This window comes from Macaca fascicularis, chromosome 9 (genome assembly GCF_037993035.2).
Source record: "Macaca fascicularis isolate 582-1 chromosome 9, T2T-MFA8v1.1".
NCBI lineage: Eukaryota > Metazoa > Chordata > Mammalia > Primates > Cercopithecidae > Macaca > Macaca fascicularis.
Window position 1 is genome coordinate 111,056,374 of NC_088383.1, and position 973,627 is coordinate 112,030,000.

The window sequence follows — 973,627 nt, forward strand, 5'->3', positions numbered from 1 at the left end:
TGAACCCAGGAGGTGGAGGTTGCAATGAGCTGAGACGTGCCATTGCACTCCAACCTAGGCAACAGAGTGAGACTCCGTCTCAAAAAAAAAAAAAAAAAAAGAAGTGAAGAAGAGTTCCGTGGGCGGCAAGCCACCCAGGTGCTGCAGCAAGAGACCAAAGGCACAAGCTATTCCAGTATAATAAAGAAAATAATTAAAATAAGAATAGTTATATTAGAAATAGAACATAGATGTGATTATATATGTGTTTGTTGTTGTTGTTGTTGTTGTTGTTGTTTTTGAGACAGAGTCTCGCTCTGTCACCCAGGCTGGAGTGCAGCGGTGCGATCTTGGCTCACTGCAAGCTCCGCCTCCCGGACTCATACCATTCTCCTGCCTCAGACTCCCGAGTAACTGGGACTACAGGAGCCCGCCACCACGCCCGGCTAATTTTTTGTATTTTTAGTAGAGACGGGGTTTCACCGTGTTAGCCAGGATGGTCTTGATCTCCTGACCTCGTGATCTGCCCGCCTCAGCCTTCCAAAGTGCTGGGATTACAGGTGTGAGCCACAGTGCCTGTAATTTAATTATTATTCATTAATATATGAATATTATTAATCATTAGTTTGTAGCATTACTCTTGTATTAATAAGTTCTGTTTTACAATTATAACTTACGAAAACCAGGCCATACAGAGTTAGGAGCTGAAGGGACTCAGTGAGAAGTGACCAGAAGGCAAGAGTGTCACGCCCAGCCAGGGCCACTAGAGGGCTCCTTGGACTAGCAGTAGCGCCAGTGCCTGGGAAGGCACCTGTTACTTAGCAGACCAGGAAAGGAAGTCCCCCTTTCCCCCGGGGAGTTAGAGAACACTCTGCTCCACCACCTCTCAGTGGGAAGCCTGACATCAGCCGGGCCTACCCGCAGCCATCTGGAGGCTTAAACCTCTCCCTGTGATGCTGTGTTTCAGCGGTCACGCTCCTGCTTCACTTTCATGTTCCGCTGTGTACACCTGGCTCTGCCTTCTAGATAGCAGTAGCAGAACTAGTGAAAGTATTAAAGTCGTTGATCTTTTCGAGAAATGCATAGAAGAAATGATGATGTAAGCTGTCCCCTCTCTCTCTCCGCCTCGGCTACCAAATAGGGAAGGGCCCCCATCTGGTGGACACATGACTTGCGTGACCTTACCTATAGTTGGAGATGACTCACACTCCTTACCCGACCCCTTGCCTTGTATACAATAAATAGCAGCGCAGCCAGGCACTACCATACTCCGCGTCTTGGTGGTAGTGGTCCCCCAGGCCCAGCTGTCTTTTCTTCTCTTTGTCTTGTGTCTTTATTTCTACGATCTCTTATTTCTGCACATGAAGAGAAAACCACAGGCCCTGTAGGGCTGGACTCTACAGAGTTCAAACCCAGATCTCTCAAGAAAGTCCTCTCAATCCAGAAGTTCAGGTTTTACCTTGGTAGAGTTTTATTTTTCTTGTCTACTTACATAATAGTTTAAGACATGATTGGAGGTGAAAAAAATTACAGTTCTACTCTAATAGAATATAAAAGAGGCCGGGCGCGGTGGCTCAAGCCTGTAATCCCAGCACTTTGGGAGGCCGAGACGGGTGGATCACGAGGTCAGGAGATCGAGACCATCCTGGCTAACACGGTGAAACCCCGTCTCTACTAAAAAATACAAAAAACTAGCCGGGCGAGGTGGCGGGCACCTGTAGTCCCAGCTACTCGGGAGGCTGAGGCAGGAGAATGGCGTGAACCCGGGAGGCAGAGCTTGAAGTGAGCTGAGATCCGGCCACTGCACTCCAGCCCCGGCGACAGAGCCAGACTCCGTCTCAAAAAAAAAAAAAAAAAGAATATAAAAGAGTGGGCACAGGCAAGAGAAAGGTATCATTAAGTGAACCCCAGCAGTTCTTGAATACCAGTTAGAAGCCTGTGTTCAGCTGAAAGAACCCTATTCCATACCCGATTTTTTTTTTTTTTTTTTTTTTTGAGACAGAGTCTCAGTCTATTGCCCAAGCTGAAGTGCAATGGCGCCATCTTGGCTCACTGCAACCTCCGCCTCCTGGGTTCAAGCGATTCTCCTGCCTCAGCCTCCCAAGTAGCTGGTATTATAGGCATGCGCCACCACACCCAGTTAATTATTGTATTTTTAGTAGAGACGGAGTTACTCCATGTTGGTCAGGCTGGTCCCGAACTCCTGACCTCAGCTAATCTACCCATCTCGGCCTCCCAAAGTGCTGGGATTACAGACATGAGCCACCACGCCCGGGTGTGCCTGATTTTTTTTTTTTTCTTTTTCTTGAGAGGGAGTCTGGCTCTGTCGCCCAGGCTAGAGTGCAGTGTCCCAATCTCAGCTCACTGCAACCTCTGCCTCCTGGGTTCAAGCCATTCTCCTGCCTCAGCCTCCCGAGTAGCTGGGACTACAGGCGCCCACCACCACGCCCAGATAATTTTTTGTGTTTTTAGTAGAGACGGGGTTTCACTGTGTTAGCCAGGATGGTCTCAATCTCCTGACCTCAAGTGATCTGCCCGCCTCGGCCTCCCAAAGTGCTGGGATTACAGGCATGAGCCACTGCGCCCAGCCACCTGATTTCCTTTTAACAAAATTATTTTTCTGGCATGCTGCCATGGCTCATGCCTGTAATCTCAGCACTTCGGGAGGTCAAGGCAGGAGGACCGCTGGAGCTTAGAAGTTTGAGACCAGCTTGGGAAATATAATGAGATCTCATCTCTACTAAAAATTTAAAAAATTAGCTGAGTGCACCTGTAGTCCCAGCTACTTGGGAGGCTGAGGTTGGAGGATCGCTTGAGCCTGGGAGGTAGAGGCTACAGTGAACCACTGCACTCCAGCCTGGGCAACTGAGTGAGACCCTGTCTCAAATAAAATAAAATAAACAACATTTTTCCCCTTGGCACCTACTGAATATCCAATCCTGGGAGCAGTAAAAAGAAAAATAACGATCCTGAGAGTATATTGTAACAAAGTACAGGTACAGAGATAGAGATATATACAATTAAATGTTTTAAATCTCAATGAATACAGGCTGGAGTACAAAGGTTCAAGTTGTAAACACCTTGAAAATTCAGAGAAGGGAAAATGTCATGTCAATCTCCAGAGGCTTTCTGAGAAAGGTGAAGATTGAGTCAAGGGTTAGAGGAGAGGAGAAAAAGAAAGAAGGTATGAGAATGGAGCAACACAATACATTGCCCATATCTATGCCAGGGAAGTCAATTTCATACAGATGCAGACTAGAATAAACATAGAAGGCCATATACTGAGTAGGTAAGAGCACTACCTCTGGAAAACTATGAAAAGGGATCCCAGATCTGCTACCCACTAACTCTATGACTGAGCAATTACTTGAGCTCTCTGAGACTTAGTTTCCTCATCTGGAAAATGGGGATAATAAAAACTCTATGTCATATTGTTTAGGTTATTCAGCATCACTAGGTGCAGCTTTCAAGGGCTTTAGTTCTTTTTTTTTTTTTTTTTTTTTTTTTTTTTTTTTTTTTTTGAGACGGAGTCTTGCTCTGTTGGCCAGGCTGGAGTGCAGTGGCACAATTTCAGCTCACTGCAAGCTCCGCCCCCCAGGTTCATGCCATTCTCCTGCCTCAGCCTCCTGAGTAGCTGGGACTACAGGCACCCACCACCACGCCTGGCTAATTTTTTTGTACTTTTAGTAGAGACGGAGTTTCACTGTGTTAGCCAGGATGGTCTCGATCTCCTGACCTCATGATCCACCCACCTCAGCCTCCCAAAGTGCTGGGATTACAGACGTGAGCCACCGCACCCAGCACTTTAGTTCTTGATCAAGAGATGTGGGCCGGGTGCAGTGGCTCATACCTGTAATCCTAGCACTGTGGGAGGCTGGGGCGGGTGGATCACCAGGTCAGGAGATTGAGCCCATCCTGGCTATCATGGTGAAAAACCGTCTCTACTAAAAATACAAAAAATTAGCCAGGTGTGGTGGCATGCAACTGTAGTCCCAGATACTCAGGAGGCTGAGGCAGGAGAATGGCTTGAACCCGGGAGGCAGAGGTTGCAGTGAGCCCAAATCGCGCCACTGCACTCCAGCCTGGGTGACAATGAGACTCCCTGTCAAAAAAAAAAAAAGAGGGAGAGAGAGAGAGAGAGAGAGATGCTAACAGGCTGGGCACAGTGGCTCATACCTGTAATCCTAGCACTTCAGGAGGCCAAGACTGGTGGATTACTTGAGGTCAGGAGTTTGAGACCAGCCTGGCCAACATGGGGAAATCCTCTCTCTACTAAAAAAGTATACATATACAAAAATTAGCCGGGCATGGTGTCAGGTGCCTGTACTCGGGAGGCTGAGGCAGGAGAATCGCTTGAACCCAGGAGGTGGAGGTTGCAGTGAGTAGAGATAGTGGCACTGCACTCTAGCCTGGGCAACAAAGCAAGAGCCCACCTCAAAAAACAAAAGAGAGAAAGAGAGAGAGAGATGTAAAGTTAATAAGAAGTGGAGAAGCATTTGAACCCAGATCTATTAGGAAACACCTCTTAACACAGAAGTTCAGGTTCTTCCTTGGTAGAGTTTTATTTTTCTTGTCTACTTACACAATAGTATAAGACATGATTGGCCAGGCGCAGTGGCTCACACCTGTAATCCCAGCACTTTGGGAGGCCAAGGCGGGTGGATCACCTGAGGTCAGGAGTTCGAGACCAGCCTGGCCAAGATGGTGAAACCCCATCTCTACTAAAAGTACAAAAATTAGCCAGGCATGGTGGTGGGTGCCTGAAATCCCAGTTACTTGGGAGGCTGAGGCAGGAGAATCCCTTGAACCCGGAGGCGGAGGTTGCAGTGAGCTGACATCACGCCATTGCACTCTAGCCTGGGTGACAGAGCAAAACTCCATCTCAAAAAAAAAAAAAAAAAAAAAAGAAAGAAAAGAAAAAGAAAGAAAGACATGATGAGCAGTGTTTTTTGTTTGTTTGTTTTATTGAGACGCAGTTTCGCTCTTGTCCAGGCTGGAGTGCAATGGCGCGATTTCAGCTCACCACAACCTCCGGCTCCTGGGTTCAAGTGATTATCCTGCCTCAGTCTCCTGAGTAGCTAGGATTACAGGCATGCACCACCACGCCGGGCTAATTTTGTATTTTTAGTAGAGACAGGGTTTCTCCGTATTGGTCAGGCTGGTATCAAACTCCCGAACTCAGGTGATCCGCCTGCCTCGGCCTCCCAAAATGCTGGGACTACAGGCACGAGCCACCGCACCCGGCCAATTTGCAGTTTTTTTTAAAAAATCAAAGTTGTACCCTAAAAGAATATAAAAAAGTGGGCAGGGGCAAAAGAAAGGTATAATGAAGTGAACCCCCGTAGAAGGTATAATCAGAATTTATTAATAACAGGTGCTATCTTCCAGCGCAGTGATCAGCTTGTATAGCACCAGAGATCATGGTATCTTGAACAAATTGTTCCTGCTAAAAAACAATTGTGGCCAGGCACGGTGGCTCACACCTGTAATCCCAGCACTTTGGGAGGCCGAGGCGGGCGGATCACCAGAGGCCAGGAGTTTGACACCAGCCTGGCCAACGTGGCAAAACCCCGTCTCTACAAAAAATACAAAAATTAGCTGGGCGTGGTGGTGTGCACCTGTGATACCAGCTACTCAGGAGGCTGAGGTGGAAGAATTGCTTGATCTCAGGAGGCAGAGGTTTCAGTGAGCCAAGATTGTGACACTGCACTCCAGCCTGGGGAGACAGCAAGACTGTATCTCAAAAAACAAAACAAAACAAAACAAAAAAACAGTTGTGCTTCCTACTTCTTAGTCTTCAGTGAGTGTCTTGGTTCATGACCATTTGCCACACCTGTTCTTCCTTTCTCCTGAAGATTCTGTGAGTCTGCTATGTTCTTCTAAATAACTTCATTTTTGCTTAAGACAGCCATGTTCTCTTTCTGTAAGGTTTTTTGTTGTTGTTGTTATTGTTGTTTTTTTTTTAAGAGACAGGATGCTTGCCATGTTGCCCAGGCTGTAGTGCAGTGGCTATTCACAGGCACAGTCATTGCACACTGCAGACTCCAAGTCCTGGCCTCAAGCAATCCTCTCGCCTCAGCCTCCTGTGTAGCTGGAACTGCATGCTTGAGCCACCATGCCTGGCCTACTTCTGTAATTTTTTTTTTTTTTTTTTTTTGAGATGGAGTCTTGCTCTGTTGCCCAGGCTGGACTGCAGTGGCCGGATCTCAGCTCACTGCAAGCTCTGCCTCCCGGGTTTACGCCATTCTCCTGCCTCAGCCTCCCGAGCAGCTGGGACTACAGGCGCCCGCCACCTCGCCCGGCTAGATTTTTGTATTTTTTAGTAGAGACGGGGTTTCACCGTGTTAGCCAGGATGGTCTCGATCTCCTGACCTCGTGATCCACCCGTCTCGGCCTCCCAAAGTGCTGGGATTACAGGCTTGAGCCACCGCGCCCGGCCTACTTCTGTAATTTTTAAGGAAAAGTTTTCTAAGTGATATCATACACACAAACGTGTGCCCATGAAAATGTAATGATTCCTTCACCAAACATCTGTTGGAGACTTTCTTTGTGTCAAGTTCTACTCTAAATATGAGGATATGATACAAAAACAAAAGAAATCTATGTCAACTAAGAGCAATTGAAGCAGGAACAGTTTGGGGCAGGAAGATGATGTTTAGGACATGTTGAGATTGAAATGTCTGTGAGATGAGCCATTCAGGCAGAAATAAATATTTAGTAGACATTTGGATACTCTTTTTTTTGGAGCTTAGCAGAGACGTCTGGGCTGTAGGCAAAAGAAAAAAGAAAGGGGCTCAAGATGGAATCAGGATATAGGAGGAAGAGCACATTTAAAGGGTGATGGAAAGGCCAGGTGCAGTGGCTCACGCTTGTAATTCTAATATTTGGGGAGGCTAAGGCAGGCAGATCACTTGAGGCCTGGAGTTCGCAACCAGCCTGGTCAACCAACATAGCAAAATCCGATCTCTACTAAAAATACAAAAAGTAGCTGGGCGTGGTGGTGCACTTCTGAAATCCCAGCTACCAGGGAGGGAGACTTAGGCAGGAGAATCACTTGAACCTGGGAGATGGAGGCTGCAGTGAGCCAAGATTGTGCCACCGCACTTCAGCCTGGGCAATGGAGCAAGACTCTGTTTCAATAAATAAATAGGCCAGGCACAGTAGCTCATGCCTGTAATCCCAGCACTTTGGGAGGCCAAGGAGTGTGAATCACAAGGTCAAGATATCAAGACCATCCTATCCAACAAGGTGAAACCCTGTCTCTACTAAAAATACAAAAATTTCCAAGACCGTGCTGCTGCACTCCAACCTGGGTGACACAGCGAGACTCCATCTCAAAAAAAAAAAATTAGCTGGGCGTGGTGGCAGGTGCCTGTAATCCCAGCTACTCGGGAGGCTGGGCAGGAGAATCGCTTGAACCCAGGAGACAGAGGTTGCAGTGAGCCAAGATGGCACCACTGCACTCCAACCTGGGCGGCAGAGTGAGACTCTGTCTCAATCAATCAGTCAATCAATCAATCAATAAATAAAGGATGGAGGAAGATGAACCAAAGGCAAATAAAACTCTGAAGATAGTGCTATCTAAAAAAAAAAAAAAAAAAGGAAAACCAGCCAGGAAAGATGCAGTGGAAACCACAGGAGGGTCTTTCAACGAGAAGGTTGTCAAGTAAAAATGTCCTTGAAGACCTCAGCAAAAGCTACTTCAGGGAAATAGTGGGTTGATAGAAGGAAAGAAAGTGGAGGTGGCAAATGTAGCATCCTTGCATGAAACTTGACAGAGAAAGGAAAGGGGGAGGGAGTGATGGAGGTGGAAGTGGGGAGATGAGGATGAAAGAACGAATTCCAAGACAGGAGAGATGAGAGGGTATTTCTATGTTGATGGCAAGAGGACGGAATGAGGCCAGTGAAACAGAAATGGATGCAAGTTCTCAAGGAAGGTAGGGGCCGGGGAGGAGAGGCAGGGCTCATAAAGAGGGATTGGCCTTGGAGAGAGGAGGAAAACTGCTCACCTGAAGAGGCGGTCAAGATGTGGAAGGAGCCCTACATAGAAATCTGTAGGTTTTACTGCTTCTAAAGTATGTTTCTCTGTTTTGGTTTGGGTGATGAGTTGTTGATATGATAAAGTGATTTGGTGCACTGACTCTGGAGCCAGAGTGCCTGTGGTTGGAATCCCATCTCCACCACTTACTACCTGCTTGATCTTAGTCAAGTTACTTAATCTCTCTGTGCTTCATCCTCCTTATCTGTAGAAGGGATTAGGGGATAGAGAGGGCTGTCACATAGTGATATGGAAGTGGTTTTCTCTTCTTTCTTTCTGTTTTTCTCTCTTTCTTTCTTTTTTTAAATTTTCATAGAGACAAGGTCTCCCTATGTTGCTCAGGCTGGTCTCGAACGCCTGGCCTCAAGCAATCCTCCCACCTCAGCCTCCCAAAGTGCTAAGATTATAGGAGGGAGCCACCGCACCCCATGTTTATTACTATTTCCACTAGATTGCCATCTCCATGAGGTTGAGGTTTTCTATTTTGTTTAGGGCTGTCTACTCAGAGCCTGGCACAAAGCATGTGCTCAACAAAAATTTCCTGAAGGAGTAAACTGGGGTGAAATCCTTGGGAGAGGGGCTCAGGGGGCTGGAATCCCTATTCCTGCGTCGGACTCCGGGCCACTGGGCGGCGTCCTGGGGTCTGGGGAAGGGCCTCCCCCTACGCCGAGAGCGTCCCCGGGCGGGCGCGGTGCAGGCGCTGAGCCCCTAGGGCGCTCCGGTGGCTCCTCCCCCGGCGAGCGTGTAGTGTTGGCCCGGCGACTGCAGGAGCCATCCCGGAGCCGGCCTGGCGGGGCGGGGCGGGGCGGAGTCGACGCTTAGCCCGGCCTCTGCTCACCTCATCCACGGGAGACGGAAGTCTTGGCCCTGCTTGGCTCCCCCGAGAATCGGGCCTCGTCCTGCCGGGCGGCTGGACCTGGGCAAAGCCTGGGCGCGCTCACGCGCGGCGGCGCCATGAAGCGCTCGGGGACTCTGCGGCTGCTCTCGGACCTGAGTGCCTTCGGCGGCGCGGCGCGGCTCCGGGAGCTGCTGGCCGGGGACCCAGCGGTACGAGTCCGCGGCAGCCCGGACGGCCGCCACCTGCTGCTCCTGCGACCCCTGGGGACGGTAGCCCCGCAGCTGCTGGTCGCGGCGCGAGGGCCCGGCGCGGAGCTGGAGCGGGCCTGGCCGGCAGGCCAGCCCTCCCCGCTGGACGCCTTCTTCCTGCCGTGGCCAGCGCGGCCGGCGCTGGTGCTGGTGTGGGAGAGTGGCCTGACGGAGGTGTGGGGCGCGGGCGTGGGGCCTGGCTGGCGACTGCTGCAGAGCACCGAGCTGTGTCCGGGCGGGGGAGCCCGCGTGGTGGCAGTGGCGGCGCTCCGAGGCCGCCTGGTGTGGTGCGAGGAGCGCCAAGCCGGGTCCGAGGGCCCGTTAGGGCCGCCAGCAACTGCTTTCAGCCACTGTGTGTGCGTCCGGACCCTGGAGCCCAGCGGGGAAGCTAGCACCAGCCTGGGCCGCACGCACGTCCTGCTGCACCACTGCCCCGCTTTCGGGCTGCTGGCCTCCTGCAGACACCTCTTCCTGGTGCCCACTGCCACCACCTGGCCTGGCGTGGCCCACGTTCTACTCATCTGGAGCCCAGGCAAGGGCAAAGTGATGGTGGCTGCCCCACGGCTTGGCCTCTCCTACAGTAAGAGTCTGAATCCTGGACGAGGGGACACGTGGGACTTCCGGACCCTGCTCCGAGGCCTTCCTGGGTTGCTGTCCCTCAGAGAGCCACTGGCTGTACACACCTGGGCCCCAACTCCCCACGGCCTGCTGTTGCTTGACTTTGGGGGCACTGTGAGCCTAGTGCAGTCCCACGGTGGTACCCGGGCAGTGGGCATCCTGCAGGAGGCACCTGTAGGCTCGCGGGGGTCTGCAGCCCTAGGCACATTTCAGGGCACTCTGGCCTGTGTGCTGGGCTCCACATTGGAACTGCTGGACATGGGCAGTGGGCAGCTGCTGGAGAGGAAGGTCCTAAGTACAGACAGGGTACATCTGCTGGAACCGCCAGCCCCCGGCATGGAGGATGAGGAAGAGCTGGAGACCCGAGGGAGTCTTCGTCTGCTTTCAGCCTTGGGTCTGTTTTGTGTGGGCTGGGAAGCCCCACAGGGTGTTGAGCTGCCTTCAGCCAAGGATCTGGTGTTTGAGGAGGCTTGCGGGTACTACCAGCGGCGGAGCCTGCGGGGTGCCCAGCTCACTCCAGAAGAACTGAGACACAGCAGCACATTCCGGGCACCTCAGGCCCTGGCCTCCATCCTCCAGGGCCACCTGCCCCCATCTACACTGCTGACCATGTTGAGGACCGAACTTCGGGATTACCGAGGCTTAGAGCAGCTGAAGGCCCAGCTGGTGGCTGGCGATGATGAGGAGGCTGGTTGGACTGAGCTGGCGGAGCAGGAAGTGGCACGCCTGCTGAGGACCGAGTTGATAGGAGACCAGCTGGCCCAGCTCAACACTGTTTTCCAGGCCCTTCCTACAGCAGCCTGGGGTGCCACCCTCAGGGCCCTGCAGCTCCAGACAGATGGGAATGGCAAGCTGAGGTCCCAAGCACCCCCTGATGTGTGGAAGAAAGTGTTAGGGGGAATAACCGCTGTAAAGGAACCCCCCAATGGGATACTGCCCCCCTTTGAACTCCTCTGCCAATGTCTGTGCCGGCTGGAGCCTCGATGGCTGCCACCTTTTGTGGAGCTGGCTCAGCAGCAGGGTGGGCCGGGCTGGGGGGCAGGGGGCCCAGGACTGCCCCTGTATCGCCGAGCCCTGGCAGTGCTAGGTGAGGAGGGGACCAGGCCTGAGGCTCTGGAGCTAGAGCTGCTCTTGAGCAGTGGGCGGCCCAAAGCTGTGCTCCAAGCTGTCGGGCAGCTGGTGCAAAAGGAGCAATGGGATCGGGCTCTGGATGCAGGCCTGGCCCTCGGCCCCTCCAGTCCCTTGCTTCGAAGTGAAATCTTCAAACTGCTGCTGGCCGAGTTTGCCCAGCACCGCCGGCTTGATGCTCACCTCCCCCTCCTTTGCCGCCTGTGCCCACCAGAACTGGCTCCAGCTGAGCTCCTGCTTCTACTGAGGACATACCTCCCAGATGAGGTGGGGCCCCCTACCCCATTTCCTGAGCCTGGAGCAGAGCCCCCTCTCACTGTGGGCTTACTCAAAGCCCTGCTGGAGCAGACTGGGACTCAAGGATGGCCCTCAGGCCCAGTTCTAAGCCCATATGAGGACATCCTATGGGACCCTAGCACTCCACCCCCGACCCCACCTCGGGACCTATGACTACCCTTCAGGCATCAGAACACTCAGGACCTGGAGGCTTGCTTGGACAGGTCCTCTGTGTCACTGACACAGGAAATCATTTCTGGGACACAGTGATCAGGGAAGGGTGCGTGGGACTTGGAGGGGCCCATGGTGGACCTGTGTATGCAATATTCTTCTGTCATCTGGAGCTATTTTTAAGATATGTGTGTGAAATATATACATAGTTTAATATATACACAGTTGTGTGTTTTTAAACAGCTACGGGTCTCAGAGGATGCAGGTTATAGAGGGACTGGTTGGACCTGGATCTTTTGGCTAAAGTCCCCACTTCCAATCATGAAAATAGTTAACATTTATGAGCATTTAATAGATGCCAGGCATTCTACTCATCTTTATATAATCCCTCATTTAATGCTTCTCATAACCCCAGTGGGGAAAGTACTGATGTTATTCCCATTTTACAGGAAATAGAAGTTTAGAAAAATTAAATGACTTGACCAAGTTCATTTGGCTAGAAAGTAGCAGCTCAAAGATTGGAGCCACCTCACTGAAACAGCCCAGTAGCTCCCACCTGCTTGGGCTTGAATGTGCTGTCCATCCCTGGCTTCAAGCTGCCTTCTCTGGCCTGCTGAGAGGAGGAGGACTACAGAGCTCCACCCTTCCTTTCCCCAGGACTTCTCTGCTCTGGAGTAGGAACTTTGCTGGGCCCTGGGTCCTTGCTTGTCTCCACCAGGATTTCTGGAGCAGCCCTTAGTTTAGGGGAAGACTTGCCACAGACAGGAGAGCTGCCTGAGAGCTCTCTGGCTCAGTAACAAAATTCACTGGGAGCAGAGCTACCTGGAGAGCCCCATATTTCTGCTGACTCCCCCAAGTCAAGAAATAAGAGCATCTGCAACACAGATCTCTGCTTGTCTGGATTTATTCAACAGGCTCACCTCTGAAGAGGCCTCTGCCCTATGCTCACTTCTACCCAAGTAACCCCTCAGCCTAGCCTAGGATAGACCCCTGGTTCTAGCTTAGGGTAGGACCCTGGATGCAGCTACTCAGCATCATCCCCAGTCCCAGATACTCCTTGTCCAGGGTTGGGGCCAAGGTTAGGGCTGCCGCTTAGCTTTGTCCTCAGCTGGGACCTGCAGCTTAGATGCTGGTAGCCTTAACCTGGGTTTAAGGTGGACTCAGGCTAGGACTAATGAGACTAGGGACAGTTCCTGTCTCTCAGGGGAGAGAAGTAGCTACTTAGTCTTGTCCATGGCTGGTGTTAACTCTTCAGCCTCATAGAGGCCATGAGGTGGCTCATCTACATGGCCAAGTCCTGAGGTACCATCTTAGCCTCCTCCAGAGCTTGGATGGCCTTTGTCCTCGCCCTCAAGCCAGACTGCCTACCAATACTTGGAGTCAAGCTGCTGTTCTTCCCAGAGGCCCAGGGCTAGGGACAGTCCCAATCTAGGCCTCCACCTCAGCCCCTTCCTGGTCTGGAAGGAGTTCCTCTTCTTGGTCTTGAAACTAGGCTCATCATGGCTCCTCAGTGGGAAGCTGCTTCCTGTTTATGATCCTGCTTAATCATCGTTGCTTCTTCTCAAATCTCCCAAGGCTGAGATTTGGCTTGGTCCTCCTTCTGTGCCCGGAAGAGAAGGAATTGTACTCATTGGGCTCCTGGGGGCATGGGTAAGGGAAGGAAGCCAGGTTTTTCCTTAAGACTGTATGGCTCAAGGAAGTTCCCTGGGACCACCCACTAGTAGGGCCTCCAGATGAAGGCCACCCAGCCCAGCAGCTCTGAGCAGAGCAGGTGGACTCAGATGGTGACTTTTACCTGCTTTTACAGGCTTGGTGCTTGATCACATTAGCCTTATTCTTCCTTTCAATGTGGAAGGTGCAAGTGATCCCAAACTGCATCTCAGGACTTTGGGAACAGCTCAGGGATCATTGTGTGACTGAGTTTTTCTTTTCTTTGTTTGAGACGGAGTCTTGCTGGAGTGCAAGTAGCGCAACCTTGGCTCACTGCAAGCTCCGCCTCCCAGGTTCATGCCATTCTCCTGCCTCAGCCTCCCGAGTAGCTGGGACTACAGGTGCCCGCCACCGTGCCCAGCTAATTTTTTTGTATTTTATTAGTAGAGACGGGGTTTCACCATGTTAGCCAGGATGGTCTCCATCTCCTGACCTCGTGATCTGCCCACCTCGGCCTCCCAAAGTGCTGGCATTACAGGCGTGAGCCACCGCACCCGGCCATGCGTTTTAATGGAGTTCCTGAGCGGGCTATCAGACAGAGCTCTCTGAATAGGACGGTGGAGATCTTAAGCCAAAGTCCTTGGCCTTGGGTACCTGAGAAAGGGGTAAATTCTGGCATTGATGGGCTTCATTTTTACTTTTTTTTGAGATGAAGCTTCGTTCTTGTTTTCCAGGCTGGAGTGCAATGGTGCGATCTCGGCTCACTGCAACCTCCACCTCCCGGCTTCAAGCAATTCTCCTGCCTCAGCCTCCTGAGTAGCTGGGATAACAGACATGCACCACCATGCCCGGCTAATTTTGTATTTTTAGTAGAGATGGGGTTTCTCCATGTTGGTCAGGCTGGTCTCAAACTCCTGACCTCAGGTGATCCGTCCATCTCAGCCTCCCAAAGTGCTGGGATTACAGGTGTGAGCCACCGCGCCCAGCCTTTTGCTTCTGTTTTTAAGAGACAGGATCTTGCTATGTTGCCCATCCTGGACTGCAGTGGCTTATGGGCTCAAGCAATCATCCTGCCTCAGCCTCCCAAGTAGCTGGAAATACAGACACAGGCCATTATGCCTGGGTTGGTTGCCTTTTTCCTTTTCTTTTCTTTTTTTTTTTTTTTTTTTTTTTTTGAGACGGAGTCTTGCTGTGTGGCCCAGGCTGGAGTGCAGTGGTGCGATCTCGGCTCACTGCAAGCTCCGTCCGCCTCCCGGGTTCACGCTATTCTTCCGCCTCAGCCTCCGAGTAGCTGGGACTACAGGCGCCCGCCACCACGCCCGGCTAGTTTTTTATATTTTTAGTAGAGACGGGGTTTCACCATGTTAGCCAGGATGGTCTTGATCTCCTGACCTTGTGATCCACCCGCCTCGGCCTCCCAAAGTGCTGGGATTACAGGCTTGAGCCACCGCGCCCGGCCTTTTTTTTTTTTTCTTGAGAAAATTTCTTGCTATGTTGCCCAGGCTGGACTTGAACACCTGGACTCAATCAATCCTCCCACCTCAGTCCCTCAAGTAGCTGGGATTTTAGGAACATGCCACCTCACCCAGCTGCTGAAGGTTTTGGGTGGTGGACAAGGTCTCAGATCCAAGGTCCCAGATCCAAGGTCCCAGGACAGGACTGGAGTAGGGGTGTCTGAAGTCCCTGGGAAGGTGAGGGGAGGATCCTAAGCCAGAGGGCAGGAGCGTTTCCGTAGGTGTGCCTCACCTCAGGAGCTCTCTCAGGTTCACATGGCAATAAAGCTAGGCACAAGGAGTGCTACACAGTAGTCCCAGCAAGCATCCTGGGTGAAGGTGAGGAAGCAGCGTGCAAGGTTCCTTCAACTGCCTATGTGGCCTCAGGGACCCAAGCCTCCCTTTTCCTTTTCTTTTTTAAATTTTAGTATTATTATTATTATTATTTTGAGACAGAGTCTTGCTCTGTTGCCCAGGCTGGAGTGCAGTGGCACAATCTCAGCTCACTGCAAGCTCCACCTCCCAGGTTCACGCCATTCTCCTGCCTCAGCTTCCTAAGTAGCTGGGACCACAGGTGCCCACCACCACGCCTAATTTTTTTTTTTTTTTTTTGTATTTTTAGTAGAGACGGGGTTTCACATGCTAGCCAGGATGGTCTCGATCTCCTGACCTCATGATCCGCCCGCCCTGGCCTCCCAAAGTGCTGGGATTACAGGCGTGAGCCACTGCGGCGCCCGGCCTTTCTTTTCTTTTCTTTTCTTTTTTTTTTTTTGAGATGGAGTCTTGCTCTGTCACCCAGGTTGGAGTGCAGTGGCTCAATCTCAGCTTACTGCAACCTCCGCCTCCCAGGTTCAAGTGATCCTCCTTCCCCCTGAGTGGCTGGGACTATAGGTGTGCACCACCATGCTCGGTTAATTTTTGTATTTTTTAGTAGAGATGGATTTTCACTATGTTGCCCAGGCTGGTCTTGAACTCCTGACCTCATGATCCGCCCGCCTCGGCCTCCCAAAGTGCTGGGATTACAGGCATGAGCCACTGCACCTGGCCTATACTGGCTTTCTAATTGGTATCCCTGTCTCCTCAAATCTAACCTTGGTTGCCGAGAGTATTATATACTACAGCAAATCTGATCGAGTTCAGCACCTACTCCAATAATCAGGGTAAAGGCCAAACTCCTAAGAAAGCCATCCCTTCCTTTGTGTCTGGCCCTGCCTCTCCAGTCTCCTCTCTAGCCACTCTTTTTTAATACTGTGATTGCCTAGTTATTTGTTCATTTCCTTGATTAGCATACAAGTTCCTTGAAGGCACAGACCATGGTTATTTGTATTTTGGTATCCTCAGCATGTATCACAATGCCAGGCTCATAGTAAGTTTAATAATAATAATAATAATTATTATTATTATTATTATTGAGACAGAGTTTCACTCTTGTTACCCAGGCTGGAGTGCAATGGTGTGATCTTGGCTCATCACAACTTCTGCCTCCTGGGTTCAAGCGATTCTCCTGCTTCAGCCTCCCAAGTAGCTGGGATTACAGTCATGCACAACCATGCCTGGCTAATTTTGTATTTTTAGTAGAGACGGGGTTTCTCCATGTTGGTCAGGCTGGTCTTGAACTCCTGACCTCAGGTGATCTGCCTACCTCGGCCTCCCAAAGTGCTGGGATTACAGGTGTGAGCCACTGCAACCGGCCTAATTATTATTGTGAATGCAGGAACTGACAAGGCCCTATGACCTGGAGTGAAAAGAAGGGATTAAGCTCTGGCCTGTAGAGATTCTCTGCCTCTCTTCCTTTCTTTTCATAAGCCAGACTGACTCTTTGGTTGATCCAGCCCTGAAATTGATGGCAGTAAGTCAGGTGGATCTGAAGGCAGAACCCAGCCAAGGACAGTGGCAAGGGTGAAGAAGCCACTGAGTTGGGACCATCTTGGGAGTTGAGGTGGAGGTGAAAGGAATGGACATGACTGGTATTACCCAGTGCCCCCAATCCCCAAACCAGGAGAGTTTGAGAAGGGATAGGAAAGTCTGAGTAGCCAGGTGTGGTGGCTCATGCCTGTAATCCCAGCACTTTGAAGGGCCGAGGCGGGCAGATCACAAGGTCAGGAGATCGAGACCATCCTGGCTAACACGGTGAAACCCCGTCTCTACAAAAAATACAACAAAAAATAGCCAGGCGTGGTGGCAGGTGCCTGTAGTCCCAGCTGCTGGGGAGTCTGAGGCGGGAGAATGGCGTGAACCCGGGAGGCGGAGCTTGCAGTGAGCCAAGATCGCGCCACTGCACTCCAGCCTGGGCGACAGAGCAAGACTCCATCTCAAAAAAAAAAAAAAAGAAAGAAAGAAAGCCTGAGTCAATGAGGTTCCAGGGAAGAGACTGGTGACAGGGGCTAGTGGAAATTGTGGGTTGAGGTCAAAGGTCTGGAAGATTGATCCCTACGTTGAATATGGTCATCCAGGCTGGGCACTGTGGCTCACACCTATAATCCCAGCACTTTGGGAGGCTGAGGCAGGCAAATAGATTGAGCCCAGGAGTTCAAAACCAGCCTGGGCAACATGGCAAAACCTTGTCTCTACAAAAAACAAAAAATTAGCCAGATACGTTGGCACACACCTGTCATCCCAGCTTCTAGGGAGGTTGAGGTGGGAGGATTGCTTGAGCCCAGGAGGTCAAGGCTACAGTGAGCTGTGATCACGCTACTGCACTCCAGTCTGGGTAACAGAGTGAGACCCTGTCTAAGAAATAAAAATAAAAATAAATAAGGCCCTCCAGGGGCCATGTTCTTCCTAACCTGTCCTTAGGAAGTATTCACACTGTACAGATGTAGCAGTTTGGTTCACACTGACCCGGGTAATCGGGAAAGGAGAAGGAGAGCCAGAAAGTGGGGAGGAGGGAGCTCTAGATTCCCAAGTCTATAAGGAGCCACCCTGGGCTGGAATGCTTGGCAGCCTTACTGCCCCGGAATGAAGGGAGAAAAGTCCTGAGTGTCTCCGCCATACCACCTCAGTCTCTTCTTAGGCACAGGCTCCCCCTGGTGGTTACTCTTGTCACTGCCAACTCCACCCATTGCCCTCAAACATGCACACTTGCCCATTTCTCAACTAAGGACTGAGGAAGCCTCTGGATGCAGTAAATGGAGCGTCTCTTAGAGCAAGAGAGGAGAAGAGAGAAGGAGAGATTCAAGGAACAGAATCTTGGAGAAGAGAAAGGGCCCTGGACTTGTACTAGGATGGTATCACCCAGAAGAAAGGGGGCCTGGGCTGGCAGGATTCTTCATCTCCAGGATTGGAAGTCTGTTCCAGCTACCAACCTCATTTAGATAATTTGGTCTAACTGGGGAGGAAGTTGAGGGCACACAGCAGAGTTTCCTGGGAGGGCATAATAAGTTCACATTTTATATGAACTTGAAGTACAGGAAGATGCTGGTACTTTCAAAACAAAGTCTCACTTGATGCACGAAATATGAAATAGAGGTGAGCCCCCCCGCCAATAAAAATATTTCCCAGAATCACAATTTCAAGGCTCACAGACCATGAGAATTATAAACTTTGCTTACACTATTACTGCATGGGTCCCCGTTTCTACTGTAAATAAAAATTCAGGTGGGGAGAGTGGATGAATCAGGCTGTGAGGTCAGGACTGAGTGCCCAGAGTCACTCCCAGTGGTGGACAGAAGACTTAGAGTGCTTTCTCCTGTAATCCCCAAACAGAGGGCCTGGGCCTGCCTCTGAAGGTCTCTGCACAAGAGCAAGACAGGACGGGAGCAAGAACAAAGGCAAGGAGAGACAGAATCAGAGAGATGAGGAAGAAGATGGGGCTGGACTGGATGCAGACAATGAAAAGGAGAGACGACAGATGGGAATGGAGAGAGGGGCCTAGGAGGGAGAAGCAGGGAAATTTGCTCACTGTGGGGAAAAGAGGAAGCTCTCAGGTATGAATGCTGGGAGGATGAAGGAAGACACAGAGAGAAGGTCCTTTGGGGCCTGTCACCAGAATTATGGCCAATGCATAAAGCCAATGGGGCAGCTGAGCTAGATCTGATCTTCCAGAAGTTTCCATTATCTAGAGAATACAAGAAAAGAGAAGGAGCTGTGATGGGCTGAGGAAAGGGGAATGGTGACCTCCACCAAGAAAGAGAAAGACCCATCTCATCCTGGGCCTCCTGGAGGCCCTGGAGGAGCAAACTATTCAGGCTTTACATAGATTTCAGGTCCTCAGGCTTTGGCAATCATTTGGATTCCAAGGTAATATGCAGTCATCTCAAATTCTATTATTTTTGTTTTATTCTGGAGAAAAGTGGGGAAGGTGGGCATTGACCTCATCTCTAGCAGCCCCAGGTAAGCTCTAGGAACAGCCTGGAGCCTCAGAATTGAGGGGCAGGCCTTTCCTACAGAGCTCTGATGCTGGGGGTGGGAAGGCTATTGGGAGCCACAGTAGAGGAAGGGAAGGAAGGGTAGACTGAGGGGACGTATTGGGTCAGGGGGACACAGAGATCCTAGGTCAGCTCCTAGGACGAGGCAGGGGGGATGCTGATCTAGGTATCACTGAGATAGTTGTCCAGATGGGAAATCAACTGACTGCTTATGACTGACTAGATAAGCTCATTATTCTCACAGCTTCTTTGGGATAGTGAAGTGTCAGTGTGGGGTATGGGATTTACAGGGAGCCTAGGGAGTGGGGACGGACACATCAGCAACCACTTCCTCCCCCCACCATACTGGTCAGACCATAGTGAATTCCCTAGTGAGTAGGTCTCCCCTGCGAATGTTGGGAAAGGGAAGGACATAATATGGCTTTTACTGGGAATAAAGAAAGAGTTGCAGCTGGGTGCGGTGGCTCATGCCTGTAATCCCAGCACTTTGGGAGGCCGAGGCAGGTGGATCACGAGGTCAGGAGATCGAGACCATCCTGGCTAACACAGTGAAACCCTGTCTCTACTAAAAATAAAAAAATTAGCTGGGTGTGTTGGCGGGCACTTGTAGTCCCAGCTACTTGGGAGGCTGAGGCAGGAAAATGGCGTGAACCCAGGAGGCAGAGCCTGCAGTGAGCCAAGATCACACCACGGCACTCCAGCCTGGCGACAGAGCGAGACTCCGTCTCAAAAGAAAAAAAAAAAAAACGGTTGCTTGGGAGGAGATGGAAGTGGCTCCAAAGTGGAAGGTTGGAAGTGAATAGCCAGGAAGCATCAAACCAGAAAAGGGGAGTCAGAAAGAGAGCAAGGATCAGGCATGGTGACTCACGCCTGTAATCCTAGCACTTTGGGAGGCTGAGGCGGGCAGATCGCTTGAGGTCAGGAGTTCAAGACCAGCCCGGGCAACATAGTGAGACCCCGTCTCCACAAAAAATACAAAAATCAGCCAGGTGTGGGGGTATGCACCTGTAGTCCCAGCTACTTGGGAGGTTGAGGTAGGAGAATCACTTGGGCCTGGCAGGTTGAGGCTGCAATGAGCCAAGATCATGCCACTGCAGCCTGGGTGACAGAGCAGGACCCTGCCAGAAAGAAAGAAAGAGAGAGAGAGGAGGGAGGGAGGGAGGCAGGGAGGGAACACTGGATTTCCTAAACCTCTGTGGCTTCTCTAATAAAGGATACAGCTTCTCTTTGTAGAATGCAGCACCTGCCCATGTGGCCCCAGAAAACCTTGAAGGGGCGTGGTTTCGTTTTCATGGCAAGTCTAACTGGAGCTAGGAATGGGCTCTTGACCCCATGTTTCTCACTCTGTTAGCCTGTCCCTCTTCCCCTTAATATCAGCGGTCAGACCCACAAGGAGAAGAGGCCTCAGTGTTTGGCATGAGGGAACACCAGAAGAGAACTTGTGGTCCATCCATTTTTCTCTTGTGAATAGTTTTTTGGAAGCTAAGCTCGAAGGGGTCAAGGAGGCAGGGACAGCTGAGGAGTCATCAATAAAACAAAAGGTCTGGGAGCAGTGTAATCCTAGCTACCAAGAGGCTAAGGCGGGAGGATTGCTTGAGCCTAGGAGATTGAGGCTGCAGAGAGCTACGATCTTGCTACTCCAGCCTGAGTGATAGAGCAAGACCTCATCTATTAAAAAAAGAAAAGTCTGCCTGGGCGTGGTGGCTCACGCCTGTAATCCCAGCACTTTGAGAGGCTGAGGTGGGGAGATCACAAGGTCAGGAGATCAACACCATCGTGACTAAAACGGTGAAACCCCATCTCTACTAAAAATACAAAAATTACCTGGGCATGGTGGCGTGTGCCTGTAATCCCAGCTACTTGGGAGGCTGAGGCAGGAGAATCGCTTGAACCTGGAAGGAGAGGTTGCAGTGACCCGAGACTACACAGACTGCACTCCAGCATGGGCAACAGAGTCAGACTCCGACTCAAAAAATAAAATAAAAAGAAAATAAAAAGAAAAAAAATAAAAGAAAAGAGCAGCAGATCTCAGTCAGTTGCAAGTCAGCCCTGTGCCTCCCAACTCTGTCCCCCAGCTTCAATTGCCCACCATACCCTGTCAAGCCCTGGTCATCCCTTTTCTTTCCTCACATCTGTCCCAGGTCAGTGCTCAGATCCCTGTCTCTCAAAGGGATGGATTATGAACTTGTGCATATTAATAGTTGAATCCACAGAGTCTATCAGTACACCAAATTTCTTTTTTTTTTTTTTGAAATGGAATCTTGCCCTGTCACCCAGGCTAGAGTGCAGTGGTGCGATCTCAGCTCACTGCAACCTCCGCCTCCTGGGTTCAAGTGATTCTCCTGCCTCAGCCTCCTGGGTAGCTGGAATTACAGACACACAGCCACCACGCCTGGCTAATTTTTGTATTTTTAGTAGAGACAGGTTTTCTCTATGTTGGCCAGGCTGATCTCGAACACCTGATCTCAGGTGAGCCACCTGCCTCAGCCTCCCAAAATGCTGGAATTACAGGCGTGAACCACCACATCTGGCCCAAATTTTTTTTTTCTTTTTTTTTTCAGAGATGGAGTCTCGCTTTGTCACCAGGCTGGAGTGCAGCGGCATGATCTTGGGCTCACTGCAACTTCCACCTCCTGGGTTCAAGCAATTCCCCTGCCTCAGCCTCCCTAGTAGCTGGGACTACAGGCGCGTGCCAGCATACTCGGCTAACTTTCTTTGTATTTTAGTACAGATGGGGTTTCACCATGTTGGCCAAGATGGTCTCCATCTCATGACCTCGTGATCCATCTGCATTGGCTTCCCAAAGTGCTGGGATTACAGGAGTGAGCCACCACACCTGGCCAAATTTCTTAAAATTTGAATTCAGCAAATCTTGTGTTTCATCAACTCTGTTGACATCCCAATGTCTTCCAGCTGGGTATTCACATTGATGGGGGCAGATGGTAGAAATGGGATGGTAATGTAAAAGTGGGATCTGGAGCTCGGAAGATACCCCCATCCCATGCCTACCACAACATCTGTGCCTTTCTGCTCACTATTTTTGGGCTACCATAGACAGACTACAGGTCCCCTGATAATATTGCAATTTTCTCTAACCCCAACTCCATGGGACGGATTACAGGAAAAGGGAGATTGGAGGTCAGCCCTACTAAGACCTCCTTGGACTGAGATCCTTTAGTCTTTGCGGCTCTCCTAGAAATATTTCCTTAAGGAGTCTGTTCCTGCATGGGGCTGAGGAAATACAGAGGTGAGAATAACCAATTAAGACGGGGCACGGTGCTCACGCCTGTAATCCCAGCACTTTGGGAGGCCGAGGCGGGCAGATCACCTGAGGTCAGGAGTTTGAGACCAGCCTGACCGACACGATGAAACCCCGTCTCTACTAAAAATATGAAAATTAGCCAGGTGTGGTGGCGGGTGCCTGTAATCCCAACTACTCAGGAGGCTGAGCCAGGAAAATCACTTGAACCCGGGAGGCAGAGATTGCAGTGGGCCGAGATCGCGCTTCTGCACTCCAGCCTAGGCGACAGAGCAAGATTCGGTCTCAAGAAAAATAAATAAATAAATAAATAACCAACTGGAAGAAGCTCAAATGCAGTCATGCCTGAGGTAAGGGGAACATGAACAGTTGCCCTGCTTGATGTCTTCAAGCCAGGACTAAGAGGAGAGGAGAAAGCCACGCTACTGGCTGCCCTTTCATTCCAGAGACCAGGGCTGCCAGAAGTTTCCTGGATTTCTTAAATTTTCACACCTTCCCCCAGACTAGTGACTTGGTAACCTTGGGTCTCTTTCCCCACAATGATCAACTGTAAAATCCTTCAGAGGAAAAGGTACCATGTAGTTGTCTTTAGGGAGATGTGAACAGGGAGGCAAGTAAGTGTGGGGAGAGCTGAGGAGATGGCACCCGCCTTCAGCTTCCAATCTAGAGGAGTGAGGAGTCGCAGGGATTGAGTAAGTAGACAGTAAGCAGGCTGAGGCTCTTGCAGCTTGTAGGAAGGAAGAAAGAGGGTGCAGATTATCAATTTGGATATGATATTATATGGCTCCCAGTTCAGGAAGAAAATCCAGAGTCTGGCCGGGCGCGGTGGCTCAAGCCTGTAATCCCAGCACTTTGGGAGGCCGAGACGGGCGGATCACGAGGTCAGGAGATCGAGACCATCCTGGCTAACACGGTGAAACCCCGTCTCTACTAAAAAATACAAAAAACTAGACGGGCGCGGTGGCGGGCGCCTGTGGTCCCAGCTACTCGGGAGGCTGAGGCAAGAGAATAGCGTAAACCCAGGAGGCGGAGCTTGCAGTGAGCTGAGATCCAGCCACAGCACTCCAACCTGGGTGACAGAGCGAGACTCCGTCTCAAAAAAAAAAAAAAAAAAAAAAATCCAGAGTCGTTGGGCACGGTGGCTCACACTTGTAATCTCAGCACTTTGGGAGGTCGAGGCAGGAGGATCACTTATGCTCAGGAGTTCAAGACCAGCCTGGGCAACATAGTGAGACCTTGTCTCTACGAAAAGTGAAAACAAATTAGCCGGGCGTGGTGGTGCACACCTATAGTCCCAGCTACTCCGGAGGCTGAGGCGGATTGCTAGAGCCCAGGAGGTCAAGGCTACAGTGAGCTGTGATTGCACCACCGCACTCCAGCCTGGGTGACAGAGAGAGACCCTGCCTCAAAAAAAATTTTTTTAAATAAAAAAAAAAAAAGAAGAAAGAAAGAAAAGGGAAGGGGAGGGGAGGGGAATCTCCAGAGTGGAAAGAAAAGGAACCCAGCTGACTGGCCTTGTCCTTGTAAGATAGGAGAAAACAGTATTCAGGGAGCTAGCTTGAATTGACAAAAGGATCTTCCTGGGGGTTTAACCCTGATGACTTCCCCGCCCATATTGGGACACCGCCCATCCTAGAGAACAGTCCCATTTTATTGTCGATCACATGGAGGTTCATTTTCAAAAAGGTATTCAACAATGATATCTGTTCTTTTACATCTGGAAGCTGAGGAAAGTAAAAAAATTTAAAAACAATGACAACAACAACAAAAAGATGGGCAAGGCTGGGTGCAGTGGCTCACACCTGTAATCTCAGCACTTTGGGAGGCTGAGCCAGGGAGATCACAAGGTCAGGAGATCAAGACCATCCTGGCTAACACAGTGAAACCCTGTCTCTACTAAAAATACAAAAAATTAGCCGGGTGTGGTGGCAAGTACCTGTAGTCCCAGCTACTTGGGAGGCTGAGGCAGGAGAATCACTTGAACCAGGGAGGCAGAGGTTGCAATGAGCCGAGATCACTTCAATGCACTCCAGCCTGGGCGACATCCCCCATCAAAAAAAAAAAAAAAAAAAAAAATTATGGGCAAAGATTAGGACCAGATGTCTGGCTTGCTTTACTTGCATTGTCAAGGCAGACCCCCTCCAAATTCTGACATGAATGTCCTCACATTGTTCTATAGAGAATAGTGGTCTGGATGTTGCCAGTGCTGACCGTTCCTTATCATCAACATTTGTGGGCCTGTCTCTCTCTTTTTTTTTTTTTAATAGAGATAGTGTTTCACCATGTTGCCCAGGCAGGTCTCCAACTCCTGAGCTCAAGCAATCCTCCACTGAGATTACAGGCATGAGCCACTACACTCAGCCCTATCTCAATTTAAAGGCTCCTGAGGACCAGGCTGCAAATCAAGGTCTTCCCTGTCATACAAAGGCTTCTTTCTTTTTTTTTTTTTTTTTCTTTGAGACAGAGTCTCACTCTGTCGCCCAGGCTGGAGTGCAGTGGCCGGATCTCAGCTCACTGCAAGCTCCGCCTCCCGGGTTCACGCCATTCTCCTGCCTCAGCCTCCCGAGTAGCTGGGACTACAGGCGCCCGCTGCCTCGCCCGGCTAGTTTTTTGTATTTTTTAGTAGAGATGGGGTTTCACCGTGTTAGCCAGGATGGTCTCGATCTCCTGACCTCGTGATCCACCCGTCTCGGCCTCCCAAAGTGCTGGGATTACAGGCTTGAGCCACCGCGCCCGGCTACAAAGGCTTCTTAAAGTAGGGGCAGATTTCTCCTCTAAGACTAGGGGACTCTTCAAGAGTGGGGTTAGGTCTCTCCCATCAAACTGGAGGCTCCTTGTTACAAATCAAGTTGTGACTCCCAAAAGGTATCCACCTAGAACCTCAGAATGTGACCTTATTTGGAATAAGGGTACTTGGAGATGTAATTAAGGTGAGGATCTCAAGAAGAGATCATTCTAGATTAAGATGAGCCCTAAATCCAGTAATGAGTATTTCTTTTTTTTTTCTTTTTTAAAAAAATTTCTTCTTTTTGGAGACGGAGTCTTGCTCTGTCAGCTAGGATGGAGTGCAGTGGCACGATCTTGGCTCACTGCAACCTCTGCCTCCCAGGGTCAAGCAATTCTCCTGCCTCAGTCTCCCAAGTAGGTGGGATTACAGGCACCCGCCACCACATCCAGCTAATTTTTTTTTTTTAGACGGGGTCTCACTCTGTCACCGGGCTGGAGTGCAGTGGCGCGATCTCTGCTTACTGCAAACTTCGCCTTCTGAGTTCAAGCGATTTTCCTGCCTCAGCCTCCCGAGTAGCTGGAATGTGGGAATTACAGGCACACGCCACCACACCCAGCTAATTTTTATATTTTTAGTAGAGATGGGGTTTCACAATGTTGGCCAGGCTGGTCTCGATCTCCTGATCTGGTGATCCGCCCTCCTGGGACTCCCAAAGTGCTGGGATTACAGGTATGAGCCACCCCACCCGGCCTAATTTTTGTATTTTTAGTAGAAATGGGGTTTCACCTTGTTGGCCAGGCTGGTCTTGAACTCCTGACCTCAAGTGATCTGCCTACCTCAGCCTCCCAAACTGCTGGGATTACAGGTGTGAGCCACTGTACCCAGCTCCAATAATGAATATTTGTAATAAGACAGAAAAGAAGAAAACACAGAGACACAGAAGGAGAAAGTCATGTGAAGGCAGAGGCAGAGACTGGAGTGATGGGTCTACAAGCCAAAAACACCAAGGATTGCTGAAAGCCACCGGAAGCTGGGAAAGTGGCATGAGGCGAATTCTCTCCTGGAGCCTCCCGAACAAACCTGCACTACTGACACCTTGGTTTGGGACTTCTGGCCTCCAGAACTGTAAGAAAATTTCTGTCGCTATAAACCAAGTTTGTGGTAATTTGTTATAGCAGCCCAAGGAAATGCATCCACTGGGCAAGAGTGAGGTCTCCCTCATCACTGCAGTTCCCTAAGGAGGGATGGATATTATATCTTGAGGCTGTCTTTTGTGGGTCAGACTCAGGATGCCAGGGAAGGGCTGAGAGTCTCAGGAGGGCCTTCACCAGGCTCAGACTGAGGTTGAGCTTTAGGCTATGAATTTGCACTTCCTGGCCAAGCTCCCTTACTTGCCCAGGGTAACCTGGATGTTGCTGCCCTGTGTCTGAAGCTCTTGGTCCAGCTGGTCCCTCTCCATAGTGAGCTGAAGGGCAAGGTCCCTGATGCTCTGCAGAACCTTTTCAAAGCTTTGGTTGCCAGGAAAGGAGTCAAGAACAATAAACGGAATATAGATCCTGGCATTGACAGTGGAAAGATGACTTGGCTTTGACCCCAGCCTAAGGAGGCACTGCTCTGCCAGGCCAAGCTGGAGCCACAATCCTGGGGACTCTTTAGATAACTTCCATCCTCCCCCACAACACACTGAAGAGCACTTCACACCTCAAAGCACCTCCCTGTCAGTCACTTCATCTGATCCTCCTATCCCTGAAGCCCACAGGGCAGGGGTTATGATGCTCAGATGACAGATGAGAAAACTAAGCTACAAACAGCACACTGGCTCGTTGGCTAGCAGATAAGAGAGCTGGGACTAGAAAGAAGACGGGTCTGCAGGCTTCAGGCCAGAACCTTTCCCCATAGACTCCTCTCAGCTGCAGAATAGGACTCCAGCCATGGCTGGACTGCCATAGCTGCAGAAATTTTTTTTTTTTTTTTTTTTTGAGACAGAGTTTTGCTCTTGTTGCCCAGGCTGGAGTGCAATGGCACGATCTCAGCTCACCGCAACTTCCACCTCCTGGGTTCAAGCAAGACTCCTGCCTCAGCATCCTGAGTAGCTGGGATTATAGGCATGTGCCACCATGCCCAGCTAATTTTGTATTTTCAGTAGAGATGGGGTTTCTCCATGTTGGTCAGGCTGGTCTCAAACTCCTGACCTTAGGTAATACACCCACCTTGGCTTCCCAAAGTGCTGGGATTACAGGTATGAGCCACTGCGCCCGGCCTAGCTGCATAATTTTAACTTTGGACTTGTGGAAAGCAGATGTGTGACCAAAGGACCGAGAGCATTACAAGCAAGTTAGAAAGCAAAGGAAGTGTAAGTAAAATTATATCCTTCCATTTTTATGGCTGTCTTTGCTTCCTGAAGGAAACTCAACTGCCCCCTCAGGCCTGGGGCATTTCTGCATGCTGCTGACCTGTTTGGATTGCATTCTGAACTGTTAGTAGTGTACCTGAAGGCTCACTGGATAAAAATTCATGAGAATTTAATCCCTCCTTCACCACCTATTGGCTGTGTAACCTTAGGTAATTTTCTTAACCTCTCTGTATAACCACATCAGACCAATCTTGTTCAACTTTATTTATTTATTTATTTATTTATTTATTTATTTATTATTTATTTTTGAGACGGAGTCTTGCTCTGTCACCCAGGCTGGAGTATAGAGGCACAATCTTGGCTCGCTGCAAGTTCTGCCTCCCGGGTTCACACCATTCTCCTGCCTCAGCCTCCCAAGTAGCTGGGACTACAGGCGCCCGCCACCACGCTTGGCTAATTTTTTGTATGTTTTAGTAGAGAATGGGGTTTCACTATGTTAGCCAGGATGGTCTAGATCTCCTGACCTTGTGATCCGCCTGCCTCGGCCTCCCAAAGTTTTGGGATTACAGGCGTGAGCCACTGCGCCTGGTCAACTTTATTTTTTATGAGACAGGGGTCTCACTTGTCGCCCAGGCTGGAGTGCAGTGGTGCGATCACTGCTCACTGCAGCCTTGACTTTCACATCTCAAGCGATCCTCCTGCCTTAGCCCCCCAAGTAGCTGGGACTACAGGTGCACACCACCACACCTGGCCAGTTTTTGTAAAGACAGAGTTTCGCCACGTTGCCCAGGCTAGTCTGGAACTCCTGGGCTCAAGCAATCCATTTGCCTTGGCCTCCCAAAGTTCTGAGATTACAGGCGGGAGCCACCACTCCCACCACACCTAGCCTGGTCCAACTTTTATGTAACAAAGTTGTTAGTTGTTTTTCAGTTACCATGGACCCCCAGGTCAAAGATCATGTAACCTGAGCATGAGCAGATGATCCAAGCATGCAGCCAATGGCGGAACCTAAGTGCTCAGATCAAGGAGCAGGGACTGAATTAAGAGGTGAACCTCATGGTGGGATCCAAGATTCAGTAAGATGGAGCCCTGGCATCACCCCATGGCAGGATCCAGTCAGATCCTGCCTCCTGGTATCACCTCATTGAAAGATCCAATCAATTCTCACCTTCTTATCCTACGTTTATAAAACCTGACCCATCCCCCAGCTCAGGGAGACAGATTTGAGAGTTTCTTCCTGTCTCCTTGCCAGCTGACTTGCAATAAACTTTTCTCACTGCAAAAACTTGATGCTTTGGTGTTTGGCTTTCCATTGCACATGGGCAAATTAATCCATTTTGGTTCAGTGACATCTGAGCCTCAATTTCCTCAGCCACAAAAAATGAAAGATAATAATTGTACTTTATAGGACAGTCTTAAGGATTAAAAGAGAGAATAAGTGTGGAGAAAATTATTTGTAAGCTTATACATATAATTACATATCACTTGGAGGCACTAATAGGATTTTTAGGGGTCGCTAAAATCAGTTTCTTTATTGTTATTTTAGTTTGTTATTTTAGAGACAGGGTCTTGCTCTGTCACTCAGGCTATGGTGCAGTGGTGTGATCATAGCTCACTGCAACCTTGAACTCCTAGGCTCAAGCAATTCTCCTGCTTCAGTCTCCCAAGTAGCTGGGACTATAAGCACTTGCCACTATGCCAAGTTAATTTTCATTTTGTGTAGAAACAGGATCTTATCACGTTGCCCAGGATGCTCTCAAACATCTGGCCTCAAATGATCCTTCCACCTCAGCCTCCCAAAGTGCCGGGATTATAGGCATGGGTCACCACATGTGGCCTTTTTTTTTTTTTTTTGTGGGGGTGGGGTAAGTGTCTTTTTTAATTGAAAAGCTAACAAATTTTCCAAGTCCGTTTCTCCAAAGAAAAAAACCCACAAACTGTGTAGTAACTGAGTCTCTCTCAGCAATATATTTAAAGCTAAGAGGATTTTTTTTTAAGTCCTCAGATGCAATTAAGGAAGCCCTGCTACATACAGGTTAATGAATATCAGTAATACTCCTTGACTCTAGGAGGCTGGAAGATATCCCAGTAACCCCACTCAGATCAATTGTTTCAAGTACCCTTTTTCCAGTTTCTAACTCATGAGTAAAGATAATATTTTCTGACTAGGTGTGGTGGCTCACACCTGTCACCTTAGCACTTTGGGAGGTCGAAGCGGGCAGATCACTTGAGCCCAGGAGTTCAAGACCAGCCTGGGAAACATAGCAAAACCCTATCTGAACAAAAATTACAAAATTTAGCCAGTTATGGTAGTATGCATCCATAGTCCCAGCTACTCGGGAGGCCGAGGTGGGAGGATCACTTGAGCCCAGGAGGTCGAGGTTGCAGTGAGCCAAGATGGCACCATTACACTTCAGCCTGAGTGACAGAGTGAGTCCCTGTCTCAAAAAAAAAAAAAAGGCCAGGTGCAGTGGCTCATGACTGTAATCCCAGCACTTTGGGAGGCCGAGGCAGGCAGATCACAAGGTCAGGAGATCGAGACCATCCTGGCTAATGCGGTGAAGCCCCGTCTCTACTAAAAAAATACAAAAAATTAGCCAGGCGTAGTGGCGGGCGCCTGTAGTCCCAGCTACTTAGGAGGTTGAGGCAGGAGAATGGCGTGAACCCAGGAGGCGGAGCTTGCAGTGAGCCAAGATTGCGCCATGGCACTCCAGCTTGCGCGACAGAGCAAGACTCCATCTCAAAAAAAAAAAAGATAATATTTTGTTAATTCTATTTCAGAAAATGTTTTGCAAGTTGTTTTACTTACAATGCCAACTTTTTTTTTTTTTTTTTTTTGAGATGGAGTTTCGCTTTTGTTGCCCAAGCTGGAGTACAATGGAATGATCTTGGCTCACTGCAACCTCCACCTCCCAGGTTCAAGCAATTCTCCTGCCTTAGCCTCCCAAGTAGCTGGGCTTACAGGTGTATGCCACTGTGCCCGGCTACTTTTTTGTATTTTTAGTAGAAATGGGGTTTCATCATGTTAGCCAGGCTGGTCTCAAACTCCTGACCGTAGGTGATCCGCCCGCCTTGACCTCTCAAAGTGCTGGGATTACAGGCATGAGCCACCATGCCCAGCCTACAATGCCAACTTTTAAAAAGGTCACTAAAGTTAACTGGACAATAAACTAGGCAGTCATCACTTTACAAAAAAGGGGGAAAGCCCAAAATGCCACTTTCCTTAGAGAACCCACATTTCAGTTTTATGCATAGCAAAGAAAACAGGAACTTTCTATCATACTGGAAGAAACTCAGCCATAGGTTTGGAATCTGTACTCAAACTATACATGCAGTGAGGACAGTATTCTGCCGGTATAATTGATTTGTGGTTGCATTTGTCTACTGTTTGTTGAATATTCATGATTATAAACAGCAATGCAACTCGTATTTGAAACAATCCTTGCAGTGCTACAGAGTCAGGCGCAACATCTGGCTTCTCTTCACATCACTGGTTCTCTGTGTGCCTGGGCTTCCTGCTCTTCAGTAAAGCCATTTTTGATGTTGAAGTTCTCGCAAATCTCCTCAGGAGCTTTCCCCTTGATAGTATTGGCAATGGTCTTACATGTAATACCAAGCAAACCTTTGATGTCTCAGGAGTTTGCAGCCAGAATATGTTCAAAAAGTGTTCCTTGGTAAACTTTCAGGAATTCCTGGTCCCAAACAGAGACATCATCTGTTATTTTTTTCTTTGTTCTCATTATCCTCAGGAGGAGGAGGGCTGTCCTTGTGGTGTGCAAAGGGCCGGTGCAATGGCTCACGCCTGTAATCCCAGCACTTTTGTAGGTTGAGGAGGGAGGATCTCTTGAGCCTAGGAGTTTCAGACCAGCCTGGGCAACATGGCAAAACCCCGTCTCTACAAAAAAATACAAAAATTAGCCAGGTGTGGTGGCATATGCCTGTAGACCCAGCTACTTGGGAGGCTGAGGTAGGAAGATCACTTGAGCTCAGAAGGTCGAGGCTGCAATGAGCTATGAATATGCCACTGGACTCCAGCCTGGCAACAGAGTGAGACCCCGTTTCAAAAACAATAACAGGCCGGCCGCAGTGGCTCACACCTGTAATCCTAGCACTTTGGGAGGCCAAAGCGGGCGGATCACAAGGTCAGGAGATCGAGACCATCCTGGCTAACACAGTGAAACCCCGTCTCTACTAAAAATACAAAAAATTAGCCGGGCGCGGTGGCGGGTGCCTGTAGTCCCAGCTACTCAGGAGGCTGAGGCAGGAGAATGGTGTGAACCCCGGGGGCAGAGCTTGCAGTGAGCCGAGATCGTGCCACTGTACTCCAGCCTGGGCGACAGAGCGAGACTCCGTCTCAAAAAAAAAAAAAAAAACAATAACAAAAAAACCAAAGTGAGACTGGGTGTGGTGGCTCACACCTGTAATCCCAGCACTTTGGGAGGCCAAGACAGGAAAATCCTTTGAGGACAGTAGTGCAAGACCAGCTTGGGCAACATGATGAGACCCCACCCCTGCAAACAAAAACAAAACAAGAACAACAGGTGGAACATCTATATGAAGATAAAGAGAGCTCTGTTTACAGGTCTGGCTTCTAGAGACCACTGCTGTCACTTCCCCTCTTTTTTTTTTTTTTTGAGACAGAGTCTAGCTCTGTCGCCCAGGCTGTAGTGCAGTGGCCAGATCTCAGCTCACTGCAAGCTCCGCCTCCTGGGTTTACGCCATTCTCCTGCCTCAGCCTCCTGCGTAGCTGGGACTACAGGCGCCCGCCACCTTGCCCGGCTACGTTTTGTATTTTTTAGTACAGATGGGGTTTCACCGTGTTAGCCAGGATGGTCTCAATCTCCTGACCTCGTGATCCGCCCGTCTCGGCCTCCCAAAGTGCTGGGATTACAGGCTTGAGCCACCGCGCCCAGCCCCACTTCCCCTCTTCCCCTGCACACCCAAGAAGGACATATGAGCAATTACCCAGATGTCTAACTGAAGCCCAAGACAACATTCCCCACTGCACCGCTCCCAGGTCTTGAAAGATAAGGCTGACTACCTGATGTGCTGATGTGCCTGGTGTTTGCCTTCATCGTTCCTCTGGTGCTCTCTTTTTTATTTTTTAATTTAGTTTTATTTTTTTTGAGACGGAGTCTCATTCTGTCGCCCAGGCTGGAGTGCAGTGGCGCAATCTCGGCTTACTGCAAGCTCCACCTCTGGAGTTGACGCCATTCTCCTGCCTCAGCCTCCCGAGTAGCTGTGACTACAGGTGCCCGCCACCACGCCCAGCTAATTTTTTTTTTGTATTTTTAGTAGAGATGGGGTTTCACCATGTTGGCTAGGATGGTCTCAATCTCCTGACCTCGTGATCCGCCCGCTCCGGCCTCCCAAAGTGCTGGGATTACAGGAGTGAGCCATTGTGCCCGGCTGGTATTTTTTGTTTTTTTTTGTTTCGAGACAAGTATGATTCTGTTGCCCAGGTTGGAGTGCAGGGTGTGATCAAGGCTCACTGCAGCCTTGACCTCCTGGGCTCAAGCAATTCCCCCACCTCAGCCTCTAAAGTAGCCGGGACTACAGGCATGCACCACTGTGCCCTGTTTACTTATTTATTTATTTATTGAGATGGAGTCTTGCTCTGTCTCGCAGGGTGGAATGCAGTGGCATGATTTTGGCTCACTGCAGCCTCCGCCTCCTGGGTTCCAGTGATTCTCCTGCGTCAGCCTCCTGGGTAGATGGGATTACAGACACACGCCAACATGCCTGGCTAATTTTTGTATTTTTAGTAGAGATGGGGTTTCACCATGTTGGTCAGGCTAGTCTTGAACTCCTGGCCTCCGCTGATCCGCCTGCCTCGACCTCCCAAAGTGCTGGGATTACAGGCGTGAGCCACCGCGCCCGGCCCGTGCCCTGCTTATTAAAACATTTTTTTTTTTGTAAAGACGAGGTATCACTATGTTGCCTAGGCTGTCTTGAATTACTGGGCTTGAGAGATCCTCCTGCTTCACCTTTCAAAGTGCTGGGATTATAGACGTGAGGTACTGCGGCCGGCCTTTGCTCTGCTGCTCTTCCTGTCCAGCCTCAGCTGTCTGGCTGCCACCTGTGCAGGTTCTGCAGGGGCTGTGTGTTCCCTCAGCCCATTTCCTGCTTGCTTCCTGCTGGTCATGACTGGGCTCCTGCTATAGGTTAGCCTTCCCCTACCCAGGGCCCACCCCTCCTCTCTGAAAACTGATCCCTCAGGCCAGGAGCCACCTTTGGTCTCCTCAGGAAGATCCTAACCTGTAACCCCTCCACACCTTGTGAGACTTGTTCCCCCCTTGGGCTTTTTTTGCCCCATTCCTCTGAGAACCATTCCCTTTCATTACCCAGAGTTCCCCAAACCCAACCCTGCCCATACTCTGCCTCCTCTCTCATCTGCCCTGATCCCTCTTCCATTTTCCTCTCTCTCATCCTTGACTCCTTCACTTCCATCATCCTCTCCTAACTTCCCGCCCTCCACTTGTCCCTTACCCCATTCTCCTCTCCTGACTCTACTCTTCTCCCCATTCTGACCCAGCCTTGAGTTCCCTAAGCCCCTCCCTCCTGCTTTATCTCCCCACAGACTGGAACACCCACTGCTTTATAAGCAATCGGGGAGCTGTTTCCCCCATTCCCCCAAAATGGGGGCCATTTTCTACAGCGGCCTCTTCCTCAGGAACAACACATATGACCTTCACTCCTTCCTTAAGTTCATCCTCTAGGTGTAGAGGGGGACTTGACTCTTCCTCCACCCCTGGGAATTTCCCTCTGTGCCCCCAGCTCAGCTCTACTCATACCCCCATTCCAGAATCCCAGTCTCCCAGAGCGCCTGGGTTCACACCCGCAGAAGTGTCAGATTCTAGGCTTCACAGTCCCAGGCACCAGACCCCAGCCCACTCAATCTCATTTCTCTATCCCTTCTCCCTAGGGGGTTATTTCTGGGCAGGAAACCTCTCCTCTCAAACTTTCCCTTACTCCTAATATACAAACACTATCTTTGGATGGAAGCCCATCAGAAAAATCCAATCCAACCTGCTGGGTGAGGTAGAACTAGTCTTCAGTGGGACTAGTGGGACTAATGGTGGTGCTCTCCGATGGTTCATCTTTATCCTGTCTCCCCCAGACTTTAGCCCTCACCGAGGATCAACAGATAGGATTGTCCTCCATGGGCCTCAAAAGTTCATGGTAGGCTGGGCACGGTGGCTCATGCCTGTAATCCCAGCCCTTTGGGAGGCCAAGGTGGGCAGATCACTTGAGGTCAGGTGTTTGAGACCAGCCTGGTCAAACTGGTGAAATCCTGTCTCTACTAAAAATACAAAAAAATTAGCCGGGTGTGGTGGTGGGCGCCTGTAGTCCCAGCTACTCGGGAGGCTGAGGCAGGAGAATCACTTGAACCCAGGAGGCGGAGGTTGCAGTGAGCCTAGACTGAGCTATTGCACTCCAGCCTGGGCGACAGAGTGAGACTCCATGACAAAAAAAAAAAAAAATTCACACTGGGATGCTTGTTCAAGCTGAGTTGGAGTAAGTCGTCAAGAAGGGCCTCAGCAAGGACTGGCCCCATAAGGATGGTTTGAGGGAGTGGCTAGGGGTAGGGGTTGTGGGGAGCAACCCAAAGCAGGCTCAGTAAATAGCAGTTTGAAGCCCACACTGACACAGTCAGGACCCTCTAGCTAGAAAAACAAATGCTTGGGAGGGAGGCACAGCTTTTAGGTTTAAATCTCACTTTAACCACAATGGAGTCACATCACTGGCACATTTAACTTAGGGCCAGGATAGCTATGTGCATTCAGTAAAGGGCAATTTTGTTGTAAACAGCTGGCAGGGTAAGAAGGGAGACAGCATCTCAGAGACACTAAGTGTGAGTTTAGTGATTTGAGTATTTTTTACACAACATGGACACTTAATGCAAGCCAACTTCAAATCTGGTGCTCAACCACTGAAACCAGCAGTTTGTTCCAATGATGGACAAAAACCAGACAGAGTTGAACTTATTGAGAGGCCAGCTCTACTTTATTTTATAGATGATTTAAGAAATTTCCATGGTTTATTTTGAAAATATTCCATTTTTGACCTATGTATTGACTTTAGAACCTAATCTCTTTGTACATTATAATTCTGCTTTACTTATTTTGTGACCTTTCTCAGTCATTTAACCTCTGAGACTCCATTTCCTCCTGTGTAAAATAGAGTTAGAAAAACTGGTCTTCAAGTAGCCTTGTCCTCTGCCTTTCTCTTCTGCGCTGATGCCACCTCAAGCTGGCCAGTCTCCTTGGGACCAAACACTGTGCCTTCAATTAAGGTGCAGAGTTCTGACGGAGAGATATTTGAAGTTGAGGTGGAAATTGCCAAACAATCTGTGACTATCAAGACCATGTTGGAAGATGTGGGAATGAATGATAGAAGAGATGATGACCTAGTCATTTACCACATTTTATTATTGTTATCATTTTTTTTTTTTTTTTTTTTTTTGAGACAGAGTCTCGCTCTGTCACCCAGGCTGGAGTGCTGTGGCCGGATCTCAGCTCACTGCAAGCTCCGCCTCCCGGGTTCACGCCATTCTCCTGCCTCAGCCTCCTGAGTAGCTGGGACTACAGGCGCCCGCCACCTCACCCGGCTATTTTTTTGTATTTTTTTTTAGTAGAGACAGGGTTTCACCGTGTTAGCCAGGATGGTCTCGATCTCCTGACCTCGTGATCCGCCCGTCTCGGCCTCCCAAAGTGCTGGGATTACAGGCTTGAGCCACCGCGCCCGGCCTGTTATCAATTTTTTTAAGTGGAGATGAAGTCTCGCTATATTGCCTAGGCTGGTCTCAAACTCCTGGGCTCAAGTGATCCCCCCACCTCAGCCTCCCAAAGTGCTGGGATTATAGGCGTGAGCCACTGTACCCAGTCCTCTCCTTGTGGTTTATGCTCTCAGTAAGTCTAGGTCCAGGTGGAGGAGGAGGCAGAATGTACCCAATGAGCCAGCATCTATTAGGCAAAGAAGGACAGCCCTTCCTGCACCCCACCTTCATACCAGGTTGTATCTTGATATACTGACATGGAAAAGGAGGCCTTCAATGGAGTGATCCAGGGCCTCTCTGCTTTACCACTAGCCTGGCCTACCAAACTTGCAATTTCCTGATTCATAACTCCATCCCATTCCTGATTCTTCCTGCCTCCAGTCCTGCCACATGTCCCACTTCAGGCTTCCATCTATTCTGACTCCTGTGGGTTTTAGAGCATCCCCTGGGGCCACCTCCTGGCAGTGAACTGGCTTACCCAGGAAATGTAGAGGAACTATTTTTTTGTCTGATAGGTGGCTGGGGACAGAGAAGTCCTAGCCCCAGATCTCCCAGGGCTGCTGGGCGTATCACAATACCTGATTTTTATCAAAAGTTTATTCTGTGCCAGATACTTTCTAAATTCTCTATATCAGTTCATCCTCCTAACAACCCTCTAAAACAAATGCTATTATTATCTCCACTTTAGACAGGAGGAAGTAAGGTCAAAGAGGTTAAATAACTTGCTCAGGGTTAGCCATCTATAATCCCAGTTGGGCAAGGATTCAAAATAGGGGTGTCTATTGCAGGAGCCTGTCTTCTGAACCACTGTGCTGTGATTCCTCCAGGGATCCCCATTTGAGTTCATGGCACTGGCGTCCTTCCAGTTCCTTCAAACATCAGCATTGCCTTCCATCCTTCCCACCACTCACCACCCATGACTCAGTGAAGAATAGAATTGTATCCATTCCTCTCCTTCCTTCCCCAGGCCCAACACAAATGTCCTAATTCAGGTCTTTTTTACTTCCCATCAGGATTCTTTTTTTTTTAGATGGAGTTGGAGTCTCGCTCTGTCGTCAGGCAGGAATGCAGTGGCCCTATCTTGGCTCACTGCAACCTCTGCCTCCCAGGTTCAAGTATTCTCCTACCTCAGCCTCCCAAGTAGCTGGGATTACAGGTTCATGCCACCACGCCCAGCTAATTTATGTATTTTTAGTAGAGGCGAGGTTTCACCTTGTTGGCCAGGCTGGCCTCGAACTCCGGATCTCAAGTGATCCACCCACTTCAGCCTCTCAAAGTGCTGGATTACAGGCATGAACCACCACGGCCGGCCCTATCAGGATTCTTTCTCTTTTATGGTTATATTTGTTACTATAAAGATGGCATGGGCCAGGAGTGGTGGCTCATGCCTGTAATCCCAGCACTTTGGGAGGCCAAGGCAGGAGGATCGCTTGAGCCCAGGAGTTCAAGGCCAGCCTGGGCAACATAATGAGATCCCATCTCTATTTTACATATATTAGCCAAGTGTGGTGGCATACACCTGTAGTTCCAGCTACTACGGAGGCTGAGGCAAGAGGATTGATTGAGGCTGGGAGGTCAAGGCTGCAGTAAACTGTGGTTGTGCCACTGCACTCCAGCCTACATGACAGAAAAAGACTCTGATGAAGAAAAAAACAGTAAAATAAAAAATGATATTTACTGTATTTATTTATTTATTTATTTATTTGAGACAGATTCTCACTCTGTCGCCCAGGCTTGAGTGCAGTTGTGTAATCTCAGCTCACCTCAAACTTCACCTCCTGGGTTCAAGCCATTCTCTTGCCTCAGCCTCCTGAATAGCTGGGAGTACAGGTGCGTGCCACCACGCTGGGCTAATTTTTTGTATTTTTAGTAGAAACAGTGTTTCACCATGTTAGCCAGGATGGTCTCAATCTCTGCACCTCGTGATCCACCTGCCTTGGCCTCCCAAAGTGCTGGGATTACAGGCATGAGCCACCATGCGCGGTCCTGTATGATATTTTTCTTATTTTTTCGGTTAACATTTATCATAAGTGTTTTTTTCATATTTTTTAAGCCTCTTGGTAAACATCATTTTGATGACTGCCAAATTGATAACAGTCCATTGTTAGGATATCCCACAGTTTACCGAGCCATTCTCCTATCCATCTCTTTCTGGAGTTTCCAGATTTTCTATATTAAAAATAGTGCTGCAAGAGGAGTAACTGCATTAAAAAAAAAAGTGGGGGCAGTGGGGGAGTAATGCTGTGATTCCCAGAAATTGAATTAGTGGGTCAAAGGTTGCACATACATATTTATACAAGTTGCCTTTCTTTCTTCCTTTTTTCCTTCTTTCTTTCCTTCCTTCCCTCTTTCTTTCAAGATGGTGTCTCACTGTGTTGCCCAGGCTAGTCTTTAACTTCTGGGGTCAAGCAATCCTCCCTTCTCAGCCTCCTGAGCAGAGGGGATTACAGGCATGTGTCACCACACCCAGCATAAATTGCTTTTCTAAGAGATTGGCTACTCAAGATTTATGAGGTTCTAGTCTCTTCACATCCTTCCCAGCCTGGGGGGTAAAATTATTGAGAATCTTTGCCTCTTTAGTATTATTCCATTTCTGTAGTTCAAAAACAGGCAAAACCAATCGTGGTGTTAAAAATGAAGACAGGGCCAGGTGTGGTGACTCATGCCTGTAATCCCAGCACTTTGGGAGGCCGAGGTGGGCAGATCACTTGAGGTCAGGAGTTCGTGACCAGCCTGGCCAACATGGTGAAACCCCGTCTCTACCAAAAATACAAAAATTAGCTGGGCGTGGTGGCGGGTGCCTGTAATCCCAGCTACCGAAGGCTGAGGCAGGAATTGCTTGAACTTGGAGACGGAGGTTGCAGTGAGCTGAGATCACACCACTGCACTCCACTCCAGCCTGGGCAACAGAGTGAGACTGTCTCCAAAAAAAAAAAAAAAAAGAAAGAAAGAAAGAAAAAGAAGGCCGGGCGCGGTGGCTCAAGCCTGTAATCCCAGCACTTTGGGAGGCCGAAACGGGCGGATCACGAGGTCAGGAGATCGAGACCATCCTGGCTAACACGGTGAAACCCCGTCTCTACTAAAATACAAAAAACTAGCTGGGCGAGGTGGCGGGCGCCTGTAGTCCCAGCTACTCAGGAGGCTGAGGCAGGAGAATGGCGTAAACCCGGGAGGCAGAGCTTGCAGTGAGCTGAGATCCGGCCACTGCACTCCAGCCTGGGCGACAGAGCGAGACTCCGTCTCAAAAAAAAAAAAAAAAAAAAAAAAAAAAAAAAAAAAAAAAAAAAAAAAAGAAAGAAAAAGAAAAAGAAAAAAGGTGGACATGCTGTTCACACTTGTAATCCCAACACTTTGGGAGGCCAAAGTAGGTGGATCTCTTGAGCAGCTTGGGCAACTTGGCAAAACTCCATCTCTACAAAAGTTTAAAAATTAGCTAGGCATTGTAACACTTGCCTGTAGTCTCAGCTACTCAGGATGCCAAGGAGGGAGGATCACTTGAGCTTGGGGAAGTAAAGGCTGCAGTGAGCTGTGCCATTGCATCCAGGCTGGGTGAGACAGTGAGACCCTGTCTGTCTCAAAAAAATAATAATAATGAAATCAAGATAATGACTACCCTTGTAGGGAAAAAGTGATGGGGAAGAGACATGAGGAGGACTACTGGGGTATTGGTAATGTTCTGTTTCTTGACTTCAGCATTGGTTACACAATGTGTTTGATTTGAGAAAATTTGTCATGTTGTACATTTATGATATGTGCACTTTTCTGTAAGTTATACTTCAGTATGAAGTTGACTAAGTACACCAAAATCACAAGCAACAAAAGAAAAAATAGGTAATAATTTGGGCTTCATCAAAGTTAAAAACTTTAGTGCTTTAAAGGAAACAATCAAGAAAGTGAAAAGGACCCACAGAACAGAGAAAATATTTGCAAATCATATACCTGATAAAGGACTTGTATCTAGAATACATAAATAACTTTAAAAACTGAATAATAACAAGACAATTCAATTTAAAAACGGGCAAAAGATATGAACAGACATTTCTCCAAAGATAGATAAATGACTGATACAAGCACATAAAAAGATGCTCCACATCAGTAATTGTCAGGAAAATGCAAATCAAAGCCACAATGAGATACTACTTCCCATACTCTAAAATAGCTATAATCAAAAAGATAGACAATAACAAGCGTTGATGAGGATACACAGAAATTAGAACCTCCACACATTGCCGATGGTAATACGAATTGGCACAGTTGCTTTGGAAAACAGTCTGGTACTTTCTCAGGTGGTTAAACATAGAGTTACCATATGACCCAGCAATTCTACCCCAAAGACCCAAGACAAATGAAAACATATGTCGATACAAATATGTGTATATGAACATTCATAGCTGCATATTTCTTTTCTTTTTCCGTTGTTGTTGAGACAGGGTCTCAGTCTGTCACCCAGGCTAGAGTGCAGTGGTGCAATCTCAGCTCATTGCAACCTCCACCTCCCAGGCTCAAGTTATCCTCCCACCTCAGCCTCTTGAGTAGCTGGTAGGACTGGCACATACCACCACACCAGCTAATTTTTTGTATTGTTTGTAGAAAGTTTCACCATGTTGCCCAGGCTGGTCTCAAGTAATCTGCCTGTCTCAGCCTTCCAAAGTGCTGGGATTACAGGCACTAGCCACTGCACCTGACCTAGCAGCCTATTTCATAACAGCAAAAAAGTGGAAATAACCCAAATGTCCATCAATTGATGAAAGGATAACTAAAATGTAGTATATCCATATAATGTAATATTATTGAGCAATAAAAAAATTAAGCCAGGCACAGTGGCATGTGCCAGGAGTTTGAGTCCAGCCTAGGCAACATAGTGAGACCTTGCCCCTTAAAAAAAAAAGAAAAAAGAAAAGAAGTTCTGGTACATGCTACAACATGGATGAATCTTGAAAACTTCATGCTAACTGATAGAGGCCAGTCACAAAAGGTCATATATTGTATGATTCCATGTATATGAAATGTCTTACAGACATAGATTAGCAATTACCTAGGGCTGAGAGAGTGGGGAAAATGTGGAGTGACTGCCAACGGATACGGGTGTTCTTTCGGAAGTGATGAAAATGTTTTAAAGTCAATTGTGGCGATGGTTGCACAAATTATGAATATGCTAAAAGCTGTTGAACTGTATACTTTATTGATTGACAAGGTCTCACTCTGTTGCCCAGACTGGAGTGCATTTGCCTGACCTTGGCTCACTGCAACCTTGACCTCCTGGGCTCAAGGCATCCTCCCACCTCAGCCTCCAGAGCAGCTGATTACTACATGCTTGTACCCCCATACTTAGCTAATAGTTGTATTTTTTTTTTGTAGAGACAGTCTTACTATGTTGCCCAGGCTGGACCCCAGCTCCTGGCCTCAAGTGATCCTACTACCTCAGACTCCCCGAAGTACTAGGATTACAGGCGTGAGCTGCCCAGCCCTGCCGAATAGTCATTTTTATTTTTATTTTACTTTTTTGAGATGGAGTCTCACTCTGTTGCCGAGGCTGGAGTGCAGTGGCACCGTGTCAACTCACTACAACCTCTGTCTCCTAGGTTCAAGCAATTCTCCTGCCTTGGCCTCCCGAGTAGCTGGGATTTACAGGCACCCACCACCATGCCTGGCTAGTTTTTGTTTGGGTTTTTTGTTTGTTTGTTTTTCTTTTCAAGACAGAGTCTCACTCTGTCCAGGCTGGAATGCAGTGGCGCCATCTCGGCTCACTGCAAGCTCCGCCTCCCAGATTCATGCCATTATCCTGCCTCAGTCTCCCGAGTAGCTGGGATTACAGGCGCCTGCCACCACGCCCAGCTAATTTTTTGTATTTTTAGTAGAGATGGGGTTTCACTGCGTTAGCCAGGATGGTCTCGATGTCCTGACCTTGTGATCCACCTGTCTTGGCCTCCCAAAGTGTTGGGATTACAGGCGTGAGCCACCGCGCCCGGCCATGCCTAATTCTTTAATCTTGTATTTGTTTTATTTTATAAGTTAGGGGCCGGGCGCAGTGGCTCAAGCCTGCAATCCCAGCACTTTGGGAAGCCGAGACGGGCGGATCACAAGGTCAGGAGATCGAGACCATCCTGGCTAACACGGTGAAACCCCGTCTCTACTAAAACTATACAAAAAACTAGCCGGGCGAGGTGGCGGTCACCTGTAGTCCCAGCTACTCAGGAGGCTGAGGCAGGAGAATGACGTTAACCCGGGAGGCGGAGCTTGCAGTGAGCCGAGATCGCCCCACTGCACTCCAGCCTAGGCGACAGAGTGAGACTCCATCTAAATAAATAAAAAAATAAAATAAAATAAAATAAAATAATAAAAAAAACAATAATAAATAAACAAACAAAAATAAATAAAATGGGAGCTAATTGGTCCTCCATATTTTCAGGTTCTGCATTTGTGGATTCAACTGACCATGGATGGAAAATATTCCAAAAATATGATGTCAACATCATTTTTTTTTTTTTTTTTTTTGAGACGGAGTCTTGCTCAGCCGCCCAGGTTGGAGTACAGTGGCCGGATCTCAGCTCACTGCAAGCTCCGCCTCCCAGGTTTATGCCATTCTCCTGCCTCAGTCTCCCGAGTAGCTGGGACTACAGGCGCCCGCCACCTCGCCCGGCTAGTTTTTTGTATTTTTAGTAGAGACGGGGTTTCACCGTGTTAGCCAGGATGGTCTCGATCTCCTGACCTCGTGATCCGCCCGTCTCGGCCTCCCAAAGTGCTGGGATTACAGGCTTGAGCCACCGCGCCCGGCCTGATGTCAACATCATTATAGAAAAATATAAGAAAAAAAATCCCCCCAAAAGGATGGTTGCATCTGTACTGAATATGTACAGAGATTTTTCCTTGTCATTAATCCCTAAGCAATACAATATAACAATTATTTATATAGCATTTACACTGTATTAAGTATTATAAGTAATCTTGAGATGATTTTTTTTTTTTTTTTTTTTTTTTTTTTTTTTTTTTTTTGAGACGGAGTCTCGCTCTGTCGCCCAGGCTGGAGTGCAGTGGCGCGATCTCGGCTCACTGCAAGCTCCGCCTCCCGGGTTCACGCCATTCTCCTGCCTCAGCCTCCCGAGTAGCTGGGACTACAGGCGCCCACAACCGCGCCCGGCTAATTTTTTGTATTTTTAGTAGAGACGGGGTTTCACCGTGGTCTCGATCTCCTGACCTCGTGATCCGCCCGTCTCGGCCTCCCAAAGTGCTGGGATTACAGGCTTGAGCCACCGCGCCCGGCCTGATGTCAACATCATTATAGAAAAATATAAGAAAAAAAATCCCCCCAAAAGGATGGTTGCATCTGTACTGAATATGTACAGAGATTTTTCCTTGTCATTAATCCCTAAGCAATACAATATAACAATTATTTATATAGCATTTACACTGTATTAAGTATTATAAGTAATCTTGAGATGATTTAAAGTATGTGGGAGGATATGCATAGGTTATATGCAAAGACTACACCATTTCATATAAGGGACTTAAGCATCCATGGGTGTTGATATCCATTCTGGAACTAATCCCCCCAGTACCTACATCACACAGTATGGTCAGGTTTTTTTTGTTTGTTGTTGTTGTTGTTTTAAGACAGAATGCTGCTGTGTCTCCCAGGCTGGAGTGCTGTGGCACGATCTCTGCTCACTGCAACCTCCGACTCCCGGGTTCAAGCAATTCTCCTGCCTCAGCCTCCCGAGTAGCTGGGACTACAGGTGCCCGCCACCACGGCTGGCTAATTTTTTGTATTTTTAGTACAGACAGGGTTTCACCGTGTTAGCCAGGATGGTCTCGATCTCTTGACCTCATGATCCGCCCACCTCGGCCTCCCAAAGTGTTGGGATTACAGGCGTGAGCCGCCACACCCAGCCTTTTTTTTTTTGAGATGGAGTCTCACTCTTTCGCCAGGCAGTGGCATGATCTCACCTGACGGTTCAAGCGATTCTCCTGCCTCAGCCTCCCGAGTAGCTGAGACTACAGGTGCCCGCCACCACGCATGGCTAATTTTTATATTTTTTAGTAGAGATGGGGTTTTGCCATGTTGGCCAGGTTGGTCTTAAACTCCTGACCTCAGGTGATCTGCCCGCCTCGGCCTCCAAAAGTGCTGGGATTACAGGCGTGAGGCACCTTGCCCAGACTGTTTTTTTTTTTTTTTTTTTTGAGATGGAGTCCCGCTTAGTTGCCCAGGCTGGAGTGTAGTGGCATGATCCTGGCTCACTACAACCTCTGCCTCCCAGGTTCAAGCGATTCTTGTGCTTCAGCCTCACGAGTAGCTAGGACTACAGGCATGCACACCACACCTGGCTAATTTTTTTTTTTTTTTTTTGGTATTTTTAGTAGAGACAGGGTTTCACCATATTGACCAGGCTGGTCTTCAACTCCTGACCCCAAGTGATACACCTGCCTCAGTCTCCCAAAGTGCTGGGATTACAGGCATGAGCCACCGCACCTGGTCTTCTTCTCATCTAACCCAGCAAGCACTCCCCAGCATCAGAGTGTGTTTCCTGTACCTGAAATCCTATTCCCCATACTCTTTACTTGACTAAGTCTCCGCTGAAATATTCCCTCAGAGAGGTCTTTCTTAATACACCAGATTAAATAAGGTCTCCCTGTTATATGTTTATTCCATATTATTTGGTTATATCATAAATCGTCAGCTGGGTATAGTGGCTCTCCCCTGTAATCCCAGCACTTTGGGAAGCCAAGGCGGGAGGATAGCTTGAGCCCAGGAATTTGAGACCAACCTGGGGAACGTGGCGAAACCCCATCTCTACAAAAACATACAAAAATTAGCCAGGCGTGGTGGTGCATGCATGTGGTCCCAGCTACTCTGGAAGCTGAGATAGGAGAACTGATTGAGCCCTGGAGGTTAAGGCTGCTGTGAACCATGATTGCACTACTGCACTACAGCCTGGGCAACAGAGTGACAGCCTGTCTCAAAAAAAAAAAAAAAAAATTGTCATTGCATATGTGTATATGTATGTATGTAGCCATTTGCTTATTTTATTTTTTTATTTTTGAGATGGAGTCTTGCTCTGTTGCCTAGGCTGAAGTGCATTGGTGTGATCGCTGCTCACTGCAAATTCTGCCTCCAAGGTTCAAGTATTCTCATGCCTCAGCCTCCAGAGTAGCTGGGATTACAGGCGTGTGCCACCACACCTGGCTAATTTTTCTTTTTCATAAAGATAGTGTTCACCATATTAGCCAGGCTGGTCTCGAACTCCTGACCTCAAGTGATCCACCCACCTCGGCCTCCCAAAGTGCTGGGATAACAGATGTGAGCCACCATGCCCGGCCCCACTTGTTGTAATATCTATTTCTCCACCCAACTGTATAATATGCCATATTGTCTTATTCACTGTTCTGTCTCCAGCTCCAGGCATTTTGTAGATGCTCACTAAATTTAGCTTCATTTTGCTGAATGGATGAATGAGCTGAGTAGAGTTTATATAGCAGGGACTCAATAAATGTTAAAATTTTAATTTGAGTTAACCCTAGAACTGCCATAGTAAAAGCACTTAAACTTGGGCTTCAGAGGTGGAAACATGAGTTTGCAGAGAATACTACTAAACATATAACCAGGAAAAACTGCACATTTACAGTAGAAGACGGAAGTAAAATTATGGAAATATTCTTCACAATAGCCAAAACCTAGAAACAACCCAAATATCCAGTGACAAGGGAATGAATAACTGGGTAGAGTCACAAAATGGAATATTATAGAGTTCTCAAAATGAGTAAACTATAAGCAATACGTAACAATATAAATCTTGTTAATACAATATAAGTAAATAAGCCACCAAAAATTGCATACAGCAATACTCCCTTATAATAATGCAAAAAATAACCAAACTTTAAAAAATTTTTTTTTTTTTTTTTTTTGAGACGGAGTCTCGCTCTGTCGCCCAGGCTGGACTGCAGTGGCTGGATCTCAGCTCACTGCAAGCTCCGCCTCCCGGGTTTATGCCAGTCTCCTGCCTCAGCCTCCAGAGTAGCTGGGACTACAGGCGCCCACCACCACACCCGGCTAATTTTTGTATTTTTAGTAGAGACAGGGTTTCACCATGTTGGTCAAGCTGGTCTTGAACTCCTGACCTCAGATGATCCACCCGCCTCGACCTCCTAAAGTGCTGGGATTACAGGTGTGAGTCACTGCTCTGGCTAAAAATTCTTACGAATTTTCAGGAATACATACAGCTGGTAAGTATGTAAAAGGAGCCAGGTATAGTGGTGCCACCTACAGTCCCAGCTGCACATGTAGTCTCAGCTACTTGGGAGGCTGAAGCAGGAGGATTGCTTGAGTCTAGGAGCTTGAGGTTGCAGTGCACTATGATAGGGTCTGTGAATAGCTACAGCACTACATTCTGAGCAACACAGTGAAGCTCTGTCTTATAAAATATATATGTGTGTGTATATAAGGAAAACAAGAGAATGACGGATATCCTGAGAGATGATAGCTAGATTTAAGTTATTGCCAAGATCCTAGCTTTCATGTTGATTAGTTCTTTACAGTCTTTTTTTTTTTTTTTTTTTTTAAACGGAGTCTCACTCTGTCACCCAGGCTGTAGTGCAATGGTGCAGTCTCTGCTCACAGCAACCTCCACCTCCCGGGCTCAAGTGATTCTCCTGGCTCAGCCTCCCAAGTAGCTGGAATTACAGGCATGCACCACCATGCCCAGCTAATTTTTTTTATTTTTTATTTTTTGTAGAGACAGAGTTTCACCATGTTGGCCAGGCTGGTCTCAAACTCCTGACCTCAGGTGATTCACCCGCCTCGGCCTCCCAAAGTGTTGGGATTACAGGCGTGAGCCACCGTGCCTGGCCCCATATGATAGTCTTATAAGTAAATAAATGTGCACTGTGCATGGAGCAATGATAAGTGTGTGTCATGAACCAAGGTTATGATTAATTTAGTTCTGTGCATCTGAAGTCCATTAAAGGAAAGGGAGAAAAAGTAGCCTACCTCCTCCTCCAGGCAGCCTCAGTTGTTGGGGGTGATGGGGAGAAGAATCTTCTCCCCCAAGCTCCTTTGGGACTTTTCTCCAGGGACTGGCCCTAGGTCCTCCTCTTGTAGAGGTGAGCTGGTGGCATAGAGGTGGGGCAGCAAAGAGGGAAGTAATCCAGGGTTTAGCTTCCTCTGGAAATGGGTCCTGGAATCAGTGGGAAAATGAGTCTATCCTGAGGCTGAAGAAGGAATCTGGAAGTGAGTCAGCTTCCATTCCCATTCAGCTTCCCAGACTCCCCAGCTTAGAACTGTTGGGCATGTAGTCTCCCATCTATTTCATCTATGACCTTAGGGTGGGGGTTAGGAGGAGCCCCAGAGCTGGGCCCTGAGTGAATGGGGCTGTGGCCACATGAATGATAGTCATAGTCGTTATAAACATTCTGGGTACTCGGGAGCTGAGACTAAGGTCTTGTTATGTTGCCCAGGCTGAAGTGCAGTGGTGATTCCTTGGTGCTATCATAGCACACTGTGGCCTCAAGTTCCTGGCCTCAGACAATCCTCTTGCTTCAGCCTGCCACCCGCCAAGTAGCTGGGACTATAGGCATGGACCACTATGCCCAGCTTAAACCAGTACCTTTGAAGTCCATCATGAAACTAGGGAGCTGCTGACACTCTCTCTCTCTCTCTCTCTCTCTCTATATATATATATATATATATATATATATATTTTTTTTTTTTTTTTTTTTTTTTTGAGAGACAAAGTGTCACTTTGTCGCCCAGGCTGGAGTGCAGTGGCGGCAATCTCCGCTCACTGCAACCTCTGTCTCCCAGGTTCAAGCGATTCTCATGCCTTGGCCTTCCCAGTAGGTGGGACTTCAGGTGCATGCCATCACACCCAGCTAATTTTTGTATTTTTGGTAGAGACAGGGCTTCATCACGTTGGCCAGGCTGGTCTCGAACTCCTGACCTCAGGTGATCAACCTGCCTCGGCCTCCCAAAGTGTTGGGATTACAGGTGTTCAGAACCACTGCACCTGGTTTTTTGTTTGTTTGTTTGTTTTTTGAGACAGAAGGTCTTGCTGTGTCACCTGGGCTGGAGTGCAGTGGTGCAATCACAGCTCACCGTTGTCTCAACTTCCCAGGCTCGAGTGATTCTCCCACCTCAGCCTCCCAAGTAGCTGGGACTATAGATGCACCACCATATCCAGCTTATTTATTTATTTTAGAGATGAGGCCGGGCGCGGTGGCTCAAGCCTGTAATCCCAGCACTTTGGGAGGCCGAGACAGGCGGATCACGAGGTCAGGAGATCGAGACCATCCTGGCTAACACGGTGAAACCCCGTCTCTACTAAAAAATAAAAAAACTAGCTGGGCGAGGTGGCGGGCGCCTGTAGTCCCAGCTACTCGGGAGGCTGAGGCAGGAGAATGGCGTAAACCCGGGAAGCGGAGCTTGCAGTGAGCTGAGATCCGGCCACTGCACTCCAGCCTGGGAGACAGAGCAAGACTCCGTCTCAAAAAAAAAAAATTAAAATATTTTAGAGATGAGGTCTCGGTTGGGTGGAGGGGCTCACGTCTGTAATCTTAGCACTTTGCAGAGGCCAAGGCAGGCAGATCACTTGAGGTCAGGAGTTCAAGACTGGCCTGGCCAACAAGGTGAAAACCCATCTCAACTAAAATTACAAAAATTAGCTGGACGTGGTGGTGCGCACCTGTAGTCTCAGCTACTACGGAGACTGCGGCTGGAGAATCACTTGAACCCAGGAGGCGGAGGCTGCAGTGAGCCGAGATCTTGCCACTGCACTCCAGCCTGGGCGACAGAACGAGATTCCATCTCAAAAAAAAAAAAAGGTAGAGATGAGGTCTCACTACATTGCCAAGGCTAGTCTTGAACTCCTGACATGGTGAAACCACATCTCTACCAGAAATACAAAAAAAAAAAAAAAGAAAAATTAGCCGGGCATGGTGTCATGTGCCTATAGTCCCAGCTACTCAGGAGGCATGAGAATCATTTGAACCTAGGAGGCAGAGGTTGCAGTGAGACAACATCGTGCCACTGCACTCTAGCCTGGACAATACAGCAAGACTCTATCCTAAAAAAAGAAAAAAAAAAAAAAAAAAGAAGTCAGGCTGGACTGGGCTAAGGGTATAAAAGAGGAGTTGGAGGTTGCACTAGACTACAGTAGGGTCCTAGGAAAAGGGATGGAGCTCTCTGGCTGAATCAGATCAGACCAGGTCAGGAAAAATGAGGAAGGAGCTGTAAGTCCAGGAGGGACAGAGGTTTGGGGTTGGGTTCAGACCTCTGTGGATTCAGAGGCCCTGGTTGGGGTACATGGTCAGACTATCTGAATGAATTAATTCACCAACAGACATATACATAAACATATGCATATACATGCCTACATACAAACACATGTATATGCTCCCTTACCTGCACATATAAACAGATCCAGGCCCTCCCCAGCTCAGCAGCACAAAGCTCTTCAGCAATGTGCTAAGGCTTGGGACTGGGACCACACAGGTACCTGAAAACAGAGGGCATGAGGGCTTTGGAGGGTCTCTCTCTTCCCCTACCCCAGTAATTCCTCTTCACCAGGGGCTGCTGGGGGCAAATGGGGAGGAGCCAGATATGGGGCTCCAGAGGAAGTTGCTGGCCACTGTGTTTCCTGAGTTCTAACAGTGTGTTCTCCTGCTTCTCTGACCTACCCCTGCCCCCAAGCAGGATGGGGTCCAGGCCTGGCAATCTACCTTTTCCCTTGACTACCTCCCTCCATACACATACATACAAGACGTGAACCTACAAATGCCCGAGTCACACAACAACTGTCCCAGCAGCCCCATAACTCAACACAGTCGCACTGCTAAGCCACACATTCAACACATCCTCATTTATGGATTTATAGCCTTCACTCACTCAGCAGTCACATATTCTCTGCTTTGTTCAATATCATATCACCAGCACCTAGAATGGGCCTAGTACCTAAAGAGGGTTCAATGAATACTATTTGAATGAATTAATTCACCGACACATACATCAACATATGCATATACATGCCCACATACAAACACATGTACACACTCCCTTACCTGCACATATAAACAGATCCAGGCCCTCCCCAGCTCAGCAGCACATACATACACACAGACACACACTCAGGCTAACGGGCTAGATGTACACCCAGTGCCAGACACAGACCCACTGTAGATGTTACCTGGCACTCTCACGGTGAGTTGCTGGTGGCAGCTAGCCGGTAAATGTCCTTCAGGCTGGCCAAATCTACAAAGGAAGAGTTGGGGGTGGGGTGCAATAGCATTCCTTGGGGTCCTGAGGCACTGGGCTGTGAGAAGCTGGGCTGGCAGCAGGGCAGGGCCAAGTAACTATAGATTGGAGAGGGATTGGATGGGTCATACAGTCCCTTCCTCTGGTGTCTTCCTACCAGCTAGGGAGGTAAGGGTAGAGGTGCAGGTCTATCGGGCTTTATTTCAGGTCGAGAGATCTTAGGAGGGGAATAGTTTGAGGCCTCAGCTTCTCCTGCCTGGGATGACAAAGAGGGACACTGGATAGAGAGCTTTATGGGCACTAAGACCCCATCTCCAGTCCACAGTGGGGTCTCCTTATCTTCCCAGTCTTTAATGAAGAGGAGGGGACTTGGAGAGTTAACTACCTGGCAAAGAGTCTGAAAAGTACCCTATTTATCCTCCCATCCTCCCATAGAGCTTCAGGCTACCCACTAGCAACAGAACTGTCTTCCTCCCTCAACGTCCCCACCCAAAGTCAGCAAGGAGACAGACAATCCTGCTACTCTCTTAATCCTTCACCCAGGGACCTTAGCACCAGGGAGACTAATTTAGACCTCAGCTGGTGACCGGATGCAGCAGATCATGCCTATAATCCCAGTACTTTGGGAGGCTGAGGTGGGTGGATCACCTGAGGTCAAGAGTTCGAGACCAGCCTGGCCAACATGGTGAAACCCTATCTCTACTAAAAAAACATATACAAATTAGCCAGGCATAGTGGCGGGCACCTGTAATCCCAGCTACCTGGAAGGATGAGGTAGAATTACTTGAACCCAGGAGGTGGAGGTTGCAGTGAGCCGAGATCATGCCACTGCACTCCAGCCTGGGCAACAGAGCAAGACTCCATCTCAAAATAAACCAACCAACCAACCAACCGACGTTAGCTGGGCTAGTAGGCTGGGGGCTGGGTAGGGGTAGGAGTCTCCAAGGTACTCTAAGTACCTCAAGACCCTCTAACCCAAGCCCCCTCCTAGGCCAAGTCCCCTCTCTCACTCCTCCCTCAACAGCATAATCCAGGGCAGTCTATCCTAGGAATCTGCCCCAGGAGGGCCACCTGTCTGGCTGCCCCATGACAGCTAGGGGTGAGAAGCAACAGTCCTGGGGTGAGAGGTGGGGAGCAGACTGAGAAAGTCAATTCTCCCTCAACTTAGAGGGAGATGGGGCCAGGCTGGGACATATGGGAACAAACTTTAGGGTCTTGGGTGAAGGAGAGGTATAATTCAGGGAAACAACTTCAAAACAGTGAGGAGAAATGTGAGGTGAGAGTGAAGGGATCCAATTCATACAGTCTTAGGAACTGTAAGGATGGGGAAAAGACTGCCTTGGACTGAGTCATTATTAGGCATCAATGACCAACCAGGACACTCTCAAACCAAAAAGTCTCTTTATTGATCGGTACCATACATGACTCAAATGGCCCAAAAAAAAAAAAAAAAAAAAAAAAAAAAAAAAAAAAAGGCATTACAGTTAGGGTGGGATGTCCACCTTCCTCACCCCTTCCCTCAGCTCCTGACTCAATACCCTTCCAAAAGTGGCAGCTGGAGTGGAGGAAATAGGGTGTGGGGGACCCCAGAATCCAGAGGGAAGAGTGGGGAGAGAGGTGGTGCTAGCACTTCCTGGGACTGGCCACAGGAAAAGGCAGCAAAGCCACAGAGCTGGCCCAGCTGCGTGAAACCCTGCTCCTGGCTGCACCCTGGCAGAGCTGAGGATCCTGGCTGCCTCCTCCTCCTCCTCCTCCCTGCTATGAGGAAGGAGTGGCAGGGGACACTGGCAGGTGAAGACCCTCTACTTCACCCAGGGGGACAGAGGCCTGTTTCTCTCTGGTGGGCTTAGAGCTGGGACGTCGTCGGTGGCCCCTTCCCCTCTGTGAAGGACAGAGTAGGATTACGTATGCAGTTGGAGGGGTTGAGGGAGGAAGATTCTGGAGGAAAGTGGCTAAGCCCCTCTCCCATCCCATGCCTGCCCAACTGAAACAAAACCAAAAATACAGCAACAAGGCTGCTCCCTTCTCTTCAGGCTCCCTAAGGGAAGGAGCCTCCCCTCCCCACATCCTAGACAGCTGCTCTTGTGGAGGACTTGTAAGGAATATACACACCATAGGGGTGGGGCTGGAAGAGAGGGAGTCACGAGCACTAGGAGGGCAGGCCAGAGTCCAGATAATGGGGAGACAGAGACAACAGCAAGGGTCTGTCACCAAGATATGGCCACCAATGTCCCACTACCCCATGGCATGCCTTCCCCAACTGCAGTCACCCCACAGGAAAGTGGGAGATGGCAAAGGGTCTCCTTGGTCTGAAGCTCTCACACCATATAAAATGGTATGCATACCTCCCTCCCCCCCTCTCACCCCCACCTAGACCCTAGGCCCCCATCTGCTAAGAGTAGGGAGGTAGCTGGACTTTTAATAGGGGGAAGAGGGGGGGACATGAGTGATTTTTTTTTAACTTACATTTTTAATAATATTATTTTTTTAAAAACTTGGAGCTGGGATAAGTGGCAGCTGGAGGAGGAGCCCAGGGCTTTACCCCTCTATTACCAGCTGCCTAGGGGAAGGGGCATTCAACCAAGCCCCATAACTTTAAGTCCCTAAGGGCTATGGGTACAGAGAACCCCAGGCTTGAAAGGGGTAAAGTCAGGGGGATGGGAAACCCAGAATCTGGAGTGAGGATGGAGGCAAATGCCCTGGGGGGTGGTCAGGACATGTCTCAGAGGCCCAGGTTCCAAGTAGGCATCCACATGAGTACCCCCTTCCCCTAAAAGGCTCTGCAGAGGCCAGGCCCAGCCCAGGGCCACTGTGGGGCAAATCTTGGCACCTGCCCCAGCGAGTCCAGTTCCTCCTTGAAGCAGGTGGATGGAGGCTGCCCATTTTAGATGCTCAGTCTCTTCATTCTGTCTTCTGCTTCCTGGGGCTGCGAGAGGTGGGGCAGATAGGCAGAGCACTGGGTGGCCACGGCAGGGCCTTTTACTGGGAGGCCTGTGACGTGGGGTTCTCCGATTTGCTTTCTTGGCTGGACGGAGGCTTGCTGTTCCAGGGGCTGTTGGCGCCCAGTGCAGGGGAGTTGTTAAAGCTGTCCTCGTCGTCAATGCCGTTGGCTGCGTCAAACTGGGTGTTCTCCAGCCGGGTGATGAGCCTCTCGTCCTCGTCCCCGAACTCCCCGCCCATCAGGGTGGGCTCCCCCACCACCATCACATCCTGAGAGTGGCGGAGGTCCCCAAACATAATCGGGGCAAGGGCTCGCCCGGCCCAGGGCGGCAGATACCCCCAGAGCCCCAATACCCACCCTGGAAGCTCAATAGTCCCCACCCCCTCCTCATACCCGAATTTAAAACCCCAACTCCTGACACCCTCAGCTCCCGGAATCCTTCCCACTGAAGAACACCAGAGCATCAAAGCCTTTAGCCCATATCCATTCCCCTAGCTCCCTAGCCCGTCTCCCCAAAATTTTAGGGGACTCCTCAACTTCTGTCCACATGTAAGAGAAAGGGAGTAGGTCAAACACGAGGGAGGGCAGTGTGTGCATGTGCAAGGGCATGTATTCTGGATCTGCAAACACTCCAGTCTGCGGGTCTTTCTATCAGTGTGAGTATGTGCGCTGGATGGTCTGTAAGCCCCAAGCTGCCTGTCCTGAACGTCTGTATGTCCTCATGGCTGTCTCCGTTCCTTTATGCCCCAGCTTCCTACAGCTGAGTCTGTGTGATCACACCCATGCAAGTGCCTGACAAGGACTCTCTCACCAGTAAAAGCAGTTAGCCCATGCTGGCAGAGTACATGAAGAAAACTGTCTTTGCTTCTATGCCTGCTAGTGAGCTCAGGCTTGGACAGGGGTCAGGGGTGAGCAGTGGGGCAGCCCAGAAGAGAGAAGAAAGCCGAGATGCTTACAGGTACCTGGCTGGAGAGGGCGAAGGTGCTAGCTGGGCTCTTCTTCTTGCTGTTGCTGTTGTTGGTGTTACCGCCCCCCGAGCTCATGGTGCTGCCCCCTGACATTTTCCGTTTCCGCCGTTTGCTGGGCTGCTGACGTGTGGGCTCCGCTGTGCCGGGGAAAGGAGACTCAGATGGGAGAGGGCCCCAGGTCCCCTATTCTAAATTGTGGCTCCCAAGGAGCATGAGCCTGCCCTGATCCCAATTTTGTAGACCCAGGAACAAGGAAGGGGCAGGGAAAACTTCAAAAGGAAATAAAGATACAGCTTTGGGGAGCAGTGTGAGATCCTGGTAAGAGCAGGTGCAAGGCACTCACCGGGGGGTGCTACCATGCGCTGCCACTTCTGGAAAAGGCAGGTCTTGAGGCAGTCGCGGGGGCTGAGGCTGTAGGTCTTGTGGCGGGACATGAGCTCTTGCATGGGCTCAAGTATCACACAGAGCTAGGAGTCGACAAGGAGGTGGCTTGTCAGGGGACAGACATCGAGCCGAGACTAAATGGACTGGGGCAGAAACTGGATGGTCAGAGACTCACTCGGAGGTAGTTGAGAGTGGAATTGGACAGCCCACACCGGGTGATGTTTTTGGAGAGCTGATCCAACATCTGGGGGTCTTGGGCCTAGAGTGGGAGAAAAGACAAGCAAGAACACTGACACCTGGGTTGCCTCTGCTCACCTGCCCTATCATCTGAGCATTTTAACACTCCTGAGAGAGGATACTCTCTCATAAAACCTGCTGTTCAGATGAAGAAACCCTAACCCTCTGTCTAAGGCCAGTCAGGAAATGACCGACCTTGTTCCACCCTTCCCCCTGCTTGCCTTCACTCTTGTGTCCTGGGTCCTGCCCACGACTCACATGCATGGCAAGGATGCTGCGGGGGATGAGCTCTCGGTGCTGCCGGATGCTGAAGTGCCACGTCTTTATTCGCATCATGTCGTCAAACATGAACTCCAGGTACAACCGGCCCTCCACACACACCTGGGGACAGGCTTGTCAGACCCCTGCCCCCTCCCCACATACCATACCTGAAGGTATGTCTATTACAGTCTCCCATTTGGTTACAACTCTACCATTGCATATACTTTTGTTACCTGCATATTAAATCTGGGTGCACAAATGTCACAATACTCCCCACCCATATACCTGGCCTTTACACACACAGACACACAAGACACACACACACAGTAGAAAATCTTAACACATGTAGCTAGTGATACACCCATCTGCTCTATGCTATGTGAGGGCACACTCTTGTTCACTCGTATAGCCCTAGGGCCCAGAAAACTATCCCATACAAACATAATACATGCTTGCTGACGGTTGCAACACGCCTATCGGCCCTTCTTATTTTGCCACTTTGCAATATGGCTCCCTGGAGAACAGCTGTGAGTATACACTGGGAGAGAGGATGGGAATCAAACCCAGGTGCCATGGTGTTCCACATCCAGCTGGGTTGCTGACCTGGGTGAACATGGGCTTGCCATGCTGGGTCACCATGCTGCCCTGGTCACAGTCGAGGGACACAAAGTTGCTGTGGAATGCCTCCTTGGGGTGCTTAAGAACATAGTACAGCTCCGTAGCACCCCCCTCAAAGATGCTGCGGAAGTAGCGTGGGATCAGGGTCCGGCCAATGGCTGTAGAGATGGGACAAACTCTTCAGGACAAAGGGACCGCAAAAGGGGCCAGACAGATGCCTCCCCTACCAAGCTAGATATCCCCTGGCACTCCCAGACCCACTTCTAGACTTTAGAACTACACAGGAGGTATACACCCCCATAGCAAGACCCCAGAGGTCACTTACTATATCTCTTTGGTCCATCCTCCAGGCAGAAAGTGATGGTCAACATGGCATCGTCCTCAAAGAACTCAGTTGTGAATGCATCCCACCAGAGATTGTCACACTCCTAGGGAGCATGGTGAGGTGTGTTCATGTCATAAGATATCCCATAGGGTGCCCAGATGGCCCTCCTGCTCCCAGTTCCTTTTCCCTTGGCAATACCTCTGTCCAGTTCTGAAGCCGTTTGTTAAGCTCGAATATTCTATAGTCAGTTTGGTTGCCATATGGTGTGTGCCTCCTGGAGGAAGTGAAGAAGGCAGATCAGTAGGAGTGGAGCCTCCCCACCCCACCCCCTACCTCGGCCTTCACCCAGTGGAAAGCACCTTCTTCCCCACTGGACTCCACTTACCCAATCCCTGGCTCCAGGTACGTAGGCGGGTACATGGGAGTCGGGCTGTGTAAAGTAAGAGGCTATGAGAATGGGGGTGGAAGACAGGAATTATTGGGGGTGGGGGGCTACTCCCTCCCCTTTCCAGGCAGGATCCCACCTGGAGAAGGGTTAGGAAGTGGCCAAGAGACTCACTTACCCTACATCCCGATCTAGCATGGTGCCGGGATGGAAGGGGGGGAAGGCGTTGCCGTTCGGGGGCTCCTTCGGCGAGTACAGCTTGAATGACTTTGAGGAACAACCTAGAAGAAAAAGAAAGGAGTCATAGCTGGGCTCGGTGGCTCACATCTGTAATCTTAGCACTTTGGGAGGCCAAGGCAAGAAGACTGCTTGAGCACAGGAGGTCGAGGCTGCAGGGACCAGCCAGGGCAACATAGCAAGACCTCGTCTCTAAAACCAATTTTAAAAGTTGGCCGGGTATGGTGGGGCACGCCTGTAGTTCCAGCTACTTGGGAGGCTGAGGCGGGAGGATCACTTGAGCCCGGGAGGTTGACACTGAAGTAAGCAGAGATCATACCACTGCACTCCAGCCTGGACAACAGAGTGAGACCCTGTTCCTAAAAGAAAAAGGAGTCCCCTGACCCCCTCTTGGGAGCTCTCCGATAAGCCTGCTAGACTGTGTGGATAGGGATGGTCTTATGGAGCTCCCTGGCCTGCTTACAAGAGAGTGGTGGAGTAGGGGAGGGGGCTACTCTAGGGAGCACCTGTCTCTCCTTCTAATTCTGGCTCCAATCTTATTTCATTAAGAAACAGAGTATTCCACCCTAATCCCAGCGCATACCCAAGATCCCATTTCTTCATTTGGCTGAGTCCTAGATGACAGAAGAGGAATTGAAGCTGGGAAGAATTATCACAGAACAAATAAATATCCAATCATTAGAATCTAATTTTGATAAACTCCCTTCTAATCTACAGAGTTTCAATCATCACAACAACCTTATGAGGTAGCAGGGCTGACCATAACATTCCCAGTTTACAGACGAGGCAACTGAGGGCTCAAAGGAACTTGCCAAGATCATAAAGCTAGTAACTCTCAAAGCTAGGACTTGAGCTTGGATCTTCTGATTTCCACATCCTATACTTTCTACCATCGGACCCCTCTATTGCCCTCTAGAGACCAAAGTGGGGGAGGAAAAGGGGGGATTTTCGAACTCTGCCCCTCCTCCACCCTCAGGGTCTCAGGAGGGCAAGGGATAGAAAGATAAATGGGGGTGGGTGCCTGTTGGGTGCGGCCTACCAGATAACCAGTTGGGCCTTCTGCCTCCCCACTAACGGCCACTCCCTTATCAGCCCAGCCCCCACCCCTGCCCCCACCAAGGGTAGAGAGTATTGTCTCCAAACCAGAAACCCAAAGCCTCAACCCATTTTCTCTTCTGAGACTTGGGAGTGGGGGAGGTGGCAGATAAGCCTCCTTTGGATCCCACTCTACCTACAATTGAGAAGTAGGTGGTTTGTGAAGGAGCCTATGTTCCTCAGTCTAGGGGCACGTGGTCACTAGACAGGGGTCTTGCTAGTGTGTATCCGTGATGTGCACATGTCCTCTCTCTCACTCCACCTAACAGCAAACAGTTCCTGAGTACTGTTTTCTGACTGGAAGAAGTGTTAAATTCATAGTTGGGTATGAGCCAGGTACCCCTACAACTTTGTTTCCCCTTCTCACCAGATAGGAGGGGAAACTGAGGCACAGTCCCAAAAGTCATCTGACTCCAATCACATTTGCTTCCTTGGGTCCCTAAAACTTGACGGCATTTGGAAGGGTAGCTAGATTGGCTGTATCTATATCTCCTCCCCAACTTAGACGCAAAACCTATTTTGTTCCTTGGGGGGAAGAGACAAAAGCAGACCCTGTGCCAACATGTGTCATTTTATTCTCTCCCCAGGGCCCCATCCTCACAATGCAGGCAAAAGGAGGGTCCCAGACTGCACAGTCTCTGAGGGTGCCAAGAGTCAAAGCCTGTGTGTGCCTGCACACACGTGTGCCTCATCCTGCCTAGCAGGCTTCCACCCTCAGCTCGCCCTAACATGCCTATCAAGGGCTGGAACCCAGCAGCCCCAGGCAGATTCAGATGCCCGCAACAGGCCCTCACCCCATGCACGAGCTCCACATCCATATGCTCCAAGAACAGCACACACAGCCTTCACATGCCAGTCTGGACTGAGCCTGTGTCTCCAGAAAGACAGTCCCCACTCAGCCACTAAGTCTCCCCACTACACAGACAGGCAGACTAAGGCCACACAGGAAGCCCAAGCTCACACGGCCCACCAGAGACCAGGCCTGGGCAATAAACCCAAGAGTAGATTCTCAGACCTGGCCCTCATCCCCCAATTAGGCCATCCTTTCTCCCATAACTTAACCACCCCTGCCTCCTCAGTTTAGGGGCCACTTGAAATGTGTCAGCTCAAGAACCTGAAGAGAAAGGAGGCAGGATGCCTGGGTTTCTCTCCAATTTTGTAAAAAAAAACTCTCAGAGCCTCCATTTCTCGCTCTAGAAAATGAACAGGTGTTGTTTGGGCCTGGGTAAATAGCTCTGAGGAGCTAAAGCCCAAAGCTCTGGGCCTCTATTTACACCTCCAGCGAATGGACACAAACTCAGCATCTCTCCAGAGCCATTCAACTCCCAGTAGCTCCAGCACAAGGGCTTGGGAGTGAGTAGAGAAAGGGAGGGACATCACCCAGACCATCTGTCCCTGTTGCTGCCTGTCCCCAGCAGCAGGAGTAGAGGGAGCAAGGTGGGGGGATGGGGGTGGGTGGGTGGGGAGATGTGTCATCCAGCCCTGTAATCAGCCATGGCCCCCCTCCCACCTCTAGCAATCTGGAAGCCTTTAGGAAGGGGGAGAGAAGAGCCCAGAACTAGTAAAGTTTTCTCAGGGTGGAAGCTGCATCCCGGGGCTGAGGGGGGCACCTCCAGCTGGGCATTGCCATGGTAACCAGGCTGACCAGAGGGCAGGCCCCCTCCCTTTAGGGGCTGGCCACAGGTCAGCAGGCCTGAGCGCCCCTCCGGCTCTGAGCTGGGGCACCTCTCCCCTAGCCCGCAGACCAGGCCTGGGCCGGGCTGAGGGCCTTCCGCCCACCCCCCAACAGGCTTGCAGGGTGCTCAGACTTACCTGGGAGAACTGAGGGGGCCAGGAGAGGTGCGGGGAGCGACTGCAAGCCCAGAGGAGTCCTGGCAGGGGTGAGGGCTGAGGAGGGGACAACTTCAGCAGCTCATGTCCCGAGTGGGACAGGCAGGCCCGGCTGGGAGCTCCACTCCGCCGGCCGCACAAAGACTCACACGCACAGCCTCGGCCCGCCCCGCGGCGGCCGCAGCCCCGGGGGAAAGTTACAATGGCCACCGGGCCGGGCGCCGGGGGCCAGGGGGCCGGCCTGGGGGGCGGGGGACCGCGGGGAGTCCGGAGCCTTCTTTGTTTGCAAGGTTTCCCTCAACAATGGCTGCTCCGCTCTTTCCTCTCTCCTCCTCCTCCTCCTCAGCTCTCCCCGCCGCCGCCTCTCGCTGCCTCTGCCTCCGAGCAGCCCGCCCGCCCTCCCCAGGCCACCGGGCCCCTCTGCTGGGAGCACCAGGAGAGGCAGAGTCCGGCACTCACACTCACTCACACTCGCACACTCAGACACACACGCAGCGCCCGCCGGCTGCCTGCCTTTCTCCCTTTCTCTCCCTGCCTCCCTCCCTCCCCGCTCGCTCTCTCCGAGCCTCTCTCAGAATGAGGCCCCAGGGCGGGCGGAGGGTGGAGCTGCCCCCACCGGCCCCGCCCCCTCCCTGAGAGGAAAGAGGAAGAGCAAGGGAGGGAGGGAGGCTGGGACGGAGGGACTGCTGAGAAAAACAAAAGAGAGACAGAGACTAGGAGAGACAGGGGACGGATCAGATTGGGCCAGGAGAGACCTGGATGGAGGAGAAGCCTGTGGGGGCCAGGAACTAAACGCAGCCCGCCTTCCCCGAGCCCTAGGCGAGGTGATCAGGAGTGAGCAGGAGGGCCAAAGCCACTGGCAGAGATGGAGAAGGGCGGGCTCCTCTCTGCAGACTCCAAGATCTTCAAAGCACCTCCCAAACCTCCCCCAAATCCTTCTCGCCCCTGTGATCACTCAGGTTGAAGGCAGGCCTGGGATGCCACCCTGGGCTCCCCTGGTGAAATCCGGGAGAAGCTGGGGGGAGAGGCTCCAGGGGGTTATTTTTGACAGACACACATTCTGACATCAGCCTGTAAACACTGATTGGAGGGAGGCGGACACTCCAGGCTTCCCTGCCCCCAACCCAGCTAAGTTCCAAGCCTTGACTTAGATCCCCCTTAACAGGAAGCCCCCTTCCCCACCACCACTGAAGACAAGTGGGTGCCAGGGAAATAAGCATTGTCAGAGCTAGGGAAAGCCAACTTGGCCATCCAAGCGTCCCCAGAAGGAGCCTAGTGTGCTGCTGAATCCTCCCCACCACCCCAGGAAAAAAAAAAAAAAAAGGTGTGGTTAGTGGATAGGGCCTGTTCTCCCATCCAGCAGGGGCATCCCGAGGGAGCAGGTATTTCTATTTTTTTTCCTAAGGTAATTTTGTTGTAGCAGGAGGGGGTATTTCTAAAACTTGGGTAGTGGTCCAGACCTTACTCTTGGACCGATAGGAAAAGGAAAACACACAGTGTACACACACACACACACACACACACACACACACACGGGAAGGGAGAGCGCAAACCTTCTATTTCCTTCTTTGCAATTTGAGTGTCTGTTTCTCTACTCCCTTCCCCCTACCCTCAACTATATTCACACGTAACTCCAAGGACAGGATTTCTCATGACATATTCACTAGTTAACTGTGCAATAATATTGCACCTGGCTCTGTGAACATCTTCCACATAAATAACACATCTCACTTTCACATAAATCAGTATCTGATACACATTTCAACCTGTGATATATCTTTTTTCCAAGACGGAATCTCACTCTGTTGCTTAGGCTAGAGTGCAGTGGCGTGATCTTGGCTCAATGCAACCTCCACCTCCTGGGTTCAAGCGATTCTCCTGCCTCAGCCTCCTGAGTAGCTGAGCTTATAGGTGCATGCCACCACACCCAGCTAATTTTTGTATTTTTAGTAGAGACAGGGTTTCGCTATGTTGGCCAGGCTGGTCTCGAACGCCTGACCTCAGGTGATCCACCCACCTTGGCCTCCCGAAGCGCTAGTATTACAGACATGAGCCACCGCACCTGGCCATCAACGTATGATATATCTCAAATCCTAAATATACCCAAATCCTGGATATACATACACACACACACACACACACACACACACACACACACACACAGTCTAAGCCATACACACTGGGACCTACGACACGCATCCTGACCTCAATACACACACCAAAACTGTGTTATAACCCCTAAACCTGTGACAGCCTATTACATACACACCCTGATCATTTATTATGCAAGGACTTAACCTATATAAATCACCCTCTCTGAAACCTGCATACCATTCCTCATCACAGCCTGGCCATAGAAGAAACCCCAGCTTTTATAAACATACTGAAATCTGTAACATTCAGCCAGACCCTGCAACATACAGCCTATCACCAGGACTTAAGACATTCCCACTAACTCCCAAATTTATAGCGTACCTCTGGGGTAGTCCCAGTTCTCCCCCACTGCCTTTAAACTTTCCAAAGTGCATTCACAGGCAGTACCTCAAGAGATCCTCATAGCACATAGGGCCAAATATCCTAACAGTGAGATCCTAACAGAACCCACTGAGACAGGATGACCAGGGTGGGTTGGACCCTGCACTTCTAAATCCACCAGATATAAGCCAATGCCTACTGCAGCCATTCCTACTCCCTTCCCCCGCCAGGCCTCAAATCACTATCCACATGGGGAGGGGGAATGCGCTCTGGCTTTTGCCTCCAGCCCAGAGCTCAGAACCCCGACCCAGCCTGTCTCCTCAGACAGGAGGGACTACAAGGGCCCTCCAGTCTTGCTGTAGGGTGGAGGGGCCCTTAAATGCCAAGATGTATCAAGACTGGCAAACCATTCAAAACAGGCCTTCTAGTTCTTCTCCAGGAAGTCTGCTCCTTTCTCTGCTCTGACCCGATCCACCTAGTTGCACAGGGCCAGAACAGGTCCAGCTAAAAAGGGCAAGTCTGAGTTAGAAGGCCTTAGAATTGGTGGTGAGGTAGAGGGAGCAGCAAAGAATGACAAAGATGATGATGAGAAGTACTCCTCCTGGAGGTGGGGACTCAAAGGACAGTAGCCAGCACCAGCCCACAGGATGAGGTACCAGCACTGCCCCCTGCTCGGGCCCCTGGGGCTCCCTGACCCAGGCCTCCAGTGTGCCTGCCCCCCTTCCTTTGTCTGTGCCCGGCCTCCCGTTGGCCTGGCGCTCTGCCATCCTCCTCTCCTGGCTCCCAGCCGCCACCACTGCTGCCTCCTCCCCTCCCCCTACTCCTCCCTGCCTTAACCCTTCTGAGCCACATGCTGCCCCAGACAGGCCCTGGCCCCCTCAGCATATTGCTCAGGGTGATGCCCTTTAGCAGAGGCTCTCCCTGCTCCCAGCCATTCCAGCCCCAGAAGCTGGTCCTCACCCCAGAAGCACTATGGGAGCTGGGCGTGTGTATGTGTGTATCTTGTGGTGTTTCTGCATGTGCATGTGTGTGGGTCTGTGTGCGCTCTGGCTTCCCTCAGTCACATGTGTGGGGCATGTGCTGTCTCTGCCGGGCTGGGGGAGGAGGAGGAGCCCGGAGACAGCAGAGCACAAAGGAGAGACTCAGACAGGCAGGCAGGCAGGCAGGCGGCAGGCGGCCTGCCAGGGCGCCTCAGCCCTCACCCCAGGGCTGCTCAAGGTGGGGGAAGTCTTCAGGCCTGGACTGCTACATGCTGCCATGCTGCCCTCCTGTTCAAGCCTGTGCTCCCCCATCCAAGCAAGTCGCAAGTCAGGTCCCCTCTCTAACCCCAACTGCTACTATTCCCCACTTCCAGTCTACACTGAAGCCCTCCCCATGTGGTTCTCCTTAAAGTCTAACCTCCATCCATCCTCTGTGGCATCTATCTACAAGACTTCTTCACGATCTGGAAAAAGACTCCCCACTCTTCCCTGTCTTTTGCCCTCTCTCCCTCAGTCAGACCACCAGACACAAAAGGAACATACCTTCTGGGGCACTGACTGAAGTTGTCTTCCCACCCACCCACAAACCCCTGGGCTTGGGCCCTCTTCCTGTTCCCATTCTGCTCCCAGAGACTAAGAAAAAGAGATTTTCTCCTACCACTGGACCCAGGCATCCTGCCCCAACTTCAGGGCCAACCTCCCATCCACCTCCAGCCTGACAACCCCTCCATACATACATACTAGCTTATCCGTTATTTGTAGGAACTAAGAATCACAATTTAAGACTCATCCCTCTAGCTTGTTCAGATCCTTAGTTTAACTGCTCTGCTCATGTGCGGTGATGGAGGGTCAGGGCCCTGGGGTGGGCTAAGAACATGATGGATCTGAACGGGGTACCCAGCATGGGGCAATTATAAAGGAGAAAATCCACACATAAACATGTACACCAAGCTGGTAGAAGAAGAGACGATGGGGCCAGGCAGGATTCCAGCTTGGCAAGCTCTTCCCTCTCTTCTCCCCAACCCTCTGCAGCAGGAGCCAGTGGTTCCCATACTCGGATATTCTAGGATTCTCAGGTTCTCTTATTCCTCCTTCTGGGACCCATGCCCCTTAAATATCAGCCTCAGCAGGCACCTGAAGTGTTTGCCCAGCCCAGCTTGGCCTGGGTCACATGATTTTCAAGGAAGCTTCCGCGCTGGTAGCTTCCCGTGAGGATCTGTGGGGGAGTGAGGGGTGTCCAGTTGTGAAGTATGTAGCCAAAGGGGGCTACATTCAAGGACACTGACTTCCAGGAGAAAGCTGACTCCAGTCTGGGGCAGGAGGGCCAATTCCAGGACCCAGAGTCCCTGGGATGGAGACAGTGTGCCCGTGAGGCCCTCTGTAGACTACCTCTCCAGTCGCATGGCTTCTCTCTTTCCTCCTGGCAGTGAGGTAGATGGCCCCCGCCACGCCTCTACCAGCCCCTCAGGAAAAAAACTCAGACCTAGGCTATCCCTGGCAAGAGCTGATATGTTTTGGGGAGGCAGGGATCTGAGCCTGGGTCCTCTCTCAAGTTCTCGGTTTTGGGTCAAGTATTGCTCCCCCAGCTTACCTCTCCACAAATCACTCTATTTTCTAGCCTGCCCTCCCACTAGGGCGGAGATGCCATACCCAAGGGTCCAATTATCTGGCATCTCTTAGGAGTACCATCGGTGCCTCAGGAGGGTCAACCTTCCCTGGCAGCAGGCAGGAAAAGTTGAAGGGGGGGGCAAGATGGGCCCCATTCAATACCTCCCTGCAAACACGGTACTCAGAAACAGCATGGGGGGGATGTCACAGGATAGGTAACAGGCAATGGGCAGCAGGGAAGGGGGGGCAGCCCAAACCAGCCAATCACAACTCTATGGTGACCTAAGGGGGGGGTCAAAAGTCCAGAGTCACTTCTGATTGGCTAACAACCTGGAATTCTGAGAATTTCAGCCCCCCCCCAAACCTCTCTCCAATTAGCCTACCCCCCAAAAAAACATACACATAAGCCACCCCCAGCGTCTCCTCCCCGTGTTTCTGGACTGCTGCGCATTTAAACGGTTGGGGAAAACCCTCCCCGACGGCCTGAGGCCCCGCGTAGCCCTTCCAGCTCCTGGCCTCCCCCAAGCCATCGACAACCCCCCAGACAAGTTCTCGACAAACACGGGGTGAGGGGTCCGCGGGGACGGTTGGGCAGGAAGGGGCCGAGTGGCCGCGCGCCCCACTCACCAGGACAGGCACAGCCCACTGACATCTTCACATCGCCCGCCGCTGGGGGCCCAGCCGAGTCACGGTGCCCGCCCCTCGCGGGGACAGGCCGGGCATGAGCCGCCGCCGCCGCCCGCGGCCCCCGCTGCGCTCGCCGCTGGCCGGCCCGGCCTCGGCCCAGTACGGGCGGCCCCTGGCTGCGGCGAGGGGCCTGTCAGACGCGGAGCAGACAGGAAGGAAGCCAGGCAGGAAGGCGAGCGGCCTTTGCGTGTGTGCGCGCGGGTGTGAGTCCGCGGAGTGTGTGTCCGTGTGTGCGCGTGTGCGTGTGCGTGTCTGTGCGCTCCCGCCGCCGCCGCCGTCGCCGAGCGCCCCCCTCTCCGCCCTCGCGCTCGCGCTCCCTCGCGCCGGCGCCGGCTCCCCAGCCCAAGCCCGGCAGGGCTGGGCTTTATTAATATGCTAATTGTCCTGCTAGTGGGAGGGGAGAGCCGTGTCAAAGTGACCCGGGAGAGCGCGCAGCAAGCGACGACGTGCGTGCGCCGCGCGGCGGGCGGGCGGCGAGGGGCTGGGAGCGCCCGGGGAACGGCATGCATGTGACGCAGCTTTTAAAAAAGGAGACGGAGGCAGAGACCCCAGAGAGGGAGGGCGAAGGGGAGGGCTTGGAGGCGCAGCCGCGCGCTCGGTGTCCGTCCTCCGGGTGCCGCCGGGTGGGGATCCTGGCTGAGCCGGAGCGGGAGCCGCGGCTGGGGGAGGCGGAGCCGGGGTGGGCAGTGTGGTGTAGCTCTCTCCACCCCGGACTGCGCTCCGGGAGGGATAAGGGACTGCAGACCCCCTGCCCGTGCTCCCTGCTGAGATGCCAGCCTTCTTCTGGAGGCCCCTTGTTTCGCGTCCCTACCCTAAGCTGGGTGGGTAAAGAAGCATTCTCTTAATTCTTGTAGCAACCCCTCAACTCACCCCCTCCCTAAATTAACCACTCCTTTGACTGCGAAACCAGTTGGGACTAGAACTACAAGGGTTAATTAAGTGGGGTCCCCGCCCTCCTCCGCCTAAGGGCTTGGGATCTGCGTTTTGCTGGGGGGAGGGGGCTGCGGAATGACCACCAGATTGGATTACGGAGGGGCAATACAAGGCCATCCTTCCTCCTTGCAGACTGACGCATCAGTCAAGACACTCTCCTCCCTTCCCCCCTTTCTCCAGCCTTGGCGCCGTCACCTCCGTACCAACCCCCCAACCCCACCGCCTCCGATCCCCCTGCCTGGAAGCTGCTCTCCTTTGAGGGCTTCGGAGATGAGAACAGGAAACAGGCCCCTCCAGTGCCCCCTAACCCAGAGAGGCAGAGGCTGTGGGCTGTGGGGGGTTGGATGGGAGATGATATGGATGGTCAATGTAAGGAACACTCCTTCCCCTGGGAGGAGCCTCCCAACCTTCAGTCACACTTCAAGGACTCCCCAACCCAGCCCTAGGAGGGGAGGGGCTCCATCTCCATCCCTTCCCAAAAGCTCAGCTTTAGCTGCCTCATAAACAGGAAATACCTATTAGCCAGGAGGAGGGAAGGGAGGGGAGCCGCCTGGAGTAGAGAGTTGACCCCCTCCCTTCTGGGGTCCCCGGCTGCTAGCTCTTCTTTCTTAAGCTTCAGGATGGGCTCCAGGGATAGACGATGGAGACTTGGACTAGTGTCTTCTCCCTGGGGCATCTTGCCCAGACTGGGTAGGGGGTTCTCCTCTTTGTTACTTAGAGGGGTATTGGTTGAGAAGGCTGTTTGGTTCCCTCACTCTGGCTCAGAGTCTGCACAGCTGGCTTGACTGGCTGGAGGAGGGTTACAAATGCGGAGGCTTAAGTGTTTATGAGACCTCTTCTCTCCACCTTAGGTTTTTGCTGAGGGAGCATGAAATGATGGAAGGGTGCAGAGTTCGGGGATTGAAAAGAAGGCCTGCCTAGGAATGGAGACCCTCCCCACCATGTGTTTAGGATGGGGCATAGGGGAGCTCTACATTGTGGAGTCTCCCACCCCCAGGTTTCCCCATCTCCACCCCCACCAGGAGCAGAGAGGACCTGACTGAAGCCATCCACACTCACACAAGTATTTTCTTGGCAGCATCCCCTGCCTGAGTGCACCCCCTCCCTGCATTCTCCCAGACAAAGGTCAGCACTAGAGGGAGTAGAGAGAACCTAAGGCAACAGAACACTGGCCTGGAATTGTGGATACCTAGGTTTGAACGCAAGATTCGCTCCTCATTACCTGAGTGATTTGAGACAACTGACCACCCCACCTGGAACACTAGCTTTATCCTCTGTAATTGGTACCTATGACTTGATGAGAATCAAACTAGACAATGTACACCCAGTCATGTAGATATGTGTTCCTTTCTGTTTGTTTTTTGTTTTTTGTGTTTTTTTAGATTATCCAATTCTAAGAGTCAGGAGGGGGCTGGATTGGCGGGACAATTTGAGATGGTGTGGAGGAGGGGGAATACCTACCTTGACCTCCTTCTCTCTTTTCTGTCCATGAATTTGCCTTCCTCCAATCCTGTGACCACTTGCCCCTAAGGCCACTCATTCCAAACAACTAGCTTGGTCAGATTCCATGGTGACCAACACAATGGTGATCATCTGGGTGGACAGGGGGACTACAACTCACCCTATAAAGGTCTTTGCCTCCTGTGAATCTGAGATTTCCCTGTCCTAGATTACATATGTGGAAGGTAGAAGCTTAGGAAGGAAGAAAAAACTGCCTTACTTGAGCATGCACTAGTGCCAGAGACTGCCCTAGGCCTTTTACACCAGCCGACTCATTTACCTTTCATGAGGACCTTTGGAAGAAGGTGCTATCACCTCCATTGAACAAGTAGGAAAACAAGTTCAGAGATGATAATAAATTTGAACTTGCCTGTAAAACACTGTTCTCCCTCTTCACCTACTAGTTAATGCTTCCTTAACACCTTAGTTCTAGCTTCACCTTCTCTGGGAAGATTACCCTTCCCACTCCCATTGACATTATAGCCCAGTTACCCGTAAGGAAATACCATCTCAGTACTGTTGAATGGGTGGTTAAAATAAGTGATTGGGGCTCCTAGAGGAACTCCATTTAGGGAAGTTAGTTGACTTTGCCAAGGTAACAGAGCTAACAAGCACTTGACCCATTGCTCCAGTCCTTGCCTTACCTCTAGTGTGGATCAGACCTGGGGATGGAGAAGAGAACATCTTTGGAGCATCTCTGGGAATTGTGTATAGGCAAAAATGGGAAGAAAGGTCACAGACACCTAGCAGACAGATAGGATGTAGTAGGAAGGGGGTGGAGTCTATGTGGAGGGAGGGTCTTTAACTTAATGACAATGTCCTGGAGGGCTGGAGCCTTAGCTGATTTGTAGGAATGGGTATAAGCGCCCAGTATTCTCTCTCCCTCTGTGTATGTGTGTGATAAAATTCACATATCATAAAGTTAACCGGTTTTTTTTTTTAGAAGGAGTCTCATGCTGTCGCCCAAGCTGGAGTGCAGTGGCACGATCTCGACTCACTACAACCTCCACCTTCCCAGTTCAATCAGTTCTCCCTGCCTCAGCCTCCTGAGTAACTGGGCTTACAGGGACCTGCCACCACGCCCAGCTAATTTTTGTATTCTTTTTAGTAGAGACAGGGTTTCTCCATGTTGGTCAGGCTGGTCTCCCAACCTCAGGTGATCTGCCCACCTCGGCCTCCCAAAGTGCTGGGACACCCGGCCTTTTTTTTTTTTTTTTGAGATGGAGTTTCGCTCTTGTTGCCCAGGCTGGAGTGCAATGGCGCAATTTCATCTCACTGCAACCTCCGCCTCCCAGGTTCAAGTGATTCTCCTGCCTCAGCCTGTCGAGTAGCTGGGATTATGGATATGCACCACCATGCCTGGCTAAAAGTTAACTATTTTTAAATGATCAGTTCAGAGGTATTCTAGCTTTTTATTTTTTAATTTTATTTTTTTAAGACAGAGTCTCGTTCTTGTCACCCAGACTGGATTGCAGTGGCGCGATCTTGGCTCACTGCAACCTCTGCCTCCCAGGTTCAAGCAATTCTCCTGCCTCAGCCCCCTGACTAGCTGGGATTACAGGCACTGCCACTATGCTTGGCTAATTTTTGTATTTTTAGTAGAGACGGGGTTTTACCATGCTAGACAGGCTGGTCTCGAACTCTTGACCTTGTGATCTGCCCGCCTCAGCCTCCCAAAGTGCTGGGATTACAGGCATGAGCCACTGCCCCCAGCCTTATTTCTTTTCTTTTTTTTTTGAGACAGTCTTGTTCTGTCGCCCAAGCTGGAGTGCAGTGGTGCAATCTCAGCTCACTTTAACCTCCACCTCCCGGGTTCAAGCGATTCTTCTGCCTCAGCCTCCAGGGTAGCTGGAATTACAGGCATGCATCACCACACTTGGCTAATTTTGTATTTTTAGTAGAGATGGGGTTTCACCAAGTTGGCCTCTAAGTGATCCACCTGCCTCAGCCTCCCAAAGTATTGGGATTACAGGCATGAGCCACTGTGCCCGGCCCTTTTTTTTTTTCTTTTTGAGACTGAATCTTGCTCTGTCACCCAGGCTGGAGTGCAGTGGCATGATCATAGGTAACTGCAGCCTCAAACTTCTGGGCTTAAGCAGTTCTCCTGCCTCAGCCTCCCAAGTAGCTAGGACTGTAGGTACACGCTACTGTGTCCAACTAACTTTTTTATTTTTTGTAGAGACAGGTTTCTTGCTGTTAGCCAGGCTGGTCTTGAACTCCTGGCCTCAAGTGATCCCCTGCCTTGATCTCCCAATATGCTGGGATTACAGACATGAGCCACTGCCTGACCCTGGCCCTTGTTTTTGTTTTTTATTTTATAGTCTTGCTGTGTTGCCCAGGCTGGACTTGAACTCCTGGGCTCAAGCAATCATCTTGCCTCAGCCTTCTGAGTATCTGGGACTACAGGCCCGTACTACACCAAGCTTCTAGTATTTTATTTATTTATTTTTTTGAGACAGACTCTCGCTCTGTCACCAGGCTGAGTGCAGTGGCTGGATCTCAGCTCACTGCAACCTCTGCCTCCCTGGTTCAAGTGATCCTCCTGCCTCAGCCTCCCGAGTAGCTGGTACTACAGGTGCGTGCCACCACACCCAGCTAATTTTTTTTTTTTTTTTTTTTTTTGAGATGGAGTCTTGCTCTGTCACCAGGCTGGAGTGCAGTGGCGCTATCTCGACTCACTGCAACCTCCGCCTCCCGGGTTCAAGCAATTACCCTGCCTCAGCCTCCAGAGTAGCTGGGACTACAGGCACACGCCACCATGCCTGGCTAATTTTTTTGTATTATAGTAGAGATGGGGTTTAACCATGTTGGCCAGGATGGTCTCTATCTCCTGACCTCATGATCCACCCACCTTGGCTTCCCAAAGTGCTGGGGTTACAGGCATGAGCCACCGCACCTGGCCCAATTTTTTGTATTTTAGTAGACATGGCACCATGTTGGCCAGGATGATCTTGATCTCTTGACCTTGTGATCCGCCCACCTTGGCTTCCCAAAGTGCTGGGATTACAGGCGTGAGCCACTGTGCCCAGCTGCTTCTAGTATTTTTCAATAGTAGTCATTAGTGCAAGATGCACTCTGGACACCGGCAGGAGGTACTGAGAAGAGATTAAGATTAGGAAAGGAGCCGGGCGTGGTGGCTCAAGCCTGTAATCCCAGCACTTTGGGAGGCCGAGATGGGCGGATCACGAGGTCAGGAGATCGAGACCATCCTGGCGAACACGGTGAAACCCCGTCTCTACTAAAAAATACAAAAAATTAGCCGGGCGAGGCGGCGGGCGTCTGTAGTCCCAGCTACTCGGGAGGCTGAGGCAGGAGAATAGCGTAAACCCGGGGGACGGAGCTTGCAGTGAGCTGAGATCCAGCCACTGCACTCCAGCCGGGGCGACAGAGCCAGACTCCGTCTCAGAAAAAAAAAAAAAAAGATTAGGAAAGGGAAACAGAAGAGGAGCCTCACAAAAAGGCAGACAGCAGAAGCAACTGGCTAGACTCATTCCAATAGAAGTAAGCCCCCTGTTTGTCCCAACTCCTGTAACTGCTCCCATCCAATTCCTTCTGCTGACCTTGGCCTTCTATGTTTTCTTTTTTTTTTTTTTTTTGAGACGGAGTCTCGCTCTGTCGCCCAGGCTGGAGTGCAGTGGCGCGATCTCGGTTCACTGCAAGCTCCGCCTCCCGGGTTCACGCCATTCTCCTGCCTCAGCCTCCCGAGTAGCTGGGACTACAGGCGCCCACAACCGCGCCCGGCTAATTTTTTGTATTTTTAGTAGAGACGGGGTTTCACCGTGGTCTCGATCTCCTGACCTTGTGATCCGCCCGCCTCGGCCTCCCAAAGTGCTGGGATTACAGGCGTGAGCCACAGCGCCCGGCCCTATGTTTTCTCTTATATTTCTCTCACCCTTGAAATTCCTTCAACTAGTTATTGGCATCGCTCTTTCTTTTCTTTTATCTTTTCTTTTCTTTTCTTTTCTTTTCTTTTCTTTCCTTCCTTCCTTCCTTCCTTCCTTCCTTCCTTCTTTTCTCTCTCCTCTCTCTCTCCTCTCTCTCTCTCCTCTCTCTCCTCTCTTTCTCTCTCTCTTTCCCTCCCTCCCTCCCTCCCTCCCTCCCTCCCTCCTTCCCTCCTTCCCTCCTTCCCTCCTTCCCTCCTTCCTTCCTTTCTTCCTTCCTGACAGAGTTTCACTCTTGTTGCCCAGGCTGGAGTGCAATGGTGCAATCTCAGCTCACCACAACCTACGCCTCCCGGGTTCAAGCAATTCTCCTGCCTTTTTGTATTTAGTAGAGACGGAGTTTCACCACATTGGTCAGGCTCGTCTCAAATTCCTGACCTCAGGTGATCTACCTGCCTTGGCCTCCTGGAGTGCTGGGATTACAGGCATGAGCCACCGCACCCGGCCTGGCATCGCTCTGTCTTTCAAGGATGAATCTTGACCTGGATGCTATGGCTCACACATGTAATCCTAGAAACTCAGGAGGCTGAAGAGGGAGGATCACTTGAGCCCAAGAGTTTCAGACAGCAGTGAACTGAGATTGCACTACTGTACTTTAGCTTGGATGACAGAGTGAGACTCTGACTCAAAAGAAAAAAAAAAAAAAGAATCTTTTTCCAGACAGCAGATGATATTATGTCTTATTGACAGCCAAACCTCCAGCATCTAACAGAGTGCCTGGAACCTAGTTTGTGAACCATAACTTTTTTTTTTCTTTTTGAGATGGAGTCTCGCTCTGTTGCCCAGGCTGCAGTGTGGTGGTGCGATCTCAGCTCACTGCAACCTCTGCCTCCTGGGTTCAAGCGATTCTCCTGCCTCAGCCTCCCAAGTAGCTGGGATTATAAGCATCCACCACCATGCCCAGCTAATTTTTATATTTTTAGTAGAGACAGGGTTTCACCATGTTGGCTAGGCTGGTCTCGAACTCCTGACCTCAGGTGATCCACCTGCCTTGGCCTCCCAAAGTGCTAGGATTACAGGTGCAAGCCACCACGCCCAGCCGTGAACTGTAACTTTTGTTGAATGATTACAGCAATTTTTATAGGTCATCCCTTGCCCTGACACGTGACTCCTCCCCTCTTGTCCATTTGCTATCATCATCACCATCATTATTTACAACCATCAGTTGTTTTTCTGCCAAAGCAAGTTTCTCAAAGTATGTAAGAAATTCCCTGCCGGGCGTGGTGGCTCACACCTGTAATCCCAGCACTTTGGGAGGCCGAGGCAGGAGAATCACAAGGTCAGGAGTTCAAGAGCAGCCTGGCCAACATGGTGAAACCCCGTCTGTACTAAAAATACAAAAAAATTAGCTGGGCGTGGTGGTGGGCACCTGTAATCTCAGCTACTTGGGAGACTGAGGCAGGAGAATCACTTGAACCTGGGAGGTGGAGGTTGCAGTGAGCCAAGATTGCACCACTGCACTCCAGCCTGGGCGACAGTGTGAGACTCTGTCTCAAAAAAAAAAAAAGAAATTCCCAGGAAAGTTGTTAAACATGGAGAAGGCACCACCCTTGGATGAACTAAATCATATTTCTGGAGAACTAAGGAATATGTTTTAAAAATTATTTTATTTATATATATATATATATTTTTTTTAAAAAATTGAGACAGAGGCCAGGCATGGTGACTCAAGCCTGTAATCCCAGCACTTTGGGAGGCTGAGGTGGGTGGATCACCTGAGGTCAGGAGTTTGAGATCAGCCTGGCCAACATGGTGAAACCTCATCTCTACTAAAAATACAAAAATTAGCCAGGTGTTGGGGCACAAGCTTGTAATCCCAGCTACTCAAGAGGCTGAGGCAGAAGAATTGCATGAACCTGGGAGGCAGAGGTTCAGTAGGCCGAGATCACGCCACTGCACTCCAGCCTGGGCAGCAGAGTGAGACTCCATCTCAAAACATAAATAAAATAAAATAAATTGAGATAGAGTCTTGCTCTGTCTCAAGGTTGGAGTGCAGTGGTGCGATCTCGGCTCACTGCAACATCCACCTGCTGGGTTCAAGTGATCCTCTTGTCTTAACCTCCCAAGTAGCTGGGATTACAGCCACGTGCCACCATGCCTGGCTAATTTGTGTTTTTTTTTTTTTTTTTTTTTTTTTGAGACGGAGTCTCGCTCTGTCACCCAGGCTGGAGTGCGGTGGCCGGATCTCAGCTCACTGCAAGCTCCGCCTCCCGGGTTCACGCCATTCTCCTGCCTCAGCCTCCCGAGTAGCTGGGACTATAGGCGCCCGCCACCTCGCCCGGCTAGTTTTTTGTATTTTTTAGTAGAGACGGGGGTTTCACCGTGTTAGCCAGGATGGTTTCGATCTCCTGACCTCGTGATCCGCCCGTCTCGGCCTCCCAAAGTGCTGGGATTACAGGCGTGAGCCACCGCGCCCGGCCTAATTTGTGTTTTTTAATAGAGACAGCGTTTCACCATATTTGCCAGGGCGGCCTTGAACTCCTGACCTTAAGTGATCCACCAGCTTTTGCCTCCCAAAGTGCTGGTATTACAGGAGTGAGTCACCACGCCCAGCCAATTTTATCTATTTTTAGAGACAGGATCTTGCTGTGTCACTGAGGTTGGAGTGCAATTATAGCTCACTGCAGCCTTGAACTTCTGAATACAAGCAGTCCTCCTGCCTCAGCTCCCAAGTAGCTAGGACTATAGGCACACACCATCATGCCCAGCTTTTTTTAAAATTTTTTCTTTTTTTTTGAGACAGTTTCACTTTGTTGCTCAGGCTGGAGTGCAGTGGCATGATCTTGGCTCACTGCAACCTCTGCCGCCTGGGTTCAAGCAATTCTCATCCCTTAGCCTCCTGCATAGCTGGGATTACAGGTGCCTACCACCATGCTCAGCTGATTTTTTTTTTTTTTCTTTTGAGATAGAGTCTTGCTCTGTCGCCAGGCTGGAGTGCAGTAGCATGATATCGACTCACTGCAGGCTACGCCTCCCGGGTTCACCCCCATCCTCTTGCCTCAGCCTCCAGAGTAGCTGGGACCACAAGCACCCACCACCAAGCCCATCTAATTTTTTGTATTTTTAGTAGAGACAGGGTTTCACCGTATTAGCCAGGATGGTCTCAATCTCCTGACCTCGTGATCCGCCTGCCTCGGCCTCCCAAAGTGCTGAGATTACAGGCGTGAGCCACCGTGCCCGGCCAAATTTTTGTATTTTTAGTAGAGACAGAGTTTCACCATATTGGCCTGGCTGATTCTTTTACCACATAATGTTCTTTGAGTAGCTAGGTAGGTCTTCCTTGTGTTCAAGTCTTCAAATGTTTCCTCCTCAGAGGCTTCATAATATAAAATTATTCCCTCTTATCTTTTACACTTTCCATCCCATTATTTTCTGACAGCATATATGGCTCTCTGAAATTGTTTTAATTCTTTGTTTACATGAAGATTGTTTCCCGAGGAGAATGTAAGCTGCATTTTGTTAAGGGGAGTTTTTTGTTTTGTTTGTTTTTGGTCCATTTTGTCATTGCTGTAGTGCCTGGCATATGGAAGGCATTCAACAAATAAGCGATTATGCTGGTTTAATTCACATAGAAATATACGTCACATGAACTGGGGATTTTTGTCTCACTTGATCAATACACTTTCTTCCCATAGAAAATTATTATTATTATTTATTTATTTTGAGACAGAGTCTTGCTCTGTCGCCCAGGCTGGAGTGCAGTGGCGTGATCTCGGCTCATTGCAAGCTCTGCCTCCTGGGATCAAGTGATTCTTGTGCCTCAGCCTCCTGAGTAGCTGGGGTTACAGGCATGTGCCACCACGCCCGGCTAACTTTGTATTTTTAGTAGAGAGGGGGTGTCTCCATGTGGTCTGGCTGGTCTCAAACTCCTGACCTCAGGTGATCCACCCGCCTCCGCCTCCCAAAGTGCTGGGATTACAGGTGTAAGCCACTGTGCCCGGCCCTATTATTATTATTATTTTGAGACAGAGTCTTACCGTGTTACCCAGGCTGGCGTGTAGTTGCACAATCTTGGCTCACTGCAACCTGCGCCTTTGGGGTTCAAGTGATTCTCCTGCCTCAGCCTAGTGAGTAGCTGGGACTATAGGTATACGCCACCATGTCCAGCTAATTTTTGTATTTTTAGTTAAGAGGGGGTCTCACCATGTTGGTCAGGCTGGTCTTGAACCCCTGACCTCAAGCAATGCACATGCCTGGGGCTCCCAAAGTGCTGGGATTACAGGCGTGCACCACCATGCCTGACCTCCATAGAAAATTATAAGTCAGTTATTATAATCAGATGAGTATTTGGCGAGCATGGAGTCAGAAAAGGACAAACGATTGGAGGTTCCCAATTTTTGGTGGCCTGTGGCTCTAAGGTTTTCCTTCATGGTCGTTAGGAATGCATTTAAGGACTAGTATTCACAACACCCCTGTTCAGGTGGCACTGAAGACCCAGAGATAGATTTTATGGAGACACCAGACTTAGATGAATAGATTGTTTTTTCAGATGCTGAATAAAGCAAAAAAGTGGCAAATGTTCTGCTTTCTTTTATATTAGTCTTCCTCTCAAAGCCTTATCACCATAAACCAGTAGCATTTTATTTATTTTTTTATTATTTTTGTTTGTTTGTTTTTTGAGACGGAGTCTCGCTCTGTCGCCCAGGCTGGAGTGCAGTGGCGCGATCTCGGCTCACTGCAAGCTCCGCCTCCTGGGTTTACGCCATTCTCCTGCCTCAGCCTCCTGAATAGCTGGGACTACAGGCGCCCGCCACCGCGCCCGGCTAATTTTTTGTATTTTTAGTAGAGACGGGGTTTCACCGTGGTCTCGATCTCCTGACCTTGTGATCCGCCCGCCTCGGCCTCCCAAAGTGCTGGGATTACAGGCGTGAGCCACCGCGCCCGGCCACATTTTATTTATTTTTAAAAAATTTTTAGGGCTGGGCACAATGGCTCACGCCTGTAATCCCAGCACTTTGGGAGGCCAAGGTGGGCAGACCACGAGGTCAGGAGATGGAGACCATCCTGGCTAACATAGTGAAACCCTGTCTCTACTAAAAATACAAAAAATTAGCTGGTCGTGGTGGCAGACGCCTGTAGTCCCAGCTACTTGGGAGGCTGAGGCAGGAGAATGGTGTGAACCCGGGAGGCTGAGCTTGCAGTGAGCCAAGATCGCGCCACTGCACTCCAGCCTGCAGTCTGGGCGACGGAGCAAGACTCCGTCTCCAAAAATAAATAAATAAATATATATATATATTTTTGTTTTCTATTGAGACGGAGTCTCGCTCTGTCGCCCAGGCTGCAGGCTGGAGTGCAGTGGCGCGATCTCAGGTCACTGTAACCTCTGCCTCCCGGGTTCCAGTGATTCTCCCTGCCTCAGCCTTCCAAGTAGCTGGGATTACAGGTAGGTGCCACCACACCCGGCTAATTTTTGTATTTTTAGGAGAGACAGGGTTTTGCCATGTTGACTAGGCTGGTCTTGAACTCCTGACCTCAGTGATCCGCCTGCCTCGGCCTCCCAAAGTGTTGGAATTACAGGCATGAGCCACTGTGCCCCGCCTTAGAGCATCTTTTGGAGTATGTATCTTCCACACAGGAAAAACTGTGCCATCTGTATTAACCTTGCTGGCTGCTCATAGGCAACTTTATTTCAAACTTTAGTGTTGCTCCTCATATGACTATTTTATAGAGAAAAGTGTGAACAAGACTCAGTTTCCAAATGAGTGGCTTTTAAAGCCTTTTTGGGAAGACAAAATTAACTCACCTGAAACAACTAATTAAGAAACAACTAGGCCAGGCGCGGTGGCTCATGCCTGTAATCCCAGCACTTTGGGAGGCCGAGACAGGCGGATCACGAGGTCAGATCAAGACCATCCTGATTAACATGGTGAAACCCCGTCTCTACAAAATATACAAAAATTTAGCCAGGCCTCGTAGCGGGCACCTGTAGTTCCAGCTGCTGGGGAGGCTGAGGCAGGAGAATGGCATGAACTCAGGAGGCGGAACTTGCAGTGAGCTGAGCTCGCGCCACTGCACTCCAGCCTGGACGACAGAGCAAGACTCCGTCTCAAAAAAAAAAAAAAAAAGAAAGAAAAAAAAGAAAGAAACAACTAAACAGAGCTGGGCACGGTGGCTCACACCCGTAATTCCAGGACTTTGGGAGGCTGAGGCAGGCGGATCATCTGAGGTCAGGAGTTTGAGATCAGCCAGACCAATATGGAGAAACCCCCCTCTCTAATAAAAATACAAAATTAGCCGGGCGTGGTGGCACATGCCTGTAACCCCAGCTACTCAGGAGGCTGAGGCACAAGAATCACTTGATCCCGGAGGGCAGAGGTTGCGGTGAGCCAAGATTGCGCCATTGCACTCCAGCCTGGGCAACAAGAGCGAAACTCCATCTCACACACAAAACACAAAACAAAAGAAACAACTAAACAGCCAGGCACACTGGCTCACACCTGTAATCCCAACACATTGGGAGACCAAGGCAGGAGGATCTTCTGAGGCTAAGAGTTGGGGAACAGCCTGGGCAAGATGTGAGACCCCCCAGACCCCCCCAAAAATTAGCTGGGCATGGCTGGGCATGGTGGTTCACCCCTGTAATCCCAGCACTTTGGGAGGTTGAGGTGGGCAGATCACGAGGTCAAGAGATCGAGACCATCCTGGCCAACATGGTGAAACCCTGTCTCTACTAAAAATACAAAAAAAAATTTAGCTGGGTGTGGTGGTGGGTGCCTGTAGTCCCAGCTACTTGGGAGGCTGAGGCAGGAGGTGGAGGTTGCAGTGAGCCAAGATCGTGCCACTGCTCTCCAGCCTGGTGACAGAGCAACACCCCATCTCAAAAATAAATAAATAAATAAATAAATAAATAAATAAATAAATAGCTGGGCATGGCAGTAGTACCCAGCTACTCTGGAGGCTGAGGCAGGTGGATCCTTTCTTTTTTTTTTTTTTTTTTTTTTTTGAGGCGGAGTCTCGCTCTGTCGCCCAGGCTGGAGTGCAGTGGCGCGATCTCGGCTCACTGCAAGCTCCGCCTCCCGGGTTCCCGCCATTCTCCTGCCTCAGCCTCCCGAGTAGCTGGGACTACAGGCGCCGCCACCACGCCCGGCTAATTTTTTTGTATTTTTAGTGGAGACGGGGTTTCATTGTGTTAGCCAGGATGGTCTCGATCTCCTGACCTCGTGATCCGCCCGTCTCGGCCTCCCAAAGTGCTGGGATTACAGGCTTGAGCCACCGCGCCCGGCCAGGTGGATCCTTTCAGCCTGGGAGATCACAGTGAGCTGTGCTATCATCCGCCACGACACTCTTGCTCACTGCACTCCACACTCCAGCCCTTGGTACAGAGTAAAACCCTATTGTCTCTCTAACAACAACATCAAAAAGAAACAACATCTAAGAAAAGGTCCAGAAAAGGTCTTCTCTTTTCATGAACATTTGTGAGGATGTATAGTGATGCAATATTTCCAAAGGGCAATTTTCTACTGTATTTCAAATACATGCATTGTTTAACTCAGCAAGTGAATTACATGGAAACTATTCTATAGAAAAATTGCACAAAAGTGCAAAGATACATGTACATGACATATGCAAGGGTGTTCATCATAACAATATGTAATAGTGAGAAACTGTAAAGAAAAATATTATTTATTTATTTTTGAGAAGAAGTCTCACTCTGTCACCCAGGTTGGAGTGCTGTGGCATGATTTTGGCTCACTACAACCTCCACCTCCTGGGTTGAAGCGATCCACCTGCCTTGGCCTCCTGAGTAGCTGGGACCACAAATGTGTGCCACCACGTCCAGCTAATTATTTAATTTTTGGTAGAGATGGGGTTTTGCCATGTTATCCCGGCTGGTCTCCAACTCCTTAGTTCAAGTGATCCACCCACTTTGGCCTCCCAAAGTGCTGGGACTACAGGTGTGAGCCACGAGTCATGGCCAGAAACAACTTAAATATAATTTAAATAATGATACATTCAGCCGGGCACGGTGGCTCAATCCTGTAATCCCAGCACTTTGGGAGGCCGAGACGGGTGGATCACGAGGTCAGGAGATCGAGACCATCCTGGCTAACACGGTGAAACCCCGTCTCTACTGAAAAATACAAAAAACTAGTCGGGCGAGGTGGCAGGCGCCTGTACTTTCAGCTACTCAGCAGGCTGAGGCAGGAGAATGGCGTAAACCCGGGAGGCGGAGCTTGCAGTGAGCTGAGATCCGGCCACTGCACTCCAGCCTGGGCGACAGAGCGAGACTCCGTCTCAAAAAATAAAATAAAATAAATAAATAAATAAATAAATAATGATACATTCATAAAATAGAACTGGTGCTAAAGGCTCAGTAAATATTTAGCTAGTGAATGGATTAACATATTGTTACATGAAAAAAAGCAAATCGTAAAACCATATATACAGATTGATCCCATATTGAACAAAAGACCAGTTTGTGCCCCTATATATTTTTCCATTCATAGAAAAAAGTATCAATGAATACACACTAAAAGGAAGAAGGGGGTTAAATCTACATTTTTTCCTCTAAACAGTTTTGTACTTTTTGAAATTTTTTTGTGCTTTGTAATAAAGTTATTTAAAATAGAAAAATAATATGAAGTAGCTTTTAAGTGGCAAATGAATGAAGAGTAGAGACAGTGATGGACTGTAGAAATACAGAGCGGGATCCCTCTTGACTAGGATAACCAAAGCCTTTCCTAGATTAAATAAGACATGAAATCCTTTGAGGTTCAAGTATTCCAGGCCGACAAATAGGCAGGAGAACACCTGTTGTCTTTAGGGAACAGCAAGGAGACCTGGATCAGCAAGAAACAAATTTGATAGAGAAGGCAACCTAAGTTTCTGAGTAGCAGCAGAGAGGGCAGAGAATGCGATCTTTTCTGATTAAATTTGCAGTACTGCCGCAGTATGGGATTAGGTGAGGATTAGCGTTTGGAGCGCAAGTGCCCACTAGGGGGTGGTGTTTCAAAAACATATATAGGCCCACTTCGACCCATTTGGACTAAGGTGAAAGGAACGTACAGCAGGTAGAACGACGAAGAGGACGTTCCAACAGTTGGACAGGTTAACCACAATAAAATACGCAAATATTAACTTTCCCGCTTACTGCTAGCGCTCCCTAAATCGGTATCCCAGTGTACCACGAAACTAAACCCTACAGGATGTCTAGAGCTAGTGCCAAACGGTCCCCACGTAAAGCGACTACTACTCCCAGGAACCTTCGCGCGAGGCCAGGTCCTTCTTCCAGGGTGCAAGTGGGTCTCGCCGCACGGCCCTCTGGGATTCGTAGTCTTGCAGTGTCATTCGGGAGTTGTAGTTCCCTTCCCACAATCGGCTGGGCGAGGCGGCGCCGGCGATCAGAGCAGTGCTGGGTGTTCAGGGGCCAAGATGGCGGCGCGCCGGGGACGGAGAGACGGAGTCGCGCCGCCCCCGAGTGGGGGCCCCGGCCCGGACCCTGGCGGGGGAGCCCGCGGCAGCGGTTGGGGAAGTCGAAGCCAAGCGCCGTATGGGACTTTGGGCGCTGTGAGCGGCGGGGAGCAGGTGAGAGGCTGGCTGGCGGCCCGCGGTTGGCAGCAAAGCGGTGTGTGCCGGGCGGTGACACGTGGACGCCACAGGAAAGGGAGGAATCGCCTGGGAGTTGATGCCGGGTGGCCGCGGGAGCCGGGCCGGACCAAGAGGACCCTAGGCCGTTTGCTGGGGGTAGGCGGGCAGAGGCAGCGTCTCTACGGCCATTCCTGGGGGACGCCGGAGGGGCAGAGCCGGGTGTCGGAAACATAACCCGCGGGTGGGGGTCAGGGGTTCGGACTTGGGGTCGAAGGCTGAGACCTCCCTGTAAGGATGCCCAGTGGGGCTCCCTGAGCCCGGCGCCGCAGTTCCCTTTTCGGAGCCACGTGGGGTGGGGGGAGCAATTTTCCCGGGAGAACTTGTCTGCCTCCCCTCCCCCTCTAGGCGGCCCGGGCATCCACGTGGGTCGGGCTCCTGGTGGAGGGGGGCGCAGGCTGCGGGTCCACGTGGGGGCGGGGAAGGAACGTCCACGTGGCTCCCGTCCCAGGCTGTCGGGCATCTAGTATCGGCCTTGGAGCCTCGCTGACGCGAACTGGGTGTGTCTCCACCGGTCCCGCCATCTCCTGCCGGGGCGAGAGGCCCGGGCCGGGAAGGAAGGTAAGAGTCAACTTTGTTCAGAGCCTTGGAGATTTTTTTTCCCTGCTGCTTGGGTGCGCAACGTCTCTCCACTGCTGATGGTGAAGGACTCTCCAGATGTTCCGGGTGTTTGTTCCCTGCGGATGGCGGAGTGTGATGGGGAGGGTAGAGGGCTGAGGCTGAAGGGTTGTGGAGGAGTGAGTTTGTGGCGCTTCTGTCTGACCGGCTTGGGGTGGGTAGTGAGTCACGGGCATTGGCGTTTTGGTTGCTTTGCAGTCTTGCCTTATTAGTGATTGAAGGGGCATGAGGAGTGTCAACATATACCTGGGACAAGGTTAAGAAAGGGAAAGGGAATCCTCTTCTCTCCTCACTTTTTCCTCCAGCATCTCTTTTGGGAAGGCATACTCCTGTAATCTGACACACAGAAACTGGGGTGGTCCGTATGTAAGGCTCTTTGGATATTTTGATGGGGATGGGAAAAGTTGGAGGCGGTTTGAGAACTATTCAACATGTTGTTCAGCAGTTGAACATCTACTGGATGAGGGGGAATTCTGTTAGATTTTTTTTCTTGGCTTTCAAAAAGTGTTATTGTCCTACTCTACAGTGGAGGGCTTCTTAGAAGTTTCCACCTAGGGTGGAAGGGGCAGGAATTAGTTTGAACTGTTATCTCAAACAATTAAACTGAGTCCTTGACAGCGTTTTTTGTGTGTTACTAGGTGGGAGTTGGGCTGCAGGCTGCCTGGTAATGTCAGGTCCGGGAGACCAATCCAGGCCCTTGCCCAGGGAAGAATGGTTTCTGGGACAAGAATTTGGGAGCGCTAATCCCTTCTCCCCTACTTTCTCAGAGGTCACATCTTTCGGGGCTGGTGCTGCCTACCTACCAGAGCCCCAGGGACTAGGCTGGAATCTCAAGACAATGCCTAGCTCTCTATGAACCATTCATTTTCACCTCCATCAGGTGTCCAGTCAGAGAGACGCCCTCACACCTGACCTCACCCATCACTCAATTCCCAAATAGCACAGGGAGAGGCAGGAAGGATCCAAGGTCCAGCTCTAATAGGCATTAAGTGGTAATTTGGGATTGGAGAGGATCTCATGGAGAGATTGTCATTCCCTTCCCCCCAAAACCAAAGATGGGTATATGTGAGCTGGTCAGTCAACCAGTTATTTATTGAAATACCATTATGTTTAGGCACAGGGGATACACAGGTAAACCACACAAACATGGTCTTTATTCCTCAGGATCTATGTTTGAATTAGGATAGAACATGATAAATAATAGTGAATGAGACAAAAGTGCAGGATATTTGGGCTTATGTAATTGGCAGTAGTGATCTACTTTGCAGAGTCTGGGAAGGGACATTTAAAGCTGAGATGTTAAGACTGGAAAACCTTTAATCAGGGAATAGTGAAGGCCTCAAGGAGGAAGAGAGCATGGCTTATTGGAGAAACCGAGACCTGTACTGCAGAGTAGTGGGAGAGGACACGCTGGAGCAGAAGTCTGGTGGGGAAGACTTTGTAAGCTATATTAAAGAGTTTAAACCTAATCCTAAGAGCAGTAAAATGCCATTGAAGGGACTTAGGGAGGGTCTCAGGCAGTGATCAGATATGCATTTAAAAAGCTTCTGGCTGTTTTTGAACCCTGGAGGGAGAAGGTTTGGTGGGGGAAAGCTAGTTGGGAGGTTTTTGAAGTTAGAGGTGCTGATGGCTGGCTCACTTTTAGCCTGGGCTTAGCACTTGGATGATCTTGGTACTCTGGGAGCTGTGCTATTTGGGAATTGAGTGATGGGTGAGGTCAGGTGTAAGGGTGTGTCTGAATGGACACCTGATGGAGGTGAAGATGAGTGGTTCATAGAGAGCTGGGCATTGTCTTGAGATTCCAGCCTAGTCGCTGGGGCTCTGGTAGGTAGGTGGTGGCAGAGGAAGTGGAGTTGCAGCCTCTTGGCTCATCCTGGAGTGTTTGCTGAGCCAGGTGCTATTCAGGTGCAGGTTTGTAATTATAGGATTGTGAAGGCCTGGGAGGAGTTAGTGCCTAAAACCTACCACCTTTCACTTATTCTCTGGGCCTGGCCTCCTAACGCGTCCTTAACCAACCTTTCCTTTCCCTGGGCGTTGGTACCCAGCTCTGTTAGGAGGGTATATATTGTGGTGGTGGTGGTGGGGGACACCTGTTGCTTTTTTCTTTTGGAAGTGGTGCAGAATTTCACTTTGCAGAAGGGGAAAAGAAAAGTCTTGCCTGTCTGCATGTGATCCTGTTCTCAGGCCTTTTTACTTCATGTTTCCTATACAGTAGTTTCCCCTTATCCACAGTTTCTGTTAACCTGCCGTCAACTGGGGTCTAAAAATACGTGAGTACAGTACAGTGAGATATTCTGAGAGCCAGGGAGAGACTACATTCATGTAACTTTTATTACAGTATATTGTTTTAATTGTTCTATTTTATTATTAATTTCTTATTATGCCTAATTTATAACTTAAACTTCATCGTTGGTAGGTATTGTATGTATCAATACATACCAATGTATTGGTAGTATCTGTGGTTTTAGGCATCTACTGGGGGTCTTGGAACTTATCCCTCTAGGATAAGGGGGGACTACTGTAGCGGAGATCCCTGTGGCTCTGGCCTCACCACTACCATTCTAGTCCCTTCTGGCCCTGCCAACACCCACACTCTTGACAGGTCTGGGCGGGCTGCTCGATGCCTAATACAAGAGACCATAAATGCAGCTAGTTCTTAGAGGAGTGTCGGGCGGGGCCTTTCCATCTAGGGAATCAAGCTTTCTCTTCACTTGCTCTCACCTGGTAGGAGTGGGGAAGAGGCCCTTTGCTTGGAATTACCATTGAGAGGTTGAGTGTCTCACCGTTGAGCTTTCAAAATAAGTGTCAGCCGGGCGTGGTGGCTCGTGCTTGTAATCCCAGCACTTCCGGGGGCCGAGTCGGGTGGATCACTTGAGGTTAGGAGTTTGAGACCAGCCTGGCCAATATGGTGAAACCTTGTCTCTACTAAAAATACAAAAATTAGCTGGGCATGGTGGTGGGCGCCTATAATGCCAGCTGCTCCGGAGGCTGAGGCAGGAGAATCGCTTGAACCCAGGAGTCCAAACCCGGGAGTTTCACGGGGCTGGGGGTAGTGGGGTGGGGTGTGATTGCCAGAAAACTTAATGCTGCAGAAAAGTCTATGATTTTAGAGTTGTGAGGAGAGATCACCGTGGGCTGGAAGCTGGGGTGTCTTCTTGAAGAAGATAGGATTTGCACTAAGCAGAGAGCAGAGACCTAAATGGGGTTTGAGGTAGGTGAGGTTGTGCAGCTGCAGCTGTCTCTTTGCTGACCTCTTTTGCTTTGGTGAGCCCCTCAGACTGTTATCTTCACTGCTGCCAGTAGATGATTCTGAACAATCTTGATTTTTCTGATGTTTTTACTCCCGGGTTTTAATCTCCTGTGACTTTAGCTGTTTCTGGTTGGAGCCGAAATGTTTTTCTGCCCCAGAAGGTCCTTGAAAACTGCCATCCTGGCTGGGGCTTTTGCTCGTAGGTTGTGCTTCTCTGCCCTGCTAGCCCGGAAGTTTGGCAACAGTGGGGCAGCTGCTGAGTTTGGGCCCAGCAGTGGAGGGTACCTGATTTATGGAGCATACCAATCAGCTGCTGCCAGAGGGCTCATACCCTTCTCGCCTTCTTCTCTGCTCCAGGTGCTGCTGCACGAGGAAGGGGGTGATTCTGGCTTTGTTAGTCTGTCTCGGCTGGGCCCATCTCTGAGGGACAAGGACCTGGAAATGGAGGAGCTAATGCTGCAGGATGAGACGCTGCTGGGGACCATGCAGAGCTACATGGATGCCTCCCTCATCTCCCTCATCGAGGATTTTGGGAGCCTTGGAGAGGTGAGCTGGGGCTGGGCTTGGATATCTTCAAGCAGGAGCTTTACATGGGAGGCTCTAGCTAAAATTCTTGGCATGGCTCTGCTCTCCCAGGACTTTAGCTTCTTCCTGGGTGCCCAACCTGAACCCTTCAAGTGTATTTTTTGTCTCTAAGGGAAATAGGCTGCAGGCTGCCAGATTATGTCCCATGTAAGAATTCCTTGCCTAACTTGGACTGTAGTCCAAGGCCTTTCCCACTGTCTAGGCCCCTGAACTGCATGTCCAGAGGGTTCTGATCTCTGTTTTTGAGCTCATTTCTAGCCTAGCCGATGGTTGTCTGCTGAGCGTCCCACATCTTATTTGAGGGTAGGGGAATGTGTGAAGCCCAAGCTTGAGTCAAGTCTGACAGGTCCCTGTTGACACCAGAGAGCTGGTGGATGGTAACTGAGATCGGAATCTATGCCTTCTGGTATTCAGATCCCTCTTGCTGCCCCATTAGCTGAGTTGAACCTGGGAGACTGATTCTTTCGATATCCAGTCCTTAGTGGCATAGTAGGTCATTAGGGATGTTGGTAGGACCTTCTGGTTGTTTTTCTGGAGCAGAGCAGGTTATCTCTGGAGGACCAGAATGAAGTGTCGCTGCTCACGGCTCTGACGGAGATCTTGGACAATGCAGATTCTGAGAACCTTTCTCCATTTGACAGCATTCCTGATTCGGAGCTGCTTGTGTCACCCCGGGAGGGCTCCTCTGTGAGTGTGGGACCAGGGGAAGGGGATTGGTATAAAGTTTAGACCCATGCCTGTGGACCTACTCTTATAGCTCTGAAGCATAGACTGATCTCAGGTCTTTCTTTCCTCTTAGCTACACAAGCTGCTTACTCTCTCTCGGACACCTCCAGAACGTGACCTCATCACTCCAGTTGACCCATTGGGGCCCAGTACAGGCAGCAGTAGAGGGAGTGGGGTAAGCCTGACCTAGGGGGCTTCAGAAACTCCCAGGTGGGAGGAATGTGTGGGGACAGATCTGGAAAATACTTTCCCAAAGAAAACTCCTCCTGAGACTTCTCTTCTCTCCTGCAGGTTGAAATGTCTCTTCCAGATCCCCCTTGGGACTTCTCCCCTCCTTCTTTCTTAGAGACTTCTTCCCCCAAGCTTCCCAGCTGGAGGCCCCCAAGATCAAGACCACGCTGGGGCCAATCCCCACCTCCCCAGCAGCGCAGTGATGGAGAAGAAGAAGAGGAGGTGGCCAGCTTCAGTGGCCAGATTCTTGCTGGGGAGCTTGACAACTGTGTGAGCAGTACCCCGGACTTCCCCATGCATTTGGCCTGCCCTGAGGAGGAAGATAAAGCAACAGCAGCAGAGACGGCAGTGCCAGCAGCTGGTGATGAGAGCATCTCCTCCCTGAGTGAGCTGGTGCGGGCCATGCACCCATACTGCCTGCCCAACCTCACCCAACTGGCATCACTTGAGGCTGAGCTTCAGGAGCAGCCAGATGATCTGACGCTGCCTGAGGGCTGTGTAGTGCTGGAGATTGTGGGCCAGGCAGCCACAGCTGGCGATGACCTGGAGATACCAGTTGTGGTGCGACAGGTCTCTCCTGGACCCCAGCCTGTGCTCCTGGATGACTCGCTAGAGACTAGTTCTGCCTTGCAGCTGCTGATGCCTACACTGGAGTCAGAGACGGAGGCTGCTGTGCCCAAGATAACCCTCTGCTCTGAGAAGAAGGGGTTGTCATTGAACTCAGAGGAGAAGCTGGACTCAGCCTGCTTATTGAAGCCCAGGGAGGTCATGGAGCCAGTGGTGCCCAAGGAGCCTCAGAACCCACCTGCCAATGCAGCACCGGGTTCCCAGAGAGCTCGAAAGGGCAGGAAGAAGAAGAGCAAGGAGCAGCCAGCAGCCTGTGTGGAAGGCTATGCCAGGAGGCTGAGGTCATCTTCTCGTGGGCAGTCTGCCGTAGGTACGGAAGTGACCGCTCAGGTAGACAACTTGCAGAAACAGCCTCAGGAAGAACTTCAAAGAGAGTCTGGGCCTCTCCAGGGTAAGGGGAAGCCTCGGGCTTGGGCTCGGGCCTGGGCAGCTGCCTTGGAGAATTCTAGCCCTAAGAACTTGGAGAGAAGTGCTGGACAATGTAGTCCTGCTAAAGAAGGCCCTCTAGACCTCTACCCCAAGTTGACTGACACTATCCAAGCCAACCCTGTACCAACCCATCTCTCATTGGTCAACTCTGCCCAAGCCAGCCCCATGCCAGTTGACTCTGTTGAAGCTGATCCCACTGCAGTTGGCTCTGTTCTAGCTGGCCCTGTACCTGTTGACCCTGGGTTGGTTGACCTTGCTTCAACCAGTTCAGAACTGGTTGAGCCTCTCCCTGCTGGGCCAGTGCTGATCAACCCAGTCCTGGCTGACTCAGCAGCAGTTGACCCTGCAGTGGTTCCCATCTCAGATAACTTGCCACCAGTTGATGCTGTCCCGTCTGGCCCAGCACCAATTGATCTAGCACTAGTTGACCCTGTTCCTAATGACCTGACTGCAGTTGACCCAGTGCTAGTTAAGTCCAGACCAACTGATCCCAGACGTGCTGCAGTGTCATCAGCCCTGGGGGGTCCAGCCCCCCAGCTCCTCCTGGAGTCAGAGTCCTTGGACCCACCAAAGACCATCATCCCTGAAGTCAAAGAGGTTGTGGATTCTCTGAAAATTGAAAGTGGTACCAGTGCTACAACCCATGAAGCCAGACCTCGGCCTCTCAGCTTATCTGAATACCGGCGACGAAGGCAGCAACGCCAAGCAGAAACAGAAGAGAGAAGTCCCCAGCCCCCAACTGGGAAGTGGCCTAGCCTTCCAGAGACTCCCACAGGACTGGCAGACATCCCTTGTCTTGTCATCCCACCAGCCCCAGCCAAGAAGACAGCTCTACAGAGAAGCCCTGAAGCGCCCCCTGAGACTTGCCTTGTGCCTGTAGGTCCCAGCCCTGCTTCTCCTGGTCCTGAGCCACCTGTAAGCAAATCTGTGGCCTCAGCTCTCACTGAGCAGGTGCCATCCCAGGAGATGCCATTGTTGGCGAGACCTTCCTCTCCTGTGCAGTCTGTGTCCCCTGTTGTGCCCACACCTCCTGCAATGCCTACTGCCCTGTCTTTCCCTGCAGGTGGGCTGGGCATACCCCCCAGTCTGCCGCCACCTCCCTTGCAGCCTCCTAGTCTTCCAGTGTCTATGGGTCCAGTCCTACCTGATCCATTTACTCACTATGCCCCCATGCCACCCTGGCCTTGTTATCCTCCTGTGTCCCCTTCTGGCTATCCTTGCCTGCCCCCCCCACCGACAGTGCCCCTAGTGTCTGGTACTCCTGGCGCCTATGCCATGCCTCCCACTTGCAATGTGCCTTGGGCACCCCCACCTGCCCCAGTCTCACCTTACAGTTCCACCTGTACCTATGGGTCCTTGGGATGGGGCCCAGGGCCTCAACATGCTCCATTCTGGTCTACTGTACCCCCGCCTCCTTTGCCTCCAGCCTCCGTTGGGAGAGCTGTTCCCCAAGCTAAGATGGAGTCTAGGGGCACTCCAGCTGGCCCTCCTGAAAATGTACTTCCCGTGTCGATGACTCCTCCCCTCAGTGGGCTACCTGGCCACGGAGCTCCACAGATAGAGCCTACCAAGGTGGAGGTCAAGCCAGTGCTTGCATCTCCCCATCCGAAACATAAGGTGTCTGCCCTGGTGCAAAGTCCCCGGCTGAAGGCTCCAGCGGCTCCAGCATGTGTGTCTGCTGAAGGTGTGACTGTTGAGGAGCCTGCATCAGAGGGGCTAAAGCCTGAGACCCAGGAGACCAGGCCCAGGGAGAAGCCCCCCTTGCCTGCTACCAAGGCTGTTCCGACACCAAGGCAGAGCACTGTCTCCAAGCTGCCTGCTGTCCACCCAGCCCGTCTAAGGAAGCTGTCCTTTCTGCCTACCCCACATACTCAGGGTTCTGAAGATGTGGTACAGGCTTTCATCAGTGAGATTGGTGAGTGCCACACAGTTCCCCTACATAGTCCCCAAGTTGGCTGGGGGACTCTTCTCTGTAGAACAGGATAAGCCACCCTGATGAGGCTGGCCTTTGTTGGATTTCTTTGGGGGAGTTTTTTGTTTTCGTTGTTTTGTTTTGAGACGGAGTCTGGCTGTGTCGCCAGGCTGGAGTGCAGTGGCGCAATCTCGGCTCACTGCAACCTCCACCTCCCAGGTTCATGCCATTCTCCTGCCTCAGCCTCCCAAGTAGCTGGGACTACAGGTGCCCACCACCATGTCCAGCTAATTTTTGTATTTCTAGTAGAGACGAGGTTTCACCATGTTAGGCAGGTTGGTCTTGATCTCCTGATCTTGTGATTCACCCGCCTCAACCTTCCAAAGTGCTGGGATTACAGGCGTGAGCCGCCGCGCCAGACCTTTTTTTTTTTTTTTTTTTTTTTTTTTGAGATGGAGTCTCCCTCTGTCGCCCAGGCTGGAGTGCAGTGGCGCGATCTTGACTCACTGCAACCTCCGCCTCCTGGGTTCAAACGATTCTCCTGCCTCTGCCTCCCCAGTAGCTGGCATTACAGGTGCTTACATCCACACCCGGCTAATTTTTATATTTTTAGTGGAGGTGAGGTTTCACCATGTTGCCCAGGTTGGTCTCAATCTCTTGACCTCATGATCCCCCCGCCTCAGCCTTCCAAAGTACTGGGATTATAGGTGTGAGCCACCGTGCCTAGCCTGTTTCTGTTTTTAAGAGATGAGGTCTCCCTGTGTTGCCCAGGCTGGACTTGAACTCCTGGGCTCAAGTGGTCCTCCCACCTCAGCCTTCCAAGTAGCTTGGATTTATAGGCACAGATGTGTGCCACCATGCCTGGCTGTGGAGGGTTCTTCAGAGGCAGAGCTCTGGGTTGGTTTGAATCCTTCATGCTTTGTGCTGCTACCTTGGTTCACTTAGTACAGAGGGCAGGGGGAGTGGAAAGGGAGAAGTGAGATGATTTGGGGGCTTCCTGGGACCTGTGTACTCAGTTGATAGGGGCTCGTTTTCAATCCTGTGTTGTGTGCCTCCACAGGTATTGAGGCATCGGACCTGTCCAGTCTGCTGGAGCAGTTTGAGAAATCAGAAGGTGAGGGAACATGGGTAGTTTTGTTCCAACTCTTTTTTTGGTGATACTTCTTTTGGGCCTAGCCCTGTAGTTGCTTTAACTAGGGTGAGAGGGGACAGCCTTAGCCACTAGAGCAGCTCCCTAATTGGAAGATGGAGACAAGATTGAACTGTGATGGTAATCCAAGCTAGGGACGGCAGTGATACAGGAAGGAAGGTATTATAAAAGAGTAGACTGAGAATCCAGGCCGGGCGCGGTGGCTCATGACTGTAATCCCAGCACTTTGGGAAGCTGAGGCGGGCGGATCACGAAGTCAGGAATTTGAGACCAGCCTGGCCAACATGGTGAAACCCCATCTCTACTAAAAATACAAAACTTAGCTGGGCGAGGTGGCGGGTGCCTGTAATCCCAGCTTCTCGGGAGGCTGAGGCAGGAGGATTGTTTGCACCCAGCAGACAGAGATTGTAGTGAGCCGAGATTGTGCTGTTGCATTTTAGCCTGGGCGACAGGGTGAGACTCCGTCTCAAAAAAAAAAAAAAAAAAAAAAAAAAGGGAATCCAAGCAGGTTGGGGTTGTTTAGGGACGTTTTTCTAGAGGGAAGTAGCTTTCAGGCTGGACATTGAAAGACAGGTAGGAATTCACAGAGAGAATATGTGTGGCAACTAAAGGCAAAGGGTAGGTATAGGAAGAATGGCATATGGCACATTCGAAAGGCAATGAATAGCTGGCTTTCTCAGTATAAGGCATGGATGTAGGTGCTATGGAGGACACTGTATCCTGTTCTCAAGGAGCTTATGGTCTAACTGGGGAGAAGAATCTACAGAAATGATTCCTGAGTTGGTAACAAGGCAAAATAGAAAATGTGATTTGTAGAATGAGAGTAGGCTGTGAGGCCAGGAAGCTAGTTAGGCAGATCATAGATCACCTTGAACACTAGGCTTATACATTTGGACTTTATCTCAAATTCAGTGGAGGAATGTGGGTGTTTCTGAGCAGAAAAGAGACATGATTAAAAATAGTACTTGGTCATCCACTGGAGGAGATTGGATCTCTTCGGGGAGATCCCAACAGGGAATATATAGGCAAAGTGGATTTTCCTCCTTTGGGTCTCAAAGCAAGCCCTTCTGTGCCGCCTCAGTTAGAACATCTGGTTGGGCTTTTAACTAGTATGGTTTCTTTGCAGCCAAAAAGGAGTGTCCTCCTCCGGCTCCTGCTGACAGCTTGGCTGTAGGAAACTCAGGGTAAGTATGGAGATGTGAGCGAGTTACCCTACAGCTGTTGGTCAGCAGCCGGCTGACACTCCAGGACCATCAACTGGATGCGTCTGTTGCAGGGACGTTGTAGTCAGCTCTAGAGTCTTTCCCTGTTTCCCCACCCCTAACTCTGCCCATCACTACTGGGCAGTATCTTGGGTGGTGAGGTGAGGACGGGCATGTTCACTGCCCTCCAGCTGATTCCAATCAGGGGTTCCAAATGTCCTGGAGGTGCCTTTTATCTCCTGGCAAGTCATGCCTTTGGGGATTTCTTTCCTTCATTTAATAACACTTTAAGTTCACTCAGTGCTGGTAATGTTGTAACTTAAAGTGGAGGAAGATATTAATGGCTAGGACTCATTTTTCATGTTCATGGTCCTCCATCCTGTTCTGCCAAGCATGTTCCCCTCCACATTGATTTCAGGTTGGTTTGAGCTGGGCAGGTGAGACTCCTGATGTGAAGGAAGTGGTGGGTATTCAAGGTCATGGCCAGCCTGCCTCTTGGAATTGGGCAGGGCTGAGTTGAGACCCAATCTGTAGTTCAGTCAATAAGACCCTTTTGTGCAGGAAGAAGATGATGGGGGCAGTTTGTGCATCCCATTCTTCTCTGCACCTACCCCTTCCCGTTGATTTGTGAGAAAGGCAAATGTACAAGATGTTGAGGAGGCAATGAATCAGGCTTTCCCTTTTCCCCCCCGCCAGCGGCGTTGACATTCCCCAGGAGAAGAGGCCCCTAGACCGGTTACAAGCCCCAGAACTGGCCAACGTGGCAGGTGGGTTCAGGGTGGGGAATTCTGCCTGTGATTAGTCTTTGCGGCAACAGTTGCTGAGCCTACTCCAAATCAATTGTGTGTAGGCATTAAGGATATAGAGATCTGGCCGGGCGCGGTGGCTCAAGCCTGTAATCCCAGCACTTTGGGAGGCCGAGACGGGCGGATCACGAGGTCAGGAGATCGAGACCATCCTGGCTAACACGGTGAAACCCCGTCTCTACTAAAAAATACAAAAAACTAGCCGGGCGAGGTGGCGGGCGCCTGTAGTCCCAGCTACTCGGGAGGCTGAGGCAGGAGAATGGTCTAAACCCGGGAGGCGGAGCTTGCAGTGAGCTGAGATCCGGCCACTGCACCCCAGCCTGGGCGACAGAGCAAGACTGTGTCTCAAAAAAAAAAAAAAAAAAAAAGATATAGAGATCTGATCTCCAGCCTTGAGGTACTCACAGTCTAGAGGGCAGATGTGTAAACAAATGAGCATGTTGAGTATCAGGTGCTATGTTACAGCCTATGGGCCGGGCACAGTGGCTCGCGCCTGTAATCCCAGCACTTTGGGAGGCCGAGGCAGGTGGATCACTTGAGGTCAGGAGTTTGAGACCAGCCTGGCCCACACGGTGAAACCCTATCTTTATTTAAAAAATACAAAAATTAGTTGGGCGTGGTGGTACACGCCTGTAGTCCCAGCTACTTAGGAGGCTGAGGCAGGAGAATCACTTAAATCCAGGAGGCGGAGTTTGCAGTGAGCTAAGATTGTGCCGCTGCGCTCCAGCCTGGGCGACACAGCAAGACTCCATCTCAAAAAAAAAAAAAAAAAAAGGCTGGGCGCGGTGACTCACGCCTGTAATCCCAGCACTTTGGGAGGCTGAGGCGGGCGGATCACGTGGTCAGGAGATTGAGACCATCCTGGCTAACACAGTGAAACCCCATCTCTACTAAAAATACAAAAAAATTAGCTGGGCGTGATGGTGGGTGCCTGTAGTCCCAGCTACTTGGAAGGCTGAGGCAGGAGAATGGCGTGAACTCAGGAGGCGGAGCTTGCAGTGAGCCAAGTTCGCACCAGTGCCCTCCAGCCTGGGCGACAGAGCGAGACTGTCTCAGAAGAAAAAAAAAAAAGGCCGGGTGTGGTGGTTCACGCCTTTAATCCCAGCAGTTTGGGAGGCTGAGGCAGGTGGATCACGAGGTCAGGAGATTGAGACCATCCTGGCTAACACAGTGAAACCTGGTCTCCGCTAAAAATACAAAAAATTAGCTGGGCGTGGTGGTAGGTGCCTGTAGTCCCAGCTACTTGGGAGGCTGAGGCAGAAGAATGGCATGAACCCAGGAGGCGGAGCTTGCAGTGAGCTAAGATCGCGCCACTGCACTCCAGCCTGGGTGACAGAGTGAGACTCCGTCCCACCAAAAAAAAAAAAAAAAAAAACATATGGATTACAGTGAGATGTGAAGAGGGACAGTCAGGGTAGGGTTATATAGAAACTAATATCCTAAGCTGAGGCTTGAGAAACTATCAATCAGGTGGTAGATTTAGGGGAGAGGACATTCTAGGAAGACGGAGCAGCTTGAATGAACTGAAGAAACAAAACCAGCCAGGTATGTTTTGGGGAATTGTGAGTGGCTTGGTTTAGCTGGAGTGTAGTAGCTGATCAGGGCAGTGGGCAGAGGTAAAGCAAGAGATAAAATTGGAGTGGTAAATAGAAGGTCAGATTATAGGGACCTCAAATGCCATATTAAGCTCTTTGGACTTTATCCTATGCATTGAAGAAACTTTACCAGATTGGTTTTTGGGTGCTCCATCTAGCAGGAATATAGAAGACAGGTGGATGACTCTGAAACTGGAAGTGGGGAGACCATCAGAATATGACTACATGAGTAGGCAAGATGCAGCCTAGAAGTCAGGCAGTACTGGGTGGAGGGGGCGGATCTGAGAATGGAGAGCTAGACTGTAGGACCTGCCCGCCAGCTAGGTCTGGGTAGTGAGAGGATGAGGGCTTTAGGAAGATCCTAGCTGGCTGGATTTCTCTTGCTGGTTCCCAAGTTGGGGAACATGGGGAAGGAACAGTTGAAGCAGTGGGAGAAGTTGGGCTGCTTACCTTGCTTGGTGTACTTTGTGAGATGAGGTGGGGGTCTCTGGAGGCTATATACACAGTATTTGGAAGTGTAGAATCGGATCTCACCCTGCTATCTCCATCCTCCCTCCCCACCACAGGGCTCACCCCTCCAGCTACCCCTCCCCACCAGTTATGGAAGCCCCTGGCTGCTGTCTCACTGCTGGCCAAAGCCAAATCTCCTAAGTCCACCGCCCAGGAGGGAACCCTGAAGCCTGAAGGAGTTACGGAGGCCAAACATCCAGCTGCAGTTCGCCTCCAAGAAGGGGTCCATGGCCCTAGTCGAGTCCATGTGGGCTCTGGGGACCATGACTATTGTGTCCGGAGCAGGACTCCCCCAAAAAAGATGCCTGCCCTAGTCATTCCAGAGGTGGGCTCCCGATGGAATGTCAAGCGCCATCAGGACATCACCATCAAACCTGTTTTGTCCTTGGGCCCAGCTGCCCCTCCGCCCCCATGCATAGCTGCCTCCCGGGAGCCACTTGATCACAGGACTAGCAGTGAGCAGGCAGATCCCTCAGCGCCCTGCCTTGCCCCATCCAGCTTGCTGTCCCCTGAGGCCTCACCCTGCCGGAATGACATGAACACTAGGACTCCCCCTGAACCCTCAGCCAAGCAGCGGTCAATGCGCTGTTACCGAAAAGCCTGCAGGTCAGCCAGCCCCTCAAGCCAGGGCTGGCAGGGCCGCCGAGGCCGCAACAGTCGTTCTGTCAGCTCCGGGTCCATCCGGACCAGCGAAGCATCTTCCTCCTCATCCTCATCGTCGTCTTCCTCATCCCGATCTCGGTCCAGGTCCCTCTCCCCCCCACACAAGAGGTGGCGAAGGTGAGCTTTGATGGCCTTGTAGGTTCTCTCCATTTAGGAAGTTGACGTACTTCTGTGGTTTACTTTGAAAGCTTTTACACATTGACTTTGGTACTTCCAGGCGCTAAGGCTTCTATTTCTGTCTTTGTCTTTTGTGTTTTCCCTTTTCCGGGATTGTTGAAGGAGGCAAGCTGTGAGACGATTGCTTCTGTCCCCTGTTGGAGTTTGGGGTATCAGTGAGGTCTCCTGCTTCCTTGAGACCTGCCGTGGGGAGACTTTTAGGGTTTGAGTTTGACCATGTTGATTTTTTTCACATACTGTATCAGCCTTCATTTTTGGTATTCTGGGTGCTATGTGAGGTAGTGGGTTACCTGTTAATAGAAAATAGTTCTTCCGTTAATCATCTGCTGAGGAAGGTGTCTGGGGCAGTTCCTTTGGGTGTCGCTATGGCCTCATCTATTTCCTGGCAATATCTTTTTTTCTCAGTAACCAAGTTTTCCCACTTAAGGAATAATTCTTGAATTTTGGAGATGATATATATCTTCAGAACTGGCCCATACTACAAGTCTAGCAGTTACCTCTCTCTTTACCATGCTCACAGTATTTCCATGAGACCTGGTAGGGGAGCAATAGTAACCCAAAAGACCCAGGATTGGCCCCAGCACCACAGATAGCTGGGTGTGAGACCTAGGGCTCAGCCCTCTCCCTGAGTCTCCATTTATTGTTCTTCCTCTTTCTGATTTGTTAAGTATTTTTCAATTTTTAGTTGCACAATTGAAAATAAATGTGATCTCTTCCAAAACACTCCACAACATTCCAGGTACACCTAAAGTTCCACGAAGGGCTTCAGTTTGTTCATCTGTGAAGGAAAATTGTTCTTCTAGACCTCTTCTACTCTGCTTTGTCTTTGGTCCTGAGCTTCCTGAAAGAAAGATAGGACTGGGGCCTGGGTGAGATAAGCAGAGTATACTTGAACCACTCCCAGCATTCCTGCATGCCCTCTTTTTCTTCAGGTCCAGCTGTAGTTCCTCCGGACGTTCTCGAAGATGCTCTTCCTCTTCTTCGTCATCATCTTCCTCTTCGTCTTCCTCATCCTCATCATCCAGTTCCCGAAGCCGCTCACGCTCCCCATCCCCCCGCCGGAGAAGTGACAGGAGGCGGCGGTGAGCACGTGTTTAGGGAGCACCATGCACCTGGCATGCAGGTGTCTAAGAGTTCTGAGTCTTGAATTGTCTTATGTTTGGGGGGCTGACGACACCTTCTCTTGTCAGGTACAGCTCTTACCGTTCACATGACCATTACCAAAGGCAAAGAGTGCTGCAAAAGGAGCGTGCAATAGTGAGTAGAGGAACAGGTCATGGGAGGAGGGGGCTTACCCGCTGAACCTTGAGCTCAGAGAGCTGCCTGCAGCTGTAGCCCTGGCTCATGGTATGCTGATTTTTTTTCATTTCCAAACATAGGAAGAAAGAAGGGTGGTCTTCATTGGAAAGATACCTGGCCGCATGACTCGATCAGAGCTGAAACAGAGGTTCTCCGTTTTTGGAGAGATTGAGGAGTGCACCATCCACTTCCGTGTCCAGGGGTAAGCTTGAGCCCCAAGGTCAGGATGTTCTTTCTATCCCATTCATCTACCTTGATGTTTCTTTGTCTTGCCTCTTTGCTCTGGTGTGCTGAGCAATATGGGGCACCTTCATTTCTGTAGTCACAGGGTTGGCCACTGGGAATGAGAAGAACCACCTCTGTACCCTGGGGTGCTGTGTCTCCTCCATGGCATGGGCCCATATAGTCACTCCAGCCCCTGCCTTACCCTCTTCCTACCAGGGACAACTACGGCTTTGTCACTTATCGCTATGCTGAGGAGGCATTTGCAGCCATCGAGAGTGGCCACAAGCTGAGGCAGGCAGATGAGCAGCCCTTTGATCTCTGCTTTGGGGGCCGAAGGCAGTTCTGCAAGAGGAGTTATTCTGATCTTGGTGAGTGGAGGGAGGGCCTAAAGCTTTGGAATACTTCATCCCCTCCCCAGAAGGGTTCCTAACCCTTTGTGAGTGGGGCTAGGCAGACTTATCTTAGTTTGACATACAAAGAACCCAAGGGGGCTGGGTGCAGTGGCTCACGCCTGTAATCCCAGCACTTTGGGAGGCCGAGGTGGGCAGATCACGAGGTCAGGAGTTTAAGACCAGCCTGGCCAACATGATGAAACCCCGTCTCTACCAAAAATAGAAAAAATTAGCTGGAGGTGGTGGCACGTACCTGTAATCCCAGCTACTCGGGAGGCTGAGGCAGGAGAATTGCTTGAACCCGGGACGCGGAGATTGCAGTGAGCCAAGATCACAGCACTGTACTCCAGTCTGGGCAACAGAGCGAGACTGTCTGAAAAAAACAAAAAAAGACTCAAGGGGTGAAAAAACAAAAAAAGACCCAAATGGGGACTGGGGACTCTATCTCTTTGACTTAAAATTAGAGCAGTTTTCACTCCATCCGTTTTTGGGATGGGAGATAGCCATTTGCAGACCCTGTGGTTGGGAAGTGTGGTCAGAGACCTTGAAGTTTGTCTTTACCTTTATAGACTCCAACCGGGAGGACTTTGACCCTGCACCTGTAAAGAGCAAATTTGATTCTCTTGACTTTGACACATTGTTGAAACAGGCCCAGAAGAACCTCAGGAGGTAACCTTGGGCCCTTCCCTGCTACCCTTTTTCTCCTTTGGAGGTGCCCAACCTCCTCCACCCCTTCCCCTACTCTAGGGGAGAGAGCTGCTAGTGAGATGACTGTTTTATAAAGAAACGGAAAAAAGTGAAATAAAAAATGTGTTGAATCAGATTTTTTAAAAAGGGTATTTGTTTTTTTATAACAGGTATTGAAACAAGTTAACTTGCATTCCTATGTAAGATAGGTGGGGCTGAGGGGATCCCCAGTGTTTGGAACATAAGTCACTATGCAGACTAATAAACATCAACTAGAGAGAACTCCCAACTGCTGTTGTGCTTCTTTGTATGGTGCTAATGCCAAATGTATTCACTTTTCCTATCTGAACATGGTCCAGGGACATGCCTCTCCCTGGTCAGGTGCAAAAATCCCACTGGATTTGAAACTTGGTTCCTCAGATGTCTTGTCTAAAATGAGTCATTTAGGACAGTGCTTCTCAACTTTAAAGAGAATTCGAATCATCTAGCGATCTTTTTAGAATGTAGATTCTGACAATGGGATGATGACACCGTCCAGGAAGGGTTTTTGATAACAAGGACCTAGAGAAGCTCACATTTGTTTCAAAGAAAGGTTTTCTAAACTGGGACTGGTGTATACATTCATCATGTCAGTTATGTTCATTTTATAATAGTTTGAGCACACTGCATAGCGCAACAGGTGCTCAGATGTTTTAAATAATGCATGTCGGGCGCGGTGGCTCAGGCCTGTAATCCCAGCACTTTGGGAGGCAGAGGCGGGTGAATCACGAGGTCAGGAGATGGAGACCATCCTGGCCAACATGGTGAAACCGTGTCTCTACTGAAAGTACAAAAAATTGGGCCGGGCGCGGTAGCTCAAGCCTGTAATCCCAGCACTTTGGGAGGCCGAGGCGGGCGGATCACGAGGTCAGGAGATCGAGACCATCCTGGCTAACACGGTGAAACCCCATCTCTACTAAAAAAACACACACACACAAAAAACTAGTCGGGCGAGGTGGTGGGCGCCTGTAGTCCCAGCTACTCGGGAGGCTGAGGCGGGAGAATGGCGTAAACCCGGGAGGCGGAGCTTGCAGTGAGCTGAGATCTGGCCACTGCACTCCGGCCTGGGCGACAGAGTGAGACTCCGTATCAAAAAAAAAAAAAAGGCCGGGCGCGGTGGCTCAAGCCTGTAATCCCAGCACTTTGGGAGGCCGAGGCGGGCGGATCACAAGGTCAGGAGATCGAGACCACAGTGAAACCTCGTCTCTACTAAAAATACCAAAAAAAATTAGCCGGGCGCGGTGGCGGGCGCCTGTAGTCCCAGCTACTCAGGAGGCTGAGGCAGGAGAATGGCGGGAACTCGGGAGGCGGAGCTTGCAGTGAGCCGAGATCACGCCACTGCACTCCAGCCTGGGCAACAGCGTGAGACTCCGTCTCAAAAAAAAAAAAAAAAAAAAAAATGGCCAGGTGTGGTGGCGGTTGCCTGTAGTCCTAGCTACTTGGGAGGCTGAGGCAAGAGAATGGCATGAACCCAGGAGGCGGAGCTTGCAGTGAGCCCAGATTGTGCCACTGCACTCCAGCCTGGGTGACAGAGCGAGAGTCTGTCTCAAAAAAAAAGAAATAATAATAATGTATGCATGTGGGTAGAATAGGAAGCATGGGGAAGAGGGAACTGTGGAGGTTGTTTTTTTTTTTTTTTGCCTTTTTTTTTGTTTCTGAAATGGAGTCTTGTTCTGTCTCCCAGGCTGGAGTGCAGTGGCACAATTTTGGCTCACTGCAACCTCTACCTTGTGGGTTCAAATGATTCTCCTGCCTCAGCTTCCTGAGTAGCTGGGACTACAGGCACCTGTCACCATGCCTGGCTAATTTTTTTGTATTTTTAGTAGAGAAAGGGTTTCACCGTGTTGGCCAGAGCTGTTCTTGAACTCCTGACCTCAGGTGATCCACCCACCTTGGCCTCCCAAAGTGCTGAGATTACAGGCGTGAACCACCATGCCTGGCTTTGTTTTTGATTTTTGAGATAGGATCTCACTCTGTGGCCCAGGCTGGGTTGCAGTGGCAGGATCATAGCTCATTGCAGCTTTGACCTCCCTGGCTCAGTCGATCCTCCCGCCCCAGCCTCCCAAGTAGCTGGGACACAGGTGCGTGCCACTACACCTGGCTAATCTTTAAAATTTGTAGAGAGAGGGGGGTTTCACTATGTTGTCCAGGCTGACCTCTAACTCCTGGGCTTAAGGGATCCTCCCATCTTGGCCTTCCAAAGTGTTGAGATAACAGGTGTGAGCCACTGTGCCTGGCCAGTTTTATACAGGAGAGGGGAGTGTCTGGAGAAAGGCAAAGGAGAGGTGTGTTCCATGAGAATCCTTATCCTTCTTGAGCGGCATTAGTGGGAGGTAGCCAAGGGGTAGTGGGTAGGATCGAAGCGATTGCTAACTGCTAATATGATCTGAAATGTGGCAGAACTTGGAATTAACTTGGTAGATGTGAGCATTGATATTGGAGTTACTCATGACAAAGGGAGTAACTCTGACCCTGGAGAAAGAAGGGTTATTCAGGTTTAGTGCATGACATCTTTCCTCTTCATGGAGCTGACCTAAGGCGGAATATAAGGGGAATGGGAGGGGCGGCTTGGAAATCAACACCTGCCACCCTCACGACTGATAACTTGAAGGATCCTCTGGACGACTGATAACTTGAAGGATCCTCTGAACAACACCTCCCACCCTCACGACGGATAACTTGAAGGAGCCTCTGCAGCAGAGGCAGGAGTCTGGAGGCTGGGATAGTATCAGAAAGGGCCTCCCTGGGTGTTGGAGGCAATGAAGATGAAGGGCGAGAATCCATTGGCCGCGCCAGTGCGCCAGTGGGGGCGGTTGGGAGATCTTGTAGACCAAGTCTAGAACGGGGAAGGACTGTTCGAGCCCGCTTGTCCACTCATTACTCTGGAATCCGAATCCCAGCAGGGGCGCGGGAAACCGCTGCTCTGAGAAAAGGTACCTCCCCCAGAAAGACAGCGCGGGAAGTCCCGAGTTTCCCGCCACGCCGAGGGCGTGACCCTTGACGTCAGAGCTCCACCTCCACAAACTGGCGGCCAGTGGGCTCCGCCCTTAACCAAGATGGCGATACACGTGGGACCGGAAAGAGTTTATAGATTTCCCGTCTACCCTACCTCTGAGGTGGAGGTGGGACTGTCCTGTGGAGCCCCGCCCTTTCCGCTATGCGCCCGCGCGGCGCAATGACGTACACGGGCCCGCCCACTGCCCCTGTTGGGTTCCTGAGTCGTGCTGCGTCGACGACGGTAGTGACGCGTATTGCCCGGAGGATGGCGGACGCCGGCTTGCGCCGCGTGGTGCCTAGCGACCTGTATCCCCTCGTGCTCGGCTTCCTCCGCGATAACCAACTCTCGGAGGTGGCCAATAAGTTCGCCAAAGCGACAGGAGCTGTGAGTTCCGGGCTTGGCGTGGGGACCGGGCTGAGATGACCACAAAGCTTCAGGCCCTGACGTGCTTAGGTTTCCAGGTGGGGAAGTCTGTGGGGTCCGCCAGTTCAGTGTCTGCAAGGCCTTTACGCCGACCCCTGGGCAGTGGTCAGAGAAAGCCTGCGGCCTCGGTCGCTCCTCTTCCCCCAGTTCTGACTAGATATCGCTGAGTCTTGTTGTTTTTTTTCTTGTGGAGCCGTGCAGTGGCGGCAGCGTGGGAGCCTCGTGGCCCGAAGTCACATGGCTGGCAGAGTGCAGCGGGGAGCTAGAGCCTTGTCCCACTGAGGACGTTGGTTCTTCGGCATCTGTTTCTTCTGGGGTGCTTTTCGTTGGGTGAGGCAAACTGCGATTTGACCTTACCCTCAGTTACATTTACTGGGCTTCAAAAGCAAGTGAAATTGCTTTAGAATGAAGGCCGGGATTGTCGTTAGTAAAGAAGAAAATGAATGAAAGTAGAAGCAGAGTTTTGTTTTGAGTTACACTGATGAGAATTGAGCATCATAAACAGCCCTACCAAGCAGGCATAGTAGTGGGCTTGGAGCTTTGGCTAATGCAATCAAACAAACCTAGGTTTGGGACCAGGCTCTGTCACTTTTTAGATACGTGACCCGGGCAGTTTATTTAACCTCTCTGAGTCTTTCTACAGGGATGTCATCATCCACTTTATAGGATTTTTGTGAATTTCAGTAAGATGATGTGTAAGAGTAGCAATCTCAGTGCTGGTGCAGAGGAATCTTGTAGAAGTTAAAGCTGTACCATAATTACGGCAATTTAGGATGCTCCAAACACATGTGAGAGTAAGAGAACCAGGAATGGGAAAGGTTTGTAATCTTTCACATCAACAGACATCCCTGCATGGGAAGAGACCTTGAGGGAGGAGAGAGAGGAGGTCTTCTGCAGGGATGATAGCATGACTAGAAAGGATGGCTTGCACTTTTTTTTTTTTTTTTTTTTTTTTTGAGACGGAGTCTCGCTCGCTCTGCCGCCCAGGCTGGAGTGCAGTGGCCGGATCTCAGCTCACTGCAAGCTCCGCCTCCCGGGTTCACGCCATTCTCCTGCCTCAGCCTCCCGAGTAGCTGGGACTACAGGCGCCGCCACCTCGCCCGGCTAGTTTTTTGTATTTTTTAAAGTAGAGACGGGGTTTCACCGTGTCAGCCAGGATGGTCTCCATCTCCTGACCTCGTGATCCGCCCGTCTCGGCCTCCCAAAGTGCTGGGATTACAGGCTTGAGCCACCGCGCCCGGCCGGCTTGCACTTTTAGCAGAATCAGGCTGCAAAAGCAAAAGAATCAGATCAGCTTCAGAACTTCCTTAAGCTGGGACATGCTGCCATGTGATCTAACTGCTTTCTTAATGAAACTGTTTAGAGTTGACTGTTAAGGAGACTGCAGAGAGGACTTTCACAGTGGACTGAATGGAATTGGACATTTCAGAATTAGGATTCTTTTTTTTTGTTTTTTTTTTGAGACGGAGTCTCTTGCCCAGTCTGGAGTGCAGTTGCCCGGGCTGGAGTGCAATGGTGCGATCTCGGCTCATTGTAACCTCCGCCTCCTAAATTCAAGAGATTCTCCTGCCTCAGCCTCCCGAGTAGCTGGGATTACAGGCGCGCACTGCCACGCCCGGCTAATTTTTGTATTTTTAGTAGAGACAGGGTTTCACCATGTTGACCAGGCTGGTCTTGAACTCTTGACCTCAAGAAATCCGCCCGCCTCGGCCTCCCAAAGTGCTGGGATTACAGGCGTGAGACACCGTGCCTGGCCTCAGAATTAGGATTCTGAAATGGTTTTATGTGAGAAAAGCTAATCTTTGTGAAGAGTTTACTAAGGGTCAGGAGCTAAGCCCTTTACATGCATTTAATTTTTTTTTTTTTTTTTTTTTTTTTTTTTGAGGCGGAGTCTGGCTCTGTCGCCATGCTGGAGTGCAGTGGCATGATCTCAGCTCGCTGCAACCTCTGCTGAAGTGATTCTCCTGCCTCAGCTTCCCAAGTAGCTGGGCCTACAGGTGTGCCCCACCAAGCCCAGCTAATTTTTTTTTTTTTTTTTTTTGTATTTTTAATAGAAACGGGGTTTCACCAAGTTGGCCAGGCTGCTTTTGAACTCCTGACCTCAAGAAATCCACCACCTGGGCCTCCCAAAGTGCTGGGATTATAGGTGTGAGCCACTGCACACGGCCAACATGCATTATGTCTTATCCTCTCAATAACTTAATGAGATGTTTAGTATTATCTTCATTTTATAGAGAATAAAATAATTGCCGGGCGCGGTGGCTCACGCCTGTAATCCCAGCACTTTGGGAGGCCGAGGCGGGCGGATCACAAGGTCAGGAGATCGAGACCACGGTGAAACCCCGTCTCTACTAAAAATACAAAAAATTAGCCGGGCGCGGTTGTGGGCGCCTGTAGTCCCAGCTACTCGGGAGGCTGAGGCAGGAGAATGGCGTGAACCTGGGAGGCGGAGCTTGCAGTGAGCCGAGATTGCGCCACTGCACTCCAGCCTGGGCGACAGAGCGAGACTCCGTCTAAAAAAAAAAAAAAAAAAGAGAATAAAATAATCTCAGGGAGACTAAGTAATTTGTCCAAAGGTGAGTTCCCATGTGTCCTGACTCTGGTCCTTTACTCTTTTTTGTACCCCAGAGTCTCACTCTGTTGCCCAGGTGGCAGTGCAGTGGTGCAATCTCAGCTCACCCCAACCTTCGCCTCTCAGGTTCAAGTGATTCTTATGCCTCAGCCTCCTGAATAGCTGGGATTACAGGCGCCCACCACCACGCCCAGCTAATGTTTGTATCATTAGTAGAGATGGGGTTTCACCATACTGGCCAGGCTGGTCTCAAATTCCTGATCAGGTGATCTGCCCATCTTGGCCTCCCAAAGTGTTGGGATTACAGGCGTGAGCCACTGCGCCTGGCCTGATCCTATACTCTGATGTGTATTGTTTTGTGTGTGTGTGTTTCTTTTAGAGGGTCTCACTCTGTTGCCCAGGCTGGAGTACAGTGATGCAATGATAGCTCACTGTAGCCTTGAACCCCTGGGCTCAGGCAATCCTCCTGCCTCAGTCACTGGAGTAGCTAGGACTACAGACATGGGCCACCACAGCTGGCTAATTTTTTTTTTTTTTTTTTTTTTTTTTTTTTTGAGACAGAGTTTCGCTCTTGTTGCCCAGGCTGGAGTGCAATGGTGCAATCTCAACTCACCATAACCTCCACCTCCCAGGTTCAAGCGATTCTCCTGCATTGGCCTCCCAAGTAGCTGGGATTATTACAAGCATGTGCCACCATGCTTGGCTAATTTTGTATTTTTAGTAGAGACGGGGTTTCTCCATGTTGGTTAGGCTGGTCTCCAACTCCCGATCTCAGGTGATCCACCCGCCTCAGCCTCACAAAGTGTTGAGATTACAGGCGTTTAGCCACCACAGGCCGAGCCACGGCAGTGCCATTGCACTCCAGCTTGGGCGACCAAGAGCGAAACTCAGTCTCAAAAAAAAAAAAAAGAGAGAGAGATGGAGGTCTCACTGTTTTGCCCAGTGGTCTTGAACTCCTGTCTTTAAGTGATCTTCCTGCCTCGGCCTGCCAAAGTATTAGATTACAGGTGTGAACCACTGCGCCCAGCCTAAATGCAGTTCTTTTTTTTTTTTTTTTTTTTGAGACTTGCTGTGTCGCCCAGGCTGGAGTACAATGGTGTGATTTCAGCTCACTGCAACCTCAGCCTCATGGGTTAAAGCGATTCTCCTGCCTCAGCCTCCTGAGTAGCTGGGATTACAGGTGTGCGCCACCACGCCCAGCTAAGTTTTTTTGTTTTTGGTAGAGACAGGGTTTTACCATGTTGGTCAGGCTGGTCTTGAACTCCTGACCTCATGATCTGCCTACCTCAGCCTCCCAAAGTGCTGGGATTACAGGCCTGAGCCACCGTGCTTGGCCCCTAAATGCAGTTCTTTACACTCAATACAATACTCATCAGTCTTGTTTCTTTTTTTCTTTCTTTTTTTTTTTTTTTTTGAGACAGGGTCTTGGTCTGTCACCCAAGCTGGAGTGCAGTGGCGTGATCTCAGCTCACTACAGCCTCCGCCTCCGGGGTTCAAGCTATTCTCCTGCCTCAGCCTCCTGAGTACCAGGGATTACAGGCGTCTGTCACCACACCCGGCTAGGAGACGGGGTTTCTCCATAGATAGTACATTGCTAAAGTAAAGAGAGTGAGCTTTTTTTTTTGTGGCAGATGGAGGTCTTGCTGTGTTGCTCAGGCTGGTCATGAAATCCTGGCATCCAGTGATCCTCCTGTCTCAGCCTCCCAAAGTACTGAGATAACAGGCATGAGCCACTGTGCCCAGTCAAAAGCGATTTATTTATTTATTTATTTTTTTGAGATAGAGTCTTACTCTTTTTTTTTTTTTTTTTTGAGACGGAGTCTCGCTCTGTCGCCCAGGCTGGAGTGCAGTGGCGCGATCTTGGCTCACTGCAAGCTCCGCCTCCCAGGTTTACGCCATTCTCCTGCCTCAGCCTCCCGAGTAGCTGGGACTACAGGCGCCTGCCACCTCACCTGGCTAGTTTTTTGTATTTTTTAGTAGAGACGGGGTTTCACCGTGTTAGCCAGGATGGTCTCGATCTCCTGACCTTGTGATCTGCCCGTCTCAGCCTCCCAAAGTGCTGGGATTACAGGCTTGAGCCACCGCGCCCGGCCGAGTCTTACTCTTGTTGCCCAGGCTGGAGTGCAGTGGCGCGATCTCAGCTCACTGCAACCTCCACCTCCTTGGTTCAAGCGATTCTCCTGCTTCAGCCTCCCAAGTAGCTAAGATTACAGATGTGTGCCATCACACTGGGCTAATTTTTGTTTTAGTAGAGAGGGGGTTTCACTGATTTGGCCAGGCTGGTCTCAAACTCCTGACCTCTTGATCAGCCTGTCTCAGCCTCTCAAAGTGCTGGGATTACAGGCATGAGCCACTGTGACTGGCTGATTTTTTTTTTTTTTTTTTTTTTTTTTAGGACTTTGGTCAATATAGATTGGTGGGCAGGGGGTTAGATGGTGCCACAAACATGATAATAGCCCAAGTTTTTTAGATCAGAAATTGGGAAATCCACAAACAGAATGTTTTTCTCCTGATTTATGCACGTAGCAAAAGTTTTATGAAGATGTAACATTTATACCAAATTTAGTAATTATGTATATAACAGGCCACATTTAATGAAAGCATAACCAGGATAAAATAATTTCCTTACCCAGCTCTTTTTCTTCTACAGACACAGCAGGATGCCAATGCCTCTTCCCTCTTAGACATCTATAGCTTCTGGCTCAAGTAAGCCTTTCCTGTTCCATTTTGGCTATTTCTCCTCCAAGGTGGGCTGGGCTATGTTTCTTGGTTTGGGAAGATTCCAGTCTCCTAGAAATTGGTCTAATCTACCTTAGCAGGTCTGCCAAGGCCCCAGAGCGAAAGTTACAGGCAAATGGACCAGTGGCTAAGAAAGCTAAGAAGAAGGCCTCATCCAGTGACAGTAGTGAGGACAGCAGCGAGGAGGAGGAGGAAGTTCAAGGGCCTCCAGCAAAGAAGGCTGGTAAGGCAAAGTAGCGGGTGGGCTTGGTGGTACCAGGAAAATAATTTACAGCCTGCTTGTTTCACATGGGTGATTCTTACTGGGACCTGTGTTTTTGTTCAGCTGTACCTGCCAAGCGAGTCGGTCTGCCTCCTGGGAAGGCTACAGCCAAAGCATCAGAGAGCAGCAGCAGTGAAGAGTCCAGTGATGATGAGGAGGAGGAGGACCAAAAGAAACAGCCTGTCCAGGTTTGCAGCTCTGGGAAGAAAAGGGGGTTTAAGGATTGGAAAGGAAGAAACCAAAATCTTGGCCTCTAACTTGTAACCAAGGAGTGATGCCGGCAATACAATAGGTGATTATGAGGAAGAAAATCTGGGGATTTTCAGAGAGCTGATAAAAATATGAGATCTGGAAGGGATTTGTGAGGTTGAGGTCAGGCTTGGAATCTAGAGGAAATTAAACCCATTCTGCTTGAGGAGTTTGGGTTCTTCTGGGACACTATTCAGGGCTCCAAGAATAAGAGAGTGTGTTTCCTTGGGAGCTTTGGCAGGATATGGCAGGAGCAGGGCCAATGTATCAAGTGGCTGAACTTTGTTGTTTCTTAAGAGTTTTTTGCCCTTTCCATATCCTGTCCTTAGCTTTCTCTTGCTCTTACTGCTGCATTAAGCCCCTAAAAATAAAAGGAACATAGGATGCCCTTTGGGTACCTAGAAGCTTTTGTTGATTTCTCTCCTTGTGTCTTTTCTAACAGAAGGGAGTTAAGCCCCAAGCCAAGGCAGCCAAAGCTCCTCCTAAGAAGGCCAAGAGCTCTGATTCTGATTCTGACTCAAGCTCCGAGGATGAGCCACCAAAGAACCAGAAGCCAAAGATAACACCTGTGGCAGCTAAAGCTCAGGCTAAGGCCCCTCCCAAACCAGGTACTGTTTCTGTTCCCAAGAGGCTGGGCTGGGAACCAGATTGCTCTGGGGACTTGTGTTAAAACTGCTGATTTGGCACAGGGGTGAAATGGTACTGGTTGTTGAACTGGAGGTATTGATTACTGGTCTTTTAATTTTAAAGGTTTTACTAATAACAAGATTTCATAGGAGCTAGTAAATAGAGAAACAGTTATTGCAGCAAGGAAAAATGTATATTTTTTAAAATGATATCCATTTGGTATTTTTTTGTGACATTTCATAGACATTTTATGTTCTTACACATCCCATTCCACTGTAACCACTTAAATATCTATTTGTTGTGCTTTTCACTGCCTTTTTTATTCTTGTACGTCATTCTATGAGACAAATGAGAATTTTTCTTTTTTTCTGTAACTTGAGGGTTAGGTTATTTCTCTGAATGGAGGTTGAAGTGAAAGATTTTAGAGGGCATATTGAGATTATTTATGTCATCTTTTCTTAGTTTTATTCCTGCCATGGGATAGGAAAGGCATCCTTTGATGTGGTAAACCATGGCATTCTCCTTGATGGCTGCTCTAAAGTTGAAAGAATTGGTGGACTCCTGGCCAGGCACAGTGGCTCACGCCTATAATCCCAGCACTTTGGGAGGCTGAGGCAGGCGGATTGCTTGAGGTCAGGAGTTCAAGACCAGCCTGGCCAACATGGCAAAACCTTGTTTCTACCAAAAATAAAAAAACTAGCTGGGCATGGTGGTGGGCACCTGTAATCCCAGCTACTCCGGAGGCTGAGGCAGGAGAGTTGCTTGAACCACTGCACACTGCTCTGTGCGACAGAGTCAGAGCCAGACTCCGTCTCAAAAGAAAAAAAAAAGGGGGGGAATTGGTGGACTTCTAAGTTCTCTGCTCATAGGAAGGAGGTTTTTCATGGTCCTGACTTGCCCTATTACTCCTTACTCTTTCTTTTTCTTGGGTATTCCAGCTCGAGCAGCACCTAAAGTAGCCAATGGTAAAGCAGCCAGTAGCAGCAGCAGCAGCAGCAGCAGTAGCAGTGATGACTCAGAGGAGGAAAAGGCAGCAGCCACCCCCAAGAAGGTCTGGGCCATAACTTCGGTCAGGGAAGAGGTGACCAGGGTGGGGTGTGTGTGTGTCTCCATTCCCTGGCAGGATTGGTTGGATCAGCATTTTCCTGTGGTAATCAGTTTTCTTTCCAATGCAGACTGCACCTAAAAAGCAAGTTGTGGCCAAGGCCCCAGTGAAAGCAGTTGCCACCCCTACCCAGAAGAGTTCCAGCAGTGAGGATTCCTCCAGTGAGGAGGAAGAGGAGCAAAAAAAACCCCTGAAAAATAAACCAGGTGACTGGACATGGAGAGTCAAGCTGTATGACTGTGGTCAGGGCCCAGCTGCAGTAATCACATGGACCTCTCCATAGAGCTGCTTGAGCGTCCTCATGACATGACAGCTAGCTTCTCCCAGTACTAGTGATCTGGGAAAGCAAGGAGGAATCTCCAGTGCCTTGTATAACTTAGACTCAGAAGTGACACCGTGTTCTGTTAGAACTGAGTCATTGGCCGGGCGCGGTGGCTCACGCCTGTAATCCCAGCACTTTGGGAGGCCGAGACGGGCGGATCACAAGGTCAGGAGATCGAGACCATCCTGGCTAACAAGGTGAAACCCCATCTCTACTAAAAAATACAAAAAACTAGCCGGGCGAGGTGGCGGGCGCCTGTAGTCCCAGCTACTCGGGAGGCTGAGGCAGGAGAATGGCGTAAACCCGGGAGGCGGAGCTTGCAGTGAGCTGAGATCCGGCCACTGCACTCCAGCCTGGGTGACAGAGCGGGACTCCGTCTCAAAAAAAAAAAAAGAACTGAGTCATGATTCTGGCCTATACTCAAGGGGAATTAAGCTTCATTTCTAGAAGAAAGTAGTATCAAAAAATTTGTAGACATATCTTAAAACCATCATACTATCCTTTTTAAACAGGTCCCTACAGTTCAGTCCCCCCACCTTCTGCTCCCCTACCAAAGAAGTCTCTGGGAACCCAGCCTCCCAAGAAGGCTGTGGAGAAGCAGCAGCCTGTGGAAAGCAGTGAAGACAGCAGTGATGAGTCTGGTGAGTCAGAGGGATGCAGCCTCCCCTCAGTGTGGGTCTGGAGAAGGGGATGAAGAATAAGGGAGAGAGAAAGCCTTCCATCCCTCCATTGTTTTTTGCTTAAAGCAAGACAGAGCTATGGCTCTGTGTGTGTCTTTGCATTCTTTTTATTGCTGTCCTGGTTGGGTTGGGACTCTGGACCCAGCATAATGCTACAGGTTCTCCTCAGATTCAAGTTCTGAAGAAGAGAAGAAACCCCCAACTAAGGCAGTCGTCTCTAAAGCAACCACTAAACCACCTCCAGCAAAGAAAGCAGCAGAGAGTTCTTCAGACAGCTCAGGTAAGGCATATGGAGGCCCTCAGTTCAGTGAAATGCTCTCAGGCAGCTGCTAAGGGCTCCCCTGAATCTGAATTGGGGAGCTGTTGATCCCATCCCTCTGTGTCTAGACTCTGACAGCTCTGAGGATGTTGAAGCTCCTTCCAAGCCAGCTGGTACCACCAAGAATTCTTCAAATAAGCCAACTGTCACCATCAAGTCACCTGCAGCAAAGCCAGCTGCAACCCCCAAGCAATCTGTGGGCGGTGGCCAGAAGCCTCCGATGAGAAATGCTGACAGCAGCTCCAGTGAGGAAGAGAGCAGCTCCAGTGAGGAGGAGAAGAAAAAAAAGACGGTGGCCACCACTAAGCCCAAGGCGACTGCCAAAGCAGCTCCGCCTCTGCCTGCCAAGCAGGCTCCTCAGGGTAGTAGGGACAGCAGCTCTGATTCAGACAGCTCCAGCAGTGAGGAGGAGGAGGAGGAAGAGAAGACAGCTAAGTCTGCAGTTAAGAAGAAGCCACAGAAGGTAGCAGGAGGTGCAGCCCCTTCCAAGCCAGCCTCTGCAAAGAAAGGAAAGACTGAGAGCAGCAGCAGTTCTTCCTCTGATGACTCCAGTGAGGAGGAGGAAGAGAAGCCCAAGGGCAAGGGCTTTCCCAGACCACAAGCTCCCAAGGCCAATGGCACCTCTGCACTGACTGCCCAGAATGGAAAAGAAGCTAAGAACAGCAAGGAAGAGGAAGAAGAAAAGAAAAAGGCAGCAGTGGCAGTTTCCAAATCAGGTCTGTACCCAGTAAACATGCCCTCTGGGTTTTGTCCCCCCAAATCAGGATGGGATATACTCTTTGAGAGTAGGGTAGTGAGAGGAGGCCCACCACTGGGCTTCCAGTTGTGGAAACTGGGAGGAAGAACAGGAAACTGGTCTTTTTTTTTTTTTAATAGAATCTTACTCTGTCACCCAGGCTGGGGTGCAATGGCATGATCACGGCTTGTGCAGCTTTAACTTCATGGGCTCAGGTGATCTTTCCACCTTAGCCTCCTGAGTAGCTGGGACTACAAGCATGCACCACCATGTCTGGCTCATTTTTTAACTTTCTATAGAGACAGAATCTCACTATATTGCCCTGGCTGATCTCAATTTCCTGGGCTCAAGCAATCCTCCTACCCTGGCCTCCCAAAAGGCTGGGGTTACAGTTGTGAGCCACTGCACTTGGCCTGAGTCTGGCTTTTTGTTTTGTAGGTTCATTAAAGAAGCGGAAGCAGAATGAGGCTGCCAAGGAGGCAGAGACTCCTCAGGCCAAGAAGATAAAGCTTCAGACCCCTAACACATTTCCAAAAAGGAAGAAAGTAAGTTATCTCACTTTCCTCTCAGGAACCAGCTCTTTAAAAGTAGAAAAATCTAGGATCATCTTGACAGCTCTGCCTGGCATGACCTGGCACATGTGTCCATGTGTATCACTCAGAAGAGCTGTTACATGACCACTCTGTCTTTCATTTCCTACTTCATTCTTCTGTAGGGAGAAAAAAGGGCATCATCCCCATTCCGAAGGGTCAGGGAGGAGGAAATTGAGGTGGATTCACGAGTTGCAGACAATTCCTTTGATGCCAAGGTGAGAGAGAGATCTGTGCCATTCTTGAGAGGGAGGATAGGTAGTGTCAGAGGGGATAGCTCTTGGTTCAGGTTGGTGGGAATCTTCTCTGGGTTCAGGTTGCCTTGAGCAAGGAGTAGAAAGAATAAAGTGACAGGGCCCTGGCGTGGTCCTCCTCTGTGTTAATCCCCCTCTCTACTTACCAGCGAGGTGCAGCCGGAGACTGGGGAGAGCGAGCCAATCAGGTTTTGAAGTTCACCAAAGGCAAGTCCTTCCGGCATGAGAAAACCAAGAAGAAGCGGGGCAGCTACCGGGGAGGCTCAATCTCTGTCCAGGTCAATTCCATTAAGTTTGACAGCGAGTGACCTGAGGCCATCTTTGGTGAAGCAAGGGTTATGATCGGAGACTACTCACTTTCTCCAGTGGACCTGGGAACCCTAATCTCTCTAGGTGAGGATCTCAATGAGGACAGAAGTTTAGGGTAGGTCCTAAGACTTTACAATGTAACATCCTCTCTGGTCCTTTTCTCTGTTCCTAGTTTTGTACAGACTTGTTTTTGAGTGTTGAGTAGCAGGGACAAAATAAGGGAATGTTATTTTTAAAGAAAATTCATTTTCATTGTTGTCTCCTTACTTTTCTGTGAAAGTCCTCATACTGAGAAATTTGTATATTTTATATTAAATCATTTCCTATTGATTTTTGTTGTGATTTTCAAAGGTGGATTCCCACAGATAAAATCTTGGCTGTTGCCCAAAACATAGTAAAGGGTCAGGTGTGACTTTTTATAATTGGAAGAAAATTCTGCCTTTGTGAGTGCACATGTCCACATTTCATCCCTCCTTCCCTCAAAAGCCTAGAGAGGGGCATTAAAGAATTATTGATGTATATGCAATGTCTGTTAAGCATGCAGTATGTATTTCATCTTCATTTATTGGGTCTGGGACTGAAGTTTTTAGCCAGCATGGACCTGACCTACTTTTTGGGATAAAATTCACTGTTTTGTTACAGGCAGAATTCTGGTGTGGCATGTGCCATGGGGTCATACTGAATAAATTTTTTTTCTGTAATTTTATCATTACATGATGTTTGCAAAACATGCTTTGTTTTTTAATTTGAAAGCAAACTTTTCTACTGTTGAAAGACATTTTTTGACAACTTCACCCTTCCTAGTATTGAGTACTAAGTTGAGGACTGCATCTTCTCGTTTTTTTACAGTATAGAGAACAAAATGACATTAGTTTGAAAAATACATATCACTTGGTATCGCTGTCTTGGTTGCAGTGGTGATACAGAATTGGTTTCATTAATTCCTATATGGTTGGGAATCACTGATCAAGAAAGTGGGGGAAAAAAGAACGTTAAAACCTCAATCCTCAGTAGGAAGGTAGATTACATTAGGTGAAATTGTAGGTAATTATATATGTGCTAATGGGGTTGGAAAGAACCTTACAGAGCATATTACCTGATAAACTTGAGTGGAGTGGGTTTGGGAGAACAAACTAATAGGATTATTGTGTCTCGTAGTTGGTACCTGGGAGCAATTGACATGCCCCCTTCAGAACCTTAACTGTTAGTAACAGTGGCTGTAACAACACAAACCAGTGACCAGAGATAGAGCTCTTAGGTCAAGCTGGCCTGACGGTATGGCTGAAGGAAGTGACTGAGCAGTGGTGGTACTCAGCCAGACCAAGATGGAGAGGGAAGAGTCCACAGCTTTCTGGAGGCTAAGGCGTTCTGGTGGTAGAAAAGTGTGCCCCAAGCCTTCATGGATGAGTTACAGGTCTTAAAATTAGTCTCCTCTTGTTTGGATTCCATACTTGCTAAATAACCTGATAATAACCTGGTTTTCCATGTTAACTGCCTCTAGGAAGAAAATGTACTGTTCATGCTGACACAGATATTTCAGTCTGCATGGTAAAAGTTCTACATCTTACTACAAAATAATAAACTGGCTGGTTTATAATGTGTCTTGGGAGTTTTATTATTGTGAGTCTAAACCCCTACCACACCCTACTCAAACCAGAAAAACTTTGGTGCCAGTTATAGGGGTCTGGACCTGTGATTTCACTGCAGAGGCTTTTTGGCAGCAGCTTGCAGGGTTTTCTTGGCCACAGCTTGTCTCACGGTGCCTTTTCCAGGCTATATTCTAGCCTGTGCATAGTCCAAATTGGGGGTTGGCAAAATGGCCTATGGGTCAAATCCAGCCCATGGCTTGTTTTTATATTACCTAGGAACTAAGAATGGTTTTTACATTTGTAAAGGTCTTTTAAAAAGAGAGAATATGTGACAGAGATCTTATCAATGGCCCACAAAGCCTACGATATTTAGGATGTGGCCCTTTACAGAAGAAGTTTGCCAATTCCTGGTCTAAATCAGCAATTCCGAAGACATCAGCTGAAAATTAGAATCATCTGGGGAACTTAGAAATATGGATACTTGCAAATCAAAACCACAAAGAGATACCATCTCACACCAGTTAGAATGACCATCATTAAAAAGTCAGGAAACAAGTGCTGGAGAGGATGTGGAGAAATAGGAACACTTTTACACTGCTGGTGGGACTGTAAACTAGTTCAACCATTGTGGAACACAGTGTGGTGACTCCTCAAGGATCTAGAACTAGAAATACCATTTGACCCAGCCATCCCTTTACTTGATATATACCCAAAGGATTATAAATCATGCTGCTATATAAAGACACATGCACACATATGTTTATTGTGGCACTATTCACAATAGGAAAGACTTGGAAGCAACCCAAATGTCCATCGATGGATAGACTGGATTAAGAAAATGTGGCACATATACACCATGGAATACTATGCAGCCATAAAAAAGGAAGAGTTTGTGTCCTTTGTAGGGACATGGATGAAGCTCGAAACCATCATTAGCAAACTAGCGCAAGGACAGAAAACCAAACCCTGCATGTTCTCACTCACAGGTGGGAATTGAACAATGAGAACACTTGGACACACCAGGGCCTGTTGTGGGGTGGGGGGAGGGGGGAGGGAGAGCATTAGGAGATATACCTAATGTAAATGAGTTAATGGGTGCAGCACACCAACATGGCACATGTATACATATGTAACCTGCACATTGTGCACATGTACCCTAGAACTTAAAGTATAATAAAAAAATAAGAATCACGGATACTCGGGCCCATCCTGAGACCTATTGAGCCAGACCCTGATGCTCTCTGGTGAGGCCTGGGAACTAGGGTATTTTAAAGCTCCCAGGTGATTCTAGTGAACAGCCAGAGTTGAAAACCGCGTATCTAAAGAGTATTTGGAAAGAAGTGAATTGGTATTTCCCACCTTCATGCTTCCATTTTCAAATATACTTGTTAAAAATAATAGTATAGGCCGGCTGCGGTGGCTGACGCCTGTAATTGAAGCACTTTGGGAGGCCAAGGCATGCAGATCACAAGGTCAGGAGATTGAGACCATCCTGGCTAACACGGTGAAACCCCGTCTCTACTAAAAAATACAAAAGTTAGCCAGGCGTGGTGGCGGGCGCCTGCAATCCCAGCTATTCCAGAGGCTGAGGCAGGAGAATGGCGGGTGAACCCAGGAGGCGGAGGTTGCAGTGAGCTGAGATCGCACTCCAGCCTGGGTGACTAAAAATACAAAAAATACAAAAATTAGCTGGGCGTGGTGGCACGCGCCTGTAATCCCAGCTACTTGGGAGGCCAAGGCAGGAGAATTGCTTGAAGCCAGGAGGCAGAGGTTGCAGTGAGCTGAGATCATGCCACTACACTCCAGCCTGGCGACAGCAAGACTCTGTCTCAAAAATTAAGAAAAAAAAAAAATTAATCTCAGCCCTGTTTCCTGGAACCTGCTTCTGTGTCTCCTTCCAGACAGTTTCTAGGTATGTGCTACTATATGCGTCCTCCCCTCCTTTTTTTCCTGGTACAAACGGGGCAGTTCGTCACATGCAGTTTTGCAATTTCAGAGCGCATTTCATAGAACACAGCAGCTCATTTTTAATGGCTGCATGGTACTCCATTTTAAGTTATTTAAATTAGTACTTTAGGGCAGAAGTTTACGTTAAGTATTTTGCTTTTACAAATAGTGTTACACTGGATAGTCTTATACATGAGACTGAATATCTGTATGTTTTTATGTAGGAAATATTCCTAAAAATGATTGCTGGTATTTGCATTTATTAATAACATTTTGTTCATTATTGCCTTCCAAAATCGTTGTACTAATCGTATAGTTCCAGCAACATTTTATCAAAGTGCCTCTTTGCCCTCTTGCTAACACTAATTACCAAATTGATCTTTACTACTTGGATAAATGAAAATGCTCTCTCATTTTTGTTTTTGTTTTATAGTGGTAAAGCACAACATTAAATTTACCACTAACCCTTTTTAATTGTATGGTTTAGTAGTGCTAAGTATATGCACATTGTGTAACAGATACCTAGGACGTTTTCGTCTTATAAAATTGAAACTATATTCATTATACACTAATATCCCCTCCTCCCCAGCCCTTGGCCACCATCTTTCTACTTTGTTTTTATGATTTTGACTACTTTAGATACAACCTCATGAGTGGAATAGCAGTAATTATCTTTTTGTGGCTGGCTTATTTTACTTAGCCAAATGTCCTCAAGGTTCATCCATGTTATAGCAGGTGACAGGATTCCCTTCCTTTTTAAGACTGCATGATATTCCATGGTATGTCTATACCACTTTGGCCCAGACTGGAGTGCAGTGGCGCGATCTCAGCTTACTGCAACCTCCACCTCCCGGGTTCAAGCAGTTCTCTGCCTCAGCCTCCCAAGTATCTGGGATTACAGGCACCCGCCACCACGCCTGGCTAATTTTTGTATTTTTAGTAGAGATGACATTTCACCATCTTGGCCAGGCGGGTCTTGAACTCCTGACCTTGCGATCTGCCCGCCTCAGCCTCCCAAAGTGCTGGGATTACAAGTGTGAGCCACCACGCCTGGCCTTGGCATTTTTATTTGAGACAGGGTCTTGCTCTGTCACCCAGGCTGAAGTGCAGTGGTGCAAACTTGGCTCACTACAACCTCCACCTCCCAGGCTCAAGCAATCCTCCCACCTTAGCCTTCCGAGTAGCTGGGGCCACAGGTATGTGCCACCACATTTGGCTAACTTTTGTGTTTTTTGTAGAGACAGGGTTTCGTCATGTTGCCCAGACTGGTCTTGAACTGAGCTCAAGCTATCTGCCTGCCTTGGCCTCCCACAAGTGTTGGGATTACAGACGGGAGCCACCTTGCCCAGCCCATTTTCATTTTTAAGTTGAATATCACATACATCCATTAATTTATTCTCCTTAAAACAGATAAATAATTTGTCAGGTTGCTGTTTATTGTTTAAAGCTATGGCTTTTCTTTTGCATTTTACAACCCTTCCCAGCCCCGGGCGCGGTGGCTCACGCCTCTAATCCCAGCACTTTGGGAGGCCGAGGCGGGCAGATCACGGGGTCAGGAGATCGAGACCATCCTGGCTAACACCGTGAAACCCTGTCTCTACTAAAAATACAAAAAATTAGCCGGACGTGGTGGCAGGCGCCTGTAGTCCCAGCTACTGGGGAGGCTGAGGCAGGAGAATGGAAGGAACCTGGGAGGCGAAGCTTCCATTGAGCCGAGATCGCGCCACTGCACTCCAGCCTGGGTGACAGAGCAACGCTCCGGCTCAAAATAATAATAATACAATAAAAACCCTTCCGAGTCTTGTTTGCTTTTTTCTGACAGAACTCATTTCCTCTTAGGCCTTGCAAAGCTGAGCCTGCTACGTTTTGCAGCTAGTGTGCTACACAAATGAGGCGGTTTAGCAAATTGCCTAACAGTATTAGGAAGGTTAACCTAAGTCTACGTTTGTTTGTTTTGAGACAGGGTCTTGCTCTGTTGCGCAAGCTGGAGTGCAGTGGTGCGATTACGATCACGGCTCACTGCAGCCTCAGCCTCTGGGGCTCAAGCAGATACTTTGATCTTAGTCTCCCGAGTAACTGAGATCCTCCCACCTGAGCCTCCTGAGTAGCTGGGACTACAGTAGTCACTACGCTTGGCTAGTTGTTTTTTGTTTGTTTGTTTTGTTTTGTTTTGTTTTGAGACAGAGTCTCGCTCTGTCGCCCAGGCTGGAGTGCAGTGGCCGGATCTCAGCTCACTGCAAGCTCCGCCTCCTGGGTTTACACCATTCTCCTGCCTCAGCCTCCCGAGTAGCTGGGACTACAGGCGCCCGCCACCTTGCCTGGCTAGTTTTTTGTATTTTTTGTAGAGACGGGGTTTCACCATGTTAGCCAGGATGGTCTCGATCTCCTGACCTTGTGATCCGCCCGTCTCGGCCACGCAAAGTGCTGGGATTACAGGCTTCAGCCACCGTGCCCGGCCCTGTTTTTGTTTTTAATTTTGTTTTGTAGAGACAGGGTCTCCCTGTGTTGCCCAGGCTAGTCTCAAACAATCCTCCCACCTCAGCCTCCCAAAGTGCTGGTATTACAGGTGTGAATCACTGTGCCCAGCCCAGAGTGTACCTTCTCATGTAAAATGAAAATACTGGCCGGGCCTGTAATCCCAGCACTTTGGGAGTCCAAGGAGGGCAGAACATGAGGTCAGGAGATTGAGACCATCCTGGCTAACATGGTGAAAACCCATCTCTACTAAAAATACAAAAAAATTAGCCGGGCGTGGTGGCGGGCGCCTGTAGTCCCAGCTACTTGGGATGCTGAGGCAGGAGAATGGCGTGAACTGAGGAGGCAGAGCTTGCAGTGAGCTGAGATCGTGCCACTGCACTCCAGGCTGAGCGACAAAGCAAGGCTCTGTCTCAAAAAAAAAAAAAAAAAAGAGAGAATACTATCTCTTGACTCTCTCAGAGGCTTGTTGTAAGGACTGAGAATTTGAAGCACTTAGCACAGTCCCTGGCATATTATAAAGCACTCCATAACTGCCTCTTGCTCAATAAAAAAAAGCTTTGGAAATGATGTTCCTTGGTTACCTTGTGATGTGCAACATGCTGTTTCGGCAAAGGCATCAAGCATATGTTAATGATTATTTCCCTGCAATGGTTTTTTGTTGTTTCACGTTTATCATCTTCGTTCCTGATACAAAAATGGATATGCGGAATTGGTCCTATTAGAAACTTTTTAGTTTTGTGAAGGATCCGGAATTCCCACCTCTTGCTGACAGGCTCTGGCACTGAAATCCGCAAATTCAGTCAACCAGACACATTGCTCATGCCCGTCTGCATTATGCTTCATGGACACAGGCAGGAGACTTCCTAATGTCCTGTTGGGGACTTGCCCTTCTCCTGGTGTAGCCTCACTGCAACTCTGTTAGGTGGGTATCAATTAGATCATTCCATTTGGGGCCAGGTGAGTCTTTGCTTTTGAGGACTGCCCTGTGTGTTGTAGGATGTGTGGCAGTGTCCCTGGCCTCTAACACTGCATGCCAATAGTTTCCCCTCGTTGTGACAACCAAAAACGGCTCCAGGCATTGTCAAATATTTCCTGCGAAGGAAAACTGCCCCTAGTTGGAAACCACTGCAGAAACAGCCCAGAGTATCAAATGATTTACTTAGGGTTGATGAAACTGCAACTTAGTGGCACATTGAGACAAGAGCCCAGGTCTCTGTATGTCCAAACATGGAGCTACCTGTATCCAATAGTCTTTGTGAACCTGCTATGTACTCGTCATAGAACTCCCAGAGAGTTCAGTGTCTAATGGGGGAAGTCAGGCATGGGAATGGTTTCTGTGCACTGAGCTGAGTTCTGTCCCAAACTGAAGGTCAGAGTAGCACCCGTAAAGGTACAAGCAAGAAAAGACTTGGCTTGGCTCGGCGCGGTGGCTCACGCCTGTAATCCCAGCACTTTGGGAGGCCGAGGCAGGCAGATCACGAGGTCAGGAGTTTGAGACCATCCTGGCCAATATGGTGAAACCCCGTCTCTACTAAACATACAAAAAATCAGCCAGGCGTGGTGGCGGGCGCCTGTAATCCCAGCTACTCGGGAGACTGAGACGGGAGAATCGCTTGAAACCGGAAGGCAGAGGTTGCAGTGAGCCGAGATCGCGCCACTGCACTCCAGCCTGGGCGACAAGAGCGAAACTCCGTCTCAAAAAAGGAGGAGAAGGAGAAGAAGAGACTTGGCTGATGTTGGCCTAGGATTCTGAAGACAGCAGCAGTTTGCCAGGTGTGAGAAAGGTGCATACCGTGTAAGGAAGAGTGCCTTTTCCAGTGGGAGAAGAGGGCTGTTAGAATGGGTCAAGGAGAGGTGTGCGGGAGGTGGGGGCGAGATACTGCGAAATTTCACTGAGGGTTCAATGTCAATGGCCTTTTGTACCTAAGTTAGGAGTTAGTACTTTATTTTGTCCACCTGAGTATGTTAGGAGATTTGATAGTCTAATGCAATACTCCTGGCACTAATCTGGTCGTGGTGAAAGCAGTATTTCTGCCGGACCACCAAGTTCTCAAATCCCTAGTGCAGAGCCTGTCTGCAGTTACTGATGTGGCCAGTAGGTGGCGATCTTGTCACCCGTTTAGGGAGCTGGGCTAGATTTAAACAGAAGCTTAACTCGTTACTCCAGTTCTATTCAACAAACTTTGCTGGGTGCGATGGCTCACACCTGTAATCCCAGCGCTGTGGGATGCCGAGGCGGGCGAATCACGAGATCAGGAGATCGAGACCACGGTGAAACTGTCTCTACTACAAATACAGGGCGTGGTAGCAGGGCGTGGTGGCTGGTGCCTGTAGTCCCAGCTACTCGGGAGGCTGAGGCAGGAGAATGGCGTGAACCCGGGAGGGGGAGCTTGCAGTGAGCCGAGATTGCGCCACTGCACTCCAGCCTGGGCGACAGAGTGAGACCCCGTCTCAAAAAAACAAAAAAACTTGAAGAGCCTGCTGTGACAGCCTTTGGATACACGGATGAATAAGACACAGGCCCTCATTTGAGGCTCTTTAGTTTTGAAAATTAGAGAAAGGAGGCTTTTCCGATCTCTGGTCTGTACTGGTTATCTATGAGAGGTTACCTGATACCTGAAAGCCAGTGGCAGGCAACATGGCTTGTAGAAGATTCATGTTCCCCGTGGAACCCCAACCCTACCCCCAGGTCCTGGCAGGGCCTTGGGGCTCCTGCAACGGTGACTGGCTGCAGATGCCACTGCTGATGGAAACTACGGGCCTGTGTTGTTCCTAGGTCTGGGAGCTCAGAGGCTCTGGTGACTTCTCCTCTCTCCTCTGTCTTCCCTCCTCTCCCAGCATAATCTCAAGGAGCTCAGGATTGAGGAGAACAAATGCCAGGCTTCTGCCTTGGAAGTGGATACTTCCAAGTGGCAGAGGGAGTACAGAGTATTTCCAGAAATTAGCCTGCCAAACAGAAATTTATCCATTCAGCAAAAATTCTTCGATTCAGAAAATATGAGTGGCTGCCATGTGCCAGGTACATAACGTGTGATCCTGTGTGATAGCTGTTGAGGATACAATCCTGAACGAACAAAAAACACAGTCCCAGCAATCAAAGTTTACTCAGACTAGTGAGGGACAAAAATATTAATCCACACAAATAAATGTGTAAATACAAACTTCAGTGTGTGAAGGCAGGTTGTACAGAGCTATGAGAGGATGTAACAGGGGCAGCTGACCCATGTGGTGGTGGGACTTCCTCATGGATAGCATGACCATGTAACTTAAAAAAAATTTTTTTTTGAGACGGAGTCTCACTCCGTCGCCCAGGCTGGAGTGCAGTGGCGCGATCTCCACTCACTGCAAGCTCCGCCTCCCGGGTTCATGCCATTCTCCTGCCTCAGCCTCCCGTGTAGCTGGGACTACAGGCACCTGCCACTGTGCCCAGCTAATTTTTGTATTTTTAGTAGAGACTAAAAATTTTTGTATTTTTAGTATCCTCACTGTGTTAGCCAGGATAGTCTCCATCTCCTGACCTCGTGATCCGTCCGTCTTGGCCTCCCAAAGTGCTGGGATTGCAGGCGTGAGCCACTGCAGCCCGCTAACTGTTTTGTGTTTTTTTTTTTTGAGATGGAGTCTCGCTCTGTCACCCAGGCTGGAGTGCAGTGGCGCGATCTCCACTCACTGCAACCTCCGCCTCCTGGGTTCATGCCATTCTCCTGCCTCAGCCTCCCAAGTAGCTGTGACTACAGGCGCCCACCACCACGCCCGTTTAATTTTTTGTATTTTCAGTAGAGACGGGGTTTCACCATGTTAGCCAGGATGGTCTCAATCTCCTGACCTCGTGATCCACCTGCCTCAGCCTCCCAAAGTGTTGGGATTACAGGCGTGAGCCACCGCGCCCGGCATGACCATGTAACTTATTGTCTGAACTGAGATGCTTTTGAGAGGGAGAGGGAGGGAAATTAGGCTAAGATGAATAGGTGTAAAGTGAGGCTATGCTAGTCATGCCAGGACATATGGTCATTCTAGTAATAGAAATCTAAGAATAGGAAGTGATGTTTCAGCTGAAACCTGAAGGTAAGAGTTAATTAGGTGAAGGTAGGGGGTTGGGAGTGCAAGATCTGTGAGTTTTCCAGTTAGAGGGAATTGCACGTGCAAAGGCTTTTGGTGCCTTGGGAGGATGATGGAGACCCCCACACTGAAAGAAGGTCTATGCAGCTGGAATGCAGAGTGAGGAGAGAGAGCAGTGTGACATGAAGCTAGAGAGGTAGGCAGGGGCAGAGCAGGCAGAGGCTTTGTAAGGCATATTTAAAATGTTGGTCTTTAATAAGGTAATAGGGGCCAGGCTTGATGGCTCATGCCTGTAATCCCAGCACTTTGGGAGGCTGAGGCGGGTGGATCCCCTGAGGCTAGGAGTTTGAAACTAGTCTGGCCAACATGGCGAAACCCTGTGTCTTCTAAAAATACAAAAATTTAGCTGGGTGTGGTGGTGGGCGCCTGTAGTCCCAGCTACTCGGAAAGCTGAGGTAGGAGAATTGCTTGAACCCGGGAGGTGGAAGCTGCAGTGAGCTGAGATTACACCATTGCACTCCAGCCTGGTCGACAAGAGTGAAACTCTGTCTCAAAAAAAAAAAAAAAAAAAAGGGCAATAGGAAGCCATTAAAGGTGTGCATGTCTTAGCTTGGGCTGTGATAACTAAATACCAGACTGGGTGGCTTAAACAACAGAAATTGATTTCTTACATTCTAGACTCTGGGAAGTCCAGCATCAAGGGGCCAGCCAATTTACTTCCTGGTGAGGGCTGTCTTCCTGGCTTGCAGATGCCTATCTTGCTGTGGCCTCACATGCAGAGTGGGGTGAGCACATTCTTTGGTGTCTCTCTTTTTTCTTTTGTGTTTGTTTTAGACAGGGTCTTGCTATGTTGTCCAGGCCATAGTGCAGTGGCTATTCACAAGTGCAATCGCAGCGCACTACAGCCTCAAACTCCTGGGCTCAAGTGATTCTCCCACTTCAGCCTCCTGAGTAGCTGGGACTACAGACACGTGCCACTGCACCTGGATCTTTTGTCTCTCTCTCTTTTTTTTTTTTTTGAAATGGAGTCTTGCTCTGTCGCCCAAGCTGGAGTGCAGTGGCACGATCTCGGCTCACTGCAACCTCCACCCCCTGGGTTCAAGTGATTCTCCTGCCTCAGCCTCCCAAGTAGCCGGGATTACAGGCACATGCCACCACGCCCAGCTAATTTTTGTACTTTTAGTAGAGACGGGGTTTCCCCATGTTGGTCTCAAACTCCTGACCTCGTGATCCGCCCGCCTCAGCCTCCTGAAGTGTTGGGATTATAGGCGTGAGCCACCACGCCTGGCCCATGGTCTCTTCTTATGAAGTCACTGATCTCATCTGACTCTGCACCATCATGAGCTCATCTCAACCTAATTAGATGGTGATTAAAGGCCCCATCTTCCAACATACCACACTGGGGATTAGGGAATCAATATGTGAACTTGAAGACTTCACAAACATTCAGTCCATAACAGTTAACGTGTATGCTTGTGTGGGGTTTTCTTTGTTTTTGTTTTTGTTTTCAGACGGAGTCTCGCTCTGTCACCCAGGCTGGAGTGCACTGGTGCGATCTCAGCTCACTGCAAGCTCCACCTCTTGGGTTCACACCATTCTCCTGCCTCAGCCTCCTGAGTAGCTGGGACTACAGGTGCCCACCACCATGCCTGGTTAATTTTTTTGTATTTTTAGTAGAGACGGGGTTTCACTGTGTTAGCCAGGATGGTCTTGATCTCCTAACCTCATGATCCGCCTGCCTCAGTCTCCCAAAGTGCTGGTATTACAGGCGTGAGCCACCATGCCTGGCCGTTGTTTTTTTTTTTTCTTCTAGAAACAAAGTCTCACTGTGTTGCCCAGGCTGGTCTGAAACTCCTGGCCTCAAGTGATTCTCCTGTCTTGGCATCCCAAAGTGCTGGGGTTACAGGCATGAGCTACTGTGTCCAGTTGTGTATATATGTTTTTAAAAAGGATTTTATTAGGGAAATTTTCACATACATATCAAAGTAGGAAGAGCAGTATAATAAAGCCCCATCTTCCCATCCAGCTCTTAACAATACACAGTCCATCTTATTTTGTCTCTATTAGCCCAACTCATACCTTCCCCTTCCTACTTCCCACTGGATAATTTAGAAGCAAAAACAAGACTTTTTTTTTTTTTTTCTAAGCAGTCTCACTCTGTTCCCCACACCTGAGTGCAGTGGTGCAATCTCAGGTCACTGCAACCCTGCAACCTCCAGCCAGGCTCAAGTGATCCTCCCATCTCAGCCTCCCGAGTAGCTGAGACTACAGGTGTGCACCACCACGCCCAGCTAATTTTTCATCCCATCAGAATATGTAAACATGTGGGCGCCACAGCTCTTGTGGGTATTGTCTCCCTCATGGTGAACAAGCCTCCTGCTGTTTCATCCAAGAAAAGGAAGGGTGTCAGCGGAACCACAGTCCTTCTTCATTTATAAACTGCCTCTTCATGTTATCTGCTCAAGTTTCCACCTAGAATTGCTATCACTGTGGCTCTTTCTAAAAATCCTTCTATTTAACTGGCTCACTGAAATTAGCCATAGGAAACTTGTGATTTGGTGAAGAATCATTCCTTGTAATAACCAAATGATGGGATGGTTTGAATAGCAACAGTGTAACACTTATGGGGCCAACTCTAGAATCCAGGAAGTCTCTGGCTCTGAAGGATGGACAGTTCTTCCTGCTATGAATTAAGAGTGGACTCTTCCCTTCACCCCCAACTGAAACCACAAATACCCAGAATCTTCTGGGATTCTGACTTAAGAGTCCTTGTTATAGAAGACCTGGTTGCTATGGAATATGAAACTGTGTGAGTCAGATGGAGAGATCCCCTTGAGCCTTAAATAGCCCTGAAAGTACACCGGGATAGTTTGCAATGGAATTAAAATTAGAAGTGAATATTTTTAGGTGCCCTTGAAGCTTTCTGGGGACTCAAAATTATCAAGAGTCAGGGACAGTCCGGAGGAAGAACGTCTGCAAAACTGGGTTCCTGGAAGTACGAATGGATGTGGTTTTTTGTAGAACCTGGTGGGGAGCAGTGCCTTGTGAGAGCAGAATGGCCTGGCATAGGCAGTGCTTCCCGGCAACACACTGCTCTGCCAGCCTCCAGAATTCCCCCGTTCTGAGTTTGATGCCCTTAGCCTGTCTCCCACCTACTTCCTCCCCTCCCCTCCAGCCCTCTCACACGGGTGATTGCTACCTCTCTTTTCTTGGGCCTAGGCAAGTTTTAGAGGAGTTCGCAAGCATTGTCACATGCCAGTGTGCTCTCTGGGCTGGATGGCCTGAGCTTGTGTGTGGCGTGAGGGCTCTCCTGGGGCCTTCCCTTTTCTCAGTCACCGAATAAGCCACAGGAGCAGTGCACTCACTGGATGTCTGTTCTTAACATAGCTGAACCGCTTCTCTTTCTATGTTAAAAAAAATCATCATTGCATTTTGGAAGCAGTGCTCATCAAAAGCAAATTTTTTTTTTTTTGAGATGGAATCTGGCTCTGTCACCCAGGATGGAGTGCAGTGCCGCGCCCGGCCCAAAAGCAACTTTTAAAACCTATTTCATTGTTCCTTTAAATGTTCTCTCCCACTGAAACTGCCCTGGGGAGGCTAGCTACTGCTCTTCCATTTCCCCATATCAGGGTATTCTCCATGTCACTGAGTGGAGATGACTCCAGATATGTTTAAAGACTGGACAATTCAGGCCGGGCGCGGTGGCTCACGCCTGTAATCCCAGCACTTTGGGAGGCCGAGACGGGCGGATCACGAGGTCAGGAGATCGAAACCATCCTGGCTAACACGGTGAAACCCCGTCTCTACTAAAAAATAAAAAAAAAAACTAGCCGGGCGAGGTGGCGGGCGCCTATAGTCCCAGCTACTCGGGAGGCTGAGGCAGGAGAATGGCGTGAACCCGGGAGGCGGAGCTTGCAGTGAGCTGAGATCCGGCCACCGCACTCCAGCCTGGGTGACAGAGCGAGACTCCGTCTCAAAAAAAAAAAAAAAAAAAAAAAAAAAAAGACTGGACAATTCACCTATACTGTGTAGGAAATTACCTCCTTAATTACTTGGTAGAATTGTCAGCCGACATGTTCATCCGATGATAGTACTGCAGTTTTCTATTAATAATTTGCTGACTTTTATCTAACCTGCACTCATGTACAAATTATTAAAAGTTTTAAAATGTAACTGATCAGTATTGATCAATCATTGTCTTGATTTTTTTTTTACAGTGTATATTTCTTTTTTCTTTTTCTTTCTTTTTTGGGATGGAGTCTTGCTCTGTTGCCCAGGCTGGAGTGCATTGGTGCCATCTCGGCTCACTTCAAGCTCCGCCTCCCAGGTTCATGCCATTCTCCTGCCTCAGCCTCCCGTGTAGCTACGACTACAGGTGTCCGCCACCAGGCCCGGCTAATTTTTTGTATTTTTTTTAGTAGAGATGGAGTTTCCCCATGTTGGCCAGGATGGTCTCGATCTCCTGACCTCATGATCCGCCCACCTCAGCCTCCCAAAGTGCTGGTATTGCAGGCGTGAATCACCGGGCCCGGCCTACGGTGTATATTTCTAATCATGTTTTTTAAAGCCAAGAGAACTGGTTACATGAATGTTTGTTTTCCTGAATGTATTTTTAAAATAAAGCTTCCTAATGGCCTGTAAACTTTGTGTATATATAGTTTGATACATATTGTCACATTTGAAAATCTTGTGAGTTGTAACTTGTTTTATACAAAATATCGAATAGTGGAAATTGTATAATTACAATCATGTAATTTAAAAAACCCCCAAAAATATCAAAATTAGTCGGGCGTGGTGGCATGTGCCTATAATCCCAGCTACTCGGGAGGCTGAAGTAGGAGAACCGCCTGAACCTGGGAGGTAGAGGTTGCAGTTAGCCGAGATCTCACCATTGCAAGCCAGGGTGGGCAACAAGAGGGAGACCCCATCTCAAAAAAATTTAAAAAGTTAAAGCCTTCAAGGAAAAAGGCTTTACTTTTCACACTTAAAAGAATTATCAGGCCAGGCATGGTGGCGGTCACCTGTAGTCCCAGCTACTCGGCAGGAGAATGACTTGAGCCTGGGAGGCGGAGGTTGCAGTGAGCTGAGATTGCGCCACTGCACTCCTGCCTGGCGACAGAACGAGACTCCTCCTCAAAAAAAAAAAAAAAAAAAAAAAGATTTATCAGTATAGTAATTAGTTGGTATCATTAAACATCCAGTCAGTACCAACATCCAGTCAGTACCAACATCCAGTCAGTAGAGATGGGATTTCACCATGTTGCCCAAGCTGGTCTCAAACTCCTGGGCCCAAGAGATCTGCCCACCTCTGCCTCCCAAAGTGCTGGAATTATAGACATGAGCCACCACACTGGGACTTAAAAAAATTTTTTTTCTTGAATTGAGTAGTGCTTTAGAATTATCCATTAAGCTTCATGTTTATGCTTGCTGTATTTCACACACACACACACACACACACACACACACACACACACACACAGTGCTGTTGTTTTAAAGAAGAATGCTGTGTTTCCTTGGGACAGGTGAAGTGGGAGGAGAAATGTAGAAGGAGAAAAGCAGAGAGATGGAGCAAAGAGGGCTCTGAGGAATACAAGACCTGCAAGACAAAAGGGAAAAGAGTGGCTATGGGGGCCGTGGACCCTGAGAAGGTGTTTCCAGGGTTCACAGAGGGACCCCAGACCTTGCATCTGCAAGCCCACTCAAGAGCACCAGGCTTCTGGAGAGGTCTCCAGAGAGCGGAACTAGAAAGGCAGCCCCAGAAGCAATGATGGTGAGCCTGCCTGGGCCAGGGCAAATCCAGGACAAAAAGCAAAGGGGCCTGGGAAGTTGGAGAAAGTTTCTTTTCATTTTCTCTTTTTCATTTGAGAAAGGCAGCAGAGAGCAGTGGAAAGGACCAAAAGGCCCCATGTCTGAATTGTAGCGCTAGTAGTTGTGTGATACTGGGTTATGATATTCCGTTAATTTTTTTTATTTTCTTTTTTAATCTCTTCAAATTTATTTTACCAGACTCCATTAATTTTTATCTCACCTTCATTATACAGGTTGAGTATCCCTTATCCAGAAGGGCTTCAGATTTTGTGTTTTTGTTTGTTTGTTTGTTTGTGGACTTTGGAATATTTGCATGTACATAATGAAATATCTTGGGGATGGGACCAAAGTCTAAATAAGAACTTCATTTACGTTTCATATTCATTTTATGCACATAGTCTGAAGATAACTTTATTATATATTTATGTATATAAACATTATAAAATATGTGTATATGTGTATATTTTTGAGATGGAATCTCACTCTGTTGCCAGGCTGGAGTGCAGTGGCATAATCTTGGCTCACTGCAACCTTCGCCTCCCAGGTTCAAGCGATTCTCCTGCCTTAGCCTCCTGAGTAGCTGGGACTACGGGCGTGTGCCACCACACCCGGCTAAGTTTTGCATTTTTAAATAAAAACAGGGTTTCGCCATGTTGGCCAGGTTGATCTCGAACTCCTGACCTCAGGTGTTCCACTCACCTTGGCTTCCCAGAGTTCTGGCATTACAGGTATGAGCCACTGCACCCGGCCAATTTTACATTATATTTTAAAACAGTTTTGTGGCTGGGCAGGGTGGCTCACACATGTAATTCCAGCACTTTGGGAGGCTGAGGTGGACAGAGTGCTTGAGCCCAGGGGTTTGAGACCAGCCTGGCCAACATGTTGAAACCCCGTCTCTACTAAAAATACAAAAATTAGCTATCAGTGGTAGCCGGCGCCTGTAATCCCAGTTATTCGGGAGGCTGAGGGAGGAGAATCTCTTGAGCCTGGCAGGTGGAGTTTGCAGTGAGCCCAGATTGCTACACTACACTCCAGCTTGGGTGACAGAGTGAGACCCCATCTCCAAAAATTAAAAAAAAAAAAAAAGGCCGGGTGCGGTGGCTCAAGCCTGTAATCCTAGCACTTTGGGAGGCCGAGATGGGTGGATCACGAGGTCAGGAGATCAAGACCATCCTGGCTAACACGGTGAAACCCCATCACTACTAAAAAATACAAAAAATTAGCCAGGCGAGGTGGCGGGCGCCTGTAGTCCCAGCTACTCGGGAGGCTGAGGCAGGAGAATGGCGTGAACCCGGAAGGCGGAGCTTGCAGTGAGCCGAGATCTGGCCACTGCACTCCAGCCTGGGCGACAGAGCGAGACTCCGCCTCAAAAAAAAAAAAAAAAAAAAAAAAAAAAAAAACTGAGGTGGGCAGATGACTTGAGTCCAGGAGGTCGAGGCAGCGGTGAGCTGAGATCACACCACTGCACTCCAGCCTGGGTGACAGAGCAAAACCCTGTCTCAAAAAATAAAATAGTTTTGTGCATGAAACAAAATTTTGACTTCATTTGACTGAGACCTATCACATGAGGTCAGGTGTGGAATTTTTCACTTGTGGCGTCATGTTGGCACTTAAAAAGTATCAAATTTTGGAGTATTTTGGATTTCAGGTTTTGGATTAGAGATGCTCAGCTCAGCTTGCATGTAAATAATAACAACAGCCAAGCTTTATTATATGCTTATGATAAGGCAGGCCCTGTAAAGCTTGTAAATATGTCTCATTTGACCGGGCGTGGTGGCTCACGCCTGTAATCCCAGTGCTTTGGGAGACCGAGGCGGGCAGACCACAAGGTCAGGAGATCGAGAGCATCCTGGCTAACACGGTGAAACCCCGTCTCAACTAAAAAAAAAAAAAAAAAAAACCGGGCATGGTGGCAGGCGCCTATAGTCCCAGCTACCTGGGAGGCTGAGGCAGGAGAATTGCTTGAACCTGCAAGGCGGAGCTTGCAGTGAGCTGAGATCGTGCCACTGCACTCCAGCCTGGGTGACACAGACAGATTCAGTCTCAAAAAAAAAAAAAAAAAAAAAATCTTTTGAAGAAAGCGTTTTAGAAGAAAATGAGTCTCTGGTCTCAGGTTTCATCTGATCTCTTGTGGCTATTTTAGGACACTTTATTCCTAGATGGGTAGGTCCCGGAAGTTCATTTTTAGCAGGTTGTGAAGTCTCATGTCCTATGAAGAGAAAATGGAGGGAGGAAGAAAGAAAAAAAACAACAAACAAAAGAATAATCTTGGAAAAATTGATGTAGGCCACTTACTCTGAAGTCCATACATTAGTAGGCAAGTATGAAAGTGGCTTATGTATATAAATAGGTTGCTGCTATTTTCTTCTGACATTTAAATTGTCTAGCTTCAGTTCACAGGGTGTTAAGAAAGCACAGCTTAGTTTTTAGTGACTCCAAATTAGGAAAAATGGGGAAAAAAAGAAGGAAAAAAATTAAAACATTATTTTGAAGACTTGTAGCTAACAAAAATTAGAATTCGGTTCAAACTGTAGAAAACAATAAAAATTGAAAAAATATTAGGCAAGGCTAGAATCTAACAACAGGTGTACTATAGTTTTAAAACGTAATTTTTCTCTCTCCAGTTTCCCATTTTTACTAAAGACAAATAATGGTAGGACTGGTTTGCTTTATTACACTTGACATAATTATTTGTATACAGTACATAAAGAATAATCATTTTTTTAACATAGGCTTTTAAATTGTCTTTGATGGAACTTGTTCCATAGGACGAATCTCAGATAAGACCTTTTAAAGCCCAGCCCAGCCATGGATTACAGGTGTGAGTCACCGCGGTCGGCTGATTTCTGAGAAACTTTTACTATAATGGATTATAAAAATAACCACTTTAAGGACAGTATCAATAATTTTATTATTATTATTATTATTATTTTTCCCCCACCCCCTCTGCCTCTTAATTATTTATGTATGTATTTATTTATTTTTTGAGATGGAATCTTGCTTTGTCGCCAGGCTGGAGTTCAGTAGCGCAATCTCAGCTCACTGCAACCTCTTTCTCACAGGTTCAAACGATCCTCCTGCCTCAGCCTTCTGAGTAGCTGGGACTATAGGTGCGCACCACAATGCCCAGCTAATTTTTGTATTTTTAGTAGGGATGGGGTTTCACCATGTTGGCCAGGCTGGTCTCAAACTCCTGACATCAAATGGATCTGCCTTCCTTGGCCTCCCAAAGTGCTGGGATTACAGGCATGAGTCACTGAGCCTGGCCAATTTATTTTTTTTCTCCCCTTAATTTTAAATGCTACAGAATGAAAGAACATATTTGTTTGTTTATTTATTTATTTATTTATTGAGACGGAGTGTCGCTCTGTTGCCCAGGCTGTAGTGCAGTGGTGCGATCTTGGCTCACTGCAACCTCCGCCTCCTGGGTTCAAGCAATTCTCTGCCTCAGCCTCCCGAGTAGCTGGGATTACAGGCATCTGCCACCGTGCCCAGCTAGTTTTTGTATTTTTAGTAGAGATGGGGTTTCACCATCTTGGCCAGGCTGGTCTTGAACTCCTGACCTTGTGATCCACCCACCTTGGCCTTCCAAAGTGCTGAGATTGCAGACATGAGCCACCGCACCCAGCTCATATTTGTTTATTTTTATTATTTTTTATTTGTTTTTGAGATGGAGTCTTGCTCTGTCGCCCAGGCTGGAATGCAGTGGCGTGATCTGGGCTCACTGCAAGTTCCACCTCCCAGATTCATGCCATTCTCCTGCCTTAGCCTCCCAAGTAGCTGGGTCTACAGCTGCCCGCCACCATGCCCAGCATATTTTTCTATTTTTAGTAGAGACGGGGTCTCACTGTGTTAGCCAGGATGGTCTTGATCTCCTGACCTTGTGATCCACCCACCTCGGCCTCCCAAAGTGCTGGGAGTACAGGCGCGAGGCACTGCGCCCAGCCTTGTTTATTTTTTATTTTTATTATTTTAAATTGAGACAGAGCCAGGCTGGAGTGGTGAGATCTCGGCTCACTGCAACCTTCACTTATGGGGTTTAAGTGATTCTCCTGCCTCAGGTCTCAAGTAGCTGGGATTACAGGCACTAAGTCCCTAGGCTGCAAACAGCACAGGGACCCTTGGCCCAGCTCACAAAACCAATTTTTCCTCCTAGGCCTCTGGGCCTGTGATGGGAAGGGCTGCTGTGAAGTCCTCTGACATGCACTGGAGACATTTTCCCCATTGTCTTGGGGATTAACATTCAGATCCGGCCGGGCGCGGTGGCTCAAGCCTGTAATCCCAGCACTTTGGGAGGCCGAGGCGGGTGGATCACAAGGTCAGGAGATCGAGACTATCCTGGCTAACATGGTGAAACCCCGTCTCTACTAAAAATACAAAAAACTAGCTGGGCGTGGTGGCGGGCACCTGTAGTCTCAGCTACTTGGGAGGCTGAGGCGGGAGAATGGCGTGAACCCGGGAAGCGGAGCTTGCAGTGAGCTGAGATCACGCCACTGCACTCCAGCCTGGGAGACACAGCGAGACTCCGTCTCAAAATAACAAACAAACAAACAAAAAAACATTCAGATCCTCATTACTCATGCAAATTTCTGTAGCCAGCTTGAATTTCTCCTCAGAAAATGGAATTTTCTTTTCTATTGCATTGTCAAGCTGCACATTTTCCAAACTTTTATGCCCTGTTTCCCTTTTAAAACTGAATGCCTTTAACAGCACCCAAGTCACCTCTTGAATGCTTTGCTACTTAGAAATTTCTTCCACCAGATACCCTAAATCATCTCTCTCAAGTTCAAAGTTCCACAAATCTCTAGGGCAGGGGCAAAATGCTGCCAGTCTCTTTGCTAAAACATAACAAGAGTCACCTTTGCTTCAGTTCCCAACAAGTTCCTCATCTCCATCTGAGACCACGTCAGTCTGGACCTTATTGTTCATATCACTATCAACATTTTTTTTTTTTTTTTGAGATGGAGTTTCACTCGTTTTGCCCATGCTGGAGTGCAATGGCATGATCTTGGTTCACCACAACCTCCACCTCCTGGGTTTAAGTGATTCTCCTGCCTCAGCCTCCTGAGTAGCTGGGATTACAGGCATGTGCCACCATGCCAGGCTAATTCTGTATTTTCAGTAGAGATGGGATTTCTCCATGCTGGTCAGGCTGGTCTTGAACTCTGGACATCAGGTGATCTGCCTGCCTCAGCCTCCCAAAGTGTTGAGATTACAGGTGTGAACCACCACGCCCAGCCCATTATCAGCATTTTTGTCGAAGCCATTCAACAAGTCTCTAGGAAGTTCCCATCTTTCCCACATTTTTCTCTCTTCTTCTGAGCCCTCTAAATAGTTTCAGCCTCTCTCTTTTATCCAGTTCTGAAGTTGCTTCCACATTTTCAGGTATCTTTTCAGCAACACTCCCCTCCTGGTACTAATTTACTGTATTAGTCCATTTTAATGCTGCTGATAAAGACATACCTGAGACTGGGCAATTTACAAAAGAAAGAAGTTTAATTACATGACTGGGAGGCCACACAATCATGGTAGAAGAACAAGGAGGAGCAAGTTACAACTTACGTGGATGGCAGTAGGCAAAAAGAGAACTTGTGCTGAGAAACCCCTCTTTTTAAAACCATCAGATCTTTTGAGACCCATTCACTATCATAAGAACAGCACGGGAAAGATCCACCCCCATGATTCAACAATCATCTACTACTGGGTCCCTCCCGCATCTCATTGGAGCTACAAGATGAGATCTGGGTGGGGACACAGAGCCAAACCATATCACTGCATGTTCTCACTTATAAGTGGGAGGTAAATGATGAGAACACATTGGCACAAAGAGGGGAACAACAGACACTGGAGCCTACTGAAGGGTGGAAGGTGGGAGGAGGGAGAGGATCAGAAAAAATAACTAATGAATACTAGACTTTATACCTGCATGAAGAAATAATCTGTACAACAAACCCCTGTGACAAGTACGAATTTGCTTATGTAATAAACCTGCACATGTACCCCTGAACTTAAAAGGTAAAAAACAAATGAAATCAACCCAATAGTTCCAGAGACTATTATTTTGGATAAACATAAAAATTGACCTTTCCAGTCTTAAAGCTTGAAACTTATATTTGTTTTATTTGAGTTCCTTCCTCAGGAAATGACCTTCAGGCCTCTCCCCTCAAAAAGAAAAGTATCAGCCGGTCGCGGTGGCTCACGCCTGTAATCCTAGCACTCTGGGAGGCCGAGGCGGGCGGATCACAAGGTCGGGAGATCGAGACCACGGTGAAACCCCGTCTCTACTAAAAATACAAAAAATTAGCCGGGCGCAGTTGTGGGCATCTGTAGTCCCAGCTACTCGGGAGGCTGAGCCAGGAGAATGGCGGGAACCCAGGAGGCGAAGCTTGCAGTGAGCCGAGATCGCGCCACTGCACTCCAGCCTGGGCGACAGAGTGAGACTCCGTCTCAAAAAAAAAAAAAAAGAAAAAAAAAAAAAAAGAAAAGTATCAATGAACTGAAACTCACCAGATCACTACATCCAGTCAATGAGACTTTGGATCCCTCATTCATCATGATTACTTCCTTGGCCCTCCCTACTTCCTGTTTTCTTACAGGCTACATTTCTTCCCTGCTGTATAAAACCCTTGTTTCAGTTGGCCAGGGAGATGGATTTGAGGTTTTGAGCTCCCATTTCCTTAGCTGCAGCACCCGATTAAAGCCTTCTTCCTTGGCAATACTTGTCATCTCAGTCATTGGCTTTCTGTACCGCAAGTTGTAGGACCTAGACCGAACTCCTGATGTTTCAGTAATGTATTTTGGTTCCCTGACTGGGAACATGTTGCTTGTGGCTCGGCTGCCATGGGTAGAGTCTCAGAAGCCCTCCTACGCAGCTGCCTGACAAATTTTATTTTATTTTATTATTTTATTTCTTTTGAGATGGAGTCTCACACTGTCACCCAGGCTGTAGTGCACTGGTGCAATCTTGGCTTACTGCAACCTCTGCCTCCCAGTGGTGATATAGGAGTTAGAAGAAATCACTTAGGCAGATAGCAAGGGTATGGGAGTCCTCGGTAAGGCTTTTTTTTTTTTTTTTTTTTTTGAAAAGCAGCCCCCAGATCATTTTTTAACAAAGAACAGCCTGAAAGCTGGGAATTTGCAAGGGTGAATGCCAGCAGGAAATAAGGAGTAGACATGTTCAAGATAGCGACTTCATCTTCGCTTTTCTGCCAGTTATGTGTACTCTAAGGAGCAGACCACATGATGTGGATCACCTCGCCTCTACTAAAAATATATAAAAATTAGCTGCAAGTGGTGGTGGGCGCCTGTAGTCCCAGCTACTCAGGAGGCTGAGGCAGGAGAATCGCTTGAACCTGGAAGGCAGAGGTTGCAGTGAGCTGAGATCGTGTCATTGCACTGCAGCCTGGGTAACAAGAGCAAAACTCCGTCTTGAAGAAAAAAAAAAAAAACAGATGGTATCGATCAACTGGAAAGCCCATTTGCATAAGAAGATTAGGGTGGGGCAACCAGCCTTCCCTGAGCATTATGTAAACATCATACCCGGTCAAACCAACCTGTGAGCCCTATGTAAATCAGACACACTAGAACAAACTAGAACAGTCCACACTAAATCAGACACTGCCTCCTCAAACTGAACTATGAAACTTGGTGCCTTCACTACCAGCCGGTCCTTTCCATTCGGAGACCCCTTCTCTATAGAGGAAGCTGTTTCTCTTCTCTTCTACCTATTAAACCTCTGCTCCTAAACTCCTTGTGTGTGTCCGTGTCCTAAATTTTCTTGGCCCAAGACAATGACATATATATACCCGAGGGCATGTACCCCCGACAATGTAGCCACTTCACCAGGTTCAAGTGATTCTCCTGCCTCAGCCTCCTGAGTAGCTGGACTACAGGAATGTACCATGCCCAGCTATAGACCAATTTTAGCTGGAAGTGAGTTTCAGTTTCTCTCTGGCCCCACCATGGTCAGCCCCAACTGTGCTCCTGATTGCCTTGGAAGAATAGCCTTTGAAATTGGACATCTGCATCTAGATAGGTGAGTATTCTTTGTGGGTCCAGACAGCAGGATATGCTCCTCTCAATTTGGGAAAATTTTAAAAGAATTTTCATTTGCAGGTTGAACAAGCCCAACTGACTGAGGGAGGGAAACACCCTGACTGTTTTAGTGTGGACACTCTTGGGGGCTTGTTTACAATTGTGTGTTGTGTCTGGGCAAGTGAGTGTCTTGTGTGTGTACCAGACAGCGGGATCAGTTCCTCTCAATTTGGGAAATTCTTAAGGAATTTTTGTTTGCATTTGATCAAGCCCAACCAATGGAGAGAGGAAGCATCCTGACTGTTTCAGTTTGGACACTTCTTGGGGCTTGTTTTTTGCTGCAGCAGTTGGATTGTGTTTTGGTGATTGTGTGTGTTTTATATAGTCATGAGAAGTTAGAATTTGGTAAACTGATATTCATTTGCAATACTGTTTGGCCCCAGTGTTGTTTGGAATCTGGAGTTTGCTGTTTGGAATCTGGAGTTTGCTGCTGAATGGGAAAGTGGGATGGAGTCGTGTGTATCCAGGCTTTTGTGCTGCTGTTCTAAGCAGGGTTGGGCCCGGCAGGTACGTGATGTTCTCTTTTTTTGCTGTTTGACTGCAGTGTTCTTTGGAGTCTGAGGAGGTTTGGCCTTTAAAAATCAAACTGCCATGGAAACTTCTGTACCCAAAATTTTGGTTCACAGCATTCACTGGATTACCCATTTGGGGTAAAGTGTAACCATGTGAAACCAGTAAACCTGTAGTGCTATCTCATAGCTATAGTTCCAAGGTAAAAGCTATTGGATCTTTGTTTATGTGTGTATATACATGTTTAGATGTGTTTATTTGTATGTACACTTATTGGTATATGTTGTGTCTACCAAACTGGCTTATAAGTAAAAGAGCACTCATAAATTAAATAAGTCAAAGCAATTTTCAAGTTCATGTGAGTTAAGTACATTTTTACTAAACCAGCTGGCTTTAAAATTATTGGTAAAATGAAAATAGAAATGTCTTCAAAATTGTGAGCATACATTTTTGTCTGGATTTTATATTTGTCTCTGGTAGATATTTTGAGGTTTCAGGGTTTGGCATAGAAGGTTATAAAATTATAAACCCAGCCAAAACAAATGATATTCATGCACATTTTTTTGAAAAGTAGTATTATGGGATCACTGGATGTCAATTTTTCTGGCCAGAAACCTCTGTGGCCGGTAGCACTTTTGCCTGAGTTCTTGTCCTGCATTCAGGAAGAATGAAGAACACAGACAAGTGAATGGTGAGCAAGACAAAGAGAAGCTTTATTTAGTATTAGAGCAGCTCAGGGGAGACCCACAGTGGGTAGTTCCTCTCTGTTACTGGTTGTCCCAATGTCTGCTGCTCTCAGCAGAGAGGAGGCCCTGGAGAGGACAGCTCCTGTCTGCTACTAGTCATCCTGACGTATGCTGCCCTCAGCAGAGAGGAGGCCCTGGGGAGGGTGGCTCCTGTCTGCAGCTAGTCCACGCAATGTCTCTTCCGGTCTCCGAAGCTCTTAGCAGAGAGGGTAGCTTCTCTCTGCCAGCTGGTCATTCCATTGTCTCTAGCTATCAGCAGGGAGAATAGCTCCTCACTGCAGCTGGTCCTCTTGTTGTCTCTCTATCCTCTGCCCTGCTGTGGCTGAGCCCAGAGCTTTTACGGGGCTCAGGGGGAAGGGAGTGTGTGTCGATTGGTCCACAGGAAAAAGCACCATGAGTTCCTCCTCCAGTCAGCAGGAATGGCAGCCTGGCCCTCACACTTCAGGCCTGTCCTGGCATGAAAGTGGGGCTTCACTGGGGACTTGCCCCCTTCCACCCAGGAGCCTGTCTGCCTCCCACAGCCATCCATAGTGCCCAGGCTGCTGGCACCAAGGGTCACCTGCAGGTCAGCACCAATCACTCTCAGCACCTCTCAACTTCCCCTCCTGCACTCCTCAGTGCCCAGAGGGGGCAAGGCAGCAGGGGACTGGCATGTCAGCACTGCCCTGAGCTTGCACACACCTGGCAGCACTGTGACAGCCCCTGGACTTGGCCCCAAGCCTGCTCCAAGATCGGAGTGGGCACCAGGAGCAGGGAGAGGCCAAGAAGCAAGAGCAGGCACCTCTGAGCCTGAAAGGGCAAGGAGGGGGCCTTCTCAGCTCCCCCAAGAGTGCAGGGATGCCTGGGACTGCAGCCCCAGTTTGGGCAGCTACAGCACCCCACAGCGGGGTGGGGTTCCTGCCTGCTCTGTGGAACTGGAGGCCTGTATCTGCAGCTGTGGACCAAGTTGCTGCAGCTGCACCCAGGAAGGGAGGGATCCTGCCTGCTCCCAACCCCAACAATAGCACAGGGAGGCTCAGATCTGCAGCGAACACCTGTAGTCCCAGGTACTTGGGAGACTGATGCAGGAGAATTGCTTGAACCTAGGAGGCAGAGGTTGCAGTGAGCTGAGATTGTGCTACTGCACTCTAGCCTGGGTAACAGAGCAAGACTCTGTCTCAAAAAAAAAAAAAAAAAAAGACTTTTTTTGTCAGCCACAATCGATGTTTTGCTTTGATTCTTCTCAAAAAGTGACTTATAATCAGCTACAGTTGAGGGCTTTCTTCTTTGGAGGAGTTCATGAAAAGGACTCTTGATTGGCGGGTTTCTGATAACTTTGGAGTTTGTGCCACTGAATTAGAGAGAAAACTTCCAGGACTGTAATTAAAAAGCTGGTGTGTTCATAAAGATTGCTAACTCAATATGAAACAGAGCAAGAGTTGATTGCATGAATTGAAACTGAAAGAGTTGTTATGGCTTTGTGTTTGAAATATTGCTGATTCTTTTTTTTTTTTTTTGAGTCGGAGTTTCCCTCTTGTTGCCCAGGCTGGAGTGCAGTGGCGGATCTTGGCTCACCGCAACCTCCGCCTCCCAGGTTCAAGTGACTCTCCCGCCTCAGCCTCCCGAGTAGCTGGGATATCAGGCATGCATCACCACGCCCAGTTCGTTTTGTATTTTTAGTAGAGACGGGGTTTCTCTATTTGGTCAGGCTGGTCTCGAACTCCCGACCTCAAGTGGTCCACCCACCTGAGCCTCCTAAAGTGCTGGGATTACAGGTGTGAGCCACCACACCCAGCTATATTGCTGATGCTTTTTGTTTTTTCAGAGTCTGAATAATTTTTCCTTTTGAGCTATTTATAGCCTTTAAGCATACTTTAAATATATTAAGTGGAGTATACTTTTTTTTTGAGATGGAGTCTCGCTCTGTTGCTCAGGCTCGAGTGCAGTGGTGTGATCTTGGCTCACTGCAACCTCTACCTCCTGGGTTCAAGCAATTCTCCTGCCTCAGCCTCCTGAGTAGCTGGGATTACAGGTGTGCACCACGACACCCAGATAATTTTTGCATTTTTAGTAGAGATGGAGTTTTGCCATGTTGGCCAGGCTGGTCTTGAACTCCTGACCTCAGGTGATCTGCCTGCCTTAGCCTCCCAAAGTGCTAGCCACTGTACCCAGTGAAAGTGCAGTGTGCTTTTCAATTTTTTGAGATGGAGTCTCACTCTTGCCCAGGCTGGAGTGCAGTGGTATGATCTTGGCTCACTGCAGCCTCTGCCTCCTGGACCCAAGTGATTCTCCCACCCCAGCCTCCCAAGTAGCTGGGATTACAGGCATGCACCACCACGTCTGGCTAATTTTTGTATTTTTGGTGGAAATGGGGCTTCACCACATTGGCCAGGCTGGTCCTGAACTCCTGACCTCAAGTGATTCACCAGCCTCAGCCTCTCAAAGTGCTGGGATTACAGGTGTGAGCCATCGTGCCCGGCTGAGTACACTTTTGTAAACAGAATTTGAGTCACATATCTCTCTGCCTAATTTCTCCAGAATTTGTAAACTATTTGTGAATATTTTTAATTCATGGCAATGTGTATGTTTGCATATACTTAACAACATATTTTCTTTTGTAATGGCGCACAATTGAACTGGTTATTTTCTCAGGGCTTTGACTGAAATGGTCTTGTGAGACGTTCCAGCAAAGCTGATTTGGGAGAGTCTATATGGACAATGATTCTTGCTGCACTTTGTGTGGGTAATCAGGCCGAATATATGGGACTGCAGCTTATTTTGCAGGTAGATTGGTCCTGCTGTGATTTGTCTTTGGTGGAAAGAATGGACTGTAAGAGAAATATGTGTCAGAAGAAACTCTATATTAGATTAACCTTTGATCCCTCGATGACTACATGGTCACCCATGGTAATAGAGCTGCCTATGACACCCCTCCTCATTATGAAGCAGCCAGAAAGACAACCAGATTCCTCATGATTGAGGAACTGATCAATAGAAAGGGGACACTGAAACCAACCCAATAGTCCCATGGACTGTTCTTTTGGATAAACATAGAAATTGACCTTTCTGAACTTAAAGCTTGAACCTTGTATTTGTTCTACTTGAGTTCCTTCCTCAGGAAAGGACCCTTAGGCCTCTCAAAAAAAAAAAAAAAAAAAAAAAAAAAAATCAATAAACTGAAACTCATCCGATCATTACATTATAATGAGACTTTGGACCCCTCATTCATCAGGATTGCTTTCTTAGCCCTCTCTAGTTCCTGTTTGCTGAGGCATTGTTACATTTCTTCCCACTATATAAAACCTCTTGTTTTAGTCAGTCAGGGAGATGGATTTGAGGCTGAGCTCCCATCTCCTGGGCTGCAGTGCCTGATGGAAGCCTTTTTCCTTGGCAATACTTGTCATCTCAGTCATTGGCTTTCTGTGTGGCGAGCAGCAGGACCTGGACCAAACCCTTGGTGTTTTGGTAACACAAAAAGAAGATAGCTGACTGAAGGCATCTTGCGCTTGCCTCCTCCACAAAGAGGAACCAAAACAGCGAGTAGATAATCATACTTTGAATCAAGCATCTAAGGGAGACCACTGGAACTCAACAGGGAAGTGACAGGAAACACCTGAGGCACAGGAGGAGAGGGAAGCGAGACAGCCAGCTCTGCAGGCCAGGATTGGCTGGGAGGCCAGAGAGTTTCCCCAGTGTGGGAAACTCTGGTCCACTTCCCTGCTTATGTTTGAACTTCCCAATAATGAAACTTTCTCCCTTTTTTTTTTTTTTTTGAGACGGAGTCTCGCTCTACTGCCCAGGCTGGAGTGCAGTGGCCGGATCTCAGCTCACTGCAAGCTCCGCCTCCCGGGTTCACGCCATTCTCCTGCCTCAGCCTCCTGAGTAGTTGGGACTACAGGTGCCTGCCACCGCGCCCGGCTAGTTTTTTGTATTTTTTAGTAGAGACGGGATTTCACCGTGTTAGCCAGGATGGTCTCCATCTCCTGACCTCGTGATCCGCCCGTCTCGGCCTCCCAAAGTGCTGGGATTACAGGCTTGAGCCACTGCGCCCGGCCCTTTCTCCCTTTTTATGGGCTGACCCCTCCTGTATATCTTGTTCTCTTATGATGACTTTCTAGGTACATGAGCCATTCAGTTTGTCACATCTGCAGCGTAGCTGTTAGTACACAGATTTATCATGCCTTGAAAATGAACCATTTAAAATTTTCTCACAATGATGTATACCCTAAATGCCCTGACTTGATCATTACATATTCTATGCATAAAGCAAAATACCACCTGCACCCCATACAAATATACAAATATTACACATCAATAAAAATTAAAAAAAAAAAAGAAAAAACAAGAAAGATGTCAAATCTACAACCACACTTTACAATCTAAGGAAGTAGAAAAAGAAAAATCATTGCAGAAAGAAATAAAGACTAGAACAGAGATAAATGAAATAAGAAATAGAGAAAACAATAGAGAAAATCAATAAAACCAAAAGTTGTTTCTTTGAAAAGATCAACAAAAGGCCTGGCTGGATGGCTCACACCTGTAATCCCAGCACTTTGGGAGGCTGAGGCGGGCGGATCACAAGGTCAAGAGATTGAGATCACCCTGGCCAATATGGTGAAACCCTGTCTTTACCAAAAATACAAAAATTAGCTGGGCATGGTGATGTGTGCCTGTAGTCCCAGCTACTTGGGAAGCTGAGGCAGGAGAATCACTTGAACCCGGGAGGTGGAGGTTGCAGTGAGCCAAGATCATGCCACTGCACTCCAGCCTGGTGACAGAGCAAGATTCTGTCTCAAAAAAAAAAAAGAAAGAAAGAAAAAGAAAAGATCAATAAAATTAGCAAACCTTAGGCCAGATGCAGTGGCTAACACCTGTAATCCCAGCACTTTGGAAGGCTGAGGCAGGCAGACAACCTGAGCTCAGGAGTTCGATAACAGCCTGATCAACATGGTGAAACCCTGTCTCTACTGAAAATATAAAAATTAGCCAGGCATGGTGGTGCATGCTTGTAATCTCAGCTACTCAGGAGGCCGAGGCAGAAGAATCACTTGAACCTGGTAGGTGGAGGTTACAGTGAGCCAAGATTGCGCCATTGCACTCCACCCTGGGTAAGAAGAATGAAACTCTGTCTAAAAAAAAAAAAAAATGGCCGGGTGCGGTGGCTCAAGCCTGTAATCCCAGCACTTTGGGAGGCCGAGACGGGCAGATCACGAGGTCAGGAAATCAAGACCATCCCGGCTAACACGGTGAAACCCCGTCTCTACTAAAAAATACAAAAATACTAGCCAGGGGAGGTGGCAGGCGCCTGTAGTCCCAGCTACTCGGGAGGCTGAGGCAGGAGAATGGCATAAACCCGGGAGGCGGAGCTTGCAGTGAGCCGAGATCCGGCCACTGCACTCCAGCCTGGGTGACAGAGCGAGACTCTGTCTCAAAAAAAAAAAAAAAAAATTAGTGATGGTGCACACCTGTAGTCCCAAATACCCAGGAGGCTGGGGTGGGAGGATCGCTTGAGCCTGGCTGTTGAGGCTGCAGTGAGCTATGCCACCGCACTACAGCCTGGGTGACAGACTGAGACCTTGTCTCAAAAAAAAAGAAAAAAGGGCCAGGTGTGGTGGCTCGCGCCTGTAATCCCAGCACTTTGGGAGGCCAAGCCAGGTGTATCACCTGAGGTCAGGAGTTTGAGACCAGCCTGGCCAATATGGTGAAACCCCGTTTCTACCAAAAATACAAAAATTAGCCAGGTGTGGTGGCAGGCACCTATAATCCCAGCTACTTGGGAAGCCTGCGGCAGGAGAATTGCTTGAACCCAGAGGTGGAGGTTGCAGTGAGCCGAGGTCGGGCCATTGCACTCCAGCCTGGGCTACAAGAGTGAAACTCCGTCTCAAAAAAAAAAAAAAAAAAAAAAAAAAAAAAAAAAAAAAAGAGAGAAATGCCAAGAATAGGCAAATTGATACAGACAGAAAGTGGATGAGAGCTTACTAGGAGCCAGAGGGAAGGTGCAATGGTTAGTTGTTGCCTTACAAATACAATGTTTCTGTTTGGGGTGATGAAAAAGTTTTGGAACTAGTCAGTACTGATGGTTGTACATTATGAATATAATTAATGCCACTTAAGAATGGTTAAAATGGGCCGGCCCGGTGGCTCATGCCTGTAGTCCCAGCACTTTGGGAGGCCGAGGTAGGCGGATCACGAGGTTAGGAAATCAAGACCATCCTAGCTAACACGGTGAAACCCCGTCTCTACTAAAAATACAAAAAAACTTAGCCGGGCGTGGTGGTGGGTGCCTGTAGTCCCAGCTACTTGGGAGGCTGAAGCAGGAGAATGGCGTGAACCTGGGAGGCAGAGGTTGCAGTGAGCCGAGATCGCACCGCCGCACTCCAGCCTGGGCAACAGTGTGAGGCTCCATCTCGGAAAAAAAAAAAAAAAAAGAATGGTTAAAATGGCAAATTTTATGTTATACATATTTCATCACACAAAACAAAGACACTTTTTTTTTTTTTTTTTTGAGACGGAGTCTTGCTCTGTCGCCCAGGCTGGAGTGCAGTGGCCGGATCTCGGCTCACTGCAAGCTCCGCCTCCCGGGTTCACGCCATTCTCCTGCCTCAGCCTCCCAAGTAGCTGGGACTACAGGGGCCCGCCACCTCGCTCGGCTAGTTTTTTGTATTTTTTAGTAGAGACGGGGTTTCACCGTGTTAGCCAGGATGGTCTTGATCTCCTGACCTCGTGATCCGCCCGTCTCGGCCTCCCAAAGTGCTGGGATTACAGGCTTGAGCCACCGCGCCCGGCCCAACAAAGACACTTTGGTAGCTGTAAAGAAACAAGACTGGGCCGGGCACGGTGGCTCACGCCTGTAATCCCAGCACTTTGGGAGGCCGAGGCGGGCAGATCACGAGGTCAGGAGATCGAGACCATCCTGGCTAACATGGTGAAACCCCGTCTCTACTAAAAATACAAAAAAAAATTAGCCGGGTGTGGTGGCTGGCGCCGGTAGTCCCAGCTACTTGGAGGCTGAGGCAGGAGAATGGTGTGAACCCGGGAGGCAGAGCTTGCAGTGAGCCGAGATTTCACCACTGCACTCCAGCCTGGGCGACAAAGTGAGACTCCGTCTCAAAAAAAAAAAAAAGAAACAAGACTGTAGGTTAAGGTTACTGAAGTAATCCAGGCTAAAGATCATCTTCTGTTTGTCCTTCCAGGCGCACACTGCCCTCTTCCCTGCTTTGTGCTCCAGGATGCTGACCTGTGTTGACTGACTAGCAGATTCTTAGGCCCTCTGGCTTCTGGTTGAATTTGACCAATGTGGAGCACTGTCAAGTGATCTGAGAGTGAGAGGAAAGTGACAGTAGAGTAGTTCCCTGGCTCCCAATCTTCACATTGCTGTGGGCTGCTGTATCCCTTGACCAAAGCTCACAGCTCCTGTCAGGCAGCCTTCTCCACAAAGCTCTGTCTCTGTATTGTATTAATAGTAATGGCTCGGCCGGGCTCGGTGGCTCATGCCTGTAATCGCTGCACTTTGGGAAGCCGAGATGGGTGGATCACCTGAAGTCAGGAGTTTGAGACCAGCTGGCCAACATGATTCAACTCCGTCTCTACTAAAAATACAAAAAAATTAGCCAGGCCTGGTGGCCGGCACCTGTAATCCCAGCTACTCGGGAGGCTGAGGCAGAAGAGTCACTTGAACCCGGGAGGTGGAGGTTGCAGTGAGCCGAGATTGTGCCACTGCACTCCAACCTGGGCAACAAGAGTGAAAATCTGTCTCAGAAAAAAAAAATAACAATAATAAAACAGTAATGGCTCCCTCCTGCATTCCTCCTAGGGGAAAAATGGCCCTAACTAGTCTAAGTCAGGAAATGGACAGCATGGTCCGTTTGTGTGTTTTCCTTTGTGTGTTTTCCTACATGAGTTTATTAGTTTAATAATTCCTTTATTAAGCTTTCATCAAATTACCCAGTTTGACCATGCTGTCTATTTCTTGCCTTAGACTAGGATGGAGAGAGAGCATTAAATCTATGTGGAGATAGAGCCTTGAGGTTTTGATAGGTTGGATTGTTTGGCAAACTTGGCCCCTGGCTCTCAGAAAAGTTCTCATAAATTGGGGGAGACAAGACACATTGCTTAGAAAAAACACAAGATTCACACTCATAGCAAGTAATCATAGTGAAGTCCAGTATAGGCTCAATTTGCAAAGTGGTTGATAGAAGGTACTTAATGCACTAATTCATCTATTTTCCTATGTTGGGGACAGAATTGACTCTTCTTCAGGTAGGAGAGAGGTTGGAAGGGTTTGGCTAGCTTCCACAGAAGACAAAGCAAACTGAGGTTTCCCAAGAAGCAATAGAAATAGAGGTTCTTGGAAACGATCCCAGAAAACAGGTCTAATCATTTGGGTGAAGTGTCAGGATCCAGCCAATGACTTACAATGGCTCAGCCTCCAAACCAGTGATCCTGAGATAAATGGGAACAACACCTGAATTGTGGAGGTGCACCGGCCTCAGGGTTTTTGAAACAATACCCTGTTACATCCATCAGCTGTCCTTCTGAGCCTGTTCCCTCCCTGAAGCCACATATGGAGCAAAAAGGATATATTTCTCTGTTACAGGCCCTGCCTCACTTATCTCCCACATACTACTTCCCCACTTTCCTCCTTTTCCCCAAAGGCCTTTTTACCACTCTGGCTCTTCCAGTTGCACACATCAAACCTACATCTCTGCTAGGAGACAGGGTGTCTGTGGTAGAGGAGTGACCCACACATTTGAGATTTTCCTGGGTCACACTGGAAACCCTGGATTCCTGCCTGGTTTATTTTCCTTTGTAGGTTTTTTTTTTTTTTTTTTGAGACAGAGTCTTGCTCTGTCGCCCAGGCTGGAGTGCAGTGGCCGGATCTCAGCTCACTGCAAGCTCCGCCTCCCGGGTTCCCACCAGTCTCCTGCCTCAGCCTCCCGAGTAGCTGGGACTACAGGCGCCTGCCACCACGCCCGGATAGTTTTTTTGTGTTTTTTAGTAGAGACGGGGTTTCACCATGTTAGCCAGGATGGTCTCGATCTCCTGACCTCGTGATCTGCCCGTCTCGGCCTCCCAAAGTGCTGGGATTACAGGCTTGAGCCACTGCGCCCGGCCTATTTCCCTTTGATTCAATCCAGAAAACCCTGATTGGTGTGTAACTCCCATAACATGATCTTTAGCTCTCGGGCCCAGGACCCGTCATCTGGGGCCTGCCAGCTATTTCAGCCCAGGCTTTCATGCCAAGCTCTCGAATAGATGTGGCCAGTAGAATACAGTCTCCTTTTTTTTTTTTTTAATTGAAAGGCAAAACTCGGCCGGGCGCGGTGGCTCAAGCCTGTAATCCCAGCACTTTGGGAGGCCGAGGCGGGTGGATCACGAGGTCAGGAGATCGAGACTATCCTGGCTAACATGGTGAAACCCCGTCTCTACTAAAAATACAAAAAAAAAAACTAGCCGGGCGTGGTGGCGGGCGCCTGTAGTCTCAGCTACTCGGGAGGCTGAGGCGGGAGAATGGCGTGAACCCGGGAGGCGGAGCTTGCAGTGAGCCGAGATCACGCCACTGCACTCCAGCCTGGGAGACACAGCGAGACTCCGTCTCAAAAAAAAAAAAAAGAAAGGCAAAACTCAATAAATGTTAGCTATTATTATTATTGCTAGATTTTAAAAATACCAATATGCTCATATAATAAATATGAGCCAGGTATGGTGGCTCATGCCTGTAATCCCAGCACTTTGGGAGGCCGAGGCGGGCGGATCACCTGGTCGGGAGTTTAAGGCCAGCCTGACCAACGTGGAGAAACCCCATCTCTACTAAAAATAGAAAATTAGCCGGGCATGGTGGCACATGCATGTAGTCCCAGCTACTCGGGAGGCTCAGACAGGAGAATCGCTTGAACCTGGGAGGCCGAGGTTGCAGTGAGCCAAGATCGCACCATTGCACTCCAGCCTGGGCAAAAAGAGTAAAACTCTGTCTCAAAAATAAAATAAATAAATAAATAAATAAATAAATAAGACCCACTTCACCAAATTTGAGTCTAAAAGAATGGTCACATTTCTCCTCTCTCTTTTTTTTGCGACGGAGTCTCACTGTGTCACCCAGGCTGGAATACAGTGGTGCAATCTCGGCTCACTGTAACCTCTGCCTCTTGGGTTCAAGCGATTCTCTTGCCTCAGCCTCCTGAGTAGCTGGGATTACAGGCACGCACCACCACACCCAGCTAATTTTTTTGTATTTTTAGTAGAGATGGGTTTTCACCATGTTGGTAAAGCTGATCTTGAACTCCTGACCTGATGATCTGCCCACCTTGGCCTCCCAAAGTGCTGGGATTATGGGCGTGAGCTATTGCGCCTGACCTCCTGTCTCTTTTTTAAAAATTCAAAGTTCAGTTTATTTTTATACCTGTTTTACTTTGTTTTATTTATTTCTGACATAAGTAATATGTGCACCCAGAAAAATTCTAAGAAAGTCAAAGGCCTGCCACTTTTCCCAACTCCCAAGTTTCCCTCTCCACAGATGCCAGTCTTACCAATTTCTTCCATGGACTTCAAGAGAGTCTATGCAATTACAGACACTGATATGTTTTTCCTTGTACACAAGTTATATATTTTGGAGAGTGTCAATTCTTATCGAGTTGCCTAATTCTTCCCTTAAATTACTCCCAAACCTATTGAGGTATGTATGTACTTTCCTTTTATTCTTTTCCTTCTTTTTTTTCTTTTTTTGAGACAGAGTCTCACTGTGTCACCCAGGCTGGAGTGCAGTGGCATGATTTTGGCTCATTGCAGCCTTGACCTCCTGGACTCAAGCAGTCCACCTGCATTGGCCTCCCAACAGGCATTAGCCGCCACACCTGATAAGGTATAGTTTTCTTTCCTCTCCTCCTCTCCTCTCTTCTTTTCTTACAGAGTTTCACTCTTGTTGCCCGGGCAGGAGTGCAATGGTATGATCTTGGCTCACCACAACCTCCATCTCCCAGGTTCAAGCGATTCTTCTGCCTCAGCCTCCCTAGTAGCTGGGATTACAGGCACCTGCCACCATTCCCGGATAATTTTTGTATTTTTGGTAGAGACAGGGTTTCTCCATGTTGGTCAAGCTGGTCTTGAACTCCCGACCTCAGGTGACCCACCCGCCTTGGCCTTCCAAAGTGCTGGGATTACAGGCGTGAGCCACCGTGCCTGGCGAAGTATAGTTTCATTAAATAAAATTCATCCATTTTAACTGTACACAGTTTGATAGATTTTGGCAATTGTGTACTATCATGCAACCATCACCACAATTAAGATATAAAATGTTTCCATCACTCTAAAAAGTTAGCTCCTGCCCTATTACAATTCAATCTCCTCACATAACCGCTGTGGGCAACCAATGACCTGCTTTCTGACATTGTAGTTTAGCTTTTCCTAGGATTTTTTTTTTTTTTTTTTTTTTTTTTGAGACGGAGTCTTGCTCTGTCGCCCAGGCTGGAGTGCAGTGGCATAATCTTGGCTCACTGCAAGCTCCACCTCCTGGGTTCATGCCATTCTGCTCCCTCAGCCTCCCGAGTAGCTGGGACTACAGGTGCCTGCCACCATGCCCGGTAAATTTTTTGTATTTTTAGTAGAGACAGGGTTTCACTGTGTTATCCAGGATGGTCTTGATCTCCTGACTTCATGATCCACCTGCCTCGCCTTGTTAGCATTGGCAGATGCTAACAATTGGTGAATATAGATAGAGTATGTGGATGTTCGTTTTATTATTAATCCCATTTATTTTTTGAGACAAGTTCTCATTTTGTTGCCTAGGCTGGAGTTCAGTGGTGTGGTCATGGTCCCGGAAGCCTCAACTTCCCAGGCTCAGAGGATACTCCTCCCTCAGCCTCTGAAGTAGCTGGGACTATTGATGCATAACACCATGCCTGGCTAATTTTTTTGTACTTTTAGTAGAGATGGGGTTTCACCATGTTGGCCAGGCTGGTCTCGAACTCCTCATCTCAGGTGATCGGCCCGCCTTGGCCTCCCAAACTGCTGGGATTACAAGCGTGAACCACTGTACCTGGCCACATTATTCATTTAAAAATTATGGCAAAATATATATAAAACATAAAATTTATCATTTTAAGTGTACAATTCAGTGCATCAGTTACATTCACAATGTTGTACAATCATCAACACTATCTAGTTTCAAAACTTTTAATTACCTCAAACAGAAACTCTGTACTTATTAGGCAATAACTCTCCATTCATCCCTCATACTAACCACTTGCAAGCTGTGGTCTACTTTTGGTATCTGCAAATTTGCCTATTCTAGATATTTCATGTAACTGGAATCATACAATATTTGTCCTTTTGTGTTTGACTTCTTTCACTTGGCATAATGTTTTCAAGGTTTATCCATGTTGTAACATGTATCAGAACTTCATCCCTTTGTATGGCTGAGTAATATTCTGTTGTGAGTATACACCACATTTGGTTTATCCAGTCATCTGGTGATGGTGACTTGTGTTGTTTCCACTTTTTGGCTATTGTGAACAAAGATGCTATGAATATTCACATACAAGTATCTAACTGAATCTTTGTTTTTAAGTCTTTTCGGTATATACATAGGAGTAAAGTTGCTGGGTCATAAGGTTGAGCTCTTTGGGGAACCATCAGACTGTTTTTGATAGCAGTTGCACCATTTACATTTCCACCAACAATGCAGAAGGGCTCCAGTTTCTCCATATCCTTGCTAACATTTGTCGTTTTCCTTTAAGAAAAAAAATAGCTATCCTAGTAGGCATAAAATGACCTCTCACTGTATTTTTGATTTGCATTTCCCTATTCTAAGGATGTTAAGCACATTGTGCTTATTGGCCAGCTGTATATCTTCTTTGAAAAAATGTTTATTCAAGCATTTGCCCCCTTTTTTTTTTTTGAGACGGAGTCTCGCTCTGTCGCCCAGGCTGGAGTGCAATGGCACGATCTCCGCTCACTGCAAACTCTGCCTCCCGGGTTCACGCCATTCTCCTGCCTCAGCCTCCCAAGTAGCTGGGACTACAGGCATCCACCACCACGCCCGGCTAATTTTTTGTATTTTTAGTAGAGACGGGGTTTCACCGTGTTTGCCAGGATGGTCTGGATCTCCTGACCTCGTGATCCACCTGCCTCGGCCTCCCAAAGTGCTGGGATTACAGGCGTGAGCCACCACGCCCGGCCTGCCCTTTTTTTTTTTGAGACGGAGTCTTGTTCTGTCACCCAGGCTGGAGTGCAGTGGTGGGATCTCGGCTCACTGCAAGCTCCACCTCCCGGGTTCACGCCATTCTCCTGCCTCAGCCTCCCAAGTAGCTGGGACTAGAGGTGCCCACCACCATGCCCAGCTAATTTTTTGTATTTTTAGTAGAGATGGGGTTTTACTGTGTTAGCCAGGATAGTCTCGATCTCCTGACCTCGTGATCCACCTGCTTTGGCCTCCCAAAGTGCTGGGATTACAGGCGTGAGCCACTGCACCAGGCCTGTCATTTGCCCATTTTAAAATTGGGTTGTTTGACCCAATTATCCCTTTAATCTGTCTGGTTTTTTGTTTGTTTGCTTTTGTTTTTTTGAGACAGAATCTCACTCTGTCACCCAGGCTGGAGTGCAGTGGAACAATCTCCGCTTACTGCAACCTCTGCCTCCCGGGTTCGAGTGATTCTCGTGCGTCAGCCTCCGAATACCTGGAATTACAGGCACCTGCCACCATACCTGGTTAATTTTTTGTATTTTTAGTAGAGACGGAATTTCACTATGTTGCCCAGGCCGGTCTCAAACTCCTGAGCTGAGGCAATCCGCCTGCCTCGGCCTCCCAAAGTGCTGGGATTACACGTGTGAGCCACCATGCCTGGTCTACTCTGTTTTTTTTTTTTTTTGACATGGAGCCTTACTCTGTCACCCAGACTGCAGTGCAGTGGCGTGACCTCGGCTCACTACAACCTCCGCCTCATGGGCTCAAGCTATTCTCCTGCCTCAGCCTCCCCAGTAGCTGGCATTACAGGCACATGCCATCATGTGCCCAGCCCGGGTCTCGGGGTTTTTATAAGCACAGGATGGGGGCATGGCAGGCCAGGGGAGATCTTGGGAAATGCAACATTTGGGCAGGAAAAGAAAAAAGCCTGTCCATCCACACTTAGGTCCCTGGGTACAGGACCTAAGGGCGGAGCCCTAGCCAGGGACCACGCCCTTTCCTTCCCCCTCTTTCTTATCATTTAAAGGGACCATGCCCTTCCCTTCCCAGCACTTCCCTTTCTCCCTCCTGTATCACAGTGAGCCATGGTCATGCCACTGCACTCCAGGCTGGGGGACACAGTAAAACCCTGTCTCAAAAAATAAAAAGAGATCAGAGACCTTAATAGACACCTTAACAAAGAAGACAGAGAGCAAAGAAGCATATGAAAAGATGCACCCCATGATATGTCAGGGAAATGCAAATTAAAACAATAGGATACCACTACACACCTATTAGAATGGTTAAATCTGAAACACCAACACCACAAGATGCTGGTGAGGATTGGAGCCATAGAAACTAACATTCGTTATTGGTGGGAATACAAAATGGCACAGCTACTTTGGAAGACACTTTGGCAGTTTTTTACAGAGCTAGACATAGTCTTACCATAAGATCCAGCAATCACACTCCTCAGTATTTACCCAAATGAGTCGAAAACTATGTCCACACAAAAACCTGCACACAGATGTTTATAGCAGCTTTATTCATAATTGCCAAAAACTAGAAGTAACCAAGATGTCCTTCAATAGATGAATAAACTCTAGTACATCCATACAATGCAATATTGATCAACAGTAGAAAGACATGAGCTATTAAACAATGAGGAAATGAGAAATCTTTTTTTTTTTTTTTTTTGAGACGGAGTCTCGCTCTGCCGCCCAGGCTGGAGTGCAGTGGCCGGATCTCAGCTCACTGCAAGCTCCGCCTCCCGGGTTTACGCCATTCTCCTGCCTCAGCCTCCCGAATAGCTGGGACTACAGGCGCCGCCACCTCGCCCGGCTAGTTTTTTGTATTTTTTAAAGTAGAGACGGGGTTTCACCGTGTCAGCCAGGATGGTCTCGATCTCCTGACCTCGTGATCCGCCCGTCTCGGCCTCCCAAAGTGCTGGGATTACAGGCTTGAGCCACCGGAGAAATCTTAAATGCATATTATTAAGTGACAGAAACCAATCTAAAAACAGTTGTGTGATTCCAACTATATAACATTCTGGGGAAGGCAAAACCATGGAAACAGGAAAAAGATCAGTGGTTGTCAGAGGTTTGCAGAAAGGAAGAAATAAATAAGTGGAGCCCAGAGCACTTTTAGGGCAGTGAAAATATTCTGTATGATACTATAATGGTAGATACATGTCATTATACACTTGTCCAAATCCATAAAATGTACACCAAGAGTGAATCCTAAAGCCAAGGGTGGTGGTGCACATCTTTAGTCCCAGCCACTCAAGAGACAGGCAGGAAGATCGCTGGAGCTCAGGAGTTCGAGACTGCAGTGTGCTATGATCACACCTGTGAATAGCCATTGCACTCCAGCCTGGGCAACACAGTAAGACCTCATCTCTGGAAAAAAAAAAAAAAAAGAGTGAACCTTAACGTAAACTATGGACTTTGGCCAAGTGCAGTCACTCAAACCTGTAATCCTAGCACTTTGAGAGGCTGAGGTGAGAGGATTGCTTTGAGGCCAGGAATTAAAGACAAACCTGGCCAGCATAGCGAGAACCTCATCTCTGTTTTTATTTGTATGTATGTATGTATGTATGTATGTATGTATTTTTTGAGGCAGAGTCTTGCTCTGTTGGCCAGGCAGGAGTGCAGTACGATCTCTGCTCACTGCAACCTCCGCCTCCCAGGCTCAAGCAATTCTCCTGCCTCAGCCTCCCGAGTAGAAGGGATTATAGGCGTGTGCCACCAAGCCCGGCTAATTTTTGTATTTTCAGTAGAGACAGGGTTTCACCATGCTGGCCAAGCTGGTCTCAAACTCCTGACCGCAGGTAATCTGCCCACCTCAGCCTCCCAAAGTGCTGGGATTACAGGCGTGAGCCACCGTGCCCAGCCTGTATTTTTAAAAACTATAAAAAGAAATAAAAAAGCTGTGAACTCTGGGTGACCATGAGGTGTTAACAAATACACCACCAGCGGGAGATGTGGTGAATGGAGGGGGCTGTACACGTGTTGGGGCACGGGGCATATGGGACAACTCTGTACCTTTCTCCCAATTATGCTGTGACCCTAAAAACGCTCTAAAAACTAAAGTCTAAAAAATAAAAAAGAGAAGGCAGGGAAAAAAAGAACAACTGTGATGAATAGAAAACAGTTATAAATATGGCAGCTGTTAATCCAACTTTATCAATAATCATTTAAAATATGAATGGTCTAGGCCAGGCGCAGTGGCTCACGCTTGTAATCCCAGCACTTTGGGAGGTGAGGCAGGCAGATCACAAGGTCAGGAGATCGAGACCATCATGGCTAATACGGTGAAACCTCGTCTCTACTAAAAACACAAAAAAAATTAGCCGGGCGTGGTGGCGGGTGCCTGTAGTCCCAGCTACTCGGGAGGCTGAGGCACGAGAATGGTGTGAATCCAGGAAGTGGAGTTTGCAGTGAGCCGAGATTGTGCCACTGCACTCCAGCCTGGGCGACAGAGCAAGACTCCATCTCAAAACAAAAACAAAAATAAAAAACCCAAGACCCTATCAGGCAGACACACAAGCTGCTGGACGTGGAGAAGAGCAGATCCGTGGTAGAAGACACAAGCGGCTGGATGTTAAGAGGACGTCGAGGAGAGCGCGCCGGTGGAAGAGCACAGGATAGATGTCGGCACACCCGCAGGCCACCGACCAGAAGAACTAGGTGGAGTTTGGCCAGGGCAGTCGGAGGAGAGCCCAGGCCGCTGAGCGGCAGACCCCAGGGGAAAACTTTCCCACTACATCTCCCTCCTGGCGCCCCCATTTGCTGAGAGCTCCCTCTACTCAATAAAACCTTGCACTCATTCTCCAAGCACAGGTGTGATCCGATTCTTCCAGTGCACCAAGGCAAGAACCTGTGATACAGAAAGCCCTCTGTCCTTGCGACAAGGTAGAGGGTCTAACTGAATTGGTTAATACAAGCCGCCTATAGACCGCAAAACTGAAAGAGCACACAGTAGCACATGCCCACTGGGGCTTCAGGAGGTGTAAACATCCACCCCTAGACACTGCCACGGGTCAGAGCCCCACAGCCTGCCCCTTTGTTTCCCCTAGAGGCTTAAGCTTCAGGGCACTGAAGAAGTGAGCCACTGCCCCTGTCACACGCCCTGTGAGTAGCACAAGGGAACCTTTCCCGTTTCAACGGCAGCCTCAACCTCCTGAGCTCAAGCGATCCTCCTCACTCAGCCTCCAGAGTAGCTGGGACTACAGGCCCACACCACCATGCCCAGCTAATTTTTTGTAGAGATGAGGTCTTACCTCATTCCTCGGGCTGGTCTCGAACTCCTGGGCTCGAGTGTTCCTCATGCTCCGGCCTCCCAAAGTGCTGGGATTACAGGAATGAGTCACCAAACCTGGCCCCTCTATTTTTTTGAAAGAAAAAATTATTTAATGATTGATGAATACAAAACTATATACGAATTTGACTAAGTATTTCCCATAACATCTAAGATCTCATGACGTGTCAGTTTCCTAGGGCTGTTGTAACAAGGAACCACAAACCAGTGGCTTAGGACAACAGCAATTTGCTCTCTCTCTGTTCTGGAGGCCGGTAATCTGAACTCAAAGTGTCAGCTGGGCTATGCTGTCCTTGAAGCCTCTAGAAGAGGACGTTTCGTTGACTCTCTCCAGCTTCTGGTTCCAGGCATTGCTGGGTTTGTGGCAGCACAAGTCCAATCTCTGTCTCCATCTTCACATTGAATTATCCTAGTGTCTCGATGACTTCACGTATCTGACCCAATTTCTAATTGAGTTTGTGTTCTTACTGTTGAGTTTAAGAGTTCTTTTTTTTTTTTTTTTTTTTGGTGGGGAGGCGGGATGGAGTTTTGCCCTTGTTGCCCAGGCTGGAGTGCAGTGGCACTGTCTCGGCTCACTGCAACCTCCACCTCCAGGTTGAAGCGATTCTCCTGCCTCAGCCTCCTGAGTAGCTGGGATTACAGGCATGCACCACCACGCCCAGCTAATTTTGTATTTTTAGTAGAGACCCACCTCAGCCTCCAAAGTGCTGGGATTACAGGCATGAGCCACTGTGTCCAACCAAGAGTTCTTTATAGGCCGTGCTCACACCTGTGATCCAGTACTGTGGGAGGCCAAGATGGGCGGATTGCTTGAGCCCAGGAGTTGGAGACCAGCCTGGGCAACATGGTGAAACCCCGTCTCTACTAAAAATGCAAAAAATCAGCCCAGCACGGTGGCTCACGCCTGTAATCCCAGCACTTTGGGAGGCCGAGGTGGGTAGATCACGAGGTCAGGCGATGGCTAACACGGTGAAACCCCGTCTCTACTAAAAAAATACAAAAAAATTAGCCAGGCGTGGTGGCGGCCACCTGTAATCCCAGCTACTCGGGAGGCTGAGGCAGGAGAATGGAGTGAACCCAGGAGGCGGAGCTTGCAGTGAGCCAAGATCATGCCACTGCACTGCAGCCTGGGAGACAAGAGCGAGACTCCATCTCAAAATAAATATATACATTTTTTAAAAACTCATCACCAAACCCAAGGTCATCTAGATTTTCTCTTGTTATCTTCTAGTTTTATAGTTTTGCATTTCACATTTGTGCCTATGATCCATTTTGATTTTGAGTTAATTTTTGTGAAAGGTATGTTTGTCTACATTTTTTTTAAGGAAGCAGAAAACATATTTATTATTTTCCATTGATAACTCTTTGAATCCTTTCTGCTAAATTGTTCTTCCTTTCCCTTGGGTGAAATTTCAGGCAGACTCCATAGCTTTTCAGGTCATGTCATATTCAGTATTATTTCCAGGTAATAAAACAGTTTAATTCAGTTCAATATATAAGCCTTAATCTCAGTCCATTCATCCCATCTCAGTTCTGGCTAAAACTCTGTAATGGGAAGGAGTATGGTGGTTTCTTTGACTCTTTTACCTTCCTTCCTCATTATCTTTGGATTCTCTGAGAATGGGGATAAGAAGGATGAATGGGAAAAATACAGACACGGAAGAGGTCTTCCCTGGCTCTCTTGGCTCCCCACCCCGCCAAGGCAGACATTCCAATACTGGTTCATGCTGAGACTTTATGAGTGATTAAAAAAGCCCCACAGATGTGGCTTTTCCACCTGCAGGTCCCTGACACAGGTGACGCCTCCTGCAATTGGTCATTTACAATTTCCTTCTTGGCCTCTGACTTCTAATGGCTCATGTTTCTCAGATTCTGTGGGTGTTGCTTCGTCCTTCCAGGTGGGCTTCTTATTCCACATCCTTGAATTCTGAAGCTCCCACAAAGAGACTTATGACTGTGGATGGGTGTAGAATTCTTGTTGTTGTGGGACGATAGGAGTAGGTTATCTTTTCTTCCACCACTGTGGTCCTATTTTCTTTATTTCTTTTCTTTTCTTTTTTTTTTTTTTTAGATGGAGTTTCGCTCTTGTTGCCCAGGCTGGAGTGCAATGGCCCAATCTCGGCTCACTGCAACCTCCGCCTCCCGGGTTCAAGCGGTTCTCCTGTCTCAGCCTCCCAAGGAGCTGGGATTACAGGCATGCGCCACCACGCCCGGCTAATTTTTGTATTTTTAGTAAAGACGGGGTTTCTCCATGTTGGTCAGGCTGGTCTGGAACTCCCAACCTCAGATGATCTGTCCGCCTCGGCCTCCCAAAGTGCTGGGATTACAGGTGTGAGCCACCACGCCTGGCCAGGAGTTTATTTATTTATTTTTTTTAACCCTCTCTTAGTAAAGAAAGAAGAGTAGAGGGAGCTAGGGTTGTCCAACTGCCCTTCCCTTATCTCAGCTATGGCTCCAGTAAATTACACTAGTTTCCCTTGAGGGCAGGTCTTTGTTATGCAGAATAGAAGGCTCTGGGCCTATTTCACAAGGGTTATTTCTTCTCCGAGTGTATTTCAGAGTAGTTAACTTTCTCTCCTCCCTGCCAAAAGTATGGGAGATGTTTCTCAAACCTTCACCATGAGAACATAGTGGGTCTCCTGGAGGCAAAACACGAAAAGTGTTGGCCAGGCACAGTGGCTCACTCCTGTAATCCCAGCAGTTTGGTAGGCTGAGGCAGGAGGATCACTTGAGGCCAGGAGTTTAAGACTAGACTGGGCAACAAAGTGAGACCCTATCTCTATTTTAAAAATTTCTAGGCTGGGCGCGGTGGCTCACACCTGCAATCCCAGCACTTTGGGAGGCTGAGGCTGGCGGATCACAAGGTCAGGGGATCAAGACCATCCTGGCTAAGACAGTTAAACCCCATCTCTACTAAAAATACAGAAAAAAATTAGCTGGGCATGGTGGTGGGCACCTGTGGTCCCAGCTACTTGGGAGGCTGAGGCAGGAGAATGGCGTGAACTCGGGAGGCGGAGCTTGCAGTGAGCTGAGATTGCACCACTGCACTCCAGCCTGGGCGACAGAGCGAGACTCTGTCTCCAAAAAAAAAAAAAAAATTTCTAGGCTGGGCGCGGTGGCTCACGCCTGTAATCCCAGCACTTTGGGAGGCCAAGGCAGGCGGATCACGAGGTCAGGAGATCAAGACCATCCTGGCTAACATGGTGAAACCTCCTCTCTACTAAACAAAATACAAAAAATTAGCCAGGCGTGGTGGTGGGCGCCTGTAGTCCCAGCTACTCGGGAGGTTGAGGCAGGAGAATGGTGTGAACCTGGGAGGTGGAGCTTGCAGTGAGCCGAGATCACACCATTGTACTCCAGCCTGGGCGACAGAGCGAGACTCCATCTCAAACAAAACAAAACAAAAAACAAAGTATAAAATAATATGGAAACCCACACACCTACAGTGAATTCATTTTCGACAAAGGTGCCAAGAACATACACTGGGAAAAGACAGTCTCTTCAACAAACGGTGCTGAAAATACTGAATATCCACATGCAGAAGAAGGAAACTAGACCTGTGTCTCTCACCATATATAAAAATCAAATTAAAATGGATTAAAGACTTAAGTCTAAGACCTCAAACTATGAAACTACTACAAGAAAACATTGGGAAAAATTTCCAGGACATTGAACTGGGCAAAGATTTATTGAATAACAACCCCAGAAGCACAGGCAACGGCAACCAAAGCAAAAATGGACAAATGGGATAATGTCAAGTTAAAAGGTTTTTGCGCAGCAAAGGATACGATCAACAAAGTGAAGAGACAACTTACAGAATGGGATAAAATATTTTCGAACTACTCAGGTGACAAGGGAATAATAACCAGAATATATACGAAGCTCCAACAACTCTATAGGGAAAAAAATCTTGTCTTTGTTTTGGAACTTTCTCAGGTCTGCTGTGGCCTCCCAGGCAATGTTTGTTGAAAACGTTTAGAAGAAAATGTATTAGCCACAATGGCCTTGGAAAAGGATAAAAGACAAGGCAAGCAAGAGGCAGACCAAAAAGGCTGGCAAAGGAGATACACAGAAGAATAAGAGTTTTAGAAAGCTCCTCTGTATATTGCGGAATCTACAAGGCCTTACGCATGCCCAGACTTGGACACATGCTAGAAAAACCCACAGAAGACCCTGAGTTTTCACCTCTGGCTAACCTTTAGATTCCACCCAAGCAGGAAGTTAAAGGTAAAACAGAATTATAAATGGCCTGGTAAAGTGTTAGCACTTACATACAGCCGATCTGCAAAGAGCAGGAGAGTATTTTCTTTCTTTTTCTTTTTTTTTTGAGACAGAGTTGCACTCCTGTTGCCCAGGCTGGAGTGCAATGGCGCAATCTTGGCTCACTGCAACCTCCGCCTCCTGGGTTCAAGGCATTCTTCTGCCTCAGCCTCCCAAGTAGCTGGGATTACAGGTGTGTGTCACCATGCCCGGCTAATTTTTTATATGTTTAGCAGAGATGGGTTTCACCGTGTTGGCCAGGCTGGTCTCAGACTCCTGACCTCAGGTGATCCACCCATCTCGGCGTCCCAAAGTGCTGGGATTACAGACATGAGCCACCATGCCCGGCCTCAGGAGAGTAGTTTTCTTGTTCTCTTTTTGCTTTCTCCTTCCTCCAATTCCACCCATTTTTTGGCTCTAGATAATGAGACTAACAGCTGATTTCTCAATAGAAGCCATGGAGGCCATTAGGTTGTGAGATGACATATTTAAAGTGCAAAATGAAAAAAATAAAGCTGTCAACCAAGAATTCTATATTCAGCAAAACTATCCTTAAAAAATGAAGGAGGATAACAAAAACAAACAAACAGAAAAAGGCCGGGCTCAGTGTTTCACGCCTGTAATCCCAGCACTTTAGGAGGCCAAGGTGGGTGGATCACGAGGTCAGGAGATTGAGACCATCTTGGCTAACACAGTGAAACCCTGTCTCTAGTAAAAAATACAAAAAAAAAAGTAGCCAGGCATGGTGGTGGGCATCTGTAGTCCCAGCTACTTGGAAGGCTGAGGCAGGAGAATGGCGTGAATGTGGGAGGCAGAGCTTGCTGTGAGCCGAGATCGCGCCACTGTACTCCAGCCTGAGTGACAGAGCGAGACTCTATCTCAAAAAAAAAAGGAGGAATTAAGGTAACCCAGATAAACAAAAGCTAGAGGATTTCATTTCTAATAAATGGTAAAGGGAATCCTTCAGGTTGCAATGAAAGGACATTAGGTAGAAACTAGAAGCCATACCAAAAACAAAACAAAAAACAAAAACAAAGAACAGTAGTAAAGGTAATTACAAAGGTAAATATAAATCCAGTATTATTATATTTTTGTGTTGACACTCCTCTTTTTTTCCTATACTATTAAAAGACATATGCATAATACCATAATTATAAATCTATGTTAATGAGCACCCAATGCATAAAGATGTAATTTGTTACAAACAATAACAACATAGAACTGCATAGGAGTAGAGTTTGTATACTATGAAAACTAAGTTGGTATCAATTCAAACTAGGTTACTATAAATTTAAGGTATTATTCATAATGCCCAGGGTTACCACTAAGAAAATAACTCTAAAAAATACAGAAAAGAAGCTGGGAGCAGTGACTCACACCTGTCATCTCAGCACGTTGGGAGACTGAGGCAGGTGATCACCTGAGGTCAGGCGTTCAAGACCAGGCTGATCAAAATGGTGAAACCCCCATCTCTACTAAACATACAAAAAATGAGCCGGGCATGGTGGCAGGCGCCTGTAATCCCAGCTACTCAGGAGGCTGAGGCAGGAGAATCCCTTGAACCCAGGAGGCGGACCTTGCAGTGAGCCGAGGTTGCACCATTGCACTCCAGCCAGGGCAACAAGAGTGAAACTCCGTCTCAAAAAAAAAAAAATTACAGAAAAGGATATGAGAAGGCAATCGAAACAGAACATTAATTAAATCTGATGAGACATAAAAGACAGCAGTAATGGAGGAATTGAGGAACAAAAAATAGATGTATAAAAAACAATAACAAAATGACAGAAATAAGTCCTTTTTCATCAGTAATTACTTTATTTTTATTTTTATTTTTTTTGAGACGGAGTCTCGCTCTGTCGCCCAGGCTGGAGTGCAGTGGCCGGATCTCAGCTCATTGCAAACTCCGCCTCCTGGGTTCACACCATTCTCCTGCCTCAGCCTCCCGAGTAGCTGGGACTATAGGCGCCCGCCACCTCGCCCGGCTAGTTTTTGTATTTTTTAGTAGAGACGGGGTTTCACCGTGTTAGCCAGGATGGTCTCGATCTCCTGACCTCGTGATCTAGCCATCTCGGCCTCCCAAAGTGCTGGGATTACAGGCTTGAGCCACTGCGCCCGGCCTCATCAGTAATTACTTTATATGGATTCAACTTCTACAATTAAAAGGCAAGGATTGGCATAATGTAGTTCAAAAATGAACCAACTTCATACTATCTACAAGACATTCACTTTAGATTCAAAGACACAAAAAGGTCAAAAGTGAAAGGATACGAAAGACAGCCCATGCAAATAGTGAACCTGGGGATATTATGCTAATATACAAAACAGATTTTGAGTCAAAAAGTGTTACCACATGGCCAAGCGTGGTGGCTCATGCCTGTAATCCTAGCACTTTGGGAGACCGAGGCGGGCAGATAACTTGAGGTCAGGGGTTCAAGACCAGCCTGGCCAACACAGTGAAACCCCGTCTCTACTAAAAATATAAAAAGTAGCCCAGCATAGTGGTGCATGACTGTAATCCCAGCTACTCGGGAGGCTGAGGTGCGAGAATCACTTGAATCCTGGAGGAGGAGGTTGCAGTGAGCCGAGATCGCGCCACTATACTTCAGGCTGGGTGATAGAGCGAGACTCTGTCTCAAAAAAAAAAAAAAAAGTGTGTTACCACAGACAAAGAAGGACATTATGTATTGATATGGGTCTATCCATTGAGAAGATACAACAATTATAAACATACATTCCCCTAACAAGAGAACTCTAAAATATATGAAGCAAAAATGAACAAAATTAAAGAGCAAAAAAGACAGTTTTACAATTATAGTTGAAGACTTCAATACCTTACTTTCAAAAATGGATTGAACAACTAATCAGAAGATCAATAAGGAAATAGAAGCCTGGAAGACTTTCATAAACAAACTAGAGTAACAGACACCTACAGAACGCTCCACCCAACAACAACAACAGAATACATATTCTCAAGTGCACATGGAACGTTCTCCAAGACAGACCATATGTTGGGCCAGAAAGCAAGCCTTAATAAATTTTTAAAGATTTAAAGAGACAAATTGTCTTCTCTGGTCACAGTGGGATGAAAGTAGAAATCAGTAACAGAAGGAAAACTGGAAAATGCATAAATATGTAGAAATTAAACAACATACTTTTTTTTTTTTTCTTTTTTGAGCCTGATTCTCGCACTGTTGCCCAGGCTGGAGTGCAGTGGTGAAGATCTCGGCTCACTGCAACCTCCGTCTCCCAAGTTCAAGCAATTATCCTGCCTCAGTCTCCTGAGTAGGTAGGATTACAAGTGCATGCCACCACGCCTGGCTAAGTTTTGTGTTTTTAGTAGAAATGGGGTTTCACCATGTTGGTCAGGCTGGTCTTGAACTCCTGACCTCGTGATCCTCCCGCCTCGGCCTCTGAAAGTGCTGGGATTACAGGCATGAGCCACTGCACCTGGTCTAACAAAATACTCTTAATCAATGGATTAAAAAAGAAATCACAGGGTTCATGACCAGCTTGGCAAAACCCTGTCTCTACTAAAAATACAAAAATTGGCCAGGCGCGGTGGCTCACGCCTGTAATCCCAGAACTTTGGGAGGCTAAGGCGGGCGGATCACGAGGTCAGGAGATCAAGACCATCCTGGCTAACATGGTGAAACCCCGCCTCTACTGAAAATACAAAAAATTAGCCGGACGTGGTGGTGGGCGCTTGTAGTCCCAGCTACTTGGGAGGCTGAGGCAGAGAATGGTGAGAACCTGGGAGGCAGAGCTTGCGGTGAGCCGAGATCGCACCACTGCACTCCAGCCTGGGCAACAGAGCGAGACTCTGTTTCAAAAAATAAATAAATAAAATACAAAACTACAAAAATTAAGCTGGGCACGGTGGCACATGCCTATAATCCCAACACTTTGGGAGGCCAAAGCAGGTGGATCACTTGAAGTCAGGAGTTCAAGACCAGCCTAGCCAACATGGTGAAACCTTGTCTCTACTAAAAACACAAAAATTAGCTGGGCTTGGTGGCGGACGCCTGTAATCCCAGTTACTTCAGAGGCTGATGCAGGAGAATCACTTGAACCCAGGAGGCAGAGTTTGCAGTGAGCCGAGATCGCACCATTGCACTCCAGCCTGGGCAACAGAGCTAGACTTTGTCTCAAAAAAGAAAAAAAAAAAAGACGGCGTGGTGGCTCACACCTGTAATCCCAGCACTTTCGGAGGCTGAGGCGGGTGGATCACGAGGTCTGGAGATTGAGACCATCCTGGCTAACACAGTGAAATCCTGTCTCTACTAAAAATACAAAAAATTAGCCAGCATGGTGGCACGTGCCTGTATTCCCAGCTACTTGGGAGGCTGAGGCAGAGGCAGGAGAATCACATGAACCCAGGAGAGGTTGCCGTGAGCCGAGATTGTGCCACTGCACTCCAGCCTGGGTGACAGAGCGAGACTGTCTCAAAAAAAAAGAAAATTTAGGCCGGGCGCAGTGGCTCAAGCCTGTAATCCCAGCACTTTGGGAGGCCGAGATGGGCGGATCACGAGGTCAGGAGATCGAGACCATCCTGGCTAACACGGTGAAACCCCGTCTCTACTAAGAAATACAAAAAATAGCCGGGCGAGGTGGCGGGCGCCTGTAGTCCCAGCTACTCGGGAGGCTGAGGCCGGAGAATGGCGTGAACCCGGGAGGCGGAGCTTGCAGTGAGCTGAGATCCGGCCACTGCACTCCAGCCTGGGCTACAGAGCGAGACTCCGTCTCAAAAAAAAAAAAAAAAAGAAAATTTAGCCGAGTGCAGTGATGGGCACCTGTAGTACCAGCTACTCAGGAGGCTGAGGCAGGAGAATCACTTGAATCCAGAAGGCAGAGGTTGCAGTAAGCCAAGATCGCACCACTGTGCTCTAACCTGGGTGACAGAGCAAGATTCTGTCTCACACATACATACAAAGAAAGAAATCACAGGAAAATTAGAAAATACTTTGTGACTTTGAGACAAATGAAACTGAAAACATGACCTACTCAAACTTAGGGGATGCAGAGTAAGTTGTGAGATGAGAGGAGATAGGAGGCAGAGGAGGGGCCTAGGGAAAACAGACACTGCAGAGTCACTTTCGAACACTCAAGGCAGGTGGGGAAGACAAGAAGGAAGAGACGGGGCATGAGGAAGTTCTGTGGTTTTCGTCTAGCCTTGTCATTGTCCTCCAGCCAAAGACCACAAACTGTATTGAATAAGTTGAGTTTATTACTGATTGCAGTGAGAAGGAACAGAGAGTAGGGGAAACATGGGCTGTTTCCCCTGTTAGAAAGGTGTTAGAAAGAACCCATTGTAAGCTTTGTGCTTTATTTGGTGATTTGGGGGTGGCAAGGAAATGGAGGTTCACTGTAGATTGGAGACTGTCAGGAAACAAGGATAACTCTATGATTGGGTGGCTCAACAGATCTTACCTATAGCGATTGGTAAAGAAGCAGCTGTCACATAAGCTGGAAGAAGAGAATATTTGGTATTTTGTGGGTTGCATGGTGACCTTGTCTTTGTGCTTAGACAGAATTATGAAGTGACTTTGTTTTACCTTACTCTATCATGGCCTTAGAGTGACTCTGTCTGATGTGCATATTCTGTGAGATTATCTATGCCTAATAGAATAATGTGGTCTGGCTGTGAGCACCAGACTAGTTTCCAACAACACTGAGGCCTAGCTATAAGTGTCAGACCAGTCCCTGCATATCATGAGCTACTTTCTTTTTTTTGAGATGGAGTTTCGCTCTTGTTGCTGAGGCAGGAGTGCAATGGCGTGATCTCTGGCTCACCGCAACCTCTACCTCCTGGGTTCAAGCGATTCTCCTGCCTCAGCCTCCCAAGTAGCTGGGATTACAGGCATGTGCCACCACACCCAGTAATTTTGTATTTTTAGTAAAGATGGGGTTTCTCCATGTTGGTCAGGGTGGTTCGAACTCCCAACCTCAGGTGATCCGCCTGCCTCGGCCTCCCAAAGTGCTGGGATTACAGGCATCAAACACCACACCCGGTTGGGCTACTTTTTTGTTTCTCAGGCTCAACTCAGTTTCTTGGACTCCTAATGAAAAAGGGTGACCATATTGACAGTAACTGGATGGGAGATAGGCTGGGGACAGGCAGGCCTTTTTAAGAGGTGGGCAGGACAGAGACAACCCAAGCAGGACTGATTAGCAACTGCCAAAGGCAAAGACAGAGCAGCATCTCTCCAGGCACTTCCAATGTCCCTTTTAGTGCCTACATCGAACAGTGCTGCCCATCTGCCAGAGCCTTTTTGTGGCCCGGCTGGTGGCATGGGCAGAGGAGGTCGCTGTGTACTCGTGGCAGAGCAATGGCTTTCATGCATTCATTCATCCAGACACAGTTCTTACGTGTGAAGTACTGAGTGAACTTTGAAGATGACTCAGATGCAGGCTTGCTCTCAAAAGCTTTGAAATGTGGTAGTTTAGACTCTGAATAGCCTGATGGAGAGTTTACATTTTCTTTTTCCTGTCTCCGGACCACATGGTCTCTCTCTGACAACTCCTTAAAACACTGTTTTCAAATTACAAGGATAGGCCGGGTGCGGTGGCTCACGCCTGTAATCCCAGTACTTGGGAAGCTAAGGCGGGCTGATTACCTGAGGTCAGGAGTTCGAGATCAGCCTGGCCAATGTAGTGAAACCCCATCTCTAGTAAAAATACACAGAAATTAGTTGGTGTGGTGGCAGGAGCCTGTAATCCCAGGTACTCAGGAGACTGAGGCAGGAGAATCACTTGAAGCAGGAGAATCACTTAAAGCTGGGACCCACTTTGGAAAGTCCTGATGCTTGACAGTCTCTCCCTGGCCAATTTCACCTACAGTCAGCAATTCAACAATACCCTCTACCCTGAGTATTGGAGCCCAGACTGACAGCCTGGATTCTATCTAGATAACTGTATAATGGATACTTTTACCTGGATGTTCCACTGGCACTCAGTATTCACAGGGCCCAAACTGAACTCATTACACCCCCTCTCATCCCACTAGTCAAATGTATTCCTCTTCCATTATTTCTCATCTTTGTGAGTGGATGCATTGTCTACCGTGTTAACTAAAGATTAAAGGAGAGAGAGGGAGCCGGGTGAGGTGGCTCATGCCTGCAATCCCAGCACTTTGGGAGGCTGAGGTGGGTGGATCATTTGTGGTCATTTGTGGTCAGGAGTTCGAGACCAGCCTGGCCAACATGGCGAAAGCCCGTCTAAAAATAAATTAGCCAGGCATGGTGGCAGGTGCCTATAATCCCAGCTACTTGGGAGGCTGAGGTAGGAGAATCTCTTGTACCCAGGAGGCAGAGGTTGCAGTGAGCCGAGATTGTGCCACTGCACTCCAGCCTGGGCAACAGAGCCCAATTGTCTCAAAAGAAAAAGGAGAGAGAGGAGTCAAAGGTCAAAGATGAACCCCAGGGCCAGGCATGGTGGCTCACTCCTGTAATCCCAGCACTTTGGGAGGCCGAGACGGGCAGATCACGACGTCAGGAGATCGAGACCATCCTGGCTAACATGGTGAAACCCCGTCTCTACTAAAAATACAAAAAATTAGCCCAGCGTAGTGGCAGGCACCTGTAGGCCCAGCTACTCGGGAGGCTGAGGCAGGAGAATGGCGTGAACCCGGGAGGCAGAGCTTGCAGTGAGCCGAGATCGTGCCACTGCACTCCAGGCTGGGTGACAGAGTGAGACTCTGTCTCAAAAAAAAAAAAAAATGAACCCCAGTCATGGAAGTACAGTCTATGCAGTTACACAGGGCTCTGCAGTTAGCACCCTGCACTTGGTTTGACGCTCTGCTGTTGCTATCTTGAAATTATTATTAATTTTTAAAGAGACAGGGTCTTGCTCTGTTGCCTAGGCTAAAGTGCAGTGGTGAGATAATAAATAACTCACTGTAGCCTCTATCTCTAAGGCTCAAGTGATCTTCTCACCTCGGCCTCCTGAGTAGCTGGGAGTACAAGCACATGCTGCTGTGGCCCTGCTTATTTTTCATTTTTATTTTTTTGTAAAGATAACTGTCTCACTCTGTTGCCCAGGCTGGTCCCTAACTCCTCGTCTTAAATGATCCTTCCATCTGAGCCTCCCATAGTGCTGGGATTACAGGTAGGAGCCACTATACCCAGGCAAATTCTTCATAATTTTTGAGCAAGAGGCCTTACATTTTAATTTTGCACTAGGTATCACAAACTTTTAGCCAGTCCTGCCTAGGAATCTGATGGTGACTTTAATATAAACAAAGAATTCCACAAAGGAACAGGTCCGGGAAGAAGGTAAACTGGATTTCTCCACACTGAGCTGGCAGGTCACCCAGGTGGAAAAGCCCAATGGCCAACTGGAACATGACCAAGCAGATAGAGGAGAGGTCAAGATAGAAGATAGGCTGGGCACAGTGGCTCACACCTACAATCCCAGCCCTTGAGAGGCCAAGGCAGGAGGATTGCTTAAGCCCAGGAGTTTGAGACCAGCCTGGGCAACAAAATGAGACCCCATCTCTTCAAAGAATAAAAGATTACCTGGGCTTGGTGGCTCATGTTTTTTGTCTTAGTTACTCAGGAGGCTGAGGTTAGAGGATTGCTTGAGCCCAGGGGATTGAGGCTGCAGTGAGTCATGATCATACCACTGCCCTCCAGCTTGGGCAACCCAAAAAGACTCTGTCTCTAAAACAATTAATTACTTAATAAAAAAATTTTAAAACAAGATAAATCATTTGAAGTGATAGGTAAAGTCATGAAAATGGGTTAAATATGAAAGAGAGCACAGTGTGAGAACGAGGAAGGCTCAGGGACAGGACTTTAACACCAAGCATTGGCCGGGTGTGGTGGCTCAAGCCTGTAATCCCAGCACTTTGGGAGGCCGAGACGGGCGGATCACGAGGTCAGGAGATCGAGACTATCCTGGCTAACACCGTGAAACCCCGTCTCTACTAAGAAATACAAAAAACTAGCCGGGCGAGGTGGCGGCGCCTGTAGTCCCAGCTACTCCGGAGGCTGAGGCAGGAGAATGGCCTAAACCCGGGAGGCGGAGCTTGCAGTGAGCTGAGATCGGGCCACTGCACTCCAGCCTGGGCGACAGAGTGAGACTCCGCCTCAAAAAAAAAAAAAAAAAAAAACAAGCATTAGGCTGGGCGCAGTGGCTCACGCCTGTAATCCAAGCACTTTGGGAGGCCGAGGCGGGTGAATCACTTGAGGTCAGGAGTTCGAGACCAGCCTGGCCAACATAGTGAAACCCCACCTCTACTAAAAATACAAAAAATGAGCCAGGCATGGTGGTGGGCGCCTATAATCCCAGCTAATCGGGAGGCTGAGGCAGGGGAATCACTTGAACCCAGGAGGTGAAGGTTGCAGTGAGCCGAGATCGCGCCACTGCACTCCAGACTGGGCAGCAGAACTAGATTCTGTCTCAAAAAAAAAAAAAAAAAAAAAAAAGAGAAGAAGAAGAACCAGCATTAAAGAGGCGGAAAGAAGGGGAAGAAAATCTCACAAAGGCACAGCCAGAAATATCAAGAAAAAAACAAGACAGTAAAATACTGGGGAAACTATGAGTTTAGGAGGGAATGCAGGATACCAGGGTAGGGAACTGGAAGCAGAGAAGTAAATTAGTGACAGAGCACGTGTCAAAAAAAAAAAAAAAAGACAAATCCAATAAATTTTAATATATTTATTATTACTTTTGAACATTCAGTCATTATAAGAACAATTTTAAAATTCTGTCATTCAGAGACAAATTACATTAGCATCTTGGTATATTTCCTTCCAATCTTCTTTCTCTACATGGTTTTCTTGCATATTTTTTCTTACAAAAATTTTACAAACATTCTTCCCATCTGAATTGCCTCCACATTTTTAGTCAACAAATTTGAGACCATACTGTACATATGGTCTGATATCCTACATTTTGAAACTTAACATAATATTCTGCACATTTCTTATGCCATTAAAAAGCATTATTTCTTGGAAGCAAAGCATTCCAAAATGTGTATCAGTTTTAAAACAACATGAAAGAAAATTTAAAATACTTCTAAGTTTAGGCCCGTAATCTCACCCACACGATCAACTGATTTCACATTTTAGTGCTTCTTTTCAACTTCAGTCTTTAGGAACATTATTGCTTTTAGATAATTGAGGTAATAGGATAGGTACGGTTTTGAATATTTTTCTTTCACATTATTTTATAAACATAGTTTCATGTTTCTCCATATTCTGATAGATGCAAGCTGTTCTGTGATGTTAGTTCAATGTTTGTTGTGATGCTAAATTCAATAATTTAATCATTCATCGGTGAGTTGTTTCTAGCTGTCTTTTTTTTTTTTTTTTTTTTTTTGAGACAGAGCCTCACTCTGTCACCCAGGCTGGAGTGCAGTGGCTCGACCTCCACTCACTGCAACCTCTGCCTCCCGGGTTCAAGCGATTCTCCTACCTCAGCCTCCCGAGTAGCTAGGACTACAGGCACGCACCACCACGCCCGGCTAATTTTTGTATTTTTAGTAGAGACAGGGTCTCAACATGTTGGCCAAGCTGGTCTCAAACTCCTGACCTCAAGTGATCCACCTGCTTCGGCCTCCCAAAGTGCTGGGATTACAGGCATGAGCCACCGCACCTAGCCTTCCAGCTTTCTATTATTTTAAGTCCCACTGACTTAACATGTGACTTAAAATATGACTTTCATATATATATAGTTTGTTTTGTTTCTTTTTTTTCAGATGGAGTGTTACTCTGTTCCCCAGGCTGGAGTGTAATGGTGCTATCTTGGCTCACTACAACATCTGCCTCCCAGGTTCAAGCGATTCTCCTGCCTCAGCCTCCTTAGTAGCTGGGACCGCAGGAGCGGGCCACCACATTCAGCTGATTTTTGTATTCTTAGTAGAGATGAGGTTTCACCATGTTGGCCAGGCTGGTCTTGAACTCCTGGCCTCAAGTGATCCACCCACCTCGGCCTCCCAAAGTGTTGGGAATACAGGTGTGAGCCACCTCACCTGGCCTAAAATATACATTTTAGTAATGGTGAACTAATTTGGTAGTCAAAGAAACTGCTTTGAATGTTCCAGGCTATTGGGCCATTGATGGGGAATTAAAGTAGGTTGAAATTTAATCAGTTGGTATTACTTTGTAAAGCTAATTTTTTTTTTCCTTTTTGAAATGATTTCATTAATAGCTAACATATTTATTTTGCAACAAGCTACTTACAATAAAGGAATAATAGTCTATATATGTATTACTTATGACTGACCGTTCACTGCAAATCAAATCACAAATACCACTAAATGCAAGCATTTACAAAAGGTTTACAATCCAGTCTACAATCATCAGAAACCTGCTCTACAAATCATTACTTTTTTAAAAAAGTATTTAATCTTTTTTTAATTGACAAGTAAAATTGTAGATGTTCATGGGGGCAAATAGTGATGTTTTGATACATATAATGTATACTAATCAGATTGGGGCAATTAACATCCATCATCTGGAACATTTATCATTTTTTTGCATTGGGAACATTCAATTTTTTAAACAAGTTGGTTTTCAAGGGGAAGAAAACCACGCTTATTAATATTTTCTGTGGCTAGTCAAGTACTCTTTATATATGATTAACAGTCTCAGCTGGGTGAAGTGGCTCATGCCTATAACCCTAGCACTTTGGGAGGCCAAGGCGGGAGGCTTATTTGAGCCAGGAGTTCAAGACCAACCTTGCAACATAGCAAGAACCTGTCTCAAACAAAAAAAAAAAGCTGATGTGGTGGCATATGCCTGTCATCCTAATTATTCGAGTGGGTGGATTGCTTGAGCCCAGGAGGTCAAAGTTGTGGTGAGCCATGATTGCACCACTGCACTCCAGCCTAGGCAACAAAGCAAGACCTGTCTCTAAGACAAAAAAAAAAAAAAAAGTCTCATGTTATCTTTTTTTTGAGACAGAGTCTTGCTCTGTCGGGATCTCGGCTCACTGCAGCCTCCACCTCCTGGGTTCAAGTGATTCTCTTGCCACAGCCTCCAGAGTAGCTGGGATTACAGGCATGTGCCACCACACCCGGCTGATTTTTGTATTTTTAGTAGAGATGGGGTTTGACCACATTGCCCAAGTTGGTCTCGAACTCCTGACCTCAGGTGATCCACCTGCCTCAGCCTCCCAAAGTGCTAGGATTACAGGCATGAGCCACCTCACATGGCCTTTTTTTTTTTTTTCTTTTAATCTTCCCAGACACTGATAATAGGCATCTTTCAAGCTGATCCTCACTTGAGTTTATAGCTGGTTTGACAGCTGCCTCTCCTCAACATTGCATCTGTTATGATGGTTTAATTGTTGAGTCAGAGCCAGTGAACATTTATATTTCCTACCAACCACCTTGAAGTAAATATCTTGGGAGCTGCTGACCTGGAATGGTTGTAAGAAGGCTCCTGGCTTCTTCTTTGTCTCATTTAACATTTATTTTAAGGTCAAAGCAATATCTGCACACTACTTTCTCTTTGGTCCCCCAGATACAGTGAGCCCCTTGGTCCAGTCCTTTCCACGTCTTATATGTAGTTTCACCCTAGATCAGATTTTGTGTCTTGGTTCTCAGACCAAAACAGGAACACTGCATGATTGTTTTCTGGAGCCCATCTATTGTGGATGCCAGCCTTGTCTCCACATAGGAGTTGAAGCTCCTTTTGTATTGTATTTCCTGAATCACCAGTAAGAGAATACAGTCTTTTCTCATGTAGGCTGGGGATGTTGAAAATGCTCAGCCTTCTATAGAAATTCTTAAGTTCTCATTAACACATTTCACAAAAGTAAATGAATATTATTTGACATGATTCAGATGGTGTTTTAATGGTCAGCATTTGAATAAATAACTTGCATTATAATTTGTCCCTTTAAAAAAGTTGTAGCTAACTGTAACTTATTAAATGTTCAGTGGAATGTAAAAAATATATATATTTTAATACATACAGTTTTTTTTCTTTTGGATTATTTCACTGAGTTGAATTCCTACGTGAGACACTGGGTCAAAGCATGCCAGCGGCTCTTGCTAAGTGTTGCTTAAGTGTGTTTCTACAAGGATTATATCAATTTACTTGGCCACTAGCCAGGTGTGATTGCACCTGTTTCCCAAAGCTGTGGCTGGCATTAGGTATTTAATTTCTGCTTGGCTATTAATTGGAACCACACTATACACACAGTCTTTAATTTGCATTTCCTTAATTACTAAGAAAATTGAGTCTTTTAAAAAAAGTTTATTGTTTGTATTTCCTCTTAGGTACCTACCCAATTCAAAGCGACAGACATACTTTGAGTGTCCACCATGTGCTACCCTCAAGGATGAGTGACCTAGTGAAAATGACCATTTGGGATAGGTTGAGGGAACCAGAATAGTATAGAAAATATATGACTGACTGTACTTCACAGGTAGAAGCACAATACTGGCAGGCAGTTTGGGCAAAGGTTTTTGAATGAAAGACAAAGAAAGAAGGGCCTGACTCAAATATATTAGGCTTTTGCAGGGCAAGTGACTTTAGAGCTAGAGCTAGAGTTAAGATTTGTCCAGGTGAGAAAATGATGTATGGGAAGAGGGAAAGATGCGTAGAGAGGTAAAGGGGTAAGTATGTAGAGTTGTCCATTATGGCTACAATGTGGAATGCTGGGCTGAGGGATGGTGGGATTTTAGCTGGAAACGAATGGTCAGGGTTAAACTAAGGAATCGGATCTTTGTCCTGAGGATTATTTTTGTTCTTAATGAGGAATGACATGAGTTCATGTGTTTTAGAAAGGCTTTCCGGCAGCAAATGAGAGGCAGATTTGGACACACTGGAGTCTATGAAATGAGCTTGTTTGTATCCTTAGCCATTTACCAAGGGTTGAAGATAAGACTATGAATAAGCTTTTTATGTAGTATGCACATTAACCCTTTATCTGACCTACTTAAAACAACATTTCAGGCCAGGCGCGGTGGCTCATGCCTATAATCCCAGCACTTTGGGAGGCCAAGGCATGTGGATCACCTGAGGTCGGGAGTTCGAGACCAGCCTGGCCAACATGGCGAAACCCTGTCTCTACTAAAAATACAAAAATTAGCTAGGTGTGGTGTTGCACGCCTGTAATCCCAGCTACTCTGGAGGCTGAGGAAGGAGAATTGCTTGAAGCCGGGAGGTGGAGATTGCAGTGAGCTGAGATTGTGCCACTGCACTCCAGCCTGCACAACGGGAGCGAGATTCCATCTCAAAAAAAAAAAAAGAAGGTGAAATTTGTACAAAGTCACTTTTTTTTGTAAATAATTACTGATGCTTACTCAACATTTTACATTTTATAATGCTCTTTATTTATTTATTTATTTATTTATTTTAATTGAGACAGAGTCTCACTCTGTTGCCCAGACTGGTCTTGAACTCCTGGCCTCAAGTGATCCTCCTGCCTTGGCTTCCCAAAGTGCTAGGATTACAGGCATAAGCCACTATGTCGGCCGGGCGCGGTGGCTCAAGCCTGTAATCCCAGCACTTTGGGAGGCCGAGACGGGCGGATCACGAGGTCAGGAGATCGAAACCATCCTGGCTAACACGGTGAAACCCCGTCTCTATTAAGAAATACAAAAAACTAGCCGGGCGAGGTGGCGGGCGCCTGTAGTCCCAGCTACTCGGGAGGCTGAGGCCGGAAAATGGCGTGAACCCGGGAGGCGGAGCTTGCAGTGAGCTGAGATCCAGCCACTGCACTCCAGCCTGGGCGACAGAGCGAGACTCCGTCTCAAAAAAAAAAAAAAAAAAAAAAAAAGCCACTATGTCCCGCCAATGCTCTTTAACATATATTATTTCATTTGATCCTCATAAACATCCTTCTGAGGTAGTTACCTCCATTCTACAGATGAGAAAGCTGAGGCCATGAGATGTTTGATGATGTCTTCACCAAGGTTACCTAGGTAGTAATTGGCAGAGATAAAATCTGAATAGAGGCATTCTGATGACCATGCCACCTCCAGAAGAAATGACAGGACCTTGTGTCTTATAGAAGAATGTAATATGACCTCACAATTTCCAGCCTGAGAAATTATATAAATGGTCGCTGGTAAAAACAGTCTATTTTGGAGGTAGATAACAAATTCTGTTTGGGGTGTGCATTTCTAAGGATGCTAGCAGAACATGCTAGTAGAGCTGCCCAACAGGCAGTTGGAAATAGGGAGAGAAGCTGGGCTGAGAACTCATAGATACAGCAGGCAGCTACTTGGCACCAGGTAATACAAGTGATTGGTGTTCTATAAACTTCCAAAGCCTGCTCAGTTATTCATCTGCTCACACCACCCCATGCTTACCACATCTTCCTCTAGGCTGAGGCTTTCAGGAGGGCTACTGGCGGGGGTGGGGGGGGGCACAAAAACAAACAAACAAACAAAAAAACCAATGACAGCACAAAAGATAGACTTGAAGTATTTATCCTGGAGAAAAAAGAATGTCACTCAGGTTGATATGCCAAGGATTTCCTCCATTCAATCACTTGCACAACAAATATTACCTGGGTTATGCTCAGGGTTAGGAGAATGATGAAAAAAACAGACATATTTCAGCTGGATGCAGTGGTTCACGCCTGTAATCTCAGCACTTTGGGAGGCCGAGGTGGGCAGATCACTTGAGGTCAGGGGTTCAAGACTAGCCTGGCCAACATGGCGAAACCCTGTCTCTACTGAAAACACAAAAATTAGCAAGGTGTGGTGGCACACACCTGTAGTCCCAGCTACTCAGGAGACTGAGGTACGAGAATCGCTTGAACCCAGGAGGCAGAGGTTGTGGTAAGCCAAGATCAGGCCACTGCATTCCAGCCTGGGCAACAGAGCAAGACTTTGTCTCAAAATAAAAAATTTAAAAAAAATAGACATAGTCCCTGCATTCATGGAGCTCAAGGACTAGTAGGAAAAACAGGCATTGATCAAGAAATCACAAAACTAACTGATTATAAACTCTTATTGAAGAAAAGAAATACCATGCTCTGAGAACAGTTTGTATAAAATAAGGGTACCAGACCAAGTCCAAGGGTCAAGGAACATTTCCTCTAGAATATAATTTCTGAAGATTTTTCTTCTTCTTTTTTCTTTTTTTTTTTTTTTAAGACGGAGTCTCGTTCTGTTGCCCAGGCTGGAGTGAAGTGATGCAATCTCCATTCAGCGCAACCCACGCCTGCCAGATTCAAGCAATTCTCCTTGCCTCAGCCTCCCGAGTAACTGCAATTACAGGCATCCGCCACTACACCTGGCTAATTTTTGTATTTTTAGTAGAGATGGGGTTTCACCATGTGGGCCAGGCTGGTCTTGAACTCCTGACCTCAGGTGATCTGCCCGCTCAGCCTCCCAAAGTGCTGGGATTACAGGCGTGAGCCACTGCGCCTGGCCTTTTTTTTTTGAGACAGAGTCTCACTCTCACCCAGGCTGGAGTGCAGTGGTGTGATCACAGCTCAGTGGCATGAACACAGCTCACTGGAGCCTTGATCTCCCTGGCTCAGGTGATCCTCCCTCCTCAGCCCCTGAGTAGCTGGGACCACAGGTGGGCGCTACCGTGCCCAGCTAATTTTTGTACTTTTTGTAGAGATGAGTTTTCACCATGTTGCCCAGGCTGGTCTCAAACTCCCGGGCTCAAGCAATCCACCCACCTCAGCCTCCCACAGTACTGGGATTACAGGCGTGAGCCACCGTGCCCAGCCCGATTGTTCTTTCCCTTTTCCACATACACCTCCTCCAAGCCTCATCATTAAACCTCACAGGGAAAGACAATGTAAAATATCTTTATAGAGAAATCCAGGACTGAGTATATATTCTCCATATGCATTTGTAAACCTCCCGTAATGATTCATCTTGCCATTTCCAAGTGTCTAGTCCATAGTATCATTTCACCTACATTATCTGGCTTGCATACTAATCACAGCCTTGTGAGATAAGCAGGCAAGTATGACTATATGCATTTTTTTTCTGAAGTAGAATGTGAGTCTCACAGAGGTTAGGTAACTTGCCTAAAATCACATGGCTCATTAATGGGGGTGCTGGGACTTGAACTTGGGTCTTCTAACACCTAGATGGCATTATTCTTGTAATATTCATTTTTTAATTTACTCATTCATCCATCAGACATGTGTTGATCACCATCTGATTAGATGTCAGGCTATATATGGGGCCATCAGGAACAACGGAAGGTTTTCTCTCTCTTTTTTTTTTTTTTTTTTCTTTTTTTTGAGACAGAGTCTCGAGTACGGTGGCTATCTCAGCTCACTGCAAACTCCGCCTCCTGGGTTCACGCCATTCTCCTACCTCAGCCTCCCGAGTAGCTGGGATTACAGGCTCCCGCCACCACACCCAGCTAATTTTTTGTATTTTTTAGTAGAGACGGAGTTTCACCGTGTTAGCTAGGATGGTCTCGATCTCCTGACCTCGTGATCTGCCCGCCTCGGTCTCCCAAAGTGCTGGAATTACAGGTGTAAGCCACTGCGCCCGGCTGAACCACTGAAGGTTTTTAAGCAGGAAAGCAGAACTGTTTTTTGGATGAGCAAAGAGAAAATGGTGGTTTTCCAAGTACAGTCTGAGACAATGTATAGGACCAGAATCTCTGCAGCTGAGGCTCAAGGATCTGGTAATCAGCCAGGTACAGGAACTCTTTTCTGATTGCAATGCAGTGAAGAGCAGGAGCAGTATTCAGAGAAGGAGGCAGTGCAACCAGGTAACGTGATCAGGTGAGAGGTGATGAGGTACAGAGACAAAGGGATGCACTTTTGAGTCACTTAGATGGCACTGATAGGACTTTCATTACACCCTCCCATAGACAGTGGCTCAGGTTCAGGAAGTAGAGCTGGGGTTCCTACCTGGATCCTCTGGCTCTAGAGCTTTACTGCACGTAGCCATTTATACCCACATTTTGATTTCAATTACTTTGTATCTATGTTTCTTAGAACTTTTTGCAAATCTCCACCTTATCTGAAACTGTCCTCAAGCCTTGTATTTCTCCTTCGCTTTCACAAAACCTAGGAAAGAAATACGGGACAGTCAAGTAAAACTGTAAAAGTTTTAGAACATTTATTTCTTTGGGGCTGGTTACACAGGCGAAAAAGAAGTAGATTTGGTTAGGGAAAGAAAGCAGCAGGCCTTGGGGAGATACAGTGGCTCTCCCCCTCCCTAAACCCTAAGAGGCCTCCAGGAAACCTGAAGACAATAATTCCAGAAGCCCAGAGGGTGACCCCATTTCCTCTCTCCATGGTTATTACTGTCAGTCTGGAGCAGTTCAGGAATTCAGGAAACTATAAAGAAACCACAGCAGCCTCCACAACCCAAACATCAACATCAACAACCTCAACAATAAAATCTATTAAAATTCATCTCCTTCCACCCACTCACAACCGCAGACTCGAAGCTAGGAGGTGGAAGGGACTACAGGAGAAGCTCTGCGTTGCCCAGGTTAGTATTTCCTCATCACAGGCCTGGGTTTCCCAGGATCTCAGGGAGCCTCCATTTCTGGGTGAGAGCATCAAAGCCTAAGGACACCTTCCCTCTCTCCTCACTGCTAAGCAGGTTAAGATTAAAGCAAACCGAGGCAAAGGCCACGGTTGACAGTGCCAAGGTAAGACTGGCCTGTCCGGGTACACACACAAGGCCGCACAGGATTGGGGGGACGTGTTAAGGGAGAAAAGGCTGGGGAAGTGAGCGGGCGATGGCCTACGACGGGACTTGGGGCGGGGCGTGCGAAACGCCTGGCAGGCGGGCCCATGAGGATGACCAATCAGAATGCGGACTGTGCCCCAGGGGCGGAGCAGAGGCGTATCTTGGTCGAGATTGGATAGCGGCGCGGCGCAGGGAGGGGGCCGCGCGCCGTCCGGGCCGGCAGCTTTGCAAGTCCGGGTTATATATCGCGGTGGCTGCGCCCCGGAGAGCTGGCTGCGCCGCCGCGCACGTGCATAGGTCCGACGCCCTCCTCGCTTTGCCCAGGGGTTCCTTCTGTCCCGGCTCTGTTCCGTCTCGCCCCGAGGTTCACTCCATCCTTGGAGCCCCCAGCCTTTCGCCCAGCGCCTCCAAGCTTTGGACCTCGACGTCTGCAAAACTAGATGGTCACAGCCATGAATGTCTCACATCAAGTAAATCAGCTGTTCCAGCCCTGTAACTTCGAGCTGTTCAAGGACATGAGGCCCTTTTTCGAGGAGTATTGGTGAGACTTGGGAAGAGGGAAAGGCCATGCTAGGGCCCTGGGGCCAGGGTGCAAGGGGGTGGCATTGAATGCCCGCAATGATTTTCTTACAGAACAGAGTTACGGGACTCCCTCGTACTGATTTAACACTACCTTTGTCCGAGGTGCAGGTAGTATGTGGCACCTCAAAGACATTAGAGCTGAAAGCAAGCAAGCAGAAATAAGAGGATGAGGGAGAACGTGGAAACATACAGAAGCCAAAGACAGCGTGTAGTGAGAACTGGTCTTGGAGGCGTGAGGTTGATCTGAAGCCTTACTAGATGACTTCCACGTCCCCTATGGCTGTGTGTGTAAGCGTGTGTGCACAGTGCGGGGCCCGGGGACAGCCTACCCTTTACAATTATCCCATCGTTCCCCAGGTGCTCCACCGTTCCTGCTGCGGAGAAGGAGGCAAAGTCAGAGAGCTCTTCCAAGCTTTCCCCTGGAAGAGCTCTCTGGCTTTGCCCTAAAGCTCCCCAGAGGTTTTGGAGTCTGACTTTATGCTCCAACCAATTTGCCATGCCCCAACCAGGGAGAAGCTATTGCCACATTCTTATTACACCACAGCCCTGGGCTGCTTCTAGGCGCCCCAACCAGGGAGAAGCTATTGCCACACTCTTTTTACACCACAGCCCTGGACTGCTTCTCGGCGTGGGCCAGACAGCTGTCACCCACCTCTAACCCCACTGAGAGAGCAATAATCACAGAAACCTTGGACATAGCCCCTGCCCTGTGCTAGGTACTTTGTATACATTAGTACTCCCAGGAGAGATGTAGTATTCCCCCTTTACAAATTAGGAAGCCAAGGCTCAGAGAGTTAAGTTGTTTTTTCCAATGTCACACAGCTAGTAAGTGGCAGAACTGGGACTCCAACCCAGAGCACTCACCTGGAGAGATAAGTGGGCATTTCTCTAATCAGCACCCACCCATGAGCCCATCCCCTCTGCCTTCTGCTTGCCAGGGCAACCTCATTCCCCATAGCCCTGATCTACCTGCTTCTCATCCCTGTGGGGCAGAACTACATGAAGGAACGCAAGGGCTTCAACCTGCAGGGGCCCCTTATCCTCTGGTCCTTCTGCCTTGCAATCTTCAGGTAAGACCCCATCCCACTCCTTGCCTCTTCTCTAGACGTTAGACCTCCATTCTATGCCTTAAAGCTTTCCCGATTGCATCAACCTCCATCCTGTCCCCAAGTTGCCCTGTAACACTCTCCCCATCTCATTCTCAGCTTTAGTTCCCCTCCCAGCCTTCACCCTCTTCTATTATATTATCCTGTTTTCCTTCTTTTTTAGACCCCTACCTGGTGGTCTCTGCTTTTTCCCTCTTGCCTTCATAGTCTGTACTTGTAAAACATTTCTCCAGTCTCTAATGCTCTCACCTCCTAACACCCTCTCTCAGGACCCTCCAATAACTTCCCCATATTTTCTCCCCCAAACTCCTTCAGTCTTCCCCTATCCCTCCACACATCTCCTCCTAGGCTCCTAACCCCTCCCAAGAACCCCATTCTTTAACTCAACTTTCAGTCCCATCCCCTTGCATTCCCTGATCTTTCTCCAGCCCTCATCTCCTCTAGACTATTGGTTGGATCTACCAGATTGGCCTCAGGCTCTCAGGAGCTTTGACCCAGCCCCGTGGACAGGTGGGGAGGTGGTAGAGCTTGGAACACAGTAACCTGGCCAAGCCGAGGGAAGGGTGGATTGGTGCCTGGGGATGACACTTATACCATCTTCCTTTGTCCCATTTCAGTATCCTGGGGGCAGTGAGGATGTGGGGCTTTATGGGAACTGTGATACTTACCGGGGGCCTAAAGCAAACCATGTGCTTTGTCAACTTCGTTGGTAATTCTACAGTCAAATTCTGGTCCTGGGTCTTTCTTCTCAGCAAGGTCATAGAACTCGGTGAGTGGCAAGGCTTTGTCTCTCTGGTGCCTTGTGAACTGCATCCCTCCACAGGGCCCTCCTTTCACCCATACCCTTGAAAGTCCCTTTCCTACCCCTAGGTCCCAATAATACCTCTCACCCAAGCTCCTCTATAGATTCTCTGCCACAAAGACCCCTTCCCTCCCCTGAGAATTTCTCCTGTGTCCCTACACCCAGCGCAGAGGGTGGTCCCAGCACTGGGTGGTGTGCCAACTATGATTCTCCGTCTCCCAGGAGACACAGCCTTCATCATCCTGCGTAAGCGGCCACTCATCTTTATTCACTGGTACCACCACAGCACAGTGCTGGTGTACACAAGCTTTGGATACAAGAACCAAGTGCCTGCAGGAGGCTGGTTCGTCACCATGAACTTCAGTGTGCATGCCTTCATGTACACCTACTACACTCTGAAGGCTGCCAACGTGAAGCCCCCCAAGATGCTGCCCATGCTCATCACCAGCCTGCAGATCCTGCAGATGTTTGTAGGAGCCATCGTCAGCATCCTTGCGTACATCTGGAGGCAGGAACAGGGATGCCACACCACGATGGAACACTTATTCTGGTCCCTCATCTTGTATATGACCTATTTCATCCTCTTTGCCCACTTCTTCCGCCAGACCTACATCAAGCCCAAGGTCAAAGCCAAGACCAAGAGCCAGTGAAGGGTTGGAGAGAACAGTGAAGCTCCAGTCTCTCTCTTCTCCAGGGCACCAAGAGGCTGGGCTTAGTTTTGGGAGAATGATTAGGTTGCCTTACCTGCATGGTTTCCCCAGAGGACGCGTGCCCCACGGTGGCTGGAATTTTTGAGACAAGAAGGGTGACCCTGGGATGGGGGTGTGGTCTGTTACTTTGATGTTTCTGTTTTTAATGTGAAGGCCAAGAAGGCCCTGGGATGGGGGGTGGGACGGAGGAGGGTCCCAAGAGCTGAGTTGTTTAATTTCTATCCAGAAATCTTTCTTCTTCTTGCTCTATTTTTTTAATTAAATATTTCAACAAAATTTTGAGAGTTTGGGGATTTGGGGGGAAAGAGCGCTGCTACCAAGGGGATGATCGGCAGGTGGGACGCCTGAGGGTGTGTGGAAGGGTGAGAGGCACACACACAGACACTGAAAGAATCCTAGGCCTGGTAGGCACTTAATAAATGTTGTTACAGACCAGAATTTTATTGCTGTTAGAGGACCAAGCCCCTCATAGGAACAGTGAGAAACAGGCTCAGAAAGGCGGAGTAACTTTATCTAAAGTCATAGGCTCCCTGAATAGCAGAGCTGACACCTACAAGCATTGGAGACCAGATCTACCAGCTAGCCTCCCTGAGACCACGAGGTGGCGCCGCAGCACCGGCTGTGGCCGATGCCAGCCCGGTAGCTGGTTTCCCACGTCCCCCGCACTCACGCACCTCTTTGCTTCAAGAATCCCGGGCTGCCCCGACCTGGAGTGGGGGCAGGTGGTGAGTGGGACTGAATCCCTGGAAGCCTGGACCCTCACTTCGTTCCTGTACCTCCAGCTCGCCTGTAGACAGTGGGGGAGGATGAAGGGAAGAAGACTCAACCGCAACTCTGAATCATCACGCCTTCGACAGTCCGCGCACGTTTATTTCATTTATCTTTGAAAACGAGGGAGGGGAAGCCTGGAGAAGGCGGGATGGGCCAAGGGTGAGTTGGCCCCCGGGAAGCTGGTCCCTGTTCCTGGCTTTAGTCCCAGGGGCGCGGTCTGTGTATAGGGCCCAGTCCACCCCTCAGGGCTGGGAGGGGAAGGCCCTCTCCTAAGCCGGCGCCCCCCAGCTGACCAAACACCCCTTTTAGACCCTGGGGCGGGAGCAAGCCAGTCAAAACGACCCCAGTCCGAGGAGGCTGTGAATCGTCGCCCCCGCCCTCGGGGATGATCTACAGGCGGGGCCGCTCATACGGGCCTTTCCACGGCGTACTGGCAAGGACTGAGGTTGGCTGCCGGGGGCGGCCCGTGCACGGCGGGGTAGCTGAAGGAAGCGTGCTGTTTGGCTTTGAGCCGCAGGCTAGCCAGGCTCGAGTTACACGGGTCCCGATAGACGTAGGGGGAGGAGGCGGCAGCCGCGGCGGCGGCGGCGGCCGAGGCGTAAGGGCAGGACACGGCCCCGGAGGACACGGCGGCCGGAGCCAGCCCGGGGGGGGCCCCGCCCAGGCCCTGCAGGGCCCCAGGCCCTGGCACGGTGCCAGGGGCAGCCGCGGCGGAGGGCACCATGGAGGCGGCGATGGAGCTGGGTGGCGAGAAGACGGGCTGCGAAGCCAGAGGCCCCACGTTGACCGAGTTGAAGGCGAATGGGAAGGTCTTGGCGGCGAGCGGCGGGGCAAGCGCCTTGGGCGGCCAGTTGCCGTACGAGTAGCCGGGGTACACCTCCTCGTAGGGCGGCACAAGCCCCCCGAGCGGCGCCGCGAAGCTGCCCTTGCACAGCTCGGCCTGCTGGCTGCGCTCGCGCTTCCGCCATTTGGCGCGCCGGTTCTTGAACCACACCTGCGGGCACGGGAGAAAGGCGGTCAGGGCTCGGGGCCAAGTCCCAGCGGCTGGAGGGCGGGCCACCCCGACGAGGCTACCATCCGGGGCCCTGCGGTCAATAAACGAGATGAGGTGGCTGGAGACTGGGTAGGAGGGAAGGAGTGCACGGAGTCCGGGGTCGGAGAACAGAAGGCGCGGGCGGCAGGACCGAGTCATTGGCGCCAGAGTCTGGGGGGACAGTAGGATGAGGTCGAGTAGGGGTGGATAGGGGAAAGAGAGACGGTGTCAGGGCCGAAGAAGCGCGCGGTCCGGGTACTAGGGAGCAGTGGGAGCAAAGGCTGGAGGTTGGCGGGCAAGAGGCCGCATGGGGCTGCAGCCCGGAGTCAGGGTCCGGGGTCCAGGGGAGGGGAAGGTGGGGTGGAACCGCTGGCCGCCGGGTCGCAGGCTGAGTGCGGAGGGCCCGCGCGGGTGCGAGTCGCGGGTCTGGAGAGCATACCCGCACGCGGGCCTCGGTGAGGTTGGTCCACACGGCAATCTCCTCGCGCGTGCTCATGTCGGGGTAGCGGTTCCTCTGGAAGGTCGCCTCCAGCTCCTGCAGCTGCTGGCTGGTGAAATGCGTGCGCTGCCGCCGCTGCTTCTTCTTCAGCGAGCCGTCCTCGGGGGAGCCGCCGGGCAGCGAAGCCGAGGCCTTCTCTGAGTCTGGGGGGCCAGGGTGGGGGCAGGTCACAGGGCGCCCAAGCCTGCGCGGATTCTCGGGCTCCGGGACCTCCTAAGCCACCCGCTGGCTCCCACCTGAGCTGCGCAGCCGGGGTCCCACCCGCACTGGGGATGAAGCTGTTATCTCCTGCACTCCCGGAAGGGGGCGCGCTTACCGCTGTGCTCCTGGCCCTTGCAGCCGTGCTCTGGGAGCTGGGGGTGCGGAGTGCCCGCGTCTGACAGCGACAGGGCAGGGCTCCGGGCCTCTGCCTCGCTGAGCAGGCCGAACTCCATGGAGGGAGGTCTCTGGAGGCGAGAGAAGACAGAGACCAGGGTAACGGGGGTAAAATCTCCGGCTTAGCTGGGTCCCAGCAGCGTTTCCCCGTAAATTCCCTGCCACTTTTCTCAGCCCCAGCCATAAAGCTGGGGCTGCGTGGTGCTCCTTAGGATAGAATGGGGAAATAGCAGCCTAAGGGCACAGAGGTGCATGCTGACAGGTTCTCTGCATAGATATATAAACTAGACTTTGTTTTGTTTACTGCTGGGAACTAGAACTGTGCCAGGTATACAGCTGGGGTTCAATAAATATTGAATTAATAAAAATGTAGACTACAGGCCGGGCGCGGTGGCTCACACCTGTAATCCCAGCACTTTGGGAGGCCAAGGCGGGTGGATCACCTGAAGTCAGGAGTTCGAGACCAGCCTGGCCAGCATGGCGAAACCCCGTGCCTACTAAAAATACAAATTTGCTGGGCAGGGTGGCACGCACTTGTAATCTCAGCTACTCAGGAGGCTGAGGCAGGAGAATCGCTTGAACCTGGGAGGTGGAGGTTGCAGTGAACCGAGATGGCGCTACTGCACTTCAGCCTGGGTGACAGAACAAGACGCTGTCTCAAAAAACAACAACAAAGAAATCTACACTATAGCACACTACATACCCTATACTACATCTGCAAAAACTTAAAATCCTTCTCACCTGAATGCTCAGTATCCCCCTATACTCATACATGGTCCTCAGCTAATCATGCCTGAGACAGACCAGATGTCTGTTATCCATTCTCCTTGGGACAGATTGTATTTTGAACCAGACCTGATATTTCTCCCTTAAGAATAATGGCTGCTGGCCGGGCGTGGTGGCTCAAGCCTGTAATCCCAGCACTTTGGGAGGCCGAGGCGGGCGGATCACGAGGTCAGGAGATCGAGACCATCCTGGCTAACACGGTGAAACCCCGTCTCTACTAAAAATACAAAAAACTAGCCGGGCGAGGTGGCGGGCGCCTGTAGTCCCAGCTACTCGGGAAGCTGAGGCAGGAGAGTGGCGTGAACCCAGGAGGCGGAGCTTGCAGTGAGCTGAGATCGTGCCACAGCACTCCAGCCTGGGCGACAGAGTGAGACTCCGTCTCAAAAAAAAAAAAAAAAAAAAAAAAGAATAATGGCTGCTATCATTTATGTGTACTTACTGTGAGCCTTTACCTCATTCTGTCTCCCCTCACAAGAATACGTCAAGTATGATCATCCTTTTTCTGCTGAGGAAACTGAGACTTGAAGGAACTTGATGAGGCTCACAGAGCTTGTAAGCAGTGGGATTGAGATCTGAACTAGGTCTGTGAGACTCCTAATGCTTTTTCTTTGTTTGCTTTTTATTTTTCTTTTATTATTATTTTATTTTTCTGATTCAGTCAACTCAGAACGCTTGTTTTCTCACACTGTGCTCTTTGGGGCCTTCCCTCGAGGTTCCCTCAGGGACTCAGCTACAGTTCTAACCTGGCCTTGCTTGGGTCTGCTTCAGCTAGGGCAGCTCTGCTTTGGTCTGTTTCGTTTATGAATTCTTTCTTTTTTTTCTTTTTTTTTGAAATGGAGTCTCGCTTTGTCACCCAGGCTGGAGTGCAGTGGCATAATCTCGGCTCACTGCAACCTCCAGGCTTCAAGCTATTCTCCTGCCTCAGCCTCCCGAGTAGCTGGGACTACAGGCACATGCCACCACTCCTGGCTAATTTTTGTATTTTTAGTAGAGATGGGGTTTCACCATGTTGGCCAGACTGGTCTCGAACTCCTGATCTCAGGTGATCCACCTGCCTTGGCCTCCCAAAGTGCTGGAATTAGGCGTGAGCCACCTCGCCCAGCCTGTTTTGTTTATTATTTCTGAAGAGGTTTCATTTGAAAGAAGGTAACAAGATCAAACACAAGTGTGAAAACCACTCGTGCTTGGGTGCTTGGGTCGGGCCTGGTCTCCTGCCTGCACTGATATACACTGTATCCTACCAGTGATTGCTCCACCCATGGATGGCCTCTACCAAGCCTGCTCCAGGCTGTAGGCAGGAGCTTCATAAGACCACCTTCCTACTCATAACTTCCTATCCCAAAACCTAGCTTCACATTGCCCAGGAGCCTCCCTGGGTCCCTCTCCAAGTTTCCCCCGCAGAGTCCCCTTTTCTGCCTGCTCTCCCAGGACCCCTCTGCTGGGAGGAAGGGAAATGGGCAATACTGGGGCTCAAGACTCTGGGTGCCTTTTGGTTGGAGGAGAACAGAGGAGGCTAGGGACAGAGGGAAGGGGTAGAGAGCTGAGTGAGAGGGGCCTCTCTGCCTCTGTCACCCCTTCCCCATTAACAGGGGCTTAATGCAGGCTACACGGGGTGGCATTAATGTAGTGGATTAGTCTAGATTGAGATGTGTGTCACTTGGCTGCTCTGGATTTATTAGGAGCCTTTCTCAGGGAGGTGCAGATGGGCAGCAGCCTGTATTTGCACATGGTAACGCCCCCTTCAACCAGCTCAGAGTTCACAGCTGTGCCCCCACTCCCCACCCCACCTCTCAAGCCAGGTTGGAAGTGGAACCGAGGTCAAGGCAGGAGGTTGAGAAAGAGTCCCTGCTCTTTCTACAGGCAGAGGGGTCTAGATCTTGGACCTTTTACTGGATGTGAAGAGACAGGGCTGGAGGGAACCCAGGACAGGAGAAAAGTCAGGCCAGAACTGGAGGTGTGCTCAGCTTACTTCCCCTTCCAGGTCACGTCAGGGGGTTTGGAGCTGGAAAACTTTGGCCAACAATGCTCTGATGGAAGGGAGATGTCCCTGAGAAAGAACTATGGTAGCCTTGACTGGGAAGATGAGGGAGGAAGGGTTAGAACTGAGAGCTGGAAAAAGGGGTGCTCTGAAGTCTCCCCTTACTTCATACCCAAGATGCCCTTGAAATGCAAATCATCCCCCTGACTTTTCCAGAGGCCATGGAAGCAACACGAAGCTGGCAAAAAACCCAGAGAGGGGTTTACCTGTGGGAAAAGCAGTCCCACTCTTGCCACCTAGCCTTCCAGTCAGCTTTGGCTCCAGACTTGCAGTTTTCCAAATTACCCTGTTCCCGGCATTCCATACCTGCATCTTGCTTTCACTCTATTTCAGCAGAGGGAGGCAGGGTAAGAAGGGATATGGGCGAGGAAAAGACGAGGCCAGAAAGCCGAGTTCAGGCTGCGTGTTCCCAGAGGCAGATGGACACATGTGCAGACACACACAGGCCCCCACTCAGACATAATAAGCACTTGGACTTGGAGCTAGGGGCACACAAACACACACTCTCCCACACATGCGCTGCCACATCCAGGCAGACAGACACGTACCGTCACACAGTCTCCTTTCTGTGACAGGGACAGCTGCCGGGGCTGTTTTGGAGCTAGCCATCATTACCCTCCCCCCACCCCCCACTGCCTCCCTGGCCCCTCTGAACCTCAGCTCTCAGTCCCAGGAGCTAAGGACTCTGTGTGGGGGAGGAGCAGGCCAAGGGGCCAGGGGAGTGTTCTGCACTGGATGCTGCTGAGTGAGGAGAAGGCATGAGCACGCTGGAGCTAGAGGATGGGGTGGGGTGGAGGGGCAGAAAGTGCCCAGGCCCCTCTCGGGAAAGTCATCTGGTATAGCCCAAAGAAATTAGGTTTGGAGTCAACAGATCTAGGTTCACGGTCCTGGCTCTACAACTTACTAGCTGTGTGTCCTTGGCAAGTAACTTTACCTCTCTGGGCATATTTCTTCATCTCCGAAAGGAAGTTCATGATCCCTTCCTTACTTGCCTTCAGTATTGTTAGAAGGTTTAGATAAAAACATAAACATGTAAATATGAGTAGGGATAAAAACTCTACCTGAGTAGTTTTTTTTCCCCTCACTCATTAAACAAATGCTATTTAGCACATTCTATGAGCTGGGCATTGAGTCAGGCCCTGAGGGTGGGGTAGTGACTAAGATCTCATCCCTGTGTCTGCCCTTCCTCGAGTGGGTCATCTCCCCAGACTCTGTATCCTGCAGTGAACTGTTTCCCTAGTGAATGAAGGTGAGTACACTGCATTGCTGAGAGATAGGCAGCACATGCTGTGAACACTTGGTCCTGAGCATAGACGACCCAGTCAACAAGGCAACAGCAAAATGGGCAGAGTACTCTGGGAGCCACTTTGGGGATGAGGGACTGGTAAAGGAAAGAATGAAGCCTTTTTAGGCTCTTGCATGGGCTAGTAACAGCAGAGAGAGGAGCCATGGCTGAGAAGGGACCTGACTGTGAAACTGAAGAGAGAAGGAAAGAACAGTAAAGCCAGGCAGGCAATAAGAGAGATGGAAGGGTGGGGGCATAGACCTCTAGCCGACTCATGTCCGGGTGGGCTGGTCAGGCAAAGGCTGGGGGCGCCAAGCTGTTGTCTGAGCTGGAGACAGGCTGGCTGAAGATTAAGCTCCCCCAAACTGCTGGAGGTCAGGAAGCTAGGGAGTTGGGACTGAGGCCAGGGACTTCGCCTCACTCAGTGGATAGGGAAGAACAAGCAGTAGGTCTGGAAGCTGCAGGATTAGTTGATGCTAGTAAAAAATGCCCAGGCAGGGACAGAGAGAGTCAGGAGATAACAGTGATAGTGAGTCTAGCTCTGGGAGGGGGCTGCTGGCCCCACCCCTAGCCTTTTTGCCACACCCTGCTAGGGATGTGTGGCCCAGTCCCACTGGTGTCAGGCAGGCCCAGGGAGTACAGAGGGCCTACAGATATGCTCTGATTCTGCAGTACAGGCTGGAATTAGAGGAAGCCTAGTCATGGACTGCAACAAGAATGAAATATCCAGGATATATGAAAGTGGAGAGCAGATCTCAGGCCAAGGAGGCCACAGTGGGGAGGTCATGGTTTCCAAGAGACACAACCCCATGGCAATAAGTCAGCTGTCATGTGGACCCACTTAAGTCCTGAAGCCAGAGGGGTAGACCAGGGACATAGTGAGAGCCCACAATCAGTTGCACTAATAATGCTTGAGGCTGGAGGCATAACCTGGAACTCAAATAGGAGAAAACCTTTCTCTTTCAGGGGCTAAATGGAGAGGAGATGAGAGGAGCTGTAGTTATGATGTTTTCATCTTATAAATGTGAAACAGAAGTGAGGCCCTTAAGTGGACATGGCCGCATGTTCATTTGGGACGCTGAGCACCCAGACTATATGGTCTGCTGAACTGCAGTGTGCAAATGCGAGCAAATCGAGACACATTTGCAGCAAAGATTTGAAGCATTCAAGTTATCAAGGGACAAATCGGGGATCAGAGAAATGATTCTACAGTCTTCCTGCTCTTCCTTGCTTCCTTCCTGGGGATCCCAAGAACAGTAAGGCACATACCCTAACTTGTAGGAGTCTGCAGTGTAGGCAGGCAAACGGAGCACAGGATGGAAAGATGGAATGCATGGGTCTGACTGACTGGGAGATCAGAGAGAGGGAAACCCATGGAAGGTGGTACCGAGTGTTGGGGGCTCAGAGAATATAGGCACGCGACTGAATTGGGAGTTGAAGAATCAGAGAAGGGGTATGGCATTCTAAATAATGAACAGTGTTGGGAATAAACTGGTAGGCTGGGAGGGCAGTGGTGGGCCTAGGTTAGTCAGAGTCTCAGTGTAGGCCACGGGAGATCTGCAGAGAGAAACAAGTCAAACCGAGGGGGGCCTCCAATCGGGGACAAGGGTTAATGATTCAGATTTGACAAAGTCTAGGCTAGAGTATGTCCAGCTTTTTCATCAAAACCCCTAAGATTCACACTGAGCAACAGCCCTGAATAAAGAAAAAAACCCCTAAGACCAGTCAAAAACAAATCTACTAGAAAACTAGAGGCATGACCTGAAACAGCTGCCACTAGTGTGAAATTGTTTGGAGTTTGCCAGCTTTATGTTTAAAATGCAAGCAAATTTTTCATTCTATTCCATACGTTAGTCATGGAATAGAAAATATTTTAATATAAAAATAAATCTTATTTTAATATAAAAATAAACCTCCCAATCTTCAAGTGATATCACCCACCAGGAAGATGGGCCCTATTTAGACTGTGTGTCATGCCTCTCCCACTCCTTACTGCCCTCCTACCACCCCACCCCCCTATGAGAAGCAATGCACCAAAGAGTGGGGGTCACTGGAGGCTTGTAGCCAGGGGTGTGACAAAAAACAGCATCTTTGTGGCCTTTATTTGACCATGGTGAGCAGAATGGGTTGGGCAGGGAAGAAATAGGAAAGGAGAAACTATTAACTGAAAGATGCCAAAAAGGCCGTGGGGCAGGACAATGGGAAAGGAGAGATAGAGTTTTGAAAGTTACTCCTCTCTGTCTTCCCCCAACTCTTACCCAACTGATGATCTTTTCCTTTTCCTCCCTCTCATTCTTTTCATGAGTCCCTGGCAGTGGCCATGGACACCCTAGACACCCCAAAGCTCAGGACCTAATGGATCCTTCATGTTAGTCTAGGAGGCATCATTTAGTGTGAATGGAGAAGAAAAGTGTCCACTGGCCCCATCCTTCTGTCACCACAAGTCAGCTTTAGCCTGCTGCGTTTGCCCTCCCTTCCTGAACCCGAGTCTGGGCCAATGTTCCATCTCTGAGCAGAAGGCAGGCAGAGATATTTGGCCTGGTAGGCAGGCTAAGCATTTGGGGAGCTCCCCAGAGTTCTTGGACAGGGACGGGGTAGTGGCCAGCATCTGAAGCCTGCGATAGCGTGGCCCATCTATCATTAAGATCCCTCCTATGGCTGCATCAGGAAGGTGGTTAGGCTGCTCTAAGGCTCAGCCCCACTTTTCCAAACAAAGATTCTGCAGTTTGGGCATAATAATAGTGCTTCTTATTTCTATGGTGCTCCTTCATTTGCAGAGGGCTTTCACAGACATGATTTCATTTAACTTGCACAACTGCCCTGCATGGCAGGAGTGCCTATCCCCATTACACCTCTAAGAAGGCAGGATGCAAGGTTACACAGTTTGAAGAGATTCAAACCACCTAGTTCTGCTCTTTCCATGCCTCACTCTCTCTACCCTGCAGCCATTTGTGACTCTCACATGTGCTGATCTTTCCAAGCCCTGAAGGATTCCATTTCTACTTCCTGCCTCTACCATCTCTCTGGAAATGTGCTCTGGAAGTATGCTGCCCACTGTGTGCCAAAGAACATTTTTCTATTCATCCTGAGCTTGCATCACTGCAGTTCTAAAAGGCCCCCTCATCTCCAGTTTCAAGATTTGGGGAGCAAGCAATTCTTCTGCATATCTAGGCTTTTTATTATGCTGTAGATTTCCATATTGTCTCACCTTCCAGAGGACTAAACTTTGACATTTGCTCTCGCCAGCAACCCCTGGCTCCCCATTCTGCCAACCATTCTCTGACCCTACTCTAGGCCCATGACATTCTTCCTAAGAGCCAGTGACCAGGCATGCATTCAGCTACATGGCTTTATGCAAGGTGGGGAAAAGGTTCTGTTTTTTGTTTCCAGTCATCTTCATTATGATACCATCTCTTTGGCCTTTTTGACAAAAGCCAACTTTGAGCTAAAGTCTTCAGGGAGCCATCCGTAATGCTTTCCCTATTCCTTTCCTGACACAGAGCCCTTCATTTCACCTATAATTTCAGTGATTTTTATGGGAGCACAAGCCCCTGAAAAGTGTATCAGAATGTGATAGGGATAATTGTGGTGTGTCTTTATATTGCTCAAAATAGAGCAAATGAAAAAACAAAACAAAACAAAACAAAACAAAAAAAAACAAAAAACGTTGAGAATCCTAGCCAGTAATAAGCAAACTTTAGAACTGAGAAATGGACATGGGAGTGTGGGGAATACCTAGTGTATGTCACTCATAGGTGAAGGGTGAGAAAGCTTGAAACCGCTGTTTAGATTGCTCATTGCTAAATACAGTGGCCTTGCGCTTGTCCTTGTGAAAACTCAGTCCCCAGCTGGGCTATCTTGCTCACTTACATGGACTCATTCTCCCTGCTCTGTCCTCTTCAGCATAATTGAGCTCTGGTTAGAATTGGGGTCAGGGTGGGCCGGGCGCAGTGGCTCACGCCTGTAATCCCAGCACTTTGGGAGGCCGAGGCGGGTGGATCAGGAGGTCAGCAGATTGAGACCATCCTGGCTAACACGGTGAAACCCCGTCTCTACTAAAAATACAAAAAATTAGCCGGGCGTGGTGGCGGGCGCCTGTAGTCCCAGCTACTTGGCAGGCTGAGGCAGGAGAATGGCGTGAACCCGGGAGGCGGAGCTTGCAGTGAGCAGAGATCGCGCCACTGCACTCCAGCCTCGGCGACAAAGCGAGACTCCGTCTCAAAAAAAAAAAAAAAAAAAAAAAAAAAAAAAAAAAAAAAGAATTGGGGTCAGGGTGGATGGTCACTGTAGGGGCCCAGCGGAGTCAGGGCTGTATCTCAGCTGCAGGGAAAGTAAACCCGGCTGTTAGGTAGGGCCAAGACATCCTCCCCAACCAGACTCAGAGGGCGAGATAGTCCCCTGTTGGACTCCAGAGTCTGGATTCCATGAGCCTCCTTCCCACCTCTGCTCAGCCACTAGGGTGGTGCTGGGACTGGTAGGGCTGAGGAAGCAAAAGGGAAACAGGACCACAGGGTTTGCTTTGCTAATGGAGCTGTAGTTTTCTCTTCTGGCCTGGGCTCCTGCCCACTGTAGGGAAGGAGCCATTGGTCGGCTGATACTCCAGCAAGGAGTCTGGGGGGTGTTAATTGTATTGGAATTAGGAGGCAACTGAGGCTGCCAGGGGTTTGTGCCCAGCTCCTTCCTGTTTTCTCATTGCCTTTTGTCACCTATTCCTTCCTTTCCTGTGGGTTTTTTTGTTTTTTTTTTTTTTTTTTTTTTTGCTTGTTTTTGTTTTTGTTTTGAGATAGAGTCTAGCTCTGTCGCCCAGGCTGGAGTGCAGTGGCGCGATCTCGGTTCACTGCAAGCTCCGCCTCCCGGGTTCACACCATTCTCCTGCCTCAGCCTCCCGAGTAGCTGGGACTACAGGCGCCTGCCACCACACCCGGCTAATTTTTTGTATTTGAAGTAGAAACAGGGTTTCACCGTGTTAGCCTGGATGGTCCTTTCCTGGTCTTGATTCCCACTAGCAGGCTCCTCACTGGCCTTCTGTCCTCAAATTTGGATTCTGGAAGTACAGAGTGATGCTCTGATCTATTCTGAATTGAAGGGGGCATGTGTCCCAGCCCCTCACCCCAAGTCCAGGCTGCAGTCTTTACTCTCGCTCCCTGCTCGCAGCTTCGCAGCCCGAAGGAGCTGAAACAAGTTGGCAAAGTGTGAGCTGGGATTTGAGGTGACCCACTGCAGCCGACCCCATCGCACACGCAGCAGCTGGGCAGGTGCTGCTGGGTAGATGGACATGCCACCTAGCCAGGGACATTCTGTCCGCCACTGCCCGACACAACGCCCGCTCCAGAGAGACCCACTTCGCTACCCTGGACATTCTGTCCACTCCGAGCCCCATGCGCCGCGGACATTCTGTCCGATTCTGAGGCGGCCTCAAGTCAGGACCCAGCTGGGCTCAGACACCCCAAGCCAGATCCACCGTACCCGCCGCCTGGTCACTCTGATCTGCACAGCGGCCATCTGACTCAGTCGCGGCCGGGCTCTCACAACACGGCTCCTATTCCAACTGCGGAGCAGCTGGGAAGAAAAGCGTGTGTGACCAGGCGCACCCCGGCTCCCAGCCCCTGGAGTCTGAGCCTGGGCCGAAGGGCGTCGGGCGCCGCCAACTGCCCCTACACTGGGGGCCGCCGCCGGCTCCCCAGCTGGCCAGGGCCTCTGCAACCCCTTTCGCTCCCTGACCGCCTGCCCCGTGCCCTGGGATTCCAGGGCGCTTTTTGGTAATGGTTTCCAGACTCCCTACTCCCTGCCTCGCAAAGCCCCTATCCTGGCTTCAAGTCTCCGGCTTCGTTCCGGATCCTCTGAGTCTCCCCCTTCCCTATCCCCTGGTTCTTACCCTGAGTTTCCCTTTTCCCAAGTCCTGGCCCCAGGTCTGCAGTCCGCCCTCCCTGTTCTCGACCTGTTCCCCAGGCACCAGAGTTCAGCTGCCCCAGGTCCCGTTTTAGGGATTCCAAGGTCCAGCAATAGCTCCTCGGCCCCATGAGCCCCTGTCCTTAGAATGGTCAAACACTCACAGTGCGTCCCGCAACAGGCAGGCAGACTCCCAGCGGCGGCGGCGGCGGCGGCGGCGGCGGCGATCTAGAGGGCAGGCAGGGGCCAGGGGCCGGGCACCCGGCCGGAGTGGGGGCCGCCCCCCTGCTCCCGGGCCGCCTCTCCGCTCCGGCTCTCTCGGACTCGAGGAAGGAGTGAGCCTCACCGCGTACTGCCACCCCCAGTCGGCGCCCATTCACTTTATGGCAGACCAGGGCGCCCCCAGCCCGCCGCGGCGAGCCGCGCTCGTCAGGCCCCGCCCCTTTCCAGCTGCGCTGCCGGGGCTCCGCCCTTTCCAGCTGTGGATCTCCAAGCCCCGCCTATGAGGGAGGGGTCTGGCCGGCGAGACGCCAAGAACCCCGCCCTCTGGCCAATCAGAAGCGCTCCTCAGCAACTGGGCCGCGCCCCTCCCCACGTGGCAGAGAGCGCGCTCCGGCTAGGACGCTTAGGCAGAGCCAAGCGGGAGAGAGTAGAGTGGTCCCGGTAGTCCTGGGTAAAAGGGATCGACTGGCAGCGAAGTGGGGCTGGGCCGCTACCCGGAGCAAAGTGGATCGGCGCCAGCTGGGAAGGCGCACGGGGCCGCCGGGTCTCAGCGCTCAGACTTCTCTGCCGCTCAAGTTTCGCCGATTTTCTCCACTTGTCGCTGTCCGTCTCTCCTCTCCCTTTTGTCTCTGTTCCAATCCTCCCACGTCTCGCCTTTCTTTCCTCTTCTTTCTCCTCAGCCGCTTCGCTCCTGCTGTTTACCATTCTCCTTCCTCCTCTGCCACTTTAAAAGACTCATTTCCCTTTCTCTCTGCTCCTCTTTTTCCTCGTATCTTTCCTCCTCTTCATTTCCCCCTTCTTCTCCAAGGAAGGTGACTTCGTGGAGACAGCAGGGTTTGGAATGAGACAAACCAAAGTGGTATTCCAACGCCGCCACGAACTGCACCATCACTGAGTGAACTTGGACAAATAACTATCATTTCCCTCCCCACGCAAAACAATTAAGAGGAGGTTCCTGCTGGATCTCAGGGCTTGGGCTGGGCACTCCAAAGGCATGGACCGATTGCCTTTCAGTCTGTACCCTTGTCTTGCTTGGGCTGTGCTCTCCCTCCTTCAGCAGGGCTGGTTTCCCGCTGGTGGTACCAGGTTAAGTACTGTGGGCAAGGTGTGGCCTTGGTGCCTGCTGGTTAGGAATTTGCAAGGGACAGGGCAGATGACCAAGTAACAGATGACCAAGACTCCTAGCAGACTGTGACTTCGGCTCTCCCTGACTTAGGCCTCAATTTCCAGGAAACAGGCTCCTTCTCTTCTTGCAGTTAGGCTGTGTTGCTTGGATGCTCCTGAGAGCCTCAGCCCAGTCACACAATATGCCCCTAAGGCAAATCTGAACAGTCATGTCTTTACTGTTCAGTGACTCCTATTGCCCTTAGGATAAAGGTGAAGCTCCCTACGCTGGCATACAAGACCTTTTGGACCGTGTCTTCATCTCCAATTTCCTAGTAGTTTCCTGCACACCTTTGGCCCTTCCTGTGAAAGTAACTCATCTTTGCATTGTCAATTCCTACTCCTCCAATGTTCCACTCAGGCCTTATTTTCTCTGGGAAGCCTTTTCTGAACTCTCAGGTTAGCCTCTTGCTCCCGTGACCCTCTGTGTATACCCTCTATTACACCACCCACCATATTGAAGGGATCAGCTTATGTGTTGTCTGCTGTGAGAATAAAATTTAGGATGGTAAGGACCATGTCTATTATTCCCAGGTATAATGTAGAATCTCAATAAATATGTCACACTGAAATCTATGAGGAAGATGTTCTGCCTGGTAAGATGATGATTAGTGGTTAGGAGGGACTAGGGAATTGTCTTCTCTCTCCTCCCCATCTCTATTGCACAATCACATACTTTTAGAATGATGAATTTCTGGAGGTAGGTAGAAGTAGATATTGGAGAGCAGGAAGTTTTGGCCCACTTAGAGGATTTTCCAATTGGCTTTCCAGGACCTCTCAATCTGAGACAGGCCCAGGACACCAACTCTCAGTTTTCAAATGAAGAAGAAAATGGCTCTGAGGTAATGTGGAAAGAAGTGCTATGATGGTATATCCTCTTTCCCTGACTCTCTTTAGGTGATAGAGGCTAAATCCTCAGCTGGACCCACTGACCAGAAGCCCAATGTGCAGGTGTAGGGAGTTATTAAGGGGTTCTTCAGGTCTGATGTCTGATGGGTGTTTTACACTACAGCATCGTGGCCAGGCATGGTAGCTCATGCCTGTAATCTCAACACTTTGGGAGGCCAAGGCGGCCAGATCACCTGAGGTCAGGAGTTCGAGACCAGCCTGTCCAACGTGGTGAAACCCCGTCTCTACTAAAAATACAAAAATTAGCTGGGCGTGATGGCAGATGCCTGTACTCCCAGCTACTTGGGAGGCTGAGGCAGGAGAATTACTTGAACCCAGGAGGTGGAGGTTGCAGTGAGCCAAGATCATACCACTGCACTCCATCCTGGATGACAGAGCAAGACTCTGTCTCAAAACAAACAAACAAAAAACAAACAAACAAAAACTAGAGCATCGTAGCATATGGATGGTCTTGGATGTCTGGTTTTGAGACTACATTCCTATGTGGTTAGTTATGGAGCTTCCCTGGACTTGGGTCATCCATAATTGGGAGGAAGTATGGAGAGAAGTTTTTTTTTTTTTTTCACTGCTTCCCAGCAGCTTCTCCAGGTCTGCAGGGACACTGGGTCTCTAGTGTCCCAAATAGGCTGGAAATTTCATGATTCAGTCTGCTAGAGAAAACCCATCCTCCTGTTCTCTTCCCACATATTCTCACTTTCAGGTAATACGGGTAATTCTAAATAGCTTAGTGACCTCTATCATCTCTTGCAAGGGGAGGAGGCAGCTGGGAGCAAGACAGTGAAAACAGGTGGGCATCCAACCCTCAGGCCCCTTAGCGTTTCTAAGGCAAACAAGACTTCTGTTTCCTATCACTGATGAGGTGGGCTAAGCTGTGTATTTAGCCTGGTGGATAAGGCCTGTCCAAGGCTTGGTATGAAAGGCAGACCAGGAGTCAAAGCCCGATATACTAAGGCATAAGAGGTGACAAAAGGCGATGAAAAGAGTTGGCCTGGGGGTAAGGAGACCCAGGGGTTCGTCTCTCTGCCCTGCTATTTACTAGTTATGTGAACATGGGCCCAGCCTTCCACTCCGGGGCTGTTTCCTATAATGTAAAATGAAGAGACTTAAATTAGATATCCAGGGCTTCTGCTACGTCCCATTTCCTCTATTTCTGGATGTTGGGGATGGTGCAGAAGACGCTGAAACAGAGCTGGGACGTGACAGACACAACTGTGAGAAGCCACAACAGGGAAGGTGGACGAGAGGGCGAGGAGAGCAGGGTGTGGAATAAATCGCTGGACTTTAGAATGAAGGGCGCCCAGAGCTGCCTCGAAAAGTAGTGATTCCTCAAGGGGCATGGTCTTGGCCCAGATAACTTTGATAATACGTGGACAGGGGAGTAGGGATGCCCGCTCAAGTTCTCAAAACGGACCCCGCCCCTTTCCAGCCAATTGTAGCCTTCCTCCCCATAACGCCCAGCAGCCACTGCCAAACCGCGCACTGCAACCGAACTCTACCTAACTCCACCTCTCTAGCCGCCCAGCACAGTTCCTCATTTTTTATTGGTTTTCTAAACTGTCACTCAGAGAGTACTCGTATGTGTTGGTTGTCCCCTAACCTACCCTTTCTTTCCCTAGTAATCTCGCCTCTTGAGGCACTACCCGCCTCCTGAAGCCAATTTCCTTTATTCGATTGGATAGTCGGAATGCTACTTTTCATGGAGCAAAGCTATGATTGGCTGCATGCGGCAAGGCTCGCGCAGTTACCAGGCAGCGGGCTAGACTGAGGCTAGTTACCACGTCAGTGAGCTGACAGGGAAGGTAGCCGGCTCCGCTGCCCGTCCCGGCCGACTCATCCTGGCGGACTGTGCAGTCCCACCCTGACTTCGGCCATAATTTCCAGGAAACAGGCTCCTTCTCTTCTCCCATCTGCTACCAGAGCTGGGGGAGCTGCTCGGAGACGCCTCCAGGGTGCGGGCTGGACATGAGCAGCGGCTGCCGGTCCTGGGACTAGGCCCCGCCATTTTGGATCCGCTGACAGGTCAGCGAAGTCTCTTCCTAGAGTTCCGGTGTGGTGAAGGCCGCCCTGACTTCGCAATAGGGAATTAGGAGGAAGGGCCCTTAAATTGGGCGAGCCAGGGTGGGCTAAGGACGCAGCGAACAGGAATAAGACGAGGGAAGGGTTGTTGTGGGAGGGAACAGGAAGGTAGCAGGGGCAAAGGTCAGGCCCCTGCCGCAGGAGGGGCGATTTCTTCCCTCATTACTGATCCTTTGCAGGTGCCCAAATCTATTTTCCCAGGCTTGACCTAGTCTTTAGCTTCTCTTTTCCAGCGCTTTCTGCATCCTAAAGAGCCCAGTACTCAAAAGCTGAAAGGAAACCTAAGAAGCATTGTGTCTACTTTTATGGGTTTTCAGACTTTAGATATGAAAGTCTCTCTCTAGATTCTGTACAGCGTCTACTTCTTTGTGACTGCCTCACTAATACAAAGGAACTGCTTCATTTATACTGAATGATGAACTAGTGCACCCTAGAATCAGGTTGTCACCAGACGGACGTGTGGAAGGCTTGAGGTTACAGCAGCACAGGGAACTGGGCTATGAGAAGGCTTTCCTCTTACAGGACAGCTCAACTGCCAGTCTGGATCTGTATATAAACACTAGACCTATATTCTGGGTGTATTTGTTCCTTTATACAATCTTTCACAGACATTCTTTTCTGGTGTATGTTTTTGTTGACATTTCTCTCCCAGATCTTCTCTTCACCAAGGAGATGAGGCTTAATCATAAGGAAACCACTCTGTTATGACGTATTTGACTGAGAGCAGAGAGATGTTTGAGTAATGGCAAAGTTTGGTATTGTTGGCCTATTATTTTTAGTGGGCAAAAAGAGTCATGAGAGATTTTCAGCCAGTTGTAGGGTCAGAGCCCCAGAGTGAGTGATGGAACATAACCCTAGAGAGTGTAGTTTATGGCACTGTGATGACCTTTGATAAACTGCTGTGTTGTAAAGCTGTAAAAGTCCACCAAGGGTAAAGAATGCTTTTAGAAATAAGGAATAGTGTAGATGGTGTTTTTAAATGCACAATGTGGAAACTTGTATGCCTTTAATTCAGGTATACAAGGCACTCTAGGCCCTGTGGAGGATACAAATGGAAAGGTCTGCTTTGGGATTGCTCAGTTAATGCACTTCTTAAAAGTAGTAGCGTATATGTGCAGTGACCTAGCTAGAGCAAGTAGTAGGTTAAGAGCAGGATCAACCTAATGCCTTTTGGTATGTAGTGGGCACTCAATAAATGTTATCTCTATCTGGGATTAGTTTCTTTTTTTTTTTTTTTTTTTTTTTTTTTTTTTTTTTTTTTTTTTTTTTTTGAGACGGAGTCTCGCTCTGCCGCCCAGGCTGGAGTGCAGTGGCCGGATCTCAGCTCACTGCAAGCTCCGCCTCCCGGGTTCACGCCATTCTCCTGCCTCAGCCTCCCGAGTAGTTGGGACTACAGGCGCCCGCCACCGCGCCCGGCTAGTTTTTTGTATTTTTTAGTAGAGACGGGGTTTCACCGTGTTAGCCAGGATGGTCTCGATCTCCTGACCTCGTGATCCGCCCGTCTCGGCCTCCCAAAGTGCTGGGATTACAGGCTTGAGCCACCGCGCCCGGCCTCTGGGATTAGTTTCAATATGTGATCAGAACTTGTGGCCTGCTTTTGGTCCTGGCAGTCAGGAACACTTTGCACTTTTGCATGATGAGGTAGTAACAAGGAGGATCAAAACGTCATAGTGTTAGAAGAGAAAACTATTTAGGATCTTGGAATGACAGCTCAGTTTTTCCTACCTTTGTCCTTATTAAATTGAAATTTCATAATTTCCCTTTACCCTTCCTACCTTTGTCCTTATGAAATTGAAATTTTTGTATGTGTTGGGAGAAGGGGGATGGCATTATTTATGCTTCACGTGTGTTGATTTAGAATTAGTGGGATGGAAATGGTACAGGAAACTATTTGCATTTTAACTTGCTGATCTAAGTGTAGAATTCCTCCCCTCTCCCCGCCCCCAAAAAAAGTAGTTGAACGCAGCAAATGAAATGACATAGCTCAGGGAGTACCCAGGTTTGATGATCCTGCCTTGCTCACTTGGGCCATTGCCCTGTTGAGTTGATATGCTTTGCATAACAGGCAATCTAGTCTCTGGGTAGGCAGTGTGATCAATCCAGGATCCAGTCATCCCCAGTTGAGCCTGAGGGTGACTGTAGAGGCATCAAAACGTTTTCTCTTTCTCTCTCTCTCTCTTTTTATAATCCTAAATGTCATTTCTAGATAGGAATAATTTTCTAGATAGGAATAATTCCCACTCCTACCCACAAATCAGAAAATTCATCCTTCAAATACAAGTTCTAAACTTGTATTTGAGCTTCTTTTTAATGGTGTTTATAGATAGTGTGTTCCAGTCTTGACAGTGATGCTCATTGGCACAGTGGGAACTCAGGTTATAGACATATCTCCTCAGTAGCCGGGCACCAATCCCAGTTTCAGCTCAGAGTTCTCAAAGTTCCACTACTATTTTATTTCCCTCTGTTCCAGAAGTCAGGATGACTGCCACTTTTACATAATAACCTCATTGATAGGGTACTTAGACTGGCTACTGTGGGCAGCTAGAGAGGAAGAAGACACAGCTCTTGCTTTTGAGGAGACTCTATTTATAGAGTACTCACTGCAAGGATCACCCTAATCTTTGTATGACACTTCTCATTGGTTGATCACACTCTATATCCCTGTGGCTCTGTGTGATTGATTAGAATGATTCTGTTGTTGGGTTAATGGTGGGATTGAATTTAAGGGTGTATGTTTTTGTTGACATTTTATCCTCAGGCTGGAAGAGCTATGTAAATATAATGGGCTACTGTTTAGCTGTTATTCTTTTTTTTAATATTTCAATATGTTCAACTGCAGTTGTTTAACTAAATGAAAATATAATAAAGCAATGTGCTGATTTGGAACCCCAGTAATAATAGAAGTGATCATAGAAGTGATTATTTGTTCTAGTAGTAGTGGAAATTATCATAGATGCAATAGTCGTATGGAAGTATGATGGCAAAGTAATGGTTTGCCAGTCATACGAACCAGGGGCTACAAGCTCACATGCCTAAATGCCAGGCAGGTAATGTAAATGAGTGAATTGAGTCCCATGGGAATGTATTAGGATTAGTGGGGACTCTGGTGTACTGGAGAACCCATGCCTTTATTTTTTTTTATCTTTCATTTTGATTTCTTTTTATTGAGACAGGGTCTTGCTCTGTCACCCTGGCTGGAGTGCAGAGGAGCAATCACAGCTCACTGCAGCCTTGACCTCTGGGCTCAAATGATCTTGCCACCTCAGCCTCCCAAGTAGCTGGGACTACAGATGTGTGCCATCATGCCCAGCTAATTTTTAAATATTTTGTAGAGACAAGGTCTCACAATGTTGCTCAGGCTGGTTTCAAACTCCTAGACTCAAGCAATCCTACCACCTTGGCCTCCCAAAGTGCTGGGATTACAGGAATGAACCACCATGCTCAACCCATTCCCTTATTTAAAAGAGCCAACTGTTCCTTTTTCAACAGATTGTTACTGTTTTAGAATGCGGGCACAGAATGACCACCCTATTTTTCAGGAGAAACTGGAAATTTAAATCATTGTGTTTTCTTTTTTTTTTTTTTTTTTTTTTTTGAGACGGAGTCTCGCTGTGTCTCCCAGGCTGGAGTGCAGTGGCGTGATCTCGGCTCACTGCAAGCTCCGCCTCCCGGGTTTAGGCCATTCTCCCGCCTCAGCCTCCCAAGTAGCTGGGACTACAGGTGCCCGCCACCACGCCCAGCTAGTTTTTTGTATTTTTAGTAGAGACGGGGTTTCACCATGTTAGCCAGGATAGTCTCGATCTCCTGACCTCGTGATCCACCCGTCTTGGCCTCCCAAAGTGCTGGGATTACAGGCTTGAGCCACCGCGCCCGGCCTAAATCATTGTGTTTTCTAATTGCTGGAAACTAGTTTAAAATATTTTTGTTTGTTTGTTTGTTTGTTTTCTTGAGACAGAGTCCCGCTCTGTCACCCAGGCTGGAGTGCAATGGCCGGATCTCGGCTCACTGCAAGCTCCGCCTCCCGGGTTCATGCCATTCTCCTGCCTCAACCTCCCGAGTAGCTGGGACTACAGGCGTCCGCCACCTCGCCCGGCTAGTTTTTTTGTATTTTTGTAGTAGAGACGGGGTTTCACCATGTTAGCCAGGATAGTCTCGATCTCCTGACCTTGTGATCCGCCCATCTCGGCCTCCCAAAGTGCTGGGATTACAGGCTTGAGCCACCGCGCCCAGCCTTAAAAATATTTTTAAGCCTTTTTCAGGCCAAACAAAATATGTCTGTGGACTGGATTCTGCCCAATGGCTACTGGATGATGACCCTCAATAAACAAAATGGGCAGGCCTTATGAGACTTAATCACTGCAGTTCTCTATGCATAATCACATAGACTTTTTCTTTGTCCTGCTCTGCCAGCTGTCACCTTTATACCTTGGGTGCCCTGAGTGGCTAAAAGATGGAGTGAGATAGAGAAACTTTGTTTCATTTTTCATCTCTAAGCTGGCAGAAGGGACAGCTTTGGACATATTAGTAGCTTCCTTATAAATTATTCTTGAGATACTCTCAGAATCTCCACAGTGGGAGGAGATGGCATGCCAGAGCTGAGGTACACTGTTCACCTGATTATCAGGTCTGGGAGGATTTTCCAGTGATGCCTTGTCAGGGCACCAGCTTTTTTCCCAGTTTAACCTTCTTTTACTTCCACCCTTTGAGTAAATTTCTTGAGCTCAGTAAGTTGTTTCCTAGTTTAGTAACTTTGGTTATTCTCAGTAAAGCACATAACTATGGTGTGTTCCTAGGCCAGCTCTGGAAATGTTAAAAGATCTGCATCTTTAGTGTTTCTCTGGCTTTTTTTATTTTTTAGATGGAGTCTTGCTCTGTCGCCCAGGCTAGAGTGCAGTGGCGTGATCTCGGCTCACTGTAACCTCCGCCTCCCGGGTTCAAGCAATTCTCCTGCCGTAGCCTCCTGAGTAGTTGGGACTACAGGTGCGCGCCACCACACCCGGCTAATTTTTGTGTTTTTAGTAGAGATGGGGTTTCACCATATTGGCCAGGCTGTTCTTGAACTCTTGACCTCGTGATCCGCCCGCCTTGGCCTCCCAAAGTGCTGGGTTTACAGGCGTGAGCCACCGCGCCCTGCCTTCTCTGGCTTTTAAACGGATTGAGTGAACATAAACCTTAGAAGGGCCTATTGCTGGTCCTTCAGCTCCCTACTACCATCTACCTTTTCAGAAAGTCTATCGGTTTTCTTGATTTGCGCAGCTCTGTATTAGACACAAAGGCATCATGAAAAAGAGAAACAAACTTGCGCTTTTGCCTCTGGATAATTTATTTGCTAGTTGGATAAGGACAATTTTTTTTGAGACAGAGTCTCTCTCTGCCACCCAAGCTGGAATGCAGTGATGTGAGATCTCGGCTCACTGCAACCTTTGCCTCTCAGGCTGAAGTGATCCTCCCATCTCAGCCTCCTGAGTAGCTGGGACTATAGGCGCTTGCCACCAAGCCTGCCTGATTTTTGTATTTTTTGTAGAGACAGGGTTTTACCATGTTGCCCAGAGTGCAGTGGTGTCATCATAGCTCATTGCAGCCTTGATTTTTTGGGCTCAAGTGATCCTCCTGCTTTAGCCTCCCTAGTAGCTCGGACTACAGGCACGTACCACTATGTCCCACTACTTTTTATTTTTATTTTTTAAATTTATGTTGCCTAGGCTGGTCTCTGACTCCTAAGCTCAAGCATTCCTCCTGCTTTGGCCTCCTACAGTGCTGGGATTACCGATGAGAACTACTGCACGTGGCCAAGGAAAATGTTTAAAAGTGATTAAGAGGCCAGGCGCGGTAGCTCATGCCTGTAATCCCAGCACTTTGGGAAGTCAAGGCAGGCAGATCACCTGAGGTCAGGAATTCAAGGCCAGCTTGGCCAACATTGTGAAACCCTGTTTTTACTAAAAATATAAAAATTAGCTAGGTGTGGTGGTGGGCGCCTGTAATCCCAGCTACTCAGGAGGCTGAGGCAGGAGAATCACTTGAACCCTGGAGGTGGAGGTTGCAATGAGCCAAGATCGTGCCGCTGTACTCCAGCCTGGATGACAAGAGCAAAACTCCGTCTCAAAACAAAAAAACAAAAACCAAACAAAACAAAAAAACCATAAAAGCAGTTAAAAAAAAAAAAAAAACAACTTAAACACTAGTGTACTAAAAACAGCTATTTAGAGCCAAAGAAAATAAGACATATATGAATAATTGACAGTTATATTAAAAATTATATATTTCACAAAAATATGAATGTGCAAATAACACTTGAGGAGATGTCAGGAAGATAGATGTGAAGAAAGAAGCATTATGATTTAGCTGGTAGGTAAATGTGGGTTCTTTTTACCTGTATGGAAGGTTTGTGACTTCTGGTAGAGAAGCAAATACAGAACACCAAAAAAAGGTTTGCCAGTGTGGCTCAGAGTCATTGTTTTCTACGAAGTCATTTTTCTTGTGAGGTGGATGTGTGCTGTACCACTCTTGAAGAGTCAATCTTGATGTTACTTAATTCATTTGTTCATCCAGTATTTATTGATCATTTTTCTTACTATGTGTCAGGCTTTGGAGATAAAAAGGTAAATAAATCATGGTCTTTCCCCCTGAGATAGAGCCTGATAGTCCCATGGTGGAGATATACTAAATAAATAATTATAAATTGGTATGAGATGTGTTTATTTTTATTTTCATTTATTTATTTGAGGCAGAGTCTCACTCTGTCACCCAGGCTGGAGTGCAGTGGCACGGTCATAGCTCAGGGCAACCTGGAACTCGTCAGCTCAAGTGATCCTCCTGCCTTAGCCTCCCAAGTAGCTGGGACAACAGGTGTGCGCCACCACACCTGGCCAGTTTTTCTTTATGTTTTGTAGATGCAGAGTCTCGCCATGTTGCCTAGGCTGGTCTTGAACTTCTAGGCTCAACTGATGCTCCTGCCTTGGCCTCCCAAAGTGCTGGGATCACAGACATCAGCCACTGTGCCTGGCCAAGATATGTTTAAATAGAGATAGGTACAAAGTGCTGTGGGTGGCCGGGTGTGGTGGCTCATACCTGTAATCCCAGCACTTTGAGAGACTGAGGCAGGCAGATCACTTGAGGTCAGGAATTTGAGACCAGGAGTTTGAGACCAGCCTGGCCAACATGGCCCAACTCTACTGAAAATACTAAAAAAGTGAAAAAAAGGGCTGGGCTTAGTGGCTTACGCCTGTAATCCCAGCACTTTGGGAGGCCGAGGCAGGCAGATCACCTGAGGCTGGGAGTTTGAGACCAGCCTGACTAACATGGAGAAACCTCGTCTCTACTAAAAATATAAAATCGGCCAGGCATGGTGGTGCATGAATGTAATCCCAGCTACTCAGGAGGTTGAGGCAGGAGAATCGCTTGAACCTGGGAGGCGGAGGTTACAGTGAGCTGAGACTGTGCCATTGGACTCCAGCCTGGGCAACAAGGGGGAAACGCTGTCTCAAAAAAAAAAAAAGTAAAAAAAAAAAAAGTAAAAAAAAAAAAGTGGAAAATAAATAAATAAAGTGGTTGTAAGCTTGTTCTTAGAACCACTGTGATATTCTGACTCCCTCATTGACTTTTGGATGGAATGAGTAAGGGTTTATCAGGTGGACAAGAGTGAGAAAAAACATTCAGAATAGAAAGGGAACTTCATATGCAAAGGCAAAGAGGCAGCAAAGACCATGACTTTAAAAAGTAGGAATGACGGGGCACGGTGGCTCACACCTATAATCCCAGCATTTTGGGAGTCTGAGGCAGGCAGATTGCTTTGAGCTCTGGAGTTTGAGACCAGCCTGGGCAACATGGCAAAATGTTGTCTCTACAAAAAATACAAAAAAATTAGCCAGGCTTGGTAGCTTGTGCCTGTATTTCTAGCTACTTGGGAGGCTGAGGTAGGAGGATCACTTGAGCCTGGGAAGCAGATGTTGCAGTGAGCCAAGATTGTACCACTGCACTCCAGCCTAGGCCACAGAATGAGACCCTGTCTCAAAAAAAAAAAACCCAAAAATTAAAAAACAAAAGAACTTTTTAGGGTCTTTTATTTTATTTTATTTTATTATTTTTTGAGCAGGTGTCTTGCTCTGCTGCCCAGGCTGTAGTGGTGCAATCTTGGCTTACTCCACTTCCTGGATTCAAGCAATCCTCCCGCCTCAGCCTCCTGAATAGCTGGGATTACAGGCCCCTGCCATCATGCCCAGCTAATTTTTGTATTTTTAGTAGAGTGGGGATTTCACCATGCTGTCCAGGCTGGTCTCAAACTCCTGACCTCAGTTGATCTGCCCGCCTTAGCCTCCCAAAGTGCTGGGATTACAGGCATGAGCCACTGCCCCCAGCCGAGGGTCTGTTTTATACAAAGAATATGTGTAGCATATATGGGGCACCAGTGGCTGCCACCCAGCTTGAAAAACAACATTACCAAAACTGAGGCTGCATGTATGCCCTTCCCTGTTAGTTCCCCGACACTCCCTGCCCCTTGCCACTATTCTCAGTTTTTTTTGTGAGCTTCTCTGGGGTATAGTCCTAGAAGTGGAATTGCTGTAATACAGGATATGAAGTGCTTTAGCTTTGTAAGATAATGCCGAATTGTTATACAAATTCATATTAATTTAGATACATAACAGCCATTTGGTCTGCATTTTTTTACCAATTTAAAAAGAATTTTTTTTTTTTTTTTTTGAGACAGGGTCTTACTCTGTTGCCCAGGCTGGAGTACAGTAGTGTGATCATGGCTCACTGCAGCCTTGACCTCCTAGGCTCAAGTGATCACTTCAGCCTCGCATGTAGCTGGGACTACAGGCACGTGCCACCATGCCCTACTAATTTTTAAATTTTTTGTAGAGATGGAGTTTTGCCATGTTGCCCAGGCTGTTCTCAAATTCCTGGGCTCAAGTGATTCTCCTGCATCGGCCTCCTGAAATGCTGGATTACAGGCATGAGCACCTGGCCTTTTAAGTATTATCAGATTTAAAGTGTTTTGCTATTTCAGGAATATAAAGTGGTATATCATTATAATCTTATTTTGTAATTTTCCTGATTATTAATGAAGCTAATAATCTTTTCATGTATTTATTTGCTGTTTATGTTTCCTATTCTATGAAACGCCTATGCATGTCTGTTACCAATTTTGGGGAGGGGTTATATGTCTGGTTCTTGTAGTTTTGCAGCAGTTATTGTATGCTCTGTATATTATTCCTTTATTAGTTATATGTGCTACAAATATTTTCTTCTGGTTTGTGCCTTATCTTTTCCCTCTTTTTTATGGTATCTTTTGAACAGACATTTTAAATTTTAACATTGTTGAATTCACCGATTTTTTAAAGAGGTTTTACTTTTTGTTTCCTGTTTAGGTACTTCTCCCTTATGCTGAGTTTATTAAAATACTGTCCTGTAGCTAGGTGCTGTGGCGCACACCTGTTGTCTCAGCTATTCAGGAGGCTGACGTGGAAGGATTGCTTGAGCCTAGGAGTTTGAGTCCAGGTTCGGCAACATAGCAAGACCCTATCTCTAAAAAAAAAAATCAAAAAGAAAATATTCTCATATATTAGCTTCTAAGAGATTTCAAGTTTTGCTTTTCATATTTAAATAACCTGAGATATATTTTTGGTATTCCATTAAATAAGAATCCAATTTATTGTTTCTTTTTCTTCTGCTTTTGTTTGGATATAGACAGAGTTGCCAAGTGATACAGTGACTCCTCTTTGGATCCTGTTGAGGTAACTGGGATGCCACAGAGCACTAGGGGAATGTTCTAGACCCAGCTTTAAATGGACAGTGCTTTCAAGGGTACATGTTACTCAGAGTCTCTGGACCAGTGGCTTATCTGGCTAAGGGTATTAGTTGGTATTTATTTAGTTGTTCCCTCTCTTATTTATTTTTTTCTATTAATTTTTCATTTGTGTGGGTACATAATGGATGTATTTCTCTTGTTATCTCTGACGCAAGATAAATCTTAAGTTTGTTTCTACTATACTTTTATGAGGTTTCTGCAGGCCTTTATGACCTGGTGACAAGGGATTTCTCGGCCATTGGCTACCAGACAGCAAGTGGTTCATCAGTTTCCCATCTGAAGCTGAAGGGCACAACTGTTTGGAGATTCCCTGAGTGAGGAGACATACACTCAGAGACCTAGAAGGAGATTAGGCAGCTCAGCATAATACTTGAAAATAATTCCTCTTCATTCCCTAGATGTTTCTTTTTTTTATGAGACAGAGTCTCACTCTGTTGCCCAGGCTGGAATGCAGTGGTGTGATCTCGGCTCACTGCAACCTCTGCCTCCTGGGTTCAAGTGATTCTCCTGCCTCAGCCTCCCAAGCAGCTGGAATTACAGGTGCGTGTCACCATACCTGGCTAATTTTTGTATTTTTAGTTGAGGCAGGGTTTCACCCTGTTGGCCAGGCTGGTCTTGAACTCCCAACCTCAGGTGATCTGCCCACCTCAGCCTCCCAAAGTGCTGGGATTATAGGCGTGAGCCACTGCGCCCAGCCCTGGATGTTTCTTTTTTACAATGATTTTTTGCTTAGACCTTTGCTATCTTAGAAAGTGGTTAGTTCTTTCCTAAAGAGCTTATTCATTTTTAGTAAATCCGTTGATTAAAATTTAAAAGTAGTTAATAGGTAATATATGTTTGTGACACAAAATTCAAAAGGTAAAAAAGAATATACAGAGAAAAGTTAGTCTTCCTTTCACTCCTCCACCACTTAGTTCCCTAGTCATCTGGTTTCTTTCCCTGGAGGCAGCAACCTCTTAGCAGTTTCTTACAAGTCCTTCCAGAGACCTAGAGCATATTCATCTTGCCTACATGATTTAAGGAAGGGGAAATACGAGGAGAGATTTAATATTTTCTCTTCTGATTCTTTAAATCATTTTTGAATTTATCTTTCCTTTATTTCTAAGTTCTCCTCCTCCTCCTTCTCATAAGAGAGGATGGTTGTACATTCATATCATTGAACCTTCTCAGAAGAGAACATTGTTGTATTCCTAGAGCATGTGGAAAGCAGATAGTCTTCTGAGACTAACCTAGTTCTTTAAATTGTCATTAATATAAATCTTGTGTTGGATTCCCTTGTGGACTGGGGACGTGTTGTGGGCATGGACACATTATTATTATTATTATTTTATTTTATTTTATTTTATTTTTTGAGACGGAGTCTCACTCTGTCGCCCAGGCTGGAGTACAGTGGCGCAATCTCGGCTCACTGCAAACTCTGCCTCCCGGGTTCATGCCATTCTCCTGCCTCAGCCTCCTGAGTAGCTGGGACTACAGGCGCCCCCCACCATGCCCGGTTAATTTTTTTGTATTTTTAGTAGAGATGGGGTTTCACTGTGTTAGTCAGGATGGTCTCGATCTTCTGACCTTGTGATCTGCCCACCTCAGCTTCACAAAGTGTTGGGATTACAGGCGTGAGCCACCGCGTCTGGCCTATTATTATTTTTTTAAGACAGAGTCTCGCTCTGTTGCCCAGGCTGGAGTGCAGTGGCACAAACGCACTCTCGATCTACTATAGCCTCGATCTGCCGGCCTCAAGCAATCCTCCCACCTCAGCCTCCCTACCAGCTGGGACTACTGGTGTGCACTACCACACCTGGCTAATTTTTGTATTTTTTTTTTTTTTTTTTTGAGGCGGAGTCTTCACTCTGTTGCCCAGGCTGCAGTGCAGTGGCACCATCTCGGCTCACTGCAAGCTCCGCCTCCCGGGTTCGCGCCATTCTCCTGCCTCAGCCTCCGGAGTAGCTGGGACTACAGGCGCCCGCCACTGCGCCCGGCTAATTTTTTGTATTTTAGTAGAGACGGGGTTTCACCGTGTTAGCCAGGATGGTCTCGATCTACTGACCTCGTGATCCGCCCGCCTCGGCCTCCCAAAGTGCAGGGATTACAGGCGTGAGCCACCGCGCCCGGCCAATTTTTGTATTTTTTGTAGAGACAGGGTTCGCCATGTTGCCGAGGCTGGTCCCGAACTCCTGGGCTCAAACAATCTGCCCACCTCAGCCTTCCACAGTGTTGGGGTTTAAAGGTGTGAGCTACTGCACCTGGCCCCTGGACAAAATTTGTACCAGTTTCTTTTTTCTTTATCATGGTGGTTTTCATGCTTTTCACTTTCTGGGGGGCCTCATGTTATGCAAAATATGCAGATTGAGCTATTTGCTGAGTACATTTCTTTCTCTATATCTCTGGCTGTGTCTCAGTTTTCATATCTATTCCACTAAACTGTATAAATGCCTCAAGGGCAGAAATTGTATACCTCTTATCATTATTAATGTTTAATTATATTGATAGTACGGTAATACTTTCTTTTTGTAAAAAAAGAGAAAGTATTTTTTTTCTTTTTTTGAGATGGAGTCTGGCTCCATTGCCCAGGCTGGAGTACAGTGGTGTAATCTCAGCTCGCTTTAACCTCTGCCTCCCAGGTTCAAGCAATTCTTCTGCCTCAGCCACCCAAGTAAACTGGGATTACAGGCGCTCTCCACCACGCCTGGCCAGTTTTTGTGTTTTGAATGGAGATGGGTTTCACTATGTTGACCAGGCTGGTCTGGAGCTCAGGTGATTTACCCGCCTTGGCACTCCTGAAGTGCTGGGATTACAGGTGCGAGCCACAGTGCCTGACCTTTTCGTAAAAAATTGAAACATTACAGATCCATCCTGGGCAACAAAGTGAGACCCCATCTCTACAAAAAAATACAAAAATTAGTTGGGTGTGGTGGTGTGCGCCTGAAGTCCCTGCTACTCAGGAGGCTAAGGCAGGAGGATTGCTTGAACCCAAGAGTTCAGGTCTGCAGTGAGGCATGACAGTGCCACAGGACTCCAACCTGGGTGACAGAGTGAGACCCTGTCTCAAAAAAACCCCAAAAGACAAAAACATTACAGATAGGGCTCAAGTATCCTCTGATTGCACCCTGATTTCATAGCACCTTCTTTAGGGATAGTTATGGTTATAAGTTCGGGTATATTAGCACAGACCTTTTATTTTGTATTTACGTATCATATTAATGCTTTCTTGCTGTAAGTTAATATGACTTTTCAGAACTTTTCAAAGGTCTTGTGACTGTCACTGTCCAGTTTTCTGGAACTGACTGGGCCAGTTGGATGCAGTCACTTATTTATATTTTATATTTATATTTATATTTATATATTTTTAGAGATAGTGTCTTGCTCTATGACCCAGGCTGGAGTGCAGTTGTGGGATCATAGCTCTCTGCAGCCTCGAACTCCTGAGCTCAAGTGATCCTCCTGCCTCAGCCTCCTCAGAAACTAGGACTACAGGTGTGTGCCACCATGTCTAGCTAATTTTTTACTTTTGTTTTTTTGGTAGAGACTGGGTCTCACTGTTTGCCCAGGCTGGTCTCAACTCCTGGGCTCAACTGATTCTCCTGCCTTGGATTCCCAAAGTGCTGGGATTGCATGTGTGAGCCACTTCACCTGGCCTGGATGCAGCCTTTAGGCTGATATTGCAATTGTGGTTCTAAACCAACGCTATGCTTCCAACAACCTTTATTCTCTTCTTTAACTTGAATCTTCACTGTTACTTTATTGAGTAGATAAAAAAGAACAAAGGGAAGGCTATGTATTTAGGGGAGAGCGAGAGAGAGTGTCTTGTTATGTTGCCCAGGCTGGTCTCAAATTCCTGTACTCAAGCAATCCTCCCGCCTTGTCCTCCCGAAGTGCTAGGATTATAGGCATGAGCCACCACGTTTGGCCAGAAATACTGTTTTTAACAAGCTGACATTATAGTTGTATCTGTGTACTTAAAGGCATCATAGAACTTTGGGAACAATTGACTTTGAAGAATTTAACATGCTTCCTGAGGATTGTTGAGGTGCGTTTGAAAAGTTTTCTGGATTGACTTGCTTTGAGTTGTATCTTGAACTACCTTGAACTTCTAAAGACCCCCTAGGAGAGCCAGATAGTTGGATTCATAACATAAGATGGACTTCATCTCATTTTAGTATTACAGATTTTTTTTTTTTTGAAATGGAGTTTCACTCTTGTTGCCCAGGCTGGAGTGCAATGGTGTGATCTTGGCTCATCACAACCTCTGCCTCCCGGGTTCAAGCAATTCTCCTACCTCAGCCTCCCGAGTAGCTGAGATTACAGGCATGCATCACCATGCTTGGCTAATTTTTTGTGTTTTTAGTGGAGAGGGGGTTTCTCCATGTTGGTCAGGCTGACCTTGAACTCCCAACCTCAGGTGATCCACCTGCCTCGGCCTCCCAAAGTGCTGGGATTACAGGCCTGAGCCACCGCACCTGGCTAACAGATTTTATGAGTATAGAAAATGTTGGTACTGGCTAGGCGCCTGTACTGGCCCACGCCTGTAATCCAAGCACTTTGGGAGGCCCAGCCGGGCAAATTACCTGAGGTCTGGAGTTCGAGACCAGCCTGACTAACACGGAGAAACCCCGTCTCTACTGAAAAAAATACAAAATTAGCTGGATATGGTGGCGCATGCCTGTAATCCCAGCTACTCGGGAGGCTGAGGCAGGAGAATTGCTTGAACCTGGGAGGCAGAGGTTGTGGTAAGCTGAGATCGTGCCATTGCACTCCAGCCTGGGCAACAAGAGTGAAACTCCGCCTCAAAAAAAAACAAAAAAAAAGAAAGAAAATCTTAGTACTGAAAAGTTAAATCACAATTCTAACCTTATCAGGTACCGATTTTTAAGCTTGGGTATGCTTTGGGTAACCAAATATTAACCAGACTATTATCCTAACTGTTTTGGTAGGTTTGCCAAGATGGTGGATAAGAATATTTACATCATTCAAGGGGAGATTAACATTGTGGTTGGGGCCATCAAACGAAATGCCCGATGGAGCACCCATACACCACTGGTAAGTAGGAAATGGATAAATAGCCTGGTCACCAAGTTTTTGTAGGGGATCTGTTGGCGTGGTTAAAAGAGTAATCAAATTCCTAGTAATGAGAGTAGTAGGAATTCAGAGTTGTTCTTGATATCTTGTTTTTTGTATACCAACTAGCATCAGATATATAGGCTGTCTTTTTTTTCCTCTGGGACCCAAAAGATGACACCATTCTACTTCTAAATATTTTTGTAAACAGCTTAAGCTAGTCCTGTGCCTGGGACCTCTTTAGTATGCCTAAAAGTGTCAGAAAGATTCCTTATTTTCTAATTCTTTAGGACTATAATTAGCTATCAAATTTATTTAAATCCGGGTAGTTACTGATACATAGAACATGACTTAGTGATAGTACTCCTTCTTGGGGGTTCAGCAAACTTCCATGTATAGAGTAGGCCATATCTTACCAATCAGATGAGTAAGAAACTTACCTGTTATACAGTTGGCTTTCTTTGTTATATATGTTTGAGGATTTTTTTTGTAGAATTGTGTAAAACAATTTTTGGCACAGTTGTAAAAACAAGTTTAGAAATTGCCATCTTGGGAGTTTATATGAACATAACTGGTAAGTGCATTTGGAAATTTCTCAAGTTCTTTCATAAAAATATATTGATTTAGAGGTGAGAATGGCATCAGGAGTATCTTTGAAATGAATATGTATGATGACATAATGGTTGAAATGAATATGTATGATGACATAATGGGTATGAAAAAGGAGAGAAGACAGAATAATACACATAGAAAGGACCTGGCAATCTGTAGTAGCTTGAGTGCTATGGTGATGATATAGATTAGCACTTAAGGATTCACTATTTTGGATAAGCCCAGAGTATCTCTACGAAATAAGAGATTAGGGGGCCGGGCGCGGTGGCTCACGCCTGTAATCCCAGCACTTTGGGAGGCCGAGGCGGGCGGATCACAAGGTCAGGAGATCGAGACCACGGTGAAACCCCGTCTCTACTAAAAATACAAAAAATTAGCTGGGCGCGGTTGTGGGCGCCTGTAGTCCCAGCTACTCGGGAGGCTGAGGCAGGAGAATGGCGTGAACTCGGGAGGCGGAGCTTGCAGTGAGCCGAGATCGCGCCACTGCACTCCAGCCTGGGCGACAGAGCGAGACTCCGTCTCAAAAAAAAAAAAAAAAAAAGAGATTAGGGAACAGAAAAATATGAACTATGGCTAATTTTCTTTTCCTCAGAAGGAAGACTTACAGGATTTTCTGATTAGATTCAGAGAAAGAGCCCTTGATCTGTCCTTTATTTTCCTTTTCCTCTTTTGGCCCAATAATGACTTACTTTTAATCTATGTGTCCTACAGGATGAAGAACGGGATCCTCTGCTGCATAGTTTCGGTCATCTAAAGGAGGTTTTAAACAATATAACAGGTAAGTCTCCATATGTATGTGAATTACTAATTTTGGTAAAAAAATATGTGTTTGATTTATTGAAAGGATGGACAAACTTTTTTTATAAAGGACTTTGTAGTAAATAATTTAGCCTCTGTGGGCCATGCACAACTGCACAACTACTTAATTCTGCCTTTGTAACTCAAAAGCAGCCGTAGATAATACATAAATGAATGAGCAATATATTTTTTCTTTTTTGTTTATTTTATAGAGACAGGGTCTTGCTATGTTGCCCAGGCTGGTTTCAAATGCCTGAGCTCAAGCAATCCTCCTGTCTTGGCCTCTCAAAGTGTTGGGATTCCAGGCTTAAGCCACTGTGCCTGGCCTATATTTTCTTTTTTTTTTTTTTTTTTTTCTGAGGAAGAGCCTCACTCTATTGCCCAGGCTGGAGTGCAGTGTGGTTAACGCCTGGTTTAGAGCTCTTTGCTCTATATTGCTTCTGTACATGTGACTAGAGGATAATATACACATTAAATGCCTTATATTTGTGTGTGTGTGTTTATTTTGCATATATACATATACACACACACACACACACTGGCAGGGAAGGAGGAGAGTGTCAAAACCAAGGGGATGTAGATACAGGCTGAAAGGGAAAGCTTCAGAGCTATGTTCCTTTGTTGGCCATAAAGGGCTCCTGCAGTGTATAACCCTGGAGTGCTTTTTGCTAGTGACATATGTCAGACTGTAATTGGATGGTGTTTCGGCTTCTGCAAATTAAACAAACAATAAATAAGAAAATTTCTTCTTTTCATTAGAAATATGGGAGAATATCTGGAGAAAAATTTTTTTTACTTTCCTAAACATGGGCTAAAGTGGAGACGGAGTCTCGCTCTGTCGCCCAGGCTGGAGTGCAGTGGCACAGTCTCGGCTCACTGCAAGCTCTGCCTCCTGGGTTCACGCCATTCTCCTGCCTCAGCCTCCTGAGTAGCTGGGACTACAGGTGCCCGCCACCTCGCCTGGCTAATTTTATGTATTTTTAGTAGAGACGGGGTTTCACCATGTTAGCCAGGATGGTCTCGATCTCCTGACCTCGTGATCCACCCACCTCAGCCTCCTAAAGTGCTGGGATTACAGGCGTGAGCCACCGCACCTGGCCCTTTTTTTTTTTTTTTTTTTTTGAAACAGTGTGTCTCTCTGTTGTCCAGGCTGGAGTGCAGTGGTGTGATCTCGGCTCACTGCAACCTCCATCTCCTAGATTCAAGCGATTTTCGTGCCGCAGCCTCCCAAGTATCTGGGATTACAGACATGCACCACCACACCTGGCTGATTTTTGTGTTTTTACTAGAGACGGAGTTTCACCATGTTGGCCAGGCTGGTCTCAGACTCTTGACCTCAGATGATCCACTTGCCTTGGCGTCCTAAGTGCTGGGAGTACAGACGTGAGCCACCGCACCCAGCCCATATTTTCTTTTTGTGAAGTGGTGCCATCTCGGCTCACTGCAACTTCTGCCTCTTGGGTTCAAGCAAATCTTCTGCCTCAGCCTCCTAACTGGGATTATAGGCATGTGCCACCATGCCTGGCTAATTTTTGTATTTTTAGTAGAGATCATGTTTCACCGTGTTGGCCAGGCTGGTCTCAAACTTCTGACCTCAAGTGATCCTCCCACCTTGGCCTCCCAACCATATTTTCTTCAAAGGAGCAAATTACACTCAATTGAAACAGCTTTGGAAATGTTAGCCAAGAAGGCTCAAGTGTAGAGGAGGCAATTGTTAACTAGTTAGCAGGGCAAATGCTGCTACTAGGTGGCATGTTCTTATTTTATGGCCTGTACTGACTGGTACTTGACTGCTTTAGAATGTTGGCTACTTGCACAGAATTTTTTTAAAAATTTTACAGATAAAGCTTACATATCCCAATTAGAAAGGAAATATAATGAATGGAGATTTATAGTTCTTTTTGTTTGGTTTTGAATTCAGAGTACTATCTTCTTTTTTTTTTTTTTGAGACAGAGTCTCGCTCTGTCGCCCAGGCTGGAGTGCAGTGGCCAGATCTCAGCTCACTGCAAGCTCCGCCTCCCGGGTTTACGCCATTCTCCTGCCTCAGCCTCCCAAGTAGCTGGGACTACAGGCGCCCGCCACCTCGCCCGGCTAGTTTTTTGTATTTTTTAGTAGAGACGGGGTTTCACCATGTTAGCCAGGATGGTCTCCATCTCCTGACCTCGTGATCCGCCCATCTCGGCCTCCCAAAGTGCTGGGATTACAGGCTTGAGCCACTGCGCCCGGCCCAGAGTGCTATCTTCTTAAGAGATATTAAGAGGATCAAACAAGTTAATATAATTGGAAACACTTGATAAACATCTTATACACAGTGAAGGATTGTTGTTATAAGTGGCTGGCAATACCCTAAAATGACTGAGATCACCCTGGTAGCCTTGTAGGCCTTTTGGGCACTCTGCAAACCTTGAGAAGCTGAGGTGGTGCTGCTCTCCTCACAGAGCCACATTTCCTGCCTGCCATCAAATCCAGATCCCATGCTTCTTTTCTTTATGCTAACATGTCCCAAGATTTTACCTCAGAGACCATACCTGTGGTGAGTGATGCAGTCTAGGAATTGTAGACTATTTAAGAGCTATTGAAGTTGAGTCTGCCGCCTGATTTTCTTATGTCCTTGGGTTAGAAATCCAGCCAGATTATCTGCTCTTGGAACTAGTAAAACCAGAGTGTGTTCAAGAGCCAGTTCTCTCATTGGTAGCAGGAACATCTCTGGGTGTTGCTAAGCTTTTCCCTAGAGTGAGAAGGAAGGTAGTAGTGTTTTCCAAGGCCAACAGCTGTGGCATATATTGAAATGGTGCCTGCCAAAGTTGCTACATTGTTCTTGGTTTTTAGCATATTACCTGCCTGAGAAAATGACAGAGTAGACCTAAAATAGAGCATTTCATGGTCTTCCTATTGCTTCTGACCCCACACACAGTGCTGGCTCCCAGGAGCAGGTTTATGGGTCAGCTGTCCCTGTGGTCCTGGACTGTACAATCCATGACTAATTTCTTGTTTCTTTTACGGAAACAAACATTTTTCTGATTGGCAGTGTCAGGAGGACTGCTTTCCTGGAAGCTTATTAATGGTAGGAGGCTGGGAAAGGGTTTTGAACTTGGAGAGAAAACTGAAGGAAATGTGCTTGTGTTATATGACCAGTTAAGGTGTACCACTTAGATTGGAGGAGGGATGGCAGGAATTCTAGGACTTCTACCCAGTTTCTCATGAACCTGACTTGGATGTGGTTCTTTTTTGCAAAGGCTTTCTGTTTGCATTTTTCTAGGCTTTCTGCTGGCTTGATTGGTAAGACTATCACTGTTGGAAATGGGTGGTTCATTGGACATTGTCAGTAAACCAAAGTGATTTTTTTTCTTTGCTTGTAGAAAGAATCTTTAAAGTATAGGCCGGGCGCGGTGGCTCAAGCCTGTAATCCTAGCACTTTGGGAGGCTGAGATGGGTGGATCACGAGGTCAGGAGATCGAGACCATCCTGGCTAACGTGGTGAAATCCCGTCTCTACTAAAAAATACAAAAAACTAGCCAGGCAAGGTGGCAAGGTGCCTGTAGTCCCAGCTACTCAGGAGGCTGAGGCAGGAGAATGGCGTAAACCTGGGAGGTGGAGCTTGCAGTGAGCTGAGATCCGGCCACTGCACTCTAGCCTGGGCGACAGAGCGAGACTCCGTCTCAAAAAAAAAAAAAGTGTGTAAGCACTACCTACACTACTTTTCCAGGAATATCATCTGATTATTGTGAAGGAAATAAGTCCTTTTCTCCAGTAAGGTTGGCTAAGTCCATACTAGTTATTCTTACAGATGTATGTCATTGGACCACATTTACAGTCAGTAGTTGCCTAAACTGTATGATGACTACAAGGTCTATAGCATTTAGAGTAATAAGATATTCTAATAATACCAAATTTGGAAAGAGGATTGCTCTTGGAAGAAAAAGGGTGTCCAAGAGCAAAGTTTGCATACTGTTACTTTGGACAAAACCTTAGCTTACCACCAGTGAGAGAGACTTGATTGCTCGCCCTCATTTGGTCTTGAAGTCCTCTCAGGACTCCTTTTAGATTATTCTGAAGGAGTTAAAACAGATGTGTGGTTACCAGGGGCTGGGAGGGGTATGGAGAGTGACTGCTAATGGCTACAGGGTTTCTTTTTGGGGTGATGAAAATGTTCTAGATTTAGATAGTAGTGATGGTTGCACAACTTTGTGAATATACAAGAAATCACTGAGTTGTATACTTGAAAAGGGTAATTTTATAGTATGTGAATCATATCTCAGTTTATAAAGGAGGAAAATGTAGGCTGCAGAAGTTGTGAATTTGCCAGTTTTTTTCTCAGGTCTCAGAGCTGTGGAGGGAAGTCTCTGTAGTCACTGCTGTGCTTTGGACCCATTACCCAGCAAAGGCAGCATAAGGCTCTGTTCAGCTTCTGGCCCAGTTTGTCCTTTTATGTCTCTCTCATTAACTCAAGGAAGCACATGGCTTTTATATTTAAATTTATTCAAACTGTAATCTTTGACATTTGAGTTAGCTTTTAGTACAGTTTTGCATTTATAGTAATATATATTATGTATTTTCTCTATCCCCAAAGAATCCGTTTTAATCTTTTCCGGATGCAAATTTCAGGCTGTCTTGTCCCATCTCCCCTCTCTTGCTCTCTTTCCCCTCCCCCCACGGAGTGTGTTTGATCAGGTGTGGCAGGAATATCCACTGTCAAGCTGCGCCCTTTATATTAGTCAATATTATCCTTCTCCCCCCTCCCTGTCTGTCTGCCCCTTTGGGCTTTCCCAGTTGATTTATAATTTTGGAATTCTCATCGGAGTCTGTAATACAGTTTGTTCATTATTTAACCAAAACCTGTTTAATGAGCAGAGAGAGGCAATGTAAATGTTAGGCATGTTGCAGTGATGTACCTTTGTGCTTCTCAGAGCGGGTGGGTAGTTAACTCTGTGCTGCCTGCAGGACTGGGGTGTCCTGGCCTTAGGGGCAGAAGGGCCACTGCCTCTCTCTTACATCTGACCAAGCCCTGCCATGGGTTTAGATTCCAAAGACACATTTCCTTTTATCCTTCTAGGAATCTTTTTGGGCTCTTGCATGTGGGAGTTATCTCAGTCTCGCAGCTAGACCTTGTGGTAGGATCTTTGGCATGGGATGGGGCATGGAAGGGAAAGTGACATATCAGGATACTTGATATTGCTCTTAGTTTTAGATCTGACAAGATTAGACAGTTTATAGGAATGCTTGTAGCCCATATGGTCTGTGGTCTTTGATCTCTTTGTTCCCAGACTAGGTAAGTCCTTGCAAGCCTTAGTTCCCTTTATCCAGTATAGCTTTATGGAAAGGGCTATAGTCAGTTTTGAATTGTGGTGTTTGGTTGTGGTCATTACCTCCAGATATAGTCCGTCTTTGTCCTTGGTCTTTAAACTTAGATCATTACAAAGAGATTCTTTTCCGGGAAATTTTTGGTTTAAAGCAGGAGAGGAACAGTCTAAAAGTATCACAACCAGGCTAGGTGCAGTGACTCACATCTGTAATCTAGCACTTTGGGTGGCCAAGACAGCAGGATTGCTTGAGGCTGGGAGTTCAAGACCAGCCTGGGCAACATACCAAGACTCCCCCCATCTCTACAAAAATAAAAATAAAAAAAATTAGTTGGGCATGGTGGCGCACAACTGTAGTTCCAGCTACTTAGGCTGAGGTGGGAGGATCACTTGAGCCCAGGAGTTCAAGGTTACGGTGAGCCATGATTGCACCACTGTACTCCAGCCTGAGTAACAGAGTAAGACCCTATTTCAGTGAGTGAATGAATGAATGAATGAATGAAAGTAAGTACCACAACCAAAATCTTCTCTTATGGGATCATCTTTTAATGACTTACTTTAAAGCCTCCAGGGTCAGGGCTTGAGGAGGACTTCTTAGGGTGTGCATGTGTCTATGTGCGTATGGGGGTGTGTGGTGAGGAGTTTGCCTTTAGAGATAGTCCCAGGTCTTTTTAGCTCTGAGGACCTAATGTCCAGTTTTGGTTATCAGGACTGGGGGTTCTCAGTGTAAGACTAAGGTGGTCTTGAGGCCCAGTATAGGTACCTGTATTAACTGTAACATTGTTCTAGTTTCTCAGACCTTTTCTTCTGGGGATTCCCCAAGATTTGAATTCCTTCAGGGCCTAGCTTATAGAGTTGCTTCTAACCGATATTTATTGACTATGTGGTATTTTTCTTAGGTACTTAGGAAGTGGGTCTATAATGGTAAACAATCAGTCAGACTTCCTGCCCTCATAGCCACTGGTTTGACAGGACTAATGACTCTGGCTGATCATTCCAAAGCTGACGTTTTGTAGCCTCTACTTTATGCCGTATGGTCCCTGTCAGGCATGGAGTGGATGACCGTGAATGAGAGCAATCTGCTGCCATCTTTTCTTATTCCTGCTCTTTCCTTAAGAAACAAGCCAAAGAAATAAGCAAAAACAATAGCTTGTAGCTTATTATTTGCTTGTTTGGCTTTCGCATGTAAAGCTGTTATGGCCAGAGTTTAGCTATTCCCAAAGACATTGGTGGGTTGCATAGCATATTTCGGGGGGATAGGATATTTTTTTTACAGAGCTTACTGGGACAGCAAGTTACGGTGTGCTTGAGTTTTAAGAGGGAGAAGCAGGTGCCAGGAGAAAGTGGATGTGTCAGGAGTTTATTTAAATATAGTTTATCCTGGACAAACACACCTGTAGGGTACTGTCTGTCTCCAGCTTTGTGAATTCAGAGTCTGAGCTAGGACGTTTGAGTCCATCTAACCTCCAGAGGTTTGCAGAGAACATTTAAACAGAGTCTGGAAGCCAACCTGGGAGGAATTATGACTTAACACCTGTCTGGCCTGGGTCTCTTAGCAGTAGCCACTTAGGTAGAAAAGAAACTGTTTGAGAATGCCTGATACCTCAAGTTTAATCTGTTTCATTTGGAAAATGGGGAGGTGTAGAGAAAAGAGATTTTAGCAGTCATTGTCAGGAAAAAGACTGAATAAGAGTATATTATATGGGCCAGGCATGGTGGCTCACACCTGTAATCCCAGCACTTTGGGAGGCTGAGGCAAGTGGATGACTTGAGGTCAGGAGTTCAAGACGAGCCTGGCCAACATGGTGAAACCCTGTCTCTACTAAAAATACAAAAATTAGCCAGGTGCAGTGGTGCACGCCGGTAGTCCCAGCTACTCAGGAGGCTGAAGCAGGAGAATTGCTTGAACCCAGGAGGTGGAGATTGCTGTGAGCTGAGATCGTGCCATTGCACTCCAGCCTGGGTGGCAGATCAAGACTCCATCTCAACAACAACAACAACAACAACAACAAAAGCGAGTATATTATATGAAAAAAATTTGCTGGAGTCCTATTGATTAAATGCATACTTTTATTTTTTCCTACAGGGTCTATAGTTTAGGGAGTAAGTAATGTATCATTATTAATCAGCATGAGAAGAAAGTTGAATGAGTCATTAACTTTTGTCCCACTTGGAATTGAGCTTGTGAATTGTTCAAAGCCTACGTAGAAACTAAAAGAACCAAACGTGATAAAATTTGGCAGACAAATTTTGTGAAGGGCTGAGTGTTAGGAAAGGCAATGGGCACACTTAAAAGTATCCATTTCCTGTGCCCTGTTTTACTTTCTTGGTTTATAATAAAATATAAAACTGTAATTGAGTAATGCATTAGAATGTAACTTGAATTTTAGTCAGACTGACTTTGGCACCTTAGAATCTCAGTAACTTGAGTGGCCACAGACTTGTAGACATTTCGGCACAGTTAGAGTAAATAAAGGTACTGTGATTCTTTTTTTCCCCAGGGACTATTCATATTAATAGGGTGGCTCCAAGAGGCCTATATTTTGATGACTTGACTTTGCCATTTCTTTTTACTGGGGCCTTCCCCAAATGATTTATGAATGCTCTTCACTTGACACTTCTAAACCAAGAAGTTCTTCCAAACATTTGTTTGTACTCAAGGTTAGAAAATGAAGACTCTTGAGAAGAAACAGCTCGGCATAGTCTGGCTTCTCATGGGTTCAGCTCTCTCTTTTTCTCTTCCTCATACCCGGGCACACTTAGCCATCAGAACTAGTTTGCTGGCTGGTGGGAGGGCACATTTTCTACTGTATGTATCAGAAAAGGAGTTGCAAAAAAAAAGAGGAAAGAGCACTCTTAATAGTTTAGCTCTCAAAAACAGAGAAACCTAATTTCTTTGTAGCAAAGATTAGGGGGCAGTGTAACAGTGTGGTTTGTGGTGGGTATCAAAGTTGCTGGTGGTGGTATTGCCTTTGTCCTCTTTAGCACAGCTACCTCTTGAGGCCTGAAACTTCTGAGTATATACCCAACTTACCATGACAGCAGTCAGATGAGTAAAAAGAGAGAAAGCCAGCTGCTGTTTTTTTTTCAAACAAGGAGGCAGGCAGAGTCCCTTCCTGCTTTTCCACCTATTCAAACTCAGGACAAGTGCCAGAAGGGTTTCAGAAGAAGCCAAATGCTTGAAATTCAATGTGTTGTTTTGATCAGGAGAGATAGTGAAGAGTTTGTCTCAGCCTTGCCCCTCTCTGACTTCCTCTCTATGTTCATAGATACTTAGTTGATACCCCAGTTTCTGAAGTGATAGTAGATATGTTTATGGAAAGGGTGAGTACATTTGTCTTTTCTCTCCTGGCATCAGTTAGTTGGCTATAGAGCAAATTTTGGAGATAAGATCATTTCAGCTCAGATCACTTCATTAAGAAAGGGTGATAGATGGAGAGCAATGACTACTTTAGGCTCTCAGTTTTACTCTAGGAAACCAGGAGATAATTTTGCACCTCACCAGTTTAGGGGCCTTTATTCCTTTCCTTTATCCTTTGAAGATCCTAAAGAACTTAGATGGACAAGCACTTCTGGCTCTCTGTTGGCTGGGTTCTCATGACATGTCTCTTCTGTAACATCAGCATTCTGTTACCACTGTTACCACTGTAGGTTGAGTTGTGAAGGGCTGCCACATGTGCACAGATCACAACTGACCTTTCCTTGTTCCACGCTTATTGAGCAATTACTTGCCCATTTGTGGAACTCACATTATTGTCTTGCATTTCTGGCCCAGTGTGAAGTGGGGGCATCCAGGAAGTGGCCTAATGGACTGTACATCAGAGGGCAATAAGTTGGCATATGATTTGGTGGAAAGGCAGGGCCAGATGTAGTGTGGGAGCTAAGGTTTTTCTGCATTCAGCCATGCAGCTTGCTTCCAGGTGTCCTGGAAAGCAGCTTGGGAACTAGAGGGTAAGGGTAGTTGAGGACATTCATTGGGGAAGAAAAGGATCAAAAGCACTTCAGTTTTATCTGGGATTGGCCCTGAATTGAAAAAAAATCCTCTAAAAGTAGAGGGACAAATGAAATTTCCCTGACGCCGACAGGGACTTTTCCACTGATTATTTTTTGTTTTCAAGTAAAGTGAGTTATTGTAAGAAAAAAAATCTAAAACTTGAGAGACCCTTGACAAGAGGATGTAGAATGAGAAAGCCTCATTCCAAATGAGATTTTGCATTTAAGAAAACTGGTACCAAATTGATTAAATGAAGTGAGAGCTGATATGGTATTACAGCTGCCCTGGGCTAGAGTGGTGTTTTTCAGACTGTAGGTTGCTTTCCATTAGTGAATTATAGCACTGTAATGGGTTGCATGGCATTCTCTCCATTTTTTTTTGAGATGGCTGTCACCCCGGCTGGAGTGCAGTGGAGTGATCTCGGCTCACTGCCAGCTCTGCCTCCCTTCTGGGTTCATGCCATTCTCCTGCCTCAGCTTCCCGAGTAGCTGGGACTACAGGTGCCCACCACCACGCCTGGCTAATTTTTTGTATTTTTAGTAGAGAAGGGGTTTCACCATGTTAGCCAGGATGGTCTCAATCTCCTGACCTCATGATCCGCCCGACTTGGCCTCCCAAAGTGCTGGGATTACAGGAGTGAGCCACCGTGCCTGGCCCTTTTTTTTTTTTTTTTTTTTTGAGATAGAGTCTAGCTCTGTCACCCAGGCTGGAGTATAGTGGCGCCATCTTGGCTCACTGCAACCTCCGCCTCCCGGGTTCAAGCGATTCTCCTGTCTCAGCCTCCCAAGTAGCTGGGATTACAGGTGTATGCCATCATGCCCAGCCAATTTTTTGTATTCTTTGTAGAGATGGAGTCTTGCCGTGTTGCCCAGGCCTGTCTTGAACTCCTGGGCTCAAGTGATCCACCTACCTCAGCCTCCCAAAGTACAGGGATTACAGGTGTGGGCCATTGCGCCCGACCTTATTTCATACTATATCACCACAGGAAGCACATCCTGTCAGGTTGTCCTGCAATTATTAATTTTTTTTTTTAGTCGGAGTCTTGCTCTGTCACCCAAGCTGGAGTGCAATGGTGTGATCTCAACTCACTGCAACCTCCGTCTCCCAGGGTCAAGTGATTCTCCTGCCTCAGCCTCCCCGTTAGCTGGGATTACAGGCGCCCACCACTGCACATGGCTAATTTTTGTATTTTTAGTAGAGGCGGAGTTTCACCATGTTGGCCAGGCTGGTTTCGAACTCCTGACCTCAGGTGATCCGCCTGCCTTGGCCTCCCAAAGATTAGAGGCATGAGCCACTGCACCCAGCCGCAATTGTTGATTTTAACAGTTTTGTTACTCGCTTCTGATGGTGACTTCCATATCTCCTCATTTTGAAATATGTTAATTTTTCTTTTTGTACTTTTAAGTAATCTTTGAAGTAATATTTTTGCACCTTATAAATATCCTGTCCTCTAATAACCTTTTACTTAATGGTCATCCACTGATTACTATTTGACTGAATCTTTTATTTTACTGGTCACAGAATGATTTTTCTAATTCTGTCATTTTTTTCTACATTTATTAGCTAGCATTCTCTGTAAAGAGCTTCTTTCCCTCATCAACTGGAGGATGAACCAGTTTCTTCTAAAAAGGCAGGGTAAATGCTTAATTCATTCCCTTTAATTGTCAGTTTTCAGATTCAGAAGTGAGTATTGATAATGATCACTAGTGGTGGCAAATGTGGGTCTGCCTCCTCCTAGGGGCTTGTGAGTATTATTCAGTGTTTTACAATTAATTACAAATATGTTATTTTTCCATTGTTATTTTTGGTGCTCACATTGTTTCAAGTTTGGCCAGTGAGTGTCCCCTTCAAACTGGTTCCTTTGTCTTTTGACATGACATCTTTGAACACTTCTTTGCTTTCTGGTACAATTAACCAAAGGGGGATTAACTAAAGGGGAAAACAGAATAGAATAGAAATTGTCAGTGTATCTGGCCAGGCGTGGTGGCTCACGTCTGTAATCCTAGCACTTTGGGAGTCTGAGGTGAGCAGATCACGAGGTCAGGAGTTTAAGACCAGCCTGGCCAAGATGGTGAAACCCTGCTTCTACTAAAAATATGAAACTTAGCCAGGCATGGTGGCACGCACCAACTACTCAGGAGGCTGAAGCAGGAGAATTGCTTGAACCTGGGAGGCAGAGGTTGCAGTGAGCTGAGGTTGCACCACAGCACTGCCGCCTGGGCGACAGAGCAAGACTCCACCTCAAAAAAATTAAAAAATAAATAAATAAATAAATAAAATAAAAAAGGAAATGATCAGTGTATCATACTTAAGAAGGATAAATATTGTTTTTTGCAACTTGTTTCAGTTAGAAACCTGTATTTTCTGGGTTGCAGCATAAGCTGTATCTTTTTCTGTCCATCATGGTCAAAAAAGTTTGAAAGCCCTGGTAGAAAGTTTGTGATTTACTCCTGTTCTAGCACTGGTCTGAATTTGTCTGTCTGCAATGTTATTTCATGGGCAAGGAGTCAAGGAGGGTATTGAGTCCGGGTTCCCTTCTCACCATTTTCTTGACGTTCTGTGAAGGACTCTGTGAGGCACCTTAGCCCCCTTGACTTTTGGAAATGACTGGATTCTTCATCCCTATCAATTTTGATTTCAGTAAGACAGTTCTATTTAGATGGTTGTTTCTGAATAAATCAGCTTTTGCTAGGCAGAGATTAGTTTGAGCCTATTTGAGTCATTTTAATCCTGGAAAATATTAGAGCAAGTATTCTTCCCCCAAGGAAATAAGAATTGTGGAAGTAATTATGACTGATGAGTCACTTTGCACCTTATCCCTTTTATGTGATGCTATACAGATTGTTTAGACAAATCATGTTAGATGTGGCCACTCTTTTGAATCATTTCGGTGGGCTGAGGGAATCATTTGTCCTTGAAAGACGCCAAAAGAGCATCTTCTCTGGGAACTTTCCTGTTAGTGGAAGTTCAATAAATATTTCTTGATTACTTACTATGTGCCAGAAACGGAACTAGGTTCTAGGGACCTAGTTTTCAAGGAGACTGACACAGTTCCTGTTCTCATAGTTTATGGTCTAGTGGGCTGGTGATTTGAGAAGCTCTGGAATTTGAGCAGACAACTGGGCACTAGTTTGAAGTCTGCCAGTTTCCACATGTGACCTCAGGAAGTTGTTGTGTGCTTTGGTTTGCTGAAAGAGGTTCTAGGATGGTCAAAAGAATAGCATTGGTGTTGTCCACATTGTCTGTCCCACCCCCACCTTCTGCCCTAGCCCTGCCTGCCTGGCAGTGACCCTGGAAATTCTGTGCATGGCAGCTTCATTAGCTGCTTTTAGGGCCTTGAATGTCTTATAATTGATTAGTCTGTTAAAAAAAATTTATTTCACCTGTAATGTGTTCTATGATATGATTAGTCTCTTTATGTTGGCCTTTGATTAATCAGTCTGTGCAGCACAGAACTGAACTGACCACAGTTGTACCATAGGATACGTTATCAATGGCTGATTGTTTTTTCTTTTTTTTTCTTTTTTTTTTTTTTTGAGACGGAGTCTTGCTCTCTCGGCTAGGCTGGAGTGCAGTGGCGCAATCTCGGCTCACTGCAAGCTCCACCTCCCGGGTTCATGCCATTCTCCTGCCTCGGCTTCCCAAGTAACTGGGACTACAGATGCACGCTGCCACACACAGCTAATTTTTTGTAGTTTTAGTAGAGACGGGGTTTCACCATGTTAACCAGGATGGTCTTGATCTTCTGACCTTGTGATCCGCCCGCCTCGTCCTCCCAAAGTGCTGGGATTACAGACGTGAGCCACCACGCCCGGCCGCTGATTGTTTTTTCTAATAAAATTCAGCTTTGCATTTTAGTCCTCTTTGGCTTGGGCTTCTGACACAGTTTTTAGGATACTGAAGTCTAGAGGTGCAAAACAAATTTTTTTTTTTTTTTTTTTTGAGAGGGAGTCTCACTCTGTCGCCTAGGCTAAAGTGCGGTGGCACGATCTTTGCTCACTGCAACCTCCGCCTCCTGGTCTCAAGTAATTATCCTGCCTCAGCCTCCCGAGTAGCTGGGATTACAGGCGCCCACCACCACGCCCAGCTAATTTTTTAATTTTTAGTAGAGACGGGGTTTCACCGTGTTGGCCAGGCTGGTCTTGAACTCCCGACCTCAGGTGATCTGCTCACCTTGGCCTCCCAAAGTGCTGGGATTACAGGCATGATTCACCGTGCTGGGACTTTTTTTTTTTGGAGACAGAATCTTGCTCTGTTGCCCAGGCTGGAGTGCAGTGGTGAGACCTCCTGGCCTCAAGTGATCCACCGGCCTCAGCCTTCCAAAGTGCTGGGATTACAGGCATGAGCCACTGCGCCCAGCCAAAACCAGATTTTAGTAGCTGTTTACCTTAAGGTGCTAAGAGAATGAGGAAAGCTCTTTTCTCCAGCCAGGGTCTAATAGTCCTAGTTCACAAATAACAGAAGTGTTTTTTAGTAGCAGCCTACTACCTTTAGCCCAAGGGTCTCATGTGAGGAAAGTAGTACCAAAACCCTTGTAACTTTGGACAGGATTTAGCTTCATAATTGATAGAACATTTCATCATATATTTGTTTTTTGAATCTCAGAGAAAGCACCTAGAAGTAGCCCTTGGGAGCACTGGGACCTCGGAAAGACTGTCCCCTTGTTTAGGAATAGTATTCCTAGGATTTTTAAGGGTAGAAAGAGGTGGTGAGGCAGTGAAGCAGTTACAGTGGTTAAGAACTTTCTAAAAGAGAAAGTTGGAGTGGATGTTGGAGTACAAATGTAGTCCACAAAAAGACCTGTGACCCAGCATTTGCTTGAATGGCTTATCGTGTTCTGAATTTAAAGAGCAGTTCTTTCTCCTTTGCCTCTTTTTTTCTGGGATGAATCTATATCCAAGTTACATTATTTAATACCTACTATAGCTAAATGCTTTTTGTGACCAGAATCTGTTGACTCTGACAGGGTGCTGGTTCCCTCTGGCCTGGGAAAAGAAGTTCTTGGTTCAGCCTACCTGGACAGAAGCACTGTAGGAAAAATAGTCAAAGGAGAATGGACTTCAGTTCTCAGAATCCAAATAGGTGTCATTAATCCTTCCAAGTGAGCCAAGACTACATCTTAATCAGTTTCATTTCAGGGGTTTTAAAGAATGTTTCTGGGCTGGGCATGGTGGCTCACGCCTATAATCCCGGCACTTTGGGAGGCCGAGGCAGGTGGATCACTTGAGGTCAGGAGTTCTAGACCAGCCTGGCCAACATGGTGAAACCTCGTCTCTGCTAAAAATACAAAAATTAGCCGGGCATGGGTGCGAGCACCTGTAATCCCAGCTACCAGGGAGGCTGAGGCAGGAGAATTGCTTGAACCCAGGAGGCGGAGGTTGCGGTGAGCTGAGATCGCACCACGGTACTCCAGCCTCGGCAACAGAGGGAGATGTGCATGTAGTGAAGGTAGAGAATGGGAAGTATTTGGGTTGGTAGTAGTCTAACAAAAGCTCCAAAGGGAAGGAAAAAGTTGGCTACCAGAGGTTTTACTTTTATTTAGAATGTGAGTTCATCCCATTTCCCTTTTACCTAATTGGTATCAGGACTTTTAATCAAATGAACAGATGGTGAATTTTCTTGAATTTTTATTTTGAAATAATTTCAAACTTAAAAAAAGGTGCAGGAATAATACAGAGGTCTCCCATATGTCCTTTTGCTACTTACACACACACACGCGCGCGCACACACACACAAGTATAGACATAAAATTATTTTTTGACTGGGCACAGTGACTCACATATATAATTCCAGCACTTTGGAAGGCCAGGATGAGAGGATCACTTGAGCTCAAGAATTTGAGATTAGCCTGGGCAACCATAGGTAGACTCTATCTCTACAAAAAATTAAAAAAACAGGTGTAGTGGTGTGTGCCTGTGGTTCCAGCCACTTGGGAGGTTGAGGTAAGAGGTTCACTTAAATCTGGGAGGTCAAGGCTGCAGTGAGCTGTGATCATGCCACTGCATTCCACCGTGGGTGACAGAGTTAGACCCTGTCTCAAAAAAAGAAAAATACATAAATAAATAAATTTTTCTAAATCATTTGAGAGTAGGTTGTATACATCGTGACTTTTTTTTTTTTTTTTTTTGAGACAGTCTCGCTCTGTCACTCAAGCTGGAGTGCAATGGCATGATCTCGGCTCGCCTCGCCTCCTGGGTTCAACCCATTCTCCCTGCCTCAGCCTCCTGAGTAGTTGGGATTACAGGTACCTGCCACCACGCCTGGCTAATTTTTGTATTTTTAGTAGAGACAGGGTTTCGCCATGATGGCCAGGCTGGTCTCGAACTCATGACCGCAGGTGATCCACCCACCTCGGCCTCCCAAAGTGCTGGGATTACAGGCGTGAGCCACCATGTCCGGCCTATCATGATCTTTTATCTCTTAATACTTCAGTGCATATTTCCTAAGAACAAGGGTATTCTCTTACTAATTTAAGTACAATTATCAAATTCAAGAAATTTAACATTGATACAATAATTTACTGTTCATATTCCAATTTTGTCAATAAACTTTTATTTTTTGTTTTTTTTCCCCTTCAGCCAAGGATCACAAATTACATTTAGTCTCTTTAGTTTCTTAGTTTCTTTGGTCTCCTTTAATCTGGGACAGTTCTTTAGCTTCTCTTTATGCTTCATGACATTAGCATTAAAAAAAATTTTTTTTTAAATTTTTTCAGCCAGTGGTTTGTGCCTGTAATTCTAGCACTTTGGGAGGCCAAGCAGAAGGGTCGCTTGAGGCCAGGAGTTTGAGACCAGCTTTGGCAACATAGTGAGAACTCATTGCTTCAAAATATAAAAAAAAATTAGCTGGGTATGGTGGTGTGTGCCTGTAGTCAGGAGGCTGAGGTGGGAGGATTGCTTGAGCCCAGGAGTTCGAGGCTGCGGTGAGCTATGATCATGCCATTGCACTCCAGCCTGGGTGATTAAGAAAACAAACAAGCAAAAATTAAACAAAAACACTTTTTTTTTTAGAGTTATGGAGTTATCTGTAACTCCATAACTGTTCACAGAGTCTGGTGGTGGGATCGTAGCTTACTGCAGCCTGGAACTCCTGGCCTCAACTGGTCCTTCTGCCTTGGTCTTCCAAAGTGATGGAATTACAGGCATGAGCCACCACCGTCAGCTGACATTGACATTTTTTATAACTACAGACCAGTTCATGTCTGTGTTCTTTCTTTTTAAAAAATTGATCCATAATAATTATACTTATTTATTGGTTACATGTGGTATTTTGATACATGTGTACAATGTGTAATGATCACATCACAGTATTTAGGATATCCATCACCTCAAACATTTGTCATTTCTTTGTGTTGGGAACATTTCAAATCTTCTCATAGCTATTTGGAAATATACAGCAAATTATTGTTAACTATAATCACCCTAATTTATTTATTTATTTCAAGAATATTTCTCATTTTGGGTTTGTCTGATGTTTTCTCATGATTAGATTCAGGTGGTGTGTGTCTATCGTGAATCTGTAATACATACCACTACTGATACAGTGTCCTTCTCAGGGTATGACAACTGCAGTTGCTGTTCATTGGTGATACTAGTTTTGATCATCTGGTCAAATGTTAATCTGATTTATTTACTATATAGATGTTATTTCCCCTTGCAACTAATAAGCAGTCTGTAGGGAAACACTTGAAGATCATACTCTTCTTTAAACTTTCCCCCTAATACCTAACATACATTGATAATTCTTGCCTGAACCAATTCATGGTGAAATTTGAGTGGTTGCTTAAAATACTTGTTCTTAGGTGGACATAAACTGTCTTTCTAGCTTGCTTCTGTTTGTTTCTCTTCCTATAAGAAACACAATTGCATACCCTAAAGATCTATATTTTTAATGTCTAAATCTAATAACTAAAAAGAGTTGAAAATTGGAAAAAGCTTTGGCTCAATGAGGCTTGACTTGGAGCTTGGTAATTTCCTAGAATGTGGCCACATCACCCAGTGGATTTTGTTCTCCACTCAACCAACAGCATAAGTGCTTTTTCTCTAAGCTGGACTGACAACAGCCATGTGAAGTGGATTTTTTTCTTTAAATTTACTCCCTCTTTTAATAAGTGGGATTTGCTATGAATTCATCATTATATTTAGCTTTTGTTCTCAAATCTATTTTAATAGCGTGATTCACCTTATTAAGAACTTCTACTTAAGCTTTAACAAAATCTATAAAGTTTGAAAATGCCCATTGTCCAGGAGCTTTAAGAGAGAAAAGGTTAGGAGAAACGTTTTCCTATTCTCCTTTTCTATCATATTTTTCTTTCCTTCCCTCTTATTTTTCTGCGTTTTTCCTTGTGCCTTTCCTTTCATTCCTTTGAAGCATGATTAGGATGCATGACTGAGCCTCCAAAAGCAGAGAGAAAAAGAAGTATTGTGTCTTGAGAATCAGGTTTTTTACTGTTATTACTGCGGAGAATAGACTAATGATATGATAATTATGACCATTGCTAATGAATGCCTTATCAGCTATCAGTTGTGTTTCTTTGAGGGAACCTTGCCCTCAAAAAAAGTGGCTTATGCCTGTAATGACCAGCACTTTGGGAGGGTGAGGCGAGAGGATTGCTTGAGCTGAGGAGTTTGAAACCAGCCTGAGTAACTCTCATCTCTACTAATTTTTTTTTTTTTTTAATTAGCCAGACATGGTGGCACACACCAGTAGTCCCAGCTACTTGAGAGACTGAGGCAGGAGGATCTCTTGAACCCCAGAAATCAAGGCTGCAGTAAGTAATAATGGCACTACTGCATTCTAGCCTGGGTGACAGAGGAGTCCCTGTCTTAAAAAAAAAAAAAAAAAAAAAAAAGAAAGAAATAAGTAGAGACAAAAGGAAACAACTAGAGAGTCAGAAAGAGGAAAGGGGCAGAAGTAAAGAACTTGGGGATGGGGAAGCAAGGGTAGGAGAGAAGCACCTAGAATACAGAACTACTAAAATAGGAAAATGGGAGTTAGCTCTAACATTTACCTTTACCCAGTCCAGTGTGTGGGTTTTTGCCTTTCAGTAGAATACACTATGAGATAGGATGAGATGGGGTGAATGAAATTGTCCCATCCTTGACTCCTTGGATCTGTCTACCTAGAACTGAAGGTTTTACCCTGTAATGTGACTTGATAGCCTGATCCTAGTGGGTTGGGTTGGAAGAGGCTATTAAGTGATGTTTTTTGGATTGCTAGCATTAACAGAGTTATTTTTAACCTCCCGTTTCAATCTCTTCATTGTTCAGGTTCCACCGCTGGCTACCATGAGAGCAGTCAAAATTAGCAACTATATAAAATGAAGTACCTCTTGTCTCCCCAGTCACTTCCAAAATAAACAGGGAGTAATACTGTCCATATTTTGTCTCACTTTACTCTGAAGGCTAGCAATAGAGGAAGCATGGATTAGTGTGTAGTGATTTCTAGGCTCTGTCCTCTGGACAGATTCCCCTCTGAGTGCTCCAGTTGAGTGACAGGACCATGTGGCAGGAGTGCAGCTGGAAGTATATCATCGGCAGATTTGGGTTGGGTAAATATAGCAGGAGCAGGATGTCAGTGTGGGAGATGGATTGTTCTGGGAAAGGAAGTGTTGTCTTTCGTCTGAGAAACAATTTCCTGCACTTCTGGGACTTTTGCTTTCTTCTTTTTCTTTTTTTTCCAGGGCAGAGCAGGAGTTGGCAGGGGATGGGTACACTTGCTGAATTCTATCTCTGGATGTCTGCATGTTTCTACATTTGAAGTTGGGAATAGTACAGATCAGATATTTCAGCCAGTTAGGAAATTGACCTAATAAATTATCATACCCATGCCTTATATTTTGCTTTTTGAAGTTTTAAATTAAAGCAGCTGTCTGCTTAGAGCCTCTTTTTAAAAAGTTACTGTTGTTTTAGTGAAATAGACAGGTTGAGAGGCAAAAATAATTACATGAAGAGAATCAACTCTATTGCAAGTCAGACATGAGGCACCAGCTGGCAGGAAACAGCTGGGATATTTCTGGGGGCTAGACTCTTCCACACCAGGACTTAACTCTTCAAGTGATCTCTGTTATCTGAGCTACTTAAGATAGCTACCTACCTACCAACAATCTGCATAAAAAACTAAATCTACTAAATTATATGATATTTTACAATTGACTAAACTTTATAATTTATAAAGTGGTTTTTCATTCTAGCCTTTCAATTTTATAATCTATAAAGCACCTAAATTATAATCTATAAATTATATTTATATAAATTATCATATTATAACTTAGACTCTAAAATATGTAATCTATAATAGATTATCTCTATAAACATATTTATAGGAAAGTTGTAAAGGAGTTCCCATCTATCCAATGTCCAGTTTCCCCTATATTAACATCTTACATTAATATGACACATTTGTCACAATTAATGAACAAATATTGATTCATCATTATTAAAGTCCATACTTTATTCAGATTTCATTAGGTTTTTACTTAATGACCTTTTTCTGTTCAAAGATTCCATCTAGGATACCACATTACATTTAGTCATCACATCTCGTTACGTTCCAGTTGGCTGTAACAGTTTTCCTGTATTCTTTTCAAGTTTCACAAAAACTCACAAAATAGACTGTGCCTTTATTAATATCCCCTTTTACAGATAAAACTCAGGTTCCAGAAAAATTAAGTAATATTTTCAAGGTTACACAGTAAAAACTTCTTTTAAAGTGTGATTATGATTTGGAAAAAGGCGATGAGGTTATTTATTTGCTTTTCGTGTGAATAAGGGCAGACTTATAGCTAACCTTCAGGTGGGCCATTTACTGAAGAGGAACAAGAGATAGAGGTGAATCTAGCTTGTTCCTGGACTCTTTCTTCTGTCTTGCTGGAGACACATTAACATTATTATTTTAATCACAATTATTTGGGGAAAACCCCTTTCTCTTTGATTCTGCTCTGTCTACCAAAGGAACTGATGGCAGAAATCCTGAGTTAGCCTTGTTTCCTGGCAACAGACTTCAGGCTGCTTACTGGTCCCTGTTGTTGGATACCAGGTTCAGTAGGAAGGTCTGCTGAGAGTATAGCATGAACACTAACCCAACCAGCCTATTTCCAGCACATGTGGCGGTAACTATCTGGTATTGGGGACAAGAGTTTTTAAATTCCAGTGTCTAATTGGGTAGGCTGAAGTTCTGAGATTAGGAGGTTCTGAGATCTCCTTGAAGTTAGGAGATTAACAGAACTGTAGTGCTAAGAGATAGTAGAAAAATTTAAAAATTCAATAAGACATGGCACTTACTGACTCTGAATGCTCTGTCCAGAGGGATGAGTAAAGGGGAGAGGTGAGAGGAGGTAAAGTAGCATGTTACTAATGATCCTAAATACTATTAAAAGATTATCACAAGGTGGTGGAAACTATTGAGGTACAAACCATAAGATCTTAAGGGAAGGAGTCACTCATCTTGCCCAGAGAAGTAGTAGTGAAGATTGTACCTGGATCCTAAAAGGTAACTTTTAAAGTACTTCAACTTAAGCTGACAGAGAGTAAGCAGTTTATTGATACTCTTAACAACCACTTGTTAGTAGAGCCATTTTAATTAATGGGAAAGGGGATCATTCTCTGTTTATGCTTTTATTATGTGTAGCTATGAGCATAGAAGCTGGTTTGGGACCCTCTGGTGACTGTTGCCCTCTTTGGTAAACTCTTGAGGCCAGGAAGGGCCTGGCTTTATCTCCAAAAGGAAGCTGTGGAAATAGCAATGAGCAAAACAATGAGAAAGAGCTTTAGAAAATTTGCGAATATTGTGTATCTTAATGGCATGATGGAGTGGGATTAGGACAGGGGAGAAAGTATAAACCACCAGTTACAGGAGTCTTTAAGGGCTTGGGTGACTGAGGCCTTCTGCTAGGAGGCTGGGAGGTTGTTGATGACTGTAAATATGTAACAGTACTGAATACTAGAGGATAGACCTCGTACTTTGAAAATGCTTTTGCCTCAACAATTTGAAAGAGAAATGTGAAAGACAAAGTGACAATATGAAGAATGATTATTCAAAGTGCTTCTACCAGTAAATCTTGTCTGTTGGCAAGTTTTAACCTGTAGGTAGGGGAAAAACATGGGAGGATCTCTTATTCAGAATGCAAAACAGGAGACAGTGAAGTACCTGTGTTTCCAAAGAACTCTGAATTGAGCTGTGGTAGAAGAGGAGGAAATTGCTTACTGTGGTCTTGTATAATGTGAAATCTTTGTAAAGTCTCAATAGATTTAAGTCTCCAAGGAGAGGAGACTTTGTAGCAGCTAAAGCAGCTTAGGTTCAGTGAGCCTCCAATGGAAATACAGACAGAGATGCCCACTGACATTTCTGCAACCAGTTTTGGTGAGTGGAAAGCAACCAGGTATGTTTCACTTTTGCAAGAATCCCAAGTGACCCTTTGTACTATGGACTGAGGTGCCTGCTTGTCTCTACAAAAACTATAGAGGAGACATGACAGGCTTTTAACTGGTAATTGTTCATGGTTTCTTAGAAGGGAAGCTCATATCCTATTAAAGCACTTTTAAAAAATAAAGTCAAATTAGAGATACGAGGATCTTTTTTTTTTTTTTTTTTTTTTTTTTTTGAGATGGAGTCTTGCTCTGTCGCCCAGGCTGGGGTGCAGTGGCCGGATCTCAGCTCACTGCAAGCTCCGCCTCCTGGATTTATGCCATTCTCCTGCCTCAGCCTCCCGAGTAGCTGGGACTACAGGCGCCTGCCACCTCGCCCGGCTAGTTTTTTGTATTTTTTAGTAGAGACAGGGTTTCACCGTGTTAGCCAGGATGGTCTCGGAGATACGAGGATCTTTACTTGCATTTTCAAGAACTTTTTAAAAAAATTGAAGTGAAATGCATATAACATAAAATTAACCATTTTAAAGTGAACAATATAGTGGCATTTAGTACAATCACAGTGTATTCTATCTAATTCCAAAACATTTTCATCACCCTAGAAGGAAATCCTGTACCCATTAAGCAGTTGCTCCACACTTTCCCTTCCCCTCCAGCCCCTGGTAACCATCCATCTGCATTCTGTCTCTGTAAATTTACCTATTCTGGATGTTTCATATAAATGGAATCATATAATATGTGACCTTTTATGTCTGGCTTCTTTCTCTTAGCATAATGTTTTTGAGGGTCATCCATGCTGTAGCATGAATCAGCACTTCATTTCTTTTTTTTTCTTTTTTTTTTTTTTGAGACAGAGTCTCGCTCTGTCACCCAGGCTGGAGTGCAGTGGCTGGATCTCAGCTTATTGCAAGCTCCGCCTCCCAGGTTTACGCCATTCTCCTGCCTCAGCCTCCTGAGTAGCTGTGACTACAGGCACCTGCCACCTTGCTGGGCTAGTTTTTTGTTTTTTTTTTAAATAGAGACGGGGTTTCACCGTGTTCGCCAGGATGGTCTCGATCTCCTGACCTCGTGATCCGCCCGTCTCGGCCTCCCAAAGTGCTGGGATTACAGGCTTGAGCCACCGCGCCCCGCCAGCACTTCATTTCTTTTTAGGACTGAATAATATTCCATTGTGTGTGCATACCACAACTTGTTCATCCATTCATTCATTGATGGACCTTTGGACCATTTCTGCCTTTTGGAAATTATGAATAGTGCTGCTAGGGACATGTGTGTACATGTATTTGAGTACTTGATTTCAATTCCTTTGGATATATACCCTGGACTGGAATTGCTGGGTTATATGATAATTCTATGTTTAACTTTTTGAGTATCTGCCAAATATTTTTCTTTTTTTTTTTTTTTTTTGAGACGGAGTCTCGCTCTGTCGCCCAGGCTGGAGTGCAGTGGCCGGATCTCAGCTCATTGCAAGCTCCGCCTCCCGGGTTTACGCCATTCTCCTGCCTCAGCCTCCCGAGTAGCTGGGACTACAAGCGCCCGCCACCTCGCCCAGCTAGTTTTTTGTATTTTTTAGTAGTGACGGGGTTTCACTGGGTTAACCAGGATGGTCTCCATCTCCTGACCTCGTGATCTGCCCGTCTCGGCCTCCCAAAGTGCTGGGATTACAGGCTTGAGCTACTGGGCCCGGCCTCTTTTTTTTTTTTTTTTTGAGACGGAGTCTCGCTCTGTTGCCCAGGCTAGAGTGCAGTGGCGCGATCTCAGCTCACTGCAACCCCTGACTCCCGGGTTCACGCCATTCTCCTGCCTCAGCCTCCCAAGTAGCTGGGACTACAGGCGCCTGCCACCACGCCCGGCTAATTTTTTGTATTTTTAGTGGAGACGGGATTTCACCGTGTTAGCCAGGATGGCCTTGATCTCCTGACCTAGTGATCCGCCCACCTCGGCCTCCCAAAGTGCTGGGATTATAGGCATGAGCCACTGAGTCCGGCCATGCCAAACAGTTTTCTGTAGCAGCTGAACCATATGACATTCCCACCAAGAATGCATGAGGGTTCCAGTTTTTCCACATCCTTACCAACACTTGTTATTCGTTTGTTTGTTTTACTATAGCTTCAAAAGCTTTTGAAACTGGATAACTGGATGGCTCTTCTGGGCCAAATAAGGTTTTGAGGTTTTAGCTTTTATACTAAAGGATTACTTTCTTCCAAAATTTGCAATAAACAGCCATCACAGTTTTTACAGATTTTACAGGTTGCCTAGACAGGGTCGAATTCTGACTTGCCAAAAGAAGAGTGACAGTTACACTCTGGGTCTTGGAAGTAGATGGTGGTATTTCTGGTTTCATTGGCCATCAGAATCCTGGACCAGGCAATAGACTATACAGTCAGCTCAGTTTGCTTACAGATTACCAGCTCATCTTCCGGCTTACAGAATAACCTTCTGGGGAGGGAGTTAACTCTAATTCCTGATCAATGACTGGCTCTTTTTAAGGTGCTATATAAACTGAGTTTGGATGTTACTTCACCACTACTTATAATGAGATTATATACAGATATTAAAACTCTAATGTTCCCATCTCCTTACTGTGTGGCTGGGTGGTTTCTTATTTTGATGTCTTCTACATCAAACTATTGAGTTCCTAAGCATTCTCTTCTTACCCCTCTCTTTTTTAGTCTCTCAGTTTCTACTTCTTGCATCTATATAGTTTGTGATTTATCTAATAGTAGTCATTGTGATTAAGTTTTCATTTGTGAAAATTATTTTCTTCTTGTGAAAGGTGAAAATTATTTTCTTCTTGTGAAAGGTGAAAATTAGTTTCTTCTTGTGAAAGGTGAAAATTAGTTTCTTCTTGTGAAAGGAGAAAACTGGTTCAGAAATCTAGGACACTGGAACTTCCAGCTCTCTCAGTTTTTTCTAGAATTGTAGCTTTCCTTCCTTTTTTTCTTGACTGTTTTCTCCAGTTTATATGGTGACAGGTAGGTTTTTCTAACTTTTAGAAAAAAAAATTGTTTTGCTATTTAATGTATTTGCTGTATTTCCTTGAAATATTGTAAATCAGAATACATTTTAGTGTTTATTGCTGCCATTGGTTGCTTTAAAAAAAGGGGTTGAACCTGTTTTCAAAGTAAACAGAAAATTGTAGCTTCTGCTTACTTTCCACCTTTCCTCACCACAATACACAGTGGTGTTGGGTTTGCAAATTCATCCTAACCATTTGATCAAAGTCAGGCTTTGAACAAGGCTTTATAGTGAGGTGTGGTGAATGACAGGTATGTCTGGATTTGGCCTTGAGAGATTTGGGGATGTAAAAGCATGAGGGTTTTTTTTTTTCTTTCTTTCTGTCTCTTCTCCTAATGTACTGTGGTCTATAATAGGTTGAGTTGTAACATTCATTAAACCACTCCTCGCATTCCCTGTTTTCAAAGCTTATCAGGATAACTTTGATTTAGTTATTTGGAACCAAAAAGGCAGTTTGTGGAGCCTGGTCTGGAGCTGTGTAGCAGTAATATATCAGAGATCAGACTTAGGTCCCAGTGGGATTATTCCTCGGGATTTATTTGCCTGGAAGTACACACAGGAGCCAAATGGTATGTATGGAAAGCTTTGCTGGAATGCAAATTGGACACATTTTGTTGGGACCTGCAGGGGATTTTCACTGCTTCATAATTTTTCAAAGGTTTGTTATACATCAGACAGCCACTGCCTCTTCTTTAAATCTTTAAATCCCCCCTCTTTTTCCTGTTGTAAAGGTCAGATTTTTTTTGACAACTGTGTGCAGGAACAAGATTTGCTAAATCCCTTCATTTTTATTCATACAAATATCGGAATTCAGTGAGCATCAGTTATTCCAGCATTTAGAGGTGAGGAAAACTCAGGGAGAATCTTGTGAATCTCAGCTTTGTGCTAGGCATATATCTCTGGGGATAAATTTGCTGCCTCAACTTTAACCCCTTGGCTGCTGTGATGTGAGACAACACCCTTACAATGGCTGCCTTTTATGTGAAACCTACCCTTCACTAACCCCCATTTATGGCTGTAGGATATGTAATATAATTACTGGGAGGGGACTGTGTTGGACTCTTCTGATGGGGCCTTTTTGGCTGTGACAAGCCTTAGATTAGTGTCGGAAGAGAAGGACAATTCATTCCCTCCATTGGAGCCCCTTCTTTAGGCGTATTTAGCTTTTAATTGTATCATAAGCAATAACCACTTTTAATTTGCGGATGATTCTTTCTCAACCAATAGATGAAATCATGATATCAAATGGTACATTTCCCCATCAAACTTGCTTAGTTTGTTGTTATGTTATTATGTTATCTATTGCTGGGTAACAAATTACCCGAACAAATTACCTCTCCTACCCATCTATTGCTGGGTAGCAAATTGCTCCCCAAAATGTGGCAGCTTAAATTAAAAAAATAATAATAAAATATTTCACATAGTTTATTTTCTTTTCTTTTTTCTTTTTTTTTGAGATGAGGTCTCACTGTGTTGCCCAGGCTACTCTCAAACTCCGGGGTTCAAGTGATCCTCCCACCTTGGCCTCCCAAAGTGCTGGGATTACAGGCATGAGCCACTGCCCCTGGCCTATTTCACACAGTTTCTAAGGGTCAGGAATCTGGGAGCTGCTTAGCTAGTGGTTCTGGCTTAGGGTCTCTCGAGATGTCAGCCAGGGCAGCAGTCATTTGAAGGGCTGGGCTGGAAGATCCATTTCCAAGTTCATTCATGTGGTTGTTGGCCAGAGGCCTCAGTTCCTCACAATGTGGGCCTCTCAATAGGACTGCTCACAGCATGGAAACTAGCTTCTCCATAGGTGAATGATCCGAGAGAGAGAGAGAGCAGAAGCCACACTTCCTTTTCTGACCCAACCTCAGAAGTAAACCTCAGGAGTAACCATCACTCCTGCTATATTATATTAGTCACACAGACCAACCTAGATACATAAAGATGTAATCACTGGGGACATCACTGAGCGTCATCTTCGAGGCTGGCCTTGCAGGAAGTTAAATGGAAATTTTTAGATGTTCACTGGGACTGAAAGATTTATTTTTTTTAATCTGAAAAATTCTGTTTTCCCCAGTCAGCCCTGTTTCCCTGTCGTCTCCCAAACCTTTGTCTCTGAAATTGTCCAATATGTATATGGCAAATATTATGTGAATACTGCTTTAACATGTTACTCTCTTTCTCTTCCATTGTTATCTCAGCCATAAGCGCTAGTAAAAACTTTCCATTTTTCTAAAGCAAGCCAGTAAGCATGATCAGTCTACCTCCTCTACCCCTGTTCTGCTGGGACATCCATGGCAGCTGGTCAAAGGAGCCTTCTGCTTATGAGAGCACTTCAGCTGGATTCAGATAATCCTTTGTGGTTCCCCCACCTATTTACCACCGATCCTCTAAAATTTGGTGCAAATGAACTAGACTGACTAGAGTTACAGTGTTAACATGTTTTTGTTTGTTTGTTTGTTTGTTTTAATACTTCAAGTTCTAGGGTACGTGTGTACAACGTGCAGGTTTGTTACATGTGTATACATGTGCCATGTTAGTGTGCTGCACTCATTTACATTAGGTATATCTCCTAATGCTATCCCTCCCTCCTTCCGCCTCCCCACAATAGGCCCCAGTGTGTGATGTTCCCCTTCCTGTGTCCAAGTGATCTCATTGTTCAGTTCCCACCTATGAGTGAGAACATGCGGTGTTTGGTTTTCTGTTCTTGTGATAGTTTGCTGAGAATGATGGTTTCCAGCTGCATCCATGTCCCTACAAAGGACACAAACTCATCTTTTTTTATGGCTGCATAGTATTCCATGGTGTATATGTGCCACATTTTCTTAATCCAGTCTGTCACTGATGGACATTTGGGTTGATTCCAAGTCTTTGCTATTGTGAATAGTGCTGCAATAAACATATGTGTGCATGTGTCTTTATAGCAGCATGATTTATAATCCTTTGGGTATATGCCCGGTAATGGGATGGCTGGGTCAAATGGTATTTCTAGTTCTAGATCCTTGAGGAATCACCGCACTGTTTTCCACAATGGTTGAACTAGTTTACAGTCCCACCAACAGTGTAAAGGTGTTCCTATTTCTCCACATCCTCTCTAGCACCTGTTGTTTCCTGACTTTTTAATGATTGCCATTCTAACGGGTGTGAGATGGTATCTCATTGTGGTTTTGATTTGCATTTCTCTGATGGCGAGTGATGATGAGCATTTTTTCATGTCCATGTTTTTTTCAGACTGAGATACATAATGATATGAGCTCTTTTTGGATTCTATCCAGGATCTCCAAAATGAAATAAAGACCTAATGCTTGGGAGTGATTTAAAAACGAAATTACTTGTTTGTCACTAGATAGATTCATCTGGTCCTTTGTATACCAGTCAGATAAGAGTCTTAGGAGTTGGCTGCGTGTGGTGGCTCAAGCCTATAATTGCAGTATTTTGGGACGCTGAGGCGGGCGGGTTACTTGTGGCCAGGAGTTCTAGACCAGCCTGGATAACACAGTGAAACCCCAACTCAACAGAAAATAGAAAAAAATTATCTAGGTGTGGTGACGCATGCTTGTAATCCCAGCTACTTGGAAGGCTGAGGCATGAGAATCACTTGAACCCAGGAAACGGAAGTTATAGTGAGCCAAGATCATGCCACTGCACTCCAGTCTGGGTGACAGAGTGAGACTCTGTCTCAGAAAGAGTAAAAAAAAAAAAGCCTTAGGAGTTATGTACTATTCTTCACCTTTCTAGTACAAGCAAGTCGATAGCCACAGTGATGAAGAATGCATAGGTAGACCCTAAAGCTAACCAGGGACACTGTCCTGCCTCTGTGTTTGGTAATCATTTCAGCTATGCAGTTTCATTGATGTCTTTCCCTCCTTGGTACATACCTTACTCTATACCTGATAATAGAAATCCTTGTGAAAATATACTTACTGAGCTCTTGGTGACAGGAGCAGTTTCATTGATGTCTTTCCCTCCTTGGTACATACCTTACTCTATACCTGATAATAGAAATCCTTGTGAAAATATACTTACTGAGCTCTTGGTGACAGGAGGTGGGTAGAAGTGTGGGGCAGGGAACAGGGGTGAGGTTGTTAAAATGGAGAATCAGTTTACTTTTTCAAAAATTCTGGAAGCCAGACATGGTGGCATGTGCCTGTAATCCCAGCTACGTGGGAGGCTAAGGCAAGAGGATCATTTGAGCCCGGGTGTTTGAGACCCTGTCTCAAAACAAACAAAAATTCCAGAGCATCTTTGGCTTCCTAGGAAATATCCTAAGGCTGTAAATAAACCCTGGCCTCATATTCCAGGTATAGGCGGGAGGATTGCTTGAGCACAGGAGTTCAAGACCAGCCTGGGCAACATAATGGGACCCCGTCTGTACAAAAAAAAATTTAAATTAGCTGGGCATGGTGGCAAGTGCCTGTAGTCCCAGCTACTCAGGAGGCTGTGACAGGAGGATTGCTTGAGCCCAGGAGGTCAAGACTTCAAGTGAGCCATAATCATGCCACTTTCCAGCCTGGGCAACAGAGTGAGACACAAAATGACAAAAACACAAAAATTACTATTTACCTTCTCTAACCCTTACCATTATGTAAACATAATTTAATAGTTTAATCAGTATGCCATATTATTTTTTATTCCTTTTATTCATTTAGTACCTTTTTTTTTTGAGACAGAATCTTGCTCTGTTGCCCCTGCTGGAGTGCAGTGGTGTGATCTTGGCTCACTGCAAGCTCAGCCTCCCTGAGTAGCTGGGACTACAGGTGTGTGCCACCACTCCTGGCTAATTTTTATATATTAATATTTTGTAGAGATGGGTTTTTGCCATGTTGCCCAGGCTAGTCTCGAACTCCTGGGCTAACGCAGTCCACCCACCTGAGCTTCCCAAAGTGTTGGGATTACAGCCGTGAGCCACCACACCCAGCCTGCTTTTCTTTGAAATTATTTTCTTGAAGTAATAGTCCCATTAGTAGAGTGGATTTTGTAGCTATGCTGCATCCTATATGGAGTTTTTTAACTTCTCTTTAATTTTGCTAATTGACAAGATGATGCTTTTATAATTTGTTTCACATTTCTTTAATTACTAACATTTTCTCAAGTGTTTTACTGTTTGGGGTTTTTCCTATTAAATTATCTGTTCTTATCTCTTGGCCACTTATTGGACAGAAGTTGGATAGGAGGCCGGGCGCGGTGGCTCAAGCCTGTAATCCCAGCACTTTGGGAGGCCGAGATGGGCAGATCACGAGGTCAGGAAATCGAGACCTTCCTGGCTAACACGGTGAAACCCCGTCTCTACTAAAAAATACAAAAAACTAGCCGGGCGCGGTGGCGGCGCCTGTAGTCCCAGCTACTCGGGAGGCTGAGGCAGGAGAATGGCGTGAACCCGGGAGGCGGAGCTTGCAGTGAGCTGAGATCCGGCCACTGCACTCCAGCCCAGGCGACAGAGCGAGACTCTGTCTCAAAAAAAAAAAAAAAAAAAAAAAGAAGTTGGATAGGAACCTTTTGGATTTGTATTACATGTATCAAGTTCTTTCATATCTGTATAGTGTGTTTTTTATTGCCAAGTCTCTTTTTTTTTTTTTCCATTTCTATGAACTATTCACCACTTGTTTGTTTGTTTTAAATAATACCCAGACTGGTCTGAGACTATGGGCTATTTCAAACCTAGGTAGTAGTGGTATTTTTTATCCTTAACAGAGAAGTGCATATGTATCAACTAGTTTATTTGCATTTGAACTGTAGAAATGAGAGGTCCTGGCTGAACTTTTGGCATGGGAGTATACATGGGAGCAGTGTGTGTGGAGAGCAGGCTATCCATGATAGAAGGAGGGGAGTTGAGGACAAGGCTGACACCAGGCCTATAAATACCCTAAGGTTTAGCTTTGTACTTTGAAATAGGAATTAGGTCACTTTTATTGTCTTCTCCATACTTTTTACTGGTTGGCCATGGAGAAAAGGCATTAGGACTTTTAGAGGAAGTGTTACTGTTTCCAGCTCTCAGAAAAGTGGAAAGTGCTGATACTGGTCAGCTCTTCTTCTTGTTTTCTCATTTCTGTTAGACTGAGGTGACCAAATGGAAAGTGTGGGAGTAGAGACTTGATATTCGGCTTCCTAAGTAAAAAGTGGATTTCTGAATGATGAAAGGCCTTGCCTGTATCCCTTTGCCATGGCACCATGCCTTGGACAGATGGACGGGGAGCTAGTTACCCAGCATCTGTTATTGTCCTTACCATTGACAAAGGTTCTCTTTTACCTTTATCATAGGCTGCTGTGTCCAGTCATTCTAACTGGGCTCTCTGCGGAGGGACCCAGATCCCAGAAATTTTTTTTTTTTTTTTTTTGAGATGGAGTCTCGCTCTGTCACCCAGGCTGGAGTGCAGTGGCGCAATCTCACCTCACCACAAGCTCTACCTCCTGGGCTCATGCCATTCTCCTGCCTCAGCCTCCCGAGTAGCTGGGACTACAGGCGCCCGCCACCACGCCCGGCTAATTTTTTGTATTTTTACTAGAGACAGGGTTTCACTATGTTAGCCAGGATGGTCTCGATCTCCTGACCTCGTGATCCACCCACCTCGGCCTCCCAAAGTGCTGGAATTACAGGAATGAGCCCCCATGCCCAGCCCCTAGAACTTTTTCTAAGGTCCTTGTTTCTAGTATTCTTTTTGGCCTTTCCATTTTCTTCTCTAAAATAAGAAAATTCTGGAATCTCTGGGACAAACAGAAAAGAAAAAATAAATAATAAAAAAATAAGAAAATTGGACCAAACAATCTCTTAAATATGATGTATGTATGTACTTGTTAATTAAAGACAGGGCCTTGCTCTGACCCCCAGGCTGGAGTGAGTGGCACAATCATGCAATACTTCACCAGAGCCTTGAACTCCTGGGTTCAAGCAGTCCTCAGCCTCTCCAGTAGCTGGGGCTACAGATGTGTGCCACCATTCTCGGCTACTTTATTTTTTCATATTTTTAGAGATGGGGGTCTCGCTGTGTAGCCCAGTCTGGCCTTGAACTCCTGCCTCAAGTGTTTTCTCACCTTGGTCTCCCAAAGTGCTGGGATTGCAGGCATGAGCCACTATGCCTGCCTCAGATGATCTCTGAAGTCCCCAAAGTCCTAAGATTTTTTGGAGTTTGATGTCTTCCCACATAAGTTTGGAAATACTTTCAGAGGGATTCTATTCCATATGAATGTCATTGCAATTTTAATGAAAATTTTGATGTAGCAATATTATATATTTTAAAGAGGTAAATATAACACAGTCTTCTGTGCATTTTGAGGTAGTCTAACTGTATAATTTTCCTTTGTCTTTCTGTTGTCCAGTTGTCAGTTTTCAGATAAACTCTGCTTCAAACTTGCTATGTAAGCTTCTATTAGACATTTAGTTTCAAATTACTGTTTCCAAAATCTTTGTATTTCTTTAAATTTTCAGTCATTCTTAAAAATAGATTAATATTGCATGAATGTCAAGAGAACCTCTTGTATTTTCATTAAAAAATTTTAATCATTAAACTGTACTACAGTGTCTCTATATTAATTTATCTGAAGATGCATCAGTGTACAGTCGTATGCTGCAAAACAACATTTCAGTCAACAGTGGGATCCCATGCATGATAGTGGGCCCATCAGATTATAATGAAGGTAAAAAATTCCTATCACTTAGTGATGTTGTAGGCATCATAATGTCATAGAACAATGTATCACTCGTGTGTTTGTGGTGATGCTGTTGTTGTTGTTGTTTTTTTTTTTTTTTTTTTTTTTTGAGACGGAGTCTTGCTCTGTCGCCCGGGCTGGAGTGCAGCGGCCAGATCTCAGCTCACTGCAAGCTCCGCCTCCCGGGTTCACGCCATTCTCCTGCCTCAGCCTCCCGTGTAGCTGGGACTACAGGCGCCCGCCACCACGCCCAGCTAGTTTTTTGTATTTTTTAGTAGAGACGGGGTTTCACCGTGTTAGCCAGGATGGTCTCGATCTCCTGACCTCGTGATCCGCCCATCTCGGCCTCCCAAAGTGCTGGGATTACAGGCTTGAGCCACCGCGCCCAGCCTGATGCTGTTGTAAACAAACCTGTGCTGCCAGTCGTATAAAACCATAGCACATAAATTATGTACAGTATATAATACTTGATAATAAATGACCATTACTGGTTTATATATTTAATATGTATCATTGTTTTAGAATGTACTCTTTCTACTTGTCAAGAAAAAGAGTTAACTGTAAAATAGCTTTAGGCAGGTCTTTCAGGAGGTATTCCAGATAGCATTATTATCATAGGAGATGACAGCTTCATAGGTGTTATTGCCCTGAAGACCTTCCAGTGGGACAAGCTGTGGAGGTGGAAACCAGTGATATTGATGATCCTGACACTCTCTAGGCCTAGGCCAGTGTGAGTGTTTGTGGCTTAGTTTTTAACAAAAAAAGTTTAAAAAGTAAAAAATAAAAAATTTAAAAACAGAATAAACATCATATAATAAAGATACAAGAAAATACTTTGTACAGCTGTAGTATTTTTTTTTTTTTTTTTTTTTGAGACGGAGTCTCACTCTGTCGCTCAGGCTGGAGTGCAGTGGCGCGATCTCGGCTCACTGTAAGCTCCACCTCCTGGGTTCACGCCATTCTCTTGCCTCAGCCTCCCAAGTAGCTGGGACTACAGGCGCCTGCCACCACGCCAGGCTAATTTTTTGTATATTTAGTAGAGACAGGGTTTCACCGTGTTAGCCAGGATGGTCTCAATCTCCTGACCTCGTGATCCACCCAACTCGGCCTCCCAAAGTGCTGGGATTACTGTCATAAGCCACCGTGCTCGGCTGTAGTATGTGTGTTTTAAGATAAGTATTATTATAAAAGTCCAAAAGCTTAAAAACATTTAAAAGTTATAAAGTAAATTATGGTAAGCTAAGGTTAATTAATGAAGAAAGAAAAATCTTTTTTCAAAATAAATTTAGTGTAGCCTAAGCGTAGTGTTTATAAAGTTTGCAGCAGCATACAGCAATGTCCTAGGCCTTCACATTCACTCACTATTCACTCATTGACTTATCCAGAGCAACTTCCAGTCCTGCAGGCTCCATTCGTTGTAAGTACCCTGCACAGGTTTGCCATTTTCTATCTTTTTTTCGTTTTGTTTTTTGTTTTTTGAGACCGAGTCTTGCTCCGTTGTCCAGGCTGGACTGCAGTGGCGCAATCTTGGCTCACTGCAACCTCTGCCTCCCGCATTCAAGCGATTCTCCTGCCTCAGCCTCCCGAGTAGTTGGACTACAGGCGCCTGTCACCACGCCTGGCTAATTTTTTGTATTTTTAGTAGAAACGGGGTTAACCAGGATGATCTCAGTCTCCTGACCATCTGCCCACCTCAGCCTCCCAAAGTGCTGGGATTACAGGCGTGAGCCACTGTTCCTGGCCCATTTTGTATCTTTTATGAGTATTTTTGTGTGTGTGTTTTTTTTTTTTTTGAGACGGAGTTTCGCTCTGTCAACCAGGCTGGAGTGCAGTGGCCAGATCTCAGCTCACTGCAAGCTCCACCTCCCGGGTTCACACCATTCTCCTGCCTCAGCCTCCCAAGTAGCTGGGACTACAGGCGCCCGCCACCTTACCTGGCTAGTTTTTTGTACTTTTTAGTAGAGACGGGGTTTCACCATATTAACCAGGATGGTCTCGATCTCCTGACCTCGTGATCCGCCTGTCTCGGCCTCCCAAAGTGCTGGGATTACAGGTTTGAGCCACCGCGCCCGGCCTTTTATGCAGTATTTTTACTGTACTTTTTCTGTGTTTAGATATACAAATCCTTACCATTGTGTTAAAATTGCTTACAGTGTATAGTATTCAGTACTGTAACAGGCTGTACAGTTTTGTAGCCTAAAAGCAATAGGCTATACCATATAGCCTAGATATGTAATAGGCTATACCATGTAGGTTTGTGTAAGCATACTCTATGATTTTTGCACAACAATGAAATCACCTAAGAATGTATTTCTAGCCAGGCACGGTGGCTCACGCCTGTAATCCCAGCACTTTGGGAGGCCGAGGCAGGCGGATCACAAGGTCAGGAGATCGAGACCATGGTGAAACCCCGTCTCTACTAAAAATACAAAAACTTAGCCGGGCGTGGTGGCGGGCGCCTGTAGTCCCAGCAACTCAGGAGGCTGAGGCAGGAGAATGGCATGAACCCGGGAGGCGGAGCTTGCAGTGAGGGGAGGTTGCACCACTGGCGCCACTGCACTCCAGCCTGGGGGACAGAGCAAGACTCCATCTCAAAAAAAAAAAAGAATGCATTTCTTAGAATGTGTCTCTGTCCTTAAGCAATGAATGCATATTAGTTAAGCCTGTGAGGTAGGCCTGAGGATGTGGAATAGCAGACACCAATATATCCTAATCCTAAGAGGGAACTTCTTTCATCTCTTTTAGTAGATTCTTTTGGAATTTACTTCCATATTTCTAATTAACAAGTGTGTATTGCTGCTTCTTAGTTTTTTGGATTAAAGGATAGAGCTCTACTCATTTGTTTTGTTTCTCTGTCAATATTTACAGGAGTGAAGTTATCTTAGAACTGGAAGAGACTTCAGATCCTCCAGAGAACCAAACTCAAAAAATGTCAAGGGCTTGGCAGATAACTTAAATGAAAAGAGTAGGGAGTAGTATGGACTGTGGCAGACTAGAATTCTATGCCATCTAAGGACATTCAGTTTTAACTCTGCACATATCAAACAGTTGCAATATATGGACCTTGTTTGGATAGCAATTTATACAACAAACTATCTTTAAAAGTTTATGGCAGTTATAGAAGTTGAATAATTGCAAATTGAGCACTAACTAAAATTTTTATATTAAAGCAATATTACTCTTTTAGATGTGATGATAATATTAAGGTTAAAGATGTATGAAATGATATGATAGGCAAGATTTGCTTCAAAACAATATGGGAATAGAAGGGAATAATGAAAAAGCAAGATAAGCCCTTAGTTGCTAATTATTGAGGCTGAGTTTGGGGTATGTAGGAGTTTGTTAGTCTATTTACATAATTTACATTTAAATAATTTTGAAAATTTTCATAAGTGTTTTTTTAAAAGACTTATGTGAGTAAAACCTTGTCTCCTGTGAAGAGGAATATTAGAATGAGGAGAAAAGGAATCCAGATTAAGCAAGAATAGAGGTAGTTCTGTTAGCTATACTGATTAAGGGTTGTCACCAGAACTTTACTAGTATATTCCATTGAATACAATGTATTTGTTATTATACATATTTATTTGTTTGGCATATTCTGTTAAGTTTATTTGTATACTCAAATAAATACTTATGTCTTAAGTAGTGAACAATAACATTCATTCCAAAATGTGGTTTCACTTACTCTCAATAAACTCATTTATTGCTGTTAAAAAAAAATAAAACACAACGTAATACTAAGCAAAATACATCTATGGACCAGCCCAAATTTGTAAGCTGGCCTTCAGTTTGTGATTTCTGAGTCTATTCTCACCAGCTTGTTTTATAGAAGAAACTGAAACATAAACCAAGGTTACATATTTTATCAGGGGGAAAGCTAGAATTCAGGTCTTCTGATTCCCCATTCATTGCTGCTGCTTATGAAAAAAACTGCCCAACTGACTTAAATAAGAAAGGGTTATGGTTTTGCCTGGCAATTATCTCCTGTTTCCTAACCTTGACTATTTGTTTTTAGAATATAGGCTTAAGATTTGTCTTTTCTTTTTGTAAGATGATAGGGATAAGAGATTCAGCCTTAAAGTTCTGGTAGAAATCCAGGTCTAAGGATAGTTATATTTCTTTGAATAATAAAGAATTATAGGCCGGACGCGGTGGCTCACGCCTGTAATCCCAGCACTTTGGGAGACCGAGGCGGGTGGATCGTGAGGTCAGGAGCTCAAGACCAGCCTGGCCAAGATGGTGAAACTCCGTCTCTACTAAAAAGACAAAATTAGCCAGGCCTGGTGGTGGGAGCCTGTAATCCCAGCTACTCAGGAGGCTGAGGCAGAGAACTGCTTGAACCTAGGAGGTGGAGGTTGCAGTGAGCTGAGATCACGCCACTGCACTCCAGCCTGGGCAACAGAGCGAGACTCGTCTCAAAAAAAAAAAAAAAAGAATCGTAGGCCGTGCACAGTGGCTCACACCTGTAATTCCAGCACTTTGGGCAACCAAGGCGGGCAGATCACTTGAGGCTAGAAGTTCGAGATCAGCCTGGCCAACTTAGTGAAATCCCGTCTCTGCTAAAAATACAAAAATTAGCTGAACCTGGTGGCGCGTGCCTATAATCCCAGCCCCTTGGGAGGCTGAGGCACAAGAATTGTTTGAACCCGGGAGGCAGAGGTCACAGTGAGCCTACATTGCACTATTGTACTCCAGCCTGAGCAACAGAGCGAGACTATCTCAAAAAAAAAAAAAAAAAAGGTAATTGTAGCATTTAGGCAAGTTATAAGCATAAAACTTAAGATGAGGCAGGACTGGAAAAATGAACCTCTTGGTTCTGTTTGGTCCCCAAGTGACATTTCACTGTCACTAAAAATTGCTGCTTTTTGTGGGCTTTACATTTATTTTTTAAATTTAAATCTTTTCTCTAAGTCCAGAGCACTAAACAAGCAGCATAGATGTACAGACCCGCCAGCTACTGGGGATGTGTTGCTAAGTAGCTGTGATAGAGCCTTTGTAAGATGCTTTGCTATAGAGTTATTACTAGATTTTGCTCCCAGGTCAAATTGGGAAATAAGGATTCGAGCAGTCTTGTTTTATGTATGTTTGGTTAGCATGCTTAATTTAAAAGCCCAATAAACCTGAGCTGACTTTTGAAAAACCATTGCTGTACTAGCAAAGATTCACTTAGCAAACATCAGTTGAGGAGAGATTTCTAGAAAGCACCAGAAGAAATTAGAATGACTCTTGTAGATAGATTTTAATAGTCTTTCTACTATTCCAGCTTGTTCTCTTCTTTTTTACCTTCTTACACTACTCTTGTTTGTTTATATAGTTTTCCACTCAGACCAAACGGAAGCAGAAGGGAAAGAAATGATCTTACCGAATTCCTTTGGACATAGAATTTGAGTCCTTTTGGACCTTTTCATAACCCCTTTGAAGCATACTCTGTTTTCCTAAAGAACTTGAAAATTTTATAAACCAGTCACTCATCAAGTAGTGCAAAACTCAGGCCTTTTATATGATTTTTTTCCTTTCATAGGTAAAAAGTTGTTAGAACAAATACTTACCACTTTGAAATTGATGCAGGTACCTGGAATGAAAGAGTTGAAACTAGTAGTTTTGCTTTTTGGTTTTGGTTTTGGTTTTTTTGAGACAGTCTAGCTCTGTCGCCCAGGCTGGAGTGCATTGGTGTAATCTCAGCTCACTGCAACCTCCGCCTCCCGGGTTCAAGCGATTCTCCTGCCTCAGCCTCCCAAGTAGCTGGTATTACAGATGCCCACCATCACGCCCAGCTAATTTTTGTGTTTTTAGTAGAGACGGGGTTTCACTGTGTTAGCCAGGCTAGTCTTGAACTAGTGATCCCCCCGCCTCAGTCTCCCAAAGTGCTGGGGATTACAAGCATGAACCACCATGCCTGGCCGAAACTAATAGTTTTAAAAATGTATTCTAGATGTTGACTAGTAAAGGCTTTGCTGTTATCTATACCTAGGTAATGTTCTAGACTAGATGACAAGTCGAGTCCACACCTGCGTGTTGATTTTGACTTTAAAAAATTAAATAGAAAGTTAAAGCTATTGGCTAAAATTAATTGTGAGTTTATCTCTGTAGATCCAGTCACACGATTTAGCATCATGTCACAATATTGGTTCTACTTTTAGAAAAGTGTGTCTTTTAGCTAGAATATGTGTTCTTTGTAGTCAGGGACCATGCCTTCTAAATCTTTCAGAGATTAATAAATACTCACTTGTATATTTAGTCAGCATTTTGACCTCCCTTTATTATCTCTATTCAATATAGGTGGTAATAATAGTCTGTATCAGGAACTTTGTATGTATCATCTCATTTAGTTCCCCCAAGGATATTTCAAGGTAATATTATCCCCATTGTGTAGAAGAGGAAACAGAGGTTCCAAAAAGTGAAGAACTTGTGTAAGGTCACATACTTAGTAAGTCACAGAACTCGGACTGTAAACCTAGGCTTGTTTCACTGATTATACCTCCTACTCTTACCTCTACATCAAGATCCCTTGAGAGCTTTGGAATTGTCACTAGGAGTCTTGACTATTCTCATCCTCATTTTTGGTAAATATGAAACTCATTTGTTCTGTTGTTCCAGAAAAGCTCTTAATGTTTAAATCAGGATCATAGACTGCTATCTGCCTCTTCTAAGAGCTTAGATTAATAGGAGCAGTATAACATAGTGGTTAAGAGTGTATATAGGTTCTAAAAAGCCATGCAGACTGGCTTTGAATACTGCCCTCACCTTGATGACCTTGGGCAGGTTGCATAACCTTGCTGCACTTCAAGTGCCTTATCTGTAAAATGAGGACGGTATGGAATACTGCTCAGCAATAAGAAAGAACTAATGATACATTTAATAACCTGAGTGGATTTCAAAGTCATTCTGCTGAGTGAATGATTATTCCAGTTACATAGCATTCTGGAAAAGGCAAAACTGTGGCGACCAGGAACAAGCATGATTGTCAGGGGTTGGAGGTGGGGAGAGGGTGTGACTACCACGGGGTAGTATGAGGTGATTTTGGAGGAGATGAAACTGTTCTGTATCCTCATTGTGGTAGTGGTTACATAAGTCAGTACATGTGTTAAAACTCATAGATAATACACTTCCCCAAGGAATCCATTTACTATACATTAATTTTTAAAAAATAAATGTAAAAACGGCCGGGCGCAGTAGCTCATGCCTGTAATCCCGGCACTTTGGGATGCAGAGGCAGGTGGATCACCTGAGGTCGGGAGTTTGAGACCAGCCTGACCAACATGGAGAAACCCTGTCTCTACTAAAAATACAAAATTAACAGGGCATAGTGGCTCATGCCTGTAATCCCAGCTACTTGGGAGGCTGAGACAGGAGAATCGCTTGAACCCAGGAGGCAGAGGGGTTGCAGTGAGCCAAGATCGCACTGTTGCACTCCAGCCTGGGCAACAAAAGCGAAACTCTGTCCAAAAAAAATAAAAATTTAAAAAAATGTAAAAAATGGGGCGGTAACAAAACCCACACATACCTGTGTACTACCTACTATATAGTACATAATGACTAAATGATTTTTATTATTATTATTTTATCACTATTATTAAAAGTATGATATTAAATATGGTGACATTCATTTAAAGTAAGAGTAAACTTACACCGTCTGCACGGGGGTTATGGTCAGTAAACGTGAGAAAAATGAGTAACTGTGAGTCAGGTGGAGTATGTTTTCACGTGATTTGGCAAGGGATCTGAGGTTTTCTGGACGGTGGAGAAGAATTAGGCCTAGTATTGCTGGAGTATCTTGCAACTGGCTTCTTGTCTGGCTGCATATACAGTTCCCTTAATAGTATTCTTCAACAAAATAGCTTTGGTCTTGGAAGCAGCAGCTCCTTTCATTGGCTTCAGATTAGATCTGAAATTTGGACTGAGCAAACTGGTCAAAGAAGGAACTGGAAGTGGTTCTCATACTTGGAAGATGGTAGCTGTTCCATATAACAGCTGTGGCTTTCAGAGCCATTTCTTCCTGCCAGCCACAGTTTCTGGATTAGACAGTGGTAGCAGTAGGGCAAGCATTATTCAAGAGCTAAAAAAAAAAAAAAGTTAAGGTCGCAGTGGCATTGTAGTTACACTAGCAGTGAAAAAGAGGTTCTAAAGTGAAACCATGACCTTTCCATCAAGTGGGGTGCTGGTTTTGTATAGGAACTCACAACCTGAATCAAAACAAGTTAAATAAATGGTAAAAAGGATTCTGACCTTAGAATGCCTGCTGTGTTAGTTGGCACTTACTGGTCTGTATATTCATTTTTATCTAATGACACCAGAATTCAAGAAGCAGGGGGGAAAGGGGAATGTTTGTGGTTCCTGGTACAGGGCATTGGTTTGGCAGTGACTTAACTTTTTCTAATTTCTTTACAGCAGTGACACTAAATTTCAAGCAAAGCTCTGCCATTCAGTTTGCTTCTTTTATAGCTTGTTGTATTGTACATATGTGACTAAGTTATTGATTGCTGTGAGGAACATCACTCTTTTGTGGCTTTCAGGAGACAATGCCAAATTGACTAGCTTATTGTTTTATTTTGGTTTTGTGTTTTAGTTCTCATTAATTATGCTAAGAGTAATTTGTTAGGACAGTGGTTTAAAATATATAAGAGGGGCCAGGCGCGGTGGCTCAAGCCTGTAATCCCAGCACTTTGGGAGGCTGAGACGGGCGGATCACGAGGTCAGGAGATCGAGACCATCCTGGCTAACACGGTGAAACCCCGTCTCTACTAAAAAAATACAAAAAGCTAGCCAGGCGAGGTGGTGGGCACCTGTAGTCCCAGCTACTTGGAAGGCTGAGGCAGGAGAATGGCGTAAACCTGGGAGGCGGAGCTTGCAGTGAGCTGAGATCCAGCCACTGCACTCCAGCCTGTGCGACAGAGTGAGACTCCGTCTCAAAAATAAAAAATAAAAAATAAAATATATAAGAGGATCAGTATTTTCAAAAATCATCATACAGTACATGGTTACACAACTCTGAATATACTAAAACACATTGAATTGTATAGTTTAAAGGGGTGAATTGTATCTCAATGAAGGGGCGAGTTATATCTCAATAAAGCTGTTACCAACAAAACAAAAATGCCATACAAAAAAAAAAAAATCATCATACTGATCTGTGACCTTCCAATGGAAGGAATTAAACTAAACTTTTCAAAATGGGGCTATTGGCACTTAGGCAAGGTCCTGAGATTATCCCAAAATTATGGATTTAGAGTATTTAATGACTTTTCTGAAGAGTTCTTAGAATTCATCTACTAACCAAATAACCATTCATGTAGTTGTGATGTAGTCATTGTCAATTTTTACAAGGGAGGAGGATAAGGATCATCACTAAGACTTAAACAATGATTCTGAACTGGGTGATTTTGCCCCCCAGAGGGAATCTGGCAATATCTGGAGACATTTTTGATTGTCATAGCTCAGGCATGCTACTGGTATCTAGTGGATCAAAGCCAGGAGGGATGCTGCTAAACATCCTACAATGTGTAGGACAGACCCCGTGATGAAGAATTATGTGGCCCAAACTGTCATTAGTGCCAAGGTTGAGAAACTCTGGTACAAAATGTACATCTATGTTTCAAGAGTTTTCGCTTTCACAGTTAGATCTTTGATCCATTTTGAGCTTTTTTTTTTTTTTTTTTTTTTTGAGACAGAGTCTCACTCTGTTGCCCAGGCTGGAGTGCAGTGGTGCAATCTCAGCTCACTACAACCTCTGCCTCCTGGGTTCAAGTGATTCTCCTGCCTCCACCTCCCAAGTAGCTGGGATTACAGATGCATGCCACCATACTTGGCTAAATTTTGTATTTTAGGTAGAGATGGGGTTTCACCATGTTGGTTGGCCAGGCTGGTCTCGAACTCTTGACCTCAAGTGATCCACATGCCTTGGCCTCCCAAAGTGCTGGGATTACAGGCATGAGCCACCATGACCAGCCTTAATTTTTGTATATGATATGAGGTAGGGGTCCAGTTCATTGTTTTTACATGTGGATATCTAGTTGTCCCAGCAATGTTTGTTGAAAAGGCTATTCCCCATTGCATGGTCTTGGCACCCTTGTCAAAATCAATTGATCATAAATGGCCCTAGTATAAAATGGCTAATGTCTGTACAGATTTCTCCTAGAAAAAGCCTTACGCAGCCTCCCTGAGGTCTTACAAAATCTTGATGACTTTCTACTGCTATGGCTACCTAAAGAATAATTCAAGTTGTTTCCATATGAATACTGCTACACCTGAGTGAGAACAGGTTAAGGATTATGGTGTCTCTAAGCCTTCTCCTGTCATATATTCAGGCAGCTCACACCACACAGCTTCAGTTCTCCAGGCTAAGACATGGCATTAAAATTGTGAAGGACTCCAAAAATCTAATCCGATTTTCTACCAAGTACTCTAAATTATCTCAAATATTGTTGCTGTTTTATGATAAATCTCAATATGCAAAGCAGGTACCCTCTCGGTACTTACTTTTTCAAAAATTTCCTTAGCTATTCTTATCTGAATGTTTTATATACATTATTTTGTTTAATTGTCAAGCCGAGGAGGTAGGGTTGGGCTATTTTCTTTGTCATTTTACAGATGCAGAAACTGAGACTTAGAGAAGTTTATTTGCTGTGGTCATACCAGGACTGGAATTTGAATCTATTTTTTTTTTTTTTACTCCAAAGGCATTGCCTTTAGAGAGCACATCATAAATTATATGTGAAGTCTCCATCTTCACATATAATTAAGTTCTTCTAATAGGAATAAAATAACTGCAAAAATATATCCAAACAGGAAAATGGTACATAAGATTTAAGTTTAAGCCAATATATACTTAAGGTGAAAGTCTAAACTATATTTAAGATTCATTGGCCTTTTATAATCTGTATTTTGACTTAGAAAGGGGATGTGAACCATTCTTTGAATACTTATTTGCTTTATAGCTAAAGAGGTCCTCACTGTCATGGGCCACATCCTATAGAATTTTGAAAACAACATTACAACATGCAAAGATCTTGAATGCGGTATGTGGTTCTGCTTGCAGCATCTAAGAAAGATATATATTTTTTAAATCTGAGAAAATTTCAGAGTGGTAAAATAAAATACTTTCCAGTCTTGGAATATTAGGATTTAGGAACATAATCTTCAAGGTGAAATTAGGTAAAAGGGGCCAGGCACGGTGGCTCATGCCTGTAATCCTAGCACTTTGGGAGGCCAGGGTAGGTGGATCACTGAGGTCAGAAGTTAAAGATCAGCCTGGCCAACATGGTGAAACCCCATCTCTACTAAAAATACAAAAAAAATCAGCTGGGTGCGGTGGCACGTGCCAGTAATCCTAGCTACGTGGGAGGCTGAGGCAGGAGAATTGCTTGAACCTGGGAGGTGGAGGTTGCAGTGAGCCGAGATTGTGCCATTGCACTCCAGCCTGAGCGATAGAGTGAGACTTCATCTCAAAAAAAAAAAAAAAAAAGGAAAAAAGAAAAAGGAAAGAAATTAGGTAAAAGGAAAAGTTCTTCTTTATGTAGTACTTAGTAAATTTTTAAAATTTTGTGCACGCCTGTAGTGCCAGCTACTCGGAAGCCTGAGACAGGAGGATTACTTCAGCTCAGGAGTTCAAGACCAGTCTGGGCAACATAGCAAGACCCCCATCTCTTAAAAAAAAAAAAAAAAGAATAAAAAATTAGCTGGATGTGGTGGTTCATTCCAAAATAAAAATTTTATGTAAAACATTGGTTCAAGAAGGATTGAGATCAGGCATTCTGATCTTGGATCCAGGAATGGGCTTCAGGAGATTAATGAACCTCCTGAAATTATATGCAGATTTGTGTGTGTGTGTACGTGTGTGTGTGTGTGTGTGTACTTGGTCATCTCAGTGAAATAATATTAAGAGGTGAAATAATATTAAGAGGTACGACTGTACTTCTAAGTCTAGGCAAATCTTTCTCCTAGCTGTAGAAATAGGAGTCCTGGCTAGGCGCAGTGGCTCATCCCTGTGATCCCAGCACTTTGGGAGGCCCAGGCCGGCAGATCACCTGAGGTCAGGAGTTCGAGACTAACCTGGCCAACATAGTGAAACCTCATAGTGAAAAATACAAAGATTAGCTGGGCGTGGTGGCACGTGCCTGTAATCCCAGCTACTTGGGAGGCTGAGGCAGGAGAATCACTTAACCCAGGAGGCGGAGGTTGCAGTGAGCCAAGATCGTGCCACTGCCCTCCAGCCCAGGCGACAGAGCAAGACTCCATCTCCAAAAAAAAGAAAAAAAATTGGAGTCCTTTGGCTGGGTGTGGTGGCTCACACCTGTAATCCCAGCACTTTGGGAGGCCAAGGCAGGTGGATCACGAGGTCAGGAGATCAAGACCATCCTGGCTAACATGATGAAACCCCATCTCTACTAAAAATACAAAAAATTAGCCAGACGTGGTGGCAGGCACCTGTAGTCCCAGCTACTTGGGAGGCTGAGGCAGGAGAATGGCATGAACCCAGGAGGCGGAGCTTGCAGTGAGCCAAGATCACGCCACTGCACTCCAGTCTGGGCAACAGAGGGAGACTCAGTCTCAAAAAAAAAAGGAGTCCTTTCACTGTGTTTCTTTTGAGATGGAGTTCTGCTTTTGTGCCCAGGCTGGAGTGCAATGGTGCAAGACTCTGTCTCCAAAAAAAAAAAAAAAAAAAAAAAAGAAATTTGAGTCCTTTCATTGTGTTTCTCTCCTAAAGAGTCATTTCAATAAATTTGTATTGAATGTCTTTTGTATGCCAGATTTGTGGGTGCTTTGTGTAATACAAACATAATCACTTTAAATGAGTGGAGGTACTGTTCTGGACAGGTGAAGGGTAAAATGAGAGCATCCCTCTCAAAATGATGGAGATAGGATGATAGGTTTGGGGGAGAGCAAGGATCTCCAGTGGGAGAGAATGATGAATAGGTAGGTTGGATTCATGCTGTGGATGCCTTTAAATACCAACTGAACAGGGTTACTATATATATACAGTTAAAAGATACATAAGAAGAAGTCTGAAGACTTGAGATACAGACTTATAGACTGGGCTTTGTCATAATTAGGTGTGTTACCTTTAGGTAAGTGATTTTACCTCTCTTGACCTCAGCTGCATTGCATACACACACACATAAACACAAATGAGATGGGAAATGAGCTGGGTGTCTGTTTCCTTACAGCTCTAAATTCTGTTATTCCCCTTAATTCAGTTTTAATAGTAGTGGGAAATCATTCATTGAAGGTTTCTGAGCATGGGAGTTCTCGTCAACAGAATTACTGCTGTTTCACTGCTTGGTTGCTCTTTTTATTAATGCTCTTTCTTCCACCCTTATGTGATTGCTCTGGGAGGGACTGTCCTTTATTTGTTTTTTGTTTTTTTGAGATGGAGTTCTGCTCTTGTCGCCCAGACTTGAGTGCAATGGCGCAATCTTGGATCACTGCAACCTCTGCCTCCCAGGTTCAAGCGATTCTCCGGCCTCAGCCTCCCGAGTAGCTGGTATTACAAGCACCTGCCACCACACCCGGCTAATTTTTGTATTTTTAGTAGAGATGGGGTTTTGCCATGTTGGCCAGGTTGGTCTCGAACTCCTGACTGCAGGTGATCTGCCCACCTGGGCCTCCCAAAGTGCTGGGATTACAGGCATGACCCACCGCACCCAGCCGGGGCTGTCTCTTTAGATAGTTACTGATGTGGCCAAGGAATTGGCCATTATTATTAGTGTATATTATTGAGAACATGGGGATGGCCAGGTATCTATTCTTGAATTAGATCTGAAGCTGGTCTTGTTTCCTCATGTTATCAGTCACTGACCTGTGAACTGGACCATGTGTCCAGAGTGTGGGCAGCAGGTAAGTGCTGACATTTTGATGGCCATATCATATTTCAGGGATCTATGAGAAGGTCTGTAATGACCATGGAAAGCCAGCCAAGAATCTCCTTGCCATAGACAAATGGGAGAAGTTACTAAATTTAGCTGACATTAAGCTGTAAATTATTTGAAAGGTGGAAAAGGATTCTATTCAGAGACTATCTAGAATTTCCATTTACTAATCAGGCCTTGTGCTGTAGAGGCTTTCGTCCCAGAAAAAGTATTGCTTTCTCTCTTCCTCTTTCCCCACACTTTTGTTCCTGTTATAGTGGGAGGGTGATTTTCAGCTCTTATTGCAACATGGACTTCAGTGCATGCTGCTATTAGATGCCAAGAGCCTCAGGATGATAAAATCAGAGGATTCTGATTCTGGTATTTAAAAATTAGAATATGAGCTTAGTTTGAATTTTTTAACTAGAGAATGATAGAGCTATATATGAAATACAGTAAACTTTTGCTTTTTGAAAGGAATTGTTGTGGTGATATTCACAAATCACCAACCTTGGCAAAAAAAAAAAAAAAAAGGTTCTTGTGAGAACCAGTATAACTCAATAAGAAAAAAGCAGATTTCCCAGTAGGAAAATGGGAGAAAGACTTGAACAGACATTCACTGTAGAGGAAACCTAAATAATCAGTAAACATAAGAAAAGGTGTTCAACTTCATTAGTCATTAGGGAACTTCAAAACCACAATAGAATACTGCTACACATAGAGCAGAATGGTAAAAATGAAAAAGACACACAATATCAAGTGATAGCAAGGATGTGGAGTAACTCAGACTTTCATACCCTAAGGGCAAATAGGGTAAATTGGAAAGCTGGCTGCATCTACAAGAGCTGATTTGCCAGCAATTACATTTCTAGGGATATGCCCAGCAGGTGATCATATATATGTTCATCGAAAGATGTTTATGAGAATGTTTATAGCAGTTATGTTCATAGAAGCCAAAAAGGAAACTGCCCAAATCTCTATCAGAAATAAAATGGATGAGTAAAATGTGGTGTATTCTCATAGTGGAATACTATACATAAATGAGAATTAGTGAACTACAATATCTTACAACACAGATGAATTTCTCCAACATAATATTGAGTGAAGGAAGCCAAACCAAAGGAGCTTCTACTTCATGATGCCATTTATATAAAGTTCAGGCAGAGAAAATTGGTGGTTTAAGAAGTTAGAGTAATGATTATCTTTGGAGGGATTGCAACTGGAAGAAGTCATGATTGGGATTTCTGGGTCCTAATAGTGCTCTGTGTCTTGATCTGGGTGCCGACTACATGAGTGGTTAAGTTTGCAAAATTCATTGAGTTATGCACTTAATGGTGTTATGTACTTTTTTAAAAAGGAGGAGGGAGGGCTTAAATTTGCACAACTGAGTAATCAGCTAGGCCCAGTCACTAGGTGAACAACTTACTGCTACCAATCAGCCTTAGAGCAGGAATCAAATTCATGTCTCAGAAAAGTTATTAATTACAGCTTGTCTTGGGACTTCCTGCAGAGTCACTCTTGAATAGCTGAGATAGTAAATGTTAAATTTGTGGATGCAAGGGTGTAAATTATTTTAGTCATCAGCTCTAATAAGATGGCCTTTGGGGAAATGAGTGTAAAATCATGAAAATGAAATGGCAAGAAGGAGGTCTACTATTTCCCCTGTAATACTGATTTTTACCCTTTCAGGGTCAGTCCCCAGAGGTTGTAAATGTGAAGCTTGTTCTTTTTCTTTAGTAAGCTGAGTTTGTGGCTTTTTAAAGCTTTGCCTCACTGTTCTCATTTGTAAGTGAGGTATTGCATGTTCACCTCCCATAACTGATGAGGAGATTCTTGTGCACTATATTTGTTGAGATAAGGCTGGTTTGGGGTTTTGTTTTCATTTTTGTTTTTTAGAATATTTGGTCTTCCTAGTTATGATTTTTGTGTGGATTTACACAAAATCCACATTGTGTGGATTTGGGGTTTACACATAACTAGGGAGGTTGATCAGTTGGTGGCCTGTACACCAAGACTGTTCTTTATCACCCCCAAGCCACATTTGAGCAGGGAATGAGGAAGGGGTTGATTTTTCTATTTATTAGAGGTGACATGAGCAGTGGGGCAGCGGCAAAGAGGCCATGTTGCTCTTGTTTATGGATCTGGAATTTAATTCATTATTAGTTGTAGAATGAAAGGTAAAATTTTGTTTACTGTTCTCCTGAATTTTCTCCCCATTCTAGATCTGTTGGCATAAAATTTTAACCAGAAGCTAATTTAGTGATGCTGAGTTAGTCCTAGAAATTACTTTCAATTCTAGTGTTAATATAGTCTGTGTTTCTAAGTTATAGAAGAATCTCATTTTTTGGTTCTTGGTTTTCATGTGTATAATTTAGGGAAAATACAACCAACTGTATTTTAAACATATATAGGCCTCATCTTTTCTGTTGGGCTTGAAGAGTTGTGCTGGGTATTGTGGCGCTGGAAAGAAGCCATGTGGATAGTTATGGGATTTAGGTGGATTTGTAGTTGGTAGAATTGGTGAATTGGAAAAGTGATAGGGTACATGTGTTTCTCATTCAAAGCAAGTCTATTCTTACTGTTTGATGTTAGAGTAAAAAGTGTCAGTAGCTGAAAAACACAAAAGAATCTTGACAGAGTGGGAAAAGTTGTGCCTCATGTTGTGTTGATCAAAAGGAGGTTATATTTTCAAACTAGCTTCCTAAGATGAAATTGAAGCTGTATATATGCCCTGCTTATCCTTGTTTGTCCTGATTTTGGTTTTTCAGATTATTCCTATTAAACATGATATGCTGTATTAGCACTGAATATTTTAGGTCTGCTATGCCTGTATTGGTTGAGATTCCAGTTAATTTGTATTAGATCTCTGTTAGGCCATTTCTACTGCTGGCATTCCCTAGAATACAGGCCTGCACGCACATTTGTTTTCCAATGAGTATAAGCACTAGGGGTTTTTCTTGGCACTAAGAAAACCTTGCAGCAGCGTTAACCTAGGAGAGATTTGGGGTTTACACGTAACTATGGGAGGTTGATCAGTTTGTGGCCTGTACACCAAGACTGTTCTTTATCACCCCCAAGCCACATTTGAGCAGGGAATGAGGAAGGGGTTGATTTTTCTATTTATTAGAGGTGACATGAGCAGTGGGGCAGCGGCAAAGAGGCCATGTTGCTCTTGCTAAATATACATCCCTGACAGTTGGATAATAGGTTCCAGGAAGTTCAGTGGAAAATTAAAACAAAGCAACATTTATAGCTGATTGAACTTGAAAAGCCATTTTGGTGTTGAATGACAAATATGTGGACTTCAGCATTCCTGGAGCCTGATGCATCCCGCTGGATGGCCCTGTTCCTGTGTACATGATGGCCTGGGGACTCAGCAATGTTCAGGGTACTCTCCATTAGAGGGTGCTTTGAGGAAACGAAGTTTGCTGCCACTTACAGAAGTCCCCTTCCCATAGAGTGGTATAACACAAGTACCCCATGTCCAGGGAGCATCTTTCTTCTGATGGCTTGAGGGCTTATTTATTAAAAGGACAGGAGGAATGTCTGGCAAGAAACAGAGGAGCTCCTAAGTACTGTAAATACTCCTAGTCACTCTGCATTGGGGCTGCAAGTTTAAGCAGATTGCTGTGGTGTAAACACATGATAACACTTCTGCTTAATTTCCTTAGTTGTTCTGGGGCTACCACTGGTGTGAGCCTTAAGAAAGGCTAACACAGCTGTGAAGAAAGGGCTTTAGAGTCTATATGTGGAGTGGTTAATTTTCTTAGAACTAAGAGAGAAGCTGCAGGGGATAGGAAGGGAAAGTGAGGTAATGGTACAGGAAATATAAGTGAAGAGAGAATTGAGCCATTTGCAAGTATCAAGAAAAGTTGCTACACATTCCCATCTTTTTCTCCAGGATGATCTTACGCTGTTGCTTCTATGTGTTTGTCTTTTGAGAAGCAAGGCCAGGGTGTCTGATGAGAACTTACGAACCTTGGTTTGGTAAGGGTGATGAGAAAACCTCTGTCATTTGACCCTATCAGTCCCTTGGTGACTTCATCCAAACCAGCTTGGCTGTCAGGAAAACATGAATTGTGGCTATGGGCCTAATTTCTTCTGTTCCCACACAAGTGAACTGCCTTGCTAGCTGTAGAATCAACTATTCCTGTGCCCCATGAATTTCCCCAGAGTTGAGCTACTCCAGTGGAACTGAGGGTTTATTGGTTCCTTACCATCTCAGGGCATTTCCCCGGCAATTAAGAGTTTTTCATCCCTTGCGTCTTAACTGAAAAACAGAGACCTAGCCGTAACAATTCCCTCAACTCCTCCTTTAATGAAAAGCTTGAGTGGGCCCCACTTTTAAATATCTCTTCTATAAGTATGGTGCACTGTTCACAAACTTAGAAAATGTTAAATCTTGCCAGGCGTGGTGGCTCACGCCTGTAATCCCAGCACTTTGGGAGGCCGAGGCGGGAGGATCACCTGAGGTCAGGAGTTCGAGACCAGCCTGACCAATGTGGAGAAACCCTGTCTCTACTAAAAATACAAAATTAGTTGGGTGTGGCGGCGCATGCCTGTAATCCCAGCTACTCGGGAGGCCGAGGCAGGAGAATCGCTTGAACCCGGGAGGTGGAGGTTGCGGTGAGCTGAGATCTCACCATTGCACTCTAACCAGGGCAACAAGAGCAAAACTCTGTCTCAAAAAGAAAACGTTAAAAATCTCTCTCTGCCCTACTCTGCTGTGGGGTTGAGGGGTAATCCATGTAATGGGTCTCTTCTCTTTTGCTTAGCTGTAGCCAGGCAGCTCTATGTGTAGGTTGGTTGGCAAGCATTTATAAACTTTGGACAACCTGGCACCCAGCCCTTGGTTCACTTATTTTATTGCTACTAAAGTTTAGTTTCAATTCAATAATCTTTGTTGGTAGGACCTAACTATTCTAGTTAGCAGTTCCATCCATTGCAAGGGAATGCTGACAGCTGACCTGCTGTTGTCTATGCAGGTTAAAAGATCTTAGTTGGAGTAAACCTATACTTTTGGTGTTCCCAGACTATGAAACTGCTGCAGGTAGAAACAACTGTTTTGGTTTCTCCAGCAGATACAGCTTTGCGCATGAGACACTGCTCCTGGTGTTTGCCTCAGGTACCTGTAAAGTCACTGAGGAAGAAACAGGTCTCTCCAGTGAATTGAGTTTAATAGTGGCCTGTTGCTTTCTCTGTCTGTGTCTCATACTGGCAGCATGAGTTTCCTTTCTGAGCCAGTTAAATCTGAACTAGTTAAATTTCCTTGTCCTGTGGAAATCTGAGACTTGGCTAGGCTCATCTTGATGGTCTCCAAATGGTGAAATTGGGGCTAAGGTGTGTGGAAATGCTAGTTCCTGTGGTGTCTTATAAATACAGTACTTTCTAGTGAGTGCTCACTTGGGCAGGGCCAAGAAAGTAGTTCTGAATGGAAACTCCAGAGGCCTAATCCAGATATAGCATATTATAGGTGCTAATGAAGAGGAATTGTGCTGCTGAGCAAAGGAAAGCTTTTGTGACTTGAAAGCATGTTCTGTGTATCATGGAGGCTGGGTTATTTTCCCAGTTTTAGGCAAGTGGCACTAACTGCAAGTTTCATGTTCTTCTGAGTACACATGAGTCGATACTGCAGTCGGTATACTTCTTTTCCTGAAATAAGAAAGTGATTTACGAGGTGTGGGCCCTTACGTGAAAGAAAACAAAACCGGCCTGTAAAATTCCTGTGCCATCTCAGTGGTGTGGGTTACAGGAGGAGAAGATGGAGAGGGCTAGCTGGCCCTCCCTTGCTGGGGCTCAGCTGCCCCAAATACTTGTGATATTGCAGGTTATTTATGAGCTCGTCTGGACTGGGATTCACTGCCCCACACCCTGGTAGGTGAAGATTTGCAGGCAGAATGTAGAAGCCCTCATTAATCTTCCTGGTCTTGTTGAGGATTTCTTGCCGGCCTGAGCTCCTGTTGGAGAATGAACTGGCTTTTCCACTGAACTGCAATGGCTCAGATTAATATTAATCCCCTTAATGCTGCAGTTCATGATATAGTCATTAGGTGACTTGGAACTAATCCTGTCCACCTAACTAGTGTGATTTATTAAATACACATGGAGATCGAGTCTGAATACGGCTAGGCAGAATCAGCAGCAAATAAATACCTCTGTGTATCTGTATTAATGCTGGTTGATTGGGACACAATTGCAGGCTGGGCTGGGGAGAAACAAGGGCAAAAGGAGGCTGAGCTCTCTTAATCAACAGTATTTGCCCACCTCTACCCTTTAATTTAGATGGCAGAAACTATTAAACTCTTGGTAACAGTTTTAGGAGCAGTGATGAGAGCGTATGTCAGGAACAGGGATTATGAGTAATCCAGTTCTGTGCATGTAAAGTCAAAGAAGAGAAAAAAGGAAACCATATATGCATTTGAAAAAATTTAAAGACATAGGATCAAACTAAAGGAAGAAGAAATTCTTTAAACATATCTTTTTTTTTTTTTTTTTTGGATTCAAGGTTATGCTCTTTTGCCCAGGCTGGAGTCAGTGGTGTGAACGTGGCTTACTGCAGCCTCAACCTCCTGAGCTCAAGTGATCCTCCTGCCTCAGCCTCCCAACTAGTGGGACCATAGGTGCACACCACCACACCTGGCTAATTTTTAAATTTTTTTGTAGAGACAGGGGTCTTCCTGTGTTACCCAGGCTGGTCTTGAACTCCTGGGCTCAAGCAATCCTCCCGCCTAGGCCTCCTAAAGTGCTAGGATTATAGGTATGAGCCACTGCACCCAGCAACCTGTCAATTATTTGAATGACTTTTCCTCCTATACTTTCTTCCTTTAAGTTTTAAGAGTAACTGTTCAAATGGAACTTTCTCTATGACTTAACTTCCTTAGCTTCCTTTAAATTCTTAATCAGTAGACACCCTAGGCCAGGCACTGATCTCACTGTTCTATTACTTCTCCTGGCTTCAAGGCTTGAATTTTTCTTTTTGAAATGGGTAAGGAGATGGAGTAGCCATGCCGGCCATGTAACAGTTCTCTTCTCTGATATCCTTGCCCAAGTTAGCAGAAGCATAATTTCTTTAGTAAATAATTGAGGTTTATCGTTTCCCTTTCTCAAACCTCCTTTTCTTCCCCTTTGCTCTTTCAGCAGAGATGGCATTAATATGAAAAACATCTACCTAGCTGGCTTCATTTAATCAGGCAAGTCTGACATTTGTGAAACCTCTCATTAACATTTTCCCCAAAGAGCACAAAATGGCCTCCCCTCCAAATACAGCCACCTCGAAGTTTAGGCTGCTTTCCATCACCGTTGGCAGGCTGTTCTCAGAGATGTTACTTCTCTAAACTCACACTCATGGCCAGCAGCCACTGGTCACATATGGGGGGACCTTCCGTTCAGATGCTGCCCTATTCCTTGTAAACATTGCTTATTACCAGTTTTCCTGGAAATGACAAGAAATCTTTGATAGGAACATTGGAGTATAGGTTTCTTCAGTACTTGCGTAGGACCTTTCTCCACCAATTCAGAAACATCAGTTGAAGACTACTATGTTCATGGTCCTCTACTTCAGGGGTCCCCAACCCCCTGGCCACAGACCCATTAGGAACTGGGCCGTACAGCAGGAGGTAAGTGGTGGGTAAGCAAGCATTACCGCCTGAGCTCTGCCTTCTGTCAGTTAAGCTGCAGCATTAGATTATCATAGGAGCGTGAACCCTATTGTGAGCTGCACACGTGAGGGATCTAGGTTGCATGCTCCTTATAAGAATCTAACTAACACTGTAGAACATCGGTTCCCCAACCTTTTCAGCACCAGGAACTGGTTTCATGGAAGACAATTTTTCCACAGACAGTGGGGCTGGGGGGCGAGGGAAGTGTTTTGGGATGAAACTGTTCGACCTCAGATCATCAGGCATTAGGTTCCCTTAAGGAGCACCAACCTAGATCCCTCGCATCCCTCACATGCGCAGTTCACAATAGGGTTTGTGCTCCTATAAGAATCCAGTGCCGTCACTAATCTGACAGGAGGCAGAGTTTAGGTGGTAATGCTCGCTGGCCCGCTGCTCACCTACTTCTGTGTGGCCTGGTTCCTAATGGGCCACTGACTGGTAGTGGTCCATGACCTGGGGGTTGGGGACCCCTGCTGTAAGTAACAGAAAAGCAAAGAAGCCTTGTCCCTTTCTGCTTTCCAGGAGCTTGCAGACTACAATTTAGCAATTCCATAAACCAGAATGTGCTATACTAAAACAACAGAGCTCTATAGAAGTTCTAAGAAGGAAGAAATTAATTCTGATAGCAGACTATATAATACTAATACTAGTAATAGTACTAATATAGTACTATTAGTACTATATCCTCTTACCAATTCATATCAGGATGAGGACGGTAGTCTCTGTCATTTACCTTTCTGTTTTTCTTCCCTCCACTTTTTTTTTTTTTTTTGAGACGGAGTCTTACTCTGTCACCCAAGCTGGAGTGCAGTGGTATAATCTCAGCTCACTGCAACCTCTGCCTCCCGGGTTCAAGCGATTCTCCTGCCTCAGCCTCCCATGTAGCTGGGTTTACAAGTGTGTGCCACCACACCTGGCTAATTTTTGTATTTTTAGTAGAGATGGGATTTCACCGTCTTGGCCAAGCTGGTCTTGAACTTGTAACCTCAAATGATCCACCCGCCTCAGCCTCCCAAAGTGCTGGGATTTACAGGCATGAGCCACTGTGCCCGGCCTTCCCTCTACTTTTTGACCTCTCTAGTTTTTGACTGAGTACAGTTTAAGTAAGGACATGGATTGTTTATACTTCTTGGTAATTTCAGTAGTCCTCTTCCTCTTACCTGTTCTCCATCTCATCACAATATTAGTGGCTATTCAATAAGCATTAGGAACAGAACCACCATTTAGGTCTTGAGTGAGTCACAGATATAAAACTGTGCCACAGTTAATGAGTAGAATATTTGGCATGCCTGACAATCAGAAATCATAGTCATTGAATTTCTGAGCCATATAGCCATTTCCAGTCCTATCGTTTTAGATAGATAGATAGGTCAACTAATAAATTAAGACCTAGAAAATTTGAAGTTTGGCCATGGTCATAAAAGCTAGTGTAGTCTGTAGTCTGTAAGCAAGATTTTGGATTATTCTTCTTTGTATATCCAATGGCTAGCATAGTGCCAGGCCCACAGAAGGTACAAAATAATATTAATTGAAGGAGAGGACAAAGGATTTGAATCCAGGAAGGCCAGTATTGTTTCAGTAATCCTATAAATGCTATTTTTAATGATTATTTTAAATTCCCTAATAATGGGAGATTATGCTAAACAATCATTCTTAACTATTCATGAACAACAAAGCAGTGCTCATATTAAGTTTTGGGAAGTGAGGTGTTTTTTTTTGTTTTTTTTTGTTGTTTTTTTTTTGAGACAGAGTCTTGCTCTGTCACCCAGGCTGGAGTGCAGTGGCTGGATCTCAGCTCACTGCAAGCTCCGCCTCCCGGGTTTAGGCCATTCTCCTGCCTCAGCCTCCCGAGTAGCTGGGACTACAGGCGCCCGCCACCTCACCCGACTAGTTTTTTGTATTTTTTAGTAGAGACGGGGTTTCACCGTGTTAGCCAGGATGGTCTCGATCTCCTGACCTCGTGATCCGCCCGTCTCGGCCTCCCAAAGTACTGGGATTACAGGCTTGAGCCACCACGCCTGGCCGGGAAGTGAGTTTTACTAAAACTTAGTAATAATAGTCTTCAGACTCTGTGATTTAGGCTGCCCAGTGTCCCCTTTTTTTTTCTAACTAGCTTTTTAAAAATAACATTTAGTAGTAATATAAGCCAGGCACAGTGGCATGTGTCAGTAGTCCCAGCTGCTCGAGGCTGAGGTGGGAGAATCGCTTGAGCCCAGGAGTCCAAGTCTAGCCTGGGCGACATAGTGAGACCCTGTATCTAAAAAAAAATAATAACCCATGTCTACATAGACTATTATATAAATTTAGGAAGATACAAAAAAGTTTAAAGATGCTGAGCATGGTGGCTCACGCCTGTAATCCCAGCAGTTTGGGAGGCCAAGGCAGGTGGATCACCTGAGGTCAGGAGTTCGAGACCAACCTGGCCAACATGGAGAAACCCCATCTTTACTAAAAATACAAAATTAGCCAGGCGTGCCGGCGCATACCTGTAATCCTAGCTACTTGAGAGGCTAAGGCAGGAGAATCACTTGAACTCAGGAGGCAGAGGTTGCCATGGCCAAAATCATGCCATTGCACTCCAGCCTGGGCGACAAGAGCAAAACTCCATCTTTAAAAAAATAAAAAAGTTTAAAGAGATGGAAACAAAAACCTCCATAGTCCAATCACCTAGAGATAACTATTAATTTATCTTTTTTTTTTTTTTTTTTTTTGAGACAGAGTCTTGCTCTGTCACCCAGGCTGCAGTGCAATGGCACGATCTCCGCTCACTGCAAGCTCCGCCTCCTGGGTTCACGCCATTCTCCTGCCTTAGCCTCCCAAGTAGCTGGGACTACAGGCACCAGCCACAACGCCCGGCTAATTTTTTGTATTTCTAGTAGAGACGGGGTTTCACCGTGTTAGCCAGGATGGTCTCGATCTCCTGACCTCATGATCCGCCCACCTCGGCCTCCCAAAGTGCTGGGATTACAGGCATGAGCCACTGCGTCTGGCCTATTTTATCTTTTTTTAGTGCACGCAAACACAGTATCACCCTTAGCAAAATAGAAATCATATTCTATACATTCTTGCCTCTTTCTTCTTTTATCATGTTATGGGCATTGCCCACATCATTACATATTAGAAAATAAGATCTAATGATATTATTCATTGTATGAATGTTACAGAATTTAAGGAGCTTCCTGTTGTTGGTTATTTATTTTCAGATAGTGTCTCACTTTATTGCCTATGCTAGAAGGCAGTGGCGTGGCTCACTGCACCCTCAACCTTCTGAGCTCAAGTGATTCTCCTGCCTTAGCCCCCCAAGTAGATGGGACTACAGGTGTGCATCATCACACCCAGCTAATTTTTGTATTTTTTTGTAGAGATGGGGTTTTGCCATGTTGACGAGGCTGGCCTTGAACTCCTGGGCTCAAGCGATCCACCTACCTCAGCCTCCCAAAGTGCTGGGATTACAGGCATGAGCCACTGCACCCAGTGGTTATTTAGATTATTCCCATTTTTCAATATTATAAGCAATGTAGTATAAAAATCTTGGTATGTAATCTTTTGCTTATCACTCTTAAGGATTCTTATAATAAATTCCTTCTATTATTTTTATTTCTTTTTAGGTAATACATATACATAGTCTTAAAAAGTCAAATTGTGCTGCAAAGTCCAACATCCCCCCCTTTCAAGTTTCCTCTCCCTCAACTCTTTTAGCTGTTTATTCAGTTGTTTTCTTTTCTATTTCTTTTTTTTGAGGTGGAGTCTCGCTCTATCGCCCAGGCTGGAGTGCAGTGACATGATCTTGGCTCACTGCAACCTCCGCCTCCCAAGTTCAAGCAATTTTCCTGCCTCTGCCTCCTGAGTAGCTGGGATTACAGGTGCCTGCCACCACGCCCAGCTAATTTTTATATTTTTAGTAGAGACAGAGTTTCACCATGTTGGCCAAGCTGGTCTCGAACTCCTGACCTCAGGTGATCTGCCTGCTTCTGCCTCCCAAAGTGCTGGGATTACAGGCATGAACCACTGCGCCTGGCCAATTTCTTTCTTGATTTACTGTCTCATGTTGGTTTTTTATTTTTTTTTTTTAAGTCATCTAGTAGCTTCCAGGAAAGGACACCTGGGATGTATGGTTGTTTTAGACATTGTTTATCTGAAGCTATCTTTTTATTCTATACTGACACTAATTGAAGGTTTTACCAGGTATAGAATTCTAGTTTGGAAATAATTTTCCTTTAAAACTTGATGGCTCTGCTGCTTTTTCTTCGCATTTCCAGTGTTGATCTTGAGTAGTCTGATGCCATATTGAATCTCAGTCCTTTATATTTAAACTGGAGTTTTTATCATTTCTTTATCCCCATTATTCTGAAACACTTGGTGTGGGTCTCTTTTTGTTATTCTGCTAGATTCTTAGTAAGGGTCCTTTCGATCTGCAAAATTATATCATTTGATTTTAGAAGATGAGCTTATATTAGTTCCTCAATAATTTCTCCCTTCTCCATTTTTTCTGTTTTCTCAATTAGTCCCATTTTCTGTTCCATGTCTCACCTTCTACCTGGTGCCTCCTTCCAGAGCTTGTTTCTTATTGGTACTGCCTTCTAAAGGGACTTGCTATTCAGCCTTTTCTGCTCTGCTTATATTTCCTTTTCTTCTGCTAAGATTCTGTTAATGAATCTATGCTTGATCTTAGCCAAAAGGCTGAGAAGCAGTCTGTTAATGAATCTCAGTTTTCTTTTCACCTCAAGGTCATTTTATTCTACTTATCATATATTTTAATTTTTGTATTTAATTCTTTTTTTTTTTTTGAGATGGAGTCTGGGTCTGCTGCCCAGACTGGAGTGCAGTGGTAAAGTCTTGGCTTACTACAACCTCCACCTCCTGGGTTCAAGTGATTCTCAAGCATCAGCCTCCCAAGTAGTTGGGATTACAGGTGCGCACCACCACACCCGGCTAGTTTTTGTATTTTTAGTAGAGATGGGGTTTCACCATGTTGGCCAAGCTGGTCTCAAACTCTTGACCTCAAGTGATCCACCCACCTTGGCCTCCCACGGTGCTGGGATTACAGGCATGAGCCACTGTGTTGAGCCTATATTTAATTCTTTTTTTTTTTTTTTTTTTGAGACGGAGTCTCGCTGTGTCTCCCAGGCTGGAGTGCAGTGGCGTGATCTCGGCTCACTGCAAGCTCCGCCTCCCGGGTTCACGCCATTCTCCCGCCTCAGCCTCCCAAGTAGCTGAGACTACAGGCGCCCGCCACCACGCCCGGCTAGTTTTTTGTATTTTTAGTAGAGACGGGGTTTCACCATGTTAGCCAGGATAGTCTTGATCTCCTGACCTCGTGATCCACCCGCCTTGGCCTCCCAAAGTGCTGGGATTACAGGCTTGAGCCACCGCGCCCGGCCTATATTTAATTCTTAAACACTCTGAGCACCTTGTACTTCTCCTTCATAACACTTATAATTAGTGTTAAAATCATAACTTACAATTAGTCACAATTATAATTAGTTAATTGTGTGATCCCTTGCCTAATGTCTTTCCCACTACACAGGAAACTCCATGAGGACAAAGATTGTGTTGTGTTGTTCACCATCATATATCTATTATCTAGCCTGGTGACTGGCACAAAGTACTCATAAATATTTAATAAGTGTATTAGTTAGCATCTTTCTTTAATCAATATAATTTATTCTATCAAGTGGACTGAAATAGGAATTTAACTTTTCTCATCTAACATCCCATTTATTGAATACTCTTTATCATATATCATATCCTACATATTGTCCTACCTATTCTTTTGCCAATAGTATACTTATTTATTTGTTATAGGATTATAAGACATTTTAAAATGATACTGCAGACTTCCTGAAATTAGTTTCTTGTTTGTTTTTGTTTTGAGACAGAGTCTTGCTCTACTACCCAGGCTGGAGTGTAATGGCACGATCTCAGCTCACTGCAACCTCCGCCTCCTGGGCTCAACCAATACTCTTGTCTCAGCCTCCCAAGTAACTGAGGCCACAGGGGTGTGCCACCACACCTGGCTAATTTTTTGTAGAGACGGGGTTTCGCCCCATTGCCCAAGCTGGCCTTCAACTCCTGAACTCTAGTGATCTGCCCACCTTGGCCTCCTAAAGTGCCAGGATTACAGATGTGAGTGAGCCACTGCACCCAGCCTGTTTGTTTTTGAGACAGGGTCTTGCTCTGTCACCCAGGCTGGAGTACAGTGGTGCAGTCACAGCTCACTGCAGCCTCAACCTCCTGGGCTCAAGCAATCCTCCCAGCTCAGCTTCCAGAGTAGCTAGGACTACAGGCCTGCAACACCACGCCCAGGTAATTTTTTTGTATTTTTTGTAGAGACAGGGTTTCACCATGTTGGCCAAGCTGGTCTTGAACTCCTGGGCTTAAATAATCCACCCACCTTGGCTTCCCAAAGTGCTGGGATTATAGGCGCAAGCCACTGTGCCTGGCCTCATTAGTTGTTTGAAAAAATATTCTGGCTGTCCTTATCTGGTTCTTCTTTCACATGAAGTACAGAGTCACTTATTCAAGTTCTTTTTGAAAGTCCCATTGGGGTTTTGATTGAAAAACATAAATTAATGTGGAGAGAATTGACATCTTTATAATATATTTGACCTCCCTAACCAGGAACATGTTATGGCTTCTCCATTTAGTCAAGACTTCTCTGGTGACCTTGATAAAGTTTGTAGATTCTTCTTTCTCCAGTTTATGTCCATTTCTTGTTAGATTTATTCCTAAATATGTGTATGTTCAATTGCTAAAGGAAATGGGATTTCTCCCCACTATAAATTCCTTTTATCTCACCTAAAACTGGGTAAGTTTTCCTGTATTCCTACAATATAGTTTACATTACATGCCCATGACAAAATACTAGTGTTAGTGGTTCTCATTACATGTGGTGGCTCATGCCTGTAATTCTGGCACTTTGGGAGGCTGAGGCAGGAGGATCTCTTGAATCCAGGAGTTTGAGACCAACCTGGGCAACATAGTGGGACCTCATCTCTAAAAAAAAAAAAAAAGCTGGGCATGGTGGTGCATGCCTGTAGGCCCAGCTTCCCAAGTTAGCCTCACTTTTAATAAGAGCCAGCTATTTCAATGAGAATCGCTTGAACCCAGGAAGCAGAGGTTGCAGTGAGCCGAGATCACACCACTGTAGTCCAGCCTGGGTGACAGAGCAAGACTGTGTCTCAAAGTAATAATAAGAAGAAGAAGAAGAAGGGGGGAGGGGGAGGGGGAGAAGGAGAAGAAGAAGGAGGAGAAGAAGAAGAAGAGCCAGCCATTTCAATGATCTATTACTACGTAACAAACCACTTCCAAACTTTGTGACTTAAAACAACAACCATTTTATTATATCTCACAATTTTGTGGTTGTCCAGGGCCCAGCTGAACGCCTCTTCCCAGTCTCTCCTGTGGTTGCAGTCAGCTGCAGCTGTGGTTTGGATGTCTGGCACCATGTGGCTTCCTTTGACATGATACCTCAGTCTCCAGGGCTTTTCTTCATGACCTTGCTCTCCTGCAGGGTAGCTTAGACTGTGTACATGGCAGTTTAGATCTCCAAAATTGAAAAAAAAAAAAAGAATAAGCTTCAAAGCCTTTTCATTGCCTGGGCACGGAAGTCCCAGATTGTCATTTTCTCTGCATTCCATATGTCAAAGCAGTCACAGACGAGATTCAAGGGGAGCAGACACAAGCTCTACCTCTTGATTGAAGGAGGAACATGTGAGGGGTGGCATTGTAAGGGACTGCCTTTAGAGATTAACTGCCATAATGGCATTTGTTCATTGGTCCTTGTCTTCTTCCTTTTCTTCTTTTATTCCAGGTAGCTACCCTAGACGTTAGTGTAGACTAAGTTCTTATAAGCATGTTTGCACTTTTTTTTTTGGCCTTTTTTTTTTTTTTTTTTTTGTCCTTTTTGTGGAGAACAGGTCCTCGCTATATTGCCCAACTCCTGGGCTCAAGCTATCCTCCCATCTCTGCCTCCCTAAGAGCTGGGATTACAGGCGTGAGCCACCACGCCCAGCCATAGGCATGTTTAATCCAGTCAAATTTCAGTACCAAATAACTATCATCATCATAAACGGGAATCTGGTTGAAGGGGGTAGCAAGGGAAGCCTTTCTTTTAATGTTTCCATCTTCATGTTTGTTTTCCTGTATGAGGTTTAACTCTTATGGACAGAAATACAGAGTTCACTTGAGCATGAAATACCAGACAAGGAGACAGGTGTAAATTGGCCCTGTTCTCCTGAATCCTGCCTGCCTACTTTCCAGGAAGGCCAACCTCCCCCTGTTTTTTCCCAGCATAAGTCCAACTCCTTCCCTCATTATGGTTTGTCATAAGAACTCTGTCTTATACTGGTGCAAGTAGAAAAAAAGAGAGTATTATTCCTTTTCTTTTTTTCACATAATACTTCTTCCTACTCTGGGTTTGCTAACCTCTGGCTTGAATACGCACCACGCAAAGATGTATAGTCTTCCTCCCTTCCTATCCCTCCCCTTAATCTGAAGGAAAGCAGCAGGTGATAGAATGCATAAAAGATGGGGGCAGGGCTGGAGTCTTTTCTCACACACTATGGATGTTGCTCAACAGAATGGGTGTGAAATTTAGTCAGAGCCACAGCATGTGTTTCAATTTTCCAGGGAATTTCCTCTTCCTAACTGTAGGTTTAACCCTTTCTTCTGTGTAGTGAATGCCAGAGGCTACCCAAGAAATATGAAATGAGTTATTTGTAAGAAGGAGAAAATGCCAGGCTTTTACCAGGCTCCTTTGAGATCTAGGATCTCCAGCTTATTTCTTGCTAAATGATTGTGGAAAAAGACATAGACTTTGGAGTTGCATAGACCTGGCTTCATATCCCATCTCTCTCTACCATTGAGTGGTCTTGGCAGTTACTTGATCTTTTTTTTTTTTTGAGATGGAGTTTCACTCTGTCACCCAGGCTGGAGTGCAGTGGCACAATCTTGACTCACTGCAACCTCCACCTCCCAGGTTCAAGCGATTCTCCTGCCTCAGCCTCCTGAGTAGCTGGGATTACAGGTGCCCGCGAGCACGCCTGGCTAATTTTTGTATTTTTTTTTTTTTTTTGAGACGGAGTCTCGCTCTGTCGCCCAGGCTGGAGTGCAGTGGTGCGATCTCTGCTCACTGCAAGCTCCACCTCCCGGGTTCATGCCATTCTCCTGCCTCAGCCTCCCCAGTAGCTGGTACTACAGGCACCCACCACCACGCCAGGCTAATTTTTTTGTGTTTTTTAGTGGAGACGGGGTTTCAATGTGTTAGCCAGAATGGTCTCGATTTCCTGACCTCGTGATCCACCCACCTCGGCCTCCCAAAGTGTTGGGATTACAGGCGTGAGCCACCGCGCCCGGCCTAATTTTTGTATTTTTTTTAGTAAAGACAGGGTTTCTGGCCGGGCACGGTGGCTCACGCCTGTAATCCCAGCACTTTGAGAGGCCGAGGTGGGCGGATCACAAGGTCAGGAGATGGAGACCATCCTGGCTAACACGGTGAAACCCCGTCTCCACTAAAAATACAAAAAATTTGCCAGGCATGGTGGTGGGCACCTGTGGTCCCAGCTACTTGGGAGGCTGAGGCAGGAGAATGGCGTGATCCCGGGAGGCAGAGCTTGCAGTAAGCTGAGATCGCGCCACTGCACTCCAGCCTGGGTGACAGAGCAAGACTCCATCTTAAAAAAAAAAAAAAAAAAGACAGGGTTTCACCATGTTGGCCAGGCTGGTCTCAAACTCTTGACCTCAAGTGATCTGTCTGCCTCTGCCTCCCAAAGTGCTGGAATTACAGGCGTGAGCCACTGCACCTGGCTGATCTTTTTGAATCTCCATTTTTTCATCTGCAAAATAATATAAAAACTTGCCTTACAGTATTCTTGTGAGAATTACATGAGCTGATGGGTACAAGGTGCCTAGTACAATGCATACCCTCTCCACAGTATGCACTCAGCATATGATTATTTTCTTCTCCAGTCTTCACCTCTGGATTCTGAGGCTATCTACTCTTCTTTTGTGCCATGCCATGTTGGGTGTTTGCCATAGTATCAGCTTTTCACTAAAATTTGTTGCTTTTCTCTCTGAATCTAATTCCCTAAGTGCGTTAGGGGGAGGAGCTATTTCACATGATATGCAGAATCCCTCTTGGGGTCCTCATTAAGCTAAAGGACAAGTCTCTGTAAGAATGCTGAGAAGGGCTGGGCACGGTGGCTCACGCCTGTAATCCCAGCACTTTGGGAAGCCGAGGTGGGCGGATCACCTGAGGTCAGGAGTTCAAGACCAGCCTGGCCAACAGGAGTCAAGACCAGCCTGGCCAACAATGGTGAAACCCCGTCTCTACTAAAAATGCAAAAATTAGCTGGGCGTGGTGGTGGTCGCCTGTAATGCCAGCTCCTTGGGAGGCTGAGGCAGGAGAATTGCTTGAACCCAGGAGACAGAGGTTGCAGTGAGCTGAGATTGTACCACTGCACTCCAGCCTGGGTGACAGAACAAGACTCTGTCTCAAAAAAAAAAAAAATTGCTGAGAAGGACTTACAGAGCTTTCCTTTCCCATCTCATACTGGAAGCCATATGAATTTATAAGAGTTCCTTTTTTTTTTTTTTTTTAAAGACACAATCTCACTCTTTCACCCAGGCTGGAGTCCAGTGCCACAGTCTCGGCTCGCTGCACCCTCCACCTCCCAGGTTCAAGCGATTCTCGTGCCTCAACCTCCCGAGTAGGTGGGATTACAGGCACATGCCACCACACCTGGCTAATTTTTGTATTTTTAGTAGAGATGGGGTTTCGTCATGTTGGCAAGGCTGGTCTTGAACTCCTGACCTCAAGTGATCCACCTGTCTTGGCCTCCCAAAGTGCTGGGATTATAGGTGTGAGCCACCGTGCCTGACCTGCACTTTATAAGAGTTCTAAAATTGGCTGGGCACGGTGGCTCAAGCCTGTAATCCCAGCACTTTGGGAGGCCGAGACGGGCAGATCACGAGGTCAGGAGATCGAGACCATCCTGGCTAATATGGTGAAACCCCGTCTCTACTAAAAATACAAAAAACTAGCCGGGCGAGGTGGTGGGCGCCTGTAGTCCCAGCTACTAGGGAGGCTGAGGCAGGAGAATGGCGTAAACCCGGGAGGCGGAGCTTGCAGTGAGCTGAGATCCGGCCACTGCACGCCAGCCTGGGCGACAAAGCGAGACTCCGTCTCAAAAAAAAAAAAAAAAAAAAAAAAAAAAGAGTTCTAAAATCATACAGTGTTAGAGCTAAAATGAAGTGTAGAGGTCACGTAGTCTATTTTATAGGGAAAGAACTGTGGCTCAGAAAAGGTCATGTCATGCAGGGCCTCATAACGGAGTAGTGGGAGCTCTGGAACTAAAGGTCTCCCTTACTTGTCTATTACTATGGTTATAATTTAATTTTTTTTGAAGACTATCTGAGTTCCAAGTGGTCAGGGCCTATTATGCAAGTTTACGCTAAGTATATAAACTTGCTTCTAAATTGTAATGCTGATCATACTTTTAGCAATGGGGAAGTAAACACTGTTGAAGACATTTCAATACCATTCCCTTTGGGAGTAACAGGGCTTCATTGAGAATATTATAAGCTACCACCTGAAAACCTCATTTTTCTACAAAGGTTGCCAAAGGGGCACTGAGGTAGCAGTTCAGCTGGCTGTTGAGTCTTTTCTCCCAGACTGGTGAATTGGGAAGCAAACTTGTTTCTTCTTTCTTCATTCTCCCAAATAATACCAAGTAGGGGAAACTCACCCCAAGCCCCCGTCTGGCTTTCCTTTTTTTTAAAATTTATGGTATAATTAACATACAATAAAATATGCAGATGTTAGATGTTCGGTTGCTAAGTTTTGATAATTGTATAAACCATGTAACCAGCATGAATAAAGAATACACAGAACATTTCATCTCCCCAGAAATATCCCCTGTGCCTCTTTGAGTCCCCCAACCCCACACCTATGTACAAAACCATTTTCTATCACTATGGATTAGTTTTGTTTTTTGGATTTTATATAAATGGAATCACACGGGATATACTCTTTCATAGCTACCTTCTTTTAGCTTAGCATGTTTTTGGAATTTATCCATGTTGCATGTATCAGTAGTTTTTTCTGTTTTGCTTTTCCAAGTGGTAGTCAATTGTGTGGATATATAAGGAGAAAAGGTCGAGGTTGGTGAAGGGCTTTCATCTGGCACGTAGCCTGACTACCCTTTGCTCAAGAGCATTTGGGCCACCAGAGGCCCCCCTCCTTAAGATGAAGATGTTCACTTACCTGCTTTAAATGTACCAGGCCACAGCATATACACTATTATGTAGCTATGTCTTGTAAAAGTCTCTAATCGGCATCCATTAGATGAGTCGAATTCTGCTGGCCAAGCCTTAGCCTATCAGGGGGCTGGCACCAAATATGGAGGCTGGAGTAGGGTTTCAAACACCTGTTTCAGCTTTTTAAGTGTCCAATTCAGGCCACTGTGCTCTGGCAGCATCATGATGTAGCTTCTTCTCTCTTGCCAAATCCTCAACTTAAAGAACCTAGGCCCTTAGGGGAGGAAAATATAGAGCTGGTGGAGAGGGGAGGGGTGTGCAGCAACATTGAAGAATTGTTTCTTTTAAAGTTAAACACATGTCTACCCTGTGGCTGAGCACTTTCGCTCTTAGGTATTTAGTCAAGAGAAACAAACACATTCACAAAAAGACTTGTGTAGGAAAGTGTACAGCAGTAATAGTGAAAAACTAGAAGCAACTCAAATATCCTTCAGTAAGAGAATGGATAAATTCTTTGGGAGTGGAGGACTTACAGAGGATTCTCTTGTGGACCTCCTCTCTTTCTAGGAATCATTCTTGTTTCTATCCTTATTTCTTTCTGGATTTTTCTGAATTTGGTTATGTTTTAAATGCCATATAATGGAATACTCATTATTTGTAAGTTGATTGAGCATAAAGTATTTTATTATAAAGTGGTCATCCATCATAAGGAGGCATGTGGCTGTAAAAAACATTAACTCTGCACTCTGGGCTGGAATGCAACTTTACCAGAATAATGGAGCTTTTGTATTAAGTGTGCAGTTGGGATAAAACGAGAGATAGATAGACAGACAGTGTTGGGGAAACAGGTGTTGGCTGGGCCCAGCTTCTGTCCCATGTTTTGTGAAGTTGTTTTCCAACCCTTTCAGGATTGCTCCTCCAGATTTAGCTGTCTTAAAGGTTCTATCAGCACCTTTTGAGCAAGTAAGGTGTGACTTTTCAGGGTACTGCTACTTCCATAAACTTTATCTGTTTACTGTCCAGCTCACAGACATGTCTAGAGACAGCAGTGGCAAGTGATTAGTGTACTTGTCCTATCTCCATCTATTTTTGATGCCTTTGTTTCCCCATCAGTAAAATGGGAACTATCCCTTATAAAGTTCTTGAGCTTTTTAGCATGAGGGTGGCTGAAACAGCATAAAGACTTCTTAATCTGGCTGGGCACAGTGGCTCATGCCTATAATCCCAGCACTTTGGGAGGCCAAGGCAGGAGGATCACTTGAGTCCAGGAGTTCAAAACCAGCCTGGGAAATATAGCCAGACCTCATCTCTACAAAGAAAAATTGTTTTTAATTAGCCAAGCGTGGTGGCGTACGCCTGTAGTCCTAGCTACTCGGAAGGCTGAGGTGGAAGGATCACTTGAGAAGTTGCAGTGAGCCAAGATTGTGCCACTGCACTCCAGCCAGGGTGACAGAGTGAAACCCTCTCTCAAAAAAATAAAAATAAAAAGACCCCTTAGTCTTGGTGTCACTAAGAATTTATGATATGCTGCTGTACTAACTATTTCCAGCTCTTGGGAAAACATTAACTCTCTACTCTGAGAGTGCAGTAAGTGAGAATGAATAAGTTAGGTCCTATACACTGAAGGGATAGGGAAAGGTTACTTAGCAGTACTGTAATTGCAACTGGGGATTGTCTGATTCTTCTCCAGGAGGTTTGACTATTATCTCTTCAGGCTTTTTCATCATCTGCAAACTTTGCTAATGTCAGTTCAGAATTTAGTTCTTTTTAATTTCCTCTTTGTCTCTTTCAGGGCTGGTAGAAAAGACCTGACAGTGATAATTGATAATAAACCTATAATGCTGCTATTGAACAATGAAATTTTTTACTAGACTCTGAAGGGAATTTGGATTGAAAAAGCTGCTCCAAGTGTAATGACTGCATAAAGCTGGGGTGAATTGTTCTGTTGTCAAGTAAACCAACAGAAGTTTTTAATTTCTCCTGGGCTTTCAAATTGCCTGCTTAAGTCGGGGCTTGGTCTTATACAGTGCATGCAGAAAACAACAAGGCAGAGTGAAGGGCCACAGTAGCTCTGGTTTGTCTGTATGTTATAACTGAATTGCTTTCCTTTCAATATGTGCCAATTTCCTCTAGAAAGAAGAGAACTAGTATTTAGGGTTGATATGCATCAAACTTGTGCTTTCAGTAAGACAGATGGATCAGTCTGTCCTTGGGCCTCTGAAATATGATTGAGACCAGTCCCTGTGGGCCTCATTTATCCCTGCCAGCCTTGTTAAAGGGGCCTCACTCTCCCTCTTTGGATTAGGAGGGAACCTAGGTAAACCTGACAATTTGTATGGCAGTACTACAATCAATAACTAACAATGTTTAGTCACTGGTTAGAAGAAGGAGAGGTGCGGAAGAAACTTCAGTTCTAGGATGGTTGAGTTTTAAAATTTTTTGCTTTGTTTTGTTTTGTTTTTGAGACGGAGTCTTGCTCTGTCGCACAGGCTGGAGTGCAGTGGCACAATCTCGGCTTACTGCAAGCTCCACCTCCCAGGTTCACGCCATTCTCCTGCCTCAGCCTCCTGAGTAGCTGAGACTACAGGCGCCCACCACCACGCCCGGCTAATTTTGTGTATTTTTAGTAGAGCCAGGGTTTCACTGTGTTAGCCAGGATGGTCTCAATCTCCTGACCTTGTGATCCACCCGCCTTGGACTCCCAAAGTGCTGGGATTCCAGGCGTGAGCCACCACGCCCAGCCAAGTTTTACATTTTTGTCATCCAAGTCATGCAGTTAATGTATCTAGTAGTAAACTTATACAATAGGCCAGGCACAGTGGCTTATGCCTGTAATCCCAGCACTTTGGGAGGCTGAGGCAGGAGGATCATTTGAGGCCAGGAGTTCAAGACCAGCCTGGGCAACATAGCAAGACCCCATATCTACAAAAATTTAAAAAATTAGCTGGGCATGGTGGCACATGCTGGTAGTCTTAGCCACTCAGGAGTCTGAGGCGGAAGGATTGCTTTCGAGCCTAGGAGTCTGAGTTTACAGCGAGCTATACTTGTACCATTGTACTCCAGCCTGAGCAACAGAGCAAGACTCTGTCTCAAAAAGACAAACAAAAAGCTCCCTGTACCATAGCATGGTATAATATTGAAGAGTATAACACAGTGGCTTTGGAGTCACAATAGACATGGATTCAAATTTTATCTCTTCCACTTACTGTGTGACCTTGGGGAGGTCACTTAACCTCTTAGAGCCTTTGTGTCCTTATCTGTAAAGTGAGGACAGTAACACTATTTCCCTGAGTTATTGGGAGGATAAAATAAAATTATATATGGTAATTATGTTTAATAAAATAATGTAGCTGGCCGGGCATGGTGGCTCACACCTATAATCCCAGCACTTTGGGAGGCTAAGGCAGGCAGATCACCTCAGATTAGGAGTTCAAGACCAGCCTGGCCAACACGGCGAAACACCATCTCTACTAAAAATACAAAAATTAGCCAGTGTGGTGGCATGCGCCTGTAATCCCAGCTACACTCAGGAGCCTGAGGCAGGAGAATCGCTTGAACTCGGGAGGCGGAGGTTGCAGTGAGCTGAAATCACGCCATTGTACTCCAGTCTGGGCAACAAGAGCGAAATTCCACCTCAAAAAAATAAATAAATAAAAATAATATAATGTAGCTGTTGCTGATGTCTGAGGCAAATTAAGGTGGTTGTTCTAGCAATGAAATGTTATTCTTGTAAGGGTGGTAGATAGCAGCTCCTAGCAGTAAGTTAACCTGGCTATTTAGCAGGAATGCCCAAGGTAGGAAACTCATTCCTCTTCTAATCAGGATTCATACATCATATTGGACAAAAGCATACAATAAACTATTTCCCCATGTGTATGCTGCCTTTTAGTGCCTATCTTATCTTTTGAAAGTGGAGGCTAAGAAAAAATCTGACCCTCAGGCAGACCAAAATAGCCTTACTCAGCAAGGAGACAATGACAAAAATGATGATTTCAGGAGCAGAGATTTACTGAAAGCAGCCTGCTCTGGGATACACATGCTGTTAGGAATTTTGACCCTGAAAAAATATATCCTCTTCCTATCCTCTCTCTAAGGAGAGGTCGAGCTGCTGTAGGAATGGAAACGGGGGCAAGCCCCTGACAAAGGTGTTCAAGCCAGAGAGCATATATAGATGGCAAAAATAGTTTTCTGTCTTGGTCATCTTGAACCTTTTTGCACCAGATATCTAGGGAGGAAGAGTTCTTATATAATCTCTGGGTTAGGTTGGGGCCTCATGAACATGACATTCCACAAAGTAGTTATCAGTGGCAGTTTAGGAGAAAACAAAAAATTATGATTTCGAATCCCTGGGGTTTTCAGGCTTTAAATGTAACCTCAAGGTGTATACATTCAGGAATTCCTCGTGTTTAATCAAAGTTAAGGTTTGGGGTTTTGATTCATGAAAAAACAGATTGGGGCTGGGCACGGCGTCTCAAGCCTGTAGTCCCATCGCTTTGAGGGCCAATGTGGGTGGATTGCTTGAGCCCAGGAATTCAAGACCAGCCTGGGCGAGAGAGAGAGAGAGAGAGAGAGAGAGAGAAGAAAAACAGGTTGGGTTGGCCTTTGAGGGATTGATCAGCCAGAAAAGTGAACACTTTCCAAAGGGTTTGTTTTTGTTGTTGTTGTCTTTTGAGACAGGGCCTCACTGTCGCCCAGACTGGAATGCAGTGGTGCCATCACTGCTCACTCCAGCCATGACATCCCTGGGCTCAAGTGATCCACCCCCCACATCAGCCTCCTTGGTAGTTGGGACTACAGGCGCATGCCACAACACCTGGCTAATTTTTTTGGTTTTTTGTTTTTTGTTTTGAGACAGAGTCCCTCTCTGTCGCCCAGGCTGGAGTGCAATCTTGGCTCACTGCAACCTCTGCCTCCCGGGTTCAAGCGATTCTCCTACCTCAGCCTCCCGAATAGCTGGGATTACAGGTGTCTGCCATCACACCCAGCTAATTTTTGTATTTTTAGTAGAGACAGGGTTTTGCCATGTTGGCCAGGCTGGTTTCCAACTCCTGACCTCAGGTAATCTACCCTCCTTGGCCTCCCAAAGTGCTGGGATTACAGGCGTGAGCCATTACACCCAGCTTTCCCATATACTTTAAATCATCTCTAGATTACTTGTAATGCCTAACTCAATATAAATACTATGTAAATAGTTATACCATATTTAGGGAATAATGACAAGGGAAAAAATTTGTAGATGTTCAGTACAGATGCAACCATCCACTTATTTTTTTCTGAATATTTTTGATCTGTGGTTGATCGTGATCGTGTACACTGATGTTGGATCCACAGACACAGAGGGTCAACCATAATTTACCTTTTTTTTTTTTTGAGACAGGGTCTTGCTCTGTCGCCCAGACTGGACTACACATGATACAATCTCGGCTCACTGCAACCTCTGCCTTCCCGGCTCAAGCGGTTCTCATGCCTCAGCTAACAGAGTAGCTGGGATTACAGGTGCGCACCACCATGCCCAACTGATTTTTGTATTTTTTGTAGAGACAGTGTTTCACTATGTTGTCCAGGCTGATATCTAACTGCTGACCTCAAGTGATCTGCCCGCCTTTGCTTACCAAAGTGCTGGGATGACAAGCGTGAGCCACTAAGCCCAGCCTAATTTGCCTTTTTTCGTGTAAGTGGTTGGTACCATTGTCTTCTACTGCTGGCCCTAAGTGGACCTATGGATTCTCCTTTTACCTGCATGCAGTAATGATTAAGCCAAAATCATACTTTGTATCTTAAAAATCATAATGTCAAAGTTAATAGCCCCCTAAGTCTAGAAGCATCCTGAGAAGCTAAGAATTTGTTTGATAAAAAGAAGCAGATCTGAGAAACTGTTGTGTGATAGCTGAGAAAAGAGCCACTGTCAAGAGCTTAGACAAACAAACAGGCCTTGCCTTCCCTCCAGGCTAGACTGTCTGCATTCGTGTGCATTTACCCCCAAATGGTACTTTGCATTTAGAATCGTAAGTTTTAGGGACCTAAGGGGGCCTTAAAGAATCTAGTTAAATTACTATCACCACCAGCACCTTCCCCAGGAAATCCCAATGGATGAGGAAACTGTGGCCCAGAGAAATGAGGTGTTTTTGCCCAAGGTCACACAGTTAATGACAGAACCAGAACTGGGCCTAGTGCATTTCTTTATTTCGTATCTCCTGTTGTATAGGGCAGGGCTGCAAAGGCCTGTCTGGGTTTTACCCTTAAGTCCAGGCTAGGAATTACGGCTATGGGACCTGCCCGTTGACAGTGTTCTCTGGAATCTGTTCCTGAAACGAAGCCTAAATTCCCACCTGTCCATTCATAGGTCTGGAAAACTTTGAAGCTGATAAACAAAGGTATGGGAGGTGTGGCAGTTATTCCAGAGTCTTCTGGCTTTGCCAAAGTTTAGCTTTGATCATTCTTTGGACCACTACCCCTCCCTTTTTTTTTTTTTTTTTTTTTTTTTTAATTTTTGAAACAGGGTTCCACTCTGTTGCTCAGGGTGGAGTGCAATGGTATGATCAGGGCTCACCTCAGCTTCCCTAGTAGCCAGGACCACAGGTGCACACCACCATGCCTGGCTAATTTTTTCATATTTTGTACAGATTAAGTCTCACTATGTTGCCCAGGCTGGTCTCGAACTGCTGGGCTCAAGTGATTCTCCAACCTCTGCCTCCCAAAGTGCTGGGATTAGAGGTGCAAGCCACCACACCTGGCCTGGACCACTACTCTTGATGTCCTCTAGTGACCAAAAAGAACACAGCTTCTTCCTACTGAGCTTACCGTACATCAGAAATTTTTGTAGATCACTATCAATCTTGACTTTTGCAAGAAATATATTCCTGGGGTATACAGTGTAGTCAGAAAAGTAGCATATGAGACCTAACACTTTCTCCTAAAATGGAATGTACAGATATAGACAGAAAAGCCTAAAACCAAAAAGCTTTTATCATCTGTCTCTGGATACAGAAATGTTAGAGGGGTAAATGAACTAATTTCTTTTTTTATCATGCTATGATTTATTAGTCTGTTATACATGATCCATCTTGTGAATGGTGGCATTCTGTCTCCAGGAACGTGGGCCAATATTTGCAGGGTAAAGAACAAGCATGGGAGCAGGCTGGTGACCCTCTAGAAAGCAAGAAGAGAGAAGTAGACTCTGAGGGCAAAAAGGTCGAGACAGGCATTTCTGAAGCCAAATGGTGTTGAAATAACATACCGCAGGCCTTTTTCCTTGTCAGCGTAATCCAATTGAGAATGCCCAACTGCCCCTGACAAAAGTCACTCAGGAGTGAAGAGCTTCGCTACCAGGGAAAGCAGCTTATGTGTGCATTTCGGCTCAGGAATGTGCCAGCCGAATGCTGGCCAAATGAGAAAAGGCTGCTGTGGCCTAGAGAACACAGCCTCCTGGGAGGATGGTGGCTGTTCCCTTGTCACTTAGGAGAGTGTTCTGTTTTGTCCAAGGGCAGCGCTTGAGGCCACATGTTGAGGCCTTTGACACAGATTATCAGAGATGGTAGCAGCTCTGACATGAGAAGAGAAAATAATGTCAAGATTCAGCCGGGCGCAGTGGTTCACGCCTGTAATCCCAGCACTTTGGGAGGCCGAGGCGGGCAGATCACGAGGTCAGGAGATGGAGACCATCCTGTCTAACACAGTGAAACCCCATCTCTACTAATAATACAGAAAATTAGCTGAGTGTGGTGGCAGGCACCTGTAGTCCCAGCTACTCGGGAGGCTGTGACAGGAGAATGGCTTGAACCAGAGAGGCGGAGGTTGCAGTGAGCCGAAATTGTGCCATTGTGCTCCAGGCTGGGCGACAGAGCGAGACTTCGTCTCAAAAAAAAAAAAAAAAAAAAGTCAAGATTCACCCCCGTTTTGGACAGGTCACCTCATCATTTGAGAAGACAAGAGAAATGGGAGACATCTGCAGATTCTCAGATAGACATTGGGCCAAATTGACACTTCTGTTTTAATGTCATAATTGGGGAGTGAAGCACCCTACCCAGTCGTATTGAGTACAGTATGAGCAGAACACCACCAAGACATCTCCAAAGGGCTTCACTTTGCTTTGGGTTGAAGTGACTCATGAGCCTCTCCAGAAATAATTTAATAATTCTTGTTGTAATTTGTCACTGACTGTCCAGAAATTGGACCTGGATTTGATTCTAGAAGGATCCCAAGTGTTTTCTCTAATGGGGGATTAGATTTCCCCTCCTTGTACCCTTTTTCCCCCAGATGACTGGTTCGTCTTAGAACATGGACCAGTCACCTTCAGAGCACCCCTCTACCTAATCTGTACTCTGTGTTTACTGGACTGTTTGTGCCTTGAGGTTGACAGCCTTCCAGGGCGGGAATTTTGGCTGCTTGGCTGGGGTGTCAGATGTCTCCTTGGTTGTGAAATTATTCAGCCTGCTTACTATGAGCAGAATCATGGCACTTTTCTCCTGAAGAACTCAGGCAGTTCTCACTCTTCTGGAGAAGATCCAGACAATTGAATCTCAGTCCCCAGCCAGGCTGAACTGTGAGATAGGACACCAGAAACCTTTCTGTTCTAGCCTCGTAGGAAGCAGTAAAGTTGGGTGGCTACGAGCAGAGCTTTTAGCGTCGGATGGACCTGAATTTGATTCCCATTTCCACTACTAGCTAGCTGTATGATCTTAGCTGGTGGGGACATCTCCTTATCCTTTCTAAGCCTCGTTTTCATCTTCAAAATGGGGTTAATTATGAAGAGCGAAGGTATGTAAAGTGCATAGCACATGGCATGGAACAGGTAATAAATGTTAGCTGCTGCTGTTACTGTTAACTCTTCTAAAGTGAGGATGAGTACTTTAATAATTCATTTTAAAAAGGAAGCCTGTTCTTTCTCTGATACCTCGGAGAAAGCTGAAGCCCTCAGAAATTAAAAGTGCTATCCCAAATTGTACGGTAAATAACAACTACCTGTTATGTCAGTATTTATTCTTAACTTGTATTCCTTTTATGGTTTAGGATTCAAAGGTAGAATTTTTTTATATATATTTACTTTTAAGAAATGAACTGGTGGCTGGGCGCAATGTCTCACACCTGTAATCCCAGCACTTTGGGAGGCCAAGGCGGGCGGATCACGAGGTCAGGAGATCAAAACCATCCTGGCCAACATGGTGAAACCCCATCTCTACTAAAAATACAAAAATTAGCTGGGTGTGGTGGCGTGTGCCTGTAGTCCCAGCTACTCGGGAGGCTGAGCCAGGAGAATTGCTTGAACCTGGGAGGTGGAGGTTGCAGTGAGCCAAGATTGTGCCACTGCACTGCACTCCAGCCTGGTGATAGAGCGAGACTTCGTCTCAAAAGTAAAAAAGAAATGAACCGGTATACAATATAGAAAACACTGGACTGCTGTGACTCTAGAGCTAAAAACTAGAACAATATCTTAGTTATATTTATTATACACTTTATTCCATGCATTGTACCAAGTGTTTTACATGCATCAAATGAGATAATATGTGTAAATTGCTTAATACCATGCCTAGCGCATAGTATATGCTCAATGAATGTTTGTTGCTATTATTTATTTTAAATATAATTTATAAATTCTCTAATACCCATTTACAAGTAATACAATTAGAGACCCAGAACACTTAAGTAATTAAAGTCACATAGCTATTAAGTTGCAGAACTGTGATTTGAATCGTCCATGAAAGCCCATGATTCTACCTAGTGCCCTCAGCGTCTAGTCCTGATTCTAATACTAAGTGGCTTTGTACAAATTACTTAACTTCCCTAAATCTCAGTTACCTCATTATAAGTTATTTTCAGGCCCTGTTGTAGCTATAATATCCTAGGATTTGGAGGATTTTCCTGAATGATCAGTCAAAAAGTATGACTTATTTTTCTAGGGTACTGTTTAATCTCTGAGTAACTGTTCCCTAGAAAACTGATGCAGTCTATAAACTGCTGCTTAGTACACAAAGAGATATATACAGAGGTTGAAAGTATTAGCCAGGCGCGGTGGCTCAAGCCTGTAATCCCAGCACTTTGGGAGGCCGAGACGGGCGGATCACGAGGTCAGGAGATCGAGACCATCCTGGCTAACATAGTGAAACCCCGTCTCTACTAAAAAATACAAAAAAAAAAAAAAAAAACTAGCCGGGCGAGGTGGCGGGCGCCTGTAGTCCCAGCTACTCGGGAGGCTGAGGCAGGAGAATGGCGTAAACCCGGGAGGCGGAGCTTGCAGTGAGCCGAGATCCGGCCACTGCACTCCAGCCTGGGTGACAGAGACTCCGTCTCAAAAAAAAAAAGTATTTAAAATTTTTTATAACAATGTGACAGTAGTTACATGTATGTTGATTCTAGCAATAAAAAGTTGGACTTTATGTTTTTTAAATTTTTCTAGTAATTCACTCTATATTATAAAACTGTGGGTCTGCAGTGGATTGACATAAAGGAAAAAAAAAACTGACTCTTCACCACAGATAGTTTGACAAGCACTATTCTAGACAACCATCTGAACATCTCACCAGGATTATAAATTCAAATTTGTTTGTTTTTAAATTACATGTTTACGAAAAGGTACCCCTTAAATTAGAAATACCCTTACTAATGGCTGGACATAGTGGTTCATGCCTGTAATCACAGCACTTTGGGAGGCTGAGGCAGGTGGACCACCTGAGGTCAGGAGTGGAGTTTGAGACCAACCTGGCCAACATGAAGAAACCCCGTCTCTACTAAAAATATAAAAATTAGCTGGGCATGGTGGTACACGGCTGTAATCCCAACTACCTGGGAGGCTGAGGCAGGAGAATCGCTTGAACCCGGGAGGCAGAGGTTGCAGTGAGCCAAGATCACACCACTGCACTCCAGCCTGGGTGACAGAGCAAGACTCTGTCTCAGAAAAAGAAAAAAGAAAAAAAAAAGAAATAATCCTTACTAGTGATGCCCTGCTAGGAGTTCAACTTTCCCCCAACCCCATGTGCTGCAGAGCTGCTCCTATTAAAGCTTCTCTTATGCTCCTGGCAATCATCAGTTGAACCTAGAGAGCAAAACTCTTGTTCTCCCTAGACAAAACTCTTTGAGGAAAGTTAACTTTATATATCATGATTCTCTTTTTGGGAAGAGGTAGGGAAGTGACATGATAATGAAAGTTCCTGGTGGGCTCATTAAAAAGTTTAGCCCTTCTAGTTTTTCATCAGTAGGTTTCTATAAAGCACTGACTTACAAAATGAAAGTGCTGGAATGAATATATCTTAGCAGTCATAGATTCTAATAATCTTTTTTTTTTTTTTTAAACAGAGTCTCCCTCTGGTCACCCAGGCTGGAGTGCAGTGGTGCAATCTCAGCTCATTGTAGCCTCCGCCTCCCAGGTTCAAGCAATTCTCATGCCTCAGCCTCCAAAGTAGCTGAGATTACAGTCAGATGCCACCACACCAGGCTAATTTTTTTTGTATTTTAGTAGAGACATGGTTTCACTCTGTTGGCCAGGCTGGTCTCGAACTCCTGACCTCAAGTGATCCACTTGCCTCGGCCTCCCAAAGTGCTGGGATTACAGGTGTGAGCCACTGCACCCAGCTGATTTCAACTATCTAATTTGACAGATGAAGGTCTTGGGTATCATATGTCTGGCTATTGATAGGAGTGAGACTACTGATCCCTAGTCCATTGACTAAATTGTATGCTGTGTGAGGGTTACACACAGAGCCTTGGCCGGGTGCGGTGGCTTATGCCTGTAATCCCAGCACTTTGGGAGGCCAAGGCAGGCAGATCACCTGAGGTCGGGAGTTTTGAGACCAGCCTGACAAACATGGAGAAACCCGGTCTCTACTAAAAATACAAAATTAGCTGGGCATGGTGGTGCTCATCAATACAGTGATGAGAGAAACCAAGAAGATCTGAACAATGGAGAGACATACTATGTTCATGAATTGGTAGGCACAACATAGCAAAGATACTGTGTCTCCCCAAATTGATCTATAGACTCAATGCAATTCCTTTCAAACTTCCAACAAGGCAAGTTTATCTTAAATTGAAATGCAAAGGCAAAGGAATTGGAACACAGAATGATATTGGAAAAAAAAACGAAGTTGGAGGAATCACACCACTGTTATTAAGACTTAGTATAAGCCGGGTGCAGTGGCTCACGCCTGTAATCCCAACACTTTGGGAGGCCGAGGCGAGTGGATCACCTGAGGTCAGGAGTTCGAGACCAGCCTGGCCAACATGATGAAATCCCGTCTCTACTAAAAATAGAAAAATTAGTCAGGCAAGGTGGTGCGTGCCTGTAATCCCAGCTACTCGGGAGGCCGAGGCATGCAAATTGCTTGAACCCGGGAGGTGGAGGTTGCAGTGAGCCAAGATCATGCCACTGCCCTCCAGCCTGGGCGACAGAGTGAGACTCTGTTTCAAAAAAAGACATAGTATATATTGGCCAAGCACAGTGGCTCACGCCTATAATGCCAGCACTTTGGGAGGCCAAGCGGGTGGATCACAAGGTCAAGAGATTGAGACCATCCTGGCCAACATGGTGAAACCCCATTGTTACTAAAAATACAAAAATTGGCCGGGTGCAGTGGCTCACGCCTGTAATCCCAGCACTTTGGGAGGCCAAGGTGGGCGGATCACAAGGTCAGGAGATCGAGACCATCTTGGCTAACACGGTGAAACCCTGTCTCTACTGAAAATATAAAAAATTAGCCAGGTGTGGTGGCGGGCACCTGTAGTCCCAGCTACTCGGGAGGCTGAGGCAGGAGAATCGCTTGAACCCAGGAGGCGAGATTGCAGTAAGCCAAGATCGAGCCACGCACTCCAGCCTGGGCAACAGAGCAAGACTCCATCTCAGGAAAAAAAAAAAAGACTTAGTATATAATTACAATAATTAACACAGTGTGCTGTTGTCACACTTAAACACATAGATCAGTGAAACAGAACAGAGAACCCAGAAGAGACTCACACAAATATGGCAAATTTAATTTTAATTTTAATTTTTTGGAACAGGGTCTCACTCTGCACCCCAGGCTGGAGTGCAGTGGTATGATCACAGCTCACTGCAGCCTCAAGCTCCCAGGCTCAAGCAATCCTCCTACCTCAGTCTCCTGAGTAGCTGGGACTACAGGCACGTGCCATCATGCCTGGTTAATTTTTTTTTTTTTTTTTTGAGACAGGATCTCATTCTGTCACCAAGGCTGGAGTGCAGTGGCACGATCTCAGCTCACTACAACCTCTTACCTCCTGGGTTCAAGATACTCTTTCACCTTAGCCTCCCCAGTAGCTGGGTCTACAGGTGTGTGCCACCATGCCCCACTAATTTTTGTATTTTTTGGTAGAGATGGGGTTTCACCATGTTTGCCGGTCTGGTCTTGAACTCCTGACCTCAGGTGATCCACCCACCTCAGCCTCCCAAAGTGCTGGGATTATAGGCATGAGCCACTGCTCCTGGTCCATGCGTGTTTTTTTTGTTTGTTTGTTTTTAATTTTCTTTTTTTTTTTTTTTTTTTTTTGAGACAGAGTCTTGCTCTGTCACCCAGGCTGGAGTGCAATGGTGCGATCTCGGCTCACTGTAAGCTCCGCCTCCCGGGTTCACACCATTCTTCTGCCTCAGCCTCCCGAGTAGCTGGGACTACAGGCGCCCACCACCACGCCCGGCTAATTTTTTGTATTTTTAGTAGAGACGGGGTTTCACCATATTAGCCAGGATGGTGTTGATCTCCTGACCTCATGATCCACCTGCCTCCGTGTCCCAAAGTGCTGGGATTACAGGCGTGAGCCACCGCACCCGCCTTTTTTAAAAAACTATTTTCTATAGAGACGGTCTCACTGTATTCCCCAGGCTGGTCTTGAACTCCTAGACTCAAGGGATACACCCACCTCAGCCGTCCAAAGTGCTGGGACCAGTGCGCAGCCTGGTCAATTTATTTCTGACAGAGGTGCAAAGACAACTTAATGAGACTTGTTGGAAACGGTAGGAAATTCTTAGGCAAAGAAAAAATGAGCCTCAATCTAAACCTCACACCTTATACAAAAATTAACTCAAAATAGATCGTAGGTGGAAAACATAAATCTGTAAACATTTTAGGAGAAAATGAGGGGGGCGGAAATCTTTGTGACTTGCAATTAGGCAGAGTCAATTTAGACATTAAACCAAAACACAATCCATAAAGTATTAGTAAATTGGACTTCATCAAGAGTAAAAATGTCTGTTCTATGAAAGATGTTAAGGGAATGAAAAAAATAAGCTTAAGACTGGGAGAAAATACTTACAAATAATTGTATCACTACTGAAGGACTTGAATTCAGAATAAAGAAGTCTCCAAACTCAATAGTAAGAAAACAATTTAGTTTAATAATGGATAAAAGACTTGATCAGTCATGTCACCCAAAAGGATATACAGATGGCAAATAAACACATGAAAAGATGTTCAACATAATTAGTCATTAGAGAAATACAAATTTAAACCACATGGAGATACTATTACCTACATACTTGAATCGCTTAAGTAAAAACACTGAAATACCAAGTACTGAAGAGGATGTGGAGAAACTAGAATTCCTATTGCTAGTGGGAATACAAAGTGATAAAATTACATTGGAAAAGAGTTTGACAGTAAAGCTAAACACACCTTTGCCCTTTGACCCAGGAATCTTACCCCTGGGTACTTACCCTAAAGAAGTGGAAACCTGTGTTCACACAAACACTGGTACACGAATGTTTATAGCAGCTCCATTCAAAATTGCCCCAAACTGGAGATCCCACACGTCCTTCAACCAGTGAACGGATAAAGAAACTGTGGTACATACGGGTAATGAATACTACTCAGCAGTAAAAAGAAACAAGCTACTGATATATGTAATATATATCAATATATATGCAATATATCAATATTTCCAGCCTGCAATAGCTTGGAAAAATTTCAAAGGCATCATGTTGAATGAAGGAAGCCAATCTGAAAATTGGCTGTAAAATTATATGCTGTATAAATCATTCATTTAAAGAAAAGAATTAATTTTACCAAATTAACAGAAAGAGACTGAATGCACATCACTCTAGAAGTGTGGATCCCAGATGTAAAACTGCCCTATTCTTTCACCATGAAGGAAGACATGAAGCAAGTATATAGTTGTAGCAACTAAATGAAATCACAGAAAATCTGTACCTGTCCCAATTCACAAAGAGTTTTTTCCTCTAGACTTTTATATGTCAAATATACCACATGACCACTTTTAAGATAACAGACCAAATTGTACATAATTTATGTGCCTAAAGCAGCAAGACTAGATTACTTTACATTTTTTGTGTGCCTTTTTTTTTTTTTTTAAGACGGAGTCTTGCTCTCTCACCCAGGCTGGAGTGCAATGGCACAAGCTCAGCTCACTGCAAACTCCATCTACTGGGTTCACACCATTCTCCTGCCTCAGCCTCCCAAGTAGCTGGGACTACAGGCGCCCGCCACCACACCCAGCTAATTTTTTTGTATTTTTAGTAGAGACGGGGTTTCACCGTGCTAGCCAGGATGGTCTCGATCTCCTGACCTCATGATCCTCCCGCCTCGGCCTCCCAAAGTGCTGAGATTACAGGTGTGAGCCACCGCGCCCGGCCCTTTTATGTGCTTTTTTCAAGTATGTTATGTATTTCAGTTTTTCCAAATATTTTAAATTCCTTCTATCTCAACCCCACCACCATCACCACTAACACACACACACACACACACACACACACACACACACACACACGTTCTTCTCTAGGTTTTTTCTGTAAATTTTACATCTCTAGGTGGGGGTAGTGGGGGAAGAGAAGCAGGTTTTTTACAGCTGATGTGATCACTGTACAGACAAGCTTGGAAAATGCTACCCAATCTGCCAATTAATTAAAGCATTAATCTGAGGAGCAGCCGGGCCCAGGGAATGTTTACCCAGGGAGGAGGGGGGGTGATAGGAATTGAGTAGGCAGCTCCCTATATTTGCATGAAAATGAAAGTGCTTAGGAAACTCTGCTTTTGTCTCTAAAGATGGGACAGCCTAGATCACATCCCTAAACATTTTTGGTCTCTTTAGGAAACCTTTTAGGGAGCTGGTCTCTAAAAGATGAAAGCACAGCACAATCTAGAAAAACAAATTTAAATGCTGGGCAGAGTAGGGTAGAACAAGTACAGTGTAGTATTCTTTGACCTGGAATGGAATCTTCTAAATTCAGGTGTAAAATTTCATCTATTCAGGTAGAATAGATGAAGGGGTTTTCCAAGTTTTGGAACCATATAGGCTGGTTCAAATCCCAGCTCTGCATATTAGTTGTATGATTTGGGACCAAGCATGTATTTGATCTGAGCCTTTTCTCATCTGTGAAATAAAGATTATCAATTGCCCCTTCATCTCAGAGCAGTTAGTTCTCTGCTTACTCTAGGAAGGAAACAGGCTGGAGAGTGGTTACGAACTTCCAAGATTACAGACTGCCTCCACGACTGAGAGACTGCCCAGCCTTTTGTTCTTGTTAAACTTATTTTTCAGCAAGGGACTATAAACTTCAAAGTTTCCTCTCACCCTCCTGGAATATGCTGCACTCTTTCTCTAAGAGAAGTGGCCCTGACCATAACAGCAAAGGACATAAAGACAGGAATCCACCTTTGGACCTAAGGGTCACATTGGCTCTACCCAAGATGACGTTACCTATTTATATCATGGGAGGGTGGTGAAATGGGCGTGGAAAATTGACTCACAATATTTGATGATATTGAAGAATTATTGTTAATTTTTTTAAATTGTGATAAAATACATATAATGCAAATTTTACCATTTTAACCATTTGTTAACTCTTTAAGCACAATATTATGGGCCAGGCACGGTGGCTCACACCTGTAATCCTAGCTCTTTGGGAGGCCAAGGCGGGCACATTGCTTGAGCTCAGGAGTTCGAGACCAACCTGGGCAACATGGCATAACCCCATCTCTACTAAAAATACAAAATTAGTGGCTCACGCCTGTAATCCCACCACTTTGGGAGGCTGAGGCGGGCGGATCACGAGGTCAGGAGTTGAGACCATCCTGGCTAACATGGTGAAACACCGTCTCTACTAAAAATGTAAAAAATTAGCTGGGCGTGGTGGTGGGCGCCTGTAGTCCCAGCTGCTTGGGAGGCTGAGGCAGGAGAATGGCACGAACCCAGGAGGTGGAGCTTGCAGTGAGCCGAGATCACGCCACTGCACTCCCACCTGGACGACAGAGCGAGACTCCGTTTAAGAAAAAAAAAAGGCTGGGCGCGGTGGCTCACACCTGTAATCCCAGTGCTTTGGGAGGCCGAGGCGGGCGGATCACAAGGTCAGGAGATCAAGACCATCCTGGCTAACACGGTGAAACCCCGTTTCTACTAAAAAATACAAAAAATTAGCCGGGCGTGGTGGCGGGCGCTTGTAGTCCCAGCTACTTGGGAGGCTGAGGCAGGAGAATGGCGTGAACCCGGAAGGCAGAGCGTGCCGTGAGCCAAGATCGAGCCACTGCACTCCAGCCTGGGTGACAGAGCGAGACTCCGTCCCCCCCCCCCTAAAAAAAGAAAAAATTATCTGGGTGTGGTGACAGACGCCTGTAGTCCCAGCTACTGAGGAGCCTGAGGGACTAGAGCCCTGGACGTGGAGGTTTGCAGTGAGCTGAGATCATGCCACTGCACTCCAGAGCAGGACTCTGTCTCACCAAAAAAAAAAAAAAAGAAAAAAGATAATATTGTGGTTTGTTCTTTTTTTAAGATTCCTAATCTTTTAGATCTATGTACTGAAAATGTTACAGATAAAATGATACAGTGTCTGGGATTTGATTCAAGGTAATCCAGAGGGAAGAAGATTGACCCAACAACAAGGACCTCTAGCCTCATGGCACAAACAAGAACCTTTTTCCAGGGTTTTGCTTCTCTTAGATGATACCTCTTCATTTTTGTTTATTTTCTTGCAGAACTCTCAGAGATTGAGCCCAATGTATTCCTTCGTCCTTTTCTGGAAGTGATTCGCTCTGAAGATACCACTGGCCCTATCACTGGACTGGCACTCACCTCTGTCAACAAGTTCCTGTCCTATGCACTCATAGGTAAGAGCTCAGGCTTTGTTGCATGATCACAGCACTTCATTTACCACCTTTCCTGGGGTGCCTAGGCCTTAGGCAATGAGCTGGTGATAGTGGGAAATTTTTTCCAGTCATTTCTTTTCTTGTAGAAGATAAATAGGATTGTTACTGGTTATTCATCATGCTAGCTGACTCACGTTGTACAGGGTGGGAAGGGCAGGAGAAGTTTCCTTGGTACTCTGGCTTCTCTATGCTTTCAAAGAGTTAAGGGTATGGTACCTTACTCTTGGAAGTTTGGTTAGGTTTGTTTGTTTGTTTGTTTGTTTATTTTTTGAGACAGAGTCTCACTCTGTCGCCCAGGCTGGAGTGCAGTGGCATGATCTCGGCTCACTGCAAGCTTCGCCTTCCGGGTTCACGCCATTCTCCTGCCTCAGCCTCCCGAGTAGCTGGGACTACAGGTGCCCGCCACCACGCCCGGCTAATTTTTTGTATTTTTAGTAGAGACGGGGTTTCACCGTGTTAGCCAGAATGGTCTCGATCTCCTGACCTCGTGATCCGCCCGCCTTGGCCTCCCAAAGTGCTGGGATTACAGGCCTGAGCCACCGCACACGGTCTAGATAGGTTTATTTTTAAAGTTATTTTTTCAGACATAATGCATGTACATTATAACAAGACAGACAATAAAGAGATATTGAAAAGAAAAGTTAATTGTCCTTCCTGTATCTTTCTGAATGTTCCTCCTCCTCCTTTAGGCAAATAGTGTTAACAGCCTGGTTTGAATCTTTATGTTTTTCTATGTCTTTATAAATGAAGTACCATCCCTTTTTAAAATGAAATAAAGCCGAGTGTGGTGGCTCACGCCTGTAAGCCTAGCACTTTGGGTTGCTGAGGCGGGTGGATCATGAGGTCAGGAGTTTGAGACCAGCCTGGCCAACATGGTGAAACTCTGTCTCTACTAAAAATACAAAAATTAGCCGGGTGCAATGGCGGGCTTCTGTAATCCCAGCTACTTGGGAGGCTAAGGCAAGTGAATCGCTTGAACCCGGGAGGCGGAGTTTGCAGTGAGCAGAAATCGCACCACTGTACTCTAACCTGAGCGACAGAGCGAGACTCTGTCTCAAAAAAAAAAAGAGAGAATAGAATAAAATGAAATAAAAATAGGATTATATGCTGCGTATTTTCTTTTTTCATTTAATAATATTAACTTGCTCGGGCACAGTGGCACATGTCTGTAATCCCAGCTCTTTGGGAGGCTGAGGTGGGCGGATCACGAGGTCAGGAGTTCGAGACCAGCCTGACTAACATGGTGAAACCCCATCTCTACTAAAACTACAAAAATTAGCCAGGCATGGTGGTGCATGCCTGTAATCCCAGCTATTCGGGAGGCTGAAGCAGGAGAATCACTTGGACCCGGAAGGCAGAGGTTGCAGTGAGCTGAGATCACACCATTGCGCTCCAGCCTGGGTGACAGAGCGAGACTCCATCTCAAAAAAAAAAAAAAACCCTCTATAGTATTAACTTAAATGTACATGATATAACTATTCATCTGATTTATTCTTTTATATTGTAGAAAATATATATAAAACTTGCCATTCCCATCAGTTTCAGCTTACAATTAATTGGCATTAATTACATTCACAATGTTGTGCAGCCATCACCACCATCTATTTCCCAAACGTTTTTATTACCCCAAATAGAAACTTAACATAATGGGGAGTTAACGTTAACCAATAACTCCCCATTTCTCTCTCCCCTCGCCCCTTGTATGATTTTTTTTTAGTAACTCTATAATTTTCATAGTGTAATATAGATATAACACAATTCATGTGCTCATTCTTAATATTTAAGATTGTTTCCTAGTGAAGTCATAAATAATGCTAATATAAGCACCCTTGATCACATGTCCTTATTAATAATTTTTTTTTTTTTGAGATGGGGTTTCACCATATTGTGCCACCGCGCCAGCTAATTTTTGTATTTTTAGTAGAGACGGGGTTTCACCATATTGGCCAGGTTGGTCTCGAACTCCTGACCTCGTGATCCACCCGCCTCGGCCACCCAAAGTGCTGGGATTACAGGCGTGAGCCACCGTGCCCGGCCCCTTATTACTAATTTTACTCTTGTATGAAAGATTTCTGAACTTGGGATTTCTGGATTAAAGACCATGTGCATATTACATTTTTATAGCTATTACCAGTTTGCTTCCCCAAAAGGTTATATCATTTACACTTCCACCAGCAGTGACTGAGAATTTCTACTTCCTTACCCTGTCATCAGCACTGAATATTATCAGTTTTATTTGTGCCAACTTGGTAGGTAAAAAGTGGTATTTTCTTTTTATTTTTTGAGACAGGGTCTTGCTCTGTCACCCGTGCTGGAGTGCAGTGGCACAATCACGGCTCACTGCAGCCTTGACCATTGGGCTCAGGTGATCCTCCCACCTCCGCCTCTCAAGTAGCTGGGACTATAGGCACACGCCACCACACTCAGCTAGTTTTTGTAGTTTTAGTAGAAATGGAGTTTCTCCATGTTGCCCAGGCTGGTCTTGAGCTCCTGAGCTCAAGAGATCCATCACCTTGGCCTCCCAAATTGCTGGGATTACAGACATGAGCCATTGTACCCAGCCTCTTGTTGTTTTTATTTCCTGGAGGCTGAACATTTGAATTTCCTGTCTTCACTTCTTTTTTAAATTGAGTTGTGTTTGTTTTTCATGTCAATGTGTACGAGTTCTTTGTATGGTATGAATATTAACCCATTGCCTATCATAGCATTACAAATATTTGCTTCTAATCTAGGCCAAATATTTCCCCTAATCTATAGTTTATCTCTAAATTTGTTCATGGTGTCTTTCTTTGGATTTCTTTTTTAGTTGGTCTTGATACTCAATTCGGGAATTCATTTCCCTGATTGGCAGCCCGTGTACAAGGATGAAGAACATAGAAAACAGGCAGCTGTCTTTGTTTCTTAAGTAGGGAGACAAAATATAAGGTTCAGGCTTTAGCTAGCCAGAAAAGAAAATAGTCTTCAGTTCAGGGCAAGAAAACCCTTTATCTATTCTAGAAATGTTGGATTTGCTTAGCTGATACATTCAGGATCCTGAGCCGGAATCCTGGGTACCAGCTAGCTTCTGAACAGGTGCCTCAGCCTCTCTGACATCCTAGTCCCAGCTTCATACTTTTCCTAAACAAAATCAGGCCCAGCCACTTCCAGCCTTGCCCTGAGCACCACCTGCAGGTCATCTCTCTTCACAGCCTCCCGTGACTGCCGCTGCTGTGCCTTTTCTCTCTGCTGTCTTGTTGGTGTTACTCTCTCCCCTTCCTGGACTTGGCAGACGGGCTGGTCATTGGAGACCTCAGGCCAGCTGGTCATTGGAGTTTCCTGTGGTGGGAAAGGAGAATGCTGGAGGTGGTGATTGCAGTGGGCATGAAAAAAAGAGCAGGAAGGAGTGTATGAAAGCCAAAAAAGCAAAGGAGATGGGATTGGCAGATTTCCCTGAAGTTGGTTCCAGAGTAGCCAGAAGAGGAGGACATTTTAAAGAAGGGTTTAGGCTGCTCTTCTAGAAGAAAACTCCTACCTCTTGCTCCTGTGATCCAAGGTTTCAGGGATTATTTTAGATCCTCTTTCAAGGACTGGCCTTTTGTTTGGCCCCATACGGCTGCCAGACCAGAATTTTTGTGCCACTGATTTCATGGGTTGCTAGCAAGCCTTGCCTATGGTTCTTGTCAAAGAGCTGTCACTCTAGTCTGCCTTTTTATTTTTTATGGGTTTTTGTTGAGACAGAGTTCACTCTGTTGCCCAGGTTGGAGTGCAGTGGTGCGATCATGGCTTACTGTTGCCTTGACCTCTGGGGCTCAAGTGACCCTTCTACCTCAGCCTCCTCAGTAGCTAGGACTACAGACATGTTTGGGTTCTCAGCCATTCCCTGAGCTTTAGACTCAGGAACTCCCTGATTTCAGGTACCAAGAAAGAGAAAATGGGCTGGGCTCAGTGGCCCACACCTGTAATCCCAATACTTTGGGATTCTCAGCCATCCCCTGAGCTTTAGACTCAGGAACTCCCTGATTTCAGGTACCAAGAAAGAGAAAATGGGCTGGGCACAGTGGCCCACACCTGTAATCCCAATACTTTGGGAGGCCAGGGTGGGTGGATCACCTGAGGTCAGGAGTTCAAGACCAGCCTGGCCAACATGGTGAAACCCTGTCCCTACTAAAAATACCAAAATTGCTGGGTGGTGGTGGGCACCTGTAATCCCAGCTACTCGGGAGGCTGAGGCAGGAGAATTGCTTGAATCCAGGAGGCAGAGGTTGCAATGATCCGAGATCACGCCACTGGACTCCATCTAGCCTGGGTGACAGAGTGAGACTCTGTCTCAATTAAAAAAAAAAAGAGAGAGAGAGAAAGAAAATAATAATATCTTATAATTCCTGTGACTAAAATTAGGAGGTGTTCCTGCATTACGCCGTGCCACCTCTGGAGCAACTTTCTCTGTCACTTGCAAAGCTTTTTCATATGCCTGCCCTTTCCCCCTACTTAGGCTTCCCTTTTAGAACTAAACAGCCCTGGAAAGGATCCTTCAGAGCAGACCTAGGGCAGGAGCTAGGCAAGACCCTTGATGGTGACAACTTATTTGGCTATTTCTCGTGGCTATTTAATACATGAATGAAATGGGAGCTGAGTTCCCTGCTTGATAGTATTTGTGTTCATTTCCAGCATGGTGCTGGTTGTCCGACCTCTAGCTTCTCCCCTCTTATTCTGTACAGCTGAAATCCTCCCTCCCGCCTGCCCCCTAGCTAGTCAACCTCCAGTTCTGTTTAGTTTATCTTTTTTCTCTCCTAATGCCTGTTAAGCTGGAAACAGGATTCTTGCATATTATTTTAAATAAGAATGAAACTTAAAGAAGAGGTCTTTGGGCTGGGCATCACGCCTGTAATCCCAGTACTTTGGGAGGCCGAGGCTGGCGGATCGCCTGAGGTCGGGAGTTCGAGACCAGCCTGACCAACATGGAGAAACCCCGTCTCTACTAAAAATACAAAATTAGCCAGGCGTGGTGGTGCATGCCTATAATCCCAGCTACTCGGGAAGCCTGAGGCAGGAGAATCGCTTGACCCAGGAGACGGAGGTTGCAGTGAGCCAAGATTGCGCCATAGCACACCAGCCTGCCAACAAGAGCGAAACTCCGTCTCAAAAAAAGGTCTTTGATCTGCTGTCACGTGGCACCTGGATATGAGTATTGGCAGCAGTGAGTGTTCATTTCCTCCTCCTGCTCTCCTAATTCAGTTGTGCCTGAACACAAAACTCCAAAAGCAACCAGAGAGAGAAGCTGTGTTGAAAGATGAAAGGAGAAAAGGCCACAACCTTGGCATTCAAAGCTTTGACCCTACTTAGTTCTTGTTCTGAGTCAAAAACTCTTATTTCCAGGCTCCTCCTCTATGAAATTAGTAGATTTGTACTAGTGATTCCCAGAGTATGGTCCCCTGCTTGGCAGTGTTTAACTTCAACTGGGGTCTTGTTAGAAACACAAATTCTCAGGCCCCACTCTGGGCATACAAAATCAAAACTTTTTGGTGTGGGCCCAGCAATTGAGAACCACAGTTTTACCCAGTAGATTTTGTGTTGAGGAGCTTGTTAAAACCAGTTATGGGGCCGGGCGCACTGGCTCACACCTGTAATCCCAGCACTTTGGGAGACCTAGGTGGGTGGATCACCTGAGGTCATGAGTTCGAGACCAGCCTGGCCAACATGGCAAAACCCCATCTCTACTAAAAGTACAAAAAAATTAGCTGGGTGTGGTGACGGGCACCTGTAACACCAGCTACTCGAGAGGCTAAGGCAGGAAAATCGCTTGAACCCAAGAGGCAGAGGTTGCAGTGAGCTGAGATCACGTCATTGCACTCCAACCTGGTCGACAAAGCGAGACTCTGTCTCAAAAAAAAAAAAAAAAATTCAGTTGTGGGCAATTCTCATGTAGCTCAAGGAGTCATGGGTTAGGGAACTAGAGAGGAAAAATTGTCTCTCAAAGCTAGACGGGCTGCCTTACCTTTTATCTCTCTCCTCTCCACATCACTTAATCTTTCCTTTTTTGCTGGAGCAGATCCCACCCATGAGGGCACAGCAGAGGGCATGGAGAACATGGCAGATGCTGTCACCCATGCTCGTTTTGTGGGCACAGATCCTGCTAGTGATGAAGTTGTCCTGATGAAAATCCTTCAGGTAAGGGAGAGGGAAATAGCAATTAGGCTAATGGCCAGGGGCTGGTGCCGCGGACTCTACTTACTCTGCCCACAGCATGAAGCTGTGTTTTGACTTCACTGGGGCTTAGGGGAGCTACTTTGTTTCCAAACAAACAGCTGGGGTACCCAAAGTAAAAGCTTTTTCCAAGGAAAATCAGTGAAAGCTTTATATGAAGTGATATCAAATACCAGAAGCCTTAAATACACTTGTACCTCTGGCAGACTGTATTTGTGCCGTCCATCTCTTGGGCTCACGGGCTAGGGCTGGAATGAGTTCTGAAATATGTCAGGGTCATAAAAAGTGAAGAAACAATTCCCAGGACGAGCTCCTTGGAGACCTCTCGACCAAGCTGAGGTGAGGTCAGCATTCTTGCTAACCACTCTCTCTTACCCTTGAGTACCTCTCAGTACCTTGTTTATCACAGTAATTCCTTTTTCTTCCTGATAGGTTCTACGGACTCTGCTGCTAACCCCAGTGGGTGCCCACCTAACCAATGAATCTGTGTGTGAGATTATGCAGTCTTGCTTCCGGATCTGCTTTGAAATGAGGCTCAGTGGTAAGTGCTTGGATATTAGCCCCTTCACCATTCCTGGGGCCAGTGTCTTGAGTATGAATACAGGAGGCTGTCTTCCCAGAGAGATGGAAAATTCAGGACTTCTCCATCATCTATCATGCAATCATAAGGGTCTAGAAGAAATCTCTGTACTTGAATATTGTGAAGCTAGAGTAGAGACCTCAGCCCATTATGCCAGGGCAGGAGTTGGGATGGATCCCAGATTGACTTAGCCCAGGCACCAAATCACCCTCTCTTGGGGTTTGTGGGATTGACACCAACCTACAAACCCCCCAGAACACATCTATCCCTCCCCTTTTTTCCCTGACTCAGTAGTGCCACCTAGTGGGCCAGTAAAGTTATGGCTGCCAGGCTGAGCTGGAGCTGGTTTTAATAAGTTTGGCATAATCCTTGGTAAACAGGGTTTGGAGGGGAGTCTGCTCTGAGAACCCTCTTGATAATAGCACAGCAAGTAATGACACCTGTGTTATTTGTTTTTGCCTGTGCAGAGTTATTGAGAAAATCCGCAGAGCACACTCTCGTAGACATGGTGCAGCTGCTCTTCACAAGGTAAACCTGCTGCTGTTTGCTTCAGCCCGGCTGCCCAGGCCTCTTGAGTCTGCCTGCTTCCACACAGCCACATCAGGGACCTGGCCAACCCCACAGCCACATCAGAGGCCACTGGGATTATGGATTGGGGGTAGTTCTCTATGCCCAGGGTTACTGAGCAAGGGAGGAGGAGGAGGGAGCTGATTTCGCCTCAGGTGGAGGCAGAGGGTTATTTAGTATAGGCCAGCAGACCTCATTATGCTTCCCAAATTTGTGTTTGTTTCTGTGCAGGTAGCAGCTGGGAAAGGGAACCCAGAGAGGAAGCCAAACTCAAGGGATCCTGATTTCTGTGGGAGAGGGCCAAGGTTAGGGTGACCAGCAATTGTGATTTGCCCGGGACTGTCCTGATTTCAGCACTAAAAGTTCTGCATCCTGGCAAACCCCTCTCAGTCCCAGGCAAACCAAGATGGTTGGTTACCCTTAGGTAAGGCCCTTAGCCTAGGGCCTAGGAGGCCTTTTATACTAGGCCTGTTTCCTGCACCTCCTTTCAACAGACTCACAGAAGAGCTGAGGCAATGGCTTCAAACCTTCCTCTGGGATTTCTTTTTGCTCTCAGATCTATAGATAATAATCCTTATTATCTACAGACTAGACTGCCCTTGGACCCTGCTGCAAAGAATTTTTTACTCCTCAGGCTCAAATTTACTGGTTTCAAAACTTCAACCTGCCTGTTAATTCTTCCCTTTTGCCTACTCTCCTAGGGTTTTGATAGACTGCCCTCCCCCCATCTCTTGGCAGCAGTATTTGCCAAGTGAATATAAGCAGGAAGGAATCAGTCTTAGGATAAAAAGAGCCTCCACACTCCAAGGGCACTTACCTTGCTCTCACGACTACCTCCTTTTGTCCATGTCACACATCCCCCGATTCCTGTGGCTCTTTAATGAAGCTCTGAAAAGGGTGAAATTAGTCTGCTTCTCTTTTGTAGCCTTTTCTAAGACACAGGGCATGCTCTGGCTCAGAGCACCTTTGGTTTGTGGCTGGCATGGAGGGGGACATTTGTCATTATCCCTAATGACAGTTGATGGATTCTCTATCTTATAGGTTACCTCAGTTTAAAGAAGAACCCAAGAACTATGTGGGGACCAACATGAAGAAGGTATGATGTGAGAGCTGATCTGCTGTCCCTCATCCAAACCATAATCTCCCAACTTCAGTGCCTTGGGGTAACCTTGCTTTGCAAAGATATGCTTTGCTTGGAATCTAAAAGTAGCTCTCACTCCTTTAGTGAGAAATATATTATCTCCCAGATATATCCCTTCCCCAGCTTTTCCACTCTGGCCTATCTTTGAACCACCATGTCAGCTGGTGAGCCAGTTCTTCATGGAGACTGCATGGTACCCATCAGTCTTGGCTAAAAATGTCTGTTGACAAAGATGAAAGTCCTGCATCCCCTCAAAATTTAGCCTTATCCGCACGTAGAAGGCCTAGAAAGGCTGTGTCCCAAATCCTACCTCAATGCTGAATTAGACTGGACTCTTGATTGTGCTAGTCTGTATTGAAGAAATTAGTCAAGCTTGACTCCAGACATTTAAGAACTAAAGGGTTCTTAAACTGCTAGGAGAAGAATGGTGGTCAAAAGAATGGCTTCTTTCTATCTTGAACTGAAGCCCTGGACTTCACAGGCCTTTGATGAGGATTCTGCTTGCAGCCCTAAGAGGTCTTACCTATGGAAATGACCCTTAGTTGTGTGGTGCATGCACCTGACCTTCTCCTCTCCCCTGCCATCCATCCCCATTCCTGCCCTGTGCCCTGTTGGTGTGTGTCTGAGTTTATTTCACTCTGTTTAAATCGTGCGTTTGCCTGTCTTTCGCAGATATCTCCATGTCTCCTCAACAAACTGGAGCTAAGTAGTGGGGAGCAGACCAAAGCCCTGAACCAGTTAGAGAGGGTACTACTCTTTAAGAACCTCAAGGTCTCTCTCGCTCTCTCTCCCTTCCCTTTTTTATTTCTTTAAATGTTTATTTTGTATATGTAACACCTGGGTCCCATTTCCATTGTATAGAGCACAATTTACCCTTCCCTAGTAACACAGCACGGCTTTGGAAGAATTGCACGTGATTGTAGCTTTGCAGTGTTGGGAATTCTCCTGGGCATCTGGTTGCCTGGAGACAGGAGAAGGAAGACTTGAACATCACATAGTTAGCCTAGAAAGCCTGGGGTCTGCTGTTACCTCGTGGGGAGGCTTAAGATCTACCATTTCTAGGGAAACTGTGAGGGACCTTCAAGACCCTTCCCCCTTCTCCTTCTCCTTGTCTCAGAGCTGGCATAGAGAGCTTAAGCACAGTCCTCAGCTCTATCTGGATACCTGGACTGAGTTTGGAGGGAAAGGGTAGTCCATCTAGTTGGGATCTGTTTTTTTTTTCTTGGTTACCATTAAAGAGGTCATTCCAAGGATTAGAACTCTAGATTGATGGAAAGAAGCCAGGTGCCAGGATAGCCCAGGACACTGGGAATACTTTGGGATCTGTAAAGATCCCTCTGTCCTCTAAAAGTCAAGGTGTAGGGTAGCTTAGGGAGGGATCCAAGCTAAAGATTACCCTAATCTGCATATACCTGCCTTAGGAAGAAAGGAGAGAGAAGGAGGTGTGGACTATCTGGGCTATCCATCACAAGAGTGTGCATGCTGAAGGTGTGGTTGTGGACATACAGGTCATTGAAAATAAAAAACTCTGTGTATGTACACCTAGCTAGATAGTCCATTGGCCCGTGTTCTCTTTGAATGCGTTGTGTCATTTCATTTGTGTGCTTGCATAGTCTCAAGCTGCAGCTCTCATTAGTGGCTATCCAGCATGTTACCATGATTATTAACCTGGGACCTGCTCCTTTTTTGTAAAGCTTACACTGTCCTTTGGAATACAGAGTCATACAGTTAAGGTGGTATAGAGTTCCATGAATACCTACTGCCCACCCCACACCTTCAGACCTTAGGAAAAGGAGAACAACTATACCTTACAAGGGGTGAGGCGTTTGTGAGAACTGGCAGCCTCTTGGCCCCTACTCCAGCCAGGAGGCTGAGAACACTAGAACACTCATTGAAATAATCAGGTTGGAGCAAGCTTTGCAGAAGATAGAGAAGGAAATGTGAAAAACTGATCCTCATATGGGGAGGAATCTCAATGACTGACTGGCTTCTCAGTGAAAGTAGGACTGCCTGGAGTCCCTGAAATGGGGCAGCCTCCTAGAGAGAAAGGCTCCCTCATAAAAGTAGATCCAGTTCTTAGTTCTTTTGGGAGCTCAATGATAACTGCCAATAGAGCCAGGAGGTCCCTCATTGATCTCTTGGCCTCTTGCCCTTTTGCATATTTGGTGGGCTCTTCTCCCATAACATTTTTTACTATGAACTTGATCCAGTTGAGCTCCAGTGGTTCCTGGGGAGAGGATTCTTTTGCTTCCTGCTTAGCTATAGTGCTCAGTATGCCTGAAGCTCAGTTCTAGGCATATGACTGCAGGCATTTTGGAGATGGATTATCTAGAAGTATAAATCCAATATGAGGCTGTTGCTATGTTACTAAGAGCTGGGGGAAGGAAGGGCTCAGCTCTTCAGCCTCTTCTTTATTGGAAGGAGCTATGGGTAGGAATGGAAGAAGTATGTGTTTTCTAAGCAAGGAATCAAAGATTACCCAGGTTCTGAGAGCTTGGGGGAGCTTAAGGAATGGAGTCTATCCCTAACAAAAGGAATTGAACAGGCCATGGATAATAGGATATATTTAGCCTTTAGGAAGGGGCAGAGAGAAAAAGTGCTTCTACTCTCTTTAGAGTCATTCTAATGGTTTCTGGAATAGCGTTGCCATTGCCATTGTCGGAATGGTCCAATCCAGGAATGGTCTATCAGTCTAGGAATAGTTTAGAATGACTCTGTAGAGGGACTGAGTTCACACCCAACTGAGAAAACATCGGGACTTAAAAAACAAAATGGGGCCGGGCACGGTGACTCACGCCTGTAATCCCAGCACTTTGGGAGGCCGAGGCGGGTGGATCACGAGGTCAGGAGATCAAGACCATCCTGGCTAATACGGTGAAACCCCGTCTCTACTAGAAATACAAAAAAAATTAGCCAGGCTTGGTGGCAGGTGCCTGTAGTCCCAGCTACTCGGGAGGCTGAGGCAGGAGGATGGCGTGAACCCGGGAGGCGGAGCTCGCAGTGAGCCGAGATTGCGCCACTGCACTCCAGCCAGGACCACAGAGCGAGACTCCATCTCAAAACAACAACAACAACAACAACAACAAAAATGGGCCTAAACAAAGTAACTTTGAACTTAGAATGGAGGAAATACATAAAAACACAGATCCTAGGGAATAGTCAACAGGTGACAGAGATTGTCCCTTGCCACTAAAAGGAAGCTATAGGAAGAACAGAAATACAGCAAGAGGGTAGTGGAACAGAACAAGGAGTCAAGGAATCAGTGGCCTTACCATCTGACAACATAAAACTGCATCTGGAAAGACCAATAGTGAGAGGGACAGGTGGTCTCATTGATACAACAAATTGGGAGCAGCAGAGAGCACAGCAGCAGCATTACATGACCTTCTATGCTGAACTCCACAAATAAACTGGGAGGCCATTCCTTCCTTAACTCGAAGGAATGAGCTTTTGACCAGTCTGATACAGAAATTCCAGAGAGTAAGAGGTATGTTCGCTGGGTGCGGTGGCTCACACCTGTAATCCCAGCACTTTGGGAGGCCGGGGCAGGCAGATCACCTAAGGTCAGGAGTTAGAGACCAGCCTGGCCAACATGGTGAAACCCTGTCTCTACTGAAAATACAAAAATTATCCAGGCGTGGTGGCCCACACCTGTAATCCCATTTACTCAGGAGGCTGAGGCAGGAGAATCACTTGAACCCAGGAGGCAGAGGTTGCAGTGAGCTGAGATTGTGCCACTGCACTCCAGCCTGGGTGACAAAGTTAGACTCCGTCTCAAAAAAATATATATATATATATGTTTATGGTTTAGGCCCAGTTCATAAGCAATAAGAAAGCTAGGACAGGAAGGAATAGGCTCTCATAGTTGGATAAAACTACAAGTAGGAGACTGCTTTACAAGCTAGTTGAGGAGGAAAGCCGGGAGACCATGCACCTGTAGATGTGAGTGTCGGGGCAAAGGAGACCCTGCCCTTACACTTTCTGCAAGAGGGTCATGCATCATCCATAGGATTCAGGATTTCTTGCTTAATGTAATACTCAGGACCCAGAGAAGCAGAATGATAAGTGTGAGGGCTGGCCCTACCAATGACCAGCCCAGAAACAGAATGTCACCTTTTACATGGAGGCTGCCATGCCAACCTATGAAGTAGTAAATGTAGAAGCCAAGTTAGAAGAGTGGGAATGTGAACTGATGGTCTAGAGTCTTACTTTAGCACAGATATTTCTATATCTAGAAAACAAGATATAGCTTGTTTTCTAGAGATCAGTAGGACTAAATGAAGGGAGATTAATAGGGATAGTGTCTTAGTTTGAATACCAGTGCTAATGGGGTATGATATTCCCAGCTGAAAATGAGAGCAGGAGGCATGAGTGATTCATCCAAGTGGAAGAAACAGAAGAGATCCCCTCGGCCCCCACGCCATATGACCAAAGTCACACCAGGTTCAGAGCTGCCCACTCCCAATGGAACCACCTTATCATCTAACCTCACTGGTGAGTGCCCTGGACTGCTTCCTCTGATTAGAGGGAAGAAGAGCTCCTTTCTGTCTTAGGGATTTTGAAATTGAAGACCAAGCAACTGAGGGGCTTTGGTTTTGGTGCTGAGAACAAAAAGGGAAACTCCAGGTCAAATCAGACTGTGACCATTCAGCAACTCTGCAGCGACTTAAGGTTGTTCTCTGACAACTTTAGAGACCAATATATGCAAAGATAAGCATGTAATCTGGGAAACAAGAAACCCTAGTACCATGGAGGGTTTGTTTTGCCCACAGCCTCTTTCTTCTCCTACAAGCATCACGTACTTTTCTTGGCAGGTGGCATGCCCTTCATTGATGTGCCCACTCCCATCTCCTCTGCAAGTTCAGAAGCTGCCTCAGCAGTGGTCAGTCCCTCTACAGACAGTGGCCTGGAATTCTCCTCCCAAACCACTTCCAAGGAAGACCTTACTGATCTAGAGCAACCTGGCTCTCCAGGGTACAGCACAGCTACAGAGCCTGGGAGCAGTGAGCTAGGTGTTCCCGAGCAATCTGACCTCCAGGTATGACTTGGATTTTTAAATTTCCCTCTTCAATATTCCAGTGTGGGAACTGGCTTGATCCTTTGGATCCTTTATGCAGGACTTGGCTCAAAAGAAGCTTGGGGTAGCTTCAAAAGAAGCTCTGATCTTTCCTGCTTCTCAGAATTGGTTGTGCTGCCTAGAAAACCCACAGCATAACTCACTGTGAGAGGTGGCTCATGAGATTTATCAAGTTATACATACAGGTAGTACTTGACAAAAGGGAAGGAGCTGGCCATAGCTTTTTCTGGAAGGTAATGATCGAAATTCTAAGCCTGTGAGAGCCTCTGTGTCTCTAAGGTTCTAGTTACTATAGGTCAATGAAGCCTCAGGAGATGTTTTTCTGAGTCCTTCATCATACTCCTGCCTGAGCCATCTTGCAGTGATTCATAAACCACTGAGCTGGCCCTACATCTGTAGCCCATTAGAGACAGCTTGGAAGACAGGTACTTCAGGGGAGTAAGTTCCAAGTTGCCCTTGCCTCATCCCTCTTCCCATATCTCCCTGCTACTGGTCATAGCAGGAAGGGACCCATGTGGAAAAGTCCCAGTCAGCATCTGTGGAGTCCATCCCTGAAGTGTTAGAGGAGTGCACATCCCCTGCTGACCACTCTGACTCTGCCTCTGTCCATGACATGGATTACGTCAATCCCCGGGGCGTGCGCTTTACACAGTCCTCCCAGAAAGAAGGTGGGTACTCTGGCAGGCTCTGCCAGTTCACCTCCCCCATCCTACCTACTAAGCTGCCTGAGCCTAGACCATCTTAGACCAAGATACTGGACTACTGCCTGTTGCTCCAAGTTCTAGGCTATTTTCTAGTCAGGAAATGGAGTGAAGCCGTAAGACTGTTGGCATGGATGGAGCCCTTCCCTAACTTATACTATAGGAAGGAAGTTTGAGGGGCGATAGAAAGCAAGAAGGAAGAATAAAAAGTTTAGGACTTTTAACAGAAAGGTAGGATCATCAATTCTGATTTCCTCCAGAAGTAGACTAGTTCCCTCACCTCCCCAGGGGGAAAAAAAATCCTTTTCCTTTTTTTTTTTTTTTTTTTCCCCCTGTTGCCCAGGCTGGAGTGCTGCAGTGGCACAGTCACAGCTCACTGTAACCTCAACTTCCTGGGTTCAAGCAATCCTCCCACCTCAGCCTCCCAAGTATTTGAGACTACAGGCATGTACCACTGCGCTTGGCTCCTTTTAAAAAATCTTTTGTAGAGATGAGGTCTCTCTATGTTGCCTGGGCTGGTCTCAAACTCCTGGCCTCAAACAATCCTCCCATCTTAGCCTACCAAAGCACTAGGATTACAGGCATGAGCCATCATGCCTAGCCCTTTTCCTCAAAGAGAATCACTTACCTTAAATTGCCTTGTGTAATGCAGAGCAGGCTAGGCAAAGCCAGCGGACTAGTTGTTTTATAGCAGTCTCACTCTCCTCCTGGCCTTCCCCAGGCACAGCTTTGGTCCCCTATGGTCTTCCCTGCATCCGCGAGCTCTTCCGATTCCTCATCTCCCTCACCAATCCACACGACCGCCATAACTCAGAGGTTATGATTCACATGGGACTGCATTTGCTGACAGTGGCCCTTGAGTCAGCCCCTGTAGCCCAGTGCCAGACCCTCCTGGGCCTCATCAAGGATGAGATGTGCCGTCATTTATTCCAGGTAAGACAAGATTGCTAGAGGGTCTCAGCAAAGAGTATAGGACCTAGGAAAGCATCTCTCTCCCAGTTGGCCTGTAGTTTTAGTAAGAGGGTTTCAGTAGTTCCCCAGGGACTCTGGCAGCCAGAGAGAAATATAGGAATGGCTAGATGTAGAGTTCCCTGGAAACACTGGACCTCAGTGACACCTTCACTCAGTTTGCCTCTCCTGCCTCTCTTGGTTGAGCCATAGTCAGCTTCAGAAACCTCACAGCCGGGCTGGGCACAGTGGCTCACATCTGTAATCCCAGCACTTTGGAAGCAAAGGCAGGGGGATCACGAGGTCAGGAGATCGAGACCAGCCTGACCAAAGTGGTAAAACCCAGTCTCTACTAAAAATACCAAATTAGCTGGGCGTGGTGACGTGTGCCTGTAATCCCAGCTACTCGGGAGACTGAGGAAGGAGAATATCTTGAACCCAGGAGGCAGAGGTTGCAGTGAGCTAAGATCACGCCACCGCACTCCAGCGTGGGCGACAGAGTGAAACTCTGCCTCAAAAACAAAACAAAACAACGAAACTCATGGCCTACCCTACTCTGATCTCCAGCTACTCAGCATAGAGCGACTGAACCTTTATGCTGCTTCCCTGCGAGTATGCTTCCTACTGTTTGAGAGCATGCGGGAACACCTCAAGTTCCAAATGGAGGTGAGTTTCTTGACGTGGGAAGAAAAGGGGAAAAAAAATAAGGAAATATATGGCATCTTCAGTGGGGCCAGCTCTATCATGCTACAGAGGTAGGATTTAGGGACTTCCTATAGGAGAGTGCTTTTAGCCTCCGGAGTTAGGTTCAATCAGCTGGCCTCTTGCGGAAAAGTTAAAAGGAGACTAAAGGAAACTGGCTGACCCCAAATATGAGAACTGCCAGGTAACCTCACCATGAGTGGGAACAGCTCTTCTGCCCAGCAGTTACTCTGCAACACAAGCAGGTAAGTCAAGCCAGCATTGTCACTAAATTGCTAAAAGGAACTCTAAATAGGACCAGGTCATGTTCACATAGAGAGCACAAAAGGGCAAGAGGCAACTTTTCTGGAACCAGGTATATGGTAGAGAGCCAGGCCTTATCCCCCAACATGGAGGCCAAAGAAGAGATATATTTAGGGGATGGAATACCTTTGGGTGTCTCTTAATACATGCCTCTCGGCCAGGCTTCTGCATCCTGTTTAATGTTTTTCCTGTCTAATTTTTTCTCTTCCTATCTTGAATCCTTTCCCCACCCAAATGGCAATTACTGGGTTATTGCCAGATGTACATCAAAAAGCTTATGGAGATCATCACTGTGGAGAACCCCAAGATGCCTTACGAGATGAAGGAGATGGCACTGGAGGCCATTGTGCAGCTCTGGCGCATCCCCAGCTTTGTCACAGAGCTCTACATCAACTATGATTGTGACTACTACTGTTCCAACCTCTTTGAGGACCTCACAAAGCTGCTGTCCAAGGTGCTGAACACTATTAACTGGCCTCTAGAAAAAGCATCATAAAGGAAATCTCCCTGGTGGTAGTGAGGATGCTACATACAGAGAGGGGAACACTTGAGAGCTGGGAAACCGAAAGAAGAAAGGTGTTTTCTAAAGGCAATGTACAAGTTAGAAGAGGTTTTGGAAATTTTTAGAAAATGATCGGTTTTGGAAATTTTTAGAAAATGATCAAAGTGTAAAGTGTTCTCCTAACTATGAGCCTAATGGATCTGTTTACCTTCCAGAATGCCTTCCCTGTGTCTGGTCAACTCTATACAACACACCTACTATCTCTTGATGCCCTATTGACAGTGATTGACAGCACCGAGGCCCACTGCCAGGCCAAAGTCCTCAACAGCATCACCCAGCAAGAGAAGAAGGAGACAGCCAGACCAAGCTGTGAGATAGTAGATGGCACCCGAGAAGCTAGCAATAGTGAGAGGCATTTTTTTCTTTGATGAACCCAGGGTTATATGCTTATCCCTTCTCTACTGTGAGTCCTTTCTCCTGTCCTTAGATCACTTCCCCTGGGATGCTCCCAATTCTGTTTCTGGGCTTTGGCGGTTTAAATCACAGGCCAGTCAGGCAGATTAGCAGAACTCATAGCCTTCTCCCTTTTTCCTTCTCCCCACTTTAGTTTTTTACAGAACTATTTTTCTTTATGACAAGAGAACAGATATTAAAGAATATAGGATTTCTGTCTCTGAAAGCTCCAGGCCCCACCGTCCCTCATCCCCAATATCTGCCTCCACTCTAATTAGTCTTCTCTAGCTCCCCCCTTGAAATTTGAGGTTGCAGAAGATCAGGGAAAATGACTGGGTAATCTCTTCATTAAATTAGAGAATCTAATCCTTGGCTGGGACAGGGACTACTTGTTTTGGCTTGGGTTTGTCCTGGTCGGGGCTGGCGCCCTGTGCGGGAACCATGCAGGTCTTCTGGGCTTTGGATTTGACCTCTCCTGCAGCTCTGCTTGGCTTCATACCCTGTAAGTCTTCGCGTATCTTCTTCTCTCTTACCAGCTGAGAGAGCAGCCAGCGATGGGAAAGCTGTAGGCATGGCCTCAGACATCCCAGGCCTGCATCTGCCAGGTGGAGGGCGGCTGCCACCAGAACATGGGAAACCAGGATGCAGTGATCTGGAGGAAGCTGGTGACTCTGGGGGTGGGTACTGGGTGTCCATGACCCTAAGCTCCTCACCTGGAGGGCCTGGTGGAGAGCAGAGGGAGGGAGCAGACACCTAGGATAGTAACTAAGCAAGCCTTGGTAGCTCGCCTTGCCTTCAGACTCAGAGAGAGGGAAGCAAACATATGGACCCTTAGTTGATAGGACTTCTAGGGAAGTGGAAGACTGGTGAGGACAAGATTTCTGAGGCTCCTCCTTGAAACTAGGGAGTATATTGGTGACCTTCCAAAAGTCCCTATCTGGGTAAAAAAAGGTCTTACAGATTTTTCCCCTCTCTTCTTCCTACTCCTAGCTGACAAAAAGTTTGCCCGGAAGCCACCTCGATTTTCCTGTCTCCTGCCAGATCCACGGGAACTAATTGAAATTAAAAACAAAAAGAAGGTACATACATATATTCCCCAGCCTCCGTCCACCTCTTTCTGGGTGTCCATTGTTGTAGGGTTTCCATCTCAGAGGGTGAAGATGAAGGAGAGTCTAGCACCTCATTGTGCAGCTTCCTGAGGCCAGTCTTTGGGCTTGTTGGGACTTCAGCAACTCCCATTTGAAGCCCTTCCCTTACTCCTAAGCTATGTAGTTGAGCATACCCTGTGTATGGCCCTGGGCAAATGCTATACCAATTGAGAACCAAGTGTCACTAGTGGCAGTGACAGGAGCCTTGAGAGTTGGTGTCCTGTGGGTCATTGAAGGTTACTGGTCATCTCCAGCCCTAGCATGATGGTTGGCAATAAAGGGGAATTGATATTTATTCTGGTGCTTTAGTAAGGTTCGAATAGCAATGTTCAAATCACTGTTTGTACTTTGGGTTTTTGTTTTTTTTTTTTTTCCAGACGGAGTCTCTCTCTGTTGTCTAGGCTGGAGTGCAGTGGTGCGATCTCAGCTCACTGCAGCTTCCACCTCCCAGGTTCAAGCAATTCTCCTGCCTCAGTCTCCCAAGTAGCTGGGATTACAGGCTTGCACCACCATGCCCGGCTAATTTTTGTATTTTTAGTAGAGATGGGGTTTCACCATATTAGCCAGGATGGTCTCCATCTCCTGACCTCGTGATCCACCTGCCTCGGCCTCCCAAAGTGCTGGGATTACAGGCGTGAGCCACCGCACCTGGCCTGTACTTTGCGTTTCTTAACACAAAGAAAACCTAACCCTTTCTGGCCAGGCACGGTGGCTCGCGCCTGTAATCCCAGCACTTTGGGAGATCGAGGCAGGCGGATCACCTGAGGTCAGGAGTTTGAGACCAGCCTGGCCAACATGGTGAAACCCCATCTCTACTAAAAATACAAAAATTAGCCGGGCATGGTGGTGCAAGCCTGTAATCCCAGCTACTTGGGAGACTGAGGCAGGAGAATCAGTTGAACCTGGAAGGCGGAGGTTACAGTGAGCTGAGATCGCGCCACTGCACTCCAGCCTGGGCAACAGAGTGAAACTCCATCTCGGAAAAAGGAAAAAAAACCTAACCCTTTCTTTATTGCCAGCTTAAATGACTGTGGTTCATGTGTGCCCTTGAGTGCATGGCCGTGACTGGACATACATAAAGATGAGTTGCCTCCACGGTTAGTCCACTTTGTCCTCCAAACCCACGGCATTAAGCTAGGCAACCAAAGAAGCCAAGCCAGGCTAAAAACAAGAGGCTGGCTGTCAACAAATGTAACGGATGGATATAAAACTGGAGAGAGGAATTACCTAGTTTCTTTCTTCTGCTTTTTCCCCTATCCTAAGTTAGAGGAGAGGAACTGTTTTATGTTTCTTGAGCACTCAGGAAAGGAGTAAAAAAGCTCGTAAGCCAATTCACTTAGACATGAAGATGGGGGAAAGCTAAGGCCGCTATGATCTAGCCTTAGTTCTGTAGTCACGAAGAACCACATCCTAGGAGCTTTTTAGCTGACCAACTGTGGGTGGGCTATGGTGGACTCCAGGCTGGCCTTGTCTAATTTAGAGGCAAAGTAGCTTCTGTAGCTCTAGTTTTTCTCACGCAGCTGCTAATCACTGGCACAGAGCAGTTCAATCAGAAACCAAAGAAGGGGATTCAGTTTCTGCAAGAAAAAGGCCTCCTCACCATCCCAATGGACAACACAGAGGTTGCTCAGTGGCTCCGAGAGAACCCTCGGTTGGACAAGAAAATGATTGGAGAGTTTGTGAGTGACCGCAAAAACATTGACCTGTTGGAGAGCTTTGTGAGGTGAGGAAGCTGTAAGAAATGTGGGATATAGCCAGGTACGGTGGCTCACGCCTGTAATCCTGACACTTTGGAAGGCTAAGGCAGGCAGATCACTCGAGCTCAGGAGTTCAAGACCAGCCTGGGCAACATGGTGAAACCCTGTCTCTACAAAAAATACAAAAATTAGCTGGGCATGGTGGCACACGCCTGTAGTCCCAGCTGTTCAGGAGGCTGAGGCAGGAAGATCACTTGAGTATGGGAGTTCCAGGCTGCAGTGAGCTGTGATCATGCCACTGCACTCCAGTCTGGGTGATAGAGTGAGACCTTGGCTCAAAAAAAAAAAAAAAGGGTGGGACAAGGTTAGTGATTGGATTAAAGGGACAGAACATCCATACCTCAAAGCAGTCTCCATAAATTTCTTCTGGAGACCCTGGCCAATGTTCTTCCTCTTCCCATCATTTATATCTGTTGGACCTGAAAGGGACTCCAACGAGATAGTTTGGGGAGCCCTTCCATTCTGCATGGAGTCCTTGCAAAGGGGTAGAGCAGGGTTCCAGGGGGTGAGGGTTCTAGGCAAGAGCCTGTGGATGTGAAAAGTATTAAGGCTAGGGGTTGTGTTAAGGATGAACAAGAAATACTGCCCCTTTGCTAGATACCTCAGCCTCCTCTCTTCGAGTAAGAGTAGGTTAGGAGGACAGTGACTAAAAGAGCCTGACATGTGCAGCTTACACATTTTCAGCCTCTTCTTCCTTTCTTTCCCTATAGTACCTTCAGTTTTCAGGGTCTGCGACTGGACGAAGCTCTCCGCCTCTACCTGGAAGCCTTCCGTTTGCCTGGGGAAGCACCAGTCATCCAGAGGTTGCTGGAGGCATTCACGGAGCGTTGGATGGTGAGTTTGAGTATCAGGAGCTGAGCCCAGGATCCGAGGTCAGTTTGACTGAGGGCTGAAGAATCCAGCTGCTATCTCTTTTTTTTTTTTTTTTTTTTTTTTTGGAGACAGAGTCTTGCTCTGTCACCCAGGCTAGAGTGTAGTAGTGCAGTCTTAGCTCACTGCAGTCTCTTTTTTTTTTGGAGACAGAATCTTGCTCTGTTACCCAGGCTGGAGTGTGGTAGCGTAGTCTCAGCTCACTGCAACCTCTGCCCCCTGGGTTCAAGCAGTTCTCCTGCCTCAGCCTCCCGAGTAGCTGGGATTTCAGGCACCTGCCACCAAGCCTGGCTAATTTCTGTATTTTTAGTAGAGATGGGGTTTTGCCATGTTAGTCAGACTGGTCTCGAACTCCTGACCTCGCGTGATCCGCCCACCTTGGCCCCCCAGAGTACTGGGATTACAGGCATAAACCACCACACCCAGCCTGCTGTCTCTTAAAAAAGGCAGAGAGCAAAATTAATGACCTTTCCACGAGGAGATCAGCTTCTGTTAAGGAGTTGGCAAGAGGCTGGCTACTTTCTGGACAGTACCTCCCCTTTGCACTAGCACTGACCAGTGGGTTGGTAGTGAGGGTTTAATTGGCCAGAGAAGGGCATTGACACAGGCGGGATCTTTGCTTTTTCAGAATTGTAATGGCTCCCCATTTGCCAATAGCGATGCCTGCTTTTCCCTGGCCTATGCTGTCATCATGCTTAATACTGACCAGCACAACCACAATGTTCGTAAACAGAATGCACCCATGACCCTGGAGGTAAGCTTGGGTCCCAGTCAAGGCAAAGAAGACCCAGCACAGCTTTGGAGGTAGCAGGAATGACATAGGATTTCCAGTGGGCATGATGGGTGGGGTTCTGTTCAAGGAATCAGGAAGGGCTGGCCAACCTAGAAAAGGGACTGGGGTGGGGAAGTGGGTTTTATCACTTACTTTTTCCTGAGTCCTATTTACTAAAAGCCCAGTAGTCCCTTGAGTGGGGCTTCAGTATTGACACGGGAAAAAACTTACTGGCCTGTCTCTAGGAGTTTCGCAAAAATCTAAAAGGTGTGAATGGAGGCAAGGACTTTGAGCAAGACATCCTGGAGGACATGTACCATGCCATCAAGTGAGTATACATAGAGAATAGTGCAGTATCTCTGTTAAGAAGAAGCACGTTTCTTCCTTTCCCAGTTTTTACAGTCATGTCAGACTACAGTGACTCACGTGCCCTGGATTTAGCCTCAGGACTTAGTTGGACAGCCCCCTCTCTGCCAATTTGTTTCTTCCTTAAAGAAGCCTGAATGGTACTGGGACTCTAGTACTCTAAGCCAGGGTCCAAAATGCTGCTTTTAAGTAGGATATCATGGCCCCATTTTCTGAACTTTAAACAGGTACATTTTCCTCTCTAGCTTACAAGATGCATTTTCTGGCTGGTAAAGAACCCAAGATGGGCACTGGAGTGTTAGGCCCAGGTTACAGGTCAGAAATGGGCCAGTTAGTTCTTTACTGTAAATCAGAAAAGATAGAATTGTTCATTTTGTCACACCCAGTAAGAATGTGTGATCTTACTACAGAACTGAAGGCCTCACTTCCAGATCGGGCTTTGAGATTATGGGACACTTCCTTTCTTTCTCCCTGCTTCCACTGGTGGGTGGAAAGCAGACCACTGAGCTGCAGTTCTGATGACCTCTCATCAGTGGAGAGTGCTAGTATGGATGAACTCCTAGTCTTGGTTTGGAACCAGTCAGGTTCAAAGCAGTGCAACTGCTCCTTCCTTTACCTCCTGACAGGAATGAGGAAATTGTAATGCCTGAGGAGCAGACGGGCTTGGTTCGGGAGAACTATGTGTGGAATGTGCTGCTTCATCGAGGTGCCACCCCTGAGGGCATATTCCTGCGTGTGCCTACTGCCAGCTATGATCTTGACCTCTTCACCATGACCTGGGGCCCCACTATTGCTGCTCTCTCTTATGTCTTTGACAAAAGCCTTGAGGAGACAATCATCCAGAAAGCCATCTCAGGCTTCAGGTAGCCCCGCTTTGGCCTTGGTCTTCACCTCCCCCAGGCTCATCTCTGTGAGCTAACATGGTTTTCTCCATGCCTCTCTGACTCCTACTCTTCATTAGAATGGGGTTCCCCCTGAGTGTTTGGAGGGAGGCTGAAGCTTGGGTAAGCTCAGTCTTAAACAGAAACAAGATTAAAAGGTTTCTTCCTGGGACTGACTGAGGAAGAGCCCCATGCAAGCTCAGGGACTTGGAAGGGCTGCTTGGCCTTCCAGTGACTCTGTTTCTGGGATGGGGGTAATGTTACAGGAAGTGCGCCATGATCTCCGCCCACTATGGCCTCAGCGATGTGTTTGACAATCTCATCATCTCTCTATGCAAATTCACAGCTCTCAGCAGTGAGGTGAGCAGGTGCAGGAACTGTGTACTTGGAGCTCCAAAGGAGGACCTCTCTTTTAGCCATGGATCTACCCTTATCAACAGACCTGGTTGCCCTCAGCATCTTCCCTCACTGCCCCTACTTGAATATACCAGAGCTTAGGCCATTTCTGGCTTGCACACTCTGGGATAAAACTAGTGTTACTTCATGTAATGGGGATGGGAAAGGAGATATAGGAGTGGGGAAGGCCTTAACTAGGTTAACCCACTCCCACCAGTATTATGGGGGATTGAAACAGAGCCAACAAAAGGACCCTGAGGGAACCATCATAGGCAGAGACCTAAGAGATTTTCCTTTCTAGACATTAGCTCGGCCTTAAGTCTCTTCTCATCCTCTTTTCCAGTCTATTGAGAATCTGCCCAGTGTATTTGGAAGCAACCCTAAAGCCCATATTGCAGCCAAGACAGTATTCCATTTGGCCCATCGTCATGGTGACATCCTGCGGGAGGGCTGGAAGAATATCATGGAGGCCATGCTGCAGCTCTTCCGAGCCCAACTACTGCCCAAGGCTATGGTAGAGGTAATTGTTAGTAGGAGACTAGTCAGCAATAACAAGGCAAGAGCTGCAACATTGTATGCTATCTGTATGTAGAAGTAAGTAGTTGAGAGTAATGCTGGGCCTGATCTGCCGCAGCTCACCAGGAATGCCTCAAACGTAAGAACACAGATCTTAGGGGATAGCTGTAAAAGAAGGCCGGTAGATGCCATTGCCAATCACCAATTGGAACAATAATATAGGGGCAGAAGCCTACAGGAGGAAATCCAGAGTACTTTGGTGGGTGGAGGCAGGGGCAAAATACAAAGGACATATAGAAAGAAATTATTTTGACTTACTTTTCCAGGTAGAAGATTTTGTGGATCCCAATGGCAAGATCTCTCTACAGCGGGAAGAGACACCATCAAACCGGTAAGAGCAGACCAGAGGCTCAGGGGCTTGGGGAGGGAGAGTCAGAACTTTGGGGCTCACCAGGCCATATGCCCTTTTTCTACAGAGGAGAGTCAACAGTGCTGAGCTTTGTGAGCTGGCTAACACTGAGTGGGCCTGAGCAGTCTAGTGTGCGGGGCCCATCCACTGAAAACCAAGAGGCCAAGAGAGTGGCCTTAGAGTGTATAAAGGTAACTGCCCATCCACCCCTGGTGAGAAAGCCTAGACACTTTCCTATTAGACAGATGCTACCCAGTGAACTGAAGAATAAATCATCCAGATTTATAACCAGGGCTGACTCTGCCCTCTCTCCCTGGCTCTTGGGGACATTCTGTTCCCTTCAGCCCTCGTCAAAGACCCCCTCTCTGTTTTGCCCTCTCTAGCAATGTGACCCAGAAAAAATGATCACAGAAAGCAAGTTCCTCCAGCTGGAGTCACTACAGGAGCTCATGAAGGTAAAGGATGAAGAAAGGAAGCATGGAACAACTGGCTGAATCTGGGAGGGGTGATAGGGACAATATTATTTCTGTCAGGACAGGGCCAGTGGTTGGCTTCTTTTCCATGCCTACTTTTCTGCTGCCGTTCCCCTTCAGGCTCTGGTCTCAGTGACACCAGATGAAGAGACATATGATGAGGAAGATGCTGCTTTCTGCCTAGAGATGCTACTAAGGATTGTGTTGGAGAACAGGTAAGATGAGCGTAGTCTTTAGGCAGACCCCAAGCTAAGCTTGTGCCAAAGGGATGAAAGCCATCTGGCTGAGTGGGCTCTGGGGAACTGTAGGCAGCAGGGGAAACGCTTACTCATCATTCCTGTCTACTTAGGGTGTAATATCAATGAGTCCTGAAAGGCCTAGGGGACCTAATGCCCAGTGGCCTCTCTGGCTGAGACTATCTTCATTCCTTTGTATCTACACAGGGATCGTGTGGGCTGTGTGTGGCAGACTGTTCGAGACCATCTATACCACCTCTGTGTTCAGGCACAAGATTTCTGCTTCCTTGTGGAGCGGGCAGTGGTGGGGTTGCTACGCCTGGCCATTCGGCTGCTCCGGAGAGAAGAGATCAGTGGTCAGGTAAGCAGAATGCATCTTGGAGAGTGGGCAGGTATGTGGCCACAGTTGTCAATTATGAATATAGCCTGAGACAGAGAGTACATTTAGTGCCCCATAGCATGAGCCCAGTGACCAACCACGGGGCTGGTGCAATCTAGCAGGGGGCATTGTGAGTGAGCCTGAAATGGCCTCAGGCATGGAGCCTGTGCTCTGCACCTCAGCCTCCTAAGAATCTGCTTTGTAGGACTGGCCTGCTACTGCCTTATAATAGTCCCAGCTCTATACCTGGTTTCCTGTCATGCTTATGACCCACCTGAGATCTCTTTGCTTAACTATAAAAAACAACAAGCATAGAACTAATAAGTGGGTTCAGCAAGGTCACAGGATGTGATATCAATACACAAAAAGTAATTATATCTCTACATGCTAACAGTGAACAATATGGAAACTGAAATTTAAAATACAATACCATTTACAAGTGTTCCAAATAAAGTGAAGTAATACATAGCTGACAAAACATGTATAAGATTTGTATGATGAAAACTACAAAACTACAAAATAAGTTGAAGAAGATGTAAATAATTGAAGAGGCATACTATGTTCGTAGATTGGAAGGCTCAGCATAGTAAAGTTGTCACTTCTCCCCAAATTGTTCTGTAAATTCAACATAACTCCTATAAAAATCCCAGAAAGGTTCTTGTAGACATAGGTAAGCTTATTCTAAAATTTAGATGGAAAGGCACAAGCTCTAGAATAGCTAGAAAGAATAAAGTGGAAAGAATCATTTTCTCTGGGCCGGGTACAGTGCTTCATGCCTGTAATCTCAGCACTGTGGGAGGCCAAGGCAGGCAGATCACTTAAGATCAGGAGTTCGAGACCAGCCTGGCTAACGTGGTGAAACCCCATCTCTACTAAAAACACAAAAATTAGCGGGATGTGGTGGTGCACACCTGTAATCCCAGCAACTTGGGAGGCTGAGGCAGGAGAATCACTTGAACTCCGGAGGCGGAGGTTGCAGTGAGCTGAGATCACACCACTGCACTCCAGCTGGGCGACAGAGCAAGATTCTGTCTCAAAAAAAAAAAAAAAAAGAATCACTCTGGTATTGAGACTTACTGTCCACTTTGGGAGGCCGAGGCGGGTGGATCACAAGGTCAGGAGATCAAGACCAGCCTGACCAACATGGTGAAACCCCATCTCTACTAAAACTACAAAAATTAGCTGGGCATGGTGATGCAAGCCTGTAATCCCAGCTACTCGGGAGGCTGAGGCAGGAGAATCGCTTTTACCTGGGAGACGGAAGTTGCAGTGAACTGAGATTGTGCCACTACACTCCAGCTCTGGCGACAGAGTGAGATTGCATCTCAAAAAGAAAAAAAAAAGACTTACTGTCGCCTGGACGCAGTGGCTCACGCCTGTAATCCCAACACTTTGGGAGGCCAAGGCAGGCGATCACCTGAGGTTGGGAGTTCGAGACCAGCCTGGCCAACATGGAGAAACCCCGTCTCTACTAAAAATACAAAATTAGCCAGGCATGGTGGGGCATGCCTGTAATCCCAGCTACTCAGGAGGCTGAGGCAGGAGAATCGTTTGAACCCAGGAGGCAGAGGTTGTAGTAAGCCAAGATCACGCCATTGCACTCCAGCCTGGGCAACAAGAGTGAAACTCTGTCTCAAAAAAGAAAAGAAGGCTTCCTGTATAGCTACCATAGTCAAGATGATGTGGTGTCGATGGAGGGACAGACACGTAGATCAATGGAAGAGAGTAGAGAGCCCAGAAATAAGCTCAACACAAATAAGTTCAGTGGATTTTTTGACCAAGATGTAAAAACAATTCAGTGGAGGAGGAACAGCCTGTTCAATAAGTGGTGGAGTGATTGAAATCCATAGGAGGAAAAAGCAAATGAACCTTGACCTAAAACTCATACCTTACAGGTAAATTAACTCCAATGGATCATAGATTTAAATATAAAGCTATTAAAACTTCAGAAATAGGAGAAAATCTTCAGGATCCAGAGCTAAGCAAATAATTTTTAGCACGTTTGGCAATCCCGTGGATCTGTTTCCTGCCTCAACACTGTCTGGATGGAACAGATCCAGGGGGGCACTCTTTTTCAAAAAAAATAATTTTTAGACTTGACATTAAAAGCACAATCTAGAAAAGGAAAAATTGGTAAGTTGGACTACATTAATATTTTTTAAAGTTTTGTTCTATGAAAGCCTATGTGAAGAGGATGAAAAGACAAGCTATAGATGAGGAGCAAATATTTGAAATCACATATTTGAAGAAAGGTATCTATAATATAGAAACTCTCAAAACACAACAGTGAAAAACCAATCAAATTATTAATAGAAAATGGACAAAACATAGGAACAGATGTTTCGCCAAAGAAGACATACAGAGGGCAAATAGGCACATGAAATGAAGATAGCATCATTAACCATCAGAGTACTACAAACTAAAACCACAATGAGCCTGGGCGCAGTGGCTCCTGCCTATAATCCCAGCACTTTGGGAGGCTGAGGTGGGTGGATCACCTGAAGTAAGGAGTTTGAGACCAGCCTGGCCAACATGGTGAAACCATGTCTCTACCAATAAATACAAAAATTAGCTGGGCGTGGTCACGCACTCCTGTAGTCCCACCTACTGAGGAGGCTGAGGTGGGAGGATCACTGGAACCCAGGAGGCAGAGGTTGCAGTGAGCTGAGATCATTCATGCCACTGCACTCCAGCCTGAGTGACAGAGCAAGACTCCATCTGAAAAAAATAAAACCACAATGAGACATCACTACCCACTTTTCAGAATGGCTGAAATAAAAAGTAGTGACATTACCAAATGCTGAAAGGCTGTGGAGAAATTGGAACATTCAAAAATTGCTGCGTGGGAATGTAAAATGGTACAGCTACTCTGCTGGCAGTTTCTTATAAAATGAAACATGTAATTACCATACAACCCAGCAATGATACCCTTGGGCATTTATCCCAGAAAAGTGAAATTTTACTTTCTCATAAAAACCTGTACATGAATGTTTATAGAAGCTTTAGTTGTAATAGCCAAAAACTGGAATCGGCCCAGATGACTTTCAATAGGTGAATAAACTGTGGTACATACATACCATGGAATACTATTCAGCAATTTAAAGCAACAGACATCTCCTGGGAACTATGCTGAGTGAAAGAAGAGCCAATCTAAAAAGGTTATAGAATATATAATTCCACTTATATAACATTTTTGAAATGACAGAACTTTAGAATTTGAAGACAGGCCAGGTGCAGTGGCTCACACTTGTAATCCCAGCACTTTCGGAAACTGAGGCTGGTGAATCACTTGAGGTCATGAGTTCGAGACCAGCCTAGCCAACATCTCTACTAAAAATATAAAAATTAGCCAGGTGTGGTGGCTCGCACTAGTAATCCCATCTACTTGAGAGGCTGAGGCGGGAGAATCACTTGAACACGAGAAGCAGAGGTTGCAGTGAGCCAAGATCCTGCCTGCACTCTAGCCTGGGTGACAGAGTTAAGACTCCATCTCAAAAAAAAAAAAAAAAAGAATTTGAATACAGATTGCTAAGGGTTAGGGATGGGGACAGGAAGGAAGAGGTGGGTATAGTTATAAAAGGGCAACATGAGTTGGCCATGGTGGTGCATGCCTGTAGTTCCAGCTACTCAGGAAGCTGACACAGGAGGATCACTTGTGCCCGGGAGTTTGAGGCTGCTGTGAGCTATGATCATACCACTGCACTCCAGCCTGGGTGACAGAGCAAAACCTGTCTATAAAAAAAGAAAAAGGCAACATGAGGGATACTGTTGTGGTGGAACTGTTCAGTATGTTGTTATGTAGTGGAGACATAAACCTACACAGGTAATAAAATTATAGAGAAATTAATACACACAAAAATGCAAGTAAAACAGGAAATCTGAGTAAGATCAGATAGTATCTTGATTATGATATACTATAGTTTTACATAATGTTACCATTGGGATAAACTGGGCAAAGTGTGTAAGGGACCTTTTTGTATTATTTCTTTACAACTGCATATTAACCTATAATTTTCTCAATAAAAATTTCTATTTGAGGCTGGGTACAGTGGCTCATGCCTATAATCCCAGCACTGCAGGAAGCCAAGACAGGAAGATCACTTGAGCCTGGGAGTTCAAGGCCAGCCTGGGCAACATAGCGAGACCCCATCTCTCCAAAAAGGAAAAAAAAATTAGCCAGGTGTGGTCACACACACCTGCAGTCCCAGCTACTTTAGCGACTGAGGCAGGAGGATCACTTGAGCCCAGGAGTTTCAGGTTGCAGTGAGGTGTGATTGTGCTACTGTGCTCTAGCCTGGGAGACAGACCAAGACCCTGTCTCAAATAATATAATTAATGTATTTCTATTTGACAAAAAGAAAAGACCAGAGCAGTATCCTAAATTGGGTCCTAGCCAAACTGTCTTCACTGACCTAAGGAGACTGATGGGGAAGAAAACTAGACAGAAAGCTGTGTGCCCACTCCCCACTTCCTACCCTAACCCCACTCCAGGTACTGCTCTCCCTGCGCATTTTGCTACTGATGAAGCCCAGTGTGCTATCCCGAGTCAGCCACCAGGTTGCGTATGGGCTCCATGAACTCCTGAAGACCAACGCAGCCAACATTCACTCAGGTGATGACTGGGCCACACTCTTCACGCTGCTGGAGTGCATCGGCTCAGGTGTGAAGCCTCCAGCTACTCTGCAGGCCACAGCCAGGGCAGATGCACCTGATGCTGGTAAGCCCTTTCCCAGGGAGACTCAGGCTGGCAGATAAACAGTTACACCCCAGGAGTTGGGACAGGAAAACAAAACACAGGTTACTACGTTCAGCAGATTAAACAGCCCTGGCTTCTGCCATTGCTTCCAGAGCTTCCAGTGCCTGCCGGCCAGTACCCATAAGTTAAATAGCATGAGGGCAAATAAGCAATGCAGACGGCTATGAAGCCAGGCTTTCTCCTGTCCTGAGGACTGAGTTGTCCTGAGGACTGTTTCCCAGTTTCTGTTTCTGAGCTGTCCTGAGGACTGTTTTCCCAGAATTCTGAGCAGACTTTATATCACTAAATCGATACATCACTAAATCCCAGAAACTGGGAAAACAGTCCTCAGGACAGTAGAAAGCCTGGCTTCACAGCCTTCTGCATTGCCTATTTGTCCTTGCCACCACTCCTAGAGTGGTGCTATAGCTGCCACTAGATGCCATCAGGAGCCCAGATTAGCCTGCCACCTTATTTGGTCAGCAGAGAAGCTGTTCTGGCCATCCTTTGGCCCTTTGGTGACAGAAATTAAACCATGCCAGAGAGAGGGGAGGCCAGGCCTCAGCATCTTTTTTCTGAGAGCCTGATTTTTCCCTCATCCCAGTGCCCCATCCCCACCCTGACTCTGCCCTTCTCCCTGCCTACTGTAGGGGCCCAGTCAGACAGTGAGCTCCCATCCTACCATCAAAATGATGTGAGCCTGGATCGAGGGTACACTTCTGACTCAGAGGTCTACACTGACCATGCCAGGCCGGGCAAGATACACCGATCAGCCACAGATGCCGATGTGGTCAACAGTGGTTGGTTAGTGGTGAGTGATGATATGGGCAGCAATTGAGTCTCCCCTGCTTGACCTGTGGGAAGAATTCCTGGTCCTCTGCAAGGACATTCACATAGGGGCCAAGCCTGGGTCCCCAGCTCCTCTGTGTGCTTTACAGGTCGGGAAGGATGACATTGATAACTCCAAGCCAGGGCCCAGCCGCCCAGGCCCTTCACCCCTGATCAATCAATACAGCCTAACAGTGGGACTGGATTTGGGGCCACACGACACTAAGTCTCTGCTTAAGTGTGTGGAATCGCTGTCCTTCATTGTTCGTGATGCTGCCCACATCACACCTGACAACTTTGAGCTCTGTGTCAAGACTCTCCGGATCTTTGTGGAGGCCAGTCTGAATGGCGGTGGGTCAGCTGATGAGGGGGCAGCTGGGGAGTAGCCATGCTATTATGCAGGCGAGAGGCCGAGAGGGGAGAAAAGGCAGGGTATCTATGCCTATATAGACACGGAAATGTGACCTGAGTCTGGCTCTGCTCAGGATGCAAGTGCCAGGAGAAACGTGGCAAGAGTCACAAATATGACAGCAAAGGGAACCGCTTCAAGAAGAAATCCAAAGAGGGATCAATGCTTCGTCGGCCTCGAACCTCCAGCCAACATGCCTCTCGGGGTGGGCAGAGTGATGATGAGGAGGATGAAGGCGTGCCTGCCAGCTACCATACGGTGTCTTTACAGGTCAGTCAGGACGTAAGTATGGCACCCTTTACTTCCTCTCCTCCCCTGCACCTGATACTGGGAGACTGGGGCGGCCAGGGAAAGCCAGGGCTGAGGGGAAGGGCCCATGTGTGCCAGCCCAGGCCCTGGGCCACCATCTTAACAATATTCCCTTACCTAAAACCTTACCTGTAAGTCTTTATTTGCTTAAATTTATGAATTTATTTGTTTTTATTTTATTTTATTTTATTTTTTATTTTATTAATTTTATGATGGAGTCTCGCTCTATCACCTAGGCTGGAGTGCAGTGGTGTGATCTTGGCTCACTGCAACCTCTGCCTCCCAGGTTCAAGCGATTCTCCTGCCTCAGCCTCCCGAGTAGCTGGGACTATAGGCACGTGCCACCATGCCTGGCTAATTTTTTGTATTTTTAGTAGAAATGGGGTTTCACCATGTTAGCCAGTATGGTCTTGATCTCCTGACCTCATGATCCACCCGCCTCGCCCTCCCAAAGTGCTGGGATTACAGGTGTGAGCCACCGCACCTGGCCTTTAAATTTATTTTTAAACTAAGGTTTACTTATTTTTTAAGTAGGTTCAAAATATACAAAAGGGTAAACTGATAAAAGTTTCCAATCCATTCTTGTCACCAGCTGCTGAGTTCCCCTCACTAGAAGCAACCACTGTCACCAGTTTCTTGTCTATCCTTCCAGAGTTACCCTGTATCTATTCAAAGGCATATAAAATTAATTCTGTGAGCAGAGTATATATCACTAAATTGATGGAGAACCAATTGCCTTAAATAGAATAACCATAAAAACATGACAAAAGTGGCTGGGCACAGTGGCTCACACCTGTAATCCCAGCACTTTGGGAGGACGAGGTGGGCGGATCACAAGGTCAGGAGATCGACACCATCCTGGCTAACACGGTGAAACCCCGCCTCTACTAAAAATACAAAAAATTAACCAGGCGTGGTGGCGGGCACCTGTAGTTCCAGCTACTCGGGAGGCCGAGGCAGGAGAATGGCATGAACCCGGGAGGCAGAGCTTTCAGTGAGCCAAGATTGCGCCACTGCACTCCAGCCTGGGCGACAGAGCAAGACTCTGTCTCAAAAAAAGAAAAGAAAAGAAAAATGATAAAAGTAAAAATGTATTAAATCTGGCCAGACACTATTGCCCATCAAAGCCTCTGAGCCTGAGGTTTTCTCTTTTAAAAATGAAATTAACAGCCAGGTACAGTGGGTCACACCTATAATTCCAGCACTTTGGGAGGCTGAGGCAGGAGGATCAGTTGAGGTCAGGAGTTCAAGACCAGCCTGGGAAAAATTGTGAGACCCTGTCTGTACAAAAATTAAAATGCAAAAATTATCTGGGCATGGTGGCACACATTGTAGTCTCAGCTACTGGGGAGGCTGAGTAGGTGGGAGGATTTCTTGAGCCTAGTAGATCCAGGAGGCAGTGAACCATGACGGTGCCATGCACTCCAGCCTTGCACAGAGCAAGACCCTGTCTCAAAACATAAGAAATAAAATTGGGCCAGGCATGGTATAATCATACCTATAATCCCAAAACTTTGGGAGGACTATTGCTTGAGCCCAGGAGTTCAAGATCATCCTGGGCAACATGGCAAAACCCCATCTCTACAAAAATACAAAAAATGAGCTGGCCGTGGCAGCGCACAGCTGTAGTTCCAGCTACTGACAAGGCTGAGGTGGGAGGATCACCTGAGCCCGGGGGTTTGAGGCTGCAGTCAGCCGTGATTGTGCCACTGCACTCCAGCCTGGGTGACAGAGTGAGACCCTGCCTCAAAACATAAAATTAAATTAACAACATGAGGCTGTCTCTGTCATCAGCAGGTGTGAAATACAATTGAAAAGAAAGTATCTTTCTCACTGTGAATCAGGATTGTGAAATACTCAGTCCACACACCTCCTAAGTCTTTCTCTCTCATGAGAAATCTCTGACTTGGAGAGTCCTTTGCAAGGACTGGAACAACCAGGAAGTCAAGTCAAGGGAAAGAGTAGCAAGTGGGTGAGGTATGGCATGATTGGTGCTAGGGCCACCTTGAGGACTCAGTCAGGGACAGTGAGTGGGAAGGGGGAAAGGCATCCACCAGACCTAACCCCACTCATGTCCTGCCCCCTCCTGTGATCCTAGTTGCTAGACCTGATGCACACCCTGCACACGCGGGCAGCCTCTATCTACAGCTCATGGGCGGAGGAGCAACGCCACCTGGAGGCAGATGGCCACAAGATCGAAGCTGATTCTCGCACCCTCTGGGCCCACTGCTGGTGCCCTTTACTGCAGGGTAAACCAGGAGGGGCAGAGGTAGGGAGTTTGGGGAGCATCAGGATCAAGATGCCTGAAGGATCCTGACCCTGCTCTTGCTCTCAGGTATTGCCTGCCTGTGCTGCGATGCCCGGCGCCAGGTACGGATGCAGGCATTGACCTATCTGCAGCGAGCACTACTTGTACATGATCTGCAAAAGCTAGATGCCCTGGAATGGGAGTCCTGTTTTAACAAGGTGGGACTTCCTACTGGTCTTAAGATAAAGTTCAGATCCTAAGAAAAGGAAAGCCAGGCAGCCTGAAGAGCCCCTAATGTGAGTCTTCAGCCTGCATCATACCTTCCCTTCTGCTCTGTGCCCATCCAGTTCCTGGCTTCCTTGGGGCAAGGCTGCCTAGCTGACCCACATAGGGAGACATTGCACATTTACCCCCACCAGGTGCTGTTTCCTCTACTTACCAAGCTCTTGGAGAACATCAGCCCTGCAGATGTGGGCGGGATGGAGGAGACCCGGATGAGGGCTTCCACACTGCTCTCTAAGGTACTGCTCACCACCCTACACCCACCCTCTCTCCCATACCTGCCTTTTCGCAAGGAGGGAAACCAGGGCTTCTGGCAGGACCTAAGATTCATTGTAGGTGCTCACAACCCCCCAGCTATGGACAGTAGGCCGGACCTGGGGACCCGAGAGGATTCTGAATCTTAGATCAGAGATTCCTCTATCTCTGATCTAAGATTCTCAGCCTCAGAGAGGGGTCCAGAGGCTCCTACAGTCCCCTCAGCTGAAGGGGGCTGGTGGGCCGTAGGTCTTCCTGCAGCACCTGTCTCCACTGCTGTCGCTCTCTACCTTTGCGGCACTCTGGCTCACCATCTTGGACTTCATGGACAAGTACATGCACGCAGGCTCCAGCGACTTACTGGTATGTTCCACCTCAGCTCGGCTGCCTGCCTCCTGTCCCACCTGCTGGAAGGACTTGCCCTTTCCCCCTTGGTAGCTACCTCCTTTTACCATACTCTCCCATGCCCTCTTTCCTATTCTCATGGTCCCACTGCCACCTGCAGTCAGAGGCGATCCCTGAGTCTCTGAAGAACATGCTTCTGGTGATGGACACAGCGGAGATTTTCCACAGTGCAGATGCACGGGGAGGTGGCCCCTCAGCCCTCTGGGAGATCACCTGGGAGCGCATTGACTGTTTTCTGCCTCACCTACGAGATGAACTCTTCAAGCAGACCGTCATCCAGGGTAGGGGGCTCAGCCCAGCTTTATCAAAAAGAGTCCCCTGCCTGGGCGCAATAGCTCACACCTGTAATCCCAGCACTTTGGGAGGCCGAGGTGGGTGGATCACCTGAGGGCAGGAATTCGAGACCAGCCTGACCAACATAGTGAAACCCCATGTCTATGAAAAATACAAAAATTAGCCAGGTGTGATGGTGGGTGCCTGTAGTCCCAGCTACTCAGGAAGCTGAAACAGGAGAATCGCTTGGACCCGGGAAGTGGAGGTTTCAGTGAGCCGAGATCATAGCCTGAGCGACAGAACGCGATTCTGTTTCAAAAAAACCAGAGAGTCCCCAAAGCTGAATTTATTGTCTGTGCCCTGGGTGGGTAGAAAGGCTATTGGGTAGCTAGGGCTCTGCTGGAAAGAAAGCACTAAGAAGTGCCATTTCGATTCTCTACCATCTCCAGACCCCATGCCCATGGAGCCTCATGGCCCAAAGCCTCTCGCCTCAGCCCACCTGACTTCTGCTGCTGGTGATACCAGGACACCTGGACATCCACCTCCCCCAGAGATTCCATCTGAGCTGGGGGCCTGTGGTGAGTCTCTCTGGGCTAGCCTGATAGGCACTGAGTAGCAAGCAGGGGGCCTAAGAGGAGGCCCAAGGGGGCATGGGAATGCTGCTGAGCAGGGGCTGTGAGCCGAGGGAAGGAGGCCACTAGAGAGTCCTGTTGCCGCTCTTCCCATGACAAATGGCAGAACCATAAGCTATGAGAACTATGCAATCTTCAGGCTTGGGAAGAGAAAGCTGGATCAGGGACTTGGAATGAATTTTCAGAGGTTTCCTTTCAGAGATTCGAGTAGAGAGTAACCTGAAGGCCAGGTGCAGTGGCTCATACCTGTAATCCCAGCACTTTGGGAGGCTGAGGAGGGCAGATCACCTGAGGTCAGGAGTTTGAAACCAGCCTGGCCAACATGGTGAAACCCCGCCTGTACCAAAAAAATTCAAAACTTAGCTGGGCGTGGTGGTGCACACCTATAATCCCAGCTACTGGGGAGGCTGAGGTGGAAGGATCGCTTGAACCCGGGAGGCAGAGGTTGCAGTGAGCTGAGATCGTGCCACTGCACTCCAGCCTGGGTGACAGAGTGAGACCCTGTTGCACCAAAAAAAAAAAAAGTAGCCTTGCAAAGGTGGTAGAAGGTAGATATAAGGTAGCTGAACATTGAAATGAGTTTTGAGGGGAGACTCCCAACTTTTTAGGCTGGTGGAGGGCGGGGCGTGTTGTTTACAGGAAAAAGGAGGAACAAAGATTCTATAAGCAGCCAGCTGGGCAATGTGAGAGTTGTCTTGTGTCAATAAGGGAATCTGACTGTAGCCACCTTGCTTTCCTACAGACTTTGAGAAGCCCGAGGGCCCCCGAGCCGCCAGCAGCAGCTCCCCAGGATCACCAGTAGCCTCAAGCCCCAGCAGGCTGAGCCCCACCCCCGATGGGCCTCCACCTCTGGCTCAGCCCCCACTGATCCTGCAGCCCCTGGCTTCCCCACTGCAGGTGGGCGTGCCACCCATGACTCTGCCCATCATCCTCAACCCTGCGCTCATCGAGGCCACCTCACCAGTGCCCCTCCTGGCCACACCCCGCCCCACAGATCCCATACCCACCTCTGAGGTCAACTAAGGCAGGTCACTCAGAGATCAGGACCAGTGCTTCCCACCAGGCTTTCCTTGACCCCACTTCTGGCTGTCCTGCGGGCCACAGGCTCTTCAGGCCAAGTCAGAGCTGCTGTTGCTGCCACTTGGATGGGGACCTGAAAAAGAGAACGTTGATAGCCCCAGCTAAGACCCCCAATCAGCTGTGGGACCTTTTTCCTCCTCTGTGCTCCATTCCTGGAGGTTCAGCCTGGGAGTGCACTCAGCTGTCATCTGCAGCCTCTGCCTCCAGCCTGGCAGCTCTGGGAGAGGCATCCGTGTGCCAGCCCTGCAGTGCCTGCCCACGGTCAGGCATTGAGAACTAAGCCCAACCACTCTGCACTTTGTTTTCCACTCCCATTAGCCCTGGGCCACCTCCTCCAGTTCTTCCTCTTTTACTAATTAGTTGGTCAGTTTGGAGAGTTGACTGGCACCATGGAGGGTAGGCAGGTAGGGGCTGGGTGGGGGACTGCCCACAGGAGCATGTACATATGGAAAAACAGAACAACAATGGACTTTTTATGATATAATAAATGTCTTAGTACCAGCATCATTGTCTCTCCCTCCGGTTTCCTTCTTGAGCTTGTGGGTCAGGGCACCATGTTATCGGGTGTGCAGGGCTTGGGCTTGATGTGAGCAGAGGCTGAGCCTACCTACCACCACCACCCCCTCCCCAACCCCGCTAGATGCTAGGCCTGGGGTCAGGATTCCTTCACCACTGCTGACCCCTGCCCTGCCACAGGGTGCACCCTTGTCATCACAGGTGTGCCCCGGGGCTTGGGCAGTGGCTCAGACAATTGTCATCTTCCCTAACTGTTCCAAGGGAGACACGAGACAACCTGTCCTGGGTGAGAGGGAAGAGGAGTGAGGGCTGAGCTGTAGTTATTCATAAGTCTTCTCTCAGACACATCTCACCATCCAAGAGCGCAAAACAGCCCTTGGGGTTTCAGATGAGCCCAAGAGTTCGAGGCTGCAGTGAGCTATGATTGTGCCACTGTACTTGAACCCCCCTCTGTCATCCAGGCTGGAATACAGTGGCACAATCATAGCTCACTGCAGCCTCAAACTCAGGTTCAAGCAATCCTCTCACATCAGCCTCCCAAGTATCTGAGACTAAGGTGCGCACCCCTACACTTGGCTAGTTTTTTGTGTATTTTTTGTAAAGATGGGGTCTCACCATGTTGCCCAGACTGGTCTTAAACTCCTGGGCTGAAATGATCTTCCTGCCTCGGCCTCCCAAAGTGCTGGGATTACAGGCGTGAGCCACTGCACCCAGCCCTGGGAAGGATATCTTGCCCACAGCTGCAGTCATGGGTTTGGGGCCCAGGGCATTCATTTTGACCCCAAACTGAAGAGGGGTAACTTTTCCCAGCCCCACAAACCTCAAACCTCACTCACTGCAGCATGATTACAGGATCCCCTCTCCTCCTTTCCCTTGGCATCAGGGTAATACAGGTGGGCGTGTGTATGGGCAGGTTGTGTGGCTCCTGCAGGGTGGAGGTACTATGGGTGTGTGATACTGTGAAATAGATATTTGGTCTTCACCCCGTTTCCTGGCATAACTCTTAAAATCCTTAAAATCTCCAAAGTGATGTCCTTTGATATATGATTGACTGACAGCTGGCAGTCCCTGTGTAGCTTCTGGATGGGGGCTGGTCACCAAAGCAGAATTAAAGGGTTGGAACTTTCAGCCTCAGCCCCCAACCTCCCGGGAGGGAAGAGGTACTGAAGGTTAAGTTGATCACCAGTGTCCAGTGGTTTAATCAACCGTGCCTATGTAATGAAGCTTCCCTAAAAACCCAAAAGGGCAGGGTTTGGAGAGCTTCCAGATAGCTGAACATGTGGAGGCTTACAGGAAGGTAAACAAGAGTGCATCCTGTGCCCAGAGGGTGGTGCACCACAGCTCCATGTGGACATCACTCCCAGGCTCTGGACCCTTTCAGACCTCACCCTATGTATGTCTTCATGGCTGGTTATTTGTATCCTTTATATTCCCTGTAGTAAACTGGTAAGTGTGTTTCCTTGAGTTCTGTGAGCTGCTCTAGCAAACTAGTTGAACCCAAACGCAAGAAGGGGGTCATGTGGAGCGCAATTTATAGCTGGTCAGTAAGAAATACAGGAAAAACCACTTGGGACTTAACAATTGGCATCAGAAGTGGAGGCAATGACTGGGCACCATGGCACATGCCTGTAATCCCAGCACTTTCAGAGGCGAGGCAGAAGGATCCCTTGAGGCCAAGGGTTCAAAACCAGCCTGTGCAACATAGCGAGACCCTGTCTCTATTTAAAAAAAAAAAAAGGCATTTTTTTAAAGAAGTAGAGTACAGTCTTGGGGAATGAGCCCTCAACCTATGAGACCTGGCACTATTTCCAATTAGATAGCGTCAGAATTGAATTGGAGGCCACCCAGCTGGTGTCCACTATAGAGCTGATTGCTTGCCTGGTGTGTGGGGGTTTTCACACACACACGTTTGGTCACAGAAGTCTTCTGTGTTGATTGTTTTTGAGTGAGAAAATAGAAACACTTTGAATGTGTTTTCCCCTCCCATGGTGGGAAACAAAATTCTGGTTAGTAAGCTTTCCCAAGTGAAGCATCCACATCATCTTGGCTTCCTCCTCCACAATGGTGCCTTCCCTTCCCTGGGGCACAGAGAACAGTGTGGCCCTGTTGTACTTCCAGCTGGCCTCCATTACGGAGAGTTAAGGGCACTCACCCCCTACACTGGGGCCCAGCTGGCGGTATGATTCTCCAGCACCAGGCTTCCCTTTGCTCAGCACATCCACATGGCTGGGCATTTGGACCCGTGCAGCGCCTCCCTCAGTGTAGAAAAAGGCACCTCAGAAGTGGGAATAACCTGATGTGGAAAAATACTGATATGAAACCGGAAGCTCTTAGGCTAATTTCTCCCTCTTCCTTCTTCCTCAAGTCCAGGCCATGCCTGATTTGCATGCTAACCAGAAGCCTTGCCCAACCCTGCCCCTGGGAAAATTAGGAGGGGCAGAGAGCCCTGTGTGTGTGCAGAAAAGCCTGCAACTACAGCCAGCTAGATGCTGGGGCATTTGGCTTCAACTATGGTGTCTCTGTTCTCCCATCTGAGCCCCACAAGCTCTGCCTTTAGAAGCTTCCATGTGTTTCCCTATGGGAGAAATAGTGTTGACTGCTGCAAATAAGTCTGAAGGCCACCCTATGAACAAAGAAATAGGACAGCTCTAATGTCCCTTATAAAACCTATCTCAAAATAAATAAATAAATAAATAAAATAAAAATAAAAATAAAAAATAAATAAATAAAACCTATCTCAAGGCCGGGCGCGGTGGCTCAAGCCTGTAATCCCAGCACTTTGGGAGGCCGAGGCGGGTGGATCACGAGGTCAGGAGATCGAGACTATCCTGGCTAACATGGTGAAACCCCGTCTCTACTAAAAATACAAAAAACTAGCCGGGCGTGGTGGCGGGCGTCTGTAGTCTCAGCTACTTGGGAGGCTGAGGCGGGAGAATGGCGTGAACCCGGGAGGCGGAGCTTGCAGTGAGCCGAGATCACGCCACTGCACTCCAGCCTGGGAGACACAGCGAGACCCCGTCTCAAAAAAAAAAAAAAAAACCTATCTCAAAAATTAGGAAAGAAGTGGGAACAGGAGTGGAGCAGGGTGCAGTGGCTCACGCCTGTAGTCCTAGCACTTTGGGAGGCTGAGGCAGGAGGATTGCTTGCCCAGGAGTTCAAGACCATGCACCTGTGGCCACGCTACTCTGGAGGCTGAGGCAGGAGGACTGCTTGAGCCTGGGAGGTCAAGGCTGCAGTGAGCTATGATGGTGCCACTGTACTCCAGCCTGGCAACCGAGCAAGACTCTGTCTCAGAGAAAAAAAAAAAAAAAAGGCTGGAGCAATTGCAAACTGGCCCACTCCCTGCTGGGAAGCAAAGAAAAACATTTGCTGGAAGTTGCATTCTGTTATTAAAAAGTAGCTGAGGCCAGGTGTGGTGGCTCACACCTGTAATCTCAGTACTTTGGGAGGCTGGGGCAGGAGGATCACTTGTTGAGATCAGCCTGGACAACATAGTGAGACCCCATCTCTATTTTTTAAAAGATTTCAAAAATATATTTAAAAAACAGAAGACCAGCTGATATGCGTGATTTGTATTGTGGACAATATTGTCTCTCAGAAAGCAAAGGAAGCTGCAAGAGGAACTAATAAGTAAGCCTTAATTCTGACCAACAAAGAAGAATGGCTTGGTGATGTGGAAGTAACCAAATCTTGGGGGAAAGTAATAGCATAGTCTAGAGGGAAATGCTGGTCTTAATGGACATCTCCCACCAGAAATCCAGGATGGCAGATAAAGTCAGAAGGAAAGGTAGAGACGGTTCCATGACCTAAGACCCTAACATAGAGAACTGGCATTGCTAGAGCACCTATATGTGTCAGTATTGAGTGCCTTGCTCAAACATTTTATTTTTATTTAATGTGAGGAGGGGGATTTTGTGTTTTTGGGGCTTTGTTTTGTTTTTTTTTTTCTGAGACAGAGTCTCACTCTGTCACTCAGGCTAGAGTGCAGTGGTGCAATCTTGACTCACTGCAACCCCTGCCTCTTGGGTTCAAGCAATTTTTGTGCTTCAGCCTCCCAAGAAGCTGGGATTACAGGCATGCACCACCACAACTGGCTAATGTTTTTGTTTATTTGTTTTTAGACGGAGTCTCATTCTGTCACCAGGCACTGCAACCTCCGCCTCCGGGTTCAAGCAATTTTCCTGCCTCAGCCTCCTGAGTAGCTGGGATTACAGGCACATGCTATCATGCCGGACTAATTTTTGTATTTTTAGTAGAGACGTGGTTTCACCATGTTGATCAGGCTGGTCTCGAACTCCTGACCTCATGATCTGCCCGCCTCGGCCTCCCAAAGTGCTAGGATTACAGGCGTGAGCCACCGCACCTAGCACCTGGCTGATGTTTTGTACTTTTAGTAGAGATGGGGTTTCACCATGTTGGCCGGGCTGGTCTCAGACTCCTAGAACTCAGGTAACCCACCCACCTTGGCCTCCCAAAGTGCTGGGATTACAGGTGTGAGCCACTGCACCTGGCTGTTTTTGTTTTTTATTTGAGACAGGGTCTCCCCCTGTTGCCCAGGCTGGAGTGTAGTGGCACAATCACAGTTCACTGCCGCCTTGACCTCCCAGGCTCAAGTGATCCTCCCACCTCAACCTTCAAACAACATTTTAGAGGCATTTTCTGCACTTACAGATGAGGCTATATACAGGTTCAGAGGCCAAGTCATGGAATTTAGGGAGCTGGGAATCGAACCCAAGTCAGTGTCACTCTAAACCTCATGTTCTTTGATATGACACTTCTTCCATTCAGAAGTAGTGATGGTGAGGCCAGGTGCAGTGGCTCACACATGTAATCCCAGCACTTTGGGAGGCCGAGGTGGGCGGATCATGAGGTAAGGAGATCGAGACCATGCTGGCTAACACGGTGAAACCTAGCTCTACTAAAAATACAAAAAAAAAAAATTAGCCAGGCATGGTGGCACACGCCTGTAGTCCCAGCTACTCGGGAGGCTGAGGCAGGAGAATCACTTTTTTTTTTTTTTTTGAGACGGAGTCTCACGCTGTTGCCCAGGCTGGAGTGCAGTGGCGCGATCTCGGCTCACTGCAAGCTCCGCCTCCCGGGTTCCCGCCATTCTCCTGCCTCAGTCTCCTGAGTAGCTGGGACTACAGGCACCCGCCACCGCGCCCGGCTAATTTTTTTTTGTATTTTTAGTAGAGACGGGGTTTCACCGTGGTCTCGATCTCCTGACCTTGTGATCCGCCCGCCTCGGCCTCCCAAAGTGCTGGGATTACAGGCTTGAGCCACCGCGCCCGGCCAGGAGAATCACTTGAACCTAGGAGGCGGAGTTGCAGTGAGCCAAGATTGTGCCACTGCACTCCAGCCTGGATGACAGTGTGAGCCTCTGTCTCAAAAAAAAAAAAAAAAAAAAAAAAAAAAAATTAGCCAGGCGTGGTGGTGGGCACCTGTAATCTCATCTACTCGGGAGGCTGAGGCAGAAGAATCGCTTGAACCTGGGAGGCACAGGTTTCAGTGAGCCAAGATGGCACCACCACACTCCAGCCTAGGCAAGAGTGGGAGACTGGGCCGGGCGCGGTGGCTCAAGCCTGTAATCCCAGCACTTTGGGAGGCCGAGGCGGGCGGATCACAAGGTCAGGAGATCGAGACCACAGTGAAACCCCGTCTCTACTAAAAATACAAAAAAATTAGCCGGACGCGGTGGCGGGCGCCTGTAGTCCCAGCTACTCGGGAGGCTGAGGCAGGAGAATGGCGGGAACCCGGGAGGCGGAGCTTGCAGTGAGCCGAGATCGCGCCACTGCACTCCAGCCTGGGCAACAGCGTGAGACTCCGTCTCAAAAAAAAAAAAAAAAAAAAGAGTGCGAGACTGTGTCTCAAAAATAATAAATAAATAAATAAATGTAGTGGTGGTGGTATAGAAACCCTCCAGAGCTAAACACATTTTCTATAGCTTCTCATGTGAAATAAAAGGCTAAGCACCTGAGGAAACAGGTTATTACCTAGTGAGCTCAGAGTTTAGTAAAGTTTTTAAAACTGGAAACAGATGCCCACAACCAAGAAAAATATGTGAATTTTCTACGCACATAATGATATGAGAAAGAACAAAACATAGAATGAACTACAATGGGCATTCCTCCCCACCCCACCACCAAATAGAAAAAAATACTAGGAACAACAAAAGTTGTGGTTATTGGAGCCATGGGTATTTACCTTTGTTGAGGGCTCACTGGTTGGAAGACAAGTGGCTGTGAATGAGCAGAGCCACTCAGCCCCAGGGCTCCCATTGAGAAGGAGCCTGTAATCCCAGCTACTCAGAAGGGTGAGGCAGGAGAATCGCTTGAACCCGGGAGGCAGAGGTTGCAGTGAGCTGAGATTGTGCCACTGCACTCTAGCCTGGGCAACAGAGCAAGACTGTCTCAAAAAAAAAAAAAAAAAATAGACTGGGCACGGTGGCTCACGCCTGTAATCCCAGCATTTTGGGAGGCCGAGGCGGGCAGATCACAAGTTCAGGAGTTCAAGACCAGCCTAACCAACATGGTGAAACCCCTTCTCTACTAAAAATACAAAAATTAGCTGGGCATGGTGGTGGGCGCCTGTAATCCCAGCTACTCTGGAGGCTGAGGCAGGAGAATCACTTGAAACTGGAAAGTGGAGGTTGCAGTGAGCCGAGATCACGCCACCCCGCTCTAGCCTGGGCAACAGAGTGAGAATCTGTCTCAAAAAATAATAATAATTTTTAAAAATAAGTAAAAGGAAAAATTATTGATACCCCCTATAAATCTGCTCCTCTCTGTGTGCCCCACATCACTAAAGGACAATTCCATTCTTTTTTATGCCAAAACCCCCTCTTTTCTCACATCCTACATCTAATCCTCAGCAAGTCTTGTTACTTCTATCTTTAAATCTATCTAGAATTGCGATTACTTCCCACCACCTTTATCATCCACTAGCACCCAAGCCTCAGCCACTGTCTGTTGGACTACTAGTCTCCCTCCTTCCTTATAGGTCCTTGCATTCGATGGTCTTTACACAGCAGCTAAATGGATCCTTATTTGTTTGTTTGAGACGGTCTCGCTCTGTTGCCCAGGCCGGAGTACAGTGGTGCAATTTAGGCTCACTGCAATCTTCACCTCCTGGGCTCATGCAATTCTCTGACCTCAGACTCCTGAGTAGCTGGGAATACAGATGCATGCCACCACACCCAGCTAATCTTTGCATTTTTCGTAGAGAAGGGATTTTACCATGTTACCCAGGCTGGTCTCAAACTCATGGGCTCAAGCAATCCACCTGCCTCGGCCTCTCAAAGTGCTGGGATTACAGGCATGCAGCCCAAATGGATCCTTTTAAGACACGTTATACCCCAGCCTGGACAACACAGCAAGACCCTGTCTCAAAAAAAAAAATCTAAAAGCTAAAAAAAACTAGGCTGGGCAATGGACCTCACATTGAGAGGTCAATGTGGGCAGATCACTTGAGCGCAGGAGTTTGAGACCAGCCTGGGCAACATGGTGAAACTCGTCTCTACAAAAAAATGCAAAAATTAGCTGGGCCTGGTGGCAGGTACCTGTAGTCCTAGCTACTCAGGAGGCTAAGGTGGGATGATCACTCGAGCCCAGGAGTTTGAGGTCGCAGTGAGCTATGACCACACCACTGCACACCACTCTGAGTAACAGAGTGAGAGCCTCTCTCAAAAAAAAAAAAAAAAAAGATACATTATGCAATTTTCTTTTTTTTTTTTTTTTTTTTTTTTTGAGACGGAGTCTAGCTCTGTCGCCCAGACTGGAGTGCAGTGGCGCGATCTCGGCTCACTGCAAGCTCCGCCTCCCGGGTTCACGCCATTCTCCTGCCTCAGCCTCCAGAGTAGCTGGGACTACAGGCGCCCGCCACCACGCCCGGCTAATTTTTTTTTGTATTTTTAGTAGAGACGGGGTTTCACCGTGTTAGCCAGGATGGTCTCGATCTCCTGACCTCGTGATCCGCCCGCCTCGGCCTCCCAAAGTGCTGGGATTACAGGCTTGAGCCACCGCGCCCGGCCCATTATGCAATTTTCACTCCACTGCTCAGAACTCTCTCACAGCTTTCCATCTTGATCAGAACAAAATCCAAAGTTATTACTTTATTCCACCTACTAACCTTCTTGCTGTTCCTCAAATATGCCAAACACTTGTATCAGAGCTTGGCCCTACTGTTCCCTCCACCTGGAACGCTCTTTCTCCAGATATTCCCCATGACTCACTCCCTTACTTTTTCAAGTCATTGTTTAATTGTTACTTCATCAGAGAGTCCTGCTTTGACTGATACCTAGAAAATCCTTGTCACTGTCTAATCCCTTACCTACTTAATTTTTCTCTGTAGCACTTACTACCAACTGATATATATCTGTTGGAGTTTTGTCTGCAAACAGCGGTGTTTAATGGAGTGGGCTCTCACTATTTATTGGTAAATGAATGGAATAAATTTGGGGTGCATCCGCTCTGGGCTAGGCATTGTGCTAGGGCTGGGTGTAGAAACAGATGATCATTAGGATGAAAATTAGTGAAACATGCAATGAAGAAGTTTTTTTTTTTTGTTTTTTTTGTTTTTGAGATGGAGTCTCACTCTGTTTTCCAGGCTGGAGCACAGTGGCGTGATCTCAGCTCACTGCAACCTCCGCCTCCCAGATTCAAATGATTCTCCTGCCTCAGCCTCCCTAGTAGCTGGGACTACAGTTGCCCACCACCACATCCAGCTAATTTTTATACTTTTAGTAGGGACAGGGTTTCACCATGTTGGCCAGGCTGGTCTCGAACTCCTGACCTCAAGTGATCCACCCGCCTTGGCCTCCCAAAGTGCTGAGATTATAGGTGTGAGTCACTGTGCCCAGCCTAACAAAGAGGTTTCTTAAGCCCAGATAGATGAGGCTCTAGCAAATGACAAGCTATTTTGAGTTAGTTTAAAATCTCCAGGCTAACATGGATTAGGAATTGATGAATCTGACAGAGGGGCACACGGGAGCTCATTATACTATTCTCTCCACTCTTCTTTTTTTGAGACGGCGTCTGTCTGTCACCCAGCCTGGATGGAGTGCGGTGGCACGAACATGGCTCACAGCAGCCTCAACTTCCTGGGCTTGAGCAATCCTCCCACCTCAGCCTTCCAAGTAGCTAGGACTACAGGCACTCACCATCACATCTAGCTAACTTAAGTAGAGATGAGGTCTCCCTATGTTGCCAGGGTAATCTCAAACTACTGAGCTCAAGTGATCCGCCTGCCTCAGCCTCCCAAAGTGAAAATCTTTGTATGTTTGAAATGTTCGCTAATAAAGGTCTTCTTTTTTTAATCTTTAGATAAATTACAGCTTAGACTCTTGTAACTAAAATAGCTCAACCCTTAGGGGTGCTTTTAGAGATGTTGTGGGGACTCGAAGAATCCATGCCAATTTTGGTGGCAATTTGTGAGCACTTTGAAAGGATAGACATGATCAGTGGTAACCAGCACGGGTTTACTAAGAGTATACCAAGCTGAATTTCCTCCATTTTAAATTTTATTTTTAAATTTTTATTTATTTATTTAGAGACCTAGTTATGAGACTGGCCAAGTTTTATATTTTTTGAGACGGGGTTTCACCATGTTGCCAAGGCTGGTCTCGAACTCCTGGGCTCAAATGATCCACAAGCCTTGGCTTCCCAAAGTGCTGAGATTACAGGTGTGGGCCACCATGTCTGGCCTTAGTCCATTTTAAATAGGGTTAGGAATCTGACTTACCGGAGAAATGTAGTAGACAACATATCTGGATTTCAGCAAATTGTTTGGCAGAATCTTACGATATTTGTTTGAGAGGCCCACAGTAAGGTGGAAAGGGCTGCTTTGTTTTATATAAATTTAGGGGAAAGAGCTTCATCCTGGAGTCAACAGATTGGGTTTGAATCCTGGCTCTGCCCCTTCCTAGCTGTGTGTTTGGTTACTCCACCTCTCTGAGCCTTGATTTCTTCATCAGTAAAGGTAATATTCACCTCCTAGGGTTGTTGGGAGGGAGAATGAGAACTTCTAAAGTACTCGAACCTAGTGCCTGGGACACTATATTTGCAGGCAAGATGAAGGGGGGTGGGGAAGTAATAGGAAACAGACAGCCCAAATCGAGAGCCATAATAGTCTCTCTTTACTTAGTGCCAGTGCAGGCCTGTGATTCTGTTCTTAAAAACGTCTGGGGCAAGCTGCAGGAAAGATCCCAGATAGCCTATGTTCTACCATAAGCCTAAGGGAGGAGGACTCCAGGCATGGAGATTACTCATGGCACCTGCTAAGGAGAAACGCTACTGACCAGAGAGAGGTCCACTCATGTACTCGATACTTGGTGAATTCCTGTCCTGACCTCACTGCCTCTAGAAGTGTTCAGATGGAAACTGGAAGGTCTATAAGAGGCAATTTGGCAGGACACAGTGGCTCACGTCTGTAATCCAAGCATTTTGGAAGGCCAAAGTAGGAGGACCACTTAAGCCCAGGAGTTTAAGACCAGCCTAGGCAACGTAGTGAGATCCATCTCCACTAAAAATTTAAAAATTTGCCAGGTGTGGTGGTGTGCACCTGTAGTCCCAGCTACTCAGGAGAGTGAGAGAATCAGTGCACCCCGGAGTTCGAGGTTGCAGTGAGCCATGATCGCGCCACTGTACTCCAGGCCTGGGTGACAGAGCGAGACACTGTCTCAAAAACATAAATAAATGAAATAGGCCGTGTGCGGTGGCTCACGACTGTAATCCCAACGTTTCGGAAGGCGGAGGCCAGCGGATCACCTAAGGACATGAGTTCGAGACTAGCCTGACCAACATGGTGAAACCCCAACTCTACTAAAAATACATAAATTAGCCGGGCTTGGTGGTGGGCACTGTAATCCCAGATACTCGGGAGGCTGCGGCAGGAGAATGGTTTGAATCCAAGAGGCGGAGGTTGCAGTGAGCCAAAAGCGCCTCACTGCATTCCAGTCTGAGACTAAAAAAAAAGAGGCGATTTCCCACATCGGTGGAAATTTGAGCTGTTTAAACTCTGGATGCCTTTTTCAGTTCTAATATTCCAGATCTCCGTGGTGGATAAACACTTAATTTCCCTTCTCCTGCGCAGAGCTCCTGAGTCCTGGCCCGCTGGGAACCTATCACTTCTATAAAAGTCCGAGGTCCGGACTGTCTCTCCCGGAACCCTGAGGCTGATGAGACAGAGCGAGACAGGGGCCTGGGCCAAATGGAGTCTCCTCGCGGCCTCATGAAGGCCGCCAGAGGGCGCCCGGGACCGACCGCAAAAGCAACTTCCTTCCTCTTCCGCTAACTTCCCGGCAGCCCGCCGCTCAGGGTGGGGGCCCCGAGGGCTGGGGCCGTCGGCTTCCCCCTGGGGTTCCCCCGCTTCGGAGAAAGTCAAGCATTAGGCGCAGCCAAAGCCGAGCTGCAGCGGAAGCTCCCGGCCCAAGGTGGCGCTGGGTCAGCGGGTACCTTCTCGGCGGTCCCCTAGCTGGCCGAACTAGTGGCCTGTCGCCCCGCTGGTGGCCTGTCGCGCCTGGTGGCCTGTCGCCCCGCTCCCTGCCCTGAGTGAGCCTGTCCCCTCTCAGGGGCGCGCCCGAGTCGCTCCGGGTTGGCTGCGCCAGTCCAGAGTTAAACTTTCAGCCAATGAAAAAGGGCGCGAGGCGCGACGCACGGAAACGTCATGGGAATTCCCCCCTCCGGGGGGCCGAGAAGGGGCTTTCCCGGCCCCAAGCCCTGCTTGCCGGCGAGGTGTCGCGACCGGTCCCAGGTGGGTCGGGCGCGGAGAGAAGCCGCAACCAGAGCCTCCGCCACGGTGAGTGGCTGGGTTCAGACCCCTGGGTGGCCGGGACAAGAGAAGAGCGGGAGGAGGGCCTTTAGCGGACAGCGCCGGGGGCTGGAGCAGCAGCAGCGGCGCGCAGGCAACGACACTCAGATCCACGTCGACATCCTTGTACAAAGACACACGGACCCGTACGTACACCTGTACCTGTGCTGGCGCACACACGGCAGCGTCCGTGCAGTCGCACTCGCACACACATGCACACGGAGACGTGCCCACCGGTGCACTGGTGCCTGCACCCACACCCTTCACGCACAAACTCAAGATACGCTCACCCGTGTCTGTACATCAAGACAGGCGCTGACACACACCCACACTGAGAAGCTCAGGACTCACCTGTCTACACACATGCTCGCTTGCACACTCATGTTGACGCCATGGACACACAACATGCACCCAAGCACTAGAGCCGAAACACACTTGTGGAGCTGTGATGGAGACACACGCTTGTATTGGGTGGGGAGCGTGCAGAGGTCTCCCTGTCGCCTGCGTGCCCAGAGCCGGTGCGGTGTGGAACCAGCTACTGTTGCGAGGTTTGGGAAAAAGAGGAGCCGGAGGAGAAGACACTTTTCCCGCGGCCCCAGAATCGTGTTCTCGGGGCAGAACCCCGGGGCCTCCCACAGGAAAGAGCCCCCGCCTACAGGCTGTTCGAAGGGGAGGCCATCAGACAGCAGGAATGTCCCCCCAAAAGCCCCCGGGTTTATCAGCCGTGGCCTCCCTCCTGGCAGAAATTCCCAAGGTTGCTCCAGACCGGGGGAGGGGAGCGGGAGGCGGACTTGGCTCCAGACTGCCAACCTCCCCACGGCCGTGAGGGACCCTCCTGTTCCCTGCCCTGGAGGGAGGAGGGGGCTTAACCCCCACCGCGGCTCCCCTGACTCTCCTCTCCCTCTACCCGCTGAAAAGCAGCGGGAACCCGCAGACTGGCGAGGGCCTCCCGCCCCTCCCGTCGTGAGGGCGGGGCCACTGGCGTCATTTCCAGGCCCGCCCCCTCCGGCCCCGCCTCCCCTTGGTATTTTCGGGACTTTCCTAAGCTGCTCTAACTTTCCTGCCCCTTCCCCGGCCAAGCCCAACTCCGGATCTCGCTCTCCACCGGATCTCACCCGCCACACCCGGACGGGCGGCTGGAGGAGGTCGGACCGTCCCCCAAATCTGGGCCCCCATCTCCCGCCCACCCCCATTTAGATCTGACCCCCTCCCCCACGCCACTCCTCCCAACTTTAGGCGGGCGCCTAAAATTCTGGGAAGCAGAACCTGGCCGGAGCCACTAGACAGAGCCGGGCCTAGCCCAGAGACATGGAGAGTTGCTACAACCCAGTGAGTCACGCTGCCTGCCCCTGACCCGGCCGGCCGCCCCCCGTGTCTGTCCACCTGTCTGCCCGAGCCCCCTCTGCTGCCATACACCTGCATGCTCGCAGATGCTCTCAGCCTACCAGTCTGTCCATCTGTCTACAACTCTGCCTCCAAAAGGAGCTTTCTCTTGGGCCTGAGGAGGAGGGGGAGTGACCACTGAGGACTTGGAGATGGGAGGTGGGGCCGTGGGGGGCGCTGAGAGTTGGATGCCACCCCCAGTCTGTCTCCAAACCAGGGTCTGGATGGCATTATTGAATATGATGATTTCAAATTGAACTCCTCCATTATGGAACCCAAGGAGCCAGCCCCAGAGACAGGTCAGTAAGTTCACTAACCTCCTCTAGTCCTAAAGGTAGGGGGAGGGAGAGCATGTGCCTTCTGCCTGGGGGAAGGGCTGGGAGATAGTGGCTAAGCAAGGTCTCCCTGTCCCCAGCTGATGGCCCCTACCTGGTGATCGTGGAACAGCCTAAGCAGGTGAGTAAGCAAAAGGGAGGGTGTGGAATGGCTTCAGCTTTGGGGACAAATGGGGTAGTGGTAGCTGGCAGGCCATGGAGGAGCCATTGCCCAAGGAGGCCACAGGGGATTGGATGGTCACTGCTGCTGATCAGAGTGCTGTAGTTGTGGTTCAGAGCAGATACTACCAGGCACTGTGGTCACTGCTGGCCGGGGTGGTCTTCCCTGATCATAATGCTACTCTGCCCTTGGACCTTCAGAGAGGCTTCCGATTTCGATATGGCTGTGAAGGCCCCTCCCACGGAGGACTGCCCGGTGCCTCCAGTGAGAAGGGCCGAAAGACCTATCCCACTGTCAAGGTGAGCCAGGATGGTGCTGGAGGGTTGGCTAAGTGGACAGCACGCCCAAGGCCCTGACAGTCCCTGCCTCTCCTAGATTTGTAACTACGAGGGACCAGCCAAGATCGAGGTAGACCTGGTAACACACAGTGACCCACCTCGTGCTCATGCCCACAGTCTGGTGGGCAAGCAATGCTCGGAGCTGGGGATCTGCGCCGTTTCTGTGGGGCCCAAGGACATGACTGCCCAGTAGGTGCCCTCTACCCCTGGCCCCCACTGATATGCCCCTCACTCTCTGCCAGTCCTAAGCCCCAGCCCACCTCCATGAGCTTAGCATCTGACCAAGGGGAGAGAGGTAGGTTGGCCCCAAACCCAAGGGCCCAAGTAGAAACTCCAATGGCTTCCTTGAGGAAGTAGGGCTGAGCTGAGCCCTGACAATGGGAAAGGCACCTCAGGAAGAAAGAACTGCACAGCCAAAGGCCTCTGATTCTCCCGTCTCCTCAGATTTAACAACCTGGGTGTCCTGCACGTGACTAAGAAGAACATGATGGGAACTATGATACAAAAACTTCAGAGGCAGCGGCTCCGCTCTAGGCCCCAGGGCCTTACGGGTATGGGTGCGGTGGGGGGAGGGTCATGGGAGGTGCTCATGGAAGGAGCAGGGAGGGAGAAGCCCAGGGGTCACACATGTACCCACTGCCCAGAGGCCGAGCAGCGGGAGCTGGAGCAGGAGGCCAAAGAACTGAAGAAGGTGATGGATCTGAGTATAGTGCGGCTGCGCTTCTCTGCCTTCCTTAGAGCCAGTGATGGCTCCTTCTCCCTGCCCCTGAAGCCAGTCATTTCCCAGCCCATCCATGACAGCAGTGAGTATCCTGACTACCTGGGGTGCCAGGCCTGGTGGCAGAGGTGGCACGAGGGGTGACCTTAAGCTGTGGAGTCAAACAGGCCCAGGTTTCAGAACCTGGCCCTGCCACATAGATGCTGAGTGATCCTGAGCAAGTCATTTCCTCCCCCTGAAGCTTCTATCTTTAGTAAATGCGAATATTGGGTGGTTCCTGCAGCTCCAGGGGTTGCTAAGATAAGGAATACAGAGCACCAAGCTCCTTAAATGTGGCCATGGCTATTGCATCATCTCAGCTAATCCATATCCCACCCCATAGAGTCTCCGGGGGCATCAAACCTGAAGATTTCTCGAATGGACAAGACAGCAGGCTCTGTGCGGGGTGGTGATGAAGTTTATCTGCTTTGTGACAAGGTGCAGAAAGGTGAGACTGGAGCCCAGGCTGGGCGCCAAGGACATCGAATATAAGACTGGGGCCAGGGAAGCTCTAGGATAAATGGCCCCGGAGATTCCACCGGGAGCTGCGGCCAAGCTTCCGTTTTCCTTGTAGATGACATTGAGGTTCGGTTCTATGAGGATGATGAGAATGGATGGCAGGCCTTTGGGGACTTCTCTCCCACAGATGTGCATAAACAGGTATCCAGGGCTAGGGCCCAGGCTGGGGGCTAAATTAGGCTAAGGACTCACTGACACCCTGTGTCTCCCTGCACCCCCCAGTATGCCATTGTGTTCCGGACACCCCCCTATCACAAGATGAAGATTGAGCGGCCCGTAACAGTGTTCCTGCAACTGAAACGCAAGCGAGGAGGGGATGTGTCTGATTCCAAACAGTTCACCTATTACCCTCTGGTGGAAGGTGGAGCTGGGCTGAGGACCCCAGGGGGATGGTGGGGGGCCAGGCTGGGCTAGAAGGTCCCAAGAGCTAGATGTGGGGATGCATGAGCCAAGTCAGGAGTGTGGAGGGTCTGAGGAGGTGCTTCCTAGGAGCCAGCCTGAGGGCTCTTCTGGGAAGGGCCCCTGAGGCATGACACAATAATTGGGCTCAATCTCATTTTCCTCTGCCCCCAGACAAGGAAGAGGTGCAGCGGAAGCGGAGGAAGGCCTTGCCCACCTTCTCCCAGCCCTTCGGGGGTGGCTCCCACATGGGTGGAGGCTCTGGAGGTGCAGCGGGGGGCTATGGAGGAGCTGGAGGAGGTGAGGGGGTGCTGATGGAGGGAGGGGTAAAGGCAAGAGAAGCTGTGGAGGAAAAAAAAACAGGGAGAGGCCAGGCGTGGTGGCTCACGCCTGTAATCCCAGTACTTTGGGAGGCCAAGGCAAGCGGATTACCTGAGATCAGGAGTTCGAGACCAGCCTGGCCAACAGGGTGAAACCTCATCTTTACTAAAAATACAAAAATTAGCTGGGCATGGTGGCAGGCGCCTGTAATCCCAGCTACTCGGGAAGCTGAGGCTGGAGAATCGCTTGAACCCGGGAGACAGAGGTTGCAGTGAGCCGAGATCGCACCACTGCACTCCAGGCTGGGCAATAAGAGCAAAACTCCATCTCAAAAAAAAAAAAAAAAAAAAAAAAACCAAAACTGGGAGAGTCCTGGCTGGTGCCCGTTTCCCACAGCCCTGCCTGTACCCACAGGTGGCAGCCTCGGTTTCTTCCCCTCCTCCCTGGCCTACAGCCCCTACCAGTCCGGCGCGGGCCCCATGGGCTGCTACCCGGGAGGCGGGGGCGGGGCGCAGATGGCCGCCTCGGTGCCCGGCAGGGACTCCGGAGAGGAAGCCGCGGAGCCGAGCGCCCCCTCCAGGGCCCCCCAGTGCGAGCCGCAGGCCCCGGAGATGCTGCAGCGAGGTATGGCCTCCAGGGCACGGACGGTCGGGGCGCTGGGGCTGAGGACCCAGCTCTGACCCACGCCCTCTGTCGCCCCCAGCCCGAGAGTACAACGCGCGACTGTTCTGCCTGGCGCAGCGCAGCGCCCGGGCCCTACTCGACTACGGCGTCACCGCGGACGCGCGCGCGCTGCTGGCGGGACAGCGCCACCTGCTGACGGCGCAGGACGAGAACGGAGACACGTAGGCAACAGAGGGCCTGGCGGACGCGGCGCGGGGTCGGGTGGGGGCAGGAAAGGGACCGGCACAGAGCCGGGCTCTGCAGTTTTCGGACACACCAGGCTTCAAGTCCGGCCTCTTTGTTCACCAGCTCTGTTCAAGATGCTTGGTCTCTCCAAATTTCAGTTTTGTCGACCGTGCAAGGGGTACAGTTATAGCACTTACCTACCTCAAAAGGTGCTAGGAAACGTTAAGTGCAGGCACAGCGATGCCCTGGGCCACGTGCTGGGTTCCACGGGCCCCAGCGAGGGAGTCTATGAGGGCGGTGGGGCTTTGAGAGCGAAGGATGCTCTGAGTGGCTGGGCCAGACTCTCGCTCCCCAACCCCCAGACCGCTGCACCTGGCCATCATCCATGGGCAGACCAGTGTCATTGAGCAGATAGCCTATGTCATCCACCACGCCCAGGACCTCGGCGTCGTCAACCTCACCAACCACCTGCACCAGGTGCGGGGGCGCCTACTGGGGAGGTGGGAGGGGTTGGAAGGCAGGTGGGTCTCGGGCCTGGCTCACCCTGCTTTCATCCCCAGACGCCCCTGCACCTGGCGGTGATCACCAGGCAGACGAGTGTGGTGAGCTTTCTGCTGCGGGTGGGTGCAGACCCAGCTCTGCTGGATCGGCATGGAGACTCAGCCATGCATCTGGCGCTGCGGGCAGGCGCTGGTGCCCCTGAGCTGCTGCGTGCACTGCTTCAGAGTGGAGCTCCTGCTGTGCCCCAGCTGTTGCATATGCCTGACTTTGAGGGTGAGCTCCCCATCTCACCTGACTAGGGGGCAGGTGGGGACCAGGGAGGGTGTCTGACCAGTGTGCAGATTGGACTATGAGGTGTCAAGGTTGAATGGTCAGGGCTGGCCCAAGGACCGCCTTAAGGGTCATAGCTGCAGGTTGAGTATCCTGTATCCTTAGGATTGTATCCAGTACACCTGGCGGTCCGAGCCCGAAGCCCTGAGTGCCTGGATCTGCTGGTGGACAGTGGGGCTGAAGTGGAGGCCACAGAACGGCAAGGGGGGCGAACAGCCTTGCATCTAGCCACCGAGATGGAGGAACTGGGGTTGGTCACCCATCTGGTCACCAAGGTGGGACTGAGGATTGTGGAAGGAGTGGGACCACGGGTGGTGGAGGGGCCAAAGACGGTGAAGCGGGGGCTGGCTAGGGGGACCATGCTGTGGTGTCAACCCTTGCCGCTCGCACCCCCAGCTCCGGGCCAACGTGAATGCTCGCACCTTTGCGGGAAACACACCCCTGCACCTGGCAGCTGGACTGGGGTACCCGACCCTCACCCGCCTCCTTCTGAAGGCTGGTCAGTCTCACCCTCAGGGGCACTTGAACAGGGTGAGGGGAAGGGAAAGAGGTGCCTCCCAGTCCTCCCACTTTGCAGTCCTTAATGTGGGCCCCCACCAAACCTCCCCATGACGGCCTCCCTCTCCCAGGTGCTGACATCCATGCTGAAAACGAGGAGCCCCTGTGCCCGCTGCCTTCACCCCCTACCTCTGATAGCGACTCGGACACTGAAGGGCCTGAGAAGGACACCCGAAGCAGCTTCCGGGGCCACACGCCTCTTGACCTCACTTGCAGCACCAAGGTGAGGCCAGCCTGGAACTAGAAGCGCTCTGAGTGACGGGGTCCAGAGTATCTGGACTTAAAGACACGGGCTTAAGGACGAGGTGGGAGGTAGTCAGAGCGGCGGCTGTCTCCCCAGGTGAAGACCTTGCTGATAAATGCCGCTCAGAGTACCATGGAGCCACCCCTGACCCCGCCCAGCCCTGCAGGTGAGGAGCATCAAGCATCCCCAGCCCAATTCCTCAAACAGAAATTCTTCTCCTTCAGGACCCTCTGAAAGAGGCCTCCCTTTCTCTACCTTCAGCCCCATCCATCACCCCTCGTGGTCCTGTCTGTCGCTTACCTTGGGAGAAAGGCAGTGTTCAGGTGTCCATGTCCCCACCCAACTCTGGAGGTAAATGACATGTCTGTGTGTCCCCCTCAGGGCCGGGACTGTCACTTGGTGATACAGCTCTGCAGAACCTGGAGCAGCTGCTAGACGGGCCAGAAGCCCAGGGCAGCTGGGCAGAGCTGGCAGAGCGTCTGGGGCTGCGCAGCCTGGTGGACACGTACCGACAGACGGCCTCGCCCAGCGGCAGCCTCCTGCGCAGCTATGAGGTGGGTTGGCCTTCGCCCTGCCCCCTCCCCATCCTCCTTTCCCGATCTGAGTCCAGGTGCCTCCTTGGCCCCAGGGCTTCCAAGCATACACCCTAACCATGACTCAGACCTCATCCCGCTGTTTTTTTTTAGCTGGCTGGCGGAGACATGGCAGGTCTGCTGGAGGCCCTGTCTGATATGGGCCTAGAGGAGGGAGTGAGGCTGCTGAGGGGTCCAGAGACCCGAGACAAGCTGCCCAGCACAGGTAAAGGGGCATCCCTGGAAGGGGGATCTGGGCTTGGAGGGTGGGAGGCCTGAGTCCTTGACTATCCCATTCCTGTCCCCATTTACCCCCAGCAGAGGTGAAGGAAGACAGTGCATACGGGAGCCAGTCAGTGGAGCAGGAGGCAGAGAAGCTGGGCCCACCCCCTGAGCCGCCAGGAGGGCTCTGCCACGGGCACCCCCAGCCTCAGGTGCACTGACTTGCTGCCCGCCACCACCCCCCTTCCTGCACCCCCTGTACAGTGTCCCCACCTATTTCAAATCTTATTTAACACCCCACACCCACCCCTCAGTTGGGACAAATAAAGGATTCTCATGGGAAGGGGAGGACCCCTCCTTCCCAACTTATGGCAGCCCCTGATGTGACTCTTGTCCCTGGAACCAGCTACCCATCCTGCCCACACGCCAGGCATGGTGAGAAGAGAAGGATGAGGCCCAGCCAGCAAGTCCAGAGCAATTTTAATGGGGGTGGAGGCTGTACAAAGGGCAAGGCCCACTGAAGCGGGGAAAGCCAGGTCGTGCTGCCCCCGGCCCAGGTATGGGGCCTTGGCATGGACGCCCTTCCTCCACCTCCAGCAAGAGAGAGGGTGAGCCCTTGGGGAGGAAGGAGGGGAAACCAGCTCAGCCCCAAATCCTGGTCTCTGTCCAAGCCAGGCCCCAGGACAGAGGGGGGACTGCTGGTGTCAGGGTGGGGTGGTCTCAGCAGAAAGCAGAAATGGCATCAGGCCTCTCCCACACAAAAAAAAAGCATCAAAAGTTCAGGGGCGCTAGCCCCTCCCACCCCCGCCCACCCTGTACGAAAAAGTGCAAAACATTATCACAAAAAGGGGCTCTCGGACGTGCCCCTAGCCTAGGCTCCTGAGGCCCAGGCCCCAGCCCTGCCCTGCCCCGGACACCGCGTCCGGCGCGGTCGGGCCCTAGACCGGGAGGCCCTCGTGGGTGGCCCGAGGCCGGCCCGGGCTCAGGCAGAGCCATGTCATCCTGCAGGTGCCCAGCAGGCACCCCCCACCCCAAACCTCATCTCAGGGCTTCCGCCGCCCACTGCCTGCCCCTGGCCGAGGCTCTGAGCTGTGACGCTGAGCCCGGGGCTGGCTGGAGGGTTTGGACTGCAGGGAGGGACTGGAGTGAGAAGGAGGGAGTCCGTCCTCTGTGCTCCCGGCCTGGGCTAGTGCTGCCTCCACTGCATCCAGCTCCTCGCTGCCTGCCTTCAGCTTGACCCGAAGCAGCGCTGCATAGGTGCTATAGCGGGATTTCTGAGGCAGAGGGGCAGGAGCTGTGAGAGCCTGTTCTCTGCCTTCTGCCCACCCCCCCATCTGGACCAGGGAGGGCTGCCAGCAGGGCAGGAGATGGCAGGTGCCCGGCCAGGACTGTGGGATGGTCCCATGCAGGCTGGTACCCTCTCTGGGCTCTCCTGGGACCATCATCTGTAACCTAATGTGTCTTGAGCCTTTACTAGAGCTGGGGAAATGGCACGCTTGACATATGCCTCACCTCGAAACCCCAGTGGGTGTCAAATGTTATCCTTCTTGCACAGAGGAGGAAACTGAGGCTTAGATTAAGCAACCTGCCCAAGGACCTCCAGCCGGTTCCACTCTTAGAGTCCATGCCCTTCACCCTAGTGTGGGCCTGCGTGTGTGGACAGAGGCGCAGGCAGGGAGGCTCACCTCAAACTCCAGGTAGGCCTCCTTCTGCCGCTGCTCTTCAGCCTCCTTGCCCCGGCCCTTCTTGCCCAGCTGGGCGGCTCGGTGCTCCCGCAGCTCACTTGCCATGGCCTTCAGCTTGGCCTCATGGGTCCGCACCTGTTCCTCCTAGTGGCCAGGGGGAGGCATGGCCATGGTCACTCTGCCCTATATAGTGCCTCTGTGCAGATTTTTAAAAAGATGCCCGCCCCTTTGGACAAACAAACACTATGTTTGGGTTCCCAGCTGGCAAGTGGGACCCAGTGGGGGCTGGATGTCAGCCCCTGCTCACCCCTGTGGCCAGCATCCTGGTGCAGGGGACATCTCCACGATCATACACAGCAGCCTTGAGTGCAGTGGGCCTGAGCCTAACCCCCTCCATCCCACTGGCACCAGGTGGACAGAGCTGGGGCTACCTGGGAGAGGCGGGTGGCAGCGCTGGGCAGGAGAGGGCGGCTGAACTTCTTTTGGGAGCTAACAGCAGCTGGGAAGGGGGGCGCAGAGAACATAGCGGCTACTACATTGATGCGCGTGATCCAGGACTGCATCTGCTCCAGGCTCCTGGGGAGAAATCACAGCCCCTTGGGACCTGGGCCCAGGGTTTCTGTCCCAGGATGCCAGTCCTGGCTCAAGTGTGGCCTGAGAAGGAATGAAATCCAGAGACAGGGAGGGGAGCAGGATGGGAGGTGGGGGAAGGGGTCCAGGATGGGCAGGAGGAGGGCACTCACGGGGCCTGGAAGAGGAAGACCCGCCAGTCAGCTGTGCGCAGGTAGAAGACATGGGGCCTCTTGCTGTAGTCACTGGCACGAGTGGCCAGGGCATGGTGGATGCTGATGGCATTCTTGAGCTCCGTCTCTGAAAGGGCCTTCCCAGGCTTGTACTCCTCCTGCAGGGGTGCCCATCTTATCCTGGCCCCAAAAGCAGCCTGGGCCAGCCCCACCTATTCCCACCCATCCATCACCCACCAGCCAACTCAGTCCCAGCCCCAGCCCCCTGGCCTGGCCCCACACCTTCTGCAGGTAGAGGATCATGCCCTTGAGGATCCCGTGGAAGCTCTTCCAGCCCCGCTTGCCCCGAGGTGCTGCAGAGAGAAAAGACAGGTCAGGGGACCCTGGAACAGGCCCACTCCCATCCATCCCCCAGACGCCACCCCCCCGCCACTCAGCCACGTACTCTTCCTGCAGTCAGGGTCTGCATGCACCTTTCGCACCAGGGCCCCGTGCTTGTAGACAGCAGCCCCGGGCTCGGGAGTCAGGTCCAGGAAAGGGCTGGAGCCGCTGCCACTGCCCCCGCTGATCCGCTTGATGACCTTGGGGTTGGGGTCGGCCAACTCAGACAGAGAGCGTCTCAGCTCCTCCTCGTCTCTGCAGGTGTGATCACCTCAGAGGGGGCTGGCCGTGGAGCCGTGACCCCCGCTTCAGTTCTGGCCTCTGCCTGCCCTGGAAAAGCTCCCCCAGTGTTTGTGGCTTGGGGGGCTCAACCTGAGGGTCCTGTCATGTCTCCAGCTTCAGATCACACCTCCCCAATGTGTGGTTCTGCCCCCTCAGAGCAGGGCACTTCCCTCAGAGTTCCCCAGCCTAGAGGTACCACTGTCCCTTCCTCCTATCAAGTAGGGCCAGCACTATCCTCGCCATTGCTGCACACCCGCAGCCCTCACGCCCTTCTCCACCAGGACATCCCCGGGTCTGCCTCTGCTAGCTCAACCACATCCAGCCCCGGGCTTTGCTCATGGCTTGTGGCTAAATGGTAGCAGATGGAAGAAGTAGCTTCCTAGTGCCGCCCCCACCCCAACCCCATACATCCTGGTCTACAGGCTCAGTCAAAGAAAAAATCGGATTCTATCTTGTCACTCCCTTGCTCAAGAACCTGCAGTAGCTCCCTGTTGCCTCCCATATGGAGCCTATACTGCATCTCCCCCAACACTGTTTTTTTCCATCCCAGCCAGGCCTGCCTTCATTGGTTCCCCACCCCATACTCATTTCAGCCACCACACCTTTGCCTCCCAAATTCCAACTTCCCCTTTCCTCTTCCCAAATGCTGCCCCAACTTCATGGCCCCAGTCTCAACCCTCCAAAAGCCTTCCCCAATCGCCCCCTGCACCCTAATCCTGAGCTGTGCCTCCCCTGAGATCTCCAGTGACTGGGAACTCCCAGCTAACTGGGCAGTGAGGGAGTCTCAGTGGATAAAAGCAAATGTGAGTGATCTATGAACTGTGAAAATAAGACCTCTACCCTCAGACTGGGGACCCCAAGGCCCAAACTGGATTTCTTCCCTCAGACTAGGCTCTTCCAAGACATACTTATGAGTCTCTATGTTTCTGTTTTCTTTTCTTTTTTTTTTTTTTTGGAGACGGAGTCTCGCTCTGTCACCCAGGCTGGAGTGCTGTGGCGCAATCTCGGCTCACTGCAAGTTCTGCCTCCCGGGTTCACGCCATTCTCCTGCCTCAGCCTCCAGAGTAGTTGGGACTACAGGTGCCTGCCACCATGCCCGGCTAAATTTTTTGTATTTTTAGTAGAGACGGGGTTTCACCGTGTTAGCCAGGATGGTGTCGATCTCCTGACCTCGTGATCCTCCAGCCTCGGCCTCCCAAAGTGCTGGGATTACAGGCGTGAGCCACCGCGCCCGACCTTTTTTTTCTTTTTTTTTTTTTTTTTTGAGACGGAGTCTTGCTCTGTTGCCCAGGCTGGAGTGCAGTGGTGCAATCTCGGCTCACTACAAGCTCCGCCTCCCGGGTTCACGCCATTCTCCTGCCCCAGCCTCCTGAGTAGCTGGGACTACAGGTGCCCGCCACCACGCCCGGCTAATTTTTTGTGTTTTCAGTAGAGACAGGGTTTCATCATGTTAGCTAGGATGGTCTCAATCTCCTGACCTCGTGATCCACCCGCCTTGGCCTCCCAAAGTGCTAGGATTACAGGCGTGAGCCACCGCGCACGGCTGAGTCTCTATGTTTCTATTGGAGGCTGCCAAGAACAGACAGCATGGTTACTTGTTTTGTTCTGTGACATCTGGGCTCCCTAGGACCTGAGAGGGCCTCTTGTGCTGCTGGTCAAGGCCCTGCTTCCAGAGGCTTCTGCTTTTCCACTAGGGTTGCCAGGGGACCTCCCTTTGATGTTTCAGCACCTCTCCTCCCACCCCAACCCACTTGTCATAACAACCCAGCTAGAGACAAGATACAGAACCCCAAATTCAGGCAGATATCTCCAAAGAAGGAAGTGAGGCAGCCTCACTGCCTCTCATGGCCTCTCACTCTCCTCCCCTGCCCCACCCAGGGCCCACCCCAGCTCTCTCAGCCTCCCCAGGCAGCCCCTTCCCCATGCCCCATCTTAGCCCCACCACACAGCCCCGGGACTCACATGGCCCACTGCAGCTTCTCATTCTTGATGGAGCTGTACAAGGCCTGGGGGGGTGGGGGAAACAAATTAGGGGGTTGTGGGTCAGTACCCCAGTGTCAGAGCTTAGAGCCTTCCCCTCTCACTTGGGAGACGAGCCAGAACTAAGGGCAAAGGGCAGCAGGATATAATGACCAAGAACACAGGCTCCAGAATGGAGACCCAGGCCCGGCTCCACCACCTGAGCTTCATGACTTTGGGCAAGTATCCATGGAGAGGAACAAACGTAGTAACATGTGGGCACAGGCAGTTAGCACAGGGCATCCCGGCACAAGGCTGACGCACAGTAAATGGTTGTTGCTATTATTATCTTTATTGTTGTTAAGGGGCTGTCCTGCTCAGATCCTGGGCTGGAGAAGCACAGCCCTGGAGGGAATGGGGAAAAGCAGCCCAAGAAATTCCCCTTCCCCCAACCATGGGCTCTGGCCTGTTTCCACAGGATGAGCCCACACATAGCATATGGGGAAACTGCGACCCCAGGATAGAGGACTCGCCCTCTCAGCACCTTTCTTCACTAATAGAGAGCACACTATCATGGCTCCCAACACCAAGACAAGCTGAGGCCTCCCCCTAACCCTGACAGCCCCAACAAGCCAAATGCCAGGGTGGTCCAGTGCCCTGCCCATGTGCACACTTTCTCACCAGAGAGCGAACACTCATCTAAAAAGCAGTGGTTTTAGCTTCCAATTCCTGCATAGCCCAAACTCTGTGTGATGTGAACCAGTCACTTCCCCTCTATCCAGCTGGCCTGGGGACATTTGGGGGTTCCGGGGTGGTCAGAAGAGAGAACAGGCTCCAGGAGTGGCACGGGGTCCCCTCTTCTCTGGAGTGGCCTGGAACATGGGTCCACGCCAGCGCCTCCAACTGTGGGGGTACTTCCGTCAGCCTGTCCGTGAGTGGGTGTGTCCCCAGCATGTGCATGTTGGGCTAAGTGTGTGGCGTGTGATGCTGCCTGCATGTGAGCTGGGTGCAGTGGTGACGTTGGCAACTTCCCTGTGATGGGACACAGCCTCCCCTTCACTCCTCCCAACAAACCAGTCTCTGACTCTCTCACTGCCCACGGCCATGCCCAGCCACACGGCAAACCAGGCATCCCAACTGGGCACACACTGTTCACACCCTTGTCTGGGGATGGGTGTACCCCACAGCCTCCAACCCCCGCTCCACCGCCCCCAGCACAACCAAGGCAAATCAACACATAGACCTTCCAGCACACACCCAGTCAAAACCCAGCATGGCTCAGACCCTTAATCCTCACTCACCAACTCTCTGGCCAGAAAGCGGAAGCGTCCACCAAGATCCAACCTGCAATCCTTGCCTCCAGCCTTCTAGTTCATCCCCTGCCCTGTCTCAGGACCCCTTCGGCGCACCACCACACCTCCTTTGAGGGCCCCGAACCCCATCGGTGGGCCGCAAGTCATATTCAATCTAGAAAACCCTCTTCGGTTTGTGAGGCCCACCTTGGTCCCAGGGTCTGTGCCCTCCCTGCCCCCCAGCCCGTGCCCACCTCTGGCTGCCCCTGACCTCTGTCCCTACCAGCCTACCAGGCTCTGCCCTCGGTTCGCGCCGCCCTCGGTGCCTCCCTCAAGCCGCCCCCTCAGTCGCCCCCCAGCCTGGCGTGGGCCGCGGCCCCAACGCCCTCACCGCCTTTTTCTTCTTGCGGCTCTGCAGGCGGCTGACCACCAGGTCGGTGTAGAGCACCGGCTTGAGGCTGCGCGAGCGCTGCGGCCAGCCGTAGCACAGGGTCTCCGCGCCGCGGTGGGTGCGCCCGTAGCGCACGGAGCACAGCGAGCGCGAGCGCAGCCGCCCGGCGCTGCTGTGGATGCTGTTGACGCCGATCATGCTGGCCCGGCCGGCGCGCCGAGGCCCCCGGCCATGCCCCCGCCCGCCCTCGGCCCCCGGGCCGCCCGGACGGCCCGCGGACCGCTCCCCCGACAGCCAGCGCGAGCGGCGCGGCCCGGCCCGAGCCGGCCCGGCTCTCAGGGACACACAGAGTGCGCGGCGGTGGCGGCGCTGTCTGCTCTGCGGCTGGGCTACAGCGGGAGGGGGGCACCGACGGGAAGGGGAGGGCGAGGGCGGGGGGCGGGGATCGCATGAAATGGAGGCGCCGGATCGCGAAGGGGGCCCTCCCCGCGCGGCCACTGGGAGGAGCCTGGGGAGGCCAGCGTGGGTGGCAGCTCCGGGGAGGCTGGGAGCGCGGCTATGCCTGGGGCTGTGACGCTGGGCGGACCCAGCAGGGTCTGGAACTCCCTTCTGGCTCGTCTGGGTTGGGGTGGTGGGAGGCGAGAGGTCGGACCGCTTCCCTGGGGCCCTTTTCCACTGAGCCAAGAGGGGCCCCGAGGGAGGACGAAGGCAGGGAAGGAGCAGCCCCGACTTCATGCAGCTCACCCGCAGATACCCCCCATATATAGATCCCAAGTCACGTAACGCACCTCGATTCTGACGTACACCCCAACAAACCAGACGCACCAGTTCACGGTCACCCCAACTCGCAGACACTACCCATTCAAATGGACACTTCAAAACTTACAATCTTTAGCTCACAAACATACACCCCCTACTCAGAGGCATATGGCATACCTCAGACACGGCCAATTCGAAGATGTACACCCCACCACACATAAACATCCAGCCTACACCCCAACTCAGACACACACTCTAAATCGTAAGCCCTAAAACACAAACACACCAAGCCATACAAACCCTTGATTCACGACGCCCGGGCACACAGATGCAACTCAACTCAAGCATACACCCCAGCTCACCATGGACTTTCCCTCTCGGATACACCCCAAACTCAGAAGCCCAGCACCCCAAGCTCACAGACACGCCCTGGGACACTCCTGTGCTGTTACATGTATGTAGTGGCGCAGAGACACCTTTGTCCAAGCCTGGGGGTTTCTTCAAGCGAGTCGAGGCCTCCCTGGATAAACTACCACCACATCAGGGAGAAGAGTGAACCCATTGGACGAGCCGTTCCCTTCTCCCACTGGCACCAGCCCCTACGTATCTGACCCCTCAGTTGTGGGTCATGGAGCTGGCGCCTGGGAACGGGGCCTGCTCACAGGGAGCCAGAAAGCAGATTCTGGCTCCAGCTTTGCGCTAACTCGCTGCCAGACCTTGGAAAAGCTTAGTCCATCTCAGGCCCCTCTCCCTCTGGGTCCCTGCAGCGCAGCAGCACCAGGAGGGTCTTTTTGGCTGTCCACGCGGCGGGGGAGCAGTGTGGAGTGTACCCCCACTCAATCCCGGCCCCGTGAAGGGACCCCCGCAACTCCCGCCTTCCACCCCAGCACACACTGGAGGAGGGGAACTGATGAAGGCAAATGCAGGGGCCTGGGCCGCCTGCTCGCGTGTTTTCCAGAACCGGGTCCCCTCCCCCGCCGCGCGCAGCCGCGACCGCACGCATGTGCGCCATGTTCCGGGAGAGCCTGCGCGTGGGGCCGGGGGAGGGGGTGGTCCCCAGGCTGAGTCACGAGAGCCCAGGCTCCCGCGGCAGTAGCGGGGGCCGGCAAGCCCCAGCCCTGCCCTCCCTTGGACTCCGGACTCCGTCGCCGACTGGGTCCTCCATCCTTCCCCTCCAGCAACTTCTACCCTGCCCCGCCCCCCACCTTGAGCAGCTCCCTAGGGAAGTCGCCGCCGTCATTGAGGCCCTCCAGGTTCCCGATGAAGTCCCCGCAGGTCATGCGCTTCCCGATGTTCTAAGGGAGGCAACAGAGGCCTGTGAGTTTGGAGGGCCCTTGGCCTCCCAGGTCCTGAATGTCTGGCCAGGGGTTTGTTTTCTGGCTCCTGCCCGCCCGGCCCCCACTCACGTGGCCGTGGAGATCGGTGTTGAGCAGCATGAGCGCACAGGTCAGAGTGTGGGCGCCGTCTAGGGGAGAGCTGACTTTCAGCCTTGGCTGCCTCCCAGGGACCCTTCCCACAGCCATATTCCCCAACCTCCCAGTTCATCTCCACCTGCTTTGGCCGGCAACCTCCTACCTCCTGAACCCCATTAGTGAACCCTCCCTACAAAGAGCTCCTCTTCCAATAGATCCCTCAGCAAGGACCTAGCCCTCTTCTCAGGATCTGTCCCTGGCTCCCTCAGGTACTGAGGGCTGCCCACTAGTTGCCCCAACGTTCCCTTGCCTCTAAGCCTGGACCACAAGAAAGTGAACCGCAGCACAGTCCTATAGACCAGGGCAGTCAAACGGAAACCCCACTCCAGCCAAGCACTGGCCTGCACAGGCATGCAAACTCCTGCCTCTTCACAGCACACTCAACCCTAGCAATATGCCTGCCCACATGTATAGTTCCACATACATGCAGCCATGACAGCACTGTCTGCACACATGCAAGTTCACATGCCTACACACATGTATATCTATTCCCTGCTGTACACACACTCATGCTCTTGTATACACACACAGGGCCCAGCCCATTTTGCCTCTGTGGCCAGCTAAGAACCCCCCTGCTCTCGGAACTCCTCACCCTCTGAGGACAGGGCTTCAGGATTGCACTGGAAGTATCGCTGGGAGAAGTGGGCCAGCACGCGCTCTCGTTCCTGGGTCTCACCCATTAAGGCCAGCTCCTTCAGAAACACCCTGGGGAAGGGGCAAGAGAGAGTTGCCTAGCAACCAGGAGTTTCTGGCCTCTGTCTCTGGGGTGACAGGTGGCTTTGAGAGTAGAGCAGCTGGGGTGGGAAGGGGAGGAGAGAAAGGGGATGAGGGTATGCACCCTGACCATTCACCCATCACCCCTACCCAAGGTCCCTTTACCAGGCAGCTCTGGACCTTGGTCATGCCCAGCCAGCTTGGGAAGGGTGAGGTCAGGACAGCTTGTGGGGGACAGAGGGGCTCAGAGGAGGCATCCTGGGGCCCTAACATGAAGCCTGGAGAGTGGGGGCTGTCCTCCAAAGGGTCAACACCCACCTGAGAGCTTGGTCCAGAGTCATGCCCGTGAAGACAAAGAACTTGAGGTACTCCCCAGCCACCAGTTTGCTGAAGTCATTGCTGTGGGCAGGATAGAGAGACAGGTAGGGTCTCAAGGGGAAGCGCAGGGGGTCAGGTGGGGATTACCCAATGACCTGGGGACATTAGATGGAGAGCTGCCTTCAGGATGCACTCCCTCTGCCCCCATCCTCAGTCCCAGCCTAGTGGCTTTACTTCTTGCCAAGGTGCCGGGCCACATCAGCCTTCCTGAAGCCGTCTAGTCGGTACAGTCTCTTGGCCAGGCGCTGTGCAGCCTCCAGGTCTGCTTTCTGCCCATTGGACAAGGTGTCTGTGCTTCCCAGGGCCAGCCGCTCTGTGCTGTCCAGCTCTGAGTCTGAGTCGGACACCAGCTGGCTCAGGGGTGGTTCGCTGCCGGGATAGAACACCAACTCAGGCTGGGGCAGGGTCCTTAGGAGCCATCCAGACCCTCCTTCTGCCTCCAGGTGCAGAAGGTGGAGAAGGGGAGGGAGTGGAGGGACATGGGAAAGCATTCTTCTTTTTCCCTGGGAAGGAGATTAGATTCTCTCCATCAGCCTACTCTATCATTACCACCTCTCTGTGGAAGTCCTGCCTTAAATCTAACCCACATCCATCTTGCTGCTGTGGGAGTTCTGGTTGCTTCCCCAAGCTCCCAGGGGCCTACATTTGCTATTAGATGTAGATTATCTGTTCCCACCTTGGCCCTACACAGAAAATAGTCCTTTGTCTCTTAGACCATGGACAAAGGTGGAATAGATGGGCTACTACGGAGGAACTGTGGAGGGTCAGGGAAAGATTTGAGGGCAGCAGGGATACTGGTCCGAAGGCTTTCCCCCTCCTGCCTTTTAGGGAGAGGAGCCTCTCCTTGGTGCTCCCCCTCTACCCACACAGAAGCAGGCTCTGGAGTTAGGGGGTTAAGGGTCAGGGTGCGCACCCTCATTCCCTTTCTCTCCTCCCCTTCCCACCCCAGCTGCTCTACTCGCAAAGCCACCTGTCACCCTAGAGACAGAGGCCGGAAACTCCTGGTTGCTAGGCAACCCTGTCTCCCTGGCCACCCCCTCCTGTTGCCATGGCTTCCATGACTGAGAGGGTAGCTGGCAGAGGGGAGAGCAGAAAGGTTAGACTGTGAAAGGACTTCCTGGAGCTGGACGAGAGATGCCTGATTGGGCAGGGGCGACATGGGAGGGAGGCAGTGGGAGAGGCTGGTGGCTGCATCTTTGGTGAAGCCTCCAGGTTGGGTGGGGGTAAGATCACAAGAATTCTGAGCAGGCTAAAGACTCTGCCAAGGGAAGAAAGAGCCCTCCAGGAGAGCAAGAAGGGTATTCTCCGGGGATCCTTCAATGCTGAATCATGCTTTCTCAAGCCACTGGACTTGAGACCAAGAGAGGCGCTGTGAGGGACTCCCCCTCACAGCTAATGGCAGTAGTCCTCCAAATGGGAAAACAGGATCTGCATCCCCTAACCACCCCTACTCAGGGGTCAGGAATATAAACTAATCCTCACACTCAGGATCTGTCCCTTATAGCAGCTGTTTCTGGAGCCCTGGGGGCCTCAAGTCTGAGGGACAAAAGGAATTACTTACCTGCCAAGGGGTGCTGCACCCAGCCCAAGGCTGTCCTCTGAGTGGCAGGGACTAGGGGGCTCCCTCCCTGGGGCCAGCTTGGCTCTGGCGTCTGCCTCCTCCTCCTCCCCTCTCTGTGTCCAAGGACCATCAGCAGCAGAGCTGGTACCAGAATCCGGTTCAAGAGGGGCAAGTGGGGCAGGAGCTGGTGGGTCAGGCCGGGGGGCAGGGGGTTGGGGAGGCAGCTCAAAGGTGAAGAAGGGGCTCTGGGTTGGGCCAGGTGAGGCCAAGGCCTCCAGCGAGGCGAGGCTGGTATAGGAGGTGCCTTTGGCCCGGTGTGACTCCAGGATGGCTTCGAACACACAACTGAAAGAGTCAGGCCCATCAGCCGAGGGGCTGGTCCCAGGTAGAAAGGGCACAGGTGACTTGAGAGGCATCCGGCTCCCTGGCCTGCAGGGGCAGGGAGAATCTCTGATTAGGGGCCCAGATTACAGGGCTCGGGCAGAATTTCACTGAACTCTCACACTGACTCTGCTTAGGGGATTATCATCTCCTTTTCACTGGCTCCTGCCCACTAACAAAAAAGAGCCTCCAGGGTAGGGGACCAAGCTATTCAGTGTCCCCTGAGGCACACCAGCCCTACCAGTCCCCAGCACCCAGTCCCCTCCCTCCCTGCTAATCTCCCTTTCTCCTCATTTTCCCTGATCCGCTTCCCTCCTGCCATCCCATTTCTATTTCTGGCAACATCTTAGGAGAAGATGAGGCTCCAAGCGACACTGGGGTGTGAGACGGAAAGGAATGTCCCCACACTCCCCACTCTCCCACCAGGATCCGGACTCATGCTCCTGTGATCCTGGGCTTGACTGCGGCCTTTGGCCTCTCACCCTGCCCCCTGTTCTGCTTGAACCCCTGGCCTCTTTGCTTCCCACATCCCCAGTGTTCTGCCAAGCCTCAGGCCTCTGTCTAGAATCTCCTGCTATACACCATGCCCACACCCATCTCTATCCCAAGCCCTTTGAGCCCCGCTCTGCCTGTATGCCAATGGGAAGCCACTTCCTTCTCCCACTCCCCCACTCACCGGGCCCCGTCAGAGGCCTCAAACACCTCGTCATCCACATCTTCTTCCCCGCCTGCCTCATCCTCGTCCTCATCCTCATTGCCACTGCCGAGGCTGGGATGAGGGTCAGGGCGTAGGCCGGGCCGTGGGGCAGGTGGGTGGGCAGTGCCTGGTGGACCCTCAGAGCTGGGCTGACTTTCAATGGCCGAGTCAGCCTCCTCCCGCTCAGCCAGCACCTCATCGATGTCAGTCTCGCGGTAGCACCTCAGGGGCACCGTGTCCAGGTCTGTCTCTGAGTACTTGGCCGCTTGCCCCACAGCCACCCCAGAGCCCTGCCTTGAGCCCACCCCAGGTGGAGATGGGGGGGCCTGCTCTGGGGGCTTAGCACCTGTAGTGTGCATAGGCATCCAGGTCAGGAGGTTATCCACGTCAGCTCCCTGTCCTAATCCTGCTGTAGGAGCTCTGCCCACTGCCTCATATTGGCAGGAAGTTCTCTCACTGTCTAGCCACCATTCCTCCTGCTACAAACTTAGCTTGTTCCTGGTGCCAGTGGAGCTCATTTTAAATCAAGTTCTTGTCAAATGGCTTTGAGGAACTGGGGGAAGACTAGTCTTTTTCTTTCTCTCTTTCTCTCTCTCTCTCTTTCTTTCTTTTTTGAGACAGGGTCTCACTGTGTCACGCTGAAGTGCAGTGGTGCAATTATAACTCACTGCAGCCTTGATCGCCTGGACTCAAGGGATCCTCCCAACCCAGCGTCCCCAGTAGTTGGGACTATAAGTGCACACCACTACATCCAGCTAATTAAATTTTTTGTAGAGACTCGCTATGTTGCCCAGGCTGGTCTTGGATTGCTGGCTTTGAGCAATCCTCCTGCCTTGGCCTCCCAAAATGCTGGGGCCACTGAGCCCTGCTGAGCCTCTTTTCTACTCCATGGAATGCCCCTCAATATCCTGCCATCCCCTCCCTCCATTACTCAGCTTCCTCCAGGTGTCCCACCCAGTCCCTATCCTCCAGCCTCCCATCATAGCGCAGATGGAAAGGTTGAGGCCTGGGGAGACATTGGCTGACTCAAGAGCCAATTCCAAGGATTAGGGGAAGTTTGAAGGAGGGCTCCCTACTGAGTCTCAGTTGTTGTGGGGAAGGTCCTGCCCTGTTCTCTCTGCCTCAGTCCCAGGCCTTACCTGAGCTGGGGGGGTCCAAGGAGCCATAGAAGAATTCCCATTTGGCTCGAGCGATTCTCTGGGCATGAGAGGAAACTTCCCGGGGGGAGGACCAGGTATCCCCCTGAGCCAAGGAGGGAGACACAGGCACCCAGAGATAAAACCAGACATACAAGGACACAAGAATATGGGACAGAAACAGAAATTAAAACATGCAGGGACAGAGATGGAGGTGCAGAGACACAGAGACAAACACAGAGGGCAAGAGAGAGGCAGATTTAGGACAGATTAAAGGATTCAGAGTGAACAGCAGACAAGCCCATGTCTGACAGGAGGTTAAGCCTTGCCCCTACACTGGGGGCCCCGGGAGCCCAGGGGAAGTTGCATACCTGGTTCAGGAATCCAGTGTCAGCAGGTCCTCTGAAGAGTGTGGCCAGGCGCTCAGGGGGGCCCCCAAGCCCATTGGGGAGAGAGGAGTAAAGGCCATCTGCTCCAACCTGGGGTGGGGCTGGCGGCCCATGTACAAGGTTCCGGCTGCCAGGTAGGGCGGAGCCTCCTCTGGCGGGGAGTGGGTCTGATGTGGATGCTTCCAGCCGTAACTTCCGGTTGGAGCCAGGCCCAAGGGCTGGGGTGGGCCTGGGAGGAGAAACCCCCCCCAGATCCCAGCTCCGACTCAAGCCCCCGGGAGCAGGTAGCCCATTCAGTGGCCTCACACTGGCCTTCTCCACAAAGCGGAAGATGACCACAGAGCTCTGGGCCCCGGGTGGGGGCTGCCCAGTGGGTGAAGAGGGTGCCCAGGGTGAGGGAGCAACACGGGGTGAGGGGGGGCCACGCAGAGGTGTACAGGGTGCTGTCACACGTCCCAGTTCCCGGCCTCGAGGACCTGGACCTGCCACTCGCCGTAGCAAGGAGCCTGTGCTGCCATACATGCTGGCTGGGGGGCTCTGGGGCACTGGGCCTTCGGGGAGCCAGCGGCGTGGGCATCGTGGTGGGGAGATGGCACAGTCGCCTTCCGAGCAGAAGCGCATGGCACCCTGGGCCATGCTGGGGCCGGGGGTCAGGCTGGGGGGGCAGGGATGGCGAGGCCAGGCGGGGAGTAAGGGGGCTGCATGCTCTTCAGACAGGCCTGTAAAAGAGGAAGGGGAGCATGGGGTGAACTGCCAAGGAGTTAGATGGACAGGACAGCAGAGATAGGGAAGGGAAGGTTGGCTGGGGCCTCTGAGTACCAGGGGCCTAGCTCATCCTGGTAATATGGTATCACTGATCCCACGCCTGGGGGCTACTTCCATAGAGGCCTGAGGAGAAAAGAGTTATACACCCGGTGGGCCCCTGGCTCCTTTCCTTCTGCCTGGGGCCCTGAGCATCACCCTGGGAGGACAGAGGAAGCAACTTCAGAAGTTGAGTGAGCCCGGAGTTCTTATGGCACTTTGGAGCTACTTCTGGAATGGGGGAAGTTGGTACTCCACCCTTTGGAGAAGGGGTGTCAGCCAGCTGTCACCATCATACCGCCCTGTGACCCCTATAGTCTCTTTTATGGAGGCTTCTCACTCAGGGAAGGGAAACTCAGGCCTCCTGGAAGGAGAGGGAAGAAGAACAGGGGTTATATAGGGATGCTGGAGGGCTGAGAGGCACAGCATGGAAGTGGGGAGAAAGGCCTGAGCAGAGGGTCCTACCCCCAATATATACATACTGAATGGGAAAGGGACATTCTTCTTCTTCTTCTTCTTCTTCTTCTTTTTTTTTTTTTTTTTTTTTTGAGATAGAGTTTCACCCCTGTGACCAGGCTGGAGTGGAATGGTGCTATCTCGGCTCACTGCAACCTCTGACTCCCAGGTTCAAGTGATTCTCTTGCCTCAGACTCCCGAATAGCTGGGATTACAGGCGCCCACCACTATGCCTGGCTAATTTTTGTATTTTTAGTAGAGACAGAGTTTCACCATGTTGTCCAGGCTGGTTTTGAACTCCTGACCTCAGGAGATCCACCTGCCTCCACCTCCCAAAGTGCTGGGATTACAGGTGTGAGCCACCGCACCCGGCCAGGGACATTCTTTTCTTCATACAGGTACAGACAGGCACACACATACACAGACACACATGCACACACACACATTCATAAGGACAAATATGTCAGTACACAGTTAAACACATTCATAGGCAACACCCTCTGGCACACACAGACACAGACACACACACACTGCTCAAAGACACACCCTCATGCACTCTCATAGTCATAACAAATATGTGTGTAATGAAAAGGCACATGCTTGTTTTACACACACACCATCATCAAACAGGAAGACACAAAGAGGTACCCAAATATATACACAGGCTGTCATTCTCCAGTGCACACAGAGGTCCAGGTGTATCAGACACTCACAGAGACCTACTGCTCACAGTCACATACACATACAGATGTACACATACAGATGTACACACTCAAGCAGGGACACACACCCTCCCCTCCCCCCCACCTACTAGGGTCTCTTGAGGGGAATCTGCATCATATTCCTCTCCTCTCCCTCTCTCCCCAGGGGTAAGACAGATCCCATCCGGGAGAGACCAGAACCAGGTAAAGGGGCCTCTGGTGGCAATGCAGGGGAGGGGCAGAGGTCAGGAGTAGCAACCCTGCCAGGCAGGTTCTGGAAGCTCAACGGGGTCCCAGCGCATACCCGGCGCAGCCCCAACTCAATGCCACCTCAGTACTCACCGCTGCTCGCCCAGAGCTGGGACCGAGGAGAGACAGAGGAGAGGCTGGGCCCAGCTGAGCTGTGAAGGCAGCGCAGCTCCCGTTTGCTCCAGGCCCGCCCGCCTCTCAGTCCCTCCCCCTACCCCCTACGCGCCGCTCAGGCAACGCTAATCCCCCCCACCCCCCGCCCTCTCCCAGGGCCCGGAGCCCCGGAGGCTGCCAGCCCCCTTGGTCGCTAGGTCCCCGCTGGGCTCTCCCGCCAACCTAAGACCCGCCCCAGACAAGGAGGAGGGGGCATGGAACCCCTGGTTCTATTCCCCAGACCCTGACGTGCCCCACCCCACTTGTGTCCACGTCTGTCTCGCCCACCGCCCCTTGAGCCACACGTAAGGCCCGGCTGCACACGCGTGTCCCGCTCCAGACCCCACGCGTGTCCCTAGGAGGCTGCCACATGACCTGTTACATGCCACACGCGCTCCCGCCCCCACGAGCACGCGGCCGCGCCAAGCACACGGTATGGGTGTAGACTGGACCCGCCCCCTAAGTCCAGGAGACCATCAACTATGGAAAGGAGATCTAGGGAACACCGTCTTGAACCCGCCAGGGGTTTTGAGTCTCGGACCCAGGAGACCCAACCGTGACCACCCCCCTCCCCAGGATGCAGCAGGGGGATGTTAAATCAGATTTCAGGAAGAACTTCCTTGCTGCCTGAGTTAGGTGTCGTCACGCCTGCCCAGGGGTAAGAGATGACCTTGGGACTGGAAGACGTGGGCGACAGGTAACCCTTGTGCCCTTGGCCAGGGTAGAAGGGGACCCTGCTATTTTAAGAAAGAGCCGCTCGAGTTACTATGGCAACTACTCTCTTTGGGAGGGCCAGGGAGGGCAGATGGTGACCTCGGAAGGAAGAAGGGGTCTGTTCGGGCAGTCAGGGGGCGCGAGGACGTGCGAGGCGGGGGCGCGCGGGGCTCACCGCGGGGAGGGGCGGCGCGGACTCCGCGTGGTGCTGAAGGGGACAGCGCCAGATTTGTCGCACTGCGCAGGCGCAGAGGCGCGAACAAAGGGGGGGACGAGGCGCGCGGCCGGAGGTGGTGCGCGCTCACGTGGCTCTATCTTTGCAGGGGTCAGTCCTCCTAGCTACCCCCTCCCTAAGCAGGCTGAGGAAGAAGAGGTAGCAAGCCCTCACCTAACTTGACCCCTTTCTTGTCCTTCCGCGCCACTGGCTTCTCCCTTCTCGCTGCCTTGCGGGGTGGGGAAACGTGGAAGGAATTCTGGGAAAACCAGATGTCTGGGTTCTCTATTCCCGTCTGGCTTGATTCTGGACAAGGCGCTTCCTCTCCAGGGCCTCGGTTTCCCCATCTTTAAAATGGAGAGATAGCATAGACCTGCCCACCTTTCAGAGGTGCCCGAAGCCCTGACGAGATAACAGATGAGAAGTGGTTTTCATTGTGATAAGCCAGCTGAAGCGGTTGCACCGAAGGAACGCCAGACCGTCAGCGGTGCAGCGGCCCTCGCGTCCTTCACATCCCCCCATACTCATCCCGTGGATGATGGGGGAAGGCACTACCCCTGGGGTCCCCCGGAGCGGATCCTGGGACTGGGACGTGGGGACGCGGTGAGAGGCAGTCTTGAAGCCAAGTCCAGAGGTCTGGGGCGTCACTGCCCCAGGGCGGACCCAGCCTCAGACCCTACAACTAAACCCAAGGCCAGCCGAGAAGCACTACCCCTGGCGGGCTGAGCTGAGCTCTCCTCCTTCTCAGGACTCTGGACCTTTGGAGGAAATGAAAGGGACCCAGTTGGAAATATAGTCTTTATTTGCGCCCCCTACGTCTCTCTTCCCCCGGCAGAAACGCGGCCCAAACTGTTACGAAGTGGAAGAGGCTGGATAGCTCTTCACAATTAATCAGGAATGGGAGGTTTGAGCAGGTTTACTTGATGAGGGAAAAATTATAGCCTCGCCCATTCATTCATTATTTCAACAATTACTTATTGAACACCTGTTACGTGGCAGACAGTAAGAGCCTGGATAGTTTCTCTCCGTTTTTCAAAGTCGGTAAACGCGACCAGAGGGCAGAGGCGAGGCCGGTAACCTAGGAGTCCTGGCTCCGCCCCCTCCGCGTTTGGCCTTGCCTGCTCCTTCCATCATCACTTCACTCAGAGGCGGCTACTGGCCCAAGAGGACGACAGAAGCCAGTCTCTGATGCCCACCGCATTCTCCAGCTTCGGGCCTCAAGCTCTGTAGCTGAGAAGGCGAGGCCTAATGTTACACCACCGGTCTGTTCCGCCTGTGTTTCGGGGTCTACCCGAAAAGCTTTCAGATTGGATCCTCGGTGACACGGCACTCGATTGAATAGGTCTATCTCTACAGCCCAAGGAGGCGGGTTTGGCACGGCCACTCCAAGGCCAAAGCGAGAAAATCTTACTGCGCACGCGCAATATACAGCCGATGGAGCCACCGATGGAGCCGTCCGGAGGGGAGCAAGAGCCCGGAGCCGTCAGGTACCGAGTACCGGAGGGGCCGAGAGAGGGAAGACGAACCTGCGGGAGGGTATCCGAGCCGGGGCTGGGTCTGGGGGCCGCTCTTGGGAGCTGGGGCGCAGGAGCATAACGGAGGTGGACTCGCAGGTAATAGTGGCCTCGGGACGCTGGTGCCAACGCCCCTTTACTCGCAGGCTCCTGGACCTGCCCTGGGAAGATGTGCTGCTCCCACACGTCCTGAACCGGGTCCCGCTGTGCCAGCTGCTTCGGCTGCAGCGCGTTAGCCGGGCCTTCCGGGCGCTGGTGCAGCTTCACCTGGCCGGGCTGCGTCGCTTCGATGCAGCGCAGGTGAGCCGGGGGCTGAAGCCCCGCCCCTGCCTGGGTACCGCCCCGCCTCTAGCCCAGCCCCCAGCCCCGCAGTATACCCTTCTGGACCCCCTTGGGCCGCCGGGGCTGCCCGGGGAGGGATCCACGCAGCAGGGAGTACTCCAAAAGAGCAAGTACTGGGTAGCGACTCAGAGGGAGAGTGAGGTCTCTCCTGGGAGAGCAGGAGGCTGCCAGAAAAGAACTCAGGGGCGCATAGGCGGCTGAGGAGTGCGGGACGGGCTGAGAGTTGGGGTGCCTCCCCGCCCGCAGGTGGGTCTGCAGATCCCGCGGGCCGCATTGGCCCGGCTGCTGCGGGACGCCGAGGGGCTGCAGGAGCTGGCGCTGGCGCCGTGTCACGAATGGTTGTCAGACGAGGACCTGGTGCCGGTGCTGGCGCGTAATCCGCAGCTGCGGAGTGTGGCGCTGGGCGGTTGCGGGCAACTGAGTCGTCGGGCGCTTGGGGCGCTGGCCGAGGGCTGCCCACGCCTGCAGCGCCTGTCGCTCGCGCACTGTGACTGGGTGGACGGGCTGGCGCTGCGCGGCCTCGCTGACCGCTGCCCGGCCCTGGAGGAGCTGGATCTCACCGCCTGCCGCCAGCTCAAGGACGAGGCCATCGTGTACCTGGCGCAGAGGCGCGGCGCTGGCCTCCGCAGCCTCTCTCTGGCCGTCAACGCCAACGTGGGGGACGCCGCGGTTCAAGAGTTGGCTCGGAACTGCCCAGAACTCCAGCACCTTGACCTCACCGGCTGCCTCCGCGTCGGAAGCGACGGTGTCAGGTGCCTGGGCCTGATGGGGCGGGAGGAGGGCAGTCACTTAGCCTCTGCTGGTATGGGGCGGGCTGTAGTTGTTAAAAGCCCGGACTGAGGCTTCTGAATCTTCCTGCAAACCACAGCACCCCTATTCTGAACAGAAAGGGCCTCTAGGGTTGCCTAGGCCAGAGAGCCCATAGTTTAAAAACTTTTTTGAACCAATATTTACACATTGAGAGATTTCATAGAAAGTCGACTTCTGGCTTTTCTTCAACAAGGGGGGAAACCTTGCAATCCTAGGTGGAGCTGAGGGCCGAGTTCCCCCCCTTAAATGAGACGGGAAGTCTCCAGCTCACTGGAAGCCAATCCAGGTGCCTCCCTTGTGTAGGGACGGAAAAAGTATGCCCCTGCCCCGAGCTGGAGGGAGACTGGGATTTTGCCAGAGCCAGTCCGAGGCTGAGTGAGCCCGGGCTCCCACCTTACCCCACCAAGGGTGTGGTGGCTTCATGCCCCTAGCCTCACCCTGCTCCTCCCTCAGGACATTGGCCGAGTACTGCCCCGCGCTGCGCTCGCTGCGGGTGCGGCACTGCCACCATGTGGCGGAGTCCAGCCTGAGCCGCTTGCGGAAGCGCGGCGTGGACATCGACGTGGAGCCGCCGCTGCACCAGGCCCTGGTGCTGCTGCAGGATATGGCTGGCTTCGCACCTTTTGTCAACCTGCAGGTCTGACGCGCCTGCCAATCGGAGCACAGCTGGACTGTGTGGCTGGGGCCTGACACTGAGCTGTAGGGAACCTGAACTGTGGGGACCTCTGGTGAGAGGCCAGTGCCCTGCCCCACCCTGGAGCTTCAAATAAAGAGCTTTTTACCCCCTCTTGCCTGGTGCTGCCCTGTTGAAGATAGGGGATTCGAAGTTGGGGAGGAAAAGTCAGACAGGCATAGTATCCCAGTCTTGAGGCAGAAATGACCAGAATGCACTCACACCTTCCTTGGGCCACCTTTACTGTGCCCATGGAGGCAGCTCCGAGAGTAGGTTAACACTATGGAGCAAAGGAATAGAGAAGGGGGACAGGAGTTAAGGGCCCCCTGTGTAGGGGTATAGGGCTCCTGCATCCCTCTGGGATCTGAGCCTAAAAGGCTCGGGCAGAGTCCAGCGAGTGCCTCAATGGAAGCGGTACTTTCTGGCCGGCTTGAGGTTGATGTATGTGGCTTTCATCTCCTCGGCCTCAGGGTTCCGCACGTCTTTGAATCGCTCCCCTTTGGTGCTCACTACCTGGTTGTCGATGTATCGGATCAGCTTCTTGGGGGCCTGTTAGGCAATCAGGCAGTGAGTGGCAGAAGCCAGGAGCCAGTCCCACCCATTCCACATCCCCAGCAACCCTTAACTCTCTCACCTCCTTGGGAGCCATGGGCCGGTGAATCTTCTGATCCTCTGCGCTATCCACCATCATATACCTGTCAAAAACTGGCTGGGTGAAGCTCCTGTCACCCTGGGAAGACCCTCTAGGGCCCAGCCCAGCCCAGGCCAGCTCAGACTCACTTCTGCAGGATGAAGGACTTCAGCTCATCCTTTTGGGGGCCTCTGAGGCGTCTGGGCAGGTCCTGCAGAGAGGGGAGGCCTGGTCTAGGCCCAAGGGCACCAGCAGGGGAAACAGATGGGGATAGGCAAGGGTTGGGGCTTAACTCCAAGGTGGAATGTAGCTGAGGCTACATGGTAGAGGGTGCTGGGAGAAGATACCTGGTTGGGGCCCTCCCAGGCTGCAGGCCCCTCTTCCTTCCCCTCTACCAGCATCTGCACAGCTTCTTCCAAGTCCCCCCGAGCTTTGGCCAGCACCCACTGGGCCTGCTCCACTGAACAGGTAGGGAACACCTCCAGGAGTACATCCACCCCTGGCAGAAGCTCCTCCTCAGCTCCAGTTGCCTAAGGGTACAAACATTAACAAGAGGCAATACTCCCCCCTTTCCAGCCCCCTGGGTCCCTCATCAGTACCCTTCTCTACCAGTACCTCATCTTGGGTGTCCGCAGCAGCAGCAGCAGCAGCAGCAGACCTACTCTCTTCTTTGAGCATTTCGGGCCGCTGCAGGGGCTCTGGGGAGATGGGCACCTGACCTTGGACACCAGAGCTCTGTGGTTGTAGGTTCTCTTAAATAGGCAAAGAGAACATCAGGTTTGCCAAGGCTCTGGGGAGCAGGGAGTTGGGGGGAGGGGTAGTGGGGTTATGAATCACCCAGGTGCCTAGAGCTCCAGACTCACCTTTGTTCCTGGCATCGCTCAGCTGCCCTGAGAGCTTCTGCATCATGTCCCCTATTGTGCCCCTGAAAAGATGAGGGTGGTGAGAGGTTGACCCTGCCCACCCCATAATCAGCCAGCCCCTTCCTCCTCCTGGCCCCAGCCAAAACCTACCTGGGGATGTGGGCGAAGCCAGGCACATAGGCCTCCATCATCTCAGTGAAGGCCTCCATATCGAAGTTCTCCTCTGATGGGCCCGAGGGGCCCAGGTCCTCCAGGACCCCAAGCACATAGGAGAAGATGACCTCATCCAAGCCACTGCAGGAAGGAAACAGGACAAGCCCTGGGTAGGATACTGGATGCCTCCAGCACCCCCACCTGTCCTGAGACTCCAGCCCTCAGCTTCATGAGGTCTATAAGCTAGACCTTCATCCTTGAGGCCAGAGAGTATAACCCCCTCCCTCAGAGCTATGGTTTCCCATCTGCCCAACAAAGGTGACAGGGACAGGATGAGAAGTAAGGCCTTCAGCAAATCCTAATCAGCCCTCCTGCCATCTTTCCATTGGCCAGGACCTATAGTACTGCCTGGCAGCTCCAGCTCTGGGCACTGACATGAACCTTCTCAGGGAGCCGTCTCTACCTGAGGTCGGCCTCCGGGAGGTGCGTCTGGACAAAGGCAAGGAGCGCTGCACTGACGATCCTCTCCAGCTCCATGCTCTCTCTTCTGAAGGGACACAGACAGACAGGATGGCCAGGCCCTCTTCTGCCTTCCCCTACCCACTGGGCCCGGGGGCAGTGGCTCCTCCCTCTAGGCCTGCCATGGAGCCATCTGTTGATGCTGCCCTCTATTCCCCGAAGCAGAACCATGCCCCCTCCTCCGCCCATCTCACCTCCTCCAGCCTGAGACAGGACAGGGCACTGTGTCTGGAGACAGCCTCTAGAGGAGGTGCCCCCCACCTCTCCCCATCCCCCTACCCCATTCCCCAGCATCAGTCCCAGACCTTCTGGCAAGGTCTTGGGGTCACATGCCTCCTGGCTCAGGAATCCCATCACTGAGGGAGCCCCTTGGCTCCCAAGTCCAACCACAAGGGGCCCCATTGTCCAGCCCCTCAAGGAGCAGCCTCAGGACCAAGCACAGCCCTTCTCCCACCCAGAACAGGCCACCCACCCTCTGCACAAAGGGGCTTTTCTGGCTCTGGGGCCCAGATAGAAGGGGAAGCCTTTCATGGATTCTCTCCTCTCACCCAGTCCCTGCCCTTCCCGCAGCTTGGGGCTATCTGCAGAGCACTTTCCATCCTCCTCCCCAAGGCCTGTGGAGCCCACAGATCTGGCCCTTTCCCAACTCTCCAGCCTCCCCAGTCCCTCCTCGCTGGCTCGCTCCCGCCCCACCTTGCTGTCCCTCAGACTTGCTGAGCTTCCTTCTGTTTGTGTCCTGCAGGACCTCCATGGCTTGTCCAGTCACTCCTCAGGGCTCCGCTCAAATGTCACCTCCTCAGAGAGCCCTTCCCTGTCTAACCTACGGCAAATAAGTCTTCTCCATGCCCCTTAACCCTACATAGCACTTACTACCGTTAACATTATTTTGTGCTTATTTGCCTATTGTCTGTCTGCCCCCATAAAATGGAAGCTCCAAAGCAAGGTGGGGACGAGGGGGACACTCTGTCTTATTCATGAGTGTAACCCTACCACCTAGTCAAATGCCCACACTGGCTAGGTGCTGAATACATAACTTGTTGACATGCTCCATTCCCATCTACATGATTTTGACTCCCAAAAGTCTGTTTGGGAGTCAGGAGCATGTGGGTGGTAATGAATGGCTCCAGACCCATAGGTCCAAATGGCAGCTGATCGTCTCACTCAGAAAGTTCAGAGGCACCACCACTTCCACACACCTCACACTCATGATAGACTATCAATCTGCACACATCCCCCCTCCAAACACACATCTGCTTCATCAGCTGATACCACTCAACTGCCAAAGCTGAAACCTGGGGATTACCCTTGATTTTGCCTTCTTTCACCCTACCAGTCAATCACCAAGTCTGTCAATTCTACTTCCTTCTTTCCTTCTCCGCATGCTATCCACTTCTCCCTATCTTGAGTCTGGCTTCTGCTCCAAAATCTCCACCAAAATTTTTTCTTTTTCTTTTTCTTTTTTGAGACAGGGTCTGGCTCTGTCACCCAGGCTGGAGTACAGTGGCATGATCTCGGCTCACTGCAACCTCCATCTCCCCGGCTCAAGCCATCCTCCTGCCTTAGCTGCCGGAGTAGCTGGGACTACAGGGGTACACCACCTACTATTTTTTGTTGTTGTTGTTGTTTGTTTTAGTAGAGATGCAGTTTTGCCATGTTTTGAGTCCAGGGTTCAAGACCCAGGCTGGTCTCGATCTCCTGGACTTAAAGTCCAGCCTTGGCCTCCCAAAGTGCTGGGATTATAGCCATGAGTCACTCCGTGCCCGGCCTCAAAATTTAGACTGAGGTTGTCAGTTACTTTTTCCAGGTTTTGGTCTAATTAGGTTGAACCATATGAGCTTACCAATTTTGTCTGGTTTTGATCTACAAAAAAAGAGGGGGCAATTTCTCATGGTTTCACCTATTTGCCCTTTCAGCAGCTCCAACTTTGGTTTCTGAGACACCATTCTTTCCTGGTTTCCTTCTACCTCTCTGGCCATTTCGTGGAAGGCCCTTTCTCTGTCCCCTTCTCTGCTGCCCTCTAAATGTGGGAGTTCCTCACATGCAAAGCTGCCGCTTCTTCTCACTGCAGCACTCTCTCTCTCTGGAAGATCTCATCTGGGCCCACATCTTTAAGTACCAATGCCATGTCATCAATTCCCAAATGTCCAGTCCTCTAGTCCAGTCTCCTCTTCTCCTCTGAGCCACAGGCTTGGACATCTACCTCCCTAACACTGCCACATGTGTTTTACAGGCATCTCACACTTAGTGTGTCCCAGACGTTCTCTCAAATGCTTTACTCCTCCAAGGCCATCCTCAGTAAATGCATGTCCAGGCACTGGGCTGTTCCTGCCACAAATATGGGAATTATCCTTGACATCATCCTACCCCTTGCTTTCCCTCATCCAATCAGTCACCAAGCCCTCATCATTATCTCTTGCCACATCTATTTCTCTCCATCTCTACTCTCACTCTTCTCCATTTCTTGCCTGCAAGGGCTTCCTAACCCTTCTCCCCACTCCATCTTTCCCCCAACAACCTATTCTCCACACCACAGCTGTGTGATCTTTACAAAAAAAATCATATTTTTCCGGCTTAAAATCTATCAATGCCTTCCTGCTACCCTTCAGGGAAGTCCAGAATCTTTTCATGGCTTTCCACTGCAGGCCTTACCTTGTCTGTATCTCTCTCCAGCTTCACCATGCATCATATCTTTCTGGATCATTTCCCTCCCTCCACCCTGGCTTTTTTTTTTTTTTTTTTGAGACAGAGTCTCACTCTGTCGCCCAGGCTGGAGTGCAGTGGCGCAATCTTGGCTCACTGCAAGTTTCGCCTCCCGGGTTCACGCCATTCTCCTGCCTCAGCCTCCCGAGTAGCTGGGACTACAGGCGCCCGACACCACGCCCGGCTAACTTTTGGATTTTTAGTAGAGACGGGGTTTCACCATGTTAGTCAGGATGGTCTCGATCTTCTGACCTTGTGATCCACCCGCCTCGGCCTCCCAAAGTGCTGGGATTACAGGTGTGAGCCACCGCGCCAGGCCGCTTTTTTTGTTTGTTTGTTTGTTTGTCTTGTTTTGTTTTTGAGACAATGCCTCACCCTGTCGCCCAGGCTGGAGTGCAGTAGCGCCATCTTGGCTCACTGTAACCTCTACCGCCTGGGTTCAAGAGATTCTCCTGCCTCAGCCTCCCGAGTAACTGGGATTACAGACATGTGCCACCACACCTGGCTAATTTTTTAGCCAGGTATTTCTAGTATTTCTAGTAGAGACAGTGTTTCACCATGTTGGCCAGGTAGGTCTCAAACTCCTGACCTGAGGTGATCCACCCGCCTTGGCCTCTCAAAGTATTGGGATTACAGGTGTGACAAAGCACCTGGCCCCACCCTGGCTTTCTTTCAGTTTGCCTCAAGCTCTTTCATGGCAAGGTAGTGTGCCTTCTGAGCCTTCTGCCCCATAATCTGAGCGAGACGATGAGCTGCCACTTGGACCTATGGGTCTGGAGCCATTCATTACCACCCACACGCTCCTGACTCCCAAACAGACTTTTGGGAGTCAAAAGGATGTAGATGGGAATGGAACATGTCAACAAGTATGTATGGAGCACCTATCCAGTGCGCGCATTTTTCTAGGTGCTAGGGCTACACAAACTATTTCTTCTGCCTGGGTATCCTTCTGCCTCCACCTCTTCACTTGTTGTCACTCTGTCTGATCTTTTGGGTCTCATTTCAAAATTCCCTTCCTTGGCTGGACACGGTACCTCACACCTGTAATTCCAGCACTTTGGGAGGCTGAGGCAGGAGGATCGTTTGAGCTCAGGAGTTTAAGACCAGCCTGGGCAACATAGCAAGACTCCATCTCTCTTTTTGGGGAAAAATATTTTTAGGCTGGGCACAGTGGCTCATGCCTCTAATCCCAGCACTTTGCGAGGCCGAGTGGGTCAGATCATGAGGTCAGGAGATCAAGACCATCTTGGCTAACACGGTGAAACCCCGTCTCTACTAAAAATACAAAAATTAGCCAGGGGTGGTGGCATGCGCCTATAGTCCCAGCTACTCGGGAGGCTGAGGCAGGAGAATGGGGTGAACCTGGGGGGCGAAGGTTGCAGTGAGCCGAGATGGCGCCACTGCACTCCAGCCTGGACAACAGAGCAAGACTTCGTCCCCCAACACCCCCCACAAAAAAAAAATGAAACTTTTTTTTTTTTTTTTTTGAGACAGAGTCTCCCTCTGTTACCCAGGCTGGAGTGCAGTGGCCGGATCTCAGCTCACTGCAAGCTCTGCCTCCCGGGTTTACGCCATTCTCCTGACTCAGCCTCCCGAGTAGCTGGGACTACAGGTGCCCGCCACCGCGCCCGGCTAGTTTTTTTTTTTGTATTTTTTTAGTAGAGTCGGGGTTTCACCATGTTAGCCAGGATAGTCTCGATCTCCTGACCTCGTGATCCACCCACCTCGGCCTCCCAAAGTGCTGGGATTACAGGCTTGAGCCACCGCGCCCAGCCTGTAAGAAAAATATTTTTAAATAAAAATAATTCCCTTCCGGCCGGGCGCGGTGGCTCAAGCCTGTAATCCCAGCACTTTGGGAGGCCGAGACGGGCGGATCACGAGGTCAGGAGATCGAGACCATCCTGGCTAACACGGTGAAACCCCGTCTCTACTAAAAATACAAAAAAAAAAAAAAACTAGCCGGGCGTGGTGGCGGGCGCCTGTAGTCCCAGCTACTTGGGAGGCTGAGGCAGGAGAATGGCGTGAACCCGGGAGGCGGAGCTTGCAGGAAGGCGGAGCTTGCAGTGAGCCGAGATCCGGCCACTGCACTCCAGCCTGGGAGACATAGCGAGACTCCGTCTCAAAAAAATAAAAATAAAAATAATAATAATTCCCTTCCTCAAGGGACACTACCCCTGACCTAGAACTGGTTTGGTCCCTGCCATATTACACTCTCTATGCAGGCTATGTTTTCTGACTAGCAGCACCTTTCACAGCCATAACTATTATTTGGACAACGTTTAATGTTTCTTCCAGTTGTCTCATGAAGCAGGGACTACACACTGGGCTGACATTCACCAATGTATACTCAGCATCTCTCATGAAGTGAGCACTCAATAAACAGTTACACCTCAATTTACCTATGAAGAAATGAAGTTCAGTGTGTTTAATGACTTGCCCAGAGTCACCTGGCTTGACTGCAGTAGACAGATTTAAATCCAGGTCACCTAGTTCAGCATCTATTCTAGGGGCTACTCTGGGGAAGGGAGGATATCAAGACTTTCAAGTTGGGACAGGGCTATCTTCTATGCTCACAGTTGCCTGGTCCCCTGAGTGGTAACAGAGTTGCTCATAGCACAGGGGTTACTTTGGAAAGCAGGACTCCCAGCCTACAAGGGGGATGCATGCCACCTGCTCCAGAGCCCTCATGGGCCCTGAGGAAGAGCAGAATGGCTCAGCCCAGGCATACTAGATCCCATCATGCAGCTCCCTCAGGGTAGAGCCACCTCAAGGGACCTACCTCCTCGACCTGGGTTACATCACCCTTGAATCCTGGGCTGTCAGTTGCATGGTAGCCTCTGCTGGGACAAAGGCCCATGGCTGCTGCATGAAAGCCCAGTTTCTTTCTTTCTTTTTTTTTTTTCTGAGATGGAGTCTTTCTCTGTCACCCAGGCTGGAGTGCAATGGCGCGATCTCAGGTTCATGCCATTCTCCTGCCTTAGCCTCCCGAGTAGCTGGGACTACAGGCGCCAGCTAATTTTTTGTATTTTTAGTAGAGACGGGGTTTCACTGTGTTAGCCAGGATGGTCTCGATCTCCTGACCTTGTGATCTGCCCGCCTCTGCCTCCCAAAGTGCTGGGATTACAGGCATGAGCCACCGCGCCCGGCTTCATTTTTTTTTTTTTTTTTTTTTTTTTTTTGAGACGCAGTTTCGCTCTTGTTGCCCAGGCTGGAGTACAATGGTGTGAACCTGGGAGGTTCAAGCAATTCTCCTGCCTCAGCCTCCTGAGTAGCTGGGATTACAGGCGCCCACCACAAGGCCCAGCTAATTTTTTGTATTTTTAGTAGAGATGGGTTTTCACCATGTTGGTCAGGCTGGTCTTGAACTCCTGACCTCAGGTGATCTTCCCACCTCAGCCTCCAAAAGTGCTGGGATTACAGGTGTGAGCTACCACACCCAGCTGAAAGCCCAGTTTTTTTTTCTTTCCTTTTTTTTTTTTTTTTTTTTTTTGAGACAGAGAGGTTCACTCTTGTTGCCCAGACTAGAGTGCAATGGCGTGATCTCTGCTCACCGCAACCTACGCCTCCTGGGTTCAAGTGATTTTCCTGCCTCAGCCTCCTGAGTAGCTGGGATTACTGGCATGCACCACCATGCTTGGCTAATTTTGTATTTTGAGTAGAGACGGGGTTTCTCCATGTTGGTCAGGCTGGTCTCAAACTCCCGACCTCCGGTGATCTGCCCGCCTCGGCCTCCCAAAGTGCTGGGATTACAGGTGTGAGCCACCAGGCCCGGCCTGAAAGCCCAGTTTCTAGGGAAGAAGCTTCTCAGGGATGTGTCTCATGCTTCTGGGTTTTTAGCCAAGGCCTGGGGGCCAGGGAATTTTTAGGAAACTCTTCCCTGTCTCCAAATAAAAAGACTTGCTCCCCTAAGCTTTTTTCTAGTTTGTCTTCCAAGGGAACATCCTCCCTCCCTCCTCCTGTTCTTGGTCCACCCAAACTTCACCCAGGCTTCTAAGCTCTTTTACCCTTCCCCATTCCTGCTAGCCTTCCTCAGCACATCCTTCCTACTCAGGGGCTCCTATAATACTTCTCCCAGCATAGCCCCTGCGTTGGGGAAGACCTGGTCTGCCAGACTGGTTTCCTAATTAGCACCTAAGCAGCCAGCCTTCTCCAGGGTAAGAACATGATTTCCATGAGACATTTCAAATTCCAGATGTAGCCCACAGAACCCCATTACTTCTAGGGGGCCCCAAATTAGGGATCATAGGTTGATGGTGTCTACTAAATGTGACTGTCATCCTGTCATGAGTCCTGCCTAAATGCCTCTGATGATGGTAATATTAGCATTTATTGCCTCTGCTTACTAGGCATTGTCCTAAGCACTTTTACATGTATTAACTTACCGAATCCTTACAATAACTCTAAACGTAGATATGTTTTATTTTATTTGTTTGTTTTGTTTATTTATTTGAGACGGAGTCTCGCTCTGCCATCCAGGCTGGAGTGCAGTGGCGTGATCTCGTCTCACTGCAACCTCCACCTCCCTGGTTAAGCAATGCCCCTGCCTCAGCCTCCCGAGTAGCTGGGATTACAGTCGCATGCCACCATGCCTGGCTAATTTTTTTGGTATTTTTTAGTAGAGACGGGGTTTCACCATGTTGGCCAGACTGCTCTCGACCCCCTGACCTCAGGCAATCCGCCCACCTCGGCCTCCCAAAGTGCTGGGATTACAGGCATGAGCCACCGCGCCTGGCAGTATTATCCCCATTTTACCCGAAAGAAAATGAAGGCACTGTGAGGTTAAGTAACTTGCCCAAGGTCACAGGGCAAGTTAATGGCAGATTTACACCCAGGCTGTCTGGCTGCAGAACCCTCACTGTTAACCACCGCACTACCTCATCTCTCACGATGCAAACTGTGTGGCCCCATCCTATATTCGGAACCTCCTCTCCTGCCTCGCTGGCTATATTGCTTATTTCAGAATCTTTGCTCACACCATTCTCCCAGCTCAGAGCATCTTTGCCTCTGCCTCTCCAAATCTCATTCTGCAGGACTCACTTCCTTTCTGCAGCCAACCCTAACTGCCCCATCTTCACTGCTCCCAGCTGACCTGGGAGCTTCCCAAGAGAAGCACAGGCCTGGACCCTCCAGATGCTAGGTAGAGACACTGTGGACAAATTTAAGTGAGACTGGGGTAAGAAGTACTATGGTACTCCCTTGGGGTGGGGAGGTGCTTAAAGTGGAGGGAGAGCAGGCCATGTGGGAGGAGGAATCCTGGGAGCTAGTGTGAAAGGAGTCCTAGCGAACTTCTCAGGGAGGCACCAAGGGGTCTAGCATGGAGGTCTTCATTGCTTCTCCCAGCCCCTGTGAAGCCCGGTTCTTGAGGCCCTGGACCCATAACGCAGGCCCCAAAGGATATAATTGTCCCCTGATTCCCAAGTCAGACCTTAGAGGCATCAAGGACATTGAGGAGAACAAGGGATCCCTACATCCAAAGTCAGGCGGGAACACAAACAGGGAGGGCGAGCACAGGAAGTGGGACCGCGATGACGGACGACCCCTGAAGCAGCAGCTCCCTAAACCCGCTAGCGGGACACCCGTAAGCGTCCAGAATAGTGCGCCCGAGGGCACGGGGATGCGGCTGTGGCCTTGCAGGACACATGACGAGGCAGGCCTGAGGTAACTGGTTGTTCCTTGATACAGGCCACGGCGAGAATCAGAGATGGGGGTCCGGTGGGCCCCGGGGGGGTACCGTGGGGGAACACACTGGACGGGTACCCTGGGTCAGCGCTCTCCGCGACTCTCCTAGCCCTGGGCCGGGGGCCGGAGGGGAAATCACCTGCTCCGTCGGGCGCCGCCGGCGACTTGTCCCGCGCGGTGCAGCTCTCATCCCCCAGCCCCACCAACGAGATCAAAGGCGGGGCCCAGAGCGGTTCCCTTCCAGAGGCGCCGTGGCGGCCATGTTTGAGAAGGGCATATTGCCCACAACAGGGCGGAGCTTCTGCTCATTCTCAAGCGTCCCAGGGCTATCGACGGGCTCCCGCGGCGGCCAGTTTTTTTGCGCGTAGGGAGACGTTAGAAGTGAAGGTCTTGAGAGGGGGTGGAGTTGAAGTGGGTAGGACTGCATCCCCGCCTTGTTCCTTCTCATCCATCAGAGACCTTTCTCTTTCTTTCTCTTTCTCCTCTCTCTCTCCCTTCCTTCTTTTTCTTCTTCTTCTTTTTCTTCTTCTTTCTTCTTTCTTTCTTTTTTTTTTTTTTTAGACGGAGTCTCGCTCTGTCGCCCAGGCTGGAGTGCAGTGGCGCAATCTCGGCTCACTGCAAGCTCCGCCTCCCGGGTTCACGCCATTCTCTGGCCTCAGCCTCCCGAGTAGCTGGGACTACAGGCGCCCGCCACTGCACCCGGCTAATTTTTTCTATTTTTAGTAGAGACGGGGTTTCACCATGGTCTCGATCTCCTGACCTTGTGATCCGCCCGCCTCGGCCTTCCAAAGTGCTGGGATTACAGGCGTCCCGGCCCTTCTTTCTTTCTTCTTCTTTTTCTTTCTTCTTTCTTCTTTCCTCTTTCTTTTTCTTTCTCCTTTCTTCTTTCCTTCTTCTTTCGTCTTCTTCTTTCTTCTTTCTTCTTTCCCCTTTCTTCTTCTTTCTCCTTTCTTCTTTCTTCTTCGGAGGGAGCCTCGCACTGTCGCCCGGGCTGGAGTGCAGTGGTGGGATCTCGGCTCACTGTAACCTCCGCCTCCCAGGTTCAAGAGATTCTCCTGCCTCAGCCTCCCTAGTAGCTGGGATTACAGCCAGGCTGGTCTCGAACTCCTGACCTTGTGATTCGCCTGCCTCGCCCTCCCAAAGTGCTGAGGATTACAGGCATGAGCCACCCTGCCTGGCCTCTTTTCTTTTTTTCTTTGTTTTCCTTTCTTTCCTTCTCTTTCCTTTCCTTCCTTCCTTCTCGTTCTTTTTTTTTTTCTTGCTGTTACAGCCCTGGGCTGGAGTGCAGGTTCACGAGCGCGAACATGGCTTATTGCAGCCTCGACCTCCTGGGTTCAAGTGATCCATCTCAGCCTCTGGAGTAGCTGGAACCACAAGAGCATGCCACTACACCCAGCTAATTTTTTTTTTCTTTTTTTTAGAAACGGAGTTTTTGCCACGTGGCCCAGGCAAGTCTCTTAGGTACTGACTTCCCCACCCTGTCTGTACCTTTTGCATTCCCTTAACAGCAGTGTCTCCCCCAGATTGGGGTGGGCTACAGGTCTGGGTCTTCGGAGGGTGGAGTCTGGGATTTTGGACGTGGTCTGGGGGAGGTTGGGTGGTAGCAGGTGCCAGGGTGAGGATCCATCTGAGCCCTGGTCATGGACAGCCTGTAGACCATGCCTATCCCCGGGGCCTTCATCCCGATGTTGGCAGGGCTGCTTGTCTAGAACAGGACAGCTGAACTCCAGGGCCCAACAAGACCTCAGCTTCCTCTTTCTGTTCCTGCTGCCAGAGATTCCCGGTGCTGCCCTGTGGGGAAGCCCCACAGCCCTCCCCTCTTGGGAACCCTGAAATGGGTCACGAGGGGAAGATTCCCATTCAAGGATAAGCTTTCCCATCTCCCATCAGCAGGAATGAGCCCTTTTTAGTGCTAGTTCCCTTGTAGGGTGCTGGGGACCTGGAAGCTGTCCCTGCTCTCAGGGAGCTCACAGTCCAAGAGGGAAGTCCCATCTTTCCTCTCCCCTAGGGATTGAGGCAGTGCCCAGATACTATGCTGCAGTGGCTCAGACCTGTAATTCTAGCACTTTGCAAGTCTGAGGTGGGAGGATCGCTTGAGCCCAGGAATTTGAGACCAGCCTTGAAGACGCGAAACCTTGTCTCTACAAAAAAAAAATTTTAAATAAAAAATTATCTGGGCCTGGTCATGCATGCCAGTAGTCCCAGCTACTCCAGAGGCTGAGGTGGGAGGATCATTTGAGCCCCAGAGGTCAAGGCTTCAGTAAGCCGTGATCTGCACTCCAGCCTGAGTGACAAAGCAAGACCCTGTCTCAAAAAAAAAAAAAAAAAAAAAAAGAAGAAGAAGAAGAAGAAGAAGAAACTATGGAGAAAACGGGATGACTGCTTATTGCTTTCTCTTCCACCTCTGGTCCTCACAACAGTCTCTTTCCTCTTCTGGCCTCAGAGACAGCAAGATGCTCGCTGCCTGGGGGAGGTAGCAGGGAAAGGAGGGGCACATTCGGCATCGCTTTGCCCATAAAAACACTGCCACTCCAGCCTGGTGATACTAGGGTTAATGAGTTGTGGGGTGACAGCGACTTTGAACTCTGGCCGGGCAGGCCCCTAGGAAGGGGGTGATGGGCAGCCCACAGCCCCAGGCCTCTGCCTGTCCTCCAGAGACCAGCCATCCCTTTCCTCCCCCATCCCCTTTCCTGCTTCCCTCTGTCTGTTGCACAATACTGATGACTCTTCTCTCCCTACCACCCTCCATTCCCGGAACTTTCAAGTTTCCTCAGTAGAGCTGCCCTGAGTTCTGGCCCAAGACCCCTGCAAGCCATCTCTGACTGTGTGCCTTCCCCTCTCCCCTCTCCCCTGTTTGTTGGATGGCAGCTGTGTGTGACCAGGTATCAGAAAGAACTTCCTGAGCTTTCACAGCAGGAGGATGGAAAACACTTCTTAGGGGGAGTCTCTCCTTTACCAACTCAAACTCTGGGGAGTCCCAGCTCTGTGCAGCAGGAGTCAAGTTCTAGGGGGCCGAGGACACAAGGTGGGCTGAGGAGAGAGACCCCCACAGACACAAGGACACACACATACTGTAAGGTAGGGGCTCCTGGGATCCCTGCCCTGAGGGCTTCTGAAACTGGCTGAACCTTCAGCCCCTGATTTTCTTTCCCCTCAGGTCTCAGTCTCTCCCTCCCCAAAATGGGAACAGATTCCCCACTGCCCTTTGGGTGCTGCTTGAAGCCACACAGAGCTAAAGGAGGCAGAGGGATGCCTCTTCCCCGCCATTCCTTCCAGTGAATTTTGCAGCTGGTGTTTGGGTGCCTGGATCGCCTTAACTGGTGGGAAAAGCTAGAAACCTACGCTGAAGCTTCCCCTAGCACATCATTCCCCATCATCCTGCTTCAAAATGAGAAACTGGACTTGAATTTGGCATAAAGGGCAGATTTTTCAGGCAGAGTAGAGAGAGAACCCAGCGGGCTGGTCTCAAGGGGTGTGAAGAACCCAGTTAGAGACCAAGGTGAGGAAGGGGAGGCTTCAAAGAATGGCGGGGGCGGGGTCCCGCTCTGGCTTGAGGTTAGAAAGGGCTCTCTGGGCAGGGTTCCTGGCCCTCCCACACCTTCCTCCTTTCTCAGAAGAGCCAGCATGAGGCGGGGGCGGGAGGCGGCTGGGGAGGGGGGGGGGGCGGAGGCCTTATTTAAGGAGCACCGGCTGAGAACATCGTTGCAGATCCAGCCCCAGGAGCCAAAGAGAGGAGATTTCGTGGGTAAGTGGCGGTCCCTTTCTCTGGATTCCAGCAGGGGTGGGGATGGGGTGCCCCTGAGGCGCAGGCTTGGCTTTCCCTCTCTGGGATAGGCGGCAGCTTTGCCATGTGAGTGAGGGGAGCACCCAGCCCTCAGCTGAACTCTCCAGAAAATGAAAATGTGCTTCAGGGAACTCTTTCTCCTCTACTCCTCTATCCCAGGTACTTTAAACCTTTATTCAGGGTTTTGGGGAGATTTCTGGGGAGCTAGGACTCCTGGGCTGGGCTTCTATCTTGGGGATCTGTATCTTGGGGACTCCCTTTAGCTCAGAAAGCCCCTTGGTTTGCAGAGAGATGCCCTTCTCAGTGTGCGTGTTCTGGCTCTTTCCCCAGCCCCTCACCCCTGCAGCCCCACATCAGGCCCCACCAGGAACACATCTGGGCAGGAAGCGACAGGACTGAGTATGCAGTACTGAGGCCTGGGGATGAATCCCTGCCATGGCCCTGAGCCCCCTCCCCTCATAACCTACTCCAATTCCTGTTGGAATTTATGGAACTCCTGTCCATTTCCTTAGCTGTGGGCCCCCATTTTCGGCTCCAAGCTCAGACCCTCGCTGGAATAGGAGATCTCTTGCTATCACAGGTTCCTTATGTGGAGCAGGCACATACCACCATGCCCGATCTGGGCCTCAACCTACTCATCCTGGGAACGGGAGACAATTCACAGAAGAAAACATGCAAGGGCAGCGTCCAGGCTGAAAGAACTTTGGCCACCTGGCACTGAGAACTGAATTCCATAGGCTGTGAGCTCTAGCAAATGCCCTATGGACTCAGTTCTGGTGCCCGGCAGTGCTACACCATCAATTCCAAGGCCGTGGAGCAGCTGATGGTTCAGGCTCCCCAACTTCCCAGCCAGGTGTTTCTGCAGGCCCACATCTTGCCCACTGGCCAAACCTTTAAATAACTTTGACCCGGGCTACTATTATGCTCAAAGACATCAGGGGCTCTCCCAAATATCTTTACGCTGCCAGAAAGTCTTCTATAGTATGGCCTTCACTTAACTTTCACACCTGATCTTTCATCGCCTCCTGCTCATAACCTGCCACCAGTGAACTCCTGCTGCTCCGGCTCCATACTTCTCACGCTGGTCCCTCCTCAGTGCTTCTGGGGACACCTCTTGCCCGTCACTGTCTGTTGGAATCCTAGTCATTCTTCAAAACCTCTCTCAGATGCCTCTTCTTTTTTCCTTTTTTATTTTTTTGAGATGGAGTCTCGTTCTGTGGCCCAGGCTGCTGGAGTGCAGTGGTGCAATATCGGCTCACTGAAACCTCCACCTCCCAGGTTTAAGTGATTCTCCTGCCTCAGCCTCCCCGAGTAGCTGAGATTACAGGCATGTGCCAACACCCTGTCTCTACAAAAAATTAAAAACAAGGCTGGGCACGGTGGCTCACGCCTGTAATCCCTGTACTTTGGGAGGCCAAGGCGGGCCTGACTTGAGGTCAGGAGTTTGAGACCAGCCTGACCAACATGGTGAAACCCCGTCACTATTAAAAATACAAAAATTGGCTGGGTGCAGTGGCTTACGCCTGTAATCCCAACACTTTGGGAGGCCAAGGCAGGTGGATTACCTGAAGTCGGGAGTTCAAGACCAGCCTGGCCAGCATAGCAAAACCCAGTCTACTAAAAATACAAAAATTAGCCAGGCATGGTGGTGTGGGCCTGTAATCTCAGCTACTGGGGAGGCTGAGGCAGGAGAATTGCTTGAACCTGGGAGGTGGAGGTTGCAGTGAGCCGAGATTGCACCTCCGCACTCCAGCCTGGGTGACAGAGACTCTGTCTCAAAAAAATAGGCTGAACTCAGTGGCTCACGCCTGAATCCCCGCACCTTGAGAAGCCGAGGTGGGCAGATCACTTGAGGTCAGGAGTTCGAGGCCAGCCTGGCCAACACGGTGAAACCCCATGTCTACTGAAAATACAAAAATTAGCTGGGCATGGTGGTGGGCACCTGTAATCCCACCTACTCGGGAGGCTGAGGTGGGAGAATTTTTGTTTTGTTTTGTTTTGTTTTGTTTTGAGACGGAGTCTTGGTCTGTCGCCCAGACTGGAGTGCAGCAGTGCATTCTCAGCTCACTGCAACCCCCACTTCTGGGGTTCAAGTGATTCTCCTGTCTCAGCCTCCCAAGTAGCTGGGATTATAGGTGTACACCACCACACCCAGCTAATTTTTTATTTTTAGTAGAGATGGGGTTTCATCATGTTGGCCAGGCTGCTCTTGAACTCCGGACCTCAGGTGATCCGCCCGCCTTGGCCTCCCAAAGTGCTGGGGTTACAGGTGTGAGCCACCATGCTCAGCCAGAAGCCTTTTCCAAGAAGCCTCTATCAACCCCCCAACAATGCATATGATCTCTCCACACCCCTCTTCATGAGTCCTATGAGGTCTAGTCCAGTGTCCAGCATATAGTAGCTGTTCAATAAATATTCCTTGCATTTTTGTTGAGTGTGTCTCGTGTATGAAGAGGCAGTTTGGCCTACAGGTTAAGACTGCAGTCAGTTAGCCAGGCATGGTGGTGTGTGCCTGTAGTCTCAGTTACTCGGGAGGCTGAGATGGGAGGATGGCTTCAGCCTGAGAGGCAGAGGTGGCAGTGAGCCAAGATCATACCACTGCACTCCGGCCTGGGCCACAGAGCGAGACCCTGTCTCTCTCTCAAAAAAAAAAAAAAAAAGATAAGAAAATTACAATCAAATTTCCCAGGGACATTCTTGGGGTATAGCCTTGGGTAAGTTGTTAACCTCAATGGCCCTCAGTTTTCTCATCTGCAAATGGGAATGATAATTACGTCCATGGAATATAATTATATCCACATCAAGGTTTTGTGAAGATTAAATTAAAAGTGTTGATAGTTTCTGTTCAGGGCTTTAGCATGGTACCTGGCATAGAGCAAGTTCTCTTAAGTGTGGGATGTTGTTATGATTCCTATTTTATTCCCTTGAGTAGAATGTGAGCCAGACAAAGGTAAGGTCATTGCAGGGTGGAGGAGGGCTTGAAATCGGTCAGTCAGGGCTTGTTGACTAAGGGGCTCCTGACAAAATGGATTGGGTGACAGGTAAGGCTGGGGCAGGGCCAGGAGTAGGAGGCCATCAGGTCAGGGCTTGGAGTCCCAGGCCCCGCTGGGAGCTGAGAGTCCTGGATTCCTGCCTACAATGTGAGCTCGGGTGGAACACTCCTCGATGGCTCTGGTTTCCCAGCTTAATGTAAATTGAAGAGATCGAACCAGATGAACAACAAGGTCCCTGGCAGCCCAGATGTTTTATGAGTTCTGGGCTTCTAAGTTAACCTCAAAGAAAAGATCAAATAAGGAAGCATCTGTGCTTCCTCCAGGGCTCACATCAACAGGGCCTGGAGTGAAATGGGATGCTAGACTCAGTGACTGGTAGCACCTCCTTCAAAAAGCCTGCAGTCAGGGGCCCTTCTCCCTCGCTGGGGCTGGGGCTAGGGGTAAACTGTGTGCAGTCCAGGGGCACTTCCAGAGAATGCCCCAGGGAGGAATGACTAAGAGAATGCAGATCCTCAGAGATGGGGGACATTGAGAGACTTCAAGACCCAAGAGGACAGACAGGGAAGTGAATATACAACACACCTTATGCTGGAGTGGGACTGATTTATTTGAAGCCTGCGTTGTTTCACAACAGGATTTGAGAATGCTTACCAGCATGCACACAATTCTCCAACATTAAAAAGTAAAATCAGGCTGGGTGCGGTGGCTCACGCCTCTAATCTCAGCAATTTGGGAGGCCAAGGTGGGCGGATCACCTAAAGTCAGGAGTTCAAGACCAGCCTAGCCAACATAGCGAAACCCCAGCTCTACTAAAAATACAGAAACAAAAATTAGCCAGGAGTGGTGGCAGGTGCCTGTAATCCCAGCTACCTGGGAGGCTGAGGCAAAAGAATCATTTGTACCTGGGAGGCAGAGGTTGCACTGAGCCAAGATCATGCCACTGCACTCCAGCCTGGGCGACAGAATGAGACTACATCTCAAAAATAATAATAATAAAATAAAAAGTAAAATCAAAGCCAGGTGCATTGGCGAGGGTTTGTATTCCCAGCTATTCAGGAGCCTGAGGCAGAAGGATCACTTGAGCCCAAGAGTGTGAGGCTACAGGGAGCAGTAATTGCATCACTGCACTTGAACCTGGACTACAGAGCAAGACCTGTCTCAAAATAAATAAATAAAAATAAATAATTTTTTTTTTTTTTTTTTTTTTTTTGAGACGGAGTCTCACGCTGTTGCCCAGGTTGGAGTGCAGTGGCGCGATCTCCGCTCACTGCAAGCTCCGCCTCCCGGGTTCCCGCCATTCTCCTGCCTCAGCCTCCTGAATAGCTGGGACTACAGGCGCCCGCCACCGCGCCCGGCTAATTTTTTGTATTTTTAGTAGAGACGGGGTTTCACTGTGGTCTCGATCTCCTGACCTTGTGATCCGCCCGCCTTGGCCTCCCAAAGTGCTGGGATTACAGGCTTGAGCCACCGCGCCCGGCAAAAATAAATAATTTTGAAAAAGTAATGTTAGCACTATGTAAAAAAGAGGTTTAAAATGTTAGCACTATGTAAAAAAGAGGTTTAAAAAATAAACTCAGCCAGGCGTGGTGGCTCACGCTTGTAATCCCAGTACTTTGGGAGGCTGAGGCGGGCGGGGCATGAGGTCAGGAAATCAAGACCACCCTGGCCAACACGGTGAAACCCCATCTCTACTAAAAACACAAAACTCAGCCGGGAGTGCCACCGCACGCCTGTAGTCCCCGCTACTTGGGAGGCTGAGGCAGCAGAATTGCTTGAACCCAGGAGGCGGAGGTTGCAGTGAGCCGAGATCACGCCACTGCACTCCAGCCTGGGTGACAGAGAGAGACTCTGTCTCCAAAAAAAAAAAACCTCACTGGCCAAGTGCAGTGGCTCACGCCTGTAATCCCAGCACTTTGGGAGTCCAAAGCAAGTGGATCACTTGAGTCAAGGAGTTCCTTTGAGACCAGCCTGGGCAACATGGCGAAACCCTGTCTCTACTAAAAATATAAAAACATTGCTGGGTGTAGTGGCACACGCCTGTAGTCCTAGCTACCAGGGAAGCTGAGGTGGGAGGATCGATTGAGCCCAAAAAGTCGAGGCTGCAGTGAGCCATGATTCTGCCATTGCACTCCAGCCTTGGGCAACAGAGTGAGACCGTCTCAAGGAGATTTAAAAAAAAAAAAAGCTCATTGGCTGGGTCCCAGTATGATGACTCATACCTGTTATCACAATGCTTTAGGACGCTGAAATGGGAGGATCCTTTAAGACCACCCCAGCAACATCTCCTAGACCCTGTCTCTACAAAAAGTTAAAAACAAGGCTGGGCACGGTGGCTCACGCCTGTAATCCCTGCACTTTGGGAGACCAAGGCGGGCCTGCCTGACTTGAGGTCAGGAGTTTGAGACCAGCCTGACCAACATGGTGAAACCCCGTCACTATTAAAAATACAAAAATTGGCTGGGTGCAGTGGCTTACGCCTGTAATCCCAACACTTTGGGAGGCCAAGGCAGGTGGATTACCTGAAGTCGGGAGTTCAAGACCAGCCTGGCCAGCATAGCAAAACCCAGTCTACTAAAAATACAAAAATTAGCCAGGCATGGTGGTGTGGGCCTGTAATCTCAGCTACTGGGGAGGCTGAGGCAGGAGAATTGCTTGAACCTGGGAGGTGGAGGTTGCAGTGAGCCGAGATTGCACCTCCGCACTCCAGCCTGGGTGACAGAGACTCTGTCTCAAAAAAAATAGGCTGAACTCAGTGGCTGACGCCTGAATCCCCGCACCTTGAGAAGCCGAGGTGGGCAGATCACTTGAGATCAGGAATTCAAGGCCAGCCTGGCCAACACGGTGAAACCCCATGTCTACTGAAAATACAAAAATTAGCTGGGCATGGTGGTGGGCACCTGTAATCCCACCTATTCAGGAGGCTGAGGTGGAAGAATTGCTTGAATCCAGGAGATGGAGGTTGCAGCGAGCTGAGATGGCACCACTGCACTCCAGCCTGGGCGACAGAGTGAGACTCTGTCTCAATAAAATAAATAAATAACAAATTAGCTGGGCACAGTGGTACACACCTGTGATCCCAGCAACTCAGGAGTCTGAGGTGGGAGGATCACTTATGCCCAGGAGGTCGAGGCTGCAGAGCTATATCAAATCACTGCAGTCTAGCCTGGGCAACAGAGCAAGACCCAGTCTCTTAAAAAAAAAAAAAAAAAAAAGGGCCGGGCATGGTGGCTCACACCTCTAATCCCAGCACTTTGGGAGGCCGCGGTGGGCAGATCACCTGAGGTCGGGAATTCGAGACCAGCCTGACCAACATGGAGAAACCCCATCTCTACTAAAAATACAAAAAATTAGCCAGGCGTGGTGGCGCATGCCTGTAATCCTAGCTACTCGGGAGGCTGAGGCAGGAGAATTGTTTGAATCTGGGAGGCAGAGGTTGCGGTAAGCCGAGATCACACCATTGCACACTGTCCTAGGCAACAAGAACGAAACTCCGTCTCAAGAAAAAAAAAAATACTATATATGTATGTCACTATGTCACTGACATTATTTATTTATTTAGAGAGATGAGTTTTGCTATGTTGCCCAGGCTTGGCCTCCTTGACTCAAGGGGTTCTCCTGCCTCAGCCTCACAGTAGCTGGAGTACATGCGAGCACCACAGTGCTTGGTCTCTATTATCTTTACAATGAAAGATAAGAAAAGGCTGGGCATCAGCACTTTAAGAGGCTGAGGTGGGCGGATCACGAGGTCAGGAGATGGAGACCATCCTGGCTAACACGGTGAAACCCCGTCTCTACTAAAAATACAAAAAATTAGCCGGGCATGGTGGCGGGCACCCATGGTCCTAGCTACTTGGGAGGCTGACAGGAGAATGGCGCGAACCCGGGAGGCAGAGCTTGCAGTAAGCCGAGATTGCGCCCTTGCACTCCAGCCTGGGCAACAGAGCTAGACTCCGTATCAAAAAAAAAAAAAAAAGAGAAAGAAAGAAAGAAAGAAAAAGAAAGGGCTGGTTATGATCTTATCCCCATGGCTGAGCATAATCTATAGTTCTTATTCAAATCTTGCTACTTGTCCCAGTAATGTCCTTCGTAACAGGTTTTATTTTGATTCAGGATCCAATCCAGGATTATGCATTGCATTTAGTTTTCATGCCTTTTTAGCCTCCTTTGAATCTGAGACATTTTCTGAGGTTCACATAGTCTTTTTTTTGAGACAGGGCCTCACTTTGTCACTCAGGCTGGAGTGCAGTGGCATGATCACAGCTCACTGCTGCCTGTACCTGCCAGGCTCAAGCAATCCTCCCACCTCAGCCTCACAAGTAGTTGGGACCACAGGTGCACACCACCATGCCCGGCTAATTTTTGTATTGTTTGTAGAGATGAGGTTTTTCTATGTTTCCTAGGCTGTCCTCAAACTCTGGGGTTCAAGCGATCCACCCATGTAGGCTTCCTAAAGTGATAAAATTACAGGTTTGAGCCACTGCGCTGGGCTGGTGTCCATAGTCATTTATGACATTGCCATTTTTGAACAATACAGACAAGTGGGATCATCTCGCTTAGGTTTATCTGAGGTTTCCTCATGACTGCATTACTGCTGAACTGATGTTGTGTTGTTTAACATAGAAAGCTTATGATGTTGACTTGTCCCCTTTAATGATAATGTCAACTTGTTTCATCCTGCTGAACCCACAGTTGGAATCACCCCAAAAGCCTTAGCAGGGGAGTTTCCTCATGGGAGTGCCCCAAACCTTTTCCAGATGGGGCCAGTTGGGATTCCAAAGAAAGTAGCACTTAGCATTAAATAAACACCAGGGTGATCAGTCCAAAGCATTTATTTATTTATTTAGACAGGGTCTTGCTCGCTCTGTTGCCCAGGATGGAGTGCAGTGACATAATCATAGTTCACTGCAACCTCAATCTCTTGGGCTCAAGCAATCCTCCCACCTCAGTCTCCCAAGTAGCTGGGACTACAGGGGCACACCCCCACGCCCAGCTAATTTTTTTTTTTTTTTTTAAGTAGAGATTGGTCTTGCTATGTTGCCCAGGCTGGTCTCGAACTACTGACCTCATGCCATCCTCCTACCCCAGCCTCCCAAAGAGCTAGGATCACAGATGGGAGCTGCCATGGTCAGCCAGTCCAAAGCATTTATTAGGGAACTTTACATATGGAGTGCTACAGCAATCCTCACGACAGACAGCAAGAGAAAAGGGGTGATCCCCCTAGGTATATCCAAGCAAAGTGGTCAGGGGATAGAGTTTATGTGAGTGTTTAAGGCATTTGGCGCAGGGCTGGGGCTTGTTTCTTTCAGTGTTTTGGCAACAACCTAGATACTTTTATCAGTGCCAGGAAATGTTCAAGACCCCAGTGTGGGTTCAAGCCTTCAGGGTAAAACATGTTGGCTCACAGAGGGGTGAAAAGGACTCTGTGATCTTTGGGTTCAAGACACAGAAATAGGGGACAGACACTGGGGGACCCTAAGCTTTGATAACTTAGTTAAGGTGGTATATACCAGTTTTCCCTATTATACAACTAGTTTACTCTTTTTCACTTTGTAATTAATAAATATCTTATTGGAACATATTTTGAAACTAAACTAAATATACTGTTTTTATTCAAATTTGTACTCATTAGTTTTATAATCCATGAGTAACCTGAATCAACTTAGTATCACCTGAATCAATATTTGGAACATATTTTATAACTTTCACTCCTTAGGGCTTTTGCACCCACCATACCCTCTGCCTGGCTTCACTCTCACCCTTCTCTGCATGGCTAACTTTGCATTCTTTAGATCTCAGTTTAAATGTCACCTCCTCAAAGAGGCCATCCCTGATTATCTTATTCTAAAGTAAGTTCTGACACTTAATTATTAAATAAAAAATAAAAATAGAACAGGCATGATGGCTTACACCTGTAATCCCACCACTTTGGGAGGCCGAGGCAGGTGGATCACCTGAGGTCAGCAGTTTGAGACCAGCCTGGCCAACATGGTGAAACCCTGTCTCTACTAAAAATACAAAAATTAGCTGGGCATGGTGGCACACACCTATAATCTCAGCTACTTGGGAGGCTGTGGCAGGAGAATCGCTTGAACCCGGGAGGTGGAGGTTGCAGTGAACTGAGATTGCCCCACTGCACTCCCGCCTGGGTGACGGAGCGAGACTCTGTCTCAAAAAATAAAATAAAGTAAAATAAAAATAAAAATAAAAATAAAGGCCAGGCGCAGTGGCTCACACCTGTAATCCCAGCACTTTGGGAGGCCAAGGTGGGCAGATCACGAGGTCAGGAGAGTGAGACCATCCTGGCTAACAACGGTGAAAACCCGTCTCTACTAAAAATACAAAAACAAAATTAGCCGGGCGTGGTGGTGGGCGCCTGTAGTCCCAGCTACTTGGGAGGCTGAGGCTGGAGAATGGTGTGAACCCGGAAGGCGGAGCTTGCAGTGAGCTGAGATGGCGCCACTGCAGTCCAGCCTGGGCGACAGAGGGAGACTCCATAAATAAATAAATAAATAAATAAATAAATAAAATAAAATGTGACAGGCAAAACAGTGCAACTCTTCTTATATAATTAATACCATGTGTGGCCAGGCGTGGTGGCTCACGCCTGTAATCCCAGCACTTTGGGAAGGTGAGGCAGGTGGATCACTTGAGGTTAGCAGTTCAAGACCAGTCTGACCAACATGGTGAAACCCCATCGCCACTAAAAATACAAAAAAATTAGCCAGGCATGGTGGCGTGTGCCTCTAATCCCAGCTACTTAGGAGGCTGAAGCAGGAGAATTGCTTGGACCCAGGAGACAGAGGTTGCAGTGAGCTGAGATCGCGCCACTGCACTCCAGCAGCCTGGGTGACAAGAGTGAAACTCTGTCTAAAATACAGATATAACACATATAAAATACATTTTGTGCATAGAAAAATAGTAGATCGGACCTCAATGATCATTAAGGGGTGCGGGAAATCAGAAAAGACTGTAACTTCCTATATCACATATTTCTGTATTGCAAACTATGTTTAAAACAAACACTGGCCAGGCATGGTGGCTCACGCCTGTAATCCCAGCACTTTGGGAGGCCGAGGCAGGCAGATCACAAGGTCAGGAGTTCAAGACCAGCCTGGCCAAGATGGTGAAACCCTGTCTATACTAAAAATACAAAAAAATTTGCTGGGCGTGGTGGCACGCGCCTGTAATCCCAGCTACTTGGGAGGCTGAGGCAGGAGAGTCGCTTGAACCGGGAGGTGGAGGTTGCAGTGAGCTGCGATCATGCCACTGCACTGCAGCCTGGGCGACAGAGTGAGACTCTGTTTCCAAAAAAAAAGAAAAAAAAAAAGACACAAAGCAAATTTGACTCTGAGCTCCTTGGAAACCAGGACCAAAAGAAAAGTATGAGCAGTAATAAGATCCTTAGTGCTGGCCGGGCGCGGTGGCTCAAGCCTGTAATCCCCACACTTTGGGAGGCCGAGACGGGCGGATCACGAGGTCAGGAGATCGAGACCATCCTGGCGAACACGGTGAAACCCCGTCTCTACTAAAAAATACAAAAAACTAGCCGGGCGAGGCGGCGGGCGCCTGTAGTCCCAGCTACTTGGGAGGCTGAGGCAGGAGAATGGCATAAACCCGGGGGGCGGAGCTTGCAGTGAGCTGAGATCCGGCCACTGCACTCCAGCCCGGGCGACAGAGCCAGACTCCGTCTCAAAAAAAAAAAAAAAAAAAAAGATCCTTAGTGCTTAAAAGATAAAAGCAAACCACTGATCAGGAGAAACACCTTTTCCAAGGGCTGAGGTTTGAGAGAATTTCTCCAAGAAGTTCATAAATACAGCAGTACCGAATCAGCTGGCCTACAGCTTCAATAACTCACCTGTGTATACGCAGGTAACTATCGGTCAGCTACAAATGGAAGTTCAGTAAAAGAAATTCCACAAGGGACCATTTCTACAGCTGGGCCTCAGATCTGGCTAGATCCTAGTTAAAATTGGCTATGTGGCCTAACACTCCAGCAAACTCCTAGAATAATGCAAATCTCAGCCTATTAAGAATTAATGATTATTAGCAAGAATTGGGAGACAAGAAGAGACATTCATCTTAACTTCCAATTAGGCTGGGTTACTTACTTTTACGCCTCTTTTACTGATGAAGAAACTGAGAGAGAGCCTTAAGTTACACAGGTGGAAAATGTCAGAGCCAGCCCTAAACCCAGGTCTTAGACATCCGTTCCCTAGTCATGCCCACCACACTTCAAAAATAGAGCTTATGCCCTCAGCATCTCGGTAGGTTGTGGGCCAAAGAACTATGGAGTTAGAAGGTGCTGGCGTGCACACCTGGAGGCAGATGGTGAAGAGGGGAGTTGGGCCCAGCGATCAGGCACATGCTTTCTCCAGAGGTCCAGTTCAGCTTCATGCCCCTCCACCCTACCTTCTTGTACCCCAGGGTGGGCGGTAAGACTCCCGTTAAACAGATAAACGGATGGAGAAACACCACCCCAAAACATAACAATGATCTCGCAGTGTATACTTGACTTCCCTCATTTATTCACTTTTTTTTTTTTTTTTTTGAGACAGGGTTTCAGTCACCCAGGCTGGAGTGCAGTGGCGCGTTCACGGCTTCTTGCAGCCTCCCGGGCTCAGGTAATCCTCCCATCTCCGCCTCCCGAGTAGGTGGGACTACAGGCGCGTGCCACCACACCCGGCTAATTTTTGTATTTTTTTGTAGAGACAGGGTTTCGCCATGATGCCCAGGCTGGTCTCCAACTCCTGGGCTCAAGCGATCCGCCCACCTCGGCCTTCCACAGTGCTGGGATTCCAGGCGTGAGCCACCGCGCCCGGCCTATTTACTTTTCTACTAAGCTGGGGATCACCGTCGCCCCTCGGCTTGGCAAGAAGGGCGGGGGTAGGGGAGCGGTGGGAAAGGAGGGTGGGCTTTGACTCTGATAAGAGGGAAAAGAGGAAGGGAAAGTTGGGGCTTACTGCAGCGCAGGCTCCTTAGGAGAAGGTGGGGAGGAGGAAGAAGAGAGGTCCAGGCCCTTCTTCCATCCCACGTCCTCCACTTCCCAAGGTGCAAGAGGGAAAGAGGTACAGAACACCCGGAGGTGTCCTTGATTCCGTCCTGCCTTTGCCCTTCCCCCACAGTCCAGCAATAAGCGGAGAGAAACAAGTGCAGGAAGCGGGCAATCATGGGAAAGGCCAAAAAGACAGGTGAGCGGCGCGCCAGCCTCCCGCGCGCAGGTGAGGGCTCCTTTCTGCCTGGCGGGGGAGGCAGACACAGGGAAGAGCCGCGCGCGCGTGCACGCGGGCCGGTCGCAAGGCCTTTCAGCGCCTTCAGCTCAGGCCCTTGCTCTTCCTGGGGCGGCCGCGCTCCGCGGCTTCCTGGGCTGGGCCTCTGTTGCCGCTGTCGCCGCTGTCGGGCCGGCGCCGCACACGCCACTCCACGCGGCGGTAGCGCTCGCTCACGCACGGCGTCGCCCGCAACAGGAACTGGCCGCGGCGCTGGGTGACGCGCACGTCGGCGCGGGGGTAGGTGCCGTACGCGCGCCGCAGCTCCCGGCGCACGAAGTCCGGAAGCTGTAGGGGCTGGCCCTGCGCGCGTTCCACGCGTCCCCAGCGTAGCTCGGCTTGCGGGCTCCCGCCCTCAGGCGGGGCAGGGCCGGCGCGGGGCCGCGGGGTAGGCCGGAGGGCAAGGCCCACCAGGGCGGCGCGGCCTCGGGTGGCGCGGCGGGGCAGTAGAAACGGTGGTATTCCCGAGGGGCCGCCCACTCGCCCGCGTGCAGGCTCCTTGGCCGGCTGCGGAAGCTGTGGGCCTGGATTGGGGGCAGTAGCAGAGGGGCGGCCAGGTAGGTGCAGGTGAGCGGCTGCGGCGGCGGCCAGACGCCCTGCCTGGGCGGCAGCCAGCTGTACGCGTACATAGTCGGCCCCCCAGGCGGCTGCTGTTCTTACTGGGGGCTCCTCCGGATCCAGACCTGCGGCAGAGGGAGGGGTGTGCGGACAGATTTTCTACTTAACCGCCTCCTGTCCCTGTGGCCCGGTTCCCCAGGACGCCGGTTCATGGGTTTGGGGGAACTCATCCCGAATCGGACATTCAGCTCCCCACCTCGCCTCTTGTCCCAAGGTCGGGCAGAGCCCCACGCTCCCGGCAGACAATAAGGAGCCTTTTCAAGCCCTCGGCCCGAATGCTCTTCCCAGTGACTCCCCACTCACTTGTCTCCTTCAGCCTTGGGGAGCCAGCGGGATCCAGAGCGGGGCTCCTCTCCGCACTTTGTAGCTGAGTTGCTCTGCTCCATGCCCTGCCTCAGCCACTCCTCATGGTTACCAGGCGAAAGCAAACACCTTGAGCTGGCCAGGAGCCACCAGCGTCTGTCTACACCTGGGTGAACCGTACTGGTACTGGTCGTAGTGGCCCCAACCTAGAGGCAGAGGCCTGAGGTCAAGGATGCCCTCCCTACAGTATCACTGATGGCTTTCTACAACCTCCTAGCACCTGCAGGTGGATTGGGTTACCCTCACATTTGAGTGAAACTCCTGCACACCAGACACTGAATCAAGTTGTCTGGGAGCATCTAACTGCAAGTTATGTCAACTCGGGGAAGGGGGTGCTGATATTATCTCTGCTTTCCATAGCAAAAAAGCTGCTTGCCTCAGAGTTGGTGTCCAGTGTATTCAGTGAGTGGAGCTTATGTAGGTTAAATAACTCATCCCAACTCACACAGCTGGCTATAGTAAGGGCAAAATTCAACCCCGAGTCTCAAGACTCATGCTCACAATGGTGGTCTTATTGCCCACCTATGCTGGGGCTTCTGGCAGACTGCCTCAAAGTCCTCCCACTCTAGAATGTTAGATAGGCACTTGGTTTTGTTTGTTTGTTTTTTTTTTTTAGATGGGGTCTTGCTCTGTTGCCTAGGCTGGAGTGCAGTGGCGTGATCTCAGCTCACTGCAGCCACCGTCTACCAGGTTCAAGCGATTCTACCACCTCAGCCTCCCAATCCCAAGGAGCTGGGATTACAAGTGCACCTCCACCCCCCGCTAATTTTTGTATTTTTAGTAGAGTCAGGTTTTCACCATGTTGGCCAGGCTGGTCCTGAACTGACCTCAAGTAATCCACCCTCCTTGGCCTCCCAAAGTGCTGGGATTACGGGTGTGAGCCATCATGCCCGGCTACTTTAAATTATTTTCTTTCTTTTTTTTTTTTTTTTTTTGAGACAGAATTTTGCTCTGTCGCCCAGGCTGGAGTGCAGTGGCACGATCTTGGCTCACTGCAAACTCCGCCTCCCAGGTTTAAGCGATTCTTCTGCCTCAGCCTCCCAAGTAGCTGGGACTACATGTGTGCGCCACGACACCTGGCTAAGTTTTGTATTTTTTAGTAGAGATGGGGTTTCACCATATTGGCCAGGCTGGTCTTGAACTCCCAACTCTGTGATCCGCCCACCTTGGCCTCCCAAAGTTTTGGGATTACAGGCATGAGCTATTGCACCCGGCCTACTTTAAATTCTTAATAGCTATATGAAGTGCATAGTGATGTCATTCTCTCTTAGTAGATAAGGAACCAGAGGCTCAGAGAAGTTCGGCCACTGTCCCAGGTTCCTACAGCCTGTAAATACCACAGTGGCATTTGAACCCAGTCCAACTGATGTCAAAACCCAGAAGCCATTTTAATGAAGCCAAGAAGATTGCTTCATCCAGATGGGGTGAGCCCTGTCTGAGTTCCAGTCCCTTCTGGTGTGGGTCACAACCCCTGCACCTCTTCCTTTTCCAGTGGGGAGAGTGGTAGTTATGAATGATTAAAACTGAAACCCTCTGCCAGCTGCAGGGCTGCCATGTTGCCACACTTTCCTTCCCCATCTCCTGTTGACTGAAGCAGCATCAGCAGCAGCCCTGACAGAAAGGTTCTTCTGGGTTCTCAGTATCCCTCAAAACTCAGCTACCCTCTGGTGGTGGCCACCCTTTGGTGACTCACCCTGGTGATGTCACGCTATTTGTGACTGAGCCACTGCTCCAAGTCTTAATTTGGGCCAGTCCTTTTGAGAGCAGGTGCTGGAGCTGGGCAGTGGATGGAAAAAGGGGGCCTAGTTAGGGTTTCATTTGGACTCTAACACTGTCATAGAACCCCAAATTCAGGCTGTGAACCTGATGCACAGCTAAGGCCAAGCAGTGGGAGACAGAGAAAGGTTTATTTGATTTGGCCAGTCAGAAGGCGGGAGAGCAAATCTCTCAAATCCCTCTTAACAGAAAGAAGCAGCAGGGTGGCTTACACCTGTAATCCTAGCACTTTTGGAGGATGAGGCAGGCAGATTGCTTGAGCTCAGGAGTTTGAGATCAGCCTGGGCAACATGGTGAAACCCTGGCTCTACAAAAAAAAAAAAAAAAAAATTAAGCAGGAATGGCATGTGCCTGTAGTTCCAGTTACTTGGGGCGCTGAGGCAGAAGGATCGCTTGAACCCAGGAGATCAAGCCTGCAGTGAGCTGTGTTCACACCACTGCACACCAGCCTGGGTGACAGACTGAGCGCCTGTCTCAAAAAGCAGCAGGGAGTTTTTATGCGACTAAGGAGTGACGGAGGTGGCATTTCAGGGAACCCAGGGTAAATGTCTGTGTTTCTTCAGTCTCAGATAACCCCTTGAGCCACCAGACTTGTGGGCATCAGCAACTGGTCACAATGTCCTTCAAGGCATTCATTCCTTCTGCAATTTTTTTTTTTTTTTTTTTTTTTGAGACGGAGTTTTGCTCTTTTTGCCCAGGCTGGAGTGCAATGGTGGGATTTCGGCTCACTGCAACTTCCGCTTCCCGGGTTCAAGACATTCTCTTACCTCAGCCTCCCAAGTAGCTGGGATTACAGGCATGCACCACCATGGCCGGCTAATTTTTTGTATTTTTAGTAGAGACAGGGTTTCACCATATTGGTCAGCTGGTCTTGAACTCCAGACCTTGGGTGATTCACCTGCCTCGGCCTCCCAAAGTGCTGGGATTACAGGTGTGAGCCACTGCGCCTGGCCTGCAATTTTTTTTCATGACCCCGAAGTTATCTCCTCCTGCTTGACCAAGAAACAGCACATCAGCAGTTTATATTGTGGGAACAAGGAATATTGGGCAAAAAGTGAGTGGTTAGCATGTGCAAGCAAGCATGGGCCTGATCAGAATTTTTTTTTCTTTTTTTTTTTCTTTTTGACAAGCTCTCATTCTGTCACCCAGGCTGGAGTGCAGTGGCATGACCAGGGCTCACCGCAACCTTGACTGGGCTGAAGTGATCCTCCTACCTCAGCCTCCTGAGTAACTGGGATCATAGGTGTGCACCACCACACTCGACTAATTTTTGTAGAGATGAAATCCCACTATGTTACGCAGGCTGGTCTTGAACTCCTGGGCTCAGGTGATCATCCTGCCTTGGCCTTCCAAAGTACTGGAATTACAGGCTTGAGCCACCATGCCTGGCCTGTGATCAGAATTCTCATTTTTTTAGTCACTAAAAATGCTGGGGGGGCACTCCACTCTCCGTTATGTGATTAGTTCACATTGCATGCCTGTATCAAAATATATGTACCCCACAAATATATACAAAAAACTTTACTTTTTCTTTTCTTTTCTTTTATTTATTTATTTATTTTTGAGACGGAGTCTCGCTCTGTCACCCAGGCTGGAGTGCAGTGGCTGGATCTCAGCTCACTGCAAGCTCCGCCTCCCGGGTTCACGCCATTCTCCTGCCTCAGCCTCCTGAGTAGCTGGGACTACAGGCGCCTGCCACCTCACCCAGATAGATTTTTGTATTTTTTAGTAGAGACGGGGTTGCACCGTGTTAGCCAGGATGGTCTCGATCTCCTGACCTCATGATCCGCCCGTCTCGGCCTCCCAAAGTGCTGGGATTACAGGCTTGAGCCACCACGCCTGGCCTTTTTTTTTCTTTTAAATGGAGTCTCGCTCTGTTGTCAGGCTGAAGGGCAGTGGCGCGATCTCGGCTCACTGCAACCTCCGTCTCCAGTGTTCAAGCGATTCTCCTGCCTCAGCCCCCCCGAGTAGCTGGGATTACAGGCGCGCGCCACCACGCCCGGCTAATTTTTGTATTTTTATTAGAGACAGGGTTTCACCATGTCGGCCATGCTGGTCTCGAACTCTTGACCTCAGGTGATCCACCCGCCTCGGCCTCCCAGTGTTGGGATTACAGGCGTGAGCCACAGCGCCTGGCAAAATTTTAAGTATTGATTGCTCAGGAAAAAAAATTAAAATGTTGGCCGGGCGCGGTGGCTCACGCCTGTAATCCCAGCGCTTTGGGAGGCCGAGGCGGGCGGATCACAAGGTCAGGAGATCGAGACCACGGTGAAACCCCGTCTCTACTAAAAATACAAAAAATTAGCCGGGCGCGGTTGTGGGCGCCTGTAGTCCCAGCTACTCGGGAGGCTGAGGCAGGAGAATGGTGTGAACCCGGGAGGCGGAGCTTGCAGTGAGCCGAGATCGCGCCACTGCACTCCAGCCTGGGCGACAGAGCGAGACTCCATCTCAAAAAAAAAAAAAAAATTAAAATGCTGGGGTGCTGAAATCTCAAGGGCCCCATTACAATACTCCTTAGGAACCTCGCCCTCTATCTGCTCTAAGGACTGGTCCTAGAATGAGAGAATTTAAAAGACATCCCCCCACAAAGATGTTCATAATGTCACCTTGGAAACCTGTGAATATGTTATATTACGTGACAAGGGAGAATTTAGATTGCAGATGGCAGTAAGATTGCTAATGAGCTGACCTTAAGATGAGATGATCCTGGGTTATCTGGGTGGACCCAATGTAATCAAAAGGGTCCTTAACTGTGGAATAGTGAGGTGGCAGAATCAGAGTCAGAGTGATACAGTGAGTGAAAGACTTGATCAGCCATCACTGGCTTTGAATACGGAAGAGGGTCATGAGCCAGGGAATGCGGGCAGCCTCTGGAAGCTGAAAAACAAGAAAGTGGATTCTCCCCTGGAACCTCCAGAAGGAATGTGGTCCTGCCAAGCCCTTGCCAGTGAGCCATTTCAGACTTCTGACCTCCAGGACCGTAAGAAAATAAACTTGTCGCCGGGCGCGGTGGCTCACGCCTGTAATCCCAGCACTTTGGGAGGCCGAGGCGGGCGGATCACAAGGTCAGGAGATCGAGACCACAGTGAAACCCCGTTTCTACTAAAAATACAAAAAAAAAAAAATTAGCCGGGCGCGGTGGCGGGCGCCTGTAGTCCCAGCTACTCAGGAGGCTGAGGCAGGAGAATGGCGTGAACCCGGGAGGCGGAGCTTGCAGTGAGCCGAGATTGCGCCACTGCACTCCAGCCTGGGCGACAGAGCGAGACTCTGTCTCAAAAAAAAAAAAAAAAAAAGAAAATAAACTTGTCTTGTTTTCAGCCACCAAGTTTGTCGTGATTTGTTACAGCATCAGTAGGAAACTAATACCTCTCCCTGCTCCTGTTTATAACTTTGTCTCTGTCCTAAAATCCCAGCACCCCGGAGTGTTCATGGCTATCCATGGACTGACCACACCCCAGCCTGGAGTTTAGTAGTGGGCCCGTGGCACTGGCCAGGTTTTCCATCTCTTCTGGGTGGAGAGTGGGGCGCAAGCAAGACTAAGCTCAAGTGGAGCCTGGGAAGGAAGTTTTCAGGCAAAATGAGAAAAATAATGGCCAAGCTGTGAGTTTCTCAGCATTTGTTCACCCTGATTCCAGTACCAACCCCCCGTATTTTGGAGTCCCACACCTTATCTATTCTCAGTAAAGTAGTTCTGGTGGAGTTGAGTCTATTCTATCCTTAGGTTTGGGTGATTTAGGGCTAAACCTTTCAGCACAGCCATCCATCTGGCCATAGTGATTGACTTGGGCTAGCCCTTGAAGTGATATGGGCCAGTGCAAGGCAAGCCTAGGACTTTATTTTCTTGTTGGGTGGAGGGAATTTTTTGCTTTTCCCAGGACAGAAATCAGAAAGGGTCCTGGACTTAAGTTACACAGGCCAGTAAATTCCTTCTTTATTTAAGCTAGTTCAAATTGTCTATTGCTTGCACTAATGATACACCCCAGGGTATTTCCTACCCCCATTGCTCCCCAGCACTTTGTTATGAAAAAAAATTTTTTTTGTGACAAGAGTCTCACTCTGTCACCCAGGCTGGAGAGCAGTGGTGTTGTCATGGCATACTGCAGCCTCAACCTCCTGGGCTCAAGCAATCCTCCCACCTCAGCCTCCTGAATAGTTGGAACTACAGGTATGCCTCACCACATTCCACAGATTTTTAAAATTTTTATTTTGTTTTATTATTATTATTTGAGGCAGAGTCTCGCTCTGTTGCCCAGGCTGGAGTGCAATGGTGCGATCTGGGCTCATTGCAACTTCCGCCTCCTGGGTTCAAGCAATTCTCCTGCCTCAGCCTCCTGAGTAGCAGGGTAAATTACAGGCACCCGCCACCACACCCAGCTAATGTTTTTTGTATTTTTAGTAGAGATGGGGTTTCACCATGTTGGCCAGGCTGGCCTTGAACTCCTGACCTCAGGTGATCCACCCACCTCAGCCTCCCAAAGTGCTGGGATTACAGGTGTGAGTCACTGTGCCTGGTCCTCCCTCACCACACTGGGCCGATTTTTTTATTTTTTTATTTTATTTTATTTATTTATTTATTTATTTATTTTAGACGGAGTCTTGCTCTGTGCCCCAGGCTGGAGTGCAGTGGCGCGATCTCGGCTCACTGCAAGCTCCGCCTTCCGGGTTCACGCCATTCTCCTGCCTCAGCCTCCTGAGTAGCTGGGACTACAGGTGCCCGCCACCACGCCTGGCTAATTTTCTTGTATTTTTAGTAGAGGCGGGGTTTCACCGTGTTAGCCAGGATGGTCTCGATCTCCTGACCTCGTGATCCGCCCGTCTCAGCCTCCCAAAGTGCTGGGATTACAGGCTTGAGCCACCGCGCCCGGCCCTATTTTTTTATTTTTTATTTTTGAGACGGAGTCTTGCTCTGTCACCAAGCTGGAGTGCAGTGGCGCAATCTCGGCTCACTGCAACCCCCTGGGTTCAAGCGATTCCCCTGCCTCAGCCTCCCGAGTAGCTGGGACTACAGGCGTGCACCACCATGCCTGGCTAATTTTTTGTATTTTAGTAGAGACAGGGTTTCACCATGTTGACCAGGATGGTCTTGATCTCCTGACCTTGTGATCTGCCCGCCTTGGCATCCCAAAGTGCTGGGATTACAGTTGTGAGCCACTGTGCCCGACCGGTTTTTTTTATTTTTTAAAATTTTCTGTAGAGATGGAGTCTCACTCTGTTGCTCAGGCTGGTCTCCAACTCCTGGGCTCAAGCAATCCTCCTGCCTCAGACTCCCAAGGTGCTGGGATTACAGGTGTGAGCCACTGCATCTGGCCATGAAAAATTTCAGTATAAATACAAAAAACTAGCCGGGCGAGGTGGCGGGCGCCTGTAGTCCCAGCTACTGGGGAGGCTGAGGCAGGAGAATGGTGGGAACCCGGGAGGCGGAGCTTGCAGTGAGCTGAGATCCGGCCACTGCACTCCAGCCTGGGCGGCAGAGCGAGACTCCGTCTCAAAAAAAAAAAAACAAAAAAAACGAAAAATTTCAGTATATAGCAACCTGAGAAGTTTTTGCTCAGGGAACCTTGTGATCAGAAGCTCACTTGAGGGCAAAATGGAGGACAGATTAGAGAGCGAGGGGGTAGAAGCCAGTCATGGAGGAGGTTCTTATGTTAGCTTAGGAAAGCTGAGAACCAAACAGGAGCAAGGGATGGAAAAGAGAGATGCGAGTAGGATTCACCTGGGCTTGATCCAAGATGGTTGTTTTGATGAAGCGCGTAGGATGGAGGGTGGATGCACACGTTTCTGGCTTGGCCACCTGGATGGGCAGTTAAGGCAGTCCTGGAGGTAGAAAACGCTGGAGGGAGATTGGAAGTTTAAGGAATGGTGAATTCGAGTGGGCCACGCTGGACATTCTGTTCAGGCTGGACATGGGAGGTGTGGAAGTAGTCATGAAGAAAAAGGTAGTAGGTGAAATTACCATAACAACTGGCACCCTGGGCTTGTCTCCATCTGGTCCCTATCACACTATTGACATTGTGGCTGCCAGCTTATTTGGACCCCACTCAACACCTCTTTCAGGTAGCTATCTTGTTTTTTTATTTTTTATATTTTGAGACAGAGTCTTGCTGTGTCGACAGGCTGGAGTGCAGTGGCGCGATCTCAGCTCACTGCAACCTCTGCCTCCCGGGTTCAAGCGATTCTCCTGCCTCAGCCTCCCGAGTAGCTGGGATAGCAGGCACCCACCACCGCGCCAGGCTAATTTTTTTTTTTATTTTTTAGTAGAGACGGGGTTTCACCATATTGGCCAGGCTAGTTTTGAACTCCTGACCTCAGGTGATCCGCCCACCTTGGCCTCCCAAAGTTCTGGGATTACAGGCATGAGCCACCACGCCCAGCCAGCAATCTTGTTTTTGAAGTCCCCTTTACCTCACAGCCTGTGGCCTGGCATGGATTAAAAGTTTGAGTGAATATATGAGTATAAAAGATGGAAACTTGGGACACCCTCCCTTTTCCTTTAGAGACCCTGGGAGAAAGTGCCACAGTGAAGGGGACTGAAGAGGAATTATTATGTAGGAAGAGAACATGGCAGAAACTAGATCAGAGAGGTGGGAAGTGAAGGGAGGAGAGAATTTCAAAGACAGTGCATAATCTATCTGTCCCATGGTCTGGGGACTCCAGTATGGCTCAAGGAGTTAGGGAGGTGATATGGCCTCTAGTTCATCGCATGTCCCCTCCTCCTAGTTAGCTCTGTGATTGGCAACCATAAAGAGAAATCAGAGAGAATTACAAGGCCCTGTCCTGGTGCTGACATAAAAGGTAACTGGCTATGTTGTCTTTATAATCAGAGGGTTGAGGGGCCTCAGAGTGTAACTGTGTGGCATTAAGTGCAACATGAGGAAGAAAAGAAAGGTCTTTTCTTTCTTTTTTTTTTTTTTTTTTTGAGCCAGAGTCTCACTCTGTTGCTAGGCTGGAGTGCAGTGATTGATTTGGAGTGAGCGATCTCGGCTCACTGCACATTCCGATTCCCTGGTTCAAACAGTTCTCCTCCCTCAGCCTCCCAAGTAGCTGGGATTACAGGCACACGCCACCACGCCCAGCTAATTTTTGTATTTTAGTTGAGACACGGTTTCACTATGTTGGCCAGGATGGTCTCTATCTCCTGACTTCGTGATCCGACCACCTCAGCCTCCCAAAGTGCTAGGATTACAGGCATGAGCCACTGCGCCCGGCCATGAGGGACCAAAGGTCTTTTCTCCTGGGTCACATTCAGCCCTGGCCCCTGCCAGCCCTCTCCATTTCCATTTCCCCACTGGACACCCAGGGAGGGCTAAGTAAAGACTCGGGTTTGCTTTGAAATAAAGGCACGTGCTAGCCAAAGATAGAAAGCCGGGGAGACTCCTTTAGCAAATGTATGGAGATCCCAGTGTGCTGGACTCCAGGCTGAATGCTGGGTTTTCTGTTCTCACAGCCAGGAAAGCACAGATGGAGGTAAGAGGTGAGGAGAGGGGCAAAATGATCACCTGTCTTCTACTCATGAGGCCTTCTGGATCAGGAGGGGTTTCAGCAATTGTCTAAGTCTAGAAGGGAGATGGGTGTATGTGTGTGTGTGTGTGTCTATGTGTGGCTTGGGGTGACATGGGAAGTGTGAAGGGTATCTGAAAGAGATTGGGAAGGAGGGAAATGAGACAGGTTAGAGGGAAATGGATTCTGGGGGCAAGGTTCATGGCGTCCCTGGGGGCTCCCCAGGAACTGGTTGAATAGGCTCTAGCCCCTGGACACTAGACCATTTGTCCAGGCTCTAGCCCCTGGACACTACATTGGACCATTTGCTGTGGTTGTTAGGAGGAGGAGGACAATATTCCTGTTGCAGGGAGTTAGCTGACAACCATCAATGAAGGTCATAAGGATGAGCAGTTCACAAAGCTCCTACACCCTTGTTTCTCATTTAATGCCTGAAAAATCCCTGTAAAGCATAAAACAGGCTCACAAAAGGAGGGCCCCAGCCAGGTGCAGTGACTCACGCTTATCATTCCAGCACTTTGGGAGGCTGAAGCGGGAGGGTCCCTTGAGCCCAGGAATTCAAGACCACCCTGGGTAACATAGTGAGACTCCATCTCTACAGATAATTTTAGAAATTAGCCAGGCATGGTGGAGTGAGCTGGTGGTCCCAGCAACTTGGGAGGCTGAGGTGAGAGGATCATCTGAGCCAGGGAAGTGGAGGTTGCAGTGAGCTGAGATCATGCCACCACTGCACTCTAGCCTGAGCAACAGAGCAAGACCCTGTTTCAAATAATAATAATAATAATAACAATAACAATAAAGGAGTCCCTTAGCAAGGAAGTGGTGGAGCTAGGGGATGAGTTCCAGGTCCCCCAGAAGCCAAAGGCCATAGGCTCTTTGCCCTGTGTCCCAAGGTAGGGGAACCAGGCAGAGCTGGAATGTGTGCTGTTTGTTTGCCCAAAAACCTATCCAGGCTTACAGGCCAGTTGGGAGAAAACATAAAACATCCTCCACAGCCTACATTGAGCAAAACAAAACTTGATTTTGAGGAATTGTGCAGGTGTGGGAAGAGGAAAGACTCCCATGTGGAGTCAGGATAGCTGGGTTCCACCTCGACTGGGCCCTTGCTGTTTACATGTCATTGAATCTCTCTGAACCGCAGTTTCCTCACGTATAAAATGGGGATAAAAGCGCCTACCTGCTGGGAATGATGTGAGGACTCAACAAGAGAATGCACGTGTTGTTCTGAATGTAGTACAGGGCACATAGCAAGCACTCAGTACTTTTTATGTTATATTACCATTATTAATACAAGGAGGTTGGGCTGCGTGGTTGCTCATTCAGGCCCTGGTGCTGTTCCCCACCTTCAGGTCTGGCTCCTGTGGCTAGAGCCCTGGTGCCCACAGCTCAACCTGGACCTTTCCACCCTTGAAGGGCTCATGAAGGAGCTGCCACCTCCAAGTCAGCTGCAGCTGTGCATCCGCTCAGACCACAAGACTCCATGGAGATGCTGAACTCTCTTTGTTCTCCCAACAAGTACTAGGCAAGGAGGGAAGGAAGGTGAGCGCTTAGAAAAAAACGTGCTGGTTTGCACTGAAATTACATTAAGCTATCGTGGAGGTAAAGGAGAGGGGTTGAGCCGGTCAAGAATCCAGCAACCTGACCCTATTTGCTAGTATCTCCTTTTGATCGCTAAGGGCAAGCGCCCGTGACAAACATGGCGGCGGCAGCTTCAGGTGCGGTCACCTGCCGGAGCTGCGGTCCCGGGGCCGCGCGGAGCCAATCGCTGGGCGGGAGCGGAGGGAGAGGCTGGGGAAACCCTAGAAGCGCGCGCAGGCGCACTGGCTTGCACCTGGCTCCCGCCAGCCGTAGGATTAGGCTTCGCCGGCTACGATTGCGGTGAGAAGCTGGCCAGAGGCCGGGGCTCGCGGGCGGGAGCGGGCTGGGCTGGGGCCGATCTGGCACAAACTACAGGCCCGAGTGGGAGGGGAATGCTTTGCGCTCTGGGAGTCATGGGGGCTATCTGCGGGGGTCTTTGGGGTGATCATATTGTGGATTGGAAGAGTTCTGTGGTCCGGGAGGAAGAAGCGGGCTTCAAGGGGGCAAGGGTGGAATCCTCGCAGAAGGGCTCTCCGGGGGTCTGGAGGAAAGGGATGCAGTGGGTCAGATAGCTCCCTGGCGGTCTGGGATCGAGGGATGCACTGGTCAGGCTGGGTTCCGTTCTATTAGCATAAAGGCATTTAACCCTGGTGGCACTTGGGGAGCTTAAAAAAAAACACCGATGCTGGGCCCGCCCTGAGAAATTCCGGTTTAACTGCGCTGGGTGAGGCCTGGGCCTCGGTATTATTGCACAGCTCCTCAGGTGATTTTAATGTGCAGGCGGTGGAGAGCAGCCCTACACGTGTTTCAGCACCAGCTATTGAGTGAAGAGCTCCTGGGCTGATCCCAAACTTCTCAGTGGCTTGGGAGGGGTGGGTGGTCCTGAGGTGAAGCTGTCGCTTCTTCAAGGACCTGTGGGGGAGGGGGAGGGGGAGGGAGAAGGTCCCCATCTCAACAAGTTGAAAACTCATTTCCAGCCGGAGGAGGAGGATGGGCCCCCCACCCCCCAACCCTGGTGCTAGACCCTGCTGTGGGGAGACTGGGCAGGAAGACATGACCCCGATAGTGAAACAGGAAACACAGCAGACAATTCAGAGGTCAGCTGCCTGTTGACAAAAGGGCACATATTATACCTTTAATGCTCATTTGTTCATTTGGTATTTCTGAGGACAGGCAGAGAATGGAATTGTTTTCACTGCTTCACAGATGTAGGAATAGACTAAGATAGTAAGTTAAAGATAATGTTCACACCTGACCCAGGGCTCCTGACTCCGAATTATGCCTATTTGTAGCTTTTCCCTCTGCACTAATACCTCTTGTACAGTCTGATGCCCCTCACTCCAGGGGCCCAGTTCGGCATTCTTGGTTCCCTCCACTAAATTCATCAGCCTCCCCCACCCACCATAGGTTGGTTCAGAAATCAGGGAGATGCTGCTGCTTCCATCCCTTTCCAGTCTTTACCTCCCAGGGGCCTGACAGGGTGAAGGAGAAGAGTTTTGACACCTGCCAGAGGGCTCCTTCCAAACAGATCTGATTCTGTCACTTCCCCACTCCCAGCGCCCCACCTGTTGTCCTCAGCATAGAATCTTGTACAAGGTTTACAAAACCTTTCGTGATATGGCCCCTTTCTCCCTTGCTGCTCTGAGCTCTCTTCCCAGATTGTTTCTGTGTCTCTTAGCACAGCGCTGTGCACCCGGCGAAAGCTTAATAAATGTTTCTCTGTTATGATCACTATTCTTTGTACCTGTTGCCTTGCTTTAGTATCTTACTCAGAGAGGCACATCAAGCTTCCCAGGCTGCCCCTTCTCTCTGACTCCCACAGTTAAGCAGAACACAGAGCTAGGGGCACAGTGGGGTCTGAGGATGACAGTTTTCCTATGACTGCTGCTGCTGTTGCCTAGGGTTGAGGATGTTCATACTGACCTTTTAGGGGCCAGTCGACCCAGCAGGGATTGACTGAGCACGCTGAGGGAGCCTGGTGCAGGCAAAGGGCAGGGATCAAGGGTGGGACTAACTCAGGCCTGCTTTATTTTTTATTTTTATTTTTAATTTTTTTTAGAGACAGAGTCTCCTTCTGTCGTCCTGGCTAGAGTGCAGTGGCGCTATCTCACTGCAAGCTCCGCCTCCTGGGGTCACCCCATTCTCCTGCCTCAGCCTCCCAAGTAGCTGGGACTATAGGCGTCCGCCACCATGCCTGGCAAATTTTTGTATTCTTAGTAGAGACGGGGTTTCACCATGTTAGCCAGGATGGTCTCGATCTCCTGACCTCGTGATCCACCCGTGTCAGCCTCTCAAAGTGCTGAGATTACAGGCGTGAGCCACCGCGCCCGGCATCAGCCCTGCTTTTAAGAAGCCTGTGGGCTGGAGGAGGGGAAGGGAGGCATCTGGATGCCTGATAAAGGGGAAATCGGGAGAGAACACTTGATTGGGTGTGCTTGAGAAAGCCGTGACACTGGATGAGCGGGATTTGATAAGATGGGGGCAGGGTGTGGGGGGATAATGAAGTGAGAATGCTGTTGTTTTAGTCAAAACCTGTTTTGAATCTTGACTCCAGCACCTACTAGCTCTGTGACTTGGGCCTGTTATTGAATCTTCAGAGCCTTGGTTTCTTCATGGACAAAGCGTGAATGCAGATAGTAACAGAGCTGTAGGGGGTCTGATGATGGATGTAAAACCCAAGCATACCCTGTATGGCTGAGGAATAGTATATAGTTATCCTAGGGTATCTTAGGTGGCAGGAACAGCATGAAAAAAAGTGTGGAGGTGGCATTTAAAAAGGAATTTGATGGATGGCAGACAAGAGGGGCTAAGATATTCCAGGTGGCAAAAGGCATAAAGTTTGGGTGCTGGAAAGACAATTTCAATCATGGATTTGGCAGAAAGGTCAATGATTTTTATTTTTGATTGATGTTGCCCCAGCCGGTCTCTAACTCCTGGCCCCAAGTGATCCTTCTGCCTTGGCCTTCCAAAGTGCTAAAATTATAGGCATAAGCCACCACGCTCCACCTAGTGACTGATCTTTAAAGATCATGAAACCACACGGTGGCTCACTCCTGTAACCCCAGCACTTCAGGAAGCCAAGGCGGGAGGATCACTTGAGGTCAGGAGTTCAAGACCAGCCTGGCCAACGTGGCGAAACCCTGTCTGTACAAAAAATACAAAAATTAGTCAAGCATGGTGGCGCACGCCTGTGATCCCAACTACTTGGGAGGCTGAGGCAGGAAAATTTCTTGAACCTGGGAGGCGGAGGTTGCAGTGAGTCAAGAACCCACCACTGTACTCTAGCCTGGGCGACAGAGTGAGACCCTGTCTCAAAAAAATAAAAAATAAAAATAAATAAATAAATATCATGAAACCAAACTTCAGAGAAATGGAAAGAAAATGGTTACTGTAGGCCAGGCGCAGTGGCTCATGCCTGTAATCCCAGCACTTTGGGAGGCTGAGGCGGGCGGATCACGAGGTCATGAGTTGAAGACCAGCTTGATCAACATGGTGAAACCCCGTCTCTACTAAAAATACAAAAATTAGCTGGGTGTGGTGGCACATGCCTGTAATCCCAGCTGCTCGGGAGACTGAAGCAGGAGAATTGCTTGAACCTGGGAGGCAGAGGTTGCAGTGAGCTGAGATTGCGCCACCGCACTTCAGGCTGGGCAATGGAGGGAGACTCTGTCTCAAAAAAAAAAAAAAAAAAGAAAGAAAAAAGAAAATGGCTACTGTGGGCCGGGCACAGTAGTGGCTCACACCTGTAATCCCGACACTTTGGGAGGCCGAGGCAGGCAGATCACTTGAGGTCAGGAGTTCGAGACCAGCCTGGCCAATATGGTGAAACCCCATCTCTACGAAAAATACAAAAATTAGACTGGGCGTGGTGGCTCATGCCTGTAATCCCAGTACTTTGGGAGGCCGAGGCGGGCGGATCACGAGGTCAGGAGTTCGAAACCAGCCTGACCAATATGATGAAACCCCGTCTCTACTAAATATACAAAAAAAATTATGGCCGGGCGCAGTGGCTCACGCCTGTAATCCCAACACTTTGGGAGGCCGAGGCGGATGAATCATGAGGTCAGGAGATTGAGACCATCCTGGCTAACACTGTGAAACCCTGTCTCTACTAAAAATACAAAAAATTAGCCAGGTGCGGTGGCAGGCGCCTGTAGTCCCTGCTACTCGGGAGGCTGAGGCAGGAGAATGGTGTGAACCCGGGAGGTGGAGCTTGCAGTGAGCCGAGATCGCGCCACTGCACTCCAGCCTGGGTGATAGAGTGAGACTCCGTCTCAAAAAAAGAAAAAAAAAAAAAAAAAAGATTTTGCCGAGTGTGGTCATGTGCGCCTGTAATCCCCGCTACTCAGGAGGCTGAGGCAGGAGCATGGCTTAAACCCAGGAGGTGGAAGTTGCAGTGAGCCTAGATCGTGCCACTGCACTCCAGCTTGGGCGACAGAGGAAGACTCCATCTCTACAAAAAAATTAAAAAATAAAAAATAAAAAATTAGCCGGGTGTGGTGGTGGGCGCCTGTAATCCCAGCTACTCAGGAGACTGAGGAAGGAGAATCGCTTGAACCTGGGAGGCGGAGGTTGCAGTGAGCTGAGATTGTGCCACTGCACTCCAGCCTGGGTGACAGAGCGAGACTCCATCTTAAAAAAAAAAAAAAAATAGCTGTTGTGTGTTGAGGGTCTTCCATGTAGCAGGCACTTGGCTTTATATTCCTTTTGCATTTCAGCCCCCAGCCATCTAAGAGGTTGACATAACATCCCCACTTTGTGGGCGAGGAGCCTGAGGCTCAGGGAGAGGGAGTGACTGGCTCAAGGCTACCAGCTGGGACCATGAGGATGGGTCTTGGAAGGTGCCAGGAAGGTGGGTGGAGTTGGTTGCAGGTTACAAGATTTCTCACCAGCTTATGCAAGGCTGGTGTGGGCTCCAAGCTGTTCTTCCCTGGGAGAGGTGGGGTTGCTGTTCTCTGCTGGGTGGATTGAGGGTGGGGAGGGCAAGTGGGGGAAGGCTGTTTCCTGATGGAGGAGTGGAATCTGGAAGATAAACCCCCAAAAGAGTAACCCTGGCTGGGCCTGGTGGCTCTCGCCTGTAACCCAGCACTTTGAGGCCAAGGCGGGCGGATCACCAGGTCAGGAGACCGAGACCATCCCAGCTAACACGGTGAAACCCCATCGCTATGAAAAATACAAAAAATTAGCTGGGCGTGGTGGCGGGCGCCTGTAGTCCCAGCTACTCGGGAGGCTGAGGCAGGAGAATGGCATGAACCCAGGCGTGCAATGAGAACCCAGGTGTTCATGAATGGCATGAACTCAATGGCGTGCAATGAGACAAGATGGCACCACTGCACTCTGGCATGGGCAACAAAGCAAGACTCCATCTCAAAAAAAAAAAGAAAAAGAAAAGGATAGGCATTATTACCCCATTTTATAGATGAGGAAACTCCAGCCCAGAAGGGTTGAATTGCCTGAGGTTACACTCTTAGTAGGAAGTACAGTTGGGATTTGAACCCAGGCCCTGATGATGGCAAAAGTCATACCTGTTCCATCTCATTAACCTTCTTCTACCCAGTGTGGGTGCAGGGAGGTGGCTGGGGGAGGCTGGGGACCTTGTGTGCAGGGCTCACCTTCACCAGCAACAAGGACGGATCACTGGGCATCTGGGTAGGGATGGGGAGGCTTCACTCCCTTTTGACAAAGGCAGGAGAGTTCTGAAAGCCCTGGAGGAACTGGAGTAAGTGACCCAGCTAAGGATGGTAACAGAGGTGGACATCGTGCTTTACATCCCCAGGCACCTTCAGAGGGCATCTCATTTAATGCCACCTCATCCCTGTGTGGCGGGCGTGGGGCCTCTCCATTTTACAGAAGGGCTGAGAGGTTGGATAGTGATAAATCTCTAAAGCTTTAGTGCTCACCATTTTAAAAATTTTATTTTTATTTATTTATTTTTGAGGGAGAGTTTCGCTCTGTCACCCAGGCTGGAGTGCGATCTGGGCTCACTGTAACCTCCACCTCCAGGGTTCAAACAATTCTCCTGCCTCAGCTCCCGAGTAGCTGGGACTACAGGTGTCTGCCACCACACCGTCTAATTTTTGTATTTTTAGTAGAGACGGGGTTTTGCCCTGCTGGCCAGGCTGGTCTCAAATTCCTGGCCTCAAGTGATCTGCCCACCTTGGCCTCCCAAAGTGCTGGGATTACAAGTGTGAGCCACTGTGCCTAGCCCCGTATGACTTTTTTCCATATGTTACTCAGAAAAGCAGTGTCGAGGGAATGTAGGGTGATGGATGTGTTCATTATCTTGTTTGTGGTGATGATTTCACAGGTACATGCATATGGTGTAACTTATCAGCCTGCATGCTTTGAAAACTGTGCAGTTTAGTGTTTGTCAGTTAGACCTGAATAAAGCTTTGAGGAAAAAAAGAAATGCATTTTCTTCAGGGGGCTCAAGGGCCTCAGGGAAAGGCCATCCTCCTGCCTTGGGACAAGATAGGATCACTGTGGCCCACGGGGGTAGTGGTGGGGACTTGCAGGCTTAGAGTGCTTCTTTCTTTTTTTTTTAAATTTCTTTTTGAGACTGAGTTTCGCTCTTGGTGCTGAGGCTAGAGTGCTCGCCTCCCAGGTTCAAGCAATTCTCCTGCCTCAGCCTCCCTAGTAGCTGGGATTACAGGCATGTGCCACCACGCCCGGCTAATTTTTTGTATTTTTAGTAGAGACGGGGTTTCACCGTGTTAGCCAGGCTGGTGTGTTAGCCAGGCTGGTCTTGAACTCCTGACCTCAGGTGATCCGCCCACCTTGGCCTCCCAAAGTGCCGGGATTACAGGCATGAGCCACTGCACCCGGCTGGGTGTCAGGGTTTTTATAAGCACTGGATGGGGGTGTGGTGGGCCAGGGTGGTCTTGGGAAATGCAACATTTGGGCAGGAAAAAAAAAAGCCTGTCCTCACCTAGGTCAGGCCCAGGGGTGGAGCCCTAGCTAGGGACCATGCCCTCCTCTACCCAGCACTTCCCTTCCCCACTTCCGTATCATTTAAAGGGACTACGTCCTTCCGTTTCCGGCACTTCCCTTCCCGTCTTCCGTATCAATACCAACAGTGAGTGCTTTCTGTGAGTTACATCAGTTAATCCTTATGATTTGCAAAATAGGCATAACAATCTCCTTTTACCTTTTAGAGAAGAGGAGGCTAAGGCCTGGGTTGGGTAACTGCCTGACATTTTACTGTAAGTGCATTGTGTGCCCAAGCTCAGGGTTGTCCCGTCTAGACCATTAAAGTCACACAGTGCGATCTAAGAAGACACTGAGCATTCAGCCCTGGCACGTGACCTGGCTCAGCACTCGCTGGGTGTCTGCCGTCTCTTCCCACAGTCTCTCTGTTTCCTCGAGTCACTCCCAGATTAGTGGTGTCTAGCTCAGCACTGTTTCCGTTGTACTTCATTCATAATTCCCAGCACTGTTGTCAGTACAAACTCTCCTGTTGAAAATGAGTTTTTAAATTATTCAGAGGTCTGGGGTTAAGAGCAGAGCTGGCATTGATCCCTGTTCCTCACTGGTTCCTTCTTTCCCAGGGACGAGGATGACAAGACTGCCTGTGGCCATGAGCCCTCCCCGGTGCTCCTGGGGTTAAGGCTGGGGCTGCAGCCATGGGGCTGGATCGGCCCCAGGCCTGGTTGCTGGGTCTGCCCACAGCTGCGGTCTATGGCTCCCTGGCTTTCTTCACCACCATCCTGCACAATGTCTTCCTGCTCTACTATGTAGACACCTTTGTATCAGTGTACAAGATCAACAAAATGGCCTTCTGGGTCGGAGAGGTAAGGCCAGCGCTGGGTGGCCAACATGGAGGAGGGTGTAGGGTGGAGACTAGAGGCTGTCCAGGCTGCCGGGTAGATTGCAGGCGCCAGCTCCCACCCAGTCAGAGGCATGGGCAGTCCAGGTTGTTCACCAAGACTCAGCAAGAAAAGCTGTGGAGGCCTTGATGACTCCTCCTCGATGGGAACTAGATCAGCTTTCCTGGCCACTGTCTTACATAGTTGCTGTTCTGTGTATTCATATATATAATATGTTCACATACATGAATTTATCAGCTGCATACATTTACCAGCTGGGCTCTGGATGGGTGTGAGTTTGAGGGGGGCAGTGGTTTGACTGGCAGAGTAGGGTTTTTTTTTGTTTTGTTTTGTTTTTGAGATGGAGTATCACTCTTGTTGCACAGGCTAGAGTGCAGTGGCGCAATCTCAGCTCACTGCAACCTCTGCCTTCCTGGTTCAAGTGATTCTCCTGTCTCAACCTCCCAAGTAGCTGGGATTACAAGCGCCCGCCACCATGCCCAGCTAATTTTTGTATTTTTAGTAGAGACGAGGTTTCGCCATGTTGGCCAGGCTGGTCTCGAACTCCTGACCTCAGGTGATCCATCCACCTCGGCCTCCCGAAGTGCTGGGATTACAGGAGTGAGCCACCGCACCTGGCCAGAGTGGGTTTTAGCAGAGGAACTGACACGAGCAAAGGTTTGCGGGTAGGAAAGCTGGGGCCATCTTTGAGGGGTGGTGAGCAGGCTGGGGTGGGAGGAGCCCTGGAGAGGAGGCTGCCTAGAGCCCACCTGCCTGTCTCCCCTCTGCCTGCAGACGGTGTTTCTCCTCTGGAACAGCCTCAATGACCCCCTCTTCGGCTGGCTCAGTGACCGGCAGTTCCTCAGCTCCCAGCACCGGTTGGTGCATTGGGAACAGCTCGTAATTGGTTCAGTCCCACCCTACTGCTACCCAGGAGGGAGGACCACTGCCTGTGTTTGGGGTGGAGAAGGAAGGGGAGACTATTTCAGTGTTGCCCATGCCCCTTCCCTTCCTGGGGTCTAGGGTGCTCTGTTTGGGTTGGAGTGGTGGCCTTGGACGCACCCTTGCCTGGCTTAGCAGGTGAAGAGATCTACCCTGGCTTGGCTTGGCTGGCCCCTCTGGACTGTGGACTGCAAACACCCTCTGCTGCTTCTAGAAGATTCCTTTGCCCCATCCCTTCTTGATCCCATCATCTCTCCCAACCTTGAGAAGTGGGCATCCCATACCCTTTGGCCATCAGCCCAACAGGCTAATAATGGGGTGGAAATTGGGGCAGAGGATGGAGTGTACCCACTGCTGAGTTGTGCTTCCTAAATTGCAGACTGGGGACTTGGGGGACAGTGCGACCACCCTGTTGTGAGTCCCACACCCTGGGCCTCCATCCCTCCCCCGGAGCCTGGGCAAGGGGAACTTCGGCCTGCCAAGGCTTACAGGGCATCTCCCAACAACCCTCCTTTCCCCAGCAGGTCAGGCGCTGGGCTCTCCTCAAGGGCCGTGGTGCTGGCCCGGGTGCGGGCCCTGGGCTGGCATGGGCCGCTGCTGGCGCTGTCATTCCTGGCATTCTGGGTACCCTGGGCCCCAGCTGGCCTGCAGTTCTTGCTGTGCCTGTGCCTCTATGATGGCTTCCTGACGCTCGTGGACCTGCACCACCACGCCTTGCTGGCCGACCTGGCACTCTCAGCCCACGACCGCACCCACCTCAACTTCTACTGCTCCCTCTTCAGTGCAGCCGGCTCCCTCTCTGTCTTTGCCTCCTATGCCTTTTGGAACAAGGAGGATTTCTCCTCCTTCCGTGCTTTCTGCGTGACACTGGCTGTCAGCTCTGGGCTGGGCTTTCTGGGGGCCACACGGCTGCTGAGGCGGCGGGTTGAGGCCGCCCGAAGGGACCCAGGGTGCTCAGGCCTGGCTGTGGATTGCGGGTGAGTGGCCAGCCCTGGTTCTTCAGGTCCTCACCAGCAACCTTCTAAGTCTGATTTTGGTGCTGTGTCCTTGGCTTATGGGGGCTGCCCTGGGATGTGTTGGGGGATAACTCTGGCCAGCCCCAGGCAGTTCTCCACTCCCTTCTGCCCCACAGCCTGTGTGGAGAGGAGCTGCTTGTGGGCAGTGAGGAGGCAGACAGCATCACCTTGGGCCAATATCTCCGGCAGCTGGCACGCCATCGGAACTTCCTGTGGTTTGTGAGCATGGACCTGGTGCAGGTATGGGGGAGCAGCTCCAGGCACCTCTACAGCTGGCCTGGACTTCACTCAAGGGGACAGACTCTTCAAGAGCTGGGAACTCGGCCAGGCACAGTGGCTTATGCCTGTAGTCCCAGCAGTTTGGGAGGCTGAGGCAGGTGGATCACTTGAGGACAGGAGTTCGAGACCAACCTGGCTAACATGGCGAAACCCCATAAAAATACAAAAATTAGCTGGGCATGGTGTAATTCCAGCACATCTGTAATTCCAGCTATTTGGGAGGCTGAGGCAGGAGAATCATTTGAACCCAGAAGGCGGAGGTTGCAGTGAGCTGAGAGGGCACCACTGCCCTCCAGCCTGGGTAACAGAGTGAGACTCCTTCTCAAAGGAAAAAAAAAAAAAGAGCTGGGAACTGAGTTCTGGGCCACCCAGGAGGTCTGCTGGGCAATTTGGTGGCAGGAATGCAGGTTGAGTAGTCAGGAGGCCTGGATTCTAGCGCCCTCTGAGTTTTTCCCTCCCTGTGTGATCTTAGGCAGGTCTCAGGCTCTCTGGGGAGCCCTGTCCTCTCCTGTAAAGTGAGGATATGAGACAGAGATGCCCCCTTTGGGGACCCTTTAACCATTTTTTTAAGACACCAAGCACTGCCAGGTGCAGTGGCTCGCGCCTGTAATCCCAGCACTTTGGGGCGCCAAGGTGGAAAGACTGCTTGAGCCCGGAGTTCGAGGCTGCAGTGAGTTATAATTGCACCACTGCACTCCAGCCTGAGGGAGTTCGAGGCTGCAGTGAGTTATAATTGCACCACTGCACTCCAGCCTGGGGGAGTTCGAGGCTGCAGTGAGTTATAATTGCACCACTGCACTCCAGCCTGGGCGGCAGAGCAAGGCCCCATCTCTAAAAAAAAGAAGAGCCAAATGCTGTACCTAAAACATGTAGTATATAAACCAGCTGAACTTAGAAATAAACTGTTTTCATGTCATGAAATTTGTCTCACTGATGTGTTTTCTTTTTTTTTTTCTTCTCACTTTGTGGCCCGGGCTGCAGTATAGTGGCGTGATCTGGGTTCAAATGATTCTCCCACCTCAGCCTCCCGGGTAGATGGGATTACAGGCATGCAATAAAACACCCGACTAATTTTTTGTATTTTTTGTAGAGACGGGGTTTTGCCATGTTGGCCAGGCTGGTCTCAAACTCCTGGCCTTAAGTGATCCACCTGCCTTGGCCTCCCAAAGTGCTAAGGTGCTAGGATTACAAGTGTGAGCCCCCGTGCCCAGCCTCCCTAATGTGTTTTCAATTAAAAAGAAAAAGCTTTTAATTGCTCAGATACTATTTTGCCATGGCTTCTAACTTTTTAGCAAAGTTAGGTACCACCAGGAATGTGGTTTTAGGTTGTGTTCTGGCATGTTCTGTGTTTAGGGACATGGGGAAAAAGGCCTGCTCTTACTCTTGCTGCTCTGAGGATGGGGTGTGGGGAGGTTGGCAGATGTGTGCTCCCCTGTTGACTTCCGGCCTTGTCAGCTCCCCTCCCACCTGGAAGCCTCCTCACCATCGCTGTCGGGTTGCAGGTCTTCCACTGCCACTTCAACAGCAACTTCTTCCCTCTCTTCCTGGAGCATCTGTTGTCTGACCATATCTCCCTTTCCACGGGCTCCATCCTGTTGGGTGAGTGGGGGCCTTCTGTGCTTCATGCAGGCTGGAAGGAGAGAGACTTTATTTTTAGTAGAGACGGGGTTTCACTGTATTAGTCAGGATGGTCTCCATCTCCCGACCCTGTGATCCACCTGCCTCGGCCTCCCAGAGTACTGGGATTACAGGTGTGAGCCACTGCACCCAGCCAGGACAATCTTTTTAAGACACCAAGGGCTGCCGGGTACAGTGGGCATGGGGGGCAGGGTGTGCTGGGGGTTGGGGGGGGCAGAGGCTGCGCTGGTGTCGGTCCTCTTGGAGATGGTGGCACCCTGAGGGGGTGCAGTGACTGGTTAACACAGAGGAATATCATCTGATGGGCTGGGTGTCAGTCTTGACTCTGTGCTCATCTGGTGGGTTAGTTCATCTTTTTGGGCCTCTCTTTCTCATCTGTAAAGTGGGGATGATAATAGTACTCACCTTAAGGGGCTGTAAGGATGAACTAAGACAGTGATGCTCTTAGCACAGAGCCCAGTGCATTGCTAGTGTACAGGAATGCAGTTGGCCGTGAAGCTGGTGGCACTCACTGGCACTGCAGCAGTGCCCTTGACAAAGTGGCGCCCCGTCTCCCTCCCCAGGCCTCTCCTATGTCGCTCCCCATCTCAACAACCTCTACTTCCTGTCCCTGTGCCGGCGCTGGGGCGTCTACGCGGTGGTGCGGGGACTCTTTCTGCTCAAGCTGGGCCTTAGCCTGCTCATGTTGTTGGCTGGCCCAGACCACCTCAGCCTGCTGTGCCTCTTCATTGCCAGGTATGCCCCTGCCCATGCTCCCCCCAACACCTCTGTCCCATGCCTTCATTCCTGCCTACTCTTTCCCTCTACCACAGCAACCGCGTCTTCACTGAGGGCACCTGTAAGCTGCTGACCTTGGTGGTCACCGACCTGGTAGATGAGGACCTGGTGCTGAACCACCGCAAGCAGGCAGCCTCGGCACTCCTCTTTGGCATGGTTGCCCTGGTGACCAAGCCAGGCCAGACCTTTGCCCCGCTGCTGGGCACCTGGCTGCTCTGTTTCTACACAGGTGAGGGCCTGGCGACAGGCAAGGGCTCTTAAGGCGCCGGGGGCACAGCTTACCTGGCACACTGGCAAGCCTGGGCTCTGGGTCCAGTGAGGGAAGGTGGCAACTGGCGTCCCCCCAACATGGCTAGAGTTGTTGGGTCACAGATTCCGCCATGCTTTCTTAGTTCATTCATTTATTCATTCATTCAACAAATATGTACGGAATCCCCTCTCTGCAGGCCCTGCTCTGGGTGCCAGGGAGCTAACCATGAATAAGATAGACAAGGTCTTTGCCACCACGGAGCTTGTATTCTAGTCAGGTGTGGGGTGGGGTTGGCAATAAACAGCCAAATAAGACATTATCAGGCAGTGACAGTGTTACAGTGAAATTAGGGTGATGTGAGATGGCGTGACTCAGAAACTATGTAGTGTCATCAGGGAAGGGCTCTCTGAGAAGGTGCCCCTCAGGATGTGAGCTGAATGGCAAGGATTTGTCTAGAAAAGGTCTCAGTGAATCACAGGCAGAGGTAACAGCAGGTGCAAAGGCCCAGGGTGTCAGGGGTGATTAGGAGATGTGGCTGGAAAAGTGAAGAGGGCTTTGTTGACCAGGGCAGTATTGGAAGCAAGCTGTTGGGAGCGTTATTGATTGATTGATTGATTGAGATAGGGTCTCCCTGTCACCCAGGCTGGAGTGCAGTGGCACAATCTTGACTCACTACAGCCTTGACCTCCCAGGTTCAAGTGAGCCTGCTACCTCAGCCTCCCAAGTAGTTGGGACCACAGGCGTATGCCACCATGCCGGCTAACTTTTTGTATTTTATGTAGAGATGGGGTTTTGCCAGGTTGCCCAGGCTGGTCTCAAACTCCTGAGCTCAGGTGATCCACCCACCTCGGTCTCCCAAAGTGCTTAGATTACAGGCTTGAGTCACCACTCCTGGCCAGGGAGGGTTTTAAACAGGGAAGTGACGTGGTGTGATTTGACTTTTTAACAAAATTCACTCTGGGCTGGGTGAGGTGGCTCATACCTGTAATCCCAGCACTTTGGGAGGCTGAGGAGGGAGATCACCTGAGGTCAGGAGTTTGAGACCAGCTTGGTCAACGTATAGTGAAACCCCCGTCTCTACTAAAACATACAAAAATTAGCTGGGTGTGGTGCATGCCTGTAGTCCCAGCTATTTGGGAAGCTGAGGCAGGAGGATCACTTGAACCTGGGAGGCAGGAGGATTGCTTGAACCTGGGAGGCAGACGTTGCAGTGAGCAGAGATCGTGCCACTGCACTCCAGCTTGGGAGACAGAGCGAGACTCCATCTCTCAAAGAAAAAAAAAAGAAAAAAAAAGTTCACTCTGGCTGCCGTATGGACAGCAGATCATAGGGAGGCCAGAATGGGGACAGCAGGGAGATCTTTGGGAGACTGTGGCAGAGGCCATGGAGACTTGGGTCAGGGTGGTGGCAAGTGGGATATGTTTTGGAGTTGGGGGGAGATGAAGGATTGGGTGTTGGGGGAGTGATGGCGTGAAACGAACCAGGGAACTGAGGAGGACTTTGAGGTTTTAGGCCTGAGTTATTGGGTAGATGGTGGTGCCCGTCACTGAGATGGGAAGCGTAGGAGAGGAGCGGATTTGAAGGACTCAGGAGTTGTAGTCTGCACATGTCCATGTGGTGTCTGAGATGTCACACCATGGACTTGGAGGGCACCAAGGCTTGGAGGGCAATGGGCTGACCATAGTCTTTCTGTGATCTCTTGTCCTAGGTCATGACCTCTTCCAGCAGTCCCTGATAACCCCTGTGGGGAGTGCCCATCCTTGGCCAGAGCCCCCAGCCCCAGCCCCTGCACAGGCCCCGATGCTCCGCCAGGGCTGCTTCTACCTGCTGGTGCTGGTACCCATCACCTGTGCTCTGCTGCAGCTCTTCACCTGGTCTCAGTTCACGCTGCACGGGAGACGCCTGCACATGGTCAAGGCCCAGCGCCAGAACCTGTCACAGGCCCAAACCCTGGATGTTAAGATGGTGTGAGAGCTGTGGCAAGGCCACCCCACTGAGGACGCTGCCGGCAGCCTGGGGGAGGAGCCAGTTTTTTTTTTTTTTTTTTTTTAAGGATTTCATAGCTGTTTTGTTTTTGTTTTTGTTTTTGGAGATGTTCCCTCAAAAAATTGATCTGTTGCCCAGGCTGGAGTGCAGTGTTGCAATCTGGGCTCACTGAAACCTCCACCACCCAGGTTCAAGCGATTCTCCTGCCTCAGCCTCCCGAGTAGCTGGGATTACAGGAGCGTGCCACCACGCCTGGCTACTTTTTGTAATTTTAGTAGAGACAGGGTTTCATCACGTTGGCCAGGCTAGTCTCGAACCCCTGACCTCAGGTGATCAGCCTGTCTCGGCCTCCCAAAGTGCTGGGATTACATGCGTGAACCACTGTGACCTAATTTTTGTATTATTTAGTAGAGATGAGGTTTCACCACGTTGGCCAGGCTGGTCTCGAACTCCTGACCTCAAGTGATCTGCCTGCTTTGGTCTCCCAAAGTGCTGGGAATATAGGCGTGAGCCATCGCACCCGGCCAGGAGCCAGTTTTACCAGCATTCTGCTCCACCACGTTCCTCCAGTGCAGCCTGGAAGACATGGCAGCGGGGAGCTCTCACTGCAGTCAAAGTCTCTGCTTAGCTGTCTGGCTCAGCTTGGGCAAGGGCTGGGCCGTATGTGCTCAGGGATGTGCTTCTCTTGTGGAGCAGGAGGACAGAAGAGGACCAAGAAGGGAGGGGGCTGCCCTGTGATGCACACGGGCCTGCCATGGGGCGTGGGAGCCTGTCCCGCTGCCTGGCCGGAGCTGGCCGCTGTGGTGCTCAGGAACCACTTTTGATACTGCAACTCCTCTCTTTTTCCCAGTCAGGGAAAGCTGACTCCAAGTCCCACCTCCCCCTCAGTCCACCCTTCTAGTAGTTTCTCTCAGAGGGTTCTCTGCTTCAGCTGTGCTTGAAGTGGCATGCCTCCTCTGCTGCAGGGCTCCCCTACCCCCACACGGCCTCTAAAGATGTTTATTTCCTTACAGACTGATTAAAGTCGGCCATTCTTTTTCCTCAAGTCTGTGCTGTGTGAGTGAATGGTGGGTTGCTGAGGTTGAGAACCAGGATTCCTTACTGACTAGAAAAAGCCCCCAAGAGCATTTTTCTGAATAAGAGTGATAGGCAGGCCAGGCGCAGTGGCTCATGCCTGTGATCTCAGCACTTTGGGAGGCCGAGGTGGGTGGATCACCTAAGGTCAGGAGTTTGAGACCAGCCTGAGCCAACATGGCGAAACCTCATCTCTACTAAAAATACAAAAATTAGCCGGGTGTGGTGGTGCGCACCTGTAATCCCAGCTACTCAGGAGGCTGGGGCAGGAGAATCGCTTGAACCCGGGAGGAGGTTGCATTGATTGTGCCACTGCATGCACTCCAACCTGGGCGACAGAGCAAGACTCCATCTCAAAAAGAAAAAAAAAAAAGAAAAATGGTGGGTTACCAAGGTGCCAGGGAGAAAAACATAGATTGGTAACTACATAGGCACTGGGGCCCAAAATGACCATCAGGCCTCAATGCATTTCCCATGTATCACTGTTGGACGTGGTAGTCAAAGAGAGAGGAGCCTCTTTTAGGCCCGAGGTTCTCAGCCTTGGGGTCACCTGGGGAACTTAAAAAATACTGACATCTGAATTCTATTCCTTGGGATTCTGACTTAATGGGTCTGGGGTATGGCCTGGGCAGTAGGATTTTGAACATCTCTGTAGGTGATTTTATCATGCAGTTGGCGCTGAAAACCATGGCTCTCAGCCACCATTTCTCAACCTTGGCACTAGAGATATTTGGGGCCAGATAGTTCTCTGTTGTAGACGTTTAGCACCTCCCACCCCACCCCCCACACACACCAGTTGTGACAAACAAATATATCTCCAGGCATTGCCAGATGTGTCCTAGGAGGCAAAGTTGGTTCCAATTGGGAACCACTGCTCTAGGCCTATGGTTTTTTACAGGCTGCATGGTAATTAAAAATGTAGGCTGTAGGTTCTATGGCCTGGGTTTACATTCTAGATTAAGAAAGGCCAGCGCCGGGCATGGTGGCTCACACCTGTAATCTCAGCACTTTGGGAGGCCAAGGCAGGCAGATCACCTGAGGTCAGAAGTTTGAGACCAGCCTGGCCAACATGGTGAAACCCCATCTCTATTAAAAATACGAAAATTAGCTGGACACAGTGGCAGGCACCTGTAATCCCAGCTACTTGGGAGGCTGAGGCAGGAGAAGTGCTTGAACCCAGGAGGCGGAGGTTGCAGTGAGTGGAGATTGAGATCATGCCACAGCACTCTAGACTGGGTGACAAAGTAAGACTTCATCTCAAGAAGAAAAAAAAAAAAAGGCAGAGCTTTGGGAAATTGCTTAATCTTTCCATGGCTTCAAATCCTTATCTGTAAAATGGACAATAAAAGCACATATACTTTGTAAGGTTATTGAGAAGATTAAATAGGTTATCATTTGTCAAAGACCTGGCAATTTTCCTCCCAAGTGCAGGTTTTAAATGGAGAAGTGATTAATCAGGATATCTGAGCATGGGTCTTGGAAACTGCATTGTAATAAGCTCCCGGCCTTTTTTTTTTTTTTTTAGACAGAGTCTTACTCTGTCACCCAGGCTGGAGCGCAGTGGTGCAATCTCGGCTCACTGTAACCTCCACCGCCCGGGTTCAAGTGATTCTCCTGCCTCAGCCTCCTGAGTAGCTGGGGTTACAGGCGCCTGCCACTGTGCCCAGCTAATTTTTGTAGTTTTTAGTAAAGACGGGGTTTCACCATCTTAGCCAGGCTGGTCTTGAACTCCTGACCTCGTGATCCACCTGCCTTGGCCTCCCAAAGTGCTGGGATTACAGGCGTGGTGTGAGCCACCATGCCGGGCCAAGTCCCTGGCCTTCTTATTCATGTGACAGTTTTGAGAATCTTTGATTTCAGGGATGTTGAGAGCCACTCCTGTCATCTGGAGTTGAGTCTCACCCATGGGCTAGAGTGTACACACGAGTGGGACCTTCTTTCTGTTTTTGAACTTAGGCTGTGGTGTGATCACCCTTTGCTCCGCATCCAGCTGACAGGCTGGGACTTGGGCTATGTCCTGGACAAGGCTGGCTGGTGCAACGATGCCCTCTAGAGGATGGATCAGGCCCAGTCACCACCTCAGATTCAGGGCCTGCTACTCTTCGTCTTCCCACTTGGCCCTGGTGACAGACAGATAACAGGCCCAGCTGATGTGTCTATCGGAAGGACTTTATTTCAGTACACTGGGCCCCACCAGGCAATGTAGTTTGTGCGAGGCTGTGCGAGGGACAGGCTTGGGCTAAGAGAAGGGAGGTGAGTTGGTTAAGCGCACTGCAGTCCGCGGGGCGCTACATTGCTTTCACACATACCTGCTGCTGCGGCCCACACCTGGCAGGGGCCTTTGGTCATAGGATGGTGTGGGGGAGAATACTGTGTGAAGTCTGGGATTGGGATGGGTCTTGGTGTCACAGGTGAGGGTGCCGGTGAAGACAGGCTGGCACCAACTTTGCACCATCTAGGCTGAAGGCCTTTGGACCACTTCTAGGGGTCAGGCCTGGCTCCATTAGCTCCTGGCACTCTGGTCTGGCCCTCTCCCTCAACCAAGCAGGTCCACGGTCAAGAATGGCACAAGATCAGCCCAGCGGGGGCCTTCCCACCTCTACAACCTAGTCCCCTGGTCAGCTACAGTGGCAAAAGGCAACTTGGTAAATTGCAGCTTTCTCCAGTCTTAAGGGCACTGGCTCTCCAACACCCCTCCCTTGCTTAGGGGCCTCTGCCAAAGAAAAATTTTACCTCCTGTTTCAGAAAAATCTAACCAGTAACCAGCCTGTTGATTCCAGGGCAGTGAGCAAGAGGAAAAGGGAGAAAGAGCCTGGTGGGAGTGTCTTTGAATGTAGCTTCCAATCTCAAATGGTCCTGCAACCTGTGGACACTGTCAGCTCACCATCAGCTGGGAGAGGTGGGACCCTGGAGGCTAAGCTTAGGTGCTGTAAACATTAGTGTAGCAAGGCAGGAGGCAGCGAGCTCCCTCTCTCCAGCCCCTAACTGAACAAACACTTCAATAAATAAAACTGTTTGAAGATGGCATTGCAACAAGAACGGATGGAAAGCGAGGACCTGGAACCAGCAGGTGCCTTAAACTCTCCCAAGGTCCCCAAAAGGGGACTGGGCTGGGAACATAAACTCTGCAGCCATTCAGAGGGAGGACTGCTCCTGCCCTCCTCCAGTGGCCGGTGTGGTCCTGTTCCCTGGTGAACACAAGGGCCTCCTGCTCTCTCCTAGATCCAGTCTCCGTAATAGCTCTTCGGGTGCTTTTCTAGCCTCCCAAACCAAAATGGCAACAAAACCAGACAGACCTCAACCCCAGCCCCAGTCCTCAGTGTGCAGTCAGGAGGCATCGATAGTGGAGTGACCAGCAAGGGGAGGCAGCAGCTGCCTGGGGCCTCAGGGCACCCTGGGGGTGGGTGTGAGGGTGGGGCCAGCCCAGCCAAGGATGGGCAGCAGCAAGGTCTCCCAGGGGATAGGTTACCTCCCTCTGTCTCCCTGTGGTAGTAAACGGAGTCCCCCACAGCCAGCCAGAGGCCACCTGAGGAGGGAGCACAGCCTTTGCCAGCGCTCTTCCCTGTCAGGAGCCAGTTAGCGGTCAACCCCAGGCCTCAGGCTGTCACCATCGCGCGTAGTTCATCGTCCTTTCTGGGCCTAGGGTCCCTGGGCCACACGGCACTCGCATGTGCGCACACACTCATATCCACACACGCACTCACACACACAGGCAGTTCCTCGCAAACACTCCGACTCAAGAAAGCGAGTTTTAAAGTGGAGTTAACTTCAGAGAGAGGTGAAGATGATGTCCCAACATTAGAAGGTTTTTCTGTGGATGGATCGGGCACCGTCTTCCTCATATTCCTTCTTGGAGACCCACATCTTCTTAAAGGTGTCCAGGGAGGCAAGGATGGAGCCCCTGGAGGGAGGAAACCCAGAGGAACCGTGTGAGAGAGAAGTGGGTGTGTGTGGAGCCTACCAGTCCCCTGGGGCCAAACCAAATGAGGCTTTTCTTTAGAGGGATGGGGTGCTGAGGGGTTATCGGTGCCATCACTTCCTGTTCCGTTCTTACTCCCAGAAGAGCTACTCACCCAATCCACGTGGAATACAGTCTCTCCTGAGGTGCAGATATCTGCAAAGGGGGCGGGGAAAGAGAAATCTGAGACTTCCAGTCCTCCCACTCCCTTTCCCTACAACGCTTCTCCTTCTGCCCATGGCGGGGGATACATTTCACACAAGCCTGAAGCTCTGGCCTCTCTGGAGGGCACTGTGGCCAGCCTCCCACTCATCTGGGGAAGCAGGTTTCCAGTCCCCACAGGTCCCAGGGAAGCTGGGGCTATTGGGCAGCCAGGGAGAAGCAGACTCCGTGGCAGGGACTGTACTCCTTTCTTTAGGATCCCTACTCTCCTCAGATAGCCAACCCCCTTCACCTGTCACTAAGGTGTCAGACTGTGTGACAGGGTAGCCACCTGGGCAGGCAGCACAGCAACATTAAGTCAGTCTCCTCTAAAGATTATAGTTTCCCTGAAAGATCATGCAGGGGGCCCTCTACCTAGTACCCTGCCTCATCTGGGTATTAGAACTGCCTTCCTTTGGCGTGAAGAGGGAGAATGAGAACTCAGCCTCCCTGTGGCAGACCTAGACCTCAGGGTCAGTGTACAGGCTGGGAACCTGGTGCTGCCTGTAGAGCCATGGCTGCCTAAAGAGCTTGGGCAAAGCTAGAGGGAAGCTACACCAGGTGGGACTCTGTCCATGGAAGCCCAATTCCACCCAGGCCAGGCCCCACCATGCTCCTACCCTGATCTTCACATCTTTTGGAGCTAGTTTCTTCACTTCACTCAGTAGCCTGTCACCAAAACCTGAACAGGCAAAGAGGAGAACTTCAAGTCAATTCTCGGGGTGCCTGGAGCCAGCAGGAGCCGAACACTTCCAGGGCAAGGGCTCCAAGAGAAAAGACCAACCTTTGAACAGGGTAGAGCCTCCTGAGAGGACGATGTTGGAGAAAAGCGTGCGTCGCAGGTCCATGTCTGACTTCTGGATGGCGAACACCAGGACCTCGTGGATGCCTTCACTCTCCTCTCCAATTAAATCTGGCCTGAAGAGCAGCTCAGGGGCCCGGAATCGGGAAGGACCAATCTGTAGGTAGGAGGACCAGCTGAAGATGTTGGAGCTGGGACCAAGGTCCCTTTGGGAGTGGGAATGGAAGAGGCCCCTCTGCACATCACTTAGTAACTAGGTGGCTATGAAGGCCAGGCTCAAGACAGACTCTACATGTTAAGAGCTTAAAGGAACAAAGATAGGGCTCCTGGAAACTAGTGAGGGGAGGCTCCTATATTTCATTCTTGCTCTGGCATTTTCCAGCCAAGAGGTCTTTGGCATCAATTCATGGATTTATTTACTCATGGAAACGTCTTCCTAGCAATGGGGGTTCAAAGGAGTGGTAACTCACCCTACACTGCGCCCAGGTGTGGTGAAGGATAGCACTAACCATCCCACTTCCTAATCTCATACTGATGTGGGACAATCCCTTAGCAGCTTCCTCCCCTCTAGCGGGAGGGAGCAAGGTTCCTGCTGCCTCCTCTGCAGGAGACAGGGCCATTCATGCTCAGGAGCTCTGCTGCTCCAGACAGAGGGTGTAAAGCTGGGGTGTCCAATCTTTTGGCTTCCCTGGGCCACAATGGAAGAAGAATTGTCTTGGGTCACACATAAAATACACTAACACTAATGATAGCTGCTGAGCTAAAAAAAAAAAAATTGCAAAAAAAAAAAAAATCTCATAATGTTTTAAGAAAGTTTACCAATTTGTGTTGGGCCTTACTGCAAGCCATCCTGGGACACATGCAGCCCATGGGCCAGGGGCTGGACAAACTTGGTGTAAAGGGACTGGCCTGCCAGACTCCAGACCTTCATGGGGAATTCTGTTTGGGCCCAGAGCTTCTGTGGACCTAAGGGGACCGAAGAAAGAAGGCAGGCCACCTACCTCAATGGTGCTGCCATCAGGCAGGTAGTACTGAGCCTTCTCTGTCTCTAGCGTCTCATCCTTCTGGGGGTTTATGGATAGGTAGCAGGCTCTCTGCAGAACCAAGCAAGACAGTCAGGCTGGCAGGAAACCTGGTGCACACCCGGTCAAAGGCCCAGGGGAGGAATGTGCTGCTGCACAAACCTGTCTACACACTGTGATGGCCCCAGTGGTCACTATAGCTGCTGCCCAGAAGCAGGGGCAGGGAGGTCTCTGTTGGCCTTCACTGGGTGGCATTTAGCATACGAGTTCTTATCTGCTCCACCTTCCTGGTGGGCAAGCTTGGAAACTTGGCCTCTGGATCCTAGGTCTGAGACCACAACCTAAGTTCAGACCAGGCCCAGGCATCTTTCTCTTTCTACCACTCATATGGTTCTGGTCCTCCTCAGCTCAGAGGTTTCCCTATAGCCACAGGTGGCAGGAGGGTTCTTTTTACTTACAAAGACAAATGTTTTAAATGTATTATGACTTCTTCAAGGATGTTAAAAAATAAAAATAAAAAAACCAGGACTGGGCACGGTAGCTCATGCCTGTAATTTCAGTACTTTGGGAGGCTGAGGCAGGCAGATCACTTGTGGTCAGGAGTTCGAGACCAGCCTGATCAACATGGTGAAACCTCGTCTCTGCCAAAAATACAAAAATTAGTGGGGTGTGGTGGCAGGCACCTGTAATCCCAGTCACTCGGGAGGCTGAGGCAGGAGAATTACTTGAACCCGGGAGGCGGAAGTTACAGTGAGCCGAGATCGTACCATTGTACTGCAGCCTGGGTGACAGAGTGAGACTCCATCTCAGAAACAAAACAAAACGAAACAAAACAAAACCCTATGTAATTTGCATATTAGGTACAAAAAACATGCTGAGCCTCTATGTAGCCATCACCCAATTGAAGAAATGGAAGCAGCTCTCTTTCCCCCAATAAGATGGCAGCACGTCAGGAAGGCGAATCTGTCAGTGTGAAGTGGGGGAGACCTGGCTGGAAAGAACAGGGCCTCACCAGGGACCCTCAGGTAGGTGCTTCGCCTGGCTTTACTGGCAGGTGACCAAGGTCTTGGATGCTATGCTCCCAACCCCCACTCCATCCCTAGGCCCAGGGGGCAGCACTTACTTCTTTTATGGCCTTGACAATCTCAAACTCAGAGGATGAGTGGAAGTCGTAGCCCTCCTTACGCAGGTAGAGGCGCAGGAAGCGAGAGACGTCCCGGCCCGCGATGTCGATGCGCATGATGGAGTGGGGCATGGCAAAGCCCTCATAGATGGGCACAGCATGGGTGACACCATCCCCAGAATCCAGCACCACGCCTGTAGTCCTGCCTGTGGCATAACTGAAGCAAAGGGGCAAATCGTCACTCAGCACTGCCTCCTCACGCTGGGAGGAAATACACTTCTTTTTAGAGTTCAATGTCAGCTAAACTAAAGCTTGGGCCTGCCTCTCTCCAGGGGCTGTAGAATGGACTGGGTACTAAGGAAGCCTGGGTGTTGGAACAAGCCATGAAATACCTGAACGGAAGGAGCTGAGCTTCTCCAAGTTCCCTCCCTGCACCCAGAAGAGCAGGCCTTCCTGTCTGAGATGGCCTGGCCTTCAGCTGCTTCAGAGACCCAGCCTAGGGCCAGTTTTAACTCTCTAGACAAAAGGCAAAAACCCTCAAATGCCAACAGGGGCCAGGCAGGAAAAGTAAGAGTAAAGAAAAATAAGAATATTTTTCACTTCCATAAAAAATGAAGGCAGGAGAAGACCCTGCCTTACTGGTTTGAGAGCCTGGGGACCTTTGTCAGCCTCCTTCCAAAAAAAGGCAAGTGAGGCAACTGACCCCCTGCTCAGGGCGGGGAGGCCAACAGAGCATGGGCGCGCTGTGGGGAGGGTGGGTTTGCCAGCCCCATCTCAAGTGGCAGCCGCTCTTTAGCTCTAGCTGATTTTTGCCCTGTGGGAATGTGTGCCCGGCATTCCCAGATCTTCCCATTGTTTCAGAGAAGCCAAAAATTTAGATTTTGATGGGACAGCTCTTGATTTTTAAATGCTGGCTCACGATTTGTTAATGGGGTCAAATAAATCCCATGTGTAGGTCACTCATGGATTATCTCTGCCGTAGACCTCATCCTGGTATGAGGTGGGGTAGGAGTGTGACAGGAGCCATGGGGGATGGGAACAAGGACTGTGGTGGCATTCGGATCATGGTTGTCTCAGCAGCCTGGCGGAGCAGCCGGCCACAGTAAATACTGAATAATAAGCGGACACATTACAGGGGCCTCCGGGAAGAGCTGCTGCAGCATGTGGCTGCCTCAGCAGGCCCAGCCAAGGCCTTGGGCACCAAACCCACTAGGAGTCCTAACACTGGCATATGGTTAATAGCAGCCACATATCCTTCTTTGCTTTCAACTACGAAGCCTAAGTGCTCAGTTTCAGCAAAAGCCTCTCTCTCTTTCCTACCATCTTTAACCTTTCCCTAGCAGAGGGGGCTCAAGTTACTCTGAACCATCCCAGAGGGGAGTCAGCCTCAGCTGTGCCAAAGGACTGCTTTCCCCGCAGGGGCCGGGCTAGCCAGCTGCTACTCACAGGCTGAGTACAGCTTGCATGGAGATGAAAAGAGCGGGCACATTGAAGGTCTCGAAGAAAACTTCGGCAGCTCGTTCCCGGTTTTTGCGTGGGTTTAAAGGCGCCTCAGTCAGGAGCACAGGATGCTGGTGAAAGGAGCCCGGGAGACAATGAGGCCAAGGACAGATTTCCATCTTCATTAGTCTTGGGGGAGAAGACCCTGCCTTGCTGTTTTGAGAGCCTGGGGACTTCTGTCAGCCTCCCTCCAAAAAAAGGCAAGCTGTGCCTGTCACCTATCCCTACCCAAGTAGGTTTCTCAACTTTTCAAGTTAATGCCCCCTTTAAAATTTCATTCTGTCCTCAGCTGTGCCCTCCAACTCCCCTCTTTGTCCTCCAAGATTGTTATACAGGCCCCTGTGTCTACTGCATATCTCCAACTGTCAAGAAGATTTTGTGAAACTCTAAATTCCTGCCGCAGACCAGTACCAGTCTGTGACCTGTTAGGAACCAGGCCGCACAGCAGGAGGTGAGTGGCAGGTAAGTGAGCACTGCTGTCTGAACTCCACCTCCTGTCAGGTCATCAGAGGCACTAGATTCTCATAGGAGTATGAACCCTACTGTGAACTGCGCATGTGAGGGATCTAGGTTGGGCACTCCTTATGAGAATCGAATGCCTGATTATCAGAGGTGGAACAGTTTCATCCCGAAACCATCTGGCTACCCCAAGCCCCCACCCCCATGGAAAAATTGTCTTCCAAGAAACTAGTCCCTGGTGCCAAAAAGGTTAGGGACCACTGCTTTAAAAAAACTGTCTGAAAACAGCCAGGCACGGTGGCTCACGTCTGTAATCCCAGCACTTTGGGAGGCCGAGGCGGGCAGATCATCTGAGTTCGGGAGTTCGAGAGAGACCAGCTTGACCAACATGGAGAAACCCCGTCTCTACTAAAAATACAAAATTAGCCAGGCATGGTGGTGCATGCCTGTAATCCCAGCTACTCAGGAAGGCTGAGGCAGGAGAATCGCTTGAACCCAGGAGGCGGATGTTGCGGTGAGCCAAGACCGTGCCATTGTACTCTAGCCTGGGTAACAAGAGTGAAACTCCGTCTCAAAAAAGCAAGCAAACAAACAAACAAACAAAAAACAAAACTGAAAACATCCCACCTGCACCTGGAAATTGATACACCTAGTCTGCACCTCTCTGCATTTTTTTTTTTTTTGAGACAGGGTCTCACTCTGTAACCAGGCTGGGAGTTCAGTGGTGCGATCTTGGCTTACTACAAACTCAGCACCCCCAGGATCAAGCAGTCCTTCCACCTCAGCATTCCAAGTAGTTGGGACTACAGGCATGCATGATTACACCGGGCTATTATTTTTTCGTATTTTTAGTACAGATGGTGTTTCGCCATGCTGCCCAAGTTTGTCTCGAACTCCTGAGCTCAAGAGATCCACCCAAAGTGCTGGGATTATAGGTGTGAGCCACAGCGACCGGCCTCCCTTTGCATTTTTGAATGGAGAGTTACTTCCTCACAAGTTAACAAGCACAGGCTGTACACAGTGGCTCACGCCTGTAATCCCAGCATTTTGAGAGGTGGAGGTGGACAGATTGCCTGAACCCAGGAGTTCGAGACCAGCCTGGGCAACATGGCAAAACCTTGTCTCTACAAAAAATACAAAATTGGCCAGGTGCCATGGCTTATGCTGTAATCCCAGCTACTTGGGCGGCTGAAGCAGGAGAATCATTTGAATCCGGGAGGCGGAGGTTGCAGTGAGCCTAGATCACGCCGTTGTACTCCAGCCTGGGCAACAAGAGCAAAACCCCACCACACACACACACACACACAAATTAGCTGGGCATGGTGCAGGGGGTGGGGCTGAGATGGGAGGATTACTTGAGCCCAGGAAGTCGAGGCTACAGTGAGCTATTGCACTCCAGTCTGGGCAAAAGAAGTTAATGAGCACAGGCTCTGAATTCTAAAAGACATAGGTTTGAATCCCATCTCTACCCTTTGTTCACTAGGTGACCTTGGAAATACAACTTGGCTCTTCTGAATTTGTTCCCTTGTTTGTAAAATGAGATAATACTACCTATATCTCATAGGAATGGTGTTAAGATTAAATCTGGCCGGGCGCGGTGGCTCATGCCTGTAATCCCAGTACTTTGGGAGGCCGAGGCGGGCACGAGGTCAGGAGATCGAGACCATCCTGGCGAACATGGTGAAGCCCCCTCTCTACTAAAAATACAAAAAATTAGCCAGGCGAGGTGGCGGGCGCCTGTAGTCCCAGCTTCTCAGGAGGCTGAGGCAGGAGACTGGCGTGAACCTGGGAGGCGACGGAGCTTGCAGTGAGCGGAGATTGCGCCACTGCACTCCAGCCTGGGAGACAGAGCAAGACTCCATCTCAAAAAAAAAAAAAAAAAAAAAAAAGATTAAATCTGAATATGCCTGAAAAGCAAATGGCTCCAGTACTCTTGGCAGTGATCATCATCCTCCTCATCATCTCTTAGGGTAGGAGTTTCATACAGCTTTGCATACCCTACAGGAGTGCCCTACACACAAGATCCTCACCTCCTCTGAGAAAGTCTGCAGCTGGTCCTTAGAATAGACATATTGCCAGATGCGTTCCATGTCGTTCCAGTCCTTGACGATGCCATGCTCCATGGGATAGCGGATTGAGAGCAGCCCTCGGTGCTCCTGGGAAAAGAGAACAGGACTTGCAGCTGCAGTCAGGCTCTGCCCAGGACGCTGCTCTCCCAAGACTGAGCAGTGCGAGCTGAATCCCTCGCAAAGAAGCCTTAGCTTCCTGAGCTCCCACCCTGCTGTCCTTGCCCAGGGCTAAGGGTAGGCACTCATTCTCCAGGTCTATATACTGTTTGCTGCAAACTGCCCTCATTCCCGAGAAGCCGGCAAAGCAGGGGGCTTCTGCATTTCCATGGCCCCTCAGGTGCCTCTAGGGCAAGTGGCAGAAGGCACCTTCCTCAGTGCCTGGTTCCAGGACACAATCTCCTGGCTCCCACCTCTGGGCCTCAGTACTTGAAGCCAAGGATGGCAACAGCGATTCTGCTGTTCTGCTTACGAGAGGCTGCATGAGGGCTCTGCCAAAGCTGTATGAATTAACTCATCCCTAGGGTACCCCAGCCAGGATCTCCCCACTGAATATTGTTTGTGAAAAAAATAACTAACAATTTGATCACTGACAAGGCAGTGACAGAATGCAGAAGACAACAGCCCTGTTTTCTAGACTGGTCTCAGTGTTTCCCAAAGTGAGGTCCCAGGTATTTCTTCTCCAAGACCACAGGCTATTCCTGGGAAAAATAAACCACTAGACCTAGGATGAGAGAATCAAAAGGGAGATTTTAAGAGAAAGTTGCCCCTTTTACTTCTGGTTGTGTCCAAATGTTGGGACACGTTCCATGTGGTGAATAATGAAGGTCCTCTGCTGGCTTGAGGCTTGTTCTGTAGGCCTGGGAATTACCTCGGCTTTGGGACCAATGAAGATGTCACCTTCAAGGGCTCCTGCCATGACACGAACATGCTTGGGTCGGCCGACACTAGGAAAGATAGTGAAGAGGACCATCATTTTTCATTTCATGACAGAATACAGGAAGGATATATAGATGAACACACACACTCAAATTCTACTGAGATTATCTTCCAGGAGTGAGGTCACAGTTGATTTTGATTTTCTTCTTTATACTTTTCTGTATTTTCCACAATTTCTAAAATGAACATGTATTATATTATTTATATATTATTTCATATTTTATTTATTATAAATTATGAAAACACATTTTTAGAGTATTCAATACCTTTAGTTCTTTTCTTTCTCCAGTGTATGTACAGACCAAGAAAGATGAGGAAATGAGAATTTCTAAAGGAGTGATTAACTCAAAACATTTTAGTGTCCTTAGTCCCCTTCCCAGGATCTCTATGTAAAACTGTGATGCTGGGCTGGGCTCGGTTGCTCACACCTATAATCCCAGCACTTTGGGAGGCCAAGGCAGTTGGATCATTTGAGGTCAAGAGTTTGAGACCGGCCGGGTGTGGTGGCTCACGCCTGTAATCCCAGCACTTTGGGAGGCCGAGGCAGGCGGATCATGAGGTCAGGAGATCGAGACCATCCTGGCTAACACGGTGAAACCCTGTCTCAACTAAAAATACAAAAAATTAGCAGGGTGCAGTGGCGGGAGTCGGTTGAGGCAGAAGAATGGTGTGAACCCGGGAGTCGGAGCTTGCAGTGAGCCAAGATTGTGCCACTGCACTTCAGCCTGGGCGACAGAGTGAGACTCCATCTCCAAAAAAAAAAAAAAAAAAAAAAAAGAGTTTGAGACCAGCCTGGGCAACATTAGCTGGGAGTGATGGCACATGCCTGTAATCCCAGCTACTTGGGGGGCTGAGGCACGAGAATCACTTGAACCTACAAGGCAGAAGTTGCAGTGAGCCGAGATCGCGCCACTGCACTCCAGCCTGGGCTACAGAATGAGACTCTGTCTCAAAAAACAAAAAAAAACTGTGATGCTTCAGATCGGACAGATAGCCTCTTCCTTTCCCTCCCCCTTTAAGCCCTTCCTGTAAGCCTCTGTGTTCTTCTCCTGCCTGCAGTCTCTCTCCCTTAGGAGGAAAGTTCTGAGAAACTCCTCATTAAGATGGTAGAAGGGCTGTAATCCCAGCACTTTGGGAGGCTGAGGTAGGCAGATCACAAGGTCAGGAGATTAAGACCATCCTGGCTGACACGGTGAAATCCCATCTCTACTAAAAATACAAAAAAATTAGCCAGGCATGGTGGCGGGCACCTGCAGTCCCAGCTACTCGGGAGGCTGGGGCAGGAGAACGGCGTGAACCCAGGAGGCGGAGCTTGCAGTGAGCCGAGATTGTGCCACTGCACTCCAGCCTGGGCAACAGAGCGAGACTCCATCTCAAAAAAAAGATGGTAGATGGGTTAAATGTTAATCCCCAGCCTGGGTGATAGGAGAATTTTAAAAGGAGGGCTCCACAAAGAGGCAATCATCCAAAGCAATGAGTTACCAATGATAAAATTTTTTAGCAACAGATAAAATTGGATTTTTAAAAAGAGGCCTCTGATCTGTGCCTCTCAAATTGCACCATGTAGACAACTGTTTTCCTTTATTGACTCCAAACCCAGCTCCTCTCCCTCATAAGGCTGGACCTATAACAAAGCTGATGAACCTCCAAAACGTCTAAGCTACAGAATGACTTACTAGTTTGGAAAGCAGTATTTGGGGATCTGATCACCAGCAAAACCAGCTTTAATCACACCGGATCCCTGAGGAAAGAGGAGAGAGAATGAGGAGTCAGAACTATCACAAATAAAAGAGGAAAAATACATTATATGGTGGGATTTTTATTTAAGAAAAGAAAGTGGCCAGGCGCAGTGGTTCACAGTTGTAATCTCAACACTTTGGGAGGCAGAGGTAGGCAGATCACTTGAGGTCAGGAGTTTGAGACCAGCCTAGCCACCGTGGTGAAACCCTGTCTCTAGTAAAAATACAAAAATTAGCCGGGTGTGTTGGCATGCACCTGTAGTTCCAGCTACTTGGGAGGCTCAGGTGGGAGAATCGCTTGAACCTGGGAGGCAGAGGTTCCAGTGAGCCAAGATTGTGCCACTGCACTCCAGCCTGGGTGACAGAGTGAGACTCTGTCTCACAGGGAAAAAAAAACCCAAAAAACAAAAAACCTAATATTTGTATATAATATATACATTTATTTGAACCTAGAAAAAAGTGAATGCACACCAAAAAAAGGGAAGTAGAAATAGGATAGCGAGGAGGATTCTCACTGTATACTAAACCATATTGTGTGATTTTTCTGTAGTCTCTGACTTTTCTACATTGAACATGTTTTGCTTTGGGAATTAAAAATACTAGTAATAAAGGGAAGAAAAAGATAGAAAACCTGGGGAAAGAAGAAAGTACCTAGAAGCATCAAAGGAGCCAAGTTCAGGAACTTAAGGTGGGAAAAGCACGTGACTCCTTGTTACACCACCGAGGGGCGCTTTTAACCTACATTCCTGGCTCAGGCCTGAACTCTCCCAGCTTCCAGGGCCTCTGTGACAGACACCACCATGAGCACTGTCATGCTTGAAACGGACTCCCATGGAACACGTGCTGTCTGGTTCTTATTGCAGGGGCACAGCACTATGCTTTGGGAGATTTTTGTTGTTGTTTTGTTTGTAACTATGCTTTCCTTTTACTCCTTGGTCTCCTGATGGTAAAGAAAAGCCTCGTCTGAGAATAGAAGAGAACCACAGTCCTGCTGCTCCAATACTTGGTATGTTGAGTGAGCTGTCTAGAAAAGAATCTAAGTTCTCCCAGCATCTCAGGTACCACCCAGGGCCCAATCAATGTAAACATTGACTAGACACAGAGACCAACCCTGTGCAGGACAGATGTCAAGGCTTAATATTGCTTGTAGATACACCCTGTCCTCTTCCGTGTTTTTTTTTTTTTTTTGAGACAGAGTCTCGGTCTGTCACCCAGGCTGGAGTGCGGTGGCACAATCTCGGCTCACTGCAACCTCTGCCGGCTGGGTTCAAGCGTTTCTCCTGCCTCAGCCTCCTAAGTAGCTGGGATTACAGGTGCATGCCACCATGCCTGGCTAATTTTTGTATTTTTAGTGGAGACGGGGTTTCACCATGTTGGTCAGGCTGGTCTCGAACTCCTGACCTTGTGATCCTCCTGCCTCGGCCTCCCAAAGTGCTGGGATTACAGGCATGCCACCACACCTGGCCTCCTCTTCTTAACTCTTCTACCACCACACCTGATATCCTCGCCTTTCTAACCCAACATGGTTTGCAGCTGCACCTGTAGCTGGGGCAAGCCTTTTCCTGCTGCCTGTTGACCACTCTCCTGGGGTGGAGTGTGGTATTTCCTGACCCCACTCTGCAAGCATTGAACATACCAGGAGACGCTAAGTAGCCAAGGTTATCTGCACCAAAGGCTTCCCAGCAACATGCCTGCTTCCCTCCTTGTTTCTCTTATTCCCACTCTTCTGCAGGAAGAGGGGGAATGAGACTGGCCATCTGGTGCCTGCCTCTGGCAAGACAGAGGTTGGTGAAGGAAGCAAGTGGTTAAAGGAAGCCGGGCATGGTGGCTCACGCCTGTAATCCCAGCACTGTGGGAGGCCGAAGTGGGGCAGATCACATGAGGCCAGGGAGTTCAAGACCAGCCTGGACAACGTGGTGAAACACTGTCTCTACTACAAATACAAAAATTAGCCGGGTGTGGTGCTACACGTCTGTAATCGCAGCTACTCAGGGAGGCTGAGGCAGGAGAATCACTTGAACCCGGGAGGTGGAGGTTGCAGTGAGCCAAGATCGCACCACTGCATTCCAGCCAGGGAGACAGAGTGAGACTCCATCTCAAAAAAAAAAAAAAAAAGAAAAAAAGAAGTGGTTGAAGGGCAGAGAAAGTGCTATGAGAGGAGAGCAGGGCAGCCAGTACTCTAAGGGAGCAGGAACCTTTGCCAACAGAAGAGAGTGAAAACAGAAGACAATGTGCAAACTCATTGGTCTGGGCAGTACAACAAGGAGCCTGGAAAAGGTGCAGCTGTCAAGTGAGCTGAAAGACTGGGAAGGAGGGGGAACTTGCCTACAAACCCAAGGGCTCTGAGAGCAAGGCACGGACAAGCAAGAAGGGAACTCCTAGAACTTGTTTGCTCAGGCTTCCAATGATTGCTCACTGCCTTCATCTGGGTGTGGTGATGCCAACAGACTAATTGGGTCTCCTGGCAGAGGTTAAAAACAAGAGAGGATGAGATCTGTCCTTCAGACCCTGGATATTTTTAAGAGATGATTTTCCTGGGTATTTGATTTTTAGTTTACTAGCAAAAGGACTAGAGTCTGGGTAAATAGGCAGATTATGAAGTCAGATTCATTTTTTCTTCTCTGTCCTTCCTAGCAGAGTATAAAAGGCCCAGTTCAAATATCACCGCCTTCCTCCTGAAGAAAAATCCCCAATTGGAATGAATCTTCCTATTATTTTACAGCAAACTGCCATTACCTGCACCATGAGGTGGCATGCACTTCATTCTGCTTTCTATTACAATGTAAGGTTTCCACTTTCGTCTCTTTTCAGTCGAAGTTCCTTAAGGGTAAAGTACATTTCGGCAGTATCTGGCATTTGCTGGGTACTCAACGGATGCTGGCTGAGTAAAATTAAAATCAAGTGCAAATGACTGGCAGATAGAACCTAAAGTATGGAACCTGAATGACCAGCTGAAATGACAGAAGCCCCAGGCAGAGGTGGTTCAGGAAAGGGGAAAGCAGCACTGGGAGTGATGCACAAGGTGGAACCAGACCCAGCGTGTCCTTGCAGCCCCAAAGCAGGCCTGCCAGGTCAGTCATAGGGTGAAGAATCAGTGGAGAATGAGGAGCAGCTGAGCTGCCTCGATTCTGCTCAAGCCATACAAATTCTGCTAAAGAGCATACAAAAGGGTTATGTCCATTTCTTTAAGAGTATTTACAACTAGGAACTGTGTACCTGGCAAATAAGCTGCCATTGTCTTTGTTATTCACTCTGGCAAGGCCAAATGAACATGCCTGGTAGAGGCTTCTTGAGTAGTCTCAGCTGGGTGTGGTGACTCATGCCTATAATCCAAGCACTTAGGAAGGCTGAGGTGAGCAGATCACTTTGAGATCAGGAGTTTGAGAGCAGCCTGGCCAAAATGGAGAAACCCCATCACTACAAAAAATACCAAAAGGCCAGGCATGGTGATTTTGCCTAGGAAGATTGCCTGAGCCCGTGATGTCAAGACCAGCCTGCACAACATGGCGAAACCCTGTCTCTACAAAAAATACAAAAATTAGCTGGGCATGGTGGTTATGTGCCTGTGGTCCCAGCTACTCAGGAGGCTGAGGTCGGAGGATCACTTGAGTCTGGGAGGTCAAGGCTGCAGCAAGCTGTAATTGCACTGCTGCACTCCAGCCTGGATGACAGAGTAAGACCCCATCTCAAAACCAACCAACCAACCAACCAAACAAAAAGTATGGCTGGGTACAGTGGCCCACGTCTGTCACCCCATCACTTTGGAAGGCAGATGAGGGAGGGTTGCTTGAGGCCAAGAGTTCGAGAGACCAGCCTGGGCAACATGGCAAAACCCCGTCTCTACAAAATATTTATTTTAATTTAATTTAATTTTTTGTTTTGAGATGGAGTCTGGCTCTGTCACCCAGGCGAGACTGCAGTGGCATAATCTCGGCTCACTGCAACCTCCGCCTCCTGGATTCAAGCGATTCTCCTGTCTCAGCCTCCCGAGTAGCTGGGATTACAGGAATGCACCCCCAAGCCCGGCTAAGTTTTGTATTTTCAGTGTAGACAGGGTTTCACCGTGTTGGCCAGGCTGGTCTCGAACTCCTGATCTCAAGTGATCCACCCGCCTTGGCCTCCCAAAGTTCTAGGATTACAGGCATGTGCCACCATACCTGGCCTACAAAATATTTAAAAATTACTCGAGCGTGGTGGTGCGGGTCCATAGTCCCTGCTACTTGGGAGACTGAGCCCAAGAGGTCAAGGTTGCAGTGAGCCATGATCTCACCACTGCACTCCAGACTGGGCGATAGCGTGAGCCTCTGCCTCAAAAAATATATACAAAAAAATTAAAATAAGGCCAGGCGCGGCTGGGCGCGGTGGCTCAAGCCTGTAATCCCAGCACTTTGGGAGGCCGAGACAGGCGGATCACGAGGTCGGGAGATCGAGACCATCCTGGCTAACACGGTGAAACCCCGTATCTACTAAAAAAATACAAAAAACTAGCCGGGCGAGGTGGTGGGCGCCTGTAGTCCCAGCTACTCGGGAGGCTGAGGCAGGAGAATGGCGTGAACCCGGGAGGCGGAGCTTGCAGTGAGCTGAGATCCGGCCACTGCACTCCAGCCTGGGCGACAGAGCGAGACTCCGTCTCAAAAAAAAAAAAATAAATAAATAAATAAATAAAAAAAAATTAAAAAAAAAAAAAAAAAAAAAAGGCCAGGCGCAGTGGCTCACACCTGTAATCCCAGCACTTTGGAAGGCCGAGGCGGGTGGATCACGAGGTCAGGAGACTGAGACCATTCTGGCTAACACGGTGAAACCCCGTCTCCACTAAAAAACAAAAAATTAGCCAGTCAAGGTGGTGGGCGCCTGTAGTCCCAGCTACTCGGGAGGCTGAGGCGGGAGAATGGCGTGAACCCAGGAGGCGGAGCTTGCAGTGAGCCAAGATTGCGCCACTGCACTCCAGCCTGGGCGACAGTGCGAGACTCCCTCTGGAAAAATTAGCTGGGCATGGTGGCATAGGCCTGTAGTCCCAGCTACTCAGAGGCTGAGGCAGGAGAATCTCTTGAACCCATGTTGGGGAGGTTGTAGTGAGCCGAGATTGTACCACTGCAATTTAGCCTGGGTGACAGAGAGAACCTCCGTCTCAAAAAATAAAATAAAAATAATAAAAATAAAATAATAAATACAATTTATTTATTTATTTATTTTGAGACAGAGTCTCGCTCTGTCGCCCAGGCTGGAGTGCAGCGGAGTGATCTTGGCTCACTGCAAGCTCTGCCTCCCCAGTTCATGCCATTCTCCTGCCTCAGCCTCCCGAGTAGCTGGGACTGCAGGCGCCCACCACCACGCCTGGCTAATTTTTTTCGTATTTTTAGTAGAGACGGGGTTTCGCCGTGTTAGCCAGGATGGTCTCGATCTCCTGACTTCGATAAATACACAAATTTTTAAAAATCAGACTATCTGGCAACACTAGGTCCATATTCCTGCATGGGGACAATTGGATAGAAATGAGAAGCAGTTAACACTTTGGTCAGGCAATGCTCAATTCAATGCACCTTTCAGATTTCCCAGTCTGGAAGAGGTGCCTTTCAGGCTATTCTCTCTCTTCTCTTTTGAGTATATTTCCATTCCTGCTTGGCCTCTGCAGGCATTGAGTTTGAGATCCCTATTCTAGGCATTTCCAGCCACTAACTGGTGACATTTCTTCTTCCACATAGTATCTGATTTCTTTTTTACCCTCAGAGGACTTAGCTCAGTGTGAAACACATCCTTGGCTTGCAAAATACATGTAATTGAACAGTGAAAATATCTTTATAAGTCACCTCTTTTTCACCTTTTCTGTCAAGCTAGGGATGGATTCCTGCTGAAGCTGTACAACCAACAACCTGAATATCACAGTGCAAGTGACAGTGTTAGATAAATACATTGACTTCATTTCTTCAGCTAATTCTAGTGTCCCTAAAAACTTAAGTGAATCAGCATTAGTAGGATCAGAAAAGATGATGACAAATTATAAAAAAAAAAATTTCTTTTGAGACAATTAGTGAAATCTGAACATTGACTAGATAACTAATAAGATTAAGGGGTTCTTGTTAATCTAATTAGGCATGATAATAGTATATTGATTATGTTTTTAAATGAGTGTGGGGCTGGGCATGGTGGCTCACGCCTATAATCCCAGCACTTTGGGAGGCTGAGGCGGGTGGATCCTTTGAGGCCAGGAGTTCAAGACCAGCCTGGCCAACATGGCAAAACCCCGTCTCTACTAAAAATACAAAAATTAGCTGGGCATGATGGTGCGTGTTACTCAGCTACTCAGGAGGCTGAAGCAGGAGAATGGCTTGAGCCCGGGAGGTGGAGTTGTGGTGAGCATCACTGCACTCTAGCCTGGGAGACACAGTGACTTCATCTCAGAAAAAAAAAAAAAAAGAATGTGGGAGAGGGAAATGGGCAGGAATGTAGTTGAAAAGATTGGCCAAGAGTTTGATAACTGTTACAGCTAGGTGATGGGATATATGGATGTTCCTTACACTATTCCTTCTCCTTTTGTATGTCTGAAATTGCTATAATAAAAAGAGGTAACAGTAAGATGATAGCACTTAAGTAAACTTTCAAAACACAAACAGCACACTCCCCTGCCTAACTTAAATGCATATGTACATAAAATCATGGATGGATCTAGGCATGGTGGCTTGCTCCTCCTGTACTCCCAGCTACTTGGGAGGCTGAGGCAGGAGGTTTGCTTGAGCTCAGGAGTTTGAGGCTGCAGTGAGCTAGGACTGCAGCACTGCACTCTAGCCTTGGTGATAGAGTGAGACCTCATTTCTAAAAAAAAATTTTCTCCTGACTTATCTTCCTGAGTATAAAAGGAGGACAATTTTATGATGATGGTTGTTTTGGGGGTTATTTGTAAAATAGAGAGAAAGGATAGGGTTGCCAGGCACAGTGGCTTATGCCTGTAATCCCAGCACTTTGGGAAGCTGAGGTGGGAGGACTGCTTCAGCCCAGGAGTTCTAGATCATCCTGGGCAACATAGGGAGACCCCATTTCTACAAATTAAAAAAAAAAAAAAAAAAAAAGGCCGAGCAGGTGGTACATGGCTGTAGTCCCAGCTACTTGGGAGGCTGAGGTGGGAGGATTGCTTAAGTTTGGCAAGTTGAGGCTGCAGTGAGCTTTGATTGTGCCACTGAACTCCAACCTGCGCAACAGAGTGAGACCTTGTCTCAAAAAAAAAAAAAAAAAAAAAGATAGGGTTGTGGAAGTGTACAAAGAGTCTTCAATTATATCTGTAATGTTTTATTTCCTTAAAACATGAAGGTGGATGGGAACACTAAAGCAAAAAAAATACTGAAGGAAATACGGCAGCATGTCAATATTTATTAAATCTGAGTAGTAGACACATGCTACCTGGGTGCTTGTTATATACCACACAGAATTTTTCTGTATGTTTAAAGTGTCTCTCTGTTCTTTTTTTTGTCTTTTTTTTTAAGGGGGCTGAAGCAGCACAACATCCAAAGCAAAACAAACAAATGCTTAGCTTATTGTTGAACTTCTGAAAATCCTGCATTTAGGTCCATATAGTCACAAAGACAGTTTTAAGTTTGACAAGAATGTTGATCCATTTTAGGTTTAGACAAAACTGTAAACTTAGAGGTTGTTTGTTTTTTAAAATAGGCTGGAGTGAGGTGCACGAGCTCACTGCAGCCTCAAACTCCTGGGCTCAAGTGATCCTCCCATCTCAGCCTCCTACAAGGGCATGCCATCAAGCAAGCCTGGCTAATTTTTTTTTTTTTTTAAGTAGAGATGAAGTCTGACTGTGTTGCCCAGGCTGGTCTCCAATTCCTGGGCTCAAACGATCTTCCAGCCTTGGCTTTCCAAAATGCTGGAATTACAGGAGTGAGCCACCACATTTGGCCTGGATCTTTCAAAGATTTGAGTTTCAGAATAAACATGGTATTCTGATCAAAGTGTAGTCCTCAAAATGTGGCCTAGGAGCTGCTCTTATCTTACCCTATTCTCTATGGTATGTCTTTGGGAAGAAATAACTTATATTTAGGTTTAAAAAATACCTATCATCGGCCGGGCGTGGTGGCTCATGCCTGTAATCCCAGAACTTTGGGAGGCTGAGACGGGCGGATCACGAGGTCAGGAGATCGAGACCATCCTGGCTAACATGGTGAAACCCCGTCTCTACTAAAAAATACAAAAAACTAGCCGGGCGAGGTGGTGGGCGCCTGTAGTCCCAGCTACTCAGGAGGCTGAGGCAGGAGAATGGCGTGAACCCGGGAGGCGGAGGTTGCAGTGAGCGGAAATCCGGCCACTGCACTCGAGCCTGGGTGCACTCCCAGGCTGGCGAGACTCCGTCTCAAAAAAAAAAAAAACCCAAAAAAAACCAAAAAAAACCTATCATCATAAAGCTTCTTGGGTGATTTAAAAAAAATACCTATCACTTTATTGTTGTCATTAAAGCACACACCTACCTGCTCCTCCATTTTCCTCATTAAATTCTGATGCAATGACTTGATGCCAGAGTAAGATGAAAGGAGTGGTCACAATTGTCTTATGATTGGGAAAGGCTGTGAACCTAATGGGGTTCTTTCCCTGCTTTCTCTCTCCTGCATTCTTTTGATTACACTCTTCTTAGCTCATAAATAAAGTGTAGCAACATGTTAAGCTATGGAGTTAACATGGCTAGTGACACATTATTCTCATTATATATAATAAGTTGTCTCAGATATTTCAAATAATGTGTCCTATACATCTACCATCTTGAAAATAATAAAAACAAAATGACCCCCGAAAATGTCAAATAGCAAGAACTACCCGAGACCCCAAATCTAAAAATGTGGCAGATATTCAGCAAATACTAATAGGAAAATGACTTAAGTTTCTCCTACTTCACCTTTTGGCAGAATTATTGGCATAATAAAGGACATGTTTTCCCAAAGGGGGAAAAAAAAAAAAGACAAGTCGATTCTTTAAATCTTGAAACTAAAAATGCATCACTGCTGTAATGTATTTCCAAACATACTACCAGGAAAGAGAAAGAAAAAAACTAAGAAGCATTAGTGTAAGTGATATTAAAGAAAATTGTTGGAGATGGAACTCCTGCTTAGTAATTCAGGAAGCAAAGGAGCTGGTGGGATGGACAGGTTGTTCCTTCTGCATTGCTGATGAAAACAGGAAATTGAATTTCTATATATTTTTCCTTTTTACAGCTAAGAAAAAGGCAGAAGAAGCACAAAGAGCCTGGCTAAAGACAGAAATCATAGTGCTCTCTGAAAATCAACATCAAGAACAAAAAGTCCTACTCAATTATCTGCAGTAACTAACTAGAGAAAACTCCCCATCTTTTCTTTATTTAGGAATATCTTTGTTACTTTGATAGAGATATTAAGTCATTCATCCAATCACCCATCAATTCAATGAAAAAACATTTATTGAGCACACAGAGGTGCCAGACCCTAGGTACTGTGTGTGTATGGAGAGAAGTGGGTGAAGTGAGACTAAAGAAATATCATCTTTCTTAAATTTTTTCTTTTCCAACACCACTAAACCTGTGGGGGAATATCATCCTTTTCCACAAGGATTTAATAGTCTAGCGAGGGAGACAAAAAGAATCCTCTAAAAAATTAGGTATCTGGGTTGGGTACAGTGGCTCATGCCTGTAATCCCAGCACTTTGGGAGGCCAAGGCGGGTGGATCATTTGAGGTCAGGAGTTTGGGACAAGTCTGGCCAACATGGTGAAACCCCGTCTCTACTAAAAATACAAAAATTAGCCAGCCGTGGTGGTGCACATCTGTAATCCCAGTTACTTGGGAGTCTAAGCTGGGGAATCTCTTGAAACAGGAGGCGGAGGATGCAGTGAGCTGAGATCGCATCATTGCACTCCAACCTGGGTAACAAAGCGAGATCCTGTTCCCTCCACCCACCCCCCAACACCAAAAAAAAGAGGTGTCTCTGCCAGGCACGGTGGCTCAGGCCTGTAATCCCAGCACTTTGGGAGGCCAAGGTGGGAGAATCGCAACAGCCCAGGAATTTGAGACCAGCCTGGCCAACATGGTGAAACCCTTCCTACAAAAAATACAAAAATTAGCCAGGGGTGGTGGCGCGTGCCTGCAGCCCCAGATACTCCGGAGGCTGAAGCGGGAGGATCACTTCAGCCCAGGAGGTTGAGGCTGCAGTGAGCTGTGATCTCACCACTGCATTTCAGACTCAGCAACAGAGCGAGACCCTGTCTCCAAAAAAAGAGGGAAAGAAAGAAAGAAGAGAGAGAGAGAGAGAGAAAGAAAGAAAGAAAGAAAGAAAGAAAGAAAGAAAGAAAGAAAGAAAGAAAGAAAGAAAGGTGTCTCATTGAGCTCAATCCTGACCCTTTCCAGGAGGAATAATAACAAAATAATAAAAACAAAATACCCCTGAAGAGAAGGAAAATTTAACGAAAATAACAAAAATATCTTGGAAAAAGCGAGCAACTTGGAACTGGATCTGTCTGATGACTGGCTCAATTCCTAAGCTGGATGGTTTGAAATCTGTTATTTAACATCCTTGCATACACTGGGGATAGTAATTCCTATCTACCTAACAGAGCTGAAGCTTAAACGAGAACACTGTAATATGCCTAAGGTCCCAAGAGCTGAATCAACAAAGAGAATCTGACAGTCAGCTTACGACAGAGGGAACGGATAGTTTTACTGCAATGGAGGGACCTACAGGGGCACAGAAAGGTATCAATCTGTGGGATCAAAGCTTTGAATCGAAGGCAGAAATGCAGTCGTTTTACAATTTTCTCCTTTCCCCCCAAAATAAGAGCAGTATTTAGATTCTTTCTATTGGTCACTATTGATGCTTCTGCATGGTGATGCTGGCAAAAGGGATGACGGATAAAGTACTGGATTTAGGGCACCTCTGCTATGTGACCTTGGTCTCACGTTACGTCTTTGCGCTTCAGTTTTCTCATCGGTAACACGAGGATCAAAGTTCCTTTTAAACTATGCGTCCAGTTTTTGTGAGGATCCAACTCGAATGTATGTGAAAACGCCCTGAAAGCGCTACAGCGCCAGGCAAATATTAAGTTTGGTAATTTTTTTCCCCTAAGAACTAGGCGTTCCGAAGAGGAAGACAACCTCTCTGCTTGCTTTGTCACTCTCCTTTCTTCTCGACCTTTATCAACTTTGTAATTTATAATCATAGTAATAGCTGACATCCTACAGTAGTTTCTGGCACCAGATTCTCGGGCCCCACCCAGATCCACACTACCAAGCCTCCCCGCCTGCTGAGACCGAAGGAAAACTTAGCCTTTCTCCACCCGCGGGCGGGCCCTCGCCTTTAGGCCCCACCACCCAGAGTTCCGGAAGCCAATCCCCACAGCCCTGGAGCACTGCCCCGCCCCTTCAAGAGGGGAAACAATATGGCGGCCAGGAAGAACGGCAGGGGCGCGAGCCAATCACCGCAGAGGCCTAGCCTCATCCGGCAAGGCCCAGAGGCGGGATCACTGGCCAAGATGGACAGCCAGAGCAGCCAATAGGGCGATCGGAAAAGGGTGAGAGGGCGGGCAACAGGCTCTCACACAGCGGTTAAGGCCCCTAGAGCCAAGGGCCCAAGGACCGGCTTGGACTATCTCTTTCCTCTATCCACTCCAGAGTTCTCCATCCCACTTTTGCTGGCTGGCCGCCTTGCCTTCGGCCTATATGATAAGGGGAGGAAGGAGGCGGCGGTGGCTGAACGCGCCTGACAGGCCGGGCCAGTGACAAAGAGCCGGCGGCTCAGGCTGAACCCCGGGAAGCGATCCTTTCTAGGAGGAGAGCCCAAGTCCCCTTACAAATGGGAAAGACGCAACTCACGTTGTCGATCACGACAGGCTGGTTGGCGATCACATCGTAGGACTCCATGGCAGAGGAATCTCTCCTTCTGGGGAAGGAACTGCCTAGCCGGGTCCGCCGCTAGCGCCACTGACACGCATGCGCAGTCTAGCCGCCGGCTCAGGGAGGCGAGGGAGCTGCCCTACCTCACCTCTGAAAAACTACAATCCCCAGCATGCTTTGCGCCTGGGTTAGCGCTCTAGGTTGCTTTGTTGCCCGCCTAATTTAAGACTGGGAGTCGTATTTCCGATGCACAGTACCCTGGGATTTGTGGTCTCCCTAGATTAAACAGCCAGAGACACAGGTTGATGGTCATGTTGCATGCCTGGATCTGTAGTCCCTTTGAAGGAGTTCGCAGTGCATACTGAGGTGTATAGTCTTCTTGAGTACTTGTCTGTAGTTCGGTTTGGATTGGTCGTAATTCATGGATGTTTGGATTTTGCAGATCAGTCCTGCCACTCCCCACAACGTTCCCTTAGACAATATAAGGTTCTCATGCTTTTATTTGGGTCTATAAGACTAATAAACATCTCCTAGCACCTCACACTCTAACGAAAAGGAAATGTTAACACACGTACGCGACAGGACATATTCCTACAACATAGGAAAACAATTTAAATTGCATAAAATTAGCTTTAAGGAAAAAACCTGTACATTGTTGTTGCTTTTTGGGTTTTCTTTTTTTCTGCATAGGTGTAAACTTTATAACAGGCTAACATTGATCCGAGGATTGGCAATTGGAACTACTGTTATAGGTAATCTTTTGGTCATTAAAACATCATCTAAGGGTTTCAGGAACTGCTGTAGTATCTCTTTAATTTTCATGAGGAGCTAGAATTGGCATTGACGGTTGAGAAAGTGGAGGTGAAGAGAGGTTATGTGTCACTGCTTTCAAATGAGCCCAGTGCATTTTTTTCTTTGGATTATGTTCTTCCCCAGCCCCCTTCAAATTGCAGGAACCTTTTTGTCAATAGCCCTAGAAAATATTAGATTTATTATAATCTATTAATATTAACGCCCCATGGATTAATGAATCAATCCATTGTCAGATTTATGTTTAAATCCTAGTTAGCAGCGCGTCAGCAAAACAGTAACAAATCCTTTGTTGGCGCACTTCTTGGTGCTTTCGTGGGACCCTAGCACCTCAGAGGGTGCTCAGCATCTCTAAACTTGGGTTCCTCCTAACACTAGGGGGAGACCAAGAGCCTTGGGACACTCCCAACACGGGGGGGGGAGGGGCCTATTGTCAAGTCACGCCGTCTCTGCCTGTGACTAGCACAGACACTAGCCAATGGGTGCTTGGATAGGGCGCGCCGGCGCCCCGCCTTCCTGAGCGCCCCGCCGCCCCGAGGCACCCTCTGGCAGACTCCGCGGCGGCGACAGCCTGGGCGGACAGTGCGCCGTGCGCAGGCGCGGAGCTGGACCTCGCTGCAGCCCCCATCGCCTCGGGGAGTCTCACCCACCGAGTCCGCCCGCTGGCCCGTCAGTGCTCTCCCCCTCGTTTGCCCTCTCCAGTTCTCCCAGGGCCTGCCCTACGCGCCCCGATGGCGGAGCTGCGGCCTAGCGGCGCCCCCGGCCCCACCGCACCCCCGGCCCCTGGCCCGACTGCCCCTCCAGCCTTCGCTTCGCTCTTTCCCCCGGGACTGCACGCCATCTACGGAGAGTGCCGCCGCCTTTACCCTGACCAGCCGAACCCGCTCCAGGTTACCGCTATCGTCAAGTACTGGTATGCTCTGGGCCGCGGGGAGACGGACAGGCGCGGGCTGGGAAGGGTTAAAGCGCCGAGGGCGAAGTAATTTGTGGGAGGCTGGGAGGAGGGGTAGAGAACGGTTAAAGCACTTGGAAGGAGGGCTTCCTGCTGCGAGGGAAGGAGTTAAGGCTCAAGTTGGGAATGGGGACAAAGGGGTTAACGGAGCCTGTGGGTAGTGAAGGGTTAACCGGGTTTAGGAGAATAGAGTGAGGACTAGGGGTGTGTGTAGGAGCAGAGAGGGGAACGGCATGAGCGAGGGAACTGTAAACGTGGTGAAAAGAGGGGGCGCCTGTAGGGGGTCATTAGTGGGCGAGGGGAAGCCAAGCGGGGGCGGCAGAAGTGGGATGGGAGAGGCGAGGCGGAGCCTGGGGAGCATTTGAGAGGGTTTTGGAGGAGCGAGGCCGGAGAAGCTCAGAGGGCAAGAGACTGCATAGGATGGCGGGCGGGGGGCGGTTCGGGGGGCCCGGGGCTCTCCTGTTGGAGGTAGGAGGGCCAAAGATGAGGGCCTGGTGCTTGTGGAGAGATGAGGAGGAGGTCTCCTTTTGATACCTTCCCGATGAACTCAGACGTCGTATCAGGGTAAAGCTTTTGCTTTTGAAGTTTGACGGAGCAGCTCTTCCTGATAAACTTCTTGCTTACTCTGCACTGTTCTCTTTCTCCGTGCAGAGCTTCCTCCTAGCTCTGCAGCGGCTTTGCTTTAGGACATTAGGTAGAGAGAACCATGGTTTGGTTTAGGATTGAAAGGGACCACAGCTTCCCACCTCCATTTGGAAATAAATGATGGAGACCCTGGGACTCCAGCAGGGAGGAATTGTGAAGTGGGACATAAAGAGGAGCTTCTTGACCATGGCCTGCAGTTTCTCCGGGGAGCTGAGAGTAACCCTCAAGTAGCTTTAGGGTAGGAATGGTCTTTTCTAATTTCCCGTTCCTGTTTGCAACCTGTTTCTTCCTGCAGCATTTGGGCAAAACAGATGTTCTGGGGACTCTGGAAAAGAACCTGTCCTCATGGTCTTGCTGGACCAAAAACAGATACTGGTTGAAACTGTCCAGGACTACATTCATGCAGGCATTGTGTTAGATGATCTTCAGTGAGTCCTGAAAGATGTTCGGCAGCTGCTTGGGGTGTAGCCAAAGGGTAGACCTGAAGGGGCAAGTGGACATCTTTGCTGGTTACCTCTCCTTTTAGAACTGAGTCTCCCTCTTGGTGAAAACCTGTTACTTCCCCTGGACATGGATTTCAGTAGGCTGTGCAGGGCTGAGGCCAGCTGCCTGTGTCAACGGGAGGATGCCAAGAGGCCAACAGCGTGGAGGGCCTGGGGACCAGCCACCTGCTGTCTAGGAAGGGTTGTAGGGAACAGCCTCCTCTGTTGGAGTAGCCAGGAGGAGGTAGAACTGGTGTCACAGTCCTCTCTGGCTGGCAAACAGTTCTCTGGTTGAGAGGAGTTGTTGAAGAGTGCTTCTGAGTGGAAAGCAGCTCTTGCTAGCTTAATGACCCATTCTCATTGTGCCTTTATATTTAACTATTTGTTGTGATGAACTTGTTGTCATGTGTCATGAGAAAGGTAGGCCTGGGCTGGGCACGGTGGCTCATGCCTATATTCCCACCACTTTGGGAGGCCTTGAGGATCCTTTGAGGCCAGGAGTTCGAGAGCAGTTTAGGCAACATAGCCAGACCTTGTCTCTGTTATTTGAAAAACAAAAAAGGAAGTGGGCCTGGCTCTGCCATGCTGTTTGTTCAGGCCTCATTTGAGTGTGAGGAGAAATCCCTACATAGATTCAGGCAACTATTTTTATGTCACACAAGTAGCCATAAAGGATAGAATTGCATGTTAAAGGTATGATAGTGTTTGCAAAGGACTAAGGGCAATTTTTTTTTCCCTTCCTGCTGCAAGCTTGTTAACAGCCGTATCTTCAGAGATGGGCCAACATGTGATAATGAAGAAAAGGGATTGTACAGCACTTTGTGAAAGCCTTGCCTAGATGCAGAAAAATATAAAGAGAAACAGCACAGTGACTGGTACTTTCTCTTTTTTGTTTGAGACAGAGTTTTGTTCTGTCACCCAGGCTGGAATGCAGTAGCATGATCTTGGCTCACTGCAACCTCTGTCTCCTGGTTTCAAGCGATTCTCATGCCTCAGCCTCCCAAGTAGCTGGTATTACAGGCGCACACCACCATGCCCAGCTAATTTTTGTATTTTTAGTACAGGCAGGGTTTCACCATATTGGCCAGGCTGGTCTCAAACTCCTGACCTTGAGTGATCCACCCACCTCGGCCTCCCAAAGTGCTGGGATTACAGGCATGAGTCAGTGCGCCCAGCCGTCAATGACTGGTACTTTCTAAGATGCGGAGGGGTTTGCAAAAATAAGATCCTGAAATTCATTTATATTCCTCACATTTGGGATCCCACGAGGTTTCTAGCAGGATGACTGACCCAGACTGTCTGGGTCTGTCTGTGGCCCAGGGTAGCTTGGGATTCATTTTGCAATAGCAGGGTGGCTCTGTGGCTAGTGATCCCTGAGTAGTGGGGACTACTAACTGAAAGCTTTCTAACTGAAAGCTGAGACTTTGGTGAGCAAGGATCAAAGCAGAGAGTCAGAACCTGTACTCATGGCCCACTTCAGTCCTGCAACTGCCCTGCCGAGAGAAGTTGGGTGTTGAAGGAATTAAGTTGAGGGATGCCCTGGGACCTTGGATAACATCATTTGCTAAGTGTAAAATATGATTTTTTCCCACATACTCATCTGGCCTCTGGGTAGTAGAACAGAATACTCTGCTTGGGGACAGGGTTAATTTTGTCTGACTCTTGGTAGTTCCTTGCAGTTGTAGTTTTAAGGTTAAGCTTCTCTCCTTGATGTGACACCTTGTGGGAGACCTGGTGAGAAAGAGGGCTTCAGGGATGCTGCAGATGGAGCAGAGAATGGTGAACGCAGTTTTGCAGCTCGGTGCAGGATGGACCTAGGCTGTAGCAGGGCAGGTTTAGAAATTTACAGCAGGAAGCTGGAGCAGGTTTGGGGCCTGTAGTGGCTCCCATCTGCTCTGGAGTTCTGTAGCTCTAATGGGGTCTTTCCAGGGATCTCTACTCTTTTCTTTCTTCCTTTGCCCCACAAACTTTTCTAAATCCAACCGGTCGTAGTAGTCAAATGATTTGTTGAAATCAGAGTTAAGGCAGACATGGAGAATTGTCCATCTTCCTCAGTTGAGATGCTAAGCTATTTGTAGCAACTTTCTTAGAAGTTCTATAAATAACTTAGCATTTCCTAGCAGAGAATAGGGATTTCTACAAAGGCAAATAATATCCTGGTAAAAGAGGATGAAACAAGACCTACTGGTTTTAAATAGTGTTTAAATTGCCTGGTGTTGGCAACATTGACTGGGATCACTTGTAACGTGTCTTTTATTTGGTTGTTAGCTTTCCGCCAGCATGCTATCCTGGTTGAAAAGTGTACTCCATTGATGTCCCAGGGGCAGGTGAAGCTTTTGCAGTCTATGGAGTGGTCAGATGTTTGTGGCAGCTCAAGTGCCGTGTTTGTGGGCTAAATGCAGACTTCCTTCCACTGGTTTCTATTTGGTCTATTTCTCTAGCTACCAAAATTTCTTATCCATTCTAAAGGATAACAGGAATTTTTTTTTTTTTTTTTTGACGCAGTCTCTCTCTGTCGCCCAGGCTGGAGTGCAGTGGCGTGATCTCGGCTCCCTGAAACCTCTGCCTCTGGTGTTCAAGCGATTCTCCTGCCTCAGCCTCCCAAATAGCTGGGATTACAGGCACCTGCCACCACGCCCGGCTAATTTTTTGTATCTTTAGTAGAGATGGGGTTTCACCATATTGGCCAGGCTGGTCTCAAACTGGTCTCAAACTCCTGACCTCAAGTGATCCACCCACTTCGGCCTCCCAAAGTGCAGGATTACACGTGTGAGCCACCATGCCCAGCCAAAACAGGATTTTTTTTTTTTAAAGCACTAATTACTAAAGGGAACTCTTATTCTATTATATTCTCGGAGTGAGACAATAACTGAATCTCTTCTGCAGCTCCTTCTCAGTTGAATGGTGGGGGAAATTTAATGTGGTCCTGAGAGGCCCCAAATCATTTACCGTCCCAGCTCTACCTTTGAGGTGGCAGTCTCTCCTGGGATCCTTTTCTGGGTGCAGATGCTCACAGGGCGCAGTTTGACTCCTGCTACAGTTCTCTGTGCAGAACTGAGTTAAGCCTAAGTTTGGCCTTTGTCACTTGCAGTGATAAGAGACCAGCTTTGGTCTATGTGGTGCAGGCTGGTGTCTGCACGGACTAGAGGCTTCGGGTTTGTTTAGAACAAACTGTAATTAACAAGGGCACAATATAGTCTTTCAGGAATTAGCTGTCTAAGAGGCTGGAGTGGAGCAGAGCCTCTGCTTCCAGGAACAATGCCCATTGGGGATGCTCAGGATGGTCTTTCAACAGAGGCCAATTGATTGACTGATACACCTCTTGCCTTGAAGCTTGCATGTATACAAGCACCACAGAAGAGAGATAATCCCTGCCAGTCTCACTTGGGATCAGTAATTTGAAACAGGAGAAAGCAAAATGGGCAACCACCCAGTCTGTTTTATGTCTAAAAGAGGTCTAGTCTTTCAGGGGTAGGAGAAGGGAGCTTCTTATGCTTGCAGAGTTGGGCAGCCTTAGCTGTCCATCTCTTGGTCTCATCCTGAAGAGATGTGGCCTCTCTTTAGTTACCTTTCACACAGGTTCCTCCAGGATGGGGCCTTTAGGTTTACAAAGTAGAGCGCATTAGCTTGACGTTGTCTGATTTCCAGGCTCACACTGACACCCCTGTGTTTTGTTTTTTGCAGGTTGGGTGGCCCAGACCCCTTGGACTATGTTAGCATGTACAGGAATGTGGGGAGCCCTTCTGCTAACATCCCTGAGCACTGGCACTACATCAGCTTCGGCCTGAGTGATCTCTATGGCGACAACAGAGTCCATGAGTGAGTGTGTGCCACCTGTTCTTTATCCAGAGCCTTATTCCTGAGGTTTTCCTGAGCAGGGGTGACAATGTCATAGTGCTGTGAGCTTGGTACTTGTCAGTGGAACCTCTGCATTTCTGCCCTCTGACTATGTCTGCTCATGCCAGGGTGGTCATTGTTAACAGCTGATTCCTGCTTACCTGGTTCAGGAAAGTCTTGATGAGCAGGAGTTCCCAAATCAGGTGTTTCTAAGCTTGCCCTGGAGTTTGGGCTTATAGGACGGGAAGGGTAGCATGGTTATGACTCAGAACTTGGGCAGATGCTTCTGTGTCTACTTGCTTTTATTCCCCTATCTTATTATGAAACATTGTAAACATAAAGCAAAGTTGAAAGGATTTTATAGTGAACACTCATATACCCACAACCCAGATTCTACTGTTGATTTTATACTTGCTTTATCACAAATCTGTCCCTCTCTCATCCCTTTATCTATCTTACCTACTTCCTTTTAACCTGTATTTATTTTTTTTATCCTAGTCTGCTTCCATTTGTTGCCCTGTATGCTTTTTTTTTTTTTTTTTTTTGGAGATAATTCTCACTCTGTCATCCAGGCTGGAGTGCAGTGGTATGATCGTGGCTCACTGCAGCCTTGACCTTCCTAGGCTCGGGTAATCCTCCAACCTCAGCCTCCCGAGTAGCTGGGATGACAGGCAAGTACCACCATGTCCAGCTACTTTTTGTAATTTTTTTGTAGAGACAGGGTTTCACCATGTTGCCCAGACTGGTCTCAAGCTCCTGGGCTCAAGCAGTTCTTCCACTTCGGCCTCCCAAAGTATCGGAATTATGGGTGTGAGCCACTGTGCCCAACTCAGAGTTCATACTCTTAATGAATGTATTCTCTTGCCTTTTGAGCAGTTATATCATGTACCCCAATAAGCTACCATCTATATTTAAAAAAATTTTTTTTTTGGCTGGGCACAGTGGCTCATGCCTATAATCCCAGCACTTTGGGAGGCTGAGGCAGGTGGCTCACTTGAGATCAAGAGTTCGAGACCAGCCTGGCCAACATGGTGAAATCCCATCTCTATTAAACATACAAAAAATTAGCCAGGCATGGTGGTATGTGTCTGTAATCCCAACTACCCCGGAGGCTGAGGCACAAGAATCACTTGAACCTGGGAGGCAGAGGTTGCAGTGAGCTGGGATTGTGCCACTGCACTCCAGCCTGGGCAACAGAGTGAAACTGTGTCTTAAAAAAATAATAATAAGGCTGGGCGTGGTGGCTGACACCTGTAATCATAGCACTTTGGCAGGCCGAGGCAGGCGAGTCACCTGAGGTCGGGAGTTCAAGACCAGCCTGACCAACATAGATAAACCCTGTCTCTACTAAAAATACAAAATTAACCAGGTGTGGTGGCACATGCCTGTAATCCCAGCTACTAGAGAGGCTGAGGCAGGAGAATTGCTTGAACCTGGGAGGTAGAGGTTGCAGTGAGCCGAGATTGCACCATTGTACTCTAGCCTGGGCAACAAGAGTGAAAATCCATCTCAAAAAATTATAATAATAATAAATAAATTTAAAAAATAAAATAAAAAATAAAGTTTTTTTCTGTTTATATTCTTTTGATGGACAGTTTCTTTAATTTAAATGTAATCGCTCTCTTTTTTTTTTTTTTTGAGACGGAGTCTCGCTCTGTCGCCCAGGCTGGAGTGCAGTGGCCGGATCTCAGCTCACTGCAAGCTCCGCCTCCCGGGTTTACGCCATTCTCCTGCCTCAGCCTCCCGAGTAGCTGGGACTACAGGCGCCCGCCACCGCGCTCGGCTAGTTTTTTGCATTTTTTTTTTAGTAGAGACGGGGTTTCACCGTGTTAGCCAGGATGGTCTCAATCTCCTGACCTCGTGATCCGCCCACCTCGGCCTCCCAAAGTGCTGGGATTACAGGTGTGAGCCACCGCGCCCGGCCTAAAGTAATCTTTCTATGTTCGTATTCTGTCAATTAAAAATAAAATAAGTGTAGTTTTCCCTCCCCCTCATTAGCTTGGTTAATCAAGAGCTGATTTTATTTGTATTGTCATATCCTCTTCTGGTTTTTGCCTTTTGTACTTTCTTGCCCCTTGTACCATGTCTGTTCTATCTTGGTGGTGGCTACTTAACCTGGGCAGGTTGAAAGAGTAGCAGGACTCCTCCTGTCCTGCCTTTTAGCATAGAGACCAATTCTGGAGATGATGATAGTATCATGAAGAAGATGATGATAGCCTTTTCCCCCTTTGTTTAGTACTTACTATCTTCCATGTCATTGTGTTAAATGCTTTACAATCTTATCAGGTTCTCATTATTTCTGTTTTATAGATAAGAAAAGTGAGTCTCTTGAGGGGTTAAATGAATTGCTCAAAGTTACAGATCTAGGGGTAAAAGAGCTGTGATTGAATTGGGCTGTTTGAGTACAAAATTTGAGCTTTTTTGTTTTGTTTTTTGAAACAGGGTCACGCTCTGTCACCCAGGCAGGAGTGTAGTGGCACAATCATGGCTCAGGGCAGCCTCAACCTCCTGGGCTCAAGCAATTCTCCCACCTCAACCTCCCAAGGAGCTGGGACTACAGGCATACACCACCACACCTGGCTAAGTTTTCAAATTTTCTGTAGAGTTAAGGTTTTACTATGTTGCCCAGGCTGGTCTCAGATGCCTGGGCTAAAGTGATCCTCCTGCCTCAGCCTCCCAAAGTGTTGGGATTACAGGCGTGAACCACTGCATTCAGCCTCAGAGTTTGAGCTTTTAACCACTGGGCTATTCCATCTCTCTGAACACCGGCCTAACCCAACTTCCTCATCTCTCTTGTTAAACTCAGAGGCCCAGGTTTCATCTCCTCACTGGTCACGTGTTGGTAACAATGTCTGCAGCTGCCTTTACAGCCTTCCAAATGGATTCATTGCAGTGTCAGCAGAAGGCTTTGGGAACAGGGAATTAATCTTGCCTGAATGGGGACCCAGCATTACAGTATTAATAATGGAGATAGAATAGCAAACAGATGTGGGGAGTAAAGGGACTATGCTGGACCTTAATTTATATTTTTAATAAGAACCTGCAGAGAGTATTTAGTGCAGCTAGCCTGTACCTTTTTGTTGACAGATTTATTTTGGTTAAAAGAATACCATTTCCTATGTGGCTTAAGGATTCTTCCAGTCTACCTGCTAGGTATAGGCCCAAGGCCCAAAATAACATGAAGAATGTGATTGAGCAAGCCTCATATTTCAGAAGGGGCAACCTCTTAATTTGAAATGGGACCTTATTCCTTATTGTTTTTTTCTGGTTTAATACTACCCTCTTACATGTGTTTCATTTCTACATGGTACAGCACTTTGTATTCATATGTCATTTATGACAAGAGTGAAACCTCTATTTGGGTTTTCTTTTTTTTTTGAGATGGAGACTTGCTCATCGCCCAGGCTGGAGTGCAGTGACGCGATCTTGGCTCACTGCAAGCTCCGCCTCCCGGGTTCACGCCATTCTCCTGTCTCAGCCTCCTGAGTAGCTGGGACTACAGGCGCCCACCACCGCGCCCGGCTAATTTTTTGTATTTTTAGCAGAGACGGGGTTTCATTGTGTTAGCCAGGATGGTCTCTATCTCCTGACCTCGTGATCCGCCCACCTCGGCCTCCCAAAGTGCTGGGATTACAGGCGTGAGCCACCGCGCCCGGCCTCTATTTGGGTTTTCATGTCACCAATCAAGCCTAGTATTTTCCAGTATTACATCCTGGCACTAGAAGGATATGGAAGGAATGTTCTCAGATATTTACCCAGTTCTGGTCTATGTTGCAAAAGTCAAGAGTACCTCTATAGGCTGGGCATGGTGCCTCACTCCTATAGTCCTAGCACTTTGGGAGGTCGAGGCAGGAGGATCGCTTGAGCCCAGGAAGTTCAACACCAGCCTGGGCAACATAGTGAGACCGCCCCATCTCTACAGAAAATACAGAAATTAGCCAGACATGGTGGTGTGCATCTGTAGCCTTAGCTACTTGGGGGGCTGAGGTGGGAGGATCACTGGAGCCTGGGAGTTCGAGGCTGCAGTGAGCCATGATTGCGCTACTGCACTCCAGTTCAGCTGACAGTGCGAGACCTTATCTCAAAAAGTAAATAAAGACAAATAATAAAACAGAAATAGATACCTTTATAATTGGCCTTGTACTGGGATGACTGGTTTCTTTTTGATCCTGTTAAGTTTTTTGAAGAAAAATGTGATTTTCCACACATTTCATAATGGTGGGACCTCTTTAAAATGACTTAATGAATCCTCGTTTAAATTAGTACTCAAAGCTGAAGTCAGAAAGACAAGTGTTGTGCCATCCAGCTTAAGTGCTAAGAGGTGCTAGGTGGGAATGATGGCAAATGGATATCTGGCAGCAATTCTTCTTCCACTGTCTGTGTCTTCTCTTCAGCAAGAAAGGAGCAAAAGCATTGGTTCATTTTTTCAGCACACATTCATCAAGCACCTACTTTGTATCAGACATAGAACATCATAATAGATGTCTTCGGGATAAAATAGCAAGACATAATTCTTGTCTGAAGGAGCTCATGTTCTAGAGGGGAGATAAACATAAAAAGATTGTTATCATATTGAGTAATAAATGCTACAGTCCATGGGTATAAAATATGATCTGGAAGCAGAGCAGAGGGAGTAACTTCTAATCAGGCTGCTGAATTGCTAGAGGCTGCAGGGAGGAGGTAAAGTTTGAGAGGAACCCTGTAGGAAGGGACCTGGGATGCCATCTGCAGCCTGACGCTATACGATACCAACAGCGCTTTTAGGAGTGAGAGGGACTTGAAAAACCTTCTAGCTCAGTATTTCGAAATCTTCTGGTGCCACATTCATAATTGTCACCACTTGTAGTATTATTTATTTCATGTTCTTTTTAAGTTATCCTCTCCTTTTTAAAACTGATATACATTTATTTTTATTTTTATTTTTGAGACGATCTGCCTCTGTTGCCCAGGCTGGAGGGCAGTGGCAAGGTCACAGCTCACTGCAGCCTCAATCACCCTGGCTCAAGTGATCCTCTTACCTCAGCCTCCCAGGTAGCTGGGACCACAGGCATGCAGCACCACACCTGGCTAATTTTTTGTTGTTGTTGTTGACACGAGGTCTCGCTATGTTGCCCCGGCTGGTCTGGAACTACTGGACTCAAGCAGTCCTCCCTCCTTGGCCTCTCAAAGTGCTGGGATTATAGGCAAGAGCCACTGCTCCTGGCAACAGCGTTTATTAAATGCCTGTTGTGTACCTCCTATTATGATCTTTCCTTCTCCTTAAAACCTGTTGAGGGTAGGGACAGGCAGAAGTGAGGGGTCCTCTGCATTTCTTCTTGCTCCTGGCAGGCATGCTTCAGGGGTAGGAGGGGATGCCCACCCTGGTAACCCTAAAAGGGATGAAGAGTACAATGACTTAATAAGCCTTGGGATGGCCATTTTCATTCAAGTTCTTTCCTTATTCACATTCACTAAAGGAAACCAGGCAGTAAAGCACTTGTTTCGATCAAAAGATTCTTAAGCCATTTCTGAAGTTGGAGAGATAGAACAAATTCCAGGTCCAGGCAGCCACAGGAGAGAACAGAGTGCTTCTCTAGGAACCTCAAGGCTGTTCCCAACTGACCTGAGTAGAGAGACTGTCCTTTGGGACTCTTCCCTGGGACTTGGGAGGTGTCAGGCAGCTGAGCCTCAGCTGCCAAGTGCTGTCAGAGCTTGCAGGTCTGACCTTCCCCTTTATGGCCAGGCAGCTGTGGACTGGAATGTGGGGGGATCTATGTGGCTGTAGAAGTGGTTTCAGCATCACTCTCTGTGAGGATTTCTGGCTGCCCCTGATACCACTAACAGCTCTGGCTGGACAGAGCCTACAGGGCCCTAACCGAGGCTGGAAGGCTGGGTAGTTGGAGAGTGCATTTGAGAACTCAGGCAGACTTCCCTGGTGGGATTTTTCTCAGGGCAGGTCATCTGCTGTACATGTTGGGCTGGTTCCAAAGACAGCCTTCGTGTGGAGTTAGCCCAAAAGCATAGGTCGTGCCCATGCCCCACCACCATGGGAGATCTAGGCTCTGTCCCACAAATGCGACTTCTTGGTGTTCATGTCCAGTGGAGTTTGGAGCAGTTCTGCACCCCCCTTGGGGGCTGGAACTGCCGCTGACTGGCTTTCTGGGGCTGCCTCCACCTGGTTGGTGGAGAGCCTCCCTTTCCCTCGTGTTCTTAGCTGGGCTCTGTACCCGTATGAGTTATTTATTAAAACACTGGATACAGATTAACTTTTCCACTTGTTGTTTAGTGTGGCCTCGGTCTCCTGCAGTTGAGAAATGCTAATTTTTCCTCCTCAAAGCTTAGTTTGCAGGAACTTTTTTTTTTTTGAGATGGAGGCTTGCTCTGTCACCCAGGCTGGAGTGCGATGGTGTGATCTCAGCTCACTGCAACCTCCACCTCCCAGGTTCAAGCGATTTGCCTGCCTCAGCCTCCCAAGTAGCTGGGACTACAGGCGCGTGCCACCACGCCTGGCTAATTTTTGCATTTTTAGTAGAGACGGGGTTTTACCATGTTGGCTGAGCTGGTCTCGAACTCCTGACCTCAGGTGATCCACCCACCTGAGCCTCCCAAAGTACTGGGATTACAGGCGTGAGCCATCCTACCTGGCCTGCAGGAACTTTTTAACATGTCGCTTCCAAGAGAGGTCCTTTCTTTGCCATACACATCTGTACTGGGAGCTTGGTCCCTCCTCTGGTTGGACCTTTGCTCTCCTCCTAGAGCTCTCATGAGGCTGGCAACCAGAATGCCTCCCTAAGCCACTGGGCCCAGCCCTGGCTAAGTTTAGCAGGCTAGAAGAAGTGTTCTGCAGGCTCACTGGGGGGCACACCTCCCTGAAGCCTGGTCCCTCTGCCTTTCCTCTCAGGGATGTTCAGTGTCAGGATGACTATTTGCATGAGATGGTAGAGTTCCCTGCCAAGAACAGGGGATCAGGACCACCAAGCAAGAGTGAGGCTCCCTTGGTCTTGGCCCAGTGTGGCAGGGCCCAACAGGGACTCTCTAGAACCCTTTCTGAGGCCAAAGCTGTCACTTAGTGTTGGAATTCAGGCCCCACATCTCTGAATCTGTGAATTTTTAAAGTTGAGGAGAATTTCTTTTCTTTTTCTTTCTTTCTTTCTTTTTTTTTTTTTTTGAGATAGAGTCTTCCTTTGTTGCCCAGCCTGGAGTGCAGTGACACGACCTCAACTCACTGCAGTCTCTGCTGGGATTATAGGCGTGTGCCACCATGCCCAGCCAATTTTTTATTTTTACTAGAGTTGGGATTTTTACCATGTTGGCCAGGCTGGTCTCAAACTCCTGACCTCAGGTGATCTACCCGTCTCAGCCTCCCAAAGTGCTGGGATTTCTTTTCTTTTGTAGCTACAGGAAGACCTATATTGTGGGGGTTCCCAGCAGATGCCTGTGGGTGCATGGCTTCGTCCTTTATTAAGCATTTCATTTACAGCATGGATTGTTTCTTCCTTCATGGGGTAAGGGTTACAAATTCTCCAATTCAGAGAGTCCCTCAACAGTTGGGAAAAAACTTGTCCAGCTGACCCAGTTAAACTCACTTTTTATTTTTTTATTTTTTTTTATTGAGACAGAGGCTTGCTCTGTTGCCCAGGTTGGAGTAGAGTGGCACAATCTTGGCTCACTGCAAGCTCCGCCTCCCAGGTTCGTGCCATTCTCCTGCCTCAGCCTCCCGAGTAGCTGGGACTATAGGTGCCTGCCACTATGCCCGGCTAATTTTTTGTATTTTTAGTGGAGACATTGTTTCACCGTGTTAGCCAGGATGGTCTCGATCTCCTGACCTCGTGATCCGATGGAGTCTCACTCTGTTGCCAGGCTGGAGTGCAGTGGCATGATCTCAGCTCACTGCAACCTCCACCTCCCGGGTTCAACCAGTTCTCCTGCCTCAGCCTTGCAAGTAGCTGGGACTACAGGCGCGTGCCACCACGCCCAGCTAATTTTTCTATTTTTAGTAGAGATGCAGTTTCACCATGGTGGCCAGGATGGTCTCGATCTCTTGACCTCATGCTGGGATTATAGGTGTGAGCCTCTGTGGTGGCCTAAACTCACTTTTAAAAAGCCTGTAGCTGGGCAGAGTGACTCACACCTGTAATCTCAGCATTTTAGGAGGCTGATCACCTGAGGTCAAGAGTTCCAGACCAGCCTGGCCAACATGGCGAAACCTGTCTCTACTAAAAATACAAAAATTAGCTGGGCGTGGTAGCTGGCATCTGTAATCCCAGCTACTGGGGAGGCTGAGACAGGAGAATCGCTTGAACCCGGGAGGCAGAGGTTGGAGTGAGCCGCGACTGCACCATTGCACTCTAGCCTGGGCAATAAGAGTGAAACTCCATCACACACACAAAAAAAATTAGCTGGGCATGGTGGCATACACCTGTAATCCGAGCCACTTGGGAGGCTGAGGCAGGAGAATCGCTTGGACCCGGGAGGCAGAGATTGCAGTGAGCCAAGATCTCACCACTGCACTCCAGCCTGGGTTAAGGAGTGAGATGCTGTCCCGTCCCTGCAAAAAAAACCAAAAAAACTGAGTGGTGTGGTATTGTGACTACCAGGCCAGAGTGGTGCCAGGTAGGTCAGTGCTGGGAAAGTTCCTTCTCTTCCTCAAGAGACTTAGAAGCCTTTATGGGTTTGATGCAATCTGGTCTCTCAGTCCCAGGATTTTCCCCTGTTCAGCCCACCCTTTTGGGCTCCCCTCTTCCAGGCTGTGCTATTTTCTATTTCGAATGCTATTCCCCATACCTTTCATGTCCTGGGTCTGGGTTTGCTAGCCTGTCTCTTATCCACCTTTCTGATTCAGGGGTCCCAACTCTGGCCTTTGGCCCTTGACTCCTGAATTCATTCATGTATCTTGCCTCTGAGGTATTCAATGTAGCTCCATTTCTTGTTTCAATAGTTCAGTTCTGATGTTGTTTCTGAGATGTATCTGGTGGGATCTTATCCTTTATGATCTCAGCCCTGAGGAATGGTATCCTCACCCATCCAACTAACTTTGCAGCTTGCTGTCCTGCCTACCAAGCTCTCAACACAGAGGACCAGGCTGTGTAGCACACCCACCAGTAGAGCTATGTTGAGACCCCTGTACAGGCAGAACATTGGACAAGATGATATGTTTGAGTGTGGAGACAATGAAGAATCTGACCGAGTGCCTGCCCTTAAAAATGCAGCATGTGCTTGGTAGGAGATGGTGAGGTCCCTGAGAAAGAAGACAGCAGTGAGGATTGGGACTGGGAGCAGTTTCCTGTCTCCCTGTGACTTTGAGGCTCTCTCCCCTAACCCTGTTATCTGGTTCCAAGAAACTTTAAACATATAATAATAATTACAAACAATTATAGCCCTTACTCTGTATAAGGCACTGTTCTAAGTGCTTTATATAAACTCCTTTAATCCTCAGAACAACTCTATGGTGTAGGAGTTATTATCCTTATTTTACACATAAGGAAACTGAGATGCAGAAATGTTAAGGAATTCATCCGCCCAGCCAGTGAATGCTGGAGCTGGGATATAAACCCAGGCAGTCTGGATCTAGTAGTCACCACCTCTTTATTCTACCTCCTGCAGAGAGCTGGAGAATTCTATTCAAAATTATGCTGCTAAATTCAAAGTTATCTTGGATTAATGGAATGAAATGACCATGACTGAGTAGAGTTAACCAGAAAGTGCTTTGTTGGGGGGAAATGTTGAGCTAGATGTGGAAGCTATCTATCTGCCTGCCTGCCTGCCTATCTATCTATCTATCTATCTATCTATCTATCTATCTATCTATCTATCTATTTATTTTTGACACAGGGCCTGGCTCTCTTCGCCCAGGCTGGAGTGCAGTGGTGCCATCTTGGCTCACTGCGACCTCTGCTTCCCAGGCTCAAGTCATCCTCCCACCTCAGCCTCCTGAGTAGGTGGTACTACAGGCGCGCGCCACCATGCCTGGCTAATTTTTATATTTTTTGTAGAGATTGGGTTTTGCCATGTTGCCCAGGCTGGTCTCAAACTCATGAGATCAAGTCATCCCAAAGTGCTTGGATTATAAGTGTGAGTCACTGTGCCCGACCTGGAAGCAGCTTTTAAAGAAAGAGTCCTTCAGGATAATGGCAGGAGGGTAAAACGGGACAGTAGGTGACAGGTGTCATCTCTCAAGTCAAGACTTTGCCAACCAGGCTGGGCGTGGTGGCTAACTCCTGTAATCCCAGCACTTTGGGAGGCTGAGGCAGGCAGATCACCTGAGGTCGTAAGATCGGCCTGGCCAACATGGTGAAACCCTGTCTCTACTAAAAAAACACGAAAATTAGCCAGGCGTGGTGGCGGGTGCCTGTAATCTCAGCTACTCAGGAGGCCGAGGCAGGAGAATTGCTTGAACCCAGGAGGCGGAGGTTGCAGTGAGTGAGATCATGCCATTGCACTCCAGCTTGGACAACAAGAGAGAAGCTCTGTCTCAAAAAAAAAAAAAAAAAAAAAAAGACTTCTGCAACCGTATTGTAGTCATTTACAGTAAGTTGCCAGGAAAGTCTGCAACTTTTAAAAACATAAAAATTTCTGGCTTAGGTGACAAGTTCCCATGGTCATGCTGCTGATTCTGTGGTCAGGGATGTGCCCAGCATCTCAGTAGTCCTTATATCAGTGCAGATAGTCATTTAAAATTTTAAAAATTCCTTTAATGATTTATTTTTAATCAACAGACTTTATCTTTTTGTGGGTTTTTCTTTGAGCTGGAGTCTCGCCCTTTTCGCTCAGGCTGGAGTGCAGTGGTATAATCTCAGCTCACTGCAACCTCCGTTTCTTGGGTTCAAGTGATTCTCCTGCCTCAGCCTCCCGAGTAGCTGGGATTACAGGTGCCCGCCACCACGCCCAGCTATTTTTGTATTTTTAGTAGAGAGGGGGTTTTGCCATGTTGGCCAGGCCAGTCTTGAACTCTTAACCTCAGGTGATCTGCCCACCTCGGCCTCCCAAAGTGTTGGGATTGCAGATATGAGCCACTGCGACCGGCCGACTTTATGTTTTAGAGCAGTATTAGGCTTACAGAAAATTGAGCCAATAGTACAGAGTTCCTATCTATCCCCCTCTCTCTTTACTTATAGTTTCCCCTATTATTAACACCTTGCATTAGCGTGGTATATTTGTTATCTTTGAGGAACCAATATTGATACTTATTACTACCTTAAGTCCATAGTTTACCTTAGGGTTCACTCTTTGTGTTGTACAGTTCTTTTTTTTTTTTTGAGGCGGAGTTTCGCACTTGTTGCCCAGGCTGGAGCACAATGGTGCGATGTCAGCTCACTGCAACCTCCACCTCCTGGGTTCAAGTGATTCTCCTGCCTCAGCCTCCTGAGTAGCTGGGACTACAGGCGCCTGCCACCACGCCCAGCTAATTTTTTTGTATTTTTAGTAGAGATGGGGTTCTACCATGTTGGCCAGGCCGGTACCGAACTCCTGACCTCAAGTGACCCGCCTCCAAAAGTGCTGGGATTACAGGTGTGAGTCACCACGCCTTGCCAGTTGTTGGGTTTTGGCAAATGCATGTCATGTATACACCATCACAGCATCATACAAACTAGTTTCACTGCTCTAAAAATCCTTTGTGCTCCACCTGTTCATTCCTCCCTCCCCCTAAACCCCTGGCAACCACTGTTTGGTTTTTTTACTATCTCTGTAGTTTTTGCCTTTTCCAAAAGGTCATAGAGTTGGAATCAAATAGTATGTAACCTTTGCAGACTAGCTTCTTTCACTGAGTAATATGCAGTTAAGGTTCCGCTGTGCCTTTTGGTGGCTTGATAGCACCTTTCCTTTTATCACTTGATAATATTCCATTGTTTGTTACGTACCACAGTTTGTTCTTTCACCTTTTGAAAAACATCTTGATTGCTTCCAGTATTTTTTGGCGATTTTTAATTAAGCTGCTATAAACATTTATATGCAGGTTTTTGTGTGGACATACGTTTTCAACTCATTTGGGTAAATACCACGGAATGTAATTGCTAGATCATATGTTAAGACTATGTTTAGCTTTATGAGAAGCTGCCAAACCATTTTCCATAGTGGCTGTTCCATTTTTCATTCCCACAAGCAATGAATGAGAGTTCCTATTGCTCCATGTTCTCACCAGCATTTGTTATTGTCTGTTTTTTGGATTTTAGCCATTCCAATAGGTGTGGAGTGGTATCTAATTGTTTTAATTTGCTGTTCTCTCATGACATATGCTGTCGAACATCTTTTCATATGCTTGTCTGCCATCTGTGTATCTTCTTTGGTGACATATCTTTGTTTTTCTTCCTAACCTCCAGCCACTCCCCATTCTACCCTTACCCATACATACTTTTTTCTCACATCATGGGTTCAGACCATGGGGCTAATTATGCTTTCTGGCATAGTTTCCTTTTGGTCACTTCTCAAGCCATTAAATGTGTTAGATCCCGAGTAGGTGCTGGGCCTACCTCCGAATTCCTAAGTCACTGTCAGGGCTAAGTCCCACTCATGGGACTGGCTCATGAGTTCTCTACCTTATATTCTCCAATGATGGTGTCTTCCATAAAGTGTAGCTGGTACTGAGATCTGCCACCTCAATCCCAAGGTTTGAGATTGATTCTGTCCTCCAGTACAGACTATAGAAAGACTGATATGCAGACTTGTCCATTCCATACCCTATTGGGCTTAACCTTGCCTTTGATGAGAAATGCGTATACCATGCTCCTTTGAAGCCCCAACCAGATCTCAAACTCTCATAGTTAAACCAGCATCAAGAAGACAACGTCTAAAACTTTCCTGGCCCGACCTTTTGCTGTTAAATTCATTATTGTTATCCAACGTCTTAGTTGTAAATTTGCTTTTTTTCACTTATAAAGACAGTTGAATCATTTTACTAAAAATGTTGGGAATTAGAAATGTGAGAAAACAATTACTCATAATCCTATCACCTTTTGTTATACAATTCTATGTCTATTCTTATGATGATTTCTGTAAATAACTCCTAGGGAGTGATGCTGTCCCAGTTGTGTGCAGGGTTTTGCTTTGCATGCATCTCATCTTCTTAGTGAGGACTTAACATCTTCTGAGGCTTCCCTGCTGCCTACTTAACGCTGTTGTCTGAATTCAGCTTGCCCACTGTTGCTAGGGTTTCTACATTCTGAAAACAGCACATTTCCTTGGGAAGATGGCTCTTATCCACTGCCATGTTACATTAACGATATTCCTGTTTTTCCTCCTTGACGTCTCACAGCAGTGAAGAGTGGTTTAGGTAGTATATGTACTAACTGTGCTGTTTGCCTACTTCTCAGATCACAGCTTTACTATCACACATGGTGGTAGCTGTCCTGAGGGGTTGTGTTGTTCCAGTTGTTGCCTTTATTGTTATTTTCCCCTTAAAACAGTCAGGATTTGGTGATCAATGTCACCTGGAGATAAATACCACGAGCTTCGCCCTTTCTTGGGTGCATGAGTACAGAGGACTGAGATTGGCTTACAGAGTGTCCCAGGGTCCTCGTACTCGAGGGACACAGAAGGTTCACAGGCATAAGCACAAATGCCCAGAGCTCCTTTTCAGGTAATTGCCTGAAACAAATGGGCTACCATTTAGGGCTTATGAGAGACCGTCTGTCACACAGGAAGTCAAATAACTTGATAATACTGTATGTTTGCAGCAGGACTAGATCTAGAGATCTAGAGAAGGGGTGGCCCACTGTCCTTTCCTAGCACTGGGTTGTAGGTAAACACACACACTTAGTTCTCATCTGTTGTTGATCGCTGGCCTCTCTTTTTCTTTGGAAGGCCAGACATTCATCTGCTATGTAGATTGTCATCGTTGGGACACAGTTCTGGACATGAGGCTTGTAGTAACAAGCAACATAAACCTGGTTCTGGTCCTCATTGGGTTGAAGGGTCCTTAAGCTGGAAGACATTGTGGGGAGGTGGGCCTGATACAGCTTCAGAGCCTTAGTTTATCACCTGGTGCCTCTTTGTCTCCTCTTCTGCAGTCCATGGCTTGAGGCCTAGTGGAGGGCTCTTGGCAAGAAGGAGTCCTGAGGCTCAGAAATGTGACCAGGCCTGAGTTTGAGGCTGAGACAGTTATCCATTTGTCAGTGAGATATAGCTTCACAGCAGCTTCTCAGAGAGGTATGGTTCACTGGACTCCAGGCCCGCAGCATGTTAGTAAAAGATAGTAGCCCTCAAAGATCCCTTTCCTTCCTAATCCTGTGTTACTCAGGCTTTTAGAGTCCCTGGTCATAGAATCAGCTTAGCCACAGGAAGGCCAATCTAGTACTTTTTCTAGTACTAACCCTCATGTGATACCTGGGACCTCTTGGAGCCCTGCCTCCTACCACCAGTTTCCCTTACTCTGACCTCAAGCCTTTCAACATGATGTCAGGCTGCCCAGGGCCATGGCTATGGGGAGGAGTAACTGCTAGAGAATGGGGCTTGGCCCAGGCTCCCAGTCCCAGGGGATCGAGCTGGCTGGCTGTGCTTTTGGCGTGTGATGGATTTGACTCTTCAAGGCTTCTGACAAAGCTTGGTTGGTTAGAGGAAAAATGTAGTGAAAACCTACAGGCAACACCATGGCTTGCCCTAACCCTCTCGTCTTCCTGGTCTAACTTTTCCCATATATCAGGTTGCAGACATGCTGGATTCCCACCCTCCTTGAGCCAAGCTGGCAATTTCTCATTCCTGTAACCAGTGGTCTTGCGTAGATAAAAGGCCCAAAAGGAAGACGGTCACTGAGCAGGGAGCCTTCAGAATTAGACCTTCTTCAGCCAGGGCTAGTGGGCAGTCATCTCATGAATCATGCTCAGAACCATCCAGTGGCTTCCTGTCTCGCTTGAGTAAAGGCCAAAGGCCATCACCTTTAAGGTCCTTTGTACTCTCTTCAATCGGCCTTATCTCTGGCTGCTCTGCTCTTCCTACTCTGCCCCCCTTGCTTTTCCTCTGAAGTGCCAGGCATTCGTCTACCTCAGGGCCTTTGCACTTAGTCTCCCTATGCCTGCAAAGTTCTGCCTGCAGATAACTTCATACCTTATCTCACCTCCTCAGACCCTACCTCAAATATCTCCTCTAAATCAGGCCTTCCCTGACCTCCTTATTTAAAAAGGAAATCCTGCACCCTCCCCCCACAAAGCAGTATCCCCCTTTCCTGCCTAATTCTTCTTTTTAAAAATTTATATGTTTGTATAGTCAGGGTCTCACTGTGTTACCCAGGCTGGTCTCGGACTCCTGGACTGAAGCGATCCTTCCATCTTCCTTCCATCTTGCCTCCTAAAGTGCTGAGATTACAGACATGAACCACTGCACCCAGCCTAATTCTTCTTTTTCATTTTTTTTTCTTTTTCTTTTTTTTTTTTTTTTTTAAAGACGGAGTCTCGCTCTGTCGCCCAGGCTGGAGTGCAGTGGCCAGATCTTCGCTCACTGCAAGCTCCACCGCCTGGGTTTATGCCATTCTCCTGCCTCAGCCTCCTGAGTAGCTGGGACTACAGGCGCCGCCACCTTGCCCAGCTAGTTTTTTTGTATTTTTTTAGTAGAGATGGGGTTTCACCGTGTTAGCCAGGATGGTCTCGATCTCCTGACCTCGTGATCCGCCCGTCTCGGCCTCCGAAAGTGCTGGGATTACAAGCTTGAGCCACCGCGCCCGGCTCTTTTTTTTTTTTTTTTTTGAGATGAAGTCTAGCTCTGTTGCCCAGGCTGGAGTGCAGTGGTGCAATCTCAGCTCACTGTAACCTCTGCCTCCCGGGCTCAAGCGATTCTCCTGCCTTAGCCTCCCAAGTAACTGGGACTACAGGCAGGTGCCACCACACCTGGCTAATTTTTGTATTTTTTGTGGAGATGGGGTTTCACCACGTTGGCCAGGCTGGTCTCAAACTCAAGTGATCTGCCTGCCTCCGCCTCCCAAATTGCTGGGATTACAGGCGTGAGCCACTGTGCCCAGCCTATTTCTTCTTTAAAACACTTATCACTTCTGCAATGTCTATTATGCTTCAAGAAATTTTTTTTAAAATCACCATCTAACCTGTTTTACTTACTTACTTATTTGTCTTGTTTATTGTCTGTCCCCCCTCCTTCCCACTAGAACATAAGTTCCCTGAAGATAGGGGTGGAAATCTGCTTTATCCATTAATGTTTCTCCAGTACATCAGCAAATATTTGTTGAACAAATGAATAAAATGGAGGAAGCTCTTGCTTTGGGGTTTTTCCGACTGTTGGAAAAATATTCTCACCACTGGAAACAGAGAATTCTCCTGGCCCAGCACCAAGCCCGAGCTTTTAGCTTGTTCAAGAGTACTTCCTCAGTTTGGACCCTTATTCCCATGGGAGAGGAGACATTCCAAGGGCATTTTGATAGGAGTCAAAGCCTTTCTGTGGGAGGAGGAATGTGATTTTGGAAAAATTGTCTGAACCTTGCTTTGTTTTATTTTTTTTATTTTTGAGATGGAGTCTTGCTGTGTCGTTCAGGCTGGAGTGCAGTGGTGTAATCTCGGCTCACTGCAGCCTCTACTTCCTGGGTTCAAGCGATCCTCCTGCCTCAGCCTCCCAAGTAGCTGGGATTACAGGGCACGCCACCACGCTTGGCTAATTTTTGTATTTTTAGTAGAGACGGGGTTTTGCCATGTTGGCCAGGCTGGCCTCAAACTCCCGGCCTTAGGTGATCCGCCTGCATCGGCCTCCCAAAGTGCTGAGATTATAAGCATGAGCCGCTGTATCTGGCCTGAACCTTGCTTTATAAGGTGAGGGAGTACCCCCATCCCAGCAACTGGCACAGTGCTTAGTATGTGGCAAGCACTTAATTTATTTTCTTTGTTTGTTTTGAGATGGACCCTTGCTCTGTTGCCCAGGTTGGAGTGTAGTGGCGTGATCTTGCGATCTCGGTTCACTGCAACCTCCGCCTCCTAGGTTCCAGCGATTCTCCTGCCTCAGTCTCCTGAGTAGCTGGGATTATAGGCGCGCACCACCATGCCCAACTAGTTTTTTGTATTTTTAGTAGAGATGGGGTTTTGCCATGTTGGCCAGGCTGGTCTCGAACTCCTGACCTCAGGTGATCCACCCGCCTCAGTGTCCCACAATGCTGGGATTACATGCATGAGCCACTGCGCCTGGCCTGTTTTCGTACATTTTTAGAGCACATTACCTAAATATCTGGTGCTCTCTTAGTGCTGGGGATACCATGGAAAGCAAAGCAGGCAAGGTTTCTGCTCTCATGAATCTTATATTCTTACTGGAGAAACATGTAAAAATGTTATGTAGTTTTAGATAGTACAAGTGCTGTGTTGAAAATAAAGCAGAGGCCGGGCGCGGTGGCTCAAGCCTGTAATCCCAGCACTTTGGGAGGCCGAGACGGGTGGATCACGAGGTCAGGAGATCGAGACCATCCTGGCTAACACGGTGAAACCCCGTCTCTACTAAAAAAAAAAAAAAATACAAAAAAAAAATAGCCGGGCGAGGTGGTGGGCGCCTGTAGTCCCAGCTACTCGGGAGGCTGAGGCAGGAGAATGGCGTGAACCCGGGAGGCGGAGCTTGCAGTGAGCTGAGATCCGGCCACTGCACTCCAGCCTGGGCGACAGAGCGAGACTCCGTCTCAAAAAAAAAAAAAAAAAAAGAAAATAAAGCAGGGTCCCAGCTACTCAGGTGGCTGAGGTGGGAGGATAACTTGAGCTCAGGAGTTCTGGGCTATTATGCACTATGCCAGTCAGGTCCCGCACTAAGTTCAGCGTCAATATGATGACCTCCCAGGAGCGCAGGACTACCGGGTTGCCTAAGGAGGGGTGAACTGGCCCAGTAGGTCAAAACTCCTGTGCTGATCAGTAGTGGGATTGTGCCTGTGAATAGCCACCGCACTCCAGCCTGGGCAACATGCGGAGACCCTGTCTCGTAAAAAAAATGAAAATAAAGCAGAGCTCCAAGTGTGGTGACATCATGCCTCTAATCCCAGCACTTTGGGGAGACCACGGTGGGTGGATCACTTGAGCCAGGAGTTCGAGACCAGCCTGGGCAATGTGGTAAAACCCCATCTCTACAAAAAATACAAAATTAGTCAGGCATGGTGGTGCGTGCCTGTAGTCCCAGCTACTCAGGAGGCTGAGGTGGGAGGATCGCTTGAGCCCAGGAGGCAGAGGCTGCAGTGAGCCGAGATCGTGCCACTGCACTCCAGCCTAGGTGACAGAGTGAGACCCTGTCTTAAAAAAATAAATAAAATAAAATAAAATAAAAAAAGCAGGGGTGGTACTCGGGAACTTACATAGGTAGAAGTAGAGGTTGAGGTGGGTAGGGAGGATACTGTTAGTAATCAGTAATGGCTTCCTTGAAGATTTGAACTGAGACCTCAAAGACAGGTGGCAGCAAGGGCTGTCACATTGTACAACTCTAGGGCCACTGTTCACATTATTCTGTGCAATTGGTGCTCCCTGGAGTTGTACAATGCTGGGAGTCCTGGTGAAGGTCCTAGGCAGTGAAACAGCTAGTATAAAGGCCCTGAGGGCAGCAGGGACCTTGAGGTGTTTAAGGAAAAGAAAGGCCAGTACGTCTGGGGCTTGGTGAGAGAGGAGAACAGTGGAACAAGATGAGGTTGCAGAGTTTGAAGGCAATGTAAAGAATGTGACATTCAATAAATTATTTGTTGACTAATGAGGAAAGAAAAAGCAGGAGGCTGGAGTGGGGTTTTAGGAAGCATTCCAGTATGGGACCTCAGCTCTAGTATGAAGACAGGAGAACTGAGTTGAGTGATGGTTTTATTTCCCCAAAAAGGAAATAGTAGCAAAAATGGCTCAAAGGAAATGCCATTAAGATATATATATGTATATTTATAGTACATCATGACATTCAAAGCCATGAAGATATTTGAATCTACTTTGGTAGTGACTAAGAGGGAGGCACATTGCTTTTTATTTATAGTACATCATGACATTCAAAGCCATGAAGATATTTGAATCTACTTTGGTAGTGACTAAGAGGGAGGCACATTGCTTTTTAATACCGTCTTACCTTGTTGAATGTCTCGCCTTGATTATCTCTTTGGGTGGCAGTGGGAATATTATTACCATTTAGCATTGCTCAGCCATGACATGATGTATTCATGTACAGAACACACAAAAAGTACAGTCCTTGCCCTTGGGGAACTGAAATGCCAAAAAGATTTATTTCTTCCCATTGCCCTGTTTCAGGTTTCTTGATCTTCTGGGATGGCTGGGTTCCCAGAGTTCTGGAGGAGAGTGTGGGTGGACAAAAGGCCCTTGGGCAGATGCCTTGCCTCTTGGGTCAGTAAGAAGTCCCCATGCTGCACACTTAGGCACAGAGGGCACCTCGCTTCCCAAATCAGATTGTGATCTTGTCGCCACTGGCCTAGCCTGTCTTTTTTTATTTTTAAGAAGACCTTTGTAAGGGTGTTGCTTTAAGCCAAAGCCAAGAGTGGGAGCTACCATATTGATGCCAAGAAACCCAAGCACTAGGCTTCTTCCTTGGCCCAGAATTCCTGTAGTGCTCCAGGCTAGCTTAGGATTCCCCTGGGGACTGGCTGACCTTTGAGTTTGGGGGTGGTTGGGAGTAGATGGAAGAAGGTGCAACAGATGTCCAGCAGGGGATGGTTGACTGTGAGCTTTTACCGCCCTGCAAGAAAGGGTCTGCTGCCCTTGGCTTGGAATTTCTAAAATTCAGTATCTTAGCTGGTACAGTAGCTCACGCCTGTAATCCTAACACTTTGGGAGGCCGAGGTAGGAGAACTGCTTGAGCCCAGGAGTTCAAGACCAGCCTGGGCAACATAGTGCGGCCTCATCTCCACAAATAATAAAAAAAATTAGCCAGGCATGGTGGCATGTGTCTGTAGTCTCAGCTACTTGGGAGGCTGAGGTGGGAGGATTACTTGAGCCCAGGAGATCAAGGCTGTAGTGAGCTGTGATCATGGTACTACACTCTAGCCTAGGCAACAGAGTGAGACCCTGTCTCAAAAAATAAATAAAAATAAAATTCAGTGTCTTATTCCAGGAAACCCTTTGCTCACTGAAAGCCCAGGACAGAGTTAAGCTGCCTGAAGTGTTGGGAGCCGGAAAAGTTTGTTTGGCTGGATTCTCAGCTGAATCAGGGCCGGGAGCCACTGTTTTTGAACTTGAGGAATGCTGTGGGAACATGGTCTTTGGCTCCCAGCAAGACATCTCAGGAACCGTCTACTTGAGTGAGGCAAATGCATTCCATGAATCTGGTTGGATGTTGTATAGCGCAAAGAAAGCACCTTTAACCCAGAGTTGCAACTCAAAGGTGGCTGCTGCAACTACATAACATTTTTACATGTTTCTCCAGTAAGAATATAAATTGGACTCCCACCTCAGAGTGAGAGTGCAGTCTTGGCTGATGTGGTTTTTTTCCTTTCTTTTTTTTTTTTTTTAAGATTATACAAAATTGATTAAATATAACTAGAGATTTATGTTTTCTTTTTTTTCTATTATTTTATTTTGTTTTTATAACTGGAGATTTAAAAAAAGCTTAGCTATATCAGAATATTACCATATAAACATATTTCAAAAGTTATTTTTACAAAGTTTTACTACGTACAGTAGTATTTGTGTTGTCACCCAACACCATTTTGAAATGTCTAATAAAGTACCAGTAATTGTGAATTATAAATAAAAAATCTCTGCAGTTGTTTATTTAGTAGTTGTTGACTAAATTCTGTTGTAATGACTGTGACTCAAAGCATCACATAAAGGAACTCTCAGGTCTGGTTAGAAGGTTCTGGGAGGGACCCAAGGTCAGGAAATTGGGCAAAGCTGAAAGACTCGGGCAGCTTTTGAAGGACTGGGCTGATTAAGACCCAGAGCCCAGAAGTTGGGGAAGCTGGAGGCATCTGCTGATACTTTAAAGGATAAACGATGAGCAGAGTTTGCTTTGAGTGAGTACTATGAAAAGCAAAGTTCCAGCCGGGTGCAGTGGCTCGTGCCTATAATCGCAGCACTTTGGGAGGCCTGGGCAGGTGGATCGCGAGGTTAGGAGTTCGAGACCAGCCTGGCCAACATGGAAGGCTGAGGCAGCAGTGAGCCATGATCATGCCACTGCACTCCAGCCTGGGCAGCAGAGTGAGACTTTATCTCTACTAAAACCCCATCTCTACTAAAAATACAAATATTAGCCGGGAGGCCGAGGTGGACAGATCATGAGGTCAAGAGATCAAGACCATCCTGGCCAATGTGGTGAAACTCCATCTCTACTAAAAATACAAAAATTAGCTGGGCGTGATGGCGGGCACCTATAGTCCCAGCTACTCGGGAGGCTGAGGCAGGAGAATCGCTTGAACCCGGAGGCAGAGGTTGCAGTGAGCCGAGATCATGCCACCACACTCCAACCTGGCGACAGAGTGAGACTCCGTCTCAAAAAAAAAAAAAAAAGAAAAGGAAAGTTGCACACTAGCTGCCGTGGAAGAGCACTTGCTAGGTGGCAGACACTGTGCTGTCCCACCAAAGCCTCCCACCCTGTGAGATAAGCGTTCTTTTCCCAGTTTTGCAGATGAGGAGCCTGGTGCACATGGAAGTTAACTTGCTTACCAGTCAGCTAGAGAAAGGTGGAGCTGGGATTTGATCGGCTCAGTTGACTTCCACAGCCTGTATTCTCGTCCACTTCGCTGGGCTCCTCTCTGGCATCTTATTGGGATGCTGGAGTAGTACGTTAATAATTTCATGCAGTTTCCACCCAAGTCCACCCAGAGACCTCCAGAGGGTCCAAGGATCGTGAGACTAAGAACGTTTGACACCTGCCTTCCTCACTTCCCAATTTCCCTGTCTCTCAGCCAGGCTCACCACTCTGCCTAAGTCCTTCAGCCCATAACCTTGGGCTGGCATTTAGTTTCTCTTTACCCTTGTCCACTATTTTAAATCTTTTTTTTTTTTTTTAATGGAGACAGGACTCACTCTGTTGCCCAGCCTGAGTGCAGTGGCACAATCATAGCTCACTGCAGCCTCAAACTCCTGGGCTCAAGTGGGGTCCTCATGCCTCAGCCTCTTGAATAGCTAGGACTTCAGGTTTGTGCCACCATGCTTGGTTAACTTTTAAATTTTTTATAGATATGGGGGTTTCACTATGTTGCCCAGGCTGGTCTTGAACTCCTGGGCTCAAGCAATCCTTCTGCCTTGGCCTCCCAAAGTGCTGGGATTACAGGTGTGAGCTGCTGTGTCTGGCCTTCTGTGACTCTTAATCCCAAGGCAATAACCCAAATATGGGAAGGAAACGAGGTAATACGCACAAAAATATTTTCCAAGGCATAACTTTGGAAGCAACTTTATGTCCAACAAGAAAGCAGTGGTCAAATAAAGGACTATATATGGTTTTCCTGGTTTCGTAATAAATGATAATAGTAATTATCAAGAAAATTGTGGTTTCTTGGCTGGGCGTGGTGGTTCATACCTGTAATCCCAGCTCTTTGGGAGGCTGAGTCAGGAGGATTGCTTGAGCCTAGAAGTTTGAGACCAGCCCAGGAAACATAGCAATACCCCATCTCTACCCAAAAAAAAAAAAAAATTATTTAATCAGGTGTAGTGGTGCACACATGTAGTCCCAGCTACTCAGGAGACTGAGGCAGGAGGATCACTTGAGCCTGGAAAGCTGAGGCAGCAGTGAGTCATGATCATGCCACTGCACTCCAGCCTGGGCAACAGAGTGGGACTTTATCTCTAAAAGAATAAAAAATAAAAACAGTAATTTCTTAATTGTGTAAACTGACGGATCAAAAATTGGAGAGCCTTAGAGTCTTAACCAAGGGGCAGGCACCCCCAGAATCAACGTCAGAAACTCAAAATTGCAGGGCTGGTTCAGGCTTATTACTCCCATCGCCCAGCCTTTGTAGTCCCAGCTGGTTTTGCTGGACAGGTCACCGTTCTTGTTGAGCTGATATCCATTCCTTTGTTCAGCTGCTTTCACTAAGCACTCCTGTGCCAGTCAGTGGGGGTATACAAAGGGTAAATCCTTTCCTGATGGGAGAGATAGGCAGCTGAAATACAGCAAGGAGAGTCCTGTGATGGAGATTTGCACAGCGGTAAGGAAGAAGTGATGAGAGCCCTCTCTTGGTCAGGGTCCCAATAAGGGATTGGTGCCTTCAAAGTAGGATATTGGAGGAAGGTGTATTTATAAAGGACTAGCACCATAGGTGATAGTGATGTAACCCAGGGCTAGTGGTTGGCCTGACTGCCACTCTCCTAAGGCTGAAGGGACCAGAGGAGGGAGTGTTATCCAGGAACCTAGAGGAGAAAGTTGTGTTGAGTGTTCTTGAGAGTGACTGTTAGCAGTGACTGTCAATCAAGGGACATAGCACCTTGGGCAATCCCAAAGGGAGGGAACTCTAGCCTTGGTCTCCTCCCTTCTGCTGATTTCCTGTCAGAACTTTTTTTTTTTTTTTGAGATGGAGTCTTGCTCTGTTGCCCAGGCTGGAGTGCAGTGGCATAGTGGCATGATCTTGACTCACTGCAGCCTCTGCCCCCCGAGTTCAAGCGATTCTCCTGCCTGAGCCTCCTGAGTAGCTGGGATTACAGGCACGTGCTACTATGCTCAACTTTTTTTTTTTTTTTTTTGTATTTTTGGTAGAAACAGGGTTTCACCATGTTGGCCAGGCTGGTCTGGAACTCCTGACCCTCTAGTGATTCTCCCACCTCAGCCTCTCAAAGTGCTGGGATTGCAGGCGTGAGCCACCATGCTGCTGTCAGAACTTTCACTGGATGAACCCAGTTAGATGCCAGAGGGCCTAGGAACCCCACACAGGCCAACTCTCCAGGGCAGAGAGCAGGGTAGACATACTGGTTTTCTGTTGCTGCAAATCAGCAGCTTACAACAACACACATTTGTTCTCTCACATCTCCTTTGCACCAGGAGTCCAGGAATTGCTCATCTGAGTGCTATACTTAGGTCCTCCCAAGGCTGCGGCCAGAGTGTCAGGCGGGCTGCATCCTCATCTGGGGCTCCAGTGGGGAAGGATCTGCTTCCTAGCTCCCTCAGGTTGTGTTGGCAGAATTCCTTTCCGTGGAGCTGTCTGGGATCTGTCTTGCACAGTGGGGAATGGAAGGGCAAACAGAAGATACTCGGAGAAGGTGACACCTGAGCCTTCCTGAAGATGAGCAGAGGGCAAAGAAGAGAACACCTGTGCAGAGTTTCAGAGGCAAGGGAGTCATCAGTGTGTCCACAGATCTGCCAGTCCATTCATTTGGCCTAGAGTATAAGGCAGAGGAGGTGCAGGACCTGGTTCACGGTGGCCTTGTGAGTCTTACTGAGAAGTCTGCACTTTATCCTGCAGATTGGGGATAGGGATGGGCTTTGGAGGATTTTTAAGCAGGAGAAAGGTGTATCATTTCCATTTTGGGAACAACACTGAACAGCAGGAGGCAGGAGATCAGTGAGGAAGAGGTTGTTGGTCACCGAGTGAAGTATGCAGAAGGCTAACCCATGGTGTGGCAGTTGAGATGGAGAGAAGAGACAGATTGAGGGCCACTGAGAAGGGAGGGGGCAGAGTTTCCAGAACTCACTGACTGTCTGACCAGCTGCACATGGGGGAGAGGGAGGACTGGAGGATAACTCTTGGGATTCTGGCCTGGTGGATTTTTTAGTTCCTATTGCTGCCATAAAAAATTACCACTAAATTAGTGTCTTAGAACAATGTACACTTATTATGTTATAATTCTGGGGGTCAGAAGTCTAACATTGTCTCACTGGGTCAAAATTAAGGTACCAGGCTGGGTGTGGTGGCTCACACTTGTAACCCCAGCACTTTGGGAGGTTGAGGCAGGAGGACAGCTTGAGCCCAGGAGTTCGGGACCAGCCTGGGCAACATGGTAGAACCCCATCTACACACACACACACACACACACACACACACACACACACACACACACACACACACACACACACAAGCCAAGTGTGGTGGCCTGTGCTTGTGGTCCCAGCTATTTGGGAGGTTGAGGTGAGAGGATCCCGTGAGCCCAAGAGGCTGAGGCAACAGTGAGCCATGATTATGCCACTGCACTGCAGCCTGGGCAACAGAACAAGACCCGTCTTAAAAAAAAAAAATCAAAGTGCCTCAGGGAGATTTCATTTCCTTCCAGCTTCTAGAGGCCATGTGCATTCCTTAGCTCACGGCCACTCCTTCCATCTTCAAAGTGAGCAACAACAGACAAGTTCTCATCTCACATCTCTCTGATCTTTTACCTGTCTCTTTCATTAAGGATTCATGGATTAGATTGAGCCCACCCAGATAATTCACTGTAAGATCATCTCCATCTCAAGATCCCTAACTGAATTACATTTGCAAAGTCTCTTTTGCCGTTTAAAGTAGCATATCACAAGTTCCAGGGATTCCAGTGTGGGCATTAGGGAACATTTATTCAGGCTACCACAGTGGTGCTCTTCTTCAAGTTGGGTAAAGATGGAGAAAGACCAGGTTTGGTAAGATACTGAGTTTGGATTTGTGTAGACTGAACTAGAAGTATCTAGGTCTGGTTCTTTGCTTGGGGATAGGTTTGGGAATCCTCAACAGAGGCGTGGTGGCTGAAGCACTTTCATGAGGTTGCTGAAGGAGACTGTGTGGTGAAGAGATGGCAGAGACTGAGTCCTGGTGAAAGTGGAACTTTGTCCCTCTTTCTCCACCTAGGAAGTCCCCTAGGGGACAGGCGGAGGCCACGCAAGGGGAGATGCTCACATTCTGCTTTCCTAGTGAAGAGGTTTCCAATGATGGCCTCCCTTTGCCAGGCTGTCGTTCATTCTTTGCATAGGTGTAAGGGGCAGAGCAGTGGCTAGTCCTGGGGCATCGTGGGGGTTGGGCCAGCACTGAGGGTCTTAGAGCAGATTGACAGGAAACCGTACAAATAGTAAAGGCAGCTGGCGCTCCAAGCATGTGCTGGAGTTTGGGTGAGTGGTCCTTGGACTTGCTTGGTGTTGCCCTGGGATACAGAGAGATTGTAGAGAAGCTGCAGGCAGTCTCTGTGTAGAGCCCTAGAGGAACTGGAGGTCTGCAGTTTAGGTTTCTCTATAGTCTCTGGGTTCAGCTGGGCCTAAGGCTAGGCTTCTTCCTACGCCTGTTGGAGACATGCATGGGAGATGTGTGTGTGTGTGTGCGCGCGCACTTAGAGGGAGGCCACCAAAGGAAAAGGTCTGTGGGTCTATACCTCCCATGCCCACCTCCACCCCTACCCCCTGCCCAGGATCTAGGTCCATTCTTCTGGAGAGAACAGCTAGCCCATTGAGGCGAGAACTCAGCCTGATTCCCAAGGAGAAGGGCTGGTTGGAAAGGAGGACCAACCCCAGGATAAAGGATGGGTCTGCGCAGTTCTCCAGCCTGGGACCAGGAGGAAGGGGAAGAGGTAGGGGGAAAGAAAGAGACAACAGGGCCGGGCGCAGTGGTTCATGCCTGTAATCCTAATACTTTGGGAGGCTGAGGTGGGCGGATCACGAGGTCTGGAGTTCGAGACCATCCTGGCCAACATGGAGAAACCTTGTCTCTACTAAAAATACAAAAAATGAGCCGGGCATGGTGGCACATGCCTGTAGTTCCTGCTACTCGGGAGGCTGAGGCAGGAGAATCGCTTGAACCCGGGAGGCAGAGGTTGCAGTGCGCCCAAATCGCACCACTGCACTCCAGCCTGGTGACACAGCGAGACTCTGTCTCAAAAAAAAAAAAAAAAAAAAGAGAGAGAGAGATAAGAGTTTTTGTAGGGGAAGAAGTGACATCATCCCTGGTTCTGGAGTTGGACTGGGCTGGCCTTCTATGCCATGTGTTTCCAGAGGCATATGGTCCCCTCTTCTGATACCATCACTGGGCTTGAGACTGAGCCATAATGCCTAACCCTGATACCTTTGCAGGGTCAGTAGCCACTGTGACTGGCCTGGCATTCCTTGCTTCAAAGACCAATGGAAGCATCCAGGCCACTCCCAGAGGAAGGGGCCTGACCTTGGGCCTCTCTTGCCATGTCCTTGGCATATCCATATGAACACTTAGCAACAGACTATGTGAAGCCTTGCACGCTAGACCTGCAATAGTGGCCAAGATACAACCCTGCCCTTGTGGGGTTTATAGTCTAGGCTGGAGATGAAGATGTTGATGATGATTTTAAGACAGTCTTGCTCTGTCTCGCTTAAGCTGGAGTGCAGTGGCACCATCTCAACTCACTAGAGCCTCTTGTTTCCTGGGTTCAAGCGATTCTCCTGTCTCAGCCTCCTGAGTAACTGGGACTAGAGGTGCCCGCCAACACATCCGGCTAATTTTGTATTTTTAGTGGAGACAGGGTTTCACCGTGTTGGCCAGGCTGGTCTCAAACTCCTGACCTCAGGTGATCCACCCGCCTCGGCCTCCCAAAGTGCTGGGATTACAGGCGTGAGCCACTGTGCCCAGCCTGCATTTTCTTTTTCCCATATATATTTTACTCATATTTTAAATTGTGTATATACATAAACATTTTGAACCATACTTTATGTTGAATTTTGTTTTGTGTTTTTCATAACCATTTATTTGTGGCATAATGTACATAATTTATCTTTTTCTTAAATTATTATTTTTTTTTGAGATGGAGTCTCACTCTGTTGCCCAGGCTAGAGTGCAGTGGCGTGATCTCAGCTCACGGCAACCTCTGCCTCCTGGGCTCAACTGATCCTCTAGACTCAGCCACCAGAGTAGCTGAGACTACAGGCATGTGCCACCACGCCCAGCTAATTTTTGTATTTTTCGTAGAGAGAGGGTTTCTCTGTGTTGGCCAGTCTGGTCTTGAATTCCTGACCTCAAGTGATCTGCCTGCCTTGGTCTCCCAAAGTGCTGGAATTATAGGCATGAGCCACTGTGCCCAACCTACATAATTTAAATTTACCTTTTTTTTTTTTTTTTGAGTCAAGGTCTTGCTGTCACTTAGGCTGGAGTGCAGTGGTGCAGCCACAACTTACTGCAGCCTGGACCTCCCAGGCTCAGTGATCCTACTGCCTCAGACTCCCGAGTAGCTGGGACCACAGGTGCACACCACCATGCCCAGCTAATTTTTAAATTGCTTGTAGAGACGGGATGTCCTTATGTTGCCCAGGCTGGTCTCAAACTCCTGGACTCAGGCAATCCTCCCACCTTGGCCTCCTATAGTGCTGGAATTATAGGCATGATCCCCTGCACCCAGCCCAAAATTTACCATTTTAACCATTTTTAGATTTACAGTTCAGTGGAATTAAGTACATTTATGTTGTTGTGCAGCCATAACCACCTTCCACTTCCAGAAACACACTGTATCCCTTAAACAGTAACTCCCACTTCTCACTTCCTCCAACCCCTGGCAACCACCATCTTATTTCTGTCTCTATCAATGTGACTGCTCTGGGTACTTCATATAAGTGGAATCATATATTTGTCCCTTTGTGCCTGTCTTATTTCACTTAGCATAATGTCTTCAGGGTTCATCCATGTTGTAGCATATGTCAGAATTTTCTTCCTTTTTAAAGGCTAATACTCCATTATATGTATATACCAATTTGGCTTGTCCATCCATTTCTTGACCAACTCTTGGGTTGCTTCTACCTTTTGACTATTGCTAATAATGCTACTGTGAACATCAGTGTACAAATTTCTGTTCAAGACCCTGCTTTCAGTTCTTTTGGATATATACCTGGAAGTAGAATTGCTGGATCATGTGGCAATTCTATGTTTAATTTTTGAGGAACCGCCATACTGTTTCCCATAGCAGCTGTATCATCCTACATTTCTACCAGCAATGTACAAGGGTCCCAATTTCATGACCATTTTGAAAGGAGTTTACTTTTATGCTATAGTGAATACTAGGTGAACAGAAAACATTAGAGGCTATAGAGTGGGGTTCTAATGTAAAGTTCCTGTTCCTCTTTACCAGTTAGAGGTGGAAAGAGAACCCCTTGCCTCTCAAAGGTTAGTCCTCCTGCTTTCAGAACCATTGTTTTTAGTGACTTGTAATGTCCTACCACGTGGGTAATGTGCTAGAAGTCATAATACCGCTACTTGTAGAACAGTTAGATTGTTTCTAGATTTTTTATTCTTTTTTTTTCCGAGAAGGAGTCTCGCTCTGTCTCCCAGGCTGGAGTGCAGTGGCCGGATCTCAGCTCACTGCAAGCTCCGCCTCCCGGGTCCACGCCATTCTCCTGCCTCAGTCTCCCGAGTAGCTGGGACTACAGGCGCCCGCCACCTCACCCGGCTAGTTTTTTTTTGTATTTTTTAGTAGAGACGGGGTTTCACCGTGTTAGCCAGGATGGTCTTGATCTCCTGACCTCATGATCCACCCGTCTCGGCCTCCCAAAGTGCTGGGATTACAGGCTTGAGCCACCGCGCCCGGCCAGATTTTTTATTCTTATAAATACTACTGAACATACTTATGCAAGAGGCTTTTTTTTTTTTTTTCCAAATGTAAGATTATTCTCTTAGGTGAATTGGCAGAACTGGAAACTGCTACTGTAAGTAACTGCCGACACTAAGATCTGCTGTGTTCCAGGTGCTGTTCTAAGTGTTTTCTATATTGTATGTTAATTCATTTTAGTAGCTACCATATGGAAGCTACTGATATCTTCATTTTTGAAAAAAGACTTTTTTAGAGCAGTTTTAGGTTCTCAGCAAAATTGAGCAGAAAGTACAGAGAGCTGCTACACACCCTCTGCTTACCACACGCATGCATGCACACACACGTGCATGCAGCCTCTCCCACTGTCAACATCCTTCCCCAGATTGGTACATTTGTTACAGTCAGTGAACTTACATTGACACATCATCATCACTCAAAGTTCATAGTTTACATTAGAAGTGAGAAGGGGAAGTAAACTCTTCTTATCTACATTTTACAGATGAAAAAACTGAGGCACAGAGAGCCTAAGTGATTTGCCAAGGGTCACACAGCCAGGAAGGGTGGCAGAGCCAGGATTTGGGCATAGGCAGCTTGGCTGCAGAGACTGTGCTCTGGCATTGCTGACGTTTTGGTGGGTCTTGATGCATTGTTGGTGCTTTTTAAGTGTGGCAGTGTTTTGCTTTGTGTGGGTCAGACAGTGGGCACTTCAGGATCGGTTGACCAACTGTCCCCATTTGCCTGGGCTTTTCCTGGTATGTGGGGCTTTCAGTTCTAAAGCCAGAAAAGTCCTGGGCAAACAAGACAAGTTGTTCACCCTACTTCAGCGACTCCAGTCTTTTTTAGTAACTTAATTGTCACGTCTCTTAGATGCCTTCAAATGGTTCCTCAGTCTTTCTGTTTTTCATGACCTTTTGAAGAGTACAGGTCAGTTATTTTATAGAATGTCCTTCAATTTGGATTTGTCTGATGTTTCCTCATGCGTAGGATCAGTGTATGTATTTCTCCATAGGAATATCACAGACATGTTGTGCCCTTCTCAGTGATCATATCAGGAGGCACTTGATGTTGATTTGTCTAATTACTGTTGATGATGTCTAATTACTTTGATTGCTTGGTTAAGGTGGTGTCTGCTAGGTTTCTCTTCTGTATAGTTACTGCTTTTCCATTAATAATTAATAAGTAACTTGTGGGAAGGCATTTTGAGGCTATGTCAGTATCTTGTTTCTCATCAGATTTTTTTACCCACTATTTTTACCACCCATTGATGATTCTTGCCTGAATTATTATTACAATAGTTGTCAGATGGTGACTTCTCATTTGATAATTGCTTCAACATTTATTCATTGGTATTGAGATTTTACTGTAAGGAAGAGTTTTCTCCATATTTACTTATTTATTCATTTATTTATATCAATGTATTAGGGCTCTCTAGGAAAAACAATTGGAGATTCACATCTACATATCTATATCTATATTATCTATACACATAATATAGATACAAATGTATAAAGAGACTTAAGAGAAAGAATTGGCTTGTGTAGTTACAGAGGCTGGCAAGTCCAAAATCTTTAGAGCCAGTGTCACTAGGTCCATCATAGTCAGTGTGGACTCATAGGTTTTTATTTTAATTAATAGATTATAATTTGTTAGAATGCTTTAATTTGATGCTCAGATTGTCATTGATTTGGCCAGTGAGAACCTTGAGTTTGGCTTCTCTCTACTTTTGGCATGTTCCCATCATTCTCTGAACCACTTCCTTACTTTCTGGCACAGTAGGAAGTTCCAGAATCATTTTGTACTTTGCCAGCCCCGAAATCAGCCATTTATCCAGGAAGCCCTGGTTTTATTTAGCAGAGAATGGTATATAGAAGCCATAATCTGGGGGCTAGGTATTATCATTGTTCTTGGAGTGTCTTTGCTCCCAGTGGTGAGAACTAGGAAACATACACACACATATACACACACCACTCTATTTCTATATTGGTTTCTCTATTAAATACCATGAATTCATACTGATACCTCCAGTTCTAAAACTATACCTATGGGGGCCTGGTGCAGTGGCTCACACCTGTGCAGAGGCCCAAGTGGGTGGATCACCTGAGGTCAGTAGTTCAAGACCAGCCTGGCCAACATGGTGAAACCCCGTCTCTACCAAAAATACAAAAATTAGCCAGGTATGTTGGTATGCACCTATAGTCCCAGCTGCTTGGGAGGCTGAGGCAGGAGAATCACTTGAACCTGGGAGGCAGAGGTTGCAGTGAGCTGAGATAGCAGCACTGCACCCCAGCCTGGGTGACAGAGCAAGATTCTGTCTCAAAAAATAATAACTAACTTACTAAATAAATACTATACCTATAGGGTTCATTCTTACCTGCCTTTAAAAATATATATATTTCAGGCCAGGCACCTATATGGCTCATACCTATAATCCTAGCGCTCTGGGAGGCCAGGGTGGGTAGATCACTTGAGGTCAGGAGCTCGAGACCAGCCTGGCCAACATGGTGAAACCCCGTTTCTACTAAAAATACAAAAATTAGCTGGGCATAATGGTGTGCGCCTGTAATCCCAGCTAGTCGGGAGACTGAGGCAGGAGAATCTCTTGAACCCTGGAGGTGAAGGTTGCAGTGATCCGCGATCGCGCCATTGCACTCCAGCCTGGGTGACAGAGCAAGATTCCATTTCAAAAGAAAAAAAGTTACTTGGGTTATATCTTTTTTTCCCCCTTTCAGTGTGGTTATATGGTTGATTTGAAATACTGTTAGGTTCATTAACTTCTGTTTGTATTATATTTTAGCATTTTTCTCCCTCCTCATTGATTCTGTTTCATTTATTTTGAGTATGTGAAAGCATTATCATGGATCCAAAACCAAAAGTGAGAACTATACAAAAAGGTATATTCAAAGAAATGTTACCCATCCCCGCACCCTGCAGTACTTTCTACCACCTTCCCACCTACTGCATGTAATAATCCATCTCATTCATTTTTGGTTTATCCTTCCCATATGGCTTTCTACAGAAATGAGTAGGTAATGCATATTTTCCTATCTTCTTTCCTTCCTTTCTTTTTTTTTTTTTTTTTTGAGATGGAGTCTTGCTCTGTCACTCAGGCTGGAGTGCAGTGGTGCAATCTCAGCTCATTGCAACCTCCACCTCCTGGGTTCAAGCGATTCCCCTGCCTCAGCCTCCCTAGTAGCTGGAACTACAGGCATGCGTCATCATGCCCGACAAATTTTTGTATTTTTAGTAGAGACGGGGTTTCACCATGTTGGCCAAGCTGGTCTCCAACTCCTGACCTCAGGTGATCCGCCTGCCTCGGCCTCCCAAAGTGCTGGGATTACAGGCATGAGCCACCGCGCCCGGCATTTTTTTTTTTTTTTTTTGAGACAGTTTTGCTCTTGGTGCCCAAGCTGGAGTGCAGTGGTGCGATCTTAGCTCACCACAACCTCCGCCTCCTGGGTTCAAACAATTTTTGTAGTTTTTTTTTTCTTTTTCTTTTTTGAGACAGAGTTTCGTTCTTGTTGCCTAGGCTGCAGGGCAGTGATGGCGCCATCTTGGCTCACCACAACCTCCACCTCCCAGGTTCAAACAATTCTCCTGCCTCAGCCTCCCAAGTAGCTGAGATTACAAGCATGCACCACCACGCCCAACTAATTTTGTATTTTTGGTAGAGACGGGGTTTCTCCATGTTGCTCAGGCTGGACCTGAACTCCCGACCTCAAGTGATCCACCCACCTTGGCTTTTTTTTTTTGATGGAGTCTCTCTCTGTTGCCTGGGCTGGAGTGCAGGGGCGTTATCTCGGCTCGCTGCCACCTCTGCCTCCCGGATTCAAGCGATTCTCCTGCCTCAGCCTCCTGAGTAGCTGGGATTACAGGTGCACGCCACCACTCCTGGCTAATTTTTGTATTTTTAGTAGAGACAGGCTTTCTCCATATTGGTCAGGTGGGTCTCGAACTCTTGACCTCATGATCCGCCCACTTCGGCCTCCCAAAGTGCTGGGATTACAGGCATGAGCCACCGCACCCGGCCTGTATTATTATTATTTTTTTTAAGTAGAGATGGGGTTTCATCATGTTGGCCAGGCTGGTCTCGAACTCCTGACCTCAGGTGATCACCTGCCTTGGCCTCCCAAAGTTCTGGGATTACAGATGTGAGCCACCATGCCCGGCTCCTATCTTCCTTTCTTTCTTCCTTAAAAGCATACTATAATATCCTTTTGCTCTTTTTTTTTTTTTTTGAGACTGAGTCTCACTCTGTCACCCAGGCTGGAGTGCGGTGGCATAATCACAGCTCACTGAACCTTCTATTTCCTGGATTCAAGCGATCCTCCCCTTAGCCTCATGAGTAGCTGGGACTACAGGTACATGCCACCATGCCCAGCTAATTTTTGTATTTTTTACAAAATTTAAAAATTAGCTGTAAAAAATTAGCTGTAAAACAAAATACAAAATTGTATTTTTTACAACAAGGCTTCGCCATGTTGCCCAGCCTGGTGTCGAATTCCTGGGCTCAAACAATCTGCCTGCTTTGGCCTCCCAAAGTGCTGGAATTACAGGCATGAACCACCGTGCCCAGCCTCTTTTGTTTTTTTCGCCTAACAGTGTTCATACCAATTTGTAGAGTTCTTCATTCTTTCTTACAGCAGCATACTAGCCTTTGAGCCATTCTCCTATGAATGGGCATTTAGGTGGTTTCCAGTATTTTGCAATTACAAATTCTTTGAAGTGGGATTGCTGGATCCAAAGGCATAAACCTATATGTAGTTTTATTTGGTATTGCCTAATTCCCTTGCATAAAAGTTGTGCTAATTTATATCCATACCAGCAACATATGAGAGTGCCTCTTCCCCTACAACCTCGGCAACAGAATATGATGTCATACTAATTTTTGCCCATCTGATAGGTGAGAATGGTATCTCATTGTTTTCATTTGCATTTCTTTTATTATGTGTGAGGTCAAACATCTTGTCTTATGCTTAAGGGATATCTATATCTATATCTAGTTTGTGAATTTTTTCTATCAGGTTTTTGAGTTTTTTCCAAATTAAAAATTAAATGAATAAAACATTTATTGATATAATTAATGTAGCATACAGTTCATCCATTTAAAGTGTACACTTTTGTGGTTTTTTGCATATTAATGGTTATGTAACCTTCACTACAATCTAATTTTAGAACTTTTTCATTACCCTGAAAAGAAACTCCATTCATATTCATTAGCAGTCACTCCCCATTTGTCCCCACTACCCCAGTCCTAAGCAACCATTAATCCACTTTCCCCATAGATTTGTCCATTCTGGACATTTGATATAAGTGTAATTTATATTATATATTACAAATTATATTATTTTTCCTGTAATATAAATAAAATCATACAACATATGGTCTTTTGTGACTGGCTTTCTTCACTTAATGTAAGTGATGTAATGCTTATAGTGTTCCAAGTACTGTTTCTAAATGTTTAATCCCCATAACAACTCTATGAAATAGTTACTGTTATTATCCCCATTTTATAGATGAGGAAACTGAGGCACAGAGAGGTTAAATAGCTTGCCTCTGGTCACACAGCATTAAGAAGATGGGCTTAATTAGGCAAAAATAGATTAATTAGGCAACACTTGTAATTTCAGCTACTCGGGAGGCTGAGGTGAGGGGATCTCTTGAACCCAGGAGGTCGTGGCCGCAATGAGCCCTGATTGTGCCACTATACTCCAGCCTGGGCAACAGAGTGAGATCCTGTCTCACAAAAAAAAAAGGAGATGAGCTTTGGAGTTATACAGACTTCAAGTTCTAGCTCTATACGCTTGCTCTGTGATTTATGGACTATTACGTAAACTCCATCAGTGTTTCTCATTTGTTTGTTAAATGAGTATAGCAATGGCTGAGTCCTAGAGTTATAGAGAGTTAAATGATATGACATCAGGTGTACCTGAGATGCCAGCTTTTTAAAAATAAATCATATACCATGAAATTCACCCTTTTAAAGTGTGTAATTCGGTGGTTTTTAAGTATATTTATAAGGTTACACAACCATTACATTATCTAATTCCAGAACATTTCCGTCTCCCAAGCCAGGTGCGGTGGCTCACACCTATAATCCCAGCACTTTGGGAGGCCGAGGCAGGCAGATCACTTGAGGTCAGGAGTTTGAGACCAACCTGGCTAACATGATGAAACCCCATTTCTAGTAAAAATACAAAAATTAACGGCGTGGTGGCATGCGCCTGTAGTCCCAACTACTTGGGAGGCTGAGGCGGGAGAATCACTTGAACCCGGGAGGCAGAGGTTGCAGTGAGCCGAGATTGTGCCACTGCGTTCCAGCCTGGGTAATGGAGTGAAGACTCTGTTTCCAAAAGAAAAGAACTTCCATCATCCCAAAAAGAAATTCTGTACCCGTCAGCAGTCACTCCTCATTCCCTCCTCACGCTAGTTTCTGGCAACCACCAACCTATTTTCTATCTCTATAGATTTGTCTATTATGGACATTTCATAAAAATAGAATCATACAATAGGTAGCCTTTTATATCTGGCTTCTTTCACTGAGCATGATGTTTTCAAGGTCATCCGTGTTATAGCGTATCCGTACTTCATAGCTTTTTATTGCCAAGTTATATTGTACAGATATACCATATTTTGTTTATCCATTCCTCAACTGATGGACATTTGGGTTGTTTCTGCTTTTTGGCTACTATGAATAATGCTACTATGAACATTGGTGTATACAGTTTCGTGTTAACACATTTTTCTTTTTTTTTTTTAGACAGGGTCTTACTCTGTCACCCAGGCTGGAGTGCAGTGGCACCATCAAGGCTCACTGCTGCCTTGACCTCCCTGGGCTCATGTGATTTTCTCACTGCCTCAGCACCCCCACCCCGAGTAGCTGGGACTACAGGTGTAAGCCATCATGCCTGGCTAATTTTTTTTTTTTTTTTTTTTGTAGAGACGGGGTTTGGCCATGTTGCTTAGGGTGCCCTCAAACTCTTTGGCTCAAATGGTCCATCCACCTCGGCCCCACAAAGTGCTGGGATTACAGGCATGAGCCACTGCATCCAGCCAGGTTTTCAGTTCTCTTGGGCATATACTTAGGAGTGGAACTGCTGGATCGTATGGTGACTCTGTTTAACTTTTTTAGGAACTGCCAAACTCTTTTTCCAAAGTCGCTCCATCATTTTATATTCCCCCAATGATGTGTAAGTATTCCTATTTCTCCACATTCTCTCTGACACTTATTATCTGTCTCTTAGTTATGCTAGAGGGTGTGGAGCGGCAGTAGCTCACTGTGGTTTTGATTTGCATTTCCTTAGTAATAAATAATGGGCTGGGCCCAGTGGCTCACGCCTGTAATCCCAGCACTTTGGGAGGTAGAAGTGGGCACATCACCTGAGGTCAGAAGTTCGAGACCAGCCAGGGCAACATAATGAAACCGTGTCTCTACTAAAAACACAAAAATTAGCTGGGTGTGGTGGCACAAATCTGTAATCCCAGCTACTTGGGAGGCTGAGGCAGGAGAATCACTTGAGCCTGGGAGGCAGAGGCTGCAGTGAGCTGTAATCGCACCACTGTACTCCAGCCTGGGAGACACAGTGAGACTCTGTCTCACAGATAAATAAATAAATAATGGTGATGAGTATGAGATGCTGACTTTTAGGTCAGCTCTTTCTGCTCCCCAAGCTGGGTTTCCTCCAGAAAGTCTCTCCTCGGTTTCTGTTCCTCTCTCCTGACTAGACTCAGCAGTCATTTTGGGCTCTTGGATGCTGATTGATACCCTCTTAGTGAGGTACTCTCGGGGAGACCTTTGGGTGAGTTCTGATGGTTAGGCTGTTGTGTGTCTAGGATTCAAGGCATGTGTTCGTATCTTCAGGTTTGATGTTATTCTTGAGGCTGGCACAGCCATCAGGCAGACTTGCCAAACTGTTGGGACAAAGCCAGCCTTCCCCCTAGACATCCCGGTGAACAGGATCCAGGGTTCTTGAGCAGGAAACAGTCTTGAGAGTCTTATCCTTCCTTTTGCAATAAGACAGTTAGAACCCTTTACCCCTACTCTGCCAGACTGGGGAGAATCTTTGTTTTCTTTTTTCTTTTTTTTTTAGTTTCTGTAAGAAGAAATTCTACTGGCCCCATTTACCACCAGCTAGTATTTTAGTAGACGTCTGTGTTAGAAAAATGCTTTGCTCTGACCCAGATCCCACCTTCTGCAGCCCATGCCAATTTCCCCTTATGCTTTCCTTTCTTGGAAGATGTGAGAGACAGCCGCTCCCTAGGAGGGGCTTCATTCTCTGTTCAGACAAAACCACTTTGGCTAGAGAAGCCCTCATGTGAGGAAGTCCAGACCAAGCCAGGCCCCTCCAGGAGACTTTAAAGATGGAATGACCTTGTCACTTGGCAATTGCTTGGGCAGTCTGCTTTGAAAAAGAGAACTTCTGACAGGCTTCAGGTCGTGTGTTTATCCTGAGGCCGGGCCATTCCAAACTCATGTTTCAGAGTTTAGAGTTTGCGTCCAGCTAGCCCGTGGGTGGTAATCAAATGCAGGTGGAGACCATCTGGCCGGGCCTGTCCCTCCCACCCAGCCAAGTGAGGGCTGGCCTGCCCACCACAGAGCTGGCCCAGAAAGCACCCCGCGTGGAGGCAGATGGTGGACACATGCGTGTGCACGCATGCACACCTCTAGGTGCGTGTGCACACCGACCCTCCTTAGTGAAGTGGTGCTGTGTGGATGCATCTGATCCAGTGATTTCTTTCTCTGCCTTTGAGGGTTCTTCCCATTACGCAGCCGAAGAGGAACAAGTTTCTTTTAGTCTGTTTCTCAAGTTTTTGTGGTTAGAAATCATGTACTTTTCTTGGCCCAAGATGAAAGCCCTGGAGTAATAGTCTCATACATTTTACAAAGCTGCCTCTAATTGGTGGCTGCTTAAAATCTTCCCTTTGCCCTACTGACCCATCTCCCTTTACAGAGTTTTAACTCCAGTCAATCTTGCATTACCCCAGGTTTTCACACCCCTCCCAAACCTGCAGCTCCAGGGAGGTAGCTCTCCCAACTTCAGTTTGGTAACTGTTCCCCAGCCTCCCTGCACTGAACTGACCCCAAACAGGGTAATTCAGCGAGGAAATAAAATAGCTTACATTGTGTTGTCCAAGCATCTTCTGCTGGCCTGGTCTCCAAAATTGCACGTGTGTACCCTCAAAATGGATTCTGTTTCCCACATCGCTAGAGATACCTGGGGAAAATGCAAACCGTGGATACTTCTTTTAAATATAGTTGGGCCAGGTGCTGTGGCTCTTGCCTGTGTTCCTAACACTTCGGGAGGCCGAGGCGGGAGGATTGCTTGAGCCTGGGAGTTCAAGGAGTAGCCTAGGCAATGTGTTGAGACCTGTCTCTACAAAAGTTTTCAAAATTAGCTGGTCATGTTGGTGCACACCTGTGGTTCCAGCTACTTGGGAGGTTGAGGTAGGAGGATCGCCTGAGCCCGGGAGGTCAAGGCTACGGTGAGCCACGTTCACACCACTGTATAGAGCACTGTATCTTGCTCTATACAGTGTCTCAAAAATAAAAAAAGAAGGAAATAAGCTGGGCATGGTGGCTTATATCTGTAATCCCAATACTTTGAGAGGCGGAGGCCAGAGGATTGCTTGAGCCCAGGAATTCGAAACCAGTCTGGGCAACATAGGGAGACCTTATCTCTACTAAAAAAAAAGAAAAAAAAAAATGAGCCAGGTGCCATGGTGTGCCTTCTACTCGGGAGGCTGAGACGAGAGGATCACTTGAGTCCCCAGGAGTTCACAGCTGCAGTGAGCTGAAGATCACACCACTGCAGTTGCACTGCAGCCTGAGTAACAGAGTGAGACCCTGTCTCAAAAAATAGATAGATGATAGATAGATAGATAGATAGATAGATAGATAGATAGATAGATAGATAGATACATACATACATACATACATACATACATACATAGGGCTTGCTCATGATAATTTCTAATGATACCTTTTCAGTCCATTACAGAACTTAGCTTCTCAGAGGTGATCTTTCCCTGCAAAGTGCAGGAGGGCTCGGTTCACCTAGGCACAGAAAACTAGGACAGATGACAGCTTCTGAGACTTGGGAATCTCTTTCTATCCCATCTCCTGGCCTTGCCTCTCAGCGGTGATGATGATGATGAAGGAAAGATGCCACGTGGATTCTAGGTTTGCGCATTGACTGCATCATCAGCCCTTGAGAATTCTCACCTCTGATTGCCTGTTCCAGGAGCTTGGTTGGCTGTCATCTTAGTTTATGGTTTGTGTTTATATGCTGACGAGTTTACATGTGTATAATCATTGTGGCTCGTGTTTGTACAAGATATAATTACTGAAAATTATATCATGAATATTTTAATTTTAACCTTCCCATGCTAGCAAGCCTTATGTAGCTCTCCCTGGATGTTTCCTTTACCTGAGGAGGTGTGGCACCCCGCCAGCCAGGCCCAGCTCTCTGATCCACATCATTGCCCTCTGAGACTTGGGGCTCCTGAGTGTTTCCTGCAAACAGGGAGGCAGGGATTCCTGCCTTCTCTCATTGTCACTTTAATGAGTTATGGCCACAGAAGCAGTCATCCTCATTATTCTGGGTCACTGAGGGATGGGAAGGGAGGGCAACCCATGCATCTCTAGGGTTCCAGCAACTGAAGAGTACATGTGGAGTGCCAGGCTTTAGGAAGAGCTCGTGCTAATTGAGGAGTATGTGTTGGGTGCTGAATTTCAGGAATAATACGGGCCCACCCAGTATTTGGAATCTGCCTTGGGACCTGTCCACAAATGCTGAGTTTGGAGGCCAGCCAGTGCCACCCAAGGTTGTACCCTTGTGGGGCAGAGTGGAGGTGGGAGTGGAGAAGGGATCTCATCCTCACAGAGTGTATTAGTCCATTCTCACACTGATATAAAGACATACCTGAGATTGGGTAATTTATAAAGAAAATAGGTTTAATTGACTCACAGTTCCACATGGCTGGGAAGACCTCAGGAAACTTACAATCTTGGTGGAAGGGGAAGAGGGTGGCAGGCACAAGAGAGTGGGCAAGAGCAGGGAAAACTGCCTTAGAAACCCATCAGATCTTGTGAGAACACTATCACAAGAACACTGTGGGAGAAACCACCCCCATGATCCAATCATCTCCCACCTGATTCCTCCCTTGACACGTGGAGACCATGGGGATTACAATTCAAGATGAGATTTGGGTGGGGACACAGAGCCAAACCATACCACAGAGCATATAGCCTTGTGGCTCACAGGACGTGTATCTTTAGCAAACAAAGTAGATGTCTATTAACAGCCTGAAGGAATGAGGAGCATGAACAAGGGAGATTTTCAGCAGTGTTGCCTCAATCATCTAGGAAGGAATGTTTCACAGCCACAAAATTTGGCACTCATAATTCAGAGTGCCAGCAGTAGAATTTGGCCAGGCCAAGGTCACATCCACATACCCATAGCTGGCAGGAGGACGAGGCAAGAGTTCTGGTTCCCTATGGGCTTCTCGGGTTCCCTCCCAACAAGGCTCACATCGTGGGATACTCCTCTGAATGGAGGGTTTGGATACTGAGGCCACCATAAGAAGGGGGAGGACTTTACACTTTCAAGAGAGTGTTTTTCCTAAGGTAATTGAGCTTAAAACACTTGATTTTTATGTCTTTCAGGTTTACAGGAACAGATGGACCTAGTGGTTTTGGCTTTGAGTTGACCTTTCGTCTGAAGAGAGAAACTGGAGAGTCTGCCCCACCAACATGGCCCGCAGAGTTAATGCAGGGCTTGGCGCGATACGTGTTCCAGTCAGGTAGGAGGCCAGGCTGGCTGCTGTGCTGGTCCTTTTGCCATGAGCGTGGTTGGCTTTGAGTACTAGCAGGTATATTTTCATGTTTGTGGAGTGGCCTTTCCTGGGAGTACTATGCCCCAATTCTGCCATGAGGGTGGCTTGTTTTGCCTGGTGTTTCCTGGTTGGAAAGCCAACTGGGCCGTGGCAGAGAGGGGTACTCTCCTGTGCCCTCCAGCAGCAAGTTCTGTGTTATGTTGTGCCACCCTGCGCCCTTGTCATGTTTCATGGAGGGTTTCTTTCATGTCATCTGATATGATATGTTTCTGTGTGGCTAATTGCTCAGAAGCATTTCCCATCTGACCTCAGATTTTGTTTCTTTGTTTTTGTAAGTAGCCTTCAAATGAAAGCCGAGATATTTTTTTCCCAACTCTTTTGCTCTTGAACTATCACAGACAAAGTGCAGAGCAAGCCATGGTCTCTCAAAGCATGGTTCTTATACCACCTGGCTCTGAACTACCTGGAGAGCTTGTTGCAAACACATATTCCTAGGCCCCATTGCAGATGTCTGACTCAGAATCTTTGGGAGTGATGTTCCTTGGTGCTTCTGGTAGAGACTAAATTTGGAGAACCATAGATCTGGTAGCTTCTCTAGTTACAGTGACTTTTTTTTTTTTGAGATGGAGTTTTGCTCTTGTTGCCCAGGCTGGAGTGCAATGGCACAGTCTCGGCTCACTGCAACCTCTGCCTCCCAGGTTCAAGTGATTCTCCTGCCTCAGCTTCCTGTGTAGCTGGGATTATAGGCATGTGCCACCACGCCTGGCTGTTTTTTTTTTTTCTTTTAGTAGAGACGGGATTTCTCCATGTTGGTCAGGCTGGTATCGAACTCCTGACCTCCGGTGATCCGCCCACCTCGGCCTTCCAAAGTGCTGGGATTACAGGCATGGGCCACTGCCAGGCCAGGGACTTCTTTTTTCAAACCTTGAGTAGGTTATACATTTGGGGTACAATAGACCTGTCTAGGTTGAACCCCTCTGCCCACATTTCACACCTGTGGGAGCCAGTTGTTGGCACAGGAGGCAGATCCATAACTACCACCTACCATTGTATGCCCTGTGGAACAGTCTCCTCATGGAGGCTACAATGGGTCTTCTCTAAGCAGGAGTTCCTAAATCTGGCTGCCCATCAACCCCTCAGAGGAGCTTGTCAACACACTGATTTCCAAACCTTCCTGTGAGACTCCAGTTGAGTTAGCCAGAAGTGGGACTAAGGCAGGCCGGGCACAGTGACTCACGCCTGTAATCCCAGCACTTTAGGAGGCCAAGGCAGTTGGATCACTTGAGGTCAGGAGTTCGAGACCAGCCTGGCCAACATGGTGAAACCCCATCTCTACCGAAAATACAAAAATTAGCCGGGCATGGTGGTGGGCACCTGTAATCCCAGCTACTCGGGAGGCTGAGGCAGGAGAATTGCTTGAACTCGGGAGGCAGAGGTTGCTGTGAGCCAAAATTGTGCCACTGCACTCCAGCCTGGGCAACAGAGCAAGATTCCACTGCACTCCAGCCTGGGCGACAGAGCGAGACTCTGTCTCAAAAAACAAAACAACAACAACAACAACAACAAAAAATTAATAATCACAGTAGTTGTGAAATAGAACAATACTAATAATGGAACAAATTATTATTATGTGCCTTTTTGTTTTTTTGAGATGGAGTGTCGCTTTCTCCCCCAGGCTGTAGTGTCGCTCTCTCCCCCAGGCTGGAGTGCAGCAGCGTGATCTCGGCTCACTGCAAGCTCCGCCTTCTGGGTTCAGGCTATTCTCCTGCCTCAGCCTCCCAAGTAGCTGGGACTACAGGCACCTGCCACCACGCCTGGCTAACTTTTTGTATATTTTAGTAGAGATGGAGTTTCACCTCGTTAACCAGGACGGTCTCGATCTCCTGACCTCACGATCCGCCCGCCTTGGCCTCCCAAAGTGCTGGGATTACAGGCGTGAACCACTGCGCCCGGCTTTATTATGTACCTTCTTATGTGTTGCAGTGTGAGGTGTATAACATCAACTATGTAGCATTTTCCCAAAAATGTTTAACCTGAATCAAATTATAAACAGGTAAATCCAGATTGTGAGACACTTTAAAGACAAATGCCTATATTCTTCAAAAATGTCAGTGCTCTAATCCTAGCACTTTGAGGGGGTGAAGCAGGAGGATCGCTTGAGCTCAAGAGTTTGAGACCAGCCTGGGCAATGAAGCAAGATCCCATAAATTAAAGATTAGCCAGGTGTGGTGGCATGCCTATAGTCCCAGCTACTTGGGAGGCTGAGGTAGGAGGACCACTTGAGCCCAGGAGGTTGAGGCTGCAGTGAACCATGATTGTGCCACCACATTCCAGGCTGGGCGTCACAGTGAGACCCTACCTAAAAAAATTTTTAAAAAAGGCCTGGCACGGTGGCTCACGCCTGTAATCCCAGCACTTTGGGAGGCCGGGGTGGGTGGATCACGAGGTCAGGAGATCGAGACCATCCTGGCTAACACGGTGAAACCCCGTCTCCACTAAAAATGCAAAAAATTAGCCGGGTGTGGTGGCGGGCGCCTGTAGTCCCAGCTACTCAGGCTGAGGCAGGAGAATGGCGTGAACCCGGGAGGCGGAGCTTGCAGTGAGCCGAGATCTGGCCACTGCACTCCAGCCTGGGCGACTGAGCGAGACTCCGTCTCAAAAAAAAAAAAAAAAAAATACACACACACACCAATGCTATAAAAAGGCAAGGGGCAGGGGCTATTCTACATTAAAGGAAACATGGCAGTTTAAATGCACTGTTGATCTTTGATTAGATCCTAAATTGAAAAAAAAAAAAAAAGGTCATTTTTTTAAGGACAATTGGAAAAATATGAATATACACTGTGTATTAGTTAATAGTATTGTACGCAAAATTCCCTGGATGTGATTATGGTGTTATGGTTATACAGGATAACGTCCCTGTTGCTAGGAGATAAAGGCTAAAGTATTAATGGATAAAAGGACCTGATGTCTTTAACTTAATTGTCAAATGATTCAAATGATTTAACTTAATTGTCAAAAAATAGAACATCTGTGTGTGAAGAGAAGCTAAAGCAAATGTGGTGAAATGTTAACAACTTGTGAAGCTAGGTGAATGGTATTTGGGTATTCATTGTATTGTTCTTTTAACTTTTCTGTAGGATTGTAAATTTTAAAAATAAAATAAAAGTTGTGACTGTTGAGTATACATTGACTAATATGTGCTCTGCAGGTCCTTTCTGTTCCTAATGGCCCCATCTATGGTGGTTATAATGTGCTTGCTGTAGTTTGTGTCTGCAGATCACTTTAAGCACGTCAGAAGGGAACAGGGTGACTACACTCCTAAAAGTGTTCTGTTTTCCAGATTTTCTGTAACATGATTGTATTATTTAAATAACAGGTAAAACAAATCTTTTTAAAATTTTTTTTAGAACATGGCAGGAGATAATAGTAAATTGTTTAAATAATGGGAAAATGATAAAGAAAAGTAAATGGTAACTGATTTAAGATAGGAGACCGGCCGGGCACGGTAGCTCACGGCTGTAATCCCAGCACTTTGGGAGGCCGAGACGGGCGGATCACGAGGTCAGGAGATCAAGACCATCCTGGTTAACATGGTGAAACCCCGTCTCTACTAAAAATACAAAAAAATTAGCCGGGCGTGGTAGCGGGCGCCTGTAGTCCCAGCTACTCAGGAGGCTGAGGCAGGAGAATGGCGTCAACCCGGGAGGCGGAGCTTGCAGTGAGCCGAGATTGTGCCACTGCACTCCAGAATGGCGACAGAAAGAGACTCCGTCTCAAAAAAAAGATAGGAGACCATGGCTGTGGGCCTAAATGGTGATAGGAATAACTAACATTTAGACTTGTGCTCTGTGTGCCACTTCAAGTGACCATTGAATATGTGGACATGCTGTGTGAGGTTAGTGACTGTGATATACCAGCTTTTCAGCTGCAGAAAGCAGGACAACACAGGTTGAGCTGCATGTTCAAGGTCACACATCTAGTGGATACAAAGGCAAATTTTAACCCAGGCAGTGTAGCTCTGAATGGCAGCTCTTGGCCAGACACGGTGGCTCATGCCTGTAATTCCAGCACTTTAGGAGGCCAAGGTGGGAGGTTGGCTTAAGCCCAGGAGTTCAAGGCCAGCCTAGGCAACATAAGGATATTCTGTCTCTACAAAAAATTTTAAAAATTTGGCCGGGCACAGTGGCTCATGCCTGTAATCCCAGCACTTTGGGAGGCCAAGGTGCGCGGATCATGAGGTCAAGAGATCGAGGCCAGCCTGGCCAACATGGTGAAACCCTATCTCTACTAAAAATTCAAAAATTAGCTGGGCGTGGTGGCACATGCCTGTAGTCCCAACTACTCGGGAGGCTGAGGCAGAAGAGTCACTTGAACGTGGGAAGCAGAGGTTGCAGTGAGCCGAGATCACGCCACTGCAGTCCAGCCTGGCAACAGAGAGAGAGACTCCATCTCAAAAAAAAAAAAAAAAAAAAAAGGCCGGGTGTGGTGACTCAAGCCTGTAATCCCAGCACTTTGGGAGGCCGAGATGGGCAGATCACGAGGTCAGGAGATTGAGACCATCCTGGCTAACACGGTGAAACCCCATCTCTACTAAAAAAAATACAAAAAACTAGCCGGGCATGGTGGCAGGTGCCTGTAGTCCCAGCTACTCAGGAGGTTCAGGCAGGAGAATGGCGTAAACCCGGGAGGCGGAGCTTGCAGTGAGCCGAGATCCCGCCACTGCATTCCAGCCTGGGTGACAGAGCGAGACTCCGTCTCAAAAAAAAAAAAAAAAAAAAAAAAAATTAGCCATTGTAGTGACGCGTGCTTGTGGTCCCCGCTACTTAGGAGGCTGCAGTGGGAGGATTGCACGTAAGCCTGGAAGGTACAGGCAGCAGTGAATGATGATTGCACCATTGCAGTCCAGCCTGGATGACAGAGTGAAACGCTGTCTCAGAAAAAAAACAAAAAACAAAAACAGGCCAGGCGCAGTGGCTCACACCTGTAGTCCCAGCACTTTGGGAGGCCAAGGCGGTTGGATCACGTGAGGTCAGGAGTTCGAGACCAGCCTGACCAACGTGGTGAAACCTCGTCTCTACTAAACATACAAAAAGTAGCTGGACGTGGTGGTGGGCACCTGTAATCCCAGCTACACAGGAGGCTGAGGCAGGAGAATCACTTGAACCTGGGAGGCAGAGGTTGCAGTGAGCTGAGATCACGCCATTGCACTCCAGCCTGGACAACAAGAGCAAAACTCCATCTCAAAACAAAACAAAGCAAAAAAAGTACACATAACTATACAGCTTGATGAGTTTTCACAAACCACGTACACCCATGTAACCAGTACCTAAATTGAGAAACAGACCAGTTCTCTAGAAACCTCACTCATGTCTCCTTTTGGTCAATACTCTTATGCTCTCCTGACTTCCAGCAACATCGTTCTTTTCTTTTCTTTTCTTTTCTTTGATTTCACTGCATAGTTAGGTCCCTAGCACTGTGTGCCTGAACTCATTGCTAATAGCTTAAGTAGGTCCCTGTCCCCACTCCTCTCGCCTGAACTGTTCTCCATCTGCCTGTGACTGCCAGATCAAGGTAGCAGCATGGTGTGGTGGTTTAAGAGTGTGGCCTCCTGACCCAGACAGCCTGCATTCATATTGGCTCTGCCAGTTACTGCCTCCTTGGGCTACATATACATCCATTTGCTCAGCTATAAAGCAGGGATAATAGTAACCTCATGAAGTTATCGAGAAGTGAGTTAATATCTGTAAAACACTCAGAATGTGCCTGGTACGCAGTAAGTACTATATGTTTTACCTGCAATCATTATCATTATTCAGTCTTTAAAAACTTTATGGATCAAGATGGGTACCTTGGTCTTTTTTTGTTTGTTTGTTTCTCAATGACAGTAAAGACCCTACTTAACAGCAAAACTGTATTAGGAAATGTCTTGCTTGCCCTGAATCAGATGTGCAGCCTCAGCTGACATGATGACACTTGGAGGCATTATCTTACTCACATGGAAAATCAGTAATATTGGTACAAATAAAATTATTTCGTTTTGTACATCATATTATATAGCTGAAAACATTCAGTTCAGGTGTGGCTCCTTGGTTTTTTGTAGTTGATTTATGTAGTTGTCTGTGAAGTCTTATGCAAATCAAACTCTATTCTAAGTCCAGTAGAGCCCATGCAGTTTAGTGGGACCTTGTAGTAAATCCCTTAATAAGGTGAAGAATCTTTTTATAGTGTGAGTAATTGCCCCTTATTGTAAATATTTTGTAAGATTGAGTGTAGGTGTATCAGGTTTTCTCAGAGCAGATCACTCAGCTGCTGCTGCAGAGCACCTCCTTTATGACTCGTAGGCATTACTCTACCCCTGTGTGGTTACATGCTACAAGAGTTACATGTATACATACTGTACAGAACGTGTGTTGTTTATGTTTGATGTGTACACAGATATACCTGCCTACGTACATAGCGTTGTAATTCTGTTTGATGGTCTTGCCTCACTTGTGCTGTCCACCTTAAACTTAGTGAGTTTATGGGGAGCACTCCACCCACTCATTTGCATGTGAGAACATGCTTAGCCGTGTAATCAAGCAAGTGGACTGTTTAGACCTGCTTTTCCAGATCTAAGTAACATCCACAGCCTTACAACCCAGCCTTGGAAATAGCATCAAGGCAGTGGGAGGCCAATGAAAGGGGAATGATGAGGCTCTGGTAGGTGTGGGGGCAGGGGTGGAGATGCCCACACCCAGCCATGGAGCTGTACGAGGCAGCCTTGGAAGCCTGCTCTGAAGCATGACTCAGATGGCTTCTATAACAGCGCTGACCTGCTGGCAGACAGCTACCCTCTGGTAGGTTTGCGCAGAGGTGGAAGCTGAGCTGGAGAGAAAAGGAAGTAGAAATGGGAGAGATCTGAGAATGAAGAGCACCCAGAGGCAGTGAAGGCTTCCAGATGTGGCTCTATAGATATAGATAGATTAGGGTGATTTAGTTAGGATTCTTCTAGTTACAAGAAAATGGGCCAGGCACGGCGGCTCACGCCTGTAATCCCAGCACTTTGGGAGGCCAAAGCAGGCAGATCACGAGGTCAGGAGTTTGAGACCAGCCTGACCAACATGGAGAAACCCTGTCTCTACTAAAAATACAAAAATTAGCCAGGAGTGGTGGCGCGCACCTGTAATCCCAGCTACTCAGGAGGCTGAGTCAGGAGAATGGAGAATCACTTGAACCCAGGAGGCGGAGGTTGCACTACTGCATTCCAGCTTGAGCAACAGAGCGAGACTCTGTCTCAAAACAAACAAACAAACAAACAAAAAAATTAGCTGGGTGTGGTGGTATGCACTTGTGGTCTCAGCTACTTGGGAGACTGAGTTGGGATGATCATTTGAGCTCAGGAGGTGAAGGCTGCAGTTAGCTGTGATCATGCCACTGCACTCAGCGTGGGTGATAGAGCAAGTCCCTGCCTAAAAAAAAAAAAAGAAAAGAAAATAGCAGAAACCCAACTCAAACTACGTTAAACAATGAGAGGGCCAGGCGTGGTGGCTCACACCTGTAATCCCAATACTTTGGGAGGCTGAGGCAGTGAGGCAGACAGATTGCTTGAGCCCAGGAGTTTGAGACCAGCCTGGGCAACATGGCGAAACCAAACAAGCGTAGAGTAAAAAAACTGAAAAATTAGCCAGGCATGGTGTCATGCATCTGTAGTCCCAGCTATTCGGGAGGCTGAGGTAGGAGGATTGCTTGAGCCAGGCAGGTCGAGGCTGCAGTGAGCCATGATCGCACAACTGCACTCCACCCTGGACGACAGAGCAAGACCCTATCTCAAAAAGGAGCGGAAAAAAAAAAAAAAAAAAAAAAAACAGTAACAGACTTTATTGGCTCAGGTGACTGGTACAACAAGGGTTTCAGGTGTGGCTTGATCTGTATGTTCAAACGGGGTCCTCTGGGCTATGATGATAGCTATGACTCTGTATGTTGATCTTGTTCTGCAAACTCTCCCCATGTGCCACCATTGGGGAGGTGAGCACCGTCATTCCTAGTTTCAGTTTCTCTCAGTTTGTAGTCCCAGCAGGCACAGGGCTTTGTGCTTTTAACTTTGGTGTTTTTTGTTTTTTCTTTACTGAATTTTTTTTTTTTTTTTTGAGACAGTCTTGTTCTGTTGCCCAGGCATGACACAGTCCCGGCTCACTGCACCTCCGCCTCCCGAGTTCAAGCAGTTCTCCTGCCTCAGCCTCCCAAGTAGCTGGGACCACAGGTGTGCACCAACATGCCTGGCTAATTTTTGTATTTTTAGTAGAGATACAGGGTTTCACCATGTTGGCCAGGCTGGTCTCGAACTCCTGACTTAAGGTGATCCACCCACCATGGCCTCCCAAAGTGTTGGGATTACAGGTGTGAGCCCCCACAACTGGCCTGTCTTTTTATTGATTTTTTGAGACAGGGTTCCTGCTTTGTCACCCAGGCTAGAGGCTAGAGTACGGTGGCACCTTTTTAGTTCACTGCAGCCTCAAATTTCTGGGCTCAAGTGATCTTCCCATTTCAGCCTCCTGAGTAGCTACGACTATAGATGCACACCACCACACTCAGCTAATTTTTAAATTTTTGTAGAGACAGGGTCTCGCTGTTGCCCAGGTTTTGGTCTTAAACTCCTGGGCTCAAGTGCTCTACCCACTTTGGTCACCCAAAGTGCTAGGATTACACATGTGAGCCACTGCGCCCAGCCAAGGCTTTAAACTTTGGACATTTCTACATCAATTCTGGGGTAGGACACAGATTAGTTCTGTCTGGGCCATGTGACCACCTTGGTTGGTGGCAGTGGTCCAGATGGACCACCAGGACTTAAGTTGAAAGTCTTCCCTCTGCTCTTCACTTCCAAGCACATGGAGTGGGAGGGAAGTCCTCTAAAGCAAAGGCTAACCACCAGCAGAATAGCACGGCTTTGCATAGGCAAAATCAGTTGCTGCCACAGAACTGTAGGGACATCTCTTATCTCAGTAATCATGGTGTGCAGTTAACACTCGGAAGTCAGATTATTAGAGGAGGTGTCGATGGAGCGGGCACCTTCTGTTCTGTCTTGTATGTGTTGGGATGGTTTTGACTACAAGTAATAGAACACCCTGACTAGAGTGGCCTAACAATAAGGGAACTTACCTTACATAGCAAGCCATCTGAAGGAGGGGCAGTTCCAGGGTTGACTGGCATCTGTTCAGCGATATTGTCAAGGACCTGAGTTGCTCTTAACTTCTCTGCCTTCCTTAACACTTGGCTTGTCTTTTTAAACTGGTTTCCTCATATTCCAGAGATGGCTGCCATAATCCTAGCATCCTGATCACCCTTGACAGAGTCTACAGGCAGTAAGAGAGACATTTCTGTTTTGTGTCCTTTAAAGATGAACCAAAACCTCCACAGAACCGCCCTCGTTGGTGTCCCCTTTGCATCTCATTGGCTAGTGTTAGGTCAAGGATGATATTGGCTGGGAATGGGCCTGGCTCCCAGAAGGGAATGGCCAGGAAAAGGAGAAAAACAAAATTGGGGTTCTGTTAGTAAGGAGGGGAATGCCCATCGGGTGGGCAAAACAATCCCACCTAAGAAGCCCCAGCCCTGCCTGGAATCAGAGGAACCTTGCATATTGGTCAGGACACTCGGCCTGGGAAGATAATGTTCCAGTCATGAGGACAAGATGGCTGTCATTTCACCTGCTATGGCAGATTTACAAACAAATCTAGCCTGTGGCATGAGTCGTTTGGAAAGTTTTGCAATAAATGTATCAGTAACTTCACCAGTAGACACTTCCATGTCTGTCTGTCCTACTTTGCAGCCAGTTTTTCTTACTTCCCTGTTCCCCTTTCATTTTACGATCAGCTTATTCTTCTCAGATTGCCAGTGACTATTCCCCTGCCCCCCATCCTCTGGGTTTTGTTAGAAAGAAACCATTCCCCAACTCAACAGGGCTTGATTTCTGAACTGTGCTTTAGAATTCTGCTGGAGAGGCTGTCTGCTCTCAGTTCTACCATTGGTAGGCCTTAACCACAAATTCCAAGGCAATTTCATTTGCGTTTTTAGGAAAAACATATCTCCCCAACCTTGTAACTGACACTGGAAATTGAAGTGCCTTCGCTTGCTGCTGTTTAATGGCAACCTCATGACATGTGCTCTGTTGGCTCGATTTGTGAGTCCATCGAGTTGGCTCGATTTGTGAGTGGCTTGATTGCTGAGTGCTGGGATGGCACTGCATGAGTGGGGATCTCTCCCAGGCCATCAGAGCTCATGGCTGATCCAACCCTGTGGTACTGACAGACTCTAACGCTAACAGAGATTTTTGTTTTCACATTTTCTTTCCTTTCCCCTGTTTATAAAAGAAATACTTGTTCATTATAAAATTGAAACTTAGAAATCTAAAATGTGACACAGAAGGTGAAAGTCCTTCATAATTCATTCCCTCACAGAGAAAACTTTGGTGTTCCTCTTTCCAGGTTTTGTTTGCCATGCATATGTCTGGACAGAATTTGCAATATTTTGACCAGGCGCAGTGGCTCACACCTGTAATCCCAGCACTTTGGGAGGCTGAGGGTGGATCACTTGAGGTCAGGAGTTCGAGACCAACCTGGCCAACATGATGAAACCCCATCTGTAGTAAAAAATACAAAAATTAGCCGGGTATGGTGGTGCATGCCTGTAGTCCCAGCTACTTGGGAGGCTGAGGCACGAGAATTGCTTGAACTGGGAGGCGGAGGTTGCAGTGAGCTGGGAGCACGCCACTGCACTCCAGCATGGGTGATATAGAGCAAGACTCAGTCTCAAAGAAAAGAACTTGCAGTATTTTGTAAAAATGGACTATGCTTTTCATATTGTTTTTCACCTTGCTTTTTAAACTTACTATCATTTGGACATCTTTCCATGTCAGGATGTTCTTTTTAACGCGACTCTTTTTTAATGCCTACATATATTGTACTTTATTTAACTAGTCTTCTATTGTTAGACATTTGGGTCATTTCTAATTTTTTCCTTTCACAAAGCTGCAGTGAGCATCCTCGTCTATGTCCATCTTTGTATTCTTACCAAAGTATTTCTTCAGGATAAATTCCTTTTTTTTTTTTTTTTTTTTTTGAGACGGAGTCTTGCTGTGTCACCCAGGCTGGAGTGCAATGGCCAGATCTCGGCTCACTGCAAGCTCCGCCTCCCAGGTTCACGCCATTCTCCTGCCTCAGCCTCCCGAGTAGCTGGGACTACAGGCACCCGCCACCTCGCCCGGCTAGTTGTTTTTTTTTTTTGTATTTTTTATTAGAGACGGGGTTTCACCGTGTTAGCCAGGATGGTCTCGATCTCCTGACCTCGTGATCCGCCCGTCTCGGCCTCCCAAAGTGCTGGGATTACAGGCTTGAGCCACCGCGCCCGGCCGATAAATTCCTTTAAGTGGGATCACTTAGCCGGGTGTGGAGAAATTAACCTTTACATGTTAATAACCATTGCTAAAGGATTTTTAAAGTGAGGAGGAATTAGATGAATGAATATGTTATTAAAATAATACTGTTGGGACCATCCAGTAAATGTTATCATTATTTTCAACAAACAATAGAAGGATCATTATATAAAAGTGGTTGTTTTTGTTTGTGTGTTTTGTTTGAGACAGTCTCGCTCTGTTGCCCAGGCTGGAGTGCAGTGGTGTGTTCTTGGCTCACTGCAAGCTCCACCTCTCAGGTTCAAGTGATTCTCCTGCCTCAGCCTCCTGAGTAGCTGGGATTACAGGCGTGAGCCACCGCACCGAGCCTAGTGTTTTTATAGCAACAAAATACTTTACTGAGTCCTTGAGAATAGGTCTCCCTTCTTAGGTTCCTTGGCCAGAGAGATTGGTTCATTCACACTATGTGGCAGACATTTGGGGTTAGGAAAGATCAGCAAGCCTTTTTTTTTTTTTTTTTTTTTTTTTTTTTTTTTTTTTTAAGATGGGATCTCACTCTGTTGCTCAGACCGGAGTCCAGTGTTGTGATCACAGCTCACTGTAGCCTTGACCTGCTAAGCTCAGTTGATCCTCCTACCTCAGCTTCCCAAGTAGCTAGGACTACAGGTGCATGCCACCACACCCAGCTAATTTTTATATTTTTTGTGGAGGCAGGATTTCGCCAGGTTGCCCAGGCTGTTCTTGAACTCCTGAGCTCAAGTGATCTGCCTGTGTTGGCCTCCCAAAGTGGAGAGATTTATAGGTGTGACCCATTGCGCCCGGCTAGCAAACCTTATACAGTGTGTTACACAGTTTAGAGTTCCAGGAATCCATCCATCATGCTCTTCCTGTCTCTGAAGTTGGAAGTGCTGAGGGACACAGCCTGCCTCTGTAAGTCAGAGAGACTTTTCCGGATATTGACAGCAAGTCATGTTTTACATAAGGAACCTCAATGCACTGTAGAGTTTTCCTGGGATTTTCCTCCTCTTGCCTTCCCAAAAGTTAACAGATGTGATTCAGTCTTTTCCTGTTGAGGCCCTTTTTTAAAACTTGCTTTTCTATGCCGGGCGTGGTGGCTCACACCTGTAATCCCAGCACTTTGGGAGGCCAAGGCGGGTGGATCACGAGGTCAAGAGATTGAGACCATCCTGGCCAACATGGTGAAACCCCGTCTCTACTAAAAATATAAAAATTAGCTGGGTGTGGTGGCGTGCACCTGAGTCCCAGTTGTCAGGAGGCTGAGGCAGGAGAATTGCTCGAACCTGGGAGGCAGAGGTTGCAGTGAGCCAAGATCGCGCCACTACACTCCAGCCTGGGCAACAGAGTGAGACTCCATCTCTCACACACACACACACACACACACACACACACACAAACAACAACAAAAACTTGCTTTTCTATAGTTAAAAGTAAGTAAATGAAACAGTAGGTATTGGCTGGGTGTGGTGGCTCACGCCTATAATCCCGGCACTTTGGGAGGCTGAAGCAGGTGGATCACTTGAGGCCAGGAGTTCAAGACCAGGCTGGGCAACATGGTGAAACCTCATCTCTACTGAAAATACAAAAATTAGCTGAGCATGATGGCGCATATCTGTAATCCCAGCTACTCGGGAGGCTGAGGCATGAGAATTGCTTGAACGTAGGAGGCGGAGGTTGCAGTGAGCTGAGATTGCACCATTGCACTTTAGCCTGGGCGACAGAGTGAGACTCCGTCTCAAAAAAACAAAACAGTAGATATTGAGCACCAGACTGTCTTAGGTACTTAGCTTCTCTCATTTAACCTGTGCAGTGGGTAGCCTGGTGAGGAACATACTGGTTGATATTGCCCCTTATCAGATGAGGTGATAGGGAGGTGATGGACCCTGGAGAACTTCCTACAGCTGCTGAGTGGCAAGAGCAAGCCTTCAGGGACAGCCTAACCAGCCTGCTCTGCGTGCTCCAGCCTCTCAGCCACCAAGGGTCCATTTTAGATGAAGAGAGAGGATTTGGGGAAAAGGAACTTTTTCATCAGTTATATTTATTTTATTTAAGTGCCTGCTACATACCAGAGGCTCTGTCAAATGCTAGGTAAGCTATGTGGAACAAACTTTCCACTGCCTTTAGCTCGTAGAGACAGGCATTGAAAAAATAAGCAAATAAATATTTGATTCCTTAAGATCACCAAAAGGGAAAAATGAGGAACTGAAAGAAGGCTTATGTAGCTGGAGGGAGGTGAGGGAGAGGTGAGGGCTCAGGAAAAGCTGGAGGCCTGGCAGGGATAGGAAAGTGCTGGGCTTGAGGCAAGTAATGGTGCATTTGCCTCAATAGAGTCTTGATTCTAAGGGTAATGGAAAGCTATGAAAGCATGTTAAGGGCTGGGTGTGGTGGCTTATACGTGTACTCCCAGATACTGGGGAGGCCTAGTGTGGAGGATAGATTGAGTCCAGGAAGTTGAGGCTACAGTGAGCCAGGATCATGCCACTGCACTCCAGCCTAGGCAACAGAGCAAGACCCTGCCTCAAAAAATGAAAAAAGAAAAAATGAAAGCATGTTAAGGAGGAAGGTGAAATGGCCAGTTTGGGGAGTGAAGTCCTTTTTTTTCCTTAAATTAAGATGTACTTGGATTTGAAGTATTTGAGACTCTAGCTGCATTTTGACAGTGACTCTTACATGGAAGGGACAGGGGCTGCTGCAGCAGTTGGAGCGCAGGGTCCCTCAGGGTCATGGATACTTCTCAGCTCTGCTATTCCAGTCCCTGGGTCTTAAACTCAGCAGAATCCTGCCTCAAGCCTGCTGTATCCTGAGGCTCTTCAGCCTAAGAAAGGGACTCTCTGTCTTGGGGGTGTTAGCAGCCTCGGCATTGCTGTGCTCAGCAGCACACCACAGGGCTCTCTTCTCAGATCCAAGAGGGAGATCAGGCTTTGCTTCCTCTTCCCTGCCCTGCAGATGAGTGAAGGAAGTCAGGAAGGTTGAGTGAGGAGCTCAGAGTGCTTCCCCAGGTAAGATGTTACTAGGCTGCAGGTAGCTTCTCATCTACAGCTCATCTGACTTTCTTCTTTCATGTCCCAAATGTATGTGGTCTTAATATATTTTCCTCAGGTAAAGCTTTCTGGAAAGAGGTGCTCCATCATCACCAATGAGAGCTGTCAAGCTGTCTCTCTCTTTTTTGGAGACAGAGTCTCACTCTGTCACCCAAGCTGGAGTGCAGTGGTGCAATCTCGGCTTACTGCAGCCTCCACCTCCTAGGTTCATACTGTTCTCACGCCTCAGATTCCTGAGTAGCTGGGATTACAGGCGTGCACCAACCACACTTGGCTAATTTTTGTATTTTCAGTAGAGATGGGGTTTTGCCATGTTGGCCATGCTGGTCTCCACCTCTTGGGGTCAGTGATCCACCTGCCTTGGCCTCCCAAAGTACTGGGGTTACAAGCATTAGCCATTGCGCCCAGCCTCAAGCTCTCGTTTCCTGGTTTTGCTAAGCTGCCTGTTGCCCCAGTCAGCTAACTAAAGCCAAATGGAGCTGCCTGGTTATATTCATACCATTTTTCTCCCTCATGCTCTTTTTAATTTTCCTCACATTTTCTTTGCCTCAACCTGATTCATCCTCTTTTCTGGTTGCTGTGGATCTGTGAAATATTTTCATTTTTATCTGTTAGTAATACTGACCAACTATAAGACAAAAAAATCCCTGATTTCTCTGCACTTTCCCAAGATTTTAGATTAGTAGTTGAAAGATTGTGTTCCTGCTGCACTGAAGAAAAAAGGTCAGTCCCTCAGAAATGAGTTTGTGCCCTAAAATTTAAGTGATTTAGCCAATATATAAATCTGGGTATTTTTAGGGAAAACTTAAACCCTGAAAGCAGAGGTTGGCAGGTACATCCTGCAGGCCAAATCCTGATAACCAACTGTTTTTATAAGTAAAATTATATTGGAACATAGCCATACCCATCATGGATTACCTGGGCTTCTTTTGTGCCATAGCAGTGGAGTTGAGTAGTTGTAACAAGAATGATATGGCCCTCAAAGCCTGAAATATTTTATCTCTGGCCATTCACTGCAAAAGTCAGCCAACAACTGACTTAGAGAATGTTTTCCACTTCTGAATAACAACTCAGGTGGAGAGGTAGCCATCTCCGTGAGATTTCAGAGGCCCTGAGAAATGAGTTGCCTTAGTTGGGTCCTGTGCTCTGGCCTATGGTAGAGGAATCAATTACAGTACCTAGAGAGTTTGTTGGGGTTGGGGGGTATGCATCTCCTGCTGTGTTGCTGAAGGATTTTCTTTAGCAAATTCCTTTAGCTTCCATGGGTCTGTATCCATTGGAGAACTACATTAAATGCCTTGAAACTCTTAGTAGAAAGTCTATTTATTGTTTTTGAGACAGAGTCTCGCTCTGTCGCCCAGGCTGGAGTGCAGTGGCACGATCTTGGCTCACTGCAATTCTCCTACCTCAGCCTCCTGAGTAGCTGGGACTACAGGTACCCACCACCAAGCCCGGCTAATTTTTTTTTGTATTTTTAGTAGAGACAGGGTTTCACCGTGTTAGCCAGGATGGTCTCAATCTCCTGACCTCGTGATCCGCCTGCCTTGGCCTCCCAAAGTGCTGGGATTACAGGCCTGAGCCACCACGCCTGGCCGAAAAAGTCTATTTGATGCAGGTATTCAGCTAGGATAATTCACCCTCAGACTAGGTCTGTCATCTCTGGACCCCTGTGGAGTTTTAATTGGTTGACTCTTTCAGCCCAATGTGGCCCTTTTGTCGCTGGCACCTGCAATTCAGGGATGCTTTCTGCAGGGGGCATTGAAGCCCACTGGCAAGCAGAGAGATCTGCTGGAGAGTTAGGACAGTAGACCTAGCATCTCTGCAGGAGGTAAAGCACTTTGATGACTGGAAACTGCTCATGATAGAGTGTTCAGTGAAGAGGGCTGGAGAAGAACGTGGCTAAGAGCAGGAATCCAAATGGCAGCTTGCCTGGGTTCAAATCCTAGTTGGGCCATGTGGGACCAAAATTGGACCAGTTACTTCATCTGTGAAACACAGGTAATAGTAATGTCTACTTCATAATATAGGTAGTGTTCCTAATGCAGAGCCTGGCATTATACATAGAAACAATCAATATTATTTATGGCTGGGTGTAGTGGCTCACGCCTGTAATCCCGGTACTTTGGGAGGCCGAGACGGGTGGATCACCTGAGGTCAGGAGTTTGAGACCAGCTTGAAACCCTGTCTCTATTAAAAGTACAAAAATTAGGTTGGGTGCAGTGGCTCACGCCTATAATCCCAGCACTTTGGGAGGCCAGGGTGGGTGGCTCACAGGGTCAGGAGTTCAAGACCAGCCTGGCCAACATAGTGAAACCCCATCTCTACTAAAAAATACAAAAAATAACCCAGGCATGGTGGCGGCACCTGTAGTCCCAGCTACTCAGGAGGCTGAGGCAGGAGGATCACTTGAACCTGGAAGGCGGAAGTTGCAGTGAGCCGAGATTATGCCACTGCACTCCAGCCTGGGTGACAGAGCAACTCCGTCTCAAAAAAAAAAAATTATGTTGTTATTTAAAGAGGCATATTGCAAAAGAAAAGGAAACAGGCTTCCTTCCTCCCTTCCTCCCTTCCTCCCTTCCTCCCTCCCTTCCTTCCTTCCTCTTTCTTTCTGACAGAGTCTCGCTCTGTTGCCCAGGCTGGAGTGCAGTGGCGTGATCTCGGCACACTGCAACCTCTGCCTCCTGGGTTCATGCAATTCTCCTGCCTCAGCCTCCCTAGTAACTGGGATTAAAGGCGCTCGCCACCATCCCCGGCTAATTTTTTGTATTTTTAGTAGAGACAGGGTTTCTCCGTGTTAGCCAGGATGGTCTCGATCTCCTGACCTTGTGATCCGTCTGCCTCAGCCTCCCAAAGTGCTGGAATTACAGGTGTGAGCCACCGCGCCTGGCCAAAACCTGTCAAGAAAAAAAAAAAGGCCAGGGCAGTGGCTCATGCCTGTAATCTCAGCACTTTGGGAGGCCGAGGTGGATGGGTCACTTGAGGTCAGGCGTTCGAGACCAGCCTGACCAACATGGTGAAACCCTGTCACTACTAAAAATACAAAAATTAGCTACGCGTGGTGGCAGGCACCTGTAATCCCAGCCACTCAGGAGGCTGATGTAGGAGAATTGCTTGAACTCGGGAGGCACAGGTTGCAGTGAGCCTAGATGGCATGGGCAACAGAGCAAGACTCCATCTCAAAAAAAAAAAAAAAAAAAAAATTCAGTCATAGTTAACTTTTTTTTTCTTTTCTGATAATAAAACCCATGCTCTATGCAAAAAAAAATTTCAAAATGGCAAGAAAGTACAAAAAGGAAAATATCAATGACATATAACTCCATCACCCTAATCACATGTGTCTGCCAGTGATCTATGTGGGCATGTACATATTGTTAACAGAATTGGACTCCAACTGTGTAAAGTGTTGCAATCTGTTTTTTTCTTTTTCTTTCTTTCTTTCTTTTTTGAGACGGGGTCTCACTCTGTCACCCAGGCTGGAGTGTAGTGGCACAATCTTGGTTCATGCAAACTCTGACTCCCCAGATGGGGGTCAGGTGATCCTCTAACATCAGCTTCCCAAGTAGTTAGGAAGGACTACAGATGCACACTACCGTGCCTGGCTAAGTTTTGTAATTTTTGTAGAGATAGGGTTTTGCCATGTTGCCAAGACTGGTCTTGAACTCCTGGGCTCAAGCAATCGACCCAAATTTGGCCCAGCCAAATTTTTCTTTTCTTTTTATTTTTCTTTTCTTTTTTTTTTCTTTTTCTTGAGATAGGATCTGGTTCTGTTACCCAGGCTGGAGTGTAGTGGTGCAATCACAGCTCACTGCAGCCTCCACCTCCTTGGGCTTAGGTGATCCTCCCACCTCGGCCTCCTATTTGGGGCTACAGGTGCACACCACCATGCCTGGCTAATTTTTCCATTTTTTGTAGAGCTGGGGTTTCCCCATGTTGCTCAGGCTGGTCTCGAACTCCTGGACTCAAGCCGTCTGCCTGCCTCAGCCTCCCGTTTCTGGGATTACAGGCTTGAGCCACCATGCCTGGCCACATGAGTGAACTTTTTTTTTTTTTTTGAGACGGAGTCTCCCTCTGTTGCCCAGGCTGGAGTGCAGTTACCGGATCTCGGCTCACTGCAAGCTCCACCTCCCGGGTTTACGCCATTCTCCTGCCTCAGCCTCCCGAGTAGCTGGGACTATAGGCGCCTGCCACCTCACCTGGCTAGTTTTTTGTATTTTTTAGTAGAGACGGGGTTTCACCGTGTTAGCCAGGATGGTCTCGATCTCCTGACCTTGTGATCCGCCCGTCGCGGCCTCCCAAAGTGCTAGGATTACAGGCTTGAGCCACCGCGCCCGGCCATGACTGAATTTTTAAAAGAACTTCTCAGAGACTGGGGACAGTGAGTCCTGAGAAGCAATCGAGGCCACAAGTGCAGGTGTGGTCAGGTTACCACTTTAAGGTATGCTCTCTGGTACTGAGGAGAATGTGTTTATTGGAACAGCTTTGGATGAGATACAGTGATCTGCTTTCTCACTCAGTTTCTTCATAGCTCTTAGTGGAAAATGAATGGTGCCCCTAAGCCAGACACAGTACTGCTTGGGCTTCCCTGGGAGTGGGTCTCCACCACCAAGCCTGTCTTCTTGCCTTGCTGGGCAGACATGAGGACAAGCTTGTTGTTTGGGTTCTTTCCAGGACTCAAGGACCAGGAGAACAGAATGGCCCTGTCTCAAGAGTTCTGATGAGGTTCAAGCAGCATTTCTGACTCCTCACAGAGCCCTCTCTCTGGACAGATGACAGTTGGAGCTTGAGCCAGGGGAGGAAGAGGAAAGGGAGGGAATTCAAGTGCTTTTAAAGAGGAATTGCAGCACACCCAGGCAGTGGATTGTTGTTTTGCTGGCATGCAGCAGGTAGACCCTGAAACAGCACTGGGAGGCCTTCTCTGCCTTGTCCTGCTTGGCCCAGTGGAAGCTGCATACCTGGGGCACTGTGCCGGGCAGGGAACGCATCTCCGGGAGAGGCTGCAGCCCGGTATCTCCTAGCCCCAGGCCTAGCTCCAGCAGCCTGTGTTTGACTTTGAAGATTTAGGGAGAACGGGACACTGTCAACCTCCTGAGCCAACTGGGCCTGTCTAGGGCCTCCTGTATTGAGTACCGTGGTGACCTGAACACAGGAAAACCTTTGTCCTTTGCTTGTCTTCACTGGGCTACTCACATCACACATTCATTGTCTTCTGTCCTTGCCTGGTACACTTTTATTCCCCCAAACAAATATAACGTTATTGTTTTCCTAATTACAAAAAGGACATTAAAAAATTCCAGGCAACACTGAAAACATGTAGAAACCATGTCACACAACAGAACAATGGGCAGAGTGGAGTTTCATTTTTACTTAAAAAAAAGAAAAAAGTTTGACTTTGATTATACATGCTCAAAAGAAAGTCTTAAAGATTGTATATCAGGCCGGGCACGGTGGCTGAAGCCTGTAATCCCAGCACTTTGGGAGGCTGAGACGGGCGGATCACGAGGCCGGGAGATCGAGACCATCCTGGCTAACACGGTGAAACCTCGTCTCTACTAAGAAATACAAAAAAACGGCCGGGCGCGGTGGCTCAAGCCTGTAATCCCAGCACTTTGGGAGGCCGAGACAGGCGGATCACAAGGTCAGGAGATCGAGACCATCCTCGCTAACACGGTGAAACCCCGTCTCTACTAAAAAATGCAAAAAAACTAGCCGGGCGGGTTGGCGGGCGCCTGTAGTCCCAGCTACTCGGGAGGCTGAGGTAGGAGAATGGCGTAAACCTGGGAGGCGGAGCTTGCAGTGAGCTGAGATCCGGCCACTGCACCCCAGTCTGGGCGACAGAGCAAGACTCCGTCTCAAAAAAAAAAAAAAAAAAAAAAAAGAAATACAAAAAAACTAGCTGGGTGAGGTGGCAGGTATCTGTAGTCCCAGCTACTCGGGAGGCTGAGGCAGGAGAATGGCGTGAACCTGGGCAGCGGAGCTTGCAGTGAGCTGAGATCCGGCCACTGCACTCCAGCCTGGGCAAAAGAGCGAGACTCTGTCAAAAAAAAAAAAAAAGGCCGGGCGCGGTGGCTCAAGCCTGTAATCCCAGCACTTTGGGAGGCCGAGACAGGCAGATCATGAGGTCAGGAGATCGAGACCATCCTGGCTAACACAGTGAAACCCCGTCTCTACTAAAAAATACAAAAAAAACTAGCTGGGCGAGATGGCGGACGCCTGTAGTCCCAGCTACTCGGGAGGCTGAGGCAGGAGAATGGCGTAAACCCGGGAGGCGGAGCTTGCAGTAAGCTGAGATCCGACCACTGCACTCCAGCCTGGGCGACAGAGCGAGACTCCGTCTCAAAAAAAAAAAAAGATTGTATATCAGATGTTCACAGCAAATGTTAATAGCTGAAAAATGGGACTGATGGGAAGAGATTTTCATGTTTTACTTTATACATTTCTTTGTTGACTTTCTTATAATAAGCCTATGTTACTTTGTAACTTAAATATATGTTGAAAACAGAAATAAACATGCTTCTGAGACGGCCATTTTTATTTGGTTATCATCCTTCTAGGTATGTCTCTATACATAAAATAGGCATTTTTACTAAGTACTGTATATATTAACATACTTTCTTCACACAGCATCATGTCATAGAAGTCTTTCTAGCTAAGTAACTATAGCTCAGCTGGGTACAGTGACTCATGCCTGTAATCCCAGCATTTTGGGAGGCCAAGGCAGGCGGATCACCTGAGGACAGGAGTTGAGACCAGCCTGGCCAACGTGGTGAAACCCTGTCTCTACTAAAAATACAAAAATTAGCTGGGTGAGTTGGCGAGCGCCTGTAATCCCAGCTACTTGGAAGACTGAGGCAGGAAAATCACTTGAACCCAGGAGGCGGAGGTTGCAGTGAGCCAAGATTGCACCATTGCACTCCAGCCTGGGCGAGAAGAGCGAAACCGTCTCAAAAATATATATATATGTGTGTGTGTGTGTGTGTGTGTGTGTGTGTGTGTGTGTGTCTCCATAGCAGTGCTTGTAATGGTTGTATGGCATTTCATTGTATGCTACTAACAGGCCCCTCTAGGATAAATAGAGCCCTCTGGATGAACTTGCAGATAGTTTCCAGTTTTCCCTGTTTTAAACAACACTATAAGGTTGTTGTCCATATATGAACATCTTAGCAACTGCAGCCAGTTATCTCAGGATCAATTTCTAAAGTGGGATTGTGGTCACAAGGTCCACAGATTTTACAGTTTGGCACATATGCCCAGCTGTCCTCCTTGAAGGTGATTCCACTAGGCAGGATGGCCCCTGCCACGGCCGCCACTGTGTTCTCACCTGTAGTCATGGCCATTTGGCAGTACAGGCATTGAAGAAGCACTGTGTAGTCTTTCAATCCGTAAAATAAGACACAGTACTCTTCCCACTTTTGGTAGCTTTAAGGCAGGCCATATTCCAACATTAAGGAAGTTCTTTGAGGCTGGAGGCCCACAGGCTACTCAGACTCTGTGGCTCTCGGAAAGCCCTGCAGTACCTGAGTTCACCCTCACAACTCAGTCCCTTCTCTCCAAGCAGGAAGAAATGTCCTGGAAGAGTCTGGCCTGAACACCAAAAGAGTTCACTAATGATTTATTGCTACTTCTTCCTATAATCAAATCACCCAAAATCAGTTATCTGTAACCCCCTTCCTGTGTCTGATTGGTAGGGAAACTTTGAAATTTGGGCAGGTACATAGACAGCTGAGGAGCTGGTCTTTACACAGATACTCAGAGGTAAGTGCCTGCCTCATGGCCTGTCTCTGACCCAACAGCCCCTTTTGGGTGCCACGTTCAACGAGGGACTTAAACCAATCACAGTGTGTCCAGAGAATGGTGGCTTTCAAACTGGCAAAACCTTTCAAAACTGTCCATCTATGAGGAATGGCTGTGAAAGTGAGGTAACTGAAAACATTCTAGTTGGAAGACGAAAAGATTGAGATGGAATATGTAGGGAGTCGAACTATGACCTACAACAGGAATTTAAAAATAGTTGAGGTCTTACCATATGGAAAAGGGATTTGACTTTTTGTTACTCAGAATAGAGAGCTAGAAAGCTGTTAACTCTTCATTGGGATGTAGAAGAATTTCCTAATGTGGATAGGCGCTGGGAGGCAGTAAACTCACCATCCCTGAAGTTTTTCTAGTAGTCTGGGCAGTTGCTGGCCCAGGTGCTTGTAGAGGGGATTTAAGCGCTGGGTGTGGAATTGGTGATTTGGGAATCTAGAGTGCCAAACCCAGAGACCATTTATTTGCCTACTTACTTACTTACTTATTTATTTATTGAGACGGAGTCTTGCTCTGTCACCCAGGCTGGAGTGCAGTGGCGCAATCTCGACTCACTGCAACCTCCGTCTCCCAGGTTCAAGCGATTCTCTTGCCTCAGCCTCCTGAGTAGCTGGGACTACATACAGGCACATGCCACCACACCAGGCTAATTTTTGTATTTTTTAGTAGAGACAGCGTTTCACCATGTTGACCAGGCTAGTCTCAAACTCCTGACTTCGTGATCCGCCTGCCTCAGCCTCCCAAAGGAGACCATTTATTAATGCTGAGTTTTTTTGTTTTTTTTTTTTTTGTTTGTTTGTTTGTTTTCTAATTGGTATTTTTGTGACCCCTTCTTCTGTGCTCCAGTCTGGTTTCTTGCAAACAAGTCCTTCCTCCTTCGTCTTCTCGATGCTTCCCAGGTGCTCCACGTCTGACCCAGCTGGGTGACTTCTGAGAACATCCATAAGTACTATAGCTGTGCTTCTTGGTGTAAACTAAGGCAGGAAGAAGGGAGTTGGTTTCCTAAGCTGAAAATTAGAATCATGGCTCCTCGAAGAAATCATCTGCTCTTCTATGTGGATGGATTCTATGTCTGTGTCTCAGTTCTACTGGATCCTTCTGTCTTCATTCCTTTTTGTGTAAATAGTGGCCATGTTTTCCAGTGGTCAGATCTTTCAAATGAATAGCAACTGCTTAATTTGTACAGTATTTTCAGTACACAAGGCAATTTTTACATATTTTGTTTTCTTAGATTCTTAAAAAAAAAAAAACCCTTCAAGGTATACATTAGATCATCACATCATGTTTTGGTAGGTGAAAAAATAGATGGAGAGAAGTTAAGTGGCTTCTTCAAGGTTACACAGTAAGAAAATTGTATCAGAGAATAAAGCTAAGAGAGGAGACTCTTAACTATAGGATCTGATTTTGTCTTGAACAGGAGGGTATACATAATACATTTTGGGTGACTGTTTGTACCCATGACTTGGTAGAAGAAAAATAGTTAGTGCTAATAAGTAACGCTTTCACCTTACACTAAGATGGCCAGTGACTGAGCTAGGAGAAGTTAGTGTTTCATTAATTTATCTTTTGTTGGGTTGCTGGGGATAAGGCCAACCAAAATTCTCTCTGGGTTAAAAGTTGATGTTTAAGCAGGCCGGGCACGGTGGCTTACGCCTGTCATCCCAGCACTTTGGGAGGCTGAGGTGGGCGGATCACTTGAGGCCAGGATTTCAAGACCAGCCGGGCAACATGCCAAAACCCGGTCTCTATTTAAAACAACAACAACAACAACAACAAACAAAACGAGCCAACCAACCAACAAACAAAAAAGTAGCCAGGCATGGTGGTGCACACCTGTAATTCTAGCTATTTGGGGACTGAGGCAGGAGAATCATTTGAACCTGGGAGACAGAGGTTGCAGTGAGCCAAGATTGCCCCACTGCACTCTAGCCTGGGTGACAGAGCGAGACTCTGTTTCAAAAAAAAAAAAAAAAACCAAAATATTAATGGCTTAAAACCCAGTTTCTGTGTGTCTAGAGTTTGGGCACAGCTTATCTCTAGGTCCTCTACTCAGGGCCTTGCAAGGCTACAATTAAGGTGTTTACCAGGCTGCATTCTTTTATTTTCTTTTTTTCCATGTTCATATTACAGGCTGCATTCTTATTTGAGGCTCCCCTGGGGAAGAATATGCCTCCAAGTTCCCTCAGGTTGTTGACAGAATTCCTTTCCTTGCAACTTTAGGATTCAAGGCAGCTTGCTGATTCAAAGCAGCAATGGAGGAAGCGTCTGACCTTTGTGTAGGGGCACAGTTCCCTTTTAAAGGGCTTTTACCTGTTTCAGTCAAGTCCACCCAGGAGAATCTCCTTTTTTTTTTTTTTTTTTTTTTTTTTTTTTTTTTTGTGATGGAGTTTCATTCTTGTTGCCCAGGCTGGAGTGCAGTGGCATGATCTTGGCTCATTGCATCCTCTGCCTCCCAGGTTCAAGCCATTCTCCTGCCTCAACCTCCCGAGTAGCTAGGATTACAGGCGCCAGCCACCACGCCCAGATAATTTTTTGTTTGTTTGTTTTTAGTAGAGACAAGGTTTCACATGTTGATCAGGCTGGTCTTGAACTCCTGACCTCAGGTGATCCATCCGCCTCAGCCTCCCAAAGTGCTGGGATTACAGGTGTGAGCCGCGACTGGCCTCTCCCTTTTTTTTTTTTTTTTGTTTGTTTGTTTTGTTTTGTTTTGTTTTTGAGACAGAGTCTCACCCCAGTGCCCAGGCTGGAGTGCAGTGGCGCCATCTTGGCTCACTGCAACCTCTGCCACCCGGGTTCAAGCAATTCTCCTGCCTCAACCTCCTGAGTAGCTGGGATAACAGGCGCCTGCCACCGCACCCAGCTACTTTTTGTGTTTTTAGTACAGATGGGGTTTCACTATCTTGGTCAGGCTGGTCTTGAACTCCTGACCTCCTGATCCACCCTCCTTGGCCTCCCAAAGTGCTGGGATTACAGATGTCAGCCACCACGCCCAGCCTTTTTTTTTTTTTTTTTTTTTTTAATGGTGAAAAGATATTACATATATTTAGAATTAGCCAGCTGGACTCAGTTTAGATGATCCCAGTTTTGTTGGCAACATCCAAAGCATCGTAATCAGGAGCCAGCTGAACATACACCTTCTTCTCTCCATCAGGCTGAATCAGGGTGTTGACCTTGGCTACATCAGGGTCATAGAGCTTCTTCACAGCCTGTTTGATCTGGTGCTTGTTGGCTTTAACATCCACAATGAACACAAGTGTGTTGTTGTCTTCTGTCTTCCTCATGGCAGACTCAGTGGTCAGTGGAAACTTGATGATAGCATACTGGTCAAGCTTGTTCTCCGGGGGGTGGTCTTCTGAGGGTACTTGGGCTGCCTTCGGAATCGCAGTGTCTTGGGACACTGGAAGGTAGGTGATGTGCAGATCTTCTCTTTTTTTGTAACTGTGGACACCTTTCAACACTGCCTTCTTGGCCTTCAAAGCCTTTGCTTTGGCTTCAGCTTTAGGAGAAGCAGGAGCTTCCTTCTTTGCTTTCGGCGCCATCTTGTGAAAAAGGCCTCCCTTTTAATTAACACAAAATCCTTTACTGTGGCCTCACAGCCGTTAGAATGGCTAATACCAGAAAAACCAGAAAATAGTATGTTAGCAAGCATGTGAAGAAATTGGCACCCTTGTACACTGTTGATAGGAATGTAAAATGGTGCAGCTGCTGTGGAAAATGGTCTGGTGGTTCTTCAGAAAGTTCAAAATGGAATTACTGTATGATCCAGCAATCTCACCTCTGGGTATGTATCCAAAAGAATTGAAAGCAGGGACTTGAACAGATATTTGTGCACCAGTTTTCATAGCATCCAAAAAGTGGAAGTAACTCAAGTGTCTATCAAAAGATGAATGGGTAAACAAAGTATGGTATATACATGTAATGGAATATGACTCAGCCTTAATAAAAGGAAGGAAATTCTGCCACATGCTACATGCTACAACATGGATGAACCCAGAAGACATTATGGCAAGTGAAATAAGCCAGACACAAAACAAATATTGTATGATTCCACTTATATAAGGTACTTAGAGTAGTTAGGTTCATAGAGACAGAAGGCAGAATTGTGGTTTCCAGGGATTGGATGCAGTGGAATGGGGAGTTATTGTTTACTGGGTATAGAGTTTCAGTTGGGGAAGATAAAAAAAAAGTCCTGGAAATGGAAGGTTGTTATGGTTGCACAACAATATGAATGTACTTAATGCCACTTAAAAATGGTTAAAATGGCGAATTTTATGTTGATGTATTTTACTACAACTAAAACTGAAAAAAAAATTAATAAAGTGATTTGGGACATTAATTTACATCTTTAAAATATCTTTACTTTTGCCATATTCTTTTAGCAAGAAGCATGTTATAGGTCTCGCCCACACTTAGGGGAGAGTATTAGACAGGGCTTGAGTACCAAGGGGATGGGGGCCATGGGGTCACCTTAGAGTCTGCCTGCCACATTTCCTAAAACTCAGAAGCAAAATAAAACAAGTGAAATTCACAGCATACCAAATCGGTGCCATAACAATACACAGATACCTTTTTTTTTTTTTTTTTTTTGAGACGGAGTCTCGCTCTGTCGCCCAGGCTGGAGTGCAGTGGCGCGATCTCCGCTCACCACCATGCCCGGCTAATTTTTTTTTGTATTTTTAGTAGAGATGGGGTTTCACTGTGTTTGCCAGGATGGTCTCAATCTCCTGACCTTGTGATCCGCCCACCTCGGCCTCCCAAAGTGCTGAGATTACAGGCGTGAGCCATTGCGCCCGGCCAACAATACACAGATATCTTAAAATACAGTAAGTTGGCTGTATATCCCTAATATATACACAAAGATAGAAAAAACTGTTTTAGTAATCATGTTGTTAATAAAAATATTGATATTATTCTGAAACTAGTATATGGATATTATAGGATAAAGCAAATAAGTGATTATGTTAGAAAGCAAGATGTTCAGCATAAGATTAGAAAGATACAAATATATGGCCAGGCGTTGTGGCTCACATCTGTAGTGCCAACTATTTGAGAGGCTAAGACAGGAAGATTGCTTGAGCCCAGGAGTTTGAGCTATGATTGTGCCACTACACTGTAGCCTGCGTGACACAATGAGACTTTGTCTCTAAAACAATAATAAAGTAAATAAAAGGTACAAATATAAAATCAAATAAGTTAAAATGTTATATTCTTAAATTTGGAATCTAATTAGTAAGATGAACAAAAGATGTTTTCTCTTTCTTTAAAAAAAAAAGTATTTTATTTTTGTCACTAAAAAAGCCTTGAAACAGGCTGGGCACAGTGGCTCACACCTGTAATCCCAGCACTTTGGGAGGTCGAGGCGGGCAGATCATGAGGTCAGGAGTTCAAGGCCAGCCAGGCCAATATGGTGAAACCCTGTCTGTACTAAAAATACAAAAAATTAGCCGGGCGTAGTGGCATGCGCCTGTAGTCCTAGCTACTTAGGAGGCTGAGGCAGGGGAATTGCTTGAACCCGGAGGTTGCAGTGAGCTGAGGTCACGCCACTGCACTCCAGCCTGGGCAACAAAGCAAGACTCTGTCTCAAAAAAAAAAAATTAGGCTTGGTGGTGCACCTATAGTCTTAGCTACTTGGGAAGCTGGGGTGGAAGGTTTGCTTGAGCCCAGGTGGTTGAGGCTGCAGTGAGCAATAATGGTGCCACCACACTCCAGCCTGGGAAACAGGGCAAGACCCTTGTGTCAAATTTTTTTAAAAAGCTAGCCTGGTTGAAAATGCCAGTGGTGCCATTTTAGTTGCCAGCCAAGGATGGCTCCTAATGTTCTAGTCCATTTTCTGCTGCTTATAACAGAATATCTGAAACTGGTAATTTATGAAGAAAAGGAATTTATTTCTTACAGTTATGGAGGCTGAGAAATCCAAGGTTAAAGGGCCCCATTTGATGAGGGCCTTCTTGCTGTTGAGGAGTCCCTGCAGAGTCCCAGGGACATCACATGGCAAGGGGGCTGAACTTGCTAGCTCAAGTCTCTCTTCTTATAAACCCACCAGTTTCCACCCCCATTGCCCACCTCTGTGATAATCTATTAACTTATTAATCTATATATGAGGGGAGGGCCCTCATGACCCAGTCACCTCTTAAAGGCCACACCTCTCGATACTGCCAAGTTGAAGATTGAGTTTCAACATGCCTTTTGAGCGAGGCAGACATTCAAATCATACCACCTAGCTTCCTGGCATGTCCAGATTAGTGCCACTGCATTTGGAGTGATGCCACAGTAGTCAGTGTGATGGCTGCTGGTGCCACAGAGCAGAGGGGTCAAGGAGGAGGATCATCTTTCCAACATTAAGTATATAGATAATACATAAATAAATTTCAGATTTTTTTTTTTTTTTTTTGGCAACAGGATCTCTGTTGGCCAGGCTGGAGTGTAGTGGTGTGATCTTGGCTCACTGCAGCCTCAACCTCCCGGGCTCAAGTGAACCTCCCACCTTAGCCTCCAAGTGGCTGGGTCTACAGGCACATGCCACCACACCCCGCTAATTTTTCTGTGTTTTTTGGTAGAGATGGGGTCTTGCTATGTGGCCCAGGCTGGTCTCGAAGTTCTGGACTGGAGTGATCCACCCACCTCAGCCTGCCAAAGTGCTGGGATTACAGGCATGAGGTACTGTGCCCGACCTCAGATGTTAAAAACTTAGACTATACAGATAAAGTCAAAGTTCTATATGACCATCCCACCCAATCTCAGGGCCCTTGCTAAAGGAACCCTCTTTATCCATTTGGTGTGAGTCCTTGCAGCTTGCCAGATTTTTTTCTATGTATTCACCTTCTTCTAGGTACCTATGAAATGATTTGGCTTTCTATGGGTTTTTTTTCTTTCTTTCTTTTTTTTTTTTTGGACTTTCTGGAAAATGTTTTTTTTTTCCTTTCTTTTTTTATTATTATACTTTAAGTTCTAGGGTACATGTGCACAATGTGCAGGTTTGTTATATATGTATACATGTGCCATGTTGGTGTGCTGCACCCATTAACTTGTCATTTACATTAGGTATATCTCCTAATGCTATCCCTCCCCCATCACCCCTCTCCACAATAGGCCCCTGTGTGTGATGTTCCCTCTTCCTGTGTCCAAGTGATCTCATTGTTCAATTCCCACCTATGAATGAGAACATGCAGGGTTTGGTTTTCTGTTCTTGCGATAGTTTGCTGAGAATGATGGTTTCCAGCTGCATCCATGTCCCTGCAAAGGACATGAACTCATCCTTTTTTATGGCTGCATAGTATTTAATGTAAATGAAACTGTACTGCCCTTCACAGTTGGGTTTTTCAGTTGACAGTATGTCTTGAAGATCTTTATTTAATTTTTTTTACTGTTGCCTGTGATTCTATTGTATGAATAAACCATAATTTAACTATTGCCCTGGTGATGCACCTTTAGGTTGTTGCCATTTTTCCAGTATTGCAAACAGTGCACAGAAGATGCAGTGACCATCCTTATTCATTCCTCCTTGTGACATGTTTTGCTCTAGGGTAGATATTTATAAGTAGAATGATTGGGTCAAAGAGAAGGTACCTTTTATATTAATAGATTCTGCCATTTGGTGACCATACTAGTTTATAGGTCCCTGGCAACTAAATATTTTGTTTTGTTTTGCGGTGACAGGGTCTTGTTCTGTTGCCCAGGCTGGAGTGCAATGATACAATTATAGCTCACTGTAACCTCGAACACTTTGGCTCAAATGATCCTCCAGCATCAGTCTGCCAAGTAGCTGTGGGACTGCAAGTGTGCGCCACCATGCCTGGCTAATGTTTAAATTTTTTTTGTAGAGACAGGGTCTCACTGTGTTGCCCAGGCTGGTCTTGAACTCCTGGTCTGAAGTGACCTTCCTGCCTCAGCCTCCCAAAGCTGGGAGTTTGCACGTGTGAATCACTGCACCCAGTCTAAATGGGTTTTCATTCTAGATTTAACTGGTCTCTTCAGGAAGAAGATGGGAGGAGTAGAAGCATGTGCTGGATTTTTTTTTTTTTTTTTTTTGAGATGGAGTCTTGCCTTGTTGCCCAGGCTGGAGTGCAGTGGCACGATCTTGGCTCACTGCAACCTCCGCCTCCCAGGTTCAAACGATTCTCCTGCCTCAGCCTCCTGAGTAACTGGGCTTATAGGCACCCACCACCACACACAGCTAATTTTTGTGTTTTTAGTGGAGACAGGGTTTCACCATGTTGGCCAGGCTGGTCTTGGATTTTAAAGCTTCAAAAGATTTCCTGGGATTTTTTTCTTCTTTTTTCTTTTTTCTGGAAATGGGGTCTCACGTCTTACTCTGTCACCCAGGAGTACAGTGGTGTGATCATGGGTCACTGCAACCTCCATCTCCCAGGGCTTCAGTGATCCTCCCACTTCAGCCTCCCGGGTAGCTGGGACCACAGGCATATGCCACCACACCTGGCTAAATGTTGTATTTTTTGCAGAGACAAGGGTTTTGCCATGTTGCCAAGGATGGTGTCAGACTCCTGTGCTCAAGTGATCCACCTACCTCAGCTTCCCAAAGTGCTAGGATTACAGGCATGAGCCACTGCACCCAGCCCTCCTGGCATTCTTTGGTTGAAACGTATATAGGACTATGAGTTTAAAACCTCCTTAGTCCCTTTGGCTTTAAGAACAAAGAGGCCGATGGCTCACGCCTGTAATCCCAGCACTTTGGGAGGCCAAGGCAGGTGGATCACAAGGTCAGGAGATCGAGACCATCCTGGCTAACATGGTGAAACCTCGTCTGTACTAAAAATAAAATTAAAAAAAATTAGCTGGGCATGGTGGCGGGCGCCTGTAGTCCTAGCTACTCAGGAGGCTGAGGCAGGAGAATGGTGTGAACCCAGGAGGCGGAGCTCACAGCGAGCAGAGATCACGCCACTGCACTCCAGCCTTGGCGACAGCAAGACTCCGTCTCAAAAAAAAAATACAAATAAAAAAAAAAAAAAGCACGATGTAATTCCAGCACTTTCGGAGGCCGAGGTGGGAGGATCACTTGAGGTTAGGAGTTGGAGACCAGCCTGGTCAGCATGGTGAAACCCCATCTCTATTAAAAATACAAAAATTAGTCGGGGTGCAGTGGCTCACACCTGTAATCCCAGCACTTAGGGAGGCCGAGGCGGGCGGATCACGAGGTCAGGAGATCGAGACCATCCTGGCCAACATGGTGAAACCCTGTCTACTAAAAGTATAAACATTAGCTGGGCATGGTGGCACGTGCCTATAGTCCCAGGTACTCGGTAGGCTGAGGCAGGAGAACCGCTTGAACCCATGAGGCAGAGGTTGCCGTGAGCTGAGATCATGTCACTGCACTCCAGCCTGGAGACAGAGCAAGACTCCGTCTCAAAAAAAAAAAAAAAGAAAGAAAGAAAGAAAAATTAGCTGGACATGGTGGTGCACGCTTGTAATCCCAGCTGCTCGGGAGGCTGAGGCATGAGACTTGCCTGAACCTGGGAGGTAGAGGTTGCAGTGAGCTGAGATGGCACCGCTGCCCTCTAGTTTGGGCGACAGAGCGAGACTCTGTCTCAAAGGAAAAAAAAAAAAAAAGAAGAGGCTTGGGCTCTGCCTTGTGCGTAGGTGGCAGGCCCTCGTGCTGGTGAAGGAGAGAGGAACAAGAGCAGGTCTTGCCCAGTTACAAGCCTGTGGGCAGAATATTCTGCCTTCTCATGCTGACAGGTGTCTAAACAGATGGAGCTGCTTAAAAAGAAAAGTTGAAAGCATCTGCTAGATTAGGACTCCAGGCTCTCTCTAAGGGCTAAGCAAGGACCTGTGTTCTTTACAGGTGGGCATAGCATATATGGGTGAGTAAATGAGGTTTGACTAGTGACAGCTACAAGCTATGGCCAGATGAACCCTCCTGAGCTCTGTGGGCAATCAGGGTCCTCACCCTCACTGTGGGGAGAATGAGGCTGTCTGCTGTGTGCCCTGCCCATGTGAGCACAGGGTGTGTCAGGTCCACAGTCTATCTCTAGCGAAGCCGTATCAGTCTAGTTCTGAAAGTTTGCAGCCCCCTAGACTCGCTTTGGGGTGAGAGTCTGCAGGGCCTCTGGCAGCCTGCCAGCCTCCCACCTCTCCCGCTGTGACCTGTATTCCAGTTTACTGAGTATCTCTGCTTATAAAGGGATTTTCCTTACACTTCCCTGTTTGCCTTTATGATTGCGGCTTTGAGGGAGAGGAAGGAAACTGAAGAGCAGGAGGTTCTGGAGAAAATGCATAGGGAAGCAGTTTTGAGTCTCCTTTGGCTAGCTGTGCAATTCCTTTGATTCCAGGCAAAACCTGGAAGGAATAGCCTTTACATTTCCTTTCAGTTTTGCAAGAGCAAATATGTCTTCTCTCGGTCTTCTTTATTTAATCAAGTGGGACTGCGTATTCATTTCCCGTCTCCATGTCTTGCAACCACATTTAGCCAAATTAATATCAGACAGAGCTAGCTGAGGGAAGCTCTCAAACCAAACACTCAAATGAATTTTTCAAGTGATAAAACTGCATCCAGAACTTTGAAAAGGTAGGTGGGGCGGGGGGGTAGGGGTTAATTCTTGTTTCTACCACATGACCAGATTTGGAAACTCTACAACTGGTCACCATCTGCACCATTTGACCAGTTATGAAGAATTTTACCTTCTAGCCCCAAGAGCTCCTCAACCACAGGTGGTACAGAGAATCTGTTTTGGGTCTTCTCCCCTGCACCCCCCCCCACAGTTTGTTTGCTTTGTTGTTTTTTCTTTCTTAAAGAGTTTCTGTCTTGCCCTTTCTTTGGAGTTTGATTGGAAGCCCTGCAGAGGAGTTGTTGAACAGTCAGCCATGTTCCTGGGATTATCCTTCCTTAGGAGCATCTGTCTGCTGTGCACTGTGTGGGGAGAAAGGCAGGGGTGCCAAATTCTATTGGTTTGTAACAAATTGTAGCTTCTGAGCTGGGGAGTATCCCATCTTTTCCTCTCCTTGCAGGAGGTCCACTGTTAAAGGGGAATTACCCAGGACATGTTTTATTTTTTTGCTGCTAGGCCGTTTATACATCATTGCATTCAACTTCTGTCCCAGTTCCTAGTGTGGGCCTTGTCTCCAGACTCTGATGCAAGGTTTCTGTCCTAGTTCCTAGTGTGGGTCCTGCGTCACAACTCTGCTGTAAGGTTCTTTGGCTTTGGCTTCGGGAGGGGGCGTGGAGCCAGGTAGGCAGGGAAGTGGAGGGAGGTGCTCACTCTCAGCTTTATTTGGATTCCTGGAGGACGAGAGTTGCTGTTACCAGGAAAAGTCAGTGTTGATCAGACAAGAAGAGGATCTGCTGCCTTCCTTTGGTGGGTGGGTGCTGTTAGGTTGTGGGAGAATTTGCCTGGAGGAGGCTCTGTGTCTTCGTGAGGGCAGTGCCCTCTGTACAGTGCCTGGAGTTACTCCTCCCTAAAATGAGGGTAGCATTGTGCAGGTGTGCTAAGGGCTCCAGAAATGTCATTTGTGGTTGTGCTACACCCCGTGGCCTAAAACTCAGTAGGCGCCTCATTTCTGGCAATAGACTAGACACACATATCCCTATTCTCCTACTCTCTGGTCTAGAAATTAGGCTTGGGCTGGGCGTGGTGGCTCACACTTGCAATCCCGGCACTTGGGGAGGCCAAGGCAGGTGGATCACTTGAGGTCAGGAGTTCAAGACTAGCCTGGCCAACATGGCAAAACCCCATCTCTACTAAATACAAAAATTAGCTGGGTGTGGTGGCGTGCACCTGTGGTCCCAGCTACTTGGGAGGCTGAGGCACGAGAATCAGTTGAACCCAGGAGGTGGAGGTTGCAGTGAGCTGAGATTGTGTCATTGTACTCCAGCCTGGGCAACAGAGAGAGACTGTGTCTCAAAAAAAAAAAAAAAAAAGAAGAAGAAGGAGAAGAAGAAAGAGAAGGGGAAGAAGAAGAAGAAAAAAAAGAAAAAAAGAAGAAGAAATTAGGCATGGGTTTTAGAAATTAGGATGAGCTTACGGAGAGATCCAGTGGGGGCAGCGGGCTGACTGAGTGGCCCCCATTAGGAGCACATGGGCTGGGCAGAAGCCAACAGGACTAACTTTGAACTTTACTTCCTTCACTGCCTCAGCCAGAGATGTTTCGTTCAGCAAAACCTCCAGATTTTCTCCTCCTCTCACTGGGGAGTCATGAAGCTCCCAGGCCCGTGTGCACCTGTAGTTCTGCCCCCATAAATGTATTTCTGCTCATGGGCTTTCTGTTGACTTGAGAAGGAACTGTCTTCCAATCTCAGAGGAAGCCTTCTCTGGGCCCAGCTCCGTCGCGCAGCCCACCATGGCCGCAGCAGTAGCAGCTTGAGCCTTCTCAGGAAGGAGGGTGGGTTAGTCAGTTGCCAGAGTCTCCCCACAGGTCTCAGCTTCATCCTGCGACTTCCAGATATGGAGCGTAGGCTAACCGAACCTTTCCTCCTCAGCAGTCAGTGTCACTGGGGACGTGTCTGGCACATCTGACATTTTGGGAAAGAACTGCTAAGCCCCCCTAGGACCAGCTCTCAGTGTTCACAGAAGACACTTAAGCCCTGGTTATCAGAATGATTTGTGAACACCAAAAATGCAAGAGGAGTGGAGATTTTTTCTTGAGAGACTATGATGGCTGTGCCTTTGTCAAATGTTTGACCTCCAACTTGACAGACCTGAGTCTGCCAGCCCGCTTTGGATCACCTCCCATTTTCCTGCTCTCTCAAAAACACCTCTTGCAGACCAGCCACTCCTGTGTCACCTGGCATAGTCCGGCTGCATTTCCTGCCCTTGTTCTCTGTCCCTGGAAAGCATGGAATCATCTCAGAGCACGCAGAAAAGCACCTGGAGAAAAGGAGCATTTGGCTTCACGGTGCCAAGCTTCACTCTCCTGGGCTTCCAAAGGGAACATGAGCCTCCTCTCCACAGACCAAGCATGTTCATTCTGACCCTGGGGTGGGGCTTTAGTTTCCAGGCTATTATGTAGAACATCACGGGGGCCTGTACTTTTGCACAGAAGGGAGGCAGGCGGGCACTGTCTAGAGTTAGGATGAATTAAGAACTCTTGAAGAATGTATTTGTAAGAACTCAAGGAATGTATTTGCTTCTGTGTTTCAAAGGCAGCACTAACTATTTTACAAACAATAGCTGTTTTCTTCTGCAACCCCTCTCCCTAGATTTTGCTAACTTATTATATCCGGGACAGTCCAACTTCAAACCACCATGACTGAAGCTGGATGTCGGGGAGGTGGGGGTGGGATGATGGCCAATTGGAGGAGCCAGTTAGATTCTGTGTGCCTGTTTAGCATCTTCCACATTTTCAGAGTTATTGCCCAGGAGTTGTTTGTTAATGGGGAATGAGACGTGGAGGAATGAAATCTTTCTCCCAAGTGAGCAAGGTGTAGAACTGTAACTAGCATTTTTAGCGGGGGAGGGGAGAGACTCCTTTTGCTACTCTGGAGTGATATTTCCCTTCCAGTGAATTTGCCAAACAGCATAGAAGTCTGGAGTAGCCGAGGGAGGTTTCTCCTGGTACTTGGGGGCAAAGCTCCAAGGAGGGAAGGGAATAGAAAGTGTCTACCCAGCCCTTACCTGGAACGGCATTCTTTCAGACACCGGGTGGGGGAGCCTCTGCTGTGTAGTTGGGAGGTCTCTGGGATTTTCACCCTGACTTTTCAATAAGGCTACCTTGGGGAGCAAGAGAGAGGAAGCCAGCTCCTGTAACCGCTGTACTGAACAGCTGGGCCTCTAACTGAGGCATTATTAGCATTTGAAAACCCCTCTGAAGGGGCCAAGAGCTTCCCAGCGTAGGCGCTGGGGCCTGAGTGCTGAGACCCCACAGTGGCTCCAACAGAATGGGGCTGAGCATCCAGGGCATAAAGACCAGACCGGACTCAAGAATGAACCCATTGTGGCTTTGTCCCAGGCTTGAAAACTGTGACCAAGGCTCTTTCATTGTGTTAAGAAAGACCATTTCTTGGCCACAGAAGAGCTCATAAGTCTAGTTCCTTCATCAAGCAGAGCTGCGGAAGACCTGCCCCTCGCTAGAAGTTTCTGTTAGTGTCCTGCTCTCCAGGCATTTCTGATGGAAGTTGCACTTTCTGCTCCCCGCTTTAACTCAGGAGTACCTTTGGCCAAAGCCCGATCACACATGCTCAGAGTGGAACGTGTTGATCCTAGAGCAGCACCTGGGCCTGACTCCCTTTTCTTGCCTTAGAGTCTCCCTCTCGCAGCTGCCTAAATTAAGCCTCTTCCCAAGTTATTAAGCCTGCACAAAGTGCTTTTTGGTCATTCTGGTTCAAACAGTTTGGGTTTGCACAATATTTTAAAATCATGTTAATTCTGGTTAATAAAAGATCAAAGGTCATGACTCCAAATCTTTCCAGCCTTTTCCCTGTTTCCAGCCTTTTCCCTGTTTCCAGCCTAAGTAAATCCCCACCCAGTTTGGGGTATGTTTCTACAGACCAGACATCAGATAGGGATGTAAAGCTCCAGGTAACTGGCCCATCTGTTTCTTAAACCAGGAGCAATGGTGCCACCTACTGGGCACTTGCTGGTAGCTACAAGCTCTGTGGCCAGTCCTGTTTTCTGGTGACAGGTGAGAGTATCTGTACTGTATTCTAGTACATGAGTAATAACATACCGCAGTAGAAAGCATACTGAGTAGGCACACTATTTCCTGCTAACAGGCTTGTATATTGTGTTTGGGCAAGTTGTGCAGGGTCACAGCTAGTTAGGGATGGAGGCAAATAGAAACGGCCTTCCCAACTCCAAAGTTCACCACTAAGCCAGGGTTTGCCAAAACCAGCAGGCGATTTCAGCTGGTAACTGCACAAGAGTAGTAACTGGTAGCATAAATAGTGAAGCCACTTTTCTCTCTTTGGTTCTTTTTTCTTTCTTTTTTTTTTTTTTAAGATGGGGTCTTACTATGTTGCTCAGGCTAGTTTCAAACTCCTCGGCTCAAGCGATCCTCTCGCTGGGCCTCCCAAAATGCTACGATTACAGGCATGAGCCACCATGCCTGGCCCAGTTTGTTCTCTCTCAGTCTTGGTGATTTTGTCTCAGCTGTATATGACTCTTTAAACCTTGAACAGCTCTTTGACCCTTGTTTATTTCAGTTTTTAAACAATGTTAGGTAGGCAACAATATCAGCTAGAAATTAACAATTTGTTATCATCATATTATCCAAAAGTTACCACTTGAGGTAAGCAACACTAATTTTCCATTTATTTTCCTTATCTAGTATAGTGATATGAAGTTACCCTTTCAGAGTAAGTTTGTTCAGGAAAAAAAAAAAAAAAGACAAGTCAATTTTAGGGGGAAAAATGCAGGTAGATAATGGTACAGATGGTACACAGATACAGCAAACATCCTGATGGGTGTTGTGGATGACCCCAAAGTTTGGGAAGTGTTGGGCCATGCCCATCATCACTGACGTACTATGAGACGTTGGTCAATCTCAAGCATCCTTTCCTCATTTGTAGAAAAGAATATGTTAGTAGATGATTGTTCAGGTCATGTAGACACATACAGTGCTGTGATGTCTCAGCATCATGGGTCAGGTTTCTCCCAGGCCAGGCTGCTGTGCCTGGGGTGGTGGAAACAAGAAATTTAGAGGCTTGGCCTTGCTTCCCCTACTTTGCCTGTGCCTCAAGATTCCTTCCTTTTGCCTGCTATATCCTTTCTTTTTTAATAACAGATTTATTGACATACGATTCACATACCATGTAATTCACAGTTGTGAAACCATCACCATGAAAAAAGAACCTCATATTGGTCACTCCCTATTCCTTCCAACCATCACAGCTGTAGACAACCACTAATCTACTATCTGTTTCCATAGATTTGCCTTTTCTGGACATTCCATATGGATGGAATCATATAAGGTCTTTTATGACTGGCTTTTTTCACTTAGCATAATGTCTTTAAGGTTCATGTTGTAGTATACATTAGTATTTTATTCCTTTTTATTGCCAGATAATACTTATAATTGCTATCTTTTTTATTTTAAACATTCTAGTGGGTATGAAATGGTGGTGTCTCATTGTGGGCTTTTTGTTTTGTTTTGTTTTGTTTTGTTTTCTGAGACAGGGTCTCACTCTGTCATCCATGCTGGAATACTATGGTGCAACCAAAGCTTACTGTAGCCGCCACATCTCGGGCTCAAACAATCCTCCAACTTCAACCTCCTGAGTAGCTAGGACTACAGGCATGGGCCACCAGACCCAGCTAATTTTTTTGTTTGTTTGTTTGTTTGTTTGTTTTTTGAGATGGAGTCTCACTCCGTCGCCCAGGCTGGAGTGCGGTGGCACAATCTCGGCTCACTGCCAGCTCCACCTCCCGGATTCACGCCATTCTCCTGGCTCAGCCTCCCAAGTAGCTGGGACTACAGGCTCATGCCACCACGCCTGGCTAATTTTTGTATTTTTAGTAGAGACAGGGTTTCACTGTGTTAGCCAGGATGGTCTCGATCTCCTGACCTCGTGATCCGTCTGCCTTGACCTCCCAAAGTGCTGGACTTACAGGCGTGAGCCACCGCATCTGGCCTTGTTTGTATTTTTTTAGAGATGGGGTTTTGCCATGGCTGCCCAGGCTGGTCTCAAACTCCTGGCCTCAAGCGATCCTCTCACCTTGGCCTCCCAAAGTGTTGGGAGGCCACTGCACTGGCCTCATGGTGGTTTTGATTTGCATTCCCCTAATGGTTAATGACATTGAGGATCTTTTTATCTGCTTATTAGCTATTTGTATATCTTTTTTTCTTTTTCTTTTTTTTTTTTTTTTCCGACAGAGTCTCACTCTGTTACACAGGCTGGAGGGAAATGGCACGATCTTGGCTCACTGCAACCTCTGCCTCCTGGGTTCAAGCAATTCGCCTCCCTCAGCCTCCCTATAGCTGGGATTACAGGCTCATGCCACCATGCCTGACTAATTTTTGTATTTTTAGTAGAGACAGGGTTTCACCATTTTAGCCAGGTTGGTCTTGAACTCCTGACTTTAGGTGATCCGCCCGCCTTGGCCTCCCAACGTGCTGGGATTACAGGCATGAGCCACCATGCCCAGCTAGCTATTTGTATATCTTCTTTGGAGAAATATATTCCGATCCTGTGCTTATTTTTAAGTTAAATTATTTATCTTTTATTATTGAGTTGTAAGAACTCTTTATATGTTCTGGATGCAAAATACTTAATATATGCTGGATACTTATTAGATATGATTTGCAAATATTTTCTCTCATTCTGTGGGTTTTTTCTTTTTAAAATTGTGATTAAATATGTGTAACATAAAATTTATCATTTTAACATTTCTAAGTGTACAGTTCTGTGACATTATTAAGTATATTCACATTGTTTTGCAGACATTACCACCATCCATTTCTAGAACTTTTTCATCTTCCCCAACTTAAACTCTGTACCCACTAAGCAATAACTCCCCATTCGCTTCTCCCCCAGCTTCTGTCTCTATAAATTTGCCTACTCTAGGTACTTCATGTAAGTGAAATCATGCAGTATTTGTCCTTTTGTGTATATTTATTTCACTTAGTATAATATTATCAAGGTTCACCCATGCTGTAGCATTTGCCAGAATTTCCCTTTTTTATGGCTGAATCGTATTCCATTTTGCGTAAATACTGCATTTTGTTAATCCATTCATCTGTTGATGGACATTTGGGTTGTTTCTACCTTCTGGCAATTGTGAATAATGCTGCTGTGAAGATAGGTATACAAATATCTGTTTGAGACCCTCCTTTCAGTTATTTTGGCTATATACCCAGATGTGAACTTGCTAGATCATATGGTGATTCTGTGTTTAAAAGTTTTTGCAGAACCGCTATACTGTTTTGCACAGTGGCTACTCCATTTTATATTCCACCAGCAGTGCACAAGGATTCCAGATTCTTTGCATCCTCACCAACAGTTGTACACTTGTTATTTTCTCTTTTTTTGTTGTTGTTGTTGTTTTTTGTTTTTTTTTGTTTGTTTGTTTCTGTTTTTTTGCGATGGAATCTTGCTCTGTCGCCCAGGTTGGAGTGCAGTGGCGTGATCTCAGCTCACTGCAAGCTCTGCCTCCTGGGTTCACACCATTCTCCTGCCTCAGCCTCCCGAGTAGCTGGGACTACAGGCACCGGCCACCACGCCTGGCTAATTTTTTGTGTTTTTTTTGGTAGAGACCGGGTTTCACCGTGTTAGCCAGGACAGTCTCCTGACCTCATGATCCGCCCACCTCGGCCTCCCAAAGTGCCGGGATTACAGGTGTGAGCTACCATGCCCAGCCCTATTCTGGGTGTCTTGCATTTCCACGTGAAGTTTTGAATCCATTTGTGAATTACTGCAAAGAGGATACCTGTCATTTTCTTTTTTTGTAATGATAAAAGTTTAATTCACCAAAAAGATACAACAATGATAAATACAGGCATATCTCATTTTGTTGCACTTCACAAATACTGAGTTTTCTTTACAAATTGAAGGTTTGTAGCAACCCTGCATATAGCAATTCTATTGGTACCATTTATCCAACAGCATGTGCTTACTTCATGTCTCTGTGTCACATTTTGGTAATTCTTTATTTCTTTTTTATTATTATTATACTTTAAATTCTAGGGTACATGTGCACAACGTGCAGGTTTGTTACATATGTATACTTGTGCCATGTTGGTGTGCTGCACCCATCAACTCGTCAGCACCCATCAACTCGTCATTTACATCAGGTATAACTCCCAATGCCATCCCTCCCCCTCCCCCCTCCCCCCGATACCTGTCATTTTCATAGGGATTGCACTGTACCTGTAGATCGAGTTGGGGATACTGCCATCTCAGCAACACTTAGTCTTCTGATCCATGAATGTTGGATGTTTTTCCGTTTATGTAGGTCTTCTCGAATTTCTTTCAACGACGTTTTGTAGTTTTCAGAGTATAAGTTTTCATTTCCTTTGTTAAATGAAGCATTGCATTATATTTGATGTTATTGTGAAATAATTGTTTTTCTTTCATTTTTTATTTTGTTTTGTTTTGTTTTTTATTTTTTTGATACACAGTCTCTCTCTGTTGCCCAGGCTGAAGTGCAGTGGTGTGATCATAGTTTACTGCAACCTTGAACTCCTGGGCTCAAGCCATCCTCATGCTCCAGCCTCCCAGATAGCTGCAGCTACAGGTGTGCACTACCATGCCTGGCTAATTTGTGTGTGTATGTATGGAGATGGGGGTTCTTGCTATGTTGCCTAGGCTGGTCTCTAACGGCCAGGCTCAAGCAATCCTCCCACCTCAGCCTCTGAAAGTGCTGGGATTAGAGGCACGAGCCACCATGCATGGCCTTAGGTTTATTTTTGGATTGTTCCTTGCTAGTATATACAAATACAAATGATTTTTGCATATTGCTTTGTACCCTACAACCTTGCTGAACTTGTTTAATAGTTCTAGTAATTTTTAGTATGTTCCTTAAGGTTTTCTATATTACAATATCATGCTATCCATGAATAGAGGCAGTTTTACTTCTTCCTTTCCAATCTGGATGTATTTCTTCTTCTTTTTTTTTTTTTTTTTTTTTTTTGAGATGGTGTCTCACTGTGTACCCAGGCTGGAGTGCAGTGGTGTGATCTTGGCTCACTGCAACCTCTGCCTCCCAGGTTCAAGCAATTCTCCTGTGTTAGCCTCCTGAGTAGCTGGGACTACAGGAGCACGCCACCACGCCTGGCTAATTTTTGTATTTTTAGTAGAGTCAGGGTTTCACCATATTGGTCAGGCTGGTCTTAAACTCTTGACCTCAGGTGATCTACATGCCTCGACCTCCCAAAGTGCTGGGATTAGAAGTGTGAGCTACCGCACCTGGACTTTTTTTTTTTGTTTCTTTTTCTTGCCTAATTGTCCTGGCTTGCAGTCTAATACAATGTTGAACAGAAGTGGCGAGAGTAGTGGCGAGAGTAACCATCTCTGTTGTGTTCCTGATTGTAGAGGGAATTAGTTCTGTTACTTACCATTAATCAAGTATGATGTTAGCTGTGGGGTTTTTTGTTAATGCTCTTTATCAAGATGAGGAAGTTGCATCTATTCCAAATCTGAGTATTTTTATTATGAAAAGGATCTTGTGAAATGCTTTTTCTGTCTGTTGACATGATCATGGAGTGGTTTTTTTTTTATAACTTCCATTACATGGATTTTCTTGTGTATAACTAGCCTTGCGTTTCTGGGATAAATTCTACTTGGTCATTGTGTATAACCGACTTTTTTTTTTGAGACAGAGTACAGAGTCTCGCACTGTTGCCCAGGCTGGAGTGCAGTGGCGTGATCTACACTCACTGCAGCCTCCACCCTGGGTTCAAGCAATTCTCCTGCCTCAGCCTCCCAAGTAGCTGGGATTACAGGTGCCTTCTACCACGTCCTGTTAATTTTTTGTATTTTTAGTAGAAACGGGGTTTCACTGTCTTGGCCAGGCTGGTCTTGAACTCCTGACCTCGTGATCCGCCTGCCTTGGCCTCTCAAAGTGCTGGGATTACAGACATGAGCCACCACACCCAGCCTGTATAACCCTTTTTGTATGTTGCTGGATTCTGTTTGCTGGTATTTTGTTTAGGATTTTTGTTTGTATATGCATAAAGTATATTGGTCTATAGGTTTTTTTTCCTTGTCTTAAACCTTTAAACCTTTGCTTTTCGTATCAGAGTAATATTGGTTTCATAGAATGAATTAGAAAGTATTTCTTCTTTTATTTTTTGGAAGAGTTTGTGAAAAGTCGCTATTAATTCTTCTCTAAATGTTTGGCAGAATTTACCAGTAGAGTCATCTGATGGGCCTGGATTGTTTATATGTGTGTATGTTGTTGTTGGGGGGTTAATTACTTATTCAGTCCTTTTACCTGTTGCATTGTTTCTTTTTCTTTTCTTTCTTTCTTTTTTTTTTTTTTTTGAGACAGAGTCTCACTCTGTTGCCCAGGCTGGAGTCCAGTGGCGTGATCTCGGCTCACTGCAAGCTCCGCCTCCCAGGTTCACGCCATTCTCCTGCCTCAGCCTCCCGAGTAGCTGGGACTACAGGCGCCTGCCACCACGCCCAGCTAATTTTTTGTATTTTTAGTAGAGGCAGGGTTTCACCATATTAGCCAGGATGGTCTTGATCTCCTGACCTCGTGATCCTCCTGCCTTGGCCTCCCAAAGTGCTGGGATTACAGGTGTGAGCCACCGCGCCCAGCCTGCATTGTTTCTTACTTGTAGAACATGAAGGCTGCTTGCAGAAACACACTTACATTAAAGGAGAGGGATTCTGGGAAGAGTGAGCCTAGCAGGAATTTGGTAATTTAGGGGTTTCTAGTTGGCTATACCTGGAGCCGTGCCTTCTCCTCTCCTCTGTATTATTACATCTTAGAGGAAGCAGTCTTCCTTCTCCTACCTAAATGAACACCACTGAGGTTAGGACCAATAACTGGAGCCATATCCTGGATGGAAAAGATGGGTGTGCGTATGTGTGTGTTCTGCCTTACCTCAAATATTGATAAAAAGTGAAGGAAGGTACCTCAACTGTTGAGATTCCCAGATCATGAATGACAGACCACAGTGAACCCGGGAACAGCCATTTAAAGCATGAGATAGCTCTCCATGTGCTGAAAAGAAGTGATCTCGGCCGGGTGTAGTGGCTAATGCTTGTAATGCCAGCAATTTGGGAGGCCGAGGCGGGCGGATCATGAGGTCAGATCGAGACCGTCCTGGCTAACACGGTGAAACCCCATCTTTACTAAAAATACAAAAAATTAGCCTGGTGTGGTGGTGCTTGCCAGTAATCCCAGCTACTTGGGAGGCTGAGGCAGGAGAATCGCTTGAACTCGGGAGGCGGAGGTTGCAGTGAGCTGAGATCATGCCACTGTACTCCAGCCTGGCAACAGAGCGAGATGCCGTCTCAAAAAAAAAAAGAAAAGTGATCTCGTGCTCACTTCAGCAGCACATATACTAAAATTGGAACGATACAGAGGGGATTAGCATGACCCCTGCGCAAGGATGACATGCAAATTTGTGAAGTGTTCTGTATTAAAAAAAAAAAAGAAGTGTTCTCTAAGATATATAATTAAGTGAAATCTGCAGAATAGTGTGCTTCCATTTGTGTACGAACAAAACATGCAAGGGAGCCTGTGGATGCATAGGCTGGTCATACATGGCACCTTGGCACCCATGATGAGAGTCAGAGCTAGTGAGAGACTTAGTACCCTGTGGGGTTGTTTTCCCTTGTGGTTATGTGGCCTTAAACAAAACTCTTTCTAAAGTAATGTGCCTGCTTGAAGTGCAATGGTGAGCCTGTGTGTGAGGAGGCTGTGCCCTTGGCAGCAACAGCTACCCTTCGCAGAATCTGAACATCTCAGAGACATAGCCTGAGGATCCTCATGAGTTGTCTCTGCCACAGTGCGGGAGGCACTATCTAGACCTCCATTTACTTGAAGCCTAGTGTTCCTCAGGAATTCCTGCATCTACCTGTGGAAACTGGTGATAGATCTCAAAGGCCCTCCAAGGTTGGATGTTTCCTTCTGAGCGCCGTTTCAGCAACACAGAAATCTCGTTCTGTTTCTCCAAGGTGAAGGGCTTTCGTTGCCCTGTTGCCTCCCTGTGGACTTCTGGCCAGGTGGCCCCACAAAAAAGCACCTTATTCTTTCTTGGCAGATCCAATCATGGCTCCTGCCTCCCACCATGAGTCGGGATATTGGGGAAATGAAGCAGATGCCAGAAGTCTTTCGGGTTTCCCAGGCCAAAGGAGCTTTCACACTAATAACCTGTCCTTTTCATTTAAGTCTGACAGAATTGGCAAGCAGGAACAATTTAGGTTTTTGGAAATATCCACAAGCTCTTTGCTTCCATCCGGAGTGAATGCTTCTCTTCCTTCACAGGGGCTACCCTAAGAGGCTGGGAAGCCTCCCAGCCTGTGCTAGTGAGATCCCAGCCCAGATTCCAGGTCTGGATCTGAGGCCTTGAACACTGAGGATCCTTGTGTCTCTCCCACAGAGAACACCTTCTGCAGCGGGGACCATGTGTCCTGGCACAGCCCTTTGGATAACAGTGAGTCAAGAATTCAGCACATGCTGCTGACAGAGGACCCACAGATGCAGCCCGTGCAGACACCCTTTGGGGTAGTTACCTTCCTCCAGGTGAGGCACAGGTTGAATGCTGGTTCAAGCCTTCCTGTAGGAAGAGTCCTGGGAGGATAGGGAGGCTTGAGGAAGGGGAGTGAAGGGAGTGGGAGGTTTCCTTTGGCCTCCTCCTGATTTCTGTTTCCTCTGATGGTTTGTCAGGTAGATTCAGATGGTCTGATTTAACCTGCTGAGATGGGAGAAGGGGGAAGGGGAAGGGGCCATTTGGGTGGGAGAGAATGGCTGTAGCTGAGAGGGAGGAGTGGGGGTGGCAGGTATTCTGTGAACAGTGAACAGGACTTTCTAGCAGGAAGCCAGCTCTGGGTCATCCTTGCTGTTTCCCAGAAGCTGTGGTAACCTGCCCAGCTTTGACCAGTGTTTGTTTTTGGTCACGATGAAGTCTATGTGAAGGTTCCACTGATTCCTTTGATATTTACACAAAAGCCTATCCCCTAATAAGGAAGGGAGGAGTTTCTCTGCAAGCTGCTAGGACCTATTGGTGGTGGTTCCAAGCCTGATAGGTCTCAAAGTCTCTTGTTTACATTCCCCATGATACCAGACTGGGTAGGAATGGCTCCCTGAACCTCCCCAACTTCCAGAGACATAGCCTGAGGACACATCTTGAGTTGCTCAGGCCTTGGTTTTCTCCTTTGCAGCCAAGAGCTAGACTTGGTGTCATCCAGACACAGCAAGGGCAAGGGTCAGGCCTCAGGGCCCACCAGTGGACCCAGCCATTTACCAGCCAGGCAGCCACTCACTCCTAAGGGAACCATCCCATCTTGGCTGTACCAGCTCCTAAGCACAGATCCTGCCTGTGGTCTCCCAACTGGAGGTGACTCAGAGAGCCTGAGTAACTGACCTTCTTGGGGTGGGGAGCTGCCATTAACACACAGTGGCTTTCTATCCTGGGCCTCAGATTGTTGGCGTCTGCACTGAAGAGCTACACTCAGCCCAGCAGTGGAACGGGCAGGGCATCCTGGAGCTGCTGCGGACAGTACCTATGTGAGTACCCATGCAAGGTGGGAGCCTGGCTCCCTGGGCCTGGGGATGGGAGTCCCTCCACCACCCTCCATGTGGGGCTCCCTCTTGCATTGTTATTTCAGGCCCTGGTTTTTCACATCAGGGCTTCCTGACAACTCACTCCCTGACAGTCCCTTACCACAAACTATTCCCCTGTGTCCTAGGCCTGGGGCAGCAAACAGGGCAGGCTGTAGGCCCAGCCCATCAGCCCCAGATCCTCAGTTACCATCCCCTTTCCTTGTCCACAGTGCTGGCGGCCCCTGGCTGATAACTGACATGCGGAGAGGAGAGACCATATTTGAGATTGATCCACACCTGCAAGTATGTCTTGAGTGAGGAAAACCTTTCTAGTAACCTGTGCCTAGGCCTCTTCCAAATAACACTGGCTTTCATCCTGGGAAAATGGAGGAGCTTTATGTGTGAGTGAGTAGAAATTTGGCATCATTTGGAACTTGTCCCCTGAATTCTGCGGAGCACATAGGGAACAGAGATTTCAGCCCAGGAAAGCTAGTCCTCAGACATACGTATTTTGGCATTTTAAAAGGATATTTTTATTGTATGTAAATTACATATTGGCTTAAAAAATTAGATCGCCAGCAATAAAAGATAAGTGTAGTGGATATTGCTTGTTTGCCCAGTATTCATTCTCTTGCCTCCCAGACTTTCTTTTAGGGAGCCACCATGGCCACCACAGCCCTGTACCAGACAGTGGTGTAGGTGATAATGACTCCATGGCCCAGCTTCAGGAGTGAGTGCTGATTGGTCTAATGGTCCCATCCCCGTTTTCGCCACATTTTCTATCTTGGACAGTCAGACGCAGAGCTCCTAGCCTGGAAAGGTTGGCACCTTAGACATACAGGCTGGCAGCTGCCCACTCCCTGTGGCCCACCTGGACAGTGTTTCAGTGTCATCTTTGCTGTTTTAGAAGCATTCCTTTGGCATGCAGGTAAATCTAGAAAGCCACAAGAACGTAACTGCCTTTTTTTTTTTTTTTTTTGGTGGGGGCGGAGTTTCACTCATGTCACCCAGCCTGGAGTGCAATGGCGCAATCTCAGCTTACTGCAACCTCTGCCTCCTGGGTTCAAGCAATTCTCCTGCCTCAGCCTCCCGAGTAGCTGAGATTACAGGCGCCCGCCACCACGCCCAGCTAATTTTTGTATTTTTAATGGAGACAGCGTTTCACCATGTTGGTCAGGCTGGTTTCGAACTCCTGGCCTCAGATGATCTGCCTGCCTCGGCCTCCCAAAGTGCTAGGATTACAGGTGTGAGCCACCACGCCCGGCCTATAACTGCCTTTCTTATGGGCTTCTCCTGAAGCAGAAGCCACAGACAGCTAATAATGTTACCTGCCACGTGTCTGGCTCCTTCTACTCCCCTGACCAAATTCAGGTCATTGCCATCTCTAAGCCTGTCATGCTTCTGTAAAAAATCTGGTAAGCCACAGGCAGTTGCCGCGAGTTCCATGTGTTAGAGAAAGAGAGAGGTGGCAGCTGGACATGTAGCCAGCAGCCCCTGAGTTCTTCACTGTAGATTTGTGAGTTCTTGGGCATAAATCCTATTCATTCACAGATGATGCTCCTCTGTTTTCCTAGTGCCTTTAACACTGAACATTTCAAACTGCTGCCACGATCCTCTGTTCTCTCTACTTTAAACTTGGTTTCCTTGTATCTTCTGCATATGCGAGAACCAGGAACCAGGAAGGCTATGCTTCCCTAAGCCCTTGTTCTGTAGCCACACTGGGATCCAGCATGGGGCACTGTGGGCCATTGTTTGGACCCTATCTTAAGTGCCAAGTACTAAGAAAGAACCTGGTCCTTTGCACTAGAAGGGTAAACAGCTGTCCTTCCATGCCAAGAGCTATTCTCCTTCCTAGTCTGCAGGCTCCCCTGAGAGCAGCCCACAGGACCCAGGGTCCCACAGGGAGAAAGGACAGCTTTCCTTCCTGGTGGCTCTGTGTACCAAGTGTGAACTCCTCTGTATTCACTGTGCCTTTCAGGAGCCTGCTTGCTATCAGTCCATTTAGAGCTGGCGTATATTCCTGTGATCCAAGCTCTAGGCTAACCAGCTGTGTGCCCAAACAAGTCCCTCACCTCTCTGCGTCTTAACGTTTTCTTTTTACTTATAAAGTAAATGGCCCAGAGAAGTTAAGCCAAGAATTGTCTGTCTGCAACTCTTTAACTAAGTGAGGGACCCCAGGGCAGCCAGTGGAGAGGAAGAAGCTCAGACTATCCCCTGAGCACACCAGAGTATACGCACTCCCCGCCTGGAGTACACAGAGCGCTTCCCTGCTTAGCCTCTTCCTGCTCGGAACCCACAGCTTTGCCCAGGCCACCATTAGCACTTGAAAGGAGGAGATGACTGGTGGGAAGGAGGCATCTGGGGCACAGCCACTTGCTAACTGGTCCCGGGAAATAAGGACAGTACCTGTACTTCTCCCAGATGGGGCTCCCGGGCTGATCGGCAGGCCAGTGTGGCACCCGTGGAGCCAGGAAGCACAGATTCTTGTTGAGGTGCTCAGTCACAAGTTTGATTTGGCCCACATGGGCATAGATGACTTTTAGTTCAAGGTCCAGCATCAATGAAGGGTGTTTTACCAGAAAATCCAGGGATGTTTTGAGTACAACTCTTCCTTGAGGCCATTTGGAGAGTGTTTGGACCCAGCAATACCAAGGCCTGTAGAAAGGTAGGGTCTCGATGGGGAGAGAAGGGTGTCTGCAGATAGTCACTGCACTCCAGGCCCCCATCTCAGTCTAAGAAATGGGAGGGAATCTCCATCCAGAGTCCTTTGCCAAACAAGGGAACCCAAGCATCTAGGGGAAGTCCAGCCTTCTGCTCTCCTGTGGCTCTTCCCTGTGTGACCACACCCTCTAGCTGTTAGAAGGGGAAACTGCAGGTGCTGCCTGTCGCCTGTGGCAGGCTTCCACCCTGTCTTCTATAGCAGTCACTGAGAGGTTCTGCCTGAAGATCGGGAGGAGAGGAAGGATCACACCTCTCCTCAGAGAAGTAGGCTCTCTCATGGCCACATCAGCTCCACCAGCCAGCCTGGCAGAGACAGGTTTGGGGCTCTGACACAGGTAGAGGCCATTGTACTGGAAGGCTGATGGTAGAAGAGATGCTTCCCTTGGGATCTGCATTCCTCCCGGCTTCCCCTAATCCCTGGTTCCCCTGGAGGAGTCCAAGAGCTGGTAGAGACCATCATGCATTGGTAACCAGGGCAGAACAAGGTCAGAGATCCTGCTCTTCCAGCATTTGTCCCATGCTCAGTACCACAAGGGCTCAGTAAATACTGTAAGAGTGGTGGCTGGAAGAGTGGTCACCTTGGGCCACCAGTTCTCTGAAAGAACTCTGGCTCTTTGGTTCTTTTCAAGCAGGAGAGAGTTGACAAAGGCATCGAGACAGATGGCTCCAACCTGAGTGGTGTCAGTGCCAAGTGTGCCTGGGACGACCTGAGCCGGCCTCCTGAGGATGACGAGGACAGCCGGAGCATCTGCATCGGCACACAGCCCCGGCGACTCTCTGGCAAAGGTGGGAGCCAACACCCAGCCTTCCCCCAGCCTTCCTCCTTCCTTTTCCCCAGGGCCTGGTTTCCAGGCTCTCTAGGATGGGTCTCTAACAAAAACAACCCATTCAATAGTTTATTTCCTGGCATGATTTAAACAGCAAGTGAAGTCTTCCAGCAGGGTGGAATTAAGGGAGCTTTATTGGCCCATTTCTAGTTGTGTTTCCTGTGTGTATTTCAAATGCATCACCAGCAGGCACCATTGTGTTTTAGATTTGTCCCTTGCAATCTGAGGTCATGGAGGTGAGTGGAAGCCTTAGAACAGTTACAGGAAAAGTCCATAGTCCACCCAAGTGCAAGAGAAAAGTGTCGGCCACCCACGGAATTGACACAGGGCCCAGCTCTGGCCTGAAGGCCATGCCAGATCCAAGGATCACTCTGGCCTTGGGCCCTCCCAGGCCTTCAACAAGAGAGGCCTGAGTGTGAGGCCGGCTTGCAAATTGCCCACCTCCTGTCATACAGATACAGGGTTAGGGCTGTGGGCAGGGCCTCTGGACCCACTGCATTCCGGATGGGGTATTTGGGAAGGAGGATGTGGCTGTCCTTTTGGAATCTCCCTATGCTGATCTTGGCTACAGAAACAGTTGTGGTTTTTAGTAGAGGGCGTCCCCAACTAACTGCAAAGGAAAAGCAGCCACTTACATATACATGTGTTGACAGCTTCTTTGTCTACTTCCTTTCTTCATTCTTCCATCTTTTCTTTTTTTGAAGAATAAGATGTCTACAGCCCTGAATAAAATCCTTACATATATGATAACACTTATAAAAGGTTTTTGTTCATTCTGTAAAGGACAAACTTAAACCCCTAGTGCAAATATTTGAGCCCTTTTTTTTTTTCTTTGAAACAGGGGTCTCTGTTGCCCAGGCTGGAGTACAGTGGCTTGATCTTGGCTCACTGCAACCTTCACTTCCCAGGCTGAAGTGATTCTCCAGCCTCAGCATCCCAAGTAGCTGGGACTACAGGCATGAGCCACCAACGCACAGCTAACTTTTGTATTTTTTGTAGTCAGGGCTTCGCCATGTTGCCCATGCTGGTCTTAAACTCCTGAGCTCAAAACAATCCACCCGCCTCAGCCTCCCAAAGTGCTGGGATTACAGATGTGAGCCACCTCACCCAGCCGAGCCCTTTCTTTCCTTCCTGTTTGTTTTAATGGCATGCCAAGTCTGTTGGAGGCTCAAAGACAGGGTATACAGTTATTGGAATCATTTGGTTGCTTTTGACAACCAAATGAGGTTGATTTAAAGAGGGAGTCATAGTCTTGTCTAAAATTTCAGTCATTATTGGCTATTTTTAAAAATTATAAATTAATCCATCCTACTGTAACAAATCAGATCGTTAGAAAAGTTAGTAATCATCTCCTTTCCACTCTAAGACCACTCTTTGAGCAACTAACTTTAATTTGCTTTTTTGTATCTGTTTACAGTTTGCAGAGATAAATTTGGATCCAAATCTCAGTACAGGGAACCAGACTAGTAAGCTTCAGCCCAAAGACCAGCAAAGCACCTTACAAAGAAATAATCCCACCAGGGGAACTCTTTCACTTCCTGGCCCTTGCCCCTCCATGGAGAGGCAGAGTTTCCTGGGATAGACCAAGGTGGAGGGATGATCTCGTCTCACTGACTTGAATGCAAGGGGAAGGGGTGGCAAGACCAGATGCTAGTTGACCACCCAGAACCCAGAAAGGTGTGTGAGAGGCACCTGCCCATTCATGGCAGGGCACTTGCAGCCTTCACTCACATCCATTTCAGTGGGCAGAATCCCCAGTAATCAGTCACTGTGCAGAGCCACGTTAAGGGTAAACCTCGGGCCTGTGACACAGGAAGGAAAACGATGGTGGAGAGCGCTTTTCTGAACTCTAGAGGCTGCCCCTGGATTCTACAAGAATGGCACTCTTCCAACCTAGAGCTTCTTTTTTTTTTTTTTTTTGAGACGGAGTCTCGCTCTGTCGCCCAGGCTGGAGTGCAGTGGCGCAATCTCGGCTCACTGCAAGCTCCGCCTCCCGGGTTCACGCCATTCTCCTGCCTCAGCCTCCCGAGTAGCTGGGACTACAGGCGCCCGCCCCTGCGCCCGGCTAATTTTTTCTATTTTTAGTAGAGACGGGGTTTCACCATGGTCTCGATCTCCTGACCTTGTGATCCGCCCGCCTCGGCCTCCCAAAGTGCTGGGATTACAGGCGTGAGCCACCACGCCCGGCCGAACCTAGAGCTTCTTAAGAGCACAGTTGTCCCCTCGCAATCTGTACTCACTCAGCACTCACGTCTGGATGCCTAGAGTGGGCTCAGGACTGGCCAATGTGGTAGTTTTTCTTAGCACCTCTGCTGAGCCAAGTTTTAAGAGCAGGGTGAGAGTTGCTGGGAGCCCACTGGGCCACCGGGCAACTTAGTGGTGTCGTTGCAGACACAGAGCAGATCCGGGAGACCTTGAGGAGAGGACTCGAGATCAACAGCAAACCTGTCCTTCCGCCAATCAACCCTCAGCGGCAGAATGGCCTCGCCCACGACCGGGCCCCGTAAGTTCCCCAGTGTCCATGGACTGGAACAAGAGGATGATTTTGTCCTGAAGGGCCTGTTCCTGTGGATTGCATGAGAGAGAACAATGCACATAGCCCTTGCTGGATGGGCCCAGGATCTCTAGGCTTAAGGGCAGGCATGGTCTGGGGCACACAGATCTATCTGTGGGTCATAGGAGAGGGCCTCAGAGGGGACCCAGCAGACCGTGAATATAAACATCAGTAAATATTTACATGAGCCGTGTGAACAGACAGGAGGCCAGGTTGGGGCGAAATCTGACTTGGGGCCTCCCAGCCTTGTGGGAGCCCATTGTGCTGAGCACGGTTCCCTCCTTATCTCGGTCTCGGCCAGAGTTGCCCTTCCTTCCTTCCTGGAGCCTGGTCTCCGGCTGATAGCTGCAACCCGGGGGGCCTCCCTCTCTGGCCAGCCCCATGCTGGATGCCTGCGGCTGAGGCCCTTCTTCCTGCCTCTCTTCCCTGGGGCCCAGGGAAGGGAAAGGAAGTCTTTTGCAGGCCTCTGCTGCCTGTCCAGGGGCCCCTGTAGCCCTCGGGAGAGACTGTGGCCACCCCAGAGGTCAGATCCGCTTCCTGCCAACCTCTCTTCCTCTGATAGAGGGGATGAGTGATGGGCAGGGCTGGAACTGGGCACCCTCCTCTGCCCTTAGTCCCAGGGCAGCTCTAGGGAATAGCTGCTGGCAGGAGATACTAGGGGGCTGGCAGCCCAAAGCAGGAACCTTGCCTGCCAGGGAGGAAATTGCTGTGCCTTGGGCTGAAAGGGAGGTCAATCATCCTGCAAGACCAGGGTGATCTAGCCTTCTTCTACGAAGTCTTTATTACACATTTGCTGTCTGACAAGCTTGGGCCCAGGGGGCCATCTTGGGTGCACAGGCTCTTCCTTTGGGAGAACATGAGTGAAACAATTACCTTTTAATAGTGTGTGTCTGGCTGTCGATGTGATTTGTTGGAAATGGCTGCTTCTCTGGATTCTAGCTCTAGTTGCTGATCATGGTTCCCAGAAATAGTAACACTTTAGTGCACTACAAAAAAGACAGGTCCACAGGATCTGGGGTAGTTAGGGAGGGCATCTTGGAGGAGGAAGAACATGGCATTGACCTTCAGGACGCCTTAGAATTTTAATAAGCAGAGGAAGGAACTCAAGAGGATATAGCACAGGGGAGGCCTGGCTGGTTAAAGTTCAGGCTGCCTCCTGAGACCTGACTGGACTAGAGTTACTCTGGGAACAGGGCTGTGCTGAGAGTTGAGCTCTTTGGCAAAAGCCTGGAGAAGCCTCTACCGCCACCTCAGAGCAGCTTTTAACTCCGGCCTGTGGGTTTCTCCAGCCAGCTGCCCTGAAGTAGCTGGCTCGAGGCATCCTGATCATCCCCTGGCAGCAGCAGATGGCCACACCAAGGTCATACGACATATGGAAGCTCTCTACCTGTGAGTCTGGACCCTGTCCCAGGTCTACACTCCTTCCCATTCCCTGAGCTTGGCTTCTCGCTTTGGGCCTCCTTGGCACTGTTGGGAGGCCAAAGGTACTGGAAGGCCTATAACATGGAGATAGTCTCAGTCCAGATGGCTCTCTGCCTCTGGAAGCCTGGGGTTTCTAGGCAGAAGGGCACAAGCTCCTGCAGAGATACAACCTTCTTGCCCCTCTTGTGTATCTGGAACAGGCCTGAGATCTCACTCTCTGGCTTGGGAGCACTTCCAGCTACTGCACCCCTGGACATTGCAAGGGGGCACAAGGCTCTGGCCTCCTAGATATACACATAAGCCCAGACTCAGCCCACACCCTAACTGGGCAGTAGGGTATTGGTTCTGGTCCAGGGGGTCTCTGTAGACATAAGGCAGAGAGATTGTGGCTTCTACCCTTTGGCTTGAGTTAGCTGAGATACAGAGAGATGGGTGGGAAAAGATTTGAGGTGCCGGGTTTGTCTCCCCTTCCTGAAGGTTTAGTGCCCAGTCAGGTCTCTGAAGCACCAGGATCTGCAGTCTGACGGGATTAGAATGTTTCCTCTGAGGCTGTCAGTGCTGGTTACCCATTTGTTAGCAATTGGTTGAGAAATGGTTTCTCCTCCTCCTTTGCCAAGAACATTCTCCAACACACCCCTTAAGCCTGTCAGACTCAAGCTTCCTGTTATCTCAGGATCGATCATGATGGACTCAGTTCAGTTCAGTGAGCGTGATGTTAATATCTGTGCTGCCCACTCTGGGACCTGACCCCATTTCAGATACACCACATGGATTGCAACTGAGAAAGCTGACCCAAAATGTGCTGGCACCACTGTTTGCTCCACTCCCTGTGCGGGGGCAGCCAGCGTGGGCCATATTTTGTCTGCTGGTCTGATTTCCCCTTAGTCAGGACTTCTGGGCCAGGAAACTCTTATGCATGGGTCTTCCTGGTTTTGTCTGTGGTCTGAGGAAGATACAGAGCTAGATCAGAGGCTCAGAGCAGCTGATCAAGCCTGGGCATTAGCAGCTGGGTGCCGGCCTACTTGGGGGCATCAAGCACTTGCTCTTTTCACACTTCAGCAGCAGCTAAAACATTATTAGTGCTTATTCTGTGCTAGGTAATGTGCCAGTTACTATCTGCTGCCATTCATTTATCTCATCCTCATAGCCATCCTGTGGTCGATAATCTTACATATCCCCCTTTAATGGATGAGGTACAGAGAGGCTAATAAGTATCTTGTCCAAGGTTAGAAAGAGGTTGCGCTTACTTACAGCCATCTATCAGCCATTAAAATGGATGTAATCTTCCTTACCCTATTCTCAGGGACCCCATGGGGGACACATCAGACTGTGTTTCCGAGAAAATAATGACCCTTACTGGTAGAATTCATCTAACTAGTTGCAGCATGAATCGGGACCTCTCACATGGCACCAAGGACAAAGCCAAAGCCTCATGTTAGAAGCCTATTGGGCTTATTTAACTAAACTGTAGGGGAGTTAAATAACTCCTAGGAGATGCCATGAGCCTCGGTGATTCCAAATCCCAGAAATAACAAGCTATGTCATAATTGGCTCATTTATACCAAAATTATTTTGTGACACAAGGCCTTATTTTCTTCATGTACAGAAACTAAAACAACCCTATCTCTGGCCCCTCTACCACCTCAGGGCAAGGGGATTTCTTTCCATTTCGAGGGTCTATTTCTTCCTTTCCAGAAAGGCAGGCCCCCTGGGTAACCTGCTCCTCTCCTACTCTTCGTTGCCAGCCCTCCTCCCACTGCCTTCCCAGAAGGAGAGTCCTTGGCCCTCTTCAGGGCTTCTTCAGCATTTCACAACCCTTGCATTCCAGCCATGAAATTTGTATCTGGCTTTTCCCAAGATGATCAGTTGAGAAAAGCCTCCTTCAGCTTGCTGGCGCCTCCCTTCCCACTGCCTGCTCGGGTGAGTTTGGGAAGGATGGGAAGCAGCTCCTTTGTGCCGCATGAGGACAGCCTGGCTTAAAGACTGGGCCTGCCAACATCTGTAGGGATTTGAGGAGGGAAAAGTTCCTGGGCATCCTCTCTGAGGTCACCTGGTCAGCGTGAACTACGGAGTCTGGTCTCTCTACAGTGCACAGTGCGGTCAGGTGAATTGTGTGTAGAGGTTTTCTTGTCTTTCTGTCTTTTTTTTTTTTTTTTTTTTTTTTTGACACAGGATCTCCTTCTGTCACACAGGCTGGAATGTGGTGGCAAGATCATAGCTCACTGCAGCCTTGAGCTCCTGGCCTCAAGTGATCCTCTTCCCACCTTGGCCTCCCAAAATGCTAGGACTACAGGCATGAGCCGCCATACCTGGCCTGTATTTCTCTAAACTGTTGCTCAGATGCTGGGAACCTGCATCAGTATTCTAGGACCACCTCCTCCCTCAGCAAGTGACTTACCACCTGAGGCTGGGGACCCTTAGGGAGCACTCTGAGTTGTGCCCTCCCAGAGGGGGACAGGGCACATGCATGTGTGCACCCTTACGTTAGAGGGGAAAAGTTCCTGACTCTGGGAGAAGCACTTTGTAGTTGAGGCACCTCTAAAAAGCGAACTCACCATCACTGCTGAGATTCTCAGTCTTCTAGAATCACACCAGCAACTTTCAAGACCTGTAAAAAAAATTTTTTGGCCTTAATTTCCTGGACAATTAAGATTCTGTATCACGAATTCCTCTGCTGTAACATTCTCATTTGCAACACCTCCCCAACATACACACACACACATATACATAGATTTCTCCGTGCTCTTATGAGTGTCTCTGCACCTGTCTGTTTGGCCTTTGATTGGGGTGACTTTGCTGCCTCTAATTCCCATCTTGAATACCTTGTAACCTGGTCAGGGAGTCATCCTTTCGAGAAAATTGTGTTTTGTTTTGCTCAGCCTATGAGGTCCATGAAGATTAATTAGAAGAAGAAAATATCTCGTTTGCATCCAACCTACCAGTGAATTGGGGTGAAGGAAGGTGAGTTTCCATCTGGGGGAAACAGCTGGGCTGTGGCTGGTGCCGCTCGCACGAAGGGCAGTATTGGGTAACCCTGCTTCAAGGGGTCTCTCCTGGCAGCGCAGTGGCCAGCCTGGAGCCCTCTCTGTCACGTTGGCTTCCCTCACACTCCCACACTGGGGAAGTACAGTTGTTTGCACTGGAAAGAAAGCCCAGAAAGAAACAGCCCTTCTCTTAGGGCCCCAGCCAGACTCTGCAGGGCTGATGAGAGGAACAGCCTAGGCCTCTCTGCTCTCTGCTTCCTGGACAGCAGGCTCCTTTTTGCCTCCCTCACAGTGATCCGTGTTGTCATGCCAAGTACCTTTACAGGACTTTCTCAGAAATACACATTTCAAAGGGCAGAGCAAGGGGCTCCACAGCAAGTCTGGCATGGGTAAATTTCTGTTTTAACTCCGTTCTTTGCTCCACTTCCCCAAAGAGATGAAGCCACGGCCATTGTTAACACCCCAACTTCAGAATTCCTCGCTGGTGCTTGAATTCTCAGTCCAAACGCTGCATCCCCCTCCCTCGAGTTGCACAATCAGGAGTATTTTTATCACCCATCCTTGATCCTCGGTGTCACCCAACACTTCAGCAGTGAGTCACTTCTCCAGGGAGGGGAAAAGGAAGGCTCAAAGGTAAGAGCTAGAGAAAGGAAATGACTCAGTGTCTCAGAAAAAGGAAAGCTGGGGTTCTGGGTAGAGCAAGCTCATTCAGGAGAGTAGGGGTACTAATCTCCCACCCAAGTTAGAGGGCAGGGCTGGGGATGGCGGCCCCTCATGCCCAGAGGAGTTAATAGTTGACTAGGAAATCCCCTAACCTTGATGCAGATTTTACTCACCCTGACTTCTTTAGCCATACTCTGTCACACCATTTCATGATCAGATTTTACCTTTGGGATATTCCCAATGAAAATATTGTGCCTTTTTTTTTTTTTTTTTTTTGAGACGAGGTGAAATCTTACTCTGTTGCTTAGACTGGAGTGCAGTGGCACAGTCTCAGCTTACTGCAACCACTGCCTTCCGTGTTCAAGCGATTCTCCTGCCTCAGCCTCCTGAGTAGCTGGGATTATAAGCACACACCACCATGCCCAGCTAATTTTTGTATTTTTAGTACAGATGGATTTTCACCATGTTGGTCAGGCTGGTCTCGAACTCCTGACCTCGTGATCCGCCCGCCTCGGCCTCCCAAAGTGCTGGAATTACAGGCATGAGCCACTGTGCCCTGCCAAATACTGCATTTTTAAACTGAGTGTGGTGGCTCATACCTGTAATCCCAGCACTCTGGGAGGCTGAGGCAGAAAATCTCTAGAGTCCAGGAGTTCGAGACCAGCCTGGACAACATGGCAAAACCCCATCTCTACAAAAAATACAAAAAATTAGCCAGGTGTGGTGGCACGTGCCTGTAGTCCCAGCTACTCAGGAGGCTGAGGTGGGAGGATCACCTGGACCTGGGAGGTTGAGGCTGCAGTGAACCGTGATCACACCACTGCACTCCATCCTGAGACCCTGTCTCAAAACAAAAAAAGAAAATACTGTATTTTGTCATTTGGTTATTGGTGTTTACTATTCACCTTTTATGGCCTTTTACTCCTGTGTTGTCCTTATGAGAAAATTTGTCAGAATTACCAGGTTATACAGCCTTGTGCTTAACAAGAACTTTAGAGGTGAGCTGGTCCCCTCTCCCTCCATCCCACACCCACACCCTTTTCCAGTTCTGCCTTAAAGGGAGACCTGCAGGTGGTTCTTTCTCTGGAAAGTTCAGAGCTTTCGTCAGCAATCAGAAAGCAAAAGGAAGAATCTCCCAGGCAAGGGGCAGAAGCTAGAGGTTGGGCTGGGCTCAGCAGGCCAAATCCACTTCACTTGTGAATAGTTGCCAAGCTTGATGCCCTGGTTCCTGTTCCTGGGCGTCCCCAAGGAGAAGGCTCCAAGTCGTGTGGCCACTGCAGACGTCATGACTCATAGGACTGGGATTGTGGCTAAAAGGAGTCTCAATGGTTCAGCTCCTCTCCTTTCCACCCCTGCTGCCACTGACTGAATGGGACCAATACCCTTTAGGCGAATGTGGAAAAAGTAAGACTTTTCCATTCAGAGAGACCAGGGTGGAGGGGAAGCATGGTTGAGACTCTGTTGGTCTGTTATGTGTAGGTAGGGTGATCAGGGCATGTACTATCAACTGTACAGTACTAGAAATCAGGAATCTACCTTGACACTGGAAGGAGAGGGTTTATTAGGATCTATAAAAAGTCACCTCATGCAGTGAGAAATACAAATATAGAATGCATTATATAGACAGGTGGTAAAGATGAAATAGGTCAATTTAGATCAATTGCACCTCTAAACCAGCCCATAAACCACCCCTTGGTGTGGTGCTCTCAATATAGAAGGAATCCTGGGCTGGTCCTTGTGGCTGAGTGGGCAGTTTTTATTGTACATCACCTTGTGCCAGGCCTTGCGTTGTGGGATGCCCTTGTTCCTGTCTTGTGACTTAGACCACTGAGACTTAACGAGGTTATAGAACTTATCTAGCATCAGACTGCAGGGATTAAGTGTCAGCCAGGATTTGAACCTTGGGTGGTGTGACTCTAGATCTGAGCCTCTTCACTGAGTATTGCCTGTAAAAGAGGATAAAGGTGGAGGGATACATGCCAGTTCACCAGAAAACGTAACTGGAAACAGGGTCTTTGACACCTGCATGCCAGCGCACAGAGGAAAGGTGGTATTTTAGTTTGCCTGGAAACCCCTGAAGGTGGCAGTTCGGGAGAGACCGTTTAACTGAGAGAGGGATACTAAAAAATAAAGTGAAATCAGCTAGAGGATACACTCCATCCGAATAAGTGAGGAAGACATATGGGGGTAGGAAATGGATCCAACATGAGAAAGAGGCAAGGAGAATCCAGGGTGAAAGGGAGAATGATCCCAGATGACAACAGTATAGCAGGAATGGAAGGCAGCCAACTCAGGTGGGAGCAGGTTGGAAGGATCCTCTGGAGAAATGTCTCCAAGAAAATAAAATTGATAAATACTTGGTGTATTTGAATGGCTTGGGAGGAAGATGTGTGGACCATTGGTAAGAGTAATTTTTTTTTTTTTTTTTTTTTTTTTTTTTTTTTGAGATGTGGTCTGACTCTGTCACCTTGGTTGGCATGCAGTAGTGTGATCTCAACCTCTGCCTCCTGAGCTCAAGCAATCTTCCCTCCTCAGCCTCCTGAGTAGCTGGGACCACAAGCACACGCCACCATGCCCGGTTAATTTTTTGTACTTTTGGTAGAGATGGGGTTTTACTGCGTTGCCCAGGCTGGCCTTGAACTCCTGAGCTCAGGTGATTTTCCCACCCGGCCTCCCAAAGTGCTAGGATTATGGGCGTGAGCCGCCACGCCCAGCCAGTAATAGTAATTCTGATTTAATTGGTGATAAGCACATAGAAAACTAAGAGAGGTATTAAATCCAAGGAAAATAGAAAATTATGACAAAAGGAAAAGTATATTAATATAATACATGGCTCAGCTATAAACAGCATTGACATAGTCAAATAATTTAAACACTTAATACCAGTCCACACAAACTGACGGTGCAGTTATCCTGGAAAAGTGGGAAGGTGTATGGAAGAGAGCCAAAAGCTCATCTTCCATGGTGGGGAGTCAGTAGGTAAAGCCTGAAAAGGAAATACCAGGCCGGGCGCAGTGACTCATGCCTGTAATCCCAGCACTTTGAGAGGCTGAGGCTTGCAGATCACTTGAGGTCAGGAGTTTGAGACCAGCCTGGCCAACATGGTGAAACCCCGTCTCTACTAAAATACAAAAATTAGCTGGGCACGGTCACGCGCCTGTAATCCCAGCTACTCAGGAGGCTGAGGCAGGAGAATCGCTTAAATCCAGGAGGTGGAGGTTGCATGAGCCAAGATCTCGCCACTGTACTCCAGCCTAGGTGACAGAGCAAGACTCCGTCTCAAACAAAAAAAAAAAAAAAAGAAAAGAAAGAAAAAGAAAAGGAAACACCAGGAATTAAAAATAAAGTATATTTAAAATATCAAGGATGGGAGGCTGAGGTCAGGAGTTCAAGACCAGCCTGGCCAACATGGTAAAACCCCATCTCTACAAAAATACAAAAAATTAGCCAGGCATGATGGTGGGTGCCTATACCCAGCTATTTGGGAGGCTGAGGCGGGAGAATCGCTTGAACCCAGGAGGTGGAGGGTGCAGTGAGCCAAGATGGCGCCATTGCACTCCAGCCTGGGCAATAGAGCGAGACTCCGTCTAAAAAAAAAAAAATTAAGGAAATATGAAAGAATCATCTACAGAGGTGACAGTTGTCTCTGAGGAGGGGAGCATGGGAAGACAGTGACTATTGTAACGACCCTCATGAAACCCTTTGACCCTTTAAACGCTAAAAAAGAAAAAAGAAAAAGGTATTGTATGAGCTGTTATAGTTTACTCTGCCCAGTGAAAAGAAAGGATGATGTATGCCAGGTAAAAAGCACACAGTTAGTGCCAAGGCAAGCCCAGGGGAACTTCAGCTTCCCTAGCCTCAGGCTGAGAGTTGAGGGTGAGCTGTGGAGAATCATCTGACAGCCCCCTGGAAAGCGTCTGTCTCAGGGGCACAGAAGATAATCGGGGGGAACTCGGCTGTGGACCCAATTCTGACCAGCGGGGAGTGTGAGCCCTGTGAGAAAGCAGCTTGGGCAGGCAGAGGTCAGGAGGGAAAACCCTGGGCCAGTAGTCCCCAGAGGAGGTCCCCGCAACATTTTAGGGGATTTTCTTGGGTGTTCAGTGAAAAGAGGGTTCTCTGGCTACAGTTGGAAAATGCTGGTTTACACAAAATGAAACCAGTACATTTTCCCTCTATCGTCCTCCTCAGAGTCCAAAATGCCAACATTTTGTGAATCTCTGATCTGAGATGGGGCATATTCCATCTACCCTTTGCCGTACCTGTTTTTCTAGAGGCTTCTCTTAAAATTCCATCAAATACCCTTTGGGAAGTCCTGCCCTGTCTTCCAGGAAGGCAGTTCTTTTAAGAATTCAAGGAAAAGATAGATGTGTCTTCATAGTCCTGAAAGCCTGGAAGAAAAGACCACTCAAAAGAGATGGGAGTTTCTTAAGGAGAAATATTATAATTACTCTTTTGCTGGTATCAAGGAGAACTGGGGTTTTGTCTCAGCTCTTTACTCATTGTTTGATCTTGGGCTAGTTATTTAAGTCTCTGAGTTTCAGTGTCTTTATCTGTAAAATGGGGAAAATAATGCCTCTTTATAGAGTTGTGATGGAAATGAAAGGAAGCAAACTATACAAAGGATTTAGCATGGGACCCAGTACCATAGTCTGTGCTCAATAAAAGATGTCTCTTATTATTGTGAATAGTCCCCTGAAAACCAAAAAGAGGTCTAATACCTCCAGGGACCAGCATAAGTCTGTAGAGAATACTTCACACAACTCAATTTGGAAGAATTGGAACAAATGCTAGAAGGAGAGAGATGTTATGTCAGCATAGACTTTAAAGAACAGGGTCAAGAAAAGCTGAAACTCAAGAACTGAGTCTTGCAAAAAAAGTGCAATGAGCAGCAAAAAGGACTTTATTTTTGTACTTCTCTTTGGAGTAAGAAGAAGAAAACCTAGACCTAATTGTTTGGACAGAGTATCGTTTATCAGTGGCAGAGAGAAAGCAAAATTTACTCAAGTTCTGTTATGGTTCCATATTGAAACAAATGGTTTTATCAGACCAGGAAGGGTCCCACAGGCATTGACAAGAGAGTTGAATCTATTATTTCAGCTCTCCTGGCTCACATGTATTGTGCCTCCAGAACACCAGGAGAATTGGCAGGCAAGAGTCGTGAAGCTGGTGTCAGCAATCTTTGAGGGAATGGGAGAGAGGTGTTGGCAGACTGGAAGTACTCAGAAGTTGCAAGATGCAAAAAGCATCTTGCACTCTCTAGACTAGTGAGCGTGGTGTCACTCTCAGCGAAAATTCTGAACTAGATTATTCAGCAAGTAGGCTGTGAACACTCCAAGGGAAAGAGCGAGTCCTGAGAGTCAGAAAGAGCCAGGCTTGCCAGACCATCCTCATTGCCTTTTTATTTATTTATTTTTAATTTTTTCCAAAGACCCCTAAGTAGACTCAACATTGTCATTGCCTAAAAAGAAATGCTTACCTGGCTGGACGCAGTGGTTCACACCTGTAATCCCAGCACTTTGGGAGGCCGAGGCGGGCGGATCACTTGAGGTCAGGAGTTCGAGACCAGCCTGGCCAATATGGTAAAATCCTGTCTCTACTAAAAATACAAAAATTAGCAGGGTGTGGTGGTGGGTGCCTGTAACCCTAGCTGCTTGGGAGGCTGAGGCAGGAGAATTGCTTGAACCTGGGAGGCAGAGGTTGCAGTGAGCCGAGATCGCACCATTGCACTCCAGCCTGGGCATCACAGCGAGACTCTGTCTCAAAAAAAAAAAAAAAAAAAAAAAGAAAGAAAGAAAGAAAAAAAAGAAATGCTTACCTGCCCAAGCAGATAAAGGAAGTACTGCAGACCATATATAGGCGGGGTTTAGCAAGATGTTTTGAGAACATTCTGACAGCATTATAGGCAAGACAGAAATGTCCGGAGAACATCCAGGAGGGTGAGGGCTATGGTGATGGGAAGGTTGGGTTGATTTATAACTGGTTGGATGGGCATACCCAAAGAGTAATGATGTCAGTCCATCAGCCTGTCTGCCTAGCCCTTTCCTGTTTACTTTTTAATCAAAGCCTGGGATGAGAACATTGATGACGAATTTATCAGTTTTGTCAGTGATCTGAAGTCAGGAAGGAATGCCAATATGAAGAATGCCAGAGTCAGGTTTCAGAAATACCCGAACTGCCGGAACACTAGCCAGATAGTGCAGAGTTCTTCTGCTCCTAGCTCCATGTAATCAGCCGGACATCCTAGTTGGGGGACATACTAGACAGGGGACGTACTAGATGGGGGAGAACGGGTCCCAGGGCAGCCCATGGGATAAAGCCCGAGGAAGATTTCATTGACAGGAGTGCAGTGTGAGCTGGTAGTATGAGGAGGTTACAAATAATAGATAATTCGATGACAGTTTTAATAGAAATAAAATGTCCCAAACAAGAGAGATCATAGTCCCTCTGTGATCTGCACTGGTGAGGTCACATACTATGTTTACTGCCACACACGACACTTCACTTCTGGATGGGACACTCAAACTGACAGGTTAGAATGAGCCCAGGGGAGGTGACTTGAATGGATGGAGAATTTCAGAATCTTATCAAGAATCTAGTTAAAAGTTAGAGCCACAGATAGTAGAAAAAGAAACTTGGTGGGAAGTGAGAGCAGCCTCAGGGGTTGGAAAGGCTGTTATGGGAAGATGGATTCAGCTCACTCTGGGCAACTTGAAGAACAGTGGTTTGAGAATTGCAGGAAGGCAGTTTGTGCTCTGTAGAAGGAAGAGAGCCCTGGCATCACCTCCCTCCGTAGAGCAAAGGCCTCAGTGTTTTTTTGGACTATAGTTGGGCCTTTCCAGAGCACCAGTGGTTGACCAAAGCCTGCAGGGTCCTCTCACGGAGTCAGGAGCACTTTCAAGCCCCATCTCAGAAGTACTCTCTCCCAAGCTCTGGGCAAGAACCTTTGTTTAGCAGGGAACTGGCCTGGCCAGAGGCAGTTGGATTCTGGGCCCAGGATAAAGGCAAACAAGTTTTCGTTAAGCCATTGACATTTTTACAGGAGGAGCAGATAGACTTTTAGAGGCAGCCAGCTAACGTCAACACATTAATACACTTGTCAGATGTATTATGAGCACCTACTACATCCCAGGCACTATTAGATGCCTCATCTGAGTCATCCCATTTAGTCATAATGACCTATTGTTATTTATTCTTGTTAAGAGGATACCAAAGCTCAGAGAGAAGTTAAACCCAATGTCACATAAAACTGGAACCCAGAACTTAAGCTGTTAGCCACTCTGCCTCCTGGAGCACAGCCTTGGCCCTCTGCCTCTGGCAGTCACCAGCGGGTATGAGCTGTGCCTCCCTGTGAGCCCCTCTCCCTTCCAGCCCCCAAAGCCATGCCTTCCCCTCCACTGGGAACTCAGGGAGAAAACAGCCCAGCTGAAAAACTAGGCCATGCTGCCGAGCACACTACTCATTTTTTTATGACTAAGATGAAGCTGACAACCATGCAAAACATTGCAAACCTGTGTCGGCTGCAGATTTAATACCTAACCCAGCCCACACAAATAATTCATGCTTCTGCATCAATGTCCAGAAGAAACAAATCAGCAAAAAGCTGGGTTCTTGTGTGTGTGTGTGTGTATGTGTGTGCACGTGCACGTGTGTGTGTCTGTGTATGTGTTGTGTGTAGCAGCCGCGTTTCCATCAAAGCAGCATGCCGGAAATACCCAAGCTCCAGGACTGCAGATCTAGCATTTTGCAATTTCTTTTTCTCTTAAAAGATTAAAGTATGGTTTCAAATGATGGAAGGTTGGTGGGAGGTGTAAATGTGGGCACTTGTCACATTAATTCTTCAGATGATTAAGTTCTTTTCCATTTCTTTAAAGCTGTTTGCAGTTGGGTTTGATGTCCTGGTTCTGGGTGAGTGTGTTGTGGCAGTTACCAAGGTGACTTTAGCTGACTTTCAACAATTTATTTTTCCCTCCAGCTTGAGACGTCTGTAGCCCTGTATGCTGTTGATTGTTTTCTGCAAGCCCCCACCCCACCTCCCATTGCTATTCATCAGCATTTTTGCCTGCACCATAGAGGCTGGGATCCTCTAGCAGGCCCCGCCTGGACAAGCTAGGCCTCAGCCCCTTTCAGGAGGACGGTAGTGTGTTTGGAGACAGGAACCGGTGGTAAGAGATGGCACAGGGGAGCGATTGTGAGAGTCACCCCCTGGTTCTTTTGCTTAAACTCACTCTGAGCCCTTTGGCTTGTCACCTCACCTCTGTGAGCCTCAGTTACCTCCACTGTGAAAGAAGGCTTGACAGCGCAGCCTACCTTGTGCTCGCTGGGAGGAATCAGCGAGTGAACCTATGGCCTTAGCAGAGGGTTGGCACAGAGTAAGGGCACAGGAAACATGGCTCAGGAAACACTGCTTCCTGAGTTCTGCTCTTGTTTGGGCCCTGAGGGCACCCTGTGTCTCCACTGAGTCCTCACCTGTTGCTGCTGCCTCCCTCTGAAGGAAGGGAGGTGCAGTGCCCTGGTGGAAGGGAAAGAGAGTTGGTCGGAAGTCTGAGGCTTCGATCAGAAGTCTGACGCACGGTGAGCGGGGACGCGTCACCCGCTCTCTTTTGTAAAGGAAAGAGGTAGATTAAACAACCTCAGAGTTTCCTTCCAGTCCTGAATACTGTGACCCTCTTGGCCATAGCATTTGTCTCCTTCACAGATCTTGTGCAAGGGTGAAGCCAGGGGAAAAGGCAGTTTTAGAGCTGGCTTTAGGAAGGCAGAGGAAGGGACCACTTTGTGAAGGAACAGTCAGATCCGGGGGTGAGTCCTCACAAAGACAAGGCCAGCAGGCAGGCACGGCCCGTGACCTCAGGGGCATGTCTAACCCACTGCCGCCGCAGGGCCGTCCTCTGTCTTTTGCCTGTGGACCCTATACCTTCCCCTGGGGAGGTGCCCCGCCTGTCAGGGTGCCACCCTGGCTGCAGGCCCCAGCACCTAGCCCCGCAGCGTGTAAGGAGGTTGGGCCTGCCTCTCAGTGGCTGTCCAGCTGTCATCCTGGGTGGCTTCTGCCTGCCACTTGAATGATAAATAACTGGAGCTTCTCACCCAGTTTTTGATGGACACTTGGGGAATTGTTCTGAGATTCACAGCCCAAACCAGGATCCGGCCTTTTGAATAGAATCAGTGGGTAACTCTTATTTCTGGCTGAGGCAGATTTGAGAGGTTGTCAGTGGGGGCAGCTGAATTTGAAAGAGCAAATCTTAGAATGCAAAGGGACCCTGTGACCCAGCCGTGGGCCTCACTGTTGGTGGGAAGCAAGCAGGAGGGAGTGTGAGGCAGCAGTGACAGCTCACCATGCCAAGGCCACAGTCAGGAGGAATCTGGTACAGGCTCCTGGGGCCTTAAAGCCCAGCAGGGCGGGAGCCCGGTTCTGCTTTCCAGCCAGTCCCACTGGTCCGACTCCTAAGAGCCCAGCTTGTACTCAGCAGCACAGATTGTATCACCCTCTGGTTAGATGAAGGGTGTGAATGTCCCTGCAGCTCCTGGCTGTTGGCGGAATGTACATCCTCAGAGCCTTCAGGGTCAGCTGGACAGAAACTCTTGGAGCTGCGCATCTCATGGTGCTCAGAGTTAGGGCTCAGAGGCTCCAGGGCAGGAGAGGAAGGGCTCCCAGAAGCTCCTGCTGATCACAGGAAAAGACAAGGCACTGTGCCATATACTTTAATACAGAATGTTGGGGTCGGGCACAGTGGCTCACGCCTGTAATCCCAGCACTTTGGGAGGCCGAGGCGGGCGGATCACCTGAGGTCAGGAGTTCAAAACCAGCCTTGCCAGCGTGGTGAAACCCTGTCTCTACTAAAAATACAAAAAAATTAGCCGGACATGATGGCAGGTCCCTATAATCCCAGCTACTTGGAAGACTGTGGCAGGAGAATCGCTTGAACCTGGGAGGCAGAGGTTACTGTGAGCCAAGATCGTGCCACTGCACTCCAGCCTGGGTGACACAGTGAGACTCCATCTCAAAAAAAAAAAAAAAAAAAAAAAAAGGCTGGGTGCTGTGCCTCACACCTATAATCCCAGCACTTTGGGAGGCCAAGACGGGTGGATCACCGGAGGTCAGGAGTTCGAGACCAGCCTGGCCAACATGGTGAAACCCCATCTCCACTAAAAAGACAAAAATTAGCCGGGCATGGTGGCGGATGCCTATGATCCCAGCTAAGGCCGGGGAATTGCTTGAACCCAGGAGGCAGAGGTTGCAATGAGCCGAGATTGCGCCGCTGCGCTGCAGCCTGGGTAACAGAGCAAGACACCATCTCAAAAAAAAATAGAATGTTGGCCAAAGATGCAGGCTTTATAGAACCAGACCTACCTGAGACCGGATCTCAACTCTGCCCACTCCCTGGCTGTGCAACCTGTGCAAACTACTTAGCCTCCCTGATCCCCAGTCCCTCCTCTTTAAAAAAAAGAGAGAATGGTGGCAGCCATTTCTTGGGGGCATTGTGAGGAGCAGCCAGTCAGTGAGAAGTGCTTGATGCAGTGGCTGGTGCTCGCCAGGCATATACAGAATGGTGGCTGTCAGCATCATTATCATCAGTCACCATTATTGTCTTTATTACTCAGGAGCCCAGCTGGAGACTCCCATCTTGCTCCTCCCTGAGCTTTTCACCTTGTGCTGAACTTTTTCCTGTGCTTGCTTCACAGGAGCCGCAAAGACAGCCTGGAAAGTGACAGCTCCACAGCCATCATTCCCCATGAGTTGATTCGCACGCGGCAGCTCGAGAGCGTACATCTGAAATTCAACCAGGAGTCCGGAGCCCTCATTCCTCTCTGCCTAAGGTGAGCGAAGACAGCCCTGCCACACAGTTTACCCCACAGCACCCAGGTCAGCCTCCAGGGGGCACTTCAGAGCCTCCCCAGCCCCCTCCACCAGCAGGCGTCCTCCAGGGCCTCCAAGGAGCCACCAGGCCTGTCTCCCTGGTAAGGGTGAGGCACCTGTCAGCAGCCTACAAACCTAAGCAGGCTGGGGCTCAGGGAGGGAGGAGAGCTACTCCACTTGGGGCCTGTTTAGGAGCCTGGGGACTCTGAACCAGCCAGTCGTCCCCATGTCACTGGGCCATGGGGTGTTCTCTTCGCCCAACCCTCTGGCTGGCCTAGGTGGTGAGAAGTCTGCCATCCTTCCTAGAGAAGGGCTCTCTTGTCTGCATCTCGTATCGAGCCCAGAGCAGCGCAGTCCCCAATGGGCCCAGCATTGTGGCCAGAGAGCCCCATTGGTCTCTGATTGCTTGCTTGACAGACCTTCCTCATTCGCAAGTTCTGGAGTCAGAATCCACAGGGAATAGGTGCTAAAGAACTCTCCTTTATCCAGAGAAGTGTTCCTCAGCCCTGTTCCCCTTAGGAAGACTCTGTGACCCAGGGAGTCTCAGGTGCCCCCAGCCACCCACAAGCCCAGGGCAGGGATGGCAGGGTCCCCAGTAGCACTGGTTTGTCAGGGCGGGGTTGGGTGGGTTGGGCTCTATTTTCTCCTGCTTGCTGCTTTTCTCATGCAAAACACTCAGTTCTAAAACCTAGTGGCCAGCCCAGCAAACTCCTTGAGGGACCAGGAAGCCCAGCTGTGTCCCTTCTGCTTCTGTCCACAGTGCCAAAAGCCCAGCCCAATGGCCAGAACTCAGCTCTATGCTCAGGGCTGCTGCACGGCTGCATCTGCTACAGCTGGCTACCCCGCAGCCCTGGGGCTCCACCCACACTTTGAGCAGCAGAGGCACCAAGAGTAACTCTAAACTCACAGAACAGTGACAGGGAGGAAGATCTGGCACAGTTGGGACCCTCCCCACTGTCCCCAGCACCTGGGAGTGAGTTTGAAGGGTAACCAGCCTTGGCCAGCCACCCTGGGCAGCGGACAGAGAGCAAGTGGCCAGAATGAACAGGACCTGGCGGGGTCTACCGCCATCCCACCACTACATCCTCCCTAGCCACTTCTCTGGCCAAGACCCAGGGCCTTTCAACTGGTGAAGGGTTAATTGCAGGCAGCCTGAGAAGGCACAGGGCAGGTTCCACTTCCTTTGCTGATGGGCGGCTCTGCCCATTAGCTGCCCCTGCCTGCCACTCCCCCAGGTGTATTTCCAGACTAGGGATTAACAGTAACTTTTGTGGCTCCCTGAGTGACCCCACTTGGCTTCAACTTGCTTGCTTGCTTTTTTTTAAAGATGTGCTGTGGCCTTTGGGCCAGCCACTTAAATGTTACGGGAAAGCCCAGGAGCAGGTGGAAGATTCTGCCCTGGACACTGAAGTGTCCCACTGTGGAGGCACTATCCCATCGTCCCAGGGAAACTTGTCTAGACACTACCTCACCTCCGTCCCCCAAGGAGGGATGTGACCCCCTCTTACCTCTGGGCATGACCTCAGCAATTGCTACCTTCCCTCTCTGGCCTCAGTTTTCCTAAGGGAGACAAGCTTGAATCTCTGCAGGATCTCTGCAGGGCTTTTGAACTCAGTGTTTTCTGCTAGCTTTGAGCACTTTGGAAGGATAACCTTAGATAATTTGTGAGAGGGGCTTCTCTTTGAAGGTGCTGAAATGAGCGTATTTAGATACAGTCCCCTGTTGGTGGACAGGTAGGGAGCCAGGAGAGCATGTACCTGGCCCGCAGACCATAGTCCCCACTGTCCCAGAGCTTTGGCCAGGCCTGCTGTGCTTGGAACTGTTTCTAGGCCCAGCTCCTCACTGTCTCCATGTTCCCATTCCCAGGGGCAGGCTCCTGCATGGACGGCACTTTACATATAAAAGTATCACAGGTGACATGGCCATCACATTTGTCTCCACGGGAGTGGAAGGCGCCTTTGCCACCGAGGAACATCCTTACGCGGCTCATGGACCCTGGTTACAAGTGAGAAGGCCCTTTTTCTTCTCCCTCCTACCTTTCGTAGACTCTTCCTTGCCCACCCCTCCTCTTCTCCCTTGGCAGCTCTTGGTGGCACCCCTTCCTGGGAGGCTGGTCATGAGCGCCTCTTGGATTCAGGGCCTGGGGCCTGTGTGTAGATGTGGAGTGTAGATGCTGCTACCCACTCCAGCAGCTCTAGGAGCACTTCCTGACCTTCTCCTCCGTCACCTGAGACACAAGTGTTAACTTTCCAGGCTCTGGCTCTTGGTAATTCTGTTTCCCATGGAAATCCAGGTTGGAGGGATGTAAGACTTTCTGTACCCTGGGTAAACCAAGGTATAAGAACTCGAGGATGAAGCAAGATGGGAGGATGTGTGGAGGCCACTCTCCAATGGCTACATGGAAATCCCACCAGAATTCAGACAGTGGCATGTGTGCCTGGACCAGGGACTGGGCAGGCCTCAGTGGGAAGAGCCTCCCTTTCCCAGCCCACCCCTGATCTGACGGCCCTCCCATTCCTCCTGAGTTTGTGCGACCAGAGATCAGCTGGCTGGTCCAGAGCACTTTGTCCTTCCTTTGCTCTTCTAGCTGGAGCGAGCTTCAGAGCTGATGCCAAGCAGGGGTACTGGGGCCTCAGAGCCATAGGCCTCCTTCCAGCCCCCACCCTGTCCCGGGTCTCTAATGGGTGCTCAGCCTGCTCCACCACACTCCCAATTATCTTGGAGGGACAGCATCCTTTTTTGGCATTTGTTTGTTTGTTGGGGGTGGGGAGAGGATTGAACGCTTTACCTCACCTCACTCACGAGTATCGAGAAAGGGAACCTGACCCTAAACCTAAAGGTGGCCATACCTGGTTTGTGATGTATTGGAGAGGCATGTGGCATTACAGTAGAAGGGAAGAGAATGATGCTGGGTTTGTGGGTTTCACCCAGTCTGGGGAGTCTATGAAGCATATGTACTCAATACAGACATATTTTTTGTCCCTGCATGTCTACAGAATTTCTCCTCCTTCAGGCCAGCCCCCTCTTCTCCCCCCACCACCAAAATACTAACCCTTAATTAAAACAAACAGCAAACAAAGGACACCAACCACACTCCCCAGACTAAGCCGAGATAGAAATGGAAGCTAGTGCTTTAGGGATATTGTGTTCCATAAATTATCTTGCCTTTTTCCACTGTTGTTATTATATCGTTTCATAACAAAATTACTTTGAACCATAAAGTTATAAATACATTTTAAAAGTCCCACTTGGTAACATTAGATTTCTGTCCATGTGGTGTTGGTAGTTACTGTAACAAAAGCTGTGAAGTGTAATATTTGAAATTAGCCCAGCACAAGTGGAAAGGGCCTCCCCTAATTCCCTACCCCCAGCCATGTCCTGGGCTGCTGCCTCTGCCCCTGTGGAGAACAGGGAGGGAGCAGGCCTGTCTCCTGAGCCGAGCTGCTGAGGAGGCTGGAGGTAAGGACAAGCCCCTGAGAGTTCACAGGTCATCATTCCCAAGTGTCCTCAGGTAGCGTGTGTGTGTGTGTGTGTGTGTGTGTGTGTGTAAGGTTCAAGCACGTTTTCCTGGGACAGTCGGGACTGGGGCCTCCCCGAACTGCAGAATACATTCTACCCAGTTATGTTTCACATCCTCAGCTCTGAACCTATCCTCGGAGCTCTGCCCTCCCCTCCTGGAATGTCTTTCTGCCCTCCAATTTTCAGCAGCTCAGGAACCTTGGCCCCAACAGGACTGGGCAGATGTCCTATTGCCCCTCAGTCCTCTGAATGCCCTTTGGACCCAACCCCAATTGCCCAAGCCCCTGACCCTCTAGCTTCTGGGGTTCCCACTCCCAGTGCCACAACCCCCTCACCTCCCTGGCAGCCCCTCAGCGAGCCTGAGGCCCAGCACCCGCTGGCTCCCCAGCACATGGTCCCCTCCCATGGGCTGTTGCCCAGGGAACCGGGGCGCGGTGGGAACGAGCTGCTGGCCTCGGCATGTTTCAATAAAGTTGCTGTGCTGGGAGCTGCTCAATCAAAGGCCTGTGTTATGGGCTCATTAGTGTGGTCCACCACGGGGCCGGCTCACAGGAGAGCTCCTGGGAAGGCTGGCGGAGGCCCCACACCCCAAGCACCCACCCTTGATCACCAAGGGGTTTCTCAGGCCCTTTCCAAGGAGCCCTGGGAAACCCTCTGACCCTGCCCCCAGCTGGATTCTCAGCGGTGGAGCCAACACCCACACCAGCCCTCCTCCCCCTGCCAGGCAGTCAGCACTTTCTGCCTCTGACTGCCAGCCAGCCGCCCCTGTTAGGGTCTTGCCACTGTGGTCACAGGCAGCTCCCTTGCTTGTGGGAACCTGGACTTGTAATTACTTGTGGGCCTCTAGGTCTCCCTCTGGGGCTGGCTGTCTCCATGGGAGTCTGCAGGACCTCCTAGAGGCCTGGGGTTAGACTTGCAGTCGCCAGTGAGGGCCACTGCCCTCGGCCAAGGAGGGCCATAGGCTCCTCAGGAGGGGACCCCAGCACAGAGAGGCCCACCTTTGCTCCCTGCAAGCGTCTCTTGCTCACGTCCCCAGGGTTCCAAGGTGTCTTCTGGGCCTTGTGTGCCCAGGCCTGTTGGAGGCAGAGGAGTAGGAAGGAGCGAAATCCAATAGACCTGGGACATGAAGAGACCCAGTCTTCTGTTCTCTTAACTGCTGCTGGAACTCTCCCATTGGTCCCAGCTGCAACGGAGGGGCTAGGATGACTGTGTTACAGCAGCCTTGGAAGCCCTCACTCCCAGCCCTGGCACCTTGTTCTGGCCACCAGCCCAGGCCTGTTATCTCTTGGGAGGAAGCATGGCAGAGACACCCTGCAGGGGGAAGAGTAACAAAGAGAGGCCGAGAGGAAAAGGTAGAAGGTTTGGGAACCCGAGCCCCTTTTCGGAGCCTGTGGAATGGCCCCAGAGAGGCCTCCACACCCACCTGCTCCCTCACCTTCCCCCATCTGTCCAGACCCAGGAGAGTCAGGGCCCCAGCATGTGGCAAAGCAGGGCTGTCTGCAGACCAGGTGGAGCACAGTGGACACTCCCTGCTTTATGGAGGATCTGGGGGTGCAGGAAGCCAGCACCAGTTCCACAGGCTTTCACTTTCCAGGGAACAGCACCTTGACTCCGTCTGCCCTGCCATTTGCTGTTTTCATCCTTGCTGAGACTGTAAAGCTTATCAGCCAACTCCAGGGCTGTAAGGGAGGCTTTTCAGACCCTGGGATGGGGCCTGCCAAAGTCTGCTCCTGCACCTCCTTCCCCCCAGCATTCCTCACCCTGGTGGCTTTAACAAGCCGCTTTCCCTTGAGCCTGTCAACACTGGACTGTTAGTCTTCTGAGCGGGAGCCCGGCCCAGAGCTGAGTCGTTCATCCGTCCCCAGCCAGGGTTGATCTGAAGGGGGATAAGTCTCAGCCCCAGCGGTCACATAGAGGTCACATCACCAAATATGAGAATATTGTAGGCCCCACAATGCTTTCTCAGCTGTGTGGTGTCTGACAGCTCACCCAGGTGGCGCCTCCAGTCCCAGGCATTCTCTGCCAGCCCTGATGGGAAGCCCCAGGCGTGGGAGAAGACGCCCAGCAGCTGTTCCAAGTGGGCTCTGCTGCTCCAGGCCAGGCTTGGGAAGGTGCTGCCGAGCTCTCCTCTAGACAAGCCCTGCCTTCTGCCACCCATTTGGATGTTGTGTAGAAGATGACTTGGGAATCCCCAGCCCATGCCCTGGGCACCTCCTCTTTGGTGCCTCTGCTGTTCCTCCTTCCATGGGTGAACCCAGCCATACTTATTCTCCCTGGAGACCTTTGCTTGGACTGCCCCAGAGACCTTGTTGTCCAGGGGAACACCCATTAAGATTTAGAGCCCAGCAATGCTCGTGGGGAGGTACCCTTCCTTGTAGGAAAGGACTGTGATGCCCCACTGTGTCCCTGGCATCCCACAGCCAAAGCAGGAGTCTGAGCCTGCTTCTGCCACCAGAGCCAACTTTTCACTGCCCACTAAGAACGGGAAATGAGCGAGACCTGTGCCCACACTGCAGCCCGCTACCTGCTGCACCACACGCCTCTGCCTCTGACCTGGGAGGAGGGTGTTCTCCAGGCTGTTTTCTGGCTTTTGTCTGGCCTGTGGAGTAGCGGTGGGAGGGAAGGGACGCAGACAGGACTGCTTCCCCGTCCCTGCCTCCTCCACTGCCATCGTGGGTGCCAGAGCAGCTCCTTGGCAGGCTCTTCCACTGTAAACAACACATTTCCTTCCCTGAGAGGAGGAAAGGGAGGGAAAAGAAAGCCAAACTTGTCGGGAAGCAAGAACAACGTGTCAACATGAAGAACAAACAAGGCCCTGGACAAAGTGTGGATTGTCATACCAAGGGGAAGGAGTGGGCATTGTCAGCCACTCTTTGCAGACTCAGAAATATCATTGACCACAGACATCTGAATCGGCGTCAGATCTGCAGCAGCTGGGCCCCTGCCTGCAGCGTAGCCTGGCTTGCCCAGGGCAGGCACTGACACAAGATCACTTTTCGGGTTCCTTTCTGGAACTTGCTGGGACTTGGGGAATTGGGAGGTTGTTGACAATCCTCCTTCATCATCACCCAGCCAAGCTGGTTAAGGCAGCTGGTGTGAGCCCACTGGAGTAGCTGCTGGCCTAGATTCCAAGCCCCCCTGCCTGGCCAAAGGTGGGAACTGGGGGTAACCGGATCCATTGCTCCCCTCGCAGCTCAGCCAGTTTGACGGTAGTGGAGCTGTAGCCACCAACTCACCCATACTGGTTAAGCCTGTGCCTAAACCCTCTTTCCCAGCAGCCCCCCACCATGATCTCCTGGGGCACCACTTAAAAATACAAGTGCCGGTCGGGCGCCATGTCTCACACCTGTAATCCCAGTACTTTGGGAGGCCAAGACGGGTGGATCACGAGGTCAGGAGAATGAGACCATCCTGGCTAACACGGTGAAACCCCGTCCCTACTAAAAATACAAAAAAAATTAGCCAAGCGTGGTGGTGGGCGCCTGTAGTCCCAGCTACTCAGGAGGCTGAGGCAGGAGAATGGTGTGAACCCGGGAGGCGGAGCTTGCAGTGAGCCAAGATCACGCTACTACACTCTAGCCTGGGTGACAGAGTTAGACTCCATCTCAAAAAAATAAAATAAAATAAAATACAAGTGCCTGCCGGGCACGGTGGCTCACGCCTGTAATCCCAACACTTTGGGAGGCCGAGGCAGGCGGATCACGAGGTCAGGAGATCGAGACCATCCTGGCTAACACAAGAAACCCTGTCTCTACTAAAAATGCAAAAAATTAGCCAGGTGTGGTGGCAGGCGCCTGTAGTCCCAGCTTGTTTGTCTGCTGTTAAACAGCAGACAAAACTCCGGTCCCTGGCTGGGCCCAGTGGTTCATGCCTGTAATCCCAACACTTTGGGAGGCTGAGGCAGGAGAATGGCGTGAATCCAGGAGGCGGAGCTTGCAGTGAGCTGAGATCACGCTACTGCACTGCAGCCTGGGTGACAGAGCGAGACTCCGTCTCAGAAAAAAAAAAAAAAAAAAAAAAATTTAGCTGGGCGTGGTGGCACATGCCTGTAATCCCAGCTACTCAAGAGACCGAGGCAAGAGAATTGCTTGAACCCGGGAGGCAGAGGTTGCGGTGAGCTGAGATCACGCCATTGCACTCCAACCTGGGAAACGAGCAAAACTCCGTCTCAAAAAAATAAATAAATAAATATGCAAGGGCCTTGACCTTGACCCAGAGTATTCTGATTCAGGAGGTGTGAATGGGGCCTAGCATCCCCTTATTTTCAGAAGCTTCCCAGGGGCGTGTGCTGCTCAGATTGATCGGGGGCCTTCCTCTCTTACTAGAGGGTCTCCTCCCTCTGAGGGCTGTTTGTGTACAAACATAAGTGTTTTCTGCCTGGCTCTTGGTAAACGCAAATATCAGTGAGTGCTGTTATCAATATTATTTCTACTGCTACTTTCTGGGCTAGTGAACTGGCAAGATGTATGTATTCACTAGGCTGGCCTGGGAATTTGCCCCACTGCCCTCACTTGGGAACCATCTCTGGGCATGGTTTACCCTCCTTTTTAGTTGGCCAGTCTGATTTTTTAGCAGTATCTGTGACTCTCACGTTTCTAGCCCTCTTAAGTTGAGCAGGTGACCAGGAAATGTGTGGCTGGTGGAGGTTGGGACTGCTGATTTTCCAGGTCATTGGTAAAAACCAAAGCTTCCTCCATTTCCATCATCAGAAGACAGAGAAGTCATCCCCATCTATATAGGCTTCTATAGTTGGGGTGTCTTCCCAGACAGGAAAAGAGCATCCTCTACCACCATGAGGTCAGATAGCTGTTCCTCTAAAGTCCAGAGCCTTGAGCCAGGTGTGGTGGCTCATGCCTGTAATCCCAGCACTTTGGGAAGCCAAGGTGGATGGATCATTTGTGGTCAGGAGTTCAAGACCGGCCTGGCCAACATGGCAAAACTCCGTCTCTACTGAAAATATAAAATTTAGCCGGACATGGTGATGGTCACCTGTAATCCCAGCTACTCGGGAGGCTGAAGCAGGAGAATCGCTTGAACCCGGGAGGCGGAGGTTGCAGTGAGCCAAGATGGTGCCACTGCCCTCCAGCCTGGGTGACAGAGCAAGAGATTTCGTCTAAAAAGTAAAAGTCCAGAGACTTGACTCCTCTGGGTACCTACCCTTGGGCAAAGTGGGGATGATAGTCACCTCCCTAGCAGAACTGTCACAAGGATTCAATGAAATGACACTGATCAAGCTCTTAGCACAGCGCCTGGCACCTGGTGGAGGTACTGCTTCTGCTATTGGCCATTTTTACTGTCATTTTTATCATCACCATTCCCATTATTATTTGTGACAGAGCCAAGCATCTCTGTAGGGACCCAGTGAGCCTCAGGAGTGCCAAGCCCCAGAACTGCACAGGCTTTTCCCACAGTTGCATCACAAGGGCGAGTCTGTTACTCGGGAGAGCTCCCAGGAGCTGCTCCGTCTTAGCTGTCTATCTCCAGTGTCCTGTTGATACGATCTGTTAACATTCTCAGCTCCAGGTCTGAAATATACAAAGAACAGGGCCTGTTTGTTCAATCCAACCTTCTAAGGTTTAACTCCCAAAGGAAATTAAATTAGGTGCCTGGAGCTATGACAGTCTGTCGTGTTTCTTTGCAGAGAATGTCACCCTTAATATCATGCAGATCTCATGTATAATTTTTCCCCTTTAATTATTTTAAAATAACGTGAAGTTTCCAGCAGGAACCAGCAAATCACCAAAAGCAAAAATGGAGGAGCAACTAGGGTTTGTCCTCATTTTTGATCTGGCCATCCCCTCCCTGAACCGAGTCCAAAATAAGTCCATACACAGATGGTGCCGCGCATGGTGGTTGCTCTACTAAAAGCCACCATAACTCACCCTCTCCCTAGCACCAGTTCCAGACCTTTGTCAGAGGAACCAGCTTAGAAGTGAACTGAATGTTGGTGGCATTACGTTTCCTTGAAGAATAACTCTGGCATCTCACTGGGTGACCACAGCCCCTGTGAACCGTTGCCCCTCTTCCTGTCCTTCCTCCACCCCATCTCACCCCCAGCACTTGTTATAGTCCCATATCTATTTGCTGATCTGACAGAAGGTCCCTCCCTCCAAGTTATTTGTGAGTTAGAAATTAGCCCAGCCCAGACTGGAGCCATTGTAATATAATTGGGTTTTAGGTATGCTTGTGTTTGTGCTAGCATTTGCAGAGATGGCAACGAGCCCCGGAAATGCCAAAAATATGAATGTAACTTTTGTACTACTTGAGCAGACTGGTGATAACTGGTGGGGAAACTGAACTTTTGGGGAGGACACCCCTGGGATAAGAGAGTAGGAGGAGCAGGGGCTTAGGCTGTGAGAGGGAGTATGTGTATGACTGGAGTCTGGGCAGAGTCGGCCAGTCCCACTTTGGGGAATTAGGAAGAACTATAGGGGTGCACCTCCCCAAACTTTGCCAACTTTGCCTCTCCTGCTGTGTCTTGTCTCTGTCCTCGGTTGGGGCCCTAGCTCCTAGAACAGAGTTTGGTGAGGAGATGTGGACCAGTGGTCAGAGCTATTTTGTTCCTGCTATGGGCTTGGAGCCTGGGAAGGCTGGGTCTTTTGTCTCCCTGCCAACCAAGAGAGAGTTCTTGTCCCCGTGGGAAATGGACTGCCTTCATGCCTGTGTCCCTGGAAGGATGAATAGATGAGTCAGTGTCCTGGGGGTGAGAGTTCAGCATTCGGGAGCAGTACTCCAGGCACTAACTTGAGAGTCCAGACATGACCAGTATATGGTCTTAACCACTGACAAGCCGTGTGACACTGAGCAAATTACATAACCTGCCTTTGCCTCAGTTTCCTCACTTCCTCAGGAGACAGGGAGTGAGCAGTTAGCATGCCCGGTATGATGGCGGCTTTTCTGCTCACTTGGGGGTAGTGTTCTTATTTCTCACTGCCTCCTCCACCCCCATCCACTTCTTGCTTTGGAGACCTCTATCCTGCGAGCTCCTGAGCCGTCCTGTGTGCTCACCTTCCTTGTTACCTCACAGTGTGGAAACTTTTGTTCTTGGCAACTGACAATTCCCAGGGGAAACCTGGTGGGTATTTTTTCAAGTTCTCAATTCTCCTCCTCACAGGGAGGGTTTCCCCTCAGAGGAGCCCCTCACCTGGATCTTCACCCCGTTATCTTTCTTCCTTTGTGCCCTACCTGGGTGCCCAAGGTGTACAGGAGGAGACAGAGTTGTGGCCTGGGGGTACAGAAGGCTCTGCAGTGGAGGGAGGCTGGGAGGCCCTGGGGACCAGGACAGGGAGGGGGAGGGGTGAAGGAAGGGGTCAGAGTTGGAAGAGGAAAGGCATCCTCACCCAGGGCGTGGTAGGGTGCAGACCTGGGATCAACTTGGCCTGGCTCTGCATAGCAGCCTGACCAGAGTGGGGGGTGGGGGAAAATGGCCCAGCAGATTGAGGAAGGCCTGGTTTTAAAGGCCCTGAGAGCCCTTGGACGTTGGTATTGGCTGTGAAAACTTCTTCAGCGATGAAGGTGGTGGTTGTGCCAGCCAAATAGTGGGGCCAGACTCAGCATCAAAGGGAGAGGCAATGAGGTGTCAGACTAGAACAGCAACATGGAACACTGGGAGGTGACCTAGAGAAGAGGAATCTCAAAGAAGGCTGGAGGAACTTAGTGGCTGATCGAGCCCACCAGGGCAGGGGCTTGGGAGCTTCCAGTCTGGGAGGATCTAGCTACTGTGAATGGGAATGGAAGTTGGGAGTCCCTTTGTCATCTGTAAAATGAGAGATGTTGGTCCACAATCTCCAGATTCTCCAACTCAGACAATCTTGGATGTACCTTCCAGGGCACTTCCAGATTCCACACAGGGCTTGTATTCCAAATCCAAACAGATTCCTTTTGTCCTGCCATGGTGAGGGGGCAGAGGGGGATATGAGAGCCTGACTGGGCAGCAGCTTTAATTTAATTTTTTTTCCTTTTGCTTTTTCTTTTTTGTTCCTTTTTTTTCCCTGAGATTCCTTTTTACCAGCCTCACCAGTCTTCATTTCCCTTCTGGGAGCAGCATTCCCAGCCCTCCCAATGTCCTCCCTCCTCTCCCCATTGTCCCCTCCTTTCCTTCTATGCCCCAGTCTGATATTGCAGGGAGGTGAGGGTGTGGGGGGAAATGACAGTTGGGGACAGGCCTCAAACACTTCCCTCTGTCCCTTGAACAGATCACAGTGAGCTCGTCTCTCCTCCATGGTCAGAAGAGAGGTATAAAGCTTGGTGGTTGGCAAAAAGATCATACATTTAAAAAAAATAATAATAAAAGCCTGCCTTGTGCCTTCACAGATTCTGTTGACCGAAGAGTTTGTAGAGAAAATGTTGGAGGATTTAGAAGATTTGACTTCTCCAGAGGAAGTAAGCTTGTTTGACCTTCCCTGACAACGGGTCCCATCTCTGGGACTGTGTGTGTGTGCTTGCGTGTGCGCGTCTGTGCATGCATGTGTGCGTGTGTACGTGTGTGCGTGTGTGCTTGCATGTATCTGTGTGGCTGCATCTGTGGGCTCCTCCCCAAGGTGCAGGGATAGGCTGGAGAGGAGAATGTAGATTTCTTTTCTGTTTCTATGCACTCTCACCATCCCCTGCCCTACCCCCAGCCCTTGTAAGGACACCCAGCAAATCGTCTGAATTGCCAGCTCCTGAGAGCCTCATTGAAGAGGAAGCCAGGGCCTTCAAGCTAGTACGAGTTCTCCCCAGCCCCTGCTGTTCCCTGGCAGGTTCTGAACAGAACACCCATGTCTGTTGCCAGAGAACATTCCACTGGGGAGTTCTGGTGGGCAGCAAGGGACTCCTGCCCTCGCCTTGGGCCACCCAGGAGCCACTCTCTCTTCTTCCTTCTCCAGCCATGAGCTGTCCCCTCTTAGTCTCCCTCTTCCAGCCCTGGCACAGAGCCGGAGGAGCTGGCAGGCCAGCTGTGGCTATGCCTTCTCTAGCTACTCCTCTGGGGTAGAGGAATGGAGTCCATAATCCCCTTTGTTTTTTCTCCCTTGTTCCCGGCATCCTCATTTGCGGGGACTTACCTCATCCTGGAAAGTCCCTTCCCCTCCCCCTGCTTCTGCCCCCAGCACCCCAGCGGGATGGGAGCCTTCCTGGCCTCAGTGCCCCATGGGTTAGTGAACATTAGCAGGCTGGCTGGGCCTCCGGAGAGCTCTCCTGGGCCCTGCCCTGCCTGTGGCAGAGACAGACCCTTCCCTTGCCCGGTCTGCCGGGAAATGTGCTTGGGGGAGAACTCCTTTGCCTCCCAGGGGCCAGGCTTTCTACCCAGAGGGAGGCCAGGCAGGAGCTAGGTTCCAGCCAGGGTTGGAGCTTCCAGATTCCAGGGCTCCCCGGGCTGGACCAGCTAGGACACAGTCCTCTGGTGTTCAGGAAGCTGAGGGGAGTGCACAGGGCAGGACTGTCCAGTCCAGGTCTCCAGGTGGACAGGAACTCCCCAGAGCCAGGGTCACCCCAGTAGAGCAGTGTCTCCTCTGTCCTCTGGGATGCAGCTTGAGAAATTTGTTCATTTATATATTCTAAAGCCATCAAGCACCCAGTCCATGCCGGCCAATCAACCCCCACAAGTCTCTGGTCCCTGAGTCCCAGCTCCCCATTCAGTCAGACCAGAGCCAGCTGCCCAGAAGCGCTTCCGGAGAGGCCTTGTAGCACTGGGATGGCACTGTGCCAGGCTGCTGCTTTGAGCTTGGGGGCAGGAGGGGGACAGTCCAGGCAAGAGGGACAGAAGCCAGGGGGAGCAGAGGAAAGTAGGTCACTAAAAATGACTTTCTTCTTTTTTTCCTTTTCGGTCCAGAGGCTGTCCCCACACCCTGCCTCACTTGCCACTTTGGTCCTGGCAGAGACAGTCCCCCAGCAGAGGGAGCGAAGAGGGAGGCAGCCAGGAAGGGTTGGGCTTGTCTGCCTTCAGCCCCAACCCCAGGCAAGCTGAGAACACTGTTCTCTCCTTTCCACCCTGCCCTGACTTCTGGCCTAGCCAAGTTAGAAAGACAGACCCTGGGCCGGGCGCAGTGGCTCATGTCTGTAATCCCAGCACTTTGGGAGGCCGAGGCAGGTGGATCACCTGAGGTCGGGAGTTCGAGACCAGCCTTACCAACATGGAGAAACCCCGTCTCTACTAATAATACAATAGTTAGCCGGGCGTGGTGGCCCATGCCTGTAATCCCAGCTACTTGGGAGGCTGAGGCACGAGAATCGCTTGAACCAGGGAAGCAAAAGTTGCGGTGGGCTGAGATCGCGCCATTGCACTCCAGGCTGGGCAACAAGAGCGAAACTCCGTCTCAAAAGAAAAAAGACCTTGTGTCTAAGTTCCAGCATCAGTCCCAGGCAGTGAGCATTTATTGAGCACCAGCTGTGTACCAGACTGTATGCAAAATCCTACAGTAAAGAGGGAATAAGAGGCATCAGCCTCTTTCCCTTCCCCTACTAGAAGCTCCCAGGTGAACGAGAGAAACACAACTGTAGGCAAATCAGTGATTCCTGGGGTAGGGTGGGAAACATTTGGCTCTCCTTGGCCACCACTGGGAGCACTCTGAGGCTGGTAACCCTGGGAAGCAGTGCGAATGAACACGGGGAACAGGGTGGGGATTGGCCCCTCTTGAGGCTGCACCAGACCCAAGGAATCGCCTCAAGCCACACTTGTCCCACTCTTCTGCTCCCACCAAGGCTGCAAGTGTGTTTCTGACTTTGGGGCTGAACTGGGGTCTCCTTCCCTTGGGAGCCTTTGGCCAAGGCTACAGAGGACAGGTTCCAGGGTTCTTCCTGCACTAGCCTCGGAAAAAGAGGCCATGGCAGTGACAGAGTTCAGGCCACTTCCCCACAGCCTCCAGACCCTCCCCCAGCCCCCCATCCTCCAGCCCCAGGGCCTCAGGGAGCAGATTCCTTACATGCCTGTGGCCAGAGGCAGAACCAAGGAAGTGAGCAAGAGGGAGGTCAGCTTAGTGGAGAAAGGAGGAGAAAACGCCCTCCTCCAACCTGGCTCATTATTAGCAGGCCGTGGGGAAAGAAGGGGTCACCAACTCCAGGCGTTTGAGCCCAGCCTCCCACCTGGGAAGGCCTGGGCAGTCTCTAGAAAGAGCACAGTGGATTCTGCTAACCACTCACACTCCTGGTCTGTGCTTGCTCCCTCCACAGTTCAAACTTCCCAAAGAGTACAGCTGGCCTGAAAAGAAGCTGAAGGTCTCCATCCTGCCTGACGTGGTGTTCGACAGTCCGCTACACTAGCCTGGGCTGGGCCCTGCAGGGGCCAGCGGGGAGCCCAGCTGCTCCCCAGTGACTTCCAGTGTAACAGTTGCGTCAATGAGATCCCCACAAATAAAAGGACAAGTGTGAGGAAGACTGCGCAGCACAACCCTGCAGCCCAGTGGGGTGCCGTGCACAGGCCACAGGCCCCCCACCTCACCTCCAGCTCAGGGGCCGCACCCCCCAGCTGCCTAAGCCCTGTGACTCATCAGGCCAGTGAGTGGGCAAATGCGGACCCTCCCTGCCTGCAGCCCGCACAGATTCTGGTTTGAGGTTTGACTCTGGACCCTGGCTGTGCCCCTAGGTGGAGACAGGCCTCATTCTCACCTACCCCCTGCCGCACAGCCCAGCAGGAGGGAGGCGGACAGCCAGGTGCAGAGCGCGTGGAGGCAATTCCTAGCTCAGCTCTGGAAGCCTTTGCTACTCAAGCTCCTCTGGCCACGGAACAATTCCTCTGATCATGTTTGGTTTTCTTCTTCTTCATCCCTATTTTATTTTGTAGAAACCGGATGGTATTTTATTGCTCTGCAAAGATGTCCAGAAGCCATGTATATAATGTTTTTTAAACAGAACTTTATTCCCCATCGAACTTTCGTATTCTCTGACAGCGGCCTAGGGCTGTCTCTCTCCTTGGGCTGCCACCAGAGAAGGTGCTTGGTGTCCGCCTGACAGCCCAGAGCCCTGGAGGAGCCGGCTGCACAGAGACTTTTCTTCCCAGCTGGGCCTGGTGGAGCCCAGGGCAGGGGAGAGGAGAGGCACTCCCTTGTGCAGCTTTGAGTCTGGTTTAGCTGGGGCCAGGGAGGGGTGCTACTGTTTTCCAAGTGAATGGGTCTCAAAGACTCGGTGACCCCAGCCTCATCTTCTAGGCCTTTTCCACCCAACCAGGCCTACCTGTGAGAGGGTGAGGTTCAGCACGTCACACACCATCCCCGCTGTCACTCAGGGCCTGGGTCTCCAGCTCTGTAATCAGTCCTGTCCCATTTCCTCAGTCCCTGGGCCTCCCAGCCTTCAGGCTGCAGGGCTGGCTTACTAAAACTGAAAAATCCACCTCTCAACATCTCTTTCACTTTGGTTCTGCTAACTCTGCTCTCTGCCGCCCTCCCATCCTCCCTGTATCCATTCATGCCCTATCTTTCATTCTCCACTCCTCATCCCGTCTCCTTTCTGGCATCCTGGCCTCTCATGGTCTTCAGCCCCTCACCCCCAGTACTGCAGATCTCAGTCTGCCTTCCAGAAGCCAGCCTATCTCTAGCCCATGGTTTTGGAGTTCCTCTCGGGTTATCTCCCACTCCTGACCTGGAACCAGCAAGCCCCTTTCCTGCCTTCTTACCCCCAATTCTAGGGACAGGACTGCTGTAATACTTCAAGATCACTCTTTACACCTCTTCAAAGCAAAGTCATGACCATGCAGGGCTCCTCATTGCTCCCATCTGCCTCACTGCACATGCAGGCACCACCAGGGATGCCACAGGAATGCCCACAGGGTGCAGGACTCCACTGATGAGAGATCCAGTTAAAGAGCTGCCCCCAGGGGTATGAGGGCACGAGCTGGGTTCTCCAGGGAGCAAGAGTTGAACCTCCATGGAGCCACTAGGCCTGGCCTCTTCTACACATCCCCAGGGCTATCTGGTTAACTCCATCAAGCTCAGAGTTGCAAGGCACATCAGCCTGGAGTATTTGGGAGAGACTGGCTCCAGGTCCCCACCAGCCAAGATGCAAGCCACTCAGGACCTTATGTCAGCAGCTGTGCCTCTACTGCCCTGAGGACTTCCCAGAGGGAGCCCTACTGGCCATCCCCCACCACAGCAGCCCTGCCTGTGAAGCTCTTGTCTTCTGACATTTCATAGGCAGAGAGGTGCCATCAGTTCGCCTCCATTCCTTGCCACGGTGACCAGCCTCTCCCTCAACTCTCTCTTGCTGGGGACCTGCCTGAGGGCTCCCTGCTGCAGTTTGCCCTGCTTCCATCTGCTGGGTGCCTCTATCGTTGGTTGGGTGGGGATGGGTCATTTTCTGAGCTAAGCTTTGTCATTAGTTTGTGAAGCACCTGGTCAGCAACTTGCCCCAGGCCTGGAGGGTCTTTGCGGACTGAAGGTAGACACCAGCCAGCATGGTGGCCCTGTTCTAGGGGAGCAGGGTAAGGCAGGAAGAAGTGGGTGAGCTCCGAGATGATGAGCACATGAAGCCTGTGGCCCCTTCGTACCCCCAATATGTCAGGAGCCTCACGCTCATCCAAGATCCTGCAGGGGCCAGGATCCATCTCACTGGCTCTGAGGCAGGACAGGGCATCACGCATCTCTGACCAGGCCTCCTTTCCCATGGGCATTGGTGCCTCCCAGAGGTTTCTCAGGCTGCTGGCTGGTGAGAGATGACCTTAAAGAAGATCAAGCCAAGCTGACCGTGGACCCTGCCCAGCACAGCTGCTGGCACAGGATGCTTGGTGAATGTCCCCTTTCCCTCCCTGCAGCTCTGTGGGAACCCCTGACCTTGTAGTGGGTGGAGGAGGTAAGGGGCCTCCCTCCCTAAATCTGCCTCTTCTGCAAGCTACTTGGAGACTTGCCTAGTCCTACCCACCCCTCCAGGTCCTGAGAAGGGCCTTTCCCTTTGCTGTTTGCCTGCTATATAAGGCAGGATCCTGTGGCTCCGCTGGCTCAGTGTAGGCTGCAGGAGGACCGCAGACTCGGCTGCAATTCTGAGGGGGGTTTGGGAGGCTTGTGCGAGGTCTCAGGCCTGTCTGGGGAGCTGGTGCCTCTTCCTGCCTGTATCTTTCTCTTCCAAGGGCAGTGCTCCAAGGCAGGGACTGGAGACGCCGAGGGGAGAGTCTAAAAGGGCTAGAGCATTTTTAAAAATAGACACAGGGTCTTGGGACTGGGGTTTCAGATTGAGTTGCAAGCAGGGAGAAAACCTGAAGGTCGGTGCCCCTATGGGGCTGACCAGTAGAGAATTTCCTTTACTGTATTTTTGTATCTGGTCTTCCCTCTCTGGCTTCTAGGACATCCGTGCCAGGTGAGGTGCCTGGGGTCCTGTTACAAGTCAGGAGCCCTGTAGAGAGACCCCTCCTTTTGTACAAGTACCTGAATGCTGCAACCAGCAGATTTTTGTAAAATTTTATATTAGTTTTTAATGTCAGTGGCGACTCGGTTCCTGGGGCTGCAGCCAGCCTGGGACTTTTGTAAGAATTTTTGGGTGACTCACTTAGATATCGTTTCCTTCTTACCCCCTCTTCCTCTCTGTAATCTAAGTGCATTAAACATCTTTGCAGAAGTGCCTGGGTTGTGTGCTCATTTCTGGCTGCCAGGAGTAGTGGAGCAGGAAACCCGGGGCCCTGGCAGAGGGAGTGGGTTGTACTTAGCCACTTAGAAGCCAGGATGGAGGGAGGCCCCCAGGATTGTTGTCGAGAGTGGAGGAGGTGCCAGGGAGTTGGGATCACACAGCTGGTGGCTCTTCAGTCATGAAGAAATGACTTTGCAGGGACAGGCTCTCCCTCACTGGTCCTGAATTCCTCTAAGGTCAAGGGGGTAGGAGCGAGGAGCAGTCAGTCTGGGGAGATGAGGCGGTGGGAAAAGGCCCTCTCCCTGCCACTTCATCCCTCTTCTACCCTCCTCTCACCAAAAACCCCTTTTGCCTTAGGAAGAGGGGCCCAGACAGGTGAGGAAGGCAGGCCCTCCTCATCTCCTTCGGAGTCCTTGCCCCGGCTTCCAGCTCCTCTCACATGACATCTAAATTCTACCTCCTAATCCAGTGCCCAGGGGCAGGATCCAGATAGAAGGTCAATTCAGAACCGGCGACACCCACTGGGTGACACAGAGGCCAGCCCACCCGCCGTAGCAACTCCACTGGGCCTGGCAGCAGAGGGAGGTGTCGGGTATATCTTCCTTTCCTGGACTGCCCAGCTCCTGCCTCTCCAGGGCTGGGGGGCAGCAAAACAGCCCAACGCCCAGTGTGGGGAGGCATTGCACTGGGGGAGAAGGCACTAGCCTGGCATTCAGGATGAGGGCTGCACCCAGAGTTCTTGGAACCTGTGACCACCCGGGCCCTCACATATTCATTCCCTTCTGGTTTTCTATCCTGGACAGTGGCAGGGGATTTGGGTGGGGCTGGGGCGGAGGTCCTAGGACAGCATAAGCAAGGGAGAGGGGATGTTAGCTCCTATGAGGGGGCTCTTATATCCTGTCCCTTCTGTGAGACGTAGCCATGTGGGGGGCCTTTGCTGAGAGGTCCACATTCCTTCCCCTGCAGCCTCTTACTGAACTCTCAAATGGAGCAATGCAGCAGGTCCTGTCTGGGGCCCTCATGCCCTTTCCCTTTTCTGCCTGGAGACTGGGGGCTGGGGGAGGTACCCTCATCTGACTTTAGCCTACAAGGACACAGTATCAGGGTGAAGTTCTTGCCCCAGAGAATGTAGAATAGCAAGATCCTCTGCTTAGGTGGTTCTGCAGGACACCAGGCTGAGGCTGTTTCTGGAAAGAGAAGGACTCCTGGGCCTAGGGCAGAGACCCCAGCCCTAGAATTAAGGAGGAGAGAGATCTACCATGCCATCTGTAATAATCTCCTCCAGAAAGTCCTGTGCATTCCTCCCAGGCGTCTGCTTTGCCTCATCTGGGGTGCTGGGGGCCCTGGGGAGGGAGTCCCACAGGCATCAGGGGGGCCGGGAAGCCTGAGAGATTTGCCAAACTGGCCTAACCAGAAGAAGGATGCAAGCTACAAGTGACTCAACCCAGCCAGGCAGGCACTGAGGTGGCAGCAGGCTGCAAGGGGGTAGGTGGTGGCGAGGCCAGGGTGGGGTGATTTGCTGCGCAGGAGAAGGGGGAAGCCTGCAGGGGCAGGTCTGGATGTGGTCTGAGAGGGGCAGCCATCTCCAGGCCCCTTCCAGGGGACATGGTGGGACTGACCCATCCCTCCTTTCCTCCTTATTGCCAAGAAGTCTGGGAGGTGAGGGCAGCATGGGGGAAGAAGCAACTGACTGCTGGTGGGTGTCCATGGCTTGAATGAGCATAGCTCTCCAAGTAACTTGTAGGACGAGGGAGACTTTGAGGGGGTTATCATGAGAGTAGTGGTCTTACTGGGGCCAGAGAACTGGTCTTACTAGGGCAGAGACCCTCTTCCTTGATTTTCCAATTTCACCCATCCCACCCCATACATTTCAGTACCATGAGAGCACTGCAAGGATGGAGAATGGGTCTCAACCTTTACAGGACAGATGAAGGCCAACCATGCATTGTCGAGCCTCTACATCTACAGTAACACGGTGGGAACGAACTAGAAAACATTCTGTTGTTCTTTTTTTTTTTTTTTTTGAGACGGAGTCTCGCTCTGTCGCCCAGGCTGGAGTGCAGTGACTGCATCTCAGCTCACTGCAAGCTTCGCCTCCCGGGTTTACGCCATTCTCCTGCCTCAGCCTCCCGAGTAGCTGGGACTACAGGCGCCTGCCACCTCGCCCAGCTAGTTTTTTGTATTTTTTTTTTTTAGTAGAGACGGGGTTTCACCGTGTTAGCCAGGATGGTCTCGATCTGCTGACCTCGTGATCCGCCCGTCTCGGCCTCCCAAAGTGCTGGGATTACAGGCTTGAGCCACCGCGCCCGGCCCATTCTGTTGTTCTTTGAACAAGTGTGTGCCAGGCACTCTGTTATATACTGAGATGCCAGACTCAGGCCCTGCCTTAAGAGGCTCGGAGTGCAGTGAGGGGAAATAGACAAGGAAACACATACTTATGAGGAAGAACCATCAAAGAGGAAGGCAGTAAGCTGCTTTCTGTCCCACCCCAGCTTCACCACTTATCAGGGTGACTTCAGCCAGGTGCCTAACCCAATCTGGGGAGATTCAAAAAAAGACTCCTTGAAGAAGTGACATCTAAGTTAAAACCTAAAGGATGCTTAAGGATGAGTTGAGCAAAACAAGAGGAAACTTTACTTTCATAAGCTCTCCAGGCAGTCAAAACAACAAGGGTAGAAGCCTTAAAACTCTGCTTGGGCACTAGAGTGCAATTTGGAGTATATGGTTTAAGGCATCAAGCTTTCATTTTAGGACCATCTCCTTGTCTGCTGGATGGAGAATGTTTTGAAAGGGGGTAAGAATGAAGGAAAAGTGACCAATGATGCTTGCATTAGGGTAGAAGCATCTACCTAGGTGGAGAGAATGGGATTCATTTATTGATTTGACAAATATTTATTAGGCATCTACAATGTGCTAGGTCCCGTTCTACGCACAATGCTAAAGGAGGTATTAGCATTAAAGAAAATACCTCCTTAGACAGATCTTACTTTTTTCTTTTTTTTTTTTTGAGACAGAGTCTCACTCTGTCGCCCAGGCTGGAGTGTGGTGGTGCGATCTCAGCTCACTGCAACCTCCCAGGCTGGAGTACAGTGGTGTGATCTCGGCTCACTCTAACCTCCGCCTCTCAGGTTCAAGAGATTATCCTGCCTCAGCTTCCCAAGTAGCTGGGACTACAGGCACGTGCCACCATGCCCAGCTAATGTTTTATTTTTAGTAGAGACAGGGTTTCACCATCTTGGCCAGGCTGGTCTCGAACTGCTGACCTCAGGTGATTCACCTGCCTTGGCCTCCCACAGTGCTGGGATGACAGGCATAAGCCACGCGCCCAGCCTCACAGATCTTACATTTTAATGATGGGCGACAGATAATAATTTCTCTTTTCTTTTCTTTTTTTTTTTTTTTGCGCTGGAGATTTGCTCTTGTTGCCTAGTCTGGAGTGCAGTGGCGAGATCTCGGCTTACTGCAAGCTCCGCCTCCCAGGTTCAAGCAATTCTCCCACCTCAGCCTCCCAAGTAGCTGGGATTACAGGCGCCTGCCACTACGCCTGGCTAATTTTTGTACTTTTAGTAGAGACGGGGTTTCACCATGTTGGCCAAGCTGGTCTTGAACTCCTGACCTCAGGTGATCCACCCGCCTTGGACTCCCAAAGTGCTGGGATTACAGGTGTGAGCCACTGTGCCCGGCCAGATAATAATTTTCTTTTCTTTTTTCTTTTCTTTTCTTTCCTTCTTTCCTCCTTCCTTCTTTCTTTCTTTTTTTTTTTTTTCTTGAGATAGAGTCTCGCTCTGTCGCCCAGGCTGGAGTGCAGTGGTGCTACCTGGGCTCACTGCAAGCTCCGCCTCCCGGGTTCATGACATTCTCCTGCCTCAGCCTCCCAAGTAGCTGGAACTACAAGCACCCACCACCACGCCCGGCTGTTTTTTGTATTTTTTTAGCGGAGACGGGGGTTTCACTGTGTTAGCCAGGATGGTCTTGATCTCCTGACCTCGTGATCTGCCTGCCTGGGCCTCCCAATGTGCTGGGATTACAGGCGTGAGCCACCGCGCCCAGCCCAGATAATAATTTTCAAAAGGAGGAAATATCGTACATAGAGACCCATGCTATGGAGAAACAGAGGAGGAGGGAAAGTGGGGCTGGAGGGAGGGATGCATTTTAAATAGAGAGGTCAGGGAAGGCCTCATAGCATAGGTGACATTTGAACAAAGGATAAGGATCTCAATTACTGGAAGAAGTGTGCCATAGGGCTATCTGGGGGAAGATGGGCCAGGGACACTGAAGAGCATCTGCAAAGGGTGAGGGAGTTAAGGAGAAACATACCGGGTGTCTTTGAGGGCACCAGGGAAGCCAGTGTGGGTGCAACAGAGTGGGAGAAGAGAAGGCTAGAAAATTATACAGAGGCCAGACCGTGCAGGACCTCGGAGGGAATTCTAAAACTTTCACTTTTATTCTGGTTGGATTGAGAAGGCATTGGAAGATTTTGAGCAGAGGAGTGACATTTTCTGATATATAGATATATTTGTGTGTATATATATATATGTGTGTGTATATACATACACACACACACACACACGCATATATATACATATTTTTTTTTTTTGAGATGGAGTTTCCCCTCTTGTTGCCCAGGCTGGAGTGCAATGGCACGATCTTGCCTCACCGCAATCTCTGCCTGCCGGATTCAAGCAATTCTCCTGCCTCAGCCTCCTGAATAGCTGGGACTACAGGCATGCACCACCGTGCCCAGCTAATTGTTTGTATTTTTAGTAGAGACAGCATTTCACCATGCTGGCCAGGCTGGTCTTGAACTCCTGACCTCAGGTGATCCACCCGCCTCGGCCTCCCAAAGTGCTGGGATTACAGGCATAAGCCACCATGCCCGGCCATTGTGACTTATATTTTTAAAAAACTGGCTGGGGCCTGGTGTGGTGGCTCACACCTATAATCCCCGCACTCTCAGAGTCCAAGGTAGGCAGATCACTTGAGGCCAGGAGTTCGAAAACAGCCTAGCCAACATGGCAAAACCCAGTCTCTACTAAAGATACAGCTGGGTGTGGTGGTGCACATTGTAATCCAGCTACTTGGGAGGCTGAGGCAGGAGAATCGCTTGAATCCAGGAGACAGAGGTTACAATGAGCCAAGATCGTGCCACTTTTTTAAAAAAGATTACCCCGGCTACTACATTGAGAATTGACTCCAGGAGTTAAGGGCAGAAGCACGGAAACCAGTTACGATACACTGAAATAATCTAGGCAAGAGATTATGGTGAAGTAATGGAGAGGTTAAGAAGTAGTCAAGATTTGCTGGCTCGACACAGTGGCTCACACCTGTAATCCCAGCATGTTGGGAGGCCAAGGCACATGGATCACTTGAGCTCAGTAGCTCAAGACCAGCCTGGGCAACATAGCAAGACTCCATCTCTACAAAAAGTACAAAAATTGGCTGGGTGTGGTGGCACACACCTGTAGTGCCAGCTACTCTGGAGGCTGAGGCAGGAAGATCACTTGAGGTCAGGAGGCAGACATTGCAGTGGGTAATGATTGCACCATTGCACTCCAGCCTGGGCACTACAGAGAGACCCTGTCTCAAAAAAAAAAAAAAGATCTGCTGAAGGGTTGGTTCACTGAAAAGCAGAATACGACAGCAGGAACAGGTTTAAGAGGGAGCAGAAATTAGTATCCTTTTGAACATGTTGAGTTTGAGATGTTTGTTTTAACTCCACATGAGGATGTCATGTGAGCAACAGATATACAAGTGGATGATCTGAGAGATTTAAGAGAAGGATCTATAGGACCCAATATCTGATTGAATGGATGAGGGGTCAGGGAGGGCAGTAAGGGACAGACAGCTGTCAAGGTTGTCTACTCAGCTTGGTAATTAGTTGTTTAAGTCCAGGTGCGGTGGCTCACGTCTGTAATCCCAGCACTTTGGGAGGCCGAGGCAGGCAGATCACCTGAGGTGAGGAATTCGACATTAGCCTGGCTAACAGGGGCAAGACCCTGTCTCTACTAAATATACAAAAATTAGCTGTGCGTGGTGGTGCGCACCTGTATTCCCAGCTACTCAGGAGGCTGCGGCAGAAGAATCGCTTGAACTTAGGAGGCAGAGGTTGCAGTGCACCACTAGCACTCCAGTCTGGGTGACAGAGCAAGACTGTCTCAAAAAACAAAAACAAAAACAAAAAAAACATCAAGTTGTTGATAGGTCCACCGACTGAGATGGGGAATGCAGGAGGACGAACAGGCTGGAATGTGAAGATAATGAGTTTGGCTTCCAATACATTGAATTCAAGGTGCCTGTGGGACATCTGTGCAGACAGCATAGTGAGTTATACAGATCTGCAACCAGGAGGTGAGGATTTAGCCTGGAGATACTGACTGGGGAGTTAGCAGCATGTAGATGGTCATAAAGCTCAGAAGTAAATGAGATAGGTCCAGGGTGTAGTAGATTGGTAAGAGAAGAGGATGGAAAGCAGAACTCTGAAGACTGCCAACATTTATGAGATGGAAATTGGAGACATCTATGATTAGAAGATAAGAAGAAAACAAGAAGCATATGATATCTTTTTTCTTTTTTTTTTTTTTTGAGATGGAGTCTCGCTCTGTCACCCAGGATGGAGTGCAGTGGCGCGATCTTGGCTCACTGCAAGCTCCGCCTCCCAGGTTCACGCCCTTCTCCTGCCTCAGCCTCCTGAGTAGCTGGGACTACAGGCGCCCGCCACCGCGCCTGGCTAATTTTTTTTTGTATTTTTAGTAGAGACGGAGTTTCATCGTGTTAGCCAGGATGGTCTCAATCTCCTGACCTCGTGATCCGCCCACCTCGGCCTCCCAAAGTGCTAGGATTACAGGCATGAGCCACCATGCCGGCCAAGAAGCAAACATGTTACAAGTTAAGGGGAGTGTTCAAAAAAGACAGTAAGTGAGGAATTGTTTAGATTGCTTATACTGGAGGTCACTGGCAAGGAGGCCAGAAAGGGACCTCCAACTGCTTCTAAGCTAGACCTTCTTTCTTCGCACCATCCTTACAGCATGGAATTGAGGATTAGGACTTAGAAGCCACTTTCTCCTTGTTCGTTCATTCATTCATTCATTCATTCACATATTCACTTGCCGTGCATACAACCCCCCATGTGAAGAGATGCAAAGCGCTACAGACAGGCTCTGTCTTCAGAGGATCAGGGACCCAGGGGTCATATAGAACTGGATTTCAATCTCAGTTCTACCATTTAGAACATAATCTTTGATGACTCCAAAATCCCTATCTCCAGGACAAACATCCCCACTGGGTCTGTATACACAATTGTCTCCTCAACATTTCCATTGGGATATGAGCCAACTCAACTTAGAAAGTCCCTTTACTCACCAGTCTGGGCAGCATGGTGAAAACCTGACTCTAGAAAAAAATACAAAAATTTAGCTGGGCTGTGTTGTGTGCTTGTAGTCCTAGCTACTCAGGATGCTGAGGAGGCAGGATCACCTGAGCCTGGGAAGTTGAGGCTGCAGTGAGCCATGATTGCACCACTGCACTCAAGCCAGGGCAACAGAGTGAAACTCTGTCTCAAAAAAAAAAAAAAAAGGAAAGGAAAGAGAAAATAGAAAAGAAAATAGCCTTATTCAAATAATCTAATCCTGTTCAATTTTCCCCTTTTTAGTAAATGGTGCTACCATCAGCCTTTTGTTGAGATCCAAATCCTAGGAATAATTTTTAAAACATTTTTGGAGGAAAGAAGGGAAAAATATAATATATAGAGAGTATAAATATTATAGTATAGCCGGGCATGGAGGCTCACTCCTGTAATGATAGCACTGTGGGAGGCCGAGGCGGGTGGATTATCTGAGGTCAGGAGTTTGAGACCAGCCTTACCAATATGGTGAAACCTTGTCTCTATTAAAAATACGAAATTAGCCAAGCGTGGTGTCACGTGCCTGTAATCCCAGCTACTCAGGAGGCTGGGCAGGAAAATCACCTGAACCCTGGAGGCGGAGGTTGCGGTGAGCTGAGATAGTGCCATTGCACTCCAGCCCGGGCAACAAGAGCGAAACCCCATCTCAAAAAAAAAAAAAAATAGCTGGGCATGGTGGCAGGCACCTGTAATCCCAGCTACTTGGGAGGCTGAGGCGGAATTGTTTGAACCCAGGAGGAGGAGGTTGCAGTGAGCCGAGATCGCACCATTGCACTCCAGTCTGGGTGACAAGAATGAAACTCGTCTCAAAAAACAACAAATTATAGTATATATAATATATGGCATATTACACTATATATAATTTATGGTATAGTATATACAATATGTGGCATATTATAGTATATATGGTATCGTATATATAATATATGGTATACTATAGTATATATAATATATGGTATAGTATATATAATATATACTATAAATACATATAATACATATAGTATATTTATACTATACTTATCACCATATACAGTATATCCAATACTAGAGATAATATATACTATATATAACAGTATACTATACTTATATAGTATACTTATATAGTATCTTATACTATACTTATATAGCACACTTATAATAAGTGTACTATTATATAATATATAATAGATATATAAGGAAGGCCCTGTGTGTTCTGGCCCTTACCTTTCTTCCTGGACACATTGCCTTCTTTCTGTCCTGGAACCTGCCTGTTCTATTGCTTTTGCATTTGTTTTTTTCTTCTGACTGGATCGCTCTTCCCCCAGGTTTCACCTATCTGACTCTTCGTGTGCATTCTGGTCCCAACTCAAATGTCACTTTTTCAGAAAGCCTTTGTGTGAGCCTGTTATTCTCTATCACGAAAATTGTTCTACGTATATTTAAATTAAATTTTTTTGCACGTTTTTCAGGCAATTCCCAGGGCCTAGAAAAATCTTTTGTTGAAGATTTATTGACTGACCATTGGCCTTGGCAGATTTCTGCAGTGCTTTAAGCCATGGTTTCCTTATTAATAGAGGAATAAATGCCTATCTTGCTAGGTAGTTTAAAGCGCCGGGGATGAAGGTAAAAGTATTAAGGACGTCGGGAAATCTCCCCACACTGAAACTTTGCATTTTCCTACTCACTTCCACTGGACTGCTGAGCAAACCGACAAAGGCTCCTTTCCCTCTGGGTAAAGAGCTACGGGACTCTTCACTTCAGGCCCGGAAAGAGGTGGTCCCACTACGCCGTGGCATTATCGCTTTTGTTGTTGTTGTTGTTGTTTGAGACGGAGTCTCGCTCTGTCGCCCAGGCTGGAGTGCAGTGGTGCGATGTCGGCTCACTGCCAGCTCCGCCTCCCGCGTTCACGCTATTCTCCTGCCTCAGCCTCCCGAGTAGCTGGGACTACAGGCGCCCACCACCACGCCAGGCTAATTTTTTTGTATTTTTAGTGTAGATGGGGTTTCACCCTGTTAGCTAAGATGATCTCGATCTCCTGACCTCGTGATCCGCCCGCCTCGGCCTCCCAAAGTGCTGGGATTACAAGCGTGAGCCACCTCGCCCGGCTATCGCTTTTTTAACAAGCGCAGAAAACCCCCTCCCATCCCAACGTTTAATGTACCGAAGTTTGTGAGAGTCACGTGAGACTCTCGGGTCTGCCCCGCCTTAGAGAGGTGGAGCCTCAGCTTGTCGACCAATAGCAGGAGCAGTCTCCAGAACAGCCCCAACGCGACAGGGAAAGGGGGAGGAGCCGGGCGCCCGGCAGCTGTAACAGCACTTCCGGAAAGCACGCCCCGCCTCTCCCCCGGCCCCGCGCCCGTTTCTTTAGCCAGTGCCGGGTGGGCAGAACCTGCGGGTGCTGATTAAAGGCGCCGCCTGCCGCTTTCTCCTCGCCCCCCCGCCGCGACTCTCCGCCCCCTTCCCGAGTAGCGGGACTGGCCTTGATGTAGGGACACCACCCCCCCGTCTCCTTCCGCCCCAGCCCGGGAGCTCGGCTCGCTGCAGCTCCCAGCTCTCTCGCTTCCCCACCCTGCCTGCCCCGCTCTGCTCCGAACCCATTGTATACGGCCGGCTGCGGACTCCCAGGACGGGCCGTGGCGGGGGCGCTGGGACCCCCGAGTGCCCCTCCAGCTGGTCCCGTGGGCCGCGGCTTCTCAGCCGTCCGCCTTCCTCGCGGCGGCAGCGGCGGCGAGGGCGCCCTTTCCTCCTGGCGCGGGCGACGGGGACGCACCCCCACCCCGCGGCGCCCCTTCCCGTGGGGAGAGCCGGGCTCGAGCAAGTCGAGGCAGGAAAGGGCCGCCGCGGACTGCCCGGCCAGCCGATCGTTTTTATTATCGAGATTATTATTAAAAGGGGGCGGGGACCCCAGGACGCGGGGGAGGGGCTGGATACGCAGGTATTTTTATTAAACAGATTATTCCTGAAATAATAATAATAAGCGCAAGATGGCTGAAGGTGGCTGTGATGAGAGTGTTGGGGTTGGGATTTTTTCTTCCTCTTTTTTCTTTTTTGATCTGACGATAAAGCTCTGAGGCGACAGCCGCTGCGGAGACCTTGTCCGAAGCGCCCTCCCCTCTCTTGAGAAGCAGCGGGCAGACAGACGGACCTCGGACCGAGCAACGGGCGCGGGCCCGCCCCGGACGCGTCGCCTGGGCAGCAGCCGGGGACCGCGGGCGCTTGCCTTTCTGCCGACTTCTTCCAATTCTCATCTTTTTTTTATTTTTTGGACAGGACCGGGGTGGGTGGAGCAGAGGTGGAGAGAAATCGGGACTTCGCGTTTTCTCCCCTCTCTCCTAATTTGTTGGAGGCCGCCAGCCCTCCCCGTGGAAAAAAAAAATCTCACCAAAAAAAAAAAAAAAAGAAAAAGGAGCTAGAGGACGCCGCGGGCCCCTCAGCGAGTGCGCCCAGACCCCGGCTGCCGCCGCGGAGCCCAAGATGGCTGGGCACTGAGGGAGGTGGCTCGGCCTGGCCCCGCCGCCGCAGGCTGGCTCCGACCGCAGCCCGGAGCCTTCCAGGCCCGAGCAGAGGCCGAGAAGAAAAGAAAAGTGGGGGGGAGGGGGCCGGGGGGGCGAAGGGGGAGGACCGGGGGAGGGGAGGGGAGGGCCGGGAGCCGAGCCTCCTGTTCATTAGCAGTTGAGAAAAATTCCTTTCTAGTTTGATCAATCCTTGTTTTCCTCAGCAGAGCCCGGGCGCCCGCCCAGCGCGGAGACGGGCGCGCGGGGTCTCTTCGCGGCGGGGGCTCCGGGCCTCGGGGGAGCGCAGAAGTAGCCGCCCGGGGGTCAGGCCCGAGCGCCGCCGGGGCTTCTCCCTCCCTCCCTCGCCGGTTGCCTTTTTTTCCACTTCTCTCCCTCCCCCTTCCGTTTCTATTTGTGAAGGGAGGAGGAAGGCAGAGGCGGGCTGGTGTCTCTGGCCGGGGACTGGAATTTCATCTGAATGACTGCCCCTGCGCGCACGCAGCGCCCCGGAGTCGGCCCGCCCGCGCCCCGCAGCCCGCGCCCGGCCAGCCAGCCGGGGGACGCCCGCACCGTGGCCCAGGGACCGCCGGCCCGCCCCTCCCGCCCCGTCCGGATCTAGCAGCCCTCGGTGCGGCCACCCTAGCCTCCTGGCCCCGCGGACCCCAGACCCCGGCCCTCGCGAGGGAGGCGCGGCGCCGACGAGCCAGGCAGGAGCCGCAGCTGCTGCCGCCGCCGGAGGAAGTGTGCTGCTCCCAGGCTCCGTCTACTGCGGGGCGCGCCCCAATGTCAGCCGCGGGGCCGAGCGCAGGCCGCGGGCCGCCACTGCCCTAGCCGCGCCGACGGGGAGGCGGCCTCTTATATGGAATTTGGACCCCGGAGCTCCCCTCCAGGGCTGGAGCCCCGGTCGCGGCCCTGGCGCAGTCCGCCGCCTCCCGCTAGGCGCTCGGGAGGAGGAGGAGACGCAGCCGGCTGCGCGCGCGGCGTGAGGACCGCGGCTCCCTCCTCCGGGGGGCGGGCACGCGGAAGGCGCTGCTGACTGAGCGACCGTCGGGGCCGGCTGGGGCCGGAGCTCGGGGCTCGGTGGGCCTACAGCGGCTCTGGACGGACCCCCGGGGCTGGGGAGTCGGGGAGGCCTGCCCCGGCCCCCCTGCCCGCGGCCGCCATGGCGGAGAATTGGAAGAACTGCTTCGAGGAGGAGCTCATCTGCCCCATCTGCCTGCACGTCTTCGTGGAGCCAGTGCAGCTGCCGTGCAAACACAACTTCTGCCGGGGCTGCATCGGCGAGGCGTGGGCTAAGGACAGCGGCCTCGTGCGCTGCCCAGAGTGCAACCAGGCCTACAACCAGAAGCCGGGCCTGGAGAAGAACCTGAAGCTCACCAACATCGTGGAGAAGTTCAACGCCCTGCACGTGGAGAAGCCGCCGGCGGCGCTGCACTGCGTGTTCTGCCGCCGCGGCCCCCCGCTGCCCGCCCAGAAGGTCTGCCTGCGCTGCGAGGCGCCCTGCTGCCAGTCCCACGTGCAGACGCACCTGCAGCAGCCCTCCACCGCCCGCGGGCACCTCCTGGTGGAGGCGGACGACGTGCGGGCCTGGAGCTGCCCGCAGCACAACGCCTACCGCCTCTACCACTGCGAGGCCGAGCAGGTGGCCGTGTGCCAGTACTGCTGCTACTACAGCGGCGCGCATCAGGGACACTCGGTGTGCGACGTGGAGATCCGAAGGAATGAAATCCGGGCAAGTACCCTACACGCGCGCGCGCGCGCACACACACACAGACACACACAGTCCCTTCCTCCCTCCCTCCCGCCCGGGGACCACCCATCCCGACAGGCTGACTCTTGTGACATCAGGCCAGTAATCCCTGGCCAAACTCTTCTCTGAAAGTTTGGGGACAGGGTGCTGGGAAGAAGGGCCCCGGGTCGCTACTTGGTACATTCTCGCACCTGTGCTCACAGGGTCCGTTTTCTGAGTGCTTTATGGGATTGGGGTGTGGGACCGTCAGGGGTAGAGTCTGGGTGTTGCTTTTCTGTGGTGCGCTGCTCCCTCCCCCAGCCTTGTTGCTGTAGGCCCTACGGGAAGTCACCGAGGCAGTGACCCCGGTCCTGCCTCTCCAGCTGCTGTTTATGTAATGAGTGTCCCGGTGCCGCTGCTGTGGCTGACATGATCCATGATGCTGGCATACCAATGAGGAAGTAAACAAAAGCAGCCATGTTAGTTTTCAGCGCTATTGGAAACACATTGGGGGGGTGGGGGGAGCTTCCGGAGGGAGAGCAGAACTCCGGCCATCTCTCTGGACAGGGCCTGGGCAGCCAGCGAGGCCCGGACAGCGGCTCCGCTATTTGGATTCCTCCCGAGAGCGGCTCTCCCTGTGTGAGAATCGCTGCCCTTGCCTGTGTGTCGCACGGGCCGCATGAACAAACCTTCAAGTATGTGTCTTCATCATCCTGGCCCTCTCGCCTAGCCCAACCCTCTCGCCGCCCTCCCACATTTGGGGAGGGGAAGTGGAAGACGGAAAAAGAATCCTGTGGGTTTAAGGTTGAGCCGCCTTGAAATCTGGTTTCAGGCAGCTGGCTCCCCTGGGCTGCCGGCTGGGTGATTACAGAACCGCGTCCCCTCCCATTGTATACACCCTGCGGCCGCGGCCAATGTCAAACCGCCTCCCCCCTCAGGCCTCTGGGCCTAGTTTTGGAGCTGGACTGAGGCAATACTTCCGTCCCCTTCAGTGGAGGGGGCTCCTCCTAGGTCCCTCCCCAGTCCTCTGGCTTTCAGGGTTGAGTCATACCGAAAGGAAGGGGTTGGTCTGACACCGAGGAGCCCCACCTTGGGGCCTGGGACCTGGGGCCTGAGGCCTGGGTGTGATATCTGGGGGCTAGGCTGTGCTCCGGTGGGACTGGGAGTGTCTCTGGGTGGGGATCCCTGGAGGTTAGTGGAGGCCAGTGGGGAGGCTGGGTATGAGGAAGCTCTGTTTAGGGCATGATTGGAGATGGGGCTGTTTCCTGTGTGGGGGGACCAGTCAGAATGAGTCACTGTTTAGCAATTAAAAAACATACACATACAACCAACAAAAGGCAGGAGGGCCACCACAGGCTGGGGCGGGGACAGCAAATACGATTTACTGTATAATTAGTTTCCAATTGGATGGACTAGCCCTGGGTTTGTGTGCCAGGATAGGCCTCTGGTTTCTTAAAGGAAGTGTGTCCTCCACCCGCTGTGTCCTCCACCCCAGTTCAGGGCAGGCACAGCCCACACTTTCCCCAGTATTGGGAAGCTGCTGCTATTAATAAAGATGGAAGGGCTGGGGGAGGAGGCCAGGAAAAGTGCAGAGGCAGGAGAAAGGAGGGCTGTCCAGTTCTGTCCTGGGATTGGCAGTGGAAAATGAGAGGAGGGGAAAGGAGATGTGGCTGAAAGGAACAGGGGAGGGGCAGTAACCGGGGCGACGTGCAGATGCCTGCTCGCACCCACAGTGCTGCTGTAGCTGGTCTGAGTGCTAGGGATGTCTTTAATTGGGGTGGGAGAGAAAACATAATTACACCTGACTTGGTGTAGGAGGATAGCTTTAGGTGTCTGTGTTTTTGAGTGTCTTTGAGACTGTGTGCTTTGCCCTCCAATGCACCTGTCTCCCATCTCTACAGTTTGGGGCGCAGACAGGGGTGGGTGGGTGGCATGTGCATGCAGAGTATTCCCTGGGGTACCCCCCAGTAGGCCCCTCATCTCCAGACTCGTGGATTGGATGGAAGCAGGCACTGAACTTTGTCGACAACTCCACAGGGTGTGTGTATGTGTGTGTGCGTGCGGGTGCGTGTGTGTGCGCGTGCACGTGCTTTCTTGTGCCTGGTGTGGGCAGGCTCAGAAGTAGTGGGTTGCATCAGGGCCAGATGTGCAATTCTGTGCGTTCAGCAGCTGTGCCCTGCAGTGGCAGCCTGAGCCCCATCCTTCTCCAGGTTCCTCCTCCCGAGGCCCCTGATTCTTTCTGGTGCCCCAGGCCACTGGGGTTGGAAACCCTTCAGTAGCCCAGTGTCACTCAACTGTGAGTTTGACTTATTGAATGTGGAGAAATAGGGGCCCTGCCTGCCCTCCCAGGAGGGAGAGGAGGGGGTGAGCCATAGGAACCTGAATGGAAGAATCCTCTGCACTCTCTGTAGGCCAAACAGGGGCAGTGGGTGGAGCTCTTTTCCTTGGCCCCTTTTCCCTGGCTGGAGGGAGTCTGCCTTAAAGGGCCTTTGCTGGTATTGTGGGCGAGGGCCACAGAATTCCCCAGGATACAGGGGCAGAAGCACAGAGACCTGGCACTTGCGTTAAAATCTAGGCTCTGCTTCTTGTGCATCCTCTTCTGCCCTCCCAGGGGGATTGCTGACATGCCTGTCAATTGGCTAGAAATAGGAAACCCAGATTAATCCCTCCCTGGTGGCCTCACCATCACATACAGCATCCACAGGTGTACATGGGCCATGGCTTAGAGCAGGGACCCAGCAGGAGGGCAAGCAGGGCCTCCATCCATCCTGGGGGACTACAAGGGGGACTCTCAGAATCAGGCCCAAGCGGGTTGTTGCCCTAATCTTCCCTTGGGAAGCCAGTGTGTCAGCCACATTGCCCTGAGGCCTGAATACTCACTGGATGGTCCTGAGACCATTCTCTAGGATGTGCCTAGATCCTAAATGTGCTCTCCCATGAGGTTGTGGGGAAGCTAAGGGCCCAAGATTTGGATATCCAGGTGGGCTCAGTCCTGGCAATCCTGAGTGGTCAGAACCCTCCTGGCCCCCAGGTTCAGGAGTTCATCTAAAGCAATGAGGGACTGGTGGGAGCTGGGGGGGATGTCCTTATCTCATGACCCCCCACGACATGGAAAGAAGACCCAAGTGCAGGCCCGGTTGCATGTGTGAGGGGCCTGCAGGTATGTGGTGCGTGTGTGTCTATGCAGGTGTATCTGCTTGAGTCTTGTGCAGTTATAGTTGTGTCTCTGCATCGTCCCTGGCGTCCCACAGCAAGGCTGAACATGTTGCTAGGACCCTGTTCCTTGCATTCTCAGAGGTTCAGAGTCAAGAAGAGGTGTTCTCTGGGGGAGGAGATCCCACTGCTTGGGCCAGTGTGGGATCTGCCCCTGCTTGGAGTGAGGGGATCCTGTGCACATTGCCGGTGGCTGGAGGGGTCACCCTGAGACCCTGGAGGGAATCCTGGGTTTCCTCTCCATTTGTCTGTCTCTGAGTACGCAGTAAGAGTGAGGGCTGGCTCTACTGGGGCTGGTGCTGAGGCTGGGGCTGCAGCCTGACTCCAGCAGTGCAGACCTCACTGCTCCATCTCCCCACAGCAGACCATACTCCTGCAGGGGTGTGTGTGTTTGTGTGCACACACGTGTGTGTGTGGTGTGAGATCATGTGGCCCCTTCTCTGGCCACCCCGAGTCTTCGTGGAAGGAGGCCCTGGCTTGGCCTTCCTCCGTTGCCCCTGAAACAGAGCCTCAGGCAGAGGCCCAGCTGCCCACCCCCATCCCAGGATCCTGCTGACACGGCCGGGCACCTGTCATGCACACAATATTGACTACTCTGACTCCTGCAGCCCTGGGTGGCCGCACGTCCGTGTCTGTCTGCAGGTGTGTGTGTGTGCATGTGTAGCCAGCACATCTGGGTCGTGTATCTTGGATGTGACTGATTTTTTTGTATCTCACATGGGTGTCTCTGAGAAGGCGCAGCGTGCCTGACTTCAGTCTCTAGTTGCGCGGCCGTGTCTGCCTACCAGGCCTGCTGAGTGCCTGTGAGTCGAAGTTGAGTGTGCCTTCTTGACAGTTGGCAGTACTACTGTGCTGCTCTGTGAGTGCCTGCTCAGGTGATCCTTGCTTGGTGGCTGTGAGTTTGTCAGGGGTCCTGGGACGTCCCCCTGTGGTGGGGGTGTCGGGGAAAGGAGGGAAAGATGGGCTTCCCCTTGGAGTGAGCCTGTGGCGGGTATTGGAGGTAGGAGCCGAATGGGTCCTGTGCTGTTGTATTGGGCACAGTCTGGCGAGGCGGAGTAAGCCCGGCTTGGGCCCCTGCCCCGGGCTGAGCAGGCTGGCCTGGCTGGCCTCCTCCCTGGCTCTGGGAAAGCCTTCCTTCCCGGCTGGCCTGGCATTCAAAGCCAGACAAAGGGGGGCTTTCTCTCTCGCCTCTTTGTTCTGCTGCCCCAGAGCGCTGCTCTCTGCGTGGCAAAAGCTAATTCCACTCTGCAGCTGGGAAGCCCTCTCTGGGGTCTGCCGGGCTCGCATCTGAGGCGCTGCCTCTCTCCTTGCCCTGGTGCCTGCCCTGGAGCCCCTTCCCTCTGCGGCCTGTGGTTTCCCCAGCCTGGGGTTCACATGATAGCCCAAGGCAGAGGCTTGAGGCATGGAAAGGGGGTTTAGGGCAGGCAGAAGCTTCTCTGACGAAAGGGGAGAGTGCTATGGGCCCAGAGACCCAGGGAGAGATGGGGACAGGGACCAGGGGGAGGAGTAGGGGAGGGTTAGGATGGGGTGGCTCTGAGGAGGGGGCTGGAGCCAGAACTGGAGCTGGCCGGAGAGTCACCGGGCAGGGACCTGAGCAGGAAGAGGCTGCCCAACCCCCTCTTCTTGCCCCTCCCTGCTCTGCCTCTCCCACCACCACAGGGGCTTTTGGAGCCAGCGCTGGTCTTGTCTGAAAACCTAGAGACTGCCTCTTTCCCGGTCCCTGGGGCCCTGTTTCCTCCTGACCTTGTTTCTCTTCAAGGTTGACTTGAGGGTTTTATTATTATTATTTATTAACTTTTATACAGACTAGAGTCCCCAAGCCTCACCCGTCTGCCCAGTCTAGTCTGGCATCAAAAATGGCAGCTGGTGTGGCCAGTCAGGCTCCAGAGGGACATGAGGCTTTCCTGGGGCAGGACTGTAGGGGCTCAGGGTTCCCTGCTCCAGGCTGGGAGGGGAGTCAGAGGGAGCAACGGTAAAGCTGAGGAGTGGTGGCCCAGGTGGTGGAGGGTGGGAATGGTGGCTCCTGATTCTTCATGCTTTTGTCCTCACAGGCTCCGGGCAGACCACCGAAGGCCTGAGGCCTGATAGGGAGGGCTGGGGGTGTGAAGGTCCTCCCTGGGCCCCACCTAGTCCCCGTCTCCCTGGAGGCCTGGGGCCTCCAGAGCTTCTAGCCCTGGCCACGTTCCACTTTGCTCTGTCTGCTCTGCTCCTGCGTGCTCCAGTGTGCGCAGTCCAGGCCACGCACCCTGGGGGGTGGGTGTGGGGGTGCGGTGGCGTGTGTAAGGTGCCCCCAGCCCCATCTGCCTGCTCGGAGAGTACTTGCTCTGAATTGAGCTGGGAAATCCGGTCCAATCTCAGCTATGGGTTTTTCTCAGGTGGGAAATGGGGCATTGGCTCTTAGCCATTCCCTGGGGAGGCAGGGGGGGGGTTGGGATGGAAAGGAGGCTGCTGGTGGTGGGGGGTCCGGGTCTTCCTTCCTCTGCTCCCTGTCTTCTAGCATCTTCCAGTGTCCTGGCATCCTGATTTGCTCATTTGGTGAACTGGGGTGGGGTCGTGAAGGGGACAGCAGGCGGGTATTTCCCATCTTCCTTCCAATTTCCCAGGCTTAAGGCGGCAGCAGCTCCCACTGTTCTCCCAGGCGCTGTCTGTAGCAGGAACTGGCCCCGAGGGAGAACAGGCCAGGCCAGTGCAACCCCCCAACTCCTCCCTGACTGGCACCCCCTGGCCAGCCTCCTTCCCCTTCCTGCTCTCACTCCAACCCCTGCAGCAGAGACAGGAGCCCAGTGGCCTCTGCAGCAGGAGGGGGAAATGAAACCCTCCCACCTGCTAGGGACTGTGGCCACGCCTCTGTGTGGCCTGGGCTGGTGTCCCACCCAGAGTGCCCAGGACAGAGAAGCTCGGGAAGACTCTGCTGGCTCCCAGGGCAGAAGTGCTGCCAGGGAAAACTGAGGAAAGCCCGGAAGAAGAGGGAAGGGGCTGAGCCCCACCCCCCCAGGACTGGACAGGAAGGCCCTCTCTCTGCTGTGCCCTGAGGGGTCACTCCCTGGGCATCGGCAAGGGATGGGGCAAAGGGGCACCCACCAGCCTGCGGGGTGGGTGTGGACAGCTCCGCTCCTGTCCTTAAGCTGCGCTGGGACCTTGGAGCTGCCTCTTTCCTACCCCTCCCCTGGGACTCACTTGGGTCCGCCCTGAACCAGCTCCTGGTGGGTTTGGTCGTGGAGAAGCAGCCATGCAGGAAGCCCATGGTGTGAGATGTGTGGGGCCAGCAGGGCCTTTCAGATGTCCTGAGCACTGGATGGAGGGAGTGACCTGGACTCTGAGGAGTACCTGAGGGGGACCTTGTCCTCCTGAGGGTAGGCATGGGGCAGCCAGCAGGCAAGAATTTGAGGGCCAATTGTTCCAGGGGAGGTCAGCGGGCCTGATGTTCCTGGAGTGTCCTGGCCTCCTCGCCATCGTGCCAGGCCTCTCGCCATTGTCTGGGGCCTCCAAGGAGGTCCAACCTTCCCTGTGAGGGGGTTGGGTCAAGTGCGTTTGCACCTGTGGCTGTGCCCGCCAGCATACCTGAGGCGGGCTCGGGGCTCAGGTGGCAAGGTATTCTTATGTGCATGTGCAGCTTTGTGCCGGGCGCCCCTGCGCCTGCCCGCCCATGCTGTGTGTGCTGTCAGGCTCTGACCCCTTGGGCTGGCAGCAGATTCCTGTGCCTCTTGGCGCTTCTGGGGGCAGAGCAAGGTCTCCCGGGTCTGTTTCTTTTAGAAGTCCTGTCCTGGGTCACTGAAAGGTTAAGTTGTGTGTGGGCCCCTTGCACCCAGCTTATGAGGTGAAAGCCTCACCCCCACACTTCCTCCTGCTCCCAGGGTTCTGGTTATTTCCAGAGTAGCCTCCAACACAAAATGGGGTCTGGCTGAAGTCTCTGGTGGGCCTTGGTTTGCCCCTACATAAAATGGGCTGGTGGGATGAGGAAGGGATTGATGGCAGCTTGTCTTCGGGGGGCCAGCTGGGTGTGACTGGGGTGGGAGTCATGGCGTTGAACTGGAGGGCTACTCTCAGGCCCCCACAGAGGAAGAAAGAGAAGCACTCCTTGCTGCATGACAGTTACTGTGAATGTCTGTGGTTACACAGAGCTGCTTTGCGAATTTTATTTTGTGTGTGGAACCCGCGGGCTTATTGAGTGAATTTGTTATGCATCTCAAGCCGCCCAGGCCTTTGTGTGGCCTGTCTCTGAAGGGAAGTGGAGAAAGACAGCAGCAAATCCCCGTTCTTAAGAGGCCCTGTGTCTTGTAGGCAGATGAGACCATGGTTTGTGAGGCAATTAGAAGACTCCAGAATAGTGCTGTCTAATAGAACTTCTGCATGATGGTAACATTTTGTAACTTTAGTATCTGAGACTAGTGATACATAGGTACTGGCCACTTGAAATGGGGCTGGTGCATAAGGAAATGATATTTAACTTTTTTTTTTTTTTTTTTTTTGAGACAGACTTTCGCTCTTGTTGCCCAGGCTGGAGTGCAATGGTGCGATCTTGGCTCACTACAACCTTCGCCTCCCGGGTTCTTCTGCCTCAGCCTCCTGAGTAGTTGGGATTACAGGCATGCACCACCTCGCCCACCTGATTTTGTAGTTTTAGTAGATACTGGGTTTCTCCATGTTAGTCAAGCTGGTCTCAAACTCCTGACCTCAGGTGATCCGCCCGCCTTGGCCTCCCAAAGTGCTGGGATTACAGGCATGAGCCATAGTGCCCGACCTTATTTTTTATTTTTTGTTAACTTGGATTTAAATAGCCACATATGACTAGTGGCTACCATATTGGACAGCACAACCTGAGAAGGAGGGCAGAGTGGGACAGCCCCACCCCGTAGCCAGGACCGGGAGGGACCTGCACAGCCTCAGAGCGGGGATCATGGAAAGTTTCCTAGAGGAGTAGGGATTTAAGTTGGGCCTTGAAGGATAGACAGGGGAGGGAGGAGGCACTGTGGGCTGCAGAAGAATGTACTTAGAGCTGCAGGGAGTTTCCATGTGCGGAGTGTCGGGGACAGGATACCAGCCCAGCCGGCTGGAAGAGTCAGGATGTAAAAGAGTCTTCATTGCCATGCTAAAGTAGTTGATAGCAGGGAGTCACAGAGAGTTTTTGAGCAGGGGAGAGAGCCTGTCTGAAGAGGCATATCTGGTGGGAGGAGGGCAGGAGAGATGAAGTGGCTGGCAGGGAAGGGGTTGTGGGGACAGGAGATTATGAGCTGAGAAGGGCAGCTTGGTCCAGTACCTTCCAGCAGCCTGGCCTCAGGTCTTAGGAGACCCCAAATCTCCTTTCTGCCTGGGTCCCACTGAGGGGCTGAGGGAGCTAGCCAGGACTCCAGAGTCCTAGCTCTTGGTCTTAAGAACAAGGGAGGGGGGGGCAGGCTTGATGCCCCCTAATGTAAGGCGAATATAAAGTGAGATCTCTGGACTGGGACAGAGGCTCATGTGGCTTTGGAAGGGAATTTGACCCCCTGCATCTTAGGGTACTTATCTCTTAGATGACGCTCCCCAGGGAGAGGCAGCACAGACTGGGTAAGAGTGGACCCTGCTGCCAGATCACCTGGGTTTGTGCCCAAGCTCTGCTATTTACAAGCTGCATGACCATGGACAAATTACTTAACCTCTCTAGGCCTCAGTTTCCTCTTCTGTGAAATGAGAATAATGATAGTACTTACCTTATGACTTTACTGAGATGATTAGATAAATCTGTACAGGAAAAGTGCTTAGAACAGAGGTTGGTGTAGCCCTGCCTCGAAAGCTCAGGGTTTAAATATGCATGGGGGCTGGGCATGGTGGCTCACGCCCATAATCCCTGCACTTTGGGAGGCCAAGGTGGGCAGATCATTTGAGGTCATTAGTTTAAGACGAGCCTGCTCAACATGGTGAAACCCCGTCTCTACTAAAACTACAAAAAAATTAGCTGGGCGTTGTGGCGCACGCCTGTAATCCCAGCTACTTGGGAGGCTAAGGCAGGAGAATCACTTGAACCCGGGAGGCAGATGTTACAGTGAGCCGAGATTGCACCACTGCACTCCAGCCTGGGCAACAGAATGAGACTCCATCTAAAAAAATAATAAATAAATAAATATGCATGGGAAGCTATTCTGAGGAGAGCTAGTAATAGGCCCCTGGGATTGGAGGGGGCCAGAGGGGCTGGGTGGCAGAGGCTTGGTGCCGTCGGGTCAAAGGATCCATAGGATGCATGTGTTGTGTAGAGGGAAGCATGGGTCAGGGTTGGAGCCACAGCCCCTCTGATACCCCCATCCAACTGTCCCTGCAGAAGATGCTCATGAAGCAGCAGGACCGGCTGGAGGAGCGAGAGCAGGACATTGAGGACCAGCTGTACAAACTCGAGTCAGACAAGCGCCTGGTGGAGGTAGCTAAGCCCAAGGCCATGCTGAGGGATGGGGGTGGCTTGAGTGCAGGGCTTTGGGTGAGTTCCTTACTAAGGATTGACTGTGTGGCTCTACGCCAGAACCACTCCATCAGTCATTCAGTGAACTGTCCGTGGATACCCACTGGTGCCAAGGGATGCTGGCTACCAGTGGGGAACTGGCAGGTCAGACCTTGCCCCTGGGAGCCTGGGGCAGCCTGGTAACTTGGAGTTCTAGGATGTGAGATGGGTAAGAGGGGGAAACCAAAGGTCTCCAGTGCTCACCTGCCTGCCCACTCCTACCCCCTGTACTCACAGGAGAAAGTGAGCCAACTGAAGGAGGAAGTTCGGCTGCAGTACGAGAAACTGCACCAACTGCTGGACGAGGATCTGCGGCAGACAGTGGAGGTCCTGGACAAGGCCCAGGCCAAGTTCTGCAGCGAGAACGCAGCGCAGGCGCTGCACCTCGGGGAGCGCATGCAGGAGGCCAAGAAGCTGCTGGGCTCCCTGCAGTTGCTCTTTGATAAGACGGAGGATGTCAGCTTCATGAAGGTGAGCTGGGCCCAGGACCAGGCTGTTGGCACCCAGAGGGCCATTTCCAAATTGAGATCTGCAGTTTCCCCGACCTGTAGCTCACATGCCCTTGCCTTTGGAGCCAGCGTGCATGGGTTCAAATCCACCTGCCTGCTCTTTCTAGCACTGTGACCTTGGGCAAGTCATAGGTACATCCCGGGCCTTGTTCCCTCACCTGCAAAGTAGTGTTGATGATACAGGGCTACTATTCTTTATCCACAATTCCATATTTATAAACATCTCTGAAAACTAACAGAAACAAGTTTTGGCATCTAATTTAACAGCAAAAATTGACCTGAACTGATGTTAGGCAATTTGTGGTCTTTCTCTCACTTGGTAGGAAAATTCAAACATTTTGCTGCAGAAATGTTGATGTATTCGATTGTTGTGTCTTGCTGGGGATGATATGTAATATATGATACAGGCACTGTATATTCCTTCTAAAATCAAAAGAATTTCCAAATTCCAAAACACATCTGGCCCCAAAGACTTGAGCTAAAACAGTGTGGGCCTGCAGAGCCCTTCTTCTTGGGTAGCTATCTGGATGAAGTTATAGATGCACAGAAAGCACTTAACAATGCCTGGGTCATGTGGCAAGAGCTCAGTAAATGTTAGCTCTTCTTCCGCAAATGGCCACCCCAACCCCTGCCACTTTCTGTCCAGAATGAGAGGATCCACCTGGCCTGGGGGAGACTCTCGGGGGGCAGCTTTTGTCTTCCCCTCTCCCCGGGCTCTCCCTGGGCTGCCTTTTCCACTGACTTGACCCTTTTCTTTCCCCCAACAGAACACCAAGTCTGTGAAAATCCTGATGGACAGGTGAGCTGGTGGCCCCAGCCCTCCCAGGGGCACATCCTAGGGAGGGCAGGGGGACCAGGCCCATGGCGGGGAGGTAGGGCGGGCTCACCGGTGATGCCTCCTCACAGCAGATGCCCCGTCCACTGCCCCCAGGACCCAGACCTGCACGGGCAGCAGCCTTTCCCCCCCTAAGATCGGCCACCTGAACTCCAAGCTCTTCCTGAACGAGGTGGCCAAGAAGGAGAAGCAGCTGCGGAAAATGCTAGAAGGTGAGGGTGGGGTGTTCCGCCGAAGGGAGACAGGGCCCTTTGGGGAGGGGTTCAGCGCCAGAGCTTTCCCTCCAAGAGGCAGTGTGGCCCAGTCTGGGAGACCTGTCCTCATATCCTGGCTTTGCCACTTGTAGCTGTGGGACAGTGGGTAAGCAACATGACCTCCCCAGCCTCCATTTCTTCAGCTTAAAGTGGGGATATAACTATTCTCTACCTCCTAATTGTAGAGGAGCAAGCATCACCTGAGATGTAACATTCTCGAGCCTCTAGGTGTCAATGGTCCCCAGGTCCAACCCGGGGAGAGGAGGCCTAGGTTGTTTGGGGCGGGAGCTTTGGCGACTTTTGCCCCAACTCTCCACAGGCCCCTTCAGCACGCCGGTGCCCTTCCTGCAGAGTGTCCCCCTGTACCCTTGTGGCGTGAGCAGCTCTGGGGCGGAAAAGCGCAAGCACTCAACGGCCTTCCCAGAGGCCAGTTTCCTAGAGACGTCGTCGGGCCCTGTGGGCGGCCAGTACGGGGCGGCGGGCACAGCCAGCGGTGAGGGCCAGTCTGGGCAGCCCCTGGGGCCCTGCAGCTCCACGCAGCACTTGGTGGCCCTGCCGGGCGGCGCCCAACCAGTGCACTCAAGCCCCGTGTTCCCCCCATCGCAGTATCCCAATGGCTCCGCCGCCCAGCAGCCCATGCTCCCCCAGTATGGCGGCCGCAAGATTCTCGTCTGTTCTGTGGACAACTGTTACTGTTCTTCCGTGGCCAACCATGGCGGCCACCAGCCCTACCCCCGCTCCGGCCACTTTCCCTGGACAGTGCCCTCGCAGGAGTACTCACACCCGCTCCCGCCCACACCCTCCGTCCCCCAGTCCCTTCCCAGCCTGGCGGTCAGAGACTGGCTTGACGCCTCCCAGCAGCCCGGCCACCAGGATTTCTACAGGGTGTATGGGCAGCCGTCCACCAAACACTACGTGACGAGCTAACGCCACGCAGGCGGCGGGGCGCTGGGGAATCTTCCTCCCCGGCCCCCGGGCTCGGGAGTTATGCATCCAGAGACCTGCCCTTCTACCTTCCTCGCCTCCCCTCTTCCTCATTCCATTGCCCCAGGTCTTTTCCTTTTGGATTTTGTTTTGGTTTTGGCTTTGTTTCTGATTTTTTTTTATTATGAATCTCCTGGACGCACAGGTGACAGTGGGAGCTGGCCTGGGCTGGGACCGCAGGTGGCCCTGGAGATGGGAAAGTGTCTGTGTCAAGGCGCTGAGCTCTCTTCTGTCTCTCCTTTTTTCCTCTACTCCTTCCCCTTCTCACCCCCGTGGCTGGAAGGAGCCTTAGCTTCCCTGAAAGCTTGGGGGTCCCACCCTTCTTACCCTGCTCGGGAGGAACGCCCAGGGTTTGTTTCTCCTCTTGTTTTCCTTTTGGGCAGTTTGATCACTGATCGAGTAAGGAATGACCTTTAGATTGTGGGACTTTTGTTTTTGTTTTTTATTTTTTTAAACCAAGAATGATTTCTCCTGCTTCCTTCTCCTCACCATCTTCCCAGACGGAGTTCAAAGGCCACTTCTCAAGCAGCTTTTGGCACCTTCAGCCTCAGAGTGGAATCTTTTAAAGACAGGAACCCTATGTCCAGGAAAGGGGAAAAGGAACTTTGCCAATGATAGTGACCACATTAAAAGCAAATAATAATAATATTAATAATAATAAAGTGAAATAAAAGAAATAATAAAATAAAAAAAAATAGCACAGCCCTTGTTGAGGTCAGCAGGGAGGAGGGGCTGCCCGGAGTTGGGTCCTTGCCTGGATTTTGACACAGCAACTTCCTGTAGTGAGCACTTTGTATGAATCGTGGACTTCCTGTTCTCAAGGCGCAGGTATTTATTCTGTAATCTGTCTAGAGCACACACCAAAATCCAACCTTCTAATAAACATGATGGCGCAGTCCCACTCCCTGCCTCGCCTGTTCCCCTGTCCCCCTCCGAGGCCTGGGATCAGTGTGGGGAGGGGCCCCTGCCCTCCTTGCCTTGATTTTGCCCCCCGGGTCCAGCTGGTTCCAGGCCTGTGAATGTCAGTTCGTCAGGCACTGACTCCGTCTGCTCTTGGCCTTGGGTTCATTTGACAAATATTTGCCCAGGGCCTCCCAGGCCCAGCCCCATGCCACCTGGGCCCTGGCATCTCTTTGAGGTTCTGCCAGTGTGCTCTTAGCTGAGGACAAAGGAGAAACACCTTTCTATGGGTCTTGCAAAGTTTACCTCCTTCAGGCCACAAATATTTGAGTGCACACTATGTGCCAGGCACTGTGCAGGGCTGCGGGCATAGAGACAGAATGTCATCTAGCTAGGCCATGGCCCCCATAGGGAGAGAGGACCACTCGGGTCCATACTTCCTTTGGACTTGGGGCTTTGGCCTTGGGAGGGGTGGAGGTGAGGTGGCAAGATGAAAAAGACATCTTGTCCCCATCCACTTCGGCAGAGCTTCTCCAAGTCTCAAGCATGTCTTGGGAGCTTGTTAAAAGGGCTGATTTCTTGCTATGGCTCACGCCTGTAATCCTGACACTTTGGGAGGCCAAGGCAGGCAAATTGCTTGAACTCAGGGGTTTGAGACTAGCCTGGGCAACATGTCAAAACCCTGTTTCTACAAAAAATACAAAAATTAGTTGGGCTTGGTGGCGCACACCACACCTGTGGTCCCAGCTACTCTGGGACTGAGGTGGGAGAACTGCTTGAGCCTGGGAGGCAGAGGTTGCAGTAGGCCTAGATCAAGTCACTGCACTCCAGCCTGCGCAACAAAGCAACAGAGTGAGACCCTGTCTCAAAAAAAAAAAAAAAAAAAAAAAAAAAGAGAGGTAGGGGCGCTGATTCCTGAGGCCCAGCTTAGACTCATTGGGAATCTCTGGGAGCCCAGGAATTTGCATTTTTAATTCTATTCTGACACATCCTGGGGTTGGAGAAGTGCTGCCATCGGGGTGGCCAGGGTCCTCCCTGCTGCTTGTCACAGAGGCCACTGTGGGGAGAGTAAGCTGGGACACCCCAAGGCCCTTCTCTGGAGAGGGACCTCATCATCAAAAGGCTCCAGTTGTAGACTGATGCTCTGCACGGAGCTGTAAGTCCACAGCCCATGTACTTCTGTACTCTGCTGGGTGACTAGCTGTCTTTCCTCTTGTTTGAGCAGAATCAGGGCCTGAATGCCAGCTACCCCAGGAAGCCCAGGACAAGGCAGAGAGCCATGTAAAGTCCCATGCTTGCCAGGCACAGTGGCTCAGGCTTGTAATCCCAACACTTTGGGAGGCCGAGGCGGGCGGATCACCTGAGGTCGGGAGTTTGAGACCAGCCTGGTCAACGTGAAATTTCATCTCTACTAAAAATACAAAAATTAGCCAGCATGGTGGTGGGCGCCTGTAATCCCGGCTACTCAGGAGGCTGAGGCAGGAGAATTACTTGAACCCGGGAGGCAGAGGTTGCAGTGAGCCGAGATCGTGCCACTGCACTCCAGCCTGGGTGACAGAGCCAGACTCCATCTCAAAAAAAAAAAAAATGTCCCATGCCAGTGGTCCAAGCCTCACTGACCCCTAGCCACCCCTCCCCTCAGAAAAATAAAGGCTTGCCAAGCACGTTGGCTCACGCCTGTAATCCCAGCACTTTGAGAGACCAAGGTGGATGGATCATTTGAGTCCAGGAGTTCAAAACCAGCCTGGGTCATGTGGTGAAACCCGAAAAATTAGCCAAGCGTGGTGCTGTGGGCCTGTGGTCCTAGCTACTCTGGAGACTGAAGTGGGAGGATTGCTTGATTGAGGCTGGGAGGTAGAGGTTGCAGTGAGCTGAGATCTTGCCACTGCACTCCAGCCTGGGCAACAGAGCAAGATCCTGTCTCAAAGGGGAAAAAATAAATAAAGAAAAATAAAGACTTTGGGGCTGGCCAGACCAAACCATAGTCATAGTCTTGCTAACTGCCTCCGCCTTCCTGCCCTGTGGGAGTAGAGGATGACTCGGGTGGAATGGTGGACCCTTGCTTCATCGTTCCCTTCCCCAGTGTGGCAGGGAGCCAGGAGCTTTATGACAACAGCTGGCCTCCCCCTTCCCTCCCTGTGCACCTGTTTGGGGCTAAAGGGAGTGGGGAGATGGCTAGAGCACAGTGCTCCTCCAGCCCAGGGTGCAGGATGCCTGGGGACAGGTGGCAGTGGACAGTCACTTCACTCCACTGACATCTGCTTCTGTCTCACCGTCCCTTTCTCCAGTTCCCAGGAACCCTGGGACGTCCCCCATGCCAACAGTTGGGAGCCAAGACAGAAAGCTGCCCAATTTCTTTCCCACTTGGCCTAGTTTTGTTTTGACTGAGGGGAGAGGCCCTTTCTCCAGGTGCGTCAGTCCACTGAGATCTGATATCTGGAGGGGACATTCTGGTGGGAATGGGATGGGCTCGAGCCCCTCCACGTCCCAGCTTTGAAGCCCACCCCAGACAAACACACGCTCATGCACACATCTATAGGTGAAGCAGCAGCTGCCCAGAGTTGGCTTGGGGGGATCTCTAGGCAGCCAGGGAAGCAGGGAGACACTAACCCACCCAGCTGTCCCCAGCCATCCAGCTGTCCCTGGCTTTGTAGGAGCAGCTGTCACCCAGCTCCCAAAAGGGTCAGGGGCAGAGGAGGCCCAGCAAGAGCTGGGGCTGCCCCAGGGAACAGGCTCACTCAGAAGTCATCGGAGGGGCCTTCTCTGCCCTGAACTGGTGGCCCCTTGGAGAGCTGGCTACAGCCACAGGTGCCCCAGCACATGGCCCTCCCCTCCTGCCTTCCCCCAGAGGCCATCACGCCTCCCCTTTCCGGGAAGGGTTGGGGATCCAACCACGTCTCCCCACCCCACAGACCTGTGGCCCAGATGTGCTGAGACTGCAGGGAGGCCACCGCGAGGGAGGGGGCGGGGGTGGTTTCCTCTGCCGCCTGCCGGCCCCAGCTCTTTCATGTTGCCGCCCTCCCCATCCCAGCCCGGAGCCCAGCAGCTGGGCCACTCCTGCCCCCTCCCTCGGCCTCACTCCCAGCTGTCTTTGGGGTGGGGCAGGGCAGCTGGGGAACAGCTGCAAGGCGGGAGCCTGGGGGGTAATGGGTGCCCCCTGCAACTGCCGGAAACGGTCTCTGGGCCAAGAAGGGAGTCTGAAGGTGGGGGTGGGGAGGGCAAGGCCTGGGGGATGATCAGCTCCACCCCCTCTCCCAGCGCATCTGGCCAGGAGACCCCAGCTCAAAGCACCCTCCCAGCTTCAAAGGGCACCCTGCGGTGGGAGGCAGGAGACAAGGGTGGGTGCCCTGACCCACTGAGTCAGCACCCCAGGGCCCCCTTCTCCAAGCTGAGACCCCCACATTCTAACCTCACCTCAGGGTTCTTACAGGCCCTGCTCACACTCTCCCACTCATCCTGTCATTGTCACCTTGGCCTTCCTAAGGCACCCTCATCTTCTCCCATCCGAGGGTGGGGGAGAACCAATTCAATTTGCAACTTCAGGACCCAGGACCCATCTAGCCGCCTGGGGAGTTCCCTACCCCACCTCTGCAGCCTGTAAATTCTGTGGGGGAGGCAGCCCTGGAGAGAGGATCAGAGGCATGTCCTTCCCTAACCTCCCACTCCAGCCTGCTAAGAAATGGGAGCAGGGCTGACCCTACGAAAGTGTGGGGGGGGGTGAAGGAGCTGGAGTTGTGATCCCTAGGTATCCCCAGACAGACATCACCACACTACAGCTCCTCTTCTAAGGTGATCCCAGCACTTTGGGAGGCTGAGGCATGAGGATCCCTTAAAGAGACCAGCATGAGCAATATAGGGACATCCTGTCTCTACAAAAAATTAAAATATTAGGCTGGGCGCAGTGGCTCATGCCTGTAATCCCAACACTTTGGGAGGCCAAGGCAGGCAGATCACTTGAGGTCAGGAGTTCGAGACCAGCCTGGCCAACATGGTGAAAGCCCCACTCTACTAAAAATAAAAAAAAAAATTATCTGGGCCGGTCATGGTGGCTCACTCCTGTAATCCCAGCACTTTGGGAGGCCGAGGTGGGTGGATCGCAAGGTCAGGAGATCGAGACCATCTTGGCCAACATGGTGAAACCCCGTCTTTACTAAAATACAAAAAATTAGCCGGGCATTGTGGCGCGTGCCTATAATCCCAGCTACTTGGGAGGCTGAGGTAGGGGAATCGCTTGAACCTAGGAGGTGGAGGTTGCAGTGAGCTGAGGTCGCACCACTGTACTCCAGCCTGGGGACAGAGCAAGACTCCATCTCAAAAAAAAAAAAAATTATCTAGGTGTGGTGGCAGGCGCCTGTAATCCCAGCTCCTGGGGAGCCTGAGGCAGGAGAATTGCTTGAACTGGGGAGGTGGAGGTTGCAGTGAGCGAAGATCGCGCCATTGCACTCCAACCAGGGTGACAGTGCGAGACTCCATAACAAAAAAAAAAAAGCCAGGCGTGGTGGCTCATGCCTGTAATTCCAGCACTTTGGGAGGCCAAGGCGGGCAGATCACGAGGTCAGGAGATTGAGACCATCCTGGCTAGCACAGTGAAATCTCATCTCTACTAAAAATGCAAAAAATTAGCTGGGCGTGGTGGTGGGCACCTATAGTCCCAGCTACTTGGGAGGCAGAGGCAGTAGAGTGGCGTGAACCCAGGAGGCGGAGCTTGCAGTGAGCCGAGATCACGCCACTAAACTCCAGTCTGTGCGACAGAGATTCCTGTCTCAAACAAACAAACAAAGAAAAACACACACACATAAACAAAAAATTAAAAATTTAACCTGAGTTGCTGGCATGTGCCTGTGGTCCCAGCTACTCAGGAGGCTGAGGCAAGAGGATCACTTGATTGCTGGAGGATCCCTTGAGCCTGGGAGGTCAAGGCTGAAGCACCACTGAACTCCAGCCTGGGTGACAGAGCGAGACCCTGTCTCAAGTAAATATAATAAGATAAAGTAAAGTAAAATAAAGTAAAAGCCTGGCATGGTGTCTTATGCCTGTAATCCCAGCACTTTGTGAGGCTGAGGTGGGCTGATCGCCTGAGGTCAGGAGTTCGAACCAGCCTGGCCAACATGGTGAACCCCTGTCTCTAATAAAAATACAAAAATTAGCAGGGCGTGGTGGTGGGTGCCTGTAATCCCAGCTACTCGGGAGACTGAGGCAGGAGAATTGTTTGAACCTGGGAGGTGGAGGTTGCAGTGAGCCGAGATTGTGCCACTGCACTCCAGCCTGGGTGACAGAGCAAGACTGCGACTCAAAAAAAATAAATAAATAAAATAGCCTCCCTGCATGTTTTTGGAAAATTCTTCCTTGAAGGAGCTTTAGAAACAGTGGTCTCCAGAACCCAGATTCTGGTACTGGTTCTAGAATCCTCTGAATCCTGTTTCTTTTTGTTAAGAGGGCAAGGAATGAAATTGAGAGCACTCTTAGATTGTCGCTGTCTTTTTTTTTTTTTTTTTTTTTTTGTGGAGACGGAGTCTTGCTCTGTCTCCCAGGCTGGAGTGCAGTGATGCAATCTTGGCTCACTGCAAGCTCTGCCTCCCAGGTTCATGCCATTCTCCTGCCTCAGCCTCCTGAGTAGCTGGGACTACAGGCGCCCGCCACCACGCCCGGCTAACTTTTTTGTAGTTTTTGTAGAGACGGGGTTTCACCGTGTTAACCAGGATGATCTCAATCTCCTGACCTCGTGATCGGCCCACCTCAGCCTCCCAAAGTGCTGGGATTACAGGCGTGAGCCACTGCACCCGGCCCTAGATTGCCTCTGTCTTATACTCTGTGCAGAAGAGCTGGGGCGGGGCCTGGGGTTCGGGCTCTTCCAGGGCTAAGATTCCAGAATCTTCTTTGGAGGCTGGGAGGAATGGGAAATACTTCACAGTATGGGGCAGAGTCTGCTAGGGTTGGGGGGGATCTGCCTGGACCAGGAAGGGGCTGGTCCCGAGGACATGAGCTTCTTCCTTCAGTTTCTGTCGTTCTTTCCCAACTCTCTCTCCTTCCACCTGAATCCCAAAGTCTGTCTTCCCTTCCAGGATAGCATGTGTTCCAACTCTGCTGGAATTCCTGCACAGCCCACAACCTCAGGATGTCACTGTCACAGTGAAAGTCCTTCCACATAACCAATAGAAAGCTGATGGATAGAGCTCTGGTCTCTACCATATCTATTCTCTCTCTTTTTTTTTTTTTTTGAGACAGTCTTGCTCTGTCATCCAGGCTGGAGTGCAGTGGCCTGGACTTATCTCAGAGCTCTGCACTAGGGGGGTCTTCGAATGTTTCCTTCACGAGAGACCAGTTTTCTTTCATTGTTGTGTGGTTAATGCCTCTCAACTGTAGCAAACTGGGATATTTATGACTTCTCCTTGCACCAGATATTCAATAATTGGCTCTTTCTTGAGGGAGAACCCATCTGCTCTGTGATATAGATTTTTTTTGTTATTATTATTTACACTGAGGCAAGCAGGGGGTGATATGTGAGGTGGTATGCAGCTTGTAGCATGGGGGCTTAGAGATGGCACAGAATGGCCGGGCGCACTGGCTCATGCCTGTAATTCCAGCACTTTGGGAGGCTGAGGCCGGTGTATCACCCGAGGTCGGGAGTTCAAGACCAGCCTGGCCAACATGGTGAAACCTCGTCTCTATTAAAAGTACAAAAATTAGCCAGGAGTGGTGGCAGGCGCCTGTAATCCCAGCTACTCAAGAGGCTGAGGCAGGAGAATCATCACTTGAACCTGGGAGGTGGAGGTTGCAGTGAGCTGAGATCACACCACTGCACTCCAGCGTGGGTGACAAGAGTGAGACTTTTGTCTCAAAAAAAAAAAGAAATGGCACAGAATTCCATCTCAGAAGTAGAATGCGGTGAGGGGTGTTCCAAGAACTGAGTGTAAGGGTGGTGTGAACTTCTGGTCCACCTGGAAAAAAAACAGCAGTGAATCATTTGACATCTAAATGTCCTGGGCTGGGCGTGGTGGCTCACGCCTGTGATCCCAGCACTTTGGGAGGCTGAGGCAGGCGGATCACCTGAGGTCGGGAGTTTGAGACCAGCCTGGCCAACATGGTGAAACCCCATCTCTACTAAAAATACAAAAATTAACTGGGCGTGGTAGTGGGCATCTGTAATCCCAGTTACTCAGGAGGCTGGGGCAGGAGAATCGCTTGAACCCGGGAGGCAGACGTTGCAGTGAGCCAAGATCGCATCATTGTACTCCAGCCTGCACGACAAGAGTGAAACTCCATCTCAAAAAAATACATAAATAGGGCCAGGCTCGGTGGCTCACGCCTGTAATCCCAGCACGTTGGGAGGCCAAGGCGGGCAGATTACGAGGTCAGGAGATCGAGACCATCCTGGTTAACACGGTGAAACCCCGTCTCTACTAAAAAATACAAAAAATTAGCCGGGTGTGGTGGCGGGCACCTGTAGTCCTGGCTACTTGGGAGGCTGAGGCAGGAGTATGGTGTGAACCTGGGAGGCAGAGCTTGCAGTGAGTTGAGGTAGCACCACTGTACTCCAGCCTGGGTGACAGAGCGAGACTCCGTCAAAAAAAAAAAAAAAAAAAAAACAACCCCATAAATAAAAATAAATGTCCTGGCTGCCTGGTTGTGAATTGGATGTTGCCATCAGACACTATCCATGTGGACGCCTGCTGCAGGGCACTGAGCTGGGAGGGGGCATGAATGCAAATGGGCAGCTTGTGGCCTAAGAGGGACTTACCAGCCACACCAAATGCCAGTCCCGCCCGCTGCAGCTCCCCAGTCTCCACCCAGCACACCATATACTGGAAGTCAGTCCGCCCACAGCCTGTGTGCTTCCATGCCCCACTGGCTTCAGACTTGCTGACCCCTCTACCTGGGCTGACTCTCTAGCCTCAAAGTCTCACCTCTGTGCAGCCCTCCTGGCCCCGCCCCCTCTGCAGAGAGTGGCTAAGGGGTAATGAGACGATGTATGTGAGTGCCAGGTCTGGTGCTGGCATAGGCGACTTTCAGGCCACCGCAGCTATCACAATGTTTATGTTCCTTTGGGCCAGCCATACTCCCATGCACTTCGCTCCCTCACTTTGGATTTTAACTAATTGTGGTTCACAGGTTAGGTTGCAAGCTGCCTGGCTTAATGTCCAACTAGCCTGTGAATGCCTGGAGGACGTGAATGTGAATCAGCTCTGATTTTTTTTTTTTCAGAGCCTAGCACAGTGCCTGTATGTTTGTTTAATTAATTGATTCAGCCATTAAGTCATTATTGAGCTCCTTCTTGTGCCAGGCATTCCTTCAATGTCAGGGATATAGCAGTGAACAAAACAAACTCTGCCCTCTTGGAGCTGATCGTCTGTGGGGAAAAGCTAGACAATCAGCCCTAAAGAAGTCACCATGAGAGGCCGGGCATGGTGTCTCACGCTGTAATCCTAGCACTTTGAGAGGCCAACGCGGGCGGATTGCCTGAGCTCAGGAGTTTAAGACCAGCCTGGGCAACACGGTGAAACCCTGTCTCTACTAAAAATACAAAAAAATTAGCTAGGCATGGTGGCGCATGCCTGTAGTCCCAGCTACTCGGGATGCTGAGGCAGGAGAATTGCTTGAACCCAGGAGGTGGAGGTTGCAGTAAGCTGGGATCATACCACTGCACTCCAGCCTGGGCGACAGAGTGAGACTCCATTTCCAAAAAAAAAAAAAAAAAGAAAAAGTCACCATGAGGCCGGGCACAGTGGCTCACACTTTGGGAGGCCAAGGTGGGCAGATCACCTGAGGTCAGGAGTTCAAGACCAGACTGGTCAACATGGCAAAACTCCGTCTCTACTAAAAATACAAAAATAGCTGGGCATGGTGATGCATGCCTGTAGTCCCAGCTACTTGGGAGGCTGAGGCAAGAGAATCACTTGAACCCAGGAGGCAGAGGTTACAGTGAGCCGAGATTGTGCCACTGCACTCTGGCCTGGGCGACAGAGCAAGACTCTGTCTCCAAAAAAAATAATAATAATAAGGCTGGGCGCAGTGGCTCCACATCTTAAAGTGTAATCCCAGCACTTTGAGAGGCTAAGGCGGGCAGATCACGAGGTCAGCAGATCGAGACCATCCTGGCTAACACAGTGAAACCCCATCTCTACTAAAAATACAAAAAATTAGCCGGGTGTGGTGGCGGGCGCCTGTAGTCCCAGCTACTCGGGAGGCTGAGGCAGGAGAATAGTGTGAACACAGGAGGCGGATCTTGCAGTGAGCAGAGATTGCGACACTGTACTCCAGCCTGGGTGACAGAGCGAGACTCCATCTCAAAAAAAAAAAAAAAAAAAAGCCTGTAATCCCAGCAGATCACCTGCGGTCAGGAGTTCGAGACCAGCCTAAACAATATGGTGAAACCCTGTCTTTACTAAAATACAAAATTAGCTGGGCATGGTGGCGCATGCCTGTAGTCCCAACTACCTGGGAGGCTGAGGCAGGAGAACTGCTTGAACCTGGGAGGCGGAGGTTGCAGTGAGCCGAGATCGTGCCACTGAACTCCAGTTTGGGCGGAAGAGCAAAACTCCGTCTCCAAAAAAACAGAAAAGAAAAAGAAACTGAGGCATGGAATGTTCCTTCTATGTGCTAGGTATGTGAAACTCCATCTCAAAAAAAAAAAGGCAAACAACAAAAAAAACAAGTCACCATGAGTTGGTGATAAGCACAGTCCAGGAAGGCAAAGCAGGTTGGGGACACGGGGGATGCCAGGAGGGGAGGGGGTATGGAAGTGTTTATAGGGAGGACTGGGCAAAGTCTGGTTCAGGAGATGGGAAACCTCAAGAATGTTGGGGGGCAAGATCTGGAGGATACTTGGAGCAAGAGTGTTTCTGGCAGAGAGAACCAGCACAAAGGCCTCCGGCAGAAACTGTTGTTTCAGGAACAGTCAGGGGGCGAGGGCAGCTGGAAAGAGTTGGGGGTGGGAGAGAGCAGCGAGTGATGAGGTCAGACAGGCAGTGAGGGGACAGGGCTCAGGCCATGGGAGGGGTTTTGCTTCTGCTCAGGAGATATTTGCTGGATGAAGAGTTTCACAGGGAGAGGGTTAGAGGGTACCCGGCTGTCCTCTTAGGGAGGTAGGACTTGAAGCATGCCCTAAAGGAAGGGAAAACTCAAAAGAGGGGGCAGACATCCCAGGGAGGAGGTCGCTGTGAACACAGGTGGGAAAATGAAATTGTGGGGATTATGCTTGGGGGAGTAGTGAGCAGAGATTTGGGCACAAAAGCTGTGTGGAGTCCATGGCTGATAAGTCCATTAAAAAGGTTTGGGGTCAGATCAGCAGGGCCTTGAATAACAGGGTAAATGGTTTGGCTTGAGGGACCCACAGCAGCAGGGCCTCTGAAGGCATCTGAGCAGGGGACTGCATTTTAATAATGGAACTAACCCCTCGAAGGAGGAGCAGGCAGGGGAGTCCAGACCAGGCTGGGAGGCAGTGGGAGGGCCAAGGGAGAGACAGGTGGGGTTCAGGGTACACCCTCAACCCAGTCTAAGGAGCGGGAAGGCGAGTGGCTGGGTGTCCAGGTCCTGCTGCTCAGCTAAGGGATGGAAGCCTGGATTAAGCCTTCCGCTTCCCTGCCAGCTAGCCATGGGCCCCCGAGTCAGCAGAAAATCCCGGCTCCAGGGAGGAGGCGGCGTGGAGCCAGAAGCTGCTGAGGGAGCACTGGCAGCAAGATGCCATTGTACATCCGCAATCAAGATGCTTCAGAGGAAATCAAAGCACCAACTGGGGAAATGATGTGTGCACTCTCTTTCTCTCAAACACACATACAAACTTCTGCCTCCAAAATGGGTCAAGTGAAGGCTGTGGGCGTGGGTTGGGGAGGGAGGGCTGGGAGAAGTGAGGGCCTGGGAGCCCGGGAGCAGGCTGGGCCCTGGTGCCCACTCACCCTCCTGGCATAGGGGATGGCAGCAGCTGCAGGGTGGGGCGGGATGTGAGGATAAATATACACCTCCCATGCATATGGATCATGCTCACAGCTGCCCTCCTTGCTTAGTGTTCATTAGGACCAACTGTTTCAGGAGCAGTGGCAGGCGGGTGGGAGAGGGTGAGGTACCCATTCACAGACTGGGGGTAGGGGGGCTGCCTGCAGCTGTGCAGATGCCTCCCCCACTGCCTGGATCAGCATCTCAGCCCCTGAATGCCCCTTCCTCCCGCTTTCTCTTCTCCCGACCTGCTGCTATGCCAGATCTGGAGGTCTCAGGGTGGGAAAGGGGCCTGGGGCATGAGTGAGGATGAAATCCAGGCTGCATCCCCATAGGAGCTGGGGAGAGTGAGGGGGGAGTTGGGCTGGATTGGATCCCTTGGTCCAGGATGGGCTGTTGTTTACAAACCAAAGCTTCTTATCCCCTTCTTCCTAGAAGCCATCTGTAGCATTCCAGCAGGAAAACGGCTTTGGCACTGTCCTCTGGAGGCTCAAGGGAAGCCCCATTCCTATGTGACAGCCCTAGACCAGGCTTGCTCTGTGCCTCCAAAGGGAATCCAAGGGGGCTGAGGTTGGTGGACCAGCATCATTCTGCAGGATTCTGACGTCCTGGCAGCAAGGAGGGCTAGGGAAGGAGAATGCTGGCCTCCAACCCGGGAGCAGGTGCTCCAGGTGGGCCTGGGCCTGGGCTCGGGGAGAGTGCTGAAATGCAGGCCCAGGGAGGGGTCTGGCTGGTGTCACAGGCAGGGCCAAATGTAGCTATATAGCTTGTGCCCTACCCAAGGGAACTGGCTGAGGGGTCTGCAGCTGGTGCCACGCCTTGTACTCTGGTGTGGGGCGTCATCTCCCACATGGGTCAGTGGTGGTCTGGGTGACAGGCCTCTCTAGTGTTAGGAACATGGCCAAGAGGAACTGCCTGCGGACAGAGCCCGTGTGTCTCCTATGGTCAGCTCTTTCTCCTCCTGCTCCAGCGGTCCGAGGCGGCTCCTAGGGCTGCACCTCCAGGGGGCTGGCACAGGGGCTTCTGAGCCCTGGGTGGGAGTGGAGGCAGCTGATCTCAGGCCAGAGCCCCAACGGCAACAGCCTCCCCAGGCCCTTTTCTTGGTTGTAAGGGTGGGGCTGGGCACTTCCTGCCCCCTCTACTGGTGGCATCCAGAGCAGCAGCTGACTCTGGGACCCTAGGTCAGGGTCTTCCGGATCCTGAAAACAGGGTGAGTGGCAAGGAGCGAGGGCCACCTCTCGCCTACCTCCCTGGGGTGGCATCATGGAATAAAATGGGCTTTCAGCAAGTGTGCTGGCAGGAATCGCAGTCAAGCCATTTCCTAGCTGTGTGACTCTGGGCAAGTGACTTAACCTTTGTGAGCCTTGGTTTCGTCATCTGGGAACTAGGGACAGTAAACGGCTATCTGGTAGGGCCAATCAAAGGATGAGACCCACTAATGACTCAAAGGAGAAGCAGTTGGCTTAGCTAAATGGGATTCCGCCTGCAACCCTGTACCTCTCAGCTTCAGGTATCCAAGCAAATCTTCCCTGCCCCCTCCTGGACGCAGCTTGCTCTCTGTAGTCCTGTCATTAATATTTCATTTCTTTAGCAAAGGCTTTTTGTCCCTGGGACACTGCTATTCACTCTGGAGGAGAAACCACTCCGTGCAGAAGGATTCCTTAGCTCCTTTTCTGACAGCAGAGCATTACGAGCCAAAAGCAAACAGGTATTGTGGTATGAATCTGGGACCCAGCAGTGAAACAAGCCTGGGTTCAAATCCTGACTCTGCCCAGTTCTTCCTGTGGGATCATGGACGAGTGATTCGAATTCTATGAGCCCCATCCCCATACTGTGAATGACAATATCTACAGTTAACAGTGTCTTTGCGAGGATTAAATAAGATAACTGTGAAGTACCTGGTGCAAGTGGCTACCTCCTTAACTCTTTTCCCCTGGTCTGACACTGCGGGGGCCTGGTTGTTTGCTGCACTTCCACGCCTGTGTGTGGCTGGTTCTGGACACACACACACACACACACACACACACACACACACACACACACCAGTGCTGGACCAGCAGAATGACTGCAGGGAGCCAGGGCTCTCTTTCTTTCCTTCCTGCCCCTGCTCCTGGTGGCTGCAGCTTCTCTGTGTTCTGCAGTGTTGGAAAAGGAAATTACAGAACAGATTGCAATTAAGGGGGATGAGGGGGAGACAGGGACAGAGGCCCTGAGATGCAGCTTGACTGAGCGCTAAACTGTGTTTGCACCTGGAGTCAATCAGGAGCCTCTGATAAGAGCCTTTCCCACTTACAAATCTAATAGCAGGAGGTGTGGTTGGGGTGGCCCTGGGAGTCCCGAAGGGAGGGGGCTGCTGGCCTTGAAAGTCACAGAGCCACATGGGAGGGAAGGTGGGAGGCAGAGGTCTTGGGGGCCTGGGAAGGTCTGGACTCCAGACTTTCTGCCAGCTGTTATATTTGCTACCATTGATTTAACACCTACTACTCACTGTACGGACATCTCATCTCATCCTCTTGACAACTGCACAACATGATTATTGCCTAATTTTGAAGATAAGAAACTGAGGGCCAGGCACTGTGGCTCACACTTTATAATTCCAGCACTTTGGGAGGCCAAGGCGCGTGGATCACCTGAGGTCAGGAGTTCAAGACCAGCCTAGTCAACATGGTGAAACCCTGTCTCTACTAAAAATACAAAAATTAGCTGGGGATGGTGGCACATGCCTATAATCCCAGCTATTCGGGAGGCTGAGGCAGGAGAATCGCTTGAACCTGGGAGGTGGAGGTTGCAGTGAGCTGAGATTGTGCCACTGAACTCGTTTGGGCAGAAGAGCGAAACTCTGTCTCCAAAAAAACAGAAAAGAAAAAGAAACTGAGGCATGGAATGTTCCTTCTGTGTGCTAGGTATTGTCCTAGATCTAGGCACTTTGTTTACATGAGATCTCTTTTAAATCTCCCTATGCTGGCCTAGTCAACATCAAAATGCTGGGATTACAGGCGTAAGCCACGTGCCCAGCTACACTTTTTAATTGTACTGCACTGTCCCTTTTTTGGGCAGGGAGTGCTGGGAAGGGTTTTGCCAGATTTATCAAAACACAACCAAAAAGCTAGGATGACCAGTTAAATTTTAATTTAAAATAATGCATTTTTTGAGTGTTATACTGATGTCCCAAATATTGCATGGGATATACTTGAATTAAAAATTATTCATTGTTTATCTGAAATTCAAGTTTAACTGAATGTTCTGTAATGTATCTGGCAACCCTAATTCTTCTTTCTCCTGCTTCCAGCTACCAGCTAGTTCTGCCCACAGCTTGCTCTTTAAAGGCTGGGCGCGGTGGCCCACGCCTGTAATCCCAGCACTTTGGGAGGCCGAGGCGGGCAGATCACGAGGTCAGGAGATCGAGACGATCCTGGCTAACATGATGAAACTCCATCTCTAGTAAAAATACAAAAAAACCCCAAAAGTTAGCCGGTGTGGTGGCGGGCGCCTGTAGTCCTAGCTACTAGTGAGGCTGAGGCGGGAGAATGGCATGAACCCGGGAGGCGGAGCTTGCAGTGAGCTGAGATTGTGCCACTGCACTGCAGGCTGGGCGACAGAGTGAGACTCTGTCTTAAAAAAAAAAAAAAAAAAAAAAAATTAGCTAGACATGGTGGTACATGCCTCTAGTCCCAGCTACTTGGGAGGCTGGGTTGGGAGGATGGCTTGAGTCCAGGAGGCTGAGGCTGCAGTGAGTTGTGACTGTGCCACTGCACTCCAGCCTGGGTGACAGAGTGAAATCTGTCTCAAAAACACAAAACATACACACAGGCACAAATGGTGAGGCCCTGTGGGACCAGCTGTGCTGCTGTGTCTCTAGCCTGATGAAGGGACAATGAACTCTTCTGCTCCAGAGGGCAGAGCCCGGGACAGCTGCCAACTCTGCACCTTCCATGTAACACTGGGCAGGTCTGTTCCCTCTCGGAACCCTCTGTAAATGGAAGATCCAGTATTAGGTACTATGTAACTGCAAGTCTCCCTGCAGGCCCTAACTTTGCTAATTATTTCTTCTCCCTTTTTCCTGTCTGTCGGGCTGGACCTGGCCAAGGATGAAACCCAGTCTATGGTTGTGCTGTGTGAGCAGAGGACATGCAACACCTGGGGCAGGGAACCCAGGGGAGCAGTGCTTGTCAGAGGCTGAGGGGAGGAGGCTGGGCAGAAGGAGCACTCAGAGGCTGGGGGCTGAGGCTGCTGGGAAATGAGCCACTGACAGATTTTTTTTTTTTTTTGCGATGGAGTTTTGCTCTTGTTGCCCAAGCTGGAGTGCAATGGTGTGACCTCAGCTCACTGCAACCTCCGACTCCTGGGTTCAAACAATTCTTTTGCCTCAGCCTCCCAAGCAGCTGGGATTACAGATGCAAGCCACCACGCCCGGCTAATTTTGTATTTTTAGTAGAGACAGGGTTTCACCATGTTGGTCAGGCTGGTCTTGAACTCCTGACTTCAGGAGATCTACCTACCTTAGCCTCTGAAAGTGCTGGGATTACAGGCGTGATCCAGCCCTGCCATTGACTGTTTTTATTCTCCAGAGGCGGCAGCTTGCTGAGCATTCAGACCCAGGCTCCCAGCCCCACCTGCACTGAAAGGCTCTGTGATTTCAGGTAAGTTCCTGAACTGGGGCAAGTGCCTCAATTTCCTCCGCTGCAAAGGGGAACTAATGCTTACCATGATGTATCTAAAGTGCTCCGCACGTAGGAGGGGCTTAATGAAGGGCTATTATTGCTATTGTTGGTATCCTATTTTATACATATATCCTTCTGGAAAAAACCTCTTGAAGAAAGCTAACCCCTGAAAGGACAAACACATTTCAGGCCCTCTCTGAGCTTCGGCAAAGAACACAACACATTCCAGGCTGCCTTCGTTCCAGCTAAATTTTATTTGTCGGATTTTTGACAGACGTCTAAATTATACATTGAGTTTTCCACATGACCAAACACCACGTCTCTTCCTTTGATTATCATTTTCAAAAGGGATTATAAAAAAAGAACCTTTTGATGGATCAGACTGAACCCTGAAACCACATGGAGTGCAGAGCTAAAAATAAAAAGAAGTAAGAACTGGTCCCCGAGAAGGAAAGGAAAGGGAAATCAAAGCAAACTCGGACGGGAATGGAGAGACGAGTCCTGGTGAGGGTGACATGGTGTCACCCTCCGGGCCAGGCCGGATAAGGAGCGGCCAACAGTGAGGGTGGGGCGCAGAGTGGCACAAAAATAGCCACTACTTTAGTCCAGAGGGGAATAAAGAAATTTGTCAAAAGCCGGGAGAGAGAAGTGGAGACGGAGGGAGGGAGGAAGGAAGGGGGCAGGACCGTGTCCTCCCAGCAGCCGTGGGAGCTTCGGACTCCTTTAACCCTGGCACATTTCTAACCGCCGGCATAATCGCCGACTTTCAGCTGTGCACCGACATGTTCCCCAGCTCAGCCCACATCAATGACACCCTTGTTTCCATAGTAACCAAGGGAGAGTGAAGGGGAAAGGGTGTGTTGCACTGGGTGCAGGGAATCCAGCCAAAAGCAGCCACACGGGGTAGGTCGGGAGGAGGGGAGGACTCCAGTTTTTCCCACAACTGGCTTGAGCACATATCAGGAGCGCACCCCTAGGCCTCGCCCGCCCTCCGGCCTCCAGCCCTCTCCCCCGCACATTCAGATGCAATTGTGTGCAGGGCAAAAGTCTCGCTAAGACTCACTGGGGACGGGACCAGGAGAAAAGGGGTCTCCCCTTTCCAGCTTCAAATTCTGTCTTCTGGTCAGGGGGCAGGAGTGGGCAGGGAAGAGGCAAGAGGGCTTTAAAAAGCATTTTGTTTTTAAATGGGAGCTTTCAAACTCTGCCTTTTTCAGGCTTCTCTCATCTACCCCAGAGCCCCAGGAGGGTTCAAAAGGGCTCAAAGGGAAGATGAAAGCGTGTGACATCTGCAATGTCTCTATGTCTCTGCAGCTGAGGAGCAAATCGGAACATTTACAGAGGCCGTTATCAGAGGAGTGGCTTCTGCCTGCTAGCAGAGGCCTTGGGAGGGCTCTTTAAAACAGTCCCCTAAGTTGGTGGTAAAAGAACAAAAATATTTTACAGACCCTCCACCGCCAGAGTCAAAGTTCCATAGTGCAGTGTTCCAAAATTGCAGACCTCCAAGCAGGCATTTTGCCCCTCAGATAACTTGTCCCTGATGAACTATTCGGAAGAAAAAACAATTTTCAAGTGCTAGAGCCACATTTGCAGCCTAGTAGAAGGGGGATTTCTGATTTCTTATAATTCTGTGTTGCCTCTGTTCAAAGTAGGAGAGGAGCTTGGGTGAGCCAGAGAAGCCAGTGGAGGAGGTTGCAGAGAGCAGCTAGCTCTGCGGTTTAAAAAAACCCCTCACTTTCTTTTGTTTTGCAAGTCCTTACAGGTCTGTCCACAGCAACTCCAGGACACCTTTTCACGGCTGGCTTTGTTAATGACTTTCACGCCAGACCGCTTTTGAAGCTGGCTATGCCTCAGTCTCTGCTGCATACTCTTAGCCAGAAAAAGCTGGGTACCGAGGGCCAGGGGCTGCAGTGGCCCCTTCAGTCTGCTCACATGCCCTGATGGGCTTGGGAAGGGCCACCTCCCAGGATGAGAAGGCAGCTGGCCCCCAGGGACCCACCAGTCACTGGACAGTCTCTTATTCATTCTCTGAAAACCCCTGAGCTCAGGCACCAGAACAGAGTTTAATTCAGCAGCCGGGCAATGCTCTGGCCTGTTTCCCCATGTTTGAAGCTGAGGATTTCTGAGGCTCAGGAAAACGAGCTCGTTTTGCAGTGAGGGGCAGGAGAAATGTTCTGCTATTCCTCTCCAATCAATCAACAGAGGACAGACATTCTGCTGCAGAGAGGCAGAGGAGCCCAGCAGCTGGGGTGACTCTGGCTTCCCTGGACACGACCCCTGCAGTCACACGTACACCCATGTCCTTCCCAGCAGCAAACCCTCTCCAGCCAGGAGCATCCCACACCACCAAGTTGCCAGCACTGTAAAAATTGATCTCTCTAAAAATCGATCTGCCTGGCTTTTCTCAGTGGAGCAGGTTCATGGTAAAGCTGCATTTATTTCTAAAATCTGATAGCAGCAGCCTATTGTGATCGTTTAAACACAGAATTCTTTGAGCTTTTGAAATCCCATCTATAGGATGGCCACAGAGAAGCCAGCTAATCTCAGAGTCGGCTGCTCACTGCTCCACTGAGCTGGAGAAAGCCTGTTTACGCTAGCCTGAGCCCTCGATGTGAGAGCTTTTTAAGGACCTTGTAATTTTTCTGGAATTAAACCTCCCACCTCTCCTTACATTCCAGATGTCATTACAGTCAAAAGTCATAAGAATTTGCTTCTCTGTGTGGCTGGCTGGGGCGGGGGCGGGGGCAGGGGTGGGTGGGATGGGGTATGTTTCTGTAGTGACTTGTCTGCAAGAAAGGTTTTTTTTTTTTCTTTTTTTTTCTGTCCAAAGAGTGAGGATTACATACGTAGTCTCTGACCTGCGAGACGATGGGATAGTTTAATTATCTGCCTTTTCTCCCCCCACCCCCACCCAGCAGCTTCCTGCCGGACAGACTGAAGCCTGGCTGGGCTGGTGATGGTAAAAATCACTGACAGCAGCAGCAAACACTGTCTGTGGTTTCAAAAGCATGGAGGGAATGCAAGGGACGGGTCAGTAAATAAATGAACTCAGCAAAGCTGCTTCTTCCTCTTTTTTTTTTTTTTTTTCGAGAGGAAAAAAAAGCCCACTGGAATTGTCTAAACTGCAATGCAATCTCTTGCTCATTTAAAAGATCTCATTTTCTAATCATGTGCTTTGAGACATTTAATACTATTTCAATTATGCAGAGGAAATAATATAATTCCTTTATTTGAAAAATGATACTGAACCTCAGAGATCAGTTAAATCTACTGCTGGAATGGGGATTCTTTCTAAACTGTGTTGTTCCCTCTCTTCAAACAGCTGTAGCTGTACACAGATGGAAAAACATTTGGTCAGAAAGCAGCAAATTAGTGTTTTTCAGGACCGAATTCGGCTCCCGCAGCTCCTGCGTCTCCATTCGTCTAGATTTTATTTCTTCTTTGCATTGACATTTTTGCAGACCCAGTTCATGCCATCCTTTGAGGGAAATGGGCAGAGAAAGGCAGTGTTAGTTGTAAGAAAAGTGCCACACGCTCCAGCCTGGAGGGGTGGGCGGGGGGGGGGTCCCAGGCCCTCCCTCCCAGACCGCCAGCTTTAAGGAGTTTGCTTGGTTCAGGGGCCCACCTCGGTGACCAAGGATAGTGACCTCCCAGGAGGAGGAGGAGGAGGGAGGTCTCTGAGAGCACAAGAGGGAGACGGGAGGGGGAATGCCCAGCGCCTGAACTTGAGATGGGTCCTCAGGAACTCCCTCTGAAAAAATAAACACATCTGCCTGCATCCAAAGCCTGACTGAGGAGCTATCAGGAACGATTCCAGCCATTTTTGGCTTTTTCTAAAAGCTGACCTTTGCTAGGGCATTAAATTCAATAAGCCACCCTTCTGGTGCCCCAGTGTGTTTACAGTGTGACAGTGTACACTTGGGTTAAATTAAATTTCTTTTTGGAAAAACAAACCCACTGCAGTGAGTGTTGAGAGTCACACACCAGGGCGATGTGCATTTACTTCTCTTCCTGCAGCACTTCAGATAGGTTTAAAAGGGTCTGGCCCGCTTCTTATAGCTTTAAGCACCAGCATCCAGAGGGACTGGGGAGAAGGTTCCCTTAAAGGCACAATGACCTTGAAAGCGCCCTCTCTTAGAAGGCTGCAGAGGGACCCAGGTAAAAACCACACAATGCCTACAGCCACCTGGCAGGCGGCACAATTCCTATGGATGCCAGGCCTGTCAGAGGTGAACTCCTTCCCAACCCCCTTTGGAGCTAGCCCTGGACACTGCCCTTCCCTAGAGTCTCCCCAACCTTCAAGAGTGTGTAGAGTTTCCTCAGAAGCCCAGAACAAAAATCCAAGGCAGCTGCTGCCACGAGTCCTTCCCCTTGCATCCGTAACAGAGGCTCACAGAGGTCCCAGCTACATCTGCACACATCAGCCATACTGGACACGCCACCGAGTCCCACATTTCCTGTGGCCATGGATCTAGCTGCTGAACCTGAACAGCTGAGACAGCTTACAGTAATAAATATCAGCTGACACCCTTGGCCATTCGGAACATTAATCCCATAAACAATACATCACTGCAAAACAACCAGCAGGCATCCTCTCCCCCAGCGCATCTGACCGTCACCTGAATTTACAGTGATTACAACTCCGCCAGTTGCTGTCAGTGCACTTGGGCAGCAGAACCAGATAATCTGACGGCTGTCCCAGAGCCGACCTCTGACCTTTGCCAAGATGAGGCCGCGGTGCAGAAAGCCCGAAGGTGGACAGCACCTGGCGGCAGCAGGGGGAAGGGCAGAGGAATGCTGAGGTGGGAGAAAGGGGGAATCCAAACGCATCTCTAATTACAACGGGGTCAGCTACTAACTCTGAGAAGCTAAGGGCAATTTTAAGACCATTTTATGAAAAGGATTAATTTAAAGAGAAGCATGTTTAATTTTAGTAGCTAATTGGTTTCCAGGAAAAAAAAAAGATCACCTGCCAAGAGACAAAAAGATTTTACAAATAAAAGAGGGATGAATAAGATACGCATCTTCTCTCGGCTGGGAAGCTGAATAGATCGGCACTTACACGGCACTTTCCACCTTCAGGGGCTCGCACAAGCACTCCAAGGTGGGCACTATGGAGGCTCGCAATCAAACCATCTTCTCAGAGAAATCAAGGACAGTGTGCCCACACTATGTGAACAGCGCTTTGCCTTTTTCTTGCTTTACGGCTGATTAAGGAGAGATTATTGCATGTAACTGAACATGAATGCAGGCAAAGAGATAGGAAAAATATTTACTCAGCTGCAGGAGCCCAAAGCAGAAGGTGGAGGGTGCGGGGTGGTTTTATACCGGGTCTCTGTTATGGAGGCAAAGGAGGGTTCAAACGGCAGAGCCCTGCTGAGGGGCAGTGTCTGGTGTCTCCAGATGCCTGTGAGGACCAGCCATGGTGAAGTCCTTCCAGCCACTGTCCTGCCAACAGAGGGCGCGTGGAGGCCAGTCCCCGCCAGCTGACCCCCAGCCTGGGCCCCTGCGGCTGCCGCTGCCGCTGCAACCCTGAGTGTGGGAAGCACAGGGAGTGTAAACACAGGCCCCTCTAATCTGAAGCGGCTAGGGTTTGGGGAGTGGCATCTTTCTTGTGCTAGCCAGAAGAGAACTGGGCTGGAAGTGGGAGGGGAGGGAAGGGGAGGCATTGGCCAACAGTGGTACCTCCTCAATCACGTGGCCATGGATCTAGCTGGGGCAAGCTTTGTCAATCACATTGGGGCAAGCTTTGTCAAGCTGCCTCCTGGAAAGGAAAGGCAATGGTGGTGCGCAAGCTCGCCCAGGGGAGGCTCCCATCAGACTTGCTGGAGGTTATATTCCCAGAACCTAACATGATGTCTAGCCCACAGCCCACTTAATTCACATCTTTTAAGTCAATCCTTGTAGAAGCCTGTGAAGTAGGTACTAGTGTTATTTCTCTATCACAGCTGAGGAGATGAAGGCACAGGACAGAGCAGGGCAAGGGCAAGCTGTGGTGCCCAGCATGGTGCTCCAAAGCTGCTTACCAGTTCTCCATGGATGTGGGTACCTGCCAGGTGAAGGGCTCTGCCCCAAGCTTAGAGAGGAGCTGGGAAGCACCCTGAAGACAGGAAAGGGAGGAATTCTAGTTTTATCCTCCTCATGACTTCCGCTGAACGCAGGGGCCTGAGACTGGAGTAGCCCCAGCCAAGCCTCCCTGCAGCTCTGATAGTGCCAGAGGCTGCTATGGGCCATTCAGTTCTCAAGATTCCTGGGCTGTGGGTATCTGTGTGTGCAGAGGCCTGGCTATCTACCTGGCTGCACAATCCTCACATATTAACCATCCACCCAGACCACCACCTCCAGTGGAAATGCTACATTTAGGGACAACATACTTGCAAGAGGAGGAACCTTCTGCTTCTCATGTTTAAATAAATGTTCCACACTACTCTTGCTTTCATCTGGCAAGGAAGGTTTTTTTTTGTTTTTTTTTGAGACGGAGTCTTGCTCTGTCGCCCAGGCTGGAGTGCAGTGGCATGATCTCAGCTCACTGCAAGCTCTGCCTCCCGGGTTCACGCCATTCTCCCTCAGCCTCCCGAGTAGCTGGGACTACAGGCGCCCACCACCATGCCTGACTAATTTATTTGTAATTTTAGTAGAGACAGGGTTTCACCGTGTTAGCCAGGATCGTCTCAATCTCCTGACCTCATGATCTACCCACCTTGGTCTCCCAAAGTGCTGGGATTATAAGTGTGAGTCACGGTGCCCAGCTTTTTTTTTTTTTTTTTTAAACAGACAACTGAGAAAAGGTGATCATTTACTTGAAGTAGGTTACTGCTCTGCTTCTAAAGAAGGAAGTGAACTCATAGGTTTGTTTAATGGTTGAACTTTTTTTTTTTTTTTGAGACGGAGTCTAGTTCTGTCGCCCAGGCTGGAGTGCAGTGGCGCGATCTCGGCTCACTGCAAGCTCCACCTCCCGGGTTCACGCCATTCTCCTGGCTCAGCCTCCCGAGTAGCTGGGACTATAGGCGCCCACCACCGTGCCCGGCTAATTTTTTGTATTTTTAGTAGAGACGGGGTTTCACTGTGATCTCGATCTCCTGACTTCGTGATCCGCCCGCCTCGGCCTCCCAAAGTGCTGGGATTACAGGCGTGAGCCACCGCGCCCGGCTAATGGTTGAACTTTTATTGTTAAAACCTGGTTTGACCAATTTTCTGCACATTTGATCTTCATTATGGGGATGACAATCTTACGGTATGAATAGTCCTCCCTTCCTACCTTCCCCGGACCCTCCCCTGACCAATCTTGCTGAAACTGAATTTGAATTGATTACCTTCAGTTCAATAACAGAGACTAAAGAGAGACATGGAATTTCAAATACTGAGCTTTGTTTGGCCTCCTAGAGAGGAAATACAGTTCCCAATGTCACAATATTATTCTCTCCTATAACCACTGGGAGAAACAGCAGGCCGCCCCTAAGCATATGGGGGAAACTCACTCCTCCCAGAGCTCTGCATCCCAGAAGTTAAGGTGTACTGCTTCTTTCCAAGGGAAGAGTGGTCTCTGACTACGCTGCTCTCTTAAATTTGATCTCTGTACATTGCATCCATCACCGCTCAGTAGTTGGAAGGAAGCGGTGGCAGCCATGGCTGGGTGGGCCTGGTTTTTAGAGCCATGCTGGTTACGTGGTCACAGCAGTAACTGCTTTAAGATGACGAGGTGCTCAGATCCTTGCTGAGCAATGCAGCCTACCCCATTGTGCCATCAGGCCCCCACGGTCAAGGAGCAGTTGGATGCTGCGTACATCAAATATGGCTCGCTGTTTTTTTTTCTGGTGACAAACGGTATTGCACCAGAGAGGTAGCAAAATCGAATGTCCTGAGACTGCTTTCTTAGTCTCCAGAAAGGTTTGAAAATTTAAAAATAAACCTGAGGTCTGACTCACAGGTAATAAGCAGTTCCATATATACCTGGAGTCAATAACAACTGATGCCAGGCCTAGAAAAAAGTGGTAAATGTTGTTTTTCAAAATATTGGGGCCAGGCGTGGTGGCTCACACCTGTAACCCCAGCACTTTGGGAGGCCGAGGCAGGCGGATCACCTGAGGTCAGGAGTTCGAGACCAGCCTGGCCAACATGGTGAAAACTCGTTGCTACTAAAAAAAAAAAAAATACAAAAAATTAGCCAGGCGTGGTGGCGGGCGTCTGTTATCCCAGCTACTCAGGAGGCTGAGGCAGGAGAATCACTTGAACCCAGAAGGTGGAGGTTGCAGTGAGCCAAGGTTGTGCCATTGCACTCTAGCCTGGGCAAGAAGAGCAAAACTCCATCTCAAAAAAAAAAAATAAAATAAAATTCTGTGGCATATTAGGGAGAAGTCCTCCAAATCAAGGAAAATGAAGCAAAACCAAGAAATGGGAGAGTGAGCATTTAGTGTTCCTCCGGAGGCTGACTCGGGGATGGATTACAGCTCGGTGCTCGGACTACTCATGGCCCCTTCTGTGGACACAAGGCAGCTGAAAGCCTATGTGACCTGCTCATGGCTCCTGTCTTCAGGAGGAGGAGAGGGACGTCGGGCAGACATTACAAGAAAAGGTGAGCATGAGGGGGTGGCCTGGAGAGCAACACCCAGGGCACGATCTGCTGGCTCAAGGCTATGGGAGGAGGCAAGTCTCTGTGGTGACCATGGCCAGAGGTCAGGTTAAAACTTCGGATCTCTGCTTTAAGAGGAAATTCAAAGCCAGTATCATTTTAATTACACACCACACACACACATGCACACTCGCAGTATTTTAGAGAGAAACTGTCTTCAAATGCCTGAAACTATAACAGCAGGAAGAGCTGTGGTTTGGGGTTCAAATTCAGGTCTGCGGGTGGAGGAGGGATGGATTTTTCGATACCTTTCTCTGGCTCTAAGCCAGATCCTTTGTTCACTATTTTCTAGACACCAAAGGGGGAAAAAAAAAGACTGAGAGTCCCAGTGCGAATATTTCATCCTAGGAGGGGCCTTGGCAACCTGGGCCTGACCTCGAGGGTGCAGAGTGACACTTCCTCCATGTTGATAATGGAGTCTAGCTGAGGAAGGTTTTGGTTCTCCCTCCCAGATATGTTTCAGCTTCTCCTCTTTCCACTTTCATCCACTTGACATAACTAGGTCTCTCCTCATCACTCCGCTGGACAGTGGGCCTCCTGGCAGGGCAGAGTTTCTGAGATTGAGGATCTCCTTCCACTTCTCGTGCCCTTTACCTACTCTCTGCTCCTGATGGTCTCCCACGAAAACCTGCTTTAATTATATGATGGGCTGGCTTCGCAGTCAGCGCCAATCAGGAAAAGAAACCCCGGGTCCATCCTCTCTCAGAAGTCAGTTTCCACACCTGAAGCAGGGGCTGGTGAACAACACGTGGTATTTCCCACCCCTGTAACGGCTTCGTATGTACTGCCTTCAGGACACCAGGTGGAATGGGACCCTGAAACCCATCCCAGGAATCACTAACTTTCTTTTCTTTTTTCTTTTTTTTTTTCTGAGGTGGAGTCTCGCTCTGTCGCCCAGGCTGGAGTGCAGTGACGCGATCTCGGCTCACTGCAAGCTCCGCCTCCTGGGTTCACGCCATTCTCCTGCCTCAGCCTCCTGAGTAGCTGGGAATACAGGTGCCTGCCACCTTACCCGGCTAATTTTTCTGTATTTTTAGTAGAGACGGGGTTTCACCGTGTTAGCCAGGATGGTCTCGATCTCCTGACCTCGTGATCCGCTCGCCTCGGCCTCCCAAAGTGTTGGGATTACAGGCATGAGCCGCCGCGCCCAGCCAGAATCACTAACTTTCATAGTCCCAAATCATGTGTTTAAGCTACTCCACTAATGAGAAGTGATGTACCTGCCCTACTTCATCCACAGAGGGGCGTGGCTCGCCATCTAGCAGCTCCGTGGCTGTTTCCCTAACTCGCCCCCGTGAGGCTATTATTTAGCAGTACAAGACAGGTCTCTCAAATATGTTTTGATTAAACACGTACAATGTATGTGTCTGTCTTTAAACACTTGAAACTGCAACAGACATTCCAGGTCTTTTTGGTTATTTTTAAACCTTTGTATATTTTCTTTCAGAGTCGTTAGAATCAGATGTCACCTGATTTGCCTATTTAGAGCCTAATCATTTGGGCCAGCTTTTGGGGAGGTGGGGTGGGGTGGGATGAGGAGGAAAAAAAATAGGAATTTAGGGCATTTCAGTAATTATTGCACAGTTTTCATGTTTGAAAGTGAACCTCAAACCATTAGATCTTAATGATATTTTTCTAGTAAAGTCTTTCAATTTTAGAATATTTTTAGCCCTAATAAATAAAAATCACTAAAGGCCTGTACTTCAACTAAGCAATGCTGGAAAGGAATTCCACTTAAGTGACTCTTTTTAAGGCAAAAACCAGGAAGCTGGTGTGTGGACAAGAGCTTGGGTCGGAGGCACCACCTAAGGGAGGCATATGGTCAACCAGGGGCTCACAATGAGAAGTATTTCCGCAGCCAAACTCCACGACCTTTCTCTGGTCCCCAAAGGTTACCACGAAAGGACAATAGACAGCAGATTCCCTTCTTAATTAACATTTTTATTAAATAACCCACTTCAAATAATGGTTAAATTCTCTAAATTTATATCATTCTATTAACCATAATCTAATCTCATTAACCTTGAAATCCCAGTCTTAACTACCCAATTCTATACACCATGGTACTATCTACTAAACTAATTAAGTGACCTTCAAACTATTTCTCCTCCATACAAAAATCATTTTTTATTTTTTACTCATAGTTTTTTGTTGGATCTCTCTTGATATCATTTCCTGTGAACTTGGTTGCTGAAGGCCCCAATCTGGGAAGAACTTTCTTATCAAAATCAAATCATATATAATAATCTCACATTACTCACTCAAACTGGTTTATTTTGCAGCATTCCCCTGCCTGTCCCCAACTCCACCCTCTAACTGCCTAGTAGCTTGCTGCCTCTTTTGTGGCCTAAAGATCCTGTGAAGGGCACTGAGTGTCTACAGTGGTTACACAGCCAGGAGCATGGAGCTCTATCCTTTAATCTCCACCTGATGGGAGTTGGGGGAGGTCGGGGGGTTGGGAAGAAAATGACAGGAGCTCCCTCTCTACCTCCAGGCTTCTCTGAAGCAGTGTCCTTGACTTTAAATGCCATGGCTCTAAATATTGATTCTAGATTACTCTAGTCTTCCTTTTTCACATCCCTAAGGCTGGCAGAAGATACAAGAGCCTTACTGTTAATTCTTGCTTTGCTTTTTCTTCAACACTCTGGTCAAGCAAAAGAAAGATTCCAGAGTTGTACTCGCACTTTCTTACAAGTATGCACACAAACTGTATTGCTTTTCTTCAGCCCCACCTTCATAATAGCCCCCAACCTCAAGATGCTCTCAGCTTTCTAAATTTGTGTTCTAAACCCTTCAGACAGGCTCATGCTGAAGTGGTTTGCAGAAACACAAGAAAATTACTATCTTTTCATGGGTCTCATCTTCATCAACATAACCTTAGGCCTATGACTTCCATCCTGTGTGCAATCAGAGTAAAACATGTTAGACAAATTTTGATTGTTTATTTTTATTTATTTATTTATTTTGAGACACAGTCATGCTGTCGCCCAGGCTGGAGTGCAGTAGTGCGATCTTGACCTCGGCTCACTGCAACCTCCATCTCCCAGGTTCAAGCGATTCTCCTGCCTCAGCCTCCCGACTAACTGGGATTACAGGTGTGCACCACCATGCCCAGCTGATTTTTTTTGTTTTTTTAGTAGAGACACGGTTTTGCCATGTTGGCCAGGCTGGTCTTGAACCCCTGACCTCAGGTGATCCACCTGCCTCGGCCTCCCAAAGTGCTGGGATTACAGGCATGAGCCACCGCACTCAGCCTTGGTGTTTTAAAAAGCAGCCAGGGCTGGGCAGGGTGGCTCATGCCTGTAATCCCAGCACTTTGGGAGGCTGAGGCAGGCAGATCACTTGGGGTCAGGAATTCAAGACCAGCCTGGCCAACATGGCGAAATCCTGTTTTTACTAAAAATATAAAAAATCAGGTGGGTGTGGTGGTGCATGCCTGTAATCCCAGCTACCTGCAAGGCTGAGGCAGGAGAATTGCTTGAAGCCGGGAGGAGGACGTTGCAGTGAGCCGAGATTGCGCCACCGCACTCCAACCTGGGCAATGAGAATGAAACTCTGTCTCAAAAAAAAAAAAAAAAATTAGGGGGAGCCTGCTTTTCTGATACACAGTTCCTCAGTACAAAGCAGGGGCTTTCTGTCAGTAGAAGCCTCCCAGTGGGAAAACAACCTGAAGTAGCAGGAAACAGACACCAACCCTAGGGCCGGGGGAGATAACCAACAGAAGAAACAAAAACACTTCTAGGATGACTAGGACGTGTATGATTGTTGGTGGCTATCACCTTGGAAGGACAGGCAGTTAGCATCCGTAATATTAGACACAACACAAAGTCCCAATCCAATCAATCATCAAAGAATCCTAGAGTTAGAGACAATCCTCAGTCTTCTGTTCTCACATCCCTCCCAATGGGGAAGCTTGCTGCACATGTAGGGTGGCTTACCTGGGGCGCTCTTGGAGCACCTCATGATTTCTGATTGGTTGCTAAGCAGAAAAGAACCAAATTCCTCCATGCCCTTCCTGTCTTGGAATGGCTCATCTGCCCATCAAGATCAGCGCAACCAATGAGACAGACCACCTCAGTTAGCTGTCATGTTGCCAGGTGGCCAAGGCTTCCTGTAATCTTACCTGAACGCCCTCTCCTGTGAGAGCTGAGCAAGACTGGATCTGCCAGACTCGGTCGCGGATGGTATGCAGGTTCAGTCCTTCTGCAATTTCAGAGGCAGGAGCTGCTGTGAGCAAATCCTGCTTATTAGCAAAGATGAGCACTGGCACACAACTTAGTTTTTCTTCCTCCAATAATTCCGCTAGTTCCTGGATTTTGAGAAGGGAGAGGGAGGGAAGGTTAAAATCTATAAATCTATGATATATAACCATATACTACCTTTTTCTCTTTTTCCTTTTTTTTTTTTTTTTTTTTTTTTTGAGACAGAGTCTTGCTTTGTCACCCAGGCTGGAGTGCAGTGGCATGATCTCAGCTCACTGCAACCTTCGCCTCCCAGGTTCAAGTGATTCTCCTGCCTCAGCCTCCTGAGTAGCTGGGACTACAGGCATGTACCACCACACCCAGCTAACTTTTGTATTTTTAGTAGAGACAGGGTTTTGCCATGTTGGGCAGGCTGGTCTAGGACTGCACACCTCAGGTGATCCACCCGCCTCGGCCTCCCAAAGTGCTGGGATTACAGGCGTGAGCCACCAAACCCAGCCAACCATGTACTTCTAATCAGAAAAAACATAACAGTTAAGCTGATCAGCTAGCAACTTTCAAGAGTAGTGACTCTCAAACTTTTTTCTTTTCTTTTTTTTTTTTTTTTTTTGAGACAGGGTCTTGCTCTGTCGCCCAGGCTGGAGTGCAGTGGCGCAATCCAGACTCACTGCAACCTTCCACCTCCTGGGTTCAAGCAATTCTCATGCCTCAGCCTCCTGAGTAGCTGGGATTGCAGGTGCACACCACCATGCCCAGCTAATTTCTGTATTTTTGGTAGAGATGGAGTTTCACCATGCTGGTCAGGCTGGTTTTGAACTCCTGGCCTCAAGTGATCTGCCTGCCTTGGCCTCCCAAAGTGCTGGGATTACAGGTGTGAGCCACCGTGCCCAGTCTGATTATCAAACTTGAACCTGTATAAGATTCCCCTGGCAGATTCCTGGGCCCAATCCAGAGATGCTGACTTTGGAAAGTCTGAGCTAGGGCTCAGGAATCTACATTTTTAACAAACTCCTGAAGTGATTCTGTTATAGATGATTCACAGACCAAATTTTTTTTTTTTTTTGAGACAATATCTCACTCTGTCACCCAGGCTGGAGTGTAGTGGCGCGATCACAGCTTACTGCAGGCTCAGCCTCCTGGGCTCAAGTGATGCTTTCAACTTAGCCTCCTGATCAGCTAGCTGGGACCTAAGGTGATCGCCACCATGCCCAGCTAATTAAAAACATTTTTTTTGGCCAGGTGTGGTGCCTCACCTATGTAATCACAGCATTTTGGGAGGCTGAGGTGGGCGGATCACCTGAGGTCAGGAGTTCGAGATCAGTCTGACCAATATGGTGAAACCCTGTCTCTACTAAAAATTCAAAAATTAGCCACACATGGTGGCGGGCACCTGTAGTCCCAACTACTCAGGAGGCTGAGACAGGAGAATTGCTTGAACCCAGGAGGCAAAGGTTGCAGTGAGCCAAGATCATGCCACTGCACTCCAGTCTGGGTGACAGAGCGAGACTCTCTCTGGAAAAAAAAAATTTTTTTTGTAGAGACAGGGTTTTGATATATTGGCCATGCTGGTCTTGAACTCCTTGGCTCAAGGGATCCTCCCGCCTCAGCCTAACAGAGTGCTAGAATTATAGCGATGAACCAACACACCTGGCTCATAGAACACATTTTGAGAAACATCATTCAAGGGAGAAGACAAGAAGTGGCTTGAGATTCAAAACTTACCCAAAGTGATTACCTGCAAATAACTTTCAATGCGTGTGTGTGTGTGTGTGTGTGTATGAAATTTAAACTGAAAATGACAATTACTTTAGCGATAATTCTGTTTCATCAATCTCTATCTCTAAAACATGCATGCACATGCTTCACATTTCATCAAACCTACATCCTAAGATAACTTTATTGGTCCATCTGGCAAGGTCCCTGATATTTAGGTTACAGGTTGGGGTCTAAATTATATGTGATTCTGTTTACAAAAACTATAGGAGAGGTTGTATATGTACTTAAATGATAGGCCCATCTTTTTCTCATTAAATTCACATTTTAGCTACTTAAAACACGTGGGCTTTCAAAGAGAACTGTATGGATCAAGAGGCAGATGACTACATAGGACCCCCTCCACCTCCAAGCTCATATTTCACAAGAGTGATAATCCAGAAATCATCAGGGTATGGAAGGGTGGTGAGTTGTTTCCAGAAGTCTGGAGGGTTCTCAACTCAGTTTCAAAAAAAAGGACATAAACATGAGAACTGCTACCTTTGGAAGGCCACCTGTGGTCATTCAGGATACAGGCCAAGGACTCTGCAATGAGAACTTTTTTTTTTTTTTTTTTTGAGACGGAGTCTCGCTCTGTCGCCCAGGCTGGAGTGCACTGGCCGGATCTCAGCTCACTGCAAGCTCCGCCTCCCGGGTTCACGCCATTCTCCTGCCTCAGTCTCCCGAGTAGCTGGGACTACAGGCGCCCGCCACCTCGCCCGGCTAGTTTTTTGTATTTTTTAGTAGAGACGGGGTTTCACCGTGTTAGCCAGGATGGTCTCGATCTCCTGACCTCGTGATCCGCCCGTCTCGGCCTCCCAAAGTGCTGGGATTACAGGCTTGAGCCACCGCGCCCGGCCGAGAACTTTTTAAAAAACTTTTTTTTTTTTTTTGAGATGGAGTCTCACTCTGTCACCCAGGCTGGAGTGCAGTGGCACAATCTCGGCTCACTGCAAGCTCTGCCTCCTGGGTTCAAGCGATTCTCCTGCCTCAGCCTCCAGAGTAGCTGGGACTACAGGCACATGCCACCACACCCGGCTAATTTTTTGTATTTTTAGTAGAGACAGGGTTTCACCATGTTAGTAGCCAGGATGGTCTTGATCTCCTGACCTCAGGTGATCCACCTGCCTCGGCCTGCCAAAGTGCTGGGATTACAGGCATGATCCACTGGCCTTAAAAAACATTTTAAAATTAATTTAAAAGTTGAACTTTTTTTTTTTTTGAGACAGAGTTTTGCTCTTGTTGCCCAGACTGGAGTGCAGTGGTGCAATCTTGGCTTACTGGAACTTCTGTCTCCTGGGTTCAAGTGATTCTCCTGCCTCAGCTTCCCGAGTAGCTGGGATTACAGGCACGCACCACCACACCTGGCTAATTTTTTGTAGAGACGGGGTATTACCATATTGGCCAGGCTGGTCTCAAACTTCTGACCTCAGGTGATCCACCTGCTTCGGCCTCCCAAAGTGCTGGGATTACAAGTGTGAACCATTGTGCTGACTTTTTTTCTTTTCTTTTTCTTTCTTTTTTTTTTTTTTTGAGACAGGGTCTCACTCTGTTGCCCAGGCTGGAGTGCAGTGTCTTGATCACAACTCACTGCAGCCTTGACCTCCTAGGCTCAAGCCATCCTCCTACCTCAGCCACCCAAGTAGCTGGAACTACAGGTACATGCCACCATATTCAGCTAATTTCACTCCTTTTTTGTAGAGATGGGGTTTCTCCATGTTGTCCAGGCTGTTGCAACGAGATCTAAGCATGCTTCTTCAAATCAGTCCACTCCACCCCTTGCCTCTCCTATCAGCAAACCCACCCTGGGTAAAATGTCCTTCACTTCTCTATGTAAAATTGGGTACACAAATCACATCATGTAATCATGTTGACATGCGCCCTGCATTTGAAGCCGTATTTGGGTTCAAGGTACACCTCATCTCCTGGCTTAAAATATAAAAGCAGCTTAGTTTTGGCTTGTGTATTTCTTCCTGTCCTTTCAAATTTGTCAAAGTTACCCCTGAATCAATTAAGTAGGTATTGAAAAATGTAAATAAAAATGAGAAGTGAATTGTTCCTTTGGGTTCATTTTCACATGGCCTGGGAAAAAACCTGAAGAGCCTTTGGGCATAGTGCTAAGTTCTACTCGTCTGTATCTCGTATATTCAATTTGATTAAAGCTAAAAAGCTTTAATTAAAAAACTGTTTAGGCTGGGCGTGGAGGCTCACGCCTGTAATCCCAGCACTTTGGGAGGCTGAGGTGGGTGGATCATCTGAGGTCAAGAGTTCAAGACCAGCCTGGTAAACATGGAGAAACCCTGTCTCTACCAAAAATACAAAAATTAGCCGGGTGTGGTGGCGCACGGCTGTAATCCCAGCTATGTGGGAGGCTGAGGCAGGAGAATCACTTGAACCTGGGAGGTGGAGGTTGCAGTGAGCCGAGATTGTGCCACTGCACTCCAGCCTGGGTAACAAGAGTGAAACTCCATCTTGGGAAAACAAAAAAACTGTTTAAAGAACTCTCAACTAATTTCAGACAACTGGTATTTTTGCCAGCTTGCTAGAATAACTGTCTTGTTTCAACTGTAAAGGTTAACAGACAAAACAAAACAAAAACTTCCCTCACTCTCACACATTTACAAGGTTGATTAATGAATACCCAGTTATTTGGGAACTATCTCAACAGAAGAATTAGTATTGGCCGGGCGCGGTGGCTCAAGCCTGTAATCCCAGCACTTTGGGAGGCCGAGATGGGCGGATCACGAGGTCAGGAGATCGAGACCATCCTGGCTAACATGGTGAAACCCCGTCTCTACTAAGAAATACAAAAAATAGCCGGGCGAGGTGGCAGCGCCTGTAGTCCCAGCTACTCGGGAGGCTGAGGCAGGAGAATGGCGTAAACCCGGGAGGCGGAGCTTGCAGTGAGCTGAGATCCGGCCACTGCACTCCAGCCTGGGCTACAGAGCGAGACTCCGTCTCAAAAAAAAAAAAAAAAAAAAAAGAATTAGTATTTAAAAAATATACTAGGCTGGGTGCGGTGGCTCACGCCTGTAATCCCAGCACTTTGGGAGGCCAAGGTGGGAAGATCACCTGAGGTCGGGAGTTTGAGACCAGCCTGACCAACATGGTGAAACCCTGTCTCTACTAAAAATACAAAATTAGCCGGGCGTGGTGGTGCATGCTAATCCCAGGTACTTGGGAGGCTGAGGCAGGAGAATTGCTTGAACCCGGGAGGCGGAGGTTGGGGTGAGCCGAGATCATGCCATTGCACTCCAGCCTGGGAAATAAGAGCAAAAAACTCCGTCTCAAAAAAAAAAAAAAAAAAAAAAAAATATATATATATATATATATATATATATATATATATATATATATATTAGACCTTTGATATAAAACAAAAGAATTATTTACCTGACCCGTCTCTTCAAACCTTTTTCTGTCTGCACTGTCGATTACATATATCTATAAAGGAAAAGAAGAAGGTTATTTCAGTGAGCAGAGATGGAAAAGACAGGGCAATTTCTGCAAAAGAAGCAGGTGATCCCCAATCAGCATATTCCAATTAGCACAACATACAGTAATTCACTGGCGATTCTCATCTCATTTATGAAGGCCAAACAAACAAATACACAAATTAAATAAATAGGGATGCCCAGAAAATACCTTCAGCAACGCTCCAAAGTCTAGGAATTTAGGAAAACCAAGTGGGATAAAATAGCTACATTTAATGGGCACTTGATGTTATCAGTAAACATTACTAGGTCTACTCTATTAACCCTCATTACAACTTTACAATATAGATTTCACTGTTTTCCCTTTTTTTTGAGATGGAGTCTTGCTCTGTCACCCAGGCTGGAGTGCAGTGGTGCGATCTCAACTCGGTTCACGCCATTCTCCTGCCTTAGCCTCCCCAGCAGCTGGGACTACAGGCGCCTGCCGCCACGCCTGGCCAATTTTTTTGTATTTTTAGTAGAGACAGGGTTTCACTGTGTTAGCCAGGATGGTCTCGATCTCCTGACTTCATGATCCCCCCGCCTCGGCCTCCCAAGCTGCTGGGATTACAGGAGTGAGCTACCACGCCCAGCCTTTTTTTTTTTTTTTTGAGACAGAGTCTCGCTCTGTCACCCAGGCTGGAATGCAGTGGCGCGATCTCGGCTCACTGCAAGCGCCGCCTCCCGGGTTCACGCCATTGTCCATTCTCCTGCCTCAGCCTCCCAAGTAGCTGGGACTACAGGCGCCCGCCACCACGCCTGGCTAATTTTTTGTATTTTTAGTAGAGTCAGGGTTTCACCATGTTATCCAGGATGGTCTCGATCTCCTGACTTCATGATCCGCCCGCCTTGGCTTCCCAAAGTGCTGGGATTACAGCTGTAAGCCACCGCACCTGGCCTATTTTCCCATTTTATTCGTAAACAAACATAAGCAGAAAGTCAAGTAATTTGCCCAAATTACATCTGGTACTTGAGAAAATTGGGATTCAAACTCAAGCACGTAAGTCCATAGCTGCTCTTAACCTGTCTGCTAAACTGCTTCCCAGATTGTCCTAATGGAAGGGATGGTGTTTTGAGGCATTTATAATCCTATATTCCTCAAATCTCAAAGTACCATCTGCAGCATTAACTATATGCTGACTTCAGGGGCTGATGACAAAGGAGACACAGCTGGGTCAAGATCAAATACTGGAAATAGTAAGGGCACAGTCTTTGCCAGAAGCAAGAAAAGTCTTGAGATTCATCATAAACTACAAATCCCACGATTTCTCCCCATCCCTCAATTTTAGTTTTTTTTTTTTTTTTTTTTTTTTTTTTGAGATGGAGTCTCGCTCTGTCACCCAGGCTGGAGTGCAGTGGCCGGATCTCAGCTCACTGCAAGCTCCGCCTCCCGGGTTTACGCCATTCTCCTGCCTCAGCCTCCCGAGTAGCTGGGACTACAGGCGCCCGCCACCTCGCCCGGCTAGTTTTTTGTATTTCTTAATAGAGACGGGGTTTCACCGTGTTAGCCAAGATGGTCTCGATCTCCTGACCTCGTGATCCGCCCGTCTCGGCCTCCCAAAGTGCTGGGATTACAGGCTTGAGCCACCGCGCCCGGCCAATTTTAGTTATTGCATGAATAACATCCTACAGCAATAAGGGAAATAAGGTAACACACACACACACACACACACACACACACACACACACTCACTCACACAAGAAAGAAAGAAAAAAAGAAAGAGAAAGAAAGAAAGAAAGAAAGAAAGAAAGATCACCTATAGTTATACCACCCAAACACATTAACTATTTTAATTTCCTATGGAAAGCTCCCTTTTAATCCTCCTTCATATGAAAACTAAAAAAGAAACAGAGATATAATTTTGTAGGTATTTTTCATTAAATGATGTATGTTTTCTCACTTGCTAATCTAAAAATTATCAATCTTTCAAACTTTCTTTAAAGACTTTAAAATTGCTATTAGCCTAATGGTATAATGGAAACATTCTCTTTTAAAATAGCATATCCAACTAAAAACACACACAATCTTCAGTTCTCACCATTACATACGTTAAATTATGTAAGTTACAAGCATTTTTTTTACTCAAAGTCAAATTCTGTGCTACACTGAAAATCTGCTCTTTAGAAAAAAAAAAAACACAATTAAAATTCCACCGCTTAATGCTCTCTATTTAGAGTCACAAATGCTAAATATTATGCCAGAAACCAATTTCAGCCATTTCCCTCAAGAATACTCTATGTTTTGGCCAGGCGCGGCGGCTCATGCCTGTAATCCCAGCACTTTGGGAGGCTAAGGAGGGCGGATCACCTGAGGTCAAGAGTTTGAGACCAGTCTGACCAACATGGAGAAACCCTGTGTCTACTAAAAATCAAAAATTAGCCGGGTGTGGTTGCATATGCCTATAATCCCACCTACTTGGGAGGTTGAGGCAGGAGAACTGCTTGAACCTGGGAGGCAGAGGTTGTGGTGAGCTAAGATTGCACCACTGTACTCCAGCCTGGGCAACAAGAGTGAAACTCTGTCTCAAAAAAAAAAGAAAAAAAAAAAAAAGAAAAAAAAGGAATATGTTTCTACTTGGAGAATCATACGAGGAGAGAGGATGAATATGTTTGGTTTCAATATTTTTGTATGGCATTTTAATTATTGCTCATTATTATTATTGTACTCTGATTCGATGTCAATACATGCACTAATGAGTTCTGCACACCACACACACACCCAACATTCTATGTGTCTGATAAGTCACTCTGCAGAATATGGTGCTTGCTTAGTTTTCCACCAGTGAGAAGTAGCGGGCAGAGTATAAACACAGATGAAGAAAGAAGAAATGCAATGGGAGAGTGAACTTCAAAATAAAAGACCTCATTCAAATTGTTTTATAGTCTATAGTAGCCTAGAATGATTTTCACTCAAGCAATAGTCCAAGAAGATGTGAGGGAAGACCAGGCACAGTGGCTCATGCCTGTAAACCCAGTACTTTGGGAGGCTGGGGTGGGTGGATCACCTGAGGTCAGGAGTTCAAGACCAGCCCAGCCAACAGGGAGAAACCCCGTCTCTACCAAAAATACAAAAATTAGCTGGACATGGTGGTGTGCACCTGTAATCCCAGCTACTCAGGAGGCTGAGGCGAGAGAATCGCTTGAACCCAGAAGGTGGAGGCTGCGGTGAGCCGAGCTCACACCACTGCACTCCAGCTTGGGCGACGGAGTGAGACTCTGTCTCAAAAAATACACATATAGGCCAGGCGCAGTGGCTCACGCCTGTAATCCCAGCACTTTGGGAGGCTGAGGCGGGCGAATCAGAAGGTCAGGAGATCGAGACCATACTGGCTAACACAGTGAAAACCCATCTCTACTAAAAATACAAAAAAATTAGCTGGCGCATGCGCTACTCAGGGGGCTGAGGCAGGAGAATCACTTGAACCTGGGAGGGAGAGGTTGCAGTGAGCCAAGATCGTACCACCGCACTCCAGCCTGGGTGACAGAGCGAGTCTCAAATTAAAAAACAAAAAACAAAAAACATACTTATGTGAGGGAGGAAAGAAAGATCAGGTCATTGCTAGGAGTGTCTGGAGCTCAGAGGGCTGCTTGGTGGCTATGTTCAGGTCATCTGGCAAGAAAAGAATGACAAAGCAGGAGAGAGGTGTGCTGGGGGCAAAGGCTATGAATAAAGGTGAGGGTAGGAAGGAAGAGGCTGAGACAAGGCTGATAATATAGTTAAAGATAGTGGGTGCAGTGGCTCATGCCTGTAATCCCAACACTTTGGGAGGCCAAGGTAGAAGGATCGCTTGAACCCAGGAGTTTGAAACCAGCCTGGGCAACATAGTGAGACCCATCTCTGAAAACAAACAAACAAAATTAGCAAGATGCAGTAGCATGTACCTTGTAGTCTCTGTTACACAGGAGGCTGAGGCAGGAGGATCCCTTAAGCCCAGGAGATTGAGAGTGAGCTATGATCACGCCATTGCACTCCCCTGGGCCACAAAGTGAAACCCCATCTCTCTCTCTTTTTTTTTTATGAGACAGAGTTTCACTTTTGTTGCCCAGGCTGGAATGCAATGGTGCAATCTTGGCTCACCCCAACCTCCGCCTCCTGGGGTGAAACCGCAGCTCTTAAAAAAAAAAACAAAAAACAAAAAACAAACAAACAAAAAAAACCCAGACGGTTGATATGAAGAAACAGACAGTTGGGAGAGGATGGTGAGAAATGGAAAGATCATTTTAATAGTAGACAAGAAAGATGACCAGTCAAATACCAGAGAATCCAGAGGCTGAAGGTCAATGAGAAGAAAGCTTTAATTTGTACTCATAATTATTTGGTATTTATTGCTTTGACATGAAATTTCACTGCAAGCATTTCCATTACAAGATTAGAAAGGAGGATTTTCCTAAATTATACACCAATTTTTCCTATAATTTGGCATTTTCTCAAGTAACTTTTACAAAATGTGAAAATTACTACACAATCATTCTAGGAGTCAGTCTATAAAGGAAGCATCCCATTTATTAAGAGCCAAATGAAAAAGTCATAGGCACAAACAAATCTCTGGTGATCCCACAAGTGTGTTTTCTGCAGCATTATACTTTTTTTTTTTTTTGAGAAAGAGTCTTGCTCTGTCGTCCAGGCTGGAGTACAATGGGGCGATCTTGGCTCACTGCAACCTCCGCCTCCTGGGTTCAAGCAATTCTCCTGCCTCAGTCTCCTGAGTAGCTGGGACTATAGGTCCATGCCATCAAACCTGGCTAATTTTTGTATTTTTAGTAGAGACGGGGTTTCACCATGTTGGCCAGGCTGGTCTTGAACTCCTATCCTCAAGTGGTCTGCCCACCTCTGCCTCCCAAAATGCTGGGATTACAACCATAACCTACGGCGCCCGGCCCTGCAGTGGTATACTCTCATCCTGATTGTCGCCTCCCCAGCTCCTCCCAATGTCTCCATGCAATGTCTGTTTCCTTCTGGACAACAGCTAAAGATAAGGATTACCTTTACTTTTTCAAAAAAATAGCATAGCTATTGGTTAACTCAGTCATGTAAAAAATGTAAAAAGGCATTTTTTTGAGACAGAGTTTTGCTCTTGTTGCACAGGCTGGAGTGCAATGGCGTGATCTCAGCTCACTGCAACCTCCGCCTCCTGAGTTCAAGCAATTCTCCTGCCTCAGCCTCTGGAGTTGCTGGGATTACAAGCATGCTCCACCACGCCCAGTTAATTTTGTATTTTTAGTAGAGATGGGGTTTTGCCATGCTGGTCAGGCTGGTCTCAAACTCCTAACCTCAGGTGATCCGCCCATCTTAGCCTCCCAAAGTGCTAGGATTACAGGCGTCAGCCATCGTGCCCGGCCAAAAAAAAAAAGATTTTGAAAGCTCCAAACAAATTAATAGTCAATTAAAAATTTTTCTGGTCTTTTGCGAGAAAGTATCAGGGAAAGTTAAACATTTATTATGCTCCTGACTCATCTTTAAACAGTATAGACCTTCACAAGTAAGTCATGAAAGCTACTCGAAAGTCAAGTCATATAATCCATGGCATGATGCTTTAGGCAAAGCCAATTCACATCATTTTTTGGCAACTGTTTTGAAATGCTTATTTGGTTATGGGAGGAAGAACTACAGAAAAAGATTTTGTCTTGATAGAAGTTCAGCCAACTCCAGATCACCAGAGACGGCTCGCCCAGCGTGTGGACGGAGGGCTGTTTGTTCCTCCTCTTGCTTCTGCTCCTCCCAGCTCTGGCTGCCACCTTTTGTCCATTTTATTGCTCCTAACATTTCTCCACCAGATGTAGACAGCAACAAGAAGGTGTGACATTAACCAGTGTGGCTTTTTGATAGCTTGAGTGAAAGTCTATGGAAGGCTCGAACTGATCAGGTGTCTGGATAAACTTGTGGTTTTCAATTAGATGTGCTTCCTCTAGCTTCAGTAGTATAGATAAGTAAGTGTGAGAAATTTGGAAATGATACAAGAGATGGTTATCTTCTTTTAGGGTGTTTGAGATCTCGATGTCTTATACTTTAGATATGGAAATGATTAAAGTTACTTTATGGCCGGGCGCGGTGGCTCAAGCCTGTAATCCCAGCACTTTGGGAGGCCAAGGCGGGCGGATCACGAGGTCAGGAGATCGAGACCATCCTGGCTAACACGGTGAAACCCCGTCTCTACTAAAAATACAAAAAACTAGCCGGGCGCGGTGGCGGGCGCCTGTAGTCCCAGCTACTTGGGAGGCTGAGGCAGGAGAATGGCGTAAACCCGGGAGGCGGAGCTTGCAGTGAGCTGAGATCCGGCCACTGCACTCCAGCCTGGGTGACAGAGCAAGACTCCGTCTCAAAAAAAAAAAAAAAAAAAAACAATAAAGTTACTTTATTTTATTTACTTATTTATTATTTATTATTATTATTTTTTGAGACAGAGTCTTGCTCTATCACCCAGGCTGGAGTGCAGTGGTGCGATCCCGGCTCACTGCAACCTCTGCCTCCCAGGTTCAAGCAATTCTCCTGCTCCAGCCTCCCAAATAGCTGGGATCATAGGCGCCTGCCACTACGCCCAGCTAATTTTTGTATTTTTAGTAGAGACGACATTTCACCATGTTGGCCAGGCTGGTCTTGAATTCCTGATCTCAACTGATCCACCTGTCTCAGCCTCCCAAAGTGCTGGGATTACAGGCATGAGCCACTGTGGCTGGCCTACTTTGTTTAAATTATATTACATTTAAACACAAAGCTGGTATTAATAATACAGCAAATGATTAGTAGTAACATGAATATACCTTGAAAATACATTTATTTTATCTATCAAAAGGCTGTTATTATTTCTGGGTCTAAAGAGAAATGGAAGATACCCTATCCTCTCCCTTCCATCACACTTCAAGTTTTATTTCTTAGTCACTACCCTCAAATTAATAAAGCTGATGTCAGATGTTCTCAATGTCATCTTCCCTAAGAATAATTCTGGTACTTCTAGGAGTTGCCCTTAGTATTTCAAACCTTTTATTTATTTATTTTTTTTTTTTGAGATGGGGTCTTGTATGTTACCCAGGCTGGTCTCAAACTCCTGGGCTCAAGGGATCCTCCCACCTCAGCCTCTTGAGTAGTTGAGATTATAGGTGTGCACCACCAGACACAGTTTTGAGAACCATTTAATTTAATACTCCAAAGCAAGGGTAGGCAAACTTTTTCTGAAAGGTCAGCAGTCAATATTTTAGCCTCTGTGGCCCATACAATCTCTTTCACAATTCTTGAACGCTCCTGTTATCGTCAGAAAGCAACCACAGAAAATCTGTACACAAATGCATGCGGCTATGTTCCAAGTAACTTCATGGACACTGAAATGTGAATTTCATATAATTTTCACATGTTGTGAAACATTATTCTTTTGGCATTTCTTCCCCCCAACCACTTAGAAATGTAAAAACCACTCCTAGCTTGAAGGCTATACAAAAACTGGAGGCAGCCTGGATCAATTTGTCGACCTGCTCTAAAGCAAGATTTGATTATGGTACTCTAGAGATAATGGGAAAGAATGAACCAGGCAACTCTTGTGTCAAGCCTCAAGCCTGCTCTTCTAGGCAGTGTGGAGTCTGGCGTAATAAGTCTTTTTCAACCAACAATGGAAGACTATTAAACACAGACAAATATAACCCATCCACCACTGCCACTCTAAGCGGCTACAAAACTGGCAGACACGGCTGTGAGTCACAAGGCCTTAGAATCTAACCCCAGGGACTCAGCTGCTCCCCCAAACTTGTTTAATCTCAAACAGCACTGGAAAATAATGAAAGGTTGACCCTCAATCCAAAATATTATCTTGTACTAGTGCCTAGTACAAGGATGTGCTGGAGGAAGCTTCTCTAGGGTTGTTGTGAACCGATTTTTGCTGTATTGTACGTTAATTCCCGGGTACTCTCAGTTCATGTGAATGTGGAATCCAGGGTTACGTTATATTACAACGACCTTGCAGTCTACCCTCAAGCTATTAGAGCTTATGATTTAAAATTACCCTTACCTGGAGACCAGAAGGTTTCTGAGACCTCCTTATGGAGACTTACAATCATTAATGTCCTTATATACTTCTCTTCCTTGGGTATTTCTTTCAAGATACTTTAATCCAGCAGATGAACAGATAGGAATGTAATTTCTCTCAGCCACCTGCTTTTTCCTCACTCTTGATTGAAAGAGGAAAAGGGAGTCTATAGTTTTTGAAACATGTATACACTTTTTTTTTTTTTTTTTGAGATGGAGTCTCGCTCTGTCGCCCAGGCTGGAGTGCAGTGGTGTGATCTCGGCTCACTGCAACCTCTGCCTCCTGGGTTCAAGCGATACTCCTGTCTCACTGTCTCAGCTTCCTGAGGAGTTGGGATTACAGGCATGCGCCACCACCTCTGGCTAATTTTTATATTTTTAGCAGAGATGGGGTTTCGCCATGATGGCCAGGCTGGTCTCGAACTCCTGACCTCCGGTGATCCACCCACCTCAGCCTCCCAAAGTGCTGGGATTACAGGTGTGAGCCCTCCATGTCTTTTCTTTTCTTTTTTTTTTGAGATGGAGTCTCGCTCCGTCACCCAGGCTGGAGTGCAGTGGCACGATCTCGGCTCACTGCAAGTTCCACCTCCAGGGTTCATGCCATTCTCCTGCCCCAGCCTCCCGAGTAGCTGGGACTACAGGTGCCCGCTGCCTCACCTGGCTAATTTTTTGTATTTTTTAGTAGAGACGGGGTTTCACCGTGTTAGCCAGGATGGTCTCGATCTCCTGACCTCGTGATCTGCCCACCTCGGCCTCCCAAAGTGCTGGGATTACAGGTGTGAGCCACTGCACTCGGCCCTCCGTGTCTTTTCAAGACTTGATAGCTTATATCTTTTTATCACTGAATAATATTCTACTATATGGGTTTATCTATTAACCTACTGAAGGACATCTTGGTTGCTTCCAGGTTTTGGCAATTAGGAATAAAGCTGCCATAAACATTCCTATGCAGGATTTTGTGTGGAATATCAATTTCCAACTAACTGGGTATATATCTTGAAGTACTTCTGGACTGTATGCTAAAACTATGTTTAGCTTTGTAAGATACTACCAACTGTCTTCCAAAGTGGCTATACCATTTTGCATTTCCACCAGCAATGAAGAGGAGTTCCTGTTGCTCTACATACGTATCGGCATTCGGTATTGTCAGTTTTTTTTATTTTAGTCAGTCTAGTAGGTATTAATATGTAGTACTATATTAATGCTGTTTTAATTTGTAAATCCATAATGACGTATAATACTGAACATTTTTTATATGCTTATCTGCCTTCTTTGATGAGGTGCCTGTTCAGATCTTTTGCCCATTTGTAAAACCAAGTTGTTTGCTTATTCTTGAGTTTTTGAGTTATTTGTATATTTTAAATACAACTACTTTAACATACATGTGTTTTGCAAATATTTTCTCCCAGTCTGTGGTTTGTCTTTTTATTCTCTTAGCAGTTTCTTTTGCAGAGCAGAAGTTTTATTTATTTTTTTGAGATAGAGTCTCACTCTGTTACCCAGACTGGAGTACACTGGCATGATCACGGTTCACTGCAGACTCAACTTCCCGGGCTCAAGTGATCCTTCCAACTCAGTCTCCCGAGTAGCTGGGACTACAGATCCACATCACCATGCCTGGCTAATTTTTTTTTTTTATTTTTTGTAGAGACAGGGTCACAGTATATTGTGCAGGCTGGTCTTGAACTCCTGGACTCAAAGCATCCTCCCACCTCGGCCTCCCAAAGGGCTGAGATTACAGGCATGAGCCACTACACCCAGCTTCCAGAAGTTTTAAATTCATTTAAGTCCAATTTATTTCTTTCATGGATTATGCTTTTTGTGTATCTAAAACCTCATCACCAAACTCAAGGTCACCTAGATGTTCTTCTATGTTATCTTCTAGGAGTTTTATAGTGTTTGGATTTTACATTTAGGTTTAAGATCCATTTTGTCAAGGGCCTCAGGTAGAAAGAAAAAAAATCCATTTTAACATTTTAAGTTAAGGGGTAAGGATGGGTCTAGATTTTTTTTTTTTTTTTTTTTTTGCATGTTGAGGTCCCATTATTCCAGCACCACTTGCTGAAAAGATTATCCTTCCTCCCTTGAATTGTCATGTTCTTTTGTCAAAGAGAGTGGGCCATATTCATGTAAGCCTATTTTGGGGCTTTCTATTCTGTTCTGTTGATCAATTTGTCTACTCTTTCTCTGAGGCATGCTGTCTATTTTTTTTTTTTTTTTGAGACGGAGTTTCACACTTGTTGCCCAGGCTGGAGTGCAATGGTACAATCTTGGCTCACCGCAATCTCCGCCTCCTGGGTTCAAGAGATTCTCCTGTCTTAGTCTCCCGAGCAGCTGGGATTACAGGTGCCTGCCACCACACCTGGCTAGTTTTTGTATTTTTAATATAGATGGGGTTTCACCCCATTGGCCAGACTGCTCTTGAACTCCTGACCTCAGGTGATCCGCCTGCCTCAGCCTGCCAACGTGCTGGGATTGTGGGCATGAGCCACTGCGCCCGGCCTATGCTGTCTTGTTTACTTGCTTTACAGTGAATCTTGAAGTCAGGTAGTGCCAGTCCTCTAACTTGTTCCTTTTCAGTACTATACTAGCCATCTAAATCTTTTGTTTTTCCATATAAACATCAGAATCAGTTTGTCAATATCCCCAAAGTAACTTGCTGTGATTTTGATTGGGATTGTATTAAATCTATAAATCAAGTTGGGTATAACTGACATCTTAATAACACTGAGTTTTCCTATCCATGAGCATGGACCATCTCTTTATTTACCTAGATCTTCTTTATTAGTTTTGCAGGTTTCCTCAAACAGGTCCTAAATGTATTTTGTTAGATTTATGCCTAAGCATTTCATTTTGGGGGTGCTAAATAGTATTTTGCTATTAATTTCAGATTTCAATTGTTCACTGCTGATAAAAAGGAAAGCAACTGACTTGTACATATTAATCTTATATCCTGCAGCCTTGGTGTAATCACTTATTAGTTCTAAGTGTTTCCTTGTTGATTTAAAAGATTTTTTTTAAATTTTTGAGATGGAGTTTCACCCTTGTTGCCCTAGCTGGAATGCAACGGCACGATCTTGGCTCACCGCAACCTCCACCTCCTGGGTTCAAGCGATTCTCCCACCTCAGCCTCCCAAGTAGCTAGGATTACAGGCATGTGCCACCACACCCAGCTAATTTTGTATTTTTAGTAGAGATGGGGTTTCTCCGTGTTGGTCAGGCTGGCTCGGACTCCTGACCTTAGGTGATCCGCCCGCCTTGGCCTCACAAAGTGCTGGGATTACAGGCATGAGCCACTGCACTCGGCCTGATTTAAAAGATTATTTATTTTTATTTTTTTTGTTTTTTTCTGATTTAAGAGAATATTATCTTATCTCACCTTATCTTATCTCAACCTATTCTTATCTTATCTTATCTCATCTTATCTTATCTTAGAGAGAGTCTCACTCTTGTTGCCCAGGCTGGATGACCACCATGCCCAGCCTTATTTTAATTTTTTAAATTGAGACAGAGTCTCACTCTGTCACCCAGGCTAGAGTGCAGCGGCGCGATCTCGGCTCACTGCAAGGTCCGCCTCCTGGGTTCACGCCATTCTCCGGCCTCAGCCTCCTGAGTAGCTGGGACAACAGGCGCCCACCACCACGCCCGGCTAATTTTTTGTATTTTTAGTAGAGACAGAGTTTCACTGTGTTAGCCAGGATGATCTCCTGACTTCATGATCCGCCCACCTCGGCCTCCCAAAGTACTGGGATTACAGGCGTGAGCCACCCTGCCGGGCCAACAGTTTTTTAAAATGCAAAAATTCCTGTCCTTACGGAGCCTACCTTCCAGTGTGAGAGAAAGGTAATAAATAAAAATATGTCTGATGGCAACAGGTACAAATAATTTGCTGATAGATCAGATGCGGGGAGTGAGAGGAGAGGGAGCCAAGAATGACTGCATTGTTTCTGGAGGAATGGGACTACCATTTACTGAGAAGACTGTGGGAAGAGTAGGGTTGAGTAGGATGAAAACAGGAATTTGGTTTTAGACACGTTGAGGTTGAGGCCTTACCAGCCCCTGAACTAGAGATGTCAAATAGGCAGCTGGCTTATATAGTCATATGTTGCTTAATGACAGGGACATGTTCTGAGAAATGCATTATTAGGCAATTCTGACATGGTGCCAACATCATACAGTGTACTTACACACACCTAGATGGTCTACTACACACCTAGGCTGTATGGCATAGCCTATTGCCCCAGGCTACAAACCTGTACACCAAGTTACTGTACTGAATGCTGCAGGCAACTGTAAAACAATGGTAAGTATTTATGTACCTAAACACATACAAGGTAATGTGTTATGACAGCTATGTCAGTAGGTAATAGAAAATTTTCAGCTCTCTTTTTTTTTTTTTTTTTTTTTTGAGAAAGAGAGTCTTGCTGTGTCATCCAGGCTGGAGTGCAGTGGCAAAATATTGGCTCACTACAAGCTCTGCCTCCCAGGTTCAAGCAATTCTCTGCCTCAGTCTCCCGAGTAACTGGGATTATAGGCGTCCACCACCACGCCCAGCTAATTTTCGTATTTTTAGTCGAGACGTGGTTTCACCATCTTGGCCAGGCTGGTCTTGAACTCCTGACCTCCTGATCCACCCGCCTTGGCCTCCAAAAGTGCTGGGATTACAGGCGTGAGCCACTGAGCCCAGCAGCTCTATTATAATCTTAAGGGACCACTATCATTTATGAGGTCAGTCACTGACCCAAGTGTCATTATGTGGCACATGACTGTATATGAAACTCAAGTTCAGGGGAGAATTCCAGGCTAGAGATGATGGTTTGAGATTCATAAGTATCTAAGTGGTCGTTAAATCCTTCAAATTAGACGAGGTCACCTAAGCAGTAACTCAGAGAAGAAAAACACAAGGACTCTGGGGCTCTCAAACATTTGGAGGTTGGGAGATTTAAAAAAATAGCAATGGTGGCCGGGCGCGGTGGCTCAAGCCTGTAATCCCAGCACTTTGGGAGGCCGAGGTGGGCGGATCACAAGGTCAGGAGATCGAGACCACAGTGAAACCCCGTCTCTACTAAAAATACAAAAAATTAGCCGGGTGCGGTGGCGGGCGCCTGTAGTCCCAGCTACTCAGGAGGCTGAGGCAGGAGAATGGCGGGAACCCGGGAGGCGGAGCTTGCAGTGAGCTGAGATCGCGCCACTGCACTCCAGCCTGGGCAACAGCGTGAGACTCCGTCTCAAAAAAAAAAAAAAAAAAATTGCAATGGAGATTTAGCAGAAGTAGCCAGTGAGGAGGAAAACCAAGATAGAATGGTGTCTTGGAAGCCAAGTAAAGACAATGTTTCAAAGACAGCATTACCAATGTTAAATGGGCTGATAGGTCAAGTGAGATGAGTACTGAAAACTGAACCCTATTTTTAGCCATGTGGAATTATCAGTGAGCCTGAATAGAAGGCTCAAGAGTAACTGGGAGGAGATAAAGCAAAGACAGAGCATAGGAAACTCTTTCAAGAAGTTCTGCTATAAAGGGAGGCTGAGGAATGGGACAGTATTGGAGGGGGATGTATGGTCAGGAGGAGTTTTCTGGGGCTTATTTTTTCTTTATTAAGCAAGAAAAGCTACAGGATATGTTTATGTTGATGGGAATGATCCAGAAGAGAGAGACACTTAAGAAACAACAGCAGAGGGTGAAGCTGTTTTGAGATGCAAGATGATTTCTTTTTTTTTCTTTTCTTGAGACAGAGTATCACTCTATCTTCCAGGCTGGAGTAGGGTGGCCCGATCTCGATCTGGGTTCACTGCAACCTCTGCCTCCTGGGCTCAAGCGATCCTCCCACCTCAGCCTCCCCAAAGTGCTGGGATTACAGGCATGAGCCACCACACCTGGTCTAGATGATTTCTACTAGTAATAAATACATAGATATGGCTGCTATTATTGCAGTTTATTGCCTTGCATCATACCTGATGTAAACACAAACTTTTGGTTAGAGGTTAGTAAAAGTGACATGCAATTTTTCTCCCATCTAAGTTCATGAGTTCCCCTAGTTTTAGGGTATGATTATGAGAGTATGTGGCTGAGGTAGAGTAGATGACAAGATCATTGGAGGAGGGCAGGTGAAGGAACTGAGAGGCTGGAGTTTTGTGGAAATCATGTATGTGGACAGTGAAATCTCCAAGAATTCTGAAACAGTAGTGGTCCTAAAGGAAATGACAGTGAGCTGGGAGCTAAAATCTTGGCCTCCAGCTGAATGAATGTTCCCTGCGTCAAGGTATTCCCAATTATGAGGCAGCTTCTTCTACTTCTGGACAACTGTAATTATAGGAAACTTCTTCCTTATTCTGAATTACATTCTACCACCTAATGTTCCCCATCTTGCTCTTGGCTCAGCCCTCTAGAACTATTCAATCCCTCTGACTTAAGATAATTCTTGAAGCTGCCTGGACAGTTCCCAGTGTTCTCTTTCTAGGAAGAACACTGCCAGGTCTTTCAACCACTCCTTATATATCATGGTTTCCAGTATTTTCACTATTTTGGTTGCTCTCTTTGTGATACACTTGATTCATTGTCTTCCTAGGGGTGACAGTCAGTGGCATGACCTTCTGACTTCCCTTCTGCTATTCAAATCACTATGGCAATTAATAAACACTTTATTTTGCCAAGATGGGTGTGGGTACAACATTGTTACTGAGGGACAGCAAAACATCTTATACAAGTTACACAAAGACATTTTCCCTTTATAATCTGCAGCCTTCTGCTATCCCTGCTAAATTCACAGTGATTAATGTTATGGTGGTGGAATTACTGACAAGAAAGAATGTTACAGTGTCCATATTTCTAATACATGGCAGAAAATACTATGAATTAGTGCATCAGAAGGAGTACTTACAAGAATATCAGTATTTTCAAAATAATTCCTCCAGTATGGTCTGATTTTCCTCTGTCCACCAATGTCCCATACATTCAGTTTAAAACCTTGTGATTGTACACTTTTGATGTTGAAACCCTGAAACAGAAGCAAAAACATCAAGTTTTATTAAACTTTGGGATCATAATTCTGACAAAGTTACATTTAATAACTATGTATTTTTTTATTAATTCTAAAGTACTCTGCCATATGTGATACTGGTAATGCTGAAAATGGTTTGTTGTGACAGAGAATAAAGAAACATATTTATACATGCTTATCTCATCCAGGTTGTGGAGTCAGTGTTAATAATGTCAGGCTAACACAATGTTTTTCTACAATGAACATATATACATATATAATTGCTGAGGATAACTCCAAAGGAGAATAGCTCTAATTAATCAACACACATCACATGCCCATGAAGCTTCAGGACAGTAAAATTTAACAGGACATTTCATGTAACTAACAACAACAACAAAAAAGCTGAATCTGAAGACTCAGCAGAAAAGAACACAAGCTAAATTTAAAGAGGCAAAAGCTACAAATCTAGAGGATTAGATTCTTCAAGAGCAGCTCAAAATAAATTTCCTATAGGGATTAATCAGGAAAAAGAGCAGAACTGAGGATGCTATGGGGGAGGCGGGGTTTATAACTCGAATATATCAGCCCAGTAGGGAGGTGGAGCCCTCAGTTACAGACACTGATGGAAACAAACAAGTGGTCACTTAAAATTGTGCTTTCAGGCCAGGCGCGGTGGCTCATGCCTGTAATCCCAGCACTCTGGGAGGCCAAGGCGGGTGGATCAGGATGTCAGGAGTTCAAGACCAGCCTCACCAATATGGTGAAACCCCGTCTCTACTAAAATACAAAAATTAGCCAGGCACGTGCCTGGAGTCCCAGCTACTCAGGAGGCTGAGGCAGGAGAATCAGTTGAACCCAGGAGGCAGAGGTTGCAGTGAGCTGAGATCATGCCACTGCACTCTGGCCTGGGTGACAGAACGAGACTCCATCTCAAAAAAAAAAAGTGCTTTCATAGGCAACTCTGATGAACTTGAACTTGAAAAGGAAGTCTTCATTTTTTTTTTTGAGACAAAGTCTTGCTCTGTTGCCCAGGCTGGAGTGCAGTGGCGTGGCCTTGGCTCACTGCAACCTCCGCCTCCCAAGTTCAAGTGATTCTCCTGCCTCAGCCTCCTGAGTAGCTGGAATTACAGGCGCCTGCCACCATGTCCGGCTAATTTAATGTATTTTTAGTAGAGACAGGATTTCACCATATTGGTCAGGCTGGTCTCAAACTCCTGACCTCGTGATCCGCCCACCTTGGCCTTCCAAAGCACTGGGATTACAGGCATGTGCCACTGCGCCTGGCTGGAAGTCTTTTTTTTTTTTTTTTCAGACTTTTGCTCTTGTTGCCCAGGCTGGAGTGCAATGGTGTGATCTCAGCTCACTGCAACCTCTGCCTCCCGGATTCAAGCGATTATCCTGCCTCAGCCTCCCGAGTAGCTGGGATTACAGGCATGCACCACCATGCCTGGCTAACTTTGTATTTTTAGTAGAGACAGGGTTTCTCCATGTTGGTCAGGCTGGTCTTGAACTCCCGACCTCAGGTGATCTGCCTGCCTCAGCCTCCCAAAGTGCTGGGATTACAGGTGTGAGCCACTGCACCTGGCTGGAAGCCTTCATTTTTAAGACAGTTACTTGAGGTGAAACTTTGAGGAAGGTGAGCAAATCAGGGACAGGCAGAATTGCCAGCTGGGGGTCAGTGTGGAAGGAAACAAATTAACAAGCCCTTTGGGGTTCCCAGAGAATGTATGTCATGAACAAGAATTTTTTTTTAAAGTCTTCTTGCAAAAATTACATAGGGAAACCAGGATTTGAAAAACCCAATCAGGGCCGGGCTCGGTGGCTCACACCTGTAATCTCAGCACTTTGGGAGGCCAAGGCGGGTGGATCACGAGGTCAGGAGATCGAGAACATCCTGGCTAACTTGGTGAAACCCCGTCTCTACTAAAAATACAAAACTTAGCCGGGCGTGGTGGTGGGCACGCCTGTGGTCCCAGCTACTCGGGAGGCCGAGGCAGCAGAATGGTGTGAACCTGGGAGGCAGAGCTTGCAGTGAGTCCACTGCAAGATTGTGTCACTGCACTCCAGCCTAGGCGACAGAGCGAGACTCTGTCTCAAAAAAAAAAAAAAAAAAAAAGAAAAACCCAATCAACAGCTTGCTACCACAGAAGAGACATTTCAGCCATAGATACGTTTGGGGATGCCTCCACAAACATTTGTTTCATGTGGTAGCCTGTCAACACTGCTGCCTGGCACAGAAGGAGAAGGCACAGTGCAATAGGACAGGAACACTGCCACCCAATTTCCACTGAGGATATACAGTCGCTGGAGGATAACTGGGGATCCTGCTGACTCTCGCTTCTCTAATACGCCAATGACTGAATACATTAGAAGTTCAAGAATTCTAAAGGGAAATAGTGTAAGCTTATTGAAAAAAGTTTCATTGTGACTCACTGGCAAAACTACTTTAGTATATTTTAAAATTTCATACTCAACAATGATATTAAATGTCAAACTCAGTAATACTGAATCCTTTCTGGAATAAAGCAGAAAATAAATAACAGTAAATCTTGGAATACAATAACAGTAAATCTTGGAATTTGACCATATGTATCAATGGGCTTAAATGTCTATAAGTAATGAGACCCAACAAATCTAGGAAGTTATTCTGAGGAAACAATAATAATGAATGGGCACAAACATTTAGAGATGTATATTACATAAGCATTTACATACATAATAACAGAAAGATGTTCATGATCTATTATTAAGTAAACAAGAAGAGACAGGTTCAGTGGCTCACACCCATAATCCCAATTTTGGGAGGTTGAGGTGGGAGGACTGCTTGAGCCCAGGAGTTCAAGGTCTGCCTGGGCAATGTAGTGAGACCCCATCTCTACCAAAAAAAAAAAAAAAAAAAAATTAGCTGGGTGTGGTGGCACATGCCTGCAGTCCTAACTACTCAGGATCCTGAGGTGGGAGGATTGCTTGATACCAAGAATTGAGGCTGCAGTGAGCTATGGATGGCGCCACTGTACTCCAGCCTGGCCGACAGAGTGAAACCCCGTCTCTAAAAAAAATCTATATCTAGATATAGATGATACAAACTAGTATATCCTCTATGAGCCATTTTTATTTTTTATTTTAAATATACCCATCATATATATGCATAGAAAAAAACTTGATACATTCCTAAATGTGAACAGTGGTATGTCTGACTGGGCATTATATATAGGTGACTTCTAGTTTCTCAATTTTATTTATTTATACTTCCTAAATTTACTACAATAAGCACTTATTACTTTTTCAAATATAAAACAAAAAACATAATAAAAGTTTGTTTTTAAATAATATGAAATGTTGATGCAATATAATATCAGAGTCACCTATAACACATCCAACAAAGCCTGAAGTTTAGAATGAGAACTTTGGGTTCCTAACTTTGAGTTTATTTCTGTGTTTGCAGCGTGGAAGTCTTCATGTTAGTTCTTGAGAGATACAGTTTATTGCTAATACTAAAAAAAAAAAACCAAAAACCAAAAAAACAAAAGAAAACCCACAAGCGAGGCACACAAAACCTAGTGCTTCTTTTTCCGGCAGAAATCTTGACACACTAATATGTGTTTTCAGCCCTTCTAGGCTAGACTACTGTAATTTGCTCCTCCTCAGGCTATACATTAAATTTGTTCAGAAGCTGTAAAATTGTTCATTTGGTAGCAGTTGAAATGACTTTTCCACAAAGAATTGTGAATCAGTAAGACTCATAGGCCATGAAGTATGCATGCACGCCAGCACAGCCATTCAAACCTGACACCAGGGTCTTATCACAGTACAGTGATGGAAAATAACTCTGGTTTTGCTAAAACCTCTAACCTTTAATGCTCAAACACTTTAAAGTGACTAAGACCAACAAGTTCTCCCTGTTGGCTTAGCCAAAGGTCAGGCATTCTCAGGATTTCCTACAGGGAATGAGTTCTAAGAAACCCACTACAGTTTTTCCAATCAGGACTTATCTTCTTCTTTTTTTTTTTTTGAGACAGAGTCGCACTCTGTCGCCAGGCTGGAGTGCAATGGCACAATCTCGGCTCACTGCAATCTCTGCCTCCCGAGTTCAAGCCATTCTCCTGCCTTAGTCTCCTGACTACAGGCGCCCGCCACCACACCCAGCTAATTTTTGTATTTTTAGTAGAGACGGGGTTTCACTATGTTGGCCAGGATGGTCTCCATGTCCTGACCTCATGATCTGCCCGCCTTGGCCTCCCAAAGTCCAAAGTTCTGGGATTACAGGTGTGAGCCACGGCACCTAGGACTCATCTTTTTTTTTTTTTTTTTGAGACGAGGTCTCGCTCTGTCGCCCAGGCTGGAGTGCAGTGGTGCGATCTTGGCTCACTGCAACCTCGGCCTCCCAGGTTCAAGTGATTCTCCTGCCTCAGCCTCCCAAGTAGCTGGCACTACAGGTGCCCACCACCATGCCTGGCTAATTGCTTTGTATTTTTAGTAGAGACATGGTTTCACCGTGTTAGCCAGGATGGTCTTGATCTCCTGACCTCGTGATCTGCCCGCCTCGGCCTCCCAAAGTGCTGGGATTACAGGCGTGAGCCACCACGCCCAGCCCAGGACTCATCTTTAAACCTCCACGCTGTGAGCACCATCATTTCCTTATCCTTTATGCTTTGCTTGCTTGCCCTTTTCAGGAAAAAGGAAGGTTGATGAGACTGGATTTAAAAAGGCAGGTAATTGGCCGGGCAAGGTAGCTCATGCCTGTAATCCTAGCACTTTGGGAGGCCGAGGCGGGCGGATTGCCTGAGCTCAGGAGTTTGATACCAGCCTGGGCAACAATGGCGAAACCAGGTGTCTACTAAAATACAAAAAATTAGCCGGGCGTGGTGGTGTGCACCTGTATTCCCAGCTACTCAGGAGAATCGCCTGAACCCAGGAGGCAGAGGTTGCAGTGAGCTGAGCTCGCGCCACTGCACTCCAGCCTGGGAAACAGAGCGAGACTCTGTCTCCCCAAAAAAAAAGAGAAAAAAAAAAAAGCAGGTAATTTTTTTTTTGTTTTAAAAATTGATACATATTTGTATTTATTAAGTCTGAAAAGTACACGGTAAAATTTTTTCTTTTTTTTTGAGACGGAGTCTCGCTATTCGCCCAGGCTGGAGTGTAGTGGCATGATCTCGGCTCACTGCAAGCTCCACTTCCCGGGTTCACACCATTCTCCTGCCTCAGCCTCCCGAGTAGCGGGGACTACAGGTGCCCGCCACCAGGCCCGGCTAATTTTTTGTATTTTTAGTAGAGACGAGGTTTCACCGTGTTAGCCAGGATGGTCTCGATCTCCTGACCTTGTGACCCACCCGCCTCAGCCTCCCAAAGTGCTGGGATTACAGGCGTGAGCCACCGCGCCTGGCCAGTACACAGTAAAATATTAACCATGGTCTTTCTCAGAGTTTTCTCCTTTATACTTTTTCTGTGTTTTCTACATGCACTACGTTCATAATCAGAGAAGATAAAGCTATTTTTAAAAAAGAATAGGCCGGGTACGGTGGCTCACACCTGTAATCCCAGCACTTTGGGAGGCTGAGGTGGGTGCATCATTGAGGTTAGGAGTTTGAGACCACCCTGGCCAACATGGTGAAACCCTGTCTCTACAAAAAAAACACAAAAATTAGCAGGGCATGGCGGCGTGCACCTGTAGTCCCAGCTATTAGGGAGGCCGAGGCCCAAGAATTGCTTGGACCTGGGAGGCAGAGGTTGCAGTGAGCCAAGATTGCGCTACCACACTCCGGCCTGTGTGACAGAGCGAGACTCTGTCTCAAAAAATAAATAAATAATTTAAAGAAATAAAATAAAAATAAAAAGAATATAGGTACTCACTTAGATCTGCTGGATTTGTCTATATATGCACAAATACACACACGTGTATATATGTACACATATATTTTAAATTGTAAGATAACATGTACAATATACAGCTGCTGAGGACATGTGTGGGTGGGGAAGGAGGGGCACATATGGAAGAGGGGTGCATGTGCTGAAAGGTGATGTGTGGAGGCTGAAGCCCAGCAGGGTACAGATGCTGCAGTGCGGTAGCCTGATGAAGTGGGCACTGTGAAGTGTGTCCGTGTACATATTTTAACATTATAACATAAAATGTACCATTTTAACCATTTTAAAGTGTACAGTTCCATGGCATTAAATACATTCACACTGTGGGTCATTATCCACAGAACTCTTTTCATCTTGCAAAACTGACTCACTGTACCCGTTAAACAATAACTCCCCATTCCCCCTCCCCAGCTCTAGTAACCACCATTCTGCATCTGTCTCTATGAATCTGACTACTCTAAATACCACATGAGAATGGAATCTCTTACATATTTTTGAAATCTGGTTATCTTCAGATTGCATAGACTGTTCTCAGAGACAAAATTTGGAAGTGGACAAAACAGTATTTCCCATTTTGTCTTTCACATTGCTATTATCGTCTTTCTGTGTCACACGGCATCTGGAGCCAAGGTAGTGCTCACCTGTGTAGGTGTGATGTGGCTGATATCTTCAGATGCTAGCTGCTTCAGAAGAGTGGTCTTGCCAGCATTATCCAAGCCCAGGAGAAGTATTCTTAGCTCCTGGTCTGGTGCACTTTTCAACTTGCGCAAAATTGAGAGCAAGCCCTTGAACAACCACAAAGGAGACAGATTACTCTGGAAGCACTGACTTTGATATTACTGTATATCAGAATAACTTCTCCTTGAAAAAAGTTCTTGGTTATAGAGAGCTTATGTTATTATTTTTCACTCTAATACCACTTATTCCATTTGCTTCCTCTTTCCAAGTTTCGGTAGAAGTGCTATAGTAAATTCAGCAACTTAATAAGTAGCATGGCTTATTTCTGCTCCTCCTATCAATCTAGCTTAGCAGTCACCCCAAATCTCCTTGGAGGGTGAACTCTACCCCATCTGTGTTCCCAAAGCCCTTTATATACACTTAGAACAGAACACACATCATATCAAACTAGGTAACTGATGTTTGTATTTTTCTCCTTTACTAAAGTTTCTTGTGGTAAGAGCTACACTTGTCCCACAATGGCTGGCATTTATTAAACAGACACTAGATAACACTTATGGAATTAAATAGAATGACACACCCAAGTTAACACAAGATTTTAAGGTGTTATACAAAAATATATAAAAAGGCTATATAAAATTACAGTTGGGCTCTCTGTTAACGATTTTATCTATTTCATCATTTCGTATTGCATGCCTGTATCAAAACATCTCGTGCACCCTACAAATAGGTAACACCATGGACCCACAAAAATTAAATGGAAAAAATTTTTAAAAAAGATTTTATCACCAGGCGCGGTGGCTAACATCTGCAATCCCAGCACTTTGGGAGGCTGAGGTGGGCGGATCACAAGGTCAGGAGATCGAGACCATCTTGGCTAACATGGTGAAACCCCGTCTCTACTAAAAATATAAAAAATTAGTCAGGCGTGGTGGCAAGTGCCTTGTAGTCCCAGCTACTTGAAAGGCTGAGGCAGGAGAATCGCTTGAACCTGGGAGGCAGAGGTTGCAGTGAGTTGAGATAGCGCCACTGCACTCCAGCCTGGGCGACAGAGCAAGACTCCGTGTCCGGAAAAAAAAAAAAAAAAAAAAGATTTTATCTATTTCAGCTAAAATGTTAGCTGAAATAGATAAATGCTCTACTTCATTAAAAATGTTCTACTATCATCTTTCACAAGACCCTACAGGATAGGTGCATGGTATAGATTACCTGTGTTTTTTAAGATTAAAAATTTGGTACAACAGAGAAGTTAGGAAATCATAAAAGGCATCCATGAAACCAAAAAAAACAAAACAAAACCAAAATTAACTAAGGATTTTTTTTACTGTTAATCTAATATTTCTGTTTCTTGTTTTCATTTATTATTATTATTTTTAGACAGAGTCTCCCTCTGTCGCCCAGGCTGGAGCGCAGTGGCGCTATCTCGACTCCCTGCAAGCTCCACCTCCCAGGTTCACGCCATTTTCCTGCCTCAGCTTCCCGTCTCATGTGTCTCTTTTAAAGAAATAACTAAAAATACTGTTTTTTTTGTTTTTTTTTTTCCAGGCAGAGACTTTCTACACACTAATTACATTTTAAATTAAAGAATTAAGAGAAAAACAAGTCCAGGCACAGTGGTTCACACCTGTAATACCAGTGCCTCTGTCTTTTTTTTTTTTTGGAGACAGAGTCTCCCTGTCTCCAGGCCGGAGTGCAGTGGCGCGATCTCCGCTCACTGCAAGCTCCGCCTCCTGTGTTCACGCCATTCTCCTGCCTCAGCCTCCCAAGTAGCTGGGACCACAGGGGCCCACCATCACGCCCGGCTACTTTTTTGTATTTTTAGTACAGACGGGGTTTCACCGTGTTAGCCAGGATGGTCTTGATCTCCTGACCTCGTGATTCGCCCGCCCTGGCCTCCCAAAGTGTTGGGATTACAGGTGTGAGCCACCGCGCCCGGCCATGCCTGGCTAATTTTTTTTTTTTTTTTTTTTTGAGGAGTCTTGCTCTGTCGCCCAGGCTGGAGTGCAGTGGCCCGGTTTCGGCTCACTGCAACCTCCTCCTCCCGGGTTCACACCATTCTCCTGCCTCAGCCTCCCGAGTAGCTGGGACTAAAGGCGCCCGCCACCACGGCCGGCTAATTTTTTGTGTTTTTGGTAGAGATGGGGTTTCACCATGTTAACCAGGATAGTCTCGATCTCCTGACCTTGTGATCCGCCTGCCTCGGCCTCCCAAAGTGCTAGGATTATAGGCCTGAGACACTGCACCCGGCCTGGATAATTTTTATATTTTTAGTAGAGATGGGGTTTCGCCATGTTAGCCAGGCTGGTCTCGAACTCCTGGCCTCCAGTGATACGCCCACCTTGGCCTCCCAAAGTGCAATAGGCATGAGCCACCTCTCCTGGCCATTATTCATTATTTTTTTATGGATAGAAATATAAAGCATGTTGCTGGGCGTGGTGGCTCACGCATGTAATCCCAGCACTTTGGAGGGCCAAAGCAGGAGGGCTACTTGAGCCCAGGAGTTCAAGACCAGCCCTGGCAACATAGTGAGACCCTGTCCCTACAAAAAATAAAAAACAAATAAGCTAGGCATGGTAGCGCATGCCTGTGGTCCCAGCTACTCAGGAAACTGAGGTGAGAGAATTGCTTGAGCCTGGGAGGTCAAGGTTGCAGTGAGCTGTATTTTGCACTCCAGTCTGGGTAACAGAGTGAGACTCTGTCTCAAAAAAAAAAAAAAAAAAAGAAAAAGAAAAAGAAATAAACTATGTTGATTTTTAGTTAAGAACATAAGAACATCTTTACAGGAAAGTTATTTGTTCTGTGCTATAGCTGATAATTTTGTTCTAACAACACATGGCTAGAACAAGAGTCAAAGAATCCCAGAGTGTAAAGGGCATATAATTTAATCTCCCAGCCCAAGAAGAAATTCCTTCAAACTGAGTCTTAGAATTATGTAAAACGGTTATATTTGTTACTCACATTGTACCAGGCAATAATTCAAACCAGTTTGTTCACTAAGATCAAACAATACTTCTGAGAAATAATTCTCAACAATTGCATCTTTGGACAATCATATGCAAATACGCATAATTATTAAGAATTCCTTTCTGCCTCAGAGACTCTTTGTTTACCACTTTAGTACTGTATTTGTACTGACTTGCTGAGGACCACATTAACCTCTCTATGCCTCAATTTTTTCCAGCAGTAAAATGGAAGGTTCAGTCTAAGCTAGACAAATTCTGTGCCAAAAGATTTGGGGGAGAGAGATTGAATAGATTTGAAACAAACAAAAGTCTGGCTTTTTAAAAGGCCAGACTTTTTTTCCTTTTTCTTTTTTTTGGGGGGACAGGGTCTTCCTCTGTCACCTAGGCTGGAGTGTAGCGGCATGAACACGGCTCACTGCAGCTTTGACTTCCTGGGCTCAAGCGATCCTCCCACCTCAGTCTCTCCAGTAGCTGGGACTACTGGCTCACACCATCCGGCCCCGCTAAGTTTGTATTTTTTGTAGAGATGGGGTTTTGCCACGTTGCCCAGGCTGGTCTCAAACTCCTAAACTCAAGCGATCCACCCAAAGGCAAGACTTTTTTGCTGTTTTTATCTCATCTGGTCTTGAATATTTTGACAGCATTCCTTCTTAAAACTATATTTATAAGAAGTCTCCCTGGTTTTTATTAGCTATATTGCAGTCACTCATTTATAATATCACCTTTCGGAAAAGTAAAAATTAAAATTCTGAGATCCTTAGGGGACTGGTGACATAAAAAGGTTAAGAAGAGGAAAACTCATTTTACTATTCATCCTGAGTTCCTGATTGTAAGTGAAAAGAAGGGGTCTCATTACCTCTTAAAATAAATTCTAAAACATCTGGAATTTATCAAATTAGTACATTAAATGACATATAGGCAAAGTTCTTCTCATGCATTTTCTGCTTAGTGCAGAAATTATGAAGGAAGATCTGTTTCCTATTTTTAAAAAAAAATTTTTTTTTGGCTGTGTGTGGTGGCTCACACCTGTAATCCCAGCACTTTGGGAGGCCGAGGCGGGTGGATCACCTGAGGTCAGGAGTTCGAGACCAGCCTGGCCAACATGGTGAAATCCTATATCTACTAAAAATACAAAATTAGCCAGATGTGGTGACACATGCCTGTAATCCCAGCTACTTGGGAAGCTGAAGCAGGAGAACTGCTTAAACCTGGGAGGTAGAGGTTGCAGTGAGCCAAAATTGTGTCTCTGCACTCCAGCCTGGGCAACAAAAGCAAAACTCCATCTCAAAACAAAAACAAAAAACAAAACCATATATACATATATATGTATGTTGGTTTTGTTTGTTTGTTTTTTTGAGAAAAGGTCTCACTCCTGATGCCTAGGCTGGAGTACAGTGGCGAAATCATGATTCACTACAGCTTCAACCTCCCAGGCTCAGGTGATCCTCCCACCTCAGCCTTCAGAGTAGCTGGGACTATAGATGTGTGCAACCACACCCAGCTAATTTTTTGTATTTTTAGTAGAGATAGGGTTTCACTATGTTGCCCAAGCTAGTCTCAAACTCCTGGCTTTAGGCAATCTGCCCATGACGGCCTCCCAAAGTGCTGGAATTACAAGAGTGAGCCACTGCGCCCGGCCTATAAAATATTTTCAAAGTTTAAAATTAATGTTTTAGGTTTTTCCTCATGTGTCTCTTTTAAAGAAATCACTAAAAATGCTGGTTTTTTTTGTTTGGTTTTGTTTTGTTTTTTTTCCAGGCAGAGGCTTTCTACACACTAATTACATTTGAAATTAAAGAAGAGAAAAACAAGGCCAGGCACAGTGGTTCACATCCATAATACTAGTGCTTTGGGAGGCCGAGGCAGGAGGATAGCTCAAGGCCAGGAATTCAAGATCAGCCTGGGCAACAAACACTAGACACATATCCCTACAAAAAAAAAAAAAAAAAAATTATCCAGGTATGGTGGTATGCACCTGTGGTTCCAGCTACTCAGGAGGCTGAGACAGAAGGATGGCTTGAGCCTAAGTTTGAGGCTCCAGTGAACTATGGTCGGGCCACTGCAGTATGGGCTGGGTGACAGTGCAAGACCCTGTCTCAAAAAAAAAAAAAAAAAGAGAGAAACATAATGTTTATTCACCTTGAAAGGAGAGAAGCAAAGCACAGATAAGAAAGAAAAAGAAATCATTCTAACTATAAGGGTGAGCACAGTGGCTCACGCCTGTAATCCTAGCATTTTTGGAGGTCGAGGCAGGCGGATCATTTGAGGCCAGGAGTTTGAGACCAACCTGGCCAACATGGTGAAACCCCACCTCTACTAAAAATACAAAAAATTGGCTGGGCATGGTGGCGGGCACCTATATTCCCAGCTACTTGGGAGACTGAGGCAGGAGAACAGCTTGAACCTGAGAGGTGGAGGTTGCAGTGAGCTGAGATCACGCCAGTGTACTCCAGCCTGGGCCACAGAGCTAGACTGTCTCAAAAAAAAAAAAAAAAAAAAAAAAATTCTAACTATAGATAAACTTTATTAACCTAATGGTGTAGAATACAGTGCTTCTACATTTCTAATGAGTAACTTTCCTTATTAGGAAATAATAACTTCAGATGCTTCACCTTTAAGTGAAATTACAGAGAAATGGAAAGTTCAGCTAATGTTTTCTTCCAGCAAAACAATAAATGGCATTTCAAGCATGGTATAGGGAAGACAAGTACAAATATAATACAGCATCATATTAATCCAACTACTGAGGACAGGGGATCACAGGATTATCAGGGTTTGCTAAATAGGGAAGAGGATATTTATAGAGATCAGGGTTCTGCCTGAAAGGTACAAAGTAAGCTGATTTAAGAGGCTGGATGAAAGAGACCAGAATAAGTCTATTCTGTGCCTCTATATTTATATGCCCATATTTTATTTTAACTGTCAAATGAAGGGAGACAGCGATTAGAAGTTAAATTTATTATGGGGCTGAGTTTTGCAGTATAAATACAATGAAATTAATTTTTAAAGTGCATTTTTTGGCCAAAATATCCATTCATGCAATTATCATTAAACACCCATAATGTGCCCCAAGTACAACAGTGAGCAAAACAGGCATGATGTCTATGTAGGATTTATATTCCTGTGACATTAAATAAAGCGATTTAAGAAACATGAACTTCAGTTAAAAGTATATTGTGTGTTACCAGCATGTGTGTATACAAGTTATCTGCACCCTGGTGGGCAGAAGTGGTTTGACTCAACCACAAAACATTTAAACAAACTTTTCTACAGTCAAATCATGAATAGATTTGGACTACAGACGTTTTATCTGCCTTGAAATCAGCTTAAACTATTGGCAGAGGCATGGTGCACTGACCTAAAACAATACAAACTAGGTCATTCAAAGAAACCAGAGTGGTGGAGGGGGAAGGAATGTGTTGGTATATGGAAAATATATGTGGTTGTGAGGAGCAGCTAAAATGTAAATTCTGAAATTACGAAGCCAACCGTCAAGTACATACAGTCCCCATAACTAACTTAAATATAACTGACTTCTGTTTGTTTTTATGTCTTTCAACTAAACTCCTATCAGCTTAAAGCTCAAAATTGAGAACTTCATCCAAACTGTGTCTTCTTTCTCATCACCCTCTCCTAAATAAATACAAACAATGTTTCCTGAGGAAAAAAGTCTGGGCATCTCCTCAGGAAGAGTGGGTTCCCACTTCACCAGAGTGCTAATGAAACGATTATGGGCTTTTACACAGACTTGTATTCAGCTTCTGTGTGTGTGTGTGTGTGTGTGTATATACACACACATATATATACCTATATATATCTGTGTATCTATATGTGTATATGTGTGTGTGTATATATATATATAAAACACTGAACACAGTTTCAACTAGAAAATAGGAACAGGCTGGGTGCGGTGGCTCACGCCTATAATCCCAGCACTTTGGGAGGCCAAGGCAGGCAGATAATGAGGTCAGGAGATCAAGACCATCCTGGCTAACACGGTGAAACCCTGTCTCTACTAAAAAAAAAAAAGAAAAACAAAAAGAAAATTAGCCGGGCGTGGTGGGGGCGCTTGTAGTCCCAGCTGCTGTGGATGCTGAGGCAGGAGAATGGCGTGAACCTGGGAGGTGGAGCTTGCAGTAAGCCAAGATCGCACTACTGTACTCCAGCCTGAGGGACAGAGTAAGACTCCGTCTCAAAGGAAAAAAAAGAAAATAGGAACAATACTTATTGTTATATCTTGTATCTCTTATATCTCAAGAGATGATGCTATGAGGATGAAATAAGGTCATGTATGTAAAGCATGACACATAGCAGCCACTCAAAACACTACCCCCGTGTTTTTTGTTTTTTAAATAATTTTTCACTGGCCATTTTCTAACTAGAAAACATAAATAACTGTTGGGAACAATCTTCAAATGTTGAACATGCTTGAGAACGACCACAAGCTCCATATATGTAGAAAGTGCTCCATAAACACTGAACGAAGGAGTCATATGTTAAATAACAGTGGATAGTTATATGCTAAAATTACTGTCATTTTAGTAATTCATCAAGAACCTGGCATTGTAGCCGGGCGCGGTGGCTCAAGCCTGTAATCCCAGCACTTTGGGAGGCCGAGACGGGCGGATCACGAGGTCAGGAGATCGAGACCATCCTGGCTAATACGGTGAAACCCCGTCTCTACTAAAAATACAAAAAACTAGCCGGGCGAGGCGGCGGGCGCCTGTGGTCCCAGCTACTCGGGAGACTGAGGCAGGAGAATGGCGGGAACCCGGGAGGCGGAGCTTGCAGTGAGCTGAGGTCCGGCCAGTGCACTCCAGCCCGGGCGACAGAGCGAGACTCCGTCTCAAAAAAAAAAAAAAAAAAAAAAAAAAAAGAACCTGGCATTGTAAAGCAGGCATAAAATAGCTGACTAAATGCTCAGAGAAACCCATATTTGGGTTTTTGCCACAGTTACCCAAATTTGAAAAAAAATATGTATTTGTCACAGCTGACGTTTGAAATAAAAACCAAAAAAACCTTGGGGTTCACTTTTCAGTTGTACAGTTAACCCTGGGGGCTCATGGGATACCAGATGAGACACACTTAAGTCACACCACTGACTAAATTGTGTTTCACTTCAAGTTTTAAGAATAGCTCACACTTTTGGAGATAGAAAAAAAATGTATTTGGGAAACCAGATAAAGAATCCAGAATAATTTGTCCTGATTTCTTATTGTTCATCTTAGGAAAAAGGAAAAAAGAAAAACAAAATCTGTTTTCATCATTGATCACAACAGTTGTATACAACAGTGTTGTATATACACTGTCAATTTGTTGTATAAAGTGCCAATTTGCACCTGGAAACATGGGCAGTGGTTAATTTACTGTGGTCTCTAATTATAAATTAAACAATCATGGAATTACACAGTCCACTTAATTGATAAACAAACTGGGAAAAGTTAGCCAACTCTCATGCACTTCTCATCTATAATGACGAATCTTAACTCTGTTGGTTCGGCATGCCCTTTTCATTTCAATTCTAACTATTTTCTGGGTAAATATTTATGTTTGTACTCATTTGTTGAGAAAAACTTAGCCTTTAAACGGACAGCTCACGTATAAATGATTAAGAAAAAGAAATAGTTGTAAAAATCTGTTTAGCCTGAGGTTAAGAAAAAAAAACTGCAAGTGTAGCAAGTGTGAAATGTGATTGGCAACTTCAAATAACCCTACTTCTTTAACAATCTGACAATGTAAAATCAATTGAGATTTTTTTCCTATCTAAAGCTACTCACTGGATAAACTGACCAAACATACATCTATTTCTTTTTCTTCCTGGGCATCTAGCTTTTTTTCATTTTATTTTTTTACTTCTTAAATTGACAGAAATGGCTCAACATTTCTAAAAGTGAAGAAAGGAACTAGGAAGAGAGGTGGAGCAGTAACTATAAGTTTGATGACAGGCTCTTTGCAGCCAACTAACCTGCTTTAAGTGGTTCAAAATCAATTTTTCTTTGATAGCTCTAAAATTACTCAATTCCATTTTAACTCCCTCCAACTAACTGTACAGACATCAACAAGAAACAGAGTGTCAACGGTCATATCTGTCACAATCATAATTTAGAATTTGGGAAAGCTTTAATTAGGGCTGACAGAGAAAAGGCTTGCCCCAGATTGAAGCTCGATCTCCATTTTTAACATCTCGTTCTTTTCAGTTTGGAGACCCCAAGCTAGGATTAAGATCTTTTGGTCCTGGTGTGGTCACATGCAAGAGGAGATTGCAAAAGGTTTCGAAGGAAATTCCAGAGACCGGGCAGCTAATATGCTTCCATCAACATGGATTAAGCATTGAATGAAAAATCGGTCATCACCAACAACCAGGTCTTGCACAACTCTCAGCAAATAACTAAATAATTCGGGACTGAGGAAGCGCACCCGCCACGCAGACACCAAGACGGCGTAAAATCCACCAGGCATCCCTTCCAAGCGGCTCCCCTTTGTGTCCTGGGACTTACTCCCCTACCCCCCGGGGCCCAGACAGCGCGAGAAGGAGGGCTAGGCTACCATCTCCCCTGCTACCGCCAGGGCGACCTCAGAGCCAGCGGGGCCGGCCTTCTCTCCGCTTCTGGCCGGGCTCCAGACGAACCCCACTTTACTGCAGCGCCGGGAGACCGATTGCCCGGGAAGTCTAAGCCTGCGAGCGAAAGCTGCTCTCTGCAGCTCCTGGGATCCGCCCTCACCCCTGTCCCCAGAGTAACGATGGAGCCTGAGCTCCGCACCCTGCCAGCCGCGCACTCTGCCAGCCCCTTCCCCAAGCCTCGGACCCGCCGCAAGCCCCGCCTTCCTCTCCAGGCCCAGGCCTCCCTCCAGGGCCCACCGTCGGGGCTCCCCGCCGACCCCCGAAATCAGTGCAGAACCCAGATAGCAGGCTGAGCGACGTCCCATTCCCTCCTTGGCTTTAAGCGCAGTGCTCCGCCCTGGGCCTGGGGACGGGAGGGGGGTAACTGGCCGGCTCCAAGGGGGCCCAGGTCCCCATACTCACCATCCTCCCGCCGAGTCCCTCCTCCTCCTCCTCCTCCTGCCTCCCCCGTTACCAAGAGCAACTGCTGCGGCGCCGCCCCCGACGTCCCTCGCACGCACAGCGGAGGAGTGGAGCAGCAGTACGGGGCGGGGTGCAGCGCCGCTTTCCCCAGAGTGCGCAAGCGCGCCAAGGCGCCCGCCCACTGCGAGGGCGGGCTACGGGAGCTGCAGAGGCGGCCGCCGGCTAGCTGGGACCTGGGAGTGTAGAAAGGCTGCCCACGTGGCTGGCGGGAGCCTCCAGGCCTGGGATTGGTCGAAAAGGAGGGGCGTGGACGGGCATGGGGGCGGTTCCCCCGCCCAGGTCTCTCCCCAGGCCAGGTTTCTAAGGCTGACTGTAACTGGTGGCATTTGTCCCGGGACCAGGTAAGGGGCCTTGAGACAAGGGCGCTCACCCTGTCTACCTCCAATCCCCACATCTCGGGAGGGAGCTGAGATTTCTGTCCTGACTGTCCAGGCGGGGCTGCAGCGCGGGCTAGACTTCCACCTACAGAAGCCACGTGGCGCGAGGAGTGTGCCCTGGGGCTGCAGATGGGCCCCTCTGCTCTGATCCCCATTACCTGCGAGTGCCAGGCCGAGGGGCTGGGGCGTTACGAGCCGTCCGGGATAGGGGAGTACCGATGGGGGGAGACCGTCTGTCGGAGGGCAAGAAGCAGCCTGGGGCTGGCCCTGAGCCCTGAGGTGAGCTGAAGCACAGGTGAAAGGCGTTTTGGGGATTGGCCCAGTTTTTGTTTTGAGACAGGTTGTCGCTCCGTCGCCCGGGCCGGAGTGCGGTGTCGCGATCTCGGCTCACTGCAGCCTTCGCCTCGCGGGCTTAAAAGCGATTCTCCCGCCTCAGACTCTCGAGTAGCTGGGATTGCAGGTGGGCGCCACCACGCCTGGCTAATTTTTTGTATTTTGTTTTTGTAGAGACGGGGTTTCGCCATGTTGCCCAGGCTGCGCTCGAACTCCTGGGGTCAAGCGATCCGCCTGCCTAGGCCTCCCAAAGTGCTGGGACTACAGGTGTCCCAAAGTGGTGAGCCACCGTGCCCAGCCTCTGGCCGGTTTTGCTAAGCTGCTTTGGACCGGACCGTGCACCATCTGTAGTCCTGGAGGAGGCAACAATGAGCCTGCATTTTCAGCCAAGGAAGAGCAAGAAGGGTACTGGGGTGGGTTGGGAAGTGCTACCTCCCACCCCTTTCCTGATGCAGAGGACTATAAGAAGAGTTTGCACAAACGTGTTAGGCCCTGTTCTAGACGCTGGAGACACAGCAGTGGACAAAATCAGCCCGTATGGAAATTACATCCTTCCTAAGAAATACGTTTCATACCAAATTTCATTTCATTTTCACAACCCCTATAAATTGGTAATTGCGGCCAGGTGCAGTGGCTCATGCCTTTAATCCCAGCACTTTGAGAGGCTGAAGGGGAGGATGGCTTGAGCCCAGGAGTTGGAGACCAGCCCGGGCAACACAGTAGGACCCTGCCTCTACAAAAAGTTTTTTTTTTTTTACTTAGCCAGAGGTTCTGTGGCGCACTTGTAGTCCTAGCTACTCAGGAGGTTGAGGCTGGAGGATTACTTGAGCCCAGGAGCTATTATCACACCACTGTATTCCAGCCTGGGTGACAGAGCAAGACCCTGCCTCAAAAAAAAAAAAAAAATGAAAACAAAAACCAACATCTGCTGTTTGCATACCTGCTTCAGATCCTTAGAGAGAAAAGCAGTTCAGAGCCTTGACTAAGGAGGTGATGAATGGAGGTGATGATATAGGCACACAAACCCCTATAATCTACTCATCTGTAGACTGTTAGCCCTTTTGTGAAAAAGGCAAGGCAGGTCGCTCTTTCTAAGTTGTCTGGTTTCTAAGAGCCCACTTGCCTTGGAGTCAGATGAGTATCCATAAGCCTATACCTGGGCCTGCTCCTGTAATTATTACTCTCATTTTCCAGCTTGCTCTAGGCAGCCTTGACCCTAATCCTTGCCTGTCTCAGTGGTCTTTGTGTCTGACCTTCTGGGGTCTTTGGCTACCTTGATCTTCCTCTGATGTAAGTACCAGCGATATGTTTCATTTTTCTCCCTACCTGGGGCTACAAACAGGAATCTTGTGCACTTCTGCTTTTAAGAGGATACCTAGAAGGAATTTGGAAGCTTGTTTTCTGATCTCTGATACCATTTGTCAGAGAAAATCTCTCTCTGGGAAGGATGAGCATTATGTCAGCATTATGTAGTAGTCCATTTCTTTTTTTTCTCTTTTTCCCCTCTCTTTCTTTCCTTTTTTTTTTTTTTTTTTTGAGATGGAGTTTTGCTCTTATTGTCCAGGCTGGAGTGCAATGGCGCGATCTTGGCTCACCACAACCTCCACCTCCCGGGTTCAAGCGATTCTCCTGCCTCAGCCTCCCAAGTAGCTGGGATTACAGGCATGCACCACCAGGCCTGGCTAATTTTGTATTTTTAATAGAGATGGGGTTTCTCCATGTTGGTCAGGCTGCTCTTGAACTCTCGACCTCAGGTGATCTGCCCGCCTTGGCCTCTCAAAGTGTTGGGATTACAGGTGTGAGCCACTGTGCCAGGCCTCTTTCCTTCTTTTTTAAGGAGTTGGCAAGTAGGCTATAGTGGATAGAGGACCTTGGGGAAGTGAGTAAGGCCTTAGCTGTTGTCCAATCTTTGAGGACTGGATCTGTTGATTGTTGGTGTTTATATCTGCTGCAAGCACTTAGTGCAGGGCCAAGTGTACCAAAAATGCCCACCGTGGTGGCCCAATCTGTGTGCACTTTCTAGGCTTCAGTTTCCTTTCTGTAAACTGAGATCTTAGATCACTTGTCTTCAAGCTGTGACATTCTGTTTTTTTTGGAGACGGAGTCTTGCTTTGTCACCCAGGCTGGAGTGCAGTGGTGTGATCTCCGGTCACTGCAACCTCTGCCTCCCAGGTTCAAGTGATTCTCCTGCCTCAGTCTCCTGAGTAGCTAGGATTACAGGTGCCTGCCACCATGCCTGGCTAATTTTTTGTATTTTTAGTAGAGATGGAGTTTCACTGGGTTAGCCAGGATGGTCTTGATCTGACCTCATGATCCACCTGCCTTGGCCTCCCAAAATGCTAGGATTACAGGCGTGAGCCACTGCGCCGGGCCTCAAGCTGTGACATTCTCTAATCCTAGGAGGGAGATACCATTAAATCACTGGTCTGATTTTTACTCCTACCTTGTTCCTAGTAGTGTAACCATAATCCTTCAGAAGTGGGGCTACCCTGGACATGATGATGACCTTTTTAGGGAAGACTAGGTGTGGCTTGTGTGGGAGGAGGGACAGTAACTATGGAAGAAAATTTAGAGACCGGTATGACTCAGCACAGGCAAGGTAGACAATTTGCAACTCCATGAAAGAAAGCTTGCTCTTGCCGGGCCTGGTGGCTCATGTCTGTAATTCCAGCACTTTGGGAGGCCGAGGCGGGCGGATCACCTGAGGTCAGGAGTTTGAGACCAGCGTGACCAACATGGAGAAACCCTGTTTCTACTAAAAATCCAAAATTAGCCGGGTATGGTGGTACATGCCTGTAATCCCAGCTATTAGGGAGGCTGAGGCAGGAGATTCGCTTGAACCTGGGAGGTGGAGGTTGCAGTGAGCCGAGATTGTGCCATTGCATTCTAGCCTGGGCAACAAGAGTGAAACTCCATCTCAAAAAAAAAAAAAAAAAAAAAAAAAAAAGCCTGCTCTTATTTCTGTAACCTAGGCAGGTTCTGAGTTTGACTTAAGAGAGGTGTTATCCTTGATGCCAACAGACCCAAGAAGTTGGAATACATTTCAGGTAAGCAGTGAATATTCTTCGAGGGCACGTGGAAGATGTAGCAGGAAACATCACAGACATGATCCCTATGCTCGTGAGCCTTACAGTTTGTCAGGGGAGGCAGACTTTACACGAATCACAGTCAATGACAAGAAGGTGACAATCACAAATGCCCAGCATGCTGCAAAGGACAGGATGCTGTAGGAGTATATATCACAGAAGGACTTGAGTTTGTCCTGAAGGAGTCGGGGAACAGTGCCCATTGGGGTGCGGTGGGTGTGTGGCGGAAATGTTCCAGACAGATCGTTTAGGTTTTTTTTTTTTTTTTTTCGGCTTTATGTTTTATTTAAGACAGGGACTCTGCAGTTTCTATCCTGACTTTAGTTAAGAAGGCAAAGGCTCTTGCATAATTAGCAAATGTTTAGTTTACCCCTTGATGATAGTCCCTCCATTCTGAGAAGCAGAGGACTTTTCAATGTTGCGTTAAGGGGAACAGAGATGTCAGAGAAGGTCTGGCGCTGTGTGTACGCGTGTGCTGAGGGGCAGGCATAGCATTTTGCTCAGTCAGGCTGTCTCCAGCGTGCGTGAGCCTGGGGCTCTGTAAGCCAAGGCAGCATGTGGTCAGCCAGCCAAGCTGACTCCTTTTAGGTTCATGTAGAGCCTGGGAAAGTGAACTCTTTCCCCTCCTCCCATTCCTGCTTCAGTTGGGACTGAGAGAAATGCCTTTGGTCTTTGAACCAGCCTGCAGGAGGCCAGGTGGCAGGGGAGAGGGGAAGTCTGAGTTTTGGCAGTGGACTCTTTCTGTCTGCCTTCTGACTTCTCTGGAGATTGCTGCTTCAGAGAAGCATCAGGGCCAGGCTAGGGCGCTGTGGATAGTCCATGTTGAGCCTCTCCTCTTGTCCCTGGTCCTTCCTCTTAGGAAAAGGTGTACCCCCAGCATATCAGCTTCCTGATGTCTCTTCCGCCTTAACGAAAAAAATCTAAAAATTGACCACCACTCTTCCTTCCCCAACTCGGTCCCTCCTGCCTCTTTTCTTGAACTGGAACTCCCGGCCTCCCAAAGTGCTGGGATTACAGGCCTGTCTGTGCCTGTCTCCACCTCCTTTCTTTCTTCTTTCTGGTGGTTCTTCCCATCTTTGGGGGCTTCCTTTTCTCGGCTTCTTTTTTTTTTGAGACAGGGTCTTGCCCTGTTGCCAAGATGGAGTGCAGTGGCACCATCTTGGCTCACTGCAACCTCCACCTCCCAGATTCAAGTGATTCTCCTGCCTCAGCCTCCCGAGTAGCTGGGATTACAGGCACCTGCCACCATGCCCGACCAGTTTTTTGTATTTTTAGTAGAGGCAGGGGTTTCACCATGTTGGCCAGGCTGGTCTCGAACTCCTGACCTCGTGATCCACCTGCCTCGGACTTCCAAAGCGCTGGGATTACAGGCGTGAGCCACCATGCCTGGCCTCGGCTTCTTTTTTTTTTTTTTTGAGACAAAGTCTCACTCTGTCGCCCAGGCTGGAGTGCAGTGGCACAATCTCAGCTCACTGCAACCTCCGCCTCCTGGGTTCAAGTGATTCTCATGCCTCAGCCTCTTGAATAACTAGAATTGCAGGTGCCTGCCACCATGCCCAGCTAATTTTTGTATTTTTTTTAGTAGAGACAAGGTTTCACCGTGTTGGCCAGGCTGGTCTCAAACTCCTGACCTCAGGTGATCCACCCACCTCGGCCTCCCAAAGTGCTGGGATTACAGGTGTGAGCCACCGTGCCTGACCTCAGCTTCTTAAATGTCCTGATTTTTCAGGGTTTGTCCTCAGCTCTCTCCTCTTCCCATTCTGTGTGTGTTCTCACTGGAAAACTTTATCGTAAATCACCTCGATGCTGCTGACTCCGTTTTTTCCTTCTAGCTCTGACCTCTGTTTTCTTTCAAGCCTGAATACCCAGGGGCTGATGAACTTCTTATTCAGCAAATACTTGAATATTGTGCTAGGCACTGGGGTGACAGTGATAAGCAAAATGAACATACCACCTCACTTTACAGGTGAATTATTTAACTTAGTTAAGGTGCTATTTCTAAGAAAAAGACAAAATGACCTAGTAGTAGAAGCTATAGAAGTAAATCTGAAAATTATTTGTACCAAAAAAAAAAAAAAGGACAAATAGATACTATTCAGTGAAGAGAGGAAACACTGGCTTTTGAGTATGGTGTTTGGAAAGGACCTGAGACAGGATGCAGCCTATTGCATTTAAGAAAATCCTGGCCAGGCTTGGTGCCTCACAGTTGTAATCCCAGCACTTGGGGAGGCCGAGGCGGGTGGTGGATCACGAGGCCAGGAGATCGAGACCATCCTGGCTAACATAGTGAAACCCAGTCTCTGCTAAAAATACAAATAGTTAGCTGGGTGTGGTGAGGTAGGAGAATCGCTTGAACTCAGGAGGTGGAGGTTGCAGTGAGCCGAGATCGCACCACTGCACTCCAGCCTGCAGCCTCGGTGACAGAGCAGGACTCTATCTCAAAAAAAAAAAAAAAAAAAATCCCATGGCAGGACTGGGGGTGGTGGCTCACTCCTGTAATCCCAGCACTTTGGGAGGCCAAGGCAGGCAGATCCCTTGAGCTCAGGAGTTGAGACCAGCCTGGGCAACATAGGGAGACCCTATCTCTACAAAAAATACAAACATTAGCCGGGAATGGTGGCACATGCCTGTGATCCCAGGTACTTGGGAGGCTAAGGTCAGAGGATCTTTTGAACCCAGGAGGTGGAGGCTGGGGTAGTGAGCCATGATCATACCACTGTACTCCCCGCCGGGCAACAGAGCAAGACCCTGTCTCAAAAAAAAAAAAAAAAAATAGGCCGGACGTGGTGGCTCATGCCTGTAATCCCAGCACTTTGGGAGGCCGAGGCAGGCGGATCACGAGGTCAGCAGATCGAGACCATCATGGCTAACAGAGTCAAACCCCGTCTCTACTAAACATACAAAAAAATTAGCCGGGCGTGGCAGCGTGCGCCTGCGTGCGCCTGTAGTCCCAGCTGCTGGGAAAGCTAAGGCAGGAGAATGGTGTGAACCCAGGAGGCGGAGCTTGCTGTGAGCCACGATCTCGCCACTGCACTCCAGTCTGGGCGACGGAGCGAGACTCCGTCTTAAAAATAATAATAATAATAAAAAATAATCCCATGGCATTTGAAACTCAACATGGAGAAATCAAGCTTACTATTAATATTTTCTCTCTCAAAGCCAATTTTTCTGTGCTCTCTCGGTTAGCACCTATCACCCAAGTCAGAAACCCTGGATATCACTCTGGATATTTGTCCTGTGTCAACTCAAATAAGCTAAACAAGACTCCCCGGATTCCCTCTCTGGTATATTCCAGTTATAGTGGCTACCCAGGAGCACACATGCACCATCTTCCAGCTCTTCAGACGAACAGTAATCTAGGTGCTGCTGTGAGGGGATTTTGCAGATGTAATTAAATTCCTCAATTGTTTGGCTTTAAGTTAATCAAAAGGGAGATTATCCTGGGTGGCCTGACCTAATCAGGTGGAAGCCCTTTAAAGGAGGGCTAGACCACCCCTGAACCCCCTCTGAGGTTCTGGACTCTGAGCCATTACCCACGTTGCTCCCTCTCCCCCGGGGATGGTCTGTTGCTGGCTGCCTGCCCTGCTGACTTCAGGATTGCCTACCCAACAGCCACAGTTATGTGAGCCAATTAGCTAATTCCTTGTGATAAATCAATTTCTATATTTTATCAATATTATATTATGTCAGCTTTATATATATTTAGGCCAGGAGTGGTGGTGCATGCCTGTAATCCCAGCACTTAGGGAGGATGAGATGGGAGGATTCCTTGAGCCCAGGAGTTTGAGATTAGAGTGAGCTATAATTGCACCACTCCACTCCACCCTGGGCAACAGGCTGAGACCCTGCCTAAAAAGAGAAAAAAAAAATTATAAAGTTTATATAGATAGATCAATATATATTTATAATATATAAAGTTATATATTTATATATAATTTTGTATAGCTATATGAATTATTTATGTTTATTATGTTTACATATTATATTTAAATAATTCGTATCTCTATATAAATAAATTTATATATTATAAATATATGTTGATATATCTATAAATTTAAAAAAATCATATATATTTATATAGATATATAATTTATATATTGATGTAGATATAGAAATTATTTATATGTTTATAGAATATATATTATAGCATACAAATATATTTTAGAAATACATAAAATATGTATATGTGTGTGTCATAGGCCAGGTGCAGTGGCACGCACCTGTAATCCTGGCACTTTGGGAGGCCAAAGCAGGCAGATTGCTTGAGCTCAGGAGTTAGAGGAACCCCATGTTGCCCCATGTTATGTTTTGGTATCTACCTATCTGTCTGTCTGTCTGTAATCTACTGATTCTGCTTCTCTGGTTGAACCCTGACTGATACAGTGTTCCTTTTATACCTATTGCTTAGCAGATCCTAAGATTCCGCTTCTTTGAAAGATTCTCTCCTGTTCGTCTCTCCTTTGAGTGCACCTGGGTTCATTTGAGCCCTATGTCTTCTTGCCTGGATTATTGGGGTTCCCTTCCAGCTGGTCTCCCTGCATCTCGTGAAGTCTGGGCACACCCTGTTTATTCTTACGACTACCCAGTTTGTTCTTGGTAAACTACATATCTGATCTTGTCACTCTTCTTCTTAAAATCTTTCAATGACTTCCTGAAGTTTTCAGGCAAAAATTTAAAAGCTGCCGGGCGCGGTGGCTCAAGCCTGCAATCCCAGCACTTTGGGAGGCCGAGATGGGCGGATCACGAGGTCAGGAGATCAAGACCATCCTGGCTAACCCGGTGAAACCCCATCTCTACTAAAAAATACAAAAAAAACTAGCCGGGCGAGGTGGCGGGCGCCTGTAGTCCCAGCTACTCGGGAGGCTGAGGCAGGAGAATGGCATAAACCCGGGAGATGGAGCTTGCAGTGAGCTGAGATCTGGCCACTGCACTCCAGCCTGGGCGACAGAGCGAGACTCAGTCTCAAAAAAAAAAAAAAAAAAAATTTAAAAGCCTTAGCTTTTTTTTATGACTCCGTTTTCTCTCCTCTCTTAGTGTATCAATTATACTTCTTTTGAAAACCTTTTTAGCAGTTGCCCAGGAGTTTGCAATATATATTTATGACTAATCCAAATCCACTTTCAAGTAACACTATACCACTGCATGGAATGTGCAAGTACCTTAGAATGGAGTCCTCCCAATTCTCCCTTCCTGTCTTTGCTATTACTGCTGTCATGGATTTCTCTGATCCATAAACTACAATCACCAAATACATTGTTGCTACTATTATTTTAAACAAATATATCTGTTTGTTAACTGTTAACAATTCAGAATAAGAGAAATAAACATTTTTACTTATTTTTGTTTGTTTGTTAATGTTTTTTCTGAGACAGGGTCTCACACTGTCATGCAGGCTGGAGTGCAGTGTCACGATCACAGTTCACTGCAGACTTAGCCTTAGCCTCCCAGGCTCAAGCAATCCCCCCATCTCAGCCTCCCAAGTAGCTAGGAACACAGGGACATGCCACCACGGCTGGCTATGTTTTTTTCTTTTTTATTTTTGTAGAGACAGGGTCTCACTATGTTGCCCAGACTGGTCTCAAACTCCTGGGCTCAAGTGATGCTCTTGCCTTAGCCTGCCAGAGTGCTTGGATTATAGGTGTGAACCATTGCACATGACCAGAAGAACTTCTTCTAATATCTTGTAAGTCAGGTCTGCCAGTGACAAATTTCCTGTTTTGTTTGTCCAAGAAAGCCCTTTTTTTTTTTTTTTTTTTTTTTTTTTTGAGACAGAGTCTGGCCGGGCGCGGTGGCTCAAGCCTGTAATCCCAGCACTTTGGGAGGCCGAGACGGGCGGATCACGACGTCAGGAGTTCAAGACCATCCTGGCTAACACGGTGAAACCCCGTCTCTACTAAAAAATACAAAAAACTAGCCGGGCGAGGTGGTGGGCGCCTGTAGTCCCAGCTACTCGGGAGGCTGAGGCAGGAGAATGGCGTAAAAACCCGGGAGGCGGAGCTTGCAATGAGCTGAGATCCGGCCACTGCACTCCAGCCTGGGCGACACAGCAAGACTCCGTCTCAAAAAAAAAAAAAAAAAAAAAAAAGAGACAGAGTCTTACTCTGTCACCCAGGCTGGAGTGCAGTGGCTCGATCTTGGCTCACTGCAACCTCCGCCTCCTGGACTTAAGCATTCCTCCCACATCAGCCTCCCCAGTAGCTGGGACTGCAGGTGTGCACCACAACACCTGGCCAATTTTTCTAGTTTTTGGTAGAAAAAAAATACAAAATGAGGTTTCACCATGTTGGCCAGGCTGGTCTCAAACTTTTGAACCTCAGGTGGTCCACCTTCCTTGGCCTCCCAAAGTGCTGAGATTACAGATGTGAGCCACCATGCCTTGCCGACTAGAATTTTTTTTTTTTTTTTGGACAGAGTCTCACTCTGTCACCCAGGCTTGAGTGCAGTGGCATGATCTTGGCTCACTGCAACCTCTGCTGCCCAGGTTCAAGTGATTCTCCTGCCTCAGCCTCCTGAGTAGCTGAGATTACAGGCACCTGCCACCACACCTGGCTAATTTTTATATTTTTAGTAGAGATGGGGTTTCACCATATTGGTCAGGCTGGTCTCAAACTCCCGACCTCAGGTGATCCACCCGCCTTGGCCTCCCGAAGTGCTGGGATTACAGGCATAAGCCACCGCGCCCAGCCCCGACTAGAAATGTTTTAAGGGATATAAAGCAGTTAGTACTTGAGATGGTTCTTCTGTAAGATATGGAGATAGGTGGAAATGGGTAACGACCAACAGGATCAGATGGTATGTACCCCCAAATAGTAATTCCAATGATATATGAAGACGAACATTCCCACACCATCCCTCACCACGGACTCAGTGTTTCTCAATGAGAGACAGAATTCATGTGTGGAGGATCTGAGTCCAAGCCCTTCTATTGTGTAATTGCATTATTATTATTATTTTTTTTTTTTATTTTTTTTTTTTAACATTTACTTTAGATTCAGGGGTACATGTGTAGGTTTGTTACATAGGTTAACTTGTGTCACTGGGGTTGTACAGATTATTTCATCACCCAGGTACTAAGTTTAGTACCCATTAGTTATTTATTCTGATCCTCTCCCTCCTCCCACCCTCCACCCTCAAGTGAGCCCCAGTGGGGTCTGTTGCTCCCCTTTTTGTGTCCATGTGTTCTCATCATTTAGCTCCTATTTATGAGAACATGTGATATTTGGTTTTCTGCTCCTGCATTAGTTTGCTGAGGATAATGGCCTCCATCTTCATGTCCCTGCAAAGGACGTGATCTCGTTCTTTGTTGTGGCTGCATAGTATTCCATGGTGTACATATACCACATTTTCTTTACCCAATCTGCCATGGATGGGCCTTTAGCATTTCGACAATTTCTGTTGACACATGTTCAAGCTCACTGATTCTTTCCCTGGCCATGTCCAGTCTACCGATGAGTCTATCCAAGACTTTCTTCATATTTATTACAGTATTTTTGATTTCCAGCATTTCCTTTTGATTCTTTCTTGTTTCCATCACTGCTTACGTTATTTGTCTGTTGTCCACTTTTCCCTTCAGAGTCCTTAGAATATTAACCATAGTTTTATTTAAATAATTAATAATTTTATTTATTATTTATTTATTTATTTTAACCATAGTTATTTTAAATTCCTGGTCTGATAAGTCTAAAATCTCATATCTAAATCTGGTTCTGATGCTTGGCCTGTTTCTTCAAACTGTTTTTTTTTTTCTTTTTAGTATGCCTTGTAATTTTTCACTGAAAGCTGGACATGATGTACCCTGTGAGAGGAACTGAGGGGTGAGGTTTTGTTTATCTAGGTTATGTTTACTATTTGCTGTAGCTATAGGTATAAAAGGCTAAATTTTCTTCTGGTGTCCTTGTTCTTGTCTCCCCTACTGTCTATAGGTCTCTAGAGACTTCTTAAATAGGGCCTAAGACGTGTTAGTCTTTTTGTTATCATCCTTGTAATGATACAGGAGCCCTGCTGGTGCAGCGGTGACGTGAGGGAGTGGAGGGATCTACAGTCCTGTGATGAGGTCTCAGTCTTCTGGTGAGTCTGTTTCCTGAACCTTCAAAAGAACTTCTCAGCCTCCCCTTGTCCTCTTTAGGTGAGGCAGGAAGGCAAGAGGTGGCTGGAGTTCTCTTTCCCTGAGTCAGTTAAGTTCTGGTAAAACCCAAGATGGTTAGGCTGTGGTAAAATAGTTTCCCTCAAGGGTAGACTTTGTTAAGAAGAATGAAAGGGCTGGGCATGATAGTGCATGCCTGTAGTCCCAGCTACTTGGGAAGCTGAGGTTGGAGGATTGCTTGAGCCCAGGAGTTCGAGGCTGCAGTGAGCTATAATCATGCCTATCAATTACCATTGTCTCCAGCCTGGATAAAATAATGAGACTCTGTCTCCAAATAATAAAATAGGCCAGATGCGGCAGCTCACACCTGTAATCCCAGCACTTTGAGAGGCTGAGGCAGAAGGACTGCTTGAACCTAGGAGTTTGAAACCAGCCTGGGCAACATAGCGAGGTGCCATCTCTACAAAAAATATAAAAATTAGCCAGGCGTGGTGGTATGTGCCTGTAGTCCCAGTTACTCAGGAGGCCGAGGCAGGAGGATCCCTGAACCTGGGACGTAATAGTTGCATTGAACCATGATCATACCACTGCACTCCAGCCTGTGTGACAGAATGAGATCCTGTCTCAAAAAAAAAGTAAAATTAAATTAAAAAAAAAAGAAGAACAAACGGCTTGGGAGTTTTTGTTTTGTTTTGTTTTGTTTTGCTTTTCCCCCCCGAGAAGGAGTCTTGCTCTGTCACCCAGGCTCAGGCTGGAGTGCAGTGGCATGATCTCAGCTCACTATAACCTCCGTCTCCTGGGTTCAAGCAATTCTCCTGCCTCAGCCTCCTGAGTAGCTGGGATTACAGGCGCCTGGCACTGCACCTGGCTCATTTTTGTATTTTTAGTAGAGATCAGGTTTCACCATGTTGGCCAGGCTGGTCTCAAACTCCTGACCTCATGATCCCCTCACCTCGGCCTCCTAAAGTACTGGGATTACAGGCCTGAGCCACCGCACCGAGCTGGCTGTTTTTCAAAATGGCTACTTCTCCCATCTCCCTGCCAGAAGCACCCCGGGGTATTATACTGTTTAATGGGTGGGCTTTTGTTCCCAGAGTTCCCCAAGCACAGGCACTGTATTGTCCCCTTTTGCAGTCCCTCCTGCAGTATGGTTAAGCACAGAGCTGACCACCAGCAGGCCCTCAGGAAACACGTGTTGGTGCCCAGTTGCTCAATCTGATGACCATTCACTGGGGCCCTCCCAAGCCGAGTCAGACGATGCCCAGTAGCTGGCAAGAGCAGACCGTCTGCAACAGTAGGAGGTGCTCAGGTCCTCTGCGGTGGGCTTTGATTTAGGGGACAGTGCTCTTCTTCCTCTGTCCCTTAGGTCCACAGTTTTATGTGTGAACAAGATGGAGGCTGACCTGACTGGCTTTAACATCGATGCCCCCCGTTGGGACCAGCGCACCTTCCTGGGGAGAGTGAAGCACTTCCTAAACATCACGGACCCCCGCACTGTCTTCGTATCTGAGCAGGAGTTGGACTGGGCCAAGATGATGGTGGAGAAGAGCAGGTGAGTGGTTGGGGAAGGGGCTGGAAGTAGTAGGGTAACATTGATGGGGTCCTCTTGGGTGGAGGTGGAAACCGAAGATGAAGGAATAGACAGAACTCTTAGGGCTGGGGGCTGGGAGAAGCGAGAGTAGGGAGACTGGGAGATGTTGATCAGGCAGGATGGTGACTGCCTGCTGTCCTTGGGTGGCAGGATGGGGGTTGTGCCCCCAGGCACCCAAGTGGAGCAGCTGCTGTATGCCAAGAAGCTATATGACTCGGCCTTCCACCCCGACACTGGGGAGAAGATGAATGTCATCGGGCGCATGTCTTTCCAGCTCCCTGGTGGCATGATCATCACGGGCTTCATGCTCCAATTCTACAGGTGAGACTTGGGGGCAGGGCCGTGGGAGGTACAGCTGCCTGGATCTGCTGGTCAGGGAGCCATACTGTGATGATAATAATAGTTCTCTTGATTGGTCACTTACCAGATACCAGGCACTATGCTACATTCTTTGCGCGTATTGCTTCATTTAACCCTCTCAACAACCCTACACTATAGGTACTATTGTTTCCATTTTATAGATGAAGAACTAGAGTTCTACAGAGGCTGAAGAACTTGTCCAAGTTTAAACAGGCAGTAAATACGGGTGCCTGGATTTTAACTGAGGCAGTCCTATGTAGAACCCTCAACAAATAAGTTACCCCAATTCCCTCTTTAAAAAGTACTTTTTCCATATTGATTTTAATTATGTAACAACCAAACAAAACAATAGGTAGTCCCTTTCTTGGCTTGGCTGAGGAGAGAATAGACCGCCTCTGTAGCTGCTGGATGTGCGACTCTTCTTCCCACCTCTTCCTTCCTCCCCTGCGTCCCCTACCCCATGCATTGATTGGTTCAGCTATTGAGCTGGGCTTTGGGCCAGGTGTTGGGAATGTAAAGGCTTCAGTAACCCCCCCATCAAGGAGCTCCCAGTTTTGTTGAGGACACCAAGAAGTAAACAGTTACAGTACAGCTTGGTAAGTGGTAGGTTGGGGGAAGAACATGGGGTTGTGGAAGCAGGAGCATGGAATGACTTACTCTGTCTCAGGAGGGGCAGGGAAGGGTTGGGAAGGTTCCAAGGAGGAAGTGATCTCTCTCAACAGAGCAGGGTTCGGCCACGTATGGAAGGAGGAGGGGGAGATATTTGAGGCAGAGGGGTCAGCCTGCACAAAAACCCAGGTGCATAAAACAATATGGGAACAAGCAAGGCATGGTGGCTCATGCCTGTAATCTTAGCCCTTTGGGAAGCCGAGGTGGGTGGATCACCTGAGGTCAAGAGTTCGAGGCCAGCCTGGCCAATATGGTGAAACCCCATCTCCACTAAAAATACAAAAATTAGCCAGGCGTGGTGGTGTGTGCCTGTAGTTCCAGCTACTTGGGAGGCTGAGACAGGAGAATTGCTTGAACCTGGGAGGCAGAGGTTGCAGTGAGCTGAGATCGCACCACTGCACTCCAGCCTGGGTAACAGAGCAAGACTCCGTCTCAAAAAAATAAAAAATAGGCCGGGCGCGGAGGCTCAAGCCTGTAATCCCAGCACTTTGGGAGGCCGAGGTGGGCGGATCACGAGGTGAGGAGATCGAGACCATCCTGGCTAACACGGTGAAACCCCGTCTGTACTAAAAAAATACAAAAAACTAGCTGGGCGAGGTGGCGGGTGCCTGTAGTCCCAGCTACTTGGGAGGCTGAGGCAGGAGAATGGCGTAAACCCAGGAGGCTTGCAGTGAGCTGCACTCCAGCCTGGGCAACAGAGCGAGACTACGTCTCAAAAAAAAAAATAAATAAATAATAAATAAAAAATAGATAAATAAATAAAAACCTAGTATGAGAACAGTGTGGGGACCTGCAGATCACGTGCTTTGACTGGCGTGCCCTCAGGACTCCCTGCCATCTGACTTCTCTCTGCCTCTCCTGGCCTTCCTCACTGGTAGGACGATGCCGGCGGTGATCTTCTGGCAGTGGGTGAACCAGTCCTTCAATGCCTTAGTCAACTACACCAACAGGAATGCGGCTTCCCCCATATCAGTCAGGTAGGAGACCTGAGCCCCAGGCTGTCCTCGTGCCTCCCACGAACAGCTTTTCTAAAGAGTTCTGGGCTGGCAGTCCTTCCTGGGCAGCGCCTGCACTGAGCAGGTGACCAAGTTACCGTTTCCCAGGGTTTGGAAGTATTTTCTCAAGCTGAGTAGGAGTGGATCTTCTTCCTAGACCAATTCCAAATGTGTTTATTCATTCATTCTCTAAATATTTCTTCTTGAGTGTGTATTATGTGCTGGGGATGTGCATGGTTCTACATTCTGGGATACATTGTTAAGACATGTGGTTGGGCCAGGCACGGTGGTTCACACCTGTAATCCCAGCACTTTGGGAGGCCGAGGCAGGCGGATTGCCTAAGATCAGTCTCAAAACAAACAAACAAACAAAAAACACCCAGAAAACCAGGGTTGCAAGGCAGAGAACAGCAGAGCTGTGTCTGTGTAGTTAGGCCACTTAGAGCAATCCCTTCTGTGGAGACGACATTTCAACTGTGTCCTGAAGGTTGAGGGTTGAACGACCCAAGAGCCCAGGGAGCCCCTCGCCGCATAGGGAGCAGCCATGTGCAGAGGCTCTGAGGCAGGAAGGAACTTGGTGTGTTCACAGTACTGAAAGAAGGCCAAAGGGGCTGGGGCTCTGTGAGCGAGGGGGAGAGGGTCACAGATAAGGCTAGGGACAGATCCTGTGCGGTTTTCAGGCATGAAGCCTCACCAGCCGACTTTCTCCCTCAAGCCCGTGGTTTGGCCCTCAGCTGGCAGGCGCCCCACTCCCAAGCATCTCTCTCCTCCCCCAGGCAGATGACCCTTTCCTACTTCACAGCCACAACCACTGCTGTGGCCACGGCTGTGGGCATGAACATGTTGACAAAGGTATGGTCTGGGGCTGCTGCAGCATGGTGGCCACGCGGGGGCAGCAGAGTCCTAGGGAAAACAGCCTTCCCCCAGGGACAGTTCCCCAGGCTGGGTGAGCTGGGAATGGCCAGAGCCCTGCTAGCCAAGTGATGAGAAATACACCAGGGCTGTCCCCAGGTTGGTTCTTCTTGAGCCTTTGAGGGAGTTTGGGGTTCCCAGAGTGGGTGTCTGGATGTGTGGCAGTAGCAAGGCCTAATTTTCTTTTTTGTATTCTAGTCGTTCAGCCCCCTCCCCTCCCATCTTCCAGCGCATCTCAACAACTCCTACTATTCCCTTCCTCCAACAGAAAGCGCCGCCCTTGGTGGGCCGCTGGGTGCCCTTTGCCGCTGTGGCTGCGGCTAACTGTGTCAATATCCCCATGATGCGACAGCAGTGAGTATAGGCCCCCTTTTCTCCCTACAAACCACAAGATTAGCAGAAAAGGGGCAAGAAACCAAAGCAGTGGGTGGCTTCTGGGGACTGCGGTGGGCATGGGGAGGGCTGCTGGGCTGAGCCTCTGAAGGGCCCTGGGATTGGCTGCTCCCCTGGTGATGGCCCCGGGAGTGGTGGGTGACCGGGTTAGGCTGTGTGTTGAGTCCCGTGGGAGTCCTCTCCTGGGTGATGTGGGATGGGAAAGACAGGGTGGACCTGTGGAGTTTTACACTGGATTATGTCCTTTTGGACCTGTGTTAAAATTGTGAACTCCTCCTACTTCCCAAGCCCTGGGGATGGCATACAGAATGAAAAGTATCAGGCTGAGGTGTCTAAAGATAGCACAGAACCCACAAGCTTTGAAAGAAGCCAGAGGAGTAGACAGAAATTTTCCAGGCACCCAACTCTAAACTTCTCAGGAGAAAAGGTAAAGGAGAAACTTACTAAGTCTCACAGTTCTTATTTCTTGACTAGAGAAATCTCTGTTATGAGGTTTTAATGATGTAATTATATAAAACACTCAAAATAGCACCTGGAACATAACAGACGTTATATAAGTGTTCACTGTTATTTCTACCATTGTCATCATTATCAATATCTACAAGCCACATTTTCTTGGGACTACCAACAAATGGAAAATGTTCACACTAGCCTTTGTAGAAGGAGCGCTACCAGAATAGTTGTGCACACATGCTGCTCTGCTCATCTTTCCTTCCCCATCCAGTGAACGTTTCCTAACAGGAGAGTGAGTCCCTGCCACCTACCGGGGCTTGGGTTGAGTGCTGTCAAGAACTGGCCTGAGAAGAATAGCTGGGGTGAGCTGGGTGCGGTGGCTCATGCCTATAATCCCAGCACTTTGGGAGGCTGAGGTGGGAGGATCACCTGAGGCCAGGAGTTTGAGACCAACCTGGCCAACATGGCAAAACCCCATCTCTACTAAAAATACAAAAATTAGGGCCGGGCACAGTAGCTCTCGCCTGTAATCCCAGCACTTTGGGAGGCCGAGGTGGGCGGATCATGAGGTCAGGAGATCAAGACCATTCTGGCTAACACAGTGAAATCCCGTCTCTACTAAAAAAACAAAAAATTAGCCAGGTGTGGTGGCGGGTGCCTGTAGTCCCAGCTACTCGGGAGGCTGAGGCAGGAGAGTGGTGTGAACTCAGGAGGCAGAGCTTGCAGTGAGCTGAGATTGTGCCACTGCACTCCAGCCTGGGCAACAGAGTGAGACTCCATCACAAAAAAAAAAAAAGAAAAAAATTAGCCAGGCATGGTGGTGCACGCCTGTAATCCTAGCTACTGGGGAGGTTGAGGCAGGAGAATCACTTGAACCCAGGAGGTGGAGGTTGCAGTGAGCCAATATCACGCCACTGCACTCCAGCCTGGGTGACAGAGCACGATTGTCTCAAAAAAAAAAAAAAAAAAGAATAGCTAGCGTAATCCTTACCAGGTCCTGTAAAGTGGCGCCAGGATGATCCCCATTTTGCAGATAAGCAAAACTGAGGCTTTGGGAGGGTTAAAGACTGCTCAAGGTCACACACATACGCTGCAGTTTCAGGACTCAACCCAGACAGTCCAGGCCCAGGGCCAGCGCTCTCAGCCACTGCCCTAGATCGCTCCTAAGATACTGCTCATTGGAGTGCAGAAGGAAGGTCAAAGGCCCAGCCTACAGGAGGTGGCTTCCTGGAGCTTAAGCGGCCTGGCCTTAGTCCCCTGGCATGTCACGTGGCTGGCAGGCTTCCATCACCCCTTTCCGAAGTCCAGTAACTCCTGTCTGTGTTTAGGGAGCTCATCCAGGGAATCTGCGTGAAGGACAGGAATGAAAATGAGATTGGTCATTCCCGGGTGAGTAGAGGCCTCCCTTTGGGGTGGGAGGAGGAAATTCCCTTTCATACCCTGTCCCCTCCTTAGTGGTCACAGTGGGCACCATTATAGAATTGAGAAGGCTTCTCTGACTTCATCCTCACTCCCTGTCAAATTTTCCCCATGTTTCTCTGTTCAGAACAGGCCCCTTCTGTCCTTTCTCCATCATTTCTGGTCCATAAAAACCTAGCTAGGGGGGAGGGGATGAAGTGAGGTCACTTAGCACTTGGAGGGTCCTTCTCTTCCCCTTTACCATCTCAGACTTGGCCATGATGCTGACCCAGCCCCCTGGTGCAACCCATGTACACTGGATACATCATTTCTGACAACTTACTATTTTCTGCCCTCAGAGAGCTGCGGCCATAGGCATCACCCAAGTAGTTATTTCTCGGATCACCATGTCAGCTCCTGGGATGAGTAAGATGGGGAAGCCCTTCCATCCTGGGGAACCCTGTGACGCAGGGTGGAGGTCTCAGCCACACTCAGGTTTTGGGTGGGAGGTAGGGCCTACCCTCTACAGCCGTGCTTCTCAAACTGTTTTGCTTGATTGCTGCAAGCCTAGAAGAACCATACTAATTCCTAGAACATCAGTTCATCCAAGGTTTGGGGTAGAAAGTTATTTTCATTTTATTAATACTTGTCAAGCATTTGTGTTTAATGTGTAGACAGTGTGGGGTGCTAGGGAGAGTGGTAGAGAAGATAAATTCCCTGCTTTGGTTTGCTTCCAGCAGGGGGCGTATTGCAAAATTTGTTTGCATGAGCTTACAAATGCATTTTTGAGTTTTGACAAGGAGGCTTTGGACCTAGCAGCGCATATTCTCCTGTTACCGCAAGCGTGCAGATTGAGAAGCTTGGGAAGCACTGTTGTGCCGGGACTTTGGGGAGAGAGGTTGGGGGTGGCCATGCCTGCTTACTCTTCTGTTCTGCCTCATGGTTAAGTATTTTCTGGAGCTTCTGTTGAAGGAGAGGGAATCACTTGGTTCCTAGTCTGACTTAAGAGGAAGTCCTAGGGAAAGCCTTCCAGCCCTCCCCTCAGCTTCTCCCCTGGTCTCTTCCAGTCTTGCTGCCAGTCATCATGGAAAGGCTTGAGAAACTGCACTTCATGCAGGTATGTAGGGTTTGCCTTGGCATTTTCCCTGCCCAGAGTGCCTCCAGCCACATCTGTCCCTGGGGATGCCTGACATCTCACTCAAGCCCACACCAGTCTCCACTGGCCTCTTGTTTAGACATCATGGCCAGTTTCCTGACCTGGTCTGCAGAGAACAAGGCCTTCTTTGAGGGCCAGGGGGTCCTTGCCTGTGGGTTTTTCTACCTGGCTGATCCATGGCAGAGCAGGGATGGGGTTCACCTTATGGCATAGAAGTACCATGTGGATCTGTCTTTTATCTGTTTTTATACAGAAAGTCAAGGTCCTGCACGCCCCATTGCAGGTCATGCTGTGTGGGTACTTGTAAGTATCATGTTTTGATGGTTTGGGTTCTGTGTGGCTGGAGCACTCGAGATGTGTCATCTTGTCTAGCCTGTGCTGGAGAACGTGTACTCCTTTACCTGACTTTAAAAGTGGTCAAGCTCAGAATACCTGTGGTCCATCTGGAAAGCTCTTGCCCCATCTTTTGTGAGGGCTTCAGGCTGGCTAGACTTTACGCACATGTCCATGTAGGAAGTCCAGTGCTGAGGTGCCCTCCCATCTGAGGGTCTCTCCTTTGACCTTAAGTCTGGAGCAGGTTTTTTTGTTTTTTGTGTTTTTTTTGAGATGGAGTCTCACTCTGTCTCCCAGGCTGGAGTGCAATGGCACAGTCTCAGCTCGCTGCAACCTCCACGTCCCAGGTTCAAGCAATTCTCCTGCCTCAGCCTCCTGAGTAGCTGGGATTACAGGCATGCACCACCACGCCTTGCGAATTTTTGTATTTCATCATGGTGGCCAGGCTGGTCTCAAACTCCTGACCTCAAGTGATCCACCTAGCTCGGCCTCCCAAAGTGCTGGGATTATAGGCATGAGCCACTGTGCCTGGCTGTCTGGAGCAATTTTACAGAAGAGATAAGAATGAGGAGACATAGCTTTGGCTGGGACTGTCACGTGTCCCAGACTCACACAGCAGGGAAATGCTACCAGTCACGTCAATGTTCTTGGGTATCTGCCATTAACTGGAGAAGTCCTAGCATTCACCATGCATTTCAGGGCCATGGGACTAATGACAGCAATACTAACAGCTAACGTTGACTGCATATTTTCTCTGTGTCCCCACTGAACCCAATGCTTCACACCTATAATTTCACTTAATTTTCCCAACCTTAGATATCTACGTATTATTATCATCTCCTTTTACGAATCAAGAAACTGAGACTTAGAGTAAGAAACTTGCCCAAGGGTATATAGCTGGTAACTGCTGGAGCTGAGATTTGATCAACAGTCTAACATTATGCTATGCCAACTTCTGCGAATTGAGTAGTGACCATGGGCTGGGTGCTTTACATACATATCTCATTGAATCCTCACAGTAGCCCTGCAAAGTAGGCACTGCAAAGTGGGCTGCAGTAGCCCCAAAAAGTAGGTTGTCCTCCCTCTGTGCCTCTGAGGTAACTTGCCCAAGATGGCACAGCTAGTAAGTGGTAAAACTGGGATACCAACCCAGGTCTGTCAGAGTCCTGCATCCTGTAAGACCTTGCCTCCCAAACCCTGGTCCACGCCAGCATCATTGGCATCCTCTGATAACTTGTTAAAAGTAAAGACTCTGCAGCCCTTCCCCAGACCCCCTCAGTTGGGACCTGCATTTTAATAAGCCCCTGAAGTTATATGCTCAGTGAAGCTGGAGAAACTGCCTTTCACTGTGCTCTGACAGCCTAGGTGTTCAACTAATAAAGAAGCAGGTCTCAGAATCCACAGACTCACTCCTTCCCCTCCATAGTGCCCCTCCCCCTCCTGGTCGCTCCTCCCACTACAAGTCAATCTTCCCCCTCTAAGTTGCTCCTCTCGCTCCTCATCACTCCTCCCCTCCATGTCCTTCCTCCGTCTCCATGTTGCTTCACCCCATCCAGTCCAAGTCGTTCTTCCCACTCCAAGTAATTCCTTCCCTCCAAGTTGCTCCTCCCCCTCCAAGTCGCTCCTCACCCTCCAAGTCATTCCTCCCTCTCCAAGTCACTCCTCACTCTCCATCCTGTTCCTCCAAGTTGCTCCTCTCCCTCCATGTTGCTCCTCCCCCTCCATGTCCCTCCTCTCCCTCCATGTCCCTCCTCTCCCTTCATGCGGCTCCTCCCCTCCTTGTCGCTTCTCCCCCTCCATGCCAGCAGTGCCTGGGCTCCTTTGGCCCACCGCTCACAGTCCCTGTTTACTTCATTGTCTTCTTCCTCTGCCTGAACAATGCAGTAAAGGGTGGGAATGAGTGATGGGGGTTGGGAGGGTACTGGTTTCATCCCCCTGCCAGAATGAGTATCCTCGCACTGCGGGAACAGGAGAAGGGTTGGAGGGAAAGAATATGGGGCCAGCTGGGAAGGCAGGCCAGGTGCCTGGGCATTGCTCCCTTCCCTTCGGGATAGGGGATGGGCGGGCCTGTGGGGAGATGTCCCCTGATGCTTTGGTTTCTCCTTTCTTGCAGCCTCATCTTCATGGTGCCAGTGGCGTGTGGGCTCTTCCCACAGAAATGGTATCTGCTGTTCATTCCTTACTTGGTTTAACTGACCGCCCTGCCAGTGTGCTCCCTAATCTGCCTGCTGTTCAGAAGGAGACAGGGAAGGGGCAGGAAGGGCAGCACCTGTCTGAGGACAGGTGTCCATCAGCCTAAAGGCTGGGCCTCTTAACCCTGGTGAATTTTGGTAAACCAAAACAGATCTGTGAGGGGCGGGAGAAGCCAGGGGCAGGAATAGGGTTGCTCCCTCCCAGTGGAGCAAGGACTGCCTTGGAGAGAAGGTGGGGGAGCAACAGGAGACTTTCTCTCCCTGCCGGCTGGGTTATTAGGAAGCTCTCCTCTGGCTGGATCTGGTTTTTCACTTTTTTTTTTTTTGAGATGGAGTTTCACTCTTATTGTCCAGGCTGGAGTGCAGTGACACTATCTTGGCTCACTACAGCCTCTGCCTCCCGGTTCAAGCGATTCTCCTGCCTCAGCCTCCGGAGTAGCTGGGATTACAGGTGCCTGCCACCATGCCTAGCTCATTTTCTTTTTTTTTCTTTTTTTTTTTTTTTTTGAGATGGAGTCTTACTCTGTCGCCAGGCTGGAGTGCAGTGGTGTGATCCTGGCTCACTGCAACCTCTGACTCCCTGAACGATTCTCCTGCCTCAGCCTCACGAGTAGCTGGGATTACAGGCATGCGCCACCACGCCCAGCTAATTTTTGTATTTTTAGTAGAAACAGGGTTTCACTATGTTGGCCAGGATGGTCTCAATCTCCTCACCTTGTGATCCGCCCGCCTCCGTCTCCCAAAGTGCTGGCATTATGTGTGTGCGCCACCACACCTGGCTTCGTTTTGTATTTTTAGTAGAGACGGGGTTTCACCATGTTGGCCATGGTTGGTCTTGAAATCCTGACCTCAGGTGATCCACCCGCCTCAGCCTCTGAAAGTGCTGGGATTACAGGCATGAGCCACCGTTCCCCGCTGGTCTTTAACACTGAATAAGGGGGCCAGTCGTGGCGGCTCACGCCTATAATCCCAGCACTTTGGGAGGCCGAGTTGGGTGGATTTCGAGACCAGCGTGACCAACATGGAGAAACCCCATTTCTACCAAAAATACCAAATTAGCCGGGCGTGGTGGTGCATGCCTGTAATCCCAGCTTCTTGGGAGGTTGAGGCAGGAGAATTGCTTGAACCTGAGAAGTGGAGGTTGCAGTGAGCCAAGATTGCGCCACTGCACTCCAGCCTGGGCAACAAGAGCGAAACTCTATCTCAATAAATAAATAAATAAATAAAGGGACAAGCAGAGGACTGAAAACCAAAACCCCTCTATTTCCTTTGTGTGTCCAAGAAGGAGGAAGCAGGGAGAATGGATGATGGAAAAGGGAAGGGATACATCAGACTGTGGGGCGGTGGGTGACTGGCCCCAGGAGACAAGCGTAGCTTGAATATATACCCAGACGATTCCAGTCTCCGCTTCCTGGTATTCTAGTTCAATACTAGTTCCATGGTCATCTGCTAGACATCTCTTGTGTCCCAAGCACTGTGTTTGTAATCTTGTGGAGAAGATGGAAGTTGAAACGAAGAACCATAGCCCAAGGAGGATGAAGTCAGGCCTGAGTAATGGTAAAGCAACATTGTGGTATACAAAGGCCAATAATAATCCTAGTTGGAAAAATCAGGAGGGCTTCTTGGAGGTGATATTTGAGTTGGGCTTCATCTGAGGGTAACTTACTGCTTGTCCCCGGTGGCATGCTCATAATCCCCTTCTGCTCTCTTTTCAGTGAATTGCCCATTTCCTATCTGGAACCAGAGCTCCAAGACACCATCAAGGCCAAGTATGGAGAACTTGAGCCTTATGTCTACTTCAATAAGGGTCTCTAAATGCCCCACCTCAGCAAGGACCAGTCTATTCCCATATTCACCAGCTCCTTCTTAGCTACATGCACACTTGTGTCCTCCTTCCTCTTTGCCAACAAGGCCCGAAAGCCAGGAGAGATTGGGGGGTGGGACAATGAATGCCTCATGCCTACACCCTAGTACTGGTTGATTGGACCTCAGGGGAAAAAAGTGAAAAAGGGTAGCAAAGGCCAATGTCTTCTAGCTGCTTCCTCCTTAACCCCTGTCCCCTGGAAACCAGAAGCTGAGGCCCTCTCAGGGAGGAGACACCAAGCAAATCATTTGGAAAAGTTAGGAAACCTTTAGGATTCTGGTTCCAGCCAGGATTGAGGAAAAGACCTTGGATCAAAAGGAAGCTTCTATATCTCTTTCTTCTTCACTTCTCTCCCGAGCATTGGAACCTTTTAATCATGTAATTCTAGCCGAACTCAGGAAAAAGAAGGGGGAAAGGACTCTGTCCCCTTGGGGCTCATCTCCACCCTTCCCCATCCTCCTCCTCGTTGGCCCCTGGTCAGACAGCTTTTTTTTTTTTTTTCCCCAAGATGGAGTCTTGCTCTGTCGTCCAGGATGGAGTATAGTGGCACGATCTCAGCTCACTGCAACCTCTGCCTCCTGGGTTCAAGCAATTTTCCTGCCTCAGCCTCTCAAGTAGCTGGGATTACAGGGCACCCGCCACCACGCCCGGCTAATTTTTGTATTTTAGTAGAGATGGGGTTTCACCATGTTGGCCAGGCTGGTCTCGAACTCCTGACCTCAGGTGATCTGCCCGCCTCAGCCTCCCAAAGTGCTGGGATTACAGGCATGAGCCACTGCACCCAGCCCGTACAGCTTTTTTGGGAATGCTGCTAACCTTGAAATGATCAGACACCTAGGAGTTATTAGTGCTAAAAAGGGGACCGTGCAAGGCAGCAGAGTTACATGGTTCTTCAAATCATGTCTGAATCTATTCTTGGAATCTTCTGTATAATAAGGGAAGTTCTCTTTCCCCACTGCCACATATGTCTGTTTTAAAAGATAAGTCCACTAACTGTGTGTAAAAATGATATATGTAGGCATTAACCATACACTTTAATGGGTATAATTTTCTACCTGCTTCCGTTCCTCAGCCCAGTAGGTTAAACAGCAAAGAAAGACTGGTGTGTACTGAATAGGAAAGGGAAGTTTTATTTGGAACCTTCTGAGAGGAAATCAACCAGGACCAAAAAGCCTTAAAGGACACAGAGCAAAGCACAGCCACTTCCCTTCCCCAGCTTGGCTGCCCTAGGTGATTTCTCAAGCTCCTTGGGGGACTGTTGTTTCTCATCTGGAATCAATGTGTGTATGAGTTTTGTCTGGTAGGATTGCTCTCTCCGTCCAAACAATATCACTGTGAACTGAATAAATTTGTTGAAAGAGCACATAGGCACACACACACACAAACTGTAAACTAAGTTAATAAAGCCTGAATGGAAAGCTGGATCTGGCCTTACTTTGGCCTTGGCATGTTAGAGGGTATCACAACTATTATATAAAGGGAACTCGTCTGATGCCTGGAAGCTGTTGTTTATTTCCCTTATTAAAGGGGAAATCCACCTGTCTCCACAGGAAGCTCCAGAGATCTCCCAGAATGGGAACTGTGTTGCCCTAGAGCAAGAGTTGGCAAGCCATGGCCCAAGGGGCCAAATCCACCTGCCACCTGTTTTTCTGCAACTGGGAGCTAAGCAGATTTTTACATTTTTAAAGAGTTGTAAAAAGGAACAACAGGAATGACAGAGACCCTTCCTACATGGCGTGCAAAGCCTAAAATATTTACTGTCTGATCCTTGACACAAAAAGTTTCCCCTGCCCTGGAGCAGTGGTTCTTAAGCACATGCATCAGCCAGGTGCGGCGGCTCACGCCTATAATGCCCACACTTTGGGAGGCCGAGGCAGGCGGATCACCTGAGGTCAGGAGTTCAAGACCAGCCTGACCAACATGGTGAAACCCCATCTCTACTAAAAATACAAAAAATTGGCCTGGCGTGGTGGTGCACACCTGTAATCCCAGCTACTTGGGGCTGAGACTGGAGAATCACTTGAACCCGGGAGGCGGAAGTCGCGGTGAGCCGAGATTGCGCCGCTGCACTCCAACCTGGGCGACAGAGTGAGACTCCTTCCCGAGAAAAGAAAACACGTATCAGAATCAGCTCGCAGACTTGTTAAAGCACAGATTGCAGGGTCCGTTGCAGATTCCTAATTCTGTCACTCTGGGTTGGAGCCTGAGAATGCGCATTTCTGGTCATCGCCGGGTGATGCTGAATCTGTTGGTCTCGGCACCATACGTGGAGGAGCACTGCTCTAAGCGGAAAGGGCCTCCTCCCCGAGGCCAAGGAATTGACTGCAGCTTGACACATACCATAAACTTAGTCCTTCTAAAGTATACAATTCAGTGGTTTTTAATGTAGTCACAAAGTTGTACAACCATCACCACTATGTAATTCCAGAATTATTTTGAGACAGGATCTCACTCTGTTACCTGGGTTGGAGTGCAGTAGTGCAATCACTACTCACTGCAGCCTCAACATCCTGGTCTCAGGTGATCCTCCTGCCTCAGCCTCTGGGGTAGCTGGGACTACAGGCTAATTTGATTTTTTTGATGGGATCTCACTGTGTTGCCAGGCTGGTCTTGAACTCATGGCCTCAAGCGATCCTCCCACCTCAGCCTTCCAAAGTGTTGGAATTACACACATGAACCACTGCATCTGGCCTCAGAACATTTTTCTTAGCCCCAAAAGAAACCCCATACCCATTAGCAGTCACTCCACATTCTCCCTACCTGCCAGCACCTCACAATTCACTTCCTGTCTTTAGAGATTTGCATATTCTGAACATTTCATATAAGTGGAGTAATGCAATATGTGGCCCTCTGTGTCTGGCTTCTTAGGATAATGTTTTCAAGGTTCATCCATGTTGTAGCGTATGCAATTTGATTTTAGCTGGTATCTGAACAGAAAAGTCTGTCTTTGAGCTAGCTTCCTTAGGACAGGAGACCTGACTTTATTTCCAAAAGCAAATAGGAAAAGAGAAACATTATCAGAGCCAGTCGAGCTTGGAAACAACTCCTGACTGATGTTCTTTCAGAACCTACAATGTTTCCCATTCCTTCTCAGCTCCTCAAGCCTCTTGGATTTCCTGTTCTTTTACAGACAACTGCTCTTTTGGAAATGTCTAAAAGGTATGTGGTGGCTATAATGTTCAGGGACATTCTAAAAAGTGGTCACTCAAATTGCATCTCAGTCTCATTTTGTAACATCTCTCTTCTTTGAGTTGGCTGCTGTGGGATGTTGAACAAGAGGCAGTTAAGGTTACTAAAAGGCCTTGGTGTGGGAAGTGCTAATCCAGACTGTCCTATCCAATAGCTCAGCTTGAGCTTTCAGGTAAAAGCAGAAAAGGAAGTTGCGGCAAAATCCTTGGTGTTTGCCAAATTGAATTGGGATTTCTTATTTATTGAGAGAAAAAGGGTATCACTCTCTTGCCTAGGCTGGAGTGCAGTGGCATGATCATGACTCACTGCTGCCTCAACCTCCTGAGTAGCTTCTTTTTCCTGAGTTCGGCTTGAATTGCATGGGTAAAAGGTTCCATTGCTCAGGAGAGAAGGAGGAAATGAAGAAGAGGTATAGAAGCTTCCTTTTGATTTAAGATCTTTTCCTCAATCCTGGCTAGAACCAGAATCCTAAAGGTTTCCTGACTACAGGTGCATGCCACCATGCCCAGCTAATTTTTAAGTTTTTTGTAGACAGAGGGCCTCACTATGTTTCCCAGGTTGGTCTTGAACCCCTGACCTCAAGGATTCCTCACACCTTGGCCTCCCAAAGTATTGGGATTACAGGGGTGAGCCACTGCACCCCACCTGGGGTTTCTTAGTGATGATGAAACCTAGCCTTTATATGGAAGACTTACAACTTTTTGAGGCCGGGATTGAGAAACCTTGTGCCATGAAAATAATTTGGTCCTTGCCTAGTACTCAATTTTTACTTCTTCTCTAAGAAGCTTGACTTGTGGGATGGATAAGTTTCTAAGAAATGAGAGATTGGCAAAAATACTTGTCACTTTTTGCAGTACTTGGCAAAGCAGGATCAAGATAGACCCAGAACTATGGACTTTCTTAAGCTGAGGCAAAACTGACTTAACTCTTACCTGTTTCCCATTTTTCCAACACTTAAGCCAAGAACAACTCCCTCTGGGTTCAGATGGGGGCTAGACTGGGCCAGGCTGTAAAACATTTTGACAGGTTTTTGAGAGGAAATTGACTGCTACAGTCAACTGTGTTATTTGCCATGGGTCTTCCTTTGTCCATTTATTTTACCAACTTTTTTTTTTTTTGCTTTTTTTTGAGACAGAGTCTCACTCTGTCACCCAGGCTGGAGTGCAGTGGCACAATCTCGACTCACTGCAACCTTTGCCTCCCGGGTTCAAGCAATTATTCTGCCTCTGCCTCCTGAGTAGCTGAGACTACAGGCGTGCACCACCACACCTGGCTAATTTTTTGTGTTTTTAGTAGAGATGGGGTTTCACCATGTTGGCCAGGCTCGAGCTCCTGACCTCAGGATCCGCCCACCTCAGCCTCCCAAAGTGCTGGGATTACAGGCATGAGCCACCACACCTGGACTTTTTTTTTTTTTTTTTGGAGACAGAGTCTCACTCTGTTGCCCAGGCTGGAGTACAGTGGGACAATCAAGGCTCACTGCAGGCTCAACCTCCCTAGCTCTGGTGATTGTCCCACCTCAGCCTCCCAAGTAGCTGGGACTTCAAGTGCGTACCACCATGCTTGGCTAATTCGGCTAATTTAATTTTTTTATTTTTGTAGAGACAGGGTCTCGCCATGTTGTCCAGGCTGGTTTCAAACTCCTGAGCTCAAAGGATTCATCTGCCTCAGCCTCCCAAAGGGCTAGGATTATAAGCATGAGCCACCACGCCTGGCTATTTTACTAACATTGATCAAGCTCCTGGTTGAGCCTTGTACAGAATATTACAGGCTTTAAAAGAAGAAGAAAGACCTGATATGCTATACAAAAAGCTGCATACCGGGCAGGCAGATGTGTTACGAGAATCCAGAAGCAGCAGCAAGGAGTGGGGGCTAGGAGTTTGTAAGCAAGGAACTGTATCTGTAATATGTAAATGAAGTTATTGGGCATCTCTTCAGTGGTCAGTGTGAGTGGAATGTGTGGGAAAATGTAGTGGTGAGAGGTGACATAAAGAGTAGACAGGGACGAAGTCACAGAGAGGACCGTGTTGGGAAGTTTGGACCCTCTATTCTGTAGGTAGATGAAGTATTTAAAAGAGGAGGCCATGATATAATAATATTTGGTTTAATGTGGTACGGTTGTGGTATGTGGCAGAAATTTGAGAGGGAAGAATTGGCAACTTGCAGGGCAGCAGGGAAGCCATTTGTATTTAGCTAGAAGAACATGGATTGAAGCAATGGATGGTGGATTTCAGAGCAATTTGTGAGGCAGAACCAGAATTTCGTCCGTCGAACTTGGGGTGACGAAGCACTATGCCTCAGATAAAGGTACTATCTTCTAGGGAATTTAAACGGACCTAAGTTGCTATTTGGGCAGTTGAGACCAAGAGAGGCATCCTGGTTATAGTGCTGTGCTGCAAGACAAAAGACATTAAAAGATTTTTACATTGCAATTGTTTTCCTTTTCAGGAGCGCCTGGTTACCTTTCAGGAATAATTTATTTTCCAGCACCGTTAAGAACCACTATACCTCTTTTTCTTTTTTTTTGCTGTGGAAAACTGGAAAACTAGTACTTCCGCCACACTCAAGATGGCTACATCAGTAATAGCCTTTTCCATCCACCTGTGTGGCCTCGCCCCTTTATGTAGCTACTTCCGCCACTCTCTGCGGGTTGGGACGCATTTTACACCTCCTCGCAGCTTTCAAGATGGCCCAGCTTCCTCCTACTTTTTATTGGCTGGATCGCTTCGTCTTCAGGAGAAGGCGGGACTTATGTTTGATCGACAGCTACATTGATCAATGGGCAAAGGGCAAAGGCCAATGAGGAGCTGGAAATGGAGAGTCTCCCGCGTGTCTGGGAGGGTGTTTTGTGCGGGGCGGAGTGGAGCCGAGCCGGAAGCGGGAGGGGAGAGTCAAACAGGAAAAGAAGGGAAGAAGGAAGAAGAGGGTAGAGGAGGAGAGGGAGGAGGAGGAGGAGGGAGGTGGCGGCGCCGTGGCGGAGGAGCAGGAGCAGGAGGGGGATGGAGAGGAGAAGGCTCCTGGGTGGCATGGCGCTCCTGCTCCTCCAGGCGCTGCCCAGCCCCCTGTCAGCCAGGGCTGAACCCCCGCAGGTAAGGGGGAGGGGGCGTCTGGGCCATGCTGGGTCCTGGAGGTCGTCGAGGCCTGGCTGGAGGGGTCTGAAGGAGTGTTGTTGCCAAGAGTTGAGGGGTCCCGAGAGGGGCGTCTATGCCTGGCGTGGACAGGATCTAAAGGGGCGTCGGTGTTTAGCTGAGGGACACCTGTGACAGTTTTGGTGTCAAGGAGGTGGCAGAGGCATGATGCCAAGCGAGTGAGGGGCGTTTGAGACGGCAGGTTGGTTAGGCGGGCTGGGGTGACTGTGGCTGGATAGCGGTGCCAAGCTGGGGATGTGGGCCTTATTCGTGTCCCTCTGTGGAGCAGGTGTCCCAGGCAGCAATGCAGTATGTACGTCTGTCTGTGTAGGGGTACACAGGCTATTGAGTTGGCCTATGAAGGAGGGGATCCTGAGAGGATATTTCTTTCAGGATGGACTGGGGAAAGTTCCGAGGGCATCTTAGTCTCTTTAAAAAAAAAAAAAAAAATTATTATGTTCCTGGGAGAGACTTGGCCCCATTTTTAAATCTGTAAGCCATGGCGCCCTTGGTTGGAGGCAGGACTCTCAGAAGGCAGGTGGGATGAAACAGAGTGGAACCCCTCAGGAGGAGGAGCACTCTTTGAGCTGTAACAAGCTCTTGCCGTTAGGCTGGCTGGCCTGGGAGAGCAAGGCACGGATTCTGATCTGAGCCAGCTCAGGGCTTTTGACCACAGGGTGGTTCTGATGCCAATATGGGCAGCAAATGGAGCACCCCAGCTTTTCTTGCTGGGTGGCTTGCTCCTTACCCAGGCAGAGAAGCTTGCATGTGCTGATTCCAGCTCCAGCTGGCATTTCGAAACCCTAACCAGAGCGTTACTCCTGGTGCCAAGTTGGGTGGGGTGCAGTGGGGGCAATCACCCCTCCTTCTTTGCATTTGGCAAAGCTTTATTATTCTTTTTTCTTCACTTTCTGTTCTTTTCCCCGTTTTTTTCAGAAAGGCATACACACATAGACACATAGCATAATGGCAAAGTCTATACAACTTAGCGCTTGAACTTCTGTTGTGAACAAGAGCAGAAACTGAGTGCCAGCAAAAATACTTATCTTTTCCCTAGGAGTTTTAGGACTGCCTTTTCACAAATACATCTTGTTTTGCCCATTATCCTCTATTTTAAAATACTGATTAAAAAATAAGTTGAGGCCGGGCGCGGTGGCTCAAGCCTGTAATCCCAGCACTTTGGGAGGCCGAGACGGGCGGATCACGAGGTCAGGAGATCGAGACCATCCTGGGTAACACAGTGAAACCCCGTCTCTACTAAAAAATACAAAAAACTAGCCGGGCGAGGTGGCAGGCGCCTGTAGTCCCAGCTACTCGGGAGGCTGAGGCAGGAGAATGGCGTGAACCCGGGAGGCGGAGCTTGCAGTGAGCTGAGATCCGGCCACTGCACTCCAGCCTGGGTGACAGAGCGAGACTCCGTCTCAAAAAAAAAAAAAAAAGTTGAAATTCACATGACAAAAAACATTTTAAAGTGAACAATTCAGTGGTATTTAGTACACTTACAATGTTGTGCAACTACCACCTCTATCTAGTTCCAAAACATTTTCATCACCCCAGCAGAAAACCTCGTCCCTACTAAGCAGTTACTCTGTGTCTCCCTCTTCCCCCAGCCCCTGGCAACCACCAGTCTGCTTTCAGTCTCTATGGATTTATCTATTCTGGATATTTTATATAAATGAGATCCTACAATATGTGGTCTTTGTGCCTGGCTTCTTTCACTTAGCGTTATGTTTTCAAGGCCTATTCACATCGTAGCATGTACTAGTACTTCATTCCTGTTTATGACCAAGTAACTTTCCGTTGTCTGTATACCACAATTTATTTATGCATTGAAGCATCTAATTTTTCTTTAGGATATGTTTGTGTATACTAGAAATACCATATGAAAGGAATGGAGCTCATTTTCTAGCTCAGCGTATTCCCTTTTCTAGGGTTGGGACCCTTCTGTTTTAGCCTTTGTTGGGGTTGTTTTTCCAGTGAAAATCATAAACTGGAAGGAGAAATACATTTTCTTTGTTTACTAGAAAAGTTATAGTCCTCAGACAACAAAATATAGAATATAGTAAACACAGAATTTACTTTTCCTTTGCGCGTGTCTGTTTCTATAAGTATCTTGAAAAGGCTGTCCCCAATAACCAATAAATGACATCGGTAGAGGGTTGGTTTAGGAATGTCAGAGCCTTTGGAGATGGGCTGGTCAAAGATAGGAACTAGATCCACTTTTTCAGCAAGGGGAATGATGGAAAGTGGAGGTTCCTACTAGGTCATGGAGCCTGGGAGGTGTTGTGAAGATGTGGAAGGGGATTGTTAATATTGTATCCTAATTGCAGTTTGCAAACCACAGGCTGCTTTCTTGTATCTCTGGCACTTCTAATACTTAATTTTGGGGACAGGTGTCTTTTGTACTTTGTTGCATTTGGATGAATGCTAGCACTGACCAACAGCTGTTACGTGGTTACAATTCCTGCAGAGGAGGGAAAGTTTTTGTAATGAGCGGTGGCCCTCTTCCTAACCAGTGCCCACATACCCTCACTCCTGACACTCCCTATACACTCCCATCCCTCACCTTATACCCTGTCTCTTTCTGTCCGGGACTACCAGATATCTATAGTGAGATTTCTGTTTTGAATTTTAACCTTTGGAATGCAAGTTGCTATATAATTATTAACTCTGAATCCACCACAATTTAGTCAATGTATTTTTTGGGTTTTTTTTTTTTTTGCCTGGGGGGAAAGGGTTGCTTGTACAAATCAGTAAGGAAAAAAAATCCCAAGGCCGTTTTGGCACAGGGCTACTTCAAGTACCCACTGTCCTTAATTCAACAGTGAAGTCCAGCTAACTTTGAATTCAGGAGGACTTACTTGTACTCATTCTGTGTCGAATAATGATATCTGCACCTTACTGCATTTCTCCCACAAAATTGATCTACTTAAAATCTTTTTTTTTTTTTTTTTACGTACACATTTACTATCAGAAATAAATGATATTGGGCAACTTGCTTTCCCTGTTACCAGTTCTGCATTGAAACAGCCATTTCTTGTTATGCAGGCAGGCCCTGGAAAGTTCATCATCTAGTTCATTCTGTGGTTAGGAACTTAGACTTAATTCTCCTATAGGTTATGACATTACAGCTCACAGACGTGAATGCTTAAATCTATAAAGAATGAAAAAGGACGGGCGTAGTGGCTCACCCCTATAATCCCAGCACTTTGGGAGGCCGAGGCAGGCAGATCACAAGGTCAAGAGATCAAGACCATCCCGGCCAACATGGTGAAACCCCGTCTCTACTAAAAATATAAAAATTAGCCAGGCATGGTGGTCTGCGCCTGTAGTCCCAGCTACTCGGGAGGCTGAGGCAGAAGAATCTCTTGAATCTGGGAGGTGGAGGTTGTGGTGAGCCAAGGTCATGCTGCTGCACTCTAGCCTGGTGACAGAGTAACACGCCATCTCAAAAAATAAAAAATAATGAGAAAACAATAGAGACTCCAACAGCCTTGGCATTTGTTTCCTCCAGTTAGATTATGATTGAGATACACAGAGTTTCTTTTGGTTGTTTAGATTTAACCAGAATGTTTGTTTTTGTCATTGTTGTTTTTGTTTTGTTTTTGAGTCAGGATCTCACTCTGTTGCCCAGTCTGGAGTGCAGTGGTGTGATGTGATCTTGGATCACTGCAGCCTCGACCTCCCAGGCTTAAGTGAGCCTCCCACCTCAGCCTCCTGAGTAACTGGGACTACAGGTGCATGCCACCACACCCTGCTAATTTTTGTGTTTTTCTGTAGAGATGGGGTTTCGCCATGTTGCCCAGGCTGGTCGTGAATTCCTGGGCTCAAGCGATCTGTCCATCTCAGCCTCCCAGAGTGTTGGGATTACAGGTGTGAGCCACTGTGCCCGGCCTAAACAGAATATTTGACTATGTTATTTAAAATAATGTTTTGGGCCGGGCGCGGTGGCTCACGCCTGTAATCTCTGCACTTTGGGAGGCCGAGGCGGGCGGATCACGAGGTCAGGAGGTCAAGACCATCCTGGCTAACACGGTGAAACCCTGTCTCCACTAAAAATAAAAAAAAATTAGCTGGGCGCAGTGGTGGGCGCCTGTAGTCCCAGCTACTCGGGAGGCTGAGGCAGGAAAATGGCGTGAACCCGGGAGGCGGAGCTTGCAGTGAGCTGAGATTGCGCCACTCCACTCCAGCCTCGGGGACAGAGTGAGACACTGCCTCAAAAAAAAAAAATAAATAAATAAAATAAATAAATAAAATAATGTTTTGGTAGAAATGTCTTTTTTCATAGGGTAACTCAGCCAGTGGTTTAGGGACACATCTCTAGAGATGCAGTCCTTACCTTTCCTTTCCTTTGCCAAGCTTAAAACTTCGAGCTGGATGGGGGCCCCAGTTCCTGCTATTTTTTCCCACCTAACCCTCAATGGCATACCCTTTGGTTCCCACCTCACCTTACTCACCCCCATTGCCCAGTTTTCAGCCTGGAAGCCCTATTTCATTCTTCTTTCTTTCTTCTTTCTTTTCTTTCCTTTCTTTTCTTTCCTTTCTTTTCTTTTCTTTTTTAGATGGAGTCTCGCTCTATCACCCAGGCTGGAGTACAGTGGTGCGATGTCTGCTCACTGCAAGCTCCACCTCCCAGGTTCATGCCATTCTTCTGCCTCAGCTTCCCGAGTAGCTGAGACTACAGGTGCCCACCACCACGCCTGGCTAATTTTTTTGTAATTTTAGTAGAGACGGGGTTTCACCGTATTAGCCAGGGTGGTCTCGATCTCCTGACCTCGTGATCTGCCCGCCTCGGCCTCCCAAAGTGCAGTGATTATAGGCGTGAGCCACCGCGCCTGGCTCCATTTTCCTTTCTTTCAAATGGTATGTCAATGCCATCACCATCGTTCCTTCTTGTACAATAGTAGGATGCGAGACTTCCAGATTCTAGTCCCTTTTACCTCAACTTCTTAGTGCATTTGATATACCAAAGTGTAAAATCAGCACCTTGAGTTTCTGTAAACTCTTTCAGTGGAATTCAGTAGGCATGAAAGAATGGACATTTACTGAAACGTCTACTCTTTGCAGCAGACTATTATTGCTGGGCTCTGGGAACCATCAAATGAGTATGGAATCCCTGTTCCCCAGTAGCTGGTAATCTTGTGGCAAGAACAGATAACACACACGGTGAATTGTAATCCAGAGGTTTTGCTGAAATGCAAGTACAAACAAAGGACTGTCAGAGCAACTGATTCTGCTAGGGCAAGAGGAAGATGGGGTGCTAGGAAGAACTTCATTAAGGAAAAAGCATTTGTTCAGGACTTTAAAGGTTGATAAGGATGAGTAGAATATCTATGAACCAGGAAAGGGAAAAATGGATTCCAGTGTGGAAGAATGAAAATGGAGAGTGTGTTTGGAGGTAGCATGTACTCTGTGGCAGAAGCTTTGTGTGTGTATGTGTGGAGGAGTGTGGAACTGGGGGAGGCTGGAAAGGGAGGCTGTTGTCACATGGTCAGGAGGCCTTTCATCCATTCATCTAAGGCTGTACCATCCAGTAGAACTTTCTGTGATGCTGGAAATGATCTCTCTCTGTGCCATCCAATTCAGTAGCCACTTAGCCAGGTGGCTGCTGAGCATTTGAAATGTGGCTAGGATAACTGAATTTTGAAGCATATTTAATATTTATTTGTTTATTTACATATTTTTATTTTTTAGAGACAGGATCTTGCTCTGTTGCCCATAGAGTTTCTGTAGCTGGAATGTAGTGGTGTAGTCATAGCTCACTGCAGCTTTGAACTCCTGGGCTCAAGCGATCCTTCCACCTCAGCCTCCCAAGGAGCTAGGACTGTAGGTGCGTGCCACCACACCTAGCCCTATATTTAATTTTTTTTCTTCTCTCTTTTATTATATATATATATGTGTGTGTGTGTGTGTGTGTGTATTTAAAATAGAGATGGGAGTCTCACCATGTTGCCCAGGTTAGTCTAAAACTCCTTGGGCTCAAGTGATCCACATTGGCCTCTCAAAGTGTTTGGATTACAGGCGTGAGCCACCACACCTAGCCTAATTTTTTTTAGTTAAAAATTTTTTTAAAGAGAGGAAGTCTCACTGTATTGCCCAGGCTGGTCTTGAACTCCTTGGCTCAAGCGATTTTCCTTTCTCAGCCTCCCAAAGTGCTGGGATTGTAGGCGTGAGCCATATGCCCGGCCCTCCATATTTAATTTTTTTTCTTTTCTTTTTTTTTTTGAGATGGAGTTTCGTTCTTGTTGCCCAGGCTGGAGTGCAACGGTGCAGTCTTGGCTCACTGCAACCTTTGGCTCCTGGGTTCAAGGGATTCTCGTGCCTCAGCCTCCCAAGTAGCTGGGATTACAGGCACTGCCAACACGGCTGGGTAATTTTTTTCATACTTTTTTGTAGATACGGTGTTTCACCATGTTGGCCAGGCTGGTCTTGAACTCCTGACCTCAGGCGATCGGCCCACCTTGGCATCCCAAAGTGCTGGGATTACAGGCATGAGCCACTGTGCCTGGCCGCCCATATTTAATTTTTATATCAACTTTATGGAGATATAATCAGGTCAGACGCAGTGGTTCACACCTGTAATCCCAGCACTTTGGGAGGCTGAGGCGGGTGGATCATTTGAGGTCAGGAGTTCGAGACCAGCATGGCCAACATGGTGAAACCCCATCTCTACTAAAAATACAAAAATTCTTGTGCACTTGTAATCCCAGCTACTCAGGAGGCTGAGGCAGGAGAATCGCTTGAGCCCCGTAGGTGGAGGTTGCAGCAAGCCTAGATCGCGCCACTGCACTCCAGTCTGGGCAATAGATTGAGAGACCCTATCTCAAAAAAAGAAAAAAGAAAAAAGAAACTTTTTTTTTTTTCGGCTCACTGCAAGCTCCGCCCCCCCGGGTTCACGCCATTCTCCTGCCTCAGCCTCCCGAGTAGCTGGGACTACGGGCGCCCGCCACCTCGCCTGGCTAATTTTCTTGTATTTTTAGTAGAGACGGGGTTTCACCGTATTAGCCAGGATGGTCTCGATCTCCTGACCTCGTGATCCGCCCGTCTCGGCCTCCCAAAGTGCTGGGATTACAGGCTTGAGCCACCGCGCCCGGCCAAAAAAGAAACTTTATTGAGATAATTTACATGCCAAAAAATTCACCCTTTTAAAAGTATACATAAATTGGTGTTTCAGTATAGTCACAGAATTTGTGACTATCAGTGCTAATTTTAGCATATTTTCTTCATTTTTATTTTTATTTTTATTTCGAGATGGAGTCTTGCTCTGTGGCCCAGGCTGGAGTGCAGTGGGGCGATCTCCAGGGTTCAAACTATTCTCCTGCCTCAGCCTCCTGAGTAACTGGGACTACAGGCGCCCACCACCACGTCCGGCTAATTTTTTGTATTTTTAGTAGAGACGGGGTTTCACTGTGTTAGCCAGGATGGTCTCAATCTCCCGACCTTGTGATCCGCCGGCCTCAGCCTCCCAAAGTGCTGGGATTACAGCCGGAAGCCACCACGCCCCACCCAATTTTAACATATTTTCTTTAGCCCCGAAAGAAACCCCATAGCCGTTAGCAGTCACTTCCCTTTCCAGCCCCTTTTCTTCTATCCCTTAGTGACCAGCGATCTACTTGCCATTCCTATGGATTTGCCTATTCTGGACATTTCATATAAAGGGAATGGTACCCTATGTGGTCTTTCGTGGCTTATTTCACTTACCACAAGGTTTTCTTTTCTTTTTTTTGAGAAAGAGTCTCACTCTGTTGCCCAGGCTGGAGTGCAGTGGCGTGGTCTTGGCTCACTGCAACCTCTGCCTCTCAGGTTCATGTGATTCTCCTGTCTCAGCCTCCTGAGTAGCTGGGACTACAGGCATGCACCATCATGCCTGGCTAATTTTTGTATTTTTTAGTAGAGACTGGGTTTTGCCATGTTGGCCAGGCTGTTCTCAAACTCCTGACCTCAGGTGATCTGCCCGACTTGGCCTCCCAAAGTGCTGGGATTACAGGTATGTGTAATTGTGCCCAATTAAGGTTTTCTTTTTTTCTTTTTCTTTTCTTTTTTTTTGGTTGAGACAGGATCTCCCTCTGTTGCCCAGGCTGAAGTGCAGTGGTGCAATCTTGGTTTACTGCAATCTCCACCTCAAGCAAACCCCCTATCTCAGCCTTCCTAGTAGCTGGAACTACAGGTACACACACACAGCCAGCTAATTTTTGTATTTTTTGTAGAGACGGAGTTTATCATGCTGACCAGGCTGGTCTTGAACTCCTGGGCTCAAGCGATCTGCTCACCTTGGCCTCTTAAAGTGCTGGGATTACAACACAGCTCACGGCTGTGAGCCACCACACCCGACCAATGTGATATTTACTTATAATAATTTAAACTAAATAGCTGTATGTAGATAATGACTATATATTGGGAGATATGATCTAACAGCTTTCCAGAGTAGGGGTTTGGTACAGTCAAACATAGTGGTCATGTCATGGGCTCTGGGGTCAGACCACCTGAGTTCCAAACTTTATACTATCCTTGAGCAAGTTACATAACCTTTTTGTGCCTCAGCTTCCTCATCTATAAAATGGGACTTGTACTAGTGTGGGGTTGTCATGAGGTGAAAAGACATAATATATGTAAAGCTCTTGGAATATACTCAGTGATTATTAAGTATAGTAATAATGATCACCATCATTGCTATTTGCATTCCTCAGAGTGTATTATGGTTTGTAAGTTAGTATCAACTCCCCAGACTAACTTCAGGAACTGAGATCTGGAGATTTTGCAGGTGACTTTCTTGATTCTGTTCTATGTCTGAATTTAGGTTTGGGGAGAATTTTGTCCTTCCAGAGGACATTAGTCACTGTCACAGCTTGGGAGTGCCACTGGCATCCTGGAATGCTCGGGACAGCCCCCCACGGCAGAGACTTTTCCAGCCCAAAATGTCAGTGGTGCCGAGGTGGAGAAATCCTGGCTTAGTGGGACCTGCTGTGGCCTTACCAGGTCCTGTTCATTATCGCAGAGCTTGGGGTCAGCCTTCTTGCAAGAACAACATAGCATTGTGAAGTGTAGGAAATTACCTTGGACAGCAGGTTTTCGGTGGGACGGTTTGAAGCTTTGATATGCCGAATCTCACTGCCTTTCAGGTTTGTTGATGTATGTGATCAGTCAGCTCTGTCTTGTCAGCCAACATCAAACATTTTGAAAAAAACACATTTTTTTGGTCTGTGATTCAGTAAGCAGGTGAGCCTCCCTTATTTACCCCATCTTGAACTTTCTTTCCTCTTGCTTTGATCTGCTATGTGGTTTTATTTTAAGAACATGATTTGCTTTGGTCCCAGTGAAAACCTGCTGGTCAATTACTTTATTTGCTCAGTGTCCTCCACAGTCCTGCAACCAATCAGAACTGAGTCATGTTCTTAGAACTTTTTCCTTTCCCCATTCCAAGTCCTGGCTCTACTCTGATTTTCGGCCTCAGGAACGTTGGTTTGCTCTCACACACGTTTAGCCTGTGGAAATCATTAGGTGTTCTCAGGGTCTGCCACAAGAGAAGCTAAGTGTCCTGGACCTCAGGATGGCTGTGTCTCAAGGAGAGTCCTCTTTTCAGGCCCCTAGGAGGCAGCTCATCTGTGGATGTTTGAGCCGGCGGGTCTTTGTGGATGCTGTGGGTATCTTGCATGGCTTTGGATTCAAAACTTCACCTGTCTTTTGAATGCCTGTCCACCCATACCCTTGAGAGGACCTCTTCCCTTCCTGCCGTCAGCTATTAGGGCTAACACTTGGGAGATCATCAGGTTCCACGTGGTAGAATGGCTTGGGTTGGTTCCTTGCTCCTACTACCCCAGACATGGACATCACTGGGGCCACTGATCCCACTTAACTGCACAGCCAGTAAGAGCAGCCACCGAGTGATGGATTCTCCTGCTTCCGCCTCCCAAGGACCTAGGACTACAGGCACACACTGCAGCAACAGAGGGTCTTGGTGGCCTGTCTCCTTGGTGGCATACAGTAGACAGGCTGAGGTCTCCCTTTTGAACCATCCTTTTCAGTTCCACTAGGTGGAGCAAAGTCTGGCCTGAAAACTGCATGCTATGTGGAAACCACAAACAAACAAACACAAGTAAATCCAGAACATTGCAACCTTGGAGGTCAAGAAAGGGGAAACAAATCCCATCCTATTGAATTTTAAGGCATGTTGATACAATTCTGAGCTTTCCTGATGTGGGGATTAAGTAGGTCATCCTCTCAGACTTGCAGATCGCCTGTCTTGCATGGTCTGGGTTTTTGGGATATGCTTGCTTACTCAGTTACATTCCCATAGCTCTGGTTTATTTACTTTTGGTTTTCTCCTTTCCACACTTTCTTCTGTGGGAAATCAGAGGAGTTGTTTATCTTCTGCTCCTGGTACTGCTGTTCTCACAGTGCCAAAGCTAAGTTTTGATTCAAGATCTCAGGTGTTTAGAATAATTTAACTTAAACATTTTTGGAAGAGGTAAAAATAAATGTAAGATGTTACAAGACTGTTTGTGGCTTGGAAGGATGGGTCCTAGAGTGGAGAGTTACGAAAACATGTCTGTTTTGATTTTTAAATATCTAGCAAGACAAATGTTACACTGTAACACTTTTATTACACATCCTTTCAGATCAGAGGCATGCATTCATGGAGAAAATATTCGTATTTTTCAGAATTCTACATGTTGCTTTTTGGTTTGCCATTTCCTAATTTATTTTCCTCATTTAAAATCCCACCTGGCAGTTTCATCAAACAGAAACAACAAGCAAAAAAACCACAACTTAGTTTATTGATCAGATTTAAATATTTTTCTCTCTTAGTGGTTCATTTGGGAGAAGAAATTACTATTTGGCTTTCTACACCAGGATGTTGGAATATTGTAGCTCTTTGGAACTTGAATACAGAATTGAATAGTGTGAGTTCATCCTGCTTACTCCTTTCTTTTTCCTTGGATAATTTGTCTTTAAGTTTTGCAAATCCATTTGCTACATTTGGGAGGGGGTGAGGAGCATAAAACCCACCCCAGTGTGATCTGGCACAATGGCTGACTTTCCATTTTTCTTCCTTAGAGCTGATTGCTGCTTTTCTTTGAGCTTTAAGCCTTTTTTTTTTTTTTTTTTTTTTTTTTGAGATGAAGTCTTGCTCTGTCATCCAAGCTGGAGTGCAGCGGTGTGATCTCAGCTCACTGCAACCTCCGACTCCCAGGTTCAAGCGATTCTCCTGCCTCAGCCTCCCTAGTAGCTGGGACTACAAGCACATGCCACCATGCCTGGCTAATTTTTGTAGTTTTAGTAGAGATGGGGTTTCACTATGTTGGCCAGGCTGGTCTCGAACTCCTGACGTAACCTGCCTGCCTCGCCTCCCAAAGTGCTGGTGCTGGGATTACAGGCATGAGACATTGCACCAGGCCCCTTTTTAATTTTTTTTTAATTTTTTTATTTTTAGAGATAGGGTCTCGCTATGCTGCCCAGGCTGGAGTACAGTGGCACAATCATAGCTCACTGCAGCTTCGAACTCCTGGGCTCAAGCGATTCTCCTGCCTCTGCCTCCCAAGTAGCTAGGACTATAGGCACACACTACAGTGTCCAGCTAATTTTGTTTTATTTGTTTATTTATTTATTTATTTATTGAGACAGAGTCTTGCTCTGTCACCCAGCTTTAAAATACCTTTCACCTTTTTTTAAAGAGACGAAATCTGTCTCTGTCGCCCAGGCTGGAGTGCAGTGGCACGACCTTGGCTCAGTGAAACCCCCGCCTCCTAGTTCAAGCCATTCTCCTGCCAACCTCCCCAGTAGTTGGGATTACAGGCATGCACCACCATGCCCACCTAATTTTTGTATTTTTACTAGAGATGGGGTTTCACCATTTTGGCCAGGCTGGTCTTGAACTCCTGACCTCATGATCCACCCGCCTTAGCCTTCAAAAGTGCTGGGATTACAGGCATGAGCCACTGCTGCCGGCCTTGTTTTATTTTTTGTAGAGGTAGGATCTTGCTATGTTGCCCAGGCTGGAGTACAGTGGTAATTCACAGGCATAGTCATAGTGCACGGCAGCTTTGAATCCCTGGCCTCAAGTGTTCCTTCTGCCTTAGCCTCCTGAGTAGCTAGGACTATTACTTTTTTTTTTTTGAGATGGAGTTTTGCTCTGTTGCCCAGGCTGGAGTGCAGTGGCACGATCTTGGCTCACTGCAACCTCCACCTCCTGGGTACAAGCAATTCTCCTGCCTCAGCTCACTGAGTAGCTGGGATTACAGGCACACACTACTACGCCTGGCTAATTTTTGTATTTTTATTAAAGATCAGGATTTCACCATGTTGGCCAGGCTGGTCTCAAACTCCTGATCTCGAGTGATCTGCCTGTCTTGGCCTCCCAGAGTGCTGGGATTACAGGCGTGAGCCACTGTGCCCAGTCTACATTCTTTTTTAATTACACAAAAACAACACATGCTCATAACAGTGTTAAATAATAGAAAGATTAAAAAATGTTGGCCGGGCCTGGTGGCTCACGCCTGTAATCCCAGCACTTTGGAAGGCTGAGGCAGGCCGATCACGAGGTCAGGAGATCGAGACCATCCTGGCTAACATGGTGAAACCCCGTCTCTACTAAAAATACAAAAAATTAGCCAGGCGTGGTGGTGGGCACCTGTGGTCCCAGCTACTCGGGAGGCTGAGGCAGGAGAATGGCGTGAAGCCGGAAGGCGGAGCTTTCACCGAGCCGAAATTGCACCATTGTCCTCCAGCCTGGGTGGCAGAGTGAGACTCTATCTCAAAAAAAATATATATATATATTGTTTAGAGTAGAAAGTGAAAGTTTGTGGTTTGGTATGCATTTTTGGTGGTTTTTCTGCTTATGCTGCATATTCATAGATATATTAATATTCATACATAAACTTTATGTATATATACACACATATATATACACACACACACAAATACACACACCCACACATATATATATAACCATAAAATTGTTTGGTACAGGTAGGGTTCTTTATTTGTTTTAAAAACAAAAATGTAGGCCGGGCGCGGTGGCTCAAGCCTGTAATCCCAGCACTTTGGGAGACTGAGGTGGGCAGATCACTTGAGCCCAGGAGTTGGAGACCAGCCTGGGCAACAGAGCGAGACTCTGTATCTTTGAGACAGACAGAGTCTCGCTCTGTTGCCCAGGCTGGAGTGCAGTGGCACAGTCTCAACACAGTGCGGTCTTTGCCTCCTGGGTTCAAATAATTCTCAGACCTCAGCCCCATGAGTAGCTGGGATTACCAACGTTTGCCACCATACCTCGCTAATTTTTTTGTATTTTTAGTAGAGACAAGGTTTTGCCATGTTGGTCAGGCTTTAAAATACCTTTCACCTTTTTTTTAAGAGACGAAATCTGTCTCTGTCGCCCAGGCTGGAGTGCAGTGGCACGACCTTGGCTCAATGAAACCCCCGCCTCCTAGTTCAAGCCATTCTCCTGCCAACCTCCCCAGTAGTTGGGATTACAGGCATGCACCACCATGCCCACCTAATTTTTGTATTTTTACTAGAGATGGGGTAAACTCATCTTTACTAGATGAGACCATCTTTACTAGAGATGGTCTCAAACTCCTGGCCTCAATGATCCATCCCCTTTAGCCTCCCAAAGTGCTGGGATTAAGACGTGAGCCACCACGCCCAGTCCAATTTTTAAATTTTTTGTAGAGACAGGGTCTTGCTATGTTGCCCAGGCTGGTCTTGAATTCCTGGCCTCAAGTGCTCTTGCCTCAGCATCCCAAGTAGCTGGGATTACAGGCACAAGTCACCGCACCCAGCGATACTATTATTCTTGTTTGCACGTCATTTTGCTCTCTAGCGAGAAGAGTGATGGGGTCACCACCAATGCAGATGGGCGCTATTTGTCAAGTATAGGAGTCATCACCCATCTTGACCAGAGGGCTAGACCACATGTAGCTCTGTCTGCTGTCGTACACAGTACTGTGCTGCATTGAGGGGGATCCTTGACTTGTGTCCCCAACCTCCATTTGGCATTTCCTGTTCTGAGGGGAAGATGGTTTCTGAGTCTTTTTTTTTCTTTTCTTTGATACAAGGTTTCCTGTGTCACCCAGGCTGGAGTGCAGTGGCACGATCATAGTTCATGGCAGCCTGACCTCCTGAGTTCTAGCGATCCTCCCACCTCAGCCTCCTGAGTAGCTGGGACGATAGGCGTGCACCATTATGCCCAGCTAATATTTGTTTTTTTTTTTTTTTTTTTTGAGACGGAGTCTCGCTCTATCACCCCGGCTGGAGTGCAGTGGCCGGATCTCAGCTCACTGCAAGCTCTGCCTCCCGGGTTCCCGCCATTCTCCTGCCTCAGCCTCCCAAGTAGCTGGGACTGCAGGCGCCCGCCACCTCCCCCGGCTAGTTTTTTGTATTTTTTAGTAGAGACGGGGTTTCACCGTATTAGCCAGGATGGTCTCGATCTCCTGACCTCGTGATCCGCCCGTCTCGGCCTCCCAAAGTGCTGGGATTATAGGCTTGAGCCACCGCGCCCGGCCTAATATTTGTATTTTTAGTACAGACTGGGTTTCACCATGTTGGCCAAGCTGGTCTTGAACTCCTGACCTCCAGTGATCCTCCTGCCTCGGCCTCCCAAAGTGCTGGGATTATAGCATGAGCCACTGTACCTGCCCCCACCTTTTTTTTTTTTTTTTTTGGAGACAATCTCACTCTGTCACCCAGGCTGGAGTACAATGGCACGATCTCGGCTCACTGCAACCTCTGCCTCCCAGGTTCAGGCGATTGCCCTGCCTCAGCCTCCCGAGTAGCTGGGACTACAGGTGCCTACTACCATGCCTGGCTAATTTTTTATTTTTAGTAGAGACGGGGGTTCCCCCATGTTGGCCAGACTGGTCTTGAACTCCTGACCTCATGTGATCTGCCTGCCTTGGCTTCCCAAAGTGCTGGGATTACAGGTGTAAGCCACCACGCCCAGCCCCTTTTTTTTTTTTTATAACAGTTTTATTAAGATCTAATTCACAGACCTTAACATTCACCATTTTCAAGGGTATGATTAAGTGGTTTTTAGTATATCCACAAGGTGTGCCACAGTCACCACTATCTTAATTTCAGAATATTTTCATCATTCCAAAAAGAAGCCTTATAGCCATTAGCATTCATTCCCCTTATTTTCCTCCCTCCAGTCCCTGGCAACCACTAATCTACTTCCTGTTTCTATGGATTTGTCTATTCTGGACATTTCATATGAATGGAACCATACACCATGTGGTCTTTTATGACTGGTTTTCTTAAAACTTAGCATGTTTTCAAGGTTCATCCATGTTGTAGCATGTATCAATACTTCATACATTTTTGCGGTCAATTAATGAAGGGTCCAGCCCTACGGGGTTTAGCGGGTGCTCTCCCCATGTGCGGAGACGAGAGATTGTAATAAATAAAAAAAGAGAAAGAGATAAAGAGAAAGCAACTGGGCCTGGGGAACCACTACCATCAAGATGCGGAGACCGGTGGTGGCCCTGGCTGGGCTCGCTGATATTCATTGCATACAAGACAAGGGGCAGTGTAAGGAGGGTGAGTCTTCTAAGTGATTGACAAGGTGAAGCAAGTCACGTGATTACAAAATAGGGGACCCTTCCCCTTTAGGTAGCCGAAGCAGAGAGGGGAAGCAGCATACGTCAACGTTTTCTTCTCTGCACTTATAAGAAAGATCAAAGACTTTAAGACTTTCACTATTTCTTCTACCGCTATCTACTACGAACTTCAAAGAGCAACCAGGAGTACGGGAGGAGCATGAAAGTGGACAAGGAGCGTGACCATTGAAACACAGCACCACAGGAGGGGTTTAGGCCTCCGGATGACTGCGGGCACGCGTGGATAATATCCAGCCTTCCACAAGAAGCTGGTGGAGCAGAGTGTTCCCTGACTCCTCCAAGGAAAGGAGACTCCCTTTCGTGGTCTGCTAAGTAACGGGTGCCTTCACAGACACTGGCGTTACTGCTTGCCCAAGGAGCCCTCAAGAGGCCCTTATGTGGGCGTGACAGAAGACTCACCTCTTGCCTTCTAGGTCACTTCTCACAATGTCCCTTCAGCACCCGCCGGTTACTCCTAGGTTGTATTAGTAATGCAACAAAGAGTAACATTAAAAGCTAATGATTAATAATGTTTATAATAATGATTGATAATTGTCCATGATCATCTCTATATCTAATTTGTATTATAACTATTCTTATTCTAACTATTTTCTTTATTATACTGAAACAGTTTGTGCCTTCAGTCTCTTGCCTTGGCACCTAGGTACTCTTTCGCCTACAAATTAATACTCCATTTTATAGATAGACTCCATTTTATTTATTCATCAGTTGATGAACATTTGAGCTGTTTCCACTTTGGGACTATTATGAATAATGCTGCTGTGAACGTCGGTGTACAAGTTTTTTTTTTGGTTTTAGAGATGGGGGTCTTACTATATTGCCCAGACTGGGGAGTAAGCTATTCACAGGCAAGATCATAGCTCACTGCAGCCTTGAACTCCTGGGCTCAAGTGAATCCTCCTGCCTCAGCCTCCTGAGTAGCTGCAACTACAGGCATATGCCACTCTGCCTGGCTTGATGTACAGGTTTTTATGTGGACTTGTTTTTAATTATCTTGGGTGTATACCTAGGAGTGGAATTGCTGGGTTATTTGGTAATGCTGTGTTTAACTTTTTGAGAGACTGCCAGACTTCTCTGAAGCAGCTGCACCATTTTATACCCCCAACAGCAATGTATGAGAGTTCTAATTTCTCCAACACTTGTTATTGTCTGTCTTTTTAATTATAGCCATGCTAGTGGGTGTGAAGTAGTTTCTCGTTGTGATTTTGATTTGCATTTCCCTAATGACTAGTAATGTCAAATTTTTTTTCCTGTTCTTATTGGCCATTTGTGTATCGTCCTTGGAGAATTCAATCCTTTGTTCATTTACCCTTATCTGACTCAGGGCCCAGAGGTCTTCCCAGTGAGTGATGTCCAGGGTGAGGTTTTCTTTTAAACTGGGCTCTGTCAGGGCTCCGGCATTTCCAGACTTGGCTATGTTCCTGCCTAGTCTTATGACCCTGGGCCACTTAACCTCTCTGAGCCTGCCTGCTTGCTTGCTTTTCTTTTTTCTTTTCTTTTCTTTTCTTTTCTTTTCTTTTCTTTTCTTTTCTTTTCTTTTCTTTCTTTCTTTCTTTCTTTTCTTTCTTTCTGTCTCTCTTTCTCTCTCTCTCTCTCTCTCTCTCTCTTTCTCTTTCTTTCTCTTTCTTTCTTTTTTTTTGAGATGGAGTTTTGCTCTTGTTGCGCAGGCTGGAGTGCAATGGCACGATCTCGGCTCACCGCAACCTCCGCCTCCCGGGTTCAAGCGATTCTCCTGCCTCAGCCTTCCGAGTAGCTGGGATTACAAGCATGTGCCACCACACCCAGCTGATTTTTGTATTTTTAGTAGAGACGGGGTTTCTCTATGTTGGTCAGGCTAGTCTCGAACTGCTGACCTCAGGTGATCACCCGCCTCAGTCTCCCAAAGTGCTGGAATTACAGGCGTGAGCCACCGCGCCCAGCTGAGCCTTCCTTATTTCTATCAGCATTGCCCAGAGACTGCTCTGAGGCCAGCCATTCCTTGATAAGAGACCTATGTGGTCAGAGAAGTCTCCCCTCTCATTTGGGGAGTCTTAGTGCGTATGCTTACAGTTCAGCTTCTGAACAGTCACACAGTTAGGACATCTATATGAAACCTTTATCCAATATATAAATTGCAAATGTTTTCTCCCGTTCTGTTTTGCCCTCACTTTTTTTTTTTTTTTTTTTTAAGATGGAGTCTCACTCTGTTGTCTGGGCCAGAGTGCAGTGGCATGATCTTGGCTCACGGCAACCTCCGCCTCCCAAGTTCAAGTGATTCTCCTTCCTCAGCCTCCTCATTAGCTGGGAATACAGGCGTGTGCCACCACACCCGGCTAATTTTTTTTTTTTTTTTTTGGTATTTTTTGGTAGAGATAGGGTTTCACCATGTTGGCCAGGCTGGGTTTTTTTTTTTTTTTTTTTTTTTCTGAGACGGAGTCTTACTCTGTTGCCCAGGTTGGAGTGCAGTGGTGCGATCTTGGCTACTGCAGCCTCCACCTCCTGGATTCCAGTGATTCTCCTGCCTCAGCCTCTCAAATAGCTGGGATTACAGGCACCTACCACCATGCCGAGCTAATTTTTGAATTTTTAGTAGACATGGGGTTTTCCTATGTTGGCCAGGCTGGTCTGGAACTCGTGACCTCAGGTGATCTGCCTGCCTCGGCCTCCCAAAGTGCTGGGATTACAGGCGTGAGCCACTAAGCCCAGCCTTAACTTTTTTTATGTTTAATTTTTTCTTTTTTTGAGATGGAGTTTCACTCTTGTTGCCCAGGCTGGAGTGCAATGGCACAATCTTGGCTCATTGCAATCTCCACCTCCCGGGTTCAAGTGAGTCTCCTGCCTCAGCCTCCCGAGTAGCTGGGGTTACAGGCACCTACCACCATGCCTGGCTAATTTTTTGTGTTTTTAGTAGAGACAGGGTTTCACTGTGTTAGCCAGGATGGTCTTGATCTCCTGATCTTGTGATCTGCCCGCCTCGGCCTAATTTTTTGTATTTTTAGTAGAGATGGGGTTTCACCATGTTGGCCAGGCTGGTCTCGAATTCCTGACCTCAGGTGATCCACCCACCTCGGCTTCCCAAAGTGCTGGAATTATAGGTGTGAGCCACTGCACCCACCTTTAATGTTTAATTTTTTAGGAACAGTGTCTTGCTGTTGCCCAGGCTGGAGTGCAGTGGTGTGATCACAGCTCACTGCAGCCTTGACCTCCTGAGCTCAAGCAATCCCCTACCTTAACCTCTCCAGTAGCTGGAACTACAAGTGTGTGCCACCACATCTAGCTAATTTTTAAAACATGTTTTTTTATAGAGACGGGGTCTTCCTATGTTGCTTATGTTGGTCGAGAACTCATGGCCTCAAGCATTCTTCCCACCTCAGCTTCCCAAAGTGCTAGGATTACAGACAGGAGCCACTACAGCTGGCCATCTTTTAGAGATCGCACCACTCCAGCCAGGGTGACCCTGTCTCAAAAAATGAAGAAGTAAAAATAAATAAAAAATGAGTCTCTAAAAGATAACAATGTTTCTCAACATTAATGTCATCCCATAGCATCCCCAGAAAACTTGACAATAATTCCTTAATGTTGTAGGATAGGATCTTGCACTTGAGAATTTAAAAAAGATCTAAGAATAAAAATATTGTTACAAAATTCAGCTAATTATGACAGTTCTTCAGTTTTCTTAATTAGCCCTCAGTACGTTCCTCTACTTGAAAAAATGTTACTCCCAACAGTACCCTCAATCCCATGAGAATCAAAAGTACTCTTTCAATCCCAGCATTCTCAGTGTTACTTGACCAGGTCTAGTAGTGGTGTTTTAATGATAACCTTTTTTCCACCCTGCAAAACTTGGTCTTTCATTTTTTTTTTACACACACATCTGTTTCCAACCTTTGCTTAGTGTATAAAGTGAAAGATTAACTTATGACTTTTGCCCTCAATTTCTAGTGAAGAGAGAATTTTGGGGAAAATCCTCTTATCTGAGATTGCATAAATGTTCAGAGAAACATGGAAAAATGAAGAGACCCTGCCAGCGTATCTTCTCTTCTTCCAGCTTTTCGGCAGTGCAAGCTGTGGGTCCCTATCCTGTGTTTGGCTGACTATGCCTACCCTTACAATACAGTACTGGGGGTTTCAGAGCAGGTGAGCAACGCTGCTGAGGGAGAAATGGAACGTAGAATTTAGAGACTGAGGCTGGGTGCAGTGGCTCATGCTTGTAATCTCAGTACTTTGGGTGGCCAAGGTGGAAGGATCACTTGAGGCCAGGAGTTTGAGACCAGCCTGGGCAAGGTGGTCAAACCCTGTCTCTACAAAAATACAAAAATTAGCTGGGTGGTGTGGCTCATGCCTGTTGTCCTAGCTACTTGGGAAGCTGAGGTGGGAGGATCACTTGAGACCGGGATGCAGAGGCTGCAGTGAGCTGAGATTACACCACTGCACTCCAGCCTGGGTGACAGAGTGAAACTTTGTCTCAAAAAAAAAAAAAAAAAAAAAAAAAAGAATTTGGAGACTGAAAGACACTGGAGAGATAAGGATACTGTGAACAGATGTTCGGTTAGAGAGTCTGTGCTACTCAAAATGTAGGAGATTTGGGGTTGAGCAGACTCCTGTGTGACTCTTCCGAGGCTTAACTGTAAGCTTATACATTGTGACTCTACAAACGAGATGGTAGACTTTGATTACATGGGCCTCTTATCACAGAAATGGCTGGCCTGGGAGGGGTCTCTGTGCAATGCTGATAGAAGTAAGGAAGGCTCAGAGAGGTTAAGTAATTAGCCCAGAGTCATGAGACTAGGTGCTAGCATGGCCAGGTCTGGAATGCCAGAGACCTGGAACAATTTAGTTTAAAGGAAAGTCTCCCCTTGGGCATCCTTCACTGGAGTCTCATGGGAAGACCTCTGTCCCTTCAGTTAAAACCCTTAGTCTAATCCAAGGTCACTTTACATTTTCAGACCTCCAGTATATACATCTGGGAAGCAGGGATAGCAATATCCTGTTACCAGCTGTATACCAGCTGATAGAAGGAGCAGCTAAAATGGATGGGCAGGTTGTTTATCAACCTTGAATTCTGATTTTATTGAATTGTTTCTCTGTATTTTATTTTCCTTTTTTTTTTTTTTTTTTTTTGAGACAGAGTCTCGCTCTGTCATCCAGGCTGGAGTGTAGTGGCACAATCTTGACTCACTGTAACCTCCGCCTCCTGGGTTCCAGCAATTCTCGTGCCTCAGCCTCCCAGGTAGCTGGGACTATAGGTGCACACCACCACACCCAGCTAATTTTTGTATCTTTGGTAAAGACGTGGTTTCACCATGTTGGTGAGGCCAGTTGCAAACTCCTGACCTCAGGTGATCCGCCTGCCTCGGCCTCCCAAAATGCTAAGATTACAGGTGTGAGCCACCGCGCCTGGCCTTCTCTGTATTTTCTTGAAGTTTGCTGAGTTCTCTGCAAGAAGAAGGAGGATGACTTATCGTGCCTCTCACTGGCGAGCTCCACCTTTTCTGTAATTTTGAGCACAGTGCAAGGCCTTGGAAAAGCTTTGTTTCTTGAGTCTCTCAAAGGAGAACAACAACATTAGTGTTTCTGGGAGGGCCAATGGCTGTGCTGTGATGGGGCATGGATGCTTTCTCAGAGGTACTTTCCCCCAAGCTTTAGGCATGTCTGACCATTTCTTCTGCCTTGTTCTAGTGCTTTCCTCATGATTTAGACTCTGGATGAAGGTGTTTTTGAAGTAGGTTTACTTACTGCTGTCATCCTGTGTCACCTCACTCTCTGTGGCCTGGAAGTGCAGGGTTTCAGGCCTGGCTGTGGGTGGGCGTTATATGACAAAGGGCTCAGCGTCCCTTGCATCTGGTATGATGCCCTCTCTGGTTTCACCACCTTTAGTCATCATTTTACTTGGGGTGTGGACATATTTGTTCCAGGAGCTTCCCCACCCTCTACAACTTATTGGAGGGATAAATTGTCCTAATGTTTTCTTCTGGTGTTTTTAACCATGAAATCTTAGACCTGGAGTAGATTTGGTTACCAAATAGCCTAAGGAGGGAGGACATAATATTTGATTTATGTAAGATCCAGGAAATAAGGGAAGGCACAATGCCATGAGCTGTGCTTCCAGCTAGACCTTATTAAGTTTCACAATCCTTTATGCAAAAGAGACAACTTCCAGGTGTTGCTAATGGAGGTATCTCGTGACCTAGAGACAAAACCAGGAGCAGCTTCCTTCTATTTCTCCAAATCCAAAAACGATTGCTAGGGCGTTAGACCATGGCCCAGCTCTGCTTTGAGAAAGGGAATTTTGCTTTTGAGATGATTGAAGTGCTTTAGATTCCTCAGCTTAGAAATGAGAGACGTACAGATAATGAAACACATGGAGGCTTTGCCGCATCAGACTTCATGAGCTTGGAGAACATGCAGGTGCTCTCCTGACCTCTTAGCTGTTTGTCAGGTTTCTATGACCAGGCAGGTGTTACCAGTACTAATGTTTAGGGATTCAGCTATATTTTAACTTCATTTTTATGATCCTTTTTTTTTTCCAGACAGGATCTTGCTCTGTCACTGAGGCTGGAGTGCGGTGGTGTGACCACAGCTCACTGCAGCCTCAACCTCCCTGGACACTCAATTGATCCTCCTACCTCACCCTCCCCAGCAACCGGGACTGCAGTCATATAGCACCACACCCAGCTAATTTTTGTATTTTTTTTGTGGAGATGGAGTTTTGCCATGTTGCCAGACTGTTCTCGAACTCCTGGACTCAAGTGATCCACCCTCCTTGGCCTCCCAAAGTGCTGGCATTACAGGCATGTGCCACCACACCCAGCCAGGATCCTCTCTTTAGTCACGTCTTTATCTCTTCATTCGTGTAACAATCTTTTCTTGAGGGCCTGCTTTGTGTAAGGCATTGTGCTTGGTACCGTGAGGGATATGGAAGTGAATGTTTCACATCTTACCCCTAAGTTGCTTACTTTAGAGGAGAAGGTAAGGCTGAGAAGAAATAACTAAAACATAAAGTGTGAAATGGCTTTGTTGAGTTTATGAGTCGCATATAAGAAGTGAGTGGATTTTCCTGTAAAAGCACAATCAAGATGATTTCTTTCTGGACAGTGAGAATGCCTAGAGCACCCAGAACTGCTTCTAAGGACTCAGAGAGTTGAGCTGCCTGTCATAAAATGACCTTGCTGTTAGCCTTTTTCTTGGGTCAGCCATCATTGTACCCACATTCCCACTTAATGTAGACCATGTCTCTATCTCACCCAAAGTTTAAATAACAGTGAAAGATGAAATCAGATTGGTGGAGACCTGGAAGCCTAATTTTCCTAATGGATTCTCTTTCCAAATTACATCTGGCCGAGGTGGGAGGATCACTTGAACCTAGGAGTTGGAGACCAGCTTTGGCAACGTAGGAAGACCCTCCCTCTATAAAAATTTTAAAAAATTAGCCAGGGCCAGGTGTGGGATTACACCTGTAATCCCAGCACTTTGGGAGGCTGAGGCAGGCAGATCACCTGAGGTCGGGAGTTTGAGACCAGCCTGACCAACATGGAAAAACCCCATCGCTACTAAAAATACAAAAATTAGCTGGGCATGGTAGCGCATGCCTGTAATCTCAGCTACTCGGGAAGCTGAGGTAGGAGAATCGCTTGAACCCAGGAGGCAGAGGTTGCGGTGAGCCGAGATCGCGCCATTGCACTCCAGCCTGGGCAACAAGAGCAAAACCCTGTCTCAAAAAAAAAACAAAAACAAAAAACAAAACAAAAAAAAAACTAGTCAGGCATTGTGGTAAATGCCTGTAGTCTCAGCTACTTGGGAGGCTGAGGTGGGAGGATTGCTTGTGTCTGCGAGGTCGGAGGCTACAGTGAGCCATGATCGCACCACTGCACTCCAGCTTGGGTGACAGAGCGAGATCCTGTCTCAAAAACAAAGAGCAAGCCTGGCCAACGTGGTAAAACCATGTCTCTATTGAAAATACAAAAATTAGCTGGGCATGGTGGCATAAGCCTGTAGTCCCAGCTACTTGGGAGGCTGAGGCAGGAGAATTACTTGAACCCAGGAGGCAGAGGTTGCAGTGAGCCGAGATTGCGCCTCTGCATTTCAGCTTGAGCAACAGAGCAAGACTCTGTCTCAAAAAAAAAAAAAAAAAAAAAGGCAAAAAACAAATTACATCTGAGTGTGTTTCATGTAGTTGGTGTGATCTACGTCCCTCCTTTTGTTCTTATTCTAATCTTCGGTTTGGAGAGCAATTTGTGAGGAGGCATGAAATGTATCTGGAGACAGCTATGAACTGTAGCCTGCTGATTTTCATGTAATTCTTGGCTACTTGCCAGTATGGCTGGGGTTAAACTGTTTCCAGGGTAGGAAAAACAGGAACCTAGCATTTTGGTATGAAAACAAACAAGGCTGCTTTGTACTTGATGAAGCTCAAGTTGCAGATCCAGTGAGAGCCCATTAACTATTGGTGATGGCCCACTGACAATGGTGAGTTTCAGAGACCCCAGCACATTCTGGAAATAGCAGCGAATGGTTGTGCAGCCTACGAAAGTAATAAATATTTCTGCAGTGATTGTCAACAACAAAATGATTTTCTTGTTTGGGGGGCAGGGAGGCAAGAGGCAGAAACCTTAGGAAGCTGTTGCACACCAGTTTCAGCTTCTGCTACTTTTATTTCTCTCCATTTAAAGCTGGGTGCAGTAGGCTGGGCGCGGTGGCTCACGCCTGTAATCCCAGCACTTTGGGAGGCCGATGCGGGCGGATCACAAGGTCAGGAGATTGAGACCACGGTGAAACCCCGTCTCTACTAAAAATACAAAAAATTAGCCGGGCGCGGTTGTGGGCGCCTATAGTCCCAGCTACTCGGGAGGCTGAGGCAGGAGAATGGCGTGAACCCGGGAGGCGGAGCTTGCAGTGAGCCGAGATCACGCCACTGCACTCCAGCCTGGGCGACAGAGCGAGACTCTGTCTCAAAAAAAAAAAAAAAAAAGCAAAGAAAAGCTGGGTGCAGTAGCATGAGCCTGTGGTCCCAGTTACTCAGGAGACTGAGGTGGCAGGTTCACTTAAGCCCAGGATTTTGAGGCTGCAGTATATTATAATGGCCCCTGTAAATAGCCACTGCACCCCAGCCTGGGCAACATAATGAGACCCTGTCTCTCAAAAAAATAAATGAAAGACTGAGGCTGCTCCAATGACATGGGGTGGAGTCAGGAACCTAGGACTCTTTCTGGCCCACTTTAGAGAGCAGGATTCTGTGAGGTTGAGGTCAATGACTGGGAAAGCCCTAAAGTTCTCATCTGTGTCTTTCTTCTACCTCCTCCAACCTTTGCAATAAAACGAAATCAAAACCCAGATTTACCATATTTTAGTAGTAAATATAAAACAAGCAAAACAAGGGTCTAAAATACTCCACTAAAATAGAAATTCCTGTATTTGATATTCATGCTGCTACTGTAATCATTAGAAAGAAAAAATGTGCTGGTCAAAGGTACTCATTACATGTATACTTGTGTAGGGCCTTGACATTCTACCTCCAACTAATCTTTGCGTCATCTTTTTCTGCCTTTGGACATATGCCCCATGCGTCCTTGTTTCCATGCTTTTATTCATGATCTGCTCTGCATAGTGCGCTCGTTTTATTCACCAAAACCCTACCTATTATTTTAGTATCCGTCTCTTTGGGGTGTTGTAGTTTGTTTTTGTTTTTGTTTTTGTTTTTTAAGACAAATTCTTGCCTGTTGTCCAGGCTGACATGTATTGGCATGATCTTGGCTCACTGCAACCTCCGCCTCCTGGGTTCAAGCGATTCATTCTCCTGCCTCAGCCTCCCAAGTACCTGAGATTATAGGCATGCGCCACCATGCCCGTCTAATTTTTGTATTTTTAGTAGAGACTGGTTTTGCCATGTTTGCCAGGCTGGTCTTGAACTCCTGACCTTAGATGTTCCACCCACCTTGGCCTCCCAAAGTGCTTGAGCCATCGTGCCTGGCATTGGTTTGTTTTTTAAGAGATAAGGTCTCACTCTGATTCCTAGGCTAGGGTGCAGTGGTACAATCACAGCTCACTACAGCCTCAACCTCTTGGGCTCAAGTGATCCTCCTGCCTCAGCCTACTGAGTAGCTGAACCTACAAGGCATGCGCCACCATGCCTGGCTAATTTCTTAACTTTTTGTAGAAGCGGGGTCTCACTATATTGTTCAGGCTGGTCTTGAACTCTTGGCCTCAAGTGATCGTCCCACATCAGCCTCCTGAAGTGTTGGGGAACCACTGTGTCCAGCTCTTGATAAAATTTTCTTTGAAAACAAAAACCTTCTTTGGCCATTCTGTCCCTCAACAGCATCCCTTCTTTGTTTTCTTTTTTCTTTTTTTGCTGGAAGCTCAGAGGATCATCCATCATCTCTTCTTTGAGCTCTTATGTCGCTGTGTTTGTCCCCCACCTCACCATGTTTATCATAGAGTACATATGTTTGTTTCTATGTAGCTAACTAAATAAATCCTCCAGGGCAAGACTGATTCATCCAACAGTACATCTTTGTTATCCCCACAGCACATCCTGGGTGGACTGGATGCAACTGTAAATATCAGGTCACAAGTAGGGGGGAAGTGACAATTAATATCAAAATCCTATCTCCATGTGTGTCCAAGCCTTTTTTTTTTTTTTTTTTTTTTTTGAGACTGGGTGTTGCTCTGTTGCCCACGCTGGAATGCAGTGGCGCGATCTCGGTTCACTGCAAGCTCCGCCTCCCGGGTTCACGCCATTCTCCTGCCTCAGCCTCTCGAATAGCTGGGACTACAGGCGCCTGCCACCACACCCGGCTGATTTTTTGTATTTTTTAGTAGAGACACGCGTTTCACCGTGTTAACCAGGATGGTCTGGATCTCCTGACCTTGTGATCCGCCCGCCTCGTCCTCCCAAAGTGCTGGGATTACAGGCGTGAGCCACCGCCCCCAGCCGTCCAAGCCATTTTGGAGTCATACAGACCTGGTTGAGATTCTGGCTCCACTGCCTATTAGGTGTGTGTCCTTGAACAAATTACCTAACGTCACTGTAAAATATGAGATGTCACCATCTGTTGGAATCTTCCCTCTCTGAAATATGTCATTTGATGTTTAGTAGAGGATTACATACTGCAGTTAAGAACCATTTACCCAGCTCTCTTTCCTGAAAGACTCAGTAGTAGGAAAGCACTTATGGGTTTTTACAGATACCTTGTGGAAGAGATAAGCTCTGTGACTTGTAGAACAGAGCCTTGTCCTGCCCAGAAGCAGGAGAGGTGTGTGTTTTCTTGCCTGGGCAGGCCTGCTACATGCCTGCCTTTGTCCAGCCCCAGGACATAGATAAAGCTAGTGTTCTTGGTTTCTAGCAGTTAAGCAACCTTTAGTGTTTCTGCTTGGCAGAGTTCTGGGTTTGGGATTTATCCCCTTGCATTCCCCAAAATAATTACTTCAGGATCCTTTTGTTAATGCCCAGCCTCACACCCATGACAAGATGTCTCAGTTTAACTTTTATTGTGACACTCATGTTGGTTTGAGGTTTAAGTTAGTATTTATTCTCTCCTTTCTTGAGTCAGAACTCTAAGGCATTTAAATGGGTGCGTGCCCAAACCAGAGAAAGATAAGAAAGATCTCTTATCTTAGACATTCTGTGTCTGCCCAGCAGCCTCTGCTCAAAGCTCCTGGAAACAAAATGGCCTTACGCCTGGAGATTATCTCCTACCCTAGAAGCCTGGTAGTTACTGTCCTGTTCTGACAAACTCTCTTTCTTCAGATCCCTTGATTGTGAAATAAGATACCCCTAGACCTTCAGCCGTAGTTGCCATCACCCTCAGTTGACCAGATGACATGGGTGTGGGAGCAGCTCACCAGGTTCCCAAGAGCCATGACCTGGGAAGGTCTCCAGCCTATTCCTTGTGTGTGGATCTGTTGTGCATTGGGAACAGATGAGAATGTTAGGGCTTTCCCAGTCATTGACCTCATAGAACCTTGCTCTCCAAAGTGGGTCAGAGGGACCCTAGGACCCTGACTTCACACTCCAGAATGCCACCATCATATACGGTGTGCACGGCAGTCTCATAAACAGGGTTCCAGAGCGCTGACCAGGGACCTGCCTGTCTACTTAACATCCTCCTGACCCTCAGTTCTGATTTTTGCTGTTTTTTTTTTCCCTTGTTTGTAACTTCTTCTATTCTAATATCTGATGCCTGCGTGATCATAAAGGAAACAGCCTGTGGAGCCAGAGTCTTCACTCAAATCCTTGCTGTCTCACAGCCAGCTGTGTGACCTTGGGCAAGTTACATAAACCCCATATGCCTCCATTTCTGCAGCTGAGTAATAGGGATAGTAATAGCCACATCCTAGGGTTGTTGTGGCTTTGAGATGTTGGTTAGATAGAGTTCTTAGCATGGAGTCTGGCTCATGGTCAGGGCTGAACAAATGATTATCTCTCCCCTACCCCACCCCAGAATTTAAAGATTATACATATAAAGACTGCCTACAGAAATGTTGCCAAAACATACTTAAACAAATTTACTACAGTAAAAGAATGAATTCAGGTAGCTGTGAGCATATATGTTGTTGCAGTATGTCTTAATTTAATCCGGTAGGGCACAGTGGTTCATGCCTGTGATGTCAGCATTTGAGGATGCTGAGGTGGGAGGATTGCTTGAGGCCAGGAATTCGAGACCAACTTGGGCAACAGAGCGAGACTTCCTATTTAAAATAAAATTTTAGGGAGGCTCAGTGGCTCAGTCCTGTTGTCCTGGCTCATAAGGAGTGGGGGCCAAGCGTTTGAGACCAGCCTGGACAACATAGGAAGCCCTCATCTATGTATCAACAAAAAAAACATTTAAATAAAAATTTAAAAAGTTAATCTGAGGCCAGGCATGGTGGCTCATGCCTGTAATCCTAGCACTTTGGGAGGCTGAGGTGGATGGATCACTTGAGGTCAGGAGTTCGAGACCAGCCTGGCCAACATGGTGAAACCCCATCTCTACTAAAAAGATGAAAATTAGCTGGGAGTGGTGACATACACCTGTAGTCCCAGCTACTTGGGAGTCTGAGGCAGGGGGATCACTTGAACCTGGGAGGCAGAGGTTGCAGTGAGCCAAGATCGTGCTACCACACTCCAGCCTGGGTGACAAAACGAGACTCTGTCTCAAGAAAAAAAAAAAAGTTAATTGGAATCCAAAGGGTAATATTTTCAGCAGTACTATCTCTGGGGATTCTCTGAACTGCGGAGGAGGAAACTGCCTCAGTAGAAGGATATCCCAGATGCTGCTTGGGGCCATAAGTAGTTGTTAACCTGCAACTTTTTTTTTTTTTTTTTTTTTGAGACGAAGTCTCGCTCTGTCACCCAGGCTGCAGTGCAGTGGTACAATCTCAACTCACTGCAAGCTCTGACTCCTGGGTTCACGCCATTCTCCTGCTTCAGCCTCGTCCTCAGCCTCCTGAGTAGCTGGGACTACAGGTGCCTGCCACCACGCCCAGCTAATTTTTTGTATTTTTAATAGAGAAGGGGTTTCACCGTATTAACCAGGATGGTCTTGATCTCCAGACCTCATGATCCGCCCGCCTCGGCCTCCCAAAGTGCTGGGATTACAAGCGTGAGCTACCGTGCCCGGCCTTTTTTTTTTTTTTTTTTTAATTTGAGACAGTCTTGCCCTGTCACCCAGGCTGGAGTGCAGTGGCATGATCTCAGCTCACTGTAGCCTCCATCTCCCAGGTTCAAGTGATTCTCCTGCCTCAGCCTCCCTAGTACTGGGACTACAGGTGTGTGTCACTGTTTTTAGTAGAGATGGGGTTTCCCCATGTCGGTCAGGCTGGTCTTGATCTCCAGACCTCGTGATCCGCCTGCCTCGGCCTCCCAAAGTACTGGGATTACAAGCATGAGCCACTGTGCCCGGCCCCCCACTTTTTTTTTTTTTTTGAGACAGAGTCTCATTCTGTCGCTCAGGCTGAAGTGCAGTGGTGCGATCTTGGCTCACTGCAACCTCTCCCCCCTGCGCTCAAATGCCCCTCCCACCTCAGCCTCCCAAGTAGCTGAGACAACAGGCATGTGCCACCATGCCCAGCTAATTTTTGTATTTTTTGTAGAGATGGGGTTTTGCCGTGTTGCCCAAGCTGGTTTTGAACTCCTGGGCTCAAGCAATCTGCTCACCTCAGCCTCCCAAAGTACTAGGATTACAGGCGTGAGCCACGGTGCCCAGCCAACCTGCAACGTTTTGACAACATAATCCTGCTTAATTCTAATTTAGTATGACTTCCTTTTTTTTTTTTTTTTTTTTAAGTTGGTGAATTCAACATTGAATTTAATTCTGCATTGGCAGGCGGATGACTAAAGTCATTCGAAGAAGGATTTACCCTACCTTTGGCTCATCATGTATGAGACTGGATCACGTACATAGAAGAACCCATTTTTTCAGGCTAACAGAAATTGTTAATGATCATCTTGCTTTTCAAATGGCAAAGCTGACTACTTTGTCACTAGGTTGTAGTAATATTTGTATAACATGGCAGAAAGTGAACTCACTTTCCTGGGAATGCCTGAATTTGCCAACTCAACCTCTTTTTCTCCTCACCCCTCAGATCTCAGTGCTTAGTGAATGTTAGTGAGGGGCTGTAGGCAAGAAGTTGATTAGTAAGAAAGAAGCTGTTGTCAGCAGTCACTTTTTTAGAATATATTGTACTAGGTGTAATGCCTTGGGTTAAATGCTGCCTTGCACACAGGAATTTATAATCTGTGAGAAGATAAAAATAGACAAATGCTGATTAGAAACACTGTCTTGGGTAGCATCATAAAAGGATGATTCATTAGGAAATCAGGAAGTCTATAATGCAATTTTGATCATTTAGGTTGTATTTTTACGAATTTTTTTTTTTGGATTTCTAGTAATTTTGTCGCAATTCCACTTCTTCTGAGATCATCACTGATGAATATTATTTAGAATTATGGGGCCAAGCTTAGTGGCTCATGCCTGTAATCTCAACACTTTGAAAGGCTAAGGCAGGAGGATCACTTGAGGACAAGAGTTCAAGCCTGGACAACATAGTGAGACCCTGTCTCTACAAAAAATAAAAATAAAAATAAAAATATATTAGCTGAGTGTGGTGGCGTGTGCCTATAGTCCCAGCTTTTCGAGAGGGTGAGGCAGGATGATCACTTGAGCCTAGGGTGACAGAACAAAACCTTACCTTTTAAAACAAACAAACAAAAATGGAAGGAAGAAAAATATGGAACACTTCATAGCCCATTAGAGCAAGGTTTCTTGTGTGTTTTGGTCATAGTGGCATCCCCAGTGCCTGAAACAATGCCTGGCACACTGTAGGTATTCAATGAGCATGGAGTGAGTGAATGAATGGTACACTTATGCCATGGCACTCTTTCTGGAGAATTGCAGGTGCCAGTCTGTCTTGTTAGATCAGTGCAGATTACATTGCCCATGAGGTGATGAGGATGCTCTTTCCATCAGTTTGATTGCCAAAGTTAATGCTGTGTGTGTTTTGTGGTTCTCAGTGGTTGCCAGGGAACCGAGGAAGTGAAAGGAAGGGGTTGAAAGCAGCCTCATTGCTCTTCCCTGGGTGGCTGTGCCTTGATGTCCAGCCTCGTCTGTCTGGCAATTTGACCTGGTTGTGAGAGTGGCAAAAAGGCCTGGGATAGACTGACCGTATCTTGAGAATATGTATGTGCTAAAGAATGGCTTCCCAGTCCCTAAACCCCGGCAGCAGCAGGAGCCACTTCTTTTACACATCAGCCACCTTTTCCTCTAGCAGTGAGGCTGTGATCCATTCTTTTTGTGAGTCTCGAGGAAATGGCTCAGCCAGTTTGGCACATTCATTTTCTTGTCAGGAAAGTCAATGTGACCTTGACCGTCAGTGGGGACCTACAGTAAACACGTTGTGTGTCTGGCTGGATTCTAATGATCAAACAGTACTTTTGGCACCTCACTGTGCTGTACGTGTCATGTGCTGCTAATTTATTGTCCTAGGTTGGGGGTTATAGATAGTAATTTGCAAGAATCATTTCTGACTTTCATGGATGATGCCCAGCACAGTGCCACTACCATGGAGGCCTTGGATAAGTATCATGAAAGAAAATTGTTGCAGAAAATGAAAGAAAAGATGAAATATACTTGCTTTGAGTCCTGGACAGTGTAATTAATTTGTAGCCGAGGAAGTTAGTGAAAAGTAATTTTTTTTAATCCCAGCACTTTAGGAGGCTGAAGTGGGCAGATCACTTGAGTCCAGGAGTTCAAGACCAGCCTGGGCAACATGGCAAAACCCCATCTCTACACAAAAAAACAAAAATGAGCTGCGCATGGTGGCATGTGCCTGTAGTACCAGCTAGGGAGGATCGCTTGAGCCCGGAAGGCAGAGGTTGCAGTGAGCCAAGATCATCACGCCACTGTACTCCAGCCTGCGTAACAGAGTGAGACCCTATCTCAAAAAAAAAAAAAAAAAAAAGTAACTTTGGATTTATAAAGCTCCTCTGAAGATTGTTCTCCTTGAGTCATTTCTGGAAATCCAAACCCAAACATAGACCTTTTGTACTGTGCGAGTGTTGTGTTTGGTAGAGGATTCAGGCCCAGGGAGAACTGCTGTGACCTGCTGTTTCAGGGAGGGTAGCCAAAAGGGATTTGGCTTACACCACCGACTAGGGAAAGTCAGAGCAGGACACCATCCCCAGGGCCCTTGCTTGTGCAAAGCTTGCGTTAGAGAACTCTTTTCTCCCTGAACTGAACTTAGTGAAGAAAACACGACAAACCTAAGGCGGTGAACTTTTCCGAACCAAGAGTTGGTTTAAATATAGATGATCTGCCTTTCTGGCAACTTGGAGGCTGCGGTGGGACTTGTTGTACCTTTTATAAGACAAGTGAGGAAAGATGTTGGCACCTGTACTTGTGTAGTTTGTTTATGAAATATAAACTCTCCGGTGGAAGCGAGGACTTGAAAGGGCAGCGTCCAAGGTAGCGTGTCCTACCTTAGCTGGGGAAAAGGTGCTTCTCCAAGCCCCCACTGTGAATTGCCTCATTCCCTAGAGAAAGTTGGGACAGCCAGGCTTCCTGTCCTATTATGTATTGAGACCGACTCTGGCAGGGGTGGGGGTGGAAAAGTTTCTGTGAAACTGACAGACACTGGACTGGATTTTCTTTCCCAGGGAGGAGAAACAATACTTTAGGAGCTACAAAGTCAGTCCTTATTCAGAGCAGTGTTCCTCTTTTCAATTTTAGAGACTTGATTTATGTACCCCCGAGCCTACTTAGAGCCAAGGGGATGCAGCAGCCTGCTCCCATCTGCAGCCCCCACCATCCTCCCACAGTGGGCTCTGGCTCTAGGTGGGTCCAGGGCTGGGCATTGCGGGTCTGCAGCACATCCTCCTCAGTATTCCAGCGCAGCTGTCTGAAGTTTTTTCTGCTGCGCCTGAACTGATGTCATTTCCCACTTGGCAGACAGCTTCGGCTTTGCTGCGTCTGAGATATGTCACGAGAAGGTGGGGGTGGGCCAGAACCAGGCGGGGGGAGTAGCGAGGAGAGCAGGAGACAGTGTGCCTGCTCGGTCCCAGGACTCTGTTTACTTTGCTTTGCTAAGGAAGGCTGGTGAACCAGGACCACCGCGCACACAGGCCCATCAGGGGCAATGCTCATTCCAAGACCTTAACTTTTAAGAGCCCTTTGTTCCAACGTTAGTGTGGACGATGCTCTTGCAGGATGCCTTTCCTTTTGGGTCTTAGACAGGTAATTGGTTCCGCATGGATCGGGTTTGGAAGGGAAGAAGGGGTGGGAGCTTGTTTATTGTACTACTGCTTTGGGTGGAGGGAATATTTTAGCAAATGCCTCTCGGTTAGACCAGGCCAGCTCCCACACAGAACTTTCCAGTCTCCCTTCTTGTTTGCTAGCTGCTCCTTACTTTCAGAGCCACCGTGTTCTTAACCCTCTACGTCCCCGAGGTTTCTCTAGGGCTGTCCAGTTCTGATTTTCCATCAGATACTGTAAAACTGCTTTGGAAACTTCACGGAGAAACAGCTGAAGAGTGGGGCTGGGGAAGGGGAGAGGCAGAGTGCGATTCTTGCTGCAAACCCCTTTTATTCCTTCTCCATTTTGATTTGGCTAGTTAGTGGAGATTTCCTCACAGTCCTCTGGTTCTGAAGGGACTCTGCGCTGGGGGTGGGTCGAGGGCTCCGTTCTTCTTCTAAAGGAAAGGCTTTCTTCCTTTCAAGCATGTGTCTGGGGCTGTGCGGCTGAGGGACGTCCAGGACACCTCAGGGGAAGGGGTGTGGAATTGACCCCATTTTGGCCTTACCGACCGATTTTTCAAACAAACCCCTGTGGCAGAGACTTGATTGCTCGGTGAGCCGCCCTTTGAAGTGGGGGCACTGCATTCATTCCAGCCGGTAAAGCAGTGTGGAATGAGAGAACAGTAGCAAGCCACCAACTGCTGTCTGCTGAGAACACAGCTGTTGCCAACTATTTGTTCCAGGGCTTCTGAGAGTCGGACACCCCCACCCCCTCTTCGTCTGAGAGGCATGTCTGTATCGGAATGTGTAACTGTAACCAGCAGCTGCTGGCTGTAAGGGGTGGGGAGGGAGCACACACCCTCTGCTGCCCGTTCCTGGGTGAGGAAAAGCCACAGATGAGCTCATAGCAGAAGCCCTAGAGGGGAGCTGCTAGGGTCCCTCACTCTGAGAAAAGAGCTTGATGGGCAACTCTCCTTTGAGTTGCCTACAGTTCTGTTCAAAGGAAGCTCCTCTGAAAAGCCCCAAACCTTCCATTACAGCTCTTGTTATCTTCAGAGTGTTGCGTTAACACAGCTGATGGGCAGAGTGGTGACCACTCTGAACATCCCCTCTCGCCCCACAAGAAAGGCTGTCGTTTTTTTTTTTTTTTTTTTTTTTTTGAGGTGGAGTCTCACCCTGTTCACTCTGTTGCCCAGGCTGGAGTGTAGTGGCATTAGCTCACTGTAACTTCTGTCTCTTGGGTTCAAGCGATTCTCCTGCCTCAGCCTCCTGAGTGGCTGGGATTACAGGCATGTGCCACTATGCCCAGCTAAGTTTTGTATTTTTAGTAGAGACAGGGTTTCGCCATGTTGGCCTGACTGGTCTCGAACTCCTGACCTCAGGTGATCCGGCCGCCTAGGCCTCCTGAAGTGCTAGGATTACAGGCATGAGCCACTGTGCCTGGCCAGAAAGGCTGTCCTTTTAACCTATGGGCAGAGTGAGCCCTGGAGAGGATTTCGAGCAGTGTTGGAAATAGGATGAAGCTGGACGAAACGTCTCATGCTGTGTCAGCAGGCTGAGAGGGCGAAAACTGCCTAACAGAGTAGAAAGAGTGGGCTGGGAGCTGGAAAGACCTGCATTCATATCCCAGCTTCCCTGGGGTCTTGGGCAGGCCCTTAACTGCTCTGAACCTCATCTGTGAGGTTGCACGGGGATTCCACGAAAGAATGTATGTGAAACGTTTGCACCTTGGCTGGTAGAGAGTAGACATAACTCTTATTTTGATCTACTAATTCCCAAAGGATGCACCACTGCAGGGGTGCAGGAAATGAGAAGCGAAGGGACTGATACCTTGACAGGAGCCAGTTGTGCTGGGCGGGAGCCCATAGTGAGGGGAGTGAGCTCTTGCATCTGTAGTCAGTGACTGCCATTGTGCAGTGACGTACAGCTGGGAGGCCACCTCTTACTCTACCAAGATCCTGTTAATCTTATATACTGAGGTGGCAAGAGGGCGAGGGCTTGTGTCCAGTTACTTGGACATGTAGTGAGAGAATGAAGCAGTGGGTAGCATTTGATTAAACTCTTCAAAGAGAGTGAAGGGTTGGGATGGTGGTTGTGGGGAGCATCTGAGAGGATCAACAGCAGGTGAACTTTTAGCTCTTGTGTCTGAACAGTTGCCTGGTGGCAGGCAGAATTTAGAAGACCTCTGAAGGCCTTTCCTGCCCTGGGCTTCTGTGACTCAAACCTTGCCTGTGCAATCTTGGAGTAGTTACATATATTGTATATTTCTAGTATTTTGTGTCAGACAGTGTAACTATGTTCTTTATTGGAGCCATGTAGAAACCAGCCTTCTAAAGATCACTTGGTGATAATTCTAAGAAAAAATGACACATAATGCACGCACACACACACACACAGAAAATTAATCTTTATCATACATATGTATGTACTTTGATTTATTTTTTCCCCTTAATCCATATGATTATTTTTTCCCCGTAATCCTGTGTCTTATGTGGTAGGATTATTCTGTTTGTACAGAGGTGCATGCTGAGGCTTAGAGAAGTTAAGCCATTTGCCCAGCATTGCTCAGTTGTCTAGAGAAAGGGTAATTGAAGATTTTTGTTGCTGTTTTTTAACTTGAGTCTTTCCCAAATCCTGGGTTTTTCTCACTACCTAGACTGTGCGGCTTGATGTCTGAGAATAGAGTATGATTAATGCATTGTTCTCCTTGGGGCATGTTTCTTTCTAGCCTGCCTAGGTAGGAGATAAGATGCTGCTTACCCCTTAATCCCAGCTATTCAGGAGGCTGAGGCAGGAGAATCGCTTAAACCTGGAAGGCGGAGGTTGCAGTGAGCTGAGAGGCCCCGCCATTGCACTCCAGCCTGGGTGACAAGAGCGAGAATCCGTCTCAAAAAAAAAAAAAAATCATTCTTGTTGAGTCTCGTTCTTGTCTCCCAGGCTGGAGTGCAGTGGCACGATCTCGGTTCACTGCAACCTCCACCTCCCCGATTCAAGCCATTCTCCTGCCTCAGCCTCCCAGGTAGCTGGGACTACAGGCATGTGCCACCACGCCTGGCTAATTTTTTTGGTATTTTTAGTAGAGATGGGGTTTCACCATGCCTGGCCAGGTTGGTCTCAAACTCCTGACCTCAAGTGGTCCGCTTGCCTCAGCCTCCCAAAATGCTGGGATAATAGACGTAAGCCACCAAGCCTGGCCAAAAAAAAATGTAGATTCTTTATGTCTGGGCCAGGGCCCTGGAATATGCATTTCTGTGAAGTTCCCCAGGTGTTTCTGACCCAGGTTGTTTCTGGTCACACTTTGAGAAAGTGTCCTCCAGAGTTGGGCGGCATGGAAGTAATTACAAGCCAGTGTGCTGAGACGACAACAGAGGAACGCCCAGGGACTGGGAGAGCACAGCGTGGGGGCACGTACCTGAATCAGGCTAGGGGAGGCTTTCCTGAGAAGCTGATATCTGATCTAACTCTTGAAGGATGAGTAGGAGAGTTTACCAGACATATGAGTTGGGGAAAGAGCATTCCGGACAGATCAGGTTGGGAGAGTTGTTTTTGTTTTCTCCTGCAGATGACAAGGGAAACTGTCATTCATCTGTTGAGTCTTGGCATTGAATTTGCCTGAGGCAAGATAAGGACCTTAGTTCACCAGGTATGGGTGTCTTTTATGGATACCAAGAAGGAGGAAGACCTCAGGGCCCTTCTGTCTAATAATGAGCATGGCATGATTTCAGTGTCTGTAAAGGGCAGATAAACTGTAGGATGTATTAGTCCTTTCATGCAAGGGACAGTCAGACAGGTCACAGAAGCTACAGTGTTGACCAAAAAAATGCTCTTTTTGTGCTTAGATGAGCCAAAGCTCAGAGGAAGATAGTCACCTGCTGAACTTTTTGGGTATGGCACTATATACCAAATTTTAGATATAACACACAATTGGGCATGCTATCCCTTTATTTATTTATTTATTTATTTATTTATTTATTTATTTATTTATTTTGAGATGGAGTCTCGCTCTGTCGCCCAGGCTGGAGTGCAGTGGCGCGATCTTGGCTCACTGCAAGCTCCGCCTCCCGGGTTCACGCCATTCTTCTGCCTCAGCCTCCTGAGTAGCTGGGACTACAGGCACCCACCACCACTCCCGGCTGATTATTTTTGTGTTTTTGGTAGAGACGGGGTTTCACCGTGTTAGCCAGGATAGTCTCGATCTCCTGACCTCGTGATCTGCCTGCCTCGGCCTCCCAAAGTACTGGGATTACAGGCATGAGCCACCATGCCCGGCTGCTATCCCTTTATTGTCTGACAAGATGAGAAAATAGGTTTTCTGATTAAGAGAAGTTCCATTATGTGTACCTAACAAAGGGATTACTAATTTTCGGAGAACAGTATTGCAACAGAATGTTCTTAGTCATGATTTGAATGACTTCTATTTCATGTTTATCCAGAAGGTATTGATTGGGTAAGGCCGATGCGTTTCTTAGGAGCAACACTCAACAGCTGAAAAGTACTGTGCACCTGTTCTACCCAAAGCATATTGTGGATACAGAGAGATATAAACTCCATCCCTGCCCTCAAGGGATTTACAGTCAGGTAGGGAAAGTAGAATAAGTGCACAGGTAATGAGGACATTCTGCAGGTGGTGGCAAATGACATAAGAAAAGAATAGAATGCCGCAGTTCAGAGGTGTGAAGAGGCAACCCTTCTGGAGGTGGCCTTTCCCACAGTCCAGTCCAGTAGTATCAGTTGTTGCATTGTAGGTACTAGGTGTGTGGAAGGACCAGTGGGTGGTAAGTTCTAGTTGACGGAATGCAGGCTAGATCCATTAAGACACTAACTTTACATCTTGCATCTTGGAGTATTGCCTTTCTCAGTAGGAAAGACCCATTGTTTTCCCAGTTGTCCACACCAATGACATGGGATGGTCCCTGATACTGGGAATGAATAATATCCATCAAAACCCTCTTAGGGTCCCTTGCCCGGGTTGGAATTTGTCATGGAAAGAGCACAGGGGGCAACTCCTGGCCCAAGGGGCTGTGTGTGTTTTTGAAAGGGTGAGCTGGTCCCTGGGCTGATGCTGAATGTGACAAGGCAACTAGATTGTTGCATGGTACTTACTCCCTGGGCATAGGAAGTGGCTTTAGAGTCTCACAAGGAGAGCACTGGAAAGGCTGTGTGATAGCCAGCTAAAGCTGCAGGGTGGGAGCCATGACTGCAGAGAGGGAAGGAGGGGAATTGCTGGCTTCCAATTTAACCCCTCAACTGCTGAATGTTAGCCAGCATTGACTTGGGGTATTTATTATTTCACCACAGTGGCCACCCATGAGGGAGGAGGTCTTATCTCCTTTTTGCTGTAAGGAAACTGAAACCCAGGGAGAAGTTATCTGTTCCAGAACCCAGGGCTAATGTGTGGCAGGAGGGGCCTGGAGTGCAGGTCTTCTTGGTGTCTGTCTGCCCCTGCCCGTTGTTCTGGCTTGGTACCCATATTCACAGTCTGCTGCAGGCCTCCTCCTCCCTGCCTGTTCTGTGCACGGCAGAGGACTGAATGTTGACTACCAGTTGCTGTTCCCCTCGGGCACCATCTCTTTCTACCAGGTTGAGGACAAATTAAGCAAGATCTCGCTTGGAAGGGAACTAGTTGTATGTAGCAGCAAACACCAAGGTGACACTTGTTTGTGCTACCAAAAGTTGAAGCCAGAATCCTTATCTAAACTGATTTGTAAAAGTCTTGTGACAACTCCACAGAACACCTCATTTCCGTACTGTCACCAAAGGTGAGAAAGGTGGTGCTTCCGCAAGCCCTTTCAGGTTAATTTTTTTTGTGTGGTTAGGGGGAGGGATGGAGTCTGGCTCTCACTCTGTCGCCCAGACAGGAGTGCAGTGGTGCGATCTTGGCTCACTGCAACCTCTGCCTCCCGGGTTCAAGGAATTCTCGTGCCTCAGCCTCCCAAGTAGCTGGTAGCACCTGCCACCACACTCGGCTAATTTTTGTATTTTTGGGAAAGATGGAGTTTTACCATGTTGGCCAGGTTGGTCTCGAACTCCTGACTTCAGGTGATGCACCTGCCATGGCCTCCCAAAGTGCTGGGATTACAGATGTGAGCAACTGTGCCTGGCCTCAGGTTAATTTTTGAACCCTCAACCATTTCTGTTGAAAGAAGCTGCTTTTTATTTTTTTTAAGGAATGTGGCTTGTTTTTCATTACATATCTGTTATCAGAGCAAAGAGAAAGCAGTGTACTGGACAGTAACTTAGTGGAAAAGAGGCTGTGGCTGCTGATTTTGAAACATTATCCAGGATGGAGCCAAAGAAAACAGTCACTTCCTCCAGTGACAGCCCATGAGTTTGACCCGCCCCCTCCCACCCCTTTTCCTTGAAGAGGTAAATTTTAGTCCAGGAAAACAGAATACGTTGGGGCTATTTAAAAAAATGCTTTGAAATTCCTTCTTCTGCCCTAATTCCTTAGCACCAGTAAGATACTAGTTTCTTACCTCTTCTTTCCTAGGGCTTCTTGACTCTTATTTCTTGCTAATTTGCAGCAACAGTGGGTTGAAAGAGCCCTGAGAATGGTAACAGAGGGGCACAGATACAGGGGCCTGAGCCATATCTGTGCCCCCCTGTAACCATTGTTTCTCTGGGCAGGGCTCATCTGAACTTGAACCCCAGACCTCACAAGAGGCTTCTATTGCTGGTTGCTGGAAATGGTGATAAAATCCTGCGAGGGGAGGGGCAGTGCAGAGAAGGAGACTTGGCTTTGGGTATGGCTGGAGTGTGACACACTGACTTCTTTTCCTGAAAGTGGCTCAGGGTTTGCCGGGACTGTGTTGCACATAAGACTTTGGTTTCCTTGGGCATTGCATCAAGGAGGCCAGAGTATTATTTATTATTGCTTGGTTTTCTTGCTTAACACACAAGACTTAAGGATCTCCCAACTGTGACGCATGGTCTCGATGTGGTTTCAAATACCGTCCAACTGATCTTGTGGTTTCCATCGAGGGTTTGAAATCCCTTGTTACCCACCAGGCAGGCAGTGGTGTGAATACCTGTGATTTCCCACCTCTCTGGGTGTGGTTCTGGAGTGCCGTAGGGAGGTTAGGACAGGCTGGGGCGGACCGCCAGCACAAATAGAACCTAGTCATTCCTGCGTCTCTCTGTAAGGTTCCAGATTCATGAGCCAGGCTCAGCTTGTGCTGGGTTACTGTAAACCAGGATGAGAGTGCCACGGCTAGAGAGCCACGGTTCAGTCTTGCACTGGTCATGTGAAAATCACACACCCACAGCCTTGCCTTAGGCTTTGGAGGACCCCTTGATGCTGCTGCTTGTACCGTGTAGCTAAGAGGCACGAGGGACGACTAGCTCCTATGGTTACTTGACTCAGCGGTTACCAGGTTCAGGACTTTGTGAAGGCTTTTTGGCCAGGATAGGTATGCTTGTGAGACTGACATCAGCCCTGCTCACGGGGAATTTAGAGCGGGGTGGTGGCAGGGAGTCTGTGAAGCAGTCAGGGAACAAGACTGGCTAAAACACAGCTCTGCACAAAATATTGTGGGCAGTTTGGCTAAAACAGGGGTTCTAAACTAGGGACAGTTTTGCCCTTCCCCCATAGAGGACATTTGGCAGTGTTTGGACATTGTTAGCTGTCACAGTGAGGGGAGTGGGAAGTTGCTACTGGCATACCTAGTTAACAGAGGCCAGGGATGTTGCTAAACATCCTACAATGTACAGTTCAGTCTTGTACAACAAATAATTACCTGATTCCAAATGTCAGTAGAGCTAAGGTGGAGAAACCTTGGGGTAGAAATCACAGACTCATAGTAGTCCATTTTGCTTGGGAAGCAGGAGTCACAGGGCTGAGGGAAGAAGTACCATATTGTTTTAATAAAGGGGAAATGGGTAGACCTTTCCTGCTGCTTTCTAAGCAATGTGTGTTCATTATCTGCCCAGAAATTTAGAATTTTGACATTGGTTGTCCCACTAATCACCAGGTACTCTGTCTTATCAATGACAGGTACAGAGTCATTTTTTGTGGGCCAGTAGATATGACCAAGCCCATCTGAAATATGGATATGACCAAGCCCATGTGAAAAATCGGATGGAACTGACGTTTCATCTCTTACTCAAATAACCTGGATTACCACCCCCGAGGAGGACAGGATCTCAGTAGTACCCAAATGACTTTATACATACAACTTAAAGAACAATTAGGCATAGTTATTTTAGTAGTAGCCCATATTTGAAGCCAGGTACCTATTGCTGTGGGTATAAGAAATTAGCTGGATATGGTGCTGTGCACCTAAGGTCCCAGCTACTTGGGAGGCTGAGGCGGAATGTTTATTGTAATCTATCATTAGTAACATACTGACGTCCACCCGGTCCCCGTTTTCTAAATCACCGAAGTCTATTTTAATCTTCAAGTCCAAGCTCTTAGAGTTCTAAAAGTTCTTGTTTCTTTAAAGTTTTTCTGTCTTTTGGAGACACAGCCTCTGGATTCTGAAGATCCTTTTATCCTGTGCCTGTTTGCAGTGAGACCCTTGTAAATGTGACTCCTTGTCAGAGTTAGAAGTAAACAGTTCCCTTGAGCAGTGCTGAACTTTTTGCTGGCAATACATCTCTGGTGCTGGTCCCAAGACAGACAACCACACAAGGCAAGTCCCATTACGATCTTTGCTCCCAGCAGGGTCTGGTGCAGTGAGGTGGAACTGCTGAGGGAAAAAAAAAAGGGTGTTAAATTTAGAATTATGCTTATAATGAGGAATGAGATGTGGCATATGCCTTTCTCAAATGAAACTGGCAAATCTCTTCTCAAGCACATCAGCAACAAATTAACTTGTACCTTCAATATTTCAGATCCTTTTGAAAACTATACTTCTTTCTTCTTTCGAGGCAAGGAAGTGGATATTCTATTTGACTAAGAGCTATTTTCAAGATACAGTAAAGACTGTTGAGCTGGAGCCCAGTTACAGAAATGATAAGGAATCAAAATCAGAAGATCAGGGTTTTGACAGTCCCGATTCTGTCATATTCAATCTTAGGTCTAAGTGTCATTCATTTCTTTATAAGATAGGGGGGCAGTAGCACCTCTTCAGAGACCCTTGCAGTTCTTTTTTTTTTCTTTTGAGACAGAGTCTCACTGTGTCACCCAGGCTGGAGCACAGTGGCATGATCATAACTTACCACAGCCTCCACTTCCCAGGCTCAAGTGATCATCCCACCTCAGCCTCCCCAGTAGCTGGGACCTTAAGTGCATGGCACCACACTCAGCTAATTTCTTATATTTTGAAGAGACAATCTTGCCATGTTGCCTAGGCTGGTCTGGCAACTCCTGGGCTCAAGCAGTCCTCCTACCTCTACCTCCCAAAGTGCTGGGATTACAGGCATGAGCCACTGCACCTAGCCCCATGCATTTCTTTTGTTTGTTTGTTTTTTTGTTTGTTTGAGACAGAGTCTTGCTCTGTCGCCCAAGCTGTAGTGCAGTGGCACGATCTCAGCTCACTATAACCTCCACCTCCCGGGTTCAAGCAATTCTTCTGCCTCAGCCTCCTGAGTAGCTGGGATTACAGGTGCCCGCCACCACCTGGCTAATTTTTATATTTTCAGTAGAGACAGGGTTTCACAATGTTGGTCAGGCTGGTTTCGAACTCCTGACCTTGTGATCCGCCTGCCTCAGCCTCCGAAAGTGCTGGGATTACAGGCGTGAGCCACCACACCTGGCCCCCTTGCAGTTCTCTAAGTTGTTCAGGGGAACTGTTTACTTCTACCTTGGACAAAGGGTCACATTAAAAAGGGTCTCACTGCAGAGTGTCTTGCAGGCAACTGGCTGGCAGGCTCAAATGAGAGGCTGACTTTTAAAAGATATTTGAAGGGCTCAAGAGGGTAGGGTGCGGTGGCTCACACGTGTAATCCCAGCACTTTGGGGGGCCAAGGTGGGTAGATCACCTGTGGTCAGGAGTTTGAGATCAGCCTGGCCAACATGGCGAAACCCTGCCTCTACCAAAAACACAAAAATTAGCTGGGCATGGTGGCATGCGCCTGTAGTCTCAGCTACTCAGGAGGCTGAGGCATGATAATTGCTTGAACCCAAGAGGTGGAGGTTGCAGTGAGCTGAGACCACACTACTGTACTCCAGTCTACGGTGGGAGTCAGAGTGAGACTGTCTCAAAAAAAAAAAAAGTTCGAGAGCTCTATGTAAATGTATATTAATTTTTTTTTTTTTTTTTTTGAGACAGAGTCTCGCTCTGTCGCCCAGGCTGGAGTGCAGTGGCCAGATCTCAGCTTACTGCAAGCTCCACCTCCCGGGTTCACGCCATTCTGCTGCCTCAGCCTCCCGAGTAGCTGGGACTACAGGCGCCCACCACCTCGCCTGGCTAGTTTTTTGTATTTTTTAGTAGAGATGGGGTTTCGGCCGGGCGCGGTGGCTCAAGCCTGTAATCCCAGCACTTTGGGAGGCCGAGGCGGGTGGATCACGAGGTCAGGAGATCGAGACTATCCTGGCTAACATGGTGAAACCCCGTCTCTACTAAAAAAAATACAAAAAACTAGCCGGGCGTGGTGGCGGGCGCCTGTAGTCTCAGCTACTTGGGAGGCTGAGACAGGAGAATGGCGTGAACCCGGGAGGCGGAGCTTGCAGTGAGCCGAGATCACGCCACTGCACTCCAGCCTGGGAGACACAGCGAGACTCCGTCTCAAAAAAAAAAAAAAAAAAAAAAAAAAAAAGAGATGGGGTTTCACCGTGTTAGCCAGGATGGTCTCGATCTCCTGACCTCGTGATCCACCCGTCTCAGCCTCCCAAAGTGCTGGGATTACAGGCTTGAGCCACCGCGCCCGGCCTGTGTATTTCAATTATATACACGTATTTACATGTTTGTGCATCTTCCCTGCTTGAAATGATTACCCTGAGGCTTTGCCACATTACAGATCATTAAATAAAGAACACATTCTATTGATTAGATTGTACTTATGAAGGAACAAGATGAACTTGAATATTTCAGGAAGCTTTGTAGCAACAAGAATTGAAATAAACTTTAAAAAGTTTGTTAGGTTTGTTAGGTTTTTTAAACCTAACAGCTTAGTTATTACAAAGTACCCTCCAAGGCAAATTTCATATCTTATCTGTCATTTTTGTGCCTGTCAGCATCTAGCATGAAAGTTTAGGGTAACCCTAAGCATTAAATTCCTTCCACTAAATTTTGGGTTTTAGGTCCTGGACATTTTTCCCAGCTGTATGATCACTCTGAACCTGTTTCCTATAAAAAGGTAATGTAGGTAAAAACACCTAGGTCAGTGGTTGATATACACAGTCACTGGGCAGAACTGGTTGTCTTCCCCATGCTGTTGTGGTAGGAGATTTTTCTAGATTATCCACAGGTGTTCCCATCATGCGGTGGAGAAGGGCCCCTCTTCTTTATCCAGGTTCCTATTTGACATGTATTTAATTAAGATGCTGCTTGAGCCATAGTGTAGAGAATTCAGATGTCTGCTGCTTGTATTTAGGTGTCTTTAGCCTGCCTTAACTTCAAGGTTACTACTAAACTTTAGAGCAGGAAGTGACAGGTGCCCGCAGGGGCCAGCCAGTGGCGTGACTGAGTCAAGCAAATGGGATTATTGGGCAGTAGGGATGGGGCAGGGGATGGGACTGTGTAGACTGGAGAAGCTGGAGCCCACATACATCTCTGCCCAGCCTCTTACGGCCCTTTGTGAATGTGGTCCTTGATTTTTCTAAAGAAACTGGAAATCCGGATTTTTGTATGAATTTCTCTCATTTTAAAATGTTGACCGTCAGTTCCACTTTTTTTTTTTCTGAGACATGGTCTCACTCTGTTGCCCAGGCTGGAGTGCAGTTAACAGCTCACTGCAACCTTGAATTCCTGGGCTCAAGTGATCCTCCTGCTTCAACCTCCCAAGTAGCTAAGACTACAGGTGCCTGCCATCATGCCTGGCTAGTATTTTTCATTTTTAATAGAGACGAGGTCATGCTTTGTTGCCCAGGCTGGTCTCAAACTCCTGGGCTCAAGCAGTGCTCCCACTTCAGCCTCCGAAAGTGCTGGGATTATAGGCCTGACCCACTGCACCCAGCCCACTTTTTTGTTGTTGTTGTTGGGGACAGAGTCTCACTCTGTTGCCTAGGCTGGAGTGCAATGGCACGATCTCAGGTCACTGCAACCTCCGCCTCCAGGTTCAAGTGATTCTTCCGCCTCAGCCTCCCAAGTAGCTGGGATTACAGGCACCTGCCCTCATGCCCGGCTAATTTTTGTATTTTTGTAGAGATGGGGTTTCACCATGGTGGCCAGGCTGATCTTGAACTCCTGACCTCAGGTAATCTGCCTGCCACAGCCTCCCAAAGTGCTGGGATTACGGGCGTGAGCCACTGTACCAGGCCCCAGTCCACTTTTTTTTTTTTTTTTTGAGACAGAGTTTCGATCTTGTTGCCCACCCCTGCTGGAGTGCAATGGTGTGATCTCGGCTCACTGCAACCTCCGCCTCCAGGGTTTAAGCGATTCTCCTGCCTCAGCCTCCCGAGTAGCTGGGACTACAGGCATTCGCCACCACACCTGGCTAATTTTGTATTTTTGGTAAAGACAGGGTTTCTCCATGTTGGTCATGCTGGTCTCGAGCTCCCGATTTCAGGTGATCCACCTGGCTTGGCCTCCCAAAGTGCTGGGATTATAGGCGTGAGCCACCACGCCCAGCCGACCCAGCCCACTTTGTAAAAGTTGAAAAACAACGGTGCCATGTAGGCATAAAACTCATTAGTGGGCCCACTGGGGCTTCAGGGCCACTAGTGCAATCTCCACTTTTTTTTTTTTTTTTTTTTTTGAGACGGAGTCTCGCTCTGTCGCCCAGGCTGGAGTGCAGTGACCGGATCTCCGCTCACTGCAAGCTCCGCCTCCCGGGTTTACGCCATTCTCCCGCCTCAGCCTCCCGAGTAGCTGGGACTACAGGCGCCCGCCACCTCGTCCGGCTAGTTTTTTGTACTTCTTTTTAGTAGAGACGGGGTTTCACCGTGTTAGCCAGGATGGTCTCGATCTCCTGACCTCGTGATCCGCCCGTCTCAGCCTCCCAAAGTGCTGGGATTACAGGCGTGACCCACCGCGCCCGGCCCAATCTCCACTTTTAAGAGGGAAGAGGCAGTGATACAACTGTGGGAAGAAAAGGACCTACTTCATCGCACCAACTGTGAGTGGATGACAGTAGGCTAAACTTCCCCCCTGCTCTGCCTGAGTGCCACCTGCTACTCACCTGCTCTGCTGCATGCTACCTGCTGTTTCAGCCCTCGGCTGTCTGCACCAGCCCTTGCTAAAGAAGCCATGCTTCTCAATGGACATACTCTAGCAGAAGAGGCCAGTGATGAGGGATTCCTGGGGACTGCTTTTCCTTCCGAGTGTCCAGGGGTGAAAGAGTGGTCCATGAACCAGGGTCCTGTTCTTCTGTAGCCTGCCAGACACCACAGGCCTGCATGCCCCGGGACATTGACAAGTAGACCTTAATAAAACCGTGGGATATGTTGCAACTTCCGATTTTTGCTCTGGGATTTTCCTACCAGGGTCAAGTAGCTTTTTCTGAATTTGTTATTCAGGTTCCTAATGCAACACAGGAAATGGATTTTAATTTTTTTTGCTAGCTGCTCTGTTTGGGGGCTGTTTAATGAGGATGTAGTTGCAGTGTAGCTTTGGCAGTAAGTACTGGTGTGGATGGGAGCGTAGCTAACATGTCAGTTCTTTTTAAAATATATATGTATGATCTATTATATGTTTTAGTGGAATGAGGCATAGAGAGTATAAATAATGTGCCTTGATTCTATGTAGGTACTCTTGTGGGTAACTGTGTTGGGACACGTTTGAGATTCTAGAAAAATAATATGAGTCTATTTCATGTTTAGAGAGCAGGAACTGTTTATTGTATGTTCTTTTTAGATCCAGGGCAGTGGTTCTCAAGCTTGAAAATACATAAACATAACCAGGGGAATGTGTTTTAAAAGGTGGATTTTCAGTCCCTGCCCCCAGAGGGTCTCAGTCTATCTACATTCTTGACAAATACTTCAGATGATTTGGGGCCTATGGACCACACTTTTGGGAAACACATCCCTATTTTGTTGCATTTGTTGTCTAAGCATGTTCATTGTTATTTGGGGGCAAGTTCACTTATTTGTAAGATGCCCTTATTGTCCTGATTCACTGTGTTGCCCTTCCTCAGATTCTTGGCTACAGTTAGTCTTTGGGAGGCCCCAGACCAAATTGTTACAGGATGCCCTGTGGGTTGAAGTCAATGGACCCCTGTTGTCCCCACTACTATCCCTGGGACTTCCCTTTGGGGACCATGACACTGTGGGCTCATCTTGAGGCCGCAGCCACCTCTTTTGATTCCAGGCTTTTCTCACATTGGTCACGAGCTCCAGTCTTTGGCTTTACTCTTTAGGGTACTCTATAGCTAAAGGATGGGGGACTGGGTCCTCTTGAGCCCAGGGAGCTGGAGTCCAGAGCCCTTAAGGAGTAAACCACACTATCAGATCTGAGGGATGAGGCTGAACCTTATCAGACAAGATTTACTGGGTTGGTTAGGGGAACCTGCCCATGTAGCCCAGGTTATTTGTTCTTTTGGAAAACTACTGAATTCAGCCAAACAGCATAAAAATCCATTCCTAGTGTCCCATTGCATGTAAGACAAAGTCTTGGTTAACTTCTTAGTAATAGCTTGTCCTTTATGGGGAAGGATGGAATTGAGCTCTTTTAGCCAAAGCTTATGGAATAATTATCAGGTATGGTATATACTAGAAAGGATACGAAAGTAGTACATGACAACGCTACCATCAAAGAAAGGGAGATTAGGCTGGGCACAGTGGCTCCCGCCTGAAATCCCAGCACTATTGGAGGCTGAGGCAGGAGAATCGCTTGAGCCCAGAGTTTGAGACCAGCCTGAGCAACATAGTGAGATCCTGTCTCTACAAACAATAAAAAAATTAGCTGGGTGTGGTGGCATGTGCCTGTGGTCCTAGCTACTTAGGAGGCTGAGGTGGGAGGATTGCTTGAGCCTGGGAAGTTGAGGCTGCAGTGAGCTATGATCGTGCCACTGCACTGTAGCCTTGGTGACAGAGTGAGACCCTGTCTCAAGAGAGGAAAAAAAAAAGGGAGACTAGGCTAACACACTAACACATAGGAAGCAATAGGCCAGGACTCCTGCTGCATCATCCCCCTTCATGAGCTTACTTTCTTCATCCTTAGCCCTTTGGTATTCTCCTTCCACCCAATTTGAAAACACGTGCCCTTGAACAATTATATTTATTTCCCTCAACTCTTTAAACAGTCGGAGAAAACCAATAGTGGCCAGGTGCGGTGGCTCACGCCTGTAATCCCAGAACTTTGGGAGGCCGAGGTGGGTGGATCACCTGAGGTCAGGAGTTCGAGACCAGCCTGGCCAATATGGTGAAACCCTGTCTCTATTAATAATACAAAAAATTAGCCGGGTGTGGTGGTGCACGCCTGACGTACCAGCTACTCAGAAGGCTGAGGCAGGAGAATCACTGGAACCTGGGAGTTGGAGGTTGCAGTGAGCCGAGATCTTGCCACTGCACTCCAGCCTGGGCGACAGAGCGAGACCCTGTCTCAGAAAACAAAAACAAAAACAAAAAACAAAAAACCAATACTATTAGGGAGAATGTGATCTTAACTTTCTTTTTCTTTTTCTTTTTTTTTTTTTTCTTGAGACGGAGTCTTGCTCTATCGCCCAGGCTGGAGTGCAGTGGCGTGATCTCGGCTCACTGCAAGCTCTACCTCCCGGGTTCACGCCATTCTTCTGCCTCAGCCTCCTGAGTAGCTGGGACTACAGGTGCCTGCCACTACGCCCGGCTAATTTTTTTTGTATTTTTAGTAGAGACGGGGTTTCACCGTGTTGGCCAGGATGGTCTCGATCTCCTGACCTCGTGATCCGCCCGTCTCAGCCTCCCAAAGTGCTGGGATTACAGGCGTGAGCCAACGCGACTGGCCAAAAATATTTTTATATTTATTCAAGTCTCCACCATAGCCTAAGGGAGGGACTAGCCAAAACCAACAGCGAATTTACAAACTGTGGTACTTTGGAGATTATTTTATTTTATTATTTATTTTTTACTGAGACAGAGTCTGGCTCTCTTGCTCAGGCTGGAGTGCAGTGGCACAATCTCGTCTTACCACAGCCTCCGCCGCCTGGGTTCAAGTGATTCTTGTGCCTCAGCCTCCTGAGTAGCTGGGACTACAGGTGCACACCACCACGCCTGGCTAATTTTTTAATATTTTTAATAGAGATGGTTTTTGCCATGTTGGCCAGGCTGGTCTGAAACTCCTAACCTCAGGTGATCCGCCTGCCTCGGCCTCCCAAAGTGCTGGGATTACCGGCATGAGCCACTGCGCCCAGCCTGGAGATTATTTTAATTGTTATACAAAGCCTATGAGGTCTGACCTCAGCTGAATTCTTAGCTCTTCTTTCACACTGCTTTCCCTGAGATCACTGTAGTCAGCTACACGAGTCTTCTTTCTTTTCCTTGAGCACACCAAGTTTGTTTCTGCTCTGGTGTTTTTGCATGGATTTGATATTTCCTCTTCCTGGAACACTGTTCTCACAGGTCTGGTTAAGCTGGCTCCTTACACTGTTCTCACAGGTCTGGTTAAGCTGGCTCCTTACACTGTTCTCACAGGTCTGGTTAAGCTGGCTCTTTTTCAGCAGTCAGGGCTCGACTCAGATGTCACCTACTCAGAGTGGCCTTTCCTGACCACCCTATCTAAAACTCTTTGTCTCATTATCCTGTTTTATTATCCTCATGGAGCTTATTACTGCTAGTGAAATTCTAATTTTGCTTGTTAATTGTCAATTTTCCCAACTGGAACATATTTAAAAATCTTTTTGCCTTTGTTATTCTGCGGTTTCATACAATGTACCTAGGTGTGGGCTTCTTCTTATCTGGAAATTTTGTATCTTTTTTTTTTTTTTTTTCTGAGACAGGGTCTCGCTCTGTTGCCCAGGCTGGAGTGCAGTGGCATGATCTCGGCTCACTGCAACCTCCGCCTTCCAGGTTCAAGCGATTTTCCTGCCTCAGCCTCCCAAGTAGCTGGGACTACAGGCGCGTGCCACTACACCCAGCTAATTGTATTTTTAGTAGAGACGGAGTTTCACTGTGTTAGCCAGGATGGTCTCGATCTCCTGACCTCGTGATCTGCCTGCCTCGGCCTCCCAAAGTGCTGGAATTACAGGCATGAGCCACTGCGCCTGGCCGAAATTTTGTATCTTTAATCAGTCTTATATAGAAAATTTTTGGTTATCCCTTTAAATATTTCCTCACCTCCATTCTTTTCTTCCCAAGCTTCTTTCTCATTTTTCATTTCCATGTTTTCTCTTGTAGAAGCACTTTGATGGTTAATTTTCTCAGATCTATTCTCTAGTTTATCAATTTCCTCTTTAACTTGGTCTCCTCTCTTTGTGACCCATCTGTTGAGTTTTTTATTTCAATAACTATTTTTCTACAAGTTTTATCTGCCTGTTACTATCTCTTGTTTGGTAATGTTCTTTTCTTGTGTTTTTAATTCTTTCTTTTTGGCTTTAATCATTTGAAATATGCTTGTATCTTAGGGAGTTTTTTTTCAGGGGGTCTTATCCTGCTATTTGTTGGATTTGTCTTGTTTGTAATGGATTAGTTTTGTGTATATATATATGTGAGTGTATATATATATGTTTTTTTTTGAGATGAGTCTCGCTCTGTCGCCCAGGCTGGAGTGCAGTGGTGCTATCTTGGCTCACTGCAAGCTCTGCCTCCCGGGTTCACACCATTCTCCTGCCTCAGCCTCCTGAGTAGCTGGGACTACAGGTGCCTGCCACCACGCCTGGCTAATTTTTTATATTTTTAGTAGAGATGGGGTTTCACCATGTTAGCCAGGATGGTCTCGATCTCCTGACCTTGTGATCCGCTTGCCTCGGCCTCCCAAAGTAGTTTTGCATACATTTTTATATCTTGGATTGTGAGCTTTATTTATTTATTTTATTTTTATTAATTTTTTTTTGAGACAGAGTCTCTCATTGTTACCCAGGCTGGAGTGCAATGGCACAATCTCGGCTCACTGCAACCTCTGCCTTCCGGGTTCAAGCAATTCTCCTGCCTCAGCCTCCGGAGTAGCTGGGATTACAGGCGCCCGCCACCATGCCTGGCTAATTTTTTTGTATTTTTATTAGAGACAGGGTTTCATTATGTTGGCCAGGCTGGTCTCGAACTCCTGACCTTATGATCTGCCCGCCTCAACCACCCAAAGTGCTGGGATTACAGGCATGAGCCACCGTGCCCGGCCAACAGAACTTTATTTGTAGGAATCCTTTGTGCCGTGGCTAAGGGTAGATCTCTTCAGAGTTCTGTATTTCTGCCAGATGTTGCAGGGTTATTGCCAGCCTGGGACTACTTTTTGTGTTAAATTTTTGGCTTGGGGATCTTCAGACCATGTAGTAATACAATTCAAATCTGAAATAATCTGTGATCACACATTATTAGAGGAGATGCTGTTTTCCTCCCACTTTAGGGCTTTTTATTGTCACTATGTGCCAGTGGGCTAATGTTTTTTCTAATCTGTTCTCCCCCTCTGAGGGCCCCAGCTTTGTATTGGTTCTCAGTTCCAATTGCCTGTTTTAGGTGGGCCCAAGATCAACAAACTACCCTACTTTCTAGGTCAACTGGAAAGGCCTGATCTCATTTACTTTTACTACTGTGGTCTCTAGTTCCCGCTATCATTTTTGGTCCCGGGTGATCCTGCTTGCTTTCTTGCGAGTTCAGCTTTATAATTAGAAGGGATTGTTGTATAGCCAGGGTTTTATAGCAGAAGAATTTTTAGTTACCTACCCAGCTATATTGCCAGAAGCAGAAGCTGTCCTCTCCCACCCCCCGAATATCTTGTTCATTGCTATAGCTGTAGCATCCCGCATAGTGCCTGGCACATGGTTGGGGGAAGGGGGTCAATACGTACGTGTTAAATGATTTGGAGAACTGAACATTTCCATTAGGAATTAGTTCTTGGCCAGGCATGGTGGCTCACACCTGTAATCCCAGCACTTTGGGAGGCTGAGGTGGGAGGATCCCTTGAGCCCAGGAGTTCAAGACCAGCCTGGGCAAAGTAAGGAGACCGTCTCTATTTAAACAAACAAACAAAAAAAGATTTAGTTCTTCCTGCAGGGAAAGCCAGAGGTGATGCTCCAAATTAATTCATATCCAGCAGCCAAGATATTTGGTGTCCTGTGCTTTAGCGTCCCAGGAAGGACTTCAATTTTCTTATTTTTCACTCTTAAACTTTAAAATGTTTTCCTAAGGACATGACGCTGTTGCCATTAAGCCAGTTGCTAGCAGAGTTTTCCAGACCCATAAAGTGGCAGATTAAAACCATGCCTGGGGAAACATTACTGCCCAGTGTGTCTTTTTATGCTGGCACTTAGAAAGTTTTTACGCTGATTAAATTGACCTTTACAGTGGCTCAGCTAAGAATAGCAACTGTAAGATGTGGAAACTGTTGAGGAAAATGTTGTTAGTCCCACAGTTTATACTGCCACCAAAGAGAGGAGATAATTTTTTGCATATGTGCAAAAGGCATACTGTTTATCCTTTCCATTGTAAAAATGTTTTTTCCAGTTTGATGTTGGTCTTGCTTGTCTCTTCTTTGTGACTTTGTTTTCTGTTTGGTAACCATGTGTGCCTTGTCTCTCAGAGCTGGTCACTGTGGCACTGGGGCTGAAGGCACATACCTGTAACAGATGGGGCTCCTAGTAGTCACTACCAGGGTCACTCCCGAGGTGAAAGACCTCAGCGTAAGAGCATTCATTATGCACCAAAGTTCCTTTTTGACAAGTTGTACATTTCTAGCTTTCTGGGGTTTTGTTTTAGCCGGGGAGTTTTGTGCAAATGAAAACATTGCCAGGAAGATGACATCTTTAAAATGCAAGTATGATCTTGTCACCTCCCTGTATAGAGTGGTCCACACCTACCTAACTTCCCTATCTACTTCTTCTACCATCTCCTTCTAGCTAAAGGCCTTTGCTTGTAGCATTTTCTTTGCCTGTGATGTTCTTCTCTGTCCTCTTCCTAGTTTCTTTCTTTTTTTTTCTTCTCTTTTTTTTTTTTTTTTTTTTTTTGAGATGGACTTTCACTCTTGTTGCCCAGGCTGCAGTGCAATGGCACTATCACAGCTCACCGCAACCTCCGCCTCCCAGGTTCAAGTGATTCTCCTGCCTCAGGCTCCCAAGTAGCTGGGATTACAGGCATGTGGCACCACACCCGGGTAATTTTTGTATCTTTAGTAGAGACGGGGTTTCTCCATGTTGGTCAGGCTGGTCTCAAACTCCCGACCTCAGGTGATTCGCCCGCCTTGGCTTCCCAAATTTCTGGAATTACAGATGTGAGCCACTGCGCCCACTAGTTACTACTTTCTAACTATACTGTCAATCTCAGTTCAAGCTTACCTTCCTCCCAGAAGCTGTTCTGGACTTTCTTGACGAGTTCCTAGGTCTTATCTTTTACGCACTGTCACCTAATCTGTACTTTTCCTTCCTAACATTTATTGTAGTCACAATTTTATCTGCGTAATTATTTTACCATCTTTCATTAGACTGCAAGTTTTGTGAGGATGACCTAAACAATATAATAATGTGTAATGTGCTTTGAAGATGCTTGGAAGAAAAGCATAAGCTAGGTGTGGTGGCTCATGCCTGTAATTGCCGCACTTTGGGAGGCCAAGGTGGGATGATTGCTTAAGACCAGGAGTTCGAGATCAGCCTGAGCAACATAGCGAGGCCCTGCCTCTACCAAAAAAGTAAAAATAAAAAAGCCAGATGTGGTGGCACATGCCTGTAGTCCTAGCTACTCGGGAGGCTGAGGCAGGAGGATCACGTGAGCCCAGGAGTTTGAGGCCACAGTGAGCTACAGTCGTGCCACTGCACTCTAGCCTGGACAACAGAGCAAGACCTTGTCTCCAATAAATACATAAATTGTAAAACCATAGGATAATCATAAAGCGTGCTGAGAATTTTTCATATTTGACCTTTCCATTGCATTCTTTCCAGTTCCTTTTTCTTTTCTTCTTCATGGGTCTGGAGCAGCCCACATTGCCACAGAGAACTTGGCTGTTCTGAAACAATTCTGAGTGAAGGCAAAGTACTGTTTGGATGGTCTTTCATGCCCAGCAATAGTGGCTCACAGAATAATGTTGATAGTAGGAGCTCAGAGAAGTTAGGTAGCCCAAGGTCACACGGTTAATAGCCCTACTGTAAGAGCTGGGCTTTGAACCCAGATCCAGCTAACTCTTTTTGTTTTGTTTTTTTTTTGAGACAGGGTCTGACTCTGTCACCCAGGCTAATGTGCAGTGGTGTAATCATGGCTCACTGCAGCCTTAACCTTCTGGGCTCAAGCAGTCCTCCCACCTCAACCTCCCAAGTAGCTGGGACTACAGGTGTGCAACATCACACCCAGCTAATTTTATTGTTATTTTTGGTTGAGACGGGGTTTTGCCATGTTGTCCAGGCTAGTCTCAAACTCCTAGGCTCCAATAATCTGCCCACCTTGGCCTCCCAAAGTGCTGAAATTATAGGCATGACCCACCACACCTGGCACCAGCGAATTCTTAACTACTTAGGCTTTGTGTAGATCTTGAGCCACCTGGAGGTGTTTGAGTCCTAGGTGTGCAATGATTAGGCTCCTCATATAAGGAGGGGTGGAAGAGCACAGGCAGCATTTCCACACCACTGTTCTTTGCTGTGGGTTTGCATGAGAGGAGACATAGATTTCATGATATCTTGCATTGGCTTGAGGCTGCTAGGTCAGAGTGGACAGGGGATGTGGAGAATAATAAAACCTTAAAGTTGAAGGAGACAACTTTAAGTTGTCTTTTTTTTTTTTTTTTTGAGACGGAGTCTTGCTCTGTCGCCCAGGCAGGAGTGCAGTGGCCGGATCTCAGCTCACTGCAAGCTCCACCTCCTGGGTTTACGCCATTCTCCTGCCTCAGCCTCCCAAGTAGCTGGGACTACAGGCGCCCGCCACCTCGCCTGGCTAGTTTTTTTGTATTTTTTTAGTAGAGACAGGGTTTCACCGTGTTAGCCAGGATGGTCTCGATCTCCTGACCTCGTGATCTGCCCATCTCGGCCTCCCAAAGTGCTGGGATTACAGGCGTGAGCCACCACGCCTGGCCTTAAGTTGTCTTTAAGGCGTGGTGGCTCACGCCTATAATCCCAGCAACTTGGGAGGCTGAGGCAGGAGAATCACTTGAACCCAGGAGGCGGAGGTTGCAGTGTGTCAAAATCATGCCACTGCACACCAGCCTGGGCGACAGAGAGTCCATCCTTCCCCACCCCCCAAAAAAAATTTAAGGAGACATTAGCGGTGGTCTTAACCAGACCTAGGGCCATTGAGTAACTTGCCCAAAGTCCATTTCTGTGTAGTGATAGAGCTGGGGTCTACAAAAATTAGATGGATGTGGTGGCATGCACATGTAGTCCCAGCTACTCAGGAGGCTGAGGCAGGAGGATCAGATCAGTTGAGCCTGGAGGTCGAGGCTGCAGGGAGCCGTGATCACGCCACTCTACTCCAGCCTGGGCGACAGTTAGACTCTGAGTGAAAAAAAAAAAAAAAAAAAAGTAGGGGGGCGGGGAGAGCTGGGGCCAAACCCAAGGCTCCTGGGTTTTCCACACCACTATTGACTGACACCAGCAGGTCTCTCTGAAGGAACTCACTTCGGCACTCATACCTGACTATCTCCCAAATCCTCCTTCACTTCTTCCTTGCTAGAGATCCACCTTCTTTTGTCCCCCTGCAGCAGAAAATGACAGTTCCCATAACCAAGACCATCCCAGGCAGCTCAGGGACTCTGTATTTGGAGGAGGGAGAAGGACCACAGGGGACTAGATAAATAGATGTCCACAACTTGTGATGTTTCAACTTAATGATTTTTCAACTTTATGATGGTGCAAATGACATACGCAGCCAGTAGAAATCATTTGTTTTTCACTTTTAATACAGTATTAAGTAGATGACATGAGATACTCAATACTTTATTGTAAAATAATTTGTGTTAGAGGATTTTACCAAACCGTAGGCTGATGTAAGTTCTGAGCATGTTTAAGGTAAGCTAGGCTAAGCTATGCTGTTCAGTAGGTTAAGTGTGATAAATGCATTTTTGACTGACGATATTTCAATTTATGATGGGTTTACCAGGACATAACCCCATCGTAAGCCAAGGCACTTCTGTACTGGGTTAAAAAGTTTCTGAGGAACACTGGATTCAATGATGCTTCCACTCTGCTGCTCTCCCTGGGAAAGCAGAGGCAGAACGGTGAAGCAGAGTGGGGTCTTGTTTATTCCAGGCCCCCTGCCTCGGTGCACAGAAGATCTGAGAGAAAAGTTGACTGACACCAGTAGGTCATGAGGATGCCACTTGTTTACATTTCAAATGCATTCCACTGTATGTCTCACTTAGGACCAGTTGGCAGCCCTGTGTTCCGAGCCTGGGTCGCCTCTGGTGAATTTTCCTGAGACAGAAGGTGTCATTGGATTCTTTCTTGTGCCAAGTGTAGGCACCACTGCCTCTTTTAGAAGCTATGTGGACACTTTGAACTGTGCTCTTTCAAGCCAGTGCCAGAAGAATGGCATTCATAGGGCCTGGTAAACTTGGGAGAAACTTTCTGATGTTTTTATGAAAGGCATGTTTTGCTCTGAAGTCAAAGAGTGTGTGTTCTGGCCAAAGTAGCAAGCATAGATCTGTTTTTTCCACATGTACCGGGCTTCAGAGGAGAAGTTGACTAGATAGCCAGTGTATCATTTTGCTTGTGGTGGGCTGGTGGGATGGTGAAAACGGAGGGAGGAAGGAGTATAGGGGACAAGATACTTAGATGGTCCACAACTTGTGATGGTTCAACTTAATGGTTTTTCAACTACGATGGTGTGAGTGGCATACACGGCCAGTAGAAATCATTCTGTTTTTCACTTTTAGTACAGGATTAAGGAGATGGTATGAGAAATCCAACTTGATAGCCAGTGTCTCATTTTGCTTATGCTGGGTGTGGGAGGGTGGTTGTGGAGGGGAGAAGGAGCACATGGAAAGAACTCTGCGTGCAGTGTTATGAGGGCCTCATTCTCAGGGTTTGTAAATGCCACGTTTCCTTCTTTCTAAACTCTTATATCAGAATGTAAAGCTTTTGAGACCAAGAAACACCTAAAGATTTATGGTGGAAATGTGCACTAAGCCGGGGGACTGGGTTTTCAGCCCTATGCTTTCTCTTGTTGTCTCTCTGTGGCTTCAGGTGCCAGTCCTGTTTCTGCCCAGCCTCTAGCCCTGTAGACAGTCCCTGGAGTGCTTGGTGTATACCCTTGGCCAAGTAGACAGTGTAGTAAAGCATGGCCCAGAGAGGAGGAGCCGACCATGTGACTCCAGTTTCCACTGGCAGCTGTCCTCCGGATGTGCACTGTGGGCAGGGCCAGCCTGAGTCGCCGCAAATACTGTGGCTTTAGTTTCTTTGCTGAGCAGGGCTTTTTTCCTTCTTAACTCTGAGCTTCTTGGAGATAAGGACAATGTCTTATTCATCTTTGTATCCCTTGAACCCAACACAATGCTTGGCACAAAGACCGCGTCCAGTAAGTGACTGTGTTACTGTTTAGGATGAAGAAATGTTGAAGGCCACGTATAGCAGATGCCTTACAGGTTTCATCATCCGCATAGTGGTCCCAAGTACATTTTGGGCTAAGGTTAACGCTGGTCTGGGAGATATTTTATATCTTACATGTGAAACATTTTTTTAAATGTTTCCATCCTCATCCACCAGTGCTGTGGACAGAATTTGGCAGACTGCTAGATGGCCACTCAGCAGTGCCCTTTATGTGAGTGTCCCTAACAAGGGACAGTATGAATCCTGGATCCAGTCAGGATTCTTATTCAATAAGCAAAAATGATCTAGCAGATTGAAATTGGACTGTGTTGTCTAAGCAGTTTGGCCCTTTATTGAAAAGTGAAGAATTTCAGTTGTGGATTTTTGTTGTTGTTGCCCTCTTTAGGATCACACTGTGAATTAACCTTGGAGAGCAAGTGTTTTAAAAAGGAGAATGGGATAACTGAGCAGATGCTAATCCTAGAATACATACCGCATTAATTATTCCAGGAAGTTTCACAGAAAAGCCGGTTTTATTTAAAACATACTGCAGCCGGGCACGGTGGCTCACGCCTGTAATCCCAGCACTTTGGGAGGCCGAGGCGGGCGGATCACAAGGTCAGGAGATCGAGACCACGGTGAAACCCCGTCTCTACTAAAAATACAAAAAATTAGCCGGGCGCGGTTGTGGGCGCCTGTAGTCCCAGCTACTCGGGAGGCTGAGGCAGGAGAATGGCGTGAACCCGGGAGGCGGAGCTTGCAGTGAGCGGAGATCGCGCCACTGCACTCCAGCCTGGGCGACAGAGCGAGACTCCGTCTCAAAAAAAAAAAAATAAAAATAAAAAAATAAAACATACTGCTAATTACCAGAGAATCATCACCCTCCTACTGGCTGAGGTTAGCACCAGAACATGAAATGTTTCTACTTGGACATAAAGAAAGTGAGGCAGCCCTTTCCTGTCCTGTCTGAGGAAAACTTACTCTGCCAATTGCTTTTGTGTCCTGAATCTCCTCTCCTCTTTAATAAAGCATATTTTTTTCCAAAACTCTTTTGTTGTGTAAATCTTTTAAAGTTTTGTTTTGAGACGGAGTCTCGCTCTGTCGCCCAGGCTGGAGTGCAGTGGCACAATCTCGGCTCACTGCAATCTTTGCCTCCCCAGTTCAAGCGATTCTCCTGACTCAGCCTCCTGAGTAGCTGGGATTACAGGCATGCGTCACCATGTCTGGCTAATTTTTGTATTTTTAGTAGAGACGGGACTTCATCATGTTGGTCAGGCTGGTCTCGAACTCCTGACCTTGCGAGCTGCCTGCCTCGGCCTCCCAAAGTGCTGGCATTACAGGTGTGAGCCACCGCGCCTGGCCAAAGTTGTTTTTCGTAATGGAATAAACATTGATACAGACTGTTTTGTGGGCAGGTGAATAGACAACCAGGAGGACAGTGATGAGAAGGAAAGTGTTGAAAAGCTGTCATTTAATATGCTAACATGCTTTTTAAATTTTTTAGGATAAGGAAGCCTGTGTGGGTACCAACAATCAAAGCTACATCTGTGACACAGGACACTGCTGTGGACAGTCTCAGTGCTGCAACTACTACTATGAACTCTGGTGTAAGTCCTTGCTCGGGTGTCTCTCAGTATCCCAGCATCCCAATTACGGCCTCTGTAGCCCTTTTCGGATTCTCGTGGGGACAGTGTTGGTGAGTGGAATCTGTTTATGGGTTCCAGGCGTGCTTCCTTTGTAGAGGAAGAGAGTTCTGGTGCTCTTTGGACTTTGTTAGCTGAAGACTAGAGAATATGGTTTCAGCAAGGTCTGCTGCAGAAGCTCTTGCCTGGGGTTTTCCTGGATGCCCCCTCCATTGTGTGCTGAGCCGACAACAGCTTAGGTCCATCCTTGGGCCAGCCCAGAAGCCCTGGTTTGCCTTTTTTTTTTTTTTTTTTTGACGGAGTCTCATTGTCACCAGGCTGCAGTGCAGTGGCGTGATCTCAGCTCACTGCAACCTCTGCCTCCTGAGTTCAAGTGATTCTCCTGCCTCAGCCTCCTGAGTAGCTGGTATTACAGGTGTGCGCCACCATGCCCAGCTAATTTTTGTATTCTTAGTAGAGATGGAGTTTCACCATGTTGGCCAGGATGGTCTCAATCTGTTGACCTCGCGATCCGCCCGCCTCGGCCTCCCAAAGTGCTGGGATTAGAGGCGTGAGCCACCGCACCCGGCTGCTTGCTGTTTTTGCAGAGAGAGGTTGCGAGCCAAGCTACTGCGAATGCCAGGCCACTCTATATGGTCACTGTGCCATTTTTTTGTAAGGACCAAGGGGCTTCCAGAATTTCCCATGGAACCTCATGGAGTCCGTCTGTTTCTGAGGGTCCTTCAGAAAGGAACAGTCTTTCCCTAGGTCCCTGCCTATATAGGACCTTCTGGAGAGAGGGAGTCTTGAGGCTCAGCTCCTTTTATTTCTTACCCAGTTCTCACATGGAAGCTCCTGGAGGATTCTCCAGTGTACCTAACCTTTCACTGTCGGCTGAATGCCATGTGGAGGCCGGGCACAGTGGCTCACGCTTATAATCCCAGCACCCAGGGAGGCCAAGGCAACTTTGAGCCCAAGAGTTCAATACCAGCCTGGCCAACATGGTGAAACCCCCTCTCTACTAAAAATACAAAAATTAGCTGGGCATGGTGGCGGGCGCCTGTAGTCCCAGCTACTCAGGAGGCTGAGGCAGGAGAATCACTTGAACCCAGGAGGCAGAGGTTGTGGTGAGCCAAGGTTGCACCACTGCACTCCAGCCTGGGCAACAGAGCGAGACTCCATCTAAAAAAAAAAAATTGCCATGTGGAAACCGTCCTTGTCTTGCCACTGGTTTGACCGAGGCCAGAACCACTTGCTTCTTCAACTTGCACGACAGTGGTGATGTTGTTAGGGTCTTCAGGGAGTGGCCCAGGGTTGTTTAAACTGACACTCTTTGTACTCTGACCTTCCTGGAACTCAGATGAGACAGTGTAGGATGCTGGACAAAGAATGAGAGGGTGTTGGGCGGGGGTGGTCCTTAGGACAGGGAGGCCCCAGGTGACCGACATCGCAGTAGTTCTTACAATTGTCTCTTGAGAAAGGAGACTGCAGAATGGTTTCCCCAGATGATTCTAAGCCCTCATCACTGCCTCCATTTGGAAACAGACTTTGGGTTTGTCAAACTATGCCCTTGCCCCCACCGTTCTATCTGCCCCTTTCCCCTTCCTCATCCCCCTGCCAACCCCCGTGTCAGTGATATGGCAAGAAGGCAGCCAGAAGGACTATTGTTTGGGCCAGAGAGGAAATTAGACTCTTGGCTGGAAGGTCTTTCCCTCTGAAATGCAGTTGTATTTGTAGCCAACAAGAGTGGTTCCTCCAAACAAGACCTCTCCCTCACCCTTGCCCTTCCCTTTTGCGAACTGAGGACGGGCTCATCTGCCTTTCTGAGGAATTCCAGGAGCAGTCCAGTGCAGGAGAGCACAGGGCTCAAGATGTCCCCACCAGACCTGCAGATATATAAGCAGCAAAGAAGGAGGGCACAGTCATTGTTGCTATTTTAGAAGGGGTGGGGCTGAGAAACTTACTAGAGGACACACAGTGCCAAGCAGGTAGACAGACTCTGTTTAAATGTTTTAAAATGCAGATAACCACAGGGTTCAAATTCTCCTTCCCACCCTTTGTTAAAACAAAAGTCGAAGCTGGGCTGCCAAAAAGCCACAGAGCTGCAGTTTGTTTCTCTGGGGCCTGGCCAGGCGGCATCAGTTGCGAAAAGGAACGAAGTTGCTCATGGCCCCATCTCAGATTGACAGAGCCTCCTGGGCTTTTGGCAGAGTCGACACAGGAGCCACTGGAATTGGGTCACCAAAGCCAGGGCCAGGGGGTGGAGTGGCAGGGACAGGGAGACCCAGAGGGCAAGGAGGTAGTCTGGGAAAGCAGGTGCCTCACCCCAAGGGCTTAAAGAAGGTCAGAGAAAGAGCTGCATGAACGGCTAAGTGTCTCTCCAGCTATGGGCATTTGGGAAAGGAGGAGGCCCGGCAGAGAGCAGTGTCTAGACGGAGAGAAAAGGTGCCCTGTTATACGAGCTGGCACGTGTTTTCTATGTTCTGGAGGCATGGGAGGCACAAAAGCAAAACGCCGCTCTCAGGAAGTCCTCCAATATCCCTCTTTATTGAGGTCATGGCCTCTGCCTGGCATGTATGGGAGGGAGGTTGATGTTGGAACAAACACCTGAAGTTCTCATCAAAACGGCACTTTTTGTTGCTTTCAACCCTGTTGCCTCTAACTACCTCTCAACTTTGCCTGAAGTGTGAAAGTCTTGGGCTTTGGGCTGATTTCCTTCCCACCTTCCTTTGGAAAGAAAAATCCTCAGCCAGGAAATCCTTTGGCAGAGTTTTCATTAGACAGGGCAACTCCTTAACTATAGTTGCCTACAGGAAAGGCCTCAGGGAAAAAATGCCATTTCTACTCACCCTTTACCTCTACTAAACTGAATTTTCCTGTGTGCTGAGGAAAATTCTTAATTCTCACACACGTACTTACACACATACACACGTGGTTTACACAGACATACAAGCACACGTAGACTGAGCTCTGGCCGGCAACCTTTCCCACATGTCTCTAATTTTTCATAACCTAAGCCTGCATGTGATGAGAACGGAAGATCCTATTTTATAGGGGCAGTAGTTGAGGCTATAAGGACCTGATCATTGCTAGTATTATCTCCATGCATTGTTATGGCACGTGTACTTTAGTTCATCATTCCATCAGTTATTCATTCAACAAACCCTTATTCCAGTGCTCTTGAACTTCAGCTGGCATCAGAATTTCCTTAAGGGCTACTGAAAACACACTCTTCTGGGCCCTACTCCCAGAGCTTTTGATTCAAAACTGAGAATTAAAAAACCTGAGAATGTGCAATTGTAACAAGTTCGTAGTTGATGCTGTGACCTCCTCTGGGCTGGAAAGTGGAGAGACAGAATTCTTACCTTAAGAAGGTAATCCAGTAGGGAGGAGATAAGATGTCCAGTGGCCCAAACCCCAAAGCCACTCCTCCCAGTTCTCATCCCGGGGCTCTCTCCACTCAGCAAGCTACATTTTCTAGGGAGAGATCAAAGTTGGGAATTTCTGCCCTTGAGATCATTTGGGAGAATTTCACCCAGGCATCAGTTTCCCCTGGTTTGGGCTTTAGGAGGGAGAGGGGTATGTTTCTGGACAGTGGAATTTCCCTGAGGTGACACGAAACAGGCTATTATTAGCAAATCCTGTCAATGCTGCCCAACTTGTTTTTCATTTTTCATTCTCTCTCTCTCTTTCTTTCTCTCTCTCTCTCTCTCTTTCCTTTCCCTCCCTCCCATCTCACTCCTCCTCTCTCCCCTCCTTCTCCACTCTTCCTTTCCCCTCCCTTCCACCCTCCCCTACCCTTTCGCCCACCCTCCCGTACCCTTCCCCCCACCTTCCCCTCCCCTTTCCCCAGCCTTTCCCCCTCCTCCTTCCCCTCCCTCCTCCCCCTCTCCCTCTCTCTCTCCCTTCCCCCTCCCACTTCCTTCCTTCCTTCCTCTTTTTTTGTGTGTAACACAAGGTTTCACTCTATCACCTAGGCTGGAGTATAGTGGTGTGATCTTTGGTCACTGCAGCCTTAACCTCCTGGACTCAAGGGATCCTCCCGCCTCAGCCACTTGAGTAGCTGAGACTAGGAGTGCGTGCCACCACGTCCAGCTAATTTTTATATTTTTTTGTAGAGATAAGATTTCACCATGTTGCCCAAGCTTCGTTTTTTACCTGTTTTTTTTGTTTTCGTTTTTTTTTTTTTTTTTTTTGGTTTGTCTTAAGATACCAGTTGTTAGCAAGAGCTCAGTAAATAGGAGTTGACTGAATTTCCGGTGAATTTTGCCAAGAACAGAACCTAAAAGCAGACTATGGACTTGTTCCTAACCCATGTTTCTTTTTTTCTTTTCTTTTTTGAGACAGCGTCTCACTCCCTTGCCCAGGCTGAAGTGCAGTGGCATGATCTCACTTCCCAGGTCCAAGCAATTCTCCCACCCCAGCCTCCCAAATAGCTGGAATTATAGGTGCGTGCAACCACGCCCAGCTAATTTTTGTATTTTTAGTAGAGATGAGGTTTCAGCGTGTTCGCCAGGCTGGTCTCCAAATTCTGAACTCAAGTGATCCACCTGCCTCAGCCTCCCCAAGTGCTGGGATTACAGGCATGAGCCACCGTACCGGGCCCTGTGTTTCTTTATGGAATACTTTTTGGGGGTCAAAAGGGAAATTGAAAGGAAATTGTAAAGGAAACCTTTCCCGTCTATGGTTAAACCTGTAACAACAACAATGAACATACTAAGAATTTACCGTATGTCAGCCATAGTTCGGCGTACAATACATATATTAACTCATTTAGTCCTCACAGTGACCCGATAAGTTAGAGAGCTTTATTCTCCCTGTTTTACAGATGAGGGAAGTAAAACCAAAATGACCAAGGTCACAAAGCTAGAATATGTGTTTTTAAGCTGGTCTTTGAACCCAGGCCATCTGCCTTTTCCACGTCTGCAGTCATGCTTGTAGGAAAGTTGGCTGGGCTTTCAGATGAAGTTGCAAGTCTCTGACGTCTTCATTTCCCAAATTCAGGCCTTTTCCACTGTGACAGTGGCAGGAGCTCCTGCTGAGAGCAAGGCATGGCCCGGGGAGCCAGTCACCCACCGTCATGCAGGATGGGAGGAGAGCTCACTTACAGTATGCTTGATCCTCCTCATGGGAATTTCCTGCCGGTTGAAAAGTGGTGTTTTCCCAAGTTTGTAGTGAACTCTTGGGGTTTGTAGTGTAGTCATGGGGCACATGACTCAGTTCCTACACTGCACTGTGATTGTTTTTAAAAACATGTTTTCCATTTTGCTTAGCATGACAAATGCACCCCACAGTGAACTCACAGTTTTCAAACTTGTCATTGAGGAATGTAGTCTCTTGGTAGGTGTGTGTTTGTCAGGGAAAGGAGGGTTGGATTTCTGTCGCTGGTGTGTCTTTTGTTGGGTTTTCCTTTTTTTTTTTTTTGAGGCAGTCTCGCTCTGGTCGCCCAGGCTGGAGTGCAGTGGCGCAATCTTGGCTCACTGCAAGCTCCGCCTCCCGGGTTCACGCCATTCTCCTGCCTCAGCCTCCCGACTAGCTGGGACTACAGGCGCCCACCACCTCGCCCGGCTAATTTTTTGTATTTTTAGTAAAGACCGGCTTTCATCATGTTAGCCAGGATGGTCGGGATCTCCTGACCTTGTGATCCGCCTGCCTCGGCCTCCCAAAGTGCTGGAATTACAGGTGTGAGCCACCGCGCCTGGCCGGGTTTTCCTTTTTTTTAAACTTTCTTCCTTGTGCTTGCTTCAGCAGCACCTATACCAAAATTGGAATGATACTGAGATTAGTGTGACCCCGGCCAAGGATAGCAGGCAAATTTGTGAAGCACTCCATAAAAAAAAGTAAAAAATGTGAAAATGAACTTTCTTCCTTAGTTTTGAAATCTAGCTAAAAGACTAAAATTTTTCCTAAGTTAGGCAGGCGTGGTGGCTTACACCTGTAATCCCAGCACTTTGGGAGGCTGAGGTGGGTGGATCACTTGAGGTCAAGAGTTCAAGACCAGCCTGGCCAACATGGTGAAAGCCTGTCTCTACTAAAAATACAAAACTTAGCCCAGCGTGGTGGTGCACGTCTGTAATCCCACCTACTCAGGAGGCTGAGGCAGGAGTAGAGTCTCGCTCTGTTGCCCAGGTTAGAGTGCAGTGGTGCAATCTTGGCTCACTGCAATCTTTGCCTCCCCGGTTCAAGTGATTCTCCTGCCTCAGCCTCCTGAGTAGCTGGGATTACAGGCATGTGCCACCATGCCCGGCTAATTTTTGTATTTTTAGTAGAGATGGGGTTTCGTTGTGTTGGCCAGGCTGGTCTCGAACTCGTGACCTCAAGTGATCCATCCGCCTTGGCCTCTCAAAGTGTTGGGATTACAGGTGTGAGCCACCATGCCTGACCTTGTGTTGGCTAATTTCTTTTCGCAGTCACCTTCTGCCCTGCCTAATACTTCCTTAAAAAAAAAAAAGCAGCTGGGCATGGTGGCTCACACCTGTAATCCTAGCACTTTGGGAGGCTGAGGCAGGCAGATCACCAGAGGTCAGGAGTTCAAGACCAGCCTGGCCAACATGACAAAACCCCATCTCCACTAAAAATACAAAATTAGCTGGGTGTGGTGGTGAACGCCTGTAGTTCCAGCTACTTGGGAGGCTGCGGCAGGAGAATCGTTTGAACCCAAGAGGCGGAGGTTGCAGTGAGCTGAGATCATACCACTGCACTCCAGCCTGGGTGACAGAGCGAGACCCTGTCTCAAAAAAAAAAACCCTCTTTTTTTTTTTTTTAATACTTCTGGTTCAGTGAATCTAGCCTTTTTCTGGATCAAGGATTCCTTTAAAAATCTGATGAATACTTTAAATTCTCTCCCCAAGAAAAATTTGTAATCACACTGCAGTAGTCAGGATAGGCTAAGTGATGCCACAGGAACGAGCAAGTCCAAAATCCTAGTGACCTATAAAACAACAGGTTTATTCCTCACTCACACTGTATGTCCATCGAAGGTTGGATGAGACTTTTGTTTCCACTTCAGCATCCTCTGGGGCCCAGACTGATGTGAAATCACCATCTGGGATGTTGCCAATTGCCAAAACAGAAGGAAGACTAATGGAGGGTCTCATATTAGCAAGGCACATTTTGGCCTCTAAGTGACATATATCACATCCAATCTTGATTCATTAGTTAGACTTAGTCCCAAAGCCTCACCCAGTCACAAGGGGGTCAGGAAGTTCAAGCCTACCTACATGCCTAGAAGGAGAAGAAGCAGAAATACTTGGCAAACATGAAAACCCATGCATGCGATTTTCTTTAAAATGGGGAAAACGAAACAAACCAAAACAAAAACAACCATGTCGGCCACGTGTGGTGGCTCATACCTGTAATCCTAGCACTTTGGAAGCCAAGGTGGGAGGATTGCTTGAAGCCAGGAATTTGAGACCAGCCTGGGCAACAAAGTGAGACCACCCCCATCGCTACAAAAAATTTAAAAATTAGTCACGTGTGGTGTGCACCTGTAGTCCTAGCTACTAGAGAGGCTGAAGTGGGAGGATCCCTTGAGCCCAGGAGTTGGAGGCTGTAGTGAGTTCTGGACTCTACTGCACTCCAGCTTGGGTGACAGCTTAAAAATTAATTTAAAAATTTTTTTTATTAATTTTTTTAAAAAAATTGTAAAAGCTGTGAAACAGATCATATATATTGCAGTATAAAAGTTAGAAGTTGGTTTACCCTTAGGTAGAGAACTATTGAAAAAATGACTGGTGGCCAGGTGAAAAACTAGTAGAGTTAGATGCTGGCTGTCTTTTTTTTTTTAGAGATGGGGTCTCGCTGTGTTGCCCAGGCTGACCTCACAAGAAGCAGTCCTCTCGTCTCAGCCTCCCAAGTAGCTAGGATTTTAGTTGGGAGCCACTGCCAAGCAGATGCTGATTATCTAATGGGAGAATGTACTTTTAAAATTTTAAAGTTTGGCCATCTGCGGTATCTCACACCTGTAATCCCAGCACTTTGGGAGGCTGAGGCAGGAGGATTGCTTGAGACCAGAGTTTGTTTGAGACCAGCCTGGGCAACCTGGTGAGACCTCATCTCTACAACAACAGCAGCAACAACAACAACAACAACAAAATTAGCCGGGTGTAGTGGTGCGTGCCAGTAGCCCCAGCTACTCAGGAGGCCAGAGCAGGAGGATCACTTGAGCCCAGGAGATCAAGGCTTCAGTGAGCTGTGTTCACACTACTGCACTCTACCCTGGGTGACAGTGAGACCTCGTCTCTTAAAAATAAGTTTAAAAAAATTGGCCGGGCGCGGTGGCTCACACCTGTAGTCCCAGCGCTTTGGGAGGCCAAGGCAGGTGGATCACTTGAGCCCAGGATTTTGAGACCAGCCTGGGCAACATGGTGAAACCCTGTCTTTACTAAAAATACAAAAAAAAAAATTAGATGGGCATAGTGGCACGCACCTGTAGTTCCAGCTACTCAGGAGGCTGAGGCACAAAAATCACGTGAGCCTAGGAGGCAGAGGTTGCAGTGAGCCGAGTTCCCTTACCACTGCACTCCAGCATGAGCGACAAAATGAGACCCTGTCTCACAAAATAAATAAATAAAAATAAAGTAAAAAAAAAATAAAGTTATAAAGTAACCCAGAAGTATAATGGAGTGTGAGATTACACTGAGAAAGTAAGAGAAGCATAGGTAATACCAAATGGTTGTCCCAGAATCATTTAGACTTGACTCCAGAATATACAGCAGCCAGGTTCTTAAGCAGAGTGTCCACCCCAACAACCCTAGGAGACGTTATCAAACTATGTCTGTAGCTGGTTTCACCTCCATAACTCCTTTCCAGCTGCTCCACCCTTCTCCGAGGGCTCCTCTGCCAGTGTCCACTCTTCAGTTAGCCAGTATTCATAAAGAAAGAAACGTAAGTTAAGCAAGTTTGACTAGTGAACCGGGAAAGACCAAAAGGGAGACTTCTAAGTTCGCTTTATGGTCTCTGGTTAGGAATGGATTTTCCTGTCTGCTGATGGGTAACGGAAAAAATCCTCTGTCTGTTCTCTTGCTGCAAGGCTGCAGCATGAAGGTTTGGTTGAACAGTGATACCTACTGAAAGCAATTAGGTGCCATGGAATGGTAGTGCCAGCCTGCCAGGGCTGGGGGGCATGTCACCATCCTGCCCTACTTGGTGGAGGGCAGCTTTGTGGGGAGATTCAATGGGGGCATCCCAGGGGGACAGAGAAAGAGCTGTCACCAGATGCCACACCCTAAATGCCAGGGGATCTTTTAGAAAATTGTGTATATACAAATAAGGGGGAAAAATATCAAGGATTTGTTCATTTTTACAAGTCTGTTTTGTGGGGGAGGGAGGCATTTTTTTCTGTTTTTAAACAAGGTTAACTTGATTTAACTCATTCTGACAAGAGATATATGTGGAAATACTTTAAAAATTTTAAACATGAATCTATAATTACAAAGCAGATGATAAAAAATACACATAGCATTTGGAATGGAAAACAATGGAAGTTTTTCAATAATAGAGAACAAACAATATTATCTATTCTTATTTAGTAACAACTCATCTTAAAATTATTCATTCGATACATTTTTCATTGAGAAAAAAATATTCTTCCTACTACAGAGAAGTATATGTCCATCTTAGAAAAATTAGGAAATAGAGGTAAGCAAAGAACAAAGGAGCTGGTACTGTCTGTCATCCAGAGTTACCCCATGGTTAGAGCTTCCTGACTATACCCCTCCTTTTTCTGTCCATATATACTTCTTTTTTTTTTTTTTTTTTTTTTTAAGACTGAATCTCACTCTGTTGCCAGGCTGGAGTACAGTGACGCGATCTTGGCTCACTGCAGCCTCCGCCTCCTGGGTTCAAGCGATTCTTAGCTTCCTGAGTAGCTGGGACTACAGGTGTGCGCCACCATGCCCAGCTAATGTTCGTGTTTATTTTTAGTAGAGATGGGGTTTCACCATGTTGGCCAGGATGGTCTCGATCTCTTGACATTGTGATCTGCCCACCTTGGCCTCCCAAAGTGCTAGGATTACAGGGTATGAGCCACTGCATCTGCCCATACGTAATTTTTTTAAGCAAAAGTTAGGATCATATTTTATTTTGTCATCTGCTTTTTTCATTTAATATCAGAAACTTTATCAAAAATAATATTGTGTAATTTTTTAATGATTCATATTATTTCATTGTGTAGCCATATTCCTAGGGGAATTTAAAAACCTACCCAGAAATTAATTTATTGATTAAAAAAAAAACAAAAGCTAGCTAAAGTAAAATTAGTCATAGATATTTTTTAAATTTAATTTGTTTTGGCCAGGCGTGGTGGCTCACACCTGTAATCCTAGCACTTTGGGAGGCTGAGATGGGAGGATCCCTTGAGCCCAGCGTTCAAGACCAGCCTGGGCAACACAGTGAGAAAGCCAGGCATGGTGGCGTGTGCCTGTAGTCCTAGCTACTCAGAAGGTGGAGTTGGGAGGATGGCTTGAGCCCAGAAGGTTGAGGCTTTGGTTGAGCTGTGATCGCCCCACTGTACTCCATCCTGGGTGACAGAGCAAGACCCTGTCTCAGAAAAAAAGAAAATTAATTTGTTTCTACTTTTATAATTTGAAAGAAAATAATCAAAAGAAGAAAATTTAAATTTCTTATTCTGTCATTTAAAGATGTCATTATTTTTGTTTTCCTTTCCGTTCTTTCCCCGTCATGTGTGTATGTGTATGTGTGTGTATGTTAAAAGCAAAATTCCTCATTAACTAAAAAAAAAACAAATTTAAAATCCTGTTGTGCCACACATTTAAAAATTGGAGAGGAGGTCTTATACTGTGGTTTGCTGAGATTCTCTGAGTATGATCCCAGAGACAGCACAGAGGGAAATAAAGTGCTGTGGGGCTTGGCCTCTGTTCCGCCACCCTTTCCTGGAGCAGGGAGGAAGAGGGGGCTGCTAATGGCCCTGTGTCTACTGCAAAGGCAGGCCAAAGGGAGGGAGAGTTGATTGTGGCAGTGGGAGATGGAATTGTACCCGATTAGGATTATGTCGAGAGCAGAGGAAATCATTTACACTCTCTAGGGAGGAGATGGACCTGAGGCAATTAGAATTTTTCCACCTCTAACTTTAGTGATTCTTGTATTACAGAGGCATATGTGATAGAGAAAAGCACCTGATCTTTTTGATGCTATCAGGAGAATCCTAAGACTTCTTTTGTCGGGAGGCCCCTCTGAGGCCCCTTGCAAGTGCTGATCCTCTGAGTTGGTGGGGAGGGGAGATGGGCACTAAGAAAGTGGAGCATTTTCTCAGTGATCTCTTAAGAGAGGAGGAGGAGACCGTCCCAGAAGGTGAGCATATTTAATGCTCCCAAAACCTATAATGCAGGGGGTAGCCATCAGTGGTGCTGGAGAGATGCCTTGGCACTCATGCCTTCCTCCAAGGTGCTGGAAGCATCCTGGAATGAGAGACCTGCTTTGTTGTTATCATTCTGTTTTGTTTTGTTTTGTTTTGTGACTGAGTTTCGCTCACCCAGGCTGGAGTACAATGGTGCAATCTCGGCTCACTGCAGCCTCTGCCTCCTGGGTTCAAACGATTCTCCTGCCTCAGCCTCCTGAGTAGCTGGGATTATAGGTGCATGCCATCATGCCTGGCTAATTTTTGTATTTTTAGTAGAGACAGGGTTTCACTATGTTGGCCAGGCTGGTCTTGAACTCCTGACCTCAGGTGATCTGCACGCCTCGGCCTCCCTAAGTGCTGGGATTACAGGCGTAAGCCACTGCGCCCGGCCATTCTTTTTTTTGAGACAGTCTTGCTCTGTTGGCCAGGCTGGAGTGCAATGGCGCAATCTTGGCTCACTACAACTTCCATCTCCTGGATTCAAGTGATTCTCGTGCCTCAGCCTCCTAAGTAGATGGGATTACAGGCGCCTGCCACCATACCTGGCTGATTTTTGTATTTTTAGTAAAGATGGGGTTTCACCACGTTGGCTAGGCTGGTCTCGAACTCCTGACCTCAGGTGATCCACCCACCTTGGCCTGGGATTACAGGCATGAGCCACCACACCCGATCTGTTGTCATCGTTCTTACATTCCCGCCCACTTCTGTCCCATGTGTCTTTCACTCTGGCACAAACATTTATGAAAATTGATCACATGGCTTCCATGTAAATTAACTGGGTGAGGCCCAGCCATGCCAGCTTCAACCACGTGGGCACTGTCCAGGGACCTCCCTCTTCTGCAAGCTGCCCTTCTGGCTGGTACTCACTGTGTGTGAATGCCTCTCTGTCTTGCCTTGCCCACTCCCCAGGGTTCTGGCTGGTGTGGACCATCATCATCATCCTGAGCTGCTGCTGTGTCTGCCACCACCGCCGAGCCAAGCACCGCCTTCAGGCCCAGCAGCGGCAACATGAAATCAACCTGATCGCCTACCGAGAAGCCCACAATTACTCAGCGCTGCCATTTTATTTCAGTACGTACACCCAAGTCCCCATACCCACCCTCAGGAGCACAGGTGCAAAGACCCAGGGCTCAGACTGAATATTGGTGGCCAGGGCCCCTGTAGACATAGGGGGTTTGTCTTCTCCCTGCCTCTCCATAAAGCAAGGTCTTGAAAGTATAGGAACAAGGGGGCACTCCTTCAGCACAGAGGAGCAGGTGCTAGGGATGCAGTTCCCTGAAGCCACTGGGCCATTCCAAAGCTCACAGTGGCTGGGTTCTGGCTGGATCTCTGCTCCTTTAGCACCTGCCTGCCTACCCACCTTCCTACCTACCTACCTACCTTCCTTCCTTCCTCTCTCCCTCCCTCTTTTTCTCTCTGTCTTTCTCTCTTTCTTTCTTTCCCTGCCTGCCTGCCTTTCTATCCCTCCCTCCCTCTTTTTCCTTCCTTCCTCCCTCCCTTCCTTCCTTCCTTCCTTCCTTCCTTCCTTCCTTCCTTCCTTCCTTCCTTCCTTCCTTCCTCCCTCCCTCCCTCCCTCCCTCCCTCGCTCCCTCCCTCCCTCCCTCTTTTTTTTTTTTTTTTTTTTGAGATAGAGTTTCGCTCTTGTTGCCCAGGCTGGAGTGCAATGGTGCGATCTTGGCTCACTGCAACCTCTGCCTTCTGGGTTCAAGCGATTCTCCTGCCTCAGCTTCCAAAGTAGCTGGGATTACAGGCATGCACCACCACACCCAGCTAATTTTTGTGTTTTTGGTAGAGATGGGGTTTCTCCATGTTGGTCAGGCTGGCCTCGAACTCCTGACGTCAGGTGATCCGCCCACCTCGGCTTCCCAAAATGCTGGGATTACAGGTGTGAGCCTCCCCTCCCCTCCCCTCCCGTCCCCTCCCCTCCCCTCCCCTCCCGTCCCCTCCCCTCCCCTCCCCTCTCCTCTCCTCTCCTCTCCTTTCCTTTCCTTCCTCTTTGTTTTCCTTCCTTTCTTTCCCTTCCTTCCTTCCTCCCTCCCTTCATTCCGCTATCCCTCTCTCTCTTTAATGGCAGATAGTCAGATAATAGGACAATAATTATTAACATTTATTGAGCACTTACTATGTGCCAGGTACTGTGCTAAGCACCTAGTCCTTCTAGATGTGGAACTGAAACAGTTGTGGGCCGGGCTCGGTGGCTCACACCTGTAATCTCAGCACTGCGGGAGGCCGAGGCGGGCAGATCACTTGAGGTCAGGAGTCAGTATATAACGTGAATGAATTGAGATTTGGGGTTCATTGGCCTGAATTCCTCCCATTTTGCTTATTTCTGTGTGATATGCCTGAGCAGAGGTTGCCATGAAAGGGGCAACTGGAGGGGTGGCATTGGGACTTTTGAGCACCGAGAAACTTAGTGACTCTGTGAAGAGCACTTCCCGGACTTCCCTGGGGCTTCTTACATGTGACCTCTCAAAGGGTCAGTGGAGGCCCAGGTGTCCAATTTTCCAAAGCCAGTCTGCGTGTATTCTACAAAATAAACTTTCACAATTGTTTCTTTTTTTTTTTGAAGACAGAATCTTGCTCTGTCACCCAGGCTGGACTGCAGTGGCACAATCTCGGCTCACTGCAACCTCCTCCTCCTCCCGGGTTCAAATGATTCTTGTGCCTGAGCTTCCCAAGTAGCTGGGACTACAAGGACGTGCCATCACACCCAGCTAATTTTTGTATTTTTAGTAGAGATGGGGTTTTACCATGGTGGTCAGGCTGGTCTCGAACTCCTGAGCTCAAGTGATCTGCCCGCCTCAGCCTCCCACAGTGCTGAGATTACAGGCATAAGCCACCGTGACGGCCCATAATTATTTCAGTTCCACATCTAGAAGGGTTAAGTGCTTAGCACAGTGCCTGGCATATAGTAAGTGCTCAATAAATGTTAGTAATGTTATATTATAATTAAATTATCTGTGTCATAAGGCATTCAGCACATTCAAAAGATAACTCACCTAGCATGTTTTTAATAAGCTTTGGATGGCATAGGCCCCTTACCCTTCACCGGTCACCCATCTGCTCCTGATCTGAGCCAAGGTGAAGTTTGGTTTGTGTTTCCAGACCACCTCCAGCCACACTAGAGACAACAGAGATTTCTAACCCCCTAGCAAAAGACCCTGCGTAGTGCATTTGGAAGGTTAGGAGGAAGAAAAGTAGTTAAGAAGTCTAAGTCAGAGACCCTGACCCCGAGGCCTGTGGGACTTGGATGAAGGACACAGTCTAAGCAAGAACACGAGACTCGTATGCATGTGGAAATAGGTCCATTCCAGGCAGAAGTTATTTTTTGGCCATCTACCACGTTTGCCTAATTCTCAGCCTTAACTCCCAACAGGCATGAAGTCCTTGCCTACGAAGCAGCTTTAGGGGCTCTCAGATTTCAAGCAGCTAGGTTAGGCCCCTCCCAAACTGTCCCTCTCTCTCTCTGCAGAATTGCTCACAGCTCTCTCTCCTCTGCCCACAACCAAGAGCTGTAGCCATCACTTGGTGGGTGCTCTGGGGTGGGAAGAGACAGTGCAAATGTTCAGCGGGAGCTTTGCAGTCTGCCCTAGAACATGACGAGCGCAGTAATTTCTCCTTCCTACCTCCTCATTTTAGGGTTTTTGCCAAACTATTTACTACCTCCTTATGAGGAAGTGGTGAACCGACCTCCAACTCCTCCCCCACCATACAGTGCCTTCCAGCTACAGCAGCAGCAGCTGCTGCCTCCACAGTGTGGCCCTGCAGGTGGCAGTCCCCCGGGCGTCGATCCCACCAGGGGATCCCAGGGGGCACAGAGCAGCCCCTTGTCTGGTCCCAGCAGAAGCAGCACAAGACCCCCAAGCATCGCTGACCCTGAGCCCTCTGACCTACCAGTTGACCGAGCAGCCACCAAAGCCCCGGGGATGGAGCCCAGTGGCTCTGTGGCCGGCCTGGGGGAACTGGACCCAGGGGCCTTCCTGGACAAGGATGCAGAATGTAGGGAGGAACTGCTGAAAGATGACAGCTCTGAACACGGTGCACCCGACAGCAAAGAGAAGACGCCTGGGAGACACCGCCGCTTCACAGGTGACTCGGGCATTGAAGTGTGTGTGTGCAACCGAGGCCACCATGACGATGACCTCAAAGAGTTCAACACGCTCATCGATGATGCTCTGGATGGGCCCCTGGACTTCTGCGACAGCTGCCATGTGCGGCCCCCTGGTGACGAGGAGGAAGGCCTCTGCCAGCCCTCTGAGGAGCAGGCTCGAGAGCCTGGGCACCCGCACCTGCCACGGCCACCCGCATGCCTGCTGCTGAACACCATCAACGAGCAGGACTCTCCCAACTCCCAGAGCAGCAGCTCCCCCAGCTAGAGCAGGCCCTGCCAGCACCCACAACTTGGCAAAGCAACCAGGGTAGGGGAGAACCACGAGAGAAGCATTAAGTGACTTTCAAAGACTTTCAGAGTACAGCCACTTGGTTCCTTTTTGTTTGTTTTCCTCCTTCTCTCCTGCATTTTCCTCCATCTCCAGGTACAGTTCGGGGTGTGGATGCTTCTCCTTCCACAAGGGCACAGTGTTGTGGAGGCTAAGTTGGTTCTGTGACTCATTCCTCATACTCCAACTCCATCTCCGTTCTTTAAAGTCAAATCTCACCTACCTGTTTGGATCAGAGAGATGTGGTTTAAAAGCCCCCAAGGAAAGAGGCTGGGACTGTGCCCTGTCATGATTCTTGGTGATGGATTAGGTTTGTGCTCTGATTCTAGTTTAAGAGAACGTTGCCGTGTCTCAGTCCAGGAGAGGCAGCCCATCTTGGCCCTGGATGAAAAAGGAAGCCCACAGAGGCCCAGGGCTTGTCACTGTGGCTGCCAGTGTCTGCCGAGCCAGCACTGAGCTAATCCTGTGGGAGGATGAGAGCTGCTGGGCCATTGTATGATAGGTTGGTAGGGGCTTGTTGATCTGTCAAATTCCAGGTGACAAGATCGATGCACCCCATGTGCCCTTGAGGTGCCTCTTCCCCGGGCTCTGGCTGGCTGCAGGCTGGTTCTGGTGTGAAAGATGATACTGCCTTTTCTTCGTTTGTTTGTTTCCTCTAAAAACAAACAGCAAAAGACAGCTGAAAACAAGAACTTCACCGGTGGGCAGGCAAGAATTCTCTTCTGGAAACTGACGTTTGTGGCTCTTTCCCAAGTTGGCTTTCAAAGAGCCTGGCTGCCGTTGAGCCAGAAGATGTCTTGTGTGAAGGCTGGGGTGGAAGCTGTCTTGGAACCTCTGCGAGCCGGGGGCCCTAAGCCACAGCAGTGAATAGAGGCGCAGCGCTCGGCCCCTCTGCCCTTTGGTCTGTGTTCACAGGTGACCCGTGTCAGCCTGTGTTGCCAGCACACGCCCTGCGGGCCTTCATGTCTCACTGTTCCGTATGAGGAAACAGACAGCGGACTGAGGAAGCCATGGCCCCTGAGAAAGGGCCCCTGTGGCCTGGCTCTCACACAGAATTTTATCTTTGATTCTGAAGAAATATTTTTTGTGGGTTTTTCTTTCTTTTTTTTTTTTTTTTTTTTTGGTGGCGGTTGTTGTTTGTTTTAAACTGACCACTTGGAAGAAATACCTTGGTTGTCTGTGGTTTTCATGCCTTGTCCCTGCCTCTGCCCCCACCCCTTTTGAGTCGGGTGACTCATTTTTCTGTGTAGAGACTCGGTGGCCCAGGCAGGAGGTGGAAGCAGCCGTCCGGAAGGCCCTGGGGACGCTTGTGCCTGTTGCTCAGCTTCAGGTCACCGGCTGAGCTGTGACAGGAAAATCCGAATGGAGGCAGCAAACAGCCAAAACAAACATTCCCCGCCCGGCCTTGTGCATATAAAGAGTCTGTTTCTTCCCCCAACTCTTGAACGATGATGATATTCAGACGAAGCATTGATGTTATGGAAGAAAGAAAGAAAAAGAAAAAAATATATATATATATGTGTATGTCCAAAAACAGACAAATCCAAGGCTGTGAGGTAAACATGTCTGCATTTGGATTCCACAAAACCAAAATCCATGTTGAACAAAGTGAAGTCCGTACACAGTGACTTTTTGGGTGAGCCGTGTGTGTCTGTCCATTGTGTGTGAGCCTCAAGCCCTGTTTTCCTGTGAAGATACTTTGAGTGGCAGCCATTCTCCCCACGTGAACCACACGTCTGGAGCACAGACAGCCCTCTCAAGGTCATTGATCTTACGCATTTACTGTTTACCGAACAAATGTCTGACTGTGTACTCGGGAGTACTCCGCAGCATTGTCGACTGCAGTCCCCTGTGTTTGCCAGATACTGTGCTTGAAGTAGAGGTTTTACTCTACTCATCACTGCGATTTGCACATTGCTCCGTGGACACTCGGAGGCCTGTGTTATGTTCCCTGTAAATGGAAGCGTGCTCTGAGCCTGTCTGCCTCCCTCGGCTGCTGCTGGTCCTCGGTACCAGCCCCCAGGGGTGTCCACAACCACTTGGGACAGAAGAAGGTGGAATTTCAGACAGAAGCTTGATTGGGTCTTCAGTGACAGGCTTGGACTAGCTGTGGCCCAGACATCGGCCCTGCCCAGAATTGCCAGGAGGAGGCTTTGCAGGCTGTAGCGGGGCCACAGGGCCTGCCTCCCTCTGGTGAGTCCAACAGTCGCAAGCAAGCTAGCATGTGGCCAGAGGCGGCCAGAGTGTGTCACAGCTCTCAGATGCCTTTCCTTCCACCTTTTTTTTTTTTTTTTTTTTTTTAAGAATCCCCAAATAACTCACTGAAGGGTCTCAAAGGCGAACAAGTTTTACCAAAATGAATCCTTTTTCAGTTAACAGATCAAATGGATGAGTTCTGACCCTCTCAAGTTCCTTTCCCCAGTTAGAGTGGGGAACTGGGCAAGTGTTAACTGTGGGACTCACTGCAGCGTCCTACCCTAAAGGCACGAGAAGACAGAAATGCAACCTGCGGAGCTGGGCTTAGATCCCAAGTCACAGTTTGGCCCCTGCTACAGGAGGCTGCCCTGCTCAGAGAGAGATTTAATAGGGAGCTGAAGGAATCCTTAGGGGGCCAGGGAGATGTGACTGAGACTGGTTTTCCACGTGAATGAGACGGGGTTGGTGGAGGGTTTGGTGCTACAGCCAGTCGGAAGATTTGCAAATGCGAACACATTCCTGTGTGGGGCACGCTACCCTTTGTCAGTTATTGTGAATATGTGTATTTTAAGCAATAAGATTCAGCTGGTCAGACTTTTCTGGGCAGTCTCGGTGACGCATTTCCTGTGCTGTGATTGTTCTGAAGACAGAGTGGCTCTAACCACTGTGAGAAGCCCGAATAAAAATTGATCCCAAAAATGCTACTGCTCTTTCTTGCTGCACTTCGTTCCCTTTTCTTCTTCCTCAGTCTTCAGGGAATTGCACCTCAGGATCCTAAACCACAAGCACTTTTCTCTACCCAGAGACTGAGAGGTTGTCACACAGCCATTGAGGACAGGGTGCTGGGCCAAAGAGAAACCACAGGGCCAAGGGCGGCTGGACAGGGCTGCTGGGTCCACACTCTGTCCTGAGGAGTCCTCCCCTCTCTCTGTCAGGGAATATTCCTGATGTTTGGAATACTTTGGAAAGTCCCATAAACAGGCTAAAATCAGATCCCGAGAAAGCAGAGACAAGTTTTGTCAGATACCCCGTTGCTAAAACATGGCTTGTTTTTGAGACAGAGTCTTACTCCGTCGCCCAGGCTGGAGTGCAGTGGTGCGATCTTGGCTCACTGCAGCCTCTATCTCTCAGGTTCAAGTGATTCTCCTGCCTCAGCCTCCTGAGTAGCTGGGATTACAGGCACCCACCACCACGCCCAGCTAATTTTTGTATTTTTAGTAGAGACGAGGTTTCACCATGTTGGCCAGGCTGGTCTCGATCTCCTGACCTCAGGTGATCCGCCTGCCTTGAGCTCCCAAAGCGCTGGGATAATAGGCCAGCCACCCTGGCCTGGGATTACAGGTGTGAGCCACTGTGCCCAGCTATTTTTTTAGTTTTATTTTTTAAATAATAGAGACGGGCTGGGCGAGGTGGCTCACGCCTGTAATCCCAGTGCTTTGGGAGGTCAAGCTGGGCAGATCACTTGAGCTCAAGAGTTTGAGACCAGTCTGGGTAACATGGCAAGACCCCATCTCTACAAAAAATACAAAACTTGGCTGGGCGTGGTGCTGTGCGCCTGTGGTCCCAGCTACGTGGGAGGCTGAGGTGGGAGGATGGCTTAAGCCCAGGAGGTGGAGGTTGCAGTGAGCTGAGATCACACCACTACACTCCAGCCTGGGCAAAAGAGCGAGAAGACCCTGTATCCAATATATATATATATATATATACACACACACACACACACACACACACATATATATATATAACATATATATAGAGAGAGAGAGAGAGTCTAACTGTTGCCCAGGCTGGGCTCAAGTGATCCTGCTGGCTTGGTTTCCCAAAGTGCTGGGATTACAGGTGTAAGCCACTGTGCCCGGCCAAAACATGGCATGTAAAAGAAAGCAAGCACTCTGAGAGATCTTTTTTTGTTGACATGATAGACATGGGGGTGTATGCTTGACCTTGGAATTTAACACACAATATAATGTATTGAGTTGCCCACTTTCTGCCCAGCACTGTGTCAGAGGCCCAGGATAATGTCAGAGATAGAAGATGAGGCCTCTGCCCTCTAGAACTTACAGTTAGAAAGACAAAACGTGGCCGGGCACGGTAGCTCACACCTGTAATCCCACCACTTTGGGAGGCTGAGGCGGGTGGATCACCTGAGGTTGGGAGTTCAAGACCGGCCTGACCAACATGGAGAAACCCCGTCTCTACTAAAAATATTATAAAAATTAGCCAGATGTGGTGGCACATGCCTGTAATCGCAGCTAATCGGGAGGCTGAGGCAGGAGAATCACTTTAATTCGGGAGGTGGAGGTTGCGGTGAGCCGAGATCGCGCCATTGCACTCCAGCCTGGGCAACAAGAACGAAACTCTGTCTCAAAAAAAAAAAAAAAAAAAAATACCTGTGTGAAATAGTTAATTAACAATGTAAGTTTGAGGTGAAGTGAGTGGTACAGATATGGAGCTTTTCAGGGATAGTGGGAGGTAGTTTGAGGTCTTGAATGCCAAGCAAGAGGTCTCGGAGCTGATTTTAGGTAGTGAGGAAGCCACCAGTGTGCCAGAATCTGTCATCGTGGGCCAATGATTCTTTCCTAAGACAAGGAGAGTTCCTTTGTTTGTTTTACCATCTGCTTAAGACTGACCTCTTAGGTGTAAGTCGTTTTTTTTTTTTTTTTTTTTTTTTTTTTTGAGATGGAGTCTCGCTCTGTCGCTCAGGCTGGAGTGCAGTGGTGCCATCTTTGCTCAGTGCAACCTCCACCTCCCGAGTTCAAGCGATTCTCTTGCCTCAGCCTCCCAAGTAGCTGGGATTACAGGTGCCTGCCACCACGCCCAGCTAATTTTTGTATTTTTAGTAAGGATGGGGTTTCACCATGTTGCCCAGACTGGTCTCGAACTCCTGGTCTCAAATGATCCACCTGCCTCAGCCTCCCAAAGTGCTGGGATTACAGGCGTGAGCCGCTGCGCCCGGCCAGGTGTAACTCCTTGTTTGAAGAACAGCTTGCTACTTCTGCCCAGGGAGGACACCCCTACCCAGCAAGACTGCAGATGGGCAAAGCAAGGTAGTACACATCCTAGGAACCCTCCAGGAAGGGGTTCCTGCCTCCGTAAGTGGAGTGCCCACTGGTGGGCCGGCGCCCTGGGGATGCCGGCAAGTGAGTGTTGTCCTCGCTCGGCCCTGGCTTGCCCAGCAGTCAGCCCTGTTGTCTCTGTAGGCCAGTGTTAGCCAGACATGCCCCCACCCCTGTCCTTGACCCTCTGGCAGAGGACATTCCTGGCCCTTCGCTGACACTAGTGGAGTGGTTGCTGACTTGTTCTTTCTAAACTGTTGGGTTCCTTCAGGCAACCCCAGTAGGGCCACGCTAGCTTCTAGAGACAGTTCTGCTCTGAAACCACGGGAAAGAACTGGGAGCACATCATACTTGCCTTCTTTAAGCTAATGTCTGAGTGGCGCAAAAACAAAATGGTGTATAACTCTCAGGGGCTGGTTGCCAGAGGCTGTGCATGTACCCTGGGTGCCCAGGTCTAGAGGGGACACCATGCCATTGGACCCCAGGCTGCCGGGTCACTGAGTTCCTCATTTCTGTAATGAAGTTGCTTGTCTCTATTGCCCCATGTGACCAAGTGCAGGTGGCGACAGTACCAATGCCCGGAACTGCAGAACAGAGTACTTTTGGTGAACAAGAATTTCAAGAAACTCCACATTCTTCAGTTTCCTGTTTTCAGCCAGGGGTGAAAACCAAGGTTTGACTCAGAAAAGGAGGGAGAAGTGGGTTTGGTTGGTAGCTTCTTGCTGAATCTGCTGGGAAGGGTTGTGGGTCTTGGGAGGATTTGGGTTCTGGCCTGGGGGCAAGTGTGGCCTCACTGAACAGCTGAGCCTTTATTGAGCACCTAGCAGGTGCCAAGGCATGAGAATGCAAAGATGCCTTAGGACTGGACAGAGTCTTGCTCTGTCGCCCAGGCTGGAGTGCAGTGGCGCAATCTCGGCTCACTATAACCTCCGCCTCCCGGGTTCAAGTGATTCTCCTGTCTTAGCCTCCTGAGTAACTGGGATTACAGATGTGCACCATCACACCTGGCTAATTTTTGTATTTTGGGTAGAGACGGGGTTTCACTATGTTGGCCAGGCTGGTCTCGAACTCCTGACCTCAAGTGATCTGCCTGTCTCAGCCTCCCAAAGTGCTGGGATTACAGGTGTGGAGCCACCACGCCTGGCCCTGGCTCCTCTTTAGAAGACCTAATGGTGTTCTCGAGAGGAAGGAAGGCACGTTGGCAGTTTTAGTACCATGTAGAAAGCGCCACGAAGCATGTGTGCACAGAGGAGAATTTAGTCAAACTAGGGGATCAAGGCAGGTTTCCTGGAGGAGATACCTCTAAATTGAGTTTGTCAGGTGAAGAAAGGTGCAAGGGAATTCTAGGCAAATGTTTTTTCTGCAGACTATTGAATGTCTACTATGTGCCTGGTGCTGAAAAGCACAAAAAAGCATGGGAGGCCTACAATAGGAGACTGCATGGCATGTAGAAAGCTGTGAGCAATTTATCACCGCATTCTGGGAAGTAGCAAGAGATCAAACTGGAGAGAGAAGCAGGTCATATATTTTAATATTTATTTATTTATTTATTTAGAGATGGGGTCTTGCTATGTCACCCAGGCTGGAGTACAGTGGTACAATCTCGGCTTACGGCAACCTCCGCCTCCCAGGTTGAAGTGATTCTCCTGTCTCAGCCTCCCGAGTAGCTGGGATTACAGGTGCACACCACCACGCCTGGCTAATTTTCATATTTTTAGTAGAGATGGGGTTTTGCCATGTTGCCCAGGCTGGTCTCGAACTCCTGAGCTCAAATGACCCTTCTGCCTCAGCCTCCCAAAGTGCCAGGATTACAGGCATGAGCCACTGCACCTAGCAAAATATTTTAATTTAATTTGTCTTTATTGTTTTGTTTTAATTTGTCTTTATTGTTTTGTTGGTTGATTGTTTCCACAATGCCGGTCTTGTGTGAGCATCTTAGCTACATTAAAAAAAAAAAAAATTAGCCTCAAGCTGGGCACGGTGGCTCACGCCTATAATCCCAGCACTTTGGGAGGCTGAGGCGGGCGGATCACCTGAGGTCGGGAGTTCTACCCCGTCTCTACTAAAAATACAAAATTAGCTGGGCGTAGTGGCGCATGCCTGTAATCCCAGCTACTCAGGAGGCTGAGGCAGGAGAATCGCTTGTACCCGGGGGGCTCAGGTTGCAGTGAGCTGAGATCATGCCATTGTACTCCAGCCTGGGTAACAAGAGCAAAACTCCATCTCAAAAAAATAAAAAAATGTAGCCTCAAAACAGGTCTCTGAGGTAGACTGCAATTATTCCTGCTTTATTAATGGGATTGTGGCATCCAGAGGACTTAACTAACTTTACAAGATCACAAAGCTAATAAGTGGCAGAGCTAGGATTTGAAGCCAGGTCTGTTGGCTCCAAGGCAAATGTAATAACCAGAAGGCTGGGCAGTGAAGAGCTGTAATGTAGGTGCTCACAAGCCACATGAAGAACTTGTGACTTCTTCCTCTCTCTCTTCTCTTTTGGCCCAGGCTGGAGTGCAGTGGCACAATCTCAGCTCACTGCAGCCTCGACTTCCCAGGCTCAAGTGATCCTCCCACTTCATCCTCCCCAACTAGCTGAGACTACAGGTGTACACTGTCATGCCCAGCTAATTTTTGTATTTTTTGTAGAGACAGGGTTTTGCCATATTGCCTACGCTGCTCTTGAACTCCTGGGCTCAAGCAATCCACCTGCCTTGGCCTCCCAAAGTGCTGGGATTCCAGGCATGAGCCTTATAATTTCTTTTCAAAGGTGAGGGAGAACTAGCGAATGATACATTGAGCCAAGAGTAACATGGTGAAAAATGAAACAGACACCATTTCCTCAGGAGCTACCCTATCTCCTCTTGCTCCAGGGGGCAGACCCCCTCACACCCAGCCAGGCTTCACCTCCAAGAGCCCCTCAGTGCTAAAATGGCGTCACCCCGGGACAGGTGACGCTGCTTGCCACCAGTAGTCAGACCAATGTCAACTTCCAGGGAGGGTGTAACCCCTTGGAAACATTGTAAAATTCTCAGGAGTTACAGTTTGGATCTTGTCTCTTTTCCTTGAAAGAGTGTTTTTGCTCTTCCTCCAAGGGGATGAAAGTAGAACCTTCTGTGTTTGTGAGGGGAGAATAGGATTTTTGTTTGACCTGAAATTTCTCCTCACTCTGTTTTGTTTGTTTTTGGCTTTTTTTTTTTTTTTTTTTTCCTTTGAGACAGAGTTTTGCTCTTGTCACCCAGGCTGGAGTGCAGTAGCACAATCTCAATCTCCGCCTCCTAGGTTCAAGTGATTCTCCTGTCTCAGCCTCTCAAGTAGCTGGGATTATAGGTGCCTGCCACCACAGCCGCCTAATTTTTTGTATTTTTAGTAGAGACGAGGTTTCGCCATGTTGGGCAGGCTGGTCTCGAACTCCTGCCCTCAGGTGATCCACCCGCCTCGGCCTCCCAAAGTGCTGGGATTATAGGCGTGAGCCACCGCGCCTGGCCTCTCCTCACTTTGTTATAAGCCTGTTCCTCACCATAGCTTCAGATACCCTTCATTTCATGTTTTCTCACCAAGAAGTCTCAAGAAACCCAATCCCATGGAAACTGTGACAGAACACCTTCTGTGCTGGAGCCGTGAGTTTGTCTTTGGGTTCTCCACCCGCTGCCCGGCAGTCCGTCAGCCCTGGCCCTGTGTGGACGGAGCAGGCAGGCAGCAGGCCAGGGGCTGTAGTTGGCCCTCCGGGGACAGAGCAGGGAGGGTGGGTTCCCCAGGGTTCCATCCTGTGGGGGGATTCATCTGCACACACCCGCTCCCCCTCCTGACCAAACTGGTGGCTTTTGGGGAGATTTGTATAAAACCCTGAGAAGGACTCATTTCTTGGGTTTGGATATAGACAACGATGAGAAACCCAATATTTATCAAGGCACTAAATGTATTTCATAGGTTCACATTTGATCCTCACAGTAACGCTATGACACAAACATCCCAGTTCCCCCCCACCCGCCCCCGCCATATTACAGCTGGGAAAACCGAGGCTTAAGGCCACATAAGGTGTCCATGGCCACTCAGTCTGTAAATGACATCACCAGGAGGATCTGTCTCTGCAACCTGACTTTAAGTCATCTGCAGTCCCATCTGTGTGGGACTCTCCTGCCCACATGCTCCTTTCCGCCTCTCATCCGCACCAGAGCCTCAGAAGATGGGCTGCACAGGCGCTAGGTTCCCCCACATTATCCATGGGGAAACTGAGGCTCAGGAAGTTAGTGATGGGCCTAAGATCCAGGACCAGGAAACGGGAGCCGGGACCGAGCACCTGGGTGGTCTGGATCTAATTCATCCATTGCGCTTCCCACCCCACTGCACGGCCTCTGTGACCGGATCCACACCCTCCAGAGAGGGGCGCTAACATCTCTGAGTGTGACTGCAGAGAGGGCTCCTCATTTGCCTCAGGTTTTGTGGCCACCCGAGGCTGATAGAACATTCATTCACTCTTACCCTCCCACAATAGGGAAGGATTTCCCCTCCCATCAGCAGGGAGACTCAGGGGAACTGCTTTTCTTCCTTTTTTCTTTTCTTTTCTTTTTTTTTTTTTTTTTTTTTTTTGAGACAAAGTCTTGCTCTGTCACCCAGGCTGGAGTGCAGTGGCACACTCACTGCCAGCCTCGACCTCCTGGGTTCAATGTGATCCTCCCACTTCAGGCTCCCAAATAACTGGGACCAGCTGGGACCACAGGTGCATGCCACCACACCTGGCTAATTTTTTGTATTTTTTTGTAGCGATGGGGTTTTACCATGTTGCCCAGCTGGTCTGGAACTCCAGAGCTCAAGAGATTCACCCACCTTGACTTCCCAAAGTGGTGGGATTACAAAGTGCTGGTGTGGTGAGCTACCGCCCCCAGCCCAGGAGCTCCTTCTCAGTTTTTGTTTGTCTGTTTTGAGACGGAGTCTTGTTCTGTCGCCCAGGCTGGAGTGCAGTGGCACAATCTCAGCTCACTGCAACCTTCACCTCCCGGGTTCTAGTGATTCTCCTTCCTCAGCCTCCCAAGTAGCTGGGACTACAGGTGTACACACCACGCCCGGCTAATTTTTGTATTTTTAGTAGAGACGAGGTTTCACCAAGTTGGCCAAGCTTGTCTTGAACTCCTGACCTCAGGTGATCCACCTGCCTCAGCCTCCCAAAGTGCTGAGATTACAGGCATGAGCCACTTAGCCCAGCCAGTAACTGCTTTTCTTTAAGACAAGAGTGGCCCATTTTTCCTGGGAGGGTTGGCTCTTAATAGCTCACTAGAACTGATTATTAAATTTTCAGGAATTTTATGAGCTGTTTATATGAAGCAACCAATTTAAAAAACTTGGCCGGGCACAGTGGCTCAAGCCTGTAATCCCAGCACTTTGGGAGGCCGAGACGGGCGGATCACGAGGTCAGGAGATCAAGACCATCCTGGCTAACACGGTGAAACCCTGTCTCTACTAAAAAAAGAAAATACGAAAAACTAGCTGGGCAAGATGGCGGGCGCCTGTAGTCCCAGCTACTCGGGAGGCTGAGGCAGGAGAATGGTGTAAACCCGGGAGGCAGAGCTTGCAGTGAGCCGAGATCGCGCCACTGCACTCCAGCCTGGGTGACAGAGCGAGACTCCGTCTCAAAAAAAAAAAAAAAAAACAACTTAAACCTACAATTGAGTTATATTAAAAACAAAGGTAATAAATACTCAAAACTGATCATTTCCTAGTTATTTTACTACATGTTACTGTTATCTGTGCCTTTGAGGTTATTTACATTTATGTATCAGAATGGTGGAACTACTACATAATGGCATTTACTATATAATAATAGTGGTAAAAAACATGTAATGCTATTATGTGTCTCTTTCCAACCCTGTTTACTGGCATCACATTGGTACCTTAAAATTGGTCATGGTGGGAGTATTTACACCACAGTAATCAGCAAACACTACAAATCAGGGCTATTCCACACACCCTCGCCCCTCCCAGACCTGGTTGTTAAACATTTACTTATCACACCACTGGTTAAGGACAGTCTGAGGCTCAAACGGTTAACTGTGAGGTCTTGGCAAAGACCTTCCAGCTTTGTCACAGATCTGGGCTTCCTTCTGCATAAGGAGATAGAATTTATTTACTATCATTGGGCCAAATAACCAAGTGATTTAGAGCATTTGATTCAGTCCTCTTGAGTCAGAAGGTGGGACTCAGACATGGAACCAAATTAAGGACTAGCTAAAACAGGTAGCGGGGGCAGAAGCAGCTTTCCGTAAGACATGCCTGCCACTGTGCCATGTCAGTTTACCATTGCCATGGCAAAACCTAGGAGTTAACATCCCTTTTTGTAGCAAAGACCTGATGACCTGGAAGTTACCACCCTCATCCTGGAAATCTCTGCATAATCCACCCCTTAGTTTGCATATAATTCAAAGCAGATATCCGTATGAGTGCAGCCCTGTCTCTGTGTTGCTGTTCTGGGCACACTTCCATGGGTAGCCCTGCTCAGTGAGGAGCAGCACCTCTGCTGCTCTGTGCACTGCTGCTTGCTGGCTACCACCACCAGCTTGCCCTGGAATTCGCTCTGGGTGAGGCCGAGAACCCTCCTGGGCTAAGCCCCAGTTTTAGGGCTTGCCTGTCCTGCATCACTCTTGTTTGTCTAACGTTCTATTTGTCAGGTGCTGATATGCAGGATAAAGAACATGAGAAGGCTCAGCCTTGAACTCCAGAGATACAGGAGGTGGACAGTGTCCCTGGGGGGCCCCACCCATTTCAAGCCCAGGCAGATGCTCAGATGCCAAGGTTCAGTTTAGGTTCAGTACCAAGGAACAGAAGCTGAGTGCTGAAGAGGGATAGTCATGGTGGACTCATGAGTCATAAAAAATGTATTTGAGCCTCAAGGTGGGTGGATTTAGATCAGTAGTGAAAAGCCCTTCCAGACAGGGGAGAGCAGTTTGGGCAGGAGTCAAAGTTCATAAAGTCATTTTCTAAACGGTCACTCACCTTTCCTGAAAGGTACTCTCCCGGCCAAACATCGCGAGAGCCCTTCGGCATGACCACAGGGGACAGGTGGGAAAGCATGGCTGGCTCCTCACCATGCACCACTGAAATCTTGAGTTCTGGTCCCAGCCCTGCTGCTAAGTAGCTGTGTGATCTGGGGCAAGTCATAGCCTATCCCCAGCCTCCACAATGGCCCTCAGTTTCTTTATCTTCAAAATGAAGGTTTAGACAGGACACAGTGGCTCACATCTGTAATCCCAGAAATTTGGGAGGTCAAGGTAGAAGGATCACTGGGGGCCATGAGTTTGAGACCAGCCTGGGCAACATAAAAAGATCCCCATCTCTTCAAAAAACTTAAAAATTAGCCAGAGTGGTGGCACACACCTGTAGTCTAGCTACCCTGGGGGCTGAGTCTGGAAGATCTCTTGAGCCCAGGAGTTCTAGACTGCAGTGAGCCATGATTGCACCACTGCACTCCAGCCTGGGTGACAGAGTGAGACCCTGTCTCAAAAAAAAATGAAGTCCATAGGAGAGTCTGTGGGCAGCTGCCCCCAGCCCCCATCACAAGCAGCCTGGGAGAGATGCTGACACCACAGCGAGCCCAAGGGAAAGGCTATACTGGAGGTTGTCCCCTTCCCTCTCCTGGTTCCTCTGCCACCATCAGCTGGGTGCTGGATTGAGTCAAGCTATCCTCAGCTCAAAGCAGAGGGGAATAAGATTGGCTGGAGGAAAGTTAAGTATTTCAGATTTGCTCAGAATTTGAAAGGCTTATTTATTTATTATTATTATTTTTGAGACGGCATCTCTCTCGCTCTGTCACCCAACTGGAGTGCAGTGGCACAATCTCTGTCACCCAACTGGAGTGCAGTGGCACAACCTCAGCTCACTGCAACCTCCACCTCCTGGGTTCAAGTGGCTCTCCCATCTCAGCCTCCTGAGTAGCTGGAACTACAGGTGTGCACCACCATGCCCAGCTAGAGATGGGGTTTCACCATGTTGGCCAGGCTGGTCTCAAACTCCTGAGCTCAAGTGATCTGTCCACCTTGGCCTCCCATAGTGTTGGGATTACAGGTGTGAGCCACTGTGCTTGGCCTGAAAGGCATTTTGTAGACTAGTGATGAACAGATAAGCAATTAGCAGAAGGTCTGTGTTCTCTGTGGAAGTGGTGGGTGAGTTTAACTGGGATAGAAAACATCCCAAGTTTGCAAGAATCTCATACAATGTCACTTGAGAACTCTGGGGCGGGGGGCGGGGGGGTGGTGCACGTCAGTGTGTACAAGATTCACCTGGATAGCCCGGAAAATGCAGATTTCCAGGCCCTGCTCCCAGAGTGTACTCAATGCATGAAAGATAGGGACCAGAGTCTATGTTTTTAAGTAAGTTTCTCAGATGAGTCTGGCTCAAGGGGTCTGTGAGCAAGACTTTGACAGATACTGACCTGGTGCGTATTACATCTATCTCTATCTGTTTGTCTGTCTGTAGGTTCCCATGTATCTTCATCTCTGTCTCTCTCTCTCACTCTCCCACCCACACACATATCCACTCTTTCATTCTCCAACTATTGAACCAGAACGTTGAATGGCAGGAAAATGAAAGACTAATCCTTCTTCTTCTTTCTTTCTTTTTCTTTAGAGATTGGGTGTTGCTCTAGGATGCAGTGCAGTGGCGTGATCTCAGATCACTGCAGCCTCGGCCTCCTGGGGTCCAGCAATCCTCCCACCTCAGCCTCCTGAGTAGCTGAGACTACAGGTGTGCCGCTATGCCTGGGTAATTTTTTTTTATTTTTTATTTTTCTAGAAACAGGGTCTCACTGTTGCCCAGGCTGCTCTCAAACTCCTGGGCTCAAGGGATCCTCCTGCCTAGGTCCCCCAAAGTGCTAGAATTCTAGGCATGAGCCACCACACCTGGCCTTCTACAGGCTCTTTAGCAAAGTCTCAGGGTAGGTGGCAGATGAAGGCCAAGACCGAGTTAGGGGATAGTAGGGAATGGTCCACTGCCACCTGATTAACAAACCTCTTTATAAGGAATAAGGTAGTGCTGTAATTGAAAACTGTGTCTCGCTCCCTATAGGGACTTCTCTCTAAGACTAAGCGAGGCAGGGGATCAGCCATGCTCTGCTGAGGTCCTTCTCTCTAGTCAGAGGGGAAGGACTGGGTTGTTGATGATCTGACCCTGGTCTGGCTGGCACCAGGGAGTTGGGGATGGGGCCTCTCTCTAGGCTAAAAGGGCCAGTTTATTCCGGGATGTCTCAGGACATTCATGTGCAGACCGGCGAATGACCAAGGTTTAAATATACCGGTTTCAAGATATAAAGGAGTCAGGGCTCCATTTTCTTTCTTTCTTTTTTTTTTTTTTTTTGAGACGGAGTCTCGCTCTGGCCAAGGCTGGAGTGCAGTGGCCGGATCTCAGCTCACTGCAAGCTCCGCCTCCCGGGTTCCCGCCATTCTCCTGCCTCAGCCTCCCGGGTAGCTGGGACCACAGGCGCCTGCCACCTCGCCCGGCTAGTTTTTTGTCTGTTTTGGTAGAGACGGGGTTTCACCGTGTTAGCCAGGCTGGTCTTGATCTCCTGACCTCGTGATCCGCCCGTCTCGGCCTCTCAAAGTGCTGGGATTACAGGCTTGAGCCACCGCACCCGGCCAGGGCTCCATTTTCTAATGAGGAAGCTTTTACAGACTTCCTGGGGTTTTTGAGTGGGGAGAAGGAGGCGGAACCCACGCGCTGCTGCAGAAGACAGCTGTAGAAGCCCTTACCTGGCAGTGTTTACTCCAGGGAAGGATGAGGAAAGGGGGACACGTCAGTCTTGGTCTTTGCAGACCAAGACAGAGGGATGGCAATGGCAGGTCCAGTCTGTGGGTCACATACACTCCCCCAAGATCAAACCTGTGAGGTAACATGCAGTGAAACCTGTTTGGATCAAAACAAGCAACATTTTTGCCCTACTTTCTTTTTTTTTTTTTTTTTGAGACGGAGTCTCACTCTGTTGTCCAGGCTGGAGTGCAGTGGTGCAATCTCGGCTCGTTGCAAGCTCTGCCTCCTGGGTTCATGCCATTCTCTTGCCTCAGCCTCGCAAGTAGCTGGGACTACGGGTGCCCATCACGCCCTGCTAATTTTTTTGTATTTTTAGTAGAGATGAGGTTTCACCATGTTAGCCAGGATGGTATCGATCTCCTAACCTCATGATCCACCTGCCTCAGCCTCCCAAAGTGCTGGGATTACAGGCGTAAGCCACCATGCCCGGCCTGCCCTACTTTCAAAATATAAACTTAGGCCAGGCTTGGTGGCTCACACCTGTAATTCCAGCACTTTGGGAGGCTGATGTGGGATCATTTGAGGTCAGGAGTTCGAGACCAGCCTGGACAACATGGCAAAAGCCCATCTCTACTAAAAATACAAAAATTAGCCAGGCATGGTGGCAGGTGCCTGTAATCCAGCTACTTGGGAGGCTGAGGCAGCAGAATGGCTTAAGGGAGGTGGAGGCTGTCGTGAGCTGAGATCGCGCCACTGCAGTCCAGCCTGGGCAACAGAGCAAGAGTCTGTCTCAAAAAAAAAAAAAAACAAAAACAAAAAACAAACACACACACACACGGAAAACAAAACATAAACTCTATCCTACCACTTCTCACTGTTTCCACTGCTGTAGCCATGGTTTAACTCATCAACATCTGGTTTTCCTGGACCAGCACAACAGCCTCCTTCCTAACTGTTCTCCCTGCTCCCACTCCCATCCCTTAGCAGGACATTCTCCACACAGCAACTACGGTGATCTTTTATAAATACAAAGCAGCCAGGCACAGTGGCTCATGCCTATAATCCAAACACTTTGGGAGGCTGAGGTGGGAGAAGCGCTTGAGCTTAGGAGTTTGAGACCAGCCTAGAAAACACAGCGAGACCCCATCTCTACAAAAAGTAAAACATTAGCCAGGTGTGGTGATGTGCGCCTGTAGTCCCAGTTACTCGGGATGCTGAGGTAGGAGGATTACTTGAGCCTGGGAGGTTGAAGCTGCAGTGAGCCATGATTGTGCCACTGCAATCAGCCTGGGCAACAGAGTAAGTGAGGAAGCTTTTACAGACTTCCTGGGGTTTTCGAGTGGGGAGGAGGCGGAACCCACGCGCTGCTGCAGAAGACAGCTGTAGAAGCCCTTACCTGGCAGTGTTTACTCCAGGGAAGGATGAGGTCACTCAAAAAATAAAACAAAACAAACAACCCCCCCAAAAACAAAACAAAAAACAGGCTGGGGGCGGTGGCTCATGTCTATAATCCCAGCACTTTGGGAGGCTGAGATGGGTGGATTACCTGAGATGAGGAGTTCGAGACCAGCCTGACCAACATGGCAAAACCTTGTCTCTACTAAGAATACAAAATTAGCTGGGCGTGGTGGCACGCGCCTGTAATCCCAGCTATTCGGGAGGCTGAGGCAGGAGAATCACTTGAACTCAGGAGGTAGGGTTTGCAGTGAGCCAAGATCGTGCCATTGCACTCCAGCCTGGGCAACAAGAGCGAAACTCCATCTCAAACAAAAACAAAAACAAAAAAAACAGATTGTTCCACTTACATACTTAAAATCCTCCAGTGACTTCCTGTCATAATTAGAATAAAACCCAACCTCCCTCCTGGCCTCCTGTAATCCCAGCTACAGTGGGAATGGACCACTATGTCCCACTTTGACCTCATCAGGGCCCACTCTCCCCTTCACTGGCCATGCTGACGTCTCCCAGCTGGAGGCCTTTTCACCTGCTTCTCTCTCAGCATGCAACACTTTTCCTGACCCCTTGTTCAAAGTAGCCATCCACTGCCTCTGCCGTTTTCTCATGACATCACACAAATTGTGATTGACTTCAAAGCACTTATGAGTCTCTGAACTTATTCACGTGTTAGCCTTCACTAGAATGTAAGCTTCAGAGACCATGGAGCTCGAGTGTCCTGAGACAGTGAATGGCACATAATAGGTGCTCAATAAAATCTGTGTTGAAAGAATGAGTGAGCAAATGAATACATAAATGAACTACTCAGGGACCTTATGGAAAACAAAAAAACTTTATGCACATCACTGGCATTGCCACAGGCTGAAAAAGAAGGCGGAGTGGGCTGGGAGCAGGGAAGAATGGCGGAGAACGGGTGGGGGGTTGCATCTCTAAATCGGTGTTGTGGGGCCACACAGGGTGGACAGGGGCTGTGAGTTACAGCCTTTAGGTGCTACCCTCAGCCTGGGCTTCCCTCCAGGCCTGGCGCACCTTGATCTTCACTTTGAAAGAGTCGATCAGAAAGACCACCTTTGGGTTGCCTTCCAGGGAGGGCAGCTGCCCATCATCTGGCACCTCCAGGTCGAACCTCTGCAGCAGCCAGGCCATGATGAGGAAGAGCTCCTGGCGGGCCAGGATCTCACCTATACAGGAGCGAGGTCCTGCTCCGAAGGGCAAGTAGCTTAATGATGGTGAGATAAGCTGGGTCCCCGCTGGATTCAAGAAACGCTCTGCAGGCAAGGAGTGGCATCAGCCAGGGGCTAGGGCAGGAGGGAGGAGAGGCATGGTTCTGCCCTGGCTGAGGGGGAGACATGGCCCTGCCCAGGGAACCCCCATCTGAGGATGTAGCCTTATTGTGGGGGAACCCCCGCCTGGGGAGAGATACAGCCCTGCTCTCAGGTAGCCCTTAATGACACAGAGGAAATGAAATATTCAGGAAAGATGGAAAAGAGGTGGAATTAACCTATGAAAATGCCACCACCCAAGGGGAGAAGGGACAGACTTAATGGCAAACAGAGGCGTAGAGGGCTTCTTGGAGGGTGCATTTGCAGTTGGTTGGAAGAGTGTGGGAAACCCAGCTGTGAAGAGTTTGGGTAAGTCTATGGCAGGATGAGGGTGTCAACAGGTATGTATTGTTGGGGCCAAGAGTTTTCTAGTAGCAAGCTTGGCAGAGGTGAAGGGGTACTGGGGTGGTGGAGCAGAGTCCAGGCTGGCTGTGCGGCCCAGGATGCAGGACAGGACAGGGACTCACCAGGCATGAACTGGTCCGGCTGGTGCCACTCCTTCTCATTGTGATGCAGCGCCCACAGATTGATGATAACGTGTGTGCCCTTGTCCACAGCAAACTCACCGATGCTGCTCCAGAGAGGAAGAGGAAAAGTGGGTCTGGGACGTTATCCTCCCTTCCCTGCTCAGCCTCATGCCCCCTCATTCCTCCACCGTGGGGAAAGTGCCCTTTACTCCCTCGTTCCCACTCACTCACCTTTTCCTCAGCTTCTGCCAGCTCAAATCTAAATCCAGCCCTTCTCCAGCCCTTCCCTCCTGACAGCTTATGTCTGAACACCTGTGTCTGTGGACTTTGGTGTCTGGCAGTGGATGTGGGTGTGCGTTTGGAGCTGCGGCGCATGTTATGTGCGCGCTGCAGCTGGTTGGAGCATGGAGCTCCCAGTCTTTCATCCCAGACCTCATGTCTCCGAGGGCAGCAGGAAGCTCCTCCGGGAAGTCAGGCAGATCTGTGGATGAGTCAGTGCGTGCATGTAGGTGGTAGAGACATGGAGCCACAGGGCTGAGGGCAGGATGATTTTTATTTTATTTATGTATTTATTTATTTTGAGACAGAGTCTTGCTCTGTCACCCAGGCTGGAGTGCAGTGGCGCGGTCTTGGCTTACTGCAACTTCCGCCTCCCGGGTTCAAGCGATTATCCTGCCTCAGTCTCCCAAGTAGCTGGGACTACAGGCGCATGCCACCGCGCGTGGCTAATTTTTGGATTTTTAGTAGAGGAGGGGTTTCACCATATTGGTCAGGCTGGTCTTGAACTCCTGACCTCATGATCCATCTGCCTCGGCCTCCCAAAGTGTTGGAATTACAGGTGTGAGCCACTACGCCCGGCTGGCAGGATGTTTTTAGCAGTTGATGGCTGACTGACTTTAGGTTGGCCAGCAGGGGCCGGCGGTGGGGAGAACCAGGTGGGCTGGCAAGCTGTGTTGAATGCATCATGGGGCTAGATGTCGCTGGGAGGGCAGGCACACCTGGAGTCAACGTTGGCCTTGTGGGGGATGAGCATAGGGGCCACGGGCCTGATGCGAAGCACCTCTCGGATGGTGGCCTCCAGCAGGAGGAGACGGTTACGGTCACTGATGGTTGGTGTGCGGCTGAAACCCACATTCTGGTCAATCTCCTCGTAGAGCTTCTTCTTCACCTGAAGACCACAGTAAGTTGGAGGTGACTAGTGTGTGTAAGTCCAGGAGAAGCAAGGGCTTGGAGAAGAATCCAACTGTGACATCCAGAAGAGCCTGTCCAGTCCCTTCCCAGTAGTGGCTCTGGGGCCCAGGCCCAGCTTCCAGAAGATAGGGCAGCTCTACTCTGGGGTCAAAGCCAACTACTGCTTGGGTAAGGGGCAGGGCAGGCCTAGTCTTCCTGCACAGAAAGCCTGAGGGAATTGGCTCTCCCTCTGTCTGCAGCCCAGAGGTTGGGCTGCCTGGGGTCTGGGATTGATGAGGGGGAAGCACACCTGAGGATTGTGCAGCAGGAAGGCCACGATCCATTTCACCACAGAGGTGGTGGTCTCCACGCCAGCCCCAAAGATGTCCCCTATGGTGGTGAGAATGTGGTTATCTGAAAGCAGCTCTGAGTCTTGATCTGGGCCAGCGTTGCCATTATCTGAATTCATCTTGGCTTGCATCAGTACGTCCAGCATGTTGGTGATAGAGTCGCTGTGGAATTTCTCCTGAGTTGGGTGAGGTTGGGAGACATTAATAAGGAAGGAGCCCCATCTGTGACACTCCTGCCATACTCTGTCCCTGACTAGAGATAACAAGGCTCCTTCCACTTAGAAGCGGAGCGAGTCTGGGCAGGGCCTACGAGCTTGTGGAGGTGGGAGGCAGCCCTGGGCCCTCTTCGAATTTGGTGGAGAGGTTAGGTCTCTTCTAGGATCCTCTTCAATTCGTAATTCCTCACTTTTCCATCCCAACTCCTTAAGTCAGTTTTTTTTTTTTTTTTTGAGACAATCTTGGTGCAATGCCCAGGCTGGAGTGCAATAGCATGATCTCAGCTCACTACAACCTCTGCTTCCCGGGTTCAAGCAATTCTCCTGTCTCAGCCTCCCGAGCAGGTGGGACTACAGGTACGCACCACCATGCCCAACTAGTTTTTGTATTTATTTATTTTTTTTTGGAGAAGGAATTTCACTTTTGTTACCCAGGCTGGAGTGCAATGGCATGATCTCTGCTCACTGCAACCTCTGCCTCCCGGGTTCAAGTGATTCTCTTGCCTCAGCCTGCCGAGTAGCTGGGATTATAGATATGCGCCACCACACCTGGCTAATTTTGTATTTTTAGTAGAGACGGGGTTTCTCCATGTTGGTCAGGCTGGTCTCGAACTCCCGACTTCAAGTGATCCACCCACCTTGGCTTCCCAAAGTTCTGGGATTACAGGCATGAGCCATCTTGCCTGGCCTAGTTTTTGTATTTTTAGTAGAGACGGGGTTTCAGCATATTGGCCAGGCTGGTCTCGAACTCCTGACCTCAATTGATCTGCCCACTTCGGCCTCCCACAGTGTTGGGATTACAGGCGTGAGCCACCGCACCCGGCCCTTAAGTCAGTTTTTATTGTACACCTACTATGTGCCAGGTTCTACTAGGTTTTGAAGCTCCTACAGCGTGTAGAATGGACCCCACCCTGCTCTCGTAATTACTTTTAGCCTAACTCATATTCTCTTCTGCTGTATCACCTACCTTGTAATTTTCAAATATTTTAGTCAGCAGATCATTTCGTGTTTTAACATGCCTCTTTAATTTTTCCAGAGTTTTGTTGGGGAAAACCTGGGAAGTAAAAAGAAATGTTAAATCCACCCTTCTTCCATTTTGCTTCTCCGGCTGCCAGAGTCTCTCCTGGAGGCAGATCTTAGCTTTCTGTCTCTGGAAGTTCCTACTCCACCCCTGACCTTCAGCCAGAATGGAAGGCAAGATGGGGACACAGAACGGGTTCATCATGACAATGAAGACAATTCTAAACAGGGGAGGAGGGCGTGGTCTCCACCTCTCCTTCCCCATTCAATCAAACATCAAGCGCTGACTCTGCTGTGTGCCCAGCCCTGAAGACCTGAGCCTGAAGCCTCAGACAAGCTCGCTAAGCCTGCTTCTCACCTGCACAATGGGGATAATACAACCGACCTCCACGGGGAATTCAGTGATGAATGCTTATAGAATGCTTCATACTGGCACATGGTCATTGGAAAAGAAATGAAGGTCATTATCTGGAGTACTAAGGTGCATAATTAAAAGGCTAAATCTATCTCTGCAGAGAAGTGGCAAAGGTTTTAAGTGGCAGAGGAGGTAGAGGTGGCAGAGATAGGAAAAAGATGGGTCACTGCGGCTGGAGCGGGGAAGTAAAAAGGAAGGAAGACTGGGGACACTGTCAGGGTCTACTAAAACCTGAAGGCAGGGTGTGGCATCATGCTCACCTTCAACCAGGGGAATAGGTCCACCAGGCTCTCCTTGCCCAGGCTGTCTATGATGCCTTCATTGTAATTATGTACGATCTTCAACTCAGGGTCCCCATTCTTGTAGGAGATGTTGAAGCAGATCAAGGAGATGACATTGGTTATCGCCACGAAGACAGGAAAGGAGATGTCTATGGTCTGTCCGTTGTGGGTGGCCAGCATATCACACAATGTACTGATTTCCTGACAAACTGAAGGGAGAGAGGGGCATGAGGGTGGGAAATGGATCAGCGCCATCACCCCCTCTCTCTACCAGTTGCTCTTAACAGGAGCAGGGGACAGATAGCAGATGGCCACTAGATGGCAGCAGTAGCCAAGAAAAGGCTGCATTGCGCTCTAGTCCTAACCCTTACCCCTGCCCAACCCTCCTCTCCCTCCAGCAGTTCCTGTGGGATGCAGCCCTAGCCCCAGGGGCCAGTCTTGGCACTCACTGATCTTCTCCAGCTTCTGATCGCCATCCTTGAACAGGGCAAAGGTGGCCATCGCCAGCCTTCGATGCAGCTGCCAATGTGCGCCGTAGTCAGCAAAGGCAATACCCTTACGATTGTTGGACAGGATGTCTAGAGTTGTCTTTGGAGAGCAAGCGAGGCTATAGGAATCACACACCATCCACCCCACCCTTGCCCGTGCACCTCTGGTCCCTGCTCTCCTTCCTGGGGGAGAAGGCAGGTACCTGGCCTGCTGACTTCCATGGGGCACAGCCCCACTGCACTCCACCATGACTCCAAGGGCTTGGTAGGACAGACCCTAAGGCCTCCTACTCCCAATTCCATCAGAAACACAGTAGATCGGGGAGAGAGAAAGAACCCTTAATTAGAATGCGGCAGCACTGGGCTTCTGTTCACTGACAGGGTGCCCTCTGGGCTTCTTTTTGCTCATCAGTTTCTGACCAGAGGAAGGCAACTCTGGATGGGATAAACTCTCTAAACTATGCCTATCCAGATGGTAGGGAGCAGGCGGGATTGTAGAGGCTGAGGACTGCACAGGTCTCTGCTTTTCCCTGAGCCCTCAGGTGAGCTAAAGGCAGCGCTCACCTCACTCGGGTTTACCCTTCCATTGCAAGCCTGCATACCTAGCCACAAGCCCACATTTGGAGAGTACAGATGTTTTGTCTGGACTTGGGCCGAGCCCCTGCCTCCTAGAGGTGCCCCCAAAAGCATAAGGGTCCAAAGCCTCCCTTTTCCATCTCCTGACCCCGAAGATCCCCATGACTAGCCTCCTCCATCTTCTCTGCCCCGGGGAGGAAGCCAGCAGAGGTGGGAGCCAGGTAGTTGCTCAGCAGACCTGGCTGATTGGTCCAAGGAAAAATAGACCAACCCTTGGCTTGATCAAAGCTGACAGGCTGGTGGGGCGCAGTGGCTCATGCCTGTAATCCCAGCGCTTTGAGAGGCTGAGGTGGGGGGATCATGAGATCAGGAGTTTGAGACCATCCTGGCTAACATGGTGAAACCCCATCTCTACTAAAAATACAAAAAATTAGCTGGCGTGGTGGCATGCTCCTATAGTCCCAGGTACTCGGGAGGCTGAGGCAGGAGAATCACTTGAACCTGGGAGGCAGAGGTTGCAGTGAGCTGAGATTGTGACACTGCACTCCAATCTGGGCAACAGAGAGAGACTCTGTCTCAAAAAAAAAAAAAAAAAAAAAAAAAAGCTGAGAGACTGGGGGCCCTACTGGGGTGTTCAAGGCAGTTCTCAGCAGCAGGGTGCTGGGCTGGGGGCACTGGCAGTGTTTCTGGATGATCAGTACCCCTCCTGGCCGGGGAGCATGACAGCAAGCTCAGTAGGAGGCTCATCAGCAACCCTGAAACGTTATTGTAGATCACTGCCCCTGTGAGCTAGAGCAGCTGGAAATGGCATCAGGAAACCAGCAATCCCAGCCTGCAACAGCAAGGCTACTTCTCCCCAGCAGCTTTCATGGAGGACAGTAATCACTGCCGCCATTTTCCACGAAGAGTAACATGAATCCTGGTTGTATAAGGGGCACTTACTGTGCTGGGTGCTAGGTTAAGTGCTGTACATGCACCTGCTCAGTCCATTAGAGAAGTCTAGGCCCAGAGAGATCAGTGGAGTGAGGACTCCTTGACCCCTCAGACCACTGCGGTCTTCCCATCCCACCTCCTGGGCAGCCTGGTAGAGGAGACTTTCCTTTAATTCTTCCTGCCTCATTTAGAGGCTGGGTGGGGGTCTGAAGGTTCACTCCCTTCACATCACCCCACTAGTCTACTTTGGGAAGAATTACAGGTTGTTGGAGCTGGAAGCACCATTCTAGGCATGGTCTGAAGACCTGAACAATCGCAGGGGGTGGTGAAGGGGGCAGGGAGGAGATAGACACCACTTACCACTTGAGGCCGCCCAGAGAAGTCCTTGCCCTTCTTAATAAGCACCTCCTTGGCCAGCTGGTGGTGGCCAACAATCACTGTAGTCTTGGTGCCCATACGAACGGAATAGATGGGGCCATATTTTTTCTGCAGCTTGAAAAAGTTGTTATGCATATGGCCATGTCTGGGGAGGAATGGCAGGCTGCCCACCAGGGGCAGGGACAGGAGGCTCTTAGGATACTTGGCACCAGGGCACCTTCTCTTGGGCCAAAATAAATAGGCTAGGGTGAGCAGCAAGAGAGCCACAAGCTCCCACATGGTGGCTGGGTGTCAGCAGGCAAGATAGACAGTGGTGGAGTAGAAGAGCTGTGGCAACTCTAGGGTACAAGGAGGCCTTTTAAAGGGCTACCCTGATCTTCACCTTGACTTTGTGTTATCTCTTGCCTTGTGCAAAGATTATCCTGGAGCCCAGCCAGGCCTGAGCTCATTTCCAGAAGGGAGAGAAGCAGGAGTGAAGGTCTCCTCAAGGGCTGGCTCAACTCCAGGGCAAACCTCCGGAGGAGGAGCTAGGTAAGGGAGGTCAGTTGATCCCCCTCTGAGGAGCTCCCCATGCTTGAATGACCCCAGAGTGCAAATGGTATCTGGGCTCAGGAATCAAGGCTTGAAACTTTCCATGTTGCAAAATCAAAATCACTGGACAGATGACAGAGTCAGGAGGGTCACGAGTAGCAGGGACTGTCAAAGGTCTTTTATGTGTTCTTTTTTTTTTTTTTTGAGACAGAGTCTTGCTCTGTCACCAGGCTGGTGTGCAGTGGCGTGACTGTCCATCCAGCCCTGGCCCTCAAGGCCATGTGGTTTTGGCAGCAATAAGGGGTGTGGGGTAATGGCCCCCAAAATAAAAATGTTATATGTGTGTATGGGAACAAAAGGGGTGCAAAGCTGTGGGGAGCAGTGGAGGGGAAGGGACAGATGAGGTCAGTACTGGGAACGCCAGAGGTGGGAGGCTGTTTCATAACATTCCTTGTTGATCAAACTTGTCAACACCTTCTTTGCTCATCAGCAGGACTAGCGTATTGGGGGAACCACCCCCAATATTTCAACATAGGTTCTTTCTATAAGTGTTGGCCAGCTGAGAAATAAGAGAGACAGTATAAAGAGAGGAACTTTACAGCTGGGCTGCCGGGGGTGGCATCACATATCAGTAGGACCATGATGCCCGCCTGAGCCTCAAACTGGCAAGTTTTTATTAAGGGTTTCAAAAAGGGGAGGGGGTGTAAGAACAGGGAGTAGGTACAAAGATCACATGCTTCAAAGGGCAAAAAGCAGAACTACTAATAAGGGTCTAACAAAGATCACATGCTTCTGAGGGAACAAAACAAAGGGCAAAAGCAGAACTACTGATGAGGGTCCAACAAAGATCACAATGCAAAGGGCAAAAGCAGAACTACTGATAAAGGTCTATGTTCAGCGGTGCACGTATTGTCTTGATAAACATCTTAAACACCAGAAAACAGGGTTTGAGAGCAGAGAACCGGTCTGACCACAAATTTACCAGGGCGGAGTTTTTCCCCACCCTAGTAGGCCTTAGGGTACTGCAGGAGACCAGGGCGTATCTCAGTCCTTATCTCAACTGCACAAGACAGATATTCCCAGAGCGGCTGTTTATAGACCTCCCCCAAGGAATGCATTCCTTTCCCAGGGTACTAATATTACTATTCCTTGCTGGAAAAAGAATTTAGCAATATCTTCCCTACTCATACGTTTATAGGCTCTCTGCAAGAAGGAAAATATGGCTCTTTTTGCCCGACCCCACAGGCAGTCAGACCTTATGGTTATCTTCCCTTGTTCCCTAAAAATCGCTATTATTCTGTTCTTTTTCAATGGTGCACCAATTTCATATTGTTCAAACACACATGTTTTACAATTAATTTGTAAAGTTAACACGATTATCACAGTGGTCCTGAGGTGATATACATCCTCAGCTTACAAAGATAACAGGATTAAGAGATTAAAGTAAACACAGACATAAGAAATTAGAAAAGTATTATTTGGGAACTGATAAATGTCCATATCAAAATGAAATCTTCACAATGTATGTTCCTTGGCCGTAGCTCCAGCTGGTCCCTCCATTCAGGGTCCCTGACTTCCCGCAACATCTCTCCCTTTCTTTTTATATAAATGTGCCATGGCGATGAAGGCTGTTCATTCTCTCAGTTTTGACACAGGATTCTTTGACTAATCTGACACACTAAAAACAAGCCCATTAAACAGAGAAACATGATTCCAAAATTTACTACAGTGGAGCCCCCAATAGACTTAATCCAAGTCACGGAGTTTAGTCTAGAAAGACTTTCTGCCACCTGATCTAACGCCACAGCTCCAGGCATAACGGATAAATGAGCTTGAGAGGCTTCAAAAATTTGTTTCTTTAGTTATGTCCAAGGATAAATTATCTACCCAGAAGGTGTCTTTTGACTATTTCCCATGAATGATCAGTCTCATTGTAGGAATATGGTGTGATACAGATATCAGAAGTGTTCCAATCACATTGCATTTGCATGTGATGTTCGAGACTCATTAGCCGATCCCCAAGCCAAATAACAGACTGTCTTAATCATTAATTTGACCAGCTAATTTTTGATCAATGCCTTGTTGAGAATTCCTCATTTGGATGGAATTGGCTTGCCAATCATTAACAAAATGAGTCACTTGAATAGATTGGTGTAATGCCACTCTGGCAGTGATGGCCAGTGCAGTGACTGTAATTAGGCCCATGATCACAGCAATTAAAGTGAAAACAAATCTCTTAGATCTTTTGAAAATTAGTTGTAACACTTCATTAATTAAATGTACTGAGGGGGAAGATTCCCAAGGTCTGGGTAAAGTTACTGGTATCCAGATTCCTTCTTGAGCTTGAACCAACATTACACTTTTCCTAAAGTCAAAACAGGAGTTAACACAAGTGTATAAATGACAATTAATGCATTGGGCAGTTTGATTGTTCATCCAAATTTTGATATTTCCCACTAACAGCATGTAAGGAGGCTTAACACAACTCTGTATAGGAATAGTCAGGCTGGAGGTAAACAAAACAGAATGTTTGAATCTATGTTGATACTGAGAGAGAGGAGTGGCTGTGGCAACGCCCGATATTCTCTGCCATAAAGAAGCAATCCAAGGTGCCCGGGGATGCTGAAGAGGTAGAGGGGCATACTTGGGTCAAGAAGAATTATCATAATGCCAATCAGAGTCCCATAAAGGAGGATTGGCATCAAAAAGGGGAAAAGGGTTCAAAGGGAATTTATCATGGGGTTCAGAATCACGGTTGTGAGGGGTGGTAGTGGGGACAACGGACAGAAAAGTTTTCCCTTCCCATACTTGTAGTCTGGGACATGGCAATAGCCAATTTCCAAAGTTCTGCATGTTCTGGGCTCAGAATGGGAACATCATACGAGGCCTTGGCGGTGGGGGCGGGGGGTAATGCCCTTATCTTCCTATTTTAAGGGACAGAACAAGCTGAACTTCCTATGCAAAGTAGGATGATGATCCTTGTCCTCCCAATAAGAAATAAAATAAGTAGCCTCCAGGCATTCCCTTCTGCCAGAGAAGCAATTGTTTGTGAAATAGCCCTTTGGTGCCCAGTTTATTACTAAACCATATGAGTCATTTTTTAATACTACTGCATGTGAATTAACACAACCTTCCCTAATTAAAGTTTTAGATGGGCCCTCAAAATTTTTAGGACATGGTTTTCCTACAGGTTTATATTGAAAGTATGGGGTATCTCCTATTACTCCCCCTTTCATTTGTCTTAAAGGAGAAAGGGAGAGGCTGGAGACCAAATGTTCCCATTCCCCTGTGGCTGATCTCTTCAGAAGGTAAGCAGCCCAGACTTGAGTTCCAGATGGATACAAGGAGGTACATGTCTGAGGCACAGAGGAGGGTATCTATAACCCACAGTAACATTAAATGCAGTGCCTTCTTTTCCTGGTTGAGCGGGGCAATGGTCATCTGTAGCTCCAGATATCCACACACTATCATTAGTATATTTCCAAAGGATCATCCATCCAGGTGAGAGGTCAAATAAGTGGAGGAAAGGCACATAAGCCCAATAAGAATAATTTTGTGTAGCAGGTAAATAAGTGTGAGGGGAAACTGGTGAGACAGAAAGTATAAGGAGGAGATTTTTTGTTTGTTTGTTTGTTTGAGACGGAGTCTCGCTCTGTCGCCCACGCTGGAGTGCAGTGGCGCGATCTCTGCTCACTGCCAGCTCTGCCTCCCAGGTTCACACCATTCTCCTGCCTCAGCCTGCCGAGTAGCAGGGACTACAGGCGCCCGCCACCACGCCCGGCTAATTTTTTGTATTTTTAGTAGAGACGCGGTTTCACCGTGCTAGCCAGGATGGTCTCGATCTGCTGACCTTGTGATCCGCCCACCTCGGCCTCCCAAAGTGCTGGGAACACAGGCGTGAGCCACTGCACCCGGCCAGAATTATTAAATAAAACCTATTGTAAGCAAGATCCATGCTGAAGGAGGAATAGAAGAACAGGGGGATGTTATTTTCAGGCTAATAGAAATGGTGAGATTTTTAGGTTCATAAGGAGAAAAAGAAAGGGAATTAGAAGTGGGATTAGTTAGAGGGGTCTCTGTTGCCTTTAGGAAGGATTGAACAAGACCCTTTTTGATTTGGCGCGCCAGTTTCTGAGGAGTCGGCACAGACTTCACCAGGTGTGAGGGTGTTCTCTGATGCAGACGTCTCTTCCCTGTGGTTTTTACTGTCAGCATTCACACAAAGTTTAAGTCTTCTAGTGGGCACCAAGACAGGGGACTGATGATCTCCAGGTGAAACACAAGCATACCCTCTTCCCCATGTTATGATTGTTCCAGGTTCCCAGGTATTGGTCTGGGAATTAAAGGCAAAGAATTAGGTAGTAAATTTAGAGGAACGGTACTGCAGAGATCGACTGTCCCGCCTCCAACTGTGGAGGTGGACAAGCATTGTACTGAGACAGAAGAGGCTGGGACCCATCTGGGTTGGCTGTAGGTAAATTTATTTTTGCTGGGGGCTGCGTTGGGACCGCTTGAAGCGGGAACACAACATTGATCTGAGTCTGAGGTGTCCCATTTGATATTGGGGGCTGGGACTGGCCCCGCTTCCCATTTCCCTGGTTCTGTGGCAAGGAATTTCCATCTATATCAGACTTAAGAGTGGCAAGTACTTGCCCAATGTTTACCTTTATGACAATGAGGACAAACAGTAGCAGGAGCATTTGGCTGTGTTTTTTGAGCCGGTTTGGCCGCCTTTAAGTTTCTAACAGTGCAATTTTTTCGAGTATGACCAAGTTGACCACAATTACAGCAGGCTCCAAGGAAAGAATCAGTCGAGTCAGTTTGACTGCAATCCTTCATGGTCCCTGCCCACAGAATAGCTTTGTGGGTCTCCAATCCAATGCCTTCACAAGCTTTAATATATGCAGGCAACACCTCGTGATCATGTAAACTTTGTCGTTGGACAGAACGCATGGCCATTTTACACTCGTGGTTCGCATTCTCAAAAGCTAACACACAAAGAAGAATACCTTGAGCGTGCTCATCAGAGACAGATTTTTCAACAGCATCTTGTAATGTAGCCAAATAATCAGGATATAATTCATTGTGACCCTGTTTAACAGTAGTAAAAGAAACAGGACCTTGGCCTGGGATGTGTAATTTACCCAAGCTCTCATACACAACTTTGTTACTTGTTCTGTGGTGAGAGCATCAAAGCCTAATTGGGCGGTAGTGTCAGAGTTATTATTGGAGCCTGTGAGCCGAGCCTGAGTAACTAGAATGCCATCAGCCCGATTTAGCTGAGCTTGCAGACGGGCCTCCTCTGACCACCAGGGACGGAATTGTAAATGCTGAGATGGAGTTAGAAGAGATTTTGCCAAAAGGTCCCAGTCTAAAGGAAGCAAAATGACCTCAGTACAAACAGTCTGTAATACCATTTTAACATATGGAGAAGTAGGACCATACTGAGTACAAGCATTCTTGAATTCTTTTAAAAAGGTAAGATAGAGTGGTGCATATCAACCCATTTGTACCCCTTGAGCATTGCAAGGTTCCAGCGTGACCGGATAAGACCACGCCTCTAATCTACTTGCTTTTTTGTTTTGGCGAAATAAGTGTAGCATGGAAGTTTCAAGAACAGGCACATGAGATGGAGTCGGCATAGAAGTGACAGGAAAAGTATGTGTAGATAAGGGGAACTGAGGTTGAGGAGGTCAGACCGGTATGACAGCATGAGAAATGGGCTTTGGAGGAGGAGAAGAGGCAGAAGCATACCAGTGATTATTGCCCAATCCTGTGCAACAAGAGTGGCAGGTGTATCCATGTGTGAAGATTGGTACAGAGAAGCAGGTTGAGTGGATGGCAAAGTGACCGGCTGAGGGACCGAAATGACAGGAGGGTGAGGGGCTGCAATGGACAGGGAAGGGCCTGCAGAATTACAGGTAAATTGTAGTTTAGTCCTGGAGTCATTAGATGGCTCCAGAGGCAAAGGCTGTAAAGGTTTGAAGAGTGAAGAGTTAGCATAGATATGGTCCCGGGCTGTCCGAGTAGGGGCCACGGGAGCTACAAGTACTGGCTCTTCATGAAAAGAAATAAGATCATCAGAGGGTGACGTTAAGCCAAAGTCACCGGAGTTAGATATTGAATCTTCAATATCCTCAGGTGGGGGAGGAGCAGATGAAGGGAGAGAGAGGCTGAGCAGATATAGCGAAGGCCGAGCGGGAGAGGAAAGCTGAGGAAAAGGTGGAATGTCTCCAGATTCAGAAAACTGTGGTAACTGCAGGGGGTCACGGCATTGGTATGTCATTAGGATGGCATGTACCAAGGCCCAGTCACCCCAAACAGTGATGGGAACATAATATCCTGTCAGGACCAGTTCCTGGAATTTTGCACCAATATGATCCCATAGTTCCACATCTAACGTTCTCTTTTCAGGAAACCAAGGACAGTGTTCTTCCAGCGCTCTGAATAGGGTGATCATATTTTCCAAGGGTACCCGAACTCCCCCCTGTTTTAACAGGAGTTTAATATAGCAGAGATAAGCATAATGTTTAGACTCTGCATGACCCATAGTTACCCCGCACAATACACAGACAATTCACCAGTCTTCAGGGAGCCAAACAAGTGTTTCTGTGGACCAGACTGATGAACGTTTCTCCGCACCTTCCAAAGGGAATTGTGTTCCTACATGCACTTAGGAAAAAGAAAACTATGTTGGCATGCGAGATATTGGGGGAACATGCCCCCAATATTTCAGCGTAGGTTATTTCTATTTTCCATAACTGTTGGCTGGCTGAGAAATAAAGAGAGACAGTATAAAGAGAGGAATTTAACTGCTGGGCCACCAGGGGTGGCATCACATATTGGTAGGACCATGATGCCTGCCTGAGCCTCGAACCAGCAAGTTTTTATTATGGGTTACTTTTTCTTCTTTTCTATTTTTTTTTTTTTTTTTTTTTTTTTTTTTTGAGACAGAGTCTTGCTCTGTCACCCAGGCTGGAGTGCAGTGGCGCAATCTCGGCTCACTGCAAGCTCAGTATCCTGGGTTCATGCCAATCTCCTGCCTCAGACTCCCGAGTAGCTGGGACCACAGGTGCCCGCCACCACGCCTGGCTAATTTTTTTGTATTATTAGTAGAAACGGGGTTTCACTGTGTTAGCCAGGATGGTCTTGATCTCCTGAACTCGTGATCTACCCAACTCGGCCTCCCAAAGTGCTGGGATTACAGGCATGAGCCACCACGCCCAGCCTATTAAGGATTTCAAAAAGGGGAGGAGGTGTAAGAACAGGGAGTAGGTACAAAGATCACATGCTTCAAAGGGCAAAAAGTAGAACTACTAATAAGGGTCTAACAAAGATCACATGCTTCTGAGGGAACAAAACAAAGGGCAAAAGAACTACTGATAAGGGTCCAACAAAGATCATAAGGCAAAGGGCAAAAGCAGAACTACAGATAAGGGTCTACATTCAGCAGTGCACGTATTATCTTGATAAACATCTTAAACACCAGAAAACAGGGTTTGAGAGCAGAGAACCGATCTGACCACAAATTTACCAGGGTGCAGTTTTTCCCCACCCTAGTAAGCCTGAGGGAGTACCCTCAGGCGTATCTCAAACTGAGACAAGGCGTATCTCAGTCCTTATCTCAATTGCACAAGGCAGACATTCCCAGAGCGGCTGTTTATAGACCTCCCCCCAGGAACGCATTCCTTTCCCAGGATATTAATATTAATATTCCTTGCTATAAAAAGAATTTAGTGATATCTTCCCTACTTGCACGTCCATTTATAGCCTTTCTGCAAGAAGGAAAATATGGCTTTTTTTGCCCGATCCCACAGGCAGTCAGACCTTACGTTTGTCTTCCCGTGTTCCCTAAAAATTGCTATTATTCTGTTCTTTTTCAAGGTGCACCGATTTCATATTGTTCAAACACCTATATTTTATAATCAATTTGTACAGTTAACACAATTATCACAGTGGTCCTGAGGTGACAAACATCCTCAGCTTACGAAGCTAAAAAGAAATAAGATCATCAGGGGGTGATGTTAAGCCAAAGTCACCAGAGTTAGATATTGAATCTTCAATATCCTCAGGTGGGGAGGAGCAGATGAAGGGAGAGAGAGGCTGAGCAGATAGTGAAGGCCAAGTGGGAGAGGAAAGCTGAGGAAAAGGTGGAAGGTCTCCAGATTCAGAAAACTGTGGTAACTGCAGGGGGTCACAGGATTGGTATTACATTAGGATGGCACATACCAAGGCCCAGTCACCCCAAACAGTGATGGGAACATAATTTCCTATCGGGACCAGTTCCCAGAATTTTGCACCAACACGATCCCATAATTCCATATCTAACATTCCCTTTTCGGAAAACCAAGGACAGTGTTCTTCCACCACCCTGAATAGGGTGCCCATGTTTTCCATGGGTACCTGAGCTCCCCCTGCCCCGGTTTTAACAGGAGTTTAATATAGCAGAGATAAGCATAATGTTTAGACTGTGTGTGACCCATAGTTACCCTGGACAATACACAGACAACTCACCAATCATCAGGGGGCCAAACAAGCCTTTCTGTGGACTGGATCGATGAATGTTTCTCTGCACCTATGAAAGGGAATCGGGTTCCCACATGCACTTAGGAGAAAGAAAACCACATTGGCACACCAGATATTGGGGGAACCCACCCCCAATATTTCAACATACATTATATTTTCCATAAGTGTCGGCCGGCTGAGAAATAAAGAGAGACAGTATAAAGAGACGAATATTATAACTGGGCTGCTGGGGGTGGCATCACATATTGGTAGGACCATGATGCCCGCCTGAGCCTCAAACCGGCAAGTTTTTATTAAGGGTTTCAAAAAGGGGAGAGGGTGCAAGAACAGGGAGTAGGTGCAAAGATCACATGCTTCAAAGGGCAAAAAGCAGAACTACTAATAAGGGTCTAACAAAGATCACATGCTTCTGAGAGAACAGGACAAAGGGCAAAAGCAGAACTACTGATAAGGGTCCCACAAAGATCACAAGGAGAAAGGCAAAAGCAGAACTACAGATAAGGGTCTATGTTCAGCGGTGCACGTATTGTCTTGATAAACATCTTAAACAACAGAAAACAGGGTCTGAGAGCAGAGAACTGGTCTGACTACAAATTTACCAGAGTGGAGTTTTTCCCCACCCTAGTAAGCCTGAGGGTACTGCAGGAGACCAGGGCGTATCTCAGTCCTTAACTGCACAAGACAGACATTCCCAGAGCGGCCATTTATAGATCTTCCCCCAGGAATGCATTAGTTTCCCAGGGCATTAATATTAATATTAATATTCCTTGCTAGGAAAAGAATTTAGCGATATCTTCCCTACTCGCACATCTGTTTATAGGCTCTCTGCAAGAAGGAAAATATGGCTCTTTTGCCTGACCCCACAGGCAGTCAGACCTTATGGTTGCCTTTCCTTTTTCCCTAAAAATCACTATTATTCTGTTCTTTTTCAAGGTGCACTGACTTCATATTGTTCAAACACATGTTTTACAATCAATTTGTACAGTTAACACAATTATCACAGTGGTCCTGAGGTGACATACATCCTCAGCTTATGAAGATAACAGGATTAAGAGATTAAATAAAGACAGGCATAAGAAATTATAAAAGTATTATTTGGGAACTGATAAATGGCCATATTAAAATGAAATATTGACAATTTATGTTCCTCTGCCGTGGCTCCAGCCAGTCCCTCCGTTCGGGGTCCCTGACTGCCTGCAACTCTAGCGTCCTGACAGTCATGGTAACAGTGACATTGAAGGTGGGAGCTCCATCGCTGCTCTTGGTACAAAGATGGGTCAGTTCTCCATCCTGCAGCAGTGGGTTTCGGATCACAGAACATTTCTGGCCCCCAAGTGTCACTCCATTTGCAAAAAAAACTTGACCAGTCTTTGCCAATCAGTACATCAGCCTCAGCTGGCCAGATGTTGACAAAGGTTTTCCCAGGGATGGTGGCCTGGATGGAAGGCAAGTCCTTGTAGCCCACAATGGCTGCGTCCTACAGGTCCCTTCCACCACGAGGTTGTCGATGTGGGTGTTCCACCCTGCTGTGGGCTGCTTGTGGCACTGCTGTCACCTCACGGGCAGGTAGGGGAGGTGGAGAGCTCAGGGCATGCACTGTGGTTGGGACCGCTGCTCTGCTAGCTGTGCAGAAGCCCTCATACAGCCACTTCTAGGAAGTGACCATTTTAAGCATTTATTTGAAATCGATATTTTTCACTGTATTGATCCAAATGACTTCAAGCATAAAAGAATGGACAGATCAATTTTATTTGTTTACAAAAAGGAAAATGTGGCCAGTCATGGCCAAGGTTAACAAAACAAAGGGCAAAGCTTAACTGGCTGAGTGTGGACTCCAATCATTGGAAAGACTGGGAAGATGATTCAGATGAAGCCATGTCTGATTTTGATCATTTCTCTGAGATGATGAACAATATGGGTGGTGAAGAAGATGTAGATTTAGCAGATGGAGCAGACGATCATTCACAAGACAGTGATGATGAAAAAATGCCTGATCTGGAGTAAGGAATATTGTCATTATCTGGATTTTGAGAAAGAAAAATAACTTCTCTGCAAGATTTCATAATTGAGAGAATTCCTGAGTTGATAGATCTAAAGACAGATGCTGTATTTGCTTACTTTAACCCATTTTTCAACCTGTTTGTTCTTTAAAAGGCCTCACTAAGGGTTGGTATGTACCACTGTATGGGGCAATTTTCAGTCAGCTAAGGCAATAACCTTATGCATGAACACTTCCCAGACTTCCATGAAGCTGTTGAAGTCCTAGGCAATTGATGCAGCAGTTGTGATAAATACATACATCTCACCTAAGTCTCCTTTTCTTCATAACATAGATACTGACATGATAGAAAGCACTCAGCTTAGGGAAAGAGAACTAAATTTTAGATTATAGGACATGGATTCAAAAGTGGCTGGAACAAATTGGCTGACATCTTACTGGTAACCTGCTATTCCTCTTGTGTTGTTCTTCAGGATTATTCCACTAAAGCTTACCTTTCAAAAAATTTACCTCTCAGGCTGGGCGCAGTGCCCCACGCCTATAATCCCAGCACTTTGGGAGGCTGATGCGGGCAGATCACATGAGGCCAGGAGTTTGAGACCAGCCTGACCAACATGCCAAAACCCCGTCTCTACTAAAAATACATAAATTAGCCGGTCATGGTGGTGTGCATCTGTAATCCCAGGTACTTGGGCGGCTGAGGTAGAAGAATTGCTTGAACCTGGGAGGTGGAGGCTGCAGTGAGCTGAGATCACGCCACTGCACTCCAGCCTGGGTGACAGAGTAAGACTCCGTCTCAAAAAAAAAAAAAAAAAAAAAAAAAAAAATTGATATTACCAGATGAAATCACAGCCCCAAGGTAGTGGACATTCTTGGTGTCAATCATTATAGAAGAGAAGGGCCAACAAGGAGTTGTTAGTTGAGGCTCACAGAGGTGGGAGATGGCATCTGTCCTTGCCTCTGGGAGTGGTCTGTCTGCAGGTTCAGTGAGGACTGAAGTGAAGGCTGCTGGAATTAGGCAGGAAGGCACAGGTAGGGGGCCTCATGATGAAGAAGAGCTGGCCAGGCCTCGTAAGTCAGACTGCCTGGTTGCCCATTACTCAGAATTTTCAAATGTTGTTCAGATTTTTAAGGCCATTTGCAGCCAGGGGTATGGGCTGGGATGAAACCCATGAGAAACTTTCATGAAAGAAAGGGGAGTTGAGGTAGGCCTTGAAGGAGAGCTAGGACTGATGCAGGACAGTCAGGCAAACCTTAAACTGGGGCTTAGCCCAGGCAGGTTCTTGGCTTCACCCAAGAAAGAATTCCAGGGCAAGCTGGTGGTGGTAGCCAGCAAGCAGCAGTGCACAGAGCAGCAGAGGTGCTGCTCCTCGTGGAGCAGGGCTACTCAGGGGTAGTGTGCCCAAAGTCACAGCTCAGAGGCAGAGCTGCACTCATATTTACAGCCACTTTTAATTATATGCAAATTAAGGGGTGGTTATATAGAAATTTCTAGGATGAGGTAGTAATTTTCAGGCCATCAAGTTATTGCCATGGAAAGGGGTGTTAATATCTGGGTGTTGCCAAGGCAATGGTAAAGTGACATGGCACACTGGTGGGTGTGTCTTATGGAAAGCTGCTTCTGCCCTGGACCTGGTTTTTTTTTGAGATGGAACCTCACTTTGTTGCCCAGGCTGGAGTGTATTGGTACGATCTTGGCTCACTGCAACCTCCGCCTCCCATGTTCAAGCGATTCTCATGCCTCGGCCTCCCAAGTAGCTGGGACTACAGGCACACACCATCACACCGGCTAATTTTTGTATTTTAGTAGAGACAGGGTTTCGCCATGTTGCCAGGGCGGTCTTGAACTCCTGAGCTCAGGCAATCTGCCTGCGTCAGCCTCCCAAAGTGTAAGGATTACAGGCGTGAGCCACTGTGCCCAGCCTGCGCCAGATCTGTTTAACTGGTCCTGAATTTGGTCTGGTGTCTGAGCCCTGCCTCCAGAGTAGAGTTCACCTTCCTGAGTCCAGTCCCACCTCCTGCCTCACAACTGTTAGGTAGAGATGTGAAGGAGTAGGGAGAGAAGGGTGTTGCTGGAAGGGAGAGTAGCAGAGGCTGGAAGGAGCATGGCATGAGGGAAATGGTGATGGCCTTAGCTGAAAAGATGAAGAGGTGTGTTGTGGGGGATCCCTGAGAAAGATCTGAGATGTACACTGAATCAGGCTCTGGAGCCCTGGAATAGAAGGGTATAAAGGGTATAGGGAGGCTGTAGGAGCTATTGAGAGCACTGCAGCAGGGAGCAGCAAGATGACAGTGGTGTCTTAGGAGGGTGAAATTGGTGCTGGTGCATGGGGTAGACTGGATGAGGAGATCGTGTGTAAAGCCTGAGAGCTGGACTGACAAGTGGAGAGGCCTGAATCCTAAGATCCAGGCAGGGGCCTCAGTGGGGTCAACCAGCTGGTAGGGAAATATGAATGGCTACTTTCTACTCCTACAGTGACTGCCAAGCCGACCTTCTGATATTTCACCCCAATCACAAATAAGAAACGGGAATTAAAAAAAACACACACACACACAAAATGTGTTGCTTCACACCCTCACCACCATATTATAAAAGTTATACATCATTGCAGAAATCTGGAAAATGCAAATTACTAAAAATAAATATTTTTAAAATGTATTTTTTAACCTAAACGAGGCTGTATTGCATTTTTTGGCATGAATAGTTTTCTATAACTTTCCTATTATTATTTCTCTTTCTTCTCTTTTGACAATGTCTGTCTTCTTTTTTATGTTTTTATTTTTAGACGGAGTCTCACTCTGTTACTCAGGTTGGCGTGTAGTGGCGTGATCTTGGTTGACTGCAACGTCTGCCTCCTGGGTTCAAGTGATTCTCCTGCCTCAGCCTCCTGTGTAGCTGGGACTACAGATGCGCGCCACCATGCCTGGCTAATTTGTGTATTTTTAGTAGAGATGGGGTTTCACCATGTTGGCCAGGCTGGTCTCAAGCTCCTGACCTCAGGCGACCTACCCACCTCGGTCTGGGATCGCAGGCGTGAGCCATTGTGCCCAGCCTCTTTTGACAATGTCTTTCTATATTGCCCAGGCAGGACTCAAACTCCTGAATGATTGATTTTCAGAAGTGAAGGGGCAGATCCTGATTGTTTGGTTTGCAAAAGGGGGTTCACTGAGGTGAGCTGTCATAAACTGATCAAACAGATTTCTTTTTTCTGCTTATTTTCTTTCTTTTTTTTTTTGAGACAGGGTCTGGCTCTGTCATTTAGCCTGAATGCAGTGGTGCAATCACGGCTCACTTCAGCCTTGACTTCCTGGGTTCAGGTGATCCTCCCACCTCAGCCTCCCAAGTAGCTGGGACTACAGGCGAATACCTTCACGCTCAGCTAATTTTTGAACTTTTCATAGAGATGGGGTTTCACCACAATCCCCAAGCTGGTCTTGAATTCCTGAGCTCCAATGATCCTCCCTACTTGGCCTCCCAAAGTGCTGGGATTACCAGTGTGAGCCACTGCGCCCAGCTGAACAGATTTCAAATGAGTTCTAGTAATATATTAGTTTTCTACTACTACATTACCATGAATATTACCACAAACTCTGTGGCTTAAAACAACACACCTGTATTATCTTACAGTCTTGGTGGGTTAGGAACCTAAGTACAGTTTCTCTGGGCCATCTACTTAGCATCTCACAGGCTGCAGTAAAGGTGTGGGCCAAGGATGGGTTTCATCTGAAGGCTCTACTGAGGAAGAATCTGCTTCCTATGTGCCTGGTTGTTAGCAGAATTCAGTTCCTTTTGATTGCTGGACAGAAGAGCTTTTTTTTTTTTTCGCTGGCTGTCAGCTGGAGGCCCAGAGGTAGGTGACTAGATGGTACTTGCAGTTCCTTATCACGTGGAGCTCTCCAACATGGCCACTCGCTTACTCACAGCCGGCAAGAGAGAGAGGCTCCAGCAAGATGAGGGGAATGGTGATGTAACATGTAATCTTATGTAACAACATCATGTGTTTCTTATCACCTATACATACACAATCGATTAGAAGCAAATCAAACATCATGACCACACACAAGAGGATCACACAAGAGTGAGAACACCAGGAGGTGGGGTCAAAAGTTATTACCCTCAGGGGCCATTCTGTCCACCACAGGTAGCTACTACTTGTTACCATGGCTATAGAACAGTCCATCTTTTCCTAAGTTTGTGGATGTGGAGCAACTGGAGTGGTATACACGGCTATTGGAAATGTAAAATGTTAAACCACTTTGGAAAACGGTTTGGCAGTTTCTTGAAAACGTAAACACCATATGATCCAGTCATTCCACTACTAGATATTTACCCGAGAGAAATGAAAACAACCCACATAAAGACTTGTGTACAAATGTTCATAGCAGAATATTCATAATATTAGAAAAGAAGAGGCCAGGTGGAAAAGAAGAGGCTCACGCCTGTAATCCCAATAGTTTGGGAGGGCAAGGCAGGAAAATCACTTGAGCCCAGGCAACATAGGGAGACCCTGTCTTTACAGAAAAAATTGTAAAAATTAGCCAGTCATGGTGGCATGAGCCTGTAGTTTCAGCTCTTCTGGAGGCTGAGGTGGGAGCATTGCTTGAGCCTGGGAGCCTGAGCTGTGGTCATGTCATGCACTCCAGCCTGGATGACAGAGGAGTGACCCTGTCTCAAAAACAGCAATGACAAAAACCAAAACCAAAAAACAACAAAACAAAAACCCAAAAATGGAAACAACCCAAGTGTCCATCAACAAGAGAGTAAATAAACACAGTGAGAACTAACCATGCAGTGGAATATTTCTCAGCAATAAAAATGAACAGGTTAGTTATATGCACAACAACATAGATGACTGTCAAATCATCATGCTGCAAGAATGAAGCCAGACAAGAAAAGGCCCCCCTCCCTACCAAAAATCCTGTATGATGCTATTTATTTGCCATTCTAGAAATGCAAATTAATCTATAGTTCCCAAAAGCAGGGCAGTTGTTGCCTGGGGTGAGACAGAGAAGGAGAGATGGACTTTAAAGGGCACTTGGAAACTTCTGAGGGTGACAAAATGTTTTGCTTTTTTTTTTTTTTTTTTAATTGAGACAAGGGGCCAGGCTTGGTGGCTCATGCCTGTATCCCAGCACTTTGGGAGGCCGAGGAGGGCGAATCACGAGGTCAGGATTTCAAGACCAGCCTGGCCAACATGGTGAAACCCCGTCCTTATTAAAAATACAAAAATTAGCCAGGCGCGATGGTGCATGCCTGTAGTCCCAGCTACTTGGGAGGCTGAGGCAAAAGAATCGCTTGAACCCAGAAGGCGGAGGTTCAGGTGAGCCGAGATCATACCAGTGTACTCCAGCCTGGGTGACAGAGCACGACAAAATAAAATAAATAAAATAAAATAAAAATAAATAAAATAAAATAAAAATAAATAAATAAATAATAAAATGAGACAAGTTATCGCTATGTTGCCCAGGCTGCTGATATTGAACTCCTGGCCTCAAGCAATCCTTCTGCCTCGGCTTCCCAAAGTGCTGGGAATACAGGCATGAGCTACTGCACTCACCCTGTTCTGTATCTTAATGGTGGTAGTGGTTCACAGGTGTATACATCTGTCACACTCATCAAATCGGACACTTTAAAGAATGCAGTTATTGTACAGGCTGGGCGTGGCGGCTCACGCCTATAATCCCAGCACTTTGGGAGGCCAAGGCAGGTGGATCACCTGAGGTCAGGAGTTCAAGACTAGCCTGGCCAACATGGTGAAATCTGTCTCTACTAAAAATACAAAAATTAGCCGGGCGTGGTAGTGGGCACCTGTAATCCCAGCTACTCGGGAGGCTGAGGCAGGAGAATCGCTTGAATCAGGGAGGCAGAGGTTGCACTGAGCTGAGGTCGTGCCACTGCACTCCAGCCTGGGTGACAGAGCAACGCTCCATCTCAAAAAATAATGTAGTTATTGTACATAAATTATAACATAAATTCATGCACATAAACTCAATAAAGTTTATTAAGGACAAAAAGTAAATAGTAAATGAGATTCAACATACACATATGAATCCAGACACTTGGAAGTGGAAGTAATGCTGATATTGAATACAGGTAATTTTGAACAAATTTTTCAATGTAATAACATTCTCACATCTTTTATTAATTAACTAAAAAAGAAATGGAGCTACTTGAAGTATTTTTTTTTTTTTGAGACAGTGTTTTACTCTGTTGCCCAGGTTGGAATACAGTGGCACGATCTTGGCTCACTGCAACCTCCGCCTCTCGGGTTCAAGAAATTCTCCTGCATCAGCCTACCACGTAGCTGGGACTATAGGTGCCCACCACCACGCTCGGCTAATTTTTGTATTTTTAGTAGAGACAGGAATCCACCATGTTGGGCAGGCTGGTCTCGAACTCCTGACCTCAGGTGATCCTCCCGCCTTGGCCTCCCAAAGTACTGGGATTACAGGCCTAAGCCATGGTGCCCGGCCTACTTGAAATATTTTACATATTAATTCACTTACAAGGTAGTTACCATCAGTTTGGTATTAATAGAATAAAGAGGTTATTTATCAATAAAAATTACTAGTGACACTGAGCATTTTTCACATTTAGCAGCCAGTTGATTTTTTTTTTTTTTAATTGCCTATTTGTGACTTTTGCCAATTTTTCTATTAGATTGGTCTTCTTTCTTCATTTGTTTACAGGCCTATCTGCCTGATCAGCCTGGGAGCTCCACAGAGACAAGAACTGTATTTCATTTATTTCTCTATCCCCAGCCTAGTACAGTGTCTGGTATTTAGTTCATGAAATGTTTTGTTAAAATTGAACGAAATGAGGCCAAGTGCAGTGGCTCATGCCTGTAATCCCACCATTTTGGGAGGCCAAGGCCGGTGGATCATTTGACGTCAGGAATTTGAGACCAGCCTGTCCAACATGGTGAAACCCTATCTCTACTAAAAATACAAAAATTAACCGGGCCTGGTGGCAAGTGCCTGTAATCCCAGCTACTCGGGAGGCTGAGACAGGAGAATCACTTGAACTCAGGAGGCGGATGTTGTAGTGAGCTGAGATTGAGCCACTGCACTCCAGCCTGGGCAACAAAGCGAGACTCTGTTTAAAAAAAAAATAGTAAAAAAATAAAAAATAAAACGAGACAAGTTATTGCTATGTTGCCCAGGCTGCTGATACTGAACTCCTGGCCTGAAGTGACCCTTCTGCCTCGGCCTCCCAAAGTGCTGGGACTACAGGCGTGTCACCATGTTGGATAGGTTGGCCTCGAACTCCTGACCTCAAGTGATCCACCTTGGCCTTTTAAAGTATTGGGATTACAGGCATGAGCCACCATGCCTGGCCCCTTTTTGCAATTAATCAAAAAAAGGCCTAGGTTAAAAAAAAAAATTATATATATATATATATATGAATGGAATGATATTCTCATAACCCCTTGGAAACATTACTTCTGTTTAACAGATGAGGAATGTAAGACACACAGGCTGAGTAATTTGCAGCCACACACTGCCAAATGGTAGCACTGGGACTGTAATCTGGGCCTTCTGATTCTTTTTATTTATTTGTATTAATTTAATTTTTTTTTAATAGATGGGGTCTCGCTATGTTGCCCAGGGTGGTGTGGAACTCTAAGGCTCAGGTGATCCTCCTGTCTGGGCCTCTCAAAGTGTTGGGATTACAGGCGTGAGCCACCATGCCCTGCCGCAGGCTTTCCGATTCTAAACCATAGATTCAATGAAATTGTCCTCCATTCCCTCCAGAGATGTTTGCCTGGACCCTGTTTTCCTCAGGATATCAATGAATAGTTCATGAGTTTTGTGAGTGAAGGTCAACTTCCATCAGGCGCATGCGTCCCTTCCTTTTCCCATGGAGGAAGACACCTCTTTTCCTTCCGCTTTGCTTGTTTTTTGGCCCCCGCGACTCACCATCGCCAGTGCGGAGGCGTTCGCTAGTTGAAATGATGGCGACTGGAACGCCAGATTCTCAAGCGCGATTCGGTCAGTCCGTGAAGGGGCTTCTCACGGAGAAGGTGACCACCTGTGGTACTGACGTCATCGCGCTCACCAAGCAGGTGCTGAAGGGCTCCCGGAGCTCCGAGGTGAGCTGGGAGTGGACTGTCCCGGCCTGATAGTCCGGGGAGTCGCACCCTTTCGTTGCTGTGGGAAGGAGGTCGCGTTGCAGCCTGGGAATTGTATGCTGTGAAGTACTCGCTATGAGTAGGTCGTCTTCGCGAAGGCGCGCGTTGAATTCTGGGGTGTGTAGTCTCTTTGGTTAGGGATAGTGCGTGAGGGTGGGAGGAAGAAACGATGCCCTGGGAACCTGTCCTTTATTATTTATTTATTTATTTATTTATTTATTTATTTATGTTGTTGTTGTTGTTGTTGTTACGAAGTCTCGCATTCTGGGGTGTGTAGTCTCTTTGGTTAGGGATAGTGCGTGAGGGTGGGAGGAAGAAACGATGCCCTGGGAACCTGTCCTTTATTATTTATTTATTTATTTATTTATTTATGTTGTTGTTGTTTTGTTGTTGTTGTTACGAAGTCTCGCATTCTGGGGTGTGTAGTCTCTTTGGTTAGGGATAGTGCGTGAGGGTGGGAGGAAGAAACGATGCCCTGGGAACCTGTGCTTTACTTTTTATTTATTTATTTATTTATTTATTTATTTATTTATTTATGTTGTTGTTGTTGTTGTTGTTGTTGTTACGAAGTCTGGCTCTGTCTCCCAGGCTGGAGTGCAGTGGCGCGATCTCGGTTCACGCCATTCTGCGTCAGCCTCCCGAGTAGCTGGGACTACAGGCGCCCGCCACCTTGCCCGGCTGATTTTTTGTATTTTTAGTAGAGACGGGGTTTCATCGTATTAGCCAGGATGGTCTCGATCTCCTGACCTCGTGATCCGCCCGCCTCGGCCTCCCAAAGAGCTGGGATTACAGGCGTGAGCCACCGCGCCCGGCCGGGAACCTGTGCTTTAAAACAGAGCTGTTTGGGAGGCCGAGGCGGGCGGATCACCTGGGGTAGTGAGTTCGAGACTAGCCTGACAATCATGGAGAAACCCCCGTCTCTAGTTAAAAAAAAAAAATTAGCCAAGCGTGGTGGCGCAAGCCTGTAATCCCAGTTACTGGGGAGGTTGAGGCAGGAGAATTGCTTGAACCTGGGAGGCGGAGGTTCCGGTGAGCCGAGGTTGCGCCATTGCACTCCAGCCTGGGCAACAAGAGCGAAACTCCGTCTAAAACAAACAAACAAACAACAACAACAACAACAACAAAAGCCAGAGAGAGGCAGGGCGCCGTGGCTCACGCCTGTAATCCCAGCACTTTGGGAGGCCGAGGCGGGTGGATCACGAGGTCAGGAGATGGAGACCATCCTGGCTAACACGGTGAAACCCCTCTCTACTAAAAATACAAAAAAAAAAAAAAAAAAAAGGCCAGGCGTGGTGGCGGGCGCCTATAATCGCAGCTACTCAGGAGGCTGAGGCAGGAGAATAGATTGAACCAGGGAGGCGGAGGTTGCAGTGAGCCAAGATTGTGCCACTGCACTCCAGCTTGGGTGACAGAGAACAAGACCCTGTCTCAAAAATATATACATGTATATGTATATATATTATATTTTCAACTAGAGGTGTTTATTGTTAACCACCTATAAATATTGAACATATTCATCATAAACGTACATTTATTTAGCATTTTATATGTGCTGGACACTTGTCTTTTATGGAGTTTAATTCATGAAGTCTTTAGAATGACTAATTGAAGGCAATACTTTTCCTTTTCTTTTTTTGAGACGGAGTCTAGCTCTGTTGCCAGGCTGGAGTGTAGTGGCCTGATTTTGGCTCACTGCAACCTCTGCCTCCTGGGTTCAAGCGATTCTCCTGCCTCAGCCTCCCGAGTAGCTGGGATTACAGGCACACACCACCACGCCCAGCTAATTTTTGTATTCTTAGTAGAGATGGGGTTTCACCATGTTGGCCAGGCTGGTCTAGAACTCTTGACCTCGTGATCCGCCTGCATCAGCCTTCCAAAGTGCTGGAATTACAGGCAGGAGCCACCACGCCCGGCAGCATTGCTTCTTAAACAGTCTCCACATAGCTATTTTGTTTGATTAACTGAGAATTTCATGTGTAAAACACTCATTCCACAGTATTCATTTAACAAATACTTATTGGGTGTCTGCTATGTGCCAGGAACTGCTCTAGGTACAAGGGATAAACTAAATCCCTCTACTTAGGAAGTTTACATTTTAGTGAAGAGACAGACAATAAACAAATGAAACCGAAAAAAATCAGGTGGTGGTAAATCCTGTGAAGCAAAATTAATCTGGGAATAGAGTGTGATGAAAAGGTTAATTTTTGTTTGTTTGTTTTGAGACAAAGGAGGAGTCTTGCTAGCTCTGTCACCCAGGCTAAAGTGCAATGGTGCGATCTCTGCTCACTGCAACCTCCACCTCCTGGGTACAAGTGATTCTCCTGCCTCAGCCTTCTGAGTAGCTGTGATTATAGGCCCCTGCCACCATGCCCTGCTAATTTTTGTGTTTTTAGTAGAGATGGGGTTTCACCATGTTGGCCAGGCTGGTCTCACACTCCTGACCTCAAGTGATCCTTCCCGCCCTGGCCCCCCAATGTGCTGAGATTACAGACATGAGCCACCACACCCGGCGGAAAGGGTTAGTCTTAAACAGATGATCAGGGAAGGGCTCTCTGGGGAGAGAGCCTGTGAGGAGAAACACACGGACATTTGCCCACAGCACAATGAGTGGTTATGACTCATAGGCTTGTCTCTTGGCATGCCTGTGTTTCTGCTCCTCCATTTGAGTTGTGTGCTTAGTGAGGGTCCACTGTGTTTTTTTCTAAATATAATGTGTGTGTGGGCTTGGCACAGTGACTCATGCCTGTAATCCTAACACTTTGGGAGGCCAAGGCAGGATTGCTTAAGCCCAGGAGTTCGAGACCAGCCTGGGCCACATGGTGATATCCGGTCTCTGTAAAAAAAGAAAAAAAAAAAGAATGAAAAAATTTTTTTAAATGTGTGTATGGCACTTACGCTTACAGTTGCAACTATGTAATTTAGTGAAATAATACGAAGAATGATGAAATATGAGTACCAAAAAACAGGGTTGCTATTGCTATGAAAACTAAGTTGAAAATCAGAAACACTTGTTGAAGATGAGTAGCTAAGACAAATTGTTATTGAGTTAATTATGAACAAGTTAATGGTAAAAGCCTGGGAGAAAAATTTGTAGCAATCTAAAAAGATTCTGTAGTGAAGATTGTTCAGGTGTATTCAAGATGTTCTTCCATTTTAAAGAAAGCAAAACTAGAAATCTCAGATATGGCATGTTATGTGTCTGGTCGGTTTATGTAGGAAAGTGATGCAGAATGCCAATGAATATATCAAGGAAAGGCCTTGGCTTTACTTTACAACAGCCCCTGCCTTCAAGGCAACCACAATTCCCATCCAGTCTGTTTTCTAAATGTCTCACAAATCCTTTGTTTCTTTTTTTCTCAGCTACTTCTGTGTTTCAGGCCATCCTCATTGCTTGCTTAGAGTACTGCTATGTCATCCTAACCAATCTCTGTGCCTCATTCCCCACTCTACTGCACCTGCTTACCACATTTCTGAAACAGAAAAATGGATCATGCCATTTTTCTCTAGAATTACACACACAAGATTAATTCTAAACCCTAACTTTTAAGTCTCAGATTAGAAGTCACTTTTAAGAACCTTTCCTGAATACCTACCCCTGTAATCGGTTATCCCTCCTGCCCCACTACATGCTCCCAGAGCAGCCAATGCTTCCCCATCAGCACTTACTGTAAGGTGATTTAAGTGCCTGTGTTCCCTTTGTATCCCCTCCAGATTGTGAGCCCCGTTATCACTCTTAACCGGAGTAAGGGCATATGTTAAACACTCAACAAATGTTTGTTAAATGAATTAAGTGAGTGAAGTAGATTCTGTTAGAACCCTTTTTTTTTCTGCCATCGGTTTGTAAGTCACCATCTCCCATCTATAGGAGTTTGAAGTTTTCCCTTAAAAGTAGCCACAGGAGGAATGCAAAGTGGTACAGCCCTAAAGGAGAGGAATTTGGCAATATGTAGCAAAATTAAAACCCCATAATCACATGAGTCTATCCCAAATACATGCTGGCAAAAAGATGCAAATATATGAGATATTTGTAACAGTAAAAGCTATAAGATGCAAGATATGAGAATTTTTAGTACCACTACTTACTGTGGCAAAAAGACTGGGAACAGCCCCCAAATCCCTCAGCAGATAACTGATTGAATAACTTTATGGTCACCTATAGAGTGTGGTACTCTGCAGTTGTAAAAGAGCAATGGATTCAATAGGAGATAGCAATTGAATATGAGAATCAATATGTGTTGCTGCAGATAGCCCTCAGGGATCTATTGCAAAGTGAAAATATCAAGGTGTAGGCTGGGTGCAGTGGCTCATGCTTGTAATCCTAGCACTTTGGGAGGCCGAAGCAGGCAAATCACTTGAGCCCAGGTGTTTGAAACCAGCTTGGGCAACATGGCAAAAACCCATCTCTACAAAAAAATACCAAAAACTATCTGGGCATGGTGGCGTGCATTTGTAGTCCCAACTACTCTGGAGGCTAAGGTGGAAGATCACCTGAGCCCGGGAGGTCGAGGCTTCAGTGAACAGTGATGGTGCCACTGCACTCCAGCCTAGGTGACAGAGTGAGACCATATCTCAAAAAAAAAAAAAAAAAAATATATATATATATACACACACACACATACACACTCTCACACACACATAGTGTGCAAGGTGTAAACAAGTACACATAGTATGTTACATTTTAAGTAGGAAGGTGGTATGGAGGAAAAGAAATACATGTGTCCATTGTTTAAAAAGGAACAATGGAAAGAAAACCACAAAGCTAATAAAAATAGTTATGCATGAGGCTGGGTGTAGGGGCTCTTACCTATAATCCCAGGCGGGTGGATCACCTGAGGACGGGAGTTTGAGACCAGCCTGGTCAACACAGTGAAACCTTGTCTCTACTGAAAATACAAAAATTAGCTAAGCGTGGTAGCATATACCTATAATCCCAGCTACTCAGGAGGCTGCTGTAGGAGAATCTCTTGAATACGGGATGCAGAGGTTGCAGTAAGCCAAGATCACATCACCACACTCCAGCCTGGGTGACAGAGTGAGACCCTGTCTCAAAAAAATGAAAATTAAAAAATAAAAAAAATAACTATGCATGTGGGGGAGGGAACAGGGAAAGAAAGGGACCAAGACGGAAAGTCCTATTTTATTGTTTTGACTTTAGACGTCCAGAAAGGGTTACTAACTTTAAAACTTATAAATAAAGTTGCCCTGGGTAGGGGAAGAAATCTGGCAATCCTAGTTACTTTGAAATCACGCCACCCTTTCCACGAGAGTCTCCCTGACCCAGGAGAACAGGGAAGGGCTGGTAGGATACATATAGCAGTAACTCCTTTTACTTGGCTGGATTTAGGAGCAGGGTGCAGTATTAGGCCAAGAATCTCTGTTGGTCTCTACTTGCCTCTCAGTGGTAATGCAGTCAGCTCTTCCTTGACTGTAGGCCACCCAGTAGAATCCAAGCTCTGCTTTTCTCTTTTGGTCTCAGGACCCATTAAACTCAGTGACCTCATTAAATTCTGCCTGCACATTTCTCCTTTCTTTTCTTTTTCTTTTCTTTTTGTTTTTTTTTGAGACAGAGTCTTACTCTGTTGCCAGGCTGGAGTACAATGGTGCAATCTCAGCTCACTGAAACCTCTGCCTCCCAAGTTCAGGAGATTCTCCTACCTCAGCCTCCTGAGAAGCTGGGATTACAGGCACGTGCCACCATGCCTGGCTGAGTTTTGTAATTTTAGTAGAGAGGTTTTGCCATATTGGCCAGGCTAGTCTTGAACTCCTGATCTCAGGTGATCGCCTGCCTTGGCCTCCGAATGTGCTGGGATTACACGCGTGAGCCGCTGCACCTGGCCATCTCCTTTCTTTTCTTTTTCCCAGCCCTGTCTGGTCATCTTTTATGGAGTGGTTCCCTATTTTAATCCCTGAGCTTCTCCTCATGGCTTCCCCACACCTCCCACTGTTTCTCTTATTCCATTTTTTTTCTTTCTTTCTTTTTTTTTTTTTTTTTTTGAGACAGGGTCTTGCTTTGTCGCCCAGGCCGGCGTACAGTGGTGCGATCTTGGCTCACTGCAACCTTCGCCTCCTGGGTTCAAGCAATTCTCCCACCTCAGCCTCCCGAGTAGCTGGGATTACAAGCGCACGCCACCATGCCCAGCTAACTTGTATTTTTTGGTAGAGATGGGGTTTCACCATGTTGCCCAGGCTGGTCTTAAACTCCTGACCTCAAGTGATCTGCCCACCTCGGCCTCCCGAAGTGCTGTGATTACGGGCATGAGCCACTGCACCTGGCTTTCTCTTATTTCATTTCTAAATGAAATAGCTATATTCCTCTGTTCTTTTCAGCCCATTCTAACTCTTGTGCCTTTACTACTCTCAAACCACCCCAAATCTCAAATCTGCCTTTAAAGAATCAAGAGTCATGTTCTCTCACTGAACTTGTGGTGCCAAAGTTTTTTTGCAGACTTCTCTTAGCATTTAATGAATACACTGTGCCAACAGCTCAGCAGTTAGGAAGCACTTGATTTCTCAGGCGGTGGCCTTTGAAACAGATGTCGGGTCCATGCCAGAACTGCCATAGTGCCAATGAAATGAATTTTCAACATGAACAAATAGAAAATGATCCTCCATTACATTTTGTGTGTTTGTGGTTGTATAGGGTGGAGGAGCGGGAGAGGAGAGAGGGTAGTGGTGGAACAGCTGCAGACAGAAGATTACAGGAAGTTTGGGGATTTTGATTATTACCATTTTATTTTTGTGTTCCAGCTGCTAGGTCAGGCAGCTCGAAACATGGTACTACAGGAAGATGCCATCTTGCACTCAGAAGATGTAAGAAACAACTTTTTTTTTTATTATTTGGGTTTATGTATATAGTTTGTGTGGCCACAGGAAAGTGGAATGTTCTATTTATCTCTCTCTCTTTTATGCAGAGTTTAAGGAAGATGGCAATAATAACAACACATCTTCAATACCAGTGAGTATGCCCCCTCCAGCAACTATTTGCTACAGAATCGTTATCCCTAGTCTGCTTTCATGGCCTTTGTGCTTCAGCGCTTTCCTATGGAGGCCAGAGTGGGAGTAAAGGTGGGGGTGGCCAAGGATGACTTTTCTCAATGGCAGAGATGCCTGAGACTCAGAAGAAGTGGGGGTAAGGGATGCGAATCAGGAGCAGAGTCCACCTTTTATGAACCTCCCCATGTTAAATTGAGGCCTCTTCAGAGAGAGACTGTAAACCCTGTAAAGGCAGGGCCCATGCCAGGACCATGCTAGCACTGTACTTGGCACCTATGAGGCAGTTCATCCGTATTTGATGACTGACTGTGCCCAAGGTTTCTCCTGGGAAGTTGGGTCCTCTACTAGGGAATCAAGTTTAACACACCTATATCCTACATGTTATGTAGGTAACTATGGCACCTGCTACATATAAATCATGTAGGGAATTTTGAAATATAAGATGCCCCCCCTTTCTCCATTATAATTTGCTCTTCATCTTATTTAATGTTGTTATATATTTTATGTACTTGATATTATACTTATGTACCTGTTAGAAATATATGGTTAGGGGCTGGGTGCGGTGGCTCACATCTGTAATCCCAGCACTTTGGGAGGCCGAGGAGGGCAGATCACCTGAGATCAGGAGTTCAAGACCAGCCTGGCCAACATGGTGAAACCCCTCACTACTAAAGATACAAAAAAGTAGCTGAATGTGGTGGTGAGCGCCTGTAATCCCAGCTACTCAGGAGGCTGAGGCATGAGAATTGCTTGAACCTGGGAGGTGGAGGTTGCAGTGAGCGGAGATCGCACCTCTGCACTCTACCCAGGGCGATAAAAGTGAAACTCTGTCTCCAGAAAAAAAAAAGAGGCTGGGCACAGTGGCTCATGCCTGTAATTCCAGCACTTTGGGAGGCTGAGGCGGGCGGATCACCTGAGGTCAGGAGTTCGAGACTAGCCTGGCTAACATGGTGGTGAAACCCCGTCTCTAATAAAAATACAAAAATTAGCTGGGCATGGTGGCACACACCTGTAATCCCAGCTACTCGGGAGGTGGAGGCAGGAGAACTGCTTGAGCCTGGGAGATGGAGGTGGCAGTGAGCTGAGATCAGGCACCACTGCACTCCATCCTGGTGACAGAGTGAGACTGTCTCAAAAAATATATATATATGGTTAGAAATTTCACTCTTTGATATTTAAATAGCTAACATTTGTCATAGTCATTCTTTGGGTATCTACATATTAGGTATGTGACCATTTGATTCCGTATACACAGACTAATTTTAAGCCATGCATGTAGTTTGTTGGACCACATTTCTCACTCTGGGAGAGTGTTACTATCTGTTTAGGTTTAGAATCCATCTTTTCAGCAGCTCTGCACTCAGATAGGAATCCCTGTTCAATAGCACAATCTTAGGATAGGATGGACAGAAATACAGAATGTGACATAAGCTGAAATTTCTTCTGCCTATATGCATATATCTGGTCATAAATGAAATTTCTACTAGTTCACTTATGTGTATTTTCCTCTCTCCTTTTCTGATTTAGGCAAGAAGCTATTCAGAAGAAGTAAGTAACCCCAAAGGTAGAGGAGTAGGGAACCAACTGAAGCAGGCTGGGGGAATTATACTGCTGGGTCCAGGATCAATACAAAACACTGGTTGACATATGCCCTCAAATTGAAATATGCTATGGGATACTCACTTGGGATTTAAAGAATACAGCATATTTCAAAGGTGTGCAGTAACTCAACTCACTGCTATTAATAGTAAAGCTTTCTAAAAGTTACAGGGTATAGAGACCAACCTTAAGAAGCAGAAAATCTTTTACGTTGCTAATATTCATTAAACAGAGTAAATGTGGAAAAACCATTAAACAGCCTTGTTTTCTAAAATGGATTAAATTTGTCCCTTGCAATATTGTTTACATTACTAATTGGCTTTGCAAACCTTTCATCAGAGTTTAAACACTTCTAGAACCCAACTGGACTAATACCAATTTTGATTTACATGCAACAGTATTTATGCATTAAACTACAGATAGCTTATACAGGACAGGTGTAGTGGCTGGCTCATGCCTGTAATTCCAGGACTTTGGAAGGCTGAGGCTGGAGGATTGCTTGAGCCCAGAGTTTGAGATTGCCCTGTGCAGCATTATGAGACTCTGTCTGTGATGAAAAAAAAATTTGTAAATAGTTGTACAAAGATGTCTTTATTATTGCTCATTTCAGATAAACCCTGTCTCTATTCTTATTCTAGTGTGGAACAGTCATCAGATCTACAGGACCAGTTGAATCATCTGTTGAAATAGAATGACATGTAAGAGTGCTGTAGCACTCCTTTGCCTAATGCTGAGGAGTAAATACCTTATACAACCCTCCTCTGGGTTTGGTTTTCTGTTTTCTTCTCCAAAAGTTAAGTTGGAAAAGTTCTGTGTTGATGTACAGTTTCTCCTAAGAAGAAGCGAGGTGGTTGAATTTTGGAGGCACTTCTTGAATCGGACTAACCCATGCTCTTATTGAATTCTTTCAGCTGCTGTGTTTAGTTTGATATTAAAGCAAAATTAAAAGAGCTTTTAGTTTTTCCCATAGAACTTTTAATATGTCAAAAGCTATATTGTCTGAATTGCAGTACTTAAGCAAATACTGAGTAGTGTTTTAAATTCAGAAATAGAGCTTCTATTATGAACACATAACAATGATTTTTTCTCTTAATCATTATTAAGGAAATATTTTAATTTCATGGTCGTATAATGGTGAGAAGTAATACCTGATTGTTTCCTTTTCTGTTCTAGTAACTCAGAGGAGGTATGTGTTTTATTTGTGATAGCAAATTCCTAAATGAACATTAGGCAAGTGGTACCATTATCAGGCCAGCTGCAGCCTCTTGCCTTGACGTGCATTCCTAGAATTTCTTTGTTGCTGTAATTCTTGATTAAGTGACCTTGACTTTGATTTTGTAATTTTGCTAATCATCAGCAAATTCACTTGCATGACGTTACTGCCAAATATGAAGGTAGTTGAATTATTATGAGTGATTGCGGCAGAGGGTTGTGCCATGGTGAAAACTTTGATGTTTGTCTGTGTTCATTGGATCCATCTTTTAAAATGACATTACCATGAGTCTGTGGTCAAACCTGAATATCTTTGTTTAAATTTAAAATGGGACTCTATATTGTTCTAGTTCAGGTCTTCATTTACTAAGCGATTGAGAGAAATCTGACATAAGAAAATATTGTTTTCACTGCTGGAACAAAGAGGAAGTAACAGTGAATCCAATATAGTTCATATTGTTATTGTCCAGTCATCAAGTTAACTAAGCATATCAGATTATGTTTATTTCTCATACATACGGATATTAACTTAAGGTAAAAAAGCTAGATGTGAAGGATCTGAAAAGGCATTAATTTATGTACTAATTCTGTAAATATGTATTAATTGCAGTATTATTAAATACAGATGGATTCAGTTTACCTTTGAAAAGGAAGACCACTAATTTAGAAAACAAAGCTAAGTGCAGTCATTACAAGAAGCAAAGAAATACTTAAGTTGGAAAAAAATTAAAATGAAGGGATGGTCTAAGTTTTCTTCATGCTGGAACAAATATTAAAGAAGCAACAATTGCTTACATTGTATGTGATAAAATATACGTTTCACAATCAAAATTTTAATAGTAAATATAAGATAAAATTTATATTAAATAATGAAAATGTATTTGTACTGAATTTAGTCACTAGAGAACATTGTAACAAAATATATGAAAGAAAAGTAGCCAGAAATGTGAGAACAGGTGGAAATGTATACTTTATTTGATTTTTTTTTTATAGAAATAAACAACATACATAGAATTAAATGGTGATCAAAAACATGGAAAAAAATACTTCGCTAAGTAACGTCTAAGTTGTAGAGGATGTGCTGGAAGATAATATTTTTAAAATAATAAATGTTCAAATGCCATGCAAGAAAATTTATGTGATAATACCAAAGCAATACTATAAGAAAATTATCATGCTTTAAATCTCTGTATTAGGGATAGGGTGGAAATATTTTTGTTTTTTTAAAGGGGTATATAGTTAGAATTTAGAAAGAAATCAAAATGGAAATAATAAAACTAAACAAATTAGAAACAATAAATTAGAAAAAATAAAAAGTATTAAGTAGTTCTTATAGATTAAATTGGTAAAGTGTCAGCTCAGCCAGAAAAGTACAAATTAGTAAATTCATAATTGAATAGGCAATATATAAAATCAATTAGATTTGAACAAAGTTATCAATTTGCTGCTAAAAATTTGATTAATACATGCCCAGCTCCTTATAAAGATAAAAAATTACAAAACTGAAACCTAATGGAGAATATTCCGGATTGGTTATGAGAACCCACAAACTAAGAATAACCAATTAAAATGGCATTTGCTTGTGAAGGCTTTCATGAGACTTTTCCGAACTGTCAAAGAACATACGCTCCTGGCTGGGCGCAGTGGCTCATGCCTGTAATCCTACCACTTTGGGAGGACAAGGCAGGCAGATCACAGGGTCAGGAGTTGGAGACCAGCCTGGCCAACATGGTGAAACCCCATCTCTACTTAAAAAATACAAAAATTAGCCAGGCACGGTGGCACGCGCCTGTAATCCCAGCTACTCGGGAGGCTGAGACAGGAAAATTGCTTGAACCCAGGAGGTGGAGGTTGCAGTGAGCCAAGATCGAGCCACTGCACTCCAGCCTGGGAGGCAGAGCAAGACTGCATCTCAAAAAAAAAAAAAGAACCTACACTCCCAAAATATAGAAAATGATCATAAGACACTAATTCATTTAATGAAGTAAACAGGATTTTCATTTTAAAAATAAAATGACGTAAGAAAGATGATGCAAGAGGATGTAAGATAATATAGGTGATTTTTTTATGAGTATAGATGCAAAAATCCGAATAAAATCTTAAAAAACTGAATAGAGAAATATTTTGAATAATTGCTCATGTAACTCCAGAACTTCAAAGTTGATGTAATAGTTACAAAACACATTACGTTAATAAGTAATAAAATCTTTTATCACTATAATATATACCAAAAAGGCATTTAAAATACACTTTCTATTTCAAAAAAAACTAAACAAAAAGAATTTTTTAAAAGGGTATGTTTTAAAACCCAACATAATATTTGATGAAGAAGAGTCATATAACCCCAGAATATTAGAACTGTATGGGGCCTTAAAAGTTCTTAAATTCTGGTCCCATGTTTTACAGATGAAACAAACACAGCCAGGAAGATGAAATGACTTACCCAAGGTCACTGAGCTTGATGGCAGGTCTTTTGACTACTAGTCTAGCTCTCTGTTACCTGCTGGTTTCCTTATGCATAGAAACGGGTGCCCCCTGTCATTACTAGTCTTCAACATAATACTAAAGAGCTCTTAGAAAGGGAAAATATCTATGGCTGGGTGTGGTGGCTCATGCCTGTAATCCCAGCACTTTGGGAGGCTGAGGCGGACAGATCACGAGGTCAGGAGATCGAGACTACCCTGGCTAACACGGTGAAGCCCCATCTCTACTAAAAATACAAAAAAAAAAAAAAATTAGCTGGGCATAGTGGCAGGCACCTGTAGGCCTAGCTACTCGGGAGGCTGAGGCAGGAGAATGGCGTGAACCTGGGAGGGGAGCTTGTAGTAAGCTGAGATCGTGCCACTGCACTCCAGCTTGGGTCACAGTGCGAGACTCCGTCTCAAAAAAATAGTAATAATAAAAAAGGAACGGATCTTGGAAGTAGCTGAATCCAATCCATTTGCCCCTGCTTCTGCATCTCAGGTGAGCCATCATCCAGTCATTCATCTGGCTTCTGCTTACATTATTTGGGGAATCCTTTACTTAGGGGTGCTGATCCTTTTGGAAATCTCCACTTCTTGAAAGATAGTTCTCTGTAATTAACAAAAATCTGCCTTTCTGGATCATCCTGGAATTGTCACGCCAGTAGCTTCCAAGATAGAATGTGTGACGGTGTGCACAGGCCTCCATTGAAGGGTAAGGAAGAAAATTTCTATGTATGTTAATTTTTTATCTTAAAAAAATTAGCTTTTGTGAGGCTGGGTGCAGTGACTCATGCCTGTAATCCTAGCACTTTGGGAGGCCAAGGCGGGCGGATCACGAGGTCTGGAGATCCAGACTGTCCTGGGTAACACGGTGAAACCCCGTCTCTACTAAAAATGCAAAAAATTATGCGGGCGTTGTGGCGGGTGCCTGCAGTCCCAGCTACTCGGCAGGCTGAGGCAGGAGAATGGCGTGAACCCGGGAGGCGGAGCTTGCAGTGAGCCGAGATCACGCCATTGTACTCCAGCCTGGGCGACAGAGCGAGACTCCGTCTCAAAAAAAAAAAAAAGAAAAAAAAAGCTTTTGCCAATATTTAAAATACGACTTCATGTGAGAGTCCTAATTTGTTCTACCCAGTATACAGTTATATAGCATTCCTGTCATTTAGCAGGGGTGATAGTAAAACAACTAACTCACAAAACCTGTGGTGAGGCACTGACCAATCAGAATGATTGATGGTCACAGTCTGATCCAAGATTAGCCCCCACACCAGACACCATGAAGGAAAAGTGAGAATAACTCAATTTAACTTGACAGTGGTTTGTTTCATTGCAGTTTATCTGTGTGTGAGTAGGTAGATTTAAGGATTGTTGGCCAGGCGTGGTGGCTCACGCCTGTAATCCCAGCACTTTAGGAGGCAGAAGCAGGCGGATCACCTGAGGTCAGGAGTTCAAGACCAGCCTGACCAACATGGTGAAACCCCGTGTTTACTAAAAATACCAAAACATTAGCCAGGCATGGTGGTGCATTCCTGTAATCCCAGCTACTTGGGAGGCTGAGGCAGGAGAATCGCTTGAACTGGGGAGGCAGAGGTTGCAGTGAGCCGAGATTGCGCCATTGCCCTGCAGCCTGGGCAACAAGAGTGAAACTCCCTCTCAAAAAAAAAAAAAAAAAAAAAAGGATTGTCAAATGATTCTTGCAAGTAATCCATAAATTAAAGATAACAAAACAAGCACAAGAGAAAAATGATAGAGCCGTTTCCTTGACCTCTCACTAATCTGCCGTTTTAAGATAAAGATATCGTTTTAACTATGAGAAGGTAACTGTTTTTCTAAAGAAACTCATTTTATGAAGAGAATATTTTGAAAACTAATATTTAGGAGCATTTTCACCATTCTATGATTGCCCAAAAACTGATACTTATAAAAACACTAAGTTTTATACACATACTAGTTGGAAATATTCCAACCTGTAGAAATATTCCAACAAGGATTATTTCCGTGGGGTTAATTTGTTAAAAATATAAAAGATACCACCTTTCTATTAATTTGTAACAGCTAATTGACATCAGGGAAGATGAAAATTTACTAGCTGGATATCAACCAGATATTTGTATTATTGGCAGTTGAGACTGAAAAGTGAATAAAGGAGTCCACTTATTCCATTTAAATATCCTTTCACTTGGATCTCCCTGTTTCCTTACTGTCCTAATGAATAGAAATGATCGTTACAAGCTGGGCATGGTGGCTTGCACCTGTAGTCCCAGCTACTGGGGAGGCTGAGGAGAGAGGATGGTTTGAAGCTAGAGTTGAAGGATCCAGAGATAATTGTGCAGTGATGCTAAGCCTGGGCCACAGAGTGAGACCCTGTCTCAAAAAATTTTTTTAATTTATAAAAAGAGAGAGAAATGCTTGTCACAACCACAAAAGGATGTAAGATATACGCGTATAATTGTGGAAGTAAAAATAAATAATTTAAAAATACTTCCGGGTGCTCGCTTTGGCAGCACATATATTACAGTTGGAATGATAGAGAAGATTTGCATGGCCCCTGCGCAAGGATGACATGCAAATTCGTGAAGCATTCCATATAGGAAAAAACAAAAAATACTTTCGGGCCTGGCACTGTGGCTCATGCCTGTAATTCAGACACTTTGGGAGGCCAAGGCAGGCGGATCGCTTGAACCCAGGAGTTGGAGACCAGCCTGGACAACATGGTGAAATCCCGTCTCTACAAAAAAATACAAAAATTAACCAGGTGTGGTGGTGCACGCCTGTAATCCAAGGTACTTGAGAGGCTGAGGCAGGAGGATCCCTTGAGCTGGGAGGTTGAGCCTGGGTGACAGACCATCTCAAAAAATTTAAAAATTAAAAAAAAAAAAAAAATTCTGCAAGATGAAGTAACAATACCTAGAAAATACATGTGAATTGACCAAAAATTACTATAGGTAAAAATAAATTTAGCAAAGCTGCTTTCCTAAATACAACTCAAAATAAACTGGGAACAGCTACATACTGTAATGGTTCCATCTATGTGACATTCTAGAAAAGGCAGAACTATAGGGAGGGAAAACATCTGTGGTTGCCCAGGAGCTGGGGGTGGGAAGAGGGAATTTACTTCAAAGAGGCACGAAGAAACTTGCGGGCCAAAGCTGTTTGGGTCTCCGTTACGGTGATGTATATACGTTTGTCAGAGTTCACAGAACTGCACACTGAAGAAAGATGGATTTTACAGAATGTGAATTATATCTCAATAAACCTGACTTTAAAAAAACAGATCGAAAAAAGATGATTCCATTCCCAAAAAAGGGGGAAAGATCATTATATAGGTGAGTGTTCATTTAAATCAGAGTAAGAGATTTATCCGTGAAAATCACAGTGGAGCGAACAAGGGGGATGCTGATACCGACCCCTTGGTTGGAAAGCCTGTAGCGCAACGCGGATGACTGTGGGACTGCGGGTCAGGCGGTGGGCGCCGGAGCGAGGGGCTGGAGCTGGGTGCGCGGGCGGAGCAAGCCTGCCAGCCTGGGCGGGGCCTCGGCGCTGGAGCTGGCTGCGGGAGCCCGCTGTATCGAGTCGCAGGCCGAGGAGACAGTGAGTGCGCGCCCTCGGCGCCCCGCCCCAGCCCCAAGGCAGGCCCCCAGCCCCAAGGCAGGCCCCCAGCGCCTTCACTGGGCCCCCGCAAGGCGGGAACGCGAGCGCCTTCCCCGAGCTGTGTCTCGAGACTTTGGTCCTCCCCGCACCCCTCGGCCCGCTGCCTGCCCTTTACTGGCTCCCTCCCTCTTGCCCGTCCCTCAGCACCCTCTTCCTTTCAACTAACTTTCTCCCTCCCGACAGTGGCTGCCCCCCACGACGCTGAGATCCGGAAGGACGTGCAGGTGAGAGCTGTAGGGCCTGGAATGGCCCAAGTGGAGCCTAGGCTAATGGAAGTCTGGCCTGGCCCGCGCCCTGTCCTCCCGGACTCCTAGAGTCGGAGTAGGGCAGGGTCTAGGCTTGGACCTTTGCAGGGAACTGAGGTCCGCCAAGTGGAGGTGGAGGTGGTGATGGAGCCCTCGCGCTGCAGTCACAGTTCTTTTTGTTCTTCCCTATTCCTCACTCCACTGTGGGACGCTGGGTCAGACCTACTACGGGCAGGTGCTGAAGAAATCGGCAGACCTCCAGACCAACGCCTGTGTCACCACAGCCAGGCCGGTCCCCAAGCACATCCGGGAAGCCTTGCAAAATGTACATGAAGAAGTAGCCCTAAGGTAGAGTGTCCCGTGCTGTCCCCAGGAAGACCCCAAACTGCAGTTTTCCCAAAAGATAATGATGCAGGTCACTAGGGAGTTAACCCGTAGCCACCAACCCATCAGCTTGCTTTGTCTATTGTAAAAATCCTAAATCTCAGCACCCATCATCTTACTGCTCTAAGAACCTCCGATGAATCTGGGTGCGCCGGTGAGCCTGTAGTCCCAAGTGCTTGGGAGGCTGAGGCAGAGGATCGCGTGAGTCCAGAAGTTACAGGCTGCAGTGTGTGATCCAGGATGTGAATAGCCACTGCACTCCAGCCTGGTCAACACAGTCAGATACATCTCTAAAATAAATGCATACTTTTAAAACATTGCCAAAAAAAAAAAAAAAAAAAGAAAAAAAGAAAAAAAGAAAAAAAAAAAGAAAAAAAAGAAGCAGCAGCTCCAATGTGAACACTCCATAGTCCCTACCCAAGCTCAGAGAATAGTCACACTCACTGGATCTGCCATTCAAGATATGCGCAGTTCGGCCCTCCCTAATCAACCTTGGCCCTTCTGAAACTTCCCTTCCTCACTCCATCAGCACTCCTGTCCAGCGGGCAGTCACCAATTTGGAAAGCCTTCTCTCTTCTTTCTCCTTCCAAACCCTGCCCATCCAGCACCACCCTGCTGTCCCACCTACTGCATGGAGCCTTCTCTAATCTTTGAGCGGCCTCTTCCCCAAACTGCCACAGCACTGTCACTCGGTCTGTCCGTAAATCATGGGAAGTGTTTTCTGTGTACAATGTTTTACCTCGCCTCTTAAATACACCTACGGGGCGGGAGGCTGTGGCTCACGTCTGTCATCCCAGCACTTTGGGAGGCCAAGGCAGGTAGATCACTTGAGGTCAGAAGTTCAAGACCATTCTGGCCAACATAGTGAAACCCCGTCTCTACTAAAAATACAAAAATTAGCTGGGTGTGGTGGCGCACGCTTGTAGTCCCAGCTACTTGGGAGGCTGAGGGAGGAGAATCACTTGAACGCAGAAGGCGGAGGTCTCAGTGAGTGGAGGTTGTGCCACTGCACTCCAGCCTGGGCAGCAGAGCAAAACTCAGTCTCCAAAAAAAAAAAAAAAAAAAAAAAAAGATCGAGGGCGGAGGCGGTGTCTTACGTCTGTAATCCCAGCACTTTGGGAGTCCAAGGCGGGCAGATCACGGGGTCAGGAGATCGAGACCATCCTGGCTAAAATGGCGAAACTCCGTCTCTACTAAAAATACAAAAAATTGGCTTGGCGCGGTGGCAACCGCCTGTAATCCCAGCACTTTGGGAGGCCGAGACGGGCAGATCACGAGGTCAGGAGATTGAGACCATCCTGGCTAACACAGTGAAACCCCGTCTCTACTAAAAATACAAAAAAATTATCCGGGCGTGGCAGCATGCTCCTGTAGTCCCAGCTGCTGGGGAGGCTGAGGCAGGAGAATGGCGGAGCTTGCAGTGAGCTGAGATCGCACCACTGCACTCCAGCCTGGGCGACAGAGCAAGACTCCGTCTCAAAAAAAAAAAAAAAAAAATTAGCCGAGCATGGCGGCAGGCGCGCCAGTAGTCCCAGCTACTCGGGAGGCGGACCTTGCAGTGAGCTGAGATGGCGCCACTGCACTCCAGCCTGGCCGGCAGGGCGAGACTCCATCTCAAAAAAAAGAAAAGAAAAAGTAAAAAGTAAAAACAAAAAACAAAAAACAAACCTATGGGACAGAAACCTTACATTTTTTTCCTCAATAACTAGCAGTCCTGGGCCTGAATTAGAAGCTCAGCTAATGACTAAATGTATTTATTCAACACATTATTTTATTTTACTTATTTATTTTTTGAGACGGAGTCTCACTCTGTCTCTTAGGCTGGAGTGCGGTGGCACAATCTCGGCTCACTGCAACCTCCACCTCCTGGATTCAAGCCATTCTCCTGCCTCAGCCTCCCGAGGAGCTGGGATTACGGGTACCTGCTATCATGCCCAGCTGATGTTTTCGTATTTTTAGTAGAGACAGGGCTTCACTACGTTGGCCAGGCTGGTCTCCAACTCCTTGCGTCAAGCGATCCGCCCACCTCGACCTCCCAAAGTGCTGGGATTACAGGCGTGAGCCACTGCGCCCCACCTGAACACATTATTTTAGATGGCTTGGTAAAGCAGATACAGTCCCAGCCGTCATGGGTGTCCAGTTCAGTGGAGACTAAACATCAGAAGTATGAGTGAATGATGCAAGAAAGGAGGGAGGGAAGGAGGGAGGGAGGGAGGGAGGGAAGTGTGTATACGATTTAGTGGTTTCAATGTCTTCCAGTCTCCAGGGAAAAAATATGTGTTTTCCATTTCCCAGGTATTATGGCTGTGGTCTGGTGATCCCCGAGCATCTAGAAAACTGCTGGATTTTGGATCTGGGTAGTGGAGGTGGCAGAGATTGCTACGTACTTAGCCAGCTGGTTGGTGAAAAGGGACATGTGACTGGAATAGACATGACCAAAGGCCAGGTGAGGCAATGATTTGGAAGACAAAGAGGAAAAGATTCTCAAAAGTGTTCTTTGAGAAATAAAGTTTTTTTCTTCGTGGCTCTTCAAGGATAATTTAAGAAAGCCTCTAGTTAGCAATGCTCATTTGTGCCACTAGTGCTTCCTGTCTTGGAAACTGATAACTTAAAGAATTAAGGGCTCTTCTGGGCAAACACAAAAGTCGGTGGTTTGTTCTGATATGAATATTGTGATGACAGAGCGGACTTTGATCTTTCCCTTCTTGCTGCCATCTATCCTGAAAGATTTTGTTATTGAATGAGGTGTTTATTCAAGCCAAACTGCACAGGCAGCAGGGAGTTTATGTCCCAGGTTGTAGTACATCCTACGTGTCCACAGGAATCTTGTATATTTATCCAAAATAATCTAGGGGAAGTGCATTGTGTTAGTGACAGGAAATTTTTAGGAAAAAGTCGTGTATTTTTTTCAAAATGTTATCAAAACTATATTTTTCTTACTTTAGGTGGAAGTGGCTGAAAAGTATCTTGACTATCACATGGAAAAATATGGCTTCCAGGCATCTAATGTGACTTTTATTCATGGCTACATTGAGAAATTGGGAGAGGCTGGAATCAAGAATGAGAGCTATGATATTGTTGTGTAGGTCTATATTCTTACTATTATGATTATAGCCCATTTTCTTTATTATTATTATTAATTATTTTTTGAGATGGACTCTCGCTCTGTCACCCAGGCTGGAGTGCAGTGGCCCAATCTCAGCTCACTGTAACCTCTGCCTCCCGGGTTCAACTGATTCTCGTGTCTCAGCCTCCCAAGTAGCTGGGATTACAGGCACACGCTACCACACCCAGCTAATTTTTTAAATCTTCTTTTAGTATAGACAGGGTTTCACCATGTTGGCCAGGCTGGTCTCAAACTCCTGACCTCAGGTGATCCACCTGCTTCAGCCTCCCAAAGTGCTGGGATTACAGGTGTTAGCCACTGCGCCCAGCACTCATTTCCTTTTGAACACACAGATGTCACTATTACTGTTTGCTGAATTGACTCTCATTTAGGGTGTTAGACTAAACTTAGCATGGCTTACTAATGGGAGAGAGCTGGTTTGAGCTGCTGGAACTCACCAGCAGCAGAACACACTAGACCAGGAGAGAACTTACTTGAAACTTAACCAAAAACCAATGAACCCAAAAGACCAGCAGGACCACTAAGTTGGCTCCTACAATACATGCTGACCTGCATCTTTCATTATATTCCATGGTAAATTATAGGATTCTATTTCCTTTTTTCCCTCAAGTTGTTATTGCCAAATCATGCCCAAGTGACAGCTGCCTTTGAGGAACGTAGCCTGTTTACATGGGGCATAAGAAATGCCTCGTGCCGGCCGGGCGTGGTGGCTCATGCCTGTAATCCCAGCACTTTGGGAGGCTGAGGCAGGTGGATCACGATGTCAGGAATTCGAGACCAGCTTGGCCAACATGGCGAAACCCCGTCTCTACTAAAAATACAAAAATTAGCTGGGTGTGGTGGCACATGCCTGTAATCCCAGCTATTTGGGAGGCTGAGGCAGGAGAATCACTTGAACCCAGGAGGCAGAGGTTGCAATGAGCCAAGATTGCATCATTGCACTCCAGCCTGGGCAACAGGAATGAAACGTCATCTCAGGAAAAAAAAAAAAAAGAAAGAAAGAAAGAAATGCCTTGTGTGGTAGGCATCTGGTCCGAGGGTTCATCTTGTTGCCTGATGAACATCAGGACAGAAACAAGTAAGAATCATGCCTGATATTTTTTTTCTGCACATTCAAACTTGCTAACAATTTATTGAGATTTTAAACACTCTGTCTCTGATCTTGGGGAAAAGCTTAGTTGAAGGCATTAGAAAGAGAAGAGGGAGGCAGTAAGAATGGGGTAGCTTTGACAGAAAGGTGGGAGCCACCTTTAGAGTCTGAAAGGATTTGCAGATCTCTGAGTATTGTGAAGATTTTCTCGACACTTCATCTGTTCTCTTTTAGATCAAACTGTGTTATTAACCTTGTGCCTGATAAACAACAAGTGCTTCAGGAGGCATATCGGGTGCTGAAGGTGAGGAGGAGGGTGAGAAAATTATCTTTGAACATCAGTGAGAGCTGATGGGTTCAGTCTTGTTTGTTCCCCCTTGAACTAAGAGCTCCAACTCTCTTAATTTATCCATTAAATGAAAAAGGGGTGGCAAAAGGGGGAAGGGGCAGGAATACCCCGGATATGGATTACTTTCCCTCTCAGGTTGCAAAAGGTAGTAAATCCGAGGTGACAGTTGTCACTGAATGTGTTAAGGTATTTGCTTTCTTGACTGTCTCTCCTATTTGCTGCTGTACATGATCGTAGAAGAGCATCTGTGGAGCTATAGGAACCTTTGCACTGACTGCTAATGATTGCTTTGAATACACTCTCTTCTAGCACGTACAGTGTTTCTCAGGGTTTCTGATTTCTTATCTGTCATGATTTCAGATCTTTGGGAAGTTACAGAAGATGAATTTTACATTAACTACTTTCTAAAAGGAAAGCTTGCAGGAGCTCCACAGCCTTCATTGTATCATGAGATGTGTATCTTCATGATAGAAGATGAAAGATTCAGCCAGGCGTGGTAGCTCACACTTATAATCCCAGCTCTGTGGGAGGCTGAGGCGGGCAGATCACCTGAGGTCAGGAGTTCAAGACCAGCCTGGCCAACATGGAGAAACCCTGTCTCTACTAAAAATGCAAAAATTAGCTGGGTGTGGTGGTGTGTACCTGTAATCCCAGCTCCTTGAGAGGCTGAGGTAGGAGAATCACTTGAACCCATGAGGCAGAGGTTGCAATGAGCCGGGATCTCACCACTGCACTCCAGCCTGGGAGACAGAGCGAGACTCCATCTCAAAAAAAAAAAAAAGATTTTAGCTGGGTGGGTGGTACATGCCTGTACTCCCAGCTACTTGGATGCTGAGGCAAGAGGATTGCTTGAGCTCTGGAGTTTGTGTCCAGCTTGGGCAATATAGCGAGACCCCTGCCTCTAAAAAAAATTTTTTTTTTTTTTTTGAGACGGAGTCTCACTCTGTTGCCCAGGCTGGAGTGCAGTGGCAGGATTTCAGCTCTCTGCAACCTCCGCCTCCTGGGTTCAAACAATTCTTCTGCCTCAGCCTCCCTAGTAGCTCGGACTACAGGCATGTGCCACCATGCCCAGCTAATTTTTGTACTTTTAGTAGAGACAAGGTTTCACCATATTGGCCAGGCTGGTCTCGAACTCCTGACCTCATGATCCACCTTGGTCATGAGTGCTGGGATTATAGGCATGAGCTGCTGCACCCAGCCAAAGAATTTTTTTAAATTAACAACATGGTTTTGAGATTTTTGGTTTACAAAGCTGTCATAGAACTTAAATACAAGTATCTGTATAGAAATGATTTAATGATTTAGTGATGTCTTTGTTAGTATGTCATTTTACATGCCAGTTCACTTATCTCCACCAAAAATGTACTTATAAAAGGTAGAAACACTATTGTAGAATATAGATCTCCAGGCCGGGCGCGGTGGCTCACGCCTGTAATCCCAGCACTTTGGGAGGCCGAGGCGGGCGGATCACGAGGTCAGGAGATCGAGACCATCCTGGCTAACACGGTGAAACCCCGTCTCTACTAAAAATGCAAAAAATTAGCCGGGCGAGGCGGCGGGCGCCTGTAGTCCCAGCTACTCGGGAGGCTGAGGCAGGAGAATGGCGTAAACCCCGGAGGCGGAGCTTGCAGTGAGCCGAGATCGCGCCATTGCACTCCAGCCTGGGCGACTAAGCGAGACTCTGTCTCAAAAAAAAAAAAAAAAAAGGCCGGGCGCGGTGGCTCACGCCTGTAATCCCAGCACTTTGGGAGGCTGAGGCGGGCGGATCACGAGGTCAGGAGATCGAGACCATCCTGGCTAAGACGGTGAAACCCCGTCTCTACTAAAAATACAAGAAAATTAGCTGGGCGTGGTGGCGGGCACCTGTAGTCCCAGCTACTTCAGAGGCTGAGGCAGGAGAATGGCGTAAACCCGGGAGGCGGAGCTTGCAGTGAGCCGAGATCGCGCCACTGCACTCCAGCCTGGGCGACTGAGCGAGAGACTCCGTCTCGAAAAAAAAAAAAAAAGAATATAGATCTCCAGGTTTCCAGGTTTTTGAAATTAGCTAAATAAAATGTTAAGTTCCTGATCACTCATTTGCCTTACATTTTAAGGATAATATTTTAAAGATATAATGTGTTGTTATAAAAGTAAATAACAACATTACAAAAAGTTATATTTTTTAATAGAAATGGGGTCTTGCTGTCACCCAGGCTGGAGTGCAGTATCACTATCATAGCTCACTGTACCCTCTTACTCCTGGGCTCAAACAATCCTCTTGAGTAGCTGGGACTCCAGGCACATGCCCCCATGCCCGGCTAATTTTTAAATTTCTATATTGGAGAGATGGTCTTGCTGTGTTGCCAATGTTGCCAAGGCTAGTCTCAAACTGCTGTCCTCCAGCAATCTTCCCACTTCAGCCTCCTGAGTCACTGGGATTAGAGGCCTGAGCCATCATACCTGGCAAAGTTATACTATTCTTAAGAGATAAAAGATTATGAATACTGATTATACCCTCTGTTAGTTCTACAATGACCTGGGACTGCTTTTGGTTCAGATTGGCTAAAAATTTAAATTTAAGTAATCTGAAAATCTTTTTTTAGGAGACAGTCTTAGAATGTGATTTTATTACCTGTTGGATAAGCCACTGGGAGGAAAAAACCTTGGCACTTGACTATTGATTATAACTAAAGAGGCAGCTGTTATTTGTTCACAAAGCGTCAGCTTAAACATTGCTATTGGTTTTTAAATTTGATTTTGTTCCCCTATTCCTTCCTTTGTTATCTAGGATCAATGTAATCATTAATCTTGTTTGGACTAATATGGCTCTGTTTCAGCATGGTGGGGAGTTATATTTCAGTGACGTCTATACGAGCCTTGAACTGCCAGAAGAAATCAGGACACACAAAGTTTTATGGGGTAGGTGATTTTGTTTAGTTTGGTATTAAGGCAGATGGTTGTTCATGTGCAGAACTCCTTTCTGCTAATAGCCAGGATGAGGCTTTATGACATGAGATCAGGCTTTATGACATGGGGTTAGGCTATGAGGCCAAGGTTCCATTCTTCCTCTGCCATTCAAAAATGATAGGGCTTTGGATAGTTTAATTCATCTCTTTGAGTTATCATTTTCCAAATTGTAAAATGTAAATAATAATACAATCTGCCTTATAGGGCTGTTATGAAGATTAAATGGGATAAAGAATGGGAAAAATACTTTGAAAACTCCAGTTTGGAAATGAAGACAATTGTTCCCGAGCTAGTGCCCTCTTAGTCCCCTTATGTTCTCATCATTATTGTGTTCTTTATTCCTTTATTATCATTTTAATAGTCTCTGGAAGTTGAGATAAATGCATGCTTTTCATCAGTCTATGAAATTAAAAGTTCTTATTCTTAAAATAATATTAACTTTATTCTTACTATGTAATAATAAATAGGTACTGTTAATAAGTTGGAAAATGCAAAAAAAAGAAAAAAAGAAAAAATTACTAAGCTGGACACAGTGACACACACCTGTAACCCCAGATACTTGGGAGGCTGAGTCAGGAGGACTGCTTGAGCCTAGGAGTTCAGGTACAGCCTGGGTGTCATAGTAATACCCTATCTCTTTAAAAAAATTACTTATAATCATATAACCCAGTGATAACCTCTTTTTTTTTTTTTTTTTTTTTGAGATGGAGTCTCGCTCTGTCACCCAGGTTGGAGTGCAGGGGGCAATCTTGGCTCTCTGCAACCTCCACTTCCCGGGTTCAAGTGATTCTCCTGCCTCAGCCTCGCGAGTAGCTGGGATTACAGGTGCCTGCCACCATGCCCAGTTAATTTTTGTATTTTTAGTAGAGATGGGGTTTCACAGTGTTGGCCAGGCTGGTCTCCAACACCTGACCTTGTGATCTGCCCACCTCTGCCTCCCAAAGTGCTGGAATTACAGGTGTGAGCCACCATGCTTGACCTACAAATTATTTTTTATACTACTTTATTCACATAACATAGTGCTTTTCAGAATGTGGCCTACTGCATACATGAATATTATGCTTGCAGCTGGGTAGAACCAATCCACCAGTGAGTCTCCTGAAGAATGGTTCCCAGAGACTGTCAGGAGGACACCCAATTTTAACCATGGCTTTCTAGACCTTGGGGGGATGCTCAAGTTAGCTTCTACTGCTAGGATCTATGTTTTAACTGATACCATGTCATAATTAATTATATAGAATAATAATTCCCTTAATACTGTATTAAGTGTTGGTTGGTCTGTGGGTTTTTGTTGTTGTTGTTGTTTTGCTTTTTGTTTTTTAGGTGAGTGTCTGGGTGGTGCTTTGTACTGGAAGGAACTTGCCATCCTTGCTCAAAAAATTGGGTTCTGCCCTCCACGTTTGGTCACTGCCAATCTCATTACAATTCAAAACAAGGAACTGGAAAGAGTTATCGGTAAGATATGACAGACAGCAGGGACTATTATAACTACAGCTTGAATGATTGAAATGTGGTAATTAGTAAGTGACTTCTGAGGAGTCTCATTGAGGGATACTTTGTGTTATCTGGAAATAGCTATATTGTCTCCTGTATAATGGTAACCAACTCCCCCCCCAATTCTGATATTTAATAAAGCACTTTGAAGTCATTCAGTAAATAGAGTGAAGTGCCCAGAAAGATAATTGATGACATGCAAAGAAGAAAGTCATCTTTATAATGTGTTTGCTCCTTGTCTGCTGAGCAAGGCAACAACTGAGGGAGTGCTGGAGATGAACCATGAATAAATTCTGTTTTTAGGTGACTGTCGTTTTGTTTCTGCAACATTTCGCCTCTTCAAATGCTCTAAGACAGGACCAACCAAGAGATGCCAAGTTATTTACAATGGAGGAATTACAGGACATGAAAAAGAACTAATGTTTGATGCCAATTTTACATTTAAGGTAAATAAAACAACTTCCATGACTGCTGGATTATTTCTGCTCTTGCCCTTGCTCCAGCTATCTTTTCTTGACTTTGCATTGCTTCCCACTTTTCTGGTGTTGGTTTGTTTGTGTGTGTGTTTAAATGTATGTGTGTGTTTCAAGTGGAGTAAAAAAGCATGTTTTTCCCGATATTTATTTATTGACAGGGTCTCACTCTGTCACCCAGGCTATTCACTGCAGCCTTAACCTCCTGGGCTCAAGCGATCCTCCCACCTCGGGCTCTTGAGTAGCTGGGACTACAGGCGCACCAACACACCCGGCTAATTTTTGTATTTTTTGTAGAGACAGGGTTTTGCCATGTTGCCCAGACTGGTCTTGAACTCCTGGGCTCAAGTGAACTGCCCACCTCGGCGTCTCAAAGTGCTGGGATTACAGGCGTGAACTACCGTGCCCAGCCCTCAATATTTATTATAAAAATGTTTTTGGCCGGGTGCGGTGGCTTACACCTATAATCCCAGCACTTTGGGAGGCTGAGGCGGGCCGATTACCTGAGGTCAGGAGTTTGAGACCAGCCTCACAAACATGGCAAAACCCCGTCTTCACTAAAAATACAAAAATTAGCCGGGCATGGTGGTGGGTGCCTGGAATCCCAACTACTTGGGAGGCTGAGGCAGGAGAATTGCTTGAACACGGGAGGCGGAGGTTGCAGTGAGCTGAGATCATGCCATTGCACTCCAGCCTGGGCAACAGAGCGAGACTCTGTCTCAAAAAAAAAAAAAAGCTGTTGAATACAGAAAAGTTGATAGTACAATGAATACCCACATATGCATTACCTATATTTCAGCAATTGAGAACATTTTTCCATGTTTGTGTTTATGTGTGTATATATATATATTTATTTATTTGCTGAGCCATTGAAAATAAATTGCAGATATTATGACATTTTACCCTTAAATATTTCAGCATGTGTCCCATAATCACAATACCATTAACCACCTAAGAAAACTTTTTACAGGAAACCTCATTCAGATATTGGATTAACAGAGTTATAGAGAAGTAGGATGGAAAAGAGTAGGAGTATGTACAATAGTATTTCAATTGTTTAATTTTGTCAAGGAATTAAGAAATTTTAATATTCAATGATGGCACTAATTGGCATTTTTACTGCCCTGTGCATAGTAAGATTTGTTTTCTCAAAATGGGAAAGTTCAGGCTTTGGAATCAGATACCTGGGTTCAAATTCTGGCTCTATTATTATTATTTTTTATTTTTTTCTGAATGTCACTAGACAATTACACTTTTATTGAAGCATAAATTGTGGTACAGAAATACATTTCAACTGATTTAAGTCCAACACCAGTGAAAGGAGAAATTATGGCACCAAAACTTTCCCTCTTGTATCATACCATGATTTAGATTATGATTCAATCTACATTTCTCTTTTCTAGGCTTTGTCCCATACAAATCTGCATAGTTTTTCAACATTAGAATTCTTAATTCTATTAGGAAAAAGAAAAAAACAAAACCAGACCTCAAGTCAACAAATCTATTGGGATATTGTTTACGAACAAAGTCTACCTTAAGCATTGGTCCTCAAAACAGAGCTCCTCAAAATATTAGTTGCTGTGCTCATTACAGAATCAAACTGATCATACTGATTGAAAACTTCCTCAATGACATTTTCAATCAACAACATGCTTCAAATAAAAGTCAAACAGTGTTCCAACCACTTGATTTCAAGCCAAGTAGATTTGAGGTTTAGAAACACTAAAAAAAGATGTTTCATTTATAAATATGGAAGGAACAAAAACATCACTGCACCAATCCAGAAATTATCAAAATATTTAGAGGACAAGAAATATAAAATTTAGTCAACTTTGCTGTTTTCTCAGTTCCTTAAAATCCCAAAGCATATGCAAATATAGCTAAAAGGTACCAACTCTTGAAAGCCTGTATTACTAGTCATTTCCCATTGAGTGTTTTGGAATTTTATTAATGTTCTACTTATTTATTCATGTATTCTGCTTTATGATGTTTATCTGAATAATCTGGACAAATTCTCACTCTGGGCAGTCATTCATTTCATCCTATGAATGCCATGGTAAGCGAAACACCATAGTCAGAGGAACAGATGAAGTCAGAACACTCACATGCATCACAGTCATAGAACTTTAAGTCACAAGATGGATAAGACATTGATTCTGCTTTGGATCAAAGTTTATAGAACACTACTTAATGGAAACTAGTGACTGCTAAAGGAAAAGTTAAGGTGAATGATCCAAGCTGACTTGATTTACTGAATCCAGAACAGAATTATGCTAAATCTCTCTGGCAATTAACTAAATAAAGATCATTTTATATTACAACTTAGTAAGTTAGTAAAGGCATGCTACTCATTAGACGCTAATCTCATTTACTGAGGAACACAGAATTGTATATGTTTTCTGGCTCTATTATTTATTACTTGGGTAAACTTGAAGAAGTCATCAAAATTCTTTGGGTTACAGTTTGTTCTACGGTAAAAGCAGGGATAATAATACTTGCTTTGCAGAATTTCTATAAAGATTAGCAATAATGTAGCAAAACACTGGGTACATATGGCAATTTCAGTGAAAAGAAGATACAGTCATTATTTATTCCAAAGGTGGAAGAACTTCCTATTAATATATTATTTTTCTGATTTATTTATTTATCTATTTTAGAGACAGGGTCTCTGTCACCCATGCTGGAGTATAGTGGTAAAGTCATAGCTCACTGTAACCTCAAACTCCCGGGCTCAAGTGATTCTCCCACCTCAGCCTCCCATGTAGCTGGGACTACAGGCATGTGTCAGCATGCCTGGCTAATTTTTTTATTTTTAATTTTTTATTGGTGAGACAGGTTCTTTTTTTTTTTTTTTTTTGAGATGGAGTCTTGCTGTGTCACTCAGGCTGGAGTGCAGTGGCCCAATCTCAGCTCACGTTTACGCCATTCTCCTGCCTCAGCCTCCTGAGTAGCTGGGACTACAGGTGCCCGCCACCACACCCAGCTAATTTTTTGTATTTTTTTAGTAGAGACGGGGTTTCACTGTGTTAGCCAGGGTGGTCTCCATCTCCTGACCTCGTGATCCGCCCGCCTCGGCCTCCCAAAGTGCTGGGATCACAGGTGTGAGCCACTGCGCCCGGCCGAGACAGGTTCTTATATTGCCCAGTCTGGTCTCGAACTCCTAGCCTCAAGCAATTCTCCCACCTCAGCCTCCCAAAGTTGCAAGCATGTGTTACTGTGCCCGGCTTCTTCTGATTTTTTGGTCTAGATAGCATCTCCAGATTTTTTTTTTTAATTTAAAAAATGTATTTATTTCTTTATTTAGACACAGGGACTTGCTATGTTGCCCACACTGGGGTACAGTGGCTATTCACAGGTGTAAGCATAGCCCACTATAGTCCTGAACTCCTGGCCTCAAGGGATCCTTCCACCTCAGCCTTCCAAGTCTGGGACTACACCTGGCTAAGCATCTTCAAATTTATTTATTTATTTATTTACTTATTTATTTATTTATTTATTTATTTGTTTATTTTTGAAATGGAGTCTTGCTCTGTCACCTAGGCTGGAGCGCAGTGAGTGACTCAATCTCAGCTCATTGCAACCTCTGCCTCCCGGGTTCATGCTGATTCTCCTGCCTTAGCCCCTTTTTTTTTTTTTTTTTTTTTTGAGGCGGAGTCTTCACTCTGTCGCCCAGGCTGGAGTGCAGTGGCCCCATCTCGGCTCACTGCAAGCTCCGCCTCCCGGGTTCGCGCCATTCTCCTGCCTCAGCCTCCCGAGTAGCTGGGACTACAGGCGCCCGCCACCGCGCCCGGCTAATTTTTTTTTTTGTATTTTAGTAGAGACGGGGTTTCACCGTGTTAGCCAGGATGGTCTCGATCTCCTGACCTCGTGATCCGCCCATCTCGGCCTCCCAAAGTGCAGGGATTACAGGCGTGAGCCACCGCGCCCGGCCTGCCTTAGCCTCTTGAGTAGCAGGGATTGCAGGCGTGTGCCACCACACCCTGCTAATTTTTGTATTTTTAGTAGAGACAGGGTTTCACCATGTTGGTCAGGCTGGTCTTGAACTCCTGACCTCAGGTAATCCACCCGCCTCGGCCTCCCAAAGTGCTGGGATTACAGGCGTGAGCCACCATGCCCGGCCGCATCTTCAAATTTCTTAAATACTCCTTGGTATGGTGGAGCCCTAATGCTTTTCAATAATGCACTACTCCTTGATGTGCTGCCTATTCCAGTAGATTCATAGAATCAGAGTGGGAAGGGCCTTTGAAACCATTGATTTGTTCCAGTGGTTTTCAAAAACCATTTTTAATACAATTATTTTTTAAGCAAAATTTTATATATATATATATATATTTATATATATATATTTTTATATATTTTTATATATATATTTTTTGAGATGGAGTCTTGCTCTGTTGCCCAGGCTAGAGTGCAGTGGCGCAGTCTCGACTCACTGCAACCTCAGCTTCCCTGGTTCAAGTGATTTTCCTGCCTCAGCCTCTCCAGTAGCTGGGACTACAGGTGGGTGCCAATGAACCCAGCTAATTTTTGTATTTTTAGTAGAGACAGGGTTTCACCATGTTGGCCAGGCTGGTCTTAAACTCCTGACCTCAGGTGATCCGCCTGCCTCGGCCTCCCAAAGTACTAGGATTGTAGATGTGAGCCACTGTTCCCAGCCAGAAATGCACTTTAAAAACCACCAGTCCTGGCCGGGCGTGGTGGCTCAAGCCTGTAATCCCAGCACTTTGGGAGGCCGAGACGGGCGGATCACAAGGTCAGGAGATCGAGACCATCCTGGCTAACATGGTGAAACCCCGTCTCTACTAAAAATACAAAAAACTAGCCGGGCGAGGTGGCGGGCGCCTGTAGTCCCAGCTACTCCGGAGGCTGAGGCAGGAGAATGGCGTGAACCTGGGAGGCGGAGCTTGCAGTGAGCTGAGACCCGGCCACTGCACTCCAGCCTGGGCGACAGAGCGAGACTCCGTCTCAAAAAAAAAAAAAAAAAACAAAAAACCACCAGTCCTTGGCCGGCTGCGGTGGCTCACACCTGTAATCCCAGCACTTTGGGAGGCCGAGGCAGTTGGATTACCTTAGGTCAGGAGTTCGAGGCCAGCCTGACCAACATGGTGAAACCCCATTTCCACTAAAAATACAAAAATTAGCCAGCGTGGTGGCGCATGCCTGTAATCCCAGCTACTTGTGAGGCTGAGGCAGGAGAATCACTTTAACCTGGGAGGTGGAGGTTGCAGTGAGCCAAGATCGTGCCACTGCACTCTAGCTTGGGCAACAGAGCAAGACTCCATCTCAAAAACAAACAAACAAACAAACAAACAAAAAAACCCCAATAGTCCAAAGCCCTAAATTTTCCCCCCAGTATTTATTTTTTTAATGGACAAATTTTAAAAATTGTATACATATATTTATGGTGTACAATGGTATATTTTGACATACGTGTACATTATGGAATGACTAAATCGAGAAAATTAAAATGCATTACCTCACATATTCACCATTTATTTGTGATGAGACCACTTAAAGTATACTCTTTTAGCAATTTTCTTTTTTCTTTTCTTTCTTTCTCTTTTTTTTTTTTTTTTTTTTTTTTTTGAGGTGGAATCTTGCTCTGTCGCCCAGGCTGGAGTGCAGTGGCACAATCTCAGCTCACTGCAACCTCCACCTCCCAGGTTCAAGAGATTCTCCTGCCTCAGCCTTCCAAGTAGGTGGGATTACAGGCATGCACCACCACACCTGGCTATTTTTTTTTTTTTTAGTAGAGATGGGGTTTCACCATATTGTCCAGGTTGGTCTCGAACTCCTGACCTTGTGATCTGCCCGCCTCAGCCTCCCAAAGTGCTGGGATTACAGGTGTGAGCCACTGCGCTCTGCCCTTCCTTCCTTTCTTCTTCTTTCTTTCTCAGGGTCTCACTCTGTCACCTGGACTGGAATGCAGTGGCGCAATCATGGTTCATGGCAGCTTTGACCTCCTGGGCTCAGGCGATCCTCCTACCTCAGCATCTGAAGTAGCTGGGACTACAGGCTACCATGCCTGGCTGATTTTTGTATTTTCTGTAGAGACAGGCTTTCACCGTGTTGCCCAGGCTGCCCTTGAACTCCTGGGCTCAAGCAATCCACCTGCCTTGGCCTCCCAAAGTGCTGAGATTACAGGCATGGGCCACCACACCTGGTCTTATTTGAAATCTTTCTACTTTTTTTTTTTTTTTTTTTTTTTTTTTTTTTTTTTTTGAGACAGAGTCTCACGCTGTTGCCCAGGCTGGAGTGCAGTGGCGCGATCTCGGCTCACTCCAAGCTCCGCCTCCTGGGTTCACGCCATTCTCCTGCCTCAGCCTCCTGAGTAGCTGGGACTACAGGCGCCCGCCACCGCGCCCGGCTAATTTTTTGTATTTTTAGTAGAGACGGGGTTTCACTGTGGTCTCGATCTCCTGACCTTGTGATCCGCCCGCCTCGGCCTCCCAAAGTGCTGGGATTACAGGCTTGAGCCACCGCCCCCGGCCTCTACTTTTTTGATATAGGCATTTATTGCTATAAACTTTCCTCTTAGTGCTGCTTCTGCTGTATCCCATAGATTTTTGCATGTTGTATTTCCATTTTCATTTGTTTCAAGAAATTTTAAATGTTTCTCCTAATTTCTTCATGGACCCATTGGTTATTCAGTAGCATGTTGTTTAATTTCCATGTGTTTGTGTATTTTCCAAGGTTCTTGTTATTGATTTCTAATTTTATTCCATTGTGGTAAGAAAGATACTTGTTATGATGTCTACTTTTTTGAATTTGTTAAGACTTGTTTTGTGGCCTAAGATATAGTCTGTGCTGGAGGATGTTCTATGTGCTATTGAGCAGAATGTCTATTCTGCAGCAGTTGGGTGAAATGTTCTGTAAATGTCAGTTAGGCCTATTTGAGCTAGTATATAGTTTAATGTTTCTTTATTATTTTCTGCCTGGATGATCTGTCTTACTGAGAGTGAGGTGTGGTGTTAAAGTCCCCTACTACTATTGCATTACAGTATATTTCTTCTTTTAGATCTATTAATGTTTGCTTTATATACTTCGAAGTTCCAATGTTAGGTGCATAGATACTTATATCCTCTTGCTGAATTGACCCCTTTATCATTATATAGTGACCTTCTTTGCTTTTTTTGACAGCCTTGATTCATAGTTTATTTTATCTGATATAAGTATAGCCACTCCTGTTCTTTTTTGGTTTCCAGTTGCTTGGAATGTCTTTTTTCCACCCCTTCACTTTCAGTATTTTTATAAAGTAGGTTTATTGTAGGCAGCATATAATTGGGTCTGGTTTTTGTATGCATTCAGCCACTCTATTCCTTTTTTGGGGGTGGAGGTTCCCAAGTTTTATTCAAGAACTCATACAAAATATTCCAGATAAATAAATTTTTATATTCACCTTCCTCCTCTTCTTCATCCAGGTTAATTTGGAAGTAACTTCATTCATAATAACTCTTTTTGCTGTTAGCAACTACCCACAACCAATCACATAGATTATTCTTCAAATATTTTTTGGTGAGATATTTCAAATACCTTTTGGAAAAGGTACCTCAGAAGTCACAGTGATCTTGCTCTTGTTCCTTTCGATGGTTATAATGCTCCACCAAGATTCCCAGCTTTTCCATTCACTTCGATCCTCTCTTGCAAAAACTGCTCAAAATTGGCAGCATCTATGATTCCATTTTCTACAAGGTGGGTGCAGTCAAGAGTGAACATCAGAACCTGCTTCTTTTTTTGCCCCTCTTTGCCACGAGCTTTTTCACAGCACTATGCCTCTTAATTGGAGAATTGAGTCCATTTTCATTCAGTGTTATTATTGATACATAAAGACAACATTTTAAAAAAATTGATGCATAATTGATGTAGATTTTTGGGGGGTTCATATGATAATCTGATACATTAATATAATTGTAAAGATCAAATTAGTGTAATTGGGATAACTATCACCTTCAATATTTGTCTTTTCTTTCTTTCTTTTTTTTTTTTTTTGAGACGGAGTTTCGCTCTTTTTGCCCAGGCTGGAGTGCAATGGTGCGATCTCGGCTCACCACAACCTCTGCCTCCCAGGCTCAAGCAATTCTCCTGCCTCAGTCTCCCGAGTAGCTGGGATTACAGGCATGTGCCACCATGCCCGGCTAATTTTGTATTTTTAGTAGAGACAGGGTTTTACCATGTTGGTCAGCCTGGTCTCGAACTCCTGACCTCAGGCGATCCATCTGCCTCAGCCTCCCAAAGTGCTGGGATTACAGGTGTGAGCCACCACACCTGGCCCTGTCTTTTCTTTATGTTAGAAACTTTCAAATTATTCTCTTCTAGCTATTTTGAAATATACAATATATTATTGTAAACTAGTCACTTTACTGATATATCAAACACTAGGTCTTATTTATTTCATCAAACCCTATATTTGTAACCATTAATCAACTTCTCTTTATCTCCCCCATTCTGTACTCTTTCTGGCCTTTGGTAGCTATTAGTATACTCTCTATCTTTTTTTTTTTTTTTTTTTTTTTTGGGACGGAGTCTCGCTCTGTCGCCCAGGCTGGAGTGCAGTGGCGCGATCTCGGCTCACTGCAAGCTCCGCCTCCCGGGTTCACGCCATTCTCCTGCCTCAGCCTCCCAAGTAGCTGGGACTACAGGCGCCCACAACCGCGCCCGGCTAATTTTTTGTATTTTTAGTAGAGACAGGGTTTCACCGTGGTCTCGATCTCCTGACCTTGTGATCCGCCCGCCTCGGCCTCCCAAAGTGCTGGGATTACAGGCGTGAGCCACCGCGCCCGGCAGTATACTCTCTATCTTAATGAGATCCACTTTTTTAGCTTCCACATATCAGTGAGAACATACGATATTTGTCTTTCTGTGTTTGCCTTATTTCTCTTAACCTAATGACCTGCAGTTCCATGCATGTTGCTGCAACTGACAGGATTTCCTTCTTTTTAAAAATCTGAATAGTATTCCATTGTGTATATACGCCACATTTTCCTCATCCATTCATCCACTGATGGATGCTTAGGTTGATTCCATATCTTGGTTATTGTGATTAATGCTGCAGTCAACAGTCAACGTTAGTTGTGCAGATATTAGGAGTGCAGATATTTCCTTGACATACTGATTTCATTTTCTTTTTCTTTTGAGATAGAGTCTCACTCTGTTGCCCAGGCTGGAAAGAAGTGGTGTGATCTCAGCTCACTATAACCTCCGCCTCCTGGGTTCAAGAGATTCTTCTGCCTCAGCCTCCTGAATAGCTTGGATTACAGGCACATGCCACCATACCCAGCTAATTTTTTAATATTTTTAGTAGAGACGGGGTTTCATCATATTGGCTAGGCTAGTCTCGAACTCCTGACCTCATGATCCACCCGCTTCAGCCTCCCAAAGTGCTGGGATTACAGGCATGAGCTACCGTGCCTGGCCAATTTAATTTTTTAAAGATATATACCCAGTAGGGGGATTGCTGGGTCATATAGTAGTTCTATTTTTAATTTTTTGAGGAATCTCCATACTCTTTTCCATAATGGCTGTACTAATTTAAATTCCCACCAACAGTGTGTAAGGATTAGTGCTGGTGAGGATGTGGAGAAAACGGTACTTCTGGGCATTTTTCTTCTATTGAGACTAAAGTTGCAACTCTTAGTATATGTTTTTTTATACTACTGTTTAGGAAGGTGAAATTGTTGAAGTGGATGAAGAAACAGCAGCTATCTTGAAGAATTCACGATTTGCTCAAGATTTTCTGATCAGACCAATTGGAGAGAAGTTGCCAATATCTGGAGGCTGTTCTGCTTTAGAGTTAAAGGTTTGTCTGGCTTTCACTACCTCAGAGAACTATTTTATTTTATTTATTTATTTTTGAGACAGAGTCTCTCTCTTTCACCCAGGGTTGAGTGCAATGGTGCGATCTTGGTTCACTGCAACCTCCGCCTCCTGGGTTCAAGCAATTCTCCCTGCCTCAGCCTCCCGATTAGCTGGAATTACAGGCACCCACCACCACGCCCGGATAATTTTTGCATTTTTTAGTAGAGATGGGGTTTCGCCATGTTGGCCAGGCTGGTCTTGAATTCCTGACCTCAGGTGACCCACCTGCCTCAGTCTCCCAAAGTGCTGGGATTACAGGCGTCAGCCACTGTGCCCGGCCAGTATGCATACTCTCTTGAGGCACGCTTCCCTTACTGGTTAAATGTTAGAAGGTTATATACCAGTTAAACACTACCATTTTGCCTCTTAATGTGCATGCTTGAGCCCACTTGCCCAACTCCTGAGATCTTATTGGGAAGCTGCTGATCACCAGTTTCAGGTGTTTCTGTTTATTGAGAGACTTCCTTTCCCTGCTGCTGTCTGTGACCAACGGTGATTTTCGAGAGACAGTTAACAACCACCTGATCATCACTTAATGCTGGCCTGACATTCCTGGTGGAGTCGGTTGGGGGAGCCCTCTCCTGCCCTGCTCACGCCTGACTAGCTATTCTACCTACTTTAACAAGTTCTCCAAAATTCAGAAACCTTTCGTGAGTATTCTGATTTTATAATAATACAGTTATTTGCATAAGTTTAGTAAGAGTCTTTTCTTTCAAAACAGGACAGTGGAGACACTTGGTTATTTTACCAAGGCTTTGACTGGAATAACATTTTTAGGTAAAGTTCCAGCAAAGCCAACTTGAAAAGGGCCTATATGGCCAAATTCTTGCTGGACTTCATGCAAATGATCAGGCAAAGTATAATAAGCCTAAAATTTATTTAGCACACAAAGTGGCCTTACTATAATTTGTCTTTAGTATAAAAGGAGGAGCTGGGCACAGAAGTTCACACTCATAATCCCAGCACTTTGGAAGGCTGAGACAGGCAGATTGCTTGAGCCCAGGAGTTTGAGACCAGCCTGGGCAACATGTTGAAACCCCATCTCTACCAAAAATACAAAAAAATTAGCTGGGTATGGTGGTGCATGCCGGTAATCCCAGCTACTCAAAAGGCTGGAATGGGAGGATTGCTTGAGCTCAGGGAGGTGGAGGGCAAACCACTGCACTCCAGCCTGGGCAACAGAGTGAGACTCTGTCTCCAAAAAAAAAAAAAAAAAAAAAAAAAGGCTAGAGAGAGAAATGCTTTCAAAGGAAAACTATAATACTTGTTACTAGATTTCCAGCCTGGACTTTTGTTTTTGAATGCATATTGAATCATTAATTATTTATTGGCTACAATAACCCTCTAAAGATAAACCAGGTTATAATTTTTCTTCATGTTTTTAGTTTGTGCCCTAAATGGAATAGGTTCCTTTTTATGTTCTGATACACGAATACTCTTTTGACTGTCATATTATTAATGTTATTTATATCTCCTTCTTTTACTTCCAAGGAAACCAGAATCATGGTATTCTAAGGCTAGAGAATTCTCATTTGGAATTGCACTGGTCCTAATCTGCTTTTCACTGCAAATTCCTTGCTGCTAAAATTATATAAGCACCCTTCTCTAGGCCCAGGGACCTATCACAGAAGAGGTAGGTGTGTGAGACTCTTAGGGCCAGTTTTGAGAGGATTAGTTCAGACCCTCCAAATCAAAAATGGGCACACAGATGCCTAAACAGCTGGTAAAATAAGGGACTCTGCCTCCTGGGTTATTATGTGTGTGGCACCTTTTTCATCCATCCCAACCATAAAGAATTTCCTGCTTCTCGTAGAATGAAAAGAAAATTCTTACTGAGAGGATATAAAGGTACCTCATGTCAAAGCCTCCTAGGTTTAATACTCTGAGCTATGAGATTTATGCAGATAACATAAATATTTTTTAAAATTTTAGAAGAGGCCAGGCACAGTGGCTCACACCTGTAATCCTAGCACTTTGGGAGGCCAAGGTGTGCAGATTGCCTGAGCTCAGGAGTTTGAGACCAGCCTGGGCAACATGGTGAAACCCTATCTCTACTAAAATACAAAAAAAAAAATTAGCCAGGCATGATGGCATGCGCCTGTAGTCCCAGCTACTTGGGAGGCTGACGCAGGAGAATTGCTTGAGCTCAGGAGGCGGAGGTTGCAGTGAGACGAGATCGAGATCGTGCCACTGCACTCCAGCCTGGCAACAGAGCAAGACTCTGTCTCAAAATAAATAAATAAATAAATAAATAAATAAATAAATAAATAAATAAATAATTTTAGAACAAATTACTGAAAGACCACAAAAAACATTGTAGCACAACAGAAGTCTCTAAATTCCTTAGCTTAAAAGGTTTTAACAATGCTTATGTTTTGTATAGCTAAGTGCTGTACGTCTGTAACTAAAACCAAAATTACAGTAGTGCAACACATAGAAGTTAAAGATAAGTCAATTTTTTAACCTCACCTTTGGCTTTTTGTTTGTTGGCTTTTATATTAAGAAATTTTGGCCGGGCGCGGTGGCTCACGCCTGTAATCCCAGCACTTTGGGAGGCCGAGATGGGCGGATCACGAGGTCAGGAGATCGAGACCATCCTGGCTAACACGGTGAAACCCCGTCTCTACTAAAAAAAATACAAAAAACTAGCCAGGCAAGGTGGCAGGCGCCTGTAGTCCCAGCTACTCGGGAGGCTGAGGCAGGAGAATGGCGCGAACCCGGGAGGCAGAGCTTACAGTGAGCTGAGATCCCGCCACTGCACTCCAGCCTGGACGACAGAGCCAGACTCCATCTCAAAAAAAAAAAAAAAAAAAAAGAAATTTTAAGGGTTTATGAACGCCTATCCACATCCATTCCCATCTGGCCTTGAACTTTCTTTTTTTGGGACAGGGGCTCGCTCTGTCACCTAGGCTGGGGTACAGTGGCGTGATCTCGTCTCACTGCAACCTCTCCCTCACAGGTTCAAGCGATTCTCCTGCCTCAGCCTCCTGAGTAGCTGTGATTACAGGCGTGCACCACCATGCCCAGCTAATTGTTTTTCTTTTTTTTTTTTTCATGATGGAGTCTCGCTCTGTTGCCCAGGCTAGAGTGCAGTGGTGCGATCTTGGCTCACTGCAACCTCTGCCTCCTCAGTTCAAGCGATTCTTCTGCCTCAGCCTCTAGAGTAGATGTGACTACAGGTGCCTGCCACCACACACGGCTAATTTTTATTTTTTTTTTTAGTAGAGATGCGGTTTCACCAGGCCAGGCTGGTCTCGAACTCCTGACCTCGTGATCTGCCCACCTCAGCCTCCCAAAATGCTGGGATTACAGGCATGAGCCACCGTGCCTGGCCCTAATTTATATTTTTAGTAGAAACGGGGTTTCACCATGTTGGTCAGGTTGGTCTCAAACTCCTGACCTCAGGTGATCAACCTGTCTCAGCCTCCCAAAGTGCTGGGATTACAGGCATGAACCACCATGCCTGGCCTGACCTAGAACTTTCAAATTTGCTATATGTCTTTTGGCTCTAAGCCCCTTGACCATAGGGGTCCCACCAAGGGACAGGATGGACCCAGGGAAGGCAGCCATGCCACCCCAGCAACACAATGAGATAAAATAAAAGTTTGGTGACCACTGATGTTGCCTCTGACAAATCTAGGCCAGAATGAGGAAAAAGTAAATCAAAAATAAAATTCTAAACCCCCAACCATCTGAATGGACCCCTCCTGTTGGCCAAAGGCATTCCAAAGTTAACCTGAAAAACTAGTTCAGGTCATGAAGGGAAAGAGAAGTTGGACATGCCTCATTATTCCCTCCTCCCTTTTGGAATTCAGACACTGCTGACCAGCATTATCTGAAGACTGATAGAACGGACTCTTTAAATCTGATAAGAAACATTTACAATCTATTCTCTCCAAAGCCTGCTACCTGGAGGCTTCATCTGCATGATAAAACCTTGGTCTCCACAACCTCTTATCATAACCTAGACACTCCCTTCTATTGATCCCAGGTCTCTGGATTATAACTCAACCAATTGCCAATCACAAAATCTTTGAATTTGCCTATGACCTGGAAGCCCCCACTTCCAGTTGTCCCACGTTTCTGGCCTGAACCAATGTACATATTATATGTATTGATCGATATCTTATATCTCTCTAAAATGTATAAAACCAAGTTATAGGGTGACCACTTTGGGCACATGTTTGCAGATCTCCTGAGGGCTGTGTCACAGGCCACTGGTCACTTATTTGGCTCAGAAAAAAACCTTTTCAAGTATTTTAGAGTTTGACTCTTTTTGTTGATAATATTTAACATCCTATAGTTATGACAGCCTAATTTGAATTTATACAGCTTAACTTCAATAACATACTAAAATTCTGCTCCTTTAAAACTTGTTCTCAACCGTTTTAGTTTTTTTTTTTTTAATTTTATTTTTATTTTTTATTTTAACAGAATTTTACTCTATCACCCAGGCTGGACTGCAGTGGAACAATCTTGGCTCACTGCAGCCTCCACTTCCTGGGTTCAAGTGATTCTCCTGCCCCAGCCTCACAAGTAGCTGGGATTACAGGTGCCAGCCACCATGCCTAGCTAATTTTTTGTATTTTTAGTAGAGGTGGGGTTTCACCATGTTGGCCAGCCTGGTCTCGAACTCCTGACATCAGATGATCCACCAGCTTTGGCCTCCCAAAGTACTGGGATTATAGGCATGAACTACCATGCCCAGGTCTTTCTAGTTCTTGATATCACAAAATTATGTCTTTATTCATTTTGTGCCCCCAAAACATAAAGTAGTAATTATTTTAAAGGCACTGGTCTCTTAAATCATGTGGAAAACAAAAAGTAGAGTTACAAACCATTGTTACAGTAATACTAACTTTGCCAGGCGTGGTGGCTCACGCCACCAGGTGATCCACCCACGTAGGTTGCCCAGCCTGGGGAACGAGAGTGCAACTCCATCTCAAAAAAACAAAAACAAATAAACAACAACAAAACAATACTAGCTTTTTTTTTTTTTTTTTTTTTTGAGACAGAGCTTCGCTCTTGTTGCCCAGGCTGGAGTGCAATGGCACGATCTTTGCTCACTGCAACCTCCGCCTCCTGGGTTCAAGCGGTTCTCCTGCCTCAGCCTCCCAAGTAGCTGGGATTACAGGTGTGCACCATCATGCCCGGCTAATTTTTGTATTTTTCGTAGAGATGGGGTTTTACCATGTTGGTCAGGCTGGTCTCGAACTCCTGACCTCAGGCAATCCACCTGCCTTGGCCTCCCAAAGTGCTGGGATTACAAGCATGAGCCACTGTGCCCAGTCAATCTCAGCACTTTTGGAAGCTGAGGCTGGCAGACCACTTGAGGTCAGGGGGTCAAGAGCAGGCTGGCCAACATGCTGAAACTGTGTCTCTACTAAAAATACAAAAATTAGCTGGGCATGGTGGCAAATGCCATAATCCCAGTTACTTGGGAAGCTGAGGCAGGAGGATCGTTTTGAGCCTGGGATGTGGAGGTTGGAGTGAGCCGTGATTGCAATACTGCACCCCAGCCTGGGCAACAGAGCAAGACCCTGCCTCAAAAAAAAAAAAAAAAAAAGCACAAAGCTTTTTGAGAAATCACTTTCAAAAACAGTACATTTGTAGTTGGGGAAGGTTAATTGAACCTAAAATATAAGAATCCTGGATCCCAAAATCTGGAGCCAGTATTACCAGCATGAATCTAACCCAAGCCCAGTATACAAGCCACCTAGAGCTGAAGAGTGATTTACTCTCTTTGCTTTATTAAATTATTCAGTACACTGCTGTTCTGACTCTTCTGTTGTTCGAAGAAGGTGATACTGTGGAAAGCAGAGAGATCTGGCTTTTGAGTATTGAATTCATTAAACATTTCAAAAATACGTCACTGATATTTTGACACTCCTGAGAGTTCATTGATAAGAAAACCTGCTGATGAGAATCAATATTTATTTTGAAAGGTTTTTATCATTCTAATTCTTCTAAAACCTGGTTTCCTAAATACTGGTTATAAAAGCTATCAGAAGGCCGGGCGCGGTGGCTCACGCTTACAATTCCAGCACTTTGGGAGGCCAAGGCGGGTGGATCACGAGGTCAGGAGATCGAGACCATTCTGGCTAACACGGTGAAACCCCCATCTCTACTAAAAGTACAAAAAATTAGGTGGGTGTGGTGGCTGATGCCTGTAGTCCCAGCTACTCGGGAGACTGAGGCAGGAGAATGGCGTGAACCCAGGACGGGGAGCTTGCAGTGAGCCGAGATCACACCACTGCACTCCAGCCTGGGCAACAGAGTGAGACTCTGTCTCAAAAAAAAAAAAAAAAAAAAAAGCTATCGGAAGATAATGCTTACAAGTAAAGAGGGTCTTTCCTCGAGCTACAGCATTTTCAGTGTACTCTGGCTAATTTTTTTTGGTTTGTTTTTGAGACAGAGTCTTGCTCTGTCACCCAGGCTGAAGTGCAGTGGCACGATCTTGGCTCACTCCTCCGCCTCCTGGGTTCAAGCAATTCTCCTGCCTCAGCTTCCTGAGTAGCTGGGACTACAGGCACATGCCTCCACGCCCGGCTCATTTTTTGTATTTTAGTAGAGACGAGGTTCCACCATGTTGCCCAGGCCGGTCGCGTACTCCTGAGCTCAGGCAGTCCGCCCGCCTCGACCTCCCAAAGTGCTGGGATGACAGGTGTGAGCCACTGTGCCCAGCCACTCTGGCTATTTTTTTTAAAAAAAGGAATTAAATGAGTTTGCTTCTGCAGACGACCATTTTCTTTCAGTGTAGCTGCCCTTGTTCTCTCTCCCAGTGTGCATGCAACGCATGTACAGGAGGTTCTTGACCTTAGATATAAATTGTAAAATTCCAAATATTTGAACTGGTTTATCCCAACATAAGGTCTCCTTTCTGCTTTAATTTATTTCAGCCTGCAGATGTGCCAGTGTCTTTAGGTCAGTTTCAAGTTTTTGAAATGGGAATAAGTGACACTGAAGGAAGATTTTAATAAATGAAACAGCTGTGTGACCTAGGAATATAACCTTGTGCTCTTAGGGAAGGACATTCTTATCTTTTTTTTTTAAACGGAAGACCTTTATGATAAACGCTGGAGTACAGACAGTACATGCAGGTGGCATGCAGGGTCTTGCATGTACTTAACGTCTTGAAAGTCCTTCTGCATTTTCTTTTCTTCATCTTCTTTTCAATCCTGATATGCAAAGTGTATTTTGCCATTAAAACAATTAACACTATTAAAACACTGCAGCATCTGGCTGGGCGCAGTCGCTCCAGCCTCTAATCCCGCACTTTGGGAGGCTGAGGCGGGTGGATTACTTGAGGTCAGGAGTTCAAGAGCAGCCTGTCCAACATGGTGAAACCCCCTCTCTACTAAAAATACAAAAATTAGCTGGGTGTGGTGGTAGGTGCCTGTAGTCTCAGCTTTTCGGGAGGCTGAGGCAGGAGGATCACTTGAACCTGGGAGGCAGAGGTTGCAGTGAGCCAAGATCATGCCACCGCACTCCAGCCTTGGCAATAAAGGGAGACTCCCTCTCAAAAAAAAAAAAAAAAAGAAACAACAACAACAAAACACTGCAGCATCTGAAATGATGCTAACAGGATTAGGGCGATGGACTGTCTTAGTAGTAATGGTAGTAAAAGCATTAACAATCATAGCAGTAATATAGAGGAATTAACTTTTATTGAATAGTTAATATGTTTAAGGCACCCTGTCATTTAGTCCTCACAATAACCCTTATTATCTTCATTTGACAGATGGAGAGACTGAGGCTCCGAAAGATTCATTTACAAATCCAAAGTCATATAGCTAGAAAGTGGCGAATTTGCACCCACATCTGATTCTGGAGCTGACACTCTAAGCCAGTGTGCTGCTCTGTCTCTCCATAGCTAAACTTTTCATAGACTCACAGGATGTTGGTGCAGGAAAGGACTGCTTATCTGGGCACCCCACCTTTCATTTCCTTCAAGTCTTGAGATCTTTTTGAACTAGAAGCATGCATTTAGAAGTGATATTGATATCACCATCTCCTGTTGGTAGATAGATCATTGAGTGGGAAGAAGAGGGTTCAAGCGATTCTCCTGCCTCAGCCTCCCTAGTAGCCGCCATGCCCAACTAATTTTTGTATTTTCAGTAGAGACAGGGTTTCACCACGTTGGCCAGGCTGGTCTCGAACTCCTGACCTCAGGTGATCTGCTGCCTTGCCCTCCCAGAGTGCTGGGATTACTCCCAGAGTACATGAGCCACCACACCAGGCCAGGGCAAACCCTTTCAAGCAGGAGTTCCAGTATACTGAGAGGTGGAAATGCAGTCGATGTGAAGTCCTAGCAGTAGCAACCAGCAGAGCTGGCCTTCTTCCAGGCTTGGAGATCCCCTGCCAGAAGCTCATCTCACCATATGCAGGCAGACCTCTTCATTTTGGAAAGGAAGACACTGAGGGACAGAGAGACCAAGCCCAGCAGGAAGTCAGTCACTTTAGTAAAGGGAATGGTCCACTAGTCTATCAGTTTCATGAATGTAGAGTCTGTGCCTGCCTTGTACAACCCTCTATTTGCAGTGACCAACAATAAGTAGTAGGACTGTAAATTTATGTTATAATGAATTCATTACCATTATTTAAAGTGGCATGTTCATGCTTTTTTTTTTTTTTTTTTTTTTGAGATAGAGGCTAACTCTGTCACCTAGGTTGGAATGCAGTGGTGTGATCTCAGCTCACTGCAACCTCCACCTCCTAGGTTCGAGCGATTCTCTTGCCTGAGCCTCCTGAGTAGCTGAGAATACAGGCATGTGCCACCACACCCAGCAACTTTTTGTATTTTCAGTAGAGATGGGATTTTGCCGTATTGCCCAGGCTGGTCTCGAACTCCTGGCCTCAGGTGATCCATCTGCCTTGGCCTCCCAAAATGCTGGGATTACAGGCATAAGCCACTGTGCCCAGCCCCCATGCTCTTGATTTCCTATCTCTGTACCTGGCTTTTCTCTGACCCCACTGGTGCTATTGTTAGAAGTATCTCATTTGGAGGTGAAAGGAAGGAAAATAAATACAGCAGTCTTATCTTTTAAATAAATACAGCAGTCTTATCTCACTCTCCTCTGAGATCTGTCTGGCCATTGTTGGCAATTTCATCTGGGCATCAGCAATTGCTAGTGACAGCCCTACATCTGGGACTCACTTTCCTGTTTGGTATAAATGTTTCTGGAGATTAGAATAAGGGAAGAGAAGAAGTTTTAGCATTTCTGTATCTCAGTCCCAAAGAAGTTTAAAAGGCACATGCAAATGACAATCCCATAAAACAAAATCAACTGAGCAAAAATCAATGCTCTGCCCAATAGGGACCATCTTTAAGAAGCTTTAAGTGAAGTTTACCTTGAAAGTGGTAATAATTTCATTAGAAGCTTCAGGAAGCAAGTGCCTTTATGGCAGAATGACTGATGTTACTCCTAGGACCCCATGGAATTGTAAAATTTTATCTCTGTTCTGTGTAAGTCAACCTAAGTCAAACAGAAATATTAGTGTTTGGGTACATTAAAACATCTTTAACTTGTCCTTTCATTTTGGTTTGCCTTTTGACAGGATATAATCACAGATCCATTTAAGCTTGCAGAAGAGTCTGACAGTATGAAGTCCAGATGTGTCCCTGATGCTGCTGGAGGCTGCTGTGGCACAAAGAAAAGCTGCTAAATCTAGAGCCAACCAGGGGATCACAGTAGTGGGCAAGAGTGATTTGCATGTTTTTTAACCTGCTTTTCCACATAGCACAGACCATAAGAAACAACAAATGGGGCTGGACATGGTGGCTCATGCCTATAATCCCAGCACTTTGGGAGGCGGAGACAGGCAGATCACCTGAGGTCAGGAGTTTGATACCAGCCTGGCCAACATGGTAAAATCCTGTCTCTACTAAAAACACAAAAAAATTAGCTGGGCATGGTGGTGCACATCTATAGTCCCAGCTACTAAGGAGGCTGATGCAGGAGAATTGCTTGAACCCAGGAAGTGGAGGCTGCAGTGAGTCAACATTGTGCCACTATACTCCAGCCTGGGCAACAGAGCAAGACTTTGTCTCAAAAGAAAAAAAAAAGAAAAAAAAAAACAACAAATGGCAGAGAGCCACCATATTCCAAATCACTGAAAAAAATAAATGAATTATTTTCACGAGGCATTGATTAAAGATTCACAGCAAATCATATGAAGACTTGTTAAGCAGACTTTTTTCTATTTCCTAATTCAAAGTTCTGGTGCCACGTAGTGGTCAGAAATGGAACAGAGAAGCTGTCTTAAGGCTTGTTTAAGAAGCAGGAAAGGCATCAGAAGAAGTAACAGTTGGCAGAGGGGCTCAGGAAAAATATCTTCCTTCTGATCTTTTGCATAGCACCCTTTGGACTTTTCATCATGTTTGCTTATTAAACAAAGCTCCTACTGCCATCATACTAATCATGCCAAAGATTGCCAAATCATGTTTGGTAGGAGAACTTTTGAGGTAGCTTTTAAGCAAATGCTTTTTTTTTTTTTTTCTTTTTCCTTTTTTTGCAATAGAATTAAGAAAACAAATTAATCATAAACATCTTTGAATCAAGTATCTCAAGAAAACAAATGAATAACAAATATCTCACCCTAATGACTGATGACATAGTGATTATCTGTTGTAAATTATCCTAACTGGATCAGGAATAGAGTTCGATTGTTTTTTAAAAAGAGAGCTAAGAGATGTAAAAATGACCAGGCATGGTGGTGTGTACCTGTAGTCCCAGCTACTGGGGAGGCTGAAGCAAGAGGATCGCTTGAGCCCAGGATTTCCAGGCTGCAGTGAGCTATGATCGCACCACTGCACTCCAGCTGGGTGACAGAGCAAGACCCTGTCTCTAAAAAACAAATAAATAGGCTGGGTGTGGTGGCTCACTCCTGTAATCCCAGCACTTTGGGAGGTCAAGGCGGGTGGATCACTTGAGGTCAGGAGTTTGAGACCAGCCTGACCAACATGGTGAGACCCCATCTCTACTAAAAATTCAAAACTTACTGGGTGTGGTGGCATGTGCCTGTAATCCCAGCTACTCCAGAGGCCAAGGCACGAGAATTGCTTGAACCTGGGAGGTGGAGGTTGTAGTGAGCCAAGATCGCGCCACCGCACTCCAGCCTGAGTGACAGAGTGAGACTCTGTCAAAGAAAGAGAGAGAGAGGAAGGGGAGGGGAGGGGAGGGGAGGGGAGGGGAGGGGAGGGAAGAAAGAGATGTAAACATGGTAAGTTTTCTTTTTCTTTATAAGGTGTCCTGGTTAAACTTTTAGCAAAATGATAGATCTAGTTTTTCCATAGTTAAAGAATATTAAGAACATTAAAGAAAGGTTCAAGGATGGTAAATAACTTGAATTCCAGCTGTACTTGAAGACTTTATTGGAGGACACAGAGAGGTATAAGTCATGGTCATTATCATCAGGAGCTGGATAATTCAGTTTTTAAATAACAGCTTTCAGGCCGGGTGTGGTGGCTCACACCTGTAATCCCAGCACTTTGGGTGGCTGAAGTGGGTGGATTGCTTGCTTGAGCTCAGGAGTTCGAGACCAGCCTGGGCAACATGGTGAAACCCTGTCTCTACTAAAAATTCAAAAAATTAGCTCGGCGTGGTGGTGCGTGCCTGCAATCCCAGCTACTTGAGGCTGAGGCACGAGAATTGCTTGAATCCAGTGGGTGGATGTTGCAGTGACCTGAGATTGTGCCACTGCACTCCAGGCTGGGCAACAGGGCGAGACTCTGTCTCAAAAACAAAAAATAAAAATAAATAAACAAACAGCCTTCAACCAATCAAGGGTTTTGATGTCAACCAGTTGCCCTGGGCTCAGTACAAAAAGAACCAGGGGCATGGCATGGTCCAGGGGATTTTGAACTAGGGGTTTGAGAATTTTAAGGCATGTAAAACATTGGAATGGATGCCATAGGATAGACATCTGTTTTAAGAAAGCTGTTTAATATGGAGAAATTCTCAGATTTTTGAGTAGGTTCAGCTATAGAGCCTAACTTACTATTACAGACAGAGGAAAGAACTAGGTAGTATCTTTTTAAGTCCTATTCACCTCCATGATCTTGATTTTAAACATGCTTGCTTGGTTCTAGAGCGCCGTGTCTATCTAGTCATAACCTACTTTAATGTGAAAATGGTACATTACAGCATTAGCTACAATGGTACAGCTAGAATAAGCATACTTTGCTCTTCATGAGCACAAGATGGCCCTGCTTGGGGGGAACTGATTGAAGGGTGTTTTGTTGACTGGGTGTGGTGGTTCATGCCTATAATCCCAGCACTTTGGGAGGCTGAGGTGAGTGGATCACTTGAGGCCAGGAGTTCAAGACCAGCCTGGCTAATATGGCAAAACCCTGTCTCTACTAAAAATACAAAAATTAGTCAGGCATGGTGGCCAATGCCTATAATCTCAGCTACTTAGGTGGCTGAGGCACAAGACTCGCTTGAACCTGGGAAGTGGAGGTTGCAGTGAGCCGAGATCCCACCACTGCACTCCAACCTGGGTGGCAGAGCGAGACTCTGTCTCAGAAAAAAAAAAAAAGGGAGGTGTTTTGTTTATTTGGTTTATTAGGCTTTTTTGCATTTACAAGGAGAGGGTATTAGCTTTTTACTTGTCATTCTGAACTCTCAGTTCCCCAAAAAGATGTTGAGTAATGGGATTGGGCTGGGCAACTTAGCAAGACCCCATCTCTAAAAAATAAAATTTTTATTTTTTATTTTTTTCAAGACGGAGTCTTGCTCTGTTGCCCAGGCTGTAGTGCAGTGGCATGATCTTGGCTCACTGCAACCTCGACCTCCCAGGTTCAAGTGATTCTCTTGCCTCAGTCTCCCGAGTAGCTGAGATTACAGGCGTGTGCCACCACACCCTGCTAATTTTTGTAATTTTAGTAGAGACAAGGTTTCACCATGTCAGCCAGGGTGGTCTCAAACTCCTGACCTCATGATCCACATGCCTTGGCCTCCCAAAGTTCTGGGATTACAGGTGTGAGCCACTGCGCCCAGCCTAAAAAATAAAAAAAATTAAAAAATAAAAAAAGAATCATGGAAGCCTGCAGAAACTTTTCAGCTTACCAACTCAGGGAGTCCCAGCAGTAGCCTCAACAGGCCCCCACCCCCACATCCAGTCATGCATAGCTGAAAAGGGCATGGCTTTGTGCCAAGACAGACCCAGAGCCTGCTCCTCCTATTTATTCTTGGCCTTTACTTGGATGGCTCCAGGGAAGCAGCTGAGGTAGTCACTCATTCTGCCATGTTAAGATGGGAATTATATTAAATGAATCTGGCAAGACATGGGAACTGTCTATCCTTTCTTTCATTCATTCGCTAAATAGTAATTATCTCCTGTGTACCAGGAACTGTTCTAGGCACTGTTTGCTAAAATGGAATATTATGAACCCCATGGACCAAGAGGACAAAAACTGCTGAGTGTATTTTTTAAACTTTGTTGGTACCTGTCCTGACTTCTGTGATTTGCCAATTTTCTTCAACCACGCACCACAGTTTGGGTCCAAACAAAGGTTCTTTTGTCTGAGAGTCAGTAGAAGGAGATCTCATTAGGGTAAAAATGAACTCTTTTTGAGGGTACAGTGAACTATGATCATGCTACTGCACTCCAGCCTGGGTGACAGAGCAAGACCTTGTCTCTCAAAAAAAAAAAAAATTCTTTTGCAAATTAGAAGCTGGAATTATACAATCCTAACAATAACTTATGATGAGCTTTACTGTTTCATTCCAGTTTCTGTTCAGCTGCTGACCCTGCAATTCCTGAAAGCACAGCTCCCACTGAGGTTAACGCGAGTGTTATGTGAATGTAAGTTTTGTATTTAATTTCCTCCTGCTGAGTGAGCCTTGCTTGTCTTGGACTCACAATTGTAACAATTCCCTTCCGCAATGGGAACATGGTGGCCCCACCTTCCATGTGGCAGGGCCATGCTGCAGTGCAATGCTCCAGGTGAGGGGAAAGATCAATTTAGAACCAAAATATTCTGCCCTAATACTACTTCACTGCCTCATATAGTAACACAATGCCTCATAATACATTGTCCAGAAGCCAGAGAGAGTAAAAATGTAGACTGGCCAGTCAATGATGTTCTAAGTACAGTGTAATCCAGACCTGGGTCTGATAACTTTTTTTTTTTTTTTAAATAAATGGGGTCTTGCTATCTTGTCCAGGCCAGACTTGAACTTCTGGGCTCAAGTGATCCCCCCATCTCAGCTTCCCAGGTAACTGGGACTGCAGGTACATGCCAGTGAGCTCCTCATCTCTAACTTTTAAACTATGCCTAAAGCCACTAACTTTTTTCTCATTGGTGGAGTGAAAAGTGATGCAGGAGACAGCAAGTAAGTATTCTTTTAGATCTGGCTCTGCCACTGAACTAGTTATTTGGCCATAGGAACATCATTTGTCCACTTTAGGATTCACTTTCCCCATCTGTCAAGTGAAGGCACTGAACTTGGAAGACTCTCAAGTTCCCTTCCAGATGGAGAAACAGATTTATGGGTCTGGATTCTGTAGAGGTCATAGTGTTTTTTCCAATTTTTTACAATCAGTTGCCCACATTTATAAATCAGAAAATTCTGTATAAAATATGAATTTGGGCTGGGCACGATGGCTCACGCCTGTAATCCCAGCACTTTGGGAAGCCAAGGAGGGCAGATCAGGAGTTCAAAACCAGCCTGGCCAACATGGTGAAACCCTGTCTCTACTAAAGATATAAAAATTAGCCACGTTTGGTGCCTGTAGTCCCAGCTACTTGGGAGGCCGAGGCAGGAGAATCACTTGAACCTGGGAGGCGGAGGTTGCAGTGAGTTGAGATCACGCCACTGCACTCCCAGCCTGGGTGACAGAGTAAGACTCTGTCTCAAAATAATAATAATAATAAAAAATATATATTTCATATATATCATATATAATATATATTTCATATAGATATATATGATATATTTCATATATATCATGTATATTTCATATATATGATATATATTTCATATATATGATGTATATTTCATATGATATATCATATATATCACATATATATGAATTTGGGGCTTCTTGAAAAATCGAAAATGCTGGCAATAGCAGCCCTACATTTCTGCATAGTTGTGACGGGCATAGCTGAGTAATGGGTTCCCCTTCAGACAGGGCATGTCCCTTTAGACAGTTTGCCACCATCCCCACCTCAAGTCAACTTCACTCACCCCTGTAGGCCTTTGAGTTTGTGGTCCTTTTTTAAGGATTAGAACTAGTACAGTTTCATCAATGTTACAAGTGAGGTTTTTTCCCATCATAGCTCAGATGATGGAAGTCAGTGGCACTAACATATATTTAATTCATTACAAGCAGTAACCAAGAAGGGCACATGGAGCTTTGCAGGGATGCTCACAGGAGGACACCAGAGAGTGCTAGAGCTGCTTATGGTAATGTGACCTACAACTCAGAGCCTAATTGTGTCAGGTGAAGTGGCCTGGACAGCTTACTCTCTGTTCTCAGAGTTAACAAGCTCCCATCACATAACTTTCTTTGTGAATATTAAATGAGCCTACCCTGGAAAGCAAATGTCAAGTTGCCAGGGAGGAGAGGTTTGCACAGCAAGTGCAGAATGATTTGTGTGGCTTCTAGGCTTTGTAGTTAATCTTTTATTAACAGTCCTTATTTTCTTTTTAAAATTAACCTTATTATTCCTTTCAACTGGATCTAACTAAGGAAATGCTGCAAAGGAGGTATTTTTATTTTTGCTTTTAAATAATGTAGCAGGAACCCATGAAGCCAGCGCAACCCTTTAAAGATGGTGATTTCTCATGGTTATGAGGAAGATTCATTGGTTTGTGTGGGATAAAAACCAAATACCCCATGTTGTTTCTTTACTAAACTCCCTTATGCCTCCCTTACAATGCTGATTTTTCTAATTTTACAGAAAACTGAGGCTGAGTATATTCAAATGGTTTAAATGATGGGATCACTTTTTTTGTTTGTTTTTGAGACAGGGTCTTGCTCTGTCACTGAGGCTGGAGTTCAGTGGTGCGATCCTGGCTTACTGCAACCTCTGCCTCTTGGGCTCAAGCGATCCTCCCACCTCAACCTTCCGAGTAGCAGGGACTACAGGCATGCGCCACCATCACGGAGCTAATTTTTGTATTTTTTTGTGGAGATGGGGTCTTCCTATAGTGCACAGGCTGGTCTGGAACTCTTGGGCTCAAGTGATCCACCCGCCTTGGCCTCCCAAAGTATGGGGATTACAGGCATGAGCCACCGTGCCTGGCTGGGATCACATTCTAATAAATGTTCGAACAAAGGCCAGAACTTGTTCTGACTCCTATACCATTGTATTATATGGTTTGTCCTTGCTTTCCTTGCTTTTAAGAATATAGCAACTAAAAAGGGAAATGATTACTATAAAAGTAAGGATATTCCAGGGGTGCGGTGGCTCACACCTATAATCCCAGAACTTTGGGAGACTGAGGCAGGCAGATCACTTGAGGTTAGGAGTTCGAGACCAGCCTGTCCAACATGGTGAAACCCCATCTCTACTAAAAATACAAAAATTAGCTGGGCGTGGTGGTGTGCACCTGTAATTCCAGGTACTCAGGAGGCTGAAGTGGGAGAATTGTTTGAACCTGGGAGGTGGAGGTTGCAGTGAGTCAAGATTGCACCACCGCCCTCCAGCCTGGGCAACAGAGCAAGAATCTGTCTCAAAAAAAAAAAAAAAAAAAAAGTAAGGCTAGTGGATACATCTGGAGTAGAGGGAGAGGGGTGTGGTCTAGTGGTCTAGAAGGGATATATAGGGGTTTTCTTGACTAGGGGGTGGTCACCTTTACCACGATAATTATCATGTGAACATAGTCTGCCTGGGGCTGTCCCAGTTTAAGCCTCAAACCAGGTTAAATTTTTTTTTTTTGATACAGAGTCTTGCTCTGTCACCAAGGCTGGACTGCAGTGGCGCGACCTCGGCTCACTGCAACCTCTGCCTCCCGGATTCCAGCAATTCTGCCTCTGCCTCCCAAGTAACTGAGATTACAAGCGCCTGCCACCACACCTAGTTTTTTTTTTTTTTTTGAGAGGGAGTCTCGCTCTGTGGCCCAGACTGGGTTGCAGTGGCCGGATCTCAGCTCACTGCAAGCTCCGCCTCCCCAGGTTCACGCCATTCTCCTGCCTCAGCCTCCCGAGTAGCTGGGACTACAGGCGCCTGCCACCTCGCCGGGCTAGTTTTTTGTGTTTTTTAGTAGAGACGGGGTTTCACTGGGTTAGCCAGGATGGTCTCGATCTCCTGACCTCGTGATCCGCCCGTCTCGGCCTCCCAAAGTGCTGGGATTACAGGCTTGAGCCACCGCGCCCGGCCAACACACCTAATTTTGATATTTTTAGTAGAGGCATGGTTTTGCCATGCTGGCCAGACTGGTCTCGAACTCCTGACCTCAAGTAATCCACCTGCCTCAGCCTCCCAAAATGTTAGGATTATAGGCGTGAGCCACCATGCCCAGCCAGGTTAAATATTAATAGTAGCCTTTTGGTTTTTTTTTGTTTGTTTTTTTTTTTTTTGAGACGGAGTCTCGCTCTGTCGCCCAAACTGGAGTGCAGTGGCCGGATCTCAGCTCACTGCAAGCTCCGCCTTTCAGGTTCACGCCATTCTCCTGCCTCAGCCTCCCAAGTAGCTGGGACTACAGGCACCCGCCACCTCGCCCGGCTAGTTTTTTGTATTTTTTAGTAGAGACGGGGTTTCACCAGGTTAGCCAGGATGGTTTCGATTTCCTGACCTTGTGATCCGCCCGTCTCGGCCTCCCAAAGTGCTGGGATTACAGGCTTGAGCCACCGCACCCGGCCAATAGTAGCCTTTTTTTAATTTTCTTTTTTTTTCTTTTTTTTTTTTTTGAGACGGAGTCTCGCTCTGTCGCCCGGGCTGGAGTGCAGTGGCGCGATCTCGGCTCACTGCAAGTTCCGCCTCCCGGGCTTACGCCATTCTCCTGCCTCATCCTCCCGAGTAGCTGGGACTACAGGCGCCCGCCACCTCACCCGGCTAGTTTTTTGTATTTTTTAGTAGAGACGGGGTTTCACCGTGTTCGCCAGGATGGTCTCGATCTCCTGACCTCGTGATCCGCCCGTCTCGGCCTCCCAAAGTGCTGGGATTACAGGCTTGAGCCACCGCGCCCGGCCCTTTTTTTTTATTTTCAAAGGGGTTCTGTTTTAGATCAATATATCAATATTACGTGGTCAGCTATTATACCGTACATTTATGTTTTATGCACTTTTATGTATTTATTGTATGTCAAAAATGTTTTGTTTTGTTTTTTTTTTTTTGAGACGGAGTTTCGCTCTGTCGCCCAGGCTGGAGTGCAGTGGCGCGATCTCGGCTCACTGCAAGCTCCGCCTCCCAGATTCCCGCCATTCTCCTGCCTCAGCCTCCCGAGTAGCTGGGACTACAGGCGCCGGCGACCTCGCCCGGCTAATTTTTTTGTGTTTTTTTAGTAGAGACGGGGTTTCACCGTGTTAGCCAGGATGGTCTCGATTTCCTGACCTCGTGATCCACCCGTCTCGGCCTCCCAAAGTGCTGGGATTACAGGCTTGAGCCACCGCGCCCAGCCCAAAAATGTTTCTAAGTTAAAAAAAATTAGTATCAGAAAGTCTAGCCTATGATCAGGAGTCCAGGCCAACCTGGGAAACCATGCAAGAGACCACAGCAGCAGTATCACCAATCCAGGTGTGGACTTCCTGAACAGAGGCTGTGATGCCCCACCTTGGTTTTCTTTTCTTTTTTTGATATTGAGTCTGGCTCTGTCGCCCAGGCTGGAGTGAAGTGGCACAATCTCGGCTCACTGCAACCTCCGCCTCCCGCGTTCAAGAGATTCTCCTGCCTCCCGAGTAGCTGGGACTACAGGCATGTGCTGTCACGCCCGGCTAATTTTTGTATTTTTAGTAGAGACGGTGTTTCACCATGTTGGCCAGGATGGTCTAGATCTCTTGACCTCATGATCCGCCCGCCTCGGCCTCCCAAAGTGCTGGGATTACAGGCATGAGCCACCACGCCCAGCCCCCACCTTGGTTTTCTTCTGGCTCCCGTGAGGTGAGGTAATTATCTTTGTTTCTTTGTCCTACATATGGCTGGAGAAGTGGCATAGCTCTTAGTTCTAATTGTGAAGGTCAGTCCAAGATAATATATGAGGAAGTGCATTGTAAACAGTTTAGGTTTTCTCTACTTTGAGTGGCAGGAGTTTCCTAAATTCCTAGATCGGCAGGACCTCAGCATCATTGCAGTGGTACCTGTCAGGTTAATCTTCCTGTAATACAGCCTTTCTATTTAAAAACTTTTTATTGTAACTCCTGGATACCTACAGAATGAAATCTAAAGTCCTAAACGTGGCATTCGACACACCACAAACTCACACCCAACCAACTTGCCAACACTATTCCTGCTGTTCCTCTTCATTGGCTATTGAACCACATTCAACCATGTGGTGTTCCAAAAATGCTGTTCCCTTTCCAACCTCACCTCACACTTTTCTCTCCAGTAGAATGCCTTCTTCTTTCTTTTTTTTTTTTTTTTGAGACGGAGTCTCGCTGTGTCTCCCAGGCTGGAGTGCAGTGGCGTGATCTCGGCTCACTGCAAGCTCCGCCTCCCGGGTTCACGCCATTCTCCCGCCTCAGCCTCCCAAGTAGCTGGGACTACAGGCGCCCGCCACCACGCCCTGCTAGTTATTTCTATTTTTAGTAGAGACGGGGTTTCACCATGTTAGCCAGGATAGTCTCGATCTCCTGACCTCGTGATCCACCCGCCTCGGCCTCCCAAAGTGCTGGGATTACAGGCTTGAGCCACCGCGCCCGGCCCTGGCTTCTTTCTTATCTTTCAATCTCTTTGGTGGGGATCGAATGTCCGTGTCCCCCCAAAATTCATACACTGAAGCTCACAAGGTGACTGTATTTGAAGATGGAACCTCTAAGGAAGTACTTAAGGTTAACATAGGTCATCAGGGTGGGGCCCTGATCCAGTCGCCTAGTGTCCTTATAGGAACAGACATCAGAGAGCTGGCTCTCTCCGTGCACATGCAGAGGAAAGTCCATGTGAGGACAAAGTGGCTGTCTGCAAGCCAGGAAGAGAGGCTTCCCTGGAAACTCACCCTGTTGAACCTTGATCTGGAACTTTTAGCCTCCAGAACAGTGAGAAAATAAATTTCCATTGTATAGGCCAACCCGTCTGTTATGGCTTTTTTTTTTTTTTTTTTCAGAGACAGAGTCTCACTCTGTCACCCAAGCTGGAATGCAGCAGCACAATCTCGGCTCACTGCAATCTCTGCCTCCTGGATTCTAGCAATTCTCCTGCCTCAGCCTCCTGAGTAGCTGGGACTACAGGCGCCTATCACCACGCCCAGCTAATTTTTTGTATTTTAGTAGAGACTGGGTTTCACTGTGTTGCCCAGTCTGGTCACAAACTCCTGAGCTCAGGCAATCCACCTGCCTCGGCCTCCCAAAGTGCTAGGATTACAGGTGTGAGCCACCGTGCCTGGCCCTGTTATCAGGCTGAGTGTCAACTTGATTGAAGGATGCAAAGTATTGATCCTGGGTGTGTCTGTGAGGGTGTTGCCAAAGGAGATTAACATTTGAGTCGGTGGACTGGGGAAGGCAGACACACCCTTAATCTGGTGGTCACAATCTAATCAGTTGCCAGAGAATATAAAGCAGGCAGAAAAACGTGAAAAGGTGAGACTGGCCTAGCCTCCCAGCCTACCTCTTTCTCCTGTGCTAGATGCTTCCTGCCCTCCAACACTGGACTCCAAGTTCTTCAATTTGGAGACTCAGATTGGCTCTCCTCGCTTCTCAAGCTTGCAGACAGCCTATTGTGGGACCTTGTGACTGTGTAAGTTAATACTTAATAAACTCCTTTATATATATATAAAGCCTATATATAGCCTATATATATATATAAAGTCTCCATGTATAACCTTTATATATAAAAATATATACAGGATATATATATATATATATAAGTTCTGTTCCTCTAGGGAACCCTGACTGATACACTGTCTATGGTATTTTGTTATGGCACCTGGCACTGCGAGCACACTAAGACACCCTTTTTGGAATAGCTCTGACATGGCATATACCTAAAACTTCTATTCCTCGAAGTTCTTCCACTTTATTTTACTTCTTTTTAAGACATTTGATGTTCTATCTTGTATTATGTAGTTATTTATGTACACATTTGCTAACTTCCTTGCTAGTAAGTTTTTGGGGTAACCCCTGATTCCATATTGCAGCTCTGCAATGCCTAGTACATGGTTTGGAAGTTATTAAATATACAATATATATTAGTTGATAAATTTATAAATAAAAGAGGGGAAAAATAAATGAGGTGAGAAAACACAAACTTTTTATTTAAAATTTAAAGAGGACATAGAAAATTGAGGCAATGTATTAATAAATGGGAACAAATAAGTTAAATCTTCAGTTTAGTGATATTTAAAATAAATAGGTTCCTGCCAGCAGAGGTGTTAAAATGTAAAAAAGTTTCAGAGGAACTAAAAATAGGGGTGGTTTGGTTTTTTTTTTTTTTTTTTTTTCCCGACTGACATGTTGTTTTGTCTTTGCATGGGGGGATTTGACTTATTGGAGTCGAATTTTAGCCCAACTTCAGAGGCTGTGGAGAAAAGACCACGGGAATGAGCTCAGCTGGTGGGAAAAGCTGATATTTTATGACTAGAGTCATAAATGGAAGCTCTGGTGTCAGCGCCATGCAGGTCTGAGTCTTATGGGAGGACTCAGAATTGGACATTCAGGACCTATTTGTTTTCCTGACATCTTATTCCTAATTACCATCCTCCTGTCAGAGTCTTCTTTATTTCCCACCTGTTTCTCACTCCCCAAATGTAGTTTTAAATTAGTCTTTTGAATAGGTAATATTCATATGGTTCAACATTTTAAAACTATGGAAGTGAACTGTTTCCCTAAATGCATGACCTGGGTTGAGTGTTTTAGTCATAGTGATAAAGATAACCAAGCTCAGAGCCTTGCTTACACCCTTGTCCACAGCTGAGCTGGAGGCTGGAAGAACCAGGCATAAAGAGCATTCTAGAAGATTCTAGAAAATCCCATAGTGGCAGGGCTTGGCAGTCAGAGAGCAGGGGTGCTGGGGTAGGGCAAACAGCGGACTTTTAGCAGCAGAACTGTTCTCTGAGTAGCCCAGAAGGGTCAAGGGAGCAGTGGAGAAAGGGAGGGGGTGACAGCTCAGAGCACAGAAGACCTCCCATGTGGGCACCTGACAGCCCCATTCCCAGGAACAGCGGCACCCAAGGACCATGGGTGGCTCTTCTCAAAGAAGGATGCTTTTCCCACAACTCCATCGAAAAGCCACATTTTTCTCTTCTTCTACCTAGTAACAACGTTCAGAAAATATTTAGAAAAAGGAGGAAAACGGGAAAGCACTAAATAAGAGGCCTGAAAACTCCTCTTGAGATGGTAAATGGTGTTGCAGATTTTATTTTACTTTTTTTTTTTTTTTTTTTTTACTGTTGTGAAAAATCTTAGCTAAAAGAGTTCTATGTATTTGAGCAAGTGGATAGTGTTGCTTCAGAGAAATCCCTCTCAGGATGAACAGATTTGATACAGATTTGACTCTGTGGAAAGTGTGGTTAACTCCAGCATTTTCCTAGTTCCTGTTTTTCCTCAGATCTTGTGGGGTTGTTTGTTTCAGATAGAGTCTCACTGTCACCCAGGCTGGAGTGCAGTGGTGCCATCTCGGCTCACTGCAATCTCCGCCTCCCAAGTTCAAGTGATTCTCCTGCCTCAGCCTCCTGAGTAGCTGGGATTACAGGCGCCTACCATCACACCTGGGTAATTTTAGTATTTTTAGTAGAGATGGGTTTTCACCATGTTGGCCAGACTGTTCTTGAACTCCTGACCTCTGGTGATCTGCCTGCCTCAGCTTCGCAAAGTGCTGGGATTACAGGTGTGAACCATCATGCCTAACCTTTTTTTTTTTTTTTTTGAGATAGGGTCTCACTCTGTCACCCAGGCTGGAGTGCAGCGGCACGATCATGGCTCACTGTAGCCTTGAACACCTGGGCTCAAGTGATCCTCCCACTTCAGCCTCCTGAGTAGTTGGGACTACAGAAACATGCCACCATGCCCAGCTGATATTTTATTTTTGGTAGACAGTGTCTTACTATGTTGCCCAGGCTGGTCTTGAACTCCTGGGCTCAAGTTATCCTCCTGCCTCGGCCTCCTAAAGTCGTGGGATTACAGGCATGAGCCACCATGGCCAGCCAAGATCTTGTGTTTTGGTGTGATTAAAATGTCGTTGTTGGAGCCTGATGCATTAGCTTGTGCCTATAGCTTCAGCTTCTCAGGAGGCTGAGGAAGGAAGATTGCTTGAGTTTGAGCCCAAGAGTTTGAGGCTGCAGTGAGCTATGATTGTGCCACTGCACTCCAGCCTGGGCAACAGAGTGAGACCCTGTTCCCTAAAAAGAAAAAAGAAATGATACCGTTGAAGCAATAAATACGAATACTTTGTATAAGTAGGCAATTTTTGGAAAAAATAAAAGCTTCTCTATAAAATCAGCTTTATGTTGAGCAACAAAATGTGTAGAATGACATTTAGTGTTTTACTTGCCATCTTTAAGAAAATCAAACTCACCAAACTTTAAAAGACTTTTAGGTCTGGATGCAATGCCTTCCAAATCCCTGAACCTGGAGACTTGGGAGCTTATCTTTTTTTTTTTTGTTTTTTTTTGTTTTTTTTTTTTGTTTTTTGAGACGGAGTCTCGTTCTGTCGCCCAGGCTGGAGTGCAGTGGCGCGATCTCGGCTCACTGCAAGCTCCGCCTCCTGGGTTTACGCTATTCTCCTGCCTCAGCCTTCTGAGTAGCTGGGACTACAGGCGCCCGCCACCGCGCCCGGCTTTTTTTTTTTTTGTATTTTTAGTAGAGACGGGGTTTCACCGTGGTCTCGATCTCCTGACCTTGTGATCCGCCCGCCTCGGCCTCCCAAAGTGCTGGGATTACAGGCGTGAGCCACCGCACCCAGCCAGGGAGCTTATCTTTTGCAGGTGAGAAAATTGAAGTCACCCTTCCCTTTTAGTATCTAGTGAAGGATTCTGGAAAGGCAGGGTTAGTTAGGGAAGGTATGTGGTTCTGGCTTTATCTAAATGACTTGCCCAAGGTCAGACCGTCAGAACTTAAATAGGATTGGGCAGCAGCAGTAGCAACCATTTAGCAATCTTGGGCCTTTTGTCCCCCTTTATGGAGGTGAAATATCATAATTCAAGAGTCTCATTTTTGTTTTTCTTCCAGATTTCAGAAGAGATCCCTAGAGGCAGGTGTTGACTGTGCCCTCCATTTAAACAAATAGACGAGCTGGGAAGCCCCTGGAAGTCACCATAAGCCTGCTCTATAGCAGGTCCTCGCTAAAGAGAGGGTAACAGCTGGGCACGGTGGCTCACACCTGTAATCCCAGCACTTTGGGAAGCTGAGGCAGGTGGATCACCTGAGGTTAGGAGTTCGAGACCAGCCTGCCCAACATGGCAAAACTCTGTCTCTACTAAAAATACAAAAAATTAGCCAGGTGTGGTGGCGAGTGCCTGTAATCCCAGCTACTTGGGAGGCTGAGGCAGGAGAATTGCTTGAACCTGGGAGGCAGAGGTTGCAGTGAGCCGAGATCATGCCACTGCACCGCACTCTAGCCTGGGCGACAAGAGCGAAACTCTGTCTCAAAAAAAAAAAAAAAAAAGAGAGAGAGAGAGAAACTCCTGAAGCCAAAAAGCCTTCAAACTTGAAGGAAGATCCCTCTTGCTAAGGAACAATTACTTGGCTTAGGCATCTAGATTGTTCTGTGTGTCTTGAGTATACATGAAGAGTATAACCCCCACCAACCACCCAGGATCATTCAGCAACCCTTCGTGTGAATTTGAGATTTGTTTTTTTTTTTAAATATTGTAAGTTGTCTGGGTGTCCTTTCTGACCTTTTTCTTCTATGAAGTCCTGAATTTCTAACTTGCTTCGAAATTGCTGAATGTCACATTTTCCTGTTGTAGCTTTCTCTGAAATGCACAGGAGATGTCTGTAGGGTTGGCAAGCTCCTCCTCCCCACACTTCACTCCTATTCCACACGTGTACTTTCAGCATTTGAGAGCCTGTCTTCTCTCTTAGCTCCCTTAAAAACATTTGTAATATTTCCACTTTTTATGAAGTTAAAATGGTTTCATTTTCAATCCACTAAGTTAGAAGGATCATGTCTGTCCTTAACCTTTGCCAAATATTCTTAAATAATTTTTTTTTCCTTCGAAACTTCCATAATGCCATTCATATAAATGCATGCCAAGCCTGTAGGTGGTTTTCTTCATCTGAACTTACTTTTCAAATATAGCAGTATGAGACTTGGGGTAGGGGAAGCAGCATCATAAATGGAAGGGCTGGAAACTAGATTCAGGGCATTGTTTAAAATAATCAGAATAAATACTTTCACTTATTTAACCTTCTACATATATTGTTTTGAATATCTATCATTGGCTGGGCATGGTGGCTCATACATGTAATCCCAGCACTTTGGGAGGCCAAGGAAGGAGGATCTCTTGAGGCAAGAAGTTTGAGACCAGCCTGGAAACATGGCAAAACCCTGTCTCTACTAAAAATTAAAAGAAAATTAGGCAGATGTGGTGGCGTGTGCTGGTAGTCCTAGCTACTTGGGAGGCTGAGCCCAGGAAGTGGAGACTGCAGTGAGCCATGACTGTGCCACTGTACTCCAGCCTGGATGACAGAGTGAGACCTTGTTTTTTGTTTTTTTGAAAAGAATAAAGAATATCTAGGGCCAGGCATGGTGGCTCACGCCTGTAATCCCAGCACTTTGGGAGGCCCAAGTGGGTGGATCACCTGAGGCCAGGAGTTTGAGACCAGCCTAGCCAATATAGAGTGAAACCCCATCTCTACCGAAAATACAAAAATTAGCTGGGCATAGTGGTGCATGCCTGTAGTCCTAGCTACTAGGGAAGCTGAGGCAGGAGAGAATCCCTTGAACCTAGGAGGCGGAGGTTGCAGTTAACTGAGATCGTGCCACTGCACTCCAGCCTGGGTGACAGAGTGAGACTGTCTCTCAAAAAAAAAAAAAAAAAAAAAAATATATATATATATATATAAATATAATACATATGTATATGACATATCTATATCTATATATCTACTATTCTAGGCCCTTGTGATACAGCAGTGAACAAACAGACACACTTTCTGCCCTCAGGGAGCTTAAGTTCTAGTGGAAGGAGACAGATAACAAACCAAATCAATAATTTACATAGTGTATTAGAAAGCGATCTTTGCTTTGAAGAAAAATAAAGTAGATGCGGCATAGAGGGAGTGTTTTCCACAAGTTTAAAATCAGATGGCTTTTGAGCAAAGCACTAAAGGAGGTGAAAAAGGCTATGCTGACATCTTAAGCCCAGGAAACAAACAGCAAGTGCAAAGTCTCGCAGGGGAAAATCCCTGGAGTGATGGAGAAACAGCTTGGAGAGAAATTAATTTGGCTTATTATCTGTCTCCTTCCACTAGGAGAACAGCAGGTGATGAGGTCCGAGAAGTAACGAGAGGTAGCAGACCTTTGAGCCTACTAGGATGAGATGGGAAGCCAGTGGAGGCGTTTCAGCCAAGAGAGATACAGAATCTCATGGACAAGATCACTTGCTGCTGGGTTAAGAAGGGAAAGGAGCAGGTGTCGAAGAGGGAAGATCAGTTAGGAGGCCACTGCAATCATTCCAGAAATTACTCATACCAGAAATTAATCAGAGACGTTTGACGCATTTATAAAAGCGGCGGGGGGGGGGGGGGGGGCCGGAATGTGCTTGTAGAATACAAAAGAGGTAGAGAAACATTAAACATTTTTAATGTTTTAAGTTTCAAGGAAAAGATCAATTTGACAGCTACTTTGCTACCTCGTCACCTCCAGGTGACGCTGGGAGTACTGGGGAGCTAGGTTTCCAGAACTTTTTGCTCTTGAGTGACCTATGACCCTAGCAGAGTTTGGCCAGTGTGATTAAGAATGAGCCTCTGCGGGTCTGCTTAGGATAGGATGCTTGCCGCCCTCCCATTTCCTTAACTTGCCTGGGTTCCTGTTGGGAATACAGATTCGGGGCCCTTCCCACTCTGTAAATATGGAAAAGGGTCTAGGAAGTATATACTTTTAGTAATAATATGTAGGGGTTCTATGACTAGCAAATTTGGGGAACTGTCCCTCTGACCGCGCCATCCGTAACTTTCTGTACACCTTTCGGGGTATGCCGCGGACCTGGAAAGCGTTGCAGGGCGCTCCTGCGGCCCGCAGGTGGCGCCATGTGATCGCGAGCCGCAGAGAGCGCGTACCCTAGGAGTCTTGAGGCGCGAGGACTGCTGGTCGGCAGCTGTGCCGGGGCCACCGACGCCGCTTACCCCAGCGGAGCGCCGCGCACGTAGAGTTGGGGACAGCGGCCGGTGCCCCGGCTTTTTAGGCTGTGTGCATCCCAAGCCGCCTCTAGTTGGCTTCTCGGGCCCCCGGGGCAGGAGGGCGCTGCGGCTTTCTGCCCACGAACTGACAACTGCAGAGCCAGCAAGCCAGTGCATCGGGAACCTGCCGCCTTGCGCCGCAGGGCTTTAGTCCAAGCCCGGCCGGTCCAGGCTCCCGGATCTACTACAGGGTCCCCCGGGGAGCGCGGGCCCCGGGGACGGCTCCTTCCCATTGGCAGCAGGACGGAGGCCACGCCCCTTTCCTACAACTCTCATCTTTGACTGGCTCTCGAGTCCCAGCTGGCCACGCCCCCTCCCCTCGCACATACACAAGAGTCACGCGCCTTTCAGTTGGAAACTTGGCGTGCAGAGGGGGACGGTGGCTCTCATCGCCCCACCCATTTACCTTACCATTGGTTCGCGGAACGGCACACGGTCACGCCCCCATTCCAGCCCCCTGGCTGGGAGGGCGGGCGCCCGCTTGTGATTGGCCAGTGGGCCTGCCTCTCGCGGGAGCAGCCGGCGCTCCTCTCCCTCCCTCTGTCCCCTCCCGCGAGCCTCGGGGTTCCTCAGCTGGCCGAGGTCGAGTCAGTGTCAGTCAGGGAGGCGAACTGCTGAGCACTGGCCGCGGACGCTCAGTTGCAGTCTCGCCCAGGGGCAGGTACCTGCGCTCGCGCCGCCGGGTGGAAAGGATGAAGCCGCAGCTGGAGCAGCCACCCTATGATTGGCTGTGGCGCTTGTGAACCCAAAGTAAAGATGGCGGGCGGGCAGGCAGCCGCCGCACTGCCCACTTGGAAGATGGCGGCGCGCCGCAGCCTCAGCGCCCGCGGCCGGGGGGTCCTGCAGGCGGCTGCGGGGCGGCTGCTGCCGCTGCTCCTGCTGAGCTGCTGCTGCGGCGCGGGCGGCTGCGCAGCGGTGGGCGAGAACGAGGAGACGGTGATCATCGGGCTGCGGCTGGAGGACACGAACGACGTGTCGTTCATGGAAGGGGGGGCGCTGCGGGTGAGCGAACGGACCCGGGTCAAGCTGCGGGTGTACGGGCAGAACATCAACAACGAGACGTGGTCCCGCATCGCCTTCACCGAACACGAGCGGCGGCGCCACAGCCCGGGGGAGCGCGGGCTGGGGGGCCCCGCGCCGCCGGAGCCGGACAGCGGCCCCCAGCGCTGCGGCATCCGCACCTCAGACATCATCATCTTGCCCCACATCATTCTCAACCGCCGCACCTCGGGCATCATCGAGATCGAGATCAAACCGCTACGCAAGATGGAGAAGAGCAAGTCCTATTACCTGTGCACGTCGCTCTCCACGCCCGCCCTGGGTGCCGGCGGCTCGGGATCCGCGGGTGGCACCGTCGGGGGCAAGGGCGGCTCGGGGGTGGCCGGGCTCCCGCCACCCCCGTGGGCCGAGACCACCTGGATTTACCACGACGGCGAGGACACCAAGATGATCGTAGGCGAAGAGAAGAAATTCCTGCTGCCCTTCTGGCTGCAGGTGATCTTCATTTCGCTGCTGCTGTGCCTGTCGGGCATGTTCAGTGGCCTCAACCTGGGGCTCATGGCCCTGGACCCGATGGAGCTGCGCATCGTGCAGAACTGCGGCACGGAGAAGGAGAAGAATTACGCCAAGCGCATCGAGCCGGTGCGCAGGCAAGGCAACTACCTGCTGTGCTCACTGCTGCTGGGCAACGTGCTGGTCAACACCACGCTCACCATCCTGCTCGACGACATCGCCGGCTCGGGCCTCGTGGCCGTGGTGGTCTCCACCATCGGCATCGTCATCTTCGGGGAGATAGTGCCCCAGGCCATCTGCTCCCGCCACGGCCTGGCTGTGGGGGCCAACACCATCTTCCTCACCAAGTTTTTCATGATGATGACCTTCCCCGCTTCCTACCCGGTCAGCAAGCTGCTGGACTGCGTCCTAGGCCAGGAGATAGGCACCGTCTATAACCGGGAAAAACTGCTGGAGATGCTCCGGGTCACCGACCCCTACAACGACCTCGTTAAGGAGGAACTGAACATCATCCAAGGGGCGCTGGAGCTCCGCACCAAGACGGTGGAGGACGTGATGACCCCACTCCGGGACTGCTTCATGATCACTGGCGAAGCCATCCTGGATTTCAACACCATGTCTGAGATCATGGAGAGCGGCTACACCCGCATTCCAGTGTTTGAAGGGGAGCGCTCCAATATCGTGGACCTGCTGTTCGTCAAAGACTTGGCCTTCGTGGATCCAGATGACTGTACTCCCCTGAAAACCATCACCAAATTTTATAACCACCCCTTGCACTTTGTTTTCAATGACACCAAGTTGGACGCTATGCTGGAAGAATTTAAGAAAGGTGGGAAATTTTGGTCTCTTTCATTGGCTTGCTCTTTCTCTCTCCATCCTCTTCCCTACTTGAGCCCTCTACCCTCAGACCAACCCCCCAAGGCGAGTTGACCGGGATTTCTCCTTCTCTCTCTTAATTGCAAAGTTGAAAGGGTGGCGTGGATTTGGGGATGGATTGAACTAGTAAGTGCTACTAGGTTATTTTAAAGCACAAGACTGCCATCACTTACTTTTTACCATTATCAAAAAGCAGGCTGTGTAATTTCTGTGCATGACACTTTTTTTTTTTTGGTTCCGTGTGTGGGGCCTCTGTGCTTGAGGGGTCTGCCGCCTTCATTGTCTGGGTTCTCAGTGGGTAGGTGAAGGTAGGGGCTGGCTGATGCCATGCCATTTGGTTGACTTTAATCACAGGCATTTGGAAAACATGTAAATAGCTTTTGTAAACTCAGTGCAGTCGTTTTCCTTCTCCTTAAACATCCACACTGGCCTTTCAAAGATCGAAGTACATTTTCTATAGCTTCTGTTCCTGCTTGCCTGGCAACTTACGGGGAAGATTGAGGTCTGCCTTTGAGGGTAAGGGGCGGGGTAAACTAAGTATCGCCAAAAAAATCACCCATTTTCGATGTGACTTCTCTTAGCTAGAAAAGTGTTGTTGTTGTTGTTGTTTTAAATTAAAATTACTAATATGTAACTTGGAAAGACTAGCGGTTAGCCAGCCTTTTGTGAAGAGGCTGTATGTCCCGTAGCCTTCTTCACTATTTGTTTACGTTTATCTGACAATAGTTACAGTTGCCCAAACCAAGTGTGATTTTGGCAGAAAGCTTGCACCTTTAACAGTGGGATGAATCCCTCTATTGGGGCTTATTTATTTCTTGACTCTTTCAGTCTAAGTGTTCTTTTTTTCCACCTTGGTCATCCGATACATTAAACTGAAGTATGTCTCCGTCAACTCTCACTGTTCCAAGGTGAGAAATTATACAACACATCATTTCTTGCATTGTGGTATTTGTTCGCTTGACCATATAATGAACAGGTAAATAGCAACTTGTACTATTATTATTGAAGTTCTGAATGTTTCCAGTAAAATGTTTCCACTATTTCAAATAGTGTTATTTGAAAACCAAGGGATGCTGAGTTTTTGAATTATTATGATGCTAGTGCATGTGCGGGTACTGAAATGTGTATGTAAACTTTCGTGACCTAATAGTCCTCAAAACCAAGTTTTCCTTCTTCAAATAGAATTTTGATCACTGGTAGTAGTCTCTCCTCTGAAGAAGGTGATATGTACCTAGTGACAGCTCACTGGATATGATGATCTGAACATACTCAAAGAGCATATGGTTGTCCTAATTCCGTTTTTCTGGTTGAATGATGCCCTCTTTAGAACAGGATCTCATTGTAGTAATTTTTTTTTTTTTTTTTTTTTGAGACGGAGTCTCGCTCCGTCGCCCAGGCTGGAATGCGGTGGCACAATCTCCACTCACTGCAAGCTCTGCCTCCCAGGTTCACACCATTCTCCTGCCTCAGCCTCCCAAGTAGCTGAGACTACAGGCGCCTGCCACCATGCCCGGCTAATTTTTTATATTTTTAGTAGAGACAGGGTTTCACCATGTTAGCCAGGATGGTCTCGATCTCCTGACCTCATGATCCGCCTGCCTCGGTCTCCCAAAGTGTTGGGATTACAGGCGTGAGCCACCGCGCCCGGCCACATTGCAGTAATTTTTATACAAAGGAAAAGAGCAGAATGTGTTTTGAAGATTGGTAAATTTGCATTTAAAAGCAGGAGGTTCTTCTGGTTTCTTAAATAGTAAAAAGAAAATGTCCAGTATCTCTAGGTGACATAGCTTCTTTTGGGGGTGTCATTCTTTCACCATTAAGTTGTTAATTAGAGCATCTAACTTCTTTCATTTTGCAGTAATGTCTGTAATACAGAAAGATATGTTGGAATGTTTGGAAATGCCCCTAAAAGTCTTTCTATTGCTAAATTCCCCAATATTGATACAGGTGAGTGATTGCTTGAGTTTTTTATTACTTAGAATTTTGCACATTTACTCATGAATTGATGACACTAGTTTGTACTTCTTGCTGAAGTCTTTTCTTCACTTCTGTATCTTTTTACCTTGAGAATTTCGTTTTTCACCTCACAGCTCCTTAATCCTGTCCCTACTCAAAATTTCAAAATTTGTATTATTTTGAAATTTGTGCTTGATTGACCTTGAACAATTTTTCTTGATGGATTTATTTTCACGAGGAGCTCTTTTTCCTTCAGAATTACCACTTAGTATTTTTTTGAAATGTATTCTTTAAATAATGGAATTACTAATATTTCCCCATGAATTCTCGAAAAATAATAAGGTACAAGATTTTATTTTTGTCTTTAACCAGAATGATGTATTTGGTTAAGAAGATAGTCCAAGTTAAAGACATACATTCAAGCTAGTGGCACATTCGGAAGAGCAGGCAAAGATAGTTGGTTGCAAATGGGAAATTTAAGCCATGATCTTAAAAGGACAGAATGGATATTTGTTACTTAAACTATGGGAATAATTGATTTTTTTCACCTTCCCTTTCTTGGATTTTTTTTTTTTTAAATTAGTTTGGTTACTTTTTTTTTTTTTTTTTTTGAGACGGAGTCTCGCTCTGCCGCCCAGGCTGGAGTGCAGTGGTCGGATCTCAGCTCACTGCAAGCTCTGCCTCCTGGGTTTACGCCATTCTCCTGCCTCAGCCTCCCGAGTAGCTGGGACTACAGGCGCCCGCCACCTCGCCCGGCTAGTTTTTTGTATTTTTTAGTAAAGACGGGGTTTCACCGTGTTAGCCAAGATGGTCTCCATCTCCTGACCTTGTGATCCGCCCGTCTCAGCCTCCCAAAGTGCTGGGATTACAGGCTTGAGCCACCGCGCCCGGCCTTTATGTCTGAGTTAAAACATTTTACCTGATTTTCGTGTGTTCATTTTCTAAATCAATTATGACATAATGTTAACAATCAACCTTCTATTGTTTTTCTCTACTGAATAATGGTGTGTTGAATGGTTTGAAGACTTTTTCTTCCTCTACCTCTCTTCTAAATTCCTCATTTACAAACAAACAAGAAAAAACAAAACACCCCCCACAATACCAACTGTACCTCCCCAAACCAGTTAGATCATAAATCCAGATCTCATTGAAAATTATCCTTTTGACCAGGCATGGTGGCTCATGCCTATAATCCCAGCACTTTAGGAGGCCAAGGTGGGCAGATGACTTGAGCCCAAGAGTTCGAGACTAGCCTGGGCAACCTGGTGAAACCCCGTCCTTACAACAAATACAAAAATTAGCAGGGCGTGGTGGTGTGTACCTGTGGTCCCAACTCCTTGGGAGGCCTGAGGTGGGAGGATTCCTTGAGCCTGTGAGGATCCCTTGAGCCTGGGAGGCGGAGATTGCAATGAGCTGAGATGGTGCACTCCAGCCTTGGGGACAAAGACCCTGTCTCAAAAAAAAAAAAGAAAAAAGAAACAAAATTGTCCTTCCTAATTAAGAAGTTCTATATTGAAGACTTTCCTGTATATAGTTGTACAGAATTAGTCTGAGTTATTCTTTATTAGGGAGGAGGAAACAGAATGTTCTGTAATGTGGGAAGAAAAGCCACATTTATATTAGTATATGTGAATGTCTTCTTTCTTCTTCCTTTTTTTTTTTTCCTCCCAAGAGACAAGGTCTCACTATGTTGCCCAGGCTGAATTCAGACTGTGATTGTCTTTTTTTCTCTGGCTACCAGGAAACTCTTGGTTTTATTTGAGATAGTAATTGTGCTAATTTTACAGTTTGCTCATGATGATGGTGATGATTACTACTTACCTGTGTATTCTTTGCCAGGTATAGAGGCTAGGGCTTTGTATGAATCACGTTTAAATCTCACAATGGCTGAATGAAGTATTATCTCCATTTTACAAATGAGGAAATTGACTCGGGTGAAATGATTTGTTCAAGGTTGCACAGTAATTTGTGCCTTGGGGTTTTAACTTAGGTCTTTGTGACACCAGAACCTGCTCTCTTAACCTCTCTCTTATGCTGCTCTCCTTGATCCTGGTTTGACATTTCTGTTTTACTGAGTGTGAGGTTTAGTCTTTTGTCTCAACACTGCCTCAGAGCCTGTTGGGCAATAGAAAAAAAAAATGTGTTTAAACATATATATGACTTTAAACCCAGTGCTTCTGTGGTGTTGTGCATAACAACTGGTGTCCCCTTTTTTTGCCATTAAAACAAATCAGTTTTTTGGCCTGTGTGATCCTAAGTCTAAAGAATTGTGTTGAAAGCATTTGCATATCAAGCATCAAAATTCATTTTGGAAATGTTTTGTACTAACATTGTGCTATACTAATGTGCTTCTTCCATGGGCTGCTCTACAGCTGTTTTTCCCATGGCTAAATTATGTAATATGTTTCACTGTTGGTTTCTTATCTGTTTCTGTTGCAAGGGTCACATAGTAATTGGTCAAACTCAGTTTTGTGTTTTAATCTTGGTTTTTATTTACATTTTTGAATCTATCTGTATAACTGGTTGCTAATGAGCATCCATTACATAACTCTGCTCTCTGTATTCCATGCAAGGAACCTTTCTCTTTTTTTGTGTATGTTAGTTTTATAGTTACTTACGAATCTAAATAAGAGAATAAATTCAGTAAATACCACTAGAGGATTATGAGAATTTTAGAAAAACTACAGCAATGTAGTGTAGGGGAAGGAAAAGCAAAATGAAAGGCTGCCACCTTTGTGTGTGGAAAGCATGTTAGAGGCTCTCCGTTCACCTGACAAAACCGTCCTCACAAAAGATTGGGCCACCCAGTTGTCTATGCTGAGGTGCATTTGAAGAATTCGTAACCAGTTACTGTTTCCTTATTTTTCTCTTAGCTTTATAACAGTTGCATTCCAGTATTGCAGAGCATGCTATTTACAGCTGCTAGGGACTTAGCCAGCCTCTTTTCTAGCTTTTTCTTAGGAACAGGTGGGATCACCAGATAATGTTCTTCAAGGAAAGAATGCACTGTATAGTTTTCACCTAAGATATTAGGTAATTTCTTTCTATAACTCAGCAAGTCTCTCCATATTAATATACTGAGAGCTTAATATTAAATACATTTTTTTCTCACCAAATTAAGTGTTGTATTTGCCTTGAATCTAGGAAGACTTTTGTTTTTAAATTTATTTTATAAGTATTTGTTAGGGTCTTGCTATGTTGCCCAGGCTGGTCTTGAACTCCTGGCCTCAAGAAATCCTCCCATCTCAGCCTCCCAGAGTGCTGGGATTACAGGTGCATGCCACCATGCCTGGCCAGAAGATGTTTTTAATTAGTGTTTAAAGGTATGAATGGTGTCACAGGGAGTGGATATATTTGTTTTCATGATCTTGTACATTTATTTTTGTGCAGTAACATACATTAAATGAATGTAATTTTGTGTGTTTTTAGAACATCATTATGAGATAGCCAGATAGTACAGAATCAGAGCTGGAAGGCAGGTAACTTGAGGATTATCTAGTCCAGTGTTTGTCAGACTTACCTGATGATAAGATTTACTTGGGGCCAGGTGCGGTAGCTCACGCCTGTAATCCGGGCACTTTGGGAGGCCGAGGCAGGTGGATCACCTGAGGTTGGGAGTTTGAGACCAGCTTGACCAATATGGAGAGACCCTGTCTCTACTAAAAATACAACATTAACCGGACATGGTGGCGCATGCCTATAATCCCAGCTACTCGGGAGGCTGAGGTAGGAGAATTGCTTGAACCCGGGAGGCAGAGGCTGCGGTGAACTGAGATCGCACCATTGCACTCCAGCCTGGGCAACAAGAGCGAAACTCTGTCTCAAAAGAAAAAAAAAAAAAAAAAAAGATTTACTTGGGTCACTTAATAAGAGTAAGGTCTTAGGCCTCACCCAGAGACCTCCTGAATTGGGAAAGGGCTTTTGAAATCCATGTCATTTACAGTTTCCCTGGTGTACTTCTTATGGTTAGGTGAGTTTAGGAGAAACTGGTTAGTTAGCCCCTTGATTAAGGAAGGTAAACCCTGGGAAAGAGAAAAAACAAAGTAAATGACCTATTTAGGGCCACCTACCTAGCTAGTAGCATCAACTGAACTAGAACCCTTGTCCCTGACTTCTAGATTAGAGTTCTTCCTCCTTCAGCAGGCTGGTCTTCTGGTCCCAAGTTATTCAGAGATGAAGGTAGCAGCAACATTGAAAAAGCAAATAGTCAGTGTTACTATTGGTTTTTATTTGTCTTGTGATTTTCCTGTCAATATTTTAGACACCCTGGATTCAAGCAATTTTTGACAAGCATTTTATTATATAGAAAATAAGTCCAAGTGTTTGAGTTCTTTTTTATTTAATTTTTTTTTAGTTTAAGTTTTTTACTTTGTTGTGGTTAGACTAGCAGGGTATTTTGGGAAATGAGTGTTGATATCTAGATTATTTGAAGCCTCAGGTAATTAAATAGAAGATATTTTATTTGACCTAACTTATTTTAGATATCCCTTAATGATTTATTTTCTCATTGATTGTTTCTTCTATGGGAGTAATGATGATTGGATTTGGTTAGGACTGTGGGGGTGAAGCTTCCTTGACTTTTCATTTCTGTTCACAGTACATACAGATCTGTAAAATTTCCATGGAAATGTTCATCAAAGCATTTGAAGCCCATGTCCTATTCGTGCATCTGTGTACCCTCTGTGCCACACCCCTCCCGTTTTCACAAATTATAAGTGAAATTCTCACAGAGAATCATGCTGATTTATAGAAGTTACTGCATTTCTAGGATCACCAAAGTCTGAGCATAGACATTTAGGTGAGGAGAGACCATAGTTAAATACCAGCTCTGACTAAGTAGGAGCTGGATGAAGCAGGAAAGGACCTTGTCTGCGTTTTCTCTTGGTTTTTATGGGGATTACACACTGTCTTTCCTGAAGCATTCTTAACTATTGTGAGGGGCTGGTTAATTTTAATTATTGGACAAATCTAATCACAATTTAAAATATCATCAACCAGGAAAACCCACAAAACAGACTGAACTGTTCTGTGGGTTTTCCTGCTTTTACTTATTTATTTATTTTCGAAACAGGGTCTTGCCCTGTCACCCAGGCTGGAATGCAGTGGTGCTGGCATAGCTCACTGAAGCCTCGACCTCCCAGGTTCGAGTGGTCCTCCCATCTCAGCCTCTAGAGTACTTGGGACCACAGGCGCATGCCACCACACCCAGCTAATTTTTGTTTTTGTTTTTGTTTTTTTTTTGAGATGGAGTCTCACACTGTTGCCCAGGTTGGAGTGCAGTGGCACGATCTCGGCTCACTGCAAGCTCCACCTCCTGGGTTCACGCCATTCTCCTGCCTCCGCCTCCCGAGTAGCTGGGACTACAGGCACCTGCCGCCACGCCTGGCTAATTTTCTTTGTATTTTTAGTAGAGACAAGGTCATGCCATGTTGCCCAGGCTGATCTTGAACTTCTGGACTCAAGTGATCTGCCTGCCTCGGCCTCCTGAAGTGCTGGGATTACAAGCGTGAGACACCATGCCTGGCCCCTCCTTTTATTTTAAATATAAAATTTTATGTTTATAAGTGTGAGCCGCCACACCCAGCCTTACATAAACTTTTAAGAGCAAACCTGTGGAGTGTAATTAGATGCATAGTTACTTATAAAGTGGTATATATTTTTCAAATGAGTCCTTTTCTCTAAATATATATATATGTGTATCTGTATGTTATTGATAGTAAACTTCTAATTCATTAAGATTTGCATGACATATACAGAGTACTATTAAACTCAAACACGTGGAAGTGGATCACTAGGATTGAATACAGTTTTTTAAAGTATTGTCTTTTCATCTTTTTTTTTTTCTCAGAACTCACAAACAAGAAACCCCAAATCATACCAACACTGAAAAGAAGAGACAATAAGAAGCATTATTTCTTTCAACATCACAGACATTGGCAACTCCAGGGATAAAAAGGGGTGGCAGTTGGCTGGGCGTGGTAGCTCATGCGTGTAATCCTGGCACTTTGGGAGGCCCAGGCAGGCGAATCACTTGAGGTCAGGAGTTCAACACCAGCCTGGTCACCATGGCGAAACCCTGTCTCTACTAAAAATACAGAAAAATTAGCTGTGCGTGGTGGTGGGTGCTTGAATTCCCAGCTACTTGGGAGACTGAGGCAGGAGAATCACTTGAACTTGGGTGGCGGAGGTTGCAGTGAGCTGAGATCGCATCACTGCACTCCAGTCTGGACGACAGAGTGAGACTCTGTCTCAAAAAAATAAAGGAGGGGGCAGTGGCAGACTTTGGAAGGAGGAACTAGATGTTTGTAGTCTAACTTAGGTGTTGATGGATAATGGGGATGCCAAACCCTCTCCCTGTGTTACATTGGTGCTATGACTGAACATAAACACTGCTATAATGATGGTGAGATCTTCATGTCATCATATTTAACCCTCCCTTGCTGTCATTCTGAGGTAGGAGTGCTTCTTTTTGAATTCACATGCTGTGGGGAGGATAGCATCTGTTAATGCAGGGGTTAAGAACAATGGGCTCTTCCTGGATCTGTTTTGGACAAGTAACTTATTCTCTTTAAGCCTAAGTTTTTTTCGTAGTAAAATGGGGATATTTTCTAACTCATATGGTACTTAGAATTATTGTGCTACTTTGGGAGGCCGAGACGGGCGGATCACGAGGTCAGGAGATCGAGACCATCCTGGCTAACACGGTGAAACCCCGTCTCTACTAAAAATACAAAAACAAAAACAAAACTAGCTGGGCGAGGTGGCGGGCGCCTGTAGTCCCAGCTACTCCGGAGGCTGAGGCAGGAGAATGGCATAAACCCAGGAGGCGGAGCTTGCAGTGAGCTGAGATCCGGCCACTGCACTCCAGCCCGGGTGACACAGTGAGACTCCATCTCAAAAAAAAAAAAGAATTATTAAAAAAAAAAAAAAAAAAAAGGCCGGGCGCGGTGGCTCAAGCCTGTAATCCCAGCACTTTGGGAGGCCGAGGCGGGCGGATCACAAGGTCAGGAGATCGAGACCACAGTGAAACCCCGTCTCTACTAAAAATTCCAAAAATTAGCCGGGCGCGGTGGCGGGCGCCTGTAGTCCCAGCTACTCAGGAGGCTGAGGCAGGAGAATGGCGGGAACCCAGGAGGCGGAGCTTGCAGTGAGCCGAGATCGCGCCACTGTACTCCAGCCTGGGCAACAGCGTGAGACTCCGTCTCAAAAAAAAAAAAAAGAATTATTATGCTAATAAATATGTAAATGTTTCTAACAGTACCTGGCACTTTGTGCTTAACCAGCATTTTTATTGTAACAATTCTTTCTGTAGGCTCTTGGTTGTTACCTTAGTCTGTTTGTGCTGGGTAACTTAAAAATAATAGAAATTGGCCAGGCGTTGTGGCTCATGCTTGTAATCCCTGCACTTTGGGAGGCCAAGGCGGGTGGACCACCTGAGGTCAGATCACTAGCCTGGCCAACATGATGAAACCCCGTCTCTACTAAAAATACAAAAAATTAGCTGGCCGTGGTGGCGGGTGCCTATAATTCCAGCTACTCAGGAGGCTAAGGCAGGAGAATATCTTGAACCTGGGAGGTGGAGGTTGCAGTGAGCCAGGATTACACCACTGTACTCCAGCCTGGGCAACAAGAGTCAAACTCTGTCTCAAAAAATAATAATAATAATAATAATTGAAATTTATTTCTCAGTTCTAGAGGCTGAGAAGTCCAAGATCAAGACAGTGGCACTGGCGTCTGGTGAGAGCCTTCATACGGCATCCTCACATAGCAGAGAAATGGAAGGTGAAAAGGGCCTAAGCTAGTTCCCTCCAGCACTTTTAGGAGGCACTGGTTCACAGCCCTCATGACTTAATCACTTCCCCCAAAGGCCCCACCTCTTAATAGCACTACCATGGGGATTAAGTTTCAACATGAATTTTTGAGAGGACACGTTCAAACCATAACAGTTGTTCTTGGTCTTTCTCTTGACTAGAGCCTGATAGTCAAGAGAGATATTTTGGCATGTGTCCTTATAATTATTATTGGTGTTGAAATCTAAAAGTGGCTAGGCTGGCTGGGCGTGGTGGCTCACACCTGTAATCCCAGCACTTCGGGAGGCCTAGGTGGGTGGATCACTTGAGGTCAGAAATTCAAGACCAGCATGGCCAACATGGTGAAACCCAATCTCCACTAAAAACACAAACAGTAGCCGGGCGTGGTGGCATGTACCTGTAATCCCAGCTACTTAAGAGGCTGAGGTGGGAGAATTACTCGAACCCAGGGGGCTGAGGTTGCAGTGAGCCAAGATCGTGCCACTGTACACCAGCCTGGGCGACAGAGTCAGACTCCATCTCAAAAAAAGAAAAAAAAAAGTGGCTAGGCTGGGTGCAGTGGCTTATGTCTGTAATCCCAGCACTTTAGGAAGCTTTTAGGAAAGCTGAGGCAGGAGGATTGCTTGAGTCTAGGAGTTTGAGGCTGCAATGAGCTGTGATTGTACTGCTGCATTCCAGCCTGGGTGACAGAGCAAGATAATGTCTCTTAAAAAAAAAAAAAGTGGCTAATTATTACAGGTTTTTTCTTTTCCTTTTTATTGTGATTGGATCCTAAGCTTTGTTATTTTCCTAGCAGTTGACAAGGTGACTACATGCATATATATTTTTAAGGAAAACAGAATAATTTATTATAGGTTCTACTTTCCTTAGAGTAAGAATACTGTGTTTAAATTAATTCTTCATTCTCTTTAATCATAAGCAACTGAAAAAGACATCTTTTGAGTTGTTTATCCGCTCATCTATTGATAGACATTTAGACAGTTTCCACTTTTTGGCGATTATGAATAATGTTGCTATGAACATTGGTGTGCATTTTAAAAGAAAGTGCTTGTGGATTTTGGAAGCCCTTGAATAACCAAAAGCTTTTAAGACTAAAGGAAGATAAAAAAGATAAAATCTTTTAACATTGATTGCATAAAAAGTATAAAAAATGGTAGTGCCTAATATAACAAGTTTGTATTGCTTATAGCGGTGTAAATTTATAATAATTTTGGAAGGCAACTAGGTGTCATAAAAATGATTTAGTATTTTTTTTCCACTGGAAATCTTAATTCAGTGATCCAAGAGAAGAAAAGAGCTGTTAGCTTTTTATGTTGTATATGTATGGCAGCATTATCTGGAAACAGTGAAAAATAGGAAATAAATATCTAGCACTTCAAGGCAAGGCATGGAGGAGAAACAGTTAAGAAAATTATAAACGTGAACTATTTCCAACCATTCAGTGATCATCTTGAAAGCCACATAGCAATATGGGAAAACTTGCACTGATTATTTGCACGGAATATAGACATGCAAAAATATATATATGTGTATACACTGGAAGGTAACATGGAAAAAGTGAAAGTAGTTGATGTATTAGGGTGGGGTGATCATAGCCAATCTTTGTGAAAATCTCCTTGTTAACTTTGTACATGATATACCTGGAAAAAATTCAAATCTGCTAAGAACATTATGAGTCCTGATCTTGTGAAAACTAACGATTGCTTGTATTAAGGAACTCATTCCATTTCTCTTCAGGAACATTTTACTGCTGAAACAGTTGGTTCTTTTTTAAAATTTTAAAAATTGAGATATAATTTACATACCTTAAAACTCACGCCTTTAAAGTATCTGATTTCCGGCTGGGCGTGGTGGCTCACGCCTGTAATCCCAGCACTTTGGGAGGCCGAGGCGGGCAGATCATGAGGTCAGGAGTTCAAGACCAGCCTGACCAACATGATGAAACCCCGTCTCTACTAAAAATACAAAAATTAGCCAGGCATGGTGGTGCACGCCTGTAATCCCAGCTACTTGGGAGGCTGAGGCAGGAGAATCGCTTGAACCTGGGAGACGGAGGTTGCAGTAAGCCGAGATCAGGCCTCTGCACTCCAGCCTGGGCGACAGAACAAGACCCTGTCTCAAAAAAAAAAAAAAAATAGAAGGACCGAGTGTGGTGGCTCATGCATATAATCCCAGCACTTTAGGAGGCCGAGGCAGGTGGATCACGAGGTCAAGAAATCAAGACCATCCTGGCCAACATGGTGAAACCCCGTCTCTACTAAAAATACAAAAATTAGCTGGGCATGGTGGCGTGCACCTGTAGTCCCAGCTACTTGGGAGGCTGAGGCAGGAGAATTGCTTGAACCCAGGAGATGGAGGTTGCAGTGAGCTGAGATCACGCCATTGCACTCCAGCCTGGTGACAGAGCGAGATTCCATCTCAAAAATAAAAAATAAAAAATAAAAAAGTATCTGATTTGATGCTTTTTGGTATATTCACAAGGTTGTCCAATCATTACTACTGCCTACTTCCAGAACATTTTCATCACCCCGAAAGAAACTCCATATTTCTTTGCAGTGACTTCTCATTTCCTGTTCCCCCTGGCAACTAATTTACTGTCTGTATGGATTAGCTTATTCTGGACATTTCATATAACATGTAAATGAAATGTGGCCTTTTGTGGCTGTCTTCTTTCATTTAACATGTTTTTAAGGTTCATCCATGTTGTAGCATGTATCAGTATTTCATTCCTTTTTATGGCCAAATACTCAGTTTTATAGATATACCACATGTTGTTTATCCACTCATCAGTTGATGGACATTTCAATTGTTTCCACTTTTTGCCTGTTAATAATGATTCTATGAACACTGGTGTGCATGTTGCATTCTCGAACAAATCCCAACCTAGTCTGAAGATAGTTCAGTGGTCTCTTAGAGTAGGAATGTGATTTAGTTTGGGCATGTTATTGGGGTGAGTTCTGAGCAACTTAAAAGTGTGTGAGTTACAACTACCTTCCTTCCATTGGTCTGTACTGGGCTTCTGCCTCAGTGCCCCTGCTTGGTATGTCTTCATGAAGGCTGTTTTAAATAATGAGCAATACTAAAGGCACAGAAAACCAACCTATTGCAAGCTGGCCATAGAGCTGGAGCAGAGTCTTAGAAGCCCTTCTGTAGGCCAGGCGTTAGTCTTTTAGTTAGAGTGTGGCCATGTCTTCCTCTCTTCCTCCTTTCCTCCCTTCCCTCCTTCCCTCCTTCCTTCCTTTCTTCCTTCTCTCCTTCCCTCATTCCCTCCTTCCTTCCTTCCCTCTTTCCTTCTTCTTTTTTTTTTTTGAGATGGAGTTTCACTCTTGTTGCCCAGGCTAGAGTGCAATGGTGCGATCTCACCTCACCGCAACTTCCGCCTCCTGGGTTCAAGTGATTCTCCTGCCTCAGCCTCCCAGGTAGCTGGGATTATAGGCATACACCACCACGGCCAGCTAATTTTGTATTTTTAATAGAAACGGGGTTTCTCCATGTTGATCAGGCTGGTCTTGAATTCCCTTCCTCAGGTGATCCGTCTGCCTCGGCCTTCCAAAGTGCTGGGATTACAGGCATGAGCCACGGTGCCTGGTGATGGACATGTATTTCTAATTCTCTTGGGTATATACACGGGAATAGAATTGATGGATCATATGGTAACTCTATTAACTTTTTGAGAAACTTCCAAACTGTTTTTCAAAGTGGCTGCACCATTTGACATTCCCACCAATAATGTATGAAGGTTCTAATTTCTCCAGCATCCTCACCAGCTCTTGTTATTGTTTAAAAAAAAAAAAAAGATTAAAAAAAGATAGCCATCCTAGTGAGTGAAGTGGTATCTCATCGTGTTTTGATTTGCATTCCTTAATGACTAATGAAGTTGGGCATCTCTTCATGTGCTTATTGGCCATTTCTATATCTTCTTTGGAGAAATGTCTATGCAGTTCTTTTGCCCATTTTTAACTTGGATTATTTGTCTTTTTATTGTTGAATTGTAAGAGTTCTTTTTATATTCTGGGTACTAGTCACTTGTCAGATATATGATTTGCAAATATTTTTCTCCCATCCTATATGTTGTCTTTTTACTTTCTTGGTAGTGACCTTTGAAGCAGAAGAAGGTTTTAATTTTGATGAAGTCCAACTTGTCTTTTTTTCCTTTTTTTTTTTTCCTCTTTTTGAGCTACGGGGTCTTACTATGTGCCCAGGGTGGTCCTGAATTCCTGGCCTCAACCGATTTTCCAGCATTGGCCTCCTGAGGTGCTGGGATTACACGCGTGAGCCACTGCGACCAGCCCTATTTTTTTTCTTTTGTTGCTTATGCTTTTGATGTCATAGCTAAGAAACCATTGCCTAATCCAAGATCACAAAGATTTATGCCTATGTTTTCTTCTAAGAGTTTTATAGTATTAGCTCTTTCATTTAGGTCATTAATCCATTTTGAATTTTTTTTTTTTTTTTTTTTTTTTTTTTTTGAGACGGAGTCTCACTCTGTCACCCAGGCTGGAGTGCAGTGGCCGGATCTCAGCTCACTGCAAGCTCCGCCTCCCGGGTTCACGCCATTCTCCTGCCTCAGCCTCCGGAGTAGCTGGGACTACAGGCGCCCGCCACCTCGCCCGGCTAGTTTTTTTGTATTTTTTAGTAGAGACGGGGTTTCACCGGGTTAGCCAGGATGGTCTCGATCTCCTGACCTCGTGATCCGCCCGTCTCGGCCTCCCAAAGTGTTGGGATTACAGGCATGAGCCACCGTGCCCGGACATTTTGAATTTTTATATGTGGTGTGAGGCATGGGTCCAACTTTATTGTTTTGCGTGTGGATATTCAGTTGTCCCAGTACTGTCTGTTGAAAATACTATTCTTTCTCCATTGAATTGTCTTGACATACTTGTCAAAAATCAATTGGTGATCAGGCACAGTGGCTCACACCTGTAATCCCAGAACCTTGGGAGGCTGAGGCAGGTGGATCACTTGAGGTCAGGAGTTCAAGACCAGCCCGGCCAACATGGTGAAACCCCGTCTCTACTAAAAATACAAAAATTAGCCAGCGTGGTGGGTGGCGCACGCCTGTAGTCCCAGCTGCTAAGGAGGCTGAGACAGGAGAATCACTTTAACTCAAGAGGTCAAGGTTGCAATGAGCTGAGATTGCACCACTGCACTCCAGGCTGGGTGACAGAGTGAGACTCTGTCTCAAAAAAAAAAAAATTGGCCCTACATTTGAGGGTTTACTTCTGAACCTTAAGTTCTGTTCCACTGATCTTTAATCTTGTGTCAGTACTACACTGTTTTGATTATTGCAGCTTTGTAATAAAGTTTGAATCCTCCAACTTTATTCTTCTTTGTCAAGATTGTTTTGGCTGTCAGGATTCCTTGCATTTCCATGTGAATTTTTCATGGATCAACTTGCCCATTTCTGCAAAAAAGGCAGTTGGAATTTACATAGGAGCATTGCATCTGTAGATCAGTTTGGGAGTATTACAATGTTAACAGTACGAAGTCTTCCATCTGTGAGCGGGGATGTCATCTCATTTATTTAGGTCTTCTTTAATTTCCTTCAACAATGTTTTGTAGTTTTCAGTGTGCTTGTAATCCTTTTGTTAAATTTATTCCTAAGTATTTTGTTTATTTTTTGATGTTATTATAAATGGAATTGTTTTATTAATGTTATCTTCAGATTGTTCATTGCTTGTATATAGATATACAAGTGAGTTTTGTATGTTAATCTTGTATCCTGCAACCTTACAGAACTTGTTAGGTGACAAATGGTTCTTAAATTAGAAAAATGCTTTTAAAAAACATGAGTTGGTTGAGGTTATCTAACATTTACTTCTTTCATTTGCTCATGGTGGATTTTATTTTTTCTTTAAAAAATGTGGGGATTTTTACTTGCCACTTTTATATGTAGATATTGAAATATCCACAATTGGTTATTGACAGTCATTTAGGAAATTTGATAGGAAAGAGTAAGTGTTTTTTGAGACAGGGTCTCATTAGCACATAAATATGTATTAACTATCTGACACAAAACCAAGGATTAATCCAGGAAGAAACAGATACGGAATTGGGAAGATATACACCATCAGGCACTTCTGCGTTTTTGTTTGTTTGTGTTTGAGACAGGGTCTCCCTCCATTGCCCAGGCTGGATTGCAGTGGTACAATCATAACTCACTGCAGCCTCAAACTCTGGGCTCAAGCGATCCTTCCACCTCAGCCTTCAAAGTAGCTAGGGCTATAGGTTCCTGCCACTGTGCCCAGCTTATTTTTAAGTTTTTTTTTTCTTTTTTTTGAGAGAGAGTCTTGCTATGTTGCCCAGGCTGATCTTGAACTCCAGACCTTAAGCAATCCTACTGCTTCAGCCTCCCAAAACACTGGGATTACGGGCTAGTCACCATGCCTGCCATAAAAGAGTAAATTTTCTATCCCAGTTTAGATAGGAAAAGAAGAAATAGGTTGTGTAAAATGTCAGTCAAGACAAAAAATATGGCTGGCTGGAGCTTAGGAATTTAAAAGCAAATCTATTTCTTTCTACTTAGGCCACTGTGCCCGGCCTGAGCCACTGGCCAAATCTATTTCTTTCTGCTATTTAGAGTGGCTTTTTTATCAGGCTAGGGACTTGGGATTGGAGATAAGCACAGAAAGACTAGCTAATACTTAAATGGTTTTGTAAACCAGGTGTTGTGGCACATACCTGTAGTCCTGGCTACTTGGGAGGCTGAGGTGGAAGGATCACTTGTGCCTGGGAGTTCAAGGCTGCAGTGAGCGAGCTATGATTGTGTCACTGCACACCATCCGGGTGACAGAGTAAGACTCCTGTGTCTAAAAATAAAAAGTTTAAAAATGATTTTGGGCTGGGCATGGTGGCTCATGCCTGTAATCCCAGCACTTTGGGAGCTGAGGAAGGCGGATCACCTGAGGTCAGCAGTTCGAGACCAGCCTGACCAAGATGGTGAAACCCCGTCTCTATCAAAAATACAAAAATTAGCTGGGCATGGTGGCAGGCGCCTGTAATTCCAGCTACTTGGGAGGCTGAGGCAGAAGAATTGCTTGAACCCAGGAGGTGGAGGTTGCAGTGAGCCGAGACTGTGCCACTGTATTCCAACCTGGGTGACAGAGCGAGACTCCATCTCAAAAAAAAAAAAAAAAAAAAAAAAGATTTTGGGCCAGACATGGTGGCCTGTGATCCTAACACTTTGGGACGTGGGAGGATTGCTTGAGCCCAGGAATTCAAGACCAGCCTAAACAACATAGGGAGACCCTGTCTCTACAGAAAATAAAAAGAAAATGGGTGTGGTGGTGCATACCTGTGGTCTTAGCTATTTGGGGGGCTGCGGTAGGAGGGTCACTTGAGCCGGGAGGTCAAGGCTACAGTAAGCCGTGATCACACCCCTGCACTCCAGTGTGAGCAACAGAGGAGACCTCACCTCAAAAAAAACAAAACCAACAACAATAACAAAAAACTTTTGTAATATCTTTCTTCTCCACATCAATTTATCAAGGGTTTCCTTTGGTTTTATTTGCAAAGACTAGAAGAAACCCTGACTTTCAGTTACTCTGCATTTCTTACTGCTATGAGCAGTATGGTCCTTTAAAAAAGAATTTTTTTTGGAGACAGGGTCTCAGTCTATCGCCCAGGATGGAGTGCAGTGACACAATCACAGCTCACTGCAGCCCCAGTTGACTACAAGTGTTCAAGTGATCCTCCCGCCTCAGCCTGCCAAATAGCTGTGACCACAGGCACACACCACCGCACCTGACTTTTTTTTTTTTTTTTTTTTGTAGAAGTCAAAGTCTCACTGTGTTGCCCAGGCTGGTCTTTAACTCCTGGCCTCAAGCAATCCTTCCACCTCAGCCTCCTAAAGTGTTTCAGTATGAAACACCATGCCTGGCCTAGCACTATAATCCTTGAGATTTTTGGATTCCAGGTAACTAGAAGAGACAAAATGAAACTCTATGGTTTTTTTTTTTTTTTTTTGGTGCTGTGGGGGTGGGGGGCTGGTAATCTGAGAGGGAGAATGTTTTCCCATGCTAGCAAAGACAGATTGAGGGCATCATCTGATCTTTATGGGAGTGTGCAAAGCCTCAGTTTTTCCATTTGCCCATCTGCAATCATAGAAACAATGTGCTGACTCAACTCAACCTCTGCAGAGTGGCATTTGGGTTTAGACAGCCCTGAGAATCATTCAAGAGATGGAAATATTTGAGCAGGTCTTCAGAGGTAAAAATTAAAACTAAAAACAACTAGAACAATCTAGTATGCTTTCTTATCTCTTTCAAGGTTATTTCCTTTAGTCATTAGTGTACCTCCTTGATGTAAGGTTTGGCAGGAATAATTTCATCTCTGTAGAGTTGATAACTGAGCGGAGAAAAAACCCTGCCTTTTACTCACTGCTTTTCTTCTTGCTATCATCAGTCTGATCCTTGAGGGTTTGGGGTTCTAGGTAAACAGAAGAGACAAAATGAAACTCTTGCTTTTTTTTTTTTTTTTTTTTTTTGGTGCAATGCGGGTGGGGGAGATTGGGTGTGGAGAGGGATGAGATTCTGCTGGAAACAAGTCAATTGACTAAAATACTCTTTTAATCATATTGTGTGGACCATCTTCTGCTTGGGTTTGCTCTTTTATGTTTTTATTTGCTTGTTTATATATACATACATTAACCTGCTACAACTAGAAGAACATTTACCAAAATATTAGCTAACAGTGACTATCTTTCAATATGGTGAGTTTAGGGGAGGAAGTATGTTTTTCTGTGTTGCTCCAAGCTTTTCTTTTTAAAGCATGTATTTTGTGATGTTTGGGGAAAACCAAATCCATCAAAATGTTATTAAAGTGCAAGTTTTGTAACCTGAACCACTCATTGAGGTATGGAATTGAAATGTATTTAGATGAAACTCACAGGTTTTTTTTCTTGGGGAATGTGGAATATTTTATCTATAATGCAGCTGTGCTGTCCTTTTTGCCATTTTTTCCTCCTCATTGTGATCCTTACTGTTTGGGGTGAAAGATGAGTAGTATTTTAAAGCCCGTAACGTGTGTGAGTACACACGTGACAGCTTAGTAAGATTCATTTTGTGTGAGAAATAAGGGAATTTAGGTTTTTGGGTTGCATTTGTTTTCAAAACATGTTAATAGGTGACAAAATCCGGTTTGTTTAGATTTGTATGTAGTCTGCCTGGAATGAAACTTTTTGATACTTACGTGATAGCCCTGATTAAATAAAAGTTTGGTGAAAGCCAGCAGGGTGGCATGTGCCCCATGATCCCAGCTACTCTTGAGGCTGAGGTAGGAAGAGAGCAAGTTCAAGCCCAGCCTGGGCAAAATAGCCAGACCCCATCTCCAAAAAAAAAGAAAAAAAATGTTTTGTTAAGTAGTTAGGTTCCAACTAGATCTGTACTTTTAACATAAAGCTATAATCCCAAGATACCTCTTATTTGGGGACATGATGGTTCTGGAAACTGGTGCTTCCTTTTGTCTAAATAAATCATCACTGTAAATCTAGTCTTGATTATTAAAAGGAGACAAAAAGATAAAAGGAGTGTTCTGGAACCACCTGTGCTTGAAGCTCAGTTAATAGTTTCCAGACTACTAAGCCTACAAAATGTATATCTTATACATTTTGCTAAAATAAAAAGACCTTTTAGCTTTGATCAAGATTAAATACTTGGTTTGATTATACTCCTAAAATGTACATATTCTCAGACAGATAAACAGATGTGATTTTCTTTCTTTCTTTTTCTGGATATATACAGAAACTTTTTTTTTTTTTTCGTAGAGATAGACTCTCCCTATCTTGCCTATGCTGGTCTCGAACTATTGGGCTTAAGCGATCCACTCACCGTGTTGGGATTATTGGCATAAGCCACTGTACCCAACCCCAGAAACGTTTAATTTAACTATAGGATAAGTTAGCTGTCATTTAGGTGCCTTTACTAAAGTCTGTTAAAATGACATAAAATAATGACAATGGGTGAGGTGCAGTGACTCACACCTATAATCCCAGCACTTTGGGAGGCCCAGGTGGGAGGATGGCTTGAGCCTGGGAGTTTGAGACCAGCCTGGGCAACATGGTGAGACCTCATCTCTACAAAAAAATTAAAAAATTAGGCCAGGCGCGGTGGCACATACCTGTAATCCCAGCACTCTGGGAGGCCGAGGTGGGTGGATTACTCAGGATCAGGAATTTGAGACCAGTCTGGCCAACTTGGTGAAACCCCATCTCTTCTAAAAAAAAAAAATTACAAAAATTAGCTGGGCATGGTGGTGGGCACCTGTAATCCGAGCTACTTGAGAGGCTGAGGCAGGGGAGTCGCTTGAACCCAGGAGCTTGCAGTGAGCCGAGATTGCACCGCTGCACTGCAGCCTGGGTGACAGAGCAACACTGTCTCAAAAAATAAAAATGAAAAAAAAAAAAAGAGAAAACATTAGCTGAGCATGGTGGCACATGCCTGTTATGCCAGCTACTCAGGAGGCTGAAGTCAGGGGATTGCTTGAGCCTGGGAGGTAGAGGCTGCAGTTAGATGGGATTGTGCCACTGCACTCCAGCCTGGGTGACAGAGTGAGACCCTGTCTCAAAAAAAAAAAAAAAAAAAGACAACAACTCTACTACTCCTTTAGCCAACTTTCTAAGGAAATTAAGCATTTTAGGGAGAGAAACTGATGTTTCCTTTACTTACAGATGGCATTGCTCTTAAATAGTCCTATGCCTGTTAGACAAATAAATTTATTTTTTACTCAGTTCCTTGGCATTAAAAATATATCAGTGTTTTGACCTGATTACTGTAGAGTGAAGATCATCAGTTGACACAGAACTTCCAGCCAGCATTTTAATCCCTTCCTCTGAAATATGAATGGACAGCGATAGATCTCTGAATATTTGAGGAGAGCCTCTAATAGGAGTTATGGAGACTAAACAAGCAGACAAAGGCCCTTACTTGATTTAAGCCAATTTATCTCACATTACCTAAATATCCAAAAAGTCAGCAGTTATTACTTTATCTGTGACCTCCCAAAGCCATTTACGAAACCAGGTATTAGTAGCAAATTCGAAGATTTGTTGCCTTTTTCAGACATGGTGTAGGTCGGATCTTTCCTGTATTCATTCAACCCGCCTAGTTGTTTGAGGATCCCAGCCAGGTTGAAGGTTGTAAATATTTCCTTAAGGCTTACTTAGCTTCACTGCAGGATCAGAGGCTGGTTTCTGGCAGTTCTATGTCTTAGGGGATCATTGGCTGTCTGTTTTTCCTTTCTGTTTTTACTGCACGATTTCTTCAAGAATAGCTAGTTACTTCCTTTTCCTTGCCATCTTTAATCCTCTACAATCTTGCTTCAAACAGTTACAACCCATGACTTCCTTTATTGCCACATCCACGTCTTGGTTGTCACCTTTCCTCTCTTGCTTGGCCCCTTTACTGTTTTTAGCCATAGGTGAGGACCACTCTTCTCTCCAGGTTGGCTCCTGGAATCGAGGCTGTCTACAGCAGTCTTGATTCTCCTGCTGTTACTCTGACTGCTTCCTTTTTCTTTTTAGGTTCCTGATTTTTCCTTCCATTTCTAATTCATCAGTCCCCAAGATTTTGTTCTTATGTCTCCTTCCATGGTCTTTTTCCATCTTGAGAAGACTTTCTTTGACTCATTTTTAATCCATAAGCATGTATTTAGCATCATAATAAAGAACTGGCGGCGGCCGGGCACAGTGGCTCACGCCTGTAATCCCAGCACTTTGGTATGGGCGAATCACTGGAAGTCAGGACTTCAAGACCAGCCTGACCAACGTGGTGAAACACTGTCTCTACTAAAAATACAAAAATTAGCTGGGCATGGTGGCACACACCTGTAATCCCAGCTACTTGGGAAACTGAGGTAGGAGAATCGCTTGAACCTGGGAGGCGGAGGTTGCAGTGATCTGAGATCGTGCCACTACACTCCAGCCTTGGGTGAGACTCCATCTCAAAAACAAAAGAAAACAAATCAAAACAAAACCACCATGTAGGAGATAGCCAAAGAGGAATTAGACAGATTTCCTGCTCTCAGGTAACTTGAAGTACATATGAATTTATACTCTTTTCCATTCTGTATCTTCTTTTTTAAAATTTTTATTTTTAGTAGATGTGGGGTTTCACTATGTTGGCCAGGCTGGTCTCGAACTCCTGACCTCAAGTGATCCACGTGCCTTGGCCTTCCAAAGTGTTGGGATTACAGGTGTGAGCCACCGTGCCCGGCCTCCCCTCTGTATATTGTTATCAAACATAATTGATCTATTTTGAAAATGCATCTTTTACTTTTTGTTTTCTCCCCATTCCCACTGCTATAATGCCATCCCTTAGCCCCTCTTATTTGTGCTTATTATGTTTTGGGTGCTCCAGAAATATACTTTGTTTTATTTTATTTTATTTGTTTATTTTTTGAGATGGAGTCTAGCTCTGTCACCCAGGCTGGAGTGGCTGGAGTGCAGTGGCTCAATCTCGGCTCACTGCAAGCTCCGTCTCCCATGTTCACGCCATTCTCCTGCCTCAGCCTCCCAAGTAGCTGGGACTACAGGTTCCCGCCACCATGCCTGGCTAATTTTTTGTGTTTTTAGTAGAGTCAAGGTTTCACTGCCTTAGCCAGGATGGTCTCAATCTCCTGACCTCATGATCCGCCCTCCTCAGCCTCCCAAAGTGCTGGGATTATAGGCATGAGTCACCGCACCTGGTCCTTATTTTATTATTTGTTTTTTGAGGTGGAGTCTTGCTCTGTTGCCCAGGCTGGAGTGCAGTGGCACGATCTTGGCTCACTGCAGCCTCCACCTCCCAGGTTCAAGTGATTTTCCTGCCTCAGCCTCCCAGGTAGTTGGGATTACAGGTGCCTGAAACCATGCCTGGCTAATTTTTATATTTTTAATAGAGATGGGGTTTCAGTGTGTTGTCCAGGCTGGTCACAAACTCCTGACCTCAAGTGATCCACCTGCTTTGGCCTCCCAACGTGTTGGGATTACAGGTGTGAGCCATTGTGCTCAGCCTAGAAATACATTTTAAATGAATGAATGAATCAATCTATTTTGATTATCATTTAAACTTCCAAGATGGCTTTCTTTATTGTCTGTTTCATCAAGCATACCTCTGCCAGGCTGATCTTCCTTAAACATAACTTTCTTTTTTTTTTTGAGACAAAGTCTGGCTCTGTCACCCAGGCTGGAGTGCAGTGGCGTGATATCGGCTCACTGCAACCTCCACCTTCCCGGGTTCACACCATTCTCCTGCCTCAGCCTCCCGAGTAGCTGGGACTACAGGCGCCGCCATCATGCCCGGCTAATTTTTTTGCATTTTTAGTAGAGACGGGGTTTCACCGTGTTCGCCAGGATGGTCTCGATCTCCTGACCCTGTGATCCGCCCGCCTCGGCCTCCCAAAGTGCTGGGATTACAGGCGTGAGCCACCGCGCCCGGCCAACATAACTTTCATCTTACCAGTTTGTTAAAAACCTCCTATAATTACAGTAAAATGATATTGTCTTTTATTTATTTTATTTTTTATTTTATAAAAAATTATAATATGTAGTAGAGATAGGGGTCTCACTATGTTGCCCAGGCTGGTCTTAAACACCTGGGCTCAAATGATCTGCCCGCCTTGGCCTCCCAAAGTGCTGGGATTACAGGCGTGAGCCACTGTGCGCGGTTGATATTGTCTTTTAGCAAATCAAAATAGCCAGGATAAAAAAAATGATTATAGACAATTGGCAAGGTCCCTTGGGATGTGGCCCCTTCTTTGGCTGCATCTCCTACTCCTCCAACTCACCCCCCTGCGAGGTGGCTCCTAATAGCCAAGCGGGGGAGAGGGGGTGGCTATTAGTCCCCACCTCGCAGGGGGTGCCACTCCTCAGCTACAGTGGCCTCTGGCTGTTTCCTGAGTGCCACAGGTACTCTAGGCATGCCCCTGCCTTGGGGCCTGTGTTGTTGCTGCTCCTTCCCCCTGGAATGTCCTTTCCCCAGATAGCTTTGCAGCTTTCTCCCTCCTTCCTTCAGATCTGTACTCAGATATCTCCACTTCGGCCAGGCTGTCCGTGGCAGTCTTACGATTCCAGCCCCTCTCCTGCAACTCTTTCTCCTTAGTCCTCTACTGTACTATATCTTACTCATCTTTTTTCTTTTGTTTTCACCTGCCTCTCCTACTAGAACGTGAACTTCATGAGGGCAGGGACTTGTCTGTCTTGTTCACTACTGCATTCCCCGGGCCCACAGCAGGGCCTGGCACATAGGTGCTTAATAGATATTGTTGAATGATTGAGCTGAATATTGTTGAGAATGTGTTGTGATACTAGCACTCTATTATGCTACCGATGGTAGTGTTAATTTGTATAATCTTCCTAGGAAGTCATTTGGCTGTATATTTAAGAACCTGATACTTTTTGTATATCCTTTCACCTAGTAGCTCCACTTCCAGATTGTGATCTTAGGAACTAATCAGAAATACATGTAAAACTTAAAACACAGAGGTGTTCATTTAAATTTTTATTTATTTTTAAACATTTTTGTAAAATATAATATAAAAATTACCATTTTAACCATCTCGAGTGTACGGTTCAGTGGTGTTAAGTACATTCACATGGTATGCCACCATTCCAGAACGCTTTTCATCTTGCACAACTGAAACTCTATACCCATTAACAAAACTTCCCATTCCCCAATTCCCAGCCCATGGCAACCAATGTTCTACTTTGTCTCTATGATTGTGACTTCTCCAGGTACCTCATATAAATGGAATTATATGGTATTTGTCTTTTTGTGACTGACTTATTTTACTTTATGTAATGTTCTCAAGGTTCATCCATGTTGTAGCATGTACCAGAAATTCCTTCTTTCTTAAGGCTGAATTGTGTTCTGTTGTGTATATGTACCACATTTTGTTTATCTGTTCATCCGTTGATGGACATTTGAGTTGCCTTTTGGCTATTGTGAATAATGCTGCTATGAACATGGGTGTGGAGTCCCAACATCTGTTGGAGTCCCTGCTTTGAGTTCTTTTGGATATATACCCGGAAGTGGAATTGCTAGGTCATATAGTAATTCTATTCTTTTTTTTTGAGACGGAGTCTCGCTCTGTCACCCAGGCTGGAGTGCAGTGGCCGGATCTCAGCTCACTGCAAGCATCGCCTCCCGGGTTCACGCCATTCTCCCGCCTCAGCCTCCCAAGTAGCTGGGACTACAGGCGCCTGCCACCTCGCCCGGCTAAGTTTTTGTATTTTTTTTTTTAGTAGAGACGGGGTTTCACTGTGTTAGCCAGGATGGTCTCGATCTCCTGACCTCGTGATCCGCCCGTCTCGGCCTCCCAAAGTGCTGGGATTACAGGCTTGAGCCACGGCGCCCGGCCAGTAATTCTATTCTTAATTTTTTGAGAAACTAAATAGTTTTTAAAGATAGCAAAACATTGCAACAGTCTAAAAGTCCAGCATTGAAGAATAGTAAAGCAATATAGGTATATACATATGATATAGCTAGTAGAGTTACATTTATAAAGTTTTTAATAACGTGGGGGAGATTATTATTTTAAGTGAAAAGAGCAACATAGTCTCAACTGTGTTTTAAAAACTGCATTGCAGGCCAGGCGCGATGGCTCATGCCTGTAATCCCAGCACTTTGGGAAGCTAAGGGGGGTAGATCACCTGAGATCTGGAGTTCAAGACCAGTCTGGCCAACATAGTGAAACCCCATTTCTACTAAAAATACAAAAAGTAGCCGGGCATGGTGGCACACTCCTGTAATCCCAGCTACTCAGGAGGCTGAGGCAGGAGAGTTGCTTGAACCTGGGAGGTGGAGGTTGCAGTGAGCTGAGATTGTGCCACTACACTCCAGCCTGGGTGACAAAGCAAGACTGTCTCAAAAAAACAAAAAACAAACAAACAACACCAAAAACAAAAAAAGAAAGCTGCATTGCTGGGCATGGTGGCATGCATCTATAGTCCCAGCTCCTTGGGAGGCTGAGGCAGGAGGATGAATTAAGCCCAGGAGTTCAAGGCTGTGTGGTACATTATGATCTCACCTGTGAATAGCCACTGCACTCCAGCCTGGGCAACGTAGCAAAACCCCATCTCTAAAACAAAAAACAAAAAACAAATTACATATAAAACTGGTAGGAGATACACTGAAATGTTAATAAAAATGAGATGATATTTATATGCATCTAATAGTCTTCTGTACTTTCTAAATTGAACAGGCATTACTTTTATTATTTAGGAGAAAAATACAAAAAAAGAAAAGTCAAGAGTACTCATTACCAACTGCTACTGTATAGAATCCAGAGCCCTCCAGAGTTTGTAGAGCTTTTCATACTCTGGCTCTAGCCCTTGTTTTTATTTTCTGTCTAAAATGGCTAATCTCATAACTGCATGTCATATATGTGTATAATATGTGTATATTCATATGTGTGTATGTCTATGTGTTGTATATATATAAGTGTTTATGTCTGTACACACTGTAGTTAACACACCTCTGCTTATGTTCTCATCCTAAAGAGTACTTAGTTCTGCCCATCTAAAACTCTAGCCTTTAAAACCTAGTTACAATTCCATTTTTTTTTTATTGAAATCTCTGCTGACCTCTGAACTCCTATACCTCTTATACCTAAGGGATCCATAAGTATACATATACATAAGATTAGCAGAAAATTGACCTATAATTAAAACTTCACATTTCTTAATTCTCTTTAATCTTTAAGTTGCTACTTTCATGACTCTTTTTCTTTTTTGAGATGGAGTCTTGCTCTGTTGCCCAGGCTGGAGTGCAGTGGTGCGATCTTGGCTCACTGCAGTCTCCACCTCCTGGGTTGAAGCAATTCTCCTGCCTCAGCCTCCTGAGTAGCTGGGATTACAGGCACCCACTACCACACCCGACTAGTTTTTGTATTTTTAAAGATGGGGTTTCACCATATTGGCCAGTCTGGCCTCGAACTCCTGACCTCAGGTGATCTGCCTGCCTTGGCCTCCTAAAGTGCTGGGATTACAGGCATGAGCCACCGCACCTGGCCAACTTTCATAACTCTTATAGTACCTGTCTGGAAAATTCCCTGGCTTTTCTCTGCTTGTCTCATTCTCATTCATCCTACTCCCCTGCAATTTTTTATTTTGAAAATAATTCCAGCGCAGAAAAGTTTATTTGGTACAATGAATTCCCTTATATTCTTCATCTACATTCACCAGTTGCTAATATTTTGCCATATTTGTATCTTTTCGTGTGTGTGTGTGTGTGTGTACATCTTTTCTTCCTGTACCACTGGTCATTTGAAAGTAGGTTGCAGACATCATGATACTTCACTCCTAAACACTTCCGCACGTATCTCTTAAGTATTAAGTATGTTCCTCCAAATAAGCACAGTACCATGATCACACTCACGAAATTTAATGTCAGTACAAACATACTATCTAATATTCAGTCCACATTCGTTCACTTGGCATGTCTCTTTGATGTCCTTTTATCCAGAATGGCTCCTTTGCCTTTTTTTCTTTCATGACATTGACATTTTTGGAGTCCAGGCTAGTTGTAGAATGTTCTACAGTCTGGATTTATCTTATTTTCTCATAATTAGAAGCAGGGTTAAACATTTTTTTTTTTTTTTTTGGCAAGAATACCACATAGTAAAGTACCTTCTTCCCTTAATAATTAATAAGTAATCTATGAGGTGATATTTTTAGATTGTGTACATATCCTGTATCCCCGACAAACTGTCACCCAAGGGTTTTGGCATCTAATTCCTCTCTTTAAAAAGTATGACAGCAAAGCCTTCTTTCTTTGTCCATCCTTGTCTATAGTAACCTGTTTCTTTTCCCATTCAAGCATCAAAATAGGAGTTTGAATAAGAAGGGGAAGAAGTGAATGTAGTTCAGAGCACCTTATTTTCCAGAGGAGTGTTTAGTGTTTTGCCCAAGAGCAACTGTGTAGTTGGTAACAACTGTTTTAGGACTAGAACCTGGGTTTCCTGATTCTTATCTAGTGCTATTTCCAGCTGCCTCTTCGTGACCCCTAACCAATAAGACAAAACAAATACAGCATAATCTCAAATAGAGTATAACTTTTTTGCAAGTAGAAAGAAAGCACATATTATGTTTTGTTTTGCATACATTCCTTTAACTATTTATTCAAAAGAGGCAGATCAACCTCCTCTCTTGTTCCCTCCATTCTGCCACCCTGCGCCCCGCAATGTCCTTTACCCTCTAGCCACACTGAAGCAGAGCTCCAGGCTCTCTCCTCTCTCTGCCTGCTTCTGTGCTCCCCTTTGGCTTGTTCCATTCTCCCTTCCTTTGTTGTTTTCTCCTAAGCATTACATGAACTTAGCTAGTTGCTCAGAGGAGGCCTTTACCCACCTGCAGGCTATGTTAGGTGCCCTCTTCTGTGTTATTATAGGACCATATGTATCCGTGTTTATCTTTTCTTTTTTTCCCTTTGGGTAATTGTTGTTTACAACTTCTTCTCACAGGATGGTGAGCTCCTTGAGGTCAGGAATTTTGTTTAGTTTGCCTTGGGCCTGCCACTTGGAGGTGCTCAATCGGTATTTGCTTTACCTGTAAAGCCACTTCATCTCTCTGGTCATTGATTGCTTTACCATAAAGGCAGGGTTGAGACTCAGACCTCCACGTCTGTCCAGTTTTGACAGCTTCCATAAATATTTGATCTATAATGTACAAGGCAGTGTAGAAAATGCAAAGCCATTTTACATGTTGAGAAAGTCCTTGAGGAACACTGGGGGAAAGTCCTGGCTGTAGTTATAAAAAGACAGAATGAGTTCATTGGTGCTGCAGGGAATGTTACAAAGTGCTTTAGTAATGGGAGGCTGAAGGTGTTCTTAGGGCAGTCTCAAAGGAGGCCAGAGGCTGGGGGGAGGGTCAGAACGTTTTAGTTGCAGGGACCAATAGGGAAAGGCACAGAGGCAGAAAGGTTGTGTTAAGGAGAATTGTGAACAGTTGATTTGACTGGCTCTTAGGATTCTTTGCCCTACATTTAATGTACATATTGATTATTCTTGTGATGTATTGATTGTTGTCCTGAGTCTTTTCCATTTTGCTTTTAGGGATACCTAAAAGCATTTAGTGATACTAATTGAACATGTATATTGACAGAAAAGTCTCTCATGGGGGTAATTTCTACCATGGAGGACTTTTTAAAGCACTTGTGGTAGCTGTTGTTCGAACCAAAGTATGGTTTTTTAAAAGATCCATTCTCCCCTGCTTGTGCAATTCCTTTGAGCCCAAATTCTTCACTCCTAGGTTAAACAGGGTAAGCTTCAGGGGAAGTACATTAATAATTGAACACCCATGAGGCATTACTGCTTCCGTTCTGCACTTTTAGTGTTTTCTGTAGCCTGAAAGAGTTATTTCATTATTTTGATTTGCAACCAGGATAGAACTTGAAGCACCGTTGAGAAAGGATTGGAGACTTTGTCATGGTACTTATTTTCCAGATATTTACTTTTTAAATAAGGAGAAAAACTCTACAACATGTTAATATGAGGTACCAACTTGGAAAAAACAATATTGTGATCTGAGAAAGAACAAAACACATGCCATACTTAATATGTTAGTATCCATTTTTTCCCCTTCAAATACAATTCTGCATGCATCTGAGTAGCTCTTCACCAAATACCAGAACTTTTTACTCAGAGTAAATGGTGATGAGATTGGATGTGTGAACCATTGAAGAACTAATTTTTTTTCTCATAAATACTAACTTACTCTGAACTAGTTTATAGTTACTAACCCCGCTGCCATAAATTCTCCAGTCATATGTTTTGTAATCCCTTCCCTGGCATACATTTTAATCATTTTCCTACTGCTTCATAGGTACTATAATCCTTTTATAGTTGCCTGGGTTTTAAAATAACCCTACAAAGGGTTCAGTTTTATATTTAATAGTCATGTTTCATACTGTTCTAAAGCTGTGAATAAGTTCAGGCAAGCAGAAGGTTCTAATTTGAAATGACTTTTTTTCTGTTTTAGAAAAATGTATGCGTCTTCTAGTGTTTTTCATTGTGATGATTTTATATATTGGCTAGGATTTTAAAAATATTTGAGGCCGGGTGCGGTGGCTCAAGCCTGTAATCCCAGCACTTTGGGAGGCTGAGACGGGCGGATCACAAGGTCAGGAGATCGAGACCATCCTGGCTAACACGGCGAAACCCCGTCTCTACTAAAAACACAAAAAATTAGCCGGGCGAGGTGGCGGCGCCTGTGGTCCCAGCTACTCGGGAGGCTGAGGCAGGAGAATGGCGGGAACCCGGGAGGCGGAGCTTGCAGTGAGCTGAGATCTGGCCACTGCACTCCAGCCTGGGCGACAGAGCGAGACTCCGTCTCAAAAAAAAAAAAAAAAAAAAAAAAAAAAAAAAAAATATATATATATATATATATATATATATATATTTGAAAATACTTATAAAGTGAAGAAAAATGAAGAAAAAAACCACTGACTGCTGGGCACAGTGGCTCACGCCTGTAATTCCAACACTTGGTTGGGAGGCCGAGGCGGGCAGATCACTTGAGGTCAGGAGTTTGCCCAGCTACTTGGGAGGCTGAGGCAGGAGAATCACTTGAGTATGGGAGATGGAGGTTGCAGTGAGCCGAGTTTGCGCCACTGCACTCCATCCAGCCTGATTGACAGAGCGAGACTCTGTCTCAAAAACTAACAGGCCAGGCGCGGTGGCTCATGCCTGTAATCCTAGCACTTTGGGAGGCTGAGGCGGGCAAATCATGAGGTCAGGAGATCGAGACCATCCTGGCTAACACGTTGAAACCCTGTCTCTACTAAAAATACAAAAAAAAAATATTAGCCAGGTGTGGTGGCGGGCACTTGTAGTCCCAGCTACTCAGGAGGCTGAGGCAGGAGAATGGCGTGAATCTGGGAGGCGGAGCTTGCAGTGAGCCGAGATTGTGCCACTGCACTCCAGCCTGGGAGACAGAGCCAGACTCCTTTTCAAAAAACAAACAAATAAACAAACAAAAACCCCACACAGGTAAAAACATTCATCTTGTAATTTTCTGTTATCAGGTTTCAAAAGATCACTTCTTTCTTGAAACATACATTGTGTGTCTTTTGATGAGCAAGATTGTTGTTGTCCTTCTGGTGCTGACAGTTTGGTGGGGGAGATAGACATGAAGCAAATCATCACACAAATAAACTCATCTGCATGTGCTGTGGGGGAAAAGTACTTAGTGCCCTGAGAATATTGGCAGGTGGGAGGAGAAGGAAGAAAGTGGCTTTTGGGTGACTTGAGATCTGACAGATAAGTAGGCGTCAACTAGGGGAAATTTGGGTGTGGAAAAGAGACTATTGCAGGGAGACATGATAAGGTGGGAGGTAACATTGTACACTCAGGGAGTGAAAGATGATTAGTGTTGCTGGAATACAAATAATCTGTGTGTGTGCGTGTTGAGGGGTAGGTTGGGTGGTACAAAATGGCGATTGGCGAAGTCAGCAGAAGCAAGCAGGGACGCCAGCAGGCAGACCTTACAGGCCATACTAAGGGTTCCAGGATTTCTTCTAAGAGCAACAGTATGTCCTTGAAGTATTAGGGGTACATGAGCATGACATTATTAGAGTTGTGTTTTCAAAAGGTCCTCTATGTGGAAAATCTTTTGATGAGGAGAGAGAAAAGATGTGGAGAGACAGAGACTGGCATTTGGAGGCCTTTGCAGAAGTCTGGTAATAAATGATGACAGCTGGGTGGTTGGGATGGGGAGAGGGTGATTGATTTGAAGATGCCAAAAAGGACAAGGCTTTACTAACCCCCCTTTCAATGATACTGAGAGAGAGAGGCAAAATATAGATACTGTCTTCAAAACTGGGGCCCAAAAAGTCAAAGATTATGCAGTTAGTAAGCAGAAGTAGACCTGGCACTGGAAGTTGCCTGACCTCACATACACTGCTCTCTTTTGTGGCACTCTGCCTTTTTAGGAGCAGAACCTTCAGTTTGGAGAACTTAGGTATTAGCACCAACTACAATGTCCAGCTCTTGTGCATTAAACTAAATTTAGGCCATGGACTCATATCTGACAATGAGCATTGCTTCATCAGGTTCACTAGGTACCATTTATTTATTTATTTATTTGAGATGGAGTCTTGCTGTATTGCCCAGGCTGGAGTGCAGTGGCGCCATCTCAGCTCACTGCAACCTCCGCCTCCCGGATTCAAGCAGTTCTCCTGCCTCAGCCTCCCGAGTAGCTGGGATTACAGGCACATGCCACCACGCCCGGCCAATTTTGTATTTTTAATAGAGACGGAAAGTTTCTACCATGTTGCTCAGGCTGATCTTGAACTCCTGACCTCAGGTGATCTGCCTGCTTTGGCCTCCCAAAGTGCTGGGATTACAGGCATGAGCTACCACACCTGGCAGTAGTGGTGATTTAAATGGTATCTAGTGGCTGGGCGCAGTGGCTCATGCCTGTAATCCCAGTACTTTGAGAGGCTGAGGCAGGCGGATGACTTGAGGTCAGAAGTTCGAGACCAGCCTGGCCAATATGGAGAAACCCCATCTCTACTGAAAAAATGCTAAAAATATGCAAGTAGTGGCGTGTGCCTGTAATCCCAGCTACTTGGGAGGCTGAGGCAGCAGAATTGCTTGAATCTGGGAGGTGGAGGTTGCAGTGAGCCGAGATTGCGCCACTGTACTCCAGCCTGGGCAACAAGAGTGAAACTCCGTCTCTAATAATAATAATCATAATAAATCACTACTACCTTCTGATGAGGAGCCACACTCCATCCCAACTATTCAGTTGTGAATAAGCTTATCAGTAAAGTCACAGTTTACCAATCTGCTTGATAATACTGTTTATTGAGTTCATGATTTGTTCCTAGCACTCTGTTATAAAAGATGCCTAAAGCATGACTGCTGTAGAACTTACTATCTAATAGGGAAGAAAAGACTCAAATACATGATTCCAATGTGACAGCTCCTGTCATGGAGATACATGCAGGATGCTATGGGCACCCAGAGGAAGGACTTTGGGCCAAGAGTTAGTGGCAGGCAGATACTGGTATTAATCATTATGTGGTAATATTTCCTGAACAAGAGCATAGGCATTGTCAGGCAAAAATGTCTAGAAAATACTCAGTTGATTTAATTTGATGGAGGAAAAATACTTCTAAGGTAAAAAATGAAATGTTCGTAAGTTATAAAAGCTAAAGTTTCAGGTTGATAAGGAATTTAGCAAAATTGCCTTAAACATTAATTAACTTGTGGAAATAATATGAGAAACAGAGTCTTACCATATTTTTCAACTGTGCATATATTTTTTAATATGTAGTTATTTAGTATGATATTAATGTTTTGTCAGAAGGTTATTATATTTCTTTGAAGGTGATTTAGGGCTGGGTGAGGTGGCTCACATCTATAATCTTAACACTTTGGGAGGCCTGAGGCAGGAGGATTGCTTGGAGCTAAGAGTTCTAGACCAGCCTGGACGATAAAGCTGAGACCCCATCTTTACAAAAATTAGCTAGGTGTGGTGGTGCACACCTGCACTCCCAGCTACTCATGAGACTGAGACTGGAGGATTGCTTGAGCCCAGGAATTCAAGGTTTTATAGAGCTGTGATTAAACCAGTACACTCCAGCCTGAACAACAGAGTGAGACCTGGTCTCAAAAAAAAAGAAAAATAAAATAATTTGGGAATACTCGCTGTAATTTTTATTTTAAGGAGATGCTTTATAATAAAGTAAGAATTGCAAGATAAAAGTCACTTATCAGTAATTTGTTTTACAGAAGCTACATTAGCACATATCTCTATCTTTAAGCGAGGTGTACTCATATATGTATTTTTCCCTTTCTGTAATATTAGTTCCTCCCGGCGGCAACTGGAATTCTTTTTCTTTCTTTTCTTTTCTTTCTTTCCTTTTCCTCCCTCCCTTCCTTCCTTTCTTTCTCTCCTTTTCCTCCCTTCCTTCCTTCCCTCCTTCCTTCCTTCCTTCCTTCCTTCCTTCCTTCCTTCCTTCCTTCCTTCCTTCCTTCCTTCCTTCCTTCCTTCCTTCCTTCCTTCCTTTCCTTTCCTTTCCTTTCCTTTCCTTTCCTTTCCTTTCTTTCCTTTTTTTTTTTTTTTTGAGATGGAGTCTCACTCTGTCGCCTAGGCTTGAGTGCAATGGTGCGATCTCAGCTCACTGCAACCTCCGCCTCCTGCATTCAAGCGATTCTCCTGCCTCAGCCTGTCAAGTAGCTGGGACTACAGGGGCCCACCACCATACCCAGCTAATTTTTGTATTTTTTTTAGCAGAGACAGGGTTTCACTATATTGGCCAAGCTGGGTTTTTTTTGAGACGGAGTTTCACTCTGTCATTCAGGCTGGAGTGTAGTGGTGCAATGTTGGCTTACTGCAACCTCCACCTCCTGTGTTCCAGCGATCCTCCTGCCTCAGCCTCCTGGGTATCTGGGATTACAAGCGTGTGCCAACATGCCCTGCTAATTTTTGTATTTTTAGTAGAGACAGGGTTTCACCATGTTGGCCAGGCTGGTTTCGAATTCTTGATCTCAAGTGATCTGCCTGCTTTGGCCTCCCAAAGTGCTGGGATTATGGGGATGAGCCACCATGCCTGGCTGAAAGTATTTCTTTTAAGCCTGAGTCATCCTGTGGGCTTTGAACATGCTTGCATGCTTTTAAGGATAACTTGCCAAAAAATCTACCTTTATTTTGCTACGTGTTTTATGGTTGTCTAAAAATTTTAGAAACTTTTTTTTTTTTTCCACAGACAAGGTCTCACTTTGTTGCCCAGGCTGGGGTGTAGTGGTCTGATCCTAGCTCACTGCAATGTTGACCTCCTGGGCTCAAGCAATCCTCCCACCTCAGCCTCTTGAGTAGCTGGCACTATAGGTGTGTGCCACCATGCCTGGCTAATTTTTTTTGTCTTTTTTTTGAGATAGGAATTGCGCTGTTGTTGCCCAGGCTGGAGTGCAATGGCGCGATCTCAGCTCACTGCAACCTCCGCTTCCCAGGTTCAAGCAATTCTTCTGCCTCAGCCTCCTGAGTAGCTGGGATTACAGACATGTGCCACTTCGCCTGGCTAATTTTGTATTTGGATGGGGTTTCTCCACGTTGATCAGGCTGGTCTCGAGCTCCTGACCTCAGGTGATCCACCCACCTCAGCCTCCCAAAGTGCTGGGATTACAGGTGTGAGCCACCATGCCTGGCCAATTTTTAAAATTTTTTGGTAGAGTCAGAGTGTTTGCTATAATGTCCAGGCTGGTCTTGAACTCCTGGGCTCAAACAGTTCCCCTGCCTTGGCCTCCCAAAGGGCTGGGATTATAGGCGTGAGTCACCACGCTGGCAAGAAACTGATTTTAATAATCTTTAAAAAATGTTAATAGATGGGGGCCAGGCGTGGTGGCTCACGTCTGTAATCCCAGCACTTTGGGAGGCCGAGACCGGCGAATCATGAGGTCAGGAGATCGAGACCATCCTGGTTAACATGGTGAAACCCCATCTCTACTAAAAATACAAAAAATTGGCTAGGTGTGGTGGCGGGCCCAGCTACTCAGGAGGCTGAGGCAGGAGAATGGCGTGAACCCGGGAGGTGAAGCTTGCAGTGAGCCAAGATGACACTACTGCACCTCCAGCCTGGGCGACAGAGTGAGACTCTGTCTCAAAAACAAAAACAAACAAACAAATAAACAAAAATTAAGTGGTTAAATGATGACATAGTGAGACCCTGTTTCTACCAAAAAAAAAAAAAAAAAAGAAAAGTTAAATGAATACCCTTTCCCATAAGTCTGTTTAAATTCATTAGTTGGGGCACTGGGGAACATTGGAGCTTGTTTTCCTGAGGAGCCCTAGTGTTGGGGGCAACTTAGTATTCCATCCCATCTGGTAGAAGCTCTGTAGAATGTGTTATATAGGTCTCTTAAATATATCAATGCAACGATGACCAAAAAGTAGTTCTGCTTCAGTACTTGAATAGAAGTCCTTGATGGTTCTAGGCTGGAAACATATAGGGTGTGCTAATAAGTTTGGTAAGAGCTCTGTATGTTGGTGAGGTCATTGTGAAGTCAGTTGGTATATTTATTACAGGGAAACTTGGAATTATTTCCTACTGACGAGTATAAAGGAAAAAATATAATTTGGCATTTGTAGAACTACTAATAATTGTAGCTTTATTTATTTATTTATTGATATAGAGTCTTGCTCTGTCGCCCAGGCTGGAGTGCAGTGGTGCGACCTTGGCTCGCTGCAACCCCTGCCTCCTGGGTTCAAGCAGTTCTGCCTCAGCCTCCTGAGTAGCTGGGATTACAGGCGCCCACCACTACACCTGGCTAATTTTTTTATATTTTTAGTAGAGACGGGGTTTCACCATGTAGACTAGGCTGGTTTTGAACTCCTGACCTCAAGTGATCCACCCACCTCGGCCTCCCAGAGTGCTAGGATTACAGGCATGAGCCACTGTGCCCAGCCTATTTATTTTTAAAGATGAGATCTCATTCTGTCATCCAGGCTGGAGTGCACTGGCTTGATCTCAGCTCACTACAATGTCCACCTTCCAGGCTCAAGCGATCCTCCCACCTTAGCCTGCTGAGTGGCTGTGACCACAGGCATGCGCCACCATGCCTGGCTCATTTTTTGTATTTTTGGTAGAGACGGGGTTTTGTCGTGTTGGCTAGGCTGGTCTCTAACTCCTAAGCTCAGGCAATCCATCTGTCTTGACCTCCCAAAATGCTGGGATGATAGGCATGAACCACTGCGCCTGGCCTAATTGTAGCTCTATGTATTGTTGACTATATGCCAGGTACTGTGCTATTTGATTTTACATAACAACAGCCCAGTGAAGCCCAATGAGTAAATTGTTAGTTCCAATTTATAAGTCAGGAAACCAAAGCTCAGAAAGGCCAAATCACTTGCTCAAGGTTACTTGATGAGTAAGTGGCAGAGTAAGAATTGAACCCCAGACTGCTCGAAGACACCAAATCACTGTGCTATTCTGTATGTAACATTGTATTTTTCTTTTTCTTTTTCTTTTTCCTTGTTTTTTTGAGACAGGGTTTCCCTCTGTCATCAGGCTGGAGTGCAGTGGTGTGATTATAGCTCACTTCAGCCTCAACCTCCTGGGCTCAAGCAATCCTCCCGCCTCAGCTTCCTGAGTAGCTGGGACCACAGGCACACACCACCATGCCTGGCTAATTCTTTGTATTTTTGGGGTCTCACTGTGTGGCTTGGGCTGTCTCAAACTTCTGGACTCATGTGATTCTCCTACCTTGGTGTCCCAAAGTGCTGGGAATACAGGCGTGAGCCACTGTGCCTGGCCTGTATTTTTCAATAGTCATACTTAATAAAATTTTTAAAGGCCTAATTCAATTAATAAATGTAAGACGGTGAGGGACCTGATACAGTTTCACCTTTCATGTTTCCTATGACATCTCTTCAGAAGCATTTGTTGACCCACTATGTGCAGTGCACAGTGCTGCTAGGCATTTGTGGACAATGCAAATATGATGACATCTTGGCCCCCTGTGTGATCCAGGAATTTACAGCAATGCAATCCAGGTCAAGAAATTTACAATCCAGGAATTTTCAGGGAGAAAGACATTGCCAATAGTTGTTGGATAAGGTGGTTCTTCTGGATAGATAAAAAGACATTGTTAAGAACTACTTGCTGGGTGGAAGTGGGGACTTCAACTTTTGAGAAGGACCTTAAAAGATGGTAAGATTGGGACCTCTTCAAGGAAAACTACAAACCACTGCCCAATGAAATAAAAGAGGACACAAACAAATAGAAGAACATTCCATGCTCATGGATAGGAAGAATCAATATCGTGAAAATGGCCATACTGCCCAAGGTGATTTATAGATTCAGTGCCATCCCCATCAAGCTACCAGTGACTTTCTTCACAGAATTGGAAAAAACTACTTTAAGGTTCATATGGAACCAAAAAAGGGCCCGCATTGCCAAGACAGTCCTAAGAAAAAAGAACAAAGCTGGAGGCATCACGCTACCTGACTTCAAACTATGCTGCACGGTTACAGTAACCAAAATAGCATGGTACTGGTACCAAAACAGAGATATAGACCAGTGGAACAGAACAGAGGCCTCAGAAATAACACCACACATCTACAACCATCTGATCTTTGACCAACCTGACAAAAACAAGAAATGGGGAAAGGATTCCCTATTTAATAAATGGTGCTGGCAAAACTGGCTAGCCATATGTAGAAAGCTGAAACTGGATCCCTTCCTTACACCTTATACAAAAATTAATTCAAGATTGATTAAAGACTTAAGTGTTGGACCTAAAACCATAAAAACCCTAGAAGAAGACCTAGGCAATACTATTCAGGACATAGGCATGGGCAAGGACTTCATGACTAAAACACCAAAAGCAATGGCAACAAAAGCCAAAATAGACAAATGAGATCTAATTAAACTAAAGAGCTTCCGCATAGCAAAAGAAACTACCATCAGAGTGAACAGGCAACCTACGGAATGGGAGAAAATTTTTGCAATCTACACATCTGACAATAGGGCTAATATCCAGAATCTACAAAGAATTTAAACAAATTTACAAGAAAAAACCCCATCAAAATGTGGGCAAAGGATATGAACAGATACTTCTCAAAAGAAGACATTTATGCAGCCAACAGACACATGAAAAAATTCTCATCATCACTGGTCATCAGAGAAATGCAAATCAAAACCACAATGAGATACCATCTCATACCAGTTAGAATGGTGATCATTAAAAAGTCAGGAAACAGGCTGGGAGTGGTGACTCACACCTGTAGTCCCAGCACTGGGAGGCCGAGGCAGGTGGATCATGAGGTCAGAAGTTCAAGACCAGCCTGACCAACATGGTGAAACTCCGTCTCTATTAAAAATACAAAAATTAGCTGGGTGTGGTGGTGCACACCTGTAGTCCCAGCTGCTTGGAGGCTGAGGCAGGAGAATTGCTTGAACCCAGGAGGTGGAGGTTGCGGTGAGCCGAGATTGTGCCACTGCCCTCCAGCCTGGGCAACAAAAGCAAGACTCCATCTCAAAAAAAAAAAAAAAAAAAAAAAAAAAAAAAAAAAAAAAGTCCGGAAAAAACAGATGCTGGAGAGGATGTGGAGAAATAGGAACGCTTTTACACTGTTGGTGGGAGTGTAAACTAGTTAAACCATGTGGAAGACAGCGTGGCGACTCCTCAAGGATCTAGAACTAGAAATACCATTTGACCCAGCAATCACATTACTGGGTATATACCCAAAGGATTATAAATTTTGCTACTATAAAGACACATGCACACGTATGTTTATTGTGACACTATTCACAATAGCAAAGACTTGGAACCGACCCAAATGTTCATCAATGATAGACTGGATAAAGAAAATGTGGCACATATACACCATGGAATACTATGCAGCCATTAAAAAGGGTGAGTTCATGTCCTTTGCAGGGACATGGATGAAGTTGTAAACCATCATTCTGAGCAAATTATCACAAGGACAGAAAACCAAACACCGCATGTTCTCACTTATAGTTGGGAATTGAACAATGAGAACACTTGGACACAGGGCGGGGAACATCACACACTGGGGCCTGTCGTGTGGTAGGGGGCAGGGGGAGGGATAGCATTAGGAGAAATACCTAATATCAGTGACGAGTTGATGGGTACAGCAAACCAACATGTATACCTATGTATACCCATGTAACAAACCTGCACGTTGTACACATGTACCCTAGAACTTAAAGTATAATAATAATAATAATTTAAAAGAAAATGGTAAGATTGGCTGGGCATGGTGGCTCATGCCTGTAATCTCAGCACTTTTGAGAGGCTGAGACAGGTGGATCACTTGAGGTCAGGAGTTCGAAACCAGCCTGGTCAACATGGTGAAACCCCATCTCTACTAAAAATACTTAAAAAATTAGCCAGGCATGGTGGCAGGTGCCTGTAATCCCACCTACTCAACAGGAGAATCACTTGTACCTGGGAGGCGAAGGTTGCAGTGAGCTGAGATTGCACCACTGCACTCCAGCCTGGGCGACAGAGTGAGACTCCATCTCAAAAAAAAAAGGATGGTAAGATTTCAGCTGGTACAGATAGGACTAGGAGAGGCCATTTCTCCTTAAGGGATGGGAAAGCAAAGGTGAAGATGAGAGAACAGTGGGAGATGGGGCTGGAAACGTAAATTGGTTTAGAAGGGAAAGTTTTTGAGTGCTAGGATAAGTGATTTGAAGTCTATGCACTAGGTAATTATATTTTCATTAATATTTATCAACAATCTATTAAGCTAAATCACTGTTTTTAATGTTAGGAAATCAAACAATTGTTTTTATAGTTGTCTGGCTTTTCTTTTCACCAAAGACAGCCCCTTTCATAGCCTTCATGTCAGGATTCCTTCCATGTCCAAGGTCTTGACTTTTTTCCTTTGAATTAAGCCCTAACAGGAGAAAACCATCTTTTTAAGACATTGACTATTTTCTCTGTTTAATTTTGATGCAGTTTAATGCCATCTAGTAATTAATCTGCCATTTTGAGCTATGTTAGGCTGGTAGACCACTTACCTGGGCGTTACTTGTTTGCTTCTCTGGAATAAATCCCCAAAAGGATCACAACATAGAATATAGTACTAAAGGGCAGTTGCTGTGGGAGAGAAAGTTGGAAGTGCTGAGTTGTGGGATATTTCAGAAGCTGTCCTTTTTCTTTTCTTTTCTTTCTTTTTTTTTTTGAGATGGAGTTTCGTGCTTGTTGCCTAGGCTGGAGTGCAGTGGCACCGTCTCGGCTCACTGCAACCTCCGTCTCCCGGGTTCAAGCGATTTTCTTGCCTCAGCATCCTGAGTAGCTGGAATTACAGGCATGTGCCACCACACCCAGCTAATTTTGTATTTTTAGTAGAGAGAGAGTTTCTCCATGTTGGTCAGGCCGATCTCGAACTCCCGACCTCAGGTGATCCGCCTGCCTTGGCTTCCCAAAGTGCTGGGATTACAGCTGTAAGCCACCACCACAGTGCCTGGCCTGTTTTTTCTAACTGTGTTGAATAATTTGGGATTCCTCTCTACCCTTAGTTTCAAAAAGCAATATTGTGCGGAAAGCAAATGAAGTCAAGTGAGTATGATTTGAAGTTGGATGGATTTTGGCATGTCTTCATCTTGAAACCATCCTCTTTTCCAATATAAACTGTTGAGTCTGAATTGACTTGTTCTGAATTCAAGCAATTTTTTTTTTTTTTTTTTGAGATGGAGTCTCACTCTGTCACCCAGGCTGGAGTGCAGTAGCGCGGTCTTTGCTTACTGCAACCTCCGCCTCCCAGGTTTAAGCGATTCTTCTGCCTCAGCCTCCCGAGTAGCTGGGATTACAGGTGCATGCCACCACGCCCACCTAATTTTTGTATTTTTAATAGAGATGGGGTTTCACTGTATTGCCAGGCTGATCTCAAACTCCTGATCTCAGGTGATCCACATGCCTTGGCCTCCCAGAGTGCTGGGATTATAGGCGTGAGCCACTGTACCTGGCCTTGTATTAGTTTTTAATCAACTAGGATTTTGTACTTTGGTTTGTGATAGCTATTTCAGTTTGGTGCTTTAAAAAACCCTCTTTTAGATGATAGCCAGAAGTTGATGGGTGCTTTCAGATTGTGAGGCAGGATAGTTATCCAGGTTTTGGCAGTTTTGAATGAGATCATTTTATTTTATTTTGTTTATTATTATTATTTTTTGAGACAGGTTCTCGCTGTGTCACCCAGGCTAGAGTTAAGTGGCATAGTCATGGCTCACTGCAGCCCAACCTCCTGGGCTCAAGTGGTCCTTCTGCCTCAGCCTCCTGAGTAGCTGGGACCACCACACCTGGCTAATTTTTATATTTTTTGTAGAGATGGGGTTTTACCATGTTGCCTAGGCTGGTCTTGAACTCCTGTGCTCAAGCGATCACGCTTAGCCTCCCAAAGTGCTGATTACAGGCCTCAGCCACTGTGCCTGGCTCATTTTATTTATTATATACCACATTTACCCATATAACTACACATGACAAGTGAACCAAATACTTCTATTCAGGAGGGATTCTCAAGCTTTTTGTAGTAGAGTAAATGGTGTTGTGCTTGTAACCCAGGAAGCTGCAGTCTGTATCTGGTCTGTATCTGGAATATATGCTGTAGTTAACACTCTCAGTCTGGTTATTATTGAAGACAATGCAGATGTCCCATTCTCAATAAAAGTGTGAGCCTTGATATCAGACATCTGGCTTTGAGTTCTGGCTCCTTTGCTTAATAGCTGCATAACACTGGGAAAGTTACTTTAGCTTATCTGTAAGCCTCGGCTTCCTCATCTTTTTGTTTGTTTGTTTGTTTGCTTTAGAGACAGGGTCTTGCTCTGTCACCAAGGCTGGGATGCAGTGATGTGAACATGGCTGACTGCAGCCTTGAACTTCTGGGCTCAGAGAATCCTCCTGCAGTGGCTTCCCAGTGTGCTAGGATTACAGGCATGAGCCACTGTGGCTGGCCAGCTGCGTCACCTTTAAAACGAGAATAGTGGCTGGGCATGATGCCTCACACCTATAATCCCAGCACTTTGGGAGGCCGAGGTGGGTGGATTACGAGGTCAGGAGATCGAAACCATCCTGGCTAACATGGTGAAACCCCGTATACAAAAAATTAGCCGGGTGTGGTGGCGGGCGCCTGTAGTCCCAGCTACTCGGAGGCTGAGGCAGGAGAATGGCGTGAACCCGGGAGGCGGAGCTTGCAGTGAGCCGAGATCGCGCCACTGCACTCCAACCTGGGTGACAGAGCGAGACTGTCTCAAAAAATAAAAAATAAATAAATAAATAAATAAAATGAAAATAGCAATAATCTTTCCTAGGGTCGTGAGAGGGCTAAATGAAATAATCCATGTGAAGAGCTCGGCATGGTGCCTGATGCATGCTACATGCCCAGGAAAAGTAGTTTTTGAAAAACACTGATCTTGTATTTGCACTTTATTTAAAACTTGGTGGGTGCTTGGAACACTGAGAATTTCATTACCACTTTTTCAGTTCTGATGTGCATACTATTGTGTACTGGTACATACTGTGCAGATCATGACTGAAAGGTGTTTGAAAGGACAATATTGTGAAATCTTTTGTTGTTGTCATTACATTAATGTTATTGCAATAAAATAACAAATTTTTAACTGTTAAAAGTAATGCCATCTGTTTTTCTTCGTCTGTGTTTTCACCACAAAGAGATAAAACTACTGTTGACATTTTGACATATCTTTTTTCCTCTGGTGCATATTTATTTATCTTTTAAAAAAATTTTTTAACATAATTGAAATTACACAGGGTTGTAATTTTTGTTATGTCTTAAATTCAACAGAATTTTATTTTATTATTTTACTTTGTTTTTTGAGACAAGACCTCACTTTGTTGCCTATGCTGGAGTGCAGTGGCGTGTGATCATGGCTCACTGTGGCCTTGACCTGGGCTCAAGCTATCCTCCCACCTCAGCCTCCTGAGTGGCTGAGACTGTAGGCATATGCCACCATACTCGGCTTTCTTTTATTTATTTATTTTTTTTGAGATGGAGTCCTGCTCTGTTGCCCAGTTGGAGTGCAGTGGCATAATCTTGGCTCACTACAACCTCCATCTCCTGAGTTCAAGTGATTCTCTCTTTCTCTCTTTTTTTTTTTGAGATGGAGTTTCGCTCTTGTTGCCCAGACTGGAGTGCAACGGCACGATATCGGCTCATTGCAACCTCCAGTTTCTCTTGCCTCAGCCTCCCGAGTAGCTGGGATTACAGCCACGCACCACCACACCTAACTAATTTTTGTATTTTTAGTAGAGACGGAGTTTCACCATGTTGGCCAGGCTGGTCTTGAACTCCTGACCTCAAGTAATCCACCCGCTTCAGCCTCCCAAAGGGCTGGGATTATAGGTGTGAGCCACCATGCCTGGTTCAACAGAATTTTAAATAAGGCTGCACAGAAACATCCCATCAGATGGATCTTACCTGTGCGTTGTTGTTCTCCATCAAGTAATGTAACTTAAACCAGATAACACCATGCTCTGGTAATGTATTGTTGAGTAATTTGATTCTGCTGTCTTAACTGATACTTAAGCCTTCATCATGAGCCAAGAGATAGCTCTCATTTATAAGATGAAGCGGAGAATATGAAAAGAAAGAGGATTTACTTACGCTCAAGAATTTACTCTATTTTTGGCAATGCTGAGGCTATTTCTCTATTAATTCACTTGAAGCACATGTCTTATAGAAATAAATATTTACATTTTTACAAAGGAAGAAATTAAAGAAATGCTTTTCCTGTAAAATGAGGAATTTTACATTGTTTTTGGCTACTAGATTTAATACAGTGTAACTAGCTTAGCATTTTAATTGTAAAATTTCAAAATTAGGTTAAATTATATGAAACTCTTATTTTGAAAATATTACTCTTTCATTGCAGTAGTTAATCTGAGAATAGCCAAATGGATTTTGTCATGGTGTAGGACAAGGTCACTTAGAACCAGCTGAAAATTTTACAAAGTTCTAAAAAAGGTGGCTGGGTGTGGTGGGTCACACCTGTAATCGCAGCACTTTGAGAGGCTGAGGCAGGAGGATCACATGAGCCCAGGAGTTTGAGACCAACCTGGGCAACTAAGCGATACTCCCATCTCTAAAATCATTAAATTAAATATTTAAAAAAAAGAAAGATTGTCTAACAATACTCATAAAAAATAAACTTTTGACTTGAAATAAGGCACTTAAATTTTTTAAAATGAAGAAAAATTCTACCTTGGTAATAAGAGAAATGCAAATTAAAATAGCAAGATACCAGCTTTTGTGTAATTAATTAGCAAAAAAAAATTTTAATGGTAAAATTCAGTGTTGAAATGAGGACACATGGACACAGGGAGGGGAGCAACACACACTGGGGCTCGTCCCAGAGGGCCGGGGTAGGGAGAACATCAGGATAAATAGCTAATGCATGCGGGGCTTAATACCTAGGTGATGGGTTGATTTGTGCAGCAAACCACCATGGCACAAGTTTACAAAACTTGCACATCCTGCACATATATCCTGGAGACGTAAAATAAAATTAAATTTAAAAAATGACTAAAGAAACATTCAGTGTTGACCTGGGTATGAGGAGGTGGGTGCTGTCACTGTGAGTGGGAATTGACACACCATTTCTAGTAAATGCTTTTGTTTGGGATTCTTGTGATTATACTTCTAGTAGTCATCTTTCCTGAGGGCATGATCTAACTCAGGCACAGAGACATTTATCAAAGTATTATTCATATTAGAAAAATAGCAGAAACAATTCAAATGTTCAACAAAAGGAGAATAGTTAAGTCAATTTCAACATATCCAAATAATGAAATATTACATAGATATTAAATAATGCTTTCAAAGCATAATTAACAACTTGGGAAAATTCTCACAATATGATGTACTCTGTGTGTGTGTGTGTGTGTGTATGTATGTGTGTGTATATATATAGTATACCAATTTTACCATCAATATCTTTGCATAGGATAATTTTTAAAAGACTAAGGAGAAACAAAACGTGCTTTCAGATTTTTCCAAAATTTCTTCTGTGAACATTTATCCTATAATCAGAAAGAAGTGAATAAATATTAGTGTAAAATAATGATTTTAAACAAATGGCCCTAGTAGTTCATTTCAAATGGCTGGAGTTTTATTGTATGAATCACAACATATTATACTTAATGGAAAAACTATTACTAGGAGCCATTCATTTTTAAAAATGACACATTTTATGTAGGTACATTTTCCCATTTAGATGGGCAAAATTAAGTCCTGAGAGCTTGCATCTGAAATCATATGGCCAATCTGTTTAAGCATTAAACTTCTTTGATGAGAACTTTGGCACAATTTCATCAATTCTAGGAAAATACTTCTACAGTACTTAATAAGTGATGTGAGTAAGTAAAATGGGAAGAGGACTAAATAAGTAGTTCGAAAAAGAGAAACCTTTTAAAAATGGAAAAAAGAAACTTTCCTGGCCTTGAATTCTTCCCCTTCACTACCACCCCCTTTCCGTGGCCTGGCTGGAACGCACAGTCATATTAAGTGATGCCTTGCCCTTTGACTGACTCTCTCAGTGAAAGTTCAGATAGCCATCTAGTGGAAAGAAGACTCTTTAAGAATGACTTTCCTCCAGACACCCAATATCATGTTTGTTCAGTTGGCTTGTCCAAACAATTTTTCTGTGTTTTCACCAGAGTAGTATCAACTTAGCATGAAGATTAAAGCTGTTCTCCATCTGCTTTATCTGCCGTTCTTAATTAGAACCTGATGACAGAAATCAACTTTGATTCAAGGCTGATTGTTCCCGGAGAATCTCATTATTATTGTAAAAAGTTTTTCTTTTTCTTTCTTTCTTTCTTTCTTTCTTTCTTTTTTTTAATTAACCACATTGATTCTGAGCATCTATATGGCAGAAGTGTAAGGTAAAAAGAAAATGATTTTCTTCATTTAATCATGTATTCAGTATCTGCTCTGCTAGATGCTGTGGGGCATTTTGAAGTTGCATAAAGTCTGGTAGAGAAGATAAAGCATGCACAGAAATAGTTTTTAATACAAACTTGAGGTGATAAGTGCCCAAAGGGACAGGCACAATATATGTGGAAATTCAGAGGAGCAGTTATTTCTCGTTAAGGAATCGTGTTTTCTGAGTTTTCTTATAGAAATTAAACAAATGTGCATTGTTCTGATGGACTGAAAAAAAAGAGAAACAAATGGTCCCTTGCTTTCATGCTTTATTTTACTTTATGAGAAATTAAGAGGCAAATGTTTGTATATCAATCCTTTAGGCAAGTAATGGACTTCAGAGTGCCTTAATGGTTTTCAAAAAATAGTCTACAAATATTTATTCAGTCTACTCTCAAGGAGTCTGCAGTCTACCAACTTTAATGAAATGCAATTTTATGCATAACATAAAGTAATATTAAAAATTACTTGTAGAAATAGTTAATTGGACTAATTAGATTTTGGTTTTTCTTTTTTGAAATGGAGTCTTGCTGGGTCACCCAGGCTGGAGTGCAGCGGCACCATCTCGGCTCACTGCAGCCTCCACCTCCCAGGTTCAAGTGATTTTCCTGTCTCAGGCTCCTGAGTAGCTGGGGCTACAGGTGTGTGCCACCACGTCTGGCTAATTTTTGTATTTTTAGTGGAGACAGGGTTTCACTATGTTGGCCAGGCTGATCTTAAACTCCTGACTTCAAGTGATTCACCTGCTTCGGCCTCCCAAAGACCTGGGATCACACGCATGAGCCACTGAGCCTGGCTACATATTCTTAATGGGCAAATTGGGAGCCTGGTCTTGGTGTCAGGTGTCCTGTATTTAATCTGTTGGCAGAGCTAGTTACCTGGACCACCTGCTCAACCTAGGAGGTGCTGTGATACAGCAGAGAAAGCACAAACTTGGGCTCTGCTACTTGGTAGCTTTGGGCCTTGGTAAGTTTTTTACTTTGTCTTTCTATTCCTGGGTCTTCTTATCTTTAAAACACCTCCTAGGTTTCTTGTTAGGATTAAATGAAATACTGTATGTTGCTATGATGTGAGTGGATCCCCTCCAAAAATTAAGATGTTGAAACTTAATAGCTAACGTGATAGTGTTAAGCGGGGTGGGGATTGCCTTAAGAGGGAATTAAGGCCATGACAGCACCTCCCTTATGAAAGTGATTGAAGCCCTCATAAAAGAGGTTTCACTCAGCACTTGGCCTTCCTGCTCTTCTGCCCTCTGCCTATGCGATGACACAGCATTCCTCCCCTCCAGAGGATGCAAGGCGCCATCTTGGAGGCAGAGACCATGCCCCTCACCAGACACTCAGCCTGTCCGCGCCTTGATCATAGACTTCCCAGCCTCCAGAACTGTGAGAAATAAATTTCTCCTCTTTACAAATTACCCGTTCTGTAGTATTCTGCCATAGCAGCACAAACTGACCAAGACTTTTATGAAACACCTGACACACAGCTCTCTATAAATAATGTTTCTTCCCTGCTCTGTCTTGACTTGTTTGAAGGATCAGCAGTTGACAATGAACAGTTTAAAATGATCTCAGTATTCTTTCTTTTTCCTCTTGAGGGTGAACCTCTTAAATTGGGCTGGCTTATATTTACTGCCTAAAATCACAGCTGTTTGATATAGGCGGGGGATTATTTGAAAGTGTGAGTCAGAGACGAGAAGTAGGAAATCAGTTTATGCCCGGCTGCTGTTGTGCGCCTCCTTCCAGGGGTGTAATCAGCTCAGACTATCTCAATAGTTAATACTTGCTGTTCTACTCAAAACTGAACTCACTAAAATCTCAGTGATTTCTTCATTGAAGATTACCAGTAGATGGCTTTTAATTCCCTGTACCGTCTGCTTTACTGTTTTCATGCTTGTTTTTCTAAAGTCTCGAGTCAGCGTCTTTATCCTTATCAGTGTTTGGCCTTTGTCTACTCTATCTCTGTAAATCATTTGTAGGAGGGTTAAATTCCATCTGACGCAAATTGTGATTTTAAAAATAAATTGCTTTGTCCTACCATCTCTTAAAATAAAAGCAGATAATTTTCCTAAGTCACTTATTTAAGAAATAGCACAAGCTAAATGCCAACCACTCGAAGTTGTAGACTTGCTAGACTTTTTTAAGCTTCAAGGTCTCTGTTTTCTGTTTCAGGTAAAAATGGTCTGGACTAAACAGTTCTTCAGGGGGAAAAAAAGGGGTCTTTAATCACAGCTGAGTCTTCATCTTAACCAGAATTTTAACAGAAAGCCTTTCTTTCTCTTGGAATTTTATGCTGGTTGAAATTTGGCTTTAGTTGAAGTATAAGGAGCCATATTTCCTTGTGTCTGGTTAAGTTCCACTGTCTTTTCCACTTGCAGATTTTATATTCAGTTATCAAATTTGCTTGTGCTAAGCATTGAAAGTGATTTCTGTACTTGTCTGATTAAACTGGAAAAATCTGGAATAAATAAAAGAACTGTTTTCTGAAATTGGAAGGGATTTAGATAATGGTTTGATGGATGGAGGAGTGGAAGATGGGTTAGTATGAATTTTAAAAGTTTAGATTTTTGCCACTATTCATGTTAATGTAAAAAAGGATCTTGTTGGCCTGGCATGTGGCTCATGCCTGTAATCCCAGCCCTTTGGGAAGCTGAGGTGGGTGGATCACCTGAGGTCAGGAGTTTCAGGTCAGCCTGGCCAACATGGCGAAACCCCATCTCTACTAAATATACAAAACTTAGCCGGGTGTGGTGGCGGGCACCTGTAATCCCGGCTACTCAGGAGGCTGAGGCAGAAGAATTGCTTGAACCTGGGAGGTAGAGGCTGCAGTGAGTCGAGATCACGCCTTTGCACTCCAGCCTGGGCAACAGAGCAAGACTCCATCTCAACCTAAAAGGATCTTGTTTAGACGGTGCCTATTCCCTGTAAATTTTGTAGCTCATTATTACAAATATTTAGTGCCTGCTATATGTAGGATGTAATATAAAATAGATTAATAACATGGTCCTTTCCTCAAGGAATTTGTCACAGAATTAGGAGGTGGGAATAAAGGAGACAAAGATACATGTGCTGGGTGCAAAGCTCAGGGAAGATTGAAAAGATGCAATCTCCTTGGGAATGAGGTGGGATGAGAAGTGGGGCAGGATGTAGATGGAGAAGTTTCTAGGAGGAGGTACTTAACTAAGGCACAGAATCATGGAAGTGCCTGGAAGAATGCAGAGAGCTATGAGCAATCTGGTAGGTCCATGGGGCTGGCTGGGGTCTGGTGTGATCCAACTCACTTTAGCCTCAAATTTCTGGGCTCAGGATCCTCCCATGTCACCCTCCCCAGTATCTGGGATTACAGGTGCATGCCAACATACTTGGCTAAGTTTTTAAAAAAAATTTCTTTCAGAGATGTGGGTCTTGCTATGTTGCCCATGATGGTCTTGAACTCCTAGCCACAAGCAGTTCCTCCCACCTCAGCCTCCCGAGTAGCTGGGATTATAGGTGGGAGCCACTGTGTCTGGCCTCCTTCCTCCTCCTAAAACAGTTTTATTGAGGTGTAATTGAGGTATAATTTACATACCATAAAACCCACCCCTGTAAGCATACAATCCAGTGATTTTTAAAAGTAAATTTGTAGAGTTGGGCAGTTGCCACCTCAATCCAGTTTTAGAACACTGCTTTGTCCCTAGAAGTTTCCTTTCTTCTGGGTCAATCCGTGCTTTCGTCTCCAGCCTCTGGCAAACACTGATCTGCTTTCTGTCCCTATAGATTTGACTTTTCTAGAAATTTCCTATAAAAGGAATAGTAGGTAGTCTTTTCTGTCTGGCTCCTTTCACTTAGCAAAAGGTTGTTTGTTTTGTTTTGTTTTTTGTTTTTTTGAGACGGAGTCTCGCTCTCGCCCAGGCTGGAGTGCAAGTGGCGCAATCTCCTCCGCTCACTGCAAGCTCCGCCTCCCGGGTTCCCGCCATTCTCCTGCCTCAGCCTCCCGAGTAGTTGGGACTACAGGCGCCAGCCACCACGCTCGGCTATTTTTTTGTATTTTTAGTAGAGATGGGGTTTCACCGAGTTAGCCAGGATGGTCTCGATCTCCTGACCTTGTGATCCGCCCGCCTCGGCCTCCCAGAGTGCGGGGATTACAGGCGTGAGCCACCGCGCCTGGCCAGCAAAATGTTTTTGAGGCTCAGCCATGTTGTAGCATGTATAAGTTGTTTGTTCCTTTATACTGATTAATTGTATTTGATTGCATGGATATACCACATTCTGTTACCCATTTGCTAGTTGATGGGTATTTGTATTGCGTCCAGGTTTAGGCTACTATTAATCATGCTCCAAGGCTGGGCGCGGGAGCGCATGCCTATAATCCCAGCACTCTGGGAGGCCGATTCGGGCGGATCACCTGAGGTCAGCAGTTCCTGACCAGCCTGGCCAACATGGTGAAACCCTGCCTCTACTAAAAATACAAAATTAGCCGGGCATGGTGGCAGGTGCCTGTAATCCCAGCTACTTGGGAGGCTGAGGTAGGAGAATCGCTTGAACCTGGGAGGCGGAGATTGCAATGAGCTGAGATCGCATGACTGTGCTTCAGCCTGGGTGACACAGTGAGACTCTCTCAAAAAATAATATAATAATAATTCCCTGTGGGCACTTGCATGAATGTCTTTGTGTGGACATGTTTTTCATTTCTCTTGTGGGAAACTTAAGAGTGAAGTTTCTGGGTCATATAATAAGAATATATATATATTACTTTTTAAGAAGCTGCCAAACTGTTCTCCAAAGTGGCTGTATGTACCATTTTACAACCAACAATGTCTGAGGGTTTTGGTTTTTCTACATCTTTTTGTTGTTGTTGTTGTTCTGTTTTTATTTGAGATGGGGTCTGGCTCTGTCACCCAGGCTGGAGTGTAATGGTGCAATCTCGGCTCACTGTAACGTCTGCCTCCTGGGTTCAAGCGATTCTCCTGCCTCAGCCTCCCAAGTAGCTGGGACTATAGGCACACGCCACCAAGCCCAGCTAATTTTTGTATTTTTTAATAGAGACGGGGTTTCACCATATTGGCCGGGCTTGTCTCGAACTCCTTACCTTGTGATCTGCCTACCTCAGCCTCCCAAAGTGCTGTGATTACAGGTGTGAGCCACCCCACCTGGCCATTTTCCACATCTTTGTCAACACTTGACATGTGAATTATAACCATGCTAGTGGGAGTGTAGTGCTTTTTTTTTTTTTTTTTCCTCTTTGAGACAGGGTCTTGCTCTGTTGCTCAGGCTGGTCAGTGGTGCGATTATAGCTCATTGCAACCTTGACCTCTGTGGCTCAAGTGATCCTTCTGCCTCATTGTACTGAGTAACTGGTACTACATACAGGTGCACGCCTCCATGCCAGGCTAATTTTTTTTGTAGAGACAGCATCTGAGTATGTTGCCTAGACTGGTCTCGAACTCCTGGGTTCAAGCAATCTTCTTGCCTTGGCTTCCCAAAGTGCTGGGGTTACAGGCATGAGTCACTGCCCAGCCAGTGCTGTCTTTTTTTTTTTTTTTTTTTTGAGGCAGGGTCTCACTCTGTCACCCAGGCTGGAATGCAGTGGAATGATCTTGGCTTACTGCAGTCTCCACCTCCTAAGCTCAAGTAATCCTCCCACCTAAACTTTCCGAGTAGCTGGGACTACAGGCGTGCAGCACCATGCCTGCCTAATTTTTTATATTTTTTGTAGAGACAGGGATTTGCCATGTTGTCCAGGCTGGTTTTGAACTCTTGGGCTCAAGTGATATGCCCACCTCGGCCTCCCAAAGTGCTGGGACTACAGGCATTAGCCACTGCACTGTGCCCAGTAGTGCTTTTCTTTTCTCTTTTTTTTTTTTTTTTTGGGAGACAGAGTCTTGCCCTGTCACCCAGGCTAGAGTGCAATGGCGCAATCTCAGCTCACTGAAACCTCCGCCTCCTGGGTTTAAATGATTCTCCTGCCTCAGCCTCCCAAGTAGCTGGGATTACAGGTGCCTGCCACCATGCCCAGCTAATTTTTGTATTTTTAGTAGAGAAGGGAGTTTTACCATGTTCTCCAGGCTGGTTTCGAACTCCTGACCTCGTGCTCTGCCTGCCTCGGCCTCCCAAAGTGCTGGGATTACAGGCGTGAGCTACTACGCCCAGCCAGTAGTGCTATCTTAATTGTGGTTTTGCTTTGTATTTCTCCAATGACTGACAATCTTTTAATATTGTAAATTTTCTAAGCTATTTCAGAAAACACTCCTTTACAATAGCGGCAATTGGTGGTGTGGTTCACTGTTTTTTTTTTTGTTTTTTTTTTTGTTAGTTTTGTTTTTTTGAGACGGAGTTTTGCTCTTTGTTGCCCAGGCTGGAGTGCAATGTTGCAATCTCAGCTCACCGCAACCTCTGCCTCCAGGTTCAAGTGATTCTCCTGCCTCAGCCTCCCGAGTAGCTGGGATTACAGGCATGCACCACCACGCCCAGCTAATTTTTGAATTTTTAGTAGAGATGGGGTTTCACCATGTTGGTCAGGCTGGTCTCGAACTCCTGACCTCATGTGATCTGCCCACCTCGGCTTCCGAAAGTGCTGGGATTATAGGCGTGAGCCACCGTGCCCAGCCTTACTAACTGTATTTTTTTTTAAAGCTCTTGAAATAATTTTTGTATGTGAAGAATCCAGATGGTATTTTATCAGAGACTCTTTGTTTACTTATTTTTACTCTTTCTTTTTGAGATTTGTAAAATTATCCTCTGATGCAAACTGCCTGTGGCCTGCCACCTGCTTTTGTATGCCCCAGGAGTAAAGAATTTTATTTTTAAATGGTTGAAAGTAAAAGAATACTATTTTAGCCAGGTGTGGTGGTACATACTTATGGTCCCAGCTACTTGGGAGGCTAAGGTGGGAGGATTGCTCGAGCCCAGGAGTTCGAGGCTGCAGTAGCCATGATTGTGCCACTGCAATCCCGTCTGGGCAACAGAATGAAATGCTGTCTTGAAAATAATAATTTGTGATATGTGAAAATTATGTGAAATTCAAATTTCAGTGTCATAAATTTTGATTGGAATACAGCCATGCCTATTCATTTATGTGTTACCTATGTCTGCTTTTGTGCTATAAGGGCAAGAGTAGAGTAGTTTCAGTAGAGACTGTATAGCCTGCATAGCCTAAAATATTTACTACTTGACCCTTTACAGAAAGTTTGCCTACCGTGGCTGTCACCCATTCCAGATGTTCCCTGTTCTCAGAAAAAAATTTGCTATTGACTTATCCTTTCGGTTCACTTTTAAGAAAGTCTCCCAGGAAACAAAGGGGAAAGAATGGTGCTTTTGTAGATGAAGGTATCATGTTAACTGTTTGTGTTTGGAAGGTGTTGCTGTGTAACACAGATAATCTTGTTTATTGATTTTTTTTTTTTGTTAGTGCCCATTATAAAATTTAAGATAATACAGAGGTATAGAAAGTAAGAGTTAAGTCTCCGCATCACCCACCCCCTCATGCTACTCTTACTTGTCACCATCGTTAGGAATTTATTTCCTTTTAGACCTTTTTCTGTGCAGATACAAACATAGCCAGTTGGGTTTTGTGGCTGTTTTTTTCAGAAATGAAATTACAGTGTACATTTTGTTTTAGAATGAAGGTTTTTCAGAACTTGGCCCAGGGTATGGTGGTTGTGCATACCTGTAGATTTGCCGTCTTCATTTTAGCAGCTGCAGGCCTTTTTTTGTATGACTCTACCATAATCGACTTAACTGTTGATGAAGTTTAAGGTTTTTGCTTATGTAAGTAATGTCCATGTGTTTCAGTTGGCCTTACTAACACTGGTTATATTAATTTTTAATGTATTTTTGTTTTTTGGCCTATTTGGTAAGTGAAAAATAGCTCATTGTCATAACTTGCACTTCTTCAGTGAGACTGAACATTTTCTTATGTTAGCCACTTGTACTTTTATGAATTATCTATTGCTTATTTTTCTTTGGGTTGTTTGTGTCTTTTAATTGGTTGGAGATCTTTATATATTATAAACCCTAACTCTTAATTTGCAAATATTTCTCACAATTGATCATTTCTTATTTATGGTGGTGGTTTTCCTTACAGAAGTCTTAGTTTTGTATGTTGTCAGATCTGTCAAACATATATAGCTCTTGGATTTGGAAGCATGCTTGCAATGTGTTTCCATGTTTTAATATTCTAAGTGTAACTATCTTAATTCAGTGATTCCTAATCATGACTGCATCAGAATAATTTAGGGGACTTTTTTTATCAACATATATGCTATGGTTTCCAACTAAGATATTCTTTCTTGGTAGATAAAATGTGGGATTCAAATCTTGGGGTTTGGTTTGTTTTGTTTTGGAGAGAGGAGGAAGCTTCCTGGCCAGGCACGGTGGCTCACACCTGTAATCCCAGCACTTTGGGAGGCCGAGGTGGGCGGATCACAAGGTCATGAGATCGAGACCATCCTGGCTAACATGGTGAAACCCCGTCTCTACTTTGTAAAAATACAAAAAAATTAGCTAGGCGTGGTGGCGGGGACCTATAGTCCCAGCTACTCGGGAGGCTGAGGCAGGAGAATGGCATGAAGCCGGGAGGCAGAGCTTGCAGTGAGCCAAGATCGCGCCACTGCAATCCAGCCTGGGTGACAGAGTGAGACTCTGTCTCAAGATAAATAATAATAAAAAAAAGCTCCATGATTCTGATGTGAAACCCTAGTTAAAAAATCACAGTATGTAAAACAGACATTGCCTCTTTCCAGTTGAGTTGTGATTTTTTTTTTTCTTTGAGTATGAAGGGAGTGGTGCTGCTTGGTTCGTTTTACTTACATTCTTTAAGTTCCTATGACCACTTGGAGAATTAGTAAGGAGAGAATTCATGCATCTGTTAAGGAGAGAAACTGCTGTACATCGTACCCTTTGCTGTGCATTTTAACTGTACAATCAGGTTTCTTTATCTTGACAATTGTGTTAAACCAGAAGCTATTGGCTATATTTCATTGGTTGAAAAATACACTTTTTTAAAATCACATTTTAACATCCATGAAATTGGGATGACAGCATGACATAGTTTATTTGGCAGCATTTTAAATTTTGTAGTATATGAAATAATGGTTCATCTTAGTCAACTTGGAGAAGTTGGATAATTTTTTATCTTTCATTTTTGTATCTAAAGTACATCAGTACAATTTTTTTTTTTCTATACTGGCCTTCATGTTCCTGAGTGGTCTCTTCTCCTCTAGTGTTTCTTTCCTTCTAATTAAGTTTTATATACTGCTGCTGGATTAATCTTCCCAGACCATGATTCTGATTAAATCACTGCTTTATGCAATAACTTTTCTTTTTTTTTTTTTTTTTTTGAGCTAGGGTCTCTCTGTTGCCCAGGCTGGAATACCGTGGTGCAGTTATGGCTCACTGCAGCCTCAACCTCCCAGGCTCAAGTGATCTCCTACTTCTCAGCCTCCAGAGTAGCTGGAACTACTACAGGCACATGCCACCACACTCAGCTAATTTGTGTGTGTGTGTGTGTGTGTGTGTGTGTGTGTGTGTGTGTGTGTGTGTGTGTGTGGTGTTTTTTTGTAGATACAGGGTCTTACTATGTTGTGCCCCCAGGCTGGTCTTGAACTCCTGGGCTCAAGAGATCCACCCACCTTGGCTTCCTAGAGTACTGGAATTACAGGCATGAGCCACTGTGCCTGGCCTTATGCAGTAACTTTTAATAACAAACAACTGTAACAAAGTTCAAACATTTTAACATTTCATTTTAGACCCTTTGAATGAAATATTTACCTCTTCAACCTTTTATTCACATACTCCAATTTTGCATCGATAAGCTAATAGTATCTTTTCATATATTCCCCCCCACCCTTTTTTTTTAAAACTTCATCATCTGTATTTACTTATTAAATCCTTACATGGGATTGCTCCCTACCCTCTCCCCAGACCTCTGACTGTTTGAAACCAACCCATCATTTCTACTCACCTTCTGTCATTCATCCACCTCCATGCAATTGCTGCTGATATAGCAGGGGTGAAAGATAACTATTGACAAAGAACAGGGAAGTTTTTTGGGAACTCTGGGGATTTTAAGAAAGGCGTTGAAGTCCTTGGGAACTAGATAATACAGTTTCCTCTCCTTTTCCTATTGTCGATTGTGGCTTTGGCTTTGTATTTGAAATATTCTTTTTCACTTGAGTCGGAGGGGTGGGAGGGGATGTGTGAGGTATAGTATGTGTGGCCCCATGGGTGGATCACCTGATCAGTCTTTTACCCTAATGTAAGAGAGGGAAAAGCACAAAAAAACACAACAGATCTAAGATGGGGCATGTACATGTCCAAATTTGAACTCAGTCATATTTTGGTCAAACTAAGATGATGGACTGGTTATAAGATGAAGTTTGACTGGATGAATGTAAGATCCTATTTTGACCATAAAGCTGGTTAAATAAGTAAGCACAGGATGATATTGAGGGGTTTGTGGCTTAGGAGAAGCACTTAAGGACATCTGCGGAGAGCCGAATATGAGTCCGTAGTGAGATGTGGCAACAACAAAAATAAAATCTCAGGTGCATTATTGAAAGAAAAAATATCTAGAATTAGGGGAGATGATAAACCTATTTATTTATTCTTTTGAGACAGGGTCTTGCTCTGTAGCCCAGGCTGGAGTGCAGTGTTATGATCACAGCTCACTTCAGCCCTGCCAGTAGCTGGGACTATGGGCACACACTGCCATGCCTGGCTAACTTTAAAAATTTTTTTCATACAGGCAGGGTCTCACCATCTTGCCCAGGCTAGTCTTGAACTCCTGGGCTCAAGCAGTCCTCCCGACTTGGCCTCCCAAAGTGCTGGGATTATAGGTATGAGCCAGCACGCCTATGAATCCTATTTTATTCTGTACTGGGGTGGACACAACTATCAAGTCTCGGTCAGTTCTGGGGCACAGATTCTGAAATTAGAAGCCACATACAGAAGAACAATTGAAGAAAGATTTTCTTTGGAGACATGAGAACTTGGGGCATGGGAAGCCCACAATTAGCCATCAGGATATGTAAAGGAAGAGGATTTATACCTTGTGGTTCTAGGGAATAGAACTAAGGCCAGTGGGTGGAAGCCACAGGTAGGAAGACATGGCTCAATTTAAAGACTAATTTGCAGTGAGAGCTGTTTAATGATGGAGTTGAAGATGGTAAGCTTCCTGTTGCTAGGAGGTTGAACAGTCATTTGGCAGCTGTGTTTTAGAGGATATAAAAATGTTGAATCACTAACAAGTGTTCCCTTTTCCTCATTAGAAATGGAAAAGGCAAGAAACACTCAAAATTTAAATTGGCACTCATAATATACTATCATGACATAACATATTATCGAATTTATTATTTTGCAACTGACAGTAATCACTTAGCCAGAAGATGTACTTCAGCCTTAGCATTAAATTGAGCAGAGTGGCAACAATAAACTGGAGGGTGAAGTTGCTCGAGCACGCGTACTTGAGTGGACTCTGTGGGATGGAATTAGGGAAAAAAAAAAAAACAAAAAACCCTCCACAGAGTTAAACAGCCTTTTCTCATCTGTGACACATGGTAAGAACCTGCAAATATATGTACACTGAGAGGGCAGGCAGGAGGAAGTTTATGCCAAGGTCTTCATGAGCCTGAATTAACAAATTCCCAAGTATGTCAAAACTTGTGTCTGTGTTGGCAGGACCTGTGAAGCACTCTTCTGGAACATAGTCTGCAAACCACAGCACTGAGTGATTGATCTCTAAGGCCTCCTTCCAATTGTAAAATTCTTTGGTAAATGACCTTGTAATATATGCTTGGCAGTAGTTTAGAGTTACGGAGTAACAGAAGCATAACCAATTAAAACTATGAGAAAACTTAGGTGTATTATAATTGGCCCCTCTGGAATTTGGCCACAGCTTTGAGGATCATAATTACAACCAAGTCAGCAGTTTGAAATATGTTTTCACCATAGGGGAGAAGAGAATCTCCTTGTGAACGTCTCCGGTGGCACTACGGCTTGCTTTCAGTCTTAAGTGAAATTCTACTTCCTTGTCTTAAAAGAACTTCACTGGGTCCTTTCAATTGAGAAACTCTGATGGTTTGAAAGAGATACTTGAAAGAGAGTGATTAATGAAAATAATATTGGTGTGTATAAAGTAATTGAGCAGCTAAGGGACTTAGAAGCTGAGAAGATCTGAAAGCAATGTAAGCCTAAAATAGACTAAAACATGCATGCTTGTGCTAATTTTCTGTCAAATTTACAAAATCTTTGGAGGGAGAGTAGAATTTAGAAGAGAAAGCAAAGTGAATAACATTTTATGATTAATGAAAGAAGAATTTAGTAGAGTAGTATAGAATTGAAGCCCTAGGCAGATTCTGAATTATCCTTTGTTTCAGGGTTCCCTGAACCCTCAAGGCTGGGTTAGGTGCCCACCTTGGTACTGCGTAACATTATGTCTGTTATGGCGTCAGTTCCACTGCTTGCTTGCTTGCTCTTTTCTTTTCTTTTCTTTTCTTTTTTTTTCTCTTTTCTTTTCTTTTCTTTTCTTTTCTTTTCTTTTCTTTTCTTTTCTTTTCTTTCTTCTTTTCTTTTCTTTTCTTTCATCTTGCTCTGTCACCCAGGCTGGAGTGCAGGGGTGTGATTGCAGCTTACTGCAACCTCCACCTCCCGGGTTCGAGCAGTGCCCTTGCCTCAGCCTCCTGAGTAGCTGGAATTACAGGTGCGCGCCACCATACCCAGCTATTTTTTTGTTGGTATTTTTAGTAGAGACAGGGTGTTACCATGTTGACCATACTGGTCTTGAACTCCTGACCTCAAGTGATCTGCCCACCTCAGCTTCCCAAAGCTGGGATTACAGGCGTGAGCCACCGTGCCTGCCGTGTTCCACTGCTTTCTAATTGGTTGTTTTCAAACCCTCTACTGTAAGCTTCAGGAAGACGAGGACCACGTTTGGACTCTCAGGGTTGGATGTACGTTAAGAGTTTAGTAAATGTTTGTTGAATGAATAAACAGGAACCCCTTTACCTTTCTTTCATTATGCTACTTCCTTGTTTTGGCACTTCTGAGATGTTGCTGGTAACATCATGCAGCTTGACTATTAACACTTTACCTTTATGTGCTGATAAGTGGTCAAGTTGGGTATTGGGTACAGGGAGGCTCATTGTATTATTCTTTCCATAATAAAAACGGTTTTAAAAAAGACATTAACATCTGTAAAACTGATTGTCCTAAAGAGCTGTTCCCATCTGACTGCAGAGTGGAAAGCATCTGATGGCCAAATTGTGACAAGCTCTTATTATTTACTCTCATGGATGTTTGTACAGGTTGCGTATTCCTTGTATGTAAGTTTGGGAACAAGCATTTTGGATTTTTTTAAAAGGTTTTGGTATATTTGCATTATGTTTACTGGCTGAGCATCTGAAATCCAAAAATCCAAAATCTGAAACGCTCCAATGAACATTTCTTTTGAGCGTCATGTCGGTGTTAAAAAAGTTTTGGGTTTTGGAGTGTTTCAGATTTTGGATTTGGGATACTCAACCTGTATTTCAACTGGGAATAGTATGTTTCTCAAATTGTAGTTCCCTTATGATTTGAGGACATACTCTAAGGATCCTTGAGTTTCCTTGTGAAACAATTTTAAAAATTTTTGTTTATTGGCTGGGCGCCGTGGCTCACGATTATAATGCCAGCACTTTGGGAGGCCAAGGTGGGCGAATCACCTGAGGTCAGGAGTTCATCACCAACCTGGCCAACATAATGAAATGCTGTCTCTACTAAAAATGCAAAAATTAGCCAAGTATGGTGGCACAAACCTGTAGTCCCAGCTACTGGGGGAGCCGAGGCAGGAGAATTGCTTGAACTCTGGAGGCAGAGGTTGCAGTGAGCCAAGATCATGCCATTGCACTCCAGCCTGGGTAAGAGAGCAAGACTCTGTCTTTTTTTTTTTTTTTGAAGAGGAACTGAGGAAAGTAGGTGAACTGAACAGGAGGAATGATGAATGATGCTGTTAGACAGAATCTCCAGACCATTTCTTGGTCTTTGAGTTCCTCCTGGGACCTTTTGTTTTTGTTGTTGTTGAGGCAGAGTCTTGCTCTGTTGCTCAGGCTGGAGTGTAATGGTGCTGCTCACTGCAACCTCTGTCTCCTGGGTTCAAGCGATTCTCCTGCCTCAGCCTCCCAAGTAGCTGGGATTACAGGCATGCACCACCACGCCTGGCTAATTTTTCGTATTTTTAGTAGAGATAGAGTTTCACCATTTTGGTCAGGCTGGTCTCGAACTCCTGACCTCGTGATCCACTGGCCTCGGCCTCCCAAAGTACTGGGATGACAGATGTGAGCCACCATACCCGGACTTTTTTTTCTTTTTCTTTTTTTTTAAGCTCCACTTAGAGCCATCTCAAACATAAGATGTTCAAAACTGGACTCGATTTTTTTTTTTTCCCCTCTTCTCCCCACCCTCTCCAAATCTATACTTGCTGCCATCATCCTTATTTTAATTAATGGCAGTCCTGTCTTTCCAGTTGTCAGAGTAAAATCCGAATGTTATCCTTTATGACTTCGATTCTCTTAACCTTCGGGTGTAATCTGTTAGGAAATCTTACTGACTCTAGCTTCAGAATATTTCCAGAATGTGGCCACTCCATACCATCTCCACCTCTACCCCCCAAGCCCCTGTCATTTTATAGCATATTATAGCTGTACCATTAGCCTCCTTGCTGGTCTCCTTGCTGTTTTATCTTTGCCTCCTTATAATTATTTTCCACACAGCAGTCAGAGTGATCTTTCAAAAAAAACTTCCCTGATGTTTATAAACACACAAAAAAACGCATGTGTTATGAGTTTGCAGTGAATTTTCGCAAACTGGTCATACCTGTGTGTGACCAGTGCCCAGAGCAAGAAACAGAATGTGACCAGCAACTCATGCTGCCTTCCAGTCCCTGTCCCAAGGGTAATCACCACCTTGACTTGTAGAACATAGGTCAGTTTTGTCGGTTTTGTACTTTGTTTATAATAAATGGAATTGTACAATATGTACTGTTTTGAGTCTGGCTTTTATGCAGCCTTATGTGTGTGTGAATCATCCATGATGTTTCATGAAATTGTAAATGGTTTCTTCTCATTGCTGTGTGCTATCACATTGTGTTAATATACTGCAATTTATGTATCCATTCTTCCATTCTGCTGATGAGCATTCAGATAGTTCCCGGCTTTAGGCTATTTTGAATCATGCTGCTTGGACATTTTAGTACGAATCTTTTGGCAAATATATGTATGTATGTATGTTGGGTATATATCTAGGAGTAGGATCTCTGGTTCATGAGGTATGTGTGGGTTCAGCCTTAGTATTACCAAATAATTTTCCAAAGTGGTTGTACCCCAGCAAGTGATCTTTTTTTTTTTTTTTTTTTTTTTTTGAGACGGAGTCTGGCTCTGTCGCCCGGGCTGGAGTGCAGTGGCCGGATCTCAGCTCACTGCAAGCTCCGCCCCCCGGGTTTATGCCATTCTCCTGCCTCAGCCTCCCGAGTAGCTGGGACTACAGGCGCCCGCCGCCTCGCCCGGCTAGTTTTTTGTATTTTTTTAGTAGAGACGGGGTTTCACCGTGTTCGCCAGGATGGTCTCGATCTCCTGACCTCGTGATCCGCCCGTCTCGGCCTCCCAAAGTGCTGGGATTACAGGCTTGAGCCACCGCGCCCGGCGCAAGTGATCTTTTAAAATATTTGTTGACTCCTATTACTCGTTGTTTGAAAGCTTGTTAGTGGTTTATCAACTCACTCAGAATAATAGCTGAAATTCTTACAGTGGCCTATCACTTGTCTTCCTACTTCTCTTAGAATATGCTAAGTGCACGTATCTTCAGGCCTTTGTGCTAGCTGCCCTCTCTCTCATTTGTTATAACACCTAGCTACATTGCCTGCTTAAATTCAGATGTCTGCTCACAGGTCACTAACATATGTAAAATAGCCTATTCTTTTCATCTCTGACCCTTTACTTTGCATTATTTTTCCTCTTAGTACTTACTACCGAGCATATCTATGTTTAATATGTGTAACATTTGTCTCCCTGCCACCCACCAGGGACTTTGTTTTTTTTTTGTTAATTGTTGTATCCATTATCATCTAGAACAGTAGACATTAGTAGTTGCCCAATAAATAGTTGAATGAATAAATGAATACATAAAACAAATAGTTGTAATAGACATAAGGGATGAAAATAGAAATTTGGGGAGAATGGAAATAAGACAAATGAGATTAAAAATTGATAAAAATTACTTAATTTTATTTTTATTAAAACATAACTGAAAGACACAGGGTTTAAAATAGCAACTCCTTATCTCATTCTAATTCCTACTCTCCAAAGTTAACTACTTTCTTCTCTTCTATCTCTTTTCTTTTTATTTATTTTATTTTATTTTTTTTTGAGATGGAGTCTTGCTGGGTCGCCCAGGCTGGAGTGCAGTGGGGCTATCTCGGCTCACTGTAATCTCCGCCTCCCGGGTTCAAGCCATTCTCCTGCCTCAGCCTCCCGAGTAGCTGGGACTACAGGCACGTGCCACCAAGCCCAGCTAATTTTTATATTTTTTAGTAGAGACAGGGTTTCGCCATGTTGGCTAGGCTGGTCTCAGAACTCCTGACCTCAGCTGATCCGCCCACCTTGGCCTCCTGGAATGCTGGGATTACAGCGTGAGCCACTGCGTCTGGCCTCATCTCTTTCTTATACCATTAAACTTGATATTTCTAAACTTTTAGTTAAATTTCCATTTATTTTATTTCAGTTTTCATGTTTTTTTGTTTTGTTTTTTCATAGCTCACTGCAACCTCAGCTTCCTGGCTCAGGTGATCCTCCCACCTTAGCCTCCCGAGTAGCTGGACTACAGGCACATGCCACTATACCTGGCTAATTTTTGTATCTTTTGCAGAGACAGGGTCTCGCCATGTTACCCAAGCTGGTCTTGAACTCCTGGGCTCAAGTGATCTGCCTGCCTTGGGCTCCAGACTGCTGGGATTATAGGTGTGAGCTGCCATGCCCAACCCAGTTTTAGATCTTCTTTGTTGGCTCTTATGCTGAAAGATGAGGACTTTCCTTTTCTGTATTTCCCCTCTCCCCACACCACATATTCATACTTTTCCCCTATCCTGTTGTTATACTTATCAAATTTAAGATGTGCTTTAGATGTCACTTCCTTAGGGAAACGTTCCCTAACTTTTCATCTTAAACTAATGTGTCCAGTGTTTACATTATTATGACTACGTAAAGATTGTTCATATGATACAAGCAACGTATTGCGATCACATGCTTTTTTTTTCTTCCCCTGGAATTCTTCATAAATCTATCTTTCTTTGCTTACTTTTCTTCACATCACCAGCTTACCCACATACACTTTGCTGGAATTCTAAAGTAAATACATCAGGTTATGCACCAGTTCTTTAGCTTGTTTCGGAAGCACTTCTCCTGGAACTGCCAACCTGTGCTGGCTCTGTACTGCTGTTGCCCTGAATCTTACCTTCACAAATTAAGAATTCCCTTCATCACCAGGTGTGGTGGCTCACACCTGTAATCCCAGCACTTTGGGAAGCTGAAACAGGTGGATTGCTTGAGTTCAGGACTTCACACCAGCCAGGGCAACATGGCATAACCCTATCTCTACAAAAAAAAAATTAAAAAATTAGCCAGGTGTGATGGCGCGTGCCTGTGGTCCCACTTACTTAAGAGGCTGAGATGGGAGGATCACCTGAGTCCAGGAGGTTGAGGCTATAGTGAGCTGTGATCACTCTAGCTTGGGTGACATAGCGAGACCCAGTCTCAAAAACCCCAAACAAATAATTCCCTTCATCTTTTTTCCTGTATTAAATTTTTTACCTCTGGATCCCCACATCAGGATCTTTGTTGGTTTACTCACATATCCTCCAGTAGTTCCTAGAGAAAAGTGATCCTCCCACCTCAGCCTCCCAGTTGCTGGGACCAACAGGCGCATGCCACCACACCCAGCTAACTTTTTTTTTTTTTTTTAAAGTCAAGGTTCGCCGTGTTGCCAAGGTTGGTTTTGAATTCCTGAGCTCAAGCGATTTGCCTGCCTTGGCCTCCCAAAGTGCTAGGATTATAGGGTACACCACCACACCTGGCCAGGGATGGTACATTTTTTTTTTTTGGATCTTGTGTATCAGTTATCTATTGCCATAGTACTATATCTCAGATCACTGAAAGACCTCAGTTGCACATAATAGTAAGTGTTTATTGGCCACATGTCTAGGATAGTTGGCTGGGAGGCTCTGCTGATCTCGAGGGTTGGCCAGCTATTGGCTGATCTAGGGTGGCCTTGGTTGGAATGACTAGGGTGACTGCCTCTTCTTCATTCATTTCATCTTTCTTGGAGGACCAGTGGTCTAGCCAAGGTGTGCTTTTCTCATAGTAACAGTGGAGGGCAAATGGAAATGCATAAGTGCTTTTCTTACATTTGAAGTATATCTACTACATGTTCAGAAACATCCTATTTTGGAACTGTAGTCACTTGGTGACCAGAAAAATTATCCATGCAAATGTGCAGAGAAAAAATTTAAGATATTTAGTATCCTTCAGATGACTGTTTAGATGTCACTTTCTCAGGGAAGTGTTCTTTGCCTTTTTATATTAGGTAAGATTCTCCTTGAAATCTCACTATTAGCACTTGGTTATTGTTATTTCATAATATTTATTACACTGGCTATATTATTTGATGATTTATATTGGTCTATATGATTTATATTGGTCTGTCCCTCTAGACCTTAAGCTCCATTGAAGACAGCAACCCAGTCCAGCATAGCGTTAGCCTGGGGCCTGCAGTAGTGAGTAAGTAATAAGTATTTGTCAGATAAATGAATGAAATGATTAGATCTCAGGAATAGAAAGTATTTTTAGGGTTCTTTTTATTGGCTCTTTTTGTATGTGAAGTGTGTTCCTTCTTCAAGGATTTGGCAGAGAAGAGGAAAAACATAGACCATTACTAATTTGCGGGAGAGAGAAGCTGGCCCAGCTTTGGGCTATTTGCTGAGCCTAGCTGCATTCCCCTGTGTAATCAAGACTGTAAAGCTTTGATGGGTAGTTAGTTCTTTGTGGCTTTAGGGCTTTCCGATATAAGTAATTGTTTTCATGAGTGTATTAATTTGACTCTGGAACTTGTAAGCAACTGGAAACAAGACTGTTCCTACTTGTTTATGTGAATGTTTGTTGTTCTGAATTGGATGACGATACTCATCGTTATTTCAGAGGAGTGGTTGGAGAATACATTTTTAAACTCATCAGTGATGGAGTTGCAATACAGTTTTGTGATTGGTGCTGCATTCAGTAAACTTATATTACAGTCTAAATCTTGGAATGCATGGAAAATTAACATTAATTAAACTAAGTTATAGAAAGCTGACAAGTGAACAGAGCTGAATATTAAAAACTATTCCTTAAACATGAGCTTACTTCATTCACTCTATGGTGTTTAGTTGTACATAATAATTCCAGCCTTTTCATAATTTGAAAGGAGACCCATATTTTGTAGCCTATTGTTTGTTCAACTTTGATATTGATTTTAATTGTTAGGACAGGAAACTGATAGAACTAGAAATTTCCTCCCAGGATTGAAAAAAGACCTTGCTCAGGTGTGATCTAAATATTATATTTCTTATTAATGAAAAGTTTTTTTGTGTTCTGCTTTTTTGATAAGGAGTAAAATATATGCTATATATTATATAACTGGAATTTTGGGTCTTAAATGGACAATATCAACCTAGCTGTCTTTTAAGAAATATATATTTTATATATATTCTATATATTATATATTGTATCTATATATATATAGATTATATATAATCTGTATATATTTTTTTAGGCTGGGGGTGGTGGCTCACGCCTGTAATCCCAGCACTTTGGGAGGCTGAGACGGGCGGATCACAAGGTCAGGAGATTGAGATCATCCTGGCCAACGTGGTGAATCCCTGTCTCTACTAAAAATACAAAAATTACTGCAGCCTTGACCTCTCAGGCTCAAGTGATCCTCTCATCTCAGCCTCCCAAGTAGCTAGGATCATAGGTGCACACCGTGATGCTCGGCTAATTTTTTAAACTTTTGTGTAGAGACAAGGTCTTTCTATGTTGCCTAGGCTTGTCTTGAACTCTTGGGCTCAAGTGCTCCTCCTGCCTTGTCCTCCCAAAGTGCTGGGATTACAGGCCTGAGCCACCTGGCCTAGTTCATTCGATTTTACATAGCACTTGGATTGTAAATTTTTTTTTTTTTTTTTTTTTTGACAGAGTCTTGCTCTGTTGCCCAGGCTGGAATGCAGTGGCAGGATCTTGGCTCACTGCAACTTCCACCTCCCAGGTTTGAGCAATCCTCCTGCCTCAGCCTCCTGAGTAGCTGGGATTCAAGGTGCCCACCACCACACCTGGCTAATTTCTGTATTTTTATTAGAGATGGGGTTTGATCAGGCTGGACTCTCAAACTCTTGACCTCAGGTGATCCGCCTCAGCCTCCCAAAGTGCTGGGATTACAGGCGTGAGCCAACGTTCCTGGCCAGATTGTAAATTTTATGATTTTATGAGCCTGCTGTTGGTTGGCAGTAGTTGCTCAGTAAATATTTTTTGAAAGAGTTAATAAATGAATGCATGTAGTTATGGATGAAGATTATGTGGATAAAGACTGAAGCCCAAAGAGGTTAAAAACTTCTGTGATCATCCAAGACAATAAATAAAACTATTTGGGAATGTTCTGTATTGTCCCCTGATGGATGTGTGGAATTATTTTACTAGGGATGAGGATTCAGCAGAAGCTGGATAAATAATTACAGGGTTTTTATGTAGGTGTTGACATGTATAATAGCCAAGGTTAAATTGGTCAATTAAAGCTGGAGTAAGATGGCTTTAGGAAGTGTTATATATTAACAGAATGAGAGAAATAATCATAGAAATAATTTCTTAGTCCCAGTAGCTATTAAGTAGGGGAATTTTAATTTTTAAGCAATGGCTCCAGGTGTTTATGTGTACAAGATTATTGCAGGAAAATTTTTTGACGTTACTAGTAATTTTAAAAGAATATGTGTAAAAGGCTTAGGGTAGTGCTCGCTCTACAACTAGATATTTGACAATCTAAGCCTAGATTATAACTGAAATATAATTGTGTGATCTTGTCCTTACTTCTATCTTATTTTTTTGAGACAGTCTCACGCTGTCACCCAGGCTGGAGTGCAGTGGTATGATCTCGGCTCACTGCAACCTCTGCCTCCCGGGTTCAAGTGATTCTCCTGAGTAGCTGGGACTACAGGCACCTGTCACTACGCCTGGCTAATTTTTTGTATTTTTAGTAGAGATGGGGTTTCACAGTGTTAGCCAGGCTGGTCTCTTAACTCCTGACCTCAAGTGATCCACCCACCTCAGCCTCCCAAACTGCTGGGATTACAGGCATGGCCACTGTGCCTAGCCTTTACTGTTATTTTGAATGTCAGTCTGTTAAGGACAGAAAAAGACTGAATTTTGCTAATATTTCCTACACTTGATCTTAGCCAAAAGGCCGAAAAGCGATGAATTTTGCTAACATTTTCTAACATGAAAAGGAAATAGCGAAGGGAAAGTCTTTAAAAAAAAAAAAAAAAACTTTCTGCAGCAGTTGGGCAAAATTCCTGCTTTGTGTAGGAAACCCTGGCAGACCTTGAGAATTCTAAATTGCTGCAGATTGTTTTATCTTTTTTTCCTAAAACAATTTGAATAGCGGATCCTTTCCATCTGAAACATGTTTTTCCCCTTCTCACTCTCTTGTTTCATGTAATTAGCAGTCCTCCTCTGTATTCCTATTTTGTCTGATATAGCCAAAATTCTTTAAAAAGAATTTTTAAATTTTTAAATTCTGCTGTGAGTTCGGCAAAGGGGCTGAGAGAATTTCTGTGTCAACATCATTGAGAACTCTGAAAGCTTCTTTACATACCAAGCTCCTCCTTATCAAAGCTAGATACAGGAAGTTTTTATGGTCCCTTTCTTCCAAGGGAATGGCTCTAAACTAACCAGCAGACCCTGTCTCACTTATGTTCTCCTTCAGGTTCTTCCTTGACTTCTTACTGGCTACTCTTAGTCATGTTCTTTCTAGCCATCAACTTGCGGAACTGCATGGCCAAACAACTTGAGTTACCCAGAAGTTCCTAGGGGCTAGATAAGCACTTTGTGGCTTATTCTACAGCGGAGTGTTTGTTTTGTTTACATGACCTGCTCAGATAGATAGAATAGCTGTCTTTTAGCAACAGTGTAATCAATTAATGACAGCTGTTCAAGGGACTAGTAAAATGATTGGGAGGGGGGGACTTCTAAACAGAGTGAATGGGCCCTGCCAACTGAGAAATGATGTCTCCTAAATGGTTGGCATGTTCAGACTTTGGAGTATTATCCATCAGCTTGGAGACCCACAAGTTTTTAAAATATCTGTGGTGTTATCTGTTTACCTATTAGGTTGGTGCCAAAGTGATTGTACCTTGCCCCCAGACCATGTCTGTGCTTGCCCTGCTGTACCTGTCATGTTCAGTACCTGTTTTGGTTTATAGGGCATGGACTAGCTCCGATGCTCACCTGCCCTATTTAACTTAGAGAAAGTCATCCTGCGACTAAATTTCAAGATTACAAAGATAATGCATGTGATTTAGACTTGAGTGTGGGTGGTGATGGACCATTTGTAAAGCCTCAGAAGCCAAACTAGAATCAATGTGGAAGTTATAGGGGAGTCAGTTTCAGCATAATAAAAGTAGAATTTCCAAAAAGTAGAGCCATTTGAAAATGTTCTGTGGCTGGGCATGGTGGCTCATGTCTGTAATACTTTGGGAGGCCAAGGTGGGTGGATCACGAGATCAAGAGATCGAGACCATCCTGGCTAACACGGTGAAACCATGTCTCTACTTTAAAAATAAAAAGTTGGCTGGGCGTGGTGGCGGGCACCTGTAGTCCCAGCTACTTGGGAGGCTGAGACAGGAGAATGGCATGAACCTGGGAGGCGGAGCTTGCAGTGAGCTGAGATTGCGCTACTGCATTCCAACCGGGGTGACAGTGCAAGACTCTGTCTTAAAAAAAAAAAAAAAAAAACTTTTTTATCCTCCAGATGTGTAGAGTTATATTACTAGAGGTGGTGATTCAGCAGAAGCTGGAAAAGCAGTAATAGGGATTTTGTGTTAAGTGTTGACATATGGGTAGGGTGGGCTAGGTGATTTGCTAATAGTGAGATCTTTTGATTCAAGTGTAAATTTCAGTAGTTGCAGATGAGCACAGAAGGAACAAGCACAGATTTCTGCTGATGTTAGTAAGACAACATTGCCAAGGCCGGGTGTCCCCAGAAGAGCAGAAAACAGAATATGAAAGCACAGATTTAAAAGATGGAAGCTGGAAGTAAACTGCTGAAGGAGGAATGTTCAGAGGAAGAAAACCAGAGGGTTTAGAGTACAAAGGCTGAGGGTGGAGAGTTTGAAGGAAGAAGAAGAAATTAGAGAACCACAAAGAAAATGATATATTCTAAAGCAGTAGTCCTCAAGGTAAATTGCATGCAGCCGTGCCTTGGATTGCAGTAGGACTTACGTATATATGTATGTATATATATATGTGTGTGTGTGTATGTATATATGTATATATGACTGAATATGCATATACATTAAGTTTATTTTTATGTGGATTTCATGATGTATATATTTTGTAATATATGTAATTTATAAATAAATACAAATTAGGGAGGTGTACTCAACATTTTCATAGGATACGTAGTCAAAAATGGTTTGCGACCTCTGCTTTAACAAAGATAATACTCTACATCTTCTTTGGTTCAAGATTGTCGCCCCCAACAACTGTGTGAAATGTGGGGCAGGAATTATCGCTGTTTTCCTTTGGAAATTAAGGTTCCAAAGAGAATGAGACCAGAGTCAAAGTTCAGAGTCCACTGTCTTCTCTTGAGGCCTCAATGTGAAGACTTGAACTGTGGCAGCAGATAATTCTGGAGACCTATTAACCCACTGTATGCACCACAATACTTAATTGATTTAGAAATATTGAAAAGGGCCAGGTGTGGTGGCTCACGCCTGTAATCCCAGCACTTTGGGAGGCCGAGGCAGGTGGATCACCTGAGGTCAGGAGTTCGAGACCAGCCTGGGTAACCTGGTGAAACCCTCTCTCTATTAAAAATACAAAAAAAAACTTAGCTGGGCATGGTGGTGGGTACCTGTAATTCCAGCTACTCGGGAGACTGAGGCAGGAGAATCACTTGAACCTGGGAGGTGCAGGATGCAGTGAGCCGGGATTGCGCCAGTGCATTCCAGCCTGGGCAACAGAGCGAGACTCTGTCTCAAAAAAAAAAAAAAATATATATATATATGTATATAAAAAATATATATATTTACATATAATATATATATTTATATACATATAAATATATATATATAGAAAAGGCATGAGACAGGCCGGGCGCGGTGGCTCAAGCCTGTAATCCCAGCACTTTGGGAGGCCGAGACGGGCGGATCACGAGGTCAGCAGATCGAGACCATCCTGGCTAACACGGTGAAACTCCGTCTCTACTAAAAAATACAAAAAACTAGCCGGGCGAGGTGGCGGGCGCCTGTAGTCCCAGCTACTCGGGAGGATGAGGCAGGAGAATGGCGTAAACCCCGGAGGCGGAGCTTGCAGTGAGCTGAGATCCGGCCACTGCACTCCAGCCCGGGCGACACAGCGAGACTCCGTCTCAAAAAAAAAAAAAAAAAAAAAAAAGAAAAGGCATGAGACAAAGATAGGGCCCCAAGACCCTTACTGTAGTCAGGGGTGTTAATATATTTTAGACTGAAACCTGTGAATGCTCACAGTTGCAAATGAAAGTGACTGGTACAGATACTATAAAAGTGCTTTTGTTTGACTGCACAGAAATTCTATAGGTCTGGGATTCTTAAAGTTTTGTTTACATGTCATTTTAAGAATCTTATACAAAGTATAGACCTTTTCCCCAGAAGTATGCATACACATACATACTTTGACATACAATTTGAGGGAATGTCTAGTTCTGCAGCCGCCCTGGAACATCCAGGGAACTCAGCTCATCATTTGCTAACTTTACCAAATGATGGATTAAAATTCTCTTTCTTGGTAAAATTCTGCCCTCCCCCTACCTTTTGGGCACTTAATTATATCTAAAAATAGCATTGAGAAAAGCAGCCATTTCATCCACAATTAGAGAAGATTCTTGAGTCCAGCATCAAAACCATTATGGTGCTTTGATCAATAAGTTTGTTCTCCACGGAAGTGAGCCTTAATGACTTAGGTGACCGACTAACTTTTCCCTCAGTTGCTCTAGAAGTCACTTGTGAATGAGCCCTTTCAAAGGGAATGATTTTGACTTCTGAAAACTTAAGCAGATTAGGGGCCTTGAGTATAAGATTTAGAATAAGAAGTACTCAGTAGTAACCCTGGTTGTCTAACTACACAGGCTTGTATGATTTTAACTTTTTTGTTGTTGTTGCTCTTATGATTTCCTTAAACACCAGACAGATCCGATTACAATTCTACATATTTAGTTCTATGCAAACAGGAACAAGCTCAACAGTTCACCTTCACTGAGTAATGTATGTCTATTTAGATAAGCAAACTACTGTTGCAAAAACCCTGGCAAAATGTCAGGATGAGCAGGGGAAACTTTCATTATCTTTTCAGCCATCCGAACAGTTCCCAAAGAATCAGACATTTTTGAGACTTAACTAGTCAAGGTTAAATTACTCATTGTTCAGTGAGTAACTTCGGTCTAAAGACTTAGTTGGGGTCGTCTTTATTTTATTTTATTTTTTCATTCTTCTATTTTTCTGGAGGTTACTTCAGCAAATAAAGTTTTATTTTTATTTAGGCTTTCCTTGAATTTTAGGGAAGAGAAAATACTTGCTTTATGTGTTCTTAAAGTGAGTTTTAAAAAATGGTACATTTAAAGATAGTTTGGGGATGGGCATGGTGACTCATGCCTGTAATTCCAGCACTTTGGGAGGCTGAGGCGAGCGGATCACCTCAGGTCAAGAGTTCGAGACCAGCCTGGCTAACATGGTGAAACCCGAACTCTACTAAAAACACAAAAACTAGCCAGGCATGGTGGCGCATCCCTGTGGTCCCAGCTACTTGGGAGGCTGAGGCAGGAGAATTGTTTGACCCAGGAGATGGAGGTTGCAGTGAGCTGAGATGGCACCACTGCACTCCAGCCTGGGCGACAGTGAGACTCCATCTCAAAATAAAATACAGTTTGGGGTTTCTGAATGCCTACACTCCTTTGTTTAACTATCGGGCTTCTGGTTCTTTAAAGATGATTAGTGATTGTACAAAAGGTATAATATAGTAATAGCCTCTTTTCATATCCACTAAACTTTATTTTATTTTTGAGATGGAATCTCTGTCACCCAGGCTGGAGTCCAGTGGTGCGATCTCGACTCACTGCAAGCTCCGCCTCCCAGGTTCACACCATTCTCCTGCCTCAGCCTCCCGAATAGCTGGGACTACAGGCGCCCACCACCAAGTCTGGCTAATTTTTTTTTGCATTTTTAGTAGAAACTGGGTTTCACCGTGTTAGCCAGGATGGTCTTCATCTCCTGACCTTGTGATCTGCCCGCCTCGGCTTCCCAAAGTGCTAGGATTACAGGCTTGAGCCACCGCACCCGGCCTTTTAAAAAATTTTTAAATGTTGGCCGGGCGCGGTGGCTCACGCGTGTAATCCCAGCACTTTGGGAGGCCGAGGCGGGCGGATCACAAGGTCAGGAGATCGAGACCACTGTGAAACCCCGTCTCTACTAAAAATAAAAAAAAAATTAGCCGGGCGCGGTTGTGGGCGCCTGTAGTCCCAGCTACTCGGGAGGCTGAGGCAGGAGAATGGCGTGAACCCGGGAGGCGGAGCTTGCAGTGAGCCGAGATCGCGCCACTGCACTCCAGCCTGGGCTGGGCGACAGAGCGAGACTCCGTCTCAAAAAAAAAAAAAAAAAAAAAAAAAATTTTAAATGTTTTATTTTTTTAATTTATTTGAGATGGAGTCTGGCTCTGTCACCCAGGCTGTAGTGCAGTGGTGCAATCTCGTCTCACTGCAACATCTGCCTCCTGGGTTCGAGCGATTCTCATGTTTCAGCCTCCCAAGTAGCTAGGATTATAGGCATGTGCCACCACACCTGGCTAATTTTTTTTTTTTTTTTTTTTTTTTTTTAGTAGAGATGGGGTTTCATTATGTTGGCCAGGCTGATCTCGAACTCCTGACCTCAGGTGATCCGCCTGCCTTGAGTTTTGTAACAGAGTGAAGCGATCTTTAATGCAATTTTGATATTCTTTCCATCCATTCCTGCATTTTGTTCTTTGAGGTGTGAGGGGAGAGTGTATCTTTCCCTTCATTAATGTACAGTGCCTTGAATGGTTGAGGGTGTGGAAATTTAAAGATCTTTGTGTAAATTTACCTTCCGATTTCTTTTACCTGCTGTTCCTCAGCCCACATGGAGAACTTTCATTGTAATTAGAGAGTAGGAATAGTTATCCCTCTGTATAAATGAGACCCAATTCTTATATTTTTCACTGTGGCTGTAGGAAATTTTATTTTATTTTGAGACAGTCTTGCTCTGTTGCCCAGGCTGGAGTGTAGTGGTGTGATCTTGGCACACTGCAACCTCTGCTTCCCAGGTTGAAGCAATTCTCCTGCCTCAGCCTCCCAAGTAGCTGGGATTACAGGCGTGTGCCACCATGCCAGGCTAATATTTTATATTTTTAGTACAGATGATGTTTCACTATGTTGGCCAGACTGGTCTCGAACTCCTGACCTCAAGTGATCTGCTTGCCTTGGCCTCCCAAAGTGCTGGGATTACAGATGTGAGCCACTGCACCAGGCTGGAAATTTTAAATTTTGAAACGGTGTACCCCTTCTCTTACTTGGTTCTCCTCATAAAATCCTTCCAACTTCAAAAGGGATGGAAATAATTAATGGAAGAAAATAAGACATTGATTAAATGGATATTTATTTTTAGTAATATTTCTTTTGGATTACTTCCTTGCCTTATTTTAAGATTACAATATCTGATCTCAGGATTTGAACTGTTCCATCTGCTTTCTTCCATTACACTGCTCTCCTGCTCTTTCATATTTGGCTTGCTTAACTCTCAGAATTTTGATTCTTTTATTTCTTAAATTCCATCATCTGAAGTAAAGCTATACTAATTTGGAGTATCTGAAGGAGTAGAGAGGGAAGTCCACTCTGAACTAGCATAGGATCTTAAATACAGAGCATTTTTCAAGGAATGCTATATTACCATTTGTTACTTATACATTAAAGACTGGAACCACAATATATTACCTAGTGTTGGTCCTAAGGGAATTTGCAATTACCTGAGCCTTGGTTTTGCATGTAAATAGATGCTTCTAAGTGCTTGAGGCTACTTTGAAAGAGTTCTTAATAGTTTAACCAGTAACACTTAGTCTTGGTTATACTCTTATTTAGTAAACATTTTATTTTTTTTTCTCCATAGATAGGGTAAAGGTAAATTTAGCTCAGCTGTGTGAACTATTATGTTAAATTTTTTAGAGCAATTTTTATAGCTTTTCTCTATATACATTTGCATTTACATGACTTATATCTGCTATACATACAAATTGATGTGTACATGCTGATGTATTACAATCCCTGAGCAAACTACGTATTTGTGGACAATTTGAACAAATAATCTTTTGAGTATAAACTTAGACTAAGCTTTCTGAGTGCAGGAATCTCATATTTTGACATTCTTCTACTTGTTTCCAAAGTAAACATTTGCCAAAGACTTTGCCCAGGTACCCACATTGTAGTGGGGGCAGCCTTTTACTGGGAGCAAGCTCCAAGTTCCTTTTTTTATTTGAGACGCAGTCTTGCTCTGTTGTCCAGGCTGGAGTGCAGTGGCGTGATCTTGGTGCACTGCAACCTCCACCTCCTGGGTTCAAGCGATTCTCCTGCCTCAGCTTTCCAAGCAACTGGGATTACAGGCATCCGCCATCACACCCTGCTTATTTTTGTATTTTTAGTAGAGACGGGGTTTCACCGTGTTGGCCAGGCTAGTCTTGAATTCCTGACCTCAAAGTGATCCTCCCACCTCAGCCTCCCAAAGTACTGGGATTACAGATGTGAGCCACCGTGCCCAGCCTTCAGTTCCTTTCTATTTGGTTTGCAAGCGAGTGAGAATGGAGTGTGTGTAAAGGGGGACTGGGAGGCCGGGAGGTTGACCTTTGTGCAGTCTACCTACTTGTGAATGGGAATGTGATTCCATGCCTATTGCTGATTCTCAAGCCTGCCTCGGTACCACAATAGTTCATAGCAAGGGCTTTGGAATCAGCCCTGGATTTGGACCTCAGCCTTCTGATTATCCGGCTGGGGATCTATGTTGGGCAAATCAAGTTAATCTGTTTAAACTTCAATTTCCTCATCTAGAAAATGAAGGTCATAATTGCAGCCTCGCTAGAGTATCTGTGATCCAGGAGGGATTTTGATAGTGGTAAACAGTAGATTCCTGCCTTACTAATGTGTAGGTAAGTTTATCATCTACCTAGCATGATCAGTTTTTCCAAAAGTCTTTTCGACCAAGAATATGTCACACATATCTGTATTTTCTCAGTAGATTGCAGGTTCTTGGTCCTTGTCTTACTTGTTTAAAAGCCAGTTTCAAACTGGCTTATAGAACTTGATACTCAGTACATGTTAATTGAATGACTAGATGATGCATGATCTCCTCTGAGCCTACCATAGTCCATAGTATTTGGATTTACCATCATTATGTTTACTTATGTGCATTGAGAAACTTGTGTGATACGAAGTTTGCTTTAAGTATGAGGTCTTACATATTTCCTATGGTCAGAGTGGATTATTGATCTAGTTTGGCTGGACATGTTCCCTAACTTCCTTAGGATTGCTGTTAGACTTCCTGAAGCTGAATTTTTGTGGGAAGAAGATTAAGACTTGTTACTTAGGAGAGGTATGTTTTCCCTAGTTGTACACTAGCAGGGGCTGACTTATCTGATTTCACCCTTTAATTGGTCAAAAATTTTGGATTGCCCCAACTTCTGTATAACTTTTTCCAAAGAGAATTCTATTATCTGATAATTTTGAAATTTTTTTTTTTGTTTTGTCTATTGCCTTTTGCTTATAGTGGATGGTTTCTTCCTATTGTTTGTGATTATGGCTTGTGAATAGGTTTTTTGTTGTTTCTCTCTCCCAAGAAGAGCTTTATCTATGGAATCCTGTATGGCTTTGGTTGAGGATGTATTCTTTGTTGTTAATTTCTTGACTTAAAGGTTTCAGGACCACTAAGGTAGTAAAAATTTAAGCTTCAATCAGGTTATACTTTTCCCTCCCTCCTTCCCAGAGCCTCAGCAGAGGCAGGTAAGTGTCCTTATCAGCTCACCTGGCTAGGTGAGCAGATCTTTGTGGTCTACTCTTTTCCTAAAGAGGCATCCCTTTGGAGGTTGGAGGTTCTGGCTTTATGTCCACATCCTCTCTCTCTCTCTCTCTCTCAAAGACAAAGTCTCACTCTGTTGCCGAGGCTAGAGTACGGTGGCATAACCTTGGTTCACTGCAACCTCTGCCTCCCAGGTTCAAGTGACTTTCCTACCTCAGCCTCCCGAGTAGCTGGGATTATAGGCACGTGCCACCGTGCCCAGCTAATTTTTGTATTTTTAGTAGAGATGGGGTTTCACCATGTTGGCCAGGCTGGTCTCGAACCCCTGACCTCAAGTGATCCACCCACCTTGGCCTTCCAAAGTGCTGGGATTACAGGTATGAGCCACCGCACCTGGCTCAAAATCTTAACTCCTACTCCCTACTTGATATGAATTGTGAAGTTGCAGACACATAATTTATTCTAGTTAAACAGGAGAGGTTTACCATAAAGCATTAAACACCAACAAAATTGCTAGAAGGGCTGAAGAAATAGATTCCAAGTTTGTTCATTCAATCAAATATTTTTTGAGCATCTACCATATGTTAAGTACTATTTTTGGGTTCTTGGGGAACACATTAGTGAACAAAACAGACAAAGCTCACTTTCCTTGAGGAACTTATACTCTAGTAGAAGGGTTTTGTCTTTAGGAACAATTCTCAAAGCCACACACAAAACTGGCCAACAAAATAGCTGCCAGTTGGGGTTTTAAAAACCAACCTAGAATCACATGACCACTGCCATGGTTAGGAAACCACAATGATCAGGAAGCCTCCACTAAAGCTGTCGGCACCAGAATCATGCTTATCTGTTTTTGATCCACAGTAAATACTCATGCCCTGCCCCGATACCCATGACACTAGTTACTAGACACTGTACACTCAACTAATGATGCTGCAGAACAGTCAAATGCCTTGGCCTATGCCTGTTTGCAAAGTAGCAAAACTAGGTCTTCAGTTTCTCTTTCCAAATCCATGTTAGTGCATATGATCGATGGAACCTAATCACATCAGGAACCCTAGCTGGAAGAGGCCTTTGAGCCTCCATGGTACACAGCAGGTAACCTACAAAGAAAGGTTACCA

General features: G+C 47.4%; 23 protein-coding genes, 4 long non-coding RNA genes, 2 other non-coding genes and 1 pseudogene across 158 annotated transcripts in view; 19 read left to right on the forward strand and 11 right to left on the reverse strand.

Moving 5' to 3' along the window:
* Positions 1–8,866: 8,866 nt before the first annotated feature.
* On the forward strand, positions 8,867–11,514 carry HPS6 (HPS6 biogenesis of lysosomal organelles complex 2 subunit 3). The gene has a single exon (XM_005566265.5). It carries the CDS (start codon positions 8,972–8,974, stop codon positions 11,297–11,299), a length of 2,328 nt encoding a protein of 775 aa, XP_005566322.1. The 5' UTR covers positions 8,867–8,971; the 3' UTR covers positions 11,300–11,514.
* A 17,135-nt stretch (positions 11,515–28,649) lies between these two features.
* LDB1 (LIM domain binding 1) lies at positions 28,650–65,534 on the reverse strand. Of its 17 annotated transcripts, none has more exons than XR_010578081.2 (14): positions 65,136–65,534; positions 56,462–56,564; positions 56,284–56,328; positions 56,097–56,172; positions 55,899–56,001; positions 55,559–55,731; positions 54,953–55,075; positions 54,633–54,716; positions 54,417–54,540; positions 54,062–54,210; positions 50,097–50,161; positions 49,316–49,409; positions 46,907–47,024; positions 28,650–31,041 (listed from the first exon to the last, which is right to left on the reverse strand). XR_010578081.2 is itself a non-coding variant. In XM_074002585.1 (11 exons), exons 1-11 carry the CDS (start codon positions 65,158–65,160, stop codon positions 50,147–50,149), a joined length of 1,014 nt encoding a protein of 337 aa, XP_073858686.1. In that variant the 5' UTR covers positions 65,161–65,534; the 3' UTR covers positions 43,948–50,146. The 17 variants fall into 17 exon arrangements, 12 of the variants coding, with proteins under 12 accessions (XP_073858686.1, XP_065377406.1, XP_005566326.1 ...); XR_010578079.2 differs by having other exon boundaries at positions 46,907–47,093; XR_010578080.1 differs by lacking the exon at positions 28,650–31,041 and having other exon boundaries at positions 43,948–47,024.
* LOC141407734 (uncharacterized) lies at positions 64,938–68,671 on the forward strand. The gene is made up of 2 exons (XR_012418163.1): positions 64,938–65,074; positions 66,980–68,671. It is a non-coding gene; the product is annotated as an uncharacterized lncRNA (long non-coding RNA).
* A 12,241-nt stretch (positions 68,672–80,912) lies between these two features.
* Positions 80,913–98,527, forward strand: PPRC1 (PPARG related coactivator 1). 17 transcript variants are annotated; one of them, XM_045361441.3, is made up of 15 exons: positions 81,616–81,715; positions 84,883–84,983; positions 85,380–85,568; positions 86,148–86,294; positions 86,407–86,508; positions 86,625–89,535; positions 90,593–90,646; positions 91,809–91,866; positions 92,581–92,651; positions 94,852–95,575; positions 96,568–96,717; positions 96,826–96,892; positions 97,015–97,136; positions 97,376–97,527; positions 98,121–98,527. In XM_045361441.3, exons 2-15 carry the CDS (start codon positions 84,972–84,974, stop codon positions 98,222–98,224), a joined length of 4,863 nt encoding a protein of 1,620 aa, XP_045217376.1. In that variant the 5' UTR covers positions 81,616–81,715; positions 84,883–84,971; the 3' UTR covers positions 98,225–98,527. The 17 variants fall into 17 exon arrangements, 13 of the variants coding, with proteins under 13 accessions (XP_005566330.1, XP_045217375.1, XP_065377407.1 ...); XM_005566273.5 differs by lacking the exons at positions 81,616–81,715; positions 84,883–84,983 and adding an exon at positions 80,913–81,094; XM_045361440.3 differs by lacking the exons at positions 81,616–81,715; positions 84,883–84,983 and adding an exon at positions 80,913–81,094 and having other exon boundaries at positions 96,832–96,892.
* Positions 98,528–101,514: 2,987 nt separating this feature from the next.
* On the forward strand, positions 101,515–114,061 carry NOLC1 (nucleolar and coiled-body phosphoprotein 1). Of its 4 annotated transcripts, none has more exons than XM_005566278.5 (13): positions 101,515–101,736; positions 106,921–106,976; positions 107,087–107,232; positions 107,335–107,459; positions 107,963–108,128; positions 109,086–109,198; positions 109,323–109,458; positions 110,087–110,215; positions 110,424–110,534; positions 110,642–111,289; positions 111,748–111,854; positions 112,025–112,117; positions 112,303–114,061. In XM_005566278.5, exons 1-13 carry the CDS (start codon positions 101,695–101,697, stop codon positions 112,459–112,461), a joined length of 2,031 nt encoding a protein of 676 aa, XP_005566335.3. In that variant the 5' UTR covers positions 101,515–101,694; the 3' UTR covers positions 112,462–114,061. The 4 variants fall into 4 exon arrangements, with proteins under 4 accessions (XP_005566335.3, XP_005566336.3, XP_005566334.4 ...); XM_005566279.5 differs by having other exon boundaries at positions 107,090–107,232; XM_005566277.5 differs by having other exon boundaries at positions 101,515–101,659.
* A 21,891-nt stretch (positions 114,062–135,952) lies between these two features.
* Positions 135,953–172,888, forward strand: LOC135965179 (uncharacterized). Its single transcript, XR_010578083.2, has 3 exons — positions 135,953–136,375; positions 136,818–136,941; positions 172,634–172,888. It is a non-coding gene; the product is annotated as an uncharacterized lncRNA (long non-coding RNA).
* A 5,346-nt stretch (positions 172,889–178,234) lies between these two features.
* On the forward strand, positions 178,235–181,470 carry ELOVL3 (ELOVL fatty acid elongase 3). Its single transcript, XM_005566280.5, has 4 exons — positions 178,235–178,535; positions 179,515–179,646; positions 180,300–180,451; positions 180,707–181,470. The coding sequence occupies exons 1-4, from the start codon at positions 178,435–178,437 to the stop codon at positions 181,132–181,134; spliced, it is 813 nt and encodes a 270-aa protein (XP_005566337.1). The 5' UTR covers positions 178,235–178,434; the 3' UTR covers positions 181,135–181,470.
* A 144-nt stretch (positions 181,471–181,614) lies between these two features.
* PITX3 (paired like homeodomain 3) lies at positions 181,615–194,227 on the reverse strand. Of its 3 annotated transcripts, XM_045361463.3 has the most exons (5): positions 194,035–194,227; positions 192,944–193,025; positions 183,814–183,943; positions 183,438–183,640; positions 181,615–182,959 (listed from the first exon to the last, which is right to left on the reverse strand). In XM_045361463.3, the coding sequence occupies exons 3-5, from the start codon at positions 183,929–183,931 to the stop codon at positions 182,372–182,374; spliced, it is 909 nt and encodes a 302-aa protein (XP_045217398.1). In that variant the 5' UTR covers positions 183,932–183,943; positions 192,944–193,025; positions 194,035–194,227; the 3' UTR covers positions 181,615–182,371. The 3 variants fall into 3 exon arrangements, with proteins under 3 accessions (XP_045217398.1, XP_005566338.1, XP_045217397.3); XM_005566281.5 differs by lacking the exon at positions 192,944–193,025; XM_045361462.3 differs by lacking the exon at positions 192,944–193,025 and having other exon boundaries at positions 183,734–183,943.
* GBF1 (golgi brefeldin A resistant guanine nucleotide exchange factor 1) lies at positions 181,798–335,990 on the forward strand. Of its 34 annotated transcripts, none has more exons than XR_012418168.1 (41): positions 181,798–182,124; positions 212,978–213,083; positions 214,425–214,491; positions 298,500–298,631; positions 304,699–304,817; positions 305,286–305,394; positions 305,901–305,961; positions 307,042–307,096; positions 307,814–307,912; positions 311,488–311,635; positions 311,956–312,179; positions 312,718–312,886; positions 313,641–313,852; positions 314,435–314,533; positions 315,132–315,326; positions 315,590–315,779; positions 316,364–316,504; positions 316,818–316,906; positions 318,496–318,698; positions 319,443–319,566; positions 320,231–320,356; positions 320,620–320,702; positions 321,367–321,603; positions 321,888–321,981; positions 322,361–322,537; positions 322,860–322,924; positions 323,010–323,133; positions 323,326–323,397; positions 323,536–323,630; positions 323,859–324,012; positions 328,522–328,747; positions 329,416–329,576; positions 329,704–329,944; positions 330,079–330,284; positions 332,410–332,560; positions 332,647–332,855; positions 332,979–333,080; positions 333,346–333,459; positions 333,602–333,782; positions 334,224–334,352; positions 335,149–335,990. XR_012418168.1 is itself a non-coding variant. In XM_045361445.3 (41 exons), the coding sequence occupies exons 1-41, from the start codon at positions 182,114–182,116 to the stop codon at positions 335,427–335,429; spliced, it is 5,703 nt and encodes a 1,900-aa protein (XP_045217380.1). In that variant the 5' UTR covers positions 181,798–182,113; the 3' UTR covers positions 335,430–335,990. The 34 variants fall into 34 exon arrangements, 30 of the variants coding, with proteins under 30 accessions (XP_045217380.1, XP_045217382.1, XP_045217381.1 ...); XR_012418169.1 differs by having other exon boundaries at positions 330,079–330,272; XM_045361445.3 differs by having other exon boundaries at positions 332,647–332,777.
* An 11,699-nt stretch (positions 335,991–347,689) lies between these two features.
* Positions 347,690–355,664, forward strand: NFKB2 (nuclear factor kappa B subunit 2). 5 transcript variants are annotated; one of them, XM_074002607.1, is made up of 23 exons: positions 347,690–347,795; positions 349,044–349,136; positions 349,408–349,489; positions 349,606–349,646; positions 349,886–349,984; positions 350,061–350,212; positions 350,468–350,574; positions 350,668–350,826; positions 351,124–351,228; positions 351,355–351,440; positions 351,522–351,660; positions 351,873–351,998; positions 352,434–352,643; positions 352,723–352,864; positions 353,231–353,345; positions 353,429–353,642; positions 353,805–353,974; positions 354,096–354,198; positions 354,329–354,480; positions 354,598–354,667; positions 354,883–355,055; positions 355,188–355,299; positions 355,392–355,664. In XM_074002607.1, exons 2-23 carry the CDS (start codon positions 349,116–349,118, stop codon positions 355,514–355,516), a joined length of 2,703 nt encoding a protein of 900 aa, XP_073858708.1. In that variant the 5' UTR covers positions 347,690–347,795; positions 349,044–349,115; the 3' UTR covers positions 355,517–355,664. The 5 variants fall into 5 exon arrangements, with proteins under 5 accessions (XP_073858708.1, XP_073858709.1, XP_065377424.1 ...); XM_074002608.1 differs by having other exon boundaries at positions 355,395–355,664; XM_005566292.4 differs by lacking the exon at positions 347,690–347,795 and adding an exon at positions 348,821–348,952.
* Positions 355,665–355,758: 94 nt separating this feature from the next.
* PSD (pleckstrin and Sec7 domain containing) lies at positions 355,759–373,050 on the reverse strand. 4 transcript variants are annotated; one of them, XM_005566300.4, is made up of 18 exons: positions 372,978–373,050; positions 371,816–371,874; positions 369,498–370,234; positions 369,130–369,232; positions 367,970–368,336; positions 366,913–367,341; positions 365,526–365,720; positions 365,292–365,372; positions 364,852–364,964; positions 364,194–364,252; positions 363,993–364,082; positions 360,349–360,392; positions 358,169–358,359; positions 358,006–358,076; positions 357,724–357,881; positions 357,412–357,556; positions 356,981–357,124; positions 355,759–356,569 (listed from the first exon to the last, which is right to left on the reverse strand). In XM_005566300.4, the coding sequence occupies exons 3-18, from the start codon at positions 370,149–370,151 to the stop codon at positions 356,339–356,341; spliced, it is 3,075 nt and encodes a 1,024-aa protein (XP_005566357.3). In that variant the 5' UTR covers positions 370,152–370,234; positions 371,816–371,874; positions 372,978–373,050; the 3' UTR covers positions 355,759–356,338. The 4 variants fall into 4 exon arrangements, with proteins under 4 accessions (XP_005566357.3, XP_015312097.2, XP_045217393.1 ...); XM_015456611.3 differs by lacking the exon at positions 372,978–373,050 and adding an exon at positions 372,765–372,828; XM_045361458.2 differs by lacking the exon at positions 372,978–373,050 and adding an exon at positions 372,139–372,282.
* FBXL15 (F-box and leucine rich repeat protein 15) lies at positions 372,337–376,255 on the forward strand. Of its 5 annotated transcripts, none has more exons than XM_074002610.1 (5): positions 372,337–372,572; positions 374,160–374,339; positions 374,464–374,617; positions 374,906–375,411; positions 375,923–376,255. In XM_074002610.1, exons 1-5 carry the CDS (start codon positions 372,541–372,543, stop codon positions 376,110–376,112), a joined length of 1,062 nt encoding a protein of 353 aa, XP_073858711.1. In that variant the 5' UTR covers positions 372,337–372,540; the 3' UTR covers positions 376,113–376,255. The 5 variants fall into 5 exon arrangements, with proteins under 5 accessions (XP_073858711.1, XP_073858713.1, XP_073858710.1 ...); XM_074002612.1 differs by having other exon boundaries at positions 374,160–374,290; XM_074002609.1 differs by having other exon boundaries at positions 372,337–372,533.
* Positions 376,256–376,367: 112 nt separating this feature from the next.
* CUEDC2 (CUE domain containing 2) lies at positions 376,368–386,894 on the reverse strand. Of its 4 annotated transcripts, none has more exons than XM_005566304.4 (9): positions 386,827–386,894; positions 378,253–378,333; positions 377,787–377,930; positions 377,637–377,698; positions 377,389–377,525; positions 377,121–377,303; positions 376,923–376,984; positions 376,777–376,837; positions 376,368–376,691 (listed from the first exon to the last, which is right to left on the reverse strand). In XM_005566304.4, exons 2-9 carry the CDS (start codon positions 378,324–378,326, stop codon positions 376,545–376,547), a joined length of 870 nt encoding a protein of 289 aa, XP_005566361.1. In that variant the 5' UTR covers positions 378,327–378,333; positions 386,827–386,894; the 3' UTR covers positions 376,368–376,544. The 4 variants fall into 4 exon arrangements, with proteins under 4 accessions (XP_005566361.1, XP_005566360.1, XP_015312103.1 ...); XM_005566303.3 differs by having other exon boundaries at positions 378,253–378,336; XM_015456617.3 differs by having other exon boundaries at positions 378,253–378,336; positions 386,766–386,894.
* A 3,497-nt stretch (positions 386,895–390,391) lies between these two features.
* MFSD13A (major facilitator superfamily domain containing 13A) lies at positions 390,392–430,300 on the forward strand. 16 transcript variants are annotated; one of them, XM_065521355.1, is made up of 11 exons: positions 390,392–390,432; positions 402,016–402,085; positions 414,334–414,523; positions 422,110–422,352; positions 423,163–423,245; positions 423,831–424,286; positions 424,442–424,565; positions 426,107–426,203; positions 426,806–426,977; positions 427,055–427,248; positions 428,978–430,300. In XM_065521355.1, the coding sequence occupies exons 4-11, from the start codon at positions 422,185–422,187 to the stop codon at positions 429,238–429,240; spliced, it is 1,557 nt and encodes a 518-aa protein (XP_065377427.1). In that variant the 5' UTR covers positions 390,392–390,432; positions 402,016–402,085; positions 414,334–414,523; positions 422,110–422,184; the 3' UTR covers positions 429,241–430,300. The 16 variants fall into 16 exon arrangements, with proteins under 16 accessions (XP_065377427.1, XP_065377426.1, XP_073858715.1 ...); XM_065521354.1 differs by having other exon boundaries at positions 402,020–402,085; XM_074002614.1 differs by having other exon boundaries at positions 402,020–402,085; positions 423,834–424,286.
* On the reverse strand, positions 401,970–403,727 carry C9H10orf95 (chromosome 9 C10orf95 homolog). Its single transcript, XM_045361469.2, is given in 4 exon segments — positions 401,970–403,091; positions 403,093–403,133; positions 403,135–403,413; positions 403,652–403,727. Coding segments are annotated over 3 exon segments (582 nt in total). The 5' UTR covers positions 403,360–403,413; positions 403,652–403,727; the 3' UTR covers positions 401,970–402,775.
* Positions 430,301–432,477: 2,177 nt separating the features above from the next.
* Positions 432,478–456,077, reverse strand: ACTR1A (actin related protein 1A). 2 transcript variants are annotated; one of them, XM_045361467.3, is made up of 11 exons: positions 455,965–456,077; positions 444,076–444,140; positions 442,332–442,407; positions 441,425–441,550; positions 438,882–439,006; positions 437,436–437,652; positions 436,292–436,384; positions 435,273–435,447; positions 435,109–435,170; positions 434,403–434,443; positions 432,478–434,230 (listed from the first exon to the last, which is right to left on the reverse strand). In XM_045361467.3, exons 1-11 carry the CDS (start codon positions 456,010–456,012, stop codon positions 434,128–434,130), a joined length of 1,131 nt encoding a protein of 376 aa, XP_045217402.1. In that variant the 5' UTR covers positions 456,013–456,077; the 3' UTR covers positions 432,478–434,127. The 2 variants fall into 2 exon arrangements, with proteins under 2 accessions (XP_045217402.1, XP_045217403.1); XM_045361468.3 differs by lacking the exon at positions 444,076–444,140.
* Positions 456,078–457,335: 1,258 nt separating this feature from the next.
* Positions 457,336–590,233, forward strand: SUFU (SUFU negative regulator of hedgehog signaling). 4 transcript variants are annotated; one of them, XM_005566312.4, is made up of 13 exons: positions 457,336–457,708; positions 462,559–462,693; positions 503,653–503,789; positions 549,012–549,154; positions 550,053–550,138; positions 550,405–550,477; positions 553,525–553,681; positions 556,114–556,225; positions 572,023–572,157; positions 574,064–574,202; positions 584,030–584,098; positions 585,528–585,653; positions 586,865–590,233. In XM_005566312.4, the coding sequence occupies exons 1-13, from the start codon at positions 457,527–457,529 to the stop codon at positions 586,952–586,954; spliced, it is 1,584 nt and encodes a 527-aa protein (XP_005566369.1). In that variant the 5' UTR covers positions 457,336–457,526; the 3' UTR covers positions 586,955–590,233. The 4 variants fall into 4 exon arrangements, with proteins under 4 accessions (XP_005566369.1, XP_045218132.1, XP_005566371.1 ...); XM_045362197.2 differs by having other exon boundaries at positions 553,528–553,681; XM_005566314.4 differs by lacking the exon at positions 585,528–585,653.
* LOC102129029 (large ribosomal subunit protein uL23 pseudogene) lies at positions 529,066–529,609 on the reverse strand (annotated as a pseudogene).
* On the forward strand, positions 547,947–548,053 carry LOC123567052 (U6 spliceosomal RNA). Its single transcript, XR_006689747.2, has one exon. It is a non-coding gene; the product is annotated as a U6 spliceosomal RNA (small nuclear RNA).
* An 11,078-nt stretch (positions 590,234–601,311) lies between the features above and the next one.
* Positions 601,312–616,005, forward strand: TRIM8 (tripartite motif containing 8). Of its 4 annotated transcripts, none has more exons than XR_012418178.1 (6): positions 601,312–602,846; positions 612,349–612,444; positions 612,760–612,993; positions 613,799–613,830; positions 613,938–614,078; positions 614,440–616,005. XR_012418178.1 is itself a non-coding variant. In XM_005566316.5 (6 exons), exons 1-6 carry the CDS (start codon positions 602,277–602,279, stop codon positions 615,045–615,047), a joined length of 1,656 nt encoding a protein of 551 aa, XP_005566373.1. In that variant the 5' UTR covers positions 601,312–602,276; the 3' UTR covers positions 615,048–616,005. The 4 variants fall into 4 exon arrangements, 2 of the variants coding, with proteins under 2 accessions (XP_005566373.1, XP_073858731.1); XR_012418179.1 differs by having other exon boundaries at positions 613,941–614,078; XM_005566316.5 differs by having other exon boundaries at positions 613,963–614,078.
* Positions 615,529–681,228, reverse strand: ARL3 (ARF like GTPase 3). 3 transcript variants are annotated; one of them, XM_074002633.1, is made up of 6 exons: positions 681,166–681,228; positions 671,142–671,285; positions 664,537–664,653; positions 649,568–649,618; positions 644,344–644,529; positions 615,529–615,681 (listed from the first exon to the last, which is right to left on the reverse strand). In XM_074002633.1, exons 1-6 carry the CDS (start codon positions 681,166–681,168, stop codon positions 615,667–615,669), a joined length of 516 nt encoding a protein of 171 aa, XP_073858734.1. In that variant the 5' UTR covers positions 681,169–681,228; the 3' UTR covers positions 615,529–615,666. The 3 variants fall into 3 exon arrangements, with proteins under 3 accessions (XP_073858734.1, XP_005566374.1, XP_065376249.1); XM_005566317.5 differs by lacking the exon at positions 615,529–615,681 and adding an exon at positions 631,830–635,069; XM_065520177.2 differs by lacking the exons at positions 615,529–615,681; positions 681,166–681,228 and adding exons at positions 631,830–635,069; positions 680,688–681,083.
* On the reverse strand, positions 656,728–657,778 carry LOC141407735 (uncharacterized). Its single transcript, XR_012418183.1, has 2 exons — positions 657,642–657,778; positions 656,728–656,961 (listed from the first exon to the last, which is right to left on the reverse strand). It is a non-coding gene; the product is annotated as an uncharacterized lncRNA (long non-coding RNA).
* A 291-nt stretch (positions 681,229–681,519) lies between the features above and the next one.
* SFXN2 (sideroflexin 2) lies at positions 681,520–706,842 on the forward strand. Of its 13 annotated transcripts, none has more exons than XM_015456619.4 (15): positions 681,520–681,566; positions 683,130–683,225; positions 692,775–692,835; positions 692,944–693,088; positions 694,471–694,656; positions 694,846–695,016; positions 696,603–696,701; positions 697,496–697,571; positions 697,900–697,985; positions 699,806–699,866; positions 700,235–700,301; positions 700,943–700,992; positions 701,285–701,334; positions 703,478–703,525; positions 705,272–706,842. In XM_015456619.4, exons 4-15 carry the CDS (start codon positions 693,006–693,008, stop codon positions 705,369–705,371), a joined length of 1,077 nt encoding a protein of 358 aa, XP_015312105.3. In that variant the 5' UTR covers positions 681,520–681,566; positions 683,130–683,225; positions 692,775–692,835; positions 692,944–693,005; the 3' UTR covers positions 705,372–706,842. The 13 variants fall into 13 exon arrangements, 11 of the variants coding, with proteins under 11 accessions (XP_015312105.3, XP_065376247.1, XP_065376242.1 ...); XM_065520175.2 differs by having other exon boundaries at positions 693,015–693,088; XM_065520170.2 differs by lacking the exon at positions 692,775–692,835.
* Positions 706,843–711,537: 4,695 nt separating this feature from the next.
* Positions 711,538–789,958, forward strand: WBP1L (WW domain binding protein 1 like). 2 transcript variants are annotated; one of them, XM_005566321.5, is made up of 4 exons: positions 711,538–711,698; positions 771,148–771,250; positions 783,534–783,695; positions 786,264–789,958. In XM_005566321.5, the coding sequence occupies exons 1-4, from the start codon at positions 711,609–711,611 to the stop codon at positions 786,998–787,000; spliced, it is 1,092 nt and encodes a 363-aa protein (XP_005566378.3). In that variant the 5' UTR covers positions 711,538–711,608; the 3' UTR covers positions 787,001–789,958. The 2 variants fall into 2 exon arrangements, with proteins under 2 accessions (XP_005566378.3, XP_005566379.3); XM_005566322.4 differs by lacking the exon at positions 711,538–711,698 and adding an exon at positions 744,808–745,038.
* A 14,351-nt stretch (positions 789,959–804,309) lies between these two features.
* CYP17A1 (cytochrome P450 family 17 subfamily A member 1) lies at positions 804,310–811,443 on the reverse strand. Of its 2 annotated transcripts, XM_045362216.2 has the most exons (8): positions 811,094–811,443; positions 809,186–809,324; positions 808,716–808,945; positions 807,988–808,074; positions 806,766–806,981; positions 806,284–806,453; positions 805,286–805,389; positions 804,310–804,764 (listed from the first exon to the last, which is right to left on the reverse strand). In XM_045362216.2, the coding sequence occupies exons 1-8, from the start codon at positions 811,388–811,390 to the stop codon at positions 804,481–804,483; spliced, it is 1,527 nt and encodes a 508-aa protein (XP_045218151.1). In that variant the 5' UTR covers positions 811,391–811,443; the 3' UTR covers positions 804,310–804,480. The 2 variants fall into 2 exon arrangements, with proteins under 2 accessions (XP_045218151.1, XP_073858732.1); XM_074002631.1 differs by lacking the exon at positions 809,186–809,324.
* A 9,649-nt stretch (positions 811,444–821,092) lies between these two features.
* On the reverse strand, positions 821,093–830,346 carry LOC135964916 (uncharacterized). The gene is made up of 2 exons (XR_010577655.2): positions 830,088–830,346; positions 821,093–822,163 (listed from the first exon to the last, which is right to left on the reverse strand). It is a non-coding gene; the product is annotated as an uncharacterized lncRNA (long non-coding RNA).
* On the forward strand, positions 830,095–841,236 carry BORCS7 (BLOC-1 related complex subunit 7). The gene is made up of 5 exons (XM_005566325.4): positions 830,095–830,260; positions 837,047–837,109; positions 837,211–837,254; positions 838,820–838,840; positions 839,530–841,236. Exons 1-5 carry the CDS (start codon positions 830,120–830,122, stop codon positions 839,579–839,581), a joined length of 321 nt encoding a protein of 106 aa, XP_005566382.2. The 5' UTR covers positions 830,095–830,119; the 3' UTR covers positions 839,582–841,236.
* A 3,820-nt stretch (positions 841,237–845,056) lies between these two features.
* LOC123566942 (U6 spliceosomal RNA) lies at positions 845,057–845,161 on the forward strand. Its single transcript, XR_006689660.2, has one exon. It is a non-coding gene; the product is annotated as a U6 spliceosomal RNA (small nuclear RNA).
* A 926-nt stretch (positions 845,162–846,087) lies between these two features.
* AS3MT (arsenite methyltransferase) lies at positions 846,088–876,354 on the forward strand. The gene is made up of 11 exons (XM_005566326.5): positions 846,088–846,159; positions 846,403–846,443; positions 846,685–846,812; positions 849,144–849,294; positions 849,794–849,930; positions 851,300–851,369; positions 854,231–854,312; positions 855,684–855,815; positions 856,158–856,300; positions 865,989–866,123; positions 875,741–876,354. Coding segments are annotated over exons 1-11 (1,128 nt in total). The 5' UTR covers positions 846,088–846,158; the 3' UTR covers positions 875,849–876,354.
* A 17,814-nt stretch (positions 876,355–894,168) lies between these two features.
* The window catches only part of CNNM2 (cyclin and CBS domain divalent metal cation transport mediator 2), a 170,927-nt gene continuing 91,468 nt past the window's right edge, over positions 894,169–973,627 (forward strand). For 7 of the 8 annotated variants that reach the window (XR_012418176.1, XR_012418175.1, XR_012418177.1 and 4 more), the window contains exon 1: positions 894,169–895,967. Coding sequence is in view for 3 of the 8 variants with exons in the window: in XM_005566327.5 (XP_005566384.1) it covers positions 894,347–895,967 (1,621 nt within the window). In the remaining 5 variants the exon portion in view is untranslated. Of the gene's footprint in view, positions 895,968–903,818; positions 904,718–973,627 lie in introns of those variants that run through there. The other variant, XM_005566330.5, reaches the window with a different exon arrangement.

What these genes read in the sequence shown, in the direction of transcription:
- HPS6 (XM_005566265.5), top strand. Translation starts at nt 8,972, where the DNA reads ATGAAGCGCTCGGGGACTCTGCGGCTGCTCTCGGACCTGAGTGCCTTC.
- LDB1 (XM_005566268.5), bottom strand. Translation starts at nt 65,160, where the DNA reads ATGTCAGTGGGCTGTGCCTGTCCTG. An exon ending in AGTGGGCTGTGCCTGTCCTG is followed by an intron (nt 56,565 to 65,135) that starts GTGAGTGGGGCG and finishes TTTTTCTTCTAG; the next exon opens with GTTGTTCCTCAAAGTCATTC. An exon ending in GCGCATGGTAGCACCCCCCG is followed by an intron (nt 54,211 to 54,416) that starts GTGAGTGCCTTG and finishes TCCCCGGCACAG; the next exon opens with CGGAGCCCACACGTCAGCAG.
- PPRC1 (XM_005566273.5), top strand. Translation starts at nt 80,942, where the DNA reads ATGGCGGCGCGCCGGGGACGGAGAGACGGAGTCGCGCCGCCCCCGAGT. An exon ending in CTGTGAGCGGCGGGGAGCAG is followed by an intron (nt 81,095 to 85,379) that starts GTGAGAGGCTGG and finishes TCTCTGCTCCAG; the next exon opens with GTGCTGCTGCACGAGGAAGG. An exon ending in CCACACAAGAGGTGGCGAAG is followed by an intron (nt 95,576 to 96,567) that starts GTGAGCTTTGAT and finishes CTTTTTCTTCAG; the next exon opens with GTCCAGCTGTAGTTCCTCCG.
- NOLC1 (XM_005566277.5), top strand. Translation starts at nt 101,540, where the DNA reads ATGGCGGACGCCGGCTTGCGCCGCGTGGTGCCTAGCGACCTGTATCCC. An exon ending in ACCCCTGAAAAATAAACCAG is followed by an intron (nt 109,459 to 110,086) that starts GTGACTGGACAT and finishes CTTTTTAAACAG; the next exon opens with GTCCCTACAGTTCAGTCCCC. An exon ending in AGACAGCAGTGATGAGTCTG is followed by an intron (nt 110,216 to 110,423) that starts GTGAGTCAGAGG and finishes GGTTCTCCTCAG; the next exon opens with ATTCAAGTTCTGAAGAAGAG.
- ELOVL3 (XM_005566280.5), top strand. Translation starts at nt 178,435, where the DNA reads ATGGTCACAGCCATGAATGTCTCACATCAAGTAAATCAGCTGTTCCAG. An exon ending in TTCTGCCTTGCAATCTTCAG is followed by an intron (nt 179,647 to 180,299) that starts GTAAGACCCCAT and finishes GTCCCATTTCAG; the next exon opens with TATCCTGGGGGCAGTGAGGA. An exon ending in CAGCAAGGTCATAGAACTCG is followed by an intron (nt 180,452 to 180,706) that starts GTGAGTGGCAAG and finishes TCCGTCTCCCAG; the next exon opens with GAGACACAGCCTTCATCATC.
- GBF1 (XM_045361445.3), top strand. An exon ending in GGAAGCTGGTGACTCTGGGG is followed by an intron (nt 316,505 to 316,817) that starts GTGGGTACTGGG and finishes TCCTACTCCTAG; the next exon opens with CTGACAAAAAGTTTGCCCGG. An exon ending in CACTACAGGAGCTCATGAAG is followed by an intron (nt 323,398 to 323,535) that starts GTAAAGGATGAA and finishes GTTCCCCTTCAG; the next exon opens with GCTCTGGTCTCAGTGACACC.
- PITX3 (XM_005566281.5), bottom strand. Translation starts at nt 183,931, where the DNA reads ATGGAGTTCGGCCTGCTCAGCGAGGCAGAGGCCCGGAGCCCTGCCCTG. An exon ending in CAAGGGCCAGGAGCACAGCG is followed by an intron (nt 183,641 to 183,813) that starts GTAAGCGCGCCC and finishes CTGGCCCCCCAG; the next exon opens with ACTCAGAGAAGGCCTCGGCT. An exon ending in TCACCGAGGCCCGCGTGCGG is followed by an intron (nt 182,960 to 183,437) that starts GTATGCTCTCCA and finishes CCGTGCCCGCAG; the next exon opens with GTGTGGTTCAAGAACCGGCG.
- NFKB2 (XM_074002607.1), top strand. Translation starts at nt 349,116, where the DNA reads ATGGAGAGTTGCTACAACCCA. An exon ending in GGAGCCAGCCCCAGAGACAG is followed by an intron (nt 349,490 to 349,605) that starts GTCAGTAAGTTC and finishes CCCTGTCCCCAG; the next exon opens with CTGATGGCCCCTACCTGGTG. An exon ending in GACCCCGCCCAGCCCTGCAG is followed by an intron (nt 354,668 to 354,882) that starts GTGAGGAGCATC and finishes TGTCCCCCTCAG; the next exon opens with GGCCGGGACTGTCACTTGGT.
- PSD (XM_005566300.4), bottom strand. Translation starts at nt 370,151, where the DNA reads ATGGCCCAGGGTGCCATGCGCTTCTGCTCGGAAGGCGACTGTGCCATC. An exon ending in CTTGGACCCCCCCAGCTCAG is followed by an intron (nt 368,337 to 369,129) that starts GTAAGGCCTGGG and finishes TGCACACTACAG; the next exon opens with GTGCTAAGCCCCCAGAGCAG. An exon ending in TGAAGCCCTGTCCTCAGAGG is followed by an intron (nt 364,253 to 364,851) that starts GTGAGGAGTTCC and finishes GCTCTCCCCTAG; the next exon opens with ACGGCGCCCACACTCTGACC.
- FBXL15 (XM_074002609.1), top strand. Translation starts at nt 372,466, where the DNA reads ATGTTAAATCAGATTTCAGGAAGAACTTCCTTGCTGCCTGAGTTAGGT. An exon ending in GTCGTCACGCCTGCCCAGGG is followed by an intron (nt 372,534 to 374,159) that starts GTAAGAGATGAC and finishes CTATCTCTACAG; the next exon opens with CCCAAGGAGGCGGGTTTGGC. An exon ending in GTCGGAAGCGACGGTGTCAG is followed by an intron (nt 375,412 to 375,922) that starts GTGCCTGGGCCT and finishes CTCCTCCCTCAG; the next exon opens with GACATTGGCCGAGTACTGCC.
- CUEDC2 (XM_005566304.4), bottom strand. Translation starts at nt 378,326, where the DNA reads ATGGAGCTGGAGAGGATCGTCAGTGCAGCGCTCCTTGCCTTTGTCCAG. An exon ending in GGCTTCGCCCACATCCCCAG is followed by an intron (nt 377,699 to 377,786) that starts GTAGGTTTTGGC and finishes TCATCTTTTCAG; the next exon opens with GGGCACAATAGGGGACATGA. An exon ending in CTGCGGACACCCAAGATGAG is followed by an intron (nt 377,304 to 377,388) that starts GTACTGGTAGAG and finishes TTGTACCCTTAG; the next exon opens with GCAACTGGAGCTGAGGAGGA.
- MFSD13A (XM_065521355.1), top strand. Translation starts at nt 422,185, where the DNA reads ATGGGGCTGGATCGGCCCCAGGCCTGGTTGCTGGGTCTGCCCACAGCT. An exon ending in GGCCTGGCTGTGGATTGCGG is followed by an intron (nt 424,287 to 424,441) that starts GTGAGTGGCCAG and finishes TCTGCCCCACAG; the next exon opens with CCTGTGTGGAGAGGAGCTGC. An exon ending in CTGTGCCTCTTCATTGCCAG is followed by an intron (nt 426,978 to 427,054) that starts GTATGCCCCTGC and finishes CCTCTACCACAG; the next exon opens with CAACCGCGTCTTCACTGAGG.
- ACTR1A (XM_045361467.3), bottom strand. Translation starts at nt 456,012, where the DNA reads ATGGAGTCCTACGATGTGATCGCCAACCAGCCTGTCGTGATCGACAAC. An exon ending in AAATACTGCTTTCCAAACTA is followed by an intron (nt 442,408 to 444,075) that starts GTAAGTCATTCT and finishes TATCTTTCCTAG; the next exon opens with TGTCGGCCGACCCAAGCATG. An exon ending in CTGTATTCCACGTGGATTGG is followed by an intron (nt 434,231 to 434,402) that starts GTGAGTAGCTCT and finishes TCCTCCCTCCAG; the next exon opens with GGGCTCCATCCTTGCCTCCC.
- SUFU (XM_005566312.4), top strand. Translation starts at nt 457,527, where the DNA reads ATGGCGGAGCTGCGGCCTAGCGGCGCCCCCGGCCCCACCGCACCCCCG. An exon ending in CTGCTGCGGACAGTACCTAT is followed by an intron (nt 550,139 to 550,404) that starts GTGAGTACCCAT and finishes CCTTGTCCACAG; the next exon opens with TGCTGGCGGCCCCTGGCTGA. An exon ending in CCGGCGACTCTCTGGCAAAG is followed by an intron (nt 553,682 to 556,113) that starts GTGGGAGCCAAC and finishes GTGTCGTTGCAG; the next exon opens with ACACAGAGCAGATCCGGGAG.
- TRIM8 (XM_005566316.5), top strand. Translation starts at nt 602,277, where the DNA reads ATGGCGGAGAATTGGAAGAACTGCTTCGAGGAGGAGCTCATCTGCCCC. An exon ending in AGGATGTCAGCTTCATGAAG is followed by an intron (nt 612,994 to 613,798) that starts GTGAGCTGGGCC and finishes TTCCCCCAACAG; the next exon opens with AACACCAAGTCTGTGAAAAT. An exon ending in GTGAAAATCCTGATGGACAG is followed by an intron (nt 613,831 to 613,962) that starts GTGAGCTGGTGG and finishes CACTGCCCCCAG; the next exon opens with GACCCAGACCTGCACGGGCA.
- ARL3 (XM_065520177.2), bottom strand. Translation starts at nt 681,068, where the DNA reads ATGGGACGTCGCTCAGCCTGCTATCTGGGTTCTGCACTGATTTCGGGG. An exon ending in TGGCGGTAGCAGGGGAGATG is followed by an intron (nt 671,286 to 680,687) that starts GTAGCCTAGCCC and finishes TGGTTGTTCAAG; the next exon opens with GGCTTGCTCTCAATTTTGCG. An exon ending in GGTTTGAAGAGACGGGTCAG is followed by an intron (nt 644,530 to 649,567) that starts GTAAATAATTCT and finishes CTCAAAATCCAG; the next exon opens with GAACTAGCGGAATTATTGGA.
- SFXN2 (XM_065520168.2), top strand. Translation starts at nt 681,732, where the DNA reads ATGGGCCCCTCTGCTCTGATCCCCATTACCTGCGAGTGCCAGGCCGAG. An exon ending in ATCCCCATGATGCGACAGCA is followed by an intron (nt 697,986 to 699,805) that starts GTGAGTATAGGC and finishes GTCTGTGTTTAG; the next exon opens with GGAGCTCATCCAGGGAATCT. An exon ending in ATGAGATTGGTCATTCCCGG is followed by an intron (nt 699,867 to 700,234) that starts GTGAGTAGAGGC and finishes TTCTGCCCTCAG; the next exon opens with AGAGCTGCGGCCATAGGCAT.
- WBP1L (XM_005566321.5), top strand. Translation starts at nt 711,609, where the DNA reads ATGGAGAGGAGAAGGCTCCTGGGTGGCATGGCGCTCCTGCTCCTCCAG. An exon ending in CCAGGGCTGAACCCCCGCAG is followed by an intron (nt 711,699 to 771,147) that starts GTAAGGGGGAGG and finishes TAAATTTTTTAG; the next exon opens with GATAAGGAAGCCTGTGTGGG. An exon ending in CTACTACTATGAACTCTGGT is followed by an intron (nt 771,251 to 783,533) that starts GTAAGTCCTTGC and finishes CCCACTCCCCAG; the next exon opens with GGTTCTGGCTGGTGTGGACC.
- CYP17A1 (XM_045362216.2), bottom strand. Translation starts at nt 811,390, where the DNA reads ATGTGGGAGCTTGTGGCTCTCTTGCTGCTCACCCTAGCCTATTTATTT. An exon ending in TCTCTGGGCGGCCTCAAGTG is followed by an intron (nt 809,325 to 811,093) that starts GTAAGTGGTGTC and finishes TGCTCTCCAAAG; the next exon opens with ACAACTCTAGACATCCTGTC. An exon ending in TCCTGCTGCACAATCCTCAG is followed by an intron (nt 806,454 to 806,765) that starts GTGTGCTTCCCC and finishes TGTGGTCTTCAG; the next exon opens with GTGAAGAAGAAGCTCTACGA.
- BORCS7 (XM_005566325.4), top strand. Translation starts at nt 830,120, where the DNA reads ATGATGGCGACTGGAACGCCAGATTCTCAAGCGCGATTCGGTCAGTCC. An exon ending in AGGGCTCCCGGAGCTCCGAG is followed by an intron (nt 830,261 to 837,046) that starts GTGAGCTGGGAG and finishes TTTGTGTTCCAG; the next exon opens with CTGCTAGGTCAGGCAGCTCG. An exon ending in CCATCTTGCACTCAGAAGAT is followed by an intron (nt 837,110 to 837,210) that starts GTAAGAAACAAC and finishes TCTTTTATGCAG; the next exon opens with AGTTTAAGGAAGATGGCAAT.
- AS3MT (XM_005566326.5), top strand. An exon ending in GAGAGCTATGATATTGTTGT is followed by an intron (nt 849,931 to 851,299) that starts GTAGGTCTATAT and finishes GTTCTCTTTTAG; the next exon opens with ATCAAACTGTGTTATTAACC. An exon ending in GTTCTGCTTTAGAGTTAAAG is followed by an intron (nt 866,124 to 875,740) that starts GTTTGTCTGGCT and finishes GCCTTTTGACAG; the next exon opens with GATATAATCACAGATCCATT.